The sequence below is a fragment of the Perognathus longimembris genome, chromosome 9, assembly GCF_023159225.1.
Source record: "Perognathus longimembris pacificus isolate PPM17 chromosome 9, ASM2315922v1, whole genome shotgun sequence".
In the NCBI taxonomy this organism is placed as follows: Eukaryota; Metazoa; Chordata; class Mammalia; order Rodentia; family Heteromyidae; genus Perognathus; species Perognathus longimembris.
In genome coordinates this window covers 47,888,462-49,041,894 of record NC_063169.1, presented here as the reverse complement: position 1 = coordinate 49,041,894, position 1,153,433 = coordinate 47,888,462, and the positions used below count along the sequence as shown (strand labels likewise).

Genomic DNA, 1,153,433 nt, shown 5'->3' with positions numbered 1-1,153,433 from the left:
CCCACATTGTTGGTGGGAGTGTAAACTTGTTCAACCACTCTAGAAAGCCATATGGAGGATCCTCAGAAGGCTAAACACTGAGCTCCCCTACAACCCAGTAGCCACATTTTTGGGCATCTACCCAAAAGATTACAAGCAAGACCATACTAAAGCCACCAGCACAACTATGTTTATTGCAGTACAATTTGTCATTGCTAAAGACTTGCTTCTTATAAAAATCAATGGATATGTATCAGGTGAGCCAGATTGAAGCTAAATCAAGAAATTATACACAAGGAAGACAAAGGTGGTAAATTTAAAAGGCATTGTTGATCATTGTGTACAATTCTGTGGTAATGAAGATGAAAATGTAGAGAACTAGATGACATCATGGCAAAGGAGCTACCATTGCAGAGGGATACCATTGCCTTTCTTTTTTTTTTTTTTTGGCCAGTCCTGGGGCTTGGACTCAGGGCCTGAGCACTGTCCCTGGCTTCTTTTTGCTCAAGGCTAGCACTCTGCCACTTGAGCCACAGCGCCACTTCTGGCCATTTTCTGTATATGTGGTGCTGGGGAATTGAACCCAGGGCCTCATGAATACGAGGCAGGCACTCTAGCCACTAGGCCATATCCCCAGCCCACCATTGCCTTTCTTTACTGTGTCTTCTTCACAACATGCATGAAGAGACTCTTCCTTGTCACACAGAGTATGACACCAAGATTTGGTCAGAGTAGTGTGGATACAAGTCACAAAAACCACGTTCAGGTCCATGCACCTAAAAATATCTCCCACATGCCTCTAGGTCTCCTTTCTGATGATTTTAGAGTACATTATTTCAAGAAGCATGTCAAAACTGGAGCACTGGCCCCTTGTTGAGTCAATGACCCATCTCAGACTGTGATATGAATCAGAAATAAATGTTTATTGTGTTAAGTGTCTGAGACGTACTGGCTTATTAGAGCAAATACATTGATAACATTTGACCAAGAATAATCTATCATAGATGCTAAAAGTGCCTGAAGAACTTCCCAATGCTAAATGTAAAAGAGAAATAAAAAGAAACCACTGAAACATGACAAAGATTATTTGCCAAAGCAAATATGGTTATCATATTAAAAGTGAAATATTTTTGTACCAATTGAAAAACTGGAAATGATATATGAATAATCATAATCAATAGGTTTGTTCTTCCATAATCAACAGAGGTGTTTCTTAAACATCTCCACTAGGAAGTGAAAATATTCTTAATGTAGTATTCTCCTGGACAAAGATTGTGAATATTTTTATATAGCCTCAGTGTATTGTTTTGATGGTTTTCAAGTATATATTATTAATATTCTTTTAAAATTGCTTCTGTAACATTTCAACCTTACAACCACAACTACCGGTACCTTTCTTTTATGCACTTAATATCAGTACATTACCTGATACTACATATTGAATCAGATTTGATTTCCTAATAAGTGCAAAACCATAATTTCTATATTTCAGTTCATGAAATATAAAACATACAAAACATACTCATGCCTATAATTTCAAAGCAATAACAACTTTGAGCATGGCTTAAGTGGTAGATCACAAACATACTTGTGAAGTATAAGAGGCTCTGATTTCAATCTCCAGTACCAGAATGGAGAGACAAGCAAAGAAAGGAAGAAGCAAAGAAGAAACAAATGCAAATATAAAACAGCTTATTAATAGTTAAAATACAGACTCTCTTTGACATATACAAGGGATTGAAAAGATTACTGCAAATAGACATACAATTTATGGAAATTCTTTATTGTTCTCATTGTTATAGATATTTTTAGCTGCTGGATCTACTATATAACCAGTAGTTTCCATGATTAATTTTCCCCCCCATTTTTAATGATGGAAACAAAAAAACCTCTAAAATCAAAGCTTCTGGAAGAACCACTTGTACTTGCTGGTCTTGTATTGCTCCTCAAATTTGACCTTGGCCTCCCGTGGGGCCTTGCGTTTAAGAGCTGGGTCTCTGAAGACATCCTTGTTTTTTTTTTTTTTTTAATTTAATTTATTTATTAATTGAACACAAATTTTTTGACAAGGTGTTGTGCAAAAAGGGTACAGTTACATATTAGGGCAGTGTGTACATTTCTTGTGATATCTTACGCCCTGTGTTTCTATCCCTTCTCTAAGTCAGGTAGACATATATACAATATACAATGTATCAAGAACATATACAGTAGCCACGTGGCCACGCCCAAGAAAGTTTGCCTAGTGCTTTAAATGCAATTTCGATATTAGACAATATGTTGACAGTAGTCTTATATGAACATACATACATAGCTTTTGAGCTATTGTATTCCCCTGAGAGGTCAATTTTTGACCTTTATATGTTGAGTAATTGTTTGGTTTTAGTTACATACTGTTGGGTCGCTGCCCCAATCGTGGGGGAATACTATTTGACAAGCAGTTTTTGGTTTCACAGACTTGGTCTCTACTGTCTCTCCGTCTCCCTTTGTTAACAGTCATATATCAGGGAGATCATGCCCCTTTGTTTTCTGTGTTCTAGGCTTGTCTCACTCAACATTATTTGTTCGAGTTCTGATCATTTCCCTGCGAATAACAATATTTCACCATTCCTAATCGCTATGTAGTATTCCATTGTGTATAGGTACTATATTTTTTGGATCCATTCGTCTGTGGAGGGGCATCTGGGTTGTTTCCATATTTTGGCTATTGTGAATTGTGCTTCAATAAACATGGAAATACAAATGTCTTTTTGATATCTTGGGGTTTTCTGTTTAGGATAGATGCCTAGGAGTGGTATGGCTGCGTCATAGGGTAGGTCTATGTTGAGTTTTTTGAGAAACCTCCATACTGTTCTCCAAAGTGGTTGTACTAATTTGCACTCCAACAATGGAGAAGGGTTCCTCTTTCCCCGCACCCCCTCCAGCATTTGTTGTTGCCTGAGTTCAGAGTATAGGCCATTCTAACTGGAGTGAGGTGGTATCTCAGGGTTGTTTTTATTTGCATTTCCTTTACTACCAAGGATGTTGAACATTTCCTCATGTGTTTCTTTGCCATTTTTATTTCTTCTTTTGTGAAGTCTCTCTTTAGTTCCTTTGCCCATTTCCTAATAGGTTTATTGGGCTTGGAGGGGCTTAGTTTTTTGAGTTCTCTGTAGATGACAGATATCAGGCCTTTGTCTGTTGCTGTGCTGGTAAAGATCCTTTCCCATATGGTTGGCTGTCTTTCTATTTTGGTGGCTATGTCCTTAGTTGTGCAGAAACTTTTTAATTTGTAGTATTCCCATTTGTCTAGTCTTTCCCCTATTTGTTGTGCCCCTGGGACTATATTCAGGAAGTTCTTTCCTGTGCCTATAAGTTTTAGTGTCTTTCCTACTCTGTCCTTCAGTAGTTTCAAGGATTTAGGTCTGATATTGAGGTCCTTGATCCATTTTTAGTTGATCTTGGTGCCTGGTGATAGGCTTGGGTCTACTTTGAGTTTTCTGCGTATGGCTGCCCAGTTCTCCCAGCACCAGTAGTTGAAGAGGCTATGTTTATTCCATTGTATGTCTTTAGCTCCTTTGTCGAATATCAGCTGATTGTAAGAGTGCGGTTTTATTTCTGGATCTTCAATTGTAATCCATTGGTCTTCTGGTCTGTTTTTATACCAATACCAGGCTGTTTTTGTTTGATGGCCCTGTAGTAGAGCTTGAAGTCTGGTATTGTGATACCTCCTGCACTGCTTTTTTTTTGTCTAGAATTGCTTCCAGGTATTTTGCTGTTCCATATGAATTTATGGATTGCTTTCTCTATTTCAGTGAAGAATGTAACTGGGATTTTGATAGGGATTGCATTGAATTTGTGTAACAATTTGGGCAATATGGCCATTTTCACTATATTGATTCTGCCTACCCATGAGCATGGGAGGTGAAGACATCCTTGTTGACCACAGTTTTGTCCAAGGGGATATACAGAGAATACCTTGTAGGCATAAGGTGATTGTAGTTATAAACCTTTACAAAGGACTTGATCTTGGATCTCTTGGTGATCTTCTTGCTCATGTTAGCTGTCACTTTTCAGCGATAGCAACCAATTTCAGCCACCAAAGCATAGCTGTAGGGGTGATCTGAGGTGCCATCATTGATATTCTTCACGATGATGGATCTGCGTCCAGAGTAGCGTCTGGCCAGGACCAGCACCACTTTCCCGTGTTTCATGAACTTGCCCATTTTGACAGCACCCAGCAGGCCTACAGCAAAAAGGAATCCATGATTAATTTTTTTAATTCCATCAAAAGATAAAACATACTGAGTGAAGTAAACACAACCTGTACAACAGAAGTTATTACCCACCCTGATTCTTACTTGAGTCAGATATATTTATTTCATCATAAACATGAACTTTTCATAAGGTTGTAAAATCATACAGAATATTTTATCTAAAATGGAATATTTTTCCTGACAAGAATAATAATATAAATCAAATATATTTTCGGTTTCTTTAGAGTAAAATCCCCCCCAGCCCCCTACCAATCAATCCAGGATTTTATGGGTGATAATTTGGTGTTGTACCACTGAACTACAATCTCTAACCCTGTAGTCAGATGTCTTGGAGTAAGGCTCAGGTTTTCAGAGTCAGAAACTTGTGAGGCTTACCTTAATCACTACAGAACATTCACCATAGTGCTCATTAAGCATACTCAGTGGTACCTTCATCTCAGTTCTAGAAATGTATAATCCTTTACTGATGCTGTCACAAAACAAGGAAACTGAAATTACCTATGTTTACTTTATTTTCATTTTGCTGGACCTATATAGACATATGTGTAATCCAGTTCCTTAAACTACCCTCGTCTAGAGTTGAGTACACAGTCACTTTATCAACAGGATCTTGTGAAAATGCAGGACATTTGTCCCAAGAAAACTCTTGTCCTGTTTCCGCTGTGTTCCTAAGGCTTCTAGTGGACTATCCTACAGGTCCCCAAGTAGCTCCCACAGCCCAGGTCAGTTTCTGCAGTGTCTTTAACAACACTGAAGTTTCCAGAGTGCTCAGCTTGGCATGGGCCAGCAGAAAAACAGCAGAGGAAGCTTCCCTTTGCAAGTGTGTTGCCTTCTATCACTGAAAGCCTTCCCCCTGGGTCTGGAGGCTTTGGGTGAGGAGCTATTTCTACTTTTGCGCAGACCCTGGAGATTCAATGCTTCAAAGGCAAGCTACAGATATCTCGGATTGCCTCCTAGGCTTGGTCTCATACTCCCATTTGTTTTCCACAAATCCCATTTTTCTTCAAATGAACTGTTTTCTGTGAGATTCCTTTGTTCCCTCAAGCTAACATTAAGATGCCCCAAAGGCCACTCAACTAGTTTCTTAGGCCTGCCCAGACTTGTTACATTGCTGAAGAGGCCACTCAATCTCCAACCCAAGGCCTGCCCCCACCCCCTGGCAGTCACATTCTGTTTGTTGTTCCCAGAAATGGGATCACACTTCAGGCATAATCTTTATCTTGCTTTGTAAACTGTAAGACTAGGCAAAGCATGTATTATCTACCACGAGAAAGGTGAGTTTTCTATTCCTACATTGAATTGTTTCATGAACAAAATCATCATGTATTTAATTAGATTCTTAGAGTTAGACTTGAAAGTTCCCAACTTTCCTGTAAAACAATGGGCATCCTTTAATAACAAAACTGTTTCTCTCTGGTTGTTTCTTTTTTTTTTTTTTTCTTTTGCCAGTCCTAGGCCTTGAATTCAGGGCCTGAGCACTGTCCCTGGCTTCCTTTTGCCTAAGGCTAGCACTCTGCCACTTGAGCCACAGCGCCACTTCTGGCCATTTTCTATATATGTGGTGCTGGGGAATCGAACCCAGGGCTTACATGTATGTGAGGCAAGCACTCTTGCCACTAGGCCATATTCCCAGCCCTCTCTGGTTGTTTCTACAGCATAAATACCTAGGAGTGAAATTGCTTTGTCTCGATTTGTCCCTCAAATTGCTTTCTAGAAAGTTTAAAACAATTTTCACTTCCAGTAGAGTATTTAATTCTGGATGATAACAAACACTGATCACTGTAATGCTTTCATCTTTTTCAATTTGCTAGGAAGAAGGAACTCAACATGATATCTTACTTAAATTTGTATTTCTTTCATTAAAAACCAGTTTCAGTATTTTCTCCTGATAGCTACTGATGGACTTAATTTTCTCTTTGGCTAACAAACATGTTTTGTTCTTTAAAAAAATCAAGACAGTAGTTTTAGAAAAATTTAAAGAGATTACAAAGATATGCACAATACAAAGAATAATGCAACAATCACCATGTGATGCATTGCTTTAAGAAGTAAGAAATTGGTCATGGAGTTGATGTCCCCACAGACTCCTTCCTTGTCACAGTCCTCACTTTTACCCCACCAGAGACTAACGACAGGTTCACACAAGCATGTGTGCATAACCAGAAGTCACCCATTCATGTATCAATGTAAATGTATTGTTGTGAACTGTGTATTCATGGCTCTATACAGTATTTCCCTCTGGGTGTTCTTCTTGTGCTGGAATACCCACGTGAACCATAGAATAACCACCCTCATTATGGTTCTTCAGCAATGACAATTGGCTATTGCTAATCTTACTTCAATTATTCTTCCAATTTGCCATTCTGCCTCTGTATAATTTTAAAGGAAATATCAGACATTCTATCACTTCATTTGTAAAATGCCTCAATGGGTACCTTAAAAAATAAATAAATAAGAACTACCAGACACTGCTGTTTCAAGGCTGTAATCACCAGCTCCAGGCTGGAATGTCCATGAGACTTCTATCCCAATTAACCACCAGAAAGTTAGGAGTGGAACTGTGGTTCAAAAGGTAGAACACTAGCGTTGAGCACAAAAGCTCAACATCAGCACCTAGGCCCTGAGTTCATGCCTGAGGACAGGCCTCCCAAAACAAACAAACGAACAAAAAAACCCAGAACAACATAAGAAGACTAATTCAAATACACCCATCCTATAATTATCATTCTTGAAAATAGTATTCATAATTTTCTAATCAATAAATATCCAGTGTAAAATTTCCCAGTTGTCTTTTACCTCTAGTTATTTTTTTAAGTTAAATTTTATTGACAAGGTGTTGTGCAAAGGGGGTACAGTTACATAATAAGGCAGTGAATACATTTTTTGTGATATCTTACACCCTCATTTTTCTTTCCCTTCCCTAGATCATATATACAATATCCAGTGTACCAAAATCATATACAGTAACCATGTAGGGTATGCCACAGGAAATTCACCTAGAACTTTAAAGGTAACGTCAACAACAGAATCCTTCTGTGTCCTTCTCTTGGAGTTGTTTTTGCTTATCCTCATCTTATATGATCATATGTACATAGCTGTTAAGCTATTTTGATCCACTTATAGGTTTATTCTAGACCTTTTTTTTTTTTTTTTTTTGGCCAGTCCTAGGCCGTGAACTCAGGTCCTGAGCACTGTCCCTGGCTTCTTTTTTGCTCAAGGCTAGCACTCTGCCACTTGAGCCACAGCGCCACTTCTCACCATTTTCTGTATATGTGCTGCTGAGGAATCGAACCCAGGGCCTCATGTATACGAGGCAAGCACTCTTGCCACTAGGCCATATTCCCAGCCCCTATTCTAGACCTTTTTATGTTTAGTAGTTTCGTTTTACATAATGTGAAGTTGCTGAGCCAAACTTGTGGAAATACCATTTGAAAAGAAGTTTGTTGTTTTGCAGACCTGGTCTCTACTGTCCTCCTCCCTCCCTAACAGTCATATATCAAGGATACCTCTAGTTATTTTTGAGATTGTTTATAGGAATTAAAATCTCCATAAGATCCCTCAGTATGACTCTGTATTAATTTTTATAAAGGTGCTATTTATCTAAAACCTGTTTCTTAGCGTAACGACAGTGAGTGGCCCTAAGGCAGGAGTCACAGATGCCAATGTGGCAGAAATAGATTTTGGAAAATCTTGAGCTCTCTGGGCTCCACAGATGCGTTCAGTGGTAGCAGGCCAGAGGTACATTCTGATTGCAAATGAGTCCATGCTCTCTTATCTGACTTTCTATATACATATGCTTCTTTCTTAGAGTTGAAAATAAAACTCAAGGTTGCAATATGTGACCTCTATGGAAAGAAGATCTATTTTAAAAAAATTCAAAGCACAGAAACCATTAGCTACAAAAGGAGATAAATAATGAGTGTGAGAATGAGGGGAAAAGAAAGAAGAAACAGAGCTGGTGACTCTTGAGGCTGATGGCTTTATTACAGCTCTAAGAAGGTTTACTATGAGTGATGAATTATATTGGTTTACGTTTGAATTTTATTTTGATCAAAAGCAGATAATTTTCTCAAGCAAATTCCAGCCACAACCTCTTGGCGGAAGGAAAAACTAGCTGGTGACTCCTGTACTGTTGAATGTCTGAACACATTTGAACAACTGAGTATAACAGGTAAACACACACACACACACACACACACACACACACACACACACACATACACACACACCCCTTAGCCTGTTTACTTTTGCTTCATATCGGCAGAAGAAATAAGCTTAAATAATGAGCCCAGGAAATTTGATAGGAAAAACCTGAGTTGTAATGCCACAGTCAAAGCTCCATATTGCATCATTCTTCCCCTAAGCTACTAAAGTTAAAAAATGAACAAGAGAGAGAGAGAGAGAGATTACTCTTCAAGAGGAGAGATAAAGCAGTTAGACTTTTTAGAACTTTCTGGCCACTGATGCTAGGTGGTACCCACTGAATTTCCAGCTTGGACTGTTAAACTTATTTGAGATGGGACTCTCTTCCCTTCAAAGCCTGTGGCTACAAATCTGTGTTTATGGTAGGAATAGAGATTGTGATCTATTTAAGAATCAAATTCTAATCCAGGCAGCAGTGCCTCCTGATTATAATCCTAGCTAGACAGAAAGCTGAGATTTAGAAGATTGTGAAAACTCTGAGAGATTCCACCTCCAAAACAATCAACAAAAAGCAGGGCTAGAGGCATGGCTCAGATGGTATGGTGGCAGTCAAGCAAGCAAGCTGAACCTTGAGCTCAAACTCTAATATCACTCACAAGCAAACAAAAGAATCAAGTTCCAACTTGTCATTTCATGTGTGTAACAAAGAAATTTCAATGTTAGGGCTCCATAAATTCATGCACATATTCATAACAGTTTATAGAAGATGAAGGTTAAGGGGTGAGGAGAGGAAGGGATATGGCATTCGATACCATCTTAATCTTTTCATGAATGTTCTGAGAAAGTTGGGAAAGCAATTCCATTGGGTCTTGGCTCCTTATATCCAAAAAAGGGTAGTTTAACATGACATTGTTTTTTTTTTAATGAATTCTCATTGATACAGGATAATCAAAGGAAAAGAAGGCTAGTCTCCAAGTTCTTAGTAACAAACTTTGGTGCTATCAATTATAGACTAAAGTAGCTTTTCTGTGTTTTCAATGCCTTTTTAATTCAGCTCTTCAGTTAGAGGCTGTTGGTTTTGCTGAAGGGTAGAGATGACTGGGTGGGAAAGGAGAGATTCTAATACTCTGACAGTTGAGGGTAGTGATGGGGAGTTTGACACAACCTTGGGACAGAGCTGGATTTCCAGAGGCTGAGAAGGTGGCAGAGTACTGAAACCCCAATGTGGCCCAGACTCACGCTGGAACAGGCCTCTCACTGACCAGCCCGCATGAAGACTGTCTTGAAGACCAAAACAAGCACCATAATGGCTGTGGGTGGTGAGAGGCAGCAGAGAGAATGTCAAGAGTAGGGGAGTGATTCAACTTGAATTGTAGCATAGGGTCAGGGAACATTTCAAGGGGAAATATATTAATTAAGATTATGTCAGACAGAGTTGCTTTTTCTTTAGGATGCCTCATCTCTGCTCTTAAGCCCTCAGCTGAGGTGGTTTCCTTGTTTAAATAATAATCACATCCAATACGTACCTTCACAGCAACATCTAGACTAGTGATTGGTCAAGAAACTGAGGACCATAACTTTCAAGTTGAGGACCTTGATGTAAGGCCTGAAGACTGTCCCATAGTTCTCTGGACTTACTCAAGAAAAGGGCCATGCCTCCAAATGATAAAGAATAAGTTTTGAAGAATCTGAACAGATGGGGGCTAGAAAAGTTTCATTTGACTTGGAAAGGGGGGGAAACATTATTTTCTACTTTTTATTTTGTCTTCCTTTTGGACATGGAGCAAATTCAAACTGTGTGTGTATGAGTGCACGTGTGTGTGTGTGTGTGTGTGCATGTTTATATAACACACGACTTAAAATATCTTCAGGTTAATGTCTACAAATTTTACTATTTTATGATGTTATGACAATCCTGACCTGTGATGTGACATTGTATAGTTGTCCTGTTTTCTATTGTAATATATATGTATATTACATATGTGTGTATATATGTATTATATATGATATATATGTAAACTAGAATTGCAAACCCACCCTCAAAATAAATTGTTCCTCTTTCCCTCCCCTGTATAACTATTGTAGATAAAAGCTAGGAAAAAGTCAGTTCTTAAAGTCAATTCTTAATTTTAATTTTGTTTGAAGTGCTAAGGCTAAAACTCAGAACCTTATGTATGTTAGGTAAGTGTTCTACCACTGAACCACACGCCCGGTGCTTGATTTTCTAAATAAGGTCACAACATATAACTGACAGCACACCTTCAGCATGATTTGCTGCCTGCACTGCCTCCCCAGTGCTGGGATTGCAGGAATGTGCCACTTACTAGGCCTGATTAAAATAATTTTTAAAATGTTGTTGGCAGTTATTTTCTTAATGTAAGGTAGAGAGACTTAACTTTATAAGACTCTAATTTTATTAAAGCCTGAAGCATTGTAGCTTCTTTAATAATAGGGAGAAGTTATTGCATGTATCTCTTAAAAGATAATAAGCAGTTTCATGAAAAAAATCTCAATAGTTTCATCTATTTCTTTCTTTTTTTCTGCCAGTTCTGGGGTTTGAACTCAGGGCCTGGGCCCTGTCCCTCAGCTTTCTTTTGCTCAAGGCTAGTATTCTACCACTTGACGCACAGTACCACTTCTGGCTTTTTCTGTTTATGTGGTACTGAGGAATTAAAACCAGGGCTCTACCACTGAGCTACATTCCCAGCCCATCTTACCTATTTCTTGTGAAATTTGCTAAACAATTCCTTAGAAATACTCATTTTTATATTAATCCAAAGAAAGAAGATTTAGGTACAGACTTCTAGCTTGCAAACTTATGCCTTTAGTTTAATTTTTTTTCATTTGAACTGAAAATTTTACTTGGGTAGATTTCATACTTCTATATGTACACACATGTAGATTATATATGTAAACCAGCAAATCTCAAAATTATTAAATACTTAAATTCATTTAAATTCATATGATGATAATCACTGACATTATAAAATCTTTTTTTCTTTTTCTTTTTCTTTTTTTTTTGGTGCCAGTCATAGGGCTGAGCTTTTGTGCTCATGACTAGTGTTCTACCACTTGAGCCACAGTTCCATTTCTAGCTTTTTGTTGGTTTAATTGGAGTTAAGAGTCTCACACTTTCCTGACAGGGCTGGCTTCAAATCATGATCCTCAGATCTCAGCATCCTGAGTAACTAGGGTTACAGGAATGAGCCACCAGCACCTGGCTCATTTTAATTATCTTTAAAATTAAAGTAGGAAAAGGAGACAAACATAAATTTGTTAACAGTTCTTTACCCTAGTTTAAAATTTTTAAGAAAAAAAAATATTTGCCATGCCCAGCCTGTCATCTACATAAGACATATAAACAGTATAACTGATTTAAGATAAACATTTATTTACCCATAATAAGATACAATGAACAAATCCTTTAAGATCAGTGTGTATACTTTACAAAAATGTATGGAAACAGAAAATATTTTTACTAGGTCCAGCCTACCATCTGCAATAGACACATGAGCAACATAGTCATTTTTGGGGGAAAGAATATGCATTTACCTATAGTAAGGACCACGGAACAAACAGCTTCATGTCAAAACATATTTTAGAATGGTCTTCTGTGATGACCATGATTTAGCTATTAGTTCCAAAGACTCACAGTCACTATGTGACTGGAACAAAACAGAAAAAGGCCATTTTATCCTTCTCTGGGAAGAAATAATTTTATTCTAGGAAATCTGGGCTTGCTAATAATTCACTACTGTCCCTAAATCAAAAGTTAAATTGTAAGAGCAACAATCAAACAAGTCTTACACATCCACCTTCTCACATTCTCACCTACCCATCCACAGCCCCACAGAGTCTAATGGCCATCTTTGCCTCTGCAAAAGAATTAAAGGCCAGGCATGCAAAGAAAGTTTACATCATAATCACAGAGGTGATGGGAGTTTCAGTTTGTCACTCCAATAGGGGACACAGTGTCAAGGCAAAATGGTTGTTCCAGCTGATATCCTGAAATGCTCAGAGAGGGAGTGGTTTAGGTGTTAGGCAGGATGGATGACCATGTCTGCCATTGTGAATTGAAGTTTACGTCTTTTCACTTGCCTTGGTGCAAGTGGTGGTAGAAGGAAAGGCAATGTCAAAGCAAATTGCTTGAGAAAGTTAGTGAAGGAGCAGGTAAGGAAGAGGTCAGGGTTTGAGCTCTCACTTGTTAGTACCTGGAGAAGCTGGCATCCAGCTAGAGGGCCTGCTAGTGATATTGTGCATTCGTGGTTTATGTGTGAAGTTACTCACTTGCTCTGCTAGCCAGTGCTTATGGAACTTCCAAGTTTGAGGCTGTGCACCAGTGAAACCATGGCACCTAAGTGAGGAGTCCTTACTTAAGGTTACTGTCACTTTCACAATCAGAATACAGGTCTAACTACCAAAGCATTGGAGAAGGTTGCAGCAACAGAAATTCATAGCAAGAGCTCCAAATGAAATCCTGATTTTGCCAAGTTATTTATTTATTTGGATTATCCTCTTTAGGTCAGTGTAAACACATTTCATAAAAAGAGACAGGCTAAAAATCATGGCAGAGTACACATGTATGCATTCTTTCTCATGACTAATCCCTTAAGGAAATGACAGAAAAAGCTTTGTTTATTTCTTAAGAATAAATCTGTACCAGGGATAGAAAATGTGCAAAAATGCCTAGAACATGAAAGATTCTAGCAAGATTAAATAAAAACAAAATGGAATCAGGTTGATAAAGAAATAAGGTTAGAGAAAACCTCAGGCTATGCATGGATAAGAGAAAATCATAGAGTGTTAAAGGAATTTTAGTGATTATCCAACTCAGAATCAACACATTCTTGAAATAGCTAGGCCAGTTGAGCATCTTATTCCTTTCTCCGCTTCTACTTATTTGGAGTGGCAGGGATTAGCAGTGTGTGCCCCTGGACATAGTCAGGAAAGCCCTTCCTGGAGGGTGAGTAATGTGCTCTAGAAGGCAAAGTCTTCTCAGAAGAATTCCCCTGCCTTGTTGAAGATAGCTGAGGCTGACGTTTTTGGAAATCTAGCAGATAGAAAGAAGGGGTGGGAGGAAACGTAATCATAATATTTAATCTCTATTTGTGAAATTTAGAAAATTATTGCTAAAATATGTAACTAACGCAGATGCCCCTCAGTAGATGAAGGGATCAAGAAAATGTAGTACATATACACAATGAAATTCTATGCCTCTATCAGAAAGAATGACATTGTCTCATTCGTTAGGAAATGGAAGGACTTGGAAAAAATCATATTAAGTGAAGTGAGCCAGACCCAAAGAAACATAGACTCTATGGTTTCCCTCATTGGGAATAATTATTACACATCTAGGACAAGCCTAACAGAAGATCATTAGCTCAATAACAATGTCCATATGAACACATAAGATGATGCTAAGCGAAATGAACTCCAAGTTATGGAAGCAAGTGGTTTATTGTTGTTGTTGTTATTTTCAATATACCATGTGAAAACATGCCTTTTTCTTTTGTCTTTCTTCCCCATGGTTTTACCCCTGATGTCACTGTAGCTAACTTTGGTACCCTGGATAATGTGTATATGTGTATTGGAACTAGGGGGGAAGGGGAATATCAGAATGGAGTGACAAAGGATTAAAAGACAAACCCATGAAACAGCAATGCTCTTTGCTATAAACCAACTGTACAACTCATAGGAGGGAAGGGAAATGGGGAGGGGCGGGGGGGGGTAAAATGAGGGAAGAGGTAACAAATTGGATAAGAAATGTATGCACTGTCTATGTATGAAACCGTAACCCTTGTGTACATCATTGTGATAATAAATAAATAAATAAAATTAAAATATATTAAGAAATTTGAGGGGAGAGGTTGGGTTAGGAGAATTGGGGTAGAATGATGAAAGGAGCAATATTAAGATGTTCTGTCTTTATAGACTGATTTGTTGAATAGTAGTTCCTTCATACAACTTAAAGATAATAAAATATAATTTTTAAAAGTTCACCTGGATTTTTGTAACTGGATTGAATTTTTGTAGAGGTCACCAACTTATCTGATTTTTTTTCCCCTGTCCAAAAGGAAAGCTAGCGGACTAGAATGCCTTGTCAAATTCACACAGTACACAATTAGTTCTCACTTCAGAGAAGAGGCTGATTGGCAAGGAAAAGCAATAAAGTTCAGAGATGACAACAAATCTTTTTGTCTTGTATGAGTGAGATAAAAATTAAAACACAATTATAAATATAAGAAATTAGCAACAATGAGTGTATTATGGAAATACACTTGAAAATGTAGATGAAAGGTATACTTCCATAGAAAAAAATGAATGATTGGAAATGGTGTTGTGGATCAAGTGGCAGAGTGAAAGTTCAAGCCTTGAACTGAAGATCTCAGGGGCAGCATCCTGGCCCAGAGTTCAAGCCCCACGACAGACAAAAAAGAATGAATGAATGAATGAAAGAGAGAGCAAGAGAAGGAGGGAGGAAAGGAAGGAGGAAGGCAGGGAAGGAGGAAGGAAAGAAGGAAGAAAGGAAGGAAGGAAGAAAATAGAAATGATCGAATTTGACAGTCAGGATGTATAAAATTTGCATAAGATTAGCCAAAAACCACAGAAGAGACTGGCAGGTAATCAACGAAGACTCTCAGGAAGGCACTAGTCTCAGCTGGGCTTACAGGTAAGTCTTTCACACTTCCAGAAGACTGGAAGGAAAATGGAAAGACATAAATAATATAGCTTATGAAACTTAATTAGAAGATATGTAATTTACTATCCATTTCATATGTCTATAATCTCATATAGCTCTATATAATTTCATATATCTCTGTCTGTCTATCTCTCTGTCAGTAAGCTTGTCTATCATCTATCTGTCTATATGTTTGTCTATTATCTCTCTATATGTATGTTCAAAACTGCCAGGAAAAGTTTAGAAAACATACCAAAACATAATTTAGTTATGGTAACTGAAGCAGTAGAGTAGAAAATAAATAAAAAAATATCTGGAAGTGTACCAATTATTCATGAATATTTAACTTATAAGAAAGGTAGACTTTTAATTCGGTGGGTAAATATTAATCAGTTCCTCAGATAACAATTAGCTATTCATTTAAGTAGGAAAGCTAGCTCCCAATTAATATCAGAGATTATTCTAGAATGTTCTAAAAGCTAACTTTAAAAAAGTTGTCAAATTGAATACTTACAAATTAAACAATATTGAATTGTCTTGAGTTAGTGAGCTCTTTCAGTACACCTGTGCTTCTTACATCTTGTAACCAGAAGCCTTGTGCCTCCCTGGGATTCTGACAGCAAGAAAGCCATCCCCAGATGTGGCCCTTGTAACAAATATGCAAGCTAAAATAGACTTTTATTTTTTTCTTTAAAACTTAAAAAATAACTTCCTCACTGGATGAGGAGGGTCAAGCTGTAATTCTAACTACTTGGGATATGGAAATAGGGAACTGTGTTTTCAGGCCATGCTGGGCACAAACATTTGCAAGACTCCATCTCATTCAAATGGCTGGGCACGCACATAGCTGTCATGCCCTATAACATAAGATGCATAAGTTGGAGGGTTGTAGTCCAGGAAAGCACTGGCATAAAGTGTGTACCTTCCCTGAAAATAACCAACACAAAAAGGGGCAGAGGAGCTGTTCAGAGAGTAAGAGGGTCAGGTCTTGAGATCAATAGTTCAATCCTCAGTACTGTTCAAAACAAAAAACAACAACAAAACAACAAAGAATCCTTCCTAAACATTACATAGTATTAAAAGTCTAACAGTGTTGGCTGCTTAAAATTTTAAAATTCAGCCTGGGATAAAGCTCAGTGGTAAAGTGCTTATCTAGCAACTGTAGGCCCTGGCTTCACTCCTCAGTACAAAATTTTAAAAAGTCATATGATAAAAGTTTAAATTGAAAATATTTACAATAGAAATAATTATACAGGGATAGATTGTTTTCTACAAACTGACTTTATTTTATATTTTATTATTTTGTTTTTGGCAATATAGGGATTTGAATTCAGGACCTCATGGTTGATGATTTATTATTTGAACCATACCTTCAGCTTGGCATTTTGCTAGATTTTTGGAGAAAGAGCCTCTTGGACTTGTCTGCCTAGGCTGGTCTCAAGCCACTGTCCTACAGTTCTCAACTTCCAGAGTAGCTAGAATAACAGGTGTGATCCATTCACACCTGGGCCTTACAAATTGATTTTAACAATTGGGTCAGAACTCCAATGGAAACTAAAGAAGATGAATTATAATATCAAAGGATATATGAAGAGATAGCCATCCATATGAATAATAAAGAAACATTAATTATAATAAGAGGAAAAGGTGGTTTCTACCCCTTCAGACTCACAAAAGTAGAAAAGGATTGCTGATCTTTAAGACTGACCAAGTTGGATATGCTTATATTGGGAATAAAACTATTGCAGCTCTGTCTGGAGCATCCTTTTGTATTTCCTTGGTATAGAAGAAATAACCTATGAAAGCATGAAGAAATGTATACAACCATGTTTTGTAGGGTTTTTTTTTTTTTTGGTGGGGCAAGGATTTGAATCCAGAGCTCTGTGCATGCTAGGCAAGTGATCAGTCACCAAATTTCACTCATATAAGCCCCCGTCCCCCAGGCCTTATCTCAGTATTTTTCCATAGCAAATAAATGGGAAATAAATACCAACCGATGAAGGAAGAGTTAAAATATGATATATCTTAACATGAATTGCTATGTAGAATCTGCTAAGATAGATTTATATATGTTGTTAGAGAACCATTTGCACAACATCGCTACAAAAATTTTTTTAAATGCTATTGAAGCCTTCATGGGGGAACAAAACAAAGTTCTATTTATCTCTATACTTCGATCCCAATTGTGTAAAGTTTTTAAAAACCCAATTAGTATATTTTATATGTATATATGTGTATATATATGTATGTGTATATACATATGTAATTCTGGAAAAGCAAATTGGATTATTATAGGTGACAGGAGTTGAAAGAGACTTTGTTTCTTACTCTGTATGTGTATTTTAAAGAAATATTTTAAAGCAATGCATTTTTAATAGTGAGTAAACATTTATGCATTGATTCATGCTGTGGAGCAGTATATATGAATCATAATCCTAGGAAAGTAAAAAGTCATAATTCAGAAGTTCCATGAAAAGAAATTTTGACTTTTGCGTCCACATTATCTGTATTAGTAAATTTTTCTTATAATACAAATGTTTCTGTGAATTGCCTGTATACCTTTAAAAATGAATTCATTAAAAATATATAACTCCAATATAGAAGACATATTTTTATGTGACAAAATGAAAACAAATTGCAGAACAATGCCTACAGTGAGATTCCCCCAAGGAAAAAGGCCTGGAAATTTACACAATGGATACAAGGAAAATGTATTCATGTACTATTAATAAAATTCTCAACACAAAAGTAGCAAAATGAAAATACTCCAGAACTTACTGTCAGTAGCCCAAATTACAAGCGTTGGCTGATCTCTTGCCCTCAGTGGGCAATTTAACAAGGTGATTCTACAACCTGACTACCGCTTGATGACCCAGACTGGCACCTGAATCAAGCCAAGGCAGTTGACTGGTAAGGGGAACGGAGGATGCATTTCAGGATGGCAGGTCTCTTCCTGTGAGTCTCAGGACTCCAAAGGGCTTTTTTTCCCCTCTCCCTGTGGGTCGAGGAGCAGAGAAAGCTGTCTTGGTTGAGAAGGGAACACAAAGCCATTGATGGTGAGCTACTGAGAAGAGGCTGCTGGGAAAGAAAAGACTTCTTGTCTCCCCAGTTGCCTTGCAGTTCGAATCCTTTTTCCTACATCTGGTTCTCAAGTGCATTTCTCCACTTGTTGTGGATTTCTCTTTTTCATGGCTGTTTACAACCCTTATCTGACAAGGAGGATATATTCTAGTAGACTGAGGTTGTCAGATCTTACAGCTCCTGCGCTGTTAACCAAACCATTAGAGCATGGACACTGTAATTCTCTATTATTTGATACTATTTCAAAGTTCACATAATGAAATATAGTAAATAACCAAAAGATCCATGCATAGAACATTTTCTGGTTATCAGTTTTCCAGTGTATCAAAGTATTTAAATACAAAGTATTTAAAACATGCTTTAGTCTTTCTCAAAAATGACTGTATATTGGCTCCAAATAAGGACAGTCACCCTCCTCCAAGTTCTCTCAAATCTGAGTTGCTTAGGATTGTGTTCTTAAACAATCATTTACTGTTTTGGAAGCAAGAAGCATGATTTAGTGAGAGCTAATTAGTCTGAAAAGACTTCAGTCGATTTTGGAAGTTTATAGTGCTAAATCTACTAAAATCATTATACAAAATGACCTAAAGAATCAAAATGTAATTTAGTTGTTATTTTTTGATGGAGTAAAGTATGTTTCCACGACTGCAAATATTAGATTTGTCTACAAGGCTGGCGAGAAATTACATAAGCATAAAGTCACATTCCTGAGACTATAACAAATCTCCTGCAGAAAATTGAAATGATAATTAACAACATGGGAAGAAGTAAAAATGATGGTTACAAAATGAACTTGATATTTTGATCCAAAAATCATTTACAGAATGATAAATCAACTATGTAAAAATAATTAAAACAAATTAATGGTACTCATCTCAGGGCTTATATAACTCTTGATATATTTTCCACTTTTTTTTCCACAGAAAGAATGAATTACTTTTGTAGTTGGAAATCAGGCATAAAAGTTAACATATAAGTTTAAAAACTATGATTTCTTAGGAGATTTCCGCAGCCCTAATAGATAGGACTAATGTGTAACTTTCGTGAAACTACTAGTCTGTTTTTATTTATGAGTTATGATTTAAAAATTGAGCATCATCTGCTTTATATTCTGTTAGATATCTGTTACCATGGTAACATTCAGGTTAATAGTGATGTTGCTGAAAAATAATCTGTACTTAATCCTTATGTAAGGTTTTTTTTAAAAAAGAATATTGACATACTGTATTTCAAATGATTCAGCATGCTTTTCAATTCTTTACAGCACATGGTATTATTATTAAAATTGAACAATTACTGGTATTTTTCTTTTCATAAAGTTTTACTGCATACCAAGCAAATGCTTAATAGTTAACAGGTCAGCAGTTTTTGTGAGTGCATATTTCTAAAGTAATTGTGTATTTTAAAATAAGTCAAGTAGTTTACTTGTATTTAATTTTGATTAAAATGATTTTAAAAAATAAATTAAAGGGTTAGAGGTGTGGCTTAAGTGGTATAGTATCATCCTAGCAAGTGCAAAGCACTGAGTATAAACCCAGTAGTGCCAAATTAGTAGTATTATTAGAGAGTGGCATTGGGGAAAAATGAAGAAGAAAGATGTACGGATGGCATTGATCAAGGTGCACTGTACTTATAAATGGATTTGTTGAATTGAAAGTGTTGTACAACTATTGTACTATCGTACAACCATTTAAAGATAATATGAAAGAAAAAAATCATTAGAACCTTTTTTTCCTGAGGTATCCAGTTTAGACCAAAGTGAATTGAACATTAATTTGAAAAATGCTTGAAGGAAAAAAAAAACCCATAGAGCCCTAAAATTGATGTAGGATTAATGTGGGTTTTTGTTGTTCATTATTGTTGAGAGGAAGGACAGAAAGTCTGAATGATGCACCAGATGAACCCACAAGGACAGAAATATGTAAGTACCTAGTACATTGTTGCTCCATAAAGGTGGATCCAGGTGCTGAAACTTGTAGCAGGAGATCATAAGGCCAGGAGGTGAGCACCTGTGATACCAGCAGACTGTCGCCATCTTCTTCTTCAGGAATCTCTTGCCATGCCTGTACTCATCTTGCCCTTTCTTCTGGAATACCTGCTCTCACCCATATCTCTCTGGTTCCTCAGACCCCTTCCTCCTTCAGAAAGCTTTCTCCTTCCCTCCCACCATTAGGCGAGCCTGGTCCTGTGATGCCCGATGTGTCTAGAGAGCATTTGTGTGGGTGGGTTCTAGACACAGGACATTTCTATGGGACTGATTTGAGAGTTGCCCATTTCACACAGTCATGAGAACTGGTCCACTTAGTCCCATCCTAGGTATCGCTCACACATCCCTCTTTCCTTTTGCAGATACAGTAGTAGGCTAAGATGCAGAGATCAGAGATGGGTAAAGTCTGTGGCAGAAACACAAAGATGCAATTTTCTGTTTACTCCATTGGTCCCAGTAAAGGCTGTCAGTGGCTCCAAGACACATGCCTGCTCATCTCTGAGAATTACCCTCACATCTTGAATGAGCCACATGAAATTTCTTCTGCTCTCCCTGAACTTTGAAAGGGGAGGGAGAGATTTAGTCCACATCGCTGATGCTTGTTCCTCTGTGTAGACTGTACAACAATGCTCAAAGTACATTTCCTTCATTCCTTAATAACAACAGCATTCCTTAAAGGAACAACAGTTATAGTTGTAAAATTTCATTGTTGATGATGGGTTTGGTAAATAGAACTGCAGTTCCATTAGCAGTTATCCTGGTTCTGACATGTTAGGTGAGAAATTCACTCCTAGCACTGCAAAAAAGTCAAAACAACAACAACATCAACAAAAACAAGCCTCAAAAAACCCATACATCACAAATATAGAAAACAATTACAGTGATGTGGGAAGTATAAGTTCATGAAATCTTGATGTCCCTAGGGAGCAAGGAGTTTATCTATGTCATATGCACTGCTTGGGAAAACAACTCTATACCAAGCAAGAAAATAATTTCATTTAATTGACAGGGCTATCAACCTTGCGAATGCCAGGCCTCCTAGGACACTCCCATAATCCCAGCACTCAAAGGTTGAGGCAAGAGGTTCATTAATTCAAGACCAGCTCCAGCAAAGACCAAGCAAGACTTGGTCTTAAAAGAAAATAACCTTAGTTGTGCCAACATGTCCAGTGTTCTAATCTGGCCCCTGAAGTATGTAGGCTTCACTTCCTTTCTTGATCCATTCCATCCACACTGTGTCCTCCCAGCATCCCCTACCGTTCATCCTTGTCTTCAGCTTCTGCAGCTACCAGAGGGGCTACCAGGGCCACTGCTGTCCCCAGCATTCATTTCAGAACTGTGCCATCATTGGAAGGGGTAGGGCCAGCTTCTCTCTCCCAGCCTCTTGGTCATGGTGCACTTTTCACTGTTTCTATTTGTCTCCTGGACACACTGGGGAAAACAACTGCTTCTTTCCTTGAGCTCACCAAGTGGTGTGTCATTTGTGTCCATGTGGCGGGGCGGGGTTGGGGGCAGGGGGAGGGTGGGAGGGATTCTATACCTGATCTTAGCCAACAGACTGTGCAACCATGGGAGGGAGGCCTTGGAAGGACTACTTCATTCTGTGTATTTATCTCATCCTCTGCTAAGTAGAAGTGAGAGCTTCCGGGGCCTCCTGAAGGCAACCCAGCTGCGTGCTGTGACCTGGGGATGATGCTTTGTGCTGCAGGATGAAGTACGAGTTTCAGGGCACAAGGACCATAGTGCTGAGTCCGCATTGGGGCAGACATTTGCAACTGTCATTTTAGAAAGGGGAAAAGAAGAGAAGAAAGCTTGTGCCCAGGGACAATGTGCAGGCCATCTCGGTGCACACCCATCCTAGTTGCTGTACACCTGTGCACAGCACGCTACCTGTGGGCTGCCATGCTCAGACTCTTCCAGAAACTTCCACACCATATCCAAGCCTTAATGCTTTTCGATTTTAGCCAGTGCTATCTTGCTACATTGTTCCGTTTCTTTTCCCTCTTTGTTCTGCTAATTGCTGGGCATGCGTGCTTTTTGCCACCCAGGTGTCCCCAGCACTAGGATGGCAGTGGCTACATAGCAGTTTTGTCGAGTGCATGATTGAACAGTTGGATGATGATTTTTATATGGAAGCTATGAGTGCTATCTTAAAAATACTTTCATTCATCAGTGCTTGGTTCCTGGGTTATATTTAAATGAATTTCATTTGATAAAAATTGCACTGAATCTGGAGTAAAATTAAAATAGATCATACAAGAGCGTCTTCCTTTCAAGTGGGAGACTGGAAGTAGGAATAGAAGGAAGATGAAGTACAAAAAAGCAGACGTTTCCCACAGAAAGTCTGACATCAAACGGCTATCTTTTCTCTTCTGTAGTGTTTGGTTTCTGTGTCATTTTCCCACCATTTAGCGGACCTGAGGACTTCTGATGTGAAAATGGAAGCGAGTTTCATTTTCAAAGCCTTATTTTCATGGAGACATTTTTGTGTGATTAAGTTCAATATCACCCAGTGGAAGGACAGCATATTGAACATGCTGCATAGAAAAGCTTTTCATAGGCATTTTTTCAGGCAAGCATTTTCTCTAAAGAGGGCATTTGGGCTTTATTTCACCAATGGGAAAGTAGTGTACATCTAGGATTTGTTTATCATGGCTCATGATATAATGGTATCAGAGTAAAACATTTTTTTTCATAAAATACTGTAATGGTAACAAGTATAATTGTTGGCACTGAATTCTTCCCAAATAAAAACATGCAAATATAGAACAGCCAAAGTATGTGACAATAAAAAATTAGGCATACTAAATTTTTTGGTTCATTTCCTCTTCTGTATAGGCTGGGCTGGCCTTGAATTCATGATCTTCTTGCCTCAGCCCCCTGAGTGCTGCCATTACAAGTATCTGCTACCACCACCATACCCAGTTCACGTTTATATTATTGATAGCAAGCTTCACCATGTTTCTGGAAGGCTATAAAATTTATTCAGCAAACCTTTAGGAAATCTTCATATCAAGCATTGAGCTTAGTTTTGGAAATGCAAAGGCAACCACGTAGGTGCTGCTTTCACGAAAATCAGTCTGGTAATTTTGGCACATTTGTGCTTCCATAAAGAAGCCTAAAGGGAAACACCTGTACGCATGCACACAGGCAGCTCTGCTAATTCACTTACAGAAAAATTGTTGGCTGCTGATTTAGTGAAAAGGAATGTAGTGAGAAAAAATGCATAAATAATTTATAATTCTTTTTCTAGGAAGCTTTTATCCTGAATTCATATTTGGGAAACTTTCTCATACTAGTGTGGTCATAGTAGCAAAAACCAAACCAATAGGTAGTTAACAAGAGGGAAGTAAGTTTGTGAACCAAATTATTGCACATAATTTCAAAGCTCTTGAGGCAAAAAGTCTTAATTTTAAAATGACTAAAATGTGAAGGGGAAATATTTCGCACGCTCATACAGAGGAACAATTCAAAGCATATATGTCATGCCTAGTGGCCAGATCTGAACTTCTAATTCTTTCTTGCAGTTGAAGGAAAAGAACTCCAGGGAGAAATGGCTGACACCAAGCCTGGGCAAGAAGGCCACACATGTTTTGTGATGCCAGAGAGTAAGGAAGTGTCTAGAAGCAAAGTGACGGTGACCTAACAAAGGGATATGGAAGCCAACACAAAGCAGCTCTTTTTTTTTTTTTTTTGTCAGTCATGGGGCTTGGACTCAGGGCCTGAGCACTGTCCCTGGCTTCTTTTTGCTCACTAGCACTCTGCCACTTGAGCCACAGCGCCACTTCTGGCCGTTTTCTGTATATGTGGTGCTGAGGAATCGAACCCAAGGCCTCACGTATATGAGGCAGGCACTCTTGCCACTAGGCCATATCCCCAGCCCATCAAAGCAGCTCTTCATAGCCGTAGGTAGCACAACCTGAGAATGAAAATTGCCCCCAAATGTAGAAATCTATATCTACAAGTGTCTTTGATAGACAGAATTGACTGAATACATAAATATCCCATGCAAAAGAATCTCAAACAATATATGGGCAAGTTCCTACTTAAAGATGTAAGTATACAATATATAAGCATATAATATAGTGTATTATATTAACTATATATTAACATGTTATATTAACTATATATTTAACATGTGTTTTATATCAATATTTTAATTAATTAATACCAACATCATGTTTGAATGTTATATTTTATACTATATATTTATTTGTGTCATATATAAGTATAATATATAAATATAACTACATATAATAAATATATAATATGAATATATAGATAAATATATAATAAAATAAATTATATTACATACTTATATATGATATTATATGTATTGCATTATTATACATTATATTAATATATTATATAATCATAATATCTATTATACAATTTTATAATATATTAATATAATATATGTTGCTTAATGTATTGCATATTATTACATATATTAATAAGAATATTATATATTGTTATATTGTATACTATATAGCAATATAGTATACTTTATATAAGTTCATAAGTATATAATATATAACTATGTAATATATAACTTTATCTCTCAGTGTTTACTTTATGTATAACTTCCAAAGAATATGTGGAAAGGGCGGGAGGAAAGAAAGTTTCAAATAGAGTAATCTAGAAAATGAGATGATCAACTTTAATAGGCATTGTTGACTATGGGTGCACTTGATACTATGTGAAAAAAATGGTACTTTATTGTAAGACCTCCCTTCCCAAATCCATCATCACAGTCTAGTCTTGCAAGGCACATCAGAACAAATTGAGGCTCAATCAACAAAATACCTTCAAAATCGCTAGTCTTCAACAGTAAGTCCAATAAAAGTCTCACAGTTCAAAGAATAAGAACACATGATTACTAAGTAATGTTATTCTGAACTGAATCGTGGAAAAGAAAAATGATAGTAGGTAAAAACTAGAAAATTTAAAGATGTTGACTTTGGTTAATAATAAAATCCCAGTATTTGGTTTCTGTTTGGGATAAGTGGACATGGTAATATTTGATGTTAAATAAGAATTTAGTGACTCTGCAAATCTAAAGCTATACTAAAATTAAGAATATATCCAAAAAGTAAATTTTAAAAAACCAGTATTGTCAGTGGCCCTCTGGCTCAAAGTAGTAGAGCGCTAACCTTGAGCAAAAAGAGCTCAGGACAGCACCTACTTGAGTTCAAGCCCCACCACTGACCAAAAAAAAAAAAAAAAAAAGAAAAGAAAAGAAAAGAAAAGAAAAGAAAAAAAAAGTGAAACTCATATTTTGGGCTGGGAATGTGTCAGTGGTAGAGTGTTTGCCTAGCATGCATGAAGCCCTGGATTCAATTCCTCAGCACCATATACACAGAGAAAAGCCAGAAGTGGCGCTGTGGCTCAAGTAGTAGTGTGTTAGCCTTAAGCAAAAAAAAAAAAAGCCAGGAATAGTGTTCAGGGACTGAGTTCAAGCCCAAGGACTAGCAAAAACAAGACAAAACAAAAAACCAAACAAAAAACCCAGCAGTGTCAATCAAGTTGACATGGTTATTTTTGGTATGTGAGAATAGGTACATAAATGTTAAATGGCAAAATTTAGTTTATACTTTGATTATATTTACTATCTCACCATTGGAGTATATATTGTGCTAGAGTTTAGTGTATGTCCTATAAGATCCTCAGTGTATGCATTAACTTTGCAGAAAATATCAGTTCTTCAAGTTAAAAATGGTAACCAGCCATCATTTAAAAGTTGATGGACAATTGCATGTAAACTATTCACACTGCTGCCACATGGTGGCGCCATGTCAGCTAGTGAATGGAAAGCATTGGCAAATTTTGGATTAATCTTGAATTCACTGATGAGCTGATCTTCTTAGCAATGCATCCTTCATTTCACAGGTAAAATAAGTGAAGTCCAGAGAGATAAATTTTCCCCCATAGTCCACACAGGAGTCTGCTACTGAACCAGGAATATGATGTACTTCCTGTCACTTGGATCTGTGCTCTACCATATACATACATGCATGCACATACATACACACCTATATATATAAACATATAATATAGGCACACATATATACACATACGGATAGATATATAAATATCCCATATATATTTCAATCGGTGACTGTGTATTAATGTAGAAATAGGTACAATTTCTACCACAAAAGGCTTTATGGGAAATATGCCTTATTATGTCCAAGTTTATAAACATGATAAACATCTATGATGTGTCTATTAAAATCTGCACTAAGTACAATTATCTCTGTCTATGGCCCTTAAAGTTTCTGTGCTGTGGCTTTTGCTTCGCTATTTATTTGCTGATGTAGCAAAGTTTAAAAATTATTGGAAAATGAATTAGAATCATAGGGTGTTTTCATAATGTATACCTACGGGAAAATGTAAAAGAGCCAAAAAGATTACGCACATGTTCTTCCATGTTTATAATCTATGTAATAATGTAGTTAACATATCTCATGCTGTGTGCATGAAAATGTACAAAAAAATATAGATCTACATGGAGTGACGATATGGATTGAGGTGTAGAGTCAGCGGCATAAGTTACCTTTGTAGAACAAAGTAGAGCATGTGAGGAGAGAGGGAGGAGATGATCAAGAAAAGGCAAACAATCCCAGGAAATCAGTGGCCTGCACACAAGGGCTATTAGCCACCACATTTAAGTTATGTTCATGTGAACAAATGTATAAGTAAATAAAATGATTGCTTTCTAATAAAACATGCTTTTATATAAATGTATTTTTTATAAATTGTTCTAGGTTGTCTACATATAATCTATCTATCTACCTATTTATCTATTTATCTATCTATCTGTCTATCTATCTATCTATCTATCTATCTATCTATCTATCTATCTATCTATCTATCTGAGTTTGATGTGGTTCCAAGACAGTATAAATAAGCACAAGAGAAACAGAAAAATCTGGAGAAGTTGTGGCAAAAAATGACCTCCAAGTTGGCAAGTAGCTAATCTGAAAACTAAAACCTTTGTACAAAGAAATTATAGATAAGACAACAATAATCTAATAGAAAATGAGTCAAGACCCAAACAAGCCATTTACTTACAAAAAAAGAAGATTGTTCTCAGTCATCTGAAAAGATGTTTGTTTATTCATGGATACTCTCTCACCAACTAGGGATGGAAACTAGGGCCTCCCACCTATCAGGCCAGCACTCTACCACTAAACTGCTTTAGCGGCAGCATTTTTATTTTATTTTACTTTAATTGCACTATTTTACTTCATTTCATTTTTTTTTTACTTTATGTGATGATGATGATGATTAAGCATGGTCTCCTTATACAGTCAGACTGGCTTCTATCTTGTAATCCTTACTCAGTCTTTACAGAGTAAGGGATTACTCAGGCCTACACAATGATCCACAGGTAAGATGTTTATTTTTAATCAGGGGAATAAAATAAAACAACAATGAAATGCCGGTTTAAGCTTATCCTTACAGCAGAAATTAATATGTCATTCTGTCAAGTTTTGGACAGGATGTCAACCTAGAGGAATGTGTCTATACTGCTGGTGGAGCACAACTACTTCTGAGTTCACTTTGGCAATCTACAGTGAAGTCCCAAGAAGCCAAATCAAGACCAGCAGACTCACTCCTGTAAATGGTTATTGGTAGGAATGTTTCTAGGAACACTATCTGGAAGAAAAAATGTGGGAAACAGCTCAAACCAAGACAGAGAGTAGAATCAACAAATTGCAATGCAGTTATTCCATGAGTTCTGAGCAGTGGTAAATGAACAGATCTGAGTTCTATCAATAGTGAGTGAAATCCCACAGTACAATGTGGAGGATACAGGGTGCCTTGCAGAGGATTGCATGCCGTAGGACACGGTGAGCTTTAACAACATGCAAACGAGTACATGCCTACAAGTACACACATGCAACTTGGGAGCATATTTATGCATGGCCATCTAAATAAATACCAGAGAGTGATAAATATTAAATTCAGGTTTGCAAATACTTCTGTAAAGAAGAAAATAGAGTATAACAAGGGAAGAGTATCCAGTAGTTACCCTCAGACTAGATACACTGTATGTTAGCCAAAGTATATATACTTATTTAGTTTATTATCCTAACATAACATATTTTGTGACCATTATATTACATATATGCTATACATATACTATATAGTCTATATAGACTGTATATATACTATAGCATATATCCAGACTACATTTATAGACTATACAGTATATATAGACAATATATAGTGTAGTATATATACTACATATACCATAGTATATATAGTCTGTAGACTATATGTATATAGTCTGTATGTATGTAGGCTAATGTATATAGTCTACAGACTATATAGTCTATAACTATATGTAGTATATATACTATAGAATATATGTAGCATTTATATGTATATAGTATATATACTGTGGTACATATTTTGTACACATACATATGCTATATATACATATACAGTTTATATGCTACACTGTATATTATATATGTATATATACACTATATTATATACTATATATAGCATATAAGATACAATAAACATTTTGTATATACTATAATATATAACATAATATATTATTATATATTTGTACATGTATTATATAATATTTTATAATATTAATTATTATATATTGTGTTATAATATATAACATATTATATTATATATACACATATTACAATATATCATGTGTAATATATACTATAATATGTAGTATATAGTATACACACTACATATATACTATTTATTATATAAGCTATATATTATGTATACTTTATTATTATAATTCTTAGTTATCACTATTTGTATGGGTTTTGTTTTGTTTTGTTTTTGTGTTGTTTTTTTTTTTTTTGTTTTTTTGGCCAGTCCTGGGGCTTGGACTCAGGGCCTGAGCACTGTCCCTGGCTTCCTTTTTGCTCAAGGCTAGCACTCTGCCACTTGAGCCACAGCACCACTTCTGGCCATTTTCTGTATATGTGGTGCTGGGGAATTGAACCCAGGGCCTCATGTATACAAGGCAAGCTCTCTTGCCACTAGGCCATATCCCCAGCCCCTGTATGGGTTTTTTTTTTTTTTTAAAGATACTTAACTCTTTCATAGGACTAGTACTTACTAAGCTGAAAGTGGTCATCTAATTTTCACCTATTAGAATGCTAAAAATAAACATTTGAATTGTAATCTATTCTGGTCCAGATACAGGGTTATAAGCACTTTTAGTAATTGTTGAGTATTCATTTGTAGAACTTCTCTCCGTGGATGGAACTATTTGCCATGTTTACCAAAATGCAGTAATACACAAACACACCACTTTTTTTTGGGAAATCCTTTTCACATTGGAGGTGGAAGCAGAGCCTCACAGAGGTTAGGCACATGCCGGCCATGAGCTCTTCCTCGTCCTCATTCACTGTTCAGCATGTCATCTTCAGACGCAGGCCAGTGCTCACACCGAGGCATCTCATGTACAAAAGCTGTTCCCTGCAGTGTTATTGGTGGCAGACAATAACTAATGGCAACCTGTAGATGGGGTTCGTTTGAGAAAATGTTTTTCATTCATGCAATGGAACATTATACAGGAGATGAAAGAGATTGTCACACCCACTTTAACATCTAATACACATTAGTGCCTAGAATTAGAACAAATAGTAAAGACCAAAAAGAAAAAAAAATGCAGAACATCAGCCTGACAACTTATCATTTGGTAAGTTGAGACGTCTCTTCTATTTGAAGCTCGAGTTTGGGGGCAGCAAGTATAGATTTTTCCAATCATGTAGATGTTTTGATTTCTTTATTTTATATGTGAATTACTATTAAGGAAACTTCAAAAGTTCTGAGGCAAATCGGGGAAAGAATCAATAATAATAATAATAATAATAATAATAATAAATAATAATAGAAATATTTTAAAAGGGCTGGGAATTGGCTGAGTGGTAGAGTGCTTGCCTAGCATGCATGAAGCCCTGAGTTCAATTCCTCAGCACCACACACACAGAAAAGGCCAGAAGTGGGGGCTGTGGCTCAAGTGGTAGAGTGCTATCCTTGAGCAAAAAGAAGCCAGGGACAGTGCTCAGGCCCTGAGTCCAAGCCCTAGGACTGGCAAAAAAAAAAAAAAAGATAATAAAAATATGGACAGGAGATGCCACTGGTACATTTTATTTCAAAGTTAACATGGACATTTCAGCTGTTGTTACTTTAATAAAGTTGTAGGTGTTGGTTGATTTCCAAAGCCTAAAGTCTCACTTTAATTTTAGTAATTTTAGTAACCAAAGGAGAAAAATCTCATTGAAAAGTGGCAACTGACTAGGCATTGGTGGTTCATATCTGTAATCCTACCTTCTCAGGAGGCTGAGATCTGAGGATCATGATTCAAAGCCACCCCAGGCAGGAAAATCTGTGAAACTCTTTTTTTTTTTTAAAGTGTAATTGTCGTCAGTATTTCTTCTTTATTTTCATTATTATGTATTTGTCTGTGTGTGTCAAAGTGTGATACAGAGGGGTTACAGATTCATATGAAAGGCGTGAGTACATTTCTTGTTTTACTTGTTACCTCCTCCTTCATTTCACACCCCCATCCCCCTTCCCCTCTCCTCCCCAAAAGTTATGCAGTTGGTTTACACAAAATGGTTTCTAAGAGTTGCTTTTTGAATGGTTTATCTTTTTGTTCTTTCTCTCTCGATTTTGGTATTCCCTCTTCCTTCCCCAGTTCTATTACCCGTATAGACAATATCCATCCAGGGTACTCGGATGTACTACAGTGTTAGCGAGGGTACAGCCACAGGAAGGGACCTACTAGAGAAACAAACTAGACAAACCACTCAGTCAAACAAACAGACAAGGAAAAAGAGAAAAAAAGTAGTATGAGTTCACATGGCATGTTGAGAATAATTACAACAGTGGTATAACTCTTGTTTCCATAACATGGAGTTCATTTCATTGGCTTCTTCTTATGTGGTCATATGGGTGTAGCTATTGGGGAATTTTGGTCTTCTACCACAACTAGCTTATTCTTGTACTAGCTATTCCCTATGAGGGACACCATAGGGTTTATGTTTCTTTGGGTCTGGGTCACTTCACTTAGTATAATTTTTTCCAAATGCTTCCATTTCCTTACAAATGGGGCAGTGTCATTCTTTCTGATGGAGGCATAGAATTCAATTGTGTATATGTACCACATTTTCTTGATCCACTCGTCTACTGAGGAGCATCTGGGTTGATTCTATGTTTTAGCTATGACAAGTTGTGCTGCTATGAATATAGTTGTGCTGGTGGCTTTATTGTGGTCTTGCTTGTAATCTTTTGGGTAGATGCCCAAAAGTGGGGCTGCTGGGTCATAGGGGAGCTCTATATTTAGGCTTCTTAGGAGCCTTCACACTGCTTTCCAGAGGGGTTGAACAAGTTTGCATTCCCACCAACAATGTAGTAGAGTTCCTTTTTGGCCACATCCTCTCCAGCATTAGTTATTATTAGATTTCCAGATAATAGACATTCTTTCTGGGGTCAAGTGGAATCTCAATGTTGTTTTTTTTTTTGTTTTTGTTTTTTTTTTTTTTGGCCAGTCCTGGGCCTTGGACTCAGGGCCTGAGCACTGTCCCTGGCTTCTTCCCGCTCAAGGCTAGCACTCTGCCACTTGAACCACAGCGCCGCTTCTGGCCGTTTTCTGTATATGTGGTGCTGGGGAATCGAACCTAGGGCCTCGTGTATCCGAGGCAGGCACTCTTGCCACTAGGCTATATCCCCAGCCCTCAATGTTGTTTTGATTTGCATATCTGTGCAACTCTTATCTCCACTTAACCACCAGAAAACTGGGCATGAAGCTTTGGCTCCAAGTAGTAGAGTGCATTTCCTAGACTATTATTTTATATGATCAATAGACACATTTTAGTTGTCATTGTTGCTTTTGTTCTCTTTTCCTTTTGTATCATTTGTTACTTTGTCTGTGGGAGGTTAACAGAGGGCACATAAAAGGTGAAACAAGGATGAACAAATACACAACAATGGTACTCACCAAACACCGTGTAGAAAATGAAAAAATGAACTGAATATCTTATGGGTGGAGGTGGCAAGGAGAGATTGGGAGAGAGTGATGGAAGGGGAAAGTGGTTCAAAAAGAATTGTATTGATGGTACCTGATTCATGTAACTATAACCCCTCTGTATATCAACTATACCAGAGCAAAAACAAACACAAGTGGTAGAGTCCTAGGCTTGCTGAAAAGAGCTGAGGGACAGTGACCAGGCCCTGAGTTCAAGCCCCATGACCACCACCACCACCATCAAAAAATATGTGGCAAGTGGTGGCCGCACTGTGCCCAAGGGAAGGGTCCCCTTACCAACATAGCACATTCCCAGTGTTTTCACGGGGCAATCTGGGCCCATAACTGCAAACTTTAGTGATTTGAGTGAGTTCCCAAAACCTTAGCTTTAAGATCAGTTAATTAAGCTTTATCTCTGATACTTCTACAGGATTTTAAATTATTGAATTGGGTTAATTATTGAATTAAGTTAAAAAGTAGGAAAATGATGCCTTTATCCTGTAGTTTTATCATTCTGTACATTGTTAATTTTTGTCTTTTGTATTTTGTGTGGTCATATAAATAACCACAAGCAATTTTAGAATGTCCATACATTCCTGGCAAAGTGAAGTTTTCTTGTTATGAATGCTAATCATGCATTTTGCATTGAAGTCTTTTATTACTGGTAAAAGTCACACTAACTTAAAAAAGAAACTGTCTCCCTGTATTTTTCCCCCCACTCTTGCGATAGCAAAAGGCATATGGTAATGATCCTTCTTGGTGAATCCATTCTGGTAATCTTAGATTTTGTAATATTCAGTCCATTTATGTTTAGTATATTTATATTTGGATGTATTTATTCATTCAGTCCTGGGGCTTGGACTCAGAGCCTGTGCATAGTCCCCTAGCTTCTTTTGCTCAAGGCCAGCATTCTACTTCATCTACAGCGCCACTTCTGGATTTTTCTGTCTATGTGGTAGTGAGGAATCAAACCCAGGGCTTCATGTATTCTAGGCAAGCACTCTACCACTAAGACATACTCCCAGCCTATTTATTTAGTTTTATCCATCTTATTGTATGGTTGGCTCTTTTGTGGGTAAGGCAAGGTGTGACTCTCATAGTTCAATAGGCTGTCCACATTTCTCTAGGCCAAGAGCAAAGCAGGATAGGTCATGGTCATCTTCATGATTTTCTTATTACTGTAGGCTAGCCATTCCCTGGAAGCAAGTCCTGGGTACCACCATATTTCCATAAGTCAAACAAGAACTACTTCTTTGTATTTCCACTTCTAGCCCAAGGATACATACGGAACTTTGGGAACCAAAAGCCAGCTCCACACCCATTCACAGCATTCTTGTTTGGCTCACAGGACTAATGTGAATCTGGAGGGAGTGAGAAAGAGCTAAGCGATAGTTAAGACGAGATGTTTTTCTGGGTCAATATATGTAGCTTACCTTAGACATGAAGATGGCTGTAGTCAGAAGGAAGTTCATAATGAAGCTCAAATGTGAAGAGAATGAAGAAGGAATTGAGGGATAACTGGCCACACAACCATCCAACAAATCAAAAGGGGGATGAGAATAAGGATGTGTAGTGGCTTGAGCAGTGGCAGGTCAGGACCAAGTATTGAGCAATGATCATTTGATAGCTCCCTTCTCATGGATTTTGGAACCTGTGATGATGTTAGCTTGTCAGACCCACACAGTAGTGAGTATTCCCCCTTACTACTGCTCTGAAAATGGTTTTAAGGTAATGAAAATGTCATCTGCCTGGAGAAACTTGATTTCATTAGCTCAAGTAGGGCTCCCTTCCTGTCAGAGTCCACACACTTCTCCACATCTAGTCTCTCTTTTTAGATTATATTACTTCACTGTTCTTATGGTCCACCTTGGTACCAAGTTAATGAAGGTTATACTATCTGGCTATCTGATGGTTATATGTGGCCATATTAGAAAGAAGTAGAAATATGGGTTATTTCCTTAGGAAGACAGTGAGATTCTGCTTCTTCCTTTGTTCTGTTTGGAATGTAAATATATTGGCTGCAGCAGCCATTGTGAATCTTAAAATGGCCCCAGAAAAGGAAGCTATAGAGTATAGAAAAATGAATCTAGATCCTTGATATGAGGATTTTGACTTGTCCTAAACTAGAAGGGCCTTAAGGACTGGGAATAAAACTGTTTTATGAAAGCTAAAAGTTTAAAAAAGATTTGTTACCAGTAGTTCAATTGGTTTTTACCATTTACATTTCTCTTTGAATTATCAAAGAAAAACTGTTTGCCTCAGTGTACTGGAAAGAGACTTTCCATTATTCCCTTTACCCGTGAGGCTGTGGGCACCAAAGAATGTGAAATTAAGGCATTTTCACATCTATGGTGCAGAGCATAGTGGTTCATATATTGTTGTGTTTAGTACAGGTTTGTTCAAGGAATGAATGAATGAATGAGTGCAAATCTGGCAGCTGTAGTCTATATTGGTAGGCAACAGGGTTGGCTGAGACCATATGCATAATGCCTTCACCAACATATATTTCCTTTTCCTCTTGGGTGCAAAACAAGGCTGTGTTTCTCAGCTTCTCCTGTGAAGGATGATATCCTTGAGGCTGAGTTCTCAGTGATGACATGTGGGCAGTGTTGCCTGCCCCTCCTTCTGCACAGTCTCTATGTGCTCTCCTCCCTCCTGTAGCCAGAGGCAGAGGCTCAGCAGGGAGCTGGGAGACTCAGAGATTGACAGCTGAATCTCTTTGAAGCCTAGATCTCAGATGCATGGCACTGGTTGATTTTAACCCTGTCCCTGCACACACACACACACACATTTACACACTCACACACACATATACTACCTATCAAGCTTAAGGACCTAAGCTCAACCTTAGTATTGCCTCAAGGAGAAACAGAGTCTATCAAATTATATAAAGTCTATCAAATTATATAAAAGAACCATAAAATATTAGCAAATACTGTGTGTGTGTGTGTGTGTGTGTGTGTGTGTGTGTGTGTGTTCAACCCAATACTGGGGCTTGAACTCAGGGCCTGCACAATGTACCTTAGCTTTTTCACTAAAAGCTGACACTCTACTACTTGAACCACAACTCTACTTCTTGCTTTTTGTTGGTTCATTTGAGATAAGAGTCTTCTGGACTTTCCTGCCCCTATCTAGCTTTGAATTATGATCCTCAGATCTCAGCCTCCTGAGTAGCTAGGATTACAGGCCTGGGCCACCAGCACTCAGCCAATAGCACAACACTATTCATGGCTCCTTTCTAAAGTAAAGCCATTTTTCCTGCCAATTTTTAAGATGATTCTTCTTATTTCTACTCTTTGTTTGTTTTTGTTTTTTTGGCCAGTCCTGGGCCTTGGACTCAGGGCCTGAGCACTGTCCCTGGCTTCCTTTTGCTCAAGGCTAGCACTCTGCCACTTGAGCCACAGTGCCACTTGTGGCCATTTTCTGTATATGTGGTGCTGGGGAATCGAACCCAGGGCCTCATGTATACGAGGCAAGCACTCTTGCCACTAGGCCAAATCCCCAGCCCCCTTATTTCTACTCTTTATTCTCTAACCAATCACTTCAAGATGTTCTTTCAGTTTGTTAAGTGGTAAACTTCATCCTGCAGAGTTGGTGTAGGAGCTAGCTGCCCCTTTCCTTCAGGTACTTTAAGATTTTATGCTTTTTTTTTTCACAGACAAATCTTCTTCCCCATTATTTCTGGGTAAAAAAGAATAACATTCCTCAAGGGTATTTAGTGAGCTGGGAATGTGGCTAATTGGTAGAGTGCTTGCCTGGCATGCATGAAGCTCTGGGTTCGATTCCTCAGCACCACATAAACAGAAAAAGCAGGTAGTGGCACCGTGGCTCAAGTGGTAGAGTGCTTGAGTAAAAAGAAGCCAGGGACAGTTCTCAGACCCTGAGTCCAAGCCCCAGGACTGGCAAAAAAATAAAATAAAATAAAAAGGTATTTAGTACTCTTCGATGTTGCAAATACTAAAATGAAATATTGTATCATCATCTAGCCCAGCTATAAGGGAATACTGGGATGCTTATGAAAAGTGTACATGCCTCTTTAGCTACTATTCTTAGCCATTCAGTAGCCCTCTACCAAAACAATAATTACAAGCTAACCAGCAATCAAATATTTGTTGAATCCAGTAAATGCCACATTATTTTACTTGACCCCCCTACAGCAATTGCCCATTTTGATTCTTGCTGATAAATTCTTCCCACTATCTTATTCTTAAATCTCAAGGCCTTCATTCTCAGGCTCTTCCTCTGCCCATTCTTTTGATAGCATTCCGTGGAATCTGGTACAGTCCACATCTCCTCCATTTCACATGTAAACTAATTTTTTCACTAATTTATAGTCACTAATTTCTATATGTATATTCACTAATTTCCAGCTTTTTGTTGGTTCATTTGAGATAAGTTTCTTAGAAACTTTCCTGCTCCTGTCTGGCTTCCAATTACGATACTCAGATCTCAGCCTCCTGAGTAACTAGGATTACAAGCCTGGGCCACTAGGACCTGGCATATAGTAATGTTCAAACCTGTTAGAAAGTGTTTTGGGGGAGGGGGTTGGGAGACAGCATCCCTGTATTGTCATAGAATTGCCCATTGTTCTTTCCTCTCCCTGGGACACATGTGGTTGAATAAAATGGCCTCCTTGAAAATTTAATCAGCCAGTTAGAAGCCTCCTTATGATGGGATTTTCCTAGTTTTGCCTTAATATATTATTGACAAACAAAAAGCACCATGACTCATATTTCATAATATATGTAGCTGGAATGCATGACTTTCATTTAAATACTTTCCCATAAATACAAATTTATTTTGCTTCTATACAGCATCAGATCATTGTGTGAGGAAGTTTCAGGGACCCATTTTAATGTGGGCATGTGTGTGTGTGCGGGGGTGTGACTTGGGAGGTACCCACCTAGCTAGACCCCTTGTCACCACTCAGCCTGTTTAGGTCTCAAGTAATTGCTTGAATCTCCTCTTCTGAAACCCAGCCTCAGAAAAGAATCTGGAATTCATTTACCCATGTGACTTATATAGATTTAAATGAACCTCTTTGCAAGAATATTCACACAGTATTTAGAATTACAACTTTAAAATAAAAAGGACAATGATTTTGAAAACAACACATCATGAAATAGAAAAGTTAGTGCAAATAAAGCCAATCTAAAAGTTGATTATTTGAAAAAGCAAAACAACAAAATAGAGTCACCAGTGGCTTATTTGACAAAGATAAAAAGATAAGCCAGGGCTGGGTATGTGGTTTAGCATGCATGAAGTCCTGGGTTCAATTCCACAGCACCACGTAAACAGAAAAAGCCAGAAGTGTCACTCTGGCTCAAATAGTAGAGGGCTAGCCTTGAGTAAAAGGAAGTCAGGCAGAGTGCTCAGGCCCTGAGTTCAAGCCCCAGGACTAGCCAAAAATAAAGATAAGCTAATTTGGGATGAAAGTGGAAAATGATCTAAATACAGAGTGAATGTAAATCCTTCTATGGGAATATGTCAATGAATTACATGTAAAATAATCTGAAAGCCTCTATAAGATAGCTTAGCTTGTTGGGATTCTCCAAGCTCTTCACATAAGTATAAAATATAAACAAACAAAAGTAGTAAAAATTCACATTCACAAATAGCCCTCTCATCCCTACTCTCCTTTCTCAAAGTACATAAGGCCCAGATATCTCACAAGTTTATTTTCTGAATGTTCAAAGAATAGAGAACTCCAGTAAGAATTAAGAACATAGGAAAATGAGGAAAATATTAAAGAAATTATGGAACTGAAAAAGTCAAGACAAAAACTTATCCAACATAAAAATAAAAATTCTAATCTTTTTCACTTAGGATACTTGATTTTAAAAATCTAGATGAATCTTCACTCACTCTACATCAGAATAAATTCTGGATAGATCAAACATTCCAAACATGTAATATTATTAGAAGAAAACGAAAATGTTTTATTTAAATGTAAAGAAAACTTTAAAAATTTTAAGTGCATATATATATATATTTAAAATCTACAGGCCAAAGTCTTTGACTAAAATCCAAAGATTTTATACTGAAAAACGTGTGTTGTGTTATAGACTGAATGTTGTCATCTTAATCTATAAAAAGTTGCTATGAATTAACTATTGCATGAGACTACTCATACAATAGAAACAAAAATATTACAAACAGACCAGAAAGGGGAAAGGAAATATGCCTATTAGACATTTGAAAGAAGCTCAACTTCACTACAAGAAACGGCCAGTTAAAATGGAAGCGAGATACATTCCACCATATTTCATCTTTATTCTGTCAAAGATCAACAGATTTGATACTATACTGCTTAGGAAAGGGTGCAGACAAACTGGCACCCTCAGACACTACGCACACACACTCTCTGGAGGTTAATTAGCACCCATTTAAAAAAATTAAGATCTGTATGCTTTTTGGCACATTCTTTTCATTTCCATTAATTAATTATACAAGTCTACTTGCACATATGGGCAAAAAATGTACAAAGATATCCATAGCAGTATTGCTTTTATCAGCAAAAGAACAGAGACAACTAAAATGTCCAACAAAGGTGGTCTGTTAAATTGTGATATGAACATACAATGAGTGTTTGAACAGAATGAGAAAATTCTGTGTTCTGTCAGAAAGTTGTCTCCAAAATACATTGCTGCCATTTGTGCACAAAGCAAGTTTGTTTTTCTATGAATGAAAAGACATTTACATATGTGATTGCATATTTATAGAATGTCTACATAGACTTCAACAAAGAAAGATGGTTATCAGTCAGTCTTTAGGGGACTCTTGAGACGTAGAAATTTTAGATCAGAAGGAGAATTATTGTCTGGTGTAAAAAAGTATCTTTTTGTTAATATTAGAGATCGAGTCTAGGGCCTAGAGCTGGGCAAGTCCTTTATTTATTTTTAACCAATTATGCTATACCATTAAGTGGATAAATTACGTGTTCAAAATCTAATTAACTAGCTCTAGCAGTAGAGGTTTTAAATATATTCAAGAAGAGATCAGATGAGTATTGATGAGTATAAGTTTTTTTTCCCTCTCCTCTTTAAATCAATTCCCCAATAGTAATTGTCTACTTTACCTTAGACTCTTGTGCCAGGAAGAAAATTAGCATTGTCAGGACATAGGGTTGGGAAGAAACAGTTGGGTGCTATGAGATCTATACTGTGTTTGTTGTCAATGTTGTTACAATCACTCTTGGATAAGTAGGTGCTTAGATTTTGTTACATCACCTTTATTTTTTTCCTTTACTGTCAAAGTGATGTACAGAGGGGTTACGGTTTCATATGTGAGTACATTTCTCGTTCAACTTGTTACCTCCTCCCTCATTTTCCACCCTCCTCCCTCCTCCCCTTTTCACTATCTACCCACCATGAGTTGAACACTTGGTTTACACCAAATGTTTTGTAAACATTGCTTTTGGAATGGTTTTTCTTTTTATCCTTTGTCTCTTGATTTTGGTATTCTCTTTCCCTTCCCTAGTTCTAATACATGTATATACAGTATCCAGATCACATACAGTGATGGGGTGTGTGTAAGTGAAACCATAGGAAGGGAATACAAGAGAAAAAGAAGAGAGAAAAAGGGTACAGTTTCACATGGTATGTTGAAAATAATTACAACAATGATATAACACTTGTTTCCATAGGCAGAGTTCATTTCACTTAGCATCATCTTATGTGTTCATAATGTCATAGCTATTGGGCTATTGTGTTCTTTGGCTATGACTAGCTTAAACATGTACTAATTATTCCCTGTGAGGGAAACCATAGAGTCCATGTTTCTTTGGATCTGGGTCACTTGACTTAGTATAATTTCATTACCTTATGGATGGGGCAATAAAATTCTTTCTGATAGAGGCATAGAATTCTGTTGTGTATATGTACCACATTTTCCTGACCCACTCGTCTACTGAGGGGTATCTGGGTTGATTCCATATTTTAGCGATGACAAATTGTGCTGCGATGAACATTGTTGTGCTAGTGGCTTTAGTGTGGTCTTGCTTGTGATCTTTTGGGTAGATCACCTTTAAAAAACTAGATTCTGTTCTTAGTTCCTGAGTTCCCAAACCTTAGCTCATTGGGTTTGTAAGCACTTGACTCTTGTCAGGCCACATGAGGGTGAATCATCGGTGTATTCAGAAAGGGAAGGAAATAGGAAGGGATATAAAGCTCACAGCAGATGAGAGATGATGGAACAACTGGCTTTTTTTTTCTTTTTCTGTACAGCCTCAGAGGGGAAAATGTAATGGTTACAGAAAGCCGAATTTGCCTTACTTTCAGGAAGACAATTTCCTGCAATAAGAACAATTTGAAAACTTTCTGAGCTCTTGTACTGGGATGTGGATGCTTGTCCTCTAGATTGTTCAATCAGATCGCACTGCAGCAGGAAATAGCCACGAATACACAGGGTTATCTCCAGCCCACAGGATGATTTTGTCTTTGAACAAGGTTTTAAACATTAAGTTCATTCAATTGTCATTTTCAGTTTTCTCCTTTGGGAGAGAAGGAAGACACTACATGAAGAGAGATAAAAAAGAAAAGAGAGAAGGAAGGAGAAAAGAAAGAAAACTAATTACATTATCCATTTGATAAATAAAACAAACAAAATTTGCATAATTCTTGCCCAAAGTTAGTTTATTCTCTTACCCTATGATCCAGGTTTAAATGCTGGGAGTTTTAAAGGTATAGTAGCAAAGCAAATGTTATTTGTTCCTGTAAATTTAACATACTTCACTGGCCTAAGATAATGTTACTGACATACTCTTAAGTTCAAAAATGTGGCTGGCATTGTTTGCCATTTTTTGCTATGAGCATACTTTTTTGAGGTTAATGGCCATAGAGACAGGGAATTATTTACTTGAAGTCATTCAGCAATGAAAATAGTTTTATTCACATTTGAAATCTATTTACCAGATAAACTCTGCAACAACTATGTGGCTTTGTTCAAAACAGAAGAATGTCCTGTTGATCAATATATACATAATTTAGTCTTGCCTCAAGAGTTATCCAAAAGAGTTTTACAAAAATCCTAGGCAAAAAATGTATTTACATTATTCTCTAATGATCAACAACCTAACTCGCCACACCCATAAAGTTGATTTTCTTAATTTTGTTAACATCAACACTTTTATTTCACCTTACTATACTCAGATTCTAAAATCCTATATAACCACTTGTCAAGTTGACAATGAGTCACAATTAGTAAGATGCATTTGTAAATGTCAGACTTTCTCCCCATTCTGTCCAACTTCTGCAGACAGAAGCAAGTCTAGGTGACGATGTTCTATATCACCCACCTTGCACCAGTCCCTGATCTCATCCTGTCACTGATCAGATATTTAAAGATATATGACACACCCCACTAGACCATGCCATCAAGTTGAGTGAGATAGTCCCCTCTGGTAATCCTAGCACTGAAGAAACCTGAGACAGAAGAAACATGAGTTTGAATCTAGCTTGAAATACATAGCGAAACTCTGCCTCAAACAGGAGGGGAGGTGGGATGGAGGATGGGGAGGGGGCATACAAACCATAAAAGAAAAGATAATACAAAAACCTAGTCCATCCACAGGTTATCCAGTGATCTAGGGAAAAATATACTACCTGAGCCAATCAATTATTCTTTATGGAGATCTTTAAACTCAAGATCTGAGAGAGTATGGGCCAAGAATCCAAAGACATTGGAATTAATGGTTCAGTTGATAGAGTCTGGACTAAAAAATTCTCGAGCAAACAAAAGCACATGCAAGTTGAAAGTTATGGGTGGGAAAATTCTGAGTAAGAATAGAAAAATATTCAAGAGGACACGGATAAGGGAGTAGACCTACTGAGAGATGTGACTAATATATTTTATTTCAGCTGACATACAGATATTTATCACAGCTCTTGGAGAGAAGTAGTCAAAATCTTTTAATAATTGCTAGAAACAGCAGATAAATGTTTAAACAAGCTGTTTGAAAGTTTCAATATTATCTCTTTCATTTGCAATAATGTTTGCAAAACTTACCTTTTCCTTCAGATTTTCTTAATTTGTAAAGTCTGTTCTGATTTCTCCATCTACTATATCCCCTCCTTTCTGCTCTTATCAGATTTCCTTAGTCTTCCTTACCTTATTCTTATTTTCATGCTCATCTTACTCTAATGTTATAAAAGAACATTTTTGAAAGTAGGTTTGTATCTTATTCTCCATCAGGAGATGTCCAATGTAGTTCACCAACCACCATAGAAGTTCCATCAATGGTTTTAGATTTTTCATATTTTATTATTTTAACCCACATTGATAAACTAGACATGAGTCTGGATGGCATGCATCTCTGGGGCTTAAAATCTACCACTTAACAAAATAAGCATATCAACACATGCCAGTCACCTCGGGGTTGCCAAGACTTCTAATTCTCCTGCAAAAAATAAACCCTCGTTGGAGTATCAGTGCATTTTTTAATCATTTTTTAAATAATATGCAACTGTCAGAAAAGCAAAGAAAAATTCCAAATACTTCTTGGAACAGCATAAAAGTTCTCTGCATTTGTATTCTGCATAACAACAGATACCATTATTTTGTTCCTACCAATCAGTGTAGTGACTTCTTTGGCCATTGAGATAGCACTACCATTTAAGAATGTTTTTATTACCTAACAACTGTTTACAAAGCATTGGGTCAAATTCTGTACAGAATACAAAACACTTAGGACATCTGTTGTGTTCTGGAGAAATATGGAATCTAATTTGGCAAAGAAAATATAGATACCTGGAAATATTGTGATACAGCATAGCTGTATGATTGTTCTAGTTATCTATCACTACATAATAAACCACCTGTCATAAAAATGAGCCAAAGATGGCCCCTGTGCATTGACCCATATTTTGTTAACTTATTCACAGTAGGTTGAATATTAGCTCAAAACTTTCAGCACTAATTTTGAACTTTGTTGTTGTTTCTGCAGGTCCTGGGGCTTGAACTCAGGGCCTGGGTGCTTTCTCTGAGCTTCTTTCGCTCAAGGCTAGCACTCTGCCACCTGAGCCACAGCCCCACTTCCAGCTTTTACTGAGCAGTGTATTGGAGGTAAGAGTCTCAAGGACTTTCTTGCCCCAGCTAGCTTCAAATCATGAACCTCAGATCTCAGCCTTCTGAGTAGCTAGGATTACAGGCATGAGCCAGCACCACAGGGCTAAATTTAACCTTTTTATACATCTAATTTTAAAAAAGTACAGGCTAAACAGGCATTATCTGAGCTGTTTTGTGACTGCCTTCTTTGCATAGCCCATAAATTATACTTAATATATGCTAAGCATGCACAAGAAAAATCCTGGGGCTACCAATGACCCCACATAGCTGTTGCCTTACAGAGATCATTGGCATAGAGCACCGCTATGCAAAATCATTTGCATATCAGCCTGCTGGCTACTTCCCCTGCCCCTTTCAGCTGGACATTTCCTTGCTCTCTGGAAGGTCTGCTGTGAGGGGGTACCCCCTCCCACCCAACCTGCTCAGTCACTAGCCACATCAGGCATGTAGTACTCTACTGCCACCTCAAAACATTGTTTTCTCCTTGTTGAACCCTCATTTCTTGAATAACTACAACCCCCTGAAACTTAATGGTTTAAAGCAGTCAAAAGAATATTTGTCTGGGTCAGTGTGTGGATCAGGCAGTGTGGTGGAAATGGCTTGGCTCTGCTCTTTGTGGACCCTTGCTGGAGAAGCTCAGCCTGAGGCCTTTTCCAAAGGGCCTCGTTGGTGACTCATTTACCACCTGTTGCTCCTCTCTCAATCTCTTACTAGGTAGTATCTGATCTTTGAGGGCCATGGCCTGGACTCTTTTGGCATAGGTCCATCTCTGAGTTGCCAATCTTGCTCTAAAACAAGCAACTCAACAGGCACAGGAATAAGCTACAAGGCTTATAACCAGTCTCTATCATCTCAGAATGAAATGGGCACTGTGATAGTCAAGAAAATAACAAAAAAGGAAAGGAAAATAGACTCTACCTTTCAATGGAAGAAGGATTTGTAGCCATTTTTATCATATCAATTGTTTATTGAGCCATATAAAAAAGAATTGCTTAGACTTACACAGGAGTTGGTGTGTCAAATCTATCCCGCTGCCATAAAGTTTATATTGGAACATAGTAATACTCATTTGTGTATCTGCTCTCTATGACCATTTTACTTTTACAATCACAGATTGAAATAGCCAGAATTGAAATTGTACATAACTTTCATAATTTTATATATTTACTACAATGTCTGATATTTTGTAGGGTAAGTTTACCAATTCTGGATCTAAAACATACTTGTATTCTGCTCATGCTTAATTGCAACTGCTTTTCTGAGTATACTTCTTAATGACAGAAGCTCCTGAGGAAAGTTCAGTTTGCAAACTTGGGATTTATACATTTCCATAAGAGCACATCACTACTTTCTGGGCTAGTCGTGTGAGTTCGTTGCCTGCAACCCACTTATGGAGGCCACACCTGTGCTGGTCTCTTTATTCTTAGTCACTGGACTTGTGAGACTGCCCTCTGTATGTAAATAGTTTAAAAGTGTCAGACAGTGATCTCTGTATCAAAAATAAGTACAAAAAAAAAGAGAAAAAACTCTTTAGGACATAGGCATAAACACTGAGTTTCTGAATAAGATTTCAATAGCTTAAGAAATAAAATCAAGGCTTAAATAGAAATTCAGGAAATTGAAAAATCATCTGCACCTCAAAGGAAACATTAAGTGCCAGAGAGAAGGGAACCTGTAGAAGGACAAGGAGATCTTTGTCAGAAACTCATCTGACAAAGCTGAGTGTTGGTGGCTCATGCCTGTAATGTTAGCTACTCAGGAGCCTGAGATCTGAAGACTCTTACCTCCAATTAACCACCACCACCAAAAAATAAAAAATTTAAAAAAGCCAAAAGTGGAGCTGTGGCTCAAGTGGTAGAATACTTTCCTTAAGTAAAGAAGTTTAGGGACTGTGCCCAGGCCCTGAATACAAGCTCCAGGTCTGGCACAGGAAAAAAAAAAAGTGGGGGGGGTGGGGGAGAGAAAGAGAAAGAAAATAGAAATTTGTTTGGCAGGGAATTAAATCCAAAATATATGAAACACTCAAAAAAGTAGATACCAAAGGAGAAGTAATGCAATTAATAAACTGAACAGAAAGTTTCTAAAAGAAGAAAGTTAAGTGGCCATTAAGTTAAGAAAAATGCCCAATATATCCATAAAAATGTTCAATAAACTAAATTATTAGGTGAATGCAGATATAAACTACTTTGAGATTCCATCTCACTCCATCCAGAATAGCTATCATCTAGAAATAAGCAACAGCAAAATGTTGGTGAAGATATGGGGGGAAATAACCATAACGCACTGTTGGGGTAGAATGTAAACTAGTGTAGCCATTATGCAAATCAAATTGGAGATTTCTCAAAAACTTGAAATACAACAGTCATATGACCCAGGTGTACCATTCTTGAGTACGTACCCAAAGGAATTTCAGTAAACATACACCAGAGATATCTATATACCCATATTTATTGTGATACTATTCACAATAGCCAGTTTAAGTGCCAATCAGTGGATGCATGGGTAAAGAATATAAGGTATACGTATACAATAGGATTGTTATTTGTGCTGTTTTTTTATGCAATGTAGATTTCTTGATCCATACAGAAGAATGAAATTATAGCATTTGAAGGAAAAGGATAGAAATGGAGATCATTTGCAAACATAAGCAAAAGAATTTAGATGTAGAAAGACAAATATCACTTTTTCCTCTCATATGCAATGTCTAGTTTTTTATGGAAGTAAGAGACTTGAGAACATAAAGGGGTTTAGTAAGAAGGGAGAGTAAGGACAAAAGAGACTAAGATGAATGTGATCCAAGTATGGTACATACACACTTGAAATGTTTTGATAAAATCTATAATTTTGTACAACCAATATATGATAATTATATTTTTAAGTGTTAAAATGTTACTATACAGCCAAAGGCAGGGTATGACAATGATTAAAATAAAAATAATCTTAAAAGGCCGGTTGCCAGTGGCTCATACCTAGCTGCTCAGGAGGCAGAGATCTGAGGATGGTAGTTCAAATCCAGCCCAAGCAATCTCAGAGTGGCCCACATTTTAGTCTAACATATACTCAGGATGTGTTCATTAGGGCCTGAGGAGCTAAAGGCCAACTATAGTGGTAGGATGGTCTTAAAACACCTGGTGAAAGATGTATTTCCATAGACTCAAGTCCTGCACAATCTTTAAGTGAGGAATATGAGAATACTATGAGAACAATCCTGGCATTTGTAGAGAGAATGTTTCTCACCTCCGCAAACTTTCAGGTTAAACAAGAACTTTTCTGGAAACATATTCTTGACAATATTCAAGAAAGGAAAAAGAATACCTACTTTAAAGCTGTAAAAAATGAATGGACTGGGGCTGGGAATATGGCCTAGTGGCAAGAGCGCTTGCCTCGTACACCTGACGCCCTGGGTTCGATTCCCCAGCACCACATATATAGAAAATGGCCAGAAGTGGCACTGTGGCTCAAGTGGCAGAGTGCTAGCCTTGAGCAAAAAGAAGCCAGGGACAGTGCTCAGGCCCTGAGTCCAAGGCCCAGGACTGGCAAAAAAAAAAAAAAAAGAAGAAGAATGAATGGGGGCTGGGGATATGGCCTAGTGGCAAGAGTGCCTGCCTCGTATACATGAGGCCCTGGGTTCGATTCCCCAGCACCACATATACAGAAAATGGCCAGAAGTGGTGCTGTGGCTCAAAGTGGCAGAGTGCTAGCCTTGAGCAAAAAAAGAAGCCAGGGACAGTGCTCAGGCCCTGAGTCCAAGCCCCAGGACTGGCCAAAAAAAAAACCAAAAACAAAGAATGAATGGACTGTGATTTGTTGAAAAATCTTCCCATAGACTAAAAGCCCCACTTTTGGGCATCTACTGAAAAGATTACAAGCAAGGCCACACTAAAGCCACCAGCACAAGTATGTTCATTGCAGCACAACCTGTCATTGCTAAAACATGGAATCAACCCAGATGCCCCTCAGTAGACAAGTGGATCAGGAAAATGTGGTACATATACACAATGGAATTATATACCTCTATCAGAAGGAATGATACTGCCCCATTTGTAAGGAAATGGAAAGACTTGGAAAAAAATCATACTAAGTGAAGTGACCCAGACCCATAGAAACATAAACCCTATGGTATCCCTCATAGGGAATAGCTAGAATATGACTAGGCTAGTCATAGCAAAAGATCAAAATAGCCCAGTAGTTACACCCATATGATCACATAAGATGATGCTAAGTGAAATGAACTCCTCATTATGGAAACAAGTGTTATATCACTGTGGCAATTATTTGTAACATGCCATGTGAAACCGTACTTTTTGTTTTTTTTCTGTCTGTTTTTTTTTTTTTTTTTTTTCTCAAATTTTTATTTTCAAACTGACGTACAGAGAGGTTACAGTATCATACGTTGGGCATTGGATACATTTCTTGTACTGTTTGTTGCCTTGTCCCTCATGCCCCCCTCCCTCCCCCCCTTTCCCTCCCCCCCGCCCAGTTGTTCAGTTCACTTACACCAAACTGTTTTGCAAGTATTGCTTTTGTAGTTATTTCTCTTTTTTTACCCTGTGTCTCTCGAATTTGGTATTCCCTTTGAATTTCCTACTTCCAATACCAGTAACCACGGTTTCCAATATACTCAGATAGGATTACAGAGATAGTGTAGGTACAAACATAGGAGGGTGATACAAAACATCATCAATAATAGAAACTACACATATACATAGGACGTTGAAAGTAGTTATAACTGTGATATATCACTTGTTTCCATATCATGGAGTTCATTTCACTTAGCATCATCTTATGTGTTCCTAAGGGTATAGCTATTGGGCCTTGTGATGCTCTGCTATGGCTTGCCTAAACCTGTACTAATTATTCCCAATAAGGGAGGCCATAGAGTCCATGTTTCTTTGGGTCTGGCTCACTTCACTTAGTATAACTTTTTCCAAGTCCTTCCATTTCCTTACAAATGGAACAATGTCATTCTTTCTGATAGAGGCATAAAATTTCATTGTGTAAATGTACCACATTTTCCTGATCCATTCATCTATGGAGGGGCATCTGGGTTGGTTCCAGCTTCTCGCTATGACAAACTGTGCTGCGATGAACATTGTTGTGCTGGTGGCATTACTGTGATTTTGTTTGTGGTCTTTTGGATAGATACCCAGCAGTGGGGCTGCTGGGTCATAGGGGAGTTCTATATTGAGCCTTCTGAGGAATCTCCATACTGCTTGCCAGAGTGGCTGAACCAGTTTACATTCCCACCAACAATGAAGTAGGGTTCCCTTTTGGCCACATCCCCTCCAACAATTGTTATTATTAGTTTTCTTGATATATGACATTCTTGCTGGGGTAAGATGGAATCTCAATGTTGTTTTGATTTGCATTTCCTTTATGGCCAGTGATATAGAGCATTTTTTCATATGTCTATTGGCCATTCTCATTTCCTCATCAGAGAAGTTTCTTTGTAAGTCTTTAGCCTACTTGATGAGGGGGCTGTTGGTTCTTTGCAGTTTTGTTTTGGAAGAAGGTAATTTTTTTAGTTCTGCATATATTTTAGAGATGAGGCCTTTGTCTGTTGAATGTCCGGTAAAGATTTTCTCCCAGTCTGTGGGCTTTCTGTTTATCTTGAGAGCTATGTCCTTTGCCGTGCAGAAGCTCTGGAGTTTGATGCAATCCCATTTGTCCAACCTTTCTTTGATTTGTAGCCTTTCAGGGTCTTTGTTAAGGAAGTTCTGTCCTGTGCCAAGGAGCCCAAGTGTTTCTCCTACTCCTTCCTTTAGTGTCTTCAGGGTGCCTGTTTTGATTTCAAGGTCTTTAATCCATTTGGAATTGATTTTGGTGCAGGGTGATATATAAGGATCTAGTTTTAGTTTGTTGCATGTGTTGAGCCAGTTTTGCCAGCACCACTTGTTAAAGAGGCTATCTTTCTTCCATACTATTGTTTTAGCTCCTTTATCAAAGATTAAGTAGGCATAGTTCTGTGGGTTTAATTCTGGGTCTTCAATTCTGTTCCATTGGTCTTCAGGCCTGTTCCGGTGCCAATACCAAGCTGTTTTTATTACTATAGCTTTATAATACAGCTTGAAGTTGGGTATTGTAATTCCTCCAGCACTGTTCTTTCTGCTTAGGAGTGTTTTTGCTATTCTAGGTCTTTTATTGTTCCATATGAATTTCTGGATTGCTTCCTCTATTTCATTAAAGAATGGTGTTGGGATATTAATGGGTATTGCATTGAATTTGTAGATAGCCTTTGGCAATATTGCCATTTTGATTATATTAATCCTCCCAATCCAGGAGCATGGGAGGTTTTTCCATTTTCTTAGTTCTGACTTAATTTCATTTTTCAAGCTTTTAAAGTTCTCTTCAAAGAGGTCTTTCACTTCTTTGGTTAAGGTTATTCCTAGGTATTTTATGTTTTTGGGGGCTATTGCAAAAGGAGTTGCTTTCCTGATTTCAGCCTCGGTCTTCGGGTTGTTAGCATAGAGAAAGGCCGTTGATTTTTGAAGGTTTATTTTATATCCTGCAACTTTGCCAAAGTTTTGTATCAGCTCTAGTAGCTTGGGGGTAGAGTCTATGGGATTCTTTAGGTATAGGATCATGTCATCTGCGAAGAGAGAAAGTTTAACTTCATCTTTTCCTATTTGGATCCCCTTTATATTCTCTTCTTGCCTAATTGCTCTGGCTAGGAATTCTAGTACTATGTTGAAGAGCAGGGGAGAGAGTGGACATCCCTGCCTTGTTCCTGATTTTAAAGGGAATGGCTTTAGTTTTTCACCATTTAGAGTTATGCTTGCTGTTGGTTTGTCATAAACTGCCTTGATTATATTCAGGAATGTTCCCTGGAATCCCAGTTTTTCCAGGGCTTTTAGCATAAATGGGTGCTGGATTTTATCAAACGCTTTTTCCGCATCCAGTGATAAAACCATTTGGTTCTTTACCTTGCTCCGGTTGATGTGGTGGATTACATTAATTGACTTGCGTATATTAAACCAGCTTTGCATCCCTGGGATGAATCCAGTTTGATCGTGGTGTATGATTTTTTTGATGACTTGTTGAAGTCGATTGGCCAGAATTTTGTTGAGAATTTTTGCATCTATGTTCATCAGGGAGATTGGTCTGTAGTCCTCTTTCCGTGATGAGTCTCTGCCTGGTTTTGGGATGAGGGTTATACTGGCTTCATAAAATGAGTCTGGTAGTGAACGTTCTCTTTCAATTTCATTGAAGAGTTTGAGAAATATTGGAGTGAGTTCTGTTTTGAAGGCCTTGTAGAATTCTGTGGTGAATCCATCTGGACCTGGGCTTTTCTTGGATGGGAGATCATTTATTGCTGTTTCTATTTCAATACTGGATATGGGTCTGTTTAGAAGGTTTAAGTCTTCATAGTTGAGTTTGGGGGTATCAATTTTTTCTAGGAAATCATCCATTTCTTCCAAGTTCTCGAATTTGTTGGCATAAAGGTTTGCAAAATAGTCCCTTATTATTTTCTGAATTTCGGTTATTTCTGTGGTGATGCTACCTGTTTCATCTCTTATCTTGTTTATTTGAGTGTGCTGCCTTCGTTCTTTGGTCAGGTTTGCCAGGGGTCTGTCTATCTTGTTGATTTTTTCAAAGAACCAACTCTTTGTTTTGTTGATTCTTTCGATGGTTTTTTTCGTCTCTAATTGATTTAATTCTGATTTGATTTTAATTATTTGCTTCCGTCTATTGACTTGGGGTTTGGCTTGCTGTTCTCTCTCCAGAAAATTAAGGTGCTTCCTTAAATTACTGAGTTGCTGTTTCTCCAGTTTGTTGATGTATGTACTCAGAGATATAAATTTTCCTCTGAGTACTGCCTTTGCTGTGTCCCAAAGGAGCTGGTACTTTGTGCCCTCAACTTGGTTGAAGTCCATAAACATTTGAATTTCTGTTTTAATTTCTTCAATGATCCACTGATGGTTCAGCAGTGTGTTCTTTAGTCTCCATGAATTGTGGGATTTTCTGTGGTGGCTGAATGAGTTGAGCTCTAATTTTATTCCATTGTGGTCTGAAAGAATGCAGGGAATGATTTTGATACTTCTGAATTTGTACAGATTTTCTTTGTGCCCTAAGATGTGATCTATTTTGGAGAATGTTCCGTGTGCTGCCGAGAAGAATGTGTATTCTGTCCTTGCTGGGTGGAATATTCTGTAGATGTCGATTAAGTCTAGTTGGTCTATGCAATTGTTTAGTTCTGTGGTTTCTTTGTTCAGTTTTTGGCGTGTTGATCTGTCCAGAGGTGATAGTGGAGTGTTAAAGTCCCCCACTATCATTGTGTTTGGGCCTATGAATGTTTTTAGAGCCAGTAGTGTTTGTTTGATGAAGTTGGGTGCTCCTGCATTTGGCGTGTAGATATTTAGGATGGTTATTTCTTCCTGTTGGAGAGATCCTTTTACTAGTATGTAGTAACCTTCTTTGTCTCTTCTTACCTTTTTTAATTTGAAGTCAATTTTGTCTGATACTAGGATTGCAACTCCAGCCTGCCTATGGGGGCCATTTGCTTGATAGATTTGTTTCCAGCCTTTCACTTTTAGAAGATGTTTACTTTTGCTGGATAGGTGTGTCTCTTGGAGGCAGCAGAAAGATGGATCTTGATTTTTGATCCAACTTATGAGCCTATGTCGTTTGATTGGAGAATTAAGTCCATTAATGTTGACAGTTAGGATTGAGAGGTGATCGTTTGTTCCTTTCATTATCACTGTCTTGTTTGAAGCTGTGTCTTCCCATTTCTTGATCTAGTGTTTACTAATTAGGGTTCATTTCTCTGTCTGTGTTGGGATCCTGATTATTTTCCCTGTATAGTACATCTTTAAGGATTTTGTGTAAAGCTGGTTTGGTGGAGATATATTGTTTCAGTTTTTCCTTATTGTGGAAGACTTTTATTTGACCTTCGGCTATGAAGGAGAGTTTGGCGGGGTACAGAATTCTTGGTTGGTAGTTATTTTTATTTAGAGTTTGGTATACTTCATTCCAGGCTCTCCTTGCTTTCATGGTCTCTGCTGAGAAGTCTGGGGTAATTCTGATTGCTTTTCCTTTATATGTGATTGTTTTCTTTGCCCTAACAGCTTTGAGTATTTTTTCCTTGCACTCTGCAGAAGCTGTTTTGATTACAATGTGTCGGTGGGAAGTCCTATTCTGGTCTGGTCGATTTGGGGTTCTAAATGCTTCTTGTATCTGTATAGGCCTTTCCTTCTGGATATTTGGGAAGTTCTCAGCTAATATTCTGTTAAATAGGTTGCCTATCCCATTAACCTCTTTCTCCAAGTTTTCCTCAATACCTATTATCCTTAAATTGGGCTTCCTGATTGTGTCTTGAATCTCCTGTAGCGATCTGTTTTGTTGCTTGGACTGGATTTGTATTGATTTTTGATCTTTCTCCATAGAATCTAAGGAATCTTCAGCTCCTGAGATTCGATCCTCTGCTTCAGTTAGTCGGGACTGTAGGCTAACTACTTGATTTCGAATCTCTTTTCCTTCTGACTGGTCTTTCCTGATGTTTTCCATGTCATTTCTTAGGTCCTGTATGGACTTCTTTACTTCATTAACTTCATTACTTTGGTTTTGAGTGTTGTCTCTCAAATCTTTAAGTTGGGTAGCTATCTTTTCATTTGACTCTTGAAGCTCACTTATCTTTCTATTTGTGGATGCCATGAAATTCTCCATTAATTTTTGCTTTGCCTCCTCACGCTCTAACATAATTGACTGAAGAGATTCAAACTTTTCATTTATCATGTTTATCAGTAAGCTTTGTAGAGCATTTTGGGGGTTTTCTTCTATGTTTTTGATTGACTGCTCTGCTTCCTGCTTGTTTTGGGTGGGGGATAAGACTTCATTATTTGCCATCTTTCTTGTGTTTCTTCTGCCCATTTGAATTGGGAATGCCAACCTACCAGCACCTGTGAGCACTGTTTAAGACCCAAAGTAGCCCTTACCAAGCACTGTTGTGTAAATCTTACAATTTCACAATTATAAACAGATAACTTGTATACCTGTCTATAAAGTTAGATTTGGTGTTCCTAAAGAATACAATTTCAATATAACCTCTGATCCTGGGCCCTGTATTCAGTAGTTACTTATTTACTGTTACAACCTTATACGCAATTCTTGTTTTTATATTAAGTTCTTTTAGGACTGGCTTTCTCTATGAACCCCTTTGATTCACTCGTATTAAGCTGGGATATCCTCTATCCAATAACCAGAAGTCAATGGAACCTGGAGGTCCAGGCAGTAAGTCTGGAGGGTAAGTTGGAGGTAGTAAAGAGAATAGAGTAAAGTGTTTTTGGGGGGGGGTGATTTTGGTTTAGTTTCAGTGACGTGGAAATGTGGAGAAGAGTAGAATCAGTAGAAAGAACATTCATAAAATGACAGACACTGGAGAGTTAGCAGAAAAGGGTGTAGGTGTTATTTATAGGAAAGTAATTTTTATAGGAAGAGGACGCAATGAGAGAAATGAAGTAAAAATACTGGAAGACAGATACACAAAACAGAGAAAAATTATTTAACAAGGAAGTATAAGTAAATAAAAAGGAAAATAACCGAAAAGGAACAAACCTAGCAAATAAACAAACACACAAAAAAAACTTGATAAAACAAACCAGTAAAAATGGAAAACAAACAAACAAACAAAAAAAAAAAAGAAAAAAAAAACAAAAACAGCCAATGATGTTTCAGGTGTGAAAAAATTAAAAAGAAAATTTAAAAGAAAAGTTAAAAAAAAATGTTTGAAAAGAAAAAGAAACCAGTCTCTCGTTTCCCTGCAATGGACTGCAGTCTATTTTCCTGATTGGCTGGTTTGACTTGATTTCAGTTGGCAAGGGGTGGTTCTGTTCTGACTTTCTCCCCTGTTGGTGCAATCGTGGGTCTCTGAGGTTCGCACAGCTTGCAGGCAGGCCTTGGGCGTCCTCTGTCGATGGGGACGTGGGCAGTCACAGGAACTGTGGCTCCTCTGTCTGCTGTGGGGCCGCTGCCTTTGATGCCTGGTCTTGACTAGACTGTGAACTCAGCAGAGCGTGGCGCCTCTAGCCTGTGTTGCTCCACTAAGAGTTGCTTGCCTGAGGGAGGCGGCCTCCTTGGCATAGGTAGCTATGGAATGCAGCTCCGTTTTGGGCTGGGAATTAGTTTCCTCTGTGACGGGACCGTTTAGCTGTCCCCGGAACTGTTTGTTCCTCCTTCTGTTGTTTCCGTGCCCCTGGTAGCTGCTCGCAGCTTTTGCTTTAAGTTTAGAAGTTCCGGCGGGCAGGGCGGGGCTTCTCTGGCTAGGCCCCGGACTCGCCTCCCACCAGGGCAGGGGGCGTTCTTCTGCACGGAGCTGGTTCTCACTGATTCCGCCCCTCCTGCCCTTTTCAAAGATGGCTTTTTTGACCTCGCTTTCCCCAGGCCCGCTTCAGTTTCAGTCTGGTCTGACCCTATGCCAGTGGCAAAGATGGCGCTTTGCTCTGGCGGTGGGGACAGGGATGCCTTCCAGAAGCTGGAATGTGGGCTCAAGCGAGAATAATTTTTTTTTTTTTTTTTTTTTTTTTTGCGGGGTACTCACGCGGTCTCTGCGATGTCAGGTCCTCCGTGCTCGGCTGCCGTCTGGAGTATTTCTCGCTTTAGCTGCGCGGAGTGCGGGGGGCTGTGCCCGGCACTGTGCCGGAGCTGGCGCTGGCGCCGCGGCGGGACGCCGCCTGGAGCTCAAAACTGTGTTTTCAGACCAGCAAAGTCGATTTTTCCTTCCTGTAGAGAATCCCTGTACTGTTAGAACTTACTTTGGCTGTCTTTCTCGGAGAAACAGTTTCTATGAGGTTGTCTGTTTTTTTTTTAATTTTTATTTTTATTTATTTATTTTATTAATTGGACATAAATTTTTTTACAAGGTGTTGTGCAAAGAGGGTGCAGTTACATAGTAGGGCAGTGTGTACATTTCTTATGATATCTTACAACCTGTTTTTCTATCCCTTGTCTAGGTCAGGTTGACATATATGCGATATACAATGTATCAAGAACATATACAGTATTCACAGACTTGGTCTCTACTGTCTCTCCGTCTCCCTTTGTTAACAGTCATATATCAGGGAGATCATGCCCCTTTGTTTTCTGTGTTCTAGGCTTGTCTCACTCAACATTATTTGTTCGAGTTCCGACCATTTCCCTGCAAATAACAATATTTCACCATTCCTAATCGCTATGTAGTATTCCATTGTGTATAAGTACCATATTTTTTGGATCCATTCGTCTGTGGAGGGGCATCTGGGTTGTTTCCATATTTTAGCTATTGTGAATTGTGCCGCGATAAACATGGTAGTACAAATGCCTTTTTGATATCTTGGATTTTGCTGTTTAGGATAGATGCCTAGGAGTGGTATGGCTGGGTCATAGGGTAGGTCTATATTGAGCTTTTTGAGAAACCTCCATACTGTTCTCCAAAGTGGTTGTACTAATTTGCACTCCCACCAACAATGGAGAAGGGTTCCTCTTTCCCCACAGCCCCTCCAGCATTTGTTGTTTCCTGAGTTCAGAGTATAGGCCATTCTAACTGGGGTGAGGTGGTATCTCAGGGTTGTTTTTATTTGCATTTCCTTTACTAGCAGGGATGTTGAGCATTTCCTCATATGTTTCTTTGCCATTTTTATATCTTCTCTTGTGAAGTCTCTCTTTAGCTCTTTTGCCCATTTCCTAATAGGTTTATTGGGCTTGGAGGGGCTTAGTTTTTTGAGTTCTCTGTAGATGACCGATATCAGGCCTTTGTCTGTTGCTGTGCTGGTAAATATCCTTTCCCATATGGTTGGCTGTCTTTCTATTTTGGTGGCTATGTCCTTAGCTGTGCAGAAACTTTTTAATTTGTAGTAGTCCCATTTGTCGAGTCTTTCTCCTATTTGTTGTGCCCCTGGGACTCTATTCAGGAAGTTCCTTCCTGTGCCTATAAGTTCTAGTGTCTTTCCTACTCTGTCCTTCAGTAGTTTCAAGGATTCAGGTCTGATGTTGAGGTCCTTGATCCATTTTGAGTTGATCTTGGTGCATGGTGATAGGCTTGGGTCTACTTTGAGTTTTCTGCATATGGCTGCCCAGTTCTCCCAGCACCAGTAGTTGAAGAGGCTATGTTTATTCCATTGTATATCTTTAGCTCCTTTGTCGAATATCAGTTGGCTGTAAGAGTGCGGTTTTATTTCTGGGTCTTCAATTCTAATCCACTGGTCTTCCGATCTGTTTTTATACCAATACCATGCTGTTTTTGTTATGATGGCCTTGTAGTAGATCTTGAAGTCAGGTATTGTGATACCTCCTGCATTGCTTTTTTTGCCTAGAATTGCTTTGGCTATTCTAGGTTTTTTGCTGTTCCATATGAATTTATGGATTGGTTTCTCTATTTCAGTGAAGAATGTGGCTGGGATTTTGATAGGTATTGCATTGAATTTGTATAACAATTTGGGCAATATGGCCATTTTCACTATATTGACTCTGCCTACCCATGAGCATGGGAGGTCTTTCCATCTCCTTGTGTCTTCTTTGATTTCCCTTATTAGATTTTTGTAGTTTTCATTGAATAGGTCCGTCACGTCCTTGGTTAAGCTGATCCCTAGGTACTTTATTCTTTTTTTGGCTACTGTAAATGGAATTGTTTCCATAATTTCCTTTTCTGTTTGTCTATTGCTGGTGTACAGAAAAGCTGCTGACTTTTCTGGGTTGATTTTATATCCTGCTACTTTGCCAAATTGGTTTATTAGGTGTAGGAGTTTGGGTACTGAGGTTTTTGGGTCCTTCAGGTACAAGATCATGTCGTCTGCGAATAGGGATAACTTGATTTCTTCCTTGCCGATGTGGATCCCTTTGATGTCCTCCTCTTGCCTTATTGCTATGGCTAGGGATTCCAGCACTATGTTGAACAGAAGTGGGGAGAGTGGGCATCCTTGTCTTGTTCCTGATTTTAGGGGGAATGACTTAAGTTTCTCTCCATTTAATATGATATTAGCAGTTGGTCTGTTGTATATGGCTTTTATTGTTTTGAGGAATGTTCCATCTATTCCTGTTCTCTCCAAAGCTTTTAATAGGTATGGATGTTGTATTTTGTCAAAGGCTTTTTGGGCATCGACTGAGATAACAATGTGATTCTTGATTTTAGTTCTGTTTATGTGGTGAATTACGTTGATTGATTTACGGATGTTGAACCATCCTTGTGACTGAGGGATGAAGCCTACTTGGTCATGATGTATGATATTCTTGATCACTTTCTGGATCCTATTAGCTAATATTTTATTGAGGAGCTTTGCATCTGTGTTCATTAGTGATATTGGTCTGTAGTTCTCTTTTTTTGTTGGGTCTTTGCCTGGTTTGGGAATTAGTATGATATTAGCTTCGTAGAATGAGTTTGGAATTTCTCCCTCCATTTCTATTTCGCGGAAGAGTTTGAGGAGTATTGGAATTAGCTCCTCACTAAAGGTTTTGTAGAATTCGTTGGTGAATCCATCTGGGCCTGGGCTTTTCTTAGTAGGGAGGTTCTTGATTACCTCCTGTATCTCACCGTAAGTTATTGGTTTATTTAGCTGATTTATTTCTTCTTGGTTCAGTTTGGGCAGTTTGTACTTCTCTAAGAATTGATCCATTTCTGTAGAATTATTGTTTTTTTTGCTGAGTAGAGGTTTTGGAAATAGCTCCTTATGATTGTTTGAATATCGTGTGTACTTGTTGTAATTTTTCCTGTGGAGTCCCTGATTTTACGAATATGAGTCTCTTCTCTTCTTTTTTTTGTAAGTCTTGCAAGGGGTCTGTCAATTTTGTTTATTTTCTCAAAGAACCAGCTTTTAGTCTTATTTATTTGTGGAATGGTCTTTCTATTTTCAATCAGATTTATCTCTTCTTTAATCTTTGTGATCTCTCCCCTCCTAGTCGTTTTAGATTCTGTCATTTCTTGTTTCTCCATTTGTTTTAGTTTCATCGTGAGGGTATTCACCTGCTCTGCTTCCATTCTTTTAATGTGGGTGCTGAGTGCAATGATCTTGCCCCTCAGAACTGCCTTAGCTGTGTCCCATAGGTTTCTTTGTGATGTGTTTTCTTTGTCATTGTGGCTTATGAATTCGTTGATTTCATCTTTAATTTGATCTGTGGCCCAAGTGTTGGATAGCAGCGTGGGGTTTAGCCTCCAAGAGTGTGTATAGGCTCTGTGGTATCCTTTGTTGTTGAGGGTTACCTTTAATCCACTGTGGTCAGATATAATACATGGGATGACGTCAATACTTTTGTATTTGCTGAGGTTCTTTGTGTGGACTATGACGTGGTCTATTTTGGAATATGATCCATGGGCTGCTGAAAAGAAGGTGTATTGGGTCTCTGTGGGGTGAAAGGTTCTATATAGGTCTGTTAGATCCATTTGGGAAATGGTGTTATTTAGGTCCTCAGCTCCCTTACTAATCCTCTGGGTGTTGGATCTGTCTCTTGGAGAGAGAGGAGTATTAAAGTCACCCACTATGATTGTGTTTGCGTCTATCTTGCTCTGTAATTCTTTGAGAATTTGCTTGACATATGTCGGGCCTCTTTTGTTTGGTGAGTATACATTTATCACCGTGATTTCTTGATTCTGTATTTTTCCTTGTATTAATATGTAGTGTCCTTCTTTGTCTTTTTGAGTGGACTTTAAAGAGAAGTCAAGCTTGTCTGAGATCAGGATGGCTACACCTGCCGTTTTGGTGGATGCATTTGCTTGGTAGATCTTGCTCCATCCTTTCACTCGAAGCCTGTTTTTGTCCCTTGCTGTAAGGTGGGTCTCTTGTAGACAGCAGATGTCAACTTTTTGTTTGCGAATCCATTCTGCCAGTCTGCTCCTCTTTATCGGGGAGTTTAAACCATTTATATTTAAAGAGATCAAGGATAAGGGTGTTTTTTCTCCTTCCATTTTCTTGGTGGGCTGTTTTTTCTTTTTTTTTTTTTTTTTTTTCTTGTCTTTAGTGAGCTTGTGTTTCTGCTGGACTTTGGCTATTGAAGTTTCTTTCTGATTCTGTCTGTGTGTCTTTTACGATCTCTGTTGGGTGGGGTTCCCCTCTTAATATTCGCTGTAGGGCTGGTTTTTTATTCACATACTCCTTTAGCTCCTCTTTGGTGTGGAAAGATCTGGTTCTCCCTTCGAATGTGAACTCCAATTTCGCTGGATATTTGATCCGAGGTTGTAAATTGTTATTCTGGAGTACTTGGATGGTGTTCTTCCACTCGCTTCGAGCTTGGTAAGTTTGTGTGGATAAGTCGGATGTTATTCGAATCCTCTTCCCATTGAAAAAAGTTTCCTTCTTCGCTTTGGCTGAATTCAGAATTTGCTCTTTAGTCTTGAGGTCTGTAGTCTTGAATATTATGTGCCTTGGGGTGGCTTTCCTGGGGTCTGGCCTGCCAGGTGTCCTATAGGCTTCGGTTACCTGGATGGGGTCCCCTGTGAGATTGGGGAAGTTTTCTGCAATAACTTTATTGAGAACATGATTAAGCCCTCTGCTCTGGTATTCGGCTCCTTCTTCTATTCCAATTATGCGCAGATTATATCTCTTGTCTTTGTCCATTAGTTCCTGGATTAGTCTTCCCTGAAGCTTCACCTTTTCTTGGAGTGTGGTCATTTTCTGGTTGTTGTCAGCTGCTTCATCGTCCAGGCGAGAGATTCTGGATTCTATATGGTCTACTCTTTGTGTCATGGTTTCAATTGCGGAGTTTATGGATGTCAGAGAGCTATTTATGGTTGTCATATCAGCTCTGATCGTGGAGATTTCTTCCTTTAAAGAGTTGTATTTTAAATCTATTTTTTCATGCATTTCAATTCTTAGGATGTGGAGATTTTCTTTAAAGGCAGCTTGCATTGTATCCATTTTTGCTTCCATTTCTTTAAAGCAGGTTTGCATTGTATCCAGTTTTGCTTCCATTTCTTTCTTGGCTTCCTGGGTGTCCTTCCAGATTTCCGCTCTAAATTCCTGGAATTGTTTTCTGATTTCATTTCTGACGCTTTCGATCATTCCTGTTAACATGGCCTCATTTGCTTTTTTAGTCTCCATCTCCTCTTCAGTCGTGCTGCTTTTTGGAGCTGGCGAGTTGGCTTGCCCTTTGATGAACTGAGTTATGTTTCTTTGTGATTTGCGCATCTGGAGATCTGGATGGCTTCTCAGGTTTGGTTTGTAGCTCCTCCCTCCCTCCTGTGTAGACGTGTCTAAGGCAGCAGGTGCTGTCGCTGTGTCCCCGCCCACCAGTGCAGGGTATGCCTACCAGAGCAGGCGCTGTCGCCGGGGGCCCCGCCCTCCTGTGCGCTGTGCGTTCAGTGCAACAGGCACTTCGGCGGGATATGCCTCCCAGAGCAAGTCCTGGGTTGTTGGGTTGTGCTTGCGCCCTCCCACGAGTCCGTTGGGGGGGGGTGGGGTACGTGTGGGGCCCAGTGGGATCGACTGTCCGGGTGTGGCTTGGCACCTTCAGACCTCACCTCCGCTGTGAGGAGGGGGGACGTGATCAGGCTCAAGTGACCCTGCTGGGCTGGTATTGCCCACCAGCGCCTGTGGTTTTAGTTGTAAGAGTCTGCGAGGTCCAGGCGCCTCAGGTGGGGTTTGCACAACTGGCTGTCTCCCAGCCCCTGTTGGGAAGGGGGCGGGGCCGGTTCTGCCAGTTCAGGAACCTGTGGGGTGTTGGTGCTGCTGAGCCCTTCCTCTGCTAAACTGACTTCCCAGCGCCTGATGGGGGGTTTCCCCCGCCTGATTTGTGAGTTCTTTGTTCCCTCAGGGGTGGGGGAGGGGGGAGGGGAGGGCACTCACTTTTGCTGCTTTGTGTGTGTGTCCCGCGCCGCCGTTGGCCCTCCAGGGGTTGGCTAAGTGTCGAGGTGGCTTCCCTGGTTCCCGATTTCTGCCGCGCTGGGTTCCCTTGTCCAAACCCGGTGTGGACCCGAACTTCTCGTCGCTGCTGGTGTGTCTTGGTCCGCACCCTGCCTTGTGTCCGTGGGGTCTCCCCCTATATGAATTCTGCGCTCCTGGCAGCCTGTCTGCCGATCGCCGGGTTCCCCTTTCCCAGCCTGACCCTGTTTGGGCCAGGGTCGGCTGGAGGGGGGAGGGTGCCCCGGTGAATCTCCGGCTCCGTGTAGGTTTTCGGTTCTTCTTTTTTGCTCCTTTTTGTTTTCCTGCGTTTCTCCACTGCTTCTGGCTGCTGGTTTTGCTGGGTTCTTGATGGGGTGTTGGGTGTTGGGGTTCCCAGCTCACTATGCCGTTGGAGCGAGTCGGGGTGCCTCCCTATTCCATCGGCGCCATCTTTCTTCTCTCTGTCTGTTTTTTTGACTGATTGTTTTGTTTTGTTTCTCTTGCATTCCCTTCCTGTATCTCATATGAGTACCCTGGATACTATTTATATGGGTATTAGAACTAGGGAAGGGAAAGGGAATATCAAATTCAAGAGACAAAGGATAAAAAGACAAACCATTCCAAAAGCAATACTTATCAAACAGTTTGTTGTAAACCAACCGTACAACTCATGGGGGGGAGAGGGGAAGGGGGAGGGGGAGGAAAGGAAATGAGGAAGGAGGTAACAAGTTGAACAAGAAACATACTCACTGCCTTACATATGAATCTGTAACCCCTCCGAGGTACACTTTGACAATAAAGAAAAAAAAATAAGACACACACACAGAAAACCTGTTAACAAATTTGATCTCTAAATGTATTTCCTGAAATTTAATAATGTTGTAATTAAAAGAAGCAAGGAAACAAACCAAGTCCACCCTACACTGAAACTTGTGACATACCCCATGTGAACACAGTAACTTCTAACCCCACTGAGTTTCATCGTGAACCTTGGAGTACACAGCTGATATAATTTGTGACTTGTAATTATAAGCTCAGTTATTTTGAAAAAAAACACACACCACTTTTATTAACAATATTTACTTATTTTATGAATTAAATCTGCAATCAAAATAAAATACAGAAATATCTTGAAAGTGGAAGTCTTCCATTGTCAGTGATAACCCTCAATTATTTTTCTTTTTGTGTGCATCAAAATAGCCTCAAGAGTTTTACTGTTTGGCTTTATCATTGAGTCCTAATAAAATACTACCCTCCTCTACTTTATATACAGGGATTCCACATAAGGTTTCCTTTGGGAGAAAAAAAATTCTACTGCCTCAAAGCTTGAAAATCATGACCATAAATAAGGACACTATTGAAGATTTTTAAGCAAGAACTTCCATAATGAAAGTGGTGTTTCAGGAACATATTAATCTGGTTGCATGTCAGACAGATTGCCTGGAGACCAGTTAAAAAGATACTGTGAACAGTGTCCTGTGAAAACCATTATAATACAATAGAAAACAGGATTAAGACCTATTACATTGGCTAGAAATCATAAGAGGTATAAAACAAAGTGGTTGATAAATTATGTTTACATACAAAATAGGCTACTGAGTGGCTTTGCCACCTTCACGCTCTATGATTTCGTCTGTTTTGTGTTCAAATAAAAAAATGTAAAATAAGGAAAGAATTGTACTAAAAAGGTGTTCAGATAGATTCCTGATAGAGAAAAAGGTAGATAACAAATTGTTACTCTACTTCATTTAAGGTACTTCTGTTTAGCTGAATGGCATGTACAAAGACTGACAGTTCCGTCAACTCCACTCTCCTCCACCCCCACTATCTCCTGCATCACAGGCATTTAACTCTATTTTTGGTTATGAGCATCTCCCCTTTACCCCATCATTTACTGAAATGTTTTTTTTTTGCTAGTTTACAAAATTATTTTCAAAGTTAGTAAGTGTCCATTGTGAAAAGTATTATGAAAATATGTATTATCAATCCAAATATTAACATTTCTGAAATTCTACAGCTTAGGTAGACTGCGTTAGAAATATATGTCCACTTTATTGCATAGATTTTCTGGTATTAATCTACATAGATGTCTACCAAATAATAGCAGACTTCAAATACAATAGGATTATATTATATATTCTGCTAAATGTTTTGGAAATGTGTCCCTTATGTACTTTCAGTTAAATATTTAGTAACTAGGGAATCATGATTTAATAAACATTAATGGCTAGAAATCTAACATGTAATATTCAGTAGACCATCTTGGAATTTAAATTTAAGTTAAATTATGGTCATAAGAGAGGCATCTCTCCCCTTAAATATTTTTTATTTGTTTCTAATGGTATTTTTTGTTTTGCCAGTCCTCTGACTTGAACTAAGGGCCTGGGCACTGTCCCTGAGCTTCTTTTGCTCAAGGACAGACTCTGCCATTTGAGCACAGCACCACTTCTGTTTTTTTCCCCTCTTTATGAGGTACTGAGGAATCGAACCCAGGGCTTCCATGCATGCCAAGCAAACACTCTACCACGAAGCCACATTCCCAGCCCCTCTACTGGTGGGTTTTTAAACAAAGTATTTATATGCAAAAATCTCTTTCCCAATTTGGAGTGGGTTTGAACCTATTAATCATAATTCAGCACCACAAGGATTTGTGATTGTATTGGAGTAGACTCTTGTATATGATTATTTCACACACCCCACATCCCAGAATTGCCATTCCATTTCCTCTGGTTGAAGGCACGAGGAAGTTGCAGGTTCTGATGCCTTGACTCGGGGCCTTCTTCCTTTCTCCTTCTTCAGCAAAAGTCATCATAGCCTTCTTTCCATTACTTTGCTTCCTGATACTCTTACCACATGATTCTACTGAACTTCTAGTGAGCTGATGTTGAGGTCAAGACACATAATCAATTTCAGGAGCATCCAGGACTTAACTACTCACTCCTGCATTCCCCCTACCTGCTCCCTGGCTTGTGTGCAAGGGCTCTAGATACCCCATCTATCAACATATCTTCAATGCCCAGTGTCAATCATAGACCTCCTCATTCCCAGCTGTACAACTCCAAATACAGCTGAGATTTTTGTGTCAAAGACACATCTGCATTAGATAACCAACCAAAATCTCTTTCACATTATTCACAATGGCCTGCTATCCTGAGAAAATAAAGTCAGACACTGTTACCTTACACCATTATTTTACTTATCAGGTTGACACCATCAAGTTTCTACAAAATTCAGCTTCAGAGGCTGCAAGATAGCAGGTACTTGCCTACATTGCGGGTGGGAGAACATAGTTATACAACCTTTCTTTTTTAAAAAATAATTTACTTATTAATTAAACAAAAATTTTTTGACAAGGTGTTGTGCACAAGGGGTACAGTTACATAGTAGGGCAGTGTGTACATTTCTTGCGATATCTTACACCATGCTTTTCTTTCCCTTCCCTAGGTCAGGTAGACATATATACGATACACAGTGTACCAAGAACATATACAGTAGCCACATGGCCTACGCCAAAGAAAATTCGCCTAGGGCTGTAAATGTAATGTCGACAGTAGACAATATGTCGACAATAGTCTTATATGAACGTACATACATAGCTTTTGAGCTATTGTGATCCACTGAGAGGTCTATTTTTGAGGTCTATTGTTGAGTAGTTGTTTGGTTTTAGTTACATAATGTAGGGTCGCTGACCCAAACCTAAGGGAAATACCATTTGACAAGAAGTTTTTCATTTCACAGACCTGGTCTTTATTGTCTCCCCCTCCCCCCTCCTTAACAGTTATATATCAAGGAGATCATGCCCCTTTGTTTTATGTGTTCTAGGCTTGTCTCACTCAACATTATTTGTTCAAGTTCTGACCATTTCCCTGCGAATCCCAATATTTTACCATTTCTAATCGCTATGTAGTATTCCATTGTGTATAGACACCATCTTTTTTGGATCCATTCATCTGTGGAGGGGGTGATACAACCTCTCTGAAGGACATTTTGGCAATGTTTTTAATAGTTACAAACCTATTTGCCCTTTGACCCAGCAATCTCACTTCTGGGAATGCATCACATGGACACATCTGCACATGTCAAAATGATTTGTGTTCAAGGTTATCCACTATAGCATTGTTTGTAAAAGCAAAAACCTGGAAACAACCCAAATGTCTATCAGAAGAAGAGTGGTTAATTAAATTATGGTATACACATGTAATGGAATATTAGGTAGCTGTTAAAAAAAAAGATGAGTTGCACTGATAAGAAAAGCTCTTCAGGAAACTATGTTAAAGGTAAGACATTGTTAAATGTGCAGAATAAATAATGTGGTAAGTGAAGAGAATAATACAAATAGAGAATACAATTGGTAGCCATGAGTAGGTGAGATCAAGAGTGAGGTGAACAGTGGCAAAATAGGGGTTTGCAACCTTATTGGACTTTTGTTTTTTAAGCTGAAAATGTGACTTGGATATATATACTACTTTTTGCAACAACAAAATAAAATTTAGACAGTAAACATTTTAGATTTATTATTTCTGCAAATTTGTAGATCAGAAAAAAAAAGTATTTTTCAATCCTTGATGGTCTAATGCTCTTTTTTTTCCTCGAGGATTTGGGTTTGGGTTTGAACTCTCGGGGCTTTGGGTTTGGTAGGCAAGCACTCTACCACCTGGGCTATATCTCTAGCCCCTTTTGGCTTTAGTTGTTTTTGAGACAAGATGTCACTTATTTGCTCTGACTGACTTGAGAGTGTTGTATCTAAGAAGCACTGGCAGTTTTTTTTTTTTTTTAATCTATATACTTCAGTTTTTTCTTTCTTTTTTATTGTCAAAGTGATGTACAGAGAGGTTACAGTTTCATAAGTTAGGCCTTGGGTACCTGAAGTCAGAGACTGGATGAAATGAAAGTTGCAGGGCTTCTGCATTTCCATGGGAAGAAAATGGTGCTAGAATTGCTTAGCTACAAATATGTGATAATTCCTAAGAAAAGAGAAATGGATTTGAGAGCAGAGCTGTCAGTATAGAAACAGAGGCAAGAGAAGTGGGCCCTGGGTCTCTACAGGCCCAAAGAATAGGCTGAGCCACAAAAGATTACTCTCAGACTTTCAAAGCTAATAGACTTTTCTCTGCAGGGAGCTGGCTTGGGACCAATGACCCTTTTAATCTTTTTATCTTCTCCTTTATGGAATGACAATGTCTATTCTATGCCTGTCTCATCACTGTATTTGGGATGCAGACACTTTATTTTCTAACTCACAGGTCCATAGAGGGAGAGACATTTTATCTTAAGATCATTATCCTCACCATCCCACCCAAATCTGATTTGGATGATGATATGTAGGACTTCTGGATGTTGATGAGTTTTAGGAGGAAGAGGTGATGCTGGAATGGGTTAAAACTTTTGGGTGTTTGGGGATGTGTCAATGCATTTGTGTGTAGAAGGGCATGAATGTGAGGAGATAGTGGAGGGTCCAAATGCATGTCCATTTGGAACTTTAGAACATATTTCCTAATAGGTCCTTTCAAATGCAATAAACTAAAGATCTCAAAGTAAAATTATCCTGGTTTCAGTATAGGTCTTTTAAAGAAGAAAATACACAGAGACACCCAGGAGAACAACATGTGAATTAGAGGGAGCCACTGAAGAGGTGTGTCTGGAAGCCAAGGACTGTGAAAACTGCCATGTTCAGCACAGCTAGAAGATAGGCATGAGAAAGATTCTTCCTCATATATTATCAGTAGTAATAGTAGTAGTACCAGTAGTAGTAGTGGTGGTGGTGCTATTTAATCATTATCATTATTACTTTGCATGTTTTGTCTCCAGAACTATAAGAGAATAAATTACATTGTTTCAGGCCACTCCACTTATAGTCATTTGCTAATGACAGCTCTACGAAGTGAATGTACTAGCTCTTATTTATTTATCTGTTTGATTGATTGATTGCTCCAAGAATTTTTTTGTTTGCTTGCTTTGTAGTTTGATTTTTGGTATTCTGCAACTTCACTATGATGTATCTAAATGTGTAAGCTTATTGAGAATTCACAGGGTTTCCTGGATCTTTCATTTTCTATTTCTTTTAGGTCTGGACCTCCTTCATTTACTTTTTTGGCTTTTAAATGCTGTGCAGATACTTGAAAATTATTTTTCTAGACATTCTGATTGTATTTACTGTGAAGTCCAATATCCTTAGCTTAGCCTAGATTTCATAGGAAGAGAAGTCTCTACCAGAGTGATCTTTTAATAATAAATCAGGTCAGTGTTTTGATTAATACTTGTTAAGGGCTACTTATTTTATTTGGATGCTAATTCTTTCTTTTACTTTTCTTTTTTGCCAGTCCTGGGGCTTAAACTCGGGGCCTGAACACTATTACTGGCTTATTTTTGCTCAAGTCTAGCACTCTACTACTTGAGTCGCAATGCCACTTCCTGCTTTTTCTGTATATGCGGTACTGAGGAATTGAACCCAGGGCTTTATGCATGCTAGGCAAACACTCTACCACTAGGCCACATTCCCAGCCCATGGACTCAAATTCTAAATCCTATACATGACCCTGGTGATTTGTGTCCAGATCAAACTTTTCATTCTTGTCTTGAAACCTTCTCTTCCTTGTAAGTTCTGCTCAGAGTCACAGTCCTAGAATATCTGCAGTGTTGTTGCACCAGTTTTTCCCAGTGTAGGGAATAATTTCTCTCCTCTCTGTTATAATTTTCCCATCTAGTCATATTTTATATTTTAATGGAAGGATTCTAGGTGATGCCAAAATCTTTATCAAGTACTCAATAAGGATTTGGAGAGTTACTTTTTCAGAGCAGGAGAGTTTCTCTCTAATGTTGTATCATTCATTCCTTGCAAACACAAATATTTCTGTCTGATTTGAGATGGCCCATATCTATTGAACACCTTCATAAATCAAGCACTGTATAGAAATTAGGGGTTCAAAGATAAATATACCATCATCTTTTATCTCAGGGATGTCAGAGTTTGGTAAAACAGACATGTTATGGAATAATCTTAATAGTTGTGTCATACAGAAATTCTTCCTTTAATGAATTAAGTAATTTATTTGCTCCCAGGAAGTGTACAAAGAAGTAATAGAAACTACTTAAGACATTAGAACTCAAATCTTTCCTACAGCATTTGTTACTTCTGTTACTTTCTCAGAGAAAGGGAATGTCTAGGCAATATGTTCCTTAAAATAATTTGGCTACTCTAGGTTGAAAATATTTGACACTATATGTATTTTGGCAGTTTATGAATTTAATACTGCAAATATTATGCTAATGAAGTTAGGAACCCACCTAAATTAATATTAAAGAAAACCAAATTTTAAAATGGAATAAACCTGGCACTGGTGACTCATTCCTATATTCCTAGCTACTCAAAAGGCTGAGATCTGAGGACTGAGGTTCAAAGCCAGTCCTGGCAGGAAAGTCCATTAGACTCTTATCTCCAATTAACTTGTAAAAACTGGTAGTAGAGTTGTGGTTCAAGTGACTAGCCTTGAGTGAAAAAGTTCAGGGACAGTATCCAGAACCTTAGTGCAAGTCACAGGACTGGCACATACACACACACACACACACAAACACACTCGCTATCACACATACACAAAAGAAAATATTAGATAGTTTTAGTTGCACAGTAAGGATATTTATGCTTATGTTTAGCTTTATAATAATTGTATGCATGATGAAGTAAAAGAAAAAATACCAAGTTCAATAAATAAGCAAATGCCCTTGACTTACGTGCCTGTTGCATGAAGAATAAATCTTTTTATTTAAATTCAATGATTTGACATTGACAATGAAAATGCTTTCAATCTTCAAACAGGATCCAGAGTAAATAGACGTATGATTTTAGAGTAAAATCTATTAAAAATTATAAAAAATAAAAAAGGAAGGATGGATTAAGGAAAAAAGAACAATAGAGGAGGTGAAAATGATCACATTAAATTATGTGAGTGTATAGAAATACCCTAATGAACTTTTCTGCACAACTGACATTCACCAATAATGAAATGAAAAAGAAAGATGAAGGATGGACATATTTTTATACAAGGCAAAAGATTCGTTGTTCCTAATGCTTTCAAAGAATGAAAACTTTTGCCACCTGTTCAGTCTTCTAAATAAAGCCACCTTTAGAACTGGAAAAACAAAAACAAAAAAAGGAAGCCACAGGAAAAAGCAAAACAAAATGAAACAAGACAAAACAAACAAAGGCATAATGATGCCCAAATCCATAGTGGATAATCAACTAGGTTTGACAGAAATTCTCCTACGGTGCTTATAGGTTGATTTCTAGAATTACGTGTCAAATTTTCCTCTAAGAGATCTCTTTTTTTCCCTCATGTTGCAAATTAAGCCATGATTTGAGCTTATTTGGAATGAGTTGCTGACAAATATTTGAACATTGTAACCAACCAGGATTAGTTGGGAAGCCCAAATGCCAGCCAATCCAATATAGGACGGTACAGATTTCCACAACCACTTCAAATTTTGCTTCTGTCATCAAGAGCACAGTATTGGAATTGCACTTGCCATCCAAAGTAAGATCTAAAAATCACTATTTGAGTTTGAAATGCAGTATTTACTTAATACATCTCACATGCTAACCTATGGGTATATAGAAAAATATATGTGAGTATAGTGTACTATATACATGTATATGTATGCATATACATGTGTGGATAAAGTACACTTGAGTGTATACAGACAATATGGTGTAAACCAATTGAACAACTCAGGGAAGGGTGACTAGGGTATTAGGGAGGGGGAAGTTAGGAGAAAAATGAAGGAGGAGGTAACAAGTTTGATAAGGAATGTACTCACTGCCTTACGTATGAAACTGTAACCCCTCTGTACATTACTTTGACAATAAATAAATTTGTAGTATAAAAAATACCATCTCTGTGCTTGGCTCCTCTGTTAACTTATTATATTGTATATGTCAACTTGTAGGTGTGTGTGTATGAAAAATTATCATCTCTATGCTTGTCTCCAGGCTATTTTTAGGCAATTGTTCCTGCTGCTAATGTATAGAAGAACCAACATAATCTGTATGTTAGATGATCTGTTTACAGAATAGCAGTCTTTACTAGAGAGGGCACCTTCTGCAATACAGGAGACCAGTCAAGTGGATGTAGTGTTAAAATGTGTTCCTGTCACTTCCTCGCTAGCACAATGTCATTCAAGAGGCGTTTCACAGAATGGGGTGCCATCATTGCTTCACTTGTGTTTGGTCCACAAAGATGAAGTCACACACCGAGCATCAGGGCTTAGAAAGGTGTTGAATACCCATGTCTAGGTGGTTGGCTTGGCATAGGAGAGCACCGGAAAAACTGAGGTGTTCCTGAAGTCAATTGCGGAGATGCATGCATTCAAAGATGTGCATAGAGGGACCTTGTCACAGCATCATTTGTGAATTGCTTCCAACTGTCATCTAAATGTGTTCAATCTGGAATTGGTATCTTTTATTAAAAATAATTTAAGGGCTGGGGATATGGCTTAGTGGCAAGAGTGCTTGACTTGTATACATGAGGCCCTGGGTTCAATTCCCCAGCATCACATATACAGAAAATGGCCAGAAGTGGCGCTGTGGCCCAAGTGGCAGAGTGCTAGCCTTGAGCAAAAAGAAGCCAGCGACAGTGCTCAGGCCCTGAGTCCAAGCACCAGGACTGGCAAAAAAAAAAAAAAAATTTAAATTTAATTGTAATTCTCCAGAGTAGATGGTTGAGTTTGATCTCCATTAAGAATAATAAACACAGCATTATTTCCCTCATTTCAGACAAAAGTTGAAAATAAATCTCCTAAGATTGCTAGAATTGCCTTAAAATCTTTTCTTCTAGTCCCTCAACATACTTTCATGAGAGTTTTTTTTTCTCTACCATGAGGTACTACTAAAATAAAAGATTGGATAAGTTAACAAGTAAGAAGTACACTTATTTGTTTCATTTCAAACTGTGTGAAAAGTTCTTGGACATTTATCCAAAGGAATGTACATCAGAATATAATAGAGGCACCCCCACATTGCTGTTCATTGCAACATGATTCACAAAGCCAAGCTATGGGAACAGCTCAGATGTCCTACAACCAATAAATGGATCAAGAAAATGTGATTAATATACACAATGAAATGTAATTCAGCTATAAAGAAAGATGGAATAATGTCATTTTTAGGGAAGTGCATGAATGTGGTGACCATCATATTATGCAAACTGCGCCAGACTTTGAAGGACAAAAACCGTAGGTGGATGTTAGGCCTAAACATATGTGTAAACACATATAGAATCACACACATATGTTTATATATGATTGTAAATATACATATATAAAGCATACATATACACACATATACATACATGTAATATGTACACATGTACATAAATATGTACGTGTGTGTACACATATACAATACATGCATATATTTTATATACCTTTATTTTTTTACATATAAGTACACATATACATATATCTATGTATACACAAATACATATATTTAGGTATAAAGTATATGTATATGTGTATATATACACAGATAAGTAAATATATACATTTACACACATATGCATACACATATGTACCTAGATATATATGATCAATCTGACTAAAGTATGGAAAATCCATGTGACATACTATGTTGAAATGCCTATGAACAATTAACATGCACTTAAATAAAAATATTAGGATGTTGTAAGCTGTTTCATCTGGAGTATAGATAGTAGGAGCATAGGTAGACAAATAGAGAGGATAAAGGAGAATGAGTGTGATCAAAATACTTTATTTACATGTGTGAAAATGGAACAAGGGAGAGAGAGAGGAAGGAGAACAATGGAAAATAATATAAATATATATTATATATAAATAATATAAATAGTATGCTAAAATGAAATCCATTTGGTACAACCAATTGGTGCCTATTTTGAAAACTTGGAATTAAATAAATTTGGGTATGAATACAGTGTTTTAAGTTGAGACGTTGCTTGTCATTTTTTTTAAAAAAATTACAAAGTAACAAAAATTTTAAGTAAAACCATAACTTTCTGTGTTTTCCATAGGCATTTTAATGAAATAATATGATTCTTTTGTAATTTTATTATCCCAATTATATTATTCCAATTATATTAATTCAAATAGAATTGCATGTCCATTGAACTCAATAATATAGTAGTATAAAATGGACTTCTTTTTGTATGTCTTTCAAAATTTGCTCATTTGACTTGATTTCATTTTTGCTTATATTTTCCAGAAGCAATAATTCATGGATGTCCTGGAATAAAAAAAAGTTAAGCTGGTCTTTAGCCACATATAGTTTGATAATCACTAAACTAAGAGAGTTTCTGACTTGTTCTATAAAACAAGAATGCTCACACTAAGAAAGATACTGTGTATGTAAATATAAGTAAAATATCACAAAGATCTAGTAGTAACTCAGTAAATTAATTCTCTAACTGCATATACATTTCAATTGAATTTTTTGGAATTGGTCTCATTTGTGCACCCTGAGCACAAGTGGTTGCCCCTGTTTCATGCCAGCATGCCTACATTGTTTAGACCATTTGAATAATGTTATCTAACTTCTATGAAGCTATGTGTTATTCTGTAGTCTTTATACGTTTCATTCAATCCTCCAAATATAGCTTTATTTGAGGGGTGGAGGAACTGAGACCCACTGTGATAATTCAGGTTTTATCAGGTAATGTGGTGGTAACAAAGCACAAATTCCAGTCGCTTATAATAACAAATACTTTCTTCTTACTTGCGTTATATTTTGTGGCTGCACAGCACTTTTCTTCCCTCTCCTTGCCAAGTCTTCTTATTTTGGCATAGGCTAATGCACAGTGAACAGTGCAAACACATGGTTAAACATGAGATCACTTGGGTGAGGACACATCATTCTCTCTCAAGAAGTTAAAAGCTGTTGGTTTGGGACAAGAACACAACTAGTCACCATATAATTTACAAGTAGTGGGCTGGGAATGTGGCTTAGTGGTAGAGTGCTTGCCTAGCATGCATGAAGCCTTGGGTTCGATTCCGCACCACATAAATACAAAAAGCTGGAAGTGGCTCTGTGGCTCAAGTGGTAGAGTGCTAGCCTTGAGCAAACAGAAGCCAGGGACAGTGCTCAGGTCCTCAGTTCAAGCCCCAGGACTGGCAACAAACAAACAAACAAACAACAACAAAAACAACAACAAAAGAATAATTTACAAGTAGTTGTGCCTGGGAGTGTGCACTTGGATCTGTCTGATTCACTGTACAGCCTGTTGTTCCCAAGAGGGTTGGATCAAATGGCAAAGGAACAATCCCTGTAATGCTTCTTCTCTCCTCCTACACCCAGTGTGACATTAAAAATGCATGTCCACATGCAAGCCATGAATCCAGACCAGAAGCTCGAGAGCAAGAAGTTGGCAGTACTAGGGCTATATCTCTTCATTATCAGTATATCCTCAACCACAGAAAGAGATGCCTCTGTGGAAGAGTGCAGGTCAGATAAAGAATTGTCTACTTCTCAGTACCACATAACAACAAATGGTAGGGTTTAAGGCCACATATCCGCTGTCATCACTCTTAAAAAAGAGGAAGAAAGAAAAGACAAAGCGACAAAGAAAGCTTGACTCTCAGAAAGCACATTGACCACTATTTCCATTTTCAGATTTTTTCCTAAGTAGTACTGGCACTAAACATAGGGGAAGATGCAGTGCTACAATAGCCCAATTGCTAAGGACCAAATATAGTAAAGCATATCAAAGTGAACTCCAAGAATTGGAAACAAGAAGTTTTTATTATGTCCTGTATGCAGTTATTTCTATTTTTTCTTTCTGTTTTAATTTTCTGTTCCCTTTTTCTTGTATAAGCCTATCTGATCTACGGGAGGAAAAGGAAACCACAGAAACAGCAGGACAACAGATGAAGTAATACAGTGATACTCACTAGACCCTGTGTTGGAAATGAACTTTACACTTTGGGGTGAGGAGAGTGAGTAGTGGTTAAGTGGGAGAAAATGAGGGAGAGGTAGCAATGTTTAAAAAGAAATGTACTCATTACCTTACTTATGTAACTGTTAACTCCCCCGTTCATCACCTTCACAATAAATTAAAAAAAAAAAGATTTGCTGCTAACCAGATAGTTGTGCTGTCTAATTAAATATGCATATAATATACTATATTTATAATGTTCTCTTTTGTATATAAGTCTGTATGTAGATTGTTTGCCACCTAGTGGCAGCTGTTTTCAACTCAAACATTAATATTCATAACCAATTTTAATTAGATTTTTTTGAGGAAAGATTCTAAAGTCATACAATGAAAGTGTTGACAATGATATTATTCTGCTCTAGCAAACTTTCAAAAATACCTTGCAAATTTGGTTTGTATTTAATCCGTGACAATGATAAATGAGCCATTGGATTCAGAAGTCATTTTCTGTTGCAAGAAGAATGAAGAGAGTGATAAAATGAACATTTCAATTTTTAAGCAAATAATACTAGAAGGCTTTGTGGACGTGCTTGTTTTCTTTTGTATTTCATATTGCTTGGAAAAATGTAGATACACCATTGCAGAACTTCATTGTTATCCTATCACATTTTGACCTCTGTGATACTAAAGAGTTAATTTTCTTGATTGTCATGTTTCAAATTTTAATTTTCTGTTGAAAGTTATAGTCAACAGTCTCATAAGGTGCTAGGCATTAGAGCTGAAATAAGTAAATACAGTTGAAATAAGTACAGATATAGTATAAAACAAAACACCACAGCTCATGAAATAGAACACGAAATCCCTAGCATCTGTAATTAACATATTTAACTATATGGGAACGACTGAGAGAGGGAGAGATGGAATTTGGAAGCGTAAAAAGCAACCATGACTGAGCTAATGTGTCTCCCACTGAGATGATGATACTGTACCCTGCACAAAACTTGATAATGAAAAAATCAACTCAGTTCCTGATCAAGAAATTCAAGTAATAATGATATGATTGTTTCAAAACTTAAAAACAATCCAAAATAATGTTTTTTTGTGTTATTTTATTTTTTTGCCAGTCCTGGGGCTTGGACTCAGGGCCTGAGCACTTTCCCTGGCTTCTTTTTTGCTCAACAAAGCTAGCACTTGAGCCACACACAGTGCCACTTACAGCCATTTCTGTTTATGTGGTGCTGAGGAATTGAATCCAGGACTTCATGCACGCAAGGCAAGCATTCTACCACTAAGCCATATTCCCAGCCCCCAAATAATGATTGTTTGTTTGTTTTGTGGTGCTGTTACTGGGGCTTGAACTCAGGACCTTGTACTCTTGCTTGGCAGTTTTACTCAAGGCTGGCATTCTACCACTTGAACCACACTTCCACTTCCATCAAAATATGCATGTAACTGTAACTCCTCTGTACATCACCTTGACAATAAAATTCAACAAAATTTAAAAAGATTGAAACTCTTTTAAAATATACAATATTCTCTTCTAAGCAAAGGAGACATTTCTGGAGATAGGAAATCCCTATATTAACTGAATTACTTTTGTTTTGTAAGTATTCTGAAGTCGTTCATACTTTAAATTCACCAGGCTTTGATATTCTGAATGTACAGCTATTAAACATATAGTTGTTAAATTATATTTTGAGCTTGAGATGAGCTGTTGGAAACAATAGTTGGTATGAAGAGAATAAAAGAGAAAAGAGATAAAAACAGAAGAGAAAGCTGGCACCTTTGGTTAGCATTTTTCAAATTTCTAATGCTCTTGCTTCATGAAAAACCTGTGCTGTGTGCTGGTCCCCAGGAAAGGATCACGTGAAAACATGGTCTGCTCACTGTGATCTCCCAACAGAGCCACCAGCAACAGCCTATATGAAAGAAACGAACCAGCTGTGTTCACTGAATTGTTTCTCAGACCTAGTGATCTTGCTTCCTAGAAAAGAAACCTATTAACATCCTGCAAAATCCTATTTCCATCACCACTTGAGGAACCAGTGTTTTGACAGACTCCTTGCCACCAACACTCTAGTCCAACCTGTGCTTTTCATTCTGCGGGCATTATGATGCCTGGAAGTGATCTCTGATATCTTTAAAGTAAATAAATAAATAAGTAAGTAAGTACACAAGGTAAAAGAAGTGTGATTAGCATTTGTTTCTCTCAAGAAAATAAGACTGATAGAAGTTACATATATGAGTGTATATGCATTTCTATTCTATTTACATATGTACATATCTATATATATATGAGAGAGAAAGAGAAAGAGAGAGAGACTGATGAATGATTTATTGTGAAGGACCAACTCATGCCCACTGGACACTGAACCTTCCATCTGTAGGTTAGAGACCCAGGGAAGCCAATGGAATAGCTCTAGAAGAAAACATGGATCTGAAACTCAAGCCAGTAGAAGGAATGGCACAATCTTTTTCTTTTCTTTTTTTTTTTTTTTTTTGCCAGTCCTGGGCTTTGGACTCAGGGCCTGAGCACTGTCCCTGGCTTCTTCCCACTCTGGGCTAGCACTCTGCCACCTGAGCCACAGCGCCCCTTCTGGCCTTTTTCCATATATGTGGTGCTGGAGAATCAAACCGAGAGCTTCATGTGTTGTAGGCAAGCACTCTTGCCAGTAGGCCATATTCCCAGCCCGAAATGGCACAATCTTAACCCAAGTGAATAAGCCTTGGGTAGGGCAATTGCATAGCTGTGCTCTAGTTTACAAACCACAGAAGCAATGACTGTCCTAGCTCTACTAGGGCATGCATACTCACACTTCTTCTGCCATCAGTGGATTGGTTGATGTCCACCCACAATGGTGAGGGAGACTTTTACTCTGTTTGGCCAGCCAAGTAATAATCTCTTTTTAGTGACACCCTCACAGAATAGAGTTTTATTGGTTATCTGGTTATGGCTTTGCTCCATTATGCTGATAAATTAGCTATCACAAAGTAGCATATGCTTGTTGATAAAAATTAACCTATAGAGGTTTTTAAGTAATAGATTTTTGTTTAAAAAATGAGATCATAGTACACATCCTAGATTTTCTCCCTTTATATGAACACATCATAGACATTTTTTTCAGTGGTCCCATCATGCATCTGGTGCTTTTCTCTCAGCCACAGAATATTCCAGATTGAGGTACATATCAGGCCTAGGACCAAGTTCAGAACCAGGATAAGTAAAGCATGACAGATGGAGCCTTGCCCAGATAGTCCTTCAGACTCAGGATCAAGGCAGAGTAGCACCAGAATGGTCACAATGTGAAGGAGTCAAAGATCAGTTGTAAACAAAAGGGAAAAGGGGGTACAGAGTTCAAAATAAGACACAATGAGAAACCATGCAGATTAAGACTCCGGCAGAAAGGGAACAGCATGGGATTCGATGCAAGATAATTGTGAAGAATCCTTTCTGAAGGATCTTATACTGTTTACTTTATTACATCCCCAGAAAAATCCTGTGGATAGATCCCAACATCTCCATTATTCCTATGAGCAAACCAAGGACTGGGACATTCAAACAAACTAGTGAGGTCTCAAGGCCAGAAAATGGCAGAGTATCTTTCTGACCTCAACAGCCAGGCCTCATCCACCACTGCCCAGCTCAGGCCCAGTGTTCACCCTAAATCAGAGCTCTAGTGAGTCTTATTCAGGTCTGGCTTAACCACACGACTCAGAACAAACCCCACAGTACACTAGTAATTTGCAGGACATATCAGGCAAAGGACATGTTCATGACAGGGTACGACCAAAAAAATACATCAATGTCGTGCCTTTTCCTGATTGGACAAGTTGCTTTCCAATCTCTTTTCCTCTTAAAGTCTGTTGAAAATGTTCCAAAGCCAGGTGGCAGCTTGCAGCTTTCTTTAATCTTACATTGTCCTGGTGTCTTCTCTATACTTCATCAGCCTTTTGACTGTCTTAAAAAGTCATCTTGGCCCTTCCCCTACCTCTCTTGCCCTCCTCCAAACTCCATCTTTAAAAGGAGATTTGCTTGCCTCATCCTCTAACTATGTAAAGTTCTCTCAGCCTCTTTGTCACCACTTCCCCTTCCACTGGACTTATTACATTCAAATGTGGGTTCCCCAAGAGTGACTTACTGTCTTCATTCGGTGGTCTCTCATAGCTTTGCTCACCACTGGCAGAGCAGGAGTGCAGAGACATTTGTTTATGGAGTGGTAAGACATTTGGTTAAATTTAAGAGGGAAAGTAGGACACACGTGTAATAGTAATAGTCTGTGGGAACAGCATTAAGGAGGGAGTGCCAAATAATATGAATGCACATGTGGTAAGAAAATTCGCCAGGCACATAGACGGGCAATGCACTTGACCATGTGAGAGACAGGAATCAAACATGTCCATTTTCCAAATATTTTACCCAATTCTTTCTTATTTTCCTAATTTTCTTTATTGTTGTTTTAGAGGTGATATACAGTGGGGTTCCCTTTACATACATGAGGTAATAAGTACATTTCCTTTCACATAGTGCCATCTGTTCCCTCATTCTCTCCCATTCCCTCCCTCCCATCTCTACCCTGCATTTTTTCACCCTTTTCCTCTGATTCTGGCCTTCCCCCAACCCTCCCACAGATGTGCATGTGAAAACACCATATATAAGGTAAAGAATACAGAGTCAACAGAAAAAGAAAAAAAACAAATGAAGAAAAAAAAGACCTTTTCATAATTTGTTTTACCTAATCTTTGCTACATTTTAGATATAAAGATTCCAACTTGGGTGATATTATCCAAAAAGAAATCTGTTCATTACCTGACTTGAAACCAGACTGCTGTACATCACTTTTATAATAATAGCTAACAAAAACAAAAATTAAAGAGTCTATCTGTAGACTCTTTACATATAAACATATACATGTACATATGTATGTCCATGATATTTATTCTATATATTGGATATTTACATGAACATACAAATATGAATATGCTTTACATGTCTCTTAAAAGCTTAATCACCTGTGCCTAAAAGTGAGCTATTGCTAGTACATGCACTTATAGACATTGACATATTATGGTTTTATTTTATGAAACACTTCATCATAAATTAGTTCTTTCTTTGTTGAGGGAAGATTTGCAGAACAAAAAGTCTTCACAATAGAGATGATGGTGATTCATTTTTAGTGACTCATGCCACTTTGGTTTCATAACTTTTTTAGTAATCTGATAAAAGTAATGCTTAATTTGTCTGTGCTGCTCCAGAGCTCTGAAAATCACACAGGCAGTGTCCAGCCAGCCGTACACAGGCATTTTGGAATCTTAATTTGAGCCAAACTAGTTTTGAGTATTTGAAGGAAAGCTTAACTTTAATCTCTATTCATAGAACTTTTGCATCGTAAGGAGCTATTCTTAGGACTAAAGGTGGTAAAATCTAACTCATATTATGATCTTAAAAATGGTACATGTATTTTTATCCTCTTGATCTCTCAATGATAATAAAGCCCCAAGCAATAAGCACAAAAGGAATTAACATTCAATTAAATCAGAATGTAAATTTACATATTTTAGCCTACCTGTCCTCAATCAGCAAAGAAAAACTTAGCTGCCTACCTAGAACATGTGTATGTGGAAGGCAAGACCTGAATTTGAGCAGTTAAGTGTGTTATGTGTCATCTACTGTGCCTTCTAGTGAGGAGGGATGGGGGAAAGATGAAAAGGAGAAAGGCAGAATTGGATATTTTGGGCAATGCTTTATCATAGTATCTTTATAGGTTACAATTTGTGTCTTCAATGATAAATGTCCAGAGAAGTTAAGAAAACTAACCCACGGTAGCAACAGAAACAGAAACCACGAGAGGTAAAAACTGAACTTTAAAAAGTGCTTTATATTCCAGAACTTTTTGTGGTTTCCTGTCTCTGTGATGACTCATTTGACATACTATGGTTTGTAGCTGTAAGTGATTTGCAACAATCCAGGGAAAATAAATTGAGAGCCTATGTGCTAACCTCCAAGGATTTTGAGTCAACCAAGATATATCAAGATCAGGCTCTCGATGCTAGGTCTTTCTGCTTCTCTTATTCCACTCAGTAAGTCACCCTTATTCTTCTACATTAGTGAAAATCCACAGCTAGACATTCAATCTTTGAATGAATGATTTCTGTCTTGTTAAAACACAGGGTGTTTTACCAACCAGTCTCAGTACTTATTTTTCCTTATATCAGAAATTTGTGCATTAATGTGAACAAGGCTGTAAGATCCTCATATACATTTTTTTGGTAATGAAGATAAAGCAAGATATCACAAGATATTGCAGGATTCTCAGATTTCTATTGGTTCATATGGTACCATTCAGAAAAGGATGGGAAATATGGAATAGCATGGAAGAACATCATGCTGTTACTAAAGTCATGGTTTTGAAGAAAAGTAAGTGAAATAGGAAAATCCTCTTAATATATCCTTGACAAAAGAACAGGGACAAAAAGTTATACTTACTACTTAAATCCTAATTTTGTAAACCCATGGCAGACACAGAATGTGAATGTGACTGACACAGAAGGGGAGGGGGGAGGAAGGGAGAGAGAAAGGGAGGGAGGGAGAGGGAGAAGGAATGAGCATGAGTAGTTCAGTAGAGCCAGAGCCAGGGTGATATATATGAGCGTGGCTTGAACTCCCCCCCTACACGCACAGGTACCCTAGCAAGCTCAGAGCAAACAAGCCTCTCACCTTTCACAGAACCTTTCTGCTGATATTGTGTCTTCTGCTTCCCAATAAACTCAAAATAACAGAACTTCTAACTCACAGAGTATGAACCTAAGGACATTTGTGATCATAGATCCCATTTCCATGTCACAGAGGCAAACCAGCAGTTCTTGCCATGGCTTTCTGAAAGATTTTATTCTTATTTGCAGATACCTTTTTTTTTTTTTTTTTTTTTTTGGCCAGTCCTGGGCCTTGGACTCCGGGCCTGAGCACTGTCCCTGGCTTCTTCCCGCTCAAGGCTAGCACTCCGCCACTTGAGCCACAGCGCCACTTCTGGCCGTTTTCTGTATATGTGGTGCTGGGGAATCGAACCTAGGGCCTTGTGTATCCGAGGCAGGCACTCTTGCCACTAGGCTATATCCCCAGCCCTTATTTGCAGATATCTTGATGCTATGATATATAAACATATATAACAGCTTAGATCACATCATATTTATATATTGTTGTGAATAAGTACACTTCCTTTACATATAAAATAACACCTCATTGACTCTTCCTAATACCTTGAGTGGGTCCTACAATGATGTCCATTTCATGGGCAGGCAAAATGGGGCATGCTGAGATTGATTTTGAGTGTAGAACACACAATTAATGTGGTGGGATGAGGTGTCAAACTTTCCCTGAGCCTCTGCTCTGCCATCCATTGTTCATCCTTAAGCTGAGGTGGGTTAGCATGGAGATCCTGGTAGGAACATAGACATCAGTCTTATTCTTTGTATGAATGACCACAGTCTATTAGTAAGGGGACCTATTTATTAGCCTTTAGATTGTTACCACTTTTTAATTATTACAGCAATGGTTAGTAAAATGCATTTATCATCTCTGCAAATGTACAATATAGCCTCAGGGTAAAAACCTGGAAATAAAGTTGCAAAATCAAAGATAAACTTCTTGAGTAATTAATGATGTCAAATTATTTCATAGAAGTTTATGTCCTTAACACTCTATGATAGGGTTTTTCTTTCACCTAAACCTTTTGGTTTGTGTTATTGACAGAAAAGGGAGAAAGCTGAAGGTGGTTTCTCACTATTTCTATCTGCATTGTTTACAGTTAAGAGTAAGTTTGAGTATCCCTTTTTATTTGGTTTGGTTTAGAGGCAGAAAGCCCAAGATGGCCTTCAACATGAAACCTTCTTGCTTCAGCCTTCTCAGTGTGCGGAAGTAATGAAGCACTATGCTTGGCTGTGAGTATAATGGAAAATATTTAATGAGCATTTATTACTTTCCACTAAGAATTTCCTTTTATGCTGTGTATACTTTACTAACTTCCATAGTAAGTTCTGAAATTATCTTTAAGTAGTTGTACAAAGGAGTTGCCATTCAACAAAGTGGTTTATGAATATAATGCATTTTGATCAATGTTGACCCTTTCTTCATTCTCCCTCATCTCTCCTCATCAATCCTACCCCTTCCATCAGTTTTCTTAATTTTGTAGTATATGCATTAAATTTTATGACTGCATTCTCTCTCTCTTTTTCTCTTCCCCTTTACCCTTCCCCTTAGGCTCCCCACTCTGCCTCTCAAGTAACTGCTTCCTAAACAGTAACAGATTCAACCACTCTGGAAAGCCATATAGAGAGTCCTCGAAAATACTAAACGCAGAGCTACCCAATATTTCACCAGTTTCACTCTCAGGTATTTATCCAAAAGATTACAAACTAGTATGCAGAAAGGCTACCTATACAACCATACTCATTGCAGCACTACTTACTATAGCCAAGGTATGGAACCAGCCTGATGGCGTCAATGGAAAAATGAATCATGAATTTGGGTGTATGCCAGTGCTGGTGACTCTTGCCTGTAATCCTAGCTACTTAGAAAGCTGAGATCTGAGGATCGTGGCTCAAAGCAGACTGGGCAGAAAAGTCTTACCTCCAATTAGAAGACTCTGACCTCCAACTAACCACCAGAAAATGGGAAGTGATGCTATGGATCGAAGGGGTAGAACAGTAGCCTTGAGTGAAAGAACTAAGACAGAGTGCCCAAACCCTGAGTTCAAGCTCCATGACAGACAAAAAAACCAAATTTGTGATGTACATATACTCAATGGAATTTCACTCATCCATTTTTACTTCATTTGCAGAGAAACAAAAGGAATTGGAGAAAATCATGTTAAGCAAATCAGTCCCAGGGAGAGAAAGGGTGTGTGTTTTTGTTTTCCCCCTCAAATGTGAAACCTACAGTTAATTTATAAATAGATAAGTACATACTTTAGGTGTGGTATCCAAGTGTATATAAGTGTATTCACTGAAATATTGTAGATTCAGGGAAGAACTCAAACAGTGTAATTCCTTAGAAAGGCTAAGTCATAGTTCAACAAAATAAACACCAGGAAACAGGTAGCTCCTTACCCAGTGGATGGACGTGAGGATGACGCAATAATGAATGTGAACTTCCTGTCAGAACCTGAACACAGAGAACCATCAGTACAGGGGGACGGGGCTGGAAGATGGTGAGTCTGTATGGTAACAAAATACTGGGGAAGGGCTGGGAATATGGCCTAGTGGTAAAGTGCTCGCCTCATATACATGAAGCCTTGGGTTCAATTCCTCAGCACCACATATATAGAAAAAGGCGGAAGTGGCGCTGTGGCTCAAGTGGTAGAGTGCTAGCTTTGAGTAAAAAGAAGCCAGGGACAGTGTTCAGGCCCTGAGTTCAAGCCCCCGGACTGGCAAAAAAACCAAACCAAAACAAAATACTGTGGAATTCTACACTGAACTATTCCCAGTAGGTGTCTCTGGCTGATGGGGGATTTTCTTTTCTACTTATAACTTGTCTGCATTTTTATTAATGAATGTGTATATTTGTATCACATGCATAAAACATTAATTTTAATAACCTGTTCCTTCCCAATACACTTGTTTTCTTAATCGCAAACTATGAATTCCTGTGTCCCCCAGATCTGTCAAGCACACTGGACTAACATCCATGACCCTTTTCCACAAAGAATTTCAGATAACACACAGAAAACAAATAGAGAAGTGAAAACATGTCTAGTAGTGGAAAAAGAGAGAACATATTATGTATATACATGTAATTGTATGCTGAGAGTCAATGAGCTGTTTCATTTGGGGAACTGTTTTGAATCTAAGTTTCCAAGCAGAGAAAGCAAAAGAAAAAAAATTGATCTTATTTCCTTTAGAGAAAAATATATACATGACAATTCTTTGTAGAAAAGGTCATTTCTCAGTTTAAGGGGCATTGAGAGATAATAAGCGGTACATTCAGTAACAGCAGCCGTGTGAGCATTTCAGTAATAATAAATCCCATTTAAAATTTGTGTGTGAAAACTAAACAAGAAGGTCAGATGACATAGCTTTTTTTTTTTTTTTTTTGGTTTCACATGGTTAGAATTAGCTCATACAATGAACCGTAGACAGTGCTTGTCCTTTAAAAAAATTCTCCAATGACCACTTTGCAACTTCTTCACAAGAAGGCTGACATCTTTTCCCTTCTTACTGGATTGTTGGCTTAATCTGTAAATTTTATGTATGGAGGGATTATCTTGAGAACAAAGAACATTATCTGTTTTTGTTTTGCTATTTCCATGCATAATGGATTTGGCAATTTACGTCTCACTAACTGGTTTGTTTCAGTGCTGCATACATATTCCTTTTCATCTTTGACTGTCAATATATGAATTTCAAGTGCACATTTAGTTTGGACATAGTTTGATGGTTCAAATTACATAAGGTATTATGAGGAAAATATTTAAGTTGAGATCCTATTACTGCACAAAATTTAGAAATGTTTCACTGTCAAAAATTGGGGTCGAAATACTCCTTTAACTTAAATCTTCCCCCCACTTTGCATATTTAGAAGACACTTCAAATTGATGAGCTGCTATCCTCATCAGAGTGTTTGAAGTTAAAATTTCATACTGCTCTGATTTCTCTACATTATTTGGAGTTTTTGTTTTGTTTTGATTTGGTTTGTTTTTTGTTTTTCTGAGATAGAGTCTCACTATGTAACTCAGACCAACTTTGGACTCTCAGTCTTCCTGCTTTAGCCTGGTATTTCTGGGATAATTATTTAGACTCTTTCACATGAACTTTATTACATATCGCTTTCATTAACTCAAATGATGGAATCTTTTCATGTCTTGCATTATTTTACCTTATTTCCTCTTTGTGTGCAGGGTTATTCCCCAATAAATTACTCTAACCTGTTCAGGGCCATATCTGTATTTCTCTTAATAGCTTGCTTTCATTTCATTCTTGTCACTTGGGAAATGAAATTATTTAAGATGTAGTATTGCATTTTGGATACTAATAAAAATTCTTTTACACTAATAAAATTCTTTTTGTACTAATGTCTTCCAGGTTAGTGACCTGCCCTGTGGGAAGAGCTGAAGGACCTCCTTAGGCAGAATGGTATTGTTGGGAGGACTTTTTGCCTCTCTGATATCTAATCACTCTTCGATATGGACCAATCTAAAGCTAATAACTACCAAATTTCAACACTAGATTATGTTGTGTAGTTTGGGTCTTTATTTAACAAAGTGACAGATGTGATTCAAAATAATCACAAAAAGCTAAGGCACAAATTTCAAGCTTTCCTGAAACTTGAAGTATATTTATAATGCGAATTGAATCAAACAGTATCATTAATACAAGCAACTCTTTCCATGTGTTCTAAAAGAAAGTTTGAAATAAGAATCATAGATGAAATGATGGGCTTCTAAAGTAGAACAAAGGTATTCATAAATGAGGCTCATTTAACCATGAGACATAAAACCAACTCATTTCTCATGACTATCAGCTACATGATTAATTTACTCAAATAAAAAACTTGGAATAACCGACAATGGGAGGAAGTCTCAATTTAGTTTTACTAATACTATTTGTGTTGAAGTTGAAAGGGCCATAAGGCTGGCTAGGCTGGGGAATGATCATTTACATAAACCTCAACAAGGACAGGTGTATATCATCAGACATTTTCCAAAGTCTTTCTTACATAATGGATGTTCTCTTCAAAAAAAGAGCAGAAAGTGGGAAAGAATGGGAAGTTTTGCTACTGAGAAGAGAGAAAAGGTTTCTTATAAAACAAATACTCATTTTACAATTTTGTGATTGTGAGGTTTCTGTCTCAACTACAGTACTAAATATTTCATGTTTTAGAAAAGGACTGTGGAAAAAAAACTTTAAACTTTGCTCATCTGAGTAGCTTCAGTTTGGCGTGGGTTCAGTTTCATGCCATTAGGTTTCACTTCCTCTAAGAGATTATTCAGTGTTTAAACCAGGACAGAAAAATTATGTTCATTCATATCAATGCAAGCTGTCCAAAAGCTCTCCAAACCAGCCTCTTTTCATAAATATATCAAACCTTATCACTCATGGAGTTTTTTTCATGCAAAACCTCAAGTTATCTAAGAATGTTGTGTTACATGGAAACATAGCAATCCTGTGTTGGCACAAAACTACCTATATAAACTTGTACATATTCACCTGTTTGGCTATGCTGTTAGACTCCAGACATTATGACTGAATTTCACAAGAATTTCAGGCTGGAAAAAATAAACTATTGAACTCTTGAACTTATTTATGGAACACCTGTCTGCATTATGGCTATTGAAAAATCATATTGAATGGTTCTTTTCATAAATCGTGAATATGTTCATTTTTGTAACATGGTATGTCCTTATAATTCTAGGATTTGTTTGGGCTCTTTTGCTTCCAGATAGTTTTCAATATTTCGGGTGAGGTAAAACTTGAAAGAACGTTGCCAAATGCCCCCTACTCACACCCATGTGGAACTGCTCACACCTGAAAGAGCAATTGAATCTTTCTACTGATACTTGGGAAATGCAAGCAACCTATCACTGTGTGGCCCTACCTACCCTGTTTATTTTCTAGGCACTTGCCCAAGTTCTTTCCTGAACTGCTGCTTTCTTTCTCTTCCTCCTCAGCTTCGTTTACATGACTGGAATGGTGTATTCCCCAGCGCTAGGCAAAGCAAAACCCTGAAAGACTTGGAAAATTTAATTTCTTCTAAACTTAGATTCCATGAGGCTTTGAGTGGGTCTAATTTTGGTAAAAACCTGTTTTCTCCTTCTTACCACCAATTTTTTTTAGAGTCATCTGGACTTGATTTTTCAGAGAACCTGGAGACCCAAATTCACTTGCACAATCGACTGGCAATTCTGCTTTCTGGGAATGTGTACACGCATGGGAGCTGTGCATGTGTGTGTAACATATATGTGTTTTAACATAAAATATATGAGTTAAATCTATTCAAATAATGTTTAAGTCTTTCTCCATTCTCCAGGGATGGCTGTGGGTTCATACTGTAAGAAACACTGGAAAACAGTCAGGAAATGGGTCCCAGTGTTCCAAAACTATTTTGGAATTATTTTAAAGGCAGAAATCTATGCTAATAGTCATTCTTTCCATAATTTCTTGGTCAATGCACCAATACATTCATTAAACCATATTGCTTGTGGAAAGAGAATGACAGAAACCACATCTTTTCACAATTGACCCAACAGGGCCATGTCTATGGCAATTATTTAATGACTTTGAAACAACTGTCTGGATGAATGAATAATCCTATCTACAAAGCTACTTGAAATTTTCTATGACTGAAACAATTTTGCATTCCCTTTTTTCTTTCTTTCTTTTTATTTTTTATTTTTTGCCAGTCCTGGGCCTTCAACTCAGGGCCTGAGCACTGTCCCTGGCTTCTTTTTGCTCAAGGCTAGCACTCTGCCACTGAGCCACAGTGCCACTTCTGGCCGTTTTCTATATATGTGGTGCTGGGGAATCGAACCCAGGGCTTCATGTATATGAGTCAAGCACTCTTGCCACTAGGCCATATTTCCAGCTCCTGCATTCCCTTTTGTATATGCTACAATGATGTATTTGTGAATATACTACTAGATTATTAGTTGCTACCATTAATTTACTTTTTAAAATTCAGTCAAGTAAAATACCTTTTTTTGACTTTTTTTTGGTCGTGGGGCTTGAACTCTGGGCCTGGGTGCTGCCCCTGAGCTCTTCAGACTAAGCCTAGTGCACTACAACTTGAGCCACAAAGCTACTTCTGCTTTGGGGGTGGTTAATTGGAGACAAGAGTCTTGTGGACTTTCCTACCCAGCCTGGCTTTGACTGCGATCCTCAGATCTCAGCCTCCTGAGTAGGTATGTGGGCCACCAGCCCTTGGTCTTTTTGATTCTTGGGCATCCTGTAAATACATTATATACCCAAACGTTAGTGCTAATCTTTAGGATGTATTAGCTAGCTTCCAAAATGGTTCCCTGATGATTCATACCCATTGGAATTAATTCATAGTCTTAGTCCACAAATTAGTTAAGAGTTGGCCAAGTAGCTGTGTGATTCTCAACTGTATGAAGCTATTTCATTTCTCTTGAACCTACTGGATTGTTCGTTCTGGGAGAAACTACCACCTATGAGCACTATAAGCAGCCTCTTGCATGTATCAATATGGAGGGAAACTGAGACATCTGATCAACTTCGCATGCCTGTGAGCTAGCAGCAGTGGTAATGGACTTCCACTAGAAGAACCCTACATATGAGCTAACCAGCACAATTGCTTTAGTTCCTGACCTAGAATTTGAGAGCATAATTCGTTGCTATTTTATGCCATTAAGTTTGAGGATAATTTGTTACACAACCATGATAACTAGATTAATACTTAAGTATATGCCTTTAACAAATGTATAGAATTAGTATTCACTTTTAAGAGTTTTGAAATTCAATAGAGACTCTAAGATCAAGCATATATTTAATCCTTCACCAAGCTTCTATTTGATTTTTTCTTCTTAGCCAAATTCCTATGTTGTATGTATTCAGTGCTGGGCCATTTAAGTTCCTTGTTTTTGTTACTGTTTAGTGCTGCAAGGGCTGCAAAGAAGCCAGTTTCAGATTTTTCTAGCCTTTAACTGGTTTTGTAGAATTTTTTATTCCTCTTTGAAGACATGTTGTGTACACACACGTGTGTGTGTGTGTGTGTTAGAATCAATGTCTATAGATGCTCCCTGGATTTGTTAAACTAGTGAATGTGTGAATAAAAGGATTAGTGGACTAATGAGTGATAAATGTGTAATCCAATGAATGAAATTTGGCACCTAATATGTCAGGTACTAGGTTAAATGTTTTCACATTGTAAGCTTCTGTTAGCCCCTTGTATATACAAAGAGCTTTTTATATTACTTCACATGCATTGGGTCTTCCCAATTAGCCTGTGTATTCAGGGGATTTAAAAAAAACACACACATGGGTTTCACAAAGGGAGTTTGTTAGCATTTGCCATCTTCCTGACATTATTTTACTGTTAAGGATGTAATCAGTTTTTTTGGTTTGTGTAAGGAAAATCCAAGAAAACCACCCATTAAATAAGAGTTTCAGCTTACTTCAAGAGACACAAGGCCCTCCTTTCAAAGATCTTTGTTCTTGGGAGAAATATGACCAGAGGCCAGAAAGAAGAAAATTACTTAGGAGCAAAAAAGTCTATGCAAGGAAAAAAATAGGGTAATATTCTTGAACTCTTGGATGGCTATTTTAGAGGACAGATGGACTGAGATCCAAAATATAAAGGAAACAAGAAAGGGAAATAGTCACAGACAGAGAAGGGGCAGAGCACAAAGGCTGCAAGTAGATGAGAGTGAAGGACAACAGCAGGAAAACAGAGAATAGTGGAAGAAAATGAAGCACGGAGGAAGACCAGTCCTGTGAGAGTTTTGTATGAGAAGAAATCAAAACCCTTTGTTCTACGGGCATTGAAAAGTTAATGAGGATTTGAAAGTAGGTGTACACTGTGAGATGATCTTCCCATTACTCTGTTAGTAGGCAGGCATTTTGTAGAAGTAAAAGTGCTGGTTGTTAGACTAGCCCAGTCACCATAGGAAGAGGTGCTGGTGGCCAAGGGATGATGGGATGCAGGTGCAATACAGAGTGAGAAGAGTTGGCACTTAGAAAGCCACTTGAGCCACATCCCCACTTTGGCTTTTTCTGTTGATGTGGTACTGAGGAATGGAACCCAGGGCTTCATGTATGCTAGACAAGCACTCTATCACTAAGCCAACTTCCCAACCCTTTTCCTTGTTCTGTAAAACAGTAAAAATTGGAAAAATGAAAACATTGTTTCATTATATAAAGCACCGAATTTATAAATCTCACAAGGATATTGTTGGACCAATTGAAATCAACAAGTTTTAGCTTTAACTATTTAAATCAAAAGCAGTGAATAGTGTAGCCAATATTAAAATAGAAAAAAAAACTAAAATGGTGTGTAAGTTGGGTGTATCATCGAAACTTGGTTTTAAAAGAAAAGGTTAAAAAAGGTGCATTTGAAATTACTTTTTGGTCTTCCTGTTACATGTGAACCTCTGCATTCCTGATACCAGCTATGTTTCCAAAGCTTCAGATATTGATAAAGGTAGTAGATATTAAATTCTGCTAAAAGACTGTGTACAGTCCCAGGCAACACATTACATTTTATCTGTTTAAAAATATTTACTAAGTGACTACTCTGTCCTTGGTATTTTGCTATGTTCTCGGGTTATAAAAATGAATGAAGACGGGTGCTGGTGTCTTACTCCTGCAATCTTGGCTACTTCCGAAGCTGAGATCTGAGAATGGAAGCCAGGCCAGGCAGGAAAGTTCATAAGATTCTTATCCCCAATTAACTACTCAAAAATAAAAAAGGAAGCAATCCATGAGTCAAGTGTTCTTAGCTTTGAGCAATAAAGCTCAGACAGTGCCCAGGCTCTAGTACTGGTACGCGTGTGCGCATACACACACACACACACATCCCACAACAACACACACACTCTCACAAGAATAAACTAGATGAGATGCATACTTGCCTTCCCAGGGCCTATAATCTAATGGGTTGCAAGGATAAATAAACAGCCAGCACAAGACGATGAGAGCTGTGATGGTAATATTCAGAAGGTTGTAAGACACTGGCAGAAAGATTAAGAAAAGCAGGTAAGGTGAGTGGCAAAGAGAATTGAAAAGTCTACCTGGAGGAGGGAACAGGGAGTCTGAGTGAGGCCCACATTTGACATGTTCATGCTGTGGAACTCATCAATAAGCAGTGGTCATCTTGCTATAGTGGGCCTGACGGTCATTGGTGTGGCAGCCCTACCGACCTACAATCACTGTCCAATCTCCATCAGGACACGTGCAGTAGATGGGATAAAGACATTGTATTTATTTTAAATTAATAAATTGTATTTATTTTAAAAAGTAGGCCCTGGGAAGAAAAATAATTACTAAAACCAAACTTGGAAGTGAAGAGGAAATAAACTGGTATAAGATATCAATGCTGCTTAAAAGGTATAAATGAGAACTCTGACGGGTTGGAAAGTGGTCTGCGGGACTTTATAATGACAGTGCGTTATGACGTGACTCAGTTCTCCTCTATGTTCTATGTAGAGTAGGGAAAGACAGATTGGCAAAGGGTTTTAGCAAATAGCAAAACAATGCAGACTTACTAAGAGAAAAAAATCTTCTTTTTTTTTTTTGTCTCAAAAGGAGCCATGGATGGTCATTTGTATTTTTCTTTGTAAACAGTAATGTCTATGACATTGGTATTTTTGCCTAATAAAAGACCAGTAAAATTCCACATTTGTATCTTGGGTTTCTTACCCGTTTCTGAGTAAATCTCCCAACTGTTGCATTGCGATTCCCTCCTCCCACACTCCCCTTTCTGCATGCTATGTATAATAATTGAGTCAAGAAGTCAGAGGGACTGGGAATCAGGGATTTCAGTTACATGTGAAGCTAATTTACCTTGTCCAAGTAATAATGTACAATTTAATAATGTACTACTTTAAAACTGCCCTCACTGCTAGCTTACTATAAAAGACTAAAGAACGTTTATAATAGGTCTTATGCTCACATGAATCTTTCTTTTGAATAGGTACAACCTACCTTCCAGAAAAAAGGCATGTTCACTTCCCCAGGGCCAACTGAGATAAATTTAGGCCACGGTAAATCTACTTCCCTAATGTCAAGTGCAAATGTTGAGTAAATTGAGGCCTCTATGTCCATGTACAAATTTAAATTTGAGGGTCATGAATTAATTATTACAAAGATCTCTATGAATATGTGACTATGTAGATCTACTTTTTAAAAATCTATTTAAACACTGAACGGTGGCTGCTTAGAAAATGTCTTATCTTTAGCATTGCCATAAGCTACCACACTAATATATTTATTGAATAAGATTCTATATTAATAAAATCTGATTTTCTTTGATGCTAAGGATGTGCCTCAGTGGTATAGTGCTTGCTTAGTGTGACCAAGGCCATGGGTTTGATTCCAGCCATCACAAAAACAAAACAAGCAGACAACACAGTGAAATGAACAGGACAGAGGTTTAAAAAAGTATGTATTTTTCTCATTTACCATCTTTTGAATGACTTACAGATACTTATAGAACATCCTGCCTGAAGCTAATCTCTACCTGTGAAAGCACATGTCGGTATGTAAGTCTGGCCCTGTCTCACTTGTGACTAGAAGTACCAAAAGTTCCTGGCTGTGGCCCAGTTGTTCCCCAAGGGCATCATCTTAGCCACATGGTGTGTACGGAAACAGAACAGAACAAAATCTAATCATGTATACAGATAAGCATTGCAATGTATTTTTCTTAAAATAAATATTTTAGCTATTGTTATTTATTTTCTTTTCATTGAGGTTAAGGGAGAAAAATGGCCATGGAAAAAAATGCCTCATCCTCCATGAATCCATGAATGAGGCTGGATTCCTGTTGTGTGCAGGCCCTGGATTTCTAGTCTGTTCTGCTCTGTGTGTGTGTGTGTATGTGTGTGTGTGTTTGTGTGTGTATGGCATGGGGAAGGGAACTCCACTCCAGTTTTGACGCTTGAACTCATGCCTTCATTGCTTGGCTTTTTCGTCTAAGATTAGACTTCTATCATTTCAACCACACCTCCACTACTGGCTTTTGAACATTGATCCTCAGATCTCAGCCTCCTGAGTAGCTAGGATTATAGATGTGAGCCACTAGTGCCCAGCTTCAACCTGCTCTCAAATGCCCTGAGCTGATTGATCCCTTTGCAAGACTGGTGCTTGTCTTTGAAGCTCTTGAGCTGCTGTACAAGCAGGATTCTGTGTCTTTATTAAATTTAAATTAGATGACTTTTAATCCCTGTTGGCTAATTGTTGTGCCATTTATAAAACATGAAAGAATTTGGTACTGTTTTGTGTCTATCGAAGTACCTCAGACAATTTCTCAAATATTTTTGCTTCAGTAAAATTCCCATTGTGTCTTGCCAAGTGCACTTTTCTGCATGGCGTCCAAATCCATGCACATTTCAGGGAAAATTTAATCCGTATGTTTCTGATTCATTCACTCTTAACTCATCATATTGCTGTTTTCAAAAAAACAATTTGATGTCCAAGAAATTCTAGAGGCATTTTTTAAAAACACACACAGAAAAAAAAAGCTATGTGGGGGTCATTTTTTTTTTCTCAGCTGGCACTGAAGGGAAGTTGTGCATTTTCAAAAGATTAAAGACCACTTCTCTCCTCTCTCTCTCTCTCTCTCTCTCTCTCTCTCTCTCTCTCTCTCTCTCTCTCTCTCATTTTAACTTGAAATTCTGATTGTAACAAGTAAGTTCCAATCAGAATACAGGGAATGTGAAATGACTACATGTTTCTGCCAGAAACTGCTTTGCCAAAGCCCAAGCTGACTCAATCAGCATGAGACACTGGAACAAAGCCAAGTTCATCCCCTAATCATCTCCAGCATTCTGGAGTCTCAGGCGAACTTCCCACTAAGTCACCTTTGCAAGAAGTTACCTCCATGGCATTGAATTTGGTAATAAGTGCAAGCTGAGGCACGTGGGAACTTTTGAAACAATAGACTATTGCATTTTGTAACCATTGTTTCCCAAAGGAGAAAAAGACTTTGGGTAAATCATGTCTTCTGTATCAGTCACAGTATTGTTTGTTTACTTTTTAAAACACGAATTTGGGGGTAAGCAAATCATATTACAGAGGACTTCAGGATTTATTTTTTAGAGGAAACTCATCAATATACTGAACGCATTAACACGTAAATAACAAATACATGTTTATGCATTGGCTTTTAGTCGAAGCAGTCTGCTTGGCATTTTCTCAAGGGAATTATTTAAATTTTAAATGGAACAACATCTCATTTAGATTTCTACAAATATACTAGGGCACAGAAGTAATTTATATGTACATGAAATTCTTTACTTAAGCACCTGGGTACTTGACAATAATTAAAATACAAAGTAGACTTATTAACTTCTCCTTTTAACTTTCCACCTTTTTTTTTCCTGCTTCACAGAGAATGAGAGGAAATTTCTAGAATAAGTTGACAAGTACCTAGAGGTCTTTTTTCCTACACCCACATAATGCCTAATTGCAATGCCCTCCTGAATCTCTTTTCTTGTGGCATCCTTCAAAAGTTAGGCTCTGATCTTCCCTCTGTTTTCTTTTCATAAACTTTTAGTCCTGGGACTCCACCTGCCAGAGATGGAACATTTATCACATTTTAATGCTAGCAGTATAATTAAGGAACTAGATGGATGTGAGAAAGTAGGAAAATGATTGTACTGTAACTTGGCAATTTTCACAAGAGAGTTTTAGTAATGACCTGGGATGAGTAAGTCCTATATTTATGTCATTTGCCACAGACTTGCACTCTCATCTTCACCATCACTAGTTCCTTGTGGGGCCTAACTTATGTCAGTAGCCAAAAATGCAATCCCTGGGTTTTTGCAAGCAAAAGCTTCAGGGCTGAAGGCCATTGGTCTGTGTTTTAACAAGGCCCCCAGGTGAGTCTGATGCTCACTATTGTATGAATCTGCCCTGAGATTTCATATTTAGATCCCATACTTTACTTCACATTTCCCATTACCAGTTCCTTGCCATTCTTACAACCACTTTGTTAACACCAAAATCTCAAAGCTTCCTGGCACTGGTGGGTTACACCAGACTGCTGAGACTGGGAGGATTGTAGTTCAAGGCCAATTCAGGCCAAAAAGTCCATGAGACCCCCTTCTCAAGAAAAGAAAAGAAAACAAAACTAAACTAAAAAACCTGGGTTGGTTAGGACATGCCTATTATCCTAACCATGCTAGGAAGGCAAACATAGGTAAATAGTGATAGTTATATACCTGAGGAAGGAAACTATACTTTATCTCAAAAATAATCCACAAAAAGTAGGCCTGGAGGGCTGGGAATATGGCCTAGTAGTAAAGTACTTGCCTTGTATACATGAAGCCTTTGGTTCGATTCCTCAGCACCACATATATAGAAAAGGCCAGAAGTGGCGCTGTGGAAGTAGCACTGTGGCTCAAGTGGTAGAGCGCTAGCCTTGAGCAAAAAGAAGCGAGGGACAGTGCTCAGGCCCTGAGTTCAAGCCCCAGGACTGGCAAAAAAAAAAAAAATAGGCCTGGAGCTGTGCCTCTGTGGTAAGAGAGCCTGTCTAGCAAATGCAAGGTCTAGAGGTCAAGCCTTAGTACTCTTTATCCCACTAATACAAATTACTTTGCCTTCATTTTCAGTCCCTCATGATGATGTCTGCTGGTTTTGTAACAAAAGCATTGTTAAAAATATAATCCTTCTTTCTTCTCCACCACAAAATCAAACCCCAAACCCCCAATAAGCCAACAGATAATTCTTTCTGTAGTTTTTAATTCAAAAATGTATTGCTGTAAAGTAGTTTTTTCTTATCTGTTGATTTTTATCTTTCACAGAACTCCTCAAGAATAGTGCCATGTTATTTTAAACCAGGATACAATGCTCCCATGAGACACTGGAGGCCTCTACCAATCAACATTCTATCTCTTCCTTGGTTTCCTCAACGAAGGAAGCTCATTGGTTTGTTGTCACTGGCTTTTCATTTGTGTTTATCTTATCTGTAATGCCTCTTCTCATTTTACAGCATTCTGTATTACTCTCTTATCCTAAATCTGACTCATATTCTTTGAATCAGGGCTCTTCCTTACTACCATATTCATTTTTGGTCTGTGATCACTGTATTAAATTTTCTCTAATTCATATTTTTCTTTCCTAACATTATTGCATGTAGCTACAGTGTATATATTTGTCACCTCTTTTGGTCTTTTTTTTTTTTCTGGTTGGGGGCTTGAACTCAGGGCCTGGGCTCTGTCCCTAAGCCTCTTTGTACTCAAGGCTAGCTCTCTGTCTTCTTAATGTTCATCTGTAGTTTGCAATTAACAGGTTAAGATTCAGACCATGACCAATAGACTACCAAGTCTGTTAAATGAGATACTAAGTATCCAAATTGGCACTTGTTATTAGTTCTGCCTTAGATTTGTAGGAGGGGAGGGAAAATGAAAACTACCATCCAATAAAGTTTGGAAACACACCACCAGTCATCCATGCCAATGGTTTTGTAATGCTTTGCCATTACTATTTAAGGCATGGTCCCTTGTTGTGTCTGTTTCAGGAAACAATTTATTTCTCAAGAAATCTCATACCCATATTCCTAGCTATTCAGCAGAATGATAGCTGAGGATTGTGGTTTGAAACTAATCAGGGGAGGAAAGTATACTAGACTCTTATCTCCAATTAAGCAGCAAAATGCCAGATATGGATCTGTGGCTTAAATAGTAGAGCACACAAGTGGTAGAGCCGTTAGTAAAAATAGCTAATGCACAGTGTCAGTAAAAAAGCTAATGCACAGTGCCAGTACCAGTCCCTGAGTTCAAGCCCCAGTACTGGCACAAAAAAGAAAGAAAGAAATCTGGAAGAGTGAGATCAGAAGTGCTTACATGTATATGTGCAGCTTCTCTTTAACATGGGTTTAACTAAAGGAGATTACATTAGAATGGGAACAGGAAAAAAGTTACCCCACCTTTGTTAGTTCTGTCTACCTGAAATGGAAAAGATTGATAGTTTTTAATGATTCCATGTTATCCAAAGTATTTTTTTTACCAGTCTGGGGCTTGGACTTAGGGTTTTGGCATTGTCCCTGAGTTTCTTTTGCTCGAGGCTAGCACTCTACCACTCGAGTCACAGCACCTCTCCCTGCCTTTTCCATTTATGTGGTACTGAGGAATCGAACCCAGAGCTTCATGCATGTTAGGCAAGTACTCTACCACTAAGCCACATTCCCAGCCCAGAGTATTTTTAACTTCAGAAAAGCAGTGGGCAACAGATGTGAGGCCCCAAAGAGATAAAGAGGTTAGAGAGAATAAGTAAAATCAGCAATTTTTAATATGTTGTCTAGTAAATAATTAGAATAAAATTAGTGTTGGTTTCCAAGGTACAGTATTAACTTCCTTAAAGTATGTGTTTTTACTGGTGTCTGTTTAACTTAGTAATTCAGATCAGCTTTGAGTTTGCACACATTTTGTGTATGTTGGAAGCAGAGAAGGTTAAGGCACTTGGTTATGTCCTGCTATGCCCTGGGCTCTGACTCTCACAAGTTTCCCCTGCCTTTTTAGAGAATATAGTGGTCAGTTGATGTCATTTACAAGGCAAAGCATGAGAACAGGATAGTCAGTCAACACATACTGAGGTTCCACAATGTTACAGTGTTATTGGTAGACAGATGTGTATCTTTGTAAAAACTTACAATATAATCAGGGAACTGGGAAAACACTTCTTGGAGGAGTTGTGTGAGGCATATTAAGAAAAGAACATCAATAGTGTTATTAATGGTTATTAATATGCCTTAATTAATATGGTAACACAGTTTGATAAAAACTTGTTGTGTCCTAGAATGGTGGACGGAGACCACATGGTGCCTTTCTCAGACCTGTGCTTTTACAGTGCTTACTGCAAGGTCTGCTCTCTGTGGGGTTTAAGGTAATATGCTAAAGGGAAAAAGATCCCAGAACATGATTAAATTCCAGCTAAAGCTGGAGCCAGTCAAATGATGAGGGGATGATCAGTGATAAATGATTTGGTTCTAGAGCTCAGATAGTTCTCTTCCTGCCTCCTGACACTTCATGCAAGTTTTCCACTGGGCAAATTGGCCATATTTTAGAGCACAGAGGTCCTTCTGCTTCCCCCCAAAAAGTTAGACTATTCTATTTCTTTGCTATATTCTGAAAGACACTAGTGATTTCTTTTTTTCCCCTAGCAATATGTGGCCTTGGAAAATGAAGCTGTAATGACCAGCAAGTCTCTGTGGTGCCCAACAATCGCATCGATTGGGGACATCTTAATGCCTTCTAACTCAAAACTCATGTTTCTAGATGAAGTAAGAGGTTGCAGTCGCTCATACAGTGACTATTTGTGGCACTGTTTAAAACCAATCAGCTCATCTTTCAAACTCAGACCAAACTACAAACAGGAGGGAACTCATTGGCCTAATAGGGATGTTCATTTTGGCAGTCAGAGGCTTACGCGTGGCGCACAGATGGCTCCTGTCTCGTTTCGTGTAATCCAATCATCCTGCTCCACTGCGTCTCACACTTAGTCTCCAGGAGTAATTGAAAACCTCCTGGTGACAACTGTCTCTTATTCTAGAGAAGCAAGGCAGCTTTCAACACTTCCTTGACGTAGGGTGCGTACATGGCCTTCAGAGTTACAGTGGCTCCAAGCAAGGTAAAGAGAATTTCTTTCTTGATGTGGCCTGTCACTGTGCCTAGCATGATTGCAAATGAGTGTGTTTGAAAAGAAACAAATTGCTTTCACTTCGGGGCTGGGTCCTTTCCAGAAGACTCAGGATTGTAGTTTCTGCACCTCATGGTAAGAGTGGCACTGTAGGGGTGTCGGGCTCAAGAAAGAATCCTGCAACTCATGGACAGGGTTTCTTAGGAGCAAGCCCCCTCTGTTAGCACCTGCCCTTCTGCTATCTGCTTCTGGAATCTTGGCAGTTTGTCCTCTGTCTTTTGTTGTTGTCAGTGGGTGGCGTTTTTTTACTTCTGCAACTTCTAAAGGAAAGGCAAGGTTTGAAAAGAAAAGCGTTGAAGCATATTAAGTTCTAGGATGGTTAGTGTCTTTCTTTTCCCCTAAGGCTAGAGTTAATACTCCTTCAAAAAAGTCAAAGAGACACCACAAGGAAGTTTGTAGAGCCTGAAAACAGTGGTGTAAATTCACACAGATTTAGGGCCTGTAAAGAGCCAGGCTTAAGCAGATGACACTGGAAAAATCAGATTTTTTTCCTCCTTACAAATTAAGCCACGAGTACAAGTTTGTGCTACATTAATTTAGTAAACTATCAACACGATGTGGATTTTCTCAAGCTCATCATGCTCCCTGGCAAACAGCTAAGAAACATTTTCTAGGTCAAGCAAAGTATCATTTCAGGGAAAATAATTGTTTGAGAAACTCCTTTTTACATTTATTTATTTTTATCATCGTTAAGTGATTGTAGAGAGGGGTTTCAGTTGAACATATCAGTTTGTAATTATGATGCATCTTGATTAACGTCATCATGTCTTGATCATCTCTCCTACCTCTCCCAGCCATTCCCCTGGTTCCATTTTCACATAGACACATCAAATATTATGACTGCACTCATCCATATTTCCTCTCTCCATACATCATTTAAGAAGATTTTTAACTATTTGTAATTAATATATAGCTTTGGAATGCAATGAGAAATAATAACTTTTGCTGATGAGATAAAAAATTAAATGATAATATCCTTTCCCTTAAGTAGCTTACACAAAGAATAGACAGCCTATATTTAGTCTGGGCTTATACAACACACAAAACACACACTCTACTCTCAGCAGAGATATCTAATAGTTTTGATTTTAAAACTCCAGAGCTTTCTGTGTAGAATCACAATCTTAAGAATATTAAATCAATAGCCCAATAGTTCTAATTGGTGAACTGGTAAAAAAATTCATGGTGCATCCTGCATTTTATGAGTTAAGTCTTCGCATAGTGCCAATACATCAGCACAAAAATTGCAAACACACTCACAAATTAATAGTAAAAGCAAAAGTGACCTTCATCTGAAGGTAATGCTAAGACTCTACAAATTTTATTGAAGGAACACAATGTGCTCAGCACGTGGATGAATCTTAGCTCCCCCATCTCTGCCATTTAAGCAAGAGAAAAGCTGACTCAAAGGAGAGTCGTGGCCAAAGGCCATTTAATTAATTAGCTATCTGGGGAAATGGCACAAGAAATGGGAAGAAAGCCCAGGTATGAGGACAGTTCTGTTGTTGCTCCGAATCCAGCATGTTGTTGTTTAAGATGCAGTGACTATTGTGCACTTACTACATCGACATCATGCTAATGGAGACTTACCCCACTAGGGTAAAACAAGTGTGTGTGTGTGTGTGTGTGTGTGTGTGTGTGTGTGTGTGTGTGTGTGTAGAGCCCAAAGGTGCACACAGTCTTAAATTTGGAGCTGTTCACATAAACTGGGAAATTTCAGCCCCATATACACTTTCGGGGAAAATGCTTTCAGTAGACTGGGTCCCATGCTGGTGACATGTGACAGGGCCGTGCCTTATTCTGTCTCTAGGAATTTCCCATCAGAACTCAAAAGCAGTTTCTTTCCCTGGAGAGAAGTGTGTGGGACAGGATTTTCTGTCTAACACAAGCAACTGAAGCACTCACACACAGAGACAACAGAGGTGGACTCTGCTCTCCATAGGGGGAGGGTTGGGAAGATAATCTGTGAGCTATACCTTCAGGTTAGACAACTCTGTTCTGATAAGAGTAGAACTGTCACAGGCATCGGGAACTTTCTACTTCACAAAAATCACACAAAGCTTTCCTGTTTTCTAGAATAAAAATAAGATTATTTTGAAAGGATTGAATTCCACGTTCCCAAGGTACTTCTAAACTTTGAGAGACTGTGTGCTCCCAATGCTGCGTAAACTGCTTCTGACTATAGAGAAGGAAGAAAAACCATAACAGTTTTTAAAAATGAAAAAAAACGAGTTCATGATAAAAATAAAACATCATAGTCAAATAATATTTATTCTAGAAATGTAAGAATTGTTCAATCTTAGGCTTGTAAATGTAATTAGGTTATCCCTGTCATCTTCATTGATGTTAAAATACTTTTCAATTTGATTTGACTCATTCTTGAATAAGACCCTAAATAAATGGTCTTCTGTGATATTACTATAAAGAATGACACAGAGAGACAGAGAGAGAGACAGAGACAGACAGAGAGAAGAGAGGGGGGTACTAATTTATTTAAAGTTGGTTTATCTGTGGAGAGTACTAAAGATATTATCAGAAAGACAAAGAAGCAGGCAAGAACAAATAGCCATTAAATAATATACTAGAGTCAATACAATCATACCAGGACAATAACAAAAAAGTGTTCTAAGAATTGGAATAGAATTGAAATCCTCTCTGTTTATAGATTGTATTATATGTATCTGGAAAAATTCAAGAAAAAAATTAATGCAGCACTAACATTTGCAATACAAACTATCAGTAAGATAATAGGCTATTAAATTAGAGTATGAAAATCAAAAGACTTTCACACACAAATAATAGCTAGTTAGAATGATATTAAGGACAATAAAACTTCAGTACATTAGTAGCAGAGGGGAAATTTATTTAATAATAAACAACTTATAAAAATAAAAAAAAATAAAGAACAGGGAGAGTAAAAAATCTATATGAGCAAAGACTAAAATACCCCTGTTGTGGCATGGATAGAAAACGTCTACCAACTCATATATTTAAAGGCTTGTTTGCCAACTGGCTGGCTTTTAGGAAGGTGAGCAGGTCTTCAGGGCTCTACTATCACTGGCAGATTACCTCATGGATTCATAGTCTGGTGGTATCATTGAGAGGTCTTGGGAACTAAGAGGTGGGGCCTGGTTGGAGGCAGTAGGTCATAGGGAGGGAGGAGGCCTTGGGAAAATATATCTTGATTCTGGTTTGCACTTGCTTTCCCTCCTCCTTCCCACCTCTCTCCCTTTCTTACTCCCCTTCTCCTTCTTCTTTCCTCTCTTCTTCTCAGGAGGAGGACAGCATGACTCTGCGACTCTATGTCACCATTCTGCCATGACACTCTGTCCCACCACAGGCCCAGAAATAGCAGCACACACTTCCCTAATATTTTAAGAAGAGGTTGTATACAAATAGTTTGGGAGTCTTTCTACCAAAAATAAATGTATATTTCAGGAAAATATTAAGTAGCATTTAGGACATACAATTTAAGAAACCCTTTCTTTCATTAAAAAATCTAAGAAATACATAACAGAGGGGCTTATTCATGATGTCAGCATCTAAAGACAAGTAATTTTGTATGTCTTATTAGATGAATGTCTTTGTAGGACCTGAATTGAAGAGAGGGATGTAAGTTCTCATTTACTTCTCACCTCTAGAAGCTACAGATTTTGACCAAAAGAATCAGAAGGTTGCTTAACAGCAATCTCACTTGAAAGCTTATCCAGGCCTCCCATTATTCTCTGAGTAGTAAGATTATGGGTGATACTGGTTGTTTTACTTATATTTTTTCCCCAATTCTCTACAATGGCTTTTAGTTTGATAATAACATTTATTTATACTTTTGCCTTTTATGTTGAATGCTTTGGTGATTGAATTAATTAATTAATATTCTATTGAGAGTTTAGAAAATCAAAGAGGAAACAGCCTCTGAAGGATCCTGGATTTCTTGTTGTTGCTGAGCTAAAACAATACAAACACATACACACATATGTACACACTATATATACACACATATAGACATCTATGTACATCTAGCTGTATATATGTGTATATATAGTATGTATATAGAGAGAGTGTGGAGGAGAGAGCGAGAGAGGTTAGGCTGGGTATTGAACTTGAGATCCCTCTGCCTCAGCCTCCCTGGAGCTAGGGTACCACAACGCCTCTCTTTCTAAAGTGTTTAAGACCTTCTAGAACTTTAAAGTTCTGGGAAGAAATTTGAAAATCCTAAACTGAAAATTGATTACCAGTTTTTGAAAACAGGGAAGTTTATTTTACCTTGCTTCAAGCACTGTACTTCTAATCCCAAATTACTCCAATACTCCAAAGAGTATTACTAATTTTCTTAATAGCAAGGATATTCAAAGTATTCTATTTTTCCTGATGTTTGTCTTACTAATTGTCTAACAGCAAATATACTGAAGACAGGCCTGTTACTCTGCTTCTTTTGGGGAAGTTTCCTGGGTACTGTCTCTTATATCACCCCTTACTTTATGATGGCTTATTGAAAAGTCACCATGACCTGTATTCAATGTGCTTTGTAATACAGACACTCATATTTGCTTTAGAAGAGTATATTTGACTCATAGACAGCCGAATGGTCCTATCAAGTGTCTATCAGCACCTGTAAAGGAGTTCCCTCTATTCTCCTTTTGCCAGACCATCCATGGTTTATCAAACTACTGTCTCTGTTTTTGTGTGAAGAAGAAAAGAGCTTGTTTACTTAACAATAGAATTGGGATAAAGAGAGAGAGAAAAAAAAGTAATCAGGAAAGTTTAGATACAACATGGGAGATTATTATAGGGCCAATAGGTGACCAGTGCAGCAACTACTTAACTATTGTGGATCTTGAGTGGTGGCAAACTAGGGCTGAGTGAATGCAGAAATGTTTTCCTTAACTAATTCTGAAATTGTTTCTACTATCCCAATTGAGTAAGTAAGCTTTCATTTCCCAGAACTTGAAGAAACTGATTTCTTTTGGTTGGTTTTGTGGGGCTTGAACTCAGGGCTTGGACATTTTCTCTGAGCTCTTTTGCTCGAGGCTAGTGATATACCACTAGCCTCAGCTCCACTTCCAGTTTTCTGGTGGTTAATTGGAGGTAAGCATCTCACAGACCTTCCTGCCTTGATTGGCTTAAAACCATGATCCCCAGATCTTAGCCTCCAGAGTAGCTAGGATTACTGGTGTGACACACCAGAGCCAGGCTTAAGAAACTGAAACTTAAATATAATTTGAAATGCTAATCCTACAAATATTTATTCAACTTGTGGCACATGCTATAGTTGTACATGATGAATTTCCTAATGAGAATGTGCATAATTTCTCCCTGCCAGAATTTAAATGTACTATCTTTAAATGTACCTATGTAGTTAGAGTTGGAATTATCTTTTGACATCTAACATTTTGAATCTGGAATCCATGAATAGACCTGAGAGGGTCTGTGAAAACATTGAAATGACACATTTTTGTATATTTGTGTTGTATTTTGTTCTTTTGCACATTCTGTATTTTAGATTAGATGTGTGTGGTTGTTGCTCTTGTTGGCTTGACTGGGTAAGAAACACCTGTGGGGCCAGTGAAGTCCACTTTTGCGTGTGTCTGTGATGTTTTTTTCAGAGGTGATTGCATTTTTCAAAAAAATATGTTTTTTGATTATTGCAGAGGTGATTTATAGAGACATTTACAGTTCCATAATTCAGGCAATGAGTGGATTTCTTTTTTAACCATGTCAATCCTTCCCTCGCTAGATGACTTAATTTTGAGGACTGTGATCTACTGAGTGGATTAATAGATCAGTGGTGTCATAAAGTGATGGTATGATTGGGAGGTGATGAAAGGTAGGAGACAGGGCCTAGCTGGAATAAGTAGGTTAGTGGATTTTGTCCTTAGGGACTGAATCTTGCCCTGGCCTCTTCCTGTATCCTTTCTGTTTGCTTCCTGGCCACCATTAGGTAAGTGCTGAGCTTGCCAGGCCCTTCCCACCACAATAAACTGACACCTCTGAATCATGAGCAAATTAATCCTTCCTCCCTTAAGCTGTTCTTTTAGTCCAGTGAAGAAAGGCTAACACAATATTTATAAAGAAAATGAGACAGACAAAAAGGGTTAAAACGCCACAGCTTTATTTTATGCATAAGAATATTATCGAGAACTTAGCTTAAAGCCATGCAAGATTTAACTGGTAGAGACAAGGTTTTTCTCCTGCTTTCACTAAAAATGATAAAATATGAGAAATCATGATTTTACACCGTAAGGACAAACACCTTCAAGAGATTTTTCCTTTCTACCAGAAAGATATATTTTAGATTCAGAATCATGCTTTTAAAAATTACAGATTAAAATGAGAACCAAAAAACCCCAAAATATTGTTTTCTAACAGATTATACTAAATTCTAGTAATGTGCATAGTCTAGAATCATGTCCATTTCATTAACAAGTTATTCAGATTTTGAAAGGAAAATTTGGCTAATTGGATAGGAAAAATTGTTTTCCATTTTTGTTTTAGTGCATATTCTTTATTATTAGTAAAATAGATTTATGTATGCTCATTTTAGTAGGAAATTGGTTTCATTCCCTTCTTTTTTAAGAACCCAACTCTTCCATCCAATTCCCCTTTTCAATTCCTGCCTGGGAGCGTTTGTCACCTGGACAGGTTCCAGTGTGTTCAGATGATGTTTACACTACAGTAACCTGAGAGGTTTATTAAAATGCAGCTAGCAGGATTGAGAGTAACCAAGTGTGAGAACCACATAGAGGGCATGTAGACTGTGAAGTATGCAAACCTTCATAATTTTTACTAAGAGCCTAAATCATTAGGAAGTCTAGCTTACTTATTTTCTATGAAGTAGTTTTGTCCTTCTCATCACAAATATGTTTACTTTCTGATTGGAAGTCCATAAACTTCATTAAAAAATCAGCTTTGTGAAAATAATTTCTCTGCACTTCTGATTCTTCATTTATAAGATAGGGTCATAATCTCATTATGTTTGTTTTGTTTGTGAGTTAATCAATGCAAGTGTGCTTTACAGAATCATATAAATGTTGATATAATTGTCTTTTCTAATTGTTTACTGTGTGATTATTTTGTCTCATCTCACTCCTTCCTCTATGTTTCAATGAAGTTTGAAACAGCTTTGGGCAGATTATCAACATTGACTAATTTCCTGCTAATTGATTACTACTGCATTATATCTCAAAGATTGCTTTTATGTGGGGGTAAGTGAACTCTGATCAGTCATAACAGATACTCATTAAGTAACACAGTGTCTCTAATTCTGTCATCACTTGAACTCATATTAAGTCATCCAGTTTATGTTTATTGAGGACCTACTATGTGCTCAGAGTCATGCGAGACACAGCACATACACTAGTGAGATAAATGGACATATTTCTTCATCACCCATCTCTTCTGAGATCAAATGGGGTTAGTATGACAGGAAAATTAAATCCTGAAGTGAGATTGATTAGAATGTATTATAAACATATGTGGAAATGCAACAACAAAATCTCCCTCTGTATAAGTAATGCTAATATAACATAAATTTAAAAATTAAAAAGAAAAAATTAGACTCTATGTCTATGAGTTATTTTATTTAAAGTACCATAAAACAATATGTGGAAGACTCCCCACTGGGGTATTAATGACTGCCACAAAAGAATTTCAAGAGATAAATGAACAGAGGGGACTGTTATTTCTAGATAGAGCAAATAGGAGCTTTCTCCTTGAGTCTTGTCCAGTGAAGCCAGTGTAGACACTGGAAAGAAAGATGGTTGAAGGATTCCTGCAGCTGGAGTGTCCCAGGTTCTTTGAACCTCTGACCCACAGAGATGCCTGGCTAGGATGTACATAGAGTCAATCCAGACCCATCTAGTCTTACAAAGAAATGTTCTTGGTTTAGGGGGGTCTGAACACCTCAAGGAATGAAACTTTCCTCTCTGTTGTGTTTTTGCACTCTTTTATTTCAATTCATTTCAATCCATTAGTTTCAACTCACTGAAAAAGGCTCTATTGCTTTGAGGGTGAAAGAAAGGTTGGCATGAAAGTATTTTGGTCAAAAAAGAAGAAAATTTGGTGGGGGTGTGTGGTTTGAAGGTAGAACATGTCTAGCATGCATAAGGCTCTCATGGGCTGAGTCCCTGATGCGCACAAAAAATACCATGATGTGAAGATCAGTTGTAGTTTTTGAAAAGCAGCTTATAAAGCACGTCTATCTTAAATTTTCACCAACTGCAGACTTCTGCATGCTTATTCCAATTTCAGAATAGTTTTACAATTATGCACAAAAATACAAGTTTTTTTAATAAATTGCACTTCTAGTGATTTGTAGTAGAATGTGATAAATCTTCAGTTACAGGTAATTACTCTCCGTAGTCAGACTAATGAGGGCTGTGTTAAAGAGAGAAAAGAGTTAGAAAGCACCCAACAGAGTATGGTAAGCCAAGCAGGGAAACTTCTTAGAGGAAGTTGAGATGTCAGCTCAGGCCTGAAATGATGAGTGGGAGTTAAGTTTCTGAAGAAAAGTGCAGCTAGTTCTAAACAAGGGGAGTGGCATTGACCTTTCCCAGGAATAGAAAAGTGCTTCAGTATGCCTGGTACACGAAAGAGGAGAATGAACACAAAGGAACCAGCAAAACCCAGAAGTGACCTTCATCTGAGTGCAAGATAACAGTGGGAAATGCTTTCATGGTTTTCTTTTCTCTCAGCTCCTACATTAGAGGTAATATTGTCTCATTAGGTTTGTTATAGAAAGAATCTGAGGAAAAGAAATGTTCAATGTTGAGGGTGGTTTGTTTTTTTTTTGGTTGTTGTTTCAATTTTATTTTATTTGTGGTGGAAAATCCCTAGGGATTTTCATGGGGGTTCTAGAACTTGAACCATATCCCCAGATTGCTAGAGATTTTATTTTTGAGAAAGGGTCTTGCTAATCTCTGTCTAGGTTGGCCTTGAGATCTATCTACTTCTATATCCTAAAAAGGCTGAACTGTTTTCTTCTTCTAAAATGTGCTCAGGGGCTGGGGATATAGCCTAGTGGCAAGAGTGCCTGCCTCGGATACACGAGGCCCTAGGTTCGATTCCCCAGCACCACATATACAGAAAACGGCCAGAGGCGGCGCTGTGGCTCAAGTGGCAGAGTGGTAGCCTTGAGCGGGAAGAAGCCAGGGACACAGTGCTCAGGCCCTGAGTCCAAGGCCCAGGACTGGCCAAAAAAAAAAAAAAAAAAAAAAAGTAAAATGTGCTCACACAAGAGAATGAAAAACAGATACTAGAGAGAATTTGGCTATTTTCCGTAAGGATGAGGGGCCCTAGAGTTGGGAGAAAAAAAGAGTGAGACTGAGAAAGAAGAACAATGGGGAGAGTCTGAGGCTGAAATCACGAGTAGGGGCACGAGAAGAAGTGCTGGAATGATAGGGACCACAGTGTCAAAAGGAAGAGGGGCCCTTGGGTGAGACAGAATTCCCACAGATCCCCATTAATTCAAGGCAGTTGTGAGGGGAAGGTATGCTCCTTTTGCTAGCAGATATAGCTCATTGCTTCCTCGGTGCTCTTATATAGTCCGGCAGAAAGCATGGCTGCTAATTCCTGAGACTTTTCTAATCCCATAGAACTGCCCAGTGAACATCATCAATATGGATCATAATTCCTTTTAGGCATCACTGTGGTCAAGATTAAACAAAACAAGGTCTTCACAGTGGTTACCTTTACATACCCAGATACCAGCAAAGCTTATCCTTTGTCCATCCCTAGGGAATTGAGGCATGCCTCAAAATTCCATGACATAAAACTAGATTTCACAAGTTTATAAAGATACTCTCCCTGGTTAAGGAAATTTATTGAGCATTATTTATTAGTCTATTCTTAGGATATTATAAAGGATAAAAATGATGAATCAGATGAAGAGGTGAATAAGTGAAATCCCGAACTGTGGAGCTTCTTTCCTTGCTGAGTTGGGGGCATGTATTCACCAACTCTAAAACTCTCCGAAGTCCACACGGTTCCCATCTCCCACCCCTCCCCAGAGGTACATGGACTGACAGAGTTCTAACCACCAATAACATGACTGGCTCCTTTGCCAATCAGCTACCAGCTAAGCTACCTAGAGCCCCAGCCTACTAAAGACACACTTGGCCCTTCAGAGACTCCTGGTCTAGAAGCCCTGGAGCCGGGAAGCAGGGAAGACCAAATAAGTATCAAAACAGCATGTTCCTGTGATTCCAGAAGTTACCAAGACTTTGGAAGCTCTGGCAAGATCAGAGACCAAATACTTATTTCTTAGGTCCTAGAAAACAAGAGCATTGTTTATTTTTACTGCATGCCTCACATCGTGACGCTTATGGTAGCCATGTTAGCTGAAAGGTTCTGGGAAACTGAGAACTCATCACTCCTCATTTCCAGCCTTTAGTTTTCCACCACCTGGCTCTGCTGAGCCAGTGCTGCATCTGATAACTGCTTTTCCTTCTCTTTCTACCTGAATGTCTTTCTGGCCTTTTTAGGCATGGAAGAGCATTTTGACAACAAACATGTTCAGCTTGCCTCATCTACCCATTGAGATTTTCCTTCTGGCATTCCTAGGATTGTTCTGGAATGCCTCTGGTCCTTCTTACATGTGTGACAGTCCATCATTATCTGCGATCTCTGCTTTGCAGAGACTCTTTCCAAATTTCTTCCAGGCCTGGAGTTTGCATTAAATGCCACATTGGGGCTCTGTTCTGATTTTACCATCAGGCAAGAGTCTTAACCTTGCATGAAGAGGACTTGATGTTGAAGTGAATGTGGGAGCACTTGAACTCCTGTGCCCTGGTTTATTGTCACGTGAATACTTCTATGTTTGTGTCCAGATGAATCATCCCTTGGAATATGTAGACTGGATGTAGTCAGGAACATACCTCAAAAAAATTCCAGGAAATACATACTCAAAGTTGCTGTGAATTTCATCATTCATGAAAGGATTATCTTTGCTGTTACCACATAGATTTGGTTGTGGTTAATTATTCCTTATCTTAAAGTATTTCCATGCACAAAGGAAGTATCTCATCTTCACTGTGAACTCCTAGGCAGAACTGCAATTTGGTCTAAGTAAGTTTCCTCTTACCTGGCAGATATTGGAACAAATTTCTGTTATCAGTTTTGTATAACACAATAAGAGCAATGGGCTTCTATTTTTGGTATTCATTGTGATGTGTGTATGGTATGCTGATTGCAGAAGATAACTCAAAAAGTATTTTCACAAGAATTGTTCTGAATAGAAAATGAATTTCTTCAGCTGTTTTGTTATGATTGGAAGGTAATACCCTGTCTGTCTCAGCAAGGGTGATAGTTTGGTGGTGAAATTTGCTGTACATGATCACAACCCAGACTGCTTCTGAAGCAACAGAGTCTTCTTAATTTCATGTTATACTCTACCCTTACATTTTAAAAGACTCAATGGAAATGGAAGTTAACACAACCTGAAGGATTTTGAGGGATCATACCATGGTGTGAATCTTGCTTTCTTCTGCTTAGGCTTCCTTAAAATACATGTTCAACAACTAATGGATATCTAGCTCAACACTCAATACTAACAGAGATTGCCATTGAACTTTCCAATAATCTCAGTCCTAAGAGAAAATCCCCTTGGCCTGCTCCTAAGGACAGGTTCAGAGGCAATAAAAAAGACACCTAAAAAATAGGGTCGTAACTATAGATTTAGCCCAATAATGAACTCACTTTACTAACCATCTTCTCCGTTACATGAGTCTCTTTTTCTTTTTTAATTCAGACATCTTTCCCCCTTTTCTTTCTCCTTGTCTCCCCCTGCCTCAAATCCCCCATTCTAGCAACTTCAGTCAAGTCCATCACAGCCCTTTCTTCATTTCAAGGACCACAGGAGTAAAGGAAAATCCAGGACAAAAAGGGATACAACTTCTGGGGACCTAGGACCAGTAGACACAAAGCCACTGTCTGGAACAGTTCAGGCCTCAGCATATATACCTGAAGCAAGTACGCCTAGGCTTTCCTTTAAAAATCAAACCCTCATGTTTGGTGCTGGTGGCTCACACCTGTAATCCTAGATACCCAGGAAGCTGAAATCTAAGGTTCATGGTTGCAAGCCAGCCCAGGCAGGAATGTCTGTGATACTTTTATCACCAATTAACCACAGACACTCACACACACACACACACACACACACACACACACATACACACACACACTCCCGCACACAGCGGCTCAAATGGTAGAGTACCAGCTTTGAGAACAAAAGCTCAGGGACAGAGCCCTGGCCCTGAGTTCAAGCCCCAAGACAGGCATAAATAAGGAAAAAATAAATAAATATCCAACCTCTGTCCCCTGCTAGGAATAGGATTGATTTGAGATAGCAGCTTATGACAGTTCTCCTTTTGCTTGACAAAATTAATAAACTTCTGCTTCATTTTCTCCAAAAACCTACTCTCATTATTTGTAAACTTCATGCTAATTAGCTGCTGAAATGATATAGAAGGCATATAGAGGCCAGAACCATTCTGTCCCATTCTTCTTTAATATTCTTTTGAAATTTCTATGGAGCACACAAATAGTGTATAAAGCAACTACTGCACACTGACTGTTATCTCTTTGGATCATGGTACAAGGTTATCTGGGCAATTTTCCCATTGTGATCAAGCACAAATTGAGTTCCAACCTTCGCAGATCAGTGGCAAGTACAGATATCTATGCCACTCAGCCTTCAATGCTTTCTTTGCTCCAAATCCCTAGTCTGAAATTGCAGTTAGAGCCATTCTACTGTCTTTATGCCTTAGATAAGTAATCATCTGTTTTGGGTGATGTGTGTTCACCTCATGCAAACTGGCTCAAGTGCTGCAGCAAATACAGAAGCAGTAGTTGGCTTGCAGGTTCGGAAGCAAAGCTGGCCATTGCTGGGGTTCTGCTGGAATATGATATATCATACTTGGGTCCATGTTTTCTGCAAGCAAGTCAGTGGCCAAATACCAACCATAGACTCCCTCTCTGCATGGGGTCATGGGGCTGCACCTCAGCCCCAGCACCTCTACCACCCCCCTACTACAGCAGGCACTGAGAGCTGGTAGTACCATGCTGGTAATACCTAGCTGGTATTACCATGCCTAGTGCCTGAAGCAACCACCTTCTGATCTTGATAATTTAAAAAAATGGATAAGTATCTATAGATATTTATATAACACAATGTAATGAATCCCATTTATTCATCTTCACAATTATCAGTTTATTGCATCTACATTTTACCCATTCTCCCACCTTTTAATTACCTTTGAGTAGATACACAAAGGAGTTGCCATTTAATAGAGCAGTTTACTAATACATCTTGATCAATGTCACCCCTCTCAACATTCTCATCCATCTCTTCCAGTCTAACCCTTTACTCACTTTTCTTAAAATCTGTAGGACATACATTGAATTTTTAGCTGCATTCTCCCCACCCCCTTCTCCTTTTCATTTGTCTACCCCTTTCATCTTGACCCCTCCCCACCCATTTCAAGGACCCACTTCCTTATGTTCATTTTGTTGAACTTTGGCTTTACCTTTCTAAGGAATCACACTATTTGAATTCTCCCTTGAATCTACTCTGTTAAACTCTCTTGAATCTACTGTTAATCGATTTGTATGCACTTGCATATCATCTAATGTATTTACTTACATGTTCATACATGAATTCTAGCTTCCACACATGAGGGAAAACCTGCGATCTTTGTGTCTCTGAGCCTGATTTACTTCATATATCATAATTTTTCCAGGGCTTTCCTTTTTTCCCTTTTTTTTTAAATGATGCAATATCATTCTTTCTAATGCAAGACTTAAATTCCATTTTGTATATATACCACATTTTCTTGATCCATTTATCCACTTATGGGCATCTGGGTTGATTCAATACCTTGGTTATGGTGAATAGTGCTGTGGTGAACATGTTTGTGCTGGGGGTTTTACTGTGTCTTGGTTTGGAATCTTTTGGATAAATGCCCAAGAGTGGAATTGCTAGACGATAGTATTCTATGTTTATTGTTTCTGAAGAACCTCCACACTGCTTTCCAGAGTGGCTCAACAAGTTTACATTCCCACCAGCAGAAGATTAGTGTTCCCTTTTGGTCACATCCATGCCCACATCTGCTATTGTTTGTGTTCTTGATAATGGGTATTCTAACTGTAATCTCAATGTTGTTTTAATTTGCATTTCTTTTGTGGCCAAAGATGTTGGAACATTTCTTCAAATGTCTGTTGCCATTTTTACTTATTTTGAAGCTTAATCATGCTTTACATTATTTTATTTACAAATATTTCACTATATGTCTTTCCCCAACATTTTGATTAGCATCAATTAGTTTTACAAGGAGGGCTCCTGTATATGTATATATATATATATATATATATATACGTATATACGTATATATATGTATATACATATGTATGCATGTATATATACGTATATACATATATACGTATATACGTATACATATGTATATACATATATATACGTATATACGTATATATATATATATATACATAAAATGTATCTTGGCCATGCTCATCTCTCCATCACTCTCCCTCCTTTTTCACAAATTGATCTCAATAAGCTTCATTGCTCCTTTATCCCGTGTGTGTGTGTGTGTGTGTGTGTGTGTGTGTGTGTGTGTGGTATTTTAATCATAATCACTCTTTTGTTTCTTGGTTTTTCTCTCTCTCTTTCTTTCTTTCCTCCCTCACTAGTAGCCACACACAGACAGAACGTGTTTCACATTTCTGTCATAGTTTTTAGGGTAGACTAACTGTTCAAAGGGGTTTCACTATAGTATACACACATGCATACATAAGTATACAGTCTTTATCAGGTCAAGACTGTTCATTTACTCTTATTTTCCCCAGTTCCACAAGAACACAAATGACAACAAATAGTGTCGAAGGTGTGGGGGGATATGACTTATACCCTGCTGGTAAGAATGTAAACTTATGCAACCACTATGGGAATCAGTGTGGTAGTTCCACAAAAAACTAAAACTGAAAATACATGTGATCCAATGATACCACTCTTGAGCATATATGCGAAGGAATATAAGTCTAGGCACAATATAGGCACTCGTAAAACCATAATTATTATTGCACTATTCATAAGATCCAGGCTATAGAAACATCCCAGATACCTTACATTTGATGAATGGATAAATTGTGGTACATATTCATATGGAGTATTAATTCAACCATAAAGGACAATAAAATTGTTATTTTCAGAGAAGTGGATGAAAATGGAGATCATCATGTTAAGTGAAGTAAGACAGGCTCAGAAGAACAGAAGTCACATGTTTTATATCTGGATGTTAGTCCTAAAAGTACACACAAAATTGTGTATGTATGTACATGTTTGTATGCATTTGTACATATGTGTGTATATATGTACATATATATAATCTTTGTAATTATGATGCTGTTTGAGAGGATTGAGGGTAGAGAGTATTAGAGGATATACAAGGGCAAAATACATTGCACCTGTGACTAAAGACAGCAAAAGAAAATTCACTGAAATCTATATATTTCTAAAGGGAAGAACATTAAACATATAGCATCATTATCAAACCTCTAAAAATTAATAATTGCTTAACATCGTTTAAAGTCCAGTAAGGTTAAAATAACTAAATTTCTCATTAATTTTGTAATGATTTTTAAAATTTGATCCAGTTTCTAATTATCTTTCTAAAGGAATAATAAAAATTTTGGCAGTAGCTAAATATCTAAATTGCTACATGCATTGAATTTCCTTAGAATGCAATGGTAATATTTGTTTCATAATAACATTATGTATTCAGTCCTTCAGACGGCATTCTAAATGCTTTTCTTTTAGTAATTCAATATGATTTTATTTCTAGTCTCAATTCTACCATTAGATAATTATATGTCCTTGGACCATTCACTCCCCCTATTCAAGTCTGTTTCAGATTCTTAAAAATAATGTGGTGAGGAAGAATTGATTTTTCAATATGCTTTTACTTTAAATATAAGCACGAGGTAGGACAACACAGGGTCAAGGAAAAGGCTGAAATCCTGTAATCTAGACTAGAATCTGCTCAGATGCAGACCACATGACTTGACTTGGGATGAACTAATCTTTGCTTCAGCTTTGGAATAAGTGATATGTAGTAATAATCAACTATGTGCATAGTGCTATATGTGCATAGTGGTGGGGTGCAGGATAAATTAAATGAGACAATTTGGGTGCAGTGATTTTTAAGTAACAGTCCCTCAGTATTTAGTAAATATAGTTAGACTATCAAGCAGAATAGGGCTAAAAGGAAGAAGCAGAGGTGAGGACCATATTATCTAAATATGGCCAATAGTCACATGTGGCTATCGAGTCCTTGAAACATGGTTAATCCAAATTGGGATGTGTTACAAGTAAAATGCACTCTGCATTTCTAAGATACAGTATGAAGAAATGACAAAATATCTCTAATTATTTTAATATTTTGTACATGTAAAAATCATAATATGTTAACATGCTAAATATTTTGGATTAAATACATGTCATTAAAATTAATGTTACCTTTAAATTTTTTATGAATGTAGCTACTGGAAAATTGTTAAATTAACTATGTAGTTTGTGTTTTATTTCAGAAAGCACTCTACTAGATCAATGATTACACTCCTAATCATTTGAATCTCATCTGGCTATTTCTACTATGCTTTCAGTCAAACAAGTCTGAACATCAGGAGGTGTAATCCATGTCCCTTTAACACACTTACTTTTCAATTCCTTTTTCTTAGTAGCTCACACATCTGTCCTCATTTCCAGTTCCCTTTCTGTCCTAGGTTATTGTAAACTCATTTAAGTTCTTTCTCTACCTAATGGCCCCTCCAATCTACACTGCTCCTTCAAGCTTTCCATCTCCCCATGGCCTTCAGAGACACTCAGACATCTTCAACAGGACACTAGATTCCTTTCACAATTGACCCCAACTTTTTGAACACTTTCTTACCTACCCTCTAGCTTAACTCCAATCATATCTTCACAAGTGCCTTTCTCCTGTACATAGCAATCTTCCCTCCCCAGTCCAGCTCATCACAAACAGCAAAATGGTTAAAAGTCGGACAGCAGACTTGTAGTGTTAGCTGTAAAATGTGTTGTAAAATTTGGAAAAAGTTAATAAACCTTTCTGATCCTCGTTTTCTTTTAAGGAATAAAATTGGCCCCAAAGAGTATTACCTGTTCCCTAATACACTCACATTCTCTGTCTCTGTCTCTCTGTCTCTGTCTCTCTGTCTGTCTGTCTGTCTGTCTGTCTGTCTCTCTCTCTCTCTCTCTCTCTCTCTCTCTCTCTCTCTCTCTCTCTCTCTCTCTCTCTCTCCCTCTCTCTCCCCCTCTCCCTCCCCCTCTCCTTCTCCCTTGACCTTCCTTGGGATTCTGAATACTTCTCAACCATAGTGCCAGTCTGTATTTAGTTGTCTGTTAACATTGATTCTTGCCTCTAGGTATGCGATTCTCAGAGTGCGATCAGAGGAACAGCAGGCTTAGTATTGAGTAGGAAATCATTAGAAATACAGATTCCTGTTTAAAAAAAAAAAGAGGAAAGAAAGAAATGCAGATTCTTGGAACTTATCTCAGATCTCTTGAATCAGAAACTCTGGGGCTAGGGCCCAGCAGTCTGCATTTTAACAGACCCTCAAGGTGAGTCTGATATTATACGTTTGAGAACAACTGCTAGACTAGGTTTCGATGGTCTCTATCACATCTGCTTCATGTTGCACTGCTGCTCAATTCAATGACTATGTCAAATGGAAAAAATGGTTGACTAAATCCTGGTGACAATCTGGGGTTCATAGAAGGATATTAAGTGAGAGGATGCCATGGTCTGATTCAGATAGCAAAAGGTAACTACTCACAGAAAGTATGCCTCGTTTTTCAAAGTATTCCTTATAAATTCATTGTAAAATATATTATTTCAATATTATACTTGTATGTAGTGCTTTATAACCTGCTGGAGGAAGTAGATGTTTCCATATATATGTATACAATCTGTTAACAAATATGATTCATAAAATTCATTGTTTATGATTCATAAAATAAAATTTGAATTTTCAAAATTAGTTCTAAAAATTTTTACATATTTAGTGTTTGTGGGTTTTCTACATAGCATAATTATTTTGATTATAACATTAAATTTTATAAGTATATTGCAAAGTTAAAAGATCAATGTTAATATAGAAATAGCAACAATATCATTTTGTTTGAGATTATATATTTGTATAGAGAATACATTATTCATCTTATTTTGGGTTGATGTGAAGTAGAGTAAGCACATAACAGTATTTCAAGTAGAAGCTATTACTGTACAAAGTTTTTTAAAAAGTAGTTGATATAAATATGTAGTGTTAAAATTAAAGCAAATTGCAGACATCTAATTTTTGATACATGAACCAAAAACATGCATTGAAGACAGTTTCGTCAACAAATGGTGCTGGGTAAATTCAGTATCCACATGTACAAAACAGAAACAAGATCCTTATTACTCACTTTGACAACAATTCTGAACAGGTCCAAATTTTCATTGTAATAGATGAAAGTTTGAAACTACTAAAAGAAAGCATTCAGAAAATATTTTAACATATAGGCATAAACATTGACTTTCTGGTCAGGACTATAGTAGCTCAAGGAAATAACAGCAAAAATGGACAAATGATATTACCTCAAATTAAAAGCTTTTACACAGCAAAGGAAGCAATTACCAAATTGAAGTGATAACCTACAAGATAGTAGAATATTTTTTGCCAACTATTCACCAGCTAGAATGAATATCCAAATATATAAAACAAATTCAAAATTAAATGTCAAAAAAACAAATAATGAATTAAAATGGACAAATGAATGGACAAAAGTTCTTAAAAGAAGCCCAAATGTCCAGGAATATATGAAAAAGTGTTCAACATCTTTAGCCATCAGAAAAATGCAAATCAAAACTACACTGAGATTTCATCTCACCCCTTTCAGAATGGTTATCACCAAGAAACAAAAAGAACAGATACAAATTCTGAATGAGGATTTGAGGCAAGAGTAATCTTCATACATTGTTGTTAGTAATGTAAATTAGTCCAGTCACTATGGAGATTAGTATATAGATTCTTCAAAAACCTAAAATTAGAAGTACCATATGATCTAGCTATAGCACTCCAGGGTGTTATAAAGGAATGTCTCCCTTTATATGTGGTTAAAGTGTGTTCAAAAGAATCAAAGGCAGCTTACAACAGACATACCTATATACCCAAAGTTATTTAGGCATGAGTTATAGATTAAGTGTTAGTGCTCATGAATGGTTGGATAGATTTTAAAAATATGCCATATATTCATATGTGTGTATATGTATGTGTAGACACATACAATGGAGCCCTATTCAGTTATAAACAAGAAAGTAAAATGGATGCAGCTGGAGAATACTACATTAAACAAATTAAGCCAGATATACAAAGACAAATATTTCATATTTTTCTCATATGCAAAGTCAAGGAGAGGAAAAAGTTGTGGAAACAGAAGAGGGACCATTCATTGAGAGGAATGGTATCGGGGACCTGAGAGGAGATACTGGAAAGGGGCATGGAGGTGAATATGGTCAAAGTATATTATATTTATATATGAAATTGTTGCAATGAGATTCATTATTTTATTCAGTGAATACCTGTTAAGCAAACAAAGAGTTAGTGTCGGGGCTGGGGATATAGCCTAGTGGCAAGAGTGCCTGCCTCGGATACACGAGGCCCTAGGTTCGATTCCCCAGCACCACATATACAGAAAACGGCCAGAAGCGGCGCTGTGGCTCAAGTGGCAGAGTGCTAGCCTTGAGCGGGAAGAAGCCAGGGACAGTGCTCAGGCCCTGAGTTCAAGGCCCAGGACTGGCCAAAAAAAAAAAAAAAAAAAAAGAGTTAGTGTCATCCACTATGGATCCACTTGACTGTGCAGGTCTCAGAGAGACAATTTAGTTTAATTAAGGTAAGAAAGGCTGGGCATTTTATGGAGAGGTTAGGAAATAAGCCATGAGAGATACAGGATAATGTGGACAGATAAAAATGAGGAGCAAGGGGAAGAGACTTAGTGGATAGTAGGAGGGGGAGCTTATAAACAGAGTAGGAGAGTTTGAAAATGTTGTGATGGCTGTGATAAGAGAAATTATGAAGGTCTCCAAATCTTGGAGTCCTGGTTTTCCATAGTCCTATAAGGTCTGACAGTTCACCCGTGAGTGAAGAGTCTAATGAAGTAAGCTTTAGGTAAATCAGTCCATTCAGAAACTGAATGTGACATGCTTTAATAACTTCCCTTTGCCTCTCATTGAGAGATCCTTCAGTACCCAGGACTTTTAGGAGATTTGGTGAAACTGATGAACTGGAAATTCATTCACAGAAAATGGATAATCCTAAGGAGTTAGGAAATTGAAAGGGAATACCAAAATTGAGAGACAAAGGGTAAAATAAGAGAAACAACAACAAAAGCAATACTTGCAAAACTGTTTGGTGTAAGTGAACTGAACACCTCAGGGGGGGAAAGGGGGAGGGGGGAGGTGGGTATGAGGGACAAGGTAACAAGCAGTACAAGAAATGTATCCAATGCCTAACGTATGAAACTGTAACCTGTCTGTACATCACTTTTATAATAAAAACTTAAAAAAATAGAATGTTGTGCATGTATACACAACAAATGGCATAGTGGCCAATGCTTTAAGTCCCAGAATTTATTAAAAAAGTAGTATTGCAAGTTTTGGAGCGGACTGGACTGCATAGCGAGACTCTATCTAAAAATGAAAGTGTTGGCACTTTTTTCTTATTGTTGTTCATGGTGCTTGAACTCTGGGCCTGGGCACTGTCCCTGAGATCTTCAGGTCAAGGCTAGCGCTCTACCATTTGAATCACAGCACCACTTCCTGTTTTCTGGTGGTTAATTGGAGATAATAGTCTCATGGGTTTTCCTGCACAGGCTGGCTTTGAACCACAATCCTTATATCTCAGCCTTCTGAGTAGCTAGGATTGCAGGCGTGAGCCACCAGCACGCAGCTAAGTATTGGAACTTTTAAAAATTGATTCACAACCTGAGATATATACACAATAGAATTTTATTCCTCCATCATGAAGAATAATACTTTGTCATTTTTAGGGAAATGGATAGACTAAGAAAAAATTATGTTAAGTGAAGTCAGGCTCAGAGAGACAAAGAATACATGATTTTTTTTGCATATGTGGAACTTGGATCAAAATTATAAACATATATGAAAATATATGCAGGGTCATACACACACACACATATATACACACAAACAAATTGAAGTATATACAGAACAGGATTCCAATCATGTACTCCTTTGAACAACTAACGTGCAATTTGAGAAAATGAATACCAGGAAGCTTAACTTTGTTTTGTTGCAATGAGGAAAGGCCAGACAAATGCAGAGAGGAAGGATTAGAGAATATAATCATAATATTCAATGTACATATGTGAAAATGGAGCCAAGGAACTTGTGGGAATGAGTGAGGTTAGGAGAGACAGGAGAGAACAATGAATGAGATGACATGGACCAAGACAGATTGTACTTCTAAACCAACATATTGAATTGAAATTACTTGGTACAACCATGGAAAGGCAACTTAAAATTAAAATTAAAAAAAGAATTGAAATGTGAACAAAATAAAGTGAAAATATCCCATAGGAAATAATGGCATTTTTGTTACACGCAAAAGAATGTATTTTAAAAGATGAACTATGAAGTTGAGCAAGCTTTGTTGCTTTCCTTTTTCCACCTGCAACATCTAATATACTTTGCTCATTTTTCTGTTAGTTTGCTCGCCACTTTTATTTGTATGAGTTTATATTTTGTACATGCCAAGCCTTTTGCTGAGATAATGTGTTTCAACTATTTTCTACCAACCTCTCACTTGGCATTTAAGCCTTTAATCCATTTGAAATTCATTGTGGTATCTTCTGTAAGACTGTAATCCAATAGGGTATTTTTCCATTTGGAGGGCAGATGATTTTTACAACACCTTTTGCTGAATAATCCATCTGGTCCCCATTAATCTGTGATGCCTTCTTGGTAAGACTCAGGTGTGAAGAACCCATTCTAGGATCTTCGATTGTTTTTTTTAGCCAATTGCTCTACAGATTCTTGAAAATAGATTTAATTATTGCATTATCATGTAGGGAGTTTTGTTTCAAAAATTTTTACCTGTTCTTGATGTTTTTATTATTACCACAGCTGAGATTTAGAATAATTTTGTCAAGGTAAAATATAAATCTTGGCATGTAGCAAATTCAATTTAAGGAATGAAGGACTAGTAATGTGGATTTCTGTACTACATTGATTCTGGATGCAAATGTAAGCTATGGCTGCCTCTTCTATCAGCAACGCTTTCCTTGTTCATGTTGAAATCCTTCCCATTGTTTGAGTCTTCAAGCCTGTGAGGCTTTTCAAGACTATTTAGTAGTAATTCATCATACCAACATGGTCCCAAGATCCATGTGAAAAAGCCCAGGCTCCTGGATCTCATGCCTGCCTTCTCCACAGGTTGTTCTGCAGAACCTTCTGGTATGTGTTATCCTGTTCTACACAATATACTATGCATCCCTATGCGTGTTCTGCCTGATACTCAAGTAAGTGGCACATTGTCTTCAAACATATTGTGAAAGGAGTTCATGTTTAATATTTGACATGTCTTTAGGGATTAGAAACTGCATACTTTTATGAAATGGTTAATTAATTAAAGTAAATATAACTTAATGTTCTATTTTTGAAAATAAAGTAACTATCATGGAGCGATAGTGGATAGAGCCAGGAAGAACTCTTCTTACCTTTGTGGAAGAAGGAATGGAAGTCTACTACTTCTGGAGCTGCTGTTCACTCAGAGGAACTTTGAATTAGAGGAGTGTTTACAGATAATGTGGATTTGAGTTAATACCTTCTGATAAGTATTAGAAGTAGTTTTGTACAGTAGATAGGAACACCTGCATTCTAGCCAGGTTCTGGCCCAGATTCTTAGTAACTTCCCAATTTATCTTAACCAAGCCATAAGAGCTTCTTTTATTGCAATGTCTTCATTTGTCCAATATAACTAAATAATAATCCAAAAGATATTATGATGATAAAGCCAAAATAGCCTACGTGCTTTTAATGGTATCATTTCTATGGAAGTGTGGGGCCACTGTTTTGTAGGTGATTTTCTTTTTTATTTGGACAGTCTTGGGCCTTGGACTCAGGGCCTGAGCACTGTCCCTGGCTTCTTTTTGCTCAAGGATAACACTCTGCCACTTGAGCCACAGTGCCACTTCTCGCTGTATTCTATATATGTGGTGCTGGGGAATCGAACCCAGGGCTTCATGTATACGCGACAAGCACTCTTGACACTAGGCCATATTCCCAGCTTTTGTCTTGCTATGGTTCAAATTTTTCTCTACAAATTTACATTGCCAACAAAACTGCTTTGAATTAAACTATGTATATGTACAACAAATTGAAAGTTTCTGTAATTTTATCTCATGCACAAGCCAAGAATTCCATTTTAATTTTCAAATTAACAACAAAAGTAATTGTAGTGACTTTTGTAATGGAAAGAATGTCATTCAACATGCTTACAGGCAAATCCACAGAGGAATCGTGTAGTTCTCACCACAGTCTCAGCTTACTCCTGGGGCTGGAGATGCTAAGACCATACCTGGAGTAGGAACTTGTCAAGATTCAGGGCCCTCTGAACATGGGAGTTCAAGAGTTTATAATTAACCTGACCCAACAGTTTAGATTTTTATATAATTGGACCTTAAAGCTCCAGCTGGCAGCTAAATGGTTGACCAGATACACAACTGCAAACCTGGGCACAGCAGAAAGTTTAGGTATATGCTTTTTAAATTCAGCTATTAGAACCAGAAGGAATCTCACAGATTTATCTATTGAACCCAGAGAGGCTAAGTGTTGCTCAAGTTGACCATTACGATACCACCAGGATTAGAACCCGGGTCTTCGTGCCTCTAATCCCTTTCTTTTCCTGTAGTTAAAGTTCTCCCACATTTAGAAGGAACTATTAAGATGACATCTGACATATCAAATGAATTGAAGTCCATACCGTGGAGCTAGCGGAGTCAATTGTCAAGGAAGAAAATGTGGACAAGATGTTATGTGGTGGCTATCCAAGTCGGTCAGTTTTCAAATGTGCCCATCATGGGTAAATTTGGTGGCTTATGTGAAACCCTATGATGTGCACAGTTATAAACTCTCCTTCAATATAAATAATTTTCTTTTTTCCCCCTTATAATTAATAATTTTCATTTGTTAAATCTCAGGGTCTATGACTTGGACATCCTGGCCCCGTTTGATTTCAAAATGAATCCTTCATGGCTTAACACAAATTATAAAGGTAATGATTATTCATTTTTAATCCTTGTCAATAAGGAACTAAGTGCCTCCAAAAGTCAAAACTTCTTTAAAAAAAAAACTGTTGGAAGATCGGGCTTTCTAGACTTTCCCAACTTCAAAAATTATTCAGGAAAAGAGTTATAAAGTTTTGAAGAGGCTATTCTGAGCAATGTAGCAGGGTAACATAAGAAGGGAAAAGGTAAATAGAACTGTTATGTGAACTTTTATCTTAAGATATTGTAGGTGGATGTGTGTGTGTGTGTGTGTGTGTGTGTGTTTTGTTTTTTTTTTTTTTTTTTTTTTTGGCCAGTCGTGGGCCTTGGACTCAGGGCCTGAGCACTGTCCCTGGCTTCTTCCCGCTCAAGGCTAGCACTCTGCCACTTGAGCCACAGCGCCGCTTCTGGCCGTTTTCTGTATATGTGGTGCTGGGGAATCAAACCTAGGGCCTCGTGTATCCGAGGCAGGCACTCTTGCCACTAGGCTATATCCCCAGCCCCGTGTGTGTGTGTTTTAAAGCACAATGAACTGATGTAGAAAAGTGGGAGATACAAAATAGAAAATAAAGACAGTGGAGGAGTCTGTAGCATGTACTTTCATTTTTGAAGAATAAAATGTATGGAGTCAGTGATAAGTAGAAAATTATGCAACAAACTGTTATCTCCCAACAAGGATGACAGGAAACTTTCATTTTCTACTGCATGCATACATTTCTTTTTTGCCCATTTTTCTTCTTTGTTGCAGTGTAAATGTTCTATAGCATAGTAGTCCATCAAAGATGGACCATAATTAATTGAATGCTTCAGAACAAGTTATAGAGAGGATCTGAAATGTCTTCAACACACACGAAAATGATGTGTGTGAAGGGATAGATAAGCCACTTACCCTGAGCTGATCACTGCAATTTAAATCCTAGAACTGTCACATGATATTAGAAAAGTTTAGCTCCTATGTGTCAATTAGGAAATAAAATTTTATGAAAAAATTAACTGCAGAGAAACAACAGTAAAAAAGAATATACTTAACAAAATTTCTTTCTTTTAAATTTAATGAATACATTGTTTATTCATAAACCATATCTATGGTAATAAAAGCATCTATTTTGGTTTGACTATATGTCAAACATAGTTATTTCCAGAGTGTTTGTGACTTTGCATCATTTTCAGAAAAGTAAAATTTTAATGTCATCTTTCACTGTAAAATAAAATGCATTATTGACACCTTGGAAATATCTGTAAGTAGAAAAAAGTGAAGAAAATAATAATGGATTCATTTTCTACATGTAATTATTCTTAATCATCTGTAAATGTTCTCCCTAATTAAAAATATGCTGTCAATTCTTTGACAATTAAAATTCACTAGAAGTACATAGAGCAATCATTGTGGGGGGAGGTATGAAAATATTCAAAATTGCCCAAGGCCAAAGAAACTAAATTTTAAATATGATTTGTATAAGAACCATGGCCGGGGCTGGGGATATAGCCTAGTGGCAAGAGTGCCTGCCTCGGATACACGAGGCCCTAGGTTCGATTCCCCAGCACCACATATACAGAAAACGGCCAGAAGCAGCGCTGTGGCTCAAGTGGCAGAGTGCTAGCCTTGAGCGGGAAGAAGCCAGGGACAGTGCTCAGGCCCTGAGTCCAAGGCCCAGGACTGGCCAAGAAAAAAAAAAAAAAGAACCATGGCCACCTGGAGTTACTAAATTCAAATAAAAAAACTTTAAAACATCCTTCTCAAGTACATGACCTCTGTGGTGCCCTTATTTATTCAATTTTCACCGATTACCGAAAGGAGTTGAAATAGAGCTAATGTTTTGTCCTAACTTTCTCCTCTTCATGTATTTCCCTATTGGAAAATAAATTAGCTTGTTTTGTTTTGTTTGTTTTGTTTTGTTTTTTGTTTTTAACTAAGACACCCCAGAAATGATAACGAAATAGTCACAATGAAAAGAGTGAAGAATGGACCATATATGTGTGTTAATTTAAAAAAGAGATTTAAAACCCAACTGCTTTTATTTAAGTCAGTTTTGGGGCCAGTCAATAAAGATAGGACAACATAGATTTATTCAAGGAGGTTGTGGATACAGGGCGGAGATTAGAGATGATCTCACGATGTCCATCTCAGTTTACATTTTGTTACAGAATAAGAACCTTTTCACAAAGGTATCAATAAACCTTCAATCTATTAAATCTTGAATTTGGGGTTTTAGGGGATAAATACTATCACTCTTCAAAGTTGTTGCTTTGAGCATCTAGACTTGTTTAATTTTGAACATAAAATGTAAGAATAATATTGGAGCCTGGGCCCCGGATATAGGGTCAAATTCCTGGTCTGTTTTAATAAATCTGTTACTCAAGACATAAGTTTTAAAAGCGACACTGGAAAATATATATTGGGTGAAACCACTTTAATTACTAATACCTTTCTTATGTATGACACAGGGAATCATTTACCAATTCCTTTCATTTTAAACTAAAATCCTTCCAACAATTTTTTGAAATAGATAAGACAGTGTCCCATTTCCAGTTTAAGTAGAAGGGGACAGATTGATCCACACGTCAAAATCCTACTCAAGGTCTTAAAACTCTCAAGCTTTGAAAGCAAGAATAGAATGCTGGTATTCTGATCTGAGATTATGTACAATTTCCTCTAAATGGTGCTTTCTTCTTCCCTATCAAAAATGGAGCTTAACAGAAAAGGAAATTAAGGAAACAATTCCATTTACAGTAGCCAAAAAAATAAATAAATAAAGTACCTAGGGATCAACTTAACCAAGGACGTGACAGACCTATTTAATGAGAACTATAAAAATCTAATAAGGGAAATCAAAGAAGACACAAGGAGATGGAAAGACCTCCCATGCTCATGGGTAGGCAGAATCAATGTAGTGAAAATGGCCATATTGCCCAAATTGTTATACAAATTCAATGTAATCCCTATCAAAATCCCAGTCACATTCTTCACTGAAATAGAGAAAGCAATCCATAAATTCATATGAAACAGCAAAATACCTAGAATAGCCAAAGCAATTCTGGGCAAAAAAAGCAGTGCAGGAGGTATCACAATACGAGACTTCAAGCTCTACTATAGAGCCATCATAACAAAAACAGCCTGGTATTGGTATAAAAACAGATCGGAAGACCAATGGATTAGAATTGAAGATCCAGAAATAAAACCGCACTCTTACAATCAGCTGATATTTGACAAAGGAGCTAAAGATATACAATGGAATAAACATAGCCTCTTCAACTACTGGTGCTGGGAGAACTGGGCAGCCATATGCAGAAAACTCAAAGTAGACCCAAGCCTATCACCAGGCACCAAGATCAACTCAAAATGGATCAAGGACCTCAATATCAGACCTGAATCCTTGAAATTACTGAAGGACAGAGTAGGAAAGATGCTAGAACTTATAGGCACAGGAAGGAACTTCTTGAATAGAGTCCCAGGGGCACAACAAATAGGGGAGAGACTCGACAAATGGGACTACTACAAATTAAAAAGTTTCTGCACAGCTAACGACATAGCCACCAAACTAGAAAGACAGCCAACCATATGGGAAAGGATCTTTACCACAGCAACAGACAAAGGCCTAATATCCGTCATCTACAGAGAACTCAAAAAACTAAGCCCCTCCAAGCCCAGTAAACCAATTAGGAAATGGGCAAAGGAGCTAAAGAGAGACTTCACAAGAGAAGAGATAATAATGGCAAAGAAACATATGAGGAAATGTTCAACATCCCTGGTAGTAAAGGAAATGCAAATAAAAACAACCCTGAGATACCACCTCACTCTGAACTCAGGCAACAACAAATGCTGGAGGGGGTGCAGGGAAAGAGGAACCCTTCTCCATTGTTGGTGGGAGTGCAAATTAGTACAACCACTTTGGAGAACAGTATGGAGGTTTCTCAAAAAGCTCAATATAGACCTACCCTATGACCCAGCCATTCCACTTCTAGGCATCTGTCCTGAACAGCAGGTCCCAAGATATAAAAAAGACATGTGTACTTCCATGTTTATTGCTGCACAATTCACAATAGCTGAAATATGGAATCAACCCAGATGCCCCTCCACAGATGAATGGATCCAAAAAATATGGTACCTATACACAATGGAATACTACATAGCGATTAGGAATGGTGAAATATTGTTATTCGCAGGGAAATGGTCAGAACTTGAACAAATAATTTTGAGCGAGACAAGCCTAGAACACAGAAAACAAAGGGGCATGATCTCCCTGATATATGACCGTTAAGATGGGGTGATGGAGAGACAGTAGAGACCAGGTCTGTGAAACCAAAAACCTCTTGTCAAATGGTATTTCCCACAGGTTTGGGTCAGCGACCCTACATTATGTAACTAAAACCAAACAACTACTCAACATAAAAGGTCAAAAATTGACCTGTCAGTGGATCACAATAGCTCAAAAGCTATGTACGTACATTCATATAAGACTATTGTCGACATACTGTCTATTGAAGACATTACATTTAAAGACCTAGGCGAATTTTCTTTGGCGTAGGCCACGTGGCTACTGTATATGTTCTTGGTACATTGTGTATTGTATATATGTCTACCTGACCTAGGGAAGGGAAAGAAAAACACGGTGTAAGATAGCACAAGCAATGTACATACTGCCCTACTATGTAACTGTACCCCTTTTGCATAACACCTTGTCAAAAACTTTTTGGTTTAATAAATAAATAAATTTAAAAAATAAAATAAAATATGGAGCTTAAACATTTCATAATAACATATGCAGTAAACCTCATTCAGAACTGAAGTCATATTTCCAAGCAGTTGAACTTTAACCTCCAAAATCTCTAAATGCTGGTAAAAGAAGCATCTGCATGTTCTTAGAAGAAGGAGAAAATGTGTGAACAGGAAAGCCATATCCTTGATTTTGGGATGTAGAATATACTTACCCAATCCACACTGGCCAAAGGAATTTCCCTGCAATTGAAAAGTTATGAATTATTCATTCAACTTTAGAAACCTTGAAGAAGAACAAGCATGATACCTTTCAAAAGACGGGTGCTTGGGACTTGTTTGTTTTATGCCTTGTTCACTAAGCAATCACTAGCTTGCTGGCTAATAAATTACTTCTGTACAATAGGAAATAAGATGATTATTTTATTTCTTGCTTTGAAAAATATAGTGCTTACCTGCCCAGGTTATTGATTTCTGAGTTATATGGACATACGAAATCAGTGGCAAGGTTATAAAAAGAAACAAAGAGTTTTTTAAAATAAAAAAAATGGCATTATTTACAAAGGGACTTTGGTGGTATATCATATATATATATATATATATATATATATATGTCACCCTAAAATTTGATGAATCTCTCCTTTGAAACTACTATAATCTTAAGGAACTTTGTAGAAGGCAAGAGGCAAACCATTGACCCTTCACATGTTTAGGGCTCCTAGAGATTTGTGATCCTGACCTGTAAATAACTATCTTTATATGTGTTCAGGGAAACTATTCTATGACAACCATTGAATTTAGAAGCGTTTCCATCCAGACCTGCCATTTATGAGGCTCTATTTTATCCATGGTGATAAATTATGTTTCCCAGATGACTATCTGAACATACCAAATTATTACAAAATACAGAGGAACTCATTTCCAAGTTAGTTGCTTCTGGGTACCAAAGAACTGCTACAGGTCAATAAAACTTTTACTTTGAGTTTTCAGAAATAAAAACTCATAACTGAATCCTTTCATTAATTTTATTACTTTTTTAATGCCTCTTAAAATGAGATTTGTAATCCAATAGCATATTTGTATGCACATTATATTCTAATATTTATTTTTACTTTTGCCTTCACAAATACCAAGTACAAAGAATATGAAACAGAAAATGTGCATTGTTTTTTTTTTACCTGTAAATCTAAGAAAGACCAAAAAATAAATAAAATATGTTAGAAGTTCTTACCTGTTTTTGAGGATTAGGTAGGCAATGCTTGTTCTGACTAGCAGATTCTGAGGTGATGGATAAAGAAATGCCCATGCTTTCAATAATTCTTTATTTCACTTACATCGTAAGGAATGAGTCTAACAGAGATTACTAACCCTAAGATATTGCCTCAACTCCATGCTTGTAGAGGCTCAGATTGTCCCCTGTCTTTCTTAAGAGAGTGACATATACAAAAGGGGACATTTTAGGAAGGATAAGAAATCAGGAAGTACTAAGGTAAGCAGTTTTGGTAACACACCCAGGACACCTGGAATCACAGAGGTAAATACAAATAGAATCCTTCTGTCTTTTCACAGGATTGCTGCAGGTCACAAAGTCTTAATCCTTTATCTTTGCTTACACATAGGATAAACAGCTACACTACCAAGATTTTCCCCTGGCATCATCCAAAAATCCAAGCCCACTAGTCAAACCTCCTGAAGCCAGCCAATCACAGTTCTACAGGGTTTCCACCATGGGACATTAAAAAAAAAAAGTCTTCGGGCTGGGAACGTGGCTTAGTAGTGGAGTGCTTGCCTAGCATGCACGAAGCCCTGGGTTCCATTCCTCAGTACCACATACACAGAAAAAGCTGGAAGTAGCTCTGTGGCTCAAGTGGTAGAGTGCTAGCCTTGAACACAACAAAGCTCAGGGACAGTGCCTGGGCCCTGAGCTCAAGCCCTAAGACTGGCAAAAAAAAAAAAAAGTCTTACCAAAACTTCTTTGCAGTGAAAGTGTTCATACTCTGATTGTCAGTTCTATTTCAAATTATTAATTGCTCTAATCTTGGATGCTAATCTTCTTTCTTTTATTGGTAGTTCTTTTGATCTCCACAGAGCTTATATACTTTGTTTGTGGATTGCTTTTTGTTCTGGTTGTTCAAGAATGGCTTTGGGATTATGCTATTTCAGTGACAATTGTCCATGTTGCTGTCACATCCACTGGTAAGTCTAAGAACACGGGAAGCGAATAAAATGTTTTATATCTGATGCTGTATCTAAACACTTCCTAGGAGTTAAACTTTGCTTACTTCATGGAGAAATTTTGGCAGCACCCTCTTCCACTTTGGGGACACACTAAAATGTCTAAGTGGATAAGTGGCTCTTATTTCTTTTCACATTCAATTTGCCTTCTACAAAAGTATTCCCTGAAACAGAAAATGACAAAAGACTAGGAACCAAGGCTCAAGGAAACCTAGAGTATTTTAGGACTGTCAATTTCCCAACAATGGTTCTCTTACTAAGAATAACAGTTTGGCGATATTTTCCTTTCTACTACAGATGTTTGGATTCAAGAAAAAGCATTCACATTTCAGTTGTAACTTTTACTGTGAGTGCAGCCTTACACATCTCTGATATCAGTCTCCTTCTCTAAAAAAAAAAAAGAGGGAGAATTAGTGATATGTAAATGACATCGTGAAAAACTGCCTGAAACAGCTTTTAGGAAATGGCAATTACTTAGAAGATGACTTATTTTTGGTTACTGTGGGGCTTGAACTCATGGCCTGGGTGCTGGTCCCTGAGCCTCTTGAGTAGAACTCTACCACTTGAGCCACAGTACTACTTCTGGTTTTTGAGTGGTTAATTGGAGATGAACTCTCATAGACTTTTCTGCCAGGGTGGCTTTGAACCGCAATCCTCTTATCTTAACCTCTGGAGTAGCTAGTATTAGAGGTATGAGCCACCAGTGTCCAGCTTAGGAGATGACATTTTTATCCATCCATTCAAAATTTCCTTTTTCACTCTTACGTTTTCTCCTTCAATATCCTCGATTATTGTTTCAAAAGCATACTAGTCAAAGTATTTTCATGGTTATTATTAAATTATTGAATTTTAATGGTTATTATTACTTATTACAAGTTTAAGTCATTTTTAGATTGTAGTGTTCTGAACTATTGAGAGTGTAAGCTGGCTCCATCTTAAGAGCACAGTTTCCCGAAAAACTGCTACTTCCCAATATATTGACCCTCTATCATGAATTTTATTGAGCAGATACCCTCTGTCACTAACTCACAGAATCTTAAGCCTTCATTTCCCCCATATCAATTTCTCTATTTTACTTTAGGGTGCCAAGATGTCCTGCAAGATAAACAGGATATTTGTAAAAAGATTTGGTGAAATATGGTAGCAAATCCTCAAGGCTGAGATAAGATATAAGCTCTGGACACAGAGACATTACTAGCTGATTGTTTAACATGTAACAAGTAGAAATTGCTTGCCAATGGATTGCTTGATAGAACAGACTTCTAAGGGAAGAAGTTGAGCATTCTAGAGGGAGCCATGGTTGGAGGATTCACAATGGCCTTAGAGCCAACACTGCTGCACATCCCATCCAATCATCCTGGTAAACTGACGTCATTACACAGAGAGTAGTTCCGCATATTTGACTTTATACAAGGACTCTTTAGGCATAGCTAAAATACAAATGTGAGGCTATCTAGGTTCATGAATATGGATGACATTTTTTCATTATGTGGATATGATTTGGCCAAAGAGAAATGAGTATTTCCTCATAAGTGATAAAGAAAACATAAGCTCTGAAAATAAACAATATTGTTTGTTTTTCTGTTGCAGTGATGTTGGAATTCCCGTTGACATCACATTGGTGGGCTGCTTTAGGTATAGTTATAATTTCTGTTCTCTGCTGCAGATGATGATGATGATGATGATGATGATGATGATGATGATGATGATGATAAAGAACAACAACCAAGCTGGCTAGGTTTTGAAAACAGTACAATATGGGGAAACCACACCTGCAATGTTCAGAAAAACCTCATACAATAAAGTACATAAATAAAGTGTCACAGACCTTTCCTCCCTATCAATACCAACAGGTCTAGAACACAGTGGAAACTCTCATGCACTTAGAGCATGAGAACCTTAGTAAAATGTCATCAGTCTTGGTAAGGCTCAGTTCATGCTGGCATTGTCCATGAGTGGATTCAACTTTGAATAGCAAATGCATAGAGAACCATCTAAGCCTTCCCTCCTGCCCCTCAAAGATAGAATCTTACTATGTGGCCCAGGATGGCCTTGAGCCTGTAATCTTCTGTCACAGTGCTTGATGACAGGGGTGACAGGCATTCACAACCATACCCTGACCATTCTGCATACATAACTTGAAACAAAGTCAGTGAACTCTAACTTTACAGTATTTTCAAGTTCTTACAATTGAGGAGTTTTCAAAGGCATCTAAATTGTATTAGAAAAGATTCCCATCATTGTACTCTAGTATTATCATTTCCTAGAAGTGCTCAAACACATTTTGCTCAATTTTAATTTTAAATGATCTAGTTTACTACGTTTTCCTTAGAATTCTGAGTGCCAGTGGATCAAGCCTAGGTAATGGGGGATGGGAGGGGGGGGCAGAGATCTAAGGGATTCAGTTCAAATCCAGCCTAAGTAGACAAATCCAGAGATTCTTATCTCCAATTAACCACCAAAAAAGTCAGATGTAGAGTTGTGGCTCAAGTGGTATAGCACCAACTTTGAGAAAAAAAACAAAAGAAAACAAACAAACAACAACAACAAAAAACCAAAATGAGAGCTCAAGGCCCTGAGTTCAAGCTCCATTGTTGGCAATGAAGAAAATCAAGATAAGAAACAGTAAACATACAGGATTTGATATTGTAATGTGAACTTTTATATTTTTCTTCAATTACATTATGTAATATTTAGAAATTTAGGAAGGAAAAGCAGCATTACAAGACAAACATTCCTTTGTGCTATTAAGCTGCAACACAGAATAAGCTGGATGCTTCCAAACAGATTTCAATATTTGTCAAGTATGGAAACTATTTACTTCCAAATCTGTTGCATTTGGCTCCCAAATAGAAAGATTATATAATTTTTAAAAAAATATTTTTCATCTTGAGTTGGCACTAATCTTGTCTAATATCTTCAATCTGTTTTGAAAACAGCAAGCAATTATTATAATTTTAATGGTTCACGCAATGTTAATAATACTTATTGATCACTTAATATAAGCTAGGAACATTGTATTTACTTCACAAATGTTTATTATAATTCTGTGAGATAAGCAGTATGTTCTGTCTTGTGAATGTGGAAACGAAGCTTATAGAATTGAATAATTTCATGGAATTTCTAGAGTCTCTAAGGTGAGCACTGTCACTAGCTTTTCTTTCTGACATAGATTACCAACCGAGAGGCTCTGTTGTAGAAATGCTGAAATCCTGGAGCTATCATTGCAAGAGATCTCATAGCTGGATAATAAATAAACAAGGCAAGAGCAGAGCTTAACAATGCAGAAACAGCAACCATGTAGGCACTGAGAAGACTGAAATGCACTGAAGAGAAAAGAATATAGACTAATCAGTTAATGTCATGAGCTTTCATGGGGCATTATGTTGATTTCTCGTTCTTTGACTTTTTTTTCAAGTCAAACCTAACAAACATCTAAGACATAATTTAGGAAACAACTTACAAAATTCACAGTATTTGTAACTAAAATGTTGGAAAATAGAAATGTATAGAATGCCTTGATTTTCATTTTCAAGGGGTGTGTGTGTGTGTGTGTGTGTGTGTGTGTGTGTGTGTCCGTGTGCTCATTGGTATCAGGGTTTGAATTCAGGGACCAAGCTTGCAATGGCTCAGGTTGCTTGCTCAGCTAGTGTTCTACTACTTGAGCCACATTCTCAGTCCACATTCTCAGATCCCTCCTGGGGATCAAGATGGAGTCAGTTGGATTTTTTTTTCTGCCCTCGTTAGCTTTGAACCACATTTCTGAGTTTTCAGTCTCCAGAGTTGTTAGGATTACAGCCTTGAACGGCCAGAACTCATCTATATTTTAAGTATTTAAAGTAAATGTTGAGTGCTAATATGGCTATATAAAATATTCAATGCCTAACACAACGTCTGGCTCATAGTGGAGTGTCAATAGTATTTGCTGTGCCTGTATAGGTAGAATGAAATAAACAAAAATAAAGTTCAGAGATGTTTCTGGCATGTTCTATGTATACTTGTGACAGAAAACATATTCCAGTGGACTACCAAGGGCCTTGCCTGAGAAGGTTAAAGACAGAAAGTTATTAGGTCGGATAGATAGATAGAAAGAAAGATAAATAGATAGATAGATACATAGATAGATACATAGGTAGAATAGTATATATTACTTATATAATCTATGATATACTTATATTTGATATATAATACATGATATTACTTACATAATATATAATATACTTATGTAATATACGATACATATCTATTTGTATATAGAGAGAGAGCACAAAAATGTTATGTAACGAGGTTACTGACTGCCCAAGGACACTCTCTTTACTTCATAAATGGTATCACTAGCTGGATCTAATGACTTAGCCCTCATACTCAGGAGTGTGAGGCAGAAAGTTTGAGTACAGACTCTAACTTTCATAATAAGTTTGAGATTACATAGTTCAGGATTATATAACAAGACCTTCTTTCAATTAAACAAAAAATACTTGGGAACTAGAGGCATAGCTCAAGTGGTAGGGCATCAGTCATGAGTAAGAAAACAAAAACAAAACAAGCAAGAGTATGGTCCTTAGTTCAAGCCTCCAGAAGTAGCGTGTGTGTGTGTGTGTGTGTGTGTGTATGTGTGTACAAGCCCACACCCACCATTATTATCTTCAGAGAACCTTATAAAGTGGTGAAACTATTTCAGTAATTTTTCTGCTTGCAGATTGAACTGAATATATTAATCATATATCTAGTAGGTCATTGAGCAAAACATAGAGTAATCCGTTTCTAGTACCAGTATTATTTATATCACTAATTAACTCTACTCACTAAGGCTTAACTCGCCTCTTGCCTCACATATCTGTAAATCAAAATATGTAGTTTTCTCCATTATTGTTTAGGATATCTAGAGAACACATAAAGAAAGTATTGGTGTTTTATTTGTCAATAGCCTTCCAGCGATGTAAAATTTTAATTCATTGATTAAAAAAAAGTACAAAAAGAAATTCTGTAATCAGGATTGGAGATAGGGCTTAATGGTGGAGAGCCTGCCTACCACAGACCAGGCCTGAGTTCAATCCCTACCACTGAAAACTTTAGTGCAGAAATAATACTTTTTCTCTCTGAAAAAGAACTCCCTTCAGATTTTATGATACCACAGAATTTGTTCTAACTTAGCCAGCTTAGTCATCAAGAGGTGCCATAATAGTCAACTTTGAGAAATAGCTAAAGGAATTTGATAGTTATTTTTGTTTCAGCAGTTGGGCCGAATTCGAGTAGTTACCACATGACATCTGGCACAGACTTCTGTATTTTTCTTTGAAAAATTTGCACACGAGGCAATAGTGGGTGCCATTTTGGAACTATCACCTCATGGTCTCATGTTGAACCTGAGTTTTTGTGTGGGGAAATGAACAATCTTACTTTCACCAGCATTCTCTTGCTAGTCACACAATGAAGGGCAGATTCATAAGAGCTCCTTAATTAGATCAATACGCTTGGATCAAAGTTTTAAAACAAACAAGAGTCATTGGGCAGGACTGGGGATATGGACTAGTGGCAAGAGTGCTTGCCTCATATACATGAAGACCTAGGTTCGATTCCTCAACGCCACATATATAGAAAATGGCCAGAAGTAGCGCTGTGCCACAAGTGGCAGAGTGCTCGCCTTGAGCAAAAAGAAGTCAGGGACAGTGCTCAGGCCCGGAGTCCAAACCCTAGGACTGGCAAAAAATAAATAAATAAAAATTAAATTAAAATATAAAAGAAAAGAGTCATTGGGCCAATGAAACCAGAACTAAAAGCATTTTCATTAAACCAAATAATTCGGGTGGAATTTGGTTTGGGTTTTGTTTTTTGTTTTTTTTTTGGCCAGTCCTGGGGCTTGGACTCAGGGTCTGAGCACTGTCCCTGGCTTCTTTTTGCTCAAGGCTAGCCACAGCGCCACTTCTGGCCATTTTCTGTATATGTGGTGCTGGGGAATTGAACCCAGGGCCTATATGAGGCAATCGCTCTTGCCACTAGGCCATATCCCCAGCCCTGGAATTTGGTTTTTAAAGTTTCCTATCCTTCAGTTTAATAAGCATGTTTTCGTTTTGTAATTACAAGGAAAAGGTAGTATATTTAGGTGTACATAAGTGCACATATGAGGGTCTATGTATGCATAGGTGCATATATAGGTACTAACACTGTAATAAAACAAACAGTAGTAGTAATAACATTAAATTGTAGCAACTCAGTATTATAGCACACATGTATAGAAACAGTATCAGCGGAGGTTGTGAGTTCAAGGCTATTATGTAGCCCAAGCAGAGATTCTCTCTCTTTTTTTTTTTTTGCCAGTCCTGGGCCTTGGACTCAGGGCCTGAGCACTGTCCCTGGCTTCTTTTTACTCAAGGCTAGCACTCTGCCACTTGAGCCACAGCGCCACTTCTGGCCATGTGGCGCTGGGGAATTGAACTCAGCGCTTCATGTATACGAGGCAAGCACTGTTGCCACTAGGCCATATTCCCAACCCCGAGACTCTGTCTTGAGAGAGAGAGAAGAAAAGAAAGAATGCAGGAATGAAGAAAAAAACAACAGAGTAAAAGAACATTGACAACACAAACAAGTAGCAGAACTGAATTTGGAATTGTGAATTCCCTGGCATGTGCTTTGACTTCATCCTCTTTCAGTTTCTGGGTTTGGAGAGCTCTTCACTATTGACTTGCACCTATTTTCTGAAGGAAGTTCTAATTTTCAATGATTTACCTGCTTCAGAGTATATAATTTCTCTTTCTTAGCTGAATTTGTTTCAAATGCTAGGTCAATTGTACGAATATTATTTTAGTGATTACAATTGCTCTCATTCATAATCATACCAATGAATTATTCATTGCAAGTATTTAACCAAGACTTCTCTTTCATTTACTTGCAGGATCTGGCTTAATTTCAATGATATGTGGGGGCCAGACTTTGGCTTATTGTTTGTTCAAAGACAACTTTATCTACCCAGATCTGGATAATTTCTAGCAATATGGCTGGATTAATTTGCCTTGGAAGTTGTATGCTATAACATATATTGTGATGGGCCTAAATTTTTACCTTTTGCTCATGTTCAAGGTTGAAGTTGTTCAGCATGCTTTATAACTATTTCTAAAAAGAAAAAGAAAAGAAGTCAGGTGCATGCCTGTAATCTCAGGAGGGCTGAGATTTGAGGATTGTGGTTCAAAGCCAGCTTGGGCAGAAAAATTCACTTATCTTCAACTAACCACCAATAAATGCTGAAAGTGGAGTTGTGGCACAGGCAGCCTTGAATACAAAAGATAAGGAAAAGACCCAGACCCTAAATTCAAGCCTCAGTATCAGCAACACACACACACACACACACACACACACACACACACACACAGAGATATTAATGGAAAGTGGAACAAACCTAACAAAGAATTCAAGAGCAAAACGTTGCAAAGTTGTAAAATGCAAGGTTTCCCAGAGTGTGTTCCATAGAACACTAATTCTGAAGAATGCTAATATTGTAAGGAAAAGTATTTCATAGTTTAGTATTATTTGTGGGACCTTGTATTAAGTAAAACAGTACCTACTTCTTTCAAGCTGTCTCTGAATCTTTAGTATACTATTAGACTTAGTCATTCATTCGCCCTCTAAAATAATTCATGGTAACTTTGTGTATTCCAGAAACTTTGCAAAGCTGCATTTTGCCAATCAGCCACCTGCTTAGAAATTTTAAAGTGTAGTTGACACTAGGTACTATGTCTCTAATATATTTGTCCAGGGACACACTTTAGCAAATGCTTGTTAAGTGGAAGGTAGAATGTAGAAGACAGATTCAGGCATAGTCTGCCAGTCTCTGCAACTGGAAGTAAATTATGCCCTAAATATTATTGTCCTCAAGTATTCTGAATTGGAACATTTCTTATAAAATCACTGTCTGTTTTTAACATCAGTATTGATTTCTTTCATTAGACTGTAGTGTCTTAACATAGTGCTTCTCCAAATTTAACGTGCACTTGATTTACCTGGGGAATCTTGTTACAAAGCAGATTTAGGCTCAGAAGAGCCGGAGTGGAGCACATGATTATGTATTTCTGAAACTTCTCAGAAATGGTAGGGCTACAGGCCCACACACCATACTTTGGGTAGTATGGCTGTACATGGTTTGGGCCATACCATTTTGTTAAGTGTGCATAGCTATGTGTTATCTGTATATGCAATCTGTGATTTCTGAATTGAATTGAAAGTGAAATAAGTTAATTTCTGGAACAGTCTCAAATATTTACCACTTTATAATATAGTTAAAATCTATCTCCTACTGTGAACAAAGTGTATAGTGGTTTGCTGGTAGCTTCTCAGGAGGCTGAGATCTGAGAATTGTGGTTAAAATTCAGCCAAGGCAGACAAGTCCATGAGGCTCTTCTTTCCAAAGCAATACATGGAAGTGGAGTTGTGGCACAGAGTGGTAGAGTGTGAGCCATGAACAAAATCTCTCAGAAACAGTGCTCACACCCCAAGTTCAAGCCCTACAACAGACAAAACAATAGTAAAATAAAATAACATAAAGTACATGTCACTATTATAACTAAGATGTGAGCATGCAAAACAGGACAGGAAAGTATTATCTCCCTCCATATATCTCCATATATTTGAAGGAGTGATTAGAAACTGAACCAAACCATCTCCTGGAATTTTATCCCCCATGAGTTCTACTATCCCTAACACTCTATTTGTTTTGTTTTGTTTTGCCAGTTATGGAGCTTGAACTCAGGGCCTGAGCACTGTCCCTGGCTTCTTTTTGTTCAAGGCTAGCACTCTACCACTTGAGCCACAGCACCACTTCTGGTTTTTTCTATATATGTGGTGCTGAGGAATCGAACCCAGGGCGTCATGTATACGACGAGGCAAGCACTCTACGTCATATTCCCAGCCCTTGCACTCTGTTTCTTAAGGACGCCATTCACTTAAAAAGAAATACTGTGCTAATTTCAGATGACCTTCATGCTAACTTTGTTTTTTCGTCTGCTATTGGTTTAGAAAATTTCAACTTGTTTGTATCTGTGAACACGATTAAAAATGATGAGTCTCCTTTGCTTCTTTTGAATATTGTTTATATGTGCAAATTTGTCTTCCACTCACCATTCACATTCTTCCTGTTGATTTCTTCCAGTCTTTGGCTAGGGCTGGGGATATGGCCTAGTGGCAAGAGTGCTTGCCCCATATACATGAGGCCCTGGGTTCAATTCCCCAGCACCACATATATAGAAAATGGCCAGAAGTGGCGCTGTGACTCAAGTGGCAGAGTGCTAGCCTTGAGCAAAAAGAAGCCAGGGACAGTGCTCAGGCCCTGAGTCCAAGTCCCAAGACTGGCCAAAAAAAAAAAAAAAAAAAAAGAGCAAAAATCGCCAAAGTCTTCGGCTAAAAATCATTAAATTCTGAAATTGGCTTAGATCCTTTAAGACATTGTGAATTCCAATTACTAACAAAGATTTCTGTCTTTCATCCTGAAAAGTGGGCAACGCTGAGTGAGGTTATGAAAGCCTCACTGCTATGATATTTGATTCCATAACTAAAATGCCTTTGATAGCACAAATGGAGCACTAGCAGAAGTGCAGAGACAAAATAGAAAAAAACCAAACAACAAAAATCTCCCCAGTGACTAAAACTGCAGAGGCAGTGCATGTGCTAATATAAACTCACACTCATGAAAGAAATTCCCAGAAACAGTAAAACTACCTAAATAAGTTTCGTAACTTCAAAAGGTTCAGTTAAGTACTTTTTTAATATAATGAAGATTAGGTTTAACTAATAAACCAGAGTAATGATCTCTCTAGACTTGGAAGATGTTACAATATTGTCATTCAGCAGTACAGTTTCATTAGCATGTTTATTTCTAGGATTAGAGATTCATCTGTTCAGGTAATTAGGATAATGTTCATCCTGCTCTTTAGGTTTTTTTCTCCTGATCACAAAAAATAATCTGTAGTTTTCTTCTCTCCCTTATAAAATTGATTACCATTGATGACATCTCTTGACACAAAATTTTTTTAAATACAGGATATACATTTTAGCACAAAATTATATATTATACATATCAACTAAAATCTATATATATTAAACTATATACAACTTTGTCAAAGGACAAAAATCATTCCTTTTTTTGGCTTTGTAATTTATTTTTTATTTATTTTATTGTCAAAGGAATGTACAGAGAGGTTCATTCTTATGTAATTTACTTTTTTAGTGTCCCATATTTCTAAGTCAGTTGAATCCTCCCTAGTACTTTTTTTTTTTTTTTTTTGGCCAGCCCTGGGCCTTGGACTCAGGGCCTGAGGACTGTCCCTGGCTTCTTTTTGCTCAAGGCTAGCACTCTGCCACTTGAGCCACAGCGCCACTTCTGGCCATTTTCTGTATATGTGGTGCTGGGGAATTGAACCCAGGGCCTCATGTATATGAGGCAGGCACTCTTGCCACTAGACCATATCCCCAGCCCCTCCCTAGTACTTTTATACCTATTTTTCAGGACTAGTGTTTTCATAAATTAAGGAGGATAATGTTTTTATATTATGCCTAAATTTTTCATACCTGTGCTTTAATGTTATATCATTTGATATTATTTTATCATTAACTTCATGTACATATTCATTTAATAATGTTTTGCGTAAAAGAATTATGCATAAAAGAATTTTGCTGACAGTGATTCCAAGATACATATGAGGAATATTTGCTCATTTGCAATCAGAGGAATGGACTATAATCTAATATCTTATGGATTTTGTTCAAGTAATCCACCTTAGTAGCTGAACTGGTAAGTTCTAAAGTTATTTGGAATTACTGAAGCTGTATAGATTATCCCATAAAAATGAGAATATATATATATATATATATATATATAGTATGAAATAGAGTTTTCTTTATAACAAGCATCCCAAGGAAAAAAGATAACACTTTCCGAAGTTGTTGCTCTATAAACTTTAGGAACCTGAATTGATAGGAAAATAAAAGCATAACCAAAGCATCTATAGATATGACTATACTGAAAAAAACTGCCAGACAAGGAAAGAAATACAATAGGGTTACATGTAAAGATAATGTAAATCTTCAGAAAATTTCCACTGAAGGGAAAAAGGTCTCGTAAAATTGGTTTAAAAAATCTGGGATTAATACATATTTTAATAAAAAACAATAAAATTACAACTTTTCTATTTATTACTTCTCACCTTAGCCATTATTTGTAAATTTTTCTTTACTCTACTTGAATGTTCTTTGTACTTCAGTAACAAGAGTCCCAGATGCACCTTAAAAAACTAGCATTAGGCTGGGTGCTCATGCCTGTAATCCTAGCAACTCAGGAGCCTGAAATCTGAGGATTATAGTTCAAAGCCAGCCGGGACAAGAACGTCTGTGAGACTCTTCTCTCCAATGAACCACCAGAAAACTGGAAGTGGTGTGGTGGCTCAAAGTGGTAGAGTACTAATCTTGAGTGAAAAAGCTCAGGGACAGTGCCTACGCTCTGAGTTCAAGTCCCATGACAACAAGCAAACACCACCAACATCAACAATAGCAACAAAGACTAGCTTTCTTCATTCTTCAAGGGAACAAGTGACTAGAAACCCCAAAACTGTCATCTAGACCAGAAAGCACGATGGTTCTTTGTACACTGTCAAAAAATACACAATGTCTTCCTGTCTTTATTTTTCTTTGTATAAAAATATAACTCCTATTTTCGAATTAATAGCTAAAACTGGATTTTGTTTCTTTAATGAGTATCTAGACTGAATCTTAAATGTGAAAATGTGCTAGCCCCAATTAAAAAAGCAAACAGGCAAACACAATTTAAAAACTCATTGAACTTTGTAATCTTGAAATCTAGCATCTCTGTCCTTTATTGGCCTGCTAGTCATCTTCTAGACAATTAACACCATGTTTAGAGTCTCAGAGATCACATATTCTAAACCATTAGCATCCTGTTGGGTTCATGAACAATTCATGGCAGTTGAATGAGTTGCCTGCAACCTTCTATGACCGTTTATGTGGTTACACGGGCTTTCGCCAGAGAGCATCCTTCAGTGTCTTCAGTGATCTCAAACCTGAAGGATAATTGATTCTCAGCACCTCTGATAATGAATTCATTTGTTTGTTTGTTTTGGACTTATTCATTTTGTAGTGCTGGAGTCAAACCAGGGCTTTATATATGCTAAGCAAGACTTTACCTCTGACTTATAATGCCAGCACTGAATTAGGTTTTAAATGGGTCATTCCAGAAAACAACGTCAAATAGTTTCAATCCTATTCTTTTCTCTCTCCTAAAATATTTTATTATTATTATTTTTTTTTGGCCAGTCCTGGGCCTTGGACTCAGGGCCTGAGCACTGTCCCTGGCTTCTTTTTGCTCAAGGCTAGTACTCTGCCACTTGAGCCACAGCGCCGCTTCTGGCCGTTTTCTGTATATGTGGTGCTGGGGAATCGAACCTAGGGCCTCGTGTATCCGAGGCAGGCACTCTTGCCACTAGGCTATATCCCCAGCCCCATCTCCTAAAATATTTTAATGCTGTGTCTTAAGTTGATGTTTTTTTTTATTCTCAGCAATTTTCAGATTGTTAGTCTTTTACTTGATACTTAATTTCACTAAAAGAAGATTTGTAAACTTTATACAGGAGTTATCAAGTTGGACTTGGGATTCATTTTCTAGGAAATTCCAAGTAGTCACCAGACCTTCTAGTAAGCATACTAGTGGTCCTAGATTGTGAACATAAGCTTGTCCATCTAGGAAACTGCTGTCACTAGATGAAGATGATGCTAATCAAATGAAGACTTTCATTAGGACAAAACATTCACTGGTGGTGCTCTGTGAAATACTTTGAGCTTTTCTCTGGTGTGGTACATACAGTACATGAAGCTCTGCATAACCAGTTGGGCACATGGCAGTAGGAAAGGAAATGGCTTGCTTAGGCCCAAGGCTTTTTAAGGAAGAGAATCATTTCTAAATTATCTTCGTACTCATAGAATTATCATAATGCTTGGTGGATATTTGGCTCTCTAAATTCTGTTAGTCAATGAACAAAAGAAAAAAAGGAAAGAGATGGCTCAATAAAAGAAAGCTATATAATCAGAAGAAGAATTCTTTTTGTCAAGCAATATTTTTAAGATCTTATTATATACTTCCCTATTGCTTTTGAGAAAAATGGCACTAATTTATATCACCCTCAGCCACAAATGTATTTCGTCACTTCCTTGCAGGCTGGCCAACTTTGTACTAAATATTGTATTAAGAGACACTCAAGTCTTAGAATTGATGAACAGCAAACACCCAGTACCATTAATTTGCACAGTAGGCCTTTAAAGTTCAATGTCAAATTTCTTGCTAGAATTATAATTCCCTAATAAAAGATTTTACGTGAGTGTGGCTAAGGTGGTAGGGCACCTGCCAGCAAATGTGGGACCCTAAGTTCAACTCCCAAAAAGGGGCAATGACAAAAGGTTGTTGTCCCAATCTAAAGATATTGAAATGGCTTCAAAATTAATATCAAAGCATTCTAATGCTCTTAAAGGTAGCATAGTTCAATTAATGTATTTCAATGATGTAAAAACAGTTACAGGCTTTCTGGGAATAGAACAGTCTGTATAACTTCATATAAATGTTTTTGTATAGAAATAATGGATAAAAGGTGACAAACATTATTTTTAAAGTATACACTTATGCTCACAAAACAGTAAAAATAATCTCCAGAAAACAAAAATATGAAGGGAATTGGACACAAGAATCAGGATAATTTAATACTTTAACACTCTAAGGGGGGGGTCTCAGATAAACTGGGGACATCGTGATAAAAATAAAAGTTTATAAATTAAGTAAGTATACATCCACAGTGAAATAACACGCACAGAATTGGGACTTCAGAGAGATATGTAAACAAGCTTATATAACATAGGAAGAAGGCTAGATTATCTGTCTGTAGAACAAATAGGTGACAAGGAAAGATTTTAGTCTCAAATAAGATGTAAGTTACTATAAAGAGAACTGGGAGGCATTTAAAACTTTTTTATTGTTATTATAAAGGTGGCATACAGAGGGGTTACAGCTACATAAGTCTGGTAAAGAGTACAGTTCTTTTTGGACAATGCTACCCCTTCCCTCTGTGTCTCTCAGTTACCAGGGGAAATTTTTAAAAGAATGTAGCTTATAGGAAATGCATAGGCAATAGAATTTTTAACTAGACTAAACAAGAGATTATAGAGAGATAAGAAGATAATTGGTGAACTGGCAGGTGGGACTGAGGACAGGGATCTGAAAACAACACAATAAAAGTAGACAATGCATTCACATTGAACAGACATGGAAAAGAAAACTTGTGTCAGATCATGCAACTAAACAGGAAATGTCCTTTTCTAGCCTGTTAACTTACAGATCTCTTTATATTCCCAGGCCCCTAGAGTGTCAGTTTCTCATTTCTTTTGACTAAATCAATACAGAAGTGAATTAATGATAGAACAAACAAAATAATGGTTTTGTTATGTCAGACATTTTTCTCTTTAAATTTTGATCTTGTATTGCATTTAAGCATATTGACCTACCTCATTGATCCATTTAGTTCTATTAAATTTTATATGTCAATGTTTTCTTTACAATTTCAGCTCTAGCAAGGTGCTCTAGCTGGTGGCTCAGACCTGTAATCCTAGCTACTCAGGAGGCTGAGATCTGAGGATCGTGACTCAAAGCCAGCTGGGGCAGGAAAGTCAATGAGACTCTGATGTCAATTAGCCACCAAATAAGAATAATAATAATGCCCAAAAAACTGAAAGTGGAACTGTGTGTGGCTCAAGTGGTGGAGCACCAGCCTTGAGCAAAATAAGCTCCAAGATACTTGCCTAGGGCCTGATTTCAAGCCCCAGGACACACACACACACAGAGTCAGGGAAAGTGACAGCAGGGGTGAATTGCTTGAAATATATTATAAACATGCATGGAAATATAACAATGAAATCTCCCCCTCTATAACTAATGTAAAAGGAAATAAAAGGGGTCAGGAAACGGATTATTTTCCCCCTAGTGATTTATGGAATATTTCTACTAAGTCAACTCCAACTGAAGTTCCACACAACATAAAAAGTCTCATTTATAATATAATGGTGTGCAGATGGATAATGTGTCTGTCACCGCTATATTGCCATTTTCCTTCTACATGCAAACAACGAAAATAGTGTTTTTCCTTTATGATAGCTCCATTTAGGTTCCCCCCAAATCTTCCATTATCTACTTGCCGGCGGGCACGATGCGAGGCACGGCCAGCAGAGGGCGCTGGAGGACACTGGAGGAGGAAGGGATGTTTCTTCCTATATCTGGTGTTCCTGGCAGGGTTCCTTGCTCCTCCAGTGGTGAACTACAGCATTTTACAGGATGTCCAGGTGAGCTCACCTCTTACTACCTTTCAGCAACACCATGACAGGAGTCCTCGAAGTGAGTTCCAAAAGTGACCGTGAGGTTTTCTAGTAGTTAGTGCAGTAACATCAGCCAAGGCCAGTTCCTTGTGAGTCCTGCTGACCTCTGTGCTGCCTGGCCAGGGGAAAGGGCAGTAGCATCTTTCCATCCACCCAACACCAACTGCTAAATGGTTTCCCATTCACTCCATCTAGCTTCCTATCCATCATTTAAGTGACACCTTCCCGTGGTGGATTCTGGTGAGTTCTGTGGGAGCCCAGAGCGTTTCACAAATGGCTTACACCAGTGACTGCTGAGCGTGTTCTAGGAGGTCCAGCCGGTACCCAGCTTTTCAGCAAATCTCATTAGCACCCCAAAGGGCAGGGCCTTGCCCACTACTCTCAGTTCCTTGGTGCCTCCGCAAGAGGCCCCTGTTCTGTCAGATGCAGCTCAGTGCTCAAGCTTCCAGATTCCATCCATTCACTGATTGTAGACCAGCTCTGGCCTGGGCCACCTAGTGAACTTCTCTACCAGCCAGTGGGCAGTGATGATTCTATTTTGAGTCCCTGTTTGGGGGAGAGCCTCTTTCATTGAGGACTCTCCTTCAAAATTGGATAATTCCTTCGAGTTCTGTTTTATAACCTTTAATTTTTTTTCTGTAAATAGTGATTGATTGCTCATACTAAGCTCTCTCCTTTCCAATTACTGTGAAGTTTCTGTCTCATTATTGGGCCCTGACCAATTATTATAATAGGTGCCTATAAGTAATAATAGTCATAGCTAATACTTAATATAGTCATAATTAATACTTCATATAATAGGCATTATACCTATTAACATGGGTACTATTACCTATTATATATATGTATATATAAAACATATTTGTAGAACATATATGAGCCACTTCTGGCTTCTTCTGTTTATGTGGTACTGAGGAATCAAACCCAGGCCTTCGTGCATGCCAGGCAAGCATTCTACCACTAAGGCACATTCCTAGTCCCTGGTTCTTTTGATATCTGTTAAAATATATGTGTATATATATATATATATATATATATATATATAATTTCTCTGTCTTCTCATCTACCTATTCTATTTATATCTCTTTAAATGACTTTGGTCCCTTTTAACTTGTCCTACTTTCTTTCTTCCTTTCTTTCGTTTCTTTCTTTCTTTCTTCCCTTCTTCCCTCCCTCCCTTCCTTTCTTCCTTCCTTCCTTCTTTCTTTTTTTTGTGTGTGCTGGTCCTGAAGCATGAATTTAGGGCCTGGGACCTGTCCCTCAGCTTTTTTACTCAAGGTTAGTGCTCTACCACAAGAGCTATAGCTCCACCTGCTTTTTTGGTTGTTAATTGGAGATAAGAGACAAGGAATTTTATGTCTGGGATGGCTTCAAATCTTGACCATCAGATCCCAACCTTCAGAATAGCTAGGATGATAGGGGTGAGCTACTGGTACTGGCCTAGTCCCTTTTAATATTAAAAGAGATGCAGAGATAAACTGTCTTTATAAACGCTTGCTGTTGGAAGTAGACTGTTGTCCCTGCCTGGAAAAAGGGAAACAAAAAGTTGTTTTCCTACATAATATAGGAGGTGACATGATAATTTTAGTTGTCAGGATATTTAGTTAACAGGCTATCTATTAGGATCAGAAGGCATTAAGTTAGCCCTTTAGTGAAAAGGAAGTCTAAGAGAACCTAGCAAAAACCATGCCTTAAGATATTTCCTATACAGAACAGCATTAAGGAACTGTAATGTGTATAGATTTTATGTATTGAGGCTAATAGCTATGTAAAGATGGCATCCAATATCCATCCATCTTCTATTTTAGATGTAATGTTTAGATCAGTTACTCCTTATGGATAAGGTTTTACTTTAATTCTGAGTGTCTCCTGGAGGGAGGAGGTTGATTTTTAAATCCTTTAATGACTCACAGGAATACGATTCTTCACTTGATGGATCTGATTGTTTCTGTGGTTAAGAACTTGAGAGAGATGGGATTTGTTTTTGAAATGTAAATCCAAATGCAACAGCATTTCATTGAAAAATAAGCCAGAGCTGTAGATTTTTCCCCTCCCGTAGAATAAAAACTTAATGCCCTGCCTTGAAGCGTACTTACAGAATGAAAGATTTACCTAAATTTGGGGATATCTCGAGTGGGTTTTCTGCTCATCTGTTACATGGACATCATCAGCAAAGCTCCAGGGGCTCCAGCTCCTGGACCAACATACTGCTTCCCCTTAGGCATGGGACAGACTGAGAACAGAACATTGAAATCCTACCAGGTTGGGTCAAAAGTATTTGTTAGAACCTTAAATCCATCTAAAAATTTCCCAGATTCCTCGGAAAAGATCTAAGTTTTTACAATGAGACATTGCAGCCATCAGAAGGAAAAAAGCTGTACATAGAGAATTTTAGACAATTTTACCTATTATTTACAAAATTAAGAACAGCTGGAGAATAGTACTAAAACCAAAGCTTTCATTTACAGGCCAGCATTTTCCATGTTCCAGTTTATATTGAGGCCATATTGCACTGCAGTGATACATTAATTTCTTTTTCTTAAAGTTCTAATGCTTTGAAATACAGTGCAATGGCAAGTCAAGAAGGAACTAGCAACAGTTCTTATTTCATTTTCTGCATGACTGGAGAGAAAGAAGGAAGAAAATGAAAGAGAGGTGCATAGCTGCTATAGTTATTTGAGGGACTGAGGAATTCATCCCCTCTGATTTCCTTTAATAAGAACCCTTTACTCAATACCCTTACAAGACATCCCTTATACCTTAAGGCATAGGATTAACAAACACACACTGGTATTATAGGTGAGATATCCTTTCCTTATTATTACATCTACCCAGCCTTTTATCTCTGGACTTGCTGAACTTCCAGCTGTGTAGGCATTCTTTGCAAGAATGGTTGCAGGCTCAGCTTCACAGTTTCCACCCCCAAACCCCAGAATCTTGAAACCCACTTATGAAAAGCATTTCAGGTATCTCATATAAAAGAGAGTCTCACAAGGTAAAAGTTTTAGCAAGCATTTGTTCTAGTATAACAGGATTAAAGTAAGGAGAAATAGAATAAGAACTATTTCCTGCTCTGCATTCAGAAAATGGGAGTTAAAAACTGTTGCACCTAAGTCTTCATGATGGGAAAGCAGGTGGATCTGGGGGAGGGAGGGTGCTTTTCTGACCCAAGAGATAGCAAGTGCAAGGATTCCAGAACTGCCTCACCTCCAGCCCCCTTGATTTTTCCTAAATGTTAACAGGCTTTCAGACATTCTTTCAGCTGTGAAAAAGCCTGTTTGGTTTGTCCTCCATAGATTTGGCAGAAATTGCCAACTGGAAGTTTTACAAAATGAAATAATTTTATAATAGGCAAACTGTGTAATGTTCATGTTGTTGGTTTCAAAAGTAGCAGAGAGAACAAGCTCAGGATTGGGCTTAACTTGGTGAGTAACATGTTAGAGAGCTGAAAATACAAAACAAATTGACCACCATAAAAACGCAAACAGTAAGTTTGCTTATGAAAAAAACCCAATCAACTTATACTGCATTTCTATTTTTAAATACTTGATCTGCCCCCAACAGAAAGCTGAGAAAGTCAAGCATCAGAACATGAATCTGTATGAAGGTCAAGAACCTTGTCTCACCTAGGTATCCATAGCTCAAGCCTATAATCCTAGTTACTCAGGAGTCTGAGTTGTGAGGATCATGGTTCAAAGCCAGCCCAGGCAGAAAAGTATGTGAGACTTTTAATTTATTTCCAATTAACCACCAACCCCTCCCCCCAAAAAAAAAGTCAGAAGTGGAACTGTGGCTCAAGTGGTAGAGTGCCAACCTTGACTGAAAATGCTAAGGGTCAGCAAGCAGATCCTGAGTTTGAGCACACACACAGACACAGAGACAGACAGACAGAGACACACAGACACACATACAGAGAGAGACACACAGGCAGAGACACACAGACAGAGACACACACGCGCGTGCACACACACACACAACCTTTCCAGTGAGGTAACATCCATAGCTCCCCACCAAACCCACAGTTCTTCCTCACACAAACCGTGGAATTCATTACCCAGCCTTGAGAAAAGGCTGATGTTCACCATCAAAAACTAGTTTGACTTTCTCTGCTGAAATCAGGCATCATGTGGAAGATTTCAGTTTCAAAATATGTAATACAGGTTCACCTTTCCATTCCAAGGAAAAATTATCCAATTACTTTACAAAATACTTGTCATCAGAAAGTTTTCTAGGCATCAGATTTCACTGTGTAGAGCTCAAATCACGCTCAACTTTCAGGTAGAGGTAATTCCAGACCTAATCCTTGAGTGACAGTGATGTAGCATTCAATCCTTTCCCAGGCCCAGAGGCAACTTCACTGTGCAGAAAGAATCAAAGAATGAAAAAAGGCTGTGGATGGCTTCTGAAAGCATCTCTGTAATCGTGTCAAAAATATTCTTCGTGTGTGTGCGCGCGCGCGTGTGTGCGTGCGTGCTAATGCACAGCCATGTAGCCACTTCTCCACGATCCCTGTCTTCCATCTGGAAAAGCCAACAGTTGAAAGGCCAGGAGACGAGCATGCTCAGTGGCTGGGGCGGCTTTCGGAGCACCAGGCCAGCGTTGCCAGGCTTGTAGATGCGGGGAGCCGCCGGGACCTCTGGCTGCAGCTGACGCCGGTTCCTGGAAAGCTCATCTCTGCGTAGTTCAGTGCCGGCTTGCGGGTCTCCAGCTGTAGCGATCGCGAGGGTGTAGGGCATCCGCAGCTGAGGCTGATCTGCGGGCTCAGAGCCCGGGTGGGTCCGCCTCTTGCCCACGCCTCAGCCCGTGGTTTAAAGCGGCTTCTCCATGAGTGAGCAGAAAAGACAGGATCAGGGTTGGTGTTGAGCGCGCACACCGCGAGGGCGAGCCCGGGGGAGGGGGAGGAGAAGGAGGGGAAAGAGGAGAAGGAGGGGGAGGAGGAGAGGGAGGGAGAGGAGGAGTGTCGCCAGGGGAGGAAAGTGTCTTGAGGAAGATTCCTGCCTCAGCTCGATCACTCCTGTCTTCACTTTGGGGACCCTGGCGTTCTCGGCGCTTCACCTGGGACGGATGGTCGTGGTGGTCAGCAAGCTGGTGCACAGCCTTCACCGCAGGTAAGGCAAGCACGTGGGCACGCGATTGCAAGGCATGGGTCCTCTGAAAGCCACGGTCCTGCAACTCTCGGTTTTAATCTTGCATATTAGTTTGTGAACACTCAGTGCTGGGAGGAGGGTGAAGGAAATTATGTGTGATTAAACATGGTTCAAGCATGATTGTATGTCCAAGCTCTGCTTTGCTGGACTCTAAAATTGATCAGCTTGGTAGAATTTTGCCTTGAATCTATTGCATTTGTAAGGGTACTTAATTTTTTTTTTTTTTAAGACTACTGTCATATTCTAGAGAATGGAACTTCATGCGAGGTAGCTAAACTGATGGAATAATTTTCTGGACAATTTACCATTTCACTTATAGCCCCAGAGGACAACGTTAAGATTCAACCTTAACCTTGATTAGCAGTGAACTTAAACTGGCTAGAGAAAATGTGCAGACTACAATTATCTGGTTATTATGGTGTTTTTTATTTTGCTTAAGTGTTCAACGTGTATTTTTGAGATAAATCATAGGACTTTACTGAAAGATATATTAGAAATTAGCACTGATTCTTTGTTGAGTACGGGATTTCCTGTAGATGCAGCTGATGAAATGTAAAGAAACACTTTGAAAATGCAGTGTTGTTTGTATGTTTGCTGGAAATTATGGAATCAAGTCTTTAGATGGCTTTTAATATAAAGGAAATAAATGAAATGAGACAGGAAACTTTAAAAACTTAAGGCAATGCCATTTGAGAATCAATACATTTAACTAAGCTCTACCAAAGAAAGACTATCAAGTGTTACTTAATAATAGCCACACTTTCAATTGTTCTGCATTTGACTAGAGGTTTAGAAGAAGAAAGCAGACTTTATTTTTTTATGTTTTTAATTATATTTTTATAATCTTTAAATAGTTGAAGGGATACAACTCAACATAGAAGTTTATGAATTCAATTCATTTTGATTAATATCACTCCTTTTATCACTGTACCCATCCCTCTCAACCCCTTTGGAAGTGCATTTTAAAATAAAAAGGTAATACTAGACCTACAAATATGGCTTAACCATAATCAATAATCAGTGTGGCAGAACATGTCTTCTGACTAGATTAATCTTGGCTTTTAAAAATTATTGCTTTAAAATGAACTTAGGGGGCTGGGGATATAGCCTAGTGGCAAGAGTGCTTGCCTCATATACATGAGGTCCTGGGTTCAATTCCCCAGCACCACATATACAGAAAACGGCCAGAAGCGGCGCTGTGGCTCAAGTGGCAGAGTGCTAGCCTTGAGCAAAAAGAAGCCAGGGACAGTGCTCAGGCCCTGAGTCCAAGGCCCAGGACTGGCCAAAAAAAAAAAAAAAAAAAAACAAACAAACAAATAAAATGAACTTAGCAATGACTTAGTTCAAATAGTAACATTACTCTGATATCAAAGGAATTTTTTTCTTATTAAAACTACAATACAAATCATACAGTGAAACAGGAAGAAAAAGAGGTGAAAAAGACAGGTATAAAAGATGCTGAATAGTAAATATTTGGGAAAAAGCTAGAAGTTCTGGCTAGTTGATTGCTTTTTAAGAAATATCATTTTCATGTTTATAATTCATTCTAGTGTGTGGCATTATCCTTAGAGGCAAAATGTAGGCTCAAAATCTGCCTCATTAGTGAACCTATGTTTCCTGGGTGCACTTGCTCTTTTCCATAGCAGATCTAATCAAGGTGTGAACTCTGACCATACTCATAAAATTGAGACAAGGTGAGGGGGGTGTGTCTCAGCTCTAAAAAGAAGCAACACCAATAGATAATTATTTCAATTGGTGAACACATTCTTACCAGGATACAGAAAAGGGACAAAGGCCACCAGCTTGAAGATACTGCCTTTGGGGAGAGTGAGGTAAAAATTCTTATTTCTAGTTTATTTTGTGGGGTTGGAACCTACCTGCCTTCAGTCGACAGGGTTTGCCCTACAAAATGGAGAAAGGTCTCTGAAGTTTAATTGTCTGGAAGCTTGGAAAAATCCATTCCTTCCTCCTTTTTGTAGTGTAAATGCCCAGGTGCTACCACCAACTACATCCCACTTGTGAGTTCTGATAACCTGTGGGCAGACAAAAGCCACCTGAGGCTAATATTAGCCTGGCCTCTGGCTTTTACCTGTTCCCACTGAGGAGCACTACCCTCCTCCTGCCAAGTACTTAGTCATGGAATTAACATATGAAGCACCCTTTTCAAAAGCTCCCTAAGACTCAGAATCTAACAGGAAACAACAGTTCCCAGTTCCTGCCTCTGCTTGTTCTGCTTGTACTTTCTATACCTTGGTTTCTGCAAGGTTTCTAAATCCCTTTGTAACTGACCATTCCTATGCTACCTAGATGTAAAATACATTCTCCTGTCACATGGAAGAAAATAAACAGGGGAAAAGTTATTTCCATATTCCAATACTGAGGAGATAATAGCAGTTCAGTCTTTTCCTTTCCTTCCCAACTGCTGTTTAATTAGGACACAGTCAAGAGTACAACTATTCCAGAACAAGTCATTCTGCTTCCCAGGGGATGAGAATGATCAGGGGCCATTTCATCATCTACCAATAATATGTGTCAGTCCCACTACCCACCACTTGTGTCTTACCCATGTCTCAGAGAACGAGATTTTTCTAAACTCTCCTAGAATCAGTTAGCCTGTCAAGTGAATGCCTAAAGTATAATGAATTCCATTTTCTCGTTTTCACAATCCTGATACTTTAAAAAATACATTTTTTCTGATCCTTAAGTAAGAACTTGATGCTATTTTATTTCTACTACTTCTGTTGTTGTTGAGGCTCACTTAGTGTTTAAGATTAGAAGAATGTTTAGCTGTAGTTTGTTCATTTGCAAAACTTGTACTTCCGCTGGAAGAACCTGTAATCAAAAGTATTTTTATGTTTACTAATAACATATAGAACTTTCCTATTTGATTTTTTTATGAGTCTAAAAAGAGCTAATCAATTACATTTGGATAGCATGCAAGGTTTTAGTCCTAGTTACTGATTGATTTTGACTTAATAAATGTATTTTCCATTACTTAGATGATTCCTAGCTTTGGTTTTAGCAATTTAATGAAAAGATAATTGTATCTACACAGAATTAGAGATACTTAAACATTCACTGGAATCTAGGCAAGAAGCCAGAAATAGCCTATTAGTTCTAGGATTGATATATTCACATTCCAAGATTGCTAGGGATCTGCTGTTATCTTCAAGGGTGGAGTTAGCTTCCAGCCCAGCCATGGAGTTACAGATTGTAATTGCAAGGAATGAAATTTGAGAACAGATACATACCAAGGTTTGAGAAGAAGCCTGGTATTGTTTTGTGACATTATTGGTATTGTTTGTGGCATTGTTTTGGCCAAATAGTTTAGCAACAGAGGATAAGTGGATGCCATTGTTGGAAATATGTGGAGATATTGGATTGTCACATAGGAATAAGGACATCAACTCAAAAGCAATGCAGCAAGGCCAAGTTACTTTTGCAGAAGTGCTGAAATGCCTGCTACAAATAAGAAAACAAGTTTGCAAGTGTGCTGGACCAGCAGTCTGCCCGTGTTTAATCCCTAATATGTTACTGCTCTTTACTCTGATTGCTCAGAATTTAGGTTTTCAATTTCTCCAGTTGGCTAGTTTGCAAAGGATTAACATTTTATCAAAGCAATCAACCCAAACCTGGATACAGCCGAAGTAGAACTTATCAGAAAAAAGCAATTCTTAGTTCTGGTGCTCTACCACTTCAGCCATGCCTCCAGCTACTAGGAAAACATTTAAAAAAAATTTTTTTGCCAGTCCTCGGGCTTGGACTCGGGGACTGAGCACTGTCACTGGCTTCTTTTTGCTCAAGGCTAGCCTAGCACTGTTGCAGTTGAGCCACAGTGCCACTTGTGGCTTTTTCTGTGTATGTGGTGCTGAGGAATCGAACCCAGGGCTTCATGCATACAAGGTAAGCACTCTACTGCTAGGCCATATTCCCAGCCCATGAAAACAATTCTTGTGACAGGACTTAACTAAGATACCAGCTACTTTTAAAAATGGTAGTACTTATATTCTCTACCATGGCTGGCATCTTTCCAAGTGCGCAGGTCTGGTTGAAATCTAGATATTGCCCATGTTTTGATGTTTGAAGAGCTGAGAAAGAATTGGCATGGAGTGTGACTTTAGACAGGCCATTCAGAAAGCCCTAGCCGAAGAGGTGATATGTGATCTGAACCTGGAACCAAGCTAAACTTGGGAGGCATGTCCCGGTTCCTTGGTGTGTTCTAGAGATGGGTATAAAGTAGTACAGCAAGAATCGTGTGTGTGTTGGTGTGTGTTTCTGAAGCAGTGTAATGTATATGGGACAGGGAGCCAAGGTTCTGTTGTTGCTCTTAGTCTCTGAAAAGAGAAACCAAAGAGCTAGTAGTCCTCAAGGGTCTCCATTGTTATTGCTTGCTTTCTTCTGGACACCAGTCACCCACTTTATGTAAGCTTGTCTTGTTTGCACAAGAGGGAAATACTGTATATTGTATGGTATAGAAAACTCACACTCATCATAGGTTATTATGGATTAAAGAGACAAAATACTGGCCCATGGCAGCTCGAATCCTCCCAGGGCCATCCACAATCCAGTGGTAGTACCAGGGACTCATTGTTCTCTGGGATCTATTCTTGGCAATCCAGGTCTATAGTCATGGCTAAGCTAATTGTATTAGAAGGTCCATCAGTAAACACATGATAGTCATCAGAAATGGACTTATCATTTGGGGAATGATGATAACCATCCCCACCCCCAGGAGCAGGCTGAGATTTCCTCTGTAGTATGGCAGAGACTTGCAGAGTTCCACCTAGCATTCCTCCAACACCATACCAGCTAGAGGACTGTTTGGCTTCTGCCTTAGTCCACGCAGCATTGTCAGATAAAAGGACAGGCAGGAGGAGGACTAATTCGCCAGCTTCAAAGGGGCGTAGGCCAGAGACTACAGCATGACTCAAGGAAGTCAGCAGGCCTGGTAAAGGCTTATTGCCTTCACTTAGGTAGCAGTGTTGTCCTCTTGAACTGAATGATTTGTTCATATCCCTCTGCATTTTCAGCACCATTAATTAGAGGCCTCAACACCTAGGAGATTTCATATCAACACAGCAGAACAGATCATGTTAGGCGTGCTCCCAAAACATTGGCCACTGAAGGAAAGGCACTCCAGAAACTTTTCCAGGAGCTTTCTCATCAGAGCATGCACACAGGGCCAGCCCATGGAAAGCAGCAGGCTGTTTACAATCCACAGGTAGCAGGATAGTCATTTGTTGTAGAATTGCAGCCATTTAGTGAGAGCACACCTAAGACAAAATGCCAGTAATGTTGAGGAGCCTATCCCAGAAGATGGCGTCCTTGGTAAATCACCAGCCCATCCCCAATGATGCCACTGGTGAAGAGACCCAAGGTGTAGGAGAAAAGAAAAATGCTGTCCAGTGTTCTGAGAAAAACAATGGCTTCCTCTGTGTTGGGAAACACATAATTGTTGCTCTAGATCATTCCAGGGAGTTTATCTGGTGCTAAAGGCATTTGGAAAGCTGAGTGCTGGTGGTTCATGCCTAAGGACTTAGGAGGCCGAGACCTGAGGATTGTGATTTTTTTTTTTTTTCCAATCCTGGGTTTTGAACTCGGCCTGAGCACTGTCCCTGAGCTTCGTTTGCTCAAGGCTTATGCTCTATCACATAAGTCACAGAGCTACTTCTGGCTTTTTTTTTTTGAGTAATTTATTGGAGATAAAAGTCTCATGTGCTTTCCTTCCTGGGACAGGCTTTGAACCACAATCTGGGATCTCAGCCTCCTGAGTAGCTGGGATTACAGGCGTGAGCCCCCAGGCGCCTGGCTTGAGGAATGGGATTTTGAAGCCAGCCCAGTCAATAAAGTCCATGAGATATATCTACAATTATTCAAAAAGCCCAAAGATGAGCTGTGTGGCTCAAGTGGTAGAATCTCCAGGTGCTGAGCTCAAGCCCCAGTACTGGAACACATATACACAATGAAAGCAGTTAGGGTTCACTGCTTGGAGATACTGACTTTGAACTTGCTAAGTGTTACTCTTGACATATGGAGTCATGAATGACTAACTGAAAGAAAGCAATGACTTGTCACGGTGGCTGGACCGGGTTAGTGGAGTTCCTCTCTGGAAAGCACTTTGGCAAGCTCTGTTCTCTCTGACCTCTTCACACCCTGACCTTAAGTTTTGACCATGGTTAGAGGTAAGAATCTCCAGGACTTTTCTTTCCAGGCTGACTTAGAACCACTCAGCCTCTGGAGTCGTTAGGATTATAAGCCAGAGCCACCAGGACCTAGGTAATTGGTCTTTTTATTTTGTGTAAAATTTTAAAAAAATTGTCAGTCATAGGACTTGACTGAGCTTTTTTTGCTCAAGGCTAGTGCTCTATCACTTAGAGCCACAGCGGTACTTCCGGTTTTCTGGTGGTTAATTGGAGAGAAGAGTCCCTTAGACTTGCTTGCCAGGGCTGGCTTCCCTAGGATTATAGGTGTGAGCCACCAGCTCCCAGCATGAGATTTCTTTTGACTGGCTCACATTTTGCCACTCTTCCAAAGTATGGGTGGACCAGGTGGCTTTGGAATTGGATCAGGCAATGGGGAGGTCTCAAGTCCTGGCTGTTCCCCTGCTGGTCTTCATAAATTCTTGTTTTGAGAACTAGCATCTGATCTATCTCCTTGTGTATTTGAAGGGTAGGAATTTTAATCATGGCCTGCTCACACTCTGGTTGTCTTACGTCTTAAAATAATAGGTAGCCTGGTCCATGCCTAAAACCCTAGCTATTCAGAAAGTTGTGATATGATTATCACAATTTGAAACCAGCCTGTCAGGAAATTCTGTGAGACTTATTTCTAGTTAATCACCAGAACTACCACCAGAAGTGGTAGTATGGCTCAAGTGGTAGAGTGATAGCTTTGAGCAACAAAGCTCAGTGACAGTGCCTGGGCCCTGAGCTAAAACTCCAGGACATCCCCCTCCCCACTAGTAATAAACACTAAGGTTTGGATTTTATAGGTCCCTCATCTATATAATAAAATAGCCCCCCATTTCCCTAGTACCAGGATTTGAACTGGTGTACTTGCTAGGTAGATGTCTTGCTGAGCCATGCCTGTGGTCCCTTTCTGCATTAGTTACAGAAGTTCTTACTTCTTGCCTGAATAGTGATTCTCTTCTTTTAGCACGTACTCTCATTCCTACCTTCTCTCATTGAGATGATGGACAAGGGGGCTCACCTTTTTTTCCCCCATAGTTAGAGGGGAACCATTGTCCTTTTTATCTGAGTCTCCGAAGTAGCCAGGGTTGCAGGCATTAGTCACTGTACCCATCAACTCCTTAAACGATATAAATCTATATTATACACTCATGAATGCTAATGTAAAATGTGGGAAGATGAGTTTGACAAATGGCTGAACAAGAATAACATTCTGTAGTAAGAACGAAACATTTATTAAGTGCACTTGGATTAATTCAGGGTTCCTTCTTGCTAGTTTTTTTTTTTTTTTGGCCAGTCCTGGGCCTTGGACTCAGGGCCTGAGCACTGTCCCTGGCTTCTTCCCGCTCAAGGCTAGCACTCTGCCACTTGAGCCACAGCGCCGCTTCTGGCTGTTTTCTGTATATGTGGTGCTGGGGAATCGAACCTAGGGCCTCGTGTATCCGAGACAGGCACTCTTGCCACTAGGCTATATCCCCAGCCCCACCTTCTTGCTAGTCTTGATGATTTTCACACATTTCCTTTTGTGAGTTTCATTAAGATTGAAAGGTGTTTAGAGTAAATTCAATGAAGGCTTGTTATTCTTATTTTTCAATGGAAGGCACTTGCTTATGACTTCTTTTCCATAGGAAGGAGTTGTTTTTTATTTAATTTTTAATTTTTTTTTTTTTTTATCAGTCATAGGGCTTGAACTCTGACTGTTCCTGAGCTCTTCAGCTCAAGGCTGATTTTCTACCACTTGAACCACAGCACCACTTCCAGTTTTTTCGGTTAATTGGAAATAAAAGGCTTATGACCTTTCCTGCCTGGGCTGGCTTTGAACCACCACCCTTAGATCTCAGACTCCTGAGTAGCTAGGATTACAGGTGTGAGCCACCAGCACCTGGCTGTTTTTTATTTTTCTTTATTTTTTAATCCTAATTCTCTTTCATTTAAGATGGGACCTGGGGTTCTCATGCATTGCCTAGGTTTGCCCTGACCTTTGCCCTGACCTCTGTCCTTCTGTGCTCAAGGGACCCTGCTATCAGGATACCACAAGAAGTTGGGTCACTGTACTGTACTTCCCGAGGACTTAAGAAGTGGCTTCTAGCAAGCCATTGCACCCAGGAGATCCCAAAGTACTGGAGAAAGTAAATTCATTATTACTCTTCCTGTTATTGTTCTAAGCATACACATTAAAAATGCAGGGTCTAGTTATTTATTTTCCTAGAACAATTGATTGTGATTAACTCATCACTTTTGCCTGTTGAATTTTCTCAGGTGGAGTGTTCTAGATTCCCTCCTGATTCACAGACTTAGGCCAAAGTAGTTGGGGCTGTTTTTTGCATTGCTGGTAGGAATGTGGTTGAGACCAATGGATTCCCCAAATAAACATACTTTGCCATTGCTCAGAGTCAGTCATCCTTATGCTTTCTTGTTGCTTTTTGAAATCCTTAGTACTTTCCATTTTTGTTTTTGGTGCCAGTCCTGAGGCTTGAACTCAAGGCCCAGGAGCTGTACCCAAGCACTTTTGTTAGCACTCTACAAGTTGAGTCATAGCTCTTCTTCCTACTTTTTCTATGTTAATTGGAGAGAAGAGTCTCATGAATTTCCTGCTGTAACTGGAAAACTGAAAAACTACAATCCTCACATCTCAGTCTCCCAAGTAGCTCCGATTACAGGCATGAGTCACCTGTGTTTTTTTTTTTTTTAAGTATTAGATTTTTATTTGTACTGAAGCCTGTAAATTATGAAGTTGGTTTTGCTTTCATAAGCTTTTTGAAATTCATCTTTAGTTTTTTTGTGGAATATGTGTGTGTGTGCGTGCATGTGATGTGTGAGCTATTAGTGGGGCTTGAACTCAGGGGCCTGAGCACTGTTCCTTAGCTTTTCTACTCTAGAATACCTACCAGTGGAGCCACAGCTTCCTTTAGAGCTTTTTTGGTGGTTAATTGCAGATAAAGGTCTTATAGACTTCACTACTCAAGTTGGCTTCTGTGATTCTCAGATCTCAGCCTCCTGAGTAGCTAGGATTATAGGCATGGGCATCCAGGTTCTAGTAGAATTTTTGAATGATGCCTGATATACAAATGTATGTATGAGTTCTCCTACTCTGATATCTGAGAACAAATTAAGTGTTACTGTTGTTCTTTCTGTTATTAGAGCTGTGTGGTTTAGGTCACTGGATTCCCCAAATACGTTCTGTTTTTTTTTTTTTTTTTTTGCCAGTTCTGGGGCTCAGGCAAAGGGCTTGAGCACTGTCCCTGGCTTCTTTTTGCTCAAGGCTCACACTCTAGCTCTTGAGCCACAGCGCCACTTCTGGCCTTTTTTACTTATGTGGTGCTGAGGAATCGAGCCCTGGGTATCGGGCACTCTATTGCTAAGCCACATTCCCAGCCCCCCAAATATGTTCTGATAAAATGGAATGAATGAGTGTCTAAGAGGTAGCTGAACAAAAATGGCAGTACTGAACAAGCTTTAAGAAAAATTCCTGGCCCTACCTCAGTCGTCTTTATTTTTTTATTGTTATTAAAAAGTGATATACAGAGGGGTTATAGTTACATAAGTCAGGTAAAGAGTACATTTCTTTTTGGACAATGTCACTCCTTCTTTTACACTCTCCCAGTTTTTCCTCCCATTACCTCAGTCTCAATCTTCTTGAATCATAATTTTGAGCCTGTGCATGAGCTACCAGGTTCTCCCATAGGAATCAGACATCCATCTGTGGATGTGAGATACAATGGTCTTTCCTTTTACACTAAATATAGCTACTACCCAAACATGGTAATTTGTCAAGAGAACCCATAAGAGAGCCATTCACATAATCTTCTTCATTACTTGATAAACCTATTCTGAGTATTTGTTGAGGGACCACTAGTCTAGGCACTAGAGATACAGTTCTGGTGGTGAGAATACCAATCTATGTAGAGATAGATTCATTTTTTTATTACTCACTTTTGATGAGAGAAAGACAATATGTAAATATCTCAGGATGGGGATACAAATTAGTACAGCCATTATGGAAGACAGTATAGAAGTTCCTTAAAATATTAAAAATAGAACTGCCATATGGTCCAACAATCCTATCACTGGGAATATATTCAAAGAAAATTAAATGAGTCAGAAAGGTATCTAAATTCTTATATTTATTGTGGTACTCTGCACAATAGCTAAGGTATGGAATCAACCTAAATATCTATGGATGAGTAAATGCATACAGAGACTGTGGCATATCTAGGTGTGAAATACCGTGTGAAACATACACTTAAATATAATCAATGACAGAAAGACAGGTCCTGTCCGAGGTGTAGGTAGCAGCGGGAGTGAGGGGTGAAAGGAGAAGGTGAATGTGAAGGTGAATCTTTTAAGTACATGTGTGAAAATGGAACAGTGAAGCCTGTTGAGATTAGTTTGAGAAAGAATTAGAACAGGAGATCACCTGGCAGAGGTGAATCTGATCAAGGTACATTCAATGCATATGGCAGGTCAAAGTGAAATTCTCATGAACCACTAATTGATGCTAACAAAAATGTCAGGGCGAGGGGGAAACAACCCTGATACACACCCACACCCACATACATACATAGGAGGCAATGTAATTTCCGTTCAGTTTTAAAGACAGTTCTATCATTTACAGCAATATGGATACATCTAAAGAACATTTTAAGTAAAAAAGCCAGCCCCAGTAAGACCAGCTGTGTGAGATGGTATACACGTGGAATTTTAAAAAGTTAAACTCATTAAAATGGAGAGCAAGAAGGGTAGATCTCTAAGTTCTAAGGTTGGAAAGGACAGTAGTGATCAAAGCATATAGAATTTCCATTAGGAAAAATAAGTTAAAAGATACCTTTTGTTCAACATCGATACTTAATTGTATATTTAAATTGTTCATAGTAGATTTAAGTAACCACCAAAAAGATAAGTATATGAGGTAATGCATGTTAATTAGCTCAACTTAGCTGTCCTACAGTGGATACATATTTTGAAACATGTTGTAAATAAGTGTGTAATTTTTTCGTCAAAAAATAGATTAATGAGCATCTCAGAGTATGAGATCCGTAATGGGAGTGCAATCAGGTGGAAGACTGTGAGCTAGAGAAGAGTGGTCAGAGATACCATGGTCTTTCCTTTTACACTACATGTAGCTACTACACAAATATGCTATTTGTCAGGAGCTCATTCTCTAGAAATCACTCCTGGCCAGCTCATTGACGACTTTGCTGTGCAAGACCATTTATGGGGCTTAGATTGAGTCTAGTGATGTGTGTCATGTCAGTATTGTAAGAGCAAAAAGCTCCCTTTCGAAATCTTGATTTGTGTTACTCAAAAGATTAAAACATCTTCATATCTCTCATAATTGTTTGATTAACCTGAAAAAAAAACAAAGATACAATGCCTATAGATGCTTATTATGGTTTCATTTAAGTTTCCATGTAGTGCATTTCTCTTTTGTTTTATATTCTTTAGAAGAAATTGGAACAGATAAATGAACACTTAATTGGTATTTTAATCCTAGATATTATAAAATAAGAGAAGAATATGTAGCGTTAATCAAGGTAGCTGTACAATATTGCATATTAAGAGATGGAACTAATATATTGCAAATTTGGATATATTATTTACACAAAATAAATATCCTTTTGAGGACTGAATTCATACTATCCAACATTTACACTGATACAGATGCCAGTTTCTTCTGTGTGTGTGTGCGCACGCGCGCGCACACCCCCCACACATGTGCATGCTCATGTGTGTGATGGTACTGGGTCTTGAATTAGGGCCTTGAGATCTGGCTTGGCTTTTTTACTCGAGGCTGGCACTCTCCTACTTGAGCAATGCCCCCACTTCCAGCTTTTTGGTGGTTAATTGGAAATGAACTTCTGGCAGACTTTCTTCCCCAGCTGGCTTCAAACCTTGATCTTTAAAGTTCAGCCTCCTGAGTTGCTGGGATTAGTCATGAACCTCGGGCACCTGGCAAGATGCATCCAGCAGAAAATTCCTGCTTTGGCCTACATGTGCCCTCCCCCGATGTGTAGGTGGATATCATAATCTCCATATCATAGTAATAAGAGGTTGAAACCATAATCTCCATATTATGATAATGAGAGATATTTAGGGAGGTCAGGAGGTCATGAAGACCTATTTTTCACAATTGTGATCCATGCCCTTTATAAAGATCTCAGGGAACTAGGGAGATGTTCCAGCAGTGAGAACTAATGGCCACAGGTTTGAGCACCAATTCTGCCTTGATGTTGGTTGGACTTAGCTTCCAGAAGTGTGAATATTCTTTTTTTATTATTGACCTAGTTTATAATAGCTTCATTGTAGACAGTCCAAACATGAAAACAAATCCTTAGTAGACACTATAAGTTTTTAGACTTACCATTCAGATGGAGGGAGTAAAAACACATTATTTGCATCTAGAGCGATCAGTATATTGGACAATCTGATACACTTATTCTCATTTTATACCTAAGGAAAACAGATTTAGAGAAGTTGAACAATTTGCTTTCTGAGATGGAGATTGTTTCACTTTGAAGTGAATCTGTTTTAATCACTTGTAAAACAAAAGAATCAGTTTAGCATAGGAGTTAGAAACCTTTTCTTTTCTTCCTTCCTTCCTTCCTGCCTGGGCATGGTCTCTGAGCAAGGCTAGCACTCTATCACTTTGAGCCACAGCTCCACTTCTGGCTTTTTTGATGGTTACATGAAGATAAATTTCATGGGCTCTCCTGCCTGGGCTTGCTTTGAATCATGATCCTCAGACCTCAGCCTCTTGAGTAGCTAGGATCAGAGCCACTAATATCCAGCTAGAAACAGCCTTTCTAAAAGTTTTATGTATTTCTATATTTATGTTTGGATGGGCTGGTGTTTGAATTTAGGGCCTCTGAATGGAAGACATTCAGGGCAAACACTCTACCAGTGAGCTCTATGCTTAGTCCTTATTTCTGGCTTTGAATCCCCACTCTTTCCAATACATACTATGTCTATAATCATTTTCCTCTGGTTTCATTTCTCATCTCTTCAGTCTGGGTTTGGTTACTTTCCCCCTCCCCCGCTCCTGGAATCCTGATAGGTAATAAGTAGCATCATAAATACAGGCATATGTGCAGTGCAGAGCATACAGAGAGAAAAGGGGACTGGAGGCATTGCTCAAAAGTCAGCCTTAACTTCAAACCTTACTCCCTCTAGAAAAAACAACAATGCAACAACCCACAAAACTTATTCTTGTTTAAACTAAACCAGAAATACTCCTATCCAAAAGATCTTTCAAGATTATATTTAAAAGCAACATAATATAATCTCTTAAACTATTTTCCAAATCATTTCTGATTAAGGTAATCAACCTCTATACTGTAGGAGTCTTTTTTCAAAGCTCAGGTCATGTTAAATATTAATAGTACTCCCACAGGGTTGTTAGTGCATGTACCAAATAAATGCTTTTGTGTTTTGGCATTTTTGTTTTTGCTTCTAGATGACACAAACATTTCAAAAGTACAGTAGACAATGTAACAGGTACATATATCAGCACACTTAATGCTCACAAAAACACCTATCATCCCTACCTGACAGATGTTGAAAGTCAAGTATAATTCAGAAGTCACGTGGCCAGGAAGTGGAGGATGGGCTCTGGGACCACTCTGCCAGCATTATTATAGCCATACATTGCTTTGGCTCATGATCCTGCTTGCTCCCACTCCCCACACCCTGAAAGGGAAGAACAGCTAGGAGAAAGGGACACTAGTTATTACAGTCTGTATCTGATTGTATGGGTACTCACCTAGTGGAGGACTGGCCTCTGAGAATTCCATTATTTTAAGGGATACTACTTATTTAGTATCAAAAGGCATGACATTAGCAGTGTTCCCAGGCTAGAGTTCTTTACTAGGGGCATTGCACATCATCGTTAAATATGTCCTCCTGACACCCCCTGAGCTAGATGCATCTGGCTGCCCATGATAGATAGGTTCCCCAGTTTACAGATATGGGACTATGTTGAGTGAAGTATGCCTTGTCTCTCATCACTTGATTGTCTCACTCCAAAGCCATTGTATTCCAAATTTTTAAAACTTTTTTTCTTGTGATAAATGTGATGTAAAGAAGGGCTATAGTTTCATAACTCATGTAATAAGCCGATTTTTCTTTAATATACATTGTGTAGCTCCAATTTGTGCTGCTGAAACTACTGATGAATACTAAGTTGAGGTTAAAACGATTACCATTGCTCAGTATCCCAGACTAGAATCGAATCCTAAATCTATCACTAATTGTGCTTTACTTCTGTATAGCAGTGAGCTTCATGTCAAAAATGAGGATATGGGTTTAGAAACCCTGTTTCTAGTCTGGCTTTCAGCTGTTTTTTTTTTTTTTTTTTTTTAAACCTGTATTGGGGTTGAGAATTTAGCTGGAGTCTCTTCAGTGCCGCCACTAGATGGCGCATGAGAACAAAAGAGATGGGAGACATTTATACTTTACATGTAACCTTTATTTCAAATTGTGATAGAATTTATTTTCTAAGGTGGATCATTGATGATTTCAGGCTGCCGGCAACTAATGTAAGGAACACATGAGCTTATGTTTTGCCAATATAATACTCCACACTATCTCCAAATTGGAGTCTAAATTGGATAAATCTAAGCAGAAAGTCAATTCTTTGTTTGGCAGAACATGAACGATACATATTTATTGGCAAAATTTCTGTCAAACAACTTGGGCCTGACTATGGAAAAATTAAGGTAAATTGAGTATATGAAAAAGATGTCAGAGTCTTGGAATATTCTTATAAACTCTATAAAAGGAATTCCCATGCATTTTGTTTTGGATGAAAAAAAGTATGTTATCAGGAACAGGGTTTTTGTCATTACGCAAAGCACAAAAAATGTCAACCGGAAGGTAACAATACCTGGCACTTCAAAAAATATTGGAAAAAGCAATATTCATTTATTCTCCAGAGATCTGGTTTTGGTCATGAAACTTGTAGAATTACAGTTCTGTTCATTCAACTATTACTTCAACTATTACTTCTTTTTCCCCCACTTTGCTTTTGGTCACATGGCTCCCATTGGGTCAGAGAGCCTAGAGGGAGAGAAAGAAACTAAAAGATAGCAAAAGCAAATTGAGAACTCAAGAGAAAATATTACACTGGTAGAGTCAAACAATGAAATATTCAGATCAGATGATTTAGTGAGACCTGAGTGGGTGTAACTTTACTCCATTTTAAGAATGTCTCCAAAGGCATAAATATAGTGGTGGTCATGGTGAGAAGGCTTAGTTTAAGCCCTATTCCATAAAACAAGAGAAAAATACATTTAGAAACAGCTTTGTAGGAGAGAATAAAACTAGCATTGTGGGTGGAAAATCTGAAGAGTTTCCATTTTTTTTTTTGTGGATATAGCTCAGAAGTAGATTATTTGCCTAACAATCATAAGGTGCTAGGTTCAATCCCCAGCACCATAAACAAAGTAAAGCAAAAAACAAACAAACACGTAAACATGAGGAAAGAAATATTTGGGTTTGTCCTGGACCCCCTGCTCTCTCTCTTTTTTTTTTTTAAATTTAATTTATTTATTAATTGAACACAAAATATTTGACAAAGTGTTGTGCAAAAAGGGTACAGTTACATAGTAGGGCAGTGTGTACATTTCTTGTAATATCCTTTTTTATTTATTTATTTAACTTATTTATTAATTGAAGACAATTTTTTTTGACAAGGTGTTGTGCAAAAAGGGTACAGTTACATAGTAGGGCAGTATATACATTTCTTGTGATATCTTACGCCCTGTTTTTCTTTCCCTTCTCTAGGTCAGGTATACATATATACAATATACAATGTATCAAGAACATATACAGTAGCCACGTGGCCAAGCCCAAGAAAATTTGCCTAGGGCTTTAAATGTAATGTCGATATTAGACAATATGTCGACAGTAGTCTTATATGAACGCACATACATAGCTTTTGAGCTATTGTATTCCACTGAGAGGTCGATTTTTGACCTTTATATGTTGAGTAGTTGTTTGGTTTTAGTTACATACTGTTGGGTCGCTGCCCCAGTCCTGTGGGAAATACCATTTGACAAGCAGTTTTTGGTTTCACAGACCTGGTCTCTACTGTCTCTCCATCTCCCTTTCTTTTTTTTTTTTTTTGGCCAGTCCTGGGCCTTGGACTCAGGGCCTGAGCACTGTCCCTGGCTTCTTCCCGCTCAAGGCTAGCACTCTGCCACTTGAGCCACAGCGCCGCTTCTGGCCGTTTTCTGTATATGTGGTGCTGGGGAATCGAACCTAGGGCCTCATGTATCCGAGGCAGGCACTCTTGCCACTAGGCTATATCCCCAGCCCCCCATCTCCCTTTCTTAACAGTCATATATCAGGGAGATCATGCCCCTTTGGTTTCTGTGTTCTAGGCTTGTCTCACTCAACATTATTTGTTCGAGTTCTGATCATTTCCCTGTGAATAACAATATTTCACCATTCCTAATCGCTATGTAGTATTCCATTGTGTATAGGTACCATATTTTTTGGATCCATTCATCTGTGGAGGGGCATCTGGGTTGTTTTCATATTTTGGCTATTGTAAATTGTGCTGTGATAAACATGGAAGTGCAAATGTCTTTTTTATATCTTGGGACCTGCTGTTCAGGATACATGCCTAGAAGTGGTATGGCTGGGTCATAGGGTAGGTCTATATTGAGCTTTTTGAGAAACCTCCATACTGTTCTCCAAAGTGGTTGTACTAATTTGCACTCCCACCAACAATGGAGGAGGGTTCCTCTTTCCCTGCACCCCCTCCAGCATTTGTTGTTGCCTGAGTTCAGAGTATAGGCCATTCTAGCTGGAGTGAGGTGGTATCTCAGGGTTGTTTTTATTTGCATTTCCTTTACTACCAGGGATGTTGAACATTTCCTCATATGTTTCTTTGCCATTTTTATCTCTTCTCTGTGAAGTCTCTCTTTAGCTCCTTTGCCCATTTCCTAATTGGTTTATTGGGCTTGGAGGGGCTTAGTTTTTTGAGTTTTCTGTAGATGACAGTTATTAGGCCTTTGTCTGTTGCTGTGCTGGTAAAGATCCTTTCCCATATGGTTGGCTGTCTTTCTGTTTTGGTGGCTATGTCCTTAGCTGTGCAGAAACTTTTTAATTTGTAGTAGTCCCATTTGTCGAGTCTCTCCCCTATTTGTTGTGCCCCTGGGACTCTATTCAGGAAGTTCCTTCCTGTGCCTATAAGTTCTAGCGTCTTTCCTACTCTGTCCTTCAGTAATTTCAAGGATTCAGGTCTGATATTGAGGTCCTTGATCCATTTTGAGTTGATCTTGGTGCCTGGTGATAGGCTTGGGTCTACTTTGAGTTTTCTGCATATGGCTGCCCAGTTCTCCCAGCACCAGTAGTTGAAGAGTCTATGTTTATTCCATTGTATGTCTTTAGCTCCTTTGTCGAATATCAGCTGGCTGTAAGAGTGCGGTTTTATTTCTGGATCTTCAATTCTAATCCATTGGTCTTCCGATCTGTTTTTTTTTTTTTTTTTTTTTTTATTTTTTCTTTCTCAAATTTTTATTATCAAACTGACGTACAGATTGGTTACAGTATCATACGTTGGGCATTGGATACATTTCTTGTACTGTTTGTTGCCTTGTCCCTCCTGCCCCCCTCCCTCCCCCCTTTCCCTCCCCCCCCCCCCCCGATCTGTTTTTATACCAATACCAGGCTGTTTTTGTTATGATGGCCCTGTAGTAGAGCTTGAAGTCTCATATTGTGATACCTCCTGCACTGCTTTTTTTTTTTTGCCTAGAATTGCTTTGGCTATTCTAGGTCTTTTGCTGTTCCATATGAATTTATGGGTTGCTTTCTCTATTTCAGTGAAGAATGTGACTGGGATTTTGATAGGGATTACATTGAATTTGTATAACAATTTGGGCAATATGGCCATTTTCACTATATTGATTCTGCCTACCCATGAGCATGGGAGGTCTTTCCATCTCCTTGTGTCTTCCTTGATTTTTTTATTAGATTTTTATAGTTCTCATTAAATAGGTCCGCCACGTCCTTGGTTAAGTTGATCCCTAGGTACTTTATTTATTTTTGGGGGGGTACTGTAAATGGAATTGTTTTGATAATTTCCTTTTCTGTTTGTATATTGCTGGTGTAGAGAAAAGCTGCTGACTTTTGTGGATCGATTTTGTATCCTGCTACTTTGCCAAAATGGTTTATTAGGTGTAGGAGTTTGGGGACTGAGTTTTTTGGGTCCTTCAGATATAAGATCATGTCGTCTGTGAATAGGGATAGCTTGATTTCTTACTTGCCGATGTGGATCCCTTTGATGTCCGCCTCTTGCCATATTGCTATGGCTAGGGATTCCAGCAATATGTTGAAAAGAAGTGGGGAGAGTGGGTATCCTTGTCTTGTTCCTGAGTTTAGGGGGAATGATTTAAGTTTCTCTCCATTTAATATGATGTTAGCAGTTGGTCTGTTGTATATGGCTTTTATTGTTTTGAGGAATGTTCCATCTATTCCTGTTCTCTCCAGAGCTTTTAATAAGTATAGATGTTGTATTTTGTCAAAGGCTTTTTGGGCATCGACTGAGATAACAATGTGATTCTTGATTTTAGTTCTGTTTATGTGGTGAATTACGTTGATTGATTTACGTTGATTGATTTACGGATGTTGAACCATCCTTGTGACTGTGGGATGAAGCCTACTTGGTCATGATGTATAATTTTCTTGATCAGTTTCTGAATCCTGTTGGCTAATATTTTATTGAGGAGCTTTGCGTCTGTGTTCATTAGTGATATTGGTCTGTAGTTTTCTTTTTTTGTTGGGTCTTTGCCTGGTTTGGGAATGAGTATGATATTAGCTTCATAGAATGAGTTTGGGATTTCTCCCTCTGTTTCTATTTCGTGGAAGAGTTTGAGGAGTATTGGTATTAGCTCCTCACTAAAGGTTTTATAGAATTCATTGGTGAATCCATCTGGGCCTGGGCTTTTCTTTGTTGGGAGGTTCTTGATTACCCCCTGTATCTTACTGTAAGTTATTGGTTTATTTAGTTGATTTATTTCTTCTTGGTTCAGTTTGGGCAGTTTATACTTCTCTAAGAATTGATCCATTTCTGTAAAATTATTGTTTTTTACTGAGTAGAGGTTCTGGAAATAGCTCCTTATGATTGTTTGAATATCGTGTGTACTTGTTGTAATTTTTCCGTTGAGGTTCCGGATTTCACGTATATGAGTCTCTTCTCTTCTTTTTTTTGTAAGTCTTGCAAGGGGTCTGTCAATTTTATTTATTTTCTCAAAGAACCAGCTTTTAGTCTTATTTATTTGTTGAATGGTCTTTCTATTTTCAATCAGATTTATCTCTTCTTTAATCTTTGTGATATATCTCCTCCAGTCATTTTAGATTCGATCATTTCTTGTTTCTCCAGTTCTTTTAGTTTCATCGTGAGGTTATTCACCTGCTCTGCTTCCATTCTTTTAATGTGAGTGCTGAGGGCAATGATCTTGCCCCTCAGTACTGCCTTAGCTGTGTCCCATAGGTTTCTTTGTGATGTATTTTCATTGTCATTGTGGCTTATGAATTCGTTGATTTCATCTTTAATTTGTTCTGTGGCCCAAGTGTTGGATAACAGTGTGGTGTTTAGCCTGCAAGAATGTGTATAGCCTCTGTGGTAACTGTTGTTATTGAGGGTTACATTTAGTCCAATGTGGTCAGATATAATACATGGGATGACATCAATACTTTTGTATTTGCTGAGGTTCTTTGTGTGCGCTATGACATGGTCTATTTTGGAGTATGATCCATGTGCTGCTGAGAAGAAGGTGTATTGGGTCTCTGTAGGGTGGAAGATTCTGTGTAGATCTGTCAGATCCATTTGGTATTTGGTGTTACTTAGGTCCTCAGCTCCCTTGCTGATCCTCTGGGTGTTGGATCTGTCTCTTGGAGAGAGTGGGGTATTAAAGTCTCCCACTATGATTGTGTTTGGGTCTATCTTGTTTTGTAGTTCTGTGAGAATTTGCTTGACATATGTAGGGCCTCTTTTGTTCGGTGAGTATACATTTATCACCGTGATGTCTTGATTCTGGATTTTTCCTTATATTAAAGTGTAGTTTCCTTCTTTGTCTTTTTGAGTTGATTTTAATGAAAAGTCCAGCTTGTCTGAGATCAGGATGGCTACACCTGCCGTTTTGGTAGGTGCCTGTGCTAGGAAGATCTTGCTCCATCCTTTCATTTGGAGCCTGTTTTTATCCCTTGCTGTAAGGTGGGTCTCTTGTAGACAACAGATGGCAACTTTTTGTTTTCAGATCCATTCTGACAGTCTGCTCCTCTTTATCGGAGAGTTTATACCGTTTATATTCAAAGAGATCAAGGATAAGAGTGTTTTTTCTCCTTGCATTTTCTTGTTGGGCTGTTTTTTCCTCTTTTTTTTTTCTTATCTTTAGTGAGCTGCTCTTTCTGTTGGGCTCTGGCTATTGTAGTTTCTTTCTGTTTCTGTCTGTGTGTCCTGTAGGATTTCTGTTGTGTGGGATTCCCCTCTTAGAATTCATTGTAGGGCTTTTTTTTTATTCACATACTCCTTTAGTTCCTCTTTGCTTTGGAAAGATCTGGTTTTCCCCTCGAATGTGAACTCCAACTTCGCTGGATATTTTATCCTTGGTTGCAAGTTGTTGGCCTGTAGAACTTGGATGGTGTTTTTCCACTCTTCGCACTTGGTAGGTTTGTGTGGAGAGGTCTGCTGTTATTTGGATTCTCTTTGCATTGTAGTAAATTTCTTTCCTCTCTTTGGCTGCATTCAAAATTTGCTCTTTATTCTTGAGATCTGAAATCTTGAATATTATGTGCCTTGGCGTGGCTTTTCTGGGGTCTGGCCTGCCAGGTGTCCTATAGGCTTCGGTTACCTGGATGGTGTCCCTTGTGAGATTGGGGAAGTTTTCTGCAATAACTTTATTGAAAATATGATGAAGCCCTCTGCTCTGGTATTCGGCTCCTTCTTCTATTCCAATTACACGCAGGTTATATCTCTTGTCTTTGTCCACTAGTTCCTGGATTATTCTGCCCTGAAACGTCACCGTTTCTTGGAGTGTGGTAATTTTCTGGTTCTTGTCGGCTGCATCATTGTCCAAGAGATTTTTGATTCCATATGGTCAATTCTTTGTGCTGTGGATTCAATTGCGGCATTTATGGATGTCAGAGAGCTATTTATGGTTGCCAGATCAGCTCTGATCTTGGAAATTTCTTCCTTTAAAGAGTTGTATTTTAAATCTATTTTTTCATGCATTTCACTTCTCAAGATGTTAAGGTCTTCTTTAACGGAGGTTTGCAGTGTATCCATTTTTGCCTCCATTTCTTTCTTGGCTTCCTGGATGTCCTTCAAGACTTCCACTCTAAACTCCTGGAATTGTTTTCTGATTTTGTTTCTGACGCTTTCCATCATTTCTGTTAACATGGCCTCAGTTGATTTTTTATTCTCCATGCCCTCTTCAGTCGTGCTGCTTTTTGGAGCTGGCGAGTTGGCTTTCCCTTTGATGAACTGTGTTATATTTCTCTGTGATTTGCACATCTGGAGATCTGTGGGTGGCTTCCGTGGTTTGGCTTTGTGCTGGTTCCCACTGGTCCATCAGTGGGAGCCTTGTGCCCTGGTGTCCTGCCTCTGGGTTTGAGTTTGGCTGTTGAAGCTTGCTGCCCAATGGGTGAGCATGACCTTCTTGGTTGTTGCTGGGGTGGTCACTCTCCCTACACTTGGGGGCCAGTAAGTTCTGTGTCTTTCTCTGCAGGACAGTGTCCTGCCACTGTGCTGTGCTGACCCTAACGTGCCCCTGGTGGTGGTTTGCTGGTCGCTTATTCAGCATGGTGTGGAGGCTTATCTCTTCTTTGGTTCATTTTTCCATTCTGTTTCTTGGTCAGAGGAGCTCACCACTCAGGCAATTTGCTTTCCTGTGTGGACCGCTCCGGGGCCGGTGTTGTTGAGGGGCGGCCCACCCACTTGTGCGAAATGCGCCAAACTGAGTGGGCATGGGCTGATAGAGAGCTCTGCCGTCCTGTGCAGGCGCACCTACCAGAGCGGCTGCTGTCGCTGGGGCCCTGCCCACCTGTGCGCTGTGCGCCCACTACAGTGGGCACTGCTGTTGCGGCCCCGCCCACCTGAGCAGGGTATGCCTACCAGAGCGAGCCCCAGGTTGTTGGGTTGTGCTTGCGCCCTCTCTCGAGTTCACTATGGGGGGCGGTATGTGTGGGGCCCCAGTGGGATCAAGTGTGTGGGCGTGGGTTAGAGCCCTCACACTGTGCCTCCACTACGAGGGATGCACGTGATCAGGTCCAGGTGTCCCTGCTGTGCTGGTATTGCCGACCAGCTCCTTTGACTTTAGTTGTAAAAGCGCCTCGGGTGGGGCTTGCACTGCCTAAGGATCCCGGCCCCTGTTGGGTAGGGGGCGGGGCTGGTGTGGCCAGTTCAGACTCCTCAGTGGCCTTGGCGCTGCTCTGCCCCTCCCTTGTGAACTCCAGTGTCTTCCCAGAGCCTGATGGGACCTTCCCACCTGATTTGGGGGTTCTTTCTTCCCTCGGGGTGGGGAGGGGGAGGGAGATCTAGCTTCTTTGTAGGGTTTGGGTCTCTGATAGCTGGTCTCCCATTGGGGGAGGGGGCAATGGGGGGCTCACTGGTCCTGGATTGTGTGTGTGTCCTGCGCCACCATTGGTCTTTCCAGGGTGGAGTGCTGTGTTGTGGCGAAAGGTCGTGGTGGTGGCCCCTGCTCTCCCCTTCTGTGCCTCTCAGTTCCCCAGCCACTCACGTCCGTTCCGTGGACCCGAACTTCCTGTCGCCGCCGTGGCCGTGTGTCTTGGTCTGTGCTCTCCCTGGGGTTCGTGGAGTCCTGCTGTCTGGACTCTGTGCTCCTGGTATGGGTTTTCAGCAGTCGGTCTGCTGATCGCCGGGTCCCCTTTCCCCGCCTGGCCCTGTTCGGGCCAGGGTCGGCTGGTGGGGGGAGGGTACCCAGGAGATTCTCCGGCTCCGTGCAGGTTATAGGCTTTTCTTTTTTTTGTTCCCTTTTGTTTTCCTGCGTTTCTCCACTGCTTCTGGCTGCTGGTTTTTCTGGGTTCTTGATGGGGTGTTGGGTGCTGGACTTCCCAGCTCGCTAGTCAGTTGGAGCGAGTCGGGGTGCCTCCCTACTTTGGCGGCGCCATCTTCCTCCCCCTCCATTGTTCTTGACGTGTATATTAACCACCAAAGGCCAAGCATTGGGAGTAATAATGAATCAATTGTTCTTAAAATTTTCAGTTAATTTCTTGACTATTTACCTGTCATTAACATATGCTACTGTTCATGTTTGGCATTCCATTTAATTCTCCTTTATCCTGTAAGGAAGGAGCTTTGATTATTTTCCCATTTTAAGGGTCAGAACACAGAGACATAGTCGAAGTCAATAATCTCAGGATCTTGTGGTTGCTAAACAGAAGAAAGAGTTCTGCTTCGTGTGTGTGTGTGTGTGTGTGTGCGTGTGTGTGCATGTGTGTGCGTGCACATAAGTGTGTGCATGTCCTGGGACTTGAACTCTGGTCCTGGGCACTATCCCTGAGCCTCTTTGTGCTCAAGGTGAACACTCTACCACTTGAGCCACAGCACCACATCTGACTTTTTCTGAGTAGTTTATTGGAGGTAAGAGTCTTAAGGAGAGTGCTGTCTGGGCTGGCTATGAACCACAGTCCTCCGATCTTGTTCTCCTGAGTAGCTAGGATTATAGGTATGAGACACCAGCGCTTGGTTAAGAGTTCTGATTCTTAAGGCCCAGGTTTGAACCACATAGTGCAATCTTCCCTTGAAATAAGTGACATTTGAAGACCAGAATTAAAATATTCATTAGCTTTTAAAGTTCTATTTCGTTCTCACACTGCTAATCTTCTGTTCTTTTCTCCCAGCACCAGTGGCCCATTGACATCTGGACATTATTGGTCACTTAGAGAAAAAGCAAGTGTTAGCTACTTCATCCAGATTTTATTATCCCTCACAGACTAGGTAGATAAAGTATGTTGTTTTAATATGTAAAGACTACTTTCTTGGGCTTGAACACAATTCATTTCAAGTCATATCCAAAATTGTATGCAATTCATCTTGTGGAGATGATGAACCTATGTTGATGATTTCTAGTTTTCAATGGTAACACTAAAAAACTTGAGGGTGGGAAATACATCTTGTTTCAGCCCCCAGATCATCTGCGATGACAGCAGGCATTCCTACCTACTGGCCAACCTCATATGGAAGAAAGTGGTTCATAAATTACTTCTTTAGAATAATTACTTCGTTAGATTAACTCAGGAGGTGAGTGGGTGAAAGATTATTATGAAATATGTTATTTTGGCCCCAAGCTCAAGGGAGGCCCTGATATACAGGAGGCAGCACATTTTTATGCTAAATCTGCTTCTTAACTAGCAGGTGAAATCAGGCAGGTCCCTTAACCACACAGCCTGAGAAATCTCATCTGGTTTCTTCCCAGGGAGCCTGATGTACTTTAACACCTTTCCAAGCTTTAACCTCCCAGGGTTCCTCGGGTTCTTTCTATCCTTGAAGACAGTGACTGAATATAGAGCACGCAAGTTTTAATCAAAGCCAAAAAGTATTTCAAGCCATTGCTTTAATTAATACGCAAAATTCTTAGAGGTACTTAAAGCTCCAAAGGAAAGCTGATCATGATAGAAAACTGGGTAAGTAATTAATTGCAGATGACTTAAACTCTTTTGCCTGCTTCCCTCTCCCTTCAGGAGCACAGGAGTGGGATAAGCAATAAAAAAGAATTGAATCCTTCCCCTGCATGCTAAAAAGCAGCTGAAAGAAACTTCTGGTAATCAGCTCCATTATATACATATATATTATGATGTATATATATTATGATATATATATATATATATATATATATATATTACCAAGATGAGTATGTTCTTGAATTTGTTATCCAGTAACATCAATAAAACTGCTATATACATTTTCTTGGTCTGAAGGTGTACCTCAATGGTAGAGAATTTGCCTAGCATGATCAAACCCAGTACCTCACACATGCTATGCAATTTCTCTACCACTAAGCTGTGTATATGTGTATGTGTGGGGGTATAACATATAACTTATAACATATGATCTATTTTTCTTCTGTCAGTCATGGGGTTTGAATCAGGGCCTGGGCGCTGTCCCTGAGCTCTTCTCTCTATCACTCTCCCACTTTGAGCCACAGCTCCATTCCTGGTTTTTGAGTCGTTAGTTGGAGTCTCATGGAGACTTTTCTGCTTTGGCTGGTTTCAAACCATGATCCTCAGATCTCAGTCTCCTGAGTAGCTAGAATGTCAGGCATGAGCCACCGGCATCCAAACATATGTATTATACACATATATTACATATATGTATGTATTTTTATATTCTCTTTTCATCAGTTGATTGGCACCTAGGTTGATTCTACAACTTGGCTATTGAGAACAGTGCTGCAATGAGCATGAAATACAGTTATTTTCTTTGTGTGTTGATTTGTACTCCTCCAGGAGTACTCCTCATTTTATTTTCTTAATGAGTAGCAACTGTGCTTGCAGTAGTTTCATTTTCTACCTAGAGTATATGAGCTTCCCACCATCCCCTGAAATCTTTACCAGTGTTTGTTATTATTTATTTTCTGGATAATTGCCATTCTCACTGGAGTGACATGGAATGTCAATGTTGCTTGATTTATATTCCTTTTATGGCTAAGGGTGTTGAATATTTGTTCATCTATTTGTGAGCCATTTGTATCCCGAGAACCACGTTGTTATATATATTTAAGAAAACAGTATCTAAAATAGTGAAAATTTCAGTATTTCACTAAAATAGAGAAATTGCTGGAAAGAGATACTTGGGGACTATAAAGAGTATAGCAAGTACAAATTTGTCTTTATTGTAAAGAATAAAAAATAGAGTGAGAAAAGACATACAAGGATGGGATTTGAATGAGCAAACTGGAGGCAGAGCATTAACAGAGGACTTTCTAGAAAGCCAGCCTCATTGGGTATCTCATAGCAGACAGCTCCTGGCATGTGGCCCATGTGCATGCACCCCATAATGAATTCAGGGAGTCTGTAAATATAAAGGGAAACATCATCACAAGCTTATTTTCACAAGTAGGCATTGAAATTGGACATTTCCCTTAAGAAGGTAAACAGTAAACTACAGTAGCACAGCAAAACTTTTTATCTTAATAGGTCACAGATATTTTTGCATCACATAATAATTAGAAATATTGTGAAAAGCTCTTTGTGCTGCAAGTTAAAGAGATTTATCAGAACTTCCATTAGATCTTGTTTCTGAATGTGCTAGGAAAGAAGTCCATGTGTTACAACATTATTTTTTTTAATATTTTGATAACTACATTTTAAAAGGAGTTGATGTTATTATCATATTTATCGCATTCATTAAAAATCTTAATATTCTGATTTTACCAGAGTAGGAAATGTGCTCAGAGCACAGAGATTGAGAATTCCTGACTCAGAGATGGTTGTGGGGTCAAGAGGGCAGTATACCCAGGGCTTGCGAATTGCTCTATCTAAATAATGCTCACAGTAAGCTGGAGTGAAGAGAAGAAGGCGAGCTTATTAATTTGTAATAAGAAATAACTCATGCTGGGTGATGGTGGATCATGCCTGAATTCTAAATACTCAGGAGGCTGAGCTCTAAGGATGGTGGTTCAAAGCTAGCCTGAGTATAAAACTCACGTTTCTAATTAGCCACCAAAAAGGCAAAAGTGAAGGTGTGGCTCAAGTAGTAGAGCACCAGCCTTGAGCTAAAAGGCCAAGCAAGTGTGCAAGGCCCAAGTTCAAGCCCTACTACCTGCACACATACACACACTGAAACACACACAAAAGGAAAAGAAATGACTTCCACAAAAATGTATAGAACTATAAAGAGAAATGAATAAATCTGTAGCTAAAATAGTTATTATATTTTAGCATAGTAAGAGATTGTATATACAACTCTGAGTATCTGCTAGAATAAATGAGGAGGGAACAAATCCAGCAAAGAGATTTGAATGCCCTAACTAGCAACAACAATTGGGACAAGTACCTTAATTTCAACATGTATAAATAAATAATAGATAAATAAATAAATTTATTAAAAGCAATTACATACTGGGCCAAAGATAAGCTTGAACAAATGATCAAATGATTGTAAGTTAAATAAGCTAGAAATTAACAAGAGAAGAATTGAAAACTTCCCCTTCACTTAAAAATACAGAAATAAATGTTTGGTATGAATCAACCCTGATAATTATCCTAGAAATTAAAAAGTTCTTTTTCTACATATAACATTAATGTGATAATTTTTATTGTCTGTGACAAAAATGCTAGAAGCAATAAAGCTAGATGCAAAAGTAATTATCAGAACCTAATCTCTGGGAAGGAGAGATATATTCTAACATATAGTTGTATGTTAGAATAAAATCTGTCAGTGAGCTAAGTATCCTGTAGGAGAAATTTTCAAAAAGACAAGGAAATGTTGCTAAAAAATATAGATGAGAAAATCAAGGTAGCAGAAAAGAATGACATGAAAAACAAAAAGCACAATAAAGAGCATCTATACTAACTGTAAGGAACTCTGAAGTCATTTCTTTGAAAGGAAAATAAAATAGATAACCTTGTGGAAAAAATAAGATTTAAACAGAAGGCACAAATATCACCACAGAAGAAAACTAGAGGTCAGTAAAGCTCTTTAAATACACTAAAGGTATATCAATGACTCTATGCCAGTATATGTGGAAATTATAAGTAAATTTTTAGTAAGTACTCCCTAAAAAAACAAACATAATATGGAACAGTGGAGTCATCTCATGGCTATAGACTGAATTTATAATTAAAATGTTTATATGCAAGGAACATCCTTGGCCCAGCTGGCTGGCCAAGGATGCATTTCATTGAACATTTATAAAGGTGAGTGTTTTTCAAACTATGAGATGGTTGAAAAACAGAGAGCACTCTCAACCTCCCTGTGCCCATCCCCCGTCCCCCCCCCCCCCCCTCTTTTCTTTCCCTGGCAAGACCAGAATAACCTTCATCTCAAGCACTGAAGATTATTACAAGAAATTGGCTTGGTAATTCCTTGCTGGTTTTTTTTTTTTTTTTGCAGGATGGCTACTTCAATGTATGTCATGGATATTTTTCTATTGGAGCTGAAAACAAGTTACAACAAATGTAGTGGCTAAGAAGTAGATACATTATCTTCTATTTTTCTCCATTAGACATGTACCACAGATCTCATGGGGCTGAAATTATGAGTCAGGAGGCTGCATTCTTTCCCCTGAGCTCTGGAATTCTTGCCTGTTCCAGCGTCAGGAGGCCGCCCACATTCCTTATCTCCTGGACTTCCATCTTTATCTAATGCTGATCACATTGCATCCTTCTGACCTCCTTTTCTGCCTCCCCCTTCCACTGCTCAGGGCTCTTGTGATTAGAATACTGGCTACTTTGGATACTCAAGGACAGCTTGTCCCTACGTCACGGGCAGCTGGTTGACAACCCACATTTCTTTTTACTGTATAATATCACATTGATAGGTTCTAGAAATCAGAATATGGGTTTTCTTTTTTCCTGGGGAAGGATATTATTCTGTCTACTATGGAATATATTTCTGTTTTATTTATGGAGCTAGATACAAAAGTAATTATCAGAATAGTGGCTTACCAACTCTGGCAATCAATAATACATAACAACCAAGCCAGTGTACTTCAGAAATGCAACATTAGTTTAGCACAGGGCTCTTGTGTCTCATGCCTATAATACTAGCTACTCAAGAGGCTAAGATCTGAGGATCATGGTTCAAAGCCAGCCGAGGCAGGAAAGTCTGGTGTGACTCTTATCTCCAATAAACTACTCAGAAAAAACCTAGCAGTGGCACTATGGCTCAAGTAGTAGAGTGCTAGCCTTGAGCAAAAAAGCTCAGGGACAGTGCTCAGGCCCTGAGTTCAAGCCCGAAGACTATCCTACTTACACAAAGAAATTATAGTATATTACATAAACAAAAAGAAACAAAATATTTGATGACCTAATTTGATATATGCACTGTTTTGATAAAATTAAACTCTTATTTATAATTTAAAAATTTTTTCTCACCCAGGCTGGTAGTGGTATGTACTTGTATTCTTAGCACTAGGGAGGTTACAATAGAAAAATCACAAGTTCAAGGCCAATCTATGTTATATAATGAGAACTTATTCACTCCCAATTTTTTGTACCCACTAAACTAGCTAAAATTTAAGTGCCAAATATTGATATTAGTATAGAGTAATATGAGCTCTCCTGAACTTTCTTACTGAATTTATGAAGTTAGCTTTATGGGAGGACATTTATGGCATTATCTGCTAAAGTTGAAGATATTCATATTCTGTGTGCTAGTAGACCCACTTATAGAAATTCAGTTGAAATGTGCTCATGTATTAATACACACAGAATAATATTCATGATACATTATTTGTGTGGATAAGAATTATAAACATCTCTAACTTCCATTTACAGCCAAGTGCATAAATTGTGCTTCATCCATAATGGAGTACTAGGCAGCAGTGAAATGAATCAAAGGCACTTACTTCAACAAAGTGAACATATATGCTGTGCATAATTACAAAGGAAATAAGCCAGGTAGTATGCAATGGATCTTCTTTATACATTTATAAGATGTACAAAAAAAAAAACCCCAACAACCGGAGAAACTTGAAGGAACTGATTTTACAGATGTGTGCTGAAGTAACACTTTTACCTAAAAAAAAGGCAATTTTCATTGAAGTTCTGATACTAGTAAGATCTGATACTAGCATGAAGGGAGAAGGAAGAGATTTATGATTTTGTTAGCAAGTGTCCGATTTTGACCAAGATAGTGGCTACTTGAGTGTTTGCAATGATACATGCTACAGAGTTCTTGTGGAATGCTTGTGGTGTGCTTTGTCACAAGGAGTGTCTAGGTAGGTATTAGGTATTGGTCAGTTCATAGTCTTGTCAGTTTAAGTTAGAAGCCTTTAATTTCTATCTCTTCAGGATCCCAGTGAGTGCATCCCAGTGAGTAGGTGACAGAGTACCATGCATGGGAAGTCATACCATTAAAAAAGAAAAACAAAAAACAGAGGTAAAGATGCTTGGGACATTTCCTCATAATGCTAAGGCACAGGTACTTCCATGTGTAGTTGGTAAGGTTCGTGGACGTTCTTTGTATAGATGCTGTCCTTTTCTAAAATGTCTGCTGCATTTGCCTCCCTGGCCCTTGGATTTGCATAATGTTTTCTTAGATGTGCTACCTCAGTGGAGTAAAGGCTAGTCCCACTGCAATGGCCCTGCTGTCCATCTGCCTTTCACATACTTCCCATCAAAGAGTAGTTGCTGTTGCTTGGCATCTGTAAAGGTTCTTCAGGAACTTTTAGAAGTTCCAATAATAAGTAATAATAACCTCAATATATACAGAGTATAACTTCAGATTATTCTGCATGTTTGTTCTATCTTATACTTGAGGACTGCCAGAAAAATCCATCTATTGTAGATAATCTTTGTGAAGTTTCATTCCTTCAAGTTATACTCTTTCCTGTTTCATACAGGTTCTATTTTTTCTAAAATTTATTTTCTTTCAGTAGTTGGGGCTAAGAGTTTCCTTGAGTCAGTTTGTCAATACAATATATCTCAATCATATACATTCCACACTTAGAATGATATAATTTGAGTTATAAGCATGTTTCATAGTCACATGGTTTTATAGCTAAAAAGCATAATGTCCTGAGATTACATAAGATCATATTCTTATACCATGCATAGTAACACTTTGTCTTCATCACACAACCTGGACAATTGTTGCTTACATTGCAGTTCCTACAGTAGCTTGGAAGAGATGTGGGCGGTCATGTGAGGTAGACCCACAGAGAGGGTCTGCTGCGTCCTGATCCATCTTGGATGAGTGCTGAAGTTTCCCGTCATCAGCATCTTCATATGTAAACTGTGAGATACCTTGTAGTTGTTGCAAGGATGAAATCAGATAATGTGTGTAAACCATTTTGCCACAGTACCCGTCATGTACACTTAGGGCTCCTTATTTATGAAGGTTAATATTTTGTTCAGCATCCCTATTTCCTACCAATTTTTCTCTTACAGGTTTTGGGAATTTCATACCATCCTACTCACCTTTCCTTGCTTTCCCTTTTCTCTCCTTTTTCTCTCTCTTTCTTTCTCTCATGTGTATGTGCAGCTCTCTCTCTCTCTCTCTGTCTCTGTGTGTATATTAAAATTAAATACAGCCTGTTTCATTCAGGAATAGAGGAATAGCATGATGTATCTGTCAAGTTATTGGAAGTGATTATAAAATAATTTTAAATAATGAAAATTGTAACTCGTCAATTTTTTGTGAAATGAACTATGTTGGCCATTTATCTTTTCCCCACTTGCATTTCCTCTTTTTATTCCCTTAACCTTATAAGGGAGAAAGAATATTCTACATTATTTTGTGGTAGAAAAAAATGGTACCCTGTAAACCCTAATGCTTTGAGAAAATGGAAAAGAATCAAAGATGATTTGTCAAATCCTTTTATATCTACCCATTGGTGATCATTAGTCATGATTTTATGTGTATTTAATTTGGCATAGGTTTTCTGATTTGTCTATCTCTTTTACACAGGGTTGTCAGTGTCATTATTTTGTTTGATTAGTGATAAATGCTAGTCATAACTACCTCTTCCAGTGATAGCAGTTTCAGACAAAAACCGAGAAATGCTTACGAAATGAGCAGTGTTATTTCCTGTAAAACTTCCCAGTAAAATGTCATCTAGGAATAATGATTTTTTGCACAGGTGTGACATTCACAAGGGTGTCTGCAGTAGATTGTAATTCCCACATATTTTTTTCCAGTCAATTTTAAAGTCTTCGTTGAGGATTGAATTTACTTTAGAAGTTGATGACCATTCTAATTTCATAAACCATGTAAATGGAAATTCACAGGCCGCTTCAAAGTGCAAAGCCCTCTGAAATGTCTAGATAATGACTTCTCACTCACAGAAATGTACCATTGGTTGTCTCAGCCCTCTCTGAAGGGAAGAAGTGGCTTCCAAAATAAAGGAGTAGTTATGGTGTGGTTGGCTAGATCTGAAGTAGCCCACAGCTCCTAAAAGTCTTCCTTGTAATAATCCTTCTCTTTCCCCTCCCCCAGGTTCTTCTGTCAACAAGATGACCTGGAACTATTTTAGGAAATATGTATGCATATTCTCCCTGCTGTTGTGTCATTATTTTCATTTCCAGGGGCGCTATGATGATAGTAGAGAACTAGATTGGCAAGTGGCTGGACAATTAGTTCTGCTTCTGTCTTGGTTGGCTGCTTAGCTGTGTGATGTCTTTGAAGTGATTTGGCTTTTCTGTTTCTATCCTGTTAAACCAGAACACTTGCCCTACTTGAAGGCCACATTCACAAATTGTGAGCTAGACACTCTCACACCTGTAATCCTAGCTACTCAAGAGGCTGAGATCTGAGGATCATGGTTCAAAGCTAGCCTGGACTACCAAAAAAAATACGGAATTAGAGCTGTGGTTCACATGGTAGAGTGCTAGCCTTGGGTACAAAAGCTCAAGGACAGCCCTGGCTCTGAGTTCAATTGCCAGAACTGGTACCCCCCAAAAAGAAAAGGAATAGATACAAATTATGGTGCAAAATACTGGGATTTGCCCATTGGCAGTATCACTTGACAGGTCTGTGTGGTACTATGCAAGTTGCTTACCCTCACCTCTATAAAAATGAGGATATCAGATGCTTGTTACCTTCCACAGTAGTGTGAAAACTGCTTAGAGCAGTGGTGCAACACACATATCACTCAAGGATTAGACATGATTCTTTCCAGTAATGCCTTTCAGACATAAAAGAAAATGTTAAGCCAAGGTATGTAGCACATCCCTATAATCTAGGGCTCAGAAGGTGGAGGCAGGTTGGTAGCAAGTTCCAGCTGAGCAAAGGACTATCAGTTGGAAAGGTTTTTGTGCCCGTCTAGCCAAATAGTGAGCTCCTTGGACTTGGTGTGTGTGTGTGTATCAATACCTAGTACTAAGAGCCACAAAATAGAGGTAAATGTAGAGTGCTTCCTAAATGAACCAAAGGGAAAAAAACCAATCCCTCCCTTTCCTTTTCAATTCTTCTTGTAATAGGACTGGATATTTTATTTAAATAGCATTATTTTAAACAAAATCTTGTAAATGTGTGCTGGTGCTGGGGCTTGAACTCTGGACCTAGGCTGGGGCTTGAACTCCTTGACCTTTTGTTGCTTAAGGCTAGCGTTCTACTGCATGAACCACAGTGCTACTTCCCAAGTTTTTGCTGCTTAATTGGAGACAAGAATCTCAAAGACTTTCCTGCCTTTGAATTGTGATCCTCAAATCTCAGCCCTGAATAAGTAAGATTACAGACTGGCTTAAATTTTATCTTTTTCTTTTTCTTGCTTTCTTTTTTTAGAATGCTTTTGTTGATGGCCTTTCTACCCTACATACCGACTCACAGTTAATGGCTCCCCCTACCAGTTAGAAAATATGTCTACATCCCTGTGGGGCGTCATCAAGAGTGACTTGATAGAATGGGCTTTGCTTTAAAGTCTCAGTACTGTAAGATGCAGTGCTTTCTGCATAGTATGAGGTTACTCGGGCATACCCCACAGAGAATAATCATGGGATAAGGGAAGGGGGATGTGTTGATGGTGAAGAAAAGTTGTGCCCGAGCTAACGCTGATCTTAAATTTATTGTCATTTTTTTTTGGGGGGGGGTATGAGCTAAAGCTAGTTACTCATTTTTTCCTTCTTCAAAATGGTGGCATGTCACCTGGTTTAGAGCTGACTTAATGCAAAAATATGTATGAAACGAGCAACATAGAGCCTGGCATAGAGGGGATGTATTAAATATTCCTTCCTTTCCAATTTAGAAAGCAGTGTACTATTCCTCACATTCACTTTGCCGACGCCCGATTTCATTTGTTTATTGTCATTCTGAGTTACTAGGCAGGGTTTTTTTTTTGTTGTTTGTTTATTGTTTTTCTGCAAAGGGAAGATTTTTGTCTTTTAGCCAGCAGGTGGCAACCCAATTAAAGCTAAAAGTTCACCTCATTATAATCCCAGGTAAAAACATTTGCTTTTTGCATACTAATACTTGATGGAAATGACAGGTGAATGAAAAACATTTGGAAAGGCAGCAGAGTTGCCCGACAGAAGCATTTTGAACACGGGGCCTCTGTTGGAGAAGATTGATTTTCCTGGGACTGCTTTTGATTTCAGTCCCCGCATATCACTGTCACCTACCTTCTGAGAGGCTTGTCAGAGGGATCATCTGGATTTATGCAACACTGTGTTTAAAATAATGAATCAGTTCACTTGATTTGGCAGTTTTAAAAGCACAGTAAAAGTGAACTCATTAGTTGATAAAATACAATGGTTATAAAAATACCATTTTGCTTTATTTTCAGTCCGTTTTTATGGTTTGGGTTAAATTTTTTTTTTTTAAATTTTGTTATGAGTCCTCCCCACCCCCTTTATCTTTTCCATGGTTTAGATGTATTGTTAAATAAAGCATGTCTTTGATGGAAAGCTTAAAAATAAGTAGTGTAAATTAAGGTAGGACTTTTGCAAACTGTTTTACTGATGTAGTTTCTTTTACCTATAAAATGATGGTAGTGTCATCTATTGTGATAGGATTAAAGTAGATGACCTATGAAAAACTTAGTATAGTAAGCAAGTATATGTACTGGATGCCTTTGACACTTATAGAATCACCAAATGTGGAAGGGATTTGGGAGCCCAGATGACCTAACCTTTTTTTTATTGTGGAGGTTTAGAAAGATGAACTTGTACACAGTTACAGAACTTATTTGTCCTTGGAAACTGAATGCTTGGAGCCAGTGGTCTTTTTCATCCAAACCCTCCTACGTTACCCATTAGATCTCACTGAAGTTGGATAGTAGAGTGCCGAACCATGAAAGACTAGGTACCCAGTTTCTAGGGACTGTGGGCAGGGTAGTCAGTGTGGTTGTGGCCAGTCCAGGGATGACTGCATTTATTGACATGACCTACACATGTTCACATGAACATATCACTGATATTCTTTGGGATAAAGTCAACCTTGAACAGAAAATATAAGCCCTCATTACCAGCTTTCTCATGTAAAATATGACTCTTCTAGACCACCTTTCTCCCAATGAGAGCACCATTACTAATTAGCCAATGTAGGAATGACTAATAATGTCTGCCCCTGTCCAGGTTCTAGAGAAAAGAGTCATTGACAGCCACTTATTAAACAGTTGTGCTACAGCTCCCTTACTGGTGTGCAAAGACCTTTAAAAGAGGAAGGCCAGAGAAGCAACCATTTTCCATTTAGCTTGCTATCTTTGGCTGTCCAGTGTCAGTAAAGGCAAAGGATGATTTGGTCACTGAGTCTTTAACCATGTGATAAGCATCACAATCTCTCCACAAGCTACCAAGCTGTGAAGTTTGAGCTGCTATATACCACCAGTGACATTTGAGGATACATTTATAAGTATATCATAATCTCATGATATTGGAATAAAAAGGTGTAGCAATTGTAATTCAGCTTTCCAGTCAGCAGGGCATCGTTGGATCATTGAGCAGCCATTATGTCTCCAGTGAGCATGGTAGCTTCCATTACCCTTTTATGCCATTACTTTCACCAAAAATACCACTTTGGGCCTTTCAATTCTATTTGCAAGTGCTCCACACCTAAGATGACAGTTCCAAGCTGGAAACAAGAAGCCTGCATACTTGGCTGTGTACTTGTACATTTTGGAGTCATCTTTTTTTCCGCTTGAAGCATCTCCTTGACTCAAGCCTTTGTTTAAACTCTTAAGAATTGAATTTTCATGATCTCTGTGACCGGTACCACAGGCAGTAATGGAAATGCAATCTGAAACCCAAGGGAACAATTTAGGTGTAAGCAGGAGAGATTTGGGTGAGTAGCTTAGAGGGGCCCTCCTAGAGATGCTAACTCCTATGAAGTGGATGGCTGCCTCTGACCCTAGACCTAAGCAAAAAAAGATCCAGGCTACAAGTGTCTTTCTAGAACAGGCACATGAGGCAAGAATGCACAAAGGCTGTTTTTGGCCCTGGAATAATTTCAAGTAGCTCAGTTAATAACGTCTCTAACGTCTAAGATTTCTAAAGCAAAGGTCTTCTAAAATTAGATACTTGTAATTTATAATTAGGCTTAATTATAGTTGTTGATTAGTGATGAAAGTGGTAATTTAGTGCTGTGCCATAGAGTATTACAGACTTTGCGTCCTTCTCTTGATGTGTTTTATCATAGATTCTGAAGCTCAGTAAAGACAGGTAGTGACTACTAACAAATTAGCTCTAATGTGATAGCAGTTATGGTTTCCTTAGGAAAGGAAGATAAAAGAATAGAATGAAAGTGATTATCTCCTTATTTCAGAATGTGCAGTTAACATTATTTCTACTTCTCACATGATGCAGAAACATATTGACAATGACCAATTTGATACAATAGCTTATTCTTACCAGATGTCCGGTACTTCTCTTATTAGCTGGACATCTCAGTAAGATCCCAGTAGTGTTCCTCTATTATGTTGATTTCAAGGTCAGACTAATCCTTCCACCTCCTTTTGTGGGAAAGCAGGGCTCTTGATGTCTGTATATCCTTGGCCAGGCCAGTGGCATTTGCACCAACAGCCAATAAAGATGAGGGATTACGTAGGGAATAGTATATTGAGGTTCTATAGTTGGATCTTTATTTTCTCAAGCAATGTACTGACCCATAGAGACAGTGTGGAGAGGAGAGGAGGTTGTGAGAAACATGACTTTAGTATAGGAAGACTGGCAAGGTAGAGGACTAGATATATTCCAAGGGAACATGATAGAGATGAAATGGTTATAAATCGAAGTGCTGTTCATACTTCCATAATTGGAACTTTCTAGATGATTTCTGTGATATCTAGGTTGATAGACTTTCACTTTTTAAAATGCTAAGCTGTGTATGTAATTTGGTCTTGCTTTAAATACATAAAAGAGCAGCTCTAATTCCTTTCCTCTCTTCCCTGTCTGGCTGTAGTGGGACAGGGTAGTGAGAATGGACAGCAGATTAGTAGGTAAATGTTTCCTGCGAGAGCTGACTTGCACCCAAGGTGACTGAGTTATTGGAGTCAAGTTTTATCTCAGAGCTAGAGTGCAAGAGTGGGTTGCCTTTAGAAGAATCCTTTTATAGATCTTCTATTGTAAGAAGTTTCTGCTGGGTGCTGATGGCTCACACCTGACATCGTGGCTATTTTGGAGGCTGAGATCTGAGGATCATGGTTTAAATTAGGCTTGGGCAGGAAAGTCTATGAGACTCTTTAGCTACAGTTAATCCCCCAAAACCTAGATGCAGAGCTGTGGCTCAGGTTGTAAGAATGCCAGCCTTGAGCGAAAAAGCTAAGAAACAGTCCTGAGGCCCTGAGTTCAAGCCCAGTTCCAGTGTGTGTATATTTTCCATTAATAGCAGTAAAACTTCTAACACATACAACTCTGTGATCTATACTTGGCTTAATTTTTCCCTTTACAAAGGGTAAGACTGGGAATGCCTGGAACACTTGTATGATTAAAATATGGACCCACAGGAAATAAAAATGAAGGCATCAAATCTAAATAAGCATGCAGGCATCTTGTCTACCTGTTCAACTGAAAGATTCAAGAGTGTGTGGAACACATTAGTCACCTGAAAGTTGTACTCTGAGGTTTCACAAATGACATTGCAATAGTCAAACAATATAACACAACACAACTTTGATGGAGACAGGAGCTCCTAATCACAAAGAAAGGGAACTGTCCTTTTGAATAAATGCCATGAGTGAAAATATCATAGGATCAATAAAGCCAAGATCTCTGGGTTTAAATCCAAGCCCAGGTGGTTCTACTTCTTGTGAATTGCTCCATCTTTCTGGCCAAATTATCAGTTTCTTAATCTGTCAAACATAGTGATAGGATGAATTAAAGTAACAGAAGTGAAATAATAGCATGTAGTAGCATAAAATTGGCATCTTAACGAGTGCATTTTCCAAGTGAGAGAATCTAAGAAGGAGGGCTCACTAGCTAGCTTTCTGTAAGGGAGTTATTTCATGTTTTTTTATTTTTAATTAGTGCTGTATTAAACCAATGTCTGGTACTAGTAGATGTGACAGTGGATGATTTTGCTGAGTGAATACATTGATGACTGGCCAGAGTACAGATCAGGTAGGACAATAAACCAATGAATTAGTGATATTTATGCTACCAATGATATTTTAGGATAAACCCAGAAATCTAGGGCCAATCTAGGAAAAGGAGATTTAAGGGAAAATTCTGTAGTAATCAAAAGGCAGCGAGTTTTCTTCTCATTCATTCTAAGTTTGCTGCATCAGTTAATAGGACAAGTAAGTGGCTTTGATGTTCAGAAATGACCCAGAGCTAGAGTTCCAGCTCAGTAATAGAGCAGGTTGTTAGCTGGTACAAGGCTCTAGGTTTGATTCCTAGTATTATTAAATAAGTAAATGAATGTATTTCCAACTGAAGCCTGTCAGGCTACAATAAGTTTGTAGGCAAGTGCAAAAAAAAACCCTTGAAAGGAAGTAAAGTAAGTCCTTGTCAAGGGATACAAGGCATATAAGAGGTGTCACAGGCTTCCTGAAGGTTCATGCATACTCCTTGAAAACATTTGTCCAGCAGGACTGGTCCTAGCAGGATTGATTGAGTAAAAATGCTGAGGTGAGGTCAGCCAGAAGACAATTTCAGAGTTTCTCCAGGAGGCCCAGCAGCAAGCTAGCGAGCATAAAAGGTAGAGGAGGTGATGTGACATGCAAAGTCTGCAGGAAATCAAGCCGGGGCAGTGTCCAACTGCAAAGACTTCTGTGCTACTTTGAGAAGCAGCAAATACTTTAAAGAGCAAACAGGATGAAAGATGAAAGAATCTAGAGTGGAGGTTTTCCTATTAAATTGGTTGCTTTTCCCTGGAAGTCAGCTATTGGTTTAAACAAGAGAGACAAAGAGATTCTAAGTATCTAACCTGACCCATTTGTATTGATCCTAAGAAAGTGGACAAATTATACCATTCCCCAGCACATCCAGGCTTTATGTCTTTCTTTCCTCTAAAGTCTTCTGTTCTTATAACCAAATCACTTGATTGATATTTCTTATCCTTGAGGATCAGGTCAGTGCCCAGAGATGTTAAACAAGTGTATTAATTATCAACCAAATGAAAGACCGTCTTTATTGAAGGTATTAAGAACCTAACACACCATATTTGTAACTTTTTGGTGATTTAAAAAAAACACATTAGTTGGTTATTTTATTTCATTTCATTTGGTTTATTTCATTGATTCTCAGATAATTTGTTTATTCCCATTAGAATATGTATGGAACTGGTACCCATGATATAATTGGCAAGGTTATTTCTTTACCAGTGATGTGCAAAGTAATGAAAGGTGGGTCTAAGAATGGGGAGCATACAAACTCTTTGGTTTATATGCAATTATATGCAGGTCAGAATTATAGTAAAATCATTCATTTTTGGATCAAGGACATTTTATTCTGAACCCTGGATCTGCCTTATTTTTGTCCATCTTAAATTGGAATAGAGTTTTCTCTGCTGTTAATTTTTGCATTTTAATGTTCTCATAGGTACAATGGGAATAGTGAATTGTGCACTTTGTAGACATAAAATGACAATAAAAATTAAAATAAAGCAGATAAAAAGTAGCTGGGCGCTGATGACTCATGCATATAATTTTAGCTACTTAGGAGGCAGAGATCTGAGGATCATGGTTCAAAGCCAGCCTGGGGAGTAAAAGTCCATGAGATTTTATATCTTCAATTAACCACACACACAAAAAAGCCAGAAATGGTGCTGTGGCTCAAGTGGTAGAAAAGTAGCCTTGAGTAAAAAAGCTCAGGGACAATGTCCCGGTTCTGAATTCAAGTCCCAGTACTATAGCACAGACACACCAAAAGGTAATAAAAAAAATAAATAAAATCCAGTGGCTATTCTTTTTCTCTTTTCACATCACTCATCAGTTTATCTGTACCTTAGAGCAAGCAGTCTGGTTAGGAACATGTCATTACTATGGGTTCAGAAAAACATTTAAGGCATGAATAAATGAAGATAGAGATCTCCCTGGAGTCTCTGATTCAACAGCATCCCCAGCGCTCCATTAGACCTCTCTCAGGTAACTATTGCCATAGGCGAGAGTTTAGCTACTCTTTCTGATGTTTCTCCTTGGGCTGCCAGTGTAACACTTTTACACAATCACTTCATAACAATATCATACACCGCATCCTTTTGAAAAAGAATTTTACCTCTTGCCCTCATCCTGTAAACAAGGATGAGCCTCTATTTAAAGAAGAGGAAAAGGAAGAGGGAAAAGGATGTTATATCACCTGGCTTGGCCTAACATTTTTGAAAACATGTTTTCCTTGTCTCATTGTTCACAGAAAATGTGTTCAACATAGTGTAAATCAAATGTTCAAAAATATTGTGATTCATAAATCGATTTACATTGTTCTTTTGCTTAGCTAGAACCATACTAAGAGAATGAATTTATAATGAAAAAATACTAAAAAAAAATCAAAACTAGTTTAATCCTGAGTTGTATAATAATATATAATACTAATATCTAAGTTATATAATCCTAAATATTATATGTATATAATGCTATATATAACATTTTGTGATAGAACAAGACTATAGTCTTAAACCTGCAAGCCTTAAATTATCCAGGAAAGGATTATGGCTAGGTGCTATAGATATTTTTTTAAAATACTTTTATTGTTATTAAAAAGGTGATGTGCAGGGCTGGGGATATAGCCTAGTGGCAAGAGTGCCTGCCTCAGATACACGAGGCCCTAGGTTCGATTCCCCAGCACCACATATACAGAAAACGGCCAGAAGCGGCGCTGTGGCTCAAGTGGCGGAGTGCTAGCCTTGAGCGGGAAGAAGCCAGGGACAGTGCTCAGGCCCTGAGTCCAAGGCCCAGGACTGGCCAAAAAAAAAAAAAGGTGATGTGCAGAGCAGTTACAGTTACATAAATTTTCAAGTTGGAGATTTGTTTTTGTCCTAACAGTTTTCTTGATTTTTCTAAGCACATTTATTAACTTGAGTGCACAATAATTAAATAAATAGGAAGCAGACTAATTTCAGTAGTAAGATATTATCAAACGTAAATGAAGAAGAGCTAAGTGCCTGCTATGGGAAGTTACAGTTAAGTTTCTGACTTTGCTTAGCCTGTTTCCAGACTTATGCACAACTGAGGTATGGGTATTGGTCCGTTAATTCACTGGTGCATCTAAAGATTCTTCAATCATGTATGTCACATGGAGGATGTGAGAGAGTATTTGCAAGGGCCTACAGAGTGCCTGAAACCTCATGGAGGCTCAGTATATCCATTTTCCTGTTCATATTTCTTCCTTCACTGTTTCACTTTCTGTGCTTTAAAATGGAATCAGTTTTGAAGTTTAATGAATGTAAGGCACCCAGTGTAGGCATTAAGCATCTTTGAGAAATAGCTAAATACAGTACATACTTACCAATAAGGCAGACATCCTTTGAGCAAATAGTACCCTTGAGGAGGAAAAGGGAGCACTGCTCACCATCATGAATAAAGGGAGTTGTCAACACTCTTTCTTTACCTGACATTCAGGCAAATCCTCACTATTTGTGGTCTGGGCCTTCCTACCACCCACTACATATTAGGCATCAACATTTATCTGGGCTAGGCAGTACAGGATAATTTTGCATTCCTTCCATTTTTGCTTCTGCATCTGGCAGGTCCTAAGGAACCTCCTTAACTTTAGAATTTGTTCCTTTTAGGTAACTTCACAGTAGGTTGAATATACTCTGCCTTTGGTGAGCAGTCAGTTAGAATTTGGTGGAATTATGACTTTATTTTTGCTGTCCTATAGACTATCTCACTTGTACCTACCCATCCCCAGTACCTAGCATGTTGTCATTAGTATATGTTTGCTAGCATTTTCTCTAGAGTATAATAACTAGCTAATACAAAGAAATTATGGTAAAATTATATATGAATATTGATTTCATTGTGTTCTCTTTTCTGCTATCTTGATCTTGTTATTTATCTCTTTGTAGTTGTTTCCCTCGTACTGAAGTAAATCTTTACTTAGTTATTTTTGCATATATAATCCAAGATATTACAAGTTAGATCCACTTTTCCATCCTGACTGAAAAAAAAACTCTTCAGGCTGAGTTGTGTCTGACTCATTTCAATCTCTCCCAGGTGTGTTTGTGTGTGTGTGTGTGCGCACATGAGCGCGTGCCAGGAACAAGGGACTACAGCGTAGATCCCACCTATGTGACTGTAATGAAGCTTAGGTTGACAGGGAATTCTTTACAAAAGTAGCCCCGCTATTCCACCATTGCTTGTGTCCAGGACCTGTTTTTGAATCCATGTAGACGCTCAGGTGGGCTCATTTTATGCCTCTTGTTTACTCTGACATGGTACTTTGGACAAAAACCTTTGGAAAAAGTCTTCTTTTTTGGCTGGTCCTGCGGCTTGAACTCTGGGCCTGGGTGCTATCCCTGAGCTCCTTTTGTTCAAAGCTACTGCTCTACCCCTTGAGCCACAGCGCTACCTCCAGCTTTTTCAGAGTAGTTTACTGGAAATAAGAGTTTCACAGACTTTCTTGCCCTAGCTGCCTTTGAACCGTGATCCTCAGATCTTAGCCTCCTGAGTAGCTAGCATTATAGGTATAAGCTGCTGGGGCCTAGCTTCAAAAAAGACTTCTTAAAAAAAAACATGTTTGATGATGACTCTTACTGAATTTCTTTTCATATTTCTGTAATACATGAATGCTCCCAATAGACTGCATAGAATTGGCAGGCTCTCTTTTGAAATGGATAAAGTCATAGGAAACTCTGCCCATTTAACTTTGTTTTCTCCAAGTGATGTATTCATTTCTCACACCATAGCTTTATTTTGATGACCTTTGCAAGGTTAAGACAAATGTTATATTTGAGCTGGACAAACTTTCACTAAGAAAAATTCTGATGTACTTTTTTTCATGACCCAAAATATAGCTCCATGACGTGATTTGAATCCTTGATGATTTACATTGATGAAAAATTTCCCAGAACATCACAGTATAAGATTTTAAACTGAAAAGATTTGGACTGTTAAATTCACCTTCTGGGCAAAATAAAAATTAAGACTATTTTGGTATAAGTGTAAGAGGCAATATATTATAACACATGTGTGAAAACTCTGAGAGAATAATTCACTATTGTCTCAATAGGACTTCCTGCTTTTCTCTCATGCTAATTTGTGATAAAACCTACACTTTTTGAATAAAGCTAGTCAGCATTGTGTGAGAGCATTCTAGGTAGGTATAAAATCATGATATGCTTGGGAAGACAATGCTTAGATGTAGTTGCGTTATATCTTACATATATTATTAATCTTTACAGGAAATTGACATATCTGATAATCAACATGTAATTTCATTATCTTTCAATACTCTTAAAGAAGAACACAAAGATTATATGCATATATATATATACATATTTTCAAAAAACAGGTTGATGAAAAATGTATTTTTTACTGTCAAGTGAGACTGCATTTTTTTTCTCACTGAACTGTAGACAGCCTTCTGAGCTGGCTTTTGCTTTCTTTTTTAGAGGAGCTGGGGGTAGGTTCAAAAAAAAGATTACTATTTAAAAGCTATTAATAAGAGTTTGCCTTATGTTATAATACACATTTTTAGTGAACATGTGACTATTGATGCAGTGTCTGACTTTAATAGTTTAGATTTCAGGAACATATTTTCGTGACAAGATGTAGAATCTTCTTCAAATCTCAATCATGACTTTGTAATCATCTGACCTGCTATTGCCCCAGCAGTAGAAGTTTATAGTGTCTTATACCTTAGAAACTGTAAAGAAGTATTTTAGATTAGATATGGGCACCTTTTGAGTAGCGTCAATTTAGGATTTTCAATATTCTCTTCAACTTTGAGAAGGCTAAGTCCTCCTGATTATAGCTGTGGCCCTTTGTAACAAGCTTACTAGCCAAATTACTAAGTAAAATTAAGTAAACTAATCTTTCTAGGTATTTGAGAGTATCAGGAGCATAAACTGTTATGATATCACTTAAGGCTTTTCTTAGAGTGAGATAAAACACCATCTACAGTAAAATCTAGAATAGTTCTCTTCTGAGGGCCCAATCAGAATTTGTTGATCCTCAGGGATTATGGTCAAGAAAATAGATCCATATAAACAATTTCATTTTAATTTGGGATATTCACTAATACCACTGGAAACTAAAGCTGATGATATAAAGATACTATATCCAATGAGGTAATAAGTTAATGTTTTATTACTCTGATGCAGGTTGCTTTATTAGATGAGTCAAATTTAATAGATTCAAGTTTGGCCACCATAGCAAACAGTAAGAAAGGCATCAAGGTATATAGTAATTCCAAAAATGTTAAAAATGTGTTTCTAGAAGGGGCATAATATGAATAGATGTAGTTTAGGATGTGTGTGTGTGGTGTGTGTGTGCGTGCATGTGTGTGTGTGTGTGTGTGTGTGTGTGTGCATTCAATGAACTATCACTTGTATATTTAGAAAATAGTCTAATGGGTCTGGGAATATGGCCTACTGGTAAAGTGCTCACCTCATATGCGTGAAGTCCTATATTCGATTCTTCAGTATCACATATATAGAAAAAGCAGGAAGTGGCGCTGTGGCTCAAGTGGTAGAGTGCTAGCCTTGAGCAAAAAAAGCCAGTAACAGTACTTAGGCCCTGAGTTCAAGCCCCAGGCCCCCCCCCCCCAAAAAAAAGTCTAAAACCAATGCTATGTCCAGGAAAAATGAAACCTATGCCGGTCAAGCTAGGGTCAATGTCAATTCTTCCAAAATAAATTTTAATGAAGATTGCTTCTCTTTTGTACATAATTTGTTCTCATTTTGATGGTAACAATGGTGGAAAGTTCTGGTTCTTATAAGGCTGTATTGGCATAGAAAATTAGAGATCATATAATGTGCTGAGCCAGACTCAGATGGGCTTATGCTAAGCCTGGCCTGTCTCAACTCCTCCAGGACCCTGTGTTGAAGTTGTGTCAAGACAAGAACTACTCTCTCATTTCTAGTAGAAGGAAACTTGGCAGAAGTGTTCAGAGATGTTTTGCACAGAGACTTTGAGGAGGACTTGTCCCTCCCTTCCTACCCCAATGAACAATTGTAGCATTCAAATGATGGAATTTGAAAATTTATCTAGTATTTCAGTTTTCAATCTTTGCTGGCTGTGCAAAATAGCTCTGCTTATCAGCATCTTTCAAAATACAAAGATTCATTTAACTGAATAAAAGAATTACTATTAAATAAGTACAGCCCTATCTCCATTAAATTTCTCTTTGAAATTATCTTGAAGGAGGGGATTTTCTTTTTACGTTAAAATGTAGCTTCTCTCTGAAGCACTGGCAAGCATATTTAGACTAGAAAACTTCTAATGCTATGTGTCAAAAAGATACTAATGGGGCTAGGAATGTGGCTTAGCAGTAGCGTGCTTGCCTAGCATGCAGGAAGCTATGGGTTCGATTCCTCAGCACCACATAAACAGAAAAAGCTGGAAGTGGTACTGTGGCCCAAGAGGTAGAGTGCTAGCCTTGAGGAAAAAGAAGCCAGGGACAGTGCTCAGGTGCTGTGTCCAAACCCAAGGACTGGCAAAAAAAAAAAAAAAAAAAGTAATGTTTTTCTATTGTTTACTTGTTTCGTCCTTTAGTTTAGTTTTAAATAACTTTTCACTGTGTAACCTGTAACCCAGGCTGGCTTTGAACTCATGATTCACCTGTCTCAGTCTCCTGAACACTGGGATTACAGGTGTTAATCAGAGTCAACTCCTTCCTTCCTTCCTTCCTTCCTTCCTTCCTTCCTTCCTTCCTTCCTTCCTTCCTTCCTTCCTTCCTTCCTTCCTTCCTCCCTTCCTTCCTTCCTCCCTCCCTCCCTCCCTCCCTCCCTCCCTCCCTCCCTCCCTCCCTTCTTTTCTTCCTTTATGCCAGTTCTGAGCCTGAACTCAGGGAGCTGTTCCTTAGCCTTTTTGCTCAGGGCTGGCACTCTAGTACTTCAACCACCGCTCCACTTCCAGCTTTGTTAGTGGCTAATTGGACTTTGCTGGCTGGGCTGGCTTTGCTTCTTGATCCTCGGATCTCAGGTTGTAGAGTAGCTAGGATTACAGATGTGAGGCTCCAGCATCCCACTCTTGTTCCTTGATGCTTGTTTTGAGCATCAAAAGGTGATGTGCAGAGGAGTTACAGTTACATAAATCAGGTAATGGGGTACATGTGTCTTTCAACGATGTTACTAATTCCTCCACTCTCTTCTATAGCCTACATATTTTTAAATAGCTTCTACCACCAATGTGTGCATTTGGAGAGAACGTTGATTTATGATGACAGGTGAATCTCATCTATTTACTGGGTATGTTGTTGACTATTCCTGGTATTTATAAAATATGAATAGTTTTTATCTCATTGATATTTTCCACTTTTGAATATATTTCTACCATTAGAAAATTTCCAAAGGGTTCACAAAACAGAAATTCTTCTCGGTTGCATCTTTAGATTTGCTATATATTATTTGGAGCTCTATCAAGTATTTTGGTGAAGAAAAATAGAAAAACTCTCCAGATACTAGTAAAAAAAAACACATTAGCAGCCTTCATTTACGAGTGAATAACCACCACTTTAAAAAATGGCTTCCATTTTTCTTTTTCTCCAAGTCACAACTCAGTACATCCTCTTATTTTTCAGATTCCAGTTTTCCCATTTTCTTTCTTTTTTCTTTTTTAACAAAACTGGGAGACAAATATCAAGGCTTTCATATTTGGGAAACTTTAAGTATGAGTTAATTCTTGAGTTTTTCAGATCCAGCTATTATTTATAAACAAGATCCTATCTTTCCAGAAAAAAAAAAATCAAACAGGACTCATTATTTTCAGTGGTAAGGAGCAAACAATAGAGAAATTTTATGTTCTTGCATCAGATTTAGTTTTGCTGTCATGGGTAGAATCAATGCCAAGTTGCAACAAAGTTACTTTCAGAGTATACCTTACACAGCCCTCCAAAGCTTATGGCTAACAAATTCTGTAAGCTTCGGGGTGCAGAAATACCTGTGATTGATACTAAGCAAAAGAAAGGAAAAGAAATAGTTAATAATTATAATAGTCAGCGTACTATTTTTTTTCTTCTTAGTGCAGGCTAAACACCTTTGATTTGCTATATATTATTTACCTTGTTAATTATTCCTATAGTTGTTTTTGTAAATAAAATAGTATCTGTTTCAGGAGAGCTGCAATCTTAGTAATATTTAAGTGTTCAGGCTTAATCATCACAAAAATCTAGGTCCTGCCACATACTAGCAATGAGACTTCAAATTCCTCATTTTTGTTTGTTTGTTTTGTTTTTTTGCCAGTCCTGGGGCTTGGACTCAGGGCCTGAGCACTGTCCCTGGCTTCTTTTTGCTCAAGGCTAGCACTCTGCCACTTGAGCCACAGCGCCACTTCTGGCCATTTTCTGTGTATGTGGTGCTGGGGAATCGAACCCAGGGCCTCATGTATATGAGGCAGGCACTCTTGCCACTAGGCCATATCCCCAGCCCCAAATTCCTCATTTTTAACGTAAGCAGGCACTGTACTAATATATCTCTTAGGATATTTTTTTTAACAATTGAATGAGAGAGCATGAGGATCATGTCTTTCAAAAAGGAAGCACACAAATACTAGCAATTACTATTTATTGGTAGCAAAATAACTGGAAGTATGACTTATTTTCTCTTAAATGTTTACCAAGAAGCCTAAATTAGCCTCTGGCTACAGTAGTTACAAATTACTTCAGGCATGACTTGTATTTTTTTCCCCCTGGAGAAACAGTTAAGAAAATATCATTATTAATGACACTGACGTTCTTAGAACTGTCCAGAGAATAGGAAAAGACTCATTACTTATTGCCCCTGATAGGGTTAGTAAGGGGCACTATTTTCAAAGAGGTAGATTTAGATTCTATATGGAGAATATTTTTCATTCAGCACAGAATTGGCCAGCAAGCTAGTGTTCAAGAATAATTCACAGGGTGTAAGATACCACAAGAAATGTACACACTGCCTTACTATGTAACTGTACCTTTTTTGCACAACACCTTGTCAAAAAATTTGTTTAATTAATAAATAAATTTAAGGGCTGGGGATATAGCCTAGTGGCAAGAGTGCCTGCCTCGGATACACAAGGCCCTAGGTTCGATTCCCCAGCACCACATATACAGAAAATGGCCAGAAGCGGCGCTGTGGCTCAAGTGGCAGAGTGCTAGCCTTGAGCGGGAAGAAGCCAGGGACAGTGCTCAGGCCCTGAGTCCAAGGCCCAGGACTGGCCAAAAAAAAAAAAAAATAATAATAATAAATAAATAAATTTAAAAAAAAAGAAAAAAGAAAAAAGAATAATTCAGAAAAAGGGACTCATAAGCTATTAGAAAAACACAGGTTTTAGAATACCCTTCATTAGTCAAAGCTACTTTATGAATCTAGTTTTAGCACATAGGTGAAAAACTTATGATTGGGTTGTGTGTGTGTGTGTATGTGTGTGTGTGTGTTTGTGTTTGTGTTTGTGATGGTCCTAAGACTTGAACTTTGGATCTGGGCATCGTCAATGAACTTTTGTGCTCCATGCCAGTACTCTACCACTTCAGCTTAGTTCCACTTCCAGATTTTTGGTGGTTAATTGAAGGTAAGAATCTCATGGACTTTCCTGCCATGGCTGGCTGGCTTTGAACCACAGTCCTCAGCCTCCTGCGCAGCTAGGATTGCAGGAATGAGCCACCCATGCCCAGCTTATAATTGATTCATTCAAGTTTTTATTACTGTACTTGGATTTAATTTTGCTTATTAAAAGGTAATTTTTCATCGGGTCTGTGTCCCTACATAGGTTTTACTTCATAGAGATGAAAGGGACTGTATACTCTCCTTAGTTTCTTTAAAAATTAGAGAAGTTGTGAAAATTTTAATAATTATTTCCATTTCAGTGTAATTAGTTTTTTTCAGTGGTAAGTCTATAGTATTAAATAGGTTATTGCCTCTAAATATGAAAATCAGTTAATAAACTCTTTGGTTAACTCGTAGCACTGAACCTTAGGAGAAATTTTTTTTCATTGTTTTTGAATATGGTTGTCAAATTGTGAGATACTGCTGCTCTGTCTCTGTCCTATTTTTAACAACCTGAGTCCATAAATTGCAGTTTCCTTTCCCTTCATTTGACATCCAGTACATCCCACTTACAAAGAATGAATGAAATGCATGATTCAATTGTCTTGAGGTTGTTAATTACTTTCTAAGATGTTTCATAACAGGGCAGCATTTGGCATGCACTCAAGAGCTTGGAATAGTAACATCTTCAAGGACATGAGGTTCTCAATGTTTTATTGAAAATGATTGTGGTAGGTTATACAAATGTGTGTGTGCGTGATTAAAAAATAAAGCGGGTTTGGAAAAAGGGTAAAATGATATGTGATGAAATGTGGCTAAGTCTTAGTAGTAGGGCTTCAAGTTTGAAATGAGAGGTGCCTTTCCGGGGACCATATTGGCAGTTCTGTTTGCTTCTGTGATTACATAGGGAAATTCTGGGGCTATTTGTAATCATCTTAATCTCCTATCCGAGGCCCGGTACACCAGGGCACAATCCTACCAGCTATCTGCCTGCTTATGGCAGACCAAAAACACCGCAGCCCAATGGGAAGAAAGGAGAAATGGGCCCAGAGGATTTCCATGTACTTGAAAGTTAAATTAGTAGGATTCAAATTTTATGGACTAAGCTATGTAAATTAGATTGTGTTGCAATTTATTTTATTTTTGCTTCACAGAAATTTAAAAAGCATAGTTATTGCACACACAAGTATTATTGTGAATGTGTAAAATAGTTTCATCTCAACCTGTATATTGTGATTAACTTACTAAGCAACTAAAAGTACTATAATTAGTATTTTGTTTATTTTTGTTACTGGGGCTCAAACTGGGGGACTTGTGCACAAGAGACTATAATTAAACAAAGAAGTAATTATTGTTTTGCTTTCAAATGGACAAAATCTTTCTTCATCATGAGTTGACTCATGAGACTTGGAAGCATCCTGGGCAGTTTCACAGCTAAGATCTAGAGAAGGGAAAAATAGAGAGAGAGAAAGAAGAGAAAGAAGAGAAAAAGGAGGTCCATCCAGGGAAGGAAAGAAAATGAAAGGTAGGGTCAATCAGGAGGAGAACAGGAAGAGTTTCCAAATGACAGAGTGGAAGGGATCCTCTTCAATAACTATAAAATATCACAATTTCTCTATTTTCACCTTTCAGAGCAGGTACATTTTAAAAAAATGAGCTGTGTGCTAGTGGCTTACATCTCTAATTCAAGCTACTCCAGAGTCAGAGATCTGAGCATCACAGTTCAAAGCCAATCTGGACAGGAAAACCTGTGAGACTCTTATCTTCAATTAACCATCACAAAGCCAGAAGCGGAGTTGTGGCTCAAGTGATACATACAGTGCTAGCTTTGAACAAAAGAGCTCCAAGACATTGCGTAGGCAATTCCTAGTACAGGTACTTAAAAAAAAAAAAAGGCGAATGTGGACCATTAACTATTTTTCTATATTCTACATATGAACTTACATTCTGATCTGCTTGCCTTTTGCTTCTTCCTTTTTGTATTTTTTGATTTTGCCTGAGCTGGTGATCATTTCATCATAGATTGGCTCTGGTCTTACATGGAAACTACATGTCTTATGACACCAATTTTAATATTAAAGTGGTGTAGAAGAGTTTTAATTAATTTTTTTTTGCAGCACTGGGGCTTAAACTCATGCTTGCTAGGTAAGTGCCCTACCATTTGAGCTATACCTCTGTCTAAGTGTTAATAGAGTTCTAAAGGATACCATAGATTCATTTAATTTTTCCTCCATTCAACCCTCGACAGAGAGTTAGGATACTGAATCATTGTTAGATGCAGAAGGGGGAGAAAGGAACAGCTAGTGTGACTTGAGCTAATGGTGACTGGTAGATGAGGTGAAAAGTTCTGTTTGGCCAAGGTAGTCGTCATTTCAGAGGTTTAGAACTGACTGTAAACAATGAGAAGTCAGTGAAGGTTCTGTCTTTTTTTTTTTTTTTTTTTTTTTTTGTGCCAGTCTGGGGCTTGACCTCAGGGCCTAGGCACTGTCCCTGAGCCTCTAAGCACTCTACCACTTGAGCCACCCTGCCACTACCTGCTTTTTCTGAGTAACTTATTGGAGATAAACATCTCACAGATTTTCTTGCCTGGGCTTCAAAACATGATTCTCAGTTCTCAGCCTCCCGAGTAGCTAGAATTACAGGCATGAGACACTGGTGCTTGGCCAGTGAAGGTTCTTTTATTCTTTTTCTTTCTTTTTTTTTTTTTTTTTTTGCCAGTCCTGGGGCTTGAATTCAGGGCCTGAACATTGCCCCTGGCTTCTTTTTGCTCAAGGCTAGCTAGCACTCTACCACTTGAACCACAGTGCTGCCACTTCTGCCTTTTTCTGTTTTTGTGGTGCTGAGGAATCTAACCCAGGGATTCATGCATGCTAAGCAAGCACTCTACCACTAAGCCACATTCCCAACCCAAAAGTGAAGGTTCTTAATTAAGTAAGAAGAAACATTTGGTGGTGCTGGAATGCAGTAACAATGTACAAGATAATTTAGAGGAGGTAACAAGAAGATGCAAGATGGAGGCCAGCGCCTAATTATAGGGCTCACAATTACAGGTTGAGGCAACAGGGACAGAAGTACAGCAGGGATAGTACTAGAGGTGGAATGGAAAAGTTGGGCAACTAATTGTGGAGGGAGTGGGTGGGAAATTTTAAAAGTTCTTTTTAAGGAAGATGTATGTAAATGGCAGATCATTACAGACAGGGAGGAGAAAGATTGTCTAAAAACTAAACTTTTAAAGAAAGTATGAATGGACTAATTTTCTCACACTTTTAAACAATGGAATTTATGAGGAATTCATTTTTATGAGGAATTTTAGGTAGACCAATGGATCTTAAAAGTCAACAAAGAACATAGATTACTGAGTCTTCTACTAGGTGTGTGGACAAGAGTAGAACATTCTTAGGAAAGAAAAAACACATATTATTGTATCTTTCCTAACTTTTGGGATAGTATCTTCAGCAACATCATACAGCAGCATGTTGGTGAAAGACAATTGAGAAAACCTAGAATTCAGTTTAAATCTAACTCTGGCACTGAGTATCTGTGTTATTCTGCTCCAGGAACTTTACCTTCTTCTCAACCTTACTGCTTTACATTATTAATAATATATATGTATATATATACATGTATAGAGAAACAGCTATAGATATACCTAAATCTATAGTTATCTATATTTCAATATCTGTATATAGATCTATCTGTTAATGATATATAGATCGATCTATCTATAGATCTGTGTATCCATATGTATGTATATATATGTATATATGTATGTATATATATGTATACAGAGAGAGAGAGCAAGCCTCATGCTCACACTGGCACATAAGTTCTGGACACTGCCTTTTAGTCTCAGCATTAACATTTAACAGATAGTAGGTAGCTGTGCCTGTCTTTGGTAATATGGAGTACTTGGGTTAAACAAGAGGCATAGTGAGCATTGGCTCTTAAGAGTGAGGGCACACAATATTATATACCTATATACACATATGCATACATATATGTACAAGCCCTTCTTGTCCCTGGGTAGCACAGTGTTGTCACAGGTTCATTGCTTTCTGCTGTGTCTGATGTGTGGCTGGCCGAGAAAGGGTTAAGAAACGCCCTTACTCATGTTACATGAAGTTAGCAGAAATGCTCTGGGGGAAAACAGGCATTGAGGGGAACGCATTGTTCCTTAGCCAACATTCTAGTCCTTCCATCCAGAGGATGAGTGTGTACCCAGGCAGTTTGATCAGAATACTGAGAGGGCAGGGCCAACCACCCACAGGGTCCCCTGCCCTGAAATTGTGGGGACTAGGATGGCCCGGGGGTGTGTGCACAGACTGCTTTGAGTCACAGCTCAGGCTGGAGAGGCAGGAAGCCTTGGCCCGGAGAGACCCCGCCCCTCCCCGTGCGAATCGCCAGCTGCGGCGGGGGGGCGTGGCTGGCCCATGCTAATGAGCAAGTTGCCAGGCGAGACAGGAACTTCATTCCCCTCTGGGTCAGGATCGCAGAAATTATGCCCCTTCTCTCACCATGAGCTGGCTCTCCAATTCTCAGGGTGTTGTGCTAACTGCCTATCACCCCAGCGGCAAGGACCAGGCCGTGGGGGACAGCCATGCAAAGGGAGGGGAGGAAGTCTCCTCGAGGTAAGTCCTGGCCTCTGCAAGCCAGAACACAAAGCAAAACCTCTTACCTGTGACAGGGAAGTTGGTGGAGGGGGGAGGGAGAGGTGATTAATCGCTTGTGCACCTGGACCTAACCTCGGGCAGAAGCAGAGGTGACTGGTATGGTTTGAGGGATAATGTTCACCTCCTCTAAGTCTGAAAGAACCTATGATTACCACGAAGAAGCACTGGGAGGAGCTGGGGATGTTATTTGTGAATTTCTGGCCAGCAGACCACTGGCTTAGCAGGTGCATTTGCTAGGTGCTGCGAGGTCCAGTGACTGTGCTTGCAAGGCTTCCACGGATGTGGAATTGTGAATGGGCTCCACCGGGTTCCTCTACTGGAACTGTTAGCTGGGAAAGTCTGCCAGGACTTTTTCTGCTTTTGTTGTCAGAGTGCTCCCCTCCCTCCCCCCTTCTCTCTGAAAGTAGACCTCCTGGGCAAAACGCCCAAGACACTGGCCTGTGGCAGTATGCTTCACATTCTTTCTGTGTATGTGACTTTTTTTTCCCTTGTCCCCTCCCCTTGAGCTTTCTAAAAGGAGTTTCTATCCGGAGATAGTAGTCTGCCAGAGGAGTGAAATGTGGTTAATGTTAAATCGCTTTATAGGCAGACCGGGCAAATGTTCTTCTATAGACTGCTGAGGTGCTGATGACCTTTCTCCCTATTCCTGTACTTTGTTCTGTTGTCCAAGAGAGGGTTTTTTTTTTCACCTTTCTCCCCTTAATGACCTTCTTACTAGCTGAATTTTTTTATTTTTAAACCTCTAGTCTTAGATATAAATTGTAAATATTGGCCTGGAAGATTGCAAAGAGCAAATGCTAACCTCATCTTGGAAGGCTGAATGACTTGTTCATAAGTCCATTTCCTCCTTGATGCTTAATGTGATAATAGAACTTCCTTTGTTCTTATATGACTTATGCCTATTCCTGAAGCTGAAATAATGCTGCTTTTCATTTGTTTTCAAATCCTCAAATATGGAGCGTGGGAAAAACAAAACAAAACAAAAAACTGGGAAAAAAAAAAAAGAGCCCCAAAGGAATGGCAGTAATACTCCGAGTTGGACCTACACTGATCAGAACTTTTTTCTTATAAGTTATCCACAGAATATTCCACTGTATGAATTCCTTTCCAAAAATCAAAGGGGACTGCCTGCTTCTGCTTGACATGTCTTACCGTTTTATGTTCTGTTTAAAGTATTTTCTGTGAAAATCATAAATTGTTTTCATCCATTTATTTTTTTCCTGGAGTACAGTAATACATTAGCAATTTCTCAGCAGAAAGCATTTCTATACCAGTCATCACTTGGCTTTCACATTGCCAGTCAGTATTGTGCAAACTCAGTCGGTTCTTTAGTGACTTTAGGCAGGGCTGGCCCAAAGATATTAGACACTGGTTGTGAGAGTGGACAAGAGTCAAGGATCCTGGAATACACTCTTTCATTTCACTGTAAGAACTCAAAGTGCTGGGGATCCTTGGGTTATGGCAAGGTCTATAGTTCTAATCTTTTGCCTGCAATTATAGGTTATAGTTTGTTGTGGGTAGTTTGTACTTGAATAGGTTCAGCAAACAAAGGAAGGAATGGAACAGCTATTGCTGGAACAGAACCTAGAGGCACTGAAGGGTAAAAGTGGGCAGCGGTCCGTGAAGTGAGGGGATTGCTCACTTGGGGCCATAGCTTCAGGTTGGCTCCCACAGGCTCTCTTGCTGATTGCCATATTGCTAGGCCCTAATCAACATAGGATTATGCCTATGCTGGGGCTAGTTACTTTTGTTGGTTGGAGAAGAAGGGAGCATGATATGAGGGATGGGAGTAAAGGCATGGAGGAGAGATGAGAGTCTTCACTATTTTTTATTGTTAGACATAGAATAATTTTACCAGATAAATGGAATGCAACTTTGGGAAGTCCATCATTTAGCCTAGAAAGTTGACATACAGGCCTTAGCCTGTATGGGGTTGATGGGTCAGTAACAACCCCTACAGATGATGATGACAGAGAATTTGCAGGCCTTTGGCTCTGGTTGGGTTGATTGGCTGGTCATTTAAGCATTAGGAAGCTAATCTAAGGAACCTGTTTTATAAAGCTCTTTGAGGAAAACAAGGAAAAAAAAAAACTCCTAAAAAGAGGCTAAACTAGATTTTGCATTCCCTCCTGATTATTTAAAAAGTTGCTAGAGATAGCACACTATTCTGACCTTGTTTATCACAAACTAAATCTCTTCCAAATTATCTGTATTTTGATTAAACATTTGATTCAGTAAGATAAGCTCACACATATTTAATGCTATTTAAAAAGTAAGGGTTATATACACAATTAAGGATATTTATAGAAAATGTTTGGGTTTTTCTTTTAGCCTTACAAAATTTTTCTTAAAAAATTAAATTTAAAAATTTTAAATTGTTCTTATAAAGGTGATGTACAGAGGAGTTATGTAAGTCTGGTAAACAGTACATTTCTTTTTGGACAATGTCATTCTTTCCCTTGCTCTCTCCCAGATTTTCCTTCTTGTCCCCACATACAGCTCATTTTCAACACTTAGAAAATTTTTTAAAAAAATTGTTCTAGTCTTCCGAGGAATTACTAAATAATTATTAAAAACCTATTGGTCTAAAATTCTTTCCATTTCACTACTTCTCCTTATCAGAACACATTCACTGGATGCCAGATTAAAAAGTTCCTCACACTTCTGGTTAGGGCCTCCCAACTGCTTGCAGAATCTTATTTTTATTTTTGTGGAAGTATGTGGGTGGGTAATGTTTTATCCACAAAGCATCAGAATTTGAAGACGTATGTTAGCATTAGTTGTTCTGGCCTGCTTGCACAGTCCAGTGTTTCCAAAGAAAACCACTTTTTGTGTGTGGCTATATTTATTTATAAGACTTTACTCTTTTTCAAGCAAGCTTCACAGTATTTACATTAGAAAAAAAGACAGTTTTTAAAAGAATACAGTAGTCTATTTTTAACCATTCTCGACTTTATCATCATCTTAAGAAAACTGTTTTCTTTGCTTTGTAATTTTTTTCCTATCTTAACACTAATATCAGTGATATTTGCTTATTGGAATTTTTAGTTCTTGAATAATTCTATTTTTTTTTTTTTGGCCAGTCCTGGGCCGTGAACTCAGGGCCTGAGCACTGTCCCTGGCTTCTTTTTTGCTCAAGGCTAGCACTCTGCCACTTGAGCCACAGCGCCACTTCTGGCCATTTTCTGTATATGTGGTGCTGGGGAATTGAACCCAGGGCCTCATGTATACGAGGCAAGCACTCTTGCCACTAGGCCATATTCCCAGCCCCTTGAATAATTCTATATTTGTACATTTTACCTAAAGAACTGTGCGAGATTCGTTATGTAAGATCTTTTTAATTCCATTTGCCATTGGTGTTAGGTAGAAAAACCAGGAAGGGACTGCAATTGCACTGTGTGGCATCAACTTGAAGCCCAGGACTCAGAACAACCTGCCTGAATTCACATCCTATGTCTCTCAGTCATTAGCAGTGTACTCTAGGACTCTTACTGAACTTCATCATGGCACTTACCTCATTAGGATGGTCCACGTAACACTCTTCGGACAGTGTCTTGTTCATAGTTCATTACAACTTCCCATTGCTCTAGCTAAAGAAAATGACAGATTGTTATACTTTGCCACAGGTGGAGCCTTCGATGTCCTCAGTTCAGAGCATTTCTGTCTCTCTCATATGTCATGTGTTAAGAAACATGATGTATGAACTTAAGAATGATATTTTTGAAAATTGAAGCATAATGTCAAAGACCTTTCAAAGTCTGAAAGACTTCAGAAATTTCTTTTGATCTGTATTTTTTTTTTTAAATTTTCTACCTTTTATGAGTTGAACTAGGGACAGTTGCCTATAAAAGTCTTACCTTGAATCACTGATAGGCATTTCGGTTTGCAAACACTGACAAGCATTAGGAAGCATATGGTAAGATGGAATGTGAATGGATCTTCTTTATTTTGGCAGCTTGGACTTCCTCCTGTCTCCAAAAGTTTCCTTTTTCACAATACGTATCTCAAACAGTAGAAGGCTGGATCTTCTACGCTTAGTGTAGTTCCACACTATCCAAGTCCCCCTCAGCTCTTGATCTATAAAAATATTCAGGCCATTCAGGTGCCAGTGGCTCACATTTATAATCCTAGCTACTCAAAAGACTGAGACGCAAGGATTGTGGTTTGAAGTCAGCCTGGACAGTAAAGCTTGTGAGACTCTTATCTCCAATTAAATACCAAAAAACCAAAACAAAACAAAAACCCAAACAACACAAAAAAGAAAGCCCAGAAGTGGAGCTGTGGCTCAAGTGGTAGAGTGTTAGTCTGGAGCAAAAAAGCTCAGGGAGAGTAGCCAGGCCCGGAGTTCAAGCCCCAAGACTGGCACCAAAGGAAAAACAAATCCATTCAAACATTTGATTTTTCTGTATATAATCCCTGGGTTTATACTAAGTGTCAGACAATTACCCAGGTGCTGATGTTATAATGGGAAACAGAATTGTATTAATTACCTTTTCACAAAACAATCTAATGGAGGAAAGATTGATTTGGGCTCGTTGTTTCGGCCATTCCACTTGTTTCAGTTCATGATTCCTTGGTCCCATGGCTTTAGGCCTAAGGTGAGGTTGAGCAACCTTGACCTCTGGAGCCAGGTTGCAGAGGAAGCAGAGAGAGCTCAACAGAGGTGGCCCAGGACTAGATACAACTGGGTTGCTTGGTTACCCCCATGTAACCTACTTCATCTAACTAGGCCCTGTCTCTTGAAAGTTTTCTTCACCTCCCAAGTTAGTAATAAAGGTAAGAATCAAGACTAGCCTTCCACACAAGAGTTTGTGGAGGATATTTCATATTGGAGCTACAACAAAGAGTAACATTGGTGTGTGTCCTGAGTTTAAAAAAAAAAAAAAGGATGTGAGGCACAAGCCCTGTAGGTAGCTAGGAGGCAGAGCTATCAAGGTTTTAGGAGGTAGGGAGTATAGGAGTCATGAGCCTAGAGGAAACTCTGAACCCAACATCCAGAGGAGCAGAGACCCTTGTGTGGAGGCACAGGTGGGGCAAACAAGCAATATGACCTTGTAGAATGTTTTGGTACCTTAGTTTGAGCTTAAAGCAAGAAAAAAATACATTGATTAGGGAGGGTTTTGTGAAAGAATAGAGCAGATTTTAATTTCCAAAGTTTCCTCTGGTGCAGTATTGATTGTAAATTGTAGAAACAGCAACACCACACAAGTGTTAAAGGGCCACAGTCTCAGGCACTAGGGAAATACAGGGAGTGAGCAGGGAACTCTTAGTAAGGCAGAATCTGCAGGATTTTCTGATGGCAGGGGTATCTGATGGCAATCCTATATCAAATAATTGTCCCTGCTGATGTTCCTTTGTTTCTGAATTGTCCTTATTTAGGAGGTCTGTGATTTTTGTGGGTCTACTTAAGGTTTACTTTAAGCTAGGCAATGGTGGCTCATCAAATACCACCTGGGCAGGAAAGTCTGTGAGACTCATCTCCAATTAACCACCAGAAAACTAGAAGTGGCACTGTGGCTCAGAGGTAGAGTGTTAGCCTTTAGCAAAAGAGCTCAAGGACAGAGCCTCGGTCCTGAATTCAATTCTCAAAACCAACAACCAAACAAAAGTTTACTTTATAGAACTTATTAATTTATCTCTTGCAAATTATTAATTTATGCCTTGCAGATTACCTACTCTGCAACCGCAAAATCTGCTAAATTTCTCTTGGTTTCCACTTCATGTTTCTTCTTTCATTCACTGTGCAAGTGCATAGTCATTCTTTTCTCTGAGTGAGGCTTGCTTTTATGTAAAGATTTATTATTGCTCTTCTTGGATGTCAGGTTCTGTTGGTAGTAGTAGTAATAGTAGTTAAAGCAAAATGAAGTCTCAACAGTTGATGCATTTACTATGATAACCATGATTTTTGCTGGACTCCATGGCAGCTAGGCTTAAATCATTTTCATAGTTAGACTGACCACCAGAATGTAGGAATTTTTTCTTATTTTTTAATACCCCTACTAGTTGTAAATATCAGTGCCATTCACATGGAAGAAAACAGCATCCTAGAGACCAAGGTTGCTACATGTGGTTGTGAATGTTCCCAGGTTTCTTGCTCATGAATAAAATCTCACTTCTACCTGTTGCCTTCTCTCCCCTGCCTTGTCTTGACTTATCTCTTCTGTAGAGTCCTCTCTCCTTGCGGGGCTGTTGCTGTGTGGTTTTGGAACTCTGGTCCTTGGAGCATGGTGATAGTGCTTGATAGTGGGGTGCCCACCCAATTGTTTGGGGGAAGAGGGAAGGTGTGGTAGGATAAGCATGATGGCCATCCTCACTTGAACTCTCCTCTCATTGACTCTCCTGGTCCATACCTTTTATTTCATATCCATACTTTCAGTGTGATGGTTTGCTACAACAGTTTCTCTCTGTGATATGTCATAGGCTTTTCCTTATGAGGAGATCCTAGAGGAGATGGAGTAGAAGATGACTTAATATTTGAGAGAGTAGATACAAGTCGAGAGGTCAAAGAGGATGAGAGCGGAAGAAACAGAAAAGATGTGTGGATCTTTCTGAAGACCTGTCCTTCCAATTTCTGAGTTTTTCACTGTAAACTGGCCAAATTTTTCTTTTTCTTTTTTCCCAGAAAGAGCAGGAAGCCTCATCTCTTTCACGTTTGCGTTTGCTAGTTGGTTTTTGGCTGGAAAGAACACTTAACATTTCTTTTAGAGAACTGGGGCTTATCTTCAGAATTTGAATCCTAGGGAAAGGAGGTCTCTCTTCTGCCCTCAGTGACTGGTTAGGTGGTATTATTTGGTCCATAACTTTCTTTCTTTTCAAGATTTTATTTTCTGTCCATAGACTCTCCAATCCCATCTCTTCTGCCTGAGCATGGTGGCTGTTCATGGGTGTTCCTTGAACATCTGACTCATTACTTTATCTCACATTTCAAAAAGTGGATTGGATCAGGGCATGGTAGACCCAAGGTAGCAAGATTAGCCCCTCTGGGTTGTTTCTAGGCAGCAGGTGCTGTGGGAAGAACAGATTCCTGAGGGAAGGTGGTGGCATCACTTGCTAGCATGTTTAGGACATCATGCATTTATCTCTTTCCTCATCTGTGAAGTCAGCGAGAATCATGTTCTCTTTCTTCCACTAGGTTAATTATAAAACTGGGAAAGAATAGAGGAAGTGCATTATTACTAAATCATTTTCAGTACAATTTCTTAAATTTTCTCCAGATGTTTTACCCAGCCTGAGTTATATGAACTGTGTAGTTCAATCTGTATTTTGTTTTTTGGTATTTATACTCAGTTATAAATTTATGGTGGGGGGAACATGGCTGTGATTTTTCTTTTGTGTGTGTGGAAGATGTGTATCTGTACACTTAAAGCTTTTCTAGTTTCACTCTGAGCCATTAGTAGAACCTTGAGTCTGTATGAGAGGGAGGAGGGATAGTGTCCACGTAGCTTTTGGAACTAATTACTTGAGTTAATCATCGTTCCACAGCGTGATTATAGACAAGATACTGAGTGTTTCAGGGCTTCAATATTTTTTTCCTTCTGAATCCTGGTGATAGCAGTACCTAACTCAAGAGTTATTATGAGGTTTTATTTACCATATGTAACATTCAGAGAAGAGTACTTGACACAAAGTAAAGCAGGCTTTCCATCCTGATAAAAAGGCAAGAGCTGTTAACTGCCAGTGAATTAACCTGAAAATAATGATGAAAGCATTTGTGAAATTAATTACATAGTTTGGAAAGTGAATGCTTTCTTTATTACATATATGTTTTATTTAAAAAATTATTTTGGAGTGAATTATGTATCTCAGATTATTTTAATAACTTGAAAGAATGCCAAAAATGTAACAAAAGAGAGACTTCAATGTATGGAACTCAGACTCAGAAGACTATTTTGAAGAGCTTTTATATTTTAGTTTTAGAGCGTGTTAATTTATAAGTCTTATGATACTATTAGTAAACAAGGAAGTGTTCTAGTGATTTTTAATATGGTCAGAGTCATTGAGAAAGAGAAATCCTAGTATTCATTTTTGCCTTTAAAATATATCTTGCATACTTTATGAATTCAATTGTTGATCTCAGAAGCAAAGCTTCATGGAAGAGAGCTAATTGTGTGGGGGGTGTGATAGCCATAGTACAGGTCTGGGGGGACATACTGCCCCCATACTTAATTCCTCTTGATCTCCCTCCCCCTTTCCTTTCCCATCTAGTGCAAAATGTGGGAAATTGTACTGTTAGATTTTCCTCTTTGTCTTTGGCATACACAGTGCCTTACATGTCTGTTGCACATTTGGATGTATGTTTGGAAACTGTCTCCTTCCCAGCCAGCTCTTCTCATATCTCATGCTGTAATTGCCTGGTGGGTTGCTATATCTCTTCTAGCTCCTGTTTACATATGGTTCACAGATAAGGATGATTGTTTTCTGACTGGACACCACTTTTGTGGAAATGGAAGTAACTACAGGAAGAGAGAATGAAATGGGTATCCTATACAAAGGGTGGAGATGAAGGCATTTTCTATAGTGGAGGAAAATGCCTTCATTTGGAAATGCCTTCATGTGGAAAACAGCATAGAGTCAGTCATCTTTCAATTCCATGAAGCTACAAATTCCCCAATTCTGCCATGTTAGGGATTAAGCAATTATACTTTTTTAGTCAGGACATTCAAAATGACACTTACTTGCAGTATTGTTGCTGTGGGAAAGTATGTTCTTCATTCCTAGTAATAGACTTAGAAATAAACCTTTTAATTTCAAAATCTTCACCACTAAGCTGGAGGTTATTATTCAGTACTTTTTATCTCCCTCTCAGTTTTCTCTCTCTGTCTCTGTCTCTGTCTCTCTTTGTCTCTCTCTGTCTTTCTGTCTCTCTCTCTGTCTCTCTCTCTCTCTTCCTCCCTCTCTTTCTCTTGCCAGTCCTGGGGCTTGAACACAGGGCCTTGGGCACTGTCTCTGAGCTGTTTTTCTCAAGGATGACACTTTACCAACACTCTGCCACTTTACCAATAACTCTACTTGCAGCGTTTTGGTGGTTAATTAGAGGTAAGAGGGTTTTTTTTTGTTGTTGTTTGTTTTTAAATCTGCATAATTTTCTTACTGGTCTGGATTTGAACCACAATCTTTAGATCTTAGCTTTCTGAGTAGCTACAATTATAAGCATGAACCATTATTGACTGGCTATTCAGTATTTCCTTGTTGGCCTTAGGGTCTTTGCAAAGTGAGAAATGAATTTCCTGCCTCTAGTTTTATTTTGCTCTCGTATAATGTCCTTTTCAAGGTACATTTCCAAGGCACTGTGCATATGTCAATAAATATGTCTTTCCATGGCTCCCAAACATGAATGTCTTCTGTTGGAACTCATGTACTTGTCCTTTCTTTTGGAAGATTTAATAAAATGGAAATGGCATATGTTCTTGTGATCTACTTGAATTGTGTTAGAATTATCTAATTAATTGTGGGAAGTGAGAAATGCCTTAATAGCGTTCTAACCAAACCCATCTTTCTTACTGAAAAGAATTTTGAAATTGAAGAAGCCAGGCGTACCTCTGAAGGCCAATGCCTGTCACACACCATTTGAAGAAAATAGCAGGTATTACATAGAATCGATGAATACTATCAGATGAAACTTGGATAATTCCAAAGAATTATCCAAGGGTACATATGATAGATATAGGAAAATTTTTGCTTTGGAATTATAATAAAGTTGGAATGGAATGCTAAAGCAACTTTCCTGGAAACTTATTTACATAGCCTGGCACAGATACTGCTTTTTTGAGGTGTAGAATTAAAAAAAAAAGTATGTATTTTTTTTAAGTAATTGAGATTAAAGTTTGGCCAAGGAAAGGTAGGTTGGCCACTGACAGTTAAAGGAAATTAGTCTATTTATAGGTGGTCTAGAAACATGTAACCTGATTAATGCATTCTATAATTAATGTTTTTACTAGAGTTACTAAGTGCATGCTTGTTCATTGTTTGTCTCCAAAGAGTACAGTCAAAGCTATAGCCTAGCATCTGATAGAAATTATAAGGGTGAATGTAAAAGTACATGTATACACTCCTATTTTAAAAACATTATTGATAAAATTTTCAAGTATTATTCTTTGCCAGATTTCTTTTTGTCTTCCTTTGTCTTGAGACAGGGTTCACTGTTCAGCCGATGTTGGTCTGGAACTCACTGTTTTCCTTCCTCTACTTACTGAGTGCTGAGATTATATGTGTACACCACTACACCCAGCTTGATAATTAGTGATTCTTGAAAATGGGGATCTATGCTGTAGTATTTCCAAGATAACATTCTTTTGAATTATATTTTGAACAATTTGAACAATTATATATTTTGAACAATTCCATATTAAAATATAATCATATAGTGTCATTACACTGGACATATTCAGATATACAAACATATTAACTCCTTGCTCCCATTGTTAAGAACAATATTCTTTGCTGAAGAATCAATGGAGTCCTGGTAGATTATATAATATATGAATGTAGGGGACAAGTGGGAAAGGTCAGGCCTCAGAAAACTCCTGGGTTTTGTTAGGAAACATGGCTATCACAAAAAAAAAATAGTGAATAAACAAAACAAAACAGGGGCTGGGAATATGGCCTAGTGGCAAGAGTGCTTGCCTCGTATACATGAAGCCCTGGGTTCGATTCCTCAGCACCACATATACAGAAAATGGCCAGAAGTGGCGCTGTGACTCAAGTGGCAGAGTGCTAGCCTTGAGCAAAAAGAAGCCAGGGACAGTGCTCAGGCCCTGAGTTCACGGCCTAGGACTGGCCAAAACAACAACAACAACAACAACAACAACAACAACAACAAAACAAAAAAACAACCAAATCTGCCGACTGTAAGCTGGGTCTTAACAAGGAACCACCAAATGTATGGTTTATATCTTGAAGGACTAGTTAGTAGTTTTAATTTCCCATTTTTGTATAATTTAGCACCCAAAAACTTAGTTGCCAAAAATGTATAGTCTTCTGTCATTCTGTAGGCTCACACTGAAGGGTGATCCCTCAGGGTGGGCGGCGGTAGGGCACAGGAGTGTCACTGGAGGCCCCTGCATGAATGCATTTGGCCTCTAGTCTGGCTGGGCATCTCTCTCATGCAGTCTCTCCACACAGTTAGCTTGAGCTTCCTCTCAATATGGCAGTATCACAGGAGTCCAACTTCTTTTATACTGTGCTTTGCTTATTCCACTGCAAGCATTTCAACAGTTCTTGGGTTAACCTACTAACTAGGATTGTTTTGACCCAGCTTTAGAAGTTACTCACTTGTCACTTGGCTGTGTTCTGTTAGGAACTTATCATAGGCCACCTCAGACTTAAGAGCATAGAGGAATAGAATGACCCTTGCAGTAGGGGGAATGACCCGTGTGCAGTGGAAGAGAAAGAGCTGATGGTTGCCATCTCTGGCCATGGGCTGCTTAGCTGTTATTCCAGTCTCTCTATCTGATATTATCTGAATTTGCTGATCCCATTGTCAGCTCTCTTTATACAGAAAACTGTCCAAAGGAGCTTGGCTTTAAATTTCTCCCTCAGTAGATACACATCCTATGTGCATGTACCCTTCTGACTTGTTTAGTACATTCATATGAAGAATTTTTCTGTTCATTATGAACTCAAATGCCTTAAGTAGGAGCCTAGTATTAGTTTTTCTTCATTCCCAAACCTAGGAGGATTCAACTATATTTGTCAATGGCTTGGCATTTGGAAGGATAGGAACTATTTTTCATAGGTCAGTTGATTCCTCAAAATATTAGCCTTGATTCTCCAAAATATTTTTCAAAAAAACTGTCTTAAATTTAAAAGTTGATTTTTAGGCATAGGTACCAGTTTGAATTTGGGAAAAAAATAGAGTACTGGAAAAATAAGGTGCTATTTTTAAAGAAATGACAGAGAATAGAACATGGAAAGTTCTCATATGCTAGCTAGCCTTTATCCTTTGAGGTTTAATACATTAAGGGGCTTCTCCCATTTGCTAGGAGCTGAGTTGCTGAAGTATCTTGTTTGTTAACATCCATCAATATTTACTCTGAGAAATTATTGGGAAACATACTATTTTTGTGATTACACCTTGCATATGGAAAACTTCCTAGAAGATATGTAAAAATTAATTGCTAGTACTATTACTGAGTTTATTCTCAATACAGTAGTTGTATACGAGCATCTAGTAACTATTCTCAATGGCCTTACATACATAAATGGCATTGCTATAGAATTTCCTGTCTTCCTTGTTCAGAAGATTTTGCTTCATTGTGTATTATTAAGAAACTATTTATTGTCACACTTCCTTTAGACTTACTAGGATACCCTCTGAACTCTGCAGGGAAAAGAGATTTTCCTCTTAAAAAAAAGTAGATTGTTTTTGAAACAGTATTTTTTTTTTTTTCTCAGTCATGGGCCTTGGACTTAGACTCGGACTCAGGGCCTGAGCACTGTTCCTGGCTTCTTTTTGCTCAAGGCTAGCAGTCTGCCACTTAAGCCACAGTGCCCCTTCTGGGCATTTTCTATATATGTGGTGCTGGGGAATCGAACCCAGGGTTTCATGTATACGTGGCAAGCACTCTTGCCACTAGGCCATATCCCTAGCCCTTTGAAATGGTACTTTAAGATGAGAAGATGTTCATATATTTATTTGTATCTAAGAAGATGTTTATAGTTCTTTGTATTTTTAACTTAAAACTGCCCTGTTTTGTGGGAACTTTATAAAAATATACAGCTTTAAATTACTTATTTACAGAAATGGTGGTATACTGTCAGTTGACTTAATTCTTAAGATTATAGTGTCATTTAGAGATACATTTTTTAAATTATCAATTTTTCTATCACCTATGCTATAAGTGGGGGAAATCATGTGGTCTCCATTTTCAGGAACATGAAAGAGATAATTTTTTTTTTAAGATTATTGTGAAGCCTGAAGCTTGAAGGCAAAGGCCAGACATGGATTGTAATAGATATTTATATTAGCTCAGGAGAGACTAATGCTTTGTTCATCTGCTTAAACCAGAATTTCTCCCATAAATAAATTATTGTTAGGTTCTTATTGTGTTAGGTTCCCAGTTGTATGTGGCATACTATGAAGAAGTTTTCCATTAAAAAGAGTTTATGACTGGACACTGAAGGCTATGCCTATAATCTTAGCTAGTTAGGAAGCTGAAATCTGAGGATCACAGTTTGAAGCCAGCTTGGATAGGAAATCCACAAGACCACCCAAAATTGCAAAGCAGAGCTATGATTCAAGTTGTAGAGTGCTAGCTTCAAGAACAAAAGCTCAGGGATATCACCAGGTCCTGAGTTCAAGCCCCAGGACCAGTGGTTTATGGATCAGTCTTAGGTTATCAACAGTGCTACTGACCTGCTTGCATATACTCTCCACAGAGCATTTTCAGTCTCTAGAAGATAGTGGAGATTTTCCAAGTAGCACATTCCAAATTTACTTGACTTTGGTGCAATCATATTTTGCTTAATATTTACTACCAATATTGTTAGGAACATACAATATGTATGAAATCTCAAAATCTTTGAATCTCTTTATATGTGGGAAATATCAAATATTGTGTGCTTTAGAATAGTAAGACATTTTGTACTGTCTTACAGTAAATAATCTAAAAAGTTTAAATTCTCCTTCTGCTGGCCATTTTATAGACTCAGTATACCTGATAAGTCTTAGCTATTAGCCTTAGTTAACGTAATCCAGTCAGCTAGGTGGTACTAGCCTCATTTTTTTTTTTTTTTTTTTTTTTTTTTTGGCCAGTCCTGGGCCTTGGACTCAGGGCCTGAGCACTGTCCCTGGCTTCTTCCCGCTCAAGGCTAGCACTCTGCCACTTGAGCCACAGCGCCGCTTCTGGCCGTTTTCTGTATATGTGGTGCTGGGGAATCGAACCTAGGGCCTCGTGTATATGAGGCAGGCACTCTTGCCACTAGGCTATATCCCCAGCCCACTAGCCTCATTTTATAGAAGAAAAAACAGAAGTACAGAGAAGTGAAATAGGTTGTCAGAGGTCATCTTGCCAGTAAATGCCAGGGCTGGATTTTGGTATTTGGACCTGGGTAATAAAATGTCCCTATGCTATTCATAGGAAGAATTGTAGTTCCAATTTTTGTAAATGGAAAGTAGTTTGTGGAAGTATGTACAGAACAAGTTTAAGTACAAACAATGCTTGAATGTCCAGAAGCTTGTGCTTGTTTTCAAAATAAAAACTCGGCTCCTTTTAGTAGTTAGAGAAGGTTATTCTGATCCAGATCATAAGCCATTTACTGCTAGTAAAATAGGCCCTTTGGGAAGTCCAGGTCCTCTCAGACACCAAGATACTATTTACTGCACAGAAATAGTCGTTTTACAAAATCCTGCCATTTAGTAAATAATTTTCTGTTGCCTTGAGGTGTCTCCTGGCATTTTGTGGTCAGCTATTCATGTAACTGGAGCAAATTGTATCATAGAGGAAGAGAAAATCAAATATTTATTGAGGTCTCACTATGTTCCCGGGAACTTTAAAAATGGAATTTGTTTAATCCTCATAGGAGAAAATTATTTCCCTCATCTTAAGGCATGTGGGCCAACTGGTCCCAGCTCACACACCTTGCTTATAGACCAAGTCTTGAGTTAAGCTTTGGTTATTTTCGTCATATAGAAGGGAGTTGAATAAATGTGGGTGCTGCCTTTGTGTGGGAAATGTGGTAGCTACTGTGCACACTGAGAACATCTGTAGTAGATGTATGTGATCTAGGACTTCCAGCATTCTGGGTGAGCCAGAGCTGTGCTGGGCACTGCAGGAGCTGATGGAGAAGTTGGGCTTCCTGTAGCTAAAACAGTGGAGACATCCCTGGCTTGGGGCCTTCTCTGTCTACCAGAGAGCACTTAAAGTCTGGAAACTCTTCAAATGGATTGAAAACCTCCTGCAACCAGTGTGACGCAGTAACAAGACTTTAAAACACCACAGTCAAAGACCACCATCTTCCCTGCCATTGATGGCTGCATTCTTGTGAAAAGACTAAACAGTTGATCCTTAGCCCATAGAAATAGGACAGTAAGTCAGTTGTGAGTCTATCACCAGGTATTTATCCACAATCCAGTTGGCTTTAATATCCTTGCTGTTGCATGGGATTTTCCCACTCACATCTGAATGGGTCATTCTCTTTAGCTGAGAAGCTGTAGAATTCTCACAGTGGCTAATGGACAACTCCTTTCCACATGGTCATTTAAGTTCTTCCAGGATAAGTGAGGGTAATGATATTACAGTCCTGGCTTAACTTGGACCAAAAAAGTATCAAAATAAAATACTGAAACCCTTTAAGAGTATGGAGAGGGAAGACTAGCAAGGTCAGTGCATGTGTGCTCATGATAGTTTTTTAGCCCTAGACAATTCCGAGCACTTAGAGTCTCTTACTCTATAAATATGAACCAGAAGCAGGCCTACTTTTAGACAGAGTAATGTGAAATTTGTCAGCAAGTCAAAGGTAAGGGGACTGCCTTATTCTTTGTCCTAAACCTAGACCTGTGAATAAATAGTTGATTTGCTGGCCAAAGTGTCCCTGTGTGACATGCTTCCATGAATGTCCTCAGCAAACCTTAGCAAAATAGAGTTCTGTGTCTGCTCAAACTGTCTCTGCTATCCTAGGATATCATCTGTTGTTGCCTACGTGAAAACAAGTTCTCCCAGCAATGTCCCCATGATTTTAAATTTGTCTTGTTTAATGATGTGCCACCTGAAGCTCCTTGGCATTATGTAATTTCTCCATACTTAAGGCAAACGGTTTTGCATGAGGAGGTTTGTTCAGAACAGTTAGGTCTACAGACCTAGTGCAGGGAGGAGAGTGAATGCAATGATGACCCTTAGGTTGCTGGGGAACCCAGGTTTGACTGCATTATCATGAGAAAACAGAGTCCTGCTGAGGTAAGCTTCATGCTATTTGGGGAGAATGAAGGGAAGATGCAAACGTTTGTAAAGAGTAATACATTTGACAGTATCAAAACAAACTTGATAAACTTGCTCAGACTGCTGAGCCCTTACTCAGAGGTCTCAATGTGAGGAAACGGTCATGAACAGAACAATAAGCAGGGATCTAGAAGGAGAAAATGTGGTGGAAGGAAAGGGCCCCTGGTCCCATCCATTGTTCGGAGGTGTTAGGCCTTGTTAGCACTGAGGAAACCCTAGGCCTGGCCCCAGTGGCCATGACCAGAAATGACCCAAGGCTCTCAAGGCAATGGAGGTGATAAGGTAGTAGACACAGGAAAATTTAAGGGAATTCACCACAAGCTAACCAAGAGTGTGTGTGTGGGGGGGGGGGGGGGGGGGGGGGCTTTGGTGTGGGAGCAGTATATACCACTCAGTTTTCCTCTGTGGAGGAGGATATGTAACCCACCTCTCAACAGCTTACTGGGGACCTGAAAACTGGGTCGAAGAGAACTGGCATGATGTTGCCATAATTGTTAAAAAGCCTTTGGGTTGTTGCCATCACGAGGCAAGCCACATCTTTTCCATCCCGGGTGAGTAGACTGGAAAGCACATCTGACTGGCTATCCATTCTTCTATTTTTTTATTTGATGGAATTAAAGATAGCACATTTTATGTGGTGAACATTTGGCCAGTTTTAATGCAAGAAGAGAGCTGCTTTGGGGGCTGGGAATATGGCCTAGTGGCAAGAGTGCTTGCCTCCTATACATGAAGCTCTAGGTTCGATTCCCCAGCACCACATATATGGAAAACGGCCAGAAGGGGCGCTGTGGCTCAGGTGGCAGAGTGCTGGCCTTGAGCGGGAAGAAGCCAGGGAAGGTGCTCAGGCCCAGAGTCCAAGGCCCAGGACTGGCCAAAAAAAAAAAAAAAAAAGAGAGCTGCTTTGCAGGTTTTCACCTGGAATTTGCAGATGGAAAAAATGGCTGAAAGACTGGATTTCATTAAGAACAAGCAGCTTACTTAGAAAGCTATGACAGAATTCCTTTGGGGTCAAGGTAGACCTGCTCCTGGGGATAGTGTGAGAACATACTTCTAGTCTCTTCTACCCCTACTTCCTACTTCCTTAATCATTGTTAATCAGTGTGCTGATAACAGCTAGGGCCAAGGTCTGATTGTTGACTGGGCTTAGGGTAAGTGTTAGTACACATCTGTGGAAGACTATTTCTGCTTCACCCCCTTCCTCTGCCTTGTACATAATAACTGCATTATTATTCCTGGACTAAATTAGTGATGAGGTAGCCATTTATGTTGTGATGATTCTGTGCAATACCATAATACCCATTATATTCTCAGAACATCAGCTGATTGTCCTACATTTAGCCCAATATGTAAATGATTAACATAGTTGTGCATGATGTTTGTGCATGTAACTGGTATCTTCTAAACATATCACGAAAGTAGTTTGTGTTCAATAAATGCTGATAGCATTGAAGTGAACTTGCAATTTTAGAAATTTAAAGACAGTTTCCTACTATGAAATCTATTTGGTCCCTTGTGAATCTTCTCAACAGTGACATGTGCTGTTAAGCTTAAGAAATTGAAGTATGAAATAGTTTCCTTCTTGATGAGGAATGTGAAATTCCGAGGATCTTCATATTACATTTTCAATATGTATCCTCTGTATGAATAGTTTAAAAGTGATAACATTGAATAGTACTTGTATTACATCTTGAGGAAAGTTAATGAGGAAAATATTAATTAATAGAAAATGAACCTGATGCAAACATTCATTTTGAAGAGAGCTATTTTTTTCAGTTTTCAACCTGAAATCATTGTAATCTAAGCCTTTTGAAGAAATGATTGAAACTACATTTCCTTAAGAAAAAGCTTCTTTAGTGAAGCTTGTCTGAGTTGTCATGTTTTATTATACTCGGAATGTGATTCCTATTGCATTTGGAGAAATTATATGTTGCATATAGAGATAGATGTCCTGAGATGAGGATAAAAATGTACCACTCTTGTTTGAGCCATATCAGATATTTTAGGGCTTTTCATTCAAAGGATCACATTTGTAAGGCTGTATCCTATGGGCATATATTTAGTTTAGCCATGATGTTATTTATTTTTTGGATTATACCACCTGAGGCACTGCATGCATATGAAAATATTAGTATTCTGAATAAGTCATTGGTGCATTTTGTCTTTCTAATTTCCATACAAATCATCTTATATGCAGGCATGATTACTTGGATAAGCTATTTATGTTGAAATGGATGAAATATATAAGTGGACTACTTCAAGTATTTTTGATGGCTACTTGTTATTGACATGAGACTCATGTAGTTAAGACAGGAATGAATCAGTCTCCTTTCAAAATTAGGGAACAAGTTGGCTTAAATGGGGAAACTTCTTTGTGGTTTTAAAATTCAACCTGGAAACTGAAGGCTAGGATACCAGGAGTTTGGTGAAAGGCAAATGTGTAATATTTTGTGTGAGGAAATAGAGGACAAATGGATACCCATACATTTATGCATTCTGATTTTGTACAGTGATTGTTGATATTAGGCCAAAAGAGAATTTTAATGTAAAATTATAATGTGTAAGTGGGCTTTCATTCCTGCATCTGTAGGGAAATACTCTGTTGAAGTTTCCAAAGACAAATGCAACATAGATCCACAGCTCGCTATCATGGAAGATCCTATATTTCTTTTTTTTTTTTTTTTTTTGGCCAGTCCTGGGCCTTGGACTCAGGGCCTGAGCACTGTCCCTGGCTTCTTCCCACTCAAGGCTAGCACTCCGCCACTTGAGCCACAGCGCCGCTTCTGGCCGTTTTCTGTATATGTGGTGCTGGGGAATCGAACCTAGGGCCTCGTGTATCCGAGGCAGGCACTCTTGCCACTAGGCTATATCCCCAGCCCCCTATATTTCTTGGAGAAGGAAATCATTGCTCCTGAACTGTCAGGCTAAGGAGCAACATTGATCAAGATGGATTGACATGTTACATTGATAGCCTTTTGTACAATGAAGCCAAGTAAAAGCATAATAAAATGAAATTAATAATTAAATAAAATAAATTCCTGATAAGGATTCAAAGATGATTAAAATGAATGCTACACTCATTTATTTCTTGAGAAATTTAAGATTTACCCCACAGATTCTGATAGTTCAAGATATATAAAAAAGGAGTAAGGGCATATATAGCTTTGTATACAAATAATTAGCTTAGAATTCACCTCTTCTTAAACCCATGGAAATTGAGACTCTCAAGAGTGGAGTGAAAAATATGTATTTTTCTATTAGACAGTAGTTAGTTACAATGGTGTGTGTGTGGGGGGGGGTGTGTGGTGTGAGGGCCATTCATGGGGCTTTAACTCTGGGCCTGCGGTGATTAATTGGAGATGAATCTCACAGTCTTTTCTTCCTGAGGGGGCTTCAAATTGTGATCCTCAGATCTTAGCCTCCTGAGTAGCTAGGATTACAGGTGTGAGCCACCAGTGTCTAGTTCGATGCTCTTACTTTTTATCTCCCAAATTTCCAGAAATTGAAATTATGAACTAGTCTAACATCTGCCAATGATGACACTATTTTTTTTTTCCATAGTACTGGAGATCCAATTAAAGGCCTGGGCTTAGCTTTCAACCCCTTGAGGCACATCCAAAGTCCATCAGACATCTTTTTTTTTAAACAGCGCCATGGCAACACCTTGCTTGGGGTTCATGTCCTATCATGTGGTTCCACTTGCTATATAGAGATAGAGTGCTATAGAGAAATTAAAATTTATAGCCAGGGATGATGACCTGACACAAAATCTTCTCTGACCCTTGGATATATGTCTTTATAGGCTGAGAAGTTAGTCATCGAAATAGATTTAATACAAGTCTGTGATGGAAATTATAGCCAAAGGTCAGAGAAGATTTTGTGGTTTCTTCCTGGTGATAGGATTGAATTTGGCGGGGAGGAAGATAAAGTGGATTCTGAGGGAAGGGAAGTTTGGGCAGAGGATGCTAATTTGGCTAGAGGACAGGACACTTGAAATAGTAGGGAGAGAAGGTCTGGGAGGGTTGAGGCCAATTTATTGTAAGCCTTAACATTCAAGCTGGGTACTGGTGATTCATGTAATCCTAGCTCCTCAGGAAACAGAGACCCAAAGGATCACAACTGGAGCAGAAATGATATCCATCTCCAATTAATGACCAGAAAGGCAGACTGGACACATGGCTCAAGTGGTACTTCATCCATGCGCAAACAAGCTGAGCAAGAGCTCAAGGCCCTGAGTTGAAGCCCTAATACTAACAAAGTAATAAATAATAGTTTGAGCTTGAGTGAATAACTGGGATTTGTTTCAGCCAGGGTTGGTTTGTGACTTGCTCAATTATCAGAATACCCAAGTATTTTAACATGGATAAGTGCTATCATGGATAATGGATCCATGCTACACTGGGACCATTGTAATGGAATTGCATTGTCGTGAAAGAGGAGGCTATGGACTGTGAGATGACATGGCTTATCATATGTGCAACATTTTATCCCAGCAAAGCATCAGTTCTCTGTGCCTCAGCATTGTCGTGAAGATTGAATGAGATAAACCATGTAAAATCCACAGGCCCATTGCAGATCATGGAAAAACACACTTGGGTCCTCATTGAACTTCTTATACCATCTCAGGTGTCTCCTCTAGTCTTGTAGGGACTGTTCTAAATAAGAGAGAAATGCCAAGCTAGAGGTGGCGATAAGGAGAGAGTCAGATGAACTACAGTTAACTTTCGAAAACAAGGATGTTTATCCACTTTATTCTCTTGCTTTAGATAGAGAAAGAAAGAAGTATCTTTATACCAGACTGGCTTTGGTGGTAGGCTTTGAGCATGAGCTTTGGTATCATTGCAGGTACTAGTTTGTCTGCAAGGAAAGAAAAGAAGCCATGGCTTGATAACGCCAGGCAGCAGGGAAAAACTTGAATTGCCTGGGGGTTGGGTTTCAACCACTTAGTGTCCATAGACTCTGAGGACTTTAGCATGTCCAGATTTAACATCTGAAGTATCTTGGAAGGTTGGACACTGTTTTTCTGGGACCTATGAACCCAGAGTTACAAGTCCTGGTGGGGTGTGGTGTGTTGAAGCTGGTTCCTGGCTAGTAAGCTAAATACCTGCTCAGCATCTGAAGCCTATTGTAGTCTTAAAGTGGTTAAACTGTGTTCTTATTAAGAATGATGTTTAAAGGCTGGTTATGTGGCTTAGCAGTAGAGTGCTGGTGTAGCATTCATGAAGCCTTGGTTTTGATTCCTTTGCACCACATAAAGAGAAAAAGCTGGAAGTGACACTGTGGTTTAAGTGGTAGAATGCTAGCCTTGAGCACAAAGAAGCCAGGAACAGTGCTCAGGCCCTGAGTTCAAGCCCCAAGATTGGCAAAAAAAAGAATGATGTTTTAGTGGAAGTTGATGAAGTGACTTCATTAACTCCTTAAAGAAATGCAAATCCACAGAAAACCAGACTTCTGTACAAACAGTTTTGCCTTTGGAAATCAGAGGATTCTGGAAGGTCATAGCCCATTATTTTCTGGAAAATCTGAGTGGTTGACTTTCTGAGTATCCCAGGGAAAACAATGAGCTTTGGTTCTAGTGTCCTCTAAGTGTCCTGTGAAGAGCCAAAGGAATTCTGGGTACAAGCTGAGCTACATATGTAGCATTTTGTCTGATATCTTATTGGTGGCATGCTAGTTTAGAAACTGCTCTCATTGACCAGACTTGGGGTGGGGCTGGGTTTTTTACATTCCCTGCCTTGCATGCAGGGAATGTAGAGGGAGCATCATAGGGATGGCTGAGAAGATAAGAGCCCAGCCTGCGGAGGACAGTGCAAAGGAGAGTGTGACTAAAGAAGATGACCTGACAGGTGCATTTAGTACCTGTACTCAGTACATCAATTGAGTATTGATGGCACTCAGCACACAATGGGTGACTCTTTGTGGGGGTGGGAGATACTCTTTCTTTGTCCAGAGATATGACCTATGGACATCCTCAGAATTGGATTTACAGAGGATGTATGGCAATGTGGGAAATCTAGCTCTTATAAGGTTTTGTAAAATAGAAATTGAATCAAATTTCTTCCATGCTGTTTTTCTGTCTTCTGCTGCAATGGAGTTAGTTTGCTTTTGGCTTTGCAGAAATTTTGCTAACATATTGGGATGTGGATAAAGAAATTTCCTCAGTTTTCTAGGGGAAGGAAGAACATCATGACACAGTGGAGGAATAAAGCAGGTAGGCATCTCAGTCTTGTTGCTGTTAATTTTGAAGAATCCTAGAAACAGCTGCATTAATCCCTGTGTGTAGATCAGAGGGTAAAATTACAGGGTGTAGAGGAGGAGAAAAACAACCTTGTGCTTTTGAATATGAAAAAATTATCAAATTATCTCTTCCCATGATTAACACAGTTCATGGTTACATTAGGTAGAACTTTTTTATTTTGTTAATCATTGTATATTTCAATAGAAAATGTGCTTTAGGTATTGTTCATAGTATTTTATTCAGCTTGCTCATAATTCCTTACACAGGTAATTATTTACTTGTCTTTTTTTTACTGTATAGGTGATGTACAGAGGGGTTACAGTTACACAAGTCAGACAATGGGTACATTTCTTTTTGAGCAGTGTCACCGCTTCCCTTATTTTCTTCCAGTTTTTACCTCCGGCCCCTCCCCCCCCCCAAGCTGTACAGTTCATTTCCAACATAGTGCCCAGTATCACTGCTGCATTTATTCACTCTCTGTCCTTCCATTTCTGTGCCACTCTTTACCTTCTGCAATACAGATACATTTTACATACAAGACAAAAGGTATAGAAATGGAAAACCAAAAAAACCCCCACAAAAATCCAAACAAACCTGCTACCATTTCTTGGAAGTCATTTCGATAAACACCATTTTATATGATCACATGCACGTAGCTACTGAGCCTTATGATCCTTTCCTAAGAATATCCTCCTATGGTCTCATTGTGTGACTATATATAGAGTTCCATGTAAGTGTAACTTTCTTTGTTTTTACCATCCAGTATGTTTACTTGTAGATATATAGGCACAATTTAGTTACAACAAATGAAGGAAACCATGACTTATGTTTCCTTTGGGTCTGTCTTACTTCACTTAATATAATTTTTTTCCAAGTAGAGTTATATGCTCCCATCAGAAAGAATGATATTGCACCATTCATAAGAAAATGGAGAGACTAGGTAGAATTTTTGAGAAAGCTAGGCTTACTCAGCATCTCACTCAAATAAGTAATCTATCAAAATAACAGCTAGCTTTTTATGTAGCACTTTCTATTTGACCAGTACCATCATATGCTTTATAAATATTCCATAATTGTTTTGTACTTCCTGATCTGAGGAGGGTAGGTAGAACTCCTATCTCTATTTCACAGCTGGGGCTATCAAGGCATAAAACTTTAGAAATTTCCTCAAGGTGACCTGTTAGGAGAGCAGAGTGGTCCAGTTCTTAAGTCTTGATTATCACAGTGTGTTCAATGTACACAGCCTGAATCTAAGAGAAGTAGAGTTCCTTACCTCAGTGAGCTTGCCTGTTAGATATACTCAGTTTACTTCTGTATATTTATTTTGTTTTGTCTGTGAAACAGAGCCTCACTAGGTAGCCTATGCTCGGCCTTGAATTTGAAATACTACTGTCACATTCTCCAGAGTGCTAGGAATAAGGGTGTGTGCCACCATGCCTGGCTCCCCCTTATCCAGTTTCACTGCTGGAAGTATTGTATTTAATAGTAGGAATTCTTAGTGTTGATATCCTTCACAATTCTGGAGGGCTTAATATTTTTTTTTCCTTTTAAATCTTAAGGAAGATTTTATGTCATTGTGTCAGGCTTTAGGTTAAATAACTTTATTGGGATGAATTTTCTTGGGCTGTATAATTAATCTGATGAACTGTCAGATAAATTAATGTGACACATTAAATATATACATGTCACCAGGTGACAGAGCATGGCAATACACACTACTTTCTGTGGATACACAGAAGTGGAGCCACTCCTTCTGGAAGTGTGGCTTAGCAGTAGAGCACCGGCCTAGCAAGTGGGAGGCCCTAAGTTCAAGCCCCAATGCTGGCAGGGGCTGGGAGCAGTGGATCGACATTGGTGACTATCTTGGAGTTCTCCCAGCATGCTCAAAGCTGGGTAATACTTGAACTTGGAAGCCTTGTTCTGTGTGTGAGCATCTGTGTCCTAGAAACCAGTCAACAAACACACTGTATTCTGAGATGGTGAGCAATGAAAGAAACATCAACAATTCTACCAACAAGGCAGTAGTTTCAGAAAAGTAAATAAAGAAAAATAAACAAGCACAAAGAATTAGTTGCTGTTGAATCTTACCTTCCTTCAGTCCTTTTTTAATTTTTGCTTTATTTTTTTTCATGCACACACATTCCTATATATGCTCTCTGTATAGTTCAGTATAGTTCAGTTTTAATGGAGATGCAGAACACAGAATGTTTCACCCATGCATTTTTTTTCGGGGGAAAACCACAGAGATATCACCATTTATAGAGCTGCATAGCCACCACACGCATCATTTCCTCTCCTGTTTCCTCCCTGTCCCAGGCTGTCCTGCTGCCAGCTCTCTGCTCGTGACATCTGAGTCATCACTAACGCTTAGGCCTGCTTTGTTTGTTTTTCTCTCCCTCACATTTCACAGATGAGGATTTTTCTCATCTGCTGTAACTCAGCCCGCATCTGTACTTCAGTCCTCTCACGCTGTCGAGATCTGTTTCTTGGCCTCTGTTCCCTCTCTTTTTTTGCAATCCACATTTTAAAAAGTAATTTTCTGGGGCTGAGGTGTAGCTCCGTGGTAGAGCGTGTGCTTTGCATGCACAAGGCCCTAGGTTCAATCTCTAGTACCACTGCCAACAAAAAAGTAATTTTCTTCCACGTGTTTTCTCAGCCTTCCTTTCTTAGCAAGAATCTCCCACAATGACCCCTCCCCGTTTCTCCCCAATCATCCCTGTATCCCTTTATGATTCTTAATGGCTTTCTTACTCGCCTCATCTGCTCTGTACAAGGCAAAGGCACTCTTTGGCTCTTTGTGATCATATTGTTAGAAGGAAATTGGGCTGCTTCTACAGAAACTGAAATAAGGAAACCTTGCCATTTCTGACCTCTGCCTTCCTTGACATACTGATCCAACCAACTTTTCTCTTCTCCTTCTTGTTCTCTTCTCCTTGTTTCTCTTCTCCTTCTTGCTCTAGAATTCACACTTCTAATCAAACGATAAAGGACTTCATATTGTTTGCTTGTCCTTGACTGAATTTTTATTCCCTTTGGTGAGGTAAGGTTTCCTAAGAAACTGGCCTTGAACTTTCAATTTTCCTCCTTCAGGTTCTAGGGCTGGGATTACAACAAGCATGTGCCACTGTATTTGGCACTAATTCTTTTTGTGTGTGTGATTTTAATGAAATGAGGCTAATTCAAGTTGTTCATTTTTTTTTTATTTCTATAAAAGGCTTGTAAAATTTAAAAGCTTTTGTAAGTCTCTGGTAATTATTTCTACCCCAAATAGTAAAGAAGAAATTTTGTCGGGGTTGTGAATATAACCAAAAATATCTCTTCTAGATTAAGGCTGAAGTTTAGTTCCCAGCACTACAATAAATGACAATAATTATAACAACAGCAATAACAACAATAATAGCAACAATGACAAAGTAAAAACAATGTTTCTTTTGTTCTGGATTCTGAAAACCACTATTTCAAAGTATGACATAAAAATGGCAGGAGAAGCAGAACGAGACACCATTTGAACAGTCAGTAAAAGATAATGTTATCAAGCTACATCCTTTCAGTAAAAAAAATTCATGTTTAGGAATATGTCTTTCTTTGATAAAAATACAGTATATGTATAATTTTTTAAATAGGCATACAAAAATATTTTCTCCCAGTCTTTTGTTTCTTCTCAGCCACATGTTTTCAGTTATTCTATCTCCCATAGAATATAAATTTTTTTTTTTTTTTGGCCAGTCCTGGGGCTTGGACTCAGGGTCTGAGCACTGTCCCTGGCTTCTTTTTGCTCAAGGCTAGCACTCTGCCACTTGAGCCACAGCGGCCCTTCTGGCCATTTTCTGTTTATGTGGTGCTGAGGAATTGAACCCAGGGCCTCATGTATACGAGGCAAGCTCTCTTGCCACTAGGCCATATCCCCAGCCCAAGAATATGAATTTAATAAGCCATTAACAGGTTATTTTCTTTATTTCTGCAGCTCAACATTAAGCTAATATTAGCCATGCTGTTTGCAGTAGTGTTTACTAATTATGTGATACTTTGGGATAATTCGTTTTTGTTTTTTGTATATCTAGAACTTGAGCTTATTTTGCTAAGTAGACCCTAAAAATGTTACTGTGTAACTCAACAGTTAGAAACACCTGTCTCAATAAGTATACCACAGACCTTAGCATCCAAGTTTTCTTTTTGTTTTTTTGCTTCCTCTTAGTCTGTGACTCTCTTTGCTCCTTATCCTGAGCTCTGGGGCCTGACCAAAAGGGAAGCTAGCCTGGCACCACATGGAAATAAGGCAAATGGGCGCTGGTGGTCACCTCAGGATGCTGTCTTGGGATGTAGAAATAGCATGGGTTGCATTATGTCTTTTGTAACCCTGGCATGGCCTCATGCTCACAGAAACAAGTATTATCCTCTTTGTTCAGCCCAGTAGAGGCTTGGGGTGTGGGTGTGGGGCATCTTTTGTTCACAAAGTATGATGGGATTGATGCAATGCTTCCTTTGCTATACTGGATCTCCAGTGACCCCTTCCTTTTAAAAAGTCTAGGATTCTGTAATTACAGAATGATCTGTTGTGTTGGCCTAGTTGTTAAATTGTCAATTTAATAAGCTAAAATGAACTGGGTAAGAGAACACAGGCTTTTCACTGGAATGGAAGGATATTGCATGATGAGCTATAGTGGGAGGGAACAATAGACTTTTTATGTAGCTGCCTGGCCCTTCTGCTTCATGAAAGCAAGGCAGTGAATGGGGAAGAGGAGATAATGGACTCCCCAACCTGTGAGCTTGCTCACCATGCTCTTTGGGAACAAGGTGAAATTCAATGTTTAATGCTTTTGGGCTGCTTCATAGTGCTTGCCCTACATCAGACACCATTAATGAATGTCCTGTGGATTTTGGTTCATTATTTGTTCTGCATTTGCCTTCATGTTGATATGTTTTAAGCCAATACAAAAATGAAATGATGAATTTTTCCATTTTGTGTGTAAAAGTGGAAAAATGTCAATAGCCCAGATGAAATGGAAATATAATTATGTTGGCATCATATGGTATGAGGTGGTTGTTTTTATTTTTGCTTGAGCTGCTGAGGATTGAATTCATATACTTGTGCATATCTGGAATGAGAAGAAAGTAAACAGGGCAGATACACAGGTAATTATTCTTACTTTATATTGGATTTTCTCCATCTCGATGTTTTAATATTTTGGAGGACATCCTTAAGTATTAGCAGGATTAAGAACTACTTGTGAGTAAGAATGTAAAAAAGGGTCACTGGTTTTATAGATTCTAGAATGGTAGTTTTTATATCTAGGTGAAAAGAGAGGGAGGCAGATCAGGGTCATGAGAGCCTATGTTGTGATTCTATCAGATGGTTTGGAAAGGGATTTAGCTGCGCCTCCACTAACCTAATTCCTGAACGGTAAAAGGCATATTGGTTCTTCAGGTTTGGCCTGGAATTTTGAAATTACTTCATTCTGCTCTGTTCTATATAATTTTGACCTTAGGTTTCTTACTACCTATAACCAAAGTCTTAATTTGGCAATTATTCTAAGTAGAATGTCCTCAAGGTGTATACGTGTCACTCTTCCATTTCCAGCAGCTGGAGAGAATCTAGCTCCAGAGTTCTAGCAGGTCAGGCCATGGCTTTGCCTGTGTTCGCTGATGCTGAAAACTAGCTACAGGTTGGGCTACTGTGGTGAATTATTGGACTCATCCTGTGAGATACCAAGCCAGAGTTCTGAAATGGGTCATTGAAAGTTATGGAGGTTGTTTTCATGAGGAAATTTGAGGCTATGACTGAGGTAGAAGGGAGTAAAATAAAGATCAGATAAATTTTATAGTGCTTTCCAAGTCTCATTTAATTAAATCCTCTCCATAAATTCGTGAAGTAACAGAGGAGTTCAAGAGCCTTGTACTTGGGCACCTGATCTTTGCCAGTGAATTCTTCAAATGATTTTTTGAGGCATGACTGCCAGTACTTTGGCTTAGTTGAGTGGAATTTCTTTTCTTAGTATCGTTTTTCGTTCTTAGATTTTCTGTGTCAGTGTGGTGGTTAGATAATGGCTTAACAAAAAGTTATAATCCCCAGAACCTGTGACTGCTAAGTTATTTGGGAAAGGGATTCTTTGCAGATATGATTTAAGTTAAGGATTTTAAGATGGGTGATTATCTGGGCTTATCCATCTGGGCCCTAAATGCAATTATGTGTCCTCATGGGAGAGAGAGAGAGATCTGACACATACAGAGGAGAAAGCCCGTGAAGATGGAGGCAAAGGTTGGAATCCACATGGTTGTAAAAGGCTTGTTTCAGGCCTGGAACAGTCAGATACAGCTCCTCTAGGATGTCTTGTCAGTCCTTCTGACACCTGGATTTCAGCCCAAGATGACCTTGAGTTTATGTTTTATTGTATTTTTTTGGTGCCAGGCCTAGGGCTTGAACTCAGGTCTTAGGCACTGTCCCTGAGCTTTTATGCTCAAGGGTAAGGCTCTACCACTTGAGCCTCAGCTCCACTTCTGGCTTTTTGGGTGGAGTTAATGGGAGATAAGAGTCTCATGGACTTTCCTGCTGGGGTTAGCTCTGAACTGAGATCCTCATATCTCAGCCTCTTGAATAGGTAGGATTATAGGCCTAAATCACTGGTACCTGAGTTGGCCTTGAATTTCTGATCCCTCTGCTTCAGCTTTTCAAGTGCTGAGATTATAGGCATATACCACCATGCCTGGCCTCAGCCCAGTGGTTTTGAGTTTGGACTCCTAGCTTTCAAACTGTGAGATAATTCACATTCATTTTAGCTATCAAATTTTTGGTGATTTGTTTCAGCAATGACATGAAAACAAATCTAAGCGGAAATAAAAATTAAAAATAGAAATTAACAAAGCAACTTGATCAGGAAGATTACCAGGCAATTTAATTTTTGTGAAAGATTTAGTCACTTTTATTTGTTTATATATTATGTATACCCAAAGCAAGATAGGCTTAGTTTAATTTTGATTATCAAATTAAATCCATTGTGTCATGCAGGCTTATTCGTGTAAATTTGCAATCCTGTTTGGCCTGTTCATAATTGCCTCCACATTACTTGGCACACAGTAGGTTTTTAGTAAATGTTTTCTAATGAGTATCTGTGTGAGTCTCAGTGTTTTCTTAGTAAAGGGCTTCAGTCTGCTGTTCCAGCAAATTTTCCTCACTATTTTATTTTGTTTTTTTTTCATGTTCTAGCCAGGGGGAAAAATCAAGTTGGTGAGATATAAATAATGAATAGTAGCTACAATTTCCCTTATGAATAATAACTATTCAGATGACAGATGGCACTAGAATAGACCGATTGTGTAATAAATATTAATTGGAACTTTAAAAAAATCTCTCTTAGGAGAAAGAGGCAAATTAGGACAAATGAAATGTATATTAAGGATTTAGTGGATAATGTACTTTCAAGGGTATCTTTTTACTTGGTATAGGTATTTCTTAAATGTGTCCTGTGACTGCTATATTCTGCATTATTTTGGTGTCTGAAATAATTTCATCAAGTCCCCGGACCACAATATTGAAAATATTTTAAATAAGCAGAAACAAAACTATATTAGTAAACAGAAGTGAAAGCAACATAATGAATTCCATTTTTTTTTTTTTTGTCGTCCATCATGGAACTTGAACTCAAGGACTTGGCTCTGAGATCCTCAGTTCTCAGCCTCCTGAGAAAGCTAGATGACAGGCATGAGGCATTAACATCCAGCTCTAATAAATTCTTCAGCATTTCTCATCAGGTAAAAGGTTTCTGTGTTTTGGACCCAGGACAATATCTATCTAATGAAGTCAAGTGAACAAGATGGTAGTGTTGTTCAACCTTTTGTGAAAAATTTTCAGCACTAAGGAATGTTTGTTGGTGGGTTAATTAATACACATAAATCCTACATTAGTATTCAAGGTTTTCAATTTGGAAGAATTAGAAATTCCCCTAATCAGGCCAGACTCAAGGCAAATGACTCACCATCTCTTGTGTAGCCACACATGTCCGTTTGTTTCCTTACTTTGGTGAAGCTCCTTGTACTTCCTTTGCCAACCAGTTTGAGATCTATGGCCCTGTCCCAATATCACCACACTGAAGATTGGAATCTGTTTTACAGTCCATATGATAGCTTCCATAGTTTTACTGTGGATGCTTTTCATAGCTGATTCAGTCCCAGAATCCCATGTATTTGGTTTCAGCCACTCCAGAAAAAGGGCATATTTGTCCCTTTATGTTCACTGCTGTATCCTCTGAACCCAGTTAAGAGATGGTGCAGAATGAAGGATCACTGTTTGTAATTGCATGAACTTAACCAGTGACTTCAGGATTTTGCGAGCTTCTGTTGCACGCATTGTCTTATGTCTGAGTGATGTTTTTCACTGACCAATGTGAGCAAGAATAGCTACCCAGGCTTTTCTTGAGCTAACTTCTGTATTACTGTGCATTTAGAGAAAAGATCAATGGAGAAACTGCAGCTCTGTAATCAATAATGCATTTAGGTTCAAATATATACTCAAGAGATAGAAGGTAGAATTTATTTCATGTTTTGTGTAAACACTGCTCAGTGATTCAAAAGGGCCCATGCCCATGGACCCCTGGGGCTCTGAGGGGCACAATTTAAAAGCACACCTGCTTGAAGGTTGTCCTGTCCCCTTGTGGGAACTAGTACAGTTGTAGTCACATAGTCATCTTTCATCTTGCAGTGATAGGTTTAATTCTACCTTTGTGCAAATGTGAGGCTTCATTGGTATTTTAGAAAATGGATGATAGTTTCACATGGTTATTGTTTATTTTTTATGCTACTTTCATTCTCTCTCCTCCTCCTCCTCCTCCTCTTCCTCCTCCTCCTCCTCTTCTTCTTCTCTCCCTCCCTCTCTCCCTCTCTTTTAAGATACCTCACAGATTGGGTGTCCTAGCATTTTCTGAAGTGCAGATGCTGCCTGCTGATGAGGATGTTGAAGTTTAGGAGCAAAGGTCTCTGGAAGGGTGAGCTGCTGATCATAGGAAGATGTGACTTGTGAAAGGAATGGCATCACTGAAAGGCAGAGGACTGGTACAGGTGTCCGTGGAGTGAGCCAATAAGTCTCTCAATGTACTCAGTGGTGACAAAATTCAGAATAAGTGTTGATATATTGTGATTGTGTGTCTGACATTGAATATTCTGTAAGCATCAACATTTCATTTTATGGTGTTATCCAGGGATTTGCCCAACAGCACACACAAATCTAACCAAAAGATAGAATTTTATTGCTCTAAATCAGCACCTTCTTTCTTTCAGAGACAGTGGTAGTGAGTGTGTGCACGCACGTGTGTGTGTGTGTGTGTCTGTCTGTCTGTCTGTGTATGAAAATATACTTAAGCCCAAACTCAGAGCCTGGATGCTATCTCTAAGTTTTTTGGTTCAAAGCTAGTATTCTAACTTGAGCCATAGCCCCACTTCTGGCTTTTTTTTTGGGGGGGGGCGAGCAGATAATAGGAGATAAGACTCTCACAGACTTTCCTGTCTGGGCTAGCTTCAAACCTCAATCCTCAGATCTCAGCCTCCAAAATAGCTGGTTGGTATGCAGAGTTGGTGTGCAGAGCAAAATTAAGATTTCAGAAAACTAGTTAAAACTAATAAGCATAAGGATTTGTGATTTTCTTTTCTTATGCCCTATGAGGTCTTCAATTCAGGGACTCAGTGTTTTGCTTGTCTCTTTTTGCTCACAGTTTGTGCTCTTACCATTTGGTCCATGCCTCTAGCTTTTCTTTGTGCAGGTTATTCTGGAGATGGCATCTGTCAGTCTTTTCTGCCATTGGCTTTGAGCCTTAATCGGCCATCCTCCCATCTCAGCCTCTCGAGGAGGCCAGGATTACAGAAGTGAGCTACCATCATAGGGCTGCTCTCTTTCTTTCTTTCTTTCTTTCTTTCTTTCTTTCTTTCTTTCTTTCTTTCTTTCTTTCTTTCTTTCTTCTTTCTTTCTTTCTTTCTTTCTTTCTTTCTTTCTTTCTTTCTTTCTTTCTTTCTTTCTTTCTTTCTTTCTTTCTTTCTTTCTTTCTTTCTTTCTTTCTTTCTTTCTTTCTTTCTTTCTTTCTTTCTTTCTTTCTTTCTTTCTTTCTTTCTTTCTGTCAAACTCAGTACCTGACATTTTTGTTCCTTGGCTAGTGCTTTACCAGTTGAGCCACACTACCAACCCTGTTCTCTTTCCTTTTATAGCTGACAAAAAAAGAGACCAAAAAGTGTAAAATGACTGGTGTAAGTAAATGTTTATGTAGCTGGCCATGGATGAAGCAGAGACTAGAATGCCCAGTGACTGTTTACTCAGTGATGTGACAGTTGTATCACAAGGTATTTTTCAGACATGTATAAAGGTGTTGTTACAAGGAGCTGAGGTTGAAGCTCTCCACAGTGTAGTGTTTATATCAAGCCTCATGGATAAGCTGGGCCTTTTCTTTCCATTTCCTTCATGGATGGAAAAGAAAAGGCACTGTCATGAGCTCTGTCTGTGGTGAAGCCAAGAGTACATTGTCACTACACCATTGCATACTGCAAGCACATCCTTCTTATTTCATCAGTGATTGATTGGGATAGTTTGATAGGTTATCCAATGTAGGGTATTTTGCTACTAGATGTTCATAAATCCTCCTTAAAAGACTATCCTGTGATGAAAGTTGGGGGTGGTGGTGTTTGACCTGCTCCCCTCCTCTGCAACAAAGGGGCATCATTAAATTTTATATTGGGCAGAAAGCTGAAGAAAAGATGGACATTGTGTTTACTCCTCGAAGACAATGGCTACTCTTGTCACAGATTCACTATTTTCCATTAACCCCAAGATCCCTGACCAACTGTGTAAGAGATAAGCTAACTAGGCCAAGTCATGGGCCCTTCCATGTTACTTCCCATTAGCTGCCCTCTCTTAAAGTACTTAGCCAGCAAAGATTCAGAGTCTAGCACTCATGATGATGAATTAAGTGCCTGCCTGCAGTAACATTAGCCATAGTTTTTGGGAGGGAGCTGTTTTGTGCTACCACTTAAAATGAGGCCTGTCCCCTTACTGGCTGGTTCTTACATGTGACTGAGCTGTTACTTTCATTGTGGAGCAGGGTAGGTGGGGACAGATGGCTGTTTGCTAACCTCTGAGTGGGAGTTGGTCTGGAATTGGTAGTTTTTGACAGGCAACACAGGTCAGCACAGAGTCAGAGGGAGGGGAATGAATTGCGTGTGCCCAAGGAAGGTTGATGGAAAGTAGGTCTACTTTATCCATCCACAGATGCTTTCATAATCTCTTTGGGCTGGGAACCAGGGCTGTTTGTTTTGATGTCAATCTATTTATGCCAAATACAGGAGGGGGAGATAGGTGGCTAGCTCTAGGACACATTCCTGAGATAATGCCAGTCTTTTCCCAGATGTCTATAGAATAAATACGTTTATGTCTCCTCCACATTATAACACTAGAGTGGGAATGGTAAAGGTGCTCCTTGCTGGGTGTGGTGGCACATACCCGTAACTCCAGGGATTGAGGTGTGGGAGGCCAAGATAGGCGGATTAAGGTCTGATGCGTGAGGCCTTGGCAAAAGCTCAAGACCCTATCTGGGAAAGCAAAAAAAGGTCTGGAGTATAACCCGAGATTGTGAGTTCAAATCTCAATACTACCCTCTAAACAAACCAAAAATTATAGCCAAATCCTACTCCTATACTCCCCAGGTTAAATGTGGAAAATCAGTGTTGTGTTATACTTGGGTAGTGATAGACTGGACTAACCTTTCTGTTTTCCTATCACCACTCAGCCTCTTCATTGGAAGTCTATACATGAAAGATTTTGCCCAAATGAGCCAAGAGGCCATGGCCTGGAGTGGGAGTCTAGTGGTCTACTCCTAGTGTGACCTTGGGCCAAGAGTTCCGGCACTTCTCTCTATTTCTCAGTGGGCAGATTGAGAGAGTGAGGTTGCTGTACAGAGTGGATGTGAAAACTACCTTGGCAAATGTTTAAAAGAGTCCCTGGCAGATGGCAAGAACTCAATAAGTATGAGCTGCTGGTCTTATTTTATGGTGAGTCTGTTCTCTCTAGGCTATTTTGTGCTCTTAACGAGCAATTTTATCAAAACTTTTAAAATAAAGTGTAGTGATAGCCCCTGATGGAAATAAAATGAGTTGAATCAGTTATGGATTCAATTGGCTACGTTTAATGTCAATATGAGCTGATGTTACAAACATCAGGGATTCATCATTTAACTCAGGAAAATTCCTGTCAAGAGACTTCATTTACTTGCGTTACAGAGAAGTAATTCAGTGCATTTCTTGTAATTTCCTAGAACTAGTGGGTTTTGAACTTTAAACAGATATTTCTGTTCCCATTCTCTTCTGCCTTGACTTACAAGTAAGGGAAGGAAGCCAGAGATATCTAGGGACATTTCCAAGACATAGTAGTTAATGACAGAACCAGCAAGGCAGCTCAAGGCCTCTTTGTTTCAAGTCACAAATATGTGTTACAGGTCTTCCTGTGTTACCTCCTGCCCTGCCAACATCTTACCATAGTTTGCTTCAACCTAAGTTGTAGAGTAATGAGAATTACTATATAATTATTATTGTAAGGAATATTTTACTGAACATTCTTCATGTAGATGAAAATATTTAAATAAGCTTTTAGATAGGTTATAAAAGCTCCTACCAAATATATTTTTTTAACGATGAACGAGATTAAAAACTTAAGGCAGTTTGTAAGCCACTGAAACAGTTCAATGTCATTATCACCTTTCTTAGCAGGCAGAGAGGGTGTGGAACTCTGGGTCTAGAGGTTAAGGAATTGAAATTTGGGACCTCTTTGAACCTTTTTCTATTTTGTCCTTCATTGAGTAGAGTTCGGATCATACATCCACACCCTGTTTTTTTCCTACATTGTGGTTGTATTTAAAATAGAATATAAAATCAGACTTCTAAAGCTGGCAAAGTCCATCTGTACTATTCTATGTACCTGACAGGAGCAAAAACAGGATGATATTCTGGGATTTGACTATGGTCTTCTCTAAGGACTTTGGTAAAAAGATTTAACTATTGGAACATTAATGAAAAGAGGAAAAAAGTAAGAATAAAAACATGGAAGAAGGGAAATAATCTAATCTATTTATTCAAGACTGTTACCACCTAGTAGGGCATTTGTGGTTCATGCCTACAACTCTAGAACTTCAGAAGGCTAACTCTAGAGGATGATGGTTCAGAGCCAGTAGGGCAGAAAAGTCCTTAAGACTCCATCTTTAATTAACCAGCAAAAAGCAGGGACTGTGGTTCAAGAAGCACCAGTTAAGCAATCAGGCTTGAATTAATCTGAGGTCAGGAGCGAAAAGCATGGCACCCTACTTCTCAAAAACCAAGATTTTCTTTACCACCTAATAGTTGTGGGACATGAGGTTGGAAGGAGACGCATAACACAAGTTTAAATAATGTATGTCATTGTTGAACAATGGTAAAGAGTTAGAAGACATACTTTAGAAATGGAAGATATGGGCTGGGAATATGGCCTAGTGGTAGAGTGCTTGGTTGTATACATGAAGCCCTGGGTTTGATTCCTCAGTACCACATAAACAGAAAAAGCTGGAAGTGGTACTGTGGTTCAAGTGGTAGAGTGCTAGCCTTGAGCAAAAAGAAGCCAAGGACAGTGCTCAGGCCCTGAATTCAAGTCCCAGGACTGGCAAGAAAACACACACACACACAGACACACACACAGACACACACACACAAACACAGACACACAGACACACACACACACACACACACACACACACAAACCAGAAATGGAAGTCATGATTTCAAGTTAAATAGTATGACTTTCTTTACTCTCTCTACATAGACAGAAAGAGAGAAGACAAAATACATCTGGTTCGAAACAAACATGCTTCAAAAGTTAAAATCTTTCATTTGGACTTTAATTTTGGCTGCTTCAGTTGAGATTTTTTTAGAGGTGGATGTAGGGGCACACACCTGTATTGCCAGCATTTGGGAGACTGAGGAGGATAGTGTAAGCTCATTGATGAGTTTGAGACCAACATGGAAAACATAATAAAACCCTATAAAATTAGTAAATTGGGTTGGGGGGCAGGCTGGAGGGTGGACATTAATGGTTTGATTTGGGAAGAAAGTTGAAGATAATTTTTGACTTAGGGAACAAAATTAGAATTAACAAGGCAAATAGGAATGGCATTAAATTTCTATGACAAATGATACATACAGCTATGTTTTTTTTTGTTTGTTTGTTTTTTGGCCAGTCCTGGGGCTTGAACTCAGGGCTTGAGCACTGTCCCTGGCTTCTCTTTGCTCAAGGCTAGCACCCTGCCACTTGAGCCACAGCGCCACTTCTGGCCATTTTCTATATATGTGGTACTGGGGAATCGAACCCAGGGCTTTATGTATACAAGTCAAGCACTCTTGCCACTAGGCCATATTCCTAGCCCAGATACAGCAATGTTTTCATTTCTATTTTTAAGTGCTAAATGAGTGGTAGTGTAGAACATAATAGTTTGTCTTTCTAAAATTTATGCAAAAGCATGTTTTTAATGGAAAGATGCTGATATTTTGAAAGTTCTGTTATGAAAAAACCACTCAACTGTGTATGTGAAAGGAACTGGACAGGAAGAAGAGACACTCGAGAAATGGCCTTGAGTATAAGTAGTAAACATCACCAGAGGCTGTGTAAGCCTTAGAATGTAACACTTCCATAAAAGAAAATGATCAAAAGATCAAATGATCAAAAGTCTGACATGTCTGCAAGCCTATCATGGTTAACAATTTGAGATGTGACTCATCAATATGAACCAGGAGTTGAGAGCTTTATTGAGGATATTAACCAAAATTGAATTTTGAAGAATCCAAGAAACACAGGTTTTTAGAAATTCTACTTGGACACAGGACATGAACAAAGCCATCACGGAAAGAAACACCTGTTAGCATTTCCCTTTCCTCAGGTCCTCAGCTCCTCCCACTAGCCCCCAGATCCACCCATACCTAATGAGCCACTCCTACTCACTACCTACCTACTTACCCTTTATCCTCCGAGAGAGAAGCTGCCACCTGGATAAGGTGCAGACGCCATGTAGCTCCCTCTCCCGTGGGAACTATGGCCCCACTAATAATTCTCCTATGAACCTTCTTCTCCTGCCTGTGATTATCTCTGCATGGTCCTCTGGGATGGCCGGGACATCTCCTTTCAACACCCACATACTTTGCTGCTTTCTTATTAGGAGAGCAAGGATGGTCATGATCAATGGATCAAGTTAGGGATTTACTTGTCAGGTCTGAGATGACCATTGAAAGGACTTTTCAAGCAGCTTAAACTTCACTGACTAGAAATATGCCATATCTTATGAAGTTTCATAGGTCTGTGTGGGTACAGAATTCAACATACATAATTGACACTTCTGTGCAGGGAGAACAGAAGATATACTGATGGTGTGAGGTATTAGATGAGACACAGGATGCACTACTTCTGGACAGTATTAAGGGAACAAGGTTTAAGTAGTTATTCTGGGTTCTGTAGAAAGGAAGGAACTGACAGGATAGTCTGGTTAGAAAGTAGATGATCTCAAGGACAGGAAAGAGGTCATTTGTGGTTCAAGAAAGTGAATACTGAATTAGAGATCTTTGTCATTTGAGTTAATAAGGCTCACTGTGTGAGTATTGGAGTGAGACTGATGTGCAGAATATAGTCCATCTGGCCTGTCCTACCAAGGAAGAATGTGTGGGTAGAAATAGAAGGACATAAATGCTTAAAATTGAAGAGTGATGACTGCAGAGGCAAGGGAGGCTATCTGAGCAGGCATGAGAGGAGGGTGCCCGGTAGAGTATGAGATTTTCAGAAACCAGCTGGGTCACAGCAGTGACCTGCTGTGAGTGTAATAACTTAACCTCTGGGGACTTGTATGTTTTCAAAGGCAAAAGGGGGTGTATAAGAGTTGAACTAGGTCAGCACTTCTCAGTGGGGGCAGTATGGCCCTCTGAAAGGCATTTAGAAATGTGTAGAGGTGTTTTATCCTGTGCCACTTTTTGCAGGACAGGCTCCCATTGGGTTTGCTTAAAGTTTCAGGGCAGTATTGACAAAGAATGACTCAGGTAGCGCCCTAAAGGTTGTCATACACAAAACTCATCTCTGCTTCTCCTAATACAAATTGTTATTCTACAAAACATCTACCTCTCAGTCCTGTTTTCTCAATTTCTTAAAGGAGTGTGTTCTGATTTTTAATTTTCCAAATCTGAGTTTATTCTAAATAATTTGTCACTTCACTGTATGTGGATTAGTGTCCAAGCATTCATTGAAATATGGAAGTATTGGTTTGTATTTTTAAAATTTTCTTCTGAACCTCATGAAAAGGGCATACACATGCATTCACAGAGCTATGTGCTGATAAATTCCATAGAAGAACACAATATGCTATGTTAAAGGAAGTAAGACTGTTAATGGTTGAGAATTCTCTCGTAAGGTGCTTTCTAAAAATTTAACTCCTGACTAATACTACAGCTCTCAAACATTGAGACTTGAGGTTAGGCTTTCTAGGTCAGCAAGTATCAATATTCTCTATGGGACTGCAGGAGACCATGATTTTTTTTTAAATTTTAATAGGCACACTGCTGTAGTGTATGCTCATCGTGGGGCTTGAAACTCAGGGCCTGGGTGGTGTTCTTGAACTGTTTCACTCGTGCTAGTGCTCTACCATTTGAGGCGTAGCTCAAAAGCCTTTGCTTTTTTTTTTTTTTTTTTTTTTTTAGTAATTAATTAGAGATAAGAGTCTCATGGACTATCTTGCCTGGGATGGCTTCAAACCATGATCCTCAGATCTCAGGTTCCCAAGTAGGTAGGATAACAGGTATGAGCTACTAGAGCCTGTCAGCTTGCATATATATTCAAGAATATTTTCAATAATAGCTAATGTACTTATGAGTAAAGATAGGAGGGAGGAAATGGAGGAAAGTGAAGGAAGGTGTGTCATTGTTTAAGAAGCATTATATTCATTACCTGACTTACGTAATTATAACCCCTTTGTATAACTCCTTAACAACAACAGTAATACAAAAATTAAAAAATGCACATGACTATAGCCACTTTGTACTTAGAAATCAGGAGTGTGAAAATAATGAGACATCTAAGAAAGTATATATAAAATTCTGTTGGACAGTTTCACATTTTCTTTTATAAGGTTGACTTTAAACCAGAAAAACATTTGAACTTGATAGCTAACATTATTGCTCACAATGATCACAAGTAAAATTCTTTGTGGGTATTTTGGACTCAAATTGAAGGGGAATTGCAATAAAAAACTTGTTTCAGACTAGAAAAGGTTGCTGGAGTTAAGTACAAGTTTGAGAAGAAAAATAAGACAGGATGAAAAAGTAAATAGATATAAAGTCAAGTGGAAAGGAAAACAATAATAATATTTTCTATTGGCAAGGTATAGCTGTGAATGTGCAGGTGAAATTAGGTGTCGTGGTGAATATATTTAACCTAACTTTTATGATAGTTGTCTTTTTTAGAAAGTTAATATTAAAAAGCCCAAATACTAAATTACTTACAATGCCAATATCTTGAAGGTAGTTTTGTTATCATTTTGGAGCATAGTATGTTAGTTTTTCTTTTCTGTTGCAATTTAGAAAGTGCTTGTTAGATGTTCTAGCACAGTGGCTGGAGAGCCAGGTCCTCTGAGGATTGTAGGAGGGTGATTACCCACAAGCCCTCAGGACATGGTACACACATAGGGATAATTACTCCTTCTCTGAACCTACAATAATCACACTTGTTTTGCTTTATTTGCTTTATTTTATCTTGGCCAGCTCTGGGGCTTGAGCCACACCACCATTTCTTGCCTTTTCTGTGTATGTGGTACTGAGGAATCAAACCCTGGGTTTCATGCATGCTAAGCAAGCACTCTACCACTAAGGCACATTCCCAGCCCACCTGTTTTATTTTTGAGTTGTGATCCTTATTTATTGATTATCTATTGGTAGTTCAGGTTGAACTTGTCTAAAATGCTTCCTACCATAAATGTATTTTGTTTGTTTTTTTCCTTTTTTGTTTTTGGATCTTTTTGCACAAGTGTTACAGGTTGAGCATTCTTAATCCAAAAATCTAAAGCCTGAAATATTTCCAAATATGAACTTTATGAATGCTTACGTATCTCATATTCTAATTACAGGTATTCAACCTTTTATTTGGATCTTAATTATTTCCAAGGCTCTCCACCATGACACATAGGTATTATCATTTCATTTCACAAATAAGTAAAGGGATCTTCAAATAGGTTAGATTGTTTGCCCAGTGTTCTCCATCCAGTGAACTGCAGGGTTGGTGGGCTCCAAATCCTGTATTTCTCCCTGTGACACCAAGCTTTTACAGTAAGAGGATTTCATTCTCATTCCAGGGTTATTCAGTGAGGGAGCTAGAGAGGCCTGCATAGGTTGCATAGGATAGATGGCATGGATTTGGTGTGAGGTTAGGGGAAGCAAGAGGGTGTGTAAGGGGTCAGGATTTTGTACAGACATGCTCTTGAGGTAGGAGAAATATCAGGTCACAGTACTTTTAGACTAGAGTGAGTAGCTTGAGAGAAATGGAAGATGGTCCTGAGTCAAAACAGGAGGAAAGGTGGACCAGAGCTCCTTTGGTCTTGTACTAAGGAACCTGGTGACTGAAAGACTCAAACTTTCCTGAACTCGATTTAGAAAAGAATTTGAAAATAAGATGTTGAGTTCATGGCACGATTCTTACATATTTCTGCTTAGTATTTGAATAAACTGATGGTTTAGAGACTAATGGTTGAAGACACCGCCTTTGTATTGCACACGGTCTCTGTTATGGGGAGAAAACTTTTAATAAAAAGGGCCCTGCTGAAATAAATTGTGGCTTAGAGATGGTAGATTTTTACATTATGGTTTGGGAGGCAGGATTCCCTGTATTGCTAGAAAAGGACTTTTTGGATGAGGGAAATGAATATAAACAAGACCAGATAAACTTGTTGTGTGATAATTCCAAAAGAGGGCAGGGAGTGACTTCGGGAATTTTAAATATCTGTGGTATCTGTATATGCAGAATGACTTGCCTTTCCAAGGGCATCTGCAGTTCAGAAGGAGGAGGAGGGTAGTGTAGGAGCACTGTTGTCACGGTTGTTGACTCCCTCTTTTCCTTCTCTCTAGCTTTTACTTTCTATTGTTAATTAATTAAATTTTTTTTCAAATTTTTATTATCAAACTGATGTACAGAGAGGTTACAGTTTCATACGTTAGGCATTGGATACATTTCTTGTACTGTTTGTTACCTTGTCCCTCATGCTAATTAGTTTATTATAAAATAGTGTTTCATGTTGCCCGGACTGGCCTCAAAATCATTAGGTAACCCAGGCTGGCTTTGAACTGATCATTCTTCTGCTTCAGCTTACTGAGCACAACAGACCAATCATGAGCCAGCTGTGGCCATTTTTAGTTCCTTTTATTAATGCACATGTCTTTCCTTCCCTCTGATGAAAAAGGCACCACTGGTGCTTCCTCTCCCTGCTTTTCCATTGTTCCAACATCCTTCTAACTTTGTGTTCCACTTCTTTTGTTCAGGCATATTTCTGAATGCCCAGTTAGTAACCTGCCTCTTTTTTTGGCCTAGAGCCCAGGCAGACATTATCAGCCTCCTGCCCTTGGCCTGGAGCCTGCTGGGAACCACTGAGGTTCTTGTCAGTTTCTCTTTGCTCTCCATGTGTCTATTGCCTTCTGCTTGGCAGAGTCTGTCCTGAGAATAAGCCAGTGTTTCAGTAGACACTCTGGATTTCAATAAATGTTCCCTCAATGAGTTCATTGCTCATGTGGAAGAGAACCCTTTTTGTGAGGAGACTCTTCCTTGAGTACCTTTGACTTGAAGGGAAAAATGTGTGTGTGTGTGTGTGTGTGTGTGTGTGTGTGTGTGTGTGTGTGTGTGTACTAGATTGATGAATGCTTCAATATTGGACATTTTAAGTTGCTTAATGTTTTAAGTTACTTGATTGTTTTATGCAACAATTATTTAAGTTAGAAGGAACTTTTGTTTTTTCAGTCAAATACGGGCTATACCACAGTATCAAACTATGTCATTGTTCTGAAAATGTCACCATATTGAAAATATTGACCAACAATGTGCAAAGATGGAGTTTTGCTATTCTCTGAGGACTCATTCTCCGTTTTGAAGAATATTGTAAACTTTCTCCACTTCCCAGATTGGGAAAAGTGTTTTTAACTTTTTTTTTAATCTGAAAACAAGGAGTAAAAATGAGTTTTGAAACTATCATGATTTTTAAGTACTTCAAAAGTTTATCAGAACTGATTAGTTTTTCTCTTACATGTGAGAGTTCAAATTGATTTTTTTTTTTTGGTAATTCCTACATTTTTATTGCCATCAATCAGTTGTACAAGGAGTGTGTCATGTGTCATTCTGATATATCTGTAGATCCATAGACGGTACTTTGGTCATACTAACCTCCTCTGTTCTGTTATCTCTCTTTCCCTCCCCCCCACAAACCTCCACATTCACTGCTCCTTTTTCACATGTGCAGAAAGTATTTGGGCTGTGTTCTGCTCCATCTTCTGCCCTCTTTTCCTGATGGTATACTCCTTTCAGACAAGATATGTTCCACCTTCCTAGCATTTGCTTTTGTTGTACTTTGTAATAATTATTCAACGGCATTTTACCCTGATATTTCACACATGTATATGCCACACTTCAATCAGACTGGCCCCCTCTTCTGCTCTTGCTTCCCCTAGGCTCACTAACTCCCTGCTATTTAAGAGTATTCAGTGAGTTTCACTTCACCATCTTTATTCACTTTGCATTGGGTTTTGGTATTGCTCATATGCATTCTCTTTTTCTTCCCCTTTAATGAGCTTTTCAAACATTGCTTTGTGTTTTGCCAGGCTCAGAGGTTACTTCCATTCTTGTCAAGGGGAGCACTTACCCTTCTTTCCATTCATTCAAACCTGAATTTATTTTTTTCCACCAAGGGATATTTGTAGGTGAATGAGATATTTGACTTCGCATATTAAAAACCGTTTCATCTTGGATTTAAAGGAGGAAGTATTTAGCAGTGGCAAAGAACAGGAAATAGGCTTGTATGAGGTACTGGAGAATGGAATGGTGTTTCCTATCCATAGAAGATAGATGGCCTCACTTGTGGGTGAGATAGACACTTATCATTTGATTATGTACCTGGCAGTGTTATTTATAACTACCATTTGTGTTTAATCTGTCTATCTGTACATGGGTCTGTTCAGTCAGTGTAAACCCATTGTAATAAGATGACTTAGTAGACAATTAGCTGGAGAAGTAAGGAAGCAGGCCTTGAAGTCAGGCTGGGGGCCTGAGAGGAGCCTGTGGGAACAAAGGGCATCTGATAAGAAATATTTGGATTGTTGTAATGATGGGCTTGGGCTTGTCATTATTTTGACCACCCCATCTGCACACCTATTTTGAGATGAGGACTCTACTTTCTGAGCTGTCTTTAGAGACATAGCTCTCCTTCCACTTAGAACAAATGCAGAGACTTGTTCCTTCAGGCATTGGTGGTAGAAGCAGCTTCTGTCCTTTTCTGTAGAGATGCTCTGGGATGTCCTAGAAGATGCTTCCAGAGTGATGGACCTTGAAGCTTTCTCAATACACTTTTAATAAAATATTCTTCTGCTTGGTCAGCGTTAACCTCTGTTATTTGAAGTTAGACATTCTGATAGAAATGAGTACGCATCCCAGGGTACTTAACTATGAACTGAAAAATTGCATGTGTTTAATGTACATAATCTGAACTCATGTTTCACTAGAACATTGAAAGGAGGTGGCACGATTGGTGCCCAGTTCCCAGGTGAAAAACGTTATGATTTCAGAGTGGATCACAATGTAGTCAGATCCCATAGGCCACAAACAAGTCAGGATGTGAGTCAAGCTTTTCTGTCAGACTTCTTATGCTTTGCTGTCCCTTCCAAGAAGAATAGTTGGAATATTAACTGTATTTATTCTGTGCTACTTAATTAAGAAGTACTTTTTTTTTCTGAAAACACAGTTGATTAAAAAGATTTGCTTGTTCCTTAACAAATTCAAATTTGGAATTCAAGGTAGGGTTTTCTGACCCTTGGTCAACTTAGCTTTGGCATGTTTGATGCTGACTTAAAGTCTGAAAATGGATCCCAAAGCCAAACAGAAAGAAGAAAAGGCGAGAGGAAAGGAACTTATCAGAGCAAATGGCCATGAGTTTGCTTGTCACCTCATTAAATTTATACAATGACTAGTATTTGCCTGGAATATCTACAGACTAAACCTAGCTCCCTCCCCACTCCCAACCCCTACTCTTGACCTTCATTAAGACTGCTTCAAGGTCATCTTCTCAGAGGTGTGTTCTCTTTTTACAATAGCTCCACCTCATTCTCATAGCCATGTAATTTATTTCCAAAACACTTCTCACCACCTGACAAGTTATAAATCTTTGGTTTACTTCTTGTCTCCCTGTCACTCTAAGCTATGTAGAAGCAGTGACTTTGTTTAGTCCGCCATAGAATCCTTAGCATTTCGACTGTCTCGGATATGCTTAGTAGTAGATGTTCAGTAAATCATTGGGGATAAATGGAGGAATGTGAGGACACCAAGGCTCTGAGAATTCCAAACAAGATTTCATGGAAAATGATGAAATCATGATTGAAATTCTCCTCTGTATAACAGCCGTGGCACCCTTTGTGCTCTCTTCTTCACTACCATTCTTCAGCAGGAGAAAAATTGCTATACTTTGCATAACATAGGTAAGAGACATCTCTTGCGGTTTTTCAGTTGGAAAAAAAACCAACCCAATTGGCCTGTGCAACTTCAATATTTTAAAAACATGGGAAAATGCCCAATCTCTTGAATGCAGGTGACCCAAACGAATGCCACTATTTACTGATGAGGGAACAGAATCTACCTACTGGGACAGTCTCTTAGCCTGTCCTCTGATGCTCTGATTGGTTCATTTGCTTCTTGACTAAGGTACCTCTGTTTCAAACAGAACTCACTTAACCCGTTGGTGATGGGTTTGAAATAGTGATTTTAATGCCTTCATACAAATGCAGTCATGTAGAGACTGTAACTTAGCTATCCATAGGGATGCGCAGGTAGCACTGGTAGGGTCTGGTGAGGACTGGGGCAAAATGTGAAGTATTTTTCATGTTCAGAGAGGCCAACCCGTAATACTTGCTACCGCTTAAATATGTTACCAGAGGAAAAGATGGCAAGCTAATTGTAAAATAGTTAAAACAGTCTTCAGGCCAAACAAAACACTTCTGCCTGCCAGGTCTTTCCTGTGAGTTCCTAGTTTTGTGACTGTTGACAGGGAATGCATTCATTCATAGCTCTTTTGTTGTTTCACCCCAGTAATTTCAATAAGTTGGGGATATGTTAGGGGCATATGAAGTATTATCATTGTGGTTAATTGTTCTTTGCACTAGCCCAAGGATCAGTGGGTTGGGCTGTCAAAGTTCATAAAGGGAAAATAATGCCCAATCAAAGGGTATTTATGGCTGGTGTTTAGGACTCTGGAGATAAGGCTAACCATAATGTGTTTTCTCTGCCCTAATCCCATCTGTCTGAATGGGGGTACTTGGTTATGCCCTTGCCAGCGCCTCACTGGGAATCAAAGGCCTCTGAGGAGGGTTGGCTGGGCTGGTAACCACCTGGGTGTTGCTGGGCAAATTGCCTAGTTTTTCTACTTGGTCATTTTCGTGCTTGAATAATTAAGGGCTGCACTTTGAGATGTAGGTGACAATAGATAGAGAGGATTTTGTGCAGGACTTGAACCGATACTATCTCTTCATCTCTTTAAAACAAAGCCTATTGCCCGAGAAAAAACAGGGATTATATCACCTGTGTTTGTCACTTAGACATTTTTTGAGCCCATTCATAATCACAGCTTCAAAGCTATTTTACTGTATTTCATTTTGCTGATCCTGGAGCTAGAACTCAAGGCCTGGGTGCTGTCCCTGAGTCTCTTTGTGCTCAAGGCTAGCATCTATCACTTGAGCCACAGTGCAATTTCCAGCTTTTTAAAGTAGTTTATTGGAGATAAGAGTCTCATGGACTTTCCTACCTCAGCTGGCTTTGAACCACTATCCTCAGATTTCAGCCTCCTGAGTAGTTTGTATTACAGTCATGAGCAAGCACTGATGCTCATTAAATCATTTTGTAAAGGCTAAAATCCTGGTTTTTGCCATTGTGGCTGGTATTGCATGCTGGCTGAACTGGCCATGATGATTTATTTCTTGGAGTCTTGGTTTCCTCACCTGTGATATGAAAATAATCAGGTTGTGATCAATGTTCTTGGCCAATTATCTAATGTCCCCTTTTTATAATGGAGCACCTGGGTGGTATAAATAATAAAAACGGAATTTAATTAACATTTACATTTGAAATGCAGCATGAGAAATCTCCTTTCCCAGCAGATTTTAGACCTTTAAATTTCTTATTAGGAATTGAGATGTGTTGGAATTAAAATCTGGCAGAGTTCATTAGTGTGATTCCTCATTCATACATTTACTTCTAACCCAGTATGCCTCTCTGGTTTTTGTTTCGGTGTTTTTATCTTTTTTTTTTTTTTTTTTTGAGACAGAGTCTCATGGTGTAGTCTAGGCAGGCCTCAAAGTCTCCATTCTCTTGCTTGCTTCAGCCTCCAAAGCCCTGGGATTACAGATGTGTTCTGCCATACCTGCTGTGTATGTGAATAATAATGCCAGTTACAGAGACAAATGAATCTTGTAGGTCTCTAGAGGATAATGAAGCAGCTGAAGTTGCATATGTGGCTGGACACACTTGGCCGTGAGTCCTTGGCAAGGATGCTGAAAGAAGGGTAGCACGTGGGGATTTGGTGTCGCTCATAGTAGATGGTCTGACGGCAACTTTGCTGCAGAGGGAATTATTTGCCACAGGAGAAGATGCTGTAGTCATTTCCCCCAGCTGATGTGAAGGACGTCTGCCTGGGCAGAACAAAAGCACCTCTCCACAGCTACAATGGCGCATAATTTAAAGCAAGAGGCTGCAATAGACAAATTGCACCCACTTCAGAAGGAGAGGGCGAATGGACACTGTGTGCTTGTTCCCAGGAGCGCAGAAGTAGGCACTGTGCCCTGATGGGCACTCACACTGAGCTGCCATCCTCACTGAAAGAGCAGCCTGTTCCTGTGTGTGGGCTTTCATCTTTCTGCCATATCTGTATTCATGTGCATCAGCCCCCACATAAAAGAGCACAGCTTGGTATTTCTGCCTTTGCTTCTGTGACCTGCAGTCAAACCATTTGAAAATATATTTTAAGGCTTTTACGAGGAATAGTAATTAAGCACAGTGGTTTCTAATCATTTGGCACTTGGCAAGGAACATTCAGAGGTTCTTATGCCTCGGGGAGCAGCAGCTTGCTTGAGCCTTGGGAGGGACTCTGAGCTGCAAGGGCCTGTGTGTGTGTGTGTGTGTGTGTGTGTGTGTGTGTGTGTGTGTGTGTGTGTGTGTGTGTGTGTGTGTGTGTGTGTATGGTAGCAACACCAAGTCACTAGGACAGTCACCTGAGAAACAGGACACAGATGACCCGGAAGTGGACTTGAGCTCTGAACAGCTAGCTGCTGAGTTTTGAACAGAACTTCAGGAAAGTTGTGCGCTCTGGTGAGTTGGTGGGCTGAGAAGACTGGGTAGGCTGAGGGTGGCGGTGGAATGGAATGGAACATTCCTCCTGTTATCTTGGAGGGAGGGTTTGGAGTAGAAAGGAATCCTGCCTTTGCTGCCAACTTGGATCATAGACTCTCAAACTGGGAATTGTGTTGGAAGAGAATCTTGTTACTGAGGTTCTCATTATCCAGCTGAAGAGATGAGACAAGTGTGGGGTGGGAGGGGTCAGTGGGGGTGTGTGGTGTGTATGGGGTGGGTGTGTGTGGGGGGAGCGAGGAGTGACTTCCCTGAGGCCAGGTGGCCCCTGGTGAGCCCAGACTACAATCTGCCACCTTTACCCCTTCCTGGTTTGATCACCTCTAGCTCAGTAAGCAAGGAGTGGCCCTCTAAAGGTTTTTAACTTAAATTTTAAAAAATGGTTCATATTTCTTAATTAAATCATAGTCAAAGGCAGAAAAGTAGGAAGAATAAACAAAGTATCATTATTTTTATATGCATCATTACATATGTTAAGGTTGTTAAAAATTATCAAGCAATGGACACTGGTGGTTCATGCTTGGTGCTGGTGGATCATGCTTGTAATCCTAGCTTACTCAGGAGGATTTGAGGATTGTAATCCAAAGCTAGCCTGGATAGGAAACTATGAGATTCTTATCTCTAATTTACCAGCAAAACCATAAGTGAATACGTGACTCAAGTGGTAGAGTGCTAGCCTTCAGCAAAGCGCTAAGGGGCAGAGGGGCATGCCCGTTCATAGGTAAAACCATTTGTATTTCTATTTAAAATAATACTTTTATTTTCTTGTTTCCTGCTGTCAAGTTGTTTCGCTACCATTACTGATTATTAAATGTTAAAACTATTTTACTGGAGTTTGAAATCCGAGCCTTGAACTTGCCAGATAAGTGTTATATCACTTGTGTTATAGCCCCAGCCTTTCCTTCCTTCCTTCCTTCCTTCCTTCCTTCCTTCCTTCCTTCCTTCCTTCCTTCCTTCCTTCCTTCCTTCCTTCCTTCTTTCCTTCTCTCACCTCCCTCCCTCCCTCCCTCCCTCCTTCCCTCCCTCCTTTCCTTCCTTTCTTCCCTCCCTTCCTTCCTTTCTTCTCCCTCCCTCCCTCCCTCCCTCCCTCCCTCCCTCCCTCCCTTCCTCCCCTTCCTCCCTTCCCCCCTTCCTCCCTTCCTCCCTTCCTCCCTTCCTCCCTTCCTTCCTTCCTTCCTTCCTTGGCTTTAGTTATTTTTCAGGAAGACTCTTGCATTTTTTGGTACCGGCCAACCTAGATTGTGATCCTCTTGTTTATGTCTCCCTCATAATTAGGATCACAGTTGCATTTATTATGCCCTGTGGGACCTCAAAGCCTCACCCTGAACCTTAATCCCCCCTAACCCTGTCTCCTCTGCTTCCTAAATAGTTGGGGTTATGGCTTGAGCTACCATGCACAGCTAGTGGAAGCTTTATCATAGATTCAATAATCTTCTCATCTTTTTTTCCTGGTTCAGTTTTCACTTAATGTATTTATCAAGTCCATTTGTTTATCTTTATTTACATGTGTTTACATTATCTTTTTTGATGATTCTTTATTTCAATTTCATACAGACAACTGCCTTCATACCACTCAGATTTCTTTATCCTAAATACATTTGTTTCCTGTAGGTAGTAAACTCTTTTCAGTCTGTATGCTAATAATTCCAAAATTAACCTCAATTCAGTAACTCTTTCTTGAGTCCCTGGTCTCGATTTCCAAGTGCTGAGAGCAGTTAGGCTTCCTCTAACTTGTGACCTACAGATCTCCAGGAAATATTGCTAGAAATATAGATTTGGATTTAGCAAGTTTGAGATAGAGCCTGAAATGAATTGTACCCACCTTTCAGCCTGGCTGCTGGCCTGTAGGAGTGAAGCAAACTTCTGGTGGACCTCTGAAAGTTCAGGAACTGAGGCTGCTAAAATAAGCTTACACCAAGAGACTGATGCTATACCAGAAAAACTTACATGGGAAAGATAATCTCCCCAAAGCCCAGGAAGATGTAGAGGCCAACATGCTGTCTTCATGGGCTAGAGGGAACTGGAGGCTGCAAGCTAGTTAACTAGGAGCAAATGATTTTTGAGAGGAGATGAATGGGCATGAAAAACAGGTAGTAGCTTGAGATCTGCATGTATTAGATGATAGGCATGTGTTACTACTCCTAGCATTTTAGCACTCATGTTTTCTGTGACTTAACCTTTGGAATCTTCTGGAAGCTCCAGATAGGGGAGTTCCAAAGAAAGATTCTTCTTGCTCTGCTGGAGGGAAAAGGAGAAGGATATAGTGGGTGTGGGAGAAAGTCAGAGACAATTTGCCTCTTCTTTATTTCAAAGCATTTGGTATTCCAAGCACCTTGCTTTTCTGAGCCTCAAAGGTTCCATAACCACACCAAGTTACAAGCCCAAAGTGATGTCATCCTTGTCTCTGTCAAACCTGCGCTTCATTCTTTATTCCTTTCTTGTCTAAGAACAAAGTCTGAGTCTTCATTTTCCTTCTTCCTCTTTATTAGTCACTAAGCATTTTGAGCCAACTTGGGAAAAGCTGCTTGAATTTGGCCTTCCCCTTTTGTGTCTGTCTACCAAGGCCCAAGGGACTTATTCACGTGGGACCTAATTCCAGAGCATCTGTGCCCCAGAGGGCCCCAGTACCTGTGCTTCTTAGAATTGTCTTCCAGAATTCTAATTTGATGGTGACATTTGCTACTCCAAAAGCCTGGCACTGTTGAGTTGCTCGTTTTATAGTTTTTCAGTAGACTAGTTAGGTCTAGCAAACTTGGTTCTAGCCATTTCCCCCCCTAAGTAGCTCCCTGGCCGCACTTGTGACTTCAGTTTTGTGAATCTCCCTGCCCCCCGCCCCCCTCCTGTGCCTTGCTGCCCCCTACCCAGTTCTCCAAATCCACTGGTTGTCCTGCCTGGCTTTCCTGTCTCACAGGATCAATCTTTTGCGAAGCCTTCAATATTGCTAGAACTTGTGATTTTTGTCATCTGGGCTCCCCAGAGACAGGCTACTTAGAACAATGTGTTGGAGTTTGTTGTCTTCTGGATTCCACACCTACTCCATTTGAAATGTATCTGCAATTGTATTGTTCAGCAAAGGGAGTGAAGCAGGTTTTCACTAAATATTTGTTGACTCAATGATTCAGTCAGAAACCAAACATTCTGTGGACAAACGGCATTAACTTTTGCATGTTAGCAGCAGGAGAGAATGGTGACAGCTGTATTGGACTATTTTAGAAGAATCTACCTCCTACTTCATTCATTCCTCAGCCACTTGGTCACTATGGAAGTCACCCATTTTCATTTGCAATTGAAAGCTTGAATTTCTTTCTTGGTTGAACTTAGCATCTGATGCTTTCACCCACAGGTTGGCACTCTACCACCTGAGCCATGTCTGTAGCCTCAACAATTGAGAACGTAGAATGTGTTCTTCCAGACTGAATTGTGACAAAAGTGTAAGGTGTACATAGAATTTTGAGGCCTTAAAATGCATGAGGGATTTTTATATTGATTACATGGTATAATGATAATAACTTGGGTATACTGAGTTAAAGTATATCGACATCCATGTCTACATGTTTCTCTTTACTTTTTTAACACAATGAGTAACACAATGAGTAACACAATAAGTAAATGACATGTTTGCTTGCTTTTTTAGTTCTCATGGGTAGCACTGTTCTAAGTTGACCTCTTTCTTTTGTACTTATGTTTAAAACAACTATGATAGATTTACTCTACCCCTTAGTGGTGCTAAGATTCTGTCAAGCATTACCACTTAGCTCTGTTTCCATTCTTTGGAGCTATTGATTGAAAAATACATTTTCAGATGTGACACTACTAGGAATCTCCGTTCTTTAAGTCATGTTTTTGAGATAATTTTCTGCATTACTATATTTCATATGCAGATGCTACCAAGAAATGTAAAACTCACATGTATGTATATACATACATATATATACACATACATATGTATTCTCTTTATATGTATATATGTATATGCATATATGTGCATATATACACATAAACACACATGTATGTGTATATACGTGCATATGTATGTGCACATATGTATACACACATATATATGGTGTGTGTGTGTATGTGTGTGTGTGTGTGTGTGTGTGTGTGTGTGAGTGATTTGGGAAATGAAGCCAAGTATTAGCAAATCACACCTTTAATCTCAGCACCTAGGAGGCAAAGGCAGGAGATCATTGAGTTTGAAGCCAGCCTGTGCTTTATAAACAGACTCGTCTAACTTTAAAAAAACCAAAAAACAGGAAGAAGAAAGTGAGAAATTTTATTGTAAGATTTCCAATCCACATCTTCAACCTTGCTGTCCGCATTCTCACTTCTACTGGCACAGAATTCAGTTACATTGTTTACTGTTATTAATACCTTCTGTTTAGTCCATTTTTCAATGCTTAATACCCAAGAATTCTATCCCTATCAATTGTTTTGTTTCACAGCTTAAACTAGAGTTGCCTAAAGCATTTATAAAAATTCTGTAATCAAGTATTCCTTCTCTAGTATACCTTGAACTGATCTTGAAATAACTAATAGATCAAAAACAACCTTGTAATGGTTGAGAAGTAGGTAGGGGACTGTCTGTGACACCTTAGCTTCTCCTTTGAAAAATGGAGTACTGAGGTAAATTGGCAGGCTGAATTAAGGCTTTATGGGGGGAAGTCAATGTTAACAGATTGGATTTCTATGATTTTCAGAATAGCGGGAAACCTGAGGTACTGTCCTTTCTCTAAAGGATGAATATATCTGTCATGTTCACACAAAGAACGGTAGAGCTGGAGATAGGCCAACTTCTTTTATCTCCAAGTAGAGTCTTCTTTCCAAGACTACCCTATGATAATAACATAAAGAAATAGCCTGGCTTGGACCATTGGTATGGGCTAAGAAGGATGGCATGGCGACACTTCAGGTGTAAGAACCTATGGGAGATAAAATATGGGGATATATGTATATATATATATGTATATATATGTGTGTATGTATGTGTGTGTATATATATGTATATATATATATTTTTTTTTCTTTTTACATAGAGCAATTGCCCCAAGTGAGGATTAGGTAGATGCATAGGAGGTAGCTAATAAATTTCTCCTCTCTCCTGTGCACTCCATACTTATTGCAATGTGCTGATTAGGGTTTAAAATGGCCCAATGAATTATGCAAAATCTGTTTCTGCAGGAGGGGCTGTCTTGCAGCCTAATGCTGCACAGATGGAAAGATCCTCTTTTAATCATTGTTCTCACAATACTTGGATGCTTTTTTGAGGAATAAGCACTCCGAAGTGGAAGTGAATGGCCTTCAACAGTAAATGAATTCCTTCTGCAGAGAGGAACTGAAATGTATTTGTGATGCAGATGGTGGCCCTGTGTTTGAATGCATCCTTGTCATTTGAGATTCATACTTAGAAGCAAAATGTCTCTTGGAATACTTGAGTTTTAGACGATTTCACTGAAGGAATTACTTCTGCCAGTCTGTCCCCAAAATATATTATTATTATTACTACTATTATTATTATTTTCAAAAATGGTAGCAATGAGTGTTTTTTAAATGCCAGTTCACTCCAATCAAGAAAACATGCAAATTACCTCTCTCTCTCTGATCCTTAGTTACTGCTGAAGAGATGGAATTAGTTAGCATCCTCTTACTTTTATTAGCATAATATTAATGCAAATGATCGGCAAAAGGCTTTTTTGAAAAAAAAACAGAGCCATGGAAAGCAATTAATAACTGTGCTCATTTCCTCAATAAGGAAGAAAAAATATGTATGATTAGATCTCTCACTTTGTTATCTGTGCCAAGGACCTCCTGCCTGAGTCTCCACAGGTACCTGGTTCAAAAATCAATGTCAGCTTAGAACTTTCCCTTGCAGAGCAAGAGCCAGTCTGCAAAAGGCTCAAAGGAAACATTTCAAAAGCAAGATAATCTGCTGTTGTGTGTAGATAGTTTTGATTCTGATAGCTATAAGAATATGTACTACATTTGGATGCTCACTTGGGAAGCAGTGGCCGGAGGATCGTGAGTTTGAGGCCAGCCTAGGCTAAGTAATAACACTATCTTGAGAAGAAGAAAAAAGGAGGGAGAGGGGGAGAGTGGAGAGAAGAGGGGAGGAGAAAAAGAAAATAAGTGTTTATGAAACACTTTTTAAACAATTCTTAAAGGAGCAAAAAAGTAAAAGAGGTCATCTTCCTTGGCCAACTCAAGGAGTTCAAACAAATCCAGCAAAGAGGTTAATAAGAAGAGGACCCTGACTATGTCTTTATTTGCTCAATAGAAACAGGATTAAATTAAAGGGAAGTGAAGTTGAATCAAACAACAGGAAGACACAGTGGGCTCTGAAGATAGCGTTATAAATTTAGACCAAGGTATAGCAAGAGACTGGAATTTCCCTTCTTGCACCCTCTTAGTGCTGCATTCTTGTCTATGTCCTGACATTTTGTTATCACCTGTGTTTGGCTGGCCGTGAGCCCTGTAACACCTGGTACCTTCTAGCTCATCCCTGAACAGAACACACACTGCCCATCATTGTTCTTTTTCTCCATGCTTTAGCTCCTCTATTATTTTTTAAAAAAATTTATTGACAAGGTGATGTACAGAGGGGGTACAGTTACATAATAAGGTAGTGAGTATATTTCTTGTCATATTTGTTACACCCTCCCTCATTTTTCTTTCCCTTCCCTAGTTCAGGTAAGCATATATACAATATCCAGTATACCAAAATCATCTACAGTAACCATGTGGGGCAGGCCAAAGGAAATTCACCTAGAACATTAAATGTATTAACAACAACAAAGTCCTCCTGTGTCCTTCCCTTGGAGTTCTTTTTGCTTATCCTCATCTTGTATAATCATATGTACATAGCTGTTGAGCTTTTGTGATCCTCTGATAGGTCTATCCTAGACCTTTTTATGTTTGTTGAGTAGTTGTTTGGTTTTAGATATATAATGTAAAGTTGCTGACCCAAACATGTGGAAATACCATTTGAAAAGAAGTTTGTTATTTTGCAGACCTGGTCTCTACTGTTCTCCCCTGGCACCCCCCCCCCCCGCCCCCAACAATCATATATCAAGGAGACCATGACCCTTTGTTCTCTGTGTTCTAGGCTTGTCTCGCTCAACATTATTTGTTCAAGATCTGACCATTTCCCTGCAAATACCATTATTTTTTATCATTTCTAATTGCTATGTAATATTCCATTGCGTATAGGTACCACATTTTTGGGATCCATTCATCTGTAGTGGGGCATCTGGGTTGTTTCCATATTTTGTCTATTGTGAATTGTGCAGTGATAAACATGGATGTGCAGATGTCTTTATGGGATTCTGGGACTTGTTGTTCAGGATAGATGCCTAGGAGTGGTATGGCTGGGTCATAGGGTATGTCTATGCTAAGTTTTTTGAGGAACCTCCATACTGTTCTCCAAAGTGGTTGTACTAGTTTGCATTCCACCAACAGTGGAGAAGGGTTCCTCTTTCCCCCGCATTCCCTCCAGCATTTGTTGTTGCCTGAGTTAAGAGTATAGACCATTCTAACTGAGGTGAGGTGGTATCTCAGGGTTGTTTTTATTTGCATTTCCTTTCCTGCCAGGGATGTTGAACATTTCCTCATATGTTTCTTTGCCATTTTTATTTCTTCTCCTGTGAAGTCTCTCTTTAGCTCCTTTGCCCATTTAATAATTAGTTTACTGGGTTTGGAGGGGGTTAGTTTCTTGAGTTCTCTGTAGATGACAGATATTAGGCCTTTGTCTGTTGCTGTCTTAGCTCCTCTATTAGAACCCAGAGTTAGACCAGAGGAGAGAGAGCCCCAGGGCTGCTTTGGACTCCCCCATCAACATATATATCATCTTGCAACTTGTGGAGAGCCATTATTTGTTGAATGAATGTCTGAATCATGGCTTAGTGATCTGTTTATCTGTTTATTAACAAGCAAGAGTCCAGGTTCTGAAGTATGGCTCCATTGAAATATGAAAATACTAGATTTTATCCTAATTTGGCTATACTTTCAAGTATTCCCTTTAGTACTTAAATTGGAAAATGTAAGGACTAGGTTGTATGGCTCAGTAGGCTAGCCTTTATTTAGCATGTAGAAGATGCTGGCTTCAACCTTTAGCACTAAACAAATAGATAAGAAAATAATTCTCCCTCATCTCTCCCAACTCAGATGAAAGGGATGACATTGGTCAAGATGCATTGTACTGGTAAACTGACATGTTGAATTAAAAGGCCTCTGTACAACGACTTGAATGTAATTAAAAATAAGCATCTTGTTTGCTTACAAAGTTTATTTAGTTTTACAACTTTTATTTTAAGTTATACCTACAATTCAAAAAATAAAACTGGGCCTGGGATGTAGCTCAGTGGCAAAGTGCTTGTCTAGCAAGTGCAATGGCCTGAATCTGATCCCTAGTATCAACAAAGAAAAAAAGGAAAAAAAATACAGTTCAAAAATAATTGCAACCTTCCTATTATCATTTATAAAGATCAGTAGGTGAAACTTTGTATCCATAAAACAATTGGATTAAATAGGGAACACTTACCAGTTCTCAAAATCCTAAGGGTTTGTTTTTTTTTCCTAATTTCTTTTAAAGGCAATAGGCAAAGTTCTAAGTCTTGGATCTTTACCTTAGAGTATATGACAACTTTGATCTTTCTGTAGACACATCCTGGCAAGAGAGAAAAGGAAGTTCAATCTTTGATGCCATTTCCTATGCTGGCTCCTGTGCCTGTGGTACGCACTGCACAGATGTTGACTTGTGCCCTGGAAGCCATTGCATGCTCCTCATCCTTTCATCTCCTCCTTTCAGAACTTACTCAGACTGTTCTGGTCTCTGGAGGCTCTGTTCTCTGTTCAATAGCATATTGATTAATATCTTCTGAAGTCATGACTTTCTGAGACAACAGTGCTTTCTTGTACCTCTCTTTCTGGGTGAGCAGAGACCATGGCTACCACAGCTGGCTGAGATATGAGGTCCTAGTTGTACAGAATCTGGGGCACAGTCAGGTTGATCTAACAGGCAGTGTTTGGGGGAGAAACTGAGATTAGTCAACCTAGATTCTTTCTTTCTAGGGACTGAGCAGAGAAGAGAATGAAGCACAGAAAAATGAGGAAAGCTGAAGATAGTATAAGGCAGGTAGAAAGAGATGCCTTTGAGCTGGATGCTGTAGGGTGACACTTTGTAGCATGCCAACACAGTCTCAGGTATGGTTAGAGAAGAATTGTGAGGAGCACAAGCTGCTTTTGGATTTCCCACATGGAATGCTATTGTCAGAAATGATGCTATAACTGTCCTATGTATGAAACTGTAACCCCTCTGTACATCGCTCTGAAAATAAAGAAATAAAAAATACAAAAACCAACAAACAAACAAAAACCCCAGATGCTATATTACGCCTTAGTGCTCCTGCTTTTCCTGTCCCTTGTTAAAAGAACCGCAGCAAGAGTATATAAAACTGGAGGTGAGTCACAGTAGTACAGGAGTTTCTTAAGAGGATTTGGATGGGAATTAAATTAGGACAGGTTCATCAACTTCCAATTTAGTGAAGGATTTATGCCTAGGTTGTCTCAATGTACTAAGTAAGAACTGTGCTATATGATGTAGCAATCAATGCTTAGGACAAAATAACTGATATTTAAATTCTTTCTCTTGCCATCGTCATTTTCTTGCCTGGTAGGTTTAAGTTTCAAGTCCCTGCCTGCTGAACAAAGTCAAGTGGCTTTTAATGGAAACATCTTTGGTTTAGTTTTGTTTGGGAATGTTAAACTTTCGTTTTGTCTTTTAAATGTTAAAGGCCCTCCCTCACCTCCAGACTTGTATTTTACAATTGGAATTTTTTCTTTTTAAATTTTATTTATTTGTTTACTTATTTGCCAGTCCTGTTGTTTGAATGCAGGGCCTGCACACTGTTCCCGAGCTTCTTTTGCTCAAGGCTAGCACTCTACCACTTGGGACCACAGCACCACTTCTGCCTTTTTCTTTTTATGTGGTACTGAGGAATCAAACCCAGGGCTTCATGCATGCTAGGCAAGCACTCTACCACTAAGCCACATTCTCAGCCCTTTGCATTTCTTTTGACTATTGTATTCACACCTGTCTAGTGTTGACTCATCACAGGATGAAACATACTATGTAAAGATGATCTTGTTAAACCAAAATTCTTGAGCTTGTGGGATCTGGGAAAATAAAAGGATTTTATTTATTGAGCTATTTAAGAGATACTGGCCACAAAAGACCTGATCTGGTATAAGATCTTACAACATTGAGCAGCAAGGCTAGGGGACAGTTGAAAAAGCATCCACTGGCCCTACACTGAACCTTCGCTGGCTCTGGACAACTCAGGCAGGATGATGTGAAGAGTGAAAGCTTTTGGACAAGAATTCAGTTCATACAAAGTTCTTGCTGCCTTCAGATTGGCTGGGTTGTAAGCAGGATATTAGTGGCACAGAAAGTGTCCTGATGAACTTGAGGTGAAGTTTTAACATGGATTCAGGAATATGATATAAAATGGTCCCTTGTCAGTTGCAGCTGCTAATTGATTATCTTGCCTCATTGCTCCTCTGTTCTATCCTCTAGCTCCTTTTAATTAATTGCAGGACATCTCAGATTTTTTCTCTCATCAATCTCATTTAAAAAGGAAAAATTGTCTTGTAATATTCATATAATCTACTTTGGGATAGCTACTGCCAAAGACGTTTATTTAGTGTGAAATGTGGAAGAATTGCTTCTGAGGTTGACTCCATGTTTTGATTGGCTAGATTCTATTTCTCTCCCTACTCCTTTAATTTTCTTCCTAGAGATTACTTTGAGCATCTGATTTAATAAAATACTTCCAAGTCTTATATCTTTATTGGTGGAATATTTTTGTACTTGGGTGGTCATTTGCAATTTCTCATATATAAATCAGTAGTCAGCACCCAGAATGAAATTCACACCCAACATCTAAATATATTTGCCAGATCTGATATTAGAGTATATTGCTAAGCCTTGAAAGAGTTTGCACCTTGGCATAAATTCATCTGTTTTGTATTAATCCAAGGAGTTTTTGGCAAATTGCAATGTCAAAGTTCAGAACCAATGAGGACTTTGCGGTAATGAGTTTGAGAATGTCTTGGGAGGTATTAATGAATCATCATTTTACCTCTGAAAACACACTGAGAATCCTGATATGTTCTTCAGAAAGGAAAGAGAACTGCAACTTTGAAAGGGAAGAGGCAAAAGAGAAACCATCAAGATTTTCCAAGTGGAATAAAAAATAGATAAAATACTGGCTGTCATTTTGGATGCTGGCAACTCCCTTGCAGGACACATGGGTGCATTGAAACAAGAACTACATACTAGACAATTCTAAGGAAGCTTGTCTAGAGGAGCAGCAAGTAAGCTGCCTGTGGAGAACAGACCCAGGGAGAGGGAGGGATTCCAGGAAGCATATCTTGGTATATTTGTACTGTCAGAATAAAACAACATACATTGGGAGCCTTATAAATAACATTTTTTTTCTCAGTGTTCTGGAAGATGGGGATGTCATGATCTAGACATATTGACAGTGTCAAGTTTACCTGTAATCTTCACACATGAGAGGCTGGAGGACTAAGGCAGGAGGACCAGGAGTTTGAGGGCAGCCTGGGAAACCTTGCAGAAAAACAACCCAAGGGTCCTGGGTGACTGTGTCTGCTGAAGGCCTGCTTTCTCATATATGATGTGGTAGAAGGCAAGGCAGCTCGCTGGGGTCTCTTTTATAGGAATTTATTAATCCCTGTCCCAAAGAGCTGAGTTTCCTCCTGCAGTCAGCCTCAAGAGTCAGGAACACACATTCATAGTAAGGAGATATTGGAGGTAATTATAATTTCTTGATTTACATTTGGGAAGTGATTGAGAAGGACTGAAGATGAGTGGGTACAGTGACAACATAGATAAAGTGAAATTGCAAGAGGAGAAGCAATGGTGAGCTGGGACAGGGCTGGGAGGATGATGCTAAAGCAGGGATCATGACCTGGAAGCCCAGGCGACTAGAGTCAGGATACTAATTCAAAGGGGAAGTGGAAATTTTCACTTATACCTTGTACTGATGTCATTTATCATTTACTCTGCACTGAAGGTTTAGAGATCTTGGTGGAACAGACATCTCTGATAAGATATGCATCACAGAGTAAGTCACTTAATAAATATTTGTTGATTTCAGAGAATAAAGTGACAGGATATGGCATTGTGATCTGTGTTTCACGAAGTGTAGACTGCTGCTTGTTTGTGATTTAATATTAGTTACTGTCTACTATGAAATAAACTTTCTTTTGTGTGTTTCTGTTTTTTAGGAAGTCTATTTTTTAACTAAACATCTAAGCGTAGGGTCGTAGAGACATATCACAATTAGTTTAGCAATGTTAATGCTAGCATTTTTTTTTTTTTTAACATTCCCCCCTACCTTCTTGCCTTCTTTTTCTCTGTGTCTCAGTACTAGGGGTTTGAACTCAGGGCATCACACTAATATTAGCATTTCTGGATCGCTGACATCTTTGCTGATTGCTTTCCATATTTCTAATTCTTTGTCGTTATGTGCAATTAACTTTTAAAAAATGCTTGGAAATTAAGTGAAACTTATTTCGGAAAGGAATAGTTGGAAAATTAACAATTAAGCAGTTCGCAAACAGCTGCTATTTGTTTGAACCCAGGATACTAAAATGAGCACATCTGAGGAGACACAATCCTGAGCCAATCATCCTATTTCACATGGTAAAGGCTGTGGGAAGACTGCAGAAACAAGGTTATTCCAGTGCCACACCAAGATACTCAGATATGAAACTGGCTAATGACTGCTGTGGAGCTTATGCTCAAAATGCAAAGAAGCCACTGATGTTTAATTTCCATGTGGATGTACAGCTGGCCAGAACAACAAGAGTCCTGGAGGACAGCAGATCCAGGGTGTCAGGTAGATACAAGTCATTTAGTCTGATGAAACTAGTCATCCGAACTTATCCATTTGATGTGTTTTGAACTGACTGTTCAAGATCCTGAAAGACTCAGCAAAGTCTTAGTACAGATGCCTTGTTTTTTTTTTTTTGTGTGTGTGTGTGTGTGTGTGTGTGTCCGCCACTTCTAGCTTTTTGCTAGCTAATTCGATATAAGACTTCTCTGCCCAGATATGTCTGCCTAGGCTGGCTTCAAACCACAATCCTCAGGAATTAGCCTTCTGGATTACAGGCGTGAGTCACCAGGTCTTGTCTTAGAGGGTGATGTTGCCTTTAGATTACACTACTCTCATTTGGCTCATTGACTTTTCCCGCCAAGTGAGTAGGAATAATGACCTTCTGAGAGTTTTGTGGGCTGAGGAACAAAGATCTACCTGGACCCAGAACCAGTGCTCTACAACAGAGAGGCCTCTATTTGGTGCCATTAGCCCATCCTTTTTTTGTACACTGTGTCTATAACTAAAAAAGGAAGTGAGTGTTTGTCTTGGCTGCCTTTCCCTCAGCCTTTCTATGTCTTCCCTTCTTCTTACCAGAGCTCATGGTAACTACTGTCTATATTCCTATTACTTTACTGATGCTGAAGAAGTATGGTAAAAGCATTTGTGCGAAACAAGCAAAAAACACAAACTGGTTTTGCCATCTTTTTGTATATAAGAAACAAAGCCTTTCAAAACTGGGGCTCTGCAAGGTTCCCAATGGGGCTTTTCTTCTCAGATTTGCTTAGTCAATGTTTTGCAAATAGAAGCTAATCCTTTCATTTGGATCTTGGTTTGCTGTGTGTCAGAATCTACACAGCTTTGTACAAGATGTGAATTGACTTTTATTTATCAAGAAAAAGCTGAAAGAAATGGGTCTATTTAATTTTTCCTCCAAATGACCAGGGTACACAATATGCACACATAAAGGCTGCTAGTTTATATGCAAGATGAAAATCAACTAGTAGAGTCTTAAAATTGGAGCAATTGGCATAAATACAAGAGACAGGCATCTTTTTCATGAATTCTGGGGGCCGAGAGCAGTGGGAGGGGCTAATGTGGTGTGGTATTGCGTTCTAATCAACTCCTCTCTGTCTTCCATATTGTCAGCGTTCTTTCTTCTTGGATGTCTGAGCTACTTCTAATAATTACTGCTTTCAGCAAAACAATAGTAGGCATTCACGTTCAAGGGTAAGAAAATGACTTGGGTCATTCATAGACTGTAGCTCTTCAGTCATTCAAGCTGAGCTGTTCTGATGGACAGGGCCATTACACAGTATTAATAGCTTCACCATCCACTATGGTAGCAATTACTTCTTTAATATCACTACTGTAATGAAAGAAAAACTAGGCAGCAGAAGCATACTCTCTCCCCCAATACTCAGATAATGTAGATAAAGCAGCAGAGTGAATTTCTAGCACATTTTAGCATTTTTACAAAGCCATGTTTTTCTTTTTTTGAATGGGTTGTATTTAAAGTCAAATCTCAGCAGGACTCCAGCCCTGTTTTAGAAATGCACTAGGAAAGATTTCTCATGCTTTTTCAAAAGGTATTGTTTATTTATTTATTTAATTTTGTTTTAACGGTTGAAAGGTATTTTTTATTGTTGTAAGAATACAATAATAATGTGAGATCTACCTTCTTCATAGTCTAAGTGCACAATTCATCATTGTTAACTAGGTACAATGTTGTACAGCACATCTCTAAAACATATTCATCTTGTATAGAGGAATTTTATATTTGTTGAATAGCAATTCCTCTTTCTCTTCTCCTTGGCAACCACACTTCTCAGATTTTTATGAATTTTACTCTTTTAGTTTTCTATGTTACTAGCATCCTGTTTTCTATGCTACATGTTCTGTATATTTGTTTATGTAATGTGATGTCCTTTGGTATTGTCCATCTTGGCTATGGCAGGATCTCTAGCTTGTTTGCTGCCCTCTCCCTGTTTTGTTTTGTTTTTTTCTTTTCTTTTTTTTTTTTTTTTTGGCCAGTTGTGAGCCTTGAATTCAGGGCCTGGACACTCAGGGCTCTTACACTCAAAACTAGTGCTCTACCACTTTGAGCCATAGCAGTTTTTTGGTGGTAAATTGGAGATAAGAGTCTCATAGACATTCCTGCCCAGAAGGGCTTTGGACCATGATCCTCAGCTCTCAGCTTTCTGTGAGGCTAGGAGTACAGATATGAGCCATCAGCACCTGGCTTATTCTTACTTTTTAATGCATTTTTTTCTCTTGGTAAATGTAGTGGTCATTTAACAAGATACATTTAGGCCTGGCTCTGTACACTTATCTGTTAATGAATAAAAGTAAATTTTGCCTCTGAGCCTGCTTGGTGTAATAAAGTTGGTAAAGAAATGACATGGTGAACCTGGTTGTCCTATCATTTGCTAAGTGACTTCAATGAAGGTTTCACCATGACGCCTCAATATCTCATCTGGCAAATAACAGGAATAGTCTAAAGTTTCAAGATCAGATACTATTCTGAAGCTTTTTTCAATAAATAGGACTTTATATAAAATATAGTAAGACATGATATTTGGTGATAAAATCATAAGCTGAGAATTTTTTTTCAAACAGACAAAAATGAAAATTCCCATTTTATAAAATATCTTTATTAAAATTCTTATTCCTTTGTTGTGTATTTCCTGAGTTATTTCTTGTCTTGCGTGTAAATAAAGTTAGGATCAAGAACACGTTTGAAGATGTAGTCTAATAGCAAGAGATATTTCCTTAAAAGTAGGGATGGAGAGCCAAGCAGTTGTGGTACATGTCTGTAATTCCAGCACTTGGGAGGCTGAAGCAAGATGATCATGAGTTCAAGGCTATGTAGGAAGACTCTGTCTCAAAGAAACAAAAATGAAAACAACTCAAAAGATACAATAAAGACTCAAGGTCATAAAAAATGCCTCTGGAAAGGACAAAAGAAGGAGACAGACTAGATATGAACCATCATTATAGGACCTGTAGGTATAAGGGAAATTTCCAGTCTACTTTCTGAATTCTGTTGGAACTGATAATGATCATATTAGCAGAAGTAAGCACATATACTTTAGTTGAGCACATGCATGTGTAGCTGAGTCATACAAAATATGTTCCACTAAGGAAGGGGCAGATGATTGAAGCTTCAGTCTTCCCTTCATAGGTAAGGAGGGTATGTGTGGGTAGAGTTGTAGATACTTTTAGGGAAAGTAAGTGAATTTTAGGAGAAGTGAATGAGCCCTGAAGAATAGACCATAGGAACAAAGTTCCCCTGGGGGAGGTTGCCATGGGTTAGGAAGAAGAGTGGAGTGGAGCTTCATCATGACTAGAAGTGGGTTTTGCTATGCAGTGAAAGTCTCCCATGTCACCTGCGGTGTCCTGAGAATAATCTGACGGGTTGTGTTGAAGAATTTTCGTCTCCTATTTTCTCCCGAGGTTAATATTCCCTAGCTAGTTGATGAGATTCCCAGGAATGGGGGTTAACACAATTACCTTTCCTCAGGAAGAGATTTCTTCAGGCAGATAAGGGAACCTGACTATGGCTCACCTTGCTTTGGGGTAGAAGAAACAAGTAAAGGTTAGAAAGTCCTCATTTCAGAGGTACCTTCTGAGGCCTTCTAAGTTCCTTAATTTAAAAGTACTTAGCTATTGACTAAAACCTTATTTGGCTATTTTCTAGGCTCACAGTAAAGTACAAAAAGCAGAAACGAACAGAGAGCTAAATGTGATTTCAGAGACATAGACAAATCTGCCTGTGGTGGTTTTGATTAGGGACCATGGATGCTAGTGGAACAATAAGAAAATAAGTGTGCATATTCAAATACATTGGCCAGTTTGGAGAACTGCATCCCTTTATATGTGGATAGCTGCAAGCAAATGATTAAAGCCAGCTAGGGCTACCTAGATTACACAGGGCTAAATCATTGGCATAAGTCCAGCATTTATGAAAGCTTGTAAAACTAAGGTAAAATAAACAAAGAAGTAGGTCAAGAGTCGTGGGGCATGTCTACTCCTCTCAGTAGGGCTGGCCCACAGAATTGAAGCACTTTTCCCCCATCTATTAGGTTACAGTTATGAGAAATTGTGGAGCAGTGGTTTTCAAAGTGTGGGACATCTAGGGGGATCTCAAAACCCTTTCAGGAATCTAGGGTATCAAAACTGTTCATAATATCTATGAGATTATTTGTATCTTTCATTCTTATTCTCTCATGAGAATGCCCTGGATTATCTTGGACTACTTGCTGTGATTACTTCATGTAATCATAAGTGATTACATGAATGCAGATGCTTTCTGTCCCACTGGACCCTAAAGGAAGTCTCTAAAATGGAAAACAAGCTGGGTGCCTATCCATGGCTTATACCTATAATCTTAGATACTCAGGAGGCTGAGATCTAAGGATTGTAGTTTGAAGCCAGCGTAGGCAGCGTAGCCACCAAAAAGCCAGAAGTGAAGCTGTGGCTCAAGTTGTAAGGATCTAGCTTTAAACAAAACTAAAGCTCAGCAACTGTGGCCCAGACCCTGAGTTCAAGCCCCAGAATCAACACACACGTAACACACACACACACACACTCACACACACACACACACACACACACGAGGAAACAGTGCTGTTGACCTCATTTTTTTTAAATTTGGAAGTTATTTCTCACAGAATGCAAAAGATGTTTCAGATGCTTATTCTTATGAAATGAGAATATTTATTTTTTGTTTTAACGGCTAATGCTGTCACTATCCATAGGTATAATTTATATAGCTTTTGGAGGATGCTTTAAAAAGTTTAGTGTATAGCCAGGCACCAGTGGCTCATGCCTATAATCTTAGGAGACTAAAGCTCATGCTTATAATATATAAGAGTCTAAGAGCTAGATCATTATTTAATGTCAGCCTGGGCCAAAAGTTTGTGAAACCCTTACCTTCTATTAATCACCAAAAATCTAGAAGTAGAGCTGTGGCTCAAGTGGTAGAGAACCATCCTTTGTACCTTGCAAAAGGTAAGGTACAGTATCAGGCTCCGAGTTCAAGCCCCAGTACCTACACAAACACACAACAAATTAACTGATTAAAAAAACTTCTGTGACCAAAAATGCCTGACAATTTTCCTACAAAATTAATAATTCTTTTTTCTGATGATCGTATTATGTTCTAAGTAGAGGGGACTGATCTTGAATCTCAGTGGTAGAGTGTCTTCTTAGCATGTATGAGACCTTGAGTTCAATTCCAAGCACTAAATAACCCCATCAAAACCACAGAGACAACCCCAGCCATTGGAAAGGTAGTTTTTAGTATACAGGGGTTAGCAGTGATCACCTATGAGTCTTCAAGGCCTGTTCATGATTACCTTTATAGTACTTTACATAGGAAGTAGGCTTTGTTTGTTTGTTTGTTTGTTGTGAGTGCTGGGGATTGGACCCAAGTCTTCTTGTTTAGTATATTCTCTGCTACTGCTCTGTGCCTCAGCTCTATCCATTTTATTGCCAAGGAACTTGAAGCATAGAGCAACTGTTATTTAGGAAATGGCTTAGACCTAGTTCAGTAGAGCTGGACTCTTTCGGCGCTTAGGACTCTCATGTGACCCCTTTTGTGGCCATTGCTTTGTCGATTGTGTCCATACTGGGGTTAGCCATCAGTTAGTTTGGGATCTTCCAGTAGACCAGTCCAGTGGATAGAACTCCAACTCCTTGAACACACATGTCCAACCAGTTGCCTCACAACATCAGGCATCACTAATACCATGATCAATATCTCAGTATTGTCACAAGCCAATGACTAGGTAAAAAAATAAAAATAAAAAAATACAGTAACATATGGCTAGGAGAAAAAAACACAAAGCCTTACTTAAAAAAAAAAAAAAGAAAGAAAAGATGCGTGCTAGCAAATTGAAAACGAAGAATATTCCAGGAAGGCCCACAAGTGTCTGTACAGTATGTGCTTGATGATGTTAGGGTTGAGGACCTGCCTAAGGCAAATGGCAGCCATCACTGTGGTGTGCCTGGGAACAGTTCTCTTCAGAGCACCACATGCAACTCCTTTTAGAGGCCCATGGCCAGTTCTGTCTTTAGCTTGTGGAAGCAAATGCTGGCGGGTTTGATGTGTGGCCCTATGTTGATCAGCATACAGATTTCTAGAAGGTGGAGAAGAGAGAAAGATAGATAGATAGAGAGAGAGAGAGAGAGAGAGGAGAGAAGAGAACTGGGCACAGTCACTGACAAGTCAGGTGGAGTAATTGGTAGACGTCTGTCATATAAGCTCTGTTTCTTTGATTTCAGTGCCATGTGTTGCCTTGGATCTTTTGGAAATAGAAAAATTTTCTGCTCTCTACTTCATTACACAGAGCAGATGTTGCTTTATGTTTTTCAACCCAATTTTCAGAATGAGCAGAGTATCAAATTACAGTACATCGTCCTAAAAACAGAGAAGAGGAAATTGGCTAACTGGCCACTTACTCAGAAGTTTTAAGGTTCCAGCCTTTTTGCTGTTGTCTGTCTGCTCTATAAAGAAGTATAGTCTAAGAAGAAAAGTAACACAGCCTGCTAATTGATGGGAAGTGAAATAAGATGTTCACTTACACTTTCAGGGGAAATTAAAAATATTCGATAAACTCAGGAAGGTTGTTTATTACTAAGTGCTTGTTTCCTCCTGCATCTCCTTACATCTAAAATAGAAAATGTATTCTTAAAATATTTAACAGCGATCTGAAAGAAAAAGAAAAAAGGAAAGAAAAAAAATGCATGACTCAGTACTTTCAGATTATCACAAACCTATTCAGCTTCTGAATCTTATTAACGTCAAAATATTGAGTCAATTCATCAGCACTGAGCTATAAGATTCTTGAGTTCTGCCTGCTTTGAAAGCAGGCCTTGATGGAGAAGGTCCATTTACGTAACAATGCCGTTACTCAATGTCCTTGCATTTTTCTGCACATGCTATCTTAATGGAAATTTACTGGAGAATTCTTGCCAGCATAAACTGCATTCCTTCAGGAATGAAAGGCTTAATGTACTTCTAGCTCAACTGTACCTCTTTCCTGGGAGCAGATAAACCAAATTATTTGGCATTAGTTATTGTACTTCATACAGGTCACAGTACTTATTGTGGTTTCCCATGGGGCTATAGGAGATAAGGATAAGAAAGACTAAGGTAGCTAGTCTTTTCCTGTGATGAGAGATGAAACAAAAGCAAAATGTAATCACATATGTATATGCATGTATGTGTGTATATATATTCATGTCTATATACATACATATATGTGTATCTATATAATTTGACATGAAATAAAAACTTAATTTGATAGGTATTGTATCAGTTATCTTTAACTTCCTGGTAAGGATAGAATTGGTTAAGCTTTGTGAACCACACTGTGGAAAGGGGTAATTTTCTCATTCACAGTAGAAATGTTTTGGTCATATAGTGGCCCCTGGTGCCAGACCAAAAGACCAAGGTATTATTACACAGGAACATAAACAGGATGACTGGGACTTAAGAAAGAGAGGCTGCAAACAATGAACAATGGAGCTGGGAGGAAAGAGAGGTGCAAACATGTCTAGATTTCCTCTAGTCCTGAATATCCACCCATCACCATCTTGGGAACTACCATTAAGAGATTATTACGAAGTTCAGGTTGGCCTTGAACTTGTATTCTTTTCGTTTTAACCTTTCTTCTGCATGTTGGAATTACATGCAGGCATGGCCATTCCTGATACCAAGGAGTCATTTTAGTGGTTGTTTATTCACTCATGCAAACAGCTTTAATAAATTACTGTTATGCCCAGATTTCGGGGTTCCCAAAGACCACCAAGGAGCAGAAACCCAATGTAATCACACGAGAGTCTTTATTGCAAGCTCGATCCTGGGCTCACCATCACTATCACAGCAGGTGTGAATCAGGAGCACCAACATTCAGCAGGGTATTATAGGGTTTGGGGGAACATTCCATGCGTCACATCATCACACAGCAAATCATGTCACACCATGGGAAAATCATAAAACAGCATAGCAACTTGCAGCAAATCATTTCATATCGCAGGAAAGTTATAAAATAATTCTTAAGAATGACTGGCCTAATTAGTGGCGGGAACGGGCCTGGTGAAGATGATTGGCTAGCTTATGGGGTTTGAAATGATTGGTTTAGACAAATGATCTGGGTCGCAAGTGTGTTGCCTGAGTCATCCTTAACTTGAGGGGACATCTGGAACTTCAGGCATTTCCTGTTATTTCTTGATTACTGGTTATTATGAGAGTTTCACTGCCCAAAGAAGTTATTGACACTTTCTTGATTACTTGGTCATTATGAGAGTTTCACTGCCCAAAGGGGTTATTGACCCTTCTCCTGGAATTTCTGCACTTCTTTACTTCATCACAGGGGCAGGTTTATGGTCTTAGGCACACACCTGCTGGGAGTGGGCCTTATTTCTTAGAAGTGGCTACTCTCACTTATGAGGGTCACAACACATTAACCATGTTTCAGGAACACAAAACACACTGGCCACACTTCAATTCATTTCCTTTGTGTCACAATGGCTAAAGCATTCTAACTTTAACTGACCTCTGGTCAAATGAAGTCTCTCTGGCTACTTTCATTATTTTCGACTGCATTTTTGTTCAGGCTCTTCACATTGACATGTTCTGCAGTTATTCCAGAAAGCTTCAGGGCCCAGTCAGGCCAAAGCTACAATATGGAGGTGCAGAGGCTGCTCAGGTTCTTCAGTACTTAAGCAACCATCTTTAAGGAATAAAACTGTTGTATTAGAATATTATAGCTACCTCCTCAGTCATCGGTACCTATTTGCAGCAATAGGCACCTAAGTTCATTGACTTTCTAAACACAGACCAGTTGGAAAGGTGCTGCTAGTAGATTTGTCCAGTTTAGTGACCCTCTCCCTCATGCAGTATTAAGAATCTACTGTGATAAGTAATAATGAGAAAGGGCAGTTTGAATGTGTGAGAACATTCAGACATTATTAAATTTTTTCTATTTTATTGTGCTTTGTTTTATTTTCAGTATGTACAAGAAGTAAAACCTATGTAGAAAATTATTACTTGGAGATAAAAGAACAATTCGAACTTAGAATATTAAAACAGTTTTTCCACAAAAAAAATGTTCCCACACAAATTGTACTTTTAACAATATGTAAAGACACCATAGCTGAAAAGTTTCCTCTTTAATTTGGTGCTATTGTCTCTCTGTCTATAAATAATTATATAAAAAATTAATATTTTGTGTGTGGATTTTTATTGTGGGCTTTAATTCACATGGTCATATAGTGGATATAAAATTGGTAAAAATAGCTTAGTTGAAATTATAAAGATAATTTTGGCAATTTATCTTGTTCATAAGTAATATCTATGGTAAATATCTGAGGTAATTCCAGGCAATACAAAATTTTCGATACATTTTTATCCATGTTTAAAAATAATTACATGGATGCCATGAGTACAATTATAATAAAAGGCTTAAAATTTCAACAGTAGAATGTAACAACAAACCTCATCTATTTTTATTTCAGTTTTTAAAAATCAAATGGAAATTCAAATAATACTTTCCTCATGAGTTGCAAATATTTGTTTTGTAAGAGTTGACTGTGTTTGGTTATAAACATAAGTGATAAATACAGTATTTCAAGCTTCTTTCTAATTTTATTCATTAAGAGCAAGCAATGAAGATTCATTCTGCTGCTTTCATAAAAGAAAGACTCAGATTGACACAATTCCAAACTAATTTGAGTATCACATAAATGGAAAGATCATTACCACGTTGATATTTGTTCTTCACCCTATTTGTTTTGTATAAAACATGAAACTCTTAATAAACATATTATAATCAGGAGTATCCCCAAGATAAACAGTTGCAAAATTTTTATCTTCTTTATATAGGACAGTTTAAAGGTATTTCCAAATTCTGTACTGCTCAGTGCTACAATGTTTTAGAAGGAGTACTGCACCTATCTCCATGTACTAACATGAACCTTCTTTTCTTTTGAATCATTTAGCCGAAGACATGGCCATTATAACATGAACCAAGAAAGCACCACTTCCAGAGTTGCAGAGAGGCCTCCATTTGATCGATCTAGTTCCCAGGATTCCTTGGACGAATTATCAATGGAGGACTATTGGATAGAGCTAGAAAACATCAAGAAATCCAGTGAAAACAGTCAACAAGACCAAGAAGTGGTGGTTGTCAAAGAGCCTGATGGTAATAACAAGTAAAACTTGTCTGTATATGTATTTAGATAAAATGAATGCATAGAGAGGAAGAGCAGAACATACAACATTGGTAGTTGCTTTTTCACTTGAAAATTACTTGCGTGGGTCAGATTTATAGATGCAGCTACAGATACAATGTCAGGAGCAAATTCATTTAGTTAAAGCTCTGCCTAACTTGGTGTTCCTTTTAGAATTAGGCTTTTTCTTTGAAATCATGTATTGCCTTTTATACTTTCCATAGGATGCTACTATATACATGGTCATTTGTTCTCTAGGAAATGTGATGCAAAGCTCATAACATGGCAGTGGTACTGATTTCCTAGGGGTCAGTCTCACAGATTTGTTTTGATCTTTATTTTATTGATTAATGTCAGGTTTACTTCTAACTTTGACTCATTTGGTATAGTTTTTTTCTGCCTTTGGGAAGAACCAAACAAGTTCATTCTACTGTTTTGTTCATGGGTGCCTTTCAAATATTCAAGAATATTTATCTTGTTTTTAGCCAAATCTTTTCTACAAGGAAAATTTATCTAATACTTTTTAGACCTTTGGAACTCTGTCATATAATTCAATGTACTGTATCCATAGGGCCATGGTTCCAAGGACAAAACCCTTTAGGGAAATCAAATGCTTAGGTTTAGAGTTCGTACTTTGAAATTACTAAATATAGCTAACCAATACATAGATCCAGAACGTGAAGCCACATAGAGTTGACTACATTATTCTCACAGGAATTACTGTTGAGCACATTAACATTGCTCACGAAAAAGTAGATCTTTTTTTCATGTTTTTATCTTGAATGCTGCAAATCTTTTATTCATCTTTTCCATAATGCCACCTAATTCCCGCTAATGATCTGGTACCTTTAAACAAATATAAAAATTTCACTAACTACTTCAGTTAAGCACATCACATACATTCGTTCTTTGGCCTTTTAGGATTAGCATAACTTTTACCTTTGTGTTGTAGGCACTGGTTGTCTTTGCAGAAGGCATATTTTCACAAAGTTAAGAGCTCTAATCTTTTTATACCACCCATAAATGTATAAGTATATTTTGGTCTATCAATGGAGATACAAAATGCCAAAAAGGTAAAGCCACAGGTCAGTGTTTTGTCGTTCACTAATGGAAACTCCTTCTCAACAGTGTCGACTGAACTAAATGACTTTGAGATTGAGTCAAATAGAGAGAAATCTGTATAGTTAGTGCTTTCTCCTCAACTGCATAATTGCTTCAAAATTAGCTTAATAAGGATGCCAAAAGAAAAGTTAGAGAAATTTTGTTTGTTTGGAACACATCTTACAATGTAGCCCAGCCTAACTTTTGACTGGAATCCTTTTGTCTCGGCCTTCTGCTTGCTGGGATTATAGGTATGAACCACTACACCTGGATAGATCTCTCTTAATTTAATATTTCTTAGATCTCTTGAAGAAAACTATAACCAGCTGAATGTCCACAGTTGAACTCCATTAACTGATGGTTGCCTATGATGTGTGATCTTCAAGAAGAATGGACAAAGCCCTTTATGCTTACCTTTAAATTGAGTTTTATCTCTTTTTCTCTACTTTTTAAAATAAAATGAATGCCATACTCTAGTCATCTTTTTTTTTTTTTTTTTTTTTTTTTTTTTTTTGTCAGTCCTGGGCCTTGGACTCAGGGCCTGAGCACTGTCCCCGGCTTCTTTTTGCTCAAGGCTAGCTAGCACTCTGCCACGTGAGCCACAGCGCCACTTCTGGTCGTTTTCTATATATGTGGTGCTAGGGAATTGAACCCAAGACTTCATCTATGCAAAGCAAACACTCTTGCCACTAGGCCATATGCCCAGCCCCTAGTCACCTTATTTTTATTGCCATGGCAACAACAACTTTTATGTTCTGCATTAACTGCCTTAATAGTCACAGTTGACTTCTTACAACATTGAACCATTTTCAGACTTGTTGGGTCTTCAGATTCATAGAATACACATGTGCAGAGCCTACTAGATTTACTATTTATTTTCTACTGTCAGTGTTTTGAATTCATGTGGCTATTTTAGCTGTTTCTTATGTGAGCTCTGTAAGCCCTCTTTGCTGTTGTTGAAAATTGAGTGACATGTTTAATTTGTAAAAATTATAGTTTGATGTGTTGAGTTGGAGGATTTGAGAAAGAAAACTTAATTTGAAATAATTCCAAAGTTTACATGCTTTTTTTTTTTTTCTTTCCTTTTCTGGGACATGTAGGGTGGGGAATACTGGAGTTTGGACTCCGAACCTCATGCTTGTTAACCCTTTGGTTTTGGTTGTTTTTCAGATAATCTTGCCTCAGGGGATGATCTCCCTTCTACTTGTAATTCCCCTGTAACCAGGATTATTGAAGCACATCATTGTGCCTGGGTTACTGGTTCGGATTAGGATTTACTAACTCCTTTTCCCACTCTGGCCTTAAACTTCTATCTTCCTGATCTCTGACTTCCAAGTAGCTGGGTTGTTGGCTTGAGCCACCACATCCATTTCTCCATCTCCCCCTACTTTTTCTTTTGAGATAAGGCCTTGCTGTGTAGCCCAGGCTGGCTTCAAAAGTGTGTTCTTCCAGTTTTAGTCTCCTAAATGCTGGGATTACGGCATGTACCAACATGCCTGCCAGTGCTCTTTACTTTGCCACATATTCTCTTAGATACTACAAAGAGAAAAAACAGGCTTTCCCATAAATTAGTGTTGGGCTCTGAGATACTGCTGTATTTAAGCCAAGAGCTTATGCTTGAATATTACCCCAGGTATGCCTCCTTCAATAATTTGATGGATGGGAACAAGTAATCTTGTTCACTGCTCGCTTTTATCTGGGAGGGGAGCAGCATCACCCTCCCTACTTAATCTTCAGGGAGATTGTGGAGGTTAATTACATGTGGAGTAATTTAAAATTTTTTAATTGAGTATGTATGAAATTGACCTAAAATTGGCTGTTGCTCTAGCCAGAATGGGTGGCAGCTCTCCAAATTTCAGATAATGATTCTTAGTGCTGATTTAACTGCTTTTGTCCTTTTTTTTTTTTTTTTTTTTTTTTTTTTTTGGTAGTAGGGATCGAACCCAGGGTATTGCTCTTGCTAAGCAAGCCCTTTGCCATTGAGCTACATTCCAGCCCCTCGGTGAAAATTGCTTTTACAGTTTAAAATATATGAAAACTCTTTGTGATTTAAAAACCGTATTCCCCCTATTGTTCTAGAAGGAGAACTGGAAGAAGAATGGCTTAAAGAGGCTGGGTTGTCTAATCTCTTTGGGGAGTCTATTGATGATCCCCAAGAAAGCATGGTATTCTTATCTACACTGACCCGGACTCAGGCAGCGGCTGTTCAGAAACGGGTGGAGACCGTCTCCCAGACCTTGAGGAAGAAAAACAAACAACATCACATTCCTGATGTCAGAGATATATTTGCTCAGCAGAGAGAGTCGAAAGAAAAAGTAAGTTTTCTTTCTGATATGAATCAGGCTAAGGGTTCCTGGCTTAGCTTCTGCTGTACCACTCTAGTTGAAATAAAATCATTACAAATATAATGATCATCGATTATATACATCTACCAAAGCTCTATACTGGCAGTGAACAAGAAGATCTTGGTCCCTGGCTTCTAGAAATTATACTCTGGGGACAAAATTAAGCAAGATCAAATCCAACATGGTGCTCTTGGAACATTGGCTGTGATTCTTAGTTCATGAGAGATAACTGACACTCGGCAGTCAGTAGTTATGAATCGAAGAGAGAGAGGTAGGGTATTACTTACTCATTCCTACTTGTAGGAAGACTCATTAAATAGTGAATGGAAGTAGAGCAGGAGGGAGCTGATTGCAGATGAAGTACCAAACAGAGACCTCGAGATGTGAAATACTATCCTCTTTGTATTAAGTGCTTGGAACCATCTCTACTATATGGGAGATTTGAGTGACCATTTGTACAGATGGTTTATGATTATAATGCACTTATCTCCTTATTTTGTGGTTCTAACATTTAAACTCAGGACCCTGCACTTGCTAGGCAGGTGCTGTACCCATTAAGCCATGCCTCTACCTCTTTTTTTTGTGTGTTATTTTTGAGATAAGATTTCATGGTTTTTGTCTGGGGCAGGCTGGACCCTACTTCCCATGTAGTTGGAGTGAGAGTGCTGTACTGTTTCATTCAGCTATTGGTTGAGATGGGATTTGTGTGAATGTTCTTGCTTGGACTGTTTTCTCAACTCTGGTCCTCCCCACTTCTGCCTCCTGAAGAGATAGGATAACAGAAGTGACCTACATTGCCCAGCCTAGATGGTTGGTTATATAACTAATGGAAGAACCCAGAGTCTGCTAGAATCTGGAATGACTAATGAATGAATTGCTATCAGAGAAGGTACAATCGAAGCATTAGAGCTATGTGACCCAGAATAAGCAGTGCCAAATAGCCAGCTAATGGATTACTTATCATTCATCCATGCAAGAGACCATGTCTTCTTGAAGAAAATCTTGCTATCAAGAAGGGAATAGTCAGATGGAGCAAATGTTCTTATAGGCACAGAGCATTTGTATTCTGCCCTGGGAAGACCCAGTGTGATAGTTGAACTGAAAGCAGAGCAGAGTCTTGAACAGTGGTTGTGGTGATAATGAGTAGCAGAAACAATTGCTCCCCACTACTGCACCCCATGTGAATGTAGTACCTGCTTTATCTCATTTAGTCCCACAGCTGCCTTACAAGCAAGCTATTATCATTTTCATTCTAGGCTGAGGCTCATAGACTCTTAAGCTCAATGTCCCATATATACTAAACCCAGATTTTTCTGGCTCCAAAGTACATGCTTTTAACCATTCTCTTTCCTGCTATATTTTTATTTCCAAACATGATTCTGAGAGTAAGCAATGTGGATGTGAGAGTCTCTTTACACTATAAATGAAGGGTGATAAATATTTTATTATTCTTCACAAAACAATGGAATTGAAGGGATTATATTTAAGGTATTAAGGTATTATTCTGTTATGTTGAGCTTTTTTATTATTATTATTTCATTCTTCCAAGAAATCCCTCTATCTGCAGATTGCTTTTCTGTTTGTGGGGCTAACTGTGGCTCAAACCTCCTTTTCTAAGAATTCTGGGGTTATTTGATTGTTTCAGGCTGCTAGATAAATTGTTTACCATCCTGTGGGGCATTCAATCAACTCCTGAAAGACTGAAGCATTCACTGAACTCTGTTTCCAGCTATAATAAAATGAAAAGAGAATATATAGTCGTAGGACATTTCCTTTCCAGTTAAAGAACTAACCCTAAAGAGGCTAAGAGGAAGTTAAAAAGCTAAGAAGTAGCAGAGCTGAGCCCCAGCAAGTCTCTAAGAGGGATGGCTACTCAGTGCTAAGAGCATTTTCATTTTTACTTTTTTTAGTATATTTAGGAAATGTCTGAACACATAGTTTGGAGTCTGAGTTTATTGGTTGATTGTATCATCTGATAGAATTATTAAGTGAGGACACAAGAAAATTCAAATAGGGGGCTGGGAATATGGCCTAGTGGCAAGAGTGCTTGCTTTGTATACATGAAGTCCTGGGTTCGATTCCTCATTGCCACATATATAGAAAACAGCCAGAAGTGGCGCTGTGGCTCAAGTGGCAGAGTGCTAGCCTTAAGCAAAAAGAAGCCAGGGACAGTGCTCAGGCCCTTAGTTCAAGCCCCAGGACTGGCAAAAGAAAAAAGAAAAAAGAAAATTCACATAATGTCTAGCCTGGTGCTGGTAGCTCATCCCTATAATCTTAGCTACCTATGAAGCTAAGATCCAAGGATTGTGTGTGAAGCCAGCCTCATTGGAAAGATCACGAGACCAGCCACCAGCCAAAAACCAGAAGTAGAGCTGTGGCTTAAATGGAGGTGTGCCTGCCTTGAGTGAAAATGCTACAAAGAGGCATTCCGTATGTCCAGAGTTCTAGGATCAGTATTGGCACAACTAACAAATATACAAGTAAAATAATGTCTACTTGTGTTTTTTGTTTTGTTTGTTTTGATTTTGTTTTTGTTTTTGCTAGTCTTGAGACTTGGGCTCAGGGCCTGAGCACTGTCCTTGGCTTCCTTTTGCTCAAGGCTAGAACTTTACCACTTGAGCCACAACACTACTTCCGGCTTTTTTTGGTTTATACTGCATATGTTTATTTAAGACATCTCCCCTCCCCTATTAGGAATTCCCTTGACATTTTCCATCCCACAAACAGATAGACCAGCCACCTTCACCCACAGTTCTGTTCTCTAGTAAGGACAAATGCAGCGCTTCCTTTCGCATGCTCTCTCATGAAGCCCTTGCAGACAGTATGCGCTAGGATACAGAAATGGATATAATCTGCAGTGCCATTTTCACCTGCTTTAGTAAACAGCTGAACAAAAACTTCAAAATAACTGCTCACAAGAAAGGAAAGAATCATTTAGGGTCTCCTTGTGCTGTGCAAGGCCAGCCCAGGGCACATTTGTGGACAGAGGAAAGAGAATGGCATTGCTCTGTCCTAGGGCCAGCTAGTATAGTGCCAGGCGTCCATCTGTCACTGGTGTGAGCTAGGAGTACAGTGAATATTTAATTAATACATTAATCATACACACAGATACATGAACAAACATACACATGCCCATGTTTATTTTTTGCACAGTAGGTGGAGGCACAGTCTTTTGTGGCTAATAGCTGGAGTTGAAATGTGTGGTAAGGGGTTGACAAAGGCTACTGTTGATAGTGATGGAATCAGGTGATTGTAAAAATTGTACAAAATGATTTGCTCTAACAGAACTCTTAGCATGTCTAAAGGGGACCCCCCCCCTCCCCGATCCCCTAGATCCTTCCAAAGCCTTCTCTAGACAGGAAAAATATTGTCTGACCACACTTACTGCTGAAAGGAGCTACCCAAGGTTCAACATGTACATCAACCCAGGGAGGTTGGATTCCTCAGGTGTTCGTTATTGTTGATTTGGTAACTTTTGTAGGTTCTCTCATGTTTATGATTTGGGTTTTTTCTCCGCAAAGAATTTCTTTCTTCTGACATGTTACCTTGTAATTTGGTTCAGAATAGCATTATTGAGATGTAATTCTCAAACCATACAGTTCACCTAGTAAAAGTATCAAAGCCTGTTGTGATGGTATTATGCCCATAACCCCAGCACTCAGGAGGCTGAAACAGGAGGATTGAGAGTTTAAGACCAGTCTGTGTTACATAGTGAGATCGAACTTAAAACAAAACCAACCACCAAACAATATGGCATGTGATATGGTAAATTTTTGTATGTTCACAAGAGTTTTTACCACCACCTCAATCAATCAAAGTTAATCTATATTGAAGCATTGATTGCTTTTTCACTTCTTTGTTTTGACCTGCTTTTGTTCATTTACTTAATGGATATCACAAGTTTTTTATCAAGTTTGTTTTTCTTGCCTGAAAAGTGTGTGTATGCCCATATAAATATATGTACATATATTTGTATATATACATATATTTAATATATAGACACACACAAATATACTCATACATACTAGGGCTTGAACTCAGGGCCTTGTGCACTCATGTAGCTTTTTTTTGTTCAAGACTGGCTCTCTACAACTTGAGCCACATATCCACTTCTGGCTTTTGGGTGGTTATTTGGAGATAAGAGTCTTACAGACATTCCTGCCTGAGCTAGTTGTGGACCACAACCAAATCTCAGATCTTAGTCTCCTGAGTACCTATAGAGGCTTGAGCCACTTTGCCTAGCTTTTAGGTAATAATATTTCTGGTGATGGAGAACTTCAACACTTTTTTTTAATCTTCCCTGTAGAGCTTAGTATTGTTTCTTACATTTGTGTTTTATAGTTGCAGGCAAGCATATATTTGTTGGATGATTGCTTGTTGATTATAACCACGCTACTCTTTCTCCCCACCATGAATGTTATAAATCTGATCACATTTCTGTTACTCTAAAGGTTAGGATGGAATTATTTACAATACCATTTTCTCTAGTTGTGAGTTGGTGATGACTAAATGGCTCATTTTCTATGTTTAGGCTCCAGATGGCACTGAATTGCAGTCAGTAGGAACAAATGAAAACAAATACGAAGGAAAAGATGGTATGTTGGTCCTGTTCTCTTGTTTCTTCCCCATCCCCTTCAATTATTGCAATAAATACTTACAACCTTTTAAAATATTCTTCAATTCCAGTAAGAAAATTCTATTAAAATTTGAATATAAGTTTCTGAGTGGATAATGACAGAAAACAGAACACATAGCTGGCCTTCAATAGCTTTTTGTACATTCCTATCTGATCTGATACGTATATATTTTCCTAAATGCTTATTATGTGTTAGGAACTGTACAGAGATATGCACCTCATTTAATCCACTGAAGAGTGCTGCATGCTAGGTATTGTTCTGAACTCACAGATAGGAGAACTGAGCATTACTGATGGAAATGACTTCCCAAGCCACACTGCTAAAAAAAATGGAGTAGGCAGCTCACAAATAATAAGCTCTCAATTCATAAATGGATTAATTTTTAGAAATTTTAGGGAAACGTAAGGAAATTAGCTATGTTTTCTGTGGAGGTGGGGGGGTAATTGGTGATAGTTCTCCTTTTCATACCTTTTCTCTTTGTAAAACTATCTCAGATATGAAGTAAAAATTCAAGACATAGAAGAAAATATTAAGGCTCTATTGGTGCTTACCAGGGGGAAATAATATCCCTCTTTTGTTTACAATTAGAACACATGTCCTCAATAAAGGTCAGAGACTTCAGCTTAAAAACATGGTTACTCACTGTTATTCAACAGACTATAACAACCTGAGCTTAAATCTCAATGCCTACGCCATTTGTGCCATTCACAATGCTGTAGCTGGGGCAGGCTGGTGAAAGTCACCTAGGTACACTGGAGGAATAGGAAATATTTCCAACCTTCCTGTGGAAATCGTGTACTGGGCCAAGGTTATATGGAAGGTTTTAGTCTTGAGCCATCCTGCATCTTTATGTTTAGTTGTTTAGTCTGTATTTTTCTTAGATCTCTTCTGTACTCATAGGTTTTTGGTGGTTTTTGTTTTTTTTTTTTTAAAAACATAAAAACGTTTACATACTGGGCTGGGAATATGGCCTAATGGCAAGAGTGCTTGCCTCATACACATGAAGCCCTAGGTTTGATTCCTCAACACCACATATATAGAAAAGGCCACATATATAGAAGTGGTGCTGTGGCTCAAGTTGGCAGAGTGCTAGCCTTGAGCAAAACGAAGTGAGGGACAGTGCTCAGGTCCTGAGTTCAAGCCCCAGGACTGGCAAAAAAAAAAAAGTTTATATACATGAGTCAATGTGACTGCCCACACATTTGCATATATTTCTAACTGCAAAAACATTTTCTTTCCTATTCTGTGATGGTTTCCTGTAGTTACACCTATTATATTGGAGTGAATTGCTTGGTCATATTCTCAGTCTGTACCAGAGCAGCAAGAAAACTGGCATACTTCTCCCTAGCCTGCTAAGAGCTGGGTCCTCAGAGACAGAGTGAACCCTTTTTAACCAGTGTCAGTATACCTTGGACTTTGGGGACAACTGACTAGCAGTTGTCTGTAACAGATATAGGGGCAAACTTGTGTGTTTTTTCTTTATGCTTTCATTCCTTGTCAGAGATTGTAACATAGGCTCGGCTGCATCAACAAAAGTTCTGGAAGACAAGTTTATGACATGAGCACTTTCCCACCAGGATTGCAACCAGCAAGGGAAATGTGACAAACCTACCACCTGATTTACATCTGTTTTTGCTGGAATGCTAGGCAGTGGGCATCAGGCCTCCATCTAAATAACAAGGTGTTGTATCACCATCCAAGTCACTGGGTAGTCACTGCACACCTGTTCTGGGCAATGACATGCTTTTTCCCTCGCCAGTGAACTAATAGTATTTTGCAAACATTGAAAGCTTCAGGATGAAACCAATAGAAATATCGTCTCTGGTTTCAAAGCAAGTCTATACGGCAGGGATGGTAATCACTTCCTCCATACTGGATTCTTCAGATGTATTCAATTGATAATACTCATCCCCAAATTAATTACTTTGAATGTTACCTGTCAATATTCATGTTAATCCACCATGAAGTATTCATCTTCGATTTCTGTCAAATTATGCAGCTCTGCAGGAAGCCTAGTGTTTCATATACACATTGAGAAATACTAGGAATGTCTAAATGTGTTTTTGAACATTCATATTTATTATTATTACTTGATGCCTGTCCTGGGGCTTGAACTCAGGAAGTAGGTGTTTGTTGTCCCTGAAATTCTATTTCTCAAGGCTAGCTTTCTACCACTTGAGCCACAGTGCCATGTCTGGCCTTTTCTGAGTAGTTTATTGGAGAAGACTTTCTTGCCCAGGCTGGCTTTAACCACGATTCTCATATCTCAGTCTCCTTCGTAGCTAGGATTACAGATATGAGTCACTAGTACCTGACTAAACTTTCATATTTATATGTATACTATCTTACTTGCTTTTGGATTTCCCTAAAGAAGAAACAATTTATTTTTTTAAAGAAACAACAACATTTCTGGATACTTTGACTAACTGAAAAATTTTTAGAAGATTTGTTAAATCTGCAGTTTATATTATTGTCCACTTGAAACAAAGCAAGATAGATTAAGAAAATTAAGATGTTTATACTTGAAGACTTTAAGAGCCAAACATATATCTTGTATTTTCCTTTAGGTTTTCTTTTTTTTTTTTTTTTTGGCCAGTCCTGGGCCTTGGACTCAGGGCCTGAGCACTGTCCCTGGCTTCTTCTCGCTCAAGGCTAGCACTCTGCCACGTGAGCCACAGCGCCGCTTCTGGCCGTTTTTTCTGTATATGTGGTGCTGGGGAATCGAACCTAGGGCCTCGTGTATCCGAGGCAGGCACTCTTGCCACTAGGCTATATCCCCAGCCCTTCCTTTAGGTTTTCTATTGAGGGTAGAGCATTGATTAATCATCAGTTTTCTTTTTCTTTCCTTTCTTCCTTCTTTTCTTTCTAATTTTTTTTTCTTTTGGTACCAGGACTTAACTCTGGGTCTGGGAGCACAGCACCCACTTCCATCTTTTGCTGGTTAGAGATAAGAGTCTCATGAGTGTTTCTGCCCCACCTATGAAGGATTCTCAGATCTCAATCTCCTGAGTAGCTAGGATTATAGGAGTGCTACCAGCACCCTGTGATTAAATGTGAATTTTTTTTTTTTTGGCCTGTCCTGTGGCTTGGACTCAGGGCCTGAGCACTGTCCCTGGCTTCTTTTTGTTCAAGGCTAGCACTCTACCACTTGAGCCACAGCGCCACTTCTGGCCATTTTCTGTATATGTGGTGTTGGGGAATTGAACCCAGGGCCTCATGTATACAAGGCAGGCACTCTTGCCACTAGGCCATATTCCAGCCCCAAATGTGAATGTTTTTAAACATTTAACAATCCATTGTTTGTTATAGTAACCCCCACCAGCTCTGCAATTATTTCTCTTACTACTTTCTCCATTGCAACTGTGGTTTAGTTTTTGCTGTGTTTCTGGAAGAAATTTGTGTGTTCTAAATGTGTTCTAACTTAACTGCAATTATTCAGGTTTTAATTCAGTCTACTGTATTTATCTTGGTATATCTATGCAGGGGTGATCATTGTAACCCTAACATGGAGGTTTCATGGAAAATGGTTTTAAGTTCTTGTCCATAAACATTCAGCTGCTGAAAGGTAGCTGCTAATTTAAGAAAAGGTCTGATCACTTTTTTCCTCTCAGAGTGGTTTCCTAGGAAACCAATATATGTATTCACAGCAAAGCATAAAGTAGTATAAACCAATGGGAAAATAAAATTAAATTGTGCTTTAACACTTATGTTAATACCTTAAAATTTAATAATAAGAATTATAAGTATTCCAAAGCTGTCGCAGGCTTTGAAAAACCTAAATGGTAGCTGACAATACTATGAAGGAGTTTGAAATTATTTCTTATTTATTCTTAGGGATGGCACCACTACCCGTGAGCTTTTTGTTTGGATTCTAAGATAGCAACAGTGAAGTGTTCAACCACAATTAGCCCTTCTGAGCTCCCAGACCTGAATAACCACTTATTAAAGAAGGTTTCTTAGATACAAATATGGAAATATCATGATAAAATCTCTTACAGAATATTAAATTTTTAAGCCAGGCACTATTGGCTTACACTTGTAATCCTAGCTACTCAGAAGGATGAGACATGGAGGATTGCTCTTCAAAGCCACTCCCTTCTCTCCTGCCCCGGCAGAAAAAAGCCCATAGACTTCGCTGTCTCCAAAATAATTAGCAAAAAGCCTGTCTGGATGCTTAGCTCAAGTAATAGATTGCCACCTAAGTAAGCAAGCTCCATGAATCACTGAGTTCAAAGTCTGGTAACACTTGTTCCCTCTCAAAAAAACAGAGTGAACAAGATTAGATTCACACTGACTTCTTAATTTCATTTTGATTAAAACAGTTTTCTATTAAATTTTATTGACAAGGTGATGCACAGAGGGGGTACAGTTACATAATAAGGTAATGAGTACATTTCTTGTCATATTTATTACACCCTCCCTCATTTTTCTTTCCCTTCCCTAGTTCAGGTATAAAACAGTAGTTTTTAAATTAAATGACTATAGTCATTTCTCTGAACAGCAGGCATATTTATGACCTATCTGTCTGTCTGTCTATCTCATGTACTTACTATATTTTAAAAGTAATTTTACATTCCATCACTTTATATCTCCCATGAGTATATTAGGATGGAAATATGGACATGAATTACATACATTAATTCTTTAATTTTTGAGCTTCTTACCCTGAATCCAGGGTTTGCAATAAAAGGTATATATAGGCAATCACAATCTTTGTACTGTAGTTTTTCTAAAGTGAGTTATATTAAAATAAAAGTCTTACCAAATAGTCATACAATTATTTTCTTTAAAGCTTAAAACTGGTGTTTCCTTCAGAGATTTTTCTTTCATTTTCATTCTTTCCTAGAGGATTAAAAAGAAGCCAACTAAATAATCCCAAACCAAGAGATTATCTTGCCCACACTTGAAATGCTGGTGTGAATATCCTCAACTTACCAGTACTGATGGCTCTAGGAGCTTTTATGTTCTTCAGTAGTGCCCTGAACAGAACCTGTTGGTGCCTGTACCAGGTACCTTTAGCCCCAAATCCCGTAGTGATAAGGATGGCATTAATTTATGTTTTGGAATTTATACCATGACAGGTAGGTAACATTCCATTAAAGAAATCCAGGGTGTGGAAGATGTTGGTTCCAGGAATCTATTGGTTCAGTGTGGGGTAATGAAGTGGTGTGTCACTTTCTCACAGGTCTTACACTAGTCTCACTCCCTCTCCTGGCTTGTTTTTTCCTCTTTAGTTCTTCAGTGTAGAATAAAGCAACAAGTATATGAACTAGATTTAGGAGGTTTTCATCATGAGTTTGGTATCATCAAGGTTTTGAGTTTGGACCCAGTGTAAAAGCAGTGATCCCAAAGAAAGATTCCACAAATAAATGATGGGTTTCCAGTCACCACCATCTCCCTGTCTTCTCCCCACAAACCATTATTAAGATTCCTGAGTGTACTTTTTTATTACTAAATTACAGTTAATTACTGCCTGGAGGAAATAGGGCTCTTCACAAAGGTTTTTATGCAGTGACTACATTGGAAGTCAAGAAAGAAAGAAACAAAGGAAAAAGGCTAGCATATGATTTTTTTTTAAATTTTTCCCACTCTAGACCAGGCATCTAGCCTCATTGTTGGTAATAAGGAGCTGGTCGTCCTGGCATCTGAGGATACACCTGTCTGTGAAACAGACATCAACCTGGAGGTGTCGTTTGCAGAACAAGCAGTGAATCAGAAAGAGAACTCTAAGGATAAGTTTCAGAAGAACAAAGGCTGCGATGCCTCATTACCTGTACGTATGACATATTCAGATATCACTAATAATGTTCATGGGATTTTTACATTTTCAAGGTTGAGACTGTCACAGAAGATTTGAAAGCATAACATAGCAAGTACACTATAGCTTTCATATATAGATTCAGCAATTATTAATATTTCATAATCCATCTATATCTGTCTATATATGTGTGGTGCTGACATATACTTTTGAGATTTCCAAGTGCATACACACAACACAGTTATAAAATACTAATGAAATGGGACACTAACATATTAGTTATATTTAATAAACTCGTGAACATAGTCGCAATCATCACAAGATGGTTGTTTAGGGTTTGTCAGTTCTCTGCCCCCATGTGAGAAAGGGATATTTGTTGCATTGACTGTCTTGTCTTTCTTGGTGTTTTTGAATTGAGAACTCTCTCTTACCTTCTTTTCCTTTAATATTTTCAAAGAGTGAAGAATATTTTTTTGGGGTTGTCCAGTTGTTCCCTCATGACTAGATTCAAGCTAGGCATTAAATATGTACTTCACAGATTGGTTCTGCCTCTGATTGCATTATCAGAAGGGTGCATGCTGTCAGATGGTCATTGTTCATGATGGAAGTTTGGTCACCAATGTGACTAAGGAAATATTCACTTGTTCTCCCTACAATAAACCCTTCTACTGTACAATTTACACTGAGCTGTAGTTCTTGAAACAAGGTGGGTATTCTAGGTGGTAGTAACTTTTTTTTTTCTGGGTACTGTTCCTGGGGTTTGAACTCAGGGCCTGGGCACTATCCTTGAGCTTTTGTGATCAAGGCTAGTGATCTACCTGGTAGACTTGTCTGAAACCATAAACTTGTGTTGGAGAAACACTACTTTTCGGCTTCCACTATTCCTTCTACATTACTTGCTTGGCAATCTTCTATAATAATTGCTTTTCCTTTTCTTTCTTCTTTTTGGTTTTAAATGACATGTTAGACTGGTGACCTTTTTTTTTTAGTCAGTATTTTATAAACTAGTGTGATTTCTCTTTGATGTTCAAATTTACATAACCTTTGCCAGTGAGACCCTTTTCCAGCTTGTTTCTCTGATATTTTATCATGCTCTCATCATTCTTCTGCTTTTTGTTTTCTTCCTAGCACAAGTTGTTCTGAGTTCACCTTGTAATTGTCTCCCCTCAGACTTGAAAGCAACCGATGGAAACTGATTCCTTTTAGAAGCAAATGACATTTACAATACAGGATCTTAAATGTGTACATGGTTCTCATTGTTTCTGAATACCTTGAAAATACATTAATTTACTGACAATATCACTCATGAAAATACTTAAGTAAATGATATCACAAATTTTCAAAAACTCTTTGCCCAACTTCCAAGTTTAGTATTGATATCCAGTCTGTAGTCTTTTCCAATTCCTTATTCTGGTTTACCTTGAAACAGCTCTGAAATATACTTGTTATCCATAAAATTTATATTACTAATAAACAGAGGAGATTTTTAGAACATATGTATTTGTTATAACTTAAAATAGGCTAACAAGCTCTCAATAGCAAATATTCAGTGGTGAAATATTAAATTGTATCATGAATTTTTTTTCCCCCTTTGGCCAGTCCTGGTCCTTGGACTCAGGGCCTGAGCACCATCCCTGGCTTCTTCCTGCTCAAGGCTAGCACTCTGCCACCTGAGCCACAGCGCCCCTTCTGGCTGTTTCCCATATATGTGGTGCTGGGGAATCGAACCGAGAGCTTCATGTATAGGAGGCAAGCACTCTTGCTACTAGGCCATATTCCCAGCCCAAATTGTATCATGAATTTCATAACCTTTTCATGCAGTTTGAGAGTCCATATATTGCAATTGGTTGATAGGTCTTTAAGATGCTACCAATACCCTTTTTTCTATTATTTTTTTCTTTCTTGTATTTTTTCTTTTCCCTTAGTTTTCTTTCATCTCTCTCCTTTCATGCCTCTTTTTACCCCCTCTGTTGGTCCCTCTGTCTATCCCTTCCTTTCTCTTCCTCAAAATTTATTGGTTAATGAGGATTTGTTATTGATCTATAAAGTATTTCTTCCTTTGGCACTATGCCCCTAGTATAATTTGACATGTTTTTCTTTGTAAACTAGCTGCCTGTAATGTATTAGATTTAGGTTCAGTGCTTTTGCCAAGACATCTTTAAATATGTGACAATATATATTTTTTTTCCAGGAGAGATAATACTTTTCTATTTTTGTTGAAATTAATTGCTATAATGGATCCATACATGGATCTGTTAGTTTATTGATGTTTGCAAAATGATATTGTAGTGTTTTGTTCTCTTTTGTCATTTCACTTGGATATTTCTTTTAGAAAAAGTTTCATCAAAATGGTCACTTGGAATTCATTTCAACTAGTGACCAGTTCATGTTGTTTGGTGTGTTTTATAAAAGAAATATCTTGACTCATGGATTCATACATATTTGATATGATGCTCAACAAAATTGCCCAGGCTATCTGGTATAGTGTCTACTCTAGGCGTAAATTTGTCTATTTCTTTGAAAATCCCTGGTTCTATTTGGTTGAAATACAGTTTTGAACACTGAGAGTATTCAGTTCTCTGAGATGGTCATGATTTTCAAGCCTTCTCAGTAGACAGACTTGCATCTTCTCTCTTCCATGTAAACAACTATAATTCTTGGAAATGTCAGGTGATATATTTAGAATGTTACATGAACACTTGCTTAGTCTATCTTGCATTAATGTATAGCTTTCTCAGAATAACAATGCTCACCACCTTCAAAGTGAATGCTGGAAATGCTTTAGACTTGATTTTCTTTACTTGTTTGCATCCCTAGGATAGATACCTAAAGCAGTATGGTAAGATTATTACACTTTAGCTGCATACTTGCCCAAATGCACTTGCTTCATTTTCTCACAACTTCGAGATTGCTCTTATAAAGGTAATTTAATAATTGTATAAAATATTTACATAGTCCAGAAGTCAAATCTAATAACAAAAATATCTGAAAAGTCTAGCTTTGAGCTGGGTACCCACAGCTCATGCCTGTGATCCTAACAACTTAAGGCGGTTGAGATTGGGAGAACTGAAGTTCAGGCCAGCATTAATAGAAAAGTCTGAAAAATGTTCTCTCTGTAGAGGGAAGCTGGAAATGTTATATGTCCCTGTGAAACCAGCAATGACAAGGACCTTATATAGTCGGATCTCAGCTCAGGTACCTACTTAGGCAGGAATCAAGATCTCAAAACAGCAATCAGAAATACAGGGCTGGAGGCCTAAGTCAGGGGCAGGACACCTGCATAGCAATTGTGAGGAACCCCAAGAATAACAAACTAAACCACGAAAGTCTAGGAGATTCTTTTTCTTGAGCTAAGCAACCTTTATCTCTCCTCTTAGATGCAAATTTTAATTTTAAAATTATGGCATATTCATCAGTGTTGGATTAGTGGCCCAGTATATGTACTTGATTTCATGTATTAACTTTGTAGTGTATTCATAGTAGTATAAAGAAATGCTTCTCATTTCTTTTTATAGATATGTGGTAATCCATGGTGAGGCTATACCATGATTTATTAAACTTGTCCCTTAATGATAGACATCTGATTGTTTCCAAAATTATTCATAAAGGTGGAAGAATCAATTTTTAATCCCCAATGGGAAAATTAGTGAAGTTGGCAAAATTTTGGCATAAATGATAACCCACACACCCAGAATTAAAGTTTTCTAAGTGTTGATTCAAACAATGGAATAGAATTAGTCTTAATTAGAAAGTTTAAAAATAAAATGTCACCTGCCATTTTTGTCCTATTTAGCAGGTTTGTATTCAGCTGCCTTCTTGATTTTGTTCATGTTGTGTCCGAATTTAAAAATGACATTTCTACTTCCTCCCCTCAGGTTTGCCAACAAATCATTCACCCGCAAAGATGAGCTCAGTTTCTCCTTTTCCCACATAGTCTTACTCAGCTGTGAACTTAATGTTAGATAAAATACTTGAAATAATCTTTCATTCGTAACATACTTTCAGTTTTGTATGTATATACCTATTCATTTCTAGATTCATTTTCTTGAAATTTGTCTTCTAGAAGATATGAACATCATGTAAAGTCTCTTCAGGATCTTAAACTGGTTAAAGTGGCAATTATTGTGTCACCACACTGAAGTGGATGTCTAAGCAGACAAAACCTTACGTTCCATTATATTCCATGCTTTTCTGCTCTGCAAATGAGCAAGAGGCTTTATGAAATACATGGCTCTCCATTGACCTCGTTTTATCTGCATTTCATTTTTCATAGAACATTGAGTAATCTTTGTTTAATTGTTTATGATCTCTCAAAGTGGATTTGTATTTCTGAAATATGTAGTTCTGAAATACAGTTTTTTATAACTCTTAATGTGTAGGAGCGTGAAAATTTAGCTACTACATAGTATATATGCAATAGGACCTAGAAATTATGCTCAGGAATTATTTCATGCATTAATTCAGACTATCTCTGTGCAGGAGATATTATTATCCCTATTTTTCAAATGAACAAACAAATTAGATTACATAGTAATATGCCATCGCTTGACCTCAGTGACTAAACTTTTGAAGCTTTTCTCTTGCTTTCCAAGCTGAAGCTAGTGTCATATTTGATGAGTAGAAGTTCATTATTACTGATTAAATGCCTGAGTCCCACCTTACATCATAAAGTACACTAAAGAGGGGGCACAGTCATGGAGAGCTAGCTAGCTAATTTATGTAACACATGGGAGCCCCTGACCTTTTAATTTTTGTATTTTTGAATTTTATTCCTTTCTTTAAACACATATTTCAAAAGACAAAAAGAGCTTATATCCAGCTGAAAATCTACTGTCTTCTCTTACCCAAGGAACTGAACCATTCAGTCTATTAGCTCAACAAAGACAAAGACAAAATGAAAAAACAAAACAGGAAACTTCATAAATATTTAAAGCAGCCATTATGAATTAAACATTGGGATAAAGAACTAACTCCTTCATTAAGCACTGTGTTAAAATAAATAAAAAAATAAATAAGCTCATGACATATTTCTAGGTAAATCAAATGTTTGAATTAGTAATATTTCAGGTTTCTCTAAATATTTACCATGGGTAATGCTTAAAGTGATTACATTCCATGTGTTGGATTAGAACAAAAGCAACTGATTTCAGTGAAACATTTAGGACTTTATTAATTTTTTAGTGTGTTAATGGGTAAATATGATTGGTCCAGAAAATAAAGCCATTAGCAGAAGTATAAGGCCTTGCATAAGAACATTGAGACAAGTTTTACGTGAAGCTCAGGGTTGGGCTGTAGCTCCCTGGTAGCACTTTTGCCTTTTACAACAAGGCCATGCACTGGAAAAAGAAAAAAAATAAAACTCTGAGAAAATCAGAAGACTATCAAGAGTATTAGTGAGAATTGTTTTAGCCTCACCATGTGTGATTTTATGCTTTTCTTCGAGGATTTATGTCTTTCTTCATTCAGTAGACCATAGTAGAGCACTTGAAGCGTGCTGGCCCTGTGGTTAAGAGGTTTAGGGGTGGTGAAGATGTATCCCTGTCCTTGAAGGAAGAACAGTCCTAGATCAATATCTATTAACCCAAATTTTTACTCTCAGCCTTGTCGTTGGGGGAAATGGGGTAGAACAGATTGAACAAAGGATTCAGAGATCTGAACTTGCATCCTATGTCACTAATTATGTGGATATGCTTAAGTGTTCAATACTGAGCCTCAGTTTCCCCATCAAAAATGTACCACCAATTTTACCCTGTAGTGAGTTTTGCTGAATATTCTAGAAACCATTTACCAAATATAAGTGTTATTTTTAGCTATTTTTTCTTTCTTTGTGATGATATTTAGTTGAAATGAAATTTATGAAATATTAAATAATTTTGAAAGTTATGAAAATACCTTTTAGTCATACCCTTCCTTCCTTTCTTCACTCCCTCTCTCCCTCCTTCCTTCCCTCCCTCTGTCTTTCCTTCCTTCCTTCTTCCTTCCTTCTTTTCTTCCTCCCTCCCCCCTGTTTTTTTGTGCTGGTCCTAAGGCTGGAGCTTGGGGTCCGAGTGCTGTCCCTAAGCACTCATTTTGTTCAAGTCTAGCACTCTAATTCTTGAGCCCCAGTTCCATTTGGGGCAGTTACTTAGAGAAAATAATCTCACATACTTTCCTGCCCAGGCTGGCTTCAAACCACAATGCTCCTACATCAGGCAATCTTCTGAGTAGCTAGGATTATAGGAGTGAGTCACCAGGCTGAGCAGTAGTATCACTTTCTGAGTGTTTAGTATGTTCCATTTGATTTTGATCACATCATATGTGAGAAAGGAGAGCCTGATGTTACTCCTGGACTATACACCCAGGGCTTTTGCTTTAGGATATCTCATACTGATGTTTAAATAAAAATGTATTAATGTCTGAATGCAAAAATCAGCAAAGCAGAGAGACAAAAAGAGAATTAGATGAATATCTTTGTAATGAAATGAGGAAGTCTGGGGTAAACTCCACAGATGTAAGCTTGAGGACACAATTTTTTATCAATCTATAGAGAATAACCATTGTTTTATGTGGGAAATGCAGCAGGACTATAATTTGCATTAAACACGCCAGAGATCATTGTGTTTTTATTTTGTGTCTTGCTTTCTTATATTTCATATGTTTAATGTTAAAGGATACAGAAAGTAGATGATTGGAGAAAAGTACATACAGATATACCACTTGTCTGCATTCCTACTAATGAAAGAAATGAGTACCTAAAATAGTTGGGAAGCCTGAACATTTAAGCCTGACCTCACAGTTTAGAATTAGGTGGCTTCCTTCAGTGAAGAATTGCCAAATCATATAGCTGTCTAGTAAATATTTGGAAGACTGGTAAGGCATTTGTCTCTAAACTTCTCCAGTGCTCTATAGCCTTCTATACTAACGCTATGTCTTTAATGACAATTAGAATATCATGTATGCAAAGTATATACCTATTATACTGTATGTACAAACTCACGGCCACCATTTGTCTTGTCTTTCTTTCTGTTTATCTTTCTCATGTCTTCAAACTTCTCATCCTCTTTCCCTCATGATTCATGCATGACTTCTAGTCTTTGGTTCTTTGTTAAAAAGTTATGATTGTTATATTTATGATCGTTGAATAGTTGCACAAAAGGGTTTCAATTGAGCATGTCAATTATGAGTATAATCTCGAAGTCCTGTCTCCTTTGGGCTCACTGTTGCTATTGTCCACTGTAACATTGGTATGAGTCCACTCCATCCATGGTCAAATTGCATTGGTCAGAATTCAGATGTGAACTGTTGAACTCTCCATCCTTTCAAGGCCCTCAGAACAAGCATTCTACAGTCTTTGGTTGCACTGAGGACTGAACTCAGCCTGGCATTAAGTAGGCTAGCACACTACCAACACTATTTTTGACACTTAATGTGTGACCTCTTTTTACAGTTGTGGTGGTCTCTTTTGGTGTTCTGAAAGGGGTTGACTATTGTAAACTTATATGATCTTAATTACATTTATTTCAGAGTTTCAGATTGCCAAAAGATAAGACAGGCACAACAAAGATTGGAGACCTGGCATCTCAGGACATGAAGAAAGTTTGCCATTTAGCCCTGATTGAATTGACAGCACTCTATGATGTATTGGGCATTGAACTAAAGCAACAGAAAGCTGTGAAAATCAAAACAAAAGGTAATCTGGAAAATGGAAAAAGTTAGATTTATTTCTAAGTAGCTAAAATGCATTTTTTAGATTATTCCTGGGTAAAACATCTACAAGGTGAACCAAGATTTGACTATGTCTAGAGCTCAGGTTATAACATACTGCTTTCAAAAATGTGTAACTTGATAAAAGCATCGTATGTGAAAACAAAGACATGCTCAAATAATTCCCACATGAAAAATTGTAATTCAAGGAATTATAATTTCTATGTTTTCTCCTTTGAATACTGCATATGTAAAAATACATCTTCGTGTAAGTATTTATTTTTAAAATATGATCTTGACAAATGACTTTGGCTGATCTTGAAAGATTACTTTTGCTTCTTCATTACATGAGAAATAATTTAGTAGTCAAGACTCTGTCCCTTTGTTCAAGTACATGGGGTTTTAACTATTTACAAAGATCTTTTTCTCTTATTATATTAAAAAAAATCATGTAGTGTAACATACAACACCCCTAGGTTGTATTCATGTACCATTTTGACATCTTTCTTTTGTAAGCTGCTTGTTTTACCCATTACGTTAATAGAATTTATTTTGGATAAGATGATAAAGAACAAATACCTTCAAGGTTTTTGTTTTCTAAGGCTTCATGGGTCTGAAAATCTGGCTAATTCTCTATTGACAAAGCTTTGCTGTTCAGGAGTCACTGTCTTCCTGTTTAACCTGAAAGATGTCTTCTAAGAAGGCACCAAGAAGGAGGATTACTGAGTTGCTATGGTAACGTTAGCCAAGATAAGTGATTTAGGTTTTAGAGGCAAGTTTTCTCTATAGGACTGAAGGGTCCCTTTTCCACATTTCCTTCAGATCTTCCTCATGTGGTACCTTGAACACCCCCTCTGTGCTCTTGGAGCATTTTAGCTCAAAAACAAGATGGTGAATTTCTGAGTAAATGGTATCTCTGGTTTCTCATAATTTATTGTAAAGAATGAAAACTTTAGGTGCCTTTTTAGGAGTGAATCTCCAATTATAAAATAGTTATATAATTAAAAAAGCTATGACTCCATACCTAGGTTTTTTTCCTAAAGTGGCTTAGAGATGTATTTTTTTTCCAAATTTTTAAATTTACTTTTTTATTGTCAAGGTAATGTACAGAGAGGTTACAGTTACATATGTAAGGCAGCGAGTACATTTCTTCCCAGCCTTTTTACTTACTCCTTTGTTTTTCTCCCACCTTTGCCCCTCCCTGGTTCCCTCCCCACCTTCCCCTGAGATGTGCAGTTCGTTTACAGCATATTGTCTTTTAAGTATTGCTATTGCAATACTTAATTACTTAATACTTATTCCCCTTCCCTAGTTCTGATAAATGTACATACTATACCCAGTGTACCAAAGTCAGTTACAGTGACAACAGGGGTAAAAGCGTGGGGAAGAAAGACAAAGGGAAAAGGTATAATTTCATAGGGTACATTGGAAACAACGACATCAAAGATAAAGACTTAGAAAAAAGCATACTAAGTGAAGTGAGCCAGACCCAAAGAAACATAAATTCTATGGTTTTACTCATTAGAAACAATTAGTGCTTATCTAGGATAGTCCTAGCAGAGGAGCACAATAGCTCAATAGAAATGTATATATGATCACATGAGATGATCCTAAGTGAAATTTGGAAATAAGTGGTTTATCTTTGATGTTGTTATTTCAAATTATTTTTTAAATTTATTTATTTATTTGTTTGTTTGTTTGTTTGTTGTGGAGCTTGAACTCTGGGCCTGGGCGCTGTCCCTGAGCTTTTCCGTTCAAGGCTAGTTCTCTACCACTTAAGCCACAGTACCACTTCTGGTGTTCTGGTGCTTAATTGGAGTTAAGACTCTGTTGGGCTTTCCTGCCTAGGCTGGCTTTGAATCGCGATCTTCTGATCTCCATCTCCTGAGTTGCTAGGATTACAGGCATGAGCCACCAGCACCTGGCTATTTTTGATTTTATGTTACATTTTAGAGTTGCAGGCTAGCAGAAAAATATTATTTGTATTAAAGCTGTCCCTGTTTAAATGCCAGTGGCCATTCTTTCCACTTTTTAAAATATATCTGTATCTTTTATCAAATATGTTTAGATTATATATCAGATGCTTGAAATTCTTGAGATCACTATTTTTTTCTTGATTTTCTTTTTTATTTTCTTTCTCCAACTATAAATCTATTTATCAAGTTGCTGGCATTTTTGAATGGCATTGTAGTATCTGATGTCTGTCCTCACACCACAAGGTCATCCTTTTTCCTTGTTTACATGTGATTTTAGTCTCATATGTACAGTAAGAACAGAGCTTTCAATTTCCAGGGTAACTTTCTATGCAGGAGTGAGCTAGACTGTTACAAGCTGTGCTCATATCAGACTCAAGACCCACAATTCTGATTTAGAAAAATCAGTAATTCCCAAGTCTATAAAGCTACCAGTCCACATTTAAGAGTTCTAAGTATCCACAGTATTTTCTAAATAGAAACATTCATAGAAGACCATCATGATGTTGGCTGATTTCTCAGAAACTAAGGATTTATATTGAATATAGAAGAGCTCAGTGTCATTTGATTTGAATCCAGAGCTTTAAATTTGATTGCACTTAGTGGATATTTTGTATCTCCTCACAGTAGTCTATTTTCCCTTGTGTGGCAGTCTGTCCTTTTGAATGCTTGCAGTGATTATTGGCAGTCATTCTGGCTGTCTTTCCCTGATAGTTGTCTCTCTTAAGGTGAAACTGGGATGATACTGGCCTCTATGTCCTTTCCTTAGCAGAAGTCCAATAAAAAGTTTGATTGTATGACAATATCAGAAATCTTTTGTTTTTAAACTTTTGCATACTATTATATAGATCAATGAAAGTAAAGACATTTGTTTAAAAAATAAAATCTTGCCTTTATGTTTAAAAAAAATAAAGACATTTGTTTTCTTGTTATAGATTCTGGTCTTTTTGGTGTCCCATTGACCACATTATTAGAACAAGATCAGAGGAAAATGCCAGGAACTCGAGTACCTTTGATCTTTCAAAAAGTAAGTAGATCTGACTGAACTGGTCAGTGTAGAGAGAACCAATGGAAGCTAAAAGTGGATTTTTTTTCCATTTATACTATCATAACATAGTTTTCTTTTTGTAGTTGATATGCTGTTTTATTTTGTATTTTGATTTTCTATTCAGGCAGCAAATTTGTTTCCAGGGTTCATAATTTTTCTTTCACAATGATGTTTCCTATGTTATTGCTGTAACTGTGATTACCTGGCATCGTTTTCTTGTCTTCTATTAGCTGGCTTTGTATAATTGAGATTTCAATTCTATAATACACAGGGTTGAGAACTGCTTATAAATTTCTAGGGAATTCAATCTTCATGAATATTTCATGCCCATATGTATTTCCCAAGCAGGTTTCCTATTTACAGTGAGGATGTCCAATTTAATTTACCAGTGCCTACGTCCAAAGTAGGTAAAGAAACCATAAAGTAGAATTAGAAGATGATTGCTAAACTACCAAGTCGCTTGTGTAGTCAACACTCAATTATTCATAAGCAGCTTCACTGTAGCAATAAAAAAATACACATGAGCCTAACCTCTGAGCTATCATTGTTCACATACACAGATTACATATGATAAAAATGAGAGAATGCAGTGAGAAAGTTAAGGCAGATCAGCTGCAGACAACCAAAGCTGTAGATTCTTTGTGATAGCCCAGGCATTTCAGTTTCGGAAATTTCTGGGACAGCAGAAATTGATTTGCAGTTGATTGACTCAACAATTTTAAACAATCCCTATGCTCCATCTACGTGGCACTTCTCCTGTTCCAGATCAGTCAATTTCCTGTCTCCCCTCTTAGCCATTGGTGCCTTTATTATTCTGTCTGCCATTGCATTCACACCTGTTATCTTACTGTGTCTCCTTAGTTCTCTTCTGTACAGTTTATCCTACCCATCAGCCTCTGCCAGCCACCGCCTGTAAAGCCTCTATCTGTATGAATACTTGTCAACTTTTCTTGTGACTATAGTCTATATAATCAAATTCTTCTAATATCAATAAAAGGCATGAGTTACTGTAGACAGATGGCTTTGCAAAGCAGAAATCTCAGCAACAGATTCCTCAGATGAGTGTTAGTCAGGGTTATCTGGAGAAACAGAATTAATGGGATATATCTGAGGGAGAGATGGGAAGATTTATTTTACAGAATTGCACTAGTCTCTCTCTCTCTCTCCTTTCTGTCTTTTCTTCCCTCCTTTTTTCTCCTTTTTCTTTCTTTCTAGTCTCTGTCTTTTCTTTCCTTTCTTCTTTTATCCATTCCTCCCTCCTTCCCTCCCTCCCTCCCTCCCTTCTTTCCTTCCTTCCTTCCTTCCTTCTTTCCTCCCTCCCTCCCTTCTCCTTCCCTCCCTTTCCTTCCTTTCCTCCTTCCCTCCATCCCTCTGTCTTTCTTTTTCTTTCTCTTCTTTCTTCTGCTCTTTTCTTACTATCTTTCCCTCTTCCCTCCCTCCCAAAGAAATAAAAAAAGAATTTGCTCTCGTTCTTACAGAGACTGGCAACTAACAACTTTATCTCTCTCTCTCTCTCTCTCTCTCTCTCTCTCTCTCTCTCTCTCTCTCTCTCTCTCTCTTCTAGTTCTAGGGCTTTTTTTTTTTTGGCCAGTCCTGGGCCTTGGACTCAGGGCCTGAGCACTGTCCCTGGCTTCTTCCCGCTCAAGGCTAGCACTCTGCCACTTGAGCCACAGCGCCGCTTCTGGCCGTTTTCTGCATATGTGGTGCTGGGGAATCGAACCTAGGGCCTCGTGTATCCGAGGCAGGCACTCTTGCCACTAGGCTATATCCCCAGCCCCCTAGTTCTAGGGCTTTGAACTCAGGAGTTGAGCGCTGTCCCTGGCTTCCTTTTGCTCAAGGCTAAGACTCTGGCTAGCACTCTACCACTTAAGCCACAATACCACTTCTGGCCTTTTTTATATATGTGGTGCTCAGGAATGAAACCCAGGGCTTCATGCATGCTAAGCAAGCATTCTACTGCTAAGCCACATTCCCAGCTCCAGCTCTTTCTCCCCCCGCCCCCATGTGTATGTGTGTGTGTGGTGTGTGTATGTATATGTATATCTATCTATCTATCTATCTATCTATCTATCTATCTATCTATCTATCTATCTATCTATCTATATGGCCTATAAACTTGGGGCAAAAGTTAGTGTTGCAGTCTTAAGGCCTTCAGATGAGATGGGGACCACCACTTTATTAGAGAGTAAAGTGCTGTATTAAAATTGATGATTCAAATGTTGATTTCTTTTATTAAAAGAAGTACTATCAGTGAAACATTTTAGATTTGTGTTTGAACAATTGGGTTGGCACTATAGCCTAGCTAGGATAATGATTCTCCACTATACCACTACACCAGGGAAGTGCACTAAACTATTAAGGTTCGTCGGTGCTTCCGGATCAAGATGAAGATTCCATCTAGTCCCTTCCGGGGGAAAAAACATCTCCCTTTGTTATTTCTTGTGAAATTCTCACTTTTTTCATTATTGCTGAAAATATTTTTTTTCATATAGAAAATATGAAGGGGGGTATAAAGAGCTTGCTGATAGTGACACTCATCTATTTGTATCTTCTGTGCTGTGAGTAATAAATCACAGAGATCAGTTGTGAGGAGCATATTGTTATTCATCAGCTGACAATACCACTAGGTCTTTCCTCAGTTTTGTAAAGAAGGGAATTATTGACTTACCAAAAGACTTACTGCCAGTCATTAGAGGATTCTATTTTATTTAATTTTTGAGAAAATATACCCAAGAAAGGCACTGACAAAATTTATCCACTATCAATTCATTATTCATTATATTTTTTATATTTTTCTTTTTTTCTCAGAGACACATTGTTAGTCATGTTCCCAGAAAGGGTTGGATACATAGAAATGTCCATTTTATTTAATGGAAATCTTCTATTTTATAACCTGCTTGCCAGATCCACGTTTTGATTGTTCAACTATGCAGCCACATTAGACATTGTTGGTGTCAAAAGCAAGTCTGACTGCTGGATGGCAGGGGCTCATGCCTGTAATCCACCAGCTCGAGGCTGAGGTCTGGAGGATCTCGAGGTTTAATATTACCCAGGGAAAAATGTGAGACTCCATTTTCAATTAACCTGCAAAAGGCTGGGCTGGAGGTCTAGCTCAATTGGTAGAGAGCCAAGCAATCAAGCTGAATTAAAAGCAAGTCTCAATTTATTGTCATTTATAAGCTTTACAGGTCACATATGTACGTAAACCACTGATAAACTACAAAACATGTAAGTTACTAAAAACAGTATAATTGAATATATAGATAAATATGGTTATTGTCTATCTCTTATTTTTCAGTCCTGAAAATAAAAGGAAGTTGTATTAATTACTTATATTAAGAATATAACAAAAATATTACTGTCAAAGTAAGAAATATGAGAAAACACATGACCTTCTTTCGGTAAAAGAATATGTAGCTATTGGATGCTGCTAGTTAGCATTAGAAAGTACAAAAAAGACTAATGAAAATTCAGATATTGTTACTTAAAAGACACAATTTTCTTGTTTATTTAACAAAACTAAAAGACATACACTATGAAAAACTAATTTGCTTCAGCAACTTGTATGCAATTTTATATTAGTAGGGTATAAAACACAAACATTTTATAAGATGAAATAAAATGAAAATTGGTTGTACACTGAATATTTGTAAACCTGGTTTTAAACATGTTATTGAAACATACCCCTCCATTCTAAAATCATTTGTAAAGTTTTTTTGCTTTGGATTTCTATCCAATGTAACTTGAAAAATCTGATCTTAGAAATTCTGAATTTTAACAAATCATGTCATTCATTGATCAGAGATGCTTCAAAAATTCCTTTTTCTTTTTGTTATGGATTGATTGATTGATTTAGGTGCTACAAGTGGAGCCAGAACCCAGGCCCTGGGTGCTGCCACTTAGCTTTCTCTTCTCAAGGCTGGTACTCTATCATTTGAGCCATGCCTTTGGAGAACCATGAGTCTATTCTTCTCATATCTGGCTGGATCAATATAAATTCATCATTAGGCCATAATCTAATGCAAGGATAGGAAAGGTCATCACCAGGGAAAATCCACCACAGGTCCCTGGTGCACACATTACGATATAGCTAACTTGAGAATATCTAGACAAATGGCACAAGACCTTCTTTGTGATTTCAGGCTTTACATGTCATAGAATCTTTAAAAGCAAAGCCAACCCAGTGAAGGTGGTGTGGTTTATAGTGTCTTAATTAACCATTAGCAGAGGCTCTCTTGAACAAAATTTCAATTTTTTAATATTGTTTTGTTCTCTGGAAGATGTCATGCCGCAGACTGTTTAAAGACTCTTATTATATGAAGATCACAAAAGGGAAGACTGGATCTTTCCTCAAGAAGAGGGCTCTTATGAAATGGGGTGGCTTTAGGAAGGATCCTAGTAACTGCTTTGTATTTAAACAAGGGGCGTGGAAATTTATTTCCTTAGAAATATCCCAGTATTCTTATACCTTGCCCAGGGAAAAGGCATTCCTGCTTTCTAAATGCATACTAATTGTGCAATGAAGATGGTCATGCTTTTGCCTTCTTCGTAGTTCTTAGTTTCTCACTGTTATCTCTCCATTTGCCTGTTTTATTTATTTTTAGTATACACACATGCATACTAGTAACAAATTTGTGCATTCACACACACACATACACACCTAGGCACACACATGCACACATGCATGCATGCAGATACTGTAGATACTGAAGGCCTATGAGCTGTCTTTTAGTTTTTTCTTCTCAAGGTTGAGTCACATTTCCACCTTCAGATTTTGGGTGGTTAACTGAAGATAAGCATCTCATGGACTTTCCTTTTCTGGGCTGGCTTTGAAATCCAATCCTCAGCTCCCAGCCTCTTGAGCAGCTTGGATTATAGGCATGAAAGAAACACTGGCACCTGCCCCAATTTTTGACTTCATATTATAAACAGTTCTTTCTCAACAAACTAAAAATGACATTTAAATGCATAAATAATAGAATTCCATCAGATGTACATGGCACAATCAGCAGAAGAAATGGATGTTCTTGTTGCTTCATTTGTTGGGTGTGGAGTCACCACAGCTATTATACGAAATGGTGTACTTCTGTGATGAAATAGTGTAAGACCTTATTCTTCCAAATTATAGCCAGAGTCGTTGGACTTTGTATTTTGAAGGATGGTAGTGAAATCACATTCAAACCCCCATAAAATCCAGTTGACATGTCATTGTAATCAGTTTTCATTTATTTATATGTGAAGCAGATGTTAAATTGTACTCCTCACAAATGCCGACATCAGAATGTTTGTGTTTCTTCTGCAGCTGATTTCTCAAATTGAAGAGGGAGGTTTGGAAACAGAAGGCCTCCTACGGATACCAGGAGCTGCCATGAGAATCAAGGTCAGGTGACCTTTCATTCTGCTTCTGCGCCATTTTATTGTTTAATTATCCACTTGCAGGCTAAAAGCCAGCTTAATCTACACACCCTTGTTCCTGCATTCCACAGTGATTAAAAAAAAACAACAAACCTTACATTCAGCTTAGATTCAGTTTTTCTACCACCTCTTCTGGTTTTGTACATTTTTTTCTCTCCAAATCACCCTCTTACCTGTAATTTCCTATGAGCAAGACAACCTGATGACTCAAAATATGACTAGGGGGTTATGGTGATGATTTAGTCATGGGTCACAGCAGCTGTGTTTTTATTTTTAAAAGGTCAAGTTTATAAGACTTGCAGCAGGTGAGCAGATTAGGGGCCCTGACAAATAGTCCCCATGTATTGTTTGTCATGATGAACTGTTGAAATGAGGCTGATTGCCGCGGTTCCTTGTTTCACACGAGCTAGCATAGCCTCTGGCTGGCTGCTGTCAGAGGGGAGTTGGTCCCCAGACTTCCCAATTAGATGCCTCCCTGTCCCCTTTGCTCAATGGCATTTCTTCCCAATTATCCCAGGGTGCCTTCTGTTTAACCTCTGGGCCTCATGTCCTATCTGGAGAATGAATCCTCTACAGATGAAGGAGCCTATAGGTGATACACATGGCATATACTTTTAAAGGGTTTACATTATTTAGAAGAGTCTTACTTGAAATTACTATTGTATCTAGAAAATTAACCCAGCAATTTCTTTTTTTGGCTAATAGTTTTTCTTTTTTTAACTTTATCGTCACAATTTGTCTTTGGCTCTAAAGAGATAGCCTGAGAAAATGCCCCCATTGAATACGTGGTCGCCCTGAATTTGAAAAATCCACCCGAAAATAGGATACAGGGGAACCATCTTATCTGTTGGTGTTCTTTGAACCTCTTGGATAGGAAAGCTTTGGAGTTGATCAGGATGAAATGATTTTCAGGGATTGTACCGGATTGTTGCCAGTGACTACTAGGGTGTGGCCGCGCCCAGGGTTAGAATCACTGTGCATGCATTCCACAACTAGCATTGCCTGATCATTTTGAGGTTTTTCCTAGCTTAGAGCCACTCGTTTCGGCTTACTTGATGCTACAGACGATGACCTCTTTTTCATAATTTCTCTAACCTGATACACACAATCTCAGATTTAAGCTTGCATTCCCTGGGTTTAGTGGCTGATGTATTGAGGTCCCCAAAACTGTTTGGAGGTGTGAGTTTGATAACTTGCCATTGTCTCATTTAATTATCTACAACTAAGGTAGGCTCACCCCCAGTCCTAGACATTGCATTTAATTCTGAGATCATTCCTGTTGAGAAGGTGGTTCTCTTCCAAAAGAATAATTCTTCTGGAGCAGTAAATGGCTCCCTGTCATTAATGTCAGCAGGAATAGTGCTTTTCAATTGAGTGTTTAAAGCACTCAGGCTCTCCTTAGTAGAATGGGATGACGAACTCACAGGAGTCAAAAATATGTTTTCTGTAGTACAACATGGCCAATATAATGAGGATTTAACTTTGCACTAGGAATGTTGGCAGAAGGACAAAAATACGTAATTTCTAAGAAGGCCAATTAATGGATTCATCCAGGTCAACTGTTCAACCGTCCTGTTGTCGTAGACTAGAGAGTGCACCAGCTGGTCCATCATAAATAATTTAAATGAACAAAATTTTGGCTGTCTTCTTGCTTATCCTACCAATTTTTTTCTCTGTACTCTTCTCTTCCCTCCCTTTTTCCTCCATCTATCTCCCTAAGCTGCCCTTCCTTCCTTCCCTCATTCCTTCTCTCTCTTCCTTTCTCCTACATTTTGTCCCTTCTCCTATCTTTTCCTTCCTTTGCTCTCTGTCTCCCTCCCTGTCCCCCTCTTTTTCTGACACATCCCATTTCTAGTGTTGACTACATGTATTTCACTAATTATAAGAAATAATTAGGGCTGGGGATATAGCCTAGTGGCAAGAGTGCCTGCCTCGGATACACGAGGCCCTAGGTTCGGTTCCCCAGCACCACATATACAGAAAACGGCCAGAAGCGGCGCTGTGGCTCAAGTGGCGGAGTGCTAGCCTTGAGCAAAAGGAAGCCAGGGACAGTGCTCAGGCCCTGAGTCCAAGGCCCAGGACTGGCCAAAAAAAAAAAAAAAGAAAAAAGAAATAATTAGAGTTCGGCTGGGAATATGGCCTAGTGGTAAAGTGCTCGCCTCATACACATGAAGCCCTGGGTTCAATTCCTCAGCACCACATATATGGAAAAAGCCAGAAGTGGCACTGTGACTCAAGTGGTAGAGTGTTAGCCTTGAGCAAAAAGAAGCCGGGGACAGTGCTCAGGCCCTGAGTCCAAGCCCCAGGACAGGCAAAAAGCAAAACAAAAAAAAGAAATAACTAGAGTTCGACTTTGGCCGGGAAAGAAAATATGATAAGAAAACAAGGGCTGAGGATGTGGCTTTGACACACACACACACACACACACACACACCCTTTTGGGAAAATGGTTCCAAAGAATAGAACAAAGTATTGAAAACATGAAGGATTTCTTACATGCTAATATTTATGACACAGTAAAAGAAAAGGTATACAGGAAATAGTAATTATGATAGCAAAATCAATTTATTTGTAATAGTTTAGTTGGGATATTTTGTCAAACTATTGAGGTATATGAGTGAGCCACTCCTGACTCGACAAAAACACAAACTATTGTATTGAGCTGGCAGTACCATGACCATACATTAAACATCTCACATTTGCTATAGGAGTTAATTTCCATTTCTCAGAGGTCATTTCTGCTTTAGAGCCAAAGATTGCTTGTGCATTTTGTTTTGCAGTGTAATTTTACTCATCATATGTTGATTTGGTGTGCTTTTTGTGGGAAGAATGGGCTTTAAACTCAGGACATTGAGCTAGCTAGGCAGGTAGTACTATACCAGCTGAGCCATGACCCCAACCCATATAGTAGTTTTCCTTTTGTGTGTAATTTATTTTGATATAATGAAGAATTGTATTTATCTAGATGAGTTCTCGAAATGGGAAAAAAAAAAGCAAACCAAAAACGTAATTTTGTGTGTTCCAGTACTGGGGCTTAAACTCAGGATATGGGCATTGTCCCTGCGTTTGTTTTTTGTTATTATTTGTTTGTTTTGCTTTGTGTGTGTGTGTGTGTGTGTGTGTGTGTGTGTGTGTGTTTAATTGCTTAAGGCTACTGCTTTACCACTCAAGCCTTCACTCTATTCCTGGCTTTTTGCTGGTTAATTGGAGATCCTGCCCAGGCTAGCTTTGAACTGTTACCCTCAGATTGCAACCTACAGAAGAGCTAAAATTACAGGTGTGAGCTTCCAGTGCCAGGCTGGAAAAAGTATTTTGAGCAATCTTTTAATTAAATCTCAACTAATTAAAGTTTGTTGAATGAAGTGAAAAGAATTTGGCCTTCAGAACAATTTCTCCTTGGTGTAGTAACACTGTGGTTGAGGGACTACCAGTGTTCCATGTCATGGAAGCTTTGACTTTGGGTTTTTGTTATCTTTACAGTGAAATTCTTGTAAAGTGGAAACCATATCACATTCCCAGCAGGGAAAAAAAATGTACTTACTGATAACTGTTTTCCGTCTTTGTGTTGTTTAGAATCTTTGCCAAGAACTAGAAGCAAAGTTCTATGAAGGGACTTTTAATTGGGAGAGTGTCAAGCAGCATGATGCAGCCAGTCTGTTGAAGCTCTTCATCCGGGAGCTGCCCCAGCCCCTGCTCAGCGCAGAATACCTCAAGGCCTTTCAGGCTGTGCAGAGTAAGTGCCGTCCATCTTGCAGCAGTCTTTCTGTTGGTGCCATCTATATTAATTGTCTTAATGATGTTTGACATCACAGTGCATGGGAGATGCGTTTCAGTAGACATATTGACTCATGGATGCCAAGGGTTGCTTCCTCTGCAAGTGTTGTTTCCTTTTCTTTCATAAGTATACATGTGGGAATCAATCACCAAATGTTCTCTTCAGGTAGAGAATAATTGATGGCATTGAAGCAGTACAGTGTATTTTGGAGTTAGAACTCTGTATTTTTCTCATAATAGGATGAGTCACATCGCATCTCCGATTATGTTTTTCTTGCCAAGTGTTAAAAAGCAACACTTACTGGAGAAGCTGTGGGTTAACAGTTATCAAAAAAGGACAAGGAGATGTGCTAGAGTCTTTGAACATGTGCTGAAAAACAAGATTCTGAAATAGTTGTGTGCAACTGTGTGGTTGGAATTGGGGCAAGGCATTTTGCTGCCACATTGAGGGAGTTCCATTAGACCTGAATTTCTTTTCCAAGAAAAGAAATCAAGATATTGAAAAACTTTATATCCTAGCACAGTATCCCATTTATTTCTAGAAGCTATCTTGAAAGAATGAATGCATATCTTGAAAGACATATCTTTCATTTCCAAACTGGGAACCTTGAGAGTGAGACGGGGCACTATCAGTAATCACACTAATCTCCAGTGCTAGTCACATCTACTCCAGGCTGTTCTTACGGTCTGAAATATTGAAATGATTTCCTGGCTTATCTCATACTGTAATTCTTTTGCTTAAAATTTATGAGAGACATGAAAGATACTGTGTAGTTTTTAAACGCATTTCTTTCTTAAACAGAAGAAAACATTTTCTATTTAAAATGTTTTTTTAGTGGATCAGTCAATCACTTATGTTGTAATGTTAGCTACTCAGGAAATTGAGATATGAGGATCATGGTTCCAAGCGCAGCCTGAGCAGCAAAGTTTGTAAGACTCTTTTTTCCAATGAACTACCAAAAAGCCAGCAGTAGATCTACAGCTCAAGTGTAGAGTGCTAACCTTGAGTGGAAAAGTTAAGGGACAGCACACAAGCCCTGAATTCAAGCCCTAGTACCAGTGTGTGTGTGTACACACATAGACAAACACATACATGTATACATATTTTATGGTTAAAGTCCATTACATTGCATACATTTCCTACTTATGAACCAAGTGTATCATTCCAAAGAAATGAAGACATGGTTTTAAATGTCCATGAATATTACTTAAATGGGGTAAGGAACTCTGAAAATGAGACTGCAAATGATAATAATGGACCTCTTAGACCTTTTCTTTGCTAACTGGTTTCTAATTCATTCCACCATCATTTACTGAGCATGGATTGTGTTCCAGGCCTTGTTTCACATATTCCTGTTGGCATCAATGGACTTTTTCTTTGTCATTTTGTTCACCCTTCATGAAATGAAACACACCGCACAGCTAAAGCTGCTCCCTCAGACCATGTCACTGAAGGGCCAATCTTCTGATACTTTCCATGGGGGAATCATCACACAGAAGTTAAAATGCTTTCCAGAGCACAGTTGTATGTCGGCAAACATAAGGCTGCTCATCATATGATCACAGTTGGAAGTGAGCATTCTGAGAGAGAGGAAGCGCCTAGCAGCTGCTTCTACCAATCTCCAACTAACAGTCTCAACAAGCCTTGCTGCTCAGTCCTTGTGTCTTACATTTCACTGTCATGTTTACACAAAGTCACTTTTCATGGAAAAGGAAAAGGAAAGTAAAATGTTCAGTAACAAGTTCAGACTTTCTCTGATCTATCTGTAGATCTTCCCTCCAAGAAGCAACAACTCCAGGCCTTGAACCTCCTGGTCATCCTCCTGCCCGAAATAAACAGAGACACTCTGAAGGTAACTGTCTGTCCCTGAGAACAAAGCCCAGTAACGTGTTCACTATTTATGGCCAAAACAATGTGACATTTAGTTTGTAAACATTCACAGAAGCCTAACATGGAAAGGCCTACTTTAAAGTACAGTTGGTGAGAGAAACTCTTGTACTTTTCCTTCATTTATAAATTGTGTTGCTAATGTTACATAGGCTGCTTAAAATTTTCCATTATCATATTTCTTCTACCAAAGCAGGTAATTATGGTTCATTGGTTCATGGGAATATAGGTACTCATTTGTGTTTTCTGCTTTCTCCCCCCGCCCCTTATTTTCTAAATGGTATTTTAAAAATATTATTAAGAAGGTGATAAATAAAATTGTAAAATGTAGCTCTTTTACCTAACATTGTTACAGTACTTTGTAGCTCTAAACAATGATTTTTAAATAAATTACAATGGGAGTTTGAAATATATATTTGCCTAAATACAGATCAATTAAATTCTAATTCTTCCTCTAAAGGCTCGAACTTATGATTTGCAACATTATTTTGACATGATTTACTCTAATATTCAAATGATTTAGTACCATTTTTTGTATGTACTGTCAGAGGCTGTGATAACCAGCATGCATTGTTTTACGTTTATTTTCCTTAATAGCAAAGGTTAAGCCAGGCATCATAGTGTACATGTCTAAACCCATCACGCAGAAGTGGAGGCAGGAGGGTGATGGATTTGAAGCACATCTGGGAATCAACGGAAGATGAGACCAAAAAACAAGATACAAAACAGAAAAGTTTATAGTGTGGTGGTAAAGGGATCCATAATAAAATCTTATAAAAGATCATCATGTTAAGATCAGCTAAATTCAGCAAGCCAAATATGGAGTGTTTTCTCTCATTTGTAGGCTCTAGATTTTAAAGACAAGTAGTCATATATGTATGTACAAAAACATACACACACACACTTATCATTGTACCTATGGGGTGACAAAGAAAAGAAGGCGATATATCCATATATTGATATAAAACAACAGATGATAATATTTGAAATATACCATGTCTGTGCATGAAGAGGGCCTAGGAATCTCACTGAAAGCTATTCAGTAAGAGACAGGGATTGGGAGAGTGTCAATAGAGAGAGTTATTCTGATCAAGATATATCATATGTACATGCAAAATTACATGGTGAAACTCCTTGGTGCAATTAATATGCACTAAAAAAAGATGACCCCAGTATTTTACTTTTGAGAAGGGTGAAAGGAGAGGGTAAATGAATATTCAAAATACTTTATATGTGTATATGAAAATAAAACATGAAACTAGTTGAAATTCTAAGAATAGGGGAGAGGGATTGAGAGAGTGAGGTTGATGGGTATATTATATTCAGGTGTGGTATGGAAATGTCACAGTGAAACTCCGAGAAAACCAGAAAAAAGAGGGGGGAAAAGAAAAAAAGGGAAACATTCAATATATGATTTAGAAATAATATTTACCTTAAATTTTGTCACTATCTTAAACTTGTTTTTAGATAGACTAAGGTGGGCCTCTTACGTTTTTCTTATAACTCATGAAAAATTTTATGGATGATTAATCAGAGGGAATGAATGTTTATATTCAACTTCTCTGCATCATATACAATAGTTCCTCAACTATTCTTGCTTTATATAAACAAACAAACAAACAACTCCTAAAAAGTAGAGATGTAAAACCTAAGATCAGAAGTAATCAATGAGCAAGTATTTGAACTCACACATGGAGTTTAGCGAATGCTTCCTATAAAAGAAGGTTCATCATTTTATATACATATATATTAAAAATGATAAGTTCTAACTGTTTAGATAAAAATTATGTGGCTTTTCTAGCAAAGTCTAAGGTAACATTTTATGAATCTCATATGTTTCTCATTTGCCTCTCTTTTTCTCCATTTCCTTCTGTCCTTCTTTCTCTCCCTAGTATTCTTATAAGACTTTGAATATCTTACTGCATATGACCAACAAAATTAAAATATCTAATTTCTGTAATTGGTGCTCATGAAGAAAGAGAGACACTGGTCCCTGAACAACTATTCTAGTCTCTGTGGAACAAAAATTAAATATTTTTTTCCTAAACTTCAATTAATCTTTGCTCTTCATTGGAGAACAGTATTGTTTCAATATAACATTATCCCTAGATTACAATTTCACTTTCTGAGTATTGAACCACAAATTAGATATATAAATCTTATTGTTAGGTAGCTAGACTAGGTCTAGTCTGTTTCAACAAGGCAGCAAGACCAACTTACCAGCACTTAAAGGATTTTTACCCTCTGAAATCTTGTAGATGTTGTTTTGTTTTGTTTTCTTAATTTAACTTAGCTTTGTTTTCCATTTTTAATGTAGTATATTTGGCCTTTTCAGAAGGGGATTCTGCAGCATGGTCCTTGATTTATTTAGTAAAGAGCTTATTTAGTAAAGAGTTTGAAATCCAAACCATATCCCACATTCCTTCTCTATGATTAAATTTCTTTTCTACTTTTTTTTTTAAGTTTTGTGACCACCAACAAATTACTTAATGTTCCCTAAAACATAGTTTCTTGGGCTGGGAATGTGGCCTAGTAGTAGAGTGCTTGTCTAGCATGAAGCTCTGGGTTTGACTCCTCAGCACCACATATACAGAAAAAAAAACAAGCTGGAAGTGACTCTGTGGCTCAAGTGGTAGAGTGCTAGCTAACCTTGTGTAAAAAGAAGCCAGGGACAGTGCTCAGACCCTGAGTTCAAGCCCCAGGACTGGTGAAAGAAAAAAAAAAAAGTTTTCTTTATCTGCACAATGGGAGTGATTACAACATCCGACCCCAGAAAGGGTTAAGTAAGACGATACCTAAAATGTACGAACATTCTGCCTTACCCAGGCAGAACATTGAACACCTAGACAAAATGAAGTGAAATAACAAAGGAATGAGAAGCTTTAAGCCCCAACAAAGAAGTCAGGCAAGAGAGACCTAGGCTTCCAGTGGCTTTGAAGAGGGCATAGACAGTGTCTACAGAAGAGGAAGTGGGAACGCCAAGACCAGCATAACTCACCCTGCTCTGGTGGAGGTTCCTTTGCATTCCTTCCTTCCATCACTTATTGTTGAGGATGGGGAGGAGGGAACCTCCTTGGGCCTCATGCCTGTGAGATCTCAGGAGGCTGAGGTCTGTGGATAATGATATTAAAGCCAACCTGGGTAGGAAAGTCCACTAGATTCTTATTGCCAATTAACCTTCAAAAAAGGTGGAAGGGGAGCTCAACTGGAGAGGGTTAGCCTTGAGCACGAATGCTGAGGCCTTGAGTTCAAGCCTTGCAGGACTGACAAAATCAAATGAACAAAATAACCATTAAAACCACAATTTTTTGCTGTGTGTCCTTGTTTCCCTTCCTACTACTATCTTCATCCTGCTTAGGGTCCACTCTGCACCACACTGTGGTAGATGAGTGAGCCTATTCAGGGATGTTCCCTTAAAAATACAAAGAAAAACTGGTGGAGATAAAAGTTCAACACTTCCAGAAACTCATGGATATGTATATAAAACTACTTTTCACTGTTCCTTGTTCCTATGGGGCTAGTAAATGTACACATCTTCATTCAGCCTTTCTTCTCGTTCAGAGGGTACCCTTTCTTCCACATTGCCCAGTGCCATGGTCCCAAGTAGACTAAATAGTATGTAGGGTGTTTGGACCAAATGCAGAAGCTTGGGTGATAAGGCTTGTTGAACATGGCTAGCTAACTGTGCTTCTGCACGCTTTTTCAATCAAAGAAAATCTTATCTTTGACAATGTTGTTGTTGTTTTCTTTCCCTAACCACTCATCTCCATATACGGCAAAAGGTTCAGTGTCATTTCTGTTTCAGGCCCTGCTTGAATTTCTCCAAAGAGTCATAGATAATAAAGAGAAAAATAAAATGACTGTCATGAATGTTGCAATGGTCATGGCTCCAAATCTCTTCATGTGTCAACTGGGTTTGAAGAGCAGCGAGCAGCAAGAATTAGCAAAGGCAGCTGGGACAGCAAACATCATGCTCTTACTTATTAAGTATCAGAAACTTCTATGGACAGTAAGTATTTTTTGTATGTATATACATATATCTATGTATGCACACACAAATATACACATATATGCTTACATATATCCACATATATACAAATAAATACATATTATATAGATATATTTAAATTGTATTAGTTACCATATAATTTCCCAGCATAATTGTTTTTAGTGGATTTGAACATCATGTTATTAAGTTGATCCAAAAAGAAATGAGTTTTTTATTTCTATGATTTAAAAACACCACATTTTTGTTACCATTTTTGTAAAATTAAAGGTATTTTACCACATAGGCAAGGAGAGAGCCTTGTGCATTCCTACTTTAACATCATGAAATCATGTAAAAATAATACTGTAAGAAGTGTTCCTTACTTAGTTATTTCTGCCCAATTTGCTCTTTCTCAGTATCCAAGCCTGATATCTTTATCAAAGTTCATGCTTTCTTTGCTTTAGATCATTCATAGTTGTTGTACATAGACTGTACAACAGTACAACAGTACAACTGTACAACTGTACAACATAGACTGTGTGTGTGTTTTGGTCCTAGAGCTTGCACTCAGGGCCTACATGCTGTCCCTGAGCTTCTTGTGCTCAAAGTTAGAACCCTACCACTTTAACCTCAGCCATACTTCTGGCTTTTTGGTAGTTAATCGGAGATAATTCCTGTCCTGTCTGGCTTTGAACCAAGATCCTCAGATCTTAGCCTCCTGAGTTGCTAGGATTATAGGCATAAACCTTTAATGCCCAGCCAAACATCTTCCTGTCTAAAGAAATGCATACGTTTTTTCACTTTTTTGCTGAGAAAGTCTTGAACATGGTTTCCTGTTTTACTCTTATTCCGAGCTTGAGTTTTGACAGATAATCAGAAAATGGTAGTATGGTAGTGAATGAGAGGCTCTTTGATTAAAGTCTCATTTTCCAGTGAAATTTGTAAGAATTATAGAGACAAGCATAAGCATTTACAAAAAGTGAACATAAAAACATTCCATGCAAAACTATACAGGGGATCCCCTCCCCCCTTAGTGGGGAGTAAACCTAGGGCCAAATGTATGTTAGATAAGTGCTCAACTGCTGAGCTATATCCCCAGTCAAGCAAAAGTATAATAGTAAATACTCCAATCTCTTAGGGAACCCTCCTCCAGTTACAAATTTCTCAAAAATATGAAGTTATGGTATCTAGATTCCGAAGTCTTTTTTTAGGTTCTCTGTAAGGCAACTGAAATAGGTAATTGCCAATACTAAAAGTAAATATAATTATTAGAGCTTTTAATTAGTCTTCTACATGACAATTATTTCTTGGTTATAGTTTATTAGCTTTTTTAAATAGCATCTGGGGCTTGAATTTAGGGCCTGGGCACTGTCTCTGAGCTCTTTTGCTCAAGGCTAGTACTCTACCACTTTGAGCTACAGCTCTACTTCCAGTTTTTAAGTGGTTGATTGGAGATAGGAGTCTCATGAGGACTTTTGTACCTTGGCTGGCTTTGAACTGAGATCCTCAGATCTCAGCTTCCTGAGAGCTAGAATTAGAGGCATGAGTCAACGGTACTCAACTTAATTAACTTCTTTTGTGTTGTGTTAGTACTGGGCCTTGAAATCAGGATCTCTCACTCAACCTTGGCTATTTTTGCTAATGGCTGGTCCTCTTTGACTTGAGACCCAACTCCATTGCTGGCTTTTTGGCAGTTAATTGGAAATAGAAGTCTCACAGACGTTAGTGTCTAGTATTGGTTTCAAACTGTTATCTTCAGATTTCAGCCTCTTGAGTAGCTAGAATTAGAGTTTTGAGCTGCCAGTACTTGGCTTAAATACTTTGTTGTTATTGTGATTTCTAAGAATATGTCTTTCCTGGAGAGCTGTAGACATCCTTAACTCTTGTTGGTTGGCGGGTTTTTCTTTATCTTTACCAGTTTTGAGCTGGTGATCAGCGGGTGACTGTTTGTTAGCTGTTGGACTGTGGAAAAGTGGCTGCTAAAGAGACAGGCTGTGAGATGGTGGCCTTTATGGTTGGTCTTTTCAGGGAGTCTCCAGTCTTTCTATATAAGATATTGGAAGAGGCCACTATATCCTTAAACTTCACAAAACTCCTTTTGCAACCTCACACAATAGACAGTCAATTACATATTCTACATGAGTACCATGATGCTTTTTTATTTTATTTTTTAACAGAAGGAAATGTATATATTAAGATGGCACAGACTTATCACAGAACCTTTATTCCTCTTGAAATTTAAGAAATAAGGAGAATGATTTAGGTAAGTTAAAATAATACCATGTCTTTTTATGAATCCTCAAACTTTATTTCTTTTCTCCATAGATTCCCAAGTTTATTGTCAACCAAGTAAGGAAGCAAAACTCTGAAAATCAGAGAAAGGATAGGAAAGCCATGAAGAAATTGCTAAAGAAAATGGCTTATGACCGGGAAAAATATGAAAAACAAGATAAGAGTATAAATGATGTAAGTCTTGAAGATACACAAACACACACACATTGTCTTTTTTGTATTGTGTCTATAACACAGCTTTCTTTCATACCTGGTGGTTTTGTACTGTGGGTAAGTTAAAGATACCAGTAACGATAAATAACTGCGCTTCTACCACTAATGAACAGGTTAATGCTGGATAAGGTGTTGATAATTTAGCATATAGTCTTTTGATGGGGATCAAAAGGTTGTAACAGGATTGATCTACACATAATACACATTCTCACACACATGTAAGTCTATGGACAAACATGTTTGCACACACACATGCATGCACATATAAGTGCACATGCATATAACCCTTGCTTACTCACTGTCTAATTTTACACTGAGTGTCAAATCCTCATGTGAACCACTCACCTGTCCTCCTGGGGAAACCTTCCCAGCTAATGGTTTGATTGGCTGAGAATCATTCCTAGATCTCAATAGGTACTGGAACAGTGTCAGTTTAACCCGAAGAATGTTCAGAATGATCTTGTAAAAGGAGAAAAAAAAACCTTTCAAGAAGAGCTATCTATTCATCAATATTTATAAAATACTGGAAGAATATACGAAGAACTGATTTTGCCATATTGAAATGTGTATGGAGATATAATTGTGAATCGAGCTATCAAAGATGAAGAAATGAAAGGGTTTCTATTGTTCTACTTAAGTGAATGCACCCTTGCCTCTGCTGCTGAGGTTGTTCGGTTACAGGCTGACATCTTGTGGAATAATGGGAGAAGGCAGTTGTCAGCCTTTGTCTGATTTTTCTGCTTTTTTCATACATGGAGATCCAGTTACTGCTGTACTTTTTTTTTCCTCTTAAATTTATTTGTGGTTCTTATTCCTTCAAAAGTATACTTTATTGGTATTATGAAGTTTTTAAATCCAATTTTCAATTTACTTAAGTAAAAAAGCATATGAAGTCAGGTGCTAATGGCTCACACCACTAACACCAGTCATACAGGATACCGTGATCAAATGGATCCCGACTGAAAGCCAGCCTGGGAAGAAAAGTCCATGAAACTCTTATCTCCAAATCACTAGCAAAAATGGAGACAGGAAGTATGGCTCAAGCGGTAGAACATTGGCCATAAGCAAGAAAGTCAAACAGGGGTAAAAGCAGCAGACCCTTTAGTTTAAGCCCCACCATTACCAAAAATAAAACAAAAACCATATAAAGTATAACATAGGTAAATTATAAATCTTTATCTGAGAAAACATTTTATGTTATCATGACAAAAGATTTTCAAAATATCATTCTCATTTATAATATTTTGTTACCTCTAACACCATGATAAATATCAGCATACCTTCCAATTTCCAACCGCACTCATTCATATTAACTTGTAACCTCACATCATTCTCTTGTCACTTTATAAGGTTGTGAGGTGTTAAGGTACAGGTGTCATATCTATTTAATGAAATATTTGTGTTCTATATATTAATAAATCCTTCACAAATTGAAGGATTAGTTTTTGGAGCTTGGATGTTTAAAAATTTTGCCATTTACAGAAAAACAGCGTTAGGTTAATTTTTTTTTTTTAGCTTGCACTTTGAACAAATTACATATGAGTTGAATTATGTCTACATCATTTAAAAGCTACATTGCCATTTTAAGGCCTTAAATTTTAAACACAGGTTTACTTTTTTCACAGATTAGTTGTAATTTCATTTTCCTTACTTTTGGTTTTCTTTTCTGTGAAATTTGATTGTTAATGTTACTTGATGTGTACCTCCTGTGTATTAGGCACTGCTCTTAACACTTATTATTGAACAAAACAGATAAAGATCACCACTATTATGGAGCTGAAACTCCATAATTAGAAGTATATTACAGGCTGGGTACTGGTGGCTCACACTGGAAATCCTAGCTGAGATCTGAAGATCTTGGTTCAAAGTCAACCTCTGGCAGGAAAGTCCACGAGACAATGCCCAGTCCCTGAGTGTATTAGTATGTGATGGATGCTTTAAAAATAAGGAAGGGGGGAGGGGGAACCAAGCACCGAAAAGGGTGTCGCCTCTTGCAATAGTTTGAGAAACAAACTACAGAGCACTCTACAGAGATAGAGTATATGCTTATTAAAGGAAGCTTTTTCCAGGCAGAAGGAAGAGTTTTATAAAAGCCTTAGGCAGGAAGCTGATTGGCGTAGTTGGACACTAGCAGAGCTCTTCAGTGAATATGAGTAGACTTGAGGCAGTAGGGGGACAACAGTAGAAAGTATATGTCAGAAGGCAAGTGGACCCAGTCGTCAGTAGGAATTTGGATTTACCCGGAGTGCATGGCAGGGTTTTGAGAAAAGCAAGAAGGAACTGTAAATTGTTTAAACTCTTGTAGTAAGAAGCAACTATAGGGTGACCAAGATAAATAGAGAAAGTACTTCGAAGGTTTTTATAACCAAAGTAAAAAAATAATGATAACTCAGACAAAGGTAACATCATCAAAAGTAGAGCAGCTATTGCATTCTGAATATTTATTTGCAGTGAAACACATTGGGATTTCTTGTTGAATGTGATGTGAGTTTAAAAGAAAGAAATGAAAAAATTCTGTGATTTCTTTCTTTCTTTCTTTTTGGGGGTGTGTGAAAAATTGGAAGGATGATAGGAGAGCTCATGATTTCAATTTCAGACCCATTGTGATATCTGCTGCACATCTATATGAGGATGTCTTAAGATGTTTGGAGGGAAAATCAGGTCATACTCAATGGCCAGAGAGTACACAGAGAAGTCAAGACCAGTGGGGAATGTGGTTGGGGTTCAGCGGAGGGGGAAGGTTTTGCTTCAGCATACCACAGGGAACTGAAAGATTGTGGCTTCAGGACTTACAAGATTGTGTTTGCATTCTAGGGTAACCAGTCACAATAGGTACAATAGGTGAAAGGAAGACTGGAGCTATAGGAGGTTTGGAAGGAGAGGCTGGGGTATTTTTGGAGAGAGCATATAAAGCGGTAGATTCCTTTCAGAGAACACTCAATGCAATGACATATGGCAAAGGCTTGAAAACTGTTTCTTAATGGACTTCCATTGCCATTACCTTTACACTGGCTACAAGCTGGAAATAGTCTGAAAGAATAGAGGTTGCTGAGTAAATAGGTTATAGCATGTTTATATAGTGAAAGGTTAAAAAAAAAATTGATGGACCTCTAAAGGTATTCATATGTATCTGGGTGGGGGGAGCTCTCAGTGAAACATTGTATGTGTGAGGGATAATAAGTATGATTTTTTTTAATACCTACCAGAGGTCAGACATGATAATAAACATTTTACTAACATTGTCATTTGTATTCATTGGAGTCTAGTTGGCATATGCCGTCTTGTTTTTTCAAATGATTTAAGGGGATCAGCAATCGGTTTTCTAGAAGGGAAATGGTAGAGCTGGAATTCAAACCTAGGCACATGGTTTTAAATCTATAAATTCTTGACCATTATTCCTGATTTCTCTATGGAGTAAAGAAACACTGGGAAAGAGCTATATATAGCAAAGTGTTGAATTTGTTTTGTTGGTAAAACCAGTAAATGTTAATTATTGCTATTTTTTAAAGTTTTAGACATGACTTTAAAACAATCCTGACCTATAGATATTACACCTAGTTGGGAATGGATAGAAGTTTAGAATATGAATTGATACGGCTCTAAAGATAATGATATGGGCTTAATGTGAAAAGTGTGGAAGACAATAAGAAAGAACTAACTGAATTTGGCATGAATAATTTTATTATCAAGATAAAGCACCAAACCTACTTGAAACAGACTTGAAATCAGTCAGTTCTTGAACTTGTGGCCTGGCACTGCCTGGATGAGAGGGAGCCTCACAGGCATAAAGTGCAGAAAACATAGCAGGGCTGGAGGTGAGCCTTTAAGATTAGCCTAGAGATTGTCCTTGAGACCACAAGGATTAATGAAAAGCCACTCAACATGGGTATGTGGAGTAAGAAATGCAAAGACAGAATATTGGGAGAAATGTAAATATTTAAGAAGGGGACCACTGAAGAGGATTTTTTTTTAAATGCTAATAAAAGGAAGGAAGTGAACGTATTATCTTGGAGGGAGGCTGAGTTACTTCCAAAAACACTGCAGAGAGGCATGGGATAAAGGTCAACAGGTCTTAAGTTGTGATTGTTCCCCAACTATTGTTGGTGACTGCCAGGGATTAGAGCGTGACTGACTGAGATTGTCGATCCTGCAGGACCGTATTTTTAAAAAGTGCTTTGTATGCTTGCTATATATAACCGGACAGTCATGTTATTAAGATATGCTTGACTGGATAAATTAATAACTTGAACCAGGTTGTAAAACACACTCAATTTACCTAATAAGACAAAATGTTTTTGAATAACTACAGCATATATTTGGCACAAATGAGAATGTTCTTAAATACTAATAAGTTCTGTCTATTAATTATAGTAGGAGGAAACAATTAGGGACTGTTAAGAATAACAATTTTCTGGTAGCTTTGACACTTGGGGTTGGTATCTCCCATATTCCCTCATCTTCCAAATGACTGGAAATCATGTAGCTTGAGGATCCATTAGTAGCATCGTCCTGAGCGAGTGTGACAAGCTACTTTATCTCTCTAGGCATCCATTTCTTTCGTGAAATGATGCAGAAACAACAGCATATGAACCTACACACCACTAACAGTCAAATACATTTTCCTGATCTAATTTCACCCTGATTCTCACATGATTCTTTTTCTCCCTTTAGTGTTTGTAAGGAAATCAGACGATTTACCCATAATTATCTCAGATTGCATTGGTCTAATCAGGATGTATGGGCTACTTTGGTAACCCTTTATTTATCAGTTGCTGAATCTTGAAGGCTTAAAAATCTAATGGAGATTTTGATTTGCACGATCTTTCCTTCCCCCTGTCACTCAGTTACCTGAGGAAGCTGTGGAGTAGATGGGAATGTGTGCGAGTCTGTGAAATGAACCACATGGCTCACTACTACTGATGTCATTGGTTGAAGCAACAAAAACAAACCATTTAGAGACTTGCTGGGCACTTATGGCTCATGCCTAGCTCCTTTGGAGACTGAGATCTAAGGATGACAATTCAAAGCCAGCCCAGGAACAAATGTCCATGACATTCTTCTCTCCAACTAAACACCAAAATGCTAAAAGTGGAGCTGTGATTCAAGGAGTCGGCTGGACACCGATCAAAAAAGCTATGGGATAGTGCTTGGCTCTGAGTTCAAGACCCAGGACTTGTATGTGTGCATGTGAGTGCACATGTATACACACACACACACACACACACACACACACACACACACACACATACCTCAAAGCAAACTAAAAAACATTCAGTTACTGCTTCAACAACCATTTCATATAGTCAACTTTAGTAAATTCACTGTAGAGGAACTCAAGTTTTAGAGCATTTCTGCAATGGACTAGAAGTTACAGAGTATTCTTACAACATTTGAAGGCTAGCTTTTTATCAAAATGTCTGTTGCTGCACCAGAGGATCTTGGATCTGGCCACATGCAGCAGAGCCCAGGGTTTGGGTGAGCATGTAATCACTGCTCCATTTGGAATTCCATGTCTGGTTTTGTTTAGCAGCTCTCACTACAGAGCATTGTCTCAGAGCATTGTTTCAAATTGTGTCTGGTTTAGGTGTGGAAACATTCCCTAGATTAACTTCAAGTTACCAGTGGAAACCAAATAATATCAAGCCCAAAATCTTGTTTTCATGACACTGATTTTTTTTTTTAGTAGTGTACTAAATACATTAAAAAGGAAAAGTTTTCAGAACTTATTTCATTGAAAATAAAATGCTTATTAACAATGGAAGCTATTTAAGGCACTTACTCTGAACCTGTAGGGTAAATAAGAGTTTTAAGCATTTGGACCACAAAAGCCAGTTATAACCAGAACATCCCTACAGCTCCCTGTAGCAGAGCACCCAATATGTCACACCTCACTTTATTGTTGACTCAGACTAGGGTTATGATGTCATTGTAGTTTAAGATACTTTGCTAAAATGTCCTTAATTTTCTAAAGTATACATTCTATCTCAGCTTCTTTTTCAGAGAGCTATATTTCCAATTTGCCCTTTTAAAGGGAAAGGTTTTCGATAGCATTAAAAAAATGTCAGCTTTACATTTAAATGAGCTTTTAGTGAAAAAAAGAAATTAGTGTCTCTTCTAAAGGTCTTACACTAAATTATTAGAGTGCAAAATACAAGGAATTTAGTAATTATCCCTCATGAAAAATAGGAAAATCATTGTCTATTTAATCATGTAAAAAACAAAATTAGATTTTGAAGAAAAATGTACCATAGTTTAATATGCCAAACATGTGAGGACCATATGAAATTATTATTTTCTATATTACAGTAGTCTTTGTATATGTAGGATTAAAAACAAAACCCAATTCCTGTTCTGGGGCTTGAACTCAGGGCCTCAGGCTCTGATACAGCTTTGTTTACTCACAACTGGCCCGGTGCTACTTGAGCCCATGTTCTGGCTTTTTGTTGGTTAATTAGATATCAGAATCTCACAGACTTTTGGGTCTCCGCTGATTTTGAATCCAGATCCTTAGATCACTTATTACAGGCATGAGTCCCAGGCACCTGACTTGGAATTAACATTTTAAATTGTAGAATTTGTGTTCACTGAACTTTAATGGCATGCTAGTCAAATTCTCTTGTCTAGTTCGGGTGTATATCATATAACTTTAGTTCACTGGCACCCCCCCCATCTTTTTATGACCCCCTCCCCCCCCACAAGAAATAGGAGATAGTGTCACACATAGCTGTTTGGCCAAGAAACATGAAAGATGAAGTTTAGAAAGGTTACACTGTGCATAGACTCAGCAATTATTATGGCTTAGGTTAAGTACAGACTCTTTGGCTTAATGATCAGGCATGTTGTGTCTTTTCCAAGCTTGGCAGCTCAATGTAATTAGTATACTAATAGTGTTTCGATTTGACACAGCCCAATTCTGGAGCTCAATAGGGATTGTCATACACCATTTCAGTGAGCGCTTTGGCATCATTTGGTGTTTATCATTTTCATGTAAATATCATTTGGCCTCCCTTGTCAACAGACTCAGCAAAAACTTTCCAAAAACAACTTTTAAGGTTTCCATGTCTACTAGCAAAACTCATTAGTACTCCAGAAGGTTTAAAAGGCATGATGGATCAGGATTGAGTCACATACCCACTCCCTGTATTGTTTGTGGGGGGAATTTGGGTGGGATGCATTAAACAGGCTGAGACTTGTTTCTATTTTAGATATAAACCATACACACTCACATACCATTTAACTACAAGTTCCTTAGTTGTCAGAGAATGTCAGTATTTAGCCTGGGAGGATGTCATGTACCATTGGCCGCCTAATAAAAAGCTTTTAAAAGCATCAATATGCCCACTCAACACTTTTATAGTCTGTAGTTTAGGAAAAGTTAACATGGAACCTAAGCTGAAGCTAGCCTCATGCCCTGCTGGTGGAAGAAACGGATTCAGGGATGTTTCACGCTGCAGACTTTAGGGACCCAGGGAAAATACCCACGTTATTTTCTATCTGACCAAAAGTCAGCCCTGTTTCCCACACTGTGGCACCTTCCTGGCCTTATTCCCACACAGGAGAACTCTGAAATGCCCTCAGAAGCAAGTGCTTGGACTTTTTTCTTTCCATATCATAGGAGAGAGACACAGGTTTGGTGTGCCAAATGTAGTGCTATCTCTGAAGTGCTCGCACCATGCTGAACTCAATACTGGATTTTGCGAGGAAGCATGGCTGATCTGTCAGAGGCCATGGTCCCTGTACGGTCATAATGTCATGTTACTAGACACTGACAGCTCTTTCTGAGATGCCTTTGTGGCAGAGAGGCTACAGCCTCTAGCGTTAGAAACTGTTGCTTTTCTTCTGTTCCATGCAGGAGTCAGTGGCTGGATTATCTCTTACAGAATCTTTCCTCCTTTTTCTGCATTCTCTTTCATTTTTTAATCTGTTTTCAGGGGTCTGGTGGGGGAAGAAATGCCCAATGATAGAAACAATCTAGCTTATGTGTTTAACACAATGTGCCTATGGTTATTTTTTTCTTAAGTCAATAAAGATTCATATTGGTATACTTTCTTTGGCTCTGCAAAAAGTTTACCATGATTAATCCAGTTTTAGTGCAAAATATGGTTAGGTGATTTATGTAAGAAATTAACATTTATAGGTAGCTACAGAAAGAACTCATATATGTGGCGTGCCACTAGATGTGCTATATCTTAGCATCTTTGTTCAAAAGGAGCTGGAGTAGAGAGTCTCATGGAAGCTCTTAGGAGGAAAAGTTCTGAGATGTTTGAATCAAGCCTTGAGCTAGAAGGGATAGGATCGCAAGGGTTTTCATAGAGAATTTTGACTAGGTTTCTTATCTACACAATCCAAATTGCTCCAAGGAATAGTAGAGAAAAGGTCTGAAAACATAAGATTGCCATATCCTTGCTATCTCTCTGAGAGTTTTTTTTTTCCATTTCAGTTTTGTACACACTTATGGTCGACTTTATAGTAAAAGAAATTACATCTTATTTTGTTACCAGAGGATTTGGCTATTTTCCTGATGTTCTAGAGATGTTGCTAGGAATGACTTTTTTTTTTTTACTGTTATGTAAGAGTATTTGCCAGTATAAATTAACCAATATTTCTTACTTTAACATAGCATAAAATATGTAGGCAATCTGCAAATCCTAATCTGCCATTCAAGTTCTAATGCTAAATATTATGCTAGTAATAGAGTGGTTAATTCAAAATGCCTGTGTTGTCATTACTGAATAGACAAGGTGAGTGAGATTGTGACTAATCTTAGAGCTTCAAGTAGTGCTATTACATATTAGAGCTGTCAGTATTAGGTTATCTTTTTCCATTTTCTATGAAGGAAGCACCAAGTTACGGCCAGCCAAGCAGGTAGATAGACCACAGTAGGAACTAAGCTAGAGATCATCCCCACCGGAGAAGTTCATCATATCTCCCTGAGTTGTATTACATAACTAGTAACTGTTCAGAGAGGAAAAGAGCAGTACTCACACAGGAAATGCCCAAGTGTCCGATAATAAAGAGCTCATATGCCAGTACATTAGAAATGGAATATGTCAGCACCAAGGAGAAAGGTAAATTAGGTTTGCATTCTGGGGTCAAGTTTAATTTCAAGGTCAGAATAAGGCTAAGGAAACCAGGCCAACTTGCATGGCCTGGAAAGTGTAAGTCTGGAAGGACCAAGCCATTGGTCCAGGCTAGATTAAGAGAATCTGAGAATCAATGGTCTGGCTATGGATTAGATTTGCAGGGCTGTTCCTGTTCCCTCAACATTCTTCTTCTATGTTATTTGTTTACTTTGTGAAAATCTCTCCTGCTAAATCTTTTGGAGTGCACCCATAGTTTTATGCTACCTGATGCTAATATTCAATTTATTTTTATTTGGTGCTACTGGGGGTTGAACCCAGGGCCTTATTCTTGCTACGCAAGCTCTCTACCATTTAAGTGACTTCTTTAGCCCTGCTGCTTGAGTCTAAAGACAGAATATTATTTTCTGAATTTAAGCTTTAAATTCATGGCAACTTTTGCTTGTCTGTGATTTAAGAATAAAAGCAAGTTAAGGTCATGTTCATTAAAAAAAGGAAAACAATATTGTAAAATAAAAGACTTGTGTCTGCTACTCAGAAGATGCTTGTAAATTTTGATTGAATTAAATGGGATGTTTGTAATACTTAAAGAATTATCTTTAAACATAATTTCTGCATGCTGTTCTAAAGTCTGTTTAAGACATATGGCTATAAATAATAAATTAGTATTTATTTTAGCAGAACCATTTAGGAATTAATTAAGCTTATCATTTTGAATGCTATAGCTGACATTTTGATATTACAAACTTCAGAGTTTTCATTGATCTCTCCAAAGTCATAAAATGTTCTTCATAGCCAGGGGCAAAGGACTTAGAATTGGTCATCTTGGGTTCAGAGTGCATAGTCAAAAAAGTATGAGTTCCTTAGCAAAATAGGAAGTAGAACAAGACAAATATATAGAAAAATAAAAGTTTTTAAAATTTTATTTCACACTCAGAGACTAAAGACTTGGAGAAATTTTGGGAGTATACAGAAATTTTCAAATGTAGACATAGCAATTGCACACAGAGTGACTCCTTTTTTATTCAATTTCATAAATTGGAACATGAAGAAGCACCCTCTAGTAGATAATACTCAGAAATCAGCACTTAATATGGCAGTAATGGTTATTGCTGTCATTCTTTACATCTTTAAAAATAATTAAGCATTACAGCACAGGCATTATAAAGTTCCCCTCTCACCATTAAAAGGATATTTGAGGTTTGATGTAATTTAGCAAATTACATTATACAGTAGTTAAGGTTTTTATGCAGTGAAGTAAAATGTGTCGTAGTTAAGCACACTTACCATATAATGCATTGTACAGAGTTACATGTTCCAGCTGCTGCCAGCTTTGTTCCAGTGTCATTATTGCTTTGCAGGCTGACGTTCCTCAGGGAGTGATTCGAGTGCAAGCTCCCCATCTTTCGAAAGTTTCCATGGCAATACAGCTAACTGAAGAACTAAAAGCCAGTGATGTACTTGCCAGGTTTCTCAGCCAAGAAAGGTAGAGGCCTGATTTGTTTTAATTATTTTGGGCGATATCTCACTTGCTGTCCTTTTTTTGGGGGGGAGGGGGATAACAAAATATGTGCGGTGGTATGAAATGTTTAACATTTCTTTCCAGCAGAACAGAAGATGAGACCTGACAATTAGACTCTTGGAATGAATGGGTTTAGTCTATCAGAGGTAGTTCGTATTCAAGTTGAGCCTGTTTCTTTTTTGGGGGGTGGGGGTGAGAGGGGGTTGAACTCAGGGCCTTGTGATTGCCAGGCAGGCACTCTACCACTTGAGCCAACCCCCCCCCCCCAGCCCAAGCCTATTTCAAGCAGGAAGTCCAATTATTCCTTCATTGTGTCTACAATAGGTTTGGCAAATGAGATCAGTCCATAGCCTTTTCACAACATGTTGATTGGAGGTTAATTACTATTTGTAGAAAAATGACTAACTAGGATACAGTGAAATTAAAACCAGGACAAGATGCAACTTTTTCTATGAAATAGATAATGAACCACAACAACAGAAAAAGGAAGTGTTTCAGTGTAAAAGAAAAATGCCTGAAGAAGTGAGGGAAGGCAGGCAAGCTGTCCTTCAAGTTCTGAGATCACAGAAAAAGAAGAAATTGTCCTCTTTAAGGACAAACAAGCCCTTCTGGAATGTAGGCTAGTCCTTCAGGAGCCACTGACATCACTGTCTCTATAGTGTCTTTGCTTTCTGATGCATCTTTTCTTGAAATTTAGAGATCTTAATGAATGTATTGGATTTAAAGTCATGTTTTAATGCACACCTCCTCCCCCATTGCTACTCACTGAAATAAACTACATTAAAAAAAAAGAAAGAAAGGAGATCTAGGGCACCAGTATCTCCGTGTATAAATACTCTTTATTACAATCTTTCCCTGAATTTAATATCCTCATTCTAACCTCAGTGGTGGGGGTAGGTAGGGTAGGTCTTCAATCAAGTTATCTGGCAAAGCATCTCCAGTTCTTAATACAGTGATCCAAGTATTTAGTAGGCTTCTATTTGTTGAAGACCCTCTGCTAGGTGTTGGAAGGGATATAAACCTAATTTGAAAGTGTCATTCCCTCCCTGGGGCCAGGGTGAGGGATAGGGTGGGTTGTAGGGGTTGATGATCAATGGAGGGAAGAGATGATTCTCTACCACCAACAGATGCTATGAAATCTGAAAGAACCTTATTGTAATAGCTTGGCTTTTGGCACATCAGCATAAATTTCCTTGCAGGAGGCTTAGAGGTAAAGATCAGCACTCCTTCTTTTTCACAGATAAGAAAAGAGGTTTTGGTTGAAACACTACTTACAGGTAGTAGAACTGGAATTGTGAGCCTGGGGCACCTGTCCTCCAAGGCCAGTCCTTTAACCATTCTCCACAACTGGGAGTCCCAGTGGCCTGAGAGGATGATGAAGTTTGTGGCTATTAAGCCCTAAGGCAGAAGAATCTTTAAAGATTGAGGCCTGGGCTATCTGGAATTTCTCAAAGCTTTGTTCATTAAATGGTGTTTCAATCCCACTTCCTCTTCACGCCCTGGCTTGACTTAGCAGATATCAGGCCCCTTAGTCCATTCCCTCTCAGAATTTTTTTTTTTTTTTTTTGGTCAGTTTTGAGACTTGATCTCAGGGCTTGGGCACTGTCTCTGAGTGATTTTGCTCAAGGCTAGCACGCTACCACTTTGAGCCACAGTAACACTTCCAGCTTTTTCTGAATAGTTTATTGAAGCTAAGTCTCATGGATTTTCCTGGCCAGGTTGGCTTCCTCAGATCTCAGCTTCATGAGTAGCTAGGATTACAGGTGTGAGCCACCAGCACTCTTAGAACATTTTTTTGAGATGTGCCTGACTTCAGACATTAGTGGCCCTTCCCGTCACCATCAGTTTACCCACTGTCAATTTACACAACATTTACTTCTAGGACTCAAGTGATGATTGGCTCCTCTTATTCCCTCCCCCTACTCAGTAACAGTATAAAGACAGTGTATTTCAACTTTAATATGTAGCCATATAGGATCAAGTACTATTTGTCATCTTGTTATGGAAATCTCTAGCTTTGTTACCATTGTCCTTTGAGTATTTTGAGCTTGTAATGCATTTATTAAATAAATATTTGCTTCACCCAACAGTGGGTCCCTTTCACACATTCTCAGGCCATTTCTTCTTGCTTGGAGATCTTAAGGACACACACTCAGTGTTTAAATATAATCTCATTAAGTCTCAATCCTTTATTTCTAAGAGTGGATTTTGTAATAGGCACTTCCTTACAATCTTCTGATAATTAACTAGGAAAGCAACCATGAAGTTCCTAGCAATGTCAGTTTGGATCATCACAGGAACTAAAGTTCTCAGTACATGTTTATAGGAATATTTCTCTTCTACCTCATTCCTGTGCTTCTCTCATTTATATTCCACCTATATTTGGGGGAGAATGGAAATCCTACTTCCTTTCATCCTTGTTTTCTCCCACCTTCACTACCAAAGCCAATGAAAACTGGAATAACAAAAAAGCTTAATCAAATGAAAACTTAATCAATTGCCAGACTTTAATAAAGGTTACTTAATACCTTTTCATTGGGAATTTGCTGATATTACACGAGTGCTTACCTATATCAGAAAATTCAGTTCAGGTTTTTGTAAAGTGAAACAAGAATATAGATGAATCAGGTATTTTATAACATTCAATTTGTTATAGCAACAAACAAATTTTTATACTTTTAGTGTATGGGGTTATGTGGTAGAAGTAAAAAGAATTATTAATTCATTCCATTTAAAATAAACATAGCTTTGGTTAGCGACAAAATAGCACTATTATTGAAGGTGTGGAACTTAAGTGTGAAGGCATTTAAAGCCTGGTGTCTCATTATGTGATGAATGCAGGGTGGGAGGAGAATGTTGAATGGGCAGAAGAGCCATTAAATGACTGGCTTGGAAAGCTTCCCCTGAGCTACCTTCTTCCTAATGTGTGAACACAAGTCAGCCCTGGTCTCTCAGGTCTCCTCTGTGTTTTCAAGTCCTTATCTCAATGGAATGTAAACCTTTCCATGCACCACCATTGACAGAGGGCATTTTAAAACAAGATTTTTGAACTTCCCCCCAGAACTGTTTCTGTAACAATGGATTTGAATTGTTAACACTTTTCTAAAGTCATTGTTTTATGGGAAGCTTTGAACATGAATTGAATGTTGCTAATTTTTGTGTTTGAACCTAATATTCTAAAAAATAAAAAAAAAACACCATTACTACCTACTTTTGCTGCTGATGGGTTGCATTAAAAATTTTAAATCAGGGCTGGGGATATGGCTTAGTGGCAAGAGTGCCTGCCTCATATACATGAGGCCCTGGGTTCGATTTCCCAGCACCACATATACAGAAAATGGCCAGAAGTGGCGCTGTGGCTCAAGTGGCAGAGTGCTAGCCTTGAGCAAAAAGAAGCCAGGGATAGTGCTCAGGCCCTGAGTTCAAGCCCCAGGACTTGCCAAAAAAAAATTTTTTTTTTTTAAATCACATAAGAAATTGTCTATTTATGGGGCCACATGAGATGCATCAATAGCTGTGTATACCATGTAATATCAAAATCAAGGTCAACATATCTCCTCAAATATTCACTGCTGCTTCAAGGTGAAGGTTTGTTCTTTGAAGAGTATAAATATGTGGATGGAACCTTCTCGGCAAAGTCTTCACAATGACACTTAGCTTCTCTGTTGTCAGAGTGTATGAACCTCCCACATTCGAAACGCCAACACAGGACTGTGAATCATTCTTAATTCTCTGCATTCCACGTGCACACAGTTACTGCTGTCAGCTCAGCCACCCCATGACTAATACTGAAAAAGTGAGATGTGAAAACTGTGATAGAAACTTGGCCCCTATGCAAAGTACATAATCGTGTTAATAATTTCATTGGCTGGTAGAATGTTAACATTTAATTTTACAAATTTGGAGACTGATTTATTATTTTGCTTTCAGATGAACGACTACATTTGTTTATTTTAATTTACAGGTGTTACATTTTTATTACCTACTCAGCACATTTAACAGATGGAACAATACAAATGCATAGATAATTATGGTATCTAAGTTATGAATTTTCTACACCAGCTAGAACTCCCTAAGCATGTGTAAGTGATTAACTTGCAAGCTGTTTGATGATGCAACTAATGAGTTTGTTTTGTCCCTAGTACTGGTGTGGCCCAGACTCTGAAGAAAGGAGAAGTTTCTTTGTATGAGATTGGAGGAAATATTGGTAAGATTATTTTCTTTTTAAATTTCTTGGCATTCCCAATCCTGATTTGATATCGTGAGTGTTGTTATTTATATTTTTGAAGGAAAACAAGAACGCTGGAAATAAGAAGTTAAGTACAAGAAATTTTAGGGTTCTCTTTTCCACATGAAGCTTGAAGTTTTTAAACTTATTAGTAAAGACTATTCAAATATTAACACATTTTACTTTGAACTTAACTATTTAAATTAGGAGTTAAGCCTGGTTCCTTAGTGAATTTAAAATTGTTGTCATGCTTAATGAAAGTGGATAAGATTTGAAGGGACCATTAGGAAAAAAACAACAAATGAAACATTTGAAAAACAAATGAAATATTTTCATCTTTCTAGCTTAATTTGAAATATATTTATTTAGAGGAGGACTTTGCCCAGAAGTTTGACCAACTAACTCTTCAATGGTTTTAATGACAAGTATTTTGAAATATAAGGTTTTAAGTTGGGCCCCAGTGGCTCATGCCTGTAATCCTGACTACTCAGGAGGCTCAGATCTGAGGATCGTGGTTCAAAGCCAGCTCAGACAAAAACATCCCTGAGACTCTCATCACCAATTAGCCACCAGAAAACCAGAAGTGGCGCTGTGACCCAAGTGGTAGAGCACTAGACTTAAGTTTAGCTCAGGGACAGCCACCAGGCCCAGAGTTCAAGCCCCATGACCAACAAAAACAAAGACTTTAGAAAGCATTGGACTTAAGTTTAAAATTACATCTCTATTTACCCTCTGTGTTAATCTGATGCCTCCTTTCATCTATAGGGGAACGCTGCCTTGATGATAATACCTACATGAAGGACTTATATCAGCTCAACCCCAATGCCGAATGGGTCATAAAGTCAAGACCATTGTAGAAGCTGGAAGTTGATGCTTGCCCTGAAAACTTCTGTAGACATTCTTGCTTGGTCAAGAGTGTACATAAAACCAATGATGGGGATCTTATTTCTCAGCTGTACTCAATTATTAACAACTGACATCCTCAAGCCTTAAACAGAAAAAAAAGACGTGCTGCTGCCAGAATTATGCTAATTATCATTAGAAAACAAATAATTCTGGAGTAAGAAGAAAGGGGTTTAATTAGCTTGTGGGTTGTTTTTATCTACTCTGAAATTCATCCAGATGTGAGAGATTTTTTTTGATGAAAATATGTTTTTTACTCCTCACTTTTCCTTGTAAAAAGCGTATGTTCTGAAATACATATAGATATTTTTTTCTTTCACCTTTCTTATCTATCTCTGCTTTCCCTCAGTCAGGTTTAATCTTTAACCAAAAACAGTAACAAATACTAGGTATTTTAAGTCATGAAGACAGCATACATTAAAACAGACCTGGGCTGGGAATACAGCCTAGTGGTAAAGTGCTCACCTTGCACACATGAAGCGCTGGGTTCGATTCCTCAGCACCACATATATAGAAAAAGCCAGAAGTGGCACTGTGGCTCAAGTGGCAGAGTTCTAGCCTTGAGCAAAAATGAGCCAGGGACAGTGCTCAGGCCCTGAGTTCAAGCTCCCGGACTGGCAACAACAACAACAACAACAACAAAAAGACCAAACAAAAAACCCAGACCTAATCCAATACAATTCTTCAGACTATTGAATGGTGGTATTTATGTCTGTGAATCATTTGATCCAACAATTCCAACCTGTTGTATCACAGGCTGTGATATCTTTTCTCATTTATCTGATCTCGTTGCACAGAACTCTATCCTTGATCAAGAAAACTGGCCTTCCAGAAACTGCCAATTCCTACCCCATGATTAAATACTTATATACCAAGAACAAATTAAAATACATCCATGTGAAATAAGTGCTAGTGATAAACAGAGAATGAAAGCCATAGAACGATACTCTTTCCAAAAGAAATTTATGAAGTCAAAGCTGGCTTGACTTGTTTTCTGTTAGCTTTATGAATATACATTACAAGATGATCTAGTAAACAGTTGGAGAATGTATTGGTAAGGCAGGATATCTTCTTTCCTGACTAAGACGACTGGACAAGTTATACTTCTGAGTATGACACAGTCATGTGAACAAGGTTTTGTTTTCATCCTTATTTTAAATGAATAAACTTACTAAGACATTGTGGAAGTACTTTTCTAAGGAGTTTAACACACAGGCCACATTGTGACCAGAGATGAGCCTCTATACTGTAAATATAAGAAATGAAGAGAGAAATGTTAAATATTTTACAAAGATAGAGTGTAGTAAATAAAAAGGTGATATAAAGGAATGTTGTGCCAACTGCGTTTGATACTTTTACTCATACTGGAAGGACAATTACACATTCTCAGTAGCTCTGGATGTCATTGCTAATTAGGAAAGAACATGCCCTTAATGGGTGTCATAAATTTTTAGCATATAATTACAAGAGCAGCCTGTGGAAATCATCACTTAAATAACTTTGTAGTGATTTGTGCCATTGTTTTTTTTATTTAAAGGAATTGAATAATTAAATGACTTTTCCAAAATTATCTTCTCTTGGAATTATTACATTGCTCCTGTATATTCATAAGTCTACTCTTGTCTTTTAAGGATATTTATAATTGACAAATGGCCTATATTTATTAGTGACATGGACACTCACTGCTCCTATGGTCCTGTGTAATTTTTTACATTTGGAAGACATGAGAAAAACTTATCATCCTTAGATATTTTCTGCAGGCAAATCTCAATTCTTTTGACTTTCAAAGTACACTTTAGTCTATTTCTGATGCTTTCCCTTCTAGCAAAGGGACGTTTATTAATGGTTTGATGGAAACTAATTATATACATACATACATACATACATACATACATACATACATACATACATACAGTATTGAGAGGACAGAACTTCTAAAACAGAAGATTGAAGTCAGTGTAATGATTTAAATGGATGCTTTTCTAAACCAAATGTTGATTAGTGCACACCACATTTACTCTTATGGAAATTGCTCTCATGGAAGACTGTTTGCCTGTTAATATTTTGGTGATGGCTCTTCTTTAGTGAATGTCAATACCATTCTTTGCACTCCTGCTTTTGTTTTCATAATGCTGTTTCAGACTCCAGTATAAATTTCTTGTTGAATGTTTTTTTGGAAAAGCAGTTCATTTTACTGACTTCACAGGATTCTTTTCATTGTCATCTTAGTTTTTGTAACTCCTTTGTACGATGTGTATTCTTGACTTTTCATCTACTGGTCAGTAGGTGGCAGTATTGCTCAGGGATTCTTTGAATGTGCTTACTAGAAGTCTTAAAAATGAGCCCGAGTTCAAAGAAAAGGATTCATAGTGGCTGAAGCTCAGCAACCATCATCTGCAAAGCAATTAGGTAATGACATTGTAGACTTACTGTGATTATTCCATCTTTAAAAGTAAAAATCACCATGTCTGAGTTTGTGTTCTATATGTATACACACGTGTGTGTGTGTGTGTGTGTGTGTGTGTGTGTGTGTGTTTTCTTTAACCCTAATCCATTGAATGAGGAAGAAGGGAAGAATTATTTTGACTGGATCCAGAATCACATTTTTTGATACTGTCCCATTCAAACAAAAGGATTCTGACTTAAGGGCAAAATAGAGAATCAGGAAAGTAAGAAGAGTGATGTCTAAAATTGGATAGTTTTGATGACTTCTGTTTTAGTGAAGACATATTTCTTCCTTCCAAAACTATTTCTTGGACACAGGCATATACAAAATAGACATGGTTTATCATTAAGATTCATAGTAGACAAAATAAAACTTTCATCCCACTGAGTTGACATTTTAGTGGAGGGTGGCAAATAACTAAATGAAAATAATGAGTAATAAAATAATGAGAAGTGAGTAATGAAATCCATATAATGGAGACAGAGAAGAGAGAAGCAGGATGCATATAAAAAGTGTTAATTGAGAGGTCTCACCGAATGTAAGGAAACTGCCGTGTAGATATTCGAAAGAAGAATACTCTGGGCAAAACTTAGGACAAAAGTATGAAGTAGGAACGTGCTTTGTTTTTCAGTGGTTGGCAAGAATGTGGCTGGAGTGGACGCAGGGTCAGAAATAGTACTAGGTCAGAGAGAAATGCTAGAGTCGGGGCCAAGATCATGGAGACCTTGAATTAGGTTGATAACAATTCTAATCAAACTGACCATTGGTAATCTTGGTAGATATGAAATGATAATTGGGCATATAGGGAAGGTAGGGTCTAGCAGGTGTCTGATTTGAGACAAAGTACATTGCTAGTCAAAGATAACCCTAAGACTTCTGACTTCAGCAAATGGAGAAGCAGTGGTTAATCAAGTATTATAAAGGAGGAAGGGACTTGGGAATTTAGTCAGATGAGTTATAACAGAAGATGAGTTTTAACAGAATATCCTATTTGTAGATAAAAATTCCTATTTGTAATGATGATCTCATTCCATTCTCTGGAATTTACATTCTCTGGAATGTAAACCATGACCTTCCATGAGACAGATGAATGTGAAAAAGTAGAGAAAAGCTGGTAGCTCACACCTGTAATACTAGCTACTCGGGAGGCTGAGATCTGAGAAATGTGTTTTGAAGCCAGCCCAAGCAGAAAAGTCTGTGAGGCTCTTACCTCCAATTAACTATAAAAAAAACTGTGGTTCAGTGTGGAAGAGTGCTAGCTTTGAGCAAAAATGCTCGGGGACAGTGCTCAGTTCCTGAGTTCAAGCCCAACACTGACCATCAAACTAAAACAAAAAAAATCAAGATCTTAGCTCTGGGGCTGCTCAACATCAGAATCTAAGTAAGGAAAAAAGAAACAAAAAGATTCGAAAACTGGAAGACTAAGAGACTGATATGCCAGAAGCCAAGAAAAGGAATAGTAACAAAAATAATAGTAACAAAAATAAAATAAAAAGGGAAGTGATTATATCGAATGACATTTGTAGATCGAATGAGGTCAAGGCTAGGTATTTTCTTTAAGGCTAGTTATTGACCTTTGCATTTATTTATATAGAATCGATTGCTGAGCAGTTTAACTACAATAATAAGGATGGTCTTAGCAAAGTTCAGAGAATGGAAGAAAAACTGAGCATAGTGGTACAAACCTGCAATAAGCATTTGGGAGAGAGATGAAGGACAATTGTAAGCTCAAAGCCAGCTTTGGGTTACATAATGGAACCTTGAATTAAGTCTGTAAGTAAACACATTGGATGGTATAGAAGTGGTTCCAAATGAATTAAGGGAAAAAAATAGGCTTTATGTAGAATATTATAGAGAAACAAGGTCAATGCCCAACAAAAGAAACACCAGGAAATGGGTACGTCCAGGAGGGGGTGGGGTCAAGGGGAGATAGGTACATGAGTGATGTGGGGATGTAGGGAGAACAAAGTCATCAATTCATTGTGTGTACCACAAAATTAAGTAAAGTAAGAGAAGAGGTGGGTTAAAGGGGAGGGGTGAGAATGGTGAAAGGGGTAATACTGGCCAACATGCATTGTATTCATAAACTGCTCTGTACAACTACTTAAAGACAGTACATTTTTAAAGGAATGGGAAGACTTGAACTTTGGGCAGTTCTTATTTGTTGATATCTAAGGAGGCCTGTTAAATAAATAAGATGGTAGCAGAAATATTATGAGGTGTCCTTCTGGTTAAATGAAGTATTGGAATGAGTGCACTTAATATTCTTAAGAGAGTTGTCATAGACATTGAAGCCAGAATGTCTTGAGTTATCTAATGTGGCTGTGGACAAGGTTGTTTACTTGTACCTTATTTCCCACTTTGTGTAAAGATAATAATAAGAATACTTTTCAGCACCCCAGTAAAATTAACCCATGTAAAAAGCTCAGCAGCATACTTGCTTGATAACAAGGTTCAATAGATGAAAATGGTAGCGGCTACCATGATCAATTTTATCAGCCTTAGGAATTATCTCAGAGCAGGGCGCCGCTGACTCATACCTGTAATCCTAGCTACTCAGGATGTTGAGATCTGAGCATTGTGGTTCAAAACCAGCCCGGAAAGGAAAGTCCTTGAGACTCTTACCTCCAATTAACCACTGCAAAGCTACAAGTGGCACCATGGCTCAAGTGGTAGCGTGCTAGACTTGAGCTGAAGAGCTCAGGAACAGCACCTAGGCCCAGAGTTCAAGCCCCATGACCAACAATAACAACAACAAAAAGGAATTATCTCAGTATTTCATTCTAACACTGTATTCTTTTATTCCCTCCCTTCCCCCTCCCCACTTGAGAAACAGAAAAGGTATAACACATTTTCAGTAGCAGATTACAGTAAACAGGGGAGAAGGAAAAGGGGGCAGCAGCTATATTTAGGAATGATCCCTCTGTCTCCTATGGACATTTCTTTGAAACTTAAGAGTGTGTGTGTATGTGTGTGTGTGTGTGTGTGTGTGTGTGTGTGTGTGTGTGTGTGTGTGTGTGTGTGTGTTGGTCCTGGGGCTCAAACTCAGGGTTTCACACTGTTTCTTGGCTTTCTTGCTCAAGGCCAATACTCTACCATTTGAGCCACACCTCCTCCACTTCCAACATTTTTGAATGGTTAATTCAAAATAAGACTCTCATAAACTTTTTCTGCCCAGGCTGGCTTTGAATCATGATCCTTAGCTCGCTCTCAGCTCCTGAGTAGCTAAGATTACTGGTGTGAGCCACCAGAAGACAGCACAAACTATCTTTTATTTTATGTGAGGTGTCTAGTTACAAGTCTGCACTGCTTTTACCTGGACATCTCTGACTTGCTCTTTTCCTTGGAGATTCTGGGGCATGAAATAAGGACAGAATTCTAAAACATCTTTTGTCTTCAAGTGAACTGAATTGAACTTTTCAAGATAATTTGTCAAGTGGGGAGAGTGCTATCCTTATATTTCAGGTGTTTTAGTTTAGGAGGCTCATGAAGAAAACACATCCTTACCTAATTTTCCATACTTAGGCACTCCTGGGAGGAATCAGGGCCCCTGGTGCCAGCTGTATCTTCTGAGAGTGGTCATTGTTTTGCCTTTTCTGGACCTGACACCTCTTAAATCTCATCTATAATATTAAACAGCAGTCATAACTTTTCTTCTGTTCCCCTCCCATCTTGGTATATAGTCTTGACATCAGTTTCCCTTTTCCTTTCTGATCTAAAAATCTTAGATCACGTGACTTGCTAGTTGAAAAGCCTTCTTAGGAAACATGAGAACACAGGAACATTTTTCATGTTGATTTTTTGCAAGGTTTTTTGAGTTAGGTGTGTGTGTTTGTTTTTTCCCCCCCACATGTAGCTTCTTACACTACAAGATAAGCAGCTTGGCTCCAAGAAAAGACACATCCTTGGCATTTGCACACGAAGTTAAGACACACTGGCTTTGTCACAGCAAGCTTTCCTTCTTGAGGTTGCAAGGCTTGATTTCTCAGCTGAAGGAGCTCAGATCAGCTTCAGACTTTTCTTTCTGATGTTCACTCTCGCTGCCCTTAGCAGCTCAGTGCTCACTTCAGAGTCTTATTGTGTCTTTTATAACCTTTGCAAAGTGACAGCTTTCCATTAATCTTTGCCTTAAGTCACCTCCCCCCTCCCCTTCCTGCTCCCTCTGCCCACAGTGAGGGCCAGAGGAAACATGGCATTTTCCTAGAGAGGGGTTCACAGAGCGAATCACCCAGACTCAATGTGGAGCAAACCATCAGTTGCAATTTCTTTCACCAGCCTGTAGTCTTGTTAGAAATATGAAAAAAAATGATTTAATCTATCACCTGTACCATTATAACTCAACTTTCAGTGCAGGAAATCTTAGGGTGGCATCTGTATCTCCCAGTTTGTATTTGACAAAAATAAAATGAATTCTACTGAGACCACAGAGAGTTAACTATGGAGAGAATATATATCACCTTTGTCCTAGAATCTTTAAATATATTCTAGATGTGTAAGACATGGTTCAAGGATTATGGGACATCTATCCTCATGCTTGTGTGTGCATACATTGTGGATTGAACTTGCATGGTAGGCAAGTGAGCTGCCTCCCAGCACAACTGGTCTTTTGTGGCATAGAATTCACTATGTAGCTCAGGCTGGCCTCAAACTCATGATCTTCCTTCCTTAGCCTCCCATGTATGACATCTTTTATTCTTTTAAAAAATTGTCTTATTATTATAAAGGTTATTTACAGAGGAGTTATGTAAAGTCAAAGGTAATGATAATGGACAATGTCACTCCTTCCCTCACTTTCTCCCAGTTTTTCTCTCCTATCCCCACCCCAAGGTGTATACTTCATTTTCAACATAGTGTCTAGGAACTACCACCGCTGAATTTGTTCATCCTTTGTCCCTCCATTCCTGTGCCTTTTCTTATGCTCCCAAAGACAGACAAATGAACAGTCAAGACAGAAAGAAAACAAAAGCAGCAACAAAGAAAACTAACCCCTTCTTTTCATTTCCTGGAGTTAATTTCAATAAATATTATTTTATATGATCACATGTACATAGGAATTGCACCTTTGTGATTCTCTCCTAAGAATAACCTCTTTTTGTCTCAGTGCATGTCAAGAAACACATTGGGACCAGAAACTATTGATTTAGTTAGAGAAGCACAAAGGATAAAGCTTATCAAGGCTTTCCTTAAAAAGAACATTTTCTTTGATATATCAGAGGAGATACATTTAAAACAGAGCAGTGGGATGTATCAGAAAATGAGGTTCTTAATGTGGATAAGGGGTCAGTATTTTTCCCCAATTTCATCACCAGTGAGTAGATAATATTCTTTTTTTTTTTTTTTTTTTTTTTGGCCAGTCCTGGGCCTTGGACTCAGGGCCTGAGCACTGTCCCTGGCTTTTTCCGGCTCAAGGCTAGCACTCTGCCACTTGAGCCACAGCGCCCCCTCTGGCCGTTTTCCATATATGTGGTGCTGGGGAATCCAACCAAGAGCTTCATGTGTAGGAGGCAAGCGCTCTTGCCACTAGGCCATATTCCCAGCCCAATAATATTCTTTTTTTTTTTTTTTTTTTTTTTGCCAGTCCTGGGCCTTGGACTCAGGGCCTGAACACTGTTCCCTGGCTTCCTTTTGCTCAAGGCTAGCACTCTGCCACTTGAGCCACAGCGCCGCTTCTGGCCGTTTTCTGTATATGTGGTGCTGGGGAATCGAACCTAGGGCCTCGTGTATCCGAGGCAGGCACTCTTGCCGCTAGGCTATATCCCCAGCCCCATTATATTCTTAATACACAAAACCAACATCACTTGATTCCTCTTTTTTCCACTGATGTAAGTTTACGCCAACACCAAGCTTTGTCACATATGAATGTAAGTTGCAATGAATGTTTTTTTTTTTTTTTTGGCCAGTCCTGGGCCTTGGACTCCGGGCCTGAGCACTGTCCCTGGCTTCTTCCCGCTCAAGGCTAGCACTCTGCCACTTGAGCCACAGCGCCGCTTCTGGCCGTTTTCTGCATATGTGGCGCTGGGAAATCGAACCTAGGGCCTCGTGTATCCGAGGCAGGCACTCTTGCCACTAGGCTATATCCCCAGCCCCAATGAATGGTTTTAATTGTGGCAATGACACCTGGTTTTAGAATTTTAAGTTTTTTGTATGTCAAACATCACAGATTAGTTAATAGGTATATATTTTAGAAAAAAAAATGGTTTTAAACTATCTGGTTTTAAAAAGGAGTTGTTGCCTGGTTGTTATGTTCATGTACTTTTTCAATTTCTGTCACAGATACCAGAAAATGACTACTATGTCAAAGAGTAGAAAAATATTTAAAGATCTTCTATTACTGGTAGTTGAGTGATAATCTCACCATAATTTTCTTTATTAAATTCATGGGTGAAGAAATAGCATATTGTTATTTTAATTTGCATTTCATGGGTAACTAGGGAAGCTAATCATCTCATATATTTATTAGCAAATTCATGAAAGGATCTAGCTCAAAGATTTGAATTTGATAGGCAAACATGCTAGCATTGATATAGATAGATAGATAGATAGATAGCCAGGAGAAATATCTCTTTATATTCTTTGATTCTCCATTACCAACATATAAACTGTATGTGTCATTAAATAAATGTAGATGTGGATAAAGAATATAAATATCTAGAAGAGCCCCTGGCTCACAGTAGCAGTACAAGCCAATGTCACTTTTGTCATTAATATTTTTCTATAAAATTCTGTATTATTTTCACCTTCATATTCCAGAGTCCTTTTGCACTGAGGTTATTATTCACTAAGGATGTTATAGGCTGGATGTTTATTTTCCTATAAATTCATTTATTGCAGAGCTAACTGGAGGGGGGGGACAGAGCTAGAATCCTGATGGTGGAGAGATATTTACCTAGAAGAAAATATAAATGTAGCATGTAGTATCTGTGTTTGAAAGTTAAATAAGATTCCAGAAACCTTATGCTGCAGTCTACCTAGGTACAAATGTAGTTTCTATGGAACGGTCAGTCATTTGGTTAGGGAATTACCTGAGGAGGTGAATTCTATCTAGTCATAAAAGGGCTGGTAGTGTTGCTCAAGTGGTAAAGCACCTGCCTGACAAGCATGAAGCCCTTAGTTCAAGCTCTAGTACCACCAAAGCAGGAAAGGGGGAATCTGACAAGAAAGATTTTGTTTTTCTTGTGGTCCTAGGGATCAAACACATTGTGTTATACATGCTAGGCCTATGGTCTGTCACACAGCCAGAGACTATTAGATGACTATCTCTGAATGGGTCCAAAGTTAGCAAATGATCTTCAAGGATAGAAAGTACAAAACCATGGAATCGAGAGGAGAATCACTAATTGATATTTAAAATATATTTCCTCTAGTAGAATATATTTCTTAGAGTAGAACCTTAAAGAGATCATGTACGTTGTTCTGTGGAGACAGGAACTGCATGACTAGCTTAATCTAAAAGCATCCTGAACTCTTAGGCTGATAGAAGTGAGCCCCAGAAGGGCATGCTATACAGAGCTGTGGCAAACCAGCCCTATGTGACGTTGCTACAGCGAGTGAGATTGTTTATCTGAGCACACTGTTACCTCTTGCATCTGGAAGTCAGCAGTGATGATGGTGGTGGTGTGGTACTGTTGTAACAGAACAACAACATTGGGCTGTGAGTGATGACAGAAGGGTTTCTGTCACCTGCTTCAGGTCAAGAATATGAAAAGAGCTACTATCGTTGCAACAAGACTAAGTAGTGTAAAGTTGTTAGTTGGTGAAAGTGAGATAATCTTGAAGTGTTGCTGTCTATAAAGTGTCCAGAATTGTGATTGTTGTCACTCAGGGAACAGAGTTATTCTTGTGTTTGACACTTAGGAAGTGCTCAGTGAATATCCATGACTAATGTGTAGGCTTTTCCTACACACCATAGATTCTTTTAGAATCCTAAGAGGGATCAAAGACAACACTTGAGTTGAACCACAGTGCAGACAGACTCACGCTAAAAGAAGTTGGTATTTCTGTCATTTTTAAAGCCATAGTAAAGATTGTCCCCAATCTTGTTTAGAATCATGGCATCTCATTAGATATCTGGCTGGAAATATTGTTCTTGGCCAGTCATCTTTCCATATAATTCATTTTTTACACTTAGCTATAAGCATTGTATTTAAGTAGCAGTATAATACTACTTGTGGGCCTGAGGGAACATCTCTGTGACCTCAGCCCTTGAGCGCCTGAGGGAGAAGAATTACAATTGTGAGGTCATCCTGAGTTGCTTGGCAAGACTTTGTCTCAAAAAGTAGCCCAGCATGGAGCAGTTACTTTCTACCAATGTGTGGTTTGTTTTATGTTTTTCTTTTTGTTTCCTTTTTTTGTTATCTTTTTTAAAATAATTTTTATTTTCAGGGGTGGGAATATGGCCTAGGGGCAGAGTGCTTGCCTTGCATGCATGAAGCCCTGGGTTTGATTCCTCAGCACCACATATATAGAAAAAAAAAAAAAACAACCAGAAGTGGTCCTGTGGCTCAAGTGTCAGAGTGCTAGCCTTGAGCAAAAAGAAGCCAGGGACAGTATTCAGGCCTGAGTCTAAGCTCCAGGACTGGCAGTATATATATATATATATATATATATATATATATATATATATATATATATATGTACATGTATATATATATATATATTAGATAGTTGTGCAAAAAAAGTGGCCATTCAATAGAGCAGTGCCTCTTGATCAATGTCACCCCTTTTAAATATTCTCACCCACCCCTCCCACTCCACCCCTTCCCTCACTTTTCTTAAAAGTTTTAGATTATGTATTGATTTTTTTCTCCATTTGACGAAGCAATATTTGTGTGTAATGCATCTTGGTCTGTGTCAAACCTTCAGCATCTTCTCCCACCTGCCACCTACCCCTTCTCTTATTTTTCTCAGCTCTGTGGCATATACAGTTCATTCTTGCCTGCAATTTACTCATTGACCCTGTTCATTCTTCTACTTCTCTCCTTTAGACACCCCCCCGCAAGTACCCATTTCCTGGTACTCATTTTATTAGGTTTTGACTTAGTCTTTCTGAAGAATTATACCATTTGTGTTCCCATAGATTCTATTATACTTCAATTAATTCATTTATTACAACTTGGGTCCCACCCAGTGTGTTTACTTGTAGATTTATAGACACATTCTAGTTCCCACTAATGAGGGAAACCATGCAACCTGAGTTGCAACCTCGGCATGTGGCTTACTTCCCAACATAATTCTCTCCAAGTCTTTCCATTTCCTTAGGAATGGTTCAATGTCATTGTTTTCTGATGGATGAATAGCATTCTGTTGAGTATCTATATGCCATATTTTCTAGTGTATTTTATATACACTTTCTGCTAATCTTGACAACATACCTAAAAGGGTAAGGTTTGTTTTGCTTATTTCCGCCATGTGGAATCTTTACCCAGAGGCCACCAGATATGTTAGCTGGGCCAGGATTCAGACTAACCCCAAAACTGTAGGTTTAGTGAGCTGAGATCAGATATGGAATTATGTCTAAAGATGAGGCCAAGGAGATTTCTTAATAGAACAGATATGAAACTTGGTCGCCAAGATCTTTGTTGTAAATACCTAGAAAATGAAGGACTTAGTATCTAAAATAGGGAAAACAGAATAGTGAACTTGAAGACTAAGCTCATATGTTTAGCTTGGCACATATTAAATTTGGCACATGTTAGCCATCCAAGTAGAGGTTTTGAGTGGCAGATGGAATTAAATCCTGCCCATTAAGAGAGAAATCTGGGCTACAGACAGATATATAGGAGTTGACTACATATAGGTGGCATTTTACCCAATGAGGTGAATGAAAATCCTAGAGGATGGGGTCAAGACATGGGACACTTGGAATTCTCTTGAGGATTAGAGAGAAGGGGTTGAGGGATGATAGGATTAGTAGAAATAATTACAAAAATATATAGGAAAACTTATACTTTAAAAATCAATTGTCTTGGGCTGGGAATATGGCCTAGTGGCAAGAGTGCTTGCCTCCTATACATGGAGCTCTCTGTTTGATTCCCCAGCACCACATATATGGAAAACGGCCAGAAGGGGCGCTGTGGCTCAGGTGGCAGAGTGCTAGCCTTGAGCGGAAGAAGCCAGGGAAGTTCCGTGCGGTGCTCAGTCAGGCCCTGAGTCCAAGGCCCAGGACGAGGACGAGCCAAAAAAAAAAAAAAAAAAATTGTCTTCATGTAGATAGGGATATCTCTGTGATATACTAAAATACATTTACATCAAATTGTTTAGTTCTTATTTCTTTAGTCAACACTAACCAAGTACAATATGAGCCAATTTGGGGAGCAGGGTTTGCATTTATTCTCTTATGCTTTCAGTGGTCATGTCATAAATCTCTACACACTGCCATTTGATCATTTCCATTCCAAAGGAAGTGAGAGATTAGTGTGATGACATGAAACAAAGATGATAACTTTGTGTTTGGGGAAATGAAATTTGCATAGAGATACCAGGTTCACATTTGTACCAAAACAATGAAAATGGATGTAAAGAAAATTATGAAGTCAGGAAAAATTTGTGTGCAGGTAAAGTTAGGGGTCCTGGGGTAATGTAATGTCTCATCCATAGGTGATAAAAATCGAGAGCCAATCAGCAGAACCTCAAGGCATGAACAGCACTGGCTGATAAGGATGGCATGCTGATGAGCTAGCATGGCTTCAAAAGCAGTGTGGAAAGTGCATGAAGTGTAGGAGCAACTCCTCAAATGGCATGAAAAGTTCATAAACTCCCTGGACGAAGGCTTGCAAGTGAGGACATTCTTTTAGACCCTCTGCTTTATTCAGAGCTTTTCTTTTCTTTTTAAATTAACTCCAGTATTTTGCATGCACCCTCCCTTGTCTCTGAATTCCACTCTAGGAATTCTACAAAACCAAGGACCTCAAGCTATATCTGCTCAGGACTGTGACATTTTGTAATTACTAGAATTTAAAACGTTTGCTTATAAAGTTACAAGATTTCTGCACCTCTCTAGGCAAAAGTTTCTGTAAGGTAAAATGTATTCTTTAGCTAAGCATGCAATTAATATTCTTTACATAATGTAAGGGCTGGGGGTAAAAGCTTAAATGCTGTCAACTAAAGTGAGAGAGAGCCAAGTGAAGGGAAGAAACAGCCTCCAAATCTTGGAGTTCTCAATAATCCCAAGGAATTAACTTTCAGGAGGACTTGTGAATATCTTATTTGTTTTCAGAGGTTGAGGAACAGGATGGTGAGAAATGAGGCTATGCCCTCACATGACATGCTGTTGAAAATGAATCAGAAAGAATGAGACTTCTTTAGACTGAGAAAGACAAAATCACATGTCCTCCCTCATATGTGGAATCAGACCTAAAATAAAAGAAGGACATAGTATAAATTGGATAATGGAGGGACTCTTTGGGGTATATGAACCAGTGAGAAGATGAAAGGAGAAGATTAAGGGGGCCCAAATATGATTGAGCCATTTCATACACACATATGAAAATAGAATAATAATAAACCTTGTCAATATTGCTTTTTAAATGAAAGGATAAGTAAGAGTAATAGAAGAGGGAAATTTGACCAAAATAAGCTATAAGATGTCTAGAAATATCACAATGAAACCCATTTGTACAATTAATATGTGGTAATTTATAAAAAAAATCTTTGAAAAATAAGGCTTTTAAGAGGAGGCATGATTACAGTTTTTCAATATTTAATGACATATAGGAGGGAGCAAACAAAGATTAGACATATTCTGTGATTTTTCCAAAGAATAGACTTCATACCACCAAGTAGAAAATTCCTAAAGTTAAAAAACAGAACTCAGTAGATTTTTTTTTAAATAACAAATGAAGAATGTTACCAGTGTGAAAAACACACTCACCCAGCCAAACTCAAAGAAAGAACTTGGAGACAGGCCGACAGTGAAAGTGAGGATTTAAGGGTATATGGTTGGTCTTGCATGGTCAAGTGTCTAGTATACACATGGCCTGGGTAGTTGCAACAAGCAGTTTATCTCCAGCACACAATATCTCTCCCTCACTTCCTCACTGTTTGAGTGTTATGGGGATACATCTTATCTTTTTCCTGGAGGTCACCTATATTTTCTTACTTCCTATTGAATAATTGGAATACATGAGCCACTTGAGGTTGGTTGAATTTTGGTTTTGGATGTCTCAACCCCACTTTGTTCTCTTGTAGTGGGAAGGCATTTCTAGCTACCTTCTCTCAGACACATGGTTTTTATGAACTTTATTATTTTATTGCAGTTCATTTTTTTCTTCCACTAGTCAGCTCCCTTTTAATGTCCTGTTTGTCTATGCTGTTTATTTAGGAACTTGGCAAAAAGAAAGTATGCATCAATTTTGTGACATGTGTAAGTTACTATGCAAGCCGGACTACTCATAATTTTCCACAGAGTCAAATGTCTTATCTTGAAAATAGAGCAGTACTGACTTTAGTTCTAACATCAGAAATTCAGCACAACTAACAACCTTAATCTTAGTATTCAACATGGTAAGAATTTAGGCAAATCTGAATATAGTGAAAGTGACAGGAAAGTTTAGTAGGAAAGGAATGTACTTCCAATAGAATAAAATGATTTGTAGGGTAAGAACAAAATTTTTACCCTGGCACAGGTTTTTATTGAAGTGTTAGAAACTTGGGGCATTATGTCCCTCCCACAAGCATGGGGCGGGGACACTGTCTCAAGGTTAGAGGATGTTTGCTCAACTATATTTGACATTTAGACCATGGTTTATTGACTTGGATGGGTAAATTAAAGATCTGCTGTTTTAGGAACTATTAGTTGACCTACCATAGGCTGAAATGAAGCTTTTTGTTAATAATCCTTAGGTAGATGTAAGACTCAGAAAAACAAACAAACCCATCTTGTGACGTTTTATGACCTTTGTGGATCACCTATACACATTGAACAGTTTTGTTACAATATGTTCCCTCAGAGGTCTTATAATTCTATCTTCCAGTTTTACATTTTCTTTGCATTTTCTAACAATGAATAATTTTAGTACTGAGTGGACTACCTTGGAAAAGCTTTCAGAGAGATGACTGACTGGAAAGTCAGTACAGCTTACCAGTTTTGATCTTTAAGATCAGCAAGAGAACAATTCTGGCAAGACAGCACCTTGAAAGTGAAAGGAAAGATTATTAGAAAAGAAATACAGAAGAGAAAATGGATGGCATGATGCCAAGGGAAGATGGCACTTCAGTCCATTATCAGCCATCTTCAGTGTGCAGACAGAAGAATTAGGTTTAAGAAGAGGAAAAAACAGGGGTAAGAGACTCCTGGTTACATGTGCTGCCTGGTTGGTCATTATGTCACTTCTGGTTCTAAGTGAAATAAATCAGACACAGGAAGAGAACTAACACATGTTCTCACTTACTTATGGAAAATAATAAGTAAATCTCATAAAGGAATAGAATGGAAAATTGGTGAACTGCTGTTATATGATGGAGGATTGACAAAGTTGGGCAAGGGTTGGAAAACACAGTTAAAGGATATTGTTCTGGTTTTCGGTAAGACAGTGGGTACATTTTTTGAAATATGCCATAGATTGTTGTTTATAATAAGTAGAGTATAAAAGTCCCCATCATAGGAAACTGATTGATGATAATGGTTGATGAATTTAGAAGTATTAATCCTACAAATTTGATTATTACATACGGTATGTCATAATAAAACAAGAAAAATATGAAAACCCCAGAGAAACAGAGAAAAGTGTATTTTTAGGCTAACTTGGACAAAGTGGCTAGTTTGGGAGAAGTATCATTGCTCAAAAGTATGACCTCATTGTAAACCAGAGGGAACTTAGCAATATCTATGTGTTCACTGTTCTGTGTGTCTCTGTGTCTTCACAAATGCAAATGATCCTTTCCTCTGAGTGTTGGCACTTTTGGAATAAGAAAAATGGAAAAAAAATTCAACCCAGATTAACATGATGTCTGTGGCAGAGCACGGCAACTCTAGGCATGGATCCTAACGTAATCAGTCTGAACAAAATGCCAGATTGGTGACTTAAAAAATGATTATAGAAGAAAAGGCTCAACTAGATACAAGAGAATATAGATAGGTAAATGAAATTAGTAAGATAATGTAGGATATAAATGAGAAGTTCAGCAAAAGTGGGAGATGTTGAAAAAGAATCAGATATAAAATCTTTTTTTTTGGGGGGGGGTAAGTTTTTGAGCTTGAACTCAGTGCCTGGGTGCTGCCCCTGAGCTTTCACTCAGGCTAGTGCTCTACTACTTTGAACCACAGTACCATTTCTGTTTTTGAGTGGTTAATTGGAGATAATAGTCTATGGATTTTCCTGCCTGGGCTGGCTTTGAACTGCGATTCTCAGATCTCAGCCTCCTGGGTAGCTAGGATTACAGGTATGAGCCACTGGCTCCCAGATAGATATAAAATCTTGAAAATTAAAAATTCAGTATATGACAATAAAAATCTTAGCTGAAAGCATCAACAATAGACTAGATCAAGGAGAAGAATGAATATCTACCCTTGAAATAGTCTTTCAAAATATTCAGACAAAAAACAAAAATGAAAGAGGGTTTTACAGACTTTTAAAACATTAAGGAATTTTTAAAAATCTGTATTTTTAAGATAACTTTTTTTGTGTGAGTATGAGTACTGAGACTTAAACTCATGACTTTTACTTGGAATTTTTGTTTGAGGCTAGTGCTTTACTTTCACCTCTCATTTTGAGAGTATCTGAAGGACAAAAAAAGCGTAAGAAATAGAAATGTCTTTAAAACATCTCTAATTTTAGGGGATCAGGTATGTCATTATATAATTGTAATTGCAACTACTTGGGAAGTGACGATGGAAAGAGTACTGTGTGAGGACAGCAGATGCAGAAAGTTAGCTGGACTTTCATCTTTAACAAGCTGGGTATTACAGCAAATGCCTGTGATCCTGGGTATGTGAAAAGAATAAGTAGGATGATCATATTCCAAGGCCAACCTAGACAAAAGTGTAAGACTATATTTGAAAAAAACCTAAGGCAAACAAAGGAAAAACTAACAGAAGGACTGGAGTATGGTTTAAGTGGTAGAACACCTTCCTAGCAAACTCTATGCTCTGAGTTCAGACCTCAGAACTAAAACACATACACACACACACACACACACACCAAGAAGTATCACTGTTTCTCTAACCTTGGGTAAGATACAGACATTTACATATCCATGAACAGGAATGCTACAAAATTAGCATGTACAAATAATGAACTTTTCTAAATATCAACAATAAATTTACTGAGAAAGCAATCATGAGTGCAATCTCATAATGGCTACAGAAGAATCAAAATAGCTAAGAATAAACTTAATAAATGAGGCAAAATAACTTGCAAAAGAAAAATTAGAGAACAATGAAAAATAAGTGGAAGAAGAAACTAAAAGTTAGAAAATAACCCCAAATAACCAAAGCATTTCTGAACCACCAACAAAGGACTAGAGATATATTACAGTGCTATCGCATGTTGGTGGCATATTGTCAGACAAAGCAAGATGGTAATGGCATAAAAACAGAAACATATACCAATGGAATATAATCACATAAGTAAAAATCACATAAATAAATACACACATCTATAGCCAACTGATTCTCAATAAAGGTGCTGAAAACACACATTGAGAACAGATGGCTTCTTCAATAAATAGTGCTGGGGAAATTGTTTAATTTATGCTCAGAAGACTTAAACTTGATCCCCAACTTTCACCCTGTACAAAATTCTCAAGATAGACCAAATACCTAAATGTAAGACTTGGCACTCTGAACTACTAGAAGAACATAAAGAAAACATTTCAAGGCATTGATATAGGCAATGTTTTGAGGGTTAGGACCTCCAAAAAGTGCATGGAACAAAGGTGAAATTTAACAATGTCATCAAGTCTAACTAGAATGCTTCTGAATAGTGATGAAACTATCACCAGAGTAAAGAGATAACCTACAGAATGGGCGAAAATACTTGTCATCAAACTGAGGATTGATTGATATTCAGTGTAAGAAACCATAGAGCTTTAAAAGCACTATATAATCTAGTTTAAACTGAGCAGCTGATCCCAGTACGTATTTCTCGGCAAATGGCTAACATCTCATGAATAATTTCTCAATTATCAGTAGCCATCACAGAAATGCAAATCACAAGATCCAAAGTATAATGAAATATCTTCTTGCTCCAGGTAGAATGGCTACAATGAAAAAAAAGTAAAGAAAAAACCCCCAAAACCAAATGATAGCAAAAGATGTGGAAAAAATGAACTCTTTTTTTTCAGAATAATAATTTATTTATTGTCAAAGTGATGTACAGAGGGGTTACAGTTTCATATGTAAGGCAGTGGGTACATTTCTTATATAATTTGTTACCTCCTCCCTCATTCCCTCTTTCCCCCTTTCGTTCTCCCCGCATGAGTTATTCATTTGGTTTACACCAAAGGGTTTTGTAATTATTGCTTTTGGAGTCGTTTGTTTTTTTTATCCTTTGTCTCTCAATTTTGATATTCCCTTTCTCTTCCCTAGTTCTAATACCAGCATATACAGTATCCAGGGTACTCAGATAAGATACATTGATAGCACAGGGACAACCACAGGCAGGGGATAAAAGAGGATCATCAACAACAAAAAAAGCTATGGTTTCACATGGCATGTTGAAAGTAATTACAACAGTGATATGACACTTGTTTCCATAACATGGAGTTCATTTCACTTCACATCATCTTATGTGTTCATAAGGGCATAGCTTGGGCTATTGTGATCTTCTGCTATGACTAGCCTAAACCTGTATTAATTATTCCCTATGAGGGAAACCATAGAGTCCATGTTTCTTTGGGTCTGGCTCACTTCACTTAGTATAATTTTTTCCAAGTCCTTCCATTTCCTTACAAATGGGGCAATGCCATTTTTTTCTGATAGAGGCATATCACCCTGCAGCAAAATCAATTCCAAATGGATCAAAGACCTCAAAATAAAAACAGATACTCAGAAAACACTACAAGAAGGAGTAGAAGAAATGCCTAGGCTCCTTGGCATAGGATGAAACTTCCTTAACAAAGGCCCAGAAATGCAACAAATCAAAGAAAGGTTGGACAAATGGAACTGCATCAATCTGCCGAGCTTCTGCAGGACAAAGGACATAGTTTGCAAGATAAACTGAAAGCCCACAGATTGGGAGAAGATCTTTACCAGCCATACAACGGACAAAGGCCTCATATCTAAAATATATGCAGAACTAAGAAAACTAAATTCCTCCAAAACAAATCCTTAAAGAACCAACAGCCCCCTCAACAAATGGGCTAAAGACTTAAAAAGAGACTTCTCTGATGAGGAAATGAGAATGGCTAAGAGACACATGAAGAAGTGTTCTACATCACTGGCCATAAAAGAAATGAAAATCAAAACAGCATTGAGATTCCACCTCACCCCAGTAAGAATGTCCATTATCAGGAGAACTAACAATAACAAATGCTGGAGGGGATGTGGCCAAAAGGGAACCCTCCTACATTGTTGGTGGGAATGTAAACTTGTTCAGCCACTCTGGAAAGTGGTATGGAGATTGCTCAGAAGGCTAAATATGGAGCTCCCCGATGACCCAGCAAGCCCACCCTTGGGCGTCTACCCATATGAAGCTGTAACACCTCTGTACATCACTTTGACAATAAACAAGTAATTATTCAGGAAAAAACAGAACACATGAAAGCTACCAGCACAACAATGTTCATTGCAGCACAATTTGTCATTGTTAAAATATGGAATCAACCCAGATGCCCCTCAGTAAATGAATGGATCAGGAAAATGTGGTACATATACACAATGGAATTTTATGCCTCTATCAGAAAGAATGACATTGTCCCATTTGTAAGGAAATGGAAGGACTTGGAAAAAATTATACTAAGTGAAGTGAGCCAGACCCAAAGAAACATGGACTCTATGGTTTCCCTCATAGGGAATAATTAATACAGGTTTAGGCTAGTCATAGCAGAAGATAACAGTTGCCCAAGCTATGCCCTTATGAACACATAAGATGATGTGAAGTGAAATGAACTCCATGTTATGGAAACAAGTGTCATATCACTGTTGTAATTACTTTCAACATGCCATGTGAAACCATAGCTTTTTTTGTTGTTGATGATCCTCTTTTATCCCCTGCCTGTGGTTGTCCCTGTGCTATCAATGTATCTTATCTGAGTACCCTGGATACTGTATATACTGGTATTAGAATTAGGGAAGAGAAAGGAAATATCAAAATCGAGAGAGAAAGGAAATATCAAAATCGAGAGACAAAGGATCAAAACACAAACGGCTCCAAAAGCAATAATTACAAAACCATTTGGTGTAAACCAACTAAATAACTCATGGAGGAGGAGGGAAAATGGGAAAAGGGGAATGAGGGAGGAGGTAACAAATTATGTAAGAAATGTACCCACTGCCTTACATATGAAATTGTAACCCCTCTGTACATCACTATGACAATAAACAAGTAATTATTCAGAAAAAAAAAGAATACACTAAAGCCACCAGCACAACAATGTTCATCGCAGCACAATTTGTCATTGCTAAAATATGAAACCAACCCAGATGCCCCTCAGTAGACGAATGGATCAGGAAAATGTGGTACATATACACAATCGAATTTTATGCCTCTATCAAAAAGAATTAAAAATGAACTCTTATACACTGTCAGTGGAAATGTAAATTAGCACAGCACTCTCATAAAGAACAATATAGAGGTTCTTCACAAAGCATTTACCATATTCTGCAACTCTCTTTGTATGTATCAGCTCATCAGTGAACTACCTGCTTTTTCATTTTTATTATAGAACTATTCCTAACAGCTGAGATACTAGATCAACCTAGGTGACCATCAACAAATGACCAAAAATGTATGATATTTATACACAATGGACTATATTGCTTGCTTAAAGAAGAAGGAAAGATTGACATTCTCTGCAAAGTGGATCAGAACTGGAGGTCATTAGGTGAAGTAAAATAAGCCACACACAGTTTTTCACATACTTTCTCATATGCAGAAACTAAAACTATTCGATGTGAAAGTGGAATAGTGATTGCTAAGGGGGTATGATCAGTTCATGCTGTGTGGGCATATGAACTCATTGTCGAAACTGCTTGTAGAGCATGTTTATAATACCATTTATAATGCTTAGTCACCATTATTATTCATAATATAAAGGTAAAATAAAATTATCCATCTGGGGACTAGTACCTTGCATCTGTAAACCCAGCTACTCAGGAGACTCAGATCCGAGGATCACAGTTTGAAACCAGCTAGAGCAGGAAAGTTCATGAAATTAATTCCAATTAACCAGCAAAAAGCCAGAAGTAGAGCTGTAGTGTAAGTGCTATCGTAAAGCTAAGAGACAAGGCCCAGTCTTTGTGATCAAGCCCTTTTCCTGGCCCACATGCTCCTGCCTCCCACACAAATACCTGTGTTCAACCTCCAAGGCTAAAGAAGAGAGTCAATAGGCATACAGTGAATACCAAACTGTGGATTATATTTCTAACTGTCTGGACTGATTTTTAGCACCACATTTATGCAGACTTCAGAATTTTATGGCATCCTATTAAGTGAGTGACTTTCAAATGTAAAGGGAACAAATGTATGTTTTTTATAGCCTGCTGGACACAGAACCTGGACATGGGTTTCTGCTATGGGACAAAAAGTTCATTGTAATTCTTGTATTTTATGCTTAGTTTTCAATTTACAAGGTAAGTCACTCAAATTGAGATTAATATTTCCACACCTTGTAGAGGAATAATTATAGATATTTCTATTTAGACCAAGAGTTTGAATCAGGTCAACGTAATGACTAATGTATATTTAAAATTCTTTCACTTGGAGCTTCTGACACACAGCAGAACAAGTCATACAATGCACTTCCTTTATAATCATCACAGGAAGTCAATTTGTCAACTGCTCTGGTCATGGACTGGACAATTACATAATGAGCACCAATTTTCTGTGTGCCACTGTTGAGATGGATTATAGTGTCAAAATCAGGCTGTCGTGGCTCAGAGACTGTCCAGTGCAATTCAGAAACTCCTGGCTGACCTTCCCATCAGGAACAAATTTCTGCTGTGTCTCAGCATGATTTTCAAGGACTTTTACTAACTTGGTAGTTTGCAAGATTGATCAGGCCAGAGTTCTGTCCAAGTCTCTGTTACAAAATACCAAGTGGAGAAGGAGTTTTACGAAGGCCAAGGTGCAGGTTATACCTTACAACATTCCGTGGTGAAATCAAGATAAATTTACTTATTTACTCCTCCTTCAAAAAGATGGGCAGAGGTTTGGGGTCACTCAAGGAGAGTAACAGGGAGAGAAGCTTATGTGCAGCCAGTTTCCAGTGGGAATAGCCATCGATTAGCACATTTGGTGAAAATGGAAAGGTGTTTAAAAGATGGACAGGCCAGAGCCTAGGGATATGTACAGTCCTGAAAACTTTCCTCCTCTGCCCACTGAACAATTCTGTACTTAGGTCCCTACAAGAGATAAAGAATAAATTCAAGAGGGGAAAAATAACATAAAGTAGTGAGGAACCTGCTGATAATACAAGGTTTGTTTGTTTTTTAAAGTGCCAATACCAACAGAGATAGGGAAGAAACATCAACCTTGGGGACTCAAGCATCCCAGAACCAGATTACTGTGGACACCGGAGGGGCATGTCTTGGAACACTGCGTGTGTGAAGTTGGTATGGTGGGGCTCTGGCAGGATTCACCGGAAATCTTTCCTCTGGAGTTCCGGAAGAGGCTGTCTACAGGAAGTGCTGGGCCTCAGAACCCTATAAGGCTGTGGGAAGTTGGGGAAGTTGCTTAAGACACACTGGCCAAGAAGATTCTTGGGCCAATGGGTGCTGGAAGCTGAAGGCCATACAAATGGCCTTCCCTGGGCAGCTTTCCAGGGACAGAGTGCACTGGGAAGCCAGGAACAGCCTGCATCCCCAGGCATTCCCTCATCAACACAGCTCTGTGTGGTCCCTGACAGGGCTGCCCTGGGGAAGCTGTGCTGACCTCAGAGAGTACAGAAGGAACTGTTTCTGCTATGGAAGTCCAGCAAGGTGATCCCAGTGGATTGTGGAAGAGGAAACTACAGAATCCCTCTACTGTCAGGGGGGACCATGGATCCAGCTATGGAGAGAGATGTAGAGAATTCAATACTGTGGTGCAGGTGAGGGTCATGTATGAGGACAGGAGAGACAGCAGATGGAACACCATCATTATGCTCTAGATGTCACCCCAGCACCTCCCCTGAATGTAAGTGACCCTGTGCTCCTTGCATTGGGGAAGCATTCTATTGAAACTGAAATGCTTGCTGCAAGGTGCCCTCTCTGTGCTTCAAACCTACTATGAGATTCAGCCTCCTAATGAAGAAAAAGACCTAATGCCCAGTACCACACACCCTGTGCATAAAACAATTAAAGCTCCTGTCAGGTGTCATTGCACTGTGCAAGCCTCCCCAGCAATACCAAGAAATTGATCTGAGGCTCCTGGTACAGAACAGCAAGAAAGCAATTTAGAAAAGCAATAATAAAATGGATGGTGGCGGCCAAAGTCTATTCACAGGGAATTACCTTAAATATATTTGCCATTTTCGTTTTCTGCGGCGTTTCCTTTGTAATTACACAGAGGCCTCTAAGGAACCCTAGTTTGTTTATCGGCCCTTTCAAATTACATCTGCAGAAGACAAGGCAAGTAGTTATTTAGGTCAACATAGTTTTCCCATGTTATTTATTTTCTGTGTGTATTTCCTAACAAATAACATGAAAGAAAAGGCACTTAGTAGAAAGAGAAATCTTTCCTAGGATTCCATTCACTTTTGAAATCAAGCCAGAACCTAGACTATCTTGGGAAAAACAGATTCTTTGTAGATTTGTTGATTTGTCATTTTCTGAGGTAAAAGCCCATTCTACCTGAGACTGGCTCCAGGACTTCTTACACTGTAAGGATCCTTACCCTGCTTCTATACTCAGTCACATATGTAGACGTTTGCTATTGCAGGAGACACACAGCCCTGTCAAGACTCCTGACAGACACAGAAGGCTTGTGGCAGAGTGGGAACTAGTAGCTAGACAACTCAAATTCTGATTCTCTGGCTAATGCTCAGTGATTGATTTGTTTAGCCACTTTTGTTTTTCCTGAAGAGGATAAAGAGTATAATCTAATCAAGACAGAAATGACATTTTTCTCCTACCAAGAAAGTATTTTAGTAGTATCTTTCAAACATGAAATAGAACCTAGGAAAGCCATTTTAAATAATCCCAAGTTAGGGAACTATGGCGACATCTTTAGCATCCAGAACTAGGTAAAGTTTTGTGTGTGTGTGTGTGTATGTGTGTGTGTGTGTGTGTGTGTGTGTGTGTTTTCTCCAAACAGATCATGGTACCGGACAAGCAAAGGATAATGCTATTTTTCTGTGTTTCATGGCAATGACAGTGAGTTCAGGACAATCCCCGCCCCCCCAAGCACACACATGCACACACACAAATACAAGTTATGTACCACAAAAAACTCGAAAAATACTTTTCTTTGTATGCAGGTGAATATAAAGATATAAAGAACCTTGCTTGGTGTGGTGGTATTGCATGCCGTAAACCCAGCACTCAGAATTCTACTATCTCAGTAGAATCATATGAGGCCTATATGGCCTATATAGTGAGACCTTGTATCAAATGTTCAATTAAAAAAGGAAAAGTAGAAAAGAAAGATAATATAACACAAGTTTGGAACAAGGGAGTGTAAGCTTTATAGACATGAAGGAACATTGACAAGATTAGACTGTGAGAGAGAGAGATACTGAATTTTGGTTAAGTTTTATTGGCACGTTTTTCTTTAGGGAAATTATAAAAGAAGAACTTAACCAATTGTAGAGTTTAACACACAAACAAAACACACAGTTTTGAGAAACAAAAGTCATTAAATAAAACAATAAAGACTTTTGGGCCTGTTGAATTCATCTTCTAGGGAAATAATTCATTTAAGAAGATGAAGTAGGGGCTGGGGATGTGGCCTAGTGGCAAGAGTGCTTGCCTCGTATACATGAGGCCCTGGGTTCTATTCCCCAGCACCACATATACAGAAAATGGCCAGAAGTGGCGCTGTGCCTCAAGTGGCAGAGTGCTAGCCTTGAGCAAGAAGAATCCAGGGACAGTGCTCAGGCCCTGAGTCCAAGGCCCAGGACTGGCCAAAAAAAAAAAAAAAAAAAGACGAAGTAACACCACTCCAATGTTTTGTCATAGTCCTCATTACATCTCAATTTCCTGGGAATTATAAGAGGTTTAGTTTTTAAAGGCTCATTGTTTGCATGACTTTTACAATCATCATTACTATTAGAATTATTATTTTATACAGAATGACAACATGCCTTTTGTTAACTTATCTAGAAGATTGCCTGGGACAAACCATCCCAGGATGCCAGTGTCCAAAGCCCCTTTATGTTGGATAATTGTGCAATGTACCACTGTATTTATGTTTCTCTAACAAGGCTGGAAAGGAAAGATTTTCTGCCTGTGGAGCCTCCCCTCTCCAATTCTTAAGTTTTCTCTTCCATAATTGTTTGTTTTCCCTAGCTACCTGTAAATTTGCTGTTTACTGAAGTCCTGCGGTGCTGTGATTACATGTGTCATGAAACCTAATCTCCTCACAGAGTTGGTTTTAGCGTACCCAGTACCAGGAGAGGACACAGAATCAGAAATGCATAGAATCAGCTTCTACTGCAGCAATTTCTTCCCCAGAGGGAATTAGGATCATTGGGTAGCTCTATAATCCATGCCACAGGGTATCACTCTATTAATTACAATTTCTTCAGGAGAAGCTTTGTTCTTCAGCTGCAACTTTCTTGCCTGCTAGTGGTAACTGTGTGAAATCATCAAAGAAGTAAGAAAGTGGGGCAATGGTAGGGAAATAATAGAAGAAGGATACAAAGCTTGAAATAGTTTTAGGACAGCACAGCTGATGGTGAAACATGGTCCTCTGAGTGCAGTAGTGTAACATGTTTTATCTGTCCATTCATCCATCTGTTCACCCAGATGGCAGAAAAAATATTCTTAAAAAAGACAATATCAGGCATTATGTGGTAAAATTTGTAAGATTAAATGTACATGGGAAACACTGAATCCCTCAGTTTAGGTAGAAAATATCCAGCATACAAATGCAGAATGGTGGAGATTTACATTGAGTATTTTCAGGCATGTGTGAAATATATAACAAGAGATTAAGAGACGTCAACAGCCAATAGCTACAATAAATTTTGTATGAATGTATGAACAGTCAAAATGTCCAGCTCTTGGTGTGAGAGGTATGTTTTCCATGATTGTGTTTGATTCACAACAGGGCATTCTTACTCAAAATACTACACTTAAGAGGAGAATTACAGACTGGGCATGAAGGCACAGGTGCCTGGAATACGAGTTAGGGGGCATGCTCAGAGCATAGGGCCTAAGGGTTTTCAGTAAGAGGGTAATGTTCTGGCCCTTTCCAAAAATGCAAGACCTTATAAACATAGCTAAAGAAAAATAATAAAATAAAATATCTGGGAATGTATCTCAAGTAGTTAACCCAAATTCCAATCCCTGTTTTCTTTTTCCCCTGAAAAGAAACTTGTCCATGGGACTGTATGGAAATGGGTGACATGTGATTCTGCAGGAGGAGGCAGACCATCTTCAGTTAGATGGGGAAAACTCTTCTTCATTACTAAAGACTAAAGACGACTAAAGCTGATACTTCAAGTTATTCAGTTCTTGAGACATCCTCATTAGGGATCTATACTATTTTTTGTTGTTCAGTTGTGGATCTTGAACTCAGGCCTAGGTGCTGTCCTTGAGCCCTTTGTTCAAGGCAAACACTCTATCACCTTCAGCCATAGTGTCACTTCCTGTTTTTGAGTGGTTAACTTGAGATAAGTCTCATAGAGACTTTTCTGCCTGGTCTGGCTTTGAACCTCCATCTTTAGGCCTCAACCTCCTGAGTAGCTAGGATTATAGGTATAAGCCACTGGCATCTGCTCTATACTATTTTTTATTAGTGTATGTTGGTTGTACAAAGAAGCTTTCATTGTGACATTTCCAAACACATATGCAATGTATCCTAATCAACGACATCTTTCATCACTTTTCCTTACTCCCCTATCAGCCTCTGAAAACAATGTCAATACCTTTCATTTTTATATATGCAAATATACATGTGAATAAACCTAATGAAATAATTTCAATAGGTTTCATTATTGTATTTTTACCCATGCAAATTACCTACTTGAGCCATATTAATCTTCACATGCAGCCTTTGTGTTACCGCTCCTATCTCTTGCCAGTGGAGCCTGTTTTACTTTCCTGATAGTCTTGTTATTTCTTTGAGGTTGAAACTCAGGTCCTAGACCCTTGCTATACTGGAACTCAACCACTCAAGCTATGATTCCAGCCCTGCTTTTTAAAAGCTAGTTACTTTGGAGATGGAGTTCAGTGAACTTTTCTTCCTAAAAACACAGTCATTCAGATCCCAGCCTCATGAGCAGTTAGGATTTCAGGAATGAACTACCTATCAGCACCTGGCCATTTCATCTATTTTTAAAAATCAACTCTTAAAATTAATGACACCAAGGGGGTTCACGTAGTATTGCAGATATTCATATATTACATTTTGCTCAGAATGCCCATTCCTTTGGCTTTCTTATTCTCCAGGAAGGCAGATATTTAATAGATAGAGGCTTTACTTCAAACACGATAGTATCATTTCTAATTAGTGTATACAGTGTCATACACACTTTTGTTTTGTTAGGGAAGCAATATAGATAGTTGGCTAGGAAGTGTACAGGAATAAAGTAGAGAAGTGCAGGAGTGCAGGAGACTCCAAAGATGAGGCAGTGCTTGAAAGCCACCCACCCCTGGCCCTGTGACCTTCCACAGTGCTTAGTCCCATGACAAGTCTAAGGAGTGCTGTCCTGGGGATTTTGTTTCTGTGTTAGAACATGCTTCATTGCATGGTACTATAAGACAAAGACAAGTTTTTGTGCCTTGTTGATATCTGGTTCTTTTTGTGTGAGGAATGAAAGCAGAATTTGACTCATGTCTTGCTCTTTTTGTGATATACCATCTGCTATGAGGTTATATATGTGTGTGGGATGTGCGCATTTGTGTTTGTGAGCATCGTCACAATATTTACCCATCAATCTGCTATCTGTTGAATGGCCAAATTACTCTACATCTGTTTGCAAAGGCATTTTTTCTGTGTGTGTGTGTGTGTGTGTGTGTGTGTGTGTGTGTGTGTGTGTGTGTTTAAGTAGTTAGGAAGAAAAGAAGGGAGGACGGGACAAAGGAAGGGAGGGAAGTGGGAAGTGGTGAGGGAGCTTGAGAATTTAGAGCCTTGATGTTTTCTCTTGGCTTTCTTGCTCACATCTGACACTTGAGAACTGAAGCCTCATCTCCAGTCTAGTGTTTGTTAGTTAATTGGGGATGGAAGCTCATGGACTTTTCTGCTTTTACTGGCTTTGAACTGTGATCCTCCAAGTCTCCACCTTTTTGGTAGCTGAGATTATAGGTGAAGCCACCGATGCCTGGGTATTGATGTAGTTCCACTACTATTGCTAGGTGCATCCTATTTGTGAGGTTCACAAGAAAGGGCTGCATTGGTTGCTTCCATTAACTAAAGCATGTGTGCAAATCTCATCATATGTGCAGAATAAAAAAAAATTACAAAACAAGCCAGGTGCTGATGGCTAGTGCCTATAATCCTAGCTACTCTGGATACAGAATTTTAGTGGATTTTGGTTCAAGGCCAGCCAAGGCAAAATAGTTTTCTAGATCTCTATCTCCAAAATTATCAGGAAAAAGAAAACAGGTGCCAAGGCCTGGGGAAAAAACACCAGATACATTACTATAGTGAGATAGTCAGCAATTGGGAATATTCCCACACAAGTAATTATAGATAAGAGAGATACCTAGAATACTTTAAAATATAAGCATATATGTATATTATTATTATTATTATTATTATTATTATTATTATTATTATTGCCAGTCCTGGGCCTTGGACTCAAGGCCTGAGCGCTGTCCCTGGCTTCTTTTTGCTCAAGGCTAGCATTCTGCCACTTGAGCCCCTGTTTACAACTACTTAAAGAAAATAAAGACATTAAAATATAGGAAAATATGAAAGAAATAGACATTTCAGGAATAAAATAGGTTAATGGAGTGAATTCACTTTACTAAATAGAGAACTAAGAAAATTCAAAAGGGATGTGAAGAATTTAGAATACAGCACGTGAAAACAGGTAAATGGGAAGGACGTTGAAGTTTTATTAAATTTATGATGAAATGATGATGCTTAAGTTCTGGGCTCTTTTCGACCATAGACTTTGTCCAGCAATATATGTGCTCATAGTAATGTATGTTTCTAAAACACTTGCAAAAGTGGGATTTTTTTTTCACTGCATTTGTTTAAGACTGTTAAGTTGTTCCATTCCCTTGGGCTCTTGTAGGACTCTGCTCATATTGGACAGCCCTGGAACAGCCATATATACTTACTAAAAAGTCAACTTGAACATCTCAGCTGATGTTTGGGCACATGCTTGTATAGTTTGTGCGAACTTCTCTGTATAGTTAACTAGGAATCTGTGAGTGGGAATTTTCCAGGAATATTTCCATCACCATGGTGCTAGAAGGCCTCGCATTTTGAAAGGTGACTACAGAGGTCATTTCATAATAGGCAATTGTCCTACAGCACTTGAAATGAAGGAGAAGCAAGTGTGATATGTATGTAGTGATCAGGAAGTGATCTTATTCATTTATGTAGCAAAGAAACATGGGAGATAGTTTCTCTATATTTGACAGAAATCCTAACAGTCATATAGTCTCAACAAAAGATGAGTTGTAGCATGAAGAAAAGCTTGAAACAAAGTTAGAGAAGAAATGAAAACATTTTTCCATTCCTCAATTGCAAAAGATATTGCAATAAAAATTAAGTACCCAAATATGAAGAAGCATTGTAGCAGTTAATATGCATCTGATAATTTGCAACAATCAAACAGACATCTGATAGTTTGATGGTTGAAGCATTTGCTTTGTTTCAATTTGTAACTTTTGTTATTTACTTTTCTTATTTGAAATAACATTTATTTCTATTTTTTATTTTCACTTTTTACAGTCTCCTTCAAAAAGACTTCCAAGTTATATCGATTGCAGGTTGTATAAAAACTTGATCAATCCCTAGAATTATGAAAGACAGATTGGTTGCTAAAAAGAAGGAGTGCCAGTGTAAGTTTCTAAGATGAAGAAGAAAACAATTTGGAGTTGGTATCCAAAGAAATATGATAGATTATTCTGATTTGCAAGAATCATCCTTAATTGAATCAAGTACCTTGAGCTCAGAATAGCACGGAAACAAGTAAATCTTTACCTAAATGGGTTGTAGCCAAATTAACTTTATCATGCACAAAGAAAAAAATCTTAGCAACTACCAAACAGAAAGTAAAGTGAACCTGAAAAGATGCCAATGAAGTGGACTTCTCACTAGAGAAAATATGGGAAAATAATGGAGTCATACCTTCAAAGTATTAATGAAAACTACCCACTCAACAATTCTATGCACCAAACAAATGTCCAGGCATTTACAAACCAAGAGGAGCTACTCAATTTTCCACAGCAAGTAAAATATAAAGAACTTAAAAGGCAGAGTTGAAGTACAAGAAGTAATGGTAAACAATATATATATAACTAAAACAAACAACACATCATACCAAAAAAAAGTGAAAACAATTTTGGAGTATATGTCTAAATCAGTAGACAAAAGTAACAAACAAGATGAATAGTAGGATGAACCATCTTAAGTTATTTCAGGACTTCTCCACTCCCAAATCAAATTAAGAATTTAAGTGGAGTATCTTTAAGTTTAAATAAGTTACCTTCAACAAACTAAAGGTAGGGGCTGAGAATATGGCCTAGTGGCAAGAGTGCCTGCCTCATATACATAAAGCCCTGGGTTCGATTCCTCAGCACCACATATATACAAAAAGGCCAGAAGTGGTGCTGTGGCTCAAGTGGCAGAGTGCTAGCCTTGAGCAAAAAAGAAGGCAGGGACAGTGAGTGCTCAGGCCCTGAGTCCAAGCCCCAGGACTGGCAGAAAAACAAAACAAAACAAGAAACTAAAGGTAGAAGAAAACTGCAAAGCAACTAAAGAAAAATGACAGAGAATTTCTTACTATAGTCTTTTAAAAGTTCAGAAAGGATACACAACAGAGGAACTAAGTAAGGTAGGAAAGGTGGCACATTTTTCTTAATTATTATTATTACAATTCAGGTTCAGAAACTTTAAGTGATTTACCCACAGTCATATATCTCAATGGCATAATTAACTCTGGATTTCAACCTTCAAAGTAAATTATTTTTTTTCTCTCTGAAGGCTATGTGTTTCTAAATAGCTCTCCTAGACAGAGTTTTCATCCAAATGTTTTTTTTCTCTACTCAGTTACCTACTCAGTTATGATTGGGAATCTACTGGATGGTGAATGAACATGAATTGCAAACATTGCCAACTGTCCCCAAGCTTATCTCAAATAGGTACAACCATTCCCATAGCCTGGCCTGAATTTAAGTTATACTAAGTAAGGACTTTGATTATTAACCACAATTTTAGATGCTGCTTTTTTGTTTTTTTTGAAGTTAAAGAGATGTTGTTGGACTTCTTAGTACCTTTTTTGGAAATGGGGCCTGTCCAGTTTCAGGTGCACTTTCTAGAGGATCTTACTTTCCAGTAAATGTAGAACAGTGTCCATTGTTTGGACCACTGTCTGAGCCACCTCACCTCACAGAGGCCTTTGGAGCTTTGTGTGTCCCTGCTGTGCGCAGGCAGAAGGACATTAGGAATAGTTAAAATTAACACCACTGCAACCTACCTTTCATCTAACTTTATAGACTTTTATTACATTATCTATATTTGTCTCTTACTTTGATGGTTTGTCTTTATTTAATTCTACTCTGTTAAGCAGATAAAGCTTTATTACTTATTGATGGGCTGGGAGATTGTTCTTAAGCAAATGATTTCAACTGCAGACATCTGGAAATGTTCTGTCTTTCCTCAGTTCTTGGCTGAGATCTGGCGGAAGGGCCTGGGTAAGGAATGTGATCTGGTTCATTCATGAGCTAGCTGTGACTGGAGCTGCTCAGAATGTCCTTCATTGGGCATACTTTATCAAGAATTGTGTGTTTGAGTAATTTAATGTTCTTTCATTTTCTTCATTTGGAGATGAAAACATTTATGTGCAAGGCATAGGACTGACTCATAATTCCTTTACAGGAAAACAAGAAATGTTTTGTTATGTATAAATGTCCTCTCTCTCTCTCTCTCTCTCTCTCTCTCTCTCTCTCTCTTTTTCTGGTCCTGAGGCTGAACTCAGGGCCTGGATACTTTTGCTCAAGGCTAGCACCCACAGCTCCACTTCCGGCTTATTTTTGGTTAGTTTATGGGAGATAAGAGTCATGGACTTTTCTGCCCTGCCTGCTGAGGGACCTGATAGCTTAAACCATGATCCTTAGGTCTCAGCTTCCTAAGTAGTTAGGATTATAGGTATGAGCCACTGGTGCCTAGTTATAAATGCTCTCTTTAATTCATTGCTTCTCAATCAAGCTCAAGTCATTTCTTGCTCCCACTATTCTCTTTAACAGCTCCTGTCAAAGTCATCATGTTACATACCGAAGGACAATCTTCTGCCTTCATCTTTAAAATGTATCTCTAACAGTCCTTGAATCATGAAAGATATCTTGACATACGTACCTTTCTTTTAAAACAATCCTTCTGAATTTGTTGCTATTGTGGACTTTTATATTTGTATAGTAGACAGACTCTTAATAGGGTATGCTTATGGGGTATGGTGTGATGTTTTCATCAATGTATGCATTAGAGAACTATTCAGGGAAGCTAATTTACACACCATTTCATCAATATATTATATTATATTATTTATTTATTTATTTATTTTTGGTATTTATTATCAAACTGAATTACAGGGAGGTTACAATTTCATACATTAGGCATTGGATACATTTCTTGTACTGTTTGTTACCTCATCCCTCATTCCCCCTCTCCCCTCCCCCTTTCCCTCCCTCCCCCCATGAGTTGTTCAGTTCATTTACACCAAACAGTTTTGCAAGTATTGCTTTTGTAGTTATTTGTCTTTTTTTACTCTGTGTCTCTCGATTTTGGTAATCCCTTTCAATTTCCTAGTTCTAATACCAGTATACATGGTTTCCAATATACTCAGATAAGAAACAGAGATAGTGTAGGTACAACCACAGGAAGATGATACAAGAAGATCATCAATAATAGATGCTACAGATACACATGGGTCGTTGAAAGTAGTTACAACTGTGATATAACAATTGTTTCCACAACATGGTGTTCATTTCACTTAGCATGATCTTATGTGTTCATAAGGTTATAGCTATTGGGCTCTGTACTAGAATTCCTAACCAGAGCAATTAGGCAAGAAGAAAATATAAAGGGGATCCAAATAGGAAAAGATGAAGTTAAACTTTCTCTCTTCACAGATGACATGATCCTATACCTAAAGAATCCCATAGACTCTACCCCCAAGCTACTAGAGCTGATCCAAAACTTTGGCAAAGTTGCAGGATATAAAATAAACCCTCAAAAATCAACAGCCTTTCTCTATGCTAACGACCCGAAGACCGAGGCTGAAATCAGGAAAGCAACTCCTTTTGCAATAGCCCCCAAAAATATAAAATACCTAGGAATAACCTTAACCAAAGAAGTGAAAGACCTCTTTGATGAGAACTTTAAAAGCTTGAAAAATGAAATTAAGTCAGAACTAAGGAAATGGAAAAACCTCCCATGCTCCTGGATTGGGAGGATTAATATAATCAAAATGGCAATATTGCCAAAGGGTATCTACAAATTCAATGCAATACCCATTAATATCCCAACAGCATTTTTTAATGAAAAGAGGAAGCAATCCAGAAATTCATATGGAACAATAAAAGACCTAGAATAGCAAAAACAATCCTAAACAGAAAGAACAGTGCTGGAGGAATTACAATACCCAACTTCAAGCTGTATTATAAAGCTATAGTATTAAAAAGAGCTTGGTATTGGCACCGGAACAGGCCTGAAGACCAATGGAACAGAATTGAAGACCCAGAAATGAACCCACAGAACTATGCGTACTTAATCTTTGATAAAGGAGCTAAAACAATAGTTTGGAAGAAAGATAGCCTCTTTAACAAATGGTGCTGGCAAAACTGGTTCAACACATGTAACAAACTAAAACTAGATCCAAAATCAATTCCAAATGGATTAAAGACCTTGAAATCAAAACAGACACCCTGAAAACACTAAAGGAAGGAGTAGGAGAAACACTTGGGCTCCTTGGCACAGGACGGAACTTCCTCAACAAAGACCCAGAAGGGCTACAAATCAAAGAAAGGTTGGACAGGGCTGGGGATATAGCCTAGTGGCAAGAGTGCCTGCCTCAGATACACGAGGCCCTAGGTTCGATTCCCCAGCACCACATATACAGAAAACGGCCAGAAGCAGCGCTGTGGCTCAAGTGGCAGAGTGCTAGCCTTGAGCGGGAAGAAGCCAAGGACAGTGCTCAGGCCCTGAGTCCAAGGCCCAGGACTGGCCAAAAAAAAAAAAAAAAAAAAAAAAAAAGGTTGGACAAATGGGACTGCATCAAACTTCAGAGCTTCTGCAAGGCAAAGGACATAGCTCGCAAGATAAACAGAAAAGCCCACAGACTGAGAGATCTTTACCAGCCATTCAACAGACAAAGGCCTCATATCTAAAATATATACAGAACTAAAAAAATTACCTTCCTCCAAAACAAAACCACAAAGAACCAATAGCCCCCTCATCAAGTGGGCTAAAGACTTAAAAAGAGACTTCTCTGACGAGGAAATGAGAATGGCCAAGGGACATATGAAAAAGTGCTTTACATCACTGGCCATAAAAGAAATGCAAATCAAAACAACATTGAGATTCCACCTCACCCCAGTAAGAATGTCCTATATCAAGAAAACTAACAATAACAATTGTTGGAGGGGATGTGGCCAAAAGGGAATCCTCCTACATTGTTGGTGGGAATGTATACTGGTTCAGCCACTCTGGCAAGCAGTATGGAGATTCTTCAGAAGGCTAAATATAGTACTCCCCTATGACCCAGAAACCCCACTTTTGGGTATCTATCCAAAAGACCACAAACAAAATCACAGTAAAGCCACCAGCACAACAATGTTCATTGCAGCCAATTTGTCATAGCGAGAATCTGGAACCAACCCAGATGCCCCTCAGTAGATGAATGGATCAGGAAAATGTGGTACATATACACAATGGAATTTTATGCCTCTGTCAGGAAGAATGGCATTGCCCCATTTGTAAGGAAATGGAAGGACTTGGAAAAAATTATACTAAGTGAAGTGAGCCAGACCCAAAGAAACATGGACTCTATGGTCTCCTTTTTTGGGAATAATTAGCCCAGGTTTAGGCAAGTCATAGCAGAGGATCACATGAGCCCAATAGCTATACCCTTATGATCACATAAGATGATGCTAAGTGAAATGAAGTCCATGTTATGGAAATGATTGTTATATCACAGTTGTAACTACTTTCAACGTCCCTTGTGTATCTGTAGCTTCTACTAGTGATGATGTTCTTGTATCACCTTCTTGTAGCTGTATCTACACTATCTCTGTAATCTTATCTGAGTATATTGGAAACCATCTATACTAGTATTAGAACTGGGAAATTGAAGAGGAATACCAAAATCAAGAGACACAGGGTAAAAAAAGACAAACAACTACAAAAGCAATACTTGCAAAACTGTTTGGTGTAAGTGAACTGAACACCTCATGGGGGGAAAGGGAAAAGGGGAGGCGGGAGGGGGGATGAGGGATGAGGTAACAAACAGTACAAGAAATGTATCCAATGCCTAATGTATGAAACTGTAACCTCTCTGTACATCAGTTTGATAATAGAAATTTGAAAAAAAAGATATTAATTCAAATGTATCTAAATTACAAATTAAATAGGAATGCTTGATATATTTTATGTGACAAGACTTATTGTTGAAAGATATTGTCACATGGTGATAAGAATGAGAATGAGTCATTTGTCTTTTTATCCTTTGTCTCTCGCTTTTGATATTCCCCTTTACTTCCCTGGTTCTAATACCAGTATACAAAGTTTCCAGTGTACTTAGATAAGATATACTTGCAAAACTATTTGGTGTAAACCAACTGAACAACTCATGGGGGGAGAGGGAAAGGGGGAGGGGGAAGGGGGAATGAGGGAAGAGGTAACAAAGAGTACAAGAAATGTACCCAAGGCCTAACATATGAAACTGTAACCTCTCTGTACACACTTTGACAATAAATTTTAAAAAAAGGAGCTAAAACAATAGTTTGGAAGAAAGATAGCCTCTTTAATAAATGGTGCTGGCAAAACTGGTTCAACACATGTAACAAACTAAAACTAGATCCTTATATATCACCCTGCACCAAAATCAATTCCAAATGGATCAAAGACCTCGAAATCAAAACAGACACCCTGAAAACACTAAAGGAAGGAGTAGGAGAAACACTTGGGCTCCTTGGCGCAGGATGGAACTTCCTTAACAAAGACCCAGAAAGGCTACAAATCAAAGAAAGAATGGACAAATGGGACTGCATCAAACTGCAGAGCTTCTGCAGGGCAAAGGACATAGCTCGCAAGATAAACAGAAAGCGCACAGACTGGGAGAAGATCTTTACCGGCCATTCAACAGACAAAGGCCTCATATCTAAAATATATGCAGAACTAAAAAAAAATTACCTTCCTCCAAAACAAAATCACAAAGAACCAATAGCCCCCTAATCAAGTGGGCTAAAGACTTAAAAAGAGACTTCTCTGATGAGGAAATGAGAATGGCCAAGAGACATGTGAAAAAGTGCTCTACATCACTGGCCATAAAAGAAATGCAAATCAAAACAACATTGAGATTCCACCTCACCCCAGTAAGAATGTCCTATATCAAGAAAACTAACAATAACAATTGTTGGAGGGGATGTGGCCAAAAGGGAACCCTACTTCATTGCTGGTGGGAATGTAAACTGGATCAATATATTATTTTTGAGGAGAAAACATTAAGACATCTTTGATTCTCTTGATATTACTTTTTTTAAAACTTTTGCCATTTGTTCTCTCACTCTTCTCCTTTATTAACATTTCCTTTAGAAATCTAATATTTAGCTGGGCACTGGTGACTCACACCTATAATCACAACTACTCAGGAGGCCGAAATATGAGGATCTCAGTTCAAATCCAGCCCAGGGAAGGAAAATCCATGGGACTCTTATCTCCAATTAACCACCAGAAAGCCTGAAATGGAGCTGTAGCTCAAGGAGCACAAAAGCTCAAAGACAGGGTCTGGGCCCTGAATTCAAGCCCCAGGAAAATACACACACACACACACACACACACACACACACACACAATCAAATATGTAAATATGGCAGTTTTTCAAACCTAGTCCGAGAATATTTTTCTTTCTTACACTTTCCCTAGGAAATTACTAATCTATTGACTTTTGAGTTCCCATGTCTTGTGTGGTTCTTTCATTGTCAGATCCCCATACCTAACTACTCTCTCTCTTCTCTCTCTCTCCCTCTCTCCTCCCTCTCTCTCTTTCCCCCTCCCTCCTTCCCTCCCTCCTTCTCTCTCTCTCTCTTCACCTCCCTCCTTCCCTCCCTCTCTCCCTCCCTCCTTCCCTCCTTCCCTCCCTCCCTCCCCCTCCCTCCTTCCCTCCCTTCCTCTCTCTCTCTCTCTCTCTCTCTCTCTCTCTGTCTTGTCTCCTTAGTCCTGGGGCTTGAACTCAAGGACTTGATGCTGTCCTTGAGGTTTTTGCTCAAGGCTTTCACTGAGCCCCAGCACCACTTCCAGTTTTCTGATTGCTCTTTGGAGATAAGAATCTCTTGGACTTTACTGTGTGGGCTGGCTTTCTACCAAGAGCTCAGCCTCCAAGGTAGCTGAGATTATAGGCATGAGCCACCGGTGCCTTGCCTCTCTTTTTCTCTTGAGTAAGCAACTACGTTTAAATTTGCAGCCATTTATATTGACTTATCAGACTGATGAAATTGTTTAGAAACAAGGGGGGGTGGTGAAGAAGAAAGACCTTAAGAACTCATTATGATTTAATCAATAAGTAAATATTTCTTTTACTTGTGGAGAAATAGCTTTCATTTCAAGACCAGCACTTAGTGGAGAAATTCATTTATCATCTGTCTTTTGAAAGGATTCAGAAAGACACTACATAATTCTTACAACCTCTTTGGGGATATCAAAAACCTCTGCTCTCAAGATGTCAGCTCGTTATTGAAAAATATCTGTTACGAATTCTGCCTGTTTTGTTTAAAAACGATATTTTCATTCATCAAATCACCCTCTGTGGGAGTTCAGGTTTTGTATTACTCAGCTTGTATTGCCTTCTATTTTCTTTCCCAGATCCTCATGATCAAGTCTTACTAGGAACTCAGAGCCTTCCCCATATTTGTATATACACTCTTGCTTTTACTATATATCTTTCTGCTGCACTATGGTTGAATAGCTTTTGGAGTTTGGGCATGGTCAAACTCCTTCCTCTCTTGGATCATTTCCATATCCTGGACACTTTGCACCCCTGGATGTTCCAATGGTGAATACTGGTTGGGCTATATGAAGCACCTGATTCATGTAAAGCCAGTCATGCTTTGTCTTTAGGGAATTTAAAATTTGGATTGAACACAGTTGATACTTCTCCCTTAAAAAATAACTGGTATAATTAGAGGTTTTCTGTTACATCAGCCAAAGCAGGGGAGGCCAATCTGGAGAGAGGAAAGAATGAAGCAGTAGCACAGTGCGAAGCAGAGATGGAGGCACAATAGCTGCTGAGGGACCTGATAGCTTTTGTCTTCCATTGCGCATTCTTGTAAGTCAGGCTTCTGTTTCTTCTTTGGGCTCTATGAAAGGCTCTGATATTCTGATAACAAACACCCTGGTGCTGCTATTTTGGCAGGCTGTGCTCTTCTACAGAGGAGCAATGAACCCGGGTGTCAGGGCTTCTTTACACTGGGGGGACTGGCGGGCCTGTGTCAAGTAGTCCTCACCGGAAACTCATTGCTTCTTAGCTGTTTTTTTTCTTATCTCAGGCCTTGCAGGTAGGAAGATGGGGTGATGGTCACCTCATTGAGACTTTGTCCTAGAAATAAGATGAAGAAGCTAGAAGACACATGTGCCCCATGGCTCAATAAGTGCAATAAACCTCTCTTTCTCTTACTTCAGAAAAATTTGTTTTACTATCCCAGTCAATATGGAGCTAGAATTTTTCTCCAAATTGTTATTACGTAGAAGCCACTAAAATGATTTCATAAGCTTTTGTTAGCTTAGATCTTGTTGTAACTTTCAGAAGTAGATTCTGAGAAATATTTTACTCTCATTTCAAATTTGACTTGCACAAAACGTCCTTTGTCTCTTCTTTTTCTTTTATGGTACTCTACACTTCAGAGTTTGCTAAGGAAATGAGATTTTGGAGATGTTTGAATAAAAAAGAACTGTGCATATTGTTGTATCTTATTTGGATGTCTATAGGTTCTTTTTATTATTCTTCAGCTCAATTATTTCTTCAAGAGCTTTGTTCTCCCAGGATTTGTCTTCATTGTTACTGTATCTTTTTTATTCTTGACAGAGATGAACTTCTGGACACAATGAAAGTCCTTGATATCTGGTTTAATCAGAGCATATTTTTAAAAGTAAGATTTCTGATGTAGTTTAGGAATTCAGCCTAATGGTAAAAGCTGAATTGCTAAACCAATCTAGTTTGGGTTAGTGTACAAATTAAAACAATATTCTAATAGTAACACTTTCTTATTCTTATTTTTATTGTACTATTTCTCGTAAAATTGCAATACTTGCCTTGCTGGTTTCTTTCTTTTTTATCTGCATTTTGTTTTCTCATAATATTACTTAAGGTAAGCTTGACTTTAACTTGTAACGTTTTAAACTTTTAAAGTTGTGATCCACAACAATACATCTTATACTATGGTGTAGCACGTCCATTCACAAAGACACATACACGAAACAAGTTCTACATGACAACCTGTTTTGCTCATGTACCCTGTTTTACTTCCATTGTTTCATTTTATAAGTTGCCTTTTGAGAATCCTATAATTTAATATTATGACCAACTTGTGTTTCAACTGTACAATTTGAAAATTATTAATGTTATACTTGCTCACTAATGATAAAACAACATGAAAAAGTTCTCCTTAATTACTTATAGTTGAGAAGCCACAATTACATATAAAGTGAGTGAGCAGTCTAACCAATGAAAAACATATAAAAAATATTGTGATTTTATCACTTAGTGTGTTTTATACCCACCTGAGATACTAGGTGTCTTGTTTTGTCTATGATGAATCATGTTACCACATTTGCCAAATGAGGTCCATAGTTTACATTTATCTACTGAAATTATATATGATGGACTTTGGTTATCTCTAATGTATTAAGTCTAATGAATAAGAGGAATTAAATTATGCTCACTTTTCATTTATTGGTACCAAACCATTTACAACATGTCTGTGTTGTGCTTGTTTGCTTGGTGCTCCTTCACTTCACTTCACTTCACAAGTAACAAATGAGATTATTTTGTATTTAAAGGTATGAGAATTGGGGGTCAAGGGAAGAGGGGTAGGTGAATGAAGGGGAAAGTGAGGAGAGAATGAAGTCAAGAATTGATTAGATATACCACAAAATTAAGAAAAATAAGGGAAGGGGTTGGTTGAAGGGGTGACACAGATCAAGATGCGTTATATTCATAAACTACTTTGTTAAATGGCAACTCCTTCCTACTTAAAGATAATAAAATATTTTCAAAATCATTATAAATATTAGGTTTTATCTAGTTGGTTTTTTTTTTGGGGGGGGGGCAGTCCTGGGGCTTAGACTTAGGACCTGAGAACTGTCCCTGGCTTCTTTCTGCTCAAGGCTAGCACTCTGCCACTTGAGCCACAGCGTCACTTCTGGCCATTTTCTGTAGATGTGGTGCTGGGGAGTTGAACCCAGGGCTTCATGTATACGAGGCAAGCACTCTTGCCATTAGACCATATCGCTAGCCCCTTTATCTAGTTTTTTTTTTTTTTTTTGGCCAGTCCTGGGCCTTGGACTCAGGGCCTGAGCACTGTCCCTGGCTTCCTTTTTGCTCAAGGCTAGCACTCTGCCACTTGAGCCACAGCACCACTTCTGGCCGTTTTCTGTATATGTGGTGCTGGGGAATCGAACCCAGGGCCTCATGTATACGAGGCAAGCTCTCTCTCCACTAGGCCATATCCCCAGCCACCCTTTATCTAGTTTTGACCTTACAAGAAATTGATAAAATTTCAATCCAACTATGTGGCATATTATACAAAACCAAGAAAAATATGTCAATCAATTTGATTTAAGGTAGATAGTGCCTCTAAAATGAGAAAAGTTAAAATATATTTATCTGTGCCTCTAGTTCCCTTCCTTTTTTCCTCCCTTCTTTCTATTTACATCCTTAGAGGTTTGGTTTGTCTAGGCTACACAATTTATTTTTGTATCAATATTGGGCCTTGAACTCAGAGCTGTCCCTTAGCTTTTCTGCTCAAGACTGGTTCTCTACTACTTGAGCCACCATTTCACTAAAGCCTTTTTACTGGTTAATTAGAGACAGAGTCTCATACAGTTTTCTGCCTGGCTTAGCTTTGAACCATGATCCTCAGAGCAGGTAGAATTATAGTTGTGAGCCACTGGTACTGGGCTGGACCACATCTTTTGAAAGACTTATGAACTATTATCTAACTATTTAAATAATTTGTTGATGGTACTGTCCTTGGAACATATTCTAGGAAGAGCCAGTGCATAATCTAACTCAAGGACACATTGCTGCCTACAATTTGCAGTCTCTGCTAGAGAGTTTTGATTTGGAGTTTAGACTCAATAATGTTGTTTATTCTGCTCAGTGTGCATTAGCAGTTACTGCTTCTAATGCTAATACTTCAGTTTCAAGGATGATTGCTGATCCATCTCCCTGAGGTGCCCACTAGGGCCCACAGATAAATTCTATGAATGATGCACAGAATGCTGCATTTAAAACCATTCAGTTGAAAGCCTGCCCTCCAAATTCAGTGAAAATCTCTCTCTATGACTTTTATAATTTTAACAGTCAAAATTTTTATGTCAGTTAGACAAAAGATCATGGACCCCCTTAGAAAATATTATATAAATGAACTATATTAAATAACCTTAAACAATATGCTTATCTGATTTGTTTGTTTGGTTATAGCTTTTGAGACAGAGGTCTGATTTTGTAGTCCAAGATGGTTTGAACTCTTTAGGTAGCCTAGGCTGGCCTTGAACTTGAAAGTCTCCTGCCTCCAACTCTGAAGTGCTAGGTTTGCAGTTATACACAACCATATCTGTCTTACCTACAAATTTATTTTTACTTAAAAATCAATGTTTTTTGGTCTTATGCATTAAAAAAGTTTAAAAACTCTAGATGGTTTTGTGAATGCATGTTGCATGAGTTGAATATCAAAGTTTGGACTACATTTTTGTAATGAAATATAAAAGTCAATAATGGGGGCAAGGAATATGGCCTAGTGGTAGAGTGCTTGCCTAGTATACATGAAGCCTGGGGTTTGATTCCTCAGCACCACATATATAGAAAAAAGCCAAAAGTGGTGCTGTGGCTCAAGTGGTAGAGTGCTAGCCTTGAGCAAAAAGAAGCTAGGGACAGTGCTCAGGCCCTGAGTTCAAATCCAAGAGTGGCAAAAAATAGTCAATAATGTTTTTCAAGAGAAATACATTGGTTTTCCTTCCTATACTACCAACAGGTAAGACAGAGTGTGTGGGGAGGGGTGGGGCATAAGGAATGTGTGTTCAAAACTGAAGCCAAAAGAGAAAACAAAATAAACAAAAACTCATCATGCTTTTACTAGACTGAAAAATATGTCAGTGAAGTAATTTCCTAAAGAAATATTTACATCACAAAAATTCAGGTCAGAAAACACGAGTGTATGAAAACAAAGCTGGGAGATTGAGAAGACTCAATAATAAATAAGTAAGTAAATAAACTAGTGTTTAGTTTTGAATTTACCTGGGAAAATTTACCTGGCTATTCTTTTTACGTTCTTCCTTTTTTTTTTTTTCTTTCTTGTCAGTCCTGGGGCTTGAACTAAGGGCCTGGGTGCTGTCCACAGCCTTAATGCTCAAGGCTAGTGCTCTACCACGAGGAACCATAGCGCCACTTCCAGTTTTGTGGGGATTAATTGGAGATAAGAGTTGTCTATGGCCATACCACCCTGAACGTGCCCGATCTCATCTGATAAGAGTCTCACAGACTTTCCTGCATGTGTTGGCTTCAATACAATCCTCAGATCTCAGCATCCAGGGTAAATAAGATTATAGGCGTGTGCCACCAGTGCCTGGCATTTTCTTCCTTTTTAAAAATACAGTTTTTAAAGGTTAAAGATGTATATCTCCAGGCTAATACAATGTGAACATATGTCAAATATTTTATTGAACTCATTTACTAATGACAGGAGAAAGTTATCAAAGTAGGTCTGAGAATTTGAGAAGATTTGTATATATACTTAATTTCATAAAGAAGTATTTGGATAAGATTTCTCAGTACAGACTTTCACCTTCAATGTTATCTGTTCAACCAGACAGAACTCATTTGCACTTCTACTAGACAAAAATCTACAGTTACTCTTTGCCCTAAGAACTTGAACAATTGCCCAGCCAATAGGAGTCAAATATACACTGAAATAACATTCAGAATTTTATTGCCATTATTTTCAAATTCGGAATTTCCTAGCTTTTGCATTCCTTTTCTCCATAACAAATTGTTTAAAAAAATTAGCTTTCACTGGTTATAGGGGGAAATTTCAGTGTTAGATTTCCACAGATGTTTACACTGTATTTTAATCAATTTTACCACCTCTCCTTCCCACATAAATCTCAGGTGGCTTCATTATTAAATTTTCATATTTCATAGTTGTAAACAATGAATTCCTACTACTTTTAACTTCCTACATTCACTTTTTAGCTCACCTTCATCCATCTAGAACCAGGTCCCAGACAGTCTATTTCTCTTTCACTCACATCCCTCTACTGATAAATCACTTTCTTTGTGGTTCTTTTTTTGTTCCAAAATGGGGACTCAAACGAAGGCTCTGATGCTTTCTGTCATGGGCTAACGTTCTACCAATTGAGCAATGCCTCCAACCCCTCTTTGATGCTATTGTCATATACGCTTACAATGTATTTCAACATTATTCATTTTCAATCTTTCTTTTTCTCTTTCTCCTTTCCCTTCTTTCTACATAGTCCCTTACTCAAATTCATGGTCTATGCATATCCCTAGAGAGAGAGAGAGAGAGAGAGGAGAGAGAGAGAGAGAGAGAGAGAGAGAGAGAGAGTGAGAGAGAGAGTGTGTGTGTGTGTGTGTGTGTATAGATGGATCTCTAGTTTTCCCAGCACCTCTTGTTGAAGAGGCTATACTGAATGTTTTTGAGTCCTTTGTCAGGAGTTAGCTGGCTGTAGGTGTATGATTTCACTTCTGGCTCATCTGTACTGTTCCATTGGCCTTTACATCTGATTTGTGGTGGTACTTGGGTTCCCAGAGGAACTTTATCTCTGGGATGCCAGAAAACACAGAATGTCTCAGTTTCTGCTATCCAGTTTCTAACAGCAGATGAATTTCTACTGTCTGTGGTTTGTGTGTTTTCCTTCTCTTCAGCCTCAGTAAACACCAAAGCACTTTCAAAATATATCCATATTTAACTTCCCAGCACCTCCAGTGCTACTACCTGCATCGATAGGTGTATGCTACTGAAGTGCTGAGCTCCAGGCAGATGGCTTTAAAATAAAGAATGGACTTGCTTTGTCCAACAGTGAATGACTAGTTCTTCAAACCCAACTAAACAAACCAGCTCAAAGAGAAGTCATCCTACTGACAAGTTCAAGAAATGGAGTTGAGTAGAATTTCATTTTCTTGATTAATCTGGTTATTTCTACTATCCCTAAGGACATATAAAAGAATTTCCTTGATTTGAGTAGAACAACATTTCTTTGCTTTGTAATTCTTTGTAGCTATTTCTAATGCCCTCAAGAAAACAGAAAATAACTGCTTTAATTTAAGTGTTCTATGGATATTCTTTTACACTTTTAATTCTCAAAATTTTCTATTATATCAATGGTAGTAAGTCACTTTCAGGAGAGTTGACTTCCCTGATGTACATGTCACCCTTCAGAGAATCTGAAATGTGCTGATACTTTGGGCTTTTGTTGTTGTTGTCATCATTATTTTCTTGAGACAGGGTCTTGCTTACCTATCTCAGACTGGCCTAGAACTTGTGACTTTTTTGCCTCAGCCTCTAGAACTGAAATTCCAGGTATGTAATATGATTGACAAGGCTTAATTTTAAAGCAGTATTATTTACATATCTAGTGAGGAAGTCCTATATGTTAACTTGTGAGGAATATTACAACAGAATAATATAAACAGAGTAATATAAACAATAAGAAACTATTTTCACATACTTCTGGAAGCTGAAAGTCCAAAACCTAGGTGTCAGCAGGTTTGGTTTGTCCTGGAGGCTTACAGGTGGACATAGTCTCTCTATTTCTTCATGTATTTTATTTTCTCTATGCTAACATGACACTGATCATATTGAAGAAGGGTTCCCCCTTCTGTCTTCACTTTTTCTTAGTTACCTCTTTGAAGGTCTTGTTTCCAGTACGCCATGACTTAAGAATATGCCTGTACAGAATAGTGCTGAAGGGTGAGTTTATGCCACCATTTTTCATATCAAGATTTTTGAAATAATATTGAAATTCAGTGCCCAGACTGGGGCAGCCTTAACCTCTAGCTGCCCTTTGCAATTGAGATGTGTGTTCATCTCAGTCAAGCAAATGAGGTAAGTACATGCATTTTCATGTCTTCCTTGACTGGACAAAGATGAACAGACAAAATAAGAAAACAAACAAAAAGTACAAAAGCAAAAAAAAACCCAAAACATAAACAAAAAACAAACAAAAAATAAACAAAATAAGAAAGTTGTATTAGCAGTACTTTGTTTTCTGCAAAAGCTTACTATTTTGTTTTGTGTTGGTTATGTTTGTCCATTTTAAACACTAACTCAGGAAACAACCTACATAAAATCAATTTCAGTTTGTGAAAGTAGTCATTTTCTTTGTTAAGTAGAAAATCTAGAAGGCTTTTGTAGCTGGGGACAATAGGCTAAATCAATGTAGGAGAAAATAGTTAAGAATTTTAAAGCTGTTAATTGAAGCTTTAAGTGTTTGTTAGTTTTCTGGTGGTTTGGGGCTGAAATCTGCTCTCTTTTTTAATTTTCCTTTGTCAGTGATGTTCACCATGGCAACTTCAACAAATATCCCCTAACAAATGTTTTAATGTCAAGTGCTGAGCACCTTTTTAAGGAAGGCTGGCAACTGGTTAGGAGTGGGTGTTGGGCAAATGAATGACAAGTATTCTGCTTTCTTCATAATTGCTGTATGTGGCAGGAGGTGAATAAATTACTGAGACGATGAGTGCTGAGTGAAGTAAACATTTCATATTGTTTAGGGATAAAAAATAATTTGATTTCAAAGTAAGATATCAGTGTGAAATATGCTGGGGAAACATTTTCCTCTTGTAAAACTTCAATGATTTGGATCTGAAATTTGGATCCTCTTTTTATCCGTTCAATATTGTGGACCACTCTGATGTATGGATTGCATGTGGTATGAATCTAGTCAAAACCAATTCAGGGAATTCTACTTGGGTAGAGACTAAAAGTTCTTAGGACCATGTTGGAAACCTACTAATGTGGAACTTTGAGCTCACCAGCCAATTTTCCTGGACTTGCTTAAAAAGAGTAGATAGACAGAGCAGCCTCACACATACATTATAATAACAAGAAATATCTATACATCTAGATTTATATGTAAATTAATAAATATATAATACACATTTATATAAATATAATATATGAATATATAGATCTATGATATGGTAAATAGGTACTATATATTTATATGAGAATATATAATATGTTATGTTATAAATATATACAAATATATACATATATACATATACATATGTGTGTGTGTGTGTCTGTGTGTGTCAAGAAAATGCCAATGCCACAACCATATCCAGAGATTATAGTTTAATGGCTGGCTGGAGTGGCACCTAGATGTGGAACTTTTGTTTTTCTTTTAAGAATTCAAATTTTATTTCTAATGTCTAGGGAGAGTTCAGAGTCACCACATTCCTTGATTTCAAAGACTGCTTCCAGTTTTGTCCCTCTAAAGCACTTATCTACAAATTGACTTCAGCAGGACCTGGCTCTGATAGGAGTGTCAATTTCAGCTCCTTTGCTTTCAAATGTATATATCTTTCTGTGCAGGACCCACGAAAGAAAGGCATTAGCTTTTCATTAAAGGAACCTAATACGTCTTCATTCTTGTTTACCCCAAGTATCCCAAAGCAGCCCCCAAAGTGGTACCTAGGTTCAATGGTGAAAGAATGATTTTTATTATCAAAACACATTGGCTTTCAAATCTTCTTATGGCTTAAAAGGCTGATTAAAGTGTTAACTAGCTTCAATGTGTGTGTGTGTGTGTGTGTGTGTGTGTGTGTGTGTGTGTGTATTTGCCAGTCTTGGAACTTGAACTCGGGGCCTGAGCACTGTCTCTGGCTTCTTTTTGCTCAAGGCTAGCACTCTCCCACTTGAGCCACAGTGCCACTTCTGGCCTTTTCTGTTATGTGCTGCGGAATCGAACCCAAGGCTTCATGCATGCTAGGCAAGCCACATTCCTAGCCCCTCAACAATTGTATTTTATGTGTGTGGAAATGGTCACAAGAAAGCGCACAGTTTCTCTATTCTGTTGGCATGGTAGGCAAGTTTTCTCTGTAGAATAGGGGGGGTCTTATACTTGACAATGACATTAGAATTACCTAGAAACATTTCTACAAGTTCCCTTCCCTCCCCCTCCCCTCTGCGTCTCCTTTCTTCACTTTGTAACATCCCAAGAAATATTATAACAAATCTGAGAGAATGTCTTGCTGTAAGAGGAAATTTTATGGACAAGATATATTGGGAAATTGGTTAATGGTGAAATGCTGAGAGCATGTTCATCATCACTATGGTCAGAAACAACATCTTCCATCCCCCAGTGGATAATACTGCCAGAGGAGATTTATTCAATTTTTGATAAAATTGCCATAGCGAGGGAAGTGCTGTGTTGTTTTTTTTTGAATGCCCTGGAAGTTATACTACCACTATTTTTTTCCTGAAGATAGAAAGATAACGAGTAAAATCTAGAAAGGTTTCTCACAGATCCTTCCCCCCTTGGAAGATAATGGAACAGTAAATACTAGGAGAATAAAATGCAGACTTTATATTTTAGGAAAATGAATTTGTTAGGTCAAATTGCAGCTCAGAAAGACTCAGTGAAGGATGCCTTTGATGTTTCTAGAAGATTTTCTCCTAGTGAGTATAAAAGTGCATTTTAGCACAATCCCTTTTCCACCAGTGTAGATGATGACATTTGCAGTTATCCTAAGGTATCCAGAGTCTCAACACTGTAGCATGAAATGGGGCTTAATTATCATTCTGCAGGCTGGTTCCTATCCCCAAAGTCTATGAATCATTATCAAACAAGAAAATCAAGTAATTAAGCTCTCTGGCCAGAATCTGATCTATACTGTCAACCTTCAGCATGAAAAGGTATTCATTCCTATGGCTGGTTAAACTCTTTAATAATGAACTTGGATCAGGGAAATGATTTGCTAATGCTTTTATAAACATAGAGACTAAGGCAGCTAATTTCTTCCCCATCACACATTCAAAATCCACTTGTTTTCAGTGGTGTGAACAGAAAGCCAAAATCAACATAGGAAAAGAATGACAGAGTGTTAATATGTTTTGTAAAAAAATAATGTTGTCTTCATGAATTCCATATGAGCTCCTCTTGCAATGGTTCCAAGGCATGTTAAAAATTCTACAACTTACAGTCAGTTGCTTTATTTCCTTAAAAACCACACTAAACAAACAATTATTTAGAATGTTATAATAAGTTTAATATTCATATGTTTGACAGAGGACTTGAACTAAAATTCAGTCTGCAGTCTGAATTAGCACCATCTGAATACAGAAAGATTTCTATATATGTGCACAAATTAGTTTTGTTAACATACATAGGTAAAATATGATTACTTTTACTTGATAATAGTTTTGATGAACCCACCTGGGGATTAAACTTATTTTTATTAATTGGTGGGGCATGATACAGGTTGGACACCGCTCAGTTCCAGAGCCTTGACAAAATTAACCTCCAGTGGCTTGCCGGTGCCTTTGGTGAGTCTCAGGGATCGGATGCAACCTCGGAATCTCACGTTGGTGGTCAAGCCAAACTGGTTAAGGCCATCTGAAAAGACAAAACAAGAGGTTCCTTTCCTTCCTTTCCTTCCTTCCTTTCCTTCCTTCCTTCCTTCCTTCCTTCCTTCCTTCCTTCCTTCCTTCCTTCCTTCCTTCCTTCCTTCCTCCCTCCCTCCCTCCCTCCCCTCCCTCCCTCCCCTCCCTCCCTCCCTCCCTCCCTCCCTCCCTCCCTCCCTCCCTCCTTCCTTCCTTCCTTCCTTCCTTCCTTCCTTCCTTCCTTCCTTCCTTCCTTCCTTCCTTACTCCCTCCTTCCCTCCCTCCCTCCCTCCCTCCCTCCCTTCCTCCCTCCCTTCCTTTCTTCTTTTTCAGTGTTGGGAATTTAACAGCAGGGCCTTGTCCATGCTAGGTAGGTTCTCTATCACAAAGCAATACCTCTTATTATTTAAGGCTCAGTTTTAAACTTCTGCTTTAGTATAAAATGTTAAAAGCATATGTCAAAGTCAAGTGTAATCTTGAGATTAAATTGAAACCCTGTCAAATATAAAGCTACTGATTTTCTTTGTAGCTTTACTAACAGATTTGCAGAGAAATATCAACTTTTATTATACACTATAAAATATGAAAGTAGCTAGAATAATAATAACGAAGAAATAATCTGATGTAGAATGAACAAGTTGACCGTTGTAACTTAAATCTGTAAAATTATATTTAATAAAATAGGCCAATTGAGCAAGCCTTTCAAATATGGAATTAGCACTTGGCCCTTAAGATGCAATTTTATCATTTTCTCACATCAAAAAAATAAAAACCCTGAGCATTAAGTTGGTTGGAGGGTCACAGAACATGTGTAGTACACCTACTTGGTGCTAACTAGTCTATTTCATAGACTGTTGAGTCCTCCCTAATATCATGATTGAAGAAAGACTTCTTAAATCTAGAAGACATTTTGGAAAATGTAGCTGTTAACTGCTCTCATTAATTCAGTATCTTTTTCTCTGACCACTACTGCTAAATACTGCATTGTGCTTGGTTTGGTACATAAAGGAGCCTTCTAACACTGTAGACAAAACTGTTGTACAAATGGAAAAAGATCATGCCAGTAATCTGTTTTTGCAGTACTTATTAAGATGCACTGGGCTCATTTTGCAGCAAACTGGCCACCCCTCTTTATGCATATGTTATATAACTCTCTTTGGTTGATATGTTATATTTAATGTGCTGGAGAAGGATTCTGAATGCAGATTATTGCTTGGTTTTCTTTTTAATAGGAATATAAATTCTATAATGACATACAGGAGAAATTAGCTGAATTTATCCCAATGATTTCCAGACTTAAGAAAATAATTTCCCCAACATTTTATGGTTCTTATGGTATAAAACATAAAAATTGTTTTTAAATAGATTTTTTAAAAATCAGAAAAAAACAAACTCTGGTCTCAATTGCTATTAAATGACTCATATCTTTTATACATCAAATTCATTTCCTGTAGCTTTTACTTCCCCATGAATGAAACTTTGGGGATATCACAGAAAGTTTGCTCTTATATGGCTTTGTAAATAATGCACTTATTTTACAGACTGGAGATTTAGGCAAAGTGTTCTTAATGGAGAAGATTCTAAAGCTAGGAAGTATCTGTATGCACACATATTCTTGGACATGCTTATATAAATATAAATGATTCAAAACCACAAAGGTAAAGAGTAAAGAAAATCTTGCTTGAGTCACTAGTGCTTACCTGGGAAACCTCCAACAAAAACGGGGTCATTTGTATCAGCTGACGTAGATGTAGGGTTTGGACTTTGGGCTTCCACCTGTTTTCCATCTACTGTGAGCTCAATGCGGTGTTTGATCTTCTTGGCAGTGACTTTATGCCACTGCCCATCACACAAGGATCCTGGGATCCCAGCATCATAGATGGCTGTGAACCTGCCAGCACCATTGTCCACATGAAACATAAGCTAGAAAAGCAAAGATGGAATAATCACCAACAGTTTCAATGGAAGATTATCATGATCATTTCTATAGTAAAATAGATCTGGTCTCTAGAAGCTACTTCAGCTGAAAATTGTTTGAAGTATACAACACTGGAACATATTTAAAAGACTCAAAACTTGCCTGAAAATATGAACCTAATCATGGAATGATGAATTCTGCTGATTGCTTTTGGGCCTGATTAGTACTAATCGGGCAGGGTGTGAAGCTGTTTTTTCTGCTCAGAAAAATTTGAGGTCGGGCAACCTAAAAAGAACCTAGGACTCACAGAACAATTCTTCCCACATCTTTTAGTGTGTGAAACTTCTCAGTGAATCTTATAAAACTTTCTTTCAAATGTTGCTTAACATAATTCATTAATTTGGTTTATGAAATTACATTAAGGGCTTGTTTTCAAATTTAAGTGTTTGATGTTTTATTTGTATTTTTCCCCTTCTGGTTTCTGATATATATATGAGAGTTACATAAATTGCTTTTTTGGACACATTTTATGTCACAGGTGCCGGAAGCCTGAGCTAGAGGGCCAGTTAAATTCCTAATAACAACAAACTTAGATTGAAGTCCTTGCTTAAATGAGAAAAATCTGTTTTTCAGTAATATGGCTGAAATTTGAGATGTCAGAATTCCTTTGAAGCTGATGGGGAAAAGGAAACATACTGAAATATTGAAAACATATTAGTCAATTTGGTAACTCATTTGACAAGGTTAAAAAAAAGAAACAAGAAGTTTTTATTTTTGAAAGATTAAAAGTGCAAGTAAATAGGTTACAAGATTGTAAAAACAGTGATATAAACATTAACCAAGAATTTAATGAACTCACTGGAGTTTGCAATGATTATTTTGCATGGACAAATTGCTGGGTGAAAAAATAACAGGATAGCGTAAGAAATACCAATGTTTATAAGGAGGTGATAAAATAAAAATTACTTGAAAAGGTGTAGTAAATGTATGGTTTGAAAATTTGACAAAATTAAGTGATGCTCATTTGTTTGTTCACTCTTTTTGCCTATAAACTTTTTTCTTGTTTTTCCTTGTTGCCTTTAGGGTGGTCAGAAGACTGGGAGGAAGGAAGAAAGGAGCTAAGGGAAGTATATTTTGGGTTTCAATGTAGTTTTTCTTCTGGAGTGACAACATCCTTAGGGTGAAGATAGCAACAGAGTAAAAGGTAATTCCAATTTAATAGCCAAATAGGAAGCCTGTGCAACTTCTCGCTTTTCTACCTCTTTGTATCTGCTCTTGACAGTAGGAAGCATAGGTAAAGAGGTCATCTCACTGTAGGTGGCTGTTCATAAGTAGACAAGGAATAAAGAGGTATTTAGAGTTAGATTATCCCTTATAAGAAAACTAACAAAATACTTTTATAAATTTGCTCTTTTTGGAAACGGTGTCTAGATGCTTTTAAGTGAGAATTGAGAACTGATAGGTTTGCTGGCCACATGAACTTCTGAGAGATGCCGTCTCTCTTATAAGAGGAACATTGATTTCATATGACCCAAACCTTTTCCTGTTCCTTCCTGAATCAATAGTTTCACAGACCATGTGTTCATAAAGAGAACAACTGGGCACTTGTACAAACCCACTAAGAGATGGAGTCCTAAACGGCTTTGTTCAACACTGACCAACCAAATTGCCTTGCTGAGGGTTAACATATTAGAAGTGCATTCTAGTCTTTATGTTGAGAACACCCCTGAATTGTGGTAATTCAGGAAAAATGAAAGACATAATCTAGCCTTCATCCAACAAAGAAAACAGTAAGGCTTCAAAACAGAGATCTGGGCACATGAGCAACAAGATCATGAAGAAATCTCAGAAATGTTGGGGCTGCTCACCTTGTCATCAACCATTTCAATGCCCATTCCATCCATTTTCTGGCTGCTGACTCCCAGGAGAACTCCAGTTGTTCTGGTGGTACGGAATTCAAATTCCACAAGGAGATCCAGTCCCACTTTGAATCCACCAACTAAAATGAAGACAAATTTTAAGGTGTGGTATGTGTGTGGATCATGACCAGAAATTTATAATGAAATGGTTTTTAGTTCATGCTAGTCAATCATAATGAAGCTATTATTTCCAGGTACCCATATGGCCTGTACTTCTACCACTGTGTCAATCCATACTTTGTAGCTTTTCTTTTTCTTCTATTTTTGGCTTCCTTTCCTTCTAGAATGTAAATTTTGTGAGACATTGTCTGTACAGCTTATAGTTTTATTCCTAGGTGTACAAAATTTCCAGAATGCAATGCACATTTAATATACATATATAGTAATCAAATAAATGAATAAGAAAATATATACTGAGATTGAATCAAACAATCTCAAAGCATGCAATTATTTTAGAAGTCTGTCTGTTGAATAAAATAAAGCATTTCAGTGTGAATAAAATTGAGAAAATTTTATTGAGACACTTTAAATGGTACTATGACAATCTGGAAGAGCTTAAAAGTTCTAACTATTTTATTAACAGAAATTGCAAATAGAATTTTGGTGGAAAGATTGTGGGAGATAAATGGGCTTTTCTAGTTCATCCAGTTAAATCTTTTCTCTCTAATTTTCCATATTTGATTCAGTGATTTAATCTTTTCAGTAAGTGTTCACGATACTTTTTCTTTGCAATAAAATGATTTATTAACTTCAGTCTAGGCCATATAATCGCGTAGACTCTTAGCAAAGAAATAGAGGAGACATTTTTTCTCTGTCTTTTATTTATTAGGCAAGAATTAAATTCCAAATATGACGACAGTTGTCTTTAGTGAGGGAATTTTGTTTTACTGGGACTCTTCATGGGTTTGGAAAGGCAAAGTTGGATTTACAGATGTTTTTTAAAGTAAAGAGTAAAAGAAGCTGAATTGTTCTGTAAAGCAAAACAGAGAGAAAGAAGTAAACACACACACAGACACAGACACAGACATACACACACACACACACACACACGAATGGCATGTACTAGTTTGGCCGAGGACAGAGCGAATGAGGAGCCCAATAAAAAGCTCCAGTGATTGGAAGCTTTTAAGAACAAAAATGTGAACGACTACATTGAAGTTCTATGTTTTCCACTGGAAGTATTCTGACTGACCACTCAAGTCTTATGTAAGTTGTATTATGCTGTTTTTTAAGAGGATGACAGCAGTTATTGGAGATGGGGGGAAGTGGTAAAATTTCTAGTCCAGTATGAAGAACAATGAAAAGAACCAGGCAAGATGGCAAAGGAAACCAAGAACACAGGACCTGAAGCTGGGCACAAATTCTGCTTGCCGTCTGTGAATTTGTACACATCTTGGGGAAGTCTTTGAACTCTACTAGCACATGAACATGAATCTAACATAGCCTCAATATTTTTCTGATTTCTGCATCTGCCTCATGAGGTTTCCTAGCTCGACTTTGTTGGTATAAGGTTCCTCATGTTACATCTCCTACAACATGTGCACAGGATTGTTCAACTCATCTTTTAACTCTGCTCAAATGTCAGTTCCTCCACAAAACCTAGTCCAATGTCTCCAACCCAAATTATTCTTTCTTGGAAATATCTACAGATACCTTTTGAAGGTTTATTTTTATTTTGTGTCAGTCACAGGGCTTGAACTCAAGGTTTGGGTGCAATTCCTGAACTTCTTCAATGATACTACTGCTCTAGCACTTGAGTCATAGCTCTACTTCTGGATTTTTTGTTATTTTTGCCAATTCTGGGGCTTGAACTCAGGGCTTGGATGCCATTCCTGAGCATCTTTGTGCTCAAAGCTAGTGGCCTACCACTTGAGACACAGTACCACTTTTGGCTCTTTTTGTTTTCTTTTTGATGTCGTTGACTGGAGATAAGAGTCTCATGGACTTTTGTGCCCAGGCTGGCATTGAACAGTGATCCTTAGAACTCAGCCTCCTGAGTAGCTAGGAGCATGGCTTACCTCTGGTTTTTTGGTGATTAATTGTTAAGAAGTGTGATGGACTTGCCTTCCTAGGCTGTCTTTGCACTATAATTCTCACAATCAGCCTCTTGAATAGTTAGGATTACTGGTGTGAGCCGTTGGCACATGGCATCTTTTGGAATTTTTGTTTTTTATTTATTTTTTCTTTGCTTTTATTTGCCTTTTTGTGATTTCTCAGCAAACTAGAGATCTTAGAAACTATGTATTCTCTACTCTCCATAATTCCACATATAATGTGCTAATTAATTTTTCTAGTAAACAAATAATAAACATGGTCTTTGAAAACCATAGTACTGAATACTCACTCCTAAAGTATGTTATGGTCAATTTTTGTTGTTGTTCTTATTAAGTAGAGGCTAGTACCCATTTTTCTTTCCAAACTATATGTTCAGTAATTCATATCCACACTGGAAATTAAGTGAGAGGAAATAACTAAAGAAAGCCAGGGGAAATTACCTTTCTTCATTCTCCATTGCTATTAACAAGAAATGGAGACTATAATGTGTGCAGTGTGTGTGTGTGTGTGTGTGTGTGTGTGTGTGTGTGTGTGTGGTATGCTATGTATCACGAAATGAAGCCTTGCAATGAATTAAAGAGAAAGGAAGAAAAATAGTGGTACATCTCCAGCAATATATAAGATGATGCTAAGCAAAATGAACTCCACATTATGGAAACAAGTGATATATCATTGTTGTAATTATTTTCAACATGCCATGTGAAACCATACCCTCCCACCCGTTTTTTTTCTTTTTTTCCCTCTCATATTCCCTTCCCATGGTTTTACTCTTGCTATCATTTTAACTGATCTTAGTACCCTGGATACTGTATATACGTGTATTAGAACTAGGGAAGGGAAAGGGAATACCAAAATTGAGAGACAAAGGATAAAAAGACAAACCATTGCAAAAGCAATACTTACAAAACTATATTGTGTAAACCAACTGTACAACTTATGGGGGAGGAGAGGGAAATGAGGAGGGGTGAGGCAGGGGAAAAATGAGGGAGGAGGTAACAAGTTGAATAAGAAATGTACTCACTCCATACATATAAAACTGTAACCCCTCTGTACTTGCATTGACAATAAAGAAAAAAATAAAATAAAAATATAGACAGGCAAAATTGGGAAGAAGAAAAATTAGGTAGTTCCAGGTGCTAGTGGCTCATTAATGTAATCTTAGCTACTCAGGAGGTTGAGATCGAAGCATCACAGTTCAAAACCTACCTAATGAAGAAAGTGTGAGACTCCTATCAGCAATTGATAAAAGGCTGGAAGTGGAGCTGTGGCTCAAGTGACACAGTGTTACCTTTGAGCAAAAAAGCCCAAAGGCCTGCACCCAGGTTTTGAGTTCAAGCCCCACGACTGGTACAAGAAAAAAGAATCTTAGATAGTATAATTATATAAGACTTCTTGCAGAATTATATTATTTTGCTATTATTGATCACTACTGAAGGAAATAGAATACACTCTATTTTTCCCATTAATCCTTATTAGAATCAGATCCATGCATTATTTAATTGTTCCTAGAATGCGCTTTAGTTTGAAGATAGCAATGGTTTAGGACACTGGGGAACTTGATATTTTGGTCCATAAGAAGTTTGCATTAATATACAGACAATAGAAAGGAAGTGGAGGAGCCTCACCTGCTTTGGCAAAACCTGTCCCATCAAAATAGGTGCCTCTTTGAGCATGTGCAAAGCATGTTCCTACTCGGTAGCTAGAGGTTGGCTGTTCAAGGTCAGCAGGGGCCTCTTCCATGTGAAGATTCCTAATGCAGCCATCAATACTGTAGGTCACCTAAACAACAGGTCAGAAGAAACAAACACTAAGCTTCAGCAGAGGTTTGTGCTGGTATGCAACACAATTACTCTGTACTGATTTACCAGCCAGCTGTCTTAGAGCAACACTCAAAGCTGTAGCCCAGAGTGCTACAAACTCATGTGCTGTGCTTCTAAGTGATATCTAGCCAGGAATCACAATCTAAATCAAGATGATTTCTCATTCACGTGCAAGAAGCCATCAGATTGTGTAACCTGGTTACACAAATGCACAGGCACAAATAAATGATTCAGCCAGGCAGTGAAATAATAAAGAAGTGATTATATACTCACGGGACCAATTCTTCGAGTAGTGTAGTTGATTGGTAACCCACCAACATACAGCATCCCCACAACATCTAGGATATCTGCTTTCTTCGGACTGATGGTTCTGTTAGATGCATTATCAACATAAAGAATTCCTTCTTGTTTAACTCGCACAATCTTAATCTACAAAAATCAAGAGGAACCATCAATGCCAATCTTGAACAAATTTCAGATATGCAGCATGTATGACATAGGAACTTGTACGGTATTCTCAAGTATGCAAAACCACTTTTTTAAGCTTATAAAATCAGTGAAAATAAATGTACTTTGTAGAACATTTCAAATTCTGTTTTCTCAACACAGCATTTTCCTGCATAAGTCTTAGATTGTAGTTTCTTCTAGAGGTTGCCAAGTGTGCAGCATGTCTTGAGAGATAGGTATGTTGTGAGGGGAAAGTTGCAGGTGGATGGAACTGCTCTGAATTAAGCAGGATGCAAAATTCATGTCTAGTTTAAGAATGCATTAGTTTGAGCTAAGTCTGAGCTCTGAACACAGTTTGAGATATGCTGTATCCTGCTGTCCAGCCCTTCTCATGTAGAATTACAGCGAGAGCAGTAGAGTGGGAGGAATGCCTCCTCTGAGGCGCCTCATGAATCAGAAGCCAGGTAGGAAGATGGAGACCTGACTACTGAGGAAATGATGACAGTGCAGCCAATCATCTCCAAGACAGAATAGAAGAACCCCAGAGGGTTTGAATTTAGTTTAAGGAAAAAAGAGAGAGTATGTAAGTGTGAGAAATGTTGGAGCCAATGGTGGCCTTAGCAAGAGTCTAGATGGAAACTGAGGAATGTAACAGCTGACTTTACAGGTATCCATCTTAGTTCGAGAAGTCACATTTGAAAAACCTTCAAAAAGAAAACCTATCCTCCATTTTGAGGTTAGTGATCCTGTATAAGTTCTTTGTTCAAACCTTATCTCATGTAGCCTCACAATATACCTTTTTCTCCACAGTTGTGTTTAGTATCCCATTAGCCAGAGATGAAAGTAACCGTTAATGAGAAGTCATTCATTGGGAGTGGTATTTGCAAGTCATAAGCTCCCAATCAAATATGAAGATTCCATTTATTTCCAAAATAACCCATTTGTTGACTTGGAATGTATGTTTTATTTTCTTCTTCAAGTTTTTTATTTTTGGCTTTCTATATGATATCGCCAGTTCAAAGTAGGTTAATGAACTCGATCCAGCAACTAATAATATATTTGGAAAATTAAACATTTTATTTCTCTACCTAGGGGAACTTTACTTAATAGATTATCACAGGTGCAGAGACAAATGTTGAGTTTCTGCTTTAATCAGTCAGTATATTTTCTATTTGCAGTCCTGCCAAACAGGATAGTAAGATGGCAAATGAGCCTTCTGTGCCTATAATTGCACTGGTTTCTGGGTGTAAGGCCAACATTTAAAGTTGTTCCAAATGACTATTGGTGGAAATGGTACCATGGGGTCCTTTAAACACGTCACTGCTGCGTTTCTCAGATTCCTGGCTTTAAGAGCAGTATGTGGTAAAGGGAGAGGTAGGCATGAGGGTCCCTGTCTGTGATCCCAACTTGTACTTTTGGCAAAATTATTTCTTTAAAAAGATGGCCTTGTATCACATTTAAAATAAAGATGAAATGATTTCAGAATGAGTCTGAATTCTGTACACTCAATACTCAGAGCTTCATGATGAACACCTACATTTCTCTCACAGAGCTTTGGAGAGCTGGCTGGCTCTGTGTGTGGGTAGATGTTTGGGGACCACAGCTGCACAACAATGACAATCCTCTAGTGTCATTCCAGCAGCACCAGTTAGTGTCCATCTGCACTGGCAAAATAGTGCTGGCCCCAGGGAAAGGCCTGTCGCTGACACCTTGGATGCCACCACATTCACCTGTTAGAGTCCTGCCAATTTCCTGGGGATGCTTACCTTGTGCCATTGGCCATCGTTGATCCTGGTGGGAATCATGGTGTTGGTGTCACCACTGCCCAAGTCATATCTGAAGTAGGGGAATCCATCCCTCAGCTGAACCGTAGCAAAATCAGCATGATTGATGCGGGCCATGTAGAAAAGTAAGCCTGATTCAGCTTCAGTTCGCACTTCCAACTCAATTGTCAGACTGTGGAACACCAGTGTGCACAGGAAGACAGTAAATAAGAATGTTTATGCTGAGATGAGGGTGGTACCAAATCAGGGTGCATTCTCATACAGAAAGAATCCTATTTCTGCTCTTTTCAGTGAATTTAAAATGCAGAACAAAGCCTAACCTCATTCATTAATAAGTGTAGTTGTTTAAACTTGGTAAAATATAACTATTCAATACTTTATTTATTACTTCTTACTATCTCAGGATAAAACCTACCGATTTTTAACTTTGGTGTCATTGAACGCAATTGCAATGTGACTGTTTCTTGAAAGCCCAAACTGCTTGCTTTTCATCAAAAGAGCTGGTTCTGATTCAGCAGTGCAAGGACCCTGTGCAATGCCAAGGAAAGAAAGAGAGAAGATTATGGACTTTATTCTTAAATAGCTAACACTGATGTCTTGCTTTCTCATATTTTACCTCCATGCCCTTGCATAATTTTAAATTTCTTAAAAATAAAACCCATCTCTTATTTGCCTGCATTGCAGCAGGCATTTACTAAATGCTCAGTGAATGTGAAATCAATTTGCTTGGATCCCACCCTTCAATCGCTAGATGAGTATGTTAAAATCTATCAATGAATTCCTATTTTCTCCTAAGGAAAACATTTCTGAGAAATGAATTTTCTCAGAATTTACATTTCTGAGAGAAAAAAATCACAGTTTCATTTATTTCTGAAGAGCTTTCTTCCTAGAAGATTGTGAACAGGGAGAACGAGGAGCTGATCATTTAGATTGCAACAGTAGAAAAATGTGTTCCTTCTTGCCCTCCCCATTTCAGTTTCTTGTTGTATTACTTTCTCTTGAAAACTATTGGTCCGCTAGAACACTGGCATGAATTTATACTTTCAAGATGGTGTATCTAAACCAGCAAGTCAGCCCATTGAGGTCCTTAGCCAGTTGCTAGGCAACCAAGCACATTTTTAAAATGGAACCCACTGCACACATTTCCGCTGCTACTGTTCAAAGATCAGCTTCCTGGAGTGCTGAAGGGGGACGATGCAGTCAGTTGTTTGATACTCTGCTGTCACCATCTTGAAAATCTTAATGATTTCTACTCAGAAGACTTTGTGTTACCACTTTACATAGCATTTTGTGTCATTGTCTTGTTTTGCTAATTATATAACCACTCTTGGCTATGTGGGTCATATTTGGCTACTGTAATGAACAGCTCAATAATCAAGGTTCCTTAAGTGACCAAAACCACAACCACTTTCATTGTTGTCTATTTTCACAAGGCATTTTGATATACAGGTGGCTTAGGAAGTCTTTTAGAACATGCAGTATGTGAGAAAATCAATAAAGGACACGCTCTTCACCAATGCATCTGTTTTTCACATCTGCACTTAATAGCTTGGGATGGGCCATTGCTCAATGAATGCTGACTCAGCAGCATTTCCCAAACAGATCAAGACAGGCTTTTGATGCAGTGAGTTCCTTCCAGTGGTTTTTAGGGATGACACATCAGCACATAGGAAATAATTACTTGAGAAAAATAATGTCTTGTTCTCTTTTCTCTTGAGCTTAGTTAAATGCAACACGGCCACAGCAGGTAAAGGGACTGGAACATTTCCAAATGCTATAAAATCGATCATAATGGAAGTAGCTCACTCTGGCCTTCCAAGAGATGGTCAGTTATAAAAAGTAATCTGTGGTGGACATTCATTCATCTATGCAAAAGCCCAGTTGGCAGGACAGTGTGTGTGCTTTCACAGTGCACAGTGCCTATCTCATTTTACAGACTGCAGCAAGAGCCCAGATGGAAATCCATTTGTGGCTCAAGGTCTCAGTCTTCAATAATGCTATTAATAGAATTAGGATCATCCATCCACTTCTCACCATAACTCCTACCCAGAGGAATTTCTCAACAAATACACACAGCTTGTTATCTTCCTATGAAGACTCTAAGAGAATCCCATCTGCTTTGAGTCTATGGGGGTAGAATTCTACCCAAACACGTGTGTGTGTGTGTGTGTGTGTGTGTGTGTGTGTGTGTGTGTGTGCCAGAATTGAGGCTTGAACTCAGGGACTGGCACTGTCTCTTAGGGTTGTTGCTGAAGGCTTCTGCTTGAACCTGCTTGAACCACAGCTCTACTTTTGGCCTTTTGGCATTTAATTGGAAATAAGAGTCTCATGGAACTTTTCTGGCCTGCTTTGGTTTCAAATCATGATCCTCAGGTCTTTACCTCCAGAGTAGCTAGAATTTACAGGCATGGGCCACCAGTGCTTAACTCCAGTCAAATATTCTTACACTCTCAGCTCTGAACACTGAGAAATGGAGGTCAATGGCACTCAGGAATTAGAGAAATAGAATATCATAGCCTAAATAAAAACCACCAGATGGATTTGGTTCTGATTATGTCACTATAGTGAACTGTTCAGTTTCTGTATGTAAATGTTAACATAAAACAATGTTCACAGATGAGTAAAATTCATATTCGAATGTGATTTTAAAAATGACTAAGGTAGCAGTTTTAAAAGTAGGTGTGTTGTGTAGAGCTTTTTAAATCACATGTCTCCTGCTGGCTCAAACATGTTAACTTCACCTTCTGTCCATCTGTAGACTGGACAGATAGCTCCCAAAGTGGCCCTGAGTGCAATAGCATTTTATGCTTTCTAGGTGGAAAAACCTCACGTAAGTCATTTTGGGAAAACATTGACAAAGGATAAGGACTTTGGGAACGTCCCATGGAGAATGTCATTACAAAGCAAACTCACTAGAATGGGAAGAGGAGCCCTACTTCATTCCTGCACAAGCCCATGGTTACTACAACACAATAACCAGACAAGCCAGTGCTATAGAAAGGAGTGGACCAAACTGATTTCTGCGGCTCCAGGTATCCTCAAAGCATAAAGCCATAGTGGTAGATTCATTTCTTTTCAAGGAAATTTGAATAGATCCTTTAAGAAAAACATTCATTTTCAAAAAGGTTGATGTTGCTTTGAATAAAGTGTCTTCCCTGATTAAGACTGGCAGTTGGAAAAAGGCTGAAAAGAGCTCATCTAAGAGGGCTTTCATATGCATGTACTTTAGGATTTCAACGGGAAGAAATATCTTCTAGCCCTAGGCGAGGAATAAATATTTTGGTACAAATTTAGATCCCTTTCTTGCTTGTTTAAAGGGAGAGATTGTGGACTGAATTACTGTAAGTGGAATTAGAGTCTTTCTAGAATGTGTGCAGGGGTGTGCAGTTCCTGAGCTTTGCAGGCTGGGCACAGAGGCTTCCCTTCCTCCTCACTTCCTGTAGAGGGTGGAGCTGCTTCCTCTGTAGCTCCAGCTTCTTTTTCCCTTCTAATATCTTAAAGGGGAACTGGCTAGGTAGATCAGAAAGCACCTGGGCTTCACACTAGCATGAAAGGATCCTGAAAGTAAGGAAGTGTTTACTCTGTTTCCCATAGAAATCTAGGGAGGATGGCTGGAAGAGGTGACATTGATCAAGTGGCATTGTACTTGTAAACTGACACATTGAGCTGAAACCTCTTTGTACAGGTACTTAAAGATCACTTTAAATAATACATACATTTTTAGAAAAGGAGAAAAATCCACGGAAAGCTAGACGATAGTGAGAACAGGTAGGATGAGGGACTTTTAAGGAACCTTTACAAAATGGTTAGGTAAGGTGAGCTTTCCTCCTCTCAGCTGAGTGAGCTTGAGGAGAATCTTTATGGACCAGATTCCTTTTCCTGTGTTGTTTGAGAAACACTGAGCGTTGGAATGTGTTAAAAGCAAGCAAGCAAACAAACAAAAAATCAGTCTCAGTAGAGGCTCATCCATCTTAACATGTTACAATTCTGCCACCTTGTGGGAACACTTTAAAATGCTACAAGTAATACAGAGAAAATGCATAGGCTGACAAGTAACATGCGGACAAATATGGGTGAAGAGTCATTAGATATCAGTAACTTGGCAGATGGAGAACAGCAATGTGTGTAGCCGGGAAGATTCTGCAGGAAGTAAGACTTCCCACATCCATGTTTAGGGAAGTGGATCAGTAACCTCATGGGAAGCTTCTTACTCTGTTTAATTTCAGGTCAGAAGAGAGAAGTGATCATTTCTAGCTGCTGGTTGTGGGCTGCTACTTGGAAATAACCTGTTGGATTCTAGACAGCATGTGATTTATAGAAAAACATCCCTTCAAGTTAGATGGAAGCAGCGCAGAAGTTTCAATTACATTCATCCAAACTGGCTTCTTTGTTCTTGAAAGCACCAACTACCGAAGCATCATACAAATGGTAGTGTTTTCTTCTTTCATGAGTCAATTATCTTCCTAAACAAATGAGGGCTAACACTCAGATCTGATTGACATTTATGTAGGATGGTCTTCTTCATGGATGTAGATAATTGCATAGGACTGGCTAATTTAATGTACTAACATAAAGTCTATATTCAAGCAGTTGAGAAATAATTTTAAAAAATGCCAATTTGTCACACGGGAGTGCTTTTGCTGGCAACCAGGCATTTCCAGTGCTATTTATGCACTACAGCCTGCTATTCCTTAGTGTGTGGAGAATGTGTGTTTTCTTTTTTAGTACCTATCAGGATTCAGTGTATCCCAATGGCCTTGTCTATATTTAGTTTCTAGAACTGTAGCCTTCTGATGGAGAAATCACTTTCTCCTTCTTGTCTGCCCACTTCTTTCCCCCGAGTCCTCCAGAAGTCCCATCAGCATAGCATACTTCATGGTTCTTCCTATTACTCATTTGAACTCTCACATTTTAAACTGGGGTTCACAGTTCAACTTTGCAATAAGATGTAAGGAACAGCTGCAGCCAACTCATTGCATACAGTTCCGCAAACGCCATGTTTGCTCTTGCGTTGGTGTGGACAGTGTATTTACTTGCAGAGGAATTGCTCATCTGAATGAGTCAACAAATGTATTTAATACTGGGATGTTCAGATGATTGCCTACCAACTATTCTAAATGAGAAATGTCACCACATATAATCTATAGAAATGTTTTTATCTAAACGGGTTAGAGAATAAGAGAGATATACAAAGAGATGATAAGTTCCTGTACTGCCAGAAAACAGGTATAAATATTGTCTCACATATTATGAGTTAACAGGTAATAAGTACAGGATCAGCAATAACTCATGTCATAGAGCAGTGCTTTCTCAAGATACTCCTTTTCTTTTTCCTTTTGTGCTGGTACATGGGCTTGAACTCAATGCCTCATACTTTTGCTAAGCTTTTTACATTCAAGGCTGGTACTCTAACCACTTGAGCCACACCTCTACTTCTGGCTTTTCCCCCTGGTTAATTGGAGATAAGAGTCTCTCAGATTTGTTCATCTAGCTGTCTACAAACCATAATTCTTAAATTCCACCTCTTGAATAGTTACAATGATAGGCATAAGCCACCAGTGCCCACCTCTCAGGATATTCTTAAATTGCCCTGAAATATACTAAATGTCTTTTTTGTGTGTGCATAAACTATAGTCAGGGTAGTGGGTGATAGATATAAAACAGATAAAGAAGGTGACACAGATTAGGCAATCCTGCCTGTCAACTGTGTGAGAACCAATGTGAGGCTCTTATACAAGTTCCCACTTCAAATTTTAACTTTTAATGCTTAAAAAATCTAAACTCTGATGCAAAAAGAAAATGGTGAGAGTTGCAAGTGATGAAAAACTTAAAATACTAATCATCATACCATGGTGGAGCTTGAAACTATTTAAAAATAGTCACCAACAATCCTTTCCTTCCCCTCACGTTTGTCTCTACCCTAAACATGCAAAAGGTTAAACAAACTACTTATCATGGAAGGATTAACACTATAAAGTACTGCCACAGCTAGGATTATGCTAGGAGCTTTGCACACAATGTGTAACTTATTCCCTCCCAATAATCTTCAAAGGCTGATATTATTATCTTCATCCTCTAGGAGATCATCCTATATTTCCAGAGGTCAAGTCACCTGACCAATTGCACTGAGTTACAGTGGGTGAGACGTGACAGAGAAGTACTTTCTCTTGTTCTCTGTTTGTAGTAATGATACATGGTTCATCTTTAGGTTTATTTATCTCTTAGTAAAATACCCTGTATAAAATTTTAATACATAAAGCAATAAATAGCATGTAGACATCAAATGCCCGCACATACTAGACACAGAAGTTGCTCAGTAAAAGCAGGGATTCCTTTTCTATGTGGAAAAACTTCTAGTTTCCAAGAGAATTTCCACATACCTCATGACCTTTGATATCAGAATCCTTCCTGATCCACATTTTACAGAGGCTGAAATGTTACAAGGAGTAAATAACCGGTCTTACTGAGTCATGCCTATTTGGCCTGTCATTTAATACATATTTCTAAGAACCAGGGGCACATTGTTTTTCAGAACAACCAGTTCCTTTGAGGAAGCTAACAGAGATAATGATATGTTCAAGAGTTTTCAGAATCTGTACTCAAGATAATATACTCCACCCATTATTAGTAATGTGTTATAAATATGATGCATGTATTATCAAGAAGATTGTGAGATATCTTCCATACCACTGTGGTGCATATAAACTGGTATGACTTCCCTCTCCCCCAAAGGCAACTAAGACGTGCATTTGGAACTGTAGACTTATTCATCTTTTAGCTGCAGAATTTCTTCCTGCCTATAAGTCTCTTATAGGAAAATAATCAGAAATAATGAAAAAGATTGAGCCACAACAATGCTTATTACAATACAATTTCTAATAGCAAAATGTAGGAACACTTACCCCAAGTATAATAAACTGTAAAGTCAGAGTGTTGCATTGATAACGAGTCAGACTGTGGAATCAAACCTACCAGATTAAGCTTTCTAGACTGGCATCTATAGCTGTGTGAGTGGGTTAGTTCCTTAAGATAGATAATTCTTGTCAGGTGGTGGTCGGGTTGCTCACAGTTGTAATCCTAGCTACTCAGGAGGCTGAGATCTAAGGATTGCAGTTCAAAGCCAGTGCTGGTAGGAAAGTTTGTGAGATTCTTATATTCTATTGACCACCAGAAAACTGGAAATGGCACTGTGGCTCAAAGTGGTACAGTGCTTTCCCTGAGCAAAACAGCTCAGGGACAATGTCCAGGCCCTAAATTCAAGCACCATGACCAAAAAAAGAGAGATAATTCTTATTAAGTCAACTGAATGTGGAATAATTTGTCTTCTACAGAGTTGTTACGTGAATCACATTGAAACACTGGAAATTGTTGGTCTGTGGCAGGCACATAGTGAACATGTGAACATAGTAATTATTATTACTAATATATGATAATTATATCATGTATGAAATGCTTAGTAGATGCCAAAAATTCTGAAAACTATCTTTTAAGATTCATAACTTTGACATGTGTTGCGAATACCTTCAATTTGCAACCAGGAAAGTGCAGCCTAGATGAACTAAGTAACTTTTTGAGATTCAAAGGGTTGCTTGGAGACTGGGATTTGAATATAGGTGAGCTAGAGGCAGGATGTAATTCAGCATAGCCTACCTTCTGAACTGTGAGTCTCTATATGTGTGTGTGTCTGTATCCACAATAAAAGCAGATTACAACATACATTTCCATGGTATTTTCAAAAAGTGTTACTTACATATGACTAGTTTTTTTTTTAGATGTAGAATAGCAGACTGCATAGATATTGATATGATCTATATGTAAAAGGCAAAGAAAAGGGGCTGAACAATGTTAGGAGAGACTGTTCTATTATTTTTGATCCTGAATCTGTCCAACTTGTCAAAAAAAAAAGGAATATTTTTTGTTCTTTTTAGAAAACAAACATTAAAGGCAACTAGAGCTATAAAGAAAGGCAATACAAAGAAGATGCAAGAAGAGCAGGCTTTTACAGGGGTTGCCCTTCCTTCAATTCTGGAAGCAGAGAACACCAGATATCTTGAACGACTAACTCCCTTTCTGAAAAGGACTCAAATGCTGAGGAAAGCCAGCAACCGTACATAAGCACTCACATGGGCCAGAGCCGGGGTTGGAACTGGTTGTGGCTGGATCACCACTTCCGCTGGAATCACTCCATTCTCATCTTCCCGTGTCTTCTGATCAGCACAGCGACCAATGTCTGCATTTGTGAAGGATACAGGCTGTGCAAAGTCCATAAGGCTAAGGGAATATATCCAAAGGAAAACATTTTCATTTCTTATTCATTTTCATTACCCCTTCCCCCCTTTCTTTTGTGGCAGTTTTTGAGCTTGAACTCAGGAGTCTGAGTGCTGTCCCTGAGCTTTTTATGCTCAAGCCTAAGGCTCTACCCTTTGAGGCACAGCTCTGCTTCTGGCTTTTGGTTGGTTAATTGGACAGCAGGGTCTCATGGAATTTCCTGCTCAGGCTGGTTTTGAACAGTGATCCTCAGAGTTTGGCTTCCTGAATGGCTAGGGCTACAGGCATGAGCCATGGGTGCCTCACTGTTTCCCTTTCCTAGATAACAAAAGTGACTCTCTGAAAATCCACTTATGACCCTTATTTAGAATTCAGACTCTTAACTAAAAACTTCTTCAAGTCCTCCCACCCACAATTTGGGATAATGTGAGTCAACAATCATTTTCAGATCAAAACACAATAGTAGCAAGGAGTCACTTACACAGAGTTGATGATCAGGTTCCACACACAACCTTCAAAAGGAGGGATATTTTGGAGAGGAGAAGGCTGAAATTCAGGTGGGGCGCCCCCAATGAAAAGCTTTTTGACTTCAATAGGTTGCTCCGCTGTCAGGTTTTGCATATGCCAATTGTCTTCATCGACTTGGACAGCGAAGAGGCTAATAAAACAGGGAAAATAAGTGACTATAAATCCTATCACATTAACACAGATGGAACTCTCTTCCTTTTGCTTATGTGAGACTGAGTCTCATGCTGCAGCCTTGGCTGGCCTGACATTTGTGAACTTGTGATCCTCCTTTCTTAGTCACTCAAGGGCGGGCTTCTACCAAGCCAATGCTATTTTCTAAGAGCCCATCACTAACCCTGCCTGGAAGTTTACTGAAAGCAGGCAGTGGTGCAGCTTGCTACACAAGCTTCTGGTGGGGGGCCACCACTGGAGTCTGCTGACCCACACCTGAGCCTGTGAGAGTCCAGCTCTGGCTGTACAGTGTTTAATGGAATAAACATAAATGGGTTTAGCGCAGCAACGGGGTCATTTTTTTTGGTTCTTGATTTCTGGGTTTGTGCTATTATCTTGTTGCTAGTAGACAAACTGTACTCCTGAGAGTTTAGACTTCAGGAATCCACAGCAAACACTTACAGTTGACTTTAGAGAGAATGTAGCTGCTGGCTTTTGAACAGAAGAGGAGGCAGGCAAGAATGCTAAGCTAATTGTTCCTTGCAACAATTTCTTCAGTGGCTGTTTCATTAATTTCCCTAATTTGCTTATGAGAGATAATTCACACACGACTAATTGAGAACCTCATGCCACTAATTCACAACAATCCTTGTTTCCCTGGGCAAAGAATTAGGAGACAGTGTTCTGTTGATGGCAATGGCCAAAGGCATTTCCTCTTTGGGAGTAGAAGCAGGCTTTGAGTTTAGTCCCAGAAGTCATCCTGGTGCTATTAGTCATCAGTGTTAATCACTAGCCCCAGGATCATACACGGATTACAGAGGACTTTCTATCTGAAGAGAAAGCCAAAATTCTTGGGTAAAAAATTCAGTACTAATACAACAGAATAGTTGATTTTATAAGAGAGAGAATACCTGAAGTGAGGCTTTTTCTACATATGTGGTGCTGAGGAATCGAACTCAGGGCTTCGTGTATACGAGGCGAGTACTTTACCACTAGGCCATATTCCCAGCCTAGAATAGTTCTTTTCTTGGTAGAAATTGTGTGAGATTTCAGAAAGAACAGATTGGAATTATGAAGCTTATTAGCAGTGTGAACTTGGCAGGTTATATTTAATTATGCTCAATTTTCATTCAGTTTAACCACTCACTTATAAAATGGAGATAAAAATGCCTACTTCAAACTTGGAAAATGTGAATTGTTTGTCTTAAGGTTACACTAATTGAGCCTCTGTTCTCAAGGCTAGTGTTCTACCATTTGAGTCACAGTGCCACTTCCGGTTTGTGAGTGGTTAACTGGAGATAAGAGTCTCAGGGCGACTTTTCTGCCTGGGCTGGCTTTTTTTTTTTTTTTTTTTTTTTGCCAGTCCTGGGGCTTGGGCTTGAACTCAGGGCCTGAGCACTGTCCCTGGCTTCTTTTTGCTCAAGGCTAGCACTCTGCCACTTGAGACACAGTGCCACTTCTGGCCTTTTTCTATATATATGTGGTGCTGAGGAATCAAACCCAGGGCTTCATGTATACGAGGCAAGCACTCTTGCCACTAGGCCATATCCCCAGCCCCCTGGGCTGGCTTTGAACTAAAGTCCTCAGTTCTGAGCCTCCTGACTAGCTAGGATTACAGGCATGAGCCACTGGTACCTGGCAATAAAGCATTTTTAGAAAACTATTGCTGAGTCTTGCTTGCAGTTTACATTCCAGAAGCACCAAAATCTAAATAGTATGTTTAGTTTTTGTACAGAGAAAGATATTATCATATCATTATAATTCTCATGAGTTATTTTTTGTTTTCTATTTTAGTTTTAATAATAATTTTACTGAAGGACTACTTTGAGCAAAGCATCAGATAAACATTTCATTACATATTAATATTATTGGTCAGCTATATAATTATTTTCTTATATAATTTCAGTGATTGGTTCTTAGATTTAATAATTATTTGATTTCTTACAGAGTGTTCTTTATTGTTAGGGATTTTGGTTCAATATTTTTGTCCAAGCCATCACCAAATGGGTTTTAAAACATGTGTCTTCCTGTATATACTTTATATTGAAATAAAAATAAAACCCGATTGTTTGACTGAACATATTTTAAGGATAAAAGAGAAAAATACTTATTTAAGTGTACAAATTGTGATCTCATTCTTAAAAACCTAAATTACTTCTGAAATATATGATGTAGTTTCAGAGTATTTTAAGCTAGTTGAGTATCCATGTGTGGAATGCTTTGACAAAAGAGAAACAACTCAATTGTTTATTTAACCTAAGGATCTAGGGTAGACCATTAGAACCTAATGGTTCATGTAGTTAGAACTGTAGCTCTCAGGAGAAGGATCAGAGGGCCAAGTTGTTAAGAGAGGCAGGGATCAATGAAGTAAAAAGGAAAGTAGAATACAAAGTGACCGAAATAGTAATTTTCAAGAGGAAGGGATACAAATGGAAAGCCAACAAAGGAGGAAGGAGTGACAAAAAGAGGCAGGGTGGGAGAGAATGTTAATTTGGGGAAGCTTTTCTCATAATTGGGCAAAAAAAATACCTACTGATTTTTCAGGGTGGTATTACACAATTATCTAGGGTTTTAGGAAAATAAGTGACTATTAATTGACATTTATTGTCTGAGAAGAGTTTGGAGAAAGTAAATATTTCCAAACTGGTAATAGTATATTACAATCAACATGAAGAGATACAACTTTTTAACATTATAAGAAAAGCTAAGATGGTGGGCACTGGGGGCTCAAGCTTATCATCCTAGTTACTCAGGAGGTGGAAATCTGAGATTCAAAGTTTGAAGCCAGCCTGGACTGGAAAGTCTGTCCGTCCTTTATCTTTAATTAACCACCAAAGAGCTGAAAGTGGAGCTGTGGCTCAAGGGGTGGAGTGCTAGCCTTGAGTAAAAAGCTAAGGGACAGTGCTCAGGCCCTGAGTATAAGCCCCAGAACTGGCACAGAAAAAAAGTAGAAGGATAAGAATAAAGAATAAATACATGTCCAAGCAGGCATGGAGACATTAAAATCAAATATATCTGGGTTCAAACCTGGCTCCATTGTATAGAATGTTTAAAGACCATTTTGGTTTAGTATTTGACCCATATCATTCACCACCCAATTGGTGTGTGAATATTAAAATGTCTCAGAAGTTCATCTGGCATTAATGATCTCTGGTTAATGTAGTGTTGTGTAGAATATGCTTATAAACTAGATGGTTGCTCTGTTTTGACCTTAAAGTACAAAGGAAGCCATTATGGTAGCAAATATGTTCCTGTTTTGGCACAGAGTTCAGTGACTACACACTAATGTGTACAATATATTATTCTGTAATTAACGGTGAATGGCAAAATTGTTTGTTTATATGGCCAATTAACCGAGTGACCGGTTTTCAGGGATGTACTATACACTGAGCGTAATCAAATAAAGGTTAGATTGATGGTCAACAGCTGTGAAGTTGGCGTAACAAAATGTTCTACTTGGAGAAACACCTGTTAGAAGGACAGTGCCGTACAATATCAAATACATTTGGGAATTTCATAATTGTTTTCTCACAAAAATGACATATTACAGGTAATTTGTGGTCAATAGTATTTCTCAAATCTGCATTTTTCTAGATGAAGTTCTTAGAACTGGAAGACTTTCAGAGAGTTTTTTTTTCCATAATAAAAAGAACTAAGTGTGGCACATAGCCTAAAATTTAGTGTATAAGATATACAAAAATCTGTATTCCAAATCATTTCCTAAGATATAAATGAAAATATCCAGCCTGCCTTTCTCGTTAGAAACCATGGTTACAACATCTCGCTGTTAGACTAGTAAGTTCTGTTTGTCCACATATGGATGCCTCATTTGTCTTCATCATGGTTTCTAAACATCTCGGTTAGTTAGACACTTGGCATGTCAGTTCGGCTGTCAGTTGGCTGGCTGTCAGTTGTGCTCACAACAGAATGCTCTCCATAATAATAACCAAATGAGCCAAAGAAAGTTTTATTATTTACTTAGACAATAAGAAATCTGAAATTATTTATCTAAACTGCTATCCACACAAGTGGATAATTAGAAAATATAGGTGTTGAACTATAAAATAGAATTGTTATTTGAATTACTGCTATACATTCCTACTCTTGTTGTGTTGAGAATTCTTCGTTTTGAGGTATCATTAGATTTGTTTTTTTCCTTCAGTTTAATAAATGGATTGTTAGTTTGGAGGTTTGAGGCCCCTAAAGTCTATGGGCTTCCATTATCATTTTTCTCTAATTCTCCTTCTAAATGAATTATTTCTTTGAGTTGCACACTATTTTGATGGGAAAATGCAGATGATTTTCGCAGTAAAGTAAGTAGAAAACATGGCAACATAGTAAAGAATGAGAATCCGTTTTTTGTTATTGATTTTGCAGTGTGACTGTCAATTCCAAGGCTCAGGGCAGATTGCAGTGAGGAATAGGGAGTGTCCTGGAGAATGTGCAGAGAGCATTACTGCATGAATGGATCTCCCGGGCAGCTTCCATGCTCCTTCTGTCCCTTACCTGTTTCCTTCTAAAGCTACTGCTGGGACCCTGTGCACCTTGGGGAGTGGGGCAGAGATGAGACATGCCTAGGAGGCTCAGGAGGTCCTGAAGCTGCTGCTATGGTCCAGATCTTTGTGACAGGTTTTGAAGCAGCTACCATACCTGCTTTGGAACCTGAATGAAATAGCAGCTGCCAATGGCTGTTGTCTGGCATTAAGCGATTTTATGTGTTTCACTAGGTGGAAATCTGACTATAGAAGAGAATTCTTAGGAGATGTGGAGGGAAGGATTTTTCCTTTCTATAGCTTGGGAACATATGTTTAGTTCCTCCACAGGCAGAGAATAGAACTGCACAGTATGAAAATGTTAAGAGTTGAATTCCTAAGGGCCCAGCCAGGTAAATGAGGTTCCTGAAACATGAAAGGTAAAGAAAAGGAAATTAAGCTACTTTCTCATGTTTGTAATGCATAGTTTGTCCGCAGACACCGAGGTTTAGGCATAGACTCTTGCTGGCACAGGAAGTTAATAACAGTAGAGTAAGTAGTCTAGTGTCTCAGTTACCCTCTGGTTCTCTCCACGCGAACAGAATGCTCTCTCCCATCATGAAATAGACTTGGCTCTGGTCTGACCACAATTTTCCTCATTGTTCTTGTCCCAGTGGAGAGATGCACTTCCAGGCGACCCTTGTTGAGGAATATGGCATAATAGGCCTGTAACAACCAATACATAGGGAAGATTAAACCTATGACTTAGCTTGACATGTTCAGACAGAATCAAAGCTCTGGCAGATTACCTAAGATATTAAGACTTGTATTTTTTACAATACAGTTGGTGAAACAGCTGGAAAGATAGTTTTGATCATCTACCATTTCTGCATGTTGGGAGATGTGATAAGTAGCAGTTCTAGGCCAAGCAAGTCTATGAATCTGAGCATGACAGTGGTGCTTGCTCTGAGCCTTTAGCTTACAAAACCATCAGGAAATAAAGGACTTCAATAAAATCCATCTCCTTTGTACTTGCAAGTGGGACAGCTAGTTTCTGGCACTTATCTCAACTCTCCACCTCATGGTATCTTGAGTGCTTGGACTTAGTTCTCATGGTTGATGGAAGAAATTACTACCACAACGATGTAACTTGTCTGTACATTTAGAAACTAGGGATGCAGTTTTCATCCATACACCTCTGCTTTCTTTGTGCTATGGTTACCATAGCAACGGGTATGGTTTTGATATCAGCTTAGGAGCCCCAGGAAGCCTGTATGCCACCCTCATCCCCTCTTTGTGTGCTTCCTCTCTGGAACCATCCTGGGCCTGATCACTCAGTCCTCCACGAGGGATCCATGATAGCAGAGATGGTATCTATCATCATCATCACGCCTTTGATAAGTTACTAAGTCATCTCCCAAGGCTCTGGGTCAACATTTACCCTGTCTCCACAAAGCCACTACCAACTTCTAGCTTACAAAGGTCTTTAGGGTGGTTTGATTTCTTAAACTCATTAGGAAGAACACAAACACAAATAACCCCCTTAGGTTGGAAATACAAAAATTTATTAAGTACTGATTCTACGACAGACTCCAGCTATTAAACATTGCTTCCTCCTTCAGTAGCAACTATCAAGTGATTAAAAAAAAACAAACCTTATTGTTAATAAAAGGCTGGGGCATTAAAATAATTTAATTTAAAATTCACCAAAATAAATTGGAAATTTACTCTAGTGCTTAATAACTTTCTTCTTTTAATAGTTTTGAGAGGAACAAATTCTGGTTTCAGAACAATGATGAAATCTAGGGCTGAAAAAGAGGTATTTGGAGCCAGATGTCAATGGCCAAGGGAAAAAAATATCCTCTACTGTAAGAGCTATTTCAGAATGTTTGGTCTGGTATTCTTATTACAACTAGCTTATCAATTGTAAAAGTGAGAAAATAATTTTATTTTTAGGATTAAAGGATAAAGGACTTAAGAGGTTATTCATATTTCATATTCATTCAGTTATTATTATATATATTGAGAAATGAAAACCCTTTTTTTCTCCCTCTTCAAAAAGTATTTGTTTTATGCCTATCTGGTATATATACAATGTAAGAGCGTGCATGTTCATAAAGAAGCTGAATTCATACTGCACAATAAAACCTGCTTGTACAGCAACCATTTAGTTAATAAAGTATTTTGTCCTCTAGAAGCTTCTTCCAGATGCCATCTCCCTACTTTTCCATCTCAGGTAATACGGATTTTATGCCTATTATATCCAAAGTTAAAATTTTTGGCAAAAGCACATAAGTATTTCTATGTACATGTAACAATATGTTGTTTATTGCTTGGTGTATTAGAACTCTAACAAAAATGACATTATATAGAACAGTGCATTTAACTTCTACTTAGCTTCTTACATCCATGTTGTCTGAGTTTTAGTTTTCACTTGTTACTACTACTCTAGTTGGTAAACATTTGTGTTGTTTCTACCTTTTTTCTATCAGACATGTTTTTATGAGTGTTCTTGCACATGCCTCATTGTGCATATAGGTAAGAATTTGAGTCTACATCTGTAAAGTATGCGTATGTCCAACTTTAAAGACAGTCTTAAGTCATTTTCCAGAGTGATGGCAGCTATTTATTTTTTTCCAGCAGCAATGCTTAAATTCCTCTTTGCTTATGCCTGTGATCGCAGGCTCTGTGGTTGGGATTGGGAAGATTGCAATTTGAGATTAGCCTGGACAAAAAAAACAACAAAAAAAATTATGATTCTTTTCAATATAGGGCTGATGTATAATTTGTTATACTTATTCTTTTTTTTTTGGCCAGTCCTGGGGCTTGGACTCAGGGCCTGAGCACTGTCCCTAGCATCTTCTTGCTCAAGGCTAGCACTCTGCCACTTGAGCCACAGCGCCACTTCTGGCCATTTTCTGTATATGTGGTGCTGGGGAATCGAACCTAGGGCCTCATGTATACGAGGCAAGCACTCTAGCCACTAGGCCATATCCCCAGCCCCTTATACTTAAATTATACATTATCCTCACTTTTGCACCGTATTTATTTGTCCTTTTCTTATTGCACTCAAGGAAATCAGGGTAATAAAAAATCTGCCATTCATTTTTTTGGGCTTCAATTTCTAGCACATGTTTTAATTGTCTTTTTGTAGATGGCTAAGAAAGCTTCTTCTTCTTAGACTAAGTGTATTTATTTATTTATTTTGGGGCCTTTTGCTAGCTAGGTAGATATTCTATTGCTAAGCCATGCATGTAAACCTCACCTCCCCCTGTTCTTTTTGTACTGGTTATTTTGAGATAGGGTGATACTTTTTTCTCAGGCATTAGACTAGATTCCTGGATCCTTCTATTTCATACTTCCAGCCATAGATGGACCACACCATATCCATCTTCTTCTATTGAGGTATAGTTCTGTGAACATATTTAGTCCGGGCTGGCTTAGAACCACAAACCACCTGCTATCAGAATCCTAAATAACTAGGATTATAGGTGAGATCTGCCATGTTTGGCTATACTATGTATTGTTTTAAAATTGAGATGGTTGTTAAATGTTAGTGTTTTTTATTATATCGATTGAGATAATTATGTAATGATTTATTTTTTTAAATTCTAACCTGCTTCTCTCTGAATTCCTGAGATAATTCAAGGCATGGATGGTTAGCAAATACTTGATTCTATTCTCAGACATTTTGGGAAGGAATTTTTTTCTTTTTAAGAAAAGGAATAAAATTTTATCATCTAGTATTACTGATTACTACATATTAAATTCTAATTTTAATTAAAAACACACAATAAAATACATGATGAGATTCACAAACATGTCTGCATATTTAAAGGCATGTTTTTAAAGATTCCATCTTCTGATCATGGCAGATTAGGTAAAATGGAGAGATTATCATTTAAAATATATGACAGAAGATACTGAAGAAAGCCCACCAGAGGGGAGTTCTGACGCCTCAATCTGTTAGGGCAAGAGATTGCATTTAGCAGAAGCAAGTGGTCAGGGGACTTACGTCTTCACATTCACATGGTAGATCTTTTTCAAATCTGCATTCACATAGTAGATCTTTTTCAGGATTTGACCATCCTTGAGTGAGACTGGGCTATAACCGTGTGTGTCTGAGGGCTTTGTATGCCTTCTCCTATCCCAGGTTTATTCTCTACTCCTCTGTGTCCAGAGAGGGTGAGAATGGTTAATCTCCAATAGATTACCTCACCTCAGCTATGGCTGCTCGGAAACTGATCTTAGAAGAAACTGACATTTAAACTTGATGGATCCTGGAAGAACATTGACAGCTATGGCAAGAAGTTGAAGAGAAAAAAAAAAGCTAAAGGTAATGCCATGTATTTGAAATTTGCCTTTTTATGCATGTAAGTGCTAAACCCATGTAAAGCATGGGGCAAATACAAGTGTGGCTCACTCAGCCCTTGAAATGGAACAACAGGAATATCTGGGGAGTGTAAGTGTCCTAAGAAGATGATGTGAGATAAGAAGAAGCCAGCATGGACAGTTAGCCAAAAGATGATAGTTGATTTTGCAGTTGTTTGTCTTTTTATCCCGTGTCTCTCGATTTTGGTATTCCCTTTCAGTTTCCTAGTTCGAATACCTGTATTCACGGTTTCCAATGTACTCAGATAAGATACAGTGATAGTGCAGGTACAACCACAGGAAGGGGATACAAGAGGATCATCAATAATAGATAGTTGAAACAAATAATGCAAATGTCAAATGTCAAAGCAATTAAACTGTATTCCTTTGACCTCCGAGGAAATGTGTTAGGGCCTAACTGTTAGTACCTGTCCTGTCTGTCTTCGTTTCCTCCTGGGTGGCTCCAGTGTCCCTCCACTTCCCAAGAGAATGATGCCAGACTCGTTCTTGGTGCTGAAGGATAGATTGATTTCTGTCCCTATATTGAATGGCACAGGGGGAAGCTCCACGAAGCCAGGCTTGGGGAAGCTAACGGTGTAAACATTCTGTGGGTAAACAAAGAGAAGAAATGATTATAATGGAATATTCAGGTTAATCTCTCGTCTTGATTGCCCTCAATTCCTGCAATCTTACGAAATACATGGTAAGTCTAGAAAGCACTTGTGTGCCTGTTACATGGAAAGATGAAGCATAGCTGAAGAAATATATCTCCAGTTATATATTTGAACCATCTGAGAAGTATAGTTTGCAACAAAAATGTTGACCTCTGCTTTTGGTTCAGAATGCTTGATTTAAACTAAAGGGCCTCATTGATCATATAACATTATTCTTTCAGTTTAAACCTATCTTTCTAGTATCCCTTAAAAATACTCTAGTGAATTGCTGGAATATACTCTAGCAAATATTTTTTTTGTGTGTGTCTTAAAGAGGAATATGACCATGGTCTGTCTGCACTTTTTTCATTATAAGCCCACAGGAGAGATGCTCTTTACTATTAAATGTACAGTTCCAAGAATAATTTCTAAAAATCACAGACAACCTAAATAATAAGCCAAACATTTTAGAGTCCAGAAAATAATATCATTGTTTCTGCAGATGACAAAATGAATGCAGTTGTACTTCAGACAGTTAACTTCAAAAAGCAGAACAACATTTCTTATCCCAAAGCCATGAACTCTTTCTTTAATTTATCCATTCAACTTCTTTTGCATTTCCCAAAATTGGTCTCTTTCTCACTTCCCTCTTATCTTTAATCTGAGTCATGATAGACATATTCATTTAAATATGCAGGAGATATCTGACAGCAGACACATAGGTCATAGTCACTTTTCATGGTTAAAGGATACTCAACCATATAAATGTACTGGAACTATTTAAGCATGCTTCTGTTGTTAGGTACTTAAGGTGTTTAAAATATTCATTTTTTTAAAGTCCTGGATTTTCTTGGAATAAAATCAAGGACTCCTTTCATGTGGTGCTATTTTTTGTATATAGTGTTTCAAGCTCAGTTAAATGACACCAGAGTGGCAAAATGTATAATCCGCCTTCTATTCCAATTTTTAAATTAGGGAGTTCTAGGAAGTTCAGATAAAACTGCTGTGCAGACTTCTCAATATTTATCCACATCAAATTTCTGCCTCATATTTCACTTGTATAATAATTCCTGGATACTAAAATGTGCCTTAAGAGAGAATCATCATTTCTATACACACAGGCTATTCATTTTCTGGACAGTTTTCCATCTGTCTGTAGATATCTTTTGAATGTGGGTATGAGTTGGCTTTTAAGATTAAAACTCCCAGTAAAATTTTATTTATGAAACTAGAATGAATCCTTAAAAGTTCTGACTCTTTTTCCATTTTCTTTTTCTGAGTTCCCAAACTTAGAGTGGGTATCCATACTCAATTTTAAATTGGAGCCTGCAGCTATGAGCAGTGAAGACCATGAAAACTCTCTAGCAACCTCTAAATCTCAGTGCTCAGAAGACAGATTCACCTTTTTTCGCTCTTCCTGTCCTCTCTTCATTTCCTATAGCTCCACTAGAGTGCTTCAAAATAATTGGATTAGAAGAAGTAGCCAAAAGTGAGAGTCATATCATAGTGAGTAATTATAAGCGGGAAGAATGATATATTTAATCTTTTCTTGTTTTAGTAAAGCTCACCACTACCAAGTTCTCATGAATGTTATGCTGTTTGCTGTTGCCCAGTGGCTTTGGCATATAGCTATTTTAAAAGAGCAGATCTGTGCTGGAGCCTTTCTCACACATGGCTCAGCCTCAACAGAAGAATAAGTGAAGAATAGTTGAGTGGAATCAGAGGACCTCTAGGATTCGCGAGTGACAAGAGAACCTAAGACACAAGAGACTTTCCACTCTTATCACACACATCTGCAGAACTGATGTCACAGGTCCCCTTTCATGTAATTTCTAAGGCTGAAGATTCCTGTCTTCACCTTTGGAGTGCTAGGTGGCACCTTCTACTATGTTGCTATAGCTGTTTGTTTAAACAGTCTAGAAAAGGAGTCATATTCATAGGAAAGCCACACATAATACTGAAAGATAAAATGAGTGTAAAACAAAGTAAAAGTGTTGGAACCACAGGGAACATTAATATTAAAGATACATGCTATACACTGAAGAGCTTATCATTGGAAAAATGGGTCACAATTTGGTTCCTTAAAATATCCATTCTATCTATTAATTTATAGAATGACTCAAGTCTTATTTTTGTCATTTATACTGTGTCACAACCAGGTTCAGTAGAAGTTTAAAATATATGAATAGAGGACCTATCCTTATAAAAAGAAACTATGTCAAATATAATAGGAATGTGTTTAGGAAAAACTTTGAAATAGACCAACCTCTAGTAAACATCCTTTGGTAACCCCGACATAATCTGGGCTGCTGAGAATATTGTATGGAGTTCTTGAGATTTCAATATCCCTGAGGCAGCCAGAGTATTTCTTCACATTTACTTCTGGTCTATTGAATGGTCAAATAGAAAACAAAAGCATTATCATTATAGTGGTGAGAATCCTTTGACTACTGGAAGGAAGCATTGTAGCAAACTACGCAGGCTGGTCCACGTCTAGCAAACTGCACACGCGCACACATGCACCCAGTGGTCTGTTTTCCATCCTGTACTGACTTCAGTGAGTGTGTGTTAATGCCATTCTGCAGAGAGGTCTTCATGCAGTTCTCCACGCAAAAAATACCCTGAATATTTCAACATAAGCTACATGAATTAACTGATTTATTAATACTTCATGTGTATAATGAAATGAGTGCTTATTTTTCCACTACAGAGAAGGTAATTATGCAGGCAGCAGAATCAAATTATATATCAAAAAATCCCTTTTTATATACAAAAACATCTTCAGACAACTTTAGGAAAAAAATATCTGGAAATGGAAATGTTTATTTAAAAATACATCTGAATTTGTTAAAGAGGAAGAGTGCCTGTGTGTGTGTGTGTGTGTGTGTGTGTGTGTGTGTGTGTGTGTGTGTGTAACATTGCATACTTCCTATCACTATTATGGGTTTCTTTATAAGATAAAAATAAGTTTTAGGGTAAAACAAGCAATCACATTAACTACAACTTCAAAAATATTGTTTTATTGACACTTTTTGGAAACAGTGGCTGATATATATGATGATAGTATACATTAAAAAAATTAAACAACGCAAAGTCCAAGAAGCATTCTCTGCACTATACTGTTGTAACATAGATATTGTTCAAGTTAGCTTTCAGACTGACCCTAAGGTTTGTATTATATTTGAAACAATTGAAAAATTAAGCAACCAAATGTAAAACACACACACTTAGCTTTTGAAAAAATGTTGAAAAGTGGCTTCTGTACCAAAACTACACTTGAATGTTCACTTTCTGCTTACTACATCTTAAACTGGAGCAAATGCACCAGCAGATTAGAATAAAAAGGAATTACTTGTATCAGATATGGTGGCAGGTGGTACCTAGCACTCCAAAAGTGAAGGAAGGAGGATTACAAGTTTGAAGCTACCCTGAATTAAATAGTAAGTTCTAGGCCAGCCTGGGCAGGTGGTACAGGAAGTGAGAAGAGCTGAAGAAAGGATAGTGGAAAGAAAACAGAAGAGATGACAAGATAGACAGAAACAAATTCTTAGCTCTTTAGACACATTGTTCTGATTTACTGCATGACAGTGTACAAGTGACTTGATTTCTCTATAACTTTGTGAAATAAGCATGTATCAATTTGTAAATTTGAGATACATTAATGGTGAAGCTGGCATTTGGAAAAGCTCACTTCATAAGAGCTAGCAGGATTTACATGGTGATAAATATGTAACAGTGATGTTCAATGGAGCTTTCTGTGATGACACACAAAGTCTGGGATGCATGGTAAAATTCAGTGGTTACTAGCTGTCTGTGGACAATGAATGGCTCATGCAATATAGTTTTTGGTAATGTGGAACAGAATAATTACTGCTATTTATTTGTTTAAAGTTAAATAGTCACTGTGACTAGGGACTGTCCTGAACAGTGAAACAATGTAGGGGTACAAAATATATTTTTCCTTCTATAGGGTCAATAAGCCTCCAGAGAAAGTGTCCAACAGACATCAATCTTGTACTCAAGGGGGTAACTTTCCCTTGTCCCTGATGCCATGTTTCTCTTTTGAATCTTAATTTAAAACACCTGGCATGAGAAAAAACAGGTAGGAAAGAAAATGAGACCCTGGTAATGTGTGTCATGTGATTTGTTTCATGTCATGTGATTTGTTTCTACCTCTCCTATCCCTCTTCGTGAAACATCTATATTTTCTCTGATCTTTTTTCTTTGTTCCCAAGACCTTATCTTTCTGTTCCTTTAGTGAATAATTATGAAGAACAAGTGCCATTGGAGGGCAAGGAGCTTGCTTACACCCCTTCTTGTACAAAGGAAAGGGAAGGGGTGAATTTCAGTTATCATGTTCCCTTGGCTCCGAGAAGACAGATTTATCATAATTGTTTTCTAAAGTTTTGGCACTAAAGGAAATCTCTACTTAAAATTCAATGTTTCATGAAAATGAAAGGAACCATTTCAAAGTATAATGAATTCACAGGTATAACACAATGAGAACCCCAAGGGGTGAGTAATGAAATAGTGATTGATATCTAAGATGACCATAGATCTCAGTTTCCTGAAGGTTTCCACTCAAAGGCATAATTACAGAACTACCTGGTGCTATTTTCAAGTTGCAGCAACATATATTTCTATTAAAAGGCAGTCCCACCTTTTAAGCAACTCCACAAACATGGCTTGGCTGGTATCATAATGATGTTATAAAATACCCCATTCTTACATTTTCCCACTTTCTATATTTTCTAGTTTTTAACACTAAGTGTCTGGCCCTTAAACATTTGTTTGGATTAGTTCAGTTTCATTATCTCCCGTGCAGAAATCTGGAACAATTAGGTTCAGAAATGCCCCAATCTAGGCTTTTGCCCTAGTCAGAGTATGCAAGCTCTGCATATCTTGTTTTGATCAACCACCTAACAGAGGCTGCTAATTCCTGCTAATGCCTGTTTGTAAATAAGTATTTAAAATGTTTCTGAGAAGCTAGGTGGATGGCCCATAAACTTGTTCACTGGTAATTGAAACACTTGTTTGAAATGTAGTATTTTCAGAAACTTTTTTCATCTGCCTTTGTAACTAATTCTAAATTAACAAGTCAATCAATAGGCAACTTTTGACAAGCTGGCCAAAGGACATATAAATGCAAATTTGCAGGCCTGCAGAAAGCAACAATGAAGTAGTAAGCATTTGAGGAGTGCAGATGGAGTGTTGCGCACACAGCATGGTACTAGGGAGGCCATCATTTGGGATTCAACCCGAGAACTCGAGACCATCTTTCCTCTTTTTCCCAGAACCACTGGACACATGTGAACTTGACCAGCTTCTCATGTGATGTTGGTTACTGGGGAGCAAGGTGCACAGGGCTGAACAAGTAAGCCGAGAAGTGCTTTCACTGCTTGTGCAACACCTCACATAGCAGCCTAATTGTTGGTGGGTAAGCAGCAGTATCTTTGTCAGCACAGAGCAGCAGGAGAACTTTCTTACAGTGCATTATTTGCTTGTGAAATGTGCTATGAAGAAAAGCTGCATAGGTGTCACTTTGCTTCTGCACTGCTGCTTTATCTAAGAAGCCACATGTGCCCAACCCATGCACTCAAAAAAGGCATGCATAAATTTAAATTTTACCTTGCTTTCATACTAAGTCAAAGGGAAAAGAAAAAAGACACAATTTACTTAAAATTGCCTTTTCATTTAATAACTGAATTAACTTTAATAATAAATGTACTAACAATTAAAAACAAGGTGACCAAACAGAAAATGGAAGTGAAATCAGAGTTCAAAAATGCCCATTAGACATACTTTCTCTTGGGCAATTTTTACTTTGTACTATTGAATTTAAAGAAATTATTTGTATTGATCTACGGTATAGGAAAGTACATTTATGAGTAACTTATAAATATTGCCTCTCAAGGAGCCTGAGATGAGCAAAATATGGAAAAAATAATCTGTTCACCACATCTTTTGCACTTTATCATACTGAGATCTTATGTACAAAATAACAGGTCACTATGACCACCTAACCCCAACATCATATATACATCTAAAGATTTTGAAATAGTGTACCATATAATAGCAATAATTATGAAATAGTATGCCAAGAAAGTAAAAACAGATAAAAAATCATTTAGTCTCAACAAAGTTAATACATGTATGCTTGTAGATAATTCCTAAACATCACTTTATGATCATTTAAACCTTCATTAGGAAAATAAAGTTTCAGTATATTTAATTCACTCAGTAGAATATACTTAATGATTTTGCAAAGTAAATCTTGGATTTGAATAACTACTCAACCTTCAGCGTTTGGCCAGGTGCCTGGCCTTACACGGTGCTCTTCTTTTGTTGAATGATCGTTTAACACACCGGTTTCCTATGACACTATTCAAATACATGTGAGTTGCAGTAATTTTTTTCTGATCTGACCCTTTAAATTACACATAACACAATTTACACATAACACAAGTAAACACCTCATTATTTAGTAAGTGGAGAACCAGGTTATTTTCCAGGAAGCACGTCAAGTTACACCCTTGAAAGATTGACTATTGCTTGAACAGTGAATTTAGATTTAAGGGAAAGAGATTGTAGCTTGCATGTTAGCTGACAGAAACAAAACCCAACCCAACAAAAAAACCAAACAAACAACCAAACCCTTCTCCCCCCAAACCTAAAGCTATATTGATCAACTGGAAAATATGGGAATAACTAACCACCATGCTTTTTCATGTCAGTATTCAGAGATGTCTCCAAAATGCAATCTCTTTGTGGACTAGAAATACCTATGTGAGACTTATGTCCATTAAAAACTACCAAACCAATGAAAACAAAAATAAAAAATTGGATACACTAAATTTGTGGTTTAAAGCAACTTCTAATTAAATTCATTTAACATTTAGCAAGTACCAAGTAGGTATTATAAGTTTTATTTCTTATGTGCAATCATAAGCTGTAAATGCATTTTATTTTCTTATGTGTTTCCATAAATAATAGATTAATTAAATTCTGCATCATAAAATGTTTTGTCTTTTCTAGGGATTATTTTTTGTGAATTGACTTAACTATGTCCAAAAGATGTCTTCTCATCTTGCCATATACAAAGCATATATAAAATTATTTTAAAATGTTGGCACAGGCATAAGAATAATGGCTGTAATTCTAGTTGTTGACATTCCCCAGAGCTCCACTATGCCATTATAATGTTAATGCTTATCAATAAAATAGGTTACACTCACAGTATCCTGGAACACTGACTAATTTTCAGAACACTAAGCAATGTCAGATTGCCATTATCTCCAGTGAATGTGTAAGGAGAACAGCAATTACAAGAACCACGTTCAGCTCTGGAATCTACCTCTAATTATTTTCAGAATTCTTTTCAGAAGGAATATAAGCGAAATAGTGATTCAAATCAATCTATTCAACAAAGATGTCAAATTAATCCTTTAGTTTCTAAATCCTGGTGTTGTAATGTGCAACAGAATTTTTTTTTGATTAGGCCTTTCTTCAGTTAAAGGTTATATGACATTTCTATTATAATTAAACTTAATCTCTTTAGTGAGCACAATGGCCATTCAATTAAAACTTAATCGTTAGCTTTAAACGTATACTAAATTACCTCAAGTTCCTCAGGGTTGGCAGGCCACCAAAGTATATTTTGTCATCTGCTTTCAAGTCAAGGCCAAAGTTATTTCCAGAAGATGAAGTTACTATGTTCTCCTCCTGGTTAGTATTTATATCTACAATTGATATGTTAGCTGTAAAAGACATAGAAAATTTATCATTTAACTTGAGTGACAGCAACCACACCTATATTATCATTGATGCTTCAAGTTACCTTTAGTTTTCAAATTAACACTGACTTTATCAAGCACTTGAATTATATTTAACCATTTAATAATTGCAGAACTAACAATAAAATTATTATTGAACTATTTACAAGAGAGAGTGAAAAAATAACAGCTTGAACCCAATGATGACAAACCACTGTCCACTTCATAAGTATATTAACAGGTTATTATTACTTTTTATGGACAATTTATTTTTCAATATATAACAGTTTCTGTTCACTTATTTACCTTTTGTTAGGTGTTTAAGTTGCTTTCAGTTTTTGAGTATCTCAAATGATGGTAAAAGTGAATATTCTGGCAGTGTCTTGTACAAATATAAGCTTTCATGTGCTTGGGATACATCTGGGAGAGGAATGGCTAGCTGACTCATGTGGTGGGTGAACTTGCCAATACATGCGTCATGCATCAATATTATTATGTCATTTTATATCCTCATCAGCAGTGTATAACATTTCAATCAGTTCATGTCTTTGCCAACAACAGGCTTTAAAATTTTAGACATTCCAATAGCGATATAAAGACATCACGTCTGGGTTTTATTTTGCCTTTCCTTAATGTCATATCCCACTGCAACTCTTATTTCACTGTTGTTTTTATGTTTATTTATTTGTTTTGTTTTGTTTTGGTTGTGAGGTATGAACTCCAGGCCAGGGTGCTGTCTCTGAGTGCTTTTGCTCAAGACTAGTGCTCTACCACTTTGAGCCACAGCTTCACTTCTGGTTTTCTGGTGGTTAATTGGAGATAAGAGTTTCACAGACTTTCCTGCCCAGACTGGCTTTGAATCTTGACCCTCAGATCTCAGCCTCCTGAGAGGCTAGGATTATAGGTGTGAGCTACTAGTGCCCAGCTATTTCACTGTTTTAAGAGTGATTTTGAATATTGTTTCCACAGGTAAATGAGTATACCCTCACGCTGTATTGTGATCGTGCTTATCTACTATACATTTAATAGACATCTGTATGGGTTTTATTTTTGTGGCTTATAACATCTGCTTCTTTTTATATATGGCTTCAATGCTTTTATAATAGAAAATTAATTCATAAAAGTTAACTTATGCTGGAATAATAAAATGTTTAAAAAGTATCAGATAAAATTACTGGGTATATAAAAAACAGGTGGTAAGATAGAGAGGCTAAAGGTCTATCACAGTAAACAATTTTACCTATCTCATTTGAGAAGTTAGTGAAGATACACTAGAGAAAATAGAGAAGAGAAACAACCCTGAGTGGGGGAATGTAGATGTCCCAGCTGATCTGAGAATCAAAGTTTCAAATAGCTTAGACCTCATAGTACTTAATGTAATTTTCAAAATAACAATACTATACAGACTCACAAGAGAAGGGAGTGAGGTGATTTGTATCAATAAGACCCAAAGTAAAAGTGAGAATGATTATGTACTGCCTTTGAGTATGTACTGCATAGAAGTCTAGAATCAATGTGAGGATCAGAAAGGAGACTATTTTCTGCAGTCTTTTATGATTCAGTGCTGAACTCTGGGCTCATTGTGACCTCTCCACCATTTTTTGCAAAACTTCCAAAGACCACATATTTCCAAAGATGATGAACTCCTTTGCTTTTATTTTTTCCTCAGCTTTCTGTGATAAATAACTTAAAAATTTTTTGAATCTTTTAAATTTTTAAAAATAATTACTATTTATTGTCAAAGTGATGTACAGAGGGGATATAGTTTCATATGTAAGGCAGTGGGTACATTTCTTGTACAATTTATTACTTCCTCCCTCATTTCCCCCTTCCCCCTTTGCCTCTCCCCCCATGAGTTGTTCAGTTGGTTTATACCAAATGGTTTTGTAAGTATTACTTTTAGAGTTGTTTGTCTTTTTATCCTTTGTCTCTTGATTTTGATATTCCCTTTCCCTTCCCTAGTTCTAATATCAGTATATACAGTATCCAGGGTACTCAGATGAGATACAGTGATAGTGCGGGGACAACCACAGGAAGGGGATACAAGAGGATCATCAACAAAAAAAGCTATGGTTTCATATGGCATGTTAAAACTAATTACGACAATGATATAACAATCGTTTCCATAACATGGAGTTCATTTCACTTAACATCATCTTATGTGTTCATAAGGGCATAGCTATTGGGCTCTTGTGATCCTCTGCTGTGACTAGCCTAAACCTGTGCTCTATGAGGGAGACCATTGAGTTCGTATTTCTTTGGGTCTGGCTCACTTCACTTAGTATAATTTTTCCAAGTCCTTCTATTTCCTTATGAATGGGGCAATGCCATTCTTTCAGATAGAGGCATGAAATTCCATTGTGCATGTGTACCACATTTTCCTGATCCATTCATCTACTGAGGGGCATCTGGGTTGGTTCCATATTTTAGCAATGACAAATTGTACTGCAATGAACATTGTTGTGCTGGTGGCTTTACTGTGGTGTGCTTGTAATCTTTTGGGTAGATGCCCAAAAGTCGGGCTGCTGGATTGATAAATTACTTTTTCTTTCTGTTTTCTATAATTAGTTCTTTATAGTCTTGTTTTTTTTTTTTAAATATCTATCTATATTTTTTTTGTGTCCAGTCCTGGGGCTTGGACTCAGGGCCTGAGCACTGTCCCTGGCTTCTTTTTGCTCAAGGCTAGCACTCTGCCACTTGAGACACAGCGCCACTTCTGGCCGTTTTCTGTATATGTGGTGCTGGGGAATTGAACCCAGGGCCTCATGTATACGAGGCAAGCACTCTTGCCACTAGGCCATAACTATTTCAATATTTTTATTCTCCAAGGCTTTAGAACATATGATTACAGCTATACATGCTAGAATTTTCTCATTCTTATTCAGAAGTAGCTACTAAGAAGATGATGATCATGATCCAACTCTCTGTATAAAATATGGGATGATCAGATTCACATAATGAATGCTTACCAATTACACTGGTTTCCTAGGCTGCTAAGTGTACTAAAAGTACCTTGAATATAACATGTCCAAAATACAACTCAGCATCTTTTCCAGAAAGCCTGTTGTCTTGGCTATATTTAATAGTTTCTTGACATATTTTTTTTAATATTCATTTCAGATATTTTTTTTCCTGCAAGCCCAGAAAACCTCTGCCATTTTAAACTGCTTAAAGTATTTCTATTTCACTCATTCCTCTTCATTCTCATGGTTAACTTAATTCACCTTCTCCCAATATGTAGTTTCTGCAGACACAGGAATATCCTAAACTTTCACAAACCTACCCTCTTAGCTGCTGTGAAACTTTCCAAAAGCACACATTTGATTGTGTGTCACATCTGATCTATACTCATAATTCCTTATATCTTACCTCATTTGCTTAGCTCACACACTGTTCATATTCACCCTATTTTCCCTGCCTGTTTTGTATACAACCTGTTATCTATACCTCATACAATAATTTTAGCCTATGGATTTTGAAGTTACTAATGTGTTTCCCAAAGTGTGTTTAAGCATAAATGTACTACTCCAGGAATGGAAGGATTTCTGTGATTAAGGAGGTTTAGGAAAAGCCTCAAATGAGTTAAACCACCTTCTTACCAAACAACTCTATATGTGCATCTTGACTTTCATACTTCCATATACTTGGAAGCCAAGTATATGGAAGAATTCCAATTTATAGAGGCAAATAAATTAGTTTTTGTTTCAGCTGAAGAATTCCTCTAGAGTTTGTTTTAGCACAAAAAAAAGATACAGTGGGAAAGAGATGTGTTCTCCTGTTTGATGGTTTCAAGCTTTTGCATAACTTTCCATTCTCTGAAATGGCTGATTTAATTGAACTAACTCTTCGACTCCTGCTTGTTTCTCAGAGGCACTCCTTTGGGAGTAGATCTTCCCTTTCCACTTAAATGTCCCTCTCCTCAGACTGCTAGCAGGAGGCACATCTCTATCAGCAATCAGCTCTCTATGCTCAATGTTCACCTCACTCCCTTATTAGCTCCTTGAAGATAAAGGCTTGTGGTAGACTTCCTTTAGTTCTTATACAATATCTACTAAGTGCACACCAGACATTTGTATGGTGTTCTCAACATTAATTAGGTCTATTTGTGTTACAAAGAGTATGAAGGTTTCTTTATATCTAAATTGCAAGGATCATGCTAAGAATCAGTAGGTCAACTTCATATTATGAGATCATATGTACATACATATGTGTGTGTATCCATAGTACATATAAATTTGAACACACATTTTCTTTAACAACAGAATACCTGTCTATAAATCACAATAGCACAAAAATGTCATGTTATTGTTAATTAATTATTTACTTGAACACATACCATTTTTTTGGTATTTTTTAAAGAGAAAGGAATTGCTCAACCACTGTACAAATTCTACTTTGGGATGCTTTGAGGAAAACATCTTGACAAATAGGAAGATAAGGAAAGCAGGCGACGTTTTTCAAAGCTATTACATGATGTAATTTTACAAGTTGTAAGACAGTTTTATGCTTTCAAATTAAGCTCCCGGTTTCAGAAGAAAATGACAGAGAACCATTTGGCTCTTCAATCAGTCTTGTCTAATCCAAACCATCTATAATCTAAGCCAAAGAAATGACTGCATCCATTTTTCATCGAGCTTGAGAGTAGCTAAAATTACAGACAAGGTCGTTTTCCTGATTAGGCTCATGGGTACTTTTGATAGCATGATTAAGGCCCATACTGCATTATTACTATAAAAACTCACCTTGTTTTTGAATTCTTGACAGGGTGAATGATTTCCATTTCCCATCATTATGGTTTTGATTGCTGACAACGGAAGCAATACCTGAACCTAGATCATAGCTGACTTTTATGTGGCCATCACTGAGCTCTACACTCATGAAATCTTTCTATTAATAAAGTAAAAACATACCAGTGATTAGACATACAGAGAAACATATGGACATTCAGTTCTTTATAGGGTCTATAATAGGATCTTACAGCTAAATTGCTGCATAGGCTACTCTGGAACATAAATACATTTCAGAAATAGAACTCATGTTAGTATTTTGTGAATCTTAGTGGTTCTAACATTACGGTACAAATGGTCACAATTAATTATTTAGGACATATCCTTCATTACACTAGTACAAAAGTAGGTTCCTCTCAAAAATATATTAAACAACAACAGCAACAAAACGCTATGTTCCCTGAAAGAATTTACTAAGAAACCTTGAGCTAAAATAGCAACAACCACAGAATGAGGCCAAAGAACACCTAGAATCACATTTCAATTTAGAAAACAGGCAAAGAGATTTGTTGCTACAGAATCCTATTTGGGAAAAAAGAATTTTTACTAGTTACTTTTCATGAAGGATTATTTGAGGAGCTGTATTGAAAATCAATACTACTTAAATTATATCTGTGATTCAAGTTACCAATGGAAATATATAGGCATTGTCTGCATCCCTCATTCTCAGCTACTACACAGCTATTCTAGACTCTATATCCATGAAAAGAAGCAAATACACGTTCAATTCTGGGAAATGTGTGCACATGATTCTTACCAGATCTCGAGTGGCAAGGTACATCAGGAGAGCACTTGATGAAAATGTCCGGAACTTGAACATGACAGTGGAGATGTTGGGGTACCAGCGAATGGGGCGGCTAACCAATGCATAACCTTCTCCATCGAACTGAATAGTCCCCTCACTATCTTCCACCTGAGGACTGAAACAGAGACATTTCATGCAAACAAAACTCACTTGAATTTCATTGTTGAAGGTGTTGAACTACCTTCTGCATCTGGATGGCAAGGGCTTCTGGGTAGAAAACATCTCAAATACATCTTCTATCCTTCAGCTTCTCTTCACTACCACTTCTATGTTCTTCTGCATGTACCTTTTACTATGAGAACTCAACATACATTGGGTCTTGGTTAAAAAAAAAATGCCCAAACTCCATCATCTTGTAAATATCCAGCCTTTTTTAAAAAATCCAATTTAGTTGAATTAAATTGCATTTATGTGACTTTTCAGGCCCTCAAAACAAATGAGGTACTTTTTTTGTGTTTCTCTGACAGATTAGTCTTAATAAAGCATACAGGTAGTTGTATCCTTTTTATTTACTGTGGAATAAATACAGGTCTTTAAGTTCTTCTATAATAAATGTCTTTTACAAAATGTTCCTAGGACAGTTCTTTCATCCAGGTCTTTCAAAATAATTTTTGTCCTTAACTGGAATGATTGGTTATTTTCTTAAAATATGACAAATGGTTTGCTAGAAGGAAAATAATAACCAACTAATACCAGGAGTTCTACAAAATTGTTACTTTTTTTCAAATACCAGCACTTATGTTAGGAAAGACCACTCCAAATTTGTACAATTATGCAATTAGAGCTTTCACAAAACAATAACAGTCCTAATAAAAATATTTCCACAGCTCAAAAATTCATTAAAAACCACCTAGAGTTAGGTAGGTGGATTAAGAATGTAATCCCAGCTACATGGTAGATGGATTTGAGGCCCAGCTCATGCATAAAAGTACATGAGACTCTATTTCAACAAATGACCAAATGACTGGGCACAGTAGCTAGGCCCAGCATAAGTAGAAGACTCTTCCTCAAAAAGAGTCAATGGAAAAATGAGATGAAGGGATGGTTCAAGTGGTATGGTTCAGTGTCAACCCTGAGTTCAATCCACTACCACCATCAAAAAATAAGCAAACAAAAATCCCTAAAAAATTGAATTACTTTTAATTAACATTTATTAATCTGTTCAGTTGTAGAACTTGAACTCAGGGTTTGGGTGCTGTCCCTGAGCTTTATTTCCTCAAAGCTAGCACTCTACCACTTTGATCCACAGCTCCACTTCAGATTTTCTGGTTGTCAGTTGGAGATAGGAGTCTCACAGGGACATTCTTGCCCAGGCTTGATTCAAACTGTGCTCTTCAGATCTCAGCCTCCTGAGAAGTAGGATTACAGGTGTGAGCCACCAGAGCCCAGCTTCAGTAAATTTGTAAGACATTGAAAGTTCAACTCCAAATGTTGCTTCTTCTATAAAGCACATATTGGCTGGGGATATGGCCTAGTGGCAAGAGAGCTTGCCTCGTATACATGAGGCCCTGGGTTCGATTCCCCAGCACCACATATACAGAAAACGGCCAGAAGTGGCGCTGTGGCTCAAGTGGCAGAGTGCTAGCCTTGAGCAAAAGGAAGCCAGGGACAGTGCTCAGGCCCTGAGTCCAAGGCCCAGGACTGGCCGAAAAAAAAAAAAAAGAATCTATAAAGCACATATTGATGTTTTTAACTCTATATGAGCAACAATAGTATATCACATATGCTGTGAGAGGGATTTTTTTTTATTAGGCTTTAAGGTTCTTATTTATTTTTTTTATTATTATTATTTTTGTTGTTGCCAGTCCTGGGGAGTGGACTCAGGGCCTGAGCACTGTCCCTGGCTTCTTTTTGCTCAAGGCTAGTACTCTATCTCTTGAGCCACAACACCACTTCCGGCTTTTTTCTATATATGTGGTGTTGAGGAATCGAACCCAGGGCTTCATGTATACGAGGTGAGCACTTTACCACTAGGCCATATTCCTAGCCCCTGCTTTGAGGTTTTTATAGTAATTTCTGTTCTTCCTTCCTGGTGATAAACTTTCTGATGCCTGAGAGTGGATTGAATTCATCCTAGTATTAGGAAGATGAAAGTGTAAGACTCTGTGACCTGTGACTATAGGTCACAGCATGTTATAATAGAAGTGCAAGATCTTTGAAAAGTTAATTATTAGTGACATTACAGTCTGATGTGATTGCGTTGTTGAAGGAACATGGGATGTTTTAGGTGTTTTGTTGGTAGTAGACTTTAAAAAAGCTTAGCTTAGGGGCTGGGAATGTGGCTTAGTGGTAGAATGCTTGCCTCATATGCATGAAGCCCTGGGTTCGATTCCTTAGCACCACATAAACAGAAAAAGCCAGAAGTGGTGCTATGGCTCAAGTGGTAGAGTGCTAGCCTTGAGGGACAGTGCTCAGGCCCTGAGTCCAAGCCCCAGGACTGACAAAAAAAAATCTTAGCTTAGAAATTTATCAAAGGAATATTTAGCGAAAGTTAAGATTTCATGTAATATAAGCTGGCCTCTAACTTGTAATCCTCTTACTTCCTCCCCCTCCTAGTGCTGACATTCCAGGCCTGTGTCAGAATATTCAGCTATGGATATTACTGGTTGCATTGACAAATTTGACAAGCAACCCTTCATATTAGATTTTATTGCTAAAGTTTGACAAAAGTAATCTTTTTTTTTTTTTTTTTTTTTTTTGCCAGTCCTGGGGCATGGACTCAGGGCCTGAGCACCGTCCCTGGCTTCTTTTTGCTCAAGGCTAGTACTGCCGCTTGAGCCACAGTGCCACTTCTGGCTGTTTTCTATATATGTGGTGCTGGGGAATTGAACCCAGGACTTCATGTACAGGAGGCAAACACTCTTGCCACTAGGCCATATTCCCAGCCCTGACAAAAATAATCTTAAATGTGTCAGGCTTCCAATTCATGTTCATAAGTTTATAACAAAGATTTGGAAGATAAATCTCTTAGAGACATAGCTTGGAGTTATCTTTTTTCTGTGAAAATGATTTTTTAAAATTCTTGTGAACTGAGTATAAGGTGACTATTATATCAACGAGGGATTTAAGTTTTAAAAATGTGTGTATACCCTGTAAATTGAAAACAAAAATATATAAATGATTTATCATCTTTAAGTATATGCACATCACATTAATCTTCCAGGCATTTAATGTGTGTTTTGTAACTTTTTATTTATTGTTGTTGTCTTTTAAATTTTATTATTAAGTAGTTACACAAAGAGGTTACAATTCCATAAATCAGGCTATGAGTAGAATGTTGCCCCTTACATTTTTCTCTCCCAGTAGTCTCCCTCCAACCCCTACCTTCAAGTTCAATTTTTACATGATGCACATTGAGTAGAATGACTGCATTTGCTCACCCTGTTGTCCTCCATTCATGCCGCCTCCTCACAGTCCTCTCCCCCCAAAACCCGTTTCCATTTCCTAGTATTATAACTATTTATCACAATGAAATTATTTGAGAGGTTCTTCATTTTCATACTGAGAAATCACCTACTTTTAATGATTGACCATGTTCTAGTCAAGTTTATATAAAATATTTATTGTCTTTATAGGCCTTGTATGATTTAATTATCTTCAAATTCCTGCTTGTGCTAGATGTTTTCTCATAATTGGCAATGCGTATTCTGGCATTTCCTCCTGCCCTATTTGGGACCCTTGTGCTCCTTCTTCGCTGAGGAAGAATCCTAGGGACCCATAGTTTTCCCTAGAAGCACTTTTTGGATTTGATATGTCAATCTGAAATGTCCTGTAGGAGATGAAACCTGAGCTAGGGCTGTAAATTTATGCCTAATCAGCCTAGGGAGTCCTATCTTTATGAAATAATAATTATGACCCCAAGACATTCACAGATAAGCAGAACCCCATAGATATGCAGGAATGATGACAGAGAAAGAAGTAGCAATCTTAATTGTCTGTGGTTAAAGTTTCTTGCCTTTGAAAATTTATACAAACTTATGACCTGAGGGAAAGCAAAGAAAGGTGTGACATCGTCCAACAAAGAAATCTACTCATTACCTGACATATGAAATGGTAACCCCTCTGGATGACACCTTAATCCTAATAAAATTACATTAAAAATGAAATAAACTATAGAAATAAGTACTGCTAGGGGCACCTCCAAGGTCCTTAGGAAATGCCTGTAAAAATGTCTGTAACAGGACATGAGGCTTTCTTAGTTTCTGGTAACTCTACCTTCGAGCATAAACATTTCAAGCAGCTCCTAATCAGAACAAAATATTACATAATACAATGAAGGTTTGTGATACACAAGTCAGACATTAAGAAAGTTCTCATCTCAACTAACCTGACTGTACATCCTTTGCAGTCACCTTCTTTTTCTCGAAAGTTCCATAAACCTATAGGTTTACTGTCAAAGTATGTCTCTCCCATACAGCCAGTGAATGTAATCACACGTACAGCATCGGCCTTCTGCACAGAGAGAGAGAGAGAGAGAGAGAGAGAGAGAGAGAGAGAGAGAGAGAGAGAGAGAGAGAGAGAGAGAGAGAGAGAGAGAGAGAGGTGATATTTGTTAGAATCTTGCCAAAACCTTGCAGTATCTGTGAGAATTATAACCAGTGGAAGCTAGAGTAGTTATTATTCATTCTCTCTGATATTCTTGTTTTCTCCCATACTTTTAACCATATTATATTTTATTTTCTCAATTATTCCACATAGCTCAACAAAAGAAGGACAGCTGAAATATTTCACCAATAGATTCTGGTTAAGTTTTTAAAAAATATACTGCCTTAAAAGGGATTCCAATTACTATTGTATGTATCACGCCAACAGTAAATCAAATTTGCCCTAGGTATTGACAGTTGGTTGGCTCCAGGACCCCTAAAAATGCCACAATTTTTAGATGTAGAAGTCCTCTCTACTAAATAAGGTGATATTTGGTTGGCATTTGCACATATTTCCATATAGTCTAAGGCATCTCTGGATCAATTATAAGTCCTAATATGATGTAAAGGCTATATAAATAGTTGCTATGCAATATTTCAGAATGAACAGTGACAAGAAAACAGCTTCACATTCAGGCCACATGCAATTTTATTCTTTGAATATTTTCATTCTTGGCTGGATGGATCTGAACATGGGAAACCCATGGAAACAGAAAACCAATTATAAACACTTTCCACCTTCTGACCCTAGGCTAGGTGATACGATTTTTTTCCCTTTCTTCTGTCTGTGCCACAGGATTCTTGTGAGACTTTAATGAGATGATTTAGTGTCCCAGGCTCAGTGCTGGCCTAGAACAGGTAAGTATTAAGCATTAATGCAAGTATAACATTGATTTTTTTTTAATAGAAAATCTGGGCCACATGACGTGAAATAAGTTTCTTCTGGGATCTCGAGAAAAGGTACTCATTGAAGACACAGAGCAGAGAGGTAAACACAATTAGAAATTACCTTGTGATGGTGCATCCCTAAGCCTTGATTCCATTCACAGCCAGGCAGGCTACAGTTTAAGAAAAAGACAGTGGACCACGAAAAGGCTGTCTATCTGGTATCCATCTCCAGAACCAGGCTCTATATTCATGTGTCTTATGCCAATCTACTCCTGTCCTCACAGGACAAGGCCTCAAGTTTGGTAGGTACCACAGTCACAAAGGAAGAAAGGAACTCATTTAACTCTAGAGAAACTTGTAGTTTAGGGCTGGGAATGTGGCTTAGTGGTACAGTGCTACCTAGCATGCATGAAGCCCTGGGTTCAGAACAAGTCAGAAGTGGGGCTGTGGTTCAAGAGGTAGAGTGCTAGCCTTGAGCAAACAGAAGCCAGGGACAGTGCTCAGGCCCTGAGTCCAAGCCCAGGATTTGCAAGGAAAAAAACGAGAAACTTGTAGTTTAAATAACATGTTTTAGCTAAATTCCATATTCTGGTACCTATAACTTTAGAATTTTTTTTTTTTTTTTTGCCAAAGCTAACCCACATTACCTGAATTATCTGGAATACAAAATAGACTTGTGTTTGGATTTTAGAAAAAAATGTAAGAATATGGCCCATGAGTAGTTCCCAATTTGTAGTTAAGTTCCATTTAAGTATATCAACGTGAATACATTCCTATTGCTGGGGCTACAAAGAATGCTGATGAGAGGTCAGCACAGTCCTTGGAACTCTCCATCAGTTGACGTCTCTTACTTTCCTAGAGATTGATTATTCTACTTGTGGATTTCACTTTTTTGGGGTGCCTCCTTGCATATAAAGTGCTACCCTTGAGAAATTTGCCTGTTCATTTGAATTTTCATCAGCCAACTCATTTTGTTGTCTGTTTTCAGCTTTTGGTTCATATTCTGGCATGGTAGGAATATTACAACTCTTAGCCAAACTGATTTCTTAAGGTTGTCTAAATATTTCATGGATCAAAGTCACCTGCTTTGTGCCACTTCCATCTATAATAGGCATAAGACGAACTACTTAAGGTGAAAGTTAAGGCATGTCTACTATGCCTTTGCATCTGTTGTACATTATATACATGTTGTCTCCCTCCTCATCGTGTCAGTCATGCAGTGTCATTAGGAATAGAAACTCTTGTGCTTGTTAACCTGTGTTCAAGTCTCAGCTCTTTCATAAAGTAATGCATCACATCGGTCAACACATTTTCTCTCTTCCTCAGATTTATTAAACAGTGAGGAGGGAATTAGTGTGCTGCTAGAACATGAAGATCTGTGTTCCCCCAAAACTGTTGTACAGAAATCCTAACCTCCAAGACAATGGGGGAAGGGGGTGGGGCCTTCAGAAGGTGACTAGATCATGAAGGTGGGACCTCCAAAAATGGGATTCATGTCCTTATAAGAGAGGTCTCAAGGATCTAGTTATCCTTTCTAGCATGTAAGGACATCCAAAGACTATGTCTTCCTTCTGGTGTCTTTCTGCCTTCTTCAGTCAACTCGGTCTTGGACTTGCCAACCTCCATTGTTGCTTACCAGCTGCCCCAATTTAGGGTATTTTTGTTATAATTGCCCCAGTAGACTAAGTTGTAACTTTTGGGATTGTTGTGAAGATTAAATGAGTCAATTCGTAAAATTACTAGAAGCATTAGCTTTATATGTGCTTAGCACATATTGAGCGTTATAAAATTATTTCTGAAGTTTATTATTATATCCTAAATTGTTTATATACATATGTATGCATATATGCATAAACACATATATGTATATACATGTGCTTAAATATACATACATGTATATATGTATATACATATTTATATATGTACATATGCATATGCTTGTATATATGTGTACATACATGTGCTTAAATATATATGTATATATGCACGCATACACATTCTCAAGCCTTGAACTTAGGGTCTGGATGCTGTCCCTGAGCTTCTTTGCTCAAGGATAGTGTTCTACTGCCTGAGCTACTGCTCAATTTCCAGCCTTATGGTGATTAATTGGAGATAAGAGTCTAATGGACATTCCTGCCCTGGCTAGCTTTGAACCTTGGTTCTCCTGAGTAACTAGGATTAGAGGTGCAAACAATCAGTACCCAGTTCAAACGTGTTTATCACTCTTTTCTAGTAAAGAAAGTGAAATGGTCAAGCGATTTGCCTTGGGTCATATTTTAGAAAGTGGTAGAGAAGAAAATCCATCCTGGATTTGATTTCAAAATTCATGGTTTTTGTGCTACAGTATACCTCCTTTATATTTACCTTTCTGGCAAGCAGAGAGAATTGTCAATATGACTCATATTATTATGTGCCATATATATTCATACATAGTTGTAGGAAGTAGGAATGATTTCTATAAAAGCAGAATCAGATCCCATATTTTAGAGTCACATTTTGTACCCCAAATAAATAAAACTACCTTATCCCATGTGAAGGTTATGTTTTCATATATGTGGGGTCACCCTGGCTTCTCATATTTCCTGACTAATCTCATCCAGAGTGATTCTGACAGGTCCAGGATTATCCATTGTATTCGGTTATGCTCTTGTATCTCACCCACAGGTTGTTTTTCCAATACCTAATTCCATTTAATCAACATAAGCTTCTTTAAAATGCAGGCACTTTGCAATTTGAAATGCACAAGGACCTGTCATAAAGCAATTATGAATATTAAGTGCTTTATTCTCTAAGAATGAGAAGAGCAACTCTAAAACTTTTAGAAACCAAATCATGATTTGAAAGCTTATGGCCCCTGTGATATTTCCCAAGCTATTCATAAATCTTTTAATTAGATGTGAGTATGAACTTCATAGCACTTCATACTTATTAATCATAAACTAATTCAAAATATGAATTATATTTAAAAACACTTTGTTCTTGATGCAAGTGAAATAGGAATGACAATTTTTTTTTTCCATAGATGGGGAAAAGCAACTGCTTAAAAGTAAATACACTCAGGGTTACAAGTAGGGTACTTCAAGAATTGAATTTTCACAGCTCAAAGGAAGATCTTACTCAAAATACATTCTTGTTTTCTTAAGCCCAAGTTAAGTAAACAGGGACCAAGTTTTTGTGGAGCTTTACTATATCATTTTGTAGTTGTTTATAATGATGAAATACAGTAGGAAAAAAGCTCATTACCTTTATTTTCCCAGTCAAACCACCAACAAAAAGCATTGCATTCACATCCACATCGAGAATGGTGTACCCTGGAGGAGAGGCAGAATGGTAGGTACTGGGCATAATGCTGGCTTTGGGTCCATCAAGAGCTCTTACAGAAATAGATCCATTTCTTCCAGTTCTTGAAGGTGTGTGTTGAAATAAAGGGGGAGAAAGACATAGAAAATATATATTTCTTTCTGACTACTTCAGATTAAAAAGATATAAACAAAAGAGTTATTTTGGAAAATTTAAGAGATAAGATATTTAAGCTTCAAACTTTCCAGATTGATTCTCATCTTCACTGGGTATTTAGGGTATCTTTCAACCAGGACTAGCGCACCAATGTCCATTGACAGGAATGACAGATTGGTGAAAGCCTCTGTCCTGTTCTTTAGACAATGATTGGCTGTTTTCCAACACATACAACCTAAACAAGTTTTTAATATTTTATTTAGCATTTTTATCAAAGTTATGGCAGCAAGTGGCCTCCAAATCAGCCACATTTTGGTAGCATAGTTTAAGTTCTCCTGAAAGTATTTATAATATCTTGGATCCAAATTTGCTGAGGTCATTTTCCTGTATATTCTATGACTTTTACAGTTTTGTATATCATATTTGTATGTATATATATATACATATATACATATTCTTTAGAGTCTTATACACAAATTGAAGTTCACTTTTCAATTCAATTAACAGAATCTGGATAACTATTATTATCTTAATTTGCTTCATTTTCTCCTTTGAGTGACTGATTTCCACGAATTGTTAAACATGAGAATCTGGCCTGCCTGAGCTAAGCAGTCATAACAAAACTTTTGTTTCACATTCCTCTCCTGCTGTCTCATTTTGGTGAATGTTTTATTTTTTAAAGGGGCAGGGTGAAATTAAATGCATCTGAACAAAAGAATGAATTTCCAGTAAAATTCTTTTTAACTCTTCTGATAGAATTACATTTTGTAAGACTAAATGTCTTTAAACTCATCAGTTCTTCCACTATCACATAGGCAAGCATAAGCTTGCCTCTCTTTCTCTATGTCTCTCTGAAAAGCACACACACACACACACACACACACACACACACACACACACGAGACACTTATGCTGAATATCTTTAAAAGGAATTAAACTATTGCTCATGATTAATTTTCTTATAAACATTATATTATGGACAAATTTGGATATAGACAACCAAAATGGTTCTCTATGTTCCCCTATATAGATTTGACAATTACTGATTCTTTTGCTTCACTTGTTTCTGATTAACTTCTCCTGCAGACCTAGATCCTTAACCTGAACACTCAACTCTGAGATGTTTGGGTTTCTTTGGGAGGGCAAAGTTGGAAAAACAGGAGAGAGTGGGAGGAAAATACTGAGGATAGAGATGTTTTTGTATGTGATCTGGATGCTTTTAGAAAATCAAATTAAGGCTTCAAAATAGAATTCTTGGTTCACTTCCCTGTTAATTACTATTTTAATCAGTGTGGAACGTACATTATATATATGGATGCTGATGTGTGACACTTCATGTATCTGAAGGCATGGTTGCTATGTGAATAAGAAGAGGAGCTGTATACACTAAAGATAAACATGAACAACAGTTCTTATGTTTTGGCTTCATTCAATAAGAACAATGTCAGTACTATTTTTTTTTCACTTGAGGTAAGATGACTGAAAACAATCACCACTACTCTCATTTATATCCTTTTATCCTAAAGGATCAGAAATGGACAGATCAGCTCTGGTCACTAATTTGAAGTTTGTCAATTTCTAACAGGTATAACAAATACACTCCTTCCTACACATTTAAACGTGTACACATCATATAAAAATCACACATATGTGCCTACATTCATACACTGAAATGGAAATTGGATTTTTCTCAAGGTGGGAACGAATTCAAGATTCTGTCATTTAATTATCTTAATTGAGTAGTTACCTTGATGCTTCAATACGGTACCAATATGAGTCATCAATAGTCAAGTCTGGATATTCTACACGCCCGACGCCAGATCCAACATCCCAGAGGAAACTTACTTTGCCTTTGCGCATTTCTATAGCCAGAAAGTCAATCTAGCACAGAGAAATATAAAAGCAATATATAAATGTATATTGATATAGATATAGATATAAAGCACTGTGAAAGAGAAAGCTAGTGAAGTAATTTTCAACAGGTGCTATTTGTAGATAAGTAAAACAGTTGGGCAAAGAATTCTATATTGTTTACACCAAAGACAGACGTTTGTGAGGCACAACTATGATTTGTAACCTGAGGGATCCAGAGTGCCTTAGATGAATAACAAATATTACATCCTAAATGGTCTATTAAAAATCTTACTAATTTTAAGGAATTTAAACCATTTCACCCGAACACTAACTTTAGACCTTACTTTTTTTTGTATGAATTATTTGGTTTCCATTGTCTCACCGATCATGCTTACCTCACCACACTAGCTGCTTTGAGACAATTATAGGGTTAATGTGAGATAGTTGAATGAATGAAAATCTGTATTCTAGTTTTCTGATTTATTTGAATTTTGGGGGTTGATTTGTTCTGTCACATTAAATTGTAATGATTTTACTTTATGATGTAACTAACTGATGTGCATTAGTAGTAAGATGTTTGCATTGATTTTTGTTGTTATTTGTACCTACATTATATCTGTATCTTCCTTATACCAATTCCTTTGCATTAATGACATTTAGTAGGAATAAATACTTATATAGTATTTTAAAAAAATCTTACTAATTTTGGAAGATATCCACACATATAAAATTAAGTGATTCAAATGGAAAGGATTACATCTTTGTGTGAGCCATAAATTCAACAAGTTAGATGTGTTTTATTAGTTAAAAAAAACTTTAGTGCCCAATTTGCTTCTTTTTTCCATTTCAGTAACATGAAGTTTATTATCATTCTTAGTTTGTGCAGAAAAAACTCATTCTATTAGCCTTCTTAAATAGCAAGATCTGAAAATATAATTGAAAACAAACACTTGTATACTGAAAAATGAAAGTAATTACTAGACTGAACTCTGTGAGGGAAGAAAATTTCCAACCTGAAAGGCTACATTAGACATTGGGAAGTGGTCATGTGACTGGAGTCTATACTTTTTGCCCAAAGTCAAGATGAACCTCTGACTAGACATATATGTAGCCTAAAGAAAAATGAAATATTAGACTTACAAATTTGGCACTTCCAAGATAAAACAGGAGGTTGTCAGCAACAGCTGTCTTGACATTGACAACAATATTATTGTAGCTTCCTTTCTTGATTTCTGGCTTGTATGTTCGAATGCAGTCCCCTCCTGAAGACACAGACACTTTGATCTTCAAAAAGAACATGGTAAAAGGACCTTAGATTAGATCTCTCAGAAAATCTGAAGTAGTTCACAACCACCCACAATGGCACCATCATTTTTTTCTTTGAAGTTATGTTTCCATCATCAAATAATGTCATTAAATTTCTATATCTGGATACCATTATGCACATTAATGAGGACCCAAATTTTCCATGTATTTTGACAACAAACTTCTCGCAGTTTCATGTTTTGTTATGAGGCTACTACTTTTGAAGCATGCAACTAAGAAATTCTTATCTTCATACCTTTATCCTTTGTAGAAACTGTTCAAAAAAGGATTTAAAAAATAAGAAACTAATAGAAAATATTCTTCATTAAGTTTAATGAAAAATTGGAATTCAAATTTCAATGATTTTGTTATAAAGCAGAGTAAGAAGCCATTTTTCTTTTCATTTTCTAGAGGAAATTACGGACCCTCATGTATTCTTATAGTTAAAAGAAACTAAATAGAATTTGTTCTGGATGTTCTAACAATAAGAATATTAATTATTCCTCTCAGGACATATATATTTCAGAATGAAATTATACCTTTATATTAAGTCACCAGGAAATGAAATGGTAATTTTCTAACGGCTATCATCACTACTGATATAGTTAAGAGCTCCTTTCTCTTTTGAATTGTACTTTAAGAATTACTAAAAATTGCTAAGGAATGAATTCCTATGTGAATAGAATGACTCTGTTCAGATCATTTTTTGCATTCAGGGAATCTTCTTTCAACTGCAAATAATATGATTTGATTATTTGATTTAATTTCCTTTGGATCAGGTACAAAATCATCACTGAAGGGGCATTTTCAGGACAGCAATGTAACTGGTTGGACTCAGAAAGAAGTTATTAGTTTGCTGATTGATGGTGCTCAGGTAGGAGGTAGAGAGAGGGGAATAGGTAAAGCTTCTTTAGCCATGGGCTCAAATGCCCAGTTTCAGCAAGCCTGTTGCCCCTTACTTGATGTGAAATTTCATTTTCTCCTTTCTTCTGGAATGTTGTGCTGCTCCTACAGTTTGCACTCTTGGAAGAAACAAACTAGCATTTCTGTTGCTGTCTTGCAAGGCCTATTCAGGCTCCCAACAAGATAACCTCATTTACCAAACTGGTCTCCAAATTATGATCAACACAAGGAAGTATCTCCAATGGTCTCATTCAAGTCTGAGTGTTGGGAACACCTCCTCCAAGGGTAATGAAAGCTACACTGAAGAGAGGCTAGATGCGAAATGGTTTGTATTCTAAAGGGAAAGTTAAAGAGGGAGTGGGGTTCAGTCATGACCAGCAGGTAAATCCATACACATTTGGGAATTTCTGGAGATATTGTGCATTTCCCATATGTACAGACTTTCTATAGTCATGTATTTGCATGTTGTTTTTGCCTCACCTGATCTGCTAATCAAAATGCACCTCTACAATCAAGAGATTGTTCTCGCAAGAAATAGGAGTGTTTTCCTCCTCAACAGGAAGAGGGTAAGTTCTGGAGGCCTGTGCATGCTGGCCTCGATCTAAAAAGATATTGTACAAGTTTATTTCTTAGACTGTTTTTCTATCCTGAATTACCTCTCCAACTGGAGGTTCAGAACTATGTGTCATGTCTGGTTCTCAGAGTATTTGCACTCTTCCCTCAAGAAGTACCCTTGGTATGAGATTTTCATTCAGCAAGATGACCTTCCCCTCCTCATGCAATGCTGAGAAGTGGTGAGTTGAAATGAATTACCTGAACCACGACCTGGACCACTTATTCTCTAGATGTTAAGAGTATTAAGCAGATGTAGAATGGGAGTTGGCAAGGTGTGGTATATGATAGAATGGAAGCTATGCCAAGAGTTATGGCAGCACTCAGAGATGAAAAGGATAGGGCATCACAAGAAAGACCATATAGCAGAAGGCAATATAAAAAATATATAGTCCTTAGATGTTTTAATGTTCAGGAAAAGGTGTAAGAAACAGTGAATTTTCAGGAATTTGCTGCCAGTGAACAAAAACTGTCATGAGAGATCTTGCCACTGAGAAAATTTAATGTCTGAAGAGGCTACAAGTGCCACTGATATCTTAAGAGGCTCAAAGAGAACAAGAAATCAAGATCTGACTGAGGTTCTGAAGGAGAAAGAAATAATAAACTCAGCTATCACTGGTAGGAAATCATAACAGGCCTTCGGTTGTAGTCAAAAGTAAGTATGTGTACTTTGTTTCATCTTTAGCTCATTCATGCTTAATAGGCTTTGTTGTTAGGCCATATTGTGACTAATTTAATAGAAAAAATCAATTGTGTTTGTTTAAGGAATACAGACAATACTCCCCACTTAGCCTTGTGAGATGAGATGAATGAATGCATATGGACTATGGGACTATTTCATTGTGGGACAATTTTCAGTTCTGGGTTACACATACCTGGGCTCACCTGGGAACAAGAGAGTGCAAGAAAAGGGCTTCCTGAGCTCTAGTACTGAATTCTAAGTGAACTGAAGAAGCTCTAAGTGAGAAAGCAGCCTAAGAGAATAGTTATTTTAAATCTAAGGATAACTAATACTACTAGAATTTACATTGGTTTGCTTGTTTGTCTTTTGTTTAAGACAGGTTGGTCTCAAACCCAAGAAATTCCTATCTTAGCTTGCTGAGTGCTAGGATTCAGTGTCATGTGTTACCATGCTTGGATATTCTGTGGCAAACTTTGCATATCTAAACATATTATTCTTTGAGCAAATGACATTCTCATTCTCCATATACCAACAATTAATCCTGTCAACAATGGCCTGTCATTCAATCCTTATCCACTCTTACAGAAATTATCTGAATTTTCTATTTTTTTATTTATGGCTTTGAATATACCCTCAGAACCTAAAATATTCAGGTAGCCCCAACTGTTACCAGCCAGTTCATAATTACTAATTTCTCCTTGTAAACACATGGTATTTTTATTTCTAACTATATCTGTTACCCAACTTAAAATAGACAAATATCTATACAATTCCTTAAAAGGAATTCTAGGGTCAATTCCTCTTGCAAGAAGGAAGACATTTCTGAAAATTCTATCCTGTTAGGGTGTTTTGTCATATCAATTACTACATTTCTAATACTACACTTTACCACACTTTTGAAGGAAACAAATCACTAAGAATTAGATATTGCTGATGCACTTCTGATTTGACATATCTTAATAGTTAATCATCATGAACTGAAATGCTATCAAGTATCCTGTTATTTTATTGCTGGATTTTCTCTGCAATTTTCATCTAATAAGTAAACTATTCATTTAAAAGAAGTCTATGTAACTCAATTTCAAAATGGACAAACCAAAAGAAAACTACTTTAACATAAATGTCTCTAATTTATTAATTAAGAAATACCTTTCTTAATTTTAATATAAGATATGTGTTATGGTGATATCCAGGCATGTAACATCAACTATATATTCAAATTAGGAAATATTGTATTTAGGATAAACTCTTCTAAAGTTCACTTTGTTTAGGTTTTTACTATCTTACCAAAAATAAAAACATTCTGATTTAATTTCCACTTGTAAACGTGAATAAAACTTCCTTAAAATGAGTGGTTACATTTCTTAGCCTTACTTTCTACCTAGTTTTCTCTTGGTACTTTGCCCCTTGAGACATGCTCATATGTTTACTTGTAAGATTTATTTCTTTTTATCAGAGAGTGGGATGCTCTCACAAAAGACAAACCATTCCAAAAGCAATACTTACAAAACAATTTGGTGTAAGCTAACTGAACAACTCATGGAAGTGGGAAGGAGGGAGGCGGGGGAAAATGAGGGAGGAGGTAACAAGTTGGATAAGAAATATCCTCACTGCCTTACATATGAAACTGTAACCCCTCTGTACTTCACTTTGACAATAAAGAAAAAAATGAAAAAAACCCCAAAATATTGAATATATGGGAAGACTTTTAGATTTCACACAATGAAGAAATAAAGCTATCAAGCTTTTCCCAATTGATAACTAAGTTAGAAACTGTAGCTAATTGTTTTTTTTAAAATGTATTATTCTCCTTTAAAGCTAGACTTACAAAATATGCACAAAATACAGAGCAGTCTCTTCTTTCTTGCTATAGATGGCTCCTTATTTCTCATATCTGTCTCCTGTCTCCTCAATTACTTATAAATTCATAGTTAGAAAACCTCAGATTATACTGTATTGTATTTTATGCTCAGAAACTTCCAGTGTAACATACCAATGAGAATCTTCCTGAGTACAATTGTTGACAAATGACAGACACTGCTTAATTTACTATTTAACAATTAAAAAAAGATCTGTTTTTCACAAACCTTTCTAAGTGATTACTTGATCAATTGCACAATTACTCTCAACAAAACAGACCTCTCTTTATGAACTGATCATATAACTTCCTTCTCTCTCTCTTCCTTAGGTCAAATGGCTCTCTTGTACTAGAATGGTCTCTCTTGTCTCCTTCGTCCACTACCAAGCACTAATCCATTACATGGTGCGGACCAAACGTTACCCTTTGGGAAACATTCTGACTCTACTAGGAGCTATCTTACCCTTTAAAATTTGGATACTGTCCCTCAGGGGTCATGTAAACAGGCATACTCTTCTTCATGATTTTAAAGCTGTTTGTACACATGCCTTTTCCTCCTACCATGTTATAAACTTGGTGAGCACAAGAACTGCCTCATTCCACTTTTTCAAAATTCACTGCAATGAGCATTCAGGAGAAAAGATGCATTATCTATACTAACTCTTAGATAAATAATCAAACATAGTGACATTCTGACTTCTTAGTTTGTGGTGTATGTATACAACAGTCACCTATCAGTCATGCATGTATTATCATCAGATCCTGTCTCTGCTTCCTGTATGCCATCATGAATAACACCATTTTCACTCATCATAACATAATTTGTGGAGTTCTTTTTCAAGATTCATCTTGAACTTATTTTTTGGTCTAGTTTAGAATTCTTAGATATGCATAGGAAGAAGGAAAGTACCGGGGCAGGGGATATGGCCTAGTGGCAAGAGTGCTTGCCTTGTATACATGAAGCCCTGGGTTCGATTCCTCAGCACCACATATACAGAAAATGGCCAGAGGTGGCGCTGTGGCTCAAGTGGCAGAGTGCTAGCCTTGAGCAAAAAAGAAGCCTGGGACAGTGCTCAGGCCCTGAGTCTAAGCCCCAGGACTGGCAAAAAAAAAAAAAAAAAGAAGAAGGGAAGTACCTCCTGTCACTCAGAAACCGTATTCTTGGCCACTTCTAAAAACACATATTAATGGATTACAAAAGGGCTATTGTAGTTGGATGTAGTGGCATACACTTGAAACCCTAGATTTGGAAGGCTGAGGCAGGAGGATCATGAGTAATACCAGGCTAATCTATTTATTATATTGAGCTTTTCTGATTATCCTAATTCAGAAATTGCTTTTAGAAAATGGAGTCTTCGAGATGGAAGACTCGGGTACCTAGTTTGTTTTTTTTTTAATTAAAGAGTTACAACACAAAGATTGTTTTTAAAAAACTTATTATTTCTAAAGCACTCCTGGATGGGCTGGAAATATGGCCTAGAGGTAAAGTGCTCGCCTTGCATACATGAAGCCCTGGGTTCAATTTCTCAGCATCACATATATAGAAAAAGCTGGAAATGGTGCTCTGGCTCATGTGGTAGAGTGCTAGCCTTGAGCAAAAAGAAGCCAGGGACAGTGCTCAGCCCAATGGCTGGCAAAAAAATGAAACAAAATATAAAAACACTCCTGGAATGACTTCACATTGACTTTTAAGTTGCTTGCCTTATTAGCATACTACTTCCTAGAAAGTTCTACCTCCTAGTAGCCTAATTGGGCAAATATAGGGCAAAATGTTGAATCAGATATTTCCTGTTCTTACTTCACAGTAAAAAGAATGTAGATATTGTAACAAAAGTAATTTTTGTTGTAGTCCATGTATTCTTTTGCATATGTGACATTTAAAATAATAGGTGCTCTTTGCTATTTCTCACATACCTTTTGTCCATTTATTCATGCTAAAACTCTACTTTTTGGCCTTTTTGCTTTCATATTTAACAAAACATTTTGTACATGTCTTCTTAGCATATAATAATAAGCCTTTCATTTATATTAGCCGAACTCTAAATAGTAAGTGGTGACATCATACTAATAAAATGGCTTTAAATGTTCAAAAAATTCATAATTCCCTTCTCCCATCCTACTCTCAAAAGTTTCCAGTTCAAGGAAGAGTCAGAGATTATTCAACAGGGAAATTTTGGAGGAAGACTTTCCCATTTTGAATAATGCCAACACAAGCAGTTCTAGATTCTGAAAATTAAAAAAAAAAAAACCACAACTTACAGAATTGGCTTGTTTTCGGGCTTGATTTATCAGTTCTTTTATCTCGGAGATATTTTTCTTTAAGTTATCCTCAAGTTCCTTCATAGGTTTCAGTTTATCTATCAGCCGATCAGCTTCTTGTTCCAGATTTTTCACAGTGGTATCTGCATCAGCAACTGCACAGAACAAAACCCACAGGTGCATGCCAAGGAATCAGAAAGAGCAGCCCAAGGCACCAGAGCTGTTCCACTGGTCTCAGGTGGCAGAGCAAGCCTGCCACTGATCAGTGTGATGGCAAGCATGAATATTTTAGTCAAGCAGGCCAGCAGAGGAAATGTTAAAGAAAGTCTTTGGCTTTGTGAGGAAGGTGAAAAATGAGCATTAAAGTTAGCAAATAGAATGAACTTAATTTAGTGCTTAATTTTTAGTTTCAACCCCAAAGCTAACCTTTATGGAACAGAACTTTAGTCATAGTAAGACGAAAATGAAAGGCATCTTTAAAATGTCACCTAGTCTGTACATGCCTGAACTGTATTAAAATAGAGGTCGCACACAAAATTGGTTTCCATTCTTTCCCCCCACCGTCGTTTTTTGTACATCTTTAACAGAGGAGCTATAAAAATGTGGCTTCGACATTTTGATGTCAACACATAGACTGAAGGCTTCTGTTACCTTTAATTAAATCTTTCAAGCTCTAGTTCAATTTCATTTTGAAGAATAGTTGATTATCTTGCACTATATAGTGAGTTGTACCATATTAAACTGCCATTTTTGTAGGCTAAGAAAAGCTTGCATATTGGCCGTTTCAAAAGAATCGACCATAAAATTGTTCGAGGTTATGACTGCTCCATTGTTTTCAGCCAGGGCTCTCTATGGGAGGACAAACAGCACATGGAAATCCAATTATTCATCCTCTGGACTCTGACAATCCTTAACCAAACTGCTCCATTTATAATCCAGGTGGGTCTGCATTATTGAACTGTCTGTCATTGTGACCCTGATGAAATAGATACTTGCCTGTACTAGACAGATAATCTGCTTTCTGACCAACATTTGGCCACAGAATGAATCCTCAGGACTGCACCACAAGTGTTCAAAAAGAAATAAACTTTTCTTTTTTCATCTAGGTGTTGGTCCTTTTAACTTTTCTGTCCTTTCTTTTTTTCCCCCAAAGAGTTGTGGGCCTATCTCAGGGACTTCTACTTCCCAGGCCAGTGCCCTTCACTGAAATAATCCCCAATCCCTCATTTAGGTTTTGAAGTAGATGTTTTTGAACTCATACTCACATATGTGAGTTGTTAGGAGTGTCTATAAAGAACAAGGGTCTATTGTTAAATTTAAAGGTGGTGTTAGCCTGGCACCTGCTACTCCAGGATGCTGAGATCTAAGGGTTGCTATTCAAAGTCAGCCCAAGAAGATAAGTGCAATTAATAAAAAAAAAAATCCAGAAGTGGAACTGTGGTCAAGTGGTAAGATGATAGCCCTGAGCAAAAAAACAGCAGAACAGTGCCCAGATCTTGAACTCAAGCCTCAGTACCAGCACCAAAAATAAATAAAGTAATAGTGTTGCTATACCAACTATTGGGTATTTTCTTATTGAAGTACAGATTACCTGGGTGGAAGCTCTGGTTAATGATGTAGATAACATATCAGTTACCCTTTTGTCTTGCAGTTTAATAAATTACTTGTCCACTTTCCCCCTTCCTTATATTCTTCAATAATTTTGGTATTCTACAGATTGTTCGTAAGTAAAGAAAAACTGATTTAGATTTAGGTTCATCAGAAACAGAAAAAATAATTATGCAAAGACTATTCAAGCTGAGGTAAAAAGCAAGTCTTTTTTTTTTCTAAAGTTCCCAAATGTTTTTATCAAATGCTTCAAAATTGAATCTGGAGTTTTCCCACCCCCGTCCCTTCTATTATCTGAAGAAGTATAAGTTATATGAAAATTATATGCTTGAAGGTTTTAAAAAAATAAATCACCTGTGATACTGAGTCTGATGCCTTTTGTACAGTAGTTTGTGAAAATGTTCTCATTTTCTTCCCTAATTATTTGACTCAGTAGATTTTAAAATAACATCTGAAGATAGATTTTTGATAAGTTAATGCTTTTTGAGCAAATTATCTGTATTTTTAAGGCTATAAATCATATTAGCATAGAAATTTTCCAAGTTTAATCTTACATGCTCATTTTTCTCCCTCATGTATCTATATACCCTTTAGAATTTTGCCCAGCTGTGCTAAGATTTTTTAAATTATACCTGCTTATCATTTAATTTTCAATCTTTAAATTTCCGAAGATTTGCCTCTTGGAATGATCAGGTCTTTGTTATTTACTTCTATCTTATAATTCAGTAATTAGTGTTCTTTTTTTTTTTTTCTTGTCAGTTATTTATTTTCAGTCATGGGACTTGAACTCAGGGCCTGGGTGCTATCCCTGAGCTTTTTCACTCAAGGCTTGCACTGTACCATGTTGAGCCACAGCTCCACTTCTGGTTTTATGGTGACTAATTGGACGTAAGAGTCTCACATACTTTCCTGTCTGGGCTGGCTTCAAACTGTGATCCTCAGATCTCAGCCTCCTGAGTAGATAGGATTACAGGCTTGAGCCACTGGCACCCTGTTCAGTTTTGCTTTTATAAATTACTGAATTGCTTGTTTAAAAGTGTATAGTTCTACAATCACTCTATTTTTCACCAAAGAAAAACTTGGTTTTAATATTAGGTTTTAGATTTTGATATTTTATTATTATTTTTCTAGTTACTTGCAGTTTTGCTTTAGGTTTTCAATTGAAACTATAAGATATTTCAGAGAAAATATTTTAATATTTCAGCAAGTTTTTCATTTGTTAATACCTAATTTTGTTATATATTTCCTCTAATATAATTTTTTAGAATTTGAAAATAACTCCTTAAAAGTTGAAGGAGAAGATGGTCTTTAGAGAAAAGGAATACTAACAACCTAGTCTTAGTTTATTTTCTTCCTAAGTGCAGAGAAGTGATTTCAACTTTGGTGGGGGAATACTGCACACACACACACACACACACACACACACACATATACACACACACACACACATATACACAGCACTGGAATATAGAGGACTGTGTAATAGATGTGTATTGCATACATTGCATTACAGTATAGTTGGACCTGTGGAGAATTTCAATTTACACTTTTATGTGACTTGCAGGCAGATATCGTACTATATTTCATAACATTATTTAAATAGTTTATATTAAGTACATCCATGTACAGCCCTTATATAGAAAAAGAGTACTTATATAAATCAGCATCAATAAGGTGACAGTGTAAAGAGCAGCTATGTATAAAGCAGTAGCAAATTACAGTAACATGCAAAGCTAATGCCCTTTTACAATAGCTAGTGAAGCATACAAGTTGCATAAAGGCATGCGAGTAAACATATACATACTGATTTCTGCAGGCAAATTCACATGGAGGTAAAATAAAAAAGAAATAAGAAAGTTCATGAGGAAATACTTTCTGTAGCTAATAAAATAGTGACAATGATAAAAATGTTACTTTACACAGAGGTTCTTTTTATCATGTATTCTAGGTAAACAATTGCTACCCAATAAAATGCATCCTTTGTACTAAACAGTGTATTATTGTTATGTTCTATTAAGTCAGAAAATAGATAAATTTAATTACTGGCTACAGTTAGTATCCACATATTTACAATATATTCCCAGGCTGGGATGTAGCTCACTGGCAAAGCACTTGCCTAGCAAGTGCAATGTCCTGGGTTCGATCCCCAGTACCAAAAAAAGAAAAGACAAAAAAAGTACAATCTATTCCCATCAATATTACCCCTCTTACTCTTTGTTCTTATATATCAATAAATCCTTAATAAATCAATAAAATTTGATGCAATACATAAACAATGTCAAGATATGGTCTTAACAAAACTAAAGGCTTTGTTTATGGTAAACCTCAAATCACTGAAATATAAACAATAACTTAAAACTGTCAATGTGATCGCATTTCAAGTTGACAGAATTTTCATATCTTATTCTATATAACAAGCTTTCCAGTGAGTGTGATCCTTACACGCTGTGTTACACAACACTGTGGTTCTGAACATGTCATGTCCCAAGCACAACTGCATTTTCAGTTACATGAAGGCATCACTATACTAAACATCTGGAAGGGTTTGGGATTTTCTAATCTCCTCTTGATTGGATATCTTGGGAGACTTGGATGGTGACTCTGGAAGAGATGACCTTCATTTTTGCACTCAGACTAAGAAGAAGATATTTTTTTTCCAGCTCTACTACCATTTATTTGACTAGGATACTTTTATAGTGTGGAGAAATAAATGACATCATCACAGTGAAAAAGGAGATCTTACTGTTTCTGGAGGGATCTTTTACAACCTCATTCGTTTTAGCCACGCTGTCGGCCAGTTTATTGTAATTTTGCTTCAGGCCATCAAGGTTCTGGTGGAGCTGTTTAATCTGGGCCAGTACATCTTTTGCTGTGTCATTGGCTTGTCTGGCTTTGTCCTTAACAGCTTGCAGTTTTGAGGCCGTGTCTGTCAGCAGAAGAGGGTACAAGACACAAAATGAAGGTTCTGAAGTTGGTGTTTTAATTCGTACTTGTCAAAGTGACTCTCTGGCTGGCTGACCATGGGGACAAATTTGTAAGAGGAAAGGCTCAACTATGTCTCATTCAGCTGTAGCAAATGAAGCAAATTTTTTTAGCTGAATTAAATTTTCTCAGGGACCTTTTCTATGAATACCTGATTACCTTTTAAAACAGCAAGGCAATTATTCTAAATATGCATCATCTAAAGGTTGTGATTTGCCGCTGAACATATTAAATAGAAAAATTTATCCATAGGAGTCATAGAGCATCACCAAAATTAGGTTTAAGAATAAATCTGCATTTCTAGAAGGGAAGAACAAATGTTTCAATTTTAGGATACAGAGTCTTTTTCAGGCCTAGGTGTTTGTATTTTTTATTTGGTTTTAGCACTAAAATTTTTCTGTTCTGAACTTTCAAGAGCTGATATGAAAATATAAAAAGTTAATAGTTTTTTAAAAATTGTTTTAAAAAATTGTTTTAAAAATTGTTGAATAACTGTGTGTAAGTGTTCTCTGATTACAATGTTTATATAAAACATATTTTTTTGCCTATGAAATTTCTACCAAAGACTTATGTGTTAAAGGTTCGGTCTCCAAAATGAGGGCTTTGACGAAAGATAATTAGATCATGAAGACTCTAATTCCATTCTTGGATTAGCCATTGGTAGATTCATAATTTCATGGCATTATTGGGGAGGTGGTAAAATTAGGAGGTAAGTGTTGGGGGTGTGCCTTTGAAGGGTTTTTCCTATACCCCAACTATTCATTTCTCTCTCTCTTTGCTTCTTTCTACCATAAGGTAAGCAGCTTCCTCTAACACATTCTCCTGATACCATAGTGCTATCTCACTGTGGGGCCCATAGCAGTGGAGCCATGGATTGAAACCACTGAATCTCAATGCCCAAATAAATCCTTCTTCTTTTATGTCAGATGTTTTATCAGAGTAATGCAAAGTGACTGGTACATTGGTATATACAATGGTATATACATTGCTATATAAGTTGCATTTAGGGCATGGAATTTAGTGGCACACACCATAGACACTAAAGGCAAACTTTGAGGTTCAAATCTCACAAGTACTCATTTACACAAGGTCTATCATATCATAAGTCTGGCTCCCATTTGGAAAATGAAGATAAGAATGCTATCCATTTTGGGGGTTAGTATGAGAAAACATATTCTATATGTAAGCATATTATGCATGGAGTTGCAAATATTTACAACCTCTGTTGTCATTGTAACATGCTATTAAAATTTAAAATAATTACCTTAAAATATGTGCTTTACCATTCAACAATCTGAAGTATGCTCAATACAAATCAACAATCTGAAGTAGTTCTAGTAGGTAGGAAGATTACACATATTTGTGTGTGTATATGTATAGACATATGTACAGACATGCATACATATATGTAATATATGTATATATGCATATATACATACATTTACACACATATATGTATATATAAATATATATTTTGATCACTAGTGATTTTTGAAATCTGGACTAGTGAAGGAATTAATTTTTATACATGTGTGTGACAGTCCTGGGTCTTGAACTCAGGGCCTAGGCTTTGTTCCTGAATTTTGTGCTCAAGGCTAGCACTCTACCACATGAGCTGCAGCTCCTCTTCTGGTTGATTGAAGGCAAGAATCCCATGGACTTTTCTTGAGCAGGCCTACTTTGAACCACGATCCTCAGATTTTAGCCTCTTGAGTGAGTAGCTAGGATTATATTTGTGAGCCAACAGTGTCCAGCAGGAATAAATTTTTACTAAGATTAATAATATATCAACAGGCTCTCATCTTATTGTAGAAACTAAAATAAACTGACTTGTGAAAGTGCTTTGAGATATTCTTTTAGAGAACAATTTTGTATGCTTTTATTTTTCACCTCTAATATATGATTTTTTTTTTTTTTTTTTTTTTTGGCCAGTCCTGGGCCTTGGACTCAGGGCCTGAGCATCCTCCCTGGCTTCTTCCCGCTCAAGGCTAGCACTCTGCCACCTGAGCCACAGCGCCCCTTCTGGCCGTTTTCCATATATATGGTGCTGGGGAATTGAACCAAGAGCTCCTTCATGTGTAGGAGGCAAGCACTCTTGCCACTAGGCCATATTCCCAGCCCCTAATATATCTTAAACTGGGCCTTAGGGACAGTATAATAACACAATTTCTATATAATCTGTTTTGTAATAAACTCTTTTACATGCCACCTAATGGCAGTAAAGCATAAGTACCAGCATAATGTTGAATGTGGTGTAGTTTCTTAGTCTCCAAAAGGAAATTTATAATAAGGTCATTATCAAATTTCTTGACAAGGGATTGAAAGCATGACTCAGAGGGTAGAGCACTGGCCATTGACCAAAAGCATCAAGTACTGATTTCAAGTTCCAGTCTCGAACAAAAGAAAATTTCTCAACAATAGTGCAAGTATATTGTTAGAAAAATGTTAGAAATCAGCAATATTCTTCAAAAATTCAGCTCATCTGACACCCCATGTGTGTCCTGAACGTTTACCATTTGGAATGGCTGACAGTTTTCCCAAGGTATCATTAACGGCTCTCAGGAGATCATCATTTCTAATATCAGCATTATCTAACCTGGTTGTCAAGTCATTTAGATGGTCATCATTTTCTGTGAACAGAAACAAACAAACCAAGAAGACAAATCAAGTTTAATCATTTATGAGATGATTGTGCAATTGCAGATTATTTTCATATAAACTTAATGAAATTAAAACATCTACGTCATTCACTTATTGTTATCTACCCATAAATATAGTTTTTAAAGTCACAATACAGAGCACATTCATTGTTTATGACCATATGAAAGTTCAACATGCAAGCCATTACATTTTCTTCCTAATATCTGATCTTGTCTGACTAATCTGATTGCTTCCTACAGATTAGAAACCTTCAAAGTATCAGCCTTTTACTGTGTGTGTAATGATACCTTCTCTAAATCATGCCTATCAATTTTATTTACATTAAATATTTTTAGTAGTAAAATGGATAACTTGATTGCTTTTCAAAGTCTTATTATAGTAATTTAGCAACATCTCCTATCTCAGTAAATAACACTTTATTAATATTCATTTGAAGGAAATATGAAAATCCAAGGAAAAGAATAACACAGCTATGATAGTCATTTTCATAGAGAACACAGTATTTTTATAAATTGCATCAAATAAGCTTCATGAACTATTTTTTCTTGCTACTTTAGTGTGCCTTGTTTAACATTTAAAATTTTTATTTACAAGTGATCGTTTAATATTAGATGTATGAAGTTCCCAGTTGCTTTTCAAAATTCTGTAAACTACAGGTTAGTTTATAGTGTAGAGGCAACTAAGAAGTATACAGTTTGAGTTTAAAAAATATAAAAAACTATGAAATTATTTGTGACTGATTTATTATGTGGTGGTAGTGTTAGAATGGAGATCACTCAAATATCCATCTTTCTGTTAGTCCAACCAATTGTGGGATTTCAGGTCAGGCCTGTGAGTCATATCAAGCTTGTGCCTTCCCCCTTATCTCGAAAAAAAGACTTAGGTGATACTCATTCTTTAATACTACCAGGGATTCAGAACCAATTGTTTAAATATATCTTGTTCTTCCTCTAAGTGAAAGAAGCCCTATGAATTCCAAACATAATCTGTGCATTTCCATTCTTCAAGGAATTATATCACTAAAAATTGGACCCTTTATAAGAATAAAAGTTTAATAAAGGTAAACTTTATATGGTATGTCCATGTAATGGTATATGTGATATATCCTTTAGCAAGATGTAGATTTGTAGATATAGGCTTAAAATAATCCTTAAGACCTTTCCATGAAAATAAGCCACGCATATCATGTGTAATGACTCATGCACAAATATTTGGCTAGTTTGGAAGCCTGGTTGAGAAGAACATGGCTAAAGTCCTTGGCTGCACTTAGCAATGGGTAGAAACTAAGAAAGAATGAAACAGTTAAAGATGTAATTATAGATGGTATTCCATGATTTCTCATTTTATACCTGGTTTTGATCATCAAATTGTTTTCTCTATACTTGTACTTCTTTTATCTAGAAAAAAAATACAAAGGCACTGGGGAAGAGTGACATTCGCCCTCTTGGTGTTATTTGCCGGCACTAGTAACACATTTTTTTTTTTATTACTTTTGTGGTATCCAGAGAAGACAACTCAGTGAAGAATATATTCCTGTGAATCGAGCTAGAACTTCTTTGATTGGATTCTATATATCTGGTTCATTAGAGGAGCTGTGAAGAAAATGTTCTTGTCTTTTCTGACCTTCATCTGGAAAGAACCACATAGGCAATGAAAGACAGAGATTCTGCACTGTCATTGTTCTTGGTGTGAATGAGTACTTAAGATATTAATTAACAACCCACTCCATTTCATGTAATGGTATTTATAGGCAGCCTTATTAAACCAGGACTATGCTACACATATAAGCATGGTTATACCACAGGTTAAACCAAAGTAAAGTACCCAATAGTGTCAAAGGTGTCTGCTTTTAAGCAAGTCAAAGAGCCAATATTACTGAAAAATGAAAGTTAAAGTAGTCCAGTAAAGCACATAAACCTAAAGCATCAATATGCTCCTTTCAGTCATTAATATACTTTCTATTCAAGTCCATCAAAATAACCCGTCTAAGTAACTGAATTCTTTTGCCTATCAATGACAACTCATCTTTATTTTAATACTTCTTCTATTTTCTCTTTGTTTACTAAAATAAAATTGCAGAGGTTCCCACATGGATACTTTGTGAAATCTGGCGATCATGGTGAGAGCTATATGAGTTTCTTAAGAATTAAGGACTGCTCTTTTCATATTAACTATGAGCTCTCCAATAATTAATGCAACAGAACTCTAGAAATTTCCTTTCTTAACTCTAGGTTGGATTTGATTTTTTTAAAATAATGAAATATTTGAATGCTCTAGCAAGCAAGATACTCATGTACAATGAGAAAATCATTAATTTAAAGAACATTATCTGGTTTATATCATCCTGTGCATTGTAACAGCAAATACTGGCTTAAAAAACCAGGTCAATTATTGAGAAGAGATGGTGACCTGCAGAATATTTTGATTTTCAAATTTTACAGTAATATTTATTTTGTGCCAGTTCTGCGGCTTGTACTCATATCCTGGGCATTATCGCTGAGCTTTTGTGTTCATAGCTAGTGCTCTACCACTTGAGCCACAGCTCCACTTCTATCTTTTTGGTGGTTAATCGGAGATAAGAGTCTCATAGACTCTCTTGCCAGGGCTGGCTTCAAATTGTGACCCTCATATCTTAGCCTTGTGAGTAGCTAGGATTATAGGCATGAGGCACCAGTACCCTGCTACAGCAATAATTCTGGTGCTTTCTCTTCTATAAGTAGAAAATTTCAATGTGTATATACAATAGTAAGATGTTTACATACTTGTTTTTCTACTCTTTGTTTCTATTTTACTTTTTTTTTACTATTTTATTTTTTTACTTAAATTTATTTTTCATTTATCCTTCATTTCATTGACAATTTATTCTTTGAATAGTTTCTAGAATATATTATGTTCATTGTATATATTTTGTAGCTTGGGCAGGAATAGGTGACTATCAATACATACAAGAACTGAAAATTGAGGAATGAAAATCTCACAAAAATATAGAAAATTCATTATAGGACTAGCCATCATAGCCTAGGTATGGAATCAGACTAGATGCTTCTCAGTGGACACATGGATCAAGAAAATGAGTTATAAACACACAATGGAATTTTTTTCCTCATTAGAAGGAATGATACTGTACCACTTGTAAAGAAATAAAAAGACCTGGAAAAAAATGTTCCAAATGAAGTATCACAGTTCAGAGAGTCAAAGGATGTACATTTCCTCTTTTATATGGAAGCTAGAGTTTTGCTTACAATTTTTATAAGTAAATATGCTGGGTGGTATGCAAGTGTACACAAATGTATTAAATGAAATATGGTCGATTCAAGGGTGAATGTGAGTACCATCCATCAAGATGCCTTGTATTTATAAACAGCTTGGCTAAATGGCAATGTCTTTGTACAACTTTGTACAAATATTAATAGTTGTACAACTATTGTACAACTACTAATGATAATTGCAATATAAATAAAGAATAAAAAAACTATAGCAAGGAGCAAAATCAAGAAAAATAATTAGACCAATGATGATATAAGATGAAAAGAATATGATACCTTCTGTACCCAAAGGTAAGATGTACAGAAAGGTATGTGTGGATAGCTTTGAGTTATGTTTTGATATTTCAAAGAAAATTGAACCTGCTTCTTTACTTATAATATTTGAGAGATCATGGAAAGGGTCCAATGTGTAATCCTTATCTATATTCTTTAGAGTTTTTTCTACTTCTTTAAAAAAAAATCTACTCAATTGTAGTAGTTTCATCTGTCTTCTCTCTGAACGTAACATCCACCAAACTTCAAAGGCAACACACATGTATTTTGGCTCTGATCCTCTTTCACCCCATTTCATTTTATCCTCACTTATTAGAAAAGAATATGAGTTTTGAAAAGACAGGGCTCAGAAAGCAAGAGCATGGGAGTCATGTCTCAGGTGGCAGGGCTCTAGGTATCATCCCAAGTATAGCAAAATAATAAACAAAGAAAAGAAATAAAGGCAGGAATAGCATGTTCTTTTGTATTGAAACCATGTATTACAGTTCAATTCAGTTAAATTAAAACTGATGATACTGAACTATGTTATATACGATCTCAAAAACTTCTCCACACAATTGCTTTGATCACAAAGATTCCTGCTGCAAAGTACGATTTACTTAAAAGTACTGTGCACATGGTAATAGAATCATTATTGGACTTAGGGTTGGAAGGTCTGCTTTTAAATATCGTCTGTGTTCCTTTTGTGTCTGTCGTTCATATAAATGCTGTAAGAAATAAGCTAGAGGGCGTATGAATAAGTACTGGATTTACCCTAGGCAATGTGTTAAACGGTAATGCACTTACACTGGTTTGATTACTGCTAAGTTATTTTTACCAGTTTTTAGTAATGTAAATAAAAGTATGAGTTTATTTAAATGGCTTGCTTAAGATACTGATATTTGCTTCCATTTTATATTTACTAGGCCTGTGCAATAGATCACTTATATGGCTAAAGATCAGGGCAACTTTCATGAAGCTTAATGGAAATACTCAGTTTAACTACTTTAACTCCATCTAGTTAAGTTTATTGAATGCAATTTTTACTTTTTTATTTACATAAACAGGTCACAAATAAGTGCCTTGAGAGAATTCCCCAACTACCAAGGTGAGTTTACAGAATTGCTCTTACATTTTGAATATCTGGTGAAATGTTTGACTGTGATAAACATAAACAAATGAAAGGCCCCACAGAACGGCAGTCTTCACTCTTAGGGATTATTTCCTGCATGCTAGCCATTATATTGGCACTTGGTCTTTAACCTCCTAACATGAGCATATTCTGTATTTATTTATTTTGGTGTTTTTAGTGTTTACATGCTAAAAGAGTGACCAGCTCTACATGAAGGACCAATATTGTTTTTTGTTTGTTTTTATTTTTGTCAGCAAGACACTGTTTCAATATCCTCAGGTTTGGAAATAGATCTTCATATTCCATGTTAAATCTTATTTACTTTTTCCTCAGTTACTAAATATTGTCACCTTTCTTGGGGTAAGACAAACATAGGGCTAAAATTAGGGATGTAAACAAGATTACAGTTACCTCTGACATAAGATACATAGCCTCAGAGTCAGTATTCCCAGGTATCTTATACACCATTCATGATTTTGTTCCTTGCCTGCATGTATTTCACGACAACCTCAGCCGACTATTTTATTGACAAAACTTCTTGTTCCTTTGTATAGCAGTACTAATTCACCTGGTGGCATTAATTCACTCTCCAACTCTTTCAATCATCAGTTTAGCCCTGGGCCTCAGATCCATCAACAAAATAATATTTCTCTTCATAGACTGTTCAGTCAATGCAATGTAGACTGCCTTCAAAGCTCAACCACACACAGGGGCACATTTACTTTTAACAGATGTATATTCAAAAATTAAAAAGCCAAACAAATGGCTCCTGGCAAGTTCAGACTCCCACAAGGCAAGGACAGCATACAAATGGCAGAGAGTGGCAGTAGGTCATTCATGACTAGCTCAGGAACTAACTGAGTTGTAAGAACTAAACCAGTCAACAAATTAGAAATATGGAAGAGACGCTGGCCCTGCCATTTTTTTCCTTCTAACTCCAGGCACAACAGAGAGAGAAATGACTAAATCTCTATTTTAATAGCTGCTGTCAAGAGTTTTGCTCTGTAGGGTTTATTTCAGCAGTTCCGGGTGGTAATATATGACATTTCCCTGATTAACAGCCATTTTATAACCTATGTAATTGGCCACAAATCAGGGGGATGTCATAATGTAGCAAGAAAACATTCCCATCTCCGTCATAGCCTTGGCTTCTTGGTTTTCTGGAGGAATTATTGCATGAGTCGTTTGTGGGTTTTCATTACTTTAAATAATGTACTACCTGCAGTGCAAAGAAAAGATATTTAAACAAATGAACATCTCTGCCTGCTAATCTTTTCTTCCACCCTTCTCCTTGAATTCCTCAGATTTTCTTTGCAAATGCTAAAAATGGAATTCTTGGTCATTTTTAAACAGACATTCTAAGGAAAGAGAGAGAAGAAAAATTTGGAGGTAGGATGAGGTGTGGAAGGCACTCAGTGCAGGTGTAAAATTCAAAGGCAAACACACGAACTTACCAGTCAAAATATAATTGTTGTTGTACTCATGATTGATGCCAGGGCTTTATACATGCTAGGCAATTAGTCTGCCTTTTGAGTCACAACCCCTCAGCACAATAGAAATATTCTAATGCACTGTTGTAAATAATTGAAATGCAAAAATCCATGAAGAACACATCAAAATCTTGAGATAGAGGTGGGAGGATCATAGTTTGAGACAGGACTGGGTAAACAAAAAGTTAGAGGTCTTACATCAAATAATAAGTGTTGTACTGTGCCCTGTAATGCCAGGAATGTGAGAGAGCTAACTAGGAAGATCATGACCCAAGGTTGGATTAGACAAAAGGTTTGAGACCCTGTCTGAAAAGCCACTAGGGCAAAAAGGGCTTGGAGCTTGGCTGAAATATAGAGTACTCGCTTCCAAATGGAATTCTAACTACACTGCGGCTCAAAAAATCCCCCCTCTCAAAAAGAAAAAAAAAAGTGGTGTGTGACAGTATAAACTTCTGCTCGTCAGCTACACAGAGGTGGAAGTAAGAGCTATAGCCCACACAGAATTATTCAGGTAGGGAGTTTTCTTTCACCTCTGGTACTAAATCCAAAGCATCTTGCCATTCAAGTGCCATGTACTTTGCAGACAGTTCTTGGCATTCCATTTTAGTCACTGTCGGAGACCAGGTTAAGACTGCTGAAGTATACAAAATGTAAATTAATTCTTGTTAAACTTTGTTTTGCTTTTCTAGCATAAGACTAATTCCAATCCTTTTTTCAAACATGTAATAATTTCCTGATTGGAATTAGCCAATATGGTGTACACAAGAAGTTCAACATTAAAGAAAACCTTGTTTTTCCTGAAATGTATAGCTGTATAGCTATAGTACTTTGATAAATTTTTGGGAAAGTCTAGCATAGGTGGGAGGCAAGGCTGATGGTTTCCTAGAGAAGGTGATATCTCAGCTAAATCTTCTCTGTCTCTCTCTGTCTTTGTCTTTCTCTCTCTTCTCTCTTAATAGAGTCTTCTTATATAGCTCAGACTAGCCTTAAATTTGAATTCACAGCCCTCCTGCCTCAGTCTCCCCAGTGCTGCCTACTGATACTTTGAAGCTCAGGTGAAAGGCAGTAGATAATGAGGTGGTATGGGGGAATGAGTTATTCTAAGGAGAAGAAATAATACTGTGAAAATATTGACTCTTGGAATGGTAGCACATTTGGTAACGAATGGAGATTTCAGGTAGATTGGGGAATGGGGTTGGACAATGGAACAAAGATACAACTCAAGTGATAGGTAATCTTTCAATGAGATAATAATTGCTGATATACACAATAGCAATGTTTAAGAACACAGTCTTAGCACAAAACATATAATACAGGAAGGTAGATATTTTATTGACTTTGATATTTTAAATTAGGAATGAAAATATTAAAATATTCAATATTAAAATATTGAAAACAGTTCGGAATCTACAAACAAAAGTGAAAGCTCCACACAGACATTAATGCTACATTTGCCTAATGTAGCTAAAATTATTTTTGAAACCACAGCAAGTAGAATTTAGTACTTTACGAATTTTTGTTTGTTTGTTTTTGTGCCACTTCTGGGGCTTGGACTCAGGGCTTAAGCACTCTCCCTGTCTTCTTTTTCCTTGAGACTAGCACTCTACCACTTGAGCCACAGCACCACTTCTGGCCTTTTCTGATTATGTGCTGCTGAGGAATCAAACCCAAGGTTTCATGCATGCAAGGCAAGCAGTCTACTGCTAAGACATATTCCCAGCCCAGTACTTTACAAATTTGTGCTACCAAAGATTACTAATCTTTAGACATGAGTGAAGGAATGTTATATAGAGATTAGATTAAAATTTTGAAATATGAATATTAAGTTGAATTTATTTAGCGAGAAAATAAAACAGGAAGATAAAGCATTACAAAACTCACCAGAAAGTTTACTTAGCTTTTATCCAGATTATAGAATGATTATACAAGTCATGCCAAAACAATTTAATTCTTTAATAGTATCTTAGCATAACTACCCTCCCCCATTACTATGCAACTGACCTGAATAGAATCAAAAGATTTGTCTACTAACCTTTTACATCATTTGCTAACTTCTTGGCTTCATTAAGAATCCTGAAACTTTTTTGAAGAGAGCCTTTAGCATTTTCCTTTAATAATCCCTGAGGACTTGTTGCCTGTGGACAGAAAAAGAGGAGTCAGGTCTCTACAACCACATCATAACGGAATAGAAACATCTGGAAGGTTGTTGGTACTCAGAGTTTAATTCTTCCCTACAGACTTAAAATTGTAAATTATCAGTACAGATTTAGTAGTCAAAGTTCATATATTCAGATATGAGAAAGTCTAGACCAGAATGTTAGAACTATAATGTGAAAGGGATGGCTAGAAATAGTGGGAATGGCTGAGTGACTGGTGTTTTAGCAATGAAAAGGAGAAATTATAACATGGTAGTGAAATGAAGAGACAATGCACCTTAACACATGACTTCTGAGCAAAGCAGATTAAGAACTCAAAAATAATACTGCTGTGTGTGTGTGTGTGTGTGTGTGTGTGTGTGTGTGTGTGCATGTCTGTGTGTGCATGCGCCTCGGCATTGTTCCTGAGCCACAGCTCCATTTCCAGACTTTTGGTAGTGAATTGGAGATACGAATTTCATGGAATTTCCTGCCTGGGCTAGCTTTGAACCATCACCCTCAGATCTTAGCCTCCTGAGTAGCTAGGATTATAGATCTGTGCCACTAACACCTTACACTGCTCTCTTTTTAAATGAATCTCAAAGCACCATGGCAACACACACAGACTTCTAAGTGACAGTCTCATAGCCACAATCATCTCTAGCAAAGATGCATTTGCAAGGCTTAGATTAATAGAGGTGACAAAGATAATAGAAGGGGAAAAGCATCATTTAACTTGGCTGTCTAGTTATCCATTTTAATAGTGTTTGCTCCCTAGCCATCATTATATATATATATATATATATATATATATATATATATATATATACCAACAGATAAATCAAATAGAGTCTTATGTGCAAATTTTAAATTGGAAAAGCATTTCAGGGTGCAAGTGAGCTAGCGAATGCTAAATGCATATTTGTGAAGTTATAAATCTGGGCTTGGTTTAATCCCAGACATGACGTTCTTCAAAGACATCTGCAGTGCTACTAACATTATGCTAATCAGTCAGCCATCTGAGCATTAAGCCAGAGAAGATTACAGAACCTGCTACTTTCATGATACAATTTATTTTAATGTAGTACTCTAACCTTGTATTTGTGTGTGTTTTGTGTGTGTGTGTGTGTGTGTGTGTGTGTGTGTGTGTGTGTGTGTGTGTGTGTATGTGGTGCTGGGCAGAGATTCTCTATCTTGCCAGGCAAGTACTCTTCCATACCTATGATCTATATTCCCAGCCTCTAATAGTTTTTGCTTTAATACTCTATTTCTCACAAGACCAGTATGATATAAAAAAGACATATTAGAAACATCTGCATAAGGACATATGCCAATATATATTGTATCTCACACCTCATGTAGAGGACTGAGGTACAGGATTGTAGTTTTAATCTACTCCATTTCCAAAATAATCAACAAAAAAGCAGAGATAGAGGCATGGTTCAAGTGGTAGAGCTCCTTTTTATAACAAATGTAATGACTTAGTCCAACTCCGGGACTGCCAACAATGAGAGAGAGAGAGAGAGAGAGAGAGAGAGAGAGAGAGAGAGAGAGAGAGAGAGAGAGAGAGAGAGGGAGGAACGAAGGAAGGAACGAAGGAAGGAACGAAGGAAGGAAGAGGGAAGAAGGAAGGAAGGGAGGGAAAGAAGACATCTGTAAGTAGAAAGAGATATAATGTGTAGTTCTTACTAGAGACTACCTTGGAAAAGTCATTCTATAAAAAATTGGCAGTGTTTCTTATGAGGAAAACAAGAATTCTAGGACTCACATTTTATCTGAGAATGAGTACAGTTAGTCCTCATTTATCCTAGTTAGTGTCTTTTATCTTGGAAAAAAAGTTAAGTATAAAAATGAATGGTACATCATTCAATGTGTTCACTTGTGGATTTAGAGGCACATTCTAGCTACCACAAATAAGGAAACCATGCAACCAGTGTTTCTCTGAGTCTGGTTTACTTTACTTAATATAATCTTTCTAAGTCTTTCTATTCCCTTACAAATTATATAATATAATTATTTATGATGGTACAGTAGAATACAATTGTGTGCATATACCACATATTCTGGACCTGTTTGTCCACTGAGGGACATCTAGGCTGATTCACTATCTTGGCTATGACACTAGATGGTAAGCAAGGGGCTAGAAATGAATTAACTGAAGTATAGTAGACTCAGTGGAAAGCTCAAATAGTATAATTCTTTAGAAAGACTACATCAAAGTCCAACAAAATAAGAACCAGTAAATGGGTATTTGCAAGAGAGGAAGGTGGGACTGAGGGGAGGAGAGGAGAGAAGAATAAAGAGCGAAGGGGGAAGAATGCAGGCAAGAATTCATTGCATATCTCACAGAATTGAGAAAAAATTAAGGAAGGGATAGGTTGAAGGGGTGGGGTGAAGATGTTGAAGGGATGAAACAGATGAAGAAGCATTGTATATACATGAACTGCTATTTTAAATGGCCAAAAATTCAATATATAACCTAAAAATTAAGGAAAGTTGGGGAAGGGGTGGGTTGGGAGGGGTGGGTGCAAATGTTGAAGAGGGTTACACTGACCATGATGAACTGTATTCATAAACTGCCTTGGTGAATGGTAATTATTTTGTACAACTACTTAAAGATAATAAAATATTAAAAAGAAAGAATGGTGTAAACTTACTGTATTTTATTGAAAAAGTAATTTCAGGTTACCGAGTTACATTCTGTATCTGTTACAGTTCAAACACGAGTATTCCCTTGCTTACATTTATACATTTTATGAATAAAATGAATTTGATAGCAAATATACACATAATAACACAGAGTGAAGGTTAACAATCTGCTCGGACAGTGAAGAAAAAGATCAAATAGAAAGTAGAACTTTCAAAGCTTATGAATTTGAGTCAGTTTGGAGGATGTAGTTCTTCTTAGATGCTAATCTTAGTGTAGTAAAATAATTAAAATTGATAATTCAAAATGGTAACCCTTAATCATCAAGATAATATGGGTCACTTAGATAAACCAAAAAAATAACAGCTTTATTTATAACTTTATTTATAACAATACAATTTAAAAATCCATCATCTTAAAGCTAATTGTGCATATGAAAATGCAAGCAGGATCTTAAAGGTGGGAGAGTCTTGACTTGCTGTGCAATACAAAATTAAAGAGAAGGGATGGGAGAGAGAGGAAACATTAAGAACCATTGTGTATATGTACCATATTTTCCTGATCCATTCGTCTACTGAGAGGCATCTGGGTTGGTTCCATATTTTAGCTATGACAAATTGTGCTGTGATGAACATTGTTGTGCTGGTGGCTTTAGAGTGTTCTTGTTTGTGGTCTTTTGGGTAGATGCCCAAAAGTGGGGCTGCTGGGTCATAGGGTAGCTTTATGTTTAGTTTTATGCCTCTATTAGAAAGAATGACATTGCCCCATTCATAAGGAAATGGAAGGACTTGGAAAAAATTATACTAAGTGAAGTGAGCCAGACCCAAAGAAATATGGACTCTATGGTCTCCTTCATAGGGAATAATTAGCACAGGTTTAGGCTAGTCACAGCAGAGGCTCACAAGAGCCCAATAGCTATACCCTTATAAACACATAAGATCATGCTAAGTGAAATGAACTCCATGTTATGGAAACAACTGTTATATCACTGTTGTAATTACTTTCAACATGCCATGTGAAACCGTAGCTTCTATTGTTGATGATCTTCTTGTATCCTCTTCCTGTGGTTGTACTATCACTGTATCTTATCTGAGTACACTGGAAACCGTGTATACTGGTATTAGAACTAGAAAATTGAAAGGGAATACCAAAATATTTGGCTATTATATTTTTGGGCTCTTTTATATTTCTGTTGTCTTTAAGGAGTTATATACAACAAGTTTTACCATTCAACAAATTAGCTTATAAGTACAATGCACCTTGATCTATATCTCCCTTTTCATGATTCTCCCCCATCACTCTAAACCCACCTCCCGCTCAATTTTCCTAGTTTTGGCTATTTTAAATAGAGCTTCTATGATTGTTTTTGTGCAACTTCTTGTAGGCACTTATGGTTTTATTTCTCTAAGAGTGAATGTATAGAAACAAATAATTGAGTGACAAAGCAATTTGATGTTTGTTGGCATACAATATTTTCTTAATATTCTTCACTACCTGTTAGAAGTTGTAGTGATTTTACCTCTCTGTTCCTTATAAGAGCAGCTGGTAACCTTTCTAAGTTTTCCCAGTCTCTTTTTGATCCTTCATTTCACCCTTTAGTCTTCATACAACAAGACTGAGCTTTATTCACTGACACTCCCACTATTATTTCCTATCTGTTTTGATTTCTGCATATTGTTGGCTTTTGTTTCCACACATCTTGTATCTCCTGCTTTTTCAGAGGCCAAGAAATTCTCCCTAGGTCCTTAGTCACCATTCTTTACCAAGATATCAGAGGATTGGTGGACTATATGTGCATGTAGGAGCGAGAGTAGAAACAATGTAATACAGGGCCAAGAGGCAGGGGAATTTTGATGTGCAGGTGGGGAAACAAGTACTTCAGTTCATAGAACTATGGGATTCACTGTAGGTAGTGGAAGCATTGAATTACAAATGTAGGAGGTGGATAGAATCAGTTTCTGGAGGGGCTGAATGTCAGACTAAGGAAACCAGGCAATGGGCAATTTCTAGCCATTGAAAGTTTCAGAGCAGAAGAACACTGTACAGTTAGAGGGGACACTGGGAAGGGGAGGTAAGGCGGATGTTTGGGCACAAAGGATCTATTGTTGGCTGTTGTGAAAATAGGTGGAAGAAGAGAATGGTAACCACAGACAGGCCTGCAGAACTGAGAGGTCTGGGTGTAAGAGACAGGAAAGAAATTTGGCTGCAGTGTCTCCAGATGCTGTCCCAAATATTAAAGATTGAACGGCATACAGTTGTCAGTTATAAAATATCTGCCAACAATCCAGGTTTGGAAAACAAGCTTTGCATATGATAAGGAGATGGAAAAATATTAGCATCTTATGGATGAACAGAACTGTTTTGACTCATTGGGATTTGGAGGGTCCTTCTTCCAACAAGGCTTAGCCAGTTACTGGAGCACAGCATCAGAATCAGGAGAGGTGATGAAGCAGCATTTTCCAAGATAATTATGCTTCATGAATATTCATAAGCATTGCATCTCATGTGTAGCACTTTGTCTACAATGTATGTGAAATATAAAAAAGGCTTGTAGAAGTGCAAGGTATTCTGTTTCTTGCATTTTTGAAGCTTTTAAAAATAAATGAGTGTAAATATTTTCTGTGTACATACAGTATGTATTTATGCACACCTATGAATTATAAAAGTTATATCATACAAAATAGAATTCATTATTATATGTAGGTTTTGGTATGTATTACTAGTTCATACTAATTTAGGAAAATGTAAAACAATTTAAAGCAGAGTTGAAAGCTTACAGGAAAAAATAAAACAATAAGGACTAAAAGTTTATCACAAGACTTTTTAATGTATTTTAGTTTGCATTAGTTTTCTTCTTCATATGGTTTGGTAAATATACTGACTGTTGTGGAAGTATACAATTAATAGACAAAGAATATATTAATTTACATAACTAAAATATTTTAGATGTTTCAAGTCAGCTCTGAGTTCTATATTTTCCTGATGGTATTGGGATGGAGTGGAGAAACAATGGAAAGTCACTTATGAAGCAAAATGACCATCACTGTGAAGGGGAACAGAGAAAGGCCTAAGCATGTCACTGTCAGAGAAGGCTTTGTGGGGAAAACCAGTTTAGAGATATATTTCCTGAATTAATTGAGAGTTGCCTTTAAGGAGAAATGCAGAATGTATGTTTTTGTTTATTTTTAAATGGAATGGTAATTGACAATTTATCAGTATGGTTTTATTACCTATCTAACATTCCATCTTCATAAAATAATTTATTTTAGAAGACAAATTTTACATATTTTCAGAAGGATACATTTGCTAAGGTGAAATGTTAACTTGTATATTGACTCCCAACTTAAAATATTTCTGGTGAAGAGAACCTTTTAAATGTACATGATACATGTGAGATTAGTGATTAGTTTCATTGTGTTTATGCAATGTTCAAATCAGAAAAGTTTATATTCTAGTGTGCTAGACTACAAAATTCAGGGGTAATGATTTCACTGTAGTAAAGCAACTGCTCAGAAAAAATGGTAGGATCTAGTCCAATGTACATTTTAAGATAAGAATTTTTTCAAACTAATTAAAAAATATTCAATGCATATCATATAAAACTAGGAAAATTAATGAGGAAGGTTGGGCTGGAAGAGATGGAGGAGAATGATGAGACAAGTAACATTGACCACCTTGTAAACTGACACGTTGAATGGTAATCCCTTTGCTACTAAGAGATAATAAAAATAACTTAAAAATGCATACATGATGTTAATTAAAATTAAATTAAAAGCCAATTATGCAAAATTCACCCAGGAAAATTTGCATTCCTGTGCAAAATTTGCACAGGAAAAATACAAGCAAATATACAAAATATTATACTTGTAACTAGTGGGATTATGCACATTTTAAAAGTTTTAGCAGTGATTTGTTGAAGTATAACATGGTAAAGGAGGGGAATATAGATAAGTGAAAAATATCTCCTAATCCCCACATGGGAAATGAGAGATAAAGACTATCTATAGCATTTCTTCACTCTTTGCCAGCTGTATTTCCCTTTGCATGTAGTGCACATAAACAGCTTTGGTAACTATTATAAAGATTATATACAGTTTTAAATAAGGAAATTACTTTGTATCCATTTAAATAACTGATATCATATAAATTCCATGTTTAAAATACCTCAAGTTACTAAAATGGAATAGTGAATCAGAGATGAGCCAAGGAACAACTCAAAATGATATCCATGGTCAGAAGTCTGTCGAAAAACCAATCATATTAAGTGAAGCAAGCCAGGCCCAAAGAAATATAGCTTTCATGGTTTCCCTTATTTGTAATAACTAACATATGTCTATGGTATTCTTAGCAGTGGATCACAATAGTCCAATCGCTAAGTGCAAAGGACCATATATAATGAAGCATATCAAAATGAACTCCAAGAATTGCAAATAATAGGTTCTTGTTATGTAGTTCCTGTATGTAGTTATTTCTATTTTGTTCTTTCTGTTTTAGTTTTCCGTATCCTTTTGTCTTGTAAGCTTATCTGATTGTGGAAGGGAAAGAGAATCACAGACACAGCAGGACAAAAGGTGAACTTATGCAACAATGATACTCACTAGATGCTATGTTGGAAATGAACTTTACTACTTGGGAGAGAGGGGAGTAAGGGGTGGTAAGGGGGAGAAAATAAGGGAGGGTCTAACTGTTTAAAAGGAAATGTACGAATTATCTTACTTTTGTAATTGTAACTCCCCTGTTCATCACCTTTACAACAATTTTTTAAAGTGACAGAAAACAAAAACAAAAAACAAAACAAAACAAAACAAATAACCCCTGCATATTCCTGGCATTGCTCAGGGAATCCGAGGGTCCTAGAGGGATTGGATGAGTCTCTGTGGAAGACTGGGTCCAACTGAGCACACAGAGGAGACTCAGGGATGAAATACAACATCTTCCAAATTGCTCATGAGAACTGGAACTTGTGACTGTGAAGTTTTAGTTTGATGGGAATGCCAAGATATTCGAAAGGTATTCAAAGGAGGATTTAAGAATACATAAATAATAATTAGTTTTCTCCCAATAAAGCATGAGAGCTATAACTTGTCCCAGACCCATGGATATCATTGATCTGTCACAATGAGGCTGGGATGGGGTCAGTAGCTAGACATGAGAAGTTGGGTGGATGAGTACTATAACATATCTCGATTTTGCAGAAAAGTCATGGAGAAATAGCCCACGGTTTTCTATGTAGGTCATATCAAGAATCAAGGGGCTGGGGATATAGCCTAGTGGCAAGAGTGCCTGCCTCGGATACACGAGGCCCTAGGTTCGATTCCCCAGCACCACATATACAGAAAACGGCCAGAAGCGGCGCTGTGGCTCAAGTGGCAGAGTGCTAGCCTTGAGCGGGAAGAAGCCAGGGACAGTGCTCAGGCCCTGAGTCCAAGGCCCAGGACTGGCCAAAAAAAAAAAAAAAGAATCAAGGCCAATATAATGATCTTACTTCCCAGTGATTCTATTGATGGGTGAAATCCTAATAGCTGGAATGGTGGCATGATCATTGATGCCTTGAAGAATATTTAGTTCAAACATACATTGTGTCACAGCATCATCCCAAAGAACATTTGTGTTTCTGACTGATAATGCAAATATTTTAATGGCATATGTTTTATGCTCTGGAAATTTAAACATATCTAATATTCAGTCATAGAATCGAAATTGCTTCTCTGCTTTACAGAGACCATTATTTATTATTATTGACCCAAGTGAGTGTCATAGAGTGTCGAGGGGGTTAATGTAGATCCTGTTATATACACAGAGTCAATATTTTTCTATGAATCCAATATTCTATTGGCATTTTTGTATTTGCTATTGTGGGAATCATTTAGTACTTATATAAATTGCTGACTTGCTAATGAAGAAGAAAAATGCTCACCATGTCACAGACTCAACTGTGATATCAAGTACAATTTCATATCACATTCCCACTAACACTACACTGGTATAAAATGTAAATTACAAAATTACAGATATTAACAAGAAGCTAAATTACTGTCTGAATGGCTGCTAGAAATGGCTGACATAATAAAATACAGAATGCAAGTGAGCAAAGTTTACAACTTGGCTGACACTGCACTTTATTGTAAGTTTTGCATACAACGGATATTCTAATATTTTCCAAGTCACTTCTGTAGAAAATAAAGATTTAAAAATTACCTTCTGAATGTTCTTTAGGTATTTTAGTTTATTCAATTTCAGAAAAGCAAATTTAAATAATCATACTGAGGAAAATATGTGACTACATTTCTCAACATACAGTAATTACAAATGCTTAATATTTAATTGGACTACAGGAAGATTCACAGGGCTCTGTTCTGTCATTTATTGATAGACAGCTGGGGTATCAAACTTTTGCAAATAGAAAAACAAGGGTACAAATCACTTCATCTTGTAAGTGTGAAACCCATCATTCATGGAATGACAAGCAAAGCTATAAGGATATTTGTGTCAACTTAAAAAGAAAACAGTAAAGAAGGCTGGGGATGTGGTTCAAGAGGTAGAGTGGCTGCTTGATAAGCATGAGGCCTTGAGTTCAAACTCCAGTACTACCAAAGTAAAGCAAACAAAAAAAAAACAGTAAAGGGTATAAATGTGGTGAAACACCTGCCCTGGAAATTCATAGGAAGAAAGTGTGATGGACTTCTCTAAGTGAATACATCTCATTCATCATAGTAGAAATTTAAAGGAACAATGCTGACATAAGTGAAATCCATGATGGCATGATAATATTATGGAGGGACAGTAGGAGATGAAATGTCTGAAAGATTTTGAAGGTCCATGTTCTTGGGGTGAATTCAGAAGTTAGAAAAGTTAGGTCAGGGGATTGTTGTTTGAAATTTTCAGTCCTTTGCAAATGAAAAGAAATGGAAGTGTGCATACATGATGACTCTAAAAACAAAATAAGGAAATTTAGAAACTCTTATTGGTGCAAAAGGTCTCATTTCTAGACCCATTTTAAACTACTCTCATTTTTCTTAAAATTAAGACTCTTTTTTTCTAATGTCATTACCTTCATTTTAGTTAAAACATTTAATTAAAAACTAATGCAAGGCTGGCAGATAAGAATAGAAGCAAATTCAGACACTTGAACTCTTTCTTCAACATCCAAAATTTATCAACTTTCTGCTGTATTGATCTTTAAACCATGATATTTGGATATAATTTGATAATACCTTATTCAAAGTTCTGCATCTCTATTGAAAGGATGGACCTTTAGTTTTACTTGGTAATATTGCTTTTTACAGGGATTTCTGTCAGGATTAGAGCAGCATCATAAAATAAAAACTAGGGAAACCTCTGTGTTTTTTTTTTCTTGTAAATTTTGTGGGGGGAAGGTGTTCTACCTAATAGATCATTGATTTTTTAAAATTTAATTTAATTTTTTGCCAGCCCTGGGGCTTAAACTCAGGGCCTAGGTACTGTCCCTGAGCTTCTTTTGTTCAAGGCTAGCACTCTGCCACTTGAGCCATAGTGCCACCTCTGGCTTTTTCTATATATGTGGTATGCAGGAACAGAACCCAGGGCTTCATGCATGCTAGGCAAGCACTCTACCACTAAGCCACATTCCCAGCCCCCACATCCTTGATTTTTACTGGACTGTGTTATTACATAGTGTTTTGACTCATTTAATGGTTATGAATCTACTCAGGTATTACTATTTTGTTTTGAATACATTTTGATCTAGACTTAATGCTCATTTCATCTCAGTATTTAAATTTATTTTAAATGATCTGCTCAAGATCTCTAATACATTTCTATTGATTTCTCAGCCTATGTGATCTGCAGGATTATAGCATCCTTTCCACTCTTATCTGGTTCATATGTGTGTCTCTCTTTGTTTGCTTAATTATTTTTGTCATCTCTGTTTATTTTCCTATTTACTCTAAGAATCAGCTTTCTGTATTTTCTCAACCCTGTCTAATGTTTTTTTCTACATCATTAATTTCTGCATCTGCATTTATTTCTTTCATTGTGCTTTTTCAAACTACTTGAACAGAAACATGAGATAATTAGTTTTAGCTCTTATCTTTTCCTAATGTCCCTACTTAAAACTGTAAATTTTCCTATAGACACCATTTTATTTGTACCTGCGCCTTAGTGAAATTTTCTGTGCATTGTTATTAAATTTTTAGCTACTTCAGATTCCATTTCTCTTGACTCCTGAATGATGGTGAGGTGTTTTCTTCCTTTTAAAGCTGGTTTTGGGCATCAATGGTGCATTAGTCCTTTGGAATCAACCTCTGGTTTGCTTCATTGTGATCAGGCAATGTTGTGTAGGTACTTTGCTGATTTAAAACTTAAAATTTGCTGATACTTGCTTCATATTCATAGATCTTTTTGCTGTTATTTCATGAGTATTTTACCTAATGGGATATATAGAGTGAATTACCTAATTGTTAGAAAGTTCTAGGAGGCCATTAAGTCATTCCAGTTGATGGTACTTTCCAAATCTTCATCTTTACATTTTTTTCTTTTACCATTTAACATAGTGGTTTATGAGTACAATGCTTCTTGATCTGTGTTACTTATTTCAACATTCTCACTGCCTTCCAATCTACCTCTTCCCTTATTTTTCTTAATTTTGTAGTCTACACAATGAATTCTTGACTGTGCTCTCTCCCTCTTTTTATCTACCCCTTTTTTCTTGGCCCACCCTTGCAAGTTCACATTCCCTGGTGCTGATTCTGTTGGGGTTTGACTTTAACTTTCTGTTACCCTTACATTTCTTTGCTTAATCTATCTCAAAAAGAGGCAGTATTTGAGGTTGGAGCACTGCTTCACTCACTATGCTTCCTAAATCAGCATGACAACACTGAGCCATAGCAATATATAGCATTGCTTTTTAATGTTTACTTTTAAGGTAGGCGATTGCTTCCTGTTCATGTGCATGCCTGAGTTGTAACCTGTTTGGTTGGAGGCTTCTTGTTACTACTGCATTCACAAGTCCATACTCTACATCCAAATTCCCTCCTATGGAGACACAGTCTCACAGACTGGTTTTCTTCAGCTAGCCTGGCACCACAGCATTCCCAATGCCAGCCTCCCCTGCAGCTTGAGATAGCAGGTACACACCACTGCACTGTGTAAGAGTTGAGGAGGGGACTAATGAACAATTTGCCCTAAGTTGGCCTTACATTGTGAGCCTCCAGATCTCAGCCTCCAAAGTCACTATGTTTACATGCAGGAGACACTAATGCACAGTGTAGCCTGTTAATTTTTAAGAGTCTTCAAACTGTCTTTGGTTCCAGATAGGCATTAACCATTTCCGAGGTCTCTAGTCTGCTGGATCCGGCTATTACAGTTTAGATCCACTAGACTCCATACAGCATGAATCAATACTTCTTTCCTTCCTTCCTTCCTTCCTTCCTTCCTTCCTTCCTTCCTTCCTTCCTTCCTTCCTTCCTTCCTTCCTTCCTTCCTCCCTCCCTCCCTCCCTCCCTCCCTCCCTCCCTCCCTCCCTCCCTCCCTCTCTCTCTCTCTCTCTTTCTTTCTTTCTTTCTTGCAGCAGCAGCAGCAGTAGTAGTATTGCCTGGGTTCTGTTGCTGAATTTATTTTTGCTGAAGGCTAGTGCTCTAACACTTGACCCACATCACCACTTCCATATTTTGGGGGAAGGGGATAGTTTAGTGGAGAAAAGAGACTCAGATTTTCCTGCCCTGATTGGCTTTGAACCATGATCCTCAGATCACAGCATTCTGGGTAGCTAGGATTCCAGGCGTAAGTCACTGGCACCCAGCTAATTCTCAACAATTGTGTGTTTCTGTATATCATCTAGGGATGAGCCACATCCATTTTGGTCAAAGAGGACTGCACAGTAGTGGTCCCCTAGGGTTATGGGGGATGGTAACCTTGCAGTCAAATGTGTTTAAGTATACTCTGTGACATTCTCATAAATGAATTGCCTAATGCCACACTTCTCAGAACAGTTGGTTCTCAGAACAGTTGGTAATGCCTGACTGAGTGTGTCCTATTGTTTTTGTTCCCTTGGGAATTCTAACACCATTATGTTTATTCTTCTAAAAGTGAACTTGATGTTTAATCTGTAAAAACGTAAAAAAAAAAACAACCCTACCTTTTAACTGTCTCATTTCCATGTTTCTACTCTCTAACATTTTAGTACTTTGGTTTGTAATTCTATGCATTAATAATTATTATCCTTATAGTTTTCACAGAGCATCTTTAAAGTTCTTTCACAGTTACTTTTGGGGTGAGGGTCCTTTTTGTCTATTTTCCATGTTCCTTGATTTTTGCTGACATTCCTTTAAATGAATGTTATGGTAGTTTAATGAATGGGGTAGATTTTGTAGTAGTTCAGAGCTTCCTATTGTGTTATTTGTTCCCCGTTCTGCCACAGAAGAGTAAAAATTTAAATCTCTAGTTTATTCTCTTGACATTTGACCCCAACCAAGAAAGAGTTATTTTTGTAGCTTCTGTAGATTTCTCTTCTCTTGGTACTGAAAATGAATACTGGGAAGTTGCTTCAAGGGCAATTCACATAGTTATTAGCATACAAGTGTCAGTACTTTGAACAATAATTTGTTTTTCTGTATCTTCATCCTGCTTCAAGTTATTTATGAGCTATGCTTTCCTTACACTTACTGTTGTTTCTCTGAGAAAATTCATCACTTTCAAACTACCTTTAATTTCTTCTGTGTTTTATATCATTTTTTCTAAAAGCAACTGGAAAGTACCCTGTCAAAAACTTCTCTAATCACAGTTCCCAAGAGTTGTTGTGGAAAATCACTTGGAGCTGGAAAACACATAGGAAAAGCTGAACGCCACTGTAATGGTTAATTGGGTGTCAATTTGTCCAGGGGTGCCAAGATCACACATTGTTAGTGGAGTGTCTGTGAGGGTGTTTCTGGATCTTTAGCAAGATTGAGCAGTTTGTCATCTGTAAGGGACCAAACAGAATTGAAGATGGAAGGAAATGAGCTAGAAAAACATCTCTAGCTTTCTGACTGGGATTTATATTATAGATGCCTTATAGTCAGGCTTTTGAACTATAACTCAACCAGATTATTGGTGTTCCTGGGTCTCCAGCTGACTAGCTGTGGGACATCTCAGCCTCTTTAATCATGTGAGCTAATTCTTCAAAAACCTATCTATCTATCTATCTATCTATCTATCTATCTATCTATCTATCTATCTATCTATCTATCTATCTATCTTTCTCTCTCTCTCTCTATATATATGTATGTATGTGTGTATCTATCTCTGTCACATAATTATGTAGGCTATCTATATAAAATGGCTACCTTTCTAGATAGCATTTACCTAATCCATAATCTATGTAATCTATTGTCTATATACTATCATCTATGAGTCATCTGTTATCTACCTAGCCCCTATCTAATCTAATCATCTTTAGTTTCAATTTGTTCTTTTTCTTATGGATAACTTTTACTAGTTTGGCCTACATATATATTATATGCGTGCATGAGCACACACACACACACACACACACATATATGAATGTCTAGTAAAGAGTTTAATAAAAGCTGAGAAAAACTGAGAAACAGCATTCAGGACTGAGATTTTTAAGGGACATTGTGGGTAAGTGTGCAAACAAAACAGAAACAGAGACAGAGAAAGGTTAAGTTAATGACAATAACTTCAAGATGAAGAAAGGAGTAAGTAGAAGGAAAAATTATTAGGGATAAGAGCAATACTAAAAGATATAATAAGGGAAAAATAACACAGGGAGAAAGCCTGATATTGGCAGAAAACAGGTACAGACAATAGGTCAAAATAAAAGGCTCAGAAATAAGCCTATACATTATAGTTAATGAATGCCCATATTCCATATTTAAAATGTATATTTTTTCTTTTTCACTCATCAAAGAGAAATATTAAATACAGAGTTTGAATGTAGAGAAACAAACATTATGTAGTTCTTTTTTATCCTACATTTACAGAAAAATAGTACTAGTTCTTGAATGATTTCCTAGTTTTAAATAGTATTCATTCTTACAGTTAAAGAAATTATCATTGCAAGAATAGTAGTTACTATTCGGTATGTAAGAATACCATACAGTAAGTTGCAATTGAATATAATACCTCCTAACTTATAAAGGATAAACTTCTTATTTTTTCTTTCAATTCTATTCTTAATTATCCCTATGTGTTAATTATACTTCTGTAAATTTTAAATGATGAAGCTGTTTCTAAAATATGGTGTTCATTTTGCTTAGGGTTGACTTCTACCTTATATTTGTTTTATTGGCTCTACTGTTTCAATTATTCTTGTTTTCTTAAATTGTCTTTTTTTTTTTGCCAGTCCTGGGCCTTGGACTCAGGGCCCGAGCACCATCCCTGGCTTCTTCCCGCTCAAGGCTAGCACTCCGCCACTTGAGCCACAGCACCGCTTCTGGCCGTTTTCTGTATATGTGGTGCTGGGGAATCGAACCTAGGGCCTCGTGTATCCGAGGCAGGCACTCTTGCCACTAGGCTATCTCCCCAGCCCTAAATTGTCTTTTTTTTTTCACAGTGGTAATTGGTCATTTCATTGCTTGTCTATTAGGTCTTTTTTCTCTATTGCAAACATTCTCTTTGTTCCTTTGATTTTGTTCTTCCTAATTCATTATATTCTTCCTAAAGCTAAACACAAGTGAGTAGAACTCTTTTCTATTGCTACCCTTTGAGTTCTTTTATAGATAAGTCATAAACTTAATCTGATTCTTTTCTGTTTATCTGTAATGTTAACAATAATGCCAGTCTTATATTTACAAGATGCCAGGTAATTGTCCAACTAAATGTTAGACAAATATTTTTTCCAGAAAAAAATTAACTATAACATAATATCCTCTTAAAATTTTATTTATTGTAGCGACCAAACATACTCCAACACACTACTGGGGAGAAATCTATATTCATTTCTTGTTGGTAGTTATTGAATAAAACAGTGATTCTCTTTAGAATGTACTTTGTCAGATGTTTGATTATTTTTACACAGCTATGGAAAGAAAAAAGGAATAACAATGAAGAATGACCTAGAACTCATCATTGATGTTAGATGATGAGGTGAGGCATTAATGGTGAGAAACTACTTCTTACTATTAGTATCTTTGTGTCCCTAGATTCTCTTTGCTCAAGGCCATAGCACTCTGCCTCTTCAGCCACAGCGCCACTTCTGGCTGTTTTCTATATATGTGGTGCTGGGGAATTGAACCCAGGGCTTCATGTATACGAGGCAAAGCCCTTCCAGGAAGGAAAGTCTTATGAAACTCTTATTTCTAATTAATCACCAAAAAGTTGGAAGTGGACCTATGGTTCAAGTGGTAAAGTGCTGGCCTCAAGCAAAAAAAGCTCAAGGGCAGTGGGCAATACCTAAGCCCTGAGTTCAAGCCACACGACTGCCACAAAACAAAACAAAAATCCAAAACATCAACAACAAAAAAGAGTGTATAATGAAATCCTTACACACAATGTTGCTTTTATGTGTCAGAAGCCTTTGTATCAAAACTTGGATTCAAATATTGTATAATCCCCCTCCCTCATATATACTAGGTCTAAGTAAGGCAATCTTGTCCTCACCACCATCTTGGCACCTTAATAGAGGAGTGGGACTTTCCTACAAACTCTACTGATGAAATATGTCATTTTTTGAACTGCAGATGTGTCATATTGTTTAGCTCCAGAAAAGTCTTGACCAGGGAATTCTTGCCCTAAGCCCCTAATTTTCCTCACCTCTCTTGTTTTACTAGTTGTAAAACACTTTTGATAGGTTTAATTCCTCACACCTTATGTAGTTTTGGCCTATATGAGCTTTGGGCTAGCTACATTCAGTCTGCAAGTTATTTGGGGGGACATGAGTCCACTTGCAGATGCCAGCATTTTAATAAAGACTCCCAATCTTCCCTCAAAAAATAAAGAAACTGGGGCTGGGAATATGGCCTAGTGGCAAGAGTGCTTGCCTCCTATACATGAAGCCCTGGGTTGGATTCCTCAGCACCACATACATAGAAAAAGGCCTGAAGTGGCGCTGTGGCTCAAGTGGTAGAGTGCTAGCCTTGAGCAAAGAGAAGCCAAGGACAGTGCTCAGGCCTTGAGTCCAAGGCCCAGGACTGGCAAAAAAAAGAGAAAGAAACAGCATCTCTAACTATATAATACTATCTAGAAGAAAATACATGAAAACAGGTTAGGTGTGAAACCTTTCATATTAGGAGGATAACTATGCATAGGGAAATTTTTCAATGATCTTGTCACTATCTTGAATTAAAAAAACAAACAAAACAAAGTGTCCAATGAATTCATTACAGAGGAAAATGTAATATTTCTAGATTAAATATGATATTTTCATTGTGATTACAATATAATGGCCCCAGAGTAGTTATTTCATTTAAATCACTAAGAGCTAATAAAATATTATCCTATATATATTGAAGCAAAGGTAATATTGATCTTCATCTTTAATGCCCTCATTTATTCATCCTACATTTCAAATCAACTATTCAAACTTTACTTTCCCCAAGAAATTCTGTATGAGGAATATCTGAAAGATGCTTCTGAACATCTTACCTCCCAGTTTACCTCTTTTGAGATAACTTTTATCTTAAAATAGTATTACTATTAAATACTATTAGTATTACTATTAAATACTATTAAAATAGTATTACTATTTACTGGAATTTACTGGATATCTTATTTGTAAAATGTTGCTCGACATTGAAGTGCTGATTTGTCACTCCTGAAGATATTCAAGTAAGTGGATGTAACTTAGGATACAAAAGTCTAAAATGCTAGTTCCACATGCACTTTCAAACAAGACCAAAGTCTAAGGTAAAGAGATGTTCAGTCCACCAAAATAGCATATGTAGTTTGGAGATACACAATCTGTTTTGAATAAGGTACCCTTGGTGGTCAAATTTTATATACACCAAACGTAAGTGTGACTATTAACAGTAGTGTTCACTTTCAGGGCACTTATTACTACTGACGACATATGGACTCATGGTGATAAATTTCTTCCTGGAGTATTTTATTTGCCTGTTTTTGTTTTGTGAGCTATGCCACAAATCTGCTTGACATTTGTAATAATTTCAGGCCCCTGACAATGATAAGTAGTGGCTGACTGAGAAGAGAGTTTTGCTATGATTACAGTATATTGAGGATTTATTTTGGGATAAAATTTAAAAGAGACCTTCCAATCCAATTCAAGATGAGTATTCTCATTGACTATCATTTTTAGAGCTCATTTAAATTTGAATTTTTTAGGTTAGGAATTTATTAGGTTAGGAATTTATTATTATTTTTTTAAAGACTGACTTCTCTTCTCACATAGTAATAGTTTCTTACCACAATACCAGTTTCTTACCAGTGTTGTAGCTTCCTGGGCCAAACCTTTGGCTCTGCTGGCAATTTTCTCAGCTTCATCAATGTAGTCCTTAATGTTGCTATAAGCTTTGAAAGCTGCAGTGGCATTGAAGGAGATGTTTTTAGCCTCTTCAAGGATTCTGGTAGATTGAATGAAAAAGAAAACAGAATTTCACAGGAACTAGAACTCGAAATACTACCTCACTAAAATATGGGTTACAACTGGTCATTGCAAATGTAACTACAATAATTACAAATCATAATGAGACACCTATTTATTTTACTGCACTCTAGTGCTCTACCTAAATTATTATTCTTAAACAAGTCTGCTATAAAAAATACCAGTATGTCATGAAAATTTATTACATCCTTCCCCAATCTCCCCCGCCCCCTTTTTTTTTTGCCAGTCCTGGGCCTTGAACTCAGGGGTTGAGCACTGTCCCTGGCTTCCTTTTGCTCAAGGCTAGCACTCTGCCACTTGAGCCACAGCGCCACTTCAGGCCGTTTTCTATATATGTGGTGCTGGGGCATCGAACCCAGGGCCTCATGTATACAAGGAAAGCTCTCTTGCCACTAAGCCATATTCCCAGCCCCCCAAATCTTCTTGTAAGTATGTACACCAGGTATTCAGTAAGATAATCCTGAACATTATTTGGGAAGCACACAGTAAGTTTCAGAGCACTTGTGACACATTCACAAAATATCTCAGCAGTAAGTGCATTTTCCTAGAGGAGGATGAAGAAATCTCAGAAGGTTAAATCATCCACTATTGTTCAAAGGCCTCACGTAGCCCTAGTGGAGGGTGTAGAATTCCACCCACTTATTCCTGGCTTGCTGTTCCACCTACCACTATAAATGGCAAAAGGTTGTTACAACATGAACCATGGTCAGGCATTGGTAGCTCATAATTGTAATCCTAGCTGCTCAGAAGGCTGAGTTCTAAGCATGTCAGCCTTGAGGGATAAAGCTAAGCAAGAAGAAGAGGCCCTGAGTTCAAGGGTCAGTGCTACAAGTACACACACACACACACACACACACACACACATACACACAGAGGAATTGGGGAATGTAAATCCATAGTTTTTAAACAATAGAAGTTCCTTTGCTTCAATGAGTATCAAGAATGAGAATATAGACTTCCACATGTTTTTGACTAATATAGACTTATTTGGAGAAATAATAGCTGGGAAAATGGCCTGTTTATATTGTATCAGTCATAAAAGTAGACAGGAAATATGTCACTTCTACTTACACGGCTCTTTGCCAATCAAACACATCATATTCTCTCTCCTTTCTCTCCTCTAACCTACACAACAATCCCAGCCTCATGAGCTGCTATTCAAAGGAGAATATGTAATATCTTCCTTAAGTTTGAAAAAAACCAGAACAAAACATCACACCTTTCTCTCCTCTAACCTACACAACAATCCCAGCCTCATGAGCTGCTATTCAAAGGAGAACATGTAATATCTTTCTTAAGTTTGAAAAAAAAAACAGAACAAAACAAAATACTGAAATTTTATGTATGAAGTAAGATATTCAAAAGGCATCTTTTTAAAGAATTTATTGTCACAGTGATGTACAGGGGGGATACAGTTATCTATGTAACAAAAGACACCTTTTAAAAGTAAATTGTTACCTCTCTGTACGTCAGTTTGATAATAAAAATTTGAGAAAAAAATATAAAAAAATATAAAAAGTAAATTGTTTTGATTCTACTAGACTGAAATTTGAAGCAGAGTTTGTTTATAGGTTATTATTTAAATGTTAATAAGCAGGCAACCATGGTGCTTTCAAAAAAGAACAAAAAATAATTTTCTAAATATAACTTAGTGTCATGTTCATTTCCTAACAAGCTTTATTTGAATCTACTTTTAACTTAGACTTAGATGCCTTTGAATCCACTTAGAATTTCCAGTAGAGCTTTAATCTTCTCATTAGAATCTCCCATGGAAAGGTAGCATAGCTCTTTTGTTCATAATTACAGGAATCAAGACTTGAAAGTGATTGCTCTACCATTTCTGCTTGTCAAAGCTGTTGGTCAAACATGAAGAAACACAGACATTTCCAATTACAAATGACATACCCGTCAAGTATGGCAGATGAGTCATTCAACTGAGCAGCGTGGCTCTCAGCCCGGGATACATTCTCAGCAAGATTTCTGTCCTTTATTTCTTGGGAGAGGTCATCTATTTTATCTTTAAGCTCCTCAGACATTGGTGGCAATTTAGTTTGAATGTCTTCAACATACTGATAAGTAGAGAAAAGGAGGGGGCATTTTTAATAAAGCAAATGAATCCAACCCCCCCATAAATGTGCTAATTTCTTGCGAGGAGACATAATTACATACACTTTGTTTTTTTATAAAACTTAAAAAATTTACTAGCATAGCAGAAAAGCAAATAGTGAATAAAAGCTGTTATTTAATAAAAAGAATTAGCAACTTTATGAAGCCAATTTATATCAAGGAGAATCTATCTTTTTTTAAAGGTTACTTCCTAGCTATAAATGTACAAATGGCAGTCATTTAGGATCTCTTACACCATTTGCATTTCTATTACTGCATATCACTATGAAATGCATTAGACAGTACACTAGAAGTCTTTTTGTAGATTTACATTGCTCTTTTAACTAATGTTATGTGATACAGAAGCAGATTGTAAGTGCTGGCCTAGGAACAGGAATGTCCCTTATTACCATGAAACAATGAGAGCACAGGCATATGCAATACCCGGTACAACAAAATGCAGTTCCAAAAGTTACCAACAGATGATCACAATTATATTGCAATAATGCAAAAATCATTTTACCTCTGCTCAAACACAAATATTAATACCTGCTTCTGTTACTGAAATGTCTCCCTATCTCTTACTTATAAAAGCTTATGCCATCATCTTCATCTCTTTCAATTTTGGGTTTCACTCAATACTCACATCTATGACTGAGGTGATTTCATCTGCCAGTCGTGTGGCTTCATCGAGTATGTCTCTACCCTCTTTTAAAGTGTTCTCAATTTCTTCTTTACCACTTTCAACAGCCTCCTTCTTTTTCTGTGTAGAAGAAATAGACATCAAATGTCATGTGGGTAAAACTGTATCTAGTTCTATATGCTATTTGAATAAAACCCTCTCCACATCTACATTGCTACTTTTCTTGAGTTATCTAAAACAATAGCTTCACATACATGATACATTATATTGACAATGTAGTTAGATGAGGATTATATAAATTCCCAGCCAGTCCCCCAAGGATTATTCTTTTTTTTTTCTTCACTATCAAAGACTTTTACTTTCCAATGGATGAGAGAGACTCCTTCATCTTCTTGGTCATAGTTGGGATGAGGTGCATGTGGTCATCCACACACTTGGTCACACAACTGTCCAGCTGCCATTTTACTTGAAGCTCCTTATTCCCTGCATCTATTGAATCTTTGGCTTTGTCATTACAATGCATGGTGCATCGGGCCAGGTGGTCCTGGAACTTTTCCAGTTCACTGGTCACCAAGGCCTGTGCTTGAGCCACAGGTGCATGGCAGCGCTCGATGCACTGGTGCATCTGTTGCATGGACGCCTGGCTATCTTCACAGCAGGTGGCGCTGCACCGGAACATGAGGCCATCTTCCGGATGTTCTCTCTCTCCACACTCTTCACCATGGAGTCCACCGCCTCCTGCACTCGGAGCTGCTGCCCCTCTGCCATGGCGACCCCGCGCTGTGCCGCGCCGGCGCCCCCCAAGGATTATTCTTTTAAGATCCTAACCACGTAATTTCTCTATGCTGTTGTCCAAATTCATCCAAGTGCAGGAAAATAATGTGATAGTAGCTGGCAGATTAAAACTACTGTTAACGCAAAGTGAAGTATCCAATCTTAAATACAATTTAAGTGCAGAAATGCACTACTGAACACGTGGCAGCATACCAACTTGGACTGAAACAATGCATTAAATTTCAAAAATCCGTATACAAATGAGAACTTTGTGAGCATCAATATGGATTCATTCTATTGGAATTCAGTAAAACTCAAGGAAGCAAGATTTTTTCTTTTCTTTAAGGGAACTTAGGAGAAACATTTCTTAAGACATAGAAAAAAAGTTTATCACCTTGAAGGATAAACTTAATGGACTGTTTGATAAGAAGAGAAGAGACTCTAACTTTTCTTTGGAACTTATAGCTTGTCACAAAACTACAAGAAAGTCATTCCTAGCCTTGAAGAAGAAATCAATGAGAAAGAAATGTTGCCATTCCTCCATTTGGAACATTCCTTTGTCTATTATTCTCGTTATCTTTCCAATTCATTTATATCCTTCCAGTCATCAACTCATTTATGGATTTAATAGATACAATTAAAATTTTGGTCATTGTCCTCATATATTTCATATTAATACTGAACGTAGTTTATGTTCATTCAGATATTAGTATGCACCAAGTAGTTTATATGTTTCCTTTTCACTCAATTCTAAATGAGTAAAAAGTTGAATACATTAAGTGCTATATTATGAATGTATGCATCACCATAAAATATGAAGGTTTTAACTTAGAGGTTGAAATCCTAACCTCTGGAGTGTTAATATTAGGAAATGGGGAGTTGAAGAGATGATTTGATCATAAGGCAGAAATCTCATAAATAGGCTCAATGTTCTTATGAAAATGTCTCAAGGAGTTCATCTGCCACTGTACCATGTGAGGACACAGGACAAAACCTGGCTACACTGAGCCAAAAAAAAATCAGCTTTCATCTGATACCAATCTGCCAGCACCTTAATTTTTGATTGCCTAACCTTTAGATTTATAGATATGAATCTATTTTCTGTGCAAGTCGCTGGATTTTGGATATTTTGTTACAGCAACTGAAATGAACTTAGTCATCAAGTGACTTATTTAAGATAATATAGAATAGTGTAGTTTATTGAATCCTAATTTATCTACTGAAAGATCCTGGGTCCTGGACTGTGAAAGAAATTGTCTTGCATAGCAGTCAGATTTCTTATTTGTACTGAGTGCACTTTCCTAGCCTTCTTTCCCAATCTTTTCATCAACCACTTCAATGGATTGCTTAGTACATGTTAGTTTGTTATCTCTGAACCTTTGCATTTGCACTTGGCTCTACTGAGTAGAGAACTGGTCTATTTCTCTCTCTTTTCTGCTTGTGGTCAGTTCCTCGACCACCTAATATGCTCATCCAATCATTCTATGCAGACTAGGAACAGTGATTGAAAGCCACATTCAGGTAACAATCTACTTGGGGAAGAGGTCAGTCAGCTTCACAGGCTATGAAACCTGCTTCAGCCAGGACGTGTGTCCCACATTCACTTGGAACAGTGATCATAGCCTGGGAGCTGTTTTGGAAATGTACAATCACAGTTCCTTCTGGGACACTAAGTGACTGAACCAGCGCTTGACAAGCATGGCAGAAGTAGAGAGGATTTGGCTTGGAGCACTGTCTGGCACAGAGCAAGGGCTGTATCATTGTTACCAATGATAGTAATCATTTCCCTCTCCTTCCAAGCACTAACTTACTTTAATTATAGTCTATTGGTATCCATAAACTATAGAACCATAGATAAATTTTATGTGGTATATAAGTTGAACCATCTCAATTACTTCTGGGGCTTCTAAAAGCACAGGTCACTTAATGAATATCAGATGCATCAAAGCATCACAGATGCATGTGCAGAGACCAGAGCAAGTCCCAGCCTACTAAACTGTGCATGGCTAATGATGGGTGACATGTTGAATGTATCATACAATACCAGAAACAGATGATCATGTCTTAGAAAACCATAAACCTCTTGCATGGAAGTTATGTTATGCTTCTTGACTTTACAGGTATATTACATGTTTTTTATGGGTACATTGAAGACCACCCACACTACAACATAAATTCCATAAAGCATGGTCTTATATGTCCCTATCTCTCTAGTACTCAGAAGAACTTCCTCAATAAGTAGTTCCAAATGAAAAAAAAATGAAGTTAGGGAATTGTGCTTCCGACACTGAACTTACTCAGTTACTCATATCTTTTGTTAATTCAGGGGAACGTTTCACTCTTCAGTCCCTCTTCACAGACAACAAACGTGGGGGCACTGTCTATGTCTCTGATATTGTCATATTTCTTCAGTCACAGATTTCTAAGCAATTGTCAGTTTAGTCCTTGACTTTTGTACCATCTAAAGTAGTATTAATACAGGAATTCAAGAATTCATTTTCCCAACAGAATTTGTTTGTATTAATGAATCACAGTAACTTAAAACTGCTATACCAATGGGAAGAAGAATTTTCATGTGTGTATGTAAAGAGCTATATTCCCTGTGTGAATTAGTATCTGTTGCAAACCTCTGTTTTCGGGAGCCAATTGACATGCAAAATTGAAATATGTTCCTGTGCTAGAGCAAAAGTGATGGAGTGGAGACTAAAGTGAGTTTAGAGATGGGTAATTTTCATATGAGATATTTCTATATTCTCTTTGAAATGAGGAAAGATGGAGATTTGAAGTTAAGTTTCCTTAAAGGCATTTTATTTATTCACTGAAAAAAAAAACCTGTTTTTCCTTGGTGCTGACATTGTTTTAAGCCCTAAGGATATGTAAAGAAGAAGTCATGTTCCTTACGGCTTCTGTGGAGGAGTATAAAGGTTTGGATCTTATATGCTCACAAAAGCCATGTACTCTAGAGGTTTGAAGGCTTATCTGTGGTGCTAAGGGGAGGTGGGAGAACCTAGTGTCAACAGGCAAGCAAGCCTTTGTAGGTGTGTTGAGATGTTGTCATGCACCCCTCCTTTCGCCTTAACCATGATTTGAGTAGCTTTTCTCTGTGTACCTCTCCTTGTCATGTTGTTCTGCTTTTCACAGCTCCAAAAAGCAATGGAGCTAACTGACTATGAACTGGAACCTCTGAAACAATGGGACAAAGCAAACATTTCCTCATAAGCTGTTTATCTCAGGTATTTTGTCAGAGTAACAGAAAGCTAACTAACCCAAAAGGAGGGAGATCCAATGAGTTGTGGATGTATCTTTTTTAAGTAATGATAAAATTAGTGCTCATAATAATAATAATCAATAAATGAAATGAAGGAATGGAATGTGTAGGATATGAAATAACTTACTAGAGAAAGCCTGCACTAAGGAACAAAAAAGAGGCCTAGATACAGTGACCCTTTTTCTTTAAACATATGCCATACATATACTTGTTAACTATTCTGTTTGTATTTCCAGGTTGATTGTGTTTCAGCTTTTAAATTCTAATTCATTAGATCTTAATTCATTCCTGAGCTTTGCAAGTTGAACATCACTTTTAGTTGTTGTTGTTATGGGTTGTAGGGTGGTTTCTCCAGGAATCTGTAAAAGCTAGTTTCCCATTTCTCCTTTAATAGAGAAAATTATTCCTTCCTTTTCAATCTGTTCTTTGACAAGGATACAAAAGAAGACTTTGAGACAGATGGTTCCACATAAATTGTTTTTGCTTCTTTGAATTACTCCTCTTATTTATTTCAGTCCAATAGAGCGTCAGTTTTCTCTCTGTTACTGGAATTGACCTAACCCCAAGTAGTCTGCATTCAAAGCTTCCTAGAATCCAAATACCATTTCCAGCATCATCTTCTGGAGCCGATTTTTGTGCGACATGTGAATGAGCTGTGCTGTTACCTTCCCTAAGATCACTTAGTACTTCAGAGCTCTGTTCGTACCTAGGTAGGCACTCTTTTCTTTCAAGCTCTCTCAATATCTAGTATGAAGCCATCACCTCAGTAAATCTTTCACTTAGTCTCCCAGTTAATAATAATGATAATAGATTCAACACATAAGCCTGTGGGAGACACTTCACCTTCAAACCATAACACGGTCCTGACATTTATATCCTAACCATGCATCGATTTTATTCTAATTCCCCACTAGGCTGCTTAAATTTCTTCTTAGCATTTCCCTCTATCTGAATTGTTGGTTTTCTGGTTTAAAATTTTTCTGTCTCCCTCAACCCTAGAAATATTTGGATGACCACATCTGTTTTGAGTTTTTAGCATCCTCATGAGGACCTGTTGAGAGGTAGGAGTTAGTAGGGTTTGAGGACATCAAGGATCAGATTTGGCTTCATTTGCTCTCTTTTGCTGTGGCTTATTTGTTTAGAAGAACACTTTTGACCTGGGCATTCCTATATGTTCTCTAAATATAATACTTGTCAAAAACCTGTCACAAATATTATTCTTTTTTTTTTTTTTTTTGGCCAGTCCTGGGCCTTGGACTCAGGGCCTGAGCACTGTCCCTGGCTTCTTTTGCTCAAGGCTAGCACTCTGCCACTTGAACCACAGCACCACTTCTGGCCGTTTTCTGTATATGTGGTGCTGGGGAATTGAACCCAGGGCCTCATGTATACGAGGCAAGCTCTCTTGCCACTAGGCCATATCCCCAGGCCCACAAATATTATTCTTAATATAAGAAAAAATCCCAGTGCCTTGTCCAAAAATAATAGTGATAATATTATATACTGTAAATGACTAAAATGTCCAAAATTTTAAATTATACAAGACCAATAATCATTTATATTCAATCTTAAAATATACTGGTTACCAATAACACCTCAACATGGTAGACATTTAAATATTATCCAACCTACTTTGTTAGCTTAAAACCTCACAATTTTCTTTCTTTTTTTTCATTTTGTCAGTCATGGGGCTTGAACTCTGGGCCTGGGCACTGCCCCTGAACTCTTCAGTTCAAGGCTAGTGCTCTAACACTTGAGCCACAGAGCTACTTCCAGTTTTTTGGGTGGTTAATTGGAGATAACAAACAGTACAAGAAATGTACCCAAGGCCTAACATATGAAACTGGAACCTCTCTGTACATCACTTTGACAATAAATAAAATATAATATAATATATATATATATATATATATATATGAATCTCATGGTCTTTCCTGTCCAGGCTGGTTTTGAGCCATGATCCTCAGATCTCAGCCTCCTGAGTAGTTACCTCCATAGTAGTTAGGATTACAGGTGTGAGCCACCAGTGCCCAACAACCTCACCATTTTATAATCCAAAGCCAACTTCTCAGTATACAGAAGGCCATCATAAATTCAACCAAATGTAATTTGAACCCATAACTGTATTTTTGAATTGCTCTCTTAACTTTGGGGATATTCAGCAAAGTCCTGAGTTGAATTTCACAATGCAATTCACTGATTCAAGGCTGGACTCTCCTTTTTTTCTTTTTTTTCTTTGCTGGCTATCTAGCAAACATTCATCTGCTTGTTCTTAAGCAGTTATGTGTCCAATTCTATTAACCACTAATTTTCTCTCAATGCCTTACATTTTACTCTTTATACATTTGCAAACTCTTTTCTAGAGCATTATTTTCCTTCTGTTTCTACAGATTAGGCCATTTAGGGCACATCAGGAATGTCATGGCTGCTGAAAAGCCTTTCTTTGCTTACTTCCATGATGATTATAGTCTATAGAAATGTTTACTTTGTTGGTACCTTCGATGAGGTAGAGATGCACATACCTCATAAAAGATGGTATTTTATTCTTTATATCAATGGTTTGCAAAGTTGAGGCTATATAAGTCACTGAGGGAATTTTTCATTTCTTCTAAGTGCTGGAGATTATAGGGTACACCACTAGGCCTGGATTTGGAGGGATTTTCAAAAACATGGGTTGATGGTCACTCAGTTTCTGAGTTGGAAAGTTTGAGGTAGGGACTGAGATGATCCATTTTTTAAAATGACTTTCTAGAAGATACTGATGCTGTTACTCCAAGGACATCATGATGGCCAGTGTTTGATCTAATCAACTTTCTGTTCAGCACACTTTCTGAATGTAATGAGGGCTTAATGAAAGCTTTTTCATAATAAAAAATTCATGCTCAGCACATTCACATAAACATAACATTTGAATTGGGACTCAATTATATCCTATTCATTAAGGTATAGAGATTAAGGTGGTTTATGTTTAAAGAGACTATTGTTCAATCCAGCAAGTCAAATGTTCCTATTTTTCTCCAATCTTGCTGGACAGCAAATGCACCCCAAGAATCTGTGTATTGGGCTACACAGTCCATTCAGAGTCTGTGTGGCCAACAGGTCCTGTGTGTTTCACAAACTCTAGATGATTCTTTTTTTCCCTTTTTTTCAGGGTGGGGGAGTTAACTTAGCACCAACCTTATACTTTATATTAATTTACTTAGTTTTTCTATTTTATCCAGTAAATTTTTAAATATACTCTTCATTAAGCACAGAATATAAAATTATTACAAAAATAATGACTTAGAACTTTAATACTGACTATATATGCTCTAGGGCTCTCTGGGGGTTGTGGGTACGGGTGGGAATCCAAGAATGATGGCTGTTGGTTTTAAATATCACTGAAGGAAAAGCAGCTGAAAGCACCATTTACTATGCTACAATGATTCTTCTTGAAATGCTTCTCCACTGCTTATGATGCTCTCCCACACAGGTAATTTTAATTTCTTGAACTGTTGCCATGAAGTGGAGCAATTGCCCTCCAAGTAAATGACACCACTCGAGCATTACTGAGCTGTATGGATCATGGCAAAGCCAGTGATGAGAAGTCCGTACAGCCGCCTGCCACTCCAGGCCGTGCTTTCTCTTGAATATTGCTAGTGTGTCAGTGGAGTACAAATTGATTAAGTTTACATCCATTGGTTATGAAGACAGTGAGTCTCCTTAATCCTCTACCATGATGACAAGACTAAATCCCCAAAGAAGGACCAGAAAATATTTTAAAATTGAGCCTATACTCTGCTAGAGTGCTGAGTTACTATTGAAAGTGGAATTAGTGGGTAAAGGAAATATAGATCTGTTGCTGTTGTCAGTTTTGTTGTGGTTAGATATTAGATACATTTTATTATTACTAATTTTATCCATATTGGGCCTTGTAGGTAAGCACAATGTCCTTTAAAACATACCCTCAGTCCTTTTTGTTTTACTTATTTTTTAAGTAGGCTGTCCAGTTTATGCCTCAAACTGGACAATGATCTCCCTATTTACACTTTTCACAAAGCTGGGATGACATGTTTCTGCCACACAGCTCTGATTTTATGGTTGAGATGGGCTCTTGAGAACTTTTTTGCCCAGGCTGGTCTTAAACTATAGTCCCTTGATTACTGCCTCCCAAGTGGTTAAGATTGCATGTGTGATGTATACCCACCCAGAAGACATACAAGTCAGCTATTGCTTCTGGACCTATTGAGGTCAAGTGCTTTTTTTTTTCATCATGCACACTGTTATTTTATTATAACTTACTCAACAGAACAATAGAATGGGCTAAGACTGAATCAAATACACTTGTCTCATCACCAGTGATTAAAGTTAAGCATAGAAGTCATTTGGGGGTTACACATCAAACCCCAAACATTCTTGGGACTTTGAAAGCAACAAAGATTGTCTGGTGTCTGGAAAGAAAGCTGTTTAAATGCCAAATACAGGATTGCAGAATTCTATGTGCTAAATCTAGTCCTAAGAAAGTAACCATGCACCATGTTAAGATCCAGGAAGAAACTCAATAAAAGCAAAGAAAGAATATATAACATAGAATCTGTTGTAGTTCTAGGCCCAGCTGCACTCTGTAGCTGCTCATAACTTCTTTTTTATGACAAAAAGGAGGAGAAAAGAATCCGCAATTGCTATGTTCATCCTTTAAAAAAGGCCATTTGTATCGAACACATGGATTGCATAGACAAAGGGGAGTAAAAATTTTCCCTAAGTTCTGATCTGTCTTAGTGATTTCTCCCACACTCAAGTTCCACAGAGAATACAGAAAACATGCATGCTATTTTTGGCAGCCAGATCTCTGAACTAGGTTTGTATATCAAGTTGCAAATTTTCAAAATCATATCCTGTGAGGGCCTGAAAATAATCTAGATATACACTGACAAAACACACACACTGCAGAGTTGAGAATTAATGTTTACAGATGTTAACTAACTGGCTTAATTTCTACTTCTAGTTAATAATATGGTTGTTATTGGGAGCAAGGTTCCCTGATTTCTATGTCCTGTGACATATTGGCCTTAAATTTTTTTAATAATCAGGGCTGGGAATGTGGCTTAGTGGTAGAGTTCTTGCCTTGCATGCATGAAGCCCAGGGTTTGATTCCTCAGTACCACATACATAGAAAAGGCTGGAAGTAGCATTCAAGTGGTAGAGTGCTTGCCTTGAGCAAAAGAAGTTCAGGGACAATGCCCAGGCCCCAAGTTCAAGCCCCAGGACTGGCAAAAACCAAAACATTCTTTAATAATCTAAGTGTTCTAAACTTTATTTGACTAAGTACAAAATGATCATTAATGATACACACAGAGAGAATGGCCATTCTCCCTCTATGTGTGGCTTTCATTTTGTGTGTATGCCAGCGCTGGGGCCAGAACTGTGTGCTGCAATTCAAGGTTTCTCACTCTTGCTTGACTTTTTCATTCAAAGCTGTAGTTCCACCACTTGAAGCACACTTCCAGCTTTATGTTGGCTAATTGGAGTTAAGAGAATCATGCACTTTTCTGTTTAGGTTGGCTTTGAACTGTGATGGAGTCTCAGTTATCAGCCCTGTGAGTGACTAGGATTGCAGGTCTAGCCCTCCAAAGCATGGTTGCCCCTGTCATTTTTGACTTTTGTGAATGTGTATCACCTTGACAATTCCAGCCATTTACAGCCCACTACTGTTATCCAGGACTGTAAGGGGTGGGCTTCCACACTCACCTCCAATGCAGTCATGTTTCTTTGGTTGGCAACCGATAAGTAATCAGCTTCTCTGATCTTATCTGTGGCCTCTTGCAACAGGTCCCAAGCATCATCAAGTTTGTTCTTGTAGTCATCTAGTTTCTGCTGAAGATCCTTCTCCATTTCTTCAGTTTTTCTCCTGGGCTCTCCAAACAGTCTGTTCATTTTCTTCAGAAGGCTTTCTGCAATTCTGGAACAACCAACCCAAAACATAGATGGTCATACTACTACTTCAGTGCTTACCGATATTAAACAGTGTTACAAAGAGTGGCTAACAAAAAGAAAGGTTAAAATACTCACAAAAAACATGAAAAGCAGATTCAGTATGCACAGAGTCAGATATCTAAAAGTGGTCAATTCTTTCATCAATTAAAACAAAACCCTCTCAGCTTTAACATTTATTAGTAAGATTAATTTTTGATTGTCAAGGCTCTCAGGTCATTCTTATCATACCCTGAATGAAATGAGTTTAATGGTTCTCTTCTCATAATAAAATAAAACACTAGCTTCACCGTGATACATCTTCTCTATTACTTCAAAAGTGGAAAGATAAATACTGATGTGTTTGCTAAAAAATAGGCATCGAAGGTTATATTTTTGCCATGCTATTTTAATACCATTGTTTTGGTCTACTCTTCTTCATACTAAATGATTCCATAATTTCTTAGGCTTAACTCAGCTGTACATCATAAAGTGAAATGGTATAGAATATTCTGGTAAAGTCAAAATTTTATTTATCTAAAGGGATTCGTATTAAAGAAAATTTTTGTTGATACATCAGGAATCCCTCTAATGAGGGTTAATTGACAACTTTAGGAAGGTTAGCACCAGAAAGGATAGTTTACCTGATTTTTAAAAATCTATAAAGTATGCTCTTGATTCATTGTAGAACAAGATTGAGATATAATTAAATAAGTAAATTACAAATAAATAGCAAACATCTCCAGTTCAGAAAGTAAGTAATCATCTGCTCACAAGATGGAAAATTGCTTTCAAAACTATAAATACTTTCCAAAGCTCAGTTTAGGAAATGAGGAGAGAAGAGAGATCTACTCACACCAACTCTTCTTCAGCAACTTCCTTTTTTGAATCTAGATTTTTCTTCCTGAGTTCTTTCATCATCTGATCAATCTCTTTTTGAAGCTCTTGTAAATTTCTCTCCCAGGCTTTGTCTTGACTTCCTAGTGTTTCATTTATCTGTATAGCCTTTTCACTTACAGCTGTGGAGGGGAAGGGGTTATAAAACAAATTGTGTATATTGGTAAACAAAAATGTCACATGTAAAATTGTCATTCTACACCTGTGCCATCTCCAAATAACACAAAATTTTCCTTCTGGGAAACAGATACAGCCACAAAGAGGGAAATCTGCCATAGCGCTCTGTCTCAGATTTGTTTGCAGGGGCACACTCATTAAAATATAGTATTCTAAACTCAAAAGGAAAGGATACAAATGAAATGGGTCAAACCTTTTTCAGGTTCGAAGGAAATAATGAGATGTGTAGACAACACTCAAAAGCTGAAAAAACAAGATCTTACTGCATTACTGAAAAGACAGTGTGTGTGTGTGTGTGTGTGTGTGTGCATGCACATGTGTATATAATAAATATATAATAAATACATATATATGAAATAAAATACTGGCATGGAAATACTATTAGCAGTGAGATCTCAGCACATGAACTCTGCCTTGCATCTCCACACAGCCTTCTCACATTCATTTTTTAAAGGACCGAGGGAAGGAGTAAGGGATCTGGGGACAAGGGTTATAGATGAGGTCTCAAAGCTGCCTTCCAGCAGTAACATCCATCCAGGAGTCCAGGCTTATTATGCATCGAGTGGGCTTTCGAGCTGTGCTCTTTGCATTCTCCAGGTGTCTACAAATGATGTGTGCTCTGCCAAGGAACTGTTTTATAGGTTGGTGTTCTGGGCAAGATTTCATTTGAAAAAAGAATTCTGTGTCAAATGAAAGTTCAAAAAAATGGTGAATTGAAACATTTACACAGTTATACCATTTAAAGTTTAGACTAAAGTTTCCTGAAGTATGCTCTACGGGACATTAATTTGGTGAGCTGAAGAGAGTTTCTCCAACTCTTGTCTGCTGAATACTTATTTCTATAATATGTTCCACGAATACCCCTAGAATGGGAAGTCTGCGTGACCTCAGAGACATTCTCTGCTATTTGAAGACATATTTGAAGTACTCTTTGCGACATCATAAATCCTGATTATTTATGTCTAGAGATATTGCTCAGATTTTCACTGGTCAGAAACAGGCACACATATTCAGTACAAGTATTACAGCCAGGAGTGTGAGATGTGGTCTTTCATCCATGGAACCACAGCACTGCCTGGGGACTTGTTAAAAATGCTGATTTCCAGGCCCAGCCATAGACTTACTGGGTCAAAAATTCCAGTGCTGGGAACAGCCACCTGGCAGTTTAAAAAGCTCTGTCGATGCTTCCAATTCATATTAGATATGAGGAACGCTGAGCTGATGGAAGGAATTGATTTTCAAGATCTAACTTACCCTTTCTAAAATATGTCTGTATTATAAATTACCAGGTATGGAGTTGCCACAGTCAACTCCTTATTGCTGGAAGTCATTGCTGTACATGGAGGTTTATGTAACCTCAAATTCTTAAGGTGAAACTTAACTCTCATGTGATGGGATGTAGACGTGGGTTCGGGGAGGCGATTTGATCATGAAGGCAGGAAGGAGACAGCATTTTATACAGGGACTCCAGTGACCCCTGACCCTTCTACTACCTAAGGTTACAGCAAAAATATGGCCATCTGTGAGTTTAAAGGATGGTCCTTATTGGATACCCACGGTGCCAATGCATGATCTTAGACCTCTCAAGTTCTTGGAGGATGAGAAAGAAAGTTTATTGTTTATATGCCTCTAAGCCTGAGATTTTTGTAGACCTAAAAGGACTTTGTCAAAGATGAATTTGCAGACATTTTAGAATCACATTTTAATGAACAAATTGGGTCATTCTTATACCTTTGATAGAAACCGTCACCAGATGTTATATTCCTAGAAGTCAGAAAAGTGGTATTTTGTTAAGCCACTGCCTCATGGTCATATTCTGACCTATGCAGAGGACCTTTCCACGGGTCTAGCCCTAGTATTGTTAAGATATAGAACTGGAACAAAGATGGTTGATTAATCCAAAACTACTTGTGAAAACAATGCTAAGGGGTAAAAACAAGAATTCTGCTTCCAAAGTTTCAAGAGAAATGGTACCTGTAACTTATCTACATGGCTACAAACATAGATAAGCTTCACCTTTCACTCTGAGTTTTTTACTGTCAATCCAATTGATGGGGGGGAGGGCAGTGTTCACGTGCTAGTCCTGGGACTTGAACTTAGGAACTGGACACTGTTTTCAGAGTTAGTGCTCTACTTCTTGAGCCACAGCTCCACTTTTAGTATTTTGTTGGTTAATTGGAGATCAGAGTCTCAAGGACTTTCTGATTGGCTGGCTTTGAACTGTGATCTTCAGATATCAGTCTCCTGAATAGTTAGGATTACAGGGTGAGCTATCTGTACAATTAATTTTAATCAGTTTCAACTTGAAGGTAAGTACAGACATTATTTGTATTCACTGTAAGAAAATCACAGTGATCAGGGCATGTGTTTCTTGTCTGTAGTTCCTAGTTCCTTAGAAGGCTGAATGAGATTGTTAGGGTCACAGTTTGAGGCGAGGTGGGCAGAAATATATTCTTGAAACTTCTATAACAAGATCTGGATACAGCAGTGTGTGCCTGCTATCCTTGCTAGCAGGAAGCCTAGATAAATTCAAACCAGGGCAGAAAGTGATACCATAATTTCAAAAAGAACAAGCAAAAACAAGCAGGGCTCAGCAGTAATGGCACTTGTTTAACAAAGGAGAGGCCCTAAGTTCAAAAGTACAGTACTGTCAAATAAAAATAACAGTAAAAAATATTTCTTTTTAACCTGCCAAAACCATATTTGTGTTTGACTTAATGTTTGAATAAATGTCAAAAGGAAATATATTTTTTTCCAAATATAACCACAAGGAGGCTTTGGGCCTAAGCCATATTGAGAAAGAAAGGATTATGGGTTGTGATATCATTATCTCTCTTCCAATTGATTATCAAACATAAACTGTAGAGAGGACATAGGAATGGCATTAGAGTGAAAAGAACAGGCAAAACAGCTTCACCTTTCATAAAATATATACCATTGAATATTAAGACAATACTTAGAGAAGTTCATTGAGATAAATAAGAATGACCTCAATGAGATGATTATTTCTTGAACTCCTGAGTATATATATTGAATTAGAATGTTTCATGATATTTTAAACCCCAAAGATGGACATGTTGTTTAACTTCTCATTCAAACTTCAATATGTTCTCCACAGTATTGAAAATGATTTGAAAATAAATATATCTGTGGAACCTATATATTCCCACTTTACTTGAAAGAAAGATTTAAGGTCATTACAAATCTTTAAAACAAGGTAAAATTAACATGACAGAAAATAGGGGTAAAGGGAAAAGTGACTCTATCTTAGGGAAAATAAAACCAGGCAGAAAAGCAGGGCACAGTGTTCAGTGTCATAGGCCCCAAAGTCCTGAGATGGGCAGTTCTTGACAGAAAACAAGTAAGGAGTTCTTGAGAAGATTATTATTATATAAAAATAAATCCATTCCTTAGGAAAAGCAATGTTTTCTTTTTTTCATATAAAATCTGAAAAAAATTTCCTCTGATAGGTAAATCTACCAAGAATGAAAAGTAGAACTATGACCTGAGACATAGTAAGATGGGTGTTTATCATTAGTTATGTTCTATTATATGTCAGAACATAAACATTAATGGGATTTGATCTCTGATCCCTATTAGCTCTAATAATGCATGGGATAGAGTACAGCTCATTCATTATGTAAGCAAGATTCTCAGCACAATGGCTGTTATAAAATTACAGGGAGGTGAGAATACTTTGTATGAATAGACGTTGATTATCTATAAAGAGGCCATGACTTATAATGGAAGATAGGGTGCAAATTTTATCTATCGAAACATGGAGTTGAAACAGACAAATGTCAGCCTGAAGTATTCACTTGTTCTTCAGTAATTTAGAGTCACTAAAAAGTGTAAAAATATTAATGATTATCCCCATTATTGTTCTGAGAAAGAGTAGGGGGGATAAAAGGCTTGGGTGTATTGTATAATGTAGTTAAAGTTTCTGGTGACCTGTCTTGCTTCCCTTATCCTTTCCTTCCTAATCTTTGTTTCTTTCTCTCCCTCTTCTCTCCTTGCCCCTTATACTTCCTAGAATTTAGTGTAGTCTTATATATTCAAATTTAAGCTGCCATTCCACTTTAGTAGTTGCATTAATTCTGCTACATAGTGTCTGCTTACAAATGCGAGTAACGTTTTTTTGCTTTCTTTAGGTACAGCTATCCACATGGCACTTTACATGAAATAGAAAAAGGAGCCTCTTCTACACAGACATAATCAGATCACATAATCAGTGCACCATCTGGAAAATAACAGGTATCTCTGATGAAGGATAAACTTTTTAAGTCTAGTGAGTAGACTTAAGAGAACTTGGAAAACGGGAATCGTCTGGGTGAAATACTCTCTCCACAGTTCCCCCTATTAATACTTTCTATGATGCACAAACTAAGTGATAATAACCAGAGACCTTGGCATTTGGAAAACAAAAATTACATTGAACAAAGAAATAGCCAGGGATCTGTGTATCTGTGGGTTGGAAGGCAGAGAGCTCAGTACCGGGAAGAAAGTAAGCATTTCTGATACTAGAGTCTACTAAAGTATGTGTCAGAATATACTTTTATATATAAATACATTGTAAAGATTTTAAAATGAGCTGAAAGGATGATCCTTTGAGTTTGAGATTTCAGATGGAAAAATAAGAAAGTTCCTAGAGTGTTAACTGCAGCATCAGAGAGCTGCATGGAGAGAAAATGCCCTATTTGCAGTGGAATTTGCAATTGTATAGGGGGAGGGGAGGGGGTATCTTTCTTTATTGTCAAAGTGAAGTACAGAGGGGTTACAGTTGTTAAGGAAGTTTAGTCCTGTGCCTAGAAGCCCAAGTGTTTCTCCTATTCCTTCTTGCAGTGTTTTCAGGGTATCTGATTTTACTTCAAGGTCTTTGATCCATTTGGAATTGATTTCGTGCAGAATGATATATAAGGATCTAGTTTTAGTTTGTTCCAGGTATTGATCCAGTTTTGCCAGCACCGTTTGTTGAAGAGGTTTTCTTTCTTTCATCCTATTTTTTTAGCTCCTTTATCAAAGATTAAGTACCCATAGGTCTGCAGGTTCATTTCTGGGTCTTTAGTTCTGTCCATTGATCCTCAGGTCTGTTCTTGTGCCGATACCAAGCTGTTTTTATTACTATAGTTTTGTAATACAGCTTGAAATTTGGTATTGAAAATTTTACAGCACTGTTCTACTTAGGATTGTGTTTGCTATCTGGGGTCTTTTATTGTGCCAAATGATTTTCTGCATTGCTTCCTCTATTTCATTAAAGAATGGTGTTGAGATATTGATGGGTATTGCATTGAATTTGTAGATAGCCTTTGGCAGTATTGCCATTTTCACAATGCTAATCCTCCCAATCCAGGAGCATGGGAAGCTTTTCCATTTCCTAAATTCTGCCTTAATTTCCTTTTCAGGTTTCTAAAGTTCTCATCATAGTGATCTTACACTTCTTTGGTTAAGGTTATTCCCAAGTATTTTATGGCTATTGCAAAGGGAGTTGATTTCCTGATTTCAGCGTTGCTCTTCGGGTTGTTGGCATATATAAAAGCCAGTGGTTTTTGAGGATTTATTTTATACCCTGCTATTTTGCCAAAGTTTTGGATCAGCTCAAGTAACTTGGGAGTTGAATCCATGGGGTTCTTTAGATACAGGATCATGTTGTCTTCAAAGAGAGAGCGTTTAACTTCATCTTTTCCTATTTGGATCCCCCTTCTGTCTTCCTCTTGCCTTATTGCTTTGGCTAGGAATTTTAGTACTATGTTGAAGAGGAGAGGAGAGAGAAGAAAACTTTGTCTTGTTCCTGATTTTAGAGGAAATGGCTTTAACTTTTCACCATTAAGTATAATGCTTGCTGTGGGTTTGTCATAGACAGCTTTTGTGATATTCAGGAATCTTCCCTGGAATCCTAGTTTCTGCAAAGTTTTTTTTATCATAAATTGGTAGCTTGATTTTATTAAATGCTTTCTCCACATCTAGCAAAATAATATGTGATTCTTGACCTTGTTCTGGTTGGTGTGGTAGATTACGTTGATTGACATTTGCATATTGAACCAGCTTTGCATCCCTGGAATGAATTCAGTTTGATCATAGTGTATGATTTTGTTTTCATGACTTCTTGAAGTTGATTGTCTAGAACTTTGTTGAGAAATTTTGCATCGATGTTCATCAAGGAAATGGTTCTATAGTTTTCTTTCTTTGATGAGTCCTTGTTTGGTTCTGGGATAAGGGTTATATTGGCATCATAACATGTGTTTGGTAGCAAACTTTCACTTTCAATTTCATTGAAGAGTTTGAGAAATGTTGGTGTGAGTTCTGTTTTGAAGGCCTTATAGAATTCTGCTGTGAGTGCATCTGGACCTGGGCGTTTCATGAGTGGGAGATCTCTTATTGCAGTTTCTATTTCTTTGCTGGATATGAGTCAGTTTAGCAAGTTTAAATCTTCATTGTTAAGTTTGGGCATATCAGTTTTTGCTTGGAATTCATCCATTTCTTCCAGGTTCTCAAGTTCATTAGCATATAGGTTTGCAAAATATTGCTTTATTATATTCTGAATCTTGGTTGTTTCTGTGGTGATGTTTCCAGTTTCATATCTGATCTTAGTTATTTGGGTGTGCTGTCTTTGTTTCTTGGTCAGATTTGCTACAGGTGTCTATGTTTTTAATTTTTTCAAAGAACCAAGTCTTTGTTTTGTTGATTCTGTTTTTATTTTTACTCTAAATTGTTTAATTCTGATTTAATTTTAATTATTTGCTTCTCTCTATTGGCTTGGGGTTTGGCTTGTTCTCTTTCAAGGAGCTTAAGGTGCTTCCTTAAATTGTTGAATTAATATTTCTCTGGTTTGTTCATGTAGGCACTCAGAGCTATAAATTTTCATCTGAGTACTGCCTTTGCTGTGTCACAATGGAACTGGTACTTTGTGTGCAGATCTTGGTTTAATGCCACTAACATTTGAATTTCTGTTCTAATTTCTTCGATGACCCACTGGTGGTTCAGCAATGTATTGTTCAGTCACCATGAGTTGTCAGATTTTCTGTAGTTGCTTTTTGAGTTGAAATCTAATTTTATTCCATTGTGGTCTGAGAGAATGCAGGGAATGATTTCAGTATTTCTGAATTTGTACAGATTTGCTTTATGCCCTAAAATGTGATCTATTTTGTAGAATATTGCATGTGTTGTCAAGAAGAATGTATATTCTGATGTTGCAGGATGGAATATTCTGTTGAGGTTGGTTAGGTCTAATTGATCTATGCAGTTGTTTAGTTCTGAGGTTTCTTTGCTCAGTTTTTGGCAAGAGGGGGTATTTTGAAGGAGCGTTCATTGAATATAAGACCACTGAATGCAAAACAATTTCATTTAACAGAGAACAAACCACAATTAGTTAACTGATATTTTTTCCAGCACAAGTAATTTCTTTGTCAGATCCTGATATGTTCTGCTTCAGAACAGGCCTTGGATGAAATAACGGCTGCTTCTTGCAGTGGGGAATATGTTTCTGTGTCTTCTCAGCCAGCAAGGCCTCAGGAAACACTCAGAATCTGCCCTGAAGCTTTGCTCACATCCTGATTCATTTCATTTTATCAAAAAGCAAAATATCAAGAATGTACAAGCTCATAGAAAACAAAAAATACTCACAAAAATATAAACAAACGTTTTAAAGTTTTCTTAATATGTAGCCATATTTAATATATACTTTCAAATATTTAAGAGCTGTTTTTAATTTTACAATGGTGAATATGATCTCTTTTCATTAGATATTTCTTTGTCTGGGATTTTGCCTCCAAAAGATTCCACTTTAACATCAATTGTGGTATGATAAGAACTGATTCCAGCCAGGCACTGGTGGTTTGCACCTATAATCCTAGAGACGGAAGAAGCTGAAATCTGAGCGTCACAGTTCAGAGCTAGTCCATGAAGGCAATGAGACTCTTATAGCCAATAAGCTACAGAGAAATAGCTGAAGTGGCACTGTGGCTCAAGTGGTAGAGCACCAGCCTTGAGAGCAGAGAGGCTCAGGGACAGAGCCCAGGCCCTGAGTTCAGGCCCCATGAAAGCCCAAGAAAAACAAACAACAATGACGATACGGCCACCAAAACCTTTATTTCTAAGGAAATAATGGCTGGGGAGCTGCTAGCAAAGCAGCACATCTAAAGCCCAAGAAACAGGTGTTTATGGATAACCTATAACCAGTATTTGGAAGGACATTTTGAGAAATTAAAGAACTGCTTTCATATATCAAGTAGAATGATAAAGGGTAACTTCTTTTACAGGAAAATATTTTCATAGTTTTGAATAAAAACATAGGTTTTTCATGAACTATGTTAACCATACTTCAAGAATTGACTTCTGTGTGGCATTCATAATTACTCACTCAGCATTTTCAGCAGATAATGCTCTTCAATATCTTCACCGAAATACTTTTCAAAACCTAGCACTTGACTTTAGAAAATGTCATCTCTTATGAGAAGAATAGTAGCTCTATGCATCCCATTCCTTGATTTCTCTATTGGAAGAAATAATGACTATAGGCTGATTTCTCCGATACCTTCTGCATCCTGCACAAGCTCCTTAACAAATTCTTCCAAGGACTTTGCTCTGGACTTGGTCCTCTCAGCGTCCTGGCCTGTTTGCTCACCATCTGCTGTCACTTTTGTAGCCTAATGATACAAATTCAAGAAAAGCAAAATTAATGGAGATGATGAAGCTACAGCTAGATAAACTCCCACTGGCTACATTTTCTTTCAAATTTTACTTCGAGCTAAAGGCAATCAATGAATTATTGATCAGATGTCCTGGAAATAACCCCCTGAGCTCAAGTATACAATTAAACTTAATTACTTCTTCCATTAAATGGAAATAAGAGAGCTGTATTTGGTCTTTAAAGACCCTGATTATAGGCAATGGCACAGAAAAATGATCAAGAAAGATTATTTTAAAAATATTGTCAAGGTACAATTGCCAAAAGTCTTTAACAGAATCTTCAGCCTCCACATGTTACAGTTTTGTCCATATTTTATTTACTGAAAACATGTGGAGTGCAGTAATGATCTCTTGAGGGAGGAATAAGCAGTCTGTCTCAATAAGCTTGATCCTACAGATTCAGTTTAGATCAATACGTTAATTAAAGAAACAAAGATGAGGAAGTGCTTAGCTACTCAGGAGTAAATGCTTGCTTTATAACACTTCAAAGTTACCAATAAGACATTAAAGGAGAATAAATGCTGAATTTCTCATATTAAATAACCAGAACTATGGTAATTAACCACAGAACTATCTATCATCACCAGTACAATAAAACAGAGTTATCCAAGTAGTTTCACTTCCTGAAGGACATCTACTCACTTTTGATTGCACTGAAAATGCCATCTAACACAACAGTGAGCACTGGATATGTTAATAGTTAAGGTACAGCATAGTCAAATACAAATGGGGTATGTGTGTATTTATGTGTCTGTGTGTGTGCGCATGCACGCACACACGTGATGTTCAACATATCTTTAAAAGATAGTATAAAGTTTGGAATGTATTGATGTAAGGTTACTTTAACTTTTCCATGTGTATATATTATGTAAATATGATTTCTGTTTCACTAAAATTGTATAAGTATTCTACCTATAGATAATAAATCAGAGAATCATAAACTGCCTCAATCTAATATAGGATGATGTTCACATTGACAGATACTGATGCTTTTGTGATACAGTGCTTTCATGGCAGTATAACCAGAAAAATTTAAAATTTTATCCATAGAGATGGATATTAAGTAGAACTAAATGCCTCAGCAGCACATGTAAGGCAGGAGATGCTACAGAAAATGTTCTGCATTTTTTTTTTATTTCTGAAAGACAGCGAGATGCTTATCATGAAAGTTTTCAAAGTTTTGTATAAAATACAGAATATAACGTCCATTATCATCTTCAAAAAGCTAGTGTTGGGCTGGGGATATAGCCTAGTGGCAAGAGTGCCTGCCTCGGATACACGAGGCCCTAGGTTCGATTCCCCAGCACCACATATACAGAAAACGGCCAGAAGCGGCGCTGTGGCTCAAGTGGCAGAGTGCTAGCCTTGAGCGGGAAGAAGCCAGGGACAGTGCTCAGGCCCTGAGTCCAAGGCCCAGGACTGGCCAAAAAAAAAAAAAAGCTAGTGTTAACATCACAAGAATGAAAAAGAAGAATTTATTAAAAATGTTAACTCTTGTTTATAGTTTGCAGTGATACACACAATCGTTTGGAGACTGTTAATCATTGTATTTAATGTTTTGGATTTATTCTTCTAATTACTAATCATGTGATGATTTCCATCTTCAGAGTAAATTTGAAAGTAATTGTGTGTGCAGTTCCTGAGTTTCTAAAGTCTCTGTTTTTGTTACAGATATTACAACTACGTTTTAGTTATTTCCTTAAACGTGGTTCTCAACATGCTTTCATTTAAGGCTCAGATGGATCTCTCTTTTTGTCTTTTTGTCTGTCTGTCTTTCTACTCTCACACATTCATGTACACACCCTAGTTTTTAAAAGACAGTTTTCAATCACTCTTCATTCTGCATATCATGGAAAACCACAAAGAGCTTAACTTGCAATGTTGTCATCCTCGACCACCTTTTCTTAAGCATCAGTAGATCACAACACAAATTTTTCTGATTATACAGAAAAGGACATTTTAATTTATTCAACTTATATATTTTTGCTTTTTCATATCTTCTCTATTTTACCAAATCATCATAACTTACATAAATATTCAGACCATTAAATTTGCAAGTTCTTATTAGCAATTAAAGAACATCTTTTTAAAAACAAATGTATATCAATATGTTGTTTTTGATATTTGATATTTTGCATGATCAAGAGCATATTCATTTTTTCTTCTAGCCTACTGTATTTATACAATAATGTATAAGTACTGTCATTAACATTCTATTTAATTATGGGTTTTACAATGATAAGATGTCAAGAATCTTACCCACTGTGTGTAAGAAAGACCATGTGTTTTTTTTAATGTGTGTATGTGTGTGTGTGTGTGTGTGTGTGTGTGTGTGCACGCACATACACGTGTGCCAGTCCAGGGGTTTGCCTGTATTTGTGGCTTAGGTGCTGTCGTTGGGCTTGTTTGCTCAAGCCTATAACTCTGTCTCTTGCCTCACTGCTCCATTTCCAGCCTTTTGGTAATTAAAGATAAGAGTCTCACTCACTATCCTGCTTGGATAGTTTCAAACCAAAGTCCTCATTAGCAGTATGCATTTCAGAGTATCCTATTTCATTTTGGTGAATAAGCAATGACTTATTCCTTTCCAAATAAAAGGAAAACTCTTAGAGAGTAAATGTTTGCTTATTTCTTTCTATCTGTATGCTAGTACCATGCCTAAATTACAGCAACCATTCTCTGCATGTAGGTAAACAGCTACTACAATAATTTTCCTAATCTCATTATCATATCTTGTCTATCTTTTTTGATTATATTATGGATTTTTGACTTCTTTTATGAAAAAATAAATTATGCTTTCAAGTTTTCATCTCAGTCCCAACTTTTCTACAGCCAAACCTGCCTAATAGGATAGACTCATGCTTTCCTTTCTTAGTTTTCTTTTCTTTTATAAACTGTCATTTATGACTAAAATGAGTAGTTACTTGGTTAGGTGTTTTACCATGTCTGTCTAATCTCTATCCTTGGAAACTAGAATTTGGTCATAACCTCTTTTTATTCCAAAAATATACGAGGCACGGTGCCTGGCAACTGGCAGCGGGGCCAAGACAGTGGGTGATTGGCTGGCACAATGAGCATCAGAGAAACTTCCATCCCATCGAAGTTCTGAAGACTGATGGAGGATTCCCAATGCTACACAAACTGACCATATGCCCAATACTAAGCTTGCCAGCAAATGTGGTTTTAACATTTTCCCAGGCATTTCTCCGAGCTTCACACAGAACCGCTGCTTAAGAGCTGCAGCTGAGTGCTTGGGAGGAGATCCAAGCCTGCGGACCTCCAATCATCACTGCAATGAGTTCAACCACTGGCCGCTTGGTAATTCAAAGCGTGGGCTCTGATTACACAGTTTCGGGCTGGCTAGCGCCAAGGTAGAGGGAGTGGGTGGGCAGTCTTCAGAGCCAGTGCATGGATTTACAGAGGAAAAATCTCTTTCTCTCCACGTGGGCGCCAGGGGAATAGGAGAAATTTTCCTGGCACTGAAAGCATTCACTTATGTGGATTAGCACTCTAAATGACAGGCTGACAGTCTATCTCAGCCATCCTCTGGATTGATGTGCCTGTTCTGAAGGGTTTACTCTCTTGGGTCCCCATTGCTCTTCCCATCTTTAAAGATAGGCAGAGAGCACCAGCCCTGCTTTTATGCAGTGGAAAGTAGAAGAGGCTAAAAGACTTGCCTGAGTTCACACTTAAGGGAGTGGTAGGAAAACACACATTGATTGTCTCATTACTATTTTATATTTTGTCTTCCAATCCCTATTTTTTAATTAGCTAATACCTACATAGACAGAAAAGCATGAAAAAGCTGAGCATCTGGGATGGGAAATTATTGGAGTTAAAGGATTTTTAAATGAATTGCTCTTCTGAAGTTCCCCATGCTTCATAGTGAATCATGCTACTGATACAGTTGAAAAAGTTCATTAATTTATTTCTCCTGCAGTAAGGAAACACGAAGTTGATATTTGATTATCATCTTTTTTTTTTTTTAAGATTGTATCTCAACACACAGTAGTTAAGTTGAGTCATTGTGGTTACAAAAAGCCCAGGAAAGATTTCATCAAGGAAACCTATGACAAATGCTGTGGGTAATCGTGAGTGATAGTGGAATCATTGTGGAATCATCATAAAAGTGAAATTCGTAAGAAAACTTAGGTTCGCCCAAGACAGATTGTTGACAATATTACAGGTGAATGCTAAATAATACCTAGTAGGAGCTGTGACATTCAGTTTGGTTCTTTCTGTGTTTTATGAAATTACTATCCCTATTTCTTAGTCATATTCCTTCTTATTCACTATTATCTTGTCTTTTGAGAATTTGAAAAATATCTTTGAGTTTATCCTATTATATTACATAACTTTCCTTTCATTCTTGCTCTTTGGTTTTCTTTGTTTTATATCCTCCTGCTTCTACTGCAATCTTTCCAGTAGTTCTTTAGAAATGATTCTTTATACTGTTCCTTGTACATATATATCTCTCCTGCTTTTGATTTAACTTTACTCACCCAGGTCTTTCTTTTCTTTTTTTCTCAGTTTCACTTTTGAGCATTTATGTCTAGGCAGCATGTATTAACTATTAGACACACATGAACTTACTTCTGAACACTGTAGCTGCAACTTCTTCCTTTTGCTCAAAGGGTTCTCACTGTGCATCTTAAAAGTGGCACCTCACTTTCATGGCTGGGTATGACTAATATTTTTCATCTTCTGCCTTCTTTATGGTAAACTAGAATCTAATGGAGTAAATCTAACTAGTGAATAGACAACCCTGCTTAAATGCCATCTACTTTCACATGTGCAGACTCATACGGCTTCTTGCTAAAATTAAATTTCAGATCGAATCATTTTTTTATGATAGTCTCAAGGGTCATCTTGAAACACAAAGTATCCTGTATATCTAAGTGGCAATGAAGCACTCCTCTAACAAATGTTTGAACCATCAACACAGGAAGAGGCAGGAAGCAACCACTGGATCTTGTGGGAGGATGGGAGGAGCCACTTACAAGTAGAATATTTTCCTTAGATATTTCAAGAATTGCAGTTTCAGGAGTCCCAAGTCAAATACATATGAATATATATGTATATATATATTTCTCTTTCAAAATTTAAGAGTAGAAATAAAGGACAATATTAGCAACTTGCACCTTTAAACGATATAAACAAAACATTTTGAAAACATAATGCTCCTGGGGCTGGGAAAATGGCCTCGTGGCAAGAGTGCTTGCTTCTTATACATGAAGCCCTGGGTTCAATTCCCCAGCACCACATACATAGAAAACGGCCAAAAGAGGTGCTGTGGCTCAAGTGGCAGAGTGCTAGCCTTGAGCAAAAAGAAGCCAGGGACAGTGCTCAGGCCTCAGGCCCTGAGTACAAGCCCAGAACTGACAAAAAAAAAAAAAAAAAAAAAAAAACACCAAAAAACATAACGCTCCCTCACTTAAATTGTTTAACAAGTTTTGCCATTTTAATATTCTTTATTATCATTAAAAGTGAGTTATCAATGGGTAGTTATAAGTTAAACAAAACCAAATTTAGATATTCAATCTGTTACATATCATTCTATTATAAAATATATACATTTAAGTGACATTTTTCACACAAAAGGAATTTATCCAAATTAATTAACTATAAATATGGGCCTTATTTAATATATTTAAGGATACTTTTTTAAATGCTTATTTTGAAGTTGTTGCTCTTCACCTGGTTATTCCACAGCTATTATTCAATCATTTAACGTCAATTCATTAAACACATACTAAAAACTTTCTAGATACATGATTTCAGTAATACCACAGGAAGCAAAAAATCAAAGCAAAACAAAACAAAACAACAAACCAAAACTCAAAAAAATAAAAGGAGAAATAACCCTAAAATAAAACCTGACTACAACAACAATAAACAGAAATAGTTACCTGCCTTTTGGAGCTTATAGTCTGGTGGTGGCAGAGAGTTAATTGTTAAATGATCATGCAAATTAATTTATAATTACAAGCCTGAGGAAAAAACACCATAGGGTTTATGGTGATTATCTCAGAAAGAATATCAGCTAACTATATAGCCACGGGCTGCTTTTAGTGCTGACATTTGAAAGTAAACTGGACTTAAGGGAATTTAAGATGTAGAGGGAAGTATATTTACCTTCAAAGCTCCATGGTAGGAGAGGATATTTGGCTGGGTGTGGGGGGCAGATGGTCAGAGACAAGAATAGTGAGAGATGTGGGTCAGGGCAGGGTTTCTGGCCCTCCTAAATCAGGGAGTTGAAGCATTGTGGTGACTGCTCCACATCTGCAATAGTAAATACTTATTCTTGACATCCAGTAGAAGAGATGGAAAGAGCAAGACTAAAAGCAGAGACAAGTAACCTAGAAATATCAAACTAAGGATTATGAGACAGATGAGGTCGGTTACTGGAGATGAAAGCTGTATGCTAAATTAAAGATTTGGCAACATTAGTAACAAGTGGGGTGGAGGACCATGAGGAAGAAAAAGGAATGATGGACAATGTTGTGGTCTGCACAGTCAATACCCAGAGATATAGATGCCCACACCAAGAGTAGAGATGACAGATGAAGCTGGGAAGTTGAGACTACAATAAGAAAGCCCCAGGAGCCATTCTAAACCCAGTGGAAAGCTATGATAAAAATTCAAAGGAAAGATGAGTTTGGTTTGCAATAGCCATTTGGTAACTAGATACAAGAGACTGAAGCAGAAGAATGAAGTTTGTCCTGTGAAAGAATTAGTTTACAGTAACCCCTTTATACATCACTTTGACAATAAAGAAGTTAAAAAATTAGTTTATATGTAGAATGGAGGAGATGTGGCCTGTACTAGACCCAAGGAATGTCATCTGAAGAATGGGCAGATGAAGAGCCTGAGAATGAAAGAGCAGATTTAAGAATAAAATAGTGGGAAGAGTCTATCAGGAAGGATCAAAATGGGCAATTGCTATAGGGAGGTCAAGTAAAATAATGTGGAGTCCACTGGATTCAATGACTACTTGATTATTGGTTAGCTTGTAAATATAGTTTTGGTAGAGGGCTACTGAATAGCTGAGAATAGTAGCTTTAGAGAAATGTAGACTTTTCATAGAAATCCCAGTGTTCCTTTATAGCTGGGCACTTTAAATGTACAAAATATGATTTTACATTCTCAAGAAGCCTATATTCCAAAATAAGGAAACAAAATAGCAATAAATGAATACATTGAAAAAGATAGATGTTATATAACATTTCATTTTAGTATTTGCAGAATCAAAGAGTACTAAATACCTTTTGAGGAATCCTATTCTTTTTTACCCAGAAACAATGGGGAAGTAGATTTCTCCATGAAAAACAGAAAGCATAAAATCTTGAAAGAAAGGTGCACCTAGCTCCTACACCAGCTATGCAGGATGAAACTTGCTACTTACATTAACAAATTGAAAAAAAGGTCTTGAAGTGATTGGTTAGGGAATAAAAAGTAGAAATAAGAATGGTCATCTTAAAAATTGGCAGGAAAAATGGCTTTACTTTAGAAAGGAGCCATGAGCAGTGTTGTGCTGTTGGCTGAGTGTTGGTGGCTCAGGCCTGAAATCCAAGCTACTCAGGAGGCTGAGATCTAAGAATCATGGTTCAATGCCAGCCTGGGCAGGAAAGTCCGTGAGACTCTTATCTCCAGCTACCCACCAGAAAACCAGAAGTGGTGCTGTGGTGAAAAGTGGTAGGGTGCTAGCCTTGAGCAAAACAGTTCAGGGACAGCTCCCAGGCCATGAGTTCAAGTCCCACAACCAAAAAAAAATCTCAGTCCTTCGGCTGTATTGCATGGCAACCTGTGGACCCAAGATCTGGCATCAGATAATTCCAATATGCAGTATGTAGTTCTAGTGTGAGGCTGTGTGCCCTCTTATATGGTCATGAACAACAAGGAATTTGTGATCGTTGAACTTATTCTATATCTCAGTTACAAGATTTTCCATAATGGTATTTGGCATGCTAACCTAAATGGTTTTGGCTATTAAGTCATCTAGTCCTCTAATTATGATCAACTTGTCTTTTGATTACCACATATTTGATCACAAGGAAAGTGATAATAGGTTATATTGATGTGAATATTTATGATCTTAAAGTCAGCTATATTTTTAGATATAAATGTACTAGAGACAAAGTTAATTTTCATTTCCTATATATTTCATTTTTCATTTCATATATTTTTATTTCCCCTTTACCTTGAAGGATTAAGATTTTGCCTTCAGTACTTTAAGAACCCAGACTCCAAAGAATGGGCAGATAGAATAAAAAGAGAGTAAAGAGCAATTTTAAAGTGAGAAAAATCTGGCAAACACCATCTCAGCTAGGTGGTCAAGGTTAACAGCAGCAGCAATAAGATATACAGGTTACATGGATTCTTGACACGGTGTGGTAAAAATGGAGGTCATTCTCACAAAACCTTCTGACTCCATTATAATCAAGAGAAAAACAAAAGCCAAACTCTGGTGTAGGGACAGCTTACAGAACATGTCAATTTGTCACAATTGTCAAAGTCATCAGGAAGGGGTCTGAGAAACTGTCATTCTAGTGAATTCTATACAATAGCAGTTTGTGTCAGTGATGTCCTAGCTCATGGGAAGGGAGCTGGGTCCTTTTTCTTTCGGTCCCTGGTGTTTTGGGACCTGGATGGCCACAATTAGTTCATTTCATAGATGTGGACTGAAGTAAGTCTTTAAAAAAATACAAAACAGGTGTAGGGATCTCTCAGATCCTCTAGCACCAGTATTCTTTGTTCTGTTCAGCTTAAATTTAATCCTTCCATTGCAAGCCAATTGTCTTGCTTATGAATATTTCTGACCACAAGATGGCGGCCTTTGTGCTGTTTTTCATTATCTAACAGCAAAAAGAACTGTCAGGATCCCTCATGCAGTTCTGAAATTTGAAATGTTTTGCTGGGGAAGAAGTCTGATAAATGCAGTGTGGATTTTAAAGTCTGATTTTACAGGGCATCTAACTTTTGGAGTTTTGCAATAAAAGACATTTCTTCTTTTTGTTTAGGAGTACTGATTTAGATATTATTTTATGCGAATGCAAAAATTCTATGAGGAGATTAAAGACAACGTAGCATTGACATTTGCTTGCCTTTTTTTCTTTTTACATAATCAAGGAGAGGAACTTTGAAAGTTTAAATTCCTAAAAAATATTACTATGTAGGCTGCAAGATAATTCTCAAAATACACTATCATTTTGAGTTTTTATCTTTCATACTTCTCAAGCATCTCAACCTTGATTTTTTACTCTGTGTGTGTGTGTGTGTGTGTGTATGTGTGTGTGTAGTGTGTCTGTGGTGTGTCTGTGGTGAAGGAGGAAGGTTACTGGGGTTTTAAGATTTGATTTGAAGCAGAAGTAACAAGTTACAATTTACCTACTTCATAGGCTGCTTTGGGGATGCGGAAAAGAAACAACATTCCAGAATTCCTGAATTTCTAAGGAAAATAATTCACATGTGCTCACAAATACCCATACCCATACATGCATATGTATGCACACAATATACATATGTACAGCAGTAGTATTGGGCTTGAACTTAAGGCTGGCATTTGCTAGACAAGTGTGCTATCACTTGAGTGATTCCATTATCTCTTTTTGCATGTATCATTTATTTTTCAGAGAGAACCTAGTGCTTTTGCCATGGGTTTATCCTCAGATAAGGTTGTAATCTTTCTAACTTCACCTCCAGAGTAACTGGCACTACAGACATGCACCACCATGCTTGGGACAGAAAATTAATTTCCTAAGATTATCTGCTTCAGGTAGATTCATGATTTTTCCTACTTACTCTGTTCAGAAGCTCATTCATTTCCATCACAAGTGTATTCAGATTGCCCTCTGCCAACTGAATGAGCTTCTCTGGGGCTCGCTGAGGTGAGAGAAGGTGCTGGAAAGAGATTTTAGACCATATATATTTTAGCAAATGGTTTTTCAGTAATCATAGGGTTGAACAGAACACATTTTTCTTACATACACAAAGAACATAGCATTTTCACCTTCAAGGAAAGAAAATAGAGAAACTACTTCAAGGAGGCACTTATCTACTGACTGCCATGCCAATTACTCAGGCAAATAGCACAAATTACAGTCATTTATTGAGAAATTACTATGTACAAAGCTTTTCTGTTTTGTTTATTTTTTTTCACTTAATTCTTACACAAACTCTATGAGATAAATATTACTCCATTTAGGAAATGGGCAAAGTGTGGCTTAAAGAGTATTAAAATTTTGAACAAGATTCCACAATCAGGGGTGGGTAGCATTCAGTAAACCATTTGATTCTTTAAAGTGCCTACTCCAATTCAACAGGGAAGTCAGTCGGTAAGACAAAGAACAGTAGCCCTTCTAACAGCCCAATGGAGTACCCACTTCCACTTTTTGGAACCTACCTCAGTTGACTAGCACAAGTCTAAATGCTATGCTATTCCTTAGACCTTCGTACTAAGACACTCCACAACACTTCATGGTGTTTACTGTCTATAGTTGCCAAGACTTGACATTTCCTATCGCATGTGGGATCTTAGTGGTCTTTTGTCTGGGACCTGATGAATACTGATGTGATGAAAATAACTTGGCAAAGAGAGCCCCTAACTTGCTGACGGTGTTAAAATATTAAACCGAGATCCACAGACTCCAAATAATAGATGCAAAATGGAATAACCTAAACACAGTATCAGGATATATTGGAAGTGAAAGAATCTCAAGGTCATGTGGATTAACTTGGAGATATTTTGGCTAGGATGAGGTCCACAGATTAGAATCTCTTCCATGGAAGTTTCTGTACTTTGGCATCCATTGCTTAAGTATTATTAAAAATATGTATCCAATTTAAATGTTTTCTTTTCTAATGTAATGTCTTTCCTTCATAATTTTTTTTTCTATGTAACCAGAGGATAACTGGTCAGCATTCTTTCTGCGAAAATTCTTTATATCCCCGAATACTGAGACCACTGGGTAAACTTGGAGTCCTCTACCCACCTTTCAAGATAATCCTTTGTATTTCTCTGCACTACTCAGGTCTCCTGCCTATCTTTCACTAGCAGGCCTGACTTCTAATATTTGCCAGATGGGAAACCCCTTTGCCTATGACTTTCTCAGGCACAATTCGGTGGCAAGAGTTTGTATGGACTGGGGCCAGCAAGGGTGTGTGTGTGTGTGTGTGTGTGTGTGTGTGTGTGTGTGTGTGTGTGTGTGTGTGTCTCCTTTAGCTGGCTGAGTCCTCTCAAATAAGTACTTTTATCTCTGTGAAGTTTGCAAAGACAAGTTCATTCTCACAGGCCCTGAAGCTGTACTGATCCTATTCAAACCCAACTCTACACTTTTGCAATCATTTAACCTGGTACCCCATACAATACTATTTCTGATTTAGTTAACACAAACTGCTATAAGAAAAGAAAATGCCCTGGCATGGGTGTCTGGAATAAATTATTCAGTTTTGGAAGTTAGAAATTAAAGATCAAGGTGTTCACAAATTTGATGTCTTATGAGGGCCAGTCAATCCTCTCTCTCTCTCTCTCTCTCTCAGACTGTTACAAGGACACTAACCCTTATAACCCCTATATATAGTGTTCATATAAGGATACTAACATGAGGGCCTATGTAACCCTGATACTTCCTAATTATACCCTTTAAAATGCCATCTTATTGAATGTTATGAGTTGTTTTGTTAGGGAATATTTTCTTCTCTACAGGTGCTGGCCTATGTTGAAATGATAGTTCCTTGGGTGACAATTAGGATGAAGGGCCTTGGGGAGAAGGTTAGGTAATGAGGTTGGAGTCCTCATGTTTGGAATCCTATCCTGATTAAAGGTAATTCAGAGAGTTACCTAATCCTTTCTTCTACCTCATGAGCACACAAGAAGGCATAGAGTGTGAAGAAGGATATCTCTACCCCAACCACAAATTTTGGTTCTTCCTTGGGCTTCCCAGCTGCCTGTACTTTGCAAAATAACCTTTTCTTGCTAAAAAGTGAACTACCTGTGATATCTCATTATTGCAGCCCAGAGGAGGGGAAAAGACACATTCAGTCCATGAAAACTCTTAATTCGTGAGGTTTCCATAAGAGTTATGCATGATAATCTTTATAAGAGTTTAATTGCTTAGCTTCTCAGTAAGTTTTAATCTTGCTCTCATACCAGTTTTCTCTGGAAAGCAGGAATAACAATAAGGCTCTGGTCATAGCTAAAGAATATATTCCTCAGACAAGTGTCTGCCATTAACTACTGAATAAAACTGATTTCTTCCACTAGTCTTCATGAATACTGATCTTCCTGTTAACATAGTTTTAAAAGTAGGACAAGGTAGTATACTCTTATAATCCTAGAATTTGGAAGGCTGAGGCAAGGAGTATTATGAGTTTGAGGCCAGAGGGGCTGCATAGTAAGATCCTGCTTCAAAGAAATAAAACAGAAAATAGGTTTATCCTTCAAATTCCAACAAAACTTTGTTGTCATTAGTGGTACATTTCTTAGTAACCCTGAATGTCACTGATTTCCCCCCAATATTTGTACTTTAGTGAGCTTCAAATCTTTATTAAACATATAGTAATTACGTTACAGCGAATTTCTTAATTTTTGCCTAATATTTCTTTAGCCACATGAATGCTAAGCTTTCTGAGGGTAGAAACAATACTGTGAGAGGCCAGAAATACCAAGGGAAAGAAGTACAACCCTGTGTCATTCTATAATTTCTCAATAAATGCTTAATGATAATTGACTGAGAGGGCAAAATTAACCACTAGGTGTCATTTAAGAACAACCCCAAATTCCCTCAACATTGTTTTCTATCTCACTAAGGCCTAAAATTTTTAATAAAGTTTTAGAATACCTTGTCTCAAATCAGTGCTTGTAGAAGTACTTTGAAAGTCTCATGAGATCTTTAACTTTGGGTTTTAAATTTGACAGTAACTTTCAGTAGTAATGCAAGCTTTCTAAGATTCTAGCATAGGCATATGAGAAACAGTCTGCCATCTGATCTCAGGGTTCACATTTGTATGTGTGTATGAACCTAGGATACTTGAGGACAGAAGTTACATGCATTTGTCAAGTAATGTCCAATGCCATTTCAAGACTCCTTGCAAGCAGTACTTTGTATTCACTGTGGGAAGGGAGGGAAGTGAGTCACCATCTCTCCCATGCAGAGGCAAGAACCTGTAGGGGAAGTAGTCAATATCTTATTCTTGTTGCAAGAAACCCCAAATCATGTTATTTTAGATTAATGGTATTAATTTGAATTTTATTAGTTTTTTAGGCTTTCATAAGTATTAATTTGTTTTGACTTTATGGAGCTATAAGAATAAGTAGTCCATACCTGATTTTAATGTTTGTACATATTTAAGTCACATAATAAAACTGATTTAGGCAAAACAATGTGAGCAAGTGGGGGCTGGGTATCTGAGATGATTTGCTTTTAATAGCATTCTTCACATTAGAGTTTATAAAGTCTCTGAACTTGCCTAACAGCTGCTTCCCTTGATTCGGGGCAGTAGAAAAAGCTTGTACCAATTATAGGCAATATCTCTTGGGATGCATCTGTCATCTTGGCTCTAGCCCTGGCTGTTACTGCTCCAACCTACCCTTAGTTCCTGAGTTGTATTTTCAATACCGTACAGGATTTTATACGGAGCAGGCAGTGGGCCTGTGAGGTTGATGTTCATGGCCATCTGCTCCAAGCGAGCCAGGTCACCAAGAAGAACACCTGTGCATTCATCTCCACAAACTGCAAGAGAGAAATGACAAAAGAATATTTACTTCTGCCAGGGATGCTAGCCAGATGTTCAAGGATTTCAGCTATGAAAAAGTGGATGGCCCAGGCCAAATTCTGAGAAAGTTAATATTTTTCATTTCAGATTATTAATTTTATCCAAAAGATGATGGTTGAAAATAGATGAGAAGATAGATGAGAATGAAAGAGCAGGAACAGCTGTCACCTACAACTTATAGAACATGACAGAAACAGGAGGCCCCCAGAGAAGGAAAAAAAAAAATCAAATTTTATTTTTGGTCAGAGGAAAGAAGTAAATTGCAAAGCAGTAAAGAGGATATAGGATGCTGAAAATAAAATTGTAAATAATTTTAATTACCAACATGAGCAGTCTAGACCAGTAGATAGGAACGCAAACATGTTCAAGATATGAAATATGCAATGTCATATTACACTGCCCTGCTCAGAACCTGTGGGAATTTGGCCTGTATATGAATCATGTAATATATATCTAAGTTATAGAGATTATAAGTTTGACATATATTCAACAGGCTTTCTTAAGTCAAAAGGGAAGGTATTTCCCTTTACAAAGTATTTTTCTTGTCTTGGTATTTATTTATTGGTCGACTTTTCCTTAGCCTTCTGCATATGGTCACTTATAATTATATGCAATTCCACAAATCCTCCTGCATCCTTGGAGAGGAACTGGATACAGTTTTACAGATAAATAACTGCTACCAGTCAGAAAAGATTTGCTTTTAAGTAGCTGAGAATGATAATGTTGCATCTATAACCTTTTCAATGATTAGAAAGGAGAATTAACCACATTGGACAGTCTTGGAGGGGGGCTGGTCCTTGAGGTGGTATAAAGAAAAATGTGTTTTGTTTTGTTTCTTCATTACTAAATTAGTATCATAACTAGTCATGTATTTTTCATATCTTTTGTGTGAGTGTGTGTGTTTGTGATTGTACTGGAGCTTATACTCAGGGCCTTGGCACGGTCCCTTAGCTTTTTAGCTTAAGGCTGGTGTTCTGTCATTTGAGTCACAGCTCTGCTTTGATATTTTTAATGATTAACTGAAAAAATAAGAGTCATGGTTGGCTTTGAACCATGATCCAAAGAGCCTATTCTCCTGAGTGGCTAGGATTACAGGTGTAAGCACCCAGCTGAGTCATGCATATATCCCTTTTCAGCAGGATTAAAAAATAACACATATATAAATATATATATTTTTTTCACTTTGCATGCTTTGGTTTTACATGGGACAGATATATGGTCTACCAAGGGATGCAGACTACTATATTTATGGTGTGCATAGATCTGCATACACAGTTACAATTTATTTATTGCTAGTCCTGGGGCTTGGACTCAGGGCCTGAGCACTGTCCCTGGCTTCTTCTTTTTTTTTTTTTTCTTTTCTCAAGGCTGGCACTCTACCACTTAAGCCACAGCGCCACTTCTGGCCTTTCTGTATAGATGTGGTGCTGAGGAATTGAACGCAGGGCTTCATGTAAATGAGGCAAGCACTCTTGCCACTAGGCCATATTCCCAGCCCACAATTTATCTTTTCTTAGCCTTTATTTTTTTGAGACAGTTGCAATCACTATTTTCTATCCTATGAGTAAAGGGTATCAAAATTGTACATGTAAGACAAAAGGAAAATATGTCTATGGAAAATACTGAGATCAGAATCAGAATTGGATCATACCCCAAACTGGCAAGAATTCAATTAGTTCTCTAAATAGCACTCCCCTGAGTGGCTTAATGGAGAAAAAAAACCATTAACATAGCTTGTAAACAAAGAGAAACTGTACGGAGAGTGATTTTTTGATAGGATAGCAGTTAGAGGTGAGTTATCTTTTCCCTTCAGAGGGACTAAACTGCCCCAGCAGGGCTCTTAATAAATCAGCTGCTTGCAGGTGATGCCTTTAAGAGAAGAGCATCATCTTCAGGGCTGTGCAAGCTCCTGGCACTTCAAAAGTAAGTGAACAAGAGGCTGTGGAGAGAGAAGTGTGGAGCTAGAGCTGTGTTTGTTACCTTTCCATTCAGTAGCAAGGAGAAAGTAGACATTAAAAGGAAGGGAGCAAGTGTCAGCAGAACTGTGTACATTTATACATACAACTCTAAAATCTCCCAACCTGGGACACAGTTAAAAGCCAAACTGTCTCAATGCAGATTCAGACCAGCATGTAGGCCTCTGAACCAGAACTTGCGGCACTCACAGAGGACTAGCACATACTCTGATTTCTGATGTGGGAGATGGCTGAATTCTCTGGCTTCTGATTTTTTTCTTGACAAGCTTGTAGGTAACATGGATAACTGCTGTTCTGTGTGCCATGCTGGGACCAGCAGTCTGGGCATTGTCTGCGTACTTACTGATGTGCATAATCCTGGGTGTTACTCAGAGTATGCATTAACAAGTCTTTGAGAAAGATTCTAGGTACTGTATGCTGAGGAATGTTGGAAAAGTTCTGCTAGAGATCAGTTCTTCTCATCTCTGGCTGCATATTAGAATTATAAAACACAGATACATGGGCCTCAACCTCTCCTGAAACTCTGATTTGAAATGCAAGTATCAGATCACAGATGTCCAGGTGCCAGTGGATCACAACTGTAATCCTACATACTCAAGGGGCTGAGATCTGAGGATTGGTTTGAAGGCAGCCTGGGGAGGAAAGTCCTTAAGACTCCAACTAACCACCAGAAAACTGGAAATGATGTTGTGACTCAAAATGGTAGAGCAACCCCCCACCTCCCAAACCCCAAAAAGCTCAGGGACATCACCCAGGCCCTGAGTTCAAGCCCCAGGGATGACACAAAAAAATTTCAGATGATTCTGTCTTGTAGCAAAAGTTTAGAACCTTTTCAGCACATGAGAATCAGGGATATGCAATGTTAAAAGGGGGTAAGAACTGGGAGGAGATCCTTCTTCTTGCTGCCCTTCAACCTAGGGCACATTACATTCACCTCCTCTTAGCTCCCTGTATGCATTTTAAATGTTCAAATGAGACTTCCTCAGTGAAGACCCTGATGACTTGAAGTTATTTTTACCTGAACCCCTTATCAGTTATTCCCGCACACATTTGCATTATTATCTTTCTTTTTGTCCTTTCTTGATTAGCATACATTAATTACACTTTTTTTAAGCTCAGGGCCTTCGGTTCAAACCCTAGTACTATTGAAAGAAAGGAAGAAAGAAAGCAAGAGAGAGAGAGAGAAAGGAAGAAAGAGAAAGAAGAGAGAGAGAAGAGGAACAGAGAAAGGAGGCAGAGGAAAATGGAAGAGGAAGGAGAAAGATGGAAGATGGAAGAAGGAAAAGAAGGGGGAGGAGGATGGAGAGGAGGAGGGGGGAAGGAAGGAAGTGGAAGAGGAGGAGGAGAAACAGGAGGAGAAAGGAAGGAAGGAAAGGAAGAATGAAAGAACAGGGGCTGGGGAGATAGCCTAGTGGCAAGAGTGCCTGCCTCGGATACATGAGGCCCTAGGTTCGATTCCCCAGCACCACATATACAGAAAAAAAACGGCCAGAAGGGGCGCTGTGGCTCAAGTGGCGGAGTGCCAGCCTTGAGCGGGAAGAAGCCAGGGACAGTGCTCAGGCCCTGAGTCCAAGGCCCAGGACTGGCCAAAAAAAAAAAAAAAAAAAAAAAAAAAAGAAAGAACAGAAGAAAGAAAGAAGAGAAAGGGAAATAAGGAAGGAAGGAGGGAAGAAAGGAAGGAAGGGAAGGAGGAAGGGAGCGAGGGAGGGAGGGAATGTAGGGTGTTCTGATATCTACATCAAGATTTCATTGTTGAGTGTGTCCAGGAAAAAACTGGAATGGAGAGAAGGAGGATAAGAAAATAGGCACAAGCATCCCCAGGAAAGAAACAACATATCTAGATTATGGACCACATCAAGGTCATGCTCACTTCTGGGGTGGAGTTATATTTTGAAGAGATATTCCAAGGAAATTATTAGTAACTTGCCTTTAAATTTTTGTTGTTGTTTCAAGGTCTTGAATGGTGCTTGATAATAAGCTCTTTGTGTTATCTTTAAGTAGTTGTACAAAATAGTTGGCATTTAACAAAGCAGTTTATGATAAATATCACCCCTTTCCTTCTTCTCACCCATCTTTCCCCTCCCCACCCTCCCTCTCACTCTTGTTAATTTTGTAGGATGTATAGTACATTGACTTCTTGACTCTCTTCTCGCCCTCTTCTCTTCATTCATCTGCACCTTTCCCCTTGATCCCACCCATCCCTTATCTATTTCCAAGAAGGAATTAGATCATCTTATTGATAACACAGGTTTCAACTATTTACTAGAATGTCTTAGAAATATCCAGGGATCGTACCTACAGTTTTCTGAGTTTTCCCTTTATGCAAACATAACAAGCCAGTGTCCAGAAAGACTTACTGTGATGCACTGCAGAGTAAGTTGCTAAGCTAGAATGCCAAGAGGCATGGTGAATACTGGTTTGTTTTTCTCATTTCTTCTACCAATTCTCATCACATTTTTTGGTTTGTTTGGCTTCTCATCTTCAGTTGTTGAAATTAAAATGTACTTAGTTGCTCTTTCAAGCGCTCATTTGTTCCATTTTATTTGCTCTGTATCTAAAAGGTTATTATTACCCTATGCCTCATAGTTTCTGAATTTGCTTTCAGGGGAACAGATACAAGCAAACTTCGGTTAAATGCAAGGTAAGTTTTTTTTATAGTATGTTCCAAGTAAAATACTAACCTCTCTCTGACTGGGTCAGGAAGATGTATGTATACAGAGCCATGAGGATTTTGCCAAAATTTCAGTACAAGTCTAGCTTGAGCAATTATCAGGCTAAATATGTGGGAAACTGTGCCCTTTATGTAATGGTTTGCTATTTTATTCTGACACAAAGTATTTTAATTTTACTATAAGTTACTTTTATTTGCCCTCAAAAAGTGTGAAGTATCTGGCAGCAGATGGTGTATATAGAATGCAAATGGAAGTAGATTTTGTTTACTATGATAGAAAGATCTGAAGAGTGTATATTGATATGGAATATTCACATTGTATAAGCAATAGTTCTTTGATAAAGGTGCCATTCAAATTAACACCTATCTCATAATCAGGATTCCAAATGGCCTCCACAAACCACTCTCGTCAGACTCAGCAACACAGAGAAGGTTATAAAGTGAGATTCTGTCTGAAATACTGGAGTGCAAAAGCAAATATTTCAAGACTATGATTATATTTTACATGACTAAGTGTTTCTGAGGCTTTGCCTGTAAAAGTGTCAGGATAAATTTGTGTCTAATATTAACAAATGCAGTACTAAATTCAAATCGTTAGAGCTGGGCATGTGTAAGGGGCAAATCATGCAGCCAATATTACAGATCTTTCTGTTCGCAATTAGTACAAGAGATTGCATTTCCACCAGAGTCCCCCATGCATAATAATTACTAGCTTACTGTCACAAAAAATTCAAAGCTGTATGCACACTAAAGAAGCTGAAGCTGAACTGAGGATGTGGAGCAGTTTTGAAAAGGCCAAACCTCTTAACCAGATGTAGGTAAAGATAAATAAAATAAATTTTCTGCTCTGATCAATCAGCTAAGTATCAAGTATATCTTTTATCCAATCTAATGTCAAGTGAGTGTCATTGTTGTATTAGTTCATCCTTTGACCTGCTGTTTCTGAGATACCCTTTCCCTTCCCTGGTCGAATAGTTTTAACACAATAGTTTTTAAGAACTATTTTGAACAATAGTTTAAAAACATATGTAATCATTACCTTAGGTAACTGTAACCCCCCTTCCCATCACCTTTTTAATAAAGATAAATAAATAAATAAATTTCAAAAAAGTATATCTTTTACATATGTACATCTTAGAATGACAATGATAATATCATGGATATTGGATTTTGCATCTCTTTATTTCTCTTGATCCTTTAAAGAAAAAACTTTTAGATTACTGTACATATTGTGTTTATTAAAATGGACTCAGTTATTCTGGATGATTGGTAAATATATATGGAAAAGTTTGTTTCCGACTCACTGAGAAGGTTTCTTTTATACCTGTTACTTGTTACTACTACTACTACTATTAAGAAGAGGGGGAGAAGTAATAGTAGTAGTAATGGTAGTTGTAGTAGTACTAAGGTTTGGACTCAAGGCCTTACATCTGTTAGGCAAGCACACTACCACCTGAACCATACCTCCAGTCATTTTTGCTTTGCTGTGTTTTCAGATAAGGTCTTAGGCTTTGCCTGGGACTACCTCAGATGGCAATCTTTCTACCTCAGCCTGTCTAGTAACTGGAATGACAAGCCTATCCATCCATATCTAGCTTATGTAGGGTCTCCCTAACTTTTGCTTGGCTTATTTTGAACTGCAATCCTACACTATTTTCACTTGTTCTGGACTTACAGGTGTACACCACCATGCTTAGTCTCCGCTATATCTTTGACTGGAGAGGGGTGTTCTGTAGATTTTTCCTGAAACTGATCAACTCATCCATGTACCAGGTCATGAAGTATAAATATGCAGAATAATTAAACTAAACAAAATTACATTAAAAAATGTGAAAACAATTTTTCTATGGCTTCAGGAGAATATAGTTTTTCAAATACCAAATGGAAAATTTGAAATTTTGAAAGAGCTATAAACAACACAATCATAATAATAATAATGAAATAATTTTTACCTATTTAATATTTCTTGCATAGATTATGTTTTAGTTTCAGAACATCCTCTAAGATACAGAACTCTGTGAGGTAAGAATTACTAATATCCTCCTCACCTCTTTATTGTGCCATATTAGGACTTGAACCCTGTGCCTGAGCTTTGTCTTTTAGCATTTTTTTTCAGTTAAAGATGGCATTCCACCACTTGAGACAGAGCTGTACTTTTATCTTTTTGGTGGTTAATTAGAGATAAGAGTCTCATGGGCTTTCCTGCTGGGGCTGGCTTTGAAACATGATTCTCAGATTTCAGCCTCCTAAATTGGTAGGATTACAAGGTATGAGTCACTGGTTCCAGCAATATCTTCTAAGTGAGAAAAAATGTCAAAAATCAATATGTTTACATGTCTACAAATAAGGCATAAGAAAAACTTAAAGAAAACTGAAATGTAAGATGGTCATAAAAGTGGCCATCTGTGACTTAAAGAATCTAGCCTCAGAGTTAGTTATGAGAAACTGGAATTCAGTGTAAGGCAAGAAAATATTTCAAGAGAACTAATGAGATGCTCAATGAATGCCTTTGAAAACAACCATGATAATGACTATGGTTGAGATTTATTGAGCATCTAATACACGTAGATTCTTCACACACATGCATGTAGTGTTTTACTTCCTTTGTACAGATGATGAAATTTGATTTAGAAAAATTAGCTAATCTAATGTTACATATCTTGTTTGTAGTAAGCTAGAATTTATACCTTCTGTAACTCCCTCATAGGTTGAGGATACTGTCTGATTTGAGGAAGCCACAGAAAAAGAGAAGGTTGGATTATAAAACTTTGGCCTTTACCATGTGATTCTTTAAGAGAGAGAAAAATAAAACTTTTTGTAGTCTAGCCTGAATTAAAAATTAATGTAGAATTTAGGTGCATTTCAAATAAAGCTTGATTAAAAATAAAGTCAATAGTGACCATCCTTTTATTGTATATGGCATTTTAATTGTGCAATTCCTTAATCTAGGAGAACAGCTTTCCCAATGTGACATATGGACCACTGAGACTGATCCTTAATAGCCAGAAAAATTATCCAGAATCACAATGACAGTTGCTTTGCACATTGGTAGCATGGGTCATTGCTAACTAAATTAATGACAGGATAGCCAAGTATCTTTTACTAAAGAACCAAACAAAGAAAAAATATAAGGAAGCTGCTTTAACAGAAAAAGGAAAGTTGCATGCTGCCAGAATTTGAACACCCTTGGCTGAGGGCACTAGGAAACTCTTCATTGAGAATTTAAAAAAAATACAAATTTCTGATATGAGTCATATTAAATTGTGTATTCTAGAAAAGTAGCAAGAGAAAAACTAACTCTTGGGTAATTCATGCTCATAATCTAAATGCTAGTTTGTTCCTATCAATAAAATAAAAATCTTATTCTCTATAGTCAGTAGCATATTCAAATGCAACTTGACAGACATTTCTCTTACTGTGTATGTTTCCCTTGCCCTAGTCCAGTCCCTTCCAAACTCAAATTGTTGGGCCTCATAATATCCCACTGTGATCATAGATAATAAAAGAGGCCCAAGATCCAACGGGCCGGGTAAATGTATTCTTCAGCCCCCTGATCTAATTTAGCTTGAGGATATAGCAGTGTTGTGCATAGAGAACCGAGAATAGGTCAGAGTTTAGTCTTAACTCGTGCCTTACTCTGCTAGAGTCATTTCAAAACTAGTAGCAAAAACTGATTGATTGGAAAGAGTAGCATTTTCCCAAAGTGCAGAAGTTATCAAGATGCAAAAGGAAGAAAAGTCTTAAGATATTCCGTGCAATATTTCTTCATTTGAAGAGGGTAAGAGGAAACATTTATAGAATTGAGTGAAAGTCACTAAAACTGAAGGAGGGTAGCATAAGAAATATCTAGAAGTAGAATTACAAACTTTTCAGAAGAGAGGTTCAGGCAAGAAATTCTATATAAGAAAAATCTTTATAGTACTCCAGGCCCTAGCACCGGAAGTGAACACATAGATAGCAGATACAAATGAGCATTGAAAAGTTGGTGTAGGGGGGCTGGGGATATGGCCTAGTGGCAAGAGAGCTTGCCTCGTATACATGAGGCCCTGGGTTCGATTCCCCAGCACCACATATACAGAAAATGGCCAGAAGTGGCGCTGTGGCTCAAGTGGCAGAGTGCTAGCCTTGAGCAAAAGGAAGCCAGGGACAGTGCTCAGGCCCTGAGTCCAAGGCCCAGGACTGGCAAAAAAAAAAAAAAAGTTGGTGTAGGGGCTGGGAATATGGCCTAGTGGCAAGAGTGCTTGCCTCATATACATGAAGCCCTGGGTTCAATTGCCCAGCACCACAAATATAGAAAATGGCCAGAAAGGGCGCTGTGGCTCAAGTGGCAGAGTGCTAGCCTTGAGCAAAAAGAAGTCATAGACAGTGCTCAGTCCCTGAGTCCAAGCCCAGAACTGGCAAAAAAAAAAAAAAAAAAAAAAAGTTGGTGTAACTGTAAGAGGAGAATCAGCACATTTGTTACTATCACAGGTGTCATGTGAGAAACATCCACATTTGATTTAGGAATGAGTTTTCTTATAATAAAGGTATTGAAAGGGTAAACAAAGGAGAGATCATCAACAGAAAAATAATTTGAAGTTATTGTTGATAAACAGAATTCAATTTCCCTTTCAAGTACATGTTCAGCTGGGTGCTGGTAGCTATTCAGGAGCTCGAGCTCTTAGGACATGGTTTGAATCCATACAAGAAAGACCCTCTTAGTTTACCACTACAAAAGTCAGAAGTGAATTTGCCTTCAATTACTGTTATTTAACATTCTTGAAAATGCTGAACCATGTCTATATCAGTAGCATATGATAAGTTACACTTAATTTCTTTCTCCATCTACTTTAATATTCATAGATTTTCATTAAACATATTAAAACATATAGAAAAAATTATAAACCTTATCTTCCCCGATATACCCAATTTTAGAGTCATGGTATGTTTTAAGATTTATTCTTATCTTTCAAGGTAACTCATAAAGACAGCACAAACAAACATTCTAAGTCAAATACTGTAAAGATCTGAACACACACACAATGTTAAGGGCAAACATACTGGCATGCATAAATGTGATTAAATAGGTTAAGGATTGAAATAATGGGCATTGAAAGAAATTTCTTTATAGAAAGTGATACCATAGTTCAATTTTTCTCCAACTTTACAAATGACATAGTTTAGTTTGGAATAAGATCCCAGAATTATATTCAACTATTGATTTCAACGTGCTTTCACTATGGTTTCCCTGAGGCCATATGAGTTTCAAAAAGAGAGTAAAAAAAGGAGCAAACTGCTCTCTATTTATTGTATCTACGTGTAAAAATATTTAGAAACACTTGAACAAATACTTCCTAACTTTAAAGTTAGGAAGCGACATGCCCTGGGATTTCTGTGAAACTGGGAAAAGAAAAGTCTGTTCTTCAAGATTTAATGTGCTTGTCTAGCTGATTATGAATTGAGAAGGACTCTAAAAAAATAATACTTTCATCTTTCATGTGTCACAAAGCAGTGCCAAGTTTAGGTAAACCTGTAATCCCTGAGATGGATAAAAACCTAAAATAAAATTTGTCTCTGGAAGCTTTGTAGTATGTGGTCAATGGAGTGACTGACGTCGGCAGAGGGTATCCTCAGCTCGGCAGGATGGAGGCAAAACAGCAGGCCAGAGCAGGAGATGGGTAGACAGTGTGAGAAAGAACGAAGAGGAGCGGCAGCTACTGAACCCAGGAGCAAGTCGGTCTTCCTGACCAGAAGAAGGCAGAAATGGAAGATAGACCTCAAGAACGAAAGACCAAGTTAGTATACGTACAAACACACTCTGTGCCCTCGCGTGCATGCCAGTGCTCGCAGCCATCACACTTCCTTCCTGTGGATCCAGGGCGGCACGTGCAGAGTCCTGTGACGGGGTCACAGGGGACAGGCAGTGAGCCATATGGGTCACACTCACATTCTTGGCAAGAGCCTCCAGGGCTGCTAGGACTGCCGGCGTAGCCAGGGGCACACCTGGAGAGAAACAGTGACAGAGGGTTGGCAAGTCAGATTTCAAGAAAAATTGTGTGTGTGTGTGTGTGTGTGTGTGTGTGTGTGTGTGTGTGTGTGTGTGTGTGTGAGAGAGAGAGAGAGAGAGAGAGAGAGAGAGAGAGATTTTTATGCCATTCTTAATGAAGTAAGACTGATATGGAGAGTCTATAGAGGCTGGAGATGTAGCTGGTGGTAGGATACTTGGCTAACATATCCCAAGTCCTGAGTTCCATCCTAAATCAATGCATCCATCAATCAGTGATCACTAAACCTTTTCCCATAAGCAGTCACATAGTAAATATCACACTTTGTTTGCAAAGAAGCAAAACCAAGCTGATATGGCCAGAAAGAAAATTTCAAAGGTTTAGTTGTAGTTGATGTTTTTCTTTTTTTGCCAGTCCCGGGCCTTGGACTCAGGGCCTGAGCACTGTCCCTGGCTTCTTTTTGCTCTAGGCAACCACTTGAGCCACAGCGCCACGTCTGGCCATTTTCTGTATATGTGGTGCTGGGGAATCAAACCCAGGCCTTCATGTATGGGAGGCAAACACTCTTGCCACTAGGTCATATTCCCAGCCCTGGTTGTAGTTGATGGAATTCAAAATTTCATCCTACAGTATCTGAGTAGCAATTGATCTTAGAGATCAAAATATCCTAATAATATAATATATTAATTGTACTAGTGAGGAACAAGAGGCAAGTTAAATGGCAACAAGTTGCTCAGATTTTTTATTTAATTGTACTGTAATATCTTCTATTACATCTTCCTTAGGTTGTGTTTTTCATTTTTTGTCTAGAAAATAGGTCTATGTTATTAAGTAGGATATTGACAAACTAGAAAGGAAATTTTAGAAATCAGAAAGGAAATATGATTGGATTAACCCCAAATTCAATCCATCTACTAGCTCTTCCATGCATTCATTCACAGAAGTACGTACTGCTATGGGTCATAATATTGGACATTTGCTAACTACAGGATTGTAGCAAGGCCATAACTTTCTGCTTTACCCAGGATAATCCTACATTACCTACTGCTCTGACTTATTTATTAAAATATTTCCTGTCTGTAGTTAGAGAGCCCATGATTGGATAATAAGTGATAAATATGATCAACATAAAGACAGTCAATATATAGATTATTTATTTTACAAGTAACTATGAGTAGAAGTAGAGAATTTATAAGAGGTTGGAGGCAAATGTTTAAAAACTACTTAGATGATACAAGAACATCTTTAGCAGTCTGGGATCATACAGATTTGCATGTCTGTTTATGAAAGTTAATTTATCCTGTGCTAGTTGGAAAACACAGAACACAATGAAACTATCTGTGACATTAGGACTTTATACATCTCTATATTCGATTGCTATTTTCTTTCTATGATATAATTACAAATGTTCAATGGAAGTATTAAATACATCTACTTAAATTGTTTCTTACCCTTTGGAGGTGAAATAATTATATTCAAAGCAGGCTCTGATTGATTAAATCTTCAATGGACTTATTACAGGAATAATGGAGATAAAGTATGGGGAGGGGTTTCCACTTTAAGGGACCATAAAACGACTTAAGCAGTTTTAGACCTGAGCTGACTTTAGGCAGGTCAGAAGGTGATGTAAATGAGTTAAGAAGCTCTCACATGTGGAACAAATTTATCTGGAAGGTTACAATGAAAATTTAACTAAGACCTTTGGTTCAATTTAGCTGAATAAAAGCAATTGTTCAAGGAAATATAAGGTGATCATTTAAGTGTTAGAGATGATAAATGCAAAGCTATAACAACAAGTGAGAACTACAAAAGCTGTTGAAACCAATTCACTCTGATAGTGTATGAACTGTCAACTCTTATTGATTAAACATTAATGGATACCTAAAAATGGATTTCTATAATCATTCCACTGCAAGACAATGAGTGTCATCTTAGTATGGCGTTCTAGTCTATTCTATACACATGCTTTTGTAGATAGTTTAATTCCAATTTATAAATGTAGCTACATTATAAATCATTTTTCAAGTTATTATACATAGTACTGCTGGTGTCTAAGATGCTTCCAATAGCTATTATACTATTGTTTGCAAGAGCATGAAATAAATATTAGCCTAAACCTGAATGCCCAAACATGCTGGTAAACATAAAACATATATTTTTATAATCTATAATCTATTTCCAGATGATGTATGCATCTGTGAAACAAATTAAAACATTCTTGGATTTTATGTTGAATATTTTTATTTCATATTGTGGATTTTAGGTTTTATACTGTAGATGTGTATTATGGTTTCTATTGTATCTTGTTAGTTTTCATATTGTGAGCATTTAAGTACAATAGCTTTTCTTGGCACAGAAAATTAAGGTACCATTATACACATGCAAGAGCCTGATATTTTGTTTTAAAGTTACTACATACAGATTTCTGCCTGAAAATAGATTGTATAAACCTACAGAAATTTCTTCTGAATTTTCAAAACTTATATCTAACCACTTAACTTCATGTTATCATTGCCCATATAATCAGTGTTGCTTATGTTTCAGAAAATCCTGAATTTGTGATAATAAATATTATGCTAGTTTACTTTTTCAAAAAAGATTTATAATTCAGAAATCCTAAAACAACCCAGCAAAGGAGTAGGTAAAGCAGGGCATGGAAAAGAAAGAATATAAAATAAATACATAAATCAAAATAAAGGTATGAACTCAGGTGCTTTTTCAGGCTCAACCTGATTACACTCAAACTGCTGGAGAATAAATAAAATCTCAATGTCTGTTCTGCTTTGAGGCATGGGAGATGGAGTTTGGTACCACTGCACTCATTAGTCATTGCCTATGGGCCACCAGAGGAAGGCAGAGTAAACCCTGTTTGTTCTGTCTGTTGGCAAAAGGACTTCTATGTAAGTACATAGGGAAGCCACCAACAATGTCCTATACATACTCTGCTGTCATGACATCATCATGGCCCTCAACTAAGTTGGTGGAACTAAGTCCATGGATTTCTAGAAAATTTTTGTATGGTCATCAATCATGATAATATTATCATATATATATATGCATACATGATATATACCATGTTAATGGTGAATGTTATTCTATGTGATGTTGGAGATATTGAAAGTGGCAGTGGCAAGTTTGGATATCTAGGTCCAGGATCTTACAGAAAATATATATCCAGAAGGTGCAAATATAACCTGGCTGCATAGTCAGTCCAGAATCAGATTCCTCAGATTACCATTTATATTGTAAATAGGGCTCAACTGAATAAGAATACACTTACCTTATCAGATTTTACCATTTATGACTACAAAGGAAGCCTTTGAATATCATGGTGTGCCTGTCAACAATGAGAGCTAAATAGCAAGCTCTTTATTGTTTGGGAAGTACTAACTAATTAAAAATTCTTGAGGTCATTTCTGAGTTGTGTTTTCTCCCTGTTGGGTAGTTCTATTGTACAAAGGTGACAGGTGGCCAGTTACTGCTACACTGCATTTTATATTGAGTTAGCATAACAATACAGGGCCTATGTCTTATCATTGTTAACTATGGATAATTTTTTGAAAATTGTGAAATATTTCTTCTTAGAAATTTATACACACACACATATATATATATATTACAAGCTCACTTACATATATGGATAGCTATGCCCCAACATAAATAAGATAATTACAAAATAATTTCGATTTTTCAAGAAAGTCTGAAGACAACATGAAAGTCAACAAATTTCTTTGGGAGCAAGAATAAATATGTAAATATAGTTTTGAAGGTATCTGATTCAAGCTTCTGGAGAATAGAAGCAATGAAATTATTAAATACTATCTTTCTATTGTGGCCCTTTACTATATGGCATCTATGTGTGATGATAGCTATTACCTTTCACAGTACTGCCCTTCATATCCCCGGGGACAAGCAGTGCACCGGTAATCATCAAGGCCTTCCATGATGCACGACGGGCTGAAGCTTGAATCAGAAAAAGAAAAGAAAGGAAAAAAAGTCTTTTATCTCATTTACTTGATAAATTCCAGTACTCCTATTAAATATGCAGGACTTAACTTTAGAGAGATCACAAATGTCTTATATATAGTTATTGATGAAGTTCTTAAAGGGGTAAGATATGATAAAATACTAAAAAATGGTGTCTATAAATATTGGTTAGTTATTGGGAGGTTAGTACACATCATGTTAAATAGGCTAATATCTTTCAGAATTTTAATAATTAGACATGAGCCATAAAAGTACTAGACACATACTTTATCTGTAAATGCCTCTGGTACTACAATCAATGACATCATTGATTTATCCTATCCAATACCACCTCTGCCTCTTGGAAGGTGCTTTGCTGTCACCATACTTAGTTATCAGAGTTTGCTAACTTTACCTGTCTCCTTCTTTCTCATTTGTGGTACACTATATCCTGAACTTTGCTGTCTGCCAAGCATGAGCTTGGCTCTGGATTGGAGCATGTGCTATTCCTAGGCTGGACTGTTTTCCTGCAGATATCCAAAATGGCTTGCCCCAGTTTCCATCTGCACAGCCTCCTTTATTCTTTGAGATCACTGACTACTTTATCAAAAGGTGCGGTTACATTACATACCTATTATTGTCATACAAACAAAAAAGTCAGCTATGAAAGAGCAGGAAACTCAGACTGCTCTGTTAGGTTACATATTCTCAGTGTGAAGAGCCAGGCTTGACATTGAGTTGGACCCACATTAAATATTTGTTGAATAAAAAATAATATAAAATACTCTATCTTTAAGGAACCTACAATTCTCTATAAATCAGATAGAGGGATACAAATATAGGACAGGGCATAGATGCTTTGTCTTTTATTTAGTGTGCTGAGATGGAATAGTTTTTATTAGTAAATTATGTTCAATTTCTGAAAGATTAGTAGATTGAAATAAAGATTGTCAGTATACAAAAAGAAGAAAAGTTATGTTACAGCTATTAAAAAAAACTGGTGGCAAGACTGTCCTTAGCTAATAATTGGCCTTTAAAATGGGCCATTAAGGAATGGATTTAATTTCTCCAGTGTCTGTCTCAGAGAATTTGTAGAACAAAGATTTTCTTTCTAGAATATTTATTATAAAAAAGAAACTCCAAACCTGATATCATGGAGCAAGGGGTAGAGGGAATTGAAACCAAACTGTAGTCAGATTATGTTAGGTTTCTAATGTCCTGTTTGAAAAAAAAGGTTTGATTTTTCTGTGTGAATGTATCCAGTTCAACCAGTTCCAAGATTACTACAGTTGTTTTGAGATAAGATGATGGGTAATTCAACCAATGCTCTGGAAATAGATCACCAATCCCTATAGCTTTCCCATTCTTTATTTCTCACAAGTTACATAAAGTGATGTCATTAAATGAAATTATTCAGTCTCCTCCATCTTAGAATCCACTTTTATAAACTACAGTGAAATTCTTTTTACTTTGCTCTATATGGTTTTCCTGCCTTTCACCTTTTAATACATTCTGCCACATAGAGAACCCTTTTAGATGGTCTCGTATGGTCCATTCTTTAGGTAAGATCATTAGATGATGAAACCAGTAAGTGGCTTTTGATTAAATTTTTGAAAAACTGAGATAATAAAGCTGCATAAATAGGATATATATAGACATATATACATGTGTATACAACATACACAAACACACATATATATATATATAAAACTCTCACATTTCTTTATCCATATGCTAGCATTTTTAGCACTAATTAACAATATTAAGAAACATTGATTATAGTGGTTATAATCAATAAAGTGATTATCACCGAATTAGTCACTGTACTTTATACTCAGATATTTTCAAGGTTGCTTGCATTAAATTATACTTGAATTACACAATTCAAATATGAAACATAAATGAGAGTGCATCTGTTTTTATTGCTGCTACTAACCAACCATGTTAATATTATTTTTGCTTTTTGGTTTTATTTATTTTTATTTGTTTCACGTTAATATTCTTTACATTTTTTAAAACGGTCAACTCAAACTCTTGCAGCCTCATGTCTGCTTCCACTGCTGATTGTAACTTCACCAGTGACCCTCCTTGTTAATTGCCTCCATATTTATTGAGTCTCCCCAGAGACAGCAGCATTGGGTGCTTGTTGACTATTGCTCTTCTTTCCCTGGGTGCTTATTGACTATTGCCCTTCTTTCCAGTTTGCTCTGTCTGATCTCTTCATGTTTTTCTGGGCTTTCAACAAAGGAAGTGCTGACTTGCCTTCTTTCCATGTGCTCCCTTTGTGTTACATTAGTCTGGGAAATCTTACCTGACGTTAATTCATTTGTTAACATAATGTTTCCCCTTCATCTGCTTCTTCAATTTTGAGATTTTCATTTCCTATGGTCATTTGCATATTTCCATCCAGGTATACCTTTCATATCAATTTGAACCTATTTGAATCATAAATTACTTTTCTTTTGCAGCATCTCCCTCCTGATCTCCATTGTTCTGATTATTGCTCCATCATTTGGAGAAGTAATCTGGCTATAAACCTCAACTCTCAATTGCAGCATTTGCTTGCACCTCTTTCATCTAATTAGTGATCATTTGTGTAGAGTTGTATTTGACAACATCCTTACATTCAGCCCCATGCTCCACTTGCATTACTATTACCTATCTTTAGGTTCTAATTATCTGTCTCCTTGTATAGTGCAATAGTTTATTTTTAATTGGTCTCATTGCTTTTCTTCTCTGTCTGTTTCAATTCATCATACCCAATTCTATTATAATAGTCTTCTCAAAATGTGGTTCTGATCATATTAACCTCTTTTTTCAAGAATAGTTAAAAATGTGCAGCTTCTTATTATATGGAAAATTAAATAGCAATTTCTTAGACTGGTACTCAAGGAGTTTTAGCAATATGGACTTCATTCTTCCATTCATTTTCATCAGTAATTACAAAATTCTATCTAAATTCCATTCTCTAGACTCTATTACTTACTAGCCTTTGAACATCTCTGAACTTCTAAACTTTTAATGTCATAATTTCCTACTGTCTTCACTTGTAAAAATACTTAATCTGTCATTGATGATCTTTTATATATGCTACTATTGCTTTTAAAATGTGCGTGAAGTTTGCAAGATTTAAAGTTTGCCTTTCAATTCTCTTTACATTTTATAGGGGATTTCTCTACCAAATGGCAGAATTTTCTCTTTTATCCTTGTAAATTTTGTTGTACTCTACCCAACAGTGAACTATTCATTAACTATTGATTTTTTGATTAAATAGTTTACACTTTAATAAACAATGAAATACACAATTTTCTTATTTAAATATGGGCATTAGAGTTAGATGGGGGGGAAGAAATATGAAAATATTAAATTTCCCTTATCTACAATTTGGTACTTGGGTAAATGATAAAATCATGTAAAATATCCTCATCGATATTCTGACTCCCCAAAAGATTTGTAATTCTGCCCAAAGGAAAAAGGAGTTTGCAGAGAAGACAATTTATGCACAAATGTGTTCAGAATAGGTACAAAGCTAAAGCTGAAGACACAAAGTGAATAGGCACAGAGGAAGAGGTCACTATATCTGTAATGTTTTGTGGCTTTTTTATGTTTGGGAAAAGATGTCCAGCATTCTGACTCTATATTCACTGCTATTCCTTCATTTTATAGGCAAATTCATAGAGGAAAATGACTTTACTATGCAGAGATTGAAGTCAATAAATCACTTCACGGAAAGTATAGACTGTCTTCGCAAAAAGGTAAATGAATACACCTAGGGTTTTCATCAATATATAAACCCATGCAGACAGCTGCATGGAAATAAGATATTCCAGCATTCACTTTCCCTTCTGGCTGTGTTTCCATGGTACCAAGCTCAGACCATCTCAATAGAAAGGGGTTGTAATTCTGGCAGATACTTTTTAAAAAAACATTTAGAGCCTAACAATAAGTCATTCTGCTTTCTTTCGGCTATTTTTCCTTTGTTTCCTTGATAATTATTTTTCAATCTTACATCTAATATAGAAAATGAATAGAAACAGACATAAAAATGATATAGTATGAACATGAACAATCTTTCATAGGTGACTCTATGGCAGAACTATACACAAACAGTAGACCTATACATTTATAAAACCATGTGTACTTGTAGTCATACAATGTTTTATAAATAGATCTCCTACATTAATATTGATACATTTTAATCAATAAGTATTATTTACTCAGAACAGTGTTTTAAAACACAAATATATATGAATTTATATATGTGTATATATATGTATATATATTTGTCATGTTTTTATATTATTAAAAATTCTCTATCTTAAGTTGAGAATGTTTTTGCTTACATGGTAAAAGAAATAAATTGTAGACAGGCCATGTGCTAGACAGATTGCATTACTGAGTGGGAAATATGGTTACACGTCTCAATCTTACTTGTTGCTGGAAGAAATCAGAGGGCAAGCACATTGCTGACAGTCACTTGGCAATCCCTTGACAATCCCATAATAGCCAAGAGCACATCGCTCACAGAAATCTCCAGTCGTGTGATGTTGACAATTCTGCAAAGGGGATGGGAGACAGATTCCCTTTCAGTTAGTCAGAGTCAGAATGCAGTGGATAAGAAAGCTTCTTACCTGTGCGTTTGTGTCTACAAATATGCACACACACTAAGTCAGATTTTGATATAAATATTTTCAAAGAAACTTCATTTGAGAAACTAATACTTTGTTGGTGTTCCTCTAGTGACCATCAGAGCTTCTGTGTTCTTTTCCTTGCATCAATTCCTGTGTATATTTTTCTTTTATTCAAAATTGGACATAGAATTTAAAGACTTCTCTAAAATGTATTCTGTTATCTGGCTATTTATGCTTCTTTTCTCCCAAAAGTTTAACTCTGCTATGTATTACCGAAACCTGCAAAAATACTAGGACCTTGGTCCATGACTATCTGTGGTATTCTAACCCAAACCAATGTGCATAGGACAAATGTTTTAAGAGACAACAAGAGCATTAATAGTGTTATTTACCTATCTGAGTGCAGGTTGCTTATGCCTATAATCCTAGCTATTCAGAAGGTTAGTATGTGAAGATTGTGGTTCGAAGACAACCCAGGTAGGAAAGGCCATGAGACTCTTATCTTCAATTAACCACCAGAAAACAAGACATGGTACTGTGTGAGAGTAAAATCTCAGAGAGACAGCACCCAAACCCTGAGATCAAGCCACATGACAATGATAACAACAACAACATCAACAATAATTAATAATATCATGTATCTATTTCTTGCCCAAAGTTAGTGGTTCTTTACTGAAGGTCAATTCTGAAACTAGCCTTATCAGTTCATTGTATTTTTCATGCTTATATAATAAAGGATATTGGATATGATAGGCTTTATGACATTTTCCTAAGGAAGGAAGAACATCTTACAGGAATGTATAAATAGTTTGTAGATAAGATTCTTTTATAGTAGAATTATATTTAATACAGAGCAATCATTGAAACAATCCTTTATATCTTAGAAAGCTACCTATAGACACCGAATGAAATCAGGAGAATAAAGGTAAAATGATACCTTGTCCCCTGGAATTTACTTCTACCTTTGCATTTTTTTAAATTGAAAAATAATAAAAACTGCAACAAAAATACCCCTTCAATATTGAAAGGTGTTTAGTGACAATATGAACAGATGTGATGGCCTATACCAAGAACCAGTATTTGTGTGTAACCTCACCTACCTCAAAGGTCCTAAAGGGACATCATAAGTTTGAGGTCAGCCAGGGAAACAGCTAGGGTAGACCTTGCAGCAAAACCAAGCAAACAAAAGGGGCTAGGAATAAGTCTAGTGATAGACTTCCCTAGTATGTACAAAATCCTGGGTTAAGGAGTGGCCCTGTGCTAATCTGGGGAGGTTGAGAAATAAAGGAACAGAATTCTGCATTGCATTTCAGTCTCTATTTTCCTCAGATCTTTCAGCTATATTTTTATATGACAGGATTTGACCTGACAGTGACTAACTTCTAATAAGTACAATTTTTTTAAAGTGGAGAAGCAAAACAATCAGCAACCAAATACATGAGCACATGTTAAATGAGGAGATCTGATTAACTCAGCCGGACTCACAGAGCTGACTGCTGGCTCTGTATTGAACTTGGATTGTATTCCCTTGGCTATGCCCTTTGCTTCAGTCAATACATCATAAGGAAAATATTTAGTTTTATCTGTCTCCTAATAGCAAACATGTTTGGTATGGGAGGTGTAGTGTCTCACAACAAACAAGAACTGATGTCACTTCCACTATAGATACTGCCATAGAATTTTAATTTTCTTTAGACTGTATAGCTATTATTTTGAGGGGCTATCCTTCAGTGCAATCCTGACATTGTCACTATCAATTTTAGACGAGTGGACTTTCACATTTCTGGTGCTGTGTTTGAAGATTTCCCATTTACTTGTAGACACAGTTTACAACTTAATGTTAAAATGGATCTGCTTCTCCAATGTAACAAATGCAAATCTTGATTCTTCTAAGTGACTAGCTTGCCCTCAGCAAATGATAGCCTTCTATTTTCAGAGAAAAGAAAACCCTCGTTTGCTCCCAAGCTCATTTTCTTCCCAAACAGGTCACTATCTTATCTGCAAACTTTTCATCCTTTTGACCTTGATGTCTGCGTGTGGGGAAGTGGTATTTTGTCCTTCCTTTAGAGTTACTGTCCTCCTGCAAAACTGGTTTTTACACCTCTCCATTTTCCTCCAGTCTCTCCATTTTCTCCTTTGCCGGCATATTCCCACCTACATTTGCATTTAGCCAGTCCTTTTTTAGCTTTAAAAAATCTGTGGGCTCTCAAAAGTTTTCATAACTTCCATCCTATCTTTGAAAAGCCTTAATATAAGCACTGTTTACCTATCTCGCCTGAGTTTTTCCCCATGAACTCCTTAAACAGGCAGCTAAGTTCACCATGAAGACATAATTCCAGATTCATCCTAACACTTTTGTTGCCAAACTGAATGTCACTGTTCATAATAGACCTTCCTTCTATGTAGATCTACAATGGCTAAGATTCCTATGCTTTTTCTTTGAAATCTTCTCCTTCAATATGGTATTCCTTAATAGCCTAGGTTGCCGATATTTCTTCTATCTCTATGACTACTCATCCTTATTTTCCACTTTCTCTTCAGGAAGATTAGTTAACTAGATTCTAACTTATCTCTTGCTGTTTTTTTTCCCCCTCCATATGCATCGTATCTGGCTAAATCTATTCCTTAAAAAGTTCTAGCACTAAGCTACATATATCCCAGTCCTCCAGATGTTCTTTCTGAGTGCTTCTTATATAGTCTTCATTGTGTAACACCAAAGCATGTTCAGTTTGAAAAGCCAACCCTTAAGCTCATCCCTTTACCTAGAAGTAACTGTCTTCTACTCAGTTTCCCAGGTTAGCAACTTAGAGGGCTCTTACTTCAGGTTATCTATTCTTCTAATCTCCTACAATTATGTTGCTTCCTGTTTCCTCATATCTTTTTTGTTACTACTGTTCTTTTCTTTTCTCTAAAGATCCTGTTCCCAAATGTTTGTATCCAGTGATTTCTCCACCGTAGAGCCAGAGTGATCATATGCAGAATGCATCAAACCATTCTATTCTGTCCTTGAACGCCTACCCTGGGATCCCGTTGCCACCAGAACGATTTATAAACTCCTTAGAAGGACAAGAGATCTTTAATAACCTGGCTCCTGCTTCGTCTCCAGCCTTACTTTTCTAGCCCTTGCTTCCTGGCATGCCATGTTTACCATGTGACACCATATGAACATTTTCAATGATGTATCACTTTCTCTCATCTTAGGGCCTTTACTAAATCTTATATTCTATCATACTGTTTATTCTATTTCTCCCTGGCTGGTTCATTTCAGTTTTTATTTTAAATGTTATTTCTCCCCCCCGACACCAATATTCCCTGATGTCCTAAGTCTATCTTAAGTGCTCTATGTAGCATCAGGGTAAGTGAAACTGAGTAGTCATTCAATGACTATTTTGAATGACTGAATCAACCCAGGTTCTGGGCAATAGAGATAAAACTGCTCAGGCTTTTAAAAACAAAAAGACCAAGTTTCAAGTCTAGGAACTACAGAAACACAGGCATCAGGATCACCTTATATATTCTGAGTCCACTGTGATTTATTACATTTTCATACTGATTAAAGAACTGTAAGCCTCTCTTATTCAACTAAATAAAATAGACACTTACCGGATAAAATAGCCTATTCGTATTTATCAGTAACATTGTGAGAGAGAATAGCTCTAAGATAAAGTAATTATCTATGAATTCACTCTCAAGTCATTCAGCAAGCTGTTAAACAATGAGTATTAATTAGGGAGTGTTTAAACAATGTATTTTATAGGTACAGGGATCAGCAAGTGCCATAAACAAAACCAAACAAAATGAAAAGAAAAAGAATAATACAATAACTTCAACAATAACAGTCAGAAACCTGATTTTGTAATAAAAATTATTATATAATAAATGATTTTCTCTATATAATGCAGTATTAATAACTAAAAATAATAAATTATAATGATCCGTATTAAAATATCGAGACTCAAGGGTATGGTTTCAGTTTTCTTGTACCTGTAATTTTATGTTATTTCTTCACAGAGCAAGCAAATATTCTCAACTTGTCTGCACAATTATTCTTTTATAGTATTGCTGATATACTGCACCAGGATAAGTGATTCTTGGGTAGGGACCAGATACGATATGTAAATCATGAAGATACTTTGAAAACTCTGTGCTTGCGTACGTGTGTGCGCACGCGCGCGTGCGCACGTGTGTGTGTGTGTCTGTGTGTCACTACTGAGGTTTGAATTTAGAGCTTGGATGGTATCCTTAAGCTTTTGTGCTCAGGGGCTAGTGGTCTACCACTCGAGCCACAGTTCCACTTCTGGCTTTTTGGTGGTCCATTGGAAATAAGTGTCTCATGAACATTCATGCCTAGGTTGGCTTCAAACTGCAATCCTTAGACTTCAGCCTTCTGAGTAGGTAGGATTACATGCATGAGCCACAAGCCAGCCACTTTGGAAACTTTTTATATAGCTCTATTAAAGGATTTGTCTATATTATAAAATAACATTCATGATATTTTCTGTTGTGTAGAAATTAGCCTTTAGAACAAATTTCTCTATTTTGGATGTGTAATAAGGAAGTGTATTATCCTAAGTGATATGCATTAGTATCTTTTTAATTTGCACTTCGTAAACTAGACATATCTATTTCTGCTATAGCATCAAATGAATAGAGCACTAATATTACACTATTTTAGACCTAAGGTGAGAAGTGATTTAGGACTAGTCTTACTTTACAGGGATTCCTTCTATACCTTCCCTCAGATATTATTAAATGCTTGAATTCTTATGAGGAAGACCCTCAGTTACTATAAATTAGGAAATTTTTCCTTACATAGCCTGAAATTTTTGTCTCACTCTAATTTGAATTCAATGATCCAAGCTCTGCCTTCTGGAGCTACACAGACTAAGACTAATTGCAATTCCCAGAAAAATTCTCAAATAGCTAAGAATACGATTACTTCTTAAACCTCCATTTTCAAGCTAAATCTATAAGAATCCAATCCAAGCAACTTAGAACTTCCTCTAAAATGTAGCAGATGATGCAAACATATTGAATGTATTTCCCTTCTTGATTTGGAGTTTGTAGAGATTCCTATGCCCTTGTGAATCTACAATCCAAAAGTAACACCTTATCACATGAATTTTTGTGTGCCACTCCCTTTGCTCTTTTCCTTAACCGTGAGCAAATGAGCTCCTAGAGGGTAAGGCCCAGGCAGGCCACACCTTTATATCTCTGCACCTGTAACAAAGTTGGAATATTGGAAATACTTAATAACAAAAGCCTTAAGAATGAGTGGACAAACAGGATAATTGCAAACACTTTCTATTAAGTTCTTAGTATTAACTATGGGCCATATTTCCAATTGTCAGTAACTTTTTGGCCTACCTAGTACCTTAGGTCACATCTCAAGCTTTATATAATTTGAACATTTGATAGATCTTATTCGTGTCATTGGTAAATATTTTGGATCTTTACAACATTTTCCAACAATCAGTTATCTCTAATAGTTAGACATATCTTTAGGGCTTTTTCTAGGCCACATTTTAAAGAAAACTTGCTGTTAGAATATATTAGTTGTACCCAGGAAAGTTGGCTTTGACACTTCCTTACATACATACAATGTAACTGAGTCAAAGTTACCCCTTTGTCTCTCCCTTATCCCCTCTGGACCCTTCTTAAAACAATTCCAACAGGTTGCATTCTTCTGTTTTCATACACGCACATAAAATATTTGACCATAATCATCCTCATACATCCTGTCCATCGGCCTTACCCACTCTCCATTGTGCCTGCTCCTCAACTGAGGGTTTCCCCTTCCTGTGATTCATCTACTCAGGTTTGTAACAAAAAGGGTTGTGCAAAATGGTTTTACCTTAGTAATTCATGAATATGTATTATAATTTAGTAAGATTAATGATAGCTATTGCTCTCTCTTCCAGGCCACTTTTTAAAGCAATTTTTATGGCCCTTAATCTATCAGTTGCTTAATATCTTGCCCATATTTCCAGATTTCTTATAAAAATATGAACCATTTAAACACCTGCCTATTTAAACAAATTAGAGTTAGAAATATGAAAGCGATCCTTTTTGTTCTCAAGAAAATAATGTAAACCTATCTACAGCTTAAATGTATTGTAAACATTGATTATAAAATCTGTATGTAGCAACCATCCTTGGTTATTATATATAGGGTTGAATACATGTAGATGTTATTGTTTTTGGTAAATTTGAGATATAATATATTACATTCTGTTAGGTACTTGATACTTACTGAGGGTCAGAAAACAGATCTCAGGTATTATGTATAAAGTAACCCTAGCAATTGCTTTGATAGGTTTTTTAAAAAATTTTTATTGTCAAACTGATGTACAGAGAAGTTACAGTTTCATACGTTAGGCATTGGATACATTACTTGTACTGTTTGTTACCTCCTCTCTCATTCCCCCCTCCCCCTTTTCCTTTCCCCCCATGAGTTGTTCAGTTGATTTACACCAAACAGTTTTGCAAGTATTGCTTTTGTAGTCATTTGTCTTTTTACCCTGTGTCTCTCGATTTTGGTATTCCCTTTCAGTTTCCTAGTTCTAATACCAGTATACACGGTTTCCAATGTACTCAGATAAGATACAGTGATAGTGCAGGTACAACCACAGGAAAGGTATACAAGAGGATCATCAATAATAGAAGCTACGGTTTCACATTGCATGTTGAAAGTAATTAAAACAGTGATATAACAGTCGTTCCATAACATGGAGTTCATTTCACTTAGCATGATCTTATGTGTTCATAAGGGTATAGCTATTGGGCTCTTGTGATCCTCGGCTGTGACTATCCTAAACCTGTGCTAATTATTCCCTATGAGGGAGACCATAGAGTTCATGTTTCTTTGGGTCTGGCTCACTTCACTTAGTATAATTTTTTCCAAGTCCTTCCATTTCCTTATGAATGGGGCAATGTCATTCTTTCTGATAGAAGCATAAAATTCCATTGTGTATATGTACCACATTTTCTGGATCCATTCATCTACTGAGGGGCATGTGGGTTGGTTCCATATTTTAGATATGACAAATTGTGCTGCAATGAACATTGTTGTGCTGGTGGCTTTAGTGTGTTCTTGTTTGTGGTCTTTTGGGTAGATGCCCAAAAGTGGGGATGCTGGGTCATAGGGTAGCTCTATGTTTAGCCTTCTGAGGAATCTCCATACCACTTGCCAGAGTGGCTTAACCAGTTTACATTCCCACCAAAAATGAAGTAGGGTTGCCTTTTGGCCACATCCCCGCCAACATTTGTCATTGTTATTTTTCTTGATATAGGGCATTCTTACTGGGGTGAGATGGAATCTCAGTGTTTGAATTTGCATTTCTTTTATGGCCAGTGATGTAGAGCACTTTTTCATATGTGTCTTGGCCATTCTCATTTCCTCATCAGAGAAGTCTCTTTTTAAGTCTTTAGCCCAGTTGTTGAGAGGGCTATTGGTTCTTTGCAGTTTTGTTTTGGAGGAATGTAATTTTTTTTAGTTCTGCATATAATTTAGATAGGAGGCCTTTGTCTGTTGTATGGCCGGTAAAGATCTTTTCCAAATCTGTGGGCTTTTTGTTTATCTTGCGAGCTATGTCCTTTGCCCTTCAGAAGATCTGCAGTTTGATGCAGTCCCATTTGTCCATTCTTTCTTTGATTTGTAGCATTTCTGGGTCTTTGTTAAGGAAGTTCTGTCCTGTGCCAAGGAGCCCAAGTGGTTCTCCTACTCCTTCCTTTATTTTATCAATAAACCACCTTAAGATTCATTGAATATCAAATTCAATTAATTTTCTACATTGCCTTTTACTTTTAAAAAAGCTGGAAATACACTTTGGTGCTTCCTATCCTGTAATAAATTTAATATTTTCAAGATTTCTCATATTTATCATATGCGGCCCTTAATTTGCTTTGCAGATCCTATTCACATTCTAGGATACAATTCACTTGGGCTTTCAAAATCAAACACATTTAATCAACTAAGTGAGCATTTGGTTTTTCTCAGTATGATGGGAGCACTCTGTAGTCGATTTGAAATCTAATATAATCTGGTCAAGGATCTTGGTAGTTTAAATTTTCGCAGTGTTAATTTTTCAAGGATGTTACAACATGCAAAATTGTAATGCAGAGAAAATAATTACTATTTAGGAAAGGTGATGAAACAGAATGAAGAAAGTTTATAATATACTTTAAAAGATTAGATTCCAGATAAAAATGTATCTACTGAAGATAAAGCTAACAGTTTAATACTAATGATATTTTAAACAATGGAATAAGTCAGCTCTGGAGGGATACTTTTCTTTAAAATAAATGATTAAAACATAGAATGAAGGCACCATCTGTTACAAATGCTATAGGGATTATGAAGAGGGTAGTCACACAGTGGTGTCTTTTTTGGAGAATCATGTAACATATTTCTCACATCTATGTTCCTTTCTACTCTGTGTTTTTGAAGCAAATATGAAGAGAAATAATTAAAAAGATAAGCAGGTTTTCCACCTTCAAATACCATCTCATTAAGGGTTAGAGAGTGGTATAGTCTGAAAGTGTCTTTTCCAAATCATTACTGCCAATATGAGAAAATATTAGAAATATTAGAAAGTGCTGGCTTGGGTCTTTGAGAATTGTCTGGGTCACCATGGCAGACCCCTCGTGACTAGGATTCATTGCTCTTTCCAAAGAAATGCCAGAGAATAAGTGGTACAATTTCCTTCTACCTGTAAACACGTCTTCACCAGACACCAGATTTGATGGCGTCTTAATTCAGAACTGTAAGAAATAAGGTTCTGTTGTCCATGAATGACTCAGGTTATAGGATTTTGTTACAGCGCCATTAACAGATTGAGATGCTGAGAAGATAAACACAGGACACAAGGCTAGATAAATTTATATATAAATATATATATTTATATACATATATATATTTATATATATATATAAATTTATAGCTGATAAATTTGATTGGTTCTGAAAGTAGATTGTGAAAACATGGTAACTGTCATCCTTTTGTTGGTCATTACTACTGCTTTTATGGTGGTTACCATGAGCTAAGTAATGTTCTAAGACTTTTCTCTGTGTGTGTGTGTGTGTGTGTGTGTGTGTGTGTGTGTGCAAGCATGCACATGCTAGGACTGAGGCTTCACGTAAGAGTCTGGGTGTTCTCCCTTTGCTTTTTCACACAAGTCTTGTACTCTACCACTTAAGCCACACCCTACTTCTGCCTTTTTTTTTGGTAGTTAATTGGTGGTAAGAACAAGAGTCTCATGGACTTTCTTGCTTGGGCTGGCTTGGAACCATGGTCCTCAGATCTCAGCCTCCTGAGTATCTAAGATCATAGGCATGAGCTACCAGTGCCTGGCACCTTGCAGTTTACATTGAGTCTAATTCTTTATAAACACATGCTCTCTATATTTTTTTTAGTATTTGGTTAATAAGGAACCCAGGACACCACTACAAATAAATAGATTTGAGCCAGGCAGTTTGAATGTAGAGTCCCTGCAACATCACACGGCTGAGTTGACATGACATTCATCTGGAGTCCAGATTCCACATAGAAGAGGAATCATGATGCTTCTGTCTCCTCACTAACAGCATTGGGAATTAAAATACCTATTTTCTATTAGCCTCACGAGCCAGTTTCAAAGATAAATAAAGTTGTCTAAATTCAAAAGTTGTATGTTCCCTGAAGGAAAATATAAAAATTCTGAGCATAACCATTTACACTAGCTGTGTATGTTTGAAGGAAGCATTTATGTATTTTTTAATTCATCTGGGGATTTTTCAGAAAATAGACAAGTTGAGAATTCTTAAGAATCAAAAATAATCTTAATAACCAGGATAGAAGGCAATGAGTTTATCTTAATAATGAAATTATACTGTGTCTTTTACTGAATTCATTTACATTAAGTACATGAAGCAAGCATCATGCCAGAGAAATTACTTAATATATTAATTATAATTTGAGAATATATAAGTTTAACCCTTCCAAAATTATCTATTTAGTTTTATAACATATAGTAAAAAGAATATGATGCTAAAACTAAAGAATAATTACTTCAGGAATTCAAGGATAGTTACAAAGTATAGATGATCATCTGCTGATTGTACCTTCTCTCCCATGCCTCCTCTGCAAGTGAGCATATGGTATATATCAATACCTAATCCAAACTGAAAATATGTCTAAGAAGCCAGGAATGGAAAGATGCTTCCTTAGTATGACAAGACATGTTTTTCTTAAATAGGAGACCTCCAGCTACACTTTATGGTAGAAAACTTGAGACATTTATGTTTAAATCAGGAATTAAATCAGAGCTGATTACTCTTTCATTTAACATTTCTGAAAGACCAAGTCAATGAAAAATATGAAATTATATAACTGTTATATAACACACATAACTGTCAAGAAGCAACATGATTGTGATTATTGAACACAATACTACTGTAATTATCAAAAAGTATGTGGCTTCTAGCTGTACAGGAGACTGATGTCTGGAGGATTAAAATTTGAGATCAGTCTGGGTAAAAAGATTTGCTAAACTTCATCTTGGAAATAACAAACAATAAAAAATAGAAATGTACTCACTGCCTTATGTATGAAGCTGTAACCCCTCTGTACATCAATTTGACAATAAAGAAATGAAAAAGAAAAGAAAAGAACAAACAAAACATAGGATTAAGCCAGAAGTCATTGACTCACATATGTAATCCTAACTCCTCAGGAGGCTGAGATCTGAGGATCACAGTTCAAAGCCAGCCTGGACAGGAAAGTCTCTGAGCTGTGAGAATCTTATCTCCAATTAAATACTAAAAATGTCAGAAGTGGATTTGTGGCTCAAAGTGGTAGAGTGCTACCCTTGAGCAAAAAAGCTCAGGGACAGTGCCCAGGCTCTGAGTGCGTACCCACCCGGAACCAGCACCATAAAAGCAGGATTGAAGGCCTGTAACTACCAAGCAGCAGCCCTGAATTCTGTTAAAAATAATAATAATATAACTGAAATAATCAATCAAAACTTATAGATTTAAAACAAAATTGTATGCATATCAGAAACACCTTTAGAATAGCTGACTACATGATGGTCAGCTAGTAAAAATAGTATTTCAACAAAAAGAAATGTGAACTGAACACCGCAGGGGGGGAAAGGGGGAGGGGGAAGGGGGGTATGAGGGACAAGGTAACAAACAGTACAAGAAAAGTATCCAATGCCTAACTTATGAAACTGTAACCTCTCTGTACATCAGTTTTATAATAAAAACTTAAAAAAGGAGGCTATAATTTTAATGTATGAAATGTATTTTCTATATAGATGAAATATATTTCCTATATAGATGATATTTCTTCAAGCTGCAAAATATTTGAATGGAGAAGGGTATCCTATTCCAAAGTTGAGGGAAGGTAACTGAAAAGTGTAATATATGTAGTAACCCTTTGCATGTAGAATTAATGAATTTTGACAAAAACTGTAGCAATAATAGGGCACAGATGCAGAGAGGGGATACTTGTGTCAGTAGGAGCTCAAGTTTCCTCCCTTCTAATTGCTTCTTAAGAAAGATAAATAATTGAGAGTGAAGGTAGGAAGAGGGGAGGAGAATTTCAGCTTGCAGAAGGACAAGGTGTGAAATGGTCACCCAAGAATGTTCAAGAGGAAATGGACCCGAGAAAAGTGCCAGAAAGGAAGGCAGAAGAGACACCTAGACTATTAGATATCTTAGTAATAAATATATGTGTAAAATTTGAAAATACCTACAACATTCCATTTTTATATTGGCTTGAATTTGGGGTGATTTTTTTAAATATACTTAATTCCTTTTTTTTTTCTCCTCCTGTGCTAGTGATCAAACCCAGGGCCTCACACAAAATAGGCAAGCCATCTGCCACTGAGTTATATACCCATCTCTCTAAGTACATTTTCTTTTATAATATCCTCTATTTTCTTTTTATAAAAAGCTATATATTGCTCGTGATTAGAAAAGAAAAAGAAACATAGACTCTATCATTTCCCTCATCAGTAATAATTAGTACATGTCTAGGATAGTCCTAACAGAAGATCACACTGGTTCAATAGCTATGTACATATGAGCACATAAGATAATGCTAAGCGAAAAGAACAAATTATGGAAGCAAGTGGTTTATCACTGTTGTTGTTATTTTAAATATACCATGTGAAAACATGCCTTTTTCTTTTGTCTTTTTTCCCCAGAGTTTTACTCCTGATGTCACTGTTACTGATTTTGGTACCCTGGGAATTGTGTATATGTTTGTTGGAACTAGGGAAGGGAAGGGGAACATCAAGATGGAGGTAAAAGGTGAACCAATACAACTGCAATACTTAAAAAACTATATGCTGTAATCCAACTGTACAACTCATGGCAGAGCAGAGGTGGGGGGGAGAGAAGGAGGGAGAAAAAGGAGGGCGGAGGTAACAAGTTTGATAAGAAATGTGAGCCAGGATTGTCTTTTTTAAATTTTAAGTAGGTATACAAAGCTCTTACCATTCAATAAAACAGTTTATAAGTAAAATGCATTTTGATAAAAAAGAAGAAATGTACTCACTGCCTTAGTGTGAAACTGTAACACCTCTGGACATCATTTTGATAATAAATTAATTAATTAAAATGAATTCAAAAAGAAAAAAAGGTCACTGTTAAACAGTTGTATCATTCTATGCTATTCAAATATGTTACCATTTCTCTATTTCTTGCCATGAACAATGAATTTTTTCCCAGTTACCATTTTTCCTTGACTTTCAAAGTTTAGATGATGACACTTCTTTCCTTGCCTGTTTTACATTAAACACAGAGTTGCCTTTTGTGAATAGACCTTCTCCAGGAAAGCCTCAGGAGCCTACCTGGCAGATGGATGTTTCAGGGTCACATAGGCTGCTATGTCCATGACACTGACATGGAACACAGGTACCAAGAATTGGTCCAGGAGTGAGTCTACCTGGTTCAGAACGCAGTCGATAAAATCCGGGCGAGCATGTCTGGAAGAAAAAGGAAACCAATGAGATCAGCCAAACCGTAAATCTTTCTTCAGTAACATTGAATTTCTGCATTAAGGGGCAATGATATCTAGGAACACCAGTGTAGGTTTTGATACAATATATGCATGTATGTATGTATGTGTATATATGTATATATACATATGTACATATATGTATGTATGTACATATGTATATATATACATGCACACACACACACACACACACATATATATATATATATATGGGCCAGATACTTACTCGGCCATGGATGCAAGGAACATCTGTGCAATCATATTTTAGTCAAGCAAAGCTTTCTTTTGCATCTACAGCTTTTATCCTGAAAATAAACTTTACATAGACTTTTTTTCCCCGTTGGGAAAGAGGTTTATTTTTAACTAACATTATCATATGGACCAAAGACTGAATTCCAATGTGCTTGACAGCCTAAAATCGGCTTCTTCTGTGTTTGATGGAGAAATAACAAATGTGCAATGAAATTCAGCAAAACAAAATTAAATAAATAAAAATGTCATGGATGCATTATTTATATTGGTGCAATTTAAGGACTATAAAGGAAAGAAATTCAGAAATAATAAAAGCCCTGCATATCTTGGGACTTACTGGGCCATAATAAAGTTTATATTTCCCTGATCTCTTTTTTTTTTTTTTGGAATTTTGCAATAAAAATCTGATAACCCATAGAAAATTGCTAGGGAAGCTGACATATGTGAAATCTTCATTCAGGTTTTTTATTTTCTGATGCTTTCTGGAAAGAAGTTCACATCTCTGGAGAGAACGGTCTTGGGTTTCATGCTGATTCTTTCATATCTATCAGAGTTTCCTTGATTTCTGATCAAGGGGTAGAATCGGAATATCCTGTCACTGAAGATTTTACAGGGACTATTTCACTACCTTGCCTAAGTAGAATTTCTTTTGACTAAGAAATATTCATCCCATTGGTGAAAGAAAACATGACTGCTTAGTAGAAACAATCTCTTTGTGATAGCAACTTCCTGTGGCCCTCCATTCTTTGCTTCTGCAGTTAGTTATCCAGAATGGAATATATAAAAGTTCCCTAGAAAGAGAAAATCATCAATACTAGCATTCTCCCCTGCTTACTTTGATTTGTTTAATGTGTACTTCAATTAAGTACTTAATTAAGACTCTCTGCTTTTATCAGCCTGTAAGAAATTTTAATGAGCTTTAATAATGTCCCAGCTTCAGGCAAAAATAGAATAATAATCATGGTACTTTTTCATCTCGTCTCATGCTGGACATAAACATATATTTTAAATATTCACATTATTTAAAATCACTTTTTGCCACCTTTAACACATTGTTTTTGTCTGTGTATGTGTTTTTATTTTGAATAAAAGTTTAAATCAAGTCTTGGAAGAATAATTAGTTGAATGTCATTGATGGAAATGTGCAGATGAACACCCAGATGATGCTCATGGACATGTGCACATTTTTCTTATTGTTATAGCTCATTCCTGAATAGGTATCCTGAGACTACTACATTATCATTTGTACTGATGTCCATTGCTTGTACTATGAGATCTTTTGAGCTCTATATGGAATCTCATAGGCTTTTTCCCTATGATCAAATCTCAAAAGTTATTTTTGGATCTTAAGCATACTGATGTTCTCCACCCCTAGAGAATGTAATTGAATTGGTAGAGAGAGTTTATAGGGCTTGTTTTAAGACTCCCAAAGGGCCCTAAAGCAGTCAGAACTGAGACACACTAGAATGTTGCTCTTTTGCCATAAATAGGACCTACATTGGGGCTGGGCAGAGTGGAAATCTTAACTACTGGGGAAGAGGAGAGGATAATTTCCTTTAAAGGTTAGGAAGAACAAACAGCTACAGAGAACCTATTCCAAAGAACAAGCTAGGCACGATAGTGAATGTCTATAGTATCAGCTATTAGTAGTAAAGTGCCTACTTAGCAAATGTGAGGCTCTGAGTTCAAGTCTCAGTACTATGAATAAAATAATAAACAAATAGGCATTCAGACTCTGGCATGGTAGGCATTTGGATTAGCTTACATAATTTCTGAAGTTCTAATATTTTAGATTAATACTTTGTCTGAAGGATTTCATTTCTAACAATCAGACTTTTCTGTATTGTGGAATAGTCTTTTAAAATATTTTAAAATACAGGGTGGATGCTGATTCCCTTTCAGTCTCTCACTCCCCTGGTACTTTCTGTATTTGTGCTTTTTATTCTTGTTCTGATACTTTTTAATTGGAGATATTTCCTTTCTCTGTGAACCAGTGTAAAATTCAAAAGAATGGTTATGTTTAATTGGAATAAAAAAGAGCTACTTTTAAAAGTCTCATCTAAAATTTGTTTTGGAACACAAAGAAAGTTAAAGAACAACAAAGAAACTTATTTTTTCCAGTTCGTTTTAACTACTTTGTTTTCAATTTCAGACTTTTCCTAGGTTCTCATCCCATATCCTAAATTATGCATAATTCAATTTTCCTCTGTTCTATTTCCATCTTTTCTTTCACAGCATGATGTCTCTTCAAAATAGTGAAATCAAATTTGTACAAAAATGTAGGAACATGAAGAGAATAAAACAAAAGAGTGAAAGACCCAGCATGTCCCAAAGTTGCACAACACATTCCTTTCTTCTCCCAGAGGCAACAACAAAAACAGCCAGTTGTGCAAGAGCCAGGAAAAACACTGTCATGTATCATTGTGTGGATTTTGCAATCAGACAAAGCAGACTTTAGTCCTTGTTCCACTTACTACTTGTGATGTGTGTAGGTTTTGGATATTGCCTCAGTTTCCTCATCTGGAACAGAAAGGTTTTGTATACCACAATACTTGAGTGTAAGCTTATCTACATTTTGGAAACCGACTTAATTGGGTTTAAATTGGAGTTTTAATGCTGCCTAGCTGTGTGATCATGACAAATCATTTAGCCATCTGGACTTCAAATACTGAAGATCATAAATTATAAGTGATGATAGCATATTAGAAAATGAGACTTTGTAGTGAAAGCAGTAAGCACTCAATAAACAAGCTATGTTTTGATATAGGATTATTGTGAACCTTCAATAATATATTTAAATAGATCATAAATAGGTCAATACATTTGCTTCCTTCTCAGTTAAATTTTGGGTATAGTTGCTGAGGGTAAAGTAAAAATAAAAGCCAGTGTGGTTGTTGTTTTAGTCTATTGGGAAAATTATGTTGTATGCCACATCACAACACATTCCTCTATATATGTGTGTATAGCCACATGATGAAGGAGGTTTAGTTTACCCCTAGACTACATGCTCCCAGGTGGTCTCATAAGATTAGATTATCTAGTAGTGTTATAGCTGCCTTGCTTTGTATAATCTGTGCTTGCATGTGATAAATCGTTTAATGACATAATTCTCAAAGCCTGTTTGCATCCTTATGCAGCACTTGACTGCACATGGAAACAGTCTTTAAGTCTACATGTAAGAAGGCAAGTCTATTTTAGGTTTTATACTTGATATTATGTAGAAATCAGGGACTTACTTAAAATATAGTTTGCTATTCCAGAATCTGAGTGATGACCCAAAAGATATCAGCCATTCAACTGTGAGTTTGGTGTCCTATTAAATATGGGAAGTAGGGTTATTTGGTTGAAATTTTCAAAGCATAACCGAGAGAAAATTGGTGTATTTCTGATTTCCATTGTATTGTTGCAGACAACCTGAAAACAATGTTTGTGTTAGTTTAGGCAATGCCCAAACCAAAGATGACTTGAAGGACAGATGATGTACCATAAGCATAGTGGCTCTGGAAACAACTGATCTCTTTCAGAAATTGTATCCCTTTTTAACTTCTAGAAGTAATGTCATCTCTACTTCAAATAATAATTGCAATAATTTAAGTATTTTGAGAACCTAATATTTTAATGAATAAAATTGCAGTATGATAATATTACATGACACAGGGAATTGGTTATGCTTTTAGTGGCAACCAATTCTTTTTTCTCTCTGTAACTATATGTTGGTCAAAACCCATAAAATGAATAGCTATGAAGGCAGATGTTTCTAGAATAACAGATTTAGCCAAAACATTCTAAAGAAATTGCTTTGTGTATTCGGGACCCAAAACATATGTAAGTGAAATGGGATGTTTTATTCTAAAACTGTCCTTAGCTTTCCACATTGATGATTAGATTTTATGGCTGGGTAATTACACTTTAGAATCAAGATGAATTCTAACTAAGATATATAATGGATTAGAGGCAACAGGTTGTGAGGAACAGCTCAGGTGCCTAATTATGAGAGATAAGCCTTTATCTCCATAATCTCTCTACTAAGATATTCCTATAATTATTATCTGTAAATAAGAACTTAAGTGAAATTCATGGGACTTAGGCAAAGCTATAAATATATAGGGTTATTTGTATCTATTACTCATTTTTCTCAATTCCCATCATTTATCACTTGCATTATTTGTGCTAATTTATATTCTTATATGACAGAAAAATTACTAAAATTAATGAAGAAGCATGAGTTAGACTTTACTATTTGAAAAACACTTGTAACATATAAAATCTGCAGTAGAAGATGGATTGCATTTAAATTATTTTACACTCTACCAACACTTTTGGTTGATATGTTGGAAGTATTATTTTAAGTAAATTCAGAAGAAATAGAGCTGTCATAATTTTCTCTCCCATATATCTAAAGGTCCGACTTGACTCATAAATGAATATCTTTTACATGAAAATAAATTTGCAGAGCCAGAGAACTTCAGAACTTCAAAAACCAACCTGTCATTTTATAGTCTGAATAACTATTAATAACCTACACTGTAGCACATAAGAGGACTGACAAGGACCACATAGCTGGTTCACAGTAAAGCCACACACTCCTTGGAAAGAATGTAACTTCATCTCTTGACTAGATGAATTTCAAATTCTCTCTGTCCTCTAGCTTCTCATTTTCCATGCTCACTGGAAATTCAGTGCATTTGCATATACTCACAATCTCACGTTTTAACCCTACACTGTGTAAATATGCATGCTTGGAAGGGCTGTATAATACATGTTAGATAGATGATAGACAGGCAGACACACACACACAGATTAGTGGCATGTGTACAAATATATTTAATAATGAGGTGAATAATTTGTTAAATCAAAGTGGAGATATTCAAATGAGCATTGACCTCAGAGCAGTAACCAAAAGGTTTTTATAATTATTTCAAGGATGTTTCAGAAGATACTGCAGTTAGCCTATGAAACTGTCTGCTGAACAATGTGAAATCCATATGATGGTAACCAAGTTTTATGTGCTTCAAGTTTACACTGAAATTAAACCTGAGGTTCAGCAACAAGTAAAAGCAAAGGCCCTGTCCCAGCAGTGGAGCTAAGTAGGATTTAATGAGACCAAATTCCTTTCATTCTGCCCACTTGCTCCTCTCAGGAGCATGATGTGCAATGTTCGTAAGTTGTACTATGGGTTTGAACTAGTGTTATTATTGACTTCACATACACAGGCTTAACAAAACCCTCCCAAACTTTATTTACAAGAGAAAATGATAAGCTTATCTAAAAATAAGTTAAGACATGCACAGGTAGCTAGGTATAATTGGTAATAATATTAACCAGATTACTCACATCAACTACCTGCCAGGCACCGTGATGAGTACTCAGGGCCACAGCATGTTCTGTCTTTGTAAGATGCTGAGGTTAGAGGAGTCACTGATCTGCCTTGGGTGCCAACCACTGTACTTAATGAGAACTGATCTGGTGGATCTGTCTATCTATCTATCTATCTATCTATCTATCTATCTATCTATCTATCTATCTATCTATCTCATGTCCCAGAATCCCCTTCTACCAGGGGTCAGACTCCAGGTTGTAGCAGTCCAAGTTTGGCAACAGTCACTCATGCACTTGGGTGTTTACTGTCTATAGTTATAAAGAAGGTTTACAACCTCTACAAAGGCTCATCTCTCATGAATGGTGAAACTGAGTTTCAAACCCAGAATAGTTTCTCATCTATTCTACATTCCTATTTTATCTGTTCCTTGTTTTGATTATTACGATTTGTAGGGAGTTGTATAGAGTAGTTGTCATTTAACAAAGCAAGTTTATGAATGCCATATGTCTTATTACTTTTAATGGTTTAGTATTTGTAGAAATTAAATTACTTGCCTGAAGATGAAGATCTGGAAATTTTCAAGTTTTGAAGGCACTTAAAATCTTCCCCCCGAAAAAATGTATTTTCAAAATAAAAAGTTTTAAAAACATAATGACTGAATAATAATAGTACTGTTGGAATAAACTTATGTCCTCTGAGAAGCTCCTGTTGATGGGAAAAGACCACTACTTACTGCATAAGTATTTTTTTTTCTTTTTCATGTTCTATATAACACATTTTCTTTTTTTTTTTTTTTTTTTTGGCCAGTCCTGGGCCTTGGACTCCGGGCCTGAGCACTGTCCCTGGCTTCTTCCCACTCAAGGCTAGCACTCGGCCACTTGAGCCACAGCGCCGCTTCTGGCCGTTTTTCTGTATATGTGGTGTTGGGGAATCGAACCTAGGGCCTCGTGTATCCTAGGCAGGCACTCTTGCCACTAGGCTATATCCCCAGCCCCTATATAACACATTTTCAAAATTCAGTATAATCAGATCTCATTGCCACTGCAGTTTAAATGCTTCTAACTGCTCAAAAATGGCACCAAGAAAAGAGATCAGTTATCAGAGGTGGGCTCTATGCAAACATTGTAGTTTCCTTGACTGTTCATGTTTCCCAAAGTCTTTTACTTTTCAAGTATTTCTGTTTTGCGAGGATCTGTGATACCTGGAAAGAGTAACATCATCTCCTTGATTCTATGCCTTCCTCACTGTGTGAGTGTAAAGCTAAGGATATGGACTAATGTCCAAGCAACTGAACAAAAGTAGTGCTGGGACCGTTTGCATGTGGCTCCTTATGGAGATGGGGTTAAGCAGTTGAGTAACAGCTGGCTTACCTCACAGGACAAGCCAGAGTAGCCTGGAGGACAATCACATTTTTCTATCAGTTGAGCTGGAGGAGTCACTGCTGTGATTTGTCCTGGTTCAGCCACTTCCATGGAGATTTCAGAAATCCTGGAAATAGCAAGCTCAATTAGATAAAAGCACAGCCAGTTCAGGACACCTTGTGAACACCGAAGACTGCAAGAAGAATCTAGGATTTTTTTATCAGCCTCAAGTGTGTTCTATTACTTAGAGAATAATAGGTAATATTTCAATGGACAGATAATAGTTAATTGTGTTTATAGGACATTTTAATATAGGTACATTTTGATATAGGTGTAGGATGATTAAATCAAGCTACTACCGTATTGTTTTTAACCTGCCTAAATTTCATGGACTCATGTATCTTCCCCTTACTAGTGCATTTTTTGCTTTAGCTGAGGTTAAATATTAGGAAAAAATCCACAAAAATCATAAGGATCTTAGTAAATTGAAGGTCTGCTGTCCTGTTGAGATGGTAGTATAAAGATTTTCTTCCATTTTGTAAAATGTGAGTGGCTTTAGGTTGACATGGTCAATTAAGTAAGCATTTATATTCTTCTAAACAGACAACCAAAGTCATTCTCCAATAGAATACCGCCTGTAGTCCTTAGTGCAATCACTTTTAATTTAATACTACCTCCAACTTCTTCCCCTTAAGACTCTGGATGGCCTTTCAAAACTTTCGAAAGCTGTCTAGAATCAACAATCAAGCATGGACTAATTGTATTGATCTTTCCGAGGATAAAGATCCTTTCAAACTAATATTTTTAACATTATTAAATAAATCTTTTAAATGACTTACATCACTCTTTCCATTGGCAGAAACATTCTTATAATTGAAAAAAATATTCACAGAGAAAATAGTGATTCCTATTTCATTAAATTGAAACTATACACTAATATATATTCAGTCCATAAACCCAGACTATTTCATAACCAACTACCTGGAAACATGAAAATGTTCTGCAAATAAACTTTTAAATGAGACAATGAATTGTTTTGCTCCAGTAAAAGCCATCTCCAATAGCTTAATGAGGTTGAATCATAAACTTATAACAAGCAAATGTGTTTTTGAATTATGAATATACATTCTGGTTTGACTACCTCTGTAATTATCTGTACTGGGAAGATTTGTCCTAAGTTCAGGTAAAATTCAGGCTTTAGTCTCCCCTTTATGGAATACAAAGGGTGGTATGGGTTGTGAATAAGCCACACTCCTCCAGTAAGAATGCCTCCACTTTCAGCTCCACAAGACTTGGTAGGAACAAGAAGATCAATTGGTATTTGTTGACATAGTCAAATGATATTTTGTAACTATTGAAGCCAAGAGCATCATCTCACCTTCTCTATCTTACACATGCATGCACAAAGCTGATCAGCAAGTGATTAAGAATTAAGAAAAATTTGAATGATGGCAATGATAGATATGTCTGCAATACATTATTTTTCTCAGGGAACCTTATGGGATCCCCGAAAGGTGGAAGGTTGGAGGATTAGATAGGTAGAAAAATAATGGTCTTGTTTTCCACAGAGATAGAATTTCTATTAAATGATGGGTAGAAGGAAATGATCTTATAAACTGAACCACAGATTTAGTACCTTTCAGAGAGTGATTTTAAAAAACAAAACAACAAAACCATTGCTCTGACAAAGATGGAAAAGTATGAATCTCAAGCCAAATGTGTAGTGTTATTTTTCAACTCTTTTGCTTGTGAAACTATTAACATTTATGTAAAAATAAGGTGTGAGACTGTGTCATACTTTGGGAAGAATATTCAAACTTTTTCAAGGCCTTTGTTATGATTCTTATGTTTTAGAACTTCTATTGCTTTATGAGTTGTCTTATTCGTTCCACTTATTGCTAGATTATAGCTAGTTTTTATAGGACAAAGAAAAAGGATATCTGTTTAAATTTAAGTTTCACAAAATTGTCAATAAGACTAAAGGATTTTATTTCATGAGGTTTGGGAAAGTGCAGTAAGAGAAGGATATATATATATATATATATATATATATGAAAAAACAGGCAATGTTACAGTTGAAATTGGTAAGTCAAAGAAAGTACTGTGAACAATGAGTGACAATATTCTTTTTATCAGTAACACTAGAAAAATGTTCTGTAAACTACCAAACTTACTGCTGTTTGGTAGAATTTTCAAAATAATCAATTTGGTACCCATGGTATGTATAACATTTTTCTGCCATTTATATATGTTTGATATTTGAAAACAATTAACAATACAGCTGATAGCAATTCTTTAGTACATTTTTTATTACTTCATATAAAAATAATCCCTGTTACTTACTGCAAGGAGGAGTATAACAAGGTAATCATAGGATTAAAGATTAAAAAGTAAGCTTCGGTTCATAGTTTACTCCTTTACTAAAATTCTCTGTATCAATCAGGAAAGTAGTACGGATCTTTGCATGAAATAAATCGTTTATGAATGTCACCAGAATGGAGCTACATATCAGTCCCATTAAGCCTCATTTTAATTTGGTTCAACTTGTGAAAACACTGAAGGAGGTACCCCATTGTTTGATTTTCATGATACCTCATTCTCTCTTGCCATTCTTTTGTGATTTTCTGTTTCTTTACTCTAGGTTTCACAGTTGTTGTAGGTCATATTAAATAGGGTAAATGGCAACATGATATAATCCCCAGTGGTACTTAGAGGATAATAATCATGGTTGTGAGAGACTGGGCCAAGTCGGTTATGTTTGATTCACCTGCTATAAAAAGGTCACTTTCTTTGTAGTCTTATTATACCTTTATAGTATATGAGTTAATTACATGTTATTAATTTTCTGAATTTTTTTTGTCAACTGTGGGGCTTTGAACTCAGGGCCTGAGCACTATTCTTGAGCACTTTCACTAAAAGCTGATGCTCTATTTCTTTGAATCATAGCTCTACTTCCAGTTTTCTGGTAGTTAATTGGAGACAAGGGTCTAATGAATTGTTCCTGCTCAGGATGGCTTTGAACTGTGATCCTTAGGTCTCAGACATCTGAATACCTAGGATTACAGTTGTGAGCCTCCAGCACCACACTAATTTTCTCAAAAGTTTAACTGGCATCTTAAAATAACTATGTCTAAGGTGGGTTCAATACTTTCCCCTTTACCTTTCTTCTTATACTTTTTACCATTTGTGGGGAATGACAATAATTTCAATCAGGAAGGAACTAGGACACCAGCCTTTGTTTGGTTTCCTATAATCACTAAAATCATTCACTAAAAATCACATCCCTTCTGAAGGTATCTGAGGTCTCCCTAATTTCCATATAGATCTGAGAAGGTCTTCATTTGACTATTGGCTATCCTCACTTACCTGCTTTGTCGCACGACATTTCCATAAGTAGCTTTGATAAGAATATAATGAATATCATATAGTACATCCAAGAAGTCTTCCCGGGTGACAGTCCTACTGATTCGAGGGTCGTCACCATAGTATTTCCATTCTCTCTGTCAATATAAGAAAGGAAACATTGACAAAGCTGGCAGCAAAACCATCAGAATCTTTGCAGCAGCCAATGAATGACCTTACCTCTGTCATTTCAATTTCATGTCTTGTCAGTTGGCCAATGAGAGGGGCAGCCATGTGCCTGATGATAATTCTAGCATGAGTCGGAGTCCCGCCTCGAATGATAACTTGAGGTTTATACGTAGATGGACCTATCTCATCCCGAGCTTCAAAATAGATCGTGTACTTGAGTTTGCCCCCATAGGCCATCAACTGACAAAATAAAACAAAGAGTGATGATGTAGGTTCATCTTTGAATGGCTTCAATCCAAAACCTCCTTTGACTATGTTCGGTTGCTTTAGAAAACGTCTTACCTTCTTTCCTTCAAATTGTTCAGGGAGTTTCCAATAGAAAGGTTCCAGATGGAGATCTTCCCGCACCCTATCCATGTCTGCCACGATCTCTGGTTGTAGAAAAGTGATGCCTTTGGTCGTTGTATGCTGGAGGGCTTCATCCACCAGAGGCAGGATGATCTGCTCAGCCTCCAGCATCACCTACACGGGGGTCAAAGTACAGTGGAGAGCTGAGATGAAGTCACTGGGTTTCCCTTTAAAAGAAAGTTGTGGTCTGCTCATTGATTTGCAGTGCCTATTCCCTCTTGGCTGAGTGTTCTCACAGGAAAAAGGACTATCATTGTGGGTGAGGGCAGTATACTCTCCATGATAAATCCTTTGGGTGATGTTACATGCTACAAATCACGGTGTCTGAAAATTGGAATCTTTTACACAAGTACAGTAGAATTCATAAGTAGGGAGAGTTACAGGGAGATTAAAGTCATCAAAGTAAATGTATTCACTGTCAGAAACTGGATCAGGTTGGAATGAATGCAAAAACCCTGGTTTTCATTACTGTGTTCAGTCATACCAATGTTCCTGTTGCAGCGCCCCCACCCCTCACAACACAACTTTTTCCTATGCCAAAGCACAATGGTATGCTGTGACTGCTTCTCTTTGGCATTATTTCTGCATCAATAGTAAGAGAACTACCTTTTCTTTTTTAATTTCTTGGTGCTGGCCCTGAGTCTTCAACTTATGACCTAAGCATTATCTCTGAGCTTTTTATGCTCAAGGCTAACATTCTACCACTTGAACCATAGCTCTACTTCTGACCTTTTGGTAGTTAATTAGACATCAGAGTCTCACACTTTCCTGCCAGCCTGGTTTCACCATGATCTTCATATCTTAGATTTCTTAGTAGCTAGGATTATAGATGTAACCCTTGGGTGCCTGGCTAAAAGAACTATCTTGAAGCAAGAATTTGTAGAGGGCATTTATTTGCTGCCCAGTGACATGCCAATGCTTTTGCCATTTCTGATATGAACAGGGAGAAGATAACTTAAATGTCTTTGGCATTTGCCTATTCCTCCTTACTGCCTAGCTAAAAGATGCTAGCAGGGGCTGATATTACACCATTACATCATTACATGGCTCAATGACTGTACGTACCAATGTGCGGATCATCCCTTTGGCTTCTGAGCACTGGGTGGTAACACCGAAGCAATAGCAGCTTCTGCAGCCAAGTGGGTCCTTGGCATCAAGTCCATATTTTCCAGGTCGGCACCTATCACAGTGGACACCTTCTACATTCACCTGAGGAGAGAAAGGAGTCTTCAGAGCTCAAATAAACAAAATTATCAGAAGGGATGAGGAAACAACTGAAGAGTGAATATTGGGAACATATTTTTTTATAATCACAAATTAAGCCCAAAAGAACTTTTATCTTACATCTTAAATGGGATGTATAGTTAACCTCATTGTAGGGATGCCTTTTTGTTGTTGTTTTTTGGTCAGATGAGCTCGAACTCTGGGCCTAGGTGCTGTCCCTGAGCCTCTTTGTACTCAAGGATAGTGTTCTACCAACTGAGCCACAGCTCTACTTCTGTTTTCTTGAGTGGTTATTTGGAGATATCTCCCCAAAACTTTTCGGCTCAGGCCAACACTGAGCCAATATCCTCAGATCTCAGATTCCTGAATAGCTAGGTTTCCAGATGTGAGCTATTGGAGCCCACTTCGGATGCCATGTTTTTAAAAGTTCTTTTTTAGAAATACATCTATGCCCCAGGGTATGTCTAATTATGTTTTAAACCTAAGTAGCATGTTTTTTTTCTAACCATTCTGCTATGAATATAAAATACTCATGATAATTTCAAAATCAGAGTAAAAACACTGATTCTTAGTGCTCTATACAATTTTTTAAAAGCATAGGCAGATATGTTTAGTATTTTTTTTTTTTTTTTTGGCCAGTCCTGGGGCTTGGACTCAGGGCCTGAGCACTGTCCCTGGCTTCTTTTTGCTCAAGGCTAGCAGTCTGCCACTTGAGCCACAGCGCCACTTCTGGCCATTTTCTGTATATGTGGTGCTGGGGAATCGAACCCAGGGCCTCATGTATATGAAGCAGGCACTCTTGCCACTAGGCCATATCCCCAGCCCTATGTTTAGTATTTTGAGGAACCGCCATACTGCTTTCCAGAGTGGTTGAACAAGTTTACACTCCCACCAACAATGTAGTAGCACTCCCTTTTGGCCACATCCCAGCCAGCACCTGTTGTTATTAGTTTTCTTGATAAGGACCATTCTAACTGGGGTAAGGTTTAACTTCAAAGTTGATTTGATTTGCATTTCTTATGATCCAGTAATCCCACTCCTGGGCATTTACCCAAAAGATCAAAAACAAAGCAACACTAAAACTACCAGCACAACTATGTTCAATGCAGCATTATTTACCATAGCTAAGATATGAAACCAACCTAGATGGCCCTCAGTAGATAAACGGATCATGAAGATGTGGTATATATACACGATGGAATTCTATACCTCCATCAGAAAGAATGACATTGCCCCATTCATAACGAAATGGAAAGACCTGGAAAAAATTATATGAAGTGAAGCAAGCCAGGCCCAAAGAAATATAAGTTTCATGGTTTCCCTCATTTGTAATAACTAGAATATGTTTATGATATTCCTAGCAGGGGATCACAATAGCCCAATTGCTAAGTGCATAGGACCATATATGATGAAATATATCAAAATGAACTCCGAGAATTGCAAACAAGAAGTTTTCTTGTTATAACTTGTATGCAGTTATTTCTATTTTTAGTTTTTGTGTGCCCTTTCTCTTGCATATAAGCTTATCTGATCCATGGAAAGGAAAGTGAATCACAGAAACAGCAGAACCAAGGATGAACCAATGCGACAGTGATACTCACTAGACACTACAATGGAAATGAACTTTACAATTCAGGGGAGAGGAGGGTGGGGAGTGGTACACAGAAGAAAATAAGGGAGGAGGTAGCAGTGTTTAAAAAGAAATGTACTCATTACCTTACTTTTGTAACTGTAACCACCCTGTTCATAACCTTTACAAAATAAATAAATGTACATAGACAGGAGATTAAAATTGTCCCATATTGATATAATATATACACGGAATGACATAGTATATCTATTACATGAGGTAAACATGTGATAAGCATATTTGTAATGGATAATACTACAGTACTGCACTCTCTGTACTGATTGGTGTCCTCCCCTAAAGAGGTGGCTCTTTGCCTAAAATCTCAGGACTGTATTAAGAATCACCATCATGGTTTCCTTCTTCATCTTCTGGCTCTCTGACTACACTACTTTAACTGGAAAACCTACCACTGACATAATTTTCACTGCCTTTATCCTGGGATTGATTTTTCAGAAATATGTAAAAGGAAAAATCAATCCCTCTTATCTTTTTTAATTGGCTCTTTTCTACATCATTTAGCAATATTAATGAGGGCTGGAATTTTGCGCAGTGTCACTGTTTATAATGTCAGCCTCTCTATGCGATGAAATTTTTCTGAACTTCCACAGAAGTAAACGTATCATTCAGTATACAGGGACTACAAATGGACATTAGGAGATAAAGGTTTGCCTTATTGTTGAGCTATGATTTTTCCCAGATGATACTTAGAAGAACATTCCTCTATGATCTAGCCCAAATATTATCCTTGTGTAGGGAACATATAAAGAAAAAATAACTTTACTTTAATATTTCAAATACATTATTTCTACCATCTAGGAAAAAAGTTGAGCTTGCAACTTCATCTGTATGCCAATGAGTATGTACCCACATATGTGTACAGACATATGTATATAATTATCTAGACATAGATAATTATGTCTAGATAGATATATCTATATCTAGATATGTCTAGCTTTTGTTTGTGTAGTATAGTGAAGCTACAGCTGACCAAAGGAACCAGAAGTGAGCAAGGTTTGTCCTTACTGCCTTTCAGGGGTACGTACCTTACAAGTACACTGCCCAGTTTGATCACTACAGAAACATTTTTTAGTCTCTGAATCACAGGTTGTGGCATCTGTCCCCGGCAGGAAGCAGTCACAGAGACTGCAGTGAGGGTAGTTCCAGTGCCCTCGATTGCACTCTGTACATTTTGCACCAGAGAATTTTGGATGACAGTTGCACTGGCCTGTATTTACATTGCATTGGAAATCTAAGGATCCCACTGTGCTGCAGTTACAAGCCTGGGGAAGAGAGAAAAACAGCAACTATTAACATCCCTTGATGGGAAACATCTTAAAATTTTAATCCTAATGTTTGCATGCTTCATTAAACTCACATTCATCATGTAAGTCTTATGTGCTTGGTACTATTTTAGTTTGGTCCCTTGGGAAACATTAGTGAACACAGACATTAAAATGGTTTCCTTCATTTAGGAAAAAAACAATTGTCTTGAAACCACAACGTTATGTAGATAAGAATGAAAACATTTCCTTTTGTCTTTTCATGATCGGGAAAGGTTAGGTATTGGTTTCCTTTCAACACTTTTTGTTTCAAAGACTAAACCTTAGACAAACTCATCTCACCTCATCGTCTCATTACTTGTAGCACAAACAATTTACAGACATACTTTATATCTAGAAGGGGAGGCATAAGGACATAAAATCCTCACTATGCCTGGGTAATAGGGGAGGTGTGAAATGCTCTGAGAACCCAAAAAGCAAAAACAAAGCAAGCACACAGAAGCCAAGGAAAGCTTATAAGAATAATGATAGGTAATGTATTGGTATCTTATTTCAGTTTTACAGATGTCCCTGATTTTTAAGTATTTTACTGCTACTTTTTTCCCTTTATCTTATATGCACACAATTTTTTAAACTCATGGAATATGCTTTTGGTTTTTGCTAGTACTTTAACAATTTGAGGGGTTTCTTCATTAGTTACTGGAACATGTTGAGCTCTTTTACTTAGAGAATATGATTTTCTTTTTAAATGAGAGCTGAGTCTGTTTTGCTTTTCCAAATTTGTCTTTGATTGTTATAACTATCATATCACTTTTATTCTTTAGGATCAATTTAAGTCCTTGTAGTAGATTAATATTTTTGCCTGCCCAATCTATAATACCAGAATGTATTACCTTGCTAACCTTCTGTTTATTTACCTGCTTGAGGTATTTAAGTCTCAAAACTGTTGTGTGTTTATAGCTACTTTTTTTAAGTAGCAAAAAATATGAAATATCTGCTAACATATTTGTTATATAAAACTAAAGGACTAATTTCTGAAGGATTGCTGACTCTAAAGATATTGGGATCTGTCCAAGTCAGAAAGCTTATTCAGGAAGTTATAGTGGAGAATAAATGAGCCCATTACCCATATGTTTAGATAGCACTATACCAATATCAAACTTAAATCATAATTAGATGTAATGTTTATTTAGGAACAGAGGATTTATTCACTATTCCCCTGCTAGTGAAAAAGTCAGGCTTTGTATTCTATTTCAATAACAGCGCAAGTGATGTGTGTGCTTACACGTCAGCATGGAGAAATTATCCATGCCACAAAGAAATAAGAGCTATAAATTTCAAATCACTGTTTAAACTATACTCATCTAAGTTTTTAAATAGTTGAGTTTATACTTACAAAAAGTTCTTTGTGAGTTCTACAATTTTTTTTTTTTTTTTTTTTTTTGGCCAGTCTTGGGCTTTAAACTCAGGGCCTGAGCACTGTCCCTGGCTTCTTTTTGCTCAAAGCTAGCAGTCTGCCACTTGAGCCACAGCGCATTTCTGGCCGTTTTCTATATATGTGGTGCTGAGGAATTGAACCCAGGGCTTCATGTATATGAGGCAAGCACTCTTGCCACTAGGCCATATTCCCAGCCCTCTACACAAGTTTTTAAATGTCTTCATAATGGTAAAATGTATAGCTCTTCAGACATTTTGATATTTAACAAAGGCTCAAAGTAATGAAACTTTTAAAAATCATTTTAATCAATGTTATCCAATGATCAGCAAAAATTAATAATACCAAAATTAATTGTTTATGCAGAGATTTAAACTGAATTATGCTGTTTCACATCCTGAACATTAGCCATCCACTTTAATTACAAGACTTTCATTAAAGTTTGGTCATGTAGAATTTTGTAGGTTGAAAGTTTTCTAAAGTCTTCCTCATAATTCCAAGTGATCAGCTGGGTGCTAGGATTTGAGGAATACACAAAATGCCAGTTATACTACCTTAAGGCATGGTTTAAATTTCCCTAAATTTTTTGAAATTCCTTGAGACATTGTTGCTTTAGTTCCCAAAATATAGCTCTATGGAATCATAAACTTAATAATACTCTGGGCAATAGTAAAAATGAGTGTCTATTTTAATGATTCTAGTAGTTGAAAGCTGATTTCTGATCTTCCTTAAACAATCACCAATCTTCTTATTTCTTTCTCATTAGAAATTCCTAGGCAAGTGTTCAGATGTGTTACTCTATGTTTAGAGCTGAATATGGACTAAGTCACTGGGAAAAAAGAATCTACATCTTTCTTGTGCACTGCCATGGGCCAACTAGGATACTATTGGTTATCACATTTTAATATTATTTAAGTTTGCCTCAAAAATATAAAACTATGTTAAATTTATCATACATGCAAGAGTTGAACATAAAAATAATAAAAGATTTGTAAGAAAAATTATACAAACCTAAATAAATGCAAAGTCATACCATGTTCATATATTGAAAACTCAATATTCTTAAACTGCCAGTTCTTCCCAAGTTAATATATTGATTCAATATAATCCCAAACAAATCCTAGAAGACTTTCAAGTAAAGACGTAGGGAAGATGAACTGAAAATTTATATGGAAATTCAAAGTATCTAAATATGCAAGTGATAATGGAAAAAAAAGACTAGAAATGGAAAACTTGTAATAACTTAATTTCATTCTGTGCAAGAAAGCTATAGAAATTGGAACATTTTAGTGTATACATAATAGGACACATATGAATACAATAAGAAACACATTGGATTTGAAAGAGGAACACAGTAATTTAAAGAAAATAATCAAATATTTAACAGTAATGTTAAATAAAATATCTATAAATATTAGAAAAATGAATATCAATAAAAATTGAACTTTATTTCAAATTTTTATGTTATATTACATACAAGAATTTTAAAAAGGGGCTGGGGATATAGCCTAGTGGCAAGAGTGCCTGCCTCGGATACACGAGGCCCTAGGTTCGATTCCCCAGCACCACATATACAGAAAACGGCCAGAAGCGGCGCTGTGGCTCAAGTGGCAGAGTGCTAGCCTTGAGCGGGAAGAAGCCAGGGACAGTGCTCAGGCCCTGAGTCCAAGGCCCAGGACTGGCCAAAAAAAAAAAAAGAATTTTAAAAAACAGAACATATATCCAAATTTAAGAACTAAAAATTAGAAGTTCTTGAAAAAAACATAGGAGAGGCTAGAGATGTGTCTTAAGTGGTAGGGCAAGAGCTTATCTAGTTCAAGGCAATTAATTCAAACTAAATTACTGATTGGGTAACAAGTCTGACAAGAAATCTCACTACCATACTTATGTAACTGTAACCCCTCTGTACATCACATTGACAATAAAATTAAATTAAAAATACTTTTGTACCACCAAAGAAAACATAAGAGATACATTTTTAAATTTGACTTGGGGCAATAAATACTTTTTAGAATAGTGTATAAAAAGCATAAACCATCAAAAAGATAACAAAAGTTAATGTTTCTAAAAAAATTCACATAAAATTACTAGGTTAAAAGTTAAGCTCTAGGCGCTGGGGATATAGCCTAGTGGCAAGAGTGCCTGCCTAGGTATACCCGAGGCCCTAGGTTCGATTCCCCAGCACCACATATACAGAAAACGGCCAGAAGCGGCGCTGTGGTTCAAGTGGCAGAGTGCTAGCCTTGAGCAGGAAGAAGCCAGGGACAGTGCTTAGGCCCTGAGTCCAAGGCCCAGGACTGGCCAAAAAAAAAAAAAAAAAGTCAAGCTCTATTATCACACAGTGTATGGTTACATAACACATGTATGTTAGAGGATTTGTTTCTGGAATATATAAAAATGATATTTACAACTCATTATTAAGAAAACACTTAACCCAAAATAAAAATAGGTAAAAACATGTAAGTACTTCACACTTGAGAAGTACAACTTAATTCCAAACATTGTTAATTATTTAAAAACTATAAAATATATGAATACACACCCAACAGAATTCTTCAAATTAAAAATGGTCAGAATTTCAAGTGTTAATTTGGAAGATGTAAATATTTTTATGAAGAGAAATTAAAAACATGCTTATAAATGAGCCTTTGACTTGCATACCAAGGTTGACAGTGTAATTATACATAATAACTCCAAACTGGAAATGACTCAAGTACTAATCAAGTGTAAATAAACAAGTAATAATATGACATGTAATAGAAAGCCATTAAACAACTAAGAAGATCAAACTGCAGATTCATGAAAGCAAATGAATGAATGGGAAAATCATCACATTTAGCAAAGGAAGCCAAACCAAACTATCAGGACAGCAAAACAGCGACAGCAAAACAGCAACAGCATAAGATTCCATTCACATGAAGTTGCAGAAGTGGCGAATTTACTGTATTCGAAGGGGAAAAATATGGTAGTTGGGGATGGAGTGTGTGGGGGGGGTTGTTGACAGCAAAGGAAAACAATGGGTGTTTCCATGTTTCTAATCATTAGTCAAGTCTCAGCACAACTCTCTCTCTCTCTCTCTCTCTCTCTCTCTCTCCCTCTCTCTCTCTCACACACACACACACACACACACAAACCACACAAAACCTTGATAGAACTCAAAACCCTGATAGAATATTGAGGTCCTCACCTGCCTAAGCTCACTCCTGCTATGCTGATTAGTCACATTGGGTGTGATCTGTAAATCTCTTTCTACCAAAATGAATGAGTTCCTATTAGCTTAAGCTCCTCATTAGCCCTAGGCCACCCCTGTATCTGCATGGAGGCTCTTTAATACTGTTGTTATTACTATTTAATGTGTAATGACATACACATGGTGACACTTCTTCAGTAGTCTTATCAGCTCTTCTCCGCTGATGCTATATTTCTCTGAACATCAGCCTTGGCATGCCATTTTCCACAATCTCCCCAAGGAAGAGTAGAATGAGGACTTTTTTTGTCCCCAGGCTAAAGGTGATCATCAGTATGATTCTTAGAATCCTTTCAAGTACTTCCTGAAAAGTCAATGTAGAGGTAGTTTATAGACTTTTAGTGAATTGCTTCCATGAACTTCCCATTGACTTTTACTATGTCGATATATTTCATGGAATCTACCTAAAAATATAATATTTGCTTCCTGCTCTTACTACAGAATTTTTGTTCTATTCCTCCCTGTTATTGTAGGCATTTTGAATTCAGGAGAATTGCTGTGTACTAAATTGTCTTACCCAACAATCAAACAAAAAGCAATGAGAAATATCTGCAATGCACTCTCTGACAATTCTGTATTTTTGTGATGTAATAGTGGGATTTGAAATGCCTAGATTTAGAACTCTATTAAAACAACAATGTAGGGGCTGGGAATATGGCCTAGTGGCAAGAGTGCTTGCCTCCTACACATGAAGCTCTCGGTTCGATTCCCCAGCACCACATATATGGAAAACGGCCAGCAGGGGCGCTGTGGCTCAGCTGGCAGAGTGCTAGCCTTGAGCGGGAAGAAGCCAGGGATGGTGCTCAGTCCCTGAGTCCAAGGCCAAGGACTGGCCAAAAAACAACAACAATAATGTAACAAACCTACAAAAACTGTCAGATGATAAAGTCAGACACTCACCTTACAACCAGTGACAATGCTGTGGCCCCAGGTATTGGGCACACAGCTGGAACATCTGTCTCCAATGGTGTTGGGAGGGCAAATGCATTGACCAGTCTTTGGGTCACAGTTGTTACCCAGATGGGAACAGTCACAAGCTACACAGAGAAAGAGGGGAAACAAAAAAGTGATAAATGGCTTAATGTTCATTAAAATGTTGATATTTTATTGTTAATACAGATTTTCATGTTCCACATTTTGTTTAAGCATCCTTGGACATAAAAAATTAACTCTTTCATATTTTATTTCAGAAAACAGTATATTTCACAAAGGAGATGATCATCATAAAATAGTGTATTTCACTAAGGAGGTGATCTATTATATACTGTGTTTAAATGAGTGCTTTTCCAGTTAGGCATCTCTAGATTTCCTATTAAGTTGAAGAGAGGGAAGAACTGAGCATCAAATTTTCTCTTCACTGAAATATGTCATAGCTAGATACAATAGAGTTTTAACACTTTTGTTTGTGTTGTTGATTAAAGTTAGTATATATATATATATATTTTTTTTTTTTTTTTGGCCAGTCCTGGGCTTTGGACTCAGGGCCTGAGCACTGTCCCTGGCTTCTTCCCGCTCAAGGGTAGCACTCTGCCACTTGAGCCACAGCGCCGCTTCTGGCCATTTTCTGTATATGTGGTGCTGGGGAATCGAACCTAGGGCCTCGTGTATCCGAGGCAGGCACTCTTGCCACTAGGCTATATCCCCAGCCCAGAAAGTTAGTATATTTTTGTGCTGTAAAAATAAATTACTTTTTGACAAAGAGCAAGTTTCAAAATAATGACAAATAAATAAGCTTGGTGGGCCTCTTAAGTCCAGTACATTTTGCATAGATTTCTAAATGACAGGACATTTCAGTTTTGTGACTATTTAAGCTTAGTTTTGGTTACAGAAACTTTCAACAAAGCCATTTTAATTTTTACTTATCACTTTCTGCTATTTCTTTCAATAAATTTTCATACTACTTCCTCAGAATGTTAGACAGAAGTGTGAATCCCTAACCTATTGCATTTCATGACTCAATAACAAAACAACACTTAGGAAGCTCTTCAAAGCCATGTAAAAGAAGGAATTCTTGCCTATTTTCAGTAGATGGGCCAACTACCAAGAATATATTCTAGTACAGTTTTTAATTTCAAAGGACTGAAAAGTGAGACTAGAAACATCAAATTGAAGACTAATATTTTGAGAAACCTTTTGACTGGTTAAATGATGAAAAAAACATTTTCATTCAACACACATCATTTGATTAAGTTCGCTGTTTAAGGGATCACAATCTTTACTGCTTATGACATTTTGTATTAGTTGCAAAAAAAAGCTTAGCACAATACTAGACAAAGAATAAGCAGTAAATAAATGTTGGTAATTAGTGTTTTTTGTTATTATGACTGTGGTTGCTTATTTTAAGCCAAAGGATTTATTTCCTATGCATCATTCATTAAAAAGAAAAATAGTAAGGGTGATGTTTATGCATTAAGAAATATCTTGGGATAGTGTGAATCATTATTTGTGAATAGAAATTCTCTAAGTATGTTTTCAGTGGAATGCTAATAGTGAGCACAAAGCAGATCTCAGCAATTAGCTAGTTTTCTCTTGCCAAAGCACAATGTTTTCCACAATTAATGATATTCATGAATAAATAGAAGCAATGAACATATAGCACTCCATGTCACAGTAATTTTTCTCATTATCTTATTGCCATTAACTAATTCTAAACAGTATGATGTAGATACTATTATTATCCTAATATAATAATTGAATTTTTCAGAAGAAAATCTAGGCTGAATCACCCAGTCAAGGTGACAGATGTAGTTACCGATGAATCCACTGGTTAAATCCAGGCTGCTCAGTAAAAGTCATGCTGGCAATCATAAATGTTATCCTTTCTAGATAGTGCTTTATTTTCCATTTTGCTTCTCTGGCTCAGAATACTATCAGATCTGCAGTTTTTGAAATGCTACCACCATTTCATAATTTTACCCACTATTGTTTATTCTGTCTGTAACTTGTTATAGGCATGCTTGAATGCTCGATATCCTCACATTTATTTATACTTAGCAAAAATAGTAGGAGGAACGTAGTTTAAAATGACACTTTATAACTTTATTATGTTTTAATGGTCAATAGTTTTGTGTACATTAATTTTTACAAATGGGTTTTCTCGTGTAATAATCTTGGCCCATACTCACATTCTCCCATATTCTTTCTTTTTATTGCTTTTTTGTTGCTATTTTAAAGGTGATACACATAGGGATTACAGTTATATAAGTCAGATAAAGAATATATTTATTTTATTTTATTTTTTCTTAATTCTCAAAGTGAATTACAGAAGAATATATTTCTTTTTGTACAGTTTCACCCTTCCCTCACTCTCTCCCAGTTTTTCCCTCACTTCACAACCCACAATTTGTATAGTTCTTTTTCTACATGTCTAAGGAGTATCATTACTGCATTTATTCAGTATTTTCCCACCATTTCTGTGCTACCTTACCCTCCCCAAAATAGATCATGACTTGTAAATGTACAGAGATATTGGCTTGTAGATAATAAACAAAATTTTAGAAAGTGTACAATTATCACCCTAACAGTAATCGAAAATGTTTTGGTCTATGACAAAGCCATGTATCTAAAATTCTGGAGAATATCTGAAAATTAAAATTTCTTTAAAGAAGTTTAAATATCATTCCTAATGAATCTCACATATATTTTCTGTGATGGTTAATAATAATAATAAAATCTTACCATGTAAATGATACTATAGTGTAGATATATCATTGAACTGTAATCAATGAGCTTAGAAAGCACGAGTAAGATTTCACTTCATGATTGTTGGGGTAGGGTTAATCCTAAACTAGTGGCGTTAAATTCAAAGGTCATATTCAACACTTTTTTTTTCAATCTATACTGTGAACAATGGTATTCTTATAGGGTATGATTTGTATGAAGGCTCTGGATGAACACAGAACAATAGTGAAAGGAATCATGCTAGAAAATACTTCCTCTCTTTTCTCATGTGCTAAATATGTATAGCCCAATTTGTTTCTCTCCCAAACGATCACAGTTTTCAAGGCATCTAAGAAAGTAGATAAAATCATGTGGCTCGTTCTAGGAAATCTACATTAAATGATTTGATTCTCATCTCAAGTTTGCAATAAGTAGGGGAGTTGAAATGTCTTTCTTTTTGAGTAGATCAATAATAACACTGACACAAGAAACACTGAAGATTTGACTTTCCAGCTGCAGTAATCATTGCAAAACTTGCAGAATGTAGGTCACAGACCGGGAGCAACATGGTAGAATTGGGATCTTCTATTTTTTTTCTTTAATACTTGCAAATGTATTTATAGGGAAAATATTTTAAATGACAATGAGCTATATTTACTTGAAAATAATTATGATTATTTATTAGGTTAACTATTCCATAGCATATATTTGTTGTCATCGAGCATTTTCTTTAATAGAAGTGACTATTCCAGAAGTGAAGACACTAAAACCAGTCTTATTTACATACCTCTGCAGCCTCCTTCCTGGAAGTTGAAATAGCCATGGGCACAGCGGTCACATTTCTTTCCTGTGACCCCAGGCTGGCACCAGCATTGTCCATTCTCTTCACAGTCAAATGATTTTGACCCAAAGGAATTGCAATTGCATGGAACACACCCTCGTGTAGATTGTAGGCCAAAGGTTTGAGGCTGGCAGAGAAGAGGAAATAGGACATTGAAATTTTAGGAATTAATTCACAATGAAGTAAGATGCACAAAAGACAAGAGATCAGTCAAGAAAGAGGAAGTAGGGGTATCCAGATTCCTTCCTGATGTTAGAGCAATGAAGCTGTTATTTAATAGACTGGATATTTTCTTATATCCAAAGAGAAAATTGCAATTGTTTCAATACTAATACCAGGAGTAGGCATTGTTCTTTTCTTTTTCCAGTTATGTTTTAGTCAGCCATTCCCTATATTTGCTAACATCTAAAGTTGCAATGAAATAAATTATATTTTACATTTCTAACTTTAAAATTTCATTCACTTCATTCCTAATCATCTAAATTGATTACCTTCATAAATTATGAGTTGCTTTTACATGTTAATGCTTTTGACATTATTGACCAGCAGTCTAAAGTTAAAATAAATTTGGGGGCTGGGAATGTGGACTAGTGGTAGAGTGCTTGCCTCATATACATGAAGCCTTGGGTTCGATTCCTCAGCACCACATATGTAGAAAAAGGCCAGAAGTGGTACTGTGGCTCAAGTGGCAGAGTGCTAGCCTTGGAGCAAAAAGAAGCCAGTGAGTGCTTAGGCCCTGAGTTCAAGCCCCAGGACTGGCAAAAGAAATTAATAAAATAAAATAAATTTTTACAAAATGAATCCCAAAATTTGATCTAATTTTTATCATAGCTCATAAATACTTTTAAGCAGGGCTATAGTATGTACTTTTTATTATAATTTACAGATAATACCTACATAAACTGAATAATTGATTCAGCAAACATGTAGCTTCCCTGGGTTTAAATAATGGAAACTGATTTATGAGAAAAACGGAAAGCACTAGATTAGAAAAGTAAAAAGAATGGGGCTGAGAATGTAGCTTAGTGGTAGAATGCTTGCCTAACATACATGAAGCTCTGGGTTTGATTCCTCAGCACTGCATAAACAGAAAAATACAGAAGTGGTGCTGTGGCTCAAGTGGTAGAGTGCTAACCTTGAGCAAAAGGAAGCCAGGGACAGTGCTCAGATACCAAGTCCAAGCCCCAGGACTGGCCAAAAAATAAATAAATAAATAAATAAACTTTTCTTTTGAAAAGTAAAAAGAAGTTTTTATGAGATGAATAATTCACATACATATCCCTTATGTATTTATGACACATTGTCTGTAGTCAAATTTGTATTACTGCTTTGGCTGCCTATCTTGAAATGCATGCTGTCAGACTGGAGTGACTGTTAGAAAACACCAATGGATTTAGGAGTCATTCCTACTAGAAAAATTAAAAGTATTTCTCTTGCTTAAAGTATAATCCTTAACTACTTAAAGATAATGAAAAAAATTAAAGTATGTCACCCATTATTTTCAATATAGAGTGTGTCACATTATTAAGATATTAAATCTGGAAAATTGGTCTCGGTAATTACCTCTTTGTAAAATATAATTTCTATTTTGGAAAATTAGATTGAGTAATTACTTCTTGGTAAAAATAAATATTACCATTTTATGTTAATCACCCCAAGAAAAGTGAATAGGCCTCACTATGCATATTTGAAATTATTGTTGGAAATATTTAAAAAAATAAGCCTTGGAAATTACTATTATGCTTTTAACATGACTAAGAAGAGTTTGATTGTTTAAGTAAAATGGGCTGGCTGAACTTGATAATAATTTTAATATTTACATTGACTGTTGGCTTTATTTTTCTTTCTAGTTAACTCATATTTCACTATATTAAAGAAAGTATCCAATAGTGGTAGAAAATGGTATGATTTTGAAATCAAATTTACCTATATAATGAAAATTTAAAACACAATAGTTTTATTCATACACTATAACTCAGTGGAAAATGCTACAAATAAACGTAGTTCAAGAGGTATAACACTAGCCTTGAGCACAAAAAGGCTCAGGGAAATTGCCCATCCTCCCCCCAAAAGGAACTGATCATATATTAGAACAATGACTATAATATAAGCATACCATTTCACTATTATTTAGCACCTTGTATATCTGTGGGGGCATACATGGTCAGTGTTAGGGAAATACTTTAATAATTCAAAGCATTCATGCTATCAGATGAGGAGCAACCATCAAAATACATCTCAAAACAATGTAAAAGAATAGCAAACAGAATTCTACAAATTCTACAATTCTAGTTACACACTTAGGACACACATATCACTCAGAAACACATAAACACAAAAGTAACTATATAGAAAAATACTAGCATATATACTAAATTAGTAGAAAAATACTTTCCTTTGCCAATATTTTCTAAAATATCAATTAATAAGGTAAGTTATGGATATTATTTTACACTCAGGTAGTAGTGTACATTAAGGTAGTACTTTACATTCATCCTTATTCCCTAAGTTTTCTTTATCTAGCACATATACACACATATATGCACATATGTTTGTACATATCTATATGCATATTTTAAGGACAAATCAATTTCATACAAAAAGATTTTTGTAAATCATAGTCATTATTAATAAATGCCATTGTTGATTATTCCAGGAAATGCACAAGATGAAATGTCACCACTCTTCTTTTTAAAGTTAAATAATGCAGTAAAAAGGCTAAATGACGCTTAAATAAGACTGCCAAGCTTCACTAATAAAATTTTATTCAATTTGAGGTTCAAAAACCTTATTTCAAAGGCTATAGAAAATTCCTTTAATGAAGAAATCAAAGGGTAAAACACTGTAGCTAACAATCAAGATTAATATCACAACACAAACACAGGAAAGAGTGCTGGTCCAGGCCTAGCATGAACTTGGCTGGGTTCACATAAATAATTCTTGCTAGAAGTAGTAAAATTCAGCACTCAAGTATTGGTTCCTTTGTGCTAAGTACTACTAGAAAACCCTTTATCAGTATGATCAGGAAAACTCCCAAAGATAGTTGTAATTGTCACTACATTTTTACATATTGGGATAACTGAGGCATTGAAAGGTTGCTTAAAGTTATAAGCTGGTCAACTATTGAGTCAGGATTCCAATACAGCCAGCCTGGGTTCAGAATCAGTGTCCCTCACTCTCTCTCTGTCTTAGGACAAAGCAATACTGTGAGGTATGAAGGAAAATGGTATGAAGGAGATTTGGCTGTCTGCTCAATTTCTGTTATAAATGCATTTCCTTGAGTTACTAGTGTTGCCTTTTAAGTTGATTCATTTTTTGGGGGAAATGGAGTTTATTAAGACTTTCCATTTAGGAACAATAGCAATAGTACTAATGCTTGATATTCATTTTTTGTTGTTGTTGTTAAATTTTTATTGTCAAACTGAGGTACAGAGAGGTTACACTTTCATACGTTAGGCATTGGATAAATTTCCTGTACTGTTTGTTACCTCCTCCCTCGTTACCCCCTCCCTCTCCCCCTTTCCCTCCCCCCCATGAGTTGTTCAGTTCATTTATACCAAACAGTTTTGCAAGTATTGCTTATGTAGTTGTTTGTCTTTTTTTACCCTGTGTCTCTCGATTTTGGTATTCCCTTTCTATTTCCTAGTTCTAATACCAGTATACACGGTTTCCAATATACTCAGATAAGATACACAGATAGTGCAGGTACAACCATAGGAACGGGTTACAAGAGGATCATCAATAATAGAAGCTACGGTTTCACATCGCATGTTGAAAGTAATTACAACAGTGATATGACAGTCGTTTCCATAACATGGAGTTCATTTCACTTAGCATCATATGTGTCCATAAGGGCTATTGGGCTGTTGTGATCCTCTGTTGTGACTAGCTGAAACCTGTGCTAGTTATTCCATATGAGGGAGACCATAGAGTCCACATATCTTTGGGTCTGGCTCACGTCACTTAGTATGATTTTTTCCAAGTCCTTCCATTTCCTTACAAATGGGGCAATGTCTTAACCACCCCATGTTAGTGCTTTATGCCCTATTCTCACTCCCTGAAAGAAAACGTGCGGTGAAGAATTCAGATACCCAACAACCACCAGCTTCTTTTCTTCTGTCTATACAGAAAGACCTCATCCTCCTCCCACTTACTGTGTTGAATTTCTAACCTCTCTTGTGATGGTATAAGGAGGCTGGGGTTGAGGGTTCAGTCAGGAGAGTGGAGCCCCTCATGAATGAGATTAGTGCCTTAATGAAAAGGCTCCAAAACAATTTCTCTCCCATGTGAAGGGGCTGGGAAGAGATGGCTGTTTAGAAGAGCCAAACCATCGGCACTGAGAGGTCCAACAGTGCTTTGATTTTCAACTCCATCAGTGAAGAACAAATTTCTGCTCTTCCTAAGCTACTCAGTATTATGTTCCTCTGATACAGCATAGTGAATGAGCTAAGCCCAGGTCTTCCATGCGTCTTCAAGTCACTTATAGTCACAGCAGGATATAAGAAAGTTCCTACTACATTTGGGAATCTGCTAATGGGAAAGTTTTACTTCCCATAGCTCTGGACCAAAAAACAACAACAACAACAACCACAAAAATCAAAAAACCGATTTTGGTAAGCTGTGCTCAAATAGGCTTTTCCTAAGACATTCTTCCTTATCTCTCTTTTTTTTTTTTTGCCAGAGAATGAGAACTCCACTGTGGAATAAGTCAGAAGCTTTCCATTATGCCATGCTCTGTCTGATTCATGTTCATGTGCTTTCTTCCTCAAAGATTTTATTATTTTTTTTGCCAGTCCTGGGACTTGGATTCAGGGCCTAAGTGCTGTCCCTGGCTTCTTTTTTCTCAAGGCTAGCACTCTACCACTTGAGCCATAGCACCACTTCTGGCTTTTTCTGCTTATGTGGTGCTGAGAAATCGAACCCAGGGCTTCATGCATGCTAGGCAAGCACTCGACTGTTAAGCCATATTCCGAGCCCCCAAAGTTTTGTTTTTGATATAGGATCTAACTATGTACTCCAGCCTGGCCTTAAACTTGTGATCCTCCTGCCTCAGGTTTCTGAGTGCTGGAATTATAGACATGAACTTCAATTCCCAGCCAAAAAAATCTTTCTGACTTGGTTCCTAGAATATCTAAAGCAGACAGAAACATTATGAAGTTGGTTCTACTGTATATAAAGAAGGTAAATTAAAGAAAGATTCAAGGAATACACAGCCAGGAATGAGGAATTAGGGATTTGTGTAAGGCAACCCACTACCAAAATTTCTTTCTTTCAAAGGTACAATAATGAGCCCTGAGATGAAATGATTTTTCTCCTTATTTTCCATTTTACTCCTTAGAATCCTTACCTTCAACTCTCCAAAAGCCCCAAATCTATAGTAGCAAATCTCTTTCTTGCTCTCTGCAACTCAGTCTTGAAAGGGTGTCTCCCCTCTTTCTTCCCACTTATCTCTCCACTTCCCTACCATTATTTGAATTTGACTAGCAAAACTAGAACCAAATTTGGTAACTAGAAGCAACTTTCCTTATTTTGTGTATGATACACATTTATGGCAGGGGACAGGGACGATCTGTTTCTTGTGTTTGATAAGTATGTGAGCAAAACTAGGATGTGGAAAGAAACAAAACCCCCTAACTGTAATGAATACCAGACAAAAGGTATATCAAGCTCTAAATTTTCCTGGGCAATTTCTTTACTTTATTGTTTTTAAAATTTGTTCAGTCATAAAAGTGATATTTGTCAAAATGATACCTGAATTCCTTACGAACATTCTCCTTTCATTTCTACCTATGCATACCAACTGAAAGGTGTTTGAACTCCAATAAGCGTTTGAAAGCATAAGACAAGTTACTTTTCCAAAGGTGTCAGCGGGAAGATGTCTAATTTGGCACTGGCAATCTGCACACTTAGTGATTTGGTTAGCTGACACCAGGGACTTTTAGTTGCAGCAAACACATCACACACACCATGCAATATGCCTCTGCAATTACCGGAGCTGGGGCCCGATATGCTCCCCGAGGGCAGCCGCTGGAGCTGCTGAAACCCCACCTCCGGGGAGACCCCAGCACCCGCTGTGCCCTTTGGGGCTGCTCCTCCTGCTGGTGCACCTGCCTGCGGAGGCTGCACTGTCTCCCTAGGAAGCCTGATTTACAGACACATCTTCCTGTCACATCGCATTGCGGTGACACAGAGCCCAGGGGATCGCAGTGACAGAGCTTGCAGAATCGCTTCGCTGGATCCCACCACAGATTGGGCTTCAAGATCCAAGAGAAAAGAAAAGAAAAGAAAAAAAAACAACAGAACAACAAAATGAAAACAAAACAAACAGCATATGGTATCATTCAAAAGATAGAAGCAGATGATAGTTTCCAACTTCCACTGAAACGTGTGACATCGGAGAATTATTTTCTTTGGCTTAATAGTCTTTTATTACCAATACAGTGTATTGCTGTGATACTGTAAATCCACCAGCTCTCAAGGAAGATTCTCAAGGGACATATCCTACTGAAGGCAAGGCAATCAATATGTTCAGGGACTGAGGATAACACACTTTAATTGAATATTTCATTTTACCAAGATACCTCTAAAATATATTGATTTGTTTCTTTACTGAAAACTTGTCAAGTTAGTCATTGGAACCAACTTTCAAATGACAGAACTGGAAAGACAGCATTTTCTCAAAACAAAGGGAGTTAAACACTTTATTCCTAAAAAAACAAAACAAAACAAAGAATCCATAAAGCTAAAGAATATCTCACTCTCCAAAGATCTAACTGTTCTCTTTTTGGCTTCAAAAGCTATCTAAGGTATACCAAAGGTTATATAAATTGACTGTTAAATAAATGTAGGATGCAGGTCAACTGAAAGGACAACAAATTTTCTTTTATTTGAGAAAATTCATCATGGACCAATGTAATCTTACCTGTTGCATTTGATGATTCTGAGCCTTGATTTTTAACCTATAAAGGTGCATAAAGCACTCCTCTGAAAGCCACTGAAAAATCATGAGAGAAGAAGTAAGTCCTTGGACAGACCCTACTTACCTTACATTCATCGCAGCGCCTCCCTTGCACGTTGGGTTTGCATTCACACTGTCCAGTTTGCCTGTGGCAAATCTCTGAGAAGGAGCCATTGACACTACAATGACAGGCTGTAAAAAGAAGAGACAACTATGACTGGAAAAGCAGCTTTAGTACAGATTGAGTTTACCTTACCTGAAATGCTTGGTATCACTAGGGTATTAGATTTTGAAGCATGTTTGGATTTTGGAATATAATGCATACACCTTAATGATTGAGCACTGCTACTGAAGATCTGCAATGTCCTCACTCTTTTTTTCCTGAATAATTACTTACTTATTGTCAAAGTGATGTACAGAGGGATTACAGTTTCATACATAAGGCAATGGGTACATTTCTTGTACAATTTGTTCCCATTCTTGATACAGTTTGCTAAATAAAGGTATAGCCCATGTGGTAACACTAGCACCTAAATTCAGTAACAAAAGTGAGCTACGCAATCTTGTAGGCATTTTATCATTTAATCAACTATAGCAACCCGACAAATTGTAACGGTACTTCATATAATGGCTCAATGCTTGATCCTTATGTGCCATTAATGCACTAATACTATTATTCTGATCTTGAGACTGAAGACATTAAAATTCAAAGAAACCAGAACAAAAATAAGGTTTCATGTTTATCAGGTAGTATCACTGGCCAAGAATCTGAACAGAACTTCAGACAGGGCACAAGGCTATTGGAGGCAATATTAAAGTTTTATATTTGAATTGTAAAAATGCTGACCAATTCAAAAGCCAAACTAATTTCGGGAAGGTATCAACATTATCATGTCATAGTACTCATATCATTTTTAATGAAACAACATTTAATTATCCTTTCACTAAAACAATTGTTTACTATGTATCCGATTTTATTTTACAAAAATGAATTGAAGGAAACATACATCCTTTATACTTGAAAAATTATCAATATTGCTTCAAGTTTACTAGGAATAGAGCATTGTACTTGTTCGTCATTTTTTGTTTTATATATTTATATATTTTATTTTTTATATTTTACATAACATTTCCATATGTTGGCTTAAGTAGTCTTTCTTTATGAAGTTGATGTTATTCTAAAACTTGTAATAAATTAGCCTAAAATGTAGGTGTTCTTTTTTTTGTCACAAATAGAACAGTAATTAATGGCTTCCATTGTGCTTTACAGGTACATGTTAGTAGGACAGATAATTGCATTGACACTAAAATAAAATTGTGAGGGGGAGATGACATGAGAATTTAGGCTATTATTAGATGGTAAATGTTACACAGTACCTCTGAAAACTTTGAGGACAAACTAGGAATGCATTATAAATTGTTACTCTGTCAGCCTATGCTGTTATTTTGTTCACTTGCCTCTGGATTACACTTCCCTTTAATGCTCTTCTAAAATCTGCTTGATATTCTTCCAGCAAAGTTTTGCCTTCAGTATCTACTAACTCAGTACTGGTAAGGTGGCCATTGAGACATGGATCTGGAGAGCAGCCTGTTAGGTCCTCAGGCAATGGCCTAAGAGCAGCCACAGCTGAGTGAGGGGAGAAAAAGCAATGAAAGCAATAGTTTCTTTAATTACCCACTTTTATCTGGACAGAAGAATTGTACAGCACATTATTATGCTTTTAATTTTTCTTTTGCATATTATACATAAGTTTAAAAAATGTCAAGTAGTTTAGAATCTTTAAATCCTGTTGTCCCCTGCAAGTAGAAACTACAAAATTAAGCTTACTGTACATTTGGTAGTGCTTAATTAATGTCCCCTTAAAAGGAACAAAAGGAATTGGGCACCAGAGGCTCGTGGTTGTCATCTTACTAGTTACTTAGGTGTCAGAGTTCTGGAGGATTACTGTTAGAACCTAGGATTCTAACCAAATACCTAGCAAAAAGTTTGGCTGGAAGCATGGCTCAAGTGGTGCTCTGTTGTTCTACAAGAAAACTGAGAATGTGACTGAATTCAAACATCATTATCACACCAAAAAAGAAATAACAATAGAATTTTAAAATAATGAAATATGGAAAATTACATACAGAAGAAAGTTCATTAAGTGATGAACTAGCCTTAGAATTGGTGATTCATTGCTTCTCACAAGTATATCAGGTATTAATATCAAATGCCACATGTGTCTCTATGTCCCAAGACACACTGGATCCTCTTTACGTATTAAACTCTTTAGTCTTCACACACACAAAAAAGGCCCTCATGCCCACCAATCTCAACAAGGTCAAATATTTTGTCCAGTGAAGTCACAAAGCTAGAAAGCATAGATCCAACACAATTTGTCTGCATATAAAATTTTATTAAGTTCCCCATGATTCTATACCAATGTGTTTAAAGTCATTCCAAACCATTACAAACCATTACAATCTTGGTGCTGTGGTTTATACTTGTAACCCTGTTACTTGGGAGGACTGTTTTTTGAGGAAAGCCTGGACAAAATGTTAGTGGGATACCCCTCTCTATTAATAAGCCATCTCTGATGGTGCTCTTTTAGTTGAACCACACCTCCATCCCTGCTTTTTTGTGTCAGTCTTGAACTAAGTCTGGGGTGCTGGGATTTTGTGGTCAAAGATAGTACTTTACTACTTGGGCAACAACTCAACTTCTGACTTTCTGGTGGTTAATTGGAGATAAGAGTTTTCACGGACTTTAGTGCCCATGATCCTTAGAACTCAGCCTCCTGAAAAGCTAGGATTACAGGCGTGAGTGACCAGCACCTGGCCCAGCTCTGCTTTTGGATGATTATTTTGGAAATGGAATCTCACAGTCATTTTTGGCCTGGTTGTGTTTGAAATGTGATACTCTAGATCTCAGCCTCTTGAGTAGCTGAGATAATAGGCCAGAACCATAGGTATGTAGCTAAGAGTTTCTTCTTATAGCTCAAATTTAGCAGCAGTGAACTGCTGTTCTCATAACTTGCTTTTACCTAAGCCTATGTCAACCAATAAGGCTGTTGCCTGATGCACTGGAGTGCTAACATGGGATTATATTCCATTCCATTTTCTATTAATGAGCCTTCTTTGCATAATACATTAACACTATTACAAAGAATTTATAAATTCTCTGCAACATTGAATAATATAGCTAGGGAAACAAAGATGAGGGCAGAAATGTCCTGTATTGAATTGAGGCAAGTCTAGAGTAGCTTATTTGGGGGAAGAAAATATAAAGCAAACATTGCACAAATAGGTTTAAGATGAACTGTTTACTCAGCAATTATAATACCTATGTGTGAAAATATTGTTGGATTTTTATGTGTATTCTGAAATATAGGACTGCAAAAACATAACCGTTTAATGCCTACTGTTGGGCACTAACGAAGTAATGCAGACAGATAAATGTATTTCAAGTAAGTGATTAGAATTGAAGTGTCAAGAGAGAATTTCCAAGAATTAATTTCCAAATTCTCCTTTGCTGCTATGAACACATATTCATTTTGAATCTCCATATTGCTTGCAAACAGACATGTGTTTGCCATTTTCAACACATCAGCAATGCAGCCATTTTCACATTTGTACTCTATTGGTACAAAGAAGTACTTTGGAATTTGCAGACCCTGTGTCTCGGCTACACATCTGTCATCCGTGCATTAGAGATAATTTCCTGGTGTCCAATCCTCACTCAAGAACTCATCAGCTACTTTGAGGTATAATACATCAATTCTGTCAGGAGCATCAATAGTTCAAGACTTACGCTGACAGTTCCTTGCATCAACTGCGTCTCCAAAATATCCATCAGCACAGAGCTCACAGTACCGGCCTGTTGTACCTGGCTTACATATCAGACAGGAGCCAGACAAGCTGTCACAGCTGCCAGGGACGGAGAAGTCAAGGTTGTCATTGCATTGGCATGGCTGACATGATCCTCCTGGTACAGAAGGTTGTCCAAAATAGCCTTCCGCACACCTACAGTGAAAAATTGCATCAGTCAGTATTTCAATATTCCTAGACAATGTTTCTATATTCCTAGCCATCTTAGGAGATGGCTTTTCCCTTTAAGTATGCCTTGTCTCAAATACAAAGTGATTTAAAAGAACTATTTTGCTAAGACTACAGTGTAGAGACAAGATGAAATCTTGCCAGCCCTACTAGTAATTAGATTTCAGTCAGATGAAAAAAAGAAAGAAGATCATGTCACTGGTACTGTAGATGAGACCAAAGTGTAATAAGAAATCTGCTGCTGGCACTCTGGGGGAATCCTGTTCGAGCTGCAAAGCCTTTGTAGTACAACACATCATATAACTTTGTTCCAATTGGTTGTTTTCTGTGCAAATATGTAAGGTTCACATTTATTTGTTGTTCTTCCAGCAGGGGCACATTATAAAGAAACAGACTCACAAGGAATTTCAGTACAGAGTATTCAGGATCTATTTAATGGAAACTATGACTCAGAGTATTTTATTGTTATTTGGGTGAGGACTGTGGGTGTCGCTGAATTAATAATACATTTGTGTGCATTTGCATGTAGATGCAAATGCCGGTTTCCAATAAAGACTCTTTTCTGGAGGAATTTATATGAATATGCCTGCCTACTATGGTCACATGACATAAGATATTGTACTAGCAGATTCAAGGTCTTTAAAATAAAACAAAAACTTTACTCAGATGATGTGGCAAACATTTTCATTTTTTATAAGACATAGCAGAGAAGAATGTTTTTAATTATAATATTGAGGGTATCTTGATTTAAATGTTTTAAAATGCTGCTTAATCATGCAGATGCTCAGATTCATCTAGATAAATGCCACATGTATTCTGTTCTGTCATCTCTTTCAGATTTATTGTCTCCTTCTTCACATTAAGCCAGTCTTGCCAAAGCAGACATGAGACAAGGCATATGAAATCAATGATCAGGCTAGGTTTGTCATCTATGCTATCTTATCAAAAGTCAGCAAGGGTCAACATTGAGTTGAAACAAAACAAGTGCAGATGATATTTCCTCTCACATGTGGGAGTTAGATCTAAATTATAAACATATATAAAACATATGTAGGAATATCTATCATCTACCTATTTATACTATATTTACACAAACAGACTAAAGGACAGTATATTCAGGGGAGAATTCTAATCATATAATTCCTCTGAACAACTAATTAAGAGCTTAATGAATAAATACCAGGAAGCTGAAACATATTTTTGGGGGGAGGGGAACAGATGACTACAGAGAGAAAGTACAGTCATTATATTCAATGCACAAAAGTAAAAATGGTACCATGAATTTAAGGGTGTGGAAGGGAATAGAAAAGATGGAGAATTATGGAAGAGATGACACTGATCAAGATGCATACAACTTGTGATCTGTCTTGTTGAATTGAAATCCCTTTGCACACTACTTAAAAATGAAGGAAAATATAATTACATTCATTGTGCACTACTGTTATGCTCACCTACTAAAACATACAGAAGTCATTATTTAGGGCAAGACTCTTGCCTTGATATAGAAATGCTTTAAACCCAGCATATCATACTGAAGATACATTAATAACATAATTGCAGAAAAAAGCCACTAACTTGGTATTGTCACTTTGGGGAATCTAATTTTCTCAAAGAATTTTAGGCATCATAATATTGTAGGTTTAATGAGTTATTATACCCTTTACAATAATATTAGTAGCTTTAATTATATTCACAAACTGGTTTATAAAATTATGAAAGTGTATAAACATAGCTCTTAGAAGAATACTGACACCCACAAATATAATTATTTATTCATCCATTATTATAAAATATATCTCCACACAATTCTTTTAGGAGTGTTATTCAATGTCATAAAAATTAAGATTTTAGGGCCAGGCAAGGTCTTTAAAATAGTTACCTGGGAGGCAAAACAGGAAGCTCACAGAAGGTTTGAAGCCAGCTTGGGCAAAGTGAATGCTAAATCTGTTATTAAAACATGCTAGAAGTTTAAGGACTGGGAATGTGGCTCAGGTAGTGTAGCACTTGCCCTATCAGAGTGAGGTCCTGAGTTTAAACCCAATTATAGCCCAAACAAGATGATCTTTCTGAAGTTTAACCTCATCCTTTTTGCTGTATTTAATATTCAGAACTTATGAAAACGTCCACATCACATTTCATTTTGTTTATCACTAAGAGAGTGACTTTGCTCCACTTAGAACAAGAATGTGTAATGATCATTATTGCAGCCAACAAAACCTATTATTTTCAGCTCACTTTCCTCAAAAATGATTTGCAGTCTCAGGAGAGATGGCATTATAAAACAAGGTCTGGGAATTTTTCTTAACACAGATGACAATTAGTAAGTCCAAAATTCGTGTACACTTAAAAAACACCTTGATTCACAAAGAAAATAACTATAATTACAAAGAATAACTAAAGAAGCATCTATCTTAATGTTTATTGGAGGATAGGATATGCATAATAGAAAATTCCTGTCACTTTTTGAAAGGAGGCTATTTCACCACATATGTGCAGTTTATTACTGGCGTGAAGGTGTGTGTGTGTGTGTGTGTGTGTGTATGTGTGTGTGCGAGAGAGACAGAGAGACAGAGAGCTTATGCGTAGAACAGTGTTCAGAGAGAGCCTTGTAAACATGTTACAGTGGATCCGGGAGAAGATGAATTGTGCCTGTATACCTAGATACCCCGAAAGCTAAGATGTGAAAATTGTGGTTCAAACCATCCCAGGAAAGAAGTCTCTGAGATTCTTAAATCACATTAACCAGCAAAAAGCCAGAGGTGGATGTGTGACTCAAGTGGTAGAGCACTAGCCTTGAGCAAAACTGCTAAGAGATGCTGCCCAGGCCCTGTGTTCAAGCTCCATATCAGCACAGAAACAAAATATTTTATGTAAATTGCTGATAAAATAATGGAGTAAAATTCTTATTCACTGTGCTCCATGGATGAGATGAATCTAGATAACAAAGGAGAAGAGGACAGGATATCAGAAAAGTCTGATGAAACAAAAAGGCAAAATGCAAAAACAACAACAAAATTAAGGAGTTTGCAGCTCCAGGCCTAATTCTCTTGATGGGGGAGGGGAAGCTTCTGTCACAAGGGAAGCCATACACAATAGACAGTAGCACTGGTTGTAAGATCAATGATGACTCCTTTAATTCTTAAATCCTGTGTGGGGATTTGCTGTGAGAGAGACTTCCTTGGTGGCAGGTGAGCATTGAACTGGCAGACTTTCACTCCCTGTATTTTAGAGAGCTCTGTGTAGGACTGAGGTGCACTGGAGTCCTGAAAAAGAGCTGTGACAGATCAGGGGCATCTGGACTGAGAATCTAGGAGGAGGATGGCAAAAGGCTCGTAGACAGGGAAAAGCTTTGACATGGGTAAGCTGAGAAGTGAATAGAAGCTCAGGAAGTAAGAAGCACAGTAGTTTCTAGTCTTGCCTGACCGGGAAGAACAGTTTCAATTTCATTGCCTGAAAATCATTTCAATCAACGAAGTGCTGAGCGCTAGGCTGGCAGAGTACTCAGGTTATAGGAGCTACTGAGTGGCTGTGGGGGTTGAAAGCCTGGCAGGGTTTTATAGTTTTCATTTCTAAGAGTATCTTATTTTATTTTGAACTAGCATATGTTACAGGCAGAATTTGAGCAAGAACTACCACAGGAACTTGAAAGCAAGGAATAATCACAGCTCTAAAGTCCTAGGACATAGGGTCTGGGCAAGAGAAAATTAGAGACTCTTGCAGAGGGACTGGCATTGATGTGTGTGAACTGAATGAATAGAAATTTAGGAAATGTGAGGTGCAGTGGGGACTAGCTCTGCCAACAAGCTGAGAGAAGTTTCATTGCCTAAGGACCATTTCAGCAGTGAAGTTCTAAGCCCTCAGCTGCCTGAATACTCAGGTTCCAAAGATTCTGGCCCGCTTACCAGTCAGTGATCAGGCAGGATTTGAGACAATACTACTCTGAAGACTTGAAATAAAAGGAGCAATCATAGCTGAAGAAATATTTGGACAGAATATTTAGGGGTGAGATGATCAAGAGGGGTAGTTATGCAGAGGAAGGAATACTGACATGAGGGGGTTTAGAAATTAAAGCAATGCTGGGAGCATGTTGATACATGGCTCTGCCCTCCCTGGCTGGAGAAATGCACAGTGCCTGAAGATAATAAAAGGTATAACACCGGGGCTGGGGATATAGCCTAGCGGCAAGAGTGCCTGCCTCGGATACACGAGGCCCTAGGTTCGATTCCCCAGCACCACATATACAGAAAACGGCCAGAAGCGGCGCTGTGGCTCAAGTGGCAGAGTGCTGGCCTTGAGCAGGAAGAAGCCAGGGACAGTGCTCAGGCCCTGAGTCCAAGGCCCAGGACTGGCAAAAAATAAATAAATAAATAAATAAAAGGTATAACACCAAACTTGTGGCTAACAGAGTGTTCAGAACCCGAAAGCAATCTAATGGTTATGGGACTTGTTGTCAGGCAGGGCTGAAATTTTGGAACCCAAGACCTGGGGCTTATACCTCAGAGGTTTAAGTAATTAAGAGGAAGAGTCTGAATGATTTGAAACTAGCAGGCAGGATAACTGATCAGTGGTTCAAAACTCAGTGGCTTGATTTTAATTATTCCCTACTCTTGGGCATATTTAAAGGATATCTTACTGGATGCAAGTATATTTCCACAGAGAACACTAACAAGGAAGCCTGTGCAGCAAGTGGAAACCTGCCTGGCTAAAAACGTCAAGCACTGTGAGGTCAGCAGTGGATTTTAAGGCACAAAGAGAGGAAGATCTAAATTGGAAATAACAGAGAAATAACAGAGACCACAGAGTCTTGATCAGCCCGAACCTACAAATAACAGCAACTAAAATACAAATGACTTCAGCTAGTTTTCCTCTACATGAGTAGTGCTGTAGATCACACTGTTGTCCTGAGTATGTAGGCAATACATTGGCTACTGGCTAACCCCCATTCCAGCATTGTGAAAGTACACTCAAGTCTCCACCATCCGTGCATGCCTGAACACTTTTACTACAAGGCTACAGATGGATAAAATCTCCAGCCAATGATATGACATCAGATCTAAATGCAGAAACACAAGAAATATGAAAAGGCAAGGCACACGACACTTTCAAAGACCCATAAGTGAAGAGGAAGAAAGCCAAGGCAAAGGACTCAGAACCATGATTATAAAAGTGACCTATGCAATGAGAGAGGTCACATATTAAAAAGCTGAATGAAGTCAAATACCTGAATGAAGTAAGGGAGACAATGTAAAATATGAAAGAGAAATTCAATAAAGATTCAAAAAGCATGAAAATATCCAAGTGAAATTCTGGAAATAAAAGACTTGATAAATCAAATAAAAAAGTAAGGGCAAAGTTTGTCTAGTAGACTGCACGTAATTGGAGACATAATACCAGGGCTCAAATAGCTGTATTCAAACAATAAGATAAAAAAAAGGGAAATAAAGAAATATGAATGAAACATGCAAGACTTCTAGGAGACTAGTAAAAGAGCAAATTAATGAATCAAAGGCATGGAAGAGAAAGAGGTGCAAGGAAAAGGAAACAAATATAGTCATTGAGATAGGAGAGATTTTTCTCAAATTATTGGGGAGTAACATTCAATAACAGGATACCTTAAAGACATCTGGCAGACAAGACTGGAAAAGAACCACTTGAAGACATATCTAAAATATTAAATACAAAGAACAAGGAAAGAATATTGAAAGCTAAAAGAGAGGAGCAAGAAGTCATATAAAGACAAATCATCAGCAGACTTCTCAGAAAATTCTCTAAACTGGACAGTTTAGAAAGCACTGAAAAGATACAACTGCCAACATACATTACTGAATCCAGAAACCCCTATCTCTTTAAATTGAAGGAGAAATAAAATCTATCCATGATAAACAAAAACCTATGGGACTTCACAACCATTCATCTCTCACTGCATGAGATACACATAGCAGAGGAAGATTAACACTACTAGGAAAATGTGGGTAAAAGTACTCTCACCAGATAAAATCAAAAGGAAATGAGGATTACAAAAGAATCAAACCACAAAAAAACCACCACATGAAATGACAGTTATTACTACTCACCTATCAATAGTAACTAAACACTCACGGTCTGAAGTGTCCATTCAAAAGACACAGACTGCCAGATTGGATTAGCAAACATGACCCACCATCTCAGTGACAAAGAAAAAACAGGTTTGAAATGAAAGAATAGAGAAATATTTCCAAACAAACAGAGAAGTAAGTAAGCAGAAGTAATGGTAATCATATTTGACAAAGTAAAATTCAAAACAAAAGTTGTCAAAAACTCAAAGAAAAGGATTGATCCATCAAGAAGACAGAACAAATTGCAAATATTTCTGTAGTGAATGATGGGAAACCAAGTTTCACTTAAAAAAATCTTTGCTGGACATAAAAATACAAATAAACCACAACACAAGAGTAGCAGGTTAATGCCCCACTATCACAAGTAAGTCATTAAACCGAAAAAACTGTTGAAGTTCTGAAGCAATGCTTTTATAGGTCAAATAGAATTAACAGGTATCTACCAAATAATCTTCCTAACTGCAATAGGATATACATTTTCTTGGAAGGCCATGATACTTTCTCCAAAATAAATCAATTTTAGAATATAGAAAAAGTCTTAGAGGGCTGGGGATATAGCCTAGTGGCAAGAGTGCCTGCCTCGGATACATGAGGCCCAAGGTTCGATTCCCCAGCACCACATATACAGAAAACGGCCAGAAGCGGCGCTGTGGCTCAAGTGGCAGAGTGCTAGCCTTGAGCGGGAAGAAGCCAGGGACAGTGCTCGGGCCCTGAGTCCAAGGCTCAGGACTGGCCAAAAAAAAAAAAAAAAAAAAAAAAAAGAAAAAGTCTTAGAAAGTAAGAAAGAGCCTCCTAAATTTATTGGACAATTGAAAAATAAAACTAGAAGTCAACAGAAAAATAAAGAAACACAGAAACTATTTGAAAACACAGACACAGAATGATGAATGATGATGACTGTTGAATGATAAGTGGGACATTAAAGAAATGAGGTAAGAAATAGAACAAAATTCCTAGAATCAAATGAACATAAAACTAAGACTGATTAGAAACATTAGGATACAGCAAATGCAGTGCTAAGAGCCAGGTTTACATTTTTGATGATGCACATAAAGAAATAGTTTTCTCATCTAATAATAAATACAAATTCTTTTAAAAAATTAACAGAATCTCAAATAGTAGATTAAAAAATGTAAATCCAATAAAAATTAATTAAATTGAGATTAAAAATATTTTGAAGAATCAATGTAACAAAATATGACTCTTTGAAAAAATAAACAAACTTGACAAACTTTTAACCATACTAAACAAAAAGGAGGAAGACAATTAATTTAGAAATAAGAAATTGTACATCACAACTAATATTAATAAAATTCAGAAGAATGGATACATTTCCAGATTTATTTGACAGGCCTAAATTGATCCGAGTATATTTATCACTGACAGAGTTAAAATGTGAAACAAGATTTAAGCAGTGATGAAGTCTCTGTACAAAGTAGAGTCCACAACTGGATGGATCCACAGCTGAATTTTACTAGACCTTCAAAGAACAATAAAGATACTTCTCAAACTATTCCATAAAAATAGAAAAGTAAGGAACTCTACTGCATTCATTATATAAGCCTGAATTTTCCTGATATCCAAACTGGATAAACATACAACAACAAAAATGAAAATTATACACCAGTTTAATGAACATAGAGCAAAATTGCTCAATAAAAATAGTAAGCTGAATTCAATAACATATTTAAAAAGTCATACACATGATTAAAGTGGTTCCATATTGGAATGCAAGTATGGCTCAAAAAACAAAAATAAATAAATTTAATTTACAGGACTAGATGGAGAAAAAACCAAAACCATTTCCTGTAAAATCAGGAACAATATACAAGATGTCCATTCTCCCAACTCCTATTCAATATTGTGCTGGAATTCTTAGCTAGCAAAACAAGATAGAGAAAAATAAAAGGAACATAATATATAGAGAGACAAAATCCTGTAAGCATAAAAGGAACATAATTTTATAGAGAGACAAAATCTTGTAAGTATCAGATCATAAAAATTCCAAAATTCTTGAATCCGATAAACACTTTTGAAAAAGTAATAAGATACAAAGCTACCATATAATAACCAGAAGCTTTTTGTATATAACAATAGGCAGGCAAAAAAGGAACACAGAAAATATTCCATTTACAATAACCTGAAAAGTATTTCTTGGAATAAACTTAATTAAGGACATTAAAAAAACACCTTTACAATGCCAAGTATAAAATATCAAAGAATGAAACTGAAGAAGATGTGGATACTTTATACTGTCAATAGCCTCAATATAGTCTTCCTTAAAAATCCTAATGACATGGGCTGGGGATATGGCCTACTGGCAAGAGTGCTTGCCTTGTATACATGAAGCCCTGGGTTCAATTCCCCAGCACCACATATATAGAAAACGGCCAGAAGTGACGCTGTGGCTCAAGTGGCAGAGTGCTAGCCTTGAGCAAAAGGGAGCCAGGGACAGTGCTCAGCCCCTGAGTCCAAGGCCCAGGACTGGCAAAAAAAAAAAAAATCCTAATGACAGTCTTTAATAGAAAAACAAATTCATATATTCATATAGAGACATAATGACCCCAAATAAAGAAATTCTAAGCAAAAAGAGCAGCAGTCAGATCCATTTCTCTTTTTTAATGTATTTTTTATTGTAAAGGCAATGTGCAGAAGGGTATATTTCTTGCCAAACTTGTTACCACTTCCCTCATTTTTCTCCCACCATCCCTCCTCCTAATTCCTAGCCTCATGAATTGTACTGTTAATTTTCAACGTATTGTCTTGTGAATATCGCTGTTTCATTTGTTTGCCTTTTAGCCTTTGTCTCATCATTCTGATGTTGCCCCTCCCTTCCCTAATTTGTATATACAATACCCAGGGTACCAAAATCAAATACAGTGACAACAGGGGCTAAACAATACTTCATCTTTACTAATAATCTGTTCAATGTCGATCAAACTCCTAAATGTAAAACCTAAAACATTAAAATTACTATATGAAAGCAAAGAGGAAAATATCTATATATGTGCAACAACTTCTTGAAATAGTATTCCAATAGCTCAGAAAATAAGTACAAAAATGAAAAAATAGTATAGGATCGAATTAAAAATTGTCTGTCCATAAAAAGAAACAATTTTTAGAATCAAGAGATGCCCTACAGATTGAGAGAAAAATCTTTGCAAACTACTTATACAACAACAGATTACTCTCCAGAACTCAAAAAAGTTAGACAAAAATAGAACAAATAGGGCTGGGGATATGGCCTAGTGGCAAGAGTGCTTGTCTCTTATACATGAGGCCCTGGGTTCAATTCTCCAGCACCACATATACAGAAAACGGCCAGAAGTGGCGCTGTGGCTCAAGTGGCAGAGTGCTATCCTTGAGCAAAAAGAAGCCAGGGACAGTGCTCAGGCCCTGAGGCCAAGGCCCAGAACTGGCCAAAAAAAAAAAAAAAAAAAAAAAATAGAACAAATAAATCTGATTAACCAATGTGTAACAGGATTGGACAGTTCTCAACAGATAAATTACAAATTGCTAATAAATAACAATTGTTATACTATTTTAGCATATGTCAATGAGAATAAAAATTGTGGCTAGGAATGTGGCTTAGAGGTAGAGTGCTTGACTAGCATGAAGCCTTGGGTTTGATTCCTCGGTACCACATAATACAGAAAAAGCTGGAAGTGGTGCTGTGGCTCAAGAAGTAGAGTGCTACCCTTGAGCAAAAAGAAGCCAGGGAGAGTTCTCAGGCCCTGAGTTCAAGCCCCAGAACTGGCAAAAAAAATTTAACATACTTGAGAGACACCTGCTCACACCTATATATAACAACACAGAATATAACAGCCAAGATACTGAATCAGTCTAGGTTTCCTGTTTGACTGGATAAAGAAAACATGATGTGTGTGTGTGTGTGTGTGTGTGTGTGTGTGTGTGTGTGTGTGTGTGTTGACTAAGATCATGTTTCTAAGTTGTTACAGCTCCCACAGATGGAAAATGGAGCCTCAAAATAGAAATGATAACAAGATATATAATATAAAGTTATAATTCTTGTCCATCTAAGCTGTAGTCTAAAACCTATTCATGCTTGACAATAAAAGCAGAAGATCTAAGATCACATTTGTAAGAAATGCTGAACTGAATAAATTGATCAGCTTTCTTGACTATGAACGATGGGACAGATGAGAACTTCTAACACTCTAGTATATAGTTCCCTAACATACTTCATTACAAAAGTCTGTGTGTTCCAGGAGCAACATCAGTTTGGAAAACACCATTATGGTTTTAAAGTATGCAGATGGTGAGCATAGAGCAATCGCACATTTTTTTATATGACTGTTTCAATGCAGCCAGTGGCTCGTTCTTAACCCTGACATTCATTTCCACCCCTTGTCTGCTTGAATAGGTACACCTCATAAATATTTCTCTTAATATTTTGGATCCATATAATGGTTTAGGTTCATACACATACACTAAACTAACAAATACTAAGCATTCCTGGAAAACCCTAATCCAAATTCTGGCTAGACAAAGATAACATCCCATTAAGAATATAATAGTCAAAGGCTAATTTTGGTTGAGAAACTTGAGTTGGAGATGAGATCTGCCACTTGCTACACTGTGTACATCATCTCATCTTTTTGTGTGTGTCAGATGAATATAAATTTAAGATAGAAAGTCATGCTTTCTGTCAGGTATTTTTCCTTGGTGGTTTTATTATTCAATTAGAAATCTCTCAAGAATATGTACAACCATTCTCACCTGTGCTAAAAAATGCTGTGAGCTCCTTATGGGCAAGGGTGGTATAATGCATTGGTTTGTATCCAATATCTCACACTGTAGCTAGCACATTTTACTTGCTAAATAAATATTTATTAAATAGAATGCAGCATTTTCAATCACACAGGGTTCAGAAACTATTGTCTAAAATGTACAGAAAGGATCATACATGAAGCAAAGCAATATAAATACATCAGAGATAATCCTCACCTACACAAGCAGATTTAATGGCCTTTATGACAGAACAGATGTCATTTTCAAGTTACTAAAAAATGTTGCCTGTAGTGATCTGGGAAATATAAGGCATTTGATGTAAATCTATCTTGGCAATGATATGTGCTCCTTTTTAGTAATATGCCCATGTCTTCCTTTATATATAAAAATACACAATTAGAGATTCTGAGTTTCTGGATTGTATTAAAAAAACCCTCTATATTTTAGTTCTTCATTTACAGAAGCCCCATGTTTATAAATAGTACTCACTACTGTTAGAAATGGGCACTGGGGCTTTGTCCCTGAAATGCTCCTTGCTAGCCAAACTCTCTGGGGGGTGATTGACTATTGCCTTCATTACCATTAAGCCTTCTGGATGAAATGGGTGATGGCTTCCAAGAGGGTCAAAAGGATAGGCTGAAATGACCTTACTCTAGGTGAGGTATGGTTAGAAGGGTGAAGGCAGGTGTTTTCCCTAGCCCTTCCCCTCCTCCTCCCCCCAAAAGGTAGCTGAGAGGATCATTTCAGTGCTTCGACCAGATGGAACTTCTTTTTTGGTCAACAGTATCAACAAGAAAGTTTATACCATATTTATATTGATATACAGAATGAGCATTTTTTTTCAAAAAATTAGAAGGAAATAAAATTATGCAAATGATATAAAATAATACAGCTACACTGTGAAAGAATCCAACATATTCAAAAGGAATTGAAATATGGATAGAGGAGTAATTAGAAGAGAATATAAATCATGATAACAAATCACACTTTGTCTCTCTTCTCAAATATGTTTAAAGTAAATTATAGGCGACTTGCTGAACTGCAAACTACGAATTTAAGCCACATTTTCAGGACAAAAAGCTAATTATGAGAAATAGATGGTGTCATTGGTAGACAGTAATATAAATCTTAAAGGGATGTCTTTCTACTCAAGCAATACTTTTTAGAAAGATTGTAGGTTAATGCCTAACCGTTAAGATTAAAACATTAATCAGATATTCTCTGAGTGAAGGAAGATTTATGGAGCAATTTATACAGGATAAATAAACTATAAAAATAAAATGCATTCATTTGATAAGTGTGATAAGAAACTTTATTTCACCTCACTAGATAGAGCAGCTTTTCTGGGGGCCCAGAAAAGGCAAAATGCTGGCTGTGGTTTTATAATTCCCAAGGTAGAAATCATTGTATGGTGTGTGCTTACCTCTCACAGCGTGACCCTGTGTACCCCACAGGGCATTGATCACACATCAATCCAAGATTCCGGTCCAAATGGCATGTCGGGCTAAAGCTATGTTGATGTTATCAGAGGTAAAAAGGGAAAAGAAATCAGCACACAAAGTCATTAGTAGCATATTTTCATTTCTCTTTCTCTACTACTGCTGTGACGAAGGGTGCAGGCTGGTCATTCTTGCCTCCCACACAGAGATTAGGGTCTGGCTAATGGAGAATAAGATGCAACGGCTATTTCTGTACAGACGCAAAGCAAGTACAGCCCGGTGGAGAGCAGGCTCCTTCTGACAAGTTATTAACTGACTTTAGACTGTTCTGGACTTGTGATTATAACAAGAGGAAGCTGTTTTCTGGGGAGTTTCTAGGACTAGCAAAACCACATACATTTTTCCTGTGAAGCAGCCCAGAGGACTCTTAGAGACTGTAGAAAACTCATTATATAGAGCTGATGATAGCATGATTCCTAAAACCTGCTGCCATTGTGTGTGTGTGTGTGTGTGTGTGTGTGTATGTGTGTGTGTGTGTACATGTATAGACTGTGCTATAACACAACAGATGTGTTAGAGCAAACAGGTCAGACAGATTCCAAGGGGAAAGTTCTTAAAACACATCATGTGAGCATATTCTACCTAAACTTATAATCAAAGCAAGTTTGCCATTATATACTTCCGGGTATGTTTCAAAACTTACCTTGCTCTTTAAACATGATTCTAACTACTCTTATGTAACAGGCAGACACCAAATCATGACTCAAAACAGTAATCACATGCCAATATTAGCAATACCTCTCATGCAACAACACTTAACACCACGCTTGATCCCTTATAACATGGCTAGCTGGTGACTCTCAAGAGAGCCCTTCATCATCCTGAATTGTGTGAGTTCTGTTGCTTGGTTTATTAAACATATTTTTACTTGTACATAAATTGCAAGTTTTATGAGTGGGCCGGTACTTAATGTCTCATAGTATATGTTGCATAATGTTTCACAGTATACATTGTGCATATGCATAGTATGTACTTATCTCCTCAAATTTACTATTTCTGGATAGTGAAAGATTTCAAAATAATTCTTCTGAAGTTCTGAGATATTCAGGGCACTTTAACCTCTAGTCAATGTACTTTATAGTAGTCTAATTTTAACTTAGCATCCACTGGTCCCCCTGCCCACTCTTACAGCCTCTGCCAAACACCAATTTACTTTTTTTGTTTTTTTGTTTTTAATACTTGCTTTATTTTTTTTCAAATTTTTATTATCAAACTGATGTACAGAGGGGTTACAGTTTCATACGTTAGGCATTGGATACATTACTTGTACTGTTTGTTACCTCGTCCCTCATACCCCCCTCCCTCCTCCCAAACACCAATTTACTCTTAACTTCTACAAAATCAACTATTTTAGATGTCATGTTGTTCTATCATTTCAGAAGTATATGCCCTCAGTTAGTCTTTCCCCCATTACGTTTTCCCTAAACAGATTTATTTTATATTATGTATGATAGGACAATTAAGTAGAGGGTAGCTTGATGGCTAAATGAATTAAAAAGAGAACAACAAATTAAACACTTCAAATCACCATCTCCTTCTGCTCCTGAAACTTGTCTCACTTTAGAATACTTTAACTTTAGTGCACCTCAGATCATGGGTATTATTTTCAAATAATTAGCTTAACACATGATAGTCTTAGAGACATTTAATAGTTCTTGGTTATATGGTAATGGGACATTAAAATTGCAGCACATAGCATATCATTTAAACATTGAATCTCTGTGGCAAGTCCAGATAGGTCCAGGGTGAAAAGGTTGGTTTGTGATAACTTGAATTTATAAGCATAATCCACACAACAGAACCATGTTGCAAATTCTAGTTCTGCCACAAACACCCAACCTGTGCTCTGAGAAAGGAAAAATTCCTTTTAGAGGAAACTTGTGGACAAAGAGGCTCACAAAGGGTGTTTTTTTTTGTTGGAGGAATGGGTTTACATTAAGAGGCGCCTATAGAAACAGAAAGAAGCAGCTATTTCCCATCCTTACCTGTGATCTCTTATTGTTTACAAATACTAAAGAGGAGCAGGATTTTGACAAACCTGTATTGTGTGTATTTTCTTTAAATACATTCTGGGCTGGGCAGCGATGGCTCATGCCTCTAATCCTGGCTACTCAGGAGGCTGAGATCTGAGGATCACTCTTCAAAGCCAGCATGGGCAGGGAAGTCCATGAGACTCTTTTCTCCAATTAAGCACCAGGAAATGGGAAGTGATGTGGCACAAAGTGGTAGAGCACTAGCCTTGAGCAAAAGAGCTCAGGGACAGCACCCAGGCCCTAAGATGAAGCCCCATGACCAGAAAATAATGGCATTCTATCATTCTCTTATCTGCGAACAAATGGGCCCCCAAAAGATCCTGGAGTTTTCTACCCCTAAGGCACTATAATGATTGATATAAAGAACATACAAATTACTTTTTAAAATCCTAGGTCAGTTTACTCTTAAGTCATGTCAAACATGCTTGACAAGTTTTCTGACACTGTACAAGCTATTTGTAAAATAGATTTCAAATTCTTATAAATACTTACATGTCAGTTTAAGCCAACAGAAGTAAAGTAAAATGGGCTCACTGATGAAAAGCAATACTTTTCCAGGGAAAATAAAGCAAGCAATAACAACATATTAGATCTGACACACTATACAGTTCAGAATATTTGTACAAGTAATTTTATCACATTTTTATAAATGCTATGAGCTGGTTTGAGTAGACATAATTTTCCTTTTGCAAGGTCATACACTGATTTCCAAGAGAATTTGATGTTAACTTGATGTTCTCTACTCCATATAATCACTGTTCTTCGAATGTACTGGTAAGTTTTAGGTTGAGTTTAACCTTCAGTAATATATATACTTGAAATGACATATTCAAATCAAACCTCTTCTTAACACAATTGTTTTCTTTAGCAGGCAGAAGATGGCATTCAACAATAACTCTAAACTCTCAATGAACAATAAAAGTGCACAATCAAAAATACCTACAGAATTTGGCTTGACAGAGGTAACTTGATGCTGATTTTGGCCAAGAGATGAAGCTAATTGCTCTGTGACACAAATTGGAACTGACAAATCATCACTGACATCAGGGGATTCCAGAATTATATCACTTAACTATGGTGTGTCTGGCTGACACCCCATCAGAGAGAACATTTTGGTTCCTAGATTTCCCAGCCCATTCCACTTAGGACACAAAAGCACAAAGAACATCATGGTTGTTCTCCACAACCATGAGGAGGAAGGGATGCTACTTTTGCAATTAAAAAATGATAAGGATTTGCGTAAGGATATAGTCCCCTTACATGGCCAAACAGACTTTTAAGTACATAAGAATACATTTATAAATATGCATATGTGCATACACATAATTAGCTTTAAATATGAATTTGTATGTGAACTTATGAGTATATGCTTATGCATGCAAATACACTAGCTTTTTAAAGATTTTTAAAAATTAGTATACACTAGTTGTTCTGAATTGGGGGGGTGAGATGGTTCATTGTGGCATTTCCATACACTTATACAATGTAACCCATCAATCTCATGAGTTCAAATAATTCTTAAAGCAGTTTCAACAGGCCTCATTGTTCTATTTTCATATATGCATATAAGTCTTCTGATTTTATTCATCCCCACACTTTCTATTATTCCTTTCCATTCTCATTAACGGCTTTCACCTGTTTTATTTTCCTGACATTCATTTTTCAATGTATTTCATTCTTCAATGTAGAAACTATATTGAGGGTTTTCATGTGCCTGTGTATTTCATATGTGCATATGTTATGTGAATATTTTAATCAGAATGACCCCTTCTAAATATACAGTTATAATTAGCTTTGTTTGAAAGGGCTAGAAATTTACCTCTTGACTTAGAATATATTTCCCAACTACAAGCACTGATTTTTACAGTAAGCAAGTCTTAAAGTCAATTCTGCAAGTGTTCAAATCTTTCACAAAGGTTAATTGTAGCATATCTGATACACAAAATGTAGAACTATTCACTGATAGTAGTAGATAAACTTTTGTGGACCTACATTCTATCCATGCTTGTGCTGAGAATATTTCCAATTTTATTGAAAAAGGATAAAAATCCATAATGGGTTCAATAACATCATTTTATTCAATCACATATCATCTATTCAAGCATACCTTAAGTGCTCCAGGCAGATAGTCCTTTATGTCATTTGTATCTTATTTAAACTATGTGATTCCGGAAATCAGTGACTATAAAGCATTTGAAATATTTTCACTTTTATTTGTTTATCTAGAGTTATATTTCATTACCTTGTTATCATGTATAACTAGAATAGATACATCACCAAGATGAAAAGGCCAAGCCAAGAGCCGACACTGCAAATAGTTGATGGAGTTGATATATATGTATGATTTAAATATTATATGCTTGTCTGTGTTCATACATCATAGTAATTATACCAATCTATCTCTATCTCCCTACACATTTGATTTATTTAGCAATATTATCTAAGAAATTTAGAGTCAAAATGCTTGTGATCTATAAGATTTATGGCCAGTGATTAACAGATAAATCACCAGGATAAAACTAGCTGAAGTCTTACACTTCAGACAAGGTTTCAGCAACCTTAGCTCTCCCCATGCTGCCCCCTCCCCGCTCCTGCCGAGAATAACCTGTAAAAATTCACATTCCATCTTCTGGGTTGTATCTGAATTTTATGTTCAATTTATACTTCAGAGTTCCTAACTCAGATTACAATAGTACTCTAAAAATGTTTCTAAAAGGATAGTTCCCTTAGTTTCCCTGGATCCATAAATGCCTCTTTGCTTATTGATTTCTTTTTGAAGAACATCTTTAAGGTTATCAGATGTATTTTCCCATCATAATTGTGCAGCTAAAAGACGAAAATTTTCTACATTGTTTTAAATTTAAATGACTATATTTTTAGCTGTAAGGTTCATAAACAAATTAGATTATTACTAATTACTTTTCCTGCTTATAAAAGTGCTATGATAAAACTTGAAATTTAAAAACTTATCCTAATTCTTTTACTAGACATAAAACTGTGACTTGGTAATTTAATAATTTTCTATAATTAATAGTGCCTTAAAATTAAAGAATCTCTAAATACTTTAGGGTACTGATAACACAAAGAATAAAACATGCTGCTGCTGTTTTATTCTTTTAAAAAATCAAGATAAGGGTGATTAAATAAAATTGGAATGCATATATTTTAGGAAACACCCCTATTAAACATGGGCACTGCTTGCTTCGCCAAAGATGGATGAGATTTTGTATTTGTTGCATTTATTTTCTATTAATAACAGCACAGTTAGAACCTCTTTTCAGAGTACCACAGCTACAAATTCAGAGGAAAGGATGGGTCATTCATAACCCAGGAAAACTTCTCTTCCTTGTGGCTTTTCTTCACTTGTAGTACTGTGGGCCAGACTTGAAGGGAAATCTACAATGTGTATAAATTCAGTTATATGTGTATTAGGTTAGGATTGCCATGGTTCAATGGTTGACTGAATTGATAGCTAAGCAAATACTAACAGCAGAGTGTTTGAGCTGTGTGGCAACAGAATTTCCAGGTGCCCTCTCTGCTTTTCTCAGCAAAGGTTAGTGTGGGATTTCAAGCTTTGTGTATAGGTGTTTAAGAGAATGTCACTGGGACACAGCAATGTGTGGCTTATTACTTCATACATAAATTGTAGCAAGTTTTGTGTCATGGCATGTCCAGCATAGGATGAAGAGCCACTAACTGTGGAGGAACTTAGTTGACGTGTTCCTTTTATTCATCATTCCTAGAACTTTTCTGCATGCTTTCTTCCTCTTTTCGGTTCTCTATAGTGGCCAAATGATATTTAGTTTTTTGCTCATCTAGGCTTTGGAAATATTCTAGTTACTGCAATGCATGAAACTATTTTCCTATCTTCTAAGTGCCTTGCTAATAACTTAGTAGGTAGGTAAATTAATTTATGTTAGTATTATCACTTCAAATTCAATGTGTATTTTTTTAAAATAAATAAATCCTCAATGTAGACTGTAGAAACTTAGAACTGGAATTCCTATTTGTCACTAATGTTATTAGCTCTAAGTTAGTTGACAATTTATGGCTCATCATTTTTGGCAACTATTGTAGGTGATTTATGTGTTTATTTATTTCTTTATTGCCAGTCCTGGAGCTTGGACTCAAGGCCTCAGCCCTAAATATCCTTGGTTTCTTTTTGCTCAAGGATAACACTCTACCTTTTGAGCCAAAGTGCCACTTCTGGCCTGGTCTGTCAATGGGGTGCTGAGGAATCGAAGCCAGAGCTTCATGCATGCTAGGAAAATGCTCTACCACTAAGCCACATTCCCAGCCTAATTTATGTAATTTTATTTCACAAGATCTCCATGAAAGGAACCAATTTACATGCCTAATGATGAATGTACTGAGGTAGAGTTTAAGTAGCTTGACCAGTTATCTAAAAATATGTGGCAAAGAACAAGGTCAATGTGGTGGTTTGTGGTAGTTTGTCACACATGAAGAAGCATAGATAGTACAAATGCAGTTTTAGGCTGTTCCAGGCAAAAGGAATGAAAGTCTATCTGAAAATATAAAGCTCTAGCTTTGCATGGATCAAGTGGTAGAGGGCCTTCCTTTCAAATATAGAGTCCTACGTTTGAACTTCAATACCACAGAATAAAATAATAAAACAATAGAATAAGATAATAAAAAATAAAATGAATAATAATGATTTGGTTATAGGATAGCTTTCCTTTGGGAATATGAACTTTAGTGGCTTGAATAGAACATTCTCTTAAAAAGTATATTATTTTTCTGTTTCTATTTTATAAAGATGTTCTCACAGTTTATTGTTCTAGATGAATAACCAGGAAATAAACTGAATAGAAATTGTAGGATGTTTACATTAAAACTTTAAAAAATATACAGTTAATCTACTAATACAGTTAAGATATATTATTTGCCGTTAAAGTGATTTAATAAGGTAACATCTATAACATGGAGTATATGGTTGAGCTATCATAATTCAAGGGTAATATGTGTGAGTTTGTATAAAATGTGTGTTCTTCATAATTAGTTTAGAAGTTCTACAATAGTATGTCTCTTAAATATGACAGCAGCCAAGTCTTGAGCTAATATTTTTTAAGTCCTTAGAAGCAAATAGCTATTACTTTACATAAAGTATTTTATATTAAAAATGTATAGTTCCTTCCTGAGAAATTCCTACATACATTTATACATGTAGAATAACAGGGTACATCTGATATCATCAGTGTACTTGTAGGGCTTAAGACAAAATCCTTAGGCAGGCAAATGTGTTACTCACTTATTGGATGAAATAATCAGTGGACAGGCACAGAGCTGACAGTCCTCAGAGGTTCCTCGTGTAGGATCACCATAAAAACCAGGAAGACACTGATTGCAATAAGGGCCACCGGTGTGATCCTTGCAGTTCTGAAGAGAAAATACACATTAGAGTTTATTATTGTGGTCTCAAGCGGCAACACGTGGCCCAAAATAGACCTACAAAATCATTATTTGCTTCCTTGTCAGGAAGGGTAAGTTTTCCACATTAAATTATTGATGAGAGCAAGAAAACAGCATTGAAAGGTAACATCTGCCTTATAAACTACGTGAGTTTCAACACATGCAAAAGAAATGACTGAAATTTGATAGGATTTTTTTTTATTATGGAAGTGACATGTTTCCTCTTCTCGTTCTAAATACAATTGTGTGTGTGTGTGTGTGTGTGTGTGTGTGTGTGCTTAGTTGCCCAGCCCTAATGACATATGTTTAATCAGAATTGTAGTTGATGCTAGGTAAAAATCAATTGTACAACTTTAAAACTGCTGATTTAATGAGAACTGCGGGCTAATCATACAACCTCTCTGGGACTGAGTTCCCTTCCTTCAGCCATTAATTCAGAACTTACTGGACTCAGATGCTTGAGGCAATGAGTTCCTGTGTTCCATTGGTGAGTAACTTGCTTGACTCATAATTAAACATTGAGAAGATTGAAATAATTAAAGTATCTAATAATGTGCAGTGAAATCATAAAATACTTTATCAATTTTCTTTCAACACTTTGAAAAGAAAACTGAGATTACATGTTTCCACCAATTGGTATCTTTTGGAATAATTTCTTTTTCAAATACAAAAATCAAACTTTTTATAATAAAATATAGTAATTTGTATCTAAATTTCTTCATGCTAATTAAGATACCCTCCTCAGCTAAGGCTCTTGACAGAACTTTTCAAGAGAGGTATAAAGTAGAAAAATCCAGTCAATCAAGCACTAGAACTGTCTGTAAAACTTCCAAAAGTAAAATTTATACATTTTAATGATATTCAGACATCGGGTAGACATAATTTCAGTCACCAGTGATACAATAAGTAATATATAATTCCTATTAAAATCATACAGTATGGATTTATTACTGAAATATTAGTTTAATAAGCATATAAAATTACAAATTTTCTTTCATGCTGAAAAAAGGAGTTAATCAGAATTCATGGGTATGCAGCCTTTACTTTTCATGATGATTAACTGAATGTATGAATAAAATAACTAAAATATAAATTAAACAGAATAAAAATGTATTAACCTGGGTGACCATTCAGATAGTCATATTAAGTTAATAAAACTTGTGAATTATCACTTACTTTAATATGTTTTAAAATAAGCTAGCAGTTTTAAACGTAACTTATTTAGGGCCATTGGAGAAGCCATATTTTTAAAATCTAAAATGTAATCCAAACATGTAACTCTAGCCTTCCCATTTGAATTCTGTGAAATGAAATGTCAAGTTGATAATTTACAAAGTTTTTAAGCACTGAAACCCTATGCCCCTCCAGCAAATTAAACCAAGTAGGTATTTCCATAATTACTGTTTACACTTGAAAGCAAGTTTTTCTTTAGATCACTTAAAATTCATTCTCAGATTTGTTTAGTTTTAAACATCGTATAACAGTTAACTTCACTATTATGAGTTGTCTGAGGACATTGGTAGCAATGCCTGTAATCATAGCTAGTCAGAAGACTGAGATAAGAGGATTGTGGGTAAAACCATCCCTGGCAGGCAAGTGTGTGAATCTCATCTCCAAAGGACCAGCAGAATGCCAGAGGTGAAAGTGTGGCTCAGAGGATGGAACACAAGCTCTGAGCACAGATCCTTTATTCAAACCCTTGTATAAGAAAGGGTTGTCTGAATAATGTAATATGTATTAGGATTCCAAAATATGAGCCAATTTAAAGGATACTTTTTTCATTTGACTGGATCTTAAAATCACTTCTCTATTTTTCTAAGGTTAGCTAAACTGGGTGATTACCAAGTAATTGTCTTCAATTAAAATCCAGTAGTTTTACGAAGGGGTTAAAATTCCACAAGTCAAGCTATGAGTACAATGTCAACACTTCCTTTGTTCTCCTCCATTCTCCCCCTCCCTTCCCTATCCTCAATTACATAGTGCCTTTTTTTTTTTTGCCAGTCCTGGGGCTTGCAATCATGACCTGAACACTGTCCCTGGCTTCATTTTGCTCAAGGCTAGCAATTCAACCACTTGAACCACAGTGCTGCTTCTGGCCTTCTCTATGTATGTGGTATTGAGGATTTGAACCCAGGGCTTCATGCATACGAGGCAAGCACTCTACCACTAGGCCATATCCACAGCCCACACAGTTCATTTTTTACATTATGTATATTGAATATAATGATTACATTTGTTCATCATCCCTCCACTGCTGTGTCTTCTCCCCTCTCCTTGCCTACCCCTCAAAATTTGTTTCTACTTTCTGGTGTTGGGTTTGATAAACAGTACATTAGTTGTTCAGAGTTGTTTCAATTCCTCCCCTTAGTATATCCTCCTTGAGTCAGTTTGTGTATAAATTGAGCCCTGTAATTGGTTTAGTTTTTCTTTTGATTTCTTTACTTTTTGCCATGTTGACATAATGAAATCATATTCCCCCAAACTTTTGGGTTTTAAAAGGAAGGATCATACATGCCAAATGTAAATATCACAATGAGCCCTTTGTGTACAATTAGACAATAACATTTTAAATGAGACTGTAATCTTTATTATGCCTTATTTACTTCAAAACCAGAATTTCTAAAATTCACCTGCAAATCATTCATAAGTCAGAGAACCTGCTGTCTTCAACTACTGATTTAAAAGAGAAATAGAGGTAATAAGTTTCTTATACATCCTAATTTTATGCTTCATTAATAATTGTAAAACTCAAGTATCCTAGTAGTTAGAACTATAAAACAGTATTAGATACCCATAAAACAATAATAAAAAATGGGAGAGTTTCACTGATAAGCATGTTTCTTTTACAAGCATCTTTGTCAAGTATGTTGTAAAGGATCTTTCAAGTGTTGCTTCCCACCCAATATCATAAGAAAGAGAAGCATGCAACAATCCTATATGGATTTGAATGTTTTCTAAGGTCACTTCAAATTTATTTTGGGTTTAAATTACCTTTTCTTTCCTTGCATTTTACTTATTTCTTTGGAAGTTTTGGGGTTTGAACTCAGGATTTTATATATGCTAGAAATTTTCTGCCACCGGACCTATGCTTCTAATCCTCTGTTGCTTTAGTTACTTTTTCAGACAGGGTGCCAGATTTTTCCTGAAGCCAGATTCAGACTATGATTCTACCCCACCGTGGTTAGCTTGATTTGTTGGAATGGGAGTGTCTTACCAACTTTCATTTTGTTTTCCCAGCCTAAGCTCAAACCACAGTCCTCCTGATATCCATTTCCCTAATAGTTGGAGTTCCAAGCAAGAGCACCACACTTTTATATATAGGTCAACAGAACGGCAGAAGTTTGTCAGGTGAACATCTCTAGAAAATATGTCCACGGATAATTAAAAAGAAGTTGAAATGTAAAAGCAAGTAAACAAGTAGAAGGGAAGAATGACTTGGGTAGGCAATTTTAAATATTTTTCTCCATATGAATCATATCACAATCAATATGTATATTGATTACCAACAGAATTTCATAGAAAAAAATACACATGAACATCTCCAGAAACTATCCATGAGGAACCTCGACAACAACTATTCAAGAAAGACTCTAAGTTAGGAAACTTGGTCTTCATCAAGACCACCTATGCTTCCCATAGTCTCCTCTATCCTTATTTCTCTACCAGTAAACAGTCCTTAAAATAGCTTCATTAGTAGCAGGCTGCAGACATCACTGTCCCCCCTTCTTTCTCTCAACACTATTTTAATAACAAAACTATCTTTCTCCTCAAACAAATGGACTCCTTCCCAAAAAATATCATGTCAAAAATGGCCCATCAGAAATATTTGATTTTATGTCAATGAATTCAACTTGACATATCACCTTAGGGAACATTATGAATTTGGTTCTGTGACATATTTATTTCTGTCTTTTTTTTTAGGGTAAGTGAGGCAAATCCATATTATCTTTCAGCTGCCTATTTCCTATTGCATATTAATAAAGTGTTTAAAAGTAATTCGATAGTTTTCCCAAGGTATGTTTTAAAAGACTGTGGAATCATTAACATGAAAATCACTTAGTCTTTCTCTTCATAAAAATGCCATTGGAAAAATCTACTGATCCACAAATTAAGGCTATCATGCTTTGTACTGCAATAAAATTTAACAAAATCTTATACAGAGAAATAGAGAAAGCAGAAAGTGCATCAATAAACCTAAATGCCAAATTACACTGAAACAAAAGCCCTGGTTTTTTTGGTTGTTGTTGTTTTGTTTTGTTTTCATTTTGGATTTTCCCAGAAGCATTTAAGGAGAAGAGAGAGGAGGGAGAATGAGCAGGAGAAAGGGAAAAAACACTAAGAATTACAGATAACAGGGTCTGCCTCAAACTCAGCAGGGAAATGAGAGTATGATATCCTCCTAAATTGGCACTGTTTCAAATTGTGTTTCTGCAAAACTAATGAAATGAGAAATGTTGTTTCAAGCTTCATGCCATGTCAGACAATATAAACCACGCATGCCCTTGAGTTAATCAGTATGGTCTATTCACAGTAATGCTCTCTTTCTAAGGCTTCTTAGCAGGATGGAAAGTGCTTGGCACTTTGGAGAGCTTGTTTTCTCGTTACAAGTATAGACTTTATTGTAGAGGGACAGACAACCCTGGTGAAAATGTACTTACTACAAGCATCTATTATTTTTTAAATTTATGCACAACATTTTTCATTTAGTTAAATGATAAAAAATCTAAATTAAAATGTGTGTGTCCTCATTTTCAGTGTGAATAAAACTGTATTATGAGTACTAAATTATATCTGTTAGAATAGGCTCTGTTCTACACATAGTATGGGGCTGTACGTCATTTTTCTCTTTTAGGAAAGCAGTCTACTGTTGGTAGATTTACAGGAGGGAGTGAAACCATGTATATTCATTGTTGATATTCATCCCAGTCATTTGTTATGCTTTATAATAATGTATCTGATCCCACTTCCGTTTTTAGACTAACAGGAATAAATGCTACTTAATACTTGCTGTGAGATCACATAGGGAAATTTTCTAAGCTTCCAGTTCAGTTTACTAAGAAGATGTGAAATTGCTCTTTTGGGGTGAGGCAGGGTTTACTGGGACCTGAACTCATAGCCTGGCTGCTATTCCTTAGCATTTTTTTTTTTTGCTCAAGGCTCTCGGCTCTACCATTTGACTCACAGTTCCACTTCTGGATGTTTGGCTGTTAATTGGAGATAAGAGTCTCATAATGGCTTTGAATCCTTGCCCTCAGATCTCAGCCTCCTGAGTAGCTGGGATTACAGGAGTGAGCCAGCAGTGCGTGGCTCTCAAATCAGTTCTTTACTCAGGAGTTCAGGTCCCGAAAGAAATGGTGGAATCTTAGGGTTTGTGAGCTGCTGGCAGCCTGTCAATCTGCACCATAAAGGAGAAAGCACTTACCAGGCATTCTCCAGTGACGTCATCACAGGATTCCGCATGGCCATGGCACTGACATGGTTCACAGAGGCCATCAAAAATAGTGCCGTTCACTCTTCTGTGCGTGGGCCAACAAGACTAAAAGGCAGATAAGATTTCAGTCAGTTCTCGCTATTAGGAAAAAAGAACAAGCAAATATAAGTTTCTTTTTCCCCCTTATAATAGAAAGTAATGAGTAGCAAGGTGAGGAAATGAGCTTACCCAAAGCATAGCTAGTATGGAAGCATTACCAGATCACTATTCCCCTGACACAGGGGCTTCGTACTGACCTTAGCATTACTGACAGGTATGAGACTAGAGGAAGCATTAGCTTGGTGTCTCTTCTGAAATGGTAAAATAAAGCACATATATAAAGAATTGAAATGTGACAGGCTTGAAGTAAAATAAAAAACAAAAGCAAAAACAGCACACACAGGGAAACAGAAGGGAAAGTATTGAAATAAAAAAGCAGCGGCATAAAAGGATTCTCTTGGAATCTTCGTCTAAGAGGGTGCAGGGTGCGCAGTGTCATCTCAAACCACTAAGCTCTGTACTCTCCTTTCCCCACATTCAAACCTCCCTAACTCTTTCATTTTTAGCAAATCTTTGAAATCACTTCGAAGCCATGCTACCTTCCATGATCTTCCCTACAGCTTCTCCTTTACTTTTTATAGCACAGAGTTGACTCTTATCCACACATAATTTCCTTCTAAATTCCTTCCTTAGATTGTGCTTTCTCAACTTTACATAAAATAACCTATGATGTCTTTAGTATATACACCCACAAAAAAATCAATGTCTAGTATTATTCTATTCTCACTTTGATTCTGGTTATCATTGCTTGTTAAACTTGAGATCCATGTTATGGTTTAAAAGCACAATTCCTATTACCACTGAGTATGTGGGTCTTAGGTTACTTATGTGTAGAGCCTTCTCTGAGTCTATCATCACTCTTAATTAAGTTTCACGTCTATGGGGATTTGTTTAGACTGGATGAGATATAAAATAATTGCAAGGCAAATATTGCTGCCCTCTAGGAACTGTATGACCCCCTCCAGGTTATAATTGCATTTTGTGGGCTATTTACTATGTTTCTGGATGGGTAACCTCAGCATTATATATCATAAAGAGGCTTTTGTTCAGTTGAAAATGGAAACAAGAGAAACCACTGCAGTAATAAAACATATAAAATTGTGCTGTGTATTGTTGCAAAGCTCTTTCAGCCTAAGGATATGAGGACTCTTCAGTCTGAGCACCAATAACAAATATGGAAAAAGAAATAGATATTTCATATTTTATATAGTTCATATCTGGAAAGGAAAGAAAATCAACTTTCCTCTTAGTTTGCACAGTACAAAAATAAAAAACAACAACAACCAGAAAGTGTCTATTTACTGTCCAGTCAACTTACTAATCTGGATGAATATCATGGCCCCAAATGAAATAATAATCATGAGGATATTTGGTCTGGTATCAGCTACAGGTTTTTAACAAGCTAAAAGTAGTTAAATGCAGTTTCTATAGTTTATTTGGCCCTTAAAGGGATGCAAGATATTAATAACAGAGCTAGTTTGAACATCTGTATAAACTAAGCTCAATTAAAAAAATCATTCAAAATCAGTAAAGGACAGTTGGTAATATCCAGTATAGGTATAGAAAGTTCTGATAAAGAATAGAAGCAATTATTAGGCAGTAAAAGACATGAACTCAGAAAGGAATTTCAGAGTTCCCAAATTCTTCAACACAGGATTCAGTTAAGTTCTTTTTATAGACTCTTAAAGTAATTTTGTTTAACAAGTACTGTGTGAGAGGCACAGGAGTCGCCTTTTTCTATTTCTTTGTCCATGTTTCCAACCTTGGTTCTCTTTTGCACCTACGTTTATCATTACATAGAAACTTCAGGCTCCTTCAGAAGGCATCCCTCTCCACCAGAGTCCCTCACCCCATCAGTGATCATCGCATTTTGCTCAGTGCCATATATCACTCCCTGATTTATCAAGTGCTATGATCCAATTTTTCATAGGTATTTGTTCCATCCACCTAAGCAGATTATTAGCTCTTTCAGAACAGAATTTATTCTGTATGCTTATAGATAATTTATACGGATAAACTTATAAGAGCTATCGAATATATACAGAATTCATCAAAATATTTAGAATATATTAAATGAAGAACAGAATTAAAGTTGTTCTGACTGCAATTAAAATAAGAATTTAAAGTTTCTTGTTTGAAACCATGACTGGGAAGGCTTGTAAGTAAAAAAATTCTTTAATCAATAACACTGCTTATTTTATATGTAAAGTCAAATTTGAGTCTGTATAGGATACTTGTGTCTATAATCATATTTCTCTTGTCTATATAAGTTTTGTAAAAGCAAGTACTTCAAGGAATTACATTTAGTTTTATTCCTAGGTAGGTAAATGGAAGCCAATGTGCTAAGGAAAACACATTTGTCATGAATCTGAGTCCTAGCTTTTTCTATCCTCTGTAAACATGCAATATTTTAAAGTACAAGAAAAGTGACAGACCAAGGCCTGGAGCATTTCTATAAATGGTATAATGGGGTAGTGTTATGATGTGGAACATCTTAATACACTCATGTGATTCCCTCAAGGATCTACCATAAAGAATTTAAACTCTTATTTTTCTGCAAGCCATTCTGAATACCGTATCAGAGAAGTGATGTTCATTGTTTTTAACCAGGTTTCAAATAGAATCAGTGTTCAAACAGTCTATAAGAAAAGACTTGGAAGTAAATTAAATTTTTTTAAAGTGATACCTTGAGAAACATTAATATTTATTATAAATCTAGAATAATGAGACAAATAAAGCATCTCTAACTTTACTAAACAAGCCAAAGAAAAGTAAAGACTTGTCTAGAGCTTATTGTTTCTTCTATATATTATACTCGTGTTGCTCCAATACTATAGACTTCACATAGCTAGGAAGTGGTTGCATTCTTAGGAATAAAGTGGAAGAAAATGTGATAGAATTAAACAGTTGAAAAAAGTCAACAAAAACCCGAAAAAAATTGTTAAAATATGAAAATAATGGAAACTATTTTGAGATGGTATTCTGTTATTATTCATTATATAATACATTAAATAGGATACAAGAATATATAAGATGTGTTTTTCAGAGATAGTAAAGCCGAAGGCCTAAAAAACAAGTATAATTTGTGGATAACATTGTATGGTTAGCCCTCTGTTTGTAAGATTTTAAGTTTCTTCAGTTTTTTTTTTCCTGCCAGTCCTGTCACTTGAACTCAAGGCCAGAGCACTGTCCCTGGCTTCTTTTTTCTCAAGGCTAGCACTCTGCCAACTTCAGCCACAGATCCACTTCTGGCCTTTTCTATATATGTGGTGCTGAGGAATAGAACCTAGGGATTCATTTATAGGAGGCAAGCACTCTTGCCATTAGGCTGTATTCCCAGCCCCTGTTTTTTTTTGTTTTTGTTTGTTTGTTTGTTTGTTTTTTGTCATGGGCCTGTGTGCTGTTTTTGCTCAAGATTAGCCCTCTACCACATTGAGCTACAGCTCTACTTCCATTTTTTGAGTGGTTAATTGGAGATAAGAGTCTCACGTGGACTTTTCTACCTAGGCTGGCTTTTAACTATGATCCTCAGATCTCAGCCTCCTCTGGTATCTAGTATTTCAGGCACAAGCTACCAGTCCCCGGCCCCAAGTTTGTTCTTTAAATAATATATTATCATGTGTGTGAACAATTACCAGTGGAGAATTTCAGGATACCTACTTTTAGAACAGTTTATTGGCAACACCATTTGAAGGGACTCAGAACACGCTGAGGACACATTCTTATAGACTTACTTCGCAAGAGGAGCCACTGTACCCTGGTGGACACTGGCAAACTTCCACAGAAGTTGCCACACCCCCATCCGTAGGATAAAGGACAGCAGACTCAAGGTTCACTGAGCTCAACCTGGGAAGACAGGAAAAGTATGATAGGTAAATCAACAAGCTCCTACATATTATAGAGCTGGGAAACTAGTACAACAACAGTGATGCAAATATGAGTAATTTAAGTGAGCTAGGTGAGTATCTGTGACTTGATAACTCTGGTCATTCATTCATAGTGAGCCCTCACTACCTATGAATCCATTGATTCAGCCAATTCAACTATAGATTGAACGTATTTGGAAAAAATAGAATCTGTGTTTTTGCTGAACACATACTGATTGTTTCCTTCTTATTCCCTATATGAAACAATATTATAGATGTATAAATGTTAGAATACAAAACCTGTACTGTAAGGTGATGTACAGAGGGATTGCCATTACATAAATCAGGTAATGAGTACATTTCTGTTGGAAAAGGGTCACTTCATCTCATAAAAAGAGAATAAAACATAAGAGGCTTCATAGCTGACAGCACAATCCCATGAATCAAGTAGGTCAAGACTTATGTCTTGCCTGTGATATTTACCAGCCTTGTGGCCTAGGGAAAACAGTAATCTCTTGAAGCCTCAATTTTCTTATCTATATTATGGAGATAATATAATAATAGTACATATCCCATGAACATCTTGAAATTGTATAATGATTATAGTGATACTGATGTAATATAAAACACAAAGTAGGTGGCTTTAATGTAAAGGATTCTTTTTTTTTTTTTTTTTTTTTTTTTTTTGGCCAGTCCTGAGGCTTGGACTCAGAGCCTGAGCACTGTCCCTAGCTTCTTTTTTTTTTTTTTTTTTTTTTCTTCTCAAGGCTAGCACTATGCCACTTGAGCCACAGCGCCACCTCTGGCCATTTTCTGTATATGTGGTGCTGGGGAATTGAACCCAGGGCTTCATGTATAGGAGGCAAGCACTATAGCCACTAGGCCATATCGCTAGCCCTGTAAGGGATTCTTTTAATATCTTTTGATAAATTGTTTGAGACAACATAAAAAGAGGTATGTAAGTAACGTACATAATAATACTTTAACTATTTATATCTCTATACTTGCACATTATAAATAATTTCTAAGAGTGGGAAGAGTGTCTAAGATAAAGAATTTAAAAAACACATAAATAGGATGAGAGGAAGTCAAATGATGAGTTGAGAGATGATGGAACACTGCAAGTAGGAACACTTAAGGCAATATAGAAAGACTACTTCAGGTGATCAGTGAATTTGGTAGTTGCAAAATATAACACCAACACAGGGAAATCAGTAGTTGTATATACCCCAATAATAAAATTTTTGAGAAAGAAAATATAGAAACAATCCAATTTATGATAGCTATTATATATTGTATTTATAAATACAACTACTTAAAGGTAATAATAATTTTAAAAGTAAATACAGAAAAATTATATTATAATTTAAACAAGGGAAGAGCAATATGATGATGATATCAATATTGATGAAAGAAATTGAAGAGAACACACAGAAGTGAAATGTTATCCAGTGTTCATGAATTGGAATAATCAATATTGGTATTATTTTGGTAATTCTTACAGATAGCTACATATTCAACAAAATCTTCATAGAAATGCCAATGATGTTTGGGACAGAACTTAATAAAATAATTGTAATATTTATATGAAACAAAAACGTAACTGAAATATCCAAGGAATGAAAAGGACAAATCTAGAGACACCACAGTATCTATATTTTACTGGGCATTCTACAAAGCCACAGTAGACAACACCAGCAGCATGCTGACATAAAAACAGACATGAAAATCAATAGATTAAAATAGAAATCTCCAAAAATAAACACACTCATCAATAGCCAAATTATTCCTGAAAGAAGCATACATTGTAGAAGAGATAACTGCTGTAATAACTAACTCAGAGAAAACTACATCTCTACATGTGCATGATTGAAGTTTGACCCCTATCTCACCCTACATAAAATCAATTCCAAATGGATCAAAGTACTAAATGTAAGTAAGATCAGAAACAATGAAATTACTAAAAGCAAACTTAGGAGAAATGGTTCAAGACATTGGTATAGACAATTAATGTTTCATATAATTACAAAAGCAGAAGAATAGCAAAAAATAAACAAATGATATTACATCAAATAAGAAGCTTCTGTAGAGGAAAGGAAACAACCAGCAGAGTGAAAAGACAACGTATAGAATGGGATACAATAGTTGCTGACTATTCATCTTACAAATGATTAATAATAACATATGGATATACAAAATGATTATATATCATGTTGAACAATATGATATGTAGTAATGATGCTTTAAAAAAACTCAAAAATTTCTCAACCAAGAAATGAGCAGAGTAGACAGAAATAGAGCAGAAATAGACATAGTATTGCTCATGCCTGTAATACCAGCATTCTTGAGATGAGGGTAGGGGAACTACAAATTTTTGGCCAGCCAAGGTTATACAATGAAACTCTGCCTAAAAGAGCAGAAACAAACATTAAAAAGAAAAGAAAAATAAAGATATGGAATTCAATAATGGGCAGATGATCTGAACTACACTTCTCAAAAAAGAAATACAAATGGCTAAGAAATACATTAAAATGCCCAATATTATTAGCCACTTGGAAAATACAAATCAAATCATAATGAAGTATAATAGATTCCTTCTCTCAAGATCACTGAATATAAAAAACTGTGTACTATACAATTTATGAGGATGGAAGGACAAATGGGAGAAAATGATAGAAAAGATGATACTGTTTAAAAAGTAATGTGCTTATTACCTAACATATGTAACTGTAGGGGCTGGGGATATGGCCTAGTGGCAAGAGTGCTTGCCCCGTATACATGAGGCCCTGGGTTCAATTCCCCAGCACCACATATACAGAAAACAGCCAGAAGTGGCGCTGTGGCTCAAGTGGCAGAGTGCTAGCCTTGAGCAAAAAGAAGCCAGGGACAGTGCTCAGGCCCTGAGTTCAAGGCCCAGAGCTGGCCAAAACAAACAAACAAACAAAAAAACATATGTAACTGTAACCTCTCTGTACATCACCTTTACAGTATAAATAAATAAATTATACTTAAAAATGTACAGAGTTATGATCTCACTTCAGTTAGAATGGTTAACAAAAAGACAAAACAATTTAAAAACACTATTGGGTTAGAAAAACACTAAAGGGTTAGAAAAAAAGGAACTTTGGTACAATGGCAGTTGGAATGTAAGTTAGTAAAGGCATTGTAAAAACCAGTTTGGAATTTCATTAAAAATTGAAAATAGATCTATCATGTGATACAAGCATCCCATGTCTTTGGTTATTTAATCAAAGACAGTCTACTCAGCATATGAAATTGATACATATCCACTTTTATTATGGCAATATTCACATAGCTAATATTTAGAAGCTACCTAGGTACCCATCCATCTGGGAATGGATAAAGACAATGTAGTATGTGTAGAAAGTGGACTATTATTTGGGAATAATAGTCCTATCATTTGCAACAAAATTGATGGAACTGAAGGACATTCTGGATTTGAATATTGTACACTGTGAGTGTGCATTGAAAATGTCTTGGGCTGGGGATATGGCCTAGTGGCAAGAGTGCTCGCCTCATATACAGGAGGTCCTGGGTTCAATTCCCCAGCACCACATATACAGAAAATGGCCAGTAGTGGTGCTGTGGCTCAAGTGGCAGAGTGCCAGCCTTGAGCAAAAACAAGCCAGCGACAGTGCTCAGGCCCTGAGTCCAAAGCCCAGGACTGGCCAAAAAAAAAAAAAAGTAAAGTAACAGAAAATGTCTCACTGTCCTCATTAATATGTACAATTAATACATGGTAACCAGAACATCTAAATTAGTACCAAGAAAATCCTAACTCCCAATAACATGATACAAAATGGAAATCCACTGGGAGGTAAATTAGTTCAGGAGGTCAGATCCATCATAGATGCATTTATGCCCTCTATAGAGAAGACTCAAAAGGCCTTTCTTTCTTTCTCTCTACCATGTGAAGTCAAAAGAAGAGGTCAGATTACAACCAGAGAGGGCGCTGAATATGCTGTCACATAACCTTGCAGCCTACAAAAGAGTAAGAAATAACTTCTTGTGTTCATAAGCAGAAGACCAATGAAGCAAATGCAAAGCCTTAATAAATACTACTGACTTATCATACCGCTGGCCCTAGCCCCAAGACTTGGCTCTGGCTCTGAACATTTTTCCCCCAGGAAAAAAAAAATTAAGCATACAAAGTCTACATGGAAAATGAAAATATTCAAGTTGAATGAAAACTGGAGAGAGATACATTCTCTTGTCTATCTCCATTTTGCAGTCTTACAACTCATAAAAATGACAAGGCAAATGCTAGGAAGTCTATACATGTCTATTTGGCTGCGGGAAAACAAGAGATTCTTTCTTTTGGTGCCCGAGGCCAGGGCTCCTGGGATAAGCTATCTTCATCCCAAGGTAGTATTTCCTGAATGGGGTATGCCTTCATAACCATCATAAACCCATAGTATGTTTCAGCACTTTTTTTTTCTGTATCCTGCATTCACATTTCTTCCTTAATAGTGGCTATAGAGATTTTTATTGACCAGGCTTTTAAACTTGCCAAAATGTTTTGTACATTTGTGAATTTGTTCTAATCATGATCCAGAAAGGAAAACTATAAGGCCCATTCCAAGGTTGGTTTAGTATCATCAAAAGCAATAGCCACTGAAAAAACTGTTAAGCCACACATTTATTAAATCTTTATTGAATCTATCTCCATTTTACTAATCTTAGACACAGGTTAGTACTATGGGGCCGTTATGAAATCATATAAGATCAAGAAACAGAAAAAGGAAAGTAAACTTGAATTTCAGAGTACAGGCCATTGTTTGGAATATTTCGAGGGCTGAGTGACAGTTGGCACCCAAACAGATCAGGACATTGCTTACAACACACCATTCATTCAACAGTATTTTTAGGGCTTTCCTTGGGTATCATACAGAAGTCCTAGATTTGTTGATATTTTTTAAAAAGTCTCAGCTTTATAGCATTCATGTCATATTGCTTATTTGAAAGAAATCCCTAAATAGATATATTTCTCTTTTCAAATAACCTTGTCTCCACAATAAGATGCAGAGCCAGGACATTTGATTTTCCTTTATAAGGTGTAATTCTGGCAAAACTAACCACTTCCTAGTGTACAGTTTTTTATTTCTTTTCTTTTCTTTTTGTTTTTTTCTTTTTGCCATTCCTGGGGCTTAGACTCAGGGCCTGAGCACTGTCCCTGGTTTCCTTTTGCTCAAGGCTAGCACTCTACCACTTGAGCCACAGTGCCACTCCTGGCCATTTCTATATATGTGGTGCTGAGGAATTGAACACAGTGCTTCATGTTTGTGAGGCGGGCACCGTTGCCTCTAGGCCTTATTCCTAGCCCTAGCGTACAGTTTTATGTGATTCAGTCCATTCACACTGTTGTGAAGTTACCTGTTTTAGCATGTTCCAAGAAATTGGAGTCAGCTCCAAAGAAAACCTGTAATCCCTAAAGCAAAGCAGTCACTCTCTAGTCTCTTCTTCCTCAAATCCCTGTAAACTAACATCTGCACTGTCACAGTGGACTTACCTATTCTGATTATTCCATAGTAATGAGATAATGCGATATGTGACCACAATGTCTGGTTTCTCTCACTTTGCAAGATTTTAAAGTGCATGCTTAATAAAGAAGGCATTGGAATTTTATTCCTTTATGTACATACCGTATTTTGTTTATTCGTTCATCTCCTGGTGGATATTTAGGTCAATTACATTTTTTGGCTTTATGAATGTTCATAGCATGTATTTCTCCAATGCACTTCTAGTTGGGAGAATTACTAGGGTTTGGAAGAGTTACAAAACTAGAGATAGTATTTATGCATGATAACAGCTTATTAGCTACAACTTGAGCCTGTGTATCATCTGTGTGTGAATCATGACTATCCGAATTCCATTTTCAGCAGGAAGATGGATTTAGACAAGCAAATACTTTCATGATTGATTAAATAAATACATAAATAAATGAATAGATGTTATTTGGTCATATTACAAACAATGACTAACATTAGTCCAGGACAAATGATAGAATGAAGCCAGCTAGCCACACTTTAGATAGATGAACAAAAGCCAGTGAAAGATGAATGACTTGTTTTGACACACAAAATAAATGGGAACATGTTAGAGTTAGACCCCAAAGCCAGAAGCTAGATCTCACCTGAATGTATCATGGCATGTAACCGCATGAAATTAATGGACTGCCACATAGTTAACCTATAATTCGGATCATTAATTTAAGAATGATACAGTTGCACTATTTAGATATTTCATACAATAGAGTATTACAATTCACAAAGTAGCACGTTGATTGATAGGTGAGACTCAATATTTCCAATGCAAAATTGTTGGGCAAAATTTAAAGAAAGAACATTGGGAGTTTCAAGAAGGAGTGAGGAGTAAAGGACTACTTAAACATAAAACAAGTTAATAAAGACACAAAAACACAAAAATATTTCCAGTGAACTGCTTTTCATTTGCCTCTTTAACAACAGATGTTCCTCTCCTTAATCTATGCAACCATTTTGAGCTATGAGAAATTTCAACACTCAAAATATATTTCCCAGTAATATTCCACATTAACATTCACTGCGCAGTCTGGGCGTTCATTAGCTTCTGCTATTTGTTAAATGGGATTTTAATGCTTTTAATAGGTTTTCGTGTTACTCATGAAGAAGGCTCTAGTTTTTTCCCCCCTTCAATATGGTCATTTTCTTTTCTTAATACAAGGCTGCATTTATTTAATTATAAAATATTGGCAGTAATAAAGCACTATATTTAGAGATGCATGAACTCTCAAAGATTTGTCAACTAAGTTAAATTATTTAGCTGACTCTCCTTATTCTTGTGATTTCAAAATGCAGAAAAGAGGATGAATGGAGAAAAAAGGAACAATTATATATGTTCCCATGAAAAACATAGAGAGATATCAGAAACACTGTTCTGATTATTGTCTTCATATATTTTCTTTTGTTACATACCACTACCATAGTTGGATAGGCTGGGCTACACTAAAAAAAATTAGCCTAGAACATATAGTTTGAAATGATAATAAAATATCTTGGATTCTAAAACTTTTAATAACTGCTTCTTTTCTTCCTGCTTTCTTTTCATTGAAGATGTCTATTTTATCCTATTTAAAAGAATATTACTTTGGTTAACCACTTGTAGGGAAAGATTTTGCTAGTATTAAAGAATTTTGTTCTAGTTTTTGTTTGTCAGAAATTTAAGATGGTAATTCAGAAAGTCCTCTAACATTTGTGGTAAGGAACTTTCATGACATAGTGCTTCATTATTTAGAAAAGATTAATAAATTTTAACTTCATTCCTAAACAGTCAATGCCTCCAGGGGGCCTCTGGGGAAGTGAAATTCTTCTTCAAACGTGTTTGATCCCACATCAAGTAGTGAACATAAGTGACTGAATATGATACTACTGAAGCCATTTATTGAAATTTATTAAAAGTTAGCATAATAATTCATCTCTTTCTGTGTGTTGTGCTCTGTGTTGCACTGTTATATTACCTTAAATGTAAACACCTGCCTTCCCCATTGGACTGTGCTACTTTAATTCAATTATATTTATCAACTGTTGTATCCTGTTTGCTTCATTTAACCTAAAATTATCACAGATTAAAAAGTACTACTAGCTATTCTCTCTTGTGCAGTATTATAGGGATTTGAAAGAACTCAAATACCAACCAATGTAATGTAAAACTCACATTGTATAAAACTTTATGAATGAAGAATATGCAGCTCAAATAAACCAATTTCCTTGTTTCATGTGATCTAATATTGTCTAACATGATCTTCAAAAACATGCTATATAGTATGTCAGATTTTTCATAGTATTTTCTCACTTTCTCAATCTCCAAAGCTTGATATTTCTACCTTTTATGAGAGAGGAAACTGATATTTAGAGAGATATACATGGATGATGCTCAATTCATGTTGGCAGATTGGATGGAGTCAATATTTACAGAATGGCCTTGGGAGGTCATCGAAGTCCATGGGAATGGAATACATGTGGATTTCAATTGTGGCTGCACACGTGAGTTGCATAAATCTTTTCAAGCCATAGGCTTCATTATTTATTTAAAAATGTGTTTAAAATGTGTTCAATTTCCAACAGCATAAAATGCCCCAATCCACACTATTACTGAAATTCTAAAGGATCCTTTGGTTCGCACAGCTTTCCTAGATTATTTTATTAATAAATTCTATTTAATCACTTTTAATTAGAAACAAAAAAATGCTGAGTTACATGAAATGTTCTTGCCTTTGAAGGATTTTGTATTTCCTTATAAAGAGACTCATGAAGTATGTCATGATGATGTTTGGGTAGACTTAGTTATATTTGTGGTTAACAACTCCAAATTCGAAGAGATAATCCAGGCCTGTAAGAACTACAAGATGAAAGCTTTGTTCAGGAACCGAAAGATAAAACAACCATGGTAACTGACCTCCATATGCTCTCTATATTCCAAGTTGTTTGATCTTCTAGTTGCTGAATAAGCTCTGGAGAGTTTCATACTGGATATACAACTATCTTCAGAAAAAAATACATCATCATAGTTGCTCACATCTGTGGGCCACACCAAGCCCTATGCTCACATCTACCCTCAAGAGTCACAGGGATGCAATTGGAAGAGATTGGACATTTGGTTATTTACTGTAGCACAAAAGAAAAATATATTTTTGCAGAGTTCTAGATCTAATTGGGATGTTTTATTTCCTTCCTTCTTTCCTTCCTTCCTTCCTTCCTTCCTTCCTTCCTTCCTTCCTTCCTCCCTCCCTCCCTCCATCCCTCCCTTCCTCCTTCCCTCCCTCCCTTCCTCCCTCCCTCCCTCCCTCCCTCCTTCCCTCCCTCCCTCCCTCCCTCCCTCCCTTCCTCCTTCCCTCCCTCCCTCCCTCCTTCCCTCCCTCCCTCCCTGCCTCTCTCCCTTTCTTCCCTTCCTCCCTCCATCCTTCCCTCTCTCCCTCCCTCCCTTTCTCCCTCTCCTTCTCTCCCTCTCTCCCTCTCTCCCTCTCTCCCTCTCTCCTTTCCTTTCTTCCTTCCTGCTTTTTTTTTGTCCAAGACTGGGACTCAAACTTGGTACCTGAAGCTTTTACATATTGGCAGTGCTTTACCAACTGAGCCACACTCCCAACCCCATAATGGTTTTTTAAAAATTGAAAGAGGTCTCATTATATATCCCAGGCTGGCTTCAAACTCTTGAACCTCCTGCCTCTACTTCTGGGATTACAGGTGTGTGTTACTACACCTGGATTCTAATGGGTACTTAATGGGAGTGTTTCTTCAGGTGGACATCAAGGATGTTATTCAAATCAAAGTTTTTGAGAATTTAAAGGAAAGATGTACAGCTAGATGGGTCTCCTACACTATTAAAAGAAGAATGAACTTTTTCACAGCATAACTAAGTCTATCCTGACTTCATTATGACACACCTCATGTGTCTTCATCCTTTTAGGGAAGACTTACAAGGAAATGGAGTAGGTTTTGAATAAATCTTTCAGCATTCTGAAACAGGGACAATAGGAATTACCACAATTGTCTCAACAGCACAAGTGCCTTTCTCTAGACCTCTGAGTCTTAATGGTACTTGGATCAAATGTTATCTGTTGGAACAATGAAGGAAATAAGATGGAAATACTTCATATGTGTGTGCTGATTTGCAAAGTGCTTTAGTAGCTCTCAAACTCCATTCTCCAACTGACCTTTTGAAGTTGACGGGCCAATTGTCTTCCTTATTTTAGAGTGGAAACTGAAGTACAAAGAGGTCAAAGACATCCTTAGGTTTACAACTAGTAAGCAGCTACATTGAAAAGGAAAGTCAAAAACCCTTGACCTGCAGTTCTTCCTTTACAAATCCATCTGTCAGTATAACTGCAAACTTAAGCCCATTCACTGACACACGTACCAGCCAAGCAAGTGCTCCATCGACTAGTATAAACATGAAGCTCTGTTGTGTTTCAATTTACTCATACTTGCACACAAACAGTATCTAAGTCAGAGCTTGCTGTGCAAGACAAGTTAAAATCAATTCAAGGGATGTTTTACAAATATGATGCAGTCTACTAGTATATCAGAGATAAATAAAATATAACAAGCTTTACGGATGCAGGATTCACGCTGACTTTTCAGGTCTCCTGAAGCAAGTAGGAGTCTCAAATCTGACACTGGCATTTGCTTCTTGATTCAGTTTTAGTACCATAGGCAAAAATGCAGTCACACACTTTGACTAGTTCCTGTGCCTGTTCACATAGCCACATGCTGTGACAGGTTCCCTCACATACCAGCAAACAACAGAAGGCACCCATGAAACCAATGGTTTTAAAATGAGGAGATACTGAAATTGTCAGGCATAAATCAGGGGGAAGTGTCTTTGGATTAACTAGCCTGGGAAACAATGCTGACAGGAATAAATAAACCCTCCAGCCACTTTTTGTCTATTTGGTTGTCATTCATTTTGAAAGCTAGAGGACTCATTTCATTGTGCTACTTAAACATCATGACAATCTCTATTTACTAAATGGAAAAAAAAACATAATTAATTCCTAAGTGCTGCTCCTCATCTTTATGGCACTTTAACCCAGCTTCTAGCTGCATCGCCTATGCAAAAGAGAAGCATTATTTGGCAATAGTTTTGTTTATGAATCTGCAGTTTGCTCCTTTGGGAAGTGGTAATGACAATATACACTGTTGAAGTATTACAAGTGAAAGACAAACTAGACAGCACAGGCAAATGAAGGGGCCTCTGTACAAAGCAACATTCAGTATTGGACATGGAGCTTTGTATCAAGGGACAGTAGTTGTCAGTGTGGGGTAAACTCCATCATCTAACAATCTGATTAGAAGGCAGTTGAAATGGAATCTTGTGGTCTTCAGTATGAGGTAAAAAATAAGGGAAATGGTGAAGCTAATTCGGGTTCAAATGAAGTTAAAATTTTGTCACACAAAATCTCATTGTTTTAGAGTAGGTCTGTTGGCCCATGCCTATAATTCCAGATCCCTGAGATGAAGAAGCTAGAAGATCCTGGATTTGAGAACAGTTCAGGCAAATGGCAGTCAGACTGCCTCAAGGGAGGAAAAAATAAAACAAAAAGGCTAAGGGCATAATTCTATTGGCAAGTACTTGCCTAGCATGTGCAAGGCCTTGGGTTCAATCTCTAGTACTAAAAGTTATCCTAGTAATCATAGACTATTTTTTGTTGTTGTTATTGGTCATAGGGGTTGAATTCTGGGCCGGGGCCATTGTCCCTGAGCTCTTATATCAAGTCTAGCACTCTACCACTTGAGCCCTAGTGCTACTTCTGGATTTTTCTGGTGGTTAATTGGAGATAAGAGTCTCATGGACTTTCCTGCCCAGGCTGGTTTTAAACCATGATCTTCAGATCTCAGTCTCCTGAGTGAGCCACTGGGTCACTGAGCAGCCGGCTAGTGGACTAGTTTTGAAAGAGGAAGGCATAGTGGTTTTCAGTCAGCTAGGAACTGGGTTGGCCAAGTAAAAAAATAATAATTATTATAGAGAACAGGGAGGAAGCCAATATTTGGAAATGTCCAAGGTAAAGGGCACTTTACCTAATGACCACATGTCATTCTCACAACAGACTTGGGAAGTTGAGCACTATTAATTGCAAGTTACTGTTACAGACAAGATTCCACTAATAGGAGTCACTTCCTCAGGGTCACTTGGTCAGTTGGTCACCAGTGCTTTCTGTTCTTGCATTTGTGTTAGCCTCAGTCCAAGTCTCTTTCTCTATCGCATGGGGCCATTAAGGTCATATAGTGTTTTAAAGACAGATGTGAGATGTGTGGTTCATTAAAGAAAATGGCTTCTGCTTCTTATTACAAACTGCTACTATGAAGTCAGAAGACAGTTAACTAATGAATGAACATATTTTATAAAGTACTTTATAACTATCAATACCTGGAATTTTATCTCTTTATTTTCTCATTATCTAGGCCATCCTAAAAGATATTTTTATTTTCTGGTATTCTATATTCTCAATATGATCATCATTATGTATGACATGGTCTAGAAAAATCCCAAAGCAATTATAAATAATCCTAAAGGTTGAGACAAAATTGTTTAGGATATATACACTTTTAAAGTTTAATATGAATAACCTTCATAAAAATCATTGCTTATGCTTCTCCACTATTTGAAGCATCAAACCTAGAGCTTCTAAAATTCACGTTTCTAGCTAGCATATAAAACAGCTGCCCCAAAGTAAATGTGTGAACCAAGGGTCAAATGCAGTTCCTGATTTTACCTGAAGATGGCATCCATCCCAAAGCTGCATGTGATTTGTATGAGGACTCTTTTCAGATTTGTAAGCACTGTCATAAAATCTCTTCTAGTGACGGGAAAATTTGTGCCGTGTATGATAAATGTGTCTTCCTTAAGTGTTATTTCGTTAATGTGTTCTTCAGATGGTTGCAAATATACTTTCTCTTGGGCTGTGCTGATTCTCAAGTCATTTCCCTAAAGGAAAAACAGAAAAAAAATGCCTATGAGTGAAATGCACAAAGAGGTGATAAGTATCTGGGTATTTGGATTCTCCACACTGTGGATTATCCTCAGTTGGCTTTTTGTTTCCAGTTGGTTTTCTTGTCATTGACTGTATTTCTAGGATGCCTGAGGAGAAGGCACTACAGTATAATCGCAGCAGTCCGTGCCAGATCTACTACATAGCTCAAGTTCATCAGTTTCAAGTGACCTTATATAACTTAAATAGTAGCTTTATGGCAGTTCATAGGCATACATGCAATTAGAAACAACTTGACTCTTTTGTCCACAAGTACAGAAAAAAAAACTTCCAATATTTTATGATGGAGTTAGATTGAAGAAGACAGTAAGAAGGAAAACTTTCTTTAAGCTTTTTCATAGAGCTTGAACTCAGGGCCCAAGTGCTGTTCCTGAGCTTTTCACTCAAGCCTAGTACTCTAGCACTTTGAGCCACAGCTCTACTTTCTAAGATATTACTTTTTAAGGACATCTATACATAGAGATGGAATGAACAAGAAAAGGATCTGTATGCTTGTGTTTCCAAAGGAATAATGGTGTCACAGTCATGTAATAATGGGTCATCATAGGCTGATCTGTGACACTTAAGTAGGCCTTAGTTTATTTTTTATGGTTGAGGTGCAATTTCTGAGCATGTTACATTAACAGGATTGCTTTCATCTTCAAGGAATCCCAAGATGTGAATGTAGTTGTATATGCAGGTGCTATTTAGACTACTTGCTCTGATTCTGAAAAAAAATACCTTTTTGAGGAAAGAAGTTTGTCATCTTATCACTGTTGTGCCTCAAATGTCCAAGACAAAGAAGAGAGTTTGGTGTTAAACCAGCTCTAGCCCCATTGGAACTATGAACATGTATGTCTAACTGTGACTATTGTGGGGAGGGTTTACATCCATGGAAAGGAGGGGGAAAATGTGGAAGAGTTGCTCTTATATAACATTAGACTTCTAGCATTTTGGAGTTGCTTATCTTGAAAACAGTTTCTACTATAACTTTCCTACACCTCCTAAATTTGAAAACAAGATTCAAGTACAACTCTGTGAATATTTCCTTTCTCATTTACTTCTGCCTAATATCAACAAAGAATGTCAACCACAGAATCAATATGGAAGCAAGGGGAGAAGGAAAAATACAACTATAAGAATCAGCCTTCACCTCAACACTTTCATCACACAGTTTCAAGAGATATCATCATTTATTTGAAATGTAACCTTCAGATCTGTCTACGAATTACTTTCATCATTAGAGCTCAATGAATATACTTTTTTTTTTACATATGCATCTGGGTAAAATGTGTACATAGCATAAAAGATTCTTATGGGACTTTTTTCTTTAGCATTAGGTAAATCAATGACAAACAACCAGTTTAAACACACTATAGGTACCCTTATAAATAATGTAAGAAAGTAATATGGTTCAAAATCAATATACTCAGTACTCTACCTCTAAGATAACAACCAGTTGGAGAGCATTTTCTGTTTCTTCTTCCTCTTCTTCAAGGTCATATGAAATGGTAAAGGTCAACTGTCCTCCCACTGCTAGGATCTATAAGAGAGATGATGCTTAATCATTACAGCTAGAAATTGAGCTACTGAGTCATATTTTCCTTATTATTTTAAAATCATTTTATATTCCAGAGTGTAGTATTTGAGAAAGGTAGAAATCACTGCAGTACAGAGTTGGGAAAAAGACATTGTTGTTGGGTGTTTTTTTTTTTTTTTCAGGATTAACCTTTATACAAACCTTAACCATCACTCATTGCAACTGACCTAGACTCATGTATTATTTCCTCAGTATTCTAGGTATGTTGAAATAGGTTAAAGTCTATGAGATCAAAGACAGTCCCTCCTGTCACTTCTGAGTCTATAATTTGAGATTTAGAATTCCCAAAGAGTAAAGGATCTTTGTAAAAGTGGGAGCTTTCTATCCAGCTCCCAGATCATTTGTTTTGCATGAGTTTCATTGTAATCAGCAATGATATTCCTCTATTTGTAAGGCAGTTAGCATACAGCACAAATTAAGCTGGGAAACACTTAGTCACAGAAAAATAAAAGGTTAGCAGGAAAATTTACATCAAAATTTAGTCAAAACTGTCTCTGCAAGTATACTTCCCCCGTGTAATCAAATAAGCTTAGTTTGTATGAATGTGATCATCCATCTTTCCTTAAGTAAATATCTTTTCTTCTAACATGCATGCCAAGTTCCATGCAATATATGCTTGAGGTTTCTATTTTCTGAGATGGACAGTGACCCTGTAGCCACACAAATAAAGATCATTTATAGGGCAGGAATCAAAACTGAAGCAGTGAGTGACAGGTTCAATGCAATTCTGGCAGTCCTTTTATCTCTCTCTCTCTCTTTTTAACTTTTTTGAAATCCCACTCCAGCACTGTAAATAAAGACATTCATAAAACAAAGCTGATGATTTGTATTCTGCTGTTTGCTCTGTTTTCACATGCAAACCCCAGCTCTGCAGCCATTGGCCTTTCACAGCAGACTCTGACCAGGAAAGCATTTCCAAGCCATGATGGGATGGAGGAAGAAGAACCTCGATTCCTCTCAGACTTGTTCCGTGGGGAACTGTACAATAGTTTGCTATGGCTGATTAAACAGGATTTTAAATTGCAGCTTGGCGAAGTCCTTTAAGAGCTCATTACTTTGGTGCTCTAGAAGGAACTGAAATTCAGAAAACTTTCATCCCCTGCTCTATTGAGAAATGGCCCTACTCTAATGTCTTTTCATATAGAAAATAATAAATATCTGTGTAGACTATAGCACTTGGTGTTATTGTGAGTAATGAGGAGTGAATTCATATAAAAGGTTTGGGTTCTATTAAAATAAGCATCCAAAATTTCACATAGCATACTTGTTCCAATCAGCTGGACATTTTCTTCTATTACAAGACTAAATAGGCAGCAGAAAAACAAAACAAAAACATTTCATGTATTTCAAAGAAGACCTGAAAAAATTTTAGGATTTTTTCCAGTAATATAATATTCAGTAGGAGGTGGACAGCAAGTTTGGGGAGAGCATTAGAATGTAAGAATCTAACATAACAAACCATTTTTGGGCTTCCAAATACATTTCAAATATTTAAAATTTGCACCATATATTGTTGTTCTTGAATATGTTTATCTAAAACAGAAGAATTTAACATCTACGATATTATTATGATAAAATGTAACATTTATTATATTACAATATGTACTAGTTTTAAGAAATTTTTAAATGTTTTATTGCTAAAAAGTGTGTGTAACCTTCACATTCAAGATTTTAAGATTAATGATAAACTAGAAAATATTTTCTTACACTGTTTGACTTTTAAAGGTAGTTTCTATATTTATTTCAACATCTGTAATATTTATAAAGTCAAATAATACATAATACAAGAAAGGAATGAGAGACAGGAATGGAGTAAAGAAACAAATAAATACATAGATCAGAGAAATTCCATGTACAGACCAGTGATAATACAGAGAGAATTAATTTAATGCTAACGACGCCAAAAGAAGTAGCAACAATAAGAAAATATGTATTCACACATAGTTTTAGACATTTTTATATTAAGATCTTCTATGCAACTTTTATGCTCACACTTTGGCGTTATTGGAATAGTTTTTGCATCACCTAAATTTTTGCATGTATGAACCCATTTTACTTCTAAATTGGGTGAAAAAGAAACCATGTAAAGAGGCCCATGATTTTGCTAGCAGATGTTTTCCACAAGTACTCACGTGTACAATATTAGAATCATTGCTTTTCAGTTACCCTAAAATATATATGTAAAATAAATTCTATATAACTACTTAGCCAAGTACTGATTTCAATAATTCTTTTAAAATGTTTAAAATAGGGGCTGGGGATATAGCCTAGTGGCAAGAGTGCCTGCCTCGGATACACGAGGCCCTAGGTTCGATTCCCCAGCACCACATATACAGAAAACGGCCAGAAGCGGCGCTGTGGCTCAGGTGGCAGAGTGCTAGCCTTGAGCGGGAAGAAGCCAGGGACAGTGCTCAGGCCCTGAGTCCAAGGCCCACGACTGGCAAAAAAAAAAAAAAAAAAAAAAAAAAAAAAAAAAAAAAAGTTTAAAATACCATATAAATTTGTTGGTCTATTCTGTGTCTATATTAAAATCCTCCCCAAATACCTAGTAGCTTTAATGAGAGTTTATTTTCTCCCATTGTTGGAGGGTGCACAGCATCTTAGGGTCAGAGATGCCAAGGTTGGTTTTCTCTGAGGAATTTAAAGTCCTTTTTCCTTCCTTCCTTCTTTCCTTCTTTCCTTCTTTCCTTCCTTCCTTCCTTCCTTCCTTCCTTCCTTCCTTCCTTCCTTCCTTCCTTCCTTCCTTCCTTCCTTCCTTCCTTCCTGCCTTCCTTTCTCTCTTTCTTTGTTACAACATCATCTTCCCTCAGTATGTGTCTATGTCTTGATTTTCTTTTCTTCAATTAGTCATATTAGAACTTGATCTAATGACTTTCCTTAGCTTACTTACTGTGTAAATATTCTATATATGAGTATAGACCTATTCTGTATTAAGGTAATAGAGACTCGGATGAACTGGTTGAGGTGCAATTTAACCTATAAATGTTATATTGTGAATGATTGTCCAAATATATCTCAAGACAGCCCACCCAAAAGTAACCTCATTGTCTGAAATTTTCTAGAATATAAACTTAACAATTTTCCCAACTTCCAAGATTGGGTCTAGGCAGATGGTTCTTTTCGTTATTTTAAATTAGAGATCTTATATGCAATCTAACATTATTTTTACTTATTATTTGTACAAGGTTAGTCTCACCATGAAGTCAATGTCTTCAAATATTTCTGACCTAACATCTCTGTTAATTGCATAACATTTGTAGCTGAAATTCTCTGTTTTAAGGCTTCCTGTAGGGGAAAGTTTCATCCACTATGATTTCCATAGTTGTACTTTGCTAATGAATCACCGGTGTCTTGGATCAGTAATATCTTTCAAGATTCTGTGGATTTTTCAGTACCCTCTAGAATGTGTCCACAAACTGTGTGGAGATGTGCCTAAGGGCATTTCAGTGTACTCACAAATGAACTGTGGGTTATTGTCCATTTCTGATGAAAACATAATAATACTAAATATCTATTGGACAACACACAGCCATTAGCCCAAGGTAATTCATATTCCATTATTAGATAATGTTATCTTCTCTCTTCCTGTTTGGGATGTCCTTAAAAGGTTGAGATATTTGTTTTAAATTCATGTGCTCAACCAAGGTGTATCTTCACAAGCAAGTGTTTTTCAGTGGGTATCATGACCAGCAAATACTGCAAAGATGAGTGAGGAGCAGGTACTACAGCTGGCACTCTGTAATCTGATACTCAGCTTTGACATATTGAATACAGCTGGCCCTCTGCAGACACAGGTTTCACAGGAATGGAATAAAAATTCAAGTGAGAAATTTTTAAAGAAACATTGGGTCTGTCCTGAGTATTCACAAAGTTTCTTTGTCTATTCCCTAAAAAGAATTGAATAATAACAATTGATAGAGTTTTTATTTAGAAATATAAGTTATCTAAGAGTGATTTATAACAAATGGGAGGATTTGATAGGTTATAGACAAATATTATGCAATTTTGTAGACTTGAGAATCTGTAGATTTTGGTATGGTGGTGTTAGGGGTTATCCTGGTACCAATCCTCTATCGACAGAAGGTAGATTGGACCACCCAACAGCTACCATCATCTATAAGTAAGTTAGTTGTATTTACAAAGGAAACATCATGTTTGCATTTACATGCATTATCCCTTTAAGCAACTGAGAAGTTGTTAAAAGATACATGATTAAAAGATAAATGTTGTCAGCTTCTTAGTAAGTAGAAATGTGACAGGTTTCCATTGTTTAGCAAGGCATTGTGAAAATAGTTTTTAAATGCGAAATCTACTTTAAATTTAAAAAGTTCTGAAAACTCCAGTCAATCTAGCCATTTTTGCTACTTAGGTTCCTTCTAACTCATTTTCCTCCAGGTAAGATTCCTGCTAGGAATTCAGCAGCTCTCTGACTACTTAAGTGCTGTCTTTTTGTTGGTTTAGCGAATGTTCAGAAGAAGATAAGAAAAAAAATGCTGTTCAGGAATATTTCCAGAATATGATGAAGAATCAACACAAACTAATAGAGTAAAAGATAGAGTAAAAGATTCAAATACAAGTAGATCCCAACATCCTTTAGCATTGATAGAAGAAATCTAGCACAATAGCATGATAAATTGATGAGATATGTGGATAGTATATAACTTTAATATTCTGTAGTTTGGGGCACTGAAGAATCAATTTACAAATTTTATCTCTGAGTCTCTGAAATTAGTTCCTTGTGAAACATTATTGCTGTGTGTAATTTTTGGATAGAATATTGTATATGGAGACAACAGAACATTTTCTTCTGTGATTTAGGAACTAGTTTGTTACCATTCTATTAGTTAGAAATATTTTATTTTTACAGCTAGAAGCACAATTGCAATTTACTTCAATGTGATTATTACCTGTACTGGATTATACTATATTAAGAAGCGATGAGAGATGTATTCCTTTTAAGCACAAAGTGAAATTGAATTTAGGAAGAACAGTTCATTTCATAAGGGTCCCCATGAACCTAACTTTCCACCTCTTTCTCTGTATGCCTTAAAGGGAATCATTCTTTTTGGGAGATTCAGGTATTGAATTGTAAAAGGATTTTCCACTGTCAGGAGAGGAGCAGCACCCATCGATTCCCTGCGATAGTTCAGAGCTCCGCTCTTCATCCCGCTGAGCCTCAGCTTCACCCCATTAAGAGAAGAGCAACACAAATAGCTATTTCACATGAGTACCTGTTAAAATTCTTCCTCCGGGGAAAAGAAACAGCTTGTTTGCAAGTATCATTATAGCTACTATGCAATATATAACCTCATGTCACACAAAATAACATGGCCCACATGGCATTAAATACTTAATGGGTTGGAAAAGGCTAAAGGTAACTCATAAAACAAGTTTCACTAGCCTATTTAATATTAGATTGCTTGTGTTCTATCTCCTCTCTCTAATCTTGAGAAGTGAGAAATGATGGATAACGGGTGGGGTAACCTATTGAGAACAATTGGTATAGAGAGGAAAGTCTTCATGAAATAAACCTGGACCATTTAGTTGTCTGATGTCAGATTATCATCACTGTTATCCTACTAAATGGAGTATAAAATCCTAATATTTGCTTTTGCTTAGCAGAGCAAATATTTCTGGAGGGCTGTAGTAAAACTCATCTGAGAGAAAGGCTTTGTAATACTGAGCAAGATAAATTAAACCTATCTGTCAATTTCCATTTAGTATCCCAACCAGGGCAATTGATTCATCTTTCTAGATTCAGAAGCCTCCCAGCTTGAAATTCAGAAAAGATATCCTTCCTATCAGTGTTTATTAATACATTGATTCACAGAGTTCCTTTTAAAGTAGACGCAGTATTATAGTATTCTACTTCAAAGTTTTATTTGTTCTCTCATATGTTGATCATATTTAAAAAAGAGGATTTCTTTTCAAAGTACTATAATCATTAGAACAGAACACAGACAAGAGGATGTAAAATGATAGAAGAGGGAAAATAAACCCCATAATCTTGTTTACATGACCTTTAATCATAAAGAATTAGTTAGGGGTTGTGGTTATCAGAAAGAGACACTACTTCTAGAATTATGATGGAGAAGGAAAGTGCTAGAGAATAGACACAAAGCTTTATGAAACAATCCTTCCTTTTTTTGCTCATTCTCCCTCCCTCTTTTTATTTCTCCCTGCTCTGTTTTCTCTGTCATCTTTCCTTTCCTTTATCCTAATTTTTTTCTTTTCTCAGTTGTATTCTGTTAAACATCCCACAGTTCAAATAGTGTTTATTTTTACAGTTGTTATCACTCATTACAATAGTGGGGGAAAACAGACAGAGATTGGGATTTTTTTTTTTTTTTTTAGATTTGAAAATTTCAAGCAGTTCAAGTTGATAGCACTGTATCCTCTGGATTGCATTGTATTCCTCTGAATTTGGTATCATCTAAATTTGATAAGTACAAAGTAGTGGTGAAAATTATGAATGTTAAAATACTAAGACTAATTTCTGGGACAGATGTCCAGAATTACTGTCTACTTCAGGAAGCAAAGACCAATAAACATCTTTGTATTCCTCTGTCAGCTACCTTTACCTATTAAAATTTATTTTTTGCCCAGTTCACTGCATCTCCTCACATTTCAACCTGCTACTCTAGTCAATAGTTGTATAAAATGTTTTTCAATGATAATGAAAAGAGACATTAATTACGATATTTAGAGGGGAAAGAAGGTGGAATAGTTCTGAGAGATGACTAGAGAAAAAATGAGAGGCACATAAGAATCCCCCATGTGAATTTTTGTGAAATTTTAAATTAACTTGAGTAGCACCAACATCAATTTAGCGTAAGTTTCTGTCATGTATAACCAAACAGGGACTAGATATACTTTCCATACGGTTCTTTATAATTTAAACAACATGTTATAGTAAGGGTTTGATCAGGTCAGAATACTTTGGTTGCAATTGATTAAATGGAGTAGCTCTGGCCTATAATCACAGCAACTTACAACAAGAAGTATAGTTTAAGGCCAGTAACACCCACTTCAATCAATAACCTGGGGGTGGTGGTATACATCTGTTATCTCAGCTAAACTGGAATACTTGGCCAGCAAAGGAAAACAATGTAAGAAATATAACTGAGAATTAACTAAAGAAACAAAGGAGAGTGCAGTTGTGGTTCAAATAGTAGTGTCTTCTTGGTAAGACTGAGACCTTGTATTGAAATTCCAACATGACCAAGAAGGAAGGAAAGAAGGAAAGAGAGGAAGGGATGGAGTGAGGGAGAGAGAGGGAAAGGAAGATGGAAGGGAGGCAAGAAGGAAAGAAAGAAGAAGGAAAGGAATGAAGGAAGAAAAGGAGGGAGGAAGGAAGAAAGGGAAGGAGGGAGGGAGGGAGGGAGGGAGAAAGGAAGGAAGGAAAGAAGGAAGGAAGGAAAGAAGGAAGGAAGGGAGGAAGGCAGGAAGGAAGGAAGGAAGGAAAGGAAGGAAGGAAAGATAGGTTGACTAGTGGGTCTCAAGTAAGAAATAAGAAATGCAGCAAAACTTGGTAGGAAGAGAAAAATTTTATCATAGAGAAAACAGATTAATATTTCCCCAAACACTTAGATTCATTTAGGGACTTTCTAAATAGATGTGGATTTATTTGTTGTTGCTGGTTTTTTTTTTGTACCTCTTGAACTCAGGGCCTGTGTCTTAGCTTTTTTGTTCAAGGAAGGCACTCTACAATCTGAGCCATGGTTCCACATCTCGCTTTTTTGGTAGTTAATTGAAGATAAGAATCTTAAAGACTTTCCTGCCCAGCCTGTTTTTGAATTGAGATCCTCATATCTCAGCCTCCCAAGTAGCTAGAATTATAGGCACAAGACACCAGCACCTAGATATTTAAAATATTACATATATGCAGTATTTAAAAAGACAACAACATCCTACACAATAAATGAAGATCTAATGTTCTCCTTAAGTTTTCTAGTTTAGAGAAATGACTTACTGCTCTCTGATATACACTGATAAAATCTTGACTTGAAATAGTACAATCTCAGCAGATGTGTGCAAGTAGAGCTGCCAAGTTCTGGAAACTGCTTTGTGTTCTCAGGCTCTGCTTGCAAGCTAGGTTTTTCAACAGCTGTTTGTTTTCCATCTACTCATGTTTGCATGTAACATTCCAATAGAACTCCTGCTGTGGACTAGATTAATGAATGTACAAACATCCCATATCAAATACATGCAATACACAATTAAAACTGACCCAATCATGTAAGCCATAAATAATGTTTTTAGATACATATATGTTTCTTATTGTCTAGAGTTTAATTTACTTTTCAAGATTTCTGCCCAGAAAATGGAAAATTACAAGGTCCTAATGTGTAACAGTGCTGAGTAAAATAACAGGATACATTATAATCCAAGTTTCACAAAGTTAAAGAGAAACAGTCTTATCATAGCATAAGTGACAAATGGGTAAAACAAAGTATAATGCCCAGGAAAATGTTATAGAAATACTGGAACAGTGTCAAAATTAGACATCACCACTATTATTTTCTTTCTAAATGATAGTATTAGTCAACCTTACTCTCACCTATTAAAGACATTGTTTTGTCGTGTGGATATTTATTTCTTTGGGCAGTATGTGGCTATTGTACAGTCCTTTTCTACTGTAGTACAAAGGGAAGATGGAAAGTTTGGAAAACAGGCATTCCTGCACCTCCTGACTAGGGCCAAAGTGCCATATGTTGCTTTAAGTTCATTTGACATCATTCAGATGGTGAGCATTTTGAAGTAAGTTAATTTATTTGCCACAGAAGCAGAAGGTGGAACATCAGTCTTGATGGAATTGGTATTTTGATTTGATGCTAAATGTTATTGATCTACCACTATTCCTTTTATCCCCTCTCTGACTCAAGAATTATGTAGTACTACAGTGTTATTATAACAGTAGAGACTGGTTGTAGACTTGAGGAAATAAAAATACCAAAGGAGCAGTTGATACTATGTCATGTTCCAAGAAAAATAAACAGGCTAATAAAACACATTCAAGTGTCATCTCCCAGAGTAAAGAAGTGGAGCTGTGTTGGTTATCTGACAGGTCTATGCATACAAGAGTCACATAAATCAACAAGAGAAGCAGAGCATTCTCAGAGTCTTTAAACTAGTTTTTGATTCTGATTCTGCCTTCAAATGTGATGTAGCTCTTGGGAAAGTTTTTATTATTATTTTTTTTGCCATTCCTGGGGCTTGACCTCAGAGTCTGAGCACTGTTCTTGGCTTCTTTCTGCTCAAGGCCAGCAATTTACCACTTGAGCCACAGCACCACTTCTGGATTTTCTATATATGGTGCTGAGGAATCGAACCCAGGACTTCATGTATATGAGGCAAACACTCTATCACTAGAACAAATTCCTAGCTCCCTGGAAACTTATTTAAACTTTCAGAGCTTCAGATAATTTTTACTCAAGTGAAGCAAATTGTACCTATCTCAGAAGTTTGGAGGATGAAATTAGAAAATACATATATGCCTCTTCACATGATATTGATAACATGATATATATATATATACACATATAGATAGATAAATAGATATAGATATCATGTGTATAGATATATAATGGATATATGTACATATATACATATACAAGTATACACATGTACGTATATACAGATATATATTGATATATAGAGAGATATAGATATCTATGTATACATCTGTCTATTATCTATTTATCTACCTATCTTCTGGGTCATTGAGTAAGGGTAGAGTTACAAACTAAAACATCACACACATCTTACACTAGGAATCTAATGGCCATGATGTTTATTTTATGATTATAAATGCACCTTAAAAATCCTGGGATTTCTGGGAGAGATTCTGATGATGGCTGGAATCAGAGTTTATTCATGTCTTAATGTTTCCCTGTGGTACTTTGCATAAACAGATAGTCCATCTGCATAAATATCTGCTGAATTTTAATCAAGTTCATCACCACACATCATTGCAATGTACAATAGATGGAAAAAACATTAGAAAAAATCTAGGATAAAATTTCATTACCCCAGGAGATACCTTGCAGTTGTTATTAAAATTTGTCTCTATTGGTTTCTCTATTGTTACCTTTATCGATCTTAAAAACAGACCTAGATCTGTTTCAGGTTTTGGGTGATTTGAGCTTACTTAAAGATGCTTACTGTATTGCTGAGTGGAAAACTACAGATGCATTTGTTTAAAAATATAGAACCTTTAGCATTTGGAAAGTTTGATCTGCAGCTGAGGGGAAAAAATCAATATTTAAGTCATTTAGGCATTTACACATATAAATCAACCATTATAGCATTTCTTTGTGCCAACTTCTAGAAGCTAGCATGATAATGCAAATCCCAGCACCCAATACATATTTTATGAGTTATAAATACATGCTCAATAGGTTATGATGTACAGCCTAATGGCATTTTCTCTGTCTTAAGACACCTAGTGCATGGACAAGAAATCCACATGTGACATACATGTAATCATAGCTAGTCAGAGCACAGCCTGAGTACTATGATCAGTTGCTGACACTCTCATTTAAGAGAGGAATTGACAAATTAGATTTATCTAAAGAGATGTGACCAGGATGTTGATGGCTCCATCAACTGAACAGGAGGGTTAGGAAGTTTGACCTTTAAAAACACAAGAGTTAAAGAAAAAATTGTCTCTTTGAAAAATGGGAAGGCTAATCAGAGTGGAGACTTGCTGTTTGTAGTGTGGGAATGAATCCTACATAAGAAAACACCAGGGGAAGGGGATTGTTAATATTTGGGGGTGGGTTTCTCATGGGGCTTGTACTCAGGGCCTAAGCACTGTCCCTGAGTTCTTGTTGCTCAAGGCTAGTACTCTACCACTTTGAGGCACAGTGCCACTTCCAGTTTTCTGGTGGTTTATTGATAAGAGTCTCTTAGACTTTCCTGTCTGGACTGGCTTTGAACTTCAATCCTCTAATCTCAGCCTCCTGCAGCACTAGGATTGATTACAGGCGTGAGCTACCAGCACCTGGCTAGAGATTTTTTTCTTGAATGCTATAAAGGAACTAACTTCTAATATGTGAAACTGTTGGGAGTGATCTACCATAGACAGTATCTATAATTGTGAAGATGCTTGAATAGAGGTCTGTCGGTCTGAGACAGTACAAAAGGCATGTCTACATCAGCTTAGCAGTTGTGCTACATCTGATAAATCTCACAGCTAAATGATGTTTAGTAGGCTACTGAGGTACATGAGTTAACCTTTGTGGTTTCTATTGTAAGGCACTAGGATCAGAATGAGTAATTATGTGTGCCTGTTCTGTGATTTTAGAGCTAAACCCTTCAGAGGACAGGCCAACACATGGCCTGGAAGACAAGTTTTCTGGTCGGGGTTACAGATGTAGTACAGTGAAAATAATACAGACAACGATCTTCCTCACTTACTAAATATGAGTAGAATGGACAGAATACATTAGTTTTTCTTTGTCTCGAGTCTTTATCAAGAAAATTGGAGGGATATGAAGGCAACTACCATATAGAGTTGCTATGAGGATTCCAATGAATAACCCAGCCATTTCATAAATGGTTAACAAATGCTTGATGTTGCCATTATACTACACCATTTTACAGAGAGTGAAATTTTCAATTAACCACATTGAGTCACAGTTGTCATCCCAGCTTCTCTGGAGGCAGAGATTGGGAGAATTACAGTCTGAGCCCAGCCTAGGCCAAAAGTTCCTTAGGAAGACATCATCTTAATCAATAAATTGGGTGTGGTGATACATGCCCGTCATTTCTACTATAGGAGGGTAGGACTGCAATCCAGACAAATCCTAGGAAAAACTACAGGATCCCTTTTTGTATTTTCTTTTTTCTATGTCTGTGTCTGTCATCTGTCTGTCTCTCTCTCATACGCATACACAGATACACACAAAGAGATTCACTGTGCACATGATTAGTCAGGTTTGTAAACATCTATGCTTAAGAATAAAACCTACCCACTCTATTTTAGTTCACCAGTTTAGTGGTGACTTTGAACAAATTAATTTCATGCTGAAGTACAAGGTGTTTTATGGCTAAAGGAGAGTGAAAGTACTTTCATAGGAGGGGTTTCTTAAATAAAGAATTCTTGAGAGGAACATATGTCAAACCTATTTATGTTTTATAGGAAACATGTAAAATTTATTTAAACATTGCCTCTTTTCCTCTTTTACAACCTGGGAATTCAGTAAGTTCAAAATAAGTTTTATGAATTTTATTTTAAGTATCAGGTGGCAAAGAACAAAATATTGTTTCATAACATTACTATATACCATTTTTGTAAATAATAAGAGAAAAGTAAAATGTTGCTCAAAGACCATTTTTCACCTATGGGCTGCCAAAGATATCCTGTTGGGTAATGCACTTTGCTAGTGAGGTACTTGGGGAAATTTCCTTTCATTTATTCATAGAAGATAACATGTATAAAATATATATGCCCAATTTGGCAATTCTTGTTAAAACTATATATATTTACATTGACATAGAAACTCCATCTCTAGATATTTCAGCTGTTACATTATAATTTTACATATAGGAATACAGGGCATAACTGCCGCAGTGTGGTTCACTGATAATATTTACAGTACTGAAACATTGAAAATGGCCTCATGGACAGTGATAGAAATTAATAATAGGTATGCTAATCATGATGTTGATGGAAATATTAGCCAACACACATTACAAAGGAACACTGTTTCTGAACTTGGCTTTTCATATAGGAATTTGCTTGATCTCAAAATAACACACATATTATTGTAAAATACACATTATTCTTATTGCCACGTTCATTTTAGTCTTGGAAAACTGAAGGGTTAAATGATTACATTGTTCATTCAAGATTACAAAGAGAATAGATGGGAAGCTAAGATTTGAACCCTAACATTCTGATACTAGAGTCAAAGCTGAGCTTGTGTTCTAAGTGGTAAACATCCCCTCAATTAAAAACCATCTTTTTCAAATTATACATATATAATTTTAAAGAAAGCATCCATTATCATGGAACTACCTTAAATTATTTTAAATATGAACAAACTGTTAAGTGGTTATATGATATGTGAGGCATGTTATAAATATTATAAAATGAGAATATATATGTATATATGAATATGTGTGTGAAATTATACTTTCTTTCAAAACATAGTGATGTAAAGAGGAAAAATAAGAATTGGCCTCAAATAAAAAGTCATTACAATTTCAATATTATTTTCTCTTTAATAATTTTATCAGATGAAATAGCTCTCCATTAAAAATGAATATTAAAGCTAGGCATTGGTGGCTTAAGTTATAAGCCTAGCTACTCAGAAGGCTGGGATCTGAGAATCTTAATTTGAAACATCCTGGGAAGACAAATCCCCAAGATGGTTATCCCCAATTAACCAGCAAAAATCCAGACATGGAACTGAACCTCTAAGTGTCAGAGCACTAGCTCTGAGTGAAAAAGCCAAGCAATAGCACAAGGCTCTGAATTAAAAGTCCAGAAATGACATACACACACAAATGTATGACTATTAAGAAAAAAAGACAGCCTTTCTATCTGTAATATCTGGTTGCAGTAATGTATTTGTGATGTTAGCATCTGAAAAATGTCACTTATATCCAATCAAAAATATGTCAGATAGCCATGTTTTCATAAATTCAAGGAGGAAGGGTGACCCTGGAAAATATGGACAAAAGGGTTCATGAGTGTTAATGCTGCTTGGTTACGTGTGCCTTTTTAAACAAACAGTTCTTAAGAACAAAATCAAAGCAAAATAGAGAACATCAAAGTGCAGAGAGCTAATATGATGCTGTAGTCTGGGTATTTCGTAGAGCTATGACTTTGAACACATTATATATATTAGTGAGCTCCAAAATCAGCTTAACTGTGTAAAATTTCAATCATTTTACTGCGTTATTTTTAAGGCTCATAATGTTTAACAGGCTCTGGAGACTACATATATGCACACTTTAATTCTCTGACACCTAATTTTAAATGTTCCTGACCTAATCGACATGGAATTTAAAACTTTTTCATTAGATAATCTCATGTTCCTCAGATCATACCTCATCTATGAAATCTTCAAGATTTCCTATAATAGGGAAATTCTCTCATATGTAGAACATGTTGCTTTGGAAAAATACATTATATAGTAACATATAACTTGCTTTTATTTCATTCTTTTTTTTTTATTTTTTATTTTTTGGCCAGTGCGGGGCCTTGAACTCAGGGCCTGAGCACTGTCCCTGGCTTCTTCCCGCTCAAGGCTAACACTCTACCACTTGAGCCACAGTGCCGCTTCTGGCCGTTTTCTGTATATGTGGTGCTGGGGAATCGAACCTAGGGCCTCGTGTATCCGAGGCAGGCACTCTTGCCACTAGGCTATATCCCCAGCCCCTTTTATTTCATTCTTTATATTTTTCAGTAAATAGCTTATTAGAATAAAATAGCCTTGCCAGAATTGGTAGCTGTAGTCACACAGATGTTATAACACAGCCTCCTTAGCTTGAGGATGGAGGAAAAGGAGGAGGGAGGAGAAAGAAGTCTAGTAGAAGAAAAGAACAAGAAGAGAAAAAAGAAGAAAAGGAAAACAATATTCAAAATTTCAAAGTAAAGTGGAACATTTCATATAAGATATATAAGGAAGCTTCTGCTTATTTTCCCCCTAGTAAGTTCTTTAATTCCCACAAAGTGTAGGTATCCTTATAGAACAAAGGGAGTACAAACAGTGTTCTTTACTATTTTCTAAGAAAACAGAACTCCTACCTCACAAAGGCAGACAAACCCTCAGGACACTCTAAAGTTCCTCCCAAGAGTTCAAAGTGGGCCATGAAAGTAACTTATCAATCACAACATGAAAGGCACACTTTCTCACACTCTCATGGGGACAAGTATTTATGCAGCATTGGATACTGATTTTCTTCATGTGCTTCCTATATTTTATCTAGCAATGGCAGACTTCTCAGTGGGGGGCAATCTTTATGTCTTCTGTGAACTTGAACATATTGCATTAGATTTTCTAGGAAGAGGTATACTTGATTCTTCTGTTCTGTCTTGGATGATTTAAAAATTTCTCATTTCCCTCGTTCTTCACAACCATGACTGAACATTCCTCCCACACAGAACAGATGTTTCTCTGCTTAAAAGAAGGCAAGTAATTTAACATAATAAATACCAAATCACATCTCAAGGTCATACTCAAAAGCTTTTATGTCTCATTAAATTCCAGGCTCCTCATCCATTTATCTCATTGAAATCCCATTTAGATCTTGGTATGTGTAAACACATGGGACTTCTGTTATCAGTTCAAACAGAAAGCTCCCTTGGACCACTAATGACCAATGTTAAAATGTTCCCAATTACATGTATAAATGTTTCCGATTACGTGAATAGTCCTTTCTTTGTAAGCTTGTTTAGAAACAAAAACAGCCAACTTTTTCCTAAATCAAACAAGTATGAGTTTTCTGGACCACTGGACAGAAACTTCTCCTACCAAAGGAGATGAAAGAAATTGCCTCTCTCAGTTAATCCATACCCTAACTCTTCAGACACAAAAATATTGATCATTATTTTTCTCCCCATGAGGCAACTTTAGCAACTCAAATAATTCTTGGAAGTGACATAATTTCAAATATAAAAAATGTCTTGCAGAGGCTGGGGATATAGCCTAGTGGCAAGAGTGCCTGCCTCGGTATACCCGAGGCCCTAGGTTCGATTCCCCAGCACCACATATACAGAAAACGGCCAGAAGCGGCGCTGTGGCTCAAGTGGCAGAGTGCTAGCCTTGAGCGGAAAGAAGCCAGGGACAGTGCTTAGGCCCTGAGTCCAAGGCCCAGGACTGGCCAAAAAAAAAAAAAAAAAAATGTCTTGCAAATTTCTCAGATGAAGCAAAAATGGCCAACAGAGCCATGAAGAAAGTCTTAACACCTCTGGACATAAAGAAAGTGCAAATTCAAACAATACTGAGATTAAATGTTACCCAATTAAAAATAGCCATTATCAAGAAAACAAACAACACCAAATGCCTGTGGGAATGTGGCCAAAAGGGAAGTCTACTGCACTGTTGGTGGGAATGTGAGCTTGTTCAACCACGCTAGAAAGCAGTATGGAGGTTCCTCAAAAAAATGAAAAGTAAAAAATAGAAGTACCCTATGACACAGAAATCATAATTCATCCAATAGAATACAAACAAGCCTACAATAAAGCCCTCAGCACAACCATGTGCATTGTAGTACTATGGTAGCCAAGATATGGAATCAGCCCAGATACCTCTCAATAGAGGACTGGATCAAGAAAACGTGATATACATATAGATAGATGATAGATAGATAGATAGATAGATAGATAGATAGATAGATAGATAGATAGATAGACACATACAGAGATTTTCAGGCAGTTTGGTATACTAGAATGATTTCAGTTTGTTTTTTCATTTTCACATACTTTGGAATGCACTGTCTTGTTTGACAAGCTCAGCTTCCATTGGTTAAAAGTGGTATCCTGCTACAGTTTTGAATTTCTTAATAGTTATTGACTAGGATGAATTGTATTCATAAGCTGACTTACAAAATTGTAACATCTTTGTACAACTACTTAATAAAATATTTAGAGCTATTTAGGTACTTTTATTTATTGGCAACATGGGGGATTGAACTCAGGGTCTTGCGCTTGCTGGGCTTGCTTGCTTATTCCACTTGAGATATACCCCTAATATTTCTGGGTTGTTGTTTTTTTTTGTTTTTTTTTTTTTTTTTGGCCAGTCCTGTGCCTTGGACTCAGGGCCTGAACACTGTCCCTGGCTTCTTCCCGCTCAAGGCTAGCACTCTGCCACTTGAGCCACAGCGCCGCTTCTGGCTGTTTTTCTGTATATGTGGTGCTGAGGAATCGAACCTAGGGCCTCATGTATCCGAGGCAGGCACTCTTGCCACTAGGCTATATCCCCAGCCCTTCTGGGTTGTTTTGAATGCAGCCTTATGGACTTTTCTGTGTGAGTTGGCTTTGAACTATGATCCTCTGGATCTCAGCTCCTCCTTCTCCTTCTTCGTTTTTGTGTGAGTCCTAGGGCCTGAATTTAGGGATTGAGTTCTGTCTCTAAGCATGTTTACTAAAGGCTAGTGCTCTACCACTTGAGCTACAGTTCTACTTCTGGCTTTCTCAGTCATTAATTAGAGATAATAATCTCATGAGCTTTTCTGCCTGAGCTGGCTTTGAACTGCAATCCTCAGATCTTAGCCTCCTGAGTAGTTAGGATTATAGCACCCAGCTTGGATATCAGCTTCTTAATTATTGAGGATCAGGCCACTAGTAGCTGGTTAATCTATCTTTATATGTTATTTTTAATTAAGTTATTTTTTATTTTCCTTAGTTGTACGGAGGGTTTTCATTTCAACATGTTATATATGTATCTGTTATGAGTAGAGAACAATTGTTCTTCGTTATTCCTTTTTGGGGTATACAATTTCTTTTTTTCCCTAAGTATCTTCTCTGTATAATTGTGTGATGAATTTATTTAAAATAATGAAATAAGAATAACATAATTGAACATCATAAAGTAGACATGGGATTTCAATGTTTCCAAAAGTTTTCAAATATGGCAATATCCTTTAAGTTCATTTATAGAAATTCAAAATCAAGAGAAAAGAACAACCAGGAAAAAATATTCTCAATAGAAGGTAAGTTGCATAATAAAATTTCAGCAAATTAATGCCATAATAGACATTTTAAGAGTAACATTAGAGTTAGCTAATGAGAACTGGAAAAATGTTAATGTCTATCACAATCATTAGGCAAGGACATACATCATATTATTAACTTTTATCATGTCTTAGCTCATATTTGTGACATTCAAGAAAATTCAATCATTTTTCTGAACCAAATACAGTTGTTACAATTTCAGTTATAATTAGGTAATTCAATACGCATATTTTTATATATGGCTTAGTGTTAAGTGTGGTCTTACACAAAGTGCTTATAAATCAGAGTAAACAGCAAAGAGAATTGATCATCATTCTCTTTAAGTGAAATTCACAAAAATGTAAATCACATATATCTGTCTGCTATCTATCTATCTATCTATCTATCTATCTATCTATCTATCTATCTATATCAGAGTTGAAGGGTGGAAAAGCCTAGTAGCTCTGTCAAGATAAGGTGAGAAGTCAGTCCTGTTCCTCTGGAGATAGAAGACACACAAACAGGAAGAGAGTAGAAAGAACAAAGCACCCAGGCATCCTCTTAGAGCTCATTTGCTCTTAACCAAGGTGTGATCAAGGAAAACAAGACAAAGTAAAAATGTGGGCACCTTATTAGCATTAGCATCATTATTGGTAAGAAATTTTACCTCTGTCCACAAGCTCTATGCTTTGAAAGACCAAATGTTTACTTTCTTCCAGTGAAATTGAGAAATTATTTCTAGGCTTCTTTATCTCTAGAAGCCTTCCTTCCTTCCTTCCTTCCTTCCTTCCTTCCTTCCTTCCTTCCTTCCTTCCTTCCTTCCTTCCTCCCTCCCTCCCTTCCCCTCTCCCTCCCTCCCCCTCCCTTCCTCTCCCTTCCCTCCTTCCCTTCCTCCCTCACTCTTTCCTTCTTTCTTCCTTTTTTTCTTCTCCTTCCCTCCCTCCTCCTCCTCCTTCCCCTCCTCCTCCCCGCTCCCCCCTCCTCTTCCTCTTCTTCCACCACCTCCTCTTCCTTCTCTTCTTCTTTCTCTCTCTCTCTCTCTCTCCATTCTCTCTCTCTCCTTTAATTCCAAGCAATACTGGGGTCTAAACTCAGGGCCTTATGCTTGTTATGCAGGCACCCTAACACTTGAACGATGTCTCTAACTTTGTTTTGGTCATTTTTTGAGAAAGAATCTTGGTTTTGACTGTGCCAACCTGGACCGCAATCCTCGGATGACAGGGATCTTATGAGTATTTTCATTAGCTTCTAACTGAGAGCCTCCTAATCTTAGGCTTCGGAAGCGCTATAATCATCAGCCAACTTACATGGTATGAAAACTGCATGTCATTCAAATGGACTTCCAGTAGTAAAGGTAAAAAGCATGCTCATATCTGTCAACTAAGTTCTTGAAAAAGTTTTAAATATAAAACTATCTCTTTTCTATCATTTTTTTCAGAAGTATGCTCAAGGTTTAATTCCAACTATTTTAAGTCATATATCTATATCTAAAAAATGTCTAACTCATATTTATGTCTAAAACAATTCTGATTAACCCAAGTTAATTACTCAAATAAACCTAAGAGAAATCACAGGTCTTATTATTCTGTAGGCTACTTGTAATTATACTTGTAGGCTACTTGTACTGTAATACTTGTAATCAAAATGTTTTTTTCTTTGATTCATCTAGTTTCTTGAGTATGAAGTCAATGATGTAGTTTTATGTCTCTTAGCATATTAACTAGATGGTTACTATATGGAATATTAAAACATACATTAAAAATTGTATGCATAAAAATACATACAGAGTTAATGAACATCATAACTTTGAATTACATTGATATAACTGAGTTAAAATTTATAGTTCTGACTTTTCAGTTGTTCATAAATTATGCCCCTCCAAATAAATACTTGTTGCTTTAACATATTGTTGCTTATATTCAATGTAAATAATATCTACACAAATAAATATGTTCACTATATTATAAAACATAGTGGCACTATTACTTGCACATAGACAAAGAAACACATTTTTTATATCCCTCTTCCAATCTTTTTCTTATATTATGAGCATCTAGACTGTTTTACAAGTGAAGAAAAAAAAACTTCACAAATTGAGATGTCTTCCTTTGGGCCTTGACATAAAAAACAGTTTAGAACAAAGTAAGGATGAATGATTAACCTTTTGAGTTTTCATCTATAAATGAGTGGACTTATATAGGCACCATTCATTTGCTTCAATATTTAACATTAACTACTTATAACTTTTATTGTCATAGAAGCAGTGTTTTTTACTTGTTTTGCAAATTTAGGTTGTATTCCTACGAATAGAAATAAAGTCACACTAACATTAGTGTCCACTAAATTATGTCATAGGGCTACTTGCATCTCAAAAACTATTCTATTCTGATTCCCTACCAGGACACCTCTGGAAGGGGTGACATTGATCGAGATGGATTATACTCAGAAACTCATAAATTGACTTGTGGAATTAGAGCTTTATTGTACAACTACTTAAAGAAAAGCATTAAAATAAAATTTGTAAAAACAAAAATCATCTCTTTGCTGGCTATGGTAGCATGCATCTGTAATTCTAACTAATTGGGAGTCTGAGACAGTCGAATCTTAAGCTCAAGGTAAGTCTAGGTAACGTAGAAAGATACTCCATTGTGAAAATCAGTATCAGAGGAACCTATCCTTAAATGTTAGTGTATCAGTCCTTCATTTGGTCAAATGTGGGGGTGGGGGGAATGACTATCCTCCATTATCTTCCTTCAGCTTCTATTTCCCAATGATTATAATTTGTTCAACAATATTTATCACAAAATTATGTCCTTTATGTCTAGTTCTCTCTTGTTTGTCCAAACCAGTTTTTCAAAGCCCTTAATGAAGTAAGCATAGCTCAATTTTTTCATCCCATTATTTCCTTTCAGCTGGTGCACAAAATTTCCCCATCCCCACCATGCCTCCTTCTCTCCAAAGAATAAAGCAGCCACATAGAGTTAGAATCCATAGTTGATAAAGCATCCATAAAATATTAGTTTTATATTGCTGAGTAACAGAAATAACAACTAAAAGCAACATAAACACATGATCTCACAGTTTTGTAAGGGACACTTTTAACATAGGCCTCCCTAACTAAGCCATGGATGGTGTCACTCAGAATGGATGCACTCATTTCTACAGTCTCTGGGGACTGAGAAATTGATTTCTAGGCTCATGCAAATTTGGGGCAAAATTCAGTTCTGGTTATGGTAAAACTGGGGTCCCTGTGCCCTTACTGGCTGTCTACTACAGTGATGCCTTTTCCCAGATGCTAGAGTTGGTCCAAATTCAGTGGTTTATAGTCAATTCTGTCATCGAAGCCAGTACTTGCAGACCAAAGACTCTGAATCTTTTCTTCTTCTCTCATTGCCATGCAATGTGGAGCCCCATGTTCTGCCTCCATCTTCCATTATGTATTGGGTTCACTTGGATAATCCAAGAGACTCCATCTCAATTCCTTCAGTTTTATCACACTTCCAAAGTCCCCTTGCCGCACAAGGTAACAACTATATTTGTAGGTTTGGGGACATGGATAGATATTGTTTTTAAATTTTTAATCCTTAAAAATTACCTATATGTGCAAAGGGGTTTAAAATCAATATGCCAGTTTATGAGCATAATATATCTTGATCAGTGTCTCCCCTTTCACTATTTTCCTCTATCTCTCCTAATTCCATTAATCTGTTCAATTATCTATTTAAAATTAAGTGTGGCATCATTTACCCTAATGCTCATTTCAGTGAAAATCAATAAATTAATTGCAATATTAAAGAATATAAATAAATTCGCATGAGGGTCTACTAGCTACCAGTTCTACAAACAGGATCAGAATTCTAACTTGAAATCAGTTACTGTGAATATAATTTTGAAATAATAGAATTATAGCTTTGGGAGATGACTGGCCTGGAAAAAGAAACTGGAATCTGTGTGTGGGAGGGAGAGAAACAGAGAGAGAGACACAGAGAGAGAGACAGAGAGCGAGAGAAATTTTTTTGTTCTAAGATATTGCCTGGTTCCACAGCTCTTGGAGAGTAATAGGAGTAGCTAAGGAAAGGAAGGCTCATATTGAAAATTCTGACAGCCTTCTAGCAACAGGCCTGCAGCCCTAGAAGACATTGCTATAATAAGAACATATACCTTTCCCCATCTAATGTCATTTTGCTGAATTTCAAGCAGGAAGAAGCTGAGATCTACTTAGAATATAAATCATGTCAAAAGTAAGAGTTAAACTCCAAAATAAATTCAGTAAAACTGAAAGTGACTTTGCTAAACCTAGCACACACAGACACAAATTAGGACCACATTGTACACATGCTGCAGGATAATACTCCGCCAAACAAGAAAATGTCTTCTTTAAATAGACAGCTGTATTTTAAGTCATTGAGCAGAAAGGAAAGAACAAGGTATAATGCAGTTTCAATCAAGGAGCCGTACGTGACCATTAGTATATTTATGTCATTATTGCAATGTATTTAAAACTCCATATATTCTGTGGATGTAGTAATGATAGCTACACACTCTCCGTTTGTAAAGAAAGTAAGATGTAATGACATGCCATTTCAGAAGCTGAGATCTTTCTTCAAAGCTATTAAACCATGTGATATTTAATATGGCCAAAATTATGATTTGGAGGGTGTATGTTGCACTCATTTGTATTCTATTTTTACGAACTGCAAGCTGTCAATTTTAGTCATCAATGTCACAAAAATAGAGGAAGGAGAAAGCACATACAGAGTTTGAGAAATGAAAGCACAAAAGAATAACTTTTCATGCCTAGAAAAGAGGTAGATCCTTACAGTCCTGCCTGAGAAAGGTGAAACTACCCAAGGTCAACACATCTAGACAGATAGTAGGTAACCATCCTGCAATACTGCAAGTCGTTTTTTCCACCCTCAGAGTAAGAAACAAGTTTATACTGTCTGCTATATAAAGGAGATACTGAGGAATACTGTGGAATGAATAAATAATAAAAGTAAAGCAATTAGTCTGCTGTCAGATATATTTATGACAACTTAAAATGTTCCCGATACCAACTTGAATGTTCAATGTGTTACATTTATTGTGATTATTAATACATCTATGAAATAAAACAAACTGTTTAAATGACTGATCAAAATTATTGGGTATTCAGTGAAGTATAATTTTAAAATGTTAGCTTAACCTTGTCTTTCTGGGATATTTTGTATTTCACATAACAAACATGATTCAATAGAGTTTCGTGTTTGCAACAATTTTAACATTAGTTTACCTAACCTTGCTTTGGGAGGGATGTGGAAAAAAAATCCATTCCACTGAATAAGAAAAGATAATGGGCACAGATTTCATGCTGTTCCTTTAATCTATGGTGAAGTGAGCCAAATAATATCCTATAATGCCACATATCATCCCATAAAACAAAACGTCTAAATGCCAAGAGCATTATTAAAGAAGAGAAAAATGGGAAATTCTTGTGACCTGAAGCTTTTTCATCACTATCTTAAATTCCATGGTTAGTGATTTTAATCTCTCCATTGCATGCAATTTCAACTCCCATGTCCCTCCTTATGTTCCCTGCTAAACCACAACCTTCCTTAAATTCAACAGTCTCTATTGAGCTGGTTGTTTCTGAACAAATGCATCACATGTTGCTGTCTGACTGTATTTCAAATTCAAGATGATTATCTTTGTGTGGATCTCTTATGCTAGTTGGTTCATCTTCTCTCCTATGAGTTTTGGATACAAATACATCCTTTCTCTTTGCTTTTCACAGCTCCAAATTCTTCTTCCCATATCATCAGACTCAATTACTTCTTATTTTTCTAGGGATTTATCACTAATCCCACTTTACTTTACTATCAATGGTATCCTTATTTTCCTTCATGAAAAAGTGTCCTACATGTGCTATTCCGATACTGTGCTTCTGTTACTGTCACCTGTCCGTTCTAGCGAGCTTATAACCTCATCACCCCTCTAGAAGTGACCAAGTGACCTTCTCAAGGTCAAGGTCATCAGTAGCACACACTGCTCTAGCTATTGGTTTCTTCTCATTCCTTACTTTATTTAATCCCTCACAGGCATATGACAAAGTTAAACACTGTTGATTCATCCACTGACTTTCAACACACCACTGTCCTGCTTTTCCAGCCCTGCAGGCCAAGTCATATTTTGGCTCCTCACTTTCCTATGTCCAATGTTACAGTGGAAAAGACTCATCCCTCAGATCCCATCTTGTTGTTTTTCTTGACTCTTTTGTGTGATCTCATTTATCCTCCTGACTTAGTTGACATCTATATGGATGGCTCACATGTTTTCTTTTATTCTCAATTCATATTTTCATCTGGAATGCTTTCATTTAGCATCTCAACTTATATGTGGAATAGACCTGTCTAATGCTGTGAATCGAGCTAAACTGCACTCTGGATCTTATTTGAAAGACATGCTCTTCTCACAGTCTTCCTTATACCCATGGCTGCTCTATTCTTTCAGGTGTTCATGCTTCATAACCTCCAAGTCAGCTTTCTCTTTTTGTCCCTGACTCATGGCACATATTTTTTGGCTTTATCTTCCAAATATACCTGAAATGCAGCCCAAATTCATAACCTCCATGCCTACAATTCTAATCATGCCATCCTATGCACTGAATGGATGATTGTACATTTCTTAACTGGGCTCCTCTGGCTCCTGTATTCTCTTTCTGACTGTCCTCTGTCCTCAGCATATTATTCATTTGACAGCTAAAATATTAAGTCACAAATTATGCTTCTATGCTCAAGGAATTCTAGTGTCATCCCATTTCTCTGCAACAAAACAAGTCACTAATTACAGCAGCTCAAACATGCATAATAATCATCTCCTCCCTATTTCCTTCTATTGCACCCCTCATGTACTCCATCTATGATAGTCTTAAAATCTAAGCATGTTCATGTGTTAGAGCTCTTGCAAATATTTTCCTCTTACTCCAAGATCCTTTCCTCCTAGACAGCCATATATTTTGTTGATATGTCACTTATTGTTCTTTGATCAAAATTCTTATTGAAAATTACAGTACTATCCACCCATCATCATTCTTTCTATACTGTCTGTGCTATGTTTCTTTTAAGGTTTATCAGCACTTAAAATATTATATATCTTACTAGACTGTAAGTTCCATGAAGTCAGAACTTTTGTCCATTTTATTTGCTGCTTAGAAACCACAAAGTTTCTGAAAAATTAGCATCCCCAGAATCAAACTACCAGTGTAATTCTTAAATTTATGTGGGATGGATGGATGAGCACAGCAATCAGTCAACAAAATGTTCCTCTTAAATTTATTTTTCAGTAGTGATTTCTGTCATGTTTACCTTGAACACTTAAAACAGTATAATGGATTGCCTGAGAGCAAAAGTGAATTCTGGATAACTACTAAGTGAGTGAGAGCCACAGCTGGAAAAAGATTTTATTATGTATGAAAGATAAATGACTTAAGTTTCATAGATTTTTTTTCTTGTGGTTAGATTTACTGCATTATTTAATTATACCTACAATCACAGTCTTTAGACTTTCATTTTATATCATCAGAACAAATGCTTTTAGTGTTCAAAATTCAGATTAAATTAATAATACACATACAGCTTCATTTATTAAGAAAATGTTCTATAATGTTAATATACACTTTCTCAAACCAAACATAAAATGTTAATGTATGTGCACTGAAAGAAATACAATTTAAATTATAATTTAATTATTAACATAAACATCTTTTTTACTCAATACCTCACTATGAGTTTTAGAAAGAGCAGTAAATCAGATACACTTTTCTGTTTTTGAAAATGTTAGCTTAATGTTTATAGATACTAGTAGGGATTGAGAATTTAATTTTTGATTCCAGGTTGTTAGTTTTACTAGAATTAATGCTTTTTTACAGATGACAAAAGGTATGACAGAGACACAAGTACATAGGTTCTAAGAATTCAATCAATGACTGTGCATACTCAATTAGGATACCCAAGCCACAATTCTCTCCAACAGTTGTTTTAGGTTCTGGATAACATTTAGCTACTAAAACTCCTAATGTTAATTGGTAGAATGTACTTGAAAATTGTTTCAAAAATGTGACAGTTTAGCATATTTAACAAAAAGCATCAAAGTCCACAGAAACTTTGTGTATGGAAGGATTTAAAAATAAGTTAGCTAATTATACCTTTTAGATACAATGTAAAGAAAAAAGTACTTGTGATTGATAGAGCAAATATTAATTTGAGTCTCCAAATTACATAGCATTAGAAATACTAGAAACCTCTTAAATAATTCTTTGCAAATGGCCTCTGTGTCATAACAATTGCTTTGGAAAAGTGTTTTATTTCCCCTTTGCTGACCAAGACTTGGTCAGGTTCCATGTTGTCATTTTTTTCTCAGTATACTTTGTGGCTAGGGCTAAGCTCTTGCTAAGTAGAGTAATAATTGCTAGCATTTCCTTGTGGCTTGCTGCACTTACATTGTTAATACAGCCTTTACCATAATATTTTTGAAGCATAGATTAACTTTTGTGGATTTTTGGCAGAACCTCATTTGTTAATCAACTTATTTGGATAAAAATAAAGTACAATTTAGTTAATGTCAAAGTTAATGAAAAGTAAGGGCAACACTTTAAACATTACACTTTGTAGATGATAATTTTCTTTCTTAACATCTGGAATATCGGAGCCCACCAGGAGAGCAGGCTGGAATTCCTTTGTACATTAAACATTTAAGATGTCTTATTTCCTTTATATTTTTTCCTCTGTTTTTTTTTTAAATCTTTCTCTTTGCTTTCTTCCTCCCTCTCTCCCTCCTTCCCTCTCCTCCCTCCCTCCCTCCCTTCCTCTTTCCATCTCTCCCCCTCTCCCTCCCTTCCTCCCTTCCTTCCCTCCCTTTCTCCCTCCCTCCTTTCCTCATCCTTCCTTCCTTCCTTCCTTCCTTCTTTCCTTCCTTCCTTCCTTCCTTCCTTCCTTCTTTCCTTCCTTCTTTCCTTCCTTCTTCCTTCCTTCCTTCCTTCCTTCCTTCCTTCCTTCCTTCCTTCCTTCCTTCCTTCCTTCCTTTCTTCCTTCCTTCCTTCTCCCTCCTCCCTCCTTCCCTCTTTCCTTCCTTACTTCCTTTCAAATTCTGGGCTTTGAAAACAGGGCCTGTGATTACTAGGCATACACTGTAATAATAGAGCTAGGCCCCAAACTTATTTTTTAATTGATTTTTAGATAAAAAAAAAATAAGCCATTTACAAACAACAGGAACTTCTGGGAAGACAGCAGAGGAGCAGCAGAGCCCTAGCTGAGCTTCCACCTACAACCCAGTTTTCTCACCCCATAGAAACTTGTACTCCTAGAAAGACAGCCAGAGTAAGTTCTAACAGTACAGGGATTCTGGCCAGGAAGGAAAAAATCAACTTTGCTCGACTGAAAACACAGATTTGAGCTCCGGACGGTGTCCTGCCACCACACCAGTTCCAGCACTGGCACAGCGCCCGGCAGAGCGACCCACACTCCATGTGGCTAAAGCACACAGCTTAGACCAGGGAGAAATCCTTCAGACGGCGACTGAGCATGGATGGGCTGAAATCGCAGAGAAAGCATGAATACTCCACGAAATAAATTCTCACTCACACCCACAGAGCAGCTTCTGGAAGGTAGCCCTTCCCCCACCGCCAGAGCAAAGTGCCATCTTTGACACTGGCATAGGGTCAGACTAGACTGGAACTAAAGCGGGCCTGGGGAAAGCAAGGACAAAGGAGCCATCTTTGAAAAGGGCAAGAGGGACCAACCAGTGAGAGCCAGCTCCGCCCAGGAGAACGCCCCCTGCCCAGGCGGGAGGCTCGTCCTGGGCCTTGGCTTAGCCAGAAGTGCCCCGCCCTGCCTGCCGGAATTTCTAAATTTAAAGTGAAAGCGGTGATCAGCTACCGGCAGCACGGAAACACCAGACGGGGGAACAAACAGTTCCTGAGACAGATAAATGGTCTCATCACAGAGGAAACCCAATTCCCAGCCCAAAATGGAGCTGAATTCCATAGCCAGCTCTGCCAGGTGGCTGCCCCACCCAGGAGGGAGGAACCTCCCCCAGGCAAGCAACTCTCAGCCCAGTAAACCAGGCCAGAGGCGCCCCGCCTTGCTGAGTACACAGCCTATTCAAAGCCAGGTGTAAAAGGCAGCGGCCCCACAGCAGACAGAGGAGCCACAGTTCCCGAGAATTGCTCATGTCCCCATCTACAGAGGACACCCATGGCCTACTTGCAAGCTGTGCGAACCACAGAGACCCAGGATTGCACCAACAGGGGAGAAGGGTCAGAACAGATCCAGCCCCTGCGAACTGAAAGCAAGTCAAACCAGCCAATCAGGAAAATAGACTGCAGACCATCACAAGGAAACCAGAGACTGCGGAAAGACCACCCAAACAAGGAGGACTCCAATTTTTTTCTTTTCAAACACTTTTTAAACTTTAAAAAAAATTTTTTTTTAAATTTTTTCACTTCTGAAACATCATTGGTTTTTTTCTTTTCCATTTTTACCTGTTTGTTTTATCAAGTTTTTTTTTTTTTGGTTGTTCGTTTTTCTGATTTTTTTCCTTTTTATATTTTATATTTTTAAAATAATTTTTCTCGGTTTTGTGCATCTGTCTTCCAGTATTTTTCTTTATTTCTCTCTTAGCATTCTCTTTCTTTAAAAATTACTTTCCTATGAATAACACCTCCACTCTTTTCTGCTAACTCTCCATTGTCTATCATTTTAACCTTGTTCTTTCTACTGATTCTACTGTTCTCGACATTTCCACGCCACTGAAACTAAACCAAAATCATCACCTCCCCATACATTTTACTCTATTCTCTTTACTACCTCTAATTTTCCATCCTGACTTACTGCCAGGACCTCCAGGTTCAACTGACTCCTGGTTATTGGATAGAGGGTATCCCTGCTTAATCCGAGTGAATCAAATGGGTTCATAGAGAAAGCCAGTCTTAAAAGAACTTAATATAAGAACAAGAATTGCTCATAGGGTTGTAACAGTAAATAATTAACTACTGAATACAGGGCCCAGGATCAGTTGTTATACTGAAATTGTACTCTTTAGGAACACCAAGTCTAAGTTTATAGACAGGTATAGAAAGTATTTGTATATAATTGTGAACTTATAAGATTTACACAACAGTGCTTGGTAAGGGCTGCTTTGGGTCTTAAACAGTGCTCACAGGTGCTTGTAGATTGGCATTCCCAATCCAAATGGGCAGAAGAAACACAAGAAAGATGGCAAACAATGGAGTCTTTTCTCCCACTCATAACGAGCAGGAAACAGAGCAGTCAATCAAAGACATAGAAGAGAACCCTCAAAATGCTCTACAAAGTCTACTGATAAACATGTTAACTGAAAAGTTTGAATCAATACAGCAATCCTTCCATAAAGTAATAAATGATTTCATGTCCTCAACGAATAGAAAGATAAATGAAATTCAAGAGTCAAATGAAAAGATAGCTACCCAGGTAAAAGATTTGAGGGACAGCACTCAAAACCAAGTTAATGAAGTAAAGTAATCCATGCAAGACCTAAGAGATGACATGGAAATCATCAGGAAAGACCAGTCATAAGGAAAAGAGATTTGAAATCAAGTAGCTAGCCTACAGTCCTGACTAACTGAAGCAGAGGATTGAATCTCAGGAGCTGAAGATTCCCTAGAATCTATGGAGAAAGATAAAAAATCAATACAAATCCAGTCCAATCAACAAAACAGATGGCTACAGGAGATTCAAGACATGATCAGGAAGCCCAATATAGGATAATAGGTATTGAGGAAAACTTGGAGAAAGAAGTTAATGGGATAGGCAACCTATTTAACAGAATATTAGCTGAGAACTTCCCAAATATCCAGAAGGATAGACCTATACAGATACAATAAGCATTTAGAACCCCAAACCGACCAGACCAGAATAGGACATCCCACTGATACATTGTGATCAAAACAGGATCATTAGAGTACAAGGAAAGAATCCTAAAAGCTGTTAGGGAGAAGAAAACAATCACATATAAAGGAAAAGCAATCAGAATTACCCCAGACTTCTCAGCAGAGACCATGAAAGCAAGGAGAGCCTGGAATGAGGTATACCAAACACTAAATAAAAATAACTACCAACCAAGAATACTGTACCCAGCCAAAGTCTCATTCATAGCCGAAGGTCAAATAAAAGTCTTCCACAGTAAGGAAAAACTGAAACAATATATCTCCACCAAACCAGCTTTACAGAAAATCCTCAAAGATGTATTATACAGGGAAAATAATCAAGATCACAATACAGATAGAGAAATGAACCCTAAATAGTAAACATCAGATCAAGAAATGGGAAGACACAGCTTTTAACAATATAGTGATAATGAAAGGAACAAACGATCATCTCTCAATCCTAACTCTCAACATTAATGGACTTAATTCTCCAATCAAATGACATAGGCTCATAAGTTGGATCAAAAATCAAAATCCATCCTTCTGCTGCCTCCAAGAGACACATCTATCCAGCAAAAGTAAACATCTTCTAAAAGTGAAAGGCTGGAAACAAATCTATCAAGCAAATGTACCCCATAAGCAGGCTGGAGTTGCAATCATAGTATCAGACAAAATTGACTTCAAATTAAAAAAGGTAAGAAGAGACAAAGAAGGTTACTACATACTAGTAAAAGGATCTCTCCTACAGGAAGATATAAACATTCTAAATATCTACATACCAAATGCATGAGCACCCAACTTCATCAAACAAACACTACTGGCTCTAAAAACACTCATAGACCCAAACACATTGATAGTTGGTGACTTTAACACTCCACTATAATGTCTGGACAGATCAACATGCCGAAAACTGAACAAAGAAATCACAGAACTAAATAATTGCATAGACCAACTAGACTTAACAGACATCTACAGAATATTGCACCCAGCAACAACAGAACACACATTCTTTTCAGCGGCACATGGAACATTCCCCAAAATAGATCACATCTTAGGGCACAAAGAAAATTTATACAAATTCAGAAGTATCAGAACCATTCCCTGCATTCTCTCAGACCACAATGGAATAAAATTAGGGCTCAACTCAAACAGCCACCACAGAAAATCCTACAATTCATGGAGACTAAACAACACACTGCTGAACCATCAGTGGGTCATTGAAGAAATTAAAACGGATATTCAAATGTTTATAGAATTCAACCAAGATGAGGACACAAAGTACCAGCTCCTTTGGGACACAGCAAAGGCAGTACTGAGAGGAAAATTTAAATCTCTGAGTGCATACACCAACAAACTGGAGAAACAGCAACTCAATAATTTAAGGAAGCACCTTAATTTCCATGAAAGAGAACAAGCCAAACCCCAAGTCAATAGACGGAAGCAAATAATTAAAATCAAATCAGAATTAAATCAATTAGAGATGAAAAAAACCATCGAAAGAATCAACAAAACAACGAGTTGTTTCTTTGAAAAAATCAATAAGATAGACAGACCCCTGGCAAGCCTGACCAAAAAACGAAGGGAGCACACTCAAATAAACAAGATAAGAGATGAAACAGGTAACATCACCACAGAAATAACCAAAATTCAGAAAATAATAAGGGACTATTTTGCAAACCTTTATGCCAACAAATTCGAGAACTTGGAAAAAATGGATGATTTCCTAGAAAAAATTCATATCCCCAAACTCAACCATGAAGATTTTAACCTTCTAAACAGACCCTTATCCAGTATTGAAATAGAAATGGCAATAAATGATCTCCCATCCAAGGAAAGCCTAGGTCCAGACAGATTCACTGCAGAATTATTACAAGGACTTCAAAACAGAATTCACACAAATATTTCTCAAACTCTTCAATGAAATTGAAAGAGAACGTTCACTACCAGACACATTCTATGAATCCAGTATAAACCACATCCCAATAACAGGCAGAGACTCATCACGGAAAGAGGACTATAGACCGATTTCCCTGATGAACATAGATGCAAAAATTCTCAACAAAATTCTGGCTAATTGACTTCAACAGGTCATCAAAAAAATCATACACCACGATCAAACTGGATTCATCCCTGGGATGCAAAGTTGGTTTAATATACGCAAGTCCATTAATGTAATGCACCACATCAACCTGAACAAGGTAAAGAACCACAGGGTTTTATCTCTGGATGCAGAAAAAGCATTCAATAAAATCCAGCACCCATTTATGCTAAAAGCCCTGGAAAAACTGGGATTCCAGGGAACATTCCTGAATATAATCAAGGCAGTTTATGACAAACCAACAGCAAGCATAACTCTAAATGGTGAAAAACCAAAGCCATTCCCTTTAAAATCAAGAACAAGGCAGGGATGTCCACTCTCTCCCCTGCTCTTCAACATTGTACTAGAATTCCTAGCCAGAGCAATTAGGCAAGAAGAAAAATAAAGGGGATCCAAATAGGAAAATATGAAGTTAAACTTTCTCTCTTCGCAGATGACATGATCCTATACCTAAAGAACCCCATAGACTCTACCCCCAAGCTACTAGAGCTGATTCAAAACTTTGGCAAAGTTGCAGGATATAAAATAAACCCTCAAAAATCAACAGCCTTTCTCTATGCTAACGACCCGAAGACCGAGGCTGAAATCAGGAAAGCAACTCCTTTTGCAATAGCCCCCAAAAACATAAAATATCTAGGAATAACCTTAACCAAAGAAGTGAAAGACCTCTATGATGAGAACTTTAAAAGCTTGAAAAACGAAATTAAGGCAGAACTAAGGAAATGGAAAAACCTCCCATGTTCCTGGATTGGGAGGATTAATATAATCAAAATGGCAATATTGCCAAAGGCTATCTATAAATTCAGTGCAATACCCATTAATATCTCTACACCATTTTTTAATGAAATAGAGGAAGCAATCCTGAAATTCATATGGAACAATGAAAGACCTAGAATAGCAAAAACAATCTTAAGCGGAAAAAACAGTGCTGGAGGAATTACAATGCCCAACTTCAAGCTGTATTATAAAGCTATAGTAATAAAAACAGCTTGGTATTGGCACCAGAACAGGCCTGAAGACCAATGGAACAGAATTGAAGACCCAGAAATGAACCCACAGAACTATGCCTACTTAATCTTTGATAAAGGAGCTAAAACAATAGTTTGGAAGAAAGATAGCCTCTTTAACAAATGGTGCTGGCAGAACTGGTTCAACACATGCAACAAACTAAAACTAGATCCTTATGTATCACCCTGCACCAAAATCAATTCCAAATGGATTAAAGACCTAGAAATCAAAACAGACACCCTGAAAACACTAAAGGAATGAGTAGGAGAAACACTTGGGCTCCTGGCGCAGGGCGGAACTTCCTTAACATTGACCCAGAAAGGCTACAAATCAAAGAAAGGTTGAACAAATGGGACTGCATCAAACTGCAGAGCTTCTGCACAGCAAAGGACATAGCTCGCAAGATAAACAGACAGCGCACAGACTGGGAGAAGATCTTTACTGGCACTCAACAAACAAAGGCCTCATATCTAAAATATATGCAGAACTAAAAAAATTACCTTCCTCCAAAACAAAACCCCAAAGAACCAATAGCCCCCTCATCAAGTGGGCTAAAGACTTACAAAGAGACTTCTCTGATGAGGAAATAAGAATGACCCAGAGACATATGAAAAAAATGCTCTGCATCACTGGCCATAAAAGAAATGCAAATCAAAACAACATTGAGATTCCATCTCACCCCCGTAAGAATGTCATATATCAAGAAAACTAACAATAACAATTGTTGGAGGGGATGTGGCCAAAAGGGAACCCTACTTCATTTTTAGTGGAATGTAAGCTGGTTCAGCCACTATGGAAAGTGGTACGGAGATTCCTCAGAAGGCTAAATATAGAACTCCCTATGACCCAGCAACCCCACTTTTGGGTATCTATCCAAAAAAACCACAAACAAAATCACAGTATAGCCACCAGCACAACAATGTTCATCCCAGCACAATTTGTCATAGCTTGAATCTGGAACCAACCAGATGCTCCTCAGTAGTCGAATGGATCAGGAAAATGTGGTACATATACACAATGGAATTTTATGCTTCTATCAGAAAGAATGACATTGCCCCATTTGTAAGGAAATGGAAGGACTTGGAAAAAAATTATACTAAGTGAAGTCAGCCAGACCAAAGAAACATGGACTCTATGGTCTCCCTCATAGGGAATAATTAGCACAGTTTTAGGCAAGTCACAGCAGAGGATCACAAGAGCCCAATAGCGATACCCTTATGATCACATAAGATGATGCTAAGTGAAATGAACTCCATGTTATGTAAACGATTGTTATATCACAGTTGTAACTACTTTCAACGTCCCATGTGTATCTGTAGCTTCTACTATTGATGATGTTCTTGTATCACATTCCTGTGGTTGTATCTACAGTATCTCTGTAATCTTACCTGAGTATATTGGAAACCATCTATACTGGTATTAGAACTAGGAAATTGAAAGGGAATACCAAAATCGAGAGACACATGGTAAAAAAAAAAAAAAAAAAAGACAAACAACTACATAAGCAATACTTGCAAAACTGGTGTAAGTGAACTGAATACCTCATAGGGGGAAAGGGAAAGAGGGAGGAGGGATGGGGGAATGAGGGACAAGGTAACAAACAGTACAAGAAATGTATCCAATGCCTCACATGTGAAACTGTAACCTCTCTGTACATCAGTTTGACAATAAAAATTTGAAAAAAAATAAGCCATTTGCAATTCGAATACTACTTTACACATACTTCTATGATTTACACACTTTCAGAGAACTTAAAATATGACTTCAAATGTCTTCTTTAAAATTGCTTTGTAAATGTATTTTGTAAGTACCATGGTGTTTGAACTCAGGGTGTGACAGATCTAGACTAGTTTAATACTTCCAAACCATCACTAAAGCCCTATTTAATCCTTACATTTTGACATACATGCATGAAAGCATTATTAATTTGTCTAAAATCAAACTCACGAGAACTAGCACATTGTTACAGAATTCTGGAGGTAATAGATAACTGGAAATTTTGACACAATTCTCATTTTACTGCTCTGAAGTATGAATGCACATGTTTGAGGTCTCAAGTATATTCAATAATATTAATATATCACTTAAAATTATCTTCAATTATTAGCAGCTGACATTTGATTTAAAATGACCCGAGTGTTGTACCTATATCTAAATTTAATTTTTTCCAAATAATTACTTATTTATTGTCAAAGTGATGTACAGAGGGGTTACAGCTTCATACTTAAGGCAGTGGGTACATTTCTTGTACAATTTGTTACCTCCTCCCTCATTCCCCCCACATCCCTTTTTCCCTCTCCTCCCATGAGTTGTTCAGTTGGTTTACACCAAATGGTTTTGTAAGTATTGCTTTTGGAGTAATTTGCTTTTTTATCCTTTGTCTCTTGATTTTGATATTCCCTAGTTCTAAAACTAGTATATACAGTATCCAGGGTACTCAGATGAGATACAGTGATAGCACAGGGACAACCACAGGAAGGGGATACAAGAGGATCATCAACCAAAAAAAGCTACAGTTTCACATGGCATGCTGAAAGTAATTACAACAGTGATATGACTAATTATTCCCTATGAGGGAAACCATAGAATCCATGTTTCTTTGGGTCTGGCTCACTTCACTTACTATAATTTTTTCCCAGTCCTTCAATTTCCTTACGAATGGGGCAATGTCATTCTTTCTGACAAAGGCATAAAATTCCATTGTATATATGTGCCACATTTTCCTGATCCATTTGTCTACTGAGGGGCATCTGGGTTGGTTCCATATTTTAGCAATGACAAGTTGTGCTGCGATGAACACTGTTGTGCTGGTGGCTTTAGTGTATTCTTGTTTGTAATCTTTTGGGTAGATGCCCAAGAGTGGGACTGTTGGGTCGTTGGGGAGCTCTAGGTTTTAAACACCTATATGTGAAAATATTACTTTTATTCATATTACTTCAAACATGAAATATTGAAAAAAACACTAAAATGTTTTTAGAGACAATTTCATCTTTTTTCCTATTCAAATGTTTTCTGTATTTGGGTCACAGTAATTCTCTCATTTATTTTACCTAGGATTAGATGACAATTTTACAACAGCAGAGATCTCTTCATTGGAATCAATTTTCAGCATGTACAAAATTCTACTAGGCATTTGATGAAAGTTAGTGAAGAATAAGGGAAAAATAACTATTTTAACTTTCTTGCTATGTTAGGTCCCAGAAGTTATTCAGAAATAATTTAAAAAAATTTCCCAGGATTTTAACAACTTCATATACTTTAGTCTGGTTCAGAAAAAGTTTTATAATTTGTATTAGTATAATGAATGCACATCAAACTTTTAAGACACAAATTTATAAAATTCTTTTGAATGTAGTAAACAGCACTGAATCGTTTTTGTGTGTAAGGCAACATATAAGGAGAAGGTCATTTGTCAAAAAAGATGAGTAAAATCTTATTTTTCCCATCAAGCACTTTAAAATTTAAAGGTTACAGGAACACTGAGTGAATGGATTTTTTTTCACAATAAAATAAGGTAGTTTAATTGGAATATCATTGTTGTATTTCTGAACGTATGAGTATGGTTTGATTATGGATATATTTATAGTTAGTTGGGATGCTTCCTGTGGTAAGAGAAAAGCTAGTTTTTATGTCATCTGAAATAATAAATTTTCAAGTATAATCTGCCTTAATCTAGCTTAAATTTTTATTTCTGAGCTTAAAGTTTTGATTCATTACACAGAGTTTCTGCTCAGGTATTAAAAGGTATTATGACTACTATAACAATGATGTTTCTATAGTTAAAAAAAATCAATTATGCCGAATTTAAATGCTATGAGCCAAAAGCTTTCTAAAGACAATGCAGGTTGAGCCACAAGTGGCCACTGTGTCCTATTTTGCAGGTCTGGAAAGCAAAATGTGAGCAAGATACCTCTTTACTTTCTGACTCTGCTAGGTTCTTAGGAAGCTACTAGAATACAAATTATTAGCTATTGCTCCCAACTTGTTTTTCTCAGGAGCCTGTGTGAGACATTTTGACAAGATCCACTTTTATCTGAAATTCCATTCTTGTCTAAGTCATGGAGCAGCCCTGCTCAGAGCCTATAAAGTTGCTCTGTTCTTGGATGACGATTTGGGATAGTTGCATATCGAAGCATCCCAGAAACTCTGGCTTTAATTTTTTAATCAATTTTTTTCTATGAAAAAATATTTCAAAGGGCTTGGACCAGATCTCCTAACGACTGTTTCAAAGGAAAAAAAGCATTGTTTGTTTGTATTAGCATATCTGTATTTTAAAGGTGAAAAGGTCTGGTTTTGCTTACAACTTGGTAACAGAGGCTCCCCGCTTAAAGCGCCATGGCAGTGTTTCCAGGAGAATAACACACAGCTCTAAGCTGCTTCTCTTGCTGAAGGTAAGGCTGTCCATACCTTTCTCTGATTTAAAGGGGAAGTTGAATTTCATAAAAAAACAACAACAAAAACTGTTGCTAAACACAAATTTTCATCCATATGTATTTATGTGGTTAATATAATTATGAATGTTATTGCAGGCAGATTATAGAAACCATATGTTTGGGCTGGGGATGTGGCCTAGTGGCAAGAGCGCTTGCCTCGTATACATGAAGCCCTCGGTTCAATTCCCCAGCACCACATATACAGAAAATGGCCAGAAGTGGCGCTGCGGCTCAAGTGGCAGAGTGCTAGCCTTGAGCAAAAAGAATCCAGGGACAGTGCTCAGGCCCTGAGTCCAAGGCCCAGGACTGGCAAAAAAAAAAAAAAAAGAAACCATATGTTTGGAATTGTATATGAAAAGCAGTAACAAGGGTTTGAGATTCTAAAAGTACATTTTTTTTTTGTATTTAAAGCAGACAGAGAATTCACTTGTCTGAATACAACAACAAGAAAGAACCCAACTATATAGATTTCCTTCTTGCTGTAAATCTAATTTGCAAAAGAGACGCCTTACAAGATAAATATCAGGAAGCTGAAACATGTCTTGTCTAAGGGGAATGGGGCCAAGGAATGAAGAGATGAACAGAGGAATGGGGGAATACAGTCATAATATTCTATATATGAGTGAAAATGGAACTAGAAACTTTAGGAGAAAGATGTGGATGGGATAGATGTGAGGGAGGAGAGAGAGGTGGAAGGGGTGGCACTGATCAAGGTACATTAAATATATAAATAGGCATGCTACATTGAAAGCCCTTTGAATTACTATTGATAATAATAAACGAAAATAAGTTAGATAATAGCCAGATTTACACATTATACAATATACATGTATTAAGAATATGGACTTGTATAAATATGAATTTGTATATTTATACAAATATGTAAATGTTGACGTTAAGAATTAATTAGATAATTAAGAAGTTAAAAGTGAAAGTCTTTAGTATATGCTGGGATATAGTATGAATATTAGATAATTTCAACTCCTTTGAAATATTCTCAATAATTGAAAGGTACTTTGTAATTGTGTAACAAAATCATGCATCAAATAATATTAAGAATTTTACCTTCTACCAGTTTCTTTTATCTAACATTTTTGTATTTAACTTAAATTATTTGATAACTTAAATTATTTTGTTAAATTAAATTATTTGTTAAATTGTTATGTACTAAAATATTCAATATTTGCTTTAAAGAATGAAAATGGAACTTATATGGACTTACAACTTAGCATTGGCTAGCTTTTATCATGATAAATACCTTTAGCTGTAAAATAGATTATCACACATCCCCAAGAAAATGTCCTTTGTATTTTAACCATTAATTAATACATGTAACATAGCATGAATCATTACACATTTGAGTAAAGTAAAAAAAAATCTAGTAAAGCAAAACTAGCTCAAGGCTATTATATCAGATAACGTATCTCCATCTTCATTCCAAAAAACATCGTTTAATTGTAGAGATTATTTAATATTTATATAATGTGCTATGATATGCTGCAGGCAGCCTTAATGCATGAAAGGCATGTTTTGCCCTCAAGGATGTTCTTTACTCTCAGACTGACATGAAAACAAAGGAGAATCATTTTTATAAATTATAAATGATGAAGTTTCTATCTCTACAATAGTCTTTGTTCTGTAGAATGTAACTGACTGTTACTGTAGTTGTATAAAGGGAATTTATGGTTATCCATCATTTGCAAACATTGCTTTTCTGATTCAAGATTTCTTTCATAATCTGAGTTACTTTTTTTTTTCTTAGACAGTGAGACTTATTCGGCCATTATTGCTCCTGTTCGCATGGCATCTGTAGGCAGAAATTTGTCTTGTGTTCTATACCTTTGAAAAGCCAAGGAAAGAGGACACAAAGCAAAATGGCAGCTAGGGTCCTCCAGCTACAAGCTCCCTTTGCCATTCTAAGCTGAGCAGTTATTCACAGATTAAACTACACTCAGAGAAACCAGGGAGGAAAACAAAAAGTGATAAATATCTCTTCCTTCAGATTCACTTTGCTTACTGGGATCTATTGTATATTTATTCAAATTTTCATTCTTTTTATTTTCTTTCTGTTTTTATCATCTTTAAGTGGTTGTACAAAGGCGTTGCCATTTCATAAAACAATTTATGAATACAAAGAATCTTCATCAATATCACCACTTTCAACATTCTTATCCACCCCTTCCTTCACTTTTCTTAATTTTTTTAGGATATAGATTGGATTCTTGACTTCATTTTCATCATACTGCTCTTCATTTATCTATGGCCCTTCCCTTTACCCCACCTCACTCCTTTCAAATAGAAACATAAAATGTTGTCAGGATGTCAGATTTTTTTCTCTGAATTAAAGCATTAATTCAATATAAGCCCAATAAAAATCCAAGCAAGTCATTTTGTGGATAACAAAACACTGATTTTACAGGTTATATAGAGAGGTAAATATTATTCAGAACTATGAAGATATAACACAATATGGAGAAAACCTAAGTACATACCATGAAGTGGAAGAAGTCAATTTGAAATGGATATATACTTCTAAGTATACAATAGCCTAGAAAGGTATCAACTATGGTGAGCAAGAGGATGGAAGAAGATGGTGTATCATTTCTAAGTTAATTTCATTACGAAAGTTATATTTTTCATATGTATGTATATATGTATATATATTATATATATATATATATATATATATATATGAACAATTTGGCTGTCAAAAATTCCATGTCCACTCAAGGGATGCAAAGAAATAGAAACATAGCTAGATATAAGATATCATAATAAGTGTTTGAAATGGTTTAAAATACATGTACTTCCCTTGCAAAGGATATTTTGAAATCCAGCAGAATAAATAGCACCAAGTCAAACATCTAAATTAAAAGACACAGCTGACCAAACATTATTGTATTTGTTTATTTTATTATTTTAAAAGGCAGCTGCTTCTTCACTGAAAACAAAATCAATCTCAGTTAACCAAATTCTGAAATCTGTTGACACGGATTCTAAGTTTAATGTTTGAAAATAAGTGGCTTGATTTTAACCTACCTTTATCATAAAGAAAGTAGCCTAATCTGTTTTGTTAAGTGGCTTGCATAGAAAAGTGAAAATAGACATGAATGGACACCTGGAAATCTTAAATCTAAAGTCTGTGTGGCCTCTAGAGACTATATATCTTTGTCAAAATGAGCTCATCTCTCAGTGTGTCATTTTTCTCATTCCAGTCCTCCTACTATCAACATGTAAAAGACACAAAACACCCTGGCTTACAAAGAGAAGAACATCCCTAACTGCTCCATTGTCTATCTTGCACCCCAATGGGAGAACTACCCAGAATACTGAGAAAATCACATTGTATAGAACAAAGGATAACAAAGACTTAAAAACAAAGAGTACAGCTCGAGTTCTTTCCAGTCTTGAAATTCTTTGTCCCTGTGTAAATATAAAAATATCTTAAGTTCTTCCAGAACTTAGAATAAGACTTTTATCCACACAATGCTATGCAGGCTTATAAAATTGAGTCCTAGAAAAGAACTTGGCAGACAACATAGGTCTTCCTACTGGTTCTCAACAGATGTGGCCTTAAATGATCCCAGAAATAATGATTTTGCATATTTAGAAAATCTAGTGTCTCATTTTTAAAAACAACAAGATTTGTTTTAACTGAAGAAAATTCTCTTTTTTTTCCTTGCTTTTCTTTAGAAACATAAAGATGGCTCACACAATATCTGTATATTTACTCAACTAGTACTATTGAGTTCTTATGCTTTCTGTCGCTTTTTTTTTTTTTTTTTTGGCTTCTAAAGTACAGAGGTAAATGGAATAGAGTTTGTAGGACTTACATTTAGTGAAAGACTTTTAAAGGGCTATCTCCACATGTAGATCTAAGGGCAAGGCCCAACTCAGCTGAAGGTAGGGGATGAGATCAGAAGACTTTGTTCTTTCAGTCAACACTTGAACAGCATGTTGTAAGCTGAGTAGAAACCAGTCAATCAAGAAAGTGCTGCAAGGGAATTCCAGACAAGAATACTGACATAGAAAAGCCCGAGAGAACACTAAATATTTGAGGGTTTTTTAGTGGCTGGACCACAAGCTTTCTTCTGCAGCTCAGGGAACTCCAGTCTGGAATACATTTCAATGCAATTGTTCAAAGGGGCAAGGGACTAGAAAATTTGAGTTTTGTGAAGGTCTTTTTAATTATATACGTGAATAATAGTTGACAGTTGGGAGGCAGGAAGTAGGATGAAGGTTCAAGGGCCTTTTCTGTAATCTAGGTAAGAAGTGATATGGCCTGAACACCTACAGTTCCATGTATTGAATAATTTTAGTTGCTTTGTTTGACAGATCTTACATTATCAACGGCTGTTGGATGTCTTCTCTGAGTGTCTAGACAGAGATAGGAGTCTACCTGAGTGAAATTGTGCTCTTTGAAACTATTGTTCTGTTGTCTCTTTACCATACTTAGTGAGGATATTATTTCCTAGCTAGTAGTAGACAACTGATTATGATTGTATTTGCTGTTAGAATCGCCAACTTTTAAGTGTGCAGTAGAACTTTCTAATCCACCGTATACCTTTGTTTTCACACCATGTTATTCCAAACCTCAGAGTTCTTTGGGGGAAACCAGATACTGTCATGAAGACACAAATGTGGGTAAAATCCCTAAGTCCAGGCTTGCAGTACTGTACCATTTTCCTGTATGACCCCAAATTGACCCTGCTAGACACCATAATCCTGTATCTGTCCTGTGGCTCACTGTAACCTGCCATTCCCATCTCCAGCTGTAATCAGAAGTGTCTCTTCACCCACCAGAATTATTTTCTGGATCTGGATGTTCTCATGAAGATTGTATTTGAAAAAAGAAAAATTATGTGGCTAGGAATGTTTATCCTCCCCAGTAGGAGGGTTTGAGGCCCTGTGGAATTAAGATTGATGCCTATATTGATATTTACAGGTAGCAGACCTCAAACAGCAAAAGTACCATATTCAGGAAGGTGACATTCCATTCCTGCTCTTTCTTTCTTCGTGATTCCAGCTATGAATGGCATTGCATTTTAGATTCCCTATTTTAAAAGGAAACAGCTGCTTACTAAAGATAATTTGCATCTTACATGAATGTGTATGTGTACACTTCTGTTTGTAATAAAATTGGTCATAAATTTGGATATCTATTGCCTTTAGTGGTGTTATATTAGGGTACCCCTGAATATGATAAACTATTAGATAAGAAAGTCAACTACTGGGCTAGGAATATGGCCTAGTGGTAGAGTGCTTGCCTCGTATACATGAAGCCCTGGGTTTGATTCCTCAGCATCACATACACAGAAAATGGCCAGAAGTGGCACTGTAGCTCAAGTGGCAGAGTGCTAGCCTTGAGCAAAAAGAAGCTAGGGACAGTGCTCAGACCCTGAATTCAAGCCCTAGCAGTAGCACAAAATAAATAAATAAAGTCAACTACTAAATTCGGCCTGTAGCATATGCTAATATTTGTTTTCAATTTGGAAAGGCTAAATATCTAGAAGTATCTACAGATAATAAGGCACCAAGAATTTTAAAAGCAATAATAAAAAATAGCTCTTGCATTTTATGAGTAAACAACCAATTGGGAAAGGTGATAAAAATGTTGATTTTCAGGTAATTTTGGAGGTCTTCTGCATGAATCCAGAAAGGGTCTCTCCATTTCTCACAAAGTCTCCACATGATGGCTGCAGAATGGCTAATGTATCAACCTTCAGAGCAAACCACTCGACCACGATCCTCCTGCTTCTGTTTGCTACATATCTGGGATGACAGGCATTTGCTATCATGCCCATCCTGTTCTTTCAGATAGGGTTTCAGTATTTTCTTTTCATTTCTACTTTCCAAGCAGCTAGAATTTATAAACAGCAGCCATCAGACCTAAACCCACAACTAGGCTTTGAAAGGTGTTTCTTCGGTGTGTTTGCTTAACCTTTTCACCTGACTTGTCTCTTTTAGTTTAAAACTATTTCTTGGCTTGAGTCAAGGCTGTGGGATTAAACATTGTTTTGGCTAGGCATAAGAACTCAAGCTGTTGTTGGTTTCATTCTTAGCATAGTTCTCATTTTCCCTAACCAGACATGCAGTTTGTAGTTGGTCAAATCAGAAGTAAATTCTTTTTTTTCCCAATTTAATTTTTATTTTTAGTTAGCTTCTTTTTTATTGTCAAACTGATGTACAGAGAGATTACAGTTTCATACATTAGGCGTTGGATATATTTCTTGTACTGTTACCTCCTCCCTCATTACCCCTTCCCCCTTCCCCTTCCCTTCTCCCCCCATGAGTTGTTCAGTTGGTTTACACCAAACAGTTTTGCAAGTATTGTTTGGTAGTCATTTGTCTTTTTATCCTGTGTCTCTCGATTTTGGTATTCCCTTTCACTTTCCTAGTTCTAATACCAGTATATACAGTTTCCAATGTACTCAGATAAGATACAGTGATAGTTCAGGTACAACCCCAGTAAGGGGATACAAGAGGATCATAAACAATAGAAGCTATGGTTTCACATGGCATGTTGAAAGTAATTACAACAGTGATATAACAATCGTTTCCATAACATGGAGTTCATTTCACTTAGCATCATCTTATGTGTTCATAAAGGCATTGCTATTAGGCTCTTGTGATCCTCTGCTGTGACTAGCCTAAACCTGTGCTAATTATTCCCTATTAGGGAGACCATAGAGTCCATGTTTCTTTGGGTCTGGCTCACTTCACTTCGCAGCACAATTTGTCATAGCTAAAATATGGAACCAACCCAGATGCCCCTCAGTAAACAAATGGATCAGGAAAATGTGATACATAGACACAACAGGATTTTATGCCTCTATAAGAAATAATGACATTGCCCCATTCGTAAGGAAATGGAAGGACTTGAGAAAAATTATACTAAATGAAGTGAGCCAGAAGTAAATTCTTATTTAAACACGTAATCTATCCACCATCTTCCACATATCTGCTAGCTCGTGTTAAGCAACAATTATTCTTTTGTTTGGTGTCTAGTTTCAAAAGATTTTCTTATCAAGAAGAGAATTAAGATTAGATGTTACTAGAATTAAATTTTACCTCTAAACTTGTTTTGAAGGAAAGCACCTAATAAAGTATTTTCACTTTTAAGCAAATCTTTAAACATCGCTTTAAAAACAAAGCCATGTATTAATGAATTTGATCATGAAGATTCTGCTAGACAGTTACTTGGTCACCTAAATGCCTGAAAAACTATATTCAATAGATTTCTATCCATTTCCCTTTCCTGATCCATTTCTTCATTATTTCGTGACTTTCCCTTTTCCTTTGTCTTGTTCCCACCTTACCATCCTCTCACCTTCCTTCCTTTTTTCTTCATCATGTTTCCTTTTTTTATCTTTCTCCTTTACTTCTCTTCTCTTTTTTTCTTTGTGAATATGGTTGGGGAAAGCTTTTCTAAATTCTCAGTGAAATAAAATACAACCTGAACTAAGGCATACTTGGAGTTAATAATAACAAATATTATGTGTTTATTATTTTTGTAGCATCTTTTTGCATACTTGTTAATTCAGTTAATCCTAACAATAGCTCTCTGAAATAAATTTTAATATTATTTGTATTGTATAAACAATGGAACAGAATCCAGGACATCCAGTTAAGTACCACTATTGCATGCAACTACCCATGCCAATAAATATATACTTATATTTGACAATGCTGAGAGTAAGCATACTTTGCAATATCTATTATTAAAAATTCTATGGGCACCATCTAAGAGAAATTTGCTCTTGGAACATTATCAAACCCAGATAGTTTATTTAAAGACTAATAGCAACGAGGCTCTTCACAACTTGATTCAAGACCTGTGCTTCATTCTGCTGACAAATGCAAAGCTGTTGTATCATAAATTCGGCCTAGTCACAAACATTTTCCAGCCATATAAGAATCAATCTTGAAACCACTCAATGTTTCCTCTAAGCTCACAAACTTTATCCATTGACCCCACTTCATCTTCAAGTTGCTATTACAGCTCTGTAGAAATGCTATTCCCCCTCATGTCAATAATGTCATAAACTTTGTCTTGTTTGACCAATAGGTACTTTCAGAAGTATGTTTTTGGAAGTGGACAGCTAAATCTACCTCAGGTTTGTCAAGAATCTAAAAAATGTGTTTAGTTATTAAAATAGACATTTTTCTCACTCTCTTTTTTTTAATAACATCAAAGAGACAACTATAGTAGCGTTTGGAAATGATCAAACCAGTAATTTTTAAAGAAGTCTTGACATAAAATAGAGCACTTACAATTGAATGATTTGTAAACTATTGATCTTTATAAACCCTCTCTACAACTAAAAAGGAATCTTTGAGTAGTTGCTCTAATACACATGAAAACTAAACTGAAATTCAATGGGTGAAATTTTTTTTCTGAAATAGACTTAGTCATATTACTAAATGTATCTCCATTATCAGAAAATACTTTTTATTCTGAAATTTTACTCAACGAAGAGACTGACAACAGTGAGATTCAAGCAAGGAACAAACCAAAATTAAAACAAACAAACAAACTAGAAACCTAAATACACTTATCTCTGAATGTTACAGGCAGGAAGGGGTTTCTTTCTAATGAAGAAAATGAAGTGGTACATCACAAATATTTCAGGTATCACACAGAAAGCACAAGAAAGGCCCAGGTTTTTTGAAATCACTGTAAATATATTCATCTGAGTAAAACAATCATCCATGTCTAGTCATGCGTGCTCTCTGCTCCTCGCTGTCACTGCTGTCGATCTGAAGCTGAGAGGTAATGGTTTCATGATTCAAAGAAACTGCTGAAGTGTGTACTGAGGCTTCAGCTTGAGAGATGGGTTCATTTATCATCATAATAAGCTATTACCATTGATAGGTCACAACTCATTGAAGAGACAGTCAGTCTAATTGGCTCAATTCTGTTAGCTTTCGATGTGCCTCAAGGAGATAAGCACTCTTTTGCAGGTAATTTTCAATCACCCACAAACTACCTGTTTAATAATTCATCACATTTCAGATTGGGGTCCTATCATGTAGCTCCATTTTCAGTGTGGCAAGTGTTAGATATTAGCTGGTTGGAATCGCAGACACTGGCAAATAGGAAAGAAGAGTCTTAGAAATATAAAGTAAGAGTTAGCTGCTACTATTGGAAGTGATAAGACACTTTGAGAATACATATGTCATATTTATCATTTCCTGAAGGCCTTTCTGCAAATAACTGAACTTCCTGAAGAAATATGGAAAGATAAGACTGCTGTTTGATCCTTGTGGTTAATTAAGTATGACAACCAGTTCTGCAGATAGAACCCAGCACTTGATACTTCAGGGATCACATTGAAACAGTTTTAATAACCAACTGCAGAAGAGTGCAGTAGAAATTCATAACAAACCAAATTTATAAATAAAAATAAATTATTTGTAATTAAAGTGTTCTACTTGGCAAATTGTAGAATGTTGTTTTTGATTGGGTACAGTTGGACAGTCTTTGGAAAATTAATCTCAATTTATATTCAAATGTTAGCCAGGTCACTTTATAATTATATGAGTGTGTGTGTATCACTTTTTCTCCACTTTAAAACATATGATAGTCTTATATATGGGTATATATGCCCACAAATTATTCTACATCTAGGATTAACCCTTTAAAAATATAACTCCAAGTTATAGAAATAAGTGGTATATCATTGTTGTAATTATTTTCAACATGCTATGTGAAACCATACCTTTCTTTTTCTTTCGTATTCCCTTCTTGTGGTTTTACCTCTGTTATTACTGTAGCTGATCTTAGTACCCCGGATACTATATATACATGTATTGGAACTAGGGAAGTGAAAGGGAATACCAAAATCAAGAGACAAAAGATAAAAAGACAAACCATTGCAATAGTGATACTTACAGAACAAATTAGTGTAAACCAACTATACAACTCATGAGCAGGGAAGGAAGTGGGGAGGAGGGAAAAAATGAGGGAGGTGGTAACAAGTTGGATAAGAAATGTACTTGCCTTACACATGAAACTATAACCCCTCTGCACTTCACTTTGACAATAAAGAAGAAAAAATATATAACTCTTGTTATTCATATATATACATATGTATATATACAACTTGATTTCTAATTAGCTACTTTTTCAATGTTTGATTACATGGATATACCAAAATTTATTTAACTATGATATCATTGATGGACATTTTCATCACTGTCACATTTCTGAAATATCTTCACATATACCTCATTTCACACACATGTATATGCACTTGTAGGCTAAATTCCCAGAAGAGAAACATTTAACAATATGTGCTTTTGTATCTTTGGTGGAGATTTCTAAATTGGTGTATATTCAACTATCAATTTCTGAGGTTGTTTTCCTCTTTAAACTTTTAGTAATAGAGCACACTACGTTTTCTATTTATCTGTTTGTTTGCTTCTCTTATATGATATATATCAAATGATTTCTCACAGTTGTTAGCATATGATGAAACAGTTTGAACGATGTTTCACCTAGTTAAGAACCATTTTTACATGCATATTTGTTGTTCGTTTTTCTTTTGGACTGTTAGACTTGTTCATATCTGCTTCTGTGACTTCATTCAGAATAGAGAGGTTTAACATTTTGCTTGTTATGTATTGTACCAAGAATGAAAATTATGGAATTTTAAAAGATGACTATATTGTGTATATATTAGTTTACTTGGACTGCCAAAACAAAATATCAAAGGCTGAGAAGTTTAAACAACAAAAATACATCACCTAACATTCCTAGAGTATGGATATTTGAAACTGAGACATTGACATATGTTCATAGGTCACTATTTATGTTAGTCTATTAATTTTCATAACAGTAGTGCTTGATAATATTTAAGGTACTTACATCTATTTTTATGAGTGAATTTTCATGAGTATTTTCTTTTTTTCCATTTTTTTTATAGTTTGTAAAACTGTATAAGACTAAAAATGGTACAGATTTTACTCTGTTGAATCAGTTTGTTAAGTTGTATTCACCTCCCAATTTTTTCATTTTTCTAAATTTCTCAAATTAAGTTATGATATACAGATTTTAATAATACACCTTTATTAATTTGTTGACTTATAAAATTTTTGTGTGCTTTTACCCTGTTTTTACTTGATTAATCTTTCCAGAGCTTTGAAACATGAAATCCTGTTTTATTGCTTCTTTGTTTATATTCTTTCTTTTGGAGAAGTGACCTGAAAGCTAATTAATTCACAAAAATTAAACATAATTGTTTGAAAAAAACCTTAATTGGAAAGGATTAACACATCTAGATTCTAATCATGGCTCTATTTCTTTGTTTAGGAGTTGATGACTTTGTTTGTGTATCTTGATAGAGATGGAGAAAGAAATCCACATATGTTCAGAATTAGGATAATCATTGTCTTTTTTGTTCCGAACAATAGATTCATACCATTATAGGTATAAACTACTTTGCTGCAAACTGAATCACAAGCAAAGGCATATTGAAACTTCTGCTAAATAAATGTCTTCATTTTTCACCACCACGTTATTAATCTAAATATTCCCCTACTTTTTGTTTCTTCAGTTGTAAAAGCTGGTATTTGTGTCTATTACCTTTCATTGCATACAGTGGAAACAGGGGAACATATATGAATATTAAAGTACACTTTCATGTTATAATTTGAAACATGATAACTAATGCTTGATAATTTTAGAGAACTATCAAGATAACCTTTTAAAAGATATTCAAGAGAATTTTCTGTATGTGACCTTGAATCTTCCTTTGTGACCTAATTTAACATGGGGAGCCCTAATAACTATAACTGACAAATGATTACTTGGTTTTTCTGGGGATGTGTTCTAATATTTATTTTCTCATTTACCCCTAGCTATTCATTTGGTTTATTGTAGGGACATTTTTTATTAGTCTTACTGAATTTCCAAATAATTCTTGATAGGATTTGATTTATAAAATAAATTTTTAAAAAAACAACCCCCATTGATTTATCCTTTTTTACTTTTGTAAACATGCCTGTCTCTGTACGAGGAGGCAACAAATAGTAAAAGAAATGTACTCAAGGCGTAATGTATGAAACTGTAACCCCTCTGTACATCACTTTGACAATAAATAAGAAAAAAAATGATCTTAATTAATCCAAGATTTAAATTATATTGAATTGTGGGTTGGTAGAGAGGGTTTTAAGCTCCACGTCTATATAATTTGGGGGATATAAAGCAAAAATAAATCTCACATGTACTAATGACATCATTGAGGAGGGTGGATCATACTTTCTGAGAGTTTGAATTTAACAAAGTCAAGGTGAAATCATCTACAAACACACACATATCTCGACTTACAGGCCATTTATGAGAAACAATCAAAACATTAAAAAATTGTTTGTGGTAAGTATGCAGTGTCCACTACAGAAAATTTGGTGAACTCCCTTCATGTGATAAAACTATCCTGTTCTATAAATCTGAGGCCTCAAGCTCCTTCAAATCCTCAGTTGTAATTTGTGTTCCTCCACGTAGAACTGAAAGTCAAGCAAGTACGACAAGGAGTTTACTGGAGATTACTTTCAGAAGCCAGTGCTATTATGTCAGCAGGCTCTCAGAATGCCCATCTTAAGCCAGGCTATATAGGTATTATTGGCAGCTACAGGAAACAATTTTAAAAAGTTTTCTCTAAGCTAGCAAAAGAAAGACAATATAATGTGTAAAATAAGATTCATTTTGTAAAGAACAAGTCACTTCACATTAATTTAATAATGTTCAGGGACAGAATTTCAAACCTTCATGGGAATGTTGAACGGGCCAAGTTAGATTTTCTGAAAACTTTCCAACTGCAGAATTGCTTTGGAAGCTGTAATATTTTGGACCACTAGGGCAACCTTAAATAAATGACTATTTCAGTGTTCCTGGGGCATTTTGTTTACTAAGGTAGTAAATTACCCAATCTCTGAAATTCCCAACCTGTTTCTTGAATAACTGTCAGAATTCTTTTTCCTCTAGCTCTTTCCTCCTCTGCCTGAGTGCCTGCTTACACAAATGCCTTAGAAACCAAGCATCTCCATGACCAAACCTTTTAAAAATAAAATGCTGCCTCTATTCAGACCTGTGGGTGGCTCACTTACTTTGACTACCAAGAAAGAGGTGGAAAATTTACATAAAAATAAATTGCTAATTGTGCCAAATATTCACTCACATAAGAGATTTTTTTTAGATCATGATTACTATGGAAGAATTAATTCATAGTTGAGATCATGAGATATTTTTATAGGTAGTCCAAAAATACGCTGAGATTTTCTGGGTCTCATGTGCTAGCCACACACACTTTTATAATCATTTACATATACTTCCTCATTCCATAGAGCAAAAGCACAAATATATTCTACAAGATAAAACCCATGCTTTACTAACTTGGCTTGCACTCATGAGTTATATTTATACCCAGACAGACTTGCATATTAGCAAAATGCCTACCATGTGGGAATAATTTTATAACATGGGGTCAGGCTTGCAAGAATGGAAGAAAGAAACTGAAGGAGGTCAGATTTGGCCAGCACCATCATTGGCCACATGGTGAATTATAGGGTCTTCATGCTTGTCTTCATGGGTGTGCCAGAATTCATAGAGGAAGGGAAATTCCCCCCTCCTCCAGGTGATGGGTATTCCTGAATCCTTGCAGACAGGGGTAGGCACTTGGCCTATAGTCAGTGAACCTGTCAATCAAGTGCGTGGGACTGGGAGCTTCCTGTGAACCTATTTAGGGTCAGGCCAGCTCAGTGTCCATGACTCCATGTCACATTTCTCCGTGTTCCCATCCTGTCTCCTGTCTCCTGACTCGTCTCCAGTAACCATGGCACAACTGTAGGAGCTGAGTTGGTTTATTGGTATTTTTGTTGTTGTTGTTCTTTCTCTCCTCTCTGGCCTGTTTCCTAATGGTGTTAAGGTATTTGCTAGCTGCAGGCCTTTGTAACAATTGGCTGCCTGCAGACTGTTATTGCTCTAATAAAGACTCCAAGATTCAGCCCTTCATAATGTGGCTTCTTGAATAATTACCTTATAGCAAAATTTGACTTCCCCATTAGAAGGCATGCACACAGCCTCTCTCCTTTTTGATACAAGTATCCTTTGAACTGACCAAGTGACTATGAAAATGTTTGAAAATTAGTTTCCTAAATATTTAGGAACTGCTAATGGCCTAACACAAATATTTTTTTTCAACGTAGAAATTAACACCAAAAAGAAGTCGAGGAGTCATTGTGTGTCCACAAACCTACTGCTCATAGATGTCAATGAAATTTAACATTTAAGCAGATGCTGGCTAGTATCTTGATATACTATTACTGTCAGGTTATTGCAATGGCTCAGAGTCAAATAGCAATTTCTGGTATAGAATTGAGCTTTAACTGTTTAGAAAGCGCTTTATTGAATTTGCAAACGAGGCCCTACAATTTTTCCATTTCCTTGGCAAGATATTAAATCAAGCAAGCTAAGCATGTCATCATGACTATAATTTACGTGATGTGACATGACAGTTAAGATGTAGTGTGGTAATTTCTGAGAGCTTGCAGTATTATTGTAGTATCAAAAATTTATATGGTTCAGTTATTAAGGCAAATTGTTTCATTCACACTGGGGCATCTGACAGTAAACAAGTGAGGGCTTCCATATTACACTAAAAAATGTCTTCCATAGTCAAACAATTTGCACACTCTGTTACCACCATTTTGTTCATGGGAACTGGAGTATGGATAAGCACAGCTTTTTCTTGTGAAAATAATTTGTAGTAGAATATGAAGTGCTTCTTTGTGGGTGGTAGTAAGGAACAGTTCAGTCAAGATAGGGAAGTTATCTTTGGAAGCTGATGACTATGACAAGCAGGATGTCCAAATTCTTTGCTCTGATGCTATTTAATATCCCATTTGCTTGCTTTCCTTCTGTCAGATTGATTTTCAGCCAACAGAAAGAAAAAGCATATGACCAAAGAAGAAATAGTAGAAAATACAGCTGTTTTTTAAAAAAATTATTATCATCATCTATCTTTAAATAAATTTTACCTTGGTTTTCAAAAGTTAAACCTCTAAAACTCATTTAGTTTTGACCCAAGACTCTTCTTGGAGCAATGCTGAACAGTAAAATGAAAAAAAGTAACAGTTTATTTTTATTTTTCTGGCAATGTTAAGCAGTAGAAATTCGAAACTTATGTGCTGTTTTATTCTTGTTGAGGATATAGGAGGTTTTTAAATAGAATAGGATGAAATGACTTCTTGTTGTAAAGGGCTTTGCAAATAAAAGTTTAATTGGATTTTTATTACAGCTATTGAATTTTATGCAACATATGCTGTCTCTTTTAAAATACATGTTCATTGAAAACCTGTTTTATTCATTTACTCATTTTTCGTAATAGCCTTTAGAAACCTGTTAGAAACGAGAACCTAGCTATGACTTAACACTTTTCAATCAGCTAAAATCACCAGTTCCCATTCATTGAGTAGCATATGAGATACAGTGTATTTCAATTTCAGTATTTAAATGACATGGAAAAGAATTAATAAATATACTTTGTTTAACAAATGAAGATTTCATCAAACTAACACTATTATCTTAAATGCTACATCTGATTTAAATTCATGAGTTCAGTAAGAAGCTTTTTTCATCACAGTTTCCGGCATAATTAAGAAATTTAGGAAGGTGGAGACAAGAGGCTAAAACACGAGGATGGGGAGAATAGCTCATGCCTATAATTCCAGTGAACTAGTTAACTAAGTGGTAGAAATACAAAGATCTTGGTCCAAGGCATTCTGATCATAGCACAATAGGCTACTCAAAACAAGCCAGGTGTCAAGGAGCATTTCTGTAATCTTGAGTTACTATAAAGTCAAAGGTAGGAAGACTATGGTCCAAGGACAGTTAGGCAAAGGTATGAGACTATATCAATAACAAATTAAAGCAAAAAGGCTGTGTAGTCAAGTGGTTAAGCACTCTCTTGAATATTCAGAGGCCTTTTGTTCAAACCCTAGTGTTAATAATTATAAAATTAAATACTTTATTACTTTAGTAATAATAAGACAATTTAATACTTGGCAAGGTACTAATTCTCAAAGCACATGGAAATATTCACCTGATTAAGACACTAAACTTAGTTTTCACCCAATTATTTAGTAAAATAAATTTCTAAGCACCAAGGGCCCTGTCCAGAAAGAGCTAATCAATAATGTGGAAAAACAACCATAAGTAAACACTTTGAACAATATACAAATGGTTACAAATGAATTATCTGAAGTATAATAAACTCTATGGAGAGCTCAAATAGCATAATCTTTTAGAAAGACTAGGTCAAAGCCCAACAAAATCAACACTATGAAATGGGTACATCTTAGAGTGAGTTGAGGTCAAGGTTTGGGCCAAGACTCAGGAGAAGGTGAAGAAATTGCAGTCCGATTCCAGACTGCACACAAAACTAAGAAAAGAGAGAGGTTGGTCAAAGAGGGGTGAGAATGTTGTAGGGGTGACACTAATCATTATGCATTGCATTCATAGACTATTTGGTCAAGTGGCATATCCTCTGAGTATTTAAATAAAACAAAAGTAAAAGGAGAAAAATAACCATAAGTGACAAGGCCTGTATTTCTGAGGCTGCTAATTTGTTTATCTGTGTATGTTTTTATAGATACATGAGTAGGTTTTTAACAACATTGCTTTCAATCTGGCATGTTCAAGATAGTTCTCTGTCTGATTTCCAGGAAATATGTTGTTTACCTAAGCCTCATAGCAAGCATTCAATTAGTTATGTAATAAATTTCTTTTTTCAATTAACGTTCATACCAGGTGGGAGAATAAGTACCTGCTTTCCATGTCAGTTTTGAAATGGAATAGGAAAAGACAAATTCCACTAAGTATCATTTACTAGAGCACAACTTTTCTACCCCTCAATTTTTATACTATGTTTCATGAAAATAACCTAGAGGTTTCATTCACTTGTTCATTACTTAAAACTCTTACATATTATTCTAACTATATCAAGAACTGACTCATTGATATATGGGTTACACCCAATTGACATGGGAAAAATGTTCAATTGATCTGATTTAGCTGATTTTTGGCAATCCAACATAGTTTGTATCTGATTTCCTGTTTCTGTAAAGAAATTCCAAATAAAGCCCACTCTTGTGATTGGTCAGATCAAGCAAAACAGCAAGATTCAAGCACCATGAAGACTTACTTTGTTTCCAAGATACACAGCAGGAGCACTCCAATAGTAGTCACTGGGCAGGGCCTGCCTGGCCTCCATGTTACTTATGCTAATCTGCTGAGGTAGGTCTGTGTCATCCTGGTGGGGAGCCACTCGCATGTGGCCAGAAATGTCAGTCAGATACCAACCACGCATGTCTTGCACCTTAGAGAAAACACACATTGTCATAAATTACACACACACACAAAACATCAGCTTCCTTTCTTCCTCATATTCGTTGTAGTGTTTATTATTGTGAAGCAAAAAGAAGACAAACACTTAAATAACACGAGTGCTGTGGATACCATCAAACTCATCATATGTCTGAGTATACTGGCATTTTTGTAATGCTTCTAAGGGCTTTGATGACACTATATAACAATCAGCATTTATGGATGTTGCATTAATAAAAACATATTCAAGGTTATACATATACTATAATGTCATTGAATTGGGCAAATAAATGGACTTTGAATTTCTTTCTCTTCCCACTTCATTAGTAATATCTTATTGTTAGAGGAAACAAAATATCCCCAAAGAGTTGCATATGTACTTGTAAAGTTGAGGGGAAAAAATATTCAATTACTTGAAAGGTAGCTTTTCATTCAATATTTCCTCTCTTCCTGATTATAAAACAATTCTGCTGTAAAGCTTAAGGACATTGGAGTCCATCAATCTTGCAATAACAGCCAACAATATTGTACGTATTGTTTCCCCTAGGGCCAGCAGTGCTGTTTAGACATACAGTATAGACCCCTAGACTAGAAAAGGAAGTTTTCTTTTCTTACGTATTCATTTTGCTCTTATATAGGTCTATCCTAACAGTTCTGATTTTTATTTTTAGTTAGTTATTTTTTTATTTTATTGTAAAGATGATATACAGACGGGTTACCATTATGTAAGTAAGGAAATGAGTTCAATTCTTATCAGACATTGTTTCCCCCTCTGTCATTTTCTCCAGTTTTACCTTTCCCCCTGTCTTGTCTCCTCCCCCCATTCCCCCAATTGTAAAGTTCATTTCCAACAGTGATACTCACAAGGAAGTTGCTTTAAAAGAAGAATAAAGAGTCACTTTCCCATTTTTACACTCCAAACAGGACCAGCACACTGTTATACATTGAATTGAAACCATGATCTGGTTAGAACAACATGGTTTTCACTGAGGCTGCAAGCGACTGCAATCAGTACTAGACATGTGTGCTTAGCTAGGTGCTGTGGGTGCAGAGGAGCAAAATGGAAATGATAACACCATGTGCCTGAAATACTTAACAATTTTCCATTCGTGTAGAGGCTATTTTATTCCGCATATTCCAAAATTGTGGAATAAGACTGCTTTGTTTGACAGAAAAATAGGGAGAAGATTAAAAAACAACAACTCATTGGCTAGTTAGGCTATAGGTACTACAACTCTTCCTCCTTTTCCCTTTCCTACATGACCCATTAGGCACCTCATACTACTGAATAGGTTTCAGTGGACCTATGTACTGGCAATCAAGGCTTAGATGCTCCCAGCATGTGCCCCTGGCTAAGCTCTAAAACTTTAATACCTCAACAGAGAGCTGTCAGGACAGTGGAGTAGGCCTCTATAAACAAAAAGAAGTTGGACTACTTGCCCTTGTGTTGCTGATTCTTCATAGTCTATTTTCAGAACAATACATTGGATAATGTACACATCTATTTAAATCTAGATGGGAGATTACTATCAGCAATAACTTATAATGTCTCAAACTTGACTTACAAGCAACTGAGGCAGAAAAAAATTGACGTTAGTTAGCTGATTAAAGCTAAAATGAAGTTTGTATTTGGGAGACAGGTTTTTTTTTTAATAGCAGGTTTTGTAAAACACAACCTTAATCATGTCACCCCACTGCTCCTAACTTATCAGTAATTCTTTACATAAAATACATCGTGTGTCAGCATATTCAAGCTCAGAAATTCAGGTTTCGGCTTCTCTTCCTAAGGCTTGTTTCCTGCACTCTGTGCTGTGAAGTCCAGCACTCTCTGAAATTTCTCTCCATTGCCATTCTCCTCCTACCTTTATTAGAGCAGTTTGAACTACTCTCTGCACAAACAAGTAGAGAACACAGTGACCAGTGGAGCTAGAAAGATATATTTACTTCTATGTTTCTACTCAATAAGTAATAATCCAAATATTATCAGATCAGCTAGTATTGAAGACATTGTCCAAATGTAGTGTCCTTTTCATTATTGAAAAGGACCAGGAAGCATCAAATCATAGCAAAAGATTAATGGGTAATAGGTATTCTGCATGTAAAGTAGAAAGAACTTCCTCAGCCGGGCACCAGTGGCTCATGTCTGAAATCCTAAATAGTCAGGAGGCTGAGATCTGAGAATCATCATTTGAAGCCAGCCCAGGCAGGAATGCCCATAAGAATCTTATCTCCAATTAACCACCAAAAGACTGGAAGTAGTGCTATGGCTCAAAGTAGTAGAGCACTAACCTTGAGAAATTAAGCTCAGGGACAGTGTCCAGGCCCTGAGCTCAAGGGACAGGACTGACAAAAACTAAACTAAAGAAAACAACTTCCTGACTTGGAAAAAATTATACTAAGTGAAGTGAGCCAGACCCAAAGAAACATGGACTCTATGGTCTCCCTTGTTGGGAATAATTAGTACAGGTTTAGGCAAGTCATAGCAGAGCATCACAAGGCCCAATAGCTATACCCTTATGAACACCTAAGATGATGCTAAGTGAAATGAACTCCATGTTATGGAGACAACTGTTATATCACAGTTGTAACTACTTTCAATGTCCCATGTGTATCTGTAGCTTCTATTATTGATGATGTTCTTGTATCACCTTCCTGTGGTTGTACCTACACTATCTCTGTAATCTTATCTGAGTATATTGGAAACCGTGTATACTGGTATTGGTAAAAAAAAAAAAAAGACAAACAACTACAAAAGCAATACTTGCAAAACTGTTTGGTGTAAGTGAACTGAACACCTGGGGGGGAGGGTAAGGGGGAGGGGGGGGTATGAGGGACAAGGTAACAAACAGTACAAGAAATGTATCCAATGCCTAATGTATGAAACTGTAACCTCTCTGTACATCAGTAAGATAATAAAAATTTGAAAAAAAAAAGAAAACAACTTCCTCTTATTTATAACATCTTAATATAGAAACGCTATACAGATGCTAAGAGGTTCTAGACTACACTATTACAAATTAAACCTCAATAGCTTTGGGCAAAGACATACAAATAGCATTGAAGAAAGCTTCTTTATTTTTTCCTGGTGACTATATCAATCTTCAGTATTTCTTCCCAAAGAATTGATACGGTAACAAAGATGGGGCCCACAGAACATCATGGCGACTGAGAGGTAGCTCTTACATTGCCATAGGTCCAGTAGGAGCTCTGACATCTGTTTGAAACCCCTGAACAGAAGCATTCATCACAGCCTTTCTGATTATCCTGTTGCAAATTGAAGAAGCCGGATTTGCAATGACTGCAGTCTTCTCCCTCAACGTTCTCCTGTGAAGAGAGAGTGTGTTAACAACCAGAAGACACATCCATCAAAATTAATAATCATAGGACACATACATCTGTGTAGTAGAAATATTGATCACATAGTCTTTATGTTACTTTCTCAACTATACTCAAAGTGTGTATATATATATGTTATAATGTTATGCTTCATTTTTCTAGCTATACTCAAAGTAAAGACTACAGGAGATCTTCTGTGTTTAAAGTTATGAAGGATAATGCATACTAACTCTATAAAAAAAACCTGCAAGCGGTAGTAGGAGGTATAATTTCTCAATTTATAAAAGAAGTACTCTTGGGGCTGGAAATGTGGCTTAGCGGTAGAGTGCTTGCCTAGCATGTATGAAGTCCTGGGTGTGATTTCTCAGCACCACATACACAGGAAAAGCCAGAAGTGGCACTGTGGCTAAAGAATCCAGGGACAGTGCTCAGGCCCTGAGTCCCAAACCACAGGACTGGCAAAAAAAAAAATTACTCTTGACAAGTCCTTCCAAATGAAGGCTTCTTGGTGTTCTTTTTTTCCCATATTTCACTGTGTTTTATTATTTTTATTTTGTTATCTTTAAGTAGTTGTACAAAGAATTGCCATTCAACAAAAGTTGTATATGAATACAAAGACTCTTCACCAATGTTGCCTCTTTCATCATTAAACATCTATTACTCTCCTTTTTCTTTTGTCTTTGATCATATATAGCTTAAGAATGTGGAGGCAATATCATGATAAATAAGAGTTAGTCTGAAGAAAATGGTGCCAATTAGTTTCTCCCTTCTGGCACTGATACACTTCATCATCAAACACAGTGAAACTAAAAACATTGAACTATATATAGGTATATAATAGAATATTTGTATTATACTGCTAATAAAATACTTTTTATACTACACACCAGAATACATACATATGAGACAAGTATATGTATTTGGCATGTAAAGCAACTAGGTTTATAGTTGTAATAGTTCCTTGACCAGAATAAGTAGAAAAGGAGAATTTCTTCCCCATTAATTTTTATTACAATGTATCCTCTCACATGGTATAGCTAGTTATTTGGTGATATCACAGGAAAATTAATTGTTCTTGTTCAGTGGTTGCTCCTTAGATTGGCTTCATTAATTCTAGTTCCAGTATACTAGGAAATTATTTGCTTTAGATGAAACCATAATATGGATTCAGACCAATATAAACTCACTATATAATGAAAAACTTACAAGGGTATACTTTCTCAATTTAATAAATGTTTGATTATAACTAATACTTCCACGAGAATCCTTCCTGTTTTCTAAGAAACAGAGTTTCAATATTCCTTACATGTGCATGACTCCAAATTTCTCCTTTTCTTAGGTTTCCTCTTTTATCTTAATTCTGAAGTTTGCTTTTTCCTTAGAGAACAAACTTTTCTTTCTGCTCTGTTCTGTAGTGTTTTAAACATTGCTTTATATAACCACAAGGAACATAGCTAGGTTTCAAAGACTGTTCTTTCTAGCTATTCATAGCAGTCATTTCCAAGATAGGAATCCTACCTTGTTTATATTTATTTTCTTCAGAAAGTAATAGGCTTCCTGGTATATTGGGAGATAGCTTTATACAAATTTATTATGTTTAGTAAATCTTTTTTTAATTTGTGATTTTTTTATTGTCAAATTGATGTACAGAGAGGTTACAGTTTCATACGTTAGGCCTTGGGTACATTTCTTGTACTGTTTGTTATGATAGTGTTTTTAATGCATGCCAAAGTTATATGCACACAGTAAATACCTAATAAAATATTTAAAAATAAAAATAGAGATAGAATATGGTTAATAACATATGAGACGACATAAGAAAAAGTGTAAAACATGAATAGATTTTTTTTTTCTTTTTTTGCCAGTCCTGAGGTTTGAATTCAGGGCTTCATGCAGGCTAGGCAAGCACTCTAATGCTAAGCCACATTCCCAGACCCTAGAAAATTTGTAAGAATAAATTAAGAGTTTTCCCCTTAGATCCAAGAGAACTTGTCTTTTTAAGTGTACTGTTTGGCTCTTCATTTCTAAGACCCATCTACAATTTCTCCTATGTCAATTTGTTAATGAGGAATTCTTAGCAAGGGTTGATCTAGGACTAGTCCAAGTGTATGCAAACAAAAGTACTGTCATTCTCACCAGTTTTAGTGTTTTTAGGCTAAATTCTAGCTATTTTGAAATGACAGATGACAGCAAAATTAATGAAGCTGATTTCAGACCAATAGGGTCAAATAAATTTTCCAAGTGCTGAAGTTGAAGAGCATCTTCAAAAGAGTACCCAGACAGTGAAGATGAAACCTCTTTATAATTTAGCTTTTTTCCACTGAGAACACAGGACAGCTGTTCCGTACACTGTGTTCTTTTCTGCTTAGTCTAATCTACTCTTTGCGGTCACATCCATTTAAAAGCAAATAAAAGCACTCCCCTGAGATTCAGACTGAATTCAATAATTACAAAATTTTAGACATTAGTTACATTTTCCTTACCTCCAATTTAGCCTGGTAATAGGACCTTGAAAAATTATGATTAAGTAATTGCATATTCAATTTAATCTAATAACCCGAAGCCACACATTAGGCTAGAATGTCTAGGCACTGGGAAGGTGAATGAGTGAATGGCTCTGTCTTGAAAAGCCAGTGTCATTTTGGGTTAAAAAGATACACTCACAATGAAATTCCATGCAAGTTAGAATATGGTAACTGTGTGCCAACTAAATAAATTACATGAACATAAAGAAGAAGGCTTGTTGTGAGGGTCTCAGGAAACTTCTGGCAGGAGTAGAATTTTGCCTAAACCTTGAAGCTTGGCTTAAAATTTTTATTTTGTTAGAAGATAGAATTATATCTCTGTATAAGTCACTGGGAATTAGAATTATTTATTCTCTTAAATTCCTTGAATAATCCCTATATTTTGTAACTTGCATGCAATATTTATAGTCTCAAATCCTTATCTCTAGATGCAAGCCTAATTTAGAAGCATATTGTTGTAATAGATAGTCATATCTCAGGCAATCTCAAGCAGCTGAGATTGAACTGGTCACAGTGAGCCAATGATAAGACCGTATCCAAATAAAGCAAATGCCTCAATTGCACCAATCAGTTATCACTAGTTTATTTCTGTTTTTCATAGATACATATTGACCTTGTTAAGGAGCAAAGCTCTCTGAATCTCTTCTGGCTTGAAGTATTGCCTGTTTCATTAATCATTAGTGAAGATACCCAGGGAAGTATCTACCTAAGTAGTGCTCAAATAAAGTAAATTAAATCATTCAAAAGCAGTTATGTTCTTAATCAGACTGAAGTCAATTTATCCCGTTCAAAACTGCTAGGTTTTGGGTTTATTAGGTTAGTATAAATATTAAAACACAAGAAAGCAGTAACTATGCTGGATAGATGACCCATTTATCACTCCTTACAGCTGACTTAAGGGTCCTCTTGACATCGGCAGGAAATGGAGAGTCAAAGAGAAAATCGAACTCACCAACTAAAACTCTTCTTCCTAGATGTGTGTGTGTGTGTGTGTGTGCAGACAACTAGAGACATCTCTTGCTTTTTTCCCTTTATCAAACTTACTGAAGAGAGAATACATATCTATCTACGTGATTTATTACTTGAAGAATTGATTGAGAAACATTTTTTGCAAAAACATATTTTAAAAACTGATTAGTATTGATTTTATATAATAGAGAATAACACAATTTAACACAGAGGTATGATGTTCCAAGATTTTTATGTACATCTTCATAGAGGCAAGTGTTTTTTTACCTTTTTTGTAATATGCTTATGTAATTATCTATATCATTAGCACCTTCATGCTGACATATGTATCTGGGTCCTAATTCTGCCTGTGGGCTCCTGGGATGTCACTACTTTTACAAAACTTCTCGGTGACTCATAACACTTATGATTCAGCCCATGATTGCTTTCCTGAATCATTTTTGATGATCCTCTAGAACTTCAATGATTGGCTCATAGCCTTAGAGTGAACCATCTACTTTAAAGATTATCTCTAAACAACTTAATTTTCTTGGCTATTAATAAAAATGATGAGGAAGTTCCCTGTACATTATTTTCCATTACATCTTTATTATTTATTTTACTCCTTCACTGATGAAATCATAAATGAGCAACTATATATAGGCTACATTGGGAGATAGCAGCAGGAACAGGAAATTGGCATCCCAAGGATGATAGTGTAGCAGGGAGGAAAGGTAAAATCAAATTATTGCAGTGAGAATGGTGGGGTTGAACATAACAATGAGAGTTTTTTACTTCAGGTCTAAATGTTATTTTAATGACTGCTTCTTCTATTTTGGGTCATTATTTTCATTGGTCAGCTTTAAAAAATACTACTAACATAGTTGATAAATGTTACAAAGGTGTTTTAACTGTTTATCGAGACAAACTGGTATCTGCCCCATTAAATCTCTTGGCATTTCCAATAGGAAACTCATCGGTTCATTTTTTAATACTTTATTTGTTTAGAGTCCATAGAATCATTCTTTGTAATTTATATAGGAAATGACAATTCTTACATTGAAGCCTATGGAAATAGTAAAACTTCCAGAATGCTCCAGTACTCTAGGGATTAATATTCTAAACCTTTCATTGTTTGCAGACCATTATTTTGATGAATCATATCAACATTAATTATGAACCAGTAACTGTCAGTTATTTTTCGTGGTAAACATACCACATACTAAATATGTTTATATTCTTACATGTTGTAATATTAAAGTATCATTCTAACAGGTAACTTGAGAAGATGGGTTGGGTTGAGGGAGATGGCAGAAAATGAATGGGAGTGACTACTGATCAAGACTCATTACATTCATAATGTGATATGCTGTAGGGGAACCCCTTTGTATAAGAACTTAGAATATTTTTTAAAGTATCATTCTGCTTTAGAACTGTGTTCTCAGTCTATTCAATGTACATGTCATCATCATGTCCTTAAGGAATCTGCTGAGCCACTTTTCTCATAATCGTCTCCACTTTGAAATTTTAGTACTGCAAATATACTATATATGAAGTTATGTTGTGTGAATGTATCTCTCCTCTATGAATAATGAATATATTTTTGTGCATTAAGAATCAAGTTTCATCCCTTAATGGAGAAATGTTTATTTTAGACATATTTCCATTGAATATCTAATTAAATATGTTGGGTCTCTCTCTTACTATACTTTTATGATAGCTGTCTTTCATTTCTTTGTTATTTCTTTTTTTTTCTACTCTAAACCTTACTAGATTCCTTTATTTTTGAGTTCTTGGAGTCAGAGTCTGTTGGACTGACATCAATTTTCTTTTTGCTATAGTTTTCTCAGCACAGGTTCTCTCTGGAGAAATAGTCACAATGGTTTTCCTGTTTTCTCTATCATGCAATTTCCTCCTCATAAATTAGGAACAACTTCAGCAAGACATGTTCAACAGTGATGCTTCGCCAACTGGGAATTCTGTTGACAAAGATACCCAGAATATCTGCTGTGAAATTTATGTTATTTTTCATGCTAATTGCTTTAGAAATTTTGTAGTCATGCTTAGCTTTGACTACATTTATGTAGTCAATTTCACATTTTCTTCCATTATGGTATCCAATCTATTGCATTCTAGTATTAAAAAAATTAACAAATGGAAGATAATTAGCTAATTAGCAGATCTTTTGAGTGTTTATTCTTCTAACGCACTGTGCCAATGCTGGAATCAAGATAGTTGGTGAGTTAGAGGAAAAAAAAGAATAAATGAAAATTAGTTTTCACTTTTTACTAGCTGAGCTTTTAATGTTGTCAATATGCCAAAAAAATTCTAAGGCAGCAAAATCAGATTTCATTCAGAAACTATTGAGCTATGAAAAACATGCACATTATAGATCTGGGTTTTATTCCATATACAGCCAGGATAAACAGGGATTTATGGGCAAGAAGTTGGTGAGGTTTAGTGAATAGAAAATTATTAAGGGAAAGAATCAAGGATAGCTAACACGATTTTTGTTTCAGGTAAGCCAGAGTACCAAGATATTAAATATTAAAAGGAGGATAGTAAGTATATGTATGTATGCATATGTGCATATATGTACATACATACATACACACACATTCTGAATTAGCAGGACTCTTGTTACAGTAGGCTAGGCTTGAGGATCATACTGATTGGCTTACGTTCTAGAAAGGTAATCCAAGTCCAAATCACATGATTCTGTGGGCTAGCAGGGACTTAATGGAAAATGCATTAAAAAACAAAGCAAAACAAGGTGGAAATTCAGACTTTGATTTTTACTCTTTTACTAAGGCTTTGATAAAAAAAAAAAAACTTGCTTTGATAAAAGCAAATGTTCCCACTGAGATCAAGGTCAATTTATATTATTTATCAAATTCTGCCTTCCAAATGACTGAACAACACTACAAAAGAATCAATTTCTAGCATAAAGTACTTAAAAACAAATCCAAGAGCATTTTTTTGGGTAGACTGTATATATTGAACATTGACTCATCTCTTGTAATATCTAAGAAGGAACAAAGTTAAAAATTTATAATGCATAAGGTTCATAAATACTTTGCTTTGAATTATTCTTTTCATGATTGGAAAAATAATGAGGACCATGTCCATTAATATTATGGTTTAACAAGACTATAAGAGTAAACAGGTATAAAAATAATAGTGTGGCTAGTATTATACTAAGGCATTTCTTTTGCATTTGTTTGTATCTGCAATACCCTATACTTTCAACTCTAGAAAAATTAAATTAGGAATTATTTTAAAGAATGAGAAAGTACAGGTAATATGATAGCAATTATTTACAACCTAGAGGAAATAATATACTTTGTATGTTTGTTTAAATATACTTAAATGGAATTGTCTCCCATTTAATTTCCATTTATATCATCCATTGTTCCTGTAGTTATTATTTTGAAATTAATATATATCATACAGTGTATTTAAACTTTATTTATTGAACATATGTGCCACAAAAATATGGAACAACTAATGATAATTTTATGACAATTTTTCACCTGCAGGTTTCAAAATCGAACAATACATTTATACATATACATTTATCTTAATCATTTTAGCTGTTTCTTTTATTAAATGACTGTTCACCTCTCTCTCAATATCTCTGAGAAATTAGTCTGCCTGTGGGTATTGCAATTCAGTGATGCTTTAGGGGACCGATGGCTGATGCCTATAATCTTAGCTACTAAGAAGTCAGAGATGTGAAAATTGTGGCTCAATGCTAGCCCAGGCAGGAAAGTCTGTGAGACTCTGATCTCTATGTAACCAGGAAAGGAAGGAAGGGAGGGAGGGAGGGTGGGAGGGAGGGAGGGAGGGAGGAAGGAAGGAAGGAAGGAAGGAAGGAAGGAAGGAAGGAAGGAAGGAAGGAAGGAAGGCAGGCAGGCCAGATACGGATCTGTGGCTCAAGTAGTAACCTGCAGCTTACCAAAATTGAGAGACACAGGGTAAAAAAAAAGAGAAACAACTACAAAAGCAATACTTGCAAAACTGTTTGGTGTAAGTGAATTGAACACCTCAGGGGGGAAAAGGGTAAGGGGGAGGGGGGGAGAGGGGTATGAGGGACAAGGTAACAAACAGTACAAGAAATGTATCCAATGCCTAACGTATGAAACTGTAACCTCTCTGTACATCAGTTTTATAATAAAAACTTAAAAAAATAAAAAATAAAAAATGAAATGTAAAAAAAAAGTTAAAAGACAGTGTCCAGATTCTGAGTTAAAGTCTCAGTTCGGACACACATACACACAGGATACAAACAGGCTACACACAGGATATAAAATAAACTCTCAAAAATCAACAGCCTTTCTAGGAATTAGGCAAGAAGAAAATATAAAGGGGATCTAAATAGGAAAAGATGAAGTTAAACTTTCTCTCTTCGCAGATGACATGATCCTATACCTAAAGAACCCCTTAGACTCTACCCCCAAGCTACTAGAGCTGATCCAAAACTTTGGCAAAGTTGCAGGATATAAAATAAACCCTCAAAAATCAACGGCCTTTCTCTATGCTAATGACCCGAAGACCAAGGCTGAAATCAGGAAAATAGCTCATTTTGCAATAGCCCCAAAAAGCATAAAAAACCTATAAATAACCTTAACCAAAGAAGTGAAAGGCCTCTATGATGAGAACTTTAAAAACATGAAAAATCAAATTAAGGCAGAACTAAGGAAATGGAAAAACCTCCCATGCTCCTAAATTGGGAGAAATAATATAATCAAAATGGCAATATTGCCAAAGTCTATCTATAAATTCAATGGAATACCCATTAATATCCCTACACCATTTTTTAATGAAATAGAGGAAGCAGTCCAGAAATTCATATGGAACAATAAAAGACCTAGAATAGCAAAAACACTCCTAAGCAGAAAGAACAGTGCTGGAGGAATTACAATACCCAACTTCAAGCTGTATTATAAAGCTATAGTAATAAAAACAGCTTGGTACTGGCACCGGAACAGGCCTGAAGACCAATGGAACAGAATTGAAGACCCAGAAATGAACCCACAGAACTACATCTACTTAATCTTTGATAAAGGAGCTAAAACAATAGTTTGGAAGAAAGATAGCCTCTTTAACAAATGGTGCTGGCAAAACTGGTTCAACACATGCAACAAACTAAAACTAGATCCTTATATATCACCCTGCACAAAAATCAATTCCAAATGGATCAAAGACCTCGAAATCAAAACAGATACCCTGAAAACACTAAAGGAATAAGTAGCAGCCTTTCTATATTCTGATGACCTGAAGACAGAGTCTGAAATCAGGAAAGCAACTCCTTTTGCAATAGTCTCAAAAAATATAAAATATCTAGGAATAACCTTAACCAAAGAAGTGAAAGACCTCTATGATGAGAACTTTAAAAACATGAAAAATCAAATTAAGTCAGAACTAAAGAAATGGAAAAACCTCCCATGCTCCTGGATTGGGAGGATTAATATAATCAAAATGGAAATATTGCCAAAGGCTATCTACAAATTCAATGCAATACCCATTAATATCCCAACACCATTTTTTAATGAAATAGAGGAAGCAATCCAGAAATTGATATGGAACAGTAAAAGACCACAAAGAGCAAAAACACTCCTAAGCAGAAAGAACAGTGCTGGAGGAATTACAATGCCCAACTTCAAGCTGTATTATAAAGCTACAGTAATAAAAACAGCTTGGTACTGGCACCGGAACAGGCCTGAAGACCAATGGAACAGAATTGAAGACCCAGAAATGAACCCACAGAACTACGCCTACTTAATCTTTGATAAAGGAGCTAAAACAATAGTTTGGAAGAAAGATAGCCTCTTTAACAAATGGTGCTGGCAAAACTGGTTCATCACCTGCAACAAACTAAAACTAGATCCTTTTATCACCCTGCACCAAAATCAATTCCAAAAGGATCAAAGACCTCAAAATTAAAACAGATACCCTGAAAACACTAAATCTGTATGAGTCAGTTCAGTTTTAGTGTACCTCTGTGGGTGTGGAGCCTTATTTACAAGCACTAGTGAGAACATTCTAACTTTGGCCCTGATGTTAAAACTAAGGCTATCTTCCTACCTACAGGCCACCATTTTATTATTTGGTCATCTTTGATGTTATGCTCGACTTACATTTCCTTCATTGGCCTCAAATTTAGAAATTTTCTTTCTTTCTTGAATCTAAATGTGTTATAGCTCATTTACTATATTATCCACATTTTTGAAATGGAAGGAATTAAAAGCAGTGCCCATGTCAATTCAACAAGGCATTTATATATCAGTCATTTATGCTAGAACAAAATTGAGCCTGATGTATCATAATGAATTATTTCCTAAAAAATTCGTCATACTTTGGTGAGATATTTAAAATATAGTCTAAATGGGTAAATTTCATATTTCTATTTGTTATTATGTATGTCAGAGAGGAAAACACACATGTATGCATGTATATAGTTTTACATGTAAGCATATAGCTTATATAATTTTATATATAGTTTATATTCTCTTTATGAATAATTAAAGTGAATAGCTTTGATAGGAGTTCTATATGCCCATGAATATATATGCGCACACACATATATATGTATATATATACACCTATATATATATATACCTACACACCTATTTTCTTCCTATTCAGCACAAATTCTATCACATTACTTGAAATTAAGTTTATCAGTTGGTAAACCCATGTCAAATCATTTTTTTATGAAACAGAAAGAATTATCACTTTCCTCTTCACATTGATAAGTGTTCTTTTCAGTTTTGAATTATATGCATAGTTTATTGAGCTACTCAGCTATTTATTACTCTTGTAAATAGAGGCAAAAAGCACTTGATCATAGTGCATTTATAATGCGGTAAAATGTACTATGTTATTATGAAAAAAATACACAATATAATCCCCATGCTACGAGCATGCAATTTTTAAAGTTTACAATTATGTAAATTCTTTTTATTCAACCTTCTTTCTAAAAGTTTTAATCCTGAAAAAAAAAGATTTAAGGGCTGATACTTTTGTATTTAAAATATCACATCATTGAAAGACATTATTTTTAATGATGCTATTTACTTAATTTTTCAATCTCTTTTATTATTTCTTAATTGCTGATTGCTGTTTGTTGTAGCATTTTAATTGTGTGTGTAGAGTTTCAAGTGTCTTCATGGGAGGCATTTTTCTTATTAGGATTATAATGACTCTCAGTACAGTGTTGAGTCAGGCAGAGCCCAGGCATTAGCAGCTTTCCCTGGGAGCACCACTAACCAAACAGCTCTCCTGTTTTATGCTTCCTGGCTACATTTCCCAAAGTGAATGAAATGAGGCTTGTTTCCTGCATGTGTTTGCTACTCTTTCCTGAAACGGATCCAACATCACCAGTTAGTAATTGATAGATACAGAGGTGCTTCCTTTTCCTTCTGTTCTGATTTTCTTTATTTTACAGGAGAAGGAAATTCCTCTTCCATCATAAGCTTCTCATTGGCTGTCTTTCTAATTTATTTTTTAGACTAAGTGGCTAAAGTTTGAAATTTCTACAGATTTGGAGATTGAATGAAACACTCAATACGCTTTGGTAAACATTATTAAAGAAGCATACTAAACCCGTGCAGGACTGTTCAGAGGAGGCCAGCACAGAGAAAAAAAAAATTCTGATCAAGGCAGAACTCAGAGTCTGCTTGCTATCTTGGGTTTCAAGAGTGATTTTTCATTTCAGATAATATTGGAATGAGATGTACAAAATCTCCTATATTGTGCTATATGATAACTACTCACATTGAACTTGCTGACATTCTGCTCACTTGGGCAGACAATAAGTAGTCTAAGTAATGTTATTTCAATAGCCCAACCTAACATGCATACTTAATATACAGATTAATATTAGTCACATTAATATACCTAATACATGTAATACAAGGACTTATAGACAATAGATCCTTAGTATAATAATACTCATTTACTAAATAACTATTATTTCATTTGACTCAATATTCTTGTCTCAATACAAACAGACTTAATATTAGAATTAATATTTGCTGCTACATTACTACATACTGATTGTACATGTACCTATATAACTTCAAATGTACCAACTCTAAACATAAAATATTTTATGTCTCTCCGGTGAAGAGTAATAAATTAATAAAGACTCCTAGTAAGTTTCTCCTTTTGATTGAAATGTAAAGGGTAAAAAGAATTTTCCCTTTTAAAACATCATGGCATCCTACCGTATCCAAGGAATTATTCATTGTCTCAGCTAATGTAGCCATCTGATTACTCCAAATAAACCAGTCTTATCATTATAGACTAGTGAACATCTCCCTGCTTCCTGTCTGTGAAAACTGCAGGTGTAATGTATCCCTTGACACTAACAGGGTGAGCTATTAGTGGAGAATGTTCAACAAATAAAATTGCCTTTCTAAAAGCACTCTGAGGGGAAAATAGTGAGTCTCTAATCAATTCAACTAAATCTTTTACTCTTCTGTAATTAAACATAAGAGTTAGCGATGGTGAGAACTTTAAGATGTCTTGGAACTTCAGAGTATTCATTTAAACTTCATTTAAACAGAATTCTTTCCAGATGCTAACATACAGATTTGCGTAAAATTTCAAAGTGTCGCTATTTTTGAGCACTCTGAATAACATTTTTAAATTAATAGGCTAGATGGGAAATGGACAATGAGAAGGAGTCTTTTCTTTTTGAAGTACTGGGTGTTGAACTCAGGGCCTTGCACTTGCCAGAGAAGTGCACATGTGGTATTTCTTCAATCATTTTTCTTACTATTTTTATAGTTTTGTCTACATGGAATCTCACTATGTTTGCCTGATCTGGCCTCAAATTTACAATTGTTATCCACCTTCCAACTAGCTGAGATTAAAAGCATTCACCACCATTCTCACCTTACATGAAAGTCTCTGAAGGTATATTTTGTACTTTGTAGATAAATTTCAGGTCATTAATCTCTTGCTACAATGAATCTGATGAGTATTTATTGACATTTACAAGACTATCATTGAATAGACAGGCGATATTTGTAGACATGGTTGTAATTGCTTAGTGCCAAGCAGAAATAACAGAAAACAGAAGGAAAAAGCCTTAGGTCTTGCAGTAGGACATTATGAAAAACAAACAGCATACCTTGCAGCTACATGGCCCCAAACAAGGGTCCTCATTTGTGCTCCCTAAGCCACTGCAGTCGCATGGCTTGCATTCGGGGTAGCCAGTGTAGCCTCTGGCGCATCGATCGCAGCTCACTCCTCCAAAGCCAGTTTTGCAGTGACAGGAGCCAGGAGCTAGACCTAAGGAAAGGTATATGACATGTCAACATCTTTATATAGAGGACTTTATTCTTAAGGCTCAAATTATAGTTCTCATTTTGAACACACATTAGAATACATCTCAATTATATTTTAATTTGAAAATCAAAGTAATGATTGTTTTTTAAATTGAATACAATTGTTAAAATTGGAAAAAGACAAATATGTCCCTGCCAGCGTCAGTTAGTAAGAAATGTAGGGATGGTTATTTTTCTCATTTTGCATTGAAAAAGCACAATGGAAATAAATTATACAACTTTGGGGGGAGGAAAGAATGAAGGAAGGAGTGGCACTGTTCAAAAGGAAATGTACTGATTACCTGAATCATGTAACTATAACCCAGCTGTACATCGCTTTTACAATAAAATTTAAAATAAAATAAATTATTTAAAAGTTATAATTAAAGTTTTCTCTAATGTGATGAAGCTACCATCACACAGGTCTACCATAGTAAAAAATGCATAATAAAAATGTATGGGTAGTGGAGAAAAGGCAGACCTGGTAGGAACAAACCTTTTCTTTGCTTTATAAGATGTAGTCAAAGTGCAATTATGTTTGTAAAATTTCTGGCTACAATATTATTTAGATATTTGAAGCAACTTAGCAGAAACTTCACAGGAGAAAAATTTGAAAAGAGTCTGTAGGTACACAGGTTGTAGAGGGTAGTAGTGCTAGTTACTTTCTTCCTTTCTTTATGTTAAAAAAATCATCTTATTGGGGCCAGGAATGTGGCTTAGTGGTGGAGTGCTTGCCTAGCATGCATGAGGCCTTGGGTTTGATTCTCCAGCACCACATATACAGAAAAAGCCAGAAGTGGAGCTGTGGCTCAAAAGGTAGAGTGCTAACCTTGAGCAAAAAGAAGCCAGAAAGAGTGTCCAGGACCTGAGTCCAAGCCTCAGGATAGGCAAAAAAAAATCTCATTACATATCATGATAATAACTTAAAAGTATTAATAAGAAAATTTCTTCATTAAAGCATTAGTTATAATAAAAACTGGAAAACATTTTTACTATTTTCATAAATTTGACTGGGTGAATAATGATGATACTACCATACTCTAGTGAATATTTAAATGGGAATCAAGATTTCAGAAGATTTAATAGTTGAGGAAAAATTCATCATAAAAATTGAAAAGAAGCAATAGCAAAAATGCCCTATACATATTGTATCTGTTTTTCTACTTGTCTATTTTCTATAACATTTTAAATTATACTCTTCTTATTTTATTTTTTCTATTTCATGAAATTTGTTATTTTTATTATTAAACTTTTTTCTTTATTGTATTGTCAAAGTGTGGTACAGTGGGGTTACAGATTCATATGTAAGGCAGGCAGTGAGTACATTTCTTGTCCAACTTGCTACCTCCTCTCTCATTTCCCCCTACCCCTTCCCCTTTCCCTCTCCCCCCCCCCCACAAGAGTTGTGCAGTTGATTTACACCAAATGGTTTTGTAACTATTGCTTTTGGAGCAGTTTGTCTTTTTGTCCTTTGTCTCTCAATTTTGATATTCCCTTTCCCTTCCCCAATTCTAATACCCGTATAAACAGTATCCAGGGTATTCGGATGAGATATAGTGGTAGCAGGTACAACCACAGGAAGAGAATACAAAAGAAACAAAACTAATCAAAAGAATCAAACAAACAGACAACAAAAAAATACAAAAGGTACAGTTTCACCTGGCATGTTGATAATAATTAAAACAGTGGTATAAATCTTGTTTCCATAATGTGGAGTTCATTTCACTTGACATCATCTTATGTGATCATATTGGTGTACCTATTGGGGTATTTTGATCTTCTACCGTGACTAGCCTAATCATGTACTAGCCATTCCCTATGAGGGACACCACAGGGTTTATGTTTCTTTGGGTCTGGGTCACTTCACTTAATATGAAGTCCTTCCATTTCCTTATTTTAAAAGAGGAAACGTTCAGGTGGTGGAGATCTTAGGATGACAGTTTGAAGGCCAGCCCAGATAAGAAAGTCCATGAGATTTATAACTCTTATTAACAACAAAAACAAAGACTAGAAGCAGAGTTGTGGCTCAAGTGGTAGAGTGCCAGCTTTGAGTGGAAAAGCTTAGGGACAGTGGTGAGACAGGCTCTAAGTTCAAGCAGCACAGACACACACATACACACACAAAGTGGGGGGGGGATAAAATAACAGTAATGCAGTAATGACAATAACACTTAATTGGTAGCAAAAATGATGGTTTTAAACTGAACAATTACTTCAGCAATGCAGCATTTGAATATCAAAACAATTCTATTTTAATATTTCCAGATTTAAGATTGCATGGAAATTCTATGTTTAAATTGATAAAAATAAATTTTATACAGACATCAGGTATGCAATGGAAACATGGTCAATATTTTAACTTTAATGTCATTACTGAGAGAAACAGCCTTTATAGTTTAGGCATAGTCTTCTCAAAGAAGACAGAGTTCACTCTTTATGATATAAAGAAACTGTTCCATATACATTTTGTGGCAAGAAATTGCTCTGGAAATTGTTTCAAACTTTTTCTACCAAGGGGTTTCATTGGCATTTGATTCCTTAATATTTGGAGTTCATTGTGAATTTCATTGCTCAAAGTACTTGGCAGTGGCTAGCTCTGTTCTTTAATTCATGACTGTCCCATTTCCAGTCCTTTATGTGAGCTTCTTCCCATTGCCTTCATCTTGCTGTGTGATCTCCTCTACTAGGCTTCCCATTCCAACACATTCTTTCCTCAGTGAATGCACTAGAACCCATGCAGTCTACAAAACAATGTAATAAGATATAAAAACTACATCTGTCACAGATTTGTGATGTACACACACACATATACACTCTTCTTTTACTGTGGCATAGTGTGTCTCGACCTCAAGGTATCACACTCCTGCCCAGTTTGCTTGCTCACAACTGGTACTGTACAAATTGAGCTATACCTCCAACCCAAATATTTGCTTGCTAATTGGGACTAGTGTCTCAGATTTTTCTGCCTGAGCTGGATTTGAACTATGAGTGATTTTCTGATTTCAGCTTCCTGAGTAGCTTAGGATGCCGCCAGTGTCAGATGACTGTCTTTTTTTTCTTTCTTCATGTATACACACCACACACACACACACCACATGCACCTTATAAAGTCACTTTTGTTAATGACAGACCAGACCGCATATATGACAGTGGTACTGTAAGATTATATAGTTTGATTTCTTGATGACATTTGTATAACTAACTTATATTATGATACTATAATCAAAGAAAAATACTTAGTCACTGAGATGAGAAAGAAATTATCTCCTGGAGGAAATGCTGATGCACTAATAGATCTAAGACTGGTATAGGGATGGAATTTACTGAAAATAAATGACTGAAAGTAAAACAGTTGCCATTTATTTGTTTGTCTGTTTCTTTTCCTGTCTTCAGGACATGGTGATACTGCAACACTCACCTCGCCGGGCGTGTTTCTCATCCTTGACACACACATCACTTAAGGAACCAGTTGGATCACAGTGACATGGCTGGCATGGCCTTGGATAATTTGGTGATACCTAAAAAATATTTAAAAGAGTGAATAAATAAAAAGGGTAATTAAACACTAATATTAATTAATTAATTTTGTGTAAGTACTGGAGCTTGCACTTAGGGCCTCTAGAGTCAAGGCTGGTATTCGGCCATTTAAGCCATATTTCCACTTCTGTTTTTGTTTTATTTTTGTTGTGATGTTGTCCTTTTGCTGGTTAATTGGGAATAAGAATCTCTCAGGCTCAAATCATGATCCTCAGATCTCAGCCACCTGAGTAATTAGGATTGCAAGTGTGAGCCACCAGCAGCTCCACAAACTTTCAAAGTAAATTACTCTAAATAAATACTTATTTAAAAAATATATTACAAGTTATCATTGTGGGCATTTTCTAAAATTAAATTTTAAATAGAATCATATTTTTTCTCATAGAATTTTTTCTAAATCCAAACCCCATAATTTCTTCATTTGTATAAATTTTTCCTTTATAGTATATAAAGTTCTCTTTGTATCCCAATAAAATGTGTGAATACACACAGAAACATATCTACTTGTTTGCATATTCTGAACAATAAATAAGAGAAAAATCACTTGAGAGCTTTGAGTTATCACATAGCATAACTCATAAAGTATTCCTTGTAGACAGACCAATTAGCAGAACATTTTCTTCTCTGATGCCTTGGATATAAAAATATATTTAAATGAAACACATTTTTATTATTCAGATTCAATAATTATCAAAATTTTTTCCAAAGTTTCATTTTTTGTTCCTCACTATTCTTTTTAAAGTAAATCTTAGCTAAAGAGCCTTTAGGGGGTTGGGACTGCTTGCCTAGCATGCTTGAAGCCCAGGGTTTGATTCCTCAGTACCACATAAACAGAAAAGGCCAGAAGTGGTGCTCTGGCTCAAGTGATAGAGCACTAGAATTAAGCACATAGAGGCTTAGGGACAGTCCCCAGGCCCTGAGTTCAAGCCCCATCACTGGCAAAAAAAAAAAAAAAGAGTCTTTAGGCTCTAACACATGTGCCTTATAGTCAACGTATCATTATCATAGCAAAGAACTATATTATTTCCTTGGTATTCACTACTACATATCTTATCATAACAGTTTCCTAATTTTTTTGTTTCCTTATTACAACATTGTTCAAAGTTAGTAAACCTTCCTTCCATTTTGCCCTTCAAGAACTTTCCTCTTATTAATCATGGCATGAATAATATAATAGAAATTTATTTTGTTGCTCAAAAATATACTATTAAATATTTAAATTAAACAATATAGTTATTTAGGAGGCTGTATATCCTGGGAGAAAACAATGTGAGATCTGTAATTAGGAAATCCTGAGCTTATATCCCAGTGTGACCACTTACTGGCTGTGTGGCCTTGTGTAATTTATTTACTTCCTTGTAATACAAGGATAACAAAATAACTACAGTGTGATTATATAAATGAAAAGGAAAAGGAATGGCACGTGAGGCATCTCAGAAGATTTCTTACCTATACTAAATGTTTAACATAACTAGTAGCTTACTGTTAATTGTTATAATTAAGCAAATCTAGACAATGTTCAGATAATTTAATTATGTTTGTTTCTCAGATAGAATAGGAAAAGAGCAAAAAAGTAAATTAGCTGTGAAAGAACTATTGAAATACTATGTGTGTGTGTGTGTGTGTGTGTGTGTGTGTGTGTGTGTGTGTGTAGTTTCCACCAGTAAAACACATTTTTCATATGTACATTCATACATTTAGGCTTGGTTTATCAGTAGAATCTCATTTTCTAAATGAGATTCTAAATAAATCAGAATGTCAAAACTGCAGTTGTTTACACATCTGATAGAATTTGAATCACCCACATTCATAGAGCAGTTTCAAAATCATTTGCTCAAGGCACATTTGTCTCTCATCATGAAGCAAAGACTGAACAGCACAGATAGGAGGTAGAATCAAGGTCATCAAACTTACAGGAATGACAGATTTAAAATACACTGATTAAAGAGAAAATGGTAGCTGATAAAGTAGAGACATAAACAAAGTGTTATTAGAAAAAGATGTATAATACCAAAACACAATGAAGTCAAGCAATGATTTCTGAAAGCAAAACAAAAAATGTCTCATTTAAACTAAATCTTGAAATAATAGTAGCAATTTGAGAGTGAAATTTGGGAGGTCTTTTTGTACCGAGAGGAAGCACTTAGACATACAAAACAAACAACAAACAACAACACACAGACAAAAAAAACACCCTTATACAGCATATTTTAACTTGGTTAGAAACAAAATAAATAGAGAAGGAAGTTCTATAGGGAAATAAGATAGGAAAACAGGTAACTGGAAATGGTGTACATAACTTTATAGTTAATGAAAACTATGCTTTTACTATTTTTTTATTTATTTAAAAGAAAATTAAGATGAAACAACAGCTATAATATTATTCAGGGGGGTTACCTGTCACATTTGGAAAGAACAATCCAAAAGGTAGGCATAGATGGAACCAATTTAAAGATCAATAATTCAAGTTTCCAAATAGATAGGTAGAAAAAACAAAACTAAAGCAGGTTAGCAGAATAATATGACAAGTGCAAGAAATGGAAGTCAATAAAGAAAACATTAGGCAAAAACATTTTTGAAATGATGAAAAATAAGATGTTCTTTAAGAAGAAAAAGAAAAAATTAATGTGTTAAAAATCTAGAAGGTCATATCAATATTGAAACTGTATACTTTGAGAATTATAGAGAGATATTATTTTTTAGAACTTTTAAAGCAAAACTTTGTGATTACATGGATGAAATAAACCAATGCTTTGTAAATTATAAGTGATCAAAATGATTTACAAGGGTCAAGTAGCATGGTGCAAGCTTATACCACCAGTACTTGGCAAATTCTGGTAACATGAAGCAAGTTCCATCCAGGCCAACCTGAACTACAGGAACAAAAAACAAGACCAGGGAAAACACAAAACATATTTAAATCTTGATTTAATAATTGAAAATTTTAATTAATTATTTTATTTCCACAAAAAATGTGCTCAAATATAATAAAAATTTGAGAAAAAAAAAAGAATAAACGGGGCTGCAGTCTTGAGTTACATTCTTGAGGTGCAGACCTCCGGAACCCCCCCCAAAAAAATGTGCTCAAATAGTTTTCCTAGATAAACCTATTCTACAAATGTAAGTTATTTACAAAAGAAATAACTGATTTACACAATCTATTTCCTAACTCTTATTTTGAGGTCAGTGTATCCAATACAAATATCTGTGAAATATATTGCAAAAAACATTCAATTACAGGTTAGTATTTCTTAGGCAAAGATGCAAAACTATTTAATTAAATATAACCATACAAGACATAAGAAATACAGTATTTCATAAGTAAGTTGGATTTAACCACAAATGCAAACTTACTTTAACATTTTACAATTCAGTTAATGTAAATTGGTCCCACTAATGAATAGAGTGAAAACCCACATGTATTTAAGTAGGTAGACATAGAAAGGAATTTGGTAAAATTCAATACCTAGTTTTTTTTTTACCCACAAAAAGTCTCAGCTGCCTAGGAATAGCAGGGAAATTGCTGAATCTGATAAAAATGCATCCATAAAACCCTACAACACATGTCATACTCAGAGTGAATTATTATGTTTCCATTTGAGATGGGGAAAGAAATAAAAATGTAATTTCTCACCATTTTTACTTAACATTGGCATGAATATTGCAAGGCAGAGTTAGCCTGAATTTATCTGCTGGCAAAAGTTTATGTGTGTACTTTCAATGAAACTCTAAAGTAAAACTACTAGAAGCTATAAATGAATGTTGGATGGTCAATATGGAAACATCTTTGCAATAATGGCATGAAAAAAGGAAAATTCTTTTAAAACCAGTTTTACATGAAATCATTTTAAACACCACAGAAAAGATCAAGCCTAATATATACTTTAAATCTTTATTTCCTAATTGTTGTTTTGAATCATTTTAAAAGATACACATATATGGACAGGTCCATTGATTAAATAACCTCACTCTATTTCAATGATAGTTCTCTCCATCTTTTCATAAAGATCTCAAACAAAACCCCAAGTAATATTTTCTGCAATTCAGTTGTAAAATTGTATGCAACTACAGAGAAACTACACTAGACAAATTTTCAAAATGAAGATAAAGTTGGGGCACTGCATACCTGAACACTATGTTTATTGAAGTTAACCAAGGTAGTGTGGCTTTGAATGGACAAACCAATTGAGGAGGTATCCACTAACATTCCAGGTTTTGAACTACATTGTTTATCATATAACTAAATTTAAAATTACTGGTTAATCATAAATCATTACTTTATACAACTTTCCCAGATTTGCTTCAGTTTGCACTGGTATTAAAATGAAAAGTTTTCAAATATAAAACTAATAATAGTATGCCAAGTATTAAAGGCTCACATCTGTAATCCTAACTACTCAGGAGGCTGAGATCTGAGAATTGTGATTTGAAGAAAGCTGAGGCAGAAAAGTCTCAGACTCTTATCTCTAATTATCCAGCAAAAAGCCAGAAGTAGAGGTATAGCACAAGTGATAGCACAAGTGATTGGCGAGAATAAAGCTGCAGGGCTCCAGTGCTGGTTCACACTTATATTCTTAGCTATTCAGGAGGCTATTCAGGAGGATCTCGGTTCAAAGCCAGCTGGGGCAGCAAAGTCCAGGAAATTCTTATCTCCAATAAACTATCACAAGCCACAAGTGGAGCTGTGGCTCAGGTGGTAGAGCACAAACTTTGAGAGAATACATATATATGCCAGGACAGACAGAAGCCAAGCCCCAAGTTTATGCTTCAGGACTGGTTCTCTCTCTCTCTCTCTCTCTCTCTCTCTCTCTCTCTCTCTCTCTCTCTCTCTCTCTCACACACACACACACACACACACACATACACACACACAATTTTTATCAGTTCAATTATAAAATGTTCCTGGTCATCTTTTATATTTTTGAAGTCTACCTTTATAGAGAACCTGTCAAAAAATCTTTTTTCTGTACAACATAACCATTGTGTAAGGAAGTAAAAAGAATACTTATGATCTGAGAGCATACTTTACCCCTTTAGGTCTGAAGAAGCCATCCAGGCAAGTCTCACAATTGATACCCGCTGTGTTCTGTGTGCAGTTAATGCACACACCCCCTCCAATGTACTTCCCATGAATGTTTAAACTCAGGTTTCTTCTTGAAACATTCTCATCATAGTAGCATTCTTCAGCTTTTCCATGACAATTGCATGCTGCATTAAGAGAAAAAGAAATTGGTGACCATGAACTTCATGCTTCAGGTAGATTTAAAATGCATTTTTTCCTATACACAAATGGACTCAGAAAGTATTTGGATTTACTGGCTATATATGCACACTATATATATTTTTAATAAAATTTAAAATAATTAAGCATAAATTAAACTGGATCCTATGAAATTATCAATATATTACTGATCCATGCCTTATTAATGTACAATTCCACATAGTTCAACCTGTTATTTCCTCTTATGATAAATAAAAATGTATTGCATAATAGCATACAATGATAAACAATCAAGTAATCTGTAATGAATAATTATCATGTGTTAATCTTTGGCTAGGTGTAGGGACAAAAAGATATATAAAAGGTACAATTCCATTCCTTTAGTATAAATAACTATGAAGCAGGATTAAAAGAAAATATAACAAATGTACTTTTTTGCCAATGCTACTAATTTTAATTAAAATATATACCTTTTGTATATTGGCAAAGTCACAGAGATTTCCACTCACTTATAAATTAACCTAATCAATATTTGAAATCACATGCTGATATTAGATTCCTGAGTCTTCATTTCTTATCACTGAAACAGCCCTTCCTTTGCATTTTACCCAAAGAGAGGAGAGAGAGACAGAGAAAGAGAGACAGAGACAGAGACAGAGACAGAGACAGACAGACAGACAGACAGACAGAAAGAGGTAACATATATGGTAGACGTCAAGTAATCAGGTCAAATAAGACCACCAAGCAGTCTTGCGTTTGGGAGCCTGCTCCACTAATTACAAATCATGTAATGTGAAAAACTTCTTCATTTTGTTATATACCATGGAGAAGTCAATAATAATTACCAGACTGGGATTTTTAAAAGCATCAAATGAGATAGTTCATGTGAAATCATTAACATAATTGCTTATAAATAAGTTCTCAATTGACTTGTCTGCTCTTCAGCCTTCTTGTCTTTTTCTTGTTACTTTGTAGTAGTTGGGGAAAATGAAAATTCACTTTCTCTTAAAGAACTGGATAAGGCCTCTAAAATTATGTGGAATTTTTATTAAGATGGGAACCAGAGAGAGAGGTTTTGGCAGTCCCCCACTACAGAACTTTCTTTACATTGATTTATTTCTGAATGTGTGTGTGTGCACAATTACACATGCAGAGGTGTGTATGTGTGATGTACTGTGGTTCACATCTGTAATCCTGGCTACTCAGCCTGTTGAGATCTGAGGATCCTAATTCACAGCCAGCTCAGGCAGAAAACTTTAAGACTCCAAGCTTTTATCCAAAGTTTTAGCTCCAATTAACCACTTTCTCCCCAAAAAAGATCAGAATTGGAGCTGTGGTACAAGAGGTAGTATGATATGCTTGAGAAAAATAGCTAAAAGATAGGGCCCAAGCCCTGAGCTTAAGCACCAGTACCACACACACACACACACACACACACACACACACACACACACACACACACACACACACTGTGCATGAACTTAGCTAAATTTATTTTAATTTCATAAAGGGGTCTCTCATAAGCTGTTTCTGAAGTGCTTGATTTTACTAATAGTAAATTTTATATCATTTCTATATTAACACAGGAGGCCTAAAGCTACATAGAGTATTCCTTGGGATAATGTGTTAGGACCCTATTAATGGACAGTTATATTATTTCTCAGCTTTTCCTTGTAAGTAATTTCACAAATACTAGGAGGTCAGAGCTGAAGGGTAGAGGCATGTTCTGCAAAGGAACACACACAGCTCCTTGTCTGCCCAGTTTGAAGTTTCACTATCATTCTACTTCTTATCTCTTACAGCTGTTTTGCAAATGCAAATTTGGAAAAGAATGCTTGCTGGAGATATACTCATCTCAATAAATGTTAGTAGTAGTAATTGTAGCAACTTAGCCCCTTGGCCCCACTCTCCTCTCTTTCAAATATCCATTTCCTTGTACTTTGTTGGGCTTTGACTTTATTTATTTACTTATTTAAACAATTATACTACTTGTGCTCTGCATAGACTCTATTACACTTCAGTCAATTCATTTGTAACTCCTTCCTTACCACCTAGTGTATTTACATGTAGATGTACAGGCAAATTCTAGCTACCACAATGAGGGAAACCATTAGTATATTATTCTTACACATAGTAAGCCTTGAAGTACTTGTTATGTGGATAAATAAATATTTTGATAAGATAAATAATATTTCACTGTTTTAATGGACAGGTCCTTAGTTGTGGGTGTGATTATCTTTTGTATGGGCTGTAAACATTTTTTTTCTGAGTAGCTGCTTTGATCTTTGCTCATAAGAAATTCAGTGTATTTTTCCCTATTGATGACATGTAAGATTTATTATAGTAAGGATATCATCTCTTTGTCATGGTATTACAAAAACATCCTCCAGTTTGCTGACTTTTGATTTAGAATATCATCTATTAGCTATGTTAGTAGACTTTCAGATGTTTTTCTAAGGATTACATGGTAATAAACATAAATTTTTAGGCATTATAAACAATCTTCTAGGTTTAGATATTGCACAAGAATAATTAAGCAATCAAGAATGATTCCTGCTGCCAGTATAGAGGGAAATACAGTGCAATGAAATTTTATTTTCACATTACTTAGAATTTGCATTACAAAGATGGGATAGCATAGGCAAAACAATGATGATACCCACAGTTCTTTAGGGCGTGCACCCTAGCATCTGGTATCAAAAAGTGATTTTCATTCTGTCCTCAGAAGCAAGTGTTTCACAGGATGTCTAAGACGTGATTACTAACTGTTCTGTAATAAGGTTTGGGAATGGAATGAATATTCATCTTACCTCATAAAAACTAGATTAATAAAAATCCAAATTTGACTCAAACAAATTAGAAGGCAATTCAATATTTTATACAGAGATTTCTCATATCATAAAAGATTTTTTTCGTAAATATTAGGTTGATTGGAATACAACTCAACTTGGAAAAGTTTTACACAAATTTTCAGTAATGGATATATTTCCAAAAACATGATGTTTATATAAGATTTTTTTATTAATATGTTCAATTAGGGGTCTTAAAAAGGTGTCTTTGAAAAATATAACCTCTCCTCTACCCTATTCAAAAGATATTTTTCATAATCCCATCATTCTTAAAGGGTAAATAATAGCAAGAGAAAAATCTTGTAATGGCAGTCATCTGTCTATGCTGCTTAAAACCATTTTTGTCTCTGTTTAAATACAGACACTCAAGTAGAGTGGTAAAGGATTTACAGATGATTCAGATCATCAACATTCCACAGTTGTGAACAATGAACTGTGATATGATATTAGATACAGCAAGCAAAATCCCTGCCTCCATAGCACCCCATACCCTTATGACTGCCAACATTCTACAAACCAACGCTGAATTCAAACTAAATTATATACTTATAATTATGTATGTATGTGTGTATATATATATATATATTAATTATAGTTCAGTTATCCCTGGGTGGAATTTCATGCAGTGTCACTTAGGAACAAATGCCTTCTCCCTGAGGGAGAGGCTGAGGTATATCCTAAGGATGCACTCGAGTGGGGCTGAAGGTACTTGGTGAAAGCAGAAGCTCCACTGGTTTAGTGCAATGGTGCAATGGTGACCAGTGGTCATGCAGTGGTAGCTCAGGGCTATGTCTATATCCTAGTATTTATGGGAGATTTCTAATCCAAAATACTTTCATGAACAGGCAGAGACAAATCAGAAAACATAAGACATCAGTGTAGAAAATGAAAGGACTCAAAAAACAGTTACAGCATGTATAGCAGCTTAAACTAAGAAAGAAATGCAGTTTATGGTAGGAAACTGTTTTTGTGGTTGAACAGTATTTACCAGTCTTAAAGACTTTTAAAGTCTGACATATATTAAGTGACATATGTGAACTGAATTAGTTAATGAATATTTTGGGCTGGTATTGAAAATGTCGACCAAGTATCTTTTGGATGCCTTATAGACCTTATGGGGTCTAAACTATATGCTGAAGGCTTATTTGTTCACATATTAATGTTGGATTTGGGTCAACTGAGCTTTATGCTACTTTGCTTCTATAGTTCAGCAGAAGTCTAATTTAGATCTTGAGGCTGGAATCTGGCCTAGCGGTAGAGCACTTGCCTCGCATACCTGAAGCTCTGGGTTGGATTCCTTAGCACCACATACTTAGAAAAAGCCAGATGTGGCTCTGTGGCTCAAGTGGTAGAATGCTAACCTTGAGCAAAAAGAAGACAGGGACAGTGCTCTGACCCTGAGTTCAGGCCCCAGGACAGGCAAAAAACAAACAATAAAACCTAATTTCAATCTTCTCTTGGTCTTATATAGAAAGGCTATAAAGAACTAGAGCTAATATATACTTTGGAACTATTTTACAAGTCTATGTTTTCAAAAGGGTGACCATTTTTAGTATAGATTTTATTGATGTTTATTTGCATTTCTATTTGAATATATACATACATTATGCTATCAGAATGGAATTCAACTGATGACAGTCAGTGTATATAGTAAACCTTGATGTTTTTCATGTAACAATCACACAATGGTAAGCTCATAGATATCTGGCAAATACTGGCCAAATTAATAAAAATAACCAAATAAAACAGGGCTGGGGATTTAGCTCAGTGATAGAGTGATTGAGTCATGTAAAAGAATATAAGAAATCCTGGGGGCTGGGAATGTAGCTTAGCAGTGGAGTGCTTGCCTAGCATGCACGAAGCTCTGGGTTATGTGGTTAGCACCACATAAACCGAAACAGCCAGAAGTGGTGCTGTGGCTCAAGTGGTAGAGTCCCAATCTTGAGCAACAATAAGCCAGGGACAGTGCTCAGTCCCTGAGTTCAAGCCCGAAGACTGGCACAAAAAAAAAAAAGGAAATTCTGGATTGTATTTCTACAACCCCAGGGGAGTGGGGAGGAACCTTAGAAAACTGAATAAGATAACAGTTTTGGCCTTAGGTAAAATATATAAAATGATATCAATGTGGTGGTCCACACCTATAATCCTATGTACTGTAGAGGTATAGACAGGAAAGAAAAAGCCAGTTTGAAGCTGATCAGTACGAAAAATATAACATCCTGTCTGAATGAAAAAAAAAAATCAATAGCACAAACAGCCTAGAAGTATAGTTCAGGTGGTGGAATGCATGCCTAGGAAGCAAGAGTTCCTGAGTTCAAACACTTAGGACCATCAAAGGATGGAATGACAAACTTCCTTATCTTCACTGCATGTATAACTTCTCTGTATCCCAGCAAGGAAAAAAGGGCATGCTGCCCACTTCTCAAGAACATACCTTCACATTCAGTCTTTGTCAGGAAAGTGCCAGCTCTCCAGGGTTTCTGGTGGAATCCTGGGCAGCACTGGTCACAGCTGTCACCACACGTGTTATGCTCACATTCACAGCGAGATTTCTAGGGGAAAGCACACGTTGACTGTTACTTAGAAGCAGGGGTAGTTGAAAGAAAACAGCAGACACCTAGACTATAGGGTAAGGTGTAAGACTGCCATCCTGGATGGGAATCTGTGCCAACCTGAGAATGAGCACAGATAAATCCATATCAGCTTGACATGGCCCCACTTGATGCTGGAACCTCAACATTTTATTTTAGAATGCAGCAGGGAGGCACAAGGGAGGTATGAATTCTCCCTTTCCTATGCCTGGGATCTCTAGGCTTTCTGCATGTGTTACGCATTTCAATACTTTGCTCAAAGCACTACTAACATTCGTTGTTGCTGTTGTGTTGAAAAACAGGGGAGTAGATATTTCCCCAGATATTCTTCTAGGGTTAGAGGAAAATCAGGAATCTCATGTCTTCCAGAACTAATTCTGCCTGTGAGCTCGCTGACTGCTGTGTGGATTCAGCCCATATAGCTGCCCTTCCATGGCTGCCTGCGTGCTCTCAGAGTCTGAAGAACACTTCCCACGGCTGACCTTCAGAGAGAGCACTGGAGCCACAGGCACACAGCACTCCACCATCCTTCAGAAAAAAAAGTCATGGATTTTAATCCATCTGGGAGATAACATTCCATAATCTACCATTTAAAACACTAGTGTGGAAGGTAATGGAATTTGTACCAGATACAGTAGAAGCAAAAGGAGAAGAAAACAAGCCCCTGATATTTACTGATTTTACTATTCCATATATTTCTTCCATATATTGCAGAGTAGATGATTTTTATTTAATTTCACCAGTTTGTTTATGACAAGGAAAAAACAGGCTCTCATTCATCTTCTTCTCTAGATTATGTTCACCCAATATATTCATTGTCATTAATGAAAAATGTTCCACAAAAGCACTCCAGCTTAACAAACACAACACTCTGGAATTGTTTCTTGTATTCAAGAAGAGAAAATGTTCCCATCTCATCTCATTCTCTCTTCCACAGCCATTCATATATTTCCCTCCGTGCCCAGTTTTCATGTGTTTGTATAAAATTTTTGTATGGAAATTTTTTAAAGAAATGATTGTGATACTTACAACACCATGCCACCGACTGTCCTAGCTGAGGACACTTCAAAATAGATGCCACTTTGCAAACTTTTTTTGTGGGGTAGCTAATGAAATGAATCTGTTTTTAGATACTTGAAAGTCTAGCATCTTAACTGCTAACTCTATTTCACCCTGGCATCGCTTTCCGTTACACTAAGTGGGGACCTGACACCCATTCACAGCATTCCCTGTCGGTCAAGACTCTCGTGAACCATTTTTCAGTTCAGCATTTCATTTTGCCTAAGCAGTTTATAAATATACATACATTTGTTGCTGGATCAAGCGGACAGGCTCGGGCATGACCGTAGCAGATGCACATGCCTCCAACAGAAATATCCTTGACTGAGTAGTAATACTGCAAAAAGCAAACCAGAGAAGAACGCTGTTAGGCTGGCTGCAGAATGAAAAGAACCAAAGGGAACGTTTTGTTCAAAATTTGAGCTTTTGACTTTATCATTCATTTGAATGGTACTTTTTTTTTCCTAAGGGCTTGCACAATGGATGAAGTTACAGGATAAGCACAGAACCCCCAAAAGAATTCCTCTAATGTCAATTATGGAGCATTTTACAAACTTCTTTTCTGTGGTCTCTTCAAAGTCCAGGCTGGAACATTCACTCTTACCAGTAGATTTTAACTTGGGGTAAGGATAATGATTTGTCACATAAAGGGTTGTCTTTTGTTTTTTTGTTTTTGCTGGTCTTATGTCTTGAAGTCAGGCTCTGGGCTGTTCCTTAAGCCACTTTGTGCTCAAGGCCAAGTGCTCTACCACTTGAGCCTCAACATCACTTCCAGATTGTTCTCAGCAGTTTATTGGAGGTAAAAGTATCATGAACTTTCCTGCCCTGGCTGTCTTCAAGCCACAATTCTCAGATCTCAGCTTCCTGAGTAGCAAGGTTTCCAGGCATGAGCCACTGGTACCCAGCTAAGAGTTATTTTTAATGTCGTTTCTTCAACGAAAAACACTTTAATTGTGATCTTTATGATCATCTCCTACTTCTCTTGACAGACTTGAAAAGAAAAGTAATAAATTTATAGGAAATCGTGGTGATAATAGTGTATTTCTTACTCAAATTTAGAAGGGAAAAAAGTAAGTATAAGTTTGATGTGCGGAACACTTGGCTTTTTATTATTTCATTAGAGTGTCAGAAAAAAAAGTATTTGAAGTTAATAAGGTTATAGTGCTTATTTTAACCTACATTTTGGAAAAGCAACTCATGATTGTTTAGCTAAATTAATATTGAAATATGAATAATTGTATTTATAACATTTTATAATTGTCAGAGACCTTTACATTATCATAGAGTCCAAACAACTCTCTCAATACACAGGAGATCCATAATTCCAATTATGTATGTAAAAAAAATCATACTGAACAAGAATAATTATGAGGACACAAATCTTGAGTTCCCTGCTTTTTTCTTTTTACTTCCTTTTTTTCTTCTACTTTTGTTTTTGTCACTTAAATTTAGTGTCTTTTAACTTTTCTGTTACATAACCTTATTTGGAATATGTCAATTTTAAACTAATGGGATTTTCTAGGAATTTGGATAAGTATCTCTTTTTCATTTAACTACATTGCTCAATGATACAGATGAAAGTGGAGATATTTGCTTAAGAAAATCTGTACAGCCTTGTTTGTAGATGCATTTAAAATTGAGCAACATATTTTAAATATAAATGTATAATGCTTTGCTTTTGAATCATGGAGAGCTGAAATTCAATATTCTACTTTGACATATTTAAATTTGCATGAGTGTTTAATGAACTTGCACACTTTAAAAAGCATATTTTTTATGTTTGCTTGTATGCAGTATTTTAAAGGCTCATTCAGTTCTACATAATAGATGTGTACCCCCACCTTTACTCTGCATTTTGAAAGAGGAGTACTACTTTATATAAAAGGAGTACTACTTTATATTCATTGATTATTCCCACTATCCTTATCAAGGAAGAACAAATTTCATTTCAGTATTATTCAGCATTTCTTGGTGTTGTTTAAACAATGTCAAAATTAGAATTGGACTCGTTTTTATAATATGCAAAGAATCTAAATATTGCTATGAAATAATTATTACTTTTGTGTAAGACAATTGGCTATCAGGTGGAATAGATTAATAGGTAAAATTGTATCCAGTTTGGAAAACACAGGTCACTAAAACATGTAACACATATCGTTTGGTGATAATTAAAACTTAGCCATCTTTCTGTGATGTCGGAACGGTTAAGTATGGGAAGTTAAATAGGGAGAGGAAGCATGTGAGGTATGTTCAGCATCAGTGGTATTCACTTCACTGCTTCAGCAACATGGCAGTTGGTGCCTCTGGTCTGCTCTTATTAACATCATTCTAGAGTTAAGTGCTTTGTCCCACAATTTAATTTGCTCTGTCTTTCTTGCCTACATGTATAGTAAGCACAGACAACTGTTAACATGGATTTGCTTTATGGATTCATGACAATTTTGTCTCGGTTCAATAGTTATTAATAGCTTATGAACAGAGTCCAGGGTAGACAGGCCAATGTACAGTCATCAGTCCAGAGCAACCTCTTATTCATATGTGAAGGGCTCATAAATTTAGTTCTGGAGAGAAGCATTTGTGTTAACTCTAAGGGTCAGAAATCTGTTGAGAAAATTATTTAACCTTTAGATTTTTTTTTCTGTTATTTTCTTTATAAAGGAAAATAAGAGTTTACAGAATCAGCTTTCACCTATACAAATAGTGTTTAAAACAATGGCTCCATAAAGAAGCAAAACCCAGAATATTTGATAAGACAAAAGGATCTCCAAACTAGCAACATTGACAACACTGGGAAGTCTTGTAGAACTCCACAATCTCAGGCCTGTCTTACTAAAAGTGAACTGCTATTTCTACAGGAATTCAGTAGATTCTTAACACTTTAAAGTTTAAGGAATATTGTTTTCTTTCTCTCCTCTTTCTCTCTCTCTCTCTGTATATATTTGCACATGTGTATGTGTGTATTTTTCTCTCTGTGTCTGTATCTTGTCTGTGTGTTGGATCATGCTTTAAAATGCATATCTTGGAGTGGGCTGTGTCCTAAACATCACCAAGTCCCTGTATTTTTAGTAGCAAGTGCTCAAAGCCCATTGTAATAATAGCACAGATCACCTGAAGGGTAAAATCCAATTATTTAGTCTTTACAGAAAGATTATGAACTAGATATTACTATCCTCATTTTACAAGAGAGGAAATTAAAGTTTAAGCATAGAAAAAGGCTTGATAAACGTCCTTTACCTAATAAGTGGCAGAGCTTGGATTTTGACAAAGGATGGTGAATTTTACAATCTTAGATAACTACTCCTAGCAATGGCTGAGAAATTTCTTTCTGAATTCCTTGACAGACAATGCAAAGGGAGAGTGTGATATCATTCATGGGCTCTGGCGAATCGCTATCACTTACCCTTCTTGTGACAATGGGGTCAATTTCTCTGGGGTCTTTGTGAGCAAACATCATCAGGTCTGCATTCAAGGTGCGGATCCTCTGAAATCTCAGGCGAATGTAGCGAGCAGAGGTGAATTCCAGAAGTTCTGGGGAAGGATCATCAGCACTTGGTCTCCCATTGATCAAAGAAATGTGAATCTATACAAAATGAAAATAAATTGAGCATGAGTTTATCAAAATGAAACACCATGTTTTGCTGGTTTGTTTTTCTTGAGTAAAATTAAGAAAATTCCTCTTTCATAATGAGCAGATGAAAGTTCATGCTTATCCACTGGAAAACAGTAAAATAACTGGGGCATTTCATGGACTTATTAGGACAAGTACATAAGTTCAACTGCTAGTATCTTAGGTGGTCTCCAATTATATATAATATATATGTATATATTCCTCTGTTTCAAGACAGGAATATCATCTTTCCCTGCCTAGATTTCCATAAATTAGTAAATCAACCACTTTTTTCTGAAAATTATTATTATTAATATTATTATTATTAATGTGTGTATGTGTGTATGTAATGGGACTTGAAATCAGGGCGTGACCTCTATCCCTGCAAATTTTCTCTCAATACTGGTGCTCTATCACTTGAACCATAGCTCCATTCATAGCTTTTTGGTAGTTAATTTGAGATAAGAGCCTCATGGACTTCTCATGATCTTCCCTGTCCTGGATGGATTCTAACTGCAACCCTCACACCATAGCCTCTTGAGTAGCTAGTATTACAGAAACAGTCACTAGCAAATGGCTCTTAAAATGATTTTATGCTACATTATGTAAGAATCTGGTAACATATTATACTCACAAACTGCCATGTTCAACTGAAGCTCATTTATGCAACTACTTAATGATTCATTTTAATGATAAAAAATCTGGGATGCAAACACCACGCCCGCACATGTGGGGTACGGCTGCCGGCCAGGGGCCGGGAGAGCCGCCGAGGACGACCCCTTCCTTGCAGAGCAAACATTCTTAAACAATCTAAAAAAACCTCCTTTAAAACCTAGTTTAAAAGAACCTCCCCCAACACCCCATCAAGAACCCAGCAAAACCAGCAGCCAGAAGCAGTGGAGAAACGCAGGAAAACAAAAAGGAGCAAAAAAGAAGAGCCAAAAACCTACACGGAGCCGGAGAATCTCCGGGGCACCCTCCCCCCACCAGCCGACCCTGGCCCAAACAGGGCCAGGCTGGGAAAGGGGAACCCGGCGATTGGCAGACAGGCTGCAGGGAGCACAGAACTCAGATAGCAGGAGACCCCACGGTCACTAGGGAGAGTGCAGACCAAGACACACACCGGCAGCAACGAGAAGTTTGGGTCCACACCGGCTCAGACAGACAGCGGCTGGGGAACCCAGTGTGGCAGAAGGAGGGAACTGGGGAAGCCACCATGACACTTCGCCACCCCCTGAAGGACCAATGGCTTCACGGGACACACACACAATCCAGGTCCAGTGAGTCCCCCGTGACCCCCTCACCCAATGGGAGACCAGCTATCAGAGACCCAAGCCCTACAAAGAAGCTAGATCTCCCTCCCTCCCGCTCCCCACCCCGGGGGAACAAAGAACCCCCAAATCAGGCGGGAAGCTCCCATCAGGCACTGGGAAGTCAGTTTAGCAGGGGAAGGGCAGAGCAGCCCCAAGCCCCCACAGGTTCCTGAACTGGCAGAACCGGCCCCACCCCCTTCCCAACAGGGGCCAGGGGACGGCCGGCAGTGCAAGCCCCACCCGAGGCACCTGGACCTCGAAGACTCTTACAACTAAAATCACAGGCGCTTGTGGGCAATACCAGCACAGCAGGGACACCTGGGCCTGATCACGTCCTCCCCTCACAGCGGAGGTGAGGTCTGAGGGTGCTAACCCACGCCCGTACAGTCGATCCCACTGGGCCCCACACATACCGCCCCCCCCAACAGACTCGCGGGAGGGCGCAAACACAACCCAACAACCCGGGGCTCGCTCTGGGAGGCGTACCCTGCTAAAGTGGATGGGGCCACAGCGCCAGCACTTGTTGTAGCGGGCGCACAGCACACAGGAGGGCGGGGCCCCCGTGACAGCGCCTGCTCTGGTAGGCGTACCCCGCACTGGTGGGCGGGGCCACAGCGGCAGCACCTGCTCTGGTAGATGCGCCTATACAGGAGGGAGGGCAGAGCCACAAACCAAACCTCAGAAGCCAGCCACAGATCTCCAGATGTGCAAATCACAAAGAAACATAACACAGTTCATCAAAGAGCAAGCCAACGCGCCAGCTGTAAAAAGCAGCACGACTGAAGAGGAGATGGAGATTAAAAAAGCAAATGAGGCCATGTTAACAGGAATGATGGAAAGTGTCAGAAATGAAATCAGAAAACAATTCCAGGACTTTAGAGCAGAAATCTTGAAGGACACCCAGGAAGCCAAGAAAGAAATGGAAGCAAAAAATGGATACAATGCAAGCCTTCTTTAAAGAAATGGAAGCAAAAATGGTTACAATGCAAGCCTCCTTTAAAGAAAATCTTAACATCCTGAGAATTGAAATGCATGAAAAAATAGATTTAAAATACAACTCTTTAAAGGAAGAAATTTCCAAGATCAGAGCTGATCTGACAACCATAAATAGCTCTCTGACATCCATAAACTCTGCAATTGAAACCATAACACAAAGAGTGGACCATATGGAATCCAGAATCTCTCGCCTGGACGATGAAGCAGCTGACAACAACCAGAAAATGACCACACTCCAAGAAACGGTGAAGCTTCAGGGCAGACTAATCCAGGAACTAATGGACAAAGACAAGAGATATAATCTGCGCATAATTGGAATAGAAGAAGGAGCTGAATACCAGAGCAGAGGGCTTAAACATGTCCTCAATAAAGTTATTGCATAAAACTTCCCCAATCTCACAGGGGACACCATCCAGGTAACTGAAGCCTATAGGACACCTGGCAGACCAGACCCCAGAAAAACCACCCAAGGCACATAATATTCAAGACTTCAGACCTCAAGATTAAAGAGCGAATTCTGAATTCAGCCAAAGCGAAGAAAGAAACTTTCTACAATGGGAAGAGGATTCGAATAACAGCTGACTTATCCACACAAACTTACCAAGCATGAAGTGAGTGGAAGAACACCATCCAAGTGCTTCAGGCTAACAATATACAACCTCGGATCAAATATCCAGCGAAATTGGAGTTCACATTCGAAGGGAAAACCAGATCTTTCCACACCAAAGAGGAGCTAAAGGAGTATGTGAATAAAAAACCAGCCCTACAGCGAATTCTAAGAGGGGAGCCCCACTCAACAGAGATCGTACAAGACACACGGAACAGAATCAGAAAGAAACTACAATAGCCAAAGTCCAACAGAAAGAACAGCTCACTAAGGACAAGAAAAAAAAAAAAAAAGAGGAAAAAACAGCCCAACAAGAAAATGGAAGGAGAAAAAACACCCTTATCCTTTATCTCTTTAAATATAAATGGTTTAAACTCTCCGATAAAGAGGAGCAGACTGGCAGAATGGATTCGCAAACAAAAAGTTGACATCTGCTGTCTACAAGAGACCCACCTTACAGCAAGGGACAAAAACTGGCTTCGAATGAAAGGATGGAGCAAGATCTACCAAGCAAATGCACCCACCAAAACGGCAGGTGTAGCCATCCTGATCTCAGACAAGCTGGACTTTTCATTAAAATCAACTCAAAAAGACAAAGAAGGACACTATATATTAATACAAGGAAAAATCCAGAATCAAGACATCACGGTGATAAATGTATACTCACCGAACAAAAGAGGCCCTACATATGTCAAGCAAATTCTCACAGAACTACAGAACAAGATAGACGCAAACACAATCATAGTGGGTGACTTTAATACTCCTCTCTCTCCAAGAGACAGATCCAACACCCAGAGGATTAGCAAGGGAGCTGAGGACCTAAGTAATATCATTTCCCAAATGGATCTGACAGACCTATACAGAACCTTCCACCCTACAGAGAACCAATACACCTCCTTTTCAGCAGCGCATGGATCATATTCCAAAATAGACCATGTCATAGCCCACACAAAGAACCTCAGCAAATACAAAAGTATTGACATCATCCCATGTATTGTATCTGATCACAGTGGATTAAAGGTAACCCTCAACAACAAAGGATACCACAGAGGCTATACACACTCTTGGAGGCTAAACCCCACACTGCTATCCAACACTTGGGCCACAGACCAAATTAAAGATGAAATCAACGAATTCATAAGCCACAATGACAATGAAAACACATCACAAAGAAACCTATGGGACACAGCTAAGGCAGTACTGAGGGGCAAGATCATTGCCCTCAGCACTCACATTAAAAGAATGGAAGCAGAGCAGATGAATAACCTCACGATGAAACTAAAACAACTGGAGAAACAAGAAATGACAGAATCTAAAACGACTAGGAGGGGAGAGATCACAAAGATTAAAGAAGAGATAAATCTGATTGAAAATAGAAAGACCATTCAACAAATAAATAAGACTAAAAGCTGGTTCTTTGAGAAAATAAACAAAATTGACAGACCCCTTGCAAGACTTACAAAAAAAAGAAGAGAAGAGACTCATATACGTAAAATCAAGGACTCCACCGGAAAAACAAGTATACACGATATTCAAACAATCATAAGGAGCTATTTCCAAAACCTCTACTCAGCAAAAAACAATAATTTTACAGAAATGGATCAATTCTTATAGAAGAACAAACTGCCCAAACTGAACCAAGAAGAAATAAATCAACTAAATAAACCAATAACTTACAGTGAGATACAGGAGGTAATCAAGAACCTCCCAACAAAGAAAAGCCCAGGCCCAGATGGATTCACCAACGAATTCTACAAAACCTTTAGTGATGAGCTAATACCAATACTCAAACTCTTCCGCAAAATCGAAACAGCGGGAGAAATCCCAAACTCATTCGACGAAGCTAATATCATACTCATTCCCAAACCAGGCAAAGACCCAACAAAAAAAGAGAACTATAGACCAATATCACTAATGAACACAGACGCAAAGCTCCTCAATAAAATATTAGCTAACAGGATCCAGAAACTGATCAAGAAAATCATACATCATGACCAAGTAGGCTTCATCCCGCAGTCACAAGGATGGTTCAACATCCGTAAATCAATCAACGTAATTCACCACAAAAACAGATCTAAAATTAAGAATTACATTGTTATGTCAGTCGATGCCCAAAAAGCCTTTGACAAAATACAACATCCATACCTATTAAAACCTTTGGAGAGAATAGGAATAGATGGAACATTCCTCAAAACAATAAAAGCCATATACAACAGACCAACTGCTAATATCATATTAAATGGAGAGAAACTTAAATCATTCCCCCTAAACTCAGGAACAAGACAAGGATGCCCACTCTCCCCAGTTCTGTTCAACATAGTGCTGGAATCCCTAGCCATAGCAATAAGGCAAGAGGAGGACATCAAAGGGATCCACATCGGCAAGGAAGAAATGAAGTTATCCCTATTCGCAGACGACATGATCTTATATCTGAAGGACCCAAAAAACTCAGTACCCAAACTCCTATACCTAATAAACCAATTTGGCAAAGTAGCAGGATACAAAATCAATCCACAAAAGTCAGCAGCTTTTCTGTACACCAGCAATGTACAAGCAGAAAAGGAAATTATAGAAACAATTCAATTTACAGTAGCCAAAAAAGGAATAAAATAACTTAACCAAGGATGTGATGGACCTATTTAATGAAAACTATAAAAATCTAATAAGGGAAATCAAAGAAGACACAAGGAGATGGAAAGACCTCCCATGCTCATGGGTAGGCAGAATCAATATAGTGAAAATGGCCATAGTGCCCAAATGGTTATACAAATTCAATGCAATACCTATCAAAATCCCAGCCACATTCTTCACTGAAATAGAGAAACCAATCCACAAATTCATATGGAACAGCAAAAAACCTAGAATAGCCAAAGCAATTCTAGGCAAAAAAAAAAAGCAGTGCAGGAGGTATCACAATACCAGACTTCAAGCTCTACTACAAGGCCATCATAACAAACACAGCATGGTATTGGTATAAAAACAGATCGGAAGACCAATGGATTAGAATTGAAGACCCAGAAATAAAACTGCACTCTTACAGCCAACTGATATTCGACAAAGGAGCTAAAGACATACAATGGAATAAGCATAGCCTCTTCAACTATTGGTGCTGGGAGAACTGGGCAGCCATATGCAGAAAACTCAAAGTAGACCCAAGCCTATCACCATGCACCAAGATCAACTCAAAAAGGATCAAGGACCTCAATATCTGACTTGAATCCTTGAAACTACTGAAGGACAGAGTAGGAAAGACACTAGAACTTATAGGCACAGGAAGGAACTTCCTGAATATAGTCCAAGGGGCACAACAAATAGGGGAAAGACTCGACAAATGGGACTACTACATATTAAAAAGTTTCTGCACAACTAAGGACATAGCCACCAAAATAGAAAGACAGCCAACGATATGGGAAAGGATATTTACAAGCACAGCAACAGACAAAGGCCTGATATCTGTCATTTACAGAAAACTAAAAAAACTAATCCCCTCCAAGCCCAATAAACCTATTAGGAAATGGGCAAAGGAGCTAAAGAGAGACTTCACAAGAGAAGATATAAAAATGGCAAAGAAACACATGAGGAAATGCTCAAAATCCCTGGTAGTAAAGGAAATGCAAATAAAAACAACCCTGAGATACCACCTCACCCCAGTTAGAATGGCCTATACTCTGAACTCAGGCAACAACAAATGCTGCAGGGGGTGTGGGGAAAGAGGAACCCTTCTCCATTGTTGGTGGGAGTGCAAATTAGTACAATCACTTTGGAGAACAGTATGGAGGTTTCTCAAAAAGCTTAATATAGACCTACCCTATGACCCTGCCATACCACTCCTAGGCATCTATCCTGAACAGAAGGTCCCAAGATATCAAAAAGACATCTGAACTTCCATGTTTATTGCGGCACAATTCACAATAGCCAAAATATGGAAACAACCCAGATGTCCCTCCACAGACGAATGGATGCAAAAAATATGGTGCTTATACACAATGGAATACTACATAGCGATTAGGAATGGTGAAATATTGTTATTCTCAGGGAAATGGTCAGAACTTGAACAAATAATGTTGAGCGACAAGCCTCGAACACAGAAAACAAAGGGGCATGATCTCCCTGATATATCACTGTTAACAAAGGGAGACGGAGAGACAGTAGAGACCAAGTCTGTGAAACCAAAAACTGCTTGTCGAATAGTATTCCCCACAGGATTGGGGCAGCGACCCAACAGTATATAACTAATACCAAACAATTACTCAACATATAAAGGTCAAAAATTGACCTCTCAGGGGAATACAATAGCTCAAAAGCTAGGTATGTACGTTCATATAAGACTATTGTCGACATATGGTCTAATATCGACATTACATTTAAAGCCCTAGGCGAACTTTCTTGGGCGTGGCCACGTGGCTACTGTATATGTTCTTGATACGTTGTATATTGTATATATGTCTACCTGACCTAGAGAAGAGATAGAAAAACAGGATGTAAGATATCACAAGAAATGTACACACTGCCCTACTATGTAACTGTACCCTTTTTGCACAACACCTTGTCAAAAAATTTGTGTTCAATTAATAAACAAATAAATTAAATAAAAAAAATCTGGAGAACTGGAGCTATGGTTCAAGTGTTAGAATGCTAGCCTTGAGCACAAATCTCAGGGACAGCACTCAGGCCCTGAGTTCAATCCACAAAACAAGGACAAAAACAAACAATCTACTTGGAATCAAGAAAACTTCATAAAGTGTTTTGACATATCTGGCTATATTAGGAACCTATCAGGCCTTTAAAATTTTCTGAAGTTGAAACCATCTCATTATATACAGAAATACATTTCTATAAAATATATAGAGAACAGAATATATGAATGAGGAGAAAGGACAAAACTCTGTTCACAGTAAGACATTTTAATAAATTGTTTTTTTACTCATTTATATTTTAGTAATTGATAGAGCAATATGGTAAAATTTTACCAAGATATAATATATTATAAGAAAAATTTACTGTGTGAAAAATACATTGAGCCTGAATGGAAATGGTAATGTTTAGGAAAATAATTTAGCACAATTGACTCCGGAAGAAATACAATATGATCAGACCAAATTTCATTTCATAATGGAGATGCTGTCAAGGAACTGCTAGCCAAAAGCACACAAAGCTGTCATATTCTTTTAGGATTACCCCAGAACCAAGATTTCTTGAGAAGGATGAACATTAGATAATATTAAATGAACTTTTATCACAAATAAGGGAAGGACGTCCCATATATCTAAGTATTCATAAATCAACAAAGAAAAAGACCAACAAGGTAACATGAAAAGTAGATGAAAGGAGATATGAGGGCCCTATTGAAAGAAACAAATATAAATGACTATTGAATTATTGATGAGATACCAAATTTCACTCAAATAAGATAAATGTTCAAAACACACACCCAGATAAGCAGCTTTCTATATTTTCAGGGTGCCCCAATCTCTCCAGGAATCTAATTGCAAGACTAAAGGGGTTCAGGAATATCTCTTACATTTATAGGAATGAAAATAAATGAAATAAAACTCAGCAAATCAATTTAATAATGAGTATTAAATTGGAAATTACTGACCTGTTAATTAAATTTTCAAGAATGATGATAGAAGATTACCATTAGTAATCATATGAATATCAGGTTGTTCAAAGTTCTGGATATTACCATTCTCTCATCTCAAATTTATGTATTGAGTCTTTAACCTCCATGTGATAGTGTTTGGAGGTAGGGTCTTTGGGAAATTGTCTTTGTTCCTCTAAGATGATTAACTGTCCTTGTGAATGCAATTAATGCTTTAAAAAGGGGAGGCCTGAGCATTAGATTTCTTCTCACTGTGTGAAAATACAGTAAGAAGGCAGGATTCCACAATCCAAGAAGAAAGACCTTACTATCATCCAACCAGCCCATGCTAGCACTCTGATCTTGAACTTTCAGCTTCTGGAGCTGTGAAAAATATCTCTTGTTTCCAACACACCCAATCTATGAAATTTATAATACTTTGAATGGACAAAGTCATGTATAGCCTTAAAAGGAATTTAAAAATCCCTAATATCCTTGATAAGAAGAAGTAATTTCATTTTGCATTATGGAAATGGAATGCTATCTATACGATTAATGTAATGAAATAAAAAATGTTAAAGAAATTGAAGTTGACTGGTAAGTTTTGAATTAAAAATGTACACACAGGTATAAGCAAGCATGCATGTGTGCACACTGGGTTAAAGTGACAGGAAAATTAAACTGGGATCTCTGTGCCAGAGAGAAATACTCAGATACAGGATTCAAGGTCACCCATGGAATTTTCATACTCTTTTCCAAGACAATACGTCATGCATGTTAATTATGCTTTTTGACAGGGGAGTCAATAATATGTATTTCCATCCTAGCATCTTTTGCATTTAGATAATCCCAGAGATCATTTTACAAACTGACTGCCAATAAACTACTTGAATCACAAGAGAAATATAGCACACTCGGTGAAGAGAAACTAATTTTGATATCACAAAAAATAGACCCAAAATACCTCATGATAAAATATGAGATGTTCCAGCTAATTGAATTTATCTTGGGTACTTACTGAAGAATAAATTCCGTGTGTAAACAAATTGGAGGTTGATAGAATGCAGGGTTGTCTAATATATTAAATCTTTGAAAATGCTAAATAACCTCTAATGCAGAAAGTGCTAAGGGGAAAGTAGATCTTGCATGTTCCACAATTCCAACATTCTAACAGGTGAGCCAAAAATATGTTTGAAATTAACTTCTCTCTGTTGCTTAAGGAGACCTCAATTAGACTGTATAAATACATACATGAAACTTAGAAATTAATTTTGGCATCCAAAAAAAAATGTTACCAGTGCCCTTGAATTCATGCTTAAATTTCTTTCAAATTCTTCCTTGAGTGCTCCACAAAATAATTTGAAAGAAAAGAGAAAATTACAACACGGCTGAAATGAAGGTTTCTGAATATGACTAAGGTTTCTTTGATCTTCCTGTTCTACTGATCCACTTTGGTTCTGTACAAGCAATCAGCTAATTTCTCACTTAAACATAAAAGACATTGAAAAATGAGGGGTGTGCCTTCTTACACAAGTTAGAAAAACATATGATTGTTCCATGAAACATTTTGCAAAGGAATACTTCTCCTCATAGCTTTGGTATTTTCATCAAGCTTTTCTGCCAAGAGATCTTGGGAGTATACTTAGTCCCAAGCTGTTTCTGGGATATAAAACTAACCAGCTGTTTGGCCACGATGTGTGCGACTTCCTTAAACTGCTTTTTTTTTCTCACTCTCCCTCAAAATATATCATAATATTGGATAGGATGTTACATCTGGCACAGTGCTGTGTAATTTCAAGTGTACAGAAGGTTTGGTTTAGCATACTTCCTGATTTCCTATGGGGTGACAACTAGCGGGTGTCTGTCTTCAAGGAAGATGAAAGTATCCATTTCCAAGATCACCACAGCCTTGCTGTGAGCTCCTGGGAAATCCACGACAGTCTAGTTTCTTCTGAAAGGCTTCCCATTATAGACATGTGGGTGGGTGTACCTTCACGCTGTCACAGGAATTCTTTCCAACTGAAAATATCTGACTGTGATTACCAAGTGGCCTTTCAGATTTGAAACTTACTTTGGATGGCAAAGAGTTTTCACAGACAAACAAATGGAAAACTCATTAGAATATTTTATTACCGAAAAACTATATCCATACTAAACTCTGCTTACCCCAAATAATTCTGTTGTCACTAGGTATATCATACCACACACTGTGTTTTCCTTGCAAATAGAAAAGACCTCTGTGACGCCATGGTATGTTTACTTTAAAATTCAATTTTAAAATGGTTCATGCAGAAGATAAAAGATTTTTTTAATTTCTTTTTTTATTGTCAAAGTGTGATACAGAGGGGTTAGAGGTTCATATGAAAGGTAGTGAGTACATTTCTTGTTCTACTTGTTAGCTCCTCCCTCATTTCCCCTCTCCCCCTCCCCCTTCCCCTCTCCCCACAAGAGTTGTGCAGTTGGTTTACACCAAATGGTTTCTAAGTGTTGCTTTTTGAATGGTTTGTCTTTTTGTTCTTTGTCTTTCGATTTTGGCATTCCCTCTCCCTTCCCCAGTTAAGAATGGAAAATTCTTCCCACCAGTGCAAGTTTGGTGAGGGAATAGAAGTCTGGGGAAACAGACTGCTAAAAGAAAACCATTAACATCTCCCAAACTTTGTGATGAGTTGGAGTGGCAGATGTGGAGGAGGTTGCAATGTGGTGTGCTCTGTTAGAACATTTTCAAAATGTTTATCATTTTAAAGTGTTCATCGTTAGTAACCTTAGATGGTTTTTTTTCATTGATAATTGTTCATAGTTTCTTAAAGAATCTCTTTGGTTGTGGCAATGAAATGGAAGCAAGTAAAAAGTATACAGACCCAAGGAATTCAAACAGTATGCCCACATAGTAGAATGAAAGAAACTATATACACTTGTGTCCAAAGAATTTACATATGAATGAATAGCTCACATATCTGGGAACATGTTAAATCAAATTATGTTTAATATGTTGTTTTTCAGCAACGGAGTGTATGATTATGAAGATAATTTTGAAAAATGAGCTTAATCACTTATATTTTAGACTGTATGAAAAAAATGTGGGAAGAAGGGAAAGGCACAGCAGGAAGCTCAAGAAAAGGGAATGATGCTACAAGTTTTCATTGTGTTTCATGTACCAGGTAAAAGCTCTGGTTCTGACTTTGGATGTTGGAGGAAACATACAGGACTAACTTACCCCTGGGTTCCAGAATTTCCTCCAGTTAAATTAATCTGTTTTTGGAAATGGCCTTTGTGTTACTAGCTAAAATTATCAATGCTCAATCCTCACAAATACTGACTTATTAGCAAGAGATGATAACCCCCAATGAGCTCTCAGACCCACTGTTCTTGTTTTTCTCTTAGCATTGTTGTTCTTTCTTCTCAATTTCCTTCCCTACTAGAGGTAAATCCTTTGGCTAGAAGTATTTCATGTTTTGGAATATTTCCAAAAAATTTAAATACATGAGATAATTTTAGGATGGGACCCACATTTGATTTAAAGAAAATAGGAAGGGTCCAAGTTTTTTCTTTTCTTTTAAAAATTTTTATTGTCAAGGTGGTGTACAGAGGGGGTAAAGTTACATATGTAAGGTAGTGAGTAAATTTCTTGTCAAACTTGTTACCTCCTCCCTCATTTTCTCTCATGTTCTCTCCACTCCAACCTCCCACCCGAAGTTGTACAGTTAGTTTACAACACACTGTTTTGTAAGTATTGCTGTTTCACTTGTTTGCCTTTTACCCTCTGCCTCACCATTTTGATGTTCCCCTTCCTTTCCCTAATTCAGATAAACAAATTTACAATGCCCAGGGACCAAATCAGATATGGTGACAACAAGGGCTAAAGCATAGAGAAGAAAAAATTAAGAAAAAAGAAGTAATTTCACATAGTACATTAAAAATAACAACTATGAAAAATATCTTACTTCCATATCTTGGAGTTCATTTTGCTTCACATTGTCTTATATGATTATATGTACATAGCTATTGAGTTAATTAAGTGTGATTTTTTTCCAGAATTAAAGTTAATAATCCTTTGTATCAGTTTCTACTCAAATACATTTGAATTAAACTGATGTAAAGAATATGAGGGACTGGGCATAGTTGTTTATGCCTGCAATCCCGGCTACTCAGAGGCAGACATCAAGGTTTCTGTAGTCTAAAGCCAGTCACGGTAAAACTTTAGTGACACCCCCATATCAACTAATGAGCCAAGTGTGGTGATTTATATTTGTGATCCCTGGTACATGGGAAGCAGTATGGAGGGATTAAATAGGAGAATAATGGTCTTAGACCAGTACCAGGCAAAGACAAGAAAGCTTATCTTCAAAATAATTGAAGCGAAACCATCCTGTGGGCATGGCTCAGGTTGTAGGGCAACTGTCTAGCAAGTGTGAGGCCTTGAACTCAAACTATAGTGCTATAAAAACAAAGAATCAGAGAGACAGACAGATCAAGAAAGAATATGAAAATTAATAGCTTTAAGACTTGATTTCCAAACATCTTAGCTTACAAGACTTGTTAATGTTAACCAAATATTTGTTAACTTTATTATCTATTACCCTGATGTTACATTATGACCGGTTAATTTTTAGCATGCATGTGAAAGAATGAGAGAGAGAGAGAGAGAGAGAGAGAGAGAGAGAGAGAGAGAGAGAGAGAGAATACACACACACACACACACACACACAGTTCTAAGGCATGAACTCATGCTTGATATTCCCACTCAGCCATTTTGCTCAAGGCTGGCATGCTACCATTTGGACCACACTACCGTTTCTTTATTTTTGCTCTCCAGGATAAGAGTCTTGATTTGTCTGAACAGACTGGCTTTGAACAGACATCCTTAGAACTCAGCCTCTCCAATAGCCCTGGTAATAATTTTTTAAAACATGAGCTTTAATTTAATGATTTGAATTTTAGAGCCATTCAAACTGATTTTGTTAGCCAGAGTAGAGTGGACTCTATATATTGGTTAGCCTCATTTAGGTAAACCAGTGAAAAACTGTTGATAATATTACTGTTAAAATACCACTTCTAAAAAGATAAATTGTGTAAGGGATATAGTCCTTCAGATGTCTAAGTATTACTACCAGGATGGAAGTTTACTTTGCACTTGAATTATATCAGAAGACCTTTGATAACTAGGCTGTCAGCACCAAAATTTCAACTGATATAATTATTCAGGTAATTGATGATTACTGAGCTGCTTGAAAAGTAAAGAAATAATGATAAACTATCAAATTTAGGAAAAATGTCAACTTAATGAACTATGCAACAAATATCACTGTATCATGGACAACTCTTTTGTTGAGTTTCATCTTAACAATTTTCTCACTCTTCCACAAAAATTATTTTGTTTTAGACAACTATTTGGTTCTATTGCCCTGAAACTTAAATGGTTTTTCTCCTGTTCTTTGGAATTATAATTCTTACATTTGCCATTCCTGGATGAAAGCTTTGCCTTCCATGAAATATTTAAACAGATTATTCACTGTCAAAGCTCCAGTCATTAATAAATTGCAACATAATAAGAAAATCAATTATCTTCAAAGTGTATTTGTCATTTTAGGATTTCATTTCTTTCTTCATTCCTAATGAAACATTTTAAACTACTCTGCTCCAATAGTTTGTTTTGCTTTTTTTCTGGCCAGAAAACCTTCTCCCTTCATTTTCAAAAAGTTAGTTACAACTTTCTTTTTATTCCCATGCTAAGAGCAGATTTCATGTGACAGTGATTTCTAACTCCTATGGAACTGCTGAACACACAGAAGGTCTAAATTTTTTGGAAAGTTCAAAAATAGAAGTAAAGTCTCAGCTGCTTTAGGAGTTCCAATTTTCTCAAACTCTCACAGTTGGTATGGTCCTGCTTTTCAAAGAGCTTCTGGTGGTCCTCCTTTCCACAACTCAAAGCAATCCAGCCATTTATTTTTAAATTTCTTGCTCAAGATGAGCTGAAATTAGCTTTATGTGAAAGATGTCCAGATGGGTGACCTATAATACATCATGATTAAATGGAAGCTCTTCAAGTGATTTTCACTGGGCATGGGGTATAAAAAGAACAGTGACTACTATGTGACTGAAATTTTCACAGAAGGAATTCATTACCAAATGAGAATGGTTTTCTTTTTTCTTTTCTTGCCTGGGACTAGAATTGGAACTTGAACTCAGGGCCTTATGCTCTCACTTAGATTTACACCCAAGTCTAGCACTTTACCACTTGAGCCATATCTCCATTTCTAGCTTTTGTTGGTTAATTTCTGATAAGAATCTCTGGGGTCTGTCTAGGCTAATGGTGAACCTCAATCCTCAGGATTCAGCCTACTGAATGGCTATAATTACAAGTATTAGCCACCCTCTCCTGGTTTTTTTGATTAAATTTCATTGAAAAATTGTATAAGAAGTTCATTTTACACATTTAGATGCATTTTAAAAAATAATAAGATTGTATTTCAAGTTTTATTTACAATTGTGTTTTCTTTCTTCCACTTACATAATATTTGTAGTGTTGTCACAATTGTGTCTTTTGGAAACATCTCAACTACATTTTATGTAATACAAATGTCATTGTTATATCTTCCTATTGTCAAACTAAGTCTATACAAGGGTTCATCTACCAGCTAAACTTCACATCCAGGAGAGGTATTAGAAAGAGTAGGTCCAAAGAAGGTTACTGTGGGAAAATACCAGAAGGAAGTGCTCTTAGTCTCCTCAAACATTTACACTGCTCTAAATTTTGCTTTGGATGGGCCTTAACTAGAGAGATTTTAAGATTTTAATACATTACTAATATATTCCAAGCTATTTCAGAACCTTTTTACCACATACAGACCTTTGTGTATAGAAATAATAGTGATTATTAATGCGTACTTAATGAATGCCAAAGATTCATACTGATAATCTTTATGTACTTACAAAGTATTAATTCATCTAATATTTCCAAGTATCTCATGAAATAGGTACTATTTTTTTAAGAAAGCAGATGTTGACTTTTTTTTTTTTTTTTGGCCAGTCCTGGGGCTTGAACTCAGGGCCTGAGCACTGTCCCTGGCCTCTTTTTGCTGAAGGCTAGCACTCCATCACTTGAGCAACAGCACCACTTCTGGCCGTTTTCTATATATGTGGTGCTGAGGAACCGAACCCAGGACTTCATGTATCCGAGGCAAGCACTCTAGCCACTAGGCCATATTCCCAGCCCCCAGATGTTGACATTTTAACAGTCCTAGCCAAGTATAGCTATGATTGGTTGATTACAGTTAGACATCATTGGGCACCTCAATTCACTACTATACTATCTCACAGAGCAGCGGCTTAATAAGCATTGGTACAATGGTTGTATAGACACTCTTTGAAGTTGTTTGTATATGTATTCATATTCTAGGGCTTGATCTTGGAGCTTAGATGCTGTCCCTGAGGTTTTGTACTCAAAGATAGTACTCTACCCCTTGAGCTACAGTTTCACTTCTGGCTCTTTAGTGGTTACTGGGAAATAAGAGTCTCACAAACTTTCCTGACCAGGCTGGGTTGAACTACAATCCTCTGCTTAGCCTCCTGAGTAGCTAGAATTACAGGCATGAGCCTATGGCACCTGTTCTTTGAAAACGTTTATTAACAAGAAGTTCACCACTGAAGAGATAGCCTACTCCACGCTTCCTCCCAAAGTTCTATGATCTGACATTCTGGCATGCTTCCATTCGAGTTCTATCCATGACAGACCCACTATTTCATCCCCAGTTCTACTTCCCTGTCTTTCCTGACATGATAATTTTCATTTGTTTTCTCTAGCCATTGGCTTTCCTTCATGAATTTCTATAGGATTTGATACATTAATTCTACCATCCAGACATCCTGGGTGATTGGTCATCATTTCCCCAGTCACTACTCAGGACCTGCTACTAGATCAGATGGTACCTAAAGAGACTAGTAGTGATGCAGATTGGAATACAAAACACTAAGCCAGGGACACTAATAGACCAGATAATACCTTTCAACAATGATCCACAGCAAAAATGCCAAGGAGATCAAAACCAAAGCTGAGTCCACCTCTGGGTGGAAGTTTAATTAAAAAATTAACCAACAAGTCTGAAAATCCTACTAATGATATAATAAGTAAAACAATTGCCATAGGTTTCATATTCAAGCACTCTATTAAATGGAAACCAACACTGGTACAAAATAATTGTGATAAACTCTATAAGACAAAGGATGGTAGAGACTCAAATTATACAAAGAAGAAACATAAATTTGTTAATACACAAATATCTGTGAGAGTAATATAACTTTCCTAATGAGGACACCCACTAAAGAAAGTTCTTAATAGAAGAACGAAGCAAGAGAACATCTGATGACCTACATTGGTAGGACAAAACCATCAGTACGCTTGAAAGGCATATTATAACAGCACAAAGGAAAAGTTAAGCAATATTTTCCTGTTTTGTTTTCAGTTCCCAAGTGGGAACACTTGTTTAAAATTAAAATCTTGGAGCAGCAGGTCCTAATACTGTGCCAGATACCATTTCCTTTGATTGGAGCAGAACCTAGATATAAACTGGAAAGAGAAATTCAGTCTCTTACAAAAATTCTCCTTCACTGACTCAAAATTTCCTTAGAGAAAGATTATTTGGTGTATGTTTCTTATAAGTATGTGAATGAAAAGGCAAAGCTGTATAAATATATCAATTGGACTTTCCCCCATTTATATCTTTACACCATTTTAAGAAGGCCTTTGGCTATCTCAACAGATTTAATGCTTCAGAAGGTTCTGTCTCAAACAGCAAGAAGTAGTAAATTGTAAATCGTATAGTTATACCCACATTTATAGAAGTATGGCAGCTCTGCTTTGCTTTATTTAATCACTCTACATCTTAGTTTCCTCTGAAAGGGCACACAACTATATTTGCCATACTTTGATGTTTTGTGGATTAACAGAACTTCATATGTAATGATCAGAATAATGACTAGCATATAGGAAAACTACTTTATGTTACTAGTTATCCTTGGCAAGAAAAGTTGAGGAGATCATCGATGGCAGATCTCTCTACTAGGTTTTCATTATCAATTTAATAGCCTCACACATAACTAGAAGTAACACATTCTTGCTCACAATAGAAGTGTGATTCTCAAGCATTAAGTCTGAACATTGGTTTTTGAACATGCATCAAGAAGAACAGAATCTATTCTTTGTATTCTTATTTATATCTAATTTTCACACACTCACAATGTGTTGAGACCACCACCCTTGGGATGCCATATAATCTCACTCTCTGATACAAAAGCTTTTGGTGCTAGTATCAAGATGATGACCAACTACCAACACAAAGTCTGCAGGAACATGAGTCTGTAGCACGATGCACATCTGGGTAGTATTCGTGAAAGAACAGAGATATAAAGAACAAAAGGTGTGTGATATAAGAAGGAACTCTATAAATCTGACTTCATACTTAAAATTTTGTTGAAGCCACCAGATTTTCAGCGCATCATTATGATGTGCACAGATGGTTAGAGATCATTTAAAAAGAATAAGGTTTGACATAAGCACCTCATTGAGGAGTTTGGTCTTCATCCCATGTGTTTTATAGAACAACATCAATAATTATGGTGCAGGTCAATACTATCCCAAACTAAGACTCCTGCTACTATTCAGTATGGAGTTGGATCCAAATCATTTATTTACTAGGTTTGTAGGATGTCTGCTGTGTGGACTCGGACATTTGTATAGCTGCAGATCTCTCGTCTTTTCAGGAGTGCACATAGGGACCTCTCCTCCCACACAGCGGAAAGATGAAGTTTTCTGCAGATTTACCAAGTACACAGTGTTCTTGCTCTTTTGCTGGACTCCAACTAATAAGTGACCACAGGAAGCTGCAGGGCATGCCCTCAAGCTGAGAAACAGCTCTTGTTGGTTAGCTTGCCTGGATGAGAACATGCTGGAATCCAAGGCCTTATTTTCTACAGGAATCCATGCAGAATAGCTGATGTTTAGGAACACTGAAGCTTAAGAAAAATGAACAGCTGATTAGAAGTCATTGATCATTATTGTAAATTATTTGTCTACAGTGGACTTGGTTGCATGGCATTTCTTTTCTCTTTCCTCTTGATAAACACAGTGTGAATGAAAGGTAAAGAGAATAAAACATTTAATCAATCATCCAGGAGCCAGGACTGAATTGCTTTCTAATATACATTTGCTGCCATGTTCACAGAATCAGGTTTGTTTCAATTATTTGTAATATGCTTTACCAGGAGAGTTTATAATAGATTGTTTAGGCAGTGTCCCTGTTTTTCTATTAAAGACCAAAATACAATTGCCTCGCCTTACCAAAACAAAGAGGAGTTAAGCTAGGTAAATTGTTATAAATAATGGTATTTAGGCTGTGGAGGGTCATTTATTTGTTCTCATTCTAAACTAGCTCCAGTGAGAAATGTCAAAAATATTACGTTGTTTTCTTTTTTCCACTGTCTTGCTTCCAAAAAGAAAGAGTGATGCAGGAGAGGAAGGTTTGATTGAAATACATTTATACACAAGTGGGAATATCACTATGAAATCCCCCCCATGTAGTATAACCAATGTCTGTTAATTAAAATACATAAAGAAGTGCTACACAATAAGCCTAAAGAATATCCACTTCTTTGAATGCAATGCTGCTAACCTCTCTGTTTCTAGAAAGTTCCTTTTTCTCTACCATCCATGGCTTCCCTGTTTCTTTTCTCCAGAACTCACTGCTACCTCCACTATCAGTATCATTACTATCTTCAATATTTATCAGTCTGTTAAGATGCAAATGAAGGCTCAATCTCATTAGTAGGAGAACAGTACTCATACCTAACCATCTTTGTTACATAGCGATCACTGGAGAAACAGAAGTAAGAATCTCTGAAATACTTCATGCAGACAGCCCAAGTTGGATAAAAATGTACTTACTGCCTTACATATGAAACTGTATCCCCTCTGTACTTAACTTTGACAATAAAAAAATAAATAAATAAAAAATTAGTGCTTCTGAGAAGGAAGGCTGTCCAGACTTACCTCCTACCAATCTTACTTATAGCATAGGGCCAGAGACACAATGGTCCTGCTCCATAGCCTGCCTTTGTTCACAGTGAGCCCAAGCAAGCACACTCTGAGAGAGATGTTCTGAAAAATCTCAGGCCTAGGACCCTTGTTAGAATTCATTAGGATTTGTATTGTGGGTTTTTTGGAACAATATGGAGCAATATTCATTCTCTCTTTGACTTCATTCTTTTTTTTTTTTTTTTGCCAGTCCTGGGGCGTGGACTCAGGGCCTGAGCACTGTCCCTGGCTTCTTTTTGCTCAAGGCTAGCACTCGGCCACTTGAGTCACAGCGCCACTTCTGTATATGTGGTGCTGGGGAATTGAACCCAGGGCTTCATGTATACGAGGCAAGCACTCTTGCCACTAGGCCATATCCCCAGCCCTGACTTCATTCTTGGTCATTTGTTTTCTTTTCTGTTTCTTTGCCCCCTTATTTTCCTTTCTTTCTAATCATTTGTTCTCTCTCATAGTTAAACCCTTTCAATGGGTTATCTCATGATCTTCCCATGCTTTAATTATTTGTTAGTCTAAATAATCCTTCCTTTAGCTTGTTGGATTTATGTCTACTTCAGTAGAATTCCTCATTATATCTATAAAGCATATCATTTAAAAATATAAATTATCACCTTTGCAGTTCCAATAGCACATGTATCTGTTTAGAGGTGGATACCTTCTTCTGTGTTTAACATTCCTATTCTTAGTATTAGTATATTTGAAACAACATGTTGGCACTAATAACAAAGAAGGAAAGCTTTCTTGTAGAACACAAAGATCAGCATCATTTTATACAATTTTCAGAAAAATGTACATACAACAAAATCTTTATTGCTTCCTTATGTTAAAAGCTTATAAAAGTGGTTAGTTGTGGTTGGTTCATGCCTGTAATCTAAGCTACTCAGGAGGCTGAGATCTGATGATTGAATTTCTAAGCCAGAAAAGTTCTTATACACTTGTCTCCAATTAACTAGCAAAAGCTATAAGTGGAAGTGTGGCACAAGTGGAAAACTGCCAGCCTTGAGGGGAAAAGACAGGAGTACAAAGCTGAGTTCAAACCCCAGTACTGGCACCAAAGAAACCTAACACACTCACACACACACACACGCGTGCGTGTGCAAAATACAAGTCAACAAATTAACTATCCCAGAATATTTACATCTAAATGAGTGCTGCTTAGAATATTATATTGAGGTACACTCTTAGTGAAACTACTGTCCTGTATCCAAGCATTGTGAGGATTTTCTTGGTTTTAGGCATGCATTGGAGAGCCAGGATGCATCCTCTGAAGACAGAGGAGACTACAACATTATAAAATCAAGTCCTTCTAGTCTACTTAAAACAAATAATCAACCCTTATTTAAAAGATTTATAATTTATAAAATGGAGCATGTGTAATCCTATACTTAAACTTACATTATAAATTATATGCAAATGTTATACATTATGATACAAATTATGTTTAAATATACAACTTTGTCTACTTCTGTGTTCAATCATTAATACCATGGGAAGTAGGTGTGCCCCAACCGAAGGGTATTTCTCTAGCAAATGAGAAGCCCTGAGCTCAAATCTCAGCACCACCAGAAACAGAATGCCAATGTGTCAAACATCAGTAATTTTATAAGACAACAGGTTAACTATGGAACTAACTCATTACTGTTTTACTATAAAATTCTCATATTTACAAAGTCCTAAACCTTATCTTATACATCATTGAATAGATATATATGTACATATATAGTCAACATTATTTATCTATCTACATATCTATCATCTACCTATCTCTATCATTTCTATCTCTATCATCTCTGTCTCTATCTCTGTCTCTATCTCTATATCTATATGCTGGTTGTAGGACTTGAACTCAAGGATTGGCCATTGCCCCTGAGCTCTTTTACTCAGAGCTAGTGCTTTACCACTTTGAGCCATAGTACCACTTCCAGTTTGCAGTGGTTAATTGGAGATAACTGTCTTAGGAGAACTTTTCAGCCCAGGCTGGCTAGGGAGCAGTATCCCAGTTCTCAGTCTTTTGAGTAGCTAGGATTATAGTCATGAGCCACCAGCACCTGGCTGGTTAACAATTTTTGGAGTGATATTTTTGAACTTTGAGAACAGATGAACAATTATGTTTAGGTGGGTCATCTGACATGCCCTTTCAGCTTCTGAATAGGTTGTGTTTGTTTTTCAATGAACATCTGTTTGACAAATTGAAATGCTCATTATGATTTATCATTTCAATGACATCCAACATCCAGACAGTAATAAATGTTGATGACTAACTATACTTTTTTTGTTTCCCCCAGATGTCTGGCATCCCATAAGACATCACCTTCTTTTTCCATGAAAAAAAATGCTTTTGAGTCTGGTTCATTGTAACAGAAAAAACACTAACTTGAATAACACAATAAATACTTTCTTTTACTCTGTATATGCAATTCTACTGGCAAAGCTTTTAAAATATCACCAATACAATTGTACTTAAAAACAAATATGAGATGGGCCTGCTCACTCAAGCCCATAAACACAGCACTCAGTGAGAAGCTAAAGAGTTCAAGGTCAGCACGAGCTCTATATGGGCACACCGTCCCAATAAACAAACAAAACAAAAACAATTTTCAATTGATGTTTTGCTAATGTTGACAAAACAAAACAAAAACAAATTTTAATTTAACAACTGAATCCAAAGGAAAGAAATTTAAAATGTGTATACCAGATAGTGAAAATAATGTATGATTTGTATTACAAATTGTCTAAAGTATGCCTATATTCCAAGACTGTCCAACAAATATCAATGAAAGAATATAACATTATAATATACTCATGAATATGCGATATTTACAAGCTCGTATAACCATAGATTAAGTATAGAATTGAATTCTAAATACAGAATTTATATTCTGATTGCAGACTCAGAGAAACATAAAACAATATACACTATTTGCTCTTGATGAATGCATGTCAAAGCTAGAAAAGCCAAGCCACATTCTTTATAGACCCAAACACTCTTCTTTGGATACTATTTATTTAATAGTGCTTTGTCTTGATAATAAAATGCCCATTGTTCATTGAACAAATCAAACCCAGTTCAAGCACATTATGCTTAAACATTACATTCATTTTCTGAAGTGAAGAGAATATATAACACCTGCAAAGTTCTTACAAGAAATCTCTTGGGGGGGAAAAAAAAGTCTTTTGGCCCTTAAGCTATGTATGTCTGCTCTTTGATTTTACAAGTTTTATTTCATATCTTTGACTTCTACAGTGGAGTCCCTTGGGGCTCAGTTCTAGAACATGTTCTTCATGAAATTTCTGGTGATCTTATGTGGTCTCATGCCTCTAAACTACAAACCTAGCTCACAAAGCAATACCTTTTATATAACTCCAGAATATTAAGCAAGTCAAATTCAACCTCCTCACATGGTGTAGTGGATCTTCCGCATATAACACATCCAAAACACCAATTCTGTTTCCCTGTCAAAATCCTAGTGCATCCATGGTCTTCCCTGGTTCACTTGATAGTAACTCAATCAGCCTGTCTCTCTTGCCAGATCTGTACCTAAATCCTTTACCCACCCATTCCCACACCTCACAGGAAACCCATCAGCACATCTTCTTGGCAGATCCAGTTGGTCAGGCAATTCTATTGGGTCTACTTTTAAGGCGAGTCATCGACTCAGATACTTCACACACCTTCTTCACTGCTGCTATCACCCTCTAAGCACTATCATTTACCTCTGAATCACAGCCAAAGTATCTCAACTACTCTCCTGGTTTAAACACCTCCCTGATATCCTTTCATATCTTCCCAGAGCAACCAGAGCTGGAGGGAAGAGCAGGAGTGGGAAATGACTTTTTACGTAATCAAGCTGTCTTTCTGGAGTATTGAAAACTATCTAACAACTAGGGATCTGGGCTGCCAAACCCTGACGTTGTTAGATAGATAGTTGCATGAGGTGGAGCTATGAGATGAGCTGTGGCCTGCTGAAACAGCAGGGATACAATTGGTCATGGACAAGTGCTCCACAACCAGTATCCAGAAAGCCAGGAACTATTTAATCCCCACAAAAAGCACAAGTTGTCAACACTAACAAAACATCATTAGAGAAAAGCCAGATGACAAACTTCATACAATTTGCTCCCTAGAATTCTATCTAGCCATACAGACTCCCAGAGACTTTAAAAACCATCAAGTAAAGAATACATGAATTATTTTTGTAATGACCCTCTCTCATTACTGTGCAAATGTTCTGGAATAACACCTGAGTTAAGTGACAATAGAATTGTAGTAATTAAGCCTACATACATAATATATGTTAATGATATTTGATATGGATGAAAACATAGAAATTTGAAAGTAAACATTTCTAATTTGGTAAAATTTCCAAATCAATTCAGAAGGATATAAACGATTATTAATAAACTGCTTCATTTTAAAGTGCATGGCATGGCAGATTTTGATATATGTGTACACCTGTGAAAACAGCACTACAGCTGAGATCATGAACATTTCCATCTGTAACCTCAGTTTCTCCCAGTCTCTGTCATCCTCCCTCCTCCTGAACATTGGAGCTCTTCCCTATTTTGTCTATATCTTGATTTTCTTTCTTTTACTCTAGAATAATTTAATAGCATGAACTTTACTCTCACCCATGAGTAAGACGTTTAAGAGTGAGCACATTTATACACACTGCTGTTCCCCTGAATGAAATCTGTTTGCAAAGATAAGCATGCAGTTCGATGTTAGTGTAATCCCAGAAAGAAGCCTTTGGCATTCAAGGGAGAGTGTCTGACTTACTAAAATTATTTTCACAAGCTGCATTAGATATATTATGCAATTAGGAAAAAAAAGGAAATCAATTTCCTTCAATAGTCTGTTAATAATTTATAAAAATCAGTTCATATGCTGAAAGATAAAGGAAAATTAGCTACTTCTAAGTAGAAATTAATCAGCTTAGGAAACTTGTAGGTTTGTTTATAAATTTTAAGGAAAGATTTAAACAGTATTTTGTGATCTCTTCTCACATAATTTTAAAAGTTTGCTACAATTTTCAATAGGCATCATAACAGTGAACAATAATCACAAATTTTATTTTTTCATGCTGGTTTAAGCACTGAAGCACTAAATAAACTACCTTTCCTTTATCTCTACTGAAGTGATTGCCTCAGGAAAGATCTGAGATTTTTTTTAGGCAATTTATCAATCTTTAATAGTTCAATGCCTCAGAAAATTGACTCTGGTTAATGTTAATTATAATTCCAAAACATACTGTTGACAATTTGGTTCAGTCACATCGTTTCCCAGAGGTTTTAAAGTCTACCAATATAATTAATTTCTTAAAACTCACTTATGATATTAGAAGTAAGGTATGGTCTAGATGTTTACTAATAAGATAAATTTATTTTTCTAAAGCCAGTAATTTCTATATTTGTTAGCACTTCCTTCTAGAGTCTCCAGCATTACACCAGGTGTCCGTTCTGGTATGTAAAATTTATAGGGATGTTTAAATCAACAGATGCTTCACTGAGAACATAGATTATTATTACTAGATATACTAAATAAGAAATTGCTAATCCACAGCAAAGACTCACAATCAATTAAAAATACTCAAATAACAATAGTAAGCCACAGCATCACAAAAGTTTCTAATAAAGCTCGAAACTATATTTGCAACAGATTCTCAGGTCCTCAAAAACAATAAAAGAATATATAAAAGAAATATATTTAGAAAGCCTAGTAGGCACACATCTCAACACAGAACAAGTACAGCAATGAGGGTGACTCATTTGTTTTTGTAAGTTCTCTGTAAATAATTATTTCTGAAAATCCATCCCCAGCCCACCATGAGTGAGGGCCGATGGGCTGGGAGGTCTTTGTGTGGCTCAGCAGGCTAGTTGTGTGTTCCCATCCACTATTATGGCACCACAGGGTTCTGTGTAATTTAGCCTCAGATATAATTAATCATTTCAGCATTCAAAAATTCTCCTTGAAAAGTCTAGCTGAAGGGGCATACTGATTCATTGTGGGTGAAAAACATCTTTGCATTCACAAGCTATTTATTTTTTATTAAAGACACTAAGAAAAGTTGCATGAGAAAACAGAAAATTGCACTGGGATATGTCTACAGTCCTCCTTCATTTTCCTCCATTTGGCCTTTATTTGAAGTCACAGCAACTGTAATAGTGAAAGACTGTCCTGGCTTGAGGTCACTAATTTCCTTGAAGATTTTTCAATCCAAATGTGAAAAGACATGCTGGAAAGTCATACCCAGTTCACTTGATAGAGGATAAATAAGCTTTTAACAAAATAGTACCGGTGAAGTCATCGAAAAGAAAAGGTCTGGCTTCTAAGGTCACATAAATTCATGGAAAGTCCAGATGCTTTATAGTATGCAAATCATTATCCTTTAGCAATCATAAAACAATTGTACTCTTCTTGATTCTTGAGTCAAAACTTTCTGAATGCTTATTTACACAACAATTAGACATTTTTGTTCGGTCAGATCCTCATAAATTCCTGAACAGCCACCAATGATGTGAATTTTTGTGAGTGACAATGATGTCCCATAGAGAAAAGCTTATTTGATTTATCTCATTTCCTTCCTGCTTCTCCCATACCTCCTTGTTCTCCCTCAAAGATAAATTGCAAACTCTTTACAAATGTTCTACATTATAAATTTTCAGTAACAATTTCCGGAAATCCCCAAATAGTTAAGTGGGATTTGGATATTTAAATAATCCATGTGGGTTATTTTCAGCATCAACAAAACTTGTATCTGGCTGGGAATTTGGCCTAGTGGCAAGAGTGCTTGCCTCCTATACAGGAAGCCCTAGGTTCGATTCCTCAGCACCACATATATAGAAAAGGCCAGAAGTAGCGCTGTGGCTCAAGTTGGCAGAGTGCTAGCTAGCCTTGAGCAAAAAGAAGCCAGGAACAGTGTTCAGGGCCTGAGTTCAAGCCCCAGGACTGGCAAAATAAATAAGTAAACAAATAAATAAATAACAAAACTTGTATCTGAGCAAAGTAGAAAAGCAATAGGATACATGTTTAGCTTTTAGAGTTTATTCATCTTGCTTTGATTTTTAGAACTAATGTCTATGTGTACTCTTGGCATGTATGCTAGTCTTGAAAATTTCCTTAAATCCAGGATTAGAGTAATTATAAAATAAGAGTTGTAGCATAAAATCCCAATGTTAAATACCAGGAAATGGGTCTATGAACCACTGGTCTACTTAAATGGACTAAATAACTTGTTTCTTTTTTGATATTAATTGAATGCATGGCTTTTCAATTATATCAAACATGTTTGAAAATGGCACATTCTTCATATTTCTTTAAAATCTACATAGAAATGTAATAATAGTGTAAGTTATTCACAACTCTCGATTGCAAATAACTAGAAGAATAGAGGGAGAAATATCATACACAAACTTACATAGAGGAAAACTTAGCTTTTAGGAATGTACATCTAAGGGTCTAGAGAATAAAGAGATTAGAAAGTTACACAGAGACTGAATGGTACAAATAGGAATTAAATTTTCTTACTTTTCCTTAGTTACATTTTCTTTTTGTGTTATATACACCACCTGGACACTTTCCTTGGAAATAATTTGAGGTATTAAAAGTGACATATTTAACTGTATTATAAAAATTGATCATTTTCATCTTTTTTATTCATGTAACTTCTTTAATAAGTGTTTACTATGACTTTTCTTGGTGGTATTCTGGGTTTGAACTCAAGGCCACTTCCTTTCTAGGCAGGTGCTGGTAGCATTGAGCCACATCTTCAGCCATATCATTCTCTGATAATTTCTGATATAGGGTTTCCCTCCGTGCCCAAGCATGAACCTGGGTGTGATGCATGAGACTTCCCATTGTCGCTAGTATAAAAGCTAGGTGCTATTTCACGTAGTTCTTTAAGAAGGGGATCTCATGAGCTTTGCCACCTCAGCTAGCCTAGGAATACTTCCTTCTAATCTCAGCCTCCCACATAGCCAGTATTACAAGTATGAAACACAAGCACCAGGCTCCAGTGACATTGCTGTATCTGTATACAATACAGATTCACACCATATCATCCACTCTTCCTTTTTTCTCTCCTTCCTCCTCCCACTGGCCCATCAGGAAGTTCCCTTTTTATGTTCATTTCCTTTTAATTTTAGATCTGGTACTCCCAAATACATTGCAATCCGTTCATTCACTTCCTCATATAGCTTTATTGAATACTGAAACTGTTCACTGGTGCTCATCTGAAAATAGTTTTGCAATCAGTGAGTATAAAATGAAGCAGCTAATTCTTTAACAAAAATATTTTTAAAAATCATACAAGTGAATCAAAACCACTTTTTACTGTGTTAGTTTTATGCAAACCAACCAATACTCAAAAATTTATGAACTATTCAGAGTTGAGTGCAGAAATCTAAGAATATCCTTTGTCTCTTAGTATTATAAGGGATTATTTTTGAAGGAAAATAATTTGGGGAAGGAAATGAGCACAAGTCAAGATGAAGGAACAAGTTATGAATATAAAAATAGCCTACTTAGGAAGGGTTCCAAAACATTTGAAACCACATTGGATTCATTACAAGGAGTGTAGGATACTTACGTCCCTACCAATACAATAACTTTGTTTCAGAGTCCTTATTTCATTCTGGATCTTGAAGCTTTGCCTAAAACTTGAAGTTACTTTGCTAGCACATTCTGTAGCATATTCAGCAGCAGCTCAGAAAGGCATCACAATCATGTTTTTAGACAGCTTAATTTCTTCCTTCTCCTCCACTCAGAGAAAGAGTTTTTAAAAGATAATATTAAATTGCAGCTTTCAAATATCCTGTATACTGGGAAACCCTTGTACAAATACTAGGCTGCTAAATTACATTCATACTATCTCTAGGAGAGCAAGAAAAGTAAAAGAAACTGTAAGTTGCCTTCTGAAATTCTCTGAAGTAAATGAGAACAGTAACTGTTATTCACACCATCTGTACCATGAGTCCATAGTTTGTATACATCATTTTGTTTAATATGACTTGTGTTGGAGAATATGTATTAATACTTGCCAATCTTGGAAAAAAAGGGAACAGAACTTCAAAGAGTTGTTCAAGGTCATAAAATTATTGAGTGTCTAAGACTGCAAACCAGGCCTGATTTCAAAGTCTGCTATAGTCCATGACACAACCTGTTACCATTCTGAACTCTTCCTGCTGTATAGTTCTCAGCCATTCTTCCATGGCGAAAGATGATAGAAGAGGAAATAGACTGGCAGAATTTCAGATTAAAAACATGGTTTGTGTATCTTAAGGAATTTTAAGGACTGTTTCACTCACTTAACCATGTCTTTTTGAGATGGATAAACAGCAGCTGGGAAAATATATTTCTTAAAGAAGTCATTTTTATGCTTCAAATAAACAAAAAAATCCAATTCCAGATGCTAATGTGAAATTATCCAGATGCTACAAAATGATCATCTAGCATACCAGGAGCAAAAGAAAACCAAACTGAAAAAATTCAAAAGAGAAATCAAAAGTGGAAATTGAAATTTGACTTTTTGCTTAATTAGAAAAAAAATGATCATCTCTCTGCTTTTATAGGCACTTGCCTGTAAAAGATATTTTAAAATAATGAAAAAGAATATAGCATTAAATATTTTTAGGCTAAAGAAATCAACGCAAAGTTTTTGGTAAAACATTGCATAGCCTTTGTAAAATTTTGCTTTAGTCTTGCTTTTTGATTAAGTAAAAACCCAAGGTATCCAAAAGATGACAACACACAAAATACAATATTTGTGCTTATTGATATTGTCATGCAGATGTCAAATTTGAATCCATTATAATAGCTTCCCATGTAACTATTGATTCTTCTGGGATTGTGTTTGTGTGTGTGTGTGTATGTGTGTGTATGTGTATGTGTGTCTGTAGCTTTAGTGCATGAATGAACTATACACCCAAATACCACAAAATTCTAAAATTTTAGCTTCCTGCTACAAATTAAATGGCTCCGTGAAGGCTATCTGGTTCACTGATCACAATAGCCATCCCAGTAACTTAGGTTCTACTTTCAATTCCTTGATACAATTTATCTGACTTGACTTGGCTGTCACATGGACCACTTTATACATGAGATTATGTAATATAAATTTGAAATTGAAAAACAGAAGTACACAAGCAAGCTGTATTTTCTCCCTCATGAAATTTAATAACTCTCAAGTCATGTTTAGTAAACTCTTAACTTTCATCTACCTAATCTGCAAGGGAAGGGGGACATTGGGAGCTGGGCTCTGGTGGCTTACACCTGGAGTTCTAGCTACTCAGTAGGCTGAGATCTGAGGATCACAGTACAAAGCCATCCAGGGCAGAAAAGTCCTTGTGAGACTCTTATCTCCAATAAACCACCAGAAAACCAGAAATAGAACTGTATTTCAAAGTGGTAGGGTACTAGACTTGAGCAAAAGGAGTTCAGAGACAGCACCTAAGCCCTGAGTTCAAGTCCCACCACCAAAAAAGATTGGGGAAAAATTTGAATATATACCCTGACTTGCCAGGACAGTGATCTTCCTCCTATATATGTGGTCCCTGTAGCTGGGATGACAGGCACATACCACCATGCACAGTAAGTTATTAGTTCAGGCATAGTCTTAAGAATGTTTTGCCTGTGTTGGCCTCAAATGATGATTTTTCCACCTCGGCAATAGCTCAAATTACAGGCATGAGCCATTGCATCTGGATGCGATACTTTTTCCAAAGCAAATTAAAAAAAAATATTGTTATCTGAATCAAAACTAAGCAAACAACTACGCAAAAGCTATTTGTATTCCCATCAACAAAAATCTTTTTGTAGTTTTTTTTTCTTTAGGGATTTGTATGAATTATAATTCCTTCAATGAGAACAACAAGAATTTCATTTGGATTTTGAGTCTGTAGCTGTTACAGTCCTGTAAGAGGATGGCTAGTTTTCTTCTGCTTACTTTCTCCAGCTGTGAGTGCTTGTAGACTTGTAAAAGCTCTACTCTTTTCAATATATCCCAAATCTTTTTTCCAAAGGAGAATACTAAAATATTGTTTGGTTTGGTATATATCTATTGCTGAATACTCTAGACCTAATTATTTTATAGCTTTTCAACTACAGTGTACCTTATGCAGTGTCAGTCCTCTCATTTACAAATATAAAAATAGCATATATATTATTATATAGATATGTATTATATATTTCCCATTTGTTTTTATTTGATCAGATTTCAATTTTGGAGTCAAAAAGAACCTTGGAATGCTGTTTCTTTTATGATGTTGAAACAAACTTTTGTATTATTGGAAGCACTGGCATTCATTCCTCCCACATTGTGCCTTTGTTTCCTTTATCTGGTAAAAATATCATTTGGCTGAAAAATTACCTGTGCTATTTTCTAGGGGAAAAAGTCACCAACTGTGCTGTTTTTCTAGTGATAGAGATAAAATGTCCTGAAACATCTTTCATTTTGATCTTAATGTGCGGCCATTTGCAGGATGGAACTGAGGATGGCTGGTATTCTTGGCTCCCTCTATGGAGTGCCTCAAAGATGCCGGTGGATGTTGGCACCTTTGAGCAGAGGCTCTGTTGAGAAGGAGAGATGAAAAGAACTCCATGATGCCTGAGACACCATTTTTTTCCCATCATCTGCTACTCTCCTGATAGTTTGTCTTCCTCAAGAACATGATTTACAGTCTTCTAACCTTAGTTTGATTCTTTTTCTGTGGTTACAGGAAGGATTTTGTTTGTTGTCTTACTGTTTTCTTATAAAGGAGCAAGCTTCACTTGGAGATATGTTTTAAAAAGTGCTTCATTGGGTGATTTGTTTGTGGCATGCATGCCATTGAGTGTATTTCTACAAACCTATGTGGTATGGCCTATTTCACATTTTGTTTCTGTGATGAAGGTGGTGTGGTGTGTGCACATATATTCAGTGGTGACTAATTCTAGAACTGTGATGAACAAAATCACACAAAATTAATCAACAATAAGAGAAAACGAAGCAACCATGGAGATAAAGCAAGCCTTAGATATTTGTAGCTGTTGTTGCTAGAACAGAACGGTTTGTTATAGTTATTTTTCTTTCAATAAGGAGTATACTCTAAAATTATGTAAAGAATAACATTATCTGGGTGTCAGTGGCTCACACCTGCAATCACACCTACTCAGGAAGCTGAACGATCTGATGAGCACTGTTCAAACCCAACCTGAGAAATAAGTCTGTGAGACTCTTTTCTCCAGTCAACTATTCAAGAAGCCAGAAGTGGTGCTGAGGCTCAAACAGTAGAATCTTGAGCTCAAAGAGGCTCAGGAACAACATTTAGGTCCTGAGCTCCAGCTCTAAGACTGGCAAAAAAAGAAAAAAGAAGATGAACAGGAAACACAAAAAATAGAAACAGTCATTGATGACCAGTGTCCTGTGTTCATGTGCCATGACATATGACCTATGAAATGGAAAGTACATATGACAGCAAAGTGGTATATACCAATGCCACTAGAAACACTGGTAATTTGTGGTGACAACTACTTAGTCATAATCTGGTCAGAGCTTTTTTAACAATATTATAATTCTGTGAGTGTACTGTGGTATATGAGGTCTATTATTTACTGAAATATTACAGTGCCGTGCATGACTGTATTTGTTTATTTATTTTACTTCAAGGATTGATACCATTATTTTGGTGTATATACCATTGAAATCAGGTCAGTTAAATGATTTAAGAACTATTCCAATATTGAAAATCTTCAAGGTAGTCACTGCATATCTGGTATCATAGGCGGTTTAGTACATGTCTAAAGATGCATTTTTTTACTCTTTTTCCATTTATTTACTGTTCTTGTACAGATAGGTTACAGTTACATAAGTCAGATAAAGAGTACTTTCTTTTTGGACAATGTCACCACTTCGCTTATTGTTTCTCAGATTTTCCCTCCAGTCCCCACCCACAAGTTTTATAGCTCATATTCAACATAGTGTCCCGTGAGTGCCACTGTTGCATTTGTTCCCTCCTTGCTCCATCATTTCTGTGTTCCTTACCCTACCAAAGATAGATAGCCAAACAAACAAGATGAAAGGGAATGAAAACAAAAACACCAACAAAAGAATCTTGTTTCTGTTTCCTGGAGTTCATCTCAACAAATATTATTTTCTACTGTCAAATGCACATAGCTTTTGTGTCTATGTGATTTTCTCCTAAGATCATCCTTTTTTAGTCTCACTCTGTGTGAATGCCTAGAGATATGTATAATTTATCATTCATTTTTTTCTTGTACAAGCCATTGTGTTTACCTGTAGATTTATAGGCACATTTTACTTACCACACAGATAAGGGAAATCATGCAATCTAAGTTTCTTTGTGTCTGGATTACTTCAATTAACATAATTTTTTCCCAAGTCTTTCCATTTCCTTATGAATGGTACAATATTCTTTCTGATGTAGTAATAGAATTCCATTGTGTATACATACATTTTCTTGATCTAATCATCTACCAAGGAACACTTTGATTGATTCCATATCTTGTCTATGAAAAATAATGCTGCAATGAACATGTCTGTGCTGGTAACTTTACTGTGCCCTTGTTTTTGGTCTATTGGATAAATAACCACGAATACACTTGTTGAGTCATAGGGAAGCTTTATGTTTAGTCTTTGAGAAGCCTCCATACTGCTTTCCAGGGAGGGTGAACAAGTTTACATTCCCACTAACAGTGTAGTTCCCATTTGGTCACATCCATGCAGCATTTGCTATTATTAGTTTTTTTGTAATGACTAGTGTCATGGGCAGAGGTGGAAATGGCTTACATAAGCAGCATAGCCGTTAGTAAGAACTATAGGCAAATACTTAGTAGATTGTATATCATGGCACAAGACAACACACTGTAAATGCTGAAGTGCCAGCTATTTTGTTTTTGGAACCCCCCCTCCCCCTCCCCAACCCCACACAATTTGGGTTTGATCAGTTCCCCGATGCTTTTACCTCACCAGAAAAATGTATGTGCTTTTCGAATTGTGAAATCCTGGGAAAAAAGAAGACATCTCTCTTCTGTTGGGCTGGCTTATCTGTGACAGTGACTTAGAAGTTAAGGATTATCTCAGGCATTTGGGGGGAATTATTAAGGTTTTATCTCCAGTGGAAGACATGTTAAATCACCAGGGGGAGGGGGGAGAAAGACAGGTATCTAAACACTGGTTCTCTAGTGATAGGACTCCCTCACTTTAAAGAGTGTACCCCACAATAAGTGAGCACCCTGGGAAAAATGTCAAAAGTATGTATAAATTAGAGCCAAAGCCTCCAATATTTTCATTTACTATGGTGATAACGGTCTTTATTTTAACAAACGCATAGCCATAATTAATACATAGGCAAAGAATTCTGCTGCCCTGAAATCTGTTTCTCTAGTCTTTCTGGGAGGTAGATTTTCTTTCAAACTAGAAGTTTAAACTGGAATTTTCTCAATCTAAAACTGTTTTACAGCTCAGTACAGACAGCACTGCTACCCAATTTATTCATTTATTCAGTAGCTGAAGTAATCATGGTGAGTCAAAGCAGTTGCTACAAATTAAGCCTGCCTCCCTTCACTTTGCCTCCCGTCACTCCCTCCTACATTTTCTATGCGGCAACCATGCAGTTCCTGCCATTTCCAGTCTCATGTTGTGTGTGTGCGTGTCTGTCCCTATATCACTCTCTTGGTCTCTCTCGGACTCTTGATCTCTCTAGTCTTGATCTCGCTTGTTTTCTGATGTCTGTCCCTATCTGCCTCTCTCTCTTTCTCTCTCTGTTGCTTTGTTTGCCTGTCTCTGTCAGTCTGTCTCTGTTTGTTCATCTGTCTCTCTCGCTTACACACACACTCACAAACACACTGACACACACACGCATACAACTCCTCATTCTCTCACTAAGCCTTTCATTGTTAGAAATGTCTTTATTAACATTTTCTCCCTTATTTGATGCCCCCAAAGATAACATACTTTATTCCATACCAAAGGCAACAATGTCCACATGGACACTTCACCTTTATTAATGGAAGAAATAGCTAAACATTGACTTCTGTTCCTTGACTTACATATAATCATGAAATTTATTTGTAATATCAAATCATTTGTTGCTGGAGCTGAAACTATATCCCAGTCATATTTCTGGTATGCTATCTTTTCAGGAAAGCATTTGCTTTGTAGTGATAAAAGTGTACAGAAGTTCCTCTGCAATACCTAATACAACATAAAAGTTTATCTTGTTACAAGATAAATGGGCATAACATAACAAACTGTAAGAAGAAAAAGCAAATGTTTTTTCTTCCACTGAAGTAAGGTGGAGATAAGAAAGACAGCAAAATTAAATCACTGCTATGACTTTTTTTCTATATAGAGCTTTTATTCCATGACATAATCTGTAAGAGTTTTCACGAATAATCTTTAAATAAAGTAATTCATCCTGAAGAGAAGAGTAGATAACTGCCACAGTGTATATGAGGTCTAAAAAGATGTGAAATACTTTTAAAAAGGTGGCATCTGTCACTCTTGAAACATAGAATAGTTACATATGTGATCACATTGTACAAGCCAGGGAAACGGAACGTATTTTTGTGGAAACACAGATAGGTGTACAGATAGTTGTGTTACAATCTATAAGCCCATCCCAAGTGACTCTAAAATTTATCATTTCTAATACATTTTCAATTACTCTATAATTTTCTATGCTTCCTAATTTAGTTCCATATGTAAATGTTACTCTCCTTTCCCTAACAAAATTAAGAAACTCAGTGCAGTACTAAGTAGTACAATATTCACCATTTAATTTATCCAGTAACAAAAAAATCTTTTGATTTTTTTTTGCCAGTCCTGGGGCTTAACTCAGGGCCTGAGCACTGTCCCTGGCTTCTTTTTGCTCAAGGCTAGCACTACTGCCACTTGAGCCACAGTGCCACTTCTGGCCTTGTCTATATATGTGGTGCTGGGGAATTGAACCCAGGACTTCATGTATAGGAGACAAACACTTTACCACTAGGCCATATTCCCAGCCACACAAAAAAGACTTTTATAAAGTACCTAGTATGAATGAATATACCTTATAAATGTTTGCTTCAATGAAAGAGTTTGAGATCAATTTCATGCTTTTGCTAAAATATTTTAATTCAGATAAGGGTATATTTAGGAAAGCTTACGTGTAAGCATTTTTATTCAGTTTTAGTATGTGTTAGTTGAAACCTTTAAAAAACTGAATTTTATTCACAGAAAAAGGCAAATATTGGCAATTTCATATGGATCAGCCTGATATGAGGGTGGATTTTAGAAAGCATTCATCAGCTGAATAGGAAAATAAACATTTTTTTTTTCACTGAATGAAGCCAGAGAACAAACTGACACATGGGAAACAGAATTTCTGAACTTGTAATCTTGCCAGGTTGCCATTCTCATTTGCTCAATGAGTAGCATAGGATTTTGTTGCCCATGATTAAAATGTAAATTGTATATCTTACATACTTTCAGGGGAGTAGAATTCGGCAATGTTATTCCTTTATGTATTTCCAATGAAAACATTTGATTGCAGTCTGTCTACTCTGCTGCAAAATAGTACACATCCTCAGGCCAGGATTGTTTCCTGTCAATTTTTCTCCAGTTTCTTTGCTTAGCAGGGGGCCAGGAAAAGTAGCTCCTGATATCTTTTTTTAAGTTATCTTGTAAAGTGTCATTGTCACTATTCTACACTGGGGTTATTTGTCTCAAGGACTTTTGATGATAGGTTAATTGTTGAAATAGTTTCCCTAAGCATCTGAGCATATTTAATAGCGTCAAGATCCTTTGTTGTATTCACAAGTATACTTGAGCAATAAAGATAATAGTAGTTATCTTTCCTGTGTGAGGCTGATTAACTGACACCAACATACCTTTTTCATTTCCCAGTAGATATAGTGGATGGCACTTAATTATCCACACAGTGTCATGCAAGGGCTTGGGAGCAATGGAAAATAGACATTTAGAATAGGGCTGATTGGACCAATGGGCTCATTTTATGAAATGGAATGATTATGAGACTGGCCATCAAAGATCTGGACCAGATATTAATGTTGAACATTTACCACAACATGACCTTGAGCATATCACTTAACCTCCATCTATGAGGTGAGCATAACACAATATTTTGCCTAAGTTCCAAAGCTCTAATAAGAATCAGCTGAGAGGTGGAGAAGGAACTTTGTATCTAACAGGGCACCATTGACAATATGAGTATTACCGATATTACTTGAAACAAACCTAAGTTAAATTATTAATCTACTTCCTTTGCTTGGGATTTGCATTTTAACAAAATACCTTGAATCTAATTTGGTAATATGAAATAAAACTGCCAAGAATCATCAGATCTTACATGATTTGTCCTTCTTCCAGTGGCACATTGGCTCAAGAATTTAGACTTGATTTTAAATGCTACTAGATGAGTGAAGACTTAGAAGCAAAAATAGCTGAAATACAGGCCTGGGGATTCACACACAGAGAAAGAAGAGAAATTGATCACATAGAAATTTTCAAGTTTTCTGTGCCCAGAAGATTTTCTAAAACCAACTGGCACATGAAGAGAACTTTTAGTTTTATATCTTTCTAATAATCCTAGGACACAGTATCTTGGCTTTAAATGACAGCTGAATAATGAGTAGCTATGGAACCTGGATGAGTCTTTTTAACTCCTCTGTACCATATTTTCCCCTCAGCTTCAAAGATTGACAAGTATTCTAAAAGTTCCCCTTTATCTTAGCTTTTGCTTTTATGGGTATCTAAAACATTTGTCCCCAAAATATCACACTAAAAAGTCTAGAAATTCTTCAGGTTTGAGTTGTTCATATTTGGCCTTGGACTCAGGACCTGAGCACTGTCCCTGGCTTCTTTTTGCTCAAGGCTAGCACTCTGCCACTTGAGCCACAGCGCCACTTCTGGCCATTTTCTGTATGTGTGGTGCTGGGGAATCGAACCCAGGGCCTCATGTATACAAGGCAAGCACTCTTGCCACTAGGCCATATCCCCAGCCCCATATTTGTGATTTCTGAGTAGCATCCTGTACTGTCCTGTTCCATCCCACCTGGGATATGAGCCATTCTTTTTTTTTGGGGGGGGGGGGTTCTTTCTTTTTTTTTTTTTTTCAAATTTTTATTATCAAACTGATGTACAGAGAGGTTACAGTTTCATACATTAGGCATTGGATACATTTCTTGTACTGTTTGTTACCTTGTCCCTCATACGCCTCTCTCTCCTCCCCCTTTCCCTTTCCCCCTCTGAGGTGTTCAGTTCACTTACACCAAACAGTTTTGCAAGTATTGCTTTTGTAGTTGTTTCTCTTTTTTTACCCTGTGTCTCTCAATTTTGGTATTCCCTTTCAATTTCCTACTTCTAATACCAGTATACACGGTTTCCAATATACTCAGATAAGATTACAGAGATAGTGTAGGTACAACCACAGGAAGGTGATACAAGAACATCATCAATAATAGAAGCTACATATACACATGGGACGTTGAAAGTAGTTACAACTGTGATATAACAATCATTTCCATAACATGGACTTCATTTCACTTAGCATCATCTTATGTGTTCATAAGGGCATAGCTATTGGGCCTTGTGATGCTCTGCTATGACTTGCCTAAACCTGTACTAATTATTCCCAATAAGGGAGACCATAGAGTCCATGTTTCTTTGGGTCTGGCTCACTTCACTTAGTGTAATTTTTTTCCAAGTCCTTCCATTTCCTTACAAATGGGGCAATGTCATTCTTTCTGATAGAGGCATAAAATTCCATTGTGTATATGTACCACATTTTCCTGATCCATTCGTCTACTGAGGGGCATCTGGGTTGGTTCCAGATTCTCGCTATGACAAATTGTGCTGCGATGAACATTGTTGTGCTGGTGGCTTTACTGTGATTTTGTTTGTGGTCTTCGATAGATACCAAAAGTGGGGCTGCTGGGTCATAGGGGAGTTCTATATTTAGCCTTCTGAGGAATCTCCATACTGCTTGCCAGAGTGGCTGAACCAGTTTACATTCCCACCAACAATGAAGTAGGGTTCCCTTTTGGCCACATCCCCTCCAACAATTGTTATTGTTAGTTTTCTTGATATATGACATTCTCACTGGGGTGAGATGGAATCTCAATGTTGTTTTGATTTGCATTTCTTTTATGGCCAGTGATGTAGAGCACTTTTTCATTTGTCTCAAGAACCAATAGCCCCCTCATCAAGTGGGCTAAAGACTTACAAAGAGACTTCTCTGATGAGGAAATGAGAATGGCCAAGAGACATATGAGCCATTCTTTGGAGCAGCATATCCATACTGTATAGCCTTCCACAAATCACTCAGTAAGAATGTTTCTCATCAAATCACAGTGTTTGTGTGCAAGTAACTCTCATGCTACCTAGTAATGGAACCAAGTCCTAGCGTAGTTGTGCCTGACAACTCTATTGTAAAATAATTCTGTAACTGCTCTATTTTATCATTCATTATGGTTGTTAATCTCTCACTATGCCTAATGTACAAAATTAAACTTTATTATAGTCATGCAGGTATATGAAAAACATTGGAAGAATGGGGTTCAGTGCTCTTTAGGGTTTTAAATATCTACTGGATATTTTAGAATGACCCATTTGATACAGAGAAGAGGGATTACTACACATGAATTGATACTGGTAAAATTGCAGGACATCACTTGTCATAAAATTAATGTGCAATTATTATTAGCTGTTATTATGATCTTTAAGACACTGTGTTATCCTTATATTAGCATTTGCAGTCTTACTCCTGGATATTTGTACTTCAGCAAATTGCTTTGTTTGTTGGTTGGTTTTTATTAATTAATTAATTTATTGTCAAAGTGATATACAGATGGGTTACAGTTTCATATGTAAGGGAATGAATATATTTCTTATCAAACTTATTACCTCCTCCTTCATTTTTAATCCACTTTCCTCTCTCTCCAATTCTCTCCCTTTTCCTGAGTTATACAATTGGTTTGTAGCATATAGTTTTGTGAGTATTGCTGTTTCATTGTTCAACTTTTACCCTTTGTCTCTCCATTTGGATGTTCCCCTTCTCTTCCCTACTTTGGATAAATGTATATACAATACCCAGGATACTAACATCTGTTACAGTGACATCAGGGGTAAAACCCTGGGGAATAAAGTCAAAAGCAAATGGCATAATTTCACATGGTATGTTGAACATAACAACAACAATAAATCACCTATTTCCATAATTTGGAGTTCATTTTTCTTAGCATAATCTTATGTGTTAATATATGTACATACCTATTGAGCTATTGTAATTTTCTGCTAGGACTATCCTAGACATATGCTAATTATTGCCAGTGTGGGAAACCGTGGAGTCTATGTTTCTTTGGGTCTGGCTTACTTCACTTATGACTTGTATGACTTGTTGGACAAATGAGATTGACTTAAACTGCCGAGCGTTCAGCAAAGGACATAGCTTGCAAGATAAATAGAAAGCCCTCAGAGTGGGAGAAGTTCTTCACTGGCCGTACATAAAACTCAAAAAAATTAAGTTTACATAAACAAATCCTCAAATAAATAACTTCCCTATTAGTAAATGAGCTAAAGACCTAAATAGAAACTTCTCTAAAGAGGAAATGCAACTGGCCAATGAGCACATAAAGAATTGCTCAGCATCACTGGCCATAAAAGAAACGCAAATCAAAACAACACAGGGATTCCACCTCATCCTAGTAAGAATGTCCATTATCAAGAAAACAAATAACAACTGATGCTGGTGGTGACATGGCCAAAAGGGAACCCTACTACAATGTTAGTGGGAGTGTAAACTTGTTCGACCACACTAAAGCTACCAGCACAGCTATGTTCATTGCAGCACAATTTACCATCACTAAAATATGGAACCAACTCAGATGCTCCTCAGTAGGTAAATGGATCAAGAAAATGAGGTACACATACATAATGGAATTCCATGCTTCTATCAGAAAGAATGACATTTCCCCATTTGGAAGGAAATGGAAAGACTTGAAAACTGTTTTTTAGGGGGAAGGGGTTGCTTAATTTATTCTTTTCTTCACCCTACTTAGTTGCCTCCACCTGCTCTACAATCATTCCAGTAATTATATGATTCTGTGCTCTATGCAGCCAGAGGCAGGTCAGACATCCAAATTAGAGGTATCTTTAAGCCAATATTAGCTATAGAGCAAAGGGAATTTGTGCTTTATAGTATATGGTTTGCATGGGGCATTGCTATAAACAGTCATGATCTCTAGCCATGTGAACTCTCTCCAAGACACATATTCAACAACTTATTTATCTGAGCAAACCCCATTGTTAATCCTGGGCAAAACTTTCTGAAAGCCTAATCTAGTGAACCCCTCCTTCCCAAGGATATCAAGTATTGCGTTGTGCCTTCTACTATGCCCTCAACAGGAGCTACTCTTCTCCTCTATGTTAGTAGATTCTGAAATGTCAATTCTACTACACTAAGATAACCTAGTCTCTTTTTTTTTTTTTTTTTTTGGCCAGTCCTGGGGCTTGGACTCAGGGCCTGAGCACTGTCCCTGGCTTCTTCTTGCTCAAGGCTAGCACTCTGCCACTTGAGCCACAGCGCCACTTCTGGCCGTTTTCTGTATATGTGGTGCTGGGGAATTGAACCCAGGGCCTCATGTATACGAGGCAAGCGCTCTTGCCACTAGGCCATATCCCCAGCCCCAACTAGTCTCTTAATTTGTGTTATCTTCCTAACATTCCATTCTTGTTAGTTTCACCAATATTACACTAATAGAAAAAATATTTCCTGAATTTTTTAAAATATGATATTTTGTGTGTGGATATCCAGTGTGGGTGGAGTGGGGGGCACAGAGCAGTCATCATAAAGAAATGAGGAATAACAAACATCGTCATTGCAAAAGTATATACTTAAACTATAATAATAAATGCATTTGGATTGTAATGTGTACATAACACTTTGTGAACAAAATAATCCCAATGTTCTATGTCTTTCAGCTGGGGTGGGCTACATTTCATTTCTTGGAGTGTTCTGCATATTCCTGATTGCAAGGGGAAATTTTAAGTTGCCACAAATGGGGTATTATCTTGTCCAAGAACTATTTTTAGAGACTCAAACTCTGAAGCCCCAAATAATTATCTATCTAAAGCTCTTTGTTCATAAGAGATACACATTAGTACTAGACTTCTGCCTCTTCCTAGAGGAGCAATTCCAAGGGTAATTTAGAAAGACTAATTCCTCACTTCTATTCCCACATTTCCACATAGACTCACACATGAAAATCATGCCATATTCCTGATATAAATATATCAAAACAGAGTTTCCAAATAATTTTAATACATGTTTGGTTTTGTTATTTTCTTTTTTCCTATAATTTGCAATTCTAAGCATCATCATAATGTCAAGTGATGAAAAGACTAAGGGAAATTTTGTGTCTCTCTCTATAAAATTCTGTCACATAGCAAATCAAAATATTATCAAAGCTCTACATACAATCTACAAATAAAAAGAAAGAAAAAAGAATCTTCAAGGCTTAATGATGGCTTCTCCAGGGATTGTAGTGCAAGACTACCATGTTTCAAAAGCAAATTCAAAGGAAACCTAAGTTCCATTGAGTTGCCCTCCTGAGAGTGGGAAAGACTGGTAAGAGGGAAAGGAAAATGAATGCAAATAACTACAGGTCTCTGCAGGAGGAAATTGGGGCAAAATCACCATGGTAACCATGAATATTTAGTTACTGCTCTAGTGGCAATACAAATAAGTTAAGAGTAATAATCCTAGTCACAAACTGAGAAAACTCTCACCTAACAGTAAACAAACAAACATGGATTACAATTTTAATCCTGGAGTCCCTTGAGCATTGTCATCTACATAGCCCATCTTCCTCAACAACATTAAGGCAATTCATCTCCCAATCAGCTCTTCTACTATCAATAACCTAGTTATAGCTCAAAGATTATTTACTCCACTCAAACCCACTCCGAATTTGCTCTGCAGTGTCCTGAGGGGGGAAAAATACTACTGAGTCTTTGATTACAAATAGATAGAATTGCCAATATTTCTTTCCTTAAATAACTGGAACACTGTTCCCTTCTAGGGCTTGAAAGAAATAGCTGAAAAGTAAGTAAAAATAAAAAAAACACCAGAATCACTAGAAATACTTGTTTAACACATGCACAGAACTTCCTGAACCCTTACCAAAAAGCTCTGGTCTTTGAAATGTTCCTAGTCGATTTTCAAGCAAAGCCTCCTCCTCAGTGGTACTTCTGAGAGGCTGTACTTTTTACTAGTTCCCAGTAGCATCTGGCACAACTGATGTTGGCAGAGGCAGCATTTGGGTGATGATGGTAGCTGATGATAGAGTTGGCTCCCTGTGGCTCTGCTGGAAGGCAAGTCTGTGTAGCTGGGGACCCACCAGAGGGTTGTTTTTTTTGTACGGCTGGCCTCATAGAATAATGGAGACCTCCTCTGGTCTGTTGTTCACATCCTCTAACAACTATTAGTGAGCTCAAGATCATTCTCTCAAAGCAGAGGAAAGCAGGTCCCTGCTGAGCACTCTTTTGGTACTGATAATACAAAATTGCCCTTCTAAAAGAAACTCTTAAGGCTTTTGCTGAAAGCATCTTTTTGTTCGCAGCTTGGATAACATAACACAAGGCACTCTCCATGGTCCTCCATTATCCCGCCTTTCCTAGGCTCTGAGACTCCGTGCCCCTAGGAATATTTCCCAGCTTCTTTTCTCCTTTTGAGGACAAGTTCAAGATGCTAGAATACAGAATTAATCTCTCTCTCTCTCTCTCTCTCTCTCTCTCTCTCTCTCTCTCTCTCTTTCTCTCTCTCGTCCTTTTCTTGGGAATTGTCTGTATATGCCCTAAAGTTTCTGACAGTAAACCCATATGATAAGCATTGTTGATTTCTTGGAAGCCACGTGAGGTAGAGAACTGAGAATCTGATCCAAGCTAGGGAAGATAATGAATGAGAGTGCTAGAATAACTACGTCAAAGAAACAATCAGATGATGCCACTAGGATTATAAAGGGCAGAGGAAACACTACATATCTACAATGAAGAAGACACACACAGAAGCAGTATGAGACATGGAACCTATGGGCTGAAGGGCTAGAATATCCTTTATCAGATCAATGAAGACTTTACCTACAGTGTGTTTCAGTCCAAGGTGACATAATATTTTAGAACATTCTAAAAGTTTATGGATATATTTTCAGGAATGTCCAGACAGGTGATAGCTTAATTAGTCTTAGACTCAATTGGTTTGACTATGTATTTCTATTAATATTGCATATTTAAAAATGTAAATATTGTCAAATTATTATGATTAATACATGTTAATTTAATGGGTCAACCTTAAACTACTCTATTTTTTATTTCTGATTTAAATTTATGTTTAAAGAACATTGTGAATTGTGAAAGAAAATGATCTTCCCATGCTTCATCAAAAATATGTATTAAAATTATGGTGACCATTTAGAAATGATGTTGAAACATAAAAACATATCTGTAAGTATAAGAGCACTTAATAAAAAACTATACTTAAATGATATGCAAACATATTATTTAAGGAACACAATGAGAAAGCTGTTTTCTGATATATTGCTCTCCAAAACCCAGAAACACAGTATAATTATAAGAAAATATAAGGAAAGCCAAAATGGAATATATGCTGTAAAACATCTCTTTAACAGTTCTTTTTTTTCTTTCAAATTTTTATTATCAAACTGATTTACAGAGAGGTTACAGTTTCATACGTTAGGCATTGGATACATTCCTTGTACTGTTTGTTACCTTGTCCCTCATACCCCCCTTCTTTAACAGTTCTTAAGCATCTCTTAAAGTCATTCATTGATCAGAGGCAATTGAGAAGGTATGTAGTACCCTGGATTTGATTCCAGGATAATTTAATAGTAATATACCAAGGTTAACATCTAAATTTTCTCAAATGCATTGTGTAAAATATCCTTTGAGGTAGCTGGGTGGAAGGATAAGAGAATTTTCTGTTTATTTCTGATATTTATGTAAATTCAACATGGTTCTAAATACAAGATTTTTTAATTTGGCTCATGTGACTTAGCTTCTTTTGACAGATGTTATATAATTAGAGCCAACACTCTCAGTGATAACAACTAGAAAAACTGGATAAAATATGGAAAAACATCCCTTCAAGCTACCTGAGTGGTACCAAGTAGATGAAGAACTCCTATTCAATATGAAAAAGGTGTTGATGTAAAGAGATAATTGGTGTCTTAGGACAGTTTTGGTCCTCTGGAAATTTTCCTGTCCAAAGTTAGGGTAGGAAGAATGGGCAGTACTTTGTATAGCAAGGCTATGAGAAGAGGACAGAAGTTGGAAGTGAGGGGCTACAGAAGTGGAGCTTTGTTAAACCCAGACACGTGGGCTGCATCTGTAAAGACCAATAGCCTAAGAATGAGAATAACTAGAATCAAAGCAGTGGTGATCTCACATCTAAGTGTCCCATGAACCTGAATTATTTTAAGAGGCTCCAGATGCCATGGGGTAGCAAAAGTTTCAAAAATTCTCCCAAGATGAAAATTATATGCCATTTCTTCAATCATTTCTACACATATCATTCAATAAACCTCTATTAAATGAAGTAATTAGGCACATAAAGATATAAAATAGCATGAAAAGAATCAACCAATGCAACACTATAAATAAACTAAATAGATTCTGGGATTATCAAACAAAGAAGATCTTAAATCATTGTTACTTTATACTCAAGGAAATAAAACTAGGATATTGAAAGCTTAAATATATTACTAAAGTAATTTTTAATATATACAATAAATTTTCAATGTAAGATGAAAAGTCCATATTTCCATTTGAAAATTAACAAGAGAAATTCTAGAATCTAACATGTATGAGAAATAAAATTTGAGTTATATGAATATTTTAATACATTTTATATAGGTGAAGAGAATTTTCAATAGTTAGAAGCATATCAGGAGAAAATATCTAGAATAAAGGAATAGAAAGACAAAGGTATATAATTACAGAAAAGCCTGTAAGATACAAAGTGTAAGATACATTGTATGTGCAGTAAGTTCTATTTTTTATGCTGGTCCTGAGGCTTGAACTCAGCATCTTGATGCTGCCCTTGAACTTTATGCTCATGGCTAGCACTCTAACATTTTAACCTTCCACTTCTCACTTTTTGGTACTTTGAGATAGGAGTCTCATGACTTTACCACTCAGGCTGGATTCAAATAACTATCCTCAGATCTCTGCCTCTTGAGTAGTTAGGATTATAGGCATGAGCCACCAGCACCTGGCTCTAAATTACTTCTTTTTAAAGGATCTGCCATTCAACAAAGCAGTTTATTGAACACAGTGTGCACTTTCAATTGGACTTACAGAGCAAAAATGGAGCAGAAACAATAATTTGAGAGCAACTATTTGAACTTTTCTTTGATGAAAGACATCACTCTGCAGATATGTCAAATGAGATGAAATTCATTGCAGAAAGAAAATGGAATAATGTGGAATGAGCAGAACTGGGTTGGCAGAATTCAGTAATGATTACATAGATTAATTTTGTACAAGGTGGTAGCTTAGAAAGACCATGGAGTTCTGAAATGTCAGAATTTGGAATCGAATTTCCCAAGTGATATATTGTTCCCCCCAAACCACACAGCTCTTCTAAACCATTTTTGAGTTTAACAGTTACCAACTTTTCTCTACCAATTTATGCCTTTTCTGGAAGTATTTACCAGGGTATTAAGAGGCTTGGATTCCAGCTGTGTTACAAGATGGGTGGGAATCTTAGAAAATAGTCCTGGCCTGATCTGAGTCTGCTTTTTCTAACATGTAATATATTCCAAAAAACAAACTATAAAAGGAGCAGACAATTCAGAAGTTCAAGTTTAATTGTTATTCATATGCCCTATCATTCTGCTTCAAATATTTTGAATTACTTTCTGTTCCTTACTTTAATTCCATTCCTATGCAAGAGACAGATCAACTTAAGAAAACATGTCAGAGAAAATTGAATTAGTTGTTTGGTAGTCACCGTTTGTGGGTGGCTTTTAGGAAATGCTGTTTTAAAGCAAAAACAATCTAGCTGTTCAAGATACAGACAAGTAAGTAAACATGCCTGATTATTCCATGTTATCAGCTAAATACCACACATTCCTACTACTGTTATACGAAGGATATTATGATAAGGGGATTTATATATAACTCAAATATTTATTAAAATACATTTTATATTCCTCAACCAATTTCTGAATTGGATCCCCTTAAATGATAAAGTATAGCTTTAAAATACTAGGGAGTTATTCATCCTGAGTAGATACTGCATCCAGGAGAAAAACTAATAAATCTCACATCTAGATATTCTTTCTGCACTCTCTGCTTCTATATTCCTAGGCTGAACTGCCCAGGAATTGGCTGCCTCTGGGCACAAAGCAGGTCTAACAACTGTTTGGCTCCCTGTGTTTGATTCCTCTTCATTTTGCAGATTGAGATCTCTGCTGAGAGCTCCACTTGGAATGTGTTTTCCCCCAGAATGGTATTGTTGAACATGGAATTTGAAATAGAGTGAGACACTAGTGTGTTCATTCATGGAATAACATTGCCAAATGGAGTCTGATAGATGTATGTCAGAAACTTAACTTTCCTCCCAATGTGTGTAGAAGCATCCCTAGATTGGCTTGGGTGAGCCTGATAGAATGTGAATTTAAGTATACAAGATGGCACAGAACCAGGTGGTAAGAATATTAAACATTCATAGAGAAAGTCCCCAACTTATGATGGGTACAGCTTATGAACATTTGATCTTAGGAATGAGAACAGGAATATACCCTCAGTAAAAGTGTACTTTGAATTTAGGTCTTTTCCCAAGCTTGTGATGAGTGTGTGGTCCCCTCTCACTATACTAGGCAGTGGCAGTTAGCTGGAACCCACATGATCACAAGGGGAAACAATCAATGTGCTTTAGTAGACTGGGTTGCCAGTGGGATTTTTTTTGTAATTTGGACAACTATATGTTGAGTTTTCATGTCCCTTCATGTTCATAAAACATTCATCTGTTCCCTGTTGCCATATAACTCAGCTTTTCAATTTCAGTACAGTATTTAATAAATTACATATGCTATTCAGCACTTCATTATGAAATAGACTGTCAGACAATTTTGTCCAATGGTAGGCTAATGTAAGTAGTCAGAGCAGGTGTAATGTCGGCTAGTCACAGCCATGTTGGCAGGGTGGATGCACTTATAACCTATGATCTTTTTAAATTATGGTGGATTTGTGGTTAAGTTAGAAGAATAAAAGGTGGTAAGCCACCTACATTAAAGAGATGGGTCAGAAATGGATATAAAAAGCTATTAGGGAGTTCAAGAGGAAGAATGTCAAGGTTTGGATATTCGAGAGTTGACTAACAAATATTAGTACTTACTGTTACATCATTATTATAACAACATCAAAAAATTCATGCTTATAGAGTACTTACTATACATGTCAGCATTGTTTTAATGTTTAAATATAGTGACTCATTTAATCATATTTATTATTATGTAGGATAATTATTGTTAACTTAAGTAACTAAATCAAAAGCACAAAAGGAATTACAAGAAATCCATGATTTGACTAAATGTACATGTAAATCTACAATCCACTAGAGGATTACTAAGCCCTGTTAAACACAGAGCCCAGTCTGTATAGAAGTGCTTGTACATAGAACTTAGGAGTCTTTGCACATTTCCATTAAGAGAGGTGGGACCAAAGGGAAGACACCCCACTGAAGCCCTCTTGGTGACAGGGGAGACATACGGCAATGACAGCATTTCTCTTCCTTTTAACTCGAACTTTGTGTATGGATTATATCTCTTTACAAATTCCCCTCTCTGTCTCTATCTTCAGACTGAGTATACATAGTTATAAGGTTTTCTATAAGATCTTCAATCCTTTTCTTATCATTAGCAATTGTCATTGTCAGAAAAGTCCTCTCTCTGTATATATAAAATTAATCACTGACTTTCCGACTTCAGTGCATTTCCTCTTTTCTGATCTTTATTGGAGATAAGAGACACATGAAGGTAGTTAGCATTCTAACCACTTTGGTTTTTTTCCCCTTCTTTTATTTAATAATTCATTGAAATGTACTTCTGCTAGATTCCATTAAAAATATCTCTGACATTAATTACTGATATATCCAAGTCTTTCTGACAGGGTGATTTGCTGTATTAAGTGTAATTCAATGGTGAGCTTTTCATCTTACCTCTCCATTTTCTAAAGGGTGTATCTTGGAATAAAATGAAGTACAGATGACCTCATCGTCTTGGGCATAGGACGGGGGTCCAGTGCGGGGATAAATGTTGTAGAGTGTCAGACACTCTGTGTCAGTCACAGCATGATACTGCCAAGGCTTGTACTCCACGTCATCCAGTGAGCGTTCCAAAATCCAGTTTCCAGGCCGAGGGGAGTTGGCTGCTTTTACAATCACATATGCAATCTGAAATACCTGGGAGGAGCAAGAGCATGGTTTGAATTCTGAAGTGCTTTTTAAAAATTTATTTTAGGTCAAATATAAAGTTAATTGCTGCCTGAGATTATTCTAGATTTGACTCTATTATTCTCTTATAGTCTCTGAAATGATTTGCCTACTGCATATTCATAGTTAATTCCATTCTGACCATTCTGATTTGAAAAGATTCAACATTAGTTTTTACACAACTCCTTGACATCATTTCACCTGATTTTCAAGGTTCTGTTACAACCATTACCACTGTAAGAATCCATTAGACACCATTTTAGTCACCTTGCCCATTAAAGATAATAAACTGTGTGATAGCAATTGTAATACTTGATAGTATTATTTATATCATTTAATTCTCAAAAAGTACCACAGAGACGGATCTAGTGTTCTAAAGCTAAAACAACAGAAGGTGTTGGCTCCTAGTCCTACATTCAAACTGCAGAACCAACATTTATGGGAACCTAGCAAGATTACTTCCTAAGTCTTACCTTTCTTTCCTGTGAACTATGGTCAAGAATAAGTATAGAATATTTGGATTGATTGAAATAATGTGTGTATCTAGAACCTGGGAAGTAGGTCATAATTGACAATCCCTCCATATTCACAGATATAAAAGGTGTAGATGAAATTCCAGATGACTCATTGAAACAGAAGTATATTAAGGGAGGAGTTTGTGTACCTTCTCCTTGAAAGAAATGAACATGGAAAAAGTAGTGAAATAAAGAACCATTACTACCATACTTCAACAGCTATAATTGAGATGTCATGAGAGTCCTGTATTTTCCAATATATATAGAATTTGAAAATTAAAAACAAAAACACATTTCAGAGCTTTTGTGATAATGCATGTGTGATTTACCAATACAGTGCACAAATGCAAAGGAAACGCATATAAGCATTGTGAAATGGCATTTATGTCCCACCTGGGTGGGAATTTAGGTACAAACTAAGTTGCAAACTTGAAAAGTTGATATCAAAAGGGCAACATGACTGCTCTGAGGCTGGCCCTTTGAGATCATTACTGGATGGGTGCACACTGTGTACAAAAGGGGAAGCCAAGACATATGGTAATAAGACATGAAAAGCACAATGATAATAAGCAGTGCAGCATGATATGGATTGGTCAGTGCTCTGTAACACAGAGAACTTCACAGTACTAGCTCTGGGGTCATTATTGGAGCACAACTAGAAAGATAGTCTATAATATAGACTATAGACTATAATAGTATAATTTGAAGGACTGGCTGTGCCATAGAAGAAATGTTCTAGAAATAAATTTTATATGTTTCTTGGTCTTGACAAAGATCTTCCTGAATGCACATATGGTAATTTTGATGTACTCTAAGGGCCTAAATTTGCAAACATAAGAAGTTGGTATGGAAGCTGCAACACAGCAGGCTCTGTCACTAGTCCTTTGAGATCCTTACCAGAATGGTGTACACAGTGTACACAGGCTCTCAAGAGAGACGGAGAGGACAGACATATACTTTCTAGGCACCATAGTGGAAAGACTGCTGACGGCTGAAATACAGAAATGTTTCTGTTGCTAAAATGCTGCTCAGCTTCCCAAATGTCTCCTCTTTCCTGAGATCACGTAATTAATCCCAGCAGAGCAAGCAACAATCAGAATGTCTATTCTGCTAAGTATGAAATTTACAATTCTGTTTGACTAAATGCCATTGCAGAGGGAAACAATAAATCATATTTACAAATACACGTTGAAGGTAGGCCTACATATTATTTCATGTAAGTACTTGGAAATGCTTAGGAATTTGGGGCAAGAACATACATGGACATTTCAAGCATGTAGCCTTTGGGGTTTTATAAAGAAGAATAAAAGAGATGAGGAGGATGGCTTTATTTCACCTCAATATTCTTGTGTAATTGTTTGTTTTAAATGAAATGGCACAGTACTTAATTGTAATTATTTTTCCTACGCTGGGGGTGACGTCAGCACTTTGTATGTCCTAAGTAAATGTACAACCATTGAGCCAAATCCACATCCCTAAGATTGTTTTCAAAATGGAGATAAATTTAGAGCTGGAGGTGTGTCTTAAATGGTAAAATACTTGAATATCAGCATGAGGATTTGAGTTCAAATGCATGTACAAGGAGAGGAAGGCAGGAGAGACCCCGGAAAGGAGGGAAGGAAAGAGGGGAGGAAGGAAAGGAGGGAGGAAAGGAGGAAATAAAGGAGAGTGGGAGGAAGGGAGAAAGGGAGGGAGGGAGGGAGGGAGGGAGGAAGGAGGGAGGGAGGAAGGGTGGAAAGAAGGAAGGAAGGAAGCAAGGAAGAAGAAGAGTAATAAAGAGAGGGAGGAAGGGAGGGAAAGAAGGAAAAGGAAGGAAGGAAAGAAGGAAGGAAGGAAGGAAGGAAGGAAGGAAGGAAGGAAGGAAGGAAGGAAGGAAGGAAGGAAGGAAGGAAGGAAGAGATAATACTATCTAAAGTATTTTCTATTTTGAACTTTTTTTAGATGTTTTTCATACAGAATTATTTCTTTCAAACAATTTGTATGCGACTACTATAGACAAGATCTCCTTTGAAGGCAATTCACTGAAGATTACTGAAGATTAATGTTATAGAAGACATAGACAGAGATGTCTGTATATAAAATTACAAAAATAGTATGGTCCTATTGGTAATCCTAAAGTATTACTGGTAATGTCTTAAAAAATAAAAAAGTGAATAATTAAATTTAGAACACGTACAGAGCAGAGACTATAGGTTTTACATATTCAAACATGTGTTCCTATAATTCTTTTGAAACATTATATGCATTCTACTTATTAAATTTACTTGAATCATCAAACTCACTGTAACATCTTCCTGTATTATTGCTCTAAGTTTTAACACTACTCATTTTACTTGAAACTTGAATCCCAGTCATCGTGAGCACACTTAGTAACTTGTATAAAATAAATGGGACATTTCTTTACTATCCCTCTTATTATGGCCTTAAGAGCCAAAATTATCTTTAATCATCTGTTTCCAAGCATTCCTTTTCCAATGTAAAATTGCAAAACAGATAATTATTGAAGGGATGAGAGACATAAGGGATAATGATGTAGGAGATGATCATGATCAAAATGCATTGGACTCCCGCACCGACATGTTGCTTTGAAGCCTCTTTGTGAACTACTCAAAGATAATGAAAAAAAATAAGAAAAAATCTCTAGCAAAATAAAAGATACAAAATGGTGGACATTCTTTGCAAGAGAAAATTATAAATATTTTGATTTCCCAATTTTTCCTTCAAAAAAATGAAGTTCTTTTAAATAAAAAAAAAAAAGGAGAGGCAAGGAAGTCTATTAGAGATCACTGGTACTCAGTAAGAAAACAAGGCTACACTGACATTATAGATAAAGAACTGTTTAGAAACCATCTTATCAAGCAAATATAGAAAGAGGCCAACACCACTTCGAGCTACACAGGGGATTTATGATTCAGGGTCTTCTGAGTTGGATCTATAATAAAATGAAAAATAATCCCTGAAAAAATCTTCAACATGCAACTCTACAAATTCTGTCTATAAATCAATTTAACAGCTAGCACTAAATAACACAGTAAAGCAGTTTCTGTCTTCGAAAGTATTAAAGGACTCTTATTTCATTGAAAGGAGTAAAGGAGTCTTTTTCATTTCTTTCATGTGGATTCTTTCACATCCCATGCAAAAATTAATTAAATTTGTTGGCATGTAGGATTATGAATAAACTTTTTAAAAGTGCTCTAAGTAGCATGATTGAAAACCACAATGAATAGATGTATTCTTTGAAGGCTTCAGAGAATTATTGTAAAAATTTTAGCAATCATTTTTTAAGTGCTCCGAAGTTTCAATGGCCCTAATAGAATAGGGCCATTTAATGTTATCGATACTGTTTTTTTTTTTTATTAACTGTCTCTTGTGTACTTAGTATAAAGGCTCTTCAAAATCTGTGGTGTTAATACCTCATTTCCTGATGAATAATGTTTCATTCTATTATAGTAAGAACAAGAAAAGTAAACATTCCATTATAAGAAGTACTAAGCCTGTTAGTCTAAATGGATGAACATATCAACGTGATATGCAAATGTTTTCCTGTCGGTGGGCACTTTTGACAAACAGGGTGACTGAAAAAGAAATTTAAGCTCTTAAAAATGATACCAAACATCTGAAACTTTACTGTAACTATGTGAACTTTATGTCTTCTTATATTTGATATTCATCTGAATGTTACCAAAAAATTATCATGTAATTACACCATTGGATACAGAATTAAGTATTACTTCAATAATAGGTAGATTATTAAAAACTCACTTTCAGGGCTGGGGATATAGCCTAGTGGCAAGAGTGCCTGCCTCGGATACACGAGGCCCTAGGTTCGATTCCCCAGCACCACATATACAGAAAACGGCCAGACGCGGCGCTGTGGCTCAAGTGGCAGAGTGCTAGCCTTGAGCGGGAAGAAGCCAGGGACAGTGCTCAGGCCCTGAGTCCAAGGCCCAGGACTGGCAAAAAAAAAAAAAAAAAAAAAAGAAAAAAAAAAAAAGAAAAGAAAAAAAGAAAAAAAACTCACTTTCAAGTGAAGTGACCAAAAGGAATTGGAGACTGATGAACCCTTTCAGTTTCAACTTACAACATATAATGACCATCATATTATTAAGATGCTTTGTGATCCTATTTTGTATATCACTAAGATAAATTAGTATTTATCTAGCAATGGTGCACAAGGAATCTTCATTGCCTAAAACAGGAAATGTTAGACCTGTGAAAATTCTCAGTTCTTGTCTGGGCCTAAGCAACCTAACTCACTTATAACCCATGTGATTAAGTGTGATATTCAAGCCAATTTCTAGCACATAAGTTGCTAGGTATGGATTATTATTTTTCAATCCTCTACTAAGAGTATTAGTAACTCCTTTATCCTAGTCCCTTTGTCTTTTAAAGCATTACACAAATGGAAAATTGCTACAAAATCTGGTGTATTATATATTTCAGAGACTTTCATGTGTCACTGATGCATTGTTAAAGGAACAAGATAAATGTAAACTCTTTCCTCCTGGCTTCTCCTTATAAAAATCATAAAGAAAAACCTTAAGGCTGCTGTCTAAGGGAGTTAACACCTGATCGGATTTGTTCTCTTGCAAATCTTCTTTCCTAATCTCTCAAAAGAACAGAGTGTGGCACCAAACTTATGTCCAATGTTTAGCTCTTCCTCCTTCTACCACACATTTTTATCTATGAACTTCCAATCACAACAATAAAAACAATTGTTCACAGAATAGAATCACTAAATTGTGTTTTTTTGTGCTGCATTCCATGTTATGGGTGTTAATATTTCCATGTGCAATGTCTGTATCTCCAATATACGTATCCCAGTATATTTTGAAAGCTCAACTTTATTCTTCTAATAGTATGTCAGGCAGATTATCTCATTTATCAACATAAAAATCAGAATCAGGAAGGGATCATAGATAGCATGCATTGTCAAGTTTTCAAGTTTCCACTGGAAACTGTGAGTTGATGGATACAGTTGATGTGATGGTCAACTGTTCCAGCTGTGGCCACTAAAATGAAAATAAAGAAATATAGTAAAAATCAAGAACAGTAAAGAGAAAAATATGAGAAGAATTTGTCAGATCTCTTGAAGGGTTGTACAGGTGGCTGATGATGGAGAACTGAGACCATAAGCCTAAGACCTCAGAGTGGCTACTGTTTTGGTGAAAAACCCCAATTTTATAGAAGTAAGCCTGACAGAGGCCTAGCTAGGCCTAGAAAGATAAAGTTCACTGACATGGTATGACAGCTTCACTTCACTTAAGCCAGAATACCCAGGCTCTTTTTCTCCAGCCACATTTTCAAGCAATTTTAAAACATTCATGATTCACCATTACTTTAAAAAGTCTCTGAAGACCCAGTTGCTGGTGGCTCACACCTGTAATCAAATCCTAGCTACTCAGGAGGCTGAGATCTGAGGATCAAGGGTCCCAGTCAGCCCAGGCAGGAAAGCCAGTGAGACTCTTATCTCCAAGCAACTGTGCTACTTTACCTGCAGGTAAGTGGCTCCCAGGTCTCAAAAGAAAATGAAATACTCTCCCCCCAATTAAAATAGATTTTTATGCTCATATGAAATTCATATGTATTTAATATTATCTCATCATTCTAATGGGATAATTAATGATAATCCTTGAAAAATTGGCAATTACTTGTTGAAATTCCTAATGGTTTTAAATCAATGCCTGATTCTTCAAGGGAGTGTAAATGAAGGACTTTTGCACTTCAACTCTTCAAAAAAAAATCTCAATTTGTAGCTCTGAAAAAATGTTTCTGTTCACCTCTAAAATAATATGCAAACATAATGCAAGTCAATATTTTTCACAAAAAATATTGGGCTTGTTTCCTGAGAGCTGTACAAGTTGATTACAAATTTAATTTGCAAGTATTAATAAGCAAAAGTGATCAAGAGAATCCTCAGGTTGAACTGCAATGAACAGGGACACACAGTTAAGTGAAAAAGCCATAGAGTACATGTTGCACTCCCAGAGTGCTTCCTTCTACCATGAAAAGGGTGTGTACTGAACTAATGGGTTAGAAGCCACTAATGCTCATCAGTGGCTACAAACGCACTTCAAGAAGTGACATCCACACATTTCCACAAGGTATTGTAAGCACAAGGCACCACCTAGAAAATGCCACCCAGACTATGCCATTAATAAAAATAAATCAGAGCAAGTCCAAATGAAACCATTTTTTAGACAATGCAGCAGGACAGCAACATGCAAATAGTAATCTAGGAGTGCAATTAGTACATACAGAATGTAACAACTTCTTTGGATGAACAAGAAAGTTTATTAAAAAACATAAATTGTAAGGAAGTAAAAACCAATGAGGTCTGTTGATTAGTAGAGACTTATTCGATGTCCTTCTACAACTATTTTTTTTTGGGGGGGGGTCTTCTTTTGTATCTTGATTCAATCAAACCTTTAAAATGAAATTAGCAAGACAGACACCAGTGGCTCATGCCTGTAATCTTGTCTACTCAGGAGGCTGAGATCTGAGGATCTAAGATCAAAACCAGCCCAGGCAGGAAAATCCATGAGACTCATCTCCAATAAACTATTCAAAAAGATGCTGGAAATGGCACTGTGGATCAAATGGTACAGCGCTAACTCTGAGCAAAATGAAGCTCAGAGACATTGCCCAAGACCAGAGTTCAAACCCCACAGCCGACAAAAATCTAAACCAAAATAAAAGAAAAATAGAAGTAAATTAACAGCAAGTGTGAAGTATCTGTATACTTTATGCATAATTGTTAATATTAATGAAGTATTAGTAGTAATTTTAGGTGTGACAATGGTTTTATTTACCAGAGTCTTTTCCTTTAGAGATACACAATAATCTACACACAGAGAAAATGATACACATTAAGTTTGCTTCCAAATGACCCAGGAGCCCATGTGTTGATTCTAACAGGTAGTCTGGTATTTAACACATCTGGGGCCAGGGTATTTCTTTATGTTTGTGAGTATTTGAAAATTTTTATGACTAAAATAAAAATATAATATACATCACTTGTGTGTGTTTATGTATGTGTGCTAATATTATAACTTGAACTCACAGACTTGTGCTCTTGCTGAGCTTTTGTTTTTCTTTTCTTTTTTTTCTTTTTTTTTTTTTTTTTTGCTCAAGACTATAGCTCTGACAGTTGAGCTGTACCTTCCCTTGTGGCTTTTTGGTTGATTAGCTGAAGATAAAACTCTCTCAGATTCATTCTCCCCAGGCTAGCTTTGAACCATGATCCTCAGGTAGTAGCATTCTGAGAAGCTAGGAATATAGGCATGAGCCACAAGCACTGGGAAACATTTCACTTTAATAAACAAATAGTTCTTTCCCACATAACAGTGGTACCACTAGCAGTAATTTAGTACTTGCTCTTAAAGTGCAAACCCTTAATGCATTTTCTCAATTATCTTGATAAATGGTTAACTCCACATCTTACTGTGTTTCTACTGTATACTGAGATCAAAAATGTGTTTTAATTATTAATTATCAACACTAAAGGGCATTGTTAGCCCAAAAGGTCTCAAAATTTTAGTCCAGTCTTAAAAAAAAAAAGGTAGCAACACAAGTGAATGGAATTCAAATAGAAATAAAGTCCTCCCCTGGGTTATTAATGCATTTATTAATCTCTTCTTCATTAAGTTGCTGCCATTTTTAACAATGTTAGCTGCAGGGGAAACCCAGGCAAGCACTTTCCTTGTCTTTTGCACTGCCCTTGACTTCTGTTCTCCCCTCATACATTTCTCCCTCTTTAGAAACAATCTGCAGCTTCAAAAGAATGACCTGCTTACTGAAAATAAGTCATCTGCTCAGCATGGCTTTTACTGGAGCTACTGGTAAAAGAGCAGGTAAGCTGAGTCCCCCATAGAACATGACTGTCGTTTCAATGAAACCATCACAGAGCACAATATTGGTGTGAATCATAGAGGATCAAAATAGGACAGTTTGAAACTTGCCTGCTAAAAATTATTCACCCTGGAGAAATACCTGGCATTGCCTTTGTTTTTGTGCTTTTATAGTTGCCAGAGGAGGACGAACTTATTCGTTTTTCAATTTATGACACTACAGACATGAATGAATCATTCTAGTTCAAAGGAATTGGGGAATAATGGCAAAGATTTGTAGTGATGAGAAGAGTTAGAAGTGTAATGTTAATGGTGTAGAATAACAAATCAAAGACAAAACGGAGCTTTCTGATCTTGGTTCATAAATGCTTTCAACAGATCACAGACACTTAACACTTATCCAATTTTAGCTATTACCAATGAAATCTCAGCAACTATTTTCATGCTTACATATTGCTCTACTTTCTTTCCTTTCCTAAGGAATATCTTAAGAATCACCGGTTCCCACTCTTTATTAATTTACCATGCTTACCATACTAAATATTTGCAGCTCATGGGTCACCTACCACCCTATTATAACTATCAGAGAGTTAGCAGTGACCTAGTTGAAATTCTTCTCTGTAGTATCTATAGCATTTGATTAAGACATTCTCTTCCCCTTCTTTTGGTTTATGAAAGTGATCTTTATTTCAAATCTGGGGATTTAAAAAGTTAAAAAAAATAGTTTCTAATATAGCTCTTTGCTTAAAGTGCAACATAGATAAAGGAAGAGTGAAGAATAAAGTCAGGGTTTTCAGAAGACCATACTGAAGGTTTCTATAAGCCTTGGATATGTACTTCTCTAGTGGTTCTATTTAGTCTAATTTTCCCACAGAAAAAAAATATATCCCAAATTGCTATTTTCTAGTCTTTTCCTTGAGATAATTGAGTGTGTTCTTTGAGCCAGACGTTTAGCATAGATAATTTTGTTTATATCAACGAGAACTTGGTGAGTTAGGAAGTAGTTGATGGTAAGCCAAGCATAATGAAGCTAGAGTGGGTGGACAATGGCGCCTCCAACTCTTCCATATTTTATCTTTTGGAACATATGAATATGTTACCTTGTATGACAAAGAAACTGTATGGATGTGGGTTGGTAAAAATCTTGAGATGAGAACATAGTCCTGTATTATCAAAGTGAGCCCAATGTTTACGAAGTCCATGAAAGAGAGACAAAAAGAAAAAAAGTAACTGTGAGGCAATGTGAAAACTCACTTGTTGCGGGCTTTGAAGTTGAAGGAAGCATGTAGTCACAAGCCAAGAAATTGTGCTCAATCTACAGACTAGGAGTGAAGAAAGTGAATTTGCAAAAAGCAAACAAAAAACAATTCTAACATTATTTTTCTTATTGGTCTTTTACAAACTTGAAAGCAATGATCTCATTGACCAATGAAATATGAAACGCTGGAGATGGAAAGATGAAATGATAAAGCAGAAGAATCTGATGTCATTCTACCTGAGATGACACTCATATGACTTCATAAAATATACAGAAATTCCTTTATTATTTTATTCCTTTCTTTCTCCCCTCCCCTGACAGGCAACATTTCAGGCCTTGAACTTGAAAAACTCCTACCACAGCCTTCTAAGTGCTGGGATGACCAACATATGTCAACACTTCCAACTAATGTCCATTTGGAAAATGGCCATTTTCTAAGAAGAATAAGAAAATTAACAAAGATCTTTTGAAAAATCTACCACTTTAAGGGGGCATGTTAAAGTTTACTTAAGAATCACTCTGTAAATCCTTTATTCTCCATTCTGTCTAGATTTCTCTTAGTTCTTTTCTGAGACAAGAAAAATATTAACAACATCTCCAAATTGTAATATCACTTCATGTAATTAAAAGTAATTTATGAGCTTGGCACTCGTGACTCATATCTGCAATCCTATAACTTAATCAAGAAGATGAGATGTGAAAAATTGTGGTTTGAAATCAGCCCAGGATGAAAAGTTTGCAAGACTTCATTTCCAGTGAACCAGCAAAATATCAAACTTAAGGCATGGCTCAAGAAGTTGAGTACCAACTGTGAAAGATGTCAGGAGAGGAAACAAGGCCTTAGATACAGGCAAGATTTATGAAAGTTCTCTATGTAGGTCTAATTTATTGCACTGGAGCTTTTAAAAATTAATTTGAGTGTTCAAATTTCGACTGAGTTTGGTTTAATCACACAGGAATTCATACTGAAGAGAGAAAAAGAAAAGCTTTCAAAGTGATATGATGACTTTGAAAGCTTTTCAATCTGACAAGTTATAAATGTTAAAAGTCACAGTTATAGCTGCCCCCAAATATACCAATAATTTTGAGCACTTTCTGTAGTCCTAGTATCTAACTATGAACACTAAATCACATCTAACATTCTGGATGTCTGCATGTAAGCCTCCTGTAGAAAAATCCTACACATTTCTTTTGAAAATAGGACAAAAAGCAACTACTGAATTCTTATTCAGAAAGCAAGCCATTGTATTTGATTTTGGTACCTTGGCTATTGTATGTATGTTGATTTGAATTAAGGAAGGGAAGGGGAACAAGAAAATAGTGAGACAAAGGACAAAGGGTGAACAAATGCAACACCAAAACTCACAAGACAATATGTTGGAAATGAATCTTACAACTTGGAGGGGAGGGGAGGGTTGAGAATGTAGGATCAAAATGAGGGAGAGGGTAAATATGTTTGACAAGAAATGTGATTCACTACCTTACAAATGTAACTATAACCTCTCTTAACATCACCTTGACAATAAAATTAAATATTTTTAAAAAGCAATATGCAATAAAATGTTTAATCAAAAGGACTAGAATCAAACCTTAAAGAACAACATATCTCTAAGAAACAGAAATATTATTTCACTCATATAGAACCAAGCTTTCTTTCATTTGTGAAACTTAGGTCCAAGACACTGTCCATGTGTCTTCCTGAGTAGAGCGAGTAACTGGCACTCTGTCATATTCATGGGAAAGCCACAAGAACATCAGTACTGAAAACCTCATGCTAGAAAATGAGTCTATCTGCACAGCAAAGAAAGGATGGGTAGAAAGATGAGTAGAGTATATAACTCTACCATAAATATATGTGAAAGGATAAATGGAGACACCAAAAAAGTTGAACAATGTGTTTTATCACATGGACCAAGACAAACATAGGCTTACAGTAGACAATTGTGAATTAGCATCAATGATTAGCAAAACCTTGGAAGTACTATGGAGGACAATGATTCTGTTTCCCAAGTCCACGCTGCATATTTGCAATAAGTTTCAGAATGGTTTGCAGCATGATCATAAATAGCAGGTAGTGAATAGAGACAAACCTCCATTGTTATCTGGGCAGTATTTGTCTTTCACTGGTAAAACTAAGAACAACAGTGTGGATCATTAAAATTCTTGAGCTAATCATTTTAGTGTTCAGGTCAGAAATTTTAAAATAAGAATTCAAGCCACAGAGGTCATGATTTAAATTGCAGGGTATTCTTGACATAATCATTTTAGAAATGCATCAAAAGCTTAAATGAAACAATATGCTGGACCAACTTCAGATTAATTCCTGCAGCCTAAACAGAAATGAAATTATTTAAATGTGAACAGAATGTATTTAACTGTCTGCTTGCTTGGCAATCTTTGTAGGAGATTTAAAAGACAACAGTTACATGAAGATTGGGGTGACTTCTCAATTAAGACGCCTGAGAAGAACAGTTGTATATGAGCTGAAATGCTCTTTGTTGGTATTGCTCTCACCTTTGTTTCCCAAGTGTCCTATCATAGAGTCTAATATCCTGCATCTTCATATATTTTAAAGACCTCTGCAGTGGTATTTAACATTGTTTACTAGTCTAATTATTTTACATGTATTATTAAGCAACACATTATTCAACATGCTAGCCTTTAATCTTGGTGTTAAAACACAGTAGTATATTTAACATTATTTTCTCACTGGATACTCTAGAAAATAAGTATAAGGATATTCTAGAAAACAAGTATAATCAGTTTTGTGGCAGTCAGCTTACAATGGCTTTCAAAAGTCACTTGTGTATTTCTTCTCAATGTCTGATGACGTCACACTTGTAACCTGAGATCAGTCCTGTTGGGAGTATTTGCCCCCTGAATACTGGCTTGGCTATTATCAGGGCTTTTACTTCACTTTGTTTATAAGTTAAACATGTGTCAGGATACCATTTCAATTAAAAAATTAATAGTAAAATAATGGAATAGAAATGATAGGTAGAGGTGATTAGGGGAGGATTTTCTTAGAAAAGGTGATAGTTAAGCACAAACATGAAGGATAAAGACATGTGGATGTTTGGAGGAATGCCACTTAAGAAAGAGAACACATCTGATGAAGAAAGACTCTTGTCTCATCCTACAAACATTAATTTGATCAGAATAAAATAGAAGCAGCAGATCCATGGATGAGGATGTGGGAGAGACACAATAACTAGGGCAGTGGGTTTCACAGAATGGAATAAGGACATCAGTTCCCATCTATGGAGTTAGGAAGGACACTGAAAGGCTTTTTGAGCAATGGGATCATGAGGACTAATGTGTACTTTTCCCCTTTGCCCTAGCTGCTGCATGGCACATAGAATAGGGGCAGGGACAGTGGAAATGGAGGTGAAGTGCCTGGTGGCTCTTTAGCAGTCCTGTAAGCAAGCTGATGGGTGGCTTAGACTGGGGTAAGAATAGAGATGTCACATGGTAAACTGGAGATCCATTAGTAGTTAAAGTTTACAGGACCTTAGTAAGAGGCATGTATGGGACACAGTGAAAAGTAGTCTCCTTGTTTTTATTTATTTCAGCGAACAGATAGATTAAGAATGGCGCTGATAATTGGGAGAAACATATGATTTGAGAAGGAAGCTCAAGACTTCTGAATTGTAAGGTTTGTTGATGCTCCAATAGATATCCACATGGAGCTGCTAGCTGGGAGATGGAATCCAGATTCTGTGTAGTGTTAAATAGGATTTGGCACTTGAGACAATTTCTAAACTTTGCATTTTTCATTTTATTCTCAGTTTGGAAAGTGGATTTAATAATATGCTTTCTTTACACAGTGGTGATGGTTACAAAACAGAATTCACATGAAATGCTGGCCACCTCAGTAGCTGGCCAATTTTAACGATGACTAATCATTATCATAATCAATAACATTTTTATCTACTTTCTGGCTGATAGATAGGATGTAAGTTATTATTGTTCTTATTTTACCTTTTATACAATCTCAAAATTGAAAGAAAGAACCATGTATTCATATATATATATATGTATATATATATATATATATATTGTCTTGGAACTTTTCATTAAGTGAGAAGGAGAACAAGAAGAAAGAGGATAAATGTTTCTTAACTGAGATAAATTCAATCTAGGTCTTCTCTCTATACTGATAACTTATATAGCCAATAGTTATATAGCTTATGGTTAGTTTTGCTTATTATTATTATTACAATAAGTAGAGTATATAAAAAGTGATTTTAAATGCAACAGCAGACTACATGTCAAAATTTATTAAATTATTGACAGAAATGTACAATCCAGTTAGAAAAGTCATATTATAGAAGGCACCAGGAAGTCAGAATTCACTGTAGTTCACTAGCTATTCTGTTGAACCACTGAATTTTAGAGCACCCACCAATATGAGTTCTAATAGCCAACATATGTTCTATGAGATCATATGTTTCTAATTTAATTTTTAAGTAACTATACTTCAAAGATTATGTGGTCACATAAAGGAAGTGGTTCATATCTTGCAGTTAAAACATGATATGAACTTTATTTAAAATATGCTCCCAAAGTAAAATGCTTGTGTGCTTATGTGTATTTACAAGAGAAATCAAAGAAAATAATTCCAAATGATAATGCCATCAAAAGTTCTTAAGAAGTCTCAGATCATAAATACAGTTCATGAGGGAAACTAGTAAACATTGGTGGGATTGCTTTCAAATACAGGTAAAACTTCCAATATGCATATAGAAAAATGATAAATAAGAAGGTATAGAGAAAAATTAAATGTTTCAGGAATAAAAATTTTAAGTATTAATTTTAATCCATATTAAAAACAGTAAGGGCTGGGACATGGCCTAGTGGCAAGAGGGCTTGCCTCATATACATGAAGCCCTAGGTTCGATTCCTCAGCACCACATATATAGAAAAGGCCAGAAGTGGTGCTGTGGCTCAAGAGGTAGAGTGCTAGCCTTGAGCAAAAAGAAGCCAGGGGCAGTGCTCAGGCCCTGAGTCCAAGGCCCAGGACTGGCAAACAAACAAACAAAAAACAGTAATACACAGTTATTCTAGTGATAAAGAAAAATATACTTTGTGAAATATTCATTTATACAGGCATAAAGTCCACCCATAAATTTGGGATTTGAAGTTTTAGTGAATATCAGGAGAATGAAAGCAAGGCTTAGTATAATCAGTATACAGGTAAACTATACCGATAGGTTGTTTTCCCTAAGGAAACTGATAATATAGCCAAGTTTGAAAAAGATTGGGAGTAAATTAATCTTATTTTCTTACACATTAGGTAACCACCTACTTTGCTTGCACTCCCCAAACAGGATTCCCACAGCATATAATTAGTACTGAAATATGTTTGTGTTTTGTTGAATCTAAATCCTTTGGGAAAGTTGAACTTGAGCTCTTACTAGAAAAGTAGCCCAGTGTATCCTTCCTTACATAAAGGAGTACTTAAAAATATTTAGGTAGAGCCGGGTGCTGATAGTTCATGCCTGTCATCCTAGCTACTCAGGAGACTGAGATCTGGGGATCTCTATTCAATGCAAGCCAGGACAGGAAAGTCCATGAGACTCTTACCTCCAATAAAGTGATCCCAAAATAGCTGGAAGTGGTACTGTGACTCAAATGGTAGAGTGCTAGCCTTGAGCAAAAAAAACCTCAAGGACAGTACACAGGCCCTGAGTTCAAGCCCCAGGGTTGGCAAAAGAAAGAAAGGGGGGGAGGGGAAAGGGAAGGAAGGAAGGGAGGGAAGGAGGGAGGGAGGGAGGAAGGAAGGAAAGTTCTGGGGATATTACTCAGTGATATGTTAGCTCCCTGCTAGTTAGGAGAAGGTCCTGGGTTGTATCCTCATCACCAAATAATAATAATAATAAATGTATAAATTATATCAGTTACATCTGCGGGATAATTAGCAATTTATTCTGGAACACAGAGAAAATCATATCAAATAGGAAAAGGGAGATTGTAAAAGTACCATGGTAACTTGGGGAACACAAAGGAAGTAGCAAGATGGAATGATTTGGAAGAAGTCCAAGTATTCAGTACCAATTATTAGGCACCTATTTTATACCATTTACCAGTGTCCATGTAGATGCTAGAAAAGGAAATGAAAATGTGGAATAGAATTATCACAAACTCCTACATGTGCTTTGTCAGGGTTCTTAGCCCGCCCCCTCCCCTCCCCTGACCTGCAGAAGAGATGGGGGAAGGCATGCCTTGACCAGAGGAGCCAAGAAAGGAAAGGGCCCACAGACCGCCTGCACCCAGCCCTCCCTCACAGGAGGACAATCAGATGCGTCTGGGAGTCAAGTGAGCTGCAAGATCTCATTTATTGAGGGGAGCAGTGTAATATATAAGGCACAAGAGCCAATCAGATCAAAGATTGGCAGGAAGGGGAGGGGTGTAAGTGCACCTATCTAGGGACTGTAAGGGGAGGCACAAGCTGTCCGTAAGGGCGGATGAGCAGGTGACCAATCCTGGAGGCAACCAGATTTTTCATCACAGCACACAGAACCACCTCTGGGTTCAGTGTCAGGTGCCATCTTAGCCACAGGTGGCCCCAGGACTGAGAAACAGGCAGGGCTAGCTGACTTCCTCTTTCTGATCCAGGTGTTTCCCAAGTGCTTACAGTAAAGAATGATACTACATCATTTATACATTTTTTTTAATTTTTATTTTTTGTTGGTAATGGGGCTTGAACTCTGGGCCTAGGCACTGTCCCTTGGCTCTTTAGCTTCAGGCTAGTGCTCTACCACCTGAACCACAGCACCACTTCCAGTTTTCTGATGGTTAATTGGAGATTAGAGTCTCATGAGCTTTTATTTGCCATGGCTGGCTTTGAACCATGATCCTCAGATCTCAGCCTCCTGAGTAGCTGGGATTATAGGCATGAGCCACCAGTGCCTGGTTCACCATTTATACTTTTAAATATAACCATTAATGTTCTGTCAAGTATAAAATACTATTATCTTAATCTCAATATATTGTAGGAAGATTTTTATCTTGATACATGACTTAAAATCCCCTATTTGACATATAGATTAAAGAAGTTTATGATAATTTTATAGGGATTTTTCCCCCAGAATGCCTTTGTATCATTTTCTACATTTGATACAGATGGGGAAAGCAGGCAACCTTAGGAAAGTTATTCTATTTATTATATCTTCAGAGATTCATCTTTTGAGAATTCTACATTATTTATTACATTATATCTAATGTCTTTATGCAATAGGGATGTGAGAGAGATATCAAAAGCTATGTCAGAATACAAATGTTCAGGCAAACTTTTATTCTGATTATTGGAGGAGAGTTAAATGCTATTTTTTTTCATAAAATAGATGACTCGCTGAAAATGGAGGGAAAGGACAGATTTAAATGGACAAAACTAATTTTTGCCAAATTGGATCAATGATAATGCTTCTCAATATTTTCTGCACATTATTTAGTAGGTTGCACTTGCACAGAGCATTCTTATAAAAGATCCATACTTCGTGATTTGTTAAGAGAAGTTGACAATGAATAGCATTAACAATGTACTTTTTCCAAAACATTTGGATATCATAAACACATACAGACTTTTAAAAGCCAACAAAAGCATGTATATAAATATATGTAACACTTTTTTATATAAATCCAGAGTTTTTATTAGGAGAGTTTAAAATGTTAACATTATTCTATACCAATCTGTTTTATTTTAAGGGAAATTATCATGATAAATGATAAGTATGGTTTTATATACAACAAGAATCCAGATGTTCTCCAGTCCCCAAAGATTTAGGAAATTGGAATTGCATGAATATCTATTTGGCATATGAGGGCAAGTTGTGAAATCAGAGATAACTTGATTGAGGTTCTGGCTCTTTAGCTTTCCAAATCTGAGATGTTCAGACCAATTCTTAATCACTCTGTTACAAAAACGCTCTTATCTGTATTATCTTCCTTACAGTCCTTCAAGTATTCCAGAAGATTATGCCTGTGAAACACTTTGTCCATCATTTGGATGAAAACTACTTTTCAAAAAGTGGCTGTAGTGATTGTCTAGTGGCAAAATGTCTCTGTTGTAATTCTAGGCAGAAATATTTATGTGTTTATATAATAAAGCCATACTTTATGCAAATAGTAATTTAACACCTGACGCTTTCTGAATTATCACCACCTCTCATTGATGATATATTTTAGAAGGATGAGGAAAACATACCCACATTTCATTGTCTCTCCTGTCATATTCCAAGGTTTTCATATTTCAAATGGGCATTCATCATTGCTCCTCTCTATAACAGCACACTGCTAAAAACTTAGTATGTACCTCTCAGAACATGCCAAATTAAGATCAAGAAATATTGGAGAATTATCACTGAAAATATAAACCATTAGTATATCACACCCATTAGTATAATAGCTATTTAAAGGTATCAGAAAATAACAAGTTCTAGTAAGAGTTAGAAACTCAAGTGTTATAATGGTGGGAGTGTAAAAAATGACACTGCCAGTTAGGAAATAGGATGGATGCTCCTCAAGAAATTTAAAGTGAGGCTATTCATGTGATCCCGCAATTCTATTTCTAAGCTCATTAATCAAAAGAAATAAAGGAAAAGAAAGAAAGGAAGGAAGGAAGGAAGGGAGGGAGGGAGGGAGGGAGGGAGGGAGGGAGGGAGGAAGAAAGAAAGAAAGAAAGAAAGAAAGAAAGAAAGAAAGAAAGAAAGAAAGAAAGAGAGAGAGAGAGAGAGAGAGAAAGGGGGGAGGAAGAAAGGGAGGAAGGAAGGAAGGAAGGAAGGAAGGAAGGAAGGAAGGAAGGAAGGAAGGAAGGAAGGAAGGAAGGAAGGAGGGAGGGAGGGAGGGAGGGAGGGAGGGAGGAAGGGAGGGAGGGAGGAGAGGGAAGGAAAGAATGAGAAAGAACGAAGGAAAGAAACAGAGAAAGAAGAAAAGAAAGAGAGGGAAAGAGGCAGGGAGGGAGAGATGGAAGGAGGAAAGAAGGAAGAAAGGAAGGATAAGAGGGAAGAGAAAGACTTGAACAGATATTCATATGCCTCAATGCATATCAGCATTATTTTTAATAGCCAAAACATTGAAGATAAACTGGTGGGTTAAAGAACAACTCGGTAAACAGTACAGAGTTTTCATATGGATGACCCTAAACTACTAGCATGGGACAAGATTAATCAGGTATATATTTGGTCACATCGACAATAACCTGATTAACATAGTGACAAATTTAGAACTCCCATGAGGCATTACTAACATGCACATATGGTGTCACATAGCAGATAGGGTGTTTTATTCCACATAGTCAAATAGACTATAACTCCTTTATATCTTCTCCTCTGTATCTCACTCAGTATAAATTCAGATTGTCTAGGTACCTGTGTAAAATAGTTGCAGAATGATGATTAGGTGAAATCTAATATGGCTAATAGAGTCAAATTCATAATATCAGTATGAGAACTATTTAGCAGAACTTTTTGAAAAGTTTGTTATGTGAACTAAAACAAAATATGAACTAACAAACTATGCTAAATTAATTTTGTCACCAGATTAATTTTCTTGAGAATATTCTAAAAATCAGTAGAGAAATCACCTACTAACCTTTTCATAATTTCTGTTTTTCATTTGGTAAACCTTTCCATGTCGCCAGAATAATTATGTAAGTAAATTGTGCTTATATTAATAGATGAAAATGTTTATCATTTTGAAAGAATTGACTGAGCCAATGAGGAGGTTGATAAGGCAAAGGCTGTATAATCCTATTTCAATATTACTATTTACTAATCATGCATTCCAATATAGTACTGAAAGATTTCAGCATAGAAATAGTGAAGGCCATGAAGGCAGACAGCTTAATTAACTATTTACCCTGTATTTTGAAGATTATTCATCTTTGTCTCCTCATTTGCACCTGACTTATTTTATTGATAACACATAATGACCCAATGCTGAGAGGCTATTGCTCATTAGTGTTTTGGAACAATTTCCTTAGTTGTACTATATTTCTTTTATTTGCATTCATTATTTCAGCTAATTCGAGATTAATCTCAAATGAGCTTCCTACAGCCAACTTGGCAGAAAAGAAACATTCAAATAATTTATTTACACAAAGATTCTGGAAATACAAAAGGGAGGTATTTTGGAAAAGGAATTGCATTTCATATTAAGACATGACCCAGCTGACAAGCCAGAGATGTTATCATCTAATATTTTCTGTATAATCTTATGGGCTATTACCTGAATTAAAAAAAATGCAGTGTTATTATTTGTATCTTTAAAGAAGTAAATAAATTTGGATAGCTGGTGGTATGGTGGAAGTGTCCAAATTCATTCTCTCTGCAGCCATTTTTCCACTTGTATTGAAACTGAAAAAAAGATGCTCATCATTGAGGTCAGGTTGTTAGAGTTTTGCACTGATGTTTTGGTGTTCCTACTTGTTATGAGAGTTGGGGCTTAACCCTTCAGCTGTTGCACTGTCAAAACAGACAATTCCCTCTTATGGATGTACTTCATCACTCCTGAATTTGGAATAAATGGTGATGAATTCTAGGTTCTCTTTTTTTGTTTGCCTTTTTTTTTTTATTCCTGGCAGTGGGGCCTAGAGCCATGCCTCCAGACTGGCTTTTCTTCCTTTCTTACTTACTTGTTTTTGTTGGCTAATTGGAAATTGAATCCCATGGCTTTTTCCTGCCCAGGCTTCATTTGCAATCCTCCACATCTCAGCCTCCCAAGTAGCTCAGATTACAAGTGTGACCTACAGGTGCCCACTGGAGTCCTCCATTTAATTCCATACTTACTAGGTGATCTTTTTTTTAAGTTTTTATTATAAAACTGATGTACAGAGAGGCTACAGTTTCATACGTTAGGCATTGGATACATTTCTTGTACTGTTTGTTACCTTGTCCCTCATACCCCCCTCCCTTCTCCCCCTTTCCCTTTCCCCCCCTGAGGTGTTCAGTTCACTTTCACCAAACAGTTTTGCAAGTATTGCTTTCGTAGTTTCTCTTTTTTTACCCTGTGTCTCTCAATTTAGTATTCCCTTTCAATTTCCTAGTTCTAATACCAGTATACACGGTTTCCAATATACTCAGATAAGATTACAGAGATAGTGTAGATACAATCACAAGAAGGTGATACAAGAACATCATTAATAGTAGAAGCTACAGATACATATGGGATGTTGAAAGTAGTTACAACTGTGATATAACAATCATTTCCATAAAATGGAGTTCATTTCACTTAGCATCATCTTATGTGATCATAAGGGTATAGCTATTGGGCTCTTGTGATCCTCTGCTGTGACTTGCCTAAACCTGTGCTAATTATTCCCAATAAGGGAGACCATAGAGTCCATGTTTCTTTGGGTCTGGCTCACTTCACTTAGTATAATTTTTTCCAAGTCCTTCCATTTCCTTACAAATGGGGCAATGTCATTCTTTCTGATAGAGGCATAAAATTCCATTGTGTATATGTACCACATTTTCCTGATCCATTCGTCTACGGAGGGCCATCTGGGTTGGTTCCAGATTCTCACTATGACAAATTGTGCTGCAATGAACATTGTTGTGCTGGTGGCTTACTAGGTGATCTTAAGCAAGACTTTCATTGCAAATAGAAATCTTTTGCCACTGATATCCAAGTTCATATCATTACTCCCAACATTCTCCTTCACCTTCAGATTTTTTAATTTAATTGCCATCTTACTATTTCTATAGTAGTGATTAATGTGCATTTGACACATACTACATTGCAAAAACTACCTGAAGTACCACCTATGTCAGTCTTTACTGTCTAAGTAAAATTCATTTCTTCAGAGGAAGGATATTATATCTCTTCTACAGTTTTTCAAATTATAAATGAGGCAAATACATTTTTATTTGCCTTCAATTTCTCCAAGAGACAAAAATCTTAAAAACTGAATAATATACTACAAAGAGCTGTTTATGTTATCAGAGCAACCAAGATACCAGAGTTGAGCAAAGGTAAATCAAGACAAAGGCAGCATTTTCCTCTCTGGGTAGCTGACAATCTCTAGTATCAATTTGCCAAAAGGTGTCACTGATATGCTATAGCCTAGAGGGCCACCAGTCTCAAAGGTATTAAACCTTGGAGTTCAGAGGCAAGTCCTAAATTGGCTAGGATCTAAAATATTACAATCCATAGAGAAATGGGATCTTCTGTCTTTTCTTGTTTGGTGTGCAGGACCTGGGGCTTGAATGTGGGGCCCAGGCACTGTCCTTGAGCTTCTTTTTGCTCAAGACTAGTTCTCTTACACTGAGCCACAGCTCCATTTCTGGCTTTTTCTGAGTAGTTTATTAGAGATAAGATTCTCATGGACTTTCCTGCCTGGGCTGGCTTCGAACTCAATCCTAAGATCTTAGCCTCCTGAGTAGCCAGAATTATAGACATGAGCCACCAGCACCAGGCTAAGGGATCTTCTATCTTTTCAGCTTTTACTTTTAAGAAATATGACAGGGTTTAATGTTGGCAATAAATATCTGACAAAATTCAAATCATTATGTAGGAAAAATGTAAGCAGATTTTTGGAAAATCTTGAAAGTAGGGACAAAATTTGGCTGCCTAGTTCAACCAGAAAGGGGAAGGTTTGGCCAACAAACTGGGCTTCTCACTGATGTGTTTCAAGTCTGCCTTTAAGATTAAACACCACTAGAAACAGCTGTCTGATCCCTGACCAGGCCATGAAAGACTGAAACAGCTGTATAATCAAGGCCATCTAGCCCTATTCCAAAACCCGGGAGAATAAGTAACTCCATTTAAAGGAAATAACATTATCCAGCATTATTGCAAATTTTCAGACACAATGAACATTAATCATAAACTACTGAGCTTGTCATGAATCCATATGTCAAAAATGGAAAAAAGGACAATCAACAGACTCAGATGTTTGCAATGTCCTAGATATGAGACATATTGTTAAAAATAAGTTATTAATATGCTACAGGTGACTACATGAAGATGGCATCTCTCATCTATTGTCTAAATGATCAAATAGCATTTTAGAGCTGGAAAGGGACTTAATACAAGCAATCATTCAGTAAATATGTTCACCAGAGCTAGAAAAAACTAATCAGGCTATCAGAATATTAACAGAATGTAGAAGGGTCAATAGAGAAGTGGTAAATTGATCAAGGCAATATGCATAACTGGAGTCTCAGAACAAGAAGAGAGAAAGAACAGACAGTGAACGGATTTGAGGGAAAAATACACTGCAATTTTCTGAAACTGGTGAAAAACATCAGTCTACAAAACCCAGAAACTTTAAACAGGCACAGTTATACCAATAGAGTCACCCCTTAGGGACGTTCTGGTAACCTCCATATGCCTAAGGTGAAGGAGATGAAAGTAAAGACACACTTTGCTAAGAAAGGAGCAGAACTGAAAGCTTTTTTTAATTTTACATTATAAACACTGAAAGCCAGGAAATAATATTATGAAATCTTTAAGGTACTGAAGAAACATTGTACATTTAATGGCATGTCAGGCTGGGTCTTGTGGATCATGTTTGTAATCCCTACTACTAAATGGTGCATTGACAGGATCAATGATAATTGATGTTGGCCTATGAATAAAAATGTTAGCTCAAGTCCTCATCAGAACAAATACAAGGGTGTGGAGACTGGTAGAGTGCTTGCCTAGCAAGCACAAACCAAGTACTACCAGGAAGGGAGGGAGGAAAGGAGGGAGGGAAAAAAGAAGGTAGGGAAAAAAGAAGGGAGGAAGGGGAGGAGAGGAGAGGGGAGAGGAGGGGAGGGAAGGGGAGGGAAAGGAAGGGAAGGGAAGGGAAGGGAAGGGAAGGGAAAAGAAGGGAAGGGAAGGGAGAGGAAAACATTTCAGGTAAAATATAATTGAGAGAATTTATCATCAAATATACCTTCATTAGAAAATAGAAGGAAGTAAATTGCCTCATACCTCGGATAGTAGTATATCCAAAAATAAATAAATAAATAAATGAGGACCCTTATAAGCATGAGTTTGAAACTAATGGGTAGTTATTCTTTATGATGGTAACGATTACCTCCCATGGAGTTTAGCATACACAAATATTAAACACATGAGAACTATATGCCAAACTGATATAGGTTGGAATTGAGTTACCGTGCTCTAAGGTGTTAGACAAAATGTCAGAAAGGAGGGTTGTATACAATATTTAAAGCAATTGTTACAAGCAATAAAGACCTCTCAAAACAGAATAGTGGGAAAAACATAAAATAGGAAGATTTGTAATATTGAATAAAAAGAAAGTCTTGAGAAAATTATAGTGAAAGACAAATGGAATGGTGATTAGTATAAGAATATTTCAATATAAGTCTCAGAGGTAATATTCACTATAAATAAATTAAATACCAAATTAAAGGCAGTAATTGTCAGTCTATTTAAATTAAAAACACACATACACACACAGTTAGCTGCAGAAGTACACCTTAATTATAAGTACATCACAAAAATGAGAAAGTACATCACAGAAACACTGATGAAAAAGAGCTTAATAAGGCTACCAAAGTAAGTTTAAGAATAGAAATATTGGTAACAATAGTATTCAGTTTGTTAACACTGTTCAAATACTAAATTTCTATGCCCAAAATAAAACTGCCAAGAAAGAAAGAGGAGGTAAGGAGAAAGGGAAGGAGAGAGAGAGGAAGGGAAGGGAGGGGAGGGAAGGGAAGGAAGAGATAAATAAGGGAAGGAAAAGGAAGGAAGGAAGGAAGGAAGGAAGGAAGAAAAATTCACATATAGTAATATATTATCATTATATGTAACATTTGTTTAACCTGTGTTTATCACAAGTATGATATATACAAATATGTATGTAAAATATATATACATATATAGCATATATACAAGTATCATGTAAATGCCTAAACATAAAAACATTAAGAATCAAGTGGGAAAAGTACACATTATTTTCCCCAAATTAAGAAGTGTTGCTGTCCTATTTGTGGAGGCATCTTCAGGCAGCTGTGCAAACTGTCCACATTTAGTTTCTGTGGGGAAGTCCTCTTCAGGCTTCCCATAACAGAAATAAATTTAAAATGGAATGATTTAACAGATCTTTTCCCACAGACTTTGATATAGGAGTTCTTTTCTCTGTATCTTGCTCTTGCTTTAAAAAAAATCACTTCATCCTTCAATACACGTCTTCCAGGAGCCTTGTGCAGGGCAGACTTCTTGACAGAAAGGGCTGCCTCACTCTAAGATCACTTTTCAGTGCTGCTGCACTTTGACATATCAGCATTTTTAATAAAAATCCTGGCCATTGGGGATGTCTGTTTAAAGGGCATCATAATAGCATCATGGTATTTTTAAAAATCTCATTCTTACACTTGGAAACAATTAAGCAAGCAGAAAAGAAACAGACCTCTTATGATAGACCTTCTCGATACAAGGAAATCATAAATTTTCTTCAAGTAAAGCTACACGTGTGACAAAGTCATACAAGATGACACAAGTAACTGATATTCAGTGCTCATTTGGAAAGAGAATTGGTGGAAAGAATTTGACCTTACACTTCCCCAAAAGTAAACATTATAGTTTCAAAGCTTTCAGTGTTGGAGTTCTAACCTCCCATTTGATGATATTAAGGCTGAGGGCTGGGCGACTGTGCCCTTAGTCATGACATTGGTGCTCTTATGAAAGGGATGCCTTGTCACTTGTGCCATGTGACATTACAGCAAGCAGGTGGCTGGCTGTGAGGGAGGAAATAGGCCCTCTCCAAGCACAATTTGCTAGTTAGAAAAGTACAGCTCCAGGAAAGTGATTCAGAAATTCACTCCCATGTGAAATGCAATGTCATTGAGACCCTCACTGAGGTGAAATTTTAAAAATAAAACAAAACTAAGCAGCAGCAGCAACAACAGAAAGAGGTGAAACAACAGATCATGTGAAAAACAGGAAAAATAATTCCAAATATAGGAAAATAGAAAACCTAAGGGCTCTAAGGTAGGAAAGTACCAAATGCTAGGACTTCCACAGAATACTATTTACCAACTCTAATTTTAATTAATTTCTAATTTTAATTTGATTGCTTGTGCTTTGGAGTTTATGTAAAAGAAAGATCATTGCTAAAACTGTCATGGTATTTTCTCCATACTTTTTTATTTTATTTTTTCTAGATTTTCAGGATTGTGTCTGTAGATACTGTAATAAAGATCTATTTTCAGTTTGCTGTATGCATATATCAAGTTTTTCCAACCCTCATTCTTGAAGAAATGGTCTTATTGGTACTTTGGTTGAAATGGTCTTATTGGCACTATGATTGAAAATTAAATGGTTATAAGTGCATGGATTTATGTTTGGACTCTCATTCTCATTGAAGTTAAGAGTCTCATGGGGACTTTTCTGCCAGGGCTGGCTTCGAACTGAGATCATCAATTCTCAGCAGCCTGAATAGCTAGGATTAGAGGCATGAGCCACCAGCACCCTACTGGGATTTTTTTTTAATAATATAAAGTTTTGCAGTCAATGTACATAGACTATATTCCCATTTGTGTCTTCTTCAATTTCTTTCACTCATTTAAAGAATTTTTAGTGTACAGGTCATTCGCCTCCTTGGTTAAAGGTATGCACAAGTTATTTATTTATTTATTTATTTATTTATTTATTTATTTATTTATTTATTTATATTTATTTATTTGTGTGTCGTGCTGGGGCTTGAACTCAGGGACTAGGTTCTACCCCAAAGCTCTTTTGCTCAAGGCTACTATCCCATTTAAACCACAACTCCACTTTTGGATTTTTGATGATTAATTGGAGATAAGAGTCTCAGGGAATTCCATGCCTGAGCTGGCTTTGAACCATGATCTTCAGATCTCAGTCTCTGGAGAATCTAGAATTATGGACATGAGCCATCAGTGTCTGCAAGTGTTTTATTTTTTCATGTCAGGATGAATCATATTCATTTTGAATTCTTCATCGATAGTACATATGAATTCTAGTGGCTTGTGGATTTTTGTGTGTAAGAGTTTGTTTTTATATTTGTTTTTTCAAGTACTGTAGTTTAAACCCATGGTCCAGCATTTGCTAGGCTGGCACCTAGCACTTGAGCATAAAAGGTAAGGCCCTTGGTTGCTGTTGGTTTTAATCTACCATGTGAAGTTATGTCTCTTTTCTTTAGTTCCTCTCCCCCTATGGTTTACTCCCTGTTGTCACTGTATTTGATTTTGGTACCCTGGATATTCTTTATCTGAATTAGGGAAGGGAAGGGAAACAACAAATTGGTGAGACAAAGGACAAAGGTTGAACCAATACTACAGCCATATTCAGGAGTCAGTAAGTTGGAAATGAACTGTACAACTTGGGGGATTGGGGAAAAAATCAGGGAGTAGATAACAATTGTGACAAGAAATATACTCATTACTTTACCTTTGTAACTGTAACCCCTCTGTACATTACCTTAACAATAAAATTAAATTAAAAAAAAACCAACAACAAAAAAACTAAGGCCTTGAGTTCAAGCACTAATACCTCATACACAAAAGAAATTTGTCAACATATGTCATTAAATATTCTCTATAAAGCAATAAATAATATGTCTAGGTAAAGAACATATAGAGTGTGATATCTATATCTGTGAGACTTTTTATGATAAATGTATGTTTAGATCTGATAAATAGGAAAGGAATTTAAGTCAGTGATTTATGAAGGTATAGATAACTCCTATATGTTAGCACAACTAATGCCAAGGCATTCTTTGATTATCCAGAAGTGAGTAGTACTTCAAGAGATGTTACCAAAAATACACTAAAAAGTTACTTTGGGGTATGCTTTTTGTCTTACCTCTTACTATATTTTTTCCTCTTAAATCAAATGTCAGGTCTGAAAACATGGACAGATTTAAAAAATTAATATGATGACATATTCTCATTGCATCCTGAGGGAACAGGTTGAAACAGACTATTTTTGATATGCTATGAACTTTGAGTTTTCCTTACTGCATTTCAAATGCCTGTGTGCTTTTTGTTACCTCTTCCCTCATAACAAACAGTACAAGGAATGTACCCAAGGCCTAACACATGAAACTCTAACCCTCTGTACATCATTTTGACAATAGATTAAAAAAATAAATTAAATAAATACATAAATGGCTGTGTGCTATTTGACATAATATTTAATCTTAGTGTACACATCTTTAAAATACTTAAGCTTGTATTCAAGTTTATGCTCGTTTCAGCCTAATAGTCATAATTGCCAGATGGAGTTTAACTGTTACATTTCTATTATCATAATTTAAAATCTGTTGCCACAATATTGAAATATTTATTCTGCTAATCTAGCTGTTGAGGCACAGCATGATTAAATCATTGGCTCAAGTATATGTAAAAATTTTAAAAAGAATTCCATAGCAATATATTTCTAAAAACAATCTGCTTATAAAATAAGGAGCTCCTTTCTTACAAGGAAAATGTTATGTTTTTGAAGTGCTTTTCTTAAATGTTCGTATGTGAACTGAAATTTCCTATATAATCTGTATGTTCACTACTCAAGACAATCCAATGATTGCTCTGTATATTTACAATGGTCATTTATTAAAAATCATCTCACAGAGGAGTCAAGAACATGTTAACAATGACACTAGTACCTGTCAAAAGTCATTTCAAAATAAAAGGAACTAATTAATGGTCAAACTTCTTAATTAATCAACGATAAACACATATATAGGGATTTTAGGAGTGCTTATCTATTATCCCATAAATAACTTAGATTCTCAGCCGAATAATAATTCACATTATACTAACAAACTCTTACTCCTTCATGCATATATGGAAAGAATACTATTTATGTGTAAGCTAGTAAAATACATTAGCATATGCCAATATTTTAATGTTGCCAATGCATTAAAAATATGCTTTCCTATACTTTTCCCTCATTTCTGAAGTTCTATGAAGATGTCCTACAGCATTGTATTCAAATGAGAAGTACATATACTTGTCTGGGAAATTCTATTGTATTACCTAGTCATAAAACCTGGTCAACAGTTTACATCAAAAAATAATTGACTGAATTAAAATATTGAGTCACATGGAAATTAGTTTTGCTTTCATATTATAGGTTATATATATAATCCTCATTTTGGAAATACATGGTAAGTGGGAGAAGTGAAAGTTAAGTCACAGATGTGAGCAGACAGAATTTTGTAATGTAAGACCATTTGAGCACATAGTCTCTGTACTAATTCTACTGAGTGAATGCCAGACTTTGGAGTTGGAAAGCCCTTGATTACAAACAGAGTTTCACCACTTATTCTGATTACTGAACTATAGTAGATGACCCGGAGCAGTCACTCACTCGTCTTCAAGCTAGTAAACTACCCTGGGAACAAGAAAACAGAGAAGTAAATCCACATAGTTCTTAAGATACAGTCTGGGAATTGATTAGTGAGGAGGCAAAACAAATGTAGGAACACAAAACTGCCTTTCTGGAAACAAATGGGCTTTCTGGATAACTCTTTGCCTTACTAAATTAATGATAGTCAAGTTGTGTAGAAATGAGTTGTTAAAAACTTGTGATGGTGCATTCCAGTTCCAAGTTACAAGGAAAAATGCTGCTATATTTGATAACAGATAAGTAACTCTTGTGGTAGAGCTCAAAGGATAATTTAGGTGATCTGTCCAAACAATATTAATAATTGACTGTCTTTTCTATGTACAATCTAAAAGAGTAAGTGGAGAGGAAACCAGAGCAATAAACCATCACAATTTATTGATTTCCTATCCCGGGAGATGATCTGAGCCGATGGACAGCACTAATTTTTGATTTGGGAAGGCAGACTTTTAATGAGCACATGGTAGGGCAGAACTATGATCAATGAAGGCCAAGCTGTCCTAATCCAGAGGAGGATAAAGTCCATTTGGGGAATAGGATCACCAGGGAATTCATGCACAAGATTAATTGACCTAAAGCATGATTGATCAATGTGGTTTGCCCCTGTCATTCCTCGACAATGGTCTGAGATTTCTTGGGAAATATCACTTAGGCCTGGATTGACATCGGCAGTGGTACAATCGCATAGGGAAAAATAAATCCATGCAGGACGGCAACCTAGCTGTAGCACTGTTCCCTGCAGCAACTTGGTTGCTCAAATACTAAGGAACACCACTTGAGAAGGAGAGCTTGCTGTGAGACCTGACAGCTTATTCACTCTCCAAACAGCTATCTGTGGCTCTTGAATGTGTGCAGCTCTCACCCAAACTATGCAGGATCCTAGAAGAGGAAGTGTACCTGGTGTTTACCCAGCCCAGTGGCTGGTGCGTCCCAACACAGCGGGGCAGTGGAAAGCCACGCCCTGTGCATTGTATATGTCTATCACTAATGTCACAATCATTCTCTTACATCAGCCTACACACTTTTGCCAGTCTGTATACACACATACAGGGAGAAGTGAATACATAATTTTTCCATCTTGATACTAGAGAATGGAAGAGAAAACAGGCTGAATGAAAGAGGTCACCTAAGTTCAAACTTCCCCATCTCAGCCTTTGTCCAATTAAAGTAACCTTCGTATTTGGAACAATAACAAAATATGGGAACATGATTTCAAGTTCCATCCAAAACCCATTAGCAAAGCAATTCCTGATTAATAATTTTAGTTTAAATATTGTGAATACAAAATTATGAATGAAAGTTACCTGGGCCTATATAATACAAACTCCAAAGACTTCTGGCATAAATTTTATATAAGACTTATTACCTTATAGAGTGGTCCAAGTTTAATTAGAGAATCAACTGTCACAGCTTGCTGAACTTCAGGTAATGAGAGACAATTTACCCAAGTGCCTCATTATCCGAGAACCTTTAAGGGTGCACACCATCAGCAGTGTGGGCCAGTATATTCTTTTTAAAGTAAAGAATGATGCTATTATATATATTTTTTTCATTTAACATTTTGTTGATCCATATTTCTGTCATTAACTCCAACTCAGTTCACAGAATCCATTTCTAATTCATTTCTACACCAGTCATAGGGATCCATCAGAGAACGCTTTTGAAATAAGTGCCAATTTTTTAAAAATGAATATATGCCAAATTGACAAGACCTTTTGTTCAATGTATCAAGAAAATAGTGGAGGGCAATAAGAAAGTGAATCTCCTTTAACTACAAACCATTAACTAAACAAACAGCATATACCAGAAACAATTTCAAAAGCAGAAAATGGTAAGAAAGAGGATACCTGCTGTAAATCCAATGTAATTGTCACATAATGGTATTCGATTCCATTCTTAATGCTGGGACTCTGCCACCAAGTGTTCTTGCCATCAATAGCATTTGTAATTGGGTGTCTCTCTATTTAGCAGCAATATGTGAAAGGAGAGGGAGAAAAAGATCATATAATGGATTCATAGATGTTTAAAGAAAAACAAAACTCAATTAAAACAATCCATTGTGGTCATCAAACATTAAAAAGCCAGCAATTCACATCTTCACTAGAATTCTATTAGTGAAGCCTTTCTCATAACACTGGCCAATAAAAGAAACTAACACATAGAAGAAATTATTCACCCCCCCCCCATACTGTTCAACTAAAAAGGACAACTTTAAAGATAAGATAAGATAAGATTGTGTGCATATTGCTGTGTCAGTCGCTGAAAAAGTAGACACTCTACTGTTTGAGGCAGCTCTTGTTTACATCAACTTTGTTAATGAAAACATAAAATCCTGAATTGGGGCTTGAAAAGTATGTGAAGATTTCTTCTTCAGACATGTTCTTTATCACAAAGACTTGGCCAAGCAAATATGTATCTTGCTTTCATGTAAGGTGCTGTCTTGTTTGTCCGAGGAGATTATAACAGTAACCTTTGACTTGCCATTTTTTACCACTACTTAAAAATAAAATGAAAGACTGAAAAGCTTTCCATTCATCATTTGCCTGGCACTTTATCGGGCAAATTTATTGCCCCCAGCAATAAACTCCAGCCTACCAGACAATCAGAGATTTTCCTTTAACTTTATCTCAGACACATGAGAAGAGAACTTACTGAGAGAATCAAAAAAGAGATGGGGCATAGGCCTAGCACATACCTAGTAAGCCCTGAGTTCAAACCCCAGTACAATTGATGATGATGATGATGTGATGATGATGATGATGATAGTGATGATGATGATTTGGGGTAGAGGAGTGATACAGCTGGTAGACTGCTAGCAAGCATTAAAGCATTTGCTAGCAAGCACTAGGCCCTGACCAAAACCCAACTACCACCAAAGCACAGAAAGAGAGGACCAGAGAGACATAGAGAATATGAACCATCACGGCCAATACTACAACATGTCATTCCAACTCTTCCTTCTTACTAAGCTCAGAATTCAGAAATCCTCATCTCCTGTAGTTTAGTTCCAAGTCATCTCACAAGGACAAAATTATTTATCCATAATTAAGACAAATTAAACTTAAATTTAATGATATTTTTTCTGAATAATTATTTATTTAATGTCAAAGTGATGTGAAATTTAACAATTAAAAAAAAAGCAAAAAGGTATATTTGCCATGCAATGAGTCTCACATATAAAAATCACTTTTACTTTTTTAACTAAAGAGTGAATTTAGATTTAATTTCAGATTTGAATTGCATTCAGACTTTCAGACTTGAATTGCATTTACACAGTTTGCTATAATCTTTACCTAAGAAAATACAGGCCATGTTATTGAGTTAATTTATGGTTTGATATCCTATTTTCAAGATACATATAAATATATTCAAATTTTAAATGTTGATATGTATATATTGGCCAAGATATTAATATTACATTGTCATTCAGCAAATGATCCTATATTTAGCATCCTATATTTAGTATCATTCAGCTGAATGATCCTACATTTTGTACCAAGTCTTATTATACTAACAGTCCACTGAGATGAGGCATCCTGTCTCCTTAGTGAAAAGCAAGATTGATGAATATATTTAATAATCAGTGCTAGTTAAAGTCTGTTGGAAGTACAGAAGGTGTTATCTTTATAATCATTGCAAATACCAGGACATAAATAAATATCAAACAAATGTCCCTAGTGATGCGTGTCTTGAAATCAACACATTCAGACTCAGAACAATAAATGAAATATTACTGGAATTGCTTGAGAAGAAAATAAATATCACAGCATGCATTCCAAAAACATCTTCCTGAATCTTTTTTTAATAGACCATGTGTTTAATATATGGAAGAAAAGCACAGATGAGTAATTTCCAAGTAAAACTCATTGCTTTCAGGTAACTGTGAAAGAAGCTCTCTAATTGGAAATTCTGCTATCTGCCAATGCAGGTCAAACCAATGTGAAAATAAGTCATGAAAAGAAGGATGGGGAGATGAATCAACAATTAACCATGATTCTTATTTTATAGCTTTAATCATAATTAATTTGCAAATATTGATCAATTGTTGGCTGAGTTTCCTTAGTTAAAAGGATATAGAAATGCAGAATATCCTCAACAGGAATACACTATACAAATTGACTCAGAGGCTAGCTGCGTCTGAAAACTGGCTGGAGAATTATTGAGATAAACCTTTCAGACTGGTAGATCTTAGCTGGGAAGTATAATTTAGGACATCCAGAGAGTGCAAGTTTCACTTGCTTTCTATGGCAATTATGAACGCACCTTCCAGATTGATTCCAGAAATGAATTTGTGGAATTTCATCTGTTGCGTCAACTTTTAACAAAAATTATTGACGTGATTTGTCAAGACATTTTTATCTTATTCAGTTCTTTTTTCTAAATTTTCAGAATCAAAATTTGATTTTGAAATGCAATGAAGCTGTTCATGTAAAAAAATAAAATAAAGTAGCTGGGAGCTAGTAAATTACACCTGTAATCCTAGTTACTCTGAGATCTGGAAGATTATGAGACAGAGTCAGCCTTCATAGAAAAGTCCAAGAGATTCCATACCCAAACTAACCAGCAAAAATCCAGGCTGGAAGGATGGTTCAAGTTGTAGAGCGCTAGCCAAGCAAGTGTAAGGACCCAATGCTATAAATTAATCAATAAAGAAACATTAAAACAAACAACATAAATTAAATTCGTACCGTGATGAGTTTGAAAGGTACTACAAATGCACACATGACACTTACGGTTTGGATTGCTGCTGTTTTGATTGCAAATTCGACACTGCGGGTTCCTCACTGGCTGCCCAGGAACATGTTCTACCAACTTGCAGTACATCTCGGGTCCTCTTTCTCCACAGGTTGCGTTGGTGGTTATAAGAGCATTGGAAGCAAGATTCAGAACAGCAGGGAATAAACCTAAAAATGATGGATAAATGAAGGCAGGTTGGCTGAAACCAAATTCATGAATTTGCTCTACTTAAAACTACAATTAAGACATTGTATTTTCAGGGACTTCAATTAACCCAAAAGGAAATACTTGAATATCCAAGAACACTGTATGTTAAAGACATGATACCCAAAGAAACCATTTTTTCCCCTTTCTGTGTCTTAAATATGGAATCTAAGTCTGAGTTGGTATGTTTAATCTCTAAATATTTGCGTAGAAGAGAGAAGCCAGCATCAAACACACTTTCTGCACTCGTTGAGTTTTGGTTGTCATTTTACTTTGTTTGGTTTTTGCTTTGTGAGACAGAATCTTGCTGGGTGGCTTGGGCTGACTTTAAGCTGAGATCCCTTCTGCTTGGCCTCCAAGATGTTAAACAGATGTTATTAAATAGTCTCTTTTAGATTGTTGATGAAAATGTTTTATTGGAACTGAATTTTTATCTTCCATTTTAGCTATTTCAATCTGCTATTAAACTACTATCCACATAGGGTTTCTGTGTCACTATGCTCTTATGTCCTTTTATGTTCCAATTACCACTTAATGTACATGGTGTTTGCTATACCTACTTTATATCTATATTGGAGAAAACAGAATGATAGAAGATTCTGGAAACACAACTTTTATGCTTTCTATGCTACCCTGCCATATTTTACAGCAAAATCTTTTCACTAATATGTCATTTTAATAGTCAATAATCATATTTCTTAAGTAGAACAGTATGACTCATCTCAGTACAGGGCACAGTAGGTCTTTATGCCACCCGAGAACTTCATGGCTATATCCCCAGCCCCTCTGCATTAGTCTTAAAAGCTGGCATTCAGTATTTGTTCTTGTATCACCTTCCTGTGGTTGTACCTACACTATCTCTGTAATCTTATCTGAGTATATTGGAAACCGTGTTTACTGGTATTGGAAGTAGGAAATTCAAAGGGAATACCAAATTTGAGAGACACAGGGTAAAAAAAGAGAAACAACTACAAAAGCAATACTTGCAAAACTGTTTGGTGTAAGTGAACTGAACACCTGGGGGGGGAGGGAAAGGGGGGGAGGGAGGGGGGCATGAGAGACAAGGTAACAAACAGTACAAGAAATGTATCCAATGCCTAACGTATGAAACTGTAACCTCTCTGTACATCAGTTTGATAATAAAAATTTGAATACAAAAAAAAAACTTGATAATGTAAAATAAATAAATAAATAAAATGAAGAAATAAATGGCATAAATATTGGCCTCATACATGTTCTGCTGCATATAATGATATCAATCCCCATTGTGGATGCTTGCGTGCAGCATGCTATCCACAGTTCGTTCCAGCACTGTTCAAACTTCAAAAATATAATCTGCTCCCATTGCCTCTACATGTTACAAGTTACTTTACCTCTAGTTCATGGAGAAAGAATAGAGAGGTTAAGTAACTTGTTCTGGATCACAGCTAATAAGTGACAGAGCTCTGATTTGAGCCCAATCTGTTTTACAATCTGTCCTCTTAACTCCTGCACTAACTCTGTCTTCAATGTAACATGAAACCTACAGAAGACAAGTACTCACTTGTGGCCCTAGCTGACTTTAGAAATGGACTCAAAGAAAGAATAAAAGAAAAAATAAAGTATGAGTAAATCAGCAAATTGAAATATCTTCTCAGAACTATAAGTACCTAGTCATTAAACCTTCTTCTTCTATCAGTAAAGCAAGAAACAAGAGTAGGGCGACTTTAAGTATTTAAATAATTTTGAGGTAACCTGAATAAGTTTATTTAAAAACGGAAGGAATATACTCAGATAAGATTACAGACATAGTGTAGGTACAACCACAGGGAAGTGATACAAGAACATCATCAATAATAGAAGCTACAGATACACATGGGACGTTGAAAGTAGTTACAACTGTGATATAACAATTGTTTCCATAACATGGAGTTCATTTCACTTAGCATCATCTTATGTGTTCATAAGGGTATAGCTATTGGGCCTTGTGATGCTCTGCTATGACTTGCCTAAACCTGTACTAATTATTCCCAATAAGGGAGACCATCGGGGGGGAAAGGGAAAGGGGGAGGGGGAGGCGGGTATGAGGGACAAGGTAACAAACAGTACAAGAAATATATCCAATGCCTAATGTATGAAACTGTAACCTCTCTGTACATCAATTTGATAATAAAAATTTGAAGAAAAAAAAAACAGAAGGAATGCCCTAACATACAGTAACATTCAGAGAAGAGCCCAAAGACAAGTCCTTAAATAATGTTTGATTATTATTATTATTATTATTTGGTCTCACATGTGGGCCCAACTACCTGGGTCACAATACTCCTATTTGCTGGTCCTGATTATCTGGGATGATAGGCATGCACCACTGTTCCACCCAGTTTAGATGTGGTCTCAAACTTTTTCTATGGGCTGGCCTTAAATTACAATCCTCCCAATCCCCTCCCCCCAAGTAACTGCCATTGCAACCTGAGTCACTGGATCCAATTTATTCTAAGGAATTCTATTCTTCATTGTAATCTCACTTGAAAAGATTGCAAAGGCAAGTAAATTCATAAGACCAGGTAACACCTCAATTCTCTCAATCACCTACATTTCTGGACCCAAGCAATCTCCTCCCTCCCTTCCCTTAGTTCATTCACTAGTCTTTGAAATATCTTTAATTCTGCTCCTCCAATAAACCTAATCAACTTTAGCCTTCCTTGTCTTGTGCCTTTTTTCTATCTATCACACTGTTCAGGAGTTGCTTACTTTATACTTAATTAGAGCCATTATTAATTTTTTTTCCTGAAAATTTTCTCTTCTGCTTGCATTCTGTGCTGTCCAGCCTGCCCACAATGATATATGTTATCAATGTAACCTCAGCTTAGCTTATCTGATCACTGGCCAGAGAAATGTTAGCCATTCCTAAATATGTTGTATTTATTTTATTAGAATATGTGTAGCTTTTCATAAAAGGTAACAAACCATGTTAAAGTTAGGCTATCTCTTTTATATTCCTCTTATTTGTTTGAGGCTTATTGGAAGAGTTTCTAATAGGGTGTGTGTGTGTGTGTGTGTGTGTGTGTGTGTGTATGTGTATGTGTGGAAGTTTATCAGGTTATAAATGTTAACACAATTAGTTTCCCAGGCATTATTTTTCTCTTAGACATTTTATTCTCCACATTAGTCATACATGACTAAATAAAAAAAGTCTATATAGCTTTATCTTCTGTCATTCTTCAACCTTTTTCCTTTAATTATGCAATTTTTCTGGGATCAAGTATGTTTTGAGCCTACACTATGTCAGATAGTAAAGGACTTTAGAATTATTAAGAGATTTGCCATGGGAAGTAATCTTAAACTAATTCTTAAAGAAACAGTAGCTTATTTAGTAGAAAAGGGAAAAATGAAAAGGTGGGGGAACATTCCAGCAAGAATACAGCACAATGAAAGCTTATTGGAGTAGTGGGGTCCACCATTGTTCTAATGATACAGACATGCTCATAGATACCTATATGAGTCGATTACATGAACAATCCATGTATATTCTATACATAATCTAGTTGTGTCGACACAAACCACTTCCTATTTGTTATTGCTTAGAAATTTGTATTAGTCAATTTTCTACTTCTGCCAAATAGAAATTAAGCAGTAGAAAAATAGGTGGTAAGGTGGAAACGATTATGTTGAGCAATCTGTTTTGGTGCAGTAAAATCTGCTTGTTATCTTTCTGTAGGATTTTTAGATGGCCGGGTACCATTTAAAGCCTTCTGAAATAAGCCACTTACTCAAAAGACACCTCTGGATCTTTGCCAACATCTCACAATTTTGCCAGGTGACTGTCATTTTGGTTCTGTGATCTTTGTCTGCTACTCACCACTGACTAATTCTGGCCTTCCCTCTGAGCTTTCCTTGGTTGTATGGCCCTGTAGGATCTGAATTGGGTCAGATCTGTCTTTTTTTCTGAGCCTAAGTAATTTTGTGCAGAAACTGAAAAGGAAGTTAGAATGAAAACAATATTTTAGTACATGCTGTATATTCAGAATATACAGACTTTCATTTGATCCCTGTTCCCCATAGAAATAAGGAATAAAACGAGAACAAAAAAAAAATACACTGATAAAAGGATTACACGTGCAGTGTTAACATGGAGAAGCTGTTTTATGCTCCTTCTAATATTTATTATCTCAAAATTTCATTGTGTAAATTCAACTTTACAGATAAGGAAGTGTGCATTAAAGCCCCATAGCTGACAAACAAAAAACAAAAAAAGTGTGGTGTGAGTAAATTCTCAATGTGAACACAGTTAAAGCTGATAGAATGATTTGAACACAGTTCTTTAAGAAGGTCAAATAGCTTTGTGTCAATGTATGATAAACAGTCAGATTTTGGTCTTTTGCAAGGTTTATCAACTTCTACTGTTAAGAATATAAATAACGTACCCAGTCATGACTCCAATTTTTGCTTTGTAGAGTGTTCTACCCATATAGCTAAAAGATATTAACAAAATTTAGATCTAACATCTTTCATTTCATTGTGTTGTTTCCACTATACTTATTGATCATGTACTCAGAATTAACCTTTTATCCATTTAAATGTCCTCCTTTTGGTCAGAGAATAATTGTTTTATGAAATTTTATCATTATTTGTCTGTTTACTTTTAAAAATCAATAAAGCATATTGGTCAGGGAAGGTCCCCAATTAGTTGTTAATAACCAACTTGAAGAGTCATTCAATGTCTAAGCTATTATTGAATTTTCAGTATGTTTCATTTTAGATTGCAATTCATTTTCATTATATGCTAAATCTATTAGTCTATACCTATTTATTCCAACTCAAAATCATCAGTGTAATATTTTTCTACTGAATTCAGGACAAGTCACTTGTTTGGACTATGCAAACATTATGAGTGTAAGTGAACCACAAATAGCTGATGAACCTTTATAATGTATTGACTTGTAGCTGCTCAATTCAATTTGATGCCCTGTAGTGTTAATGACATAAAAACAAGTCATCATTATCTATACAACTGTGATTGACATTTTTGTCTGAATAGAATCTAGATTGACTGAATTTAGCTGTGTTTTTATATGAGGAATAGAGTATGAGCAAAAGCAAAATATTAATTATTCAGCCACTTATCCTATTTGTAAAACAAATGATAGAATGAATATGGCTTACAAATAACATGTTTTGTTCTATAATATGAATTATTACAAAGGACCTACTCTGTCTTATTTCCTTTCCCTACTTTAAATAAAAAAACTTCATCACCTCCTACATGGTTGCTGGATCCTGTGTCATCTGTTCTCCTTTTCCTTCTAGACATACACATGTTCACAGGCCTTTTCTATCATCACTTCATGAGTCCTGTGATTCATTTCCAAATGTCTCCATTTTAAGAAAGCAATCCCTCTTTCTCTATTTAGAATCTGTGACTTCTGACAATCAACCGTGATATACATCTTCCCAGTACAGCTGGAGAATCAGTGGGAGTGGTCATGAAGCCTGATTCTATCTCCTGAAGGTGACTTTCAAATCAATTCCACTTAGTAACTTCTTTTCAGAAAACCCAGACAACTTCCCTTCCATGTTTTCCCCTCTCGTTCTCGCTGTCTTGCGCCCTCACACTGTCTCTGTCTCTGTCTCTCTCTCTCGCTCTCTCTCTCTCTCTGTCTCTCTCTCTCTGTCTCTCTCTCTCTGTCTCTATCTCTCTCTGTCTCCTTCTGTCAGTCCTCTGGCTTGAACTCAGGGCCTAGACACTGTCACCGATCCTCTTTAAGGATCATATCACTCTCTTATTTAATAAAGACCATTGTGAGTTGTCTGTTGCCTATAGTCTAGTAGCTAGATTCCTTGATATTCTATGAACACTATTATCATCCTTCCTCATTCCTTCTGATATATTCAGTGCACTGACATCCTAGTGCTTGGAATTAAAGTAAATGCTCTGAAAATTCCCTTTCAGGATATCATTTTTATCGAGTCTTGGGTAAGTGACACTGCATTTAGAATTGAGGATATTTAATACTCTCTGACAAATAAATACATAAATAGATAAATAAATACATTTATTAAATAAAGGTCAGGGAGACATATATTCTCCCCACCTTTCATCAACTAGGGCAGGTGCACTTGACTTTGCCACAGAGGTCTGAATCTTGAGCAAGTAAAGCACAAACAAGGAGGACAGGAAAATCCAATTAATGTAGTAGTAGAGAGACAGCAGGAGTGGTAAGGAAGTGAGGGCAAGGCAGTGACTGTTCTGTCCTTGCATTACAGCCCAAGGTGGCCTTTATGCTTCTCACTCATCTCCTGGTTGTTAAATCATTTGAGAGTCTAAAACATACTTTGTTTTATTTAAAATATATTTCCTCTCAAGTTAAACAATACAGGTGATTTCTATTACTTACAATTAAAATGCCAGATGTATATAAGGAACACATATGATGTGTAAAGACACTCAGGCACATATATATACACACACAAACACACATATATGTGCATACTCACAGACATACTCAAGATAGGAAAATCAAGAACAATTTTTGAATATCTAACAAGGAGATAAATATATGCTCATACATGCACACAGACGCTTCATTTAAATGTCCTTAGGATAAAATTTGAAAGGACAATAATAGTGTCAGTAATCACTACTTTTTACACAAAGATCCACTAGAAATAGATTGGCCTAGATCAAAAGTAACCACAAAGTCACTTTTAAAAAAATCTGTTCTACACAGAATATTTCTCTTTAGTTTTCCTTTCTTGCCCATTGTACTGTTCATTTTTATTACTTTTGTGCTACTTTTAAGTGACATTATTTAGTGTTAGTCTTTAAAAGAAATCTCTCTAATGTGGTATAAATATTTCCAAACATGTTTTCTTTGTTTTGTGAGGCTAAATTAATTAAATGTAGTAGTATAGCTGTCTGCTTTGTCTGTTCCAAGCACATGATTATAGTTTGTGGTTAACACATAGAAATGATGACATAAACTTATATACTGGAATATACATATATAGACATATGTATGTATGTATCTTAATTTCTCAGATAAAATGTTTATTTTTAACACATAATTCAGCCTGTAAAGATTTCCATTAATATGTTGATAACCATGAATATAAATTGATTTCCTTTTTTGCCAGTTCTAGGGCTTAACCTCAGGCCTGGACACTGTTACTGAGCCTCTTTTGGTCAGTTATCACCCTACCACCACGTGACTAGTAGTTCCACTTCTGACTTTTTGGTGGTCAATTAGAGATATATGTCACAGTGACTTTCTTACCCAGTCCAGCTTTGAATGAGCCCTCAGCACTTGGCTAACAATGATTTTTAATATGTTCATTTTAATAACTATGAAGATTAATCATGTGTTATTTACAATGGTATAGGTCTGCTTTTTTAAAATTTCTTGTCATTCTAATCTTAGGACACAGCATTTCTCCTTTCAACTCATGTCAGTACCACCTTCTCCCCAAAGGTAGAAGGAAAATTGAACATTTCCACCTTCTCACTTCAGTTTCTAGGTCTGTGGCACATTTTAAAAAATATCCATGCAAGTAAACAGAGCTGTTTACAAGTGACTCACTATTTAAAAGACAAAAGAGAACATGCCAATTTAAAATGTTCTAAGAAGCCTCAAGGAAGTAAAGGGGACGAGACGCTTGTCTGTTGAGATCCCCAGCTATGTGGGTGCGTAGGAACACATTGGTATAAAACAGAAATGGAACAAAACAAAATGTGGAAGGGAATGTTTTCCAGCTGTGCACTGCAGGAAGTCACTTAATGCACTGGGTCCACAATGCAGATGAAGGGTTTTATAGAACTGGAAAATCAGTCCAATTTGAACTAATAGCTGTCCAGACACAACAATGCTTACAAGCAAGGGGAAAAAAATAATAATTCGGAATCCAGTAATTCAGAAGCAAACAAAGCCAAGAAGAGTGTTGATGTATTCTAGTCCTGTTTCCACAACTCTCAAATGTGTCTCCAACTGACTTAATTCTGTTCTTCCAAATGTTGCAGTTTCCAAAATGAAAGGATATATATTTTTTAAGGTTTCTGTATTGGTTTGTTCTCCTCTCTTCCTTTTTTCATTAGAAAACATAATTCATGTTCCTCTGTGGAATTGATTTTTAAAGTTGTCACTTTTTTTTAACTAAATAGACTCAGATGAAAATTTAAGAACTTTTCATCAAAAATGAAATAAACCAGACACAACCCTATGTATGCCAGTGGATCTTTACAAGCAGAGCTTTCTCTCTATGGTATATGACAATTCAAAGATAGGGGCTATACCAGGGCTGGGGATATAGCCTAGTGGCAAGAGTGCCTGCCTCGGATACACGAGGCCTTAGGTTCGATTCCCCAGCACCACATATACAGAAGGCGCTGTGGCTCAAGTGGCAGAGTGCTAGCCTTGAGCGGGAAGAAGCCAGGGACAGTGCTCAGGCCCTGAATCCAAAGCCCAGGACTGGCCAAAAAAAAAAAAAAAAAGATAGGGGCTACTCCAAATTCAAATGCTGGCCTGGCTACTTGCTCAAGTCAACAACACAGGATTACATTAAATTCCTAAGAATGCTACTATTAATTTCATGAAGGCAGGATTTCCCTATCAATTTCTATGACCTAAAATTTAAACATATAAGAGAAAATAACTAGTACTAGAATCCAGATATCTTGCAGAAGCATTGACAGACCAAGAAAGTCGTAATAGTATTTTTCTAAAACAGTGACTTCTTAGAAGCCATTTATACTTCAGTCATTCCCAAGTTCTATGAATAAAATTGGAAACCAACTGAGCTTATTAGCATAATAATTAGTACAATTAGAATATAAATTCTTAATGTAAAAATAATCATATTTATCAAGTTGCCATCTCCAAGATTACATGGTATAGATATTAACTTCTAATCTAACACTCCAAGAAACAAGTGTGCATAGTACTCCTTGCACTGCTTAACTTATCAAGTAGTTATGTATTTGGTCTACTTTTGCTGCTCTGGTCACATTTTCAGTCCTTGCCACTTTTATGGAATTCTTACCTACCATGCACTTAAAATTAAAATCCAAAATTTGCTTTGCTGTGGTTTTTTTGTTTTCCACTTGGAGAACCAGCCTAAGTCGCTTGAATGGTTTACAAAATCATTATGAAAAGAAAACAATAATTATCCTAGATGGGACACATATTTGGAAAGTTCTAGCATAAAGTGTCCAAATATATATGGAGGGGTGGCAGTTGAAGAGAAAATGACTACTTGCAAGCTCGTTCCAACCTCGCTTCGTCGCTCTCAGCACAGTATATGTTCAGTATCTGCTTTCTTTTGCCTGACTTCCCAAGCCAAGCCTATAAACTACATGTCTCTGGCAAGTCTCTGTCACCAACCCAAAATGGAAAGGCAAAAGGGGAAAGAAAAGGAAATGCAACACATTCTAAAAGTGACAAAAGTGAAATTTAGAGCCTTACATTGGCAAATAACTCTCAACAAAGGTGTTTGCAGTATAGAAAACAAATTGAATCTTTTTATGAAAATATCTGCTGCTAACTATCAAAAAATGCAAGTCTCTAAACAATTTCTAATGCCAGGAGCATAGGCTTATATTTATATCTCTCAAACAAAAATATTGGAAGGGACTTTTGTGTTCTTGGATGAATGTAAGAGCACTAGAGAGGAGGCTGCTCCCCTCTTCCTGGACACTGCTGGACAGTTTCTTTTTTTTTTTTTGGCCAGTCCTGGGCCTTGGACTCAGGGCCTGAGCACTGTCCCTGGCTTCTTCCTGCTCAAGGCTAGCACTCTGCCACTTGAGCCACAGCACCGCTTCTGGCCGTTTTCTGTATATGTGGTGCTGGGGAATCGATCCTAGAGCCTCGTGTATCTGAGGCAGGCACTCTTGCCACTAGGCTATATCCCCAGCCCCTGGACAGTTTCTTATCACACATGATGAAATGCACATGCAAATACTTTTCTACATGCTGCTGACTCTGGCTTTAAAGACATAGATGTGTGGAAAACAGAAGTTATGATCATTTACTTCACTTTCTTAATTTGTTTTTATAATTAATTATTAAAATTTCTTAGTGCCAAACCTTGGACCTTCTATTCTGATAGCTTCATCACTTTCAAGCCACTATCCATGTCAGTAACTATCAAGTTATATCTCCCGGCCTCCTCTTCTTTCTCTCTCTCTCTTCATCTCCCCATTCCACCTTTCCTTCTTCCCTCCCTCCCCTCCTGTCCTAATGCATCTTTTCTAAAGCCAGGCGCCTCCCCACATATGAACATCTCAGTCTTAATCTATCTAAAGCAAAGTTTATGATTCCCAGAGCTCTAGCTCTCACCCCCAAACACCCACCATGAATTGACTACCTTTGATTTCCTCCTAGCCCAACAACACATTTGACTTAAACCACTCAGGATCTCAAGCAGAAAACAAGCAGTGTTGCAGCCAGCCATTCCATCACTAAATGCTATCCCAATCCCCAAATAAATCCAGAGCCGGTTGATCTTTCCCATGTTACTGCCTACAGATAAGGGACAAGTCACAAGCATTTGCAACATGGGAACTTTGCTAATAGCCTCTTCAATGGATGTCTGATTGTCCTTTGCCTTTCTTCTACTATATTTTAATAAAAATACTTTTTCTTAAGATGTAAATTCATCTTAAATTTATTTAATATATATTTTAATCACACAAAAACTCAAAATTACTATCATGAGGTATAACAGCCTACTATTATGCTCTAAAGATATTTATTTTAGTCAATTTCTAGAAGAGAATACATTTTCTGCCACAGGACTTCATCTAGAAATATTTGATTCTTTACACTTGTCCACTCTTAATGCTGGCCTGCCATTCACATATGTTATATATGAAATCTTTTTCTATCAGTTCTAAATGACTCTTCTATTATATATGAGTCTTCTATTAGAAAACCTCACCTTGCCACCGTTTTCCTTGGAGCACTAATCCCAACAAGTAATTTTAAGTTATATTTGTTTTAGCATGAAAAAGCTTTTTTAAAAACTTAATAATGGAAGAAACTATGTATGTTGTTGTGTTTACTTTGTTAGTTGTTGCTTATGGTTGGATAAATCAAGGTGAACACAAATATTCTCCAAAGAGAAATTTCTATCAATAAATTCAGCATATAAATTGTGTGCCTGTTGTAAAAACAAGTAGCAAATTTTTCTTGGTTGCAAAATAAAAATAATAAAGCATGAAATAAAACACAATGAAAAATAATATACCAGAAGGGCACATTTCTTTTATTATTCTAGTCACTTGGCAGAGTAGAAATTTATTACTATCAAGGACAAAAATTCCAAATTTCCCTATTTTTTATTGGGTTAATTATCATCCTAAACCTTACCCCTACCCTCTGGGTAGGGTGCTATTTTTCTGCCTTAGAAGATAAAATTATGATGAGTTGGCTATGAAGTGTCTCTCCCTCTGAAGTGTTCATCTGCTGGATGAACTGCTGATCGTCCTATTTTGTGATGGTCCGGAAACTTTAGGAGGTATGACTGAGGGAGAGGAAGTAGGTGGCAGACTGTGTGTTCTTTGAGGCTTTGTCTTGTACTGACTCTTCTCTGTCTGTCTCTCTCTAGTTCTATAAGGAGAACAGCTACTGCTAAAAGCCCACCACTGACATTCCCCAGATCAAGGGCCAAGTGCTATGGATTGAATCTGGGAGTCAAATAAACAACTGCCCTAGTTAAGTAGCCCCTGCCCCACTTGTCACAATGATAACAACAACAACAACAAAACCTGACACATAACTTCTTTTTGTATTTTGTGGGGGGTTTGATGATCTCTTTGAAGTTGCCCTGGGCTTAGCTTGGTCTGGCTGCTGTCATAAATGGGCCTGATATATTTACCAACACTTGCATCTAGCCCTCACTTTCTCACCCAAACACTGGAAAACATAAATGTTCTACTATAATAAATATGTCAAATTATGCTAAGTACTAGGTCACTTCAGGCATTTTATATAATATTACTGCATTCAAACTGCGCCAGGCTTCCACCTAATGCTTAGGGTGAAGAATTTAAATGAGATATATATATATATATATATATATATATATATATATATATATATATATATATATAAAACAAATACTTTATGGCTGATAGGAGCATCTAATTCTGTTTTATCCTTTTAAAGCAAATTCTATGCTGCTTCAGTACATCTATGGAAATACTTGTTTTATAGACAATTTTTTCCAAAGTGAGATTTGACAGTGTTTATAGCAAAACACTTTGTCCTCCAGCAGCTGTTTGAACACATACATAAATATGCAAGAAAGCTCACAAACACTCTCCTTCCTCTTATAAATTCTTGAAGTAAAGAATCAGCATTTAAAAATCATTTAGCACAGTACTGCTAATAACGTTTTCCATTTACCAAGCACATATAAACACTCAGATAAAATGAGTGTTTGGTTAGAATTTGATTTTTGCCTTTTTTTTTTTTACCAAAAATCTGTGACCACGAAGCTCTGAAGTTCCTAAAAATCAGATACCATGCTTTATTAATGTTTTCTTTTCAGTCTCAAAGATTAGAGTCACTGATATAAAAAAGTTGCTCAGTAAGCATTCATAAAATTAATGAATGACCTCAGACTCTGTGACTGAATTTGATCACATAGGCTCAAGCTTCTCAAATCGTCTATATGGAGTGCTATTGTCCTAGTTCATTGGATCTTCTAAAACAAATAAACAAGCACACACTCCAAGACACCAGCATTTCTTTACATGATGTGGTATAATAACTGTAAACACTTGTGTCAGTCATAGATCATAATGATTTTTCAGCATTAAACAATGTTAAAAACCTTTCTCTCATGATGAAGCTACAGTAATAATAGAATAAACATTCAAATTTTACAGATAACATAAAGGCAACTGGTTTTCTAAACATATAATATGCTTTCATGTATGGTCCAAGTTTTTCTTAAACTATAAGTAAGATGTATGTACTTTATTTCTCCAGTGATCTATGTACTCCAGGCTATAATTACATGAGTGCAACAACACAGAGAAGGCCCCTTGTTGTCACTGAGCTTCAGAGCAACCCAAGGGAATTATGTTATTGAACTTCAGTGTAAATTTTACTAATCATATTTCCCCACTGGAAAGAGTAAATAAAGGACACAAGTAAGATCTGAGAGCAGAGGAAGCAAGGAAAGTCTCAAAGATACATAAAATGAGTCTAGCAAGGGGTGAAACCCAGAAGGCGTGCTAAGGTCAGAGTAGTCTAGGATGAAGATGTGAAGATGAAAAAAATAAAAAATAATGAAGGAGCACTGTATTCTAGCCCAAGTGTCAGAAGGTACCTTTACTATGCAAAATCTACATTCATCAGTGAGCAGTCATAAGAATTGCAATTAGTTGTTCTAAGGTCTTTGAAGGAAGTGTCTATACCAGTCCTAAAGGTCATCACAAATCTCTCAAAATTAGAAAATTTCCAAAACCTATTTTCATAATTCAGCAATAATGCCCGACTACTTGGGAAACAGAGGGAGGATTATAGTTCATGGCCAGACTATGCACAAATTTAGCCAAACTCCATCTCCATGAACAAGTCCAGCATGATAATACATTTCTATAATTCTAAATACATGGGAGGTATAAGTAGAAGCATCATATTCTGAGGCTGGCCTCTCCAGGTATCAAATATAAGACCAATCTAAAAAATTTGTGAAAGTTTACTATTGAGGGCATAGCTCCAGTATAAGAGTGTTTGCCTAGCAAGTGCAAAGCCCTGAGTTCAAACCTCAGTACTCACAAAATATCAACAAACACATAACTGAGAGTTTCTAAGCTCATTCTTATTGCCCCTCTCTATTTATTGAAGTCTTTTCCCCTGGGTCTACTCATAAATTATTTATTTGGGAGCGTATCTCCTTTTCACCAACTTTTAGCAAGCATTAAGGAAATCTACCATCATCAACAATTTAATATTGTTTCTTACTTTCAGTTACCTTTGCATTTTCTTTAAATTTCTCAGAATGAAATCTATTGCAAGTATTTCCACAACTTGAATGAGTGTTTTCATTTCACTAGAGTCAATACTTTGAATATAAGGAGAACAGGAATATTCCTCCTTCCACCATTATTAGCTGTCCAGCTTGAAATTCTCTTAGTTTCCAGTTGAGAAATGGAAGGTGGGTGCTCTATTTGGAGACAAAGAAAAACAGCTCTGTATCCAGAGATAATGAGGCTTTAGAGGATCAATCATACTATAAGTATGATGTCTGAACAGAGACAGTCTTATGAGAAGAAGGCTACAGAAGGTGTACATGTGACTGTTGCCTAATTAAATATTCTTAAGCTGTTTGCTTTTTCAAGAGTGTCACTTCACTAAAACTCCATCCTCTCTTGAGTTTTTAGATTCCACCACACATGGTACATTCTTATTTATATTCTCTGGTATTTTAATTGCATGGTAGTTAGAGCTCTTCATTGCTGATGTATAATGAGCTCTCAGATCACTGTGGTATCTCAAGCTATTTTTTTTTCTCCCCACACTTGCACACAGACTAATTTCTTCGTCATCTTGTTTTAGTGTCATTTTTGCTTCTGAAGCAAATTGCTCTTCACTTTCCTATATAAAACTTCTGGCTGTGTCTGCCCGTGACTCTTTGCTTCTTGAATACCATCCTATCTATTTTTGTACTTCTGGCTAACTTAGCAATATAATACATCATTTAAAATCATATGTAGATATATCCTGAGATTGCTTTGAAAAGGAATTAATTACTGGAAGATGTGAGCATGTCCAAGTAGCCATTTTCCTTATTAGTATCAGTTATTGTTATTGCCAGTACAATGGATTATGTCTAGAAGCTATGGCTTAGACTAATTTAATAAAAACATTAAAAATTTAACTCAGTTTAAACTGAGACATACCTAAATGATTAAGTTTAAGGCTCCAAAATTTATAGAGAACTCAATAACAACTTACTGAATATGTTTTTAGTATATGAATTCAGCATGTGAATATTCACTTACAACACTAATATTAACTTGTTATAAACAAGAGATATAAACAATATTTTCAAAATTGTACACATATGTTTCACAACAAACCTGCCCAGAAAAGTGTTATTCTTCAGAAATACAAATTTTGTCTACACCATGAGTCCTGAAAACCATGTTTATGAAACTAACAGATGGTTTTGGAGGCAAGAATTCCACACACTCATTAGAGTATTTACTTATCATCCATTTGTCTAAATTAAATTGAAAACTTATTTAATAGTTTACTTGTTTAATATATGTTAGACCCCCCCCAAAAATTACTCAAGGCATACTTAAGCAAATTAGTTCATGAATACAATATATAAGGATAATTTCCAGTATTAATTATAAATTCACTACAGCAAGTAAGACTGTCAATAATATTAAATATGACTTTGGGGGAGTATATTAACACTAGTTTGAAGTCTTCTGATGCAAATCTTTCTCTCTTGCAATCATCAGGCCTTACTGTTGGTTTTCAAAATATATTTGAAATTCACATCATTCATCATCAGTATAAATTCAGGTTAATTCCCTTAAAAATTGAGATTAGCATAATTTATTAAATTTCTGTCCATTTCTTACGGGTTAAGGACACCTCAAATAATTCTCAGTTGACTCCTAGATTTGTGTAAACGTTTCATCTTGGTATTTCAATATGTCATAATCTCATGATTATCCATCTTCTCTCTCCACACATATTCTATATTTATCACCTAAGTGAAATTCCACATTCCAGTAGGATAATTCTTATCTTACTTTGAATTTACCATTTCGTTTCCCAATTTCTCTAGGTAGTATTTACCTCTCTTCCTGACTTACCATAAATATTTGATATTTCCTTCAAAATTAACCCCAAATCACCCTCTTGGTAATAAAAACAAAATGAAACAAATAAACAAAAAGGCCTCACCCTTTCCTTTTCTCAGCAATACATTTATATCATCTATATCTGTTTTTAAAACCCTCTATCTTTTCTTGTGGGTATACAAATGAAACAAGAAGCAATGTTGTCTGCTTTGTTTTGGTCTCCAAAGGCCTGCCAGAACACTCCAGATTTCTTAGAAAGTATCTTTCATTAATTTACAACATGTAATCATACCTCAGACACACAGAGAAAAACATGTGTGCAGGCACATCTCCACATTTCTATTTTTGGGCAAGGATATGTACAAACAAAGAAACCATTATTTATGAATTCATGCATTCAGTTTCTCAGCTAATATTTACAGGAGGCTTATGAAGACAAGGTCATCACTGAGCCAATCCCAGCACAGCATTGAACATGATGACTGGAGCAAACTCAGTGGAAAGTAGGGTGTTATCTATCTTCTTCCATGTCCTTATTTTGAGACACTCTCAATTCAGGAGTTATTTTCAGATAAAAGATAGGCTTTGCTTTCCAGTTTTCAAACTTAGTGCTACTTTTCTCTTCTCTTAAAATCAAAACTACCTGGAAGTTTCCATTTAAAAAATGTTGATTTCAGTCATAGCTGAATAGAGAAAGTAAAGTCTGAGCAGATGGCTGTCAAAACAACCATGACTACATACCATGGCTGAGAACTTGCACACAAAAATATGCAACTTGGTACTCAGTAGATTCCTTCCATGTAAATGCCAAGGGACATCTGGCTTGAAAACTGCAAAATCAATTTGATGCTATTCTATATTTGCTCTGTCTTCTATGAGATATTAAATTATACCAGCATCTGCTGGAATCTTTGACAGGAAAGACTATGTCTCCAGAACCATTTCAAGCCCTCACATTTCACTTTCCAACATTAGGAAACAGCTGGAACCTGAAAACTGACACACAAAGAAGCAAAGTGCTTACATGCAGAGAATTATTTGGAAACTAGAATCTTGTGGTTGAAAGAGTTAATGTCTCCCTTATACTAAATTCTCTTTCCTCTAACAAAGCACACATGTACTAATTGCTTGTAAACAGTTTTATTCTTAGAACTTCTTTCTAAATATGTAGCTGCATCTTGGCAGTTAGAGTCAATTTTAGTGTGCATTTATGTTCCTGTTTTCATGCAGTGTTTTCACCACTGAAATGTAGGCAAATCCGTAATATATTGATTTTAATAGGGATGATATCTAATTTAATAGGAGTCAATGTTCTCCAAATTTAGTTAATATATTATAAAACAAATTATAAGTGCTTTTATATTTTGTTAAGATGCACACTTTATTCTAATTAAATACCATTTTCTTAATTTCATGAGTTTTCAGACAATTCATGTCTCTTTATGCCAAATTGTTAACAGATAGTGGAAGATAGTGGTCTACATGTGAAGAGAGAAAGTGAAAAGTATTGCATTAATATTCTGATTAAAACACAAATTCCAGTTGATGCCTGAGTTGGGAACAACAAAGAATCCAGAGATAGAACTTTGTGTGAGTTTGATGCCTGTGCCTGCTGCCTGTTAAGTGTAACCATATTGGAAAAGGATTCTGAGCAGAAAAAAATGCCAGTACTTTGTTCCACTAGAAAGAAATCACTGCGAATGTTCTTGAGGCTTCCTAATGCAGTCAGAATGTTTCAAATGTCATTTTCTTAAATGAAGAGCGGCATGCACAGGTAGACTGTGACACAAAGCTCACATCACTTCTGCACAGCGGCTAGGGCATTTCCCATCTCCCATTTAAAATGCATGGGCCTACACAGCACACTGCAAGAAATAAAAATGGTTACCTTGATTTAAATATTTTCAATTTAATTTTAATTCTGTTATGGTTGGTCTATTTTCTCCAAGGACCTTCCTATTAAGGTAAGATTTCTACTTAACCTAGTAACAAATCAATCGATGAAATAGCTATATTTTAAAGCATCGAGAGCACCTCCAACTTTCATGAAGTATGACTATTCTCAGACCACTTTTATTTTATATCCTTAAAATAAAATTCAGGATTGAGCTTTTGTTTTTACAATAGAAGCACATGCCCAAATGAATACTTTTTCCTTTTAAACATAAAGGCAATATATATGAAGACTTGCAATTTTCAGAAATTTACTGATTGCTCATAACAAGCAACTCATGAATGGGGACAAAATGACTGGCTGTTTTCAAATTAGAAAAGAAGTGTCTCCTGTATATGAAAATGGCACAGATACTAATTGTGTACCATTTTGTCACATGACAACAGCTTTCCCTTTTCTCTATTATGCAAGCTAAATTAAACTTTTCAACACACTAATTGCGATACAGACACGATATACATTTTGTTTTGGTTTGGGTTTTTTGAGGTACTGGTGTGAGCTGAGCATCTGGTATTTGCTAGGCAGGCACTATATCACTTGAGCCATATTTCTAGCTGTTACTGATTTTGTTATTTTTCAAGCAGAATCTCACGTTTTTGCCTAGGACTGGCCTCAGACCTCAATCTCCCCATCTTTATTTCCAATATAATGCTACTATTCCCAGCTTTATTGATTGAGATGAAACTTACATTTTGTCCTGTCAAAGCTCCAACTGTGATTGTCCTGATCTTTTCCTCCTGTTAAACGGCGATTATAGGCACTTATCCTCAAGTTGGCCTGCACACTTATAGTGTTAGATAGCAAATATCTGCTCTTGAAACATTCATTTCTGCATATTAAGGGCCCTAAATTATTCATTGCTGGCTTAATTTTTAACTTTAAGAAAGTATTTTTAAAGCCCCTTGTTTTTTATTCTTGCTTGAAGCACACATTTGCTTAAGTAAAAAAAGAGTGGAGAAAAGTAAAAAAAGAGTGGAGAGCTATCTGTGTCACTATCAGGATGCAGTGTGGATTCATTTAGACAAATTTACAGCTATGTGGCAAATGGACTGAATCTCAGTTGATAGTTCATTTCCTCCAAAAATCAAGAAATCATTTTATCTTACCTTCTGCTTTTCTCTTATGATTTATTCATCACACATACACAGCATAAGGCTTAAGTAGATCTAACACTGAAGTTGTGTTGATGTTAAAATTTCAGGATTTTTGTATTATATTCCTTTTAAGATCAGAGAAACTTCTCCAAAAAGACAAACTGGGCCAAAATAGTAGTTAAAATTAATGGTTAAGATGCCTTTCCAATTTGATCAACTTTCTCTCATCTTTACCTCAGGATTTTTTTGCTGATTTGCTTATTATCTAGTTTAGAAACATTCAGTCTGTACTTTTTATTCATTGATTTACACTCTCACATACATAATGTGTAACAAGTACTTGGATATGAAAGGAATGACAAAAACAAAAACACTAACATAGAAATGGCACTTAAATATGTAAACAAATAATGAAAATGGTAAAGGTATAAGTCAAATCAACAGTGTGATACAAATTGATAAATGAGAGAAATAAGTATGAACCTTGTAATGTAAAGTAATACTGGACACGAGACAGTGAATTGAGTGCTAACGCATCAATGCAGGTAAGGTGCAACCCAGCTGAGGGTTACTGACCTTAGAGGAAGGAAGAACAATTCACAAAGCATTAAAAAGGTAAAATCAGTGAGAGTGGTTAACTGTGAGAGCAAGAGGGAAGAGAAATCATGGGCCATCCTCAAATGTCTATGCTGGCATTATGTCTGTGATACAGAAAAAGCAAAAGAGCAAGTAGAAAGTCTAGAGTCCCTAATATATACTTGAAAAATACATCATGAAGAATTTACAGATACACAGACAGGCTTCATGGAACAGTTAAAAAAGAGTGCTGTGGAATCCAGAAGAAAGATAGTTTAAAAGAATTATACAAAGGAATAAAACAGGAGTGGTTTTATATACAGATAGAGCCAGTGTAGAATAGATTAATACCAGCTGAGTAGTTGTTGGTTGTGAGGTGGTAGGAATGTGAGTGGATTTAATAAGAGTGCCACTGCCTTATCTATGAAACTGTAACCCATCTGTACATCACTTTGACAATACATTTTTAAATAAATAAATTGGGAACAATAATAAAAAAGAGTGGCATATAAACATTTACATTTTTATCTTTAAAAATAAAAATAATTACTCAATGAAATGCTAATGAAAGAGTTCATAGGATGACATTCAAAGAAAAAACTAAGTTCACACAAAGTAAATTGATTGCCATCCTCATAATAGGTCTCAAAGACTTTGAAGAAGAAAGTTAATTTATATTAGCAAGATGAAATGTACCCACTGCCTTACGTATGAAACTGTAACCCCTCTGTACATCACTTTGACAATAAATAAGTAATTATTTAAAAAATGTACTTACATATGAAACTGTAACCCCTCTGTAAATCACTTTAACAATAAAGAAATGAAAAAAAATCTAATCTGGAAACACTAAAGAACTCCTGATTCATATTAGTTTTATGCACAGTAGTTTGTTGAAAATAGACATTGTAGTCATTGTGTTGAGTACTATTTTTCCTTCTGCAAATAAGTCTCTGAACAAAAAGTTGAGAATATATTTGTTATAAAAACCTTTCTCTTAGTATTGAACAGAAATAAAAACCTACAGCTGTGAGTTAGGTTAAGAAACACGTTTGAAGTTTGATGATTTGACTTAGGGCACTTCTCACGCATCTATCTATTGACTTGGGCAACATTAATCAAAATCTAGGCAAAAAGCTGACATTGCATGTCAAAATACTATTTTTCCCCTAAACTTTTTGGCTAAATGTAATTAAAGTATGATTTTTGAAGAATCAAGACGACTTGACCACTGAGAACAAATGTATAACATACATAGCATTGAAGACTTAATTTTAGAGTAAAGGAGCATTTAGTAATGGGAAGAATACACAATAAGCACTTGTCAATGGCTAGAATTTCTTCTGAGTTTCATAGATAAGCCAAAGTGTAGAATAAGCAAAAAACAAAAAACAGTGTGACATTGAAACATTCCTTTTAAGTGAAACAAAATATAATCTCGACCTTAAAAACCTCAAAAATGTGTGATGCTATCTGGCATCTTCCTGAAAGATTGTTTTATTTTGTTAGCTTACGAGTTTGATTTTATGTGTTAAAACTCAACAAGCTAAGAAGCAAGCAAACATCCAAACCTCACCAACCAAAACAACAACGATGACCACAAAATGACCTAGGCCCTACTAGTCAATCATTTCTTACAGGAGAAAGTTTTCCTAGCATGGTGGATTTTTAGTGCTGTTTCTTTTCTAATGCTGTTTAGTCTCAAGTGGATGAAATTTCCTAGATCCGTGAAGTTCATAAAGCTGCTTGGCATGCCTTGTGGCCTATTTTTGGTACATGGCCTACTTAAAACCACATTTTAGAAAAATCTTTCTTTTGGAAACAGAGGTAAGTAGCATTCCAAATTAGTCCCCATCTCTTTGTAAAACCTGCAGACCCTACAGAAATGACATACATTTAAGTGGAAGAACACAGCAGGCCTTCCTGGCTTTCTTTCTTCCTTTGGCTATTTACTAGTCTCTTGTTTCTTTCTCCACAAGTTCTTATCAGGGCAGGACACACTTCCAATTACACAAAAGTCACTTACAGTTTCCTCCTGGGATAATAACACCTGTTCTTGCCTGAGCCATTCAAAGGGATGCTCAGGGCATTTTTTCTCCTGCCTTTTCTCTCCAAAGCTACTGCTAATTCTTGGAAGTAGAAAAGTAAGTACATGATAATAGTTTGTAGGCAATGGAAGACAAATGACAGGAGAGTGTCTTATTCCTTCAACATTTGTCTTTCCAAAATGATGTGTTCTTCCTGTATAATTTGAAGAAAAAAATCTATATTACATACAAGAAACATTTAATTCTACCTACAATCTACTTGAAATGAATGAGAATCTAATTTCAGATTCAGAATAATTTGGATTCCTATCCCCCTCTCCCCCCCAAAAAAAGTCTTAACTTTTATATAAAGAGAATTCTACATGGATGAATAGTGGCTCACAGAGGTTATATTTTAGAATTTTTTAAAAAAAATGAGTCAATGTACTAAACAAGTCAATATGTTGAATGTATACAACATTGTAATTTAGTTATCAGAACTCACTTCTATAGTCACAACTGACTGTACAGAGTGGATAAGAAATGTATTCAGTGCCTTATGTATGAAACTGTAACCTCTCCGTACATTTTGACAATTAAAATAACAAACAATTTGATCTTCTTACCTTTTCAACCCTCATTCACCTAGTGTGTGTTCTCCTTAAAACAACTTACAAAATCCTCTTGTCCTCTAATCTAATGTCTTGCCCTACAGTACTTTTGTTTTTTTCCTTTTATTTCCCTTTTTCTGTTTTCTTTCTCTCTTTCTTTCCTTCCTTCCTTCTTTCTTTTTTTTTATGTGTTTGCCAATATCAGGGCTTTAACTCGGACTCACACTGTCTCTTGGCTTTCCTATTCAAGGTTGCTGCTTTACCACTTAAGACACACCTCTACTTCTGCCTTTTTTCTGGTTAACTAGAGGTAATTAACTCTCAAATTTATCTGTATGAGCCAGTTTCAAACCTTGATCCTCAGACCTCAGCATGCTAAAAAACTAGAAGAGTGAGCTACAAGCACCCAGCTTTACTTTTACTTCTTAAAATAAAATATTTTATGCAGTTTGAAACTATGTTTGACAACCAATTCTAATTCGGAAAAAAAGATAAGCATTTTATAATGCCCAACACATTTCTTCTTTTTCTTTCTTATTTCAAGCCAACTACATTTGACAAAATACTCTTAATCTAATTTTCGATGCAAAGCAAACAGAAAAATTATCCCTTTCAAAACATCAAATCACATATTGGAAAGGCATACCACCAAAAACAATGCCTCTGGGCTTAGAACATTAAATATTCTTGTGCAAACATACAGCTGTAGGAGATCTGCTGTGAAATATTTGCTTCTGCTTTTATTTCCCTGGAAGTTAACTTGGTTTAGAAAGAAAAAGTTTTTAACTAGTTAGGATGACAGTCATCTAAAGCTAGTGTTCTTTTAAATTAACCAGCTTTCTAATTAACAAGATAAGCAATGGTATTAGGAAAAGAACATACTTCATTATTTTTAAGACACAAAAATGCTTTATCTTTCCAGAAAACACTTCATACGTGTGTCACAGCACATGTAGTACCTGTGTCCCAACATATCACAAACCATAATGCTCTCTATGGCATGTGGCATGTGCATAGGAAAAGGTAGCTACTAGAATCATGTTCACTATTCCCTTGATAATGCATTGAAAGGGATTATGAAACAAGTTTTTATTTTCAGTACATTTGAGTAACAATGTTTGCCAGACATTTTCTTACAAAGTAAGATGTCAGATGCCAGATAGGTATACAAAAGTTTCTTACTGTATTATGGCATTGTCTTATTATTCTATCATCATGTATCATTCTATAATAGACGAGTAATCAATAGATCTACAATGTGTATTCACTTGTTCAAATCCATTCTACTGGGGCTGGGAATGTGGCTTAGCAGAAGAGTGCTTGCCTAGGATGCATGAAGCTTTAAGCAAAAAACAAGCCAGGGATATTGTTCAGTCCCTAAGCCCCAGGACTGGCAAAAATTAATTAATTAAAAAAATAACAATACTGCTTGCATCAACAAAATTTTCTAATTAGGAAGAGGCATCTGGGATATTTCATACATAAAAATTAATACTACCTCACAAAGAGCAGAAACAAATTAAAATATCTTAACTTTAAAGTGAAATAAATGTATTGAATTTGAAGGAAACCAAAATATGGCCAACAAACCGAGTCTTACAATGTTTTAGGGTAATTCATTCATATTAAATTTGCTTATGGTTAATTCATTTGAAGATTTTTTAGAAAAAAAAATATTGTATTTTTATCTTCTAAGTGGCTAAAATGTGTCTAAATGCATCACGCTTTGTGACTCATAATAAAGTCTAGGTAGAGTTGTAAAATTACTTATTCAGCATATGTCATAATAAACAAGAGATCACTACATACATGGCACGTACATAATTTATTCTTCTAGTGAAAAGGAAAGGAGACATTTCATAGAAAATTTTTTTCTTCATCTTAAAATTTTTTAAGAATAACATAAGCTATATATTCAATAGGTAATGTATATATTCATAGAAAATGCACAACTATATTGTTTTATAATCTATAAATGCCATCATAAGATAATCAGTTAATCTCATTTTAATATTTTCATATGTAAAAACCTATGTAATTACTACATAGTCAAGAGAAAATATCCATTCCAAGAAATCAACCTCTTAATCCCCATTGTCAACCTCCTCAAATATAAATACCATCTCAACATCTAACATGAAAGTTCATTTGCATTTATTTTTGAATGTTATTTAAAAGGAGTCAATCAGTATGTACTCTTTTATGACTAATATATTTTTCTTAATGTGTTTAATGGTCCACCTATGCTGTTAGCTATAATAATTATTCATTTGCTCTTACTGCTTTATAGTGTTCCCTTTACTAATATATCATAAAAGGTACCTATCCATGCTAATGTCCATGTCATTTGGCAGCAAGAATCATTATTATGTAACTAGGCAAACTATTCAGTGTCATGGTACACAAATAAATAGATTTCTTTCAGGTTGATGCTTAATAGTTGTGTTGCAACATTATAGAGTTGGTATATATTAAACTTAGTAGATAACTATTTGTGACACATGATTTTATAATGTTTTTATGTATAAATCTGAATCACAGAGGGTATTTTTGCTCTGTCCAATATTCATATAATAGTGAATGGTCTATTACAAACAATAATATAAAATTTTCTTCAGTTCTATTTTTTAACATTGCTGTACAGGATTCTACAGTACACTATTCTTTATGTAGGCAGGAATTTCTACGGCCTTCCCTAGTTAAGGCCTAAAGGGAAAAGAAATTTCTATCAAGGATGACATGCCATGAAGATGACAGGCTCTAGTTCTTCTAAACAAACTAAAAGAGAACCTCCTGCTGACTGAAATGTAGACGAGAGTGGTGGATTTTCTCAGTTGGAGGCAAGGTTATGTGCTATACATCACAGCTGCCTTTGTCTCCAAACCAAGTTTCCACTGCAGTCCAAAACCAGAAGAGCTCAACATACAAATGGCACTTTCAATGCACACAATTGCAAGCATAAGTAAAGCCAAGATTCATAAACACTTTCTCAGGCTAACAAGTTATATCTTAAGTAACTCACTGTCAATACCTGGTGTCAACTACACACAAATTCTTTGATTAATAACTTTGGGGAATGTTTTGATTTTTCAAGTAATATTTTCCTTGAACATATTTCCCCAGACAGAAAACAAAACAGGTGTAAAATTCAGAGTGTTAGTATGTGAAATTTCCTGAAAAAATTAGAGTTGGCAAGATTATGGTCAACAAAGTAATCACAAAAGACAGTAACTTTTCTATTACATATTTGAAGTGTTTAATGTTCTGCATGATAAAATACTTATGAATACCATTATGTTAATATTTCTAACAGCTCTACAATATAAAACATAACTGAACTCTAATGAACAGCGAGTCTGGTTGGGATGCTGTATTTCTAAGTGGGATCGTGTCCTATGGGTCATCCACGACACTCTTACTGGCCACCAGTGCCCCTTAGATTGTCTACATAACTTTGATGTTCTCAGGGCAAAGATAATTATCTGCTCAAACCTGTACCATGCACATTTAATGGGGAAGGGTGTGAGCATGTAAAATCCTGGTGACTTGATGTGATTGATTATGATTTCCTTACATATATATTCTTGGGTTATTATCTCATTTCTTAATCTCAGAGTTTGTATCCTTTAGTTAATAAGCTGATAATGGTTCACATTTAGTTCAATTTCAGCTAAGCAGTCTCAATTAATTTGAAAAGGCACTAATTGGTTACTTTGAAGTAAATTGTATTTAACTGCTTATTTAAATAGATTTCTGAGTTATATTTTAAAACACTAAGACTAGATAATTCTCCCAGCCAGAATGTAACACTTGATATAGTCATGCTTGATTAAATTCTAATGATAATATTGAGCTATTAATATTGTAAGTCTATTTATCTTTACTTGGTCATAGCCATGTTGTCAGCACTATTAGTTAGACTTCATTTTCCCTACTTTAAAGATCAGAGGGTAATTCCACCATGCCTCTATTTCTAGCTAGGGAGAGAGCTGAGATTGGAATAAAAGGTGCTAGACAGATGATTTATCTGTATTTTCTTCCTTTCCAATGTTCCAGTGCCTCTTCCTTCTGCCTTACTCTCCAGTGTTGACCTGCCTTATAGCCATTAGAGAAACCCGAGGGAAAGATACTTTCGTTTTTCATTTGCAACACTCATATGCCAATCTAACATCATCTGGTTTCCTACTCTCTATCTTCTTTCCTCTGTCAACAGGCAAAATCTAAATTCTTCAAAAACCAATCTCTGCACATGTGGTAAGTCTAGATTAAAATCTCTCCTCTTTTTCATGGGCATGGTTCCTACAACCATGTCTTTTGTGTCCTGAGTCATCATCCTCTCCAACCATTTGTGTCAATTATAAGATTTATAAGATGCGGGGCTGGGGATATGGCCTAGTAGCAAGAGTGCTTGTCTTGTATACATGAAGCCCTGGGTTCAATTCCCCAGCACCACATATACATAAAATGGCCGGAAGTGGCACTGCGGCTCAAGTGGCAGAGTGTTAGCCTTGAGCAAAAAGAAGCCAGGGACAGTGCTCAGGCCCTGAGTTCAAGGCTCAGGACTGGCAAAAAAAAAAAAAAAGATTTATAAAATGCAACTTTAAACACCAAAGCATGCATAATCTCATGCATCAACACAAATTTATTAGTTCCCTTCTTCTTTCCCTACTACTGAATTTTTTTTACTTTTACCACCAGAGAAGGCTTTTTGAAGATGTTCTCTAGTGTCTCCTTTCATGTTTTCCTCTTCACCTCATTCAGTCCTCACAACCCTTCAGAAAATCTTCTTCACAATCATTCATATTTTATGATCTATCAATTTTTCTTCAAAGATTTGATTTTATACCACAGCAACACCTTCTCTATCTGCAGCTAATTACTTTTTCCAGAGTATAAGCTAGAAGAAATACCTATCCCTGCTTAAAATCTATACAGGCATGAGCCACCAGTATCTATCTCTCAAACTCATATTTTTATTATTTTTTTTTATTTTTTGGTAGGCCTGAGGGTTTGAACTCTGGCCCTGGAAGCTGTCCCTGAGCTCTTCAGCTCAAAGCTAGGGCTCTACCACCTGAGCTCCAATACCACTTTCAGTTTTCTGGTGATTAATTGGAGATAAGAGTCTCACAAGCTTTCCTGCTCTGGCTGTCTTTGAACTGCTATCCTAAGAGCTCAGCATCCTGAATAGCTAGGATTGCAGGTGTGAGCCACCGGCCCCTGGCTAAACACATACTTATGTTTTACTCATATGATTCTTGGCTCCTGAACTAGTCTATGTTAGGTTATTTTTATCCCCTTGGGCTTCTCTTCAACATTAATTATCACATTATTTCATTTACTGAACATTTTTAATAAAAATATAAATCATATAGATCACGTGAAAACTAGTCCAAACAGCACCTGTATCTCACTGTATGGATTCTCTAATTGGTATTATTGGGGAATATTCACTTATCTTTAAATGTGGGCTTCATACTCTAGTATGATAGCCAGAGGTAATAGCTCCAGATGTGACAGAAATTCAGCTGGTCTTTAAGGGATGAGGGTTTCTTGATTATGTTGATTTGTGATAAATGGCACTATCACATTTCCTATTTAAAGTAAACATTCTCCATTTATTATATAAAAGTAGAGCATGTGTCACTAAATCTAAAACTGCTCCCAAAATGTAAATCCTATGAGAAAAAAATGTAATCCCTGTATTTAAAAGAAACACACACACTAAAGATGACAAGAGTGGAGGAGGTTGGGGTCATTTGAAGAATAATTAAGTATGTCCATGTAAATTAACAGGGAAGAGTAGTAAGACCATTCAAATCAGAATGATAACTATAAAAATGGTGATTGAGTCTCAAAATGGGGTAAATTTGTTATATACATTCTATTTTTAAGAACACGCCTAAGTAGAGTTAAAGAAATTCCAAATGTTTTGGATAAAAATAACTTTAAGAAAACATTCCCCATGGGTTATGGATGACTAAGCTTTGAACTACAATCTTAATATTATTTTTATCCAAAATACTACTGCAGTAAGACAATATGTGAATAGTATAGAATTGTATTTAATAACAAAAAATAACCTTGAATGTTTTATAATTGAACTTTGAGTAGGAGGGCATAAAAAGATGAAGCCTATAAGAATAGTAGAAGAGTCCATGTTTCTTTGGGTCTGGCTCACTTCACTTAGTATAATTTTTTCCAAGTCCTTTCATTTCCTTATGATTGTGGCAATGTCATTATTTCTGATAGAGGCATAAAATTCCATTGTGTATATGTACCACATTTTCCTGATCCATTCATCTACTGAGGGGCATCTGGGTTGGTTCCATATTCTAGCTATGACAAATTGTGCTGCGATGAACATTGTTGTGCTGGTGGCTTTAGTGTGTTCTTGTTTGTGGTCTTTTGGGTAGATGCCCAAAAGTGGGGCTGCTGGGTCATAGGGTAGCTCTATGTTTAGCCTTCTGAGGAATCTCCATACTGCTTTCCAGAGTGGCTGAACCAGTTTACATTCCCACCAACAATGAAGCAGGGTTCCCTCTCAAGGGAAAAATTAGCACAGGTTTAGGATAGTCACAGCAGAGTATCACAAGAGCCCAATAGCTATACCTTTATGAACACATAAGATGATGCTAAGTGAAATGAACTCCATGTTATGGAAAAGACTGTTGTATCACTATTGTAATTACTTTCAACATGCCACATGAAACCGTAGCTTCTATTACTGATGATCCTCTTGTATCCCCTTCCTGTGGTTGTACCTACACTGTCTCTGTATCTTATCTTAGTACATTGGAAACTGTATATGCTGGTATTAGAACTAGGAAACTGAAAGGGAATACCAAAATCGAGAAACACAGGGTAAAAAGACAAACGACTACAAAAACAATACTTGCAAAACTGTTTGGTGTAAACCAACTGAACAACCCATGGGGGGAGAGGGAAAGGGGAAGGGGAGAGGGAGGAGGTAACAAATAGTACAAGAAATGTATCCAATTCCTAACGTATGAAACTGTAACCTCTCTGTACATCAGTATGACAATAAATTTTTTTAAAAAGAATAGTAGAAGAGCCTATTTGAATAAATGCTCTGCATTTAACAATAGTGCACCTATAGTTTTCACACGGTTTCTGTGACTGGTGGGGGGGAAATATGATGGTAAAATATCTTTAAGGCATTGAGTATTCTGGGGGGTGGGGTATGATGATGAAATATCTTTAAAGCATTGAGCTTTCTACCTACCCATTATCTCCATATTTTTACCACTTAAAATGAATGGCTAGATATGTGGAACCTGCAACAAACCTGCCCAAAGCAGTTTTACCAAGGAACAAAATTTGTGGAAGAGCTTTCCTACTGACCCCGAAGTCCTGGTGTAAACAGCAGTAGAAGAAACAGATGTTCTCCAAATGGAAGATTTTTAAAAGTAATCTCTGGAAAGTATTTTTTCTTGTTCGGACTTGATACTGAGTATACCCCTGCTCCTTGGATGCTGGAAAAGACTAAGTGATGCTCTGGCCAACTGTGCACAGAATAAGAGCAATTCCCTTCCATTAGGTAGAGCCTAACCTAATTACATGAATGCTTGAAAAGACATAAAGGACAAATCACAGTAATTTCATAAATGTGCAAAGGGGATGGGTGTAGTCACAGGGCTTCTAGAGAGAACAATCAGCAGTTCTCTTCTCCACATGAAGAGCTAGTGCAGTGTTTCTCACCCACTGTTACCCTAAGAGCTGGAACTTGGCACTAAAAATGGCTGGTGATCGAGATGTGTCACCCAAATGATGTGTGTGGCTAATTTCAGTTATTTTTCAGAAAGTGGTCTTGTGTGCCTTTGTAGCTGAAGGCTCCATTAGTGAAGACTCTATTAGGATCAAAAGAGGAAGAGAGAAGGAAAAAGAAGAATGAGTAGGTTTGTAAAGTAAGCAAGCGAGGCAAGTTTTCCTCCAAGTAGAAAAATGGAAGAATAAATCTACTCTTCTCATGAATAAATTTTGAACATTAAAAATGAACTCTTGAATATACATATGTATATATAATGTACATGCATGCTCAGGGAAAATATAAGTAATAAACATATTAAAAGAAAATCATAAAACTTTTGCTAAATCTCTAGATCATTCACCTCTCTCACAAAGGCTACAAAACATTTGAATGTTTTGAGATTTGATTTATACTCCAGTGAAATGTATATGTGGACAACCAGGAGTGATGGATTTTATGAAGTATGTATTGCCATGACAGATAATAGGGTAGTAAACAGCATTTCTCCCCTTCACAGTCACCTAAGAGTGTTTCTGCCTAATTTGACTCAGTTGAGTATCATTGTATATCAGGAATGGAAAAGTCAGTTTCACTCTATGACCTATCATTTTCCCCCTATTCAATGTAGGAGAAAGACTCCGTGAATTTAAATACAACAGGAATGTTTTGTCAATTCATTTCTTGTGAGAGAATTCTCTAGATCTGTGAAAATCGATTTCCTCAAATCCACTGTTTATTATGAGCATTTCTCACTTGACATTCTGAAGACCAGAACTGTAGCCTTCATCTCACCTGAGCCAAAATGTGAATAAGCATTTTTTAAAACTACTGTAGCCTTGGCTTTTCATCTGTTTGATAGAAGTGCATTTGATGTTGGATATATCTGAAGATCATCCTGGTTTCAGTACCTGATTTCCCTAGATTCAGAAAACACAACTCATTCCCAAGCTATATGCATGTTCATTCTGGCTCGCTACTTAGAAGTAACATCTTTGTCTATAAATACACTTCTAAATCTTTTAAACAACCCCCCTCAGTAACCAGTTCAAGTCTGCTTTATTATTGTTGCTACACTACTCTTGACAAAGCAACGTGCAATAATCCACAACAGCTCCTGGCCAGCAGGTGCTGCAGAATAACACAGAAAAGCCTGAGCCATAAGCTAGAATAATTCTGTCCCCTTCCCTGTGACAATGAGGCAAGCAGAACAATTGGGGCATTTTTAATCTGACTCTTCATATTCTTCAAAACTAGATATGTAAAACAGGACTCCACTGTATCATCAAAAAATACCCTCCCCATCATAATAATTGTCCTTTAGATTTAAAAACGTACAGAGAAGGTCATCTCCTGAAATCAGAACACAGCTGGTAGTAAGAATCACTATATATATATATATACAGATATATATACACACAGATATATATATATATACATATATACATATGTGAACAACTCACTATGGGTCTAAGATATTACATTCAAGAGTTTCAATTTTGTAATAAGCAGGACATTCCATTTATTTATTTACTTACTTTTTATTGGAAAGGTGATGCACAGAAGGGTTACAGTTACATTAGTCAGGTAATGAATAATTTCTTTTTGAACAGTGTCACACCTTCCCTCATTTTCTCCCAGTTGTTTTCCCTTTTGACTCCCTTTCTCCCAGTTGTATAGTGCATTTCCAACACAGCATCTAGTGCGTATCACTGCTGGATTAGCTCACCCTTTATCCTGCTGTTTAAAGTGTTCAATTTTAACCTATGAATTTGTATCAAGGCAATTTAATCTGGTTTCATCCACTCACCCTGAGTCTATATTCATCACATTTTCTTTTTAACTGCTCCTCTCTCACTGAAAATGGACATCATTTGTAAAGACATAAAAGGTCAAATATTTAATTACAGACTCCAAACTTTTTCAGAAAAGGGCTTTTTCACTGTTCAAAGTTCCATTCTATTTTCTTTTAGGCCATTTTAAATTAAACATGTGCTTTTTTAAGATAATAATTCCGATTAGAAGAAAATATGAAATGCTTGTCAAATTTTTGAAAAATGATCATAACACTCAGTTTTGTTAAGGATTTAAGCTATAATTATAAAGAGGAAAAGTGAGAATTAGTGATTCTTATTTAAGAGATTATGATCTGGCTAGAAAGGCAGTTAATTTACTTCTATGATATAGCTCAAATATATCATATGACTTTTATTCTAAATAAGCTTTAATTATATCAAAAGTTAACCTACTAAGGAAGACCATTTCCCCAGGACTACTAGGTGAGATGTAAATAGCATCGTTCTTTCTCAGTTAATTACATTTACTAAAGGTACATTGTGAATGAAGACATTCTTCTGTATGAAGGCGTTTGTTTTCTGCTTGGAAATCCTAAATTTTTTTTTCTATGTGGGTCTTTGGACTGCACCCTCCAAAAGAAAAATCAAGCCACATTGCAGACCACCACTGCATTCTTGGTACAGAGTTTATTTGTGGTGTCTAAAATGCTTTTCATAAGATTAACTTGATTCTGTGTGAATCATTTTGAAAATTTCTGCATATTAGCCTATCCAAAATGTAATATTTCTTCTTGCCAGAGTTCTTGGCAACATACAAATTCTCACTTTATCATAATTTCAAAATTACTTTTCTGTGTGTGTGTGTGTGTGTGTGTGTGTGTGTGTGTGTGTGTGTACATGCACATACCAGGATCTCTGTCTCTTCCTCAATTTCTTGAACCAAATCTCCAATTCCAGCTTTTTGCTGGTTAATTGGAGATAAAACTCTGAAGAATTTAGCTACTCAGGCTAACTTAAAACTGTAACCTCTAGGTCTCAGCCTCCTGAGTAGCTAGAATTGTATGTGTAAACCACTGGTGCCTGGTTAAGGAATGTTTTTTTAAAAAATAGAACAAAAATTAAAGGATTAGTTATTGTTAAACATAATTTTGACAACATCCTTTTATTTATAGAGTTATTATTATAGTCATAGTAATAATAGTAGTGCTCTGCATCTGTGTTCAATAAAGAGCAAAACTTTAGCAAAATAAAGAATTTTGATGAATGACTTACTAGAATACTAATTATATATAGATATTCAGATCTATGTAGACTAGAGATCAAGTGTTGCACACCTATTCATCTTTCATTAATAAAAGAGAGATAATAAGATGTCTATGATCCCAACCTTATCATTAAAACAAATACCGATAGCATGTGTCTTTGTGTTCTTACTTTCAATACTGAAGTCAAATGACTATCTTTTCCCTTCACTGTTTGATTCTTTTTTTTTTTTTTGTAAATCCAGTAGCTTTACATTACCTTCTATACCAAAGGAGTAATCTTAAGATCAAAAAAGACATCCACGAATGCCTGCAGGGTTTCCACAAACTTTGCCACAAGCCTCCGAGGCAGCATAAATATCTCCTAGTACATTTAATGACAATATACGCAACAGCAAAACGAATGTTGTCCCTTGCATCCTTGAATCACCCAGTGTGGTGTACATTGCTTCTTTATGTTCCAATTGTACAGCTATGAAAATGAAGGATATATATCATTAGGTTTAAAACCGCTCATAAAACTGGACAATTTGTGTCAGGGTTGCTGTGGTGAAGCCAGTAAAGCCCACATACCATAGCAGGTCGCATGAAAGACTGGCAATATCCTTACCATCTGATGACTCAACTACACTCCAAAGACAAACTCATCAACACAGACCATTCTACTCACAATACGCCATGTTCCCATATATCAGAAAGGCAATTTAGGTATGCTTCATGTTGAGTAGCTCTCAGGAAATAAAAGTGGGCTTTTGATAGTTCTAAATTATTTAGAAAACACTAGCCAATGAAGCTCTTTTTGCTAAATCTCCATTAGTGAATGTTAAGGTAGGTCCTTGTACAGTATTTTTACACACATGAGGAAGTCTTGGTTAATCCCATTTAAGCTCATGTCTTGATCAACTAACACAGAATAGATATTTTGTTTGGCAAAGAGTATATTTCAAGTAGATTACAATGCTACTGAGGATTTGCTTGGACTGTGCATGTGCATGCACATATGTTCCACTACTGGAGCTTGAAATCAGGGCCTCATGACCTCTTTCAGCATTTTTCTTTATGATGGCTCTCTAGAGCTTGAGCCACAATCCAGTCTGGCATTTTGCTAGTTAATTGGATATAGAGTCTCATGGGCTTTTCTGCATAAGCTGGCTTTGAATCATAATCCTCCAAGTCTCAGACTCTTGATTAGCTAGTATTATAGGAGTAAGACACTACCACCAGGAAAAATTTACCTTTAATTTTAAAGCAATTTATTTTGAAAATATGAAAACCATCCAGAATCCTCAATTCACTCAGTATCTACTCAGGGCCTACTAAATCCAGACATGTGAACAACTTAGCAAACACTATGTGGTGCTCAGAAAATATATACAGCTGACAGACAGGCCTGGTCTATTTCCTAGGAGCTCACTCCACAGTTAGGGAACCAGCAACAGAACTTAGAGACTTTCATATCTCTTTCCTGATAATTCCCCTAAACCTTCTCAAATCCATCTCAATTAAATACAATCTCAGTAAAACATCATCCTATCAATGTAGCTAAAAGACAAGTTTCCTTGGCCCCTTCTACCATAAGGCTTCTGATAAGTCCTTCTCTCTACCTCTTTGTGCCTGTTGGGTAAAAGATATTTAAACTGTCAAAAATAAGATGCTATGATAAGTGATACATCTATAAAAATCTTTGAGAGCACAAAGTGATGGTTATTTGGGGATCAGAATGCCAGGGAGAGTTTTAGGAAATTCTTCAATGATAAGTACATAGAACCTGTACAAACAATGAGAAGTGAAGGATGAGGAAGGAGACAGAAGGCACAGCCTGAGTGAGAACAGGCATGTGTACTTCCCAACAGGCACAGAGGGTAGACTGACAGAACAGCAGCCTGTCAGCGCAAAAAGTATCAAAGTGATGAGAGGAACTTGATTATACAACGTATAAAAATTTACTATAGTTTGATCTTGAAGACCATGGGCACTCCTAGGAAAGCATTAAGCAGTGGTGATATGAAAGAATAAGAAAGAGAAAGGGAGAGAGAGAGGGAGAGAAAGAGGGAGAGAGAGACAGAGAGAGAGATTTATTAAAACCTTGTACAATTTGAGCTCCATCCCTACAGTATCTCTTTTTTTAGATATGGAACAAGAAGGCAAAAGGAAAATTTGACCCCCAGTAATCTTCTCACAGAGACATTAAGTAGAACAGATGTTCACAAAGGAATCCACATACCCAAAAACTACAAGAATTGTGGAAGGGGTCACAGGTACTGCTGTATGTCAATAGAAAAGGTTCACAGAAAATCTGCTCTTGTTATCTCTCCTCCCAAACCAGAACAGGTGTAGACAGACCTCCCACTTCAAAGTGGAAGAAGACACTAAATTCAAGTTTGAGAGTTAGAACCCAGTACCAGGCCTGACACAATCCAACAGTAGAAGGCAGAATCCTATGGCTCCTGTATCCAGCCAGTGCCCAGGGCCAAAGCTCCTCGGTCTGCTTTAGTTCATTAGCGCCACAGCCCAGGGACTGCTTCCATCATACCTTCTCCAATCTCAGACAACACAATGCAGATGAACATTCCATATACTGGGAAGTCAGATCAAAAACCCAGTTCCAAGCAAATAAGACTTCACACTGGTTAGATCTCATTCTCCACTGACCCTGGGATAATGCTGGCGGGCAAAGCCACTGAACACATTTCAATTTTAAGCTGAATTCCACAGCTCCAGAGGGACATCATTCTGTTCTGGCTAACAACCATTTTAGCCGACTATGGTGGTACTGGGTCATGAGCACATTAAAGCAGCAGAGAGGACATAAGTGAATGAGCCTTGGTCCTGCCTCCACATTGCACAGTCTCATTGGGCTGTGGACTCCAGGCTCAACGCAGCATTGCATACTTTGTGGTACTGGACTGCCTGTTGCACCTTCCTCCAACCCCAGATATCATAATACAACGAGTCATTGTCCACTTGAGGAAAGAACAGGGAGGACCAGTCCTTTCTTGATGAAGCCCAGTTTTAAATAGAATTTCACAGTTCCAGTGACTGGGGACCAGCCTTCATTAGAAGTTTCCCGTGGGCTGGGGATATAGCCTAGTGGCAAGAGTGCCTGCCTCGGATACACGAGGCCCTAGGTTCGATTCCCCAGCACCACATATACAGAAAACGGCCAGAAGCGGCGCTGTGGCTCAAGTGGCAGAGTGCTAGCCTTGAGCGGGAAGAAGTCAGGGACAGTGCTCAGGCCCTGAGTCCAAGGCCCAGGACTGGCCAAAAAAAAAAAAAAAAAAAAAAAAAAAAGAAGTTTCCCGTGATATAATACCCTTTTTAGGCACGCCTTCAGTACATACTGGATGATACCTCAGCTGTGAATTTCCAGTAAATCTGGGCCTGAGCCACTACCCCCCACACACACACTTGTGCTGAAACAGTGACAATATACCACTGATAGAACTGCAGCAAAACCTGGTAGAGGGTCATCTATCATCTAGTGCTAACAGACCAGCAGTTACTACCGGCTCAGTGAAAATAATCAGAATTAGAATTTCTAAGAGGATGACTAAAACCAAGACAAGAATACAATGAGTAGCAAAATATTGAAAGAAACGTGACCTCAGCTAATAGAACAAAACAATGACGACAACAACAACAAAAACCTGGACACTGTATATATGTGTATTAGAACTAGGGAAGGGAAAAGGAATACCAAAATCGAGAGACAAAGGATAAAAAGACAAATGATTCCAAAAGCAATATTTATAAAACCATTTGGTATAAACACCTGTACAACTCATGGAGAGGGGATAGGAAAAGAGGGAGGGGGAGGCAAGGGGGTGAATGAAGGAGGAGGTAACAAGTTAGATATGTAGTCACTGCCTTACATATGAAATTGTAACCCCTCTGTACTTCACTTTGACAATAAAAACAAACATAAAAAGGAACAATAAATCAAATTGTATAAACTGTTAGCTTAAAATAGCTCTCTCAAGCACAATCAATGAATTCAGTACTTTATCAGAGAAAATTAAGAGAGATCAAAATGTTTCAAAAATCAAACAGAAATCCAAGAGCTCAGAGAACACTGCACATAATAAAAAATGTAATAGAAGATATGAATAACAGAATAGAGCAAACAGAAGAATGAGTCACCTTGAAGACAGGCTCTGGAAATACACAGTTGGATGAGAAAAAAGGTAAAGAAAGATAACAAATGGATATAGGACCTTTGAGTTGTTCACAAGAAAGCAAAATTGGGGTTCAAGAATGCTAATGCTAATTAATTTTTAAATGTTAACAGAGACACTTACAGTACTCAAGTATAAGAATGTCAAATGTTAGTCATGTTCAACTCAACTAATTCTACCCCATGGTATTATAACCCAGCTGTCAAAGTTAAACACAAAGAAAGGATTCTCAAAGAAGCAAGGAAAACAAATAACATGTAAGAATAGACTGGATCATCTGACAGCACACCTCCAGCAGAAGCCCCATTTCCTTATGAATGGGGCAAGATCATTCTTTCTGATAGAGGCATAGAATTCCATTGTGTATATGTACCACATTTTCTTGATCCACTCATCTACTGAGAGGCATCTGGGTTGGCTCCATATTTTAGCGATGAAAAATTGTCCTGTGATGAACATATCGTGTGAAATTATGCCCTTTTTCTTTTGTCTTTATTTCCCATTATTTTACCCCTGATATCACTGTAACTGATTTTAGTACCCTGGATATTGTATATATGTGTATTGGAACTAGGGAAGGGAAAGGGAATACAAAAATAGAGAGACAAAGAATAAATAAAACAAACCCAGCAATACCTACAAAACTATATGGTATAAACCAACTGTACAACTCATGGGGAGGGGAATAAGGAAGGACTAGGTGGGGGAAAATGAGGGAAGAGGTAACAAGTTGGATAAGAAATGTATTCACTCTTTTATGAAGTTGTAACCCCTCTGTATTTCACTTTGACAACAAAAAAGAAAAAGAAAGAAGGTAGGGAAGAAGTAAAGGTAGGAAGTAATTAGAATGGGGATTATTAAGATACTACTTAAAGAATCTAACCTCAGTGGCCAACATATAAACTTGCTACAAAACAAAAACTCTGAGATACCTTAGCACTTAAAAAATGAAATAAAATCATCAGATATGAAAACTGTTATTCAAAATTAAACAAGTTTGAAAAATATTATTATTATATTTTATCTTCAAAATAAATGCCTGAAAACTTAGCAACTGTGTCACAAATGTTTTGAATATTAATAAAGAATCTCATTATTCCACTAGGCTTTATTTGAAAATTTGGATGACATAAATTAAAATGAAGATGGCATAGTAGCAACATGAAATAACTAAATATATCATAAAAAGTGTTTAGTGGGACAGGTGTTAAATGCCACTGGATAGAATAGTATGAGGCATCAATAAAATATTAATTAATATTCTTTACAATTTTGAGATAATTAGAAAGTGCCAAAGTATGAGCATATATTGTTATGTAACTGTGGATAGCAAAAAGAATTAGAAGCAAATCCAGAAAATAAGTACATTTTTAAAATTTGTAAATTATGATAAAAGAAAACCAAATAATTGAGTTTGTAATTCATTTAACTAATGTAAGTCAGTATATGTTTACTGAGAAGGCACTATTTTAGGTTCCTGTGATTCAACAATCCACAAAAGAAAAATTATTCCTGCCTCGTTGAAATATCTTTGTTAATTTGCCCAAAAACTACACATAGGTAGAAGACATTGAGTATTAAGTTATGACATACCTGTGAGTTGAAGCAATTTTATGAAAGTCTTTGTAAACCTAGAGCTTAATTATATGTCACCCTTTCCCTTCACCTTGACTTCTAAGTAAATTTTGTCTTTCTTTGAAAACACCTCAGCATATTTGAAACTTCTATCCTTGGGCTATGCCAACAAGCAAATCTTCCATAAAACCATTCCCCAGTCATTTGTCAAAGACTTAGTTCCGGAGTCATCTTTAGTCGCACCTTTCTGTTCAACTGAAAAATCTATCTGTGTCTTAGTCTTCAGGCCCTTGAGTCTTTCTCAGCCTTATTCCTGCTCTCCATCACATGTCTCCACTGTCAGTGTTCGTCCATTGACTAGGCATTCATCTTCCAACCCATTCTTCTAGTGCTCCTCCTAATCTGTACTCTTGGTCATGGTTCTGTGGACCTTCCATCACTATTTCTCTGCCTTCATTTCCTCCTAGTTTAGTGAAGCCATGAATTCCTTTGTAGTTTCAAGAATGCTGATGCATTTAGGTACAGAAAACACTCAGAAAAATCTGAAAGTAATATCGCCAGTTTGTCTCTACAATGTTTCTCTCTCTCTCTATATATATATATATATGTATATTGTATGTATATTATATGTATAATATATATATATATATATATATATATATATGCCTTGACTTCATCCCAGTCATTCCAGTCACACTGGACTATTTCATCACTTGGCTTGATTTCGTATTTCTTCCACTTTACGTGGTAGGTTTTTCTCATCCTCCTGTCTCGTCATCTGGGTAGACATTCATCCTCCTCTGAGCATTTTACCTATGATAACTCCAAACAACTACTTTCTGCTGCATTGTCTGGTCTTACTGCTTTTAAGGCACTGACTGCATGCATAGTTCTATGACATAGACTCTTCCAGTCATCTTCTTGCATTTAATATGTAAGAGATAAAGACCTTATTCATCTCTTTTCAGTTGTTCTTTGTCAACAAACTATGAATTCATGTACATGCTGTCAGAATGAATAAAAAAGGAAGTAACAGGAAAACATATAGCAAACTCAAAATATCAGATTATGGGTTTCACATTCCCACACAAAGATATATATGTTAGATCATGACTTTTCTAGTGGAGCGATGAGACTATGATCTTGGTATGCTTGTAAATTTCCTCATTTGCAGATGTGGACTGTTTAACTATCTTTGGACTAAGTCAGTATAATGATATACACCCCATCACTTCTTAAAGTTGTCTTGAAGTACACACTTTGGCTATTCCTTGCTCTTCTCAGTTTTTCCTTCTCACACAACTTCAGGTATCTGATCATTCCACAGGATTCTTAATCCATCTTCTGAATGAAGGAACAATATCTGACCCATGAACTGTAGAAGGCCCAAGAAATAATGTAATATATGACAGGAAACACATGTGTACTTCTCCTATGCTGTCCATGGCTTTCTACCTGTATTTGTAACTTTGTGTTACTAAAGAATGATATTGTAAATATCCAAATGGCCCTTGGCAAATAAAGATTCCCTACCCCTCAACAATTTTCAGAAGTTTTGGTCTTCACTATCCATTATGCTTTACTCCATAACACTCTATTTCTATTAATGTTCAGTTCTCTGATTTGTGACATTGACATAACATTTAATTCTTTTTTTTTTTTTTTTGCCAGTCCTGGGGCTTGAACTCTGGGCCTGGGCACTGTCCCTGAGCATTTTTGCTCAAGGGAAGCACTGTACCACTTGAGCCACAGCCCCACTTCCAGCTTTTTCTGTTCATTGAAACCACGGCTTTGTGCACACTAGGCAATTACTCAACCACTAAGCCAAATTCCCAGCCCTATTTAACTCTTAAAATTGTATTCACCAACCCATTCCAGTTAGTCAAACATTTGAAATTAATACGTTTTGAGTTTCTTTAACTATCATGGCATGTATTGTTCAAAATAATTACTATCTAATTCAAATATATGCGTTTTAATATTTAATATTTAATATTTCTTTTGACTTAAGAAACTTATTTATATTTTCTGCATTAATTATGCTAATTAAATGCAAATAACCTATTGGACATTGGAGATTATTTCTTTCACAGCTATCATATTTCACAAACACTGTCTCTTTCTCTTCCCCTGTCTCTCTGACATACATAGTGGCATAAGTATTTAAACACAAATTTTCTGTATCAACAAGGATTATATATTTACTCAAGTGTTACAATACCTAGTCATGACAATGAATTGTGGGGTGTGTGTGTGTGGGGGGGGGGGGGGTATGTGCTGGTCCTGGGGCTTGAACAGGTACTATCCTGAGCCCCAGGCCAGCTGGTGCTCCCTTACATAAATCACAGCTGTTTTGTTGGTGCATAATAGAAGAGTCTCACAGAGTTTTCTGCCCAAACTGAATCGTCAGATCTCAGCCTCCTGAATAGGTGGGATTACAGGTATGAGTCACTGGTGTGGCAACAATTCATTCCTTAATATGGCTATGTTTATCTTCAAAACATCAAGAGCCAGGACATGGGCATTGTCTTTCATAAAAATTTAGTATAAATCGCACAGAAAATGTACATACAAGAAGTCTTTAATGATGTCTGCAATGCGCTATTAACACACTGTGTATAAAACCTAACACATTGCCAGTTGCCAGTAGCTCACACCTGTAATCCAAGCTACTCAGGAGGCTGAGATCTGGGGATTGTGATTCAAAGGCAGCTTGAGCAGGAAAGGCTGTGAGACTCTTATTTTCACTTAAACACTCAAAAACCAGAAGTAGTGCTGTGGCTCAAAGTGGTAGAGTGTAATCCTTGAGGAAAAAAGTTCAGCGACAGGGCCTAGGGTCCAAGTTCATGCCCCACAAATGACAAAACAAAACAAAAATAACACCCTAACATAAATAAGCAAATTTGAGTCTAAATTCTCCAATGTGTTTTGGGTTGCCTAGCAACCCAGGGACACCATGAACCACTGTGAAGACAATGTACTGAAATGGTGAGAAGGAACTGCTCACTTATTGCTTGTGCAGGATGGATAAACATGATATATAGTTTTTTGTGTGGGTATGTTTCTAGTTTCTGCTGGTCACTAACACCTTTACACAGAAAGAAGATGATTTATTACTTTCTTTATGAGCCTTGTCAGTTAGAATGATTTGGAAATGATTGATATAGTTATATAAAAATATGGATGTGATAATTTGAAATAAATAATCTGCGGCATTGCTAGAGTTAAGTGATGTCATCTACAGAAAGCTTTTGCAATGTATCTTCTGAATTATTGTTGCTGATAGGTAGAAAAGTTAAAGGGCAAGAGCAATGAATGCATTTGATATATGATTTTCCAAAATGAAGATTTAAAAGATTTAGGTATCTTAAATGAGATTTGATTTTTTTCTGGATATCTTCCTCCATAAATGAGAATAATTGGTCTAACTTTCGTGATGTTTTCTGTATATTCCAGTGCATGCAATAAGGCGATGCATATCAAGTACATAGAGCAAAACTACCAATGAAAGGAAGGAAAAGACAGAAAACCAAAGCCAAGTGAGATAACTGAAATGTCATAGCAGAGAATAAATAATGAAGTTAATATCTTCCTACTCAGACCCAGCTAGTTTGGACTTCAACTCTGTTTTCTCCATTACACAGTGAAGGTCATTAAATACTATACAATGTAGCTATTTTGTTTAAATTTAAGTGCAAAGTTATCTGTGTAAAAGTTTTCTTTAGAAGCAAATTCCTAGACGCTATGCCCAATTATCTTAAATTCCAAAAGAAAAATTTAGGAAAATGAGTTTCTTTTAATGCATTGCCAGCTGAAACCCATTTCTAATGTTCAACATTTCTAATTTAATATGAGATTGCATCTCAACTACTAAAATAATCTGACCAAAGAACAACAGATGTATTTAACTCAGCAAACAATAACAACCTTGAGTTGGTACTTGAGCTCTACACTACAAATATATAAAAACCTTGAAGGACTTACACTTAAACTCCTTAGTGGTTACCAGTTCCTAATGTCAAATAAAACTGTTATTACTTTGTAGCAGTTACTATAATATTTCAATTAATAGACAACCCTGTTGCAATGTTGATATTGGCAATTAACTGGGTTTGCTCACTGGCAAAAGGGTGGCTGAAATTAAGAGTGCAGATTTCTGTCCTTCCAGTTTCAAAGCAAATTAAGCTCTTCAATAATTTTTATATTGTATTGTCTAAAGCTATTAGCTCTGTGGATTGTAAATTCTAAATCTATAAATTCCAAGTCCCTAATCATTACATTAGAATGTCAAACAGTTGAACATAACAAATCTCCCTGTATCATATTAAAAGGTATAAAAGAGGGTGAAGTAACTTACATATGCATAAATATAATAAATTTAGGTATATATATAAATGTATTATGGCCATAAAACGTATGGCAAATCAAGTCTCTGATTTGGGAATGATCCAGACATAAAAATAACTTGGTAGCCTATGCATGTATTTCCCAAGAGAGTTCTCAAATAAGACTGGCAGGGTGGCTTTATTAAAATTAAACATGGGTACAGATGTCAAGAATCCATAGGAAGTAGTTATCAAATTTAAAACAATTTACATAAATATCTGACCCATTTTATTAACTATACAACACCAAATGTATTTTATCTTAGAATAGTTTTCATAGTCAATCATAAGTTTTACCTAGAAGGTTTCTTAAGATGTTAGAAACACAGTTTTGTACTATAACCAAATAGAGTTAAAAATAAATAAATAAAAACCTTTTGCTTCACTGTTTAACAGGAGTTGTGAATTGCTTTATCTCCTTCAATTTATTGTGAGGAATTTTAAAATGAGTTTGCAGGCAATGCTACAAACCTGACTGCATTTTAGTTGGAAAAATTGGTAAAGCAAATATGAAGATATTTCTGCTTCTCTAATAGACTGGAACATTTTCATCCATTTACATTGTAGAGAGCACTGGCTGAACAAAACATAGCAATAGTGTTTCATATTTCAAAACTACAGGACAGTTTTGAGATCAACAGTCAGAGGAAGAAGGGCTATGTAGGTTGATACAAATTTCTGCTTCTAAACCAGTCATCATGCTCACAGGGAGAAAAGAGAGAAAGTAAACAAACCTAGGAGCATAAAGTAAGTTTTCCCAGCAGGAAGCTATTCTTGGAAAAATAAATAAATAAAAATCACAAGAAGGTGATTTTCTCCGGGTGGAACAGATTGTGAAATAATAAATTCTAAGCATTGACTCTTTAAATGATAAGCCAATGTAAATAATCATCTTTGACCTTATAGTTGTTTAAATGAATCATAGTATTCATTTCTATCTTGAAGAAATAGCAATAAAATAATTTCCTTTGTAATGATTGGTAATTATATATTCATACTTTTTAAATCTAGAGAAAAAATTCTTCTCTCACACTTAAATATGAGGGCACATGCTCACAATCTGATTAACATAGCTTCATTTGGGGGAGTGGGTGGTTCTGGAGTTGGATCTTGATTCCTTGCATTCTTGTTTAGTTGTTTTCCTTAAGCTTCCTCCAGTTTCTGCCATTTGCTGGTTAATTGGAAATAGTGTCTTGGATTATCTTTTGGGGTTGATTTCAAAGACAGTATCAGATCTGAGCCTCCTGAATAGTTAGGATCACAGGTGTGAGCCATCTGCACCCAGCTTAACGTATCTTATTTAGGCATGTAAAGAAATCCATATGAGTCATGTTCACAAATTGTTTACTTGCAGCTCAATTAAAAACGTGGTTAGTTCATTCATTTCAGGTAGCATACATGCCCACAATGAAAATATTTCAGATGAAAGCTTTTTATAATAAACAATGAACTTGCTGATTAAGGCAAAATAAATAAGGGTGGATGTAGCCTACTTGAAAACAAAACAAAAATACAAGCTAGTCTTTTACCATGTACTTGGCTTAAGGCAAACTGATAAATATTTAATTGTGCAATCACAAAGAAGCCTACTTCTTTCCAGACACAAAACACTACAGTGTGCTACATCCTGTAGCTGGGGGCCAGGCGTTTCCATTTTGAGGACTGATTATAGTAGAATGTTGAAACATAGAACAACTTGTTAGGAGCTTGGCAGCAAGCCAGGCTCCAAATGCATATTCATACCCAAAGATGTATGTTTTCTTTGCTAAATACACATTTATGGGAGGCGTCACAGGCATGCCATTTGTTCTCATTTTATTCCTATGAGTTAGAAGTAAATGGCTCCCCATTAAACCATAAATAACCAATAATTAAAATAATTGTTCCTTTCAAGGAACCTAGAGGAAATACAGAGGAGAATAATATTTTTTTCTGAAATAACACAGGCCAAGGACCCAAAAAGGATAGAAAAATAATAATAATAATAATAATAATAGAAGAAGAAGAAATAATAATAGAAAAATCTAACCACATATTGTATACTATGGGAAGATTATGCAATATCCATTGAAGCAAAGCTATTTAAGATTTCCTAGTTGTGACTACAGCTTTGGTTTACTTTTAGCAATGGTCATAGCAACGTATTAGAAAACATTTTTAAATAATCTATGTAACGTTATGTTATCAATATTTCTGGTTTTGGATTGGTCATGGGGCTTGTTCTCAATATTTCTAATAACACCATTCAAAAAGAGTATATTGAAATAAAATACCTAAAAGAAGTGATATATGACAGGGAGGGCATTGGTGATGATTAATTAGGTCTTCATGGCTCAGCCCTACTGACAAAGATTAGAATTGAGTCTTGCTCACTTCCACCATGTGAAGTTTCAGCAAAAATAGACCATTTATCAACAAGAAAACAAAGGCCCATGCCAGACGTCGAATCTGCCACTTGCCTGATCATGTGTATTCCAGTCCTAGAGCTGAGAGAAACAAATTCTCTTATTTATAAACTGCCCAGATTATAGTATTTTAAGGTAGTAGACTAAATAGACTATAAGTTCATATTTATAACTATTTTACTCAGTAAATTAACTAATAATATGGCATTTAGCAACACCAATAAAGCCTGATGATGAGATGAAAGCAGTGCTATGACTTTTGAGTGCCTTTCATGTACCAGTCTTTTTTCAGTTTTTATTTCTAACCCTTAGGGACAGCAGTAGACTAATCACCACCATCTTTACTTACCTTGTAGAGACTGAGGGAGTCTTGGTTTCTAGTATCCTCACAAGAAAATAAACACCTAGAACTTCAATGACAATTCAAAGGTCTACACTTGCATAACTTATGGTTGTAATTACAATACTATTTTGTAAATTTATGCTTTATAAATTGGTCATCTTTGAGAAGCATTTCTGACTTTATTTACTCAAAAATCAGTATAGCTTACCTGAATTTCTGCTATACCTTCTTGACATTGCTATGCCTTTCTTTAGAGATTTGATTTTTATAAATTTAGGAAACAAATGTCTCACATGAATATTTGTTACTAAAAATTTCACTTTTAAGACTTTGCGGAAAGGGCACCCCTACCTATTTAAATTGTTTTTAAAATGTGCTTTAAAGTATCACTAAATGTGTCATTAAATTTTATAGAACTAAAGAAGCCAGACTAACAACTGCAATATCTTTTAATCATTATTTTAAGAACACTAGATACCTACAACATCATCATTACCCTTCTTTATGAAATGTTTTCATGAAGACCAATAATACTACTGTTCTAGAATGTAACATATTACTAATAAAATAGAATTGTCCCCTGCTTTTTCAGTTAATTGTCCAGGAAAGAATAATTTCATTTCACTAGATAGCCTATTAATTTGAATAGACTGTAATAGACTTGTTTAAATTAACAATTTTAGCCTGAAGAAATTTCTGAGTATTTTTAATTAAATGGTTTAGTTTTACTTAACTCTGATGAAATTTAATCTACTTCAAGCATAGAATGTCAAAATGACAAAGCTAAACTCTCAGTTGTTCAAATTCAAAGTCTTCAACTAAAATTAGAAAAAAAAATTTAGTCTAAAGTCTAACGCATTGTAAGAATCCCAACACATAACCATCAAATTGACAGGTACTGCTTATAAACACTCTTCCTCCTTGGTCCCTCTTCTTCCAACACTAGCAACAATACTGTCATTGTTCCAAAGATTGATGATGATGATTTTGTCAGTCGTGGGGCATGAACTCTGGGTCTGGGCGGTCCCAAGCTCTTCAGCTCAAGGCTAGCGCTCTACCACTTGAGCCACAGTGCCTCTTCTGGTTTTCTGGTAGTTAATTGGAGGTAAGAGTCGTACAGACTTTCCTGTCCCGGCTGGCTTTGAACTGAGATCCTCAGATCTCAGCCCCCTGAGTAGCAAGGATTACAGGTGTGACCCACCGGCACCAGGCCCAAAGATTACTTTTGTGTTGGATTAGCTAGGTTTGTTCAGAAGAATGTAACAAAAATGAGTGTGGCCAGTACCGAATGCCCGCAATCCTGCTACCCTGAAGGCTGAGATCTTAGGATCACAGGGCCAAGCCTGCCTATGTAGTAAAGTCTGTGACTTTTATAGCCAATTATCCATCAAAAAGACAGAAGTAATCACTGTGGTTCAAGTAGTAGAACATTGCCTTGAGTAGACAAAACACCCGGACCCCAAGTTCAAACCCCAAAAGAGGCACAAAATAAAAAGAGGAAAATTCCCTAACTCCCTAGGTAAAACATTGACCTGTAACCTGCATATATCTCTAACCTCATCAATTGTGTTTTATAACAAAGAACACAGTAGCTAGAGAAATTAAATTACTTACCCATCATCATATATTCTTGGCTTGTTCATTGGTTTCATATTAGCAAAGCCATTTTAACTTCCAGGAGAACTTTTCTTCTATCAAATTTGCACTTTCTCATTACTGGACACTACCAGTCCCTTCACCCATGATTGACTGGAGCACTCTCCAAAGAAAGATTGAGTTTAGGTGCTGATTATAAGACAGAATGCTCGCAACACAAAATAAACTAAAATAAAGCCAAAGCTGTAGGTTGAGCTGATGAATTATTTATCCTGTGTTTCTGATTTTTCTTTAAAAAGGCAACTACTGTAATATAGTTTGAGAAGGTGATTTCTAGCTTTGAGGATCACATTTTTCTCTGAAAGAAGAGGGTATAATAACCTGGATATGAATGAATATTCTGAAGAGTGCTTACTGTAAATATCAAGCTAGCTTTCTTTAATTCATTACAGTGGCAATAGACTAGCGAAGAGTGAATTATTTACTAAAATATTATAAAATATTACTAAGTACACGATTCTGCAGGATCTATCTAATAGAAGTGTTGGGAACATGTAGATCACCAAAATTCCAGAGGATTGTAAGCCAGCCTGGGGGGGGGGGGAGGGGAGACAGACTAGTTTTCATTTTTTTCTACACTCTCAGGATCAGCCTTAATCGGGATTGATGGTCTACAAGGACCTTAAGCTATAGTGGTAGTTTGAAGCAATATAACTACTGTAAAGAATATAGACCACCCACCAGGAGGGTGGTGTTCTCTACAGATTTTCTCTCAGAAAGAAGGCTCTCCCACACTTTGAAGAAGGATAACATTAAAGAATATCAGAAGTTGCTTATAGAGCTATAACCACAAGTAACCTCTGGCAATGCAACTTGGTACTAATCACAATCACATGAGGAAATAAAGTGAAATCTGGTACTGTCCTTGGCAAATGAGACTATTTTCGCTTACTACCTAAAAGTCACTGGAACTGGTCTTGGTTACTAAGGCTGCACTTTTCCTTCCTTCAAACTCAAACACCCAAATACAATCATGAACACATGTAACTCTCATAGACTGCCAGGAAATTTATAGGCATGTCAATATACTGTAATATTGCATAATAAATCATACCAGTGACACAACTATAGCTGAATGCTGTTGACTTGGTTAAGCCTTTTTTAACCAAATGTATTTGTCAAACAAGGATAATAACTCTTTTCTTGCAAGGTCTTATGGTATTTGAGTATGTAATTACTAACCTAGTGAAAGTTTTGAATGTGTCCTGGCAAATGTGATTCTTAATTACTATTATTTTAATTTTCACCCACAGATTTTGGCATTGGGAGATACACTAGAAATCACCATAGCATATAGGGTGATTACATTCCTAAAATGGATAAATAGGAAGAAATTTCATTTTAAGGATTTCTGAGTCTATACCAATTCCTTTCATTTTTAACTACATATTTTATATCTATTGTTGTAGGGAATCCTGCAGTATCTACATATATAGTTTGGGTAACATTTTTTAGACAAGGTCTCACTAAATAGCTCAGGCTAACCTCAAGGACTTCCTGCCTCACCCTTCCAAGTTCTGAAATTACTGGCATGCTCTACCACCCACAGCTTCTTGTCAAAAATGTCATAGCTGTCACTTAATCAGTGCTTGCTATAGATCTCTGGAGCAGATGGAGGAAAAGTTCACTAACTCTAAGGTCCAGTAAGTAATCGCTGGCAACTCAAAATAGAACTGGATTCTTTAACCTATAAGGTTAAGACCTTTCCCTTAAACAGTGTATTCCTCTTCTCTTTGTCCAACAGCTACAGACATTCCATGGTGTCTACCATCAAAGCTGTGAAACATGAAGTTTAATCACATTGTTATGTCGATCAACATGCAAGGATATACTCCAATACACACTGATCATAGACAGTAAAATGACATTAATCCTGAGGTTTTGGCAATATCTAGTAAATTTCTTTCCAGTTTTATTCTTTGACTGAACAATCATATATTTAAGTCTATCTTTTAGGAAACATTGGCCCAATCCCCATCCTATAAGAAGAGATATGCTGAGAACAAGTGATTAAAAATTTACTTGTAATAGAAATTGACAGAAGAAAATCCTTATGCCTATTTTCCTACACAGATTACTTTTATTTAATTCAAAAAATTGGAAAGACTGTAAAAACTGAAGAGCACATATTGGATTAGGAGGAATCAAGAAGAGTCACTGAATAGGCGGGAGAGGTGGTCCAGTCTTCTCACTATGTGTTTTATTTTACATATCTAAAATCAAAATTATGGAAAGGTATATATCAATTATAAAAACAAATATTTGAAATTCTTTAGAGAAAAAAATTGTCACGTGTAACAAAGAGGTGATATGTTGAGAATTGGTGGCTTATGTGATATTTATTTCAGATAGGCTTCCTAAACAGTATCAAATGAAGATACACAACTAGTGTAATATTTTAGAATTACAAAATTAGAGTAAGGAAAGTTATTTCAGTAATTATGATTCATATGATAGTACTGATATTATTCTAAAGCTATATATATATATATATATATGTATGTATATCAGAGAAAATAAGTTATTAGGTCGAAACTTTCAATGAATAAGAAAAGAGAAACAAATATAAAATTAACCTTATAGTCCTAAGTATGTCAGAATGTACTTATAGTATATTTACTATATAAAAAGCATAGTTCCATAGAGAAGGCATAGAAACCACTGATGGTCCTCTAAACCCAGATTACAATATCTATATCCATTGCTACTGAAAGGAATCAAGATTTTCAAGGGAAATGACTTTTAAGATAAAAAGAGAGGACACAATAGAATATCTTGCAAGATATTAATGTAGCAGAAAATATGGAAATGATAAAGAGATATTGAATTGAAAGAACTAGGAAGCCATGATTGTGCCCATCTATAATCCCAACTACACAGATGGAATAGATGAGGAGATTGTAGGCAGTGCTTAGCCTGGGCAAAAATGGGAAACCTTATCTGGAAAAAATGATGCAAAAGGGACTGGAGCTTTGATTCAAAGGTAGAATGCCTCTATAGAGAATGTGAGGCTCTATGATAAATTCTTAGTATGCCAAGATCCAGAGAGAATAATAGCTACAATACATTGAAACACATCAAATAAACTAGGAATTCAAGAGTCCACAAGAACCCTAAAAGCAAAATGATCAGTCAGCAGCAAAGGAACATTTTGAAGAAACTCAGTTTTTCCCAAAAACTAAGAAGAGAAGGTATTATGCATTTGATCTGCTTTCTGATATGAACATCTACCTGATGAAAACAATTAATGATCAAAAGTATTTATTGTTTATTAGTGAATGTATATATAAATATATATGCATATATATACACATTGAGAGAAGGAATGATCAGCCATCAATGGCTGTCATTTTGATGACAAAATATTATTGATATTTTAAATGTAAAACTGTAAGAATCAATTGTTATTTAAAAAATAATTCTTAGTGGCTGAACAAATTTACATTCCCACCAACAATGTAATAGGGAATGTAAACCTGTTCAGCCACTCCAGAAAGCCATATGGAGATTCCTCAGAAAGCTAAACATAGAGCTCCCCTACGACCCAGCAGCCCCACTCTTGGGCATCTACCCAAAAGACTACAAACAAAAACACACTAAAGCCACCAGCACAACTATGTTCATCACAGCACAATTTGTCATTGCTAAAATATGGAACCAACCCAGATGCCCCTCAGTAGATGAATGGATCCAGAAAATGTGGTACATATACACAATGGAATTTTATGTCTCTATGAGAAAGAATGACATTGCCCCATTCGTAAGGAAATGAAAGGACTTGGAAAAAATTATACTAAGTGAAGTGAGCCAGACCCAAAGGAACATGGACAATATGGTTTCCCTCATAGGGAATAGTTAGTACAGGTTTAGGCTAGTCACAGCAGAGGATCACAAGAGCCTAATAGCTCTGCCCTAAGAACATATAAGATGATGCTAAATGAAATGAACTGCATGTTATGGAAATGAATGTATGTCACTGTTGTAATTACTTTCAACATGCCATGTGAAATCAGAGATTTTTGTTGTTGTTGTTCCTCTTGTACCCCCTTCCTGTGGCTGTCCCCATTCTATCACTGTATCTCATCTGAGTACCCTAGATACTGTATATACTGGTATTAGAACTAGGGAAGGGAAAGGGAATATTGAAAGACAAAGGAAAAAAAAAACTCCAAAAACAATACTTACAAAACCATCTGGTGTAAACCAACTGAACATGTTGTCGGGGGAGAGGGAATGGGTGGGGGGGAGTGAGGGAGGAGGTAACAAATAGTACAAGAAATGTACCCACTGCCTTACGTATGAAACTGTAACCCCTCTGTATATCACTTTGACAATAAAAATAAGTAATTATTCAGGAAAAAGAAATCCTTATTTTTACAGGTACATTCCTAAATATTTGCTGGTTCCAGAATGAATGATCTTTGAAAGAATCCAATGGGGTGTCAGGCATGTTGGTAGATGTCTATCATCTCAGTACTTGGAGGGCAGAATCAGAAGTATTATGAGTTCAAAGCTACTCAGGGCTATCAAGTGAATTCAAGAGTAGCTTTGGCTACAAAGTGAGAGCCTGTGTTGAAAAAAACAAATGAGAAAATTCAGGGGAAATAAAAAGTAAATAATGAGTGCAACCTTTAGAGAGGAACGGGTAGTGTTTATATTTATTATTTTCCATACTAATATTTTTTTCAACATTGGAAGGTAAGTATCCCATTTTTCAATGGGTTCTCAGCTCAGTATTTCTTTGGTTTGTTTTATTTTTCTTTGCCATTTTATTGGTACTTCCAGATCCTAAATGTGAAAAAAAAAAAAAGTCTTTTTCAAGAAAGGTCAGTCCCTTTCTTCCCCAAATCTTCCAATATTTTTAATCTCTATATTTTTCTTCACTTTCTAATAAAATGTCTACTCCTGTCCCAACATCAAAAGACAAGAATTTTGCCATGAGCAGTGAATAGTTTATAATTGCACAATGGTTTGAAGTTTTCAGCCTAGTTACAGTACTGTTAACCTTGACTAATCTGTATTTTAAAACTGTGCCCTTCAAAAGAGCTCAGGAAGCTATTGGTTTCTGCCCAATCTGTGTAGGGAACCCATATGACCTACTTTTCTTCCAAGACCCGCTCCACATTTGGACCATGCACATCCTGGACATAAATCTAAAAAGAATGAGGCAGTCTATGAAAGGAGACTTTTTAAAAGCTGTACTTACAAGACTCTGTATTATGATTTACATCAAAGAAATGTAAAGTAATATAGTCTTTGAATGCATAATATTTTATTCATGTATCTTAGATCAATCAACAAATTAGTTTGTAGATGAGCTAAATAGAAGGAAAAGACTGTAATAGATTTTAATAAACTGTTAACTATGCAAGGATTTATTTTATTTTATTTTCTAGCCAGATTCAGTACATTCAAGTAATTCCCAAAGTGTAAAAGAGTGATTGCAGTTTACACAGCATCAAGAATTCCTTTAGGAAAAATAGGGATTGGAGTAAAATTTAACTAATCTATGTTTCTTTTGCCACCCAAGGGACTGTCAAAATCAAATTTTAGAGAAAGTCAGAAGGAAAAAACCTGATAATACTAGTGAGAAAGACTTACCTTACCAATGGGGGAGCAGGGGGATCATTTAAATTCTTATCTCTACAAAGAAACTTGACTATTCTGTAGAAAAAAAAATGTACACTTTTCTGTTTTGGTATGTGAAATTTGTGATTCAATCTAAGATACAGTTTTTTATTGTTGTTTTGTATAGAGAAAACACAAAGATAACAACATCATAAATTTTAAAAAAAGAGGAGTTTAGAGAGTTAAGAGTTTCTGAAGGAGTTCCACCTGGACACATATGTCTAAAGGATCTTCCTGTTTAAGTATGCACACACAGGTCATTTGGGAGAGAGCTAAGTTTTCAAACATGTGTGATGAATAAGGAGGCATTAGTTACATATGTTATGCATAGTTACTACAGCAGAGCAAGAAGATGAATCGCTGATGAGCAGAAAAGGATCACACCAAACCACTGATAAAAATGCACAATTCTGAATTCTAACAGCACCACAGATGGAAATATGAATCATGTCTGCTGCATGGGGGAGTAGGAAGAACAGAAAGATAGGAAGGAAAGATGGGCTTGGCAAGAACAATTCTACCCCACAAAGCACAGGTAGTAGTTGTCAGCCATACATTTTATTTATTACTTGTACACTTAAAAAAATACTTGAAACACAATGAAATACCCAGAGTAAGTCTTAATAAGATCTGATTGCCTTAATTTTAAGTTTAATGAAGCAAGGGAAAACAACATTGGTGGTAAATATCAAATACACATCTCCACTTACATTTTGATATGTGCATAATTTATCTTGATCCAGTCCAGATACTTGAAATTAAATCTATCAAAAAATTCCTAATTCATCCACATTTCCATTTTTATTCCCTGTAGTCAGTGTAGATCTTCACCATTTTATGACTCTAGTCCACTGTAATATTTTTCAACATCATTTTTTTCTGCTTCAAATCTCCTCCTCTAGCCTTCATCGCCAAAGCCTTCTTCTCAAGCTGGTTACGTAAAACAAAGCTCTGTCAAGAAGTACTGGACACTTAGAGGGACACAGTAAATTTTAACTTTATGTATAATCTATTGAAGTTCAGAAAAAAATAATAAAATAAGTTATCTAGGAAACAAAACAAAAATTTTAAAGCCCTGATTCCGTTACTGTTCTGGTTAGAATCCATCAATAAAACTTTCCATTCTAGGAAGATAAAATTCCAAACATGTTAGCACTATGTGCTCTCATCTTTCCCTCCTCCTTCTGCTACCATTATTCATCAATCAAACAGGCACATAATGCACACCCCCAGCACACTCAACTGGAATGGTCCCATTTCCTTAATCATGTAGTCATTGACTCAAATTCTCCAAAAACAGAAGGAGGGGGTGGAAGAGGAAGAGGAGAAGAAGAATTTACTGGCTATTCAGAGGTAAGGCCAGTAAGCAAAATCCAATCCATTACTGATGAACAAGTCAAATAAATATGATCCAAGTACATCATATATGCAAGAAAATATCATGATAATACCATTAAAAGTCAATCCTCAAAAAATAATTCTTAAAAGTAATATTACAAACCAGTAGTAGAGATGAAATGTAAACAAAAAAGGAAAAGAAAAAAGTACAGGCTTGGTACATGCCTGTATTCCTAGTACTTGGAAGGCCAAGACAGGATGAAGAGTTCAAGGTGTACTTAAACTTTGTAGCAAGACTCTGTCTCTAAATGAATTTAAAAGTAAAAGCAACAATACTCTGCCATTTCAATCACAATATTGGCAAAAATTAACTTTACATGATATTCTTTCTCTTGATGGATTTATTACATTTTTGCGATCTATATATAAGGCACATTTTTCCAATAAACTTGCAAGAAGTAGTAGATTAAGGAAGGTATGAAATGATTTAACTATTTCTAAAACTATAGGAAAAACATCATACAAGCATGCAGTATGTTGACAATAGGTACATAATACATATGCAAAAGTACCTTTAATAGATAGGAAAGGAGTATATATTAGAATATTGTGCTCCCCAGAAGAAACAGAACAATGAGAGTTACGATAGAAATAAAGGTTCATTTTATTTCATTTCTTCATTAAGAAAAAGGAAACATGACAAAATATCTGAAGTTGATATTTCTAAGAAGTAAGGTAAGGATGCATTTTATCATCACATTTTCTCTACTTTTGTTTGGTTTTTAAAGTATAATGAATCTAATAAAGAAAATAGAATTACCATTCCCAAGGACCAATATAATAAAGAAAGTAAGCAAATAAAACTAAAAAAATGATAGTATAAAACTAATGAAATGTTGGAGGAACAGACTATGAGCTATGAACCTAGAGAGAGGTCAGGGGCCTATTTGATGAAGAGCAGAAGACTGTCCCAGAGTGGATAGTAATTAAGATATCAATAAGAGTTGGGCCCATAGTATGAGTTGAAATTTTGTGGTAAAGGCAATCAGAATAATAATAACAAAGGAAAGACAATGAGAGAACACACTATTTTGGAAGAACTCAAAGCATTTTTAATGTCTAAGGTTCAAATGCTGTAACTGGAGGTAATGAGTCTTTGGGCTAGAAAACCCAAGAATGAATCTGAAAAGGAGTAGATTCAGTTTTCAGGAATTGAGACTTTATATCGTTATCCTAGGTAATGAGGAAACAAGAAATGTTCATTCATTCATCATTCATTTATTTTATTTAGGGAAAACATCCCTATCTAGCCCATGCTGGCCTCACACTTGTGATCTTCCTGACTCAGCCTGCCACATGTAGGGTGGACTTTGAGTCAGGGAATGCTATCTCAAGGTATAGATTCTAGAAACATTACAGCAGGGCAGAGGAGTAGCTTGGTGTCCAAGTTGAAAAGTAACACTGAATTAAGGGAAATGCCTCACAGGTTTCTGACGGCACCATCTGGATGGCAAGGATGGCCTTCACCAAATTAGGAAATATGAGAAACAGTCTATTCACCTGGTTTGGGGCATGTGATGATTTCAGTAATAACCAGGAAAATAATTAGATGGTCTAAGTATTAACTTATACATTGATTTAAGTATAATTTAAGCAAAAGTCTCAGGTTCGTGCAATGATTAGTTGTCCAGATTTAGTTTCATCTCAATCTTAATCAAAAAGTATTCTTCTAAGATATACATAAAAATAATAAACTTATTTTTGTTGTTCTTGGAAGTAGTTCTCAGGAAGCTAGAAAAAATAAAATATCCATTGCAACTTTCTAAAAATAGTTTCCTAAGTACTTGTGAAGGGAATAGTAGAATAACAACCATGATATTTCAGCTGGTAGAAATATTTTTATATAAAAGTCTTATTATCTCTCTAGCACCACGGGAAAAAATAAAATCATTTATTTATAGATTTGAAATTCCTTTAGCAGATATGTGGACAGCTCAATAAACATCAGTTTCCTAAACTTAACCTAATATGACCCAATATTCCATGAGAAATGTCCCGCAAAAAAAAATTTGAATTTCTTTTTCACACAGAAAATTAAACTCAAAGGCAACCTTGTGCCCTCATTTTGCCTTCTGTATATGCTAACATGCACACCAAACATCATTTTAGTGCATTCTGCCAACAGCAATCAGTGCAAAAGTCTAGAATCTCATGAGTCCATGTAGACTGTTTATATTTGTGGTACATTGCTATTCCAAGAACCATACAGTGAAAAGGGGTAACCCATGTATAAGACATCCACTTAAAGAAAATATTTGGAAACATGTACCAAATGTCCTTTTGTGTGCATTTTTCTAACTTTTAATGTCAGAAATAACAGTTCACATGATTCATGCATTTCTCCTCTTCTATACCATCAGAGCCATAACTTGTTGGCATTTTGTGAGCTATACCAGTTGATCAGGACCTGACTGAAACTCTAGTCTCTCTTTTTTGATATACTGTCTACTTCACATTCATAAAAATACTGATGACAAGAAGTGGTCTTCTATGGTCTTGCATCAAAGGGCTCGACTAAATAGATAGCTTCATCTACTTAACACATAGCCCTTTGTTGAGCCAGGCACTATGTTACATATTGGATTGAAAAGTCTTTGAACATAAAGAGCCATGCTCCTTGGTTTGATGCTAATGTTCACCAAGCTGAATAAATAAGCCTCTGTGAAGCAATTATCTACATGAATAGATCACACTTTGCTAGTGTTCAGTGCTATTATACATATTCAGTTTTTTGCCATATTAGGTGGTAAAGCTAGGTATCCTGGACTAATATAGGCAAGAGGACCACATGTCTAGTTTCAGCTTATGGATTATGGATTATGAGAAAAGCTAGTATGTATCACTTCCAAATCAATCATTGATCTGATCTGTAGCTGGTTCGCTCTCTTCACCTTCTATCAAGGTTACCATGATAGGCAGGTGATTGCTGCAGTAGATTAGCTAAACCCATGACAACATACATAAAACAGAACCCATTGCTGACTTTGCTGTCTATGATGGAAATACTAGAATAACATATTATATGACGGTGGCATGAGAATTGTTCACTTCTACAACTATAGTCTGGACAGTCTAGAGTGCTAACTATATTCAAATTGTGTTCTGTGTTATAATTCCAACATATTTTAAATATGCTATCATTCTGATAAAAAAGAAAACACATACAAGAGGATCATTTCAATGTAAAAATATTTTCTACAATTACTCAAAGTTTGTATTGTGATGCAAAGGAAGAGCAAAACCACCTGGAAGTCTTTTTAGCTTTCCAAATTTCATGTGAACAATTGTCAGGACAATACACCATTGTTTCCAGCTTGAACACTATACTCAGTTCTTTTCAAGTTGAGAGCCTATAGTCTAGAGAGACCACAGGTGCTGGAAATCAGACAAATTGGACCTGAGCCCCATAATACATTTTGTTCTTGCAAGAGGTGAGTTAATGCACGCTTTGAACAAGTTCACCTCCCAAGTGCTCCTTGCTTTTCAAGAAACCTTTCTAACACTTTCTTAGCACTCATTCCCTCCAATATCCAGTTTCTGGCATTTCATTTTGTCTTTTATGCTCTTCCTCTTGGCAGATGAACCTGGCTGCTGTTTTCCTCTAGTGACATACTTCAAAGGAAAATCAAAGGGTTCTGATTTTTTTGTAACCTCATTTTCAATATATAAAGTATATCAGTGCTTTGGTATGGACTGCTATCGTCTTCCAAATGTCCCTGCACCAGTTCAAAATTGAGGGCATTTGTAAATAAGGCAGTAGCTTTAAATTTTATTTAACTAGGGAATACCTAGTGTCTTATCCATGACTTAGTTTGAAATACAACTACATTCACTCCCTTATGTATTGTGAGCACCTGTTTTTCTACTGCAACAGTAGAACTGAATTGTTACAGTGGAGAATGTAACACTGGGAATATGTAAAATATTTATTGTCTAGTCCTTTATAGAATATCTTTGTTGACCTCTGACCTAAATAGTACTATTGAATTAGTACAATCATTTAATCTTTAAAATAACCTTTACAATCTTGCGTGAACTGGCCTCTTCCACAGTTCAAATTCTCACCTTCATTCATAACAACTATACTTCTCTGAGGACTTCATGGTCTCCTTTCTCTCAATGTAGAAAGATCCAGACTAGCTTCCTGGAATATTTTTCTCTCTAAACATCCTCTCAACCTTCTTTTTCCCAGTAAGCACCTATAAATTCTTCCAAGAGTCACTTCCACTGGTACTTCCTGATACCATATGAACCAGGATGAGACCCTTTGATTCTTTTTTTTTTTTTTCCTCAAATTTTTATTATCAAACTGACGTACAGAGAGGTTACAGTATCATACGTTGGGCATTGGATACATTTCTTGTACTGTTTGTTGCCTTGTCCCTCATGACCCCCTCCCTCCCCCCCTTTCCCTCCTCCCCCCTGGTGTTCAGTTCACTTACACCAAACAGTTTTGCAAGTATTGCTTTTGTAGTTATTTCTCCTTTTTTTACCCTGTGTCTCTCGAATTTGGTATTCCCTTTGAATTTCCTACTTCCAATACCAGTAAACACGGTTTCCAATATACTCAGATAAGATTACAGAGATAGTGTAGGTACAAACATAGGAAGGTGATACAAAACATTATCTATAATAGAAACTACACATACACATAGGACGTTGAAAGTGGTTACAACTGTGATATATCACTTGTTTCCATAACATGGAGTTCATTTCAATTAGCATCATCTTATGTGTTTCTAAGGGTATAGCTATTGGGCCTTGTGATGCTCTGCTATGGCTTGCCTAAACCTGTACTAATTATTCCCAATAAGGGAGGCCATAGAGTCCATGTTTCTTTGGGTCTGGCTCACTTCACTTAGTATAACTTTTTCCAAGTCCTTCCATTTCCTTACAAATGGAACAATGTCATTCTTTCTGATAGAGGCATAAAATTCCATTGTGTAAATGTACCACATTTTCCTGATCCATTCATCTATGGAGGGGCATCTGGGTTGGTTCCAGCTTCTCGCTATGACAAATTGTGCTGCGATGAACATTGTTGTGCTGGTGGCATTACTGTGATTTTGTTTGTGGGCTTTTGGATAGATACCCAACAGAGGGGCTCCTGGGTCATAGGGGAGTTCTATATTGAGCCTTCTGAGGAATCTCCATACTGCTTGCCAGAGTTGCTGAACCAGTTTAGATTCCCACCAACAATGAAGTAGGGTTCCCTTTTGGCCACATCCCCTCCAGCAATTGTTATTATTAGTTTTCTTGATATATGACATTCTTGCTGGAGTGAGATGGAATCTCAATGTTGTTTTGATTTGCATTTCCTTTATGGCCAGTGATGTAGAGCATTTTTTCATATGTCTATTGGCCATTCTCATTTCCTCATCAGAGAAGTTTCTTTGTAAGTCTTTAGCCCACTTGATGAGGGGGCTATTGGTTCTTTGCAGTTTTGTTTTGGAAGAAGGTAATTTTTTTAGTTCTGCATATATTTTAGAGATGAGGCCTTTGTCTGTTGAATGTCCAGTAAAGATCTTCTCCCAGTCTGTGGGCTTTCTGTTTATCTTGAGAGCTATGTCCTTTGCCGTGCAGAAGCTCTGGAGTTTGATGCAGTCCCATTTGTCCAACCTTTCTTTGATTTGTAGCCTTTCAGGGTCTTTGTTAAGGAAGTTCTGTCCTGTGCCAAGGAGCCCAAGTGTTTCTCCTACTCCTTCCTTTAGTGTCTTCAGGGTGCCTGTTTTGATTTCAAGGTCTTTAATCCATTTGGAATTGATTTTGGTGCAGGGTGATATATAAGGATCTAGTTTTAGTTTGTTGCATGTGTTGAGCCAGTTTTGCCAGCACCACTTGTTAAAGAGGCTATCTTTCTTCCATACTATTGTTTTAGCTCCTTTATCAAAGATTAAGTAGGCATAGTTCTGTGGGTTTAATTCTGGGTCTTCAATTCTGTTCCATTGGTCTTCAGGCCTGTTCCGGTGCCAATACCAAGCTGTTTTTATTACTATAGCTTTATAATACAGCTTGAAGTTGGGTATTGTAATTCCTCCAGCACTGTTCTTTCTGCTTAGGAGTGTTTTTGCTATTCTAGGTCTTTTATTGTTCCATATGAATTTCTGGATTGCTTCCTCTATTTCATTAAAGAATGGTGTTGGGATATTAATGGGTATTGCATTGAATTTGTAGATAGGCTTTGGCAATATTGCCATTTTGATTACATTAATCCTCCCAATCCAGGAGCATGGGAGGTTTTTCCATTTTCTTAGTTCTGACTTAATTTCATTTTTCAAGCTTTTAAAGTTCTCTTCAAAGAGGTCTTTCACTTCTTTGGTTAAGGTTATTCCTAGGTATTTTATGTTTTGGGGGGCTATTGCAAAAGGAGTTGCTTTCCTGATTTCAGCCTCGGTCTTCGGGTTGTTAGCATAGAGAAAGGCCGTTGATTTTTGAAGGTTTATTTTATATCCTGCAACTTTGCCAAAGTTTTGTATCAGCTCTAGTAGCTTGGGGGTAGAGTCTATGGGATTCTTTAGGTATAGGATCATGTCATCTGCGAAGAGAGAAAGTTTAACTTCATCTTTTCCTATTTGGATCCCCTTTATATTCTCTTCTTGCCTAATTGCTCTGGCTAGGAATTCTAATACTATGTTGAAGAGCAGGGGAGAGAGTGGACATCCCTGCCTTGTTCCTGATTTTAAAGGGAATGGCTTTAGTTTTTCACCATTTAGAGTTATGCTTGCTGTTGGTTTGTCATAAACTGCCTTGATTATATTCAGGAATGTTCCCTGGAATCCCAGTTTTTCCAGGACTTTTAGCATAAATGGGTGCTGGATTTTATCGAACGCTTTTTCCGCATCCAGCGATAAAACCATGTGGTTCTTTACCTTGCTCCGGTTGATGTGGTGGATTACATTAATTGACTTGCGTATATTAAAGCAGCTTTGCATCCCTGGGATGAATCCAGTTTGATCGTGGTGTATGATTTTTTTGATGACCTGTTGAAGTCGATTGGCCAGAATTTTGTTGAGAATTTTTGCATCTATGTTCATCAGGGAGATTGGTCTGTAGTCCTCTTTCCATGATGAGTCTCTGCCTGGTTTTGGGATGAGGGTTATACTGGCTTCATAAAATGAGTCTGGCAGTGAACGTTCTCTTTCAATTTCATTGAAGAGTTTGAGAAATATTGGAGTGAGTTCTGTTTTGAAGGCCTTGTAGAATTCTGCGGTGAATCCATCTGGACCTGGGCTTTTCTTGGATGGGAGATCATTTATTGCTGTTTCTAGAGACCCTTTGATTCTACACTCGCTAAAACCCTGCTCTACATCTTTCACATCAAATTGTACTTAATGTTATCTTCATTGGGTGTTCAAGGTCTGCATCCTCCATTGTCCTCCATAGATGGCAAAGACCTTTGAGAAGAGGCAGATGTCTTTTTGCTTAGAAACTGTGCTGAAAGCACACAGTAGGTAGTGAGAAAAACAACTGGAAGAATAACTGGATTCTACACACACACACACACACACACACACACACACACACACACACACATCTGTCCATTCATTCAATTATTCTCTAACAGCTCCAATAGTTCACTACAAATACTCATTGATAGTCAATGTTTTGTCTCCACAAGCCCAGCTCTGAATCTGAAAAATTCTTCGGTTAGCATATAGGAAGAAAGTAGTTTTACTGGTTGATTAATCAAAGCCTGGAGGAGACTTGTTTCTCCCAGATTCTCTACTTTCTACTCACGTTTTCATAGCGGGATATCATAGAATGATCTTTTTAAAATGTTGGGTTTTTTAAAAATAATTTTCCTTTAAAGGAAGTTTAGTGAAAGTATGATTGCTAGTTAGGTAGAATTTGGGTGCTTTGTAGTCATTAAAAAGTTGGCTTTCCAATGACTCCAGTAAGGCCAAAAAGAGGAAAAGGCTATAGAATTCTTTCAGCAAAGAAAAAGATGAATGAAGGGAGGAATAGCAGGACAAAAGGGATGGAGATGAAGTCCTATACCCACAAAATTAAGAAAAGTAAGGAAGGGGTAGGTCAAAGGGGAATGAGAATGTTGAAGGGGCTGACATTTATTGAGATGCATCGTACTCATGAATTGGGTTGTTAAATGTATATCCTTAGTACACTAAAGTTAACAAAAACTCCAAAAATAAATTTTAAAAAATAATATCAAGACAGAAGTTAAAAATGAATTCTTTTTATGAATAGAGAAAATTAGTTGTGTCAACCAAAACCTACTTCAGGTGGGATGCAAAGTGTATAAAATCATTCCTCTGAAGTCACAAAGGCTAAAAGCTGTATTGGAGCTCATAAATCAGTACTTCTCATGAGCTCATTTTGCAGTCAGGGAAGTTCTTTGTAACCAAAGTTACACCTGGAGGAAACATCCAGAAAAGGTATTTATCATAGGAGTAGAATAAAAGGTACCCACGAGCATGTTGAAAGAGCAAAAGATAATCAAATATAGATTTTGACTTCTATTTGGCAGCACATTATGGGCTTGCTTGATGAAACAGGGTGCCTTATGGAAAACAAAAGTAGTAATCCATGTCCATATCTTGGCATTGAGTCATGACTCTCCTATATGAATCAATCTAGTCCTCATCTACTTAGAAAATATCTTGTAACACAGAACATGAATCTCAGCTTCACAAGCTTCTTTGGGTTGACTTGAATTGAAAAGACAGTCACAGATTTGAAGAGCCCAACACATCTTCCACATAAATGTCCACAACATTCTTTTCTGCATTCTTCACTGTGGCACTACAATGAAAAAACATTTGGAAGATGGAAAACATGTCTTTCCTCATTGTCAAGATATTTCTCCTAAAGAGAAAAAAAAAAAACACGAATTCTGAGGATACCCTTAGGCAAAATTGCTTTTTCTCTCCCAAGCCTACATCTTCCCCAGTCCTGCTATATTACCTGTTTACTTTCCCTTCTGAGCAATATACCCATTCCCTTGGGTATCTATGAGCAATTATATGCTGAAATATCACTAGTTATTATCACAAGCTAGAGTCTTCCCTTGAGCTCTGTCTCTATACCTCCTATTTCCTTTTACTTGTCTGCATGTAGATGTCTGTCTATCAGGTAACAGAAATGAGAAAAAAAATCAAAATTCCTCTCAAAACCTGTCTTGTGCTTTTCTTTTAACCAAATCAGAAATCTAAATGTGCCTATCTCCATCCTCTTATACTCTGGATTTAATCAGTCACTAAGTCCTGTGGAGTCAGAATATAAAAAGAAAGCACTGTCAGCTCATTCATGTAGTTTGGGCCACAGAACTCCCTTTAGTTACCTCATTAGACTCTTAGTGAATTTTCCTTTACTGACTTCTCCAAATCATTTTCCAGACTGCAGTTGAAGTGATCTCCCTGATATTATTTAATAAAAGCTCAAAGAGTGGTTCATGATCTGGTTCTTGTTCAGCCTCTGCCCTTACCTCTTTCACTATTTCCCTTTGATCCCTGAATCCTTCTTCTCTTCTATCATTTTCCCTGCACTTTGTATTCCAGGCACCTTGAAAGTTCAGACGCCTTGCAGTTCCTAGAAATAAGTCCTATGCTTTCTCATTGAGGGTTCCTCTCTTGACTAAACCAGAATTCTAAACATTCACACAATGAGACCAAAGGAGAATATTCTTAGGAAAGGATTACAATGGCTCAAGAGCTGTGTGCATATGATCATATAAAATGATGCTTATTGAAATGAACTCCAAGAAATAGAAACAACAAGTTTTTATTTTATTTTACTTTTTTGTGTGATTTTTTCTGTGCTTTTATTTCCCTTTTGTCATTGCCTAAAGTCTAATACTCTATCCCCAACTTCACCTTGAGTTCTATTTGCCTGATTCTTTCCTGCTTATTCTTAAAAGTCTCAGATTAGTTCTGCTTCCTAAACTAATCTCAGATTAGTTTAGGCTTCCCTAACTCTTCTAAAATTCAGTTCCTTCTTTAGATGATCTTTTGTTGTTCCTTCTTTCACTCACTTTCTCATATACCATTTATTTTTATAAGAAATATAAATTGTGAGATTATGTCCAAAGCAGAGATGATGCCATTTGGACTGATGTTAATCTTTAAAGTCACTAAAATTTTGGTCTTAAAGAGTGATTTAATAAATATATGTCACAAAAATGAATGATGAGGGGCTGGGAATATGGCCTAGTGGCAAGAGTGCTTGCCTCCTACACATGAAGCTCTCAGTTAGATTCCCCAGCACCACATATATGGAAAACGGCCGGAATGGGCGCTGTGGCTCAGGTGGCAGAGTGCTAGCCTTGAGCCGGAAGAGGCCAGGGATGGTGCTCAGGCCCTGAGTCCAGGGCCCGGGCTGGCCAGAAAAAAAAAAGAAAAGAATGAATGATGAACAAATTAGTAAATTCGAAGCTTATTTTGATTTATTATTTGAACATGTTTTTTGAAAATCAACGATATTCTAAAACAGCACTGCTCATGTTTTTTCCAGGGCACTAATACTTCCTAATATGAAGGAATATTCATACTCCAGGAAATATATTAACTACAGAGATGTTCTCAAAAATGCATATGAATGCAGTGATAGAATACATTTTAGTATAAAACAGTGCATTATTCTATATCCCACTTTAACCTATGGCCTACAAGGTGCCACCATATTATCCTGTGGTTCTTTCCTTTTCGTGGTATATTGGTACATAACATATTATGTTTAGGTATTTGAGTTTGAGAACTTAGCTTCAGCACTCATTTGTTTCACAAGTCATGGTGTGATGTCTTTTGGTGGAAAGTGACCACTAGAAAGAAAAAAGCAATTTCTGCAAGATTCGGGGTCTGCGCTGTGACCTCTTTGATAGGCCAGCATGTATTTGATAAAGCAGCTAGAGTATCACCTGGTTAACTGGGCATAAACAGAGTACTTTGACCTACACAAAAGTCCAGCTCACATACTGAACCCAGCATGCTATCATCTGACTACTTACCTTGATTGGGCTCGCCACTGTGTAACAAATTTAGGGCTTTTAAATGGGGCAGTAGGTCAGTGTCAACCAAAAAGCTTTAAGAACAATTGAGGAAAATACATTTGTTTGAAACATACATCTGTGTTTGTATTACAAGGTCTAAAAGTTTAGCTCATAGAAGTAAATAATACACAACTTTAAAGATCTCCTGTATGCCACAGACAGTGTACAATATTTAATATGAATGCATATCCTTAACACTCACAAGCAACATGGGGCAAGCCTTATGATCTACATGGATCACCATAGCTAAATAATTACACAAAGCCGCTAGTCCAAGCTTACAAATAGATCTACCTGACTCAAAATCCAATGTTCTCAATGAACAAACAAACATGGAAATGGAATGGATCTTTCATAAAATAATATGTTACCAATACTGCTATTACTTAAATATACATATAGGAAGGCTATCTAATTATTAGTAAGAAATGGCAGTTAGGAATCTTAGTACAACTGTATATATTCCATCTGTATATATTCCAACTGGCTATATTCCATCAGGCTGGTCTCTTCTTTCCCAGTGTCCCACACTGTTCGTTTATTCTTTCCTAGTGTAGGACATTCTGCTGATGTCTCATCCAGAGTCCTTTTTCAGGCTTGAGCATCCATCTTGCACCTGCATCTAGGTTTGGCTGCAATGTCTAGAGAGTCTTGCCTCTGGAGATGAGAGCCATCTCCCTCTCCCTAACCTAGCATCCACCTCCACATGTCTAGCAAATTCTATCACATGTATTTTCCCTGCTCTCTTGGCCTACAGCCAGAGAAGGTCTCCTGTCTTAGTATCTTGCTTCTTTTTTTATTTTATTTTTTATATTTTTTAAAGATTTTTTTCGTATTTATTGTCAAAATGATGTACAGAGAGGTTACAGTTTCATACGTTAGGCATTGGATACATTCTTGTACTGTTTGTTACCTCCTCCCGCATTCCCCCTCCCCCCCTCCCCCTTTCCCTCTCCCCCATGAGTTGTTCAGTTGGTTTACACCAAACAGTTCTGCAAGTATTGCTTTTGTAGTCATTTGTCTTTTTATCCTGTGTCTCTCGACTTTGGTATTCCCTTTCAGTTTCCTAGTTCTAATACCAGTATATACAATTTCCAATGTACTCAGATAAGATACAGTGACAGTGCAGGTACAACCTCAGGAAGGGGATACAAGAGTATCATCAACAATAGAAACTACTGTTTCACATGGCATGTTGAAAGTGATTACAACAGTGATACATCACTGGTTTCCATAACATGGAGTTGATTTCACTTAGCATTATCTTATACATTCATAGGGACATAGCTATTAGGCTCTTGTGATCCTCTGCAGTGACTAAACCTGTGCTAATTATTCTCTATGAGGGAGCCCATTGAGTCCATGTTTCTTTGGGTCTGGCTCACTTCACTTAGTATAATTTTTTCCAAGTCCTTCCATGTCCTTATGAGTGGGGCAATGTCATTCTTTCTGAAAGAGGCATAAAATTCCATTGCATATATGTACCACATACAGAAAGCCTACAGATTGGGAAAGATCTTTACCAGCCATACAACGGACAAAGGCCTCATATCTAAAATATATGCAGAACTAAAAAAATTAAATTCCTCCAAAACAAAACTGCAAAGAACCAACAGCCTCCTCAACAAGTGGGCTAAAGACTTAAAAAGAGACTTCTCTGATGAGGAAAAGAAAATGGCCAGGAGACATGAAAAAGTGCTCTATATCACTGGCCATAAAAGAAATGCAAATCAAAACAACATTGAGATTCCATCTCACCCCAGTAAGAATGTCATATGTCAAGAAAACTAACAATAACAATTGTTGGAGGGGATGTGGCCAAAAGGGACCCTACTTCATTGTTGGTGGAATGTAAGCTGGTTCAGCCACTATGGAAAGCGGTATGGAGATTCCTCAGAAGGCTAAACATAGAGCTCCCCTATAACCCAGCAGCCCCACTTTCGGGCATCTACCCAAACGAACACAAACAAGAACACACTAAAGCCACCAGCACAATAATGTTCATCGCAGCACAATTTGTCATTGCCAAAATATGGAACCCACCCGGATACCCCTCAGTAGACTAACAGTATCTTCCTTCTTACAGGGCAAACCTTCTCCGTGGGACAGTGCTATTTGCAGCCCACACCATGTGTGCAGCAGGCATGGGCTCAGCTTCTCCTGGACAAACAACTTCTTCCAGATTCATCTTCTGACCTTTCCCACTTTCCTTGTTGTCTCACAAGTGTCTTCCAAGAGCCCTCCCCTTACTCATGATCTATACTAAAATCCCTGCTGCAGACTCTGCCTCTAAACTTCCAATTGAAATAATCTGCTTTCTTTTCTTTTTCCTTTAATCCCAACACAAGCCCAAGCACAAAGTACTGTTTCTGAATCGCTTTGATTACTCCCCTGCCGGTGGATACTCATCACCCCCACCCTGCCTGTGTTCTCTCCATTCATATTTCAGTATATCCTGTGAAAATATCCATTTCATATTTCTGCCTATGTAAGATTATACATTTTCTTGAGGGCAATTTCCCTACTTCATTGCTATGTATAACAACCGCAAGCACATCAAAACTGTTCATCACTGCCTGTTGAAAAAAGAGTTGAATTTTAAAACATCAATAGAGGTGTCATGTCAAATTATAAATATGCTAACAAAAATATTTTGATATGCTTTCACTATGTAAGAAACTAAATATTTTTCCTTCCATCTTCACCCTGCCTTTCCAGGTCCAGGCACAAGAAGGGAAAGAACGGGGTTCATCTTGCTAGTCAAAGCTACTGGAAAGTGAATCCCCCTTCTGTGTGAAATGAAAGGCTGGCACATGGCAGGAGAAAATGACACCCCACTGCAGCTGCAGAAAATAATACCTTGGGCATCTTGTCCTTCCTTCCCCATGATAGCATAAAACCAATTCTTCCATAAGAAATCCAGGTTCAAGAGGCAAGCAGAAGACTGTCACTTCTTGCTAGTGAGGCCATTAGTTATTAGTGTTTATGACTGTTGGCAATTCACATTCTAAATCAGAGCTTATCCATTTCCTTTAGATAAACCAGTGAAGAACTTAGTGATGACCGCTTTACTAAAAGCAAGCACAACTCTGAGGAAAAGCTTCCTGATTAGCTAAAAGAAATAAACTATCTGAGTAGAATGGACTGTTATCATTTTTCACAATTGAAGTTCCTATTTTTAGGCAAGTTAATTTCTTGCTATTCAGTAATAAGTTTTAAAGAAAAGTTGCTTGGACATTTTATAAATATATATTTATTTCAATTGAAGATAAAGTATATCTCCTTTGAATCTTTCAACTTATTCAAGTTCAATTACAAAATCCTCCAAAAGTCATTTCAATTATATATCTGGAGTGCTGGGGAAAGCAAATACAGCTAAAAAAAAGTACACTTTTCAGACTCACAGCACTGTTCGATTATGTAACAAAGAAAATTATTGAAAATGATAGAATATTCACTTTCAATGGTGAAAAGAATTTCTGGGTTTTTTGGAACACTATTTTATCCAAGGATAAATTTAAAAATATCAAAATTTAGAGACAAAGGACAAAAAGACAACCATTCCAAAGCAATACTTACAAAACCATTTGGTGTAAATCAACTGCACAACTCTTGTAGAGAGAGGGAAAGGAGGGGGGAAGAATGAGGAAGGAGGTAACAAGGTGAACAAGAAATGTACTCACTGCCTTACATATGAATCTGTAACCCCTCTGTACCACACTTTGACAATAAAGAAAAAAATTTTGATAAAAAATTAATAAATAAAATAAAAATCGTTTATAGAATAAAAGTCACCATAGCTTAATATTCTTGCAAAAAATGTTGATTAAACAAAACAGAAAAGATCTCTGGCTAAAATATGATGAGGGAATATCATTCCAACTTTTATATAAATTATACTAAACATAATAAGGTACAATGTGTAATAATATATAAGCAATGCATTTTCCAAGAAATTTAAAGGTTTTTCTCCTCAGAACCAGATTTTTAATTTTATTGAACATATCTAGTTTGGAAATAGAAGTTCCCAGCTTAATTCTAGCCAAGTTCTGTCTTCTAGTATATGTGTGTATATATTATCTGTTTTTAGGCCTCTACATAACTATGACAGCAGCTGGATTGGTACTGATTGCATTGATATTCATACAATACTTGCTCCATACACACCCTCTTGTGATACTTAAACAATGGGTATTTTCTATGGATAGAGTACTTTTACTTTTATATGTTTGTACAAATAGAACCACAGTTATAAATTCAACTAGCATGCTTTTTTATTTTCTTTAAAGTCAAAGGGATTATCAGCCCAAGTGTTTAAACAGAAACTGGGCACAGTGATGCACATCTGTAATTCCAGGACTCAGAAAGTGGAGAGAAGAAAGTATAGAATTTATAGCCAATCTAGTCTCCATTGTGAGACTCAAAACAAATGAACAAATGAAGGAGGGAGAGAAAGAGGAAAGGGAGAAAGGAAACAAATGATACCAACATTTGTAATATAACAATTAAAAAATCTTTTCTGAGGAGTGTTGTGGGGATTTATGGCACTTGGGAACTCTTTAGAAACGGAAAAGTCAGTGGTACACTAAGATTTTGAGAAATTTCTGGGAAACTGAGTGAATGTGATCACTATAATGTTCTATTACCATTTTGTCTGCCGCAAAAAGAAGTGGGAAAACATGCTTTTTCCCTGTCATCTTCTGTCCCTTGACATTAACCTTTTCTGGCTGGCTACATCTTAAGCCAGAGCTATAATTTGTGCCAACTTGTATCTGCTTAGGTTTGGGGACCCAGAACCAATAAGAAAGCTCTTTATAGAAGCACTTGTGCCTTCTTCCAGAGAATGGAGATTGCCAATAAAGAACTTCGTAAAGTATCTGTGGCATCTGACAAGGATTGTCTGTTTTCAGCTCTGCTTTTTTCTTTTCTTTTCTTTTCTTTTCTTTTTAAGCTCTTCTTCCTGGTTCTGGGGCTTGAACTCGGGGCCTGGGTGTTGTCCCTGTCCCTGGGCCTCTCTGTGCTCAAACCTAACACCTTACCACTTGAACCACAGTTATACTTCCGATTCCTTCTTCCCTCCCTCCCTCCCTCCCTCTCTCCCTCCCTCCCTCCCTCCCTTCTTTCCTTCCTTCCTTCCTTCCTTCCTTCCTTCCTTCCTTCCTTCCTTCCTTCCTTCTTTCTTTTTTGGAGAAGTTTATTGGAGATAAGAGTCCCACAGGGATTTTTCTGCCCAGGATGGCTTTGAACCATGAGCCTCAGATCTCAGCCTCCTGAGTAGCTAGATTACAGGTAAGAGCCACCAGTGCCCAGCTTGCTTCCAGCTCTTATGTGTCAGTGATGTGTTTTCCAAATACATGGCAGAGCATCAAAGTATTAAGCAAATGTTTTCAAAATCATAATAGTTTCCATCTTGTTAGAATACAACTCAAATAAAACAAAGTCCTGTGTGATCTGGTCTGTGTTTCAGTTGGCCTTCAAGTAACACATTATTTGTTTAGGAAAGTCTTCTGATACTGAGTCAAAGGAATTCCCAGACTTTGACCTATCACAGTTCCTCTTTCATTTCCTTCCTACCCTTGCTCATTTTCATTTTGTTTATTGTTTTTTCTTCTAGTCACCAGTTCTTTCAGAATAAATACATCCTGTAAACAGTTTTGTTCTCTCCCATTTTCCATTGTTTAGAATAGGGCTTCCAATGGAGAAGTAGATCAGAGACACTTACTGAATAAATGCACGAGTGAATGAATGAAATTACTGTGTTTCAGATCTCATTATGTTTACTAAGCCCTTTTCCCCAGAGCACACAGCTACAATGAGTTCACCAGTATTGGCTACATTTTATTCTGATGATTTTTATAAAGGCCTCCCTGAATACAGCCAGCACAGCCACAGCTGAGCATCCTGGAGGGGAAAGCTTTCCTTAATTGTCTTCTCTCATAGATTTCCTGTGGTTGATTGAATGCACCCACTCTCAACCTTAAGAGAGAAACTAGAGTGATTGATTTGTTTGATACAAATTTATGAGGAATAAAACTGACTCTCACAGTTTAGACTAGAGGGTAATAATGTAGGTTCTGAATGGGTCAAGAATCTTATCCTCGAACAACCACAGACCTGCTGCTTGGAATCTTGTGATCTTTAGAGATTGGGTAAATTAGAAATAACCCGAGATGCACAATTCAAACTTTCACCACCCACTGTGTAGTAAAATCTGTGCTTCCTTAGACACAGAGAAAGGAGTCCTTAGTTCAGGGGAGCTTGATACATAAATTTCTTTTCACTCAGCTCCTTCCTTCTGGTACCTATGTAAGATTTATGCTTCTAAGAAGCAGAGGAATTTTTATCCTTGTGAGCAGGAGTTGTTTTTAAGTATCTGATAAATATATTTATCAAGTATTAGTCAGTGTAGATTCTGATCATGCCTTAGGCATACTATCAGACAAGGGTCACATACAGCCTGAAGAATGCACGGGAATGTGTCTTTGACTTTGACAATCAGAGTGAAAGCAGAAGTATGAGGCCAATCTCCTGTCACCGAACCATACATATTTTACTCAATGTACAGATAAGGGAATCATTGATGTGAACGGAATTTGTGTGTATTTTTCCACATGTGACTTGAAAAGAATATATCTCTTGTTCTCCTTTCATTTCATATTAAATTGCATCTCATGCTTCTTTTTTAAATTGTTGTTGGATCCCATGTATTTCATAATGGTAAAGAGAATCTGCACAGTCAGGCAAATCTGCACAGGTAAATCCGAAGGCTGGGGTCCTGGCCCAAATGTAAGACAGGAACTGGTGCTGCCCATTTGTGGTTACACTCCTGGCCTGTTGCTCAAGTAAGGTTTTCTAGCAATCTTGTTAAAGTACATGGCCACTCTTTCCCACCTATGTTTGAGCCATTCACTGAAATTTGGACCTTCACTAATTATGTAAAGAGGAAGAATTGTACCCTTGAAATAGGTTTTATGTAACACATATACAATGAAATTTAATTAATCAAAAAGACCATTTTCCTCTATGTGGGAATTTCATTATTACCAGTACTTTATTTGCTGAGCTGATCTTTGCTCTTTAAAAGAACACAAAATTAACCATTTGGTAAAGCAAAAGCTCATTTCTCAGCACAGCGACCTACTTTTTCTTAATTCATTTTCAACAGGATTATGTGAATGAATAGATACTTTTTATGAATATTTAGCATTGAGAAAACAATAGGATCATTTATCACAATAATAAGGATTTTTCAATCTATTCAGCTCAATATACAAAGCCTTTCTTAAGAAATGTTGGCACACAGCACTGTCTGAGGCCTGGCTCAGAAAAATCCCAGGAGTTCAAATTATTTTTCTTTTGTTTCTAGTCTTTGTCCATATGTATTATTTTGTTTTATTTTATTTCTACTTAAACGATCTGTGTACTAGCTGAGAACAACAGAAAAATCATCAAGAAACTGATCACTGAACATACAGATTAAAGAAATTTATATTGCCTAAAATGAATTCATCACAAATAGTCAAGCTTGCAAACAAGAGCTAAATCACTATATTTATATGGATTTAGCATATAAGGAGAATTTCAATATTTAAAAATACATGAACATTTTTTAGAAAATTGTGCATCAGAAAGGGAAATCAGAACACTTGTTCTTTAGGTACAGGGTCAAACTCAAGGTCAAGACCTGCAAATAATAAATAAGTTTTTTTTAATGTGTGCTGTTTTAAATCTAATTCTAATCTGTGACAGTTTGAATATTAAAAATTAACTCAAAAAGATTTTCTACTTCTTATAAGTTTATCTGTGAATCTCAATGCTCCTTACTGACAAATAATAACATTGGAAGAAATTATTTAGAATAGTCAGATAATTCTAAACATGAACAGATTATATTAGCATGCTTTCCATGTTAATCATCAAAAGAACAAGCTAAAACTCAACAAAATGCAAAACTATGGACCAAGAAGCATACATTTGTCTTACATATTTTAAAATTTATAGCCTCTATACTTAAGGAGCAAACAAATAAAAGATGGCTTAAGAAATATTCAAATATTGTCATCTGGAGGGTAACAGTGGGAGGTTGATTAAAGTTGATCTAAATTATAAGGTAGATATAACTCACCAAATAATATTTTAACTGCTTAAATACAGTTTTAAATATGTTACCAGGAATAGTGACATTGAAAGTTATTTGTCTCTTTGATTGATTACAAATAGCTTCACTCTGAAATTCCATCTTTTTAAATTGCATCTTATTTTCTTTCAGGTGTGTAGAGGATTTGAACAAAAAGAATAAAAAATGAATGATTCAAGTAAGCAAGAAACAATAGAAATAGAAGAAAAAAATTTAAATTCCAATGCACTTCCCCCTAGGAGTAACTAAATAAATAAAACTAATTGTTTGATGACCATGTTATAAAACTTAATTCATATTCTCAGACCAATTTTCTTCTTCTTCTAATAAAATACATTTTGTATTTCCTAAAATATCTAAGTATTTAAAGTTTTACCAAATTTATATAAGACAAAAATACTACACAGCTGTCAAAGAGAACAAAATATTCCACTCAGATCAAAGATCATCTCCCTGCTTCTTTTTTCAAATATATTGGTGAGCTCAGTACTTTGAACAATATAAATTCTTCCTTCCAATTGCTATTTACCAAATATACACAAGCATACACACACGTGTGTGTATATATATGCAAGATTAATAAGTCCTTGAAAGTATTTTCTTTCGTGATTTAAAGTACCTAAACAACACAGCATTCACTGTGATTGCTTGTTCTGTACTGAACCTCATTTTACGACCCTCTCATATAAATTGTTCATGAGGGGACTCCTCTTACAGACTCTTGAAACAAGAGTGTATCCTGTACATTTATGTTACAGGTTTATGATGATAGATTGTTCTTACCACAGAACTGGAAACTACCAACCCAGTTTATAAAATCTGTTCATAAAAACAGTCTTCACCCTGAAGTAGACTCATTTACTGAGCAGCCCCAATCCATCCTGACATGTATTAAATCTTCCAAATAAAATCAGAAATGTCCTACCATGTGAGAAGAATGTATGTAATCAGAGCAAACATTTTAGATGTTCAGATTTCGTATGAAGCTTAAATGAAGATGACTTTGACAAAGTAGCATGTTTATTTTTGTGCATTTCAGATGATACATCTGTGAAACATATAAAGTTGCATTGTTTCAATATAATTGAAGGAGGCAGAAGATTAGCCTACAACATATTTTTCAAATGTTAACGCTTATCTGTTTGCCTTCAAACCTATTCTTTATTATTTCTTCAGTGTATTGACATTTGAAAATAGAAATTCACAGCAGTGGAGAAATTTTGTTCGTGATAAATGAAATTGGGGGCCAAATATTATAACCGCAGAGCACTCTGGAGACTGTCCTATAACATTATGCCAACTATTCACTATGAGAGAGGTGAATTGTATTTGACAACATATTCCCAGGCACTGTGTAATGAACCTTCCAACTTCAATTAGAACCTATCAGAAAGAAAAACAAACACAATTTCACTAAAATGCTGCCTTCATGAGAAAACAATTCAGTTGGAAAATACAAGTTCAACATCACTGGCTACTCATCAAGCATTCCTCCTCTGTGTCAGGTATCATAGAAAAAGATTTTTTTAAGTAATGATAGAAATCACTCTCATTCTTAAAATACAGGGCATTCTACTCACTCGATACTCTTGCAACCCACAGCAATTCTACAGTTCAGACTTTAATGATTTCCCTTTCCAGCCACTTACCTCCAAAGAAAAAGATGACATTTTTTCCCCAAGTGCATGGAATGCCACTGTTTATGAAAGGTGATCATACATTCAAAGCCTACAAGGAAAACCATGATCTTCTGGGATTCCACACTTGAGGCATATAAAGCATCTTCATGTTGCTTTAAATTAACCTAAAGAATGTTGCAAGTGCATACCCCAAGTGAACTGCATTCTTTGTGAACTATAATTGAGACTATTCAAATGATGAATTTCTGAGTGCTTCACACAGATAGCATTTCAATGAATGTTTTGTCAGCTAGGATGCAATGGTTTGCCTGCTTGTAACTTCTTTCCTTGCTAGTATTTATTAGTAATTTGCAGACAATTTAGGCATAGGAAAGCATACATGAAAGGGGCAAAATGATGGGCCTAGTTAGCTCAGAAGCTGGGATAACAGTGCTAGCCTTGCTAATGATTTAAATAGATGAGTAGAATGTTTGGGATTTTTGGGGGGATTGCGAAGATTCTTTTGATGAAACTTCTTTGATGTAACATTTTAAGATTTTTTAACAGTAAACAGAACACAGAGTGGAAAATACTCAAGAGAATTTTATTTTACATAACATAGAGCCTGAAGATAGCCAGATGGGAAGCTTTCAATCATAAAGTCACTACTTCAACTACATTTCCATGTCTGGGTGTGCTAAGTAAGAAGTTAGATAATTAGGAAAATACTCCAATTATCGCCACAGCATCTTCCACATCCCTTTTCCTTGTAGTAATACGACTACACATAATGATAAGACTATGTATAGTAATAAGAATATATGTTGTGAAAATACCCAATGTAGTGATAAAACTTTGTAGTGTTTGCTTGTCGTTTGGCTCCCACTTCTAGCACCATTTGCAATTGTGCAAGGTAAATCTGTTGAAAGCAAAACTCATGTCTCAGTATAAAGAATGAACAACTTCAGCTTGTGAAGGAAGTACTCATCACAAGCCTGAGTAAAGTCAAGGTAATACTGCAGTCATTTCTTCCCATTTCAGAGGGGAAGCTGTGGTGTGTAGAAGACTTGTGACTGTTGCAAACCACAATCTATCATTGCATAAAAGGAATGCCATGACTGGCACAGACACCCAGTGTCCCAAGTTAACACTGAAGAAGTGAATGGGCCCAAACCTTGAGGATAAGAGCCTTTGCAGCAGCCAATGCTATTAAGGGGCCCAATCTCAAAGCAGAAGAGTTGTAATGCTTTCCACATGCTGTTAAGATATTGCAGATTCTGATATTCGAGTTACAATCATTGTCTAAGAAGAGTAGAGGTCCATGGCAAAGAATTGTAACTGATGTTTGTTGGAGTAGGGCTAAGAGCTCCAAGACCCAGGGAATGATGCCAAACTGCAACACTAGAGGGCACCAGGTGTTGCTGCTTACTGTCACCTGCCCCGGCTGATAGCAGAGGAGCCACAGAATGGAGTGATAGTAGACAGTATGTTGAAAATGAACTATACAACTTGGCTGGTGGTGGGGGAGAGAAGAGAAAAACTGGGGGAAAGCACCAGAAACAGGGACACTATTCAAACAGAAATGTACACAATGCCTAACTGATGTAAATCTAGGCCCTCTGTACATCACCTTTACAATAACAATAAAAATAAATAAATAACCTGATAAAAAAAAACCCTAAGGGTATGTCCTAAGTGGATAAACTTCTCCTTGCCTACTTATGATTCCTAGAGTAGAAGGTCTCGACCATTTTATAAAAAGATGTACCAGAACAAGGCCCTCCAGTTCTCTAAGGTTAACAATCTCCAGAGCCATCTTGTTATTGTTGTCACTGTAATTGCTCTAAAAAAGTAATATTTAAAAGTCAAAATCCAGGTACTTGTGGCTTACCCCTGTAATACTAGATATCAAAGAGGTTGAGATCTGAGGATCTAAGTTCAAAGCCAGCCCAGGCAGGAAAGTCTGTGAGACTAGCCACCAGTGATAGAGGGCTAGCAATGAGTGAAAAATCTCAAGAGACAGCATGAGTTCAAGCCCCATAACGACTTTGCTTAATCTCTCTAAATACATTTTTAAAGAAGAAGACGCATGTGGGCATGTTTTGCCCTTTCATTAATAACAGGACTGAAAATTTTTCTCTTTGTTTTGCAGAATATTCTGTCAATAATTTTAAGGATCATAAAGTCATTGACCTTGAACTTACTTTTAACTACTTCAACCCATTATCAGCTAAATAAGCACATACAAATTTTACAATTATTTCCACCTGAGATTGGGATTTATCAGTCTCTAAGAACTAGAAATCCACATCACATGGGTCACCCAGCCTCAATCTAAACCATTTAGAACTCTGTCTTTACAAGTCTATGCCTAAATGGAAATATTATCACATTGTTGATTAGTCACTAAAGATTGTCATCCAATGTCTGGCAAAGGTTTTCATGCAGGCATACTATATTTTCATTGTTCTTATTCCTATAAAAATGAAAAATAACTCAAGTACTTTTATCACAGTATTTATGAAGTCATCATATATCCTATTAAATTATCATAAACATTAATTTAACAGATATAAAACCAAATGTTTGTTTGCTATTTATTGTCATGAGACCATAGCATAAGTCAAACTCAGACTCATTGTTAGCATTTCCCTAGCTTCAGGTCCTCAGCTCCTCCCATTAGCCCCCAGATCCACCCATACCTAATGAGCCACTCCTACTCACTACCTAACGACTTCTCCCTTTACCCCCAGAGAGAAGCTGCTACCTGGATAAGGTGCAGACACCATATAGCTCCCTCTCCTGTGGGAACTATGGCCCCACTAATAAACCTCCTATGAACCTTCTTCTTCTGCCTGTGATTATTTCCGCATGGTCCTCTGGGATGGCCAGGACCTATGCTTTCATTGGTGCCGAACCCGGGATAAGTACCCCGGTGGATTTGCTCTCCCATTTCTGGGGGGTCCAAGCTGCCCCTGGGACCTATTCTGCTGTCCTAAGCCCACCTAGACGACCACCAAGGTAACTTCTCCTGACTGAGCGCTCTTCCATCCACCATGACAATCTACAAATTCGCCCTCACACCCAGGGTAAGTGATTTTCTGAATGAGGGCTCAGATCCGATTTTCCGATTTACCGTAGGGCTACAGGGCTGTGGCTTCTGGGCCAAACCAAAAATCTTGGCACCAAGTTCTGAGCCCCACTCAATGACCTTAGCAGAGGGCCACAGGGCCACACTCCAAGCTCAGTCCGAGACACAGTGACTGGGGTGACAATTTCATCGCTGATTGTCTCTCACATTTCAGCTGACCAGAGTAATACAGAGGATTCTTGGTATTTAACTCCTCACCTCTGCTAATCACTTACCATGGGAGGGGCACAATCTAAAGTTTGAGCCCAATCTTTCAAATTTGGACTTACATAACTTTTATGAGCGCTCGGGCAGATGAAGTTCCCTCTCTCTCTCTCTCTCTTTCTGCCTCTCTCTATGCCTGCCTGCCTGTGATGGGCTGGTATTAGCTTCCAAAGGTACCAATATATGTTTAACATCTGATTTGATTGATGTTTGTTAAGCTTTGAGATTCAGTTAAGTTCTGCTTGTTGCTGGCTAAATCCTGTTTTCTCTAGCATTGACCACGTGGTGGACAATAGAATTGGTTTTAGCAAGTGCCATCTTGGTTCCATCAAGGTTCCAAAAACTCTTGCAGGTGGAGTCCACCCATCCCCCAGGTGATGGGCGTGCCAAATTCCTCGAGGCTGGGCAGGGATGTGGAGACTCAAGCTACTCCCAGTAACACCCTGCCCCTAACCCTAAACTCTGTAACTGTGGCCTTGCAATTCAAAGATACCTTGCAATTCAAATGCTGGAAGGTGAAGGCGTCTTGCTGTGAGCCTGCTAAGGCTCTGACCAGCTCCACCGCCATTATGCCGTGCCATGTGTCTGTGTTCTATTCGTGTCCTGTCTCCCACCTCCTGGACCTTCTCTGGTCATAGAATCCCACTTCAGCTCCCCATTGGAGCTGAACTGGTTTCTCAAAATGTGGCTTCTCCATTTCCTCGCTGGATAATCTGTGAAAATTTTTTGTTTGCTAGAAAAAGTTTTTGTTTTCTAACTGACCACAAGGTTCTAAAATATGGACAAAATAATATCATTTTGCCACTGGAATTCCAGAAAACTTATGTGGCCAATTTAAAAAAAAAAATCTAAGTGCACCCCAAAGCTTGTGCACAACTGTCTGTATGTCTGTCTGTCTGTTGGTAAAACATGTAAAAACTGTCATCATGGTTTCAAAATTACTTGCTTTTTGACTACTATTTTAACTTACTTTAATTCTTGTGTTAAACTGTTCTTTGCAGCCTGTGGGTAGAGTCACAGTGAACAGGGAGGCAACCCTGACTCTTATCACCATACTCCAAGCCAAAAGAAAAAACAAAACAGGTTTTAAACCCAAACTCGTACAAGCAAATGGGTGCAAGCAAATGTGTATAAGATGTAAAACCAGTGTGCTATTCTTTATGTCCATCTACACTAAAAGTCAAGTGTACATCTGATCCTGACAATTCTTTGGTATAGACTAAGATTTTGCTTTTCCATTTTTCTCTCCTGTGCTCTCATAAACTCTTTAAGATCAAGGGACCAGAGTCATTTTGGAATGAGTGTGCAAATGTGCTAACCTCGATTTTCCTGACCCAGGATTGATATTTTGCTTTATAGGATGCAGGTCGACAAGTGTGCTAGCTGCGTGGACTGCGTGGACCGAGGTTAGAGTTGGGTTTATAGCAGGCCTATCATGACAGAGTTGCAACCGAGACTTACTCCAAGGTTAAAAACATCAGAGTTGTGTTTGGTGGCCACAGGGTTGCATTGGAGTAACATTGGGGTCTTCCCTCTCCATGTTCAGAAACTGTCGTGGCTGCTGCAGAGAGCAGACTTGGTTGGCCTTTGGTCTGTGTGGATTTTGTGAAGATGGTTAAAGACCCAAGCCTTCTAAAATCTTTTTAAGTTGTCACCCTGCTTAAACCAGTAGGGCACCAGCCTACAAAAACCATAGTACTTACTCAGAGTAAGCAACCAGGGAATACTGGGAGATTTCAAATGTCTTCAACCAGTCTTGTGTAGAAATTTGCAGGCAATCCAGCAGGAGGTGTGACAATCTATCCAGGGGACTCTGAGAGATGCTACTACAGCCTTTCCCAGATCCAACCCATCTCTCCTGCCTGCCTCCATCACACATGACTAACGAAGCCTGCTGATTCGGGATGGAAGACACAGCCACTTCAAATCCACTGAAGCTGAAACTTTTACATTGTACTGACCCTTTGCCCTCTTGATTGTCATTCATTTGTGCTCTCTTCTACCTGCCAGTAAGGTTAAATGATATGATTTGATTTGATGGCACATGGATCTCATTCTACCTGCTGTTCTCTAAGTGTTACATCAGAACTCTAGCAAGTACTTGTTGGTCAATTCTCAACAAGTTACTGGTAAGCTGTACTCCTATTGCTCTCCTGTTGCTTTAATTGGAAATAAAAAAAAAAAAAGTGCTTTTATGGCTAAGACTCCTTGGATTGCAGTTCGAAGCCAGCCTGGGCAGAGAAAAAAACTCCCTCTAAAACTCCATCTCCCAACTAACCAGCAAAGAGCCAGACTGGAAGCTTGGCTCAAGAGAACCAGCGAAATGCTGAAAGTGGCACCGTGGCTCAAGTGGTAGAGTGCTAGCCTCGAGCAGAAGTGCTCAGAGACAGTGCCCAGGCCTTGAGTTCAAACCCAATGAATGCCAACTGGGACAAGCTATCCAAGCAATGAGCACCTAGACCTTCAGGACGAGGTCTATCCTGACAATGAGGAACTATGGAGAGGAGTAAGAGGAGATGAAGTCTCATCTTAAATGGAGTCAATTTAAACTTGCCCTTCCAAAATTAATCAGAGCCGGGAGACCAAGAGGAATAGTTGTTTACCCACCTAATGTCCATACCTGTCCATTTTCCATCTGGATAGAAACTTGCATTCTTGCCTTTGTTACTTGCTATTTGTGTGTATATATGTATATATATATATATATATATATATATATATATATATATATATATATATATATATGGCCTCTGACTGGTTATCCCTAAATACTTCCTTCCTGCCCCCAGTCCAGTTATTCCTCCTTCCTTGTAATGGGCCACAATTGGGTTTATGTTCCAAATGGAACTTTTCTGGCTTGTGCCCAGGGTTTGTTCTCCCATGTTGTTCATGTTAACTGGTCCTATGAACTTGTCAGCCTTTTGCCTGACCTTCTCAAAAGTCTCTTTTAACAGGATAACAACATCCCTCACCCAGGATACCACCTGGGAAGTTGCAGTTCAAGGCCATCCTCTTACTACACTGCTCTGCCCAGTGCAGATCTGGACCCTGAAGACCCCAGACCCAGTGACTCTTTGATATGCCCAAGCTGCAGGAGGTAGCCAGAGGAGACCATGACACCTGTTGGCCCTGATAACCATTTTCATGGAAATGATGAGCACTTTTACCAACCAAACTGTCAAACAAATACTTCTTGGATAATACCAGGTCAAATGACGAATTGGGGACCCCTGACTACTTCAACCCTTTTCAGCAGGGAGTAGTTCCAGAAGAAACAACCTCTGCCCATACTCCCAGCCTGCTACCCCTCCTCTGTTATTAATAAACAACAAATGGGGGAATGTTAGCATTTCCCTAGCTTCAGGTCCTCAGCTCCTCCCATTAGCCCCCAGATCAACCCATACCTAATGAGCCACTCCTACTCACGACCTAACTACTTCCCCTTTACCCCCAGAGAGAAGCTGCCACCTGGATAAGGTGCAGATGCCATGTAGCTCCCTCTCCCGTGGGAACTATGGCCCCTCAAATAAACCTCCTTATGAACCTTCTTCTGCCTGTGATTATCTCTACATGGTCCTCTGGGATGGCCAGGACCTATGCTTTCACTCATTAACTCTCAAAAGTAAATGGATCTGCCTGTATTTTACAGTAAACTACCAATACTACTATTTTGGCTAAAGATGGCCACAGACAAATACATTAAACCCTAATATAAATTTTTCTAAAGTGTAATTTAATTGATAAAATTCTATATAGCTATGAATTAACTAGACAGATGAAGACAACAGATTAAAATGTCAACCAGTTCATGGAGAATGGAAAGAAATGGAATCAGTGATATAAGCCCCCAGCAGAAAAAAAGTTACAGAAAAAATGTATCTCAACAAAGAAAGCAAACCACAGTAAGAAATTCAGTTGTGCTGCTGAGTCATCAAAAAAAAATTCTGAAATCTGAGGCACCAAATAATTGATTAAGATAGGAGTAAGGGTTGGTGTTACAAAAATCTCAGGTCTCTGTGTCCCTTTGCCAACCCCATAAAATGTATGTCTGAAACACAGTATTCTAAGGAGACATGGATTTATTCTCTGGAGAAATTGACTCAGTAAGTGTCTAGACCTCATGCAGTGTTCAGTGGGAAGAAGGGCAAAGTTCGAGATTGAAAACAAAGAGAGAGGAAATCCATATACTGAGAAGAGGGATGATGATTCTATTTTCTATCTATAACTCCAAAGGCTAGCAAACAAAAGATCAGAAAATATCCACTAAAACAGACCCCAAATATTCGGCATCCCTCAGTTAAAGGACAGCTTAATTATGTGCTAATTAATATGCTTTTCTGACAATCAAAGATCTAACAATTTTATTTTCTCTGCTAATATAAGTAGGCAGATAAATTCCTTCAAACATTTTATAAATACCACGTAAGATAGAAAATAAAACATATAATTAAATTCATTTTTAGGAAATTAAGACAAAGGTAACATTTAAACCTTGAAACTATTCAATAATCTCATAGAACTAGCAAAATAAGTGGAATGCTGACACAATCACAGGATGATATGTTAATTTTGCAAGGTATCAAAGCACAAGAGAGTCATTAAAATATCACAGCAACAAAAGTTGTTATAAGACAAAGATGAAGAGTGGAAATTAGTGAGATTTTTAAAAAGAAATACAAAAGCATTTGAGAAAAGTAAAAGAACTATACTGTTTTTATTTCTGTACCTTTTGTCTTTTATGTAAGTTTTTCTGATTTGGGGAGGGGAAGAGGAAGCACAGAAATGGTGGAACAAAGGGTGAACCAATTCATCAGAGACACCCACTAGACACTATGCTGGAAATGAACCATACAATTTGAGAGGAAGGAAAGTCAGGAGGGGAAAAGCTGGGAGAGAATGAAGGAGGGGGTGACACAGTTGAAAAAGAAATGTACTCATTACTTGATTTACATAACTGTAACCCTCTGTGCATCATCTTTGCAATAAAATTTAAATTATAAAAGTAAAATATCCATAAAATCAATCCCTGAAATCAACAGTCAACTGAGAAGAGATAACACATCAATGTTGAACTAAATCTAAGAGTTTAACAGTAAAAACATTCAAGGCACAGTGCATTTTATCATGAAACTCCAGAATACCAGGAATCAAGTTAAGACACTTGAAAGTATATAGAGGTAAAAATTAAATTACATATATAGGCTAGAAAAACCTTGACAAGAGGTGAACTCATAAAACTATTCTCTTAATTCTTATCATGAGTGTGTGTGTGTGCTGATAATGAAGATTGAACTCAATGCCTCACAAATGGCAGGCAAGTATTCTGCCACTAAGCTATATCCTCAGATCTATGGGGTATTTTCTTAGGTGTTGAGAGTTATGTGGATATAGATATATAAATTATTTATAAAGAAAAATAATTCCAGACAAAATACAAACCATCATGGATTCTCCATTTTGTAAGGTCATAAGGAGTATGATCATATGGGTGGTATATAGAGAACAAATTACGCATTGTCCTCATATGTAAGTAATGTACATGGTATATTGGAAAGTAACAAACTAAAGGGAAGAAATACTTGGGTGTGTTTAGAGAGACCAGGAAAGGTGATAACAGTGTCCATTTACAAAAATAAATAAATTAATAAAGGGAAATTAATGGAGAATGCTTCCATATTAGTAGTTTTCATAGGTGGGAGCACAATGTAGCATGAAGATAACTTGCAAAGAAAAATTTCAAGCAAGCCATTGCACAGGACTTGAAACATGTGTCATGTGGTCAAGAGGACTGAAGAGGCCAGCATGGCTAAATGACGGGCAGACAGCAGCAGAAAGCAGAACCTTCTAGTTCAACAGTCTTCAATATTCCATTTTATAACCAGACTACACGTTTTTACAAGAGAGTAGTAAAATATTTTCAGCCATGTAACTCACACACACAAAATATTTACATGTTATTCATATTTATGGGGAAGCAACAGAACTATGGCAATAAGGAACTTCAGAATGTTTTTACAACATAACAATTCCCCAAACTGAAACTTCACCTCATAAATGTCCAGGAGTGATAGAGCATGTGGAAGAATTGAACATGTCTATCCAATGCTATTTCAGAATCAGAAATGTATCCATAGAAAACTAAGAGTATTTATGTATAACAAGGCAATTACTAATACTAGGCAAAAAGTAGAAGTAGTGTACCACAGTGAATCACAGAGCTCAGCTGTTTATACTTTTATTACATGAAATATTTTATGTCTGTTAGATGATACAGCGTGGAATGTATTGAAGATTGGATCAGAGAGATGGTTCTTTGTCTTCCATCTATGGAAGTAATAGATGATTTCTAACATTTAAAAATAAATGATAGTGAGGTGCTATGGGCTTACATCTATAATCTTAGATACTTGGGAGGCTGCCATCTGAGAATTATGGTTTGTTTTGTGCCTTCTTTGTGACATCTAAAGTAGTATTACTATAGAAGTGACCATGAATTTTTGACATGACAAATAAAATAGAAGCAGTGGGTGATAATGCTTAGACAAAGCAGAAAACAATAAAATCCTTCAAAGAAAGCAATAATTGCCAAACTATAAAAAGTCTTATACAGTGCAAAATATCTTTAAGTTCTCCAGGAACAAAAGACTCACACCTATAATCCTAGCTACTCAGGAGGCTGACACCTGAGGATCGTAGTTCAAAGCCAGCACTGGCAGATATATCCAAGAGAATCTTAGGAAGCCACTTAAAAAGGAAAAGTTCAAGAAACGTACTCACTACTTTCCTTATGTAACTCCAACTCCTCTGTACATCCCGTGACAATAAAATAAAATTAAATAATAATAATAAAGCAAAAGGTTGCAAGGGGAAATGCAGCTTAAGTGATAGAGTAATAGTCTGTGTCCCTGGCTGGTCAGGCCACTTTTTAAGGTCTCAGTTTTAGCTCCCTAGTGTGTGCTGCATCCCTGGCTAGTCAGTTGGCTTTTTGCTTCCCCAATAAATCATCCTTTTGCTTGAGACTGTCTCTGAGTGATGGACTCTTGGAGGGATGGGGAAATTTCCTCCCTCAAACCCATAACACCTTCCACTTACAAGAATGTTATTAATCTATCCTATTTGATCAACAGACTAATACATTGTATCATAAAAAAGTCCATCTCTGTTTCAACTACATTCTTGAATTGCTATTAAGTGCCAAAAATGTACTATCAACTTAAAATAGAAAAATATATGGAAAGTTTCATTGTCTCAGAAAATTTTCAAACTTAAAAAAAATGTCCTAAGGTAGATAAGAATAAAAATAGATATACCTTGGGGTCTGGTGGCATAGCTCCAACTTCCAACTTAACAAATATCACTCTGAAATTTCTTTGAAGAGTCAGGCTGGATAATTTTTAATGCAAATATTTTATTCTACTGCATAGTAAGTTTTATTTCTAACATTATATTGTTGCTTAAAATTGCCCCTGAGCAAAACTGAGGGTATAAAAAAATATCTGACATATTCCTGCTGTGGCTTTCTACATCCCAAGTCCATCACTATTCATATTTCATGTAATTGTTCCTCACACTGCTAAGTGGTGGCATTTTTTTCTAGAAAGAGGACAGTGAAGCTGGGTGATGGCTGTGGCTCACACCTATAAGCCTAGCTACTCAAGAAACTGAGATCTGAGGATTCCCAGCTCAAGGAAGCCTGAGCAGGAAAGTCCAAGAGACTCTTACCTCATATTAAAGAAGAATGATGAAGAGGAGGAAGAAGGAAGGAGGGTGAAGGAGAAAGAAGGAAGAGGAGGAAGAGAGGAGGAGGAGGGGGAGGGAGAACTATTGCTGAAGTGGTATAGTGCTGAATTTGAAAAAGAAAAGTTTAAGAACAGTGCCCAGGCCCTGAGTTCAGGTCCTGAGAGTGGCACACACACACACACACACACACACACACACACACACACACACACACGATAGTGAAATTTATGTCAATATGTTTTTGTTTTTGACAGTCCTGGGGCTTTAACTCAGGGCCTGAGCACTGTCCCTGGCTTCTTTTTGCTCAAGGCTAGCACTCTGCCACTTGAGCCACAGTGCCACTTCTGTTTTTTTCTGTATATGTGATGCTGAGGAATCGAACCCAAGGCTTCATGCATGCTAGGCAAGCACTCACCGCTAAACCACATTCCCAGCCTATCAATATGTCTTGAATTATCAGTTTATTTTTCCTTTCTGTTAAAAAAATACTTCTACTGAATTTCTTTATATTTGGTCACCTATTTAAAAACTGTGATCAGCCATCTCTATGTGTCTTTAGAAGGGTAAGGGGAGGCACAGAAACAATGGGACAAAAGTTGAACAAATGTAGCAGTGGAACTCATTAAACACTTGAAAATGATCTATAATATTCATGGATGTGGATGGGAGGAAAAACTAGGAGAGATGAGGGGAAGGTTAACATTTTTCAAAGAAAAATGTACTCTTTACCTGACTTATGCAACCATAACCCCTCTGTATATCACTTTTACAATAGCAAGGAATAAACTAAAAAAATATATAACTCCATACTTAACACACTAGGTAGCTCCTGTTTATTAAATTACTTAAAATTTTGTTTGTTTATATTTTTACCAGTCCTGGGACTTGAACACGGGGCGTGAGTACTGTCCCTGGCTTCATTTTTGCTCAAGGTTGGCATTCTACCACTTGAGCCACAGCAGCACTTCCAGCTTTTTCTGTTTATGTGGTGTTGAGGAATCGAACCCAGGGCTTCATGCATGCGAGACAAGCACTCTACTGCTAAACCACACTCCTAGCCTTTAGAAATTTTTTAAATACCTAATGGCTCTACTGAATGTAAAACTTTTCACTGTTTAGTCTTCTAAATATAGGTAGCTCTAATTTTTGGCCTTCAGAAAATCAGAGGGGGTAAAGAGAGATAAATACAATAGAACACAGCTTTGTTTCTTTTAATGAAAAATAAATTTATAAATCCAAACTATATCCAAGTGCCATAACAGGGAAGTATGAACCTTTCAAGTGTATTTTTTTAATAAATTGCATTATAGTTAAAAGAGTAACACTCACAATGCTGCCTGTTTCCATATATTTTGACTTTTCATTTTCAAGTTCTCATGAAGGAATCTAGAGACTCAAATTTCATTTTTTAATATGTCTCACAGCAACCTCTTACATTAATGCTTTCTATGTACTCAGATCCTGGCTCTGCCCCTTGCAGGCTGTGTAGCTACAGAAAACTTACTGAACTTCTCCCAGTGTAGCTTGCTAAATTGGGAATAATCATCATTTGGTGTCATAACATCCTTGAGAAAATCATCAAAGTATATGTGGAGTCCAAATATTTGTTGGTACATAATAAACACTATGCAAACTTTTCCTTTGATTGTTGCATGAATCCCACACAAAATAGTAGAAATCCATTTAATAGGACAAGTAATAGAATTGTTTAAAAAAATAATCCCAGTACTTTAATAGACTACTCCCAGCAATTGTTGCACTGAATATTTTCTAAAAATAGTTCCTATTACTGTGGGAAAATATGTGTGGCTTTCCAATAATGATTTCATTGTTACAGTGTTTTCTTGTGACAAGTGAATTTTATCTTAATATTTTCATTGCTCACACTTGTGTATTGTAGGTTTCTGATACTCTTAAATTATAATCTTCTGAAAAACTAGAGAATACCTATTAAGACTGGTGAAATTTTAATTCTAAATTCAATCTCTGGCAAGAGGAAGGGAGGCAGGGAAGGAATGAGGAGAAGAGCGGGGAGAAGAGAAGGAAGGAAAGAAGAGAGAGGAAGGGAGAAGAAGGAAGAAGATAGAGGAGGAAAGAAAACAAACATTAAGTTGAAACATGAACAGGTTCATCTCATATAAGCTAGAGTGTGGTGGCCAAATATACCTTTGCTTTAAACCAAAGGATTTTTTTTTCAAAAGCTCTTAAATAAATCTCTTTAGATTTTTGCAAGTTTCCCTTCAAATATATTATATCTGTCTATGTGTTTAAGTACGACAGATATTTCCGGTGGAGTAAATTTATCCCATATGACAGGTCAGCTCCAAGAATAAAAATTAAATCAAAGAGCTGGTAATGTAAAAATGCCGACACAATACACCCGCATGGGAACAGCAATGTATTTAAGAAATGTTGAACAAAATCAGATATGATGACGGTTAGCTATCATCTGCTGATGCAGATAGTTCTTTAAAAGAACCATGAAAATCAGAATCCCTCTTCAATAAGACACAAAGGATTTCCAGAGCTTGCAATTTCCTCCTGACATAATAAGAATATGAAAACAAATTCTAAGTTAAATATTCATGCCTTCATTTTATTTAATGGTATGCTACCATGACTGTAGATATTATATTTTAATGCTTTGTGATGCTTCTTCCTGTTTTATAGCAGATAAAATGATAGCCATCTTCAAGACTAATATCACAAGGCATCATTACAAAGTTTGTATTTTCCTTGAAACATGGGTTCTGATACCGATAATGACAACAAACTGACATTCGAAGTAAACACTATCTTCAGGATGCAAGCTGCATTTTAATTGATAAATAATCCATTGGTTGAGGTCATAAACTGAAATTCAAATCTTACTTCAAACCATCTTGATTCAACATCTCTGCAGCAATGAAATGTAACCCCCCCAAAAAAAGAATCTGTAAATTAAAATTAAAATCTGTAAATTTGTTCTCTGAACTCTCAGAAGATCAAGAGAAATCATTTGAGCTTCAACATTTCAAGAACCTTTCCAATAAAAATATGCCTGGGAAAATGCAAATGTACACATAGAAATATTTTTTAGAAATAATTTGAAATATTTCTAAATATCAGAAATACTGCATACTAATATCTGATATTGTATTCTAATATTTCATGGTTACTAATATCTAATATCCTAAATATTAGAAATATTTAGAAACAGCTGAGAAATTATTTCCTTTTCTAGTTATCTCAAGAAAAAAAAAAGAATAGCTCATCTACTTTATATAGTTTCCTTCAAGTTATTTTTTATACCAAACTGAAAGAGGGAAAAATAACTATTCTATTCAAAAAAATTAGCATAGTATATTGAAAAGCTAACATATTTCCTGTCTTCCAGTAAGGGTTTGAATTCAGGGCCTAGTTGCTGTCCTTGAAATGTTTTATTGTTGTTGTTGTTGTTCAAAGAGATCACTATCCCACTTGAGCTATATCTCCACCTCCTTCTTTTTGGTAATGAGTTGGAGATAAGAATCTCATGACATTCCTATTCCAGCTGGCTTTGAAGTACTATCTCTAGATCTCAGCCCTCTGAGTACCTAGGATTGCAGGCATGAGCCTTAGTCCCCAGCTAACATCTTTACGCTTTTTCTCAATTTTGGTTGGTGTGGCACATAGATACACTCTGCCACACATACACATCCAGAGCCATAGTACAAACACAGACCACACACACACACACACACACGATTTCCTAGAATCCATGTGACTGAGACATTAACTACCAAATAAAATTAAATCTATATGTAAAAACCTGTTTCTTCGGTCATTATGAGAAGCTTTTGGGACAATAATGAATAGATTGCAAAAGACCAGGCCTGATGGTTTAAGTGGTAGAGCACTTGCTTCGTTTACCAGAAGTACTGGGTCAAATCCCCAGAACTATTTTAAAAAACAAACAAAGAACAACAACAAAACAAAAAAAAAAAAAACACAGAAGAGTAGAACTGGCCAATTTCAAAGACTGTATCACTCTTGGATATATCAGAGATTACTTTATCTCAGACTCCAAGCTACAGCTCAGTATATTTTCCTTATAAATCAATAATATCATTTATAATAACTCCTTTTTCTTCACTATACATTAAACATCTTATAATTTTGAACATTATACTGGAAGATTTATTTTTTAAACATGTGCTCTCCATCCCACCCTCAATACTGAAATAGGACTTTTATTTAGGACTTAGAATTAGTGTCACTTCTTTTCTTCCAGTACTAGAGCTTTAATTCAGGAGTTCAGACTTCCTCACTCCATGCTCTGCCACTGGAATTGGACACCAACCTGTTTTGTCTCTCTTCTAATGTTCTCTGCCACTGGCATTTACATAGGCCAAACTCTAGACCAATCACTTATACCTGTTAATACACTTATCCCTGTTAATATATATTAATAATTCCCTTGACATAATTTGAAAAGACAAAAATATGACCATTTTCTAGATTAAAATGGAGTTAAAGTAATCTATACCAGGCCAAACAATTAGTACATAGTAAAACTTTCAATATCAAGTTCATCTATCTAATTTCAAGGTGGATGATTTCAAAAAGATCTTTGAAAATGACCTTTGGGTAAACTTCACACACACACACACACACACACACACACACACACACACACTGAAGCATTTTATCTATAAGGGCACAGGAAACATGAACATGGAATTTGGATGGAAACAATGAGTAAAGATCCAGGAAGAGCTGCTGGCTGAACCTTGCTTATTGGAATCAAATATTTCTCCATCTAAATTATAATCTGCTTTCCTTAAGATTTGCTTTAACATTTTGTGGAAAGTTTTGAGGTTTCCAAGTGTTGCCAGCATACGGACACAGCAAGAACAGCTGTCCAGATGTGCCATCAGGGAGTTCCTGGGTCTCGTGGTCTCAGGCTGAATATTCCCCTCTACTTGTTAGCTGCATGACCTCAATCAAACTACATAATCGTTTTTCTTGTCTCGAAATCAGGGACAACCACAGTACCTACTCCTTTGGTGTATTATAAGACTATTGGGTACTATTTCAAAATTTCCTACCACAACAATAACCAATCAGTACAATTTGTAGGTACCTACTGTCTTCCAACAACTAGAATTAAAAAGTCGCCAAGCCCAAATACTTAATCTATGAGACACTACTGAAATTTATTGGAAAAAAGTATTGTGTACAAAATAAGTTGGAATATAAGCTCAAGTTGCTCAAACAACTGCTTTGGTAAAATGCCTGTCCTGGGTTATTGGCACCTGGATAGCCTGACAGAAAGGAGGGAAATGAAAGAAGCAGGGCAGCTGTCCCCACTCCCTGGGGTATTAGTGTGACAGGGATCAGATGGATTAGCAGGCAAGCTGCATGGTCAGTGTGATGGCAATGACACTGATTAAAAAGTCCAAAATGAAGAAGCTTCCTGCAACAAATGTGTCTTACTGGCAGGTTTTCTTTTTCATAGGTGGAGCTTTACAAAAATTCCAACAGATGGCCACTGGAAGAAAAAGAAATAATTCAATCTATGAAATGCATTTTCAATTCAAACTTCTGTACAAGTGATGCACATTTACCAATATACTTCCTACTTCTCCAATATTTAAAGACAACTGACCTATCTTTTCTGAGACTGCTGTTCTGTGTAATAAATACTCAGAATCACAAATGAGATCATGGCACAAACTCTCATTGTCACATCCATTCTTTCCTCCAAACATAGTCCTCTTTCCTCTAGTCCTTTGCAATATGGCACCAAAGAATTTTTTGTAAAGATTTTGCTTAGCAAAAAATAATAGTAAGAGGAAGAGGGAAGGTGGGAGGAAAATGAGAGAGGAGGTATCAAGTTCGACAAGAAATGTAATCACTCCCTTACATATGCAACTGTAAATCACCTTAACAATAAAAGAAAAATAATTAAAGAAATAAAATAAATAAAAAATAAGCCTGAACTTTATCAATCAGCATATCACCTTAGTATCACTTATTGCACATAATATTACAACACCAAAAAGTATTTTTCATGGCTTGTATGACTCCTAATATGTTTTATAAGTAATAAAATCTTTTAATAATAATCATAAAGATAGCACAGGGATGTCATCTTTCAGATTCTAGATAAGAAGTTTGCAAACTCTAGGATGCATGTAGGAACTATGGGAAAATGTAAACTTCCACAAATTGCCTCCTCATTAAAGAGACTCTGGATACATTACTTGTACTGTTTGTTATCTCGTCCCTCATACCCCCCCTCCCCCTGTCCCTTTCCCCAAATGAGGTGTTCAGTTCACTTACACCAAACAGTTTTGCAAGTATTGCTTTTGTCATTGTTTTTCTTTTTTTACTCTGTGTCTCTCAATTTTGGTATTCCCTTTCAATTTCCTACTTCTAATACCAGTATACACGGTTTCCAATATACTCAGATAAGATTACAGAGATAGTGTAGGTACAACCACAGGAAGGTGATACAAGAACAACATCAATTATAGAAGCTACAGATACACATGGGACGTTGAAAGTAGTTATAACTGTGATATAACAATCGTTTCCATAACATGGAGTTCATTTCACTTAGCATCATCTTATTTCTTCTTAAGGGTATAGCTATTGGGCTCTTGTGATCCTCAGCTGTGACTTGCCTAAGCCTGTACTAATTATTCCCAATAAGGGAGACCATAGAGTCCATGTTTCTTTGTGTCTGGCTCACTTCACTTAGTATAATTTTTTCCAAGTCCTTCCATTTCCTTACAAATGGGGCAATGTCATTCTTTCTGATAGAGGCATAAAATTCCATTGTGTATATGTACCACATTTTCCTGATCCATTCGTCTACTGAGGGGCGTCTGGGTTGGTTCCAGATTCTTTTAGCTATGACAAATTATGCTGCGATGAACATTGTTGTGTTGGTGGCTTTACTGTGGTTTTTGTTTGTGTTCTTTTGGATAGATACCCAAGAGTGGGGCTGCTGGGTCATAGGGGAGTTCTATATTTAGCCTTCTGAGGAATCTCCATACTGCTTGCCAGAGTGGCTGAACCAGTTTACATTCCCACCAACAATGAAGTAGGGTTCCCTTTTGGCCACATCCCCTCCAACAATTGTTATTGTTAGTTTTCTTGATATATGACATTCTTACTGGGGTGAGATGGAATCTCAATGTTGTATCCAATGCCTAACATATGAAACTGTAACCTCTCTGTACATCAGTTTGATAATAAAAATTTGAAAAAAAAAGTAAAATATGAAGGTAGTGTACTGTTTTCCTGTGGAACTTTAGCTCCCAGATATAACATCCCACTTCTTGCTTTTAATTGGAATATTTTTAAGTTAATCTATGTTGTTACATGAATATGTGATCAGTTAAGTTTTTAAGAAGTAGTATTATATTGTATTAATATGCCATTCTCTTTTGTTCATTTCAATATTGATAGATATTTTGGCTGACTTATAAATTGGTATTATAATAAAATTGACACAAAAATTAATAAATAAGTAACTACCAAAAAAAAGAGACTCTGGTTTGACCTACAGTGACTCTCACTAAATAGATATTTTCCTTTTTATCTTCTTAGTCTATGAATGCAATTGTACTTGTTTAGTGATTTTTTTAACAATGTCTACCAATTCTCCCTGATTAGTGAGTAGAAAAAATTGTGAATATCTCATTGTTTCCTACATCTGTGTGTGTGTGTGTGTGTGTGTGTATGTATCCCACAAGACCACAAGGAAATTCAGTTAATTCCAAAGAATAGAGTTTCAAGGACACATTTTTTATTATACCAAGAATCAACCGATATGCTTTAAAAATAGTTTGTATTTAACAAATGGTAGTAGAGACATCATTGAATGACAATGAACACTATTACCGGACACAACTAGAGATGTCTGTACTGTGTGTGTTTCTCTGGATAGAGAAACAAACTACTCAACGATATCTCCAACATCTCTCTGCTCCCACACTTTGTTGCAAAGCCTGTTAAGCCAGTGGGTTCCTTGTGGTAAAATCTGGGGTTTAACTCTAACCTAGATGGTGATCAATGGAATTCAAAAAATGTTCAATATATTCGACAATGCACAAGTAAAAATTAAGAGATTTGAAAATATCCAAAGCAAGACAACACATTAATATTTCCATTAAATTCTAATGTTCCTGGCTAAACTTTACATTTTTAATCTTCATTAAATGAAAAGAAAGCAGCTATTTTATTGTGAATGTATGAAAGAAAATGAATCTCCATGACATTATCAGACACTCACAAAAACTCTTAGAACTCATTTAAATAAGTCAATTCATAGTTTTAAAAATTAAATTTAAAATACTAATTTATTCAGCAGTTTGAGCTGCTATCCCTCTTATTTGCTTTTCATTTTAAGATGAACTACAAGAAAAAAATGGCTCTCTAGTCTTTAATAAAATTTCAATAAACAGTAACTTAAGTAACAAAAGAAGAGATCCTTACAAATGATAGTGTAAGCAAATTGTTATACAAAAAGAATTTGCGTGCAAAGTTTGATTTATAAGGATGTTTTTCAAGTTTCTAAAAAAAAAAAAAACTCCACTCAATTTAAAAAGTCTTAAAAAGTGGATTTCTGGGTCACAGGGAAGCTCTGTGTTTACTCTTTTGAAGAAACTCCATACAGCTTTCCACAGTGGTTGAACAAGATTACATTTCCACCAACAGTGTAATAGGGTTCTCTTTTGGCCACATCCCTACCAGCATCCGATATTATTCATTTTCTTGATAGTGATCATTCTAAGTGGGGTGATCTGAAATCTCAATATACTTTTGATTTGAATTTCTTTTGTGGTCAGAGATTAGAACATTTCTTCATGTGTCTTTTGGCTATTCTTATTTCCTCCCCAGAGAAGTTTCTTTTTGATTCTTTAAAGCCCACTTATTAATGGTGTGGTTGTTTCTTTGGGGATTTGTTACTATGGGTTTACTTTTTTTAATCTCTAGATGTATTTTAGGATATGACTAGGATAGTCCTAGCAGAGGATCACAACAGCTCAATAGTCATGTACATATGACCATATAAAACAATGTTTATTGAAATGAACCTCAAGATATGGAAACAAGAACTTTCCATTTTTGTTTTTAAATGTACTATGTGAAGTTATTTCTTTTGTTTTTCATCCCACTTCTCACTTCATTTTACCCTCTGTTGTCGCTGTTTTTTATTTTGGTAACCTGTGTCTTGTATATATGTTTATCTGATTTGGGGAAGGGAAGGGAAATAAAATGGTGAGACAAAGGACAAAGGGTGAATCAATGCAACAGTGATACTCACAAGACACTATGTTGGAATTGAACTTTCCAACTGAGAGGAGGGGCTTCAGGGGGGCTGGGTAAGTGGAATAAAATGAAGGAGGGAGTAACAATGTCCAACAAGAAATATATTCATTACCTTACTTACATAAATGTAACCTCTCTGTACAGTGTCCTAACAATAAAATAAAATATTATTTTTAAGTCCCAGAAAGCTAGGCACTGGTGGCTCATACCTGTAATCTTATCATCTCAGAAGGCTGAGATGTGAGGATAGGGTTTGAAGCCAGCTCAGGCAAGAAAGTCATAAGGTTCTTCATCTCCAATAATCAATTCAGAAAATTCTGGAAGTGGCTCTGTGGTTCAAGAGGTAGAGTGCTAGCCTTGAGCAGAAGTTCAGGGACAATGCCCTAGGCCTGATTTCAAGCCCCAGGATTGCCCCCGCTCCTCAGAAAAAATTCCCAGAAATAATAGACGGGATGAATGAGTAACCAGAAAAGTGGATAAAGCTTCAGGTCTAAGATAGAACTGGTTCTCCAGAATACGTAGAGTGGTGAAAGCAGAAATCAAGAGAAGGTCAACCTATACACATTTCTCTTGTTTGCTTGACTCTTAATCATATACCTTGGCATTGTTTTCTGAGCCTGTTTTCATGTGGTTGTTTTCTGCTACTTTTCAGTAGTAGAGCATTTTGAACACAGGTAAATTTAGGCAGTGTTGTCTAAACATGCTCTTTTCAGACAAATATCAACAGAGGTCAACCTGTTCTTCCTCATTTACCTCTGAACTCAGTGACAGAGGTGTGTAGGGGTGGTGGGCTGACTCCTAGCTGCACAGGGCATTTGAAAAGTCACTCTAGTGGCGAAGACAAATTGGGAACAGAGAATAATACTACCATATACTACATGAGGATATGTTCATATTTAAGGCTATGTCTTGTTAATGACTCAATTACCAAGTTTTTTTGCTTACACTATTTACCATCTCTGTTATGTTTTCAGATCTAAGGTCAGTGTTTTTACAGCAATCATGTTCTGTGTCATTTTTGAAACTTGAAAATCACATTAAAAAATCCCTTTACTGGGCTGGGAATATGGCCTAGTGGCCAGAGTATTTGCCTCGTATACATGAAGCCCTGAGTTCGATTCCCCAACACCACATTTTTAGAAAACAGCCAGAAGTGGCGCTGTGGCTCAAGTGGTAGAGTGCTAGCCTTGAGCAAAAAGAAGCCAGGGATAGTGCTCAGTCCATGCCCCAGGACTGGCAAAAAGAAAAAAAAAAATCCCTTTACTAAAGGTAAAAGATACAGTAAATATAGATTCAGGTTTCATAGTCAGGGGAAATAAACTAAGTGAGGATATACAAAATATTTCCTAAAGCATGGGCCTAATGTAATCGATTAGTTCAGCAGACTTCTTCCTATTCCAGGTTCTCTAAAAAAAAATAAGTTTCCTCATTTAGCTTTCTCAAAACAGTACAATGGTTTTACCTGTATTTTCCTAGTGCCTAAGATTATGTGGCTGAGACCTAATGAACTTTCAGTCAATGCTCGTCGAAAAGTTTGAAGGAAATCCAGTTGTCTAAATTATTCCTTCTGACTCGGAAGTCTTTCTGTTCCCTTTTTCCACCAAAGCAAACTTTTTTTTCCACTACTGCCCAAATAAAATTGTCATCACAGGTAAGATATCCTAAAAGCCCCATGCTTTTCCAGTGTTATTGATTTTGGTGTCTTCCATCATGGCATGTACGGTTCTATTCACCTGTAAATACCATGCATATCTTACTGAGATTTAAAATTTTTTTTCAGGTTATTGAATTCTTTGTATTTTACCAATGGATGTAACCAAGTTGTTATCATAGAATATTATATGTTACTTCCTCATTCTGAGTGAATTATCTATATATTACTTCAGCAGGTATTTAGTTCTTCCAACAAATATTAGGAGTGCACAGTGTTCCAGACACCCTGCAAAGGTTACAGAAAAAAATGGTAAGGGAAACAAAAATAGTTTTGCCCAGTTAGAGACCAGTTAAAGAGAAAGAAGAGACATTAATCAACTTATTCAATAGGTCATTAATTCTCATCCATGATTAATGAAAAAGGGCAAGGCTTAGAAAATACTAGTACCCCTCCTAAATGAATGTGATCTACTTGAGGTGCAGAAGACAGTCTGAAGTGAACTCACAAAGGAAATGGCATTTGAACTTAAGTTTGAAAAATGAATAGGCTGGATAGAGGTGACCTTTTAAAGCAATAAGAAGCCTCAGAGATAGAGCTTTTTAACTTCAACATAGAGAGTGGTAAACATCTCTGAATGAAGTGAAGATAACAGATTGGAGTGGGAAGGAATGGAAACGAAAAGGTTTTCAAGAGGATAACAAGGGAGCTCGCTCACAGCACACTTGAGAAACTGAGAAAGGCAATCTGCCCATCTTCCTCAATTTTTTTTCAAGAAGTTGGCAAGTAAGATAATGAAGGAATTGCTAATCTAGTCTCTACCCACATTCCTTGGTAGCTTATTTTTTGTTGACCCTCCATTCCTCTCTGCCTTTGACAATGACCCAACATTTTAGACTGTTTCCTTCCTAGACATCATCCATCTGTCTGTTAACTCTTAGTGGATTTCCTCTATACTCAAATCTTTTCTGCTTCCCTCTGAAATACCTATGCTTTGATTTATCCATCTGTACATCCAGTATTTTGTATCTAATACTCTAATAAGTCCAAAGGAAGTAGATAATATAGAAATAGCTGCACTCTTTTTAAATTGTAAATTAAGTAAATCATATGATATTATAGTTTATTCTGTCATCCAATATATATTTATTGAACAATTACCACGAAGCAATGTATAGCTATTAACAAATGTAAAGAAGAAAATTATTGGTCTCCTAGTGTTTATCTCTGCTGGAGGAAGACTAAGGTAATATACTATGATAAGGGTTATTACAGGAACAGGAACAAAACACTACTGATATCAATTATATCAAGAAGTTGAAAAATGCATAAAAAACACCTCGATGTTTTTTATGGAGAGTTAAAGGATGAGAGATCGTTTGCCAAACAAAATTGTGGAGAAAACCCTTTCTGTGCTCAGTGGTAAGCATGTGATGAATATCAGTGCAAAATAATGAAAATGAAAAATGTTAGAATCTTTGATTTTTGTAAAAAGAATTCTGGACTTAGGACAGGTGGAAGATTACATAAAATATAGGTTAACAGCGAGAAAATCGATTAAAGAGATAAAAGGCACAATTAAAAATTATTGGAACCTGGGATGTGGGGAAGTAACAAGCAATTCAGGTAGAGAGAGATGAATGAGGTCACTTGGGGAGCTGGGTCAGGCACCAGAGGCAATTACCAGATTGACTACCAACATAGAGAGTTCTGTCCTTGTTGTTGATTCCTATTATTCCTTCCCTCTTAAACATCAATACCACCAAAAATGCCCCTTCTTTCCTGTCGTACACATGAAATTACAAACTGCTAGCAACAATGAAATCCAAGCTATTTTAATAAAAGGAAAAGAAGGAAGAAGACTATATCTGAGATGATCGTCTGAGGAGTTTGAGTTGTAAAATGTACAGGCCAATAGCTTAAACCATTCCCTCACTTCCATGAAATACAGGCACAGAACCTGTCTGGGAAAGCAGACATGGTAAAAGGGTCAAGTTACTGAGCAATATGGGAAAAATAATCTTGTTTTTCTTAGGATCTCCATCTAAATGGTGTCTGAGTCATTCTTCCTGTGCAATTTAGGGCAATAAATCTTTCTTTACAAGATTGTGGTATATGTCAAGTGAATTAATATGTGAAATCATTACCTAGCAGTCAAAAGTACTCATGAAACACTAGTTCTAAATAATAATAAAGAATATCATATAGTGTGAATTATAGTAATTCCTACTTACTGTTCTACGTGGCCCTAGAGACTAGTTATTGAGGTTACTATTTCTACATTTATCACTTATTTCCCCATTTATATAGATAAGGAAATGAACACAGCATTGAAGTGATTTGTAGAAGTTTTATATCTATATATTGCTAAGTGGCAAAGCTATAATTAAAACACAAGTGGCTTGGATATAGAGACAGAAATCTTAACCCCTGCACAAATATGTGGGAATTAAACAGCACAATCCCAAATGACCAATGGGTCAAAGAAGAAATCAAAGGGGAAATCAAAACGTATCCTGAGACAAACAAAATTGAAAACACAGCATACCAAAACTTCTGAGGTGCATAAAAAGCAGTTCTGAGTGAAGCTGATAGTGAAGAAAACCTTCATCAAGGAAACAATAAAGATCTCAAATAAACAGTTCAACATTATACCTCAAGGAATAAAAGACAAAGCAATGTTAGCAAAAGGAAGAAAAGAATACAAAATCAGAGCACAAGTAAGCCACAAAAAGATGACAAGAGATGCCATAGAATTTCTTTTGTGAAAAGGTAAAATTGACAAATCTTAGCTAGATTTAATAGAAAAAAGAACACCCAAAACGTAAACTTATAAATAAAAGAGAAAATACTACAAATAAAACCCACAAAGGATCATAGACGATTACTGTGAACAATAATACTTGACTAGTTGGCTAACATAAACAAAACTGATAAATACCTACATGAACTACCAAAATTGTGTGTGTGTGTGTGTGTGTGTGTGTGTGTGTGTAGTGTGTGTGTGAGAGAGAGAGAGAGAAGGGAGGGAGGGAGGGAGGGAGGGAGGAAGGAAGGAGGGAAGGAAGGAAGGAAGGAAGGAAGGAAGGAAGGAAGGAAGGAAGGAAGGAAGGAAGGAAGGAAGGAAGGAAGGAAGGAAGGAAGGAAGGAAGGGACGGACGGAAGGGGGCAGCCTGTAGACAGACTGGGGTGCTTCAGAGAGAAAGTGTTCAGTAGTTAATTCTAAATTATGTTTTAAGTTCTAGAAGGGATGTATAAGTAAGGATAACCAAAGTACAATTCAACATTAGGAGCTAGAGTTCACAAATGAGATAACTTCTTTCTTTCCCCACAAAACATAGAAATATATGTGTGTGTGTGTGTGTGTGTGTGTGTGTGTGTGTGTGTGTGTGTGGTGTGTCCTGGATATAAGCTGGGCACCATCCCTGAAATTTTTATGCCCAAGGCTAGCACTCTACCATTTGAGCCAAAGAGCCATTTCCAGATTTTTTTTTTTTGTGTGTGTGTGGGGGGGGGGGGGTAATTAATTAGAGATGGAAAGTCTCACTGAAACTGCCCAAACTGGCTTCAAACTGTGATCTCACCCTCTCCAGCAGCTCAGGTTACAAGTGTGAGCCACCAAGCCAGGCTCTTACTACATTCTTGAACCAATAGAAAGTTATGGTATCATACTGGTCTCATATTCCTGGAAAATAATATAAACTATGAATATTATAAAAATAATGTTGAGAAGAATTTGGGAAGTTTTTCCAGGAAAAAGGAACACTATTATTTTTAAGGACTGAAATCAGTAAGAACATTTTTAATCCTTCAGGAGTTTCGTGTTAATGTATTTTTTACAGCTTTTATGTCACCTCGCTAGAAGCTCACCAGTTTACATGGAAGTTGTTTGATCTTTGCTGAGATAACTTAAAAAAATGAACTTTAATGATAATCTGATTAAAACTGTTTATAACACCTTTTCTTTTTTTAATTAAGAAGGAGTTTTCCTTTCCTTTGGCCATAGCATGTACAGACATGAACTTTTAATAAATAAGTGAGAGAAATGCTTTGTATAAAGATATTCAGGGAAATTTTGCGAGCAATGACTTCAATTCATGGAATCATCTTTCCTATCTATGCAGGTAAATATGGAATGATTCATTACTCCACCCACATGCATTCAATTATTCTCCTAATGAAGTCAAGTATATGAAATGAAACCATCCTGGGAGTATTTTTCAAATCGTTATTGCCCTCTGTTTTTGGATTTTGAAATCAATTTAGTAGGTCAAAATCAGTAATAAGACAAAGAATGTAAAATAGAAATACCAGAGAAGACTGAATGTAATAAATTTAAGTATTTATTCAGTATACTTTATTTTTTTTTTGTTTGCTGTGTTTGTGTGCCTGTGTGTTTGGAATAGAAACAAATAGTCACAATTTAAATTTATTTCTCATGAAGAAATCGTCTGAATGCTACAGTTCTAGAATTGCATGTTAAGAGAGCAGCAATTGGCATGTTGACTAAGGTATGATTTGGCCATTAAATAAAAGAAAAATATCAGTTAGGGATTCCTCTCCAGCCTCAATTTCAGTAGCCACACATCTTTCTCAGCCCATTAAAATCTACCAGGTCTTTGTATCCTGTTGTGATCTGAGTATGACCCATTTCCATGAGTTTATTCAGAAGTTTAATCTCCCAGATTTCTTATTAATGATTTTAAGAGTGTAGATACTTAACCTGATTCTGGTGTTCTGAGGTAGAACCTCTGGGAAGTGATTATATTAATTATATGATATTATATTATATCACATCCTTAAGATAGAAAACCCTGAACTGATTCCTTGAAGATAATAAGGAGTGGGAGGGAGACTGTACAAAGATGAATGTATCATCGAAGTGATGTAAAAGAATTAAGAAGGCCTTGGCCTACATCTGTTTGGACTTTTGGCTTCAAATATCATGACTCTAAATGTCTTTTGCTTTATATGAAGGCTGTGCCAGATATTTTGTTACAATCATTCAAAGCTTACTATGCTATGTCCAGCTGTTCTTGATGTCACTATTTTGTTTTTGACTATTTCTACACCTAACTACACTTCAAAGGACAAATATTTTCAAATTGCATGTCAACTTTCATCAGATTCAGAGTCTACCTACTTAATTTTCTACTTTATTCATCACATTTAAGTTTACTGAGATTTGTTCCATAGTCTTAGCAATAATACCACAACATTGTTTCTGATGAATACCATTTTTTATAATTTGAGCTTCAGAACTGCACTAAATATTTCTTTCATTCAAAATGGTAGAGACGCTCTAGAAAAGGTTGGATTGTTGGAGGTTAACATTAAAAAGATTATAAAAATTGAAAAGCAGTGAAAATATTCACAATATGGCCTATAATATAGATATAATTTCTATTATAAAATATAATTGATATGTAATTATATTATATACCAATATAATATAAATGTAAATAAAATTTATATTGTAGTAAACATAATTTAATAAGGTTAAGCACTGAGAAACTATTATTTTGGACTTCTCTGGGCTGAAATAAGAAAGTATAAGGTAAAAACATTGGGCAACTGCCCAATATGAGTCAGGATATGATAAAGACAACTACCCATCCATGATCACTGATATTACAGTCAAGATATGGAAACTTTCCAGATGCCCTACAATAGATAAGTGGATCCAAAATATGTGATTCCTGTAACACAAGGTAATCTTACATACCCACTAGAAAGAATAAAATAATGTCTTTTTCAGAGAAATGGATACAACTAGAAAAAAAATCATGTTAAGTGAAGTAAGCCAAGATAAGAGAGACAAATGGTAGGTGTTCTCTCTGATCTGTGAAAATTAGGTCTAAAATATACTAGATATGATAAATTATACAAGATTCTAGATACTCACACACAGTGAGACAAAAAGAGGATACTCTTAGGAGAGAAACACAAAGGTGCAATGCCTACATGCCTCTTTTGTTTAATATGTATCAAAATGATCTCCAAGATATGGAAACAAGAGATCTATTTTTTATATTGTCTTTTTAAAATTTTCTATTTCTTGCTGTCTCTGTTTTCTTTACTTTATATATGGTGCATTCACATGTATATCTTCAGAAGGGTAGGAGAGAGATTACAGATTTGAAGGAAAAGCTGGAAAAGTGCAGCAGTGGAGCTCACTGGACACTAATGAAATTTAAATATAACTTGTGGGTGGAAATGGGAAGGAGGGACTGGGAGAGATGGAGGACACAAAACACTACAGAAAAGAAATCATACTCCTTGGCATTGCTTTGTTTACAGATTCATCATGGCTCTCTCTCTCTCTCTCTCTCTCTCTCTCTCTCTCTCTCTCTCTCTCTCTCTCTCTCTCTCTCTCTCTCTCTCTCTCTCTGAATCTTTGTATTGCTTTTCTTCTAATAACTAAATACACTGGGTTGAGCCCTTAAAAGTTCTTTGCAAAGAATGACACCTTCAGAAGTACTGAGTGCTAGATGTTCAAATTTTCTTTTTGGGAGACAGCATTCAACACACAAAACTAACTTACAAACAAAATGTCACTTCAGCTTCCCACTTTTATCTTCTGGCAGTAAATGTTATAAATTGAATTTAAACAGCCCTTACTTTTAGTCACCCTTTTAGTAATCGTTTTGTTTCACTTAATGTAACTGTAACCAATTTAAAAAAACACATAATTTTAGACCAATACTTCTTCAAATTCAAACATAATTACTTTCTGCACTTACTGAAAATTATGTTACTATAAAAGATGTCCTAATAAGTTTACACACTGCAGGTAAAAGATAATGGTTTTCAGGCATTGCTGTGCCCCTGCTAAGATAAGTGCAAGCCACAGTGCAAAGACAAGATCAGACGATCAGAAATGGAATGTAGTTGTCCATCCAAATTGTCAGTTCAAAGCCTCTCTCTCTTATTTTTTTCCTCTCTTGATATTCAAGACATGGTACTTTTCTGGCCTTTCTCTCCCTTCTTCTCTGTTATTTTAGTGTTTCATAGTACTTCAACATCTTTGCTAGTATAAAAAGTCAAAAGCAGATGAGACAGCGGACAAGCACTTTGAAGATTTTTGTTTCAACTCACAAAGCATGCACTTAAACCCATACAAATTAGTGATATCTCTTTAATCAAAACTCAAAAAGTCCTGAGGATACCGTGGTGAATAAATTCACTGTCTTATCTTGCCACAGTTTATACTTTTAAGGGGAGTACCAAGTTAGAATACACAGACAGTTAACTTGGAGAAGGGTTTGATTTGAAGGATTTGACGAAACCCAGGACAGACAGTGGAGAAAATCAAAGTGGTCTGGAGGTTAGCATGCCTCTCAGGGAAGAAGTGTATAAACGCCATAGTGACAACTGGAGTGCATTATTCAGATTAACAGAGGGGTGCTTCAGGTAGGCGAAAGGCAATGGCCTCAAGCTCAGCACTGAGAGTATGACACATCTCACAAATCCAAAGGAAATCAGAATGGCTTTAGCTCAGATTGTGATTGAAAAATGTGATGAGATATGAGGCTGGAAAGCAATGCAGAGGTTCGTGAACCTTATAAGTAAGATATGTATATAATTCATTACCCAAACCAGCCCACTTCTCAGAATAAAAAAAGGAGAGGCACTATTATTCATGAAGTTGGGCAGCAGGAAGAAGCCAGTGCTGTCAGCCTTAAATCAATCACATTGATAGAGCCTGGATTTTATACTAAGGTCAGGCAGGTGTCAATAACACATTTTATAAAGAGGAAAGGGTCAATATTATTATCTTGTGAGGTTTGGTCTACTTCACATACCACAAGCAAGTGAATAAGGCTAAATCAGAATTAAGAAGGTCCATTAAAAGACATTGTGGTGATTTCTAGTCAATGAGATGGTGATGGTCTGAATCACAGTATCAGCTAGCAAACAGTAAGAAAATTGATGAAGTAATAATAGTTTAACCACACGAAATTGCAACAATTCACCATTTTGAACCTACAAAAATGACAATTTCATAACCTCATAGAACAAGTTTAAAAAATGAGGGCTGATTGATAAATATATTAAAGTATCAAAATATTAGATGGTGGCAATATGCTGATATTGATGACAATGATGAATACTGAGAGTATTGTCATTATCAAGATCAACAAAGCTATACATTAGAATTCTAAACACGAAGCACACAAAAGTGCTACCCCTGGATATCAAGCGAATAAGCAATCATATCCAGCTCATGCATAAATACTCCCTAGCTCATGCTAGGGAGTCTCCCCAGAAACAATCCGTATGAGTTCCCCATGGTTGGTAAAAGAGAAAGATAGAGAAAAACTAACAGTCATTAGGGCATCTGAGCAAACAAAGTAGAAGTCAGTTCACTTTATAGATGAACATAGGGAAGATGCCATGGATCAAGCAGAATTTTTTTGTTAAAGTTAATGCTGTTTATTCTGGGGGAAGTGAATCTGTGCCACAAAAGACTCCTGATCTCCATTATTTGAAGCACCCACAGTACACTGTCTATGTTGGTACATATTCATGATCCAAAATGCATACCACCCTGTTCTGATACCATGGTGTTACATGTGTTTACTCTGTACTCACAATCCATCTCACCAGAACAAACAGGAGGATGCACTCTGAACTAATTTGATTCCAAATGGCAAAGTTGCCAAAAGAAAAAATTGTTGGATTGGGTTGAAGTTAATTGAAAGACTCTAGATAAAGTTACATACCTTAAGGAAACTCGAGGCTTAGAGCCATAGATTAAAATCTAAAATAAGAACTTTAAAAGTAAGTATTTGGCACAACACTGTGATTATGACTTCTTAGGTATAATAGGGACAAAGAAGAAGAAAACTCTTTGGTTTCTGATTGGACAATGACCTAGGTGACTGTTTTATAGGAAGTGTGCATTGGAGGAGAGACGAATTGAAGTGGAAGATAATATGTTCTGTTTGACAAATGATAAATTATAATTTCAATATTTTCAATTTCCTTTTTATTTACTATAGTCTCTCCTTGAAAAACTGAGTGTTATACACATGTTTATGACCACAAATATATTAAAAACCTTCAGATAAACACAACCACAACTGGTGTGAAAAATATATTAATTGTTGGAACTTTACCTTTGACTTTGTATTGTATTTTTTTCCCAAATATTTCTGGTCAAGCTGGGTGCCAGTGGCTCATGCCTGTAAGCCTAGATAATAAGGAGGCTGATATCTAATGATCATGGTTCAAAGCCAACCCAGGCAGGAAATTTTGTGAGGCTCCTGTCTCCAATTAACCAGCAGAAAACTGGAAGTGCTGCTGTGGCTCAAAGTCATAGTGAGCTTGAACTGAAGAGCTCAGGGCCAGTGGCTAGGCCCAGAGTTCAAGCCCCATGACTGACCAAAAAAAGTTGATCAAATACAGAAGTTTTAGTTGACTAAATCAAATTATAAGTTTAGGAAATTTACAGCAATAATAATGGTAGTGTCTTGGTAAACATCATTATATTGGTAAAAACAAAATTACATCATCTTACTTCCAGAAATTTGATCTACAAAAATACTCCTAAAATTTAAAATTATAAAAACTACTTTTCCCTATCACAGTCAGCTTATCCATACCGCTCTTGTAACAATGAGTATAAGATGAAGGCAACCAAGAGAAACTGAGGAATAGGAAGATTTTATTATCTTTAGGTGTACAAAACTGTTTTGACTCAACACAATGATTTGTTTTCACAACATATCTTGATCAAAATCACTCATTTTATCATTCTCTCCCTGTCTCAACCCTTTATATTCCCACAAGTTCCTATTTTCATTTTCATGTATGTGCATTGTGTAGTCTGACTTTATTGTCCTATCATTCCTGTAAAAAAAATCATTTATAGAGGATTAGCAGAAAAGAAAAAGAAAAACAGATGTCAGAAAATAGAATAACATTTAAATTTGCATACAGTAAAAGTGTTGCAGAAAGTTAAAATTATCAGGAGAAGAATTGTGCTCATGTTAGGCTGCTCTCCCTCTCCTACATTTCCACATAAAATAATTTATAAACCTCAAAGCAAGCAAGGGGAATGCTTTTCCATGGAGGTTCAGAAACAATGTATAAAGAATCAATTTAATTTAGATTTTTGTAGAATAGTGAAGAGAAAAAAGAATGTAAAATGAAAAAAAAGTGAGTATGAAAGAATAAAAAGGATTTGGGTAGAATCAGCTATATAAAGGTAAAAGAAAACCTAAAATCAAACATAAAGATTATATCCTTTAAAGAAAAGTTAATACTTCTCCCTTATCCTAAACCTAAAGCTTAAATGTCTTCATTTTCTAAACCACTCACCAACAGATCCATTCTTAAAAATTTTACAATCTGCACTGTAACTTACATAAATCTTTCTCAAAAAAACAAAGAAGAGATTCAGCATGAGAAACAATTGGTTTTATGTTAAATTAGTGCTAGATTGAATGTCCAAATGGAAAAGAAGCTAACAGAAACTCTGACTCCTTTCTAGCTCTGAATTCATGGGTTTACTTCATCGTCACCAGTGGCATGACATTGAAAGCTTGTCTAAGCTGTGGGATGTCTCCAAATTTCTCTATGTGCACATTATTCAAAAATTCGTCCCTATAAAGTCCTCAGTGTTCTACACAGCTAGATTCTGACATAAAACATAGTCACCAGATTAGGACAATGCAACAAAAGACTAGAAGTAGTAATTATTTTATAAAAGCAGTATTCAACTGGCATGACCATTGCAAGAGCATTTCTACCATTTCACAAATAGTCAAAACCTGGTTAGGTAGGCAAATATTAGAATCATAGTATTTCAACTATCAGTTGTTTCAGTTGCTAAAACTGGAATTTACAGTTAACATTTTAAGAGCTACATTTTTTTTCTGGAGTGCATACAAAGCAAATCAATGGCTCTACAAATCAATAGAATTTAAATTCAAAAGGGAAAATTGGCTACAGATCAAATTTTTTGAACTCCATCCTCATATCCAACATACCCACTAAATTTTTTTTTTGCCACCTGGCTATTATGCTGCCCAATATTAGGGCCATGCAAGCACTATGGAAAGTTGCCATGGAAAGCAAGACAATCTCCATAGGAGTCAAATTAGCTGCAAAGAAAAATGATATAGCAGTTAAATGACACAATATCAGCCAACCTCTGAATAACACAGCATCGGGAACAGATGCAATTAAATACCTGAACTTCAATGAAAACCATACTTAAATTCTTGTTCACAATAGTGACTTTTTAATTATAACATTCATCTTATTTTAGAATTAAAAAGACAAATTATCTCATCATCCATACTGGATGGACTAGGGCCAAGTTATTAAGTTTATTTTTGATCCTATTCTTGAATTGAGATCTTTCCACAAGGAACAATTATAGTTTTCTCTACAAATACCCAGATAAAGACTTGGTTTTACATTGTGGCCTCAGAGGTCCATTTTTAAGCTATAAAATAGCTGGTAGACTATCTACTTACATAAACAACATGCCAAATTGTGAGACAATTCTTGTCAGACAATGTATTTCACACTGTTTAAGTAATACTCCATGGAGTGGGGTTATATAAGACATTTGCCAAGTTTACCTGCTGAGAGACACACTTCAATAGTTCTCACCCGGCGGGATGGCATTTATCATTATTCAAATTTAGCAGAAAAGAAAAGGTTCTGGTGTTTTTGACATTATAAGTGGCTTGTGGTAAACTGCTGTTAAGCACTGCTATTCAGTGGTTTCTATAGTCCAGCACAATTGGAAGACATCTTTCATGCTGATACACAAAATACTAAGAGAATCCGAAGTGCTCTGGGGAGAATTCCATCCTTAAATATTGTTCTGTACTCTCCTAACTTCAAAGACAATGACAGGCCAATCTACAAAGCATGCTGGCAATTAAAACTAGTGGAAATGTGTGGTGTGTGTATATATATTTTAAGAAAAGTACTGATTTTTTTTTTCTATTCGCTTTCTTATGTGTCGGAGTGAAATGTTTACACAGTGGTTTCTTTTTCTTGCTTTCTTTATTTTTTTAACTGACAGACACAATTGTATGTATTTATTCTGTAAAACCTAAGGTTTTCAAGTATGTATACATGGTGGCTAAATGTTTTGACAAAGGCAAATAGATGTAGCTTTTCAGCACTTGGCCAAAATTGTATAGATAACTATTATACTCAGGCAAAAGTCCATGTGAAGCTGAATTTTTTTAGGTTAGAAAACTATTCTCTGGGGGCTGAGAATATGGCCTAGTGGCAAGAGTGCTTACCTCGTATACACAAACCCCTAGGTTCAATTCCTCAGCACCACATATATAGAAAAAGCCAGAAGTAGCGCCATGGCTCAAGTTGGCAGAGCTAGCCTTGAGCGAAAAGAAGCCAGGGATAGCACTCAGGCCCTGAGTTCAAGCCCCAAGACTGGAAAAAGAAAATGAAGAAGAAAACTATTCTCTGGGTCCAGCTCACTTCACTTAATATGATTTTTTTCCAAGTCCTTACAAATGGGTCAATGTCATTCTTTCTGACAAAGGCATAGAATTCCATTGTGTATATATATCATCTTTTCTTGATCCCCTCATCTACTGAGGGGCATCTGGGTTGGTTCCATATTTTGGCTATGACCAATTGAACTGCGATGCACATAGTTTTGCTGGTAGCTTTAGTGTGGTCTTGCTTGTAATCTTTTGGGTAGATGCCCAAAAGTGGGGCTGCTGGGTTGTAGGGAAGCTCTATGTTTAACCTACTAAAGAACTTCCATACCACTTTCCAGAGTGGTTGAACAAGTTTACCCTACCACCAACAATGTAGTAGGGTTCTCTTTTGGCCACATCCCCTCCAGCATTTGTTATTATTAGTTTTCCTGAAAATGGACATTCTTACTGGAGTGAGGTGGAATCTCAGTGTTGTTTTGATTTGCTTTTCTTGTATGGCCAGTGATGTAGAGCACTTCTTCATGTGGCTCTTGGCCATTCTCAGTTCCTCTTCAGAGAAGTCTCTTTGTAGGTCTTTAGTGCATTTGTTGAGGGGGCAGTTGGTTCTTTGAGGAATTGATTTGGAGGAATTTAATTTTTTGAGTTCTACATATATTTTAGATATGAGGCCTTTATCTGTTGTATGGCTGGAAAAGATCTTCTCCCAATCTGTGGGCTTTCTATTTATCTTGCAAGCTATGTCTTTGCCATGCAGAAGCTCTGTAGTTTGATGCAATCCCTATGGTTTCCCTCAAAGGGAATAATTAGTACATGTCTACGATAGTCCTAGCAAAAGATCACAATAGCTCAGTAACTATGCATATGTGAACACATAAGATGATGTTAAGCAAAATTCAATTCAAATTATGGAAACAAGTGGTATATTGTTGTTGTTGTTATTTTCATCATGCCATGTGAAACCGGGCCCTCCTTCCCATTTTTTGGTATTTCTTTCCCTTGGTTTTACCCCTGATACCACTGTAATTGATTTCAGTACCCTGGATATTGTATATGTGTGTATTGGAACTAGGGAAGGGAAAGGAAACACCAAAATCGAAAGACAAAGGATAAAAAGAGAAATCAATGCTACAGCAATACTTACAAAACTATATGGTATTAACCAACTGTACAACTAATGGGAAATTGGGGGGGAAGCAGGGGGAAAATGAGGGAGGAGGTAACAAGTTGGATAAGAACTGTACTCACTGCCTTACATATGAAACTGTAACCCCTCTGTACTTCACTCTGACAATAAAGAAAAAAAGAAAAATATTCTCCGCTTCAACCTAATCTCTTTTATCTGACAGGTCTTGCAACAAACTACTCCATGCAGAGCTACTCACAAATAGGTCTACCTAATTGTTTTAAGTAATAAAGCATTTCCTTAAAATTAGTAATACAATCTGGGTACAAAAATATTTGGGGGAACATTTTTTTTCTTGGTTGTAAATTAAAAATTGGACAATGTGATGCTGTAAAAGAAAACATACAGCCAGACACTTGTGTCTCACGCTTGTAATCCCAGCTACTCAGGAGGCTGAGATCCAAGGATCACTGTTAGAAGCCAGCTAAGGCAGAAAAGTCCCTGTGAGAGTCTTATCTCTAGTTAATCACTCAAAAACAGGAAGTGCTGTTGGCTCAAGTGGAAGAGTGCTAGTCTTGAGTAGAAAGAGGCTCAGGGATAGTGCCCAGGCCTTGAGTTCAAGCGCCACACCACCAACAACAGCAACACAGGTTTCATAACAATAAGCTCTTGAGTGATTAACCTACCCAGTTTTGCTTACTAATCTCTTTAGAGAATTTGCTATCTTTTTCTTAAGACCCAAGTCAGAGAATTATCTAAGTGACAAGTGTGCATGCCATGTATTACACACACACACACACACACACACACACACACACACACACACACAATGCTTATGATTCTACTAAACATAGATGTCCATGAAAGCTGCCTTCATTATCTACCTAGGAGTTGTACCTTGAAACCAAGTTCTTGTTTTGAAATGAATATATTTTAGAATTAGATATTCTTGAGATTAGATTGGGAAGCTGTCTAGTCTAGTCTCTTGGCAGCCCTGTGCCCAGGAGCTATATTGAACTTGAAGTATTACATACATATAGTAAGTACAAATGATTACACACTTAAATTATACAGGTCAGCCCTCAACCTAAGTAGTGTTTCATTGCTTCCTGATTTCACTTGTCTAATAAGCATGCATCTACACCTTCACTAAACATGAAAAATGAAATACCTCCATATACTATTTAAATTGCATTTAGCCAAGGTTTGAAATATCACATTAATGGAACACCCCCCAAACCATGGGCTTTGGGAAAGCTGTGACAATAAAACAACAAAATCAAACCGTGAGCCATATAGACCTGTTTATAAAGTGAAAATAACATCTTTTTACTCCACAACTATTTACATTGTAAATTATTTCAGTTAACAACCTTGAGGACAATAAAGGTGTGGGGATGTAAAGTTTCCTTTCCCATGTTTCCACATCTTTCCAACTTCTCCTAATTTTCCTCTGAGTTTATCCTTGTCCACCCAGCAGATGACAACAGCTGCATTTAATGACACCCACACAAACTCTCAAAGATATCTAAGCTTTTGGCTGTGATTCTGAGTATACATATACAGTCTATATAATAGATGAATTTTCTTTTCCCTTGAAAACAAACCTCAAATTATAAACTCATTTAATTTCGATTAACTATGTGCCAAGGTAATTCCATTACACAAAAAATATGTTGATGTCTGGTAAATCCTGACTATATTTTACTGTGACTAAGTACTGCCTAACTTTCTCTGAGAGTTTAACACTGATGGTTTTATTGCTGCAGTTGTGAAGTTAAGGGAAACAGTACCCACAAATCAATTCTACAAGCAGAAATCTAGCAGCTTTAGTTACTATGTTACAATAAGCTACAAGTACATCATCTTTAAAGAAATCTCTAGTTAATAATAAGTAAAATCATATTATGAATGCCATCTAAAATAAGAAATGAAAGAGCTTAAATGTATAAAGGTGTTTATTATTTATGAAGAGTATAGGAATTCTAGGTTGTTAGTGAAACTGATCTTTTGTCATAAGCATTGTTACTTAGGGAAAAATACACTAGTCAAATAAATCATTACAATAATCAATTGAGAGGCAATAGTTTCTTGGGCTGAATTAACTAAATTTGAAAAGCTATTGAAAATATGGAATCTTAGAATACCTTTCTTTACTTCTAAGCTTCATCCAGGTCAGCAACTGTTCCCCAAGTCCTATTTCAGTAACATAAGTAGACCCCACATGTTCCTTTCATAACCTGTCAAGAAACATAAACTGGACACAGAAATACAAACACAGCAAATTTTCCTCCATAAATGAAACCTCCAGAGGGTCAATTTGAATGTAGCATTGGGTGATAATATAGTTTTTATAGGGGGCAACACAAGGACAGAAAAGGAGAGGGAAATTTTGATCAGTTTGCATTGTACATGCTTCACACTGAATCCTATGTTAATCAGAAACAAAATAATTCTTAGGCTTCCTTTCCCATTAAAAACAAGCCTTTACTAATAATGAACTTAAATGTAGGTCTTTCAATCTGCTCTCCTCCCAATTTTCAGCCCCACCCAAGCAGCCTTTCTCAAATCCCACGGCTTGCTGTTTCTTTTCCCTGAGGTCTTCCTGGCCTATCTCTTGCTAACCTGTCCATCAAAATTCTTCTCCTCTCTTACACTCAATCCAAACTCTACCTCCTTTGTGATCTTGTCCTTCCTGTCACATGGAAATCTATCTGATTGTTGAGAACCTAAGATCATTTGAATAACTTTATACTGCTCTTTCCATACACACTCTGCCAGTACTAATTTCATTATATATAGATACCTTTAGTTTTTCTCCTACTCGAATTGCTCATGCTTTATCTACAGGGCAGAATGTCTTTTTGGTGTTGTTCATAGTATGTGCTCAGTGCACTCTTCTTTAATGGATATTGGGGGCTTTTTCTTTTCTTCTTTGGAAGCATTTCTTAGGAGCATAATCATGTAAAACAGCTAACAAATAATTAGGATCCTATTGTAGAAGTGAACAAAATATGCTTATTCTGTTTTATATATATATATTCACAACTGTATAGAAATCTACAAATTGGTAGTCTTTAAAAATATAGCCTTCCGTATTGGCACCGGAACAGGCCTGAAGACCAATGGAACAGAATTGAAGACCCAGAATTAAACCCACAGAACTATGCCTACTTAATCTTTGATAAAGGAGCTAAAACAATAGTATGGAAGAAAGATAGCCTCTTTAACAAGTGGTGCTGGCAAAACTGGCTCAACACATGCAACAAACTAAAACTAGATCCTTATATATCACCCTGCACCAAAATCGATTCCAAATGGATTAAAGACCTTGAAATCAAAACAGGCACCCTGAAAACACTAAAGGAAGGAGTAGGAGAAACACTTGGGCTCCTTGGCACAGGACAGAACTTCCTTAACAAAGACCCTGAAAGGCTACAAATCAAAGAAAGGTTGGACAAATGGGACTGCATCAAACTCCAGAGCTTCTGCACGGCAAAGGACATAGCTCTCAAGATAAACAGAAAGCCCACAGACTGGGAGAAGATCTTTACCGGACATTCAACAGACAAAGGCCTCATCTCTAAAATATATGCAGAACTAAAAAAATTACCTTCTTCCAAAACAAAACTGCAAAGAACCAATAGCCCCCTCATCAAGTGGGCTAAAGACTTACAAAGAAACTTCTCTGATGAGGAAATGAGAATGGCCAATAGACATATGAAAAAATGCTCTACATCACTGGCCATAAAGGAAATGCAAATCAAAACAACATTGAGATTCCATCTCACCCCAGCAAGAATGTCATATATCAAGAAAACTAATAATAACAATTGTTGGAGGGGATGTGGCCAAAAGGGAACCCTACTTCATTGTTGGTGGGAATGTAAACTGGTTCAGCCACTCTGGCAAGCAGTATGGAGATTCCTCAGAAGGCTCAATATAGAACTCCCCTATGACCCAGCAGCCCCACTGTTGGGTATCTATCCAAAAGCCCACAAACAAAATCACAGTAATGCCACCAGCACAACAATGTTCATCGCAGCACAATTTGTCATAGCGAGAAGCTGGAACCAACCCAGATGCCCCTCCATAGATGAATGGATCAGGAAAATGTGGTACATTTACACAATGGAATTTTATGCCTCTATCAGAAAGAATGACATTGTTCCATTTGTAAGGAAATGGAAGGACTTGGAAAAAGTTATACTAAGTGAAGTGAGCCAGACCCAAAGAAACATGGACTCTATGGCCTCCCTTATTGGGAATAATTAGTACAGGTTTAGGCAAACCATAGCAGAGCATCACAAGGCCCAATAGCTATACCCTTAGAAACACATAAGATGATGCTGAGTGAAATGAACTCCATGCTATGGAAACAAGTGATATATCACAGTTGTAACTACTTTCAACGTCCTATGTGTATGTGTAGTTTCTATTATTGATGATGTTTTGTATCACCTTCCTATGTTTGTAACTACACTATCTCTGTAATCTTATCTGAGTATATTGGAAACCGTGTTTACTGGTATTGGAAGTAGGAAATTCAAAGGGAATACCAAATTCGAGAGACACAGGGTAAAAAAAGAGAAATAACTACAAAAGCAATACTTGCAAAACTGTTTGGTGTAAGTGAACTGAACACCTGGGGGGGGGGAGGAAAAGGGGGGGAGGGAGGGGGGCATGAGGGACAAGGCAACAAACAGTACAAGAAATGTATCCAATGCCCAACGTATGATACTGTAACCTCTCTGTACGTCAGTTTGATAATAAAAATTTGAGAAAAAAAAATATAGCCTTCCCATATAGAACAAACTTTTCATCCTTTAAAAAAAATCTATAAAAATTGAAATTAAGAGCCAGGAGCCAGTGGCTGATGCCTGTATTCGTAGCTACTCAGGAGGCTGAGATGTGAGGATCACAATTCGAACTCAGCCCAGTCTGTGAGATTCTTATCTCCAATTAAGCAGCAAAAGCCTAAATGAGTTGAGGCTTTAGTGATCAATTGCTAGCCATGAACAATAAAATTCAGAAATACTTTTTAGGCCCTGAGTTCAAGCCCCATGACAAATACTAAATAGATAAATAAATAAATATCTATTTATTTCTTTATTTAAAATAGAAAAATGTTGAAAAATCAACAATACTATCATTCATTTTACAGTCATGTTGTTAGACGCAAGTAATCATCACTAATAAGATTATGCCTTTGTTTTGGAAAATAGCTCATTTCCTATTAAACAAAAATGGTGTGTTTTCCATGCAACTTATGAATTTCACTCCTTGGAAAATATGAGAAATGAACTTACATATAATGTATACATAACTTGTATGTATAACTTGTATATACCAAGTATATTTTATTAATACAATTTGGAAATCACCTGAAAGTCACCAATGGACTAATTGACTAAATATATGATACAAGTCATACATTAAAACTTTTGTCAATTAGAAGACCAAATATGGGTAAACACAAAAATATGGATGATTTTTAAAGATATAACATTAGGCAAAAGAAGGCAGATGCTAAAATATTCCTGTTTATGAGGTGTCTCATAGGACATATGAAACTTAATCAATAAGAGCTTGGAGAATATGGAGGAAATAATAAAGAGCCAGAAAGAACTTTCTGGAGAAGTAAAAATGTTCTATTCCATGACTGGGTTGCTACTTACATGAATATGTGTTTGTCAAAAGGTACCTGTATATTGTATGAATTTTGTTGTACATAAATTGTACTTCAAAAAGTTGTTTTCAAAACATTATTTTAAACAGTGATTTTTCTTTATGACATTTATCTTACAGTCATAGAATCATAGCTACAATAGTTGGAATCCCCAGAGAACCTGGAGAGCCAAAATAAAGTGAATAAAGTATATTACACATAATTGGTGGTGTCTCTTCCATAAATCAGAAAAACAATTGAAACTCAGGCAAGTCAAATGCAAATCAGATGTCGAAATTCAATGCATAAATGTATTTTCCAGAAGAGCCTCATTGTACATATCTACATAAAATGTGTAATAAAAATAACTATCAAAATGACTGTCATTAAACAACAGTGGTTTAACCTTAAGTCATTAATTATGCCAGGGAATTAAATAATAATTACCAGAAAAGTTAATTTTGAAAGTATAATAGCTTTATGTGGCTTAGCAGTTATGGTACACAATACCAGGACCCAGAATATAACTCATGGTATGGTAGGGTTTGGAAATAGTTTGGTTTCTAGAGCTTTATTTGATCATTCCTGTGAGTACCGATCAACTAATATCCTACAAAATGGTTTATTATTCCATCTAGTTTATTAATACCAACAGCTATTAAAGTTTTCATATAAACAAAAGGAAACTATACACAATTAGGGAAAGAGACATTATTCTGTCAACTCCCACACATAGACAAGAAGACTATTGTAAACAGATGTGTTTTTTTTTTCCTTTAACTAAGTTAGCTATGCTTATTATATGGAGGCTTCTGGGTGCAGAACAACATACTCATATTACTTACTATAACTAGATTCTGACCTGGCAATAGTGCTGAGAAAATCAGCAGGAAATTCAACCTCTACACATACCTATCTAAGAAGACATAGACAGAAGAAAATGATTCTCATTTTATTGTAGAATTAAGACTGCCCATTACAATTGCTGATAAGGGCATGTCTATGCCAAATTTGTTGCTGGAAGTTATAAACAAGATGTTCTCAAACCAAGATGAAGAACAAAGAACATAGGTAGCATACAGATGAAAAGGATTATCTTTGCAGGTGGCTACTAACTTGAGGAGATATGTATGGTACAGTTGAAATGCAAACTACTGGGTAATTCTGTTCTGGATGAATCTCTAGTGCTTTCTCTTCAAAAGGCTGAGTAGATGGCTGTGTCTTGAACTTTTTTCTTTATTATCAAGTATAGAGGGGTTACAGTTTCATATGCAAGTCAGTGAGTACAGTTCTTATCCAACTCCCTTATTACCTTATTATTCTTATTATTCTTATATTATTCTTATTATTATATTCTTATATTATTATTATACCTTATTATTCTTATTACCTCCCTCCTTTTTCCCCCACTCTCCCGTCCCCCTCCCCTGTCCCCCCACATGAGTTGTACAGTTGTTTACACCAAATGGTTTTGTAAGTATTGCTTGAGTTTCAGACCATTGAGGAAATGGTGGTACCAGAACTGATAGCATTAACTTTTCTGGGTAGCACTGTAAGGGATTCCTTTGAACTTAAACCCTCAGGTTTCCTGACTGAATGCATATTGGTGTGGTCTTCAAGGAATGAATAAGATCTCAGCACTAGATCTCTTAAGACAAAGTTTTTTTCTTTGTCTCCTTCCTTACCACCTCTCCCATTTCCAGAAGCATACAATGTAGGAAAGCTCCGACATTCATGAAGCTTGAGAGAAAAAAGCATTGCAGCTTTACTCTGTAAAAGAGACAGACATGCTAAACATCACATGAAATTCTTTTCTACATGAGCTTCTTTTTTTGAAGAAGTGTAGAATTAAAGAAAGCTACAATTTCAGTTTTAATATACATAAAGGCTTTTGCAACACATTTATAATCTATAAAAATTTATTTGGTTTTACCCAATAATTACAACTACACTGAAAATACTTCCAAATGATTTCAGAAAAAAGAAGCAAAACATACCACCATGAAATCTGACAATGGAGTTTAAACAGAGCTCTTCTGTGTAACAGCTATGTAAATCAGTGGTAGTTTCTTTAAAACAGAATTGAAAGTGCATATAATGCATTTTAATGTAGAATATAAAAAGATATTAAGATCTGTAATTCTACTAAATGTCAACGATTTGGGAACCCACTTATTGTGAAGGCAGATATAATGAAATTCCATTTATAGTGAAGCACTGGAAGCTTAATTACGTCAATGGAATGCAATGCACAAAACCCGTTTCCAGTAATAGAGGATATCTTAGAAATCTTGGTGAAATGCTGATTTCATTGAAATCTCCCATATCCTTCACACAAAAATAATATATATATATATATACTTTACAAAGTGAAGTATAATAAATCCAACATATTAATACATAAGACAATAAATACATCTATCATAAAAGGGTAAATATGCATATATAAATAAAACAAAATTACATTCTAAGATTTTTCTGGTGTATTTATGGACAGAATGTAAAAATGAACTAAGCAACTGGAAATAACAACAATAAAAGCACAACAGTTACTTTCAACACATGACAAAATGAATGGATGTTTCCCCTCTGAAAAACAGGAGAAACCAACTTATATTGACTACGTTTTTTTAAGTCCATGTTTTAGATTAATTATAAAATTCATTTATCTAAAATGCAAACCATCTCATTTCAATTTTTTTGTTGGGCTATAATTTTCATCAGTTTCTTCTTTCAAAAAATGTACTGCTTTCATTTTGGAATGAAAAAAAATTCTAAAGAAAATACATTCGAGAATTTAAGATGCATTGGCTTATAAGTCCATGTCTTTTTCTTTTTATCACTCTAAGTCACTCACTTTTAGTATTTATCTTCTTATTACTCTAAAAGTTGGGATATCCCACTTATCTATCAAAAACTCAGAAGCTTTGGTGATGATAGAAACAATAAGACCTCCTTGATAATGGACTGACAAAATTGTCATGAAGATGCTGGTAAGTATGTGGAGATTACAATTAAGAACATAATGAAAAAGCAAAGGGTCAGAAAGAGAAAATTAGATGATGAGTAATTTTGTACTACATTGCAACTGTATATGAAAACCCCATGAAGAAACTCAGTGAAAATTATCTCTTAGTAATGAGCTGGAAGAGTGAGGGGAAAAAAAATGTTGGGGGAAGGGGTAGAAGTGTGAGGTCCTCATTTTTAAATAAGGATGAAGGAGGTTGAATATAGTAAAAATCTATTGTTTTCAACTATTTAGTTACAATAAGGTTTTGAAGTGAAAAAAGAACATCTGATAGGACTCAATTATCTTTTTATGGAAATCATTAGACATTTACTTTATGGAATCTATACTATCTGAGAAATCCAAGTTTTACTTTGGCTCCTGTCTTTGGAAGTGATTGATTGCCGTTCATAGTATCATAACTTAGTCATCTTTATGTCTCTTTTACGTGTGACCGTGATGTAAATGTCCTCCCCTAAAAGTTAGAAATTTCTTTTCTCCTTTTTCTTTATCATTCATCACTTCTTATGACCATCTATGTCAGCCTCTCACACAGTGAGGGTACAAGAATAACAAAACAGAACTGGTTACTGCTCCCATACCTCAAACCCTGACACCCTTCCTCTCAAATTCACTCCTTCATTCCAAGAAAAAAAAAAATCTCTCACTTGATGAATGGCCAGTTCTGTCTTTCCACACAGGAAGTTTTCATTATCCAAACAAGAAAAAACATAGAGGCATCACACTTTTCTTTTCTTTTTTTGCCAGTCCTGGGACTTGAACTCGGTCTGACAGGGCCTGGGCACTATCCCTGGCTTTTTTTTGCTCAAGGCTAGCACTCTACCACTTGAGCCACAGTGCCTGGGCTTCATGTGTACAAGGCAAGCACTCTGCCAGTAGGCCACATTCCCAGCCCAATATCACACCTCTTGAACAACAACTCTCTTTAATTAATTGTAAGTGTGTCACAATTTTGATTTTTAACAATTCATGAAGACACCATATGTAAAGGCTTGAGAGTAGTTTTTCTGTTTCAGGAAACAAAAGCACTGATGATAACTTAAAAAGAAGCAAATAAAAATGGAAAGAGATTCCAATCAAATCAACCCATGTAAGTTATTTATATTCTACCCCTAGAATTTACATTTTGATATAACATATCATAATATCCATCCCAAAAAGCTTTAAATACAGAAAAGTTTTGGGTAAGCCCACAAAAATGCATTTCTTACACAAAGCTTAAGTGGTTTGCAGCTCTTAAATGAATGTGCTAGGGGGAGAAGGGAACATATATCAGGAAGCAAAGTAACTGAAGATAGCCTCATTTCTTACAATCTTTATCGTGTTGTGGTATTGAAAATAATATTTTGTATCTGTCTGTACGACGTTTTAGGATCTATATGAATTGTATCTTATAAAAATACTGAGACTATAAAATCATTAGGGGAAAAAAGTATATGAAAAAATAAAAAGTAAACCAAACTTATTTTGGTTTCTTCATTCAGGGCTTCCTTTTCTTTTCCTTTTTAAGTGTCTGTGAGACTATATATGAGACTATAAACACAGTAAAATAATAAAGGGTAAAATATCTTCTCATAAAATATGCCCTGTTAATTATCAATTTGTGTAAGACATGCTTTGTTAATTAACAATTGTTAAAGAGCTGAAGCTCTAAAAGGAAGAACTGGTTGATTATAAGCCCTTCTAGACTTTTGCAAGAGCAATTGTTCTGGAGGTTTAATATGAAATACAAATGGCTTGTTTACCTAAGTCATTATATCACTGAAAAAACATAAATAAGATCAATTAATTCCATACACAAATCCAATATTGACCTAATCTGTGGAATTATGTTCACAAAAGCCTGAACACAACACAGATTAATTTAACACAAGAAATATTTACATTCAGTATACACTCTGGAGATGAAAAGACCTTCAAAATAGTTTGTTTTGCAACGTGGCAGGGAGAAAGAAAATGAAGTAATAAGTACATAAAGTTATTCTAAATAAACATTAAATTGTTTAAAGAAATTATAGAAGGGAGATGAATATGTGAATAAGAGATACCCTCTGAAGCCTTTCCAATTCTGAATGGGAGTTCAGAGAAGGTAGAACTGTAGAAATCTGAGGGAACAATGTTTCAAACAGACAAATAAGTACAAAGGGTCTGAAATGGAAAGTTGTTTTGTATGTTTGCATATGGGAAGAAATGCTCAATGTTGCTGGAAAATAACAGAGCCAAAAGAAAAAGGATCAGTTTGACATCATAGGAAAATATGGGGCTCATTCACAAATAAGAGTTTGAAGAACAAGAAGATTTGATTTTTTTATTGTTTTACTATTCTCAGAATGCATGCTGGACATTATGTTGGTAATGGATTGGAAAATGAACAAAGGAAAACAGAAAGTGCAGTTGGGAAGCAAATCGAGGCTTCTCGAAGTTTGTGAGACTCTATCTCAATCAAGGGCTGCAGAGGTGGCAAACGCCTCTCACCCCAGCACAATGCAGTCCAGGCTGCCCCAAGCATAAAGTAAGATCCTATCATAAAAATAACCAACACAAAAAGGGGACTGATGGAGTGGCCCACATGGTAGAGTATCTGTTTAGCAAGTGTGAGTCCTTGTGCTCAACCTCCAGTGTGACTAAAACAATGAAGTTTCCTCCCATGCCAATCAACTTTTCTGTTACTAGATGTTCATAGAAATAAATGAATAATAAATTTAATTTAATTAAAAAATGTAAAGTGGGAGCGAATTAGATCATTCTACTCAGCAGGACATTGATTTCACAATTACTTGTTCACTTTAATACTGTGTATTTCTAAAAAAACAAAAAAATCACTTTGATATAAATTCTGATAAATAGGAAGCTAGTATAGATACTAGAGATGATTTGTACTGGAAACAGAACATTGGTATGAAAATATATAAGCCTCGCAAAAGTTAGTTTAAACTGATTCTGTTGCCTGGTACCATGGATCCCACCTAAAATCTCAGCTAGTAGTTTGAAAGCAAAAGTTAGTGACAGCTCATTTTCTTAACCAATAAGCTGGACATAATAGTTACAACTGTTATTCTGGCTATGTGGTTGGAACATAGTCCCATCGATGTAAGAATGCCCTTGGATAGTGAAAATTTGATCAAAAGATGGAACACGGAGTCTATGAACACTGACTCTCAACAAATGGAAAAAAAAAAAAACACAAGATCAATCATGTGACACACACATAACAGTATCTGATGTGAGGTGCATGGAGTAAGAACATGCCTTATGTCAAAATCTAGAAAGTCTTTCAAAGGCTTTGGAAGCTACAGAATCTCTAAAGGTCAGCAACAAAAGAAGGAAATGCCATATTCCAAGAAAGAGGTACAGCTCTTATACAAGGATTCACTTCATGGAAACCGTGGAGGACATTTCCTGATGTCAATTTTGGAGCTCAGTAAATACTTGATCTGTTAATACTCAGAATTTAAAATAAAATTAAGCTTCTTTTGTGTTAAAACTTCCTTACCCTGGGGCTAAGGTTGTAACAAAACAAAAGTTGAAACTAAAAAAAACTATATATAGGTAAACTTAAATTTTGCACAGGTATGCTTTTTAAACCTGTTAGTAATAATATGTTATTTCTGGTTTGGACAAATGAAAGAAATGGAAAAGAAGAAAGGCTTTCAATAGGGCAGAGATTAATTTTTTTCTTCTATATATGTGTCTGACTGGCTTTGTACTTTCCCTACTTTGTTTACTGACAGGAATCTATTGAGATTTCTGTTTGCTTGGGAAGAAATAGTATGTCAGGCCTGGTGTGAAATCTAGTGTGGTTTGAGCTCTGGTTTCAAAATTTACCATCCTGTGCCTATAGTCCCTGAAGGCAATGAAAACTCAGCTGAAGTCCCAACTTGCAGAATTTGTGGAATAGTCCTCTAAAGTCCTCACATTTTTTCCAGGGACATACAAAGTCCAAAAGTTTCAATGACAATAGTCAGCATTTGTCTTTCTCTTCAAAATATTGATGATTAAATGCTGACAACCCATTGAACAAGTTAAGGCAGATCAACAGACCTATCTTGTTCATGGTCATTCTATTCTCCATCAGTAACACTCATAGAAGAATATTCTTGCTGTAACAAGAACAAAGATCAGCCATGTTAAATTTTATCCTTTGGTGTATCTCCTTGGTTTGAACTGTACACTAGAGTATTTTGGTTATCTGGGGGAAACAACTTCAAGCAAAAGTAGACTTTATTTTCCATGAAATATCTTTGAGTCCAAAAGGTACCTGAAAAATTATGAGTTTTCAAACATTTGATGGTTTCTTGAAAATAAACTGTCTTTCAGAGATGTTTCTTCTTATGATTAAAGATATTTCTGATGAGAGCAGTTGTATGAACATGTGATTAAATGGTCTTTTGTGTGATTTACCTAACTCACTGGGTTAACAACTGGGTTCTAAATAATCAATGAATAATGTATTAATATCATATTGGCATAAAATTTGCAAATGTGAGACAGAACAGTGGGTTTTCATAGGGTACCAAAAATACCACTGATGAAGTTTCAATTTATCACTGTATTATATACATGCACCTACGTACACATATGTATTATATATATACATATATACATATTACTCTGTTATTTTAATAAACCAAGCCAACATATAATTATTTAAATTCAGAGACAGAAATGGGACCTCATTTTTTTCTACAAAGCCAAACATTACATATTTGTTTTAAATATATTTTTTTCCTAAAGCCATTTCAGTCAGCATGTAACTATTTTGATTCTGCACCTAATGGAAAAACATTTGAAGTTTTTACATACTTAATGTCTAATACACAGAAAGCATTAAAAAGCAACATGAGTAAAAATTTCAATTATTTTTTAGGAATCTTGAGACCAAAATTTTGAGAATTCCTGGCACAATTTTATGATTAGTTTTCATAATTTCACTGTTTAACTACAGGATATTGTTACACATTTTCAGATATCAGTTCTTTTTTGGTTTTTGGGTTTTTTTTTTGTCAGTCATGGGGCTTGAACTCTGGGCCAGGGCACGTCCCTGAGCTCCTCAGCTCAAGGCTAGCTCTTTACCATTTGAGCCACAACAGCACTTCTGAGACATCAGTTCTTATTCGAACCAGTACTGCATGTTTACTACAAGGATAATTTGTGCCATGGGTTAAACAAATGTGTTATTTGTCCTTGAAAATTCGAAACTAAGTATAAAGGCAACTGATAGTAAAATCAAAGAAAGGGAGTGAAGCAAAGCTTCATGAATCAGTAATGCCTAAAGCCAATGCTGTCATCTATTAGAATAAGAAACAATATTATTAATAACCTCATTTGTATGGAACATGTCACTTAACCATTACAACAAAATCAGGAGATAGATTCAAGCCCTCTATTGCTATTTTTGCATGGGGAATTAGGTTTCAAAACAGCAAAATGACTAATCCATTGGATCCCTTTTGGAATGGCTGAGGGCAACATTATGTTCTATAGTTCTAATTACAAATCCAAAGGCATTTTCTTTCTAATTTATCAGAACAAAAAAAACTGAATAGTCTTGGCTTGCATGTGAGGCAAGATTAAAGATTGTGAGAGTACAGGGCCTATAGAAACTGGTTCATTTAAAATAGTGTGAAAATCCAGTGTTCTCCAGCTTAGGGATGCAGTTTTCCTGGAAATCATTTGGGGTTTATATGATTTTTCTGAGATAATTTTTGTTTTGATTTTTTTAGCATTGGCCATAGCTTTATAAATAGGTTCACACTCCAAAATGTTTTCATAACCTGGATGTATAGGAAATATGTAGGATGTATATGTACAGGATGCATTTCAAGACTACTTATCATCTTAGTGATTAAAAAGTGCCAACATAAATAAATCTATATTGACAGATTTTCAAAACTACTACTGAACTTGCCAACTGTATTGTTCATTAACTTATATATAAATTGTCTTGAACAGGCTAAAGAGTCATCTCTATCAAATTGGGTATTGATGAGGACATAAGTAGAAGCAAATACTGAAGAGGGTAATTGGCTCATAGAACACTTATTATGTGCCATTTATTTTGCTAAACTTATTATGAGTATCAAATGATTTTGAAATAGCCAGATACCAGTGACTCACTCCCCTAATCCTAACTAGTCAAGAGGCTGAGATCTGAGAAGTTGAGTTTGAAGCCAGCCCAGGCAGACAAACTTAAGAGGTTCTTATCTCCAAAGAATCAGTAAAAAACCAGAAGTGGAGCTGTGACTCAAATGATAGACCACCCATCTTGAGAAGAGAAACTAGAAAGAGTACAAGAGTTCAAGTACCTCTACTGTCACAAAAACAATGATTATAAAATAGAATTTATTGACACTTAGCAAATGGATGTCTAAAAATGACAGATGCTTAGAAAAGCATCCCAGTTACCTTATATTGGCAACATAGAACATATTGCCAAATGTTCAATGGTGCCTGTTTTAAATCAGTTGTCACATTAAACTACTAGCACAAATGTTAGTTAATTATAGAAACTGATATTTCTTATCTTTGTTACTGTGTGACCCTGACAGAATCCTTCAACCTCTCAACAATGAGATAAATAATTTTCCAGTTATATTCTTTTAGGGTATGCAAGGCCACTTTTAGAATATATTTATCTTCTTTAAAAAAGGGGATATGTCATACACACTGAAACTTGTCTTTACTGAACTTCATACAGAAGTAATGAAGGAAAAAGGAAAAGACCTAATATGCAGTAAGTAGATGCTAATTATTTTATAACTCAATTTTATTTTACTAAAAGGAAACACAAATTCCATTAACTAAACTTCTGCTCCTATGTTAGCAGTACTTTGGCTATGGATTCCATTCTTGCCATCTCCCACATCCATGCCTTTTCTGCTACTCAAAGTTACCTCTAAAGCAGAAGAATGCTTACACAAAGGGAACATGCTAATTTGTGTAGTGATTGTTGTCTACAGGAGGACGTTCGGAACAGCACCGTAGAAATTTCAATGAACACTGAATTAATACACTTGTGCCTTCAAGCTTAGGAACCAAAGTCCTTCACAAATGACTTTCAGAACAAAGTTCCTTCACAAATGGCCTCAGCTTAATTTGTATGCCACTGTATTGAAATTATAAATCCAAAAGGAACATTGGAATTTTTATGAGTCCTTGTCATTTTGCTGAATATCTTTTCATTTTTCTCCTATAAAGAGAGCACAATTGTATTAACCTACTAAATAACTCTGCTATGTAAGAGAATTTTAACCATTTGGTACTCAAGACCAGTCAAAGAAAGAGCCTTATAGGAAGTGTACAACAACTTGGTCATGTGGGAGGAGCATTTATGGAGGAACATGCTTAGCATTACACAGGCATCTTCTGCATTCCCCCTACTCCCCAATTCCAGACACCACATAGCCCCTCAGTACATCCTTACAAGGAATTTGCACTGATTAATGGGCGGTTTGAACTAGATTAAAGAAAGCTGCAGTGAGAAGCAAAAATACACATAGACGAAAATCCACGATCTTCCCCTACATGCATGTATCCAAACAAAAACAACATAAGCCTCTCATATTAAAATTTAATGTTGTCCTAGCATGTGTATGGCCCTGGTTGTCAGGCCCTAGCTGTTTGGGGTTGTAAAATAACAATTAGTAGTCACTGTAGTAGTAAAATGTACATTTCACATGATTTAAGGGAAAATATTTTAATCCATTTTACACATCTTTGACAACATACTCATCCTGTAAGTTTTATGCTTCAAAACTATCTTCAGATTGTAATCACCAGTGGCTTTTTAGAAGAAAGATTTATGTGAAGCGTTGGTGTGAATATTTCTTAAAAGTTACAGTTGTGTTACTATATCTTATTTAGAAGCAGAAACTAAAAGAAAAGGAAATAAAAAAGGAAAAGCTAAACAATTTTCTTCATGTAACCTTCAGTGTAAATGATAGAATTAAATAAGACCAAATTGAATTACTTTAGTCCAAAAGCTACTGCAAAACTATGTTGATCCTTAAAGTAGTTATAAAGATCAAAATAGAGCATAGAATAAGTTTCTGATTACAAAAATAGGTAAAATTTCAAAAAGTTCAACCCATCAAAGAAGTGACCAGATCAATATATCACTGTGTTATTTTAACAACAGTGTATAAACTTTAGCTTTGATGTAAAAATGGACAGCAAAAAAGAAAGAAGGGAAGGGGAAGGGATCCCAACATACACACATATCCATATGGGATCGTAAGTTATTTCCTTTTCCTTAAAAATTCACAGTAGTCAAAGATCACTCTGAGAAACCTATGACATTTTTAAACATGCTCAGGAATAAAAAATTAAAAAAAAGCTGTGGCAATTCCTCTCGCTCACGTTCTTTCTAAAGCAAAAGACACACTTTTAACCAGAAAGTAGTACTGAGAAGATGACCAAAGAAAGAAAGGATGCATCAGAAGGCATAGTAGTTCTACATTGAAGACTGATGCGATTTCATTAATTCATTTAATGCTGCTCAAAACTTGCCAATACCTACTCTTGACATTGTGACGCTGGAGCAAAATCATTGCAATAGTCAATGTGCTCTGTAGTCTAGTTATTTCTCTGACTCTTCTCATTATCTTGACAGCCTTATAAGTCTGTATACTGTGTGAAAATTAATTTTTCACCTGTCTTTGTTCCCACACAACCTGCAAGTAGTCCTCCAAGTCCTTCGTCTTACTGAGTCCACCTTTTCCAACTTATTTACAATAGCAACCACTGTCTTTCCACTCAGAACGGGCAGCTACCTGCTGTATTTGCTTGTTGAGGACATTTGTCATTTAATAGTTTGTATATAGCATAATACCATATGAAATATTTATTATACATTCTCCTATCTTTCCAGCTCCACCCTACAAGGGCAAGAATTTTAAACAGTTTTTAACCACATTCAAATATACATAGACCCAATCCCATATATTTTCTAGACAGATTCTGACCTTTATTACCTCTTACAAACTGACGAAGCCAGCTTCTGTCTGCTTGACACGCAACACTGGAGTCTTCAGTGGGATTTCATACCCCAGTCTATATTTGTCTTTTTATAGCTTCTTTCTTGTCTAGGCGTTCACTGCACCTAGGCTTCTGCCTAAGCAGTGCTAAGCTTGTTCAGTTGAGAGTTATGATTGTATGTATTCAAATTCGAAACCCCTCGATTGATACTGGTATACTCGTCCCAATTCTTCAACTTCCATTTTGGCTAAGTTTTTGGTTGCCTATCTTAAAAAGTGTCACAAAAGTGATATTGATTTGGATCTAAAGTTGAAATATTAACAGACCCTGCTCAATTCTTAAGTTCAATTAAAAAAAAACAGTGCTTCCATCTCAGAGGTCCAAATTGATATGTGTAGTACCTCAGTGATTTCCAATGGATAATCGCCACTGATTAAATGCATAAATGGACCAACAATGACAATGTTCTGCCTTAGACAAATGAAGACTCAAGGAATTGGAAGCATACAGTTCAAGTGGCAGAGCATCAGTTGTGAGGGAAAAAACCGAATGTGAGTGTGAGGTCCTAAGTTCAGATTCACAAAAATTAAACACTGAAAGAATATGGACATGTAAAATGTATCAGAACTTAAGCTTTTTGAGTCACAACTAATGTACTATGATGGAAAGTCACAGGAATTCCATATAAAATGTATATTTACTTTTTCTCCCAATAACCATATGAAATATCTCTTTGGTCCATGCCATGAAAATTTTATTCAAAAGATAGGTGACAGGTATGCCATATTTCAGGAATACAACATATATAATAGCATGAGGAAGCTGATGTAAGGAACATTTGTTAGAGCATGTGCAATTCCTTTCTTCAAGACATCCTAGAATAGAAAAGTCTTAGAAATAAAACAGAGTTCTGTACACACACATAGGCTAAATCAAACTATAAACTTTTCATCAATTTTTATTAATTTTATTGTATCTATGATAGTCAATATTGACTATGTTCTTTTTCTCAGACAGATATTTTATCTATTATGAATCACAGTTTACTAAACCATTAGGTCAACAGGTACTGAATAAAACAAGTTCTAAATGGAAGAAAAATTTAAAAATAATAATTCTAGTTTTGTGCACTCAGTAAGTCCCCTGAAATTTTCTTAGATGATTTAAATTTTTCCCATACTTTATAAATGCAGGATGTTTTAGAATCATGTAATCCATGATGTGGAAATTCCTTACAAAATGTTTTAAGTGTTCTTGCCAAAAAAGTGTGAAGAATGTCTCAAATATGTTTTTGATTTGAAATTCCAGAAGACATCTAAATACATATTAAAGTACACTTCACATTTTGTTGACATTCTGAAAACTTTCAGACCATTTAAGACAAGTATGCACTACAAAAAAAAAAAGAACAATAGATTATATAGTACTCAAATCTTGGAATTGAAAAAATGACTAGAAACTTCATGTAACTTTATTTTTTCTCAGTCAATGAATCCCACCTTAATGGAGCCCTGGGCACTTGTGCAGCTCATCACCATGTGGAATTTTCTAGAGATGAGGAACCCTAATACAACCCAGTCATTGCCAAATTGCTCAAAATGGTCATGGGTTGATATGGAGACGATGGAGCAGGTTTCTCCCTTTTATTTAACTCAAGCCTTCCTACCTCTCATATTCTTCCATGACTCCCAACTCACCCTTTAGAAAGAACATTTAGTCCTTCATTTTTATAATAGTCTTCGTTAAAAAAATTGAAAATAGTTTTTATGCTTTTCTCTCCCTAGATCTTTCTATCATCAGATCAAAAGATTTTACTTGGAACATTTCTCCTATGAAAATATTTTCAAAGTCCTTAGTATGCTGATCTTATTTTCCTTTCCTTTCTCTTCTGTTTCCTTTGCTACCACTTCCCTTTTCCCTCCCCTCCTTTGTCAAGGGAGTACCAGCTGTTTGCTTCTTTAAATTTTACTTTTCTGTCACTATGCTACACTGTACATTTATATTAGAATTCCTGCAACTCAGACTGGACTGCCTCATCCTATCTTTGGCTCATTCATTTCCGGGAGACAGCAGAGGGAAATACTTAATATTAGAATCTGAATTGTAAAGCCACTTACATGTGGGCTTTCTGTGTTCTCATAGACCTGAAATTGCTAAACCAGTTATTCATGAGTTTAGCCACCTCAATCAATTTGAGGCTACCTGAAGTTTTGACAAGATTAGATTTTTATGTTTTCCATTAAGCCATTACCAAGATAGGTGCACATAGAAATTTCTACCACAGCACTTGAGAATTGCAGAATCATGTTGATCCACTATTCAACATTCTTTGCCAACAGTTTCATTTGCTTTCAAGACACAGACACTTATCATTATTCTTCCATTTCCATAGAAAAATGTAAAGCATGCTGTTTCACTGCCCTATTGAAATGTAGAATCACACTGACAACTTTTTCCTATTTTGTTGACCTTAAATCTAGCCAATTAATTTTCCTTTGAATATCAAACTTGCTAAATCGGTGTTATCCATAGTATAATTCATTGTTACAAGGGTTGTGAATGCTATTAAAAATACATATAGTTAAATTTCAAGCTCAATTGCAACACCTACAATGATTCCTTCATATCAACCTCCTTAACAAATGGCACTTACTATAAGGACAACCCAAACTCCTTCATAATAAGTTCTTGGCCAGGAAAGTTAAAAAAAAAATAATAATCAAAAACAGAAAACTTAAGGATTGCCAATAAGATACTTCTTCACAAACTTTTCTCCAATGATCCTCATCCAGAAGTTGCTTCAGCTAGATAACATTGAAAAATAAATATAACCTCCAAAATTAAAAGGAAAGACACCATAAAAAAAGGATTTCAGCATGAACAATACTGGAAGTACATTTGGTTGTTGGAAAACTAAGTTATTCTCATTGGTTATGTGGACTAGAGTCACAGCTATTCCAAACTCCAGTTTTAAAATTATTCTATGAGAGTAAGAATAGCTGAAGGTGAGACTAGATCATGCTTATTAAATTATAAATTTTCAAATTATAAAAACACTACTCAAATGTAAAGTGTCATAAAATACATTTGATATGTGCTTTTATTATTAACAAAATTCAACCATTATACCAAAGTCAACATTTACCTCCAAACATATTACAAATGGCTATAGTAAAGACAATAGAAGTAGTACAGTACAGATTATAACAGTGTGCCGTAGCTATGTTATAGCTTGCTTAAGACATCTTATTCTAGAGAGTCTGTGTGCTCTATGAACAGAATGACTATAAATCTTTCCTTCTGAACTCATTCATTTTATGCCTTGATCATAGAGAAAGCAGTTAACTTTACTTAATTAAGAGAGAGAATAGATGGGAAGGAAGAGGAAGGAAGGTGGGTGCACCAAGGAAAATATTCAGGAACTATTCTGCATATATTGTTTCTGACCCATTCCAGTTAGATGGGAAAAATTGCTATCCCAGCCCTTGCTTTATCCCCATGGCCTAACTGTATTAAGAGTAATGTGTGTTGTTAAAACATATCATATCACCAAAGTCTTTTAACAATAGCTAAAAGTTGTTTTTTTTTTAAATCAACTGGAAAGATGTTCTCAAAATCATTCTCTCAAAAATTCTATTTTTTAAACTACATTGATCCTGTTTTACCCATGCAAAGACAGATGGAAAGGTTATATAGAGAGCTCAAGGTCATTTTTTATTCCAGGAATTATAGTCAGTGAGTTATTATTAAAACAAGGAGCTTAAGCAGTGCTTCATTTATTTTAAAAAGAAACATGCTGAAGAAAATGCCAGATTATAGTAAGAACAAATATCAAAACTGTTAGAAAATAGGCAAATATACATATCAAATCATTCCAATGCTCTATATCTCTAGAAGTTGTATTCTTACATGATATGATAACAAATATAATATTATTTCTGAACTACTTATCTACTTAATTCAGGTTTTCCAGCTTACATAAATGCTAAAATAATGTTACAAGTTATATTTCAAGTGTTGCAATGTGCTTCTTTTAAAATTGATGATAAAGTAACTCTTCAAAGACTCCCAGGAGTTTTAGAAAGGATATGCAAATAAATATTAAAATGCTCTGATGAAGATGATTTAAGTCACACTAATTCCAAGATTTACAAAGCCCCTGAAAAGTGTTCCTGATCTTTCTGGTTTTATAATCTGTGTGATATAGAAATCTCCTCTGAATTTAAGGGAGAGGACAAGGTTCACTATGGTAAAATAGAAGACAGAGATAGGATGTACATATGAAAAAAGAATAGAAGCTAAACTTATTTTTCCATGAAGGAAAACACCCACATATTAATAAACTCTAACTACTTTCCAAATCTATTTAGATAATTAGAAACAAAATCCCCTAAAAATTTTTCTTATAAAGAAAGAAAAAGACTCATCAGTTGCTTTTCATAAAGTTCCAAGGTGAACTTAAAGTTTGGGAAAAGCTTTTTTCCGCAAGGTTGGGGGGAAAAAAAGTTTATCCTAGAAACTTTTGGGGGCGACCTAATGTGTAAATCAGTTTGTAGCAAAGCAAGGAGGTTAAAACGCTCTCTGTTCATTTTTCTGGAGGCAATCCGCCCTACATCACTCGCTAAGGGAGTTGACCATGAACTTGCAGCAAGTTTGGTCCCCGTGGCCCAAAGGTGTAATGCAAAGGCGAGGTAAGGCTGTGTTCCCAGTTAGCAACTTTGGGAAGCAGGGGGCCAGAGAGAGCCCTGGTTCCAGAGCAAAGGCTGCAATCAACAGCTTGCGCCCAGACTGTACCTCTTTGCGGGTGCGCCTGCGCTTGCCGCCGCTGTGGTGTCCCTTGTGCCCGGCCTCCCTCGTAGCCCCCCGTGAGGAGTAGCAGAAGCAGGACTCCGGCGGCTCCTGACATGGTGGAGGAGCCGGGAGCCGATCCACTTCTCCTGAGGCGCCCGGTCCTCTGGCCTGGCTAGAGAGCAGAGTGAGCAGCAGCTGCTGCAGAAGAGGTGGAGACGGCCCTCCCCGCCCTCGATTGGGCTCAGCAGCTGCTTGAGGGTGGGGGAGAAAGAGGACACTCCTCCCCTCCTCTTCCCAGGCTCGGGCCTTTAAAGGGTCCTCAGTACAAAGACCTTTGCGACAGCTCAGCTTGCCCTCCTCCGGAGCAGGATCAGCTTGACCCGTACTCTAAACTTCTCTTAAACTCAGAAAGTCACTGAGACGAAAACACTTTGGGATGTGTAAAATCCCTACACATGGAAAACATTATTTGTGGGAAATTTAAACAGCTAGGAACTTGAGCTCCTGAGAAAGTTCTAGTGAAACGGCCTGTAATCTTCATGCATCCAGTGATCTGAGACGCTCATAAGGACAAGGAGGCCAAGGGACCAGAGGACATGTCTCCAGGAGAACTCTTAACATCTGCCCAGGGGACTTCCTTCATGGGAGGTTCCTGGCAAGGCACCAGGGCATCAAAGGAAGAGCGCTGCCCATTCTTGGTTCTACAGAAACTGGGGAGCACTTATTTAAAGGAGAGGAACAGGCTTTTTTTTGCAATGGTTTCCTTCCACACTCAGTTCCATCTCCCCAACTTCTTTTAACTGAATAGCACTCCACTTTTTTTTTTTTTTTTTTTTTTACCTGTGACCCTGGCTCAGATGGTAGCATCTCACAAGTTTTGTTGTTGTTGTCTGTTATATTATCTACATCATGATTGGTTCTCATTAGGTTTGAGACCTAATGTGTTATTAGAGATCCTCCAATGTGTTTTATGAGTTTTACAGGAGTTTCTTCTCAGCTCAGGGATTAGTGGGCATGGCTGGCATTCCTACACTAAAGGATCAGAGGGCTAATTGTCCCTCTTTGTACAGGACCCCAAAAGGTCCTTCTTCATCTTCCCGATTGGGGCATTGAGTAGTCATGTAGATTAAAATAATATACATTTGAATCCTCGTTGAAGTCTCTTTGAGTACAAGTTTTTTTTCTTGTTTTTGTCCATAATGTATCTACTATACAAAGTAAAGAAATCATATATTTTGTGTTTTTGGATTTCACTCAAGTTCAAATACCATGTCGGGAAATTGACCAATTGGCCAATAACAGCCCTTTCGATGCTATTTAAATCTTCATGGCAGTGACAAGATCCCATCAATTAAGCTGATTCATACACTTAAATTTCATTCTGCATGCTAAGTTTGCTTACTGCTGTTTATAGATAGCTCATTTCCTTTTGTGTTTTATATTGTTTTTGAAAAATATATTACTTTTAAAGACAGCATGTTGAAGTTCATCTATGGATAATCCTTTCAGTATAATTAAGAGGGTAGTGTTCCTAATAGGACTGGTTGAGAATCACTGGCCGACATTGATGCTTCAATTTTATTCCTCCAGGAGACTGAACAGTAGCAGAGATAGATAGATAGATAGATAGATAGATAGATAGATAGATAGATAGATAGATAGATAGATAGATAGATAGATACCAGTCATGGGACTTGAACTCAGGGCCTAAGCGATATCCTTGAGCTCTTTCTGTTCAAAGTTAGCACTCTACCACTTTGTTCCACACCACCACTTCTGGTTTTCTGAGGTTAATTGGAGATGAGTTTTATACACTTTCCTGCCCAGTCTGATTTTGATCTGTGATCCTCAGAACTCTGCCTCCTGAGTAGCTAGGATTACAGGTGTAAGCCACCAATGACAGAAGCTTCTACTTTTGTATCTCTGATTTATTTGAGGTAATTTTTTGTGTTCTCTGTGAAGTAAAAGCTTAGGTAAGGGCTTCCCCCCCCACACCCCATGAAGGTATTCATTCCTTTTGGGTACCATTTGTTGAGGAATGTATCATTCATTCATCTGATTATGTAATTAGTTTCTCTTTTTAAAAACAATGTACTAATGTGTAGAGTCTCCATTGATCTCTGCACTCATATGTGCACACATATGTCACCATCACACTCTCTACTCTGTAGCTTTATGGTAAATATGATTAGTTATAACAGATTTATAAAATGCAATGCTTTGAGATATTTTACTCTTGTTTTTTATTTAAAATATCTTTCATTGAGGCTGAAAATTTTATTGTTAATAAACCATTAAACAATGTTGGTTTTAATTCTAACACCTGCTGTGCATTTCTGAATGCCACTTGGAAACAACAGCCCTGACTCTTAAGTGGGGGTGGCGTGTTATATAAAGGCGAAGTTAAATTTGTGGATAATGTTATTTTCATAATTGTCTACTTGTGGGCTGGGGATATGGCCTAGTGGCAAGAATGCTTGCCTTGTATACATGAGCCCTGGGTTCGATTCCTCAGCACCACATATGCAGAAAATGGCCAGAAGTGGTGCTGTGGCTCAAGTGGAGAGTGCTAGCCTTGAGCAAAAAGAAGCCAGGGACAGTGCTCAGGCCCTGAGTCCAAGCTCCAGGACTTGCCAAAAAAAAAAACAAAAACAAAAAACATAATTGTCTACTTGTTGCCCATGTAATCAGTTTCTAAGAGATGACTGCTGACATCTCCAACTATAATTGTTAATATTTCTATTTCACCTTTTCCAGACTTCTGTATGCAAACAGATTGATCATTTTCACCTGCTTATTGGAATGTTTAGATCTATGGGTTCCAATTCAGTGACTATTAGCCACACACAGTTATTAAAGTTGAAATAAAGTAAAAGAAATAAAAATTGAGAGCCTCAGTCACCTAGCCACCTAGTTTAGCTAAACACCTAGTTTAACTGTTCAAAATCGACATGTGTACATCCTCATGTCACTGATGGAGCCATCATATATAACATGCAAACAAAATAGCATAAGAGAAATCAAGGCAATAGGTTAATGATAAATTAAAATTTTAAATTGTATAAAAGGTGAGTAGAAGCAAAATATACAAATAAAAAGAAAGCTGATACCTTGTGCCTATAATTCTCAGGTTCAAAGATGCAAAGTATGTCAGTTCAGGGCCATCTTGAGCAGCAAGGTCTACTAGACTTATTCTCCCAAAGCAATCAACAACAACAAAAAAAATGTAGAACTGGAGGCATGGCTCATGTGGTAGAGGGCTAACTGAGCAAACAAGCCAACCAAGTACAAGATTCTGAATTCCAATGCCAGTATCACCATAAAAACTTAACAAAGCAAACAAAAATACTACAGTAAATTAAATAATCGAATTTAGTGTATTGAAAAAGAAAGAGGTAACTGTAATCAAGATTCATTGTATTCATATAATACTTTGTTAAATGGCAACTCCTTTATACAACAACTTAAAAATAAAATTAAATTAAAAAAGAAAAAGAAAATTTGAAAACTTTAGAAGAAAGAGTAAATATATTATAAATGAATTCACACAGTTTATCACCTCTAAAATGCTGTTGTCAGTTTAGTCATAGATCATTTATAAAGTTTATGGTTGTGACACAGTCCAATTTATTAAAAACTTTACCTAAAGCAGATTTCAAAAAATATTCTACCAGTTTCCTAAGTTGAAGACAGTAGTCTTCAATATGTTTTTATTACAAAAAATTAATGTTTCAACCATTTAACAAAGGTCTTTGAGTTTTAGTGAGATTTTCATAAAAGGAAATCACTGTTAGTTACCCTTATAGGAAAATGTAAAGTTCATTTCAACACATTTCAATATAGCATATAAATTTGGAGCATCAGGTAAGTATGCTTTCATTTAACTAGTCAGTATTTTGGTAACATTGAAAGTTATCATATGGTTTCACTTCCATACAAGTATCATCGGGAAGTTATATGAAGCAACTGTCCAATGAACAAATTATGTCCATTGTGTTCCCTAGAAGAAGACTTTGTATTTTATGAAGAAGATATGGGTTTGGTAAACAGTATTTTATGAAAAAGATATGGGTTTGGTAAACAATCTGTCACCAGGGCAGTTGTTTGAAAAAAAGAGAAATGGACATGGAAACCAATAAATCTAATAAGATGGAAATACATCATTCATCTATGAAAAATTTAAAAGGAAACATTACAAATGACTATAACCTTTACAGGGGAAATTAGTAGTAATTATAAGATGAAGGCTTCTTTAAATAGGGTGTCAGGAAACTCTCCTGCAAAAGGTGACATTCAAGATGAGATCTGACAGGACAAGATTCTCATGAATGTGGTGTCAGCAGAGAGAAGTGAATAGCTCAGCCATGTTTGGGAGAGAGAATTCATTCACCAACCGGATATGGGGATTTAAGGATCATCCGAAAGTTTTTGCCTGGAACAACTGGCTGTCTGGTAGTGTTAATAACTGAGAGAGGAAACACAGGAAGACTGCCAGAAATGAGCAGGATATGTGGAGGTAATTACACTTGGAGCTGTCAAGATAGTTATTTTTACTTCTCATGAAGATATTTCATAGAATATGCAGTCAAGGAAACAGATTTCCCTATGCAGTTGAAGAATAGAGGCAGAAGAATAATTGGAAAATACAAGTGGCCTAGAGAAAAAATATATGTCCATTTGTATCATAAATTAACAAGAACAAGGAAAAAATTATATAAATTGTATAACTGTAAAGGCTTAGCTAACAGAGCAATTGGAAATACAAAATTGAAGTGAGAGACCTCTATGATGAGAACCTTAAAAACATGAAAAACGAAATTATGGCAGAACTAAGGAAATGGAAAAACCTCCCATGCTCCTAGATTGGGAGGATTAATATAGTCAAAATGTAATATTGCCAAAGGCTATCTACAAATTCAAGGCAATACCCATTAATACCCCAATACCATTTTTTAATGAAATAGAGGAAGCAATACAGAAATTCATATGGAACAATAAAAGACCACGAATAGCAAAAACAATCCTAAGCAGAAAGAACAGTGCTGGAGGAATTACAATACCAAACTTCAAGCTGTATTATGAAGCTATAGTAATAAAAACAGCTTGGTATTGGCACCAGAACAGGCCAGAAGACCACTGGAACAGAATTGAAGACCCAGAAATGAACCCACAGAACTATGCCTACTTAATCTTTGATAATGGAGCTAAAAAAATAGGATGGAAGAAAGGTAGCCTCTTTAACAAATGGTGCTGGCAAAACTGGTTCAATGCCTACAACAAATTAAAACTAGATCCTTATATATCACCCTGCACCAAAATCAATTCCAAATGGATCAAAGTCCTCGAAATCAAAAGAGATACCCTGAAAACACTAAAAGAAGGAGTAAGAGAAACACTTGGGCTCCTTGGCACAGAATGAAACTTCCTTAACAAAGACTCAGAAATGCGACAAATCAAGGAAAGGATGGACAAATGGGACTGCATCAAACTGCAGAGCTTCTGCAGGGCAAAGGATATAGTTCGCAAGATAAACAGAAAGCCCACAGATCGGGAAAAGATATTTACTGGCCATACAATGGACAAAGGCCTCATATCTAAAATATGTGCAGAACTGAAAAAAATTAAATTCCTCCAAAACAAAACCGCAAAGAACCAATAGCCCTCTCAACAAGTGGGCTAAAGACTTAAAAAGAGACTTCTCTGATGAGAAAATGAGAATAGCCAAGAGACATATGAAAAAGTGCTCTACGTCACTGGCTATAAAAGAAATGCAAATCAAAACAACACTGAGATTCCATTTCACCTCAGTAAGAATGTCCTATACCAAGAAAACTAACAATAATAAATGTTGGAGGGGATGTGGCCAAAAAAGAATCCTACTTCATTGTTGGTGGAATGTAATAGTTTTACTATCCAGAAATAAATATAACTAGTGCATGACCAACATGTAAAACAATATCTCCTCCAAACACAGTTACAAGAAGATGACTTCAATAGAGGCTAACTCTATATTCTAAGACAAGAATATTCAATACTATAAAGTGTCCCGGAAATAATTTTTATATCTGCTACAATGATGCCATTTATTCTTTTGTTTTTTTCTTTCTTTGGAGACCCCAGCTATTTGAATATAGGGAAAGAGAAAGAGCTTGTCCACTAAGGAAGAAAGACAAATTTCTTCCAAGCTAAGAGGTCAGTGTTTCCAACAAGAATTTCCCAAACAATCCTTCAAGCTTTCAACTTGAACTATAAGGAAACAAAGACAGTTTTAAGTTTGTTGTGGTGACAAAGGCATAAACATACAAGATTATTAATGCCTGCACTCATTCTTTTGAATTGATTCAATTGTGAGTTTACTAAGAGCATACAATGTGCTAAAATTTTGTCTGTGTACTGGAAAACTGCTCTCAACAAAATAAACAAATATTTCTATAACAGTAAGCTTTTATTCTTCTAAAATAGGAAAGATATGTTAATAATCAGAGTAGACACGTGGCTCAAGTGATAGGGCATTAGTCATATGTGAAAAAGCAAACAAAAGCTCAAGACCTTGACTACCACCACAAAAGTAAATAAATGAATAAATAAATAAATATCACGGTAAGTAAATTATCCAGATATACATGCAAAGTCAAGGATCTTTGAGACAGGAACTAGGAGTAAGTAGCTAAAAGAGGTTCAAATGTGACATTTGAGCAAACACTCACCTGAAGTCTGATTCTATTGAAAACTGACTCTAAAGAAATCACATCATTGCTAACATTTCATGTGGGTATAAAATCCAAGGAGATAGAACAACATCAAAGTATTTTTAAACTCTATAAGAATGAAAATATATTATTAGTATCTGTATATTAGTAGACTTCTTCGGTTTCTAATATCTAAATACAATAACAATTCTCTTGTTTCATCTTTGGTAATATTTTTCTGCTAAAATCCATTTGCCTGATATTCACATATTCACTTCATACTTCTAATAATGTATAATGAGCTGATTTGGGCATATAAGACATTTTTAGAGAAGCCAAATGAAACTACAAGGAGGGAGAAGGAAAATGAATTTATTAAATAACTCTTGCATTACTTTTATCAAAGTTGACTCTATAGGAAATCAACCTTTTACGCTTTGGAGTCTTGCACGTCTGAATGCTTAATAAATTTATAGATTTGGGGGGATGTAATGAGGGTATGAACCCCAAAGCTGTAGTCAAAACAAGGGTACTCTCATATATTCATAAGGCCCTGAGAACAGAGGAAGAACAGGCCTATGTACATCAAGCAGCAACCATCACGATAGCCACAAACTTAAGGACAAGCAAGCTGTCCTCTACTCTAGTCCAGATAGAAACCTAGTGAATATTTAAGGTGAAACTAATGCAGACTTGAAGACACTAAGTAATAGCAAAAGGGAGAAGTAAATGGTAAACAATGGGAGAGAATGGGCTCAATTAGGATAGTCATTCTGAGGACACACATTATTTTTTACTCTCTAAAAATGGCAACTGTTGTCATTTTACATTTTTAAAAGCTGTGTCTGTCTGCTGTGTTGAAATAGCCTACAGGGAGCAAGTATAGACATAAGATCATCAGATAGCAGGCACAAATACACTGCTTGTGGGGGTGGTGAGTGGAGCCACAGGGGTGAAGGAAAATCGTGGGCTTTCCATGTGTGTTATAGGCAGAGTCCAGGGGTTCCTTTCCTCACTCTTCACAAAATGAAACACGAACATAGAAGCTACGTGATCAAACTGTTAAAAATATGAATCCTAACTTCATTCAAAAGGAAATATAATCCAAGATAGGGAAGCTGAGTTAACTACATGAAATTCAGAAGTCATAACAATATCAATATTTCAATAAACAAAACTGGCAGAAAAGAAACAGTCAGGTAGCAAAAGTATGCAATGTATTTAAGAGATAAAAATTTTGTATTTTCTATATATAAATTACTCTTAGTGCAAAATGAATGATAAAATACTCTTATAGACCAGGAAGAATAAAACAAGCAATTCAGCAGGAAAATAGGCATGGAATATTCATCTAGGAGGAAAAGCAAAGTGCATACTCAGTCTTGCCATTTAGAAGGAAAAAACAAAATTACTTAAATGCCAGTTTTTATGCATTAGGTATAATAAAAATTGAGACAAGTGTTGTACAAGTACCAGTGGGTATTTATTTATAATCTGTAAAGGTGTATGGTTTGGCAGCATATCAAGTAGCACAAATTGAACAAATACACTTACATGTGAAATATCCCTCATTTTACTTCAGCAAGTCCACTCTATTCTAGAGCAATATTCAGCAAGTTATCCCTTTTCTAGAAAAATAGTCTCATATATTTAGAAATGGCTGAGCAAAGTTTTCCTCATACTATAGGAAAATCAGAATTCTCCTAAATTTCTCTCTAAAAATGTCTAGATAATCCTATGAAGTATTGGGAAAAGGAACAAAATCTATCCATAGGTCCTGACATGGAACAATGTAATATTTATATGACAAATGGTATGATGATATCCTGAGTAAAACTTTTCTGAGCTTTGAGTTATTAGTTGATAAAAATATAGACCTCCCAACTTAAAATAATCTAAGGGCCCAATTTTAAAATGAGTTCTCAAACTTAAGTGGAAAAATAAAACTATGTATCACATTAAATCAGTCTCTAATTGATTATCAGGCATTACTTTTAGTTGTATAATGAACATAAGAAACATATCAATTACATTATTAAAAATGAAGATCATAAAAAAACATAATACTAAAGGAAGACAATGAATGTTATCTTTAAAAATGGATAAAGCATAGGCCAGAGTACTAGAAATCAATCTAGTTATCAACTAAAGAAGAAAAAAAATGAAGATGCATCATAAAAAGTTGAAGGTTTCAGTAGGATTGTAGTTTTAGAAAACAAAGTTTGCAGCCCAGTGCCAGTGGCTCATGCCTATACTTCTAGCTTCTTGACAGACTGAGCATGGAAAGATGGAGGTTTAAGGCTAGTCTGGAGAGATAATTTTTCACAATCCTTTTCTGATACAGACCTGGGTGCAGTAATGTGCCCCTTTCAACACAAGCTACCGAAAGGCTAACATGGGATAGATCACAGTTCCAAGGCTAGCCTGAGGTAGAAAAGTCTGCAATACTCTGTCTCCAGGGAGTGAACTGACTGTGGTGGTGCATGCCTGCGACCCTAGCAATGTGAGAAGTCTAAAAGTAAGTTAATGATGGTGCAGGTGCCCTCACAGGCAAGAAGTGAGACTTTATCCTAAATAGAACCAGTGAATAAACTAGGGCTTAAGGCATGGCTCTGTGGTGTCACATGGATCAGGCCCTTGCTTATCAAACACAAGGGTCTGAGTTCAATGTCTCCTGGATTGATAAAGAAGAAAAGTGGAGGTATGGGGGAGGAGAAAGAGAGAAAGAAAGGGAGGGAAACAGAGACAGGGAGAGACAGAGAAAATATAGCTTACATATTTTAGCAAAGTATTTTAGGAACCTATTGTCAAAAAACAACTCTAAATGAAACACTTTCAAAGCATTTTCCAATATGCCTTTGACAGAAGAATATACAGTGACATAATCTCAATCCATTTCTTTAGTATGCCAAAAATGTAAGGTGTTAGATGCTATTTTGATAAAATAAGAAAAATGTTTATTTTTATAATGCTATATTCAAGATAAAATCCCATTAAAACTTTTCCCATTTTTCTACTTAGAAATGCTTTCTTCTTTTCCTAACTTCTACAAACTACTTTCAAAATATTAAAAATTGATGCTTATATTTCATATATATGATTTTGTGAATTAATTTTGTTTTAATATTTCTAACTGAGGAAAGCCAGCATTGACTAAAATAATCTAAAAGATTTATGGATCAAATTCTCAAAATAAATAAATGTAAAGAAATTCATATAATTAAATGATACATTTTGTTTAAAATACCTATATATCTAAAGAATTTTGTATAAAATACTACATTTCTGAACTATTAAAGTTTCAAGTTATAGATGTGTATGTTTATATGCACATATCTTAAACATGGAAAAGTCTTCAAGGGGTGAGGGCGTTAAAAAAGAAAATATAACACCTCAAAGTTTTGGAAGTAGAGATATGATAAAATATGAAATGTATTAATGATTCTCAAAAATAATCAGTACTTGGCTGTCTATATGTTCAAAGATGGGAAATAATTCTCTAGTAAGCTTTATTAGAAATGAAGCTGGCTGCCAACTAGCTGTAAACTTAGGCAGCTTTTGCAGTTCACTCAAACCTCAAGAACAATGAGAAGTTCTTAAGCAAACTTTTACTTGGCCAAATGTTAAGATAACCACATAAATGAGAACAAGAGTAAGTTCTTGAAGAAAAAAAAATATCGTACTACCTATTGTTGATTTAAAAAAATGTAGAAAGTTAGACATTCTCAAACCCCATGTTTGTAAATTATCACCATCATTTTGGAGAAAATTTTAGCAGACTCTTACAATGTAGAAGTTCATCTCTTCCATGCCATATTGAAAGCATTTATTGCCTCTGACCCAATTATTTTGGTTATATCAATATTTGTTCCACCAGCACAGTCTGTTTTTATCTCAGTTCATATTTATCTAATGTGAGTTACTCATTCTTTATTCATAAATAGGGAGACAGATACAAATAGCACACAGAAGTTGTGTAGGTTGGTGTAGGAGTTTGTTTTTTTTTCCCAAGTAAAAATTGTAGGAGACCATGAATAGAAATACAACCTTCAGCACAAAAGGGAAAAGCAAGTGTATGAAATCGTATAAGAATTCCAAATAATCAGTACCTATTTAGTGTATACATATATCAACTATCACATTATACCTCATAGACATGTGCAAAGGTTATGTGTCAATCACAAAGAATAGATGTTTCTTGCCCTCAGCCTTATTAGCTCTCACCTTAAGGCAATTTTCGCTTATGTCTGCACCCACAAGAATGACATCAACCCAACTCACAGCTCCACTTCAATGATCCCTCATTCAGCACCACCAGCCCTACTCTTACCAGCATTTCCATTTAGTGATTTCAGATACTTTTAGCATCTACAGAGCCAGCCTCCAAACACAGAGTTCTCTGCCTGGGATGCCAACATTATCTCCTCAGGCACCAATTTCCATTTTTGTTGATGCTCTAGTTTCAAAAGTGCTCAGGTGTGAATGAGCTTCCTTTACCCTATTTTATGCCTGTTATCCTAATTTCACAATTTTAAAGAACATGATTCTTCTTTAAGAGTACCTAAAAAAAATAAAGCCCCTAATTACAAAAGGGATCAAAGTGATAGAAGGACAAGGATGATTATGGCAAAAATGTTGGTAATAGTAAATAGCTAGAAACCTAGACAACACAGGTTGGGGGAATGGCTAAATAAATTATAATCTTTCCTGTCTACATTATACAAGGAGGTGCATCTTTATGCAGATATTTCCACCAAGATGGATTGATTATTTTCATAAATTACTAACAATATACATGTTTACATTAAAATTAGAAGTATAACACTGAATTTACATGTACCAAACTGAGCCTAGTAGTTATATGGAAAAATGGAAAATTTACTAATGAAGAATTTTATATTTTAACAAATATGCTTCCATGAAATTAAAGATAATTGTTACCAGGGACTGAACCCAGGGCCTCAGTTCTTGCTTGGTGGGACAGGTAATGGCTGGAACTCTACCACTTGAACTGTGCCTCCAGCTTAGCTTTTAATTAGTTAGTTAGAGGTGGAAACTTCCAGGCTTTTCTGTTTGTGCTGGCTTCAAATCATAATCCATCAGTCTCAGCTTCCTGGGTAGTTAGAATAAGCGGCATGAGCCACCTGCACCTAGTTCAATTTAAGACTCCTTAAAACAATATTCATGTCTTCCTGTACTGCTTTTTTAATTGCTTTAAGTTTAAACTGAGAATAAAAATAAACCTACCACAAAATATTGAGCTCTGGAAATGGGAATGCCAAGAGGCACAACATCACTTCTCAACATCACTGGCCATTAAAGAAATACAAATCAAAACAACATTCCCCAGTAAGAATGGCCATTATCAAGTAAACATAACAATAGATGTTGGTGTGGATGTGGCCCAAAGGACACCCTACTACACTGTTGATGGGAGTGTGAACTTGTTCAACCACTCTGGAAAGCAGTGTGGAGGTTCCTCAATAGAGCTCCCCGATGATCCAGCAACTCCACTTTTGGGGCATTTAACAAAAGGATTGCAAGGAAGACTATGCGAAAGCTACCAGCACAACAATTTACCATCACTAAAATATGGAACCAAGTCCTTCCATTTCCTTACAAATGGAGCAATGTCCTTATTTTTGATAGAGGCATAAAATTCCATTGTGTGTATATACCACATTTTCCTGATCCATTCATCTACTGAGGGGCATCTGGGTTGGTTCCAGATTCTAGCTATGACAAATTGTGTTGCGATGAACATTGTTGTGCTGGTGGCTTTAGTGTGTTTTTGTTTGTGGTCTTTTGGGTAGATGCCCAAAAGTGGGACTGCTAGGTCATAGGGTAGCTCTATGTTTAGCCTTCTAAGGAATCTCCATACCACTTTCCAGAGTGGCTGAACCAGTTTACATTCCCACAATGAAGTGAAGTGAGCCAGACCCAAAGAAATATGGACTCTATGGTCTTCCTCATAGGGAATAATTAGCACAGGTTTAGGCTAGTCACAGCAGAGGATCACAAGAGCCCAATATCTATACCCTTATGAACACATAAAATGAAGCTAAATGAAATGAACTCCATGTTAGGGAAACGACTGTTATATCAGTGTTGTAATTACTTTCAACATGCGATGTGAAATCATAGCTTCTATTATTGATGATCTTCTTGTATCCCCTTCCTGTGGTTGTACCTGCACTATCACTGTATCTTATCTGAGTACATTGGAAACCGTGTATAATGGTATTAGAACTAGGAAACTGAAAGGGAATACCGGGCTGGGGATATGGCCTAGTGAGTGCTAGCCTTGAGCAAAAAGAAGCCAGGGACAGTGCTCAGGCCCTGAGTCCAAGCTCCAGGACTGGCAAAAAAAAAAAAAAAAAAAAAAAAAAAGATGAAAGGGAAGGGAATACCAAAATCGAGAGACACAGGGTAAAAAGACAAATGACTACAAAAGCAATACTTGCAAAACTGTTTGGTGTAAATCAACTGAAAAACTCATGGGAGGAGAGGGAAAGGGGGAGGAGGGAAGTGGGAGGAGGTAACAAACATTACAAGAAAAGTATCCAATCCCTAGCATATGAAACTGTAACCTCTCTGTACATCACTTTGACAATAAAAATTTTAAAAATATATGGAACCAACTCAGATGCCCCACAGTAGAAGAATGGATCGAGAAAATGTCATACATATACACATAGAATTCAGAAAGATTGCCATTGCTCCATCCATAAGGAAATGGAAAGTCTTGGGGAAAAAAATCATATTAAGTGAAGTGAGCCAGACTCAAAGAACCATACTCTATTGGTAACAATTAGTAATTATTGGTAATAATCCCTCATTGTTAATAATTAATACATGTCTAGGATAGTCCCAGCAAAAGACCACAATAGCTCAATAGCTAGTACGTATGAACACATAAGATGATACTAAGCGAAATGAACTACAAGTTATGGAAATAAGTGGTTTATCATCATTGTTGTTATGTTCAACATACCATGTGAAATTATGCCTGTTATTTTGCCTTTCTTCCCATAGATTTAGTCCTGATGTCACTGTAACTGATTTTCTTACCCTGGGTTATATATATATGTGTGTGTGTGTATAAATACATATACATATATATATGTTTATAGGAACTAGGGAATAGAAAGAAAACATGAAAATGGAGAGAAAGGGATAAAAGATGAACCAATGCAACAGCAATACTTACAAGAGAATATGCTGTAAACCAATTGTACAACTCGAGGGAGAGTGAACTGAGGAAGGAGGTAGGTGGGAGAAAAATGAGGGAGAAGGGAACAACTTTGATAAGAAATGTACTCACTGCTTTACATATGAAACTCTAACCCCTCTGTACATCACTTTGATAATAAATAAATTAAATAAATTAAAAATACAAAAACTTGATCTCTTAAAATAGAAGACAGAGATGACAAAGGATAAAAAATCAATCATCTTTATCAGTAAATTTCAAACTTTTGTGTTTTTCACATATTAATGATAAAAGGAAAAGATAAACATAAACTTAAAAAATAAAAACATCCTATATAATTGATACTTGGGACCCCTTGGAAAAATATATGGACTTGTATGAAAACAGGATATCCAATACCTCCAATTCATTCTGGCATGAAGTAAGAGGGTAACTGGTTAGCACAGCATTTAACCTGCAACAATAAACGAAGGGGTGGATCCAATAAGAGGAGGAATAGATGATGAAGGTTTGAAGGTTCCATGCTGGACTCTGAGTGACTGAGGTAGAGGTAAAAGCATCACCATATACTTTAGCATGGTTGGAGAAGGTAGCTGTATTGCCAGCCAGAGTATCTCAGCACCGAACCCAGCATTAGATTCATATTCATTCATCTGCACTTGATCTAACTCCTAAAACTAGCTTGGCCTTTCTCTCCAGAGTCCCACCCAAATAACACTTATTTATGGAGTGGAAGACCTAAGCAAGAAGGAAAATGTCAAAAATAGCCCTTAGTTCACATGTCTAGTTCCTACTTCCCATTTGTCAGGGAGAGAATTCAACCTTCATCTCATGTTGCACAGACAGTTCAGAGAGCAAAGAGGGAGAAGGGAGCTACTCAGACAGAAAGTAGGGATTTAAATTTATCACTGGGGGAGTCCTCCTAATGATAACATCTCAACAATTAATGAACTCATGACTATTAATAGAATTGGGAAAAAACATACCAGAAAACAGCTTCTACTACTTTAGAGAAAATGTGTTACTTTCACACAATCTTTTTAGAAAGCTGCTTCAGAATATAAACAAATTGTATAACAAATATAACTTGTATCATTAATCTTCACTTAGAGGTTTAAACATGTGAAATGATTCCTTGAGTTGAATTTTAAGTATCAACTAATATTCTTTAAAATCCAAATATTACTGATGTAACTATAACCTCTCTTTACATCACCTTTACAACACAAGTTTTAAATAGAAAATTAAAGTCCAAATATCTCACCATCTTATTTTACCTGACATTACATGATAATTTAATGAGTATCAAAATATATCCATAATCTGCGTAAAAGTGAACATTATGAAAAAGGAGTACAGAAAAAATTACAAAGTACTTACAGATCCATTATAATTGTGTAGTGCTACAGAAATCATCTGAAAAAAAAAGAAAAACATTTACTTCAAAAGACATATTAAGAAAGAATATAATTTGACAGACTCTCTTAAGTTTAAATCAATGAACAAATTACTCACCCATAATTCAAGTACCCTGCATGTCAGGTAATCTGAAAAAAGGTCAATTTTAACTTTTTAACTTCTTTCTTTCCTGTGTCAGTTGTAGGGCTTGAACTCAGAGCCTAGGCACTATCCTGGAAGTTTTTTGTTGTTGTTCATTTTTGTTGTTGTTTTGCTTTGTTTTGTTTCCTCAAAGCTAGTGCTTTACCACTTGAGCCAAAGCTCCAATTCTAGCTTTTTAGTGATTAAGTAAATAAGAAAGTGAGGCGCTTTCTTCACCAGACTGGCTTCAAGCCAAGATGCTCATTTCTCAGGTTCATAAGTAGCAAGTAGTAAAGGCATGAGCCACAGACATTTGGACACTTTCACTTTTTAATGAAGCTGTTCTCCCCCTTCCCACAGAAGAGAAAGTAACCAAAGTAGCATAATTACAATTCTTATTTATCTTCTTCGATGCAGATTCTTGCAACTACCATTGCCTGGGCTGTACTTCTGCCTCTGGCTGCTGAATAGCTGGAGTTGCAGTCATGCAACATCCTACTTGCCTCTCAGCTACATTTGTGATGAGTGCTGAAGGACATCCATTGGCCCTAACCATGGAGAGATTATAGCTTCCACTGTATCCCACTTGAACTTGCTTTTCAGCTGGCTTTGGCCATGAATCTGAAAGGTCGTGTTTGTCACATGCCTGTGCCTCCCATGTGTGTCTCACACTTTCATGGGATTGCAGTGGACTGCTTAGGGCAGTTCCATTGGCCCACATGTCTTGACATGTGACATGGAGGAAAACTAAGATAAAATAAACACCTGAAGAGTTTGGGCAACAGGGGAACTTTCTTCTTCTATCTGCAGCTATTAAGAAACATCCAGAAGAAAAGACAGAAAAAGGACTTTGGCCTTTTAAGGACTTTTACTAAAAAGTGAGCAAAGAGAAAATAACTTTTTGATTCTTTTTTCATTCCTAAGTGGCTCTCCAAATTGACTTACTGAAAAAAGAAAATGACCAGTGGAGTAAGCTCTAGATTTAATCATAAATTGTCTTTATTTCTGTAAAAACTGCTAACCACTTATTAAATAAAGATGTTTTATTTTAGTCTTGCCTTTAAAATTACCATTTGATTTTCTTTTCATTTATTAAAAAGAAATCAAAATAATGGTAACTTCTTTCAATTAGGAGAAAAACACTTTGGTGTTTAATTCCTGAACCAAAGAAACTTCTATTTATTAATTTCTGTGAATAAGCATGGTTTAAATTAATCAGAAAATGAAAAATGATGGTGCATTTAGAAAACTATGTAATTTAAAAATGAAAAACACTAATCTTGACACATTCTTAGGAAAAGAAGGTCATGGCTTACTAAGAAGAGCTCAATACTTTCAATTAAAATAACACTTTTGAAAAGTCTCTACCACCTTGATTTGAATAGTACTTCTGTTGCAAGAGAAAGCTGCCAAATGTGTCCAGAATTGATTAATAAGGAGAATAATTGCCTCCTACTAATTTTAATCTTTTATACAGCTTTGCCTCTTATGGGAGCAACATGAGGACTATGTGGCATTACCATCAAATCTGAATTTCACCATTCCCTTGCCAGTAGCCAATGAAGTGCAAACACAAATTAAACTGGATTGAGGATTCTATTACTTGGCTGTTTGAAAATTTATATTACTGCAGAGGATGTAGGAAGAGAGAAGCAGATGGGCACTACTGAGCAAAATTTTCTTTCTGGATATTATCCATCTGTTTTCCTTTTTGCATTTCTACTTCAATCAAGTCTGCATGCCCTGCTACTTCTTTTTTCTTTTTCTTTTGTTTCTTGCTCTCTCCTCTCTCTCTTTGAAACTACATACACTAGCTATCTCAAAGTTGTGGAGGTTACATTTGTAGTATGTATTTGATCATTTCACAGCAAGCAATAATAAAAAATTACAATTTATATCGAGTGCTTACTAGATTCCAGTCACTTTCCCCATGGCTTTTAAATGTCTTACAAATTTTCCATTCCTGCCAAATGGATGCTATTATCATCTCCATTTTACAGATGAGAAAATTAAAAAATAAAAGGGCTTAAAATAATTTTCCAGTTCATATTACTAGGAAAAGGCTGATAGGGAATCATTACCATTAAAAAACTTGAGCCTAGGTTATGGAAGGGATTTGGGTGGGAGGAAAGGGGTGATGGTCTTATCTGTTATGAACTTTAAACTTTTTATTTGTAACCTAACATAAAATAAGTTTATTTCTTTCAAACTCATCACAGACTGCAACACAATAAAGTATTTAATCTATTTCAAGAAATGGATTAGACATTACCAGTGGTGAATTTGCAACAAGCCATTATGTTTTAGATATGGAATAGACATCACACACCACTTACCTAAGACCTCTCAAATGTTAGCAAGCAATTATTTAAAAAAAAAAAAACTTTCCTCAAGCATAATTAGATGAAAATCTGAGCCAGTAGGTTACTCAGATCGAAGTGTCTAAGTATAACTGGGTAGGGAGAAGGGAATAATGGATGAACAATCAAGATGGCGAGCTGAGCACCAGGAAGCACTCTTTCCTATGCTCTGTCCTCTTCTCTCATTAGTCCCCAGTGCTCTCTCCTAGTACCCCTCTTTATCTACAAATAATATAAAAGTACTGTTTAATAAGAAGGCAATGATTATATCAACGGGCCTTATTTCACTAAAATCCAATTTACAGATAATCCTCACAATGGAACCATTTTTTTTTACCCACTCCATCCTCTGAAATCAAGCTGTGGCATCAAAAAGGAGGAGGAGGAGGAGGAGGAGAAGGAGGAGGAGGAAGAGGAGGAGAAGGAGGGGGAGGAAGAGGGGGAAGGGGAAGGGGAGGGGGAGGGGAGGGGAGGGGGAGGGGGAGGGGAGGGGGAGGGGAGGGGAGGGGAGGGGAGGGGGGAGGGGAGGGGGAGGGGGAGGGGAGGGGGAGGGGGAGGGGAGGGGGAGGGGAGGGGGAGGGGGAGGAGGAGGAGGAGGAGGAGGAGGAGGGGAGGGGGAGGGGGAGGGGGAGGAGGAGGAGGAGGAACATCTCCTAAAGAACTGTGAAATCTTTCATCTTTAAGGAAAGAGGCAGAGAAAGTTTAGGTAGACAGTGGAAGTGGCTGGTAACCAAGGTTGGGAAGTTGTTGGTGCTACATTTCCATTACATGGTTAACATGTAAGTCTTAGGCAAGGAAGTAGATATGAAAGAGAAGTCTACTCAGGATGGTAAAGGTTTTGTTTTGGTTTTCCTCAAATCAAGACAGAACAAAACTTACACTATATTCAGTGACTTCCTTTCTACAAGACCCCAAACCCTTTATTAGTGTAATCATACTATATCTAAAGTCTAATAGAACAAAGCCAGCCAGTGTGGGTTGTCCTAGCAATCAGTCTAACTAAGAATGCAATAGATTTTTGCTTTGGGATGAATATTCAGAGCTCAAGTAACCAACTACAAAAATGGTAAACATAAATCACTTCTACATACATTGTCTTTGCAAACACACATACACACAGGCACACACACACAGGCACAGGGACACACACAGGCACACACACACACACACACACACACACACACACACACACACACACACCTGACTTACCATGGTCTGAAACCCAAAGGCCAAACTCTATTCACCCTTAGCATATTCATACCCACTTGAAACCCTACTGGTTGCTTCTATTAACTCTTTCCTTATAGAGCTAGAGGAGCTCCTAAAGCACCTGCACAGCATAATACTCCCTTATTTATTAATGACATCATGTCAAAGGGTATGGATAGGCAATAAAAGGCAACTACCATGGAAGAATTGGTAAGACAAATAAATGAGACAGGGGAGAAATATACTCTATGAAAATACAGGGGTTTGTCTTATCAATGAAATTTGGAGGGGGCTAGATCAGTCTCTGAGTCAAGCTGGTCTAAATCTACCAAGAGAAAGGGCAAATTGTTGTATACTAGTTGGACTTCTGAAGGCAAATATATTCCTAATAAACTCAGCATTATTCATCTGGATGATTAACAAACTATGTGTAAATCTATGTGTTGAAAAGAAGACCTATTTAATTTCCTTTATTTCTGGATGATGTTTCATATGTGCAGTCCGTGGACTAATGAAAATATGAACTATTTTTTAAAAACTGTGAAAGTAAAGGATAGAAAGAAAGGAAAGATTAAGAAAAATTCAACAGAGTAACAACACCAACTCAAATTTGTATTTGATTTTCTGTATCTTGGCTTTGTGCAGCAAAAAATAATAGTAATATTTTTTCTCTGTCCGTTCAACATGGGCATAGAAATTCTCTTACTTGCATTATGTGCCTTAAGTTAAGAATTTTGGAATTTAAGGACACTGTCTTCTTACTATGTACATGTATTTTTTTAGGGGTGGGACATCTTTGATATTCATTGAATTGCCTTTCATACAACTCTGTAACAGCTACTGGTCTCTCAGAGCCCTTCTTTGAGTAGTTATTTCATAGTAGATGACCACAGGAAGAAATTTAATTAACGGTTTGGGTACCATGTGTCATTGACTACCAAAGTTTGGTCCTTTATTATTCATTGAAATTTTTCTGCCTCCAAGCTATTTGACAAATCCCAGACTTCAATAACCCTTTGTGCCACTTGCCATCAATTTCCCCTTGAGCTTACTACTTGCAAACATTTCTGGTCTTAATTTTATATTAATCAGAATTTTACATGCAAAGCAATGAAGGCTGACATTGGCTGGTTCAAGATAAAAGAATGTTTTGGGGAAAAAAATCTGACAAGGTAGAAAAAACAATTTTAGAAGCACCAGTACCAGTAAAGTAACCAGAATCAAACTCTATGAACTACCACTCTCCATGTGCCTGAAACAGACTGCCATTGCTGAAACAGGTTCAAATACAAAGCACGACTAAAATTATTCACAATGTCGCTGCAGAGCTCTAGTGCTTGCTTCTCCTGAAAAATTGTGTGTCATTGTTATAGGTGTATGTTTTCCACAGTGATCCACTTTTCGATGGGTTTCCTTAGAACACTACTTCAAGCTTAAATCAATAAAGACGAGACAAGAAGTATCTCAAGTCTTTAGCCCACTTGTTGAGAGGGCTATTGGTTCTTTGCGGTTTTGTTTTGGAGGAATGTAATTTTTTTAGTTCTGCATATATTTTAGATATGAGGCCTTTGTGCCTTTGTCTGTTGTATGGCCGGTAAAGATCCTTTCCCAAACTGTGGGCTTTCTGTTTATCTTGCGAGCTATGTCCTTTGCCCTGCAGAAGCTCTGCAGTTTGATGCAGTCCCATTTGTCCAACCTTTCTTTGATTTGTAGCCTTTCTGGGTCTTTGTTCAGGATGTTCCGTCCTGCGCCAAGGAGCCCAAGTGTTTTTCTTACTTCTTCCTTTAGTGTTTTCAGGGTATCTCTTTTGATTTCGAGGACTTTGATCCATTTGGAATTGATTTTGGTGCAGGGTGATATATAAGGATCTAGTTTTAGTTTGTTGTAGGTGTTGAACCAGTTTTGCCAGCACCATTTGTTAAAGATGCTATCTTTCTTCCATCCTATTTTTTTAGCTTTATTATCAAAGATTAAGTAGGCATAGTTCTGTGGGTTTATTTCTGGGTTTTCAATTCTGTTCCATTGGTCTTCAAGCCTGTTCCCTTGCCAATACCAAGCTGATTTTATTACTATAGCTTTGTAATACAGCTTGAAGTTTGGTATTGTAATTCCTCCAGCACTGTTCTTTCTGCTTGGGATTGTTTTTGCTATTCTAGGGCTTTTATTGTTCCATAAGAATTTCTAGATTGCTTCATCTATTTCATTAAAAAATGGTGTTGGGATATTGATGGGTATTGCATTGAATTTGTAGATAGCCTTTGGCAATATTGTCATTTTGATTATATTAATCCTTCCAATCCAGGAGCATGGAGACTTCTCTGATGAGGAAAAGAAAATGGCCAAGAGACATATGAAAAAGTGCTCTACATCACTGGCCATAAAAGAAATGCAAAGCAAAACAACATTGAGATTCCATCTCACCCCAGTAAGAATGTCCTATATCAAGAAAACTAACAATAACAAATGATGGAGGGGACGTGGCCAAAAGGGAACCCTACTTCATTGTTGGTGGGAATGTAAACGGGTTCAGCCACTCTGGAAAGCAGTATGGAGATTCCTCAGAAGGATAAACATAGAGCTCCGCTATGACCCAGCAGCCCCACTCTTGGGCATCTACCCAAAAGACTACAAACAAGAACACACTAAAGCCACCAGCACAACAAGGTTCATTGCAGCATAATTTGTCATAGCTAAAATATGGAACCAACCCAGATGGTCCTCAGTAGATGAATGGATCAGGAAAATGTGGTACATATACACAATGGAATTTTATGCCCCTTCAGAAAGAAGGACATTGCCCCATTTGTAAGGAAATGGAAGGACTTGAAAAAAATTATACTAAGTGGAGTGAGCCAGACCCAAAGAAACATAGACTCTATGATCTCCTTCATAGGGAATAACTAGCGCAGGTTTAGGCTGGTCACAGCAGAGGATCACAACAGCCCAATAGCCCTTATGAATGCATGAGATGATGCTAAGTGAAATGAACTCCATGTTATGGAAACGATTGTTATATCTCTGTTGTAACGTATTGTAACGTGCTATGTGTAGCTGTAGCTTCTATTATTGATGATCTTCTTGTGTCCCCTTCCTGCGATTGTACCTACTCTATCTCTGTATCTTATCTGAGTATATTGGAAACCATGAATACTGGTATTAGAACTAGGAAATTGAAAGGGAATACCAAAATCGAGAGTCACAGGACAAAAAAGACAAATAACTACAAAAGCAATACTTGCAAAACTGAGTGGTGTAAATGAACTGAACAACTCGGTGGGGGGAGGGAAAGGGGGAAGGGGAAGGGGGGAAAGAGGGAGCAGGTAACAAACAATACAAGAATTGTATCCAGTGCCTAACGTATGAAACTGTACCCTCTCTGTACCTGTTTGACAATAAAAATTTAATTAAAAAAGTATCTCAAATATATGCAATTAAGTGGCTACACAAGAAAGTAGCTATTTCTACCTATGTAGAGTTCTTTGTACAAGAATTCCCTGTACATAGGAAAGTAGTTCATATAATGAACAGATTAAAACACACAAGTAGAACTGCAAATATTCAATACAAATTATTCACAATGACTAAGTTCTTGCTAACGTCAGGTCCTGCTTCTTGAGTTTTCTATCATTTAACTCCTTTAGTTTTTACATTGCTTGATTCCTCAATTTCTAGAGACAAGGAAAGAATTTTATTTTCACTGGTCACATATCAAGTCCACCCTCTTTTCCATTATATGCATTGTTTAGAATTGCATAATTAACAACTCACAGGGTTGAAAGCACATAGTAACTTTGACATGAAATATTGCTTTATTCCTTGGGGAAAACTGATAAATTCTAAAGAAATACCATATGAAAGAAAAATGTAAGATTCAGATTGAATTTAAAACCTGAATTATTAGATTAAGACTTTTGCCACAGGCCTACAAGTTCTTCGAATTGTAAAATTGGGTCAAAAGGCTCTAGTCATAAAATTACTTTACTTAGAGAGTGTTGTAAACCTTTGGGCAGATCTCAGCAGGAATTTTTTTTTTTCTGCTCTAAGACAATGACTCAATATCAAACTCTCCAGGTAACACCACAAAGATAATAATGAAAGCGATTTTGCCAGAGGTAGTTTTCTCTTTATAGAACAACAAAATAGCAAATAACAGTTTCTAACATTTGTAGGAGTTCTAGGTTATAAAGGAATGCTTACTTCTAAGACTTAAAGAATGTCTCAAAGTCTTTGGTTTATAATGAGTTTTTTTTTCATATTTTCAGTTAATAGGTTTATTTGTATGTGTTATGAGGTAACTTCTCCACCAATGTGAATGAGAATGTTGATAAAATAAAAAGTAGTACACTGAGATTATGTGTCTAGATAGAATGGTCTCAGTCATCTTCCACATTACTCATGATGAATCATAGGTGCTCCGTAATTGTTTGCTAATTGAAGCCCAGTTCTATGGCTATTCACTGGTTATTTATCATTCTTCCAAAACATTTTCATCCTCTCCATGCCATTTGTATCTTTCTTTCCTCTTCAGTATTACTGAAAAAATGGAAGAGCATATAATTCTCAGCACTTTTGAATTTTACTTTTTCCTTATCATTTTCTCACTTTTTGTTTCTCTCTTTCCCTCTCTCTCTCACACACACACACCTCATATATCTTTATTCTTTCCTTTTTCTCTCTCTAAATCCATTGTCTATTTTGCTATTCTCTTGTTTGTTTGTGTTTGTTTTCAGGAAAGATTAGTCAGTAAAGCAAAATAAGAAAAAAAATATAAGGGGAAATAGTAGATTTAGATATCAGAAACAAAATTCCAGTCCCTCAAGGAGAGGATTAAGGGTAAGGCAAGGACAAATGCATTGCAGGGCTAGAAGAATATGAGGAGGAAAAAGAGTGATTAAGAGATTTAGATGGAGCAACAGATAATTCTGGTTCATTTTTGTAGCCACTGTATTAAAAGCTTTTTGTAGACCAAGTCTGACCCAAGATCACAGAAATGAAGAAATGATGACTTTCAGCCCTTTGCTAGAACATCTCACTGTCCAGATTAGTTTTTAATCTCTTCTTCTCCAATTAAGTATGAAACTGTTACCCCTCTGTACATCAATTTGACAACAAAGAAATGAAAAAAATTAATAAGATAACTTGTATGAAGTACTACAGAAAAGTTGATAAAGAGTTATATTAAAGTCCCCCAATAGTAGTTCAGGAGCTAATATTTTAGTGAGGAATTAGAGGCTGCTTCTAAGTGGAAGTTGATTGGAAAGCTCTTCTGTTTTCTGTTTATCCCAACTCTTTTTGTAAATTGAATCCATTCACTAGCAAGATGAAAAACATGGTTGAACAGCCCAAGAGCTGTCACTAGATGAAATTGGTCATTCCAAACCAGTTTAGGAAGGTAAGGTAGAACCAAAAAGATACAAGTAAAGCACCAATGTCCATTGCAAGAAGTAAATCATTGCATAGAATCAGAAATGTTCACAAGCAAAAGTGGATATGAATATAGCTTTGAACGGCAAGTTACATTGCATTCCTAAATTGGCATGACAGATTGAATCCCCTATGTATAACTAAAGAAAAATGTACAAAAACCTTAGAATAATAGAACATGGCTGTCATGTCTTTTGCTTCTGAAAACTAGTCACCTTAAGCAATCTGATAAATTATTCTTGAACAGTTTCAATATATATTGCTACCACATTATCATTATCACATTATCCATATTACCATATGGCTAATTACCACATTATCCATGTTTTCTCATTCATTTAATTTGATAACAACCAGGTAACCAAACTAGCTTCTAGACTGAGATAAGTAACCAATCCAAAGTAGAACTGATGTTGAAAGACTACGGAAACGGGTGAGTTTTGTTTCTTTCCTTGAAACTCATAGCATTAATATGAATTTGACTTGAAGATATTATCTCTTTCCATTAATGTTCTTCACTTTTTTTGTTTAGTACTTTAAGGTCACAGAACTAAGAAACAGGCTATTGATTATATACTTTATCAACATAAAATAATCTCATGAAGAGCAGCAAATCCAACATTAGTGGATTCTTCATCCATCTCTCTATAAAAATTGCTCAATACCTCTGTGCAGTCTTTCATTCCCTTTATCATTGCCTTACATGAACTTACAAGTAATTCTTTCTTCTCATTTGAGCTTCTTGTTAAAGTTTCTGTATCCAAAGGCCATCAGTAAGTGGCCCCTCACAAAGATGTTGCTATTATCACCATCAGAATATTATTTCCAGCTAAGGGTAGCTTCTTGTCTTGCTTGCGAAACTGCAAACTCACTAGGGAACAAAGTGACATTGGATTTCCTTCATTCTTCTCTAGTTCTGTGTCATGCTGTATTGCTTAGAAAACAAAACAAAACAAAAAACAAAAAAACAAAATAAACATGTAGAATGAACCTCTCACTTGGTATGGACACATTTCAGACCAGAGCACTAAACCAATATCGCGGGACCTTCTCTTCTTTCCTGGAGTTCTTTCACTTAAAGGTCATCATTTCAGTGTGTGATCCTGAGGTCTTTCTCCTCACTCCTCCTCCTTCTTGCCTCAACCAACCATAAACCACCTTCAAACCTTTCTCTTGTGCAGGCCCTGGTTTCTCAGATATTCCTTCTACATCGAGTATGCAACACTTTTGAGTACTGAAGACTATTGAATTGTCAGAGCTGGGTCCTCTGAAGGGTTTTAAGAAAGATTAGGACCACAATATTTCTGTTAAGTTTTAAGTATTTTTTTCTGATTATGAATACATCAATAAGACATCATTCTTGGAACTCTTTTCTAGGGCAAAAAAGCTTCCCACATCCCAAATCATTCCAATTCTTTTCTCCAAACACAATCATGCAAACCTATGTGTATTCATCCAGTGATCATCATGATATGCATTGAGAACTGAAGGATTTGGGTTCTAAAGCCTTAAAATATTGCAATCAAATGGTTTGGGGGATTTGTTTTGTTTGTTGTTGAGTTTGAACTCAGTGTCTGGGCACTGTCCTTGTGCTCTTTCACTCAAGCTAGTGCTCTACCACTATAATCCACAGCACTGCTTCTGAGTTTTGGTGGTTAATTGAACATGAGTTTCACAGACTTTCCTGTCTGGGTTGGATTTGAACTGCTTTCCTCAGATTTCAGCCTCTCGAGTATGTAAGATTATAGGTATAAGCCACAGCCACTCAGCTTTGGGTCAAATGTTTACATTTTCCTCATTTGAACTGAAAACAGAATTGCCTTTTTAAGTCATCTGTCAACTTTTAACACAAACTGGCTAATTTTGTGTAGCACTTGATCAAACATTATCTTGCATGAGTCTGTGAGGGTGTTTTGAATGAGAAATATGTGTAAATATGTAGATGGCTTCAAGCAGGTTTCCCTTCTTCATTAATCAACTGAAGTCATGTGCAGAACAAGAAGGTTGATCTCCCCCGAAGAAGGTGCACTACATTTTCATCCTTCTGACTCAAGTTGAAACATTGGTTTTTCTTAGATCTCAAGCCTTCTATAGTAGAACCATACAATCCATTTACCAGGGTCAGAGGCCATCAGATAGGATTAGAACTAAATCATCAGCTGGCCACCTACAGTTGCCTTAGCTGGCCAATTGCAAATCTGGGACTGAACAGGTAAATCCACTGCTTACAATTAGTCTCTCTGTCTCTGTCTCTGTCTCTATCTGTCTGTCTGTCTGTCTCTCTCTCTCTCTCCATCTATCACTCTTTTTGTAGAGAATTGGGTGAGTGTGGTATTTTTGAAGCAGGTCTCATTCTGGAGTACAAGCTGTTCTAGAAGTTGCTATATAGCTCAAAAGTGATGTTGGACCACGATATTCCTACCTAAATCTCCAGGGAGCTGAAATAAGAAGCATGGGCTGACACATACAGCTCTAGCTATTTGACCTAATTTATTGTCTCTGTTTCTCTTAAGAACTGGGGATTGGGGTTCAAAGTCAGACTGGGTAGAAAAGTCTGCAAGATTCTCATCTCCAATTAACCAGTGTAAAGCCAGAAGTGAAGCTGTGACTCAAATGGCAGAGTACTAACCTTGAAAAAATTCTTAAGAACAACAACCAAGCCCTGAGTTTAAGTCCCAGGATGGTACAATTTTTTTAAAAATGAAAATAATACCTTTACCAACATTCCTCATTATAATTCTTACCAGATGGATATTTTTCATTGGTTTTTCCTTTATTTTTTAATTTATTTATTTATTGTCAAAGTAATGTACAGAGGGGTTACAGTTTCCTATGTAAGGCAGTGGGTACATTTTTATCAAACTTGTCACCTCCTCCTTCATTTTTCTCCCACATTCCCCCTACCCCAGCTCCCTCCCACCCTCCTCCAAGTTGTACAGTTGATGTACAGCATATTGTCTTGTATGTATTGCTGTTGCATTGCTTTGCCTTTTACCATTTGTCTCTCCGTTTTGGTAATCCCTTTCCCTAGTTCTGATAAACATACACACAATACCCAGTGTACAAAAGTCAGTTACAATGACACCAGGGGTAAAACCATGGGGAAGAAAGACAAAAGAAAAAGGCATAATTTCATATGCTACGTTGAAAATAACAACAAAGATAAATCACTTATTTCTAAATCTTGTAGTTCATTTCACTTCGCATTATCTTATGTGATCATATGTACTAGCTATTGAGCTATTGTGCTCCTCTGCTAGAACTATCTTAGACAAGTACTAATGGTTTCCAATGTGTGAAACCATAGAGTTTATGTTTCTTTGGGTCTGGCTCACTTAACTTAGTATGAGTTTTTCCAAGCCAGATGGATATTAAAACTCTTCTTTGTTTTAGAAATAAAAGAGAGTTCATAGATATTCAATAATTTGGTCAGGGTAAATAGGTAGCAAGTTGAAGGATTCTTGTTCTTTTCAATTCCACAGAATCTAACTTCAAGTCTACATAATTAGCCACTTCCTGACTCTTCCCATAACAACATAAATATTTTTGTATTCTTCAGTCCTTTTCTAATTTAAAATTTAGCAAAATGGGAATGAGATAATTCCCACAATTATTTGAAGAGATAGATAACATAACTAGCAATTATATGAGTAGAAATAAATCTAGCAATTAAATAAGATAATAATTTCGATTGGGAATGTATATTTTGAGCAATGATACACTAAGGAGATAATGAGTTATAGACTTTTGTGTTCAGCTAGATTGAACTTCAAAATACTATGGAGAGAAGTTGAAGTTCTTGAAGCTATTTTAAAAATAAATTTTCTTATTGATCCTATATGATGTATTTTTAGAAAACCAATAAACTATGCAGAGATAATAGTAAGTTGACCAGATTTTAGATTTTTATTCATTATAATTATTTCTACTATTATACTAAATGATTTAAAGATAACATAAAGTGATTCATAACTTTTATTGGTTACTGTCCATATATATTTAGCAATTCCTTATCATCCTACCAGAATTTATTTTTCTTACCAATTATTATTCTGGATCATAAAACATCCTTAAAATGCTATCCAATTGTATAGAATCATATATAGAGTTATGTAGAATCAAACCAGGTACGCTGTTAGCACTTTCTGAAATTGGGCAACTTTTTGAAGACACCAAGTCTGTCCATCTCCTTATGGATGGGGGGCAATGTCATTGTTTCTGATAGAGTCATAAAATTCCATTGTGTATATGTACCACATTTTCCTGATCCATTCGTCTACTGAGGAGCAACTGGGTTGGTTCCATATTTTAGCTATGACAAATTATGCTGCAATGAACCTTGTTGTGCTGGTGGCTTTAGTGTATTCTTGTTTGTGGTCTTTTGGGTAGATGCCCAAGAGTGGGGCTGCTGGGTCATAAGGTAGCTCTATCTCTAGCCTTCTGAGGAATCTCCATACTGCTTGCCAGAGTGGCTGAACCAGTTTACATTCCTACCAACAATGAAGTAGGGTTCTTTTTTGGCCACATCCCCTCCAACATTTATTATTGTTAGTTTTCTTGATAAAGGACATTCTTACTGGGGTGAGATGGAATCTCAGTGTTATTTTGATTTGCATTTCTTTTAAGGCCAGTGATGTAGAACACTTCTTCCTGTGTCTCTTAGCCATTCTCATTTCCTCTTCAGAGAAGTCTCTTTTTAGGTCTTTAGCCCACTTGTTGAGGGGGCTGTTGGTTCTTTGCGGTTTTGTTTTGGAGGAATTTAATTTTTTTGTTCTGCATATATTTTAGATATGAGGCCTTTGTCCATTGTATGGCCAGTAAAGATCATCTCCCGATCTGTGGGCTTTCTGTTTATCTTGCAAGCTATGGCCTTTGCCCTGCAGAAGCTCTGCAGTTTGATGCAGTCCCATTTGTCCAACCTTTCCTTGATTTGTTGCATTTCTGGGCCTTTGTTGAAGACACTAAGACTTTGTCACCCTAAGAAGAGTGGCTACAGTTAACTTGCAAAGCCTTCTCAGAGAATTAAGATATGCAGTGCAATTTTCTAGGATTGGGGAAATATCCTATATTGGTCATAGATTTGTTATGAATGTAGAGCCCTAGTATCCATCTCTAGTTAGGTCTCTACTTAGGTTATATTATTTATTTCATGACACTTCAATCTTCATCTGGCTCTAATTGTTTGGTTTTTTTTTGCATATACTATTTCTTCATGATCTGATTTCAGAGGCAGAACCATACAAATCTTACTTCACTAAAACAATGGTTAGCATACAAGTACTCTTTCTATAAATAATGAGTTTGAGTGGCTGTTGTGAGTATGAACTCAGCTCTCCTGTGTTTTCTTTGCTGGTTATTCCCTTGTCCTTGGACTAATCCACTCCTCATGTTGTTCTCTTTTCTCTGCCCATCTTCCTGTCACACTCAGTCAACTCAAATGCTGTTTGGCTTATGAACTGAATTATGTCTGAACAAGACTGTGTGGCCATGGGGTCCTAATATAACAGGAGTTAAAATATGACAAATAGATCCCAGAGACACACAGCACACACATTTAAATAGAAGAAAAAGCCATATCAGGACTTAGGGAGACAGCCATCTGTGAACCAAGACTAATGGCCTCACCAGAAACCAGTCCTGCCAAGCCCTTCATTTTAGACTTCCCAAAATTATGAGAAAAACAAATTTCCAGGGCTGGGAATATAGCCTAGTGGCAAGAGTGCTTGCCTCTTATACATGAAGACCTGGGTTCAATTCCTCAGCACCACATATAGAGAAAACTACCAGAAGTGGCACTGTGGCTCAAGTGGCAGAGTGCTAGCCTTGAGCAAAAGGAAGCCAGGGACAGTGCTCAGGCCCTGAGTCCAAGCCCCAGGACTGGTTAATAAACAAACAAACAAACAAAAAACAAATTTCTGTGTTTAAAATACCCTGTGTGGTATATTTTTAGGGAAGCCCTAGCAATCTAATACAGTATCTGTATCATTGATAAAAATCAAGTAAGTGATCTAATCACTTTTCATATTTAATGAGGTGGCTTTACATTGTTTGCACCAAATCTTCTGCCTAAAAGTCTTGACTTGAAAATACTGATGTTTTATATATGGTAAAAATGAATTATGCAAATATGAGGTGGGAACACAGAATTAGAATGTAAACACTGACAATTATTTAATCCTATAGACAGAATCTTACTATGAGTAATCAACTTATTCTGGATAATCAAACCCTGGAAGAAACTGTAATCTCCCTAATTGCATTTCCAAGCACTCAAACATAATATGAATATATGATAATTTTTTAAAGAATGGTTGAATGGATGAGTGAATGAATTTATATTATAGTTTATAGCAGGGATTCTCAAAGTGTAACCATGGGAAGTTTGTAGAAAGGGCTCCCTTCCATAGCTCAGACCAGGTTTTTAAAATCAAAACCACTTGAGCTCAGCAATCAGAATAGACTAGCCTTCCAGTGCTTGGGTTCTGCTGACAACCCATACATTTCAGTGAATGACTGTGAAAAAGTATGCATCGAGAAAGGCTTCCTAATCTTGCAAATGGAATTATTTCCTTCAGGCATTATTTTAGTAACAGCTAATATTAAAATGGAAATTGCTTCATTAATTATCATTTGGATTCCAGATTTTACAGTGTCATAAACAACAACTTCTTAATAATGTAGTACATAAATATTAATAGCATATTAATAAATTATAATTTCTTAGCTATCTAATTTTTAAATTGGTATTTGAACTATTTAAGGCCATCTTTCAAAACTATGCCAGGCAATAGGTCATACATAGGCAATGTACTCTTAGCAGTATTTGTCAAATGTTGGTAGTATTACTACTTCATTTAAAATTATTCATCTAGAGTTAAGAATGGCTGTGCATACTCATAGTCCCAGTTACTTGGAAGTAAGTAGATCATTGATTGAGCCTAAGCATTCTAACATGGGCAACATTGTGTGAACTCTATTTTTAGAAAATTCACTTAGTAGATGGAAGAAAAGATTTTCAACTATGATACAAATCCCAAATGTTTCTTACTTTCTGTAGCTTGATAAATGAGACTCTAACAACTTAAGAACTTGTATAAATCTTCAAATGAAATAATAAAAATATTTTTCCTCTAACAAGATTTTCTTTATTTTTGTTTTTTCTATTTCTAAGTACCACAGACTGGAAGCAATGATTTATGGTTATCAAAAGAAATACACCAGTATCCCCTTCAAATATAACCTTTCAAGGATTCTTACATGTGTAAACAATTTTTTGAAATTGAGTTTTACAGTCAATATTTTACTATGTAAATATTTTATTATAATAATTATTAAAAAGTACAAATGAATTATAATTCTGTAAGTTAGGTTGAGTATAATACTTATTGGCTTCTTGGTCAGTATTGCCCTTTCCTTTATCTTCCTCCATCCATTTTCCCTCTCCCATCCCTACCCTCATGTTAGAGAAAGATAAAGAAAAGAAAAATAATAACTCTATTATGGAGAAAAGTTTTGTACAACATTGTGAAGTTATCAGTTTAAAGGAAGATGTACAACTACAAGACACAAAACTTAGTCACTTTACCAAATAAAACTCTGTGTGGGGGGGGAGGGGTCTATGTTGGAAACATGGTCTTAGGAATAGATTAAATTTATTTTGCTGGAAGTAAAGAAAGCTTTGTGACTAGGGTTTACAATTCTTATTTAATACAGGTGTAATGTTCTTGTTGATAAAAAATTGACATTACACCAGATTTTCTTTACATATAAATACTGCAGGGGAAAAATGCAAACCCATGTGATCAATAAGAACAGTACAATACTGACAGTAGTTAAAACTAAGTGCTTGAGGTTATTATCATGCCGTTCTTTATTATGTTATTTATTTCACTATTTCCTAATAAGTAGAGGCTTAAATTTTTTTTAATGAAACCTACCACCCTTTTTTTCGTTTTTTTAGCAGTTGTGGGATTGGAACTCAGGGTCTTATCCTTGCTAGGCAGGCATTCTACAACTGAGCCACACCTCTAGCTCAAAACCTACCACTCTTAAGTTGGATGAAATTTGCCCTAATTTAATTAACAATGAAGTTTCCAGAAAGAACACAGAGGCCTCCTTCCAGGCCTCACTTCATATTCTCTTCTAGGTTTTCATTCAAACTATTAGAGAAACCACTTTAATTGTAACTTAGAGGTAAAGAAGAGTATCTCACTGAGCTTCATCTTTCTCCTAGGGAATGAGGAAAATGATTCTCTGTTCCCATTTCTCCTGTGAACAACTCGGAAAGGGCTTTAAACAAACTCCTCACCAGTCGCTAATGGAACTTAGCCCCAGAATCTCACAGCGATTAAAAGCTTGTTTCACTTAATCTAGTGCCCACAGCTGTTCCTGGGAATGACATAAAAAATAAACTGTCTAAACTTAAGCCCTGTCTCAAGGTTTGCTTCTTAGGGAGAGCTCAATAGACTGAAAGGGAAACTAGATCAAATTATAGAGAAATCTTTAAAGAGTTAAAATACCAAGTCAAATGGGGTTGTTGAGAATCTGACTCTGAGATAAACATTAGCGGAGGAGAGTTTATTGAGTGGGGATATCTGTGAATGATTAAAAAAAAAAAAATAGAGAAAATAGTATCTAGCTGAAAGAAGTTGGATCTCACTATGGAAATCTGACCTCAGGAAAAAGGAGCTCTAAGAAGGATTGAGCCCAGAGTTTTTTCAGTGGTGACAGAGATGGTATCCCAGCTAACCTTGCAGGAACCGTCTGGAACAAGGATTTTCCCTCAATGATTGTCTCCTAGCTATGTCCTGTTTGGGGGCAGATGCGTAGAAGCTTTCTCAGCAAACCATGAGTCAAAAGCTGGGAATTGCTGTGCACCAAGTATAATGCACTAAATACAGGTAAAGCAATGTCTTCCTGGGATGGAAGAGAACCACTTCTATGACTGCCAAAATAACAAACTGAAACAAATTTCTTAATTCTTATAACTTCTAACTTCTTTGTAACCTAGGTGAAAAGGACCATAAAGCTGATTATGAAATGCAGTGATTAATCAGAAATACAGTCACTAGCACTAACATTCTTGTCACACATGGGGACTTTCATACCAAAATGTCCTTTTCTGACTTGATCAAATACAGGGACAAATATTTAGAAAGAATTATGGTTGTACTCCAAGTAAAGAACCAGTTCACAACTAATTGAAATTATCTTCTCTTGAAAGTAACAAAACCAAGAGAATACACACAAACAAGAACTACACACAAAGCCTACTTCATCACACCATTGTAAACAAACAACAAACAAAAACAGCAGACAAGACTACAAATACATAACTGTATTGTTTTTTTCCTTGGGGACTTCATCATGCGTAATGAACTTTTAAATAGCATTTCAAAAACATATGATTATGTGTTCTTTAATTGATGTCACAAGTATTCTAGTCATTCTGGCACCAACAATTCTTAACCCTATGAAATTTCAAAACAAGAACCAGTTGAAAGGCACTGAGGAGGCAGAGCTGAACCATTAGACTTAAAAGTGCTTCAGGAAAGCCCATGGGGAAAGATTTAGTTTGCTTACAGCTCTCCACAGTTTTTGAAAGATTGTTTTTTGTCTTTGAAAAACCTTATAACTAGAGAAGAGGTCCTTTAGGCAGTTTCTCTTGGGACTAACAACCACAGATATCCTTAAAGAAAAATGAGTTTCTTCCCTTGGATGTCACAATTCAGGGAGTAAACTTGTGTTTCTGCACTCCTTTCAGAACAAACATAGAAAGTACATCAGTTCTCTTTCCTAATATTTTGTCACTCTCAGAAAGATTTTACAGTGGTGCAATTGATAAGGTTGCTAATTAATTGAGCATGTGATTCCCTTGTTATTTAAAGTAACTTTAAAAAATCATGTAGTCAAAAATTATATATTCAAATCATATATCTGAGATAAGGTTATGAAATCATTCAGAGGGATGAAAGTAGTGTATTAACTTTCCAAAATCCTGTATAGATATTTTAGTTCAAAGATTGTTTTGTTTACACATGTTACAATATACTTCTTTCTGCCTTTAAGGGTCATTAAAGTACATCCAAGCATGATTTTATGTTGGTCATGTAACGCAAGGTAGCTACCAGATATTTACCAAACCAGGCCGTGCTGACTAAACTAGACACTGGAGATAAATCTATAATTAGTTATTATAAGTATATCAATAAAAGTAGCTATTTAGGATTACTACTTCACCAATTCTAAGAATAAATTTGTAAAGTCCTATGTTCATGGTGTAACTGTTCCATTTTTGTTTTGTTCAGGAATATACCCAGAACATTCAGTGATTAGGAATTCACCATATCACATTTCTTCATGATGATTAACAACTCTAATTCAGTGATAGGCTGCAAATTCTTTCCATGCTTACCTCATGTTATTTCATAATCACAAAATAGATACACAGCTGAGAAAAATTACTGAGGGCAGACAGGAAAAAATAGTAGACTGGCAAAAGAAAGGTATGAAAGTGTCTGCAGGAAAGGGTAATGAAGAGACATCACTTAGTACCATTAAAGCTACTAATGTATGGTGCTGTACAGAGTTGTAATGTCCTTTATATGTACATTACTCTCTTTAAATTCAATAGGTAGGTAGTGAACATCAGTGACATGCTAAACCCTGGATTTAGTACTGTCAGGGAAACAAACACATCCACATAAGGTTTAGTGGTCAAGGAGCTTTAAACCAGCTCCACAAATCTGTGGCAGCAACCCCAACCTTTAAAATCATTAAAACTTAATTGAGTGGAACTGAAGGCAGTAGCAATATAAATCCTGAACAAACACGATAGGGCTAAAAATATCTTTTTACTGATGAAGAATTGAAGAGATGGAAGAAAAAGTTATTTCCAACATAGAAAATGAATACAAGATTAGGTTGATTCTAGATATTCTGATAAAGATAATCATCAATTTTAATGATGTTCATTGGCATGAGCAGCTGAAGAGAATCTCGGTATTTTAAGTATACCAAAGAAGAGAATAAAAGTTATCTGCAAAGAAAATGGAAGAAGAGATAATAAGCCAAGTACTTTTTGATTCAGTCTAGTAACAAACCATTGTGATGATGAGACATTTAGAATAGCAAAGGAGGACTTTATGCCCAAGCAATATATTAACGTGTCTATCCACACTACAATTGCATAGACTTCCATGGTATCAAGTTAGATATCTCCAGAAGTATCTCAAAGAATGATCTCAATATTCCACAGTCAACTAAGAACAGGCTGGCTGTCTGGTTTGAAACACAACTTCCCACCTCACTTTGGGACACAACACACACTAATAGGACGTAATGAATGAAAGGTCTCCAGCAATAAATAACTCCGACTCTCGCATGAGGGAGCTCTAGTCCATCTCTGGGAACTTCTCCTTGCCTATGTCCCTCATGTCCAGAAGCAATCTAAATGTCATCTCTAGAAACACTTTTGATATTTCCAAATGGCTGACCTTAACCTGCCTTGGTTGAGATACCCATTCCGACACTCTCAAAGCAGCGTGTCTACACTCACTACCTCCAAGAAAACATTGTACCTAAGTGCTTCACTTCCATAATTTCCATTGCTTATAAGATACTTCGGTATCTATTTTTCAATGTTCCCATATTTGTAACTCACCTAAAATGGTGACCCTGCCTGCCTGCCCTGGGTTTTAAGTCTCTAAAGACTCCAGCTCCTCCAAACATTTGGCAGCTATACAGTTCCACTGGCAGGTGACCAGGGAATCAAATTGGCCACTGAATGCTGATGCACGGTTTCTACTCTCTTTCACCTCCATGGTGAAATTCAGAGTAACACCTCAAAGCAGATGAAACTTACTTTTTATCCTTTACAAAAAATGTTCAAATGCTCCTCTATTCAGCAGTCACTAAGGCAATAACTGAAAGTAAGAATTGGACAAAACAGGTAACATCTCTCTTTGCTCTGCAAATTGACAATCTGTTCTGACACTTTGAAACATGACTTCTTTCATCAATATTTCATCTTAGTACAATGCTAACTTCTCCAAAAGTATGAGTCAGTATGATGATTTTTTTTCCTTATGTCTCCTTCTTACTACAGGTGAAACATCCTTCATCTGAAATGCTTGGGGCCAGAAGTAAAATACAAGGTTATTATTGGAATATTTGTGTCTACACACAAGAAACCTTGGGAATAGGATCCAACACATGCCCAGACATGAAACTCATTTCTTCTTCACATACAACATATAGTTTGAAGGTAAATTTGTGCAATATTTTTATTTTTTGCTTTTTTGTTTTATTTTTTGTCATGTTCTGGCTTTCTTGCTGGGCTTTATGCAGTATTTTTGTACATGTGTTTTGAAGAGGTCATATGTAGAGTTTTTCATGTGTGGTACCATGGTGACACTAGGAAATTTTAGACTATGGAGCACTTTGGCTTGGGATATTTAGATTAGAGATGTTCCATCTATTCCTTTTAAGTGATTATATAGCAGATACTGTGGCATTGATGGGGGGGAGTTCAGGGTTTCACCAAATGCCGAACATAGATATTATTCAACACAAAAGAGCAATGTTATTTCCATCTTTAAGACTCATATGAAATAAATAGACTTTCCCCACTAAATGTTTTCATGTTATTATTAATATTATTTTAATGGCAATAATTCAAAGAATATCAAAAAATAAAAAAGAAAAGGAAAGAAAGAAGGAAGAAGAGAAAGGAAGGCAAAGAAAACTAATCCTCAAAGAAACAATCACTCCATCTACAAGTGGCCTAAAGAATTAAAAAGAGACTTCTCTGGAGCAAAAATAAGAATAACCAATAGACACATGAAGACATGTTCAACATCTCTGGCCATAAAAGAAATGCAACTCAAAACAACGTTGATATTCTTTCTCACCCCAGTTAGAATGGCCATTATCAATAAAACAAATAATAGTAGATACTGGCAGGGATATAGCCAAAAGGGAACCCTACTGCAATGTTGCTGGGAATGTAAACTGGTTCAACCACTCTGGAAAGCAGTGTGGAGGTTCCTCAAAATACTAAAAATAGAGCTCCGCTATGATCCAGCAGTCCTACTCCTGGAAATTTACCCAAATGATTACAAACAAGGCGACACTAAAGCTACTAGCACAATTATGTTCATTACAGCATTTTTTTTTACCATAGATAAGATATGGAACCAAGTCAGATGCCCCTCAGTAGATGAATGGATCAAGAAAATGTGGTATATATACACAATGGAATTCTATGCTTCTTTCAGAAAGAATCGCATTGCCTCATTGGTAAGGAAATGGAAAGACATGGAAAAAATAATGTTAAGTGTAGTAAGCCAGACCTCCCAAAAATCAGAGCCTCCATGTTTTTCCTCATTTCTTGATAACATTTTGTAATATACCTTTCTTTAATTCTAGAAGTTAGGAGATGAACCCAAGAGAACAAAGTCTATCAGTAATCTCTTCATATGTTCATTCTTCCTCTGTTTTTATCACTCTAACCCATCCATTTCTGCTTACTTCTCCACTAGGTTTGACTCTTTAGGCAAGCTTTGTTCTCTTAGTGTATAAACTCTAACTTCAAAAAGAAAATGACTTTTATTTATCCTATGGTACCTCCACCAATTTTCTCCAACTTAGAATGGTACTTTCAGCTGCTGAGTCTAGAATGTTCCACAGGTATGACAGGGGCTTCTGTTTCTCACCTTTTCTCCTACACGGGTAGGCGCCAAATCCACTATGTGAAAAATGTACAGAGGGAGGGATTTTAGGACATTATTTTTCTGGAACAACATGACCGATATATCATTTTGTATTCTTTTTAGCCAACTAAAAAATGTATATCTTGAAACATATTTTTGCCATTTCATTTTAGTATGACACATGAGTATAGCCCAAACAATTACCTCAAATAATGACAATTAGGATTTACTTTTACAATTTGCTTCTCTCATGTTCATGAATTGGCAGAATTAATATTATGAAAATGGCCATACTAATGGAAGCAACCCACAGATTCAAAATATTTCTCCTCATGAGCCCAATATCATTCTTTACAGAAATAGAAAATCAAGGTGTTAGGAATATGGCCTAGTGGCAAGAGTGTTTGCCTCTTATATGAAGACTTGGGTTCGATTCCCCAGCACCACATATACAGAAAACGGCCAGAAGTGGCGCTGTGGCTCAAGTGGCAGAGTGCTAGCCTTGAGCAAAAAGAAGCCAGGGACAGTGCTCAAGCCCTGAGTCCAAGGCCCAGGGCTGGCCAAAAAAAAAAAAAAAAGAAAGAAAGAAAATCAATCCTAGAAGTTATGTTAAAGTACAAAAAAGTTTGAATAGTAAATGTAATTCTGAGCAAAAAGACACAGCAGCACATTTCTCCAGTGCAGGTATTGCAGAAGATAGAAAAGTAGAACTCTCATAAATTCATTTGATGAAAGAAGACTTAATTTCTGTACCTGAAAAAAATTACAAATTAAAGCAATACATAGGTCAATCTCATCCATAAATGCAAGAATAAACATTTGCTAAAGTACTAATGAAAACGTAATGCCATTTATAAAAAAATACAGCATGAGGTTATGAGGTTTAGTTGAAGTTTTGTTGTAGGGAGTACTGCTGACTCCATCTTGATTAGGGAAACATGGTAGGAAATGTTGGGGGGAGTAGAGCTGACTCCATCTTGATTATTAGGTCAACCTGACCCCAAAATTATGCTTCTGTAAATGGCTTGATTAACTTGTTTATTTGCTCTACCCCCTGTGTCAACCCCATACATCTGTACTAACCTTTTACCTTGATAAACCCCAGCAGGAGGACAAGGACGGTTGGGGGTCGCAGTTCAGCTTGCAATTCTGTGCTGTATCCCTGGCCGGTCAGTTCACTTTTTGCTTCCCCAATAAACCCAGCCTTTTGCTTGAGACTGTCTCTGAATGGTGGACTGTTGGAGAGACAGGAATCCCCTCCCTCGAACCGGTAACAGTTTAACACTTGCAAAAATCTGTACATTACTCTTATATCTCATATGCTGAGGATGTAAACCACAAACTCATGTCCATACAGAGGGGGAAAAAAATTACCCATTCAACACAATGGCTTGTCAATATAAATACGTAAAAACAACTTGTTAATATTTTCTTATAATAAAATACGTCCCTATAAGTAAAATAGCCAACACGTTAGCCAGGCATGGTAGCTGATGCATGTAATCCTATCCACAAAGGAGGAAGAAATTAAGAAGATCACAGTCTGAGGTCAACATGGGCAAAAAGTGAGCAAAACCTCATCTCAATGAATAGTTATTGATTGAGTGCAGTGATTTACACCTTATTTCACAAGTCTATACCTGTCATCCCAACTACATTGGAAGCATAAGTAGGAAGATTAAGGCCCAGGCTAACCAAGGCAAAAGAAATAAGACCCTATCAAAAAAATCTTTGAACAACTAGCAGTTTACAAAACAAATACCAGAAAGCTGAACTATTTCTTGTCTGAGGGGGAAATGCAGGTATTGAGAGGAGTGACAGATGTGCAGAGAGAGGAATGGTGGGTGAAACCTCATAATACTCAATGTACAGTATGTGAAAATGGAAATAGGGAATTTGAGGGTGTTTGTGATGCTGGGATAGATGGGAAGAGAGAGAGGGTGATAGAAGGGCGAATCTGATCAGGATGTTTTGTACACATAAACTAACATGTTGAGGTGAATTCCCTTTGTACAATTTTAAATTTAAAAAAGCAAAATTATAGGAAAAATCATCAAAAAGGGGGCTAAAGATATGGTTTTACAAATATAGGGCCTGCCTAATAAACACAAAGCCCTGAGTTCAATCTTCAGTACTGGAAAAAAAAATTAAATTTCATTAGCAGGAATAAAACCCATTAAAAGCCCATTAAATCCAGTGCTATTTAACACTTTTATTTGAGAGGTTAGCCAAAAAGTCTAAACCAAAAGAAGCAATTAAAAGAACAATGCTTGGAAAGAAAGAGATAAGTATTTTCTCTTTACAAGTGAAATAATTACATATCTCGAAATTTCAATAAGTTAATAAACTACCACAAATATTAGATAATTGGATGAAGTTTTGGTTTATAAAATTAATATAAAATAGTTTCCCAATATACAAACTAAATCATAGTTGATGGAAGTAAATGTACACATATTGATGAAAACATTATATATATATATAAAACCATATACATAAATTTGTACATGGCAGGAAATTAGTAAGTATACAACATAAATCTACACATTGAATTTACTGAGGGCATATTAGTAATCTTGGATATGAAGATTGAATGCCATAAAAAATCATTACTCAGTTAATTTATTAACATAAGTTAAACTCTGTAGAAATATCATTAAGGATTTTAGGTACATAAGATTATCATAATATTCATCTGAAAATTAATAAATATAGATAGAAAAATCCTAGGGAAAATATTAATTAAATATATTGGAGTACAACTCTAATATATCAAAGATTATAATTGTAATGTTAACACTTAAATAAGCAGTCAGGTCAAACACACGAAATTAAGATATGCATGTTCTTAATTGCTTATGAAAATTTAGTGTACAATGAAGTCTACAGCATCTCATTCCATTCAAGAAAATTTAAACTTTTTAAGAAGAGTTATTAAGATAATCTCATAGATGATAAATATGAGTGGGCCCATTTTTCATTCCATATCTAAGACAAATTTCAAGTGGATCAAGCATTTAGTGAAACAACGGCAACGCAAATAGCATATTGACTTCAATAAAGAAAAGTATAGATGAAAGTAACTTAAGGCCAGGTGCTACTGGCTCATGTCTATAATTCTAAATAATCCAGAGGCTGTCTTTCCTCACAGGAAATCGTAAGAGTCATAGCTCCCCAAATGACTACCAAAAAAAAAATGGTGGAGGTATGGCCAAATGGTAGGGCACTAGTCTTGAGCAAAAAGGACTCAGGAACCTCCAGACCAGCAAAATGAACAAAGGAAGGAAGGAAGGGAGGGAGGGAGGGAGGGAGGGAGGGAGGGAGGGAGGGAGGAAGGAAGGAAGGAAGGAAGGAAGGAAGGAAGGAAGGAAGGAAGGAAGGAAGGAAGGAAGGAAGGAAGGAAGAAAAGAAGGAAGGAAGGAAAGAAGGCAAGCAAACAAGTTAACAATTAACCACGGCTAAATTGTAATATAACTCAGAAGTAATAAAATTTTCATGCTGTGATTCAGGCTCTAAAATCTAAAAGAAAGAGTCTTGATAGGTTTTACTATGTAAAGTATGCATGAAAAAGACAACATTAGAAAAGCAAAATACTAAATTGCTAAATGGGAAAAAATATCTACAATCTCCCTCACAAAACAGTATCATAGATACATAGCATATAGATATATGTAAACTGAAATTAAACTTATACTTTTCATGTATAACTTTAGCAAAATATCCAAATTCAGTTACAGACGTCTAAGGAAACTATAGAGAAATGGGTGCTCTCACATACTGCAGTGGAAAAGAAAAAAAAAAAAACTGAACAGCTGCTGCATACCCATTTATCATTTCACCCAGCAATTAGATCTCTGGATCCAATACCAAGTCTATAAGAAAATGCACAAATGAATTTCCCAAGAAGATATCGCTACACCATGACAAGTCAGCACTTGTCATATAAAAATAACTCTCCCAGTCATCTCCACAGGATGGTATTTATGGCCATTTTCTGAGGTTTAAAGTGTCTGTGCATCAGATATTGTAAGGACCATTTATTGGATCTGCGTTGTCATTGCCTTTTAACAACTCCTGGTAGATTACTGAGCTCTAAGAAAAATAAAAGTCAGGAAATTGGGCCGGTCCAATAGCAATCCAACCCATAATAGAAATGGTACTTTCACGATTAAGCCCAAAAGATTTTAGCACGTTAAAAAGATCAGATATTGCAGAATTCCCTATCCCATGGCATGCTTGTTCAGTGCCACTCAATCAGCTCCCATTGCTGGCTGTGCAGGAATGGAAGTAGATGTAAACAACTAAATGTATTGGATTTACAGAATATGTAATAGGAGTGTGTGGCATAGAGTAATGAAGATTAGATATACCTATTGAACTTTGTTAAAGCTATGATAAGAACATAAGAATTCCTCACATAATTCTCTCTCATTTTTACATGCCAGCCATCTTGTATAATTTTTTTTTTAATATTGGGATGTAAAATAAAGTTAATTATGATGGGAAATAAGGTATTCCTGATATAAACCCAGAGCATTTAATTTTCAACACTACATATTATTTCTTGGACTTTGGTTCTAAATTTTGCCATAAAGTCCCTTAGCCCACTGAGAACTTCACAGGAATGAATAGCAGTAGACTGGAATGTTGTGGCATTCAAAGGATTATTTTGTATGTGATGGGTCATTTTGTGCCTATCATATTGGCAAGAAGCCCACTGTTGAACTAACTGTAGAATGAATAATGTCTTTATGTTCAAAATTAAAGACTCACAATATATTTATTGTCTTGTGACTAAAAAAAATGTTCCGTTTGCAATTTAATTTCTTTTATATCTTAGTCAAGAAAATCGTCTAATTATGCAGTAACATAAGTGGAATGATAGCATGTTACAGCTCAAAGAAAACCAAAAGGTCATTTGCTCTAACTTTGGTATTTTATGAGTGAAGAAACAGGATCTTATGACTTCTAAGGTATTATTGACTAAGCTAAACTAAAATCCTAAAGTTGGCCTCCCAACCTAATGCTTCTGACTCCACTAACCTAAAAACATAAGAGAGAGCTTTCATTGCAAACAAAACCAGTCATCAAATGCAAACTCCTAATGAATACTGAAGAAATTATTGACTCCTCAAACTTCTTTCTAATAACTCCATTTCTATTGCTGTTCTAAAAGACACTGCAGCACCTCCCCCTTAAAAAAAGTAATGTTTCTTATTCAATTTTATTCTGCAGGATTTTTCATAATACTTGATATACACAAGATTATTAATTTAGAAGAGGATAATGAAGGCTTAATAGCTATGCGCATATGATCATACAAAATGAGGTACTTTGAAGTGACCTCCAAGAAAGGAAAACAGGAAGTTTTGTGTTATTTTCTTTCCGTTTTTGTTTTTTCCCACCTTTGTCTCTTTATTTCTGTACCTTTTGTCCTGAATATAAATTTATTGGGGGGTCAGGATTTTGACCTAGTAGTAGTGTGCTTGCCTAACATTCATGAAGCCCTAGGTTCGATTTCTCCGTACCACATACACATGAAAAGCTAGAAGTGGAGGCTGGGGATATGGCCTAGTGGCAAGAGTGCTTGCCTCGTATACATGAGGCCCTGGGTTCAATTCCCCAGCACCACGTATACAGAAAATGGCCAGAAGTGGCGCTGTGGCTCAAGTGGCAGAGTGCTAGCCTTGAGCAAAAAGAAGCCAGGGACAGTGCTCAGGCCCTGAGTCCAAGCCCCAGGACTGGCTAGAAGTGGCGCTGTGGCTCAAGTAGTAGAGTGTTTGCCTTGAGAAAAAGAGCTCGTGGACAGTGCCCAGGAGCTGAGTTCAAGCTGCAAGGACCGGCAAAAATTAATTAATTAATTAATTAATTAGGTGGAGGGCAAGCGGCAGCACAGAAATGGTGGGACAAAGGGTGAACAAATGCAGCAGTGATGCTCACTAGACACTATGTTGAAAATGAACTGGACAGTTTGTGGGGGAGGAAGGGGGGAGGGGAAAACTGGGAGAAAAGGGAAGCGGTGACACTGCTTAAAAAGAAATATACCCCTTGCCTGACTTATGTCACTGTAACCCCTCTGTACATTACATTTACAACAAAGATAAATAAAAAAAAGAAACCTAAATAAAAGTGTTATTAATGAATGTTAACTAAACAATAAAACGATGGCAGATCTACATGTCACAAGTTACATCTAACACCAAAATGGTTGCCATTTTTTCATCAACAAGATGACAGAGGCAATGTGATTGTAAGGCAGAGATATAATTAGGTTTGGGGGACTGTTATCATGGGCTTTTGCTTGTTTGTTTTCTGAAAACTAATCTGCCTACTTTCAATCATCCAGATTGTACGTCATATGTTAAGTAGGTCTTGATTTATGGGAAGTTCATTAATTACCCAATACATAAATTTATTTAATAATCCAAGTAATGAAGAAAATGAAATAATGGTAAAAACAATACATAGTTTTATAATTCATAATTGGAATAAATACATGATAAAATTCTATCACTGATTCTCCCAAATAATTAAAAAAAAACTTTTTTCAGCTAAAAGCCATTTTAAATGATGAATATATACATGTATATATAATATGTATATATATTATATGCATAGTATATATAAAATACTAATCTCAGTCTGCCTAAAACAATCTATGTGACTTTTTAAATACAATACTTAATTACTGAAAAGAAAGTTTTGGATTTTTATTTGTAAGGAGAATACATGTTTATGAATATGCGTAGTCTAACAACCTGGAAAAGTTCTTTGAGTAGGAACATGTTCAAGTGACTCCATCAAATATATCATATTGCTTTGGTCAAATAAGTTACAGTAAATTAAGTAGCTGATTCTTGTGTTTGTGAGGGCTTTGTAGTGCACCCTTGTGGTCAAATAAAAAACTGCAAATGTAATATTAAAAATATATATACTTTGAAAATAATACCAGCTCTACAAGAAACAAGTAATATCCATCTGTTTGATACCTTCTTGAAGTATCAACTATTACCCAGTCGTATTGAAGAAAAAAAATATGTAGTGGTTTTTAGATAAAAAATGATGCAACACAAATAAATAAGAGAGCTTTGGGACAAAAAAAGATCTCAAAATAAAGTTAAAAAAAATAAAAGAGATGTTGAGTAATATGAACAATGAACATATTATCCACATATCTCTGTACTTATTCTCACCAAATCACCTGTTCAAACTGCCATTTTCCATCACTTGGGAAAATGGTATTTGGACAAAGCTTTCTGTTTTCTCCCAATGTGTCGTATCTTCTCTCTGACTTGTTTGTATTGTTTTTAACTAAGATTAATACATGATCTACACATCAACTTAGATGTTTTTCTCATTGCAAATGATACATTCAAGTAGAAATATGTTTATTTGTTTGTTTTCTTTTTGTTGCCAGTCCTTGGGTGTGGACTCGGGGCCTGAGCACTGTCCCTGGCTTCTTTTTGCTGAAGGCTAGCACTCTACCTCTTGAGCCACAGCGCCACTTCTGGCCTTTTTCTATATATGTGGTGCTGAGGAATTGAACCCAGGGCTTCATGTATACAAGGCAAGCACTTTACCACTAGGCCATATTCTCAGCCTCAAGTAGAAAATATGATAGCATGTCTGTTTAATTAGGAAAGGAGCAATTTTATTGACCTTTGAAAAATCACTCATGAGAAAATTAAAATAATGCATGATGTATTTTCACAAAATTAAAGCAGAGAAAAACTCAAAAATAAAAGAGGAAAACATACTTTTAATTGTAAATGACATTAACTCATGTTTCAGGGTGTTTGTGTGTGTGTGTGTGTGTGTGTGTGTGTGTGTGTATACTGGTATCAGGGCTTGAACTCAGGAACTCTTCCTCAGTCTTTCTTGCTCACAGCTGGTGCTCTACCACATGAGTCATGCTTCTAGACCAGCTTTTGATGATTAGTTTGGAGATTGAGTCGCATAGATTTTTCTGCCCTTGCTGTCTTTGAACCACCATAGTCCAGTTCTCAGCCTCTTAAGTAGATAGGATTATAGATGTGAGCCACTAGTTCCTGGTTAAGTCTTATTTTTAAAAGCAAGGTAATGTTCATGTGGTAGGAAGGTGGTGAGGAATTAGACACAGAAGATAAGTGAAGTCAACACATGCCTGCTTTCTAAACTGAAGGTCAGTTTTTAGCTAGTAGTTGTCAAAGCCCTTATAATCAAAAGCATTAATTTAAAAAGTCCACCACAGTCACTGGTGATTGCATGTCAAAACAAGTGTTCATCTAATTCTATGCCACTCGTTACAAAGAAATAATAAAAATTAAGAAAAGTTTAATTAACATATTACTCACTGAAAATTACAAGAAGTAGTAATTATATTATATAGGTAGACAATGCAAATACTCTAATATTTCTTCTAGTTTTGCTCTTAGCTAATAAATTACATCTAGGAAGCAGGTTTCCATACAGATAGCAGCGGCAATACCAAATACTCATTGTGGGCCAATATACTATTCCAAAATCAACCACTATGCTGAATAAATATTTTATGACATGTGGATATATAATGAAAGTCTATATTCAAGAAAAAAAAAACCTCCAAAAAGGTAAAGCAAAGAAAACTATTATTTTTTCCTAAACCATATTTCATGTACGTAATGCTTATTCAAAATGCTAATTCAAACGCTTATTCACAAAGCCAAAAAATTGTACTTATAAACTGGCATGTTGAATTGAAATCTTTTTGCATAACTACTTAATGATAATAGTGAATGGAATGAAAGAAAAAATAAATGAAACGAGCATTATTATAGAGATGGTTTGTGGCTCTGTTCAGTTGTAGAGTATGTGTTTTACATGTGTGAGGCCTTGGGTTCTATTCTCAACACCAAAGAAAACAAAGAGGGGGAGGGAGGGAGGGAGGGAAGGAGGAAGGGAGGGAGGGAGGGGGGAAAGGGAAGGAAGGAAGGAAGGAAGGAAGGAAGGAAGGGAGGGAGGGAGGGAGGGAGGGAGGGAGGGAGGGAGGGAGGGAGGGAGAAACAAAGGAAGGAGAGAAAGAAAGAATGATCATACATACAATTTGTTTGAACCATATTTTATATTGTACTTTTATTCTAATAATTAAGATGTTATTGTTTTCTGTGAGATTATTGGGAACCACCATGTTAAGTGTAGATTTTCCCATTTATTTTTAGCATTATTTTTTTTTAAGTAAGTGCCTTTGTATCTTACCAGTTGAATAATTCCTGCCTGGTGATTTGTTGATAGGACTAGGAATTTTGCCCATCAGCAGTCAAGACAAATAGCCTTTCCCTCATTAGAGAATCTGGTGTTAGGAGAAAAAGCCAAGGCAAGAGGAACCTGGAACATGAGACAGCCCTTGAGTATTGGAAAGGATTTTTCCAAGTTGCCAGCTGGCCTGGTGAGAGAGTAAAAGGGCCTGTCCTGAAACAAAATTGAATGATTATGCCAAACTTGAATTGGGTAAAATCTGGCACTAAATGGAAGTCCTGGAGAAAGGCCAGATGACTTAGTAGAAGTGATGGAAAAACAGAGAGCAGGTGGAGAAACTCTACAGAAAATTTGAGTTTGTTAAAACTAATGTGAAAAAAATCTTAAGATAAGCATACATAACATGTCTATTTAGCATTAATTTAATTTCTAAAATGCTCTGAATATGAAATACAAAGGGTTACTCCCCTTAATTTCAGCTCCGTCTCTTCCCTCCAATTCCATAGAATAATATGGAAAAGAGCATCCTTATTATCTACTGGATATATGAGAGCTATTGAGTTAAAGCTAGAGGGCTTATAGTTTACAATGCCCTCTGTTTAAGGAACAATAGGGGATAATTGATTTGAATCTGAAGTAACTAAAAATTAAAGACAGGCCTTGTATATATGCCTACCTGATCTAGGGAAGGGAAAGAAAAATGAGGGTGTAAGATATCACAAGAAATGTATTCACTGCCTTATGTAACTGTACCCCCTTTGCACAACACCTTGTCAATAAAATTTAATTTTATAAAAACATACTGCTTAAAGTAAAAAAAAATTAAGGACAGGCTATCTGAATGTCTGACATCACAAATATGTCTGACAATCTTTGAATAATTCTATGTGAAGTATAGCTATAGTAGGAAAGGAATGAAATGATAGCCAGAATTCAGAGATTTTAGGGTGGAGTTAATACCATATTAAGACAGAGCCTTCTAATCATGGTAATCAAGATTTTCTTTCTAATACTAAATTATATGGAACATAATGAAATTCTGTATAAAGTAATAAAAATTGTCTAAATGGTGAGGGGAGAGAGAGAGAGAGAGAGAGAGAGAGAGAGAGAGAGAGAGAGAGAGAGAGAGAGAGAGAGAGAGAGAGAGAACCAACAGGAAAAGAAGGAGATAAACCTTACTACTGCCTAATCTTGCCACTTTGAGAAAACTTTCCGAAATCTGTATAGAAAAAAAAAGAAGCAACAGGTAGACTTCTTGGATGGAGAAAAAAAATAGAAAATGCAGAAATATCAAGGTACAGAGAGTTATAGAAATGATTAGCAATAAAAAGAAATTTCTAGAGAGAGAAACTCTCAAAGAACTATGTTTTCTCTCTAATTTATTCATATATGACTGTGTGCAAGCTCAAGGAAAGAATTATTTGAAGTAATGAGGAGATCCAATATGTGATACCTAGGGCCAGTAATAGAACTGATTCTTTTCAGCTAGACTAGCAGCCCTCAAAACTTGTGACACATTACAGAACCCTCAAGAAGCAATGGTACTTTTAGTTTGAGATCTGTCAGGGCTATATTGCAGGAGTGTCTTAAACACCAAAACACCTCCAACTATTCTACAAATTGAAAAAAGGGAAAAAAGAAAGAAAGAAACATGACCAAACTAATTTTCTGAAGCTAGTATTACTACTCTGCCAATAAGAAGAGGAGGAGAAGGAGGAGGAAAAGGAGGAGAAGGAGGAGGAAAAGGAGGAGAAGGGGGAGGAGGAGGAGGAGGGGAGGAGGAGGAGGAGGAGGAGGAGGAGGAAGAAGAGGAAGAGGAAGAGGAGGAGGAGGAGGAGGAGGAAAAGGAGGAGGAGGAGGACGAGGAGGAGGAGGAGGACGAGGAGGAGGAGGAGGAGGAGGAGGAGGAGGAGGAGGAGGAGGAGGAGGAGGAGGACGAGGACGAGGAGGAAGAGGAAGAAGAAGAAGAAGAAGAAGAAGAAGAAGAAGAAGAAGAAGAAGAAGAAGAAGAAGAAGCAGCATTGGGGGTATAGTGTGATGGTATCGCAGTTTCTAGGGATTTATTTTAATTATATTCGGTATAACCAAGCCTGAGTAGCCTGTGCTTCAAAAGTTGTAGTGATATTTAATTTTGAGCCTTCCATCTACTTCTATATATCTAAATTAAGAATATGCTCCACTACATTAATGTACCAGGATTTCGAGTGTATGAAGAATGCAAGGATGGATCAATTGTGCCTAGAAATTAGCTTTTCAGACAAATTTGCCCTACTGCATTTACACATTTTCGCTTTCCTTTGAGCCCCACCATATGTTTATATCACCTGATTACAGACTATTTGGAAAAGGCTCATTGTTCTAATAATGAAAATATCAACTTCCCAAGCTGTAAGACTCTAAAAGACTTGAGTGATGGTAGTCTCAATGCAGAGAATTAAATCCGTTTATGTGCAAATAAAATATGTACTTGAAGTAAAGTATTATTTTTAAAGCTGATCAATATTGATTTTAGAAAAGCAATATAATAGCATATTTAATATTAACACAAATATTATGAACTTATTAAATTGAGAATGAATTTATTCATTGGGCATATATAGTTTATATATATCCTTAATTTCACTTTCAAAATTCTTTTTTTTATTCAAATTTTTATTATCAAACTGATGTACAGATAGGTTACATTTTCATACATTAGGCATTGGATACATTTCTTGTACTGTTTGTTACCTTGTCCTTCATACCCCCCTCCCTCCCCCCCTCACTTTCAAAATTCTATCAAAATAAATTTTGTCCTTTTGGGAATTTCACTAAAGTTAAAGAACATTCTACATAACTTTCTCTACTTAATGAATAGCAATATTCTATTTTGTGTTTGTAGAGTGAATAAATTAATTTGTACAGTTAAATAAACACTTCCGAAGTAAAATGAGAAATTTTTATAGTGCTATAAACAATTACAATTATAATTTTGATCTATTAACTACACATCTCCTTATATGATATACTGCTACATTCAGTTTCAAAAATGTATATTATTATTGTAACTTTTTTCTTAGTTTAGTTCAATCACTTCAATAAATTACTCAATCTCAAATACATATTATTACTGTATTACTGTTGAATCAAATGAAATTCTTAATTTTTATGTGGGCTATTTTTAGTCATTAGTATTACATCTAATTTTATGAATTGAAAATTTTTTATTTGAATATTACTTTTAATTTATGCTAATTATGTTTTAATACAAGTCTACCCAGACATCTACAATATTATCATAAGAGAAATAAAACTTCTACTACGGAATAATTTCTATCATTTTTGTCCTTCATTAACATGGAAAAGTTACTGAACAACTAAACTTAGAACATTATATAGTTTACGAAACTAAATAGCTAAAGTATATATTTAAATGGAGAACTAAACCTTGTGGATGAATGTCACATTAAAAATAGAAATATAATCTTAAACTCCTACATTTTTTATCATATCAGACATAATTACCAAGAAGAATCATAATTAAAAGGTATTGCATTAATGGCTTCAAAAATACTTTCAACCTGCAATTATACTATCATAAACTTCCTCAAGTATAATCAAATATGTGAATGAAAGAGAACAGTAAGTTCAGAAATAGGTGTAACAATACTTAAAATTTTTCTTCACGATAAAGTTAATATTTCAAATCAATATATAAAGCTTTTAAACTACATTTATAATTTTTTTTTTTTTTTTTTTTTTGGCCAGTCGTGGGCCTTGGACTCAGGGCCTGAGCACTGTCCCTGGCTTCTTCCCGCTCAAGGCTAGCACTCTGCCACTTGAGCCACAGCGCCGCTTCTGGCCGTTTTCTGTATATGTGGTGCTGGGGAATCGAACCTAGGGCCTCGTGTATCTGAGGCAGGCACTCTTGCCACTAGGCTATATCCCCAGCCCTTACATTTATAATTTTATTATAACTGTTTTATTATATAATTTACTAAATAAGTTAAATCCTTATTTTAAAGGCAATAAATTGAATTATTATATCATAATCTATTTTTTAAAAAATAATTCCACTTACTTGAGCCAAAATCGACTGCCATAACCATCCTGTGTGTTATAGGAATGATTCTTGATTCCGTTTCCTGATGTTCTCACTCTTTGGCTGAGGGGCATTACACAGAATGAGTTGACTGTATGAGCATGTGGGGTCGTTCAGAACACAACATCCAGAGTTATGAATCAACCATACTCCTCCAAGTATAAATCAGAGTGGTCCATTTTAAACCATGACATGTCATTGCTTCCATTTGCACATCATCTCTACACAGAGTTGGAGACAAAAACTTAATGGAGTCACTGAAGAAACAACAAAGTCCTCTTTCTGTAGAGAAAGGGGTATTATATATCAAGGGAAAAAATCTTGATGTCAACCTCATGTATATGAGACTCAATTTCTCTATTGTTCATCCTAATTCCTCTCTGATATTGGTTTTCACTTCAAGGGATCTTGGCTGACAGTGTGTTCCAAAGCTTTAATGCTGCCATAGAAATATCGAGAATGAAAGAGAAGTCAAAAAGTCTCCATTAAAAGGGGTATAGAATGTAGAACGATTTACTCTATGGTATAAATTTGACAACTTTGATGAAGCAGAAAAATTCCTTGTAAGGTTGATCCTTGTAAGGTTGAAAATAAGAAAGGTTTATTCAAGAAGAAATAGAAAAATATAATAGTCCTACATCAACTAAAGACATTTAGGTTATATTCAGTTCACTTTGCCACAAATAAACTTCCAGAATCAAAGTGTTTACTATTAAATTCTATTGACTTCTATCAAATACTTTTTTTAAAAAATAAAAATGCTGGTAATACATTGCCCAAATGATTTTATGTGGTCAAATTAACACAACATGAAAAACAAGAAAAATTGTATGTGGTCAAATTAATGTGCTATTAAAAGCAACTATATTTGGAGAAGAAGAAAGAAAGGGAGGGACAAACAGAGGGAGGGAAGGAGGGAGGGAGGGAGGGAGGGAGGGAGGGAGGGAGGGAGGGAGGGAGGGAGGGAGGGAGGGAGGGAGAGAAAATGCCTCCTTAGGGAGAATAAATAACATTTTAAAATATGATGAACTGGGTACTTAAAAAGAGTAAACAAAAGCCAGACACTAGTGGTTTATGTCTATAACCCTAATAACTTGGAAAGTTATGAATCATAGGATCACGCTCTAAGGCCAACTCAAGTGGAGAAGATTATGAGAATCCTTTCAGTCCATTATTGGAAATGATGGCATGCAATTGTCATCCTACAATCATGGGAGGCTGTGTTTACGATGATCACAGTTCCAGCCCATCCCAGGCAGAAAAAAATAATGAATTGTATTAAAGTTCAAAAAAAAAAAAAGCTGAATGGTCAATGGCGCATGCCTGTAATCCTAGCTCCTCAGGAGACTGAGGTCTGAGGATTGTGGTTCAAAGCCAGCCAGATACGAAAGCCTATGAAACTCTTGTTTCCAATTCACCACCAAAAGTTCAGAGGTAGAATTGTGGCTGGAGTGATAGACCACTAACTTTAAGCAAAAAAACTCAAGGACAGCACACAGACCCTGACTACCAGCTTTGGTATTAATACACACACACACACACACACACACACGCACACACACACACACACGCACGCGCATGTACCCCCAGGACTGGCAAAAAACAATGTCACTCCTTTCTCCCCTCACATCTACCTCAATCTCACCTATCCCCTCAGATCATTCGCAGTGTCTTATAAAGGGAAATATATATGTCCATAAAACAAATTGATTCTACTTAGTTATTCACACATTAAAATGAAAACTTATGTTCCTATAATTTGTTTACATATGAAATATATGTACAATGTATATAAACAAACATATACATTCTTGTTCATAAACATAAATATGCACACATCCATATATGTGTATATGTGTCTACATATACAAGAAAAGCTTTAACAGCTTTCTTCATTCAAAACAGCTAAAAAATTCTGAAAGGGTGAAAAGACTCAAATGGCAGACACAAAAACAAATTTTGGTATAATCATCTAATAGAACATAAGTCAACAAACATAAATTCACTACTAATAGAACAAAAAAAATGCATTTACCCCAACCAGATCATGCAAAGTACAAGATTCAGACTCAAAACAACATACTGTGAAGGATTCTGTTTCTAATAAAGGGACCAACTTAATATCTGGTGATAAAGTATTAATAGCTGTCTGCCACTAATGGGTAAAGAACAGAGAGGGAAGGAACATGTGCCTTTGTCTACAGGAGATAGAATGTGAAGACAAAGAAAAAAAGACAAAACTGAAAGACAAGTGGTAGATTTCCTATCCTCTCAAGGTCATTCCATGGTCTTGTCTAAAAAGCTAATCTAACAAGGATTACTAATCTTGAGGAAGATAGACTTTTGATTATAGTACATTACAACTACCTAAGGGGAGGTGTTAGAAAACTGACAACAATGTACATCATTTCGTTTTTATAGCAGTGCTGATTAATTTTGTCCTATAGATAAAAAATTATTTTTTCCACCAAAGAAAATTTTGTATGCCTTGTAGATTATTGGAAATTTTATATATGCAATTTAAAAATTTGAACCTGACATTCTCTCTTTCCCTTATGAAAATGAATTGTCTCTATACTACAGTTCTTTTTTTCATGAAAATCTGATTTATCATCCTGTTAGATCCACCAGTAATTACTTAAATGTATTTTGGTATATAGCCACTTTTAATAGTGTCCTTCAAAGACTTTGGTGAGCTTAATGTTTAGATTGCCACTTCATCTCAGTGCTTGGTATGGTACATGTACCTACCTTGTCTTTGATCTTATTCACACATGATTACTAGTTTTGTTGCTCTTGTACCTTCTCATCCCCACTGACGTCGGGCATGATCTCCTTAAGCTCCGTGGAAGTGTCCTGCACTTTCAAGGACAGGAGCTCAAAGTTTTAGTTTCATGAGGATCTTTTAGGTGTCCTTGGAATATATAATAGTTAGGAATTATGGAGGTCACTTGTGGCAAACTTTCCAACATCTCATTTCCTTAAGCCTTTGGATTCACTCCCTTCACATTACACTAGGGAAGCTTTAGCATATCAACTCCCTTCAATCAAAGTTTCAATCACTGACAAATTATTGAAGCTATTTCCACCTGCATATGTTAACATATAAATTCTAAAAGATCTGGTAATTATAGTCATTTCAAAAACTTAGTTTAATATATATTCTTTCCTCCCTGGCCTAAGAACTTTAGTGTATATTTCTTTACCTACTCCTCAAGCATTGGCAGTAGATATGAAGATTGCAGCACTATTATTTCTGTCATTATTTTTTTTGTCCAGACCTTGTACTGATTTTTCTGCAGAATGCTGATGAAAGATCAGAGTTATGGGTCCAGTAGCAACAAAGTTCTTTGAGGTTTGTAGTAGGAAAAAAAAAAACAAACCTGATACCCATGTCTTAAATGACAGAATTGGTGAGTATGCTACACTCCATGACCAAAGGATTTTTCAGAGGTAATGAGGATCATAAATAACTATTCTGATTGTTCCTGTGAGTTCAATGCCCCTAAAAGTACAAGAGAGCTGGATGAAGAGGACCTAACCAATAATCCAAGCACAGAGGAAGCAGAAGCAGGAGGATCATAAATATGAGGCCAGACTGGTTTACATAAGGAGAACTTATCACAGAAATAAATAAATAATCTTGGAAGAGGATGGGAAGTAAAGGTTAGTGTAATGGGATATAAATAGAACTTGATTTTCCCATCTCTCATAGTAATTTCTGAAGTTACAGGAAGAGAACTGCAGCCAGGAAACAATAGTAGCCTCTAGAAGCTAGAATAAAGCTAAGGACATGGATAGTTTCCTAGTATGTCCAAAGGGAAATGAAGTACAGTGATTTTAGCTCACTGATATCCATGCAAACTTCTAACCTGGAACTATTTGAGCTTCTCTATGCCACTATTGTTGAGGCAGTATTTTATGATAGCAAATAAGAGATCCATATAGGGTAGGGAGAGTAAACCTCTCATCATTAAGTGACTCCCTTATATCAGAATACGGAAGTAGAAGATAATATCTTCTCTTCAGAAGAGAAATTGTTTCTGACTGAAAGTTTCTCATGTCCATTCAAATAAACTATGTTTGGAGACCTAATCTTTTCCAAACAGAATATTCAGCTAAAATTGTAAACTGACTACCATAGTATGACTATGGATTATCACCTAAAAGCATATTGTTAAAGGCTTGGTCCTCAATTTAACGCCATGTTTAGGAAGAGGGGACTGAGGGTTGAGTTCACCAGAACATGTTATCAGAGATTAGTGGAACTTGGATCTCTTCTTTTCCCTTCACTTCCTTTCCCAAGCTCCCCCCTTTCCCTTTCCTCTCCCTTTCCTCTCCCTTCTCCTTTCCTCTCCCTTCTCCTTCCCTCTCCCCTCCCCTTCTCATCCCTCCTCTCTCTTACCCTCCCATTTCCTCTCCTTCCCCTCTCTTCTCTTTCCTTCCCTTTCCCTCCCTGTCCTCTTCTCCCCTTACTTCCCTTCCCTTCCCCACCTCTCTCTCCTTTAACGCAGCTATTGGGAGGTGCCTAAGTCCCCACTGCCATGCATTCCCTCTAGGATAGCCCCAAAGCAATGGAACTCAGATATCAAAAAACGGTGAGTAGGGCTGGGGATATAGCCTAGTGGCAAGAGTGCCTGCCTCGGATACACGAGGCCCTAGGTTCGATTCCCCAGCACCACATATACAGAAAACGGCCAGAAGCGGCGCTGTGGCTCAAGTGGCAGAGTGCTAGCCTTGAGCGGGAAGAAGCCAGGGACAGTGCTCAGGCCCTGAGTCCAAGGCCCAGGACTGGCCAAAAAAAAAAAAAAAAACGGTGAGTAACATAAAGCTTTTCTCCTTATAAGGTGGTTATCTCAGATAATTTGTTACTGTAAGGAAAACTAAGATATTGTTAACTGTATTTTATGGGTGGTTTCCAGGAAAAAAAAATATTGTGGAAATAGTATCATCAATATGGCATTCTTTCAGGACAAACAAACAAAAAAAAAGCTTTCTAATAAAGTAATATGGGAAGGAGTTTGATGTGAGTTTGGATGTATTTAATAAAGACCAGGATCAACATTGCACAACAAAGCACAATAAGGTAGGGACAGGTGAAGGAGAAAATTTAAAGGTTTCAATTTTGGTGATTCTCATGAGGACAGAGAAAATACATGCTGAGAAGAACTAAATGAGAAAGTTGGCCTGAGAAGAGGCTGTGGACAGAAATTGGGAAATTGAACTGAATATTCTAGATAAGCTCTGGGAAATAAAGTTTTCTAGCACGTGACAATGCAAGGGAACAAAAATGAGACAAGATTTCTGAAAACCAAACACTTTGAAAGTCGAACAAATTAGTCATGTAGACATTGCAGACATCAAGACTAAAATCAAGAATATGGTGTGAAGGAGAAAAGCAAATTACCTGGTAGAATTTTAATGAATGGAAAGGAAAAGTGGAGACATCTGTTGATGAAAGAAATGAGGAAGGTGAGTTGGACTCACCATAAAGATTTGGAAACAGCAAGAGACGAATTGGTTTGGAACAGAATGAAAACAATCCTGTGCTTCAATGCTCAGGTGAAGCAACCCAAGCAGTGTACTGGAGGAGGTAGGGAAATGGAGGAGATGAACAGTGGGACAATCATGTATTTCAATAATGGTCTAAAACCTTGAAACTTTATACTCTGTTTTCTTTGGGGAATCTAGAAAGTTTTGTATTTTGTAGCTTATTTTCTTAGACTAAGAGGTTGAAATATTTGAGGTGATGGCAATGTTCTTTAGAAACGATAGATTGCTGTAGGAGCCAGTATACAGAATATGAATATAGTACACAAAATTTGGTATCATTACTGAGAATGTTTGTATTTTGCTGCACTATTGTATTTTCTAAATTACTACTTAAGTGTTCTATTCTTTTAAAAAATACAGTTTTCCCTAGCAACAGTATGTCCTAGATTATATGAAATCCACACATAAAAACTAAAAGTGTTATTTTCAGAAAAAAATAGCTTATTCTATGTATTGAAAATTATTCTTACATATTACTTTAAAATTTCTATTATGCATCTTTTCCTAACATGCTTTTAGTCCAATTATTTTTCTGTCAGTGTGAGAAGTATTGGTATAGTAAGTGCTCCTAGAGTTCTCCTTTTTACTCCTAATGTACTGAATAAACAAACACTAACTTACTAATTTTAAAAGGGGAATTTAATTTAAATTTTGGCATTTAAGCATTTAGCACTGACTTATTATTCAACTAAAGGCAAAACTCTTACAGGACTTTAGTGGTAGCAAGAAGTTAGTAAAGTCAGGGACTCTGGGTGGCTGTGAGTGGATTGTATTACTTTAAACTGAATTTTTCAGGGGGAGAGCGGAGGCATCCTACTCCCTAAATCTATTTAAGTAGTCATTGTTTCTGCCTGTCAAGCAAGAGAGTTGTTAGCCTCTCTGAGTATTTCCCTAATAGCTCTACCAATCATTTTTATCTCTGCTGCCAACTTGAGCTTTCATTAACAAGTGTGAAAAATGTTCGAGAAGCAACATAAAGAGGTACTAGACTAGTTCAATCTTTTGGAGGAGTTTTTACTTAGATCCAGTGAGAACTATTAATGGCTAGAAAAGACACTGGAAATGAATCTCAAGAAACTAAACTAGGCTATGTGATGTGGGGGCTTGGGGGGGAGGTGCCATGGGGAGTGGAAGAGTCATAGGGGATAGGGTTAATTAAAGTTGTTCATATGCATGGATAAAATAAAACAGTAAAACTGATTGATATTGAGGCAGGGGTAGTGTGAGGGGGTGTTATGTGTATGCGTATGATGGTATTAGGGCTTAAAGTCAGGGACTGGGTGCTGTCTGTTAACATTTTAACATAAATCTAGCACTCTATCACTTGAGCCACAGCACTACTTCTGGCTACTTAGAGGTTACCTGGAGAAAAAGAGCCTACCAGGCCTACCTGCCTAGACTAATTTTAAGTCACAATTCTCAGATCTCATCCTCCTGAGTAGGTAAGATTATGGGAAGGGGCCACCAATTTCTGGCTTGAAATTTTTTTAAGATAGGGGGAAGGTCCAATCAGGAAAAGAAATAAAGAATCTGATCAGGGTAGGTTGTATTTATATGTGGAAATGTCACCCTCCTTGTACACTACTAATGCTATCATTACTTACTAAATATTTTATCCTCTTATTCAAGTGGCGTCTATTCTAATTTCGCCAAAAAAAAAAAAAAAAACACCTCATGGAATCATCTTAATTCTTATTCTCAACTTCCATACCCAAAACATGAAGAAATCCTGTTGGTTCTACCTGAAACTTACTAAGAATCTGACAAACTCTTGGACCAAGTAAACCGCTTTTTGTACTCTTTCCTTACGTTACAAATGTAGAACTCCCATATGTCTGTTTAAAACTGGTAAAGGTATACTACAGACATATTATAAAAACAAAGTAGATTACGTCCTTCCTTGAGGAACATTCTTCCATATTATGCCTGTTTTATAGAGAATAAAATCCAAAATACTTAGTATGCTAAGGCAGAATGAGCTGGTTGCTGACAACTTTTCAGACTTCACCTGCATTTCCTCATCTCTTAGACAAGTCCAAGACTAACACAAGACTCCAACCGAGTCATTTCTGTCATTCTGTAATCAAGGAAGGCAATCTATAGATCTCAAATGTCCTCTCCTCTAATATAACCCAAGATCATTTCTTTCTTAGTGTGAACATGCATTTACATATCACTGCCTCAGGATACATTTCCTCCCTTTTAAAATTATCTGCCCTTTACTTGATTTTTTTTTTTTTTTTTTTTTTTTTTTTTTTGGCCAGTCCTGGGCCTTGGACTCAGGGCCTGAGCACTGTCCCTGGCTTCTTCCCGCTCAAGGCTAGCACTCTGCCACTTGAGCCACAGCGCTGCTTCTGGCCGTTTTCTGTATATGTGGTGCTGGGGAATCGAACCTAGGGCCTCGTGTATCCGAGGCAGGCACTCTTGCCACTAGGCTATATCCCCAGCCCCATGATTTTTTATTCTTAGAACTTACCACAACACATACACATATACATTATGTATATATACATGTTTTTATATGCTTATGTGGATATGAATATGTGTCTGAAGTCATTAACAATGGAATTATAAAAGTTCAGTTTCCAATTGGAACATAAATTCTTAAACTTTGTTTTGTTGACTGCACTAAGCCACACCCTAGGGCATCTTTGGTAAATAGAGGTATTCAAATAATTCATTTTTAATAATTCATTTAATTCATTTCACTTAATATTCATTTTAACAATTCATTTTAATCTCAACTGAATAGCAACAAGATGGGGAAAACTTCACGATAGTATGAAAGAAAGGAATGTACATCATTTGTATCTACTGTCTGCTAAGATTGTCTCCCAAAGTGTACTATTGTACAAGTATAAGAAATCAGTGAGGGGCTGGGAATATGGCCTAGTGTCAAGAGCACTTGCCTCGTATACATGAGGCCCTGGGTTCGATTCCTCAGCACCACATATACAGAAAATGGCCAGAAGTGGCGCTGTGGCTCAAGTGGCAGAGTGCTAGCCTTGAGCAAAAAGACTTGGAAAAAATTATACTAAGTGTAGTGAGCCAGACCCAAAGAAACATGGACTCTATGGTCTCACTTATTGGGAATAATTAGCACAGGTTTAGGCAAGTCACAGCAGAGGATCACAAGAGCCCAATAGCTATACCCTTATGATCACATAAGATGATGCTAAGTGAAATGAACTCCATTTTATGGAAATGATTGTTATATCACAGTTGTAACTACTTTCAACATCTCATGTGTATCTGTAGCTTCTACTATTGATGATGTTCTTTTATCACCTTCTTGTGATTGTATCTACACTATCTCTGTAATCTTATCTGAGTATATTGGAAACCGTGTATACTGGTATTAGAACTAGGAAATTGAAAGGGAATACTAAATTGAGAGACACAGGGTAAAAAAAAGAGAAACAACTACAAAAGCAATACTTGCAAAACTGTTTGGTGTAAGTGAACTGAACACCTCAGGGGGGGAAAGGGTAAGGGGGAGGGGGGAGGGGAGTATGAGGGACAAGGTAACAAACAGTACAAGAAATGTATCCAATGCCTAAGGTATGAAACTGTAACCTCTCTGTACATCAGTTTTATAATAAAAACTTAAAAAAAAAAAAAAAGAAGAAGCCAGGGACAGTGCTCAGGCCCTGAGTTCACGGCCTAGGACTGGCCAAAAAAAAAAAGAAAAGAAAAGAAATCAGTGAGACCACAGTATGGAAATTTAAAAACCATAGTAGCTGGATGAGTTCATCAGAGTTCATCATTAAGACTAAGCTTTGACATTTTTCATATCCACTTTATTTCTAAAACATTCTAGCAATGTGTCCCCACAGCTAACGAAAGAAAACAAGATTTGCTTCAAGACAACTAAAATTGCATTTATTTTTTTGCCAGGAACCATCAAACAAGGAATACCTATGTGATTCATATTTAAGTGTTTCTCTCCAATAAACCTTCTGTTTTACAATCAAGAAAAATGTTTGTTTGTTTTTTAGTGGGAAAGAATCAACAAATCCAGACACATTTGTCAACTATAGTAAAAAGCCATGACTGTTTATAAGTTTATGTTCTGTGCAGTAAAATGTGGTATATTGGAAAGATCGCTGCATTTAAAAATGAGAAACATAGTATTCAAACCCAAAGTTGGGAAAGACTTATTCTCAATATCTTCCTTAAACAAATGTCTTATCCTGAGTGCTGATGCTTATGACTGTAATACTATCTTCTCGGGAGACTGAGATCTGAAGACTGCAGTTTGAAACCATCCCAGGCAGGAAAGTCCATAGGACTTTTATCTCCAATTAACCAGCAGAATCTGAAAGTAGAGATGTGTCTCAAGAAGTAGAATGAAAGACTTGAGCAAGAAAGCTAAGGGCAGCACTGAAGCCCTAAGTGCAAGCCCAATATTAGCACCCCCCCCAAAAAAAAAGTCTATATTAGATTACTAAAGCAATAAAAGGATATAAGAAGTATTTCTGAAATCAGGACTTAATTAAACTACTAATGTCTTGCTATAATCCCCCATCCTTCATCATGATTCTGAATATCTGCCCTTCAGAGAACCATTCCTGTGGTTAATGATGGAAGTTGGTTGATTCCTCATGTGTATAAGCATGAGAAAAAATAGCTGAAAACACACAGAAAATTGCCAAATTAAATACATCTTACAAAAATGCATGATTTTCAGCAAATCACAAATGACATGACAATTTTTAAAAACCACACATAATTACTTACACTCAAATATCTGAAAAACAAAAATAATGAGGAAAATCCTGAAAGCCTATGAGAACAAAAGCACATTGATGAGAATTAATGGCTGACCTCTCTTCATAACAGGGAAATGAAATTACACACTCAAGAGCTGTGGTAAGGACTGTCTGCTCAGAATTCCATAGCCAGTGACAATATCTTTTGAAAATAAAACTGAAATCAAATTTTGTATTATAAAATGAAAATAATTCATTACCAAAAATATAATGATAACAAATTGACCATTGTCAAACTGTAGCGAAATTATGGCAGGAATAAGTATAACATAAAAGAATAAAAATCATAAGGAATGATGACAGAATCATAAAAAATAAAAAAAACTTCTTAAACTTTGTTTAAGAGGAAATTAATTATTTAAAACAAAAGTGATGATACATTGTGCTATGTACTATATAAGTAGAAGTGAATTATATATAAGAACAATGGTACAGAAAAAAAGAACAACAGTACAATGAAAAGAAAGTACCAATCTGTCCTATTTCACAGTAAAATGTTGACATCAACTGGGTCAATTATTAAAACAAAAATGATGATACATTGTGCTATGTAGTATATAAGTAGAAGGGAATTATATATAAGAACAATGGTACATGATGTATTCTCTAGAGAAAAAAAATAAAAGACCAAGAACTACAATTAAAACTAATAAAGAAGATTAATTCAAAAGAGAGTAAGAAAGCAAGACAAGGAGACAAAAAACAAACAAAATAAAAAGCAAGGGGTCAGTCTATCATCCATCTCTGTTAGTAGCTACCTGTAATGCCAATGTATGAAAAAACTCCTCATAAAAGGAGAAACAGAATTGGACCAATTTTTTTAAACATCGAACAATATGCTCATTTATAAAAAGGTACATATAAATATTAAGAACTAGGCAAATTGTTACTAAAAGTGGGAAAGGATATACCACGTACACAATGATTATAAGAACACACATATGTAACAAACAGTACAAAGAATGTATCCAATGCCAAACGTATGAAACTGTAACCTCTCTGCACATCAGTTTGACAATGAAAAAAGAAAAACAAAGAACACACATATGTATATGTGTGTATATATGTATGTGTATATACATATGTATATATGTTCTTATTATCATGTATGCATGCGTATATATACATACATACATGTATGTATCATAAGCCATAATTTGGGCCATAAAACAAGGCTCAATAAATTACAAAAGATTTTATCCATTTTATTTTATCCTCTGTCAACTGAATTAAACCAAGTCCAAGAACAAAGAGAATACCTGGAGTTCCAGATATTGGGACCCAGATATTGGGACGGTTGTGATTTGAAGCTAGTCTAGGTCAAATATCAAAATTGAGAGACAAAAGATAAAAAGACAACTCCAAAAGCAATACTAGCAAAACCACTTAGTGTAAACCAACTAAACAACTCATGGGAGGGGAGGGAGAGGCGGATGGGGGAGAGGGGAATGAAGGAGGAGATAACAAACAGTACAAGAAATGTACCCAAGGCCTAACGTATGAAACTGTAACCTCTCTGTACATCACTTTGACAATAAATAAGAATATATATATGAGAAGAAATTAGTATTGTGTGAGACTCCAATCTCGACAGAATAATCTGGGCATTGTTGATCCTTGTAATCTCAGCCATGGAGAAATCATAAGTACGAGAAATATATGGTCTTCCTTATTGGGAATAATTAGTACAGGTTTAGGCAAGTCATAGCAGAGCGTCACAAGGCCCAATATCTATACCCTTATGAACACATAAGAGGTTGCTAAGTGAAATGAACTCCATGTTATGGAAACACTTGTTGTAACACAGTTGTAACTACTTTCAACTACCCATGTGTATCTGTAGCATCTATTATTGATGATGTTCTTGTATCACCTTCCTATGGTTGTACCTACACTATCTCTGTAATCTTATCTGAGTATATTGGAAACCGTGTATACTGGTATTGGAACTAGGAAATTGAAAGGGAATACCAAAATTGAGAGACACAGGGTAAAAAGAAAAGACAAACAACTACAAAAGCAATACTTGCAAAACTGTTTGGTGTAAGTGAACTGAACACCTCAAGGGGGGAAAGGGGGAGGGGGGAGGGGGTATGAGGGACAAGGTAACAAACAATACAAGAAATTTATCCAATGCCTAATGTATGAAACTGTAACCTCTCTGTACATCAGTTTGATAATAAAAAATTGAAAAAAATGGCTCGAAAAAATACCTCAACACTATCTGAAAAATCATGAAAACAAAAAGAAATGATGACATAATGCAAGGTATTGGCTATTGAGCCTTACTTTAAATCCAATAATGAGAAACGGCTCTGCCCTGTCATTACACAGTCCTTCATGAACATTGAGAATATTTCATCTGAAATACTACCAATAATTAAAGTTTCCACCCAATGTCATTGCCTCAGTTACACAAATTCAATACAGCAACACAAGAAATTGGGGAAAAAATTAAACAACAGAATTCTTTAAAAATTCAACAAGTCCACACCAAAGGTCACTTCTGATAGTTACTTACATACTCAATATCCCAAGGAAAGATCTAAACAAATGATTATAAATATTATCAACAGAAATAAATGGAGCAGAAATAAGTGTCTGAGTAAAATCCAAGGGGATACAAAGTGCTGCTTCAATTAGGAAGAAAATGGAAAACATGAAAAAGAACCTCAACAAATTACAATACCCAACTTCAAGTTGTATTATAAAGCTATAGTAATAAAAACAGCTTGGTATTGGCACCGGAACAGGCCTGAAGACCAATGGAACAGAACTGAAGACCCGGGAATGAACCCACAGAACTACGCCTACTTAATCTTTGATAAAGGGGCTAAAGCAATAGTTTGGAAGAAAGATAGCCTCGTTAACAAATTGTGCTGGAAAAACTGGCTCAACACATGCAACAAACTAAAACTAGATCCTTATATATCACCCTGCACCAAAATCAATTCCAAATGGATTAAAGACCTTGAAATCAAAACAGACACCCTGAAAACACTAAAGGAAGAAGTAGGAGAAACACTTGGGCTCCTTGGCGCAGGACGGAACTTCCTTAACAAAGACCCTGAAAGGCTACAAATCAAAGAAAGGTTGGACAAATGGGACTGCATCAAACTGCAGAGCTTCTGCACGGCAAAGGACATAGCTCACAAGATAAACAGAAAGCCCACAGACTGGGAGAAGATCTTTACCGGCCATTCAACGGACAAAGGCCTCATATCTAAAATATATGCAGAACTAAAAAAATTACCTTCCTCCAAAACAAAACCACAAAGAACTAATAGCCCGCTCATCAAGTGGGCTAAAGACCTACAAAGAGACTTCTCTGATGAGGAAATTAGAATGGCCAAGAGACATATGAAAAAGTGCTCTACATCACTGGCCATAAAAGAAATGCAAATCAAAACAACATTGAGATTCCATCTCACCCCAGTAAGAATGTCATATATCAAGAAAACTAACAATAACAGTTTTTGGAGGGGATGTGGCCAAAAGGGAACCCTACTTCATTGTTGGTGGGAATGTAAACTGGTTCAGCCACTCTGGCAAGCAGTATGGAGATTCCTCAGAAGGCTCAATATAGAACTCCCCTATGACCCAGCAACCCCACTTTTGGGTATTTATCCAAAAAACCACAAACAAAATCACAGTAAAGCCACCAGCACAACAATGTTCATTGCAGGGCAATTTGTCATAGCGAGAATCTGGAACCAACCCAGATGCCCCTCCATAGACGAATGGATCAGGAAAATGTGGTACATATACACAATGGAATTTTATGCCTCTATCAGAAAGAATGACATTGCCCCATTTGTAAGGAAATGGAAGGACTTGGAAAAAATTATACTAAGTGAAGTGAGCCAGACCCAAAGAAACATGGACTCTATGGTCTCACTTATTGGGAATAATTAGCACAGGTTTAGGCAAGTCACAGCAGAGGATCACAAGAGCCCAATAGCTATACCCTTATGATCACATAAGATGATGCTAAGTGAAATGAACTCCATTTTATGGAAATGATTGTTATATCACAGTTGTAACTACTTTCAACATCCCTTGTGTATCTGTAGTTTCTACTATTGATGATGTTCTTGTATCACCTTCTTGTGATTGTATCTACACTATCTCTGTAATCTTATCTGAGTATATTGGAAACCGTGTATACTGGTATTAGAATTAGGAAATTGAAAGGGAATACCAAAATTGAGAGACAAAGGGTAAAATAAGAGAAACAACAACAAAAGCAATACTTGCAAAACTGTTTAGTGTAAGTGAACTGAACACCTCAGGGGGGGAAAGGGGGAGGGGGAGGGGAGTATGAGGGACAAGGTAACAAACAGTACAAGAAATGTATCCAATGCCTAACGTATGAAACTGTAACCTCTCTGTACATCAGTTTTATAATAAAAATTAAAAAGAAAAGAAAAAGAAAAAGGACCTCAACAAAGGTATTGAAATTCTGAAAGAATTAAATTGAAATTTTGGAAGTGAAAATTCCAGTACATTAAAGAAAAGGTCACTTGAAAGGCTGTCCAGTGGACTGGGTCACATTGACGACAGAGTAGAAAAAGAGAAACAAAAGCAACTATACAAATACATAGAGACTGAACAATTCACTCTTGAATAAACTTATTCATTCTTTGAATAAACATTCCCATGGAGGGAATGATCTTGGCTTACCTCTCTTAACATTAATTGTTCTTCTTCCATCCATTTTCCTGCAGATGACATTATTTTATTCTTTCTAGTGGCTGTGTAAAATTCCATTGTGAATTGGTACCATGCATTTTAGATCCACTCATCTACTGTGGGGCATAAGGCGGTTTCCATATCTTGTGTATTATGAATAGTGAAGCAATGAACATGGATGTGCAGATGTCCTTATCAGATCCTGGCTCATGATGTTCATTCAGGTAAATGCCTAGGAATGGTACAGCTGGATCATAAAGAAGGTCTCTGTTTAGTTTTTCAGGAACTTCCAGACTATTGTCGAGTGGTTGTACTAGTTTACATTCCCACAAACAGTGCAGTAGTAGTTTTTCCCAAATTCCTTGCGAACATTTGTTATTGTTCAATTTCCCAATGTTGGCCCATCTTACTGGAGTGCCATGGAATCTCAGAGTTGTTTTGATTTACATTTCCTTTATGGCTAGGGATGATGAGCATTTCCTTATGTGTTTCTTTCCATTCTTTCCTGTTCTGAGATGTCTTTCCTTATCTCCTTTGCCCATTTAGTGATTGGTTTATTATGCTCTAAATTTTGAGCCATGTCTTCACTTCTCTGATGTAATGTTTAAACTAGCACAAATGTTAATAAATTGGAGTTCTTTTTTTAAATATTTCCATAAGTAGCATTAACTTGGAGATATCAGAAATGGTCAAGATGGATGACTATTTTATACAATAACAAAAGTGTTAGCAAAAATTTCAATATCCATAAGTAGAAGAAAGATGAATATACTGGAACATGCATGCATTTATACACTAGAAGTTATACTAAAGATGCAGCTCTATGGGAGATTAGAAAATGTGAGAATGTTAATAGGACAAATTGGCTATTGTCCCTCCCATTTTGTACTATTACCTATTAACTCTTCACATATTTTAGACACAATACATTTTTCCAAGAATTGAGGTTTGTAGGAAAATTATGTTTGGATTTATCCATATAGTTACTTTACCTCTTGAATTTCCATGTTTTCATTTCAAATTATTTGACTTCTGCAAGAGGAACTCCCTCAGTATTTCTACTATATCTGATAATGATACCTTTTCACTTTTGTTTGAGAATGCCATTAATTATTTTGCCTATAGTTTTGGATGCTTCTTTTGCTTAATATAGAATTCTGGTAGGCATTTCGTTTCTCAAGCATTTTCAAGATGTCATTCTATTGATTTCTAGCTTCCATCATTTCCACTGAGTAATTAGCTGTCAGACATTGAAGATGAAGTGTCTATTTTAGTTTTGGTGCTTTAAAGATTTACTATCTATCTTTACTCTTCCAAGTTTTGCTATGATACACTCAAGTATTATTTCTTTGTATTTATTATTCTAAAGATTTTCTAGCAGAGTATTTGTTTGAATAGTTCTACTGTACCTTCTTTCAGTTTAGAAAATCCTTGCTCTTATCAATGTAAATATTGTCTCTGCTACATTTTCTTTCTCAAGAAATCCAGATCATAATCACATGTGCTATTTGTTGTTTGTAATATTCCTCTTTTGATGATTCAGGTAAGGTATTTTTCTATTGAATTCTGTTTTATGCTTCCAACTGTACATAGGGTTTTAAATTTCAGCCATAATGAGATTTTTTTCCAAAAAAAAACTTATTGTAATGTTTTCTAACATTTCATTTTTTATATGTTCCTCTATTTTCTTAAGCATATTTATTATATAATTATGTTTAGGTTCTCATATGCTTAACCTAGTAACTGATCACCTGTCAACGTACTTTTTTTTTTTTTTTTTTTGCCAGTCCTGAGCCTTGAACTCAGGGTCTGAGCACTATCCCTGGCTTCTTTTTGCTCAAGACTGGCACTCTGCAACTTGAGCCACAGCACCATTTCTGGCCTTTTCTATATATGTAGTGCTGAGGTCGAACCCAGGGCTTCATGTATTTGAGGCAAGCATTCTTGCTACTAGGCCAAATTCCTAGCCCCCTACCCCAATCTACTTCTATTCCGGTTTTATTCCTCTTATTTCTGAGCATATGGCCTTGTAACAGGTCTAGAGATATTTAAGTAAATAGAGCTAATTGTGTATAAAATCTTGATTTCCTCCAGACAAGAGGAGTTCTTTCTCACCCCCTCTTTCTTGACCTGTAGAATTGAGAAAGGCAGATATTCATTTTGCTTAATCAGAGATTAAGCTAAATAGAGTCTGAATTATAGTCATCTCCCCTCCCCCCAGTTTTACTCATTTCCATGGTAACTTTTTAGTTTTCATCTGACATCCAGGTATGCTCACCAAGATGTTGAATACTATTCCTCTGTAAGAGAAATGTTATGCCTGGTCATATGTTCCTATAGACCTTTTTGAGAACTTTATGTTTTATTCCATCTGCAATAGGGCATAGTCAAAGTGTCCAACAGAGAAGGAACATGAAAATGAATTGTGTTTAAAGAGCTCTGTGGACTGCTTAGATGTACTATAAAGGAAACAATACAAGAGGTAGGAAGATTATTTAGATATCTATGCTATCATCTAGTCTGTAGCTGATAGTCCAAATAGGAAGGTTAGGTGATTTAAATATTTTGACATTACAGCAAACAGTATTTTCTGATGGCTAGATATGAAATAAGAGAGAAAAGTAGGAGTTACAAATGAAATCATGTCTTTGGCCAGAGCACTTGAAAGAATTAAACACTATTAACTTAGATGGAGATTCCTTTACAGAATTTTAGAAGGATGTCATGATGGAAGAAATGTCACATTTAAGGGGCTGGGAATGTGGCTTGGCGGTAAAGTGCTTGCCTAGCATCCATGAAGCCCTGGGTTCGATTCCTCAGCACCAAATAAACAGAAAAAAACAGAAGTGTCACTGTGGCTCAAGTGGTAGATGAGCAAAGAGACTCCCAAGCCTGAGGACTGACAAAAGCAAAACAAAACAATACAATCAACCAACAAAACAAACAAACAAAAAACAGAAATGGCACATTTAATATGAGATTCACTAATCTGTAGCCAGATATGCAATCCAGACCTTCATGGGAAAGCTCAAGCTAGAGAGTGAAATATGAGAATGGCAATTAATTTAACAACTGAAGTTGATCTAAACAAAGCATGAAGAACCCCCATGTGCTGGAACCAAATTGAGAATACATTTATTGATAGATTGTGCTTTTCTCTTTCAAATCTAGTGTATCCATGAAGAGTTAATATAATTATTGGTTTTGCAAAGGAAATGACTATTTCAATAATCAAACTGAAGAAAGCCTTGAAAATTTCAAATGTCCGAAGATGTGGACTACATCCCTCAGGCTGGTAAAAAAAAATATATCAAGAAGGTTTGGATATCTACTTGGTGAGATCACTAATTGTACTACTGTGGTACATGCACTCTCCACATCACACTCACTCACAATAATCTCTTTTGAGTCTGTTTGACTAGCACATCACTTCACACAACCTAAAATTTTTCAATATTAGTTCATTTCAGTAGTAAAACAATAAGGTAGTCAGGACCTAGCTTTCCATTCTTAGAAAATAAATTTTAAAAACAGATTAAGAAAAAAGAATGAAAACAAAATCAACATATTTATTGTCATAAATGAATCAAAGAAACTCAAAAAACACACCAAAAAAAGAAAACCTCTGAACAGCTGCTACATCAGAAAGTTGAATGATTTTGATAACAATGTTAAATAGCTTGGTGATACTTGATTGGTTTCTTATTTCTGAACAGAATTGGTATTTGACATCTGAGAACATTTCACAATGCCAGTCTTTCCCTTTTAAATGTTATGGTAATAGAAAGTGGGAAATAGGTTAGTATTAGTCTACAAGTCCCCATTTGTTTGTGTTTTTGTTTTTTTATGGAAATAAGTGGTTTATTATTGTTGTTGTTATTTTCAACATACCATGTGAAATTATGTCTTTTCCTTTTGTCTTTCTTCTCCATCATTTTATCCCTGATGTCACTGGAACTGATTTTGTACCCTATGTATTGTATATATGTTTGTCGGAATGAGGGAAGGAAGGAGAATATCAAAATGGAGAGGCAAAGGATAAAAGACAATCCAATACAACAGCAATACTTACAAAACTATATGCTATAATCCAACTGTACAACTCATGGGGAGGAGGGGTAGGGAAAGGGAGAGAGGGGGGACGGTGGGAGACAAATGAGGGAGGAGGTAACAAGTTGGGTAAAAATTGTACTCCCTGCCTTACATATGACACTGTAAGCCCTCTTACATCACTTTGACCAAAAAAAAAAATCTAAAGCTTAGATGTACCATTAAGTTTCTAATAGAGATATCAGTGCTATAAGTGTCAGTCATACACTTGGCCTGAAAGAAGACAGGAGTTCTGTTATCAGAACTTCAATTACTTCCTCTTTACATCACTTGCTTTATTTGTCAAATAGTCTATATGAGACTTAATTTCTATTCTAAGATTCCAAAATAGTGTTTGACTGTTGTAGAACAGGCAATGATTGCTGTTGGCAGTGCAGTCGTGAATATTTGCTATTTCTTTGTGTGTGTGTGGGGGGGGGGGTTACTGGGCTTGAACTCGGGGTGGTATCCTTTCTTTCGCTTGTTTGCTCAGGTGGCTCTTGAGTCATGTTTCCACTGCTGTCTTTCTGGAGGTAAACTGGTGATAGCCTTATGGACTTCCAAGCTCCAGTACAAGCAGGGGAGATACCATGATCCACGAAGGTGGTTTTCCCAGAATGAGGCTCATCCATTGCACTTGGATGTGCTGTGTTCTCGCTCTCCCCTGGTCGTGCTGTTATAAAGTAGAATGGCGCTTTCTCTTCAGAATTTCCTCAGTTTCGTGTCCTTTATTGTTTCCTCCCTTCCCATGCATGTCCAGATGCACACGCAGCCGCGCGACCAGCACAGGCCACGAGTCCCCATTTGTATATGTCATGTATGTATGCACGCAACATTCTAGATACATACATCTTTGTATCTGAACTATAGGATCTATTTTGAAAATAAATTTTAAAGAAAAAATGGACTTGAATTTCAGTATTTTTACAATTAGTAGATATGGTTAAGGTCCAGGAATTGAGAGATGATATAACATAGGAAAACCAAGATTATCCTAAAAACTGACTCACTCATAATCTGTGAAACAAACCTCCAATTTTTTTTTTTTATCGCCTTACTAAAAACAAATGGCATTAGGCATGGATAAAAGGCAGGGAGATTTTCAATTTTTATGGTTAAGAAAGAGTAATAAAAGTAAGTAAATTACATCTAAAATTACATCCAAACAATGGTAAAATCTTCCCAATAAGTAATTTCTATGCTATCAGAACAGCAGAATGCAGGATTGGAGGTGTGGCTCAAGTGGGATAGTGCCCACATAGCAATTACAGAGCTATGAGTTCGAAAAAAGTAATAATACTACCTTGTTTGTATAGTAGCCTATACAAACGAAGACTCTATTACACTCCATTCAGCTAAGAGATTGCATGAGAGACATCTACAGAAACTTTATTACCTAGTGTTTATCTACCATAAGTTTTCCCACAACTGCTACCCATGAGAAATGTAAGGCTTTTTTTCCCCCTTTGTCTTATCACTGCTCTGAAATGTATTGGTTTTTATTGATGATTCTGTATGAGAGGAAATTCTAAGCTAATTCTTTTTTATATATCTTTATTGTAAATGTGAGGAACACAGGGGGTACGGTTAGATAAGTAAGGTAATGAGTACATTTCTTTTTAAACACTGTTACCCCCTCCCTCCTTTCTCCCACTTAACCCTCCTTACTCGCCCCCCACACCAATGTTGTATGGTTCATTTCCAATATAGCATCAAGTGAGTATCACTGTTGTGTTGCTAAGTGCAAAAGACCATATATAAAGAATCGCATCAACATGAACTCCCACAATTAGAAACAAGAGGTTCTTATGTCCTGTATGCATTTTTTTCTGTTTTAGATTTCTGTACCCTTTGTCTTGTATATGAGCTTAACTGATCCCTGGAAAGGGAAAGGGAATTGTAGATTCAGCAGGACAAAGGTTGATCTATGTTAACTCTTTTGTTCTTGGTTTTGTTTTTGTTTTTGTTTTTGTTCTGTTTCAGTCCAGAGGCTTAAAGGTAGGATCTGAGCTTTGTCCCTGAGCTTTTCTGCTTCAGGCTAGTACTGTACCACATGAACCACAGCTCCACTTCTGGCTTTTTGTGGTTAATTGGAGATAAGATTCTCCCTGACTTTCTTCCCTGGGCTGGCTTCAAACTGCAATCTTCAGATATCAGCCCCATAAGTGGGTACAATTATAGATGTGAGCCACCTGCACCTCAATAAACCACTAAAGCAACTCTTTTTAGAGTCTCTCTCTTTCCTTGGCTTTTCTTCCATGTATATATTAAATAGAAATTATAATAAACTTCTTTTTGTAAATAAATTTCTTTCTCTTTTCTCTGATTTGAGGGGTGTGTGTATGTTGTGGCAGTACTCAGGTTTTAGGAATCAGGACCATACATTAGCTAGAAAAATTCACTAGAGCCATGATTCCAGCCTTATTCTGGTTTAAATTAATTTTTAGGTAGGGCCTCTGGATTTCAGTCCTCATATCTCTGCTACCTGCACAATTGGGTAATAGACACACAGTACAACAGTTGGCTTGTTTGCTGAACTGAGGTCTTACTAAATTTTTGTCCAGGCTGGACTTTTACCAGAATCCTCCTGATCTCTGCCTCTAGAATAGTTGGCATTGTAGGAATGAACTACCATAACCAGCCAAATGTGACTCATACAGCCTATCATAACTTTTTTTCTGCCCTCTGCTAGGTCAGAGTATTTATTTTAAAAATCTAAGGAAAAATGTTTCTTCCCTTAAAGCTTACAAATCTATTTTCTTTCTTGAGTGTTCCTACCTAACTCACTCCCTATTTCAGATTTGTAACCCAATAATACATTCTTTTTTAGTTTTTTTTATTTAAAACTGCTTAAAACAGAGGGGTTACAGTTATAAAAAGTCAGGCAAAGAGTATGCTTCCTTTTGGATAATGTGACCCCTTCCTTCCCTCTCTCTCAGTTTTTCCATCCCACCCACAATTTGTATATTTCTTTTGCACCATAGTGTCCTGGAAATACTATTGCTAGCTATTTGTTTACCCTTCGTCCCTTCATTTCTGTGCCTCCTGTTCACTCCCAAAGACAGATGACAAACAAACAAGACAAAAAGAAAAGAAAACAAAAACAGCAAAGAAAAACACCCCAAAAAACTCCTGTTCTTTTTTCTTTCCAAAAATATTTTCTTTCCAAATTGGACACACTATTTATCTACAATTCCCTGAGTACCCCCAATTTCTTATTCTCTTCAGCTTCCATTTCCAAAGTGTGCATCACCTAACATATTAATATTTGTATATTATACAAGTATACGCAAATAGGTATATAATATATAATAAATATATATTATATTTGCTTATTACTATTATACAGAAATGCAGGAAACAGAGAAGCCACATTTTGGAGGTCCAACTGGGAGTCTTTATTGGAGAGCCAGAGACTACAGGTAGACGTCTGTCTCAAAGACCTGCAGCCCCTCAAATATACTTAACACTGTTAGAAAACTGAGCCATGAGAGTAGCAGAGGAAAGAAAGAGAAAAAAACAAACAAACAATACCAACAAACCAGATCAACTCCAATGGCGAGCTGAAGTGGGATGTCTTGGTGATGGGAAGAGAGTCTGGAGACATGAGGCATGGGTGTAATGGTGCCTGAGCTGGTCTGAGCCTAAATAGGGTCCTGGTCAGGATTATAGGGAGTTTGAGTGTTCATGACCCAAGACTGGCAGGTCCAAATCTCTGCCCCTGACTCTAGGAATTCAGGCACACTCATCACCTGAGGGTGAGACTTAGTTGTTTTGTTTGAGATCTGATTCTGATACATCCTCCAGTATTTAGAATTGTTTTAGACAGTGTTTGGTAAATATTTAAAGAATGCATTAGATTCATTCTTAAAATACTAACAAAAATATTTCCTGAAAAGCAAAAGGGATTTTACAAAAGACAGTATAATTTTTTAAGATAAAAATGTTACCTAAATCTAAAGTTTCTTCACATCTGCCAACAATCTAGCAAACAGAGATTAGTGGAAGGAAACATGTTTGATCCAAGTTGGCTCTGTGGAAGTTCAAAAGGAATTTTCCATCTCAAATCTCCAGCTCTGTGGGCTTCAGACATTTATGGGACAAAATGTTGACAGCGAGACAATGGGCAGGGGATACCTCTTCTGGGTAGGGTTCATCCTGTTCTTCATGAAGAATAACTAGGGTCTCAAATGCAGTTGCTTTCCTGATAAACACATGCCTTTTTCTGCAAGTTAATTCATATGAATATAATGAAAAGAATGAGTTTATATAGAAAATATATATGAGAAGGATGTGTCAAGTAGAGAAAAGACTGAGAACGAAAGGAAAAGTGGAAAAAATATTCGGGAAAAATTAGGAGAGGATTGAAAAGAACCAAAGTCTCTAGTTTATCACTTCACATCCCAATTCTCCTCCTCCTACAAAATAACCAACTTAATAACTTGGCTGTTCTGGACACTGTTCTATTCTTTCACTTATAAAGTATAAATACGGTATCTGCCCTTACTATTACATTTCACACTAGCAATTATTCATTCCATCTTCATGCAGTGCAGGGTTGAGTCTCTGGTCTAGTTGTTTCACACAGCTAGTGGATATGGAGGAGTGGGAACTGAAGATCCTCACCGCGAAGTGCAAATCTAGGCAGGACTCTTCAGAGACATTACACAGTGCATTAGATCTTTTGCTTGTATATTCCAAGCTTACCTGCCTTTTATTTCTCATACCTCAGAATGCCCCCACATTGCCTAAGATTGTCACATTTAAAAATCACAGTAGCAACAAAAGGAAAACTATAATTGAGTCATTTTTTAATGAAGAAATAGGAAGAAGCAAAAGTGAAGTATAAAATAGTGAACTAGGAGTGCTCTAGTAGATATAACAAAGCACATGGCTAGCATTTGTGTTTATTTTAAAAGAACCACAGTCCTCTTCTCTACAAAATAAAATAAACCACACAGGATCTTTTTCTCTAAATTTCTTGATGATTTATTTCCGTAGTATTATAATGTAAAAATTTATAAAAATAGTATAAAGCCAGGCACCATTACTCATATCTGTAATCCTAGCTACTCAGGAGATCTAAGGAGCATGGCTCAAAATCAGCCTCAGTAGGAAAGGCCTTGAGATGCATGTCTCCAATTAACCACCAAAAAGGTGGAATGGTTCAAGTGATAGCATGCTAGCCTTAAGAAAAAAACTCAGGGACACTGCCTGGGTCCTGAGTTCAAATCCCAGGACCCACTCAAAATCAAAACAAAAACCTCATGAATAATTTAAAGGGTTATTAAGCTTTTTAAAGTCTTAAAAGTCAGTTTATGGTATTAACAAAAATGGTTAAGTAAACATACTTTCTAGAGAAAAGAATAGTACTTTTGAGGAAAAACTAGTGTTTTTTCTTCATTATCAAAGTGAAGTACAGTGGGGTTATAGTTTCATATATAAGGCAAGTATATTTCTTATCCAACTTGTTACCACCTCCCTCATCCCCCCCACGTCCCCCCTCCTCAGTTCCCTCTCCCCCATGAGTTGTACAGTTGGTTTATACCAATTGGTTTTGTAAGTAATGCTATTACAATGGTTTGTCTTTTTATACTTTGTCTCTTGATTTTGGTATTCCCTTTCCCTTCCCTAGTACCAATACACATATATACAGTATTCAGGGTACTAAGATCAGTGACAGTAATAGCAGGAGTAAAACCATAGGAAGAAAATATGAGTGAGAGGGAAAAAAGGTACAGTTTCACATGGTGTGTTGAAATTAATTGCAACAATGATATACCACTTATTTCCATAACATGGAGTTCATTTCACTTAGCGTTATCTTAAGTGTTCATACGGGCATAGTTACTGAGCTATTGTGATCTTTTGCTATGTCTAAAAATAGTACTTTTAAAGAAAAAAATAAATGATGATATATTGAAATAAGGATGGTTCTCCATTGGGTACCATCTTGGCAATGTAGTGGATAATAGGGAATTGAGTTCCATTTTATCTTCTCGGTGGATGAAGGTGAAGTCCGATCTCCATATGATGGGAGTAATGAAGTCCTAGAGTCTGGGTCTGGGCAATAGGTTACTGGACCTTCCAGTCCCATGCCATTAACTTCTTAGACTCTCCATCTCACTGTGACTCTGCCCCCTAACTATGACTTTATTTAGGCCCTGACAAGCTCAGCCACCAATTTGCATCATGGCTTGTGTCTCCTGACTCTCTTCGGGTCACCACGGCATTCAACTAGAACCCTCCATTAGAGTTGATCAGGTGTGTTGAGATTGTTTTTCTGCTCTTTCTTTGCTTTACTACACTCAGGTCTCAGTTTTCCAATAGTGTTTAATGTATTTCAGGCTGCAAGTTTTGGGGGAACATGTGTCCACTTGCAGTCACTCACTTTCTTATAGACTCCCAATCGATCTCTCAAAATGTGGCTTCTCTGTATCTCATAATTGAATTCCTGTATAACATTAACTAGGGTAAACACAATTGCATCAATTGTTTACGGACAAGATATTTTTAGTATTCTGGTTGAAAAAGAAATAATGATAGAGCATGTCATTTGAGATCCTATTCCCTCAAATCTCACAACGAACACATAAGGAAAAACTGGCTGACTTGATTGGCCATATAATGTAAATTATTCTCTCCATCCTTACCTAAAACACTACCTACTATCTTCTACATCCCCTAACCTGTCAACTACGCCAATGTTGTGGAGCTCATACCGGAGAAAAATCTGCTGAATGTTCAACTTCAGAAAATATTTTCTGACTTTTCAGAGTCAGGAAAGTCAAGAAGAGTAGAAAGTGGAGGAAAAGTCTTGTCACCCAGATGGCATTTTTTTTTCCATCCTTGGAGAGTGAATCCTGAAGAGAAGCCTTTTCAATCTCTTCAATGATAGAATGTCCTCAATGATGGCTTTTAACTGTAACTTCAGGGATGCTTCTGTGGCAGACTAACCGCCACACACATATTTTGAATGTGAAAAGCTATTCAAGTAGACTACATCCCTGATTTGTTGTAAGCAAGGTTACATTTCTTTACTAACACAACACACACACACACACACACACACACCCGTGAAGACAATTACTTATGGAAACCAGATGTTCCCCTTACATGGTTATAATGAGCACAACTTCTCTGGAACTACTAGTGTAAGGAAATTCAGTCATGAGAAACAGATGCCACCACTGGTGGCAGATTATGAGTCCTTATTGGAAAGCCAGAGGACTACTGGTGGATTCAAAGACCAGCAGCCCTAACTGCAGCTAGTTCAGAGCTTAAATAGGTCAAAACCAAATAAGGTGTGTTGAATTAAGCCTAAAAAGTGTTATGCATAAGTAAAGCAAACCAGATGTGGAAATTTAAACCTAATAGAAAAGCAAACCATCTAGGGAAACAATCAGGGGAAATCAAGGGCTAATTATCAAAAGGAAGCTTATACACGATCTTCTTACTTCACTAGCAGAATCAACCAGGACTGCTTAATTATACAAACATTTTCCTTTCTTTTCTCTTCTTTTAAACCTAAAGTCATGTTGATATCTCAAGGCTGAATTTCTCATTTTTTTCCTTCCCAGAGGCCACTGGTAAACTCTTTTCTCTGATTGTCACCAGTACTCAGAACTTTGATTTGCATGTTGAAGCAAGTGGCTGGACCTGACAGGTTGGAGTCCACAACTCCAATCCATCCCAGATGGGTCTTTGTCCTAAGATTCAGATTAAAAGCAGAGATTTGGGTTGATAAATGAAAATTTCTGTTGTGGAAATTTGTCCCAGGAATCTGACCCTTTCTTTGGAGAGGAGAAGGTTAAAAAGGGGGAATGGACAGATGGAGATGGGAGAGAAGGGATAGGAGAAGGGTGGGAAGGAGAGAGGAAGGGAAGAGAAGAGAGGACAGGAGGAAAAAAAGGAGGGAGATGAGGGAAAGGAAAAGCTCATTAGAAAGGTTTATTTCAGATCTCTTTGTCTCTAGAATTTTGGTTTTAAAAGATAGACCCAAGTACTCTAGAGATTTCATTTTTTTTTAGGATGGATATGCTACTACCAATAAAGCTGTGAGCTCACTAAGATGTCACTGATGCCTAAAGAAATTGTACTTTTTACTATAATTATGTAATTAAATTCAATGCTATGTAGATTGATGAAATGTGATAGATGATGGGTTTCCCATGTAAACTAAGTTAAATGCTTGGAAAGATTTCATAAATGTGATTTTCTGTTGTTTGAGGTATAGGGAGGAAGATTTAAAAAAAAAAACTAAAAATGACACAGGACTTGAATAAAATCTAGAAGAAAGTTATGTTTATATTTTTTCAAGTACATAAATCTCATACTAAATTTAGACTGAAAGTAGAATTAGCAAAATGTTTTATGGATATGTTTATATAAGAAAGAAAATATAGAACTTTTCTTAGCAGTCATCAAAGTAATAGTCTTAGAATCCTACCAAAGGTTTGGTAAGTGAGTACAAATTCACTTGCTTTAATTTTGAATGAAGAGTTGAAATCTGTATTGACATAGATTCTCTCCCCTTTTATTTATTTATTTTATTATCAAAGTGAAGTACAGAGGGGTTATAGTTTCATCTGTAATACAGTGAGTACATTTATTATGCAACTTGTTACCTCCTCCCTCATTTTCCCCGTCTCCCTCCTCCCCATTTTCCACTTCCTCCATGACTCATACAGTTGGTTAACACCATAAGCTTTTCTAAGTATTGCTGTTGCATTGGTTTGTTTTTTTTATCCTTTATCTCTCTCTCTTTTGATGTTCCTTTTCCCTTTCCTAATTCTAATACATGTATATACAATATCCAGGGTATTAAAATCAGTTGCAGGGCTATCAGGGGTAAAACCATGTGAAGGGAATACAGATTCTCTCCTTTGACCAAAACTGTCACTGGGCTCCATTGAGCCCCTTCCTTGGCCAAATACAGCCCTGGGCCTCCTCTCTGTCCTTCTACATAGCTGACATGACTTCTAGAGTAAGAATCCCGAGAAGTTAGTTGGATAAAAATCCATACTCCTTGATATTTGACCTCTTTCAGTACCTTTTACCATTTTTTTCTTACCTTTGGCAATTACCTTACCCAGCAAGTCAGCTTAGTCAGAAATGCTTTGTCCTTGATGGTTCCTGTTAGTAGTTTTCCATCAAATGATCATAACCCCCAGTACTGCTCTTCATTGCAAATCCCTTCCAGTCCTTGCTAAAGTCAGGGTTGCTCCAGTTTCTTTCTCTTACCACAAGACTTCAGTTATTACTATACTCTGTCTTATCCAGGGTCATACATATTTTTTTCTGTACACGTTCTTTTTCTTTTATTGGCTTGAACTCAGGAATTAACAGTCTCACTAAGCTTTTCCCTCCAGGCTGGTGCTATACCACTGTAGTCATGCTGCCAATCCAGGATTTTAATGGTTACTTGCAGTTGAAGTCTAACAGATTTTCTGCTTAGGTTAGCTTTGAACCACGATCCTACAGGTTTCAGCTTCCTGACTAGGCTGTATTGTGAGGTGGAGCCACTCTTGTCTGGCTTACACTACTTTTATTTCTCTAATCCACTTTAATCAACTACTTAATAACTTTCCATGTACTAGTTCTGAATTGTATAGAAGGGATAGTCTTATACATGAATTGCCTAACATTATTATGAAAGTTAGTCCTAAATATTATTTCATGAAAGTAATTAAGTGTTGCTAATTCCAATGAATCTCAGGCTAAAATATTTTAATCTTAATTCAGTCTTGATTTCAGATACACTATTAATATCCTCCTTCCTTCGGAAGCATTAGCTTTGATGAAAACATTGTTTATAGAAATGACTATTTCAGACAATCAAAGTTTCCAAGGAAACATGCTTTGAATTTCTCAGAATATGCAAATAAAAATCTCTTTTTTTGTATAAATTGCCTTAAATGAGAGACAAAGCCTGAAACAATAAGCCAATTCAAAGAGATAAAAAGAAACAACAACAGGCAAAGTGACTCCAGCGGCTTTGTTAATAGCCATGAAAATCATTCTCCTTTCACTTTACAGATCCTACTGCACAATATCAATATTTGCCTGCTGTCAACTGGGGAGAGATTAAAAAATAAATTGGGCTTAAATGTTCTTAAATTTGCATGGTGGGGTCTTTGCTTCTGAATTATATCTATTCATCTAGTTTACTGTAGAGATTAAATTGCTCTATACAACAGTCTGAGGCAGATTGTAGCCTACTTTCTATAACAGAAATCAATATGGCTTTCCTAATGAAAAACAATGGAAAAATAGAGAAAAACAAGCATGTAATTTTGGATATATATATGTGTATATATATATTCATATATATGTGTGTGTATATATATATATACCCAGAATACATTTGCAATGATTTACCTTTTGACCCACAGAATGATTTTATACTTACACATAAGAAAGTATTGTTGTACTATAAGGTAGCACTTCATCTGACCTATGTAACCCTAAACTTTCAACCATATTATCTACAATTCTTGAATTCTCAAGTCCAGAAAACAGGTCTCATTTTCTACCCCAATACAGAACAAGTAATTATACATTTGTTGTGGTAAAATTAGCCACTATATGGTACCTATTTGGAAAATGGTTAATGCCTCAACAACTCCTGCTCTTAGCTATGCCTACTTATACAGATGATATTATACACCAAGATATTTTATGTCCTGCTTGTTTTAATATTTTGAAAGAGATGAAAGAAGGATAAAAAAGAATATAGGCTTCATGTTGCTATAAGAGAATCTAAGTGGTGTTCATGGCATGGTACGACCTTTTGCAAAACTAAAAGGTCCTCTCTTTGGGAGCACACAAATAACTCAGCACATATAAAAACAGGTACATGATGAAAAGAAAAACTTAGACAAATTCCCAAAGTGTACTTTGCAAAGAAAAAAGAGTATAGAATTGGGTAGCCTTCCTGACCAATATGATTGGTTTAGAGTGTTATGTGCTGGTTAAGTTTCAAGCCAGGAAAAAAGAGATACATGGTGACAATCTGATTGAAAGTAGTTATGACCTAATGAGATGAAATTGCTTGATCACAGGAGCATATTCAAAACAACATCTATTCATTCACACATCACTTATGACATAGTTCACTAGTATGGAGTTTGGAGGCCATACTCTCACATTCAAATATGAGGGTAAATTTAGGTGAAAAAAAAAATTAGACAAATTTAGGTGATACAGTCTTGAGAGGAAGATCATGAGAACCAGACCAGACTAAAAAGTTTAAAAAAAAAAACACAAAAATTTGAAAACATGAATAAAAAGAAAGCATCCTTTAATAAAATTCCCTGCCACATTCAAATTCAAGGTAAATCTGTCATTGAAGCACATTGTAAGACATTGAAGTTTTAGGACTAGAAAATAGACAAAAATACAGACAGCATTTTGACGAGTAGTAGTGCAATCACTGATTTTGTGACAATTTCGAGTATCCCTCAAATCACTACCAGCCTGTAAGTATTGGCTGTGTTTATTTGATGTAGCTCTGAGTTGAAGAATCAAAGGGTCCATTAGAGTAGATATTGATAGACCAAGCAAAAAGAGGAGAGACGATATATGGAAGAGGGGAAAGAGAAAAGAAAAGGAAAAGGGAGAAGGAAAGGAAAGAAGGAAGGAAGAAAAGAAGGAAGGAAGGAGAAAGGAAGGAAGGAAGGAAGGAAGGAAGGAAGGAAGGAAGGAAGGAAGGAAGGAAGGAAGGAAGAAAGGAAGGAAGGAAGGAAGGAAGGAAGGAAGAAAGGAAGGAAAGAAGGAAGGAAGGAGGGAGGGAGGGAGGGAGGGAGGGAGGAGGAAAGGAAGGAAGGAAGGAAGGAAGGAAAGAAGGAAGGAAGGAAGGAGAAAGGAAGGAAGGAAGGAAGGAAGGAAGGAAGGAAGGAAGGAAGGAAGGAAAAATTATAAAATACTATAAGAGATGCAATACTAAAACAATCCCAAAGAAATCAACAAATAGAATGTGAATTCATTCTACTTAAAATCATACTTAGCTTGTTAATTAGAGTAAAAGTTTCAAAATAAATACATTGATGATTTTCAAGGGATCAATGAAATGTAATTCCATTTAAATTTAGCAACGCATAATGTTTAGAAATTATTGAACAACTTGAGAAAATAAAATGATCATTTCAGTGTCCTCATATAAGTACATATAATAAAAATATAAAAGAAAGATTTATTGTAAAACAATCAGGAAGACAGATAAGAAAGGAATTTTGAATACAGTAGCCAGAAACTAGAATGTGTGTGTGTGTGTGTGTGTGTGTGTGTGTGTGTGTGTGTGTGTGTGTGTATTCAGTAAGGAATACAGAGGATGAAGTGAAAGGCTAAAACACTTACCTAATAAGACTACTAGATATTATTTGAGGCCACAACTGCTTTAAACTCCTCTAGAATTCTTCAGTTTGGCCATCGAGGTCAAGAGTATACTGTAACTTTTTGGGGAATTTCCCTGGATATGCACAATATGCTGATTGATACTGTAGTGGACCTGAGAACTCTAGAACTTTCTCATTGGCAACCATGTGTTTAAAAGGATTACACCAAAGAATAGATTAGTAGGGAAAATAAACTATCAGCGAAAAAAGGGTGATGGGGGCTCACACCTATAATTCTACCTACTCCAGAGGCTGAGATCTGCGGATCATGTTTTAAAACCAACCCAGGTATATAAGTCTGTGATTCTTATCTCTAAGAGACCAGTTAAAAATCTAGAAGTGGGAATGTAACATGTAACTCAAGTTATAGAACACTAACCTTGAGTGGAGAAAGCTAAGGAACAGCACCCAGTTCAAGCCCCACTACCAGAAGAAGAAAATAAAACACACAACTATCAGTGCAAATTTTATACTAAAATATTCAAGAAGAAGGGAAAAAAAATATTAAATATATAACATATAAAATCATTTACCCAATAGTCATTTTCCAAAATAATTTTTACTACTTATTTTATCAAAGGACTAAAGAGTAAAGGATATTATGGCTCACTAATAGGTTGCTAGTTAGCTAAACCCTGGGTTCCATAGCCAGCAATGCAAAACAAACAAAAACAAACACCAGAATTAGGGTTGTCCAGTGGGACATATACAATAGGATATATTCAATATGTACGGGAACATGTATTACAGGAGACCTATTGTGAAAATGCACACTCATGATTATGGAAGCCAACAAGTGCTATAATGTACCATTTTCAGGCTACAGAAGCAGGAGTTAATGGTACAATACAGTAAAAATTCAAGAAGTGAGAAGAGGTAGCTGTTGGAATACTTCCAGTGTGAGACCAATGTAGGGGCTGAAGGAGAACTGCTAAGTCCCAGCAAAGTCCTAACGGAACCAGGAACCCCAGGACCAAGGGAAATTGGGAGTGCCAGCTCAGGAAAGCAATGTAAAACCCTTTCTTTCCTCCTTGAATGAAAGAGCTCAGGAACAGTGTTCAGGCCCTGAGTTCAAGCTCTGAAATTGAAAATATTTTTAATACTGTCTTTTTGTTTCAAAAATTGGGGAAACTAAACTTCTTGGCAAAAAATTAAAACTTAAGGAAGTATTGTCAATTATTCAATAGTAAACCATGTCAAGATCTTTATTATGTAGGCAGAAATAGAAGTACTAAAAATATGTAAATATGAATTTACAATTGTATTTACTTAATTATGTCGATTCTGGAGTAAGCAGACATGAATTATTTTGAAATCTATAGGGGAAACAATAAATTCAATAGCAGTATCCAGCCAGATTTTTACTTGTAAGCACTGCGTCTCAAATAAAAAAAGGCAGAAAGATACTGAAAAGTATTAGATACTCAAATAGTAAAGGTAATGAAGATACTGAAATAATCTTGATTGTGACAGCAGAGAAAAAAAACTTGTGTGCACAAAAGTGGAATAAGGAAGGCTGCCATGAAATTACAAAACAAGCAATCATCTAAGCATAAAATAATAATAATAAAATTGTAATCAACTTAAGTATGCAACATAAAAATGCAAAATTTTCCTGAATTTTAAGGGAAATATAAAAATCTGCCAACATAGTTTCCTGTAAAATAAAGAAGATTGTGGGAAGTTTGATAGAACCATTTAGATAATTCTTTTTTTTTTTTTTTTTTTTTTTTTTTTTTGCCAGTTCTGGGCCTTGGACTCGGGCCCTGAGCACTGTCCCTCACTTTATTTTGCTCAAGGCTCTACCTATTGCTCTACCTATTGAGCCACAAACGCACTTCCAACTTTTCCTCTTTATGTGGTGCTGAGAATCGAACCCAGGGCTTTGTGCATGCTAGGCAAGCACTCTACTGCTAAGCCACATTCCCAGCCCTGTTTAGGATAATTCTTAATTGAAGCAGTTACCCATTTAATTTTTCTTCATATTAACATTTACATTTTAAAGAGAATATCCATCATTAAAGAAAAAATTAAGAATATATAATTAGGAAAAAATTACTATATCTTGAAGAAATATATTCTATTAAACTCAAAGGATAAACAAAGACATTAACATTAAATTCAGAAAGAACAAGTATGCCAGCTATCAATGGCCTATTACACCTCATACTATAGGTTTCAATCATTTTCATGATGCAAAAATATGAGTTATAAGAATATGATAAAGTTGACCATATTTTCAGAAAACATACAGTTTAATTAGAAAACTTAAAGCTAATCTAATGTCATATTGTTAGACTAAGAAGAGGCAGTATAAAGAAATATTATTTCTACATGCCAGTAATCTTTTAAAACCAGAAAATTAAATCCATTTGCAAATGTAGCCAAAATTAATTTATAGTTCTAATGTAGTTCCAAATGAAATCCTAAAAGAACTTTTGGAATGTGATCTTCATTTTCTTCAATTCATGTGGAAAAACAATGGTACACCAAGAGACAACAAAGAGAAGAGCAAGATGATGATACAATCCTACTATAGTATTACTTGACACTATAACAATTATACTGGTCCTATCATCATGTAGGTATAAACAAACAGAATTGGGTGATGAGAGCTTGTTCTTCACATATATAGAAAAAAGGTAATGTAGATCAGAAGGAAATTATGAAATGGCCAACCCTGAGTTCAACCAAGTGGAGTCCATGAGGTTTCTGCACGAGCATCACTCTGCTAATCAAATCTTTCTGGAGGTTCACTATTCATTTTGTCTCTTCGAACAATGTGTTTCCTGAAGAAACACAGTTTTGAATCTTAAGTGGCAGATTCGTTGGTTTATTGTTTAGCAACTTCAGTAACTTTTTCCATCTAGCAGTGCTTTTTGTCAGATACTAATATAGCTCTGTTTGATTTCATATTTTCATAATGTACCATTTCCTTACCCTTTTAGTTTTATATCTTTGTAAGAATGTGCCTTTACAATGGAATTTTATGTGTCTATCAGAAAGAATGACATTGCCCCATTCGTAAGGAAATGAAAGACCTTGGAAAAAATTATACTTAGTGAAGTGAGCCAGACCCAAAGAGACATGGACTCTATGGTCTCCCTCATAGGGAATAATTAGCACAGGTTTAGGCTAATCACAGCAAAGGATCACAAGAGCCCAATAGCTATGCCCTTATGAACACATAAGATGATGCTAAGTGAAACGAACTCCATGTTATGGAAACGAGTGTTATATCACTGTTGTAATCACTTTCACCATGTCATGTGAAACTGTAGCTTCTTTTGTTGATGATCCTCTTGTATCCCCTTCCTGTGGTAGTCCCGGTGCTATCAGTGTATCTCATCTGAGTACCCTGGACACTGTATATACTCGTATTAGAACTAGGGAGGGCTGGGGATATAGCCTAGTGGCAAGAGTGCCTGCCTCGGATACACGAGGTCCTAGGTTCGATTCCCCAGCACCACATATACAGAAAACGGCCAGAAGCGGCGCTGTGGCTCAAGTGGCAGAGTGCTAGCCTTGAGCGGGAAGAAGCCAGGGACAGTGCTCAGGCCCTGAGTCCAAGGCCCACGACTGGCCAAAAAAAAAAAAAAAAAAAAAAAAAAGAACTAGGGAAGTGAAAGGGAATATCAAAATCGAGAGACAAAGGATAAAAAGCAAATGACTCCAAAAGCAATACTTGTAAAACCATTTGGTGTAAACCAACTGAACAACTCGTGAGGGGAGAGGGAAAGGGGAAGGGAAGGGGGGAGTGAGGGAGGCGGTAACAAATAGTACAAGATATGTACCCATGACCTTACATATGAAACTGTAACCCCTCCGTACATCACTTTGACAATAAGTAATTTTAAAAAAGAATGTGTCTTTATAAAAGTATATCTTTATAAAGGAAGTGGATGTTTGGGTTGTTACCCTAATTTCACTGCAGTGAATTTTTGCTAATTTGAATATTTATTTCAATCATTTGCATTTATTAACACAGGAGTCTGGGCATGTTTGCTCACATATACACTTCTAGTTACTCAGAAGGCAGAGATTAAAAGAATCAGGTTTGGAGCTTGTGAAACCCCACCCATAGTGGGACACTATGGCTCATGCCTGTCATCTCGTTACATGGGAGACTGAAATGGAGAAGATAATGATTCCAGGCTGGCCCATGCAAAAAAGTTCATGAAACCCCCATTTTAAAAGAAAAATCTGAGTACAATAGTACATGTCTTTCATCACAGCTATATGGGAAGAATAAATGGGAAGACTATGATCCACATGGGCTTTTTAAAAATGTGAAAACATCTCTAAAATAAGTAAAACAAAAGGGCCTGGAGGCATGAGTTAAGAAGTAGAGTGCCTATTTAACAAGTATGAAGCCAAGTTAAAACACCCAGAAGGGCAGGTAAGGGGGATGCAGTCATAATATTCTATGCATATCCTCTGAAACTAAGAAAATTAAGTAGAGAGTTTAGATTGGGAGGCATGGGGAAGAATGATGAAAAGGAAAATATCAATCAAGATGCGTTCTACCTACAAATTGATTTGTTGAGTGGTTATATATGTATATATACATACATAATTATGTGTATGTATAATATATGTATACATATGCATATATGGATAATTTTTCTAAGTGAGAGAAATTGACAAGGATCCTATCATGATGTTATGTTGAAAGCTGGGCAGACATCTTCAAACACTGTGGAGCCCAGCCTCCTCTGAGTTTCCAAGTATGGATGTGAATGTGAGATACTTTCACTATACATATGAAGCAGTTGCTTGAGCCTTTTGTATTTGCTCATCTTTCCTTTTACTGGCCTGAATCTGATATTATCCACTGAGAGAACGTGAGTACAATGCAGGGTCATGCAGAATTGCTTTCTGCTCATTTACTTAGTTGATGAATTTGAGTGGAATTTGATTATGTCACAATGCAAGCTCAGAATAAAAATCAATAGACCTTAGAATGTTTTGCAAAGAAGATAGTGCTTGCCTCCCACTACTGATTAACAGAAGACAACAAGAGAGCCAATCCTAAATTAATATAACATTCATATGTATTTTGACAACAGGTTTGATCTATCTAATTATTGAAAATTGAAGAAGTTTTTTTCTCAGAAAGAAAGAGAATAAGAATTGTTGAAAGGCAGATGTGTTCCTCACCAGCATATACCAACCAATCAGAGGTGACATGCTTTCTTCCAAGCATAGATCACTGCTCAACTATGAAATCAAAGGGAAAGCAATAATATAATCATACCTGCTCCTACTAATAACAATGCAGACTATGAATTGTGTGCCTAGATTTTTGTGAGGCTCCTTGCCAGAACCAATTTCCTTTAGTTGTCAAATACAGTTTATGGGATAGTCAATAATATAGCTGTGTTTTGTAGAGTAAGATAGTTTCCACACTATACATACCTTCCTCCTTAGTATAAAAAGAACTGAAATAGCTTTTCTGAGAAAAGATTTATGATAATTGTATTCTTTTTTATTAAATCATGAGGACAAACCAGGTGCTGGTAACTCATACAGAATCTATGATTTGAGGAACATAGTTCAAAGCCAGCCCAGACAAGAAAGTCCATGAGACTGTTATCGCAAGTTAACCACCAGAGGTAGTGGAATAGCCTGAGTAGTAGAGTGCTAGCCTGAAACATAATAACTAAAATAACTAAAGGCTTTTTCACAGCATCACTAAATTAAAGCCCAAAAAGGAAGAATAAACAAGAAGAAAGGAAGAGGAGAAGGAAGAGGAGGAGGAGGAAAGGAGTATAGAAAGACAGACAGACAAATGGAAGGAAGAAGGAAGGAAGGAAGGAAGGAAGGAAGGAAGGAAGGAAGGAAGGAAGGAAGGAAGGAAGGAAGGAAGGAAAACATATTTAGATATCTTAAAATCATTGATTCTTAAATTAATCAAGTAATAATCCAACTATAGGACAGTTACATAGAGCAAGAACTTAAAACTTCAAGGGGGCTGGGAATATGACCTAGGCAAGAGTGCTTGACTCATATACATGAAGCCCTGGGTTTGCTTCCCCAGCACCACATCTACAGAAAATGGACAAAGGTGGCACTGTGGCTCAAGTGGCAGAGTGCTAGCCTTGAGCAAAAAGAAGCCAGGGGAGTGCTCAGCCCTGAGTTCAAGGCCCAAGACTGGCCAAAGAGGAGGAGGAGGAGGGGGAGGGGGAGGGGAGGGGGAGGGGGAGGGGGAGGGGGAGGGGGAGGGGGAGGGGGAGGGGGAGGGAGGAGGAGGAGGAGGAGGAGGAGGAGGAGGAGGAGGAGGAGGAGGAGGAGGAGGAGGAGGAGGAGGAGGAGGAGGAAAGAAGAAGAAGAAGAAGAAGACGACGAAGACTTCAAGGAGAGAGACACTTCCTAAGGCTAAATTAAACACAATATAGTCTTAAAAAATCTTGCTTATCAGTAAATATGCTGAGTAGTATGAATGTGTACACAAATGTGTTAACTGAAATATGGTAGATTCCAGGGAGAACTCAAATAGCATAATTCCTTAGAAAAGCTAAGTAAAAGTTCAACAAAATAAGTACCACAATACAGGTTCTTGAAGGAGGTGGAGAGGGGTCAAAGGGAAAGAGGTGAAGAAAAGAAGAGGAGAAGAGTGGGAGAATGAAGTCATAAATCCAATGTATATCCTACAAAATTAAAAAGAAGGTAAGGGGGTAGTTGGGGTGGGGATGGGTGAGAATCTTGAAAGCTGACAGTGATCAAAATGCATTTACAAATGACTTTGTTAAATGGCAACTTCTTCATCCAACTTCTTGAAAATAATTTAAAAAGTCAATTGAAAATGTCTTGCCTATCCAGAATAACCACTGTTCAAGTGTTGGTGCATATATCTTGGTAAACATAGCCACATATACATGTATATTATTAGAATAGGTATATATTGTTTAGAGATGTATTTTTCACTTAGATTACTTTTAGTATTTTCCCATGGCAGTACTCATTCTTGGGAGTATTTTTAAAAATTATCTTTAAATAGTTGTACAAAGGAGTTGCGATTCAACAATGGGGTTGTACTTATATATAATGCATTTTGATCAATGTCACCCCTTTCATCATTCTCCTCCATCTCTCCCAAATCCACTTTGAAGGTATTTTATGGCTCCTTGGTTATCCAATCATATGATAAAGTCATAAATATATATTTCAGAAATTCTCCATTAGTGGACCTTAGACTATTTTTACTACTTGCAATGGCTGTTCATGTGCATAAGTCTGTGACCACACCAAGTATTTCTTCTTAGGATGCAGTGGGTAAACAGATAAGCTTTGGGGGCCTTGATAGACTGTCACTAGCCTCCTTGCTGGGAGATAAAAATGAAAGTGCAGTGTGATAACACAAATTCAAAGGGAATTTACTGTTGTCCAATTTTATTCTGAATAATTCCTCCTGGGCTGGAGGAATAGGAGCCATTTGACAGTCTCACAGTTCCCTGCTGGACTGTCTTCTAAGCTTGCAGTCTTCTTGCTCATTCCCAGAGCCCCTTACCTCCCTACAAAGACCTTGGCCCTCCCCTCTCTGTCACTGAAAACTGGGCTTTCTTTCCCCTTGTCAGGCAACAAGAAAGTTCTTTGCTTCACAAGACCTTGTTCTTTCAAGAGCATCAGTCTTCTAAAAACATAAGTGTTTCCTGACAGAGTACTGACCTCTGTCTTGGTTTAAAAGGCAAGATTGGAATACTCAGCATGTTGGTTTATCAGAATGTCAAACAATGCCCTAGTCTTGTTCTCCTGATCTAAACTGTAACCGTGTATCTTCCAGATCCCATGGAAGTCAGAAAGTTTGCATGACAGAGGATGATGATGACCTCTAGGGAGCAGCATTGCCTAAAGCCATGAGCTTCCTAACACTCATCGTGGACTTTGACACATTACTGTCCTCTAGATGAGGTGATGACAATAGAACATCCACGTATTATAAGTGCCTATTTCTCCACATATCACATTTTTATTAGCATGAACTAATTATACAGAGGTTTTTCATGTATAGTGTACTTGGATGAAATCCATACCCTCTATTCACCACATGTGTTTTTTTCCTTAGTTGTTTTTTTTAAAACCGAGTTGAAAGACAACAATGGCATATCATGTGAATGTTATCTGGATTTCTTTTGATTATTTGTAATCCTATATATTTGAAATTTCTTTCCTAAAATATGAGTGGACAAATAACATACCCCTTTGGAAAAACTTAAATCATTCCTACCTCAGGGAAATAATATTATGAATTTTTTATTTTTAGTTCAAGCAAAGAGCTTTAAATAAATCATTTAGATGTTCTTCGCAGCACAATTTGTCATAGCAAGAATCTGGAACCAACCCAGATGCCCCTCAGTAGACGAATGGATCAGGAAAATGTGGTACATATACACAATGGAATTTTATGCCTCTATCAGAAAGAATGGCATTGCCCCATTTGTAAGGAAATGGAAGGACTTGGAAAAAATTATACTAAGTGAAGTGAGCCAGACCCAAAGAAACATGGACTCTATGGTCTCCCGTATTGGGAATAATTAGTACAGGTTTAGGCAAGTCATAGCAGAGCATCACAAGGCCCAATAGCTATACCCTTATGAACACATAAGATGATGCTAAGTGAAATGAACTCCATGTTATGGAAACAATTGTTATATCACAGTTGTAACTACTTTCAATGTCCCATGTGTATCTGTAGCTTCTATTATTGATGATGTTCTTGTATTACCTTCCTGTGGTTGTACCTACACTATCTCTGTAATCTTATTTGAGTATATTGGAAACCGTGTATACTGGTATTGGAAGTAGGAAATTGAAAGGGAATACCAAATTTGAGAGACACAGGGTAAAAAAAGACAAACAACTACAAAAGCAATACTTGCAAAACTGTTTGGTGTAAGTGAACTGAACACCTCCGAGGGTGGGGGGAGGGAAAGTGGGAGGAGGGAGGGAGGTATGAGGGACAAGGTAACAAACAGTACAAGAAATGTATCCAATACCTAACATATGTAACTATAACCTCTCTGTACATCAGTTTGATAATAAAAATTTGAGAAAAAAAAAAGAAATCATTTAGAGAATGCTAGATGTCTAAATACAAAAGTGGAGAGTGGGAAAGAAACTTTGCTCTCAGGAGAATTCCAGGTATGAGACCACCCACAACATGAGGGGGAAACATGTGTTTGTATTAGAGCCAAAGTATCTTCAGAGAAAAAGTAGCTGAGCCATCAATTCCTAAGGAGTGCTGTTCTACCTCATGAAAGCAGCAGTTCTGTAAGAACTCTCCTGATCATTTCTTGTCTTTTCTTGTAACCTACAGCCAAAGATGTGTGCTGAAAGAAGAGCAGAGCAGAATGAGATGGGCTAAGAAGACAGAGGAAAGCCAATATAAAAATGAGACAGAATGTAAGGACACCTATACATCCATGTTCCTTGTTGGGCTATTCAAAATAGCCAAGATAAGGAAACAAACCAGACACCCCACAATAGATGAATGTATCCAAAAAATGTGGTACCTATATACAATGGAATTTTCCAGAGCCATTAGAAAGAATAAAATAATGTCATTTGCAGGAAAATAGATGGAACTAGAACAAATCACGGTCTACAAAATAAGCCAAGATTAGAGAGAAAAATGGCACATGTTCTCCCTGATATATGGAAGTCAGATATCAAATGTACTGGGATATGACAAATTACACAGAACCAGACACTCGCACACAGTGAGACCAAAGAAGGATGGTCTTAGGAGAGAACCACAAAGGTGCAACACCCATGCGCCTCTTCATGTGTATATAAAATAACATACATACTGAAATGAATTCCAAAGATATGGAAACAAAGGACTTATATTTTTCTCTGATGACTCTGTATTATTTACCTTATATACAGTGTACTCATATGTATATCTGTGGTGGTATGGAGAAGGGCACAGAATCAGAGGAAAAAGTGTGAAAAACTGCATGCAGCAATGGAGCTTACTGAACACTGGTGAAAGTGAACTATGCAAACTGTGGGTGGAGATGAGGAGAAAATGGGAGAGAATGAGGGAACAGATGACACGATGCAAAAGGAAATGTACTTAATAGCTGACCTATATAAAAGTAACCCCATCGTATATCACCTCTAAAACAAAAATAAATTTAAAAAATAGGCATGAACTACTCTCTAGAACTTCATAAATGTCAGTTTCTAAATTTCCAAACTACTGAGCGTGAGTGGTGGAAAGAAAAGTGGCCAGACAACATGTGAACCGGGCCGATTTCAAAACTACACTGAGGCAACCTGCACAAAGCAGCGTGTCTAGCTTACAAGACCATTCCTCAGCCTCCAAACTGCGAGTTTGTAAGCTCTGAAGATGAACCAAGGAAGATTTAATTACCTAAACCCAATGCAGTTGGAAAAAAACATTGTTTTAACCTTTCTACTACAATATATAGGCTGCACCCTAAGAATTCACACAGGAATGCTATCTTGTTCCAGAAATAGGACAGTCCTTGTTTCATCCCTTTCTCTTCCTTTTCCTACCTGCAAGATCACCTTGAGCTATGTCTGTCTTCCTTTCTGTTAAAAAAGAGTTTAACTGGCAGCGTCTGTCTAGCATGGTAGTCCCAGTTCCTACCTTATTAGTGTTGAGCAATATTTTAATTCCATATGGCAAAGCACTGCAAAGAGGCCCTAGCACAGAGAATCCATGTATTCATAAACACCTATTCAATTTTTCACATGTCTGATATTGTAATTCCTGTTGGCAATATCACACACACACAGTCTCAGTGCAAGAAACTAGGGATATAATTATAAGCTGATGAGAAGATCACAGTAATGATATAGAAACAAATTACTGCAGTAGCATAGAGGAAAGAGAAATTTATTGTCCTGAATTTAGGAAAGGCTGCAAACAGAGGGGTGAAAAAAAATCAAAGGAAGTATTAAATGTTACTAAAATCCCATTTGACCACTCCCTATCTTTTTCAACACAAATTATCTCAATTCATATTCTATATTTAATATGCTGAAATGTTGATTGCCTTAAGAGCTCTGCTTAAAATTGAGGTTTTATTGTTTGTCTGTTTGTTTGAGTGTGTGTGTGTGGCTTTTATTTTTTTGCCAGTCCTTGGACTCTAGGCCTGAGCACTGTCCTAGCTTCTTTTCGCTCAAAGCTAGCACTCGTCCAACTTGAGCCACAGCGCCACTTCTGGCTGTTTTCTATATATGTGGTGCTGAGGAATTGAACCGGGGGCATCTTGTAAGCGAGGCAAGCACTCTTGCCACTAGGCCATATTCCCAGCCCGAGTTCATTTTTATTCTAAAGAAGAATAGAGGCTCTTCACCTAGTGTTTGCAACAGAGGCTGCTGGCTCTGTAAGCCACTTGGGTGATGCTCTTCTCTCTGAGCTTGCTGTGGTTCTCATGTGTGTGTATGCAGAAAAACATAGATTGTGTGATTCCCACTAATCTTGAGTTCCTGCCATAGTGAGTCCATTGTCCAAGATGTCACTCTTAAAATAACTTCCTTGAAATGACACCAGTGTCTTCAGAAAGCTTCCTGATAATCATACACGTTTCACCTAATGTTTGACTGTGTATCCTGGGGATGCATGTTACATAACTGGTATGTAATTGTATGGTCAGAAGACAATCTCACAGTAGCCTAGAGCTTAGATAATGCCCACATGAGCTAGCACAGGTTCGGATCCAGCCATTGGCACTGTCCACCAAGTGTATCTCAGTTACTTTATTATTAAAATTAAAGACATTGGTCAGCCCTGGTGGCCTAATGGGTAAGGCATTGGCCCCCTAAAATAAAGACATTGAGAAGACTTAGTGTTTCACAAGTAAGAAGCATTTAATAACTAAAGTTAATACTTCATAAGTATGAATTATATATACATATAAAAGCATAAATATCAATAAAAGATGAATGGAAACATACTCAAAACAAGGGAAAATTTTATAAGGGAGAAGAGGGAAAAAGGTAAGATTTTTCCAAGATAGAAAAACGTTAAAGATAGTTGAATATAATTGTGATCCTTTTTAGAGCTATCAGATGTTTGAAATAATCCAGCTTAGAAGAAATAGCAACAAAGGACTGAATCCTTTCTAATAAATCCATTAAGATTTACATTCAAGATTGAACTGTGGAACAAATCTAACTATAGTACAGGATATTCCACAGATTCTTTCAATTATCACAGATAGAAATATTCTTTCATACATGCACACACACAAATACCCCATAATAAATAAACCAATGGACAGATATATGGGTCAGGATAATCTATCTATGAATTTATTCTCAAATACCTTAAAAATGCAGGTATAAAATGCAAAATCAATCATTTTCCACTTCTACCCCTTTCATTTTATGACTATATTTTACTATTTTATTAAGTAAAAATTATAAGTATTTATATTTATAACTTGTAAATATAAAAATGTTGATAAATTCATGGATATAAGTTCTATATGTACATAATTATATATAACTACATAGTTATACTTATTAAGTAAAAAACACTTGAACTTAATTATCCCAATTCACAGTCTATAGTCAATATGCTAAAATAGTTATTGCCTTAAGAACACCATTTAAAATCAAGTTAACTGGCTAGGAATATGGCTTAGTGGTAGAGTGCTTGCCTTGTATACATGAAGCCCTGAGTTTGATTCCTCAGCATCACATATATAGAAAAAGCCAGAAATGGCACTGTGGCTCAAGTGGCAGAGTGCTAGCCTTGAGCAAAATGAAGCCAAGAACAGTGCTCAGGCCCTGAGTTCAAGCCCCAATGCTGGCATAAAAAAAAAAAAAGAAAGAGAGAAAATCAAGTTAACTTTAATTCTGAAAGTATTTTTTGCCCAAGAAATTCAACAGAACTTTCTTATTTATAAATTCTTCTACAAATTTGGGATGGCAGACAATGAAAGGACACAAGAAAAATCACTAACATTCTACAATCCAAAAGTCTTTTATAAACTTTCCTTTACAAACTTGCTTACTCTCTCCTGAGATTAATGGACTGTCCATGAATCTGGGCAATGCCTAACACTTTAAAATAAGGAAGGGAGACCCCTAGTGTTGGCCTTTAGAAACCAAATTCATAGGAAGCTCCAAACTCATGACAATTTAGCAGGATGCATTATAAAACAAGTCAGGATTCCAAATTAATTTAATTATCTTAAGGCATAAATAATATCTAAAATATGTTATTAAAAGACTTAAGGGAATCATTCAAATTACAACTGTTTCTCCTACAGAGACTTGTTCACAGCAAGTATATCAATCAAAAAGAAGAAAACAAAAGGAAGAGGTACAAGATTTGCTTGAATGAGCAACAAGAAAGCTAGCCAAGGGGAAAAAAATAATGTCTAAATATTACTTCTCAATAGCACTGAAGATAAATTTTATTTAAATCACAGCAGTAGACTTACATGTATTCTGCAAGAAACTCTCGGGAGAGTCATTTACTTCTTCACTAGTTTTTTCAATGAAATCTTCACCTTCACAGGCTCAAGGTCATGAGTCCTGCAGAAAAGGGAAAATAGTCCTCCTTAAACACCTGTCACTTGTGACAAAATGAAATGGAAGGTCAGAAGTGACTTCCTGCATCATTTGAACTCATTGTCACTCAAGAGGAAACACTGACAGACAGAGGACATGCTGGGACAGGGAAATCTTATATTTGAAGAAAAATTCTTCCTAAACACACACACACATGCACACAATATATATGTATATATAACATTATGTGTGTGTATATATATGCATATATCTTACGTTAGATATAGATATAGATAAGAAAGCCCTGAAATTCTTTCCTGGTAAGTTTTACTGCTATTATTACTAAGGGTAGTGACAAAAGCTGGCTTGACACCAGCTCAGAGCTAAGCAAAAATTAGACATTTATAGCTTTTCTTGGAATTTCAGGTGCCAAAGTGATGTTAAGAGGTGATTAGGCAACGTTAGTGATGAAGACAGTTCTGTTACTTCCTTTTACTCAGACACCACAACAAAAAAACAAAACATAGAATGGTGGGACAATAAAGAGTGAGAAGGACATCGTACATGGTGGTAAAATTGCTGATCCAACATAGTATATGAATCAAGTATATGGATATGAATAGAACTTACTGGACAACGGATTTTCTGCCATTAACACTGAGCACAGATACATCACTTGTCATTCACACAGGATTTATACTTACAATCTGCAGGCATTTCTTGCTTTGCTCTGATGCTTCCATGGAAAGAAAAATGTTTTGTTGTTTTGTTTTGGTTTGGTTTGGTTTTGCTTTGCATGCAGCACCCTTTACAGTTCACTTCTTAGGTTTCGTAAGTCTTAGTAGTACCACCAAACAATTGTTATAAGTGCTTGAATCCTACAAAGCCTTCCTTCCCAGATTCAGTTTTAAGTCATTCCCCTTGTCATTTTGCTCCTGAACCATGACTTTTGTCCTGTAGGTTCCCCTCCCCTTTATCTAGTTAAGTAAGCTTTTTTTTATTGTTTGTTTGTTTTTGTTTCTCACAAGGAACTCCTGGTCAACAGCTGTGATCTAATTTGTAAGTGTATATCATATAGATCATACATTTAAATTATTTAACTGATTCTTCAAAAGAATTTTTATATTAACAATAAATAGACCTTATACTTCAAGACTATTTAGCATTAAAAGATTTATTTTACATTTTTCCTTTGAGTTTAAACATTTGGAAGGAAGTATAAATACTCTTTTAAATCTCTAATTCCAACTTATTCTTAGAATTTATTCACACAGGTTGTCTAAAGTTTCTGCTACAATCCAAGACTTTCCATTGCTAGCCATCATAAAAAAGAATGTTCATTTATTTAGAAGGTAATCTTTACTAGATGCATACATAATTTCATTTTGTATGACGAGTTACCTGCCTACTGATGCTCATTGGAGGAAAGCATTTTGCACTCTCTTAGAACTTCTGTTTCTTTCAAAGCCTGCATCAGTTCTTACCAGTGACTAATTTCAGAAGACACTAAAATGGCCTCTTTGAAATTCAGCTTTCTAAGTGCCTAGAAATCCTACAAGAAGGAGCTTTTGCATATATTATGCAGCTCAGGCAAGGAGGCATAACAGGTAGCTAAGAAACATTGCCAAAGAAATCTCTCCTCACAATATAGTAGCATACCCCCATACACAGACACACACACACACACACACACACACACACACACACACATTCACCACCTCCACCAACAAAAAATGGAAGAGAGTTAACTAAAGCAAGCACGATAGACACAGCATATCTTGGAGACATAATTTTATTAATGATTTGATGAACTAAATGTTTCTTGTTATTTCATACTTGAAAGTACAATTTTATGTGAAAAGAAACATGATGAAGCAGTATACAAATATGCTTCAATCATAGGTGTAACACATAGTATAATGATCTTTAGCATATAAAATATAGACATTTTGCATTTGCTGAGAAGCTGATTCAAACAATTTTCTCATGTCTTTGAGTTTAAAGAGATTTTATTCTTTTGTTTGAAATAAATCTAAGGTTGAAGTCAAATTATCTTTTCATATTTTCATTCTTTAGAAAGAAATGATAGGAAAATTTGTTAAAATAATTATACATGTATTTATCCTCCCATGAAAATCAAAGACAGCTGTCTGTACAGAAAAAAATAAACAAGAAAGAATGTTAGATTAATAAATACGTAGATGGAAATAGATTTTTTAAATGCTATGGAGCAGAGTGGGAATTTCATTTGAAAGCTGTCTGGGGAATGCAGAGGTAGCAATGGAGGAACTGGAGAAGAGGGAGAGTGCCATGTTTTCTAAGTGTACTCCAAGGAGAGGCGATGGAAATGCAACAAGAAGAAAGAGTGGGAATGAGGATAAATAACCTATGTTACCACCTGGTGAGAAAAATCTGCTGTGACCTTCACATCTAGATACCTGACAACTAGATCATTTATGCAAAGACGTATTTATATGTAATCTCCGTTCTTGGATGAATGTGGTTACGCAAGATTTAGATAAATATGTATAGTGCCATAAAACTAAGGAGAAACGTTGTCATCTGATGGCTCAAAAGTCCCTAAAACGTCTGGATTTGTCAAGAGAAGAGGAAAATTTAAAGATCACATGAAAGGTGTAAGTCTATCTATTTAATCTGGTGCAAAAGAGGCAAGAGAATGAATGCAACCTCACTACACCACGGCTTATTACAAAGGCATCCGTAAGAACATACTTTCTCTGTGTCAGACTTCTCATTAGCCTACATCTATTTGACTATAATTCTAAATTAAGAGACATATGCTTCTACAACCTTATGATTTCCCCAGGACATGATTGATAATTTAGTTATGAAACTCTGTATTCATGTTGTTAAAGAAAATGAACACATTGCAAGTTCATATGTGATAAATAGTAAAAAAAAAAAAAACCTAATGCATCAAAACTTAGCATTTAGATGTGCGTGTTTTGAGATATCTTTCTATCTATAAATGTACCTAAATATATGATGTTTAGTGAGATAAAATCCTATGTAAAATATTTTTTGTTTTCAGTACTAGGGTGTGAACTTACAGTCTACTGTTTACTAGGCAGACACTCTACCATTTGCCCTATGCCTTTAGCCTTTTTTTTTCCCCCCCTCTGGATAAGAGTCTCACTTTTTGTTCTCATATTTATGCATATTGTAGCTATAATGACAGGGTCAGGTTTTCTGTTAAAATCAATTTTCATGGATGTTTCCCTGGGCTGGCCTAGAACTTTAATCTGCCTTAGCTCAGCCTCTCATGTAGTGAGGTTTTTTAACTTGCTTTTTTCTCTTGTTAATACAACCACTAATCAATAATATTTACTTCACTGCACTGCAGTATCAAATGATACTTACTTTATTCACTTAGATATATCATAACATGCTAGCCTGTCGAAATAATGCAGCAAATAACTTTTCCATGAAGCATGGCAGAGTACGGCATTTCTTTGCCCAGATTGATAAAGGTGATTCTGTTAAAATTGAGAATCAATATTCTATTAAATTTTTTATTTGAATAACACTCAATTTAAAGATTAATTTCAGGAGCGATGATAGTTGTACATACTCAATTTTCCCAAAGAAGAGCATCCTATGTACCTCCATTTTTCAGGTCAGCAACTCTCAATAGGTTATGTAACTTAGTAAGCTTTATTAATTTGTGTTTTTCATCTACTTTAACAATACTGCAATATTCTCTCTGGAACTTAAGCATAGTTGTATTCCTAGAGTAAACTTTGTAATCCTATATATATATATATTTTTTTTTTTTGCCAGTCCTGGGCGTTGAACTCAGGGCCTGAGCACTGTCCCTGGCTTCTTTTTGCTCAAGGCTAGCACTCTGCCACTTGAGCCACAGCCTTACTTCTGGCCATTTTCTGTATATGTGGTGCTGGAGAATCGAACCCAGGGCCTCATGTATACAAGGCAAGCACTCTTGCCACTAGGCCATATCCCCAGCCTTGTAATCCTATTTTTAAGCATGATATTTGCTAGTGTGCATGTGCATGTGTGTGTGTGTGTGTGTGTGTGTGTGTATGTGAATGTAATTCCTTTATTTGGTGGGCTTAGCTTTCCATGTAAATCTAATGTCAATATGGCTATAAAATCTCCACCTTGCCCTATTTTCAGTAGAAGTTCTTAAAAACCTAAGCACTCAGCCAGGTACGAGTGGCTCATGTCTGTAATCTGAGGCACTCCAAAGGCTGAGATCTGAGGATCACAATTCAATGCCAGCCAGAACAAGAAAGTCTGCCCCACTCATATATAGAACGAACCAAAAAGAGCCAGAAATGATGCTTTACCTCAAGTAGTCAAGCATGAGCTTTGAGTGAAAAAGCTCAGGATCAGTACCAAGGCGTTGAGTTCAAACCCCAATATAAGTACATACACATGCATACACACACACACAACACATACACATATACATATACAATACACACACACAAAATCACCCAAGAATTTTCCCTTCTTGAAAGTTTAGATAACCTTAGTCACAAAGCCATCTAAATCTTGAACCTTTCCACATACTGCTTTCATGTTTTTTTTCCCTTATATGAGTTAAAATCAGTGACCATTATCATTTATGTTATTTTATTGAACACGTGTTCAAAACATACCAGTGTTTCCCAGTTTCTCTGACCCTTAATTAGAACCAATTTTCATAGTGGCAATACCAATAGTTTGTGAGTATCTACTCCATGTCAGGCACTATGTTAACTTAATTCTTGCAACAACCTTTGGTTCATGTTCCTCATTTTCCCATTGTTTAGATGAAGAAAATGAAGCATTAACCGTGTCGTTCTTGGCTGACAATACCTACAGGCAGCAAAAGGCCTGAAAGAGTGTTCAAATTCAAAGCTTTTTATTTTGATCCCTAGATTACTAGTACACAGCTGTCTTTTTCAGTTCTTCTATTGGGAAACCTAACTTACAGGTGTTCTCTGGGAGACCTTCTCCAGCCTCTGCTTCACAGGTATGTCTTTCTACTGCAGAGGAATTCATTTTCCTATGTGTCACATGAGGATTTTTTTAAATTGAGAACAAAGATTTTTTTTCATTATGGAAATTTTCAATTTAAATTATGAATTTAAGTGAATATAAAAAGGCAATTTCCTGTTTCTTGTATATATGTCACTAAAAATAAAACTGTGATGTAACTTATAATCTGTCTAGTTCAATCTGAATACCATTAAGATTTAACTTCAATTATTTGAAAACTTACTCTTTATAAGTAAAAAAAAAACTTAATCTGCTTCTTTTTTTTCTTATTTTTCTCTCATAAAACTTGATAATGAGTGAAAACACACACTTACAGACATACACACACACAAACACACACACATTTGGGCATCTTTTATTGATTATACTTTAATGTGTTTGTATAAGAAAGTTCTCTATATAAATTTAATGTGTAAGCTTCCTCCACTATAAATTTCTCAGTAATGAATTACTGTGTTTTCCTCCTGGATTTAATTATTACAGTATTTATTTGGCTGTATATTTGATTTAAAGAACAAATTTTATGACTTCGGCAATTTTCTGTGTGGAAAAATACAAACTTTAATTGGAAATGCTTTTCTTAATTAAATGAATGGGACTGAAGCTTTCTGATTCCTCACACATTTCATTGTTAACCCAGACACTCCTGATGAATGTTATCCTTCTTCAGTGAGATAGATCTCAACACCATCTTATCCTGATTTTCATTTGCAGAGCATAAGTGGTAGGAAAATTTATCCATAAAAATTAAAAACAAGTCCTAGAGGGAGCTTTGATACAGCAATGTAATTTAACCTTTTTTTTTTTTTTTTTGCCAGCCCTGAGGCTTGAACTCAGGGCCTGGACACAATCCCTGAGCTTCTTTTGCTTAAGTCTACTGTTCTACCACTTGAACCTCAGCATGACTCCTGGCTTTTTCTGCTTATGTGGTACTGAGGAATCAAACCCAGGGCTTCATGCATCCTAGGCAAGTTTTCTACCACTAAGCCACATTCCCAGACCATGTAATTTAACTTTTTAAACTCATTTTGGGCATCTGACAAAAGTGAATAAGTGGTAGTCCTTCAAATAATATCTTAATGAAAAAATGGACAAAAAATTGATTATGTACTCTCTAAATTTTGTTTAATTCAATAGAAAGAAATCCTCTGATTTGTAAGAGGATTTGTTACCTAAATCTTTAGGCATTTGCTTTATCAGCAACATTAGCATTTCCATTGGTCTCTGATTAGCACCTTGGTGATTCTATGCACTAACAGAATATACCACTGTAATACTCCCACAGGAAAGAGTGCCACCCATCTTTGGGAGATGGGACTTTGTGGGAGGTCCTTAGGTAGTTAGAAATATGCCCTGGAAGTAAACTGTTATGCCCTGGCCCCTCCTGCTCAATGAGGTCATTCATTCCCTGCCATTGCCATTGCACATCAAAGATCCAAAACAATGGGGCCTCCAAATCCTGCACCTCTGAATCTAGGAGTCAAAAGAAACACTTTTCTCTTTGTAAGTACTTACATTAAGTATTTTGTTATAATGATAGTAAGATAACTAACACAATGTCAGAGTAAAATCAACCAGCAAATGATCAGGGGGGGTTGGTATGTAATCTGAGCTGTGGTGGTTTAATACACAAAATGCCAAGGTAAAGCCAGGCTCTGGTTGCTCATACCTGTGATCCTAGCTACTCAGGAGGCTGAGATATTAGGATCATGGTTTAAATCTAACCCAGGCAGGAAAGGCTGTGACTCTTATCTCCAATTAACCACCAGAAAAATGAAAATAGTGCTGTCGGTCAAGTGGTATAGTGCTAGCTTTGAGCTAAAGAGCTCAGGGACAGTGTCCAGACCCCAACAAGATAAGCAAAACTTCATTCTTCTATTGGAATGCCTAATATCACTAACTGTACATTTGACTAAGAATCTTACAGCTTGTGAAGAAATTTACAGAATTATTTTTTGTCTTGTCTATAAACACTCAGATTATAACCTATCCTGTTATATTGCAGAGATGACAAAACACTGTGAGTCTAGACATCATGACAATGTAACACCATTATAAAATTAAGGGGACCAAACCCAGGAACCAGATTTTAAAACAATATATTTAAAATATTAAGCTTCCAAAGGCAGAACTTGTTTTGTCCCAGTTACAAGTACCATTGTCTCATTTGATTTTTTTTTAAGCACCCCCACATACTAGCATGCAGATATTAACGGATAACTGGGAGTGAGCTGATTAAGTGGCAGCAAAAGTGAGAGAATATAGGCCTGTCTGACCTTAGAAGCTAGAAGGCATGGTTTATCAGAAGGGGGCCACAAAACCACAGTTGGGCCATTTCTAAGAAAGTTGGAATCAGATGAGCCCCCCCCCCCGTGAGAGAGTGTTAATGTTGGAAGTCTAGAACAAGGCAAAACATTCACTCATATCATGTCTGTTCAATACAGGAAAAGAAGTAGATTCATCACTATTAGTTGACAACATATTGTGTAGATAAGCCTTACAGACTCCAACAAAAATCTATGAAAACTGATCGATAAAGATGGCAAATTTGAGGACACCAAGTCAATCCATATAGTAAAGATATATTTCTATTTGATAACAAGGAACTCTCAGGCAAAACAAGAATAATTCAATATTAAATAGTTACAAAATAGAACAATACATTTTATGAACAAGATGAAAGATCTGTTCCTGGAAAGTAGAAGTTTGAAAAGGAAATTGAAGAAGACTGGCACGACGGGTATACACTTGTAATCCCAATACTATACAGGCAAAGCAAGAGGATTGCAAGGCTAAGGCCAGCTTGGGCTACCTAGTAAGACCATATAGAAGAAGGGAAGAACAGAATGAGAAGGAGAAAGAAAGAAAGGAAGAAAGAAAGGAAGAAAGAAAGAAAGGAAGAAAGAAAGAAAGAAAGAAAGAAAGAAAGAAAGAAAGAAAGACAAAGAAAGAGAGAGAGAAGGAGGGAGGGAGGAACAAATAAATGGAAAGATATATCATATTCATAAATTTGAACAATGAGTATTATTCAAGACTCCATATTCATTTCAATGGGATTTTACAGACAAATTGACAGGCAATGGAAAAGGTCATCAAGAGATCAAAATTCCCACTAATCTGTTGGAAACTCATCTACCACTTGAAATCAGACTTATATGAAATCTGAACACAAATGGCTAGAGACTGTATGATTAAATACCAATACAAAAGTTGAGAACAGATAGTGGATGGATAGGAAATGCTCATAAATGTAATCATGAACATGTTGTTACATTATATTGCATGTCTCAGTGCAATAATTCTCTAGCTGACTGGATAGTAGCCAGAAAGTTACAAACTAGAAGTATAAGTTTGAGAAGCTTCATGATATCATCATAATACTATGTACCTCTCAGACTCCTACTGACATAAATGTAGTGGTATAAGCAAAAGCTCTTTGAAATAGGAAATAATTATTTTTATGAGTGCTCACACAGACAGAAGAGCCACAATTCTGAGATGAACTCTCTCAGCTTTAGTAGTTAGCAAAGACAATGACAGAGTAGTGAAAATGAATTTTGAAAATGATTATTTGGAAAGTAGGAAGAAAAGAATCTTAATATTGCAGATCAATTTAATTTACTTTCCCATGAGCCAAAGGAAAAACAAATTTTTAGGAAAGAATTAAGTACACTGAATAAATGCATAACTATTAAAACTGATAGAAGAAAATAAATTGAATGCACTTAAGACAGGGCTAATAGAGCTGAAAGGAACATGGGGATGTTTGTTTATCTATAAAGAAAAAGAGGGGAAATGAGGGAGAATATAAAAAAAACGAAAAAAAAAACAAGGCTGGGAATGTGGCATAGTGGTAGAGTGCTTGCCTCGTATACATGAAGCCCTGGGTTCAATTCCTCAGCACCACATATATGGAAAAGGCCATAAGTGGCGCTGTGGCTCAAGCGGCAGAGTGCTAGCCTTGAGCAAAAAGAAGCCAGGGACAGTGCTCAGGCCCTGAGTCCAAGCCCCAAGACTGACAAAAAAAAAAAAAAAAAGAATATAAGACTACTGTACAAATGATTCAAAGACAAAGAGACAGGCTATTCTTATAATAAAAATCAAGTCTGTGCAGTTGAAAAATATCACAATTGACAGGCTGAGAAATAGAGAAGATATCTTAAATCTTCTCAAATATGTTAAAATAGTAATTAACTGATGAGAATTCAAGGATGAACTTTAAGAGGAAGGGAATGTGGGAATAGAATTTCCGTGATAGTCACTATGTTGGATGTTTTCTAAATGAAAGAGAAAGAAATAAAAATCGAAGGTTTCTGCTTTTGTTGTGTTTTTTTTTCTTTGTTTGCTTACCAGGACAACATTTCTTTTATTCTTTGATTGTATTATCCTAACTCCCATAATTTCACTCGTCATAGTTCATCTTCAAATGCCAGTGAGGAGATGGGAGTACTTCAATGAACTTCCTTTTCAAAAAAGAAATGAAGTTTTTATTTCCAAAATTGCTCATATTTTAACATATCATGATTTCCTTTCTCATTCACTAATGTGACTTTCCAGTAATTGTGTGTGGGAATACCTTCCATTGTTAATGATTTGTGGATGGATGAGGCTTCACCATAATACTAAGTGTTGAAAGCTTGAAGACCAGATTCACACCACACCGTAGCTCTGACGTGCTGATCTCTGTGTAGCTACAACTGTCAACAAGAGCTGCTTCCTCTGTTCCAGGTGAGCACAGTTGCCCTTCCTCGGAAGAGCTGCTTTCTCTGATTTTGCTCTTTGAGTGTCTGAAAATACATCTCTGCTTCTGAAGCTTGCATAACTGTCCCATTTATTTAATCCAAGAGTGCATCTCAAATGTTTCATGCAAAAAGTATCTTGTTGTTGTTTTTAAAAGCATGAAATTGTTATGAACATTGTCTCACCATTTTGTTGTTCCCTTTCCCTTCCCTAATTCAAATAAACACATATACAGTACTCAGGGTATCAAAAGCAAGTACAGTGACAACAGGGGATAATGGGGGGGGGGGAAGGCGGAGGAAAATGAAACAATGTCAGTTAGTAGGTTAAAAACAACAACAACAAAGAGAGCAACAAAGACAATACGTTGTAAATGAATGGTAAAACTTGAGGGGGGAGGCAGCTTTGGCTGGGGGAGATGGAAAGTGGGAAGAAAATGAGGGAGAGAGTAAGAAATTTGACAAGAAATATACTCACTATCTTAGGTATGTAACTAACTCCTCAGTACATTGTACCACCTTGACAATAAAACTGCTTTATGTGTCTTTTTTAATTTTTTACCAGTCTGGGACTTGGGATTCAGGGCCTGAGCACTGTCCTTGTTTCTTTTTCAAGGCTAGAATTCTGCCACTTGAGCCACAGCGCCTCTCCTGGCCTTTTTCATGCATGCTAGGGAAGTGCTCTACTGTGAGGCCACATTCCCAGCCCAATAAAATTAAATTATTTTTTCAAGAAATTGTTATGAAATAGATCTGAATAATTCCTTTTATGAAGTTGTAGGGCCAGAAATAAGAATCAAAGAAAGGCAAATATCCAGTAAATCAGAAAATTAACCGGCCCCCCACACTATCTGGAAATACTATACTGAAATTAAATTCTGTATTTCTATCTTTCTGCTTTATTATGAGAGAAATAAACCAGTTCTAATGTTATCTTTCTATGAAGCCCTTTTAAGAAGAGAGTGAGATTACAGGACCTATGTACTACATATATTGTTAAACACAATTGGTTTCCATAATTGTGCAGAATTTTCCAAACTGCCAGGCAAATAAAGGTCACAAATACAAATTTAAATTTTAAATTTTCTGAGAATACAAACTTCTAATACTTTATACACAAATAATACACAAAAATGCAATGTGGTCTTTCCGTACTTAAATACAAACACTTATTACCAATACTAAAAGTTCCACAGTAAACCATGCTTACTTGTCCCTGAAAATAATTTTGGTAGAAAACATATGAGAAACAGGAAAACAATGAAATGGAAAAAAGGTGAGAGGAAAAAAAGAGGGGAAAATAGAGGGAAAGCAAATGTAAAATATTTCAATCTAAGAAGTTTGCAATGCCGGGTGCTAGTGGCTCATATCTGTAGGTTTCGAAGCTGAGAGCTGAGGATCGAGGTTTAAAGCCAGCCAGGGCAAGAATGTCTATGAGACTCTTATCTCCAATTAACTACTAGAAAACCGGAAGTGGCGTTGTGGGCTCCAGTTGTAGAACACCAGCCATGAGCTGAACAGCTCAGGGACAGCGCCCAGGCCGAAAGTTCAAGCCCCACAACCCGCAAAAACAAAACAAAACAAACAAATAAAACAGCGTGGGGTAACATTCTCCTATTTCCAATTGTTCCTTGTTTCTCAAATGTAATTTATTGACGTACAATTGATTAATATTCTCACATATGCCTATAATATACCAATCTTCCCACTTGAGTCAGAGAGAAAATTACCTTATTTGTAGTTATCCTTCAGAAATAAGCATTCCAGAATTTTGCACATGTATGAAAACCATACATGTTATTTCACACAGCAAACATATTCACTGTGAAAATTTTAAAACTACTCTTAGTTTTAAGCTGTGTATACCATATATTTATTTTGTATGTTTATATATTTTTACATATTTATATATTTTACATACTGAGTATAATATATATTTCATATATAGGGGCTGGGGATATGGCCTAGTGGCAAGAGTGATTGCCTTGTATACATGACACCCTAGGTTCAATTCCCCAATACCACATATATAGAAAATGGCCAGAAGTGGCACTGTGGCTCAAGTGTCAAGCGAGAAAAGAAGCCAGAGACAGTGCTCAGGCCCTGAGTCCAAGCCCCAGGACTGGCAAAAAAATAAAAAAAAACGAAATCCCTTTAAAATATATATATATATATATTTCATATATAACAGAATAGCATTTCCTAAAGCAAAAAAATACTACATTCAATTTATAAAAATTTGCAAATGTAATGGAAGCTTTCTGCACAAAATATTAAGTACAACTCCAATATTTCTTTTTAATATCAGCAAAATCAAATATTGTAATTGAATAGCTTCCAGATTACTAGCTTATTAGCAAATGATGTAAAAGTAAAAAGCTTTAGGCAAAACCCTAAGCCTTCTTAAATGATACTTTACTTTTAAGTGGCTATTCATTGCACCAGATGTGGTTTTCAATCTGAATAAACAAATCAACACCTATCATTTTCAGCTTTAAAAACAATAATAAATTAAATTGGAACCAGAAATGACAGTAAAGCTTTCTTTTATTATTACTAGACTACTCTTTGATTATGAAGTTGGAGCTCCTGTAAGCTGTTGATATATGTTTTTAATCATGAGAGCATTAAATTTTAAACAGGAAATTTTCTTTATTGTTTTGTGTTATTTTTACATTTTTTATGGAGATAAGTTTTGGGGGATTGGCTCTTGGTAACTTCATTTAATAGCTTTAAACATACAGCCAATTGGCCATGATTTACTACAACCACAGAATTCAGCCGCCTACACACAAGCGCTACAGGTAAGGGAGAAAGCTTAGTTGTGCAGAGAAGAATCTCACAGTGGAGGCTTTGTCTTATTCTTTCTTTTCTTCTTTTGTTTTCCCTCTACGTGAATTTTTTTTCACATTCATATTAATAAACTCTTTCTTCTTGGTACTCTTGCTATGGGCCTTGACTGTAAAATGTACTATTCCAATCTCTCATTTATGTGCTATAGTAAAGAAGATATTTTATAAGAGTGAGAAGCTCAAATGTGCTGCTACTGAAATCTGACGATAGTGCTATGACTCAATCAAGACTCCAGAATTAGCACAGTGTCCAAATTTGGAATCATGACCTACATTATACAACTCCTTGTTAGTAGAATATTTTAGATATTTTTCCAATTGATTTTATGACAAAACAACCACTACATTACACACACACACACACACACACTCACAAAAATATAGAAATGTGCAGATTGCAGATCTATATCTTTGAATTTATTTTAATGGTGTGCCATAAACTCATCTTTTGCCTTATTTGAAAGTCATTAGAGATAATATTTTAAATGTTAGTTTTTGGTGTGAAGCCAAACTTTCTACTTTATGGCTACGACCAAATTGATCTTTCATTTTTCTGTATCACTTCCTTTATGTTTTCATGGTGATGTGTTTTCTGACGAAAACATTGAAGGAATCATAGCAAAGCTCACATTTTCCAATTAGTTTTTAACTTGAGATTACTGGGTGTGGGGGAGGGGGTTGCACACATGCGCTATTACCAAGACTTAAACTCTTGGCTTTGTGCTTTTATTTGGCTTTCTTGCTCATGTCTGGTGTTCTACCACGTGAACCATACCTGCCTAGGTTTTGACTATCTTATTAGATGTGTCATCTCATGAACATTTTTGCCTGGGCTGGCTTCATACTGAATTCTCTAGCACTCAGCCTCCTGAATTAAAATTCCAAGCACGCACAATTAGCATCCAGTCAGAGATGACAATTTTTTGTCATTTTTTTGTCAATTACTTCTCTCATAAAAGAGACATATTTGTGTGACCTGTGCACATTCTGTCTGGCTTCCTTACTTGGAAACAGACCCAAAGAAAGGCCTTCACCACCTGCGGCTTTCAAATAACACCTCATGAGCACTCTACTGTCTTCTCCATTTCCTGTGGTTACCCAACAGAAATATCCTTTAATTTGATATTTTATTGTGGCAAAGTGATCTTCCAGTCAAGCTTCCATCTGCCTTGCTGTGCTTGTAAAATGGATCATGCCAGCAATACTACCGAAGCCAGGATCTTTAATGCGTCCTTTTCCTTCTCAAGTAAAAGCAACAATGGGAAGTGAAAGTGATGAACTTTATCTTGGGCTAGCCTGGAACTGTGATTCTCCTGATTTCTTCCTCCCAAGCTGGGATTGCAAGAATAAGCCACCATGCTTGGACAAAGTAATAAATGTATAAAGAAATAGAAATACTATTTACTTTGTCTTGGTTGTTACAAATTATACATGCATGCATCAAACTATACCACTATCCTCCATAAATGTGTATAACTATTATTTGTGAAGCTTAAAAGTTGAAGGCCCTTGGGGCTGGGGATATGGCCTAGTGGCAAGAGTGCCTGCCTCGTATACATGAGGCCCTGGGTTCGATTCCCCAGCACCACATATACAGAAAATGGCCAGAAGTGGCGCTGCGGCTCAAGTGGCAGAGTGCTAGCCTTGAGCAAAAAGAAGCCAGGGACAGTATTCAGGTCCTGAGTCCAAGCCCCAGGACTGGCCAAAAAAAAAAAAAAAAAGTTGAAGGCCCTTTAGAAACTATAGGTGCATTGATAAAGATGATGACTTTTTGATGTGACCTCCCAAACACAAGAAACAAAACAGAAAATACAGTATATCAAACTAAAAAGCTTCGGGCTGGGAATATGGCCTAGGGGTAAGAGTGCTTGCCTCGTATACATGAAGCCTTGGGTTCCGTTCCCCAGTACCACATATATAGAAAAAGGCCAGACGTGGCACTGTGGCTCAAGTGGCAGAGTGCTAGCCTTGACCAAAAAGAAGCCAGAGACAGTGCTCAGGCCCTGAATCCTAGGCCCAGGACAGGCCAAAAAATAATAATAATAATACCAAACTAAAAAGCTTCAGCATATCACAGGGAAAAGAATCAAAAGGCAGAATGGGAGAAGTGTCAACTATTCATCTAACAAAGAATTGTATGTAAGAAACTCAAAAAATTACCAAGAAGTCAAATAATATGATTTTGATAATTATCTGGATAAACACTTATCAAAATAAGAAATCTAAATGACCACCACAAATATATTCACAATCTCAGGCATTATGGAAGTACAAATCCAAATTGAGCTATCATCTCAACTCACTTAGAATGGCTATCAGGCTATTCTATGTGAACAATAAGAAACTAAAAGGCCAAATACAGGTGAGCATTTGTGGGGTAACAAATACTTCCATACACAGTTGGTGAGAATTGTGAGTATAGTCATTGTGGAGAACATTTATAGAAGAACCTCAATAAAACTAAAAATAGATCTACCATGTGATGCTCTTACACACTCAATTATGGGTATATCTGTACAACAAATGAAATCAGCTCGTCACAGAGATTCCTGAATGTCCATGCTTATGACAGCATCCAATAACTAAGGTAAGAAATCACCTTGGTGCCCACAAAAGATGAATGAATCATGAAAATATGACATATGTATATGATGAAATACTATTCACAATTAAGGAGAATGATAATCCTGTAAAATACAGCAAAAATGATGGAACTGAAGGACAACGTAATGTGAAATAACCCTGATGAACAAAGACAAGTCACACTTGTTTTCTTTCTTTTCCTTGTGGAATTTTTTTAAAGGTTAATTTCAACCTGACATGATAATTACTTGCAATTTGGAAGGGGAGGGTAGGTAAACAGAGGGAGTATTTGTACAATGATTGTTGTATGTATGTGTTACTATATTGCATCGATCCCCATTGATTTATACAAATAATACATGTTGGTTATAAAGACAATTTAAGTATATAAGTGTATGTACCCCTAAAAAGTTAATTTATTGATTGATTTATCTTTTAAAAAAAAAGAGGAATCTTTCTAATGACAAACAATGAAAAACTTACTTTTTTGGTAGTGCTACCTAATTAACAAGTCATATTAGTTTATAAGCTTCATATATGTTATTTGCATACAATGGAATATTATTTGCCAACACAAAAAAAAACAATGTTCTATGGTATGTGCTACAACAACAGATAAACTTTGGAAACAGTATGCTCAATCTAAGCAGCCAACATCCGACCACAGTATGAAATTTCCACAACAGGAAGACTGTAGAGACAGAAAATCCATCAGTGGTTACCTAAAGCTCAAAGATGATATCGGGTGTGATTTATCAGGATATGAACTGTGACTACTAATGGCTATAAAATTTCTTTGGGGAGATGATCAAAATGTTCTGAAATTAATTGCATAACTCTCTGAATATGGTAGAATTTGAGTCATCCTTTGTAAATGGGCAAGAGTGTGTAATATGTTAATTATTAATTACACCTCAAAAAAGCTGTCACAAAAATTATTAGGACAATCTCAACTGAGAATAACACAACATATTAAATACTGACAGGAAATGAGCTATTGCTAAGACAAATCAATTAAATAACCTAGATATTTCATTCTCACATTAGTAATGATTTGGTGATTCTACTTTCCAAAAATAAAACCGATAGGTGACTTTAAGAATAACTATGAGTCATAAAGTTTTCGTTTGTTGACTAAACACATATATTGAAAACAAGGCTTCTATGTTCCAATAAAAGTCCTCTAGACAAATTAGGTTGTAAATTAGAAATTATTTGCGGTAACAGATCTAGAACTGTTCATAACATTTCTATTGTCTATTTGAAAATGTACCTTCAAAACAGTATTATTTATCTAATTAAAGCTCTTTGTGGCATGAAACAAGACAGGAAACCAACACTTATAACATAGTAAACATTTATGTAAAGCCTATAGATTTTTTTCTCTTTTAATAATTACTTATTTATTGTCAAAGTGATGTACAGAGGAGTTACAGTTTCATACATAAGGCAGTGAGTACATTTCTTGTACAATTTGTTACCTCCTCCCTCATTCCCCCATGAGTTGTTCAGTTGGTTTATACCAAATGATTTTGTAAGTATTGCTTTTGGAGTCATTTGTCTTTTTATCCTTTAGCTCTTGATTTTGATATTCTCTTTCTCTTCCCTAGTTCTAATAGCAGTATATACAGCAATTAGTTGCTCTATACCTCCTCTAGACCTATTTCCTAAGAAGTCCCTCTGTATGATGAAATTAACAGATTAGTATATTAAGGTTAGTTCTTTATCTGGAATATTCAGTATATTATAAAATATCGTTTTTATAATACAGTATCACTTATTTATAACATCTATAAAGCATATAGTATACTTTCTAAATTTTATAATATCTCATGTATACTTTATGGACCATAGAGTATCACTTATTTCAATCATCTAGCATAAATCGTATTATTATAATTTATGAGGAGCTCAGTCTCAATCAAAGAAACAGAAGGGACTTGCAATATTTAATCTTAACAGATATTAAGTGACAAGATCAAAGTCACAATTTATTTAGTGCTGTATCCCATGTATGATGGCAGAAAGCAATTCATAAAATACATTAAGCACATGTCAGTGTTTCACTTTGAAGTTCCACATTCACTTACAGTATTAAAATATTTGAGAGAAAAAAGGTGTCATAACTAATGTCATCTTATTCTGAATTTTAGTACATAAGCTCATACATATGAAATTGGATATATTTGGTCATTATTTACAAACTTTGTGGGTGCTTGTTCTAGTTTCTACCAAACGGACTTTAAAACCTAACCCGAGTAGTAACTGGCAAAACCAAGTGCAATCTCCTATCATTGTGATATAAGCAACTGTAAGTGGTTTAAATTCTGTCTTTTTCAGGTTTGAAGTAGCAGAGATCTGTAGTTAAATACAATGTGACAATTTAAAGAATATTAAAATCAAATTTTTATGCAAAAGTACAAGTATCTATAGAAATTTCAGCTCACATTACCAAGCAACTGTAGTCTTCTGATGTCTGTGAGTTTATTTAAACAACAACTTTCTTCCTTACAGATGAATATAGCCTTTTTTATTTTTGTGCATTATGTGCAATGAAAGAGAGGAACACAGAGTAGTGATGTGGTTGAAAGGTTATTATTACTTCAATGACAGAAACAAAAGCATATTATCATCGGATGATGTCAATGAAAGGGTATCATTACTTTTTCTGAGGAGAACATTCTGGTAAGTAAACACACAAGTACAGTATTTGTTACATTTCATTCTACATGTGTCTCCAAGGAAATCAGAAAAGAAATGTAATTAGTTTGTGATGTTAGAGACAAAAAAAATTGTTGGTTTCATCTGTTCCACAAAAAAACTCCGAATCAGTTATTTTTCTAATCAAATTTTATTTCACATCCAAGCATTCTATTTTGCCATCTATTTTATATTTCTCACACATGTCTCAAAGTTATCTCGCTACAGAGAGTGAAAATCAAAATCCAAATTCTGAAAAAAAGTGGTGAAATCTTGCAGCATCAATCAGTCTCTGCTTGTGAATGATGTCTATTGCCTTCTTATAAGCATCTGAAAAGAAATTCGTAAGAAATATCCAATGAAAAAGTATGCTGTGGTATGTAAATAAACCATAGTAAAACTATAACATTTTAAAACCTAAAATTAAACTTATTTGTTACATAAATTATTTTGTCTTAGCTTCCTAGCAAGCATGCTCACTGTTCCTTGTCTAAGTCATGTACCAGGCTTAGGCACTAGTGCAGCTCCAGGTTTTAACAACAGATCACAGCTAAAGGAAGACAGTTCAAGAGCAAAATTTTTTCTAAAGGTAGAAAGGGGCAGCTGAATTTAATATGTGTTAATGCTGGTGTTTCTCTCACCATAATTTTTCTATGCAATTTACACACAAGTCATAAAAAACTGTAGATATGAAACTAAAGACTTCAAAGCACAATGCATGTTTTACCTCTGTTGTCAATCTGGTACTAAGATAAAATCACCATAAATAAAGCTTCTCATAGAGTATCTAAGAGAACATAGCTGGGTAGATGGGCTAAGTGACATATTCCTGTTGCCTATGACCGTTGTCATTAAGTAGAGAAATGAGTATTGGGTAAATAATGTCAGGAAGAGCACATGCTCCCTGCTGTGTAACCTTATAGTTATTCGACTAAATCACTGATGAATAATAGAGCAATTCGTAGTAATCAACTTTACATTTCTTTAGTCGTGTGTGTGCGTGCGTGCGTGTGTGTGTGTGTGTGTGTGTGTGTGTGTGTGTGTGCTCACAATGGTCCTGAGGCTTGAACTCAGAGTCTGGGTGCTGTTCTCGTGATCTGTTCTTTTTTTCTCTTCTCTTCTCGTTTCCCTCCGTACCTTTTTCTTTCTTTCTCTCTTTCTTTCTGCCTTTTCTTTCTCTTTCTCTTTTCTTTCTTTGCCTTCCTTCCTTCCTTCCCTCCTTTCTTCCTTTCTTTCTTTCTTTTTTTCTTTCTTTCTTTCTTTTTTTTTCTTTTTTTCTTTCTTTCTTTCTTTCTTTCTTTCTTTCTTTCTTTCTTTCTTTCTTTCTTTCTTTCCTTCCTTCCTTCCTTTCTCTTCATCTTTTTATTTTTGCTCAAAGTTAGCATCTACCACTTGAGTCAAAGCTCCACTTCTGGCTTTTTTGGTAATTAGATGGAGTTAAGAGTCTCAGAAAGCTGAATCTTTTCCATTGACTCATTTGTTTTCATGTTTGTAAAAATAAACTGACAGTGTTAAAAAAAAAAAAAAAGAGAGTCTCAGGAACTTTTCTGCCTAGGCTAACTGAATGAAAATCCTCAGATCTCAGCCTCCTGAATAACTAGGCTTGCAGGTGTGGGCCACTGGCACACAGCTCTAGTCCACTTTTTTTGTTAATACTTCTTTTTCAGTGCTTTTTCCTTCGTCAACATCAATAACCATTTTCCTATACATTTTCTTTCCTTCTCCTTAGAATTCTGCCCTTGATGTTGTGATATTTTTCTCTGTAATCCTTTGTCATTTGTGTTTAGTTCTCTAAACATAGACAATGACATTGCCTCTTATTTCAGATGTCTCCCCCAGATGTTTTGTGAATGGGAAATCATTCACAGAAATTCTGATTAAGCACATATAATCTATCTGAAAGCTAGAATAATAATCTATATAGAATAATTATAATCTATCAGATTATATGTGTAGAGATTATAGATAAACACATATATAGAACAAGACTAACTATGGTACTATTAAGGAAATCAAGGGAGGGGAAGAGGGAAAAAGAGGGAGGATGAATGATTTCAAAATGTTTTGTAAATATTTTTGAAGATAACATGTGAAATTTCAATGAAATGTGTTGAGATTGGGAGGTAAGAAAGGAAAGGGCCATCCTAACAAAGTATAATTATGTATATCTGAAATACCACAGGAAACCCTTTGGGGCACACTGGAAAAAATGGAAAAAAAATGACAGGGAAAAAAATACATAGGCAGTACTGGCGAGTTTCACTTATGTGGAACACTGGAACAAAGACAAGAACGGTATTTGTAGTCTCTCTGTACTTTCAGATACACCTGTGTATAGTACATGTATACCATTCTACATCCCTCTTAACATAAAACTTCAAAGATCACATGAGAAAAAAAAAAGTCCCTGATTCAATCTGTTTAGAGTCTTTGTTTATAGTTCATATCTTCTTTTTTTTTTTTTTGTTAAACACAGGAGCTATCTTCCCCATTGTGTCTCCATTTATTTAAATGGTAATAAATATGTGTACATATGTATATGTGTGTATTATTCACTATTTAATCACAATATAAACTCTAAATTCACATGAGATAGACTTGATGAATAGCTGGGAAAATAGTGAAAATGAAGTGGCATTGTTTTGTATTTCATTACCATCTTTTCCTGTTTCCTCATACTGTATTGTCATGATCCAGTGACTTCTCATGCACTGTCAATGCAGCTAGCACAATCTCTTTCCCACTGCCTTCCATGTCAGTACTCTCTTCAAGTCATCACTTGATTTTTAAAATATATTGATTTGTTTTTGCAATTGGAAAACTTGAGGAGAAAAATGTAATTATTAAGTATCAAATGTTTATTCCAGTGGCTTTCCTTGATTCATTCTTTCCTCCCTTGCAATCTATCTGCCAGAATGAAGCATGACCTTTCCTAAGCAACACTGCATTTCCAAAATCTTACATTTTATCTGAAATCAAGCATACCTAAGGAGGAATTATAGAGAGAATATCAGAATGGTCCTATGAAACAGCCAAACCTCTGAGGTGTGCTCCATTTAAAAACAAACACACCAGTAAATGAGCCATCATGTAAGTTATTTTAAAGTTCTTCATGTGTCATAACATGCAATTTAAAGTTTTCCACAATTTTCTATGCAAACATTTTTCCATCAGCAGTTTCCATACAAGTATTTCCCTTGCAATGTGCTTCATATATAATAATGAGAATACTAAATAGATAATTTTAAGAACACTTAGTAAATGAGTTTTACAAATACACAGACAGTTGCATTAAGGTAACACAGCAGGATAAGTCTCACAAGAGTGGAGGGGTATGGCCATCTATAAGTTTGAAGGGGTGATGGGAAGGGCGGATAGAATGGCCTGTAAATTAAGAACTAAGGTGGGAGAAATGTGTGTGTATGTGTATTTTATAAAGTCTCAATCTGTGAAGAGGAATCTGTTTATATCATTTTAATCATTTTATTTTTGAATTATCACACATATGTAGTATGAAGGGAGTTATTGTGGTTATTCTCATACAGGCACATAGAACAAAGTCACCTCATTCACTATATTCTCACTCTTCTCTATGCTCTGATCCTCACTTTTTTTTTTTTTTTTTTTTTTTTTTTGGCCAGTCCTGGGCCTTGGACTCAGGGCCTGAGCACTGTCCCTGGCTTCTTCCCGCTCAAGGCTAGCACTCTGCCACTTGAGCCACAGCACCGCTTCTGGCCGTTTTCTGTATATGTGGTGCTGGGGAATCGAACCTAGGGCCTCGTGTATCCGAGGCAGGCACTCTTGCCACTAGGCTATATCCCCAGCCCCTGATCCTCACTTTTTATTAATTTATTTTTTATTATTTATGATCTTCACTTTGTCAAAGAACATTTGATGTGGTTTTTATGCTGTCTTCATATACACATATGTATATGCATATATATTTCCATCTTAATCACCTTTGGGTATCTCACCTTCTCCCATCCTCCATCTTGCTGATCCTGTAAACAGCCTTTCTGTTACATTCATGTCCCATCACCATTACTATTGGCATATACTATTTTTAATAACTTACTTTTATTTGAATTCTTTTAAAAATATGTAAGACTGTCATTTCACAAATATTACTTTGGTCAAATTGCACTAGACATTCAGTCATTGGTATACTTGACTGTCTCCAAAATCACTGTAAACTTGATAGTAAGCAACACAACTTTCATTCTTTGTTCCCATTAGCTTGTTTTTTTAAAAAGTGAACGCAAGTTCTTACATATGCTAAGTAAGCTCTTTACCATATGAGCCAAACTCACTATTGTTATTATTATTATAACTAATTACTTACTGAATAAATGGGTCATTGAGTCATTGAGTGAATAGAAATGTCTCAGTTTCATACTATAATATTCAAATAATATTCTGCTAACATTTTCAGTTCTACCACCTTTATTTCTCTGCTTCTACCAAATTATCCTTTACATACTTCTGATAGATTGTTTCACTAGCTCGTCCTAGGTTCTCCATTGGGAACAGTGGTACTCAAGCTTGTCCGTGTGACTACTTTGTATTATACAACTCTTTCTTGTGGACTGCCTTGTGTGTAGCCAGTAGCTTCCCTCTGGACGTGAGTAGCAATTTCCAAAACAATAGAAAGTACCCAGACAACGTTAAGTGCTCCAAGCTTATGGTGGGGTGAATGCTATTCTAGATTGTCCCTCCTCCCTTGTCTACTAAGTACAGAGCACTTCAGGATATTACCATTTTAAAACATCAGGATATTACCTTTATTAAAACGTGTGCATTTGGACTATATGTAATATCTCTTTTGGCAGAGACTTTGAGATATTAATGATTAAGCTTTTATATAATATCTCTCACTTTCCACTTTGAATTCAATTATTTGATTTCTTCCTCTGGGTGAAAATTCCATGAGAAGGAGAAAATAACTGCATTCCTCCATGTACACAGTGATGCCTCTTTCACAGGCTACAGCATATGCTCCAAGGTTGTGTAAATAAATGCATAACTTTATGTGTTCCTACTCAGAATTTCCATCATATCGTGACCTTTCACTTAGCAGTTAAAAGCTGCAGAGAAAAGATAAATCTTAAAGGCTCAAGCATAGGGAGCCTCTTTTTCTAATACTGAAAGCAATGAGTGCATGCGTGCTGGGATATGAGCAATGCTTCAGGGTTTAAATCATTATGATTTAAAGTAGGATTTCACATCCTTTACATAAGTGTTGTCTTGAAAAATTCTAGTTAATATAGACACCCAAATGAAGTTTTAAAAATAAGTTGAGGTAACCAAATGTGTAACTGTGGCAGGTGGATATTTATGATAAAATGTTACCTTTAATAATGAGTCCTATAAACTTGTTTTCATCTTCAAAGTGCTTTAAAGCATTAATTAATTATTGCAAGACTCCTGAGCAATAAATAATTAAGTATTATTATCACTCCATTTATTGATGGGAAAATGAAACAAAATTGTTTAGGAACTTTCTTCAGTTTATTTAGGTCAGCTACAATATTAAAGATCTAATGTTAGCAAGCACTCTCTTTTTTTATTGTATGATTTGATTTAAGAGCCATTTTTATGAAATATATTTTATGAAGTTTGGTAGCAGAAACCTCAAATAATTTCTAATATCAGAGCTATAAATAATAAACTCTCATATTTCCACCAAATATTAAATCAAACTTCAATCTTCAGTATCCCAGCTCATGAACTATAAAACTTTAAAAAGTGGTAAGTAATTTCCAGATTCACATTTCCATTCCATCAACATCATTATTAATTGTTGAATTAATGTTTTGTGCAAATATATATATATATACTATTTTAAAATTCTAGCTAAAGAAAAATAATTTCAAAACATGGTGTTATTTTCAGATTTACAAACCTAGCACTTCTCCTGTAAAATAAAATGACAAGAAATTTACTATATTCTGTTATATTTTGTAATATATTCAGATGTAAAATGTGGAAAAAGTTTTGCATAATTTTGTGTTTGTGAATTTGTTAGTTCTGATGAATTATAGATGTGTTCACAGATTTGTGATAACAAATTTCCTGACCTCTTACTACCCTGAATTTTGATTGGTCTTTGTGTTTGTACCATAATACAGATATTCAAAATAATATCTGCTCCAACAAACTCCACTTAAAGAGATGCTTGTATTCTTTGAAGTACCAGGAACTTTTATGTCCTTTTTTCAATGGGTTATTTAAGTATAAATCTTACTAAATAACTAAATGATAAATGCCTTAATACTAAATAAAGCTAAAAAAAACTTTACCCTCCCACACACAAAAACAAAACCCTCAAAGAAACACCAGTCCAATTAATAAATGAGCTGAAAACTTAGAGACTTCTCAGAGCAGTAATAGTGGCCAATAGACACACGAACAAATGTTCAACATCTCTGGTCATAAAGGAAATGCAAATCAAAACAAAAACTATACTTGGACATGATAAATTATTAAAGGTCTCTAGACATTCAGAGTGAGACCAAAGGAGGATATATATTTATCAAAAAGAACTCCAAGAAATGAAAACAGTTTTTCTTTTTTTGTTTCTGTTGCTGGTTTTTTTTTTTTTTTCTGTACCTTTTGTCTTATTTGTAAGTTTATCTGTTTTGGAAGGCTAAGGAGGGGAGCAGAAAGGGTGGGACAAAGGTTGAACCAATGTAGCAATGATAATCTCTAGACACTGTTGCAAAATGAGATATACAACTTGTGGATGGAGACCAGAGGGAAAAACTGTGTGAGAACAAGAGAAGAAGTGACACTGCTCAAAAAATACCTGGTTTATGTAACGGTAACCCTCTGTGCATCACCTTTACAATTATACACACACACACACACACACACACACACACACACACACACACCACACGTATAACCACTAAATAACCAATTTCCACAATCCTAATTTGCTTTCTACAAACTATGCATTTCTATGTAATAGCTCAATCAAAAGAGAACAGGTTTATTCTATAAGAAAGCCAACAATTCCACCATGCCCTGCAAAGTATTATAAAGTAGAAAGCGTTTTAAGGAAAGAAGTTATAGAAGGATGCATCAGAGGAAGGACGCAAAGACTGCAGATGGTGAAAGCAACTGGGCTAGTCTTTCTAATAAAGTTACTCGCTCAATGTAAAGGAACATAGAGGAGAGTAAATGGCATGGTAGAAAGCGCAACCTGTTTCTTCTGTAGCAGAGGAAAATCCTTTCATTGTTTGTCATTTCTTCACTAAGGAAATTGCTCTGAACTGGACACTGTATTTGGGGTCATGGACTGTGGCAAGAAGGAGATATGGTTAATGCTCATAAAATGGCCAACTTCAAATGGTGCCCCAAATAATCTCTTCTCATTCCTACAGCATTAGACATAATCCTTCATACCACTATTAGGACATTCGTTAGAATGGAGTGGGTGAATGAAATCAATAGTAAAACAAACAGGCACTTCTGAGATATTACAGAAAACTGTCACCACTAACATTTTCCCCAAGTCCAACAGATATATGCCAACAGAAAACACTCAGTAAAATGTTTCACTGTTTCTTTGTTTTCTTTTAGAGATCATCTAAAACTCCCAGTTAGAATAAAAATTTAAGATAATATACTTGAGAAACCTAGTAAAATTTACCTTTGCTTCAGAATACTGTCATCTTTATTAAACCACAAACATGACATTTTGGAAGGATAAAGAGGAAAAACTTGAAGGTTGTATGGGTGTAAGAAAGAAGAACACAGGAAAAAAATTCTATTTACTGTTTAATGTTTGAACCTTTAACCATTTATTTACATGTGCTTCATCAGTTACTCATTACCTTATTCCTATAAAATACATCTGTATACTGAATTTATTGATTAAAATGCATGCTGAATAGTATTTAAGCTGCTTTTATCAATTAAAATGAATACCAATTTCAAAATTATATCCATTTGGGCTGGGAATATGGCCTAGTGGATAGAGTGCTTGCCTCCTACACATGAAGCCCAGGGTTTGATTCCCCAGCACCACATATATAGAAAATGGCCAGAAGTGGCGCCATGGCTCAAGTGGCAGAGTGCTAGCCTTCAGCAAAAAGAAGCCAGGGACAGTGCTCAGGCCCTGAGTCCCAAGGCCCAGGACTCGCAAAAAAAAAAAAAAAAAAAAAAAAAAAAAAAAAAAAATTACATCCATTTCACAGACCGACTTTCTTCTCATTTATAATCTATATAACTGATCACATTTATACTCATGGATCTTTAAAGTGCCAGCATTTTTGTGAGAACATTGAATAAAAAAGCAGGAAAATATTAATTCCAGAAAACAAGAAAAAAGAGAGACATTCTAACTGAAAATCATGCTCCTACTAAAAAACACAATTAGGAAAGAGAAAAACATACATATCTTAAGTCTGGGGAAAAAAAAGAACCCAACAGATTTTAAATACAACTAGGAAATACAGCTTCAAGAAAAATAAGGGAGAAAGGTTGGACAAATGGGACTGCATCAAACTGCAGAGCTTCTGCACGGCAAAGGACATAGCTCGCAAGATAAACAGAAAGCCCACAGACTGGGAGAAGATCTTTACCGGACATTCAACAGACAAAGGCCTCATCTCTAAAATATATGCAGAACTAAAAAAAATTACCTTCTTCCAAAACAAAACCGCAAAGAACCAATAGCCCCCTCATCAAGTGGGCTAAAGACTTACAAAGAAACTTCTCTGATGAGGAAATGAGAATGGCCAATAGACATATGAAAAAATGCTCTACATCACTGGCCATAAAGGAAATGCAAATCAAAACAACATTGAGATTCCATCTCACCCCAGCAAGAATGTCATATATCAAGAAAACTAACAATAACAATTGTTGGAGGGGATGTGGCCAAAAGGGAACGCTACTTCATTGTTGGTGGGAATGTAAACTGGTTCAGCCACTCTGGCAAGCAGTATGGAGAAGGCTCAATATAGAACTCCCCTATGACCCAGCAGCCCCACTGTTGGGTATCTATCCAAAAGCCCACAAACAAAATCACAGTAATTCCACCAGCACAACAATGTTCATCGCAGCACAATTTGTCATAGCGAGAAGCTGGAACCAACCCAGATGCCCCTCCATAGATGAATGGATCAGGAAAATGTGGTACATATACACAATGGAATTTTATGCCTCTATCAGAAAGAATGACATTGTCCCATTTGTAAGGAAATGGAAGGACTTGGAAAAAGTTATACTAAGTGAAGTGAGCCAGACCCAAAGAAACATGGACTCTATGGCCTCCCTTATTGGGAATAATTAGTACAGGTTTAGGCAAGCCATAGCAGAGCATCACAAGGCCCAATAGCTATACCCTTAGGAACACATAAGATGATGCTAAGTGAAATGAACTCCATGTTATGGAAACAATTGATATATCACAGTTGTAACTACTTTCAATGTCCTATGTGTATGTGTAGTTTCTATTATTGATGATGTTCTTGTATCACCTTCCTATGGTTGTACCTACACTATCTCTGTAATCTTATCTGAGTATATTGGAAACCGTGTTTACTGGTATTGGAAGTAGGAAATTCAAAGGGAATACCAAATTTGAGAGACACAGGGTAAAAAAAGAGAAATAACTACAAAAGCAATACTTGCAAAACTGTTTGGTGTAAGTGAACTGAACACCTGGGGGGGAGGGAAAGGGGGGGAGGGAGGGGGGCATGAAGGACAAGGCAACAAACAGTACAAGAAATGTATCCAATGCCCAACGTATGATACTGTAACCTCTCTGTACATCAGTTTGATAATAAAAATTTGAGAAAATAAATAAATAAATAAAAAGATCAAAAAAAAGAAAAATAAGGGTAATAATTTAAAATATAAACCACCAATTTGGGATCAATTAATTGATTAATAATAAAAATTATTGATCAGCAAAACAATCTAACATCTAGTATAGATGCACTATATTCATTAAGAGACTTCCTGATATTATCTTTTCAGAGGAATAATAAGAGTATTTTGAGAAAGAATGAATGGGGAAGGAAGAAGGAAGGAGGGAAGAAGACAGGGAAAACAGGCAAAAGAGGAAGGGAGAAAGGAGAAGAGGGAGGGAGGGAAGGAGGGAAAGGGTGAGAAGCAGCAGACAGAAGGGAAGGGAAAGATGAGATCATTGCCCTGACTTGCTTCTGGACAGCTCTGCAAATTCAGTACAGTGCAATGCCACTAATCTTACCATACATTGATCACCCATTGGATAGTTTTCAGTTCATTCAGTGCCACTCATTTCTCAGTCAAAGTGACTGTGACAATTCAAATTAATTTTTCACATTTCTTCAGCTACTTTTATTGGTTTATTAAATTGTAAGAGCTACATATTACATATACTAGCTTTTGTCTGTCCTCAAAGTTTGTCTTTCTATATGCAGTTGTCAGTTTCAACATGCTCTGTCATTTATAGAACCATGTTACTTGTCATTCATTGATTCTACTGCCCTCTAAACTTTTCAAGGTAATATGTTATAGAAACTTGATAGAAACTGCCTGTCAAAATAAAATTCTGATCACACACTCTTTTTATTTCACCTTCCATAGGATCTAGATATTTCATTTACCAAAAAAAAAAAAAATCTAAAAATAGTTCCTTTTTTATGTTCTTGAAATGGTGATTTTTTTTTCCCCCAAATGGTATTAGTTTCTGAAAAACCTAGAAATTCAGAGTTGCTTATCTTACAGAAAGAATGATAAAAAGGAACATTGGGTATTTTTGTTTTGCCTTCCTGAAATAGATTAGAATTTTGAGTGGTTTAAGAATGACACACGGTCTGAGGTTATTTCTTCTATTGATTTTTGATGCATTTGGTGTCATGAAAATTCAATGTCCACTAGGAGGGAATCAGAAATATGAACTAGATTTAGGGGCTATGCAGTTATCTGTATTAAATACTCGTTTCCCTGGTGTACTCTTTAAGAACTGGAACAGCTACATGACACCAACAGTAAAAACTAATAGTGACTCAAGCAAAACAATAATATAATTTTCATTCACAAGCAAGACTTCTGGAGGAAGGTAGTCAGAGATTTTAGGGACTCTGAATTCTGCCCTCCTGTGTCACTGTTCCAGTACTTGAGCTCCATTGTAAAGGACAGCTCTGAGTGTCAGTGAGGGAAGAGAGACAAAGAACATACCTAGTATTTTTAAAGGTTAGATAGATATCTCACATCAGATTTCCATTTGTACATAATTGGAAAGAAATTAGTCATAAATTTATAACCAACTACCAGGTAGTGTCCAAAACTGTGTTTTAATTAGGCAACAATCAAAAGTTTCATTATAGGGATGAAAGAGAAATGGATAATAAGGTGGCATTTTTATGTCTACACCACACCAGAGTTCTTTCTTTGTCCTTCAGTTTTCAAATCAATTCTCTAAGTCTTCTTTTAAATCATATCCCATGTTCTTTCTTTTGATGATGACTTTCATATTATCAATAGCCAAAAAAAAAAATCAACCCATATCATAGTCATAGTCTTCCAATGCAGTACTTATCATTCAATCCTCTGTCCTAATTTTCAAATGCCTACTCTCACCTCTACCTGGATATTTGATAATATGATAGAGACAATTCTAGATACTAACTAAGCCTACTCTCTTTGTTGTTTGGGGTGAAGGGGTCAGGGTAAAGGCACACAGAAAGGAAGACTTTATTTCCCAACCACCTTTGCTATTAATTTATTATAAAAACTAAATTAAGGTCATCTATAATAGACCAGTTTATATAGCCTTTAAAGTTTGATCAGATAGTTCATTCTTTCTCCTATATCCAAGACAGGAAGTGACAAACACCAAGATGACAGAGACACACAATGGAAGAAGAGTACATCTGTTAGTCATAACTTAGAGGTATGCCGCCCAAAAAAGTCCCTATCTGAACCTATATCAGACACCATGCTAGGCCTATGAAATCTGTTCCAGTACTATTAGCCACCTTGATTAATAAAAACTGATAAATAATTTAAAGATTCATCATATTCACTAGTGTGACAAACATAGTTCATAACAGATCAGTTTCATAAAGAGGACAAATCATGTTTGGAATGGTAGCTGTTCTTTGAATGAATTGGTTTGAAGTTGAAAGAAATCATTTTTATGATAACATGAAACAGAAACATTGTAGTCAAGTAGAAAAAATTCTGGTAACTTTCCAAGTAAGTTTAATGGTTACCTAATGTAGAGACAATCAAGCAGACCTTCATTACTATGCACACATATTTTCTCCATGATTGCAGGCTGGAGGTCCCTTATCTGAAATGCTTGAGAAGAAGTAATTTAGATTTCAAACTCTTTCTGGATTTGGGAGATTGGCATATGCACAATAAGATAACTGGGGGATAGAATTCTAATCTAAATATGAAATCTGCTTATGGTCTGTATATGCTTTCCTACAGTTCAAGGACATATTTCCCAGAATTGTTCTTTGAGAGGTTATGGAGCCTTTCAAATTGTGGTACTCAGTCGGAGATTGTGGGCTCACTGTGGAGTACCATCAAATGAGTTAATGGGACTCCAAGTCCTCTTCTTTTCTTAGTTCCTGGCCATGAAGTGAATAGTGTTTCCCTGACACCTGCTCCTGCCATGCCTCACTAACCCAAACAATGGGGTCAATAGAATAATGCCACTAAAACCCAAACAGAGCCTTTTCTTTTTAATTTCATCAACAGTGATTTGGGGGAATTATTTTTATTAAATTATGCACTGGAGCAGTTTCATGGTGTGAAATTTTCCACTTATGGCATCACGTGTTCATAAAATTTCAGAAATTTGAAACATTTCAAATTTTTCAGTTTTTTAAATGATTATTGGTGTTCATTTTTTAGTTACAGAATTGTTGCACTTTGGTATTGTCTAATCTGTTCGGACTACAAACACATAAAGTTATTTCATATGGAGTGAGTGAGTCAGCAATAATGTCGATGAGTACAATGATGTTGATGGTGATGACAAAGTTAAGATAAGTGCATAACATTGATATTTCATTGAGATTAATAAATATACACTATAAAACTCTCCTAAACAAGGAGTTTAAAGTTGACTAAGGTTACTTTGTCTATATTAGATTTTTCCATTCCTTGTGTTGAAATTCTAATAATGTAAAACTCAATTTTCTTTTTCTCTTTTAAAAAAAGATTTGTCTCCCTTCTTACATAGGTATCAAGACTTATCATCTGTTCATTTTCTCAAGTACTCTCACTTTTTGTTCTTCTCTATAAGTTCGTATGAAATGAGGCAAAATATATAAGAGATTAATTGGCACCATAATTTATTTAGTTATTTGCCAGTCCTGGGGCTTGATCTCAGGACCTGGCTTCTTTTTGCTCAAGGCTAGTACTCTACCACTTGAGCACCACTTCTGTTTTTTTCTATACATGTGGTGCTGAGGAATTGAACCCAGTGCTTCATGTATACGAGGCAAGCACTTTGCCACTATGCCATATTCCCAGCCCTGGCACCATATTTTTTTATAATATGTTTTCCTCAAAATCCAAACATCCATTCTTGTTGCTGCCTTTTTTGCAGTTGAAATGTGAGTAATTAGATTCCTACAGTATTTCCACTCTAGAAGAACTAATAACAATTTCCTACTCAAATAAAGAAAGTCATAGTTACAGATAGTGCTCTAAAATCAGTTTGGGAAAACTTAAATATGAATCACAATACATGCGACATGTTTGGGGTGAAAAATTCAAGGATTCAATCCTGTTCACATTGAGCCATCTGTGCAAAAACAGCCATGATATTTATTCTAGCAGCTGAGGCAGAAAACACATAAAAAATATTTAGAAGACGAGATGACAAAAAAATGAGGAGAAGCTACACAAATACAATCAGACTATTGCTACATTGCAATTAAAGAAAGGAAGAAAAAATTGGAGAAAATAAAGAAGGTATCCAGAAGAAATGAAAAGCAATTCTTTTTTTAATAACTACTTATTTATTGTCAAAGTGATGTACAGAGGGGTTACAGTTTCATGCATATAAGTAAGGCAGTGGGTACATTTCTTGTACAATCTATTACCTCCTATTCTTTTACAGTATTAGAGAAAAGAGAAAAAATGATGAGATTTCACAAAGAGCACAAAATAATATGTGCTTTATCCTTCCTGACTTTTCTTCCATTTTGCTTTCCTGAAAAGAAAAAATGGACATGGAAACAGGAAATAGTCATGGGAAACAAATTGTGTTGCAAGTACAAAGGAGGAAATAACTTTGTAATATTTGGAGAAGACCAGTCTTCCATTTAAAAATATATGTATTCATTTTATAGAAATTCAGGGAAGTAATACAAAACTAGCAGTCTGAAAGTCCTTTCTTTGTGTGTCTGCTCTTAAATTCATGTCCAGGTTTTCACCCCATGGTCATCCTACACCTTCCCCTAATGTTACTTCCACCCTTAGAGTGCCTAGACAGAGTAGATTGTCACCAAATGCCCAAATATAAAAACATGTGTGATGCTTGTCTTATACCCAATGGTGTTTTATATTTTGGAATCAGAATGTAACTGCTTTGACATTTGTATACTGGATTTTCATACCTTTGGTGAAAGGCATCCTGAATTTGTTTGAGATTGCAACTCAATAGAAGACACAAATGGAACAGTAGAAAAGAGATAACCAGGAAACCTATTAATCCAGCCTAGTGTTCCTTAGAGATCAATGGACTGACAGATGACAATGTCAAATCACCCTATGGCCACAGGATTAAATTAAACTGTTGCTTTTCAGGAGATGTACTGCTGCTAACATAAATATATTGAAGAAATAAGTTAGTGGTTCACAATACAATGATTTTTGACCTGCAAAGGAAAAATGCGGAGCTGTGAAATAAATATCACAGTGGGTAATTCCACCAAAAGACTTTAGCAACTCTGTATGATACATTCCTTACAAACTACAATGCCAGAGAGGGAATTTATCTGACATTAAAGAAGATAGGAAACTCTAGGACATTTTTTTCCTTACTGAAATAAATTGTATCTTTGAGTGGTTCAAGAATGGCAAAAAGTCACAGGCTACCTTTCCTAATTATTGGATATGTATTTTCTATTAGGTACTCTGATAACTATCTAGAAGTTGCAAATATACAGTATCAAATCTGCTATCAGACTGAATAAAGTTGAAGTTGTACTGAGTGTAATCATTAAAGGATTACCTTCAGAAGAACAATACATGGACAATATAATTCTTTTTTTCAATTCAGACAAAACTAAAATGGAAACCAGTACAGTTTATTCTGTTTGCAGAAGAATAATGATCAAACTTAGGAATGATCTCAACCTATAAGGACCTCGCAAGCTGATATCCTTAGGGGATCTTTTCCCTATTTAGATTACAGGGAAATCACAAGTACCTACTAGAAAAAGAAAACATTTCTAGCCCGAAGTGCATGAAGAACTAGTCAAGGAGGTATAGAGAAGGATTTTATCCTCAGGAAACACATTAGAACCTAAAATGTCATGTGCACTTGCCCAAGCCTGTGCTCCTAGCCACTTGGGAGTTCATCAGGCTTCATCTTGGTCAATAAGTATGCACAGCAGTGTAGCCCTGCCATCTCAGCAATACTGGGATGCACAGCAATGCTGAGAAGAGCAAACTGGAAAATCATAGTTCACACTAGCCCAAGCCTAAAGGTAACTGCCATGCAAAAACAGGCTGATGAAGTGGTTCAAGTGGTAGAGGTACCTACCTAGCAAACACACTGACACATTATCCAGAGGTTAAAATGTTACTACTGATGAAGTAAAGGACCTGTTTTCATCAGCAAATGCCTCTTCTATGGACCTGAATTAAACTTCCACATCTGGCCACTCCAATTTTGTGTTGAAACAACTGCACATGCATTTGCCACCCAGAACTCTATTGAATGTTCTCAAAAGTCAATGTGACCTATTGTGAAATGTTTTCATGAAATAACTGCAACAAAAACTACATAAACTGGACTGTCTATCATTAGTTTGGATAACAAATTATCGTTTCTTCAATGTTATTTCTTTCTTCAATACTTTTGACTGTTATTCTGTAACACTATTCCACATCCATTTGTATAATGCTTTTCACTTTCCAAAGCTCCCTAATTTATGTTAATTTTCTCTCTGAGATAAGATAAATATTTTTTCTAGTTTAAAAAAATGAAGAAAATGAAGAAAGGATAACACAGCTAAATTTAATTAGAGAATTCAAGTCCCTCAGTTTATTAAGAAAACATGAAACCTAAGTTTTTGTATATACTTTCTCCTGTATACTTCAACAACAATACTTAATGTGGTTTATAGTTAAATATTAGTGAGGCTTATAAATTTATTAACATACAAGAGTAAGACCTAATTATCTATTTTGTATACCATATACTTTATACAAAACATAATCCTTCACACATTAGACATGTTCAGTAGATAGTTGTTGCATGAAAGATGGATGATTTTCTTTTCATGAAATGATATCTAACCATTGTCCCTTGTAATTGAACTATAATTGTACCTCAACATTATCATCTGAAGCTAATTTTGCTTCACTATGTTACCAACTACTCTTTACACTTCACTATCTACGCAAAAACTCATCTCTTTCATTCCAGTAGACTAGAACATTAACTATATATGACAAGTCAAGAACCGAGTAAGGAAACTACAGAATCATTCAGTAGAAGGCCAGTTGCATATTCTGGAGGCTCTGGGTTCAGTCTCCAGACTCTTCCTTCCAAAAGAAGCTAAGGCCCATATTCTGTGGTGTCCCCAAATAAATACTTGGAGAAATGAGTATTTTCCATGTAGCTTAGTTAAAATGATTTTTAAAGTTCTAGAACACTTTTAGAAAAAAATTCACCCATACATTCAACCTTTAAATGAATTTTCAGACCATCAAATCCTGTATCTAAGACATTTCATAAATGAGTAAGATGATTTTCACTTGATAAGCAGGTGACAGATATAAGAATAGTAAAACCACCACCTTACTTTTCAATCCATGTCATGTGAAGTCATCCCTTTCTTTGAAAAGAGAACCTACTTAAGCCACAATCACAGAATAAGCAAAGGAAAAAGAGAACACAGATGAGCCACTTGAACTCTGACATTCTTCACAATATTTTAGCTCTTCTGTTACCTGTGCCCTTCCAAGCAATTCATGTCCTCCCCCCACCTCTTTTTTCCCCATCTCCCTTCTTTTCTCCCTTCCTGCTCTTTCCTGAGCCCTGATTTAAGCTCCCTTCATGATCTAAGAATGCATGCTTGAATTAGGAATGATGGGTTTCTGTGAAAAACAGGATGTTGGACACAGAAGAGCCAGGCTTGTTCAAACCAACTTGGCCACCATCTTAACCACTAGTTGTCTGCTTATTTTATTAGCATCTTGTCATGATCCTCATAGTAAATGTTGTGCTAATCATGACCCAGACAGTTTCCATAAACCACAGAAATGGCCAAACATGATCAAGCAGAAGGAGGACAAAGAATTCTTGGAGATATATTGATAGCTTCTTAGAAAAATCCATAACTCTTCTGCCCTCTAATTAACTCTCTTATTCCATCTGTACTAAAAAAAGTATGTAATGTATTTTCTTTTATTTAATGGTGTGAAATAGTGCAGATCTGCTCTGAAAGTCTTGCCCTCCCTCGTTCACTAAATAAAAGTCCAACTCTTTGATACAGTGGTTCAGTTATTGTTTCTCCTCTGCAGAAGAAACAAGATTTGACCCTACAAAAATTGGATAACATTTTCTGTAATTTCCCTCAACTGAGTACCACACCCACTGAAACAGGTGACTTTTCTGTGTGCCTATTTCTTGTATTTACATGGAAACAAGGCTTTACACCTGAAGCTGAAAAATGCCTTTGGTAAAAGTTTTGACCTAATATTCGGTATAAGTTACATATTATGAAACTAAAAGACTGAACATTTCCTAAAGATTTCCACCACACCTCAAAGGGAAAAGTGACATTCTATTTCTTGCTTGTCAATCAGGAATAAGGTTTTCCCAATTTAAGAAGGAAAAACAGCAGTATTTCAGAGACATTCTAAAGGTCAGTAATGTATGACAGAGAACTAGTCTGTGAAAAAAAAAAATCACTATTGAAAGGATGAATCCATCCTCTCAACCTTTAAATGCACTAATTAAAATCATATCTTCCTAAAGAAAAAAATGATAAGTCAGATACTTCACAAAATAACAGCCTGGTTTCACTGAAATTCAATTTTATATAGCCAAGAGGTTCTTAAATGTCATTCAAACCCCTACACAAAGAACATCAATAGTGATATTAAAAGGGATATATTAGTTATATACTTCATATTTCTGATTTTCTTATGCCTAGTCTTAATTTATAAAGGCTTACACTTTGTCTCCCTTATATATCTATATTAAGGAAAAGTTAAGGACCACCTATTCCCTTTAAATTTGACACAGAGTCATATTTGTTTTTATACCTAGAAAAATAGGTACCTAGCCAATCCAATTCTAGTTTTGTGATCATTTGACTTTGGTCATTATGTTGTTAACCTTAAAAGTCATAAAATAAGAAAAATATCATAGTTGAAATTACTCAATCCTAGTATAAACTTATTTAAAACTAAATCTTATTTCATTTACATGCTTTAATATTAGAATTTTTAACATTTATTAGCTCTAATAGCACCTTTCTTAGTATTGTCATTGTTATTATTAATAATAATTCCCCGGGATTGGACCCAAGACTTTTTACATGGCAAGCATGATTCTATCACTGAGTCACGCATCAAACCTTCACCTTTAGCTTTATTACAATGATATTTAAGAGTTGAACTTAGTATAGGCATACAATTAAAATCCACTAATATGTCTATCGTGAAAAGTAGCACACACGCACACACACACACAAACACATCAATTTCTTGTTTCAAAAATGCAAAATTTAATCACGTCTGGGGCAAACAAAGGCTGAAGCCCAATTTCTCAGAGCACAGTGATATAATTATTTTATGAGGCAAGATGAAGAAATGAATCAGAATATACCATTTCAAAATAGTCTATTTTTAGCTGAAGGGGATTAAAAAGCAGAGGAAAGAATTCTCTCCCATTGAAAAAATTAAAACCAGGACTTTAGTTTCCTTTACAAAAGTGACATAAATGTCTATTTGCCATTATTCTCTCATAGGTATTATCCTCTCATAGGTTAAGAAGAGGAAATAACTCTTATATGTATGACACATCATATTAAATGGCCTTTGAATATGATACATTTGTATTATTATATCCCTAAAATTCACCTAGTAGTTTAAATTCATCTTTCATTGAGTACTTCTTCACAATTTATCGATCCTTTTTTATTAAAACAGCGTATATGCCCATGAATATAAATATCTGTTTATTTTCTTATCTGGGCTTGTGTACATAACATATTAAAATAAAGCAACATATTGGAATGTGACATCAATAATGCTGTAAATAGACAGTTCTAGGTCCTACCCACACACATATACTCTCACATAGAAATACTGATTTTGCATGTTTCAGGGGTGGAATACACTTTTATAAAAACACCAAAATCCAGTGTGAGGCAATATCCCAAAAGTAGGGTACAAAAATGATAAGGACATAATTAATAGCATAAGAACAGTTTGACTTTACCCACATCACCACTCCCTCAACCCACTTATTTGGGTCAAAATGCTCCTACTGAAGGAACAAAAAACAAAAGAAATATTTGAACTTAGCATAGACTAGACCACCATCAGTACAAACAAACACTTAACCTACATTCAAACAGTTCCCTAGCACAAGTTGAGCCCTTACCCTTTCAGATAGCCCATTCAGAATTTGTAACTGGACTGACAGGTAAAGAGTTTTTTTCTGTAAAAGCCAGACTGTAAGAACTAAAAGAAGCAAATTCCCTTTTAAAAACATAGACAGCCAGTGATTCATGCATACCATCCAACAACTCAGGAGTCTGGGATCAGGAATATTGCTATGCAAGACCAGCCCAGGCTAAGATGTCCCAAGTTCTATCTCAGCCAAAAGCAAGACATGATGTTATGTCTCTCATCCCAGATATGTGGGAGGCTGATATGAAGATGATTAGAATTTCAGAACAGTCCTGGTCCAAAAGAAAAACAAAACAAACAAACAACAACAACAAAAAAAAAAAACAGAAAGAAAAAGACAAGACAAAACTCAAGTAGACCCCCATCTCAATAGAAAAAGCTAGGCATGGTAGAACAATCCTGTCACCTCAGCTATGCAGAATTATGAATAGGAGATTTGTTGTCCAGAGAAATATACAAAGATGAGAAGATATCTCAAAAATCACCAAAATATAAAAAGCTGAAAATGTGCCTCAAGCAATAGAGTACTTGTCTTGACAAGCATGAAGGCCTAAGATCCAATAGTGTACAAACAAAATAGAAAATACAGGAAGAGGAGGACAAAGGAAGGAAGGGAGGGAGGAAGGGAAGGAGGATGGGAGGGAGGGAGGGAGGGAAGAGAGGGAAGGGAGGGAGGGAAGAAAAGAAATAGGGAGAAATAAAAAAGAAGGGGAGGCAGAACTTCTGGGAAGACAGTGGAGGAGCAGCAGAGCCCTAGCTGAGCTCCCTCCGACACTGCAGTTTTCTCACCCCATAGAAACTTTTACTCCTAGAAAGACAGCCAGAATAAGTTCTTACAGTACAGGGATTCTGGTCAGGACGGAAAAATCGACTTTGCTCATCTGAAAACACAGATTTGAGCTCCTGGCAGTGTCCCGCCGCTGCACCAATGCCGGCGCCAGCACAGCACCCAGCACAGCAACCCGCACTCCGCACAGCTAAAGCACACGGCGCAGACCAGGGAGAAATCCTCCAGACGGCGGCTCAGCACGGATGACCTGAAATCGCAGAGAAAGCGTGAGTACCCCACAAAAGATATTCTCACTCGCGCCCACAGACCAGCTTCTGGAAGGCAGCCCTTCCCCCACCGCCAGAGTTAAGTGCCATCTTTGACACTGGTAAAGGGTCAGACCAGACTGGAACTAAAGCAGGCCTGGGGAAAGCAAGGACAAAGCAGCCATCTTTTAAAAGGGCAAGAGGGACCAGTGAGAGCCAGCTCTGTCCAGGAGAATGCCCCCTGCCCTGGCGGGAGGCTCGTCCTGGGCCCCGGCTTAGCAGGGGTGCCCCACCCAGCCCTCCAGAATTTCTAAATTTAAAGCAAAAGCGGCGATCAGCTACCGGCGGCACAGAAACACCAGACGGAGGAACAAACAGTTCCTGAGACAGATAAATGGTCCCTTCACAGAGAAAACCCAATTCCCAGCCCGAAACGGAGCTGAATTCCATAGCCAGCTCCGCCAGGTGGCCGCCTTGCCCAGGAAGGAGAAACCTCCCCCAGGCAAGCAACTCTCAGCCGGATAAACCACGCCAGAGGCGCCCCGCCCTGCTGAGTCCAGAGCCTATTCAAAGCCAGGTGTTAAAGGCCACGGCCCCACAGCAGACAGAGGAGCAATGCTTCCCGAGACTGCTCATGTCCCCATCTGCAGAGGACACCCAAAGCCTACCTGCAAGCTGTGCGAACCACAGAGACCCAGGATTGCACCAACAGGGGAGAAGGATCAGAACAGATCCACCCCCTGCAAACTGAAAGCAAGTCAAACCAGCCAATAAGGAAAATAGACTGCAGACCATCGCAAGGAAACCAGAGACTGGGGAAAGATCACCCAAACAAGGACTCCATTGTTTTTTCATTTCAAACATTTTTTAAACTTTTATTTTATATTATTTTTTTATTTTTTCACTTCTGAAACGTTGTTGGTTTTTTTGTTTTCCATTTTTACCTGTTGTTTTATCAAGTTTTTTTTTGGGGGGGTTGTTCATTTTTCTGGGTTTTTTTCCGTTTTATTTTTTATTTTATTTTTTTAAATAATTTTTCTCTGTTTTGTGCATCTGTCTTCCAGTATTTTTTCTTTATTTCTCTCTTTGTGTTCTCTTTCTTTAAAAATTACTTTCCTATGAATAACACCTCCACTCTTTTCTGCTAACTCTCCATTGTCTATCATTTTAACCTTGTCCTTTCTACTGATTCTACTCTTCTCCACATTTCCACGTCACTGAAACTAAACCAAAATTATCACCCTGGCCCAATACATTTTACTCTATCCTCTTTACTTCCTCTAACTTTCCCTCCTGACTTACTGCCAGGACCTCCAGGTTCCATTGACTCCTGGTTATTGGATAGAGGGTATCCCTGCTTAATCCGAGTGAATCAAAGGGGTTCATAGAGAAAGTCAGTCCTAAAAGAACTTAATATAAGAACAAGAATTGCTCATAGGGTTGTAACAGTAAGTAACTACTGAATACAGGGCCCAGGATCGGTTGTTATATTGAAATTGTATTCTTTAGGAACACCAAATCTAATTTTATAGACAGGTATACAAGGTATCTGTATATAATAGGGAACTAATAACATTTACACAACAGTGCTTGGTAAGGGCTGCTTTGGGTCTTAAACAGTGCTCACAAGTGCTTGTAGATTGGCATTCCCAATCCAAATGGGCAGAAGAAACACAAGAAAGATGGCAAACAGTGGAGTCTTTTCTCCCACACAAAACAAGCAGGCAACAGAGCAGTCAATCAAAGACATAGAAGAGAACCCTCAAAATGCTCTACAAAGTCTACTGATAAACATGTTAAATGAAAAGTTTGAATCCAAACAGCAATCCTTCCATAAAGTAGTAGATGATTCATGGCCTCAACAAAAAGAAGGATAAATAAAATTCAAAAGTCAAATGAAAAGATACCTACCCAGGCAAAAGATTTGAGAGACAGCACTCAAAACCAAATTAATGAAGTAAAGAAGTCCATGCAAGACCTAAGAGATGACATGGAAATCATCAGGAAAGACCAGTCATAAGGAAAAGAGATTCAAAATCAAGTAACTAGCCTACAGTCCCAACTAACTGAAGCAGAGGATCAAATCTCAGGAGCTGAAAATTCCCTAGAATCTATGGAGAAAGATAAAAAATCAATACAAATACAGTCCTATCAACAAAACAGATCGCTACAGGAGATTCAAGACACGATCAGGAAGCCCAATTTAAGGATAATAAGTATTGAGAAAAACTTGGAGAAAGAAGTTAATGGGATAGGAAAACTATTTAACAGAATATTAGCTGAGAACTTACCAAATATCCAGAAGGAAAGGCCTATACAGATACAAGAAGCATTTAGAACCCCAACTGACCAGACCAGAATAGGACATCCCACCGACACATTGTGATCAAAACAGGATCAGTAGAGTCCAAGGAAATAATCCTTAAAGCTGTTAGGGAGAAGAAAACAATCACATATAAAGGAAAAGCAATCAGAATTACCCCAGACTTCTCAGCAGAGACCATGAAAGCAAGGAGAGCCTGGAATGAGGTATACCAAACACTAAATAAAAATAACTACCAACCAAGAATACTGTATCCAGCCAAAGTCTCATTCATAGCCAAAGGTCAAATAAAAGTCTTCAATAGTAAGGCAAAACTGAATCAATACATCTCCACCAAACCAGCTTTGCAAAAAATCCTCAAAGATGTACTACATAGGGAAAATAATCAAAATCCCAATACAGACAGAGAAATGAACACTAAATAGTAAACTTCAGATCAAGAAATGGGACGACACCGCTTTTAACAATATAGTGATAATGAAAGGAACAAACGATCATCTCTCAATCCTAACTCTCAACATTAATGGATTTAATTCTCCAATCAAACGACATGGGCTCATAAGTTGGATCAAAAATCGAAATCCATCTTTCTGCTGCCTCCAAGAGACACATCTATCCAGCAAAAGTAAACATCTTCTAAAAGTGAAAGCCTGGAAACAAATCTATCAAGCAAATGGCCCCCATAAGCAGGCTGGAGTTGCAATCCTAGTATCAGACAAAATTGACTTCAAATTAAAAAAGGTAAGAAGAGACAAAGAAGGCTACTACAAACTAGTAAAGGGATCTCTCCTACATGAAGATATAACCATTCTAAATATCTACACACCAAATGCAGGAGCACCCAACTTCATCAAACAAACACTACTGACTCTAAAAACACTCTTAGACCCAAACACATTGATAGTTGGGGACTTTAACACTCCACTATCACCTCTGGACAAATCAACACGCCAAAAACTGAACAAAGAAATCACAGAAATAAATAATTGCATAGACCAACTAGACTTAACCGACATCTACAGAATATTCCACCCAGCAACAACAGAATACACATTCTTCTCCGTAGCACATGGAACATTCTCCACAATAGATCACATCTTAGGGCACAAAGAAAATCTGTACAAATTCAGAAGTATCAAAACCATTCCTTGCATTCTCTCATACCACAATGGAATAGAATTACAGCTCAACTCAAACAGCCACCACAGAAATTGCTACAATTCATGGAGACTAAACAACACACTGCTGAACCATCAGTGGGTCATTGAAGACATTAAAATGGAAATTCAAATGTTTATGGAATTCAACCAAGATGAGGACACAAAGTACCAGCTCCTTTGGGACACAGCAAAGGCAGCACTGAGAGGAAAATTTATATCTCTGAGTGCATACACCAACAAACTGGAGAAACAGCAACTCAATAATTTAAGGAAGGACCTTAATTTCCTTGAAAGAGAACAACAAGCCAAACCCCAAGTCAATAGATGGAAGCAAATAATTAAAATCAAATCAGAATTAAATCAATTAGAGATGAATAAAACCATCGAAAGAATCAACAAAACAAAGAGTTGGTTCTCTGAAAAATCAACAAGATAGACAGACCCCTGGCAAACCTGACCAAAAAACGAAGCCAGCACACTCAAATAAACAAGATAAGAGATGAAACAGGTAACATCACCACAGAAATAACCGAAATTCAGAAAATAATAAGGGACTATTTTGCAAACCTTTATGCCAACAAATTCGAGAACTTGGAAGAAATGGATGATTTCCTAGAAAAAATTCATATCCCCAAACTCAACCATGAAGATTTAGACCTTCTAAACAGACCTATATCCAGTATTGAAATAGAAACGGCAATAAATGATCTCCCATCCAAGAAAGCCCAGGTACAGACGGATTCACTGCAGAATTGTACAAAGCCTTCAAAACAGAACTCACACCAATATTTCTCAAATTCTTCAATGAAATTGAAAAAGAACGTTCACTACCAGACACATTCTATGAAGCCAGTATAAACCTCATCCCAAAACCAGGCAGGGACTCATCATGGAAAGAGGACTATAGACCGATTTCCCTGATGAACATAGACGCAAAAATTCTCAACAAAATTCTGGCCAATCGACTTCAACAGGTCATCAAAAAAATCATACACCACGATCAAACTGGATTCATCCCAGGGATGCAAAGTTGGTTTAATATATGCAAGTCAATTAATGTAATCCACCACATCAACCGGAGCAAGGTAAAGAACCACATAGTTTTATACCTGGATGCGGAAAAAGCATTCCATAAAATCTAGCACCCATTTATGCTAAAAGCTCTGGAAAAACTGGGATTCCAGGGAACATTCCTGAATATAATCAAGGCAGTTTATGACAAACCAACAGCATAACTCTAAATGGTGAAAAACTAAAGCCATTCCCTTTAAAATCAGGAACAAGGCAGGGATGTCCACTCTCTCCCCTGCTCTTCAACATAGTACTTAAATTCCTAGCCACAGCAATTAGGCAAGAAGAAAATATAAAGGGAATCCAAATAGGAAAAAATGAAGTTAAACTTTCCCTCTTCGCGATGACATGATCCTATACCTAAAGAACCCCATAGACTCTACCCCCAAGCTACAAGAGCTAATCCAAAACTTTGGCAAAGTTGCAGGATATAAAATAAACCCTCAAAAATCAATGGCCTTTTTCTATGCTAACGACCCGAAGACCGCGGTTGAAATCAGGAAAGCAACTCCTTTTGCAATAGCCCCCCCAAAGCATAAAATTCCTAGGAATCTTAACCAAAGAAGTGAAAGACCTCTATGATGAGAACTTTAAAAGCTTGAAAAACGAAATTAAGTCAGAACTAAGAAAATGGAAAAACCTCCCATGCTCCTGGATTGAGAGGATTAATATAATCAAAATGGCAATATTGCCAAAGGCTAACTACAAATTCAATGCAATACCCATTAATATCCCAACACCATATTTTAATGAAATAGAGAAAGCAATCCAGGAATTCATATGGAACAATAAAAGACCTAGAATAGCAAAAACAATCCTAAGCAGAAAGAACAGTGCTGGATGAATTACAATACCCAACTTCAAGCTGTATTATAAAGCTATAGTAATAAAAACAGCTTGGTATTGGCACCAGAACAGGCCTGAAGACCAATGGAACAGAATTGAAGACCCAGAAATAAACCCACAGAACTATACCTACTTAATCTTTGATAAAGGAGCTAAAACAATAGTTTGGAAGAAAGATAGCCTCTTTAACAAATGGTGCTGTCAAAACTGGTTCAACACATGCAACGAACTAAAACTAGATCCTTATATTTCACCCTGCACCAAAATCAATTCCAAATGGATTAAAGACCTCGAAATCAAAACAGACACCCTGAAAACACTAAAAGAAGGAAAAGGAGAAAAACTTGGGCTCCTCGGCACAGAATGGAACTTCCTTAACAAAGCCCCAGAAAGGCTACCAATCAAAGAAAGGTTGGACAAATGAGACTGCATCAAACTGCAGAGCTTCAGCACGGCAAAAGACAAAGCTCGCATGATAAACCGAAAGCCCACAGAGAGCTGGGGATATGGCCTAGTGGTAAGAGCGCTTGCCTCCTATACATGAGGCCCTGGGTTCAATTACCCAGCACCCACATATATAGAAAATGGCCAGAAGTGGCACTGTGGCTCAAGTGGCAGAGTGCTAGCCTTGAGCAAAAGGGAGCCAGGGACAGTGTTCAGGCCCTGAGTCCAAGCCCTAGGACTGGCCAAAAAAAAAAAAAAAAAAAAGCCCACAGACTGGGAGAAGATCTTTACCAGCCAGTCAATGGACAAAGGCCTCATATCTAAAATATATGCAGAACTAAAAAAATTACCTTCCTCCAAAACAAAACTGCAAAGAACCAATAGCCCCCTCATCAAGTGGGCTGAAGACTTACAAAGAGACTTCTCTGATGAGGAAATGAGAATGGCCAAGAGACATATGAAAAAGTGCTCTACATCACTGGCCATAAAAGAAATGCAAATCACAACAACATTGAGATTCCATCTCACCCAAGTAAGAATGTCCTATATCAAGAAAACTAACAATAACAATTGTTGGAGGGGATGTGGCCAAAAGGGAATCCTACTTCATTGTTGGTGGGAATGTAAACTGGTTCAGCCACTCTGGCAAGCAGTATGAAGATTCCTCAAAAGGCTAAATATAGAACTCCCCTATGACCCAACAACCCCACTTTTGGGTATATATCCAAAAGAACACAAACAAAATCACAGTAAAGCCACCAGCACAACAATGTTCATCACAGCACAATTTGTCATAGCTAGAATCTGGAACCAACCCAGATGCCCCTCAGTAGACGAATGGATCAGGAAAATGTGGTACATATACACAATGGAATTTTATGCCTCTACTAGAAAGAAGGACTTTACCCCATTTTTAAGGAAATGGAAGGACTTGGAAAAAATTATACTAAGTGAAGTGAGTGAGACCCAAAGAAACATGAACTCTATGGTCTCCCTTATTGGGAATAATTAGCACAGGTTTAGGCAGGAGCAGAGGATCACAAGAGCCCAATAGCTATACCCTTATGATCACATAAGATAATGCTAAGTGAATTGAACTCCATGTTAAGGAAACGATTGTTATATCACAGTTGTAACTACTTTCAATGTCCCATGTGTAATTGTAGCTTCTACTATTGATGATGTTCTTGTATCACCTTCCTGTGGTCGTATCTACACTATCTGTGTAATCTTATCTGTGTATATTGGAACCCGTCAATACTAGTATTATAACTAAGAAATTGAAAGGGAATTCCAAAATCGAGAGACACAGGGTTAAAAAAAAAGACAAACAAGTACAAAAGCAATACTTGTAAAACTGTTTGGTGTAAGTGAACTGAACACCTCATGGGGGGAAAGGGAAAAGGGAAGGTGGGAGGGGGGAATGAGGGACGAGGGAACAAACAGTACAAGAAATGTATCCAATGCCTAACGTATGAAACTGTAACCTCTCTGTACATCTATTTGATAAAAATTTGGAAAAAAAAAAAAAAAAGAAGGGGAGAGGGTGGAAGAGGGATGGATAGAGAGAGAAAGAGAAAATATATTAGAAAGAATATTATATTCCAATGATAGGGGAAAATTTAACTCTCACCCCACAATAGTGTCATAAGAGGTAGAAAAACTTTCCCAGATGAACAAAAACAAAGCTCATCATCAGTACATTTGACATACAAAACATGGTAGAAGGAGGTTTACTATCTCAAAATTAAAGAGTTCTTAAGTGGCATTTTAGTTACTTTTCAAAGCATATATCTAGCAAAGATCACAAGAAATCATATAAAATTTTAAAATTAACAATAAAACATATATATTGAACAGAAATATATAATTAGGGCTGGGAATGTGGCCTAGTGGCAAGAGTGCTTGCCTCGTATACATGAAGCCCTGGGTTCGATTACTCATATATAGATTACATATATAGATTACATATATAGAAAATGGCCAGAAGTGGCTCTGTGGCTCAAGTGGCAGAGTGCTAGCCTAGAGCAAAAAGAAGCCAGGGATAGTGCTCAGGCCCTGAGTTCAAGGCCCAGGACTGGGGAAAAAAAAAAAAAATATATATATATATATATATATATTTAAAACAAAACGTAACCAGCGTCAGAGATTAACAATGTTAACAAGATTGGAATATCTTACATATATACCTATTTGTATATATGTGTGTGTGTGTGTATATATATGTATATATATATACATATAAATATACACATATATATATTTACTGTTCAGATTTAAATTTTTTCTCGGTGGTTAATTTTTTTATTGTCAAAGTGAAGTACAGAAGGGTTACAGTTTCACTTGCAAGGCAGTGAGTACATTTCTTGTTCTACTTGTTATCTCCTCCCTCATTTCCCCCCTCTCCCTCCCCATTCCCCTCTGTCCCCAAGAGTTGTTCAGTTGGTTTACACCAAATGGTTTCTAAGTGTTGCTTTTTGAATGGTTTGTCTTTTTGTTCTTTGTCTCTCGATTTTGGTATTTCCTCTTACTTCCCTAGTTCTATTACCCATATAGAAAATATCCAGGGGACTCGGATGTAATACAGTGGTAGCGAGGGTACAGCCACCAAAGGGGCTACAAGAGAAACAAAACTAGACAAACCACTCAGTCAAATAAACAGACAAGGAAAAAGAGAAAAAAACTAGTACAAGTTCACACGGCATGTTGAGAATAATTACAAAGTGGTATAACTCTTGTTTCCATAACGTGGAGTTAATTTCACTTGGCACTGTTTAGGACCTGAACCAGACCTTATCGGGTCATGTTGTGCTATTCTTACAGGTACACAGACCTAGACAGGTAGGTTCCCTCTCTTTTTCGGGGGTATAGCAGCAGATTTAGTGTCCCCACAAATTACACTTGGAAGTAAAAACCAACCCTGAGCCCCATATACAGTACCTATATTGAATACTGTTACAATCTTGTTGTTATTTCTTTTTGGGTTGATACAATTGCTCTAAGAACCCCTTTGATTCACTGAGATTGACCCCAGATGCCATTATCTTGCCTACCCTTAACCTGGGCTCAATGGATTCTGGAGGTCCTGGGCAGTAGTGCCTCTGAGGGTCTCTGAGGATTTTGGGTAGAATTTGGGTAACCTTAGTAATTGGGGGATTGTGGTCAGCCTGGGGAACCAGTTTGTTGCTCCCAAGGCGTTGCCAGCAGGAGCGTTGTACCTCGGAGACAGTGGGGCGTGGGGCGTGTGGCTGGTACCTCTGGGCTGCCGAGGGCAAGCAGTGAGTTCTGGATGGCCCTCCTGAACTGCCTGCGGTGGGTCCTGGATGGGACCCCTGGGCTGTCGAAGGCAGGTATTGTGCTTTGGCTGCAACCCCTGTGCTGCCTGCATTCATCTTGGCTAGGATCTCTGGGCTGGAGACAGTGGACAGTGTACTCCAGCTGAGACCACTAAGTTGCCTGGGGTGCTCCAGGTGGGACTCCCAAACTGTGGACAGAGCCCTGGGTAGGACCCCCACCTGCCCACGGAGCCCCAACTCGGACCCCCAAAGTGCCTGCAGAGTTCTGGGTAACCCCTCCCCACCCAGGAATGGCCTATGGAGCCCAGGCTCAGGCTCCCAATCTGCCTGCAGGGCCCTGAGTTTGACTCCTGAATTGCTTGTGGTGCCTGAGCTCCAACTCCTGAATTTTTTGCGGCCACCAGGCTGCGACTCCCAAGCTGCCTGTGGCATCCAGGCTGCAACTCCCGAATTGCCTGTGGCACCCCGGCTATGACTCAGGAATTGCCTGCCAAACCCTCGCTGTGACTCCTGGACTGCCAGTGGCAGGCCCTGGGTAAGACCTTGGGGCTGCTGAAGGGCGAGGTAGCTGGCTCTGGCTGGGAGGATCTGCCTGCAGGGAAGTTCCTCCCTCCTGGGTGGGGCTTGCTGTGTCCTTCGCTGTGGTTTGCGGGAAGAGTCTGGGGTCCCCCAGACACTGGTGGACAATGTTTGGCCTGGGAAACCAGTCTGTTGCTGTCTCAACGGTAGCAGCAGTGATGGCGGCCTGGAGGCGGGCCTCTTTTTGTGTTTACTGGTGTTTCAGGGCCACTTGGAGGGCCACTTGCCCCTGGGTGGTTCCTCCAGTCTGGGCGGGGACTCCTTCCCCTGGGCAGAGCTGGGGCTTGTTATTCCAGCACCTTTGCCCTTTTCAAAGATGGCCCCTTTGACCTTACTTTCCCCTGGTGTACTTTATTTCCAGTTTGCTCTGGTCATCTATGCCAGAGACAAAAATGGAAGTTCACTATGGTGGATGGGGGGAAGGGCTACTTTTCGAATGGCATTCTGTGGGTGCAGACTGAAGCAAGACTGTCTTTTGTGGAGTACACACACTTCCTCTGGTTCTCCAGAGCTTTCCTGCTCTGCTTGCGAACTGCATCTGTCTGCTGCTGCCTGGCGGGTTTTTCTCCTTGTCGCTGGTGTATGCTGGAGGTGAGTGTGGATTTGGTTCCACCCGGTAAGCGGCAGGCTGGTGGCAGTGCCACCACCTGTGGCTGAAATCTGGATTCTTGGATCTGCTCTCCCATTTTTTTCCTTCCTAACTTGAAGCTCTGCACTGTTATACCTGGCTTGGGCTATGTCTTTAGAGTTAGAAGTTTCCCTGTAGAAGAAAAACTGGGTTCTTGGAGAGAGCTTAGATAGGGCTCTGCTGCTCCTCCACCATCTTCTTCCATCCTCCCCAGATATAAATTTTATATGATTTCTTGTGATTATTGCTAGACATGTATGTCCATATGTCATATGTGTATATATGTATATGTGTGTGTGTGTTTATACATACATACACACACAAATATCGAAAATAATGCTATGGTCGTAGCATGTAAACTGTTCTCTTACATAGAATCTAAAAAACAAAGTTGAAGTAAAATTGTTATTAGCTCAAAAGAGGGGCTCATAACCAGAAGTAGTTTTATTTGAGCCTCATGGTAAGTCCAGTAATTTACAGTGATACTTAAAAGGAAAAGACAAATGAATCAAAACATATCACAACAAAAATTCAACAGAACATAATAAGAGAGGGATAGAAGAACAAAAAAACTTCAACATACACAGAAAAAAAAAAAAAAGGCATCAGTGATAGTTCCAGCAGATGATTACAGTAGCTCAGTAGCTATGTAAATATGATCACATAAGGTAACAGTAAGAGAAATGATCTCCAAAATATGGAAACAAACACAATGACTGTAAAGTGATAGAAATACATATTGCACTTAAGTAGCAACCAAAGGAAGAGCTAGAATTATTTAAAACAAAAAAAAATAATTCACAAACTGACAGATCCAGAGAAAGATATTAGATAACTATAGATGTGTCAATTCAACAATAATATATAAGTAAAAAGGCAATATAATCAGCATCAGAGATTAACTGTGGTACAAGAATATAGAATTGTGAAAGAATAACTTCTTTCATGCCATCACATGAAAACTCAATATCCATATGCAAGACAAGAAAATTGGATCATTATCTTACATCACATGCAAACAAGTCAACACATCTATTAAAGATACAAACCTAAAACTGGAAACAGCAAAACTCTATGGGGGAAAATTGAGAAAAAATTCTTTGACATGTCTCAACAATAATTTCTTGGCTAAAATACCAAAGTTACAGGCAACAAATGTAAAAAATCACTAAGTGGAACTATCAAAAACTAAAATAATTCTGCATAGCACAGGAAACAAAGGAAACTTACACTCAACTGCACTACATACTGAAAACTATCATTTGAAAAATTGAGATAAAAATACAAGGTATTTATGATATTATATACAATTCAATAGCAAGCAACCAAATAAACAACCTTCATAATTACTTCTATTAAAAATGGACAAAAGATCTGAGTAGATATTTGTCAATTAAAGATTTACAAATAGGTACCAACAGGTATATGAAAAGACATCCAATGCCACTAATCACCAGGGAATTGTAGATCAAAGCCATTATGGATTTCAATTCTAGTTTGTTATGATGAATATCTTCAAGACAACAACACATGAGTGACTAACAAGATTTGCAAGGATGTGGAGAAAAACGAACATTGTTGATAAGTGCAAGCACTACAGAAAATAATTTGGAGATTCCTCCAAAAATTAAACTGGAACTACCATATGATCTAGCAATCCCACTTCTAGATGTATATAAAAAGAAATGAAATTAAGAATTTAAGATATATCATGTTAATTACAGTGACATTTACAATGGAAGAAGAAAATGTGAGATATCTAGATAGACAGCAGATAGATAAATCCACATATATATATATATATACTAATATATATTATATGCTACATATTATATAACAATATAGTATATAAATATATTATAACAGATGGTTTATTGTATTATATATTATAATATATAACATATTACAATGTTATAATGTATGTATAATATGCATATACAAACATATGTATATGTATAAGAAAAAGTTTCTATTATTTGTGACAAGGGGATGAACCTAAACATTCTATTAGTGAATTATACCATATACAAAGATATGATTAATAATTCATGATGATATCTCTCATATAATGAAGTTTAAATAGTCAAATTATAGAGACAGAGAGTGAAACGTCACTGCCACCATATGAGAGAGTGGAAGTTAGAGGTCATAAAGCTCAAATTTTTAATAAAACAAAGTAAGTTAATTCTAAATCTTAGCAGTTGAACATCGTATCTAGCATTAAACTAAGGTTTATGCACTTGGAAATATACTGCAAATAGATCTTACACTACATGTCCTTATCACACTCAATAATTTTTAAAAAGGAAGTTGATAAAAAAAAATATGCCTGCCATGGACAGTTTTGTGGAAGATTGTACAGTGATGGCTTTATGGATATACTGTTATCGCCAAAACTCATCACATTGTATACACTAAATATGCACAATTTTCAGAGTAACAAGAAATGTGCAATTTTTCCCATTAATTTATCTATTTTCAGTTTAGTTTCCAAGATTCCAGATATTGAATATAAAATAATAAAGGATTGTTTTGCTGTAAGAAATAGAAAAGTAATTAAAAACAAATTTGGCTTTAGTAAATATACTTTCTATGTTTTATAGCAGGTCTGAGCTATTCTAAAATAGGGCATATTACTATTAGCCCATTAATTAAATGAAAAACTTCAGTTATTTCCATCTCTTCTAACTTGCCACCATGAAAACATAGGTCCATGCCCCCAGGCCTATTCATTCATTACAACAAGATGACTACAGCAAATTCAAATATGTCACCCTCACCTAACACTGTCCAAAAAGCCAGAATGGATAGAGGGCATATTCTCTTCCCTGGATCCCTGAATACAAATGAATAACAATTGTCCTATAAGTTATGCGAATTCTCTATCACATTTCACTTGCTACAGTTCTGTCACATGCCATGTTCTGTGTTTGAGTGAATAACGAGTTGTGGTATACAATCACCACAATTGACTTTGACAAAGCAAGTTTCACCCTTGGAGTTGGGGAGGAAATGAAATCCCACTAAGTCCATGGGCCAAGCTTGAATAAAATCAATACAATTACATAGACCACCAAACAATACTGTCTGACTTAGTTGCTAAAACTACTTCTCTCTTTTGGCCATCCACTTGTCCCTCTTCTCTCCTAATTTCATTATAGTCTACTGCAAATACTGACTTATTTCTTTATTTTTCTCTGCCTCAAGATTGTAGCTCTAGTTTAAAGTGTTCCCATTAGACCACTTTGTGGCATGTCTTATAAATAGGCTAACATTCAGTTCACAAAAGAAGCACTTACAGCACACTTAAAAAATGCAATTGTCCATTAACCTTCCTCCTTTTTGTAGAACAGCAGTATAATTCATTCAAGATACCTGGGGGGACAGAATTATGCCACAACTTGTACAATCTGATTCTCTTGCTTTAATTCTTTAGATTGGAAGATTGTGTTATTTGTGGTAACTTAGAAACTCCTCAAGAGTAAGACTCATATTTCCCACAGTGATATAATATAGTTAATGAATGCTTATGGGATAAATTAATCACTTTATATTATACTTTTTCTTACTTGCCTCTACATTCTGACTAAATAAAGATTGCCTGCTAGATGTTCAGTAAACCTCTGTTATCTATTTATGTTTTGACTCTCTTTTACCCTAGGAAATCTAGATTCATTCTGAAAATAGAAAGGGCACTATTTCACATTAAACTGCACCAACTTATTTCACAGCTCTCCATGGATTTGTGTTACTACTTGGCATATTATGTTTGGAGAATATAATGACAGTATTATTTCTTTTGATATTTCAAAAGCTCAAAAGATTCCACTGCAGACAATTCCGAAGTGGACAAAACTACAAGACCTTTTAGAAGTGACTTGTCTATATACTCCAGGGAGATGCCCTTGACAACTCCACTAGCCCTCTCCCATTCAGTTTTCCCTTACAGTTTTACTTGATCTTATTCTTTTTTTAAAAAAATAATCTATACATCATATTAAATCAAGCATTGCATATTACTATATAAAAACATACCTCCTCTATGTCAAAACTATAGTTAAATGTTTAACAACCAAGGTATAATAAGGGAAAAGGTAACAGACAGAAGAACGGAAGGAGCTAATAATCTCTAGTATGGAAGAGAAGTAACTTCATAAATCTAAGTTTTATGGTAACATGTACACAGAATCGTCCCTGAATAGTTTTTTTAATGTTATCTTAATCTTCAGAAGAAACTAAGATAATTTGTTTATTTAAACTTGTTTCCACAATTTTATCTCTCCTATTAAAATATGAAATATTGTAGCTTTTTTAATATATAGCATTCAATTTGTACAGAATTTTTGTCTCAGAGATTCAGCCAATTCTCAAGGAGTAGGTAACCAAGTTAGGATTCTTCCTGCAAGAACATACTTGTTTTACTCAGACTCTCCAGAGGACATAAACACATTTAGAATATACAAAGAACCATTCATCATTTTGTTAAAAGAATAAATAATCCACCAGGGAGGGGGAAGAATACGGAGGGAAAAACCCAAGAGCAAAATATGACTCCAGAATATAAAATTAGTTTGGACAAATCCTTAGAAAAACATATTATATAAAAATAATCCTTTGCTGTTCCCTCAAGAAAGAATAAAGTGACAGAAAGAAATTCACAATTTTTTGTTTCTAGAGGGAGACTTCTCCCCCTAGAAACTCAAGAATATGAATATACCCTTCAAAAAGAAAGTTAACCAATTCTTCACCTACAGCTTTCTTGAATTTCTATTAAATACCTCCACATTTTATACCTCTCCAAGTGGATATATCCAAGGAATTAAAGAAGAAGTGATTAGGAAGTAGAAAAGGGAATGAAGGAGAGTGAGGTAGGGGATAAAATTATATACATCAATGCATGTGGCAAAATGAAACTCTTTGTACAGCTCATTGAGACACTAAAAAGAAGAAAATTCCATGTATCTGAAAATCATGTAACTAAATATATTGTAATTATAACTTCAAAGTGACAAAGCTTCATTTAAAATTTTTGTGTAAAGTTTTTGAATGCCTTAGTATTTCACATTTGTTCTAGCTGTGTTTGGTTTGGAACAAAAAATTTAGAAGTTAAAAATAAAAGACCACACAAAAATTATACAAATCACAAGGGCCAGTTATTCATTAATAAGCCAAACACGTATGATGGCCTGTGACTTCCCACTAAATCCTTTCAGCTGTTGTGTTTAGGTTTGTCTGGAGTTTGAGGGAACTGAAACATGTAGTAAATTGTGTAGCAGTGTACTAGTTTTAAAATTTCCAAGTTTCCTAGCTTTGGCTATTCTCAAGAGCTCTGGAAAGGGAAGTTTGGTCTGATTTTGCTGTGAAGCATCTCAGTGTTTCTTTTCTCTTCAAGCAGGAATTGGGATCTAGGATCTTCTAAACATACAACAAGGATAACATAAAATCTAGACTAATTTTTTGTAGTTCAGGAAGAACTAGATTTCATCTATAAACTAGAGAAAATAGACTCTCTAGGTCTATTCACTTTAAAAACAGAAAACCTTCATTTTAGTTTAAACACTAACTTCATATGTGCTCCTTTTTCCCTGAGTGATGCCAGTTATCACTTTTACCATCACACACACACACACACACACACACACACACACACACACGTAGTGCTACTTTTCTATATCGAATGAATTTTACAATTGGCTAGTTATTTTCTAAACACTGTATAAATATTATCTTAGTTGTATGGAAATCCTATCGTGTATACAAGTTACCTTCCCCATTTTAAAGATAATAACCCTAAAGCATGAAGAGGTTAAATAATTTCCTGGAAGTCACATCCTATATGTTCTTAACTACTTTGGTCTTTGAAATTATTTTCCTTAGGTCATTTTGATTCTATGATTGATAGCTATATTTTTGCACTCAAAGAGTAATAACAATAACAAAGTAAAAACAGTTCAACAACCCACGAGGATTTTTTTTTGTTTGGTTGTTGTTGTTGTTGTTGTTTGATGATTATGGGGCTTGAACTCAAGGCCTGGATGCTTTCCCTGAACCTCTTTGAACCCAAAGCTAGCACTCTACCATTTGACCAGGATTTTCTGGGTAGTTTATTGGAGATAAGAGTCTCATGGATGTTACTGGCCTGGCTGGCTTTGAACAACGATCCTCTGATTCTAGCCTCTTAAGTAGCTAGGGTTATAGGCCTGCATCTATAATCCTGGCACCAGGCTTGAAGTAATGTTTTTGAAAAGGGTTTACCTTATTTGGCAGTTCCACTGTGGCCCAACTGATACTCACTGTTTCATGCAAATGAAGTGACATATTTACTTTTCTAATGAATCCATCCACATTAACAGCTGAAGTTAAAGCTTGTGCTTTGCTCTTTCCCCTTGCCCATGCTTCCTTTCTACACTATGTATTTTATAAGGTTTGCTAAAAATTCATACAGAATGTCAATTCATGTGATATTTCCTAAGTCAATGGGAATTCTCTCTCTGCTAGCTAAAATGTGACCTTATAACTATCAGATCTACAATGCCTATAAAATTTCTACCTGATCAGACTTCTGCAACTGTTCCTAAATGGCCAAGTTTAGCCTAGGGTAGCCACTGTATACTCGTATTGTATTTTCTCCAATCGTGTGGATTTTCCTTCTTCAAATATTGCCCTTGACAAATCATAACATTGTTTCTCTTTTTTTTCTCTTATTATTATCTTCACATAATTACACAAAGGCATTTCCATTTGACATGTTTATTTTGTGTGCCCCCAAACTTTCAGCCCTACAGTCAAGACATAGTTCCATTTCGTGGAGTTCATTTTATTAACCATTTCAGTCCAAGTCACTGTATAATTCAGTCAGTTTGATTATGTGTATGTGCAGATAGCCCTGTATGTATTTTCCTATTTGTTAATATTATGGCTCTAACACATTTGAGAAAAATTGTATCCATTGATTCTCTCTAATCCTGGCATAACTTCATTAAATTTTATTTTTCCCAGGTCCACCCATTTCCCTGAAAATGGGAAATTATTCTTTTGATGGATAAAAATGTTTCCATTTCTTGAGTGTGTACAGTATGTGATATATACATATACTATATGTATCGCATATTCTTGATTAACTCATTGGTTGATGAGTATCTGGGCTACTTCCATACTTGGCTATTGTGAATAGTAGTGAAATGGACAGGAGTGTGAGGTGCTTTCATTATATCCTAACTTGTAATCTTTTGGATATATACCCCAGTGTAGTTCTATTTTTAGAGTTTTGAGTTATCTTCAAACTGCATTTCCTAGCAGTTGTACTAATTAACATGTATACCAATGTTGTAGTAAGATTCATTTTTCCTAGTGTTTTGTCAACATTTCTTGTTTGTCTTCTTGATGATGGCCATTCTTACTGGAGTAAGATGGAATCTCAATGTTGTTTTGATTAGTATTTCCTTTATGGTATTTCCAAGTATGTTGAGCATTTCTTCATGTATTTATTGGCCATTCATCCTTCTTGTAAGAAGAGTCCGTTTTTAAGTCTTCCACACATCTATTAATTGGGCTATTGATTTCTTGGGTAATTTCATTTGTTTGAGCTCCTTATATATTCTAGTTATTAGACCCTTAACAGATGTATAGCTAGCAAAGTTTTTGTCACATTCTCTAAAGTGTCTTTATAATGTATCTTTTGCTATGCAGAAGCTTTTAATCCAAAGTTCTTTACATTTTTTGTATGCAAAAGTTGTCAGTATGTTGTCACATTTGGGACTTTCTCTAAAAATATATGTGAAAGGAACAGAGGAAAGAGTAAGTAAGGGAGGTTGGAGTGGACAGAAAGCAAGAGATGGAAAATGCCAAAGAAAAAGTTACTCATGAGAAGATATTGTTTTAAAGAATAACTTTAAAGCAAGCGTCTCCTGTTCTTACCATTAAAATGCAGCATATTGTGGTTGTTTTATTTAATTTAAAATTTACCTCAAAATAATATAACAATTAACCCTTTAATCGAATCTATGCCCCCAAGAGATAAAATAATACATAATCTAGGGTAATACATGCATTTTCTCCATAAAACTTTTATCTAATAACTTTGAGTTTCATTTTTAAAGCCCAATCTTTTAAGTAATGATTTATTTTTTATCATTTCTGGAAATGTTACTCCAGGGGGAAAATGAGACCCAAAAAGATAAATGTTAGCAATTAAACTAGAATCTTCTATCTTATGCTAGATGGTGCATTTATAAAGCTACATGGGAAAATATGAATCATCTTTATGACAATTGTTACAAGAATCATTAGTACTAGTCTTGCATTAACTACAGAAATAAATTGCTTTGCTCAAAATTTAATTCAACCATACCTTTACATATTCACTAAAGTGAACAACATTTTATATGCTAGGAGGGCAACTAAGGACTCTAAATACCATGCAGCAAATAACTAATATGTTTTATCATTAAAAAAAAATCTAAGCTTTGACAGTATAATTAGACTGAATTTGGCATAGAGGCTTGTTTGATTGTTTTGATTGACCTGAGCCATCAAATCAAGTCAAAACCATCAAATAATATTTGACATGGACAAATAATGCTTTGCATGAGAATACTCTGTTGTATAACATATTACAGTAGGGATTTTCTACAGTATTAGCAAGACAAAAGAGTAAGAAAATAAAGATATTGCCATAGACCAGTAATATTAATCTTTATAATGAGCCTCTACTTGCCAAGTCTCATGACATTTTGTCTGGCTTTTGATTTTACAAGAGTTCAATTATCTTTTGGTATGTTCCTTATTCATATGCTTCCTTTGCATTATTCTCTCCCTACAGCTATCATTTAGATATTGTTCTAATAATTTATTTTTTCTGTTTAAAAAAATCATATGAAGAAAGTAAGATATAAATACACTGCTTTTTTTTGTTTGTGTGTGTACCAGTCTGAAAGCTTGAACTCAGAGCCTGGGTGTTGTCCCTGAGCTTCTTTGCTCAGGGCTAGTGCTCTTCCACTTGAGCCCAGCTCCCTTCTGGCTTTTTGGTGATTAATTGGAAATAAGAGTCTCAGAGACTTTCCTGCTAAAGGTGGCTTTGAACCACAATCCTCAGACCTCAACCTCCTGAATAACTTGGATTACAGGCATGATGAGCTACTAGCACCCAGGTTCATTTAATTTTAAATAGTTATAAAATGTTGGTAGAATAAAATTCTGTTTGTATGTTTTCTTGTTTGTTTGTGATTGGTTGTTTTCCAGGCCAATCTTGAATTTCTTAGGTGTCCAGGTTGACCTAGAACGCTAAATCTGCTTTCCCCAACCTCTCCAACGCTGGTATTACCAGCACATGACACCATGCCTGGACCTATGTATTTACTTTTTAAAATAATTTTTAGAGGCTGTAGGGGGATTATGTCTTTACAAATCTTATGGAATACCTCAGTGACATGAATAAATTGGACACACAAAAATCATAATAAATAAGTATAAAGAGACTCAATAACCATCATAGGATGTTAAAAGTTGTGTTTGAATTTTTTAATTTAAAACTTTAGATATAAGCAGTGTTTAACCTTTATGTGTTTTACTATAGCTTAGAAGTAAAATTAATTTTTAACTAAAACAATTGTTTACTAAACTAAGCTTTCAATTTGGAACAAACTCTTTAGTAGCACTCTATAATTTGCTCTTAAATTCTCATCATTCCATTTCATTCTTCTGCTTCAAAATAATGACTTCTTCTCCGTATCTGCAGAGAATCTTGGTATCATGTTAATAGTACTTGGTAAACCTCCCCTGGAGTACTTATTCTACCATCCTTTTTCCTTGTTCCAATCTAATTGACTTCAATTTCCAGGCCTCTTTTCTTAAGTGACTCTGCATCCTTTTTGCTGAGATGTCTTCACCTTTCATCTCTGCCTGGTAAATTTGTATGTAATCTTAAGAAATAGTTCAGTCCAGACTGGGAATGTGGCTTACCAGTAAAGTGCTTGCCTAGCATGCATGAAGCCCTGAGTTCAATTCCTCAGTACACATATAGAGAAAAAGTCGGAAGCAGCACTGTGGCTCAAGTGGTAGAGTGTTAGCTTTGTGCAAAAGAAACTCAGGGACAGTGTTCAAGCCCTGAGTTCCAGCCCCAGTTCTGGCAAAAAAAAAAAAAAAAAAAAAAAAAAATTCAGACACACACACACACACACACACACACACACAGAGAAATAAGTCCACAAAATTCTTTAGCTGAGAAACATAAACATAATGACTACAGCCATTTAGACTTCCATATGCTGTAGATAACCTCAGTAAGTACCTTTTTTTCATAGAATAGCAATCCTTATCTGAAATGCTTAACAGAAATGTCTGATCATCAGTCAACAGCCGGTGATCTTCTTGTCACTAGTGCAATTGTTTCTTTTGGGTTTTTTTGTTTTTGTTTTTGTTTTTTTTTTGCCAGTCCTGGGCCTTGAACTCAGGGCCTGAGCACTGTCCCTGGCTTCTTTTTGCTCAAGGCTAGCACTCTGCCACTTGAGCTACAGCGCCACCTCTGGCCATTTTCTTCATATGTGGTGCTGGGGAATCGAACCCAGGGCTTCATGTATATGAGTCAAGCACTCTTGCCACTAGGCCATATTCCCAGCCCTCACTAGTGCAATTGTAACAACTGGTTTGCGATAATCACTTTCTTTATTCCTTTTTATCTAAAAGAAAAGCCCCCAATCTTCAGGTGCCATTGGGAGACATAATTCCTAGGTGAGTAGAACTTGTCTCCACGTCTGACCATCTTCATATTGGTTTAAACCATTTGTTCTCGCACTCCATGTACTAGTTATTTCTTGTCATGCTAACAGGTATCTGAGCAAACCACTGCAAAAGAGGAACTTTCTATTTTGGAGCATGGTTCAGAGGTTTCAGTCCACATTTGGCTTGTTCCATTCCTGTGGGCAAGTGGTAAATCAGGAACATGTGCATGAAAGGAGGTTGTCTACTGCAAGGCAACCAGGAAGCAAAGACAGTGAGAAAGGGGCTTGGAAGGAGACAAACCCTTCAAAATCCTTCCCCTGGGGTCCCATTTTCTCCCTTCAGGGCTCACCTGCTAATCTTCCAGTTCAGCTCTGTGCTTATCAATGGACTCACCCATTAACCCTCATGATATAATCATCTCTCACTGTGGCTACCATCAGGGGACCAATCCTTCACATTTGTGCCTTCTTGAATGGTTGCAGTTTCTGCTGTGGCTGTCACCTGTGAATATCCAGGTTCTCAACCTCTTAATGTGGACTTGCTGCAATTATTATCCAGTGGCTTCTAAGCCTTATTTCTCAGGTAGGGGTTACGGTATTTGTGCCTTTTGTTCTGTGGCTTTCTTAGACTGAGCAGCTGTTGGCATCTTGGTCCTTCAGGCCTATAGAAGGCCTATAGTACTATCCAGCTTAACCACGTAAATGAATGTAATAAATCCCCTCATAATTACATATGTGTGTGTTACTTTAGGATCTTGATGAATCCAGTACAAATATTAATTCCTTTGTAAATACATTAAGAAAGTGTACTACTTCTTTTGTTTTCCAAATAGACACTATTCATAATTACTATATCATGCATCAAATTAGCTCAGAAGTACTATTTACATAGGAATCATCCATGATAACTGAAAATCTAGAGCCATTTGTAAGTACCTCACAGGGTTTTTACATTAGGTGATGGATATAGAAATACTAGTCTGTGATATGTGTTCTATGTAATGAATGTGTCTCCATGTGAGTATGTGACGTGATCATCTGAGAATACACTTCACATTTATATAATTTTAAGTGAAATAATTTACAGATAGTTATATTTATGAATTATTTTCATGCTCAGAAAAAGAAACCTCTACAAATTCATGCCGAGCACCAGTGGTTGACACCTATAGTCCTAGCTAAGATTTAAGTTCTGAGGATCTTGGTTCAAAGCCAGCCTGGGCTAGAAAGTCCAGGAGACTCTTATCTCAACTAACCAGATGGGAAGCTGTTGTTTTGAGGCAAATAGCCCGGAAAGAGCATCCAGGCCCCAAATTCAAGCAGTAGGACCAACACACACAATACAAATGACATGTTTTATTTTCATATAAGCATAAATGTAGTATGTATTTGTAATGGCCCTGTAATTGTTTATTTTATATAAGTTCCAAGAATAAGTCTTTTAATCCTAATCCTTTGCCAAACATATTTTATTCATTTTCATATTTTACCTTTTTAAATTTTGTATCCAGTCTTTTTAAAACCTATGACTTGAATAAAAGACATAGAGCTAAACTATAAAACTAGTAAAATGTGTTCCTAGCTAGAAGAGTAATTCCAAAAAGAAATCCTCATAGGTGGCATGTTAAAATGAACCATAAAAGAAGTATAAAAATGAAGATAAAACAGAGGAGATAAAAACCAATCCCCACATTGCCTGCCATTAGTAATGGATAAATCAATAAATCTAGAATCAGCTTGAGAAAAGAAAGCCTAAAACAAACCATATCTCTGGCATAAATAGATTAAGGGATTAGATGTAGAAATTGCTAAAGTATTTCACAAATTGATTATAATGTAATATTTGTCTAAATTCTTTGTAAATATCTTCTCTGAACATTTGGGAAAATTATTAGTCTGGCAGGGGTAAATATGCCTACACATGATACATATTTTCCATAAGCTATCTTTGGATAAGAAACATCATTATGCAATATTATTAAAAATTAATAACAGGAAACAGATTTTGCTATAATTTACTAAAACGCCACTAAGATTATATCGTAATTATTAACATGCCTAGTGTAAACCATCTGGATTCATAATCGGAGTGCAGAAGTCTAGAACAGTGGAGGATAAACATATTTTCAATATGCCTATTTAGACAACCTTTTAAGTAGGCAATTTTTCCACATTATTCATGATAAAATGTCCTTACAAATGATCATGTAAACACAGACAAAGTAGATATATACTTATATGTGTGTAATGTATATATGTATGTGTGAGCATGTATATATGTATGAGTGTGTATGTGTGTGTCTATATTATTTAATTTAAAATTTACAACTAGTAAACCATTTAGGTAAACTATATAATACAATTCCAGATGGCTGCTTCGTTTTATCGTTAAATTTATTTCAAAGGTCTCCAAACACTTACCACTGATAAACTACACTGGCAAAGATATATGTGATTAATTGAAATTGATGTTTTTAGCAGGTAGCCAAACTGCATAAATCTGCTTTGCTGCAAAGCTGTATTAAAAGCACCACTCATAAAACTAATCTGTGCCATTTTAAGGAAAATGTTTAAGCCAATCCAAATTGGTGTTGCTTTTTAAAATTTTTAGTTGCATGTCCTACCAATATGCTAATATCCATCTGGGACATATGCCATTACAATAACCCAAAGATGCCAAATGGGATAATAACCAAACTCTCATTTGCTCCTAAACAGTAAAATAAAGACACTTCTAAAGCTTTACTTCCCTTGCTTTTTTTAATGTTTAATTTTGAATCATCAGATATTTGTCAGCAAAATGTCATGATGACCAAAGAAGCATATAGTCCTCTTTGTACTATATGTAGACCTGTTATACATTTGTGTGAGATTGGTTAATATTTCTTCATATGCCATCTGTCCATCCTAGTGTCCAGAATCAAAACTATTTGTAGAGATTGTATCTCAGGGGTAACCAAACTAGGCAGACTTTAAGAATCAGAAAATAATTGCTTCACATTGCACATCTTGTGCTTGATAACAATTCTGATTATGACAGTGTAATGACATGGCCAGATATCAAGAAGTATCATCTACATCTGGGTGCAAACATGCTAACAGCAATGAAACATGAGCACAACCAAACCATCAATTTTGTTAGAGATAATTGTTAAAAAATAAATCAAAACAAAAGATAACAATATAATTTGTGTGTGTGTGTAAGTTGGTCCTGAGGCTTGTAAAGTGTAGGAGCTGGCTACTAAGCCTTAGCTATTGTGCTCAAACCTAGCACTCAATTCCTTTACATACAGTTCATGTTCAGCTTTTCGGAGGTCAGATGGACCTAAGCATCTCACAGGCTTTCCTGCTCATACTGACTTTGGATCATAATTCTCAGATCTCAACCTTCCAAATAGCTAAGGCTATAGGCATTAGCCACTGGAAAACCCCAAATAGCCTATGTATTTAAAAATAGGTCTTACTCGAAGGAGAGATTTACAGAAACTTGGATTCCTATCAGAAAATCTTGTGAACTAATATAAAGTTATCCAAATCTTGACACATAAAATATTTAAAAACCAGTTAATATGCATATGTGTATAGCTTATATTTAATGTAGAGTTTATATATATATATATGTATTCCATATAAATATATTTAGTTCGGTATATAAAGCACATATATATGTGATTACATAGATACAGCTCTCATTTTTGTGGGGTTATCATTCTAACATTTGATATTTACCACTCTAATTTTTTATATCATCACAAATATAGCTGGTATAACCTAAAGCCTTTTAGTGTAGAAGAATAATAGTACTATCAGGCTTCGGGGAAGATGGATTGGTCATAGTTCATAGGATGCTGAACCACCAGCATTATACACAAGTATAAGAGGTTTTGCAGTTTCTTTAACATTTGTTTGACTGACTCATTCCACTGCCCATGGCCAATTTCACACAAATTTAAATATGTACAAAAGCAGGTAAGACTTTTCTCCTTAAAGCCTGAAAGCTATTTCAGTTCACATCTATCTGAAAATATGAAACTTCTCACTGATTGTTAAAGGAATTTCTGGTCACAACAAAAGAAGTAACATGTCTTTTTACCTACTTTTACACTCTAGTCTTGTATTAGGAACTTAAGGGTTGTTTTTTTTGTTTGTTCTTATTTCATACTTACTGAATGCAAGTCTGTCGGATAGTTACTATTTATAACGCTCCAAAACCTGTCCAATTTTAATATTTCTACTTTGTTTTAGCGCATAATTAAAAGCATGTATACATATGTGTCACTCTCTGTTTGACTAACCTGCTTATATCTCTCTTAAAAACATTGCTCTCTTCTACTGATGTGCCATTCCACATCACCTATGATGTGGAACCAACCTACAAATCCAGGATATCTTTCTCCAAGAGGATATCAAGCTGGTAGGGATACAGAACTTCTTTGTTAAAGCTTTAAAATCACTCTTTCAAAGGTTCTTAGTAACTATTCAGTGCAAGAAGAAAAATGTCCAATATGAAGAGTGATAACGAGCTAATGCAAACCGTTGCATGTATTTCTTCAAATGTATTCCACATAATGATAACTCATGGCACAATGTATTCATATATTTAGAGAGTTTTTAACAGTGTAATATCCGTTTCAAATCCAATTGCAAGGATATCTCCAGAAACTGCTAAATCTATAGATTTTTGTTGGTGGTGTTACTTATTGTTTAATGAAAAGAACAAAATATCATTTAAGGCAGATTCTCTTAATTATAAGTAGTTTAGTTATAAGTATTTGAATAATACTAGGTCTCCAATTGTGAACAAAATGTTTTTGAGTGCTTATCTCTACCAATATCCAACCAGCCGGGGGTGGGGTGGTGAGGAGAACAGTACATATCAGTCTGGGTACAATTCAACTACACTTTTAGTAGGTTCTGTTTATTATTCAGTATTCTCTGTGCAAACAGTTCTGGGACGACACAGGGTGCACATGACACTATGGTGCTTCTGGTCTATTTTTTAACCTGTTTGTTTGTGTTCAATTTTGTTTTCTTAAAAGGAAAGTGTAGCATGCCAGAAGAGATTTGTACTCCTTGAAGTAGAAATCAAAGGGATTAAGTAGGGTTTAAAAGTGAAGCCAAAATTTACAATGAAACCTTTTACATCCTACTTTTATTTCTTTTACTTTCTTGAAAGACCAACCGTGGTAGTTATGGAGCAGGTGAGAAGAGGGAAGACAGAACAGGGTAGGCTGCTTTCCTCATGGACCTTCTTCCCAAATACTATTACAGGTGCCTACTTGACCCAGAGACCACCCAGGACATTCTTAGTCTCTCATAACTTATGTTCTTTATGACGAAACCATTTATATCACTGAATTATGAGATACAAAGCTTAATACAAACAAAACACTACCTAGTATATGTGGAAGTCATGAGTGGATTTGTGTTTGGGTTACAGGAAAACAAATATGGCTGTATATATAAATAAATAAAAATAAACAATGGATGGAATTTCCCTTACATTTATGTAGGCTACTCCACTCTTCAAAATCACTGTAACACCAGTCTAGAGTTAGAAGTCAAAATATGAGATACTGTTATTGGGAAAGTGGAGAATTTTTTGGAGCTAGCCATTTTGTGTTCCTTTATTTGTTTGTTTCTTACACTGATAGATTCACTTCAAATAAGAACTTATTGTTTTCTGCTTAGAATTGGCTCTGTTTTTAATTTTTAATTATACCTTTAAAAATATTGTTGATAAATAATTAAAATCTGCTGCCATTTGAAAAATATAACACATTTGCTAGTGACACAGAGCCTTCTTAACTTGGCATCTCTGCTGCCTATATGTGAAATGACTTATGCGTTGAATGCTAATTAGGGAAAAAAATGATATGACCAACATAATAAGATTTTTTCTTATCCTACAAATGGTTATGCCTTCTAATAAAATTAATGCCTGGTTTTGTGCATTTATTTTTCTTTATGCTACCAGAATAGTATTCTAATACCCAATGTGTGGTAATAACATTCTCCAGGAAAAGTGTTCTATTTCTTGTATTACAGATCTTGCCATTTTACTGGGGGCTGCTCATTTCTTTTATCCACTTCTTCAAGTTTAGCAAGAAGAGTGACTAGCACTTGGGACCCTCTCTGATGCTCACCTTGCCAGAGAGGAATAATAAGATTGTAGAGGAACTATATGTACTACAATAAGATTCCACTGAGGAGCTTTGAAAGTGGGAGAACCCTCTACTAAAGTGTGTTAGTAATAATCTCTCCTTGAAAAAGTAATTACTACCCCACCCCTTCCCCTGCAAACTCCCCCCTCACTGTCCACTGCAGAAAAATTATAGTCTAAAATAAATACACCTTGATCTTTAAAAAAAAAAAAGTATTAGTTCTGAAGTCTCCTGGCTGGAAGTCCTTTCATGACCAGATTTTGTCTTCTCCTGAGATCGGATAGCAAGACAGCAGAGATGGGAATTCTATATATGATCCTTAACCTTGAAATAATGATGTATCCACACCCCTGATGAATATGGAAGCAAAATAAGTGTATCTTGTTACCTAGTGTTGGTTTGGGTTGTAACAAGAAAATTCAAGTCACTGTGCTTTATGGGAATTAAAAGTAAGTGGAATAACCTGAGTATAAAAGAAATTGAACACTCAGAAAGCAGTAAATTGAGTAGATCCAATTGTAACTACAAAAAGAATGTGTTGTCTGTCCTCTCAGTTGCTGCTCTTGTCTGTGTGGATGGTTATCATTTATTCTGTCTTATCTCAGAGAGTGGTAAGATGGCTGCTGACAGCTTCAGGCCATGTCCCCTGCCATCAGCAACTGCATAGAAAGAATTCTTCCTCTTCAGAAGTTCAGCCCTAGGATTGTCTATGAATTTTTTGCAATATTCTCCTGTCCTAAACCATGTTTTGTAGGTATAGGATTTGAGCAAATTCTTGGTCTGGATCATTGGTTCATTTACATCTAGGTTGCCAGTGTACCCTTACAAAATATAATTTCTAAATTGGGAATGAGGATAATTTTCCAGAAAGGAAGGTGAAGATAAAAGGGCTGGGAATGTGGCTTACTGGTAGAGTGCTTGCCTAGTGTGTATGAAGCCCTGGGTTCCATTCCTAAGTACCACATAAACAGAAAAAGTCAGAAGTGGCAGTGTGGCTCAAGTGGTAGAGGGCTAGCCTTGAGTAAAAGAAGCTCAGGGGCAGTGCTAGGCCCTGAGTTCAAGCTCCAGGACTGGTAAAAGAAATAATCATTTCTTAGGCAAAGGCAGTAGATATACAGTAATAAACATAATCACAGGAGTATACTCGGATACAATATCAAATTTCAAAGAACAATGGGGAAAAGTAATAATATGCAAATTTATAACTTAGGCAATTACAGCTATGCTGGAAGTCTTGAACCATTGGAGATTAATGTCCCCAGATGACTTGACCTGACCTGTGTCTGACAAAGATAGGAGTCAGTTTCTCCAAGGAGCTGTCTCTAAGACAGTCTCATGTATTGCCAACTACCTCTGAGCAATTTCTCTCACATACACATTAAATTCCAAAGTAAACTTTAATTCTACTACTTTTCAATGATCATTCCTCTTCACTGATTCTTCTAAACCCTACCTAGTGCAAAGACAGTGTTATGTACAAAAGAAAAGAAGCAAAAGTCAATCTGGGTAGTAGACTACGCTGCATGAAATTACAAAAGGAAATCTATGTATCATTTCTAAGGAATAAGTTCATTTTCCTCTTCCCAAGGATGTAGTAGTTAAAGTACTACCCTGACAGGATAATAATAGGGATTGTTGGCTTTGTGTGATAATACTTGCTAAGAGACTTGGGCAAAGCATAATCTTTGATACTGTATCTAAGAATATCCTTCCAATTAGATGCTTTCCACTCAGATTTATAGAGGGAAGATGGTAGCCTCTTGCTCACAAAAGGTCTTTAGAAACCAGAAAAAAAAAAAAAAAAAAGATCAATGTGGTTGAACTGGAATCAGGGAAGGAGATTTTCTGTAAGCTCCTGGCCTGTGATTCAGACAGTCAAACTACTCAATGATGGGATAATCTACAAACCAATTGTTATGTGAGATAGTCAGGATGGGCCAAGTGAAAAAAAAATCAAAGATAAATTACAGAGTAAATTCCTAGACTGGTAGAAGATGGAGCCTTTTATCCAATTTTACCTGTTGTTTTGCCATTTTACTATTTGTTATATGGTAGGTTCTCTTTGGGGAAGAAAAAAGAATAACTTTATAGTACCTGCTATTGTGAAAAGAAAATACTCCCATAAAATCTGTGTGATGATATTTTCATTTCTTTGGGGATCTAAACAGTCTAAGCTTTTTGGAGTTTTTTGTGTGTGGTTTTCTAAGAGTATTTTTTAAGCTCTATATCATTAAGATCTAGATTTCCTTTTTATTCTCCTGGGGGATTAAATTTTTTATATCTGTTCCTCCTGCCATACTTCAATTGATTTCTATGTTTCTACTTTTACTTTTCAAAGTTACAAGATAATAACTTGCCTTATTCTTGAGTGATTTTCTGTTTCTCATATTTGCATTATTATTGGATTCAGTTTTTTTTCCCCTTTGGGTGTGTTAGGGAACACCTCTAGATAAGTTATATTTTTGTCCTTTCTTTTGAAAAGACTTGGTGAAAGTCATAGGCCAGCAAAGGTCATTTGATTAGTCATAATTAAATAATATTTTCCAACTTTATCTCTTTGAATAATTTGTAACTTTATTAAAATGACTACTTTTAATTATGATAGTATTTCTGATATCTTACATGCTTATATATGTGCTTGTTCTCATAAAACTACTATTTCCTCTATGGGTCACCAACAATGTTTTAATTCTGAACTTGATTTCACAACTGTCCTGTAATTACTTTAAGGGTAAATACTTTACTTAGTCTGTGTTCTATCACATAAAAAGCTTGTAATGTAGGATCCATTAAATATGAAATGCCTTAAGGAGATTAGTAATAATAATAATAATTGGTAATAATAATTAGTAATAATAATAAATTATTTTAATTTTTACCCAGAGCATTAATGCAGTTCATTTTACCAGAGAATAGATTCACAGTGACATGTTCTATACATGGAACTTATATTTAATTCTTAGTATATAAGTACTGAGGATATTATACAGTAGAGTAGGAAGATGCTTCATCAATATTTTAGAAACAATAATTTCTTGAAAATCAACGAGAAAAACAAAGAAATACATAAAGACAATACATAAAAACAAAGAAATACATAACTGATTAAGGCAAAACAATAGAAATTACCAAAAAGATAATAAATTGTCCAGTGTTGATAGTCATTTTACTGAGTGTATTCATATATCAAAACCTTAGTCCATAGAGATGAGGATAATTAGAGTTGTAATAGCAGAAAAAAGAATTGTCTCAAATCATCTGTGACCTGTTTAGGAAGATGGTAACAGCCCAAATTTGTGATGTGTCCTGTTCTTGAAGCAGCTGTGTCCCCTATCCCTATTGTACATGGATGTGTTTTACGCTCTCCTTGTCAGTAACTCTCAAACACTATCTCTATACCTAATTATCCTGTCCAGATAAGTGAGTTCCTGAATCTATGATCCCATACTAGATTATGGCTATCAGGATGGAACTGCAGAACCTAACATTGGTTTAGAGAATGCTATTAGGTTTCTGAAAACAAGATGAGTAATTCGAAAGGTAATATACAGGGGAAAATTGAAAAAGAATGCCGAGATATCTGGATTAATCACTGATGTGAAAATAGCTTTTTTTTTTTTTTAAATAAGGGAAGATTTCGAGAAAAAAGCATAAGAGAGAAAGTGTAGAATCTGAAGAGAAAACAGGCTCAGGTGGAACGCAGGAAGAAATGTTAAGAGGAAAGCATTGGGATGGACACCTTCAGCAGGAAAGTGCAGCCAGTTATCCAAGATGAAGGAAACAGCAATCAGAGTTTCAAATAATGCATCATAGTTAATTTGGTAATATGATATCTTGAGAAGCCTTATTTGATATTTGTTTCCCATGTGTTTTTGGTCAATGTGTGGTAAATAATTAACACTAATCTGCTTTCACTGTGTGATAGGTCAAGTGTACATTTGGAAAAGATACAAATTAGACCTGCATGAGAAAGGATGTGATGTGTGATGGGAAATGGATTCTTCTAGGTTAGCATTCTGAAAACACCCTTCTCCAAATGGAAGCTTCTAATCTCACAATTAGACTGGCAATTTTCAGCCACAAAAAAAAAAAACATGGCTTACCATTTTGAAGGATAGTTTATTATATAGCAAAATATATTAAGAACCTTTAAAGAAAGATTGCTGTCCAGATGCATATACAGCAATTAAAAAATCTATCTACACACTAACTAGGATGAAAATTGTCTGGAGATATAGCTCCATGGTATAGTATCTGCCTAGCAAGTGCAAGGTCCTAAATTCAATCCTCCCAAATGCCAAAGAGGGGGAGTTATTACATATATAATTCCGTCTTGTATCTCAAGGTCTTAGAAAAGACAACCAATACAAGTAAATATAAAATAAGGACAGAAAAGAAATAATTGAAACATTTGTACAAAGGATCAGCAAAAGAAAAAGAGTTGGTAAAAGAAAATTGGCCCCCTTTTGGCAAAATGAAATACAGAGAGCAAATTTTCAAATGAACAAAATTAGCGATGCAAAAGGAGACACTACAACTAAAACACAGAAATACAAATCATTACTAGAGAATATTTTCAAAAAAAGTATGTTCATAAACTGAAAAAATTACATTTCAAGAAATGTTCATAAGTAGAAGGACTGGACAAGTTGACCACCTACAAATGACCTATGAAAACTGACCTAAGAGAATATAAAGAACCCAAACAGGCCAATAGAAAGTCTCGCCACAAAGAAAAGCCCAGGACCAGTGGGCTTCACTTCTCAATTTGATCAGGCCTTTACAGAGCTAACATCAACGTCTGTGACACTTCTCCATGAAAATAGAGATTGCTTTCACCAAGCTAAAAATCACCCTACTACCAAAATCTAAGAAGCACATGCACACTGCTACTATTACTACTAATAATAATAAATAGTAATCTCTTTTCTGTTACTAATCACCTTATTTATTCCTTCTGCACAATTAGTGTCTATTAATAGAGAAGTACACATAATCAACTTTGCAAACTACCAAAGGCTATAAAATTCAGAAAAATAAAATTGTATATCTCTTGCCTCATCCCACTATTCAATTTATCACTAATCTTTGTTTCTGTAATTTGCTATTATTCATTTCAACAATCTTCAGTCTAAATAAGAATATTGATTATATATATTACTATTAAAATATTAAAACCATATAGGTACTTTATTAAGTTTGCTATACTTAAGCCACTCAGTAGTTCTATGCATTTTTAAGCTATATCATAAATTTGTGCTTTTATGTTTATTTTCTCTACTTACAGGTTATAAACTGAGGCTAACCAGTTAAATATTTTTGCCCAACAGATATCACAAATCACTCAAGACTTCAAAGCACTACTATTTGAGATTCTAATGAAAAACAATAAATATATGAATGTTTTTCAATGTGAGGAGCAATATTAATCACACTAAGATGAAATATCACTTTTTACCTGCTTCAAAAATTATTTGCATTAGGTGTGATTATCAATCTGTTGATGTGTTACTCCTTTATCTTTCTTCACAAATTTTCTTGGCTTTCCATGCTTTTAAAAAAAATGATTCACACTTCAATTTAACTTCAGCAATTCCATACTTACAAAGAATTCTTTTCTAGTCATTGATGCTGCTTTCTGTTTGAGCATCCTTCATCCAAGATGCCAAATACCTTCTCATTATAATTTTTAAGCATCATCACTCAGACTTGACCCTACTTGTCACGACTACCTTTAAATGCATTTGTTAAAAGAGACCACAGATAATACTCATATCATAGAACACTGTCACCAAGATAAAAATAGTTATAGCTCAGAATTCCTTTAAGCCCAGAGTTCATGGTTTATATTCCTGCAGTACTGAGCACACATAACTGAAAATCAATAGGAAACTAATGGAAAGCAAATGCCACTGGGAGCATCAAGCACTGCACATAACATACTTATAGAGCAAGAAAGAAAACATTGCAAATGGCTAAAAACAAGTTTGGAAAGTTGAAGAAGAAATGGATCAGTTATTTTATATGATGCTATCAGGAAATTTATAACTTGACTTTGGGTTCGATACACTTCTACTTTCTCATACTATAAAAAAAAATAATAATCCGTTTGAAAAACCTGCAGGGAAACTCTCTGATTAAGATGATTCACCAGGGTCTACTATGGCGCTCATTTATCTTCTTATTCTCAAAATTAGAAGAAATGAAATCTCAAAGGTTTGAGTACCTCCAAAATGATGAATGCAATATACAGTAAAATATGAACTTAAATTCAAAGTTGTTCCAACACTGACATGTCTAACCAGGAAGGCAGAACTCTGCCTCCTGAATATTTCTATTGACAAAAATGCTGCTCTTCAGAAAATGACAAAATGATTTCTAATAGTAAAATTAAGTTACAATCATAAAATGAGCTATTTATATGCACTAGCTGAGTATTTTACATGTGTCTTATATATGCTCTTGCTTGGTATTACAATTTCAAGCAATCATGCAATGATTGGTAAAGGAAGATGTACACATTGAAAAGGACCATGTATTCTAGAGTCAAACATACTTTTTAAGGTATGTAAAGTATTAAACTTAAGCCAAATGCTGGTGACTCAGGCCTTTAGTCCCAGGTATTCAAGAGGTAAAGATTATGAGAAACACTCACAAGACCCTGTTCAACAGATTGGTGTTTGGTAGTTTGTGCCTGCAATTCCTGCTATACAGAGGCTATGATAAGGAGGATAGTAGTTCCAAGTCAGCCTAAGCAAAAGACTTCACAAGACTCCATGAAAATAGAAAAATATAGGTATGGTGTTACACATAATGGTGTTACAATACAAGTAATCTAAAGTAAATTCTAGCTGGAAATATATATTAAATTTCCAGATAATACCATAACAGCTTACTAGAAATTCCATGACTTAAAACAGAATAAAGGTATGATCTCACAGTTTCAAAGTCAGTAAATTCCAAATGGTGTCATGGAAGTTGAATGCCAGAGATCATATGACTACACCCTCCACTGTGGCTTCTGAGGACAATCTGTTTTCTTGCCTTTGTCAGCTGCTCAAGGTCACCAAACATCTGCATAGGCTATGATAGAATTAAATTGGAAAGTCTCTCCCATCAAATCACTGACACTGACCTCCATTTCTTCTTCCATATTTCTGGGCCTTTGTGATCACACCCATCCTAGTAAGCAGGATTATCTTCCTTAAGGCCATTTTTTCCCTTTAGTCATGGGACTTGAACTCTGTGCCTGGGCCCTCTCTGTCCCTGAGCTTTTGTCCTCGAAGCTAGGGCTCTACACTTTGAGCCGCAGGTCTACTTCCTTTCATGCCAATATATGAGCAAACTTAATTCTACCTACAACCACACTGCCCCTTGCCATGAAGCTGTGCCAACAAAACTTATTCACAATCTCAGCAATAGAAAGTGAATATGTGAGAGGCAATTATTTTGTCTAATCACATAGAGTATACCAATATTATTTAATGTATTCAACCAAACAGGTTTTAGGAAAATAAAGTACCATTTACAATAGGAAGTTAAAATAGTACAATAAAATTAAAGGTAAACAATGAATGTGTATTGTTAAGTTGAATATACTTCTTCATTATTGTTTGAGCAAACTGAAATTTTCTGCACAGAACAGTCAAATCCAGCTTTAAGTTATAGAAGTTGAGAACTATAATGGCATATGAATATTCCAACTAAAAATCTCAAGGTTTAATTATCTTAAGGAGCAATAATTGATATTCTTCTTTAGCTAGAATTATTTGATTACCTTTTAAGATTGAACCCCAGTACCAAAAACTGTATATTATGGGCATTTAAAAGAACCATGGTTCTAACAGCTTTGCACTTGGTCTGTAAGAGATGAGTACCATTTCTCAAAATAGTAAGTTTTAATGCCAACCCATTTATGTTTAAGTCCTTTTGCATTTCAGAACTGCTCCTGAATGAGATCAATACAGGCTAGAGTTTATAAGAGAAATTTCATATAGAGCTACCTGACACTTGATGTAACTGTTTCCTCTTAAAACTGGAAACTGTAGTGAACTCACTTTTCTCTTGAGTCCCATCCCTAAAATCACACATACATAATTATACGTATGATTTCTAACTTTCCATAGGTTCCCAGATGTCTATGCAAAAACTCCAGATTTCCATAAAAATAAATAAGAAAGAAACACTTCCCTATTCTAAGAATAAGATGTAAGTAAATGGATGTGGGGGAAAAACATGGATTACTAAGAACAAGAAAAGAACCAGAGCACTTCTTATAGGACAAGGTGTATATCCTCTGCTTAAAACACTCTGACATCTCATAGCTTCCATTTCCCCTCTGCACAAAGGTTTCAAGAAAAGTCTGTGCTCTATGAATAAAGCAGTAAAGAGAAGGAAAGCCTGACAGATGATGTAAGGACATGGATATCACTGCTTCATTTGCTATATTTAAAGTACTCCCACTGAGAACAATAGATTTCTCCCTCAGGATAATTCTTTGTCTTCTTCTGACAATGTCCAACAATCTGTAATGTTCTCTGCATTTTAAAATCACAAGACTAATATAAATTTCAAAAGGAAAAATAGTGTGGAAAGTAGAGAAAATAACTCAAATTTAAACCCCTACATTCTTATGTTTCTGCCACATTTTGTTACAAGTAATTATGAAATGGCTTCTTCCTTAAAAAAAAACAAAAAACTCTATAACCCACAGAGGCAAGTCAGACACTTTAAGCATCTTTCATAGAAAATATATTTTTGAAAGACTCTATTTCTTTTTTCTCAAAGATCATTCCTTATCTTCTAGAGCTGGTCAATTTCCTTGGATTCAGACATTAATGATTTTATTTTCTAATGCTCTTCACAGTAAAAAGATATAAAGGGGTGCTTAATGTCACACACAGGTTCTGAATTATCCAAAGGAGCAGTTAGGAAGGAAGGGTCTAGTTTGCTGATTGGTTGTTTTTAATCTTAGAATTAGACTGTTTAAGTATCTCCCAACTCTTCTTCTTTCATTTTTATAATTTTATTTTGTTATTTTTAATATTAACAGATGCAGAGACACATTAAAATGTACCTCTGGGGCAGCATGCAATGTGTTGACACAAAAGTGTTTAAATTATGACACCCATATTCATCTCTGAAAATATTTATCATTTCTTTATGTTGAAAACTGTAAAAAAAAAAAACTATCTTCAGGCTTTTAAAAAATAAAGAGTAAATGTGGTTGTTATCTATAGTTACCTGTTGTGCAATAGCACCTCAGAACTTCTGGATCCTAGCTATTACTGAATATCTATTGCTCAACCTCGCCCCACCCTCTCTGCATTCTTCACAGATTCTGGCAACCATTATCCTATTTTTATCTCCTAGGAGATCACATTGTTTGGATTCCACACAAGAATGAGATCATAGAGGACTTTTTTCTTCTGTATCTATCTCTTGCCACTCATCATGATAATTTATTGCTCTATAGTGGTGCTACAAATGACAGTTTATCCCTTTTTTAAATGAATAGTGTCATCATTCATCAGTAATGTATACCTAAGTTATTTCTACTTCTTATTTTTCTTGCTTATTGTATTTCTGCATGAACAATGACGTGTAGATGTCTCTTTAACATGTTTCATATATATAATATATGTATATAGGAGATATGTATATTTACACACACATGTATATATATATATATTTATGTGTGTGTGTGTGTGTATGTATGTATATCCAGTAGTGGAATTTAATTTGTTGAGGAACTTCCATGTTGTTTCCCATAACATCTGGTTAACTTACATTCCCATAAGTGTACATGATTCCTTTTGTTCCACATTCCCAGAGGCACTTGTTACCTTTAGTTTGGGATCTTAGCCATTTTACTGGTGTGAGGTGATGTTTCATTGTAGCATTGGCTGATATTTTCTTTGTGGTTAGTGATGTTAAGCATTTCTTCACGTGCCTTTTGGACATTTATATGTCTTCTTTTAGAACTATCTATTCACAGCTATTGAAAAAATGCTTGTTTTGTTATTGAATTTTGGAAATCCTTTGTATTCTGAATAACAAACTCATATTAGATGTATATTTTGCAAGCATTTTCTTTGTGCTCTGCTTCTTCCTTTACTATACGGATGGCTTTAGTTTGATGTAGTCTCTTTTTATTCTTCTTTCTTGTTTGGGTGATTGTCTAAAAACCCCTTGCTTGTTCCTTTTTCTGATGTATTTCCATTATGTTTTCTTCTAGCAATTTTAAATCTTCAACTCATATGTTTAAATCTTTGATCCACGTTGAGTTGATTTTTTGGAACTGGTGGTCTAGACTGATTGATTCCCGTGCTTAAAGCCTCCTACTTCTTTTTTTACTCAAGATGTTTTTGGTTTTATGTTTCTGTGTGTTTGTATACATTTTATGATTGTTTTCTCTGGTTCTGTGAAGAAAGTCACTGATATTTTGATTGGGGTTGTATTCAGCCTGTAAATCACTTGAGTAGAATGGATGAGAGGTCAGTGTTGACTCGCTTTACAAACCATGGTGGAAGTAGATGCTGTTCCACTGTGTGCATCTCCTCTAGTTTCTTTCAGTAAGGATTTATAATTTTTATTGTACAATTGTCTCTCCTCTGCATGTATTGATAAATTTTTCATAGCTTTGAATTATGGCTTTTCTTGCTTGATTTCTATTTCAGATTATTCAGTGCTGGCATATATTATAGCTATGGATTTTTGTACTTTGATTTTTTTGTCCTTCAAGTTTGCTGAATACATCTATTATTTATCATAGTTTTTAGTGGAGTGTAGGGTGTTTTCTACATATAGTAGAATGCCATCTACACACAATGACACTGACTTATTTTCCAATTTGGAATGTGTGTGTGTGTGTGTGTGTGTGTGTGTGTGTGTGTGTGTCTGTCTGTCTGTCTGTCTGTTCTGGCTAGGCTTCACAGCATTTAGTATAAGAGGTGAAGTGGGCACCATTATCTTAGGACATTGTCTTAGGGCTTCATTGTAGGTCTTAGGAAGAAAGCTTTCATAATTTCCTTTTATTTGTTTCTGTTCACTTATTATAAAAAGTCTCTATCATGTTGAGGTACAACCCTTTTATGTCAATTTTGTCAGAACTTTTATCATGAAGAATGCAGAATTTTATCAAATACTTCTTATTTGTCTATTAATATGAGATTATAAGGTTTTTATCCTTTATTCTGTTGATGAGATAGATCACATTTATTTGCTATTTTGACTGTCCTTGCATCCCCAGGATGAAATCCACTTCCTTATGGTGAATAATCTTTTTAATATGTTATTGGATTCAATTTCCTACTACTGTTGTGTCTATGTTCATCCAGTTTATTGGCATGTAGTTTTATTTTGAAATGCATCTTTATTTGGTTTTGTACTAGGGTAACCTTCTCATAGGATATGTGTGAGATAATTCCTTCCTCTTGTGGTCTTTGGAGTAACTTGGGGAGAATTTGGATGAATTCTTCTTTGGTCAAAAATCACAATGGGGCTTAATTGTCCTAGATGTGCCTAGGATGGGATTCTTTTAATTACTGATTCAATGTTTTTTAAAAGTGGTTTGCTCAAAGTTTTTTTTTCTTCATCATGAGTCAGTATTGCAAAGGCTTTTTTCTAGGAATTTATCCATTTCTTCTGTGTTATCAGGTCAGTTGGCACTTTTTGCTCATAATTTGTTCATCAAGATCTTTTCATATTTTTGTGATATCAATTGAAAGGTCTCCCTTTTCATCTCTAATTTTATTTATTTGTCTTCTTTTCCTTCTTATTAATTTAAGTTTGGTTCATTTTGTGTTTTTTTTTCTTTTCAAATAAATTATTTTGTTGAGATTTTGTATTGTCATCATTTCCATTTTATTTCTGCTCTTATATTTATTATTTTTTCTTTCTAATAATTTTGCATTTGGTTTGTTCTTTTCTATTTCCATGATATGCACTGATAGATTGTTTATTGTTTATTTCAGATCTTCTTTCTTGATGTGATCTTTCTTCTTGATTGACTGTTGGAAACATCTCCTTTGCCACTACATCTTCTATATTCTATAGCTTAGAGTGTCTTATCTCCATTTTCATTTGTTTCAAGGAATTTTTTGAATTTCCTCTTTGAATTTCTCACTTGACTTATTATTTTTTCTAGAAGACAAATTGTTTCGTTTGTATGTGTTCATATGGTTATCAAAGTTTTCCTTGTTATTAATAGCTAATTTCATTACACCTAAATTGGATATTGGACCACATTTCAAATTTCTTTTTGTGTAAATGTATGACAATGAGTTTGAACTCAGAGCTTTCTACTTGCTAGGCAAGCATTTTGCCACTTAAGCAATTCCTCTAGTCTTTTTGCTTTCATTTACTATTCAAAGAGGGTTTCATGCTTGTTTCCTGAGCTGGTATCAGGCTGCATTCCTCTTACCTCTGCCTTCTGCCTACCTGGAAGTACATGTAGGTCTATGTTACCCAGCCTAACCCTGCTTTCAATTTTTCCAAGTTTCTTACAAGCAATATGTAGTTGGGTTAGTTGGGTTTCTGTGTGTTTGTGTGTGTGTGTGTGTGTGTGTGTGTGTGTGTGTGTGTGTGTATTTGTATGTGTGTTTCCATCACTCTGTTTTTCAGTTGGAAAGTTTAATTTACTTATATTCAAGGAAATTGTTGTTAGGTGAGGTGTTATCTCAATCTGTTGTAGTCTCCATTCTTCCTTTTTTTAACCTTATCTTACAATCTTTCTGTTAGGTCCTCTCCCTGAGGGCTCCATGCAGATGCCCCCACCTTATTAAGTCTCCACCCAGTTACCTGGGTAACCTGCAGACCTGGAGGCAGTTACCTCCCCTTTCCCTGAGGTGACATCCTAATCCACCTGGCCACACCCCTTGCCCCTGCCCTAAATAAAGCAGGGCTGGGTGGGGGTCACGCTCTCTCCCTTCTCTCCCCTCTCTCTCTCCCTTCTCTCCGGCCATGGATCACCTTGGCCACAGGCCAGCAGTTCCGTAATAAACGTTCTCTCCTGCCTGAATACCGCGTGGCGTTCTCCTTTACCGGCTACCTACTTTAAAAACCTAACACTTTCTTTGTGATTGGGTGATTTATTATAGCAGTATATTTTCATACTTTATTTATTATATTTGATTTATGTATTTAAATTTTTAGTTTTGTGGTTACTATTGTTAGGTTTTTAAAGTAGGTAGCCGGTAAAGGAGAACGCCACGCAGTATTCAGGCAGGAGAGAAAGTTTTTTACTGAACTGCTGGCCTGTGGCCAAGATGATCCATGGCCGGAGAGAAGGGAGAGAGAGAGCAATCCCCACCCAGCCCTGCTTTATTTAGGGCAGGGGCAAGGGGTGTGGCCAGGTGGATTAGGAGGTGACCTCAGGGAAAGGGGAGGTAACTGCCTCCAGGTCTTCAGGTTACCCAGGTAACTGGGTGGAGTCTTAATGAGGTGGGGGCATCTGCATGGAGCCCTCAGGGAGAGGACCTAACAACTATGAGGATTAGAAAAAAGTGTATTGTTTATAAGTAGCTATGGTTATAATGATATCAACTTAAAAATCATAAAAACAAGAACAAAAACAAAAGAACAACAGATAATATACTAATAAAAAAGTTCTCTATTCGCACTCTTCCTGCCCACATTTTTATATCCTAGTTTATATCTTCTAAGTTGTTATCCACCCCAGCCCCCCAAACCGCTCAGGGCTAGTGGTAAACAACCCATGCCTGGGTTAAGTGGCTATTTCTTAACATACTATTTTTTGTTTTAATTATTTTATTTAGTTATTTATATTTAGTTATTTTTAGTGTTTTAGTAGAAAGACAAAAGTATAAATGCATTAATCACCCTACTTATAGTATTACAACATTCTGAATGTGTTTGCTTAATGATTCTTATCAGTGAATTTTATGCCTTCCTGTTTATCTCTCACTGGATGTTCCTTTCCACTTGAAGAACTTCCTTTAGCATTTCTTGTAGAACAGGTCTGGTGAAGATATAGTCTCTGAACTTTTGTTTGTCTGGAAATATTTTTATCTTTCCTTTATTTCTAAAGGATAGCTTTGCTGGGTACAGTATTCTCAGTTGACAGGTTTTTCTCCCCTTTGGAAACTGAAATTCTCATACTTCTCACCTGGCCTATAAAATTTCTGCAAAAATCTGCTATCAGGCAAATTAGAACATCTTTATGTGTTACATATTTTTGTCTTGCAGTCTTAAGAATCTTTTCTCAATCTTTTTTCTTTTGAAAGACTGATTATAAGATGTCTGGACAAATGGTTGAGCTAAATAAAGGTAAATGATGATTCTTGATTATCCTGTACCCAAATATCTTTAACTTTATTTATATAGAGGAAGCTTTCTGATATTGTTTGTTTGAATAAGCATTCTATTTGCTTACTATTCGGAAAGTCTTTTTGAACTTCAATAGTCTGGATACTGTAAGGTCCGTCAGTCCCTGGAGGGCTCTATGCAGTTGCCCCCACCTCATTAAGTCTCCACCCAGTCACCTGGGTAACCAGCAGACCTGGAGGCAGTTACCTCCCCCTTTCCCTGAGGTCACATCCTAATCCACCTGGCCACACCCCCTGCCCCTGTACTAGATAAGGCAGGGCTGGGTGGGGGTCCCCCTTCTCTCCCTTCTCTCCCTTTTCTCTGGCCAGGCCATGCATCATCTAGGCCACAGGCCAGCAGTTCAGCAATGAATTTTTCTCTCCTGCCTGAGTACCGCGTGGCGTTCTCCTTTACGGGCTGCCAACTTTAAAAACTTAACAAATACTAATTCTTATAATATTGTCCACGAATTCCTATCAACATTCTTTATTTCTTTTCATTCTTTCTGCTTTAATTTCCAGTAGTGTGTTTTGAAACATTCAGTCTTCAAGCTTACAGATTATTGTATCTACTTGATCTTTGCTGCCATTAACAGTTTCTACTACATTCTTTTTTTTTTTGGCCAGTCCTGGGCCTTGGACTCAGGGCCTGAGCACTGTCCCTGGCTTCCTTTTGCTCAAGGCTAGCACTCTGCCACTTGAGCCACAGCGCCACTTCTGGCCATTTTCTGTATATGTGGTGCTGGGGAATCGAACCCAGGGCCTCATGTATACGAGGCAAGCTCTCTTGCCACTAGGCCATATCCCCAGCCCTCTACTACATTCTTAATTTAATCCTTTATTATGTGTTTTCAGCTCAAGAATATTTGTTTTTTTTTATTGTTTCCAACTCCTTGTAACCTGTGTTGAGAGTACTAAAACAATCTCTTTTCTTCAAAATTCCTGAGATTATTAGAACAGTTGGGTTATTTTAAATTTTGTATTTTATTGTGAAGGTGATGTACAGAAGGGTTGCAGTTACATAGATATGGTAAAGAGTACATTTATTGTCAAATATTGTTATATTGTTACCTCCTCCCTCATTTTTTTCTCCCACTCCTCCCTCATTCATCCCCCTGCCCTTGCCAAGTCATTTCCAACCTAATGTCTTGTGAGTATCACTGTTACATTAGCTCACTCTTTGTCTTTTGTGTGATATTTTAAATAGAGAAGTCTATCTTAGAGTTCTCAAGGACTGTGTACTATTTAATCTCTTTCTAGCACTTTACAGAGCTCATGATTTCCTAGACGTTCCTGTTGTTTTTTTGGTGAGTAACAACATCTAGGCATTGAAAGATTAAGTATTAATGCCAATCTTTCTAGCCAAGCTTTGTTAGTGCCTTTCCTTAAGAAAATTTTAAACTACTTGCTTGCTTATTATCTCTGAGCATGTAGACATTCCCCCCATTTCAGCACTGAATGGCACCCAGATTCAGACTGCCTGGGAACCTGCTATTGGTATGTTATCACTATTTTATTTCTACAGGAAAATACAAATCTAAGTTTGTCCCAAGTAGACTGTTGGCATGTTATTTAGAATGAATTATTAAAATGCCTAGAAAATGAAATCTATTTCAAGTCTTTGCTTAGGGCCAGGGTAGTCCCAGCTTCTTTATTATATACCAGCCTATGGCTAAATACTGAAGGATTCTGCTTAGTTCTGGACAAAGTCACCATGAATGGACCATGCCTCAAGTTATACATGGCTACAATGCTACTGAGATGCCTTACTCAGCCCATAGTCTATTAATTTTCAATACAAACATCTTCGTCAATTTGGATTACCTTATGCTGAAGTAAACTCAAGACTCAAGACCACTAAAACCAGCCACAAGTCATTCTAGCGGCCATAAAATTCCCATAGACAGGACCCTGAAGCTCCAAGGTCATATCTCCATCCATAGTCAAGACTGATGTGGAGATCTTAAGGATCTACTCAGCATCAGGTTTCACCAGCAGAACTGAGTTCTGGGGCAAAAACTTTTGTGTATTAAGCTGCTCTAGCCCTAGTAAATGTGTGGTTCTTACAAGCCTCTCTGCTGCTAGTTATTGGGACAGTGTTGGTAAAAACAATCCTTTGGCTAACTAAGCCATTATCATTTATCAAGTCAGGCCCTATCTAAGTTTCAAAGCTGCAGGGGACTGCAGGGTCTCAAGAAGAGAACAGGCTATCTCCAAGACTGGAAGCAATGCAGGCCAAAACATGAGTCTATCCTGAGGGCATGCAGGTCTCTGCCTGATACCCAAGGAGTCTACTGGCTTGCTTGTCAGCTGTGACCTGTATATGGATGTATATTTAAGTTTCTATCAAATGATACATTTCACAAAGCCTTGTGCTTGCCTCTGCCCTACTCCTCAGGGCATGAAGTCCAGTTCCAATACTGAAGGAAGGGTGGTATTTGCAGCTTGGCATAAGGCAATTCCAACATCTCAGTATGTAGGAATGGACTAAATGGTAAAGGCTCAAGGGACTTTTCTCAGCATTAGCTTTTACCAAGGCCTGAATGTAATCCCTCATCCATTTCTTACCCTCAAGTGGGGAGAATTTCTCTCCATGTTGGACTACTTAGAGTTGTGAGAGGGGCAATACCAGAAACTCTTGCCTTCTTCAGTAGTCTTTTTATTTGTTTTTTTTTTTTTTTTTTTATAAAGCAGATGCTATTATCTCTCACCTGATATTCTTACCTCTTGTGAAGGTTGTTTGGTTTGTGAATCTGTTCAGTTTGGTGTGCAGGGGGCAGAGACAGTTACCGGAAGATTCTACTCAGCCACCATCTTACTTAGTTTCCTCTCTGTTTTAGATTAGTTCTATAGAAGGAGACATAGCTGAAGATGAGACAGCATTTGAACAAGTCTATATACATAAGTAAATATTCAAAAATTAATCATAAATAGAACTTTATCAAGTTTCTACATTGAAAATTAATTCATGTATATATAGAGAAGCAATAATAAATATACATATCAAAAGCTTTTATTACAAAATAATTTAAATACTGTAGAGAATGAAATTTTACTAATATTAAAATGTCAAGAGCAAACCAGAAAATGTTAACAGATAAATGATACTTAGAAATAGAGATTATACAAATGTTCATAAGAACGAAATAGAAAACACTAGTAAAGAAGTATGCCCAAAAGTTCTTAAGGTGTAATAATGGTAGTCATAATTTTTACAGTGAAATTGAACTCTGAAAATTAAAGAAATGATGAAAAAAATCAACAAATGCTTCTCCGCTATTTGTTAAGGAGAATGAGTCATGTGATAATTAATGCTTGTAAATAGTTTTAGAAACTCAAGTCAGATGACTATTAACAAAGGTAGTAATGGGGTCAGGACTAAAAAACAATATGTTCTTCACTGCTGAAAGGATTCCCATGCAAAAGTACAACAGCAAAGGACAAGGAGGTGGAGAAGGTCCGATGCAAAGGAATTTCCAGCATAGACAGGACACAGATTTTTAGTCAGGTGACAAGAGCTTACTTTTTTGGCATGAGATATCTTTCTACCAATGAGGAAAGCATGTTCCCAAATTGACTAGAATCAACACTGCACTTCATTTACCTGATGGACATTATCATTTGAGATCCAGTTAATCTATTTCCTGACAAAATACTCAAGCTTATTTTGAAGAGGTCTAGATTTTGCTGCTCTGAATATCAGTGCAGAGAGAATTCCACAGATAGAGGATCAGATTTTTGCACAGGATGCCTGTTCTAGTCTTGGGATGAGAGCTGATCTGAGCATTTCTGTGAGGAAACTCAAGGGGAAGATTCACGCTGTCTCCGAGGACCTTATGTTCTATTGTGCAAAATTAAAGCCTTGGGTGGGATACACACAGTGGTTTACCCTCAGTAGAGTGACAGAACTTGCTGCCTGGATCCCTTACAACAAAGATAGCATTTGGGACCTGAAAGAACCAGTATGTTTCCAGATAGCTTAATTGTCTCAGGGCAGAGCTCAGAAACATTTATAATGATACAGGAACATCCAGTGCTCAATATGAATTTCACAACTCTGTCATGTGAATATAAAAAGGAAATAAGACTCTTAATGGGTAGAAAAAATAAATCAATCAAAACAGACCCAGAAATTGCAGAGATGATAGAATGTATAAATGAGGACAATAAAACAATTAACACAACAGCATCCAGATGTACAAAAAGCAACAGAAAAGATGGAAATTTTTAAGAAGAGATGTTGATGATAGGAAAGAGACCTAAATCAAACTAAAAACACTATAATAATAAGCCTCAGTACATACTTCAAATTGTACATAAAAATTAACTTTGAAGACAGGTGCCTGTGGCTTATACATATAATACTGCCTACATAGGAGGCTGAGACCTAGAGGATCATATGTTGAAACCAGCCACAGGAAAAGCCTGCGAGACTCCCTCTCCAATTAATTGTCTCCAATTTAAAAACATGAGGCTCAGAGTGCAAGCCCCAGTATGAGCAGACACACAAAAAAGGCTTGACATCACAAAACATTTGCAACAATGAGATGCAATGGGGAACTCATATATTCTTAATGAGAACAAAAATTTCTGCCACCTTCGGAAAACACTGTGGGAGTTTCTTATAAAGTGAAACATGTTCGTTTCCGGGTCAGGGAACCAAAATTAATAATAATAAAGTGAAACATGTACTTAATGTTTTTACACTGTGCTTTATTTCTAAATATTTCCTCAAGATAATTAGTAATGTTCACAGAAAGAACTGTAAACCACATCCACCATGCACTAAGTAAACAAACTTGTTCATACAATGGCATATTGCACATGTATGAAACAGAATAGCATGGGTAAACCTCAGAAACATGCAAAGAAACCAAGACATAAGACCATATAATACATGGTTCTATCTATATAAAGCTCAAGAACAGGAAGAAAACTTCTATAGCAAGGTGCCAGTGGCACATGCCTATAGTCCTACCTACTCAGGAAACTGAAATCTGAGTTTCACAATTTGAAGCCCAGGAGCCTCTTATCTCTAACCACCAAAAACCCAGAAGTGGAGCTCAAGTTACCAAGTGCTAGCCTTGAACAAAAAACTAAGGGACAGTGTCCAGGCCCTGAATTAAAGCTTTCACACACACACACACACACACACACACACACACACACACACACACACAGTTCTACACTTTGGATCGGTGTTTACTCTGAATCAAAGGTAAGTGATAGTATTAACTGAAATAAAACAAAAATACTTTTTATATGAAGAAAATGCTCAATTTAGTACTTTTTGTGGCGAGAAAAGTAATGCCTCATGAGTACATTTGTCCAAACTCATTAAATTATGTACCTAACCCACATGAATTTCTGTGCATAAATTAAGTGTGAATAACATTGATATGAGTTTTTTAAGAGCACATAGCACCTCCTCATTAAGAAACATAGCTAGTATTTATTTTTTATCTTGTGGCAAAAAAATACCTGAGAAAAGCAACTTAAAAAATATACGTATATATTTTAATCTTACAGTTTCACAAGTTTCAGTCTAAGGTTCAGTCCATGGGCCTATGTTAAAGCACAGCATCATAGCAAAAAATGTGTTGGAACAGCATGGCTAAGTTAATGGTATCCAGGAAGCAGAAAATTAGCACAACGAAAGGTCTACCTTTCATCAGCCTGCCACTACTCAGCTCAATTTCCTAATATTCTATTCTGCTATGGTGTCATCAATGGATTAATCCACTGAAAAATTTAGTATTGAATGACCAAATCAACTTCTCAATAGCTGGGAGTCAATCTTTTAACACATATGACATTGGTAGGGACAATTCTTAGCCAAACCACAATTGGTATATATGAAACTGAACTTAGTCCCAAAAGCACAGGTAACTCATACAAAAGAGAATATGTCAGAAAACTCACATATTTGGCTATTATTTCTCTTGTCAAAGTAGCAAATGGGATATTGGGTAGATTGAACTGATTACTGATTTCAAATATTTGACAATAAAAAATTGTATTAGCGAATATATCATAAGCCAAGAGGTGCTCATAATCAAATAACTGAAGTTAAACAAGTCGATCCAGGTATGCATTTATGTCCATGAAATAATCTGTACTACCTATACACACACACGTGTGTGTGTGTGTGTGTGTGTGTGTGTGTATCAATAAGTAAGAGATTTCCTATCCTTTCAAATTTTGAAAGAAGATTAAGAAGAAATTGACCGGAAGATTGGAATAAGAAGCTATACATTTCTGAACATGGTTGAAAATGTTAAATTATTTGTTTCTCAAAGTGCTCATCAGTATACATTATCTGAAGTGCATTAATAAAATAGGAATGATAACACTTTTGCTGGATATTAACTACTCTTTTTCTCCAGTCACTCCACTTTGACCAATGAACTCATGAAAAAACAAATTCAGGTATAGAAGCTTTATATGTGTTCCCCAAACATAGCCTTCTCTTAAACAAGTCTCTTCTAGCTATCACTGTTTCTAAATACCTAACATGCCATCAGTTTGATAGTATTACCTTTTATGGCTCCCTCCCCAAGTAGATCTGTTAGCCAAGTTGACTATTTTCATCATCAAAGAAGGAACAACATGTTTCACCAGAATAAACACAACCGATATATCAGGTCTTCCTTAGGTGTCCCACTTTTGTAATAACTACCTATGCACTAAAGGAATGCCCAGTTTTCTATAATGATACCCACACAACTTTGCTTCCAGACAAAGAACATATTTTCCAGGAAGGAATGAGGGAGAAAGGGTCACACCCCTACAATTTATTGCTCTTATCATGTAGCACATCACCTCAAGATAGCTTGTGTAAGAGAGCTATGTAATTCCCTATGAAAGACCTAGTTACCATGCAGGCTAAGTAATAGCATCTTGTTTGAAATGTACTGCTCACTTACAAGAAGGTATTTGCTTTTAGTATTTTATTATTTTTTATTATTTCATTATCCTTAAGTAACTGTAGGAAGAGGGTTCATTTTCTAAAGCAGCAACCAATATATAATTATCTTTTCCCATAGCCAGAATGCATGGATCAAGAAAACAAATGTGGGGCTGGGGATATAGCCTAGTGGCAAGAGTGCCTGCCTCGGATACACGAGGCCCTAGGTTCGATTCCCCAGCACCACATATACAGAAAACGGCCAGAAGCGGCGCTGTGGCTCAAGTGGCAGAGTGCTAGCCTTGAGCAAAAAGAAGCCAGGGACAGTGCTCAGGCCCTGAGTCCAAGGCCCAGGACTGGCAAAAAAAAAAAAAAAAGAAAGAAAGAAAAAAGAAAACAAATGTGGGACTAGAAGGAACCTCTGTCTCCCTGTACTATCCTGAAAGATCTGATTGCAATAGTCTTTCCATCTTATTTTTCATGATCTATCAGCTCTGCAAGTTTAAAGGATTTAGTTTCTGAAAACTAGGTGTTTCCAAAAGAAAACCTAATCATGATTTCATAGAAGTTGTAATTAAGCCATGTAGCATTGCTTTGGATTTTTTCATACCAGTTAAGTCAACCAACCAAGAAGGATTTGGTGTACTAAGTAGAAAGGCTATGTTAATTGTTAAGGAAGTAAAGTCTCTGCTACACAGACAAAAATGAATCAAAAAAAATTTTGAGTTGCCTTTTAATGCTCATATATCCAATTTAAGATGTTAAGAAAGTAGAGCAATGCAGTAAAAGCAAGACAACTTATAACCCCAGCCCATAGAAAATGGAATTTCACATTACCTCATCAGGCAAAGAATCATGACTAGACAAGGTACTTACTTAAGACAAATGGAAGAGGTAATGACAGAAGGAAATTAAAAGCAGTAATTATGACTTCTTATTATTTGAATACATGAACCAGTTTTTAACCAACCTCCCTCCTCTCCTATAGATCATAAAGTATTAATAGAGATTAACCTAGTAGTTCATGGGTTAAATTAGAAGATATGAAGGGGGAATTGGAACTAAGCTGGCAAAAGAATAGTCATTACCCAGAGACAAGTACAATGGTTCACAGAAGTTGCATTCATCCTTCTGGGGATATGATAAACAATATATGGATAAGACACAGATTACGTAGAAGCATGAAGTTAGGTTTGATGTTTCTGAAGTAACAAGGTGGGCAGAAGAACAGTGGTGGGCTAGAAACAGTTGTGCATGCCTATTATCCCAGCTATTATGAACACAGATATTGGGAGGATTGTACTTTAAAACCACCCAAGAAAATAATAGCAAGGCCCCATCGCAACTGAGTATACATACCTGTTACTTGAAATATGGAAGAGACCGTAGGTGGGAGGATCATACAATCTAAGCCTGACTAAAATATGAAACCCTATCTGAAAAATAATGAAAGCAGAAAAGATCTGATAGCATGGTTCAAATGGTAGAGTACATGCTTGGCAAGTTTAAGTCCCTAAGTTCAAACCTTAGCACTACTAAATAGAAAATGAAATACGTAATAAGTAAAAGAGTGTATACAAATTCTGAACTTGTCAGATTTCTGTTCCTATTGATATTACAATGTCCCTAATTTAGTTTTTCATCTGTTTAAAAGGAGACAAAACCTGAAATTCCATTACCCAAAGATCATTTTAGTGAATGGCTATGGAGTAGTCTGCAAATGACAGGCAAGCATTATAGTATAGAAGGAACAAAGAAGAAAAACACATCACTTCCGACAACAATTTAAAATATCCACAAGCAGACATGAGATTCTGCATGAGGGAGTTTCCAAGTTCCATTGGATACAGCAGAAATATCATCAGCCACCTCCAAGATTCTGGAAATTCACAGCAGCTCCCAAGTGACCTTGAAATCCTCTCTACATTAACTGGCCACTAATAATGACTACACCTATTTCTGCATCAAATCTCTTTCTAACTGTGCTCATAGTGACTTCAGAGATAGCTTGGCTGAAATCTACCAATACAAGAAAACATTTAAGTTTGAAATGGACAATGAATGATAAATACCTTTTCTGACAATGCAGAAAAGAATAATAACTGAAACCATGTTAGTGTCAGTTTTGATGAAGTCCTACATGGGCACTGAACACAGTGGGAAGAGCCTCAAGTTGTATCTAAAAAACAGAATGACTTTTGCCTAATTAAAAAAAATCTTTATTAACATACCACAAGGTAGTATTTCATTGTGACATTTACATACATGCATATAATATATGCCATGAGCTCATCACTTCTATCATTCTCCTTTATTCCTTTCACTACTTTGTGAAATTATATCTAGAGATTTCCTTGTTCTATTTTTCTACATGCATATAAAGTACTTCAATAGTATACATCTGCTCTATTCAAGCTCTCTGCTCCCACCAATACACACACTCCCAACACAGCCTGTAAAATCACAAATCTTTTTTAAAGATTTTTTAATTAGCATACATTAGTTGTACAGGGATATTTTGTCCCTCACCTTTACAATAAAAACCAAGAGCAACACATGGCTCGTATAGCCCTGTGACTTTTCCCTACTTCTAAGGAAATCCAAATACTAGACTTAGAGCAAAATGTCTTAAAATTAGCTATTGTAACATGTGTAAAGAAATGAAGGAAACTATATATTTAAATAATGACATGAATGTACATGAATAGTATCTTACCAAAGTAGAGAAAGTTATTTTGAAAATTTATGAAAATCATGAGAAATTTTGAGGATTCAAGTACAAGAAGTGGAATTTCAAGTTTGTTATAATGAACAACAAATTTGGGAAGACAGAGGAAGGAATCTGCAGCTTGAAGTCAGGCCAATTCAGATTATCCCTTGCTTTACTTTAAGAAAGCACATTGCTTTAAGTAATTATTTATGTAACTTAAGTTAAAAATTACTTTAAGTAATTTAAGAAAGTATTTTAATCTGCTAGTCTCTAGACTTTTCTGCTAGGAAAGGAAGGAAATGCAGTTGACCAGTGAGCATGAATTCAAAGCTTTAGTCAAATGAATGAACTTCTTCACAATGAAAAATCCTTCATTCCCAAATCTTTCACTTGAATTCTACAATTAACCTCTCAAACATCTTTACCGCTGATCTTAGAATTACTATTCTAATTTACCATATTTAATATCCTAACAACAGTTTATGAGTCATCCATCACCTTATGGAAAATAGGGCATTTTGTATCAGGTAAGTGACAACTGGGTTAGTAGAAAAAGAAAATAATTCCATTTCCTATTCCAAGAAACGTTTTATGCTAGCAACTGTAATTGTTTTCTTCTTCAAAATTAATCATAAAGTTAATTCTTAGAAGACATTCTTATACATGCCATAATTAAGAACAATCTCAATAAAGTTTCACTTCTAAGTACTGAAAGTTCTAAATGAAAACTGTTTCTGATCTTGTTTTGTTTTTAAAAGATTACTTTCACATAATAGGAAATAAAAATATTATTCTTACTTAATAGGAAATATTTGTGGGTGTCAAAAAGAAATGTTATGGTCAATTAATGCTCCTCATAAGAGCATTTAAATATTTCATTGTTACAGGAGAACCTATCATGCAAACCATTGGATATTCATTCCCTTTTACGTAATAAAAACAAGACTAAATTAAAGAAATTATTTATTAAAGATCTATTTTGCCTATAAAAAGTAAATTAAGCTCTTCAACCTAAAAAGAATCCTGGCCTCTTGCTACATTCTTAGCATGTTAGCAAACGACTACTGATAGGGAAAGAGCTAGACAGCTAAGTGAACTCATTGTGTCTCTTGGCACAGAATCAGACAATGTTCTATCAAGCAACACCACTGTCTACTATATAATGTGACACCTAAATCTATCAGTTGCTTCATACTCAGCTTCCAGATATGTTTCACAGTTGACATGTTCTTCTTAGCATCAAGTGACAAGAGAGAGTGTCCAGTAAAAAGTTTTTAACTACACATACTCTAGAGGCATGACAAGCTAATCTCTGTTCAGCCAAGCATTTTGACCAACTGATAAAAATGTAACCAGTAACAACCAACTGTGAGAGAAATTGATTCTATGACAATTGCAGAAAAGAAAGAAAACCTGAAATCTCTGCAGAACAACTTACAAGCCAGCCTGAAACAACACACAAAGGAGGAGAAAAGCTAGAAAGTGATAATAGTGAAGCAGTGATGCCTCTTAAGAGACAGAGTCAAGGAAAAATACTGAAAACAAAAAGTTACCATCAGCAAATGATCTTCATGAGTAAGCATTTTTATAAAGGACAGAAACTGAAGCAAATGAGACAAATGCTGAATACTCCTTGGCAAAACGTTTTGATTTTTTGAAAATATGTGATTGTGGGGAAATAATAATAATCACTCCAATCATTGCTACTTATGCTATACCTAGTATTCTATTAGGCATTCTACTTCTTTAACTTATTTAAGTCTTTTTGACAACCATTTAAGGGAGTCATTATTGTCTTTATTTTATAATGAAGAAACTACTATTCAGAAGCTAAGGGACTGTCCAAATTCCTAGAGCCAGCAAGCCACATTTGATCCCAACACTCCCTGGCTCCAAGTCCAACCTCCCACAGACTTGAGATTCTAAAAGATAACAGTGTATATATACATACAAAAATGTGCATACACCCAGGTTATCCATATGCAGATTCTTAGAGTATTTTTCCACAGACAACCTTAGAACACAAAGTTGAAGTGAAGAAAACAACAAACAAGCAAGCAAAAACAACTAGGCTGACCATTTCTCTACTCTGCTTACTCACTAGCTCACTTTAAATATCAAAGACATCATAAGATCATGAAAATAATGGAGATATGCCTAAGGGGAAATTAGTCCTAAAATAGGTTTAAAATATGTAAAAATGTTTCTAATAACTGTCTGGGATTTATTTTACACTATTGAAACAATCTCTCTAAAGAAGATAAATATTAAAAACAATTGTTACAATATAGATATGAAGTGGATTTTCACAAGGGTTGTCTTAGAGGGGAAAACTATCAGTATGCAGTGAAACTCTGGTTATCTCAGAAAATTCAATATTACTTTGATACCATTTGCCATAAAGTGAAAAGCCTTTGGGTATACTCTGAAGGAATAATCAGAGTATATAGAAACTGGTCAAATGATAAAGTGTAGATTGATTTTCCAGCTAAAGAGCTAAAAATATACTCATGTATTCAACAAAGAAAGTTCCAGAAATTGGTAAATGTTGTTGTTATTGAGCTTTTATTTTAAGTTCAGAAGTAAAAATGCAATTGTATTCATTGCATTCGAGCTAACAACGAAATCATAAACTTATCTGTTCACCTTTAGCAGATGAAAATATCTTCTATGCTCTGTTTTAGTAATCCTAGGAGTAGATTCAAAATATCTAGGATGAGTTTCCCTGGTAACTCAAAAGGAGAAAAAAGTGAATAAAGGTATCTATGTCTGTGTGTGATGGGAAAGAAAACCAGGACCATTGTCTAATTAGCCATACAAACTTCAGCAACTCAGTAGCCTGGTGAGCTTTTTATTTTTCTCCAATATAAAGTAAGATAATTGAATCAGATGACATCTACAAATGTAAGCTGCTAGTTCAGGTTGAATTCAAGGAGCTGGGTATCCAGACAAATGTTACCTTCCATGTTTTATTACCATTTAATGATTAACCTGCATCACTCTGTAAACAAAAATATTATCCAATTGTTTATTGCATTATCCTGTGATAACTAACACAACTGAATTTTGCTACCTTTGTTACCCATGGTTGCAACTATCCACTAAGCAGTTTCTAGAAGTAATTCTCTGTCCACCCATTTTAAATACCTGGCAGACAATCCTTTCCTTTTTACAGAGGGGATCAGTTTCATTGGTCCTTTTAGTAAATAAATACCCCATCTTTACAATCTTTTCTTTTTCAACTTTAGTTCATGTATTCCAACAAGGGACTTTCACCAGGCTTCTCACACTACCTGACCAAACATGACTTGTGCTTTTTCTTTGCGGGGGATGGGGGGGGGGGGTTGGGTGGGTGGAGGGGGAGGAGGCCTCTTGCATTTCCCTTTTGATCGTGTTTAGAGTATGTCAATCTTGTTCTTGTTCCAGCAAGAATGAGGCTGGTGAGCACTGCCAGGTCATTATCAAGTTTCTCTTGCTGTTGTGATAAGGGGTTTGGGATTTCAACAGACTGAGAGAGGGCTCCCTGAGATTGTCCCTGCAGCTAAATTCCCTGAATGATCTTCATCTGGCCCACATCTCTGTGCATCAGTGGCGCTGGTGGCTAGATTATAATGTTGCCTTTGTGTAAGATAAAAACATTTCTTACAGGTCGGTTAGATGTAAATGTCCTAGCTCTGGCACCCACAGGGTAAACTGAGAAAATAATGCTTTTAGAGGTAGTCTCTTGAGTTTTGAAGCAGCAGGGTTTCTTGTTATTTTTATACACCAGTCATTTGAAATGGACTAGTCTTCGGATCCAGAAAATTCAGACGATTTTTTCCATTGGTTTCCATTTTGAGAAACTATACGATATATCCAACCTTGTGATGTTTGAAGAATAATCCAGAATTTGAGTAAATACTACAGAAAATTTGACTGTAGTCCACAGCCACTATTGTAATCATAAAAGTTCTAATATAAAGCAAGAATGGAATAATCAAGAAGTAGAGCCCTTCTCTACCAAGCCAAACTCAATCACTCCTCAAAGTAGTGATGATGCTGCCTTCAGCTCTGATACATCTACTACCACTGCCATCCTGCTCTTCCAACTTGATTTTACCTCTCACCCTCTGACAGACACTATTTAGAACCACTTCTTCCCATCAATTGGAATGAGTATCCTCTCCAATGCAAACATTACTTCACAAACTGTATCCATTTTCTAAGGCTCTGATTAAAAATTACCACAAGTATAATAACCTAAAGCAGTAAGAACTTTCCGCCAGAGTTCTAGAAGCCAGAAGTCTGAATCAAAGAACTGTGCTCCTTCCAAAGGCTCTAGTGTCCTTGCTTCCTTCCTTCCTTTGTTTCTCCCTTCCTTCCTTCCTTCTTTTTTTTCTTCCTTCTTTTCTTCGTTCCTTCCTTCCTCTTTCATTCCTTGTTTCCTCCAACTTCAGTTGCTTGGCTCATGGTTAAGTCATTCCAGTCTTACCTTTATCTTCATATAGCCATTTCCTCATTGTTTCACTTCTTAATTTGTCTGGGTGGACCCTACCCTCTACTTTTAATCTAGAATGATACATACAGTAATATTTAAAGAACACTAGGGTATCTCAATGTAATCTTTTCATCCTAAATTTTAGTGTAGTTTTCTCTGCAAAGACTCCTTTTTATCTTAACTAAAGTAATATGTATAAATTTCAGAGACTGGGACTTGAGATATTTTTTTTGTATGTGTCATTATTCAACCTATTACTGTCAAACTTAGAAAGACTAGGCCTTAAAATTTTTGCCTCTTTGGACCTAAGAAAGAATAATTTCGCTTTTCATGCAATGATATCAAATGTCTACATGTCCATTTTTATCATATCCCACTAAAGTGCCTTGTTTTTATTTATTTATTAACCCTAAAAGGTGAGCCACTTTCACTTGATATTTCCCTGATTCAGAATGATTCCTTAATACCTTTAAAAGTCTTCCTCATCTTCTATCTGTTCCCTAAACACACACACACACACACACACACACACACACACACACACACAAAACCTGTTTATTCTTTTGATCAATACAAGTAATTATTATACCTCTGGTGTTCTTTACCTCACCAACTATTCCTTATTTTTGTTTTGTTGTTTTTTTTTGTTGTTGTTTTGTGTTTTTTGTCTTACCAACTATTCCTTAAGTCCCAATAATTCTGTAGGCTCTCTGAGATTGGCTGATTTTTAATATTATGGGAGTAAAACACAAGACTATCCATATTGCTTGTGAGCATTTAGGTGAAATGAAAAACCTGAAGATTTCTGCACCAATGAGAAGGGTCACAATCAATAGGCAACTGCACCAGGGGCAGAAGGGATTGGTGTTCTAAAAGGGAGAAGCCTAAGTGCAGACAAAAAAAATCTGTCTAGCCTAGAGATACAAAAACTGGCACAAAGGAGATTTCCCATGAGCAAGGTTCCCGTTGACAAGGTAGCTGGGCAGGAAGCCATGGGAAGGAAATTATCCTGTAGGGAAGCCAGAAATTACACTGAGCCAGAAAAAAAATTAAGCTTATTTTTTTAACAATAAACTTGATACTTAGAAAATTTAGAAAGTGTACTTCAAAAGATTAAGGTTATTTGTAATCCCCATCACACAGATAAAATAACAAATTAAATATTTTTCTTATTGTCAGTTTTCCTACAAATTATTTGTTTATTGTTTACTGTAACTGTGAAGTAATCATATAATTATATACTATTTTAATCTCATGTTATTTTTCACTTAACTTTGCATGAGGCTAAATTTTGGACTTGTTAGGCATTCTTTGCAAGAACTACTTCAATGAGTGCATAGTATAACTTTGCATAACCATTGTGTAACTTTAGCTCAGTGGTCTTTATTGTTAGACACTTGTTTCAAACTTTATGCTATAGAGATAGTTCTGGAACAAAAATGTTATTATATAATTCTTTATAGGAATCACTGATAATTTCTATAATTTCCCAGGTGCATGATCAAAGTCAAGAAAATTAACACTTCTAAGAATCTCAATATATTTAATACTTGATATAACTGATAGTATCACTGCTGACATATTGACAATACTAAATTAATGCGAATTCTTAATTATTATTTTCCATTCAAAAATATCAAGCAAATGATATCATTTTCTTTCTTTTTTTTTTTTTTGCCAGTCCTGGGGCTTGGACTCAGGGCCTGAGCACTGTCCCTGGCTTCTTCTTGCTCAAGGCTAGCACTCTGCCACTTGAGCCACAGCGCCACTTCTGGCCATTTTCTGTATATGTGGTGCTGGGGAATCGAACCCAGGGCCTCATGTATACGAGGCAAGCACTCTTGCCACTAGGCCATATCCCCAGCCCATCATTTTCATATTATTTAACTACCTCTTAATTTGAAATATTCCAGTGGATCCCTTTTGATGTTTAGAGATGAGTGCCAAGTTTGACCATCTATCAACACCAAATACCTATTTCCAGGTTCTCTGTTGGTCTCAGGAATAGTGTGGCATTTATTATGTTTCAGTGTCTAAGAATGAACCTTCAAAATGTTCCAATGTATGAACAATATATTTTCTAAAATGTAGAGAAATGAACAGATGGCACATCCATAGATATAAAAATGAGAATTATCCCACATGGTTTGATGTACTCTAAGGAATAAAGTTCAACTGTATCTAAGCATTGTCCACTGAAAAGATATCAAGGTTAATTCTCTTTCATAAAGCCCTCAGATACTGATACTATTAACATTTACTTCTCTCTCCCATATTTTGAAAGGCACTTTTGATACAATGCATGGAGTTGTGTTAGACTTGCCTTGCACTTGAGCATAAGGATGATTTATAAGGGTCCCTTACCAATGTGTGCTGTGCAATCCAAAAGGGCTGACCTCTGGTCACTATTAAAATTGGGAAGAAATTAGCTCATTAAAAGGCAATATCATATCCCTTATTCAGCTGTCATGAAGTTCAGCTTGAAATAAAATATATTTTAAGCCTAAGCTTGTATTTTTTTCAAGTCTAGGTCTTTCATATCATAGCAAAGATTCATTTATCCTACCCGACAAATTATTTCTCAAACTTGAAGTTTCAACATAAATTTCTCATTTTAACAGCCAGACTGCATACGCCCATTATCCTAATCTCTGGGTGTTGCTATTACAAGTGAACTCCTTTGTGTAACATCATTAGCAGTACACATTACATTGATTAGGACATTCATTTCAGCTTCAAGGTCAGAGGTAAGGCTTCTGCCCCCAAGCACATAACTGTCTACTGCATGAGCCATGTATTCAACATGAGATTCATATTCTAGATTGTGAACAAATAAGCAGCGGCAGATAAATACTCAAGACACATTAAGTAGAGATAAAGATTAACCTATGATCTCAACACACAGAGTCTGAGAACTCTATGTAGAAAACCATAATGTATTCATCATTATGCTGAATAGATTATTGGAGATAAAAGTCTCATGGACTTTCCAGACCTGGCTGGCTTTGAACTATGATCCTCAGGTTTCAGCCTCCTGAGAAGCTAGGATGACAGGCATGAGCCAGCAGCACCAGGCTCAGATTATTTATAAGAGGGAGAAAATAAGTGAAGAGAATTAAATGAAGGGGGAAAAAAAAGGTAGGCAAAGGAAAGATTTAGAAAATAAAAAAGTAAGACCAGGAGGCAAAATGTGAGAGTTGAGGACATTGAAGGAGGAAAGCTGCTTTCATTAAAGAGAGAAACTATAATTGACAGGTGGCTCCAGGAAGGGGATGGATTCCTGAGAGTAAAACAAACAAACAAACAACAACCAAAACAGAATACAAGGTGTCTGACACAGAGCCATTGAAATGGGAGGGCTGTGAGGATAACCTATCCATGTTCAACAACTTCCTTGGGTCTCCCCCTTACCTTCTCATGGTCAATCTAGCCTTAAGCTTTGGTACTCTGATTGGACTGATTCATGACCTTTGTCAGACCAGGCAGTGACTTCATCCCCTGGTTTTATTTTTTTACTGCTGATGTTTCTCTGTAATACACCCTTACAAATTGTTAGGTTTATGACCTCCAGTCCCAATTACTTCCAATGGATTTCTGGTTGTTTTTTGTTTGTTTGTTTTTTGTCTCTTCCGTGTGCACCAAAGATTAGATTTGAAATTTTCTCAACCCTTAGTTAAATTTGCTACTTAAATGGAAAGAGACAAATGCCCTTGTGTTAATTGTCAAACTCACAATCACTTGAGCTGGCCCTACTATTCTAGAAGAATCTATACTCAGTTTTCCTGAGGCACTACATAGATAATCATTCTGAAAGCAATGATAAATAATAGTAAATTATTTCAATAGCAGCCAATAAAACTCAAGACATATTCTTAAGTTCAGTATAGAAAGGACTTTCATATCTGTACAAATAATAATTGGCTAGAAGATAGCTTTTATGTAGAATGACCAAGGATAAACTCAGGCTCACTAGTATTCTCTCTCTCTCTCTCTCTCTCTCTCCCTATCTCCCTCTCTCTCATACAAATATGCACACACAGATACCAAGAGTATTTGAAATCTATTTTACACTTAGGTAGTCTATCTGGAATCATGGTAAGAAAATAAAAACTTACATTTTTAATTTAATTTTATTGTAAGGTTTTGTATAGAGGGGTTACAGTTACATAAATAAGGTAATGAGTACATTTCTTGTCAAACATTATTACCCTCTCTCTTGTTTTTCTCCCACTTGCCCTTCCCCCCTCACTATCTTCCTCCAAGTTGTAAAGTTCATTTCCAACATAGTGTCTTATGAGTATCGCTATTGCATTGGTTCACACTTTGTCCTTAAAGTTGAGTTCTTCAATTTACAATGGCGTGATATTTTTAAATGAACACATACATACACATATAAAATTTTATAATCTATTTTAATAGGTATTTTATGCCCTCAAATTATAATATGCTTAATAACCTTACTTTTACATTATATTTCTTCATTATATATTTACATATTTAATAAATATGTATATATGAATGTACTACAATGTTTTCAATCAGTTTTGAGTCCTTTATGTTTACAGTTTAATTGTTCAAATTCTTGATATTTTATTATTTCTATCATATACATATAAAAAGAAAACCAGCAACCTAAGAGTAGCTATGTATATTTTCTGACACCATGTTTGCAACTCTTTAAGTACTGAGTAAAAATTAGATTGTCTTTTTTATTTGTACTTTTTTCTGTAAGTATTCACTTATTTACTAAGTACATTTTTAGTACTTATATACAAATTCAGTACCAATTTTTTTGAAGCTGAGATCAAAGATAAATATCCATAATTCAAACCATTAAAAAGCCTTGTGGTGGGAAGAGACAAACATGGATAAAAATAAAATTGCTGTAAAGGAGATGAATACTTTGAAACAGTATGTTTTAAAATTATACCTGTCCTCTTCAAATTATATACTTTTATATTGAAATATGTTTTTGAAGTTGCATATTTTCTTTCCACTGAGGTTCCACTGAAGTTTATTGATATTTCTGCATGTGGTTTTTAATATCAATATCTATGTAACCTCAATTATTGGAAACATTCTAGTTACTATAAAGCAATTACTATATTTTCTAAATTGTGATTTCATTTTCTCTCCACTGTTCTTCCAAAGATAAATTTATCAAGAGTAAAAGCAAGATACAATAGTGAATAGACTGCTGTGAAGTATTGGGAATTTGGATAAATAAGTGAAAGTTGTCTTGTCATACTCTTATCAGGAATTACAAGCCAAATTTAAATGGCATAGTAAATGAAATCAATCTGGATCTGAAATAGTGAGACTATTTTATAACACATTTAGAGAAAAACAAACTTTGAATGTTTCTGAGAAATGAAACTTTACAGAATATGTTATTTTAGAAATGAATCTAGAAATTAAAAAATAGAATTATTATAAAGAAATAAGCATTTCTAAATGATTTTCTTATTCAAACCTTCAAATAAATTAATAGTTTGATCACATTGTTATTACAGTTGTAGTTTTGTTTGTGGTGATAGCGATGGAAGCTACAACCTGCACATGCTAAGGTCTACCCCTGAGTAAAACCCCCAAACTCTAGTGTTTTTTGTGACAAGTCCAAGCCAACCCTGATTCCACAATTCTCCTACCACCAGCATCCTGAGAGCCAGAGTTAGCGGTTGGTACCCTTATATTTGTGTACATATCTTGGAATTCTTGCTTGCTTGTTTTTTGTTTGTTTGTTTGTTTTGGTCAGTCATGGGGTTTGAACTCTGGGCCTGGGCACTGTTCGTGAGCTCTTCAGCTCAAGACTAGTGCTCTACCCCATACTCTGGGGCCCTAGCCACAGCACCACTTCCGGTTTTCTAGTGGTTAATTGGAGATAATAGTCTTAAGGACTTCCCTACTTGGGTTGGCTTTGAACTGAGATCCTTAGATCTCAGCCTCCTGAATAGCTAGGATTAGAGTTGTGAGCCACCAGTGGCCCGCTGGAATTCTTTTACTCTTTTGTTTGTGCATAAAACTAACAGGTAGACCTCCTAGAAAATCCCAAGTTTTATAATATCTTTTGAAAACAAATCAAATCAGACAACTCAAGCACCACAATACTACTTGTTTGCAATTACATGTCCTTTGACTTTGAAATTTCATGAAAGTAAATTTGCATGTCCTTCAGATTTAATCAATTAAATACTTTTAATTTGGCCTTCAATTAACTTTTTGGATAATGGAATCTGGAGTAAATTAATAACCAAGATTAAAAACTAAGGTTCAAACATTCTAGAATTTTAATACTTAATATTAAGAACACTTAATTCATAGAGATTTTGCAGAAGCAGTGCTCACAGAAGGGCTCTAACAAGTAACAACCATCAAATAAACTAAAGAACCACAGCTATGTGAATTTCATAAATAGGTAGTAGATAAAGAAGCAGTATTTTGTCATCTTTCTCTGTAATCCAATAAGAATATTTTTTAAAAATCTGTCCTGAAATAGACAGTGCTAAGATTGTGAGAAGCATGACTAAAGAGCCAAGTCCTATATAAACCCCAAGCTCAGTGAGCTAAAATTTCTATAATGGAGTTCAAAGAGAGAAGAAAATTGACTTCCAAGAGTTGCAATTTCATAATAATCAATTATCAAGATGTATTAAATAGTTGATTAGAAGCACAGAGGTAGATGACCTTGAAATCACAATACATTTACTTCTTTGAGCATCAGTGTTTTTATACTGACTATATATATATTATAGAATCCAACAGAAAGAGACTGCAAGTCAAGGTAAAAATATAATAAAGTCATTGTAACAAGAGAAAAAACATGTACACACACACATACACACACACACACACGAATAGAGTCTCTCCATGAACTGGCATAGAACTTCCAATATACTAATGGGTCTATACTATACTGGAAAGTAATTTTGATCAACGTGTCTCCTCTCTGTTTCTTGAAAACACTCACACCTTCCAGCTTTTCCTCTGTAATTTTATTTAATCAGAAATTAAATTGGAACTATCAATTAGGCTTAACCATCTCTAATTTAGCTATCTATCATCTAAGTAATATGGTTTCAGAGTGAGATAATATAAATCCAAGGAAGTAACTTTTTGCCTCTAATGTAGTTACAAAATAGTATGTCCAATGGAGTCATCAAATAAATGCCACAAAGTGAAGGGTGAAATGCTTTGTGAGGTCAGAGAAATGAAATATTACATTCAGTTGAAAAGATTCAGAGAAGCCTTTATATAGGAGATGGCATTCCTGAAAACATGTAAACTTTTAATCAGGTGGCGCTAGGAAGAGGGTCATTTCCTAGCTAATTACATAATTGTTGAATATCTTGGAATATTAGCCATTGAGTTGAATCTCAGAAAAATGTCAAGCCACTGTGGCCAAGATTCAGGATTTGGGAAGCAAGGAGCTTCCTTAAGACCTCAGCTATTGCATTTGCTACAGAAATTTTCATATATTTTCTTTTGCTGCTTACTTTGTTCCCGGCAACCCTTACGTATCTCAAGCTGGAAATGGTTTAACAGAATAAAAAGCTATTCCTATGATGTGTATATAGATCAAAGAAGCTAGAACAATCACCTATTCCAGGTCAGAATTTTGGCTATTGTTCTGTCTATTGACTTTGTAGTGAATAATGTCTCTTTTCTGAAGCACTTTCGTTCAGGTCTTTTAGGAATTATTTACCCATGTCAAGAAAGATGGGAGTATGGTAAGGACCTAAGTAGGAAGGAAGACTTGAAAAGTTTTCTTGAGCCATGTTCTAAATCAAATCCCAAGTCCATATATTCATAGGGACATATGAGGTAATTTTCAAAAATGTCTTGAGTGACACATTATTGAAGTATTAGCTTATTTTTTAATTGGTTTCCCAACTGAGAAAATTTTAAATCCATTAGAAGGCAACTACAGCTACCAGATGCAGCTCTATGGGAGACTTCTGGAAATTTTGTGTGTGTAACCTTCTACAATGTCAAGAGGACCTCTTAAATTCTGGAGAGAGAGAGATTTTTCTACTCTTTCAGTCTCGATCAGAGAATGCCATTGCTCCGCTGATATTCTGAAGGCTAAGGGCTCCAATTAACCCCACTGAGAGAACATAATCCCTGTTTTATCAATGTTGTCTCTGAACAACAGATCAAAGGAACAAGAACCTAGCAACTGATTCACCAAGGAAACCCTGACTTAGGAAAGCCCTAGATTTTCTGGAACTTTCTTTAGTTAATTGAAGAGATAATCCATCTATTCAAAATATTTGCATTGATCTGGAATGGAAAATGTAATCTGCATAACACCTCCATACGTTTATCTATTTGCATTGCAAATGATATTCATCTATGACACATAATTTAATTCTGTTTCAAGAAGTGGGAAAATCCTAGGAATTATTCCATTCTTCCCTAAACCAGAAATGTTATTCCTGCCATTTTTATCATCCATCTTCTCATCGAATTTTATGTCTGGCATTCTTTTCAGTGCTTTCTCTGTTCTCCTATATTGCCCACAGCTATTTTGAGCTTTTATAACATGTACTTTGAAATAAAATGAACTATTATTTACAATGATACTGCTAAGTAATAGAGCAAGTCTTTGAATTCTCCTCCTCTTTTCCTATCTTCCTGGTCACCAGATTCAAATATCAACTATGTTAATTTCTATACTCTCAAGTTAAACTAACCCTATTTCTTCTACCTTAAAATTATTTACTCTATCATCTTCCAAGATTCTACTGTTTGTCTTAGACCTGGTTTCTTCATAGTAAAGCATCTATTTTTCTCCTCTGCTACCTTGCTCCAATGATTACCAAACACAAGTGTTCTATAGCATTAAATGCATGAGAAAACTGCTATTGGGTGCCTTAATGTCTTTTTATCTTCTGCACATAATTAAAATACCAAATTAATCCCCATCCTTGTCTACCAAATGCACACACACACACACACACACACACACACACACATACACACGCATGCACACACAAGCATTTATTTCTGGCTGTTATCCTCTTTTCCTTACAAAAGCTCATCCAGTAGAGTTGACTTTGAAAATGTTCTTTTACAGTAAATTTTGAGGTTACATAATGTGTTGCTGTTTGCATTTTATATACTGTGTAGATTGATCAATTATATTTTTTACTGCATAGTAATAAGTGCATGCTTTTTATATTCTTATTCACAATTCAAAGTGAACTTCTTGAGGATAAAATTCATATTTTAATCCCTATACTACTGACATCTAGCCTGGTAGTTCAGTAAATGCTTTCATAATACTAGGAGACATTTTTCAACATTTTAGTGGGTAAAAGGTTAAAAAAATTCCTTAATGCGAACTTGTTTCAATATTTTTACAATTTGATATTTTCAGAGGAACTCGTGGCTTATAATGCCAACACTACTGTCACATTAAAAAGATAGCTGTGGAATTACTAACCTTATTCTAAATATTAGATAATGGGTATTCAAGTCTAAGGTAGTAGAGTGGAAGTCATTAAAGATAAAACAAGACACAACAATCCATATATTTTCATTCTGGAAAAGCAGTTAGTTGAATAAATTATGCTGAGTTTATTTGCTGATATTTTCTTTAATTGGCTTTAAAACTCAAATTTATAACCCCATTAAGAAACGAAGACAAATTACTTGCTGTAGACAGCTTGTAAAGAAATTTGGCAAATGTAAACCAGCCTGAGTAATTTAGTTTTAAATTATTTGGGGAACAAAAAACAATTAAGAAAGGTAAACTTGCTATTTTTAGCTAATATTGTCTTTTATTGTCTTTATTATGTGTATTAATTATTCCTCAACTAGACAGACATGTAAGCTAAGGTTTGTTCTTACCAAACCTATAATTAAAAGATACCATGAACTTTGAGGAATTGCAACAGTGATATATCCATAACAACCCTCAGAATATATTTAAAGTGTTGGACTGTCTGCCAGCATTGTTTATACTCTTATGCTAAACAATTGCACAGGTGGCTAAAGAAATTAAAACAACATTTGCCTAATGCATACCTAACCTGCTACATAATTACTGAATACAATTGGAATCCAGGGTAAAGTAACAACTCACTGTCTCAAGCACAGAGAAATGAGTCACCTTGAGGTTTTGCAAGGCATTCTCTCCATGGTCAACACCTGGTCGTTTAAGACCATTGGTTCCCAATAGTCTATCTATCAAGGCACAGAGGCCACAGTACATTATTCAATGTCAATTCTGACTCTCCATGACATCCTTCAACTTTCATCCTTGATTGTCTGACGCTGTGGTTATCTGCTACAATCATTAGTTGCATATTTTTTGCTGCATTTATTTGGAAGAAATTCTTCCATTCATTATATTTTTAAAATATTCTGAATAATAACCTTATGTAATGCAACCTCTATGCCTCAAGCAAACCATGTGAAGGATTAGAGATTAGAACAATAAGCAAAGTCTTTTCTTTGTGAGTTTCATAGTTTTGGGAGGGAGTGTGATATTATTCAAAGACTCAAATAAATATAATTCTGAACATCACATAAGGGAAAATGCATAGGGTATTAAAGATATCTAATGGAAAAGTGGCAAAAGATTTCCTCTTTTTTTTTTTTAAACATTCTTTCTCAAAACTCTTCTTAGTTCTATTTATTTCCCTGCTCAGGAATTGCCAATTAATAAAAACTTTATTTTCCAAACATCATACAATGACAGATCATGGAACTACCACCAAGATGTGTGTGTGAATAATCACCTTCGAGATTAAAATGGGTAAATGCCATTCTAATCTTCAATGTACATATGTCAAATGGTACTAGGTAAGTTGATGGGGTGAGTGGAGTCCACAGAGATGAGAGAGAATGGCGGATGGGGTGACAATGATCAACATGCATTGAATTGACAAACTGACAAGTTGAATTGAAATCTCTATGTACAACTACTTAAGGATAACAAAGATAAATAAAATTTTAAAGTGGAAAGAATAGTTATCTTCCAACTATCTACAGAAACATTTTTCAGATGTACCTATATATTTTGTTTTGTTTTGTTTTGTTTTTTGGCCAGTCCTGGGCCTTGGACTCAGGGCCTGAGCACTGTCCCTGGCTTCTTCCCGCTCAAGGCTAGCACTCTGCCACTTGAGCCACAGCGCCGCTTCTGGCCATTTTCTGTATATGTGGTGCTGGGGAATCGAACCTAGGGCCTCGTGTATCCGAGGCAGGCACTCTTGCCACTAGGCTATATCCCCAGCCCCTATATTTTTCTATATATTTACTCAGCTGTGCAACAATTATAATGAAATCATATTATTATCCATTTTTTTAAATGTGAAAGAATATCTTGGTTATTGAGGGGCCAGAGGGAACTTTTAGGCCAATTCCAAATGCCAAAGCTCAAATAATTAGATACACACACACACACACACACACACACACACACACACACACACACACACGGAAATGAAAACATAGTTAAGACTCCTTTCTGTGAGAATATGTGATTACAGCTATATGGGAGAGAAGAGGAAGAATCATTTTTAAACTCCCATGGTTGTGGGATAATAATAAAGTCATCTCACAGGAGATAATTACTATGCACTAAAAGTGGCCTGGTATTCACTTGTACTACTACATTCCTAGGCCAAGGTGAGATTCGGTCATACCAGAATGGTATTTAAAGCACCAGAAACTGTAAAAACAGTGTCCACTGTTTAAAACTTGAACCTGACTAGTTTTGCATACGAAGCAAATTCTATATAAATATTAATCTGACAACTGACAGTTCCACATAGTCAGTGTTAATGTTACATAAACTGTCAACCCACAGGCAGGCTGGAGAGGAGGTGAATATACTCTGGGGAACCTATCTTAATATCTTTTTTTCTTTTTTTTAAAGGAAGGGAAGTGCAGAGTCAAGGGCAAAGTGAAGAGAACTGCAGGCTTTCTGGATCCTCTTGGGTTAGGATTTGACTACTTCGGATAGGTGCACCTTTAGCTTTAAGAATTCTCTTTCCATGTGGGCCTGCTGGTGCATGTGCTTCAGAGGCAAAAGCAATGGAATCTGGAGTTTGAAGCCAACTTCAGCTATACAAACTTGAGGCCCCACTAACCTACCAAGAGGGACCCTGTCTCAAAACAACCAGAAAAGAAAAATCTCCTTTCCTTGTTTGCAGAAAATGATTTTGCCTGGGAGGTCAAATATCATCATTAATTCATAATAAGAAGGCTTTTCCTAGGGAACTAATGATATGATATTATTTCCAGGTAACAGCGCTTGCACAAACTTGCAACTTTTTAGAATGCTCAATTGTATACCATGGGGGAGCAAGAAAGGCAAAGAACAGAACAGCCCTTGGCCAAAAAAGAAAAAGAAAAAAAAGTCCGGGCATCTACTCTCAAAGCCACAAGTTCATGAAGCTGTAACTATGCTCGCATCTGACTTATCTGTTGGGCCTGGTTGACTTCCATTCCAATTCAGGTGCTCCAGATCAAGCCACTAGCTTAGTCCCCGCCGCCCCCAAGTCCTTGATCTAAGCAGACTGCAGCTTTTCAGCCCCAGGCATGAGGTGAGGTCAGCTCTTCAGCCGGAACTGGAATGCCTCTGGACACTCCCTCAGTGATTCATGCTGGTTCCCACCCACCGGAAGCTGTGAAAGCCATGGGCACAAGTAGCTAGTTCTAGTTTTGAAGCCCATAAAACACACACACATACACACACACACACACACACACACACACACAGAAAGAGAGAGAGAGAGAGAGAGAGAGAGAGAGAGAGAGAGAGAGTTTTCTGCAGAATTTTACCTGAGTGTAAAGCTCTACTTTAAAATCTGTTGGATTTGCCTAAAATTTTATTGGGGAGAAAAAAACCCACAAAACATCAGATAGGTACTTTCTGCATAGCCTGCTTTCAGCTCAGCTCAGCTCAGAAACAACTTACTTTACTGTGTCATTGTTAATTTTTATTTTTTGCCAATTCCTGATGGTCTCCTACCTTAATCCCAAAGAACAGATATAGACATGGACATGTATGTTCTTAAATAGCTAATTATCCACATACATTCCATCCAACAAAGTTTTCTTTGCCAAAAGAGTTTTCAGACTGCTATCTTCATCAGTACTGGTCTGTTAATATTCAATATGGTTCATTGAGGTTCAGAAATGACACTGATTAGGGGGAAAAGTCACACTCAGCAAATCTGGCTTACTAAACTTTATAGGAGACAGGAAGGTCTTTGTTTATCTACTCTGAAGGGTAATCTACTTCCTGCGAGGGTGGTTATTTGCAAAGCTGATTTACAGTGTGGCAAAATAAGAAAGGAGATGATATACAACCACCAAGATGCTGCAAGAATTGCCATGCAGGCCCTGTTCTCAGGCCCTGTTGGCAAACCCTGCATGCCATAAATTCTCACAAGATCAAGTGCATTCCTAAGAAAGCAGTGGACCATTTTCTTTCTATTCCTTCTGTTCTGCCAGAATTCTAAAATTAATATAGAAAAGCATGAACAGGAGCATGTACATTGAAAGTAGAGTGGACAGCACCAGGCAAAGAGCAGATCTCATGACTCATTCTAACCACTTATGTTTGTGACCTTGAACAAGGCTGAGTCTCAATTTTCCTGGCTGCTTGCTGTTGTTCATTTTATTTTTCAAGATACAACAAAAGACCACCAGGAAATGTCTAAAATCTCAATTAGTATCAGCCCCTATATATACATGATTTTTATAAATATGTATTTTAATAAAGTTTAATTTATAAATTAGGCCAAATAAGGCAGTATTAACAAAAAGTAATGATAAAATAGAATAATTACAATATTATGATATGTTTCTGACAGAGTTATATTCTGAGAAATGTGTCATTAGGTGATTTTTATTATTGTATGAACTTGCTAAACAGTAACTAGTTAATTCAAGATGATATAGTCTATGATATTTCTGCAAATGGGATAAATGGCATAGCCTATTACTCCTGGGACTATATGAATGAAAAACAATCAAGCACAGATAAAAAGAGGCAAGCAAGAGATACAATAAACATAAGTTTTGTGAGGCTGCAGCCAGCAAAATATAGCATACTATTTACAATAAACTTTGTTTTTAAGTAGAAAATGCTCTGCAGAATAACATCTAAACCAATCGCAAAGCATTATGTAAGCAAGGTGTGTGGTATCCTATTATGGGAGTGGCAATGCAGTGACTTGTTTACACCAGCATTACCCCTAACACATGAATAACATTTTCAGTGGTGACAACATTGTAAGGCAGTAGAATATTACAACTCCATTCTACACTCATGAGAATTCCTTCATAACATATGGCCCATTGTTAGATGAAACATTGTTCTTTGGCACCATGACTTCTATAATAATATTCCCAGCCTCACTAATAATGAAATCTAGGCCATTATCAAATGATCTAATTAATTGAACACAAGCTCCATGATTCTGTGACAATCTCACAACCTAGATGGTTACTGAACCCTTGTTTACTAACCAAGCTGTATATGAATGTTCAAAAGTGCATGCAGGGGGGTGGGGATATAGCCTAGTGGCAAGAGTGCCTGCCTCGGTATACCCGAGGCCCTAGGTTCAATTCCCCAGCACCACATATACAGAAAACGGCCAGAAGCGGCGCTGTGGCTCAAGTGGCAGAGTGCTAGCCTTGAGCGGGAAGAAGCCAGGGACAGTGCTTAGGCCCTGAGTCCAAGGCCCAGGACTGGCCAAAAAAAAAAAAAAAAAGTGCATGCAGGTAACATGTATAGTGTAGGTGTGCTGGACCAAGGATGATCCGTGTCACAGCAGGAAGGTAGCAAGGGATTTTGTCATGCTGAAAATGGGTGCAATTTAAAACTCCTTCATTATTTATTCTAGAATTTTCGATTTTTATATCCAAACCATACATAATCATTAAGGAATAACAGGGGTAAGAGGGCATTGCTGTTACAAAATACACACAGACTCATTCCCAAGACTGCCCACAATGTCTAATAGTCTATTTTGTTCTACTTTTCTATTTTGAATTTAAGAACTTTTCTATAGAAGCGTTCTACTGATTGTCTCCAGAAATGTATCTAAACATCCAGACTCAAAAATGGCAAGCAGTGTATGGATATAGAAGTAAAAAGTACTTAGGAGAATCTTAGTGTTTTGAAAGAAATAAAGAAATAGGTGTCTTTATCTTGGACTAATAGAAATGACTTCAGAAATAAACGTCACTTTTTTTTTTTTTTGGCCAGTCCTGGGCCTTGAACTCAGGGCCTGAGCACTGTTCCTGGCTTCCTTTTTGCTCAAGGCTAACACTCTGCCACTTGAGCTACAGTGCCACTTCTGGCCGTTTTCTGTATATGTGGTGCTGGGGAATCGAACCCAGGACCTCATGTATACAAGGCAAGCTCTCTCGCCACTAGGCCATATCCCCAGCCCTAAACATCACTTTCTAAAAGGATTTCAAGTGTAGGTCAACAATAATAAAAAGTTACAGGAAAATCTTAAACTATAACGAAGCATATGAATTGAAGATCTGATAGAACAATAATGAGAACCAACATGTCTCATATACAACAAGGACTATCATCACCAAAGCCTGTATAATTGGCTCCTTTTAGTGCTTCTAGAGACTCATTTGGTGGTTTCAAACACCGCTGCTGTTTCCAGAGCTTCCCTGTTGCTAAAGCTCTGAGGGCAGATAAGAAAGTCACAGAATTTCCATCAGTGATACTGAAGTTAATTGAAGAAGGCTTAAACATTTCCAAATTTGGAGCAAGATACCAAGATGTAGGCCCAGGAAGTCCAAAAGAATTCTAGCAGATTAAAATTGAAAAAGACTTGTCTTAAGGGTAAGTGGATGATGCTTTCTCTTTCCCAAGCTAGACCAAATTCATAGGTTTTAATCAAACACTTTTAGCACGTTTGCTTATAATTTTGATTCCAATTTAATGCTGTATATGCAGCATTTATGATAAAAGCCCAGGATAGTGAAATAGAAACATCCATATAGATATAACTATATAGCTTTTTACCCTCATCTTATTTTACAGACTTTCTCCATAAACCATTACTTATAATATGTAGACATTGTTTTCTAAATTATTTTCTTTAAATGCAGCATACAAGCCATGTTTAACATAATTACAAATATGTTTTTATCCAAAATATCAAAATACATGCATACATTTTTTTTCTTTGTTCGGGTGATGAGGCTTGAACTCAGGGTCATTTACACTACCTCTTACATTTTTCTTTAAAAACTGGCACAATACCACTTGAGCCACTGTTGCACTTCCAGCTTTTGGGTGCTCAGTTGGAGATAAGAGTCTCATTGACTTTCCTGAGCTTACTATAAATTAAGATCCTCAGCTCTCAGCCTCCTGAGTAACTAACTAGGTTACAAGCACGAGCTTGTAGCATGGCTACAGACTTTTGATCTTCATGATAGTATTCTATGTCCTCTGTGTTTACCTTTGCCAGTGAACATGTCCACTGACAGAGTCTCTTTCCTGTGTTCTTGTTGGTTGGTTTGGTTTTGGTTTCCATTTTGTTGTTGTCTCATTATTATATTTGTTTGATTTTTGTGGATATGTTGTTGGACTCATGGCTTCATCTTTACTAGGAAAGCACTCTACCAATTGGGCATGACTTCAGCCTTTTCGTTTTAGTTATTGTTCAAGTATACTTTAATTTTCCCTGGAGCTGCTCTGGGATGATAATCCTCTCCCCTTTCCTTTATGCAGATATGTCTGGGAGACTCTAGTCTCCAATTTATCAGCAAAATCCTGGAACTCAATATGTGGCTCACGTGGTGGTAGAGCACCAGCCTAGCTAAAAAGCCAACCAAGAGCACAAGACTCTGAATGCAAGCCCCATTGTTAGTACACACGAAAAAGATAGCTTGACTATGAACAAGAAACAGTGAAGACAAAGGGGAGAGGGTACGGATCTCTAGTTTCTATTAGGAAAAACCTTCAGTGATCTAAGGACCTTAGACCCTATAGGCTTTTCTAAACCTCTTAGAAGGGCTATCCTCCCAAAAAGATACTGAGGGCCAAACTTTTCACACATGGGCTTTTTGAGGTCATTCAACATCAAAACCATAGTACTAATGAACCAAGGATTCACTGCAGTTACTTTAGTGAGTATCTGTGATTTCATTGCAATTGGTATTAACTCCGGGACAGATATGTATGTCTTTTTTTTAAATTCCTCTAAACATTAAAATCAATTCTCATTAAAATTTTTCATTTTCACGATCAATTTTTAAACATATTCTACATAATGGCCATTCCAAATGAATGAGATTTTACTATAAAGACAAAATATACAATAAGGTTCTATATAACAATAATATCCACACAGATTTTTGTTGGATTTTCATAAGCAACCTATCAATAATTCACTTTTTCAAATTCTTTCATAGAAAAATCCTCTATAACAAAGTCATGTTCTCTTCTCTATGATATTAACAATCGTGCATTATGATCATATAGCTTAAAATATCTTATTTGCTCTGGAACAAAGGAAAATGCTTAGAAAAAATAAGAGTTATTATCTCTGACTTGAATAGTAATTACCCTTTCATTTCCTTCACAACTCACTCCAACTTCCAAATCAAGGTTTGAAATTTAGAAAAAAAAAGAGACAAGTAATGAAAGAAATTCTATAAAACTACTTCTTTTTACCACCACTTCAAAAGTTCATTGTATAGGCCATGTGACAACTGTATTTACTATTCAGTAAACTTGCAATTTGTAACAATGAGTCCAAATTTTATAATAGTCAGGCCACTTGATTTTCCCAGGAAGCTTGCCATAATAGAATTACCTTTCAAATTACACACTGTTATTATTCAATAGTACTAAAATATTCCTACTGTGGGTGTTAATTTGTACAAACTACCATCATACTTGGCACAGATAAAAATACAAATAATACAGCATAAAATTGAGAATTGCATTTGTCTTTAAAAACGGTGTCTAGTACCATTGTTGACTGAATATTAGAAACTCCCTATGGAACTTCTTAGGAGAAGATCACACAGGTGAGAAAATTATATGCATCTGATCATATAAAGTAATATTTATTTAAATGAACTCCAAGAAATAGAAACAAGATGTTTTGTTTTTCTTTGTTGTTATTTTTGTTTCTTTCCCTTTTGTCTTGTCAGTTTATCTGTCTTTTGGAGAGTAATGGGGCTCAGAAATGGTGGGGAAAAGAGTGAACAAATGCAGAAGAGGTACTTACTAGACACTATGTTGAAAATGAACTATATAACTTATGGTTGGGAGAGGGAAAAACTGGGAGAGAGGGAGGGAAGGGGTAACAGTGATCAAAAAGAAATGTACTTTTTATCTGATTTGTGTAACTCTAACCTCCTGTATATTACCTTTGTAATAACAATTTAAGAAAATGAGTAAAAAGGAAAAAAAACACCTGTCTGTGGTTACTCTGTAAATATATGACTTTATCCACCTAATGATTTCTAAAATGAGAACAGCATGTGCCTAAAACAAATGTAGTCATCTAGAATCCCTTCCCTTACATTTAATTTGAAGAGAATTCTGGGAAAAAAAATTGTAGTAACAAACACCAGGAAAAAGCAGGAATTTATCTTTTTACCTAGACAATGATTGTGCTGTGTGAATCTGTCTGTTAGATTTCCAACTGTTTTGGAGATCTGAAATCAATAGAACTCTTGCAATTTCCAGAAGAAGCTTAGTACAGTGGAATGCTGTGGTTTGATTAGGTTCATGTTTTAGCACAAGAACAGCTATCAGAATTATACAGATACTAAACAGAGTGGAGGTTGTACTACCAAAGCAGGGCTACCACTCTGTCACTGGCAGCCATGTGGATGTTCCTGGAGAAGCTGTGGGAAGCAAACTGTCCTCTGATCAGAGATGTCTGCTTCAGGTCTCAGAGGTTCAATGATACAGGTAGCCATTTTTTTTACTTCCTCAGCTCCTCCTATTGAGGTGATTTGTACAACTGGTAAAAGGTTGGTGAGCCCTCCCATTTTTCTTATTCCCTTACTGAAAGCTGGATCCTTAACATAAGGATGTTCAACAACAGCTACAAATGTAAGTAAAAAGAAAACCAAATAAACATGAAAGACACAGGATCTGATATAGAATTTAAATGAATTCCAGTTTATATATCATACTGAACCATAAATAGCCTGTAATATTAAATAAATAAGCAAATACAAAAACAAAATCCGAGAAAATGGAAAATAGTATCTGATTTCCAGTGTAATAACATTATTAGGCATTCATGAGAGAAAGAGAAAAACAGAGAGCATGAGAGATAAAAGACTATGACTTGTTGAAAAGAAAAATTAGCAAAACAGTATATTCTGAAAAAAAATAAAAGACCTGATTCAGGAATAATAGGAAAACTAAGATAAAAACAACTATTTGAAAAATGCTCAAAGAATTAAAGAAATATGTGGAGAAAGCCAAGAAAGTGATGCATGAAAAACAGAAATATCAATATACAGAGCCTAAAATGAAGATGCATTATATTCATAAGCTACTTTGTTAAATGATACCTCCTTTGTACAACTACCTAATGATACTAAAAATAAAAAGTTAAATTAAAGAAAGAAGTCAAAAAGAAATTCTGAAGTTGAAAGGAACTAAAGGGGTCAGTTCACTAGAACTATTCAAGGAGTATGGGCAGAGGAAAGAAGTCGTGAAATTGAAAATAGTATAATGAAAATTATAGAGTCTGAGCAACAGAAAGAAAAATAATAGAGTTTAAGATACCTGTGGGACAGAATTCAGTGAAGTTTAAAGTAGGAGGAGAAAGAATCCAGATACCTGTTGCTCAGATCTGTAATCCTAGTTAATCCTGAGATTTGGAGGGTTATATTTCAAGACGAGAGCAGTCAAAAGTGTTCACTCGGTTCTATTTCCAAACTAATCCACTAAAAACAAACAAACAAACAAAAAACCAAGGCTGGAATCATGATTCAAGTAGTAAACTATGACTACAGCAAGCAAATTCTCTGCATTATGGGGGAACATTAAGATCCTATCTGGAAAAATAAATTTAAAAAGGCAGCTAGAGGTTTGACTCAAGTAGTAAAGCTCCTGTCTAAGAAGTAAGAGCCCATGACTTCAAACCCAAATAACTGCCTCATACAAGATTCTTCCATGGATTTCTATTATTCTGACCTATGTCCCTCAGATAATCAGAATTCCAAACTGAACACCTTCATTTTGTTATCACACTGGCACCAAAAGTTCAGCATAATCAGCCTTGAGATATTTGGAATCTGGCAAGTCCAGTTTTGCCTCTATTTTCTGTAATCTGCCCAAGGACAAACTTGGAAATTTCCATATCCAGCACCTTAATTTTCATGTGAAGATAAAGTCCAAAGACAAAAAATTCAGAATGGCTTACATTCAGTAAGTGTGTTAGATAACCCAAACATAACAACAACAAAAACAACCGTAATAGCAGATGTCATGGAACCATTAAAAGCAACATTTAGCACTTCTGTACTGCATTAGGTGTTCTAAGAATCTTCTACAAATTAACTTACAGCAATCTCATAATAGAAGTGCTAGCATTATCTTCAATGTAAAGATGAGAAAACAGAAACAAATAAATTGTAGAGCTTATTTAGTAGAAAATCTATGGATTGTAATCCAAATTAAGATATGAATGAGTCAAGATCTTTGTGAATTATGCTCCCTTTCCAACCTTTAATAGGAAAATGAATGCCTTTAATATAAAGTTGAGCATATATAATAAACGCCCAATGATACTTTAGACGAAGGCAGATTGTTTAATTTCCATCTGTAGAAACATCTGCAATTAAGGTGTGACCTGCATCACTTACTCCTTCGAGGACTGGAATCTTTCCTTTCCTTTAGGGTCAACCTGTTTCCCATTCCAGAGTTTCTGTTTAGGCAACCAATCACAGGGCCTAGCCTATCCCATCACAAGATAGGAGTGTAGCCACCTAGGCATGAGTTAATGATGTATATTAAGTAGCTGGTGTGCTGGAGGAAGAATGATGATTACAAAGTAAATGCAGAGAAATGCAGAGAGATTAGGCTGAGGGTACAAAGTTTAACTTAGACTGGAAATCTACTGACCAGCATGGTGACTATCAGTAATAGTAGAATGTATATCTCAAATTGCTAAAAGAGTCTATTTTAAATACACCACCACCAAAAACATAAGCATATAAGATGATAGATATGTTAATTATCTTGCTTTATCATTATATTATATATAAATATCACATTGTGCCACACTGTGCATACAATTTTATTGGGGAATTAAAAATTTAAATGCTTAAATGTGGGAAAAGAAGATCATGTCCTATTTTCTGAGATACATAGCTAATAATAATTAGTATAATGTAGGTTTAAAGCCCATAGATAAACTTCAATGATCCCTTTAGAGCCATGTGGTAGAAATCTCATCAAGGGTCAAAGTTAATATAGAGACAAACGGGCATGATAGATAGGATGAAGAAAAGAAAGATTTCTGATAAGCTTTGGCCTCGCATTACTAGTCATGCCTACACCTAGGAAATGTTTGACAGGGTTGCTGGAGACTATGCATTCTTGTTTTGGAAACTAGTTTAAAGGGCAATTCTGTCCCTTGTGTCTGAGATAGGCCTACTAAGTATACATTGGTAAACTAGGTATCTGGAGCAGTGCACATTAAGTAGACTGATTTGCTTTATATTGCTGCACAAATGAATTAATTTGTTGATAGTGCTCTTACCTAAACCATTATAAAATATATTCCTTATAATATGTGACTGAACAGGTGATTATTGCCCTATTTATAACATCTTAGATGGCGAAGGCAGAAGTAGAAGAGCAACAAGCAGCAGATAATCCTTGATGAAAACAGGAGAACAATTTAAGGTCCTCAGTTTTATGCCAGGCTCTGCCAACATATCCAATTTAATACATAAAACAGTAAGAGCAATAACAAATAATTCACAAATGAGAAATTGCTCCATCTTTCTTATATCTTTACTGATATTTTATTTATTAATATTAACATTTACAATTTTATTTTAATTCTATTATTATTTGTGGAATAAAGCAGAATGTTGCTGAAAATAGTGTGAAACATTCCTTCGTCCATATTCAAATCTGCAAAACCTAACCTCTAAATACCATTATGCCTAAGAAAGGTGATTGGAAATTTTAGGCAGGTTGAGCTTGCTAAGCTTTAGCCCTCAGTGGGATGAATTGACCCAATCACAGCTGATCACAATTAGGGCCAAGAACCTGCAGGCCCACAATACTAGGGCAAGGCCTTTTTCAAATGGCAAAGAACAGACAAGTATACACTCTTTCTCCTAAAAGGGGACAGTGCATTAGTGATTATATTTTAGCTATTCCCAAATTCCTCTGAGAAAAAGAAAGACAGTGCTTTCTATTTTAGCTACTCCCAAACTCTCCAGTCAGGCAAGTCCATTCTTCTCTCAAGAAAAGGTGGTCAGTCATCTAGGCTGGGTGGAAACTGTTGGCACAGAGAGGAAGTTCCTCCACCATTACTGCTAAGTCTCGGGAGAGGCATCTCACTCATACCCGGATGAGTTCTACATTTCTTCAGCAGTTACAGCCTGTTTGGATTTGTTTTGTTTTATTGTTACTGGAGACCCTGTGGTTTTCCATCCACAATCACAAATCCAAAGAGTACAAAAAGATGTTCATACCAGACAAGCAAGATATGTGTTCTTTATCAGATTAGCCTCCTGCTGAATTGATTTCATGTTTTTCCTCTACTGTAGCAAAGATTCTCTTTTGCTGGTTTCCAGTAACGAATTGACTTGTCATTTTCCTCACCTTTAATTTTCCAATCTCTCCATACACGGGTTTGGCCATTTGTTTATCAAGTGTGCTGTTTGGACCTCTCGGGTAAGCTCATAGAGACAATAACTTCCAGGAGTGGCTTGCCACCTACTCCTCCTGGGTGGGTTGTTGGAGAGGGCAAATTAATAGATTCCAACACCTGCTCCTTTTAAGGAGGCTAGGAATGGAGACACATAACATGCCTGGTACAGAGCAGCCCCGATCTGCCTAAATTTCCAGTGGATCCACCCCTTCCTTAATAGTCCCCTCCAAATCAAGATGGGCTTTTCCATTACATATTATAGTAAGGGAGAAATTTTAATTTACCAGTGTGAGCCTTCGAACTGAGTGGAAAGTGTTTAGGTCACAGAAGCACAGCCCTGCTGCAGGAATTAATGCCTTTCTGGAAGAACTAGGTTCCTGTAGTGAGTTCTCTCTCACTCTCATAGACTGGATTAGTTCATTGGAGAGCAGGTTGTTACACAGTGAACCCTTTGCTTGTGTGTGTTCTCTCTTTCACATGCACCTTCCTCTCCTTTAGTTCTCTGCCATACATTGAAGAGAATAATGCCATCCTCAAGTAGATGTCAGCAGCCTGCTGTTGACTGGACTTACAAGCCAAATAATTTCTCTTTTATAAATTGTTCAGTTACCAGCATTTTGTCGTAGTAGCAGAAAATGGACTAAGATGAACTCTTCTTTTTCATTCAGTTCAGAAACAAATTGAGAAACACACCCAGAATTTGGATAAAGCTAATGTCCTTTTATCCCATATAAAGACTTGAGAACTATTTTTTCAAAGTATTAGCCCTGTGCCTTGCTAGCCCTCATTCCACAGTCTGCTCTTTCTGACACTGGTTCTGAGGGTTCTGACAATCTGTTCCCACAGGAACAGATCCATCTCTCACACCAAAGTGAACCCAAACAAACATCTCTGCACAAGCCTGAAAAATATAGGCATAAGTTGCTACAGTAGTTGTACAAAGAAGCTATCATTCAACACATCAGTGTGTAAATACAACACATCTTGATTGGTTTCGCCCCTTTCATCATTCTTCCCTATCCTTCAATGGTTTTTTTTCTTATCCATCCTAAAGGCAGGAAGTCGAAGTAGTTTTGACTTCTCAAGTCTCTTAATATGAGGTTGCATGAGGATTTTCCTGTTGGTACAGACTCTTCCTTGGTGTCTTTATTTGTTTTTTAGAAGTGCATCAGTTATATTGTAGTAGGGCCCCATCTTAGAGATTTCTTTAAATGTATGCCTCTTCAAAGGCCTTATCTCCAAAGATACCCATACTGTGGATTAGGGTTTCATCATGAACTACATGTAGGGAATATGATAGTCCCACTCTAACCTATGGTATACTTCAATCACATTCAAAGTGAATGTTCACAAAGTAGAATGGGTTAACACAAATGAAGAGGTGGAATTCCTTGTATTTTGACTTTAACAAATCTTTCTTTCCTAAGAGGAAACAATACAAGAGAAATGGAAGCCTGTGGCCAAGAAGGGAGAGGAAAGAGACAAAGGAGGTTTGTTGAACAGGGAGATCTAGCAGTGAAGACTAGTTTTTCCTGTTCTGCAAGTAGAAGGTAGTGTGGGAGAATCCCTACTTCCTTGTACTGGGACTAGTCAGTGAAGCTCCAGTGACAGGGAGGGAAGCAGGAAGAAGAAAGGTGAAAAACGGGTATAGGTATATTAGAAGTATATGAGTCTCCGGGACAGAGGGAGGGAGATGGGGAGAATTATAGGAAGGAGGCCGAAGAGGAGACTAAGGAGGAAAAGAGAAAAGAAGGTAAAAAGAGAAGGACAGGGGAGAGGATGGTTTGAGAAAGCAAATACATGACTAAATGTTTAAATAACAGATGAGGGCTGGGGATATAGCCTAGTGGCAAGAGTGGTTGCCTCGTGTACATGAGGCCCTGGCTTCAATTCCCCAGCACCACATATACAGAAAATGGCCAGAAGTGGCGCTGTGGCTCAAGTGGCAGAGTGCTAGCCTTGAGCAAAAAGAAGCCAGGGACAGTGCTCAGGCCCTGAGTCCAAGCCCCAGGACTGGCCAAAAAATAAAATAAAAAAAAATAAAATAACAGACGAGGACCACCTGAGTTTATGTTCCAGCCCATCCACATTCAAGCTACGTGGCAAAAAGCATAATTTCTCTCTGCCTCATCTTTTTAATCTCTCAAATGACATAAAGAATGGTCACCCATCAGGAGATCATTTACAGAATCTATTAGAGTAATATACTACGGCTTGGCATGCATATTTGGGAAAGTGCTGCATTCGTGTGCACTGTTCTTACCACTTGTGTTTAAGATGTGCACATGGGATCCAAGGCGTAAACAAGCCATTGAGGATGTGCCTGTGTGAAGAGCCAGTGAAGGCGCTCAGCTTGGGAAATAGTTGACCCATGTTTCATTCCCATGCTCGCTTCTCCAGCATGGGCAGCTCAGAACACAGCAACTTTAAACAGATTGCTCCGTTTAACTGTACTGAGGTGACTGGAACATGTACTGCAGTTCTTCTGTGACCCCGATATCTCCCAATTAGATCAAATTTCCTATGTAGGAAATACTAGTATTTACTGTCTTCTCGTTATACAGGTAAGTAAAAAGCCTGCGGACCTCCAGTGCATTCTTCTACATGGATTGACTTCATTCTCACTGAGGATGTGTTTTCAACCCTGACTTGGAAGAGCAGCTCAAGTAGTAGAATACCCAGCAAACATGAGGCCCTGAGTTCAATCCTCACTACTCCCCAAGTAGTATGGAAACACAATCCTTCTTTGCACCAAAAAACAACAACAAAAAGCAAAAAACAGCAAAGGCCTTTTTATTCTCCTTCACTTCACTGCACACAGGTTGATGGATGACACTAGCCCCTAAGAAGGCTCACTCCTGAAATATAAGAGTGCAGGTTTTGCTTACTTTTACATGGGTATTTACATCACCTGTCACTGGAGACAACACCACACAGAAAACAGAAGCCTGAAAACCACCTGTCATATTTACTATGTCCCTTATTAAAAGTTGTCAACAACTAATTTCATAGTATCACCCAATTAAAAGCATCACACATAGTGATAAAATCTGAGGAACATTTCTCTGGCATAGATTTATTTAATAGCTTTTCAGTAAAGAATGTAGTCCTGTAGAAGACACCAAATTTGTGGCTTCACTCATGTACTTGGGAGGCAGGATGTGGTTCATCAGTTCTGGGGGTTACAATGAGTCAGCAATGGAGACAAATGTTTCCATGGTGACCTTCTCCATTCATTCAGTGTGAAGCCTCTGTATGCCCATGAGGATTAATGACATGACATTAACACTGATAATCATAATGAAGAGAGCTGTCTGAGAGGGGGGCAACCCAACCCTGACATTTGGGAGGAAATAGGGAGGAATTTAGCCAATATGCTGAGAAAGAAAATATTGAACAAAAAAGAGAAAGAGAGAGAGAGAGAGAGAGAGAGAGAGAGAGAGAGAGAGAGAGAGAGAGGAAATTCATTTCTTCCCTCTTTTACAGAATAGCATTACTGCTGCTGACAGACTTCTGTAGTCTCCCCTCTGGGAATGCTCTTAGTGTTATGACAGAGTGAGGCTGGGAAAAAAATAACCCAAAGGAACAATTCAGTAAAGGTCAAAACAACCAGGATGAGATAATATGGAATGTGCCCAGGCTTAAACTCCACTTTGTTTGTTTGTTGCATACTCTAAAATATTCTTTAGGAAATTCTTTTAAGGAAAAATCTTTTTTAATTGAGATTTACCTTTTTATTTAGCTTCATGTACCACTTTGTCCCTTCAGGTGGAAAACACATTCTTTCTACATTGAGCTAATAGCAGCATTTTCTTTTTCGTGTAGAGATGTGGGACATTGGACAAACAGATAAAATGAAACATTAGGAGCCTACAATCTGACTCTGATGCCAGCCTGGGTAGAATTATCAACACAAAGAGAAATTACTCCACTTTCCCAGAGCAAGACACAGATACTCGCAGGTTCACAGAGGATTATGACTCGATATTTAGCTAGTTATTTGCATGGTTGTCTCTTTTATTAAATTTTAAGGTTCCATAGGACAGAATCATCTTCATCTCATCACCTTTGTCACTTCCAGTTACACAAACACATACACACATGCAGCCACCCCCACACACATACCTTTACAAATATACACAGTCACACAAACAAGGACATAGCGATACATAAGCTCTGACCCGGTAACCTGTTTTCCACATATTTTACTACATATCTATTAAATGAGCAAATCTCATCACTAGATTAAAACTGTGAACAGGACAGTTAAGCCCTTGTATATGACATTTAAAAGTCCATAGAGCCAAAATATAATGATTTTTTAAAATAATGTAACAAGGTTTTGCTTTTAAGTGTTTAGACAAGTATGCTTGACAAAAATACAATAATGCCTGAGAGAGAGTACATTTAAGTTTTTAATTTTAATCACGAGACTCTCAAAGCAGCTGGACTATTCAGACTGATTAAATGATTTTAGCAGAGCAATGGTGGTTGGACCTACCATCACATTTCCGAAATATTTATCGTGCACCCACTTTAATAGCTATTTCCTCTGTCCCAATCATCATTCTAATTGCCTATGAAGATTAATTTACTGAATCTTCTCTAAGAGGTAAGTACTATTGTTAAAATACTTATTTTCAGATGAGTAAACTGAAGTAAAAGTAACTTAAAAACTAACCAAAATTTATATAGACAGGAAAAGAGTGGAATTGTAAGTTGAAGCAAGCTTGTCTAAGTCTAGACAAGTCTAGTGCCAGTCACTGGGCTTGGAACTGGATGTATCACAAAATTCAAAGAGTGAATGAACCTCACAGCTTGGAGTTTGAAAGGGAGACATGCAAAAACAACCAACCATAATCACAAGTGGCAAGTAATAGAAGAGCCTCTAGTGACAATAACACCAGGCAAATTATTCTAACCTAATAATTAGGAGGTTTGTCATACTCAGGAAAATAGACTGGTAACAGAGGAGGTATTATTTTCCTATTGACCTTGTTTCCTAATGACATTTGGTAATGACTTATGAATGGCTTGTTCAAGGGGTATTAAGTCATATTGAAGGGAAGATTTCCAAGTGGTTCCTAAGGTTTACCTATGGACTTGGGGAGACATACCTTCAGGAGGTGTGTCAAAGGGCAGCAAGTTAGCATTGACTAGACAGAGACTATCAACCAAGTGAGGCGTTTCTGCTAACCTTAAGATGAACAATGTTTTCATAAAGCCAAAAGGATAGACCATAGCTTTCTAGAGATCTGAGAGGCCAATACAGATAGATGTTGGCAAGTATTATTAGGGTTAGAGTGAATGAATGCATACATATATCAAATTCTAGGAAGCCAGGCACCTGCTAAGAAAGTATCTCTAAAAGTCAGTTTCAATGGTATCCATTCATTAAGTGCTTTTATTTATAGCCATAATGATGAATACATATTGAAAAATTCCTATGTGCCAAACCCTGTGCTAAGAGGGGGGGTGGTGGTGTCATATGTTATTTATTTTGTAGGGAAATTCAAGATTTTCTTCTGATAATTTAATATTTGAGCCAGCTGGAAAATAAACTGACAATAGGCTGATAGGAGAAAAGAGATAACAAATTTATAGGGTCACAGTGTTGTGTGACATGGAAGCTTTTAACGTGAAGACACTTAGACCCAACCCAGTGAACTATCCATTTTATGGTTATTTTTGGTGAAACATGGATATCTATATGGAAATAGGATTTGACTAAAAGGACATGATCTAATTGTAATAGACTGAGAGTGGAAATCCAGCAACCCTTAGGGGTTTAGATTGTGTTTTGGTTTCTGTGTATGGCCTCTGGGAACAAGACAGGACTCATTCTACGATGAAAGGTGAAACTCCTTCATACAATAAATATACATTACAAAACAACAGGAAAGCAAAACAGACTCTCCTGTAGGGAACAGGAACCAGTGCAAAGGAAGAGCCAACAGGGAGGATGAACGTGATGGAAGTACTTCATAAGCATTTATGAAACTAGAACAGTGAAATCTTTCAGAGTTATTTTTTTAAGTGATAAGAAGGGCAAAGGCAGATGATGGGGAGTATGGGGAACATTGTATACAAGTATGGAAATGTCGAAATGACACCCCTGTGCAACTAATACATGCTAATAAAAACTTTTTTCAAAATGAAGTAGATCAGGAAATGTTCTTATGAGCTATTTTTTTGCCAAAAAGGAAAGGAGTATTATATTAATATTCTGATGTTTTGTGACAGGCTTTCGGGGAAAAGGGGATTCTTGTTGCTATGACCCCACCTTTGAGAAAGAGAATTCTATTGTCTGTGACTTGCTACAGAATAGAAGGAGGAGGTTGAGACAGGATGGGAGAAGTCAAAGAGAACTTTGTTTCTGAGGCCATCACTTTCAGATATTGCGTTCTGAATCTTAACATGGTAATCCGGAGGCAGAGTTTGGCTGGGATCTCAACCTCAAAGCTTTCCAAAACCAACCCTTCCAGTCACTATGACTCTGTCCCCAGTGCTTGCTTGTGTTTGCAAATGAAGAAGTTAGCAAGTTCACAGCAAATACTAAGGACTCATTCAATCTAGATAGACAGCTTAACCCAGGATGTTCATTTGAGTCCTAGAATAGACTTACTACTTAGTGCCACTGATGCCCTTGTGTAATCAATAATAGTTATCTACAGAAAAAAAAAACTTTTAAATGGTGGAAAAATGCAAGATTTGATGAAATTCTAATATCAGTTGAGGAGCTTCTTTCATTCAGTTTTCATTATAATAAAAGATGTAACAGCAGGGGAGATGGGAGGTGAGGAGAAAAACTAAAACTGGTGAGAAACACATGTGCTAACGTCAATAGGATGGGTATAAGAAGTGCAAGTCAGGACTTTTGAAAGCCCTTGCACACAGCTGGGGATGACCAGCAGACAAGCCTGGGAAAAGCAAAATGTGTGATCGAAAAGGCAAGTCATGAGAAATTGTTGGAACAGCCAAAGAAACTCAAAAGTGGAGAAGAGCTGAGGCAAGATTTGTCTAACCTCCAGCAGGACATAACATGGATTTGTGGAAGCAGGCTCTGCTGCTCTGCTGCTCTGCTGCTCTGCTTTTTGAGTTCCCTTCTACCCTGCTGAGACAAAGTGCCTAGGCAGGGTACCACTCATCCTAAAAGTCCAAAGCAACTACTAGGACTGCACCTGAAATGGGAGCAGGCAATGCTACTGCTAACTTCAATGACATGGTTCTGGGGTAACGCTCAGAGTTCACACAAGTGAGCCTTAGTGCCTTGAGTATTTTAGATGAAAATACCATTTGTTTTCATCAAAATAAATGACTGAAAAATCCCCTATAAGACATTTTGGACCAGAAAAAAAAAATCTTACTGTGAGCTATAAACTTGCGAGCATCCTCAAATTTCCCGTCTACTCTCCTGTGTCTATCTGCTTCCGGCTTCCTCTCATGGCTAAGTTCATTCTTTTCAAAGAGACCAAAAGGTGACATATCTAGGCATCACACAAACTGCAGGTTGAGTCAGGCTTTTCTGTGGCAAGCACATTACACATGCCCCAAATTTTACCTTTATATTTGATTACAATTATTTTGTGGCTTATCTGTTAGTCTACATTGCCTCATAGCTGAGATTGCTAAATATTGGGAAAGGGGAAGCTAACACCCTTTATAAAACATGGCAATGCTTAAATAAATACCTATTCAATTCCAGGCATGAATCTACTTAACTATTAACTAGTATTCCTTTTGTAGAAGGTAGTTATAACTTAAGGTGGTTGCTCTCCAATCATACTTACCCCTTTGAAATCCCATACCTGAATGAGTTTCAAGTTTGGCCTTTCAAAAATTAACCACCTCACTAATAATGTGTGCCAAAAATAATTTCCTTATTTTAATAAGAGGAAGTATTAGAATTACATGTAGTGACTCGAGTGGTATTCAAGCTAGAATTATGAAGACAGAATTTCCTTCCCTGTGTATGGACTTCTAACTACAAGTTAGTTATTGCCCTTGATGTGAGTGCTTCTGGCTGGTTTCCTAAGTATTTGTCCTATTGTCTTTTGTCCTTTTGGCTCCTGTCACTCTCTTCCCTTTTCTGAATTTTCTTTTCTTTTTTTTTTTTTCATGGTATCTCTACTTGGTTTTGGAATGTACTTTGGTCTTGGTTTTTTGGGTGGCTTTTTTTCCCTTTGTACAAAATGTTGTCTTGTCTTTTCAGTATTCATTTCAAAAGGCCTCCCCAGTGAGTTGAATTTGTAAAAAAAAAAAAAAAAAGCTGCGGGGTTGTAGCTCTGTGCAAAGCTTAGGATGACAGTGAAATCCCTATACGGAGACTGTGCCTTCTGAATAGAGAAACCTAAAAATAAAAGCTGTCTGCAGCAGAGGCTGTGCACCAAGACAACTACCAGGGAAGTGCAGATGAAATCAAAACAGAAATACACAAAACAGCTTGCTGGAAAGAACTCAGGTATTAAGCAGGTGACACTGTGGAAACTCAGAGGAGGCCAGGTTCATAGGAGATGGTTGGTTGATCACCCACAGGTAGTTTGAGGTGGTGCAAGATTGATTCACCCAAGATGGATCATGGCTAAGAATGCAAGGAGAGACTAAGAAGCTCTAAGTCACTCTTACTTCCCACAAAAAAAAATAATTGGAGGGCCCCATGCCCCTTCCAGGAAAACCTTTCCTTTCTTCTTCCTGATTAGATGTTTGTCACCAGACCTTCTTTACAACAGTCAGTCCTAGTTCGCAATGCATACTACCTCATGGAACATTATCTGTGGGCTGAAGGAACTTGAGGGAAAAGGGTAAAGATGGTGGTTAGGGCCTCAAAAACATCAGGTTCATCCCCTCAGCTGGATGTTCCCCACCCAATATTTCATAGAAATTATACTCTTGTCTTCCTTCTAGTTCTCTCAGCTGTGATGCCCAAATGTTATTTCTACTCTTCACCAAACATTTCTATCTTCTATATTCTACGATATGTATATATATATATATATATGTATATGTATATGTATACATATATTTGTATGTATATGGATATGGATATATATATATATATATATATATACATACACACATTTTTTTTGGTCAGTCCAGGGGCTTGAACTCTGGGCCTGGGCTCTGTCTCTGAATTCTTCAGCTCAAGGCTAGTAGTATTCTACCACTTGAGCCACCGCACCACTTCCTGTTTTCTGGTGGTTATTTGGTGATAAGAGTCTCACAGACTTTTCTGTCAGGGCTGGCTTTGAATCATGATCCTCAGATCTCAGACACCTGAATAGTTAGGATTACAGATGTGAGCCACCAGTGTCTGGCTATATTACTTTTCTTAGTAAAAGCTTTTAGGAAAAAAAACAAATCAAAAAGCAAGACCCTATATCACTCACCACCACTGCTGAGGTGCCTCTGACCCTGCCTCCTCCTCCTCCTCCTTGTCCTTTTCCCGCTTCTCCCCCCTCCTCCTCTTCTTTCCCCACTTCTTCCTCCTCCTCTTGTGGCAGGATGTTCCACACTCCCTGAGCAATGATTTTTCTCTTGTTCAAACTGCTGTATATTTTAGTCCTAAATAAGCTCCCTCTCAAGGTGACACCCTCCAAGATAAGAAGAGTGACAGAATGGCCTTCACTAGTGAATGGCCTTCACTTTCCACATCAGAGTTGTTGCTGTTTCACAGATCCCCACACTGGGTAGAAATCTTGTAGGAGGCATGGATTTACCATGTAGCTAAAATTGCTAGTCATCTGTTCCATCTCACAGTGGAGTCTTCAACTTCCTCATCTATCCTGGGAAGCCAGGAACAAACAGTCTTGGAACTTGTCACTGCATTTTTCTTTTCTTTTTAGCTTCCATTTCTTCGTGGCTTTGGCTGTTCTTCTCTTCCTTGCTCCAGAATCTAATTTCTTCTATGTTACCATACTCATCTCCATGGAGTCAGATAGGTGAATGCTTCTAATCAACCAATTTACATGACCTCCCATTGTGTACGTGTGTGTGTGTGTGTGTGTGTGTGTTTATTAATTGAGTAAAATGTTTGTATGTAGCCATTTCACCCAAGCATTTGGTGAAATAAAGGTTACAACCTGTTCTTAGATTTCAATATTCCCAGAATTTTGAAATATTTTCATGAAGAAGAGCCCTGTGGCCTATGATTCCATTTTTATTTCATGTTAGAGAAGATTTTATTAATGAGTAGCAAAAATTAGAGTTTAAAATACCTTCTCTCCATTTTTCAACTATTCAGCATATTTTCATATATATGTATGTATACATATATATGAAAGAAAGGAACATTAAGAAAATTAACATATACACAGACGTGTATATATGTACATATATACATATAATATGTATGCATATATTATTTGTTGCCCTGGCATCATCTGTTCGTTGATCCCTTCTTGAACCTTCTCATTAGGTCTTAGCAAGACTACCCTACATGTTATTTTCCCTGAATTTATCTTGGAGTTTCCTGCCCTGTACTTTTCTTTTTTTTTTTTTTTTTTTTTTGCCAGTCCTGGGCCTTGGACTCAGGGCCTGAGCACTGTCCCTGGCTTCCTTTTGCTCAAGGCTAGCACTCTGCCACTTGAGCCACAGCGCCACTTCTGGCCGTTTTCCATATATGTGGTACTGGGGAATTGAACCAGGGCTTCATGTATACGAGGCAGGCTCTCTTGCCACTAGGCCATATTCCCAGCCCCTGCCCTGTACTTTTCTTCTGGTCTTTCTTCTATAGGGAGACCACTCTCATCCATTGACCATCTGACAGAAGCACCTTTTGAACCCTCAGTGTATACCTACTTTTCCCCTACACACCTTCTGTTTCATTACACACATA

General features: G+C 36.7%; 3 protein-coding genes, 2 long non-coding RNA genes and 4 pseudogenes across 6 annotated transcripts; 5 read left to right on the top strand and 4 right to left on the bottom strand.

Annotated features, from left to right (window-relative positions):
• Positions 1 to 1,876: 1,876 nt before the first annotated feature.
• LOC125357715 lies at positions 1,877 to 4,211 on the bottom strand (annotated as a pseudogene).
• Positions 4,212 to 98,095: 93,884 nt separating this feature from the next.
• On the top strand, positions 98,096 to 131,217 carry Tmem244 (transmembrane protein 244). Its single transcript, XM_048354674.1, has 5 exons — positions 98,096 to 98,169; positions 120,759 to 120,844; positions 122,525 to 122,598; positions 129,375 to 129,500; positions 131,130 to 131,217. The coding sequence occupies exons 1-5, from the start codon at positions 98,137 to 98,139 to the stop codon at positions 131,207 to 131,209; spliced, it is 399 nt and encodes a 132-aa protein (XP_048210631.1). The 5' UTR covers positions 98,096 to 98,136; the 3' UTR covers positions 131,210 to 131,217.
• A 72,193-nt stretch (positions 131,218 to 203,410) lies between these two features.
• Arhgap18 (Rho GTPase activating protein 18) lies at positions 203,411 to 332,740 on the top strand. Of its 2 annotated transcripts, none has more exons than XM_048354063.1 (15): positions 203,411 to 203,589; positions 274,360 to 274,562; positions 277,771 to 278,006; positions 282,568 to 282,631; positions 288,268 to 288,446; positions 295,935 to 296,100; positions 299,023 to 299,114; positions 304,438 to 304,515; positions 308,124 to 308,283; positions 310,095 to 310,177; positions 314,018 to 314,221; positions 316,526 to 316,666; positions 327,147 to 327,271; positions 331,450 to 331,514; positions 332,301 to 332,740. In XM_048354063.1, exons 1-15 carry the CDS (start codon positions 203,477 to 203,479, stop codon positions 332,390 to 332,392), a joined length of 2,001 nt encoding a protein of 666 aa, XP_048210020.1. In that variant the 5' UTR covers positions 203,411 to 203,476; the 3' UTR covers positions 332,393 to 332,740. The 2 variants fall into 2 exon arrangements, with proteins under 2 accessions (XP_048210020.1, XP_048210022.1); XM_048354065.1 differs by lacking the exon at positions 203,411 to 203,589 and adding an exon at positions 263,517 to 263,598.
• Positions 212,730 to 227,984, top strand: LOC125357280. Its single transcript, XR_007212107.1, has 3 exons — positions 212,730 to 213,279; positions 224,242 to 224,247; positions 227,971 to 227,984. It is a non-coding gene; the product is annotated as an uncharacterized LOC125357280 (long non-coding RNA).
• Positions 246,652 to 246,739, bottom strand: LOC125357807 (annotated as a pseudogene).
• LOC125357281 lies at positions 251,296 to 251,830 on the top strand. Its single transcript, XR_007212108.1, has 2 exons — positions 251,296 to 251,646; positions 251,699 to 251,830. It is a non-coding gene; the product is annotated as an uncharacterized LOC125357281 (long non-coding RNA).
• A 49,207-nt stretch (positions 332,741 to 381,947) lies between the features above and the next one.
• Lama2 (laminin subunit alpha 2) lies at positions 381,948 to 929,085 on the bottom strand. Its single transcript, XM_048354062.1, has 65 exons — positions 928,880 to 929,085; positions 795,381 to 795,551; positions 792,495 to 792,607; positions 761,423 to 761,665; positions 712,404 to 712,583; positions 709,251 to 709,340; positions 707,788 to 707,905; positions 702,313 to 702,491; positions 697,165 to 697,264; positions 693,551 to 693,711; positions 680,783 to 680,923; positions 677,418 to 677,591; positions 622,913 to 623,014; positions 621,217 to 621,428; positions 608,817 to 608,928; positions 604,975 to 605,088; positions 599,392 to 599,519; positions 592,014 to 592,100; positions 579,499 to 579,710; positions 575,794 to 575,900; positions 568,697 to 568,877; positions 565,150 to 565,286; positions 559,331 to 559,567; positions 556,499 to 556,642; positions 555,368 to 555,547; positions 555,077 to 555,265; positions 554,861 to 554,994; positions 551,504 to 551,621; positions 544,395 to 544,529; positions 531,356 to 531,480; positions 526,835 to 526,921; positions 522,763 to 522,956; positions 512,142 to 512,284; positions 508,356 to 508,454; positions 498,400 to 498,511; positions 489,652 to 489,814; positions 488,574 to 488,784; positions 478,811 to 478,927; positions 477,964 to 478,127; positions 475,879 to 476,017; positions 457,771 to 457,873; positions 449,451 to 449,567; positions 446,699 to 446,881; positions 445,760 to 445,765; positions 442,348 to 442,502; positions 435,869 to 436,012; positions 434,622 to 434,755; positions 432,662 to 432,821; positions 428,434 to 428,558; positions 424,059 to 424,221; positions 423,257 to 423,401; positions 418,361 to 418,499; positions 416,371 to 416,382; positions 413,009 to 413,129; positions 410,518 to 410,694; positions 406,296 to 406,444; positions 401,050 to 401,226; positions 400,424 to 400,571; positions 392,716 to 392,828; positions 392,283 to 392,472; positions 390,343 to 390,498; positions 389,875 to 390,028; positions 386,144 to 386,274; positions 384,058 to 384,280; positions 381,948 to 382,370 (listed from the first exon to the last, which is right to left on the bottom strand). Exons 1-65 carry the CDS (start codon positions 928,989 to 928,991, stop codon positions 382,213 to 382,215), a joined length of 9,348 nt encoding a protein of 3,115 aa, XP_048210019.1. The 5' UTR covers positions 928,992 to 929,085; the 3' UTR covers positions 381,948 to 382,212.
• On the bottom strand, positions 479,163 to 479,575 carry LOC125357278 (annotated as a pseudogene).
• A 70,913-nt stretch (positions 929,086 to 999,998) lies between the features above and the next one.
• LOC125357812 lies at positions 999,999 to 1,000,099 on the top strand (annotated as a pseudogene).
• Positions 1,000,100 to 1,153,433: the final 153,334 nt, after the last annotated feature.

Excerpts from the sequence above, each read along its gene's own strand:
- Tmem244 (XM_048354674.1), top strand. The coding sequence starts at position 98,137 with ATGGCCTTCAGAGTTACAGTGGCTCCAAGCAAG. Across the intron at positions 122,599-129,374 it reads GCTTAACACAAATTATAAAG|TTCTTTTGATCTCCACAGAG; the intron begins GTAATGATTATT and ends TTTTATTGGTAG. Across the intron at positions 129,501-131,129 it reads TGTTGCTGTCACATCCACTG|TGATGTTGGAATTCCCGTTG; the intron begins GTAAGTCTAAGA and ends TTTCTGTTGCAG.
- Arhgap18 (XM_048354063.1), top strand. The coding sequence starts at position 203,477 with ATGAGCTGGCTCTCCAATTCTCAGGGTGTTGTGCTAACTGCCTATCAC. Across the intron at positions 278,007-282,567 it reads AGAGAGAGTCGAAAGAAAAA|GCTCCAGATGGCACTGAATT; the intron begins GTAAGTTTTCTT and ends TTCTATGTTTAG. Across the intron at positions 288,447-295,934 it reads GCTGCGATGCCTCATTACCT|AGTTTCAGATTGCCAAAAGA; the intron begins GTACGTATGACA and ends CATTTATTTCAG.
- Lama2 (XM_048354062.1), bottom strand. The coding sequence starts at position 928,991 with ATGTCAGGAGCCGCCGGAGTCCTGCTTCTGCTACTCCTCACGGGGGGC. Across the intron at positions 488,785-489,651 it reads GTTGCTGAAGAAGAGTTGGT|AATTGCAGAAAGCCTTCTGA; the intron begins GTGAGTAGATCT and ends TGGTTGTTCCAG. Across the intron at positions 418,500-423,256 it reads GTCAAGAATTCAAAAACAAG|CTAACATATCAATTGTAGAT; the intron begins GTGAGTTTTTAT and ends TGTCTTTTACAG.